Source organism: Miniopterus schreibersii (genome assembly GCF_964146895.1).
Source record: "Miniopterus schreibersii genome assembly, chromosome: 4".
Taxonomy (NCBI): Eukaryota; Metazoa; Chordata; class Mammalia; order Chiroptera; family Miniopteridae; genus Miniopterus; species Miniopterus schreibersii.
Genome location: NC_138105.1, coordinates 42712028 through 43865460, shown reverse-complemented (window position 1 = coordinate 43865460; position 1153433 = coordinate 42712028). Strand labels below are relative to the sequence as shown.

At 39.8% G+C, this 1153433-nt stretch overlaps 5 protein-coding genes and 1 pseudogene across 13 annotated transcripts; 3 read left to right on the top strand and 3 right to left on the bottom strand.

The window, feature by feature from the left end:
* Nucleotides 1-281001: 281001 nt before the first annotated feature.
* On the top strand, nt 281002-565028 carry NR3C2 (nuclear receptor subfamily 3 group C member 2). 3 transcript variants are annotated; one of them, XM_081136385.1, is made up of 9 exons: nt 281002-281481; nt 289356-291108; nt 419546-419685; nt 479118-479234; nt 508212-508562; nt 509824-509968; nt 533957-534087; nt 539959-540116; nt 563952-565028. In XM_081136385.1, the coding sequence occupies exons 2-9, from the start codon at nt 289358-289360 to the stop codon at nt 564105-564107; spliced, it is 2949 nt and encodes a 982-aa protein (XP_080992511.1). In that variant the 5' UTR covers nt 281002-281481; nt 289356-289357; the 3' UTR covers nt 564108-565028. The 3 variants fall into 3 exon arrangements, with proteins under 3 accessions (XP_080992511.1, XP_080992510.1, XP_080992509.1); XM_081136384.1 differs by lacking the exon at nt 281002-281481 and adding an exon at nt 283377-283761; XM_081136383.1 differs by lacking the exon at nt 281002-281481 and adding an exon at nt 283571-283729.
* Nucleotides 565029-573412: 8384 nt separating this feature from the next.
* Nucleotides 573413-823917, bottom strand: ARHGAP10 (Rho GTPase activating protein 10). 3 transcript variants are annotated; one of them, XM_081134741.1, is made up of 24 exons: nt 823857-823917; nt 822916-823025; nt 752978-753073; nt 752843-752904; nt 735221-735292; nt 725142-725243; nt 720232-720342; nt 718348-718452; nt 712850-712979; nt 709370-709476; nt 706868-706962; nt 690456-690537; nt 688222-688267; nt 686156-686221; nt 668729-668803; nt 662313-662400; nt 654587-654645; nt 646712-646817; nt 645214-645373; nt 615067-615217; nt 592526-592673; nt 577559-577711; nt 576410-576501; nt 573413-574138 (listed from the first exon to the last, which is right to left on the bottom strand). In XM_081134741.1, exons 4-24 carry the CDS (start codon nt 752843-752845, stop codon nt 574050-574052), a joined length of 2040 nt encoding a protein of 679 aa, XP_080990867.1. In that variant the 5' UTR covers nt 752846-752904; nt 752978-753073; nt 822916-823025; nt 823857-823917; the 3' UTR covers nt 573413-574049. The 3 variants fall into 3 exon arrangements, with proteins under 3 accessions (XP_080990867.1, XP_080990868.1, XP_080990866.1); XM_081134742.1 differs by lacking the exon at nt 823857-823917 and adding an exon at nt 823606-823656; XM_081134740.1 differs by lacking the exon at nt 823857-823917 and having other exon boundaries at nt 822916-823300.
* Nucleotides 823918-829278: 5361 nt separating this feature from the next.
* LOC308556237 (small ribosomal subunit protein eS12 pseudogene) lies at nt 829279-829759 on the top strand (annotated as a pseudogene). The gene has a single exon. The product of its transcript is annotated as a small ribosomal subunit protein eS12 pseudogene (transcript).
* An 18485-nt stretch (nt 829760-848244) lies between these two features.
* On the top strand, nt 848245-869221 carry PRMT9 (protein arginine methyltransferase 9). The gene is made up of 12 exons (XM_081134065.1): nt 848245-850161; nt 852436-852584; nt 852750-852986; nt 853346-853513; nt 856010-856112; nt 857007-857113; nt 859798-859990; nt 861970-862153; nt 863851-864568; nt 865951-866104; nt 867362-867484; nt 867780-869221. Exons 1-12 carry the CDS (start codon nt 849973-849975, stop codon nt 867993-867995), a joined length of 2541 nt encoding a protein of 846 aa, XP_080990191.1. The 5' UTR covers nt 848245-849972; the 3' UTR covers nt 867996-869221.
* A 1046-nt stretch (nt 869222-870267) lies between these two features.
* TMEM184C (transmembrane protein 184C) lies at nt 870268-887365 on the bottom strand. 4 transcript variants are annotated; one of them, XM_081134066.1, is made up of 11 exons: nt 887125-887365; nt 886705-886844; nt 880944-881074; nt 880810-880846; nt 879712-879917; nt 876817-876891; nt 875439-875532; nt 873583-873695; nt 871895-871994; nt 871216-871387; nt 870268-870994 (listed from the first exon to the last, which is right to left on the bottom strand). In XM_081134066.1, exons 2-11 carry the CDS (start codon nt 886825-886827, stop codon nt 870729-870731), a joined length of 1317 nt encoding a protein of 438 aa, XP_080990192.1. In that variant the 5' UTR covers nt 886828-886844; nt 887125-887365; the 3' UTR covers nt 870268-870728. The 4 variants fall into 4 exon arrangements, with proteins under 4 accessions (XP_080990192.1, XP_080990193.1, XP_080990194.1 ...); XM_081134067.1 differs by having other exon boundaries at nt 887257-887364; XM_081134068.1 differs by lacking the exon at nt 887125-887365 and adding an exon at nt 886168-886276 and having other exon boundaries at nt 886705-886792.
* Nucleotides 887366-927122: 39757 nt separating this feature from the next.
* Nucleotides 927123-977381, bottom strand: EDNRA (endothelin receptor type A). Its single transcript, XM_081136672.1, has 8 exons — nt 976971-977381; nt 972624-973112; nt 949832-949959; nt 938929-939127; nt 935644-935796; nt 931427-931560; nt 930898-931006; nt 927123-929602 (listed from the first exon to the last, which is right to left on the bottom strand). The coding sequence occupies exons 2-8, from the start codon at nt 973041-973043 to the stop codon at nt 929462-929464; spliced, it is 1284 nt and encodes a 427-aa protein (XP_080992798.1). The 5' UTR covers nt 973044-973112; nt 976971-977381; the 3' UTR covers nt 927123-929461.
* Between the last annotated feature and the right edge of the window lie 176052 nt (nt 977382-1153433).

The following is a 1153433-nucleotide window of genomic DNA, read 5'->3' as shown; positions in this document are numbered from 1 at the left end:
GCCCACTATCACTTATACTTGAAAGAAAAATAATTGCCTTGATGAAATTAAATGAGCTGATATTCAAAGAAAAATTGGGAAGAGAGCATTGAACAAGAAATAAATAGGTGTTATAGAGATACAGAGTCAAACGTTCCAACTACCAGCTGGCTCAAGGTGCTGAGGACCTGTCCAACTTGACATTCCTAGGCTCTTCTATCTCTTTAGATCCTATAATGTCTTTAGCAGTATCTTTCACAGTCTTAATAACACATATTCTCAATAACATTTGTTCACTAAATCACCTCTACTATGTATGTATAGAAGTGACTCCACTCAGCTTTTACTGGAACTATAAGAGGAAACCTTTTTATAGTTTTTTATTCTATTCACATACTCTTCTCCCCCTTCCACAAAGATCAATTACTTTGATCTTTATACAAAGTAATGTATAAAAATCAAGCACTTTGTTTTCAAATTTGATTTCAAATCCAGTTCAGTCCTTATTGCATTTGATCTTGAGAAAGTTACTTCATCTCTGTAAGGTCCAGTTTCCTTGTCTATAAACAAGATTAGGTCAGAGAATATGAAATTCACTTGCAAAAGTTAGGTATTATTCTATCTCTTCTTCTAGTACTTTTCTTGTGAATAAATCATAATATAGTAACTATTGATATTTATACATATTCAATTATTTTCTCAAAATGTTAGTATGTTTTAGCATGTCCTACAAAATGTTATAAAACTTTCCAGAGACTAGTTATACCTTAAGCACATGACCATATGGATATAGTTTCCATGAAGTAAGATTGTCCCACTCTCCTCAAATAATGTCACATCAATTCCGACCATGGCTGTCTGTACTTAGAGAAGCTATGCACCCATGGGAAAGGTATTCTGTTCAAGGTTTTCCATGGTTGTGTACTCTTCTCCTTTAGATCACTTGGTGTGTATCTCAGCAGCCCAGGAACAAGTTAACACCTGTGGCTAGTATCCTGCATTTAATGTGTTGGAACCAGCATCCACCATTATCCATGGGATGTCCTCAGGGCTTCAAAGAGCCGTGTTGGAAACCCACTCCTACTTCAGATAACCATAAAGAGATGGTGAGAGAAGGCAAGTTCCCAGAATCATCCTGCCCCCATATGCTCAGTCCCTCAGAGGAGATAAGGGCAAATGTCTGGAGCCAGAATGCCTGAATTCTAATCCTCCCTCTTCTGTTTACTTTCTCTATGAATTTGGAGATGTTATTTAGTCTCTTTGTGCCTTAACTTTCTCATCTGCAAAATAGGAATAACTGTAGAACCTACCTCAAGGTACATTGTGAGGATTAAATGCAGTAATATATTTAAAACACACAAACCCCTCTTGGCACACTGGAAACTGTCACCATGAGGTATGGCAGACTTAGTGAAGGTCCTAGGAAAGACCAGCCTCTACCTGAAGAAACTTAAAATCCTAGCCCACCAGTGACTCATGTCACAAGTGATTATTTCTTAGCTCAGGAAATTTGGGTATTAATAAGTCTACAGGTACCTGTGTCCTCATCAGAAAGCATTGCTGTGCCTTCCTAATCTTTTTATTACTGGAGTAAATGGACCAAATGGACTACCATGGATGTTAGTGGTACCAAATACCCATGCAAGTTAATTCACTCCCACAAAGCACAGAGAAATACAAACACTATAGGCAGTAACAGAGAACTCTGGAACTGACCAAATTTTGTTCATATACACAACACACACACACACACACACACACACACACACACACACATATATATATAAAATGTATTGAAGTTTAGAATAAAGATATGTAGCCTGAGGGAAGGCCATGCCCAAGGAAGTTGAGAGTTGGCTTCAGTGGCTGATGGGAGTCGTGATCATCATGACTCTCTGGCAAATAATATGACAGAGAATCACAGACCTCTCCACCTTCTCAGCATCATGACACCATGCAGACACCTGAACACTTATGAATATTAGATTGTGACCATTTCTTCACACTCACACCTATAAAAGATGCTACTCAGTGACAGCTCACAGGGCAACAAGAGTCAAAGCACTGGAGAGCTCATCTAGGCAGTGTGTGAAGGATGGGTCAAGTTTTAAAAGGTTGCTTTTGGATTTTCAATGTCCTTCCCACCAATAGAAAAACTTTTTTTTTTCTCTAGAGGCAAATGATAGCTATGCTAATCCTTGAATTCCTTTTCTGAAAAGATTGAGACAGATAATAATAGATAGATAGGCAAAATCTATACTTATATACTCTTTGGTATTTTTATTTGTATATATCTACATATATATCTACAGCTTTATGTATATATCTACATATCTGTATCTAGTCTATATACAAGGTAAAGCACAAGTAGGTTGACAGTTATGTAAGTGTTATTTATACCTGTGTATGTAGTTCAGAGTGGGAGAACTGCACAGTCGTCTAGGGTTTGGTTGATCCTTGGTCTACAAGGCCTTAGTGTTCTACAGTGAAGAGAAGAACTGACCTAATGAGGAAGAACATGAAAACAAAGAAAACAGAACATGAGAGGACACTGCAAAAGCCAAGAGAAAGTGATAGAGTCCACATTTCAGGCAGGTAATATGAAGTGTTGACTGCAAAATCAAGGTCACAGACATCCTACTGCAGTATTTCCATAGCAGTACATTGATCATTGCCCACTTGTGAAGTGAAATAAAGAACAAAATGACTTATGACTGGTGTTGCTGGAAGTGAAATTGCCTAGAACATCTTTCAATAAGAAAAAATAGACTCTGTTAGCAAAAAAAATGTAAAGAGAAAATCCAAATCACTCAGTAACTAACCACAGTAAATAAGCTCCGGCCAGCATGGTTAGTTAAGGGAGATAAATCTTAAAGAAAAATGTACAAACAAGTTCAAGAGAAAATGCCATCCTTTGTTATTAGCAAGAGGGGCTGGGCATGGGAACTGAAAATCCAGAAGGTTCAATTGTCTCCTTTTTGTTGTTTTAATCAAGGGCAAAATAACCGCTTAGTTTAATGTAGTTTAATAGATATCAAACAATACATATAAAAGCAAGAGATGTTAACTTTTGAAGAAAACCTAAAAAGATAAGAATTGGACACTTGAAGAAGACACATGGGGAAGGCAGCTTGTCCTTGTGTTTCATTCAGTTAGTAGTGTTGGAGGAAAACACTGTAAAGACTTTAATGAAGCAATAAAACTCATTCTGAAACCTTTTGCATCTGTTTTGTTCTCACAGAGCTGCTCACAACTATATCTGTGTAGAAAAGAAACAGACCTGTGATTGCTCATTAAACGTTTAACTTAGTAACCACACATAAAATAGTCAATTATAAAAGGAACTTTCAATTTTACAATTCATCTAGTGCACAAATGGCAACCCCAAACTGCTAAGTGTGCAAGGGACTGAAGAAGTGATCCGTGGGCCTTTGAAATAAAATGGCACCTGTCTCAAAATGCTTTAAGAGTAGAAACGAGCAGCGGTGTACGCGTCGCCTGAGAGCACTCCAGCTTCACTTTGCCCTCCAAGTCTATGCAGAGCACCTTTGGGCACTGCTTCCACGCCCAGGTCTTCACTTCTGCTACAGCCACGCTCGCCTAGGACACAGTGCTTCCCACCTAGCTGACTTCTCTCCTGCTGGGAAGTGCAGCATCAGCTTCATCTCCTCGACAACCACTCCCTTTATTTAATTGAATGACAGTGACATACCATATTTCTGACAAGCGAACATAAGCAGAAACTTTCAGCTGTCGTCACTAATAAGATGACCCATAGGAGAAATTACTGTTGTATATTTGTTGATCAACCATGAGGACTAGGGCTACATTTTTCTGTCAGCTCTAAAATAAGGTATTATAGCACCAAAGAGCACCAAAACCAGATGATGATGTTAATTTTTATTTAGAAACAGGTAATAAAGAAGGAAAGTACATGGAGGATGGGGAAGCCAAATATTTAATTGATTAAAAGTAGGAGAGATGATATATGTATGACCTACATAGAAGAAGACATATATACTATATATCTTAGTTGTCCAAGTAAATTCCTGAGTCATTTAATTTTCATAACACAAAAACTCAAATTATATTTCTAAGTGTTATTTTATATGTAAATTTATAGTTTAACATTTTATTTCACTAAAAGTTGTCTGGATCATCATTATATTATGTAAGACCAGGAACCAAGTATCCTGAAATAGACATTGGTAGACTATTTCCCCAGTCTTGTAGTCCTCTCTATGGATCTCCATTGATTTAGTTATGAATGCCTCTCCTGTCTATTTCTTTTTCCACTGTCTCTTTTCCTGCTCACAACTTACCTCTGTTTTCTTTCTCATTATGAAAGTGAGGTTCCCCTTTCCTGGTTACTGGGTACTCAAGATGAGAAATAGGATTTTGTCTGGGAAAATATGGGCTATAAATGGAGACTCATGAATTTTCCCTTTTAAAATTTAAGTTCTCCAGTCAAAACATAAAAGGTCTTTATTTCCCAACTTTTATAAGGATTTTTTTCCTAGATTTATATTCTAAGTCTGCATTTTCAAGCATCAATAGCTGTGGCTCTTTTTGTCAAGCCCTATGATATAACTGACTAATATTATTTCCACTATCTACTTAAAATGTTCTGTGAAAGTATCATAGCATTTCAAGTATCCAATGTTAGCTGCTGATTTAGGGGAAATTTCTGGCACTATTTTTTTCCCCTTGGTGGTTCATTACCAAGTCAAATTTACAAACTAATTCCATTGAGTTTACCACACTTCTATCTTGGGACTTAATAACATTCCCTTCTACTGAGAAACCATGTATTCCAGCTCCTTGGCGATTGTGGTCACTGTTATGTCCAGTGAAATACCACTAAACTAGAAAAGACAACTCTATCTCTAAACTAAAATTCTCAAAATACTTTAATCTAGAAAGAAAAAAAAAAGATAATAAAAATAAGAAACCCAAACGTGTTTTGTTCTTTCCGTATTTGCTGAAGACTCTCACTGTTCACAATACTGTCCAGAGCATAGGCAAGGCTGCGTGGGCCAGATTGTTTCTACTCCAGTGACACGCTTGATTTTAGAAAGGAAACAAACTAGGAGAAAGCCATTAGCTTTGTCTTTCAAAATGGTCTCTCTTAGGGTGGTGGCCATGCCCAGCGTAACAGCCATCTGAGAATGGCAGCTATTTTGAGGCGAGGTCTGGCTGAATATTCTCCCGTGAGATTTAGCTGTTAGCAGCAGTGTCCCTCACTTCCCCAGCGAGGAAAAGCACAAGCATGCGAGCTGTTCATTCCTTTACTTCACCTGACACATTTGCTCCATTTTGGGATTCTTGGCCTGATCCAGAGCAACGTCAAACCAGTTTTTAATTTTTCCAATTTCTCTGATCATTTTCCCCAGTCCAACTTGTATATCATAATTTTTGAAGTTCAAAAGCCCAGTAAACTGTTCTCACATTATTTATGATCTTGTCCTTACCAATTACATTTAGGAGCATGAAATTTTAGATTCCCCATAGTGTCAGTATTCTCTGGTAAATAAAGTTGAGCATTGAAGAAATATACTAGACAAAGTCGAGGGAAGACTCTTTCTAAAAATAAAATAATCTCTTAGTTACTAGGGGATGGACCATTTTGGTTTGATAAGGTTTCAAAACATAGAAAAAAGTTATAAATCCTATATGAAAGAATCCATAAAGGAGCCAATGATCAAGTTCAAGAACCAGTTTAATTTGGAGGAAGCAGGTAGGAAAATGGAATCATTTACAGAATAGGGGCCTCATTAACGCAAGTTGAAACATGGCATTCTCTCTGTGTCTGAAATTATAGAATCATGGGAGAGAATCATGGAGCTAGAATGGTCCTTTGGGTTCTTCTAGTCCCAGCTTATTTAAGTACCAGGTAGTTACATGGCTCCTTTTTGAGCTATGCTTGGCAACTCTCAAATCAACTTAGATTAACTCTGTGGTTTGCTTTCTCAGGGAAAAATATATTTTCCCTATTCTTACAACTAATGTATATTTAAGTCATAAAAATAATAGACCCACTTAGCTAAATATTGTGCCTTTCTTCTGAAAAACCCATAAGATTTTCTCCTCATTTTTCCTTAAACAAATGAGGTGGTTTAATATATGAGAAAAAATATTACTACTCTTATTTTATAAATTTAGAATGAAGGCTCAGGGAAGTAATCTAAAAATCATTGCATTGTTCCTTTCAGAGAACAAATCTGGTCATATAAAACTATATATGTACTTTATCTCCCTCAGTCATTGTCATGAGTTGTTAGTGAATTTCATAGTTATATCCTTTGGACCTACTCTGATTTGTTATATTATGTATATGTAAATATGTACATACATACCCTTATATAAATAGCCTTTTGGGATTTGTACTGGTATGTTCATACTGACCAGTTTCATTAGTGTTCTCCTTTTGAGCATTACAAATCCACATAATGACTGGCAAGAATTAGGAGTCCAGTCTGTGATCATGAAAGAGCAAAGCTCACTGGCCCACACTGAGATCAAATGCATAAACTTAGTCTCATTCATGGCCTTATTAATAAAGCTAACCTATTGTCCTAAGATATAAACACAAGGAAAGGTAAATTCAATGCATCTAATATCTAACTAGTACCTCTCAACTTTATCAAGTAGTACCATGAACTATACATTGAGATTTACCACTAAGAATTACTTTATTTTGTGAGTCATTAATTTCAAGACCTCAATTTTTAAACAAAGTTAGTATATATTTTGTTACAAATCTGCTACTTATAAATCTACTCATTGATCTATGTCAAACTGAATTTCCCTGATTTGAGGACTTTCACTCCATAGACAGTGGTAACTGAGGCATTTACAAAAGGTAAAGTAGTTACTCAAAGTCATACTTTAATAAAATGGAAAGCTATCATTTAAGCCCATTTCAGTTTGATTTAATTAAGTTGTTAATTTTAGCTGTATACAGTTTACTTAGCCAGAAATTAGCAAATGCTAATGAATGATTACTGTGTGTTAAGCACAGTCTAAGCTCTAAGTAATTTCATTATCTTATTTGGACTTCACAACAACCTCATGAAGAAGTTATCATGAGATTTGCCCCATTTTATAAATGTGAAAAACAGTAACTTGGAGTTAAAGATACAATTTAGTTCATAACTATAACTAATCCTTGCCTTATGCCCTGGCAATCAGGTGGTCACTTGCAGAGTTTAAGGGAACTACTTACAGGCACATGTTCACACACACCCTGCCTTACATGGGCATGTTGTTCCATCGTTAGAAAGTAAGTTCTTTGGGCTAAAGCATGTGTCTACAGTAATCATAGCTAAAATAGAAATAATTCTAAAACAGGTAACCTACTCTCTTAGGTGGCATGCTAGAAGCAGACCCTGGCAAGGATTTATGGGAAAGAGATGTATATACTAACAGGGAATGTCAGTAAAGTGCGGGTGAGCAAGAGAGTAGTGAAGAGGAAGCCACCCATGCCCCAGCCGGATTCAACAGGGGAACCCTGAAGGGTAAGCTCCTCCTCAGTATTGTTTCTGACCCAAGGTGAGGAAATTGAGCTTTCATAACCCTATACTCCCCAGCACAGAAAGCCAGGAGGGTCCCTAAAATAGGAGCAAGGCATGGAAAGGGACTGGGTAGAACACCAATATTGTCTGCATGCACATTTGCCTATTCATACAGTCTCTGGGGGTGGGGGGGGAGAAGTGGGCTGGAAATTTCTGTTGAAGGCAGAAAGAAGAAATAGGAAGCCAGCAAGGTTCTTTGGCTTGCAAAGGGCATAGGACGTTGAGGGAATGGTCCTGGGGACTATTTCTACGTTGGAGAAGGAACACAGCTGGGAATGGAAGTGAGAGAAGAAAGAACACAGGCGCTGGGAGAGTATCACAGTTAGACTTAGTCTTCTGCGGCTTTTCTTTGGTGGAGAGATTTTCTAATATCTCAGCAGCCTTCCAAGGAGCATTATTATTCACACCCATGGGCCTTTTATTACCATTGCAACTACTAACTAGGCCTTTTACATACAGAACGTTTTTATTTTAATAAGCACACATGTTAAAATATTATAAGCCTAAAATTCTTACAATTAAAAAAAATAAAAGACTAGAGAGACCAGAAATAGACTCACATAAATATAGTTACATGGTCTTTGTTACAGGAGAAAAGAAAATACAATGAAGCCTTTTCAACAGATGATGCTGGAACAACTGGACAGCCACATTAGAAAGAGATGAATCTAAGCACAGATTGCACAACTTTCAGAAAAAATTAACTCAGAGTAGATCACAAACTTAATGTGAAACACACAATTATAAAATTTCTAGAAGATAACATGGGAGAAAAATCTAGATGACCTTGGGTATGACAGATACTTTCTAGATACAACACCAAAGGAATGATCTGAGAAAGAAATCATGGATAAGTGGACTTCATTAAAATTAAAGCTTGTACTCTGTAAAAGGCAATGTCAAGAGACTAAGAAGACAAGCCACAGACTGGCAGGAAATATTTGCAAAAGACACATCTTATAAAGGACTGGTATCCAAAATATATAAAACACAAAACTCAACAATAAGAAAATAAACAGTACCATTAAAAAATGGACCAAAGACCTGACCAGATAAGTCACCTCACCATAGAAGATATACAGATGGCAGATCAGCACATCAAAAGATGCTCCACACTGCACGTCATCAGGGATATGCAAATGAAAACATCAGTGAGATGCTGCTGCATGTCTATTAGAATGACCAAAACCCAGAACACCGACACCACCAAATGCTGGTAAGGATGTGGAGAAACTCTCATTCATTATTGGTATGAATGCAGAATGGTACAGCAACTTTGAAAGATAGTTTGGCAGTTTTTTATTAAACTAAACATACTCTTACCGTACAATTCAGCAATCATGCCCTTTGGTATTTACTTAAAGGAGTTGAAAACTAGTGTCTACACCAAAACCTGCGCATGCATGTGTATAGCACCTTTATTCATAATAAGCCAAAACTTGGAAGCAACCAAGATGTCCTTCAGTAGGTGGATAGATAAATAAACAGTGGCACATCCAGACAATGGAATATTATTTAGTGCTAAAAAGAAAAGAGCTGTGAGGCCACGAGACAATAAGGAGGAAATAAAAATGCACATTTCTAAATGAAAGAAGCCAATCCAAAAAGGCTACATACGGTATGTTTCCAACTATATGATTTTCTGGAAAAGCAAATACTATGGAGACGGTAAAAAGATCAGTGGTTGCTGGGGACTGGAGTGGGAAGAGGGATGAATAGGTGGAGCACAGAGGATTTTTAGGGCAGTGTCATACTAGATGGTGTATAATGTATGATAGATATTATAATGGTGTCTACCTGTCATTATACATTTGTCTAAACCCATAGAATATACTCCACCAAGAGTGAACCCTATTGTAACCTACAGACTTCAGGAGATGACGTGTCAGTGCAGGATCAATTGTAACCAATGTGCCACTCTGGTGGAGGACATTGATAACGGGAGAGGCTGTGCGTGTGTGAGGGCAGGGGTTATATGGGAAATCTCTGTACCTTTCCCTCAATTTGAAACCACTGGGAATTCTACACTGCTCGTAAAAAAATAAAGTCTCAATATTTAAATTTGAAAAACAAAGAAATATCAAAAGTTGCTTTTCTTCACTTTCAACTAATCATTAAAATATTTTTTGCCAAATTTATCTATAATCACTGCTCTTCAGGATGTAAACATTTAGAGCTTTTATTTTCTTATCTTGAAATCTCAAATTAATGGAAGCTTTATAAAGCTTATGTGATGGTAGAAAAAATATAGTGTACTTTGTACCTGCCTTCAGAAACTCTGTTACATGTGCACATTAATCATGTTTGGGATGATTTATTTCTGCACTCATGCTGGCCAATTTTATTAGTGTTTGGTTTGGATGGATAGAAGAAAATCTGCTTTCTATTTCACCTCTGTAAAAAGAAGAGTGAGATCTGTGCTAATTTATATATAGACTATACCTCTGCTTTGTTCCTAATCTCAGGCACTTCCATATTTATCTTTTTCGACATTCTCCCTCTCCAGCACCCTCTGCTAAATCTCTTGATCTAGGTCTGTTCCAGTTATACCTTTGGTTTACTTTCTGACCCCTTCAAGAATCTGCAACACCTGCAACAGGGACATTTCATGTTTGCCATGTGTCTTGTCACAGTCATTTCCCACTTTAGTGCTTAGTCTTCAGTGCTGGCCTGGAATAATTTTACTATTGATGCTGCCTCCCTGTGGGCTCACCACCCGCTGTACTGCCACCATGAGCCCTGCACAAGTCCAAAAGCCACCTTCCTTTGGCCACTGATACATCAAAGGTCTTTTATTACGCCCCAATCCTTCAGTCCGCAAAGCAAATTGCCCTTCATCTTTGCAATTGTTGTTCAACCCTACAAGTTCAGGAAGCTTTCTCAGCTACCCCGCCCTCAAAATATTGCCTCAAACTTTTCAAAAAGATCAACAACACATTTCTTTCATATCTTATTATGGTGGCCTCCCTGAGGAAAGGGTTCACAGTCAGTAATTCTTAAATTCCTTATACCAAATAAGAGTCCTTCAGCCTGAGCACTAAATAACTGGACTTGCACTTACTGTGCTTTTTTAGTCATACAATTTTGACTTTCTCTTTCATGTGGGAACTTCTGAGACAGAACTTTAGATAATCCACCCCCCCCCCCAAATTCCAGTGTTTAAACTTCTACTATTTTCCAAACTTCTGCCCAATAGCAAATAATTTGGTGGAAATTCCATCTTTCTGCTGTATATTTGTGTACCAACCATGTTTCGAACTTGGGACCAATGTTTGGCTAACCATGCTGAGCGCCATTTGTTTAGACTCTGTCCTTTGACCCTTTTCTTAGGGTAGGTCCATGTGAATCAAGAAAGGTAGGTCTAGCTTCACATAAATGAAACTGTTACTACTTAGAAATTGCGGGCCAAGTTACTGACTTTAAATGGTCCAAGCTATTTTACAACACGTGGTGAAGAGCAAGACATCCATCTTCTAGATATTTGGTCTACACTAGAACACAGGTAATTTTGAGCTAAATTTTTTATATGCTCCACAAATATCCCTGTAGCTGTAGACATAACTATATAGGAAGACTTGGAGTTTCCAACAGCATGATCACTACGGTGCTTTTCTTTTCTCACACTCCCATACAGCCTACTACAGCTGGCAGATAATGGGGAGGAGAAGCTTTGTTCCATGGCTGTGTACGAAATCTGTTCTCATAGAAAGGATAAGAGAGGGCTGTGGATTGTAGTGTATTGATTTGGAGCTTAGACTTTGAATGAAGACACGTACAGAAGTCTTGGCTGCCTAGGTCCTAAGCCCAGGGCAAGTTACTTAGCTTCTCTATTCTTCAGTTTGCTCATGTTAAATGAGGACAACCCTAGTACCCACTTCACAAGGTTTCACAAGTATTATATGAGGTAATGGATTAAGTGTTTAACTTAGATAAATCAACGATTAGTAAATGTAAATTACTATGATGAGTATCACCACCTTTATTCTATATGCACTACATATTCAAATCTCAGTGAAGCTCTAAGTAAAACCTGGTGGGAGATTAAAAATATAATAATAAAACTGAAAACTGTTGATGGAAAGTTAACCTAACCAAATAAATAAGTTGTTTCTACAAAATAAAGGCAGAAGTTGACACATGCTTAGTTACGTGAATTAATTATTTTAGGGAATTTCTTAAAGATCCTATCATAATTCTCTTCCTTGGAGAAATGAAAAAAAAATTGTTTATGAAATACAAGAACTATAAGAATAGTAACTATGCAACAGTCTATACTTTGTGCCTATAATTGCTGACCTGATCCTAGAATCTTTTGGTAATTATAAAACTTTATGTCCTTCAACAAAATGTGGTGATTGAGTCAATAAATATTATGGTCCCCAATTTTTTAATGGGTCTTAAAAATAATTAAACTAATAAGAAATAAATCCTTTATAAGAGACTGGGTTTTAAGTAGTTTAATTCAATTAGAACCTGTGAGTAGTGTAAAGAGAACTACATACAACTGTTTTCTGTGTTCCTATTTCTTCTAACTCTGGTTTTCAATTTCACTAAACATTTGAATTGCCTGAGGGGACTTTAAATACTAGAGATGCCTTCCCCCATCAATTAAGTCCTAATCTCTGAGGTGTAAAGCCTAGGTGTTGATATTTTATGAAAGCTTTGAGGGTGATTCTGATGGGCAATTGGGGTTAATGTCCCTAAATCAGTGGTCAAATGTGAGGAGAGAATTAATTTATAGCAAACTTTTACACCCATTCCCTCCAGGTACTGCTCTTTAATGCCCCTTCATATATTCTTTTCTACCCCAGGCCCTTAACCCTCTCTTTCTCTACATTTTTTTCTAATCAAATCCCACCTAAAGTAAGGTCTCTGATAAATCTGTTCACATCAAAGGGTAACCACTGATAAGATAAGTATTAATCCTCCTAATGGTGTTTACATTTTAACAATTAACTAAACATTAAGGTAAAGAAAGAGCACATTGGTGGTGGATATAGACACATCAGGCCAATATGTCAGGAAGGGATTCTGAATATTTTCTGGACCTTTCCAGTATTCCCAAAATCACATTAAAGATGAGGTACTCCATCTGCCTGTGTGTAAACCTGTAAAGTTAATGTAGGTATCAGTTCATAAATAAAACAAATAGTGCAATTCAGTAAAACCACACCTTTTATCTTCCAGACAATGACAGGTGTTTTTACATGTTATCTTCAATCCCATTACCTTGATGGAAAGTTAGGAATTGTTATCCCCACTTTACATATGAGAAAATGAGGCCCTGAGAACTGAACTCACTCCTGCAGACCCAGATAAGGGGTTGCCACCTCACCAGACTTCAAACCCAACTCTTTCCAATCTCCTATGCTTTTTCCCCAAGGTGATCATTGTTTTGAGAAGTAATTAAGGCCACAATAAAGATAATTTGGGAACAAATAGGGAAAATGCCTATTAGGGAGGTTGATAAACCCTATAGAAATTTAGAGCTTTGTCTTTTTTGTTTTCTGTATTTTAAAGCCAGCTATCATGAAAAATACAAACAGGTCCATCCCCAAATGTTTATTAACTTATTCAACCTCCACTGTCTCTGCTAACACTTGGATATAGTAGGCAGCTAGACAGGAGCAGAGTAGGAACAATAAGCTGGGTATGGAAGGTCACCATGGGGAAAAGCTCTGGGTGTGTAGCCAAGGACTATTGTAGGGTGAGGCCTGGCCCTTATGGTGACCTTCCTCCCCTAGCATGTGGTTTAGACCTCCTGACCTTTCATATTGCTGGTCATGTGGTTCGGACCCTCCTCTGATCTTTTCTCCCCTGGCATGTCACTAGTCATGCTGTAGACCCCCTTAGAGGAGGAACAAGGGGGTCAGAGAAAAGCCCTATATGACTCCCATACAAGCCTTTGCACCACCACTCACTTAAGCATTAAGCCCTCAGACAGTGAGGTCCTGACCTACATAAAATGATCTTAGGAACAAAGCCTCCTCGGGTTGACCACAGAGACAGAGTTTTGGTTAAACTGGAGGTAACACCTAGGCCTCAGTGGTGTTTCAGCTCCAGGCCCAGAATAGCAACAAGGCCAGGCTGAGTGACGCCATGGCTGACACCCGGACCAGCTATGACAACTAATGATCCCCTGCCCTGGCGCTGACCGATCAATGAAGACCACAACTGAGGAGACACACCTGGAAAGCTGATGGATATTCTATTGAGATCCTCCTCTGAGACCACCTGATAATAGGTCTTAAGACAAAGGACCCAGAGTGGGCTTGCTCTCGTCCCTTTTTGTCCTTAGACACAATCTCTCTGGAGCACACCTGCGCCTTTCCCCTTCTTCTTCTCCCAGGTGTGTTTCCTTTGCCTCTCCTTCTCCTAAGTTCCAAGGGCCCGTCTTTTGCCTCTGTAACTTGTTTCCTGAGTCCATGCAGCCCAGCTGGCTCACTTCTTCCACAGCTCACTTCTTACTTCTGCGACTTTCTAAATAAACTTTCTCTTATAATTAGAGTCCTTGGCCCTGAATTATTTCCCAGCCGAACTCAAGAACTGATGTTGCTGAACTGAGGTCCAACATTCTGGTGCCATTTGGCGTTAACAACTTCAGATGTGGGGACATCAATAAGTCCCCATAAGCTGCCCTTGGCAGGAAAAGCCTTTGTGGTGACAGAGTAAGCATCACATTCTGTGTAATCTTGTAACGGCAGAAACAAGAATCTGTACCATCTCAGGAATGAAAGGGAAATGAGTAATTTGTATATCCTATACCTAAACTGTTAAAGAGCATCCACCTGCACTTGATAATGTATTGGTTTGATATTTTAGAGAAAACATCATCCATTTGCCCAGATAATGGTTATGCCAAACAAGTCGTCTAGAATCTTGGCATATCGATCATTTTTAAGGATAACTCAGTGAGCAGGAAATGAGTGGGGATAATTTGTTAGATGGTAAATTGTGTTCTTATTTTTTTAATGCTGATTAGGTTTGTAGTTAGGTGCATGAGCTAGTGTAAATTTTCTAGTATTTGTTACTAAAAATTAGATTTTGAAATCACCTATGTCATAAATGAACTACAATCAGGTGTTAGATGGCATTATAAGATTAATGTGCACATATAAGGACAGAAATTGCTAGATAAAATTATTTTGAAGTAAGAGAAAGAGAGAAGAAAGGAAGAGTAATAAAAAAAAATTACCTGTTGGACAAGGAATAAGACGTTCCTGTATCATACATCCCCTTTCCCCCCGCGAGAAAGATCAAAGTTAAATTTAAGAGGAAATAACTTTGGCCTTTTTCCCAGTAGGGAAAGGAAGGCAGACTGCCTTGGTGGAAGACCGAGAGACACAGTAAGCTTTAGCTGCACAAAGAGAGGCAAAGGATGGTGCAGAAAATGACAACATTGGAGCAGCCAGTTTGAGTACATAGACATAAAGGGTGTGGCAAAATGAAGCAGGAAGAACTATTTCAAATCATGTAAAGACATACAAAGATTGTGAAGTTGATGTAATGTAATGTTGATTCATCATGATACAGAGTCACTGAGCATGAGTTTGTAGCTGCAGCTAGAATAGGAAACTACAGAGTAGGTGATGACAGCGGTCTCAGTGCTGTATCACAAAGCAAATGGCCTCAGGAAGGGCCAGATGAGAACCAGACATCAGGGAGGATGCTGGAATGAGCAAGTGGCAGGGGGCCAGCCGCAAACATGTATAGTCCTGGTGGCAGCTGAACCTTCAGTGACCACCCATAATCTTTATTTGGGGGCAAAACATAAGCCTGATGCCCTTAAAAGTCAATTAGGTTCTTTGACACCCCTCTCTACCCCACAAAAAACAAATGATACCAACTGGCAAACAATGCTGAAAGTCACTTTCCCTGACTCTATAGTTAAGCTACTCAACTCAGGATAACATCACTCTATGGCCAGGCACTGAAGTCAGGAAGTAGTTTATTTTTGCTGAAATTAAAGGGGAAGTCAGAGAGAAAAACAGCTGCAACTTGATCAGTTTGGGAAAACCAGCTACAAAGAACAAGAGCAAGCCAAAGAGAAAGCCAGCTCGGATTTTGCACACTCATAAAAGACAAGAATCCCTGTATTATTCACCTGTATTTGGTATGAAAGACAAAAGCTGAATCGGGAACTGAGGCTTTATGGGCCAGAGGGCAAAGTTAGCTCTCAGAGTCAATAAAGCTATGAGTAAGACTCCTTGAAAAACCAAAGAAAAATAGATTGAATTACTGAGTTTCTCTAAGTAAAAGTGGATGAGGGCCGGGCAGGTTGAAGCCAGAAGGAGGCCTGGCGGAGGGAATGGTGGCACGGGAGGGGCTTTGAGATGGAAGGCAGGGAATGGGGACACAAAGAGAAAATCCTGCTTGTTTTAAGTCAGTATTTCTCAGAGATGTCGCGTTTCCCCAGGGATATTCCCAGGGACTCACAGGACCAGAGCCTCAACACTTCTAACATCTGTTAGGCAAGGGCGGCTTTGGAATTGCAGCAAAACCACAGCCTCTGCATCAGCCCCTTCCTCTCTTCTGGAGCCAAAAGGCCTGATTTCCTGCCCACCCTGCATTCCCTTCACTTCCCACCTTCCCCTGAGTGCTTTCCTCCCTTCTTCAGTGTCAAGAAAAGTAAAAAAAGTCACCTGCTTCTCTTCCCAACAGCTGAATTATTCTTTCACACTTTTATTTTGATAGCAAAGTGATTCAAGGTATGCTTGAGGGTTGTGGAAATCCTCAAAGGGATTAGAGAATGAAAAGGTTTTGAGAATCCTGCTCTAAATAAAGAATTGGAGACAAAAACCTGTCATAATGAAAAATTAAACTAAACCACCTCAAATAAAGCAAAGGAGTAACCAATGCCTTGGCAAGGAAGAAGAGAAATTCCTATAATGTGGGGCTGGCAATGAGGCAATTTCTTGCCAATGTCTAAGGCTCCTTCTACCTGGCATGTGCTAAGGAGAGAATTTATGGTCATGCAATGAAACATGCAAAATCAGAAAATAGAAGCTTGATAATAAGTTTATTCCTAAATTTGAAAGTCATCTCTACAATTTCCCTCTAAATAACTGCATGGATGGATAGATGAATAAATGGATGGATGGATGGATGGATGGATGGATGGATGGATGGATGGATGGAATGAATATCAGTTCTCACATTAGAGATGAGAAAATAATTTACACACAGTCCCATGATTATTGGAGGAAGAGAGAGGATTCTACCTGATGGATGGATGGAATGAATATCAGTTCTCACATTAGAGATGAGAAAATAATTTACACACAGTCCCATGATTATTGGAGGAAGAGAGAGGATTCTACCTGACTCCAAGACTTTGCTCTGTAGTATACTATTACTATATTATTCTATTATTGTACCCTACACTTCCAATCTTTTTAAAAAATGTTTTATTGATTTCAGAGACAGGAAGGGAGAGGGAGAAATAGATAGAAACATCAATAAGATAGAGTCATTCATCAGTTACCTTCTGCATGCCCCCTATTAGGGATTGAGCCCGAAACTCAGGCATGTGCCCAGACCAGGAATTGAACCATGACTTCTTGGTTCATGGGTCAATGCTCAATCACTGAGCCACACTGGTCGGCTACACTTCCAATGCTTTTATAAATTCTCTCCTAATTCTGAAAGTCCTACCCAAGCAACTGGGATTTTCAGATTCTCTTTTCCTTCTCTTCCCAAATCTTTTCTGATAAAAAGACATGAAAATCACTCTTATTCAACTCAGTAAACAATAATGGGACAAAAGCAATGTGCCAGGCATAGGGCTAGATGCTAGAAAGAAAGAATGATGCATGGTCCCCACTCAAATGATTCACAAGGAAGAAATGAGGCATAAAGCCTTAGCTCCATCCCACTTCTCTAACTCCCCACTTCCTTAACCTCAAACTCCAGCCAACTCTCCTCTCCCCGCCTCCCCTGAAACCCTGCAAAGCTTTGGGTGACAAGTCTATGAGCATATTTTTTTTGACAGAAGGGCCCTTTAGTTCTTCTGCCATCACACTTCTGAGTTAGGCTCTTGCTCTGCCTGATCAGAACAGATCTGATTTTCAAGGCAAATGGCCTATGTGCTTGTAAGTATCGTTGAAGCACAGCAACCAGGTTTTTTTCACCACCAAGTGTTCAAAAGTCATGAAGAAATGTCCCAAAAATATTTAGAAGAATAGAGTTTTCTCTTTGAGAACTAGCCATACACTAGGAAACTATGGTCTTCGGTGGAAGTATAGCTTGTTGGAACAGAGGAAGACTTTGGATTCAGAAATCCCAGTTTGGGAATGTCATTTCTGCCTCTCACCACGCATAAGATCATGGACTGATTCATTAACCTCCCTGAGCATCATTTCCCTGTCTTTGTAAAGTAAAGGCTGTAATACCTTTGTCCCATGGTTGCTCCAAAAATTCAGTAGGATAATTTTGTAAAACACACAGACATGTCACTGGTCAACAAATTATAGTGGCTATCACTATTATTTTCTATGTGGAAATCAACTAATCAATTTCTGAAAGAGATTTAAGAGAAACCTGTTCCTTTTATCCAAGTCCTTCTATACACATGCTTGCTTTGTATGTTTATGTCACACTTATTTTAAACCCATGATGGACAACTAACCTCTGTATTCTGACATTGCCAGAATATTTTTTTTTCTTGCTTTTGGACTTTAGTTACTACTGAACTACATTAGGATTCCCATGGAGCTATTTATTATAACTGCACACTGCCAAAATGAATCACCATGGTTAAGTCTATTAGAATAGCTACCAGTAAAAGTATTTGGTCACATGAAACCAACATCCACTGAGTAACATGAGTAACATCCCAGGGGTGTTATGGCTTCATAGATAGCAAATATGTAGTTTTACACATAAAATAGGAACCTAAGTGACAATATTGACTTAGGTCCTACAGTGTACTTTCTTTTTAATAACTTAAGAGTAAAGATATAATAATAAATATACATATACACATACATGTATATATATGTATCTTTGATTATTCAAATTATCTTTTAATTTTAGGGACGCTATAGAGTAAATGAATAACTAAGATTCACTGATATTTAATAGATAATATTTAATTATGTAGTATCATATAGCTATCCCAAACTTATATTTGTTTAAAAATGTTATTTAGTCTTGTGACCTACACAGCAAACATAGAGTACCAAGTCTACCATGTATTTCTATGAAAAACAGTCTGAAATAATGAACAAAATATTGTTCCTTCTTCTTATGATTGAATTGTTTCCTAGAAAAACTATTTTAAAATTCTATAAATGTACTCTCTAGGTCTAGTTTAAAGCTACCATATAAATTAATATTGCACTAATGGTTTCAGATCTTGGGAGTCAGAAATCAGAAGTAATAAAAATAAAAATAGTCTGAAGCTGTGTATTGATTGATTCCAAAAATATGTTGAAGGTATCTTCACATGTCAACAATATTGCAACTAGGTTTTTTTGATACTGCACCACATTTCACTCCTGTAAGACTCCTGAATGGTGGTTCCCATTTGCCTCTGCTGCTCAATGACAAGGCACCTCCTGAATCAGAGGAGGGGCAGGGAGCATCCAGAGGCAGAACAAGAGAGACTGGAAGATATTGAAAGCAGACTCCAAGGGAAATTAAAGTTTGCGGAGTCAAATGCTGGTGACACCACATTCTACAGTTTTATTCAATCTGAAAAATATATACTTTCAATGTACTATATTTAGAAGCTACTACTGTATTTTGTGAAGTGGGTCAAGATCAGGCAGACCCCTGGATGTTTTGTTTTTGTTTTTTCTGTTTTCCATGAGCAATCCTCCTCCCAGAATTTATAGGATAGCACAAACATGGATTAAAATATTTTATACTTTTATGAGTTCATTTGGCTCTACACACTGTTTACTCCATTTTTTTCTGACTTCACATACAGATATTTACATATTAAAGCTTATTTTGTGTAATTATGAAATATTTTTCTTGAAATATTATTAATATAACTTTTCTAATGGCATACCTTATTTACATTATTTATGAATAATAAAGGATATTTTTTCATTTGTTTTATTTTTTATTTTTATAAATATATCTTTATTGATTTCAGAGAGAGGAAGGGAGAGGGAGAGAGAGATGGAAACATCGATGATGAGAGGGTCATTGATTGGCTGCCTCCTGCACACCCCGACTGGGGATCGAGCCCGCAAGCTGTGTATATGCCCTGACCGGGAATCGAACCACCATCTCCTGGATCCTAGGCCGACACCCAATTGCTGAGCCACACCTGGCCGGGCTCCATTTGTTTAAAGGGTGACAGAAACTCAGGTTAAGTGCTCACAGCTGTCAAGTGAACCAATGGCAACTAAAGGACCAAAAATTTTTCCTTGAATCTCTCCTACTTTGTTATTAACATAGGGAAAGACTCCAGCTGTTTTCAGCTTTCTTCCTTTCCCCCCACTTGTGAATTGGGTGCACTTCTAGTCTTATCTTTCTTACACTTTCTACATTCCCATCAAAATTCAAAGCAAAATACAGGAGGGAAACATGCTAATAGTTTAAGGGCAGAAATTACACTCAATTAGAGTGGACATGTTGGGCATGTTGGCATTATCATAATTTTCTCTATTTTTCCTTTTATTTACTTTTATCTGCTTAAGCAAATCTCTTTGAGTGAACCCTAGGTCCAAGGAGAAAGAGCCTAGGTCTTCATTTTGGAGAGACCTGTCCAAGTATCACAGGGCTACCCATTTACCTGTTTTCCTCAAAATGAAGATGATATACTTATTTCACAGCACTCTTACAAGCACTAAATGCACTATAAATATTGTAGCTATTTAAGCAGGGGGAAAAAACCCAAACAGTCCTCACTCATAGTAAGAACTTATCAAACAGTGTATTGTTAAAGGGTCCATAACTGTTATCCTCACTCCCTGACTCATGTGTGCTCTCCCCTCACAGAAGTCCACACCCCTTACATCAGCCAGGCCTTTCCAGTCACATCACTCTTTCAACAAAAAGTTGTCAAACACTATTATATGCAAGGCGCCATTCAGAGAATTTCAGAAAATGCCACTGTGTATGGGAGCCTTTAAGTAATCAAGAGAGTAAACACACCTGCACACGAGGTCTCAGACCAGCTGCTCACTGAGTTCAGGCAAGTCACTTTCCTGAGGCTCCTTCCACATATTTATATTGATTTTAACAATGTCTCTGTTATATTATCCTTTCTGATTGTTTTACTATATTACATAAATCAGACTATATAAATTATGAAACTGGGTTTTCAAAACTATAGCAAGTAAGTATAAATTGTTTACTGTAAATGTAAAAAAAAAAATCACAGTTGTTATAAATCTGGGAGAATTTCACCGTCTTCTGTAGGAATCTGTGACAAGTGCTTCTTTAATTGAATCCTCCTTACTCAAATTACAATTCCCACCAATACAGGGCTTTTGGAGAACTGACCTTGCCTGAAAATGTGGAGAAATTTTTTCCCTCCTATTATCACATCGTTGAAGTCTAATGGGGTGAGGAGAAAGGGGGTCATGTGTTGGCCTTTAAAAATATTCCATATACAATGTTGGAAGCAGTGTGTAAAAACCAGTAAAGTTATTATCTAAAATCCTTAAAGAATAGGGCTTCTTGGGGTAAAACCTGAGTTTCATTCTTGGTGTGCCACTCTGTTTTCATCCTGATTTTACCAGTGTTCTAATGTCCAGCTCCAACCTGTGCACCATCCATGCAGACTAATGGTTGGGTTAGGTGAACTGAGGTCCCATTGAGATCAAGTTGCCCCGAGGGGCACAAAAGGACATTACAGAGAAGTCAGGTAGACTGTGAATGGAGTCTTCTGTGTGATCTCTAAAATTAGCAAATGGGAATTAAAAAAAAAAAGAAGGGAAGAAAGAAATTAACTACAAATGGCCCCAGGTGTCTTTTCGTATCTTCCAAGAATTAACAACATTTCATTGTTATTGAATAAACTTGTGGGGTATTTTTTTAATGACAGAATAGATGTTACATATACACTACATAATTCATTCCATTCTGGCAGGAAATGGCCTTCATTTTTCTCTGGGGAACTGTACAAACATCTGGATGATCTTGAAATCTTCTAATATGAAAAAGTGGTAATTACCACCCCAATTTACTACATCCCACATTTATTTCCTCTTTTACAGTGATTAGGAATTTATTTCTTTCTCAATAAGGATTTAAAGATTGCTTATGAAGGAATTAACTTTGTGATGTGTCCACAAAGGACACGATTCTCAGCCTGGCCCCACAGAAATTCACAGAAAAGTTAATTTTTTATCATTTTTCTTCAAGGCAGCCAAATTTCCTAATTTTACAGATTGTTCGTTTTTTAAAAAATTTGACAACATAGTTTTCTTTAGTTTTGAATGTGGAGCTGAAATGCCTTTTTAATGTGATGAGCAGCATTACACAGTTACTTATATTTAGCTCCCATTCATCACTAGCCCGTGGAAGACTTTTGACAAGAAATGTACAAATGTGACATGGGTGCTAAACCATACCTCAGAGGTCTGGAATCTCTGGGCAAATGCCACACTCAGTACAGTGCTGCATAACCGGAGGAGAATTTCCAGTGAGTTACATGCGATATGAATCTAGCTTTGACATTTTACTCTGCAAGGCTTTTCTGCTTCCCAGGAAGTAGTGTGAGTCTTTTCCTCTCCTTCACTTTTTTCCTACATTCTCTTCTCCCTTTCTGTTGAGTATTGGTTCTTTATTCTGATATTCAGCTCACTCTATTTTTTTTTTATATAACTTAGTTGGCAAAATGTTAATTAATCTCAAGTATTTTTCTTTCTTCTACTCCTTGCTTGTTATGTCTGAGCGTTTTTGTTTACAGTGGTACCTCATTTTTCGAACGTCTCCGCTGACGAGCGTTTCGGTTTCCGAGAGCCCTAAACCCGGAGGTAAATGCTTCGTTTTCGAACCACCCCGGAAGTGGAACCCGCCCCAGGGCTTCCGCTGAGGGCAGGATCCTGAGGCCCAGCTGTGGGCTGTGGATCCCTCGGCTTTTGAACCTTTCAGAACTCCAAAGGGCTTCCGGAGCGGATCACATTCGAAAACCCACAGAGGTACCACTGGATTAGTTTGATCTCTCTATTAATATACACCTGGAGCGGTAGTACTTCCCCGTATGGCCAACACTTGAATTCCTTTATCTCCTTTGTGTTGGTTTTAGTGCTCTGTGCTGAGTTGCCAGAGAAGCAAAGCTGACTGGTTTGGTTGGTTGCTGAATCACCAGGCTTCATTTTGATAGGAATGTATTTTTTGAACTTTGGCCAGTCTGATGATCATTTTGAACCCCAAGATTCCTGACCTGAAATAACTTATATGTTCTATCAAGGGTTCAGTATGGAGTAATTAATTAGGCCTTCTTAAGTTTTTGAAGGTGTACATTCTACTTAATACCTGCTCACTTAGAATATTTAATGATCCCTAGTACATTCCTGGCACCATGCTATGGGCTGGAGGCCAAAGATGAGCTGGGGGATCCCTTTCCTCGAGGACTGTTTTGAGAGACAGGCTCATATAGAAGGATAGTCTCAATATACCATGGTAAAGGCTTTACCTTACTAGTATTCAACTCCTTCACTAATACATGTTAAATATGTTTTTGTACCACTATATTATTTTTAATGTTCCATATTGAAATGATAAGTTAGATAAGAGAAATAAATGTCCAGAATAATCTGGTCATTCTGGATCCAAGCAGGATTATCTAAACAACTTTGAACAAATTTTACCCAGTTAATACCAATCATAAATCTGTATTTTTTAAAATTGTCCTACATCTAATAAATATTGACTCCTGTTTCATTTTGATCCATATATTTCCTGTTTTAAATGGAGAAAAGGGAAGAAGGAATTAACATTTGTTGAACACATGTGCCCAATATGTTGCTAAGTGCTTTAAAAACATTATTTCAGTAAACACCCAGAACAGCTCTCCAAGGTAGGTATTATTATCTTTAATGTAAGGATATGAGAAGTTAGACTGAGAGATGAAGTGATCTTTCCAAGGTCACCCAACCAGAAAATATTAGCCAGTATTCACACCCAGGTTCACTTACTCCAAATCCACACTAACTCTGCTACATCAGATCCATACCTCAAATGAAAATCACATAATGGGAGTACAAATAGCCCTTTAAAATAGGTTGCCCCTGAACCTAACTGCCTCACCCTCCAGATGAAGACTATGAGGCCTGCACAGTTTAAATAACTCACCAGAATTCATTCTGCCTGTTGATGTCAGAGATTGTAGTAGACGTCATTTTTTTTCTCTAGGACAAGTCCATGCTCTGGAACATTCTGTCTAAAAATGAAAGAATGAACTCCCTGTTATAAGAAATGCTTAAACAGAAATGTGATGATTAAAAATATTATACAGTTACTTTTTCATAGATGGAAGTTTGGATTTGAGGACCTGAAGGCCCCCTTCCATCTTTCCAATTCTTTGAGGCTAATTGAACATACTTTTCATTATCTTCTCTGCAATTAAAAATATATGATTCAATGGTTTTCCTAAAGGTGTATACTTTCATTTGACATTAGAAATTTGTGTCTTCTTTTTTTCTTAGTTTTCATAGCTAAAAAGGCTTATTTATTTTATTCTTTTCAAAGCCTTTAGTTTTATTGATTTTTCTCTATTGATTTCCTGTTTTCAGTTTCATTGATTTCTTCTCTAATATTTTTCTTCTGCTTTCTTTGGATTTAATTTTCTCTTCTTTTTCTAGTTTTGTAAAATGGAAAATTTGATTATCGATTTTAGATTTTTCTTCTTTTCTCAGACATGAATTCATTGCTATAAACTCCCCCTCTAAGCACTGCTTTTATTGCATCCCACAAATTTTGATGTTATGTTTTCATTTTCATTTCATTTAAGATTTTTAAAATTACTCTTGATATTTCTTCTTTGTCCCATGTGATATTTAGAAATGCATTGTTAATTTCACATATTTTTCATACATTTTTGGATTTTCCAGTTTTTCTGTTATTGATGTCTAGTTTAATTCCACTGTGGTCTTAGAGCAGACATTCTATTATTGCTATTCTCTTAAATTTGGTGAGGTGTGTTTTATGGCCTAAAATGTCGTCTATGTTGATGAATGTTTCATGTGAGCTTGAGAAGAATGTGTATTCCACTGGTGTTGGATGAAGTAATCTATAGATGTCATTGATAGTTGATTGATGGTGCTGAGTTCAACTATGTACTTACTGATTTTATGTCTGCTGGATTGTTCCACTTCTGATAGAGGGGTGTAAAAGTCTCCAACTATAATAGCAACTATTTCAATTTGCGCTTCAATCAGTTTTTGCTCCCTGTAGTTTGACACCCTGTTGTTAGGAACAGACATGTTAATGATCATTATGACTTCTTAAAGATTGGACTCCATTAGCATTATTTAATGCCACTCTTTATCTCTGATAACTTTCCTTACCCTGAAATCTACTTGATCTAAAATTAATATAGCTATTCCTGCTTCCTTTTGGTTAGTGTTGGCATGATGTATCTTTCTCCATCCACTTACTTTTAATCTACATGTGTCTTTATATTTAAAGTGGATTTCTTGTAGACAACATAGAGTTGGGTATTCATTTTTGATCCACTCTGACAATTTCTGTCTTTTAATGGTGCGAGACCATTGCTGTTCAAAGTGATTATTGATATAGTTGAAACAATACCTACCATATTTGTTACTGTTTTATAGTTTTTGTCCTTTTATTTCTGTTTTTGCCTTCTATTATTATTTTCCCTTTGTGGTTTTAATTGAGCACTTTATAGGATTCCATTTTCTCTTGTTTCTTAGCATATCAATTATGCTTCTTTAAAAAAAATTTTTTTGATAGTTGCCCTAGAGTTTTCAATATACATTTATAACTAACCCAAGTCAATTATCAAATAACATTATACCATTTTACAGGTAGTATAAGCACCTTATAATAAAATAATTCCTCTTATCTCTTTTATCATTGTTGTCATTCATTCATTTCTCTTATACATAAACATACATATATATACATAAGCACACAAAATTGAATTCTGTGTTGCTATTATTTTGAACAAACTGTTATCTGTTTGATAAGAAAAATGTTTTTTATTTTACCCCCACTTAATTCCTTCTCTGATAATCTTCCTTTCTGTATGTAGATCTGAATTTCTGATATACATATATAAAATTTTCCTTCCCTCTGAAGAACTTTGTTGGATATTTCTCTCAAGTTAGGTCTACTGAGAAAGTATTTATTTCTCTTTTACTTTTCAAGGATAATTTCACAGGGTACAGAATTCTAGGTTGATGGGGGGTTTTCTCTCACCACTAAATATTTCACTCCACTTTCTTCTTGCTTGTGTGATTTTTGAGGAAAAGTGAAATGTAACTCTTTGTTCATCTATAATAAGGTGTTTTTTCTCTCTGGTTTCTTTCAGGATTTTTTCTTTGTTTGCCTTTCCATAGTTTGAAAATGATATGTCCAGATATAATTTTTATTGCATTTATTCTGCTTGTTGTTCAGTGAGTTTACTGAATGTGTGGGTTTCTGTATGTTATTAATTTGAGGAAATTTTCATTCATTATTGTTTCAAATATTTCTTCTGTTTCCTTCTCTCTTTTCTTTCGGGTATTCCCCTTACAAAAATGTTACACCTTTTGTAGTTATCTCACAGACTTTGGGTTTTCTGGGTTTTCCCCCTAGCCTTTATTCTCTTTGCTTTTCATTTTAAAGGTTTCTATTGAGATAGCCTCAAGATCACAGATACTTCCTCAGTTGTTTCCAGCCTACTAATAAGCCCATGAGGGCATTCTTCATCTCTAGTATAGTGTTTTTGATCTCTAGCCTTTCCCTTTTTATAGAATTTTTATGTTTCTGCTTTCATTGCTATTTGTACTTGAATGCTGTCTACTTTCTCCATCAGAGCCCTTACCGTATTAATCATAAATGTTTTAAATTCATGGTCTGATAATTTCAACATCCCCGCCATATCTGAGCCTGGTTCTAATGTTCTCGTTTCTCTTCCAAATATGTTTGCCTTTCAGTGTATCTTCAGTAAATTTTTTTCAATAGCTGGCATGCTGTATTGGGTGAAAACAACTGCCCTAAGTATTTCTTTAGTAATGTGGTGGTAAGGTGTAGAAGGAGGGGAAATACTTTATACAGGGATACCTTGTTTTATTGCATTTCACAGGTGTTGCATTTTTATAAATTGAAGGCAGGTCCCTCCAACAGCACAAAGATTATGACTCACTTTATTGTTGTGGTCTGGAATCAAACCTGCACTGTCTCCGAAGAATGCCTGTACTTCTATGGTTAGGGCTCACTCTTTCTATCTCAATAGAAACCTTTAAAATGAAAAGCCTGTGCCTCTGGACTATGAAGTTCACATCAGTTCTCAGTTCCCGCGATCCCCATCTCGCTTAGCTGGGACAGGATGGCTGGAGTGGAATACAGTTGGATATTTTATTTGTCCCATGTGCAAGGCTAATGGGGGCTGTAGCTGGGTGTTTTCCTCCCCCAGGTCGGTTAGGCTCTGGTAAAACTCCATCAGGTTAGGCTCTCATTAATTAGTTTCTCCTGAGGGCAGATCTTATTAAGAACAGAATACTCTGGCAAATTTCAAAATGATTCCTTTTCCCTGCCCTTGCCAGGAGCACAAGGGGATTTTTCTCCAATATTCACTCTGAGAACCTGCTAGATACCCAGGAAGTAGAACTCACAAAACGGGGGCCTCTCCCTACCACTACGACTGGGTCGCCTGGAGTTTTTAACTCAGAGTTGTCCACACTGAGTTTCCAGCAACTGAGCAATTATAATTCAGGTTTCTCTACCCCAGTGCTGGTTCCTGAGGAGGTTTCAGTTCATGTGTTTCTGCTCTAGTAAACTGTGATTCTCTGCATTCACCTGTCAGTCTCTCCAATTGGGGAGTGGGGTGGGGGGACAGCAGTTTGCCCTATGACATCAGTTCTCTCGTGGACCTAAGAGGAATTCATGCTTTTTCAGTTTGTTCAACTTTTTACTTATTGTTAGGAAGGAGTGGCAACTTCTAAGTTTCTTACATGCTGAACCAGAAACTGGGAGTCTCAGGAGTTTTACTTTGTGACAGTTTTTATTATTTTCCATGTTCTAGGTTTTCTCAAAGTTCACCTTCTCAAACCTGACTGCACAATACCAGCCAGGGCCAAGGAGGAGTCAACTCAGAAAGGTAAGGACAGTCTTCTCTCAGGATCTCTCCCCCACCCATCTTCCCTTTCACTCCCTCTCCCTCTCCCTCTCCCTCTCCCTCTCCCTCTCCCTCTCCCTCTCCCTCTCCCTCTCCCTCTCCCTCTCCCTCTCCCTCTCCCTCTCCCTCTCCCTCTCCCTCTCCCTCTCCCTCTCCCTCTCCCTCTCCCTCTCCCTCTCCCTCTCCCTCTCCTTCTCCCTCTCCCTCTCCCTCTCCCTCTCTTTTCCTTCCTCTCCTCCCTCTGAGTCTTTCTTTCCTTTCTCTCTTCTTTATCTCATACACACACACTTAAATATCCTGTATCGTTGTTTTTAGGCAATTCATGATTAAATTTATTAAAACAACAATAACAAAAAACAAAACATTTTAAAGCCTGGTACTGAAAAGCCAGGCAATATTCAGTTTGCTTCTTGTACACAAAGTCCTTTGTCTTATACAATTGGTTTCTCAGCTATTTCCCTTCCAACAAATATCCCTGTAAACCCTAAATATAGAAAGAGTGTCAGAAAAGAATCGTCCTCTTATTTCTCTTTAAAAAGAGTTTTCTTTAATATAAATTGATAACACCAGTTATTAAATTATTAAGTTACTATTTTAACCTTGTATCTTAAAGTGTAAATTGGTATCAAATTGAATCTATCACTCCAGGGCCACTATATTAATTTTTATTATCGGATTCTAAGATTATGGATGGGGGGAGAAATAGATATGAAATATTTTCTCATTTAAAAAAAAAAAACCTTATAATTAATGGATATAGGGTAAAATATCAGCTTTTACTTGATACGCTTTATTGTTTAATCATCATAATATTTCATGCTCACTGTGAATCATGCAAACATTATGGAAGTGTATGAAATAAAAGTGAAAATTTCACTCCTCATATACCCCCAACCCCCAGTGCTCCAGGGTAACTACTATTAAAAGTTTAATTACTAGAATTATAGACCCTTTTGATTTTGCACATACATACATGTTTGTATACCAAACAAAATCATACTATACATAGTATTCTTCAATTAGCTTTTATTCACCCAACATTATAGAAAGATTTGTATACAACTACATACAAATCTGCCTCATTTATTTTAATGTCTACCTAGTATTCCATCTTATTGATGTGACATATTTATTTAACCATTCCCTGGTTGATAAGTATTTAGTCTGTTTTCAGTTTTTCACCATTACAAGTGATACTACAATAAACACCCTTGCACATAAATTATTACGGCATGTTTATTTTTACCATTTACTCTAAAACATCTGACAAACCCACAATCTAGAACTAGATGAAAACTTCACTGTTTACTTCCAAGGTTATGCTGCAGAGTTCCTATTTGGGCAAGGTCCTATAGAGCAAAACATATAGCATGGACCTTGATTCAGTGGGCTACAGTTGAACTCAAGACTCTGAAGCTCAATGGATCTTAATATACTCTCAACAAAGAGAAAGCTCATTTAGATACAGGCTAGGATCCACAGTTCATGTTTATAAAGGGAGGGGATAAATAGAAGGAGAAAAACAAATGTCTCAAAGGGTAGTGCCTGAAATATCAGACACACCAAGGACATCTAAGGTAAGATTCAGGAAAAAGAAAAAACTGTGAAACTTTGCAAGTGCTTGCAGGAAGCAAAGGTCAAAGCTCAGATACGTTTACTGGCTCTTTAAGGGTTACACACCCTCTAAATTGCTGTAGTCATCCTTTGTCACGAGTATTAAACAACAACAGTAGAATGTAATAGCAAGTACCATATATAAAAGTAGCCAATGTGCAGTGTCATGTGTAAGCGACACATTGATCACTGGCAGAATGCTCAGTTTCCTAGCACCACTACATTTCTATCATGTGTAGGGGACTCCCCCCAAACTTTATTGCTCCTCGCTCTAGTACCATATCTCTTTTTAGCATGATTAGTTCAGCTACAATTTTTGATCCATTACAATGTGCCCAGCACTATGCTAAGTACCCTTTGAGCATTATGTTACGTAACATTCACATCAGTGCTATGAAGTCAGTGCTATTCTTACTCCCATTATGTAGACTCAAAGAGATCCCAGTGCTAATAAATGGCAAAACCAGGACTCAAATCCAGGCAGTCAGGCTCTGAAGCCCGTGTGTCTAATCACCACAGGATACCATCTGTTTTATTCAGAATGCTAGAGGAAGAAACCTTCAGATCAGAGCGAGTGATAGAACCCTTTAAATACATGGTAATGAACAAACTACTCACCTTCCATTGGCTTCTATCTTAGTTGCCAGGGAATGTATTTGTCAGATTATCAGAGGCACAATATTTGTGAAGAGACCCTAAAGCCCAAAGTAAGGAAGAAAATTTTGCCTTTCAAAATGTGTTTGAGATCTCTCCAGAGTTCTACAAGAATACTAAATAAGACTCTGGAATCTAATTTGGGACCTGGGAGGGAATCATGGAGAATGAAGTAAGTATGTCAATAAGAAACAGTCAACAGAGATTCGATGTTCAAAGAGGAGAAGGTGGATTTTGAAAATGAATATCTAGGAGCCTTGAGCAAGTATAATCATGATTCCAGGGGAGATTATCAAAAGCGTTTCTTATTTTTAAACAAAACAAAAATCTCTAGACAGAACTATGGATTTCAAAGGGAGAAAATCTGTTTCTTTTCTTCCTTTGCTTCTGATGGACTAGTCTATATGAACATTGCTGAAGTCGCTGACTACCAATTTGCAGAAAAGTACTTAGCAAAAGGTTTTATGAGGAAAGTATACAAGACAGAAAAATTCAAAGTCAATGGCATACAGTTTGGTGAAGAACTAATCATTTCAACCATTAAACCTAAGCCGGTTGGTTAGTTGCCCAAATGTGTCCAAAATAAGAGTCTCTAATAGAAAGTTGTAGCAAACAGAGTGGGTAATAGAATCAGAATTTAAACAGTTCACCACAGGATGTTCAGGCCTAAATTAAATGTAGAAAGATAACATTTCATTTGGATAAATAGAAGTAAACTATTTGACACAATTTATTTCCCAGTAACTTTATTATTTTTATTTATTTATTTAAAAATATATCTTTATTGATTTCAGAGAGAGGAAAGGAGAGGGAGAGAGATAAAAACATCAATGATGAGAGAGTCACTGATCGGCTGCCTCCTGCACAACCCTACTGGGGATCGAGCCCTCAACCCCGGCATGTGCCCTGACGGGAACCGAACACTGATCGCCTAGATTCTAGGCTGACATGCAACCGCTGATCCACGCCCGGCCAGGCTCCCAAGTAACTTTAAATAATACTTCCTAATGATATGATTGCGTATTCCTGATAATATCTAAAAAACGGGACAGGTAAAACAAAGTTTTACATGAAGTTCAAATATATATTGGGTGTGTATAACACCTTAAGTAGATAGAGGACATAAAGATATTGAAACAGTTGGACAACCTCAAACTACGTAACTCAGTCTCCTTACTGCATCTAACCTCTCATTTCCTTTCTAGGTTGGAAAAAGTTTTTACTACTTTTTAGCTCATACTTGCTTCTCCCTTTATTTATCCTACTGTTGTGAAAACCTACTGCAAATACTGACTTCTTCACCCACACAAAATCTCTGGTTTTGACATGTAGGGTAGACTTTGTGTATTGCCAGCCTAACAGTGATTTGTCACCCTTTCATGCTGCCAGGGCCCCAATTTGTCCTAGAGTTTCCCCTTCCCCATTCAACTCAGATAAACTCTGAAGGGCCACAGTCAATCAGAGGGTCTCATCTTGTCTACAATTAGTTTGGGGAAACGGCATATGCAATCCAGTTTTTATCTTTCATTCCACAGATATTTACTAGTACCTAGTACATAGCAGATACTTGGCACTGGGGAAACAACAGTGCACAAAACAGAGCTGTCTCTGCCAACATGGGTCCCAGATCCTAACTGGAGAAGACATAAAATTGATAGAAAACATGAAGGAGTATTAAAAGATTTGAGGAAAGTTTTCTTCATTTTTAATATTTTTTTAAATGTCAAAGGAAGAAATTGTTCTTTATCTTTCTCTGACATTGATGACTAGGATGTGACTCTCGGAGCTTCAGCGACATGGGGAGGAGCTAGCAGCCAACCTGACTGGGACAGGAGTACAGAAAGTTGCAAAGGGCTATCACTGAACTGCTAAGCTAATCAACCTGGCCACCATGGTGCTTAAGCCACTTGGACTTGAGTTTTCTGTTACATTCTGTTGAGCATATCCTACTAATATGGTATACAAGTTTGGTAGAAACCATTGAAGAGCAATCTACCTAATCTCTGACCATTTTTTACTGGCAGAGTAGACTAGAAAAGTCATTGTTGTCTTGGTAACAGATGACATTAAACAAAGAAGTGAATATATGCCCCATTTTCCTTTATAATGACCATGGAGAAAGGGGGGGGGGGGAGTAGAATGGAGGCACACAGATAACCAGTCCACTGAGATCAGAATACTCATCCTTCGTAAATATATACTTCAATGTAGATCTAGATGGTTGTTTTCTGGCACTGAAAGAATACATATTTATCATCATAGGGAGATGAAGGTTATTTGAGGCTTCCCTTATCTGTGTTGTTGTAACAATGATCTATCATAATCATTTGTTCTATGTGTTTATCTAAATTTAATTTTTAGAAGATGATTTGGAAATTCTAACTTAAAGTCTTAATTTCAATATATTTAATAATGAGAATATTAAGTGTGAGAAAACAATCATTTTTTGCAGATATAGAGATGGACAGAGATAGCATAGCTAACAGATATTCCCAAAAAACTTGGTAAGAAGAAACTTATTTTCCCTAATGTTGAGATGATGAGACTTAGCATAGGGATGTACTTCCTGTGATTAGAGAGCAAAAATCCCTCACAAATATAGAAAAACAGTGACTTAACAGATACTTATTAAATGAATGAATAGTTGAGCATCTACAGTTCTGCAATGTCTATTTGTGGTTTCTTTTCACACAGACATATAGCCCTTATCTTTTAAAAACTTAAATTCCTACTGAGACAAGAGACAAGTCAATCATTCATCCCCCCTCCCCTTTCTTATCCCTCTTTCTAGTCCCTCTTTCCTTCTTTTCTTCCATTTTTGTTTTCAAAACATTGAGTGCCTTCTACGGAGCAGTCATTGCTTGTGGCATATGAATAAGACAGATAAGACATAGTTTCTTGCCCTTAAGAAGAGTATTATACTCCCAGAAAAGAAAAAGATACATTTAAAGTTCTCATGTATTTGCCTGGCGAATGTGGTCTGGTAAACAGTGAATGCTACTGAAATCCAAAGTGAGGGGAGAGAGCTACGAGCAGAATTCATGTGGAGAGACTTAAAGAAAAAAAAAAAAAAAAAAGTGGTTTTTGCATTGGATTTAATAAGGTAATGAGAATATGTAAATGGAAAGGAAGGATAAGAAAGCCACAGAAGATGTAACTCAAAAAGCACTCACAGATATCCCAGCCGGGTGTGGCTCAGCGGTTAAGCATCGACCTAGGATCCGGGTGATCAGAGTTCGATTCCCGGTCAGGGCACATGCCCGGGTTGCGGGCTGCAGCCGATCAATGACTCTCTCATCATTGATGTTTCTAGCCCTCTCACTCCCTCTCCCTTCCTCTCTCTTAAATCAATAAAGATATATTTAAAAAAAAAAATAAGTACTCACAGATATATGTAGGGTGTTCTGGGGACAGTGAATAGCTTGCTCTGTGAAAGGCAGCTGTGTCTACAGAAGAGTCAGGAGAGTTGAGTTTGGAAGCGTAGAGTGGGGTCATGGAAGAGGCGTCCCTGAAGGGCAGGCTAACTCTTGGTTTAATTTTGAGGCAATGGGGAGCTTATTTAAGCAAGGCAAGAAATATAGAACAGAGCTGAAGCAGAATGGTCTGTCATTGATGTAAGCGATGGAAAACAAAACTTGTTTCTCTTACTGGACTATGATGTGTGAGTTGAAATAAGGTTTCTAAAGAAGAGTAAACAATTGTGGGCCAGAGCACCTGTGAAATTATGATTTATATTAAGAAATATATATTTGGTCATCCTCTGGGTTCCTGGGTTCCTGGCACAGAGCTCCTAAAACCCTTCGCATGTGCTATGAGGAGAGGGACAAAGGTGCCTGTTGTTATGTTAATGAGGTAACTTTTGGAGAACACACAAGGGTAGAGACTGGTTATAAATGGAGACAACCCTGAAATTAGAGGGTTAGAATTTTCAATCTCACCCCCTCCGCCCCACCTCTTGGCAAGAGAGAGAGGGGTTGGAGATTGAGTTCAGTCACCAATGAATCACCAGTGACTTAATCAGTCATGTCTATGTAGTGAAGCCTCCATTAAAAACCCCAAAGGGCAGGGTTCAGAGAGCTTCCAGGTTGGTGAACACAACATGTGGAGATGCCAAGAGAGTGGCATACTGAGAGAGGCATTGCAAGCTCCACTGCATTTCCTCCCCCATACTTTAGCCTATGCATCTCTTCCATCTGGCTGTTCTTGAGTTTTATCATTTTATAATAAACCAGTGATTTAGTAAGCAAAGCAGTTCTCTGAGTTCTATGAGCTGCATTAGCAAATTCAGCAAACCCAAGGAGACAGAGTTTAATGAAAGCTCCAGTCTATAGCCAGTTGGTTTGAAGCACAGGTGACAACGTGGATTTGGATTGGCATTTGATGTGGGTGGTTGGGGGGTGGGGGTTCAGTCTTGTAGGACCTCTTACTGGTGAGATCTGATGCTATCTCAAAGTAGATAGTGTTAGAATTGAGTTCATTGCTTGGTGGTGTTGGAAAACCCACACATTGGAAAATGAGAAAGTTAAGGTTAATATTTATACACTTTACTGAATATGAGACCCCCATAATAATGGTGAATAGCACTATGAATATTTTTAACTGTTAATGTTTGATTATAGCATGGATAAGAGTAGGAAAAAATTTAAGCAACACATCCACCAAACCCATCATTACTTCAAAAAGTGAAGTTTTACATTTCAGAACCATAAATAGTTAGTTTAAAAATTCACAATCTATTTAATTCATTCAATTGTTTTAAAATATATTTAAGTGTTAATTTTGATAATAAAAATTCTATTAATTAATTGAGCAGTCCACTAGAAAAACCTTTTATTAATCTAATCACATACCATAACCATTCAAAAAGCTTGAGAATGCTAATAAGAGGAGTGTTTTAATAAGATGGAACGTCCTAACACAAAGCTGCCTAGATTATGCTACTCGAAAGTCTCAATGGAGAAATGCATATTAGCAAAGGTCTCTCCAAAGCCAAAGCTCTGGGGCATAACACACTCCTCCAAGAATTATATTCTAAATTAGCTAGTGTTCTCCTAGATCGTTTGTTAGAACTTTATAACCAGATCTTGAAATTAAAAACCATCCATATTGCATACTTTGTCAATATTTTATACATTATATTAAGAAGGAAGAACTGTTACAGTTTAAATTTCTCATTGGCTCTCTGCCTCCGAAAACACCAGTCTGGAAGGTATGACTCAGATTCTCACCTGCCAGGTAGAATACAGAATGTTCTCTTTTCCCTCATGAAGACAAGTCTGGACTCATGCCAGGGAGAATCTCTCTGGCTAATGTATGAATTTTCATTGATAATATTTTAAATGGAGTCCTTTGTATTGTGATCATTGCTTTTTAAAAATATTTAATGAAGATGAGTACATACATGGGTTAAGCTTACTTGAATGACTCCTTCAATTTGAAAACTGGTATGAAAGTTTTCTTAACTGCAAATGATTGCATCCCAAAGGGAAACTAAGGGTAAAAAGTGATGACACACTGAAGTTTCCAAAGGTGAAAGAGTACACTTATTACAGAGGTAAGAAAATGGAAATGAACATACAAAGGGGTATGTTAATACTCTGCCCAGTTCTCCCCTCAAAGGGTATAATTCTTACGCCCACGTGAATTGGAAGACTGGCCATGCTCTTTTCACACGCTCCCACCTTTCCCTTCTAACGTGCTTACCCCTGAGTCAAGCAGAGTCCTATTCAGCTAGAATTAACTATTAATGCAGCTTTGATGTAGTGTAATTTTAAGTTTACAAAATAATCTGTTGTAAAAGGAAGGGATGGGAAAGCTATTGACAGTCCTCTCCTGATCTGGCCACTCTACCGTCAGAAAGTTGAATGTGCACAAGAATTAGCAGTGCATTGTCCCTGCTGGTGGATTTTCTTCTCCATTTCCTGTTTCCTCCAGCATTAGTGGGTTTATAGGAGCCCATCATCCAATTCTGGATTGTGATTCAAGCTCATTCATCAATGTTAGCACCTCATGTGTCAGTGTAACTGAATATACCTACTCAGAGATAGATGTGCCACATATTATAGGGCAGGTGAGACAGATTTTGCATAGAGATTACACCAATTTTTTTTTCAATACCCCTGATTTGTTGCTTTTTGTTTATTTTTTTCCAAAAGAGTGATTAGATCATCATCTTGTTGACTGTTTTTGTTTTAATTAAACTTTGTAACTATCAGTTGGTCTTAAAGAAATTTTTAGGTACTATGAAATTAAGGGATAAGCTTCCAAAAGAAAAAATTTCAGATAGAAGTTAAGAACATAGAATGTATTTACCCATTAATAGATAAAATATAATTCAATTTTTTATTGACTCGTCTTAACCTCTTTAACATTCTGAGGGATTGCCCATCAACTCAGACAAGCCTGGGTCCTAGAGACCCTACCTAAAAGACTATTCGGCAATATCCAGAGGCTTTAGGAAGGGAGCTAGGGACAACTGAAGCTCCAATCTAGATATCTCTGTGTATTGTGTTTAATAAGCAACATCCCAGGACCCTGGGCATTAGGAACCTATGAGATGACTGAAGAGTGAGAGAGAGAATAAAACCCGTGACATTGTTGTGACGTTAATAGGAAAAGACAGACAATAAAACAAAATCTTCCAGAGAAGGGTAGGCACATACAATCGCATCAAAAATAACCATCTAATAAATTAAAATGTGCATCATTTTTTTCAAAAATGAACATTTGAGGTATATTTAATTAATCACTTATTTGAGACTATCAGAAAAAAAAGATACATCCCAATAATACCTATGCCAACAAACCAGGTCAGCGTGTGGCCCGCTTGCAGGCGTTATAATGATTCCCTGTACACATTGCCTTTAGCATGTCAAGAAAAAGGCGTTCGTATCCTCATTTTAAAAGATTTGTATCACTGCTCTTGCTCCCTTAGGATGCTGTCACTTCTTCTATCCATCATTAAATGAATGGATACATGCCATCTTTTTCGTTTTCTTTTTCAAAGGAAGGGCTTTATTAGCATTTTAAACCTATTTTTGTACAGGTAAAAAGATACTAAAAATCAACACAACTTTCCCTGTGATATTAAAAATCACTAGGTGGTCTTAAATTTCCTGCCTTTAATGCTTCTTTCATGTCAGGAACTTGAGACATATTTTGACTTGGCTCTTACCCAAAGAGAAGTGAAGTTGGCTCAGACTTAAACAGGCAAACTGTAGTTTCTTCTTTTTTTTAATACTTTTTATAACACTTTCATCTGACAACTCAAAAAAATAGTATTAATTCAAATTACTATTCAAAGGTATAAAGTAAGTAAATGTAGAATATTGATTTCTTAACTTTATACATAGAACAGAGCTTAGACTAAAACATTTATTTAGAATCACACAGGTCGCCAAGGTGAATTACCCAAATTGGAGAATAGTCTGGATTAAATGGATCAGTAAATTAAAAAAAAAAAAAAATAGTGACAAGAAATGTGAAATGAGAGGATCATTTTATACAGCAGGGCAGCTGGTTTCATCCAGTTCGCCGCAATAGTCCATGACACCAGTAGCCTTTAAGCAGGAATGATGACAGCTTAAAAAACCCTTTGTTGTCCATAAGAGAAGATAAAATACGGTCATCTGCCACAACGTGGTTGGACCTTGAGAACATCATGCAAAGCAAAATAAGCCAGAAAAAGTCAAGAATCATATGATCTCACTCATATGTGGGATATAAAACTGTAAGCAGCTAATGAACAAATATGACACAAAAACTCACAGAGACAAGAGCGTGGCGGATACCAGAGGGAAAGGGGGTTTGGGAGGAGATAGTGAAAGGGAAAGGGGGTCAAATATTTAGTGACAGAAGGAGATTTGACTTTGGGTTGTAAACACAATACAATGTACAGATGATATACTATAAAACTGTGCACCTGCAACCTATATAATTTTACTAACCAGTGTTACCCCAATAAATTTAATTTTAAAGCAAGACAACCCTTCATTGTCTCTGGAAAAACTCTGAGGCATGCATCTTACTAGGTCATTAGCTTCAAGTCTACCTAAAGGTTTATTCTCAATAACATCAGCATAAGATGCAGGGACACTGGTCCCATTATCTTTTTGATCCAACACCCTGCTCTTCATGGAAACCACTCCTAGTTAATAAATACCTGCTTTGTCAGAGTTGATATGGTAATTGAAAGGCTAATTCCCTTTGTTTGTATATGTCACATACACAAAAGAGTTTTCTAATATCAGATAACAGTATAATCATAACAAGCCCTAGTTCATTAGCTCTGAAATTACTATAACTTGAGTGTAGTTTAACATACTGAGATGACTTTCGTTTTTGTTGTTCTCAAGATTCCCCTTTGCAAGCAGACTAAGAAACATGTACCTTTTTCAAGCCTGTGTTTTTAAATAAAAGGCTTTGTTACCAAGCATTGAATGTATTCTCATTAAAAAAAATCTGCTTTTGAAAAGATGTTTAAAAATAGATCTCCTAAAAGAATAAAACAACTATCTAAAATATATTCCACACTCATAGCGTATAGATTTATTTGTTCAGATTGAAATTTCTGCTTAGAGGATATCTTCTGTAAGATTTAACAAGAATATTGGGCAATGAAAACAGGCTCATCAAAACCTGGGTTTGGGTCCTAGTCACTTGCTCACACTGTGACTTTGGGAGATTTATCTAATCTTCAGTTTTATCACATGAAAGCGCAGATAATAATCTCTGCCTTGGCAGGTTCTCATGAAGATCTTGTGAAGATTGTTATAATACCAGTTACAGGATTTGGTCATAGGCAGTGCAGCACAGCAATTAAGAACATAAAATCTAGAGCTGGGCTGCCTGGGTTCAAATCCCAGCCCTGACATTTGGAAGTTGTATCCTTGGGAAAGTTACTTAAATTCTCTGCTTCAGTTTTCCCATCTATAAAATAGGAATAAAGATAATAACTGTCTAATAAGGTTGTTACGAAGATTGTTGAATAATGCATGTTGATTATTAAACAATACACTTGTGACAGTGCCCAGCACAGACTACATAATATACAAATATTAGCCGTTTAAAAGCAGTCTCAAATGACAGGTATTATGATGCAGAGGAGGCCTAGAAGAAGCACATGTGAGAGGAGAAACTGATCAAGTGGTTCCATTCCAGAAAAGCTAGACTAATCCAGAACCAACGGTGCCACTCTGACAGTATTTAAAACAGTTCTTTCCATCAGAGTGATTTCCAGTCTCCAGGACCTGAAGAATTTTTTCTGACACATGCTTTGAAATTGCCCCTCACACAACCAACAGTCTAATATGAAATATTGCAGCTCTATTCCTTATGCAAACCATGTTTTGCCATTTTAATGACCATTTTTTGTTCATTTCTTTATTTTTTTCTGCATACATTGTCTCTCCAACCATGATATCAGTTTATTTGACAGCAAGGATTTTTTGTCTTTCACCTTTAAAGCCTATTTGTCACAAACCAGGAAGAGTACTGTTAAACATGTATGTTGTTAAACTTATATATGTTGTTAAGTCTAAACAGTTAAACTCCATGGCCAGCATTTCAGATTTCTATGTGGGACATATACTTTTATCACCACTACCTGTGTGTAATAACTCAAGGCTTGATCTAGTGCTTTAATTCAAATTTAATCCAAATTTAGTTCAAATTTATAAATCAACCTAGATGATATTTTAGTCATCTGTGTTTAACTTTGCTTGGCTTTTATACAAATAAATTAAAAGGCATCCTGACTATTCCAAAATTATAAAAAGCAGTAGCCTTCTTGCATAACCAATAATCCACATAAAGTATCATAAAGTTTTACATAATTATACAAGTGAGATATGCAAGGATAGTAGGATATGATTTTTACAGGAATAACTAGAAAAGAGAAATAAGAAACCTAAATGGCTATTTCTTTAGCTCAGAAAATTTTTCTTTAGTATATCCTTGTTGTTTTCCCATTTGTGCAGGGATTATTCATTAGATGAGGCTGGCTTTCTTATTTTTTATCTTGATTTCATCACTTTTTGCATAAAAATATCCACTGGGGGGACTTCTCCCAGTTTCCTCTGCTTCACTGGTTTGATTTTTCTCAGCATCAATCCCACGTTTACTTGACTCCAGGGTCCATTTTAATTCAGTTACTGCATTTTAATGACCTCTCTAATGTATTATTTCTCTGCAAATGTTGCTATGAACTGACATAAATACTTTCGTTTTTTAGAATTCAGATTTTAATATTTTCAAATGAAAAACTTTATAGAAATTTTGAAATGTGAGAGATATATAATCTTATTCATTTATCACACAAATTTAAGCCCCTATTATGATAGACAATAGAAATGTAAAGACGTATTAGACATGTTTCCTACTTCAAGGAGCTTATAGTAAAGATGACAATAATGGTAATAATAATAGCACATTTAAGGTGCATGGCTATGTACTAGGCACTGTGCCAAAGATTTTGGATGTACAGTTATCACTAGAAATTTGTAAGGAATTGATTGTAGGACCCACCTTGAATACCAAAATCCATGGATGCTCAAGTGCCTTATGTAAAATGGCAGTGTTTGCATATAACCTATATATAGGTCCTCCCATATACTTGAAATGACCTCTTTTACTTCTTATGTGTAACACAATGTAAATGCTATGTAAGTAGTTGTTATATCATATTGTTTAGAGAATAATGACAGGAAACGGAATTCTGTATATGTTCAGTACAGATGCAACTACCATAGGCCTAACTACATAGTACAGCGTTACTTTTTTTTCAAATACTTTAAAAAAAATCTTTATCATTGAGAGTATTACAGATGCCCCCCATTTCCCCCCCAATCCCTCCCTCCACCCAGTTCCTACCCCACTCCAGGACTTCAACACAGCTTGGTTGAATATGCTGATAAGGAGGCCAACTCTATTATCTGATCTAACACTCTTAAGTATGAAAGAGGTGCTGGTTTTACAGTTAAGGAACTGAAGCTAAAAGATGTTAAGTAACTTGCTTGAGGTTGCTTAAATCCACGACTCCAAAATCTGTGTCTTCATTTTTATTCCCCACTTCTGAGTTGTTTTCTCCCACTTTTCATTGTTTCTATTTATTGAATTAAAACCGACACACATCATAAACACAATCATAATTTAATACAGTAATGCTTCCATGGGACTGGTAATATCTACCAGTTGCCAAACAATTTCACTTACAGTAGTTTCCCCTTTTTCATGGTTTTGCTTTCCTCAGTTTCATTTACCTGTAGTCAGCCAATGTCCAAAAATATTAAATAGAAAATTTCAGAAATAATTCTTAAGTTTTAAATTGTGCACTATTCTGAGTAGCATGATGAAATCTTAAGCCATCCTGCTCCGTCCCACCCAGGACGTGAACCATCACTTTGTCCAGCATATCTACACTATACACACTGCTCTCTGGCTAGTCACTCATTAGCCATCTCAGTTATCCGATCAGCTATCAGACAGAGAGAGAGAGAGAATAATGTTATAATTGTTCCATTATTATTAGTTATTGTTAATCTCTTATTGTGCCTAACTTATAAATTAAATGTTATTATAGGTATATATATATGTGTGTGTGTGTGTGTGTGTGTGTGTTTATAAATATATATATATGAAAAACATAGTATATATAGGGTTCAGTACTATTCCTGGTTTTAGGCACCCACTGGGGGTCTTGGAACAGATCATCCCCAAATAAGAGGGACTACTGTGCTATAAATTACACCGGGTAAATAAGAAATAAAAAGTCAAAATAAGACTCAAATATACATATATATATATAAAATGAGAGAGAAATGAATATTTTAGGAGAAAAACAGTAAAAATTCATTAACATAATGCAAATATACAGTCCTGGCTTCTCCCCTGATCAAACCAGCTTTCCTGCAAAACTCCCTTAATTTTCTTGTATCTCCACTTATTCAGTTCAAGTAGAACTTGTAATTTTTACAAAAGTAGAGTCTGTGACCTCTAGGGACTCCAGTTTTATAAGTATTGCAACCAATATTTTCTTTTACCAAGGGAACAAAACCAACTTTTAAACTCATTTCCTTGGAGCAGGGGTCTATAAACTTTTTCTGTAAAGAGCTGGAAAGTAAATATCATAGACATCTTAGACTAGACGCTGTGGATTGCATGATCTCTGTCACAGCTACTCAGCTCTGCCATTGTAGTGCAAAAGTAGCCATAGATAGTTCATAAGCAAATGAGCATGACTGTGTTCCAATAAAAATATACTTATGAATTCTGAAATTTGAAAATTTTATATAATTGTTACATATCACAGAACATTCTTTTTCTCTTGTTTTATTTTTTGTTTCATTTAAGCATGTAAAAACCATTCTTGTTCACTATTTCCTTTGTAGCACTTACCCATTTGTATGTGATTGTTTTTTCTAATGATTTGAGTCATATATTTACCCCATTAGGCTATAAATTCCATGAAGAAAGGGATCAGGTCTGTCATTTTTATACCTTTTGCAAGTATCTGATAAGTATTCAATAAATAATTGTTTAATGAATGAATTAATTAACCCAGATTCAAGCTATTTAGATCCTCTGCCTGCTTGAATCTTGGTTCAAGCAGTTTAGGCCCAAGATTCAATCTTTTGGTCCATCTTTGTGTTTTCCAGGCCACTTTATGAATTCCATATTTTGACCCTTTTGCCATTTTGCCCCAATTTGTTGTTTTAGAGGAAAATAATTCATTTTTGCCTCATTTAAAAAGACACTATTTGTTACAACATGTTAACCTAGATCTGTTAATTCTCCCTTTGTGTTTTGCACCCCTGGGCACTTCTTCAGGTTACTCCCTCACATCACGCATGTTTCTGATTCTTGGGAATAGAATAAGGCGACCAAAGATCTATAGTAGAGAGAGAACAGTGGAAGGGACAAGCCGTCAGCAATCTGATTACCAAATACAAGCATGGGAGCTTCAAACGTCCTGGGAAGTAGGAGAAGCAAAGGCAATCTATTGGTCATCATTTTTATGCTTACAGTCCTCAGGAATTTGGGGGGAAGCACTGTCAAGGTTTCACTTTATTGAAAAAAGTAGTTGCAAGTATTATTACCAAAGAGCTAATGATTATGTAGTTTAAAAACAGAAATGAGCACAATTCCGTACAGCTCCAAAATGGAAAAGGCATCGCTGGGGAAAGAAAGTCTATCTGATGATGGGATTATGTGCGTCTGAAAAGGCAATGGAAGCACCAACAGAAAAAGTGCACGTGAAGGGGCTCAGAGACATTTATGGATATCACAGAATGGATAATCCCGCCAAATTAAGTGTAATGTCCTGGAATACCCTTTCTCTATCTATTAGCTCTAACTCTGTAACCCTTCAGAAGAAAATGGACCGCAAGAGAAAACTCCAATTATATACTGTGAGCCTAAGGCGTACTCCGGCCCTGGCTACTTGACTGCAATGGCCTTATAACTCCAAGGTAATCTGGTGATGTCCATCAGGGCTTTCGCATCACCCTGCATTTTTCCTCCATCAAAGGAAGGAAAGAAAAATGCCTGAATATGATACAGCTCTGACAAAGAAACATCTAACAGAGGAAATGCGATTTCCCCTTGACGCACTGTCATTAACCAACAAAGGGCAACTGGAGAGGCAGGTGTTTCCTGGGGAGCAGGGTAGATCAGTGAGGTCGTTCTCAGAGGCTGAAACAGGAGGACGTCTTTATCTAGAGATCTGTGATTTTGTTTTAGCGGTGTTTTTTAAACTTTTATTCCCTTGCAGAGAACCTGGAAGAGCGGCATTCCTTTCAATCTTCCCCATCCAGTTTTTAATGAAAGTAAGATATCTCGGTTCATTCTTGCTTCCCACAGTCTTTTGGGGATGGAGAAAGGTGTATGTAGAGGTTCAAACTTTCATGAGAAGGACACTCCCCGAAGCATCAGGTAGATATTTGAGAACATGGAAAGATACATCTCTTAGCTTTTTTAAAAGAATATGCTTCATCTCAGTCCAGGTTGCAGTCAGTCTAGAACAGGAGGAGACCTGGTCTTCCTCAGTGGGAAGACTTTGCTTGAAATCAGTGTTTCCACAAGCAGGGGAAAAGCTACAGTTAGGGTGTGTGAATGAATATGAATTTGTTCTCATTGAATCACCCTTAAGGTATCTGTTTCTGTTGTGCTTTTTAAGTTGTAAACTTTTTATGTTGTAACCTGTTTTTTCCCACCACCCTTTGGTCCACACCTTTCTGCGGGGAGATACAGAGAGAAAGACCATTTCCCTTTGCCAGGCACTGAGCCTATGACTCCGCACCCCTAGCAGAGCGTGGGCCTCCCCAGCACTTGGCTTCCAGCTACTCCGTCCAGAAGGTGCTCAGTCGCAGACACAATCCTGGCGAAAAGCTTCATTCTTCTTCCTGACAAACCTCTCCCTACAAGGTTTATGTCTTCCTGGCACAACCAGAAAAACCATGCAGCAAGACATTTCTCTCTTTGAAAATGTTTCATTAATCAATCTAATGACTTAAAATGAAGCAAAAAGTGTAACTTGATTGTCATACCAGTCTTTTGGGCACATTTGCATGCTAAGGTAGGACCTTTGGCACTGATGGCTTAGTTCTTTACTCTGAGTGTTAAAAGATATTTTAAAATTGTAAAGCTTTATTAACTTTTTGATATAAATCAGTTTTAACCTCAAAATGCTTCTTTATTGTGAACTTTGAAAAGTGGGCAAACAGGTTTCCTATAAAAACTTTACCACTTTCTAAGACATAGATTTAATATTACACAACCTTTAACACTCAAGACAAATTGATCTCTTAGAGTAAAACTATAATAATTTTAGTCTATTCCCATAGTGTCATGAAGATAAATTCAAGTTGATATGGATTTCATTAATCTGGTAATTGATGGGACATGGGTTGATGTTTACCTTTGCACTATCTCTTGAAAAAGGGCTAGCTAAGCAAATTACTATGGCATGGACAAACCCATAAGGAGAATGCTTTCCTACGTGAATCCATTTATATACAAATTATGTAATTTGGAACACATGGTCTGGCTGTTTTGGTATATTACTTCCAAATTATTTGTCTTTTTAGTGTAAAGCTTCCCTTAGACAACACTTGGTTAGCATTCCATTAGCAGTCCTGAGAACTTGAAGAATTTAATTTCTTGGGGAAAAAGAATTCAGATGTTTTCCCTTGATACTTGGAGCCAAGCGACTCAATTTAAATGCTTGGGCATTTACCAATGCTCACTTTCATCATCTGAAAAAGAAAAAAATGCCACTTCTTTTTTTTTTTTTTTTTTTTACAGTATCACTCTAAGGATTAAACTAGACGAAAAAGAAAGCATCTACCAGAGTACCTGGAACATGGTAGGTTCCAAATCAACACTTCTTGAATTTGATGGTAAACTTTTAACTAAATCAGACTTTTTTTCTAAATGTTTTAATGACTGAAGAAATTTTATTCTAGTAAATATAGAAAGGGTTTGGTTTGTTTTTGTTTTTTTTTTGCTATCACCCTTTAAATGTTCCTTTAACAATATTCCCTTATTTAAGATATATCTCTTTAAGACAAATTATATAGTGCTCTATTAAAATATTTTTTTAATATAAAGGGTTTTTTGTTTTTACTTTGAATACTAGTTCAAGAGGCTTGTGACCATAGGCGATTTAAGAGTGCCTGTTCAAACTTCATTACCTACGTATTTGCAATCCAGAAATGTGAAGTTTAAGAGCATGCTGGCTTTGGGATTCCTGGGGAGGGAAGCAGAGCAATGAAAAGGTGGAAAAGTATTCATTCCAGATGTCCACAGATTTCCAAATACTGCCCACCACAGCCCTTCTAGAAATGTCTTCCTTTTAGTTGGGAGTGAACAGCTTTTTCAATTTTGAATTATTAAATGTGGAAGTCTTGAAAGCTTTGATTTAACTGAACTAAGAATATTTCTTTCATAGAGATATATTTCTAACATCTTAGTTAATATAAAGATAGTACCTTGGTCAAGGATAGAGCATTTTAATTACTATAATCAACATCTGTGGATTTTAAGTTTCCAAACCATAGAATATTATGGTTAAAAAATGGGAAAACATCTAGCACAGGATTCTCATTTGTCAGAATGAGAAAGTGGAGGCCTAGAAAAGTCTCCCACCTTGCCAGACATCTAAGGGAAGTTTTAATTGTAGAATTTATATCTATTGACTAGTCTCTACATGTCATTTTAATAGCACCATGTTTCTCCTATGAATGTAGTTACTTGGAGACTTAGCCCTCAAGAATAGCTTAAGAACAGCTACATGAAGAGGGCTCTGTCCTTTTGTCAAAATGGAACCATTAATAATTAATTGGGATTCCTGTTTTCTAAATGATCACAGTGGCAAGTGAAACCAAAAAGCAAAGAGCAAAGAAACGGTTAAATACATAGCACCAGGAACATGAGGCCTAGTTTACATGGACATTTTATTAAGTTTTAAGAACAAAATTTTAATTTATAAAAAAGTCACGTATCATATTTACCCTGGGGATGCAGAAAGGGGGAAGAGAGGGTGGAGAAATGTTTGGTGGAAAACATAAAACAACCCCCCTTTCTCACCAACAAACAAAACAGCTCAGACTCCTTTTCATGTTTGCCTGTTTTGGAATATTTCAGCTACCTACTCTGAATCTTGGGATACCTAGCCAATGTCCACATCACAAATTGAGAGTCAGAAATAAAATCTGAAGAAAAACAAAATATTTAAAAGAACCTGTAGAGGATGCAGTTGGTTGACCAGCATGCACACCAAACCCATAATCTCCCCTCAATTTGTTTGTCAGAGTGTTGGAAAGAATTCCAGATTCAGGGAAGGCATCTAAATCCTCTCAGCTTAAGCAATGAAATAACAAAGAAGAGATGCACTATTTCTGTTTTAACTTTAAAATATAGTTAGGACATAGCTCAGGAGCCCATTTTGGGCAGCTGTAATATATAACTGAAGGTTCTTCATATAAATTACTCTTGTGTTGATATCTGATGACTATTAAATGCTACATTATTATTCATTTTACATAAAATGTCTCTTCATAGTTGCTTCCAGGTCATCATGCCTAATCTTCAATTGTTTCCACAAACCTCCCTGAAAAATTTTCCCATATGGCCAAATATATCTAAAATAGTGATTTTCAACCAGTGTGCCACAAGAATTTTTAAAACATGCAATACCTGACTATTTAGGCAGGGGTACTGACCTCTTTTCCCTTAGATTGTCAAATAAAAATGACAGTAGCCAACACAACAGCAGCCATCTGGTGTGAATGCCCTGTCTTAAAGCATAAATACATGGGTCATATAACAGTTGCATCTTATTGGTCACAACACATAATAAGGTTGCATCTGATTGGTTAATCCTTATATACAAGTATAAGCACCTGATTTTTTAAGAAGTCACTGGAGCAAAAACGGTAGGTAATTACTATTATTATTATTATTATTAATTTTTTGGTAAATCAATCAAAATTATATCTGCTTTTTTATCAGGTTAGCAAAAATATATATTTTGGGGTGTGCAGAGGAACTTTAGTAAATAGTTTATGTGTGCCATGAGATGAAAAAGATTGAATATCACTGCTGTAAAGCTTCCTTGGAAGTGATTGGAAGTAAACCTCTGCCAATTACTTTCTGTTTGTGTGGTCTGCCAAGAGTAAATTTCATATTGGGTTGAGGTGGGGCCTCTAAAGCACAACTAACTGCTCTGTAAAACCCTGAGAGTCCTACTAGGTTTCCAAACACTCCCCGTCCTGAAACTGATTAACACCTTTCACAGTAATTATCCTCAATAAGCAAAGAAACGGACATAGTGAAGTGTTAGGGCTCTAAAAACTGTGATCCAAAGTAGTTTTGCAAAAAAACCACCTACTTCTAACAATTCAGCCAAAACTCTGGCTATTCATAAATTTTCTTTATTCCATGAATGGCTACACTGCCTTCATAGTGGCTCACATCCACTTTTAAGTTGGTAGGTGAACTACTGTCACAAGCAAAACAGAAGCCATGTCACTATGGCCTAAAAGAGCAAAAAGGCAGGCCCCATTTCCCACTGTACTTTTCTTTTTTAAATCCTTCAAGAAAATAAAATAACCTTAATAATATCAAGATGAACTGAAGAGACAGAAGGCCTTCTGAAACCAAAATGGCCAGCCCATCTGAGCTGCCTGAAAACTCAACCGTGTGTCATTTTGGACAAAATAAAAACTTACTGCACTTTGACAAAGGAAAGCAACTGGCACAGATATTGATTATGCTGAAATTTTTTACACATCAGTATAAAAATTCTCCAAGGTAGCTCTTTACAAATCTCTGACTTCTGAAATGGAAACTAAGTTGTTGGACTACGTGTCCAGTTCTAGATGGCTTCTCTTCCTTCACTGTCAGGACAGCAAGATTTTCTACCCAAGTTCAAGTCTGAAGATTGACATTTTTGCTAAAGGTCTGACCAGTCCACTCTAAACCAACAGAAAGAGAATAAATACAACTCCACCAAGATCTGGTACTGACCAGTTTACCTAAAACACTGAGCTTTCCTTGGATCACTTCCCGCACAACAACAGAATCCGGCTTAAAATGTGCTTTGTACAAAACAGCAACCCTTGCCCAAAAGCTGGATTTGTAATCAAGAAATAAAACCTCTTTCTTCCAGAGAGCAAACCAGCCAGCTTAGTTCATGCCATTAATATCAGCCTTATGCAAAGAAAAGTATGAACTCATTAGTAATGAATTACAACATTAACTTCCTTATTTCAATTCCAACTTCAACAGATTTCAACAGAGCTGCAACAGCAAGGAGATTATATAAAAATAAGAGAGAAAAGGGGGCAAGGGTTAGAAATCATCTATAAGTATATTATCGGGAGGACAATAAAAGAGTATAGGAAAAAATAAACCAAAAGGAGACCTAAGGACATGTGAAATATGAGCTAAAATATATGGGGGAATGTACAGAGTAAGAAATAGGATTCTACCTCCAGCCTGTAGGATCACTGAAACACTTAGTTGACATGGTCCCCCACACCTGCAACCTTTCTCTTTACACACAAATAAGCTCATCTCAGCCACAGTCAAGTTCTTTGGAAAACCTAAATATAAAGAAGTCTTGTTTCAGAGCTCACTCTTTCATCCTTGGAAAGAATGCTGATCATTTGGCTCAGCTCTCCAAGAAGGAAGAGACCTGTTCATCCTTGTAATTCCAGAATTTAGGTGAGCATCTGGCCCACAGCAGGCTCTCAAAACGTGCTCGTGAGAACTCACTGAGGTTGAGTGTAGACCAGCTCTTCACCCTCAAAGTGTAAATGCCCAGCTCCCCATCAGGCCTCAAGGAGAGACGCATGGTTGAGGGAAAGCAGGCACTGCTGTTAGCACCAACGCCGGTCACAGAGCTATTGCAACTTTGGAAGTATTAGGGCTCCGCTGTCCGGTGCCAATGACAATACCAGTGCTTACCAAATATGTATCAATAATAAATATAACCTTACAGGTCTTACAGATTCCTTTGTGTCTGCAGCTCTAACCCTGCTCCCAACCCCCACAAGCCAGAAACCAAGCTAGTCCTCTGGAGAGGAGAATAGCATTGGGCATCATGGGTGTGCATTTGTGAGTGAGGCGGGAGGGTGGAGAGAGCCTGGACCTTAATGCATTCCTGTTTTCAATGGGGTGCAGTCAAGAGAGAATTGTTCTTCCTAAAAGAAGGGCAACATTTACCTTAAATTACCCTGTGTTGTTTTTTTGTTTTTTTTTCACTTTTAGGAGATATAACACAGATTGCCTGTAACCATAGCAATTGGTTCAGCTGTGAGCACCCTCATTTATTCAAGGCACAGGGGCAGTATAGGAGAGAAAATGCTATTACAAATTGGGACAATAGAATTCATTTCAGATGCCAAAACATGATTGGTGTGGTATTGGTTTCCCAGTCATATGAGGAACATTACATTTTCTGGGTTTCATCTGCTCTCTTCTGATCCTCAAGAATAATACTAATTATATTAGTTTCAATTTTTTCTAGAAAAAATGAGTAACTTGTTTCTAGGACTATCTTGAGAGTGAAATAAAAATTTGGAAAAACATTTTCTCGACAATGCACTGTGTGCAGGAGAGCTCAGATAGCCAGTCAAGCACCATAGAGCAATGTCAGTGTATACTTTTTTTCAGTGTATACCTTTTTTACATCCTTGATGCAATTTTTTTCAGAGCAGTATCCAACTTCCCTTCATTAAGTAATATAGGATATGCTCCACATTTACTGCTTCTCCCTAATTTTAGTCTCTTTACATCCCTGGAATTTAAAAATATATATATTATGGAGGTTCTTTTACCCTATCCTCAAAGTAGAGTGGTAGAAAAAGCATTCTTGATTTTCAAGGACTTTTTATAACTCATTAATTAACTAAACTTCAGTGATTCCAACATTTGTTAACTATATCTTGATATTTCCACAGATATAACTCAGTGTATTTCAGAGTTACAAAAATATCAAACACTGGGAAGAAGAGAGAAAACTACAACATAATTTCACTATCTACAAGGCAAGCACTGCCACTTTCTCAGTCATTCAGTTAGTAATGGAGTTCCTACCAAGCGCAAGCAATGTGAGATGGGGCAGAGACATGAAAGTTCCTACTATGTGTAAAGCAATAAGAAATATGTTAAGATGAGACAAAGGTCTTTATTTCAAAACACTTCAGCCTAGAAGGGGAAAAGTCAGTGGGAACCACGAAGGAAATATTTTACAAAACAAAGAATTTGGAAATAATACATTTCACCTGAAAATTATAACAGTTCTTACTTTTAGTGTAGTGGTAATTGAATCTATTTGACTCTAAATGTCTAAGAACATTCATTGTAGAATTTGAAGCTTCATAAAGCTATAATTTGAAGACCATTTCATTTTCCTAAAGATCATCCCATAAGCAGTACTTTTTAACTTAAATTTATTGGGGTGATATTGGTTAATAAGACTATATAGGTTTCAAGTGCACATCTCTATAATACACGATCTGTATGTTGCATTATGTCCCCTCCACCCAAAGTCAAATCATCTTCTGTTGCCATATATTTGACCCCTCTTCACCTTGTCTTACCCTCCCCACCCCTTTCCCCCTGGCAACCAACATACTGTTGTCTGTGTCTATGAGTTTTGTTTATTTTTCTTATTTATTCATTTGTTTATCTGCAATACTTTTTATTCAGAGAGGATTTTAAAATGACAAATATTTTCTTAAATGTATCGAGACTGTGTGCGTGCATGCATGCATGTGTGTATGCGTGTGCATGTGCGTGCGTGTGTGCGCTTGTGTTTAATTTTCTTGTGGCCCTGTGTTTCCCACTGAAACTTCTTTTCTCAAACTTCATGGCCCAGGCTGTAAGTGACCACCAGTCAATACCAGCCACCTGACTTAGAAGATTTTGGAAGAAACAAATTGACCACCTGAAAGGAAGCAATATCTTTTAGGGTAATAATAAGAGCCATCTAAGATTTGCTCAGACTCCTAACTATGAGAAACCGTGACAGGTCACTGCTTCCTTAGAACTGAAATGTACCACTGCAAAAATTTCTTGCTAACGCTGGTTATCAATTACTTCTCAAGAAAATTAAGTAACAACATTCATACCAATCCTTTTAACTTTCAGTAAACCCTAACCAGGCAGGACTATGACTCACTTCTTACTCCACAAGAGTTTCTCCTTGTGTCAAAGAAGCATTTCCTGGTGATAAGTATTTAAATATCTAAGTTCATAGTAGTAACCATGGTTTGGTAGCTATCCCTGTAACCTGAATACTTCCAGACCTCCTTCCTATGTGAAGTCTTACCCCTAACTTCAGGATCGTAGGACTCAGCCCTCTCCCAACCTGTCTCCAGTTATTTCTAGGCATCTCATGATGGTTTCTTTCGAGTGCTCAGGGATATGTCTGTTCGTGTTCCTGTGTTCCCACTCCCCTCTCTAGGCACCTTGACGTAGCCTATTTCTGATGCCCTCTGTGGAAGCAGCAAGGTTCATGCCAAGGGTATGCAAAGTGCTGTCTTCATGACATTACATCAAGGGTACAACTCTCAATATGACATCGCTGTTGATGTTAATTTAGATCACCTGGGTGAAGTACTATGAACCCTCTTTATTTTATAGAAAATTTTACCATTATATTTGTGTTCCTATAATCATTCCAAAGATATTAATCAAAATAATTCATTTAACTACAGTCTCAAAAAAAAAAAAAAATACTTTGGAATAAACTTGACCAAATAGGCAAAAGACTTGTACACTGAAAACTGCAAAACATTGCTGAAGGAAATTAAAGAGGGCATGAATAATGAAAAGATATCTCTTGTTCATAGATTAGTAAACTTACTATTGTTAAGATGGCAGTACTACCTGAATTAGTTTGGTAGGGCTGTCATAACAAAATACCACAGACTGGGTGATTTATAAATTTTTTTCCTCACATTCTGGAGACTGGAAGTACAAGATCAGCAAGTTTGGTTTCTCCTGAGGCCTCTCAACTTGACTCTCAGATGACTGCCTTCTTGTGTCCTCAAACTGTCTTCTTCTCTGTGTGCATGTATTCCTGGGATCTCCTCCTCTTCTTATAGTGACAGTAGTTGTATTGGATTAGAGCTCCACCCTTATGACCTCATTTAAACTTAATTATCTCTTTAAAGTACCTATCTCCAAATTCAGGTACAATGGGAGTTAGGGCTTTAACATATAAATTTTGAAGAGACACAATTCAGTCTTATTACACTACCCAAAGTGGTCTATATATTTGATGCGATCCCTATGTAAATACCAATGACATTTTTTCAGAAATAGAAAAATCCATCATAAAATTTGTGTGGAATCTCAATGGACCCCAAATAGCCAAAGCAATGTTGAAAAAGAACAAAGTCTGATGTCTCAAACTTCCTGATTTTAAAACGTATTACAGAGCTATCGTAATCAAAACAGTATGTCACTGGCAAACCAATAGAAATTGACCAATGGAATAAATTAGAGATCTCAGAAATAAGCTTTATGTCTTTGGGACAAATGACCTTTGACAAGAATGTGAAGACCACTCAATGGGAAAAGAGTGTTTTCAGCATATGATATTAAGAGAACTGTATATTAACTTGCAAAAGAATGAAGTTGGACCCTTCCTTACTCTACTTGATATACAGAAATTAACTCAAGACAAATTAGACTTAACCGTAAGACCTAAAACCACAAAACTCGTAGGAGAAAACATAGGGGAAAGCTTCATGACATTGGATTGGCAATGCTTTCTCGAATGTGTCACCAAAAGAACATACAACTTAAAAAAAAATAGACAAATGAGATTACATCAAAATGAAAACTTCTGTGCAAAAAAACAAACAGAATAGGCAGTCTTCGTAATGGAAGAAAATATTTGTTAATCCTGTGTCTAATAATGTATTAATGTCCAGAATATAAAAAGAACTTCTAAAACTCAACAGCAACAACACCAAAAAACAAACAGATTCAAAAGTGAGCAAAGGACTTCCATAGACATTTTTACGAAGATGACATAAAAAATGACCTACAAGCTATGAAAAGATGCTTAACATAAGTATCAGAGAAATGAAAATGAAAACAACAAAAATAAATGATATCACTCACACTCTTTGGATGTCTAAAATCTAACAAAATCAGAAAATAAGTGTTGGTGGGGGTGTGGAGAAAGAGGAACCCTTTTTTACTATTGGTGGAAATGTAAAATGCTGCAGCCTCTGTGAAAACTAGTATGATGATTTCTCAATAAATTAAAAGTAGAATTACCATATGATCAAGCAATCCCATTTCTGGGTAGATGTCTAAAATAATTGAAAGTAGGGTCTCAAAGAGGTATTTGTGCACTCATATTCATACAGCATTATTCATAATAGCCAAGAAGTGGAAGCAATCTAAATATCTGTTGATGAGTGAATAAATAAATAAAATATGGCATATACATACAATGAGATAATATTCATCCTAGCAAAGGAAGGAAACCCTGTCATATGCTGCATCATGGATGTGTCTTAATGCTATTATGCTAAGTAAGCCAGTCACAAAAAGACAAATTCTGTATGATTCCATTTATATGATACATCAAAAGTAGTCAAATTCATAGAAACAATAAGTGGAATAGCGGCTGCCAGGGGCTGGGGGGAGGGGAAATAGCAGAGTTGTGTTTAATGGGTGCTGAGTTTCAGATTTGCAGGGTGGAAGTTTCTGCAGATTTGTTGCCCAACAATGTGAATGTACTTAACACTAGCAAACTGTACACTTAAAGATGGGTAAAATGGTAAATTTTATGTCTTATACCGCAATTAAAAATTTATATATATATGACTCCAGTGGGTTAAGGAAATCTGTAGTTTAAGAAATAAAAAGAACCTAAAGAAGGCATCATTTACATATGGTACTGGGGGAAGAGAGAATCCTTCCTGGATAAAGTGCCTTGAGCTGATTTGAAGGATAAATAGGGTTTTGCCAAGCGTGAAGGAAGATTCCAGAAAAATGGACAGCACATGCAAAGCAGGCCTGCGTTTATGAAACCGTAAGCACTTTGCTTCTGGAGAAGTGGCCAGCAAGGAGAATGGAGTGGTGAGCAGAGAGTCCAGAGAGCCCAGGTGCATTGTGAGCACCTTGGCCACTAATATTTCAGGCTGCTCAAGTCAAAGTACTAGAAGGCAAAAGCAGGCATCTGTCAGGTTCTGCCTCTGATGAAGGGGTGATCACCTGGCCAGTGGTGTTCCCTGGGGGACAGGTAGACAGGGAACTATACACTATAGCGCCACCCGTCTATCTATCTATAGGATATCCACATACACTATAGCCACAGGATCTGTGCCTCAGCTCTGGTGCATTCTCCCCCCACACACGTGTGTGCGCATCACTACTCACTCCCGAAGAGCTGCCGGCTCCATAATAAACTGATGAACAGAATAGATTCAATGACATGGAAGCATAGATGAGACTGAGGAATGTCAGAGGGATGGAGGGGGGCGGGGGGTGGAGGGGGAGAGAGTAACTAAAGAATTTATATGCACATATGCACAACCCAAGGACATGGACAATGGTGGGGAGAGGGACTGGGGAGGGGGAAGGAACGGGGTGGAACGGGTCATTGGGGAGAAAAAGGGACATCTGTAATATTTTAAACAAAAATAAAATTAAAAAAAAAAAAAAGACTTCAGATCTGACCAATTTGACTCTTTCTACCGCTTGGCAGTAGATAGGGAGACATCAACCAGAGCCCAGGAACGCACAGCCCACTTGACTGGTACCAGAAGGCCTTCCTGTGGTTACACTCTTCCTGCTCGTCAGTGGCCTTGAGAGCACGGAGTCCGCACCCAAAGCGAGCCAGAAGAGCCTCCCTGTCATGCAGTGTGGAACTTGCCTGGATTTGGAGGGAAGCTGCTATTCGTCAGAAAAGGCCCTTCTCCCGGCTTGTGTGGATGCTTTCCCTTAGGAATTGGCCTCATGGATTTCATACCCAGAGACGTGATCCTGTTTGAAAACTTCCCATCGATACCAGTAGGACCTTTCCCTAGGACATCGCTAGCCCCAAATAAGACAGTCAGTGAAGTCTGCGCATTTTCAGAGGATTAAAAATTCACTACATTCTTTATGTTCTCCCTCATCCCAACGTATTTCTGTCTCCAAGTTCTGAAACTTCTAGAATATAAAATATAATGTATAATATATACTATTCCTTCCATAGCACTCTATCACTGGAATAAAGTACCAAACCTCAGTCTGGCAGAAAAGTCGTTTTTGGAATCAGGATGCTGCCCCGTCTCTACCCTCATTTTCGCCGCTGACCCCTTGGCATTCGGTAGCCAGGCCATGTTCTCTCTCATCGCCCTGCCTTTGCACGTGCTGGTCTCTCTGCTTGGCTTTCTTTCCTGACAGGGTTTTTCTGCCTACGTTGGTCTGGGTAACTTCCCACCTGCCTTATACTGTCTTTTGGAATACTGAGATGGGTGTCCCTCCTTCATGCTATCGTAGCCCTTCAGCCCCTTTGCATGGCCTGTGTGAGTGTATTGCCTTTGTCTGCATCCCCGATCTCACTAACAGGGACCATGTCTTATTCTGGAGGGTTGTGGGTTGAGTGCAGCAGCTCAGCCATCCTTCTGCTGTGCCATCCACAGCGTGTAGGCCTTTATCCTAAGGTTTATTACCCTATGATTGCAAGGTAATCACCACTTCAAGGAATCACTGACTCATTTCAGTGTCTCAAGCTGGGAGGAAGAAGGTAGCAGGTAGAAGAGGGCTACTATTTTTTAATCGTAGAAGTGGGGGAAAGCCCCTCAGAATTCCTCTTATGTTTCATTGGCCAGAACATTTTATAAGGCATCCCTCACTGCAAGGAAGGCAAGTGTCTGATAAAGCAGGAAACATCGTCCCACTTAGTTCAGTCTTGATTCATTTCCTAGAGCTAGTACATGGCTTACCTAAATGATCTTGGGATTTTGTTAGCCAGGAAGAGGCTGTAGCTTTGGGGCAGTCATGTAACAGTATCTGTCATACTTAGATTTTACAAAATAAAAATATTAAACACACTCTTGAATATTATACCAACAAAACTATAATAAGCAAGAAAAATTATATAGGTGGTAATAAAATTGTTATATTTATTTGTTGGGGCTGAAATAGGTGTTTTATTCCAGAATTATCTCAAATCATCAAGACATCTTTAAAACTACCCATGTGTAGCCATTTATTCTGACTAGGACAATAAATGAGTTTCCATCCTTATATGTAAAAAGATGAACCTAGCTTCATGGAACCACATGTATATTAAGCCCTGTTTCTACACTATAGATTGGAAACTATCTTTTTGGGCTAATCATTTTGATTTGATATGTGTGTTGAAAAGTTTGGCATAACCTTAGTGAAGACTTTGAGGGGAAAAAGAGTTGAAACTGTCATAATTATTGAATCCTTTAGCCACAGATTTAGAAAATATTTATTTTAGGCATTTTATGAGTGACTCTTTTCTGAAGACATTCAATCTCAAATTGCATGTCAAGTCATTTTACACTGTAGTGCATAAATGATCTGTCCAGAGGTGATTCTTGGACATTTATTTTATTCCTTGTCTCTATTGAAATGAATTCATCTAATCTCAAAGTAGATCTTGGCTAGTTAACTCAGATTATTACACCAGATGAATGAAAACAGCATGTTGAGTTGGATGCTCCCTGACAGCTAAGGGAAGCTAACACCTTCCCTACCCACCTCTGTACTGGCCTATCTCCAATTCTACTATTCTTAGTCCATCCATTATAGAATAATCAACAGACAATGATTTTTTCATTCCCTGGGCTAATAATTTTCACAAGGTTTGATAAGCGTTAAAATGTAAGGTACCAGAAGATGAGGACTGGAGCACACGAGGCTCTAGGACTCGCTCTCTCTGGCTAGAATACCAACACCTGTCTCTTGGATTTGCCTCCTCCCTGCATGGTAAAATAGAATCAGGCTCTGCTCTAATTCAAGAATACGTGCCTTCCTCTCTACTCTGTTGCCACCTAGAAACCAAGTGGGAACCAGAGAGAGGCCGGGGGGAAACAATAAAACCTGGGCAGCTTTTGACCTAAGCAAAGACTTTAAAGTTTCTCCACAAAGTCTAGTTTAAATCCCCCCCAAAATGCACAAAACTGTGTGCTTAAAGACACAGACATTAATAAAGTGCTCGTCTTTGCCAGACCTGATGTTCTGTGCATATGTATCCCTCAGAGTTCTGTTAGGGAAGGATGGTAGGCCAAGCGCTGATTTAGGAGTTCCTAGACTACCACCTAAGGAGTTACTACTTCTTTCTCAGCCTTTTATTCCCAAGTCTCTCCTTCCCCAAGGCCAGGGTACCTTGTAACGTATGCCCTTGATTATAATAGGGAAAGGTCACAACGCACTGTGATTTAAAGAAACATGTACAGATAACATAGAGAAGAACATAGCTTAGGAGCCCACAGATCTGGGTTTAAATCTCAGCACAGCTTCCATGAACTTAGGTCATTTATTTTGCCTCTCTGAGCCTCAGTTTCCTTACTGAGTTAGTCACACTTATCTGAGGGCGTTATTATGAGGATTAAAAGTATAAATAAAGCAACTAATAGTTTATAAAATGTGCCATACATCTAACTTGTGTTCAACAAGTGTTAATCTACCAAGTGAACGTTATTACTAGAAAACAAACTCAAAACTCTGGTGATAGGTCAATAGTAAGATGTTCTCATAAAAAGACATTTATTTTATTACATAAACTATAGGAAAAGATGTAGATGACGAGCTTGTGTTTTTAGACTAGTGATGTCACCATAATATAAATTGGTTGAAACAGAAAGAGTAGATTAACAAGGTATTTATTATCTTTATTACAGGATTTTTAAAAGCAGCAGGTTTGAGAGCTGACCAGATTTGAAAGACTCTAGAATAGCACAGGACTGATTAAAGGTCTGTCACCACAGATTGCATGTGTTGATTTTGTTTCCCAAAGGTATCCACATAGCAACTTGGCAGTACACAGATATTCTAAAAATTCTAACAGTTTTTACAGAAAATAATAATTGCACCCCTACCTAAAATGTTAGGTCCTACTTTCACTTGAAAGCCTCATAATGCTTTTCATAAGCTAACAATTTTGTTCATTCCAATCCTGTCATTGTGAATTTGAAAGAAGGGCACAACAAATAGGTATTAACTAAAATGGGGGCTTGCTTTGTTGGTTTTATAAACCCAAACCTGTTGATTGAAGGGATATAATACAGAATCAGGAACTCAAGGAAACTACTCTCAGTTATACTATAATCACAGCTCAGTTTTTTGGTCCATCTATTGGAGTTAGTTTAAGGTCATGCCCATGCCTTAAAATCTCTTGAATCCCTTGCAGCACTTACCAGGTTGCCTTGCATACAGTCGGTGCCCAGTGAATGTTTGCCCCGTTACACTGAGTTGATCATCCATCTTAGTCACTAGACTTAGCTTTGAATAACTTACAATTCTTTCTTCCCCAAAATTAAATCCCCCCACAAAGGAAAAAGGCAGAAGGGTGTTATGGCAAAAAATGCTATCCTGGAAAACAGATCTTGGTTCTGGTCCTAGCTTTCTGTGACTTTGAACAAATCACCTGAACTGTCTTGATAAGTGTCTTCATAAAATGAGGTTTCTAGGCAAGAGGCAAGTGCCAGTGTGTGAGGTCCAGGCACACTAACACGTTCACACGAATGCACACGGGGCTGTAGAAACTTGCAGAGAGTGCCTGGCTGGGCGTGGCTCAGCGGTTGAGCTTCGGCCTAGGATCCAGGCTATAGGGGTTCGATTCCTGGTCAGGGCACATGCCCAGGTTGCGGGCTCAATCAGTGACTCTCTCATCATTGATGTCTCTATCTCTCTCTCTCCCTCTCCTTTCCTCTCTCTGAAATCAATAAAGATATATTTTTTAAAAAAAGAAAAAAAAAGAAAAAGAAACTTGCAGAGAGGTTGTGTAAAAATGGCTCCGAAAAATTTCAGAATTCCTAGATTTAAAGCTAGCATTCTGAGATGACTACTCCAAAGCAGCTAATACTTATTTACTTTCTCTGGTATGTTTTGAAGGGTTTGGTGGGTTTTGTAAGTAACATTACTTTAGAGCTACATGTTATATAATCATTAGAGTTCAATTCAAGAGAGCAAACGTCAACAAAGGTCTGAAGTTGCTTGGCATTTTATCAATCATTATTTAGAGTTTCCTCTTTTATTTTTTCTTAATGTATTTGGCTGGGAACACAGACATTTGTGTGATGTAATGAAAAAGAAATAAAGGAAGTTTAATCTGCTGCTCTTTCAACCTTATCCACTCAACACTTACCTCGTGACAGACCCTGATGCTCTTAATGAATTCCCAAGGTTACCAAAGAACTTAGGAGACCTTAGATCCTTACAAGGAGATTACAGAGCCTCACCTTTTGCCAAGTCATATGCAGGTGGCTAAAGAGTAAGTTTACTTTATCTACATTTCATGTCACACTTGTTCTTTTTTATGAATGTTTCTTTAATAGTCATGCAAAGCACCCAACAGGTAATTCCCCACCAGAACAGCTGTTACATAAGTGACCGTGCAGCAGTGTACACGTCATCTCAGATCCACCTCAGAGAAAGGTCCCAGGTTTATAAAATCTGCTCTCCAGCAGCTGGTACACAGCTTTGAAAGTGTGGGCTTCACATTGTAGTGGGTTTTGTTGTGTTTGTTTTTTAACACTGCACATAAGCGCACTTCCTTTCTCCCCTTGCAACGTATGGGATAAATGGAATTCTTAACTCATGCAGATCTCTCACTATAGACCCCAGGAATGGCATGGATCCCACACAAACACCCACACACTTCCCTCAGTTACAGAGCCATGCTAAAGACTAGAAGTTGGCCATGGCTATGCTGAATATATACTTCTGCTGGATTTCCATGGAGTCTGGTTTCATTAGATTTTTTTTGTTAAGTTATATATAATGAAAAAAGGAAGTTTTATTCTTTCTACCTCATGTTTATGGTGAGTCAGAGAAGCCTCCATGGGGAGCAAAGCTGCCACGTTAGTGTCCCGACCCCAGGATCAGCCTCTCAAACCACCTCGGAGCAGCCGAGCTGCAGCTTGCTCCGGATCGCTGTGGAGCAGAACCAATTTTTAAATGTCTTCATCTGGTCCCTCCTACTTTCATGGTTGCTCTGGGGGTGGTGAGAATCAGGACGCAATGAAAGCTGCTGGGACATCTGACTCTTTATTTTCTTTGCTCTAAGTGTCTTTACTCTGCACCAGTTCTCCTGAATACAGAATTTCACTTTTGAGAACAGAGGCAGAAGGAGACATGCAGAGAGGGGCAGGATCCTTCGGTGCTGTGTAGGGAGAGGAGAGAAGAGGCACCACACAGTCCCACGGTGCTACTGGGTGCCCTGCCAATCGACACCACTTTTCCCACGGTCTCCAACCTGGCCTTTCCCTCCACAGCAGGATGATGGGGCAGGTACTTCTAAAAGGAAACTGATTTTAAGTATCCTTACATTTTCAGAAAATACTTCCTACTTCTGTCTTAAGAGTGCACTTGGATTTCACGGATAGATGTGCAGAGAGAAATAATGTCTCAAATATATGGAAATCAGGTAAGTGATTAGACCTGCTCTTTGCTGGACAACACCAAAGTGCATGGCGAAAGTCCTGAGGCAGGTTGGGTTCCATAGGAGAACTTTCTACCAGTCTCCTGAATTGCAGTGGACTGCTAGGAGTGATGTCCCGCTTCTGGAGGTATGCAGGGAAGTTCTGGACAGTCTCTTGGTGTGGAAATTATACAAAGGGTTCTGCTGTCAGAAGGGAGTGTGGTGCTGGGAACAAGAGCATTTCTGCCTTCCCTCCTTCCATTCCTCTCTCTGCTCATAGAGAAGGAAATCTCTGTCCAGGCTTTACCCCCCCCCCTGCCCCCCCGCTGTGGGAGGAGCACACTCCAATCTGATTGGACAAAAGTTGGCATCTTTGGCATCACGTTTGAACAGAGGGTGTTACTGTATCTCGAGAAGAAATGGGCATGTCCTGCTTCCTTCTTTTGCTTCCTGTATCCACTCAAAGCAGGTATTTCCTACTTGCTCTTTAAATTTTGGCTTCACATATCACAGGGCCGGGGCCTTGCTCCATTTCCTCTCTTGACGCAGAAGGAAGTCAGGCCCAGCAGTGGGGTAAGCAGCCTAGGTCAGCTGGCAGCAATCCACCAGTGGAAAGGGGCTTCTCTCTGCTGCTTTCTCCTTTCCCCCGGCACAGATAGGTACATTGCAGGAGTGAGATCCTTGGGGTTTGAGATGTCCTTAAGAGGAAGCTAAAGGCAGCATCTAGGCTTTCAGTATTAAACTGTGTTCTCAACTCTATCTAACAAAGCCCAACAACAGGTGTGTTTCTATTTGCTCAGCCATTAACCAAGTTGGTTCTTCCTTTCCCACTCAGCTATTATCAAAACCACAAACAATAACCCGACCAGACTCACAGGCACAGTGGCACCCTGATGCAGAGTGGTTTTCTGTAACCATTACTAAAACAGAATGAGTTTTCTGTAACCATTATTAAAACACAAGCAGAACTTTATAACTATATATACATTATCCTCAGAAAAAAATTCAGGTTTTTTTCATTACAAATGGTGACGTGGAATATATGGGAATGTGAGAATCATCATGTAATTTATCATGTCCTTTACTCCTAAAGCCCTAAGATTCAATAAAATGTGCTATTTTCTAATTAACCCAACACTTTCTCAGTTCAGTACTCATCTGTTAGGTTTAAAAATACAACTAAAATGTCTACAGATCCAGAGTGCTGTTGTAGAGTTGGTTTTCTGTTGGTTCTTTAATCAGTCAATGAGAATTCTTCAGAACCTACTGTAGAAAGTATAAATTCCAAATAATACCCAAGAACAAGTCATCAGCACACCAGTCACATACCACTACCTGCAGTTGCCATGTGTTACAAATAAACAAACAGATATTCTTTGTACCTTTTCACAGAAAAGTCTTCCTACCTGAGTAAATTTATCCCGATAAAAATCTGTCCTTCAAGTACTTTTCTTGTGGTGTTTGTGATACCAGTACAATCAGGAAGCAACGAAAGTGTTCGCAGAAAAGCCAGTTCTCACTGAGCTCTGCAGGCCAATGAGAATGAAGATTAACTCCAATAAACTTTGGAATGGCAGCCAAACCCCTGAAACTTGTCAGCAGTTCACCCACAAAGTTGGTTAGGCTTTTTCAGTAGTCCCTTATCCTGAAATGACCTGATGGCAAAGCCAGTGTCAGATGACATATGACATCAAGTGCTCAATGAGAATTCTGCTGGCATAATATCCCACTGGATTCCACATGCTCCCTGCCTTTCACAGCACTCAGTGAGAACTGAGTACCTTTTCAATCTCCAACAAAACACACAAGATGGAAATTTAATTCCTTTGGGAAGTAGCTCTCAATGGCATTCATAGATTTGGTTTTGGATTGGAAAATAATAACCCCCTAATTGAAGTATCTTTTTTCCCATAGAGTATTTTGGCATTAATTTCACTGATATATGATAGTAGTTTTCCATTTTATTTTCTTACTGAAGATAACCAAAAGGGTCTGTATTTCATTCAGAACAGAAATTGAAAATGTTTAACCAGTTGGCTTTTCTCTTTCTCCCAACAAATATTAACTGAGTAGTTTACCTAGCTTGACTTTTCAAATATGGTGTTTTATAACACCTTGATTTATAGCTGAGGATATGTAAAGGTTATGTCAGCATTTACATTATAAGGCCATGTTTTTGTGGGTTTATAACTAAGTCATAAAAAATAATTCTGCCTGAAACTCAAAATGCCAAGTTTTCACCCTGAAACAAGTGCTTTCCTAGATGTAACACACATGCACACACACACACATCAGAATTCACCAACTACTGCTTTGTAAAATACATTCATTCAATATGTGCCTTGATGAAAATGAACTGAAAGAAAGTCAAGGCTATGAAGTGAAATCAAATGTAGTTGTCATCTAGTGGTAGCCTGTTATATACTAAGATATATTTTAGTAAATTTAAAAGGCTAATTTAATGACAAAAGAATTGATTGCAGAATTTTCAAATACTGGTTAAAGATTAAAGGACAGAAAGATGAAGTAATACCTCCACACACACACACACACTCACACGCAAATAGCTTTTTGTTAATCAGAAATGTTTGCAACTCCCTTCCACACTGTATAGTAGATATTCTCTGGATCTCTTTGCAGATGTGATCCAATGTCCTTGAACACATTTATTACAATTCATCATCTACATAGCAACAGACAGGGCTATACTCATAAACCATAGCTGGCGCTGGGTCTGGTAAGTCATTAAGCAAACATATTCATATGTCATAGGAGGCTTGTGTGCCCACTCCCTGCCTGTAAAAGGGAAACAAGACTTCTGATACTCAAATTTCTTCCTAAGACATGTAAAACTGTAGCCTTCAAGTCACATCTTACCCATTTTTGTATTATTTGACTGTTTTCAAATGCTAAAACATCTGACTAAACTTACTATTCCTGAATAAAATTACTATAGTTTTTCTATATGTGATCATGGAATCTGTTAGCAAGTAAGAAAGAGAAGTATTGTCACTGATACATTTTAAAAAAATATTAAGAATTAGAGGGAGAAATCGAGTGTAATCTTATTAAAAAGGTAAGGTGATTGTCTGAAAAATCATTTAATTATCACTTCATCATTGAACTTATACATCAAATAGGACTCAACAAAGAATAAAGCAACTTAATAGAGATGAATGGTTGTACTGCATGAATCTGTTTTATTGTTGAGAAGAGAGATACTTAGGAGGTTAAGAGCATGAGCTAAGGTGCTAGTGGTTGCCTGGTTCTGATGCTAGCTCTAGCACTTGTCTTGGCGGCATGACCTTAGGCTAGTTACTCAACTTCTCCATGCCTCAGCTTCCTCATCTGGACTTGTTACTCAACTTCTCCATGCCTCAGCTTCCTCATCAACTTCTCCATGCCTCGGCTTCCTCATCTGGAATGGGAATAGATAGTATCATTTCCTTTCCCTGGTACAGCATAAGTATTATCATCATCATTATTATTATTTGACCAAACACAGAAGAAAAATTCTATAGAAAAGGGGTAACATTGGTAACATGGTTTATTGTATCAAAATCATATATCATCCTCCAATCCTGGTTCTTTATGTTTAAGAAATTTTAACATAGACAAAACCTATGTACTCAGGAGAAAGTGGCTAAGAACACAGGCTATATTGTTATGATAATAAAATAAGACTGCTTGAAGCAGTCTACCAAATTTTGCATTGTTTAACACTGACCCATGAGAGGCTCTACTGGGGAAAAATACAATACCACATTTATCACCGGATGAGTTTTGCTGCTGAAAATAAGGAGGAACTAATTTGTTTCAACTCCTGATGTTGCTTAATCAAATAAAACTAGGATTTAGGTGTCCTTGAAACAGGGGAGCTGGTTTCGTGACCAGGGAGATGAGAAAGGCTGAGGTTTTTCTGTTCTCAGAGGATGCTCCCAACTTATATGAATGTTACCCTAGTTACATGAGAGAATGGAGACCACTACACTCTCTTCCCTGGGCACGGAGAAGGGGGGAGTCTGAGACTGCACAGTGCAGCAAACTCAGGATGTTTTGGGTGCCCCCAACCTAGAAGCGGACAGGGAGGTTATATCTACCGCTCTCTTTACCGTAATGCTTTCGTCTGGTACTTGCTTTTGTTTGGCTCAAACCAGGTACCAGAAGTCAGGAGGTAGAAAAGACAGACTAATCTGATTAAAGCATCTCTGCTGAATTTAAAAGCAAAAACAAAATAAAACAAAACAAAACACAAATTAATTAATTAATTAGTTGCTTAAATAGTCTTCACAAGTTTCACGGTAGCCTGAAGATGTATTTGAATTCATTATTGCCTCTGGAGTGCCAGCAATGGAGAGTCGTGGGCACAGAAAGACAAACCTTACCCTGCTGTCCTCTCAGATTTTTCTGTCAATCCAGGGTCAGGATGAGAATAGTTTCTGTCAGTAACCACCAGTAAAGTTTTGGTGTGCCCACTTGAAACAGAGCTCCTTCCAGGGAGGCCACCAGTGGTAGATACTTATCCAACAGAATTACTGCATGGTATGGGTCATTCCACTCCCGAGTTGCACTCCACCTGCAAACCTGAGCCCTACGTGTGTGAAGCCGCTTGACTAGACCCTCTGCCCAAAGTTCTAAGGGCCATGCTGAACGAGGGCACTGGCAAAAAGAGGCAAGCCTCTTTATTTTCTGTGCAATTCCTAAGCTTGTCATTTAAAAAAATATATCTGCAGTTGTTCTTCCTACCCCTAACCCCTTATTCAATTTAACTGCATATTTTAGGGACCAAAATGTTCAGTTCTCTTCCCCTCTCTGCTATGTTATTAGAAAATAAGAAAAATACAATTAAAAATATTGCAGTTTTAAAAAACACACAAAACAAAACAAGCCTGTTTGAGGCTAGGCTGCAGCAGTGAAATAAGTTCACACGGAGAGGAGTCAGGATGCCTCATGACATCTCTGTAGACATCAGAGGTGCCTAATTCTTGTGACTCAGTCCTCTCCCACTTGCTTCTCCAGCTGAAGTGGCGTCCGTAACAGTAAGCATCCCCATTTCGTTCCAGCACTCAGTGACGCCTGTTGGCCAATGTACCAACGAAGCTTCTTCTGGAAAGACTGTCTCTCCTATTTCAAGTTCATTCGACCCCATAATGGTAATATTAGGAGAAGGCAGATGCACTAGGAATTTGGCTCCACTTCAGATGGTCTAAAGACCAGCATTAGGATCACCTTTATGCTTTCTAGGTATGGAGAATCTCAGGTCCTGCCCCAGACCCTCTGAATCAGAATTTGCATTTTAATAAAACAGGAGGTGATCATATACATATTAAAGTTAGGGGAGCACTGGTTAAAGTAGTCAGAAGTTCTTCCAGGAATCGTAACAAGGCTGTTTCCCGATACTGGTTTTGGCAACAAACCAAGATCATTTTAATGCAACTTAACTCAAAAAAATTTTTGATGACTTTCTCTTTTTTTGCAATATAAAGTTAATCTGTGATATATGTTAATTAGTTTAAAGATGTTTTAATGATTTTGATAGCCATGATGTACACTTCCACAGAATATGTAAGTTTAGGATTTTAAGCATTTGCTTGCATGTAAATTATAATTAGTTTTGAGCATTGTTCATAGAAAAACTGAAATCTGCAAATAATTCTTAATTTGACATCCCAAAGCCTTTTCATTCTTCACCTAATACTTATTTGGATATCCATTAGAGATTGCTAATAATTAAGGTAAATGTTATATTATTTTGCAAAATTAACTAGTGAATGTGAAACATATATATATGTGTGTGTGTATATATATATATATCTGTCTCTATACTTTTCAAAGGCTAATTTTTCACTCATTCAAAAACATGATAGGATTGTTGAAGGCATGAGGGATCCAACAGTGACTGATAAAAATAAAATCTCTCCCCATTCTATAGAAGGGGAGATAAGCACATGATAAAAATAAAGAAGTTATATGTGTCGTGTATTAGATGGTGTAAGTGCTCATGGAGAGAATGAAGCAGGGGTGATATAGGGATTGCTGGAGAAGGAGGGATGGGGTTTTTTATTTTAAACAAGTGGCCCAGAAAGTCCCCATGTGACAGGCGTCATTTCCTCAAAGACCCCAGTGAGCTGTGTGGCCCAGTCTTGAGGATATCCAGGCAGGAAAACAGCAAGTGGGATGATCTGAGCCGGGAGTGTGCCTGATGTGTTCCAGGACCAGCAAAGAAGCCAACGTAGTGAAGCAGAGTAAGGGAGGGCCAGAGTAGGAGGTGAGGCAGAAGTAGTGGGGTGACAGGAAGATCAGGTAGAGCCTGCTGGGCCACTGCAAGGACCTTTTGCTTGGAGTGAGATGGAAAGATATTGTAATGATGTGATCTAGCTTGTTTGAACAGCATAAGCTTGTCAGCTTACTGAGGCCATGTGTACTTTCCACTCCAGGGGCATGGATAAGAAGGGAGGGAAGCATATCTTGTCTATCCCCTCTGATCCCCACCCCTTCCCAGCTACATATGCACTTCTCAGCATCATTACATTCATTTCTTCTAATCAACACTCACAGAATTGTAGATATGGAGTGAATTTAAAGTTCAGATAATACAACCACCTAATTTTAGGAGTGGTTGAAGCTTAAAAATGTCTATGATTTTCTAAGGTCACAAACCAAGTTTATGACCCAGGCAGAACAGGAAATCCTTGTGACTTCTATTCTACTGCAGAAGCTTAGTGTGGAATAATTAAAAGGCAAGGGCTTTGGTGCTGGACAACTTGGGATTTCAACTGAGGCATAGGATATCTCTTTAGCTTTGGGGAAATGACATAAAGTCTCTAAGCATCGGTAAACTGAAAATGATAGAGTGCCTACCTATATATGTGATGAATTATAAATTATAATAATTGTAGTAATAGTTACTACCATTGAGTCAATTCTACTATATGTGAAACACTGTACAGGGTACTTCACACACATTATTAAGTCATTTATATTCCCTATAAAAGCTTATAGGTAGGTATAAATTATGCTCATTTGACAGAAAAAGTGAAGCTCACAGAGAAGTCAGCCCTGATGCACATTTACAGTCATACATGATAATGGTGGGGATGAAGACCAGCAAAGTAAACCAGAGGAAGCTTCCTCTCAAGATGCTCATGTTAAGAGTGAGCACACACACAAAGCAGCTAACAGTTTCCATTTATTAAGTGCCTATGTGTGCTGGGCATTGTGTTTGTCAGTTTTCTTACTATGCTAGTTAATCCTCATAGCTATAGGTATTAATTTTCTATTCTATAAACAATGAAACAGGTTCAGGAGGAATTAAGTAACTTGCCTCAAGTCACACTGACCTATGACACAACATCAGGATTTGAACCCAGGATCTCTGACACCAGTACCTGGTTTGGCCCACTGCTATGTGACAACATAGGGCCAGATCTCCCATGGCCATCTCATTAGTTAACTCCTCTTCTGATCGTAGTAGCCTCAGTGCACCCTGGGAGGACAGCTATGTCTTATTGGTTATTATCTTCAGATGTTGGTTATATCACAATTTTCTCAGTAGCCATTTAAGTCTCAGATATTAAGAAATGAGGAAAATCCTTCCATTTTAGACTTGTGGTATTTAACAAACTTTAAAGCGAAGCACATAGGTTTGATATGTTTCAATCAGCACTTCTCATATTTCCTTTATGAAGAATTTTATTTCTTACTTGAATAGGATACATTACCAGACTCGGTTTATGTAGTTTCCCAGATTGAATCAGCCCTACCAGGGCCCAAGTCCACAGTCCATGGCTGCTTATCAAGTGGACAGCCTGAGATTCCAAAATTGTCCCTTATCCCCACAGTGTCAGCATCTCGGCCTCTGCTACTGTGGTGGCAGCCACAGTGGTCCTTGGAACCAGGTACAAATGGAATGGACCTATGAAAGCTATAACTCCTCCAACATTTCCAAGCTCAAATGATACACCACACTGGTGTGTGTAGAATCCAATTCCTCAGGAATATCTGGAGGGGCAGGTGACAGAAATCCAGAAGTATGAATGCTTCATGGTGAGAACTTTGACCAATGAAAGAAGGAAGACAAGAAAGAATGATCGAGTAAATCTCCCTCTTTTCCCTCTGGAACAGAGGCTGTCAAACTACAGCCAAAGAACCAAACTGGCCTGCTTCCTATTTTTGTAACTAAGGTTGTATTAGAACATAGCCATGCCCATTCATTTACTTATTGTCTGTAATGACTTTCATGCTGCAACAGAGTTGAGTAATTGTGCCAGAGACCACATGCCCTGCGTAGTCTAAAATATTTACTATTTGGCCCTTTATAGAAGAAGTCTGCAGGACCTTTTCCTAACAGTCTGTTCTGAGGCAGACCTGTTTGGAAAACACTGTGAACCAAGTCATCAGTTGTGTTTCTTATGAGGCTCTGGTCATCTTGGTTATATATTTTGTGTGTGTCTACATTGCCTCCTTCCCTGCCTCACTTTCCTTTTTGCCTCAGATCTGCTACTCTGAGATGGACCTTATCAATGCAGCCTGAGCATGGAGGCTTTGTCACATTCTCCATCGTTTAGAGAGTCAGGATAAAGAAAGCTGCAGATCTAAGACCCAGATTTATGAATTTCATTCATCCTAGATGTATTGGTTTTCTCATAATTTGCATTAGTCCAGCAAAAAGAATGCAACCATTTTCTTGTTCTCCCATGTGAATTTGAACTAGTTTTATAAAACCATCATCCCTTTAAGAGATCTCTGGATAGAATGTATGAAAAATTCAGATTAGTTTTACTCATATTGTGTATCTTTGGGGCTGGTTTTGCAATCCAAGCTTCCTCTTGACTGTAGTATCATTTCACTTGGTAGCACACAGTTGGGAGTGATTAGTGTTTTCCAAGGTCATATATAATGAGTATTATAGGTGGGAACCTGCATCTGTCATGACTCAAAGTCATCTCTTCTCCTTTGTATTTCAATGCCCCAATAACTAAGACTACCCACTCTTCTAAGTTTCTCTGTTCTTATCTGCTATATTTTTTCCTATCAATTGTAACAATTTAACTTACGATTTCTATTAAATCACCAACAAAGCACTCATTTTCAGCCTAAAGAAACGCATTAGATACTGAGACTGATAAGAAATGGCACACAATGATAGAAAGCTGGTATAGGGCCGGGGAACCTCCAAAAGGGCATGTTGTAGCTTGTATTGTCTTTCCCCACACCCTGCTTACTAAGGAGCTTCCCTCGAGGAAGGAGTCCTACAAAAGATAACCCCAACTTTAATTTGATCAAAGCTGTCAGTCTACTTAAAACCAAAGATGAAAGAGGTAAATGCTGTAGTTATACTAGAGATTTACCCTAGATCTTCTCTCATCCTCTCTCTGTATCTCTGGTTAAGATGATCTAGACCAGATTTGGTCAGAGAATGAGGGACCATTTGCTGAGTCTGCCTTGCAAGGCGCCAGTGTTGTCTGGGACCTCTCAACCAGTTTCAATCTTGAGAGGTCTTCTTGGAACAAAATTGTGGAAAAGGAATTGACTTGGTTTCTTTGTCAAGTTCACCTCCAGTCTCTTGAGCCAAAATGAACTATCTGCCATCCAGTTTTAGAACAGCTTAATGGTTCTTTGTTATCAGTTTGACATTTTTAGTTGTAGATGACCAAAACAGAAATCCCAATCAGACTTTTGAAATAAAGATCAAAATGGAATGGTGGCAATTGCACAGAAGTCAGTGCTTCACTGTACAGTAACTACATACTTCCCAGCCTTCTCAGCTTCTGCCTTTCATGTTTGGGGAAATTCACTGGCGAGGTTGGGAAGTGAAACAAAATTTAAGCTTCACTAAAGTGTTGTAATGCTTTGGCTTAGCCAGAGAACTTTCTTTTTCAGTGAAATCCAATTTAAATACCCATAGCAACTCTACTTTTGAATATAGAAACTAATTCACAGATCACTGCCTTAGCTCGCATTTAGGTACCAGCCTTGAAGAGGCCATAAACATTCTAATAAATGAAAACATTCTTTTGGTGTTACTATCAATGCTATACATCTGCTTCAGTTACAAAAGAAAACTAGCAATAATTATTTAGAAAAATTTTGTAAATGTGTAATGCATTTGGAACCAAATGTAAGCCCTTAAAATTTGGTTAATTTTGTTCTGACTGTGTGATTAAAATCTAGTAAAGATCAATTAACAATTGACAAAAAATTATAATATTGGCTTTCCCATGTTTATGTACAGTCTAGAGAAATAAAAATCCATACAAATCAAGCAAGAAAAATCAAGTGCCAATTTTAATTTTGCTTTTGCAGTAATTACCTCTACACTTCTTAGACTTTAGAAATATCTCTAAGAAGTCTACTTCAGGACCCAAACATTCAGATTATTACAGACTAAATACTCTTATTGTTTCCAAATAGTAGCTTTTTAAAAAAAATATATCTTTATTGATTTCAGAGAGAGGTAAGGAGAGAGAGAGAGAGATAGAAGCATCAATGATGAGAAAATCATTGATCGGCTGCCTCCTGCACACCCCCGACTGGCGATCAAGCCCGCAACCTGGGCATGTGTCCTGACCGGGGATCGAACCCCGATCGCCTGGATCCTAGGTTGACACTCAGCCGCTGAGCCACGCCTGGCCGGGCCAAATAGTAGCATTTTATTCAGATATTTGAATGATAAATATCAATTAATCAGTTTATCTTCTTAAAGCTAAAAACAAAAGAAAAACAAATAAACAAAAACCCCTAATTACAATTCCTCCTGAACTTCATTTTTAACCCTCATAGTTACATGATTCTAAACCTTTTCCAGTGCATCCAAATCTGTTGTAACTTTTAGAAATAGTACTATCACTAAAATTAGTATTAAATGTGGCAAGGAAAGTGTTATCAGCCCAATTAAGAACATACTATTAATTATAAAATTTCCTAAAGCAACTGGATTGTAATAACTACATATATTTATGCAATTAATAACAATATTTTATAAAAAATCTTAAAAGATTATCTATAAAGCTGACTCTTATTTAGGGGATGTGCATAATTGTGGGCCATGGCAACTTCTAACGTTTACAATGCTTTATTTCTAATGTAAAAAATCTTTAAAGAGATCAGGTTTGCAGAATCTCAGAGATCTTGTGCCACCTTCTTATATTACCCTAAGTGCACTAAGATAAACTGCCTTGCCGACATGGCAGTGCCCACCCAAGTCCTTCACTCTTTAGACCTTGTCTCCGTGGGCAGAGACTACCCACTGCTAGGGCTACAGCTGCTGCTTCCTGATTGGCGGTGGGGTGGCCATGGAGCCATGTTCACTCTTCAACAAAACCATAATGTTGTGTTTTAACCTGCAAAGAAACTAGAAGAAGCCAAGTGTGGTCACATAGTTGTCTATACATCTCTATGACTTGCTGGCCCCTAAGCAGTGTGGAAGGACTATACGTTACTGGTTTTTTTGCTCTGAGGTTTCTCACTGGACAATCCAAGTGGTATCCATGGTGCACCCTTGGCCCCAACATCTGAAATTTGAGGAAATCTTCCATTTGTTTAGCTCAGCATTTCTCAAACATTTTGTGAAGAGAAGCTATATTGAAATATCTGGATTTGAAAGAATATATGCACCACTATGCTCGTTGCAGCATTATTTACAAAAGCCAAGATTTAGAAGCAGCCCAAGTGTCCATCAGTAGATGAGTGGGTAAAAAAGCTGTGGTACATTTACATGATGGAATACTACTCAGTCGTAAAAAGGAAGGAACTCTTACCCTTTGTGACAGCATGGAGGGACCAGGAGAGGGTTATGCTAAGTGAAGTAAGTCAGTCAGAGAAAGACCAGTACCATATGATTCCACTCATATGTGGAATCTAATGAACAAAATAAACTAACAAACAAGATAGAAACAGACTCATAAAAACAGAAAACAGACTGACAGCTGTCAGAGGCAAGAGGGGGTTGGAAGGGTGAAAAAAGTGAAGGGATTAAGCAAAAATAAAAATAAAAAACAACCTCATAGACACAGAAAATAGTATTTCAATTACCAGAGGGAAAGGGATGGGTGGGAGCAAGTAGAAAAGGGGAAATAAATGGTGACGGAAGGAGACTTGACTTTGGGTGGCGAACACATGACACAATATTCAGATGATGTTTTATAGAATTGTACCCCTGAAACATGCATAATTTTATTAACCAACATCAGCCAATAAATTCAATGGAAGTTTTTTTTAAAAAAAAACATTGATAACTTGGCTTTTACTATTAGAGATCCTCAGATATTTTAATCATCCATTATGTTTCTCTCCCCTTCAATTTAACTTCTCTCCAATCATTTTCCCACATTTCTTAAATGTTCGCATTAATAAAATAGTACATGTACTTAAAAAGAAAGAAATAGCTGGAGAAATTTGAAGGGAATCCTTAATCAAAATGCTTCTTTCCACTGCTCAGTCACATAAAACATCCATCTATCTCCAAAGCCTGAAAAGCTCTATCATGTTGAAGTGTACTGGGTTAGGCAACGTGGTAAGATGTTAGCATTCACAGTTAACATCCATAGTTTTACCAATCAGGAAGAATCTTTAAGAATTTGAGTTGGACGTAATGCAAGCTGGAAGCTTACTGACCTCATTTCCACAGCTAAGATCTGTTATCCTCTAGTTGTCACCATGTAAACGGTAAAAATCACGAGGTGACACTAATTGTATTTCCCTGTGAAAAATAGTCCTCAGATGAAAGGGAGCTGCTACTTCCAAAGGCAGAAGTGAGAGAGAATGTGAAATAATCTAAGGAAGTTATGGGTCTTAGAATATAAAAAGTGTCACGGGGAAAATAATCTGTTGTGATATTCATGAATTTGAATATTTACAAAGCCTTGAAATAGTTCTCTCTCAAATTTAAAAAGTCTGTTGTAGATCTAGGATTTTTAAGTAATCATAATATTATGCCAAAAGCAAACTATTTATGAGACTGAAATTTTTAAAAACCAAGCATAACCAATTCAGTCACCAAGTCAGCAGAGAGAACAGGTCACAAACATAAATGTTTTATGAGGAAACCACATGGAGATGGAATATCAATTCAGTCTCCATTCAGCTTTGGCTTGATTTTCACTCACCACAAGGTTTTGGAATCTTGTATGTTAATACAGGTGAAACGAATGGATGTTGGGTGTTTTCCATCAAAAAGGTCTCTTGTACATTTTGACATATATTTTAGCTACATCTATAGACTCAAAACCATGTATAAGTGAAAGAAAAATCCAGCAAAAAATCCTCTTACCACCTGACTGGTTTATTTTCTTTGGCTCAAGTGGTTATTGAGTGCCTTACCTTTTTTATGTATGACCAAAAGAGCAACTGGCTTTAGCTATAGAACATATATGATTATATCAATGGTAAGTCTCAGCCCTGAAAGGTTCTGCAGACAATTACAGTGGAAGGAAAAGAGTGCAGAAATTCTTTGGAGAATTGAGAACATTTCATTACTCTTTGGAGTGCAGCCATAGCTGGCCAATATAAACCTTTTTGTGAAGCGGCACCCATCTGGCCTTTATAGACAGGCACTAAATTCCCTGTAAGCAGTGTCATCCATCTGGCTTTATGAATGTGTGATGTACTGGGTTCAACTTAAATGATAACATCTGTCTCTGTAGATAAACCAAAGCCAATCTATAAAGATATATCTACATATCTCTATGACTTAAATAATGGGGTGACATGGAAGATAAAGATAAGTGGTGGCATTGTTGCTTTATCTCCCCCCCCCCCCGCCCACTGCCACCATCCATAGTTATTTCAACATCTCCCTTTAGCCTTCACAGATGCTTCTGAAAATACTTATTATTTAATGGCTCTGTGTGTGTGTGTGTGTGTGTGTGTGTAAAGTAAGCCTTTATGATTTTTTTCACCTGTTCAATGATGGTTTAAATGTTTATAGTTATATATTTTTTAACCTTGCAATGAGATGAGGTTAACTTTCCAAAGCCTGTGTTAATGTTCAGCAGTCTTCCTGGAAGTACGTAATGCTGGAGAACCTGCTTGGCATGTGATAGTGAGATTCCCTTTATCAACTTGTATGCGCTACACAGTGTCAAGAATCTGAATCTTTTCCATTTATATGCCTGAACACTCAAACAACTTATCAAAGGACATGCTCATTTCCACAGCAAGAAGCGATTAGTCATATTAAACATTCAAGACATTGAATAAAACAGAACAGTTTAGAAAATTGTAATGTAAACACACAAGATGAATTCTTATCACGCTAATAGTTTAACTGCCGGACATCAGAGCTTTCATTGGCTAGAATCTGCAGTGTTTGCTTTAGTAACTAAACCAAAGGTTCTGCACTTACAAAACTACAGTGTTATATAAGATTAACCACTTGTTAGAGCACTGAATCAGGTTCTTGCGTCACCCTCTTGAGTCAGTGTCAAAATAGACTTAATTGGGTAGCCTAGAGTTTTACTGCACAGTGATACACTGGCCCCAAAATATAAAATGAAGCATTAGTAACAACGAGCAGAAAATGCTCTCTCATGGACGACAGTCTAATGCACCCTGAGTCATTGCTCCAGACCTAGAACCAAGGAGAGCTGCTCTGGATATACTGGCGTGAAAGCGATCTTGCAGTCCTTGATTTTCTTCTCCAGAGTGGAAAGAAAACCGAGATGTTTGTTGCTGACAAAATTCTGCTCTTGATTTAAGGCAATGCATACCATTACTCATGAATACTCTCTAGAATCTAGATAGAGTATCTCCTTCCAGCTATTTACTTCACTAAAACGAGTGCAACTAAAGGCTGTTATACTCTGCTAGCTCTCGCAGAAAGGTTTCTTTTAACTAAATGATCACGTAGAAGGATTTACTTCCTACAGTCATTCCTGTGATTACCTGTCAATCATGGGTGGGGTCAGCTATGTCTCACATGCCGAGAACAGCCCAAAGAGGGAGGTGCTGCCCTTGCTCCTGCACCGTCATCGTCTGAGAGAGTCCTTGTCATTGGGTTCAGATTCATTTGGGAAAAACACTGCTTTGCCCCATCACCCTTTAAAACCACTGGCGAAATAGACAGTGAATCATGGTGTCCTTTAAAACCACTGGTGAAAGAGGCAGAGAATCACTCCCCAAATACATTGACTGTGTCCAAACCACTCTAACAGTCTATTAATTCCCTTCCAGGAGGCAATAATACGTCATATAAATGAAATACACAAATAAGCACAGACTCACACATACATACACACAGGAGCCACAGCTAATTATGTTTTAAATACAAAATTCTTATTTTGTACAAGTGAAAAGATTTTCCAAGTTCAGATCAAACAATTAAGAAGGATAATGACACTGTCTGCTGCGTTCAGAGCCCACAACGGAATCTCTCTTCCCAACTATCCCACAGATTTCTCTGTGATTGTTGAACAAATGAAATAAAAATTTCAATAGAGCCTAACTCTCTGTAAAATCACAATATTTCTAGTAAGCATAATACAATTTTTAAGACCTTAAATAAATGCCATGAAGAGGAAATGGGTTTTAGTCACAGAACACACAATCGAATTAGCTGTGGAAAGACCTTTGAACTTGAATTTAGGACCTGGGTTCTAACCTTGATTAGTCAGATGATGAACTGTCTGACTTTAGCCAAGTCATTTTTCCCCTCAACTTTTTATATAATGGGAAGAATAATTCAAATATGTGATGGTTATGAATACTAAATGAAGTAATGCGCATGAATATGCCAAGCATAATGGCAGGCAGGTTACAAAGTCTTCTAAAAGCAATGGATAGACACCAGTCTGAACCAAAAAATTTTAAATTCAAGTTAATTTTAAAATAAAATTGAGATGTGAAATTGGCCCTGATTTACTCTTATAAAAATAATAATTACTATAGAGAAAGGAGAAAAGAACATTTCAGGTCTGGAGGATTTCAACAAAGGTTCTCACTATTTTACAGGTAATGACCCAAGAGGAAAAAGAGGCTCCTTTCTATTCAGTGATGTGGCTCAAGGCAAGTCTGAACTCCGAACAATGGAAGGCAGGTAGACAACTCCCCAAAGAACCACCTCTATACCTTGAATCCTTTGATGTTAACTTCCGATAGGAATGCTAGGCTGATCCCAAACAAGAAGATCAACTTATTTTCTAATTTATGTTTCACCAAATCAAGGTTATTTTCCCATTAAGAAAACCACAAATGATCACTCAGTATACCTAACACTTTGGATGAGTTGACCAAAATAAATTGATGAGAATATTTTGCTGGGCTAGTTCCACCATTCTTTCATTGACAAGGGAAAGGATGATTTGCTGGTCAGGTGGCTGGGAAGTGAACGCTGAGAGGACTGAGATTTGCATGTGCAAAGTTTACTGGGGAGTATGCTGGGCGTTACCACCTGTGGGATGGTAAAAGAAGCAGGACTGGGCAGAGAGAGGTGAGCACCACAAGACCTCAGCTGTAAGGGTGCTCTGGAGCTAGGAGGGCTGAGAGCAGAGTTGTCAGAAATTGGGCAAAGGAGTCAACCTTTATACTCTTCTCATCAACCCTTTGATTCAGGCTCCCCTGGGAAGGAATGGCCCACTTATTGAGTAGATGGGAACTCGACTTTGCATTGTTGACCTTCAACCCTCCCAGGAACTGGGGAAATGAGAAATTGAGTCCCAGGAAAGAAACATGGGAATGAGAGGCTTTTCTGAAACTTCTACTTGGCGTTCCTCATTATGGTTGCTCTTACCCCAGAGGCTTAGGCTTAGAGACCAATGTGAGGTTTCTTCCTATTACATATAATTTTAGGGACTGGGGAAATAACTAGTGAGTGGATCCTTAGACTCCTTGAGCCAAACCTGGGTCAGGATTTTATTATTTCCTGTATGCGCTGTATTCAACATTTCTCAAAATGTTTAGGTATTCCCGTCCTCAGTGTACAGTTATTAAGTGAATGCCCATAAATTTCTTTGCGGAGGTGCTAGGGAAATTATTTCCATATACACTTGCATGATCTTGCTGTGTCCTTCCTTCTGGAGATCTAGTCTCTCCCGTAGTGAGTTATGTATTGGTAAACTGGCTCAGATCCAGAAAAGGGGTAAGGAATTTTGACATTTTATTGGGGCAGTTACCTAGCCTATTGATGATCTATTCTTGATTTCTTTTAATTGTATAGATTGAGCAATACCTTTACTGGCTTCCTAACTATCTTGCTCCTAGAGATGCCATAGTCTATTAACCATCCCCAGAGCTCTCTGCATCTTACCTGCCGCTATAACCTTGTATCTCATTACAGTAAGTGTGCCCAACTGGCTTTTGACATTTAATAATTAGCCTATATTATTTCAGGATCTTGTCATTCCCCCATGCTTCAGGGAGCCCAGTTTTGTTGAAGCAACTCCTGGCCTATGGAGCATTGTCACCATGGAGCTTCTCTATGACATTGGTGCCTCTTGCCAAAGTGTCCTTTACTGCTTTGACAAATGGAGTGTCCTCTGGGACTTCCCTTATAACAGTCATCAGGCAGGTTTTCCAGGCTTACTTGGTATACCTGCTTCCCCAGCCTCTGGATCCCGTGATCACTGTCTTTCCCGTAGCGCTGGCCTTCAACCCCACGTCACGTGGGCCGTGATTTTCTCAGGCTCCTAAGGGTGGCTGCCAGCTGTAGGGCAGCGGCCGCTCTCCCACGTTGGTAAATTCCCCCTCAGGGACTTTTCTTCCTCTCTCTCTTTAGGCAGCACAAATACATTTTAAAAAATTGGGAGCAACCAAGAAACAGAGGATCCTGTGCTATCTGAAAATTCCCCAAATTAGATGACTTTATACAAAATGGATTAGGATTCCTCAGGTAAAACAGTATTGTGAGAAAAACATTCTGAGTTCAAACAACGAAATCATTTGTAAATCTCATACCCTGTCAAGAAAATGAATGCGATGGATAAAAACATAATTGGTTTGTACTTTTTGCTGTGATTTTCCTATCTTCAGATATATTTCTCTTTCTGTCGTTCAATAAGGCAAGAGAGAAAACCTTGTCTCACTACAGTTTGCAGATGGGTTAGCTAGTAATGCGTATAACCACTTGGCCAGCACCGGGCCGCGGGTGCCTTTCAGGGCACAGTTTCCAATAGAATCTGCCTTCAGTAGACTATAAAAAGGAAATGTGCACAATGTGATTACCTGAGGTAGAAAGTAAGCCTCTTCCTGAATTTTCTAGGCATAAAAAAGGAGTCAGGTTCCTCAAGGCAAGTCTGCGTGGACACTGCCTGAGACGGCCATTCGCAACGGCGACAACGTCGGAAGCCCTCAGAGCACGGCAGCATTTTTCCTCTTGATGCCAGCTGCCCCTGCTGCCCCAGAGCCCAGACTACCAGCTCTGCCAATCTCTCCCATATGCTAGAATTAGAATGCCAATATAGTGCCCAAAGGGAGAGAAGGGGAAAAAGCTCAGTTTTCTAAAGGTCAACAGTATCGAAAAAGAGTCCCTCTGACTTTGCTGAGTAAAGCAGATCGTTTCCCTGTGGAGTAAAGCAAGTACACCTAGAAGCCTAAACCACTAGAACGGAATTGGCCTTTTGAATACATATTTATTAATGTATATCCAAAGTAAATTAGATTTCATTTGTCTCTTAGATCACAGAGAGGCCCTTTCCTTTCTTTTAAACTTTGATGCAGGTAAACACACTGGGGCTGGAAACCTTCAGCATATTAATCAGAGAAAAAATAAAATATTCTATAAGAACAGCATATTGCTGTTCATTGCATATTTGTTTTTCTTTGCATTTTGCTTGGTATTTTGAGAAATGCAGTCTATATGCTCTTGAATCATTTATACTTAGATTATTAAAAAATGTTTTGTTAGATTAATTTGTCATCCAAAAGCTTTAGAAGTATTTTTATCTCTTTAAGCTTTTTATTAAAACTTATACACAAAGGAAACTATGATTTGAAAAGTATAAACAAGACTTGGAAACTTGACTCTGTGAATTTAGAGTAAAATTTCAGCTTTGGTTCATGTTAAGCCCCAGCCCCCTCCTGCCTGAGTCCTCCAATGGCTTCTCTAACATAATTGCTGCTTTTTATCATGGGCCCTTTCCAGCTCCCAAGACTCCCTCATAGTGGCTCCTGTGTGGCTCTCGGGTTGCCTCAATCTTCTTCCACAAAATTACCAGTCCTGCCATCAACCGTGGCTGGAGAAAGGAAGTTATCCACACGCGTGAGCCTCTGCCTGTGAGGAAATGCCAACCGATGGTGGACGGCACCCCTGCCATGGGCACCCTTATTCCTTATTATTTGTCACAGGTTCTGTTTCTATTTCCCTCTTTCCCTTCCTTTTCTCTTTCCCCCTTAGATGTTCTGACCTTCTGTCCTATTTTCTAGCGCACTGCTTTTATTATGACTCAGGTCTTAGGAAAGCTACTCAGGGATGTGGGTTTGGGGCCATAGATCTATAGAATGGTTTAGGTATGATTGAAGAGCAGTGTCACAAAACTGACTGGAAGAGAGTGTCACCTCAGCAATTAGTGTCAAGGAAAAGCACCGAGGCCTCCAGAGTCAGCTCCAAAGGCAGGTAAATAGTTGTCCTTGTCCCTTCCCAAGGAAGAAACCGCCCCTGCAGTGGTCCTCTCCCCAGCTGTCGGGAAGGTGGTCCACCATTGCTTTGAATACCTACTTCTACAAAACACAGCCCCAATTTCATCTTGAATTTCTCTCATAAGCATCTCAGTTCAAACCACCATTAACATCCACCTCGACACCCACAGAAGCTTCTGAACTGTGGGCCCACAGCCGTCCCTTTTCCCTCCTTTCCTCTTGCACAGCGCTCGGGGTATGTTTCCAGAGGGCAAGTTTCGTGTCACTGCTCACTTCTCCCTCGTAAAACTTGTCAAGCCTTGGACTAGTTCTTGGAACAGAGACCCAGGTCCAGCCCCATGTTGCATCACTCCCTCTCCACGCCCTCCGTGCTCGCTGCCACTGTGGGGCCTCTGCGCTTGTGGCGCCTCCTTTGAGTACAAGACAGGCCCCATCTCCCACCCTCGCTGCCTCGCCTCGCCTCCACCCCTTCTTACGCGGTAACCCCTGTTCATCCCTCGGCTCTCAACTCAGGCATTATTTCCTAAAAAGAATTTTAGTTCCACTGTTAAATGTCTTCTTGTACAAATTCTATTACTTCAGAGTTCTCACCTCAGTATTAGTTATACATTCTCGTGACTTTTATCACCATTGTCTCAGCAGCATTGGTAATTATTTATCGAGTGAATAAGTGAATGTATAGAGAACCATGTATTACAACATGCCCTCGAATATCTTAGTTTACCGAAAGCTGTTGTTATCTGTAGAACTAGATATGGGATGATGGTTTCTACAGACTATGCAGTTTAACTTACATCTTGATAATGGTCTTTAAATAACAAACCCCAATGTTTTCCCTCTTTCCTCACTTGTGGTATTATTGGTGTGGCAGTGGTTAGAGTGTCGGCCCACGCACCCAAGGGTCACGGGTTCGATTCCCGGTCAAGGGCACGTACCTGGGTGGCAGGTTCAATCCCCTGGCATGTGCGGGAGGCAACCAATTGATGTGTCTCTCTCACATCGATGTTTCTCTCTCTCTCTCTCCCCCCTCTTTTCCTCCCTCCCTTCCACTCTCACTAAAAATCAATGGGGAAAATATCCTTGCGTGAGGATTAACACACACACAAAAATGGTGTCAAGAAATTAAAAACTGTTGCTCTGTGAAAGGACACGTGACAAGGGTGAAACGGCAAGTTGCAGACCAGGAGAAAATAATCCAAGCAACATATCTGACCAAGGGTACACCTAGAATACAGAAGGAAGTCTAAAAGCTCAACAATAAAAGCAAAAAAACAAGCCACTTAGAAAATGGGCAAAAGACACGAGTAACCATTTCAGTGAAAAGAATTTACAGGTGAAAAATAAGCACCAGGAAAGATGTTTAATATCGTTAGCCCCTGGGGAAGTACAAATTAATGCCACAGAGGTATCACTACACACCTGTGAACATGGATGAGATAAAAATAGTTGAAAAACTGAATGCTGGCAAGGACATGAAAGACTGGAGAAGGGAGGTCACGCGAACTTGGCTGCTGAGCACGTAAGATGGCACAGCCCGCGTGGAAAACCCTAGACGGTCGCTTTAGAGCTGCACATGCCTCTACTCATAGCCCGGCGACCGCACCACTGGGCTTCTAGCCCAGAGAAATGTAAGTTTACGTTCACAAAAACACTGTACCCAAGTGTTCAGTGCAGCCTTGTTATCAGCCCAAGTGCCCTTCAATAAATGCAGGCCGAGGTTGAGAAGCTGTCACCCGCGCCTGCCATGGGGTGCTGCTCAGAACCGAAAGGAACAGATTCTCGATTCACAGCAATTTAGTTGAATCTCCAGGAAATTATACTGAGGAAGAACCCAGTCCCAACAGTTCTCATATTGTATCATTCCATTTATGTAACATTTTTGAAATGACAAAATTTTAGAAATGAGGGATCCATTGATTAGTGGCCGCTGGAAGTTAGGGACGGGGCATGAGGAAGAAGGCAGCTGTGGTTATGAAAGGGCAACAAGAGTCAACAGCTTGACTGTGGTGGCGAATACATAAGCCTACACACACACACACACACACACACACACACACACACACACCCCACGCACAGATTGGTGGACTGTAACAATGTCAATATCCTAACTGTGATAGTACACCATGGTTTCCCGAAATGTTACCCTTGGGGGAAACTGGGCAAAGTATACAAAGGATAGATCTCTATTATTTCATAACACCACACGTGAATCTACATTTATCTCAATAAAATTTTCAATTAAAAATGATATTGAGAGATTTTTGTCATTTTACTTATTTCATCAACAGATGAAGAACTCTATGCATAATACATAGGTAGGCACTGGAGACCCAGTAAATGCAAGGTAGGACACACCTGTAGCTGTTTTCCAGAATATATTTCTCCTGCGAGGATGGAGAGGGAACAAGCTCTCAGAAGCTGGCTTCATGCCTGGTTGGTTGGACTTAAAGGAAGGTGAGGCCACTGCTGCCCCAGTGCTCTCTGTGGCGGGTTATGCAGCCTTGTGATTTCAAATGTAGGCAAAAGTAGTCCTCGGCGTTAAGGTGGGGACAGGCCAGGAATTCCAGCGTCAAAGGAAATAGCAGTTGGAAGAACAAACCAATGCTGAGGGTGGGCTGGGTGTCCATGGACCTGTGTAGTTGAGGACATAAATGGGAGGAGAGGATGCTGAGAAGGTGTTGATTTATACGCAAGACTTGATGGTAAGGTATCTGTATCTGGATTTCAAGGCAAAGTCCCCTCTGCCCCCGATGTGTTTATGTCTGCATGGGTGCGGGTGGGATTTTCTAATTTACATAATAGTAATCTGTATCTGTTTTGGCCTTGCTGTCTTAACATTTTCATAAAGTGGTTATAGTTCAGAATTCTTCCCCTCAATTAAAAGCAGAACAGTGGGGCTTAATTATTCTATAGAAAATTCTAATGAGGTATCATCCAAATTATCATGAGCTCTCATTAAGTTTACCACAAAACTTTAAATATCTGTGATAACACTTCTCATGGGCTAGATTCCGGAATAATGCTCAAGGAAATTCTGAGGTTTTACCAGATAGTAAAACAGCAACGACATAGCCACACTGAATTACTGGAAAAACGATTGATGTTTTATTTTCATATGTAATTTCATGAAATGAAATTTGATGGCATGTTCTTAAGAGAGGAAAACTAATGATAATAAAGATAATAATAATAATAATAATAATAATGCATGCTGCAAAGAAAGGAAAAGCAAGACTGAGAGCATCCAAAATACTGCAGAGCAAACATGATAATTGGCAGCTAGCTAACGATATCTCGCTGAAGGTCCCTCTGAAAGTTGCACCTCCTTCTGTTCACAGAGCATCTGTAGCCCTGTGGGTACAGACCGTCAAAATGAGGTTAAGGAAGTTTGCAAGGGGCACACAATGATTATGATGTCACACCCATAGATATTAAATGATAGCAAAACACTAATGCGGTAGGGTGATATACACAGAGCCAGGGCAGGATTTGATTTCTCAAGAGCTAAGTAAGAACCAGCTGGGGAAAATGCCCGGCCCTTGAGAAAAGGATAGTAATGAAAAGAGCGCACAGCTGTACTGAGAGCGGCTTTGCAGGCCGCCCACACGTTCACCACGGAAGAATCGGGTCGCTCCCGGAGGAGGCCTGTGATGAACCTTAGAGAACTTAAGTAGGAAAAAGATTTAATAACCGTTGCCTCTAACCCTGGTGAGGCTGCAAGCTCTCTGGAATAAACCTACACATACCCAGTTGTAAATCCTGTTCCAAGAAGCCCACCATCCATTGCTTAACCTACAGCACATGTTGCATGAAAACCTGCTTTTTTTTTTTGCCACAGAACCTTTGCCAGTTTCCTTTAATTGACCTGGGTTATTGTCCTGATCCTAGAAGAAGAATCTGGGCAGTGAGAAGGCCCATATTTCTCTTCAAAGATTATCCTCAATTCACAGATAGAAACAGGATCCAGCTAGATTTATCTAGGGTCCGGTTATCCAGTTAGACTCGTAGCTTCGTTACACCTTGGACATTTTTTGTGGCTCTGATCACATTTCCCTGGCTTGAAACTGACAATTCTAGGATGATTTTTTTTCTTCTTTTTTCTTCCCTGTCTTTCACACCCATAACTTCATTTAGATGTTTGCTTCATTTTTCTTGCATGAGTCTAACCTGATGTGGATTTATCCACAGATGGGTTAAGCTTAATAAAATTTCTGATCCTGTTTGGTTGGGGTATTATCACTCAGTGACAATTACTATGGGATTCTGCATTATTTGTACTTTTTCTTTTTGGCAAGTCGTGCACATGCACAGCAACGCGCAGATGCAGGCTCACAGTTGTGGGCACTCAGACATGGACATGAGCACATGCACACACACGAACATGCCACGTTTTTAGGGTTTCTTCATGAAAGAAGGACAGATGCTAACTATTTTTGCTCTTTGATTTGATACTAATTTAGACACCCGCCTCTATAGCTTTGATCCTGGAGCTTTTAATAACAATAAAGTGCCTCTGTAGAACACTTCTGGGATCATGATTCCATCATTTCACCCATAACCGAGGAAACTGTGTTTTATTTTCCCAGGTCCACTACTAACCTTCTGCTTTTGTGCCTGTGAATCTCAGTCTCTGTATCTCAGAGAACTATGCATTAGGGAGCACCCCAGGCTTTATCCTAAAATAAGGTATTACTTTTATTTAGATATTTGCATTAAAACATCTTGGATTTTTCTCCTTGATATTGCTTAAATATTCATAAGATACAAAAAGCCAATATCCTATACTTTCTTTAGAGCAGATATTCATGGAGCAAGAATTTTGGAAATAATGCTGAAAAAGGAAGGCTAGAAAGACCAAAGATAAACTGATAATTTTGCCAAGAACCAGCCCCATGCCTCGTGAGAGTTGAGATACATTTACATTTGGCTTTTAATTCCTCTATCAATTTGGACTGTGTTTTTGTGGAAAATTAGATAATATATGTGAAAGTACCTAGCTAAATTCTTGGGACATGGCAGGCACTCAATAAATATGTTTTTTACTACTATGTGAAGCATCTTCTTATCATAAGCAGAATTTACCCAGTTGGTAAAGAAAAGTTACAACTTAGCTGAGCTAATTAGAATAAAACACTTCAAGCTGAGAACACACACTTAACGCTACCATAAAAATTCGAAACCTCACCTGCATCCAAGAATATCAAATCATTGAATTCAATTCTGAAAAACCTAGGAATTCTTATTTCCTGCCTCTAAGTCTCCCTGAGCTTTCATTCTAAAAGAAGCCAGGCAAATTTCCAAGTTATTTGTGCCGTGTTATCTTTCAGTAGAGATGAATGATTGCTAAGACAATCCCATACATGATGATCTCTTAATGTGTACATATTTATAGAGAATCTTAGCAAAGTACAGTAGCAATTATGCTCTTCTAAAAGTAGAATTCCATTCTGGCAAGTATGTGTATAATGTTTGGTGTACATATCTGCCATTCATTGGCTACTGGCAGGCGTGGTGACAATCCTGTGTCTCTGGTGTCGCCATTGATAGAATGTCAATGATCACCCATCTTTGAGGGATTCTGTGTGGTGACTGTTTTGGATGTTGTTGTGCAACAAATGAGTAGCAAATAAAATAAAAGTGGAACCCAAGATTCTTACTCCCAGTCCATGCCAATTGATATGCTCTAACAATTTAATAGTTAAATCATCTAGAAATGCTATAATAAGATTATTTAGTAATGCCATTGGGAGCTCTCAGAATTTTATTTACTATACTTTTCTATTTCTTGCATTATTATTTCTTATATTTTTATGTAGTAGTAGAAACTTTCTTCTTGTTAAATCGAATCTCTGTTTTGTTTAATTCTGGTGTTTTAAGGTTATTTTTATAGGTCTGTCCCTAGATACAGTTAATATGTATAAATTCAGTAAGTATTAAATAAAATATTAAATATATGCAAAATATATAAAGAATTATATTACCAGCTCACCATTTTTTATCTTCCAAAATGTTTGAGGGAGTCATTTTTCATTTTCTATTTATTCATTCCATTTTTAGCCAAAACATATCAAATGACCCATCAAGTGGAGATTATGGGGGGGGGGGGGGCTAACCATCCTAATCACTTTGGAAAGAAAAATGAAAGTGACATTTTCTATAACTTAACAAAGGTCCAAACTAAATCTGTAGGAAGCACTTCATGCATTTTCTATGTGGCTTTTTTGTATGGCACTAATTTTAAACACACACTACATGACACCAGATAAAATATTCATTGTTTAAATTAAGTAAATTGAGACCTCAATATTACATATTATTTGGTTCAAAAAAAATATTTCTGTGGCGTAGGAAAAAAGAATCCCAGTTCTCAATCCAGACACCCAGCTTCATCCGTTAGAGGAGACCATGTAACTTCTGAGCATCCCCTGGAACATTTAGGTCACAAGGTCAATCTGTGCCTTGTTCACAGTGATTTAAAGTCATTAGCAGCTAATGATTATTTGTGTTGAACAAGAGCCCAATCATGCCACAAGCTGTCATGGTTGGTATTAATTACCAGTCTTGGTAGCGGCAGCAAGTTCAGAAATGGAATAATCCTACCAAGCACATCCTCCCAATCCTTGGTAGGAAGTTGCCTTTCCCAGCCCTCCCTGTTCTGGGAAAGGTGCTCTGATCTGGAAGAGTGGCCACCATGAAATTTCAGTTCGTCTTTAGTCGTGTTTACAAGACAGGGACAAATACAAAAGTACACGAGGAAAAGAAGAGTAGCGCTGTTGCTTCTAATATTCAGAAGAATGCTTCAAGGGAATAATATCCAAGAATAATTGAAGGCCCGGTTTAATCAAAAGCAGATTAAACATGTCACTGAAAGCACAGCTCTGATGTTCAGTTATTAATAGGCAGTGCCAGCAATAATAATAATGTACCTTGATGTTTACAGCTGGGCCATGCCCTGTAGGTGAATCATAAGTAAAGACGAAAGCCCTTGTATAAATTAGAAGTGCTAACATTTCCATGAATAATAAATAATTGATTCCTATGACTCTATAGAGAAAACAATTTACTTGAATAATTGTATCTCTTATTTCAATTTATAACTCTTCTTGACATTTTGTTCTGATATTCAAAATTATGTCAGAGTAAATGAACTATTATAGGAAAAGTTGTATTAATTTTACCCGTTGATATAAGCAAAACATATTGCTTTTGATTTTTTATGAAAGGTAATTTTGTTTTTCATAAATTCATAATGACCTCTTTTTTTTTAACCCATGAATGGAAAGGGGTTTTTGAATACATAAGGCATAGCTACAAGGATGCCAATCTCCTTTTTTTTCTATCTGTTCAGCCAACACACTCGAAATGTTCTGAAGCTGATTTTTCTTTTCACATGTGACAAAGTCACCAGCACAATGATGACAAGATTCACAACTGACCCACTCTTTATATTACAAATCTTCAGCCCCAACATGGGCATCAGTAAGAAGTTTGTGATTACTATCAGATTTAAGGCACTTTTATAGAAGCATATTGCATTTAAGCCCTAGTAAGTATCCTTTCTTGCCCTTGTGATTGGACTGGTCTGGCTGAACAGGAAAAGAGAGAAAACAAACAGTTACATCATTTTAGATCCTTTCTTGGCTCCATCTTATGAAATTAGAAATGACATTTCGTTTATATTCTTTCAGAGTAAGAAGTTCTGATGGATATATGACATTGAGCTTTTTGGGCAGGAGGAGAGAGTGGTGCTTTTTAAGAAGTCTTTCTACATCTGGCCACTCTGCTCTTACTCCACTCAGTCAAACCAAGAAAGTGTTTTCATGTATCACATTATTTCAAATGAAATGTGGTTGGCTGTCCAGATTTAGTCATTTTGGATATATTTCAAAAATTAACATAAAAAAAGGAGGTATAAGTATATATTATATAATTATATTATATATTTGAAATTTGAAATATAAGTACCTTATATAATTGAAATTTGCTAAGAGTAGATCTTAAACGTTCTTACCAGAAAGGGGTGGGGGCGGAGAGGAAAGAAGGAAGGAAGGAAGATGGTGAACATCAACCTGATTGTCAAATGATGCACTTACAAGAGCCTTATTTTGTTTGTAGTTGAATATTGTTCACTGAGTTTTCGTGATAAGTAAGTTGTTGGTGAAATTGGGATTTCTCTGAATTTAGTACAATACAAATAATAAAAGCAGCTAACCTATTTTTGCTACTGAAGTTTAATGAGATTAGAGTTTTTTGTGTGTGTTTTTTTTAACATATATAGAGAAAGGACACCCTTTAAGATAATGACTTCTGAATGGCACTGCCCATTAGCAGAAAAATAATCTTTGAAAATTTAGATTGGTGGGTCTATGTTATAGACATTCATTGATTTAAAAAACAACCTTAGCCCAGCCGGGCGTGGCTCAGGGGTTGAGTGTCAACCTAGGATCCAGGCGATCGGGGTTCGATTCCCGGTCAGGGCACATGCCAGGGTTGCGGCCTGGATCAATGACTCTCTCATCATTGATGTTTCTATCTCTCTCTCTCCCTCTCTCTTCTTCTCTCTGAAATCAATAAAGATATATTTAAAAAATAATAATAAAACAACCTTACATTGAACACTTGTTAGGTTCCCGATACTATTCTTAATGCTAGGAAGGCGCAAACGGAAAGATGCAAAATGCCCTGAGGAGCACAGTTTAAAAAAAGAGATGGTTAAAGAGACCAGTAATTATGAGTTAGTGTGGCTCTGGCTAAGATAAAAATCTAAGTAATTAATCAAATGCTATTTACTACAACTGCAAATTATATTAAAGTGCCTGGCATAGGCGTTTAATTTTAAATGGAGCACGGAGGAAGGCTTATTCTTAAATATTTTAAAGAGATCTTTTCTAGGTATCTATTCTATTTTTTTCACATAACTACTAGTGTACATGGTATTATTCATAGTTATCTGCTGCAGAGTATATTTTATTCAACCTTATGTCTGCTAAATCCAGTGAAACATCTATTTGCCTCGTATACACGGGGTTCTTAGAGAGCGTGCAGTTAGCTATTCAAGCAAGGCAAGGCACTGTTTAAAGTTCTGGGCTTCATGGGCCCCATAAATCTGAAGACCTAAGAAAGACTGAATAAAGAGAAATATCAATAACAATCCCATCACAAAACAACTCATACAACTCACATAGAAGCATATACTGTGCTTACTAAATGTGGATGGCACCCAAAGAGAATTGTTTGGGATAAAAAGGCAACTCAGTCTAGTTGGTGTTCCATAAGTACTAAATAAGCCAGCGAATGAACCAGTGAGTGAATGAGTGAATGAATGAGAAGTAATACATGAGAATTACTGTTAACTCTAAGGCACTGCCAATGCAAACTATTACTGTTTGGAATAATTATTTTTAAGCCTTAATAATTTCTAGATATTTTCTTCATCACCAACCCTCCTTTTTTTAAAGTTGTTGTTTAGTTACTTTCCTGCGCTGTAAAAAGACAACATTCATTCTCTGTACATGGAGGTGAGAAACAAATATCTTTATCTAACAAAGAAGTACTTTGTATCGCCATCCATCTATTAGCCAAGTTCATTAATCTAAAGCAGAGTGACTATCCTCAGATGTTCCATTATAGTAAAATATGAAATAAAGGTACCAGGTTTTAGAAGAAAAATAAATTCTTTAGGCTCCAAATCCCAAGTCATATGTTAGGAAGATTAAGTTTAGGATGTGGCAAAGAAATGGACTCTACTTCATTCTTTGTGTAGAAGTCAGGATTTATCAGGTATACTGTATAAGATACAGATAATTGACTATTCAACCCCTGGACTAATTTGTCATCTGTTTTTTCTCTAAACTGCTGCAGATCCAAGCATGAAGCCAATGAGGGTGATATTCATAGCTGCTCTGCAGAAATGCTGAACCTAGACTAGAATCAACCTAGAAGACAGCCGGGTCAGAATTAAAATAATAATCTCCTTCTTGGGAATAGCATGCTATTTGTAGCCAGAACAAGTCAGTGAACAAGGCCAGTTTTTCCTTAGAACTTATTATCTGTGGCTACTTTTGAATATTCAGATACAAATGGTCCTATTCTTATTCTAATTTGGTGGTTAACTTTATTAATGTGCCAGAGGTTTATTCTACTGGGCATATTATCTGAAAGTAAATTATAATGGTGCTATCCTGGCAAGAACCTTATTAAATGAAGGATGGGTATTTTCACATAGGCTTTTGAAAAGAGTAAATGCCTTTTTCCCCCTTTAGGAATTCTATCTATGGGTCCCAATTATTTTGAGACATATTACAATCCAGTCTTTTTCAGGAATGTTTCCATTTTACTTTGGTCTAAAATATTCCCCTCAGACCTCTGGGGTGCAAAAAAGTACTCAGAAAATTACAAATTCTCCCACCAGAGAGACTGAATCCCTCCTCAGTCAATCCAAGTTACTGACCTCAGCAGAAAGTCACTCGGGACTCTTTCTGGCTGGCACAGCAGCTCCCTGGTCCCACAGTTACAACAAGGCAGGACAGGGACTTGCCCAGGGCAACATGAGGAACAGGAAAGGGCTCCACCAGAGAATCCTTCTCTGCCAGTACCTATTTGAGCCCCGATTGCCGCTCCCTCCAGGCCTACATTAGCCACCTCCATATCAAGACCCAACTATCTTCCGCCTCCCCACAATTTCTCCATTTTTATTTTGGTGTGTGAGGACAGCTCTGAGATCCATCAATCTCCCTCTATTTTCTCTGGCTTTGGGGTTCATCTGGGGAAAGAAAGCAAGAACTTGTACTGGTTCACCTTCTTTCCTAACCATGTAATATGTGTTTAGTAAATAAATAAATAAATAAATAAATAAATGTAGTTAATTAAAAAACACTACCTACCTACAAATGTTCTTAGCTGTTTTAGAAGTTTTCCAAGGATTGCAATAGCTCAGCACCACATCTGGCTTTAGAAAGAGAAGAGACCCTTTGTGTTCCTGTGACCACTCCCAACCCCTGCTGCTTACCTGGCCCAGGGGACTCTGCTCTCCTAACCCCTCTGTCTGTACTCCTCCCCAGGCAACAACCAGTTCTGTATGTTGAGGCATATTCGAACTTTTGAAATGAGTCCCACTACCAGAAGGTCAAAGACTATGGCCCAGTAAAAGATACTGTTACAGAGAATTTTAGTACAGAATCAGGGTCTTTGTATGTCTAAACTATAAAGACAAATGTTGAAAGATGTGGAGATATCATTAATTTCTCTTCCCTGCAGACAAAGCACTTGCACCTAATGAGGTGTTGCTGACTTGATACCTTTCTGCTTTGAAAACCCTTCTACCTCTATCAGGACTTCCTTTCAGGGAGCTCAGATATTCCAAGAAATCAACTCTTTAAATGCTGAATTCACTTTCATTATGTGATATAAATTCTGAACATTGTCTTCTACATTAGTATGGTGTGTGAAATCCTTCATAATCACCAAAACTACCATACTGGAGCCAGGATTTTTCTAAATAATCATACTAGTATGATCAGTCCATTGGGAAGAATTGCCCAAAGTAATAAAAAGGAAATCAACGTATTGTTTTATATACAGTGTGTGAAAGTAGTGAGAAGTCAGGTTGTCTTGTCTCCTTTCAAATAAACCTTCAGATTAAAATAAAAATTAACAGAGATTCTAATTTGGAAATTCTCATATGGAACATATGGGGTCTTCTCTATGGAAGGCAAATATTTCACAAATAGCAGGATATCAATAAATGTTTGTTGAAAACAACTGAATCTATTAACCTAGTAAATGAATTACTAGAAGTGGAAATTTGGTGACCCTTGACAATTTCACTTTTTTTCCTTAATTTACATACATCAAAACATTAGTCTCTGTCCACCATAGAATATTATTGGTTATTATTTGACGGCTTGATGGGCAATCTGTTCTTTTATTCCCAAACGTGATGGAAAGAAATAGAGGAACAAGGACCCCTGTGAATCTCTGTGTGATGTGATCCAGTGTGCTGGGAAAGATTGTCCAACCCTGAACATACCCATATCTAGTATTAAAACCTTTCATTTTTTCCCTGGCCCTCTCTGAATTAAATTCAATTTAATAATTCTTTTGCACTTATTTGAAAAATATTCAAGTACCTACCATGTGGTAGACACTCTGATATCCTCATAATTAAGACACGAATGTAACACAATTAAATGTGAATGTTCAGGATTAGTTAGGGAATAAAATGTTTATCAGAGAGGCAACCTAAGGTCCTAGTGCAGAGCCAGCCTCACTGCCAACTATTGGGAAACTCAAATCCTAATACATTTCTAGGGTCCCCAAGACCCTTAATAGAAACTGTAGTCATTCTGGGGGCATCTGCTCTCCACAGGGCCCATTTTAATAGATTGGTTCTGTATGCAACAACACTAAAGGTTTAAGACTACAAAAATATTCTTCTTCTCACTTCCTATCAAGTTTGTCCATAAAACTCCAGCATCCCAGCCATAAATAAGTGGCTTAATTCCAAAAATTCAGTAGACCTGGTCTTTCCAAAGGGTCTTCTAAGTTTGTTTTTCAGGCTCATGCTTTCCTAAGATTAGTTGTCTTATAACCAAAAACAACTGAAAATGATCCAATGTGTCCAAACACACCGACTAAAAACAGCCATTCAAAACACCCTTGGGCCTTCTACTATTAGACAGACCTCAAAAAGTTCTTATCTGTTTGTAATTATTTCCAGAAAAGATAATTTTATCACCCTCTATTTCACTCCACCTGTAACAGTAACACCCCTAAATACATCAAAGTTAAGTAACATTGTCTCAGGTGTCTCTCAACTGGAACAATTGTCCCCTACCCTAAGCCCACCTTGCCATATCCACTAGTGAAAAGAGAACCATCAAGGAAGGAAAATAATCACCTAAAATCTTTGGTTTGGCTTCTAGCTTTGCTCTTTTACAAAAGCTAATTAGAGTGAGAAGAGAATCATGGGTCATGAAATAGGCACTTGAGAGAATCAGGCAACTGATTTTCTGTTTAAGCCGGATGTGACCTTGAACCAAGCACTTAATCCCCCTTGGCCTCAGTTGCCTCATATGTAAAATTAAGGTTAGAGTAAACGATCACTAAGTTCCCTTCCAGCTCTAAAATTCTAGGATTTTGAGTAAGACACTGGTTATCTCTCTTATGAGATTCCCTGGCTATTAACACACTCATTTACTAAATGACATTTTAATTTCAGCCCCAAGTGTCAGAGATTTTTACATGTTCAACAAATGGTACAATTCGCTAGCTAAATGCTTTAGGTTTGATCATAAATTGCCAGAAGTCAGTTATAGCCCTAAGTCTGTGATGAGAAGACTAGGGATTTGTAATTGAAACAGACAGCGAGGATTCTGGAGTGCCACTGGGGGAAAGGAATCTATTCCAAAATGAAACAGGCATTACTGGGTTTCTCAGAAAAATGTCCCCAGTCACAGTGGCCGGCCTGTTAGGAACTCTGCTCACTCTTGCCAATTTTTCCAGTGACTGCTTTGTGTTATCATGGTCTAAAAAATAGGGCTGTATTTTCTTTCTTTCTTTCTTTTTTTTTTTTTAACTGAGAGAAAACAAGATGCATTTGGTCATCAAAAGCAACCCTTTCAGAGAAGCAATTTAGAATGTGGTGGAAAGCAAATGCATGCCTGTTAAAGCCACAGTTATTCCCTCACTTGCCAGTCTCTGTTATTCCAGAAACAGCTGCTCTGAAGGTTGGCTGAGGTCTTGTTTAGAGAATCAATTAGCCAAAGAAGTTTGGGCCAGTGAAGAATGTCACTCAACTAGAGAAAGATCTGGAAAACACTTCTACTTTTGTGTTTTCTGCAAGGAAATTTATCCCTGTTCTGCACCACGAAAATACCGTGCAACTTAACAAAAAAATAAATTAAAAAAATTAATCACTCTAAGATGGGTTTCATGGATGACTTTCTTAGCAAAGAAGTTGCTGACCAAACCAAAACTGGAGCGTAATGACAAGCAAGTCCACAGAGTTATAGGAATATATCACAACTCTCAGGAGAGGTTTCATTTTTATTTCCACTTTCTTTAAAAGAATGAAATGTTTAAAAGTTCTAATGGCAATATAGGCCTTTTGGTTCAACTGAGAAGTATCTTTCAAGCAATGGAAATATTATGTACACCTATCGTACAGGCATTCTTCAGAATGTCTTCTTGATATGGTAAACTCATATAGAAAATATATATTTGACTTTGAGGGAAAGATCAAGGCTCATTCCAGTTTTAAAATACTTGGTTCTACACCTTTATCATCATCATCATCACTTTTATCACCCTCTCCCTCCATAGGAAACAATGACCTATATTTAAAGGTATGTGATGTGATATGATCACATTGGCAGCTATGTGAAGAAAAGGCTGGAGATATTCACACATAAGTTACAGAAAACAAGTAGGAAGTTCTTCTAATAATCCAAGCAAAAATGGTGAGACACTTGAGTGAAGTTGTCGGTAGGAGGAATAAGTTCCATATGCTAATTACCAATTATTTAAAGCATTTTCTTCCCATGTTGCCTAACTCGTTTTCTCAATAGGAACAGATGGCTCTAAGTGTGCTTTATATTGCAATAATTATTAAACAAGTTTGTGATTATACTTCTTGTGGTAACTGAAGCCATGTAACTGGAGAGATTATCAAAAGGATAAATCCAGGTAGAGAAGAAAAGACAGATAAAGGAAGGGATAGAAGATCGTGTTCGCCGTTGGAAGCCAGCATTAGGCCAACGTGAGGACTCTGGGCTTTGCTCTGGGCCAGCGAATCGAGGGCTTTTAAGCAGAGGAGTCACGAGATCCGATGGCTTTCTAGCAGGATCGCCCTGGCCCGGGATTGAGAAAAGGCTGTAGGAAGGTAAGAGTGAGGCAGAGGCTGCTGATCATCTGAGGGCGAGACTGTGGTAGCCCTGGAACTGGGGAGAGGCGGTTAGGTTCGGGAAACATTTTTAAGACAGAGCCACTGGGACCTGCTGATAGACTGGACATGGAGTGCGAGGGAGAGAGCAGTGAAAGGCGACATTTGGGCCTGAGTCCGAGGCAAGGAGCACACGAGGCAGAAGGCCCCAGTGAAGGGCCGGGGGAGCCGGGGGCAGGCAGAGGCCAGTTTGGACGCATCAGTGTTGTTGTGCCTGTGAGACGTCTGCGAAAAGGCTGAGCGGGCAGGTGCAACTGGGGGTCTTGGACGAGGTGAGCCTGAAACGAGAGATTTGAGCGCCATCGGTGTACAGAAGGTTACCTGGGCAATGAGACTGAGGGGTGACCAAGAGAATGAAGACAGACAGGCAGGAGAAGCGGCAAAAGGCGAGCCCTGAGCTCTCCAGCACTGAGGCGCCTGAGCACCCCAGAAGCGTGTGCCCCGGAGGCTAAGCCCAACGCTTCAGGAAAGAGGGGTGATGAGTCCAAAAGCAGGCTAGATGAGGCTCAGGAAGCCTGAGAAGCGTGGCCCCAGAGGTCAGTTTTGGGAGAGCAGACTCAATGCAGGCAACCGGTAGGTGGGGAGGGTTTGAGGGGCAGGGGGTGGGGGGTGAGAGAAATTGGACCCAAACAGAATGAATAACGTTTTCAAGGACTTTTGCTCTGAGGGTTGATGAGTAAAGGAAGAAATTAGATCTAGAATTTTGTAGGAATTGCTCACAATCTTGTCATGGTTCCTTCATGATCTCCTTGTTATTTCCCCTAACAAAACCAGTCTCCTGATTATTTCTGTCAAGCATCTGTTTCTTAAGATGAAATAACTAGAAAAAGGTGAAGTATCCCAGGTGTTGCCATATCAAGGCTTTATTTAGGTTCCTTCTGTTTACTTATCCTCTAAAAGATTAAGCATCGACCAGGAAAACCTAAATCTCTTTTGGAGGGTAAATAGTATTCATCCTCAAAACTGCATCATTTGCTCCAATTTTGACAGGTTAATTCTAAAAACTAAATGATAGTTATTATTTTTAATTCATGTAACAAACACCGATTGAGCACCTGCCCTATGCTCTACAGGTGGAGCTTAATTAGCCTCCCCTATATAATTGTAATATAAATATGCACATTTTATCACCAGGGAAGTCCTCCGCAGCCAGGTTAATCTGATTCTGTTCTCATCGCCACACTGAGATCTAGACAGGCAAGCTATTTAATAAGGGCTTTCCATTCCCCTAATATGTTTTTATTTCCTTTTTCACATCAATAAGTCAAATACCATGGGATTTTTTTAATAACCTAAGGGACTGGGGAATGGCATATATTTAGATGTGAGTAACACCCTCCACGGGAGGGATGGGATTGAGTGCTCAAACTGACCCAGAGAGGGGATGCTCCGACAGGTGCCTGGGAGACTTCTGGCCAGAGGAGACAGTACTTAAGAGAGTGTACACAGGAGCATTGGATTCCTTTCCTGGGATCATTTCCTAAAATCCACCTTGCCACAGACATTTCTGAGTATGGGAATCAGTCCTATTTCCACCACTGAGGGAGTGATTTTGTCATGCAGGCTCTGAGGGGATGTTAGTTACATCAATAATCTTCTGATATTATTGAATTTAAAAATGTACATCAAGTTGGCAATTACTGCGAGTGCATTTGCCAGTGAGGAACTGTGGACTGATTGCATATGTGATACTGGAAAACAGCTGCAAAAGCCTGGGGGAGCCTCACAAAGTCGTAAAGTGCTACCAATAATAGATCTTGTAAATGTCAACAATTGGGGACATTTTCTTACAATGTATATCATAGAAAGCCCTTTCTGCAAAGACTCTGATCTATGTGTCTCTGTGGGGAAGCTGGAATATTCATTCAGTAAAGCCACTATAGTACCACTGGTTTGAAATGAAACGTACACTTCCACCTTACAGAATTAATTTTTGGAATTAATTATTTTTGGAATTGTTAAATAATGTGAGGCTGGAAATAGGCCTATTAAATGCTCTATAGACTTAGCTTTTTAAAACTATTAATTGGAGCTGAATTTATAATATACACTTTAAAAAAACTAGTGACCAAGACTTTAAAATAGTGAGAAATACTCATCATTTGCTCTAAATTTCAGTTAATCCTACCAGATAGCAATCTCTGAGTAATGAGATTGTGTCTTTGCTTCAAGACACCTTACTTAAAATCATATGCCTGATAACTAACCTGTGCATTTAGAAGCCAGGACACAGGTTACCACTGAAAGTGGGTGGGGTGGGGCATGCTGACCGGAGCACCCTGGAACTTCTGGTGAGCAGATTATGTTGTTTCTTGATCTAGGTGTTAGTCACACAGGTGTATTCAATTTGCTATGTGTGTGTGTTTGTGTAATATTTCAAAAGAGTTAAAACCAAACTATGTGAAATGCTTAAATTCATCTGAAAATAAGTAATGTTGTTGCAGTTGTGTAAAAAGTCTTAAGCCAGTGAAATTTGTATTTTGCATTTTATATCACAATTGAGATGAAGTATGTATCAGTCAGGGTTCTACCAAAGAAAGATACAGAACTGTGATTGAATACATATATATATATGTGAGATTTATTTATGGGATTGTAGGGTCTGGTTGGGCAAAGTTGGAAATTCATAGGGCCGCACTGCAGGCTGGAAGCACGTGGGCAGGGCCTGGCCCAGGGGACCGCCACATGCAGCTTCTTCGGGGAAACCCGTTTGCTCTCAGCCTTTCACCCAGCTGGATGAAGCCTGCCCACATTGCTAAGGACAGTCTCCTCCACTTCTACAAAAGAACCTACAGCAATACCTAGATCAGTGTGTGACTGAGAAAGTGGGTAATACCTTCTACCCAGCTGGACACATGAAGCTAGCCACGGTCATGGGTTAAGTGAGGAGTAAAGGTTGCAGTTTGTCAAGGTTATGTCGTTTCATTGGGAGTTTTGAAAAGAGAAGTATACAAAATAACCAATTATGGATGAGAGGAAGCTTTTTCTGAGTTATATGCACAGACTGGACTTTCTAAGCTCCCCCAGATGACCCCTGAGGAGGAAATTCCTCATCTTCATTGTCGCTTCAGAAATGAGTTACATTTAGGAAGGCTGCAGAAATCTGTTCAATCTTTTAGAGCGATAATAGCATTCCAACAAGCAAAATGTTTTTTTTAACCAGCATCGAAATTTGCCAGAATTTATGTGTATGCAAAAAAATTAAAAGAATTTGAATTTTAAAATTTCAAACTTGGCACATGTATTTTTCCAGTGAGGTGTGTGGGTTTTGCAAGTTTGGGGGGTCGGGGAGGGGAAGTGGAGTGAGTCGTTTGGGAATGAATGTTACCCATAAGAAAAGAACTGATGGTTCCGGCTAAGTCACCAGCATTTAGGGATGTGGTGATACACTCCTCCTCTTGGTTTTCCCAGTTGGACCCCAAGCATAGAAAAAGAGGTACCCTTTGGCAGAGCCCCCCTCAATGGTGCCTTCCTTCCCCAAATCCCTGCAATGTCCAGCGCCCCAGCCAAAGAGCCAAACCTTTTCCTCCTCATTGTTTATCATCTTCATGTTATGTTAACAATTTTCTGAGCTGAGACTAGTAACTAGAGTTTAAAACTATTGAGTGCTTCCTATGTGTCAGGAACTGTTCTAAACACTTTGTACATTTACTCATAGGATGCTCGCAACGACTATGACTTAGGTACTATTATTGCCCCCATTTAATCATTAAGAAAACTGAGGCCCAGAGAATGAAGCTAATGTGTTTCAAGTCACATAGTCGTGAACAGGGGCCAAACCCAAGCAGCCTGACTGCAGAGACTGGCTCTGAACAACTAGGCTAATCCCTTGGTATCAACTGGAATGCACTTGACCCTCAGGCCCAAGCTGGAAAGTTGTTATTCTCAAAACCATTCAACTGTTAAAATATCTTACATTTTTTAACAACAGAGTTAAAATAGATTCTATGTAATATGTGAACACCCCATAATTAAAACTTGGTAATGAAATCTACTCAAACTAAGGTGCTGAATGAACAGTAGATAATAATACCTACCAATCAGTTGTGGGGATGGCTTGTTTTGAGTTTTGAATCTGTAGGGTTTCCAGTGACAAACACAATTTGCAATGTTTAAGGCTTTCATTTGGATTTCTACCCAAGGGGAACTTACCGAGGATGGCCACTAGGTAAACAATGATCAGTTTCTTTATTCCAAAATACATTGAAGCAAATAAGTAGGGTTTTTATTCTAATCCATTAATTTTTATTGGTTTATTAAAAAACCGTAGAAAAGAGTCTGTGGAAGTGAATTCATAACTTGCTTTTGGTAAAATTCCATTTTCTCCAATATTTTGTCTCTAGACCAACAAAAAGAGCAGTGATAATATCTTTTCAGAGGCAAAATTGGTGTGGATTTTCTTTCCGTTGAGCAGAACTTTAGACTCTGAAGAAGTATTTTAGTATGCTTATTTAAAGAACAGTTAGATTTACTGCCAAATAGCTCTTCATGAAAGACATATGTAAACACAGCAGAGTAAACGAGATAATTCTATTTCTTTTGAAAAACACTTTCTTAATTATGTGAACTTGTTTGGAAGAATATGAAATGCTCTGTATTTAGTTCTGTAAGAAGTTTGGCTATGATATTTATGATGTAGTCATAGCCAGGAGTTGAAGCTTATATTAATATTGAATGCAAAACTAGTTTCTTTTCTCCCTTCTTATATTTTTAATAAAAGAAAATGCTAATTAAAAAATTGATGGTAAAAAAATATATATCCTCTCTGGCACTAAGTACTGCCATTTAGCTTTATTTTATTTGTAATGTTTTAGAATTTACATTTACAATGTAGTCTCCAAAATACTGTTTTTAAAAATTGAATTAAATAAATTCTCTTATTAATGGTGGCATTAAAATGTCCCAAAAGCTAGTCTTACTCATATACTAGTGTTGTCCACCAGAAAATTTTTGCCTCAATCTGTTTCCAACAAACATCTAATACTTTGTTTCTCATCACTCCAAAAATGAAACCAGCATATGGAAGCAATTTCATATCAACTATCTAGTTCAGATCTTAAGACTCTGTGAAATAATTTGAAAGATGATATTATCTATCTGTTACAAACAGAGACCCGAGGAGCCAAATGACTAAGTACCTTGCCCCAAATCCTACTGTTAATGAGTAAAACCCGTTCGAGGATATTAATTTCCTGTCTTCCAAAGCTAAGCTCCTCCTCACTCCCCCATGCTACCAACTCAGCCCTGACTTTAAATACTGATCTTGCTGGTTAATTTCTCCCCTTGCACTGGTTTTAACAACAACATACCACAATCCAAATTGTTAAAATAGGCAGGACATGCATTATAAAATTCTTGTTTATTTTATCCTTGGAAACATTTGGTGGTGGTTGTTCTACTAAAGTTAAAGAGATCGTTGTCTGTGTAGAAAATTGTCTATATGAGATCGCTCATGAAATTCCAAAATTGAACTCATTACCACTCCATCCTGCAGCCCCCACAAGCCAGTTTATTTCAGTGAATGTCACACTCACTGACCCTGTAACATTAACCAAATGTATAGGAGTCGTCCTAGATGCCCCCTTTCCCTTGCCCTCTATTCCAGTCCCAAAGTCTTTTGCATTTTTGCTCCAGGCTGTTACCTTTTTCTTGCACTAACTTCCTGTGTGCTTTTCTCATCAAGGGCCTCCTCTTGCTCCATTCAAATTATTGCCAAAGGGACCTTTCTGTCCCACCATGCCACACATCTGCTGTAGACATGTCAATGCTTCCGTTAGGATAAGTCAAACTCCACAAGCAGGATATATAATGATAAATGCCCGACCTTCTCAGCCACCCCTCCCACCCTTTCCTATGCACGGCCCATTCATACACTGTGCCTCCAGGCCCCAGGCCCGCAGTGGTGTGTCCCACCTATCGGCCTAGCCAGGGGTGGGGAACCTTTTTTCTGCCAAGAGCCATTTGGATATTTATAACATCATTTGAGGATGATACAAAATTATCAACTTAAAAACTAACTATGAAAAACGCTCCTAGATTTATTGAACTTTGAGTCCCACCTGCGGTTGCCTTGGCAGGGCCAGACAAATGATTTCTCAGGCCCTATACAGCCCACGGGCCCGGCATTCCCCGGCCCTGGGCTCTAGGCGTGTGTTCTCTCTTCTGATAATACCATCTTCACCCGTATGCCACAGAAAGAGATGCAGCATTGCAATAGTAATAGTTTGAATATTAATCAGGTTCACATCAAATTTCTTTACTAGCATTCCAGAGAATAGCCCCCGTCTTCTCCCGTCTCTTTCACACTCATCCTTCCTGATTTTCTTCTACTCAGAAACAGCTTCAGAACGTGCGAGAGCTGTCAGGGTTGCAGCGAAGGGGCAGTGGTGGCACCGGGATATAAAGTCAGACCGAGGAGGGACAGGGACAGTAACTACTTCAGAGCAGTGCAGGGATTGAGGTTTTTGTCATTGTTTTTTGTTTTGCTTTTTTATTTCTGTTAAATTTTTTTAAATTTATCTTTGTTATGAAAGTTTTACAGATGTCTCCTTTTTTCCCCCCATTGACTCCCCATCCCACCCCCTCACCAGTCCTTCACTACACTAGTCTGTGTCCATGAGTTATGAATATATGCATGTAAGTTCTTTGGTTAATCTCTCCCCACACCCTTCCCTCTGAGATTCATCAGTCTGTTGCATGTTTCCATGTCTCTGGATCTTTTTTGTTCATCAGTTGATTTTGTTCATTAGATTCCACAAATGAGTGAGACCATGTGATACTTGTCTTTCTCTGACTGGCTCATTTTGCTTAGCATAACACTCTCCAGTTCCATCCATGCTGTCCCAGAGGGTACGAGATCCTTCCTTTTTACAGCTGCATAGTATTCCATGGCGTAAATGTCCCATAGATTTTTTATCCACTCATCTACTGATGGGAAACTTGGGCTGTTTCCAGATCTTGGCTATTGTAAATAGTGCTGCTACGAACATAGGGGTGCATATATTCTTTCTGATTAGCATTTCAGAATTCTTAAGATATATTCTTAGAAGTGGGATTACTAGGTCAACTGCTGTTTGACCCGGGGATTGAGGTTTTAAATGCACTGTTTCTAACAGAGGAAGAAATGCATAATGTTTCAAGTTATTCAGGGAAAAACTTACCTCCCAAAGCTTGGCAAAAGGAGTAAGAGCTTCTTTTACAGTCTAGTAGAGTTGATGCTGCTTGAATTACCACAACCCTCCAAAATTGGGCTTATAATTGTACATATCACCCGATAATTAAAGATCTAACAAGAGACATCTAAACACAACTAGTTCAGTGTATTAATGACAAACATTGGGCTTTTACTAAAAAATGAGTAGCTGAGTAGTTATAAATTTAGCTGAGTAGTTATAAATTAATAATAATAGGAAATTTGAAGGGATTCTGGAAAGAAGGAAAAGATATGCTCAAGGTGCAGAAGATTTGCAGTTAGGACAACGCATCACTTCATGCTATCAGAAATCTTCTGAACGCATGGTCTCTTATTACACAACCAAATGAAATAATATGACATCGGATTGAAGTGGAACTGAGCATGATTAAGTGCAAGTCAAGAGAAAGTCCAGGGATAGGCCTTGAGCACGATAAAATAAGGGAATACTATGAGAAAGTTTGCCTGTCAGTAGAAGAATTAAACTCTGTATTAAAATCAGTACAGAGTCTAATGAAGAATGCAGTGATGGTGTACCAGTCTAAGGGGCAACCTGCAACACAGCGAGTCCAAATCAAATCTTCCGAGAAAAAATAAAACCTGAAAACAGAAGGAAGAAAACCAAGGACATAACTGTAGGAAACCTTTTGAAACCACAGCGCATGCACACTGTTGCTGCTCTACATGCTGCAGAAAGTTTTACTGAGAATATGCCAACTATCTCAACTCTCTTGAAAAAAATTTTGAATTACAAAGACGAAGAATAAGCACAGAGGCAGAAAAAATACACTACATCTAAAAACAAATTCAGGAAGCTCTTGGCTGTATACTCAGGAACACAAAATGCCAAAGACAGTGGCGTAACTAATAATGTTTATGTATCAGCACAGTCATTTTACATGATAACAAAATGATCATCTAAAGGGTGCAACAGAGCAAATAGCAAAGCACAGTCCCCCAGAATAAAAGAAAACAGCGCTCCAGAGCCCGCTGAATGAGTCAGAATTAAGGATTATTCTACAGAGTGACTTGTAAAGAAAGACTTTTATATCTCCCCGAATATAAATATAAAATATAGACTTGTATACTAGCGACAAAAATATGTGTGTGTGTTTATGATCTTACATGTCCCTGTGCATATTACTGATGGACCCTTTGGAAAACAAAATATTTCAGCTCTTATTTGAACCTACTAAAAGGGAATGAAAGCAAAGAGTCTAGGACATAGAATATGTTAACTATTAGGGCAAGACAGTGCCTTAAAACCAGTTAAGCACTGTTAGAGCTAAATAATGGTTGCCAGTGTAGTTATGGAGATGAATATAAATGTCATGAATAATTATTTAAAATAGGAATATAATACCAATACGAAACAACTTTATAGCAATATCCTAGTAATATGACTCCAGATTAAATGGTTTTGACAAATTGAGTCATTTTAGGAAATAACATTGTTTGAAAACAGTATGTTCTCTCCGACCAAATAGCAAAGTCAAATTAAGAACTGAATATATAGTAATGTATAAAATGTTTTAAAATCTGATAAAATCAAAACACGGTACAGGCACAGAATCAAACCAAACAATGGGATCAGGAAAGTGTGTCCATAAACAGGCCAAGTATTAGCATAGTTAAGAATTCAGTGTGCAATAAAATAATGCTTTAAATCAGGGGAAAAGGACAATTTATTTAATAAATGGAGTCGAGAAAATCAACTTATCATTTGGAGGAAAAAAATTGGATTACAACCCACAAGATATACACCACAGAACACATTATGGATTGGATAATATTGACATAATGAAACAAAAATGTATTATGCATCTGGGATATGTATATATAATATATATATTATATAGCATATGTATATTGTATATAAAAAGGAAAATAGGAAAATATTGATACATTTATCACAGATATATTTAAAACATTTTTTCTAACTAGAGTCATGTTAAAAAAAAACTGGAGAAAATATTTTAAATATAAATGTCAAGTAAATGCTTATTATTCTTAATATATAAGTAGTTCTTGGAAATCAATGAGACAAAAAATTCAATTTAAAAATATGAAAAAAATTATCTCTCAGACCTATAAACATATGTGATTTGTACATTTTTTTAAAAGGACATACTATCTATTACCTAACAAATTCATCAAAGATTGTGTTTATTGCCCTAGCTGGTTTTGCTCCATGGTTAGAGCATCAGCCATCAGACTGAAGGGTCCTGAGTTCAAATTCAGCCAAAGGCATGTACCTTGGTTGCAGGCTCGATCCCCAGCCCTGGTGGTTGGGGCACGTGCAGGAGGCAACCAATCGATGTGTCTCTCTCACCTCAATGTTTCAATCTCTCTCTCTCTCTCTCTCTCTCTCCCCCCCCCCCCACTCTGTCTGAAAAGCAATGGAAAAAATATCCTCAGGTGAGGATAAAAAAAAAAAGATTGTGTTTATTTGTAGTATCTAAGGTTAGCCAAGGTGTAAAGAAATAAGCTCTGTGTACACTATTGGTAGTGTTATGAATTCATCTTTTCTTGGGGACGTGTTTGCTCCAGACCCTTGTGAATATGTACCCCTTTGATCCAGCAGTTTTACTTCCAAGAATTAATCTTGGACTAATTATGGACACATGCAGGTATGTATTTATAAATATATAGTATAAGGTCATCTAGCACTCACCTATCAGATAGTCTTCATAACTTGAAATACCTGCGCTTCTTTGGAATTTAAAATGTTTTAAATGCAGCATTCCCTGAGTATTAGTTGTTATGTAAATACCCTTGGAATGTCTTCAGGGAAATGTGTATGAAAAGAGACAAAGAAACTCCAAATGACTGTGTTGGGCAAACAAGAAAATGGAGGGAGGATGTGTTGAATGAACAGGAAAAAGTTGGCAGGGAATTTTTAATAAAGGATGGACAAGATAAGCCTGGTGCTATTTCCTCACCGCTACATAGACCCAAAAAAGAAAATGATCACATTGGAACTGTCCCCTTTTTTGTCATTAAGAAGTGGACTGATAAAAGCCATCTATTATTTTTCTCTCCCTCCTCACCTGCCCCCACCCCACCCCACCCAGACAACTTTTAGAACTTTTATAAAGGTGGTGGGTAAAACCTTAAGGAGCCTTCCCATTATCTTAGGCTGCAGGAAACTGTAGTTTTTAAGATTTAACACTGTGTATTTCTAAATTTATATTAATCACTATGCTAATGATATGTAAAACAGTCTTTTGCATTGACACATTTTGTACCTCCCTCCATTAAAAGCTTAATAGCAGTTAAAAAAATAAAAAGCATGATAGGCTTAGTGTCTCTTGACCACCAACCCACTTATCCATGTCTCCCAGGACAAATGACTAGGGGACCCTAGCTTTGTCCAGAAAGTTTGAATCTGCCCTTGAAAACATTCAGTTTTCCACATCAAAACAACTAAAAGTTTTGAAGCAGAGGACATGGTAAAAGTCAGTGGGAGAAGTACACTGGGTTTTATGTTTAAACGATGCATTCACTTGGTTGTCTTTTTTTAAATTTATCTTTATTGTTGAAAGTATTACAGGAGTCCCATTTTTCCCCCCAATTGACCCCCTCCACCTCACTCCCACCCCCTCCCCAGGCCCTCACCCCATCATTGTCTGTGTCCATGGGTTATGCATATATGCATATAACTTCTTTGGTTAATCTCTTCCCACCCTCCATCCCCCTTCCCTCTTCCCTCTGAAATATGATCGTCTGTTACATGCGTCAATGTCTCTGGATCTATTTAGTTCGTCAGATTGTTTTGTTCATTAGCTTCTTCTTAAAGAAGACCCTTCAACCTTTCCTGTAGTGCTGGTCTGGTGGTGATGAACTCCTTTAGCTTTTCCTTGCCTGAGAAGCTCTTTATCTGACCTTCAATTCTAAATGATAGCTTTGCTGGGTAGAGTAATCTTGGTTGTAGTTCCATGTTTTTCATCACTTCGAATATTTCTTGCCACTCCCTTCTGGCCTGCAAGGTTTCTTTTGAGAAATCAGCTGACAGTCGTATGGGTGCTCCCTTGTAGGTAACTAATTGCTTTTCTCTTGCTGCTTTTAAGATTCTCTTTGTCTTTAACCTTTGTCATTTTAATTATGATGTGTCTTGGTGTGGGCATCTTTGGGTTCCTCTTGTTTGGGACCCTCTGTGCTTCCTGGACTTGTAAGTCTATTTCTTTCCCCAGGTAGGGGAAGCTTTCTGTAATTATTTTTTCAAATAGGTTTTCAGTTTCTTGCTCTTTCCTCTCCTTCTGGCACCTCAATAATACAAATGTTGGGCCTCTTGAAGTTCTCCCAGAGGCTCCTTATGCTGTCTTCATATTTCTGGATTCTTTTTTCTTTTTGCCCTTCTGGTTGGGTGTTTTTTGTTTCTTCATGTTCCAAATGGCTGATTTGATTCTCAGCGTCCTCTACTCTACTGTTGATTCCCTGTAAATTATTTTTCATTTCAGTTTGTGTAGCCTTCATATCAAATTGGTACTTTATTATGTCATCGATTTTCTCTATTATTTTCGTCATACTCTTACTAATATCCTTGAGCATCCTTATAACCATAATTCTGAACTCTGTATCTGTTATTCTTGCTTGGATCTATTTCATTTAGTTCCTCTTCTAGAGATTTCTTCTGTTCTTTCCTTTGTGACATGTTTCTTTGCCTCCACATTTTGGCTGCTTCCAGGTGTTTGTTTCTATGTATTAGGTAGAGCTGCTATGTCTCCTGGAATTTGTAGAGTGGCTTTGTGTAGTAGGTGTCCTGTAGGGTCCAGTGGCTCAGCCTTCCCAGTCACCTGAGCTGGGCCTTCTAGGTGCTCCCTGTGTGGGCTGTGTGCACTGTCCTGTTGTAGTTGAGCCTTGGTTGCTGTTGGCGTCACTGGGAGGAACTGACCCCCAGACCAGTAAGCTGTGAGGACCAGCTGCAACTACAGCCAAAGAGCTGCTGTGCTGGAGACACCCCTATGGGTCAGGATTGACTTCAGTGGAGCTTTGGTGTTCACCAAGTGCACCCCTTGAGTGTCACTCATGGATGTGGTAGGGTTGTAATCCAGCGTGGTCTAGTCTGACCACCAGGTGCACTGTCTCTGGGGCCTCCCGGGAGGAGCCAAGTCAGCCTCTGCCAGTGCCTTGCCCACGGCGACCTAGCATGAGCTACACAGCAAACCATAGTTGGCTGCTACTTGTGCTGGGCTTGGAGGTGTCCAGGAGAGGCCAAGCTATGAGCCAATGCAGCTGCCGCTAGTGCCAGGCCTGGGGCCACTTATCAAGCCGTATGGGCCCGCTGCTGCTTGTTTGAGGGATTTTAGGAAAGTCCTAAGCGTAAGGCTCGAGAGGCCACTTGCACAGAAAGGCCTCTGGAAATGGCCTGGATGAGCTGCAGGTGGGGAGGGGCGGGGTCTCCGGGAATCACTGGGCGGGGCCAAAGGTGAGTCAGGTGCTGGCGATTCAAACATGGCGCCTGCCTGCCAACTGTGTTCCGGACGACTCGCCAAAGGAGCCATGGCCTCTGCCAGCCCCTCTGCCTGGGAGGAAGCTGCCCCTCCACCTCTCGCCTGGATCTCAGGCAGGTTAGTTCCCCCCCGAGTGTCCCAGGTCCTTTCAGGCTGCTGCCCGGCTCTGGGCTCAGAGGGAGCGCGTCCGAGTGAGTCCGTGTCGGGCCCTTTAAGGGGAGCTGCTGGGGCTCCCGCAGCCTCCAGAACCCTCAGGGACAGTCCCCGCTGGTTTCACAGCCCGGAGTTGTGGGGACGTCTCTTCCCAGCCCTGGAGCCCTGGGCTGGGGGTCCAATGTGGGGCTGGGACCCCTCACTCCTCCTGAAACCCCCACCGCCGAGATTCTCTCCCTGGTTTTGGCCGCGGCACCGGGGGTGGGCCCCCTGCCGTGTCTCCGGGATCCAGCCCTGGTGCGCCCGCGTGTCTGCCCCTCCTCCCAGTCTCGGTGCTGCTTCAGCTCCCTGGTTGTGGGGCTTCTGTGCAGCCAGATCTCAGGAGGCTCTGAGTGACGGTGGTTCTGTATTTTAGCTGTAATTTTGACGTGGTTGCGGGAGGCGGCGGGTGCAGCTGTTACCTACGTCGCCTTCTTGTTTCTCTCCTCCAGTTGTCTTTTTTAAGAGCCTGCTTGTCAAGTGTGCTTACATCGCTCAGCCTCATTCAAATCAATAAGTACTTTGAGTTGTTAATCCTTCTTGGTGGCAAGTTCAGACCTAACAGGAATCATTCATTATTGTAGAAGACATTTGTCACTCTCCTGAGACTGCCTTTAGATGGGAAATCCCACATCTTATGAATCTTGATAAGAGATAAGCTGGATTCCCTTTAGAGAAGTAGATTGTCTCATTCCCCCTCCCCCCCCAGGTATTAATCTGGTTCTTGGGAAATAGTAGAAACTTAGGTCAAATATACATTTGCCAGAAATTAAGAGATAACATCACAGAAATGCAGAAGCCTAATTTTAAGTTTTCTAAACTATGTTTCTAGTATCAGGGGTCCACTTTTTAAAGTATATGATTGTTTTACCACTATGCTGTACACAGGAAACTAATACAAAGCAATATTGAGCATAAACTAATTGAAAAACAAAAATATTGTAAAAGATGTTTCCAGGATAATATAGACTCTCCCAAACAAAGTAAATAAGGTGCTATAATTTGCATCCAGTACAAAAGGGCATAATATACGAACCACTGTAGCTCTAGAAGAGAAAATATAATTGCTTTTGAATATGTTATCTGAACATATATGAGATATATTAAAGGTGCCAGTTTCCAGTAACTCGCAAGAGCAAAAGAAGCTTCAGTTGACCCGGCTCTACTGGAACTGCCTCCACTGCTTCGCTCTTACACATAGGAAACCCAATGGTTAGATTGGTTGCCAGCCCCAGTAGGGGGATCACAGCAGAAACCCTCATGGTTTGTGGTCAAAGCCACTAGCTCTGCCTTGAGTATCTATTCTTATTTTGAATCGTAGATCCTTGTTTGTCTCTGGCACCTCTTTACAACTAAACATGTGACCATGGGACCTGTAACTTCACATTATGCATTTCATGTATTAACCCACTTGTCTATAAAGTGAGCTGTGTCCTATAGTGCTCCATCATCAAGTAGAAATGGACTTTTAGAGCTGGAGCTGATTAGGTTCTAAAGACATAAGTGAGTTTTGGGGTCACATTACTACCCCTTCATCTAATTTTGCCTGCGGTATCATAGAGAGCTCCCTATGATCAATTTACTAAAAGGGGGGCGGGGGGGGAAATTCCTAGATTTCACAAAGCCCTGCACAACATACAAGCACAGTCCAAACTTAGCTTTCCATCCTTTCAACTCTGGGTGCTGTTGATTTGGTTGTCTCAGGAATGCTTATTTCAGAAGCTACAGCAATGGAATCATTAGTTGGCAAATGGGCACCACCTGGCCAACTCAGGCTCTTCAGGCTGCCAGGCAGTGAACAAGCAATGAGGGAATTATGGTGTTGACTTCTGAGATTGCGCCTGGCTATCAAGAGGAATTAGAATTACTGCTACACAGTTAGGAAAGTAAGAAATATTGGTGGAACTTGAAAAATGTCCTGGAGTGCTTCCTGGTCTGACATTTTTATTGGTAGAATTCATTGCGGGGGGTGCACAGCATCTATGTAGGAAAGACAGCCAAAGGTTTAGATTCTTTAAGAATGAAGGTCTGGGACACCACACCAGATAAAGTCCCTTCAGCATGTGAGGTGTTGGCTAAACTTTTTTATAACAATGTATGAAATGAGTAGCAGAAAAGTCATAGTTACCAACTGCAGCCTCATGACCACTGACCAAAACAGGACTGCAACTACTTCTTGTGTTTGCTTCCTTTCCTGTATTTAACTATTTAGTTAATTTGTCTCTTCTACTCTTTCCTCCCTCTGTTTTGTATAGGGCATACTGGTGCTGAACAACTTTTCGGTTTGGCTCATAGGATTACGATGGACTGTAAAACAACCAGGAAAAAAAATGCATTTGACAAAAGCATTCAGAGAGGAGAGTTTGTGCTATTCCCCTTTGGGTGGAAGTGAGTGCATTTTGGATACAGGAAGATTAGTTGCATTAAGTTGAAGAATTTCTATAACTATTGGAAGGAGAGTTTAAGTTGATGTTACATAAGTCAATGTGGATTTCGGTGACCATTTGAAACTCTTTTTTCCTTCTCAGTATCTAAACCGCCTTCTCAATGAGAGACCCAACCCACCTTCTAGTAGAGAAAGTAAAACTTCCAAGTTCTTGTTCTTTCCCTTCTCCCTTGGAAGACATGTGGCTGTGACAAAGGCTCTGTCAGTCATACTCACCAACCCCAAACTCAGGGGGCAGTGTCAGAAAGAAGCAGAGACCAGGAATCCTCCCTGGCAATCCTGGCAGTTAAACAGGAAGAGTCCCTGGTGGTGGTGCCGCCAGAGAGGTCAGCCTGCGTTGCTGGTGTGGATCAGGATTCATGGTTTTGAGGTGGTTTCATTTTTCTCATTGGACAGTGTCTATGGTTTTATTTGGATGTTTTCCCTAGAGTCATACAGTATGTTGTTTTTCCATTTCCTCATATTTTGCTTGGATTTGCTTGGTTTTTAACTTTTTATTTTGAAGTAATTTTAGGTCTAATCATTTTTTAATAAATCCTTTTTTTGTTTAAATCAGCAAGAAAAAGTTTCTGTTGCTTGCAATTAAGAGTCCTGCCTGTACAGTTATTTAGTTTATCACAGGATTGGTAATTATGAATAACTATAAATTAATTAAATATTTAAAATTTGGTGTTGAGATCAAGTGAATTATACTTATACAACAAAATGCTAGTCATCATTTTTAAATGATGTTATATTTTAAAATTTAATGACATACAAAAGTGTTCATGATATAGTGAGTGGCAAAGCATGTTTGCAAGCTGAGTGCTGGGTCACAAATTTTTATTTTATACCTTTTTTATAACTTATATATCATCATCTATTTTTATCTATCTATCTATCTATCTATCTATCTATCTATCTATCTATCTATCTATCTATCATCTATCTATATATCTATGGTCTATCTATTCTGTGTTAGTTATCCATTATTGTGTAACAAATTACTCCAAACAGAACCTCCATTTCAGAGGTGGAGCTTAATCTCCATCCCCATGAGTGTGGGCTGGACTTAGTGACTTGCTTGTCGTGTTACAACGTCACTCATACTATTAGATTAAAAGGACTTCCCATCCATCTTAAGTGTGCATTAAGTATTAATTAGTTAAAACAACTATCATCTTTATTCTCTCCCAGTTTCTTTGAGTCAGGAATCTGGGAGTAGCCTAGCTGGGTGGTTCTAGTTCAGTGTCTCTCCTGAGGTTGCAGTCACGCCGTTGGCCAGGGCTGCAGTCTCTGAAGACTCATCTGGGACCAAAGGATGCTCTTCAAAGCTCAGGAGAATTGCAAGGGACTTTATTTCCTCACCATGTGGACTTCTCTGTAGAACTGTTCAAAACTTTCTTTCTTCCAGAGAGAGAGGGGGAGGGAGAGAAAAAGAGAGCATGCACACTTAAGATGGATGTGCAGTCTTTTTAATCTAATATTAGGAGTGAGGTTGTAACACTAGAAGCAAGTCACTAAGTCCAGCCCCCACTCATGGGGAGGGTAATTAAACTCCACCTCTGGAATGGAGGTTCTGCAGGCACATCTTTAAAACCACCATGTTCACATAATATATACAGATAAAAATATTTAAATATATAAAATATTTCATAATAAACACATCCAGAAAAATACATGGTATATAAAATATCATTTATATTATAAAATTTATGCTATAATTATGTGTGTGTGTATGTAGCCAAATAACACCAGTGTCAACTCTCCTCCTAACAACTTCTAATAAATTATAAGAGGGCTGAAGTACCCCCCGGGAATAGTATATTTTGAATTGCACCTACAGTTGAGTTGTACACATATATAGACATTATTCTCAGACTCTAGGAGATGGAGGGATAATAGCATAAGGACCAGATTTCAAGGAGGAAGTATGGGGCCCCTAAAGAGGATCCTAGGGAGAAAAGGAGCTCAGTAAAACAAACAGGACTGGGGTCCCAGGTGGTGGGCAAAAAGTAAAGGTTTGGGTACTAGAGCATAGCAGCTGACACCAGGTTCTCTGGGGCGATGTGTAATCCCAAGTCCTCTCATCTCAATACAGCTTCTACTGATATATGAATGAGCAGCAAAAAGTAAAATTGCTGCTCCTCATTATGCTCATAATGAGGAGAGCAGGGATAGGGGAAAGCTTCACAGAGGGGGGATCTAGAGCTAGTGCGAATTGGATAGTCATATTATTTATCTCATTTCTATCTAAAGTCTGTTTGAAATATTTAGATCCTATAGAAAAAAAATTTTAATATTGTTGTGATTTTATTTTTGCTAATCGATACCTTCTAAATTTTCTATAATATATATATTTTTTATATCAATAAAAAGTAGAGTTTTTCAATTCTTCAAGTACTAAAAAGATTAAAGTACAATAGAAAGTGAAAATAGGATATAAAACTATATGCAATAGGAACCCCATTCATTGTTCAATGCAGGTGTAATATTTTGTTTAAGACAAAGTACTAATAAAGTTAAATACACATACACACATACATACATAGGCATAACTATCTTCATGTAGCTATATCTATCTGTATCTATTTGGGGAGAGAAAACCTAGAAGAAAACATAGTAAAATGTAGGTAGATTTTTTTCCCCTATGGGATTCTAAATTATGTTTTTGTCTTCTTTGTACTTTTCTGTATTTTCCAAATTTCTGTGATGAGTATGTATTACTCTATAATCAAATAAAAACCACAACATTTTAAATAATTAAAAAGAGAAATAAATCATGGTTCTTTCATGAAATGAAATAATGTAACTATTAATATTTTCTTTCCAAAGAAATTTAATGACATGATTAAATGCTTATGATATAAGTAAAAAGAGTTAAAAAGTACTGCATAAGCAATGTGAAGTCAAATACATATATATAAATATACAGGAATTTGAATAGGACTCTTCCTGTTGTCTTAGAACTTAGAATTTTGGCTGAAGCCCCAAAGCTGAGAACAATGAGTTATAAATAACCGTACACACTAAAGAGAGATGCTGGACCTGTCCATGGAGTATTTCGTGAAGGGAGCAGAGCTGATCCAGCAACTATCAGCCCCCACCATCACTTCTAACCTACTTAAGAGAAGTCTAAAGTTCACACATTGATTAAAGAGCTCCTTTAAGAGAGAAGAGTGGTCAGACTCACAGGGAGCAAAGTGGTATTTTCTCTTTCCCTTCCCTTCCCTTCCCTTCCCTTCCCTTCCCTTCCCTTCCCTTCCCTTCCCTTCCCTTCCCTTCCCTTCCCTTCCCTTCCCTTCCCTTCCCTTCCTTTTCAAACCCTCCCTCAAATGCTCCAAAAAGAAACACCTATATTAAGGGCAGGACATCTATAAGATAGAGACACAGTCACCCATGTGTCCCAACCCTGTGGAATGGCAGCCCTCGTTGCTGCGTGGGACTGAAATACAGTGAGAGTTCTTCACAGGGAGTCTCTTGGGATTCGGGTTGACTAGAACTTGCCTTTGAATCTGCAAGCAGGCACGCTGGAGTTCCTGAATTGAGTTAGTGAGATCAGGATAAAGGACAGTTGTAGAGAGAAGCTTGTATTTCAAGCATTTTGCATTTCCTGGGGGCTAAGTGGTATGATGGATGTGACCCACTCAAGAGGGACAGTAGGAGGCACTTAGGTATTCTTCTGACCAGGAGCTTTTGGTGCAATGAATGACATCTTAAGAAGTCACAGATATGTCTGCATGAGGGAACATTATAGAGCAGATGTTAAAGTGTGTGTGTGTAGAGGAATAGACATATGGATGAAGAGGAATACATAGAAAGACAGATAAAGGTATATAGATGTTGACACATAGCTCTCCACGCCCTCCAAAAAAAATTTCAAAGCAATATATCAAAAGTTTAATAATGGTTATTTTCAAGAATTAAATTGATACAATTTCTTTATCTTTATCTTTTCCTATATTTTGCATTAACACTATATATTAATTTTATGCACAGTATAGGGAGTTACCTAAAAAATTCTGATGAGACATTTTACTCTTCTAGTAAAGTCCACTAGGCAGAAAACTTCAGAATGATAGGGATCATTAGGATCCTACTCATCACTCTATTCCCAGAACAGTATCTAGTACAGAATAGATTCCCAATAAATGCATACTGAATCCACTAATGAATTCAATAATTAAGTTCAGACACCTACATTTAAGTTAAAGTGGAAGAAGTGCTTTTATCTCATGCTACTCAGTAACATCTCTCTGCCCATTAATGAAAAGCAAAGATGGTCAAAAAAGGTGCCAAATATAATCTGACCTAAGCGGTACAGTTAACACAGGCCAGGGATATTTTTAATGTTTTTTAACAATCAAACCATCTATATAGAAGCACAGATAATTATTTAAACAGCCATCATTCTTAATAAAAAAAAAATTTTTTTGCAAACATAGTATTTACATTATAAATATTTGTATCTCAATTTATTTAATTTTCTGATTTTATTCTGATATTGACTGATTTGGCTTTTCAAATTGTATTTCAACCAGTTGCAGAAAAGAAGCTTTCTAACCACGTTTTATCCCAAAATTTTACTTTTACCACTCTTACGTTGATCAATATGTTGAATTACCATACTCCTTACCTCCCCTCATGTTTCCGTCCATAGGGATTCTCTTGTTGACCTGTGGCTCCTGAGAAGGCTTTCTCTTTAAGGAAAGGAATGACCCGATGTAGTAGAAAGAGCAGTAGACTGAGAGCCAGGAAGTTGCCCTTGATGTACCAGAAATGAAACAAGAACTACTTTCCTGAAATCCCACATTAATAAATTTACCCAGACATGTATTTCTTTTTGCTAAGCTTATGGTTTCCTCCATTTCACTGAAGCCTTTCCATGGTGGACATCCATCTACCTTAGGATTTTACAGTAGACGTTAGTGCTGCCTTTCTAGCTGCAGTTTCCACAGATGCTGAAATTTCAACTAGGTGTTGAAACTTAGATCTTCCTGAGTCAAAAGCGTTTTCATTTGTGACCTCAGTCTGCATTCCAAATACTAATCTGTCTCCCAGTGTGTTGTTAGACCCATGGCACACTGGCAGAGCTCTTAATTGAGTCACAAAAGGGAACATCATTTCAGGTTCCATAAATGGAATCAACATAAAGTTGAATCTATCAATACAAAGTTGCTAGTGGAAACATAATTGGTACATGTTTCATCAGTTTGTTTTCTCCAACCATAAAAGAAGAAATATTTTGCCTTTCTTGACCATCAAATGCCCTAAAATATTTTCCATTAGGGAATACCATATTACCTTTTTTTAAAGTTCTTTACCTCTCTTTCAGTGTAAATTCTAAAGGTTTCAACAGTTTCACTGGGGGTTATTATCCCCCAACTTAAATTTGCATTTTTTCCTCAGGTGAAAACCTTGACTTTATGGAACATTAATGGTGTCAATAAATGAGTTATCATTCTTAATCATGTGCAAAATATCTGCTTCCACCAAATAGTAAAAATGTGGTAGGAATTCCAATGGCTACAAATTAGCTGCAGAATTCCTAAAGCAGGGCTTATTGAAGTTTCTCATTTCGAACCCAATGAAAACATTGCAGGTAATAAGTGAAGGGCAGTTATCCTTTTAGGAAGATTTTTACAGCTAGTAGGATATGAAACATTTTCAAAACATCTCCTGTACTAGTCTTATTAATTTTTTCTCTAATTTTCAAGCTCTTTAAGATTATCTCAAAAGAAATAAATAGAAATGTGCTATCTTACCCACATCTTCATTATCTATAAATTGTATTTATATCTAAACAAATGACATCGTTAGACCTGTGTATCTGAGTAAAACCACTGTTTGCATATTATACATACATACTTGTAACAATTGCTAACATTTTGTACTGCTTTTATCCTGAAAGACTATTTCACATGTATACTTAATTCCTAATGATCAATCAGACTTTTCTTAAAATGGCTACATAGACTGATATATGATTTATACATAGATATAATATCATGTGCAGGAATAACTGAAATCTAGAAAGAATGTCTAGAAGGAAATAACTCCCAACTAGAAAGAAAGAATTAAAACTTTCTGTGTATACACCAAATCAAGACACTATGCAAAGAAGAAAAAAAGTCAAACAAATAGACTGAGACTTTAGATATTTGAATAATTAGCTCTAGATTTTAATATGCCTGTTAAAGAGAATTAACATAACTGTAGGCATTATAAAAAGCGACCCAGCAGGCCTGAAAAAGAATTAAATAGATATTCTAGAAATTGAAGAAACACATTTATTTAAATTTAAGAACTCACTTGATGTGTTTGTGAGTAGATTGAACTCATCTGAAGAGAAAATGAAGACCTGGGAGATGGATCTGAAGAAAATATCTACAATGCAATATGAAGAAATAAAGAAATAGGGGAAGAACAAAAGGAAAGTCAGGAGGGACTGAGGATAGAGTTAGCATGTCTAACATATTTTCTATCAAAGACCCAGAAGAAGAGGAAAGAAAGAATGAAGTAATGACAGTATTTGGGAAGATAATGACTGAAAATATTCCTGAAATAGTAAGAAACATCAATCCACAGATTTAAGAAGCCTGATACATCCCTATCAGAAGAAATGTCACATTATAGTAGAGCAGTGCAACACCAAAGACAAAGAGATGGTGCTAAAGAAGCCAGAGAAAAACAGAGATTTCTTGCAATGGAGCAACAGACTTACATTTGATTTCTCAACACCTTCAGTGAAACTAAAAGATAGTATAATGATATTTTCAATGGGTTGAAAACAAGTGACTGTCAATCTAGAATTCTATATCCAGAGAAAATATATTTTTTGAAAGGGAGAAATAATGGTATTTTTCATATAAACAAAAATGGAGAATGTTTGCCACTAGCAGACATTCACATCTTCACTAGTAAAAACCTAGATGATAGTCTTCAGGCAGAAGGAAAGGGATCTCAAATGGAAAGTCCAAGATAGGGGAAAAAATAAACAATAAAGAAATTATTAAGCGTTTGGGTAAATCTAAATAAATTTTGACTATATAAAACCAATCATTATAACAATGTATTGTGCAGTATGAAAAAAGAGAATTAAAATATCTAGCAAAATAACATAAATCAAAAGGAGACCAAATGGAATTAAAAGCTTTTTAAGATATGTATTATCTAGGAGAGGGGTAAAGGTATTGTTTGATATTAGACTTTGATGTAATTTCTAGTGAAGCCACTAAAAGAAAGAAAATATAATATACAACTTGCAAATTAGTAGAAGGGAATACTGGAATAATAAGAAATAATCCTAAAATGGCAAGAAAGAAGAGAAAAGAACAGTTTGAACTGTTAGTAATTACATTAAACCTAAATGTACTACATGTTCCAGTTAAAGGTCAAAAAAATTTACACTACATTTTAAAAATTTCAACTGTACATTAATTTTGAGATACAACGTAACAGAAAAACAGAAAGGCTGAAAATGAAAGCATAAGTAAAGAAATATCATAAAACACTTATCAAAACAAGGTTGGTGTATTTTCATCATCATCTTCCCAAATGTTGCTTCTGCCTTATTCTCTCCTCTTAAGATCTCTGACTTTTAAAAAGTAAATATACAATATACAAACCAAAAAATAGAAGCATGTAGAAGATTTTAACAAAATGGACCAAAAAATAAAGAATTTTTTTTTTACCTATATGCATCTGTGCTGTTTCAAATTTCTAAAAAGCATATTTTATTCTTAAAATTTTATTTTTGTTTAATAAATGAACTGTCATCAACTGCTCTAGCACGTGTTTGTTCACGTAAACTTTCAGCTCCCCCTGTACCAAGCACATCAGAGAGGTTTTCATTCACACTTTACAGGTTCAGGAGCAGGCGCTAGGATCCACTGTGCCAAATATAAAGAACAGCCCTCCCATCGGTGACAGCAGTGGCAAAGCTCGAGGGGCACACGAACTGGGGAACAGGTCAGTGGAGTTTGGATGAAACTTACTTAAGTAAGACCTAAAACCAGGCAAATTTCATCATTGCTTGTCAACATCCCTGGAAATTTCTGGAATTTTTGAGTGAAGGAACTCAAGGAAAAGGAACTTCTGGTTTAAGCAAATGCACATTAGGATTCATCAAGATTTGGCTAAATATATTAATGAATCAACATGTGCTCACCAGCTGGTAGTGCCACCACCAGCTTCCCTAGAATGTATTTGGAGAAATCCCAAATTACAAAACTTAAAATTATGGAGTGAAAATGTAGCTCAGTCTGCTAGCGCAATTAAGGTGAAGTATGTTTGCAACTGGGATAAAATGTTTGCAATAATAAGTTAATGCATCTTAAGGGTGTGTGTTTTTTCCTTAAGGCTTGTTCTTATATCCTTTCACCTCCAGGCTTGAGCAATGAATCTGATCTCTGAAAAGCCAAAGCACAGGTTAAGACTATGGAGTTGGTGAGGAACAGCAACTCCAGTAGAAAGGCAAAAAATGACATGGGACATTTAGGATAATGTACACTGGCAAATGGTTACAACACATGGTAAAGTATGGCTAGAAAGAAATAGAGCTACAAACATAGAAATAATAGCCTAATGCAATAGTTTATACACTGGACTTTGCTAAGCCATTAGGTTTTTGTCATAAGAAAACCTCTGTAGCAAATGAGACTGGTCCCCACTCCCATTTCAACCAGACAGATGGTACATATACATGGGACTTCATTTAAAGAAAGCTTGTGCCATTTTTTAAAAATGATTATTTGAAACTTTAAAAACATCTGTAAAAAGTACATAGGTCCAGATAATCTTTAAATTGCCCCACTTACTGCAGAACCTTAATAAAATTGCACTGAACCCTGATCATCATTGGTTTTCCCCCTTTTTTTTAAATCATCACCCAAGGACATGCTTATTAATTTTAGAAAAAGGGGGAGGGAGAGAGAAACTTTGATGCAAGAGAGAACATCAATTGGTTGCCTTCCATAAGCACCCCAACAGGGTACTGAACCCGCAACTTAGGTGTGTGCCCTGACCAGAAATTGAACCCACAACCTTTTGGTATGTGGGACAATGCTCCAACCAACTGAGCCACACTGGCCAGGGCACCATTTTTTTATACCCTAGAAGATGGAATCCCCCATGGCCATGATCTCCAAAGAATGCTGATTCTCTTACTATGTGCTAGAGCCCTTGCAAGTACTCTGTGTGCATAATTGCAGCCAAAACTCACAATAGCCTGTGGGTATCAATAACATTTTTATACTCACTTTATAGATAATGAAATTTAGGCATAGAGTGTTTTCAAAACTACCCAAAGGAAAAGAAATAGTAATTGTCAGAGTCAGAAACAGAGTCCAGTTTCTGTCCTTTCAAAGTCCATGTTTTTAACAAAGTCACAATACTTGAAAGCTATTAATAGTTGGCTTATCACATTTAAAACATCTGGGCTACGTAAGAATTCTGTAATCCATCCTATCATTTATACCAGATCATGAACATAAATCTCACTGAAATAATGGCAATATTATGGGGTCAAAAAAATAAGATCCAATAGAAATAAAAATCTTCACCAAAATTCTAGATCGTTTATTACTATTACTAGTTTACGTTTCTTTAAGATTAGCATGTCATTATGTATTTTCCTCCAAATTAAGGGTATTTTCTTCTTGCACTTTTCAAACACTCAAACTAACCATCTGAAAAAATAAATGGTCAAAAGCAAGGAAGAAAGAAAATACCAAATGAAAACCCAGCAGGAAACTTGCACACTGTGTTTTATTGTCTTTAGAGGGAAAAGGGAGGGTCTTCCAAGATGCTAATATTTGTGCAGCTTTGTGACTCATTCCTTTGTCCCCCACAGCACCTGGCACATTGCTTTGCATATGTACATAATCAATATTTAAATGAATGGATGGAGCCATATGAAGCTCAGAGTTCCAAAATGCTGTATTTCAATTCTCCCCCTCAAATCTAACACCATACACTAACTATATTTTTTGAAACCTGATCACACTGAAATAAAAAACAGGATTGGAGCCTATCAGAGCACAAATTGCTTAATATTTTGAGGTTTAATATATCAGATACTACATCTTTAGGTGAGCATGTTTGCTTGAGTCACCATGTTATTTGCTTAAAGTGCTGTTCCAGGTTTCTATATTTTTGTTGCATAGCAAACTACCCAGGACTTGGTGGCTTTAAACAACATTTTGTTATTTTCTGTTATAATGCTGGAGGTTGACCAGTTGCAACTTGGGGTTTCTTATGTGGTTGCATTCATTGGCCGCTGGGGCTAGATTTATATGAAATCTTGACATGGGTTCACACCCAAGACGGCTCATTCTCATGGCTGGCCACTGATAATGGCCGGGGCTCCCACACGTGCTTCTCCATGTGTCTTGGACTTCTCACAGCAAGGCAGATTGATTTGGAGAGGAAACATTGCAAAAGATCCTATTTCTTCTTCTTTTTTAAAATACGTTTTTATTGATTTTAGAAAGAGGGGAAGGGAGAGGGAGAGAAACCTATGTGAGGGAGAAACATCAATCAGCTGCCTCCAGCATGCACCCTGACCAGGGGTCAAGCCCCAGCAACCTGAGCCTGTGCCCTGACGTGGAATCCAACTGGCAACCTTTCAGTGCACAGAATGAGGCCTCAACCAACTGGGCCACACTGGCCAGGGCATCCTATTTCTTCTGATTGACAATCTTACACGTTATGAAAAGTAAAATATAGTCCTACCATTTCTCCTGGATCTTAGTGGAAAAGTAAAGAATGGCTTGCTTTGCTTTGTTAGTACAGTATTCCACAATTTACAATAAGCAGAAAAGGACTGATGCTTTTTATGGCCCATAATTTGTCAGAGTCTGTTTTTCATATTAATTTAGTCTTTATAAAACCTTAAAAAGTAGATATTAACTCCATTGTGCAAATAAAGCTGAAGTTCTTTGAGGTTTAGACACTTAAACAAGTTAATGGAAGGAATGGTGTTAGCATTTGTATTTCTTTTTTCTTACAATAGCTTGTCTCATAAGGCAAAGTAAATGTACATATGTGCGTGTGTGCTGTATATAACATGCATGTTATATGTAATATATGCATACATATTCTGTATAATAATATATATTCATAATGTGTATATATATGGAGAGAGTTAGTGTATATACATATATATACACATATACATATAAAGCAAAGTCCCCATAAAGGAGCAAGTTCAGCAACAACATATACCAATATAAAGGAGGGAGAAAATTGAAAAGGAAAATGTACTGACCCTCCACCGGTCCATCTTACATATGGAACTGAAGAGAAAATCTACATTCACCTGGATATCCTAGATGTATTGCTTCCTTCCAGAGAGCTGGGAAATAGACCAATTCAAGTTGTTGAAGACACGAAACCCATTTCTTTATAGGTACCTACATGACAGTGTGGTCATTCTGTACTCCTATCAAATATACTAAAAAAATACTGCAGGTAACAGTGCTTTATATTACTTGCTTTTATCACTGAGCCTTGATCTACACTAGTAAAATGAATAAGTCATGAATGAATCTGAAGTAGGATTTGCACAATTTTTTTTTTTTTTTTTAGCCTAGTAAGGTTTAGAGCAATACTGTCGCCTTTCTGGAGAGGAAAGGGTTTAAATAAACTTAGAGCTTTCAACAAAAGCCTAAAATCAAAGAAAACCAAAAAATGGAATCAGAGTCTGAAAAACAGATATACAGGGTGGGGCAAAAGTAAGCTTACAGTTGTAAGGACACTATACAGTTGTAAGCGTTTATTCTTGTATTATTACTTATGAATTCTTGTATTATTTTGATATGAAAAACTGTAAAGCTACGTTTGCCCCACTCTGTATTGTGTTATTTAAATATTAGCACAGGTGCACCCTTGAATGTGAAACATTATAATTTAAGTTGTTTATCTCTCGTAACTTAATATTACGCAAGGCAAATCGACCTTCGCTTCTGGTGAAGTGGTGTTGAATCAGTTGCAGCCACTGCCTGCTGAAAGAGAGCAAAAGAAAAGAGAAAATGTAGCAGCAATCATTTGTGCATGTCTGACAAACAAAGAAGGTTTTAAATATTTATGAAACTTTTTTTTTTTTAACTTCTTGTGATTATAACCTAAAAAACGCAGGTCTCTTGGGTGTTTGTTTTGATGGACTGATACCTTATAGAACAGGCAATGACGGCTAACATGGCAACCGAGGACAAATAATCCTAGTTTGTTTTGAACAATCTGTGTCAATAGCAATGTTGTATTTAGTAAATATTCTTTTATTTTTAATAGCAGGATTGATTTTCCACATGCCTAATCCATAGTCAAATCTGCAATGCCTGACATGAAATAAAGGAATGAGTTGAATGTCTCCTTATGTGCACTGTAGGGAAGTCCATATTAATCTATGTCCGAGACTTCCTACCAGTTTCTGGATGCTTTGTGAATTGTACATATACAGATACTCCCTAGACTCTATAAACATAGGTAATTTATACCAATGCTTAGGTTCATTTGTGAACAGTGCAGTCTTATAGGTGATTTTAATATTGCTATTACCCTTAACAACTTGCATAGATATTGCTCCTTACTGCATCTCTTCATAAGGATTTTCCTAGAAAGCTGGCATATAGATAAGATTGCAAAGTTTATAGACGAATACCCCCTCTCTCTTCCTCAATCTGAACCCCTACAGCCCTATCTGATCATCCAGTTCTACGAGCACCCTGTGGTTTGAAAAACAAGTCTTGTCTTTCACATAAATCTCTTATCTCGGTCTGTGTTCAAGGCCCAGGTCTCCCGCAAAGGCTGATGTCTGATGCGCAGTGTCACAATCTCTAACATTGGAGTCATTTAAAGGTTTGCCCACGCCCTCAGTGAGATAAGAGATTGGCAGTGTTCAATTCGCAGATAACCAGTAAGGTAGTAATCCCAAAACACTATGTTTCTAAGCAACCTGTATTAAAGTAGGGCGGTATTTGCTATACATGAGCTAGTCCACCTAATCAAATGCCCTCCCCCTAATAGTAACCAACAAACAGGTATTCGGAGGAAGAGACTTAACTTTTTTTTTAACTTCTTAAAAAAAAATTATATAGCATAGGAAAATGCACCACATGGAAAGGAATCTCAATTCTAATTCCCATGGACAATAAATCTATATTTAGAAGCATTAAATAACCTTTCTCTTATATCCCTACTGACCAAGCTACAAGTACCTAGTGCTGATCATAAAATTTTCCAGCACTTTTGGAAACCCAGACACAATAACTGCCTCAATAAATCTCACTCAGGTCCTACAACTTGCTCTCCGAGAACAGGTCTTTCTCTCTTTTAATCCACTTTTCTCTCTAAAAGATACTCTGAAGCCAGAAGAAGCGGCTTCCCAGGCTAATAGGGTGCCGATCTATTCTTCAGCGTGGCTGATGCCTTCTTTACATGTGAACCCGAACATTCACAACCCAGTTCCACATGCCCGTGTTCAGGTGTGATAAGTGGATATCAGTGACAGTGAAAATTCCATAATTTCTGAAGATGTAGATTTTCTTTAGCTTTGGCTCTATGGCTCCACGAAAAGACCTTTAGGGTACTGGAGATAGAAGTTATCTGAAGCTGAAGTGTAACATATTGTTAATAGGATTGACAGCCAATATCAAATATTGAAATTACTATTCAAAATGCTCTCCCTTTACCGTCTGGTAATATACCACTGCATTATAGAGAAAGCTTCATAATGACAGTTTTACCCATCCTAGCACAATATTGCACACAAGCTATATATTCAGTAAGTTTTTAAAATTAAGTTAAAGTATGTGGGCATTAACAACAACCTACAGGGAGCCCAAAATATAAGGCACTGATTAAACTAACTAATGGTAAAACTGAGCAGTGTTTAGCACATTTTGTTTTCAAAAGCCAGAATAATCTCCTAAAAGCATCTTATTGAACTTTATCATTTATAATTTTTTCCAGAGTACTCATAAAACTAACAAAAAAAGTAATGGTTGTGCGATTTATATGAAATCAATATCTTTATGCTTTTATTCTGTTCTTCATTAGCCAGAAATGTTTTAACAGAAGGACTTAGTGATACTGAACAGGATTCAGATCCCACCTTCTCCAATGACTAGACTATTCCCTAGTTTATTGAAATGATCATACTGTCCATTGGGATAATAGGATTACATGAAAAAAATGTGTGGAAAAGTCCCTAGTAAAATCCCCAGCACATAGTGGATCTCCATAAACATTCCTTGACCTTTACTTAACAAATGTGAAGATGGAAGAATTATTAGAGATTCATCATCCCATCCTGGTGATGAGACAAAGGCCTTAGAGAGCTTGCCTAGTTTTATAAACCAAAAGATCTGTACCATGTGGGATTTTCCAAAAGCATCTTCACCATAGATTAAGATTAGTTGGGCATAAACCAGATTTGTTCATTCTTGAAAGTATCTTCGGATTTATATCACACTGAGAAAACATGTTAAAATTTCATATATCTTCCTGAAGTCTTATTCCTACCAAGTTACTGAACTTGTCATCTGTATATAAAGAAGATGCACAAGGAGAGTGGAAAATGGTTCTCTCCGTAACCAGGGACTCCCCTCGGTACCCTCCCTAGTAACATCAGCCGTAGTGTCTCTGGCTCCCTAGCAACCATGTCTTTCTGTAGCAGACAGCTTTATGTAAAACAGTGTTCACTGTAGAAAGGGGAGTAGAAAAAAGTCCACATAAAAATAAAACATGAGGAATAGTACAATGAATGCTCAGTAATTTCCCTTATATAATTTTAATTTAAACTTGAAATTAAAAGATCGTAGATTTGTCAGAGAACTGAATATATGGGGTGTTCCAAAAAAATGTATACACACTTTGTATAATTATAAAGGCAGTGCTTACTAAAATACATTTCATTTTCAAAACCAAGCTATCAGCTGTTAAAGTGTGTATATATATTTTTGGGGACACCCTGTATGTGTATTCCATCAGGTAAGTACTTTATTCCACATGGTATGTTAAAAGAGCATTAATGTTAGAAGGGGCAATTCTGTTCAAACTAGAAAGTTCTGAAAAGCAAGATACCAAATATTTCATGAGAGCTTTGTCTTAACACAATTTTGATGCAACAATCAGTACTCAGAGTCTTTCTGCCCTGCAGCCTCTGGGTGAGTTAATTTCTATATTGAGTTGGTTCTCAGAGCCAAAGGTCTGACAGAACATAGGAAAGTTTAAGCAAACAGTTCACTTTATTGAAATGGATTTACTACTGGCATCAGGAACACTGTGTCCCTCAAGGCCTCACTTTATGGCCCATGCACCTGATGGGCTGGTTCCTGACACACTCATTCCTCGTCAGTGTTCACTACCCGCCTGAACCTTCCCCGCAGGCCCTCCACTCAGCAGCACCTTCTCAGCTGAAAGCAGAGATCACAAATAGCCAGACTCCATTTTCTGATTGCCAACAGAGTATATAAAGGTATAGAGAAGGTACAAAAAAAATCATACTTTATAAAAATAATTGATATTCTAAACCAGGAAATATTTCATAAGAATATTAAACACAGTATCACCTAATTATATATTAGGCCTTAAAATTTTATTCTGCACATAGAGATGTGATATCTTAGTGAAAATATTTAAAAAATAAAATTTTCAATAATAATTATAGTGTGTTTACAAATGTATAGTATCTTAAACTTTTAAAACTATTTTAATATTTCTTATATAAAGTTATCTTGAAAAAGTGTGAGACAAAATGGGAAAACTATTATTATCCCATGTTATAGACAATGAAACTCAAAGAGTGATTTGTTTAATGTCACATAGTAGTGACAGAACAGAACTAGAACCAAGGTCTCCTAACTCTAAGCTCAGACACTAAGGGAAATTCTGGACTTCCTTGAATTAGAGCAGACTAGAGCAGAAAGCCCTCTTCACAGGGCTCCAGTCCTCTCCGTCCCAGCTCAGCCCATCTGAATGTATGTTCTTTTCTCCTTTCCGGCCAGTGCCTATTGCGCTTGCTCCCAGCTCAGGAAGGCAAGAGAGACTGTGTTAATCTAAATATCTGCTTTTGCAGCTCTACTTACAAGGGAAGGAGAATGACAGAACCAAGATACTTAACTTATAAATATAACATATAGTGAATTATACAGAATATTAGATCATGATGAACCCAAAGGGTTGAAAATAGGGCCGGGCAGGGAGTTGAGGAATGCTGCAGGATGGACCGGGGCAGGGGTGCGGATGGCCAGTGTATACAACAAAGTATAGTGCACAGTCTCTTTCTCAAGAATCTTGCAAAATCTGCCAAGGGAAAGAGGAACAGAGTAAAAAGGGCTGACAATAGGGTATTAACAAATAATATGACAAAAAATATATTTAATGCCAACTAGATAGACTATGTCTAGACAGAAAAAGTCCAGAGGGACCTAAGAGATAAGCACCCAGTTTCCATCCCCCACAGGTTATGTCCCCCCTGGGCTGACCTATGAGATCTTAATGCATGTTGGCTTCTCTTTTCAGGCTGAAGAGATTCCCAGATTTCCTCACACTTTGTATTATATCTTTCCACCTCCTCAAGACAAATTCTGGATGCAAAAATTCTCCCTTAAAGCTATGCTCTTATAGTTAGCACCCACCAAGTTCTGGAGCCAAGCTCAATTTGATTCCAGAGAAACTGCCATCTCTCCCCTCCATTCCTGCTGGACTCCTCAACCAGGTGCTCTTGGGTGATGGACTGTAATCTCACCCCCGATCACACTCCTTCCCAGAGGGAGCAGGATACTTTAGCAATTCGGTGCATTTTTCTCTCTCCCTACTTGCCTCCAGGATATCCCATACTCTGTCTTATCCAGAATGTTGTTTTCTTTCTCTTTTGGTCTTTTTTTCTTTCCTCCAACCAATCTGTAGACTCTATTCCCCATAATAATTCACAAACTCCTGTTTTCTCATCCATATTTATCCAAATTGATCAGCACTGCTCAATGTTTCTACTAATGATGTTTGAAACATGATATTTCTTGGATGCAAATTGCTTCCTGATAGGAATTATTTCTCCATAATAAGAATGCTTGTCTCAGCCAAGTTAAAGTAGAATAAGGCTCCAAGGTAGCCAGCTAAATTAGCCCAAAATTCAGGTTCTGGAAAGTTTTAAAAAATTAAAAAGGGCACCTAAATATAGTTCTACCCTCTACCATCCTTTGGGCAGTCACTATCAAGAAGGTTGGAGCCCAAGTCTAATGTAACTACCACAGATGAGCAGAGAAATTTACCAGGGGGAAAAAAAAAATCCACAAATAGAAAAAATTACAGTAAACTGTTACCTGTAGCTAATTTTTGCTAGGTTTGGTTTTGGAATATATGATGAACAACCAGATATATTTAGACAGAGACTGTATTATAAAAGGAATCAGAAAAGGGAAGCACAACTATTTCAAAAAGCTTATTTTAGTATGCTTTTTTCTAAACATCAAAAGTAACAAATGATATTAAACAAGACAGAATTTATTCTTTAAAGAGAAAAATAAATATAGAATCTACTTTAGTCCATATCATTTGTTTGATATATTTATTTTTTAATAGTGTTTATTTTAATAATGTTCTCTAAAATTAAGTTTTCATTGTAAAATAGCATATGCTCATTATAGAAAATATGAAAGATGCAGGAAATCATATATTACATATTACATGTATAAGATTATTGCTTGACTGCCAAAAGTGCAAGTGTATGCCTCACAGCAGAATTTTTGCCATTCCATATTAGCCTGGCTTCTCAGTTACCTTTGGCCTTAAACACCGCAGAAATTATATTCTAATGATAATTGCAGTAATAAAATTAAACTGAAATTAATAAGAAAAGAAATATACAAGAAAAACTACATAGTATATTAGGGAAAATTCTGTCCTGGCAGCCATCACTCCTGGATGCTAGTGCTGGTTCTGCCATTAGCTAATTGTGTGATAGGGAACCTTCAGGCAAATCCTTGATGTCTCTTAGTTAAAGTTCCATCAAATATAAAATGAGTGTTTTGGAGATCTCCAAGTTCTTTCCAGTTCTGAAGTTTATGAATTTCCAGATGGTTTGCGTCTGATTAGACAACTGTAGGTTATATATTAATTGTTAAATTATTTTACCCATGCCCCTTTGTTTCTATTTTTTATTATCTTAACTTGAAGCATTATGTAAATTGAAATACTGGTTCTATAGAGTAAAGCAAAAGTAAACTAACTGGTATTACTCAAAACTATGTATATGAGATTCAGATATTTTAATCAAACAGATTAAATAGAAGCCAATTCTTCTGGAAAAAAATAAAATAGTAATAAAACCTTTAATTATAAAAATTCAACTTTTACATCTCACAAATAATCTTTACAATTTACCTTACAAACAATAGCCTTTTTTCTTAGTTTTCTTAAAAGAAAATGAGGTGTCTCATGAATTCTTTCTTATTATTATTACTGTTTTCCCATGTTCTAAGAAATTTTTGAAAGAAAAATGATTAAATTTATTTTCTTGCTTGGAGGCAGGAATAAGTACATACTATCTAATCCTAGCTCCCACAGCTCAGTCGAGTTAGTTTAAGCAGAAAGAATTTAGCCATTCAATTTTACTGAGAGTGTTGAAGCTATGAGGTTGAAGCTAGGGTCTTTGAATTAAGTAGTCTTGCTGAATTACAAATTACAACAGTAAAATATAAACTGGATTTTTCTCAAGACCATAGAATATGTCTTTCTTTACACCTGTCAGCTCTCAAAATGTTATATATAAAAGATTTATCAATGATACCTCACTAAAATTAGAAAGCCTTCTTCTAGTCCTTATAATTAATTTTACTTGCAGGATGTCTCTAGAAACCAACCTAACCCAGCTCACTCGTACTTGAAAGCCAAATCATAGCAATTCTGGGACTACTCTAAATTTGATAGTCAGCAAGAGATTTCTTGATATTGGATACTTTTAGCTACTTCTAGGCAATAAAATAAGCTAACTTGAGATTCTGTTATGGAATTTCTTTATAGTTTATTTCACCATTTATTCCTGAATATTTCTCGAGTGTCCTCTATGGAGGCACTATCTAAGGTCCTTGTCCTCGTGTCTTAGAGAATCTTACATACTAATGTGGAGAAAGAAAACAATAGATGATACTTATTATAAAGGAGTGAATTATATATAGTGTTAGAAGATGATAAGTGCTGTGGGACAATGAAAAAAATAGAACAAGGTAAGAGGGCTAGAGTAGGCAAGGATGAGGTGGCTGGAAGGGGGGGTGGCAGTTGAACCAAGGTTTTTGTACTAGTAACTGGAAAGATGGTGTTGCCATCAATGATACCAGGAAGGTGGGGGAAGAACAGGTTGCAGAGGGGAGGGTCATGGTTATGTGGGCTGGAATTTGGAGATTGGCTTAGTTTTTGATATGCCAAGATTGAGATGCCTATTAGAAATGAGCATCTGATGATACATTTCACTCTACTGTTATGTTAAGATGAAGCAGGAAAGTGATTTCTGTCATACTCATTCAGAGGTTGAAGGGAAAATGGAAAATCTCTAAAGAAAAACAAAGATGTCCTAATGAACCATTTGTTTCTAATGAAAAGCATTTATAAATGTCTTAGTTCTTTTTTTTTTCTTTTTTTTTTTTTTAATGTTTTCTGTGTAACAAATTACTACAAATTGAACATCTTAAAACAACGTAAATTTATTTTTCGTAGTTTGCGTGGGTCTGTGTCCCCTGTGAGTCTGGGCACAACTTAGCTCTGTGCTCTGCTCAGGGCTTCATGGGCTGTAACCATGGTGTGGGCTGTGGCTGAGCTCTCCTCTGAGGCTCAGAGACTTCTTCCAGGCTCTAACGGTTGTTGGCAGAATTCAGTTCCTTGTGGTTGTAAGACTGAGGTTCCCTTTTTCTGCATCTTCTCCAACTCTTGTTTCTTGTCTTTTGATGATAGTCATTCCAACAGGTGTGAGGTTATATCGAGTGGTTTTGATTTGCATTTCCCTAACAATTAGTGATGTTGAACATCTTTTCATGTGTCTGTGGGGCATCTGTGTATCTTTTTTAGAAAAATGTTTATTTAGATCCACCCATTTTTTAATCGGGTTTTGTTGTTGTTGAGATGTATAACTTCTTTATATATTTTGGATATTAACTTCTAATCATATGTATGATTTGCAAGTATTTTTTTCCCATTTGGTAGGTTGCCTTTTCATTTTATTGATAGTTTCCTTTGCTGCACAGGAAGTTTTTAGTTTGTTTTTGTCCCACTTGTTTATTTTTGCTTTTGTTTCCCTTGTCATTGGAGCTGATTCCACAAAGCATCACTAAAACAGGTGTCAAGGAGCTTATTGCTTATGTTTCCTTCTATGTATTTTATGGTTTCAGGTCTTATGCTCAAGTCTTTAATTCATTTTGAGTTAATTTTTATAAAACTTTTAAGTCAGTGATCTAGTTTCACTTTTTTGCATGTGCCATCCATTTTTCTCAGCACCATTTACTGAAGAGACTTTCCTTTCTCCATTGTATGTTCTTGGATCCTTTGTCATAAATTAGTTCTCCATATCAATGTTTTAATTAACATAATAAAACTGACTATATATTGGCATGAAGAAAGATCTTCCAGTAAACTGCTTTGAATATCTTTAAGAAGGGAAAGAATATGTACTGCTCCCACTGAATACACTACACCTTTGTATAACTAGAGGATCTCATCTTCTCAGAACTTCCCCACTCAGACTGCCCTCATTTCCTTCTCAGTCTTTGTCACAAACCAAGTGTCTGAAGGTTACACAATACAAAAAAATCTCTCACATCATCTCTGCATTTATAGCAATTTATATTTAAAGTGCCAGATATATATTAAGTATCTGATAAAATCACAATGGGTTGGAAAGTATACACATACACATATATATACACATATATTTGTGAATATATTATATATTCACATATTATACAAACATATATATATACACACAATATATGCATAGATACACTCTATATATGCACATATTGGGTGTATATACACATACACATATATTACTTACTATCTTTTCAGTTCCTTAGCATCTTTATCTAGATATATTAGTAGAGACTCAACAACTGTTGCTACTCTATTGATTGTCCCTAATTATGTTTGAAATTTAATTTAACTATTGAAGCAACATTGGGGATAATTTATCCCCATTTCATTTTTCTCCATGGGAAAATGACCAAAATGTTGAATGTGATGGAAGAGATTAAAATATTTTTTAAAATTACTTCTAAGTCTGTTCTTCAATAACTATAAATGGATTTTTTAAAGATAAATGTAATTAGAAAAGAAAATTCCATTTGCTTTATATCTATAGCAGAACTGAATCAGATTACTTGGATTTCTGGTCAAGATTTCTGCCTGATTAACATTTTATGATTCATTTAAAACATCATGTAAATTGTAGAGCATCTCTGAGCCAAGCCAGATTTGATCTGTTAGCATTTTATTATATCCGACAAACCACAATTTGGTTTGTTTTCATTTCTGTAGTGTTTAACTAATGTAAAAAACAAATTACATGTAAGCTATGATTAAAAACTTGCTGTCAAAAGAGTTACCATCATGTTGCTTTAAGCCTGTTTATTGGAATACAATCCCATTCTCTAGCTTTTAAGGAAAAGAGGCAGCTATCTCAGTTAATTACTGTTTCATTGCTAGTGCCCCAGAGCAAGCACAGTTAAGTGTTCAATGTTCCAAAGTAATTGACAAGGACTTGGAAGAACCAGGACATATAAATTTGCACTAACAACTTAAGCTAATTGGCAAAATGGAAATAAATACAAGAATTTAGCGATTACCCAGCACTGCAATAAAAACAACGGCTGACAGTGAGCGCAATCCAAGCACACAGACAGGTTCAACTGAACCTGCGATCATTACAGGACACTTTAATTGGGATTTCAAGTGAAATAATATGCTCAGATACCCACTGGTTAGTCACCATGCACATGTACCTGAGAGGGAAATATCTATATCAACAAAGGACCACAGTCAGCAACAACTCTTTATGTCTTCACTTTCTACACACTAGACACTATTAGAGCAGAGGCCTCTCTGTGAGCACACACACAAGGCCTCAAAACATTGTTTGTCATACAAATTGGAAAACTTGTCAGTTTTGCATTGTAAAAGTCCCCAACTGCAGCCCAGTACTTGAGTGATGTGCAGTATAGGGAGATGTTTCTACCTGTGTGAGAACCAAACATGCAACGTGCAGCAGAGTGTGAAATGCCTGCATCACTGGCCCTACTCTAAATATCAGCCAAAGCATTATTCTTGTGTCTTTAGATTGGTTGCCTGAAATCATTAAATAGAGCACATCCTCTCCCAAACACAGTTTTGGTGGCAATGGGGGGGGGGGGCGGGAGAAGGGGAGCAGGTTCTTCCTTGCAAACTTCAACCATGCAAATAATTTTTTTTAAAAAGTTGCCAGTTGAAACCCTTGAGGTGGAGTCCAGTAATAAATTGGAACAGATGCCCTGCAGTGAGGAAAGGACGGTCCTATAAGTGTTTACAGGGCAAACACCTCATCAGGATCCTGGGTGCAGCCTGCCCCTTTGACGGTAGCTCTATGGTACTAATATACATGAGGCAATTAGGAGCAGGGAGATCATATATGATGCCAATATCTTAACTTTATATTTCCCTTATTTAAATACACATCAATAGTATACTTTATTCCTAACCTCAGTTCCACCCCCAAACCCTTTAACTTTTCAGCCCCAGCTGTCCTGTACCAGAAGTCGTGGTGGCTGTGAGGTCTTCGGGATCTGGTCCCCATTCTACCTTTCCAGACTCACCTTCCACTCCTTACCCTCCCGCCTTCATGTTCTCTACGCCCCATTGTAGCTAGCTGTCCCTCATTTCTAGACCCTCCACATGCTTTTATGACTTCTATCTCCCCAGCACATCACTGACTTGCTAATATCTCTCATCTTAGACCCAGTTCAGTTGCCATCTCCTCTATGAAGTCCCCACAGTTTCTCCTCATAAGGAGTCAGGAGATACACACTTGGAAAAAAACAGTTCTGCCACTTACCTGGGGTATAATTTCTGTTCACAGGATGAGCCGTGTTTTCTCATTCGTAAAATGAGAATATTAACACGTGTCTATCACTGTCAGCTGCCTCTCAGGGTTATAACTAAAATTCAGTCTTTAACACGGTGCCTGGCACAAAGCAAGTATCTGTAAACGACTGCTGTAATTATCAGCTGCTCTCCAAGAACATTTTATCATAGTTCTGTAATAGTGTTTATCATATATAACAATTGTTCACTTGTCAATCTCCTCAACTAGATAAGCCCTGCTCAGATTTTTGTCTCCAATGACCAGAGGGGGCCCAGCACATAGTATGTGATTGACACATATGTGCTTAATTAATGTATGAACAGCCAAGCAATTATCCAATGGTCATATTTAATACCCTTTATAATTGTGTTTTAAAGTATTCCCACTTGAAGCTTTCAACTACACCCCGTTCTCATCCACAGCTATCTGGATGGAATGGAAATAGAAGAGTGTAGTTCCATAGGATGGTGGTTCAGAAATCAGTGGCACCAGCTGCTCCCAAAGCAGAGATGAAGGCAGGTCTGAAGATAGGAAGGTCTAAGGGAAGGTGCAAGAGAGTCTGTCTCTGGGTAGCTGGGTCCCTCTAAATGCTGAGCCCCTCAGCCACGGCATGTGGTGGAATTTCATGGGAGAGGAAGACACCGTCAAGATTGCAAACAGAAGGGAGCAAACCATCACAGCAAAGAATCTGCTCATGCAACAAACACATAACTCACAACCTCAGAGTTAGAGGTGAAAAGTACCCTGAAATGGTTTTAAATGTTAAAAGAAACAAAGGAAATTACTTAATTTATAAAGCAAAGACAAACAGATTTAAGAACTAACTAAACATAAACACTAAAAATGAAAAATATAATGAATGCAATGAAAAATCTTAGTGGATGGATTAAAGAACAGTCTGGACACAGGTAAGGAAAAGATTTCATGCATCAGAGGATAGATATGAGAGAAAAAAAAGGCTTTAAAATATATCTGAAATTCTGACCATGGCACAAACTCAGTACTGAGCAAGGCACTTGGATACACAGAGATATGGAAAGTAAATTAAATATGTAATGACTTCTTCAGTCAAATTGACTCTTTTCTAACATATGATGCTATATATTCAACAGCTACCAAGTTATTTATTGTTTCTTGGACAGAAATAGATAAATTGATTCTAATAACTAATATTTCTATTAAATAGTTACTTATATTTTGCCCAAAATTAAAAATAGTGAACTTCCATAGTGGTATATAAAGATTATAAAATTATTTCAAAATCTTAGGAAGATATGTAGCTGAGTCAGATTCTCCCTCTACAAATGCTGTACACTGAACATAACTTAGACACTTTGGGCAGCCAGACAAGCAATCTCTGACTTTGTGATTTAGAGTTTAAATTGTAAATAAAGCATGATTAGACATAAAAACCTGACCTTTCATGCTGGAGCAATTTTAAAACATACGTGACAAAAGAAAGAATTTCATTTATCTTTTCAGACACACAGCTAATAAATTTGGAAGTAATCATAAAGTGGTATTTATGATTTTCTTCATTGGCGGGTGGGAAAGACCGATGTGTGGGCAGTCATTTGGTCTTTCCATCTAGGAGGCTGCAGGCCAAGGCTGCATGTACAATCCATGGGATGGGTGGTGCCAGTTGTATAAATAAAACACGTTGAGAGCAGCTCCACGAGGAGCATGAACTTCAGGAGCAACTTGTTGGGAAGAAGGCAGGACCCAGAATGGCAAAATGGCAAAGACAGGAACAGAAAGATCCCATCTCAAAGGTAAAAATAAGGGAGGGTCTGATTCCAGTCCTTTCCCCACAGCTCTCAGACATGCCTTTCCCTGGAATGTGATGCTAGAGAGAACAGGGACATTTTCTGTCATCTAACATCAGTTGTAAAAGAAGTTGCTGGGAAATGCTCTCTGAGGCTTAATATGATGAAATAGTAATGAGAATAATAACTCCTTGCATCGAGGTAGCATGGCTACAATTAGGATCCCGTTTTATCATCTCTACTTCCCTGTGGGTAGGTGGGGCTTGCTAATTGCCATCAGTTTACAGGGAAAGAAGCTGAGAAACCTAGTGGTTAGGAGACTTGCCTCAAGTTGCCCAATGAATGGACCTAATAGCTTCTCCTCATTTCATCATTAATGAGGTTGTTCTGAAGTAGCCCTTGCTCTGAAGGAGGGCTGGAGGCAGAGCAGGAGAACACACCTTTTCAAGACAGCTCTAGGCTGGCGTTAGTCTCATTCCACCTGTGCCCAGGTCTCTACTCACCACCGTCCTACTAGTGTTCACCATCCGTCCAACTGCTTACCCTTGACCCCTTCCTCTCCCTCACCTCCAACCTAGCACCAATCTTGGCAAGTCTACCTCCTAAATGCCTCTCAACACTCCTCCCCACCATCACAGCTAGACCTCCCTTAGCTCTTGCCTGGACTGCAGGCATCCCAGCCTGTAGACTTGCCCACTTCAATCTATTCCTTGCCCTTCAGTAACAGAAATTTTTCTAAAGCCACATATGATCAGGACTGCACCCTGCCATGTCCCCTTCAATTATTTGTTAGTGACCTCAGTATAATATATAGTCTAACTTCTGAAATAGCTTATAAAGGTCTTTTTGATCTGGCCCCTGCCTTTCTATCCAGTCTCATCATTTATTGCTTGCCCCCTTACTATATTCCACCATGAAAAGTTATTTCAGTTCTTCCATTCATCATCTGCTTTCATTTTTCTGAGCCAGGTCTATGTTGTTCCTGCTACCATGAACACTCTCCCTTCCCTCACTCCTTATACTAGCCAACTCCTATTCACACTTCAAATCTCCTCACTGCCGTTTTCCCCAGGAAACCTTGTAATGTTGCATGTGCTCTAACATCCCTGTATTCCCAACTCAACTGTGTATACTATGAGGGCAGAGTAAGACTTAGTCACCACTGAATCCCTAGTGTCCTGCACTGTCCATGAAATAGTTTTTCTTTGCATAGTTTTTTTTTTAACTTTTAATGCAATAAAAAATAGTTCCAAAACATGTCAAGATCAAAAATTTAAAAAGCTCAATAAATTTTCAAAAATCAAACAACCTGTATCCAGCACCCAGATTAAGAAATAGACTATTGCTTGCACCCAGGAAGTGCCTCACTGTATTCCTTCCAATCAATGCATCCCCCTGGGTAGGTATAATCCTGGTTTAGAACAGCATAGATAAATTTTGTATTTGCTTTTACTTTACATATAGTACATTTGCTTTTGTTCAACATTATGTTAGTAAGATTCATAGTATTGCATGTGGTTATAGATCACATATTCTCATTGCAGTAGTGCCCAATAAATAATTATTAAATGAATACAATGAGTGAAACAATGGTCACTAAAATCCAAAAGAGGAACTAAGTCTCCATTTGTCATGGAATGAAGGAAATCGACCACCTGCAATCTTCAAACTGAATCCCCTGAAGTTAAGGAGGTATAAGATATGGCCTATTAATGTGTCCCATGGCCCTCCCCCATGGTGTCATAGTAAATGGAAACATCAGCAGCAATAGGATCAATCCCTCCTTTTCTGCTGTTTTATTTTTAAGGTGTGTCAATTCTGTAATCAGAATCGCAGAGCCAGGTGCAAAGGGTATCATTTGAATTATAGGACGGTGACCAGAATACAACCTTCCTGGATGTTATAAGCAAGCAATAGAGACATAAAATACTGGGTGACTTCCTGCTTTTTGCGCTTTACAGTATCCCTTTTCATATGCCAAACGGCCTGTGAATCCCATCTGTCAGGAACGAGGGGTGTTCAAGGCAAGTAAAGGAAGCAGCAAGCTGGAAAGTGCTAGAAAGGGGGCAGAATACAGGGAGGGAAGGAGGGTGCATGAGAACATCAAGTGGAGATTCTGAAAGAACTGCCATAGTTCTCAGCTCTGGCTTCAAATGAAAATCATTTGGCAAAAATCCTGGTGGCTGGGCTCCATCTTAGGCCAATTATTTCAGGATCACTGGAGGTGGGGCTCTGGCAACAGTAGTTTTTCAAAGCCTCCCAGGCGGTTCTTACATGCAACCAGGTTTGAGAACCACTGGTTTACAACAAGAACCAGAGTGAGACAATAAACAGACACACCTGCAGTCGTTCTCAAACTTTATTATGGGGGGAAAGTCACCTTGAGACCTTGTTTAAGTTGTGGATTCTCTCAAACCCACTCCACACCACCCCCAGAAGGTCAGACTCAGCTGGTCTGGATGGGCCCTAGGAATCTACAGTTGTAACAAGCTCCCCTGTGACCTGGGGGCAGGAGAAACCCTGGGGAGGAGATGGCTGATGACGCAGAAGGAGAGAGGTGGAAACGCGATGCTGAGGATAACTCTTCCTCGCCTTGGGCCAGAGCGAGGGCGCTGAAGCTCAGGCCTGAAAGAAGTAACAGATTTTTTTTTTCCTGAAATGAAGTTTGGTATGGGACAACAGAAAATATGAATACTTACTAAAATTTCATTTGCTCTTACATTTAAATCTTTCTGGGCGCATTTGAATGTTACCAAAGAGGCACCAGCAACCCCTTCTTTACTGCTTACCCAGCAGCTGAGCCCCCGGGCTGGCGTGAAGAGGCCCCGCCGTTTAAGGGGCTCTGAGAGGCGGGATGCTGTAAATGGAAAGCTCTGTAACTGTGCGTGGGCTTGGGTGCGATGATCATCTGATACTTAATAAGCACCCTTTAAAATTAACCACCAGATAGCTTTTAAAAAGCCAACACAATGACTTTATTCAAATGACCCAATGGGGAGGAGGCATTAAATGGCCTCTGAGGTTACTTTTATTGTAAGAGATGGAGAATTCCATTTTAGAACACGGGGGGTGATTTTGCCCTTAGCACCTGGTAAGTCATCTTTGGTATTCAGTCATCTGTTTCCACGTTCCAAGAGACTGCAATGTAAAAAATACTTCAGAAAGCAGCTATTGCACAAGATGTTATTCAATAAAATCGAAGCGAAGGGTGCTTCCCTGAGCATGCTCAGAGTCCCAGGCATCTGAGTCAGGATGTGAATGAATCAGATTGCCAGCAACTGTGTGATCTTCAGCTTGTGGCTTGGCCTTTCTGCACTACGGCGTTCTTGCCTGTGAAATGAAGCTGCTAATAATAGCTACCACTTACTGAGCTCTTGTGTACTATGGCTCTTGTGCATACCTTTATATAATAATTCGATGATATATTATTATCCCATTGTGTAGATGAGGAAATTGAGACTCCGAAAGGTTAGGTAACTAACCCAATGTCAAGCTTCTAAGCAGCACAACAAGACACCAATTTCACTATCCTTGACGTTCCTGGTGTTTAGGACACATGTCTTGTCCACCATGGAGTTCCTTGGGTCAAACACATAAAGCAGGAGTTCAGTGAACATTAATTAAATCAGTCGATCAATCTACTATATACGCATCTAGAAGTGGACACTGGTATTAATATCCCAAAATAAATTTTATAGCCAAGATTAGAAACATTTGAAAAGTTCATTATTTTCTTTCAGGGTTGTTGAGAAGAGGGACGGCAGCAGTCTGCTATGGTAACCAGAGAACAGGACAGGGCAAGAGTCTAGTATGGACTGCCCTGCTTCTTAGTTTTGTGATTTTAAGGCCAGTTAGTTAATCTCAATTTCCTCATCTGTGAGAAGCAATGTGAATCCAGTGAGCCCTGTGGTTCATTCAAATGCAAACTTCTATTGTACATACTCCTTATTTTATTTTAATAAAAAGACCATTCACCACCCTGATTTAAAATATCCTCCAACATTCACCTACCTGGGGGAAATTCAACTGTCTGATTTGCACAGGAGCCTCTGTACATGGAGTTGCCTATCCAGGCCTTTTGCAGATCCTATTTATCCGAGGATCTGCAGTCCGCCACTGTATTTACCTTTAGTCTGTAGGTAGTCTCATTTTCAAGGAACAGGGAGGGGCAAATCAAATATTATATTCAGTGTGCAGAATACTTTCATTTCACTCAGCGCTCCTTGAATTTTCTTTTACCAAGATCAGCCCACAAAGCATTTAGAAAAGTGTAGGAAACTCTATGCAAATAGCCCGTTCAGGAAATGGGGAGGTCCAGTGAGTCAAAAATTAATCTAGATTTAAAATGTTATACTTAGCAATTGCGGTCATGGGGTGGCTACACAATCATTCTTAGGTCAGTCAGACAGAGAGAAATGGGAATCTGGAGATGCCACCAGACCACCTGGGAGGGGGATAGTAAACCAAGCTTAGGTCAGAGGCAATGCCTTTGCAATCTGATTTCATGAGGCAACAACTGCTTCTCTGTCATTCTTTCCAATAGCCTCTTATTTGTCATTCCACTTCTCTCACTCTTTTAGTTAATCAGCCTTGTACTCCCACAACGTGCATAAGGTGGTAAAGAAGCAATAGGAAAAGGGACTTAACTATTTTGGGTTTGGAAGAGAGAGGGTGAAGAGATGATACAAAAACTCAAATGCCATAAAATAAGACTTGGTACTGAAAACTCAGACTCTGGAAACAAGCAGACATGGGTTTTAATCCCAGATCTAATAGCCGTGTAAACTTGGGCAAGTTATTTGACTTCTCTGAGTTTGGTTCACTCATCTGCAATAAATAAATGATGATGTTGATGATATCTACTTCATAAGCCTGCTATGGTGACTTAAATAGATCATATGTGAAGAAAGTCATGGTACCTATTATATATTTGATCCTCAAAAAAAAAAAAAGGTAGCTATACAGGGTGAGCAGAGATGAGGTAGCTGTGATAAAAGGCTTCCTAGATCCTTAACAGGCTCCACTGCCCTTAATACCAAAGAACTCTCCTTTCTTCTTAAAACTCACTCGGTTTTGTTAATATTACAGCAGCTGATTTAGTGTTTGTCTCTCGATCTTGTCACAAAGCCCTCTGGTTCCTTGTTGACTCCTTTCTCTCTTGCATCTTCAGGATCCCCTTCAAGTTCTAGTCCTTGAGTCCCAAGTCTCCTGTCTCGACCATTTTCCTTCTCATGGGTCGCGTGCCACATTTATGCTTCTGGCCTCTTTGTTTCTGTCTTCAGAGCTGAGTGGAACTTGACACTGCAGGGGCAGAGCACACAAAGCCAGACAGAGCACAGGTGATACCATGCTCCAGAGAACACGGAGATGGAGACCAGAGAGCTTCTCGGCGCATCTCAAACGCAAGCCCTCTTCACTAGGTCTATCTCGCAGATCAACTCCCTGGGCATAGGGAAAACACTGCTGTGGAAATTTTCCTAAAGCACTGCTTTTATTCATTTTCTCTCCCACATCAAGGTCTCCCTATTACCTTCTGCCTCAAATATAGCTTCTCCGCAGGGTCTCCTGTGTACTCAGCCACACATTAACCGTCTCTCCCCAAAGCTACTCTCATCAAGCCATCTCCTTGCTGACAAATTTGGTGGCCTGTTTATTTCAAGGTAGTAATGCATGGGAAAGTGTATAGCACTCTGCCAGGCACATGGTGTTCAATAATATCTCTCATGTCAACCTCAGCTTGATTTTTAGAAAGCACAAGGAACAGTGTTTTGGTTGCATGATCCAGCACATGTGCAGGTCTGTTTTTGCCATTTCCATATGGTGACTCCGCGTGTTCACTGCTTCCTTCCCACAGGGGCCCCCAGAGATGGAGCCTTCTTTGTTTTCCCTGTAACAAGGAAGACTTCTGACTTGCCCCTCCACAGTCCCAAGAGTCTCTAGACACAGGATAGGACCCTAAGGGCCAGAGGGGAAAACAACTGTAGCTAAATCATAGGTCAGGATGCAGAATATTTATAGAGCACCATATACTACATGACTGGAAACCCAAGAGAAAAACAAGCAATATTATAAACAGCAACTTGCTTCTTTCTGTAGAACAGAGAGAGTAAGGTTTTTTTACTGCTCAGTTAAATCTGGGCCTTTGGATTGGAAGGGCAGTGAGACCTATGCTTCCCAAAGAATTACATCTTCTCAAACTGCAAATATCAAGACCTAGCTGGCATTCAGAGAGGGAGAACTGGTCCTTCCACTGATTCAACAAATACTATCTAGAGTATGCTGTGGTCACTGCCCTGTGCTCCATCCTCATGGGAAAAGCCTTCAAGAATCTCCATAAAGAAGGCTAGGCAAGTATGCAAATTATGCTAATAACCACCTTCCTATAAAATATAAAGAGAAAATTACATGGTGCTAAAGGGAATGAGGAAATCAGAGATTGCTTGTGTTTGGAGAGATCTGAGTATCTTCCTGGATGTACTGTCGTTTGAACAGGAAAGACAAGGTTGTTGACAAGTAGAGATCAGGGGAAGTTTCATAGTCAGGATACCATGAGCACAGGATACGGGGCCTTTGGGGGCAGTGAATAGCCGAGTCTGATTAGGAGGTACAGGAATAAAATAAGACACATTTGAAGAGGGAGGCAAAGGTCAATACTTGAATGGCCCTAATTTCCAAGCTAAGGCATTTGGTTTTAGGTTCATAGTAAATGCAAATCCACTGAAGGATTTTGAACAGCTGCGATCTGCACTGTGCCTTGTTCAGCTAAGCTTCGAGATCATTGTAAAGACTTTGCCTATAACTTGGCTAAGATACCCTTTTTTGTTGAAAATACTGGCATAGTAGCCTGGCTCCTATCAAAAAGGAGTATTCCTGGGAGTATTCACGAATAAGTATATGGTTATTGTGTGATACCTCTATTGTCTAACATACCAAATTCTGTTCTAATCACATAATTACCTAATTTTCTCTCCTATTATATTGTAATATAATACTTTATTGCACTATAACATTACAATATAATATTGAGATGGCCAAGACTATAGTTCACTGGTCAGTGTATCCCTGCCAATTAGCACATTGTTGACACATAATATGCTCTTCATAATATTTTGTTTACGGAGCGAATGAATGAAAGCATGCAGACAGGAATACTACTCGGCAGATTATTGGGAGTGAAGCAAATGAGACATGAAGGCTTGAGCTGAGGTTGCTGCATTGGGAATGGACATGGAAGACATTGCAGAAATAGGTTAAGTCCTCAAACATTTTCTAAAATGATAGGGAAAAAATACAATCTTTTTTCTCTTTCATGAATTATAGGTCACTGTAGCAAATAATGATTTAGGCTCATTGGACTACATATCCACCAAAGAAAACATGGATAGGGAGGCTGTTTATAGAAAACATAGGAAACATCTTTTATTCTCTCTCTGTCACATGCACATGTGCACACACACACACACACACACACACACACCCCCTCCTTGATTCCTGCTTTTACTACCAGTTAAGAAATAAAATATAAGAATGAGAGTGACTGAGAAAAGCAATAGGAACTATAAGAAGCAAATGGATATCAAGGATTTCCAAACAACTTATAGTGATGATTAACAAAATATGCTTATAGATAGTCATGCCATAACCTCTAATTTAATTTTATCACCACCAGAAAAAAATAAGATTAGGTTATCATTCCATTGCAAGGTACAAAAATGTCAAATCACTGTATTATATACCTAAAACTAATATAGCTAATATAATATTGCATACCAACTACACTTAAAGGAAAAAATAAAAGCATAAAATAAAATAATAAAGAAAGAAAAAATTTTAAATTGCTATTAGAATGCCTAAAATCTAAAATACTGACAAGAAAGGCTGGCAAGGATGTGAAGCAACAGGAGTTATTCCTTTCTGGTGGTAAGAATGCAAAACTGTACAGCTACTTTGGAAGACAGTCTGGTGGTTTCTTACAAAACTTAGAATCACCCAGCATTTGTGTATCATTCAGCAACTGCATTCCTTGGTATTTACCCAAATGAGTTGAAAATTTAACCACACAAAGCCCGTACAGAAATGTTTATGGCAGCTTTCTTCAGAACTGCCAAAACTTGAAAACAGCCAAGATGTCCTTCGGACGGTGAAAGGATAACAAACTGTGGCACATCCATACAATGGGATACTATTCAGCAACAAGAAGAAATTAGTTATCAAGCCACAAAAGTATCTGGAGGAAATTTAAATGCATATTCCTAAGTGAAAGAAGCCAATCTGAAAATGCAATACAATGGCAACTATATGTCATCCTGAAAAGGCCATCTACGGACACAGTAAAAGATCAAGAGTGTGGAGAGGGACTGGGGAGGGGCTGGGATGGGGTGGAAAGGATCATTGGGGAGAAAAAGGGACATCTGTAATATTCTGAACAAAAAAAAAGAGTGCAAGGAGGGGAATAGGAGCATAAGTAGAAACACAATGGATTTTTAAAGCAGCGAAACTCTCTTCTATGATGCTAGAGTGGCAGGTACATGTCCTTATATGTTTGTTAAAACACATAAAATGCACAATACAAAGAGTGAACTCTAATGTAAACTATGGACTTTAGTTAATAGTAATGTATCTCTATTTGCTCATCAATCTTTTCAAGTGTGCACATTAATGCAAAATAATAATAGAGGAAACTGTATGTGGGGGCAAGAAGGGGATATATGAGGAAAGCTGTATTTTCAGCTTAAATTTTCTGTAAACCTAAAACTGCTTTAAAAAATAAGTCCATTCATATAAAAAAAAATACAGGAGACAAACAGAATTAGTTCTGTACTACCATCACACACTTTGTCCAAAGATAAACTGATGGTACATCCAGATATAATCTGTTTCAATCTTAGTCCAAGCAGAAAAAACAGGGACCACTGTACGTATTTAAACCAGAGAGGATCTACTACCAAGAACTGGTTGCATAGGTGAAGTGGGAGACGAGAAATCGAAGGGGGTAGGAGGAGTGCGGCCGGTGCAGTGGTTTGCTATAGCAGGCCGCAGTTTCTCCCCCAAGCTGAGGAGAGAAGGGGAGGAAGACACGCTATGACAGCCAGGGGCAGGGACTTAGGGAAGCTGGAACCACAGGACCCAGGCAGTCTGGCCCAAGCCTAGCCTATCATCAGAGAGGAAAAATTGAAAATAATTGTAATAAAGCAAGGATGCTAGTGAGGTGCATCCATCTGGTTTTAAAAATGCTTGAATCTTGGAAGGACATTAGAACAAGAGATATAAAATAAATATCATGACCAAAATTCAAAAGGCAGTAGTCTTTTACCAGAAGCACTGTCACTTTTGCCCAGTCCCCACACTATTTCTTATGGTATCTGCTCCCCACAAACCCCAGCCTCAGGAAGGGTGACTTGATTATATGACACCTGAGCCAATCAGATTCTCTCTCCTGGGAACTGGCAGCCAGAGAGACCAGCTGAAGATATGAGATCTACAGTGACAAGGAAAGAGGGAAAATCTGACTTTCTAGCCTCCAGTGAAGGATCACATATACCCTGTGTTTACACTAGCTTGCGTGGGTTTCTATTTTTGCTGACACCATCCCTAAGACAGTCAGCTATAAAAAACAGTATTTTTAAATTTCTTATTAAAGCTGCTTCTTTCTGATTCTTGTGATAATATATGTGATACATGAAAAGGACATTTTATTATGATTTAGTATTGATGAGACCCCAAGGAAATTCTCAAAGTGCCCACGGTACATATCTGTGCGGGATTCACAATAACAGAGCTCAGACATTGGTTGCCATCAAAATGATGAGCTCAGAAGAGCAAAATGAGGTAAGAGTTTTAAGGTTACCAGCTGTCTCACAACCAACAAAAACATTTCAGAGCCAATTGTAAGAGACATTCAAAAACACAGGTGCAAGGAAGATGTCCAGGCTGTGGGAGGAAACATAGAAGATACTCAAAGGCACTTTAAGAAATCTACTAAAAAGTCCTAAATCAGTCTTTTCCCAAAATGCCAGGGCTTAAAGAGGGCTGTATATTTATAGGCTTTATAATAAACATTTATAGCCTTGATGTATAATAAATTCTTTCAACAGCAGCTTTTTATTCTCCATGTTTTTCTAGTTTACTTCCCTTAAACTCCTAGTCCCCTCCATCTACAAAGGAATCTAGACTGAGGTGGATAACTGAGCCCTCAGCACCTGTGACGTGGTGTCAATGGGGAGCTGTTCAGAAATACGCCTCAGCATATGCAAAGCAGTGCAGGCTCAGAAACTTTAGGCACATTGACTAAATTCCTGGAAGGATTTTCCTTTGATTCTGTTTTGGGATAAAATATGACTCAGTTTATTTGTATACTCCATAGCTGTAAAATTATAAAAATGTCTTTACTTTGTAAAGATTAAATAAAAAAGAAATTATCATTAGAAAGAGAAACTTGGCATGATTATGTGATGAAAGTTTAGGTTTCTGTTGCAGCAAGTGGTATATTTATATATATTGCAGCAAGATATGTTGTATTTTGCTTTTAAACATCCACATGTGAACAGTCATTAGAACTATTAAAAACGGTGAATGTCCCATTGACAGACCACACACACACACACACACACACACACACACACATTGCATGCAGCACATATATAGAAAAACTCAGTGTCTATAGTTATGTTTGAGTGATGGGCTGACTCGAATTAATTGAGTCACAACAGCAGAAATTAGGTTTTCAACAAATGGCTCTCTTGTGCGATGGTTTCCAAACCTGTCTAATCAGTAGGATCTACACAATAGGTCTGGGAGGAGCCTGGTTTGGGACTAATGGCTTAATGTTTCTTCCAGTTGTAGGCTGATTAATAACCATATTAAATCAGGCAATTCTACAAAATCATCAGAATATTGGCTGCTGCAAAAAAATAAAGCTTAACATGACAGTGAGTCAAACAATAGCCTCAACCTCTTCCTAACTACACGGGTGTTTTGAGGTAACTTATCCCCTCTCAAGTACTGTTTACAAACTACAAAAGCTTATGCTTAGTGCAAGAGACCCAGAGATCATCTCGTTGCTCATTTTATAGATGTGGGGATAAAGGGTCCAGTGGCTTTTGAAATGAAAAAGTGTTTTGAGTATCCAACTGAACATAATATATCCCAGAGCTCAACTTCTTCAAATATGCACAAGTGTGTTTTTATCGAAAAAAAGGAATGTTCTTTATCCTCAGGGAAAATTAGCCGTAGACCCTCCTCGAAGCTCTGCATGGGCTGCAGACACATTTGATAGGGAAGATCTCTGTACCCCCTCCCCATTACACAGAAAAATCATAGACGAACACTTGCAAAAATAAGTACTATTCTTTTAAAAGCTATTTTACTTTAATCAATTAGGTTGCATGTTTATCACTTTCTGTTTGTTAACAGAAGAAAAATGCCCAATAGAATTGTTTTTTCTAGAACATCTTGATATAGACGTTTTGGAGTTAAAGACTCTCTTTTACACTTTGGATTGCATTTGTATATGAAGCTATTTTGGGAATAGCATAGTATTCTATAGTCTGTCAGGTATTTAAATCGTCTTTCAGCAGATGTCATTTTAAAAGTCATAATTTTGTATACATTATCTCATCTGATCTTCACAAAAACACCTTTAAAGTAGGGAGGTATTTTAATCTTCCTATTTGCAGATGAGTGAACTGGAATTTTACAAAGCTACAGTTACTTAACCTAAGAGACTCATAGAAGTGACTAAATCATCAAGGTCTATTCAGGATCATTTGGTGGGAGAAGGGACATTTAAAATTCAAATTCCTGGGCAGTGCCCCCAGTTTCTGAATCAGAATCTCTGGGAGCAGAACCCAGGTACCACTGAGATAATCTAACCATTTCCCAAAGGTTTACTGAGCCCTAGGCTTCTGCAGGGTGGTTCAGAGACTGCTAGAGGAGAAAGCTTAATGAGTATCCCAAGTCAGCTTTAAATCTTATATGTATTAGGTTTCTATTTACAATTTCATGTGAAGGAAAAGTGAGATGTTTAAAAAAAAAGAAAAAGAAAAAGAAAAAAAAGGCAGCACCTGCTTTTTTCAGAAGAACCCAGTTCCATAAAGGCCCAAAGTCAAACAACTCATCAAGACAAATCGGGGTTCTGACGCTTTGATGCCTGTTCCAGGGCTGTTGTTTTTTGTTTTTATTTTTGTTTTTCATTACACCACAATGCATCTTCCTGCTATAGAAATGCACTCAGGCCAGAGCCTTTGCTATTGCGGGAGATTTACAAATACCAGGTTCATTTACATAAATACAAAATGAGCACTTCAATGGAGCTTTTGCGAACTGTAGTATTAGGGCTTTCACATGAACCACTTGGGTATGGGGCAGGCTGCAGGAACTCCAAAGCATGTAGACTAGGACATCCTGCTTTGGGCCCTTCACCTCCACTGCTCCACCCATAGAAAGAGGTTAGCCTCTTACCGTGACTGTCCCCTGGTCCTACTTCCCCTGTGGCTCCGGGCCTATGAAAGCACAGAGTGGCAGGTGCAGGACCTTTTTCTTTTTATCTCTTTCATTTACTTCCTACAGCCTATTTGGAACAACATGGTCCATGAGTTCTAGTGAAAGGTCACAACTGTGCCAGGGACAAGCGAACTGTTCAAGATGCCTCCTCCTAGGGATGCAAATGGAGGCAACTGAAAATAGTTAGCTAGGAGAAGAAAGTCTCAAGGAAAAACTTCCTAAGAATATTCAATGGAGGGGCCCCAGGCTTGGAAGATCATCTGATAGGATCCATTTAATAGCTCTACCTTTGTATGCATGCATTGATCAAATAGAACAAGCATTTGAAACTTTGTGTTCCTTGTTCCTCCTTTTTATTTAAAAAAAAAAAAAGTATTCTCTCCCCCACACCACCCCCCTCCACTCCCACTCCCACTCACAATGAAAATGTAAATAGAAACTCCTTAGATGTGGTGATGTGTAGCAACTCTATACCCTGAAATTCATGCAATGTGTCTGGAGTGCATACAAATACTGTAATTATATTTAGCTAAGAAATTTAGAATAAATACCCCTAGGAAGTATCTTAGACAGGTGCACCCTACATGTACGATCACTTTTGACACCATGGAATAATCCAGTGAGGTCTCCAGTAACTATAATTTATGATGATGAGGTGGATATAATCATGTATATGTATCCATCTGTTATTCCTGGTTAAGTATGTGTGTAAGTACATATTTGTCGTAGAGACTGAAGAACTCTGTGTGCCCTCCATCAGCTCTTGAAACCAAGGCAGCCATAGTTGGTAATACATGACCTCACTGGCACCTACCTGAAACCAAGTGCGTCAAGGTGGGTATCACTTGCAACCTGTGGGAGGGTGTGTTCTTTTTCCCAAGGGCAAGGTTGAGAAGAACAGTCATGACATACAGGAGGCCAGAAAGACTGCAATGACTTTGTAACATGGAAGTAAGGAAAAGCTTTAAATATAAGTATCTGATAGAAGATATAAAGGAGTCAAAACAGACACCCAGAAAGAACCTAAAACTCTGTGAGATCAAGAAAGAGCAGTTCAGAGCACTTCCTTCTTAGTGGGTTTCCTCTTGTAGTTCAGACCACATGTATCCTTCGAATAAGCCCCCATTGCTTGGGTTATTAGAGCGGTTCTCTTTCAATCAAAGCAAAAATGCCTAATTAAATATTCAACAACGACAAAAAGAAAATAGCAAGAAATATTGATTTGTGTTTTATTTCACAAAGAGCCTTAATTTTGAAAACTACTGACTGTACAGCGTTCAAAGGATCTACCTAAAATATAAGTTTGTGTATGTTTTTATGATGGTTTTAAAAGAAAAAATGGTTCTGGCTGAAACAAAAATAGGGGCCATGACGCTTATTGCTAGTTTCAATTTTTCAAAATAAAATTACCTCTGGGCTTTGACCATGCATTTTTCAAACATGGGTAATTTAAATCTAAAAGATTATTTCAGAAGGCTTTGAACAACCGAAAGGAATGGCTTATAATGAAAATTACTTTCTCCTCACACGGCATTGTATTATAATGTGGAATTCTTCCATACTCAAATGTAGCTACTTTCTCATATGCTTTTGCACTAAATAGAATCCAAATAAGAGCCATTATGGTTCTAAAGACTGGACCCTGGAACAGGAATTAGAATCCAGGATCCAGCCTTGGCTCTGCTTCTAACACACTACATGACCTTGACCATAGTCACCTAATCTACCTAGTTTTATATTTATTTCTCTGAAAAACATTAGAGTAAATCAGATGTCCCTTATTACATTGATATTTGCCTTTTACCTGAGATTTTCTAGAAGCTCATTTATAGATGGGAGTGATACTGAATATGCTGTGTAGAGTAGCTAAGCTTTGTAACTACCTGCATTTTTTTTCTATAACATGGGCATGGTGGGAGCAACCTGCTTGGAGAGCCACAGGAGACTGATTCTTTATCTAGTGAATGGGGATTACTGTACTAAATTATCTCTAAGATCACTTCCTGCACAAAAGCTCTATGATTTTAATTCCAAATAGACAAAGGTCATCATAGTTGCTCCTATCAAGTAATACATGGAGTAGAAATGAGAGTTTTGGCCCACCGAATGTTGAGCAAAGATTTTTTAGTACCTGATAAAATGGCAAGTATCCTGATTGGTGGCTTACTCATCTGAATTTAAAAGTAGAAAAATACCAACATACAACATGAAGGGGTGGGACATAGAGGGTTGGTAATAATAAACCAGAAGTAGTTGTAGATGTGTAAGAGGACTCATTAATTCAGGAAGAAGAGAGAATACAGAAAATTAAAAATCAGTAAGGAATATAAATTTAAGAATGATCCCTAATAGGAATAACCTCCCAAAGAATTAAAAGTCTAACCTTAAAGCCAAGAAAATGCAATGGATAGAAGACAAGAAAGGAAGCAAAAAAGAAACAGCGATACAAAATAAAATATTTTAGCAGCAATACAATAAATGTGAATTGTTTAAATTCACGGATTAAAATAAAGACTTTTAGATCACACTAAAAAGAATGACATCCAGCAATACACCCAACAGAGGAGGAACACTAAGAGCAGGGTCATATAGAAAGGCGGAAAACAATAGAATTGGGAAAAAGATTATTCAAACGAAGATGTGAAATGGAAAGTAACCTTCGTTTTGGCTCCCTGGGACATATCCCAAGGCCACCAGTGGATGCCTGAAACTGTGAATAGTGCCAAACCATATATACACTATGTTTTTTTCCCTATACATACATACCTATGATAAAGTTTAATTTATAAATTAGGCACAAAAGATATTAACAATAACTAATAAAATAGAAAAGTGAGGGCAATATACTGTAATAAAACTTTTGTGAATGTGGTCACTGGTTTCCAGGGATCCCGAGCTGAGGTCTTCGTACAGGCTCAACGCTTTCTGACGCGACACGTCGCGGTCAGTGAGAGCACGTTTTCTGTTCATGTCTTCCCCAAATGTGCGCCTTTCCTGTCTTAACCAAGCTCTCACAATGCATGGTGGCCATTAACTTTTGCAGTTTAAGGTGCAATCGCAGAACTAGTATGAATTTCTCTCTCCTTTGCAGTTTCAGATAGATCCGTTCTTACCATAGATTTTTGCAGTCTCAGCATACAATTTTTTTTCTTTTCTTGTTGAGAACTTTCAGCCTTTTCATTAAAAGAGCACTTTACAGCTTCTCTTTGGCATATCCAAATCGTCAGCATCGCTGCTGCTGAACACAGGCACCGTGATGCCACAGCAGTAGACCTGATAACCCAGATGGCTACTAAGTGACCACGGGGCAGGTGGCAGACACAGTGCGGATATGCTAGACAAAGGGACGGTCACATTCAGGCAGGACAGCAGGATGGCAAGAGACTTTCTCATTGACTCAGAACAGCATCTAATCTAAACCTTATGAATTGTTTTATTTCTAAAATTTAGGACCACAATTGATAGCAGGTGACTGAAACCTCGGAAAGCAAAGCCTTACAACATGAGGGTGGAGGGACTACTATATATACATACAAGGGAATATTATTAAGCCTTAAAAAGGAAAAAATTCTGCCATATTCTACAACATGAAGGACTCTTGAAGATAATATGCTACGTGAAATAGGCCAGTTATGAAAAGACAAATGCTGTATGATTTCTTTTATATGAGGTACCTAGGGCAGTCAAATTCACAGTGACAAAAAGTAAAATGGTAGTTGCCAGTGGTTGGGAGGGGAAAAAGGGAGTTCTGTTTAATGGTACAGAGTTTCAGTTTTGCAAGATGAAGAGAGTTCTGGAGACAGATGGCGGTGATGGTTGCACAATATAAACACATTTAATACCACTGCACTGTATACTTAAAAATGGTTAAGATAGTAAATTTTATGCTACATATGTTTTATCACAATAAAAATGTTTTAATTTTAAAAAGCATATAAAAATACCACATGAACTAATAAATAATTCAGTAAAGACAAAATAAAGATAATTTATAAAAGTGAAAACTTCTATACCTCAAAAATAACTACAAAATAAAATAGAAAAGACATTTATAATAGCAACAAAAATAATCATGTATTTAGAAATTATCCTAATAAAAGATGAAAATGACCTTTATTGAGAAAAAGTTTAAGCTCTCAAGTATAAAAAATGAGCAGAACTAAATAAACATAAAATTCAATGTAATATTATACATATATTAAATCTGAAAATAATTTTTTTGAATTTAATGCAATGCTAATAAGCCAGTAGAAATTATTTTGTAAAAGTTACAGACATTTTTTAATAGTTCAGGGAAGTGTAAAGGTTCATAAATATTTGTCAATTTTTATTTTGTATTTTTTGTTTTATATTTTTATAAATTTTTCCCACAATGAAAATGTTGTTATTCTTTTTTCTGATTATATAAATAAAACATGCTCACTGTAAAAAATCAAAACAATATTCAAAAACATAACAAAGTATATGATAACTACCTTTAACACTCTATAACATCCATTGTTACATTACTTTTACACCTATATACACACATAATTTTATATGGGTGAGATCATGTCATACTTTCTCTCCTTACCATGCATATCTTTTCTCTTTTCCATGTAGTCATGCTAACATTCTTTTTTCCATAATCATATATTATGCACTTGTAATATATTGTTCTAATTCATTCTTGTGACTACAGAGTATTATTTAGTGTTTGAATCATAATTCAGTTATCAGTCATATACTTTACTACCAGTTTTTGGTGACTATAAACAATGCTTTAATAAAGGTCCTTGTAAGTCATAGTTTCATACAAATTTGCACTTTTTTATGGTCACGATCTATACTTTTATCTTTATAATAGGTCTCTGGGAATGGAGAAGTATTGGGTAGAAGAGAATATGTATGTTTAATTTCCATAGATGTTCTGTTCCTTTCCTAAAATGCCGTAGAGCTTAACATGCCCTCCACCAGTATATATCATACTATTGTTTTCTCTTTTTCCCTGTTCAATGAGTATGAAGTTATATTTCAATATTTCTTTAACGTGAATTTCTCTTTTTTTGAATCTCTGAGTCTTTTGACACTTGCTAGCTATTTAAATTTGTTCTTTGCAAGTCTATGTCCGTTTTTAATTGAGTTGTTAATATTTGAATAATACAGAAATTATTACTTTGAGTTACAAATGTGTTTTTCTTGTTTCCCCCTTCCCTATTGATTGTTGATGGAGTGTTTTGCCATCTGAAAGCTATAAATTGTTGTGTAGTCAATTACTTCCATCACTCACTTTGTAACCTCTGCATTTCCATTTGCCAGGAAGAGTTCAGGAATCTGTCTGTTTTGTTTTCTCATAGATTTCAGCAAAGTTTTATTCTTTTATTACTTCTAAGCCCTCATTTATGTGGAATTTTTATAATAGGGCATATTTTTCTTCCTTACAAATAGTTAGTTGGCCATTAAGTCAATTTGGAAAAACAAAACCAACAAACCAACCAAAGGGCAGTGACTAACCTTCAGCCGCTAAGGGGTGACGCAGCTCCAGCGATTTGCAGCAGCGCCTGTAGGTCCAAACCCGTGCAGCGGGACAGACGGAGTGGTCGAAGGAGGCCAAGGTTTGTGTGACTTACTGTGTTATAAAGTTGACACCAAAAATAACGGAAAAAGGTGAAAGATTGCTTGCTTACTCAGCAGATGGCCTTGAAAAACTTAGTTTACATGGAGAGAGGCAGAGTGAAAGAAGGGTTGACTTCAAACGGATTAAAAACCTGAATTTGACAGTTAAAATGATAAAGCAAGTGGAAGAAACTGTAGGAAAATATCTGGGTGATCAGGGAGAAAAGTATATATACATATGTATATATATGTATATACACATGTGTATACATATAGGTGTGTGTGTGTTTATAGAAAGTTGGAGAGTACCAAGTTTTGAAGAAAATATAGACAAAAGCTTTTATGCAAAACTGATGGAGTGATAAATGGTAAGATATTTCTGGAAGGCAATTTGACTGTACTTAGTGAAATTATGAATTCTCGTATTTTAATCTCATGTAACAGGAATATCCCACATTGTACAAGCAAGCAATTTGCTAGCGGTGGTGGGATTTGAAGCTGCTTTCTGTATTTATCACTAGAGGAATAGATAAATACAATAATAGTAGTGCATATAATAAAATGCTATAAAGCAGTTAAGAAGAATGTACTAGATATACGTGGGCCAATGGGGAGAGCTCTTAAAAACATGAAGTTGCATGAAAACAATTTAAGAAAAAATCAGAATGAGATCAGTAGCATAACACCAATCACAAACAGTTTAAATGTATATATATTTACAGGTATCTCCCGCTTTTCAAAAATTCACTTTAAACCACTTAGCTTTTATGAAAGTACCCGTTTTTACTAGCTGAAAGAAATCCTAAGAGGATTTTCACATTTACAAACAAGGCGAAAAGCGAGAATGGCGCTCGGCGTTTGTTCTGCAGCAAACCATTGCAGAGGCGGGCTCCCTGCAGTGAGACTACTTGTACATACATGGTTTCTATTTATAACAACTGTATTTATTATATTATTCCTGCTTTTACTCTACGTTAGTGTTATTATAGGTTTCGTGTGTTATTTGGTACGCTTTGGTGGGTTATTTGGAGGGTCTGGGAACGTTCAAAGAATGTTCCACATAAGTTAATGGTAATTGCGCCTTCACTTTACACATATTGGCCTCTGGAAGGTTTCATAGGAATGCTCTACTTTCGGGTAGTGGTGGAAACCTGTATATATTATGAACGTGTACATGTATATATATACACACAAGAAAAATCTACTTATTTTACACAAAAGCATGTGTTGAAAATACTAGAATGGTTGTCAAAGGGGTAATAAAAATGGAGATTAGATATAAGTAGAAAAGAAAGCAACACAGGAAGGTGTCTTGCTTAAAAGAATGTGATGGTGCACCATACACTGCGGTGCATCTATAATTCAATTAGGTAACTTAGATTGACAAAAGAAACCAAAAACAGAAATAAATGAAAATAAAAGACCTATAAATCCCCTCATTTTCAATGTTGGAAACTGAGACCCTGAGAAATTAAGGTCTCTCTCCAGGTCGTATAGCTAATCAGTGGCCATAGCAAGGCAAACCCAGATATACTGACTACTTTACCCCACCGTATCCTCTATATAAGCTTTCAGCAATGCATGTATAAATATAGCAGAAAAGCTTTCACGGAATCCAATATGCTATAAAATGTACCTACCACATTTTAAGAAGTCAACTTTACTATGTTTATGGCGGGACTGCCAATCCCAGGAATCTCTTCACAACTGCCACCACCAGCAAAATGAGCACCTGATCCAAACTAACCTAATTACACCCTCACCCAAGGGACTGAATCTTGAGCAGAACACAGAAGCTAATGTGGGTGATAGCCCCCACCACAGCAGAGGGCCGTGAGTTCTAGCGCTACAGATGGGAGCAGGTGCTCCTCTCTTTCTCAGAGTCTGCTGGTTCAGCCCTTTTTTAGATTACATGGGCTACTTGGCTTTCCCCAAAAATATTTTTGTTGACTAAATTAGTCCATGTTGTTTTGTAAGCATGTCAAAAAGCAATATGCTAATTACAATAAATTTTAAACATTCAATAAACAGACATTTTTATTGTGCTTCAGTACGTGAATGGGCCATGGAGAAGGTTTACCTGGGTGGCCCATGTTTCCTAAAGTAGAATTCCATGAAAGTATGATTTTTTGGAAAGGGGGGAGGGTCCTCTTGTTCTGTAGCAAACAGAGAAATTCAAATCCATTCCACCGATCCATCATTCCAGAAGGGACATTTCAGTATCTTGATGTTCAGAGGCACTTTCAGCATGCTGGGTGTGAGGACGCCTGGAATCACGTGAATATAAAATTCTCTGCCACTGTTCTTTATTTGCTCTCTCCTTCGCTACCACCACTCCTCTCCCACCTCCCTCCTCATTGGAAGGAAAATATAAATCACAATAGACAGCCTGGTGGTGGTATGTGGACAGGGGGGTGTGATATTTATTGGATGACTGTGTATTTCCTCAGGAATTTTTAATGCAATCTCTCTCCCACTGTTGAATCAACGCCCATGGAGAGTCTGCTGCAGAATTAATGAAGTGAATGAATATATTAAGGAAATGCTGATATAGCTACACAGAACATAAATCATAGGAGCTCAATGCACATGCTGCTCGTGTTCCCTGAGACTCGAGATATTTCGCATACCATCTGACTTAGTCCATGACGTCCCCTGGGGCAGGTCGGTAGCCCCTGGCACGCAGCACCTTCTCCCCAGATGCCCAGCACATTGCGCACCTTCTTTCCTCTCCTCCTTAAATTCTTACGAGGCAGCGAGACACGGACTGGCCCCGGGCTTTACAGGGATGGGAATGGATGCCCGAAGGAACGATGAGCTGTCTGCTGTCAAACTGTAATTTGGCCGCAGTAGATAGGGTGGTGCCAAAGCATGTTCCGTAAAAACCAGCACAAGGACATGAGAAATCAGATGCTTAGGTCGGAGCGAAGGGTGAGACAGAGCAGGGGACAAAGGGAGGGTGGTCGCGGCCCGGCTCTCACCTGCTCTCCCAGCAGAGTTGTCCCACCACGGTCCCAGATGACAGGGTGCCCCTGTCATTTCTAACTCACTTTCCCTCCACGATGGAAGTGAAATGTTGATACGAGCGGCAGCCCAAGGCCGGGGCAGGGGGCGTCCCAGCCCACCTGTGACATCACCGCGCTTGGGCAGCAGCTTCCCTCGTGGGTTTCACTCCCTCCGTGTTTAGGTGATGTCTATTTCCCGTGGGAAATCTCCGTCTGAAATTTGTGATTTCCCACAGGAACTTGGAAAGAATAGGGCAAAACCGGTGAGGACAGACGGGGCCAAGTTCCTTTGGGTGTGTGGCCCATCTCTCTGGGTTAAAGTGATCTTGTGTCAAGGGCAAATGAGGAGAGAACCTAAAATAGGTTTTTCGTTTACCTTAAATGACAAGAGGTTTGCAGCTCAGCGCACCCCCACCTGGGTGAGCCGATCCGTTCACCTGGGATGCCCTGGGATGTCCGGGAGCCCCCTCTCGCTCCCCTCTGCTTCTTCACAAATACCTTACTTTGTACCTTACATTTTGGGCAATAAGAAGGATCTGAGTTTTAGTGTCTTTTAAAGTCATTTCAATAATGCTTGAGGGTGAGAGAAAATAGTTACAAACAAAACAAAACCCTATTGCTTCAAGGAAGTGGCTAAACTACCTCCACAAAGCAAACTAGTAAAATTCTCTTGGAAGCTAAGTCCAGGTCCTGTTTCCAGGAGAAGCGAGTCCGTGTTGCCTCCTCCTGCCTCCTCCTCCTGGATACAAACAGAAAGGAATGAGGGGGAGGGAAGAGCGCCAGAGGGGCAAAGCAATTGCCCGGAAGGGTAAATCTGCCCTGATTTTAGGTTTGTTCTGTGTAAGGAAAGGCGGGAGAAGCTGACCCTGCCTTTCTGTACTGGAGACGGCTGCCAGGCTCCAATGTGGTTAGCCTGGTGACCATGGCTTGTCAGTGAATTAGCGAAATATTTGAAACCACAGTTGAAACAACAAATGCTAGCTATTATGTTAAGATATCTGTTATGATCTTTCATCAAAATCTGAGGTTTTTCAGAGGACACTGGAGCTCAGAATATCCCTCTTGTCACAAAAGCAAAGCCACCACATCCTTTAAGCTACCTCTCTTAATCTTCCCAGCAGTTACTCAAACCATGAAGAAACTGTTGTACCAGCTTCCTTCCCATACTCTCAATAGAGAGAAACTAATGACTTAAAGATTGCTGAAAAGTAATTTTGAATTAATACATGACCATTAATACATGACCAATTAATACGTGCATTTGTTTGGCTTCTTTGTCTTTGCCCTAACAAATACCTTAGCAAGGCAAAGGTAAGAGAAGTGACCGCCCATATCAAACACAAAACAAACTGTGTGGATCTGGGAAAATTCTTTTGAATAAGAAAAATGGTCACTTGTCAAATATGATATGGACGTTCTTTTGGTGACTCACATACCTGTTTCTACTACAGAAACATGTCATGCAGAATAGTTTGTGCTAGAACAGGAAGGGAGCCTCTCTACGTAAAAACGGAGCAATAAAGAGCATTTCCTTCTAGCTAGCTGGTGTGTCTCTAAATGCATTTCTACCTGGTTTTTGTCTATAGAGAAAAGAGGATATTTTTAACTTAGCAACCAAACAATGTACTATTTGTAGGTAATAAATGTACTATTAGTAGTTAATAAGACCTCATTTGTGTAAACTTTTGGATCAGAAACTCAACTGAAATTAGAGAAATTTGGAAAATGTAACATTTTAGAGGAAATTAGGTTTTGATTATATAAAGCATATTGTTGCTGCACTAAGAGCACTTCTACCATTTCTGAGCCACGCCACTCTCACCCCACACCCACCCCTTGTGATTTCAATGGCCAAAGCCCCAGAATCTCAGCAGAGCCTTGCCTTTGGGCTATGGGAAGCTCTGCCTTACCTCCAGGCAGTAGAAGGAAGTTCTGCGAAGGTATTCCCCTGCCTTCCCCTCTTCCCCCCACCATCACCACAACCTTTTTTAGCAATTGACTAGCTGACATGGGACTAGACAGCCCAGTTTGCCTATGGTATGACACTCAGAGGTGAACTAATACTCCAGAGCTTCTCTTTGGGTTCAGGCTGAGGCTAAGAAAGACATTGCCTGAAACCCCCACTTCGTTAGACCTGGCCCAGCTTCCCACTCCCTTGCCAGCTTCTCCTGGAAGTACCTCCTTAATAAATCACTTGGCCACCAACCTCTTCTCTGAGTCTGAATCTGGAGAAACTAATCTAAGTAGCTCAAACCAATAAAAAAAAAACCCAGCAGCTACATTCCTTACTAATCTATAGTTAGAAGCATATGTGTATACTTTTTACAATGGTTCCACTAACAGTTTTTTAACTTGATAATGGTGCTGAATGCAACACTTGTTCAGTGGAAACCAAACTTCAAATTTTGAATCATGATCTTCCCCCAGGCTAGTGATATGCAGTCGGATACTCTCTTGTGATGCTGGTTAGTGGCAGCGAGATGATTTTGCCCCACTCTAAGCTAATGTAAGTGTTCTGAGCACATGGAACGTAGGCCAGGTGAAGCTCCGATGTTCAGTATGTTAGATGTATTAAATGCTTTTTTGACTTATGATATTTTCAACTTAGGATAGGTTTGTCAGGACATAACCCTATCAATAAGTAGAGGAGTGTCTGTATGTAATGTTCAAAACCAGAATTTTCTCCGAATTGGTTTATATTAACCAACTAAAATTCCACATAGCCTACTGATTACCTTCATAAACTTCTCCTTCAAAGAGAATATAAAACTAAGCATCACCCTATTGAATGTGAAAACCATTTTGAAAATTAGAAGAGTACAAAATAGTGGAGATTTAAATAGCATGTTTAGGTTTGTAACAGTTTTGAAGATTCTTTAATGAAAAAATATAAGTCAAATTCCTTTCAAGTGATATATTTTTTAAATGATCTGTGTAAAGTATTTCTTAGGACCTTTGAAAGAGATTTGTCTACTTTCAAATTAATATAGCAGTTTATCAGCTAATAGGATTTAATTTTGACAGAGGACAAACTATGAAAATATTATAAAATCATGCTAAATCAGGAACAATTTTAAAATGAGTAGTAAATGTTTTTTGACCCACTTCCAACTCATTAAAATCTTTCTGAATGCAACCTAAATTCTTGCCTCAGTACCTTAATAGCCTTTAAGGGAAAATTGAATTAACTTTTGAATTTAACTTGTAAAGGTCAAAAGAAACATACTTTTGATGACATAGGAAATTAAGTATGTGCTAATTCATCGTCCATTGTTTAATGCATAATGTGTCATTTATTTTAAAATGATGATGGGAAAAACCTTTATCTTGCAGAATGATGTTCATTTTTTAACTAGAAAAATGTGAGCATGTTCTTTTTAGATTAATTTTTTCTTCATTCTTTGAAAACCAGAGAAATATCCACACTTAATATGGGTTACATTTTGAATAAGTAATGCCATAGACAAGCAAGAGTAACTAAAGAACAGAAGCCATATGTGTCCCTCAAGGTGAATCTAGAATGTAAACCTATTTATTCACTTCACAGATATTTATTGAGCATCTAATAAGTGTAAAGTGCATATATGGCCCCTGCCCTTATGGAACTTAGCCTAGAAGTGTTTCTTCTCAGTTTTTTATTCTTCTTGACATTTGTACAGTACTTAGCACTGTTGACCAATCTGTTCCTCTTGAAATTATTTTCTCTCTAAAGTCCACGAATAAGAGACTCTAAACCTCTAAAATATTCCTCACTCTTGATTTTCTCCTGTTTTTTCTTGTCTCCTTCAGCTCCTTTCTTTTGTTCATCTCCAAACGTTGATTTTCCTCAGCTCAACTCTGGCTGCTTACTTGGCTTCATTTACTCCCTGTGAGCTGCTGACACCATGTACACATTTCCAATCTAGACTAATCTATTCTCCGGGCACATATTTTCAACTGTCCACTTCATTATTCTACCTGGATGATCCAGATGCCTCAAATTCAAGGTGTCCTCCTTTCTCTCACCAAAAACCAAGTAAAGGAAAAAAATTATCCTTCCCTGTCCTCTCAAGCTCCACATAATACAGTACCCATTAGTGACAAAATCTAGTTGCCTTAGATCAGAAAATTTCTCATCTGGACCATTTTATAGACTTAATCTACTCTTTTGGTTTCTAATCTCTCTCTCTAACTTTCTGTCAAGTCACAACTTATACATACCACCAAAGTTATCAGTTAAAAATCAGTTATGAACCTTGTTAGTATTCACTTTAAAAGCCGCATAGCCCCTTGTGAATTACAGCAGAAAATACAAACTTCTAAATGTGGTACATAATGCTCTTGCAAGCTGCCTTTGAAAATGTATCTCCATCCATCCCTATCACACACCCAGCAGCACTGGGTTTTTATTGTTTCTTGAAATCAAGGCCATTGTCGCGCCTCTGTGTTCTTGCCCAGGTAGCTCTCTCTGCCCGCAATGCATTTCTACCCCACTTCACATCTGACTCATCCCCATAACCGAGAGCATCTTAAAAATAGGTCCTGACTTTCACTCATTTTTGTACCTTCGGAACATAACCATGTGTTTGGATTCTCATGGATGTTCCACTTACGTTAAATTCAAAATCTTTTATAATGTGGCTCTCACTTCCCATTTCTATCTTTTCCTTAGACTTTCACCTAATTCAGCCAACTTTCTAGTCATATATCGAACATGACTGGACATATCATGCTCTTTCATGTTTCAGGCTCTTTGTTAAAACTCTATCCACATGCCAAAAGCTTCCCCAACAGGGGAAATGTCGCTCCACCATTTCCCAAGTCCTTGCCTGCACGCCCCCAGCGCCGGCTTGGAGTGTGTTCTTCCTTAGGGAAAAGGGAGCCGCGCTGGAGGCCGTGAGCCTGCCAGATGCACTTAGCAGAGAGCCATGCCATCAGCCAGCCAGGCAGAGAGAAGGGCGTCAGAGTCAAGGTTAAAAGGGCAATAGGCTCCATCTCAGGGCCAGGAAGGTGACAGGTGAGAGGTGAAAAGGAATCCCTTTGAACAGCTTTGTTATCAGAAGTCAGTGAGATGGGGTCAGATCAAGGGGTGGGAAGAGGAGGTGCTCTAAGAGAAAAGCCCTTCACCTGTGATACCATCAGAGATAAAAGCCATAAAATGGATGAGCTAGAGGTAAACTGGGTACATTGTTGGGCAAAAGTACGTTCTACAACGTACTTTTTAGAATCACAATTATCTTTGGCTTCTATTATTCAGTTCTTTAGATAAGATCTTGTGTCCAGGAAGAATCTTATTACTCAAAGGCACTTTTGGCAAAAATGCTACTAGTAAGGAATGAAGAATTTAATTCTAAAGAGACTTACGTGTTTAAGCTCATTCATTTATCCTGTATTTATCATACACCATGTGGGGGGCACTGTCCTAGGTGCTGGAGGATACAGCAGAGAAAGAGACAAAAATACCTGCCATCAGAGTTTATATCCTAGTTTTACAATAGTGTGAGATTCATATGCAAATAAATTAATGTCCAAAAAATGTTTCCGTTTTTAAAGTGTCAATCCTGAGCTCTTTTTACCTCAGGGAGTACTTACAAATATGTAGGATTAAGGATGCCATCCAGATAGCTACAATAGTATGCATCTTTAAAGAGAAAAATATGGATTCTCAGATTGATCAGTAAGTTTTCCTTTCAAAGGAGTGCCAGGCAGACATGACTTGTACTATTTTTATTTTGCCTCATAGTTTTTTGGCTTACACATGTTTGAACCACTTAAAGCTATTGTTCGAAGCACAAAGATAAAAAACAAAGTGGATGTAAGAAACGTAAAATATATACCATGATAGGACGGTTTTCTCTATTACTGTACAGATCCTCTCCTATTTGAATGAAGAGCTGAAACTTGTCTGTGAATGTGTTTTATAGTATGTACGTAATTTCTACCTCATCAAAGAGGTTCCAAATATTGCACATTGAACATAAGTCAGGAAACTTCTCTAACTCTGTTGACAGTTCTTATTTCAGGAAATAAAAACATGATACATAGATTCCTCCTGAGGGCTTGAGGAAATTAGTTAACACACAATTAGAGGAAAAACATAATACTCCAGAGAAAAGAAAATATCAAGATGTCAAAATTTCTCTAAAATGCAACCTTACGGACAAAGCCCAGCTATGCTGAATGGCTGAATGGATTAAAGGAGTGTTTTAGTATGACCCCAGCTTTTATAGATAATTTTCCCTAAAGTAGATAACTTAAGCCTGTGAAGTAAGGTACTCAATAAAAGAATTTTATCTATTAGATAATAAAAATAAAATCAAAACACTGAAATGAAATCTATAAACAGGGATACAATTTAATAAAGATTGATTAATTTTTACTCCACTAACTCAGAATCAGAGATCATTTCACGTAGAATAAAGTTTATCTTTCTGGTAATTTGGGGTGAAAGGTCTTCTAGGTCAATGTTTTCATACTTTAATGTTATCACCTGGAGATCTTGTTAAACACAGACGGGGATTCGGGAGCTCCAGGATGAGGCCCTGAGAGTCTGCATTGCCCCTTGCTGATACTTACGCGACCATGTGCGAGCATACTTTGAGTCTCAAGGGTCTGAGTAAATCAGTATAAGCCTAGTTGCAGGGGAAATGACAAACCAACCAAAAATCACACTTTCACAGTATCCCTGGGTGGAAAATGACTACCTACAAATGAGTCTTTGATGTTCATTAAAACGGTGGTGGTAGGAGTTCTGCTTGGCAACATGTTGTAAACAGCTAATTGGAGTTGATTCACATTGCTGAAAAATGAAAACAGAGGTTTTCTTTAAAAACACTGCACCTTGCCAAATCTTCATTCTAGTTGCATTCATTTATAGCACCTTCATTTTAGTTAATGAACATGTGGGATATGGACTACTGAAAGCAAAAGAGAATGATGTAATTACTCATCTTTAATCCTTCTTGAGTTCATTCTCCCATTCCATTTGAGATTGCCCCCCATTTACTTACTTCCTTGGTTACTCAGGAAAAAAAACACACACAAAAAAAAAAACTTGCTGAGAGCAGGTCCTAAAATGTGCCTCCCCCATCCTTGGCAAGAAAAACAGATAGGATTTTCTTAAAGGTCCATATTATTGTATATAGCGCTCACTATAAACAGTAATGCATTAAAAGCTTGAAAGTAGCATTTTTTGGTCACTGCCATGACTGACTGTGACATGCGTTGGTCCCTGCCGCATCGCTGGAGCTGGGGGTATTAAAATGTAATGGTGACTGCACTCTCCTAGCCCTAGGACATGCTAAAGAAATAGATTGTGCAGTTCACCTGCCTTTACTCGCCAGTAATGAGCTGGTTTCCCGTGGAAATGAACAGTCTCCCCCGTAGGAGCACAGAAGCCGAGGACAGGGATGGAGGGGCAGTGCCAGGCGTGCACAGTGAGACATGTGACGTGTAGCAAGCATGTGACAGTGTTCCAGGCAAGGAACAAGAGATGGGAAGATGGGGAGGAAGGAGAGAAGTGCAGAACCAAATCAGTGAAGCATCAGAACAGGAAAGAGAAACAAGGAGACGTAGAAATGCTGGAAGACCTTTCAAGGCCATCATATTGGCCGGATAAACTGCCTGCGTTTGTGCCTGGACAAGGAGGGTCCCCAGGCTCCACAGAGCACACAATAGCACGTACGATCCGGCATGGTACATGGAGTCCTGGCACACGCATGTGGCCCGAGTGGGAAGTGCTTTCCTGTTCTGGAGACACATGGCATAAACAATCGTATAGTAACTGACTACCCTGAATCTGATTCCATGTTTGTATTTCTCATGATAAATTAATAAATTGGTATGTTTTAATAATGGGGTGAAGAAGGGAGAGGGAGAGCCTGGCACTAAATGACAGCTTGAGCCATCCCTCTCGGGGATAACTAGGCCAGGGACCAGGGTTTGTGGGTTCCGCCGTGGGAGACTCAGCTTCATGAGTGGGAGCTAAAGTGAACACGAGATGAACAGAGTCAGATCAGAAGCCAAAAGAAACCTAGTGGGCCTAAGTGACAGAGAAATTTGAGGAGGGACAAAACAGAGGCTTTATTGAGATTCCCAGGGCTCAGGATGAACCTAAAGAGAAAATCCCAGACCTGACACCTTAGGGGCCTTTTCTTCGCAGCCTAGGGACTCCCAAGACTTCACTGGATGTACAAACATGCTTCCAAAGGGCGGGTATGGATGTTTCCTTGCACGTGTGGAGGGGCAGAGCAGTGGGTCTCCAGCTTCTCATAGCTCTCCATCTCCCCTGGCTCCACTTCAAGCCCTCGCTCTGCTGGAAAGAACACAGGGAAACATGTAAAATTAGATCGCACTGAACAGATAAGAACTCCTTTAATTTGCCTTAATTCACGTGTTCGAACACCTGACACCATGATCACATTTGGAAGGATGGAGTCTGTCTCAAATAAATGAAAGTGGAAGCATTCAGGCCTGTTGAGGAGTTTCCTTGAGCCATGCTCTTCTGGGAAGTGGCCTTTCCAAGAATTATGCTGGGGTAAGAAAATAAGGCACTGCCCTTGTTTATGTTGGATAAGTCGCGCTGCTATTGACTACTTCCATTTCTAGGGAGGGGCATTCTAGACTTATGCTCCTTAAAGAGAAAGGAAAAAATAATGAATTACCTTAGCTAGCCCTTAGCAAGTGAGAGCTGGTGGGTGTTCCTGTAAGTTACGTAGTGATTTTTTTTTTCTCAGCAGTTCTTACTGGTCAATAAGAGTCCAAACCTGAAGCCATCCGTTTCCACTCACCCTCCACCCTCTCACTAAGGACACGATCCTACGCTTTGATCTTTGTACCTCTTGTTAGTGACTAATGACTTGTTGGCGAATTGAAAATATGAGTACTATTCAGCCCAGAAAAAGACATTCCCTGGGAATGGACTAAAATAAAATACTCATGTAAGCACAATGTTCTTGTAAATCTCAGTATTTACGCCTTTAATCCTCACCAAGCTATTTTGTACTGAAAGCAACACTGGATCTTTCTCTACAGGCACAAATGGCAAAGTCAACCATAAGAACCATGCAGAGGTCTCCAGAAGAAAGGTGCAAAAAAAAAAGAGAGAGAGAACTCCGTTCCCTGGAGCTTTTCCTAAGCAGATGGGTGAAGATAGAGGAGTTTCCCTTTGGCCTCTGCCCATCTCACGTCTTTGTGAGCCTTCCCGCACGCTCCCCGCTTCGCCCCAGGCTGCCCCTTCTATCTGTGCCTTGACTGCCCCGAGCACACCGCGCCATTGGAGCAGTTCAGTGCGGCAGAGCTTCCCCAGGCGGCGCCCTGCCTACGTGCAGGACATGGGCGGCCTCAGGCTGAAACCAGCACAGCTGTCCTCAAGCAAATTCTGCTGAAGCGAACTACCTTGGCCTCAACAAAGCTCTCCTGCGCCGCAGGCGTCAGAATGGCGTTTACCCCCAGGTGAGCGCTTAGAGATCGGAAGTGGGCATGGTGGTCTTCTCGGTATTGGGAATGTTCTGCTTCTTGATGGAGGGCTGGTTCCATGGCTGTGTTCAGTTTGTGAAGGCCCACTTACAATATGTACACTTTCCTATACAGATAATACATCAAGAAAATGTAAAAATATGACGGCCTTAAGAATGACACAATGCAGGAGATTGAAGAGGTTCCATAAAGCTCAAAATGTAACATAACATGGATATTTTTTTAAAGGTTATTCCAAAGAAAAAGTGAAATTATATCTGACAATGTTATCATTACAAATCCCTTGTAAATATTTTTACGAATATTTTATAAAATATATTTTCCCTTGCTGGGAAGCATCTATTTTTTTTATTGACTTGAGAGAGAGAGGAAGGGAGAGAGAGAGAGAGAGAGAAACATTGATGTGAGAGAGAAAGATTAATCAGTTGCCTCCTGTACACACCCCGACCGGGGATCAAACCCATAACCTAGGTATGTGCCCTGACCAGGAATTGAACCCACTACGTTTTGGTGCATGGGACTAGGCTCCAACAAACTGAGCCACCCAGCCAGGACTGGGAAGCATCTTTTATAAAGGTTCTCATCAGGCCCAAATGAGCTTTCAATGTTTCGGATCTGCAAGCTCTCCGTAAGGAAAGGAGCTAAAGAACGTCCTGAGATGAGGGCAAGCGTTGCTGAATCCAGCCAGCAGGATGGAGGTTACTGGTTGACTGATTATTCAAACAATTCCTCTTGATCAGATTCCCATTTTAGCAAGCCATCCACAGGGAGAGCAGAACTTATGTTTATTGCTCTAAATAATGTTTGAATTTTGCATAAACCCCTGTGGAGTTCAAACCCTTTTTCGGTATGAGGACCCTTTCTAATCTAAAGAGTTTATTAAACCCTCACATACCAATAACTGTGCAGACAGGGTTTGCAGTAAGTTCCCAAGGGGTCGTGATCCACAAACCAATGTGCCCACAAACTCATTCCCCCACAAAAGCACCCGGAGCAGAGCCGTCAAGCGCGGGGACGTGCTCCGCATGGGAGGGTGTGCGGGCTGGGTCCCTTTCTCTGGGCCCATCCAGTCGGCCTGCAGCCAGGGCCTGCTCCATCCAGGAATAAGAATGCATGTGACGGCTACTGTGTGTCAGCTGCAGTCGAGGGGTCATACTGAAACAATGAGAAAACGTTTTGGTATTTCTATCAGAGTGATCTTACTGTGTTATTCTCAGAAAATTCTTCAAAGAGATTTGTTATAAACTTGAAATCTCTTGAACAATCACTATCTGGCAGTACTGGAAGCTGAAGAATTTGAGCAGGTGTTTTGTATTAGTCTAACATCCCTGGCACTGAACAGACTTCGTAATACCTGTCAATGTAATGGAACTTGATCATTTCAAGAAAGACTCATAAATCACTAACAAAGAGAAGTCCCTGCCAGTGATTCTAAAGGGACATATACTGAAAAGCAGGTTTAAATATCTGTAAAGACAGAAGGTTTCAAAATTTACTGTTAATTTGTTTGCTGTCTAAAACTAAAATATATTTCCCTCTCCCACATAAAAACTCTCTGTAGTTATATTACTTAACTCATTTTTCTGTTCCTTAATCTTTCTCCTGCTCCATAATGGAAACATTGTAGCTTATATATTTCATATGGACATCTCAAATGTGAATTTTCCATTTGGAGGAAATCTTGCCTCTTCTTTTTGGGAGAATATCTCGGCATCTAGTTCATGCCTTTCATCAAAATGTATCTAAAACATCCTGGTGGGCTAATCGGCCCTTCCTCAGCAATCCTGAAGAACACATTCCCAGGACCTTTACATCCAGCATGTAGATGCACCAAGGTTTTTCTTGCACCTTCCGTTCCTACACTTGAGAAGGAGAAACATAAACCGCTCTCCCAGAGCAACCTTGGAAAAATATGTAAGAAGCCAACATCAGTTTTAGATCAATGGTTAAAACAATACCTAGACATAAGTCGACATCGTCCATGTCTGGCAATGAGAAAAAGCGAGAAAGAAAAATGTCTTATTGCAATCTTGCAAGTGGTTTTTTTCCCCTCTCCTTTTTTTTTTTTAAATGAAATGAATCATGACCATTTGTTCTCAGCACATACACACTTTTGAATACATAGCATGCAAAAAATTCAGTGAAGAAATTTTCAATTTGTATTCTATTAATACAAAATTATTTAATGAGCACATAATATATGCAATATGTTTAAAAAACATAAATTTCCCAATAGTTTTAATGTTTCTCAGGTTACTAAATTCTTTTTTAAATGATTATAAAAGGGTCAGCCCAATCCTGATCTGAATTATAGATCTGGAAACAGCCCAAGTGCCCATCAGTAGCTGAGTGGATAAAAAAGCTGTGGGACATTTACACCATGGAATACTACGCCGCTGTAAAAAAGAAGGATCTCGTACCCTTTGGGACAGTATGGATAGACCTGGAGAATATTATGCTAAGTGAAATAAGCCAGGCAGTGAAAGACAAACATCATAGGACCCCCTCTCCTTTTTACTTCAGCAACAACTGTTTAGCTAGAAACCACCTTCACCCAGTACCTCACCCAGAACAGAACTTGCCCCTGTGACATGATACACCAGCGCCAGGTTGGAAAGGCAAGGGAAAAGATGAAACCTACAAACCCATGTCTATAAGCAAAAGAGAGCGAGAGACCAGAGAAGTTCCCTAGCAAATTTACAGAACACTCAAAATAAAGAGAAAATACTGCATTCTATTCACATGCAAAGTCGTCTGATGCCTAGTCATCTCCACCCTGAAGCACAGAATTATTTCCCCCTCTAACTACTTTAGCAATCACTCTTGTGGCATATTAAGTATGAATGAATGTTTCTTCATATTAGGAATTTTTTTTCCTTCTTTTTGCTAAAATATATCAACTAATTTAAATTATAAAAGTAAAATGATTCTTTGCCCTTTTTTCCATGGAACACAGTGGTTCTCAGTTAGGAACAATTTTGTCTCCAAGGGACATTTGCCAATGTCTGGAGATATTTTTGGTTGTCAAAACTTGAGGATGGGGGTCACTGCTGCTGGCTTCTGATAGGTATAGGCCAAGATGCTGCTGAATATCCTACAGTGTGAAAGACAGCCTCCTCCTGCCCCTACCCCTCAAAAAAAGAATTATCCTTGTCCATACATCTACCTAGAGAAACCATGGGATGCTTGTAGCATACCCTTAAAGCCAGATTAACAAAAATATTTTCAGGGGACATGGAAACATGATGCCCAAATCCCCTTCTAGGAAGAAACTATTGTCCCAACTGCTGGGGATACTCTTAGCAAATGGCCTCTAGTCACCAGCTTCAAGGTTTGCCTCAGCGTCACACACCCACCTCAGCCCAGGCCATATGCTTCCAGGGATGATCCACATCCAATGACTGACTGCAGCAAGGATATAAAGGCCTGGCCATTTCAGCGCACCATGGCCAACTCCAGTGGAGTATGTAACTCCAGAGCTCCCATGGGATGTCTGGCCATCACTGCAATTCAACTTCTCTTTCTGCCAAACTCTGCTTCATTCCACAGGTGTTCACCCATAGTTTGCATCCTTCACTTCAGCCTCTGACTCAACATCTGTTCCTGGAGAACCCAACCTGGAAAAAGGCCCCTTTGGATGGGAAGCAGCTGAGAAAAAGTATTTGGTGGAGTTGAATAGGTTCCCCTAACACTCCACACAGGAAATAACTAGAAAGGGTTTGTGGAGCCCACAGATCCTTTGGGAAGATTGCTGACAGAGGAAATCAATGGATGTCAGCTCTATCTTAAAGCATGGAGGGCTGTGCTCTGTAGAAAGTTAAAACATTGAAACATTGAAAATGACTTATTAAGAAATAAAAACAATATAATTTTAAAAACTAAAAAAAACTCAGGACTGACAAAAGGCTTCCTGTGAAGTAAATTGTGAGATTTTAAAAACAAATTAAAAAAAAAATACAGTATTGTGTCCATGAAAAACAAAAGGCAGGAGTTGGACAGTACAAAGGAGCTGAGAATCCCGGCAGCCTGAAGTTCCAGGCTGCCCTTCCTCACCTCTGACCACAAATTCACATCATAAGAGGAAAGTTCAACCACAGGTTCTTGCTTTGATTGAATGTTGGTTCAAAAGCACTGGTGGAGACTCAAGTTAACCTGGATCTCAGGAAGTGGACAGGTATGCCCCTCAATGCCTTACGAGAGTGAGACCCTGAACCAAAGGCCAGGAACCATGGCTATTTTTAGCAGTGAGTCATCCCCGCATGGTACTGGAGAGCTCTCCAGATACCCTGGACCCCCAGAAAGATGAACAAGTGGGTCCCAAAGGAAATAAAGGCTGAAACATTGCTGGAGGCAAAAATGACGGTATCCTATCTCAGACACATCATGAGAAGGCAGGTTCTTTGGAAAAGATAATAACACTGCGAAAAACAGAAGGCTGCAGAAAGAAAGGAAGACCAACTGTGAGGTGGATTGACTCCATAAAAGAAGCCATAGGCATAAGTCTATAAAGGAGCTGAGCAGGGCTGTTGAGGACAGAACATGTGGCCTTCACTCATCCATAGATTTGCCAGGAGTCAGAGCCGACTCAGTGGCTCACAGCACAAGCACATCTCAACATGGCTGAACCATGAAACTTTGTATTTTCATCTTCGATAACTAAAAATTTAAACACATTATTGTCAGGAGAGGGTGGGCACAGAAACTATTCAAAAGTTATTTGAAACTGAATGAAGAGTTTGCACATGACAGGGTACAAAGAACTGTGTTTTATGGGTCATTATAACTTGTGTTCTTATGGAAACTCATTTTTCAAACACTGTATTTTTCTATATCTTTGGTTTAGCAGTTAGGCATTTATTTTTGACAGCTTTACAATGCAAAATACTTCGGAAAATTGTATCTTAAATGAATCTTCATAAAAATAAGCATAAGCGTTTGCATTTGTTGGTTAAAAAATATTTAATGTCCGTACGATATTCAATAAGTGAGCAGATAAAGATGAGAAGGAACACATGTGAATGTTTATTAAGCAGTGTCAAACATGTAAAGCAATGTTCTGCAGGGTTCTTCCTTATACCCATCTCCAAAGACAATCTGGTAAATAAGCATCAATCTAGAATCCAAATGTCCAAATGCCCTAAGCAGTTTACAGTCAACACAACCATAGTTGTAACCATAAACCTAGCATTATGGAGCTCAAGGTCCAATTGGGATGATTTTTTTTTTTTTTTTTTGGCAACCTGCCTGACCTTACGGGGTCACAAGGAACAAAGGGAGCTCTGTGGAGACCTGAGCTTCCCCAGCCCAGGGCAATGAGCGTGGGAGTCCAGGTAGGAAGCAAACTAGCCTGGAGGAGACGGACGAACTGCCATCACAGAGCCTAGATCCTCCTAAGGAGGCAACCAGCAGAGGAATAAAGAAGGAAACAAGCCCTTTGCTAGAAGGGAACCAGGCTGCTATCCTGTAGGTAATAAAGAGGAAGGCAGGGCGTGGCTCAGCTGTTGAGCATCTACCTAGGATCCAGGCGATCGGGGTTCGATTCCAGGTCAGGGCACATGCCCCGGTTGTGGGCTCAATCAATGACTCATCATTGATGTTTCTATCTCTCTCCCTCCCTCCCCTTTCCTCTCTCTGAAATCAATAAAGATATATTTTTTAAAATTTTTAAAAAATAAAGAGGAAGTTCTCATTAAAGGAATGGGACCACCAAATATGACAGCCTCTGAAAAGGGAAAGCCAGTCATAAGTTTCCTATCAGAGTGTCGGGAATGCATGGTCTTGTCCCATGAACCCAGGTCTCTACAGTATAGATCAACTTAACTACAGAGAGAGAAGGGGGGTGGGCGGTAGGGGGGGAGAGAGATCAGTGTAGATGTTGGCTACCTCAAATCTTGCTAAGTTATCCGCAGTTTCTAAGCATGCTTGCTGTTCCTTGGGTAAATGACAAAACAAGCAGGGACTGGCCTCTCATTATGTATTTTTACTTTTCTATATTCTGTTCTTGGTGGTAAAAGTAGAGAGGGATTTAGGAGATGCTGTTAGCATTTGCATTAATTCACACTTTCTTTGGAAGTTTAATCCTATCAGTCAGGAAATACAAAACTTAAGGTTCTTCCATTTATGTAAATTAGCATGCCTTTCATTGGCTGCATTTTTTATGTTTTTATTGAATTTACTGGGGTGACATTGGTTAATAAAGTCACACGGGTTTCAGGTGTGCAGTTCTATAACATATCATCCATACGTTGTACCGTGTGCTCGCCACCCCAAGTCCAGTCTCCTGCCATCACCACTGACCCCCCTCCCCCTTCCAGCTTGGCCTGTGCCACTTTCCCTCTGCAATCACCATACTGTTTGTGTCTCTGAGCTTGGTTTTGGTTTTGGTTTTGCTTCATTTCCCCACCTCTTTCACCCAGCCCTCCAACCCACCTCCCCCCCTCACAGTCGTCAGTCTATTCTCTGTATCTATGAGTCTATTTCTATTTTCTTAGTTTATTTTGTTCATTGGATTCCACATATAAGTGAAACCATATGGTACTTATCTTTCTCTGACCAGCTTATCTCACTAATTGGTTGTATATTTAATTAATAACAAAAAATTATTTTATTGTCTCATTTTTACAAAATAGTAAATTCAGTGTGTGTGTTTTTGTGGCACCCAATTGTCATGTAGTTCAGGGATTTTGAGCTCAGACTGGCTACATTACCATGGTACAATGCAAAAATACTGTTTAGAACAGTGTACATTTTGCACGTTCAAAAGAACAGGCATGCGCAATGATTTCACGACTTAATGCTAAATGAAGCTATAAAATAACTGGAGAGTGCAGATCGGTAAACCAGAAACCTAAAGCTTTTATAAATGCATGAATGTAGGCTCCAATTTATCCACATTTCTGACTTCTCCGTCTACCCCTCTCATTTGGGCACCTCAGTGAGCATTATCACCTCCACCAGAGAATAAATAAGTGAAATAAAACCGGCATGAAATCCAAGTCAGCCTGTTGCTTTCTAGTAGACCCTTTGAAAGGTTTGTTGGAGAAAAAAGTCAAAACAAATAGCTAAAATGAGGCTTGGAGAAGATGTTAGATTTCATTTACTCATGTTCTTCCTCACTTGCCCACCCCATTAGCACAGATCATTGAAAGCTGGCTTTATCTATCATAGCACTCTAAGCAATGCTATCATTTTAAGTCAAGGCTACAAAAAGAAAATAGGGTTTTAAATTGCTGCAGGAAGGACTATTACAGAATTAAACTAAATTACTTAAGAAGACAAAAGGAACTAGTTACCTAAAGAAGTCAGGGAATCTTCTTCTCCTTGGAAGATTGAATCATGTAAACAGCTCCTTCAGTGAGGAACTTCTTGGAGACAGAGAAATCAACCTGTAATCTGTTAAGGTCCTATGCTCTATAGTTTTATATTACCTTACTTTTTAAATGTGCAAACTATGGATTATTTGGAAAACAAAGGTATATTTGGTATGGCTTAATTAATGATGTGTAACTCAGAAGTCCCTGATCTTCCCCAAAGTGTGATCACAAAATCTGATTGCATTACCTTAAAAGCCCAAGCTATAATAATGCTATTCTTCACATCCCCAGAATAGTAATAGTGCCCTCCCCCATACACATGCACAAATTGTGAAGTTTATTCTGGCCTGTGAATCAGACACATTTTGTGCAGATCTCCACAACCAGTGACCCAGAGAGCCTGACCCACTGGTCTTGGCTCCCTTGTGTTCCCTTTTTTTTTAATTGAATTTATTGGGGTGACACCAGTTAACAAAATTATACAGGTTTCAGGTGCACAATTCTACAACACATTCTCTGTACACTGTGTTGTGTGTTCACCACCCTAAGTCAAGTCTCTGTCCCTTACTATTTGTCCCCACTGTACCTTCCTCCACCTCCCCACCCCGGGCAATCACCACACTGTCGTCCATGTCCATGGGTTCTTTCTTTTTTTTTCTTTGTTGTTCGATCCCTCCATCACCACCCCCAAACCCCACCCCACCCCACCCCAGCTGTCTCCCTTGTGTTCTGTTTAACAGTAATTTCTAGAACCTTAATGCCTGCAGAAATGACCCTGTCTCCAGGGTGATGCTCACTTGTTTGCACAGTCACTAAGGAAAAGTTCTGCTGATTAACCTAGAGTTTAGTGGTTTCTTGAGATATTAAGAAAGACACCCCACCCCCCAAGAATGAACAAAATCAAAATCAAAATAGCTGCTCGGGCCCCAGATATTAATTGGTTTAGTAGCTCTTAGTGATTTGGCTCTTTGAATCCATACAAACAGTATTTCTAGACAGAGAATTATTGTTCTTACCCCATGAAAACTATACTTCAAATCAAGTTGTATATGGGAGTTCTGGTCAAGATGGTGAGGTAGGTAGACACTGCTCTCCTCCCATGACCGCATCAAAATTACAACTAAATTATAGACCAATGAACCAGGATAACCATCTGAAGACCAGGTGAATAGAAGGCCTACAACTAAGGATATAAAGAAGCCGCATCGAGACTGAAGGGAATTAACAACAACAACAAAAATCTAAAGAGCAAATCTAAAAAAAAAATCAAATTGTATAAGAAACTTTAGCCTGTGCATATTGGAGCAGGAATATTTAGCCCCAAGGCTTAGTTGCTTCCCTGCAGCTCCCATATGCCATTTCCCATTACTGTCAATATCCAGCTTCTCCATTTCCCGAAGGAAATGATGGTGGCTCCACTTAATATTCATAGCTAACATTCATTGAGTACCTCTTGCTAGTACCTCTTTCGTCTGAACATGACAAGGTACCTGCTCTGCTTTGCTGGGAAAATGACAAGCTACTGCGGGAACACATAGGAGACACATGGCCTGATCTTCAGGGATTAGGAAGTAATGTGAAAATTGAGTCCTAAGAGAAGATGAAGTTATCAGACAGAAAAGGGAAATGGGTGCCCTTCAGGAAAGGGAACCAGCCCATGCACAGGGCTGCAGCTGCAGGAGGGATGGGCTCAAGGCACGTTACCTGATTTTCTATGGCTGGGGCAGGGGAGCAATGAGGCCTCCCCGGCGTAAAGGACCCTGGATGCCATGTTGAAGCACTGGAACTTTATCTCAAGGGGACCAGTCATTCACAGAGGAGCGACAGGATCAAGTTTGTGCTTCAGAAGGTCATTCCGATACTTTGCTGCAGAAGAGTGAGAATGGAGCCTCTCGGAACATCATGTTGGATTGTAAAGAATGGAATAATTCCCCGAAGAAGGAAGAATGTCAGCTGCACCCTGCCACTGGACAGAGGTTGCTCAGGACTCATGGAACAGCATGGATAGGGTCAAGGACACAGGGAAATGCAAGGACCAAATGTCTGAGAAGCACCAAGGAGAAGGCTGGGCCCAAGTGTGGGGCTGGGAAGGGGTGCGGGGCACAGCGAGGCTCCAGGAGTAGCTGCATCGTTGAGGAGGAATTCCAGATGGCCTCAGATCTCGCACTGACTAGTTTTATTCTGATAGCAATGGAGAGAGGTCCCTTGAAGAGCCTTGACATAATCCAGGTTTTAAAAATAATTTAGGAAGCGAGGTAAACGTTATTTTGAACAATATATTGACCTGTGGGCTTTTCAAAAGTGGAGATCATTTCTCATTCATATTTGAATTTTAAGAACCTTACACTGTATTTATTTGGCAGGTGCTCAATAAATATTTATTTATTGGTTAAAAGGTGGTTGGACATATGGGTATATGGAAGGATGAATGGTTAGGTGGATGAATAAATAGATGAATCATTTCACCCCAAGGATAAATGAGTTTGGGGTGAAATATTTTATCAGAACGAATAAAAATAAAAAACCTGGGAACCTATAAAATAGGCAGTGAGAACCTAACCATGTCCTGAAAGAGTTAACAAAATATAAATCTTTATTCTCTCTAATGAGCTCTACATTTTGGAGGTCAACAACTCTTCTAAGTGTGTTTCTGAAAAAATCTACCATGTAAACTGCCTATTGAGACATTGTTTTCTTCACAACTTCAAAAACCTTAAACTTTTACAGCAGTGAGTTCCCATTCACCCCCGGGAATAGGACAAGGGATGCTCCTTCTTTAGGGTCACATATCAAAAACCTGAATACAGAAATAAAAGCTCAGTACATTTTATAGGGCAATCATGTATTTTTTTTTCCTTCAGAAATTAACCTTCCTTCTCACACCTAAAATAAAACTCTTAAAACCAGCTCCTTAATTAGAAAGAATAAGTTGTTTTCCTGATTAATTGCACATTGCAGGGGAAAAAAGACTATGGAGGATGTAATAATTTATGGCAGCAATTTGAGGTGATTTTGTCATCAACTTTCCATGATTTCATATTGTACATTTTCACAAGCCTAGTGCTTTGTCAAAAAAGGGTGGGGGGCAGAGGAAGTAAAATAAATATTTAAGCCCAGAGAGATCATTCCAACAAATGTTCATTCTTAGATCATCTGTTCTTCATTTTGTGATATACGTTATAAACAACAGCCTCACTCCGATTCTCACATGCTGCGTACTTTAAAATTCAGCAAATATGTTAGCGCACATATATAATGTATTGTTGCAGTTTGCATTCGCAGATGACACTGCCGATGGCGCTGCTCGCCATGTATGCGAGTGAGGCCAACAGCCTCCGAGGGAGACTAACAGTCTTGCCACAAGGGCAGGAGCGTGGGGGGCTATTTTGGTAATTCTAGGGACCCTTTTAGAACAAACCGTTTCTCAAGACTCATCTTCTATGCTCAGCGGGTTACTGGTGTCTTAGCTCCAAATGAGCTACATGGACTCACTGCCAAGTGGGTCTTTTGGCTGCTGCTATACTCAGAATATCTTAACTATACAGCAATTCTTTACATTGTATTTCAGGACGTGAAGTTCACTTTCCTTCTTCTGGAACCTGCACGCATCTCCTGCTTCGGGTTTCCAAACAGCTGCTCAGGTGTTTCTGTCGTTTGGTGAGGGAGCAACACGCCAGCATCAGTCGGGGGGAGCAAATACTGGTCCATGGGTAAGGGCTTTGTTTGCATTTTGTTTTGTATTTTAAGGCTTTCTTTCTAGAGTAGCTTTAGGTTTACAGCAAAGTTGGAAACAGAGTTCCCATATAACTCCTGCCCCCACACACGCATAACCCCCCACATTAACATCCCTGCCCCCCACCAGGGCGGCACCCCAAAGTCCCTGGGTTACATTAGGTTTCTCCTTGGTGCTGTGCATTCCATGGGCTCGGCCAAATGCTTGTCATGTTTCCACCATTACAGCTCCATATTATGGATTAGTTTTAACAGTGGGTAGAAAACCAAGCACACCAAACACACACACACACACACACACACACACACACTCTATTGTAAATCTTTCAAAAAGCTAAATTTTAAAAACTAAACCTATTCTAAAGTCATATTTTTTTCTGCTTCTTTTTTCAATAAAATATACTTTCTCTTATGAAATGATAGTGGCAAAAGGTAATGCATTGCACAGTCATCTCTTAGGTTTCCCTTCTCCCCTTAGCTCCTCAGTGTCCTCATTACGTCCCCTGTCTCTGAGTGTCTGGGCAAGACTCCATTTGCACAAACAAAATCCCTTTATTTTTCATAAAATCACCATATGCCCTCAAAATAGTAAAAATCTAAAATACATTTTAAATACCAATTTACAAAAAGCAATGCCAAAGCCCACATCAGAATGTAGTTCAAAGGCATAAAAAAAATAGAATGACAATATTATCTCAGTATTGGAAAAAAAAATTATCTCTAAAGCAACAACGTATGCCTATCACATCTATTGAATTAACAAAACTAAAAAGAGGTATTAGTATCCATTGTTACTTTCTTTGGGGATAAAATCTGGCAGTACATTCCAAGAATCATAAAAATGTTTAAAACCTCTGACTCAATAACCACATTCCTAGGAATTTAAATTAATAAACTGATTTTTTTAAAAACAAAGGGAAGAATGCTATATGGGCAAAAATGACTATGGCAAGAATATTAATATAACCCTGATTTTTTAAAAGAAAATGATTCAGCATCCAGAAAATGAGTACATTACGATGTTATCTAGAAGGAAATATGAAGCATATTTTCCCATATTCTTATAACACGCAGACATGTACAATTATACATAAGCATACAATTTCACATAAATATACATATACATGGAATTTTCTCACTTTTTACCAAAATGTAATTTAAAAATAGGACCATGAAGGTTGAGATACAAAAGGGTTAGAAGAAAAAAATTAAATTAAAGAAAAAAATGTACAATTGTATAACCTAACAATAATAGTAATAGATTTACTAAATAAGTAAAAATATTTATGATGCATAAAGTGAAATAAAGTGTTTAATTTTTGGTAATTTTTATAAATAGATGCCAATTTTTAATTTCTTTTTACATATACACATATAGTTCTAATTTGACATAAATGCCTAAATGTCTTCCTATCCATATACAGTGGAACATTTTTTGTGTACCCTTATATTTTCCTGTTTTACTTAGCTTCCTAGTCAGCATCTCCAGTGCCCCATCATTCATCACAACATTTTATTCATGTTTAAAATACTACATTCTCTTTCCCGGGCAGCTCAGTAGGTTCGAGCATCGTCCTGTGCACCAAAAAGTTGAGAGTTTGATTCCCAGTCAGGCCACAAACCGAGGTTGTGGGTTCGAGCCCCAGTCAGGGGTGTACTAGAGGCAACCAACCGATGTTTCTCTATCACATCAATGTCTGAGTTTATACTTTGACAAGAACTACTGGGTCATAGGATAGATAAGATGTCTAGATAATGCAAAATAGTTTTCCAAAGAGGTTATACTAATTGACACTCTCACAAAGAATACATTTGAGTTCTGGTTGCCCAGTATCCTCTACCATATGTGGTACTGACTGGCAACCTTTTTACATTTAGCCTTTCTGGTGTGTGTGTAATAGGATCTCATTTGGTTTTACTTCGCATTTTTTTGATGAGTAATGATGTTGAGCTTTTTCTCATGCTCTTGTTGTTGTTTTTAAGCCAATTTTATGAAGTATCTATTTAAACATTTTGTCCATTCAGTAATGAGGTTATCTGTCTCTTAATTAATGATTTGTAAGGCTCTTTGTATATCCTGAATTCAAGCCTTTGTTGCAAGTATATATTATGAATATTTTTTCCCAGCGTGTGTCTTCCCTGTTCACTCTTTCGGTGGTCTCTTTTGAAAAACAAAAGTTATTAAATTTAATGAAGTTCAATTTATCAGTCTTTCACTTTATTGTTAGTGCTCTTGTATTTTATTTGTACATGCCAAAGGTAATGGAGATATTCTTTTGCTTTCTTCTAGAAGCTTTATTAGTTAGCCTTTTATATTTAGATCTTTGATACACCTTGAATAAAATTATTTTGTAGAAAGTCTTCTACTCCATGAAAATGGTACTTCATTCTACTTATTTAGATCTTCCTTAACTTCTCTTAACAGCAGTTTGTACTTGTAATACTCTTGTACGTATTTCACACTGCTAACTTATTCCTAGAAGTGTTTATGATTTTTGGTACTGTTGTAAGTATTAATTATTTATTACCAGAGATACATTAGAAATACAAATAATTTTATATTTACATTACATCCAAAGGCCTTGTTCAGTTTGTATATTAAATATACCAGTTTGTAGATTCTTTTGGATTTTCTATGTACATAATCAGGTGATCTAAAAAATAATAGTTTTACCTCTTTCTTTCCGGTATTTACACTTCAATTTCTTTCTCTTGCTTTTTTGCCCTGGACATGACCTCCAAAATAATGTTGAATAGAAATGGTGATAGTGGACATCCTGTCTTCTCAAAATGAGGTTGGGGGCAGCATTCACATTTAATACTAATTATGGGGGGATAGCTTTACATTATTTAAATATGCTCTTTATCAACTTAAGGATGCTCCTTTGTAGTCACAGTTTCCTTTGAGTTCTTATCATGATTGTGGGTTGAGTTTTATCAATTGCTTTTTATATATTTGTTGAGATGATCGTGTAGGGTTTTTTTGTCATTTTGTTAATGTGATGAATTAGATTGATTTTTTTTATTAGTTAATTTTTTAATGTTAAGTTAACCTTGTATTCCTTGGATAAAATTTATTTAGTCATGAAATATTAGCCTTTTCAAATTTTACCAGATTCAATTTGCTAATCTTATGCTTAAGAACTCACATTTATTTTTATAAGTGACATAAGACTCTAATTTTCCTTTCTCTTAATTTTCAGGTTTTAGAATTAGGATTATGGGGGTCTCATAAAACAGGAAGTGGTATCTATTTCTAGAATCTCTGACAGAGTTTATGTTAAATTGATATATTTTTTTTCTTTACATCTTTGGGAGAATTTCCAGTAAGGCCATCTCTTCTCAAAATCTTCTTTGTGGTAATATTTTAAATTGAGGATTCAATTTCTTTAACAGATAAAAACCATTGAGATTTTTCAATTACATCTTGTGTCAGTGTTGGCAAATTGTGTTTTTCAAGACATGTTCCCATTCCATTTTAGGTGTTAGATTTATTGTTAAAGAGTTGTGCAAAATATGCTTTATTTCATTTTAAATTTAATTTCTTACATCCTAAATGTGTGCTGTTAAAAACTTTTCATGCCTAATAATAATTATCGCTTTCTTTCTCTTTTATGTCTTGATCAATCTTGCTAGGTGTTGATAAATTTTATTGATGTATTCAAAGATTCCACTTGTATTAGTCTGGGTTCTCCAGAAAAACAACAAATAAGGGATCCATATTTATCTTTGTTTTTAGCAGTTTGAATACAATGTACCTAGTTATGGTTTTCTTTGTATTTATTCTGTTTAGGGATCTCTAAAGTCCTTTAATCTATAGGTTGATACCTTTTATCCATTTGAGAAAAACGTTTACCATAAGGTCTCAAATATTGCTCTGTCCTGATCTATAATCACATGAGATTATAATGACATGAATATGAAGTAATATTAAATATTAAATTATTTGCATTGATCCCCCATGTCTCTTGCACTCTTTTCTGTTTCTTCCTATTTGTTATTTCTCCCTATTTCATTTTGACCTGTCTCTGGATTTACTGAATCCAGCTTATGGTTCATCCAAACCAATGGCTTCTTAAATTCAAGTGTTGCGCATTTCAATTCTAGAATGACCATTTAATTATTTTTATAATCTCTAATTCTCTGTTGACATTTCTACCTTTTCATCTTTTCTTCTATATTCTGTATCATACTCAAAATAGTATTTTTTAAAGTTTTTATCTGCTAACTCCAGTATTTGAATTACCTCTGCCTTGGCTTCTATTTACTGTATTCTCTGTTATGTCTCATTTTCCGGCATGTTTGCATTCTAGATTTTTTAGGGTTATTACTATTTTAATGTTTACTTTTTACCCTTTGGTTCCTTTGAGATTTAGTTTTATGTAAGTTGAAGAGAGCGATCCAATTCCTTTCCCCTCAGATGGCACTTGTTCCCCATTAAGCGGCCCCTCTGCGTCTCCACCAAAGGGACGGCGCCTCGAAGCTAGTTAACCCTCCTGGTCTCTACCATATTTTATCACTGGGTTTGGCTCTAGATAATAGAAAGATGTATGTTCATGTATATTTATATGTATGTGTGTGTGTTTTCCTTTGAAACTACTAACCATAAAATGTGTTTGGTAACAATAATTTCCCATTTCGTTTCCCGTTTCCATGTTTCTGTACGTGGGTTGATTAATTGTATCTAGACCTTTGTAATAAGTAAGTCAACTGTTCTTTTCCTTCCTCCGTAGATGTTAAACACATGGAGTTTAGATGTGCCTTTTCCTTTGATATACAGTAATCGTCAGACATTATGTTTGGAACAAAACTCTTCCATGTTTCTATATCATAAAATAAGGGCATTATAAATTCTCCAGCGTTTGAAGCTCTTCTGCACAATGAAATGAGTGAAATTCTGTGGGTTTAGAGATGACTGGTTGATTTCAACATGAAATTGAAGCTATCATGACTACTTTATTCAGATTCTGAAATACCTGCTATTACTTTTTACACTTTTTCCAATATCAGTGCTGAAAGGTACTGAAAGCCTTTTAGAAAAGACTCTTAAATGTCTCCGTGCCTAATTTCATAACAACCACCTGTTTGTTTGAACTCAGAACTCAGGCTTCCTTTACCTTCCCTCATGTACCATTTTTAATTCCTGAACCTATTTTGTTAACCTGTTCGGGGCTGTGAAGCAGATAGCATAGAAGAGCTGAGCAGCTGAGTATTAATTATCCATTTTCACAGATGTGCTTTTCTCTATTTCATTTGCTAAGTTGATCCCATATAACTTTCTGTAGGCTGTCCTGAAAAATCTCACCTCAATGAATTAAACACCAATATGAACTCTGTCTCATGGGGAAAATACCGCATGTTCTCCAAAAGGTACTCACCTAGTTATTTCCCATTTTCACATTTACAAGTATTAATTTACCAGACTATCTAGGCAACACCTTTGGATCTGAGAAAATGAGAGTGGTAGGTAATATAAATAAATCTTCAAAGAGGCTGGGCTGGGACATATGAACCAGACCTCTAAAGGGATTGCTTAAGGTGAGGACTAGGAAGACACTCAGAGCAGATTTCACCTACTTCACGATTTTTCTTAGACCAGTAGTAGTTATGAGTAACTATTAGTATAGCAACTAGTTCCTCAGAGTGGATGGAAATATTGTTCCCAGAAAATCAGTGATGTGATGAAATGAGCACAAGCTTTTTGGTTAGCTCTGATGACAGACTTCAGTCCACTACGTATTAGCTCCATGACCTAGGACAAGTTCCTGAGCCTCAGTTTCACCATCTGTAAACTGTGAATAGTAACACCTACCCCAGAGAGTTGTGAAAATTAAGTAATGAAGCACATCTGGCACATGGTAAGGGCTCACTTAATGTTAGCTTTTTAAATATATATATATATATATTAATAGGGGGGGAAATCCCCTAAATTAGAGAGTGAGACAAGATATTTTCTTAAATTCCCTCCAGTTCTGTGTTTCTGATTCTATGATTCCAAATGAAGGCAGAAGAATCAGGGAAGCAATTCATGCTCAGCTCTTACGTGGATGTTCAGATGCCACCGAACAGCCCGTCTGGAGCGTGGGGCCCTCCCGGCTGTTGGTCCGGCGTGTGCAGAGCAGTGTGACCGCCAGGGCCTTCCCGGGCCCTGGGGAGAGCCGGCGCTCGGGTCGGGCAGCAGGCCGCTCCCGGGCCGAGTGACCTCTCTGCATTCAGACTTAAGGCCCGGGCCACCTCCCGCTCCAACAGGCCTGAGGACACAGGCCAGGCCAGTCCGCATATCCCCTGCCTTAAAGGAGACCCTGCAAATGACGCGTAAATACTGCTTTTACAAATATTAAGACAAGTTGAACCATAAACTTAAATGCATACTCGTGGGAGACGCTGATGGGGAAAATGACGGGATTGCTTCCAGGTCACTCCTGATTGAAAGTTTTTAATGGTTCTGTTTGGATTTATTATTGTTTCGTTAAAGCCTTTTCTATGTTTCTTATATTGTTTTTGTGGTATTTTTTTAAAGGTAGGGAATTAAAAAATAAGGGTAATATAGCAATTATGTAGCCCCTGAGATTACTCGGTTTCATTGGGTGCCACCTTACTAATACTAGGATGTATATTTATTTATTTATTTATTTGTTCTCAATTTCTTAGAGATATTTCATCAAACACATGGTGTATTTTATTGTATTGTATTGTATTGTATTGTATTGTATTGTATTGTATTGTATTGTATTGTATTGTATTTTCCCCCCCATTCCACCCCATCCCACCCCCCTCCCCAGTCCCTCGCCCCACCACTGTCCGTGTCCTTGGGTTGTGCATATGTACATGTAAATTCTTTGGTTACTCTCTCCCCCTCCACCCACCCGCCCTCCTCCCTCCCTCTGACATTCGTCAGTCTCCACTATGCTTCCATGTCATTGAATCTATTCTGTTCATCAGTTTATTAAGTTCTTTAGATTCCACATATAAGCGAGATCCTGTGATGTTTGTCTTTCTCTGCCTGGCTTATTTCACTTAGCATAATACTCTCCAGGTCCATCCATGCTGTCCCAAAGGGTACAAGAACCTTCTTCTTTACAGCTGCGTAGTATTCCATGGTGTAAATGTCCCACAGCTTTTTTATCCACTCAGCTACTGATGGGCACTTGGGCTGTTTCCAGATCTTAGCTATTGTAAACTGCGCTGCTATGAACATAGGGGTGCGTATGTTCTTTCTGATTAGTGTTTCAGGATTCTTAGGATATATTCCTAGAAGTGGGATCACTGGGTCAGAAGGCAGCTCCATTTCTAATTTTCTGAGGAACCTCCACACTGTTTTCCATAGTGGCTGCATTCCCACCAGCAGTGTACCAGGGTTCCCCTTTCTCCACACCCTCGCCACCACATGTCATTTGTTGATTTGTTGATGGAGCCATTCTGACAGGTGTGAAGTGATACCTCATTGTGGTTTTAATTTGCATCTCCAATACAAAGGAACCCCACGGTCTGGGAAAACATATTTGCCAAGGATGTATCTGATAAGGGGCTAATTTCCAAAGTGTACAAAGAACTCATACTACTGAGCAAGAGGAAGACAAACAACCCAATTAAGAAATGGGCAAAGGACCTGAATAGACACTTCTCCAAAGAGGACATACAGATGGACAAGAGACACATGAGAAAATGCTCAGCGTCACTAGGATGTATATTTAAAAGAGCATTACTTTTTAGCGCCTTGTTTACCTCGTTCAAATTCTAATCCCACCACATTAATTCTAATGTGACCTTTCACAGATGCTTAACTACTCTGACCCTCAGTGTCCTCATTTGCACAAAGATTGAGTTAGTTCAGAAATAATGAAATTAAACCTGTGTAATAGGTGGCAAAGCAGTTCTTACTTCCCATTGCTATAGCTCCTCTGCATTATCATCATCTAATGTTTCATAAAGAATCAAGTAATGTTTAATAAAGAATAGCGTACCATCTCCCTTCATATCTATTACAATTTTCTCCCTTTTACTTCTATACCCTGGTTCTACCAAAAAGGTAGCATCAATGAAAGGCAAATAAAGACTAAGGAACTGTTATAGGTTAAAGGAAATTGAAGATACATGACAACTAAATGCCACATGCGATTCTGGATGGCATTCTGAAATATAATGGACCTTAGTAAAATATTTGGTGAAATACAAATAAAACCTCTAGCTGCAAGAACAGTACCTTATCCAGGTTAATTTCTTGGTTGTAATCATTGTAATGTGGTTACATAAGATAATGCCCTTGTTTTTAGTAAATACACTAAAATACTTAGAACTGAAGGAGTATTATATATGCAATTTACTCTCAAGTGGTTCCAAAAATTTCTGAACCATTTGAGAGTAAGTTGCACATATAATACACCTTTAGTCATAAATATTTTAGTGTATTTTATATACACATATATGCCTATATGTAACTCTGTGATCCTTATTATTGATGGGTTCCATATCTGCAAGTTTACTTACTCACTAAAATGTGTTTGTAACCACAAAGCCAACACTCGCCCTGGCCGGTTTGGCTCAGTGGTTGGAGTGCTGGCCCGTGGACTAAAGGGTCCTGGGTCTGGTCTCAGCCAAGGGCACGCACCTCAGTCACCGGCTCCATCCCCTGCCCAGGTTGGGGTGATGCAGGAGGCAACCAATCGATGGGTCTCTCTCACATCGATGTTTCTCTCTCTCTCTTTTTCTCTCCCAGACTCTCTCCAAAAAGCAATGGAAAAAATATTCTCACGTGAGGATTAAAAATAATAATAATAATAAAGAAGATATACAAGAGGAGTGTGCCTCACATTAGGAGTCCTGAATGTGAAAAGAATCATGGCATCATAAGCCACTCAGATTTGTAGGATATTGCTAAGCAAGGTATGGGATAGGTTAGAGCATGCATTTCGGGTTTAAAACCTTAATGTGAGGTGGTTGGAAATTATGCTCTAAGGACAGCCACTTCTTCCATGGTGCTCGGTCAGCCTGATACCTTTAAAAGAAGCAGGCAGAAGCAGACACTTCCTTCCTCGGCATTAATATTCATCCTTTCTCAACATTGTAATTCTGCCAGAGCCATTTGTCAAAACTTCTTTTGATAAAAAATGAGGTACAAAAAACAACTGATGAGCAACAACAAAAACCATCTGTTCCAGCTGAAGAAAAATGTTTATTTGTGTACTGAAATTGATAGATCTGTTTATTTGGTCCTGTGAATCAGGGAGTGGCTTTCTGCTTGTTTGTTTAGGAAATTGTATGATTTTTAACACTATATCCTGGACACATTCGTAAGTGTATTTGTTATGAGGGTCTCACATACACACAAAGAGTGCATAAATCATAAAGTACAGCTAAACAGCTTTCCACAAAGTGATCAACAGAGAGAACCTTGGTATTGCAATAGTCATTAGATTCCCTCCTAGTCGCTATTTCCCCCAGGGCTCTACTACTCCAACTTCCATAAATTAGTTTTCCTATTTTTGAAGTTTACATAAATTTGGTTTCTTTTGTTTAACATTGTCTTTATGAGAGTTATGGTTGATTTTCCATGTAACAATGGGTTATTTTTTCTCATTGCTATATAGTGTTCTGTTGTTTGAAGATAACCAAAATTTATTTATGCAGGCTACTATTGGAGGATATTTGGGTTATTTCCAGTTTGGGATAATTATAAATAGTACTACTATGTGTATTCTTGTATTGTGTCTTGGTACACATCTGTACACAGGGCTTATACTGCACTTAAATGGTTGGGCGTGTGTATATTCAGTACTTAGCCTTAATCTGTCAGTTTTCAAAGTTGTTAAATCAAGGAGTAAATTTTAAAAAATGAACATTGTGGAGCTCAGAGGCCATAAAGAAAATTATCAATGGATTTGAGTACATAAAAATATAAATGTTCTGTCAAAATTCAAAGATAAACTGGGAGAAAATACTTGCCATATATATGACAAAGCTTATGATTTAAATAATGGCTGAATAAATTGCATTTTAAAACTAAATGTTACTCAACTATTAAAAAGAATGCATTAAGTCTACATGCATTGACCTGGAAAATGGCCATATCTTTTAAGAAGGAAAAAAAAACACGTGCATTCTGGGAAGATGATGGCAGTGGTTCAGCATTTGGATCTTTGTGAGTCCTCACATAAGAAAAGTCAAAGTAACTAGAGAGTTAAAACAAAATATTCACAAGAAAAATTAAGATAACATGTTTGAAACATTTTAAGTATTTTCAGTAATCATAATTAATAATATTAGTATTAGTATGAAACTTTTATATGCGTAAAGTAGAATAAAATACCAAGCAGGATAAAGTCAGAAAAAACTACAATTAGGCATAGCATATTTAAACTACAGTAAATCAATGATAAAGAAAAAAATCTTGAAAGAAATCAGAGGGAAAAATAGTTGCAGAGGAGCAAAGATAAGAATTACATGAAACTTCTCCTCAAAAGCCATGCAAGCAAAAAGAGAGTGAAGTGAAATATTTAAAGTGTTGAGAGAAAAATAAAACTACCAACCTAAAATTCTGTAGCCAATGATATTATCCTTCAAAAGTGGAAAACCTGGAAGTAAACAAGATGTTGTTTAGTAGGTGAATGGATATGTAAATTGTGGTATATTCGAATAATGGAATATTAGTCAGTGCTAAAAAGAAATGACGGATTGGTAGCTTAAATCAGCCAAATGGTGGGATCATTTGCACCATAAAAATCAGCAAATAATACAAATCAACACCCTGCCTACCACCAGAGCTGGATGTTAAACATTTTCTGAACACCACAGTCTAGCAGATACAATGTTTCATAAGATATGGGGAAATTCTGCATTGCATGCCTTCCTTTAACTGGAATCTGGTTGTCTTTCATTTTAAATTTTTTATATTCTTCATTTATAATCCATAAATCAAAATTTTATTACTCCTGGAATACTAAAATTTGTTTATAAAATACTTTTCTAAATCACTAAAAAGAAGGTGTGGGAATAGTAGAAGCTGAGAGATTATAAGAAGTTGAAAAGTACTCCTGCAATGTTACTGTACAAGTGTAGAAATCTGAGGGTAGAACAAAACATGTGTAGCACTTTGAAAGCAGCAGAAAGAGGCAATTGTAAAATTTTGCTTTTGTTAGGTAATATAAAGTTCTGATTTTCCCCCTCCAACCACACCTGTCATTGATCTCATCATATGGAAATAACTCTGATTCCCCACAGGCAGGGTATGAAAGTAAGTCTAGATTTGTGTGGTTTTGGCTGAGATGACCAGTCTCCTAAAGAAGGTTGCGACGTCTGTGAGGAGCCAGAAAGCCACTTTCCGTGGGGCCAGTCGGAAACATGCTCCCAGGAACCACCGTCCTCGCGGGCACCATCCCTCTGTCCTCTGGAGCCACTTCTACATGAGCGCCTCGCAGATCAAACCCTGGCACCCCCGCAGAGAGCGGGCCAGGGGCAGGGGCCGGAGAGCCTTAAACAGGTGGTGGCAAGCAGGGGTGCCACAGTAGCATCAGTAAACTTCATCTTTATGACGGAAGATTCACCTTATTCCTTAACCTTGTAACAAAAGAGACAGATGTTATATAACCAAAGCCCCCACCCCACCCCTTGCCAAGCCTGGGCTGCCGCCAGCCGCCCTCCTTGGACAGCATTAGAACGCACCCCACAGATAAACTATGTAGCACGTGCCTGTGGAAGCCGAAGTGGGGATCCCAGCGGCAGAAGACAAACCCTGTGCCCCGCACGGCTGGGCCTGGGCCGTCCAGCACCGCCAAGCGCAAGCCTGGAGCAAGGCCCGGATTCCTCACCCGGGGGCATACACACCAGCATTGGGGGCCTGCGTGCTCCAGGCTTCGGGGTGAAGGGAACCCCCCGTGCAGTGTCGCGGGCCTCCCTGGTCGCGCACAGTGGCAGACACAGGCCGCGGCTCCGCGGGGTTCCCACGGCCGCGCGGCTGCTCAGGAACGGTGCGGGCGCTTCCCGCAGCTCAGTCACAGTGAGAAGAGATACAAAGTATGTCCCCATGCTCAGGATCGCACTCGCATCATCGACATGTTTATATCATTGTAATTTATAACAAACTACATCAGATTTCCGTTTAATGCTGGGGGAAACGAGACAAACAGTTGCGTTTTTCTAAGTCCCCCGCCGGCTGGCACGCATCCCCGTGTCCCCGCGCGAAAAACATCAAGACGAGCGAGCGTTAAGAAGAGGCGAGCCTGCTGCTAGTCATTTCCTCCACTGTCAAAACCTCTTGGACTCGTAAAAGCTCCATTTGTTTCCAGTAATTATTCTGATTGTCTCCATGCTGACAGGTGAGCTTCAAACATTTTTTTAAGGCTGATGAGAGAAGCATGCATCATTCTTTTTCTTCTTTTTTTTTTAAATATATCTTCATTGATTTCAGAAAGAGGAAAGGAGAGGGAGAGGGAGAGGGAGAGATAGAAACATCAATGATGGGATCCAGCCCGCAACCTGGGCATGTGCCCTGACCAGGAATCAAACCCTTATCTCCTGGATCCTAGGTCGATGCTCAACCGCTGAGCCACCCCTGGCTGGGCAGAATGCATCATTCTTATTTCATAGCGAGACAAACGGGAGTGGAAGGGTCCATTCCCTAAGGAGCTCTGGGGACTTCTTTTACATTCTTGACCACTACCATTTGCTTCCAAAGTGTAACCCTGTTAAAAGCAGAGCCATCCACATCCAAATTTCAACTGAAAGAGAATATTCTAATCCCTGTGATATTTCACCCTCATCATAATAGCTACCACTTATTGTATACTTTTTTTCAGGTTCTTTATTTACATCATTTTACACGTTTCTTACAACAATTTTATGGAGTAGACATCTTACAGATAAGAATAGTAGCAATCCGAAAAATTAAAGAGCTTGCTGAGGAATGCAGAGTTAGCAGAGCTAAGATTTAAACTGGCTTCCTAAAAAGCTCCCGAGCCGTCCTGCTCTGAGAGCCTCCCTGAGCATGACACCCAGCAGTCCCTGCTCTTAATTCTTGCTGCTTTGATTTCTTGAGTCAGCAAGGCGTGCGCACTGTATTCCAACCATCCTCGTGAAAATTGAGAACAGGAAAATAAGTATCCTAGTTTGTTTCTTATAGGGTGTTCCTGCTGGGAATGAACCCAATGAAAAAGGCCTGAATTGCCTCTCAGGTTCCCTCCTGAGAGCTTACTGTAGTTCCAAGGAGGATGGGCGTCGCGGCGCTGTAATTGAGACGCGCTGACTTTGTGCTGTCTGTGAGATCTGCCCTGGCACTCACATTTCCTGGCCCTTAGCTTGATGAATGTTGGCACAGCACAGTGGCTATTGCTCACAGGAGTCTTAATGAGTGATTGCATTCTGATTGACTTCTAGCCCACACAAAATGCTGAATATACTCACTTTCAATACCCAGTGGCTCTCCCATTAATACCCGGCTGAGTTTTACATGTAGGCCAAAGTCCCTAATAAATTTAATGTTGAATTCAGTCACAAAAGTGCAAACTGTCCATTGTGACTTGCGACATGTGGAGAGACATCAAGATAATAGTTGTAGTGCCTTCCTCTCAGTTTTGCTGTGCATCTAAAACTGCTTTAAAAAATGAAGTGTTTAAAAAAAGCACACCAGATAATAGGTGTAAATTTACAATGGTACCTCGATTCTGTATGCCTCAAAATTGGTAGCCCAGGGAAAAGTAAAACGAAATCACTATGAATTTTTCTTAGAAAGGTAACCAACCACAATTTTGTCTCGCAAATTTGGTTTTTTATGTTACTCCTAGGAATAAAATGTTTCCCCATCCTTCCTACGTGTGTCTACACAGTAGCAATATCATGTGATACCAAGATCCTAATAAAAAGACAAAGGGAGGGGGTACTGAGCGAGAGCACCAGCTGCACTTTCCAATATCTGCATCAACAGTGCAGGTGAGGTGCTGGGAAGAGCTGGAGATTTTACCTGGGTGCCTTTCTTTTATCTTTCCCAGTCTCAGTTTCCTCATCTGTAGATTGGAGATAATAGTCTACCTTTTTTCAGAGAGGAGTTGTGAAACTTAAGGTAATGATTGTGAAAATGTTTCCTAATACAGAGTTCTATATAAATACTAATATTTATTAACATGATAGAGAAATGTGATTGCGTGGCTCTAATTTTTCATTCAGACTCAGTGTCTTGTATGTCTTGGGGAAAGAAGACAATAAAGAAATATGTTTGTTTATAGATACTATTTCTTTAATAGCAAAAAAAAACAAGAGAGCACTTGAAAGCATTCTATGTTGCACATTTGTTTGGCAATTCTCTCCATGCTCTTTCTATTCTAAATAATTTTTTTTCATTATGAGGAATATAGCCTTAATGAAAAATTAGAAAATAAAATATACCAAAAAAGAGCTTGAAAAATTATCTGTAAGACCACTCAGATACAAACATTGTTAAAATTTAGTCACATTTATTTTTGGACATTTTCTATATAATTCTATATTTTAACCCAACATAGGATCATGCTCTTTATTGAATCCTGTGTAATAATATTTCTTTTACAATAGTAGAAATTATTATTGCAATTTTTCGTTTTCTTTGTGTCAATCAGCTATTTTTCAACAATAATATTATAGATATTCTCAAGTACATTTTCACATATGACAAAAATAATCATTTCTCACCTGGCCGGCATGGCTCAGGGGTTGAGCATTGACATATGAACCAGGAGGTCACCGTTCGATTCCCGGTCAGGGCACATGCCTAGGCTGTGGGCTCAGTTTCCAGTAGGGGGTGTGCAGGAGGCAGCCAATCAGTGACTCTCTCATCATTGATGTTTCCATCTCTCTCCCTCTCCCCTCCTCTCTTTGAAATCAATAAAAGCATCTTTTTTAAAAGTCATTCCTCTACTAATGGATATTTTATTTACATTGTTTCTCTATTCAAAGAATTCTGCAATTAATGTGCACAAATACAAATCTTTGTCCAATCTGTCTCCAAGAATTGAAAATACTCTGACAAAGAAGATGAGCTTTTCTAAGGCTCCTGGAATATCTGACCAAGTTGTTTTTCTCATAAATTGTATCCATTTATACATGCACCAGCCACAAGAGGGTCCATCTCAACAAACACTTGTTAACATTGGTTATTATATTTTCAGAAAACATTTGCTTATTTGATAGCTAGAAAAAGGTATCTCACTTAAAACATTTTTATTTATAATAATATTAAAGTATTTATATGCTTAATAATTTGACTAATTGACCTATTGTGGTAGTGAAAATCTCTTATAATAACTAAATTTGCTAAAACTACTTTGAATTTCCAAAAACATCTACTTCTCTATTAGTATTACTATGTTAAGCCATGCATAAGGATTTTCAAATGTTTTTATCTTGTTACTAACACTACCACCTGTTGATTAAAATGCCCTCTTTAGAGTATTTAATGTTTTCACTTTATTTTTTATTATTATTATTTTTTTAAAATATATCTTTATTGATTTCAGAGAGAGGAAAGGAGAGGGAGAGAGAGAGAGAGAGAGAGAGAGAGAGAGAGAGAGAGAGAGCAAAACATCAATGATGAGAGAGTCACTGACGGCTGCCTCCTGCACGCCCCCGACTGGGGATCCAGCCCACAACCCGGGCATGTGCCCTGACCGGGAATCGAACCCGGATCGCCGGGATCCTAGGTCGACGCTCAACTGCTGAGCCATGCCCGGCCGGGCTGTTTTCACTTTAAATTCCACCTTACATAATACTAATATTGCTTTCTTTTGATTCATATTTGCCTTGCATTTATTTACCAATATTTTCAAAAATATGTGTTTTCGGTGAGGAAATTAGAATATCACTGGATTTGCTCTTTCATTGAGATGTTTAACTAATAGACCTTTATTGATCTAACTAATACTTGGTCATGTTTCTATCAATGCATATTTTCTTTTTGTCCTTTTAAAATATTTGCTTGTGAAGGCCTGGGGGAGGGGTACAGGGAAGAGGAGATCAATGGGAGGAAAAGGGGGGCATTTGTAATACTTTCAACAGTAAAGATAAATTTAAAAAATAAAATATTTGCTTGCTAGTTTTCCCTATTTATTTTTCCTGAATTGAGGTTTGGTTTTAGGGTTTGGTGGGGGTTTTTTTGCTGTTGTTTATTATCTTTAATTTGGAAAAAAGAAAACCTACATTTATTCCTTAACTAAATACCTTAAAGCTTTCGAAGACAGTGCAAAATTACAGTAAAGAAACCCTAAGAGTTCAGAGCAAAATAATCATTTGTCGACTGCCACTGATGAAGAGTAAAATTATTTGTGCCTTTGATTTCAAGCACTCTCCAATTTCTAGATTTTAACTTAATTAAGAATTTTAACCCTGTCTTTTCCTTCTATAAAATCATATCCAATAGAAGCTATGTATTTTAAACAGAAACCAAATTTTGTAACTCATGTGGTACTTTATAAAAAGTATTAGGCTAATAATAATTTAGGCTAGTGGCCCTTTGCAGCACCCCTTCCCTGGTTATGAATTCTGATCTTTGACACTATTTGTTTTGTAATAACTCAGATTTTCAAATTATTTATTTACATCGCCTGGATAGCTTATTTTTAATCTATACATATCCATTGCTTTCACACATTGATAACTTGACAAAGCTCTGTAATAAAAATAGCAGCAAGGGGAGGAAGATGAAGGATGGGGGGGTAGGAGGGACAGGGGAGGAGACGGGATAGCAGAAGAAAAAGAGCATTATTTTACCTACTGTGGTTGAGGTACTCTTCTAAATATTTCAAATGCATCAGTTTATTTAACTTTAACAATACCCATAAAAAGTACATCTATTATCTGCATCGCACTGTTGATGTAAATGAGGTACAAAGGCTCAAGTTCCAAGAACTAATATTCAGCAGAGTGGGTTTTGAAGTCAGGCGGTGTGGCTCCATGATCTTCACCATTAACCTCTATCCCTTTCTATTCTAACATTTAATAGCAAAGGAATTAAAAGACAATCGATATCCCCTCTAGGGAACTTGGGCAATGTCATTAACTTTTTTCTGTTATTCTTTGTTTTTCCTGATCCGTAAAGGGGTCCCAGATTTTTAAGTCCTGTGTTAAGGATGTCTAAGTGTGGTTCTGCTTTCATCAAGCGGACCGGTAATAAACTTCAGTGCACATTCTAGCTTGGGGGCCGAGGTCATTCTTTTTGCTGTGATGGAGTTGTCCTTTTGCTTCTGACCATTACTCCTGACTTATCCTTCTTAATATTCTATTTATAGAATTCCCATTTTTTATAGGTTAATCTCCTGGATGGATCATCCATGTCTCCCACATTTTTCTCCTCTTAATCTCTGAAATGTGGGTGAACAGATTTATCTTTTACTATATTAACTCAATTGTCATTATTGTGCTTCTACTGATTCCATTTCATCTATTACATTTTCTATAAATTATAGACAATCCTTCCAGATCATCATAGGTTGTTTCCTTTTTCCATAACGGCTCCTATGTCCTCATTGTCATTCACAGTCTCCCTCTCCCTCCTTCCCTCCCCTCCCTCCCCTTTGATGGTTCAGGAAATGGACACATTATCAGGTTATATAACACACGACAGCTAAAGGAAACTATTTCTATAGAGCTACTAATTGAACTCACTTTGAACTGATCTTTGCATGCGTTGAGGCAAATCTATTTGTTGGTTTGGTTCCATTTTTATTGTATCATTAGCCAACCATCAGGTTATTTTGCTCTTAAGAAAATGTAGCCTCTTTTCTTTCTAAGTCATCTTATGCCAAAATCAGGCTAACGAACTGTTCTTTTCTCCTCCCATCTTTATGTATCCATATGTCTCAGAAACTCACCCAAAACGTTACATTCAGTGAAGTCAGAAGACCAACTGCAAAATAATCCACTTGTTCTACTCAAACACAGATAAAGCAATTTTCACAGTGAAACAACCATGATCACCAAAATGTATCTCAGCATGTAGACCATCTCCTTGCAGTGTCCACAGACTATTATGCATAGACTATTATGCACATTGACTGAATTCTCCTGGACCAAATTCTTTTTTTTTTAAAATATATCTTTATTGATTTCAGAGAGAGGAAAGGAGAGGGAGAGAGAGATAGAAACATCAGTGATGAGAGAGTCATTGATTGGCTGCCTCCCTCAGGCCCCCCAACTGGGGATCGAGCCCACATGTGCCTTGACTGGGAATCGAACCCCGATCACCTAGATCCTAGGTCGACGCTCAACCTCTGAGCCACGCCCAGCCGGGCTGGACCAAATTCTTGAAGAAGTTAAACTAAGCATGAATTTTAAAAGAGAAAAGCATTGCCTGATTTTAAATATATGTATAGTTGATATATAATACATAGAAATACATATATTTTATTTATAAAATACATATATTTTATTTATAAAATATTATAGAGCCCCGGCCGGGTGGCTCAGTTTGTTGGAGTGTGGTCTGCACACCAAAAGTTTGCAGGTTCAATCCCCAGCCGGGGCATGTATTGGAGGCAACTGATCAATTTTTCTCTCACATCTATATTTCTCTCTTTCCCTTCCTCTCTCTCTAAAAATCAATAAAAACATATCCTAGAGTGAGAATTTAAAAAGTTTATTATAGTATATAGCTATAGCTACTTCTACAGATACACACATACACAGTATGTGTCTGTCGGTTTGAGATTTGACGGTTGATTGGTGGGAACACGTGTGTAAGCACGTGCGTGGGGAATCCATTCATTGTGAAAACGGTTAGGCCCGCGCGACACTGAGGCAAACACCGAAAGACAAACCGGATGGGAAGAGTGAGGGTGAAAATTCAAAGCCTTGCAATCAGAGATTCCTTTCTCACCTCGCTGGGGGCTGTTCCTCCAGATGAATAGTCATCGACCCCGTGTGCGCGGCTCAGCCCCTGCAGCTCCCATGCTCGCCTCTGTCGGGCGCAGGCTGCTGGGTCAGCGGTTCGGCTGCTTTTGGCAGTGTTTTGTTTTTCACGAGAATTGTTACAGTAACTCGGAATCTAACTGAGTTTCTTAGATAAACTTTTAAGCTAAGTGCTTTTATCTTTTCACTAGGATATCAGACTGCCAAGAGAGCCACCAGTGGTCCTGCATATGTATATTTATTCAGATAAATGATTAGGGTTTATAAATACCTTCTGACAGTTTATAGAGACGTTTGAGAGACTGTCAGTTTAGCATGGCATTTCTATTTATATGTTCAAGTTCAATTTTTTAGCACTTCTTTACGGATCACTTTATCTGGAAGTTTAGATAGTATTTCAAAAAAAGGTGGGATCTCAAATGCTCAGGAAAATGCTATACTCTGTATATGTCATTATACATTAAAGCCTATTCATAGGAACAGTATTGTTTGCTTTGGGGGAAGATGAAGGCGTCACACACAAGTAAGGGAAAGAAAAAATAAGTCAGACCCACAAAGGCTCTAAATGACAAAAATGTGCCCAATTGATTTTTAATAAGCAAAACGTCAGTAAGTGGACAAGCAAGAGAACGTCTAGAAAGGGCATTGTTTCGAGTTCTCTGGAAGATATCCGGCTTTCTCATTTTATAAGGAAAAACGATTTTCCAATCTGCTCACATTTTCCTTGTCATTGTGTGGAAATATCACCGCACAGCGTTCTCTGAAAAGCTTTGAGCTTTGTCATTGGAATCGTAGGGAAGGGGGGGCAGGCAGGCATAGACCATGACTTCAGTGTTTTCAAAGAATATTTACTTCAACCTTCAGAGAGGGACTGACTTGGAGAGACAGATATTCTCTCAGACAGCTTTTGCCAACTCCTGGGGTTTTAAAACACAGCTTGGAGAAGTCTCCTTCTTATATTATCTCTAATAATTCACTTAGGGAAAATGACCTTGTTGCGCAACTGTGTTTGGAACTGTTAATTAAAATTAACGAGGATCTTGCTGTTTTGCACTGGCTCGTTCGTTCGATCAAGCCAGTTTAATCTGGATGGGTCTGACGTCCTGCCTGGACAGGTTTGACGTTCTGCCAGGAAGCCAGCAATGGGCCGGGCGAGGCTGAAACACTGAGCTGGCAAGGAGCAGAGCTCTGGAAGTTGAACTTGGGGCAAGAGCAACAGAAAGGAGGGCCCGCACCCAGTTGTAAAGGTGGCGGAATTCTAAGTTACCCACGTTGGAGAAAGCCACTCCTTCTATATCAGAAAGATTTATACTTGTTTTTCAGTTGCCAATTAAAAACTACACATGGACATGCAGAAATTTCCTGCCCTTAGAATTGCCACTGAAAAACCTGCAGACTCAAGAAATACCCAAGTATTCGATGCCAGACACACCTGCACTACTGACGATCTGTTTATCTACTCTACATTTTAAAAAAAAAGAATAATAAACTAGATTTGTTTTCTATAAGAGCCCCACTTTCTGGTTTTAGGAGTAAGGAATGTTTCACTTTTAAGACATATTTTAAGAAGTCATGATTTTTTAACAATGTACTAGATTCCGTAAAGACATTATATAATTTATATTTGGCAGATAGAGCTATTTCAGTCACACAGGAGGGGACACTAGCAAAGTTAGAAGGGGCTATCTCAACACTCAGATATCACTGTTCCCTCCAGGTTAACACACACTCTTTCCTTCTCCTAGCCAACAACATGGGTTGCATTATTTTTTTGATATATGTATTATATGTAAACTTGAAACACACAATTTCCTAATTCACATTAATAACACATTAATGTCTTCTTTTCATTATAGTGCGTATGTTCAGTCCCTCTATGAGACAACTAATTAGTAATAAAATAATAAAATGAGGGGACTATTGTTAACATGTCAGTTGGATTCCCCAAACTCTGCTGTCCCTTGGTATCTGCGGAGTATTGGCCTTAGGACCCCCTCAGATACTAAAATCTGCAGATGCTCAAGTCCCCTCTATAAAATGATGCAGGTCAATGCATAGAATCAGCCCTCTGCATCCACGACTCCGGGCTGTGGTTCAAAAACATTGCATAGCTATTTAATGAAAAAAATACGTGTACATGTGGACCTGTTCAGTTCAAACCTGTGCTGTTCAAGGGTCAACTGTACATTGATTATGAAGGTGATGGTGGTAACTCAGCTGTATGTTTTCTACAAAGAGTAAATGGGGGGGGGGGGGTAGTGATTACCAAAAATTAGTAAGAAGACAGAGGGCAAATATTTTAGAGCCAAATCTTTTACCAAAGGAAAGTATAGTGGAGCTGGGGATGTGGGCAACACAGGCCAGGGTGTGCTCTTAGGCACTTGGTACATTTGAGTTCCTGAGCACGTTACTTAACCTCTCCAAGTCTGCATATCTTCTTCTGTGAAATGCAGACACATAACACTCCAGGGGGGAGCTGTATGGCTAACTGATAAAATGTATGTGCTTTGTCTGAGCTCGGTGTTTGACAGATAATGACTATTCCGAGTAAATGGTAGCTGTAGCAGATGCATGCGGTACCCTGTGTCACATCCCCCAGGCCCACTCTGATTTCAGGCCCAGGTGAGAGGGACAGATTTGTGCCTGTCAGACTCCTGCTGCACGAACAGCACCCCATCTCAAGAATGTGCCTCTGACCTGCCTGCATTCTGTCCCAGGCCCTGGGAACACTGCTGGGTGGCTGAAAGTTCACCAGGAATGTAGCGGAGTTAAGACCCCTGAAACGACCCTCAGTAAACTTGTAATAGAAAGAATCCCCAGTAGGGCCTTGTCCTGCTCCTTTATCTATTGTCCACATCGTTGCTGAAAGCCTGACGACATACATGATTTTTTTCTAGATAACCTAACCTACTTAGAAACTATCAAAATACTGGCAACTAGCCCAGCCAGCATGGCTCAGTGGTTGAGCATCAACCTATGAAACTGGAGATCGCGGTTCGATTCCCGGTCAGGGCACATGCCCGGGTTGCAGGCTCGATCCCCAGTTGGGGGCGGGCAGGAGGCAGCCGATCAATGACTGTCTCATCATTGGTGTTTCTATCTCTCTCTTTCCCTCTCCCTTCCTTTCTCTGAAATCAATGAAGATATATTAAAAAATAATAATAATACTGGCAACTGACAACATCAAGTAACTTGTTGTGATATATAAAAATATACAGTGTAAAATAAGGTCTTAATCCCCCCGGTTCACCGAAGCTGTGCTCTCAGATGTCAGGTGCAGAGTTACAATTCCCTCGTCTTTATTCGGCCCTTTTCTCTGTGCATTCCCAGCAATACCAGATATTACTGCAGACACATTCCTTTTTGAGCCTCTCTCCTCCCTGGCCTTCTCATAGCCGGCGCCGTCTGTGTTTCAACCCTGCTTCTCTAACCATCCTTTATCCTATTTCCTCTTTGGTTATTTTCCTGCCTCCACCATTACTCAGGTTCTCTCCTTAGCCTTCAACATGTCTCACTCTATATTTCTTGAAAACAGGATTTGGCCATCTCTCCAATTTAACTCTCAGCTCGAGGCTGGTGAGGCCCCAAACCTAGCCCGTCCCATAAATGTCAGATGTTCTTCAACCCTCTGCATAGACATCTCACTACTACATCCACCTAATATCTCCAGAACCTGACTCATCACCAGTCTCCCATAGACAGGTCCCCCCCCGACACTCATCTAGACCAAGAAATCAGAGTCTTCACTGGTTCCTCTGATGGCAAAGGGACTTTCCCATCAGGCAGTCTCCTCATTAGTCTCTCTGATTTTACTTTTTTTCTCCATTCAACCCAAATCATGCTGTCACCATATAAATCTTCCAAAATTATTACTTTCAAATCACTCCCCTTATCCAAAACCTTCATGGATCCCCATGACTTACATAGTAGCAAATCTACACCCCTCAGTGTTGGGCTCAAGACCCTTAATCTTGGCATGAACCCCACCTTTTCTGCCATTACTTCCTATCCTAATACAAATTCTGTTCCTCCATCCAGACTATAGTTTCCCACGCCTAAGTTCTTGCTCACGGAGCTTCTCTCCAACCCCCTGCTCCTAAATGTCTTCTCCTCTCCCTGCTGACTCTCTGACTCTGACTCCTTTCAGGTCCTAGCTCAGTCTGCCTTCTCCATGTGACCCTTCAGATGTTAAGCCTCTTCTGATCTTAAAAAATAAACATTGCCCGCCTCACTCGTCATTTATTATTAGGTGACTGTGTGGTACGTGTACATGTGTATCTGTGTGTGAAAGTCGGGATATATAGAAAGCAGTTAGAATGGTTCCTGGCACAAATAGCTCAAGAGTTATTTGCAATTATCAGTATAATAATTCTGATGGCCACTATTACTATTATTGTTATCACAGAAAGGATCCACAAATGTATTCTATAGAGCCTAGCATAGTGTATTTAAATTAGTATGTGCTTGATAAACACAAATTCTGTAAAGCAATATTTATGCATGGATGCTTTGCAAAGCAATTTATAAGAGCATAGAAAAAAGTGAGTGATGGCAGGGGCTTAACTAATTATTATGAGTGCAGAAAATAGATTTTGCATAGAAGATTCTTTTATGAAAATTTTTATCTAGTTTGTGTATACATCCAAATTATAATATATTTAGTCTCTTCTCGAGGATAACAGCCCTCCTCCTACCCATCTGTCATATCAGGTTGCACTGAGCAAATGCTAATTTACCTTTTTGATATACCATTTGACAATTTCTGGTTTCAGATATCACATGCAAGGTTGCACATCAGTGAATCAAATTTGAATCCATATTGTCAAGTTCATATTTAGAATAAAATTATGTTACATCTTTCATATAAACTTTAAAAAAAAAGTTGTATATCAAGCGAGTGCGTGGATGTAACTAGAATGCAAAAGATAAAAGCACGGCAGGCGAAGATACTATTATCTTATTGGCTCTGAAATTACGGAACCAGCCTTGTTGATTTATGGAAGAAGGTTTAAGCAGCTTTGGTTGAACTTGTGCAGTGCAACTTCTAGATGCCCATTCCATTAATTCATTAAATAAAAAGAGCATTCTTTTCATTCTAATTATCTCAGCTACACATGTTAAATATGCTAAAAGCTAAACACAAGCAATAATATTCCTGTCTTTTCTCTCATCTGCCAACTCCTCAGAAATAATTAACCTATATTGAGAGAAGTAATTCTTTACTCAAAATGATTTTTACCAATGCAAAGGAAGTAGCATGCAAGACAAATTCATATAACCTAGTCATTTAGTACAAAAAGAGAACTGAAAAAGCATTAACAGCAATTTAGTTCAATACAAAGGAGAAAATTGCCTGTGTTTACTTTAATTTCATAAGATAAATATATATTTCAGATTTGCCGTATTCTTAAGGGCTTTTGTTGAAAGTTTAGAGACTAATTTTATTATAATCAAGAGTATTTGGAGATGTCTTAATTTTTTGAATAAAATGATATCAATTTTGAATACATTTGAATTGAAAAATATCAACCTGATTTCTGACCTTCAAGGTAAACAAGGCAAAACATTGTAGACACAAGGAATAGCTTCGAGCAGTAAAAGATCCAAATGGGAGTTTTCTGATGTGCACAGTGAGAGGATGGGTCACTGTTTTCTGGACACAGAGAGAAAGACATTCTAAGAACATCGTCAGTCCCTCACATTACCTAGGAGAGTAGATGATAGATGATAGATGATAGATATAGGTAGATGATGATGATGATGATGATGAAGATAGATAGATAGATAGATAGATAGATAGATAGATAGATAGATAGATGGATGATAGATAGGTGATAGATTAGATAGAAAGATAGATGATAGATAGATGATAGATAGATAGATAGATGATAGATAGATAGATAGATAGATAGATAGATAGATAGATAGATAGATAGATAGATGATAGATAGATAGATAGATAGATAATAGATAGATAGATAGATAGATAGATAGATAGATAGATAGATAGATAGATAGATAGATAGATAGATGATAGATGATTGATAGATAGACAGATGATAGATGGATGATAGATAGATAGATAGATAGATAGATAGATAGATAGATAGATAGATAGATGATAGATAGATAGATAGATAGATAGATAGATAGATAGATAGATAGATGATAGACAGATGATAGATGGATGATAGATAGATAGATAGATAGATAGATAGATAGATAGATAGATAGATAGATAGATAGATAGATAGATGATAGATAGATGACAGATAGATAGATGATAGAGATTAATGGATGGGTGGATGGTGGATGATGGATGGATACAAAGTTATAATTAATAGATTCTCTAAAATATGGCAGCTTATACACAAAAGTCACTTGGCTTCATCCATGAATTTCCCCAGCCCTTTATTATTTTGTGTGACCTAGTAGCAGCTGAACACAATACAATAACAGCTCATTGCAGGAAGCTGCAGATGGACCCAGTACTGTACCCAATGAAACAAGCACTGCCTTGGAAGGGCTTGGTGGGAGGTTTTCTTCCTCTTGTGCATTTTCTGCAAAGACTGAAACTATTTCTCACCCTGCAAGTTATCTCTCTTCCTTTATTTCCATAATTCAGAAGCTTCAACCCTCTCTGGCATTTACTTCCATCCAGCTACATTTATCTTTTTTATTCACCAAAGGTGAAATCTAAAGTTTACTGTAGCATTTTTTTAAAAAGAGTATTTCATGTGTTTTTAACTACATTACTGTTAGTAATTAGAACTGCTGGTTTTTGTGATGCACTGCTTATGAAGTTGTACAGCTTTGCAATGACCTTCCCCAATTCTATTTTCCATTAAGCTTTGTTGTTTTTTAGAGATGATTTTTCCAAATATGAGGTTTTTCAGAAAAACATATATAATACTATTGCAGAAGAAATGTCTATATTCTATTTTAAAATTTCTCAGTAAAACATTTCATCCTTATAGATGAAATATTTATTGCCTAAAAATTATATTGCCCATGTTCAAGTTTTAATTCATCATACATCTTTGTGGCTAAGATCCTCTGAAGGCATTTACAAATATGCCTTTTTCTCACAACCCAATCTAGCTCTAGATTATGGGGAAAACCTTCTACATTTGTAGGTTATTAATAAATGTACTTCAGTTCTGTAGAATGCTCATCAAAGGGTGATGATCATCAGAAATTATTTTTCTCAAAAATTTTATTTGATATTAATTGGTTAAGTCATTAAAATTTTTTGCTTTACCAATAATCTATGATTTACAATGTTCTACCTATCTAATTACAGCACTGTGACTCATCTATTTCATTGCACAAGACTTCTTTTAAAAGACAAAAGGGTTTTGTTCACCTATCATCTTTCTTGCATTGCCTTCTCTTTGTTTCCCGTGCTGGTCTCAGTCATGTGGACTTTGGGATGCTAGTCACCTGTCTGCTATCTTCCTGACACATTTTTGCAGGTATTTTTGGCATATCACTGTATGCCACGCTCGCCCTTTCTCTCACATAGGCTACATCCTTTGATGCTTTCTCTCCCAACTGAACTTTTCCGTCTGTCTAAGAAGCAATTAATTCCCTTGACAAAAAAAAAAAAAAATCGGGATCAGTGGTAGTTTTTCATATATTGGTTTTTAATATGTCAAAGGAATGCCTTCGTCCAATTCAAGTGGTATTCCTTTAGCTGTTTAATTATTTTTATTTTGTTTTGTTTTCAAATCAATCGATTTTTTTTTTCCAACTTGGAGGAGTGCAATGTAGAATGTGAACCCTAGACCAAAGTTTGGAGCTTACGTTCTGTTTTATTTACTGACCATGTAGTCCAGTTCCCTGGTCCTCCGGTTCCTCAGGAAGTCGTGGGTGTATGCAAATGGGTGGTAGGTGTGACATGCTTATCACATCGCCGGGCGCGCAGTAGGGCTAAGTTCGTGCACGTTGCTGTCGCTCTGACTGCAGTCTTCTCATATCGCCGCTTTTAAGCCATGCCATGCTGCAGTGCCCTTACGCTATATATTTGCAGGTGCTGAGCTGTGAGGTATACTTTGGGATTTCACACACCAAGGTGCGGCAAACCAAAGGTGTCACCTTCAAACCCACACACTGGGCAAAAACATCTTAAAACCTTGCCGGCCATGGCTGGGAAGCCAGTGCATTCCACTCTTGGTAAACTGGGATCTCATAGCCTTGGTGGATTCCTCCCAAAAACCCATCTAATGATCTGTAACACGAGTGGATATGAAGTGGCATTATGCTGTCTGAGTGACGCTGTGTGGGAACGAGACTTCTCATTCAGTCGTTCGTTCGCTGAGAAAATAGTAGTTCCGATCCTGTGCCAAACACAATGCAAGTTGCTGAGGGCACAAACATGAACAAAAAATATAGCTTTTGTTCTCTCAGAGTTTACAATTTGGTAAGGAAAACAATGGGGCATAAAAGCTAAAAAAGTAACAATGCAAAGTTTATGAGAGGACACGAGGAAAGCAGGTCTATTGAACTTGGGGTTCAGGGGAGGCTTCCAGAGAAGAGCTGTGCCTCAGTGAAGACATAAAGGGTAAGAGTCAATGAAAATCTGAATAGAAGTTTTTGAAGCAAAAGGAACAGTGTATACGAAGACTACTTTATGTATAATAGTCACAAAAACTTAATTGTTCTCACTGTCCCTCTAGTAGAATAAGGGCAGAGGTTTGTCTGGTTCGTGCACCGCTATATATCCACCTCCTAGAAAAGCACAGATACCATCATATACAGTGGGAGCTCTATAAATATTTGTGGGATGAATGAATAAATTTCCACTCAGCTCTGTTATTTTCCACTTACAGCTTCCAACCAAGAACTCTGGTTAGCTTGATCTGATGATTAAACTTGTGGGTTTGCAGTGGGATGCATGTCAAGGATCTACGGCTTAAATAATAGTATATGACATCCCCGTGTTCATATCAGAAGCTATGGCTCGCTCTTCAGTGTTATTAACAGACAGAGACAATGAATTTTATCCACATTAAAAAAAAGTGATATTACTATTTCTTATCTATGAGCTTTATGAACTGCCATTAAGATTCAGCTATACAGATACTGGTATGGGTGTGTTCAAGTGTTTGCACACTAGTATTTACTGCAGTTTCTCAATTATTCCTTGATCCCAATCATAAAAAAAGTGAATAAAAGGAACTCCCAAAGTCTTAAATACTGGTAAAAAAAAAAAATTTGCATTCAATATTGGGTTACAGATGCTATCAATTTTAGCTGTAGTTTCAAGACAAAAATTTTGCTAGAGTGTTAAGTGAGTCCAAAAATCTTTCTGAGGAATCACAGTAAAATATTGAATTGATGTAAACCTAACAAATGTGAAAGGTAGACGAGCTCAGTTCTAGGAATCAGTAATTATGATACAAACACAGGGGGAAACATAAATCAACAAGTTTATTTCTGGCATCTTTCCACTTTCCCTTTCAGAAGCCTTTGCCTTCCTGCCCAAGCCAGGGCCTCATTCCATGGCTACCTAAGGTTGATCCTTTCAGGCAATACCTTGTGCTCTCAAAGTTTATCTTTATCTTCTTCTCTGTCAAAATCCCAGCTGCATTAGAGACCTCATTTCTGTATACTCGAGGTATTCATGAAAGGCAGTCAGACCCAGTAACTAGCACAGGGATGAAAGCCCACTTAAACTACCTACATGCTGTGCAATGCTGGCCAGTTACATAAGCTCTCTGATTCCCCATCAGTTACAATAGTGTGCTGTTAAAAAAAAAAAAAAAAGTCTCATTTGCTATTTCATTGGGAAAATGTAATCAATGATCCCATACTGGAGAGTTAATGGTTAAAATACTCAATGTGTCTTTCCATAAATATGCACATGTTCAACGACCATCAGGCCAAAGGAAGGAAAGGCTTATCTGAGGTTTTCTGGCATGATCAGTAAGAGGACAGTGAGGACAACGACTCCTGGAACACTTTAACCCACACCTCATGGGCAGCCGCAGACTCCAGCTATTCCAACTGGTATAATGCCGTGCACACAGAAGGTGACTACCCAAAAGAAACTTCTAGCTAATTAAATGCTTCCAGCTCAATTATTGGACCAAGATTTAGCCCAGAGCTAAGCATATTTTAAGTGCTTAATTAATTTCTAACTAAATGAAGCTGATCACTGCATTACATATTTTAGTGTACAGTTGCCTTTTGAGTATATTCCTATATTTCCAAGAGTGCTACTACTTTTCAGTAATTATAGAATGCATAGTTTTCCTCACTTTTACATCCCTGAAATCAGGATGCATCTTACAACTTATTGCAATGAATTAGTTTCTTTCTTTTTCTTCTGGGTGGTACATAATCAATGGAATCTTAGATGCACTGTTCGTTAACATACAGAATTCCAGATAATGGATATTCGGTAATTCCTGATTGAAAGGCAGCAACTACACTTTTTCGGAGGCCAGATTGACCTGTTTGCTTCATGGTTGTTTACTCTCTGAGCATCGACTTTAAGGACATTAAAAAAGACAGGTATGAACAAGGTACATGTGTAAAGAGGAGTGTGCTTCAAACTGCCTACCTCTTAGCTTCCAAAAGATTCAGGCATCTTTCGAGCTTTATAAAGAGTGGACATCCTTGCAGTTTTTGTTTCACATGTTGTTATTTTTACACAATTAAGGCAGGCACTTTAAAAATTAAAGGGAATATATATAGGCATCGTATTTTGAGATTTGCTTAATTTGAAATAATTATATTACTAGGTCATTGCAACTCCTACCTATCAATATTTATGTAAAACTGTCCAAAGTATTGTGCTTCCTTTAAGCAGTTTCCAACTGTTCATTCTTTCCAAGTGATTTTAGGAGAATTATGAATGAACGACAGAGAGAGAAGGAAGGAAGAAGGAAGGGAGGAAAGCCATGCTCTAATAACATAAGCACAGCAAGTGTATACTTCATTTGGGGGGTTAATGCAGACACAGCCGTGTGACCCGCCACGGCATAAATAATTCTCTTGGGTAGTACAGTGATTAGCATGGGTTTCATATACTCACCTTCTCTAAGAAATTATTTGTTTTTAACATGGAATTTCTGTGTGTATGAAGACTCAAATATCCTTTCTTGTTTTTCTATGTTTTGGTGTTATATTTTGATTTACCATCTTGGGTGCAGTCACCCACAGATTAGATCAGAATATGTTACATTAAATATATATATATGTATATACATACATATATATACATAAATATATATATACATATATATACCATAAAAACTCCGGCCACACACCACAATTTCACACATCTGTGCCAAAGACTATAATCGATTCCATATGGTGTAGTCTATAACATCCTCTGTAGTCATGGAAAATATTATTGGACAAACCTGTTGCACCAAGTAGTTTCACATTTGAAGTTTCTGGGACATCTCAGAGCGGTACAGCCTGACAAAATCTGCAGTTGCCTATCACAACACCTGATATACCTCTGTGTTTACTTAAACCATTACCACTTGAAAGAAAAATTGAGATGAAAACAAGGATAGATCAAGGAATCCACTGAAATTTCAAAAACAAAGTAAAATCCTACAACTATTAAAACAAGCAGAGCATTTTCTCTGTTTTTGCCCTAAAGCTTGATCATAGACCATGAGCACAAAATTGACCAAAATCCGTTTTCGAATGCTGCTGTTACAGAAGTCAGCGGAAACAGCTCTCATGTCCATGGGCTGAAGAATGGGTAAACCAAATGTGGTCACCCAGGGCACAGTGGAATAATAGTTGGTAACAAAAAGGAATGCAGTGTGATACATGCTACAATGCAGGCCTTGAACCTTTGCTAAGCAAAGGAAGCCAGTCACCAAAAAAATGCATATTGTATGATTCCATTTAAATGAAATGTCCAATCCAGAGAGACAGAAAGTAGATGTGATTGCCTAGGGTTGAGGGTGAGTGATGGATGGGGAGTGACTGCTAATAGATATGAGGTTCCTTTTTGGGGTGATGAAAATGTTCTTAAATTAGATTGTGGGGACAGTTGCACAACTCTGTGAATGATACAAAGTTGTGCACTTTAAATGGGTACGTTGTATGGTATGTGAATTATATGTCAATAACACCATTTCAAAAAACAAGACAATAGCTTAAAGGCAAAACTTCCCTCCTCCTAGTAAATGACAAAGACTTTCTCCATGGGAAAAATCAAAATGCTCTGCTGCAAGCACTGAGAAATGAACATTTGTAAGGTTCAAAAAAAGGAATCCTTAGCAGAAATTTACTGAAGAGAACTCAATATGGAGGCAGTCACCCAGGCCCATCATGAGTTTAAACAAACGACTCCAGTAACCAGGAAATAGTTGTTGGGGCCTGAGCAGGATTGCCAGATAAAACAGGAAGCTCAGTTAAATTTGAATTCCAGGCAATAAATAGATTTTTAGTACAAATGTCCCCAAATATTTATAAAATACTGAATTAAATATTAATAAAAACTATTACATATCTGGGAACATAATTATGCTAAAACACCGTCCATTGTCTGCCTGAAATTCAAATTTATCTGCATCCTGCACTTTTGTTGTTCTTGTTAAACCAGGCGACCTTGGTGATTATTTAGTTAGTTATTTATTTAGTTATTTATTTTTAGAGTGCTTTCTTACAAAGAGCTCAGAGCAGTTGAAAATAAAACCAGGGCCGATCTTGGTAAGAATGGGAAGAAATTGTTTCGAGCTCTCTGCCTCCCGCTCCTCGGTGCAGTGTTTCACATGCCCGGCCCTGGAGCTACCGCAGTGAGCAAGATGAACTCAGCACTTAGAGTCTGGAAAGACGGACACATGTGAAAATGCATTAACAACGCAGACTGGTCAGCGACAGGATGACAAGGCGATAGCAAGTGAGGAATGAAACCCAAATGAGATGGACAAAGGCCCAGGGCTCAACAAGAACATGGCTAGTTCTAAGAAACAAAGAAATTTCACATGAAAAAATGTAGCAAGGAAAGAATGAAGCCGAGATTATTTTAAAGATATATGAAAAGCCAGACCACGGAGGGTTGTGTGTGGGCTATTGTTTTTTTTTAAGATATTTTATTTTTTAAAGTAGTTTTAGGTTTACACCAAAACTGAGCAGAAAGTACAGGGTCCCCATATCCCTGTCCTCACATGAACACAGCCTCCCTCAGGGTCACCATCCCCCACCAGGCTGGTATACTTGTTACAGTCAATGAACCTACAATGACATTATGTCACCTGAAGTCCATCGTTTGTGTTGTTTCTCTCTTAGTGTCATACATTCTATGGATTTTAACAAATGTATAATGATATGTGTCCCCTATTATACCACCACATGGAATAGTTTCACTGCCCTAAAGAAAGTGCTCTGTGCTCTGCCTGTTCATTCCTCTCTCCCCCCAACTGCTGGCAACCACTGACCTTTTTACTGTCTCCATAGTTATGCCTTTTCCAGAATGTCTTATAGTTGGAATTGTACAGTGTGGAATCTTCTCAAATTGGCTTCTTTCATTTAGTAATAAGATAAATATGTAAGGATCCTTCATGTCTTTCCATGGCTAGGTAGCTCATTTCTTTTAAGCACTGAATATTTCCATTGTCTGGATGTACCCATGGAGAGTTTTTAAATCATCTTAAAAGCATTGCTTTTAAACAGGAGAAACAGGATCACATTGCTTTAAAAAAAAAAAATCACTCTGGTTCTAAATTGGAAAATAGTCTGGAGGGAGGCCAATTAGAAAAATCTTGTAGTAAATTGGAAGAGAAATTATGGTGGCCTAGAACCATGTACCAGTGAATACAGAGGGAAGTGAGCATAGTCAAGGCATAAAAGGAAGCCAAGTCCTAGGGCCTGGGGATGGGTGTGGCAATGAAGGAGTGGGGGAGAGGTAAGTCAGAATCCCAGGTTTCCAGGTTGGACTACAGTGTCATTCACTGAAACAATGAGAACTGAGGAGGGAGGAAAGAGTTCAGGAGAAATATATTGAGACCATTTGGGGGCACTCTGAGCTTGAATCCTCCGCTAGTTATTTATCTGAGCTGTGACTTCCAGTAGCTAGCTGACCGTACCCATGAAGAATTCAGGAAAGAGATCTAATCCCAGATGGAAGCTTGGGAGGCCTATCACAGAAACAAAAACTGAAGCTTAGATGTGGACGGGCTCATCCAGGGAGTGTGATCAGAGTGAGAGGAGAAGAGGTGCTGGAACCCCAAAGAACACCAACATTTAAAGTCTCTGCAGAGTAAGTGACAGCAATCAGAGATGTTCGTGAGAAACTGGAAGTATTACAGAGCACGAGAAGAGAGTTCCAGAAAGTGGGAGCTGGATTAAGGTTTTTAGAGATATTAAAAGAGTGTGCTGTTCTCTCTCCCTTAGGGAAGTGCAACTTAAATATACATTTATATACATGCTTATTAAAATTAAATTATTATATGTTATACATCTATCTATTCATAAAGCATGAATTCACGCATATGCTGAAATTAAAATGTTTTCTTTCTTAAAATTTGGGTCAGGAGGAAGGAAATGGAGGCAATGAATATACCCTTGCATAACCCATGGGCACAGGCAATAATATGGTGAAGGCCTGGGGCGGGGGCCGGAGTAGGGTAGGAGAGGTCAATGGGAAGAAAAGGAGACAGCGGTAATACTTTCAACAATAAAGATAAATTAAGAAATAAAAATAGAGGGACTGGGGAGGGGGGTGGGATGGGGTAGAATGGGTCATTGGAGAGAAAAAGGGACATTTGTAATATTTAAAAAAAAAATAAAAAAATAAAAATAAAATTTTAAAAAGAAATAAAAATAATAATAAAATTCATTTAAAAAGAAAGAAATTTTAATCTGGAGCAAAAGCGAGAGTTCATGCAAAGGCTAGACTGGAATGTGAGGTTAAAAGATGGGACAATCTTGCCCGGCCAGCATGGCTCAGCGGTTGAGCATTGACCTATGATCCAGAAGATCCAATTTGATTCCCAGTCAGGATACATGCCTGGGTTGTGGGCTCGATCCCCAGTAGGGGGCGTGCAGGAGGCAGCCAATCAATGACTCTCTCATCATTGATGTTTCTATCTCTCTCTCACCCTCTCCCTTCCTCTGAAATTAATAAAAAATATATTTTTTAAAATTAATTTTTAAATTATGTTTCTTGATAATGTTTCTTATTCTCTATTATAAGTAAATATTACTTTTTGAAAACAGCTCCTCAATTGATAATATTTTCTTACTTTTCTATTTTAAGAACCTGAATCAACCTACAGGTTATTTAGCATTTAATTATGTTCATTGACATTCCTTGGCAGAAGAAAGTTGATTATTGTAGAATACTCTATGACATATTGCAAATAAATGTCTACAAATCCCGCCTATTTTTTGTAAGAACACCTCTGTGCAATATAACTTCTCTGTTCCAAAAAGAGGGAGAATTTTTACTACACTCATTGAATCTTGAGGTTCTGTTTGTGTTTTTGTTGTTACTTGGTATGGTCAAAAGGCCAACATGATAACAGGCAGAGACTAGAATAGGGCTTGTACTTTGAGGCTTGCTCTCTCTTGCTTCTGGGAAACATTCCACCACCCTGTGGAGAAGTCCAGGTTATCCTACTAGAGACTAAGAGACCATCTGGCACAAAAATAAGCCATGCAAAGGAATCATCCTAGACCATGCAGCCTCAGGTGAGCTGCCAGCTGTGTAGAGATTAACAACGCTGACTCAGAGTATTAGAGCCACCCAGATCACCAAAAACACTGGGGAAATAAAATCATTTGTTTTTGTCACAAAGTTTGGGAATGACTTGTTAAGCAGCAATAGATAACTAACATCTAACATTTCATTTGTTTTAAATAACTTCTAAATTATACCCTTTCATAGAGAAAGAACCTTACAGCAGACAAACTTTACAACTTCTATGACTTTAACCAGAAAAACATCCTCCACTTAAGCATGCTTTAGATCATATCTTAGATCATGCAAATTCAGTATCTTGAATTGTAATGAGAGTTAATAGCTTGGATTAAGTCTGAGTTGAGAAACAAGAAGCTCTAACAAGTTTTCACCCTGTAGCTATACATTTTTAAGCTTCATAATTGTATTGAAGACACATAATAAGGTGTTTTTTAATCCAAATAGCACACTGATACTTATTACTAACCTTTTATTTTGTTTTTATTTAAAATATAATAGATGTTCTAAATCCTATTTTGAAAAGAATGCCATAGATGTTTCTCAAAAAAGCTTGAATGAAAATATTTCATAATAGATATTAATACTGACACAAAAATTTAACAGAATTCTTCTAGAGCACCAATCTCATAATATAAAACTAGTTTTCTCAGGATAATTATGGCCAAAGGTTATGAATAATTCATCTTTGTATTGCTCATAATCCCTCCAGTTTAGGAGGCACTTGATATGCATTTGTTGAATGAGCGAGTGAATGAATTATTGAGTGAGTGAATGATTAATGAGCCAATTGCATTGTTTCAGGCTTTACGATATGTGGTTGTTGTACCTCAGGAGCTGTGATCTGACCCATGATATAACTGACTCCATATAATTAATGAGTCATTTCATAACAAGGTTCTACTTGTATTGTACTCATAAATGAAACCATGCTCGTGACTCTGAAAGAATCATCTCCACTAAGAGATCCTACTACAGAAGTGAGATTTGCCACTTTCTACCCAGTGTCTGTAATAGATTGTAGTCTTCTTTAAAAAGAATGAAATCAGCCAATCTAACTTCTGTCTTGTTTATAAGTTGTGTGTATAGATATAGACATAGATATTATCAAAAATGTATTTATCTTTATATTTAGAGATAAAACTAATGGTGGCGATTACTATCTGAGTGAACAGGTGTGGCTGAAAAAACCTTTCCATGACCAACTGTTCTTTCCACACTGTACACACATAAAGATGATTCTATGGTTGGCAGCTGTAGCCCTATTTGCAGAGCCCACAGCTATTTGTGACTTCATCATTTAAAATCATACTCTACCCATTACCATTATTCATAAATAGCTATACTCACGGAAAGGTTTCTGCCTATTATCACTTGGAATTCCAGAATTACACTGAATCATGAAGTTTTACTTTGTGGGATTTTTATAGTTTTCTTCTGCTCGCTGTTTTTCTTGCCATCTTCAGCTTAGCAAACAGCATCTGTGGAGTCTCCCATTGTCATACATTCCTCACATCTGCCCGGCCTCAAAGCCTCATGCTTTTGTAAGAATATATATAACTAGCTAAGTTTAGGTCATCCCTGTCTGACTTGCTTATTTAAAGTTAAGTATCACTCACCAGAGGAACTGATGAGCCTACTCAAGAAAATTTATTCATTTACTCACTGCTTGTTTATTGAAGCACCGGGCACTATTCTAGGCGCCAGAAATACAACAGTAAACAGTCACTGCCACACTTTTACCATAACAATTCACATTCTTCCCCCCACTTCAGAACAGAGAAAGCATCTCTTCTTTAATATCACTTAGACCGTTGTTTTGTATCTAATAAGTGCTTAATGAATGTTGCTGAGACAGGCCAGAATTCTTGAAAACCTGTTTAGGCTGCAGTCTGAATATATGTCTCTTCGTATATGCTGATGTATATGTGTAAGCTATGCATGCATAAAAATATATAATGTTCATATATTGTTTATATATGTAAACATTATATATATATGAACATATATAATGTTCATATGTATACATAAACATCTTGGTGCATACACACACACACACACACACCTGCCAGTGAACCTTGGAGAACGCCGGACTCCTGATTGACTCCACTTTCCACTTCTACTTACTGGATCTCCTGGATCCAGTAACAAAAATACTGCCTAGGTAACAAAAATCATAATAACTTTTCATTTTTATTTTTTATTATTTTTGTTGTCCTCACCCAAGGATATGTTTATTGATTTTAGAGAGAGAGACGGGGAGAGAAAGAGAAACATGGCTTGGTTGCCTCCCCCGCACACGTGGACAGGAGATTGAACCCGCAACCTTCTGGTGTATGGGAAGACATTCCCATGGCCAGGGCCATAGTGGCTTTTTAGATCATTTTTGCCAATCAAAATAATTTACTGGCTTCCTTGCTTCCTCTCTACAAGATGGTATCTGACTTTGTTCTTCCCAGAATTATAACAAGTTAATGATCCTGTATTTATTCTGCCAAGCTTTCCATATGTTTTCATCCTGAGTGTCCCAACTACATCCTAGGTGTGCAGGTGTGCGTTCATGGCATAATATCATTCATTTGCCCATGTTCTGTAGGCTCAAGCATTTGAGAGGTTTGTTGGTCAGTTGGTTATTTATTCCTAAGGCTATAGTTTTGGGATCCCAAAGAGAGTTACTGATACATTCCTACTACAAAAGTTCTTTGACAAATCCTACCCACCCAACTTCATATTTCTCAGTATAAATTCTCCCCCCAAAAGGTCTTATTGGTTATATTTCTAAATTTGGATTCAAAAGGGTTAAACACTTTTATTACACAAGTTTCATTTCCCTTTGGATGTTTATAAATACTATGTATTTCCTAGCCTTTACCCTCTCTATCATTTAAGGCAAAGTTGGAGTATGGGGGAGAAAATGATAAAACTTATTAATAAATAATAAACATATTCCTAGAGAACTAGGAATTGCGATGGAACAATCAAAAGCAAGTGTTTATTTGTAGCTCCTACGTCCATAGCTGGTTCCTATGAAAAGGAAAAGATTGTCATTCTCACCCAAGGATCCCTGATATTTTAATGAACAGAAAAGACCAAATTATAAATACACGGCCAATAACAAAGTGGCATTTCATACTATTTGAGCAAAATCACAAAGATCATTAAAAAGGCAAAATTAATGGCCAATTGGATGGTCCCACTAATTAGCACTAAAGGAATCCAGAGTCAAGAAGGCACTTCTTGTCCAGGTGCTTCACACAAAGCGAGCACCCTCGGAAGAGGGCTCGCCTTTATCCGGGGCACCTGGGGCGTGGAGCCCTTTGGTTAGGACAGGGGCGTTGAGGCGGGAATTAGCATGAAAGCGACGGCTGGTAGGGAATGGGTGAGCATGTGTCATGCCATCCAGGGACTTCTGAGCACCCTTCCCATGTTGAAGAATTTGTGCCTCCTCAATGTAGAAGCTAAAAGCTTTCTTTCCTAGCTTCCCTGGAAGCTCGTGACTTGGGCATCTCCAATCACCTCATATTCAAAACATGAGCTTGGAAGAGGGTGGGATGGATGAGAGAGCAGGTTTCGGTTGATGCTGGTAAGGGCGGCAAAGTGGCCACAGTGACAGTTGTCTTAGCGCCGGCATCCCCTGCCACTGTTAGAGCCTGTTCCGGGCAGCACACTATCCAGTGGAGCAGTGTGACATTGCGATTTGGAGATTGTTCCCGGCTGTAAGGCCAGCATGCTTGATTATCTGCCCATCGCAGAGACCCCGTGATGTAAAACCTATTCTTTTAAAAATTCTGCTCAAATGCAGCGCAGGTGGGCTCTGTTTTTTGCATTTACAAACCTTGCCAGAGACCAGACCAACGGGAGAAGAATGTGACTCTTGACTTAATATTTGTCCAGAAAGAAAGAAAAAAAATGTATGTTAGTAAAAATACTAAGTTCAGAACAAGCTCTGGAAAACTAGGGAGAAAAGCAGGTGGCAAAAGGACAGATGGAGGGCATGGCACATTTGATATGACGGTGTAATACGCAGATCGCCGCGAATGCTGGATATTGGACAGAGGAGCGCAGCCCCTGTGTCCGGCTGTACTGTCCCTTTCCCCTGTCCTTCCCTGCGCCCGGGTGGCTGACCTCTGTCCCCCGCATCGTTGGGCCCCGGTGCTCCCCGGGTTTCTGGGAGGCCTGCCGCTGAGGAGCGTCATGAGGCGGGAGCGTGCGACGGGACAAGGCCATCACCTGGGCTCCCTCCCTCCGAGGTCTGGGGGACCGGAGCCTGCCTTGACCGAAGAGCTGGGCTCCCGTCGGGCAGCCTTACTCTCACCACGTGCCTTCTTTGAGTGTCGGTTTAGTTCTTAAACATAGAGATGGTAATGAGCCCCAGAGCCCCTAGTCCCTGAGCGGCCCCTCTCCTTCAGGGTCCCTGCGCTCCAGCACACCTCTGCAAACCGACCCCTCAAAAACCTGTTTGCTCCATTGAGTGTGCCATCGCTTTCCTGCTGCGGCCTGGCTAATAAAGTAATTCTATTACTTCAGGGTATGTGTCTTATAAAACTAAAAATCTGTGGGGAAAAGATGAACACAGCATTCAGCAGGGTGGTTAACTCCAGGGGATGGTAAACAGGAGACAGAGAGGCAGCAATGTAATATGTAATATATATCATATGTAATATATATGTAATATATGTAATATATATGTAATATATATCATATCAAGGTTCATTCTTAAGCTGGGTCATGGGAACATAAACGTTTTCTATAGCATTCTTTTTTATTTTTATGTTAAATTCCATAATTTCACAACAATTTTTCTCTCTCTTAAGGATATCTCTTAATTTTAATAGTGCTTAATTGGGCAAGCTTTTCTTTTATGGTTAGAGCTTTTTAAATGCTATTTTAGAAATTTTCGCCAACCAAAATAGCGACATAGGAGATGCCAGACTCCATCCCCCGACAAAGAAAAACAATTACACAGCTATCCACCAACAAAATCTCATAGGGACAGAGAGTAGGGTGACGGTCACCAGGGGCTGGGGCGGGGGGAAATGGGGAGATGTTGGCAAAGGGTACAAACTTTCAGTTATAAGATGAATAAGTTCTGGGGATCTAATGTACAACATGGCGATTATAGTTAATAATACTGTATTATATACTTGAAAGTTGCTAAGAGAGTAAATCTTAACTTATTGCTACAAAAAAGAAATCGTGATTATGTAAAGCGATGGAGGTGGTAGCTAGCACGACCAGGGTAATCATGTTGCAGTATGTAAGTGTATCAAACCCTCACCTTACACTCAAGCAATGTTTTGTGCCAATTATAACTCAATAAACCTGGGAGAAAGAAGAGAAATACTGGCCCATTTAAGAATATCTTAGTCATTAAAATATTCTCCATGTTATTTTGTAGAGACTCTCAAGCTACGTATGTCATTCAGGTCTACAATCTATTTGGAATTTATTTTTTTGTGTGGTGTTATGTTTCCTATGGTCAACATGTTGTAGCATTCTGGCAGCTAATGTTGTGTTTGGGATTTTTGCCTCTGTGTTTGTGAGTGATATTATTAGCCTGTTGATCCACCCCTCCCCCCCCCCTTTTTTTTGGTAATGGCCTGATAATTGGCTATTGGTAATATTTCTTTCTTAAATATCTGGACCCTTCACTGGGCCTCGATATTTCTTCCTGGGAAGGTCTTAAATTAGAGATGTCATTTGTTTTTAAATGAATTTTTTTTTAAATGTATCTTTTTTTTTTTTTTTTTAAATATATCTTTATTGATTTCAGAGAGAGGAAAGGAGAGGGAGAGAGAGAGATAGAAACATCAATGATGAGAGTCATTGATCGGCTGCCTCCTGCACGCCCCCAACTGGGGATTGAGCCCGCAACCCGGGCATGTGCCCTGACCGGGAATTGAACCCCGATCGCCTGGATCCTAGGTCGACGCTCAACCGCTGAGCCACGCCCGGCTGGGCGAGATGTCATTTCTTGAATAGAACTATTCATACTTTCTTTTCTTGTGTCATTAGTAAGTATATAAGGATAAATGTTAACTTTTCTCCGATGGATACCAATCAATCTTGTACCATTTAAAGGCTTTTCTTCCTTTCTCTCCCTGTCCCATCCTTACCCCCACCAGGGGCACCTTTCATTTAATCAGGTTACCATATATTTGTGGTAAGTTTTGGATTCCATTCTGCTCTTCACCTTTTTAAATATCCTCACATCAAGACCTCACTATTTTAGTTGCTGTGGCTTTCTAGTAGGTCTTCATACCTGGTCATGTAAGCCTTTTATAGTTCTTTCTAATTATCCTGGCTATTCTTGACTCTTTACATTTACACATAAATAGAAAATCAACTTGTCAAAATTTCCAGGGCAAACAAACAAAGATCATTTTTTAAAAAAATTTTATTGAAATTGCATTTTACTTATATCCACAGACAATTTGAGGTTAAGTTGTATCTTTACAATATTGAGTCTTACCATTAATGAACAAGAAAAATCTCTCTAGTTCTTCTTTAGCTTATATTGGTAACATTTTATAGTTTTGTGTGGAAATTTTTATCATTTTGGTCAGATTTATTCCTAGGTATTTGTTGGGGTTTTTTGCTATTGTCCATGGTATTTATTTATTTATTTTTTTCTAGTTTTTGTAGCTGATAATGAAATTTGTTTTTATATTAACCCTATGTCCAGTGATTTTGTTAAACTCACTTAATTCAAATAATCTAAATGCATATTCTCTTGTATTTTCTATAACAACAATCACTTTGTCTGTGAATAATAAGAATTTGTTTCTTTCTTTCTAATCCTTGATTTTTTTTTTTTTTTTTACCTTATTTTATTGTCTGGGACCTCTAGGGCAATGTTGAATAAAAGTGGTAACAGCAATATCTTTGTCTCCTAGCTTAAGGAAATAAATTTCAATATTTCATGACTAAAATTATGTTCACTATAGGATTTTTCTGTATAATTATTTGTAAGACTGAGAAATCCCCTTTTCTTCCTAGTTTAAGATTTTATTCACCATAAATATTGATTTGTAGAAAATACTTTTACTGCATCTATTGGGATAATCATATGATATTTTTTCTCCTTCATTCTATAAATGTGATGGATTAAACTGATTAATTTTTTCATTTTTGTTTTTCGTTTTCACTCTATTTTTTATTGAATTTATTGGGGTGACATTGGTTAATAAAATTATACAGGTTTCAGGTGTACAATTCCATAACACATCATCTGTACATTGTATTGTGAGTTCACCACCCCAAGTCAAGCCTCCTTCCATCACCATTTATCCCCTCTTTGCCACCTTCTACCTCCCCCACTCCTCCCTTCCTTTGGCAATCACCTTACTGTTGTCTGTGTCCATGCGTTTTTCATGTGGTTTTTTAAAATTTATTTTTATTGTTGAAAGTATTACAGGTGACCCCTTTTTTCCCATTGACTGCTTCCAAACATACACACCCCAGGCCTTCCCCACACTGTCGTCTGTGTCCAAGGGTTATGCATATATGCCTATAAGTCCTTTGGTTTATCTCCCCACACATGCCCACACCCCCACCTTCCCTCTGAGATTCATCAGTCTGTTCCTGCTTCTATGTCTCTGGATCCTAAGAAACCTGAAACACCAATCAGAAAGAATATATGCACCCCTATGTTCATAGCAGTGCTATTTTCAATAGCTAAGACCTGGAAACAGCCCAAGTGCCCATCAGTAGAGAATTGTATAAAAAGCTGTGGGACATTTACACCGTGGAATACTATGTAGCTGTAAAAAAGAAAAATCTCTTATCCTTTGGGACAGCATGGAGGGACCTAGAAAGTGTTATGCTAAGTGAAATAAGCCAGTCAGAGAAAGAAAAGTATCATGATCTCACTCATATGTGGAATCTAATGAACAAAATAAACTGATTGATTTCTTATTGTCAAAACTACCTTCCATTCTTGGAATAATCCAACTTGGTTATTGTCTTGGCCTGAGTTCCCCCAATAGCAGGCCCTGAGACAAGGATTTGGTTGAAAGTAGTTTATTAGGGAGCTGAAAAAACTCTGATAGTGGAAAGAAGAAGTGAGGCATGGAAGGGAAGGAAGCCAACAAAGGGTGAATTATCAAGCCAGTGACCATGGTGAGGGACTGTTGCTTAAGTCCATCAAGAAACTCTGGGAAATGGTATAGTCACATGTCTCAGATTTAACCCACCTCAGGTGAGGGGACTGGAATATTTAAAAGTCTATACCACCCTACTAATCAATCATTTGTTGAGGACTGTTCCTGTCAGTGTTAATTCTCTGTTATCTATGGTCTCCATGCATAGAGGGAGAGGGTCTTCTGCAGCTCCAGAGAAAGCCCTCAGGCACAAAATTCATATACTACAAGGGAGAAGTTGACCCTCCCACGGGCCACATCTATAACGCTGGTGAAATATTATTCTTTTAACATATTGTGGATTTTCTTCACTGATACTGTGCTTAGGGTTTTTACTTTTATGCTCATGAGTGAGAATGATCCTTTTTTGTAATGGCTGGTAATTGGCTGTTGGTAATATTTCTTCCTTAAATAAATGGAGAATTCAGTGGGCCTGGATATTTCTTTCTGAGAAGATTTTATAGGAGGGAATCCATTTCTTAAATAGAACTATTCAGACTTTTTTTTATTGGATCAGTTTTAAGTTGTGGTTTTAAAAATATTTATTTATTCCATGTGAATTTTCTAACTTATTGTCATAAAATGTTATCAGTAGTATCTATATTGACATAATACTTTTATCTTGTTAAACAGAACACTTGCCATCTCTAAGATAGACAATTTCACTAACATTCAGAGCCACCCCAAGATTAAATATTAGCCTTATAGTTGTATAACTTAAGAAAGCAAAGATCTTCTCCAAAGTGAATTTCTGCCTCCACAGCTAAAAACTACTAGTAATTTTTCACTGCAGTTTACTCATTAGAAATACATGTAACTTCTACAAACACAAATTACACAAGTTATAGATATATAAAAAGCAACTGGAGACTCAAAAGTGTAACCCTGACCCTGGCCATTGTTGTTCAGTGGTTAGAGTGCTGGCCCATGCACTGAAGGGTCACAGGTTCGATTCCTGGCCAAGAGCACATACCTGGGTTGCAGATTCAACCCCCAGCCCAGGTCGGGGCTCTTGCAGGGGGTAACCAATCGATGTGTCTCTCTCACATTGATCTCTCTCTCTCTCTCTCTCTCTCCCCTCTCTTTTTCCCTATTTCTGTACCTCTCCCTCTCCCTTCCACTCTCTCTAAAAATCATTGGGGGGAAAAAATATCCTCGGGGGAGAATTAACAAACAACAACAAAAAGAGTGTAACTCTGATATCAAATCAGTACAAGAGATTTAGACTTAGAATTATCAGACTAGAAAGGGTGGATGAACCTATAAGAAAGAGGTCACATTCCAGAAATATATAATGAGAGGGAAGTGCCAAATTAGAAGAGGGAGCAAAGTGGCAAGAAATTTTCAACAAAAATAAAATAGGAAAGGTGAAAAGTAAAGGGAAGAACCAGAGTGATGATGTTGGATATGTCAACAAAGGAGAATTTCGAGAGGGAAGAGGTCCCAAGAGTTCCTCAGCCATGCCCAGTTTGAACAGAGATCTTGGAAAATTAGGATCATTGGCTTTTGAATGACATTTAAAAAAACAGTTTTAGCTAAGCAGTAGATGTTAGCTCAGAAATAAGTAGTCAGAATTTGTGGATAGTGGATTGTTTCACTGATTTCAAAGAAATGCCCATACTGAATGTCTATGGTGCCAGGTAGTCAAGAGATTTTGAAATGTTTCTGTGCAAAAGGAGGGAAGCTCTATACTGTAGGCTCACCAATCAAGATGGGAGGGTAAAAAGCAGCTACAAGAGAGCCAGGTCTAACACCCAATGGTCAAGAGCATTACAACTCAAACACAACCCCTTCTTCCTTCAATCTCATATTTTAAATCCCACATGTTTTCATACTAAAAGAAAGCACTGCTTTTCTTCTGGCCTCTTGTATCACTTACAGTGTTTTACTTAACCTCTATAATAAAGGGAAAAAATACAACAATTCTGAGAGGAGTCATCACACTCTACCATTTTAGCTGTGTTTACATGAAACAAAGAAGTAATATGCTCCCTGGGAAACTAAGCAGAGTGAACTTCCGTTACCCTCACTCTGACTTTAAGGACCGTCCAAACTTAAGTGACATCTGGAAATCTCACACAAGCAGGACCATCCTAATTCCAGAATCTCACATAGCACGTTGATGACCTTAAAGGTTTCTACAGTGAAATTATTGCCCAGCCCTGCTCCAGAAAGAAAATAATTTGAGGCAATACCCCTTAATTTCAGAAAAAAAATTCTATTTCTTGGAAACTTGTGGTATCTTATTATCAAAGAAAGTAATTATTATCAAAGAAAATAATTTTTGATTTTGGTATAAAGAAGGAGGTTGGCACATGAGCACCAGGGAAATCCTTCTCTCGCTCTTTTTTTTTTTTTTTTTAATATATCTTTATTGATTTCAGGAAGGGAGAGGGAGAGGGAGATAGAAACATCTATGATGAGAGTTGTCATTAATTGGCTGCCTCCTACACATCCCCAACTGGGGATCAAGCCCGCAACCCGGGCATGTGCCCTGACGGGGAATCAAACCACGATCTCCTGGATCCTAGGTCAATGCTCAACTGCTGAGCCACGCCCGGCCAGGCCAAGCCCTCTCTTTGACAAGGATATTTCTCATGTTACTGGAGCTGCAGAAGACCCGCTACCTCAGTGCTTCAAAGGAGTCATCAAGCCACATGAGTGAGGAGAGGCTAATTATTTATAATAAATCTTTGTTAAACACTTACTAATTGCAGAAAATGCATGAATTTCAACAGGTCCTGAGTTTCAGGGTATTTTTGAGCTGTCTCCCACATTCCTTCTCCAGAACAGAGATTTTCCTTTGCCTTCTGCTGTAGCGATCTTCCTTCTTGGACTGATGTTGGGTAGAGGGTGGCAGAGGGAGTAGAAGAGGCTAGTCCCCAGGACTCCCTCCCTGGGCAGATGCAGTGATTCTCGGCACCGCTCTCCATTTCAGCTGGAAGACTGGGAATCAACTGTTAAGAACGCTTTCTTCCCCTCACTTCAGTCTTCTGAAAATAGTTTTCTACAACTGAGTATATGCACTAAAATGAAACAGTGTAGAGCAGGAAGGGACTTTAAAAAGGTTCAGGCCCAAAGCCCTCATTTTACTGACGAGGAAATGGAGGCCCAGAGATGTGATATTTCTTGCCCAAGGTCACACAGTCACTGGAAGATTAAGGACTGAAACTCTAGTTATGGTCTACCACACCAAACTTTTTTCCCCCCACCACATTGAGTATTTATTTATTGTGTTGGGGAGAGATTTCCTGGGGAGATTTTTTTTTTTTTAATTTTTCAATTACAGTTTACATTCAATATTATTTTGTATTAATTTCAAGTGTACAGCATAGTGGTTAGACAATCATATACTTTACAAAGTGATCCCCCCATACCTACCACACTAAATTTTTCTTGTAACAATAAACAACGGATTTAATTTTTCTTTCTCCTTTCTTTCTTTCTTTCTTTCTTTCTTTCTTTCTTTCTTTCTTTCTTTCTTTCTTTCTTTCTTTCTTTCTTTCTTTCTTTCTTTCTCTTTCTTTCTTTCTTTCTTTCTTTCTTTCTTTCTTTCTTTCTTTCTTTCTTCCTTCCTTCCTTCCTTCCTTCCTTCCTTCCTTCCTTCCTTCCTTCCTTCCTTCCTTCCTTCCAAGGTAAGTGGCAGGAAGGGCTCCAGGAGTTAGACCATGGGGTCAGACTGGACTTGGGTTCAGGACCTGAGTTCAGCAACCTTGGAACTTGGGTTCTGGCTAGGATAGTATTCAGAGCCAAGAATCAAACTATAAGAGAACATTTATAAAATCACAGAGGTAGAAGAAGTAATTCGTTAGGAGAAATGGGCTGAGGAAACAAGTTATAGGGGCAAAGAAAGGGCCCAATAAGCTTGGGAGCGAGGAAGGTAATGGTAACCCATCTGGGGGGCGGAGCAGAAAGGGAAAGGGAAAGTCACAGGCCTGCTCTCGGGAGGGAGACCGCACTGGTTCCACCATCCTAAAGGTTTTAAGAGTGGAAATTTTAGGGGAGGTCCAGAGAAAGATCTTAATAGTATATTCATCAGCTTTCCAGGTGTGTCCTTTCAGAGTCTAGGTCTCAGCTGATTGGTCAGTGCCAGGGCTGGGGTCATTATTCAGTGCAGCTGTTCCTGAGGTCAGTCTTGGGGTGGGGTGGCTTTTCTAAGCCTGGAGCTGAAATACACCTGAGGCCTAGATGTTATCTCTAGGGAGGAAAGGTCAGGGGCTCCAAACCAGAGATATGCTAGGGGAGGAAAGGTCACCCTGGGGGTGAGGTCCCACCCTACAGTTGTCCTCTGCTAGGTACCTGGGGCTTTCTGTCCTGGTGACTTTCTGTACCTGGCCCATCGTCCTTGCTCTGCCTGCTCAAGTTTGTCTAACTGCCCAAGACACTTCCTTCCTTCCTTCCTTCCTTCCTTTCTCACTTTCTTTTTATTTATTTATGTTTCTTGAATTGAATAAGAATTGAAGCCAAAGATTAAAAATATTATATTCTTTAACCCACCACCCTGTCTACCCCTTCAGGCACCATTAAGAAGCCTTCAAAAATGTCTTTGAACTGAAACTTGTCATACAGGTTCTCAGCCTAGACACAGCCTCATTATTTGTATTTTTATAATTAGAAAATAATTCCTTATATATTTTATATTTTTAACTTCACAAAACTCAGTTTGTACTATCCATTTTAACATTGATTTGCTATAGATGGATGGACAACACAGATATTACAGTCATTTAAAATGTATTCATTGAGCCCAGACAGCATAGCTCAGCAGTTGAGCATTGACCTATGATCCAGGAGATCCCAGTTCAATTCCCAGTTAGGGCACATGCCCCAGTTGCAGGCTCAATCTCCCTGCCGGGGACATGAGGGAGGCAGCCGATCAATGACTCTCTCTCATCATTGATGTTTCTTTCTCTCTCTCTCCCCCTCTCCCTTCCTCTCTCTGAAAAATATATATAAAAAAATTAAAATAAAATAAAATGTATTCATTGAAACAGAATGAAATTTGGTGACATGGATCCACAAAACTTAGCACAGTTTCATGCATCCAGATTTACTTTAGCATGTAAAATATCATTTAAACTTGCCTTTACACTAATAGAATTTTGAAATTGAAACACATAAACTTGAACGCTAGTCTAGCTTTCTGAATAGCTGGTACCCAGAAGAGTTAAATGGTACACATGCCAAGATCATATAGTTAATTAATGGAACCAGTACTAGAACCCAAGTCTACTGAATGGACCACCAGCGCAATTGTCTATTCCACCGCATCATGTTGTCTCTCCAAATGCAGTTTACAGATGAACACAGACCTACGTGCTTCTTTCTAGCCCTAAAATAAACTTTGTGTTTTGAGGTTTCTTTCAATATCATTCTTTTATTTGGGTATGGGAAGGAGAGAGAATGTTTTTATCCTATCTTCCTTTCTAGGGTTCCACCTTTCTTTCATCCGTGGGCCTTTGCTGCAGTTGCCCTGCTGAAATGGTAAACAAACATCCAGGTTCTTGTCTGATATCATCAAAGAAGGGAAAAAAAGACAGTTTCTTGCACTTATAAAACAGGTTTCCTTCCTGGTTGGCATAAGCCATCAGGTCTTTGGAAAGTAGCTGCATCAAGAAATCTGTGCAATTCCTAAAGGATTGGGGCATAGTAATAGTGGGTGGAATGAAGCTGAGTTTTTATGTTTCAGCCTTTATAAATGTATAACTTCACTCTCAGAGGAAGCGCAGAACTTGCCTTTTCACTAACTTTTCCTCTTAGTCAACTCTGACTGGCCGTCCCCTTGACTCTCAGCAGATTAAATTAGGTGTCATGTCCCACTGCTTTTATTTCTGAACTCTCTCCTTAGGACTACCTTTGAGAGTAGAGTTTCAACTGCATTATCCTAATTCAGATGCTAATCAAGTCATTGAGACCTAGACTCTTCTACTGACCTCCAAATGTCTCCCTGCCTCTGTAGTCTCCTAACTTCAGTCCTTCCAAAATGTCTCCATTTTACTTAAATGTCCTACAGCATAAGACCTTTTGTTATATATGTAGTTGAGCACAGCAAGGAAAAGGGGCCAGGTACAGAAACTCACCAGGGCAAAAAGCCCTGGATGCCTAGCAAGGGGCAGAACTGGAAAACAAGAACCTCACCCCCAGGATAACCTTTCCTCCCCCAGCATATTGCTGGTCATTTGGTTTGGATCCCTTGACTTTTCATATAGCTAGACATGTGATTTAGAGCCCCTGACCTTCCCTCCCTAAAGATAACATCTAGTCCTCAGTTATATTTCAGCTCCAGGCCCAGAAAAGCAGCAAAACCAAACAAGTGACACTGTGGCTGCCTCAGGCTCAGCTACATTGACTAATGACCCCCTGCCCTGGCACTGGCCAATCAGTGGAGACCACAACCCTAAAAGAGCACACCGGAAAGCTGATGAATATTCTATTAAGACACTCCCCTGAGACCTCCCCTAAGATTTCCACCTGGAAGAGTTAAATATGCTCAGGACAAAGGACCCACTGCGCTCCACACACACCCCCACCCCCACCCACACACACAGGGAAGCATGCCAGTGCCATCTCCTTCTCCCCTCCAAGGGGACCTCACAAAACTTGCAACCAGGGGAGCAATGGGCAGCAGCAGCCCCTCCCAGACTTACCCCCAAACCTGTCTCCAAGACCCCCTTCTCTCTCTCTGACTTCCCAGTGAGCCAGCGCAGCCCAGCCTGGGCTCTCCTGTTGCTTCTATGTCCTTCCTTGTTTCACTGTCCCAAGCATATTTTGCTGTGGTCATTAAAGTCTTACTTACTTTGCTACACTTTGTCTCTTGATTGAAATCTTTCCTTTAAGAAGACAAGAACCAAGGTCTGCCCATCATCTCCCCATCTCCCCGGTAACATTTTGATTACTGTTAGTCACCCCTTTCTTGACAATCTCAGTTTCTTTGACTGCCAAGCCAACTCCCTCTCCTGAATCTCCCCCAACCCGCTTACTAATCCTTAGTCTCTTCTTTGCAGGTTCCTCTTTGTCTGCCTGCCAGTCTCTTAAATACGGCACCCTCCTCTCTTCTCAATATACATGCTCTGCAGCCCTAATGCATTTACTCAAAGAGCACCCAACCGGTCCTTCACAAAGCTACCTCTCCAGGCCTTACAGATAAAGAGCTAGAGTTACTGTGTCTAGTAAAGGAGACCTGATCCATGGAACTATTCAAATTCAAATTTAAATTAAATTTAATATAATTTTAAATTCTATTTCACGTTTTCACTAGCCACATGAGGCTAGTGATTACCATATTGGACAGCACAAATATAGAAAACATGTTGGTTGATCAATGCCAAAAGTCCTATTAGACAGTGCTACTCTAGAAGTTTCTACGAATTACATCCAAAATCCCACCTCTATCTTAAAATATCTGAAATTTCCCTTATCTAAATGTCTAAACCTGCTCTTTCATATGAATTTTCTCACCTGTCTCTCCCATCTCTAACCCTAGTACTACTGACTTAGTTCCCATAAACTTTGTAATAGTATCCTAATGATCTCCCTGCCCACATTCTTACACACTCCCTCCACACACACACCCAAAACCAAAATTTATTTTTCACAATGCAGCCAAGGGTCTCTTTCCAAAATGTAAATCTGGTTGTGTTGATCACCTAGTAGTAAGTTTTCATTGGTTTCCCAGTAGCTATATAGATAACCACATAATTTATCACCTAAACTCAGATAATTTTGATTTTAAAAAGGGGGATGCTTCTAATAATTATGCTACTACAGTAGGACTAAAATGGAGCTTTCTCAAATAAATCAGTATGTATGGTCACCCTGCAAAGATTCTGAATTTCTTAGCTTACTCAAGAAGAGCTTATGTGATCTGGCCCTGTCCATCTCCTCAGCTCTGTAGATCTGCTTGCCATTCACCAAACGTAGTGTCCTGTTTTATGCTTCTGTGAATGTACTTCTCCTAATCCCTGTGCCTAAATTTCCTGTACTCTGTCAGGCCTATAACTGTAGAATTTTAAAAGTTATGTATAAGCACTATATACTCTATTATGTTAAATATATCTATTTCCTGCTTTTGAAATAATATATAATTCTCACAGAAACTTAAAAAATGTAAGAGTTTTAAAAAGAACGAAAGCATTCACGTTCTTACCACTCAGAGCCAACCACAGTTAATATTTCACTGTGTATTTTTCTCTACCTGTGTATACACACACAGTTTTCTTTCCAAAATTTAATTTTTACTACTTTGCAACAGGCTTTTATCATGTAATATATTATTTGCGTTTTCTAATGTCACAAATATTCTTTTATAACGTGAGTTTTAACAACTGAATGTTTTTTCATTGTATAAAGATGCAATAGTTTAGCTAATGTTATGTTGGATACTGCTCAAAATTTATAAACTCTGTAAGACAATTAAATCCATCTTCTCATAACAAACGCAATTCATATTCACTGTAGACTTTTTGAAGGAAAATACACAAAGAAGAAAAGAGATTTATCACATTCTGGAAAATGACTTGTATAATGTTTGAATGATAAGTCTATATGAAACATTCTGAAATTGCTATTAAGCCAATGAAAAGGTATTGCATTTCTAGAAATATGGACATGGAAAATTTCAAGAATGCAAATATTGTATAAAGGTAGATATTTTTTTCACAGCTATGAATATTTTTTCTCTTGATATCTACTACTGCCACTAGTCTCTGTTCTAAACACGTACATGTTAAACGTGTTTTTAAGAAATACTTCGCAAGGTATATAGCAGCATTCCAGAAATGTTACCCATGAACATTAAGTAGAATGTAACCTTTCTGAAAATGTCCACTGCATTTTAATCGCAGATGAAATAGAGATTCATTTTTTAAATGTTATGCAAAATTTCTGACCTGGGAAATTTTGAAAATATAAATTAATTCTCCTAAAGATTTAAGACTTAACCAAGCATAATTGGACCTGAATTTGTGGTTCTAGGAAACATAAACATGATTAATTGGTCGCAGATACAGTCACATTTGCCGTTTCAGCAAGTGAAAGTTAGCCTTGTGAATACATGAGCATGTGCCAACACCACCATAACTTTATTACTTGTTGCTGTTCTGCTAATTTTAAAATGACTTCATTCAATCTCAATTAAACTTTTAATATGCTATATCTTGGTACTTGTTTGGCAGGAAACTGTCACAAATTTATCCTGGTGGTCTCTGCACACTTGCCTATTGCAGAAGTATTTTAAATGCCTGCTTTCAAAAAAGAGATATGGGAAATATTTAAACAGGATGCCACAGGCAAGGATGCGTAGTGGCTGAGTGATACTAATATGTGATCAGATTTTGGAAGAAGTAGTTCAGAACTATAGAAATACCAGTAAGTCTTCTCTACTCTAAGCCCTAAACATGCACATAGTATAAAACCCAGAAATCATGGTTGAGTAAACACAACCTCAGAGACTGGGCAGAATTTTCGCAAACTCACACCAGCATATAAACAGCGCCAAGCAGGGACCGTGTTTGCACAGGAGACAGTAAGAGGGCCAGTGAACCTTGGCCATTCTGAACTGGGCCTTGACCAGTATGTCATTTACCTCTGTGGCTGGTGTCTGGCTGTATCTGGAAAACATCAGGGGTGAGAGTATAGCCTACAGGCTGCACACACCTGTGTGGGCTGATTTCAGCACATGCTACATGCAAAGTCTGTTCTGAAAAGTCTAGTTTTAGTGTCTGAATGAGCTCTGCACTGTTTAAACCTCTAGTGAATCTTAGGTACATTCTTAGAATGATGTATACAAAGTGGATTCGGAAATACTGTCTTTTGCACAAACTGTAATTACTAAATAAAACTCCTAGTAACTATGTAAAAAAAAAAAAAAAAAGTGCCGGGAAACACGTGCTGGTCTTTGGCCAAAGGAGGAAAGCAAGCTACGGTGAATGGCCCAGAGCAAAGCTGAACACACTGAAGTGTGCTGGTTATATCAGGGAATTTAGACTTTGTATGTTTACTAGGGAATCAAGCATGGCATGCGCCAACACAGGCATGAAAATAGGGGGTAATTCTGATGTCTAGGGATGAGCCCAAATTAGTGCAGATAAATCACTCTGCCTCAGTGTTCAATTTAATTGAAGTCATTTCAGATTGTCAATATATTGATAGTGTTACCACACAGGGACCATGCCGGAGCCGGTCTGCCTTGGGCCTGCCTGTAGTTTGTGGGTTCTTGACCTCATGCAGGAAAGATTTCACAAAAAGGGTCCAGGTGATTTTGAGGGTACTTCTACTAAAACTGGGGACAGTGAAACAAGAGCTTAGGATAGAAGAAGCCGCAGGAGAGAGCCTAGGCAGGGCTGCTTTGGCTCCCTGGGAAGTCAGAGAAAAGGGGGCCCTGGAGACAGGGTCAAGGGGTTTGCCCAAGATGAGCTGCCGCTGCTCGTTGCTCCCCCGGTTGCGAGTCTTGTGGGTCCCTTAGAGTTTAGGAGATGCCTGAGAGGGAAGAAGAGGGGGAAGGGGAAGACTTGGGCTTGGTCCCAGGAAGGGGAGCACACTGGGTCCTTCTGTATTGAGGGTTTTAAAGGCTGTGCGTTTTGGCAGGGAGGTCTTAGGGGAGGATCTCAATAGAATATTCATGCACCAAAATGAGATTTCTTCCCTTTACTTCATCGGTCCTTGGGTGTAGCTGACAAATGGCTCTAACTGGATTTCTGCTATCATCTCCCTGAGTAGGGCCATCTAAGCTGTTACCCTCTGGTTGGGGAGGGGAGGGTAAATACAGTGTATTTACCTCTTGGTTAGGAAGACAGACTTTTGCCATTTACTAGGTGGCTGTAAACTGCTGGGCCCTTTAACTCTGTTTTCCTACTCCACTTGCCCTGGCTTACTAGCCGGTCCATTAGGAGAAGATCCAGTGTGCCATAGGTAGAGTCTCTGGGAGGCGATCACCAACGGCGGGGGTGGGGTGGGGGGGTGGCGTTGGTGAGTCATAAACGGCAGAGCTGATACCGGCTGGCTGGGCCACTGAGCCGAGCGCGCCCCTGGCCGGCCCAGTGAACAGGCACCTCCTGCGACATGCACTTTCCACCCTGAAATGCGTAACTACTCCCTTGACTGGGGCATAATGTTAATCTTTTTTCCTACTTCGTTTATAAATATTCGTCTATGCTTTATTATTCACACACGTGCATGTTTGGGTTTTTGTTGTGGTGGTGGTTCCTTTAGCTGTAACTGTTATAGACAAAACAAATATTTTTATAGATCAAATCACATTTTCCTTTGGCTCGCAATATCATTTCGTAGATGAAGTCCTCAAAGCACACAAGCTAAGAGGGTGACTACTGCAGGCAAGTGTCATATTTAACAATAATAATTTCCTGTTGTCACAGGTCTGAGGTCACCTTTACATGTGTTCCTCTGTTTCATGCTCTCGATAACCTGGAGGAGTGGGAGGGGGACCCTCTGCTCTGCCCACGGGGGAAGCACTGCCGGAGGAACTAGCTCTCGGTCCTGGGACTCCGCACAGCCCGAGTCATCATTTTAATGTAATGACAATGGTCTCTACACTCTGAAGTCATTTCTTACACTTGGAGAAAGTCAGCAGAATAACCTATAACCTAAAAATCCGGAACTTGGGCTACTGAAAGTTTTATTTAAATGAACTTTCCCTTTAGCAATATCTGAATGTGAGGCTGCCTTCCACTCCTACAGGCCTCAGGCTATAAAGTAAAACAGGGTAAACAGAGGAATAAAAATGTCAATAAGAGCTGAGTCAATAATGGGAATGTTGGCGATCAGACCACAATAGATGGTGTCAAAAGAGAGTTCAAACATGACCATATCAAGAGAAGCAAAGCCAAGATTTGTCTCCAATGATTTGAATTTCTAAATCTCTTTGGAATAATTTTTTATTAGCTGCAAAATCTTAAGAAATATTGAATTGTATTTGTCAGTGCCACGTCCATTGGGGCTTATATCTGGTTGTTTTATTGGGGACTTCAGTAAGACACTTATGCACAATTATGTCCATACATTGAGTTAGCCTTTGTCAAGAAATCCTTAAATTCTTGTGAGCCAAGCATTTTATTTTTTAAAAAGGATCTAAGAATTGAGAACATTAAGCAACTATTCTTGGCTTCATTAGTACCTTTATTTTGATCTTCTCCTTTTGACACTTTCTGGGGCACCCCTGGGCAAGGCTAGTTATGCTAAGCCCCATTGAAAGGAAACTGAAACTTTTACAGTGAAATTCTCCAGTTGACCAAAAAATTTTCATTCTCAGGAAGGTTGAAAATTGACTATGATTATCTTTCACTTTGAGATTCACTTGCAATAAGAACAGGTGCATCAAAGCCTGGTTGGGGTTAGTAATGAATGAAACTACAGTAACTGTTGGGTTTAAGATGCGACCCAAATTCAGCATGAGTGAGGCAGAGAGGTTGACAGAAAGATTAGATCAAGAATAAATTAAATGCCACGAGTCTCATTAGTTGATACCTAGGACAACAAATAGAATCTGTTATGTTATATTTTGAAATGAAAGGAAACATAGTATTGGGAAGGGGCCACAAATTTTAATTATTAGTGAGATAGATAAATGTTACTCTTCATTAGTTCATATTTCCCAAAGTAAATAAACACTCAGAGATGATGTTAAATTCTTTGTTAAAGAATAACAATATAGGAAATGTTTAGCAAAAAAAAAAAAAAAAAGGCAATTCCTGAAAATCGTGTGTCACTCTCATGTTAGCAGTATTTTTTAAGTGGCTTCCTTGCAAAAACAGAAATATTATTATTATTTTTTTTGAATATATCTTTATTGATTTCAGAGAGAGGAAAGGAGAGGAGAGAGAGAGAGAGATAGAAACATCAGTGATGAGAGAGTCATTGATTGGCTGCAGCCCCCAACCCGGGCATGTGCCCCGACCAGGAATCGAACCTTGATCACCTAGGATCCTAGGTCGACGCTCAACCGCTGAGCCATGCCCGGCCGGGCAAAACAGAAATATTCTTAATTATTTTTAATCCTAGATGTAGTTAGAGATCCTGACTCTCAGGGAGGGGCTAGGGAGATTCCCCACGGTTGGTCTTCAGAAGGAGTCCTCAGTGTGCATGTGGGGAGGAATGACTTTATCTGAAGACGGGGTCAAAAGAATATCTCCGTAAGAAATATCTTTGCAACCTTTAGAGACAAAAATGCAGGAATCAAGATGGCTGCATTATATTCTTATTTTTCATAATTTTTTATTTTTCTGTTCTTATAGTAAGTATTGGGGGACTTGAAACAGAACCTATTAATAACAACTGTTTATGTTTTCCTCCTTACTAGAACAGGTAACTACCAATACCAAACTCCTCCACAAGATAGTACAACTCCACTTGGATAGGGGCCCCTTGGTTGTGTCCATCAGTGTAGACTGAGCTCTTATCACAGCACCTAGAACATAATAAATAAAAGTTCAACAAATATTTGTAGAATAAATGAGTGAATCACACTGTGTATTTAAACTGGCTTCTTAAATATGAAACATATCTCCACACCTTTAGCATGTGTATGCTGAAGAGGGAGCACAGACTTTCCATGTAGACAAGACTGGATTCAAATCTAGGCCAATCACCGAATGAACTGAGCCTCAGTTCCCCCTTTTATAAAAGGAGGCTTACAATACTCTGCTCGCCTATAGTGTAGATCACAGGTAATAAACGTGTGCACATACAGAGTCCAATACATTATCTGATATATACTTTATGCCCAATATCTGATATATATGTCACTAATATATACATATTATCAGATATGTTATGTATCCAATAAACTGAAATTATTTTTACCATTTAGTATCTAGATTAGTCTATTTAAGTAACTTTAAAATGAAATGCTAAGCCAAAGGTCAGTGCCACCTCTCATAAATAAGACAAATTAGTGTAGGAAGAACAAGTGACATGCTGAAGAGTCCAGTATTCGTGCTCTCCAGGGGATGGGGCCCTGTGCCAATTCTTGCTGCAGGATTTGAGGGCAGATTTCACTGGATCAGTCTTCTATTTTTAATTGCACCTCTATTTTTGGTACAATTCAGCATATGTTTTCTTAGGCTCCACAAAGCTAAATAGATGTGGATTAGTTACTGTAATCTCTCTTAATACTAATTTTAACCCTTTATATTTGTTTCTCTCTCCTCTGTCTTTGAAACAAGGTAAACTTAGAAAGCCTTGATGATGAATCAGTTCTCCAAATAAGTGTAGCATATATCAATTTAGATTGTCACAAACATCGGTTGAACTGTATGATTTAAAAAAAAAATAATGTATCACTTTTTAGAATTTAATTAAGAGCTAAGTATATTTGGTAAAATACTTCCTCGACTTATCGAAGCACTAGAAACACGTTGTGCTCAAGGCAAGGTGTGATACTGTTAGGTAGCATCCTGTCACTTTACGGAGGCCTCAAATCACACTATTCTTTTTAGCAAATTAAAATTACCCTGGATGGCTTGAGAACATCCACTTCTTGGCTCCCAGCACTACAATTTCCTCCTGTGTTTGCTTCCACCGAGCCTCCGTCATACCTGCCTCCTCCACCCTAGTTGCCTGTCTTATTCTTGCTTCTCTAGTCACTTGCCTCCTGATCTACAGTGTATGGTTGGGGATTGAGCCATCAGCACATGCATCTGTAGTCAGCTGCATACTCCAGCTGTGAAACACTCAGAGAAGTGAAACTCAGTGATTAGGGACAGACTCTAAGTCCTGTCATGCAAAGGCAATGGGCCTTGGCTATCTTAACTCCTTTGACTGAGGCTGCCTCATTTGTATGCTGTGGCTGGTGAGAGCATTGACCATTGCAATTCCTCAAGGTTATTCAGAGGCTTCAGGTCTGTGAAAGCACTTTGAAAATTATATGTGCTCTCAAATATTGGTTGCCTTTAGGATCGTTGCAAAAGGATCGCCGTTCCCCCAGGCTTATTTTCTATGATAAAGTGGGGGTTGCTGACCTCTGAAGAGGTGAGCTACAATATTAGTGAGCTCAAGTACATAGAAGTAAAGTGTCCCAGTCAGCTCAAAATGTTATACAAAATACCATAGATTGAGTGGCTTAAACAACAAACATTTGTCACCATTCTGGTGTCTGGAAAGTCTAGGATCAAGGTGCCAGCAGGTTTGGTATCTGGTGAGGGCCCTCTTCCAGGTTGCAGAAGACCACCTCCTTATTGCATCTTCACGTGACAAAGAGAGTGAGCTCTGGTCTCTTCCTCTTCTTAAAAGGACACTAATCCCACCTGGGGGCTCCACCCTCATGACCTCACCTAAACTTAGTTACCTCCTAAAGGCCCCACCTCTTAACACCATTACATTGAGGACTGGGGTTTCCTTTTGAGGAGAACACAACTTTCATCCAGTCCTTAACATGATGGGTCAAAATATTTTGAAATATCTGAGATATCCATCTCAATGTATGAACACAAAGCATTGAGCTGGGAATTAGGTATAGAATTTCAATTCAGGCTTTATATCTTGCTCTATAAACTGGGGAAGTCATTTAGCAAATTAGTAATTAATTATGTGTCCTACACCATGCTAGGTATGTGATTCACATATGTTATTTCTACTCTTAAGTATTATAGCAAGGTGAGTATAATTGTCCCTGTCTTGCAGATGAGGATTGGGGACCCAGAGTGACTTAGTAGCATGCCTAAGATTACAGCTGTACTAAAGGGTAGCCCCAAGATTCAGGGATAGTTTTCTTTCCAAAACCCCTCCCTGCCCTACCCTGTCAGGCTACTGCTTTCTTCCTAGGTTGTCATATCTGTGAATTGAATGGTCACTTCATTTTCTTAGGTTCCATTCCACTCTACAATGTGATGATTGACTGTAGGTGATGAGTATTTGGACTACTTAGATGAGCTATTAGAGTAGCACCAAATAGATCAATCTGTGAATAAATTGTAAGTGTACCAAGATGTTAAGGCTCTTAGCTCTCAGGCTTCTGAGGAAGAGGCTGGGGAAGCGGGGGCCCCTGGTCCCCTCACTGAGTACCCTCTTCCACTTTGCTATGCAAATAAGACAATTTGGGGTGTGTTGTGGCCAGAAGCATTTGGGAAGCTCTGCAATAAAAAAACCACCTGACTACTATTAACGGAGAAAGTGCTTTGTAGCTTGAAACTATTGACTCTCTAGCATTCAAATCATGTCGTGACTCTGGCCATAACTGGGTTTGCCCAGCAAAAAGCCAGAGCATAACTTATATATTCTCCAGCTTGTACAGTTGGAGCAGCAAATAAATTGTAGGCAGACAGACTGACGGAGCCAAGAAAAACCAAACACGGATCTTTTTTTGAGACTTCCTGGGTAACTGCATTTATTTAAACTAATAGTTTGGCTACAGTTTGAAGACTTTATGAGGTAAACCAGAACATGTGTGCTAAGTTCACCTTCCACGGCTGACAAAAAGTGAGTTTTGAATTCTGAAATGCAATATAAAATTCTACCTTATTCTAATCTTTTCTTTCCATTGATTCAGTTACTTTTAAAGAACATTACATTGTGGAAATACGCAAAGCAGCTGCCACAGAATACACTCATTGACCTAGTTGATGTTTAAAAGTTTATCAAGCATGCACATCTTTGTCATATTAAGAGTAGAGTTTCTTGGTTTGGAAACTCTTGGCTTGGAAGTCAGCTTCTGCATCCTATAGTCAGAAACCAACCTTGACCCTCTTCATGAAACAGAACTTTGTGGAAATACAAGCTGCTGTGGTTCCTACAATGGCCTTCTTTTCAGGCAGTTCCAGGGATGAGAGAGACACTAGGTGACAAAAGAGAAAGATTCTAAGATATAGCATCCTGTGGGCAAAACCTCGTTCATGCAATTAATTGAAGATACAATCCCTTAAAGGGACATGTGCCCTAAAAACTAGCTCTTTCAAGAAAAAGCCAGCATTGCCAAGTGACCGTGACAGCACCGCACGGCTTCAGTCTAGGACAAGTAAGTGTGCTCACGTTGCACGCAGAAGACACCAGAAGTTTCCCCTGCCTCTCTCTTTAGTCTTTGCCAGCCTGCATTTGTGTTTGGGACATTATGACTTCACATAACACAATGTTTCCCTTTTTCAGACTTGTTTTATTAATGTTGAAAGTTAAGAGGAAAGTAGACTTTTCTCTAACAGACCATAAAATTGTCTCAATTATGAGTCATAGGTCATATTCTCTTTTAAATGCAATTTATTATTTAGGTGTCCTAATAGTATTTAATGGTTTAAAGCTGAATGCTACCATCTCTGTTGGATTTAAAGAAGAAAACCGGTAATTCATGAATATGGCCATAACAAAGGTTTCCTCTGTTCCTCCGAAGTCGAATTACCATCTCATTTTATTGGCTGTCTTAAAATGGGAAAGTTGATTAGGGGCCAAAGTTTACTATCCTTTAGAGCTCATACAGATTACAAGATAAAAATAAATTATGTTTATGTAAACATAAAGATATCTCTAATTTAGTTTCTTTTTAAGTATTGGTTTTTAAAATACAAAGTGCAAATAGCCTTTTGACTAAGGCCACTAGAGTTGTAAAAACCTAAATTGAGAATGTCTAGGCTAGAACACAAGTTACACCCACCAACAGTCCTACAAACCAGACCATCTGGCGGGGCCTCTTACAAAGAGAGTGTCGAGTCAGACAGGGGATAGAAAGGCTGAATGAGCAATAGCCACCGTGTCAGTGGGGAGTTTCTCGGTTTCCGTTTCCTCTCTTCAGGGAGAAAGAAAGGTGTGCTGTGGCTCTGGTACGCTCCGAGGGGTCTGAATTCTTCCCGACTGTGTCCAGCGGCACACGTCTGAACGCTTCCCAGAGTTGGTGGCCTCCGTCTTGAGTGCCCCGCACCTTGCCCTCCTGGCAAATGGGGAGCCGTCCTTTCAGCTCCGGTTCCAATCTGACCACGCACTGGTTAAACTGATCGGTGGTGTCGTCACTGTGACGGTTCTGTTCTCGCATTTCTTACGCTGTTTGGTCCTGAAAATCCTCATGGCTGGACTTTTCCCCTCTCCCCCTCTCTCTCGACAGCACATCTGAATTTTAACTAGCAATTTTAGAAACCTACAAATCACAAGCAAGTTGACCCTCAGTCTTTAAATATTGTAAGTGGAGTTGTAACGACAGCATACAGGTAAATATAGTAGTAAAAAAGTGATTTTTATAATTTAATATCTCCTCCCTGGTTGACTAACATGTACTCAGGCAGGATGTTCATATTAACAAAAGTCAATGCAATGCTAGCTAGCATTCCCACAGTGTCTGGGGAAGTACTGACTGGTTTTAACTTGCTGGAGTGGAGCCTCCTATTCTGCACTTACGCCTCCTCCCCCATTATTTTTAGTCACTGTTTGAGCTGCATTAGTTTTCTGTGTGTTTGGTCAATGTCATCCCAGTATGTTCTGTAGCCCCTTGCAATACCCTTTTCAGAAATGAAATAATTTTACCCAGTAGAGTATAAATCAATTCCACATAGCATGATAATTTCTACTAGTGTACAGTATTGTAGATTTTCTATGAGAATAAAGAACTGTACGTGAAAGTATTAAATATGGTGTATTAGCTTGCTAGAGCTGCCATAACAAAATGCCACAGGCTGGGTGGCTTGGACAATGGACATTTATAGTCTCTGGAGGCTGGAGTCCAAGATCAAGGTGTTAGCAAGGCTGGGTTCTCCTGAGGACTTTCTCCTTCATGCTGTGTCACAGGGCCTCTCCCCTGTGCAAATACTCCTGGTATTTCCTTCTCTTCTTATATGGACATCAGTCAGATTGGATTAAGGCCCCACCCTATGACCTCATTTAACTTTAATTATCTCTTTAAAGGCCCTATCTCTAAATACAGTAGTCCCCCTTTACCCGAAGTTTTGCTTCCCATGGTTTCAGTTACCCGTGATCAATCAGGGTCTGAAAATATTAAATAGAAAATTTCAGAAATAAATAATTCATAACTTTTAAATTGCAAGCCATTCTGAGTAGCATCATGAAATCTCATGCCATCCAGCTCTGTCCTGCCTCAGACATGAAACATCCCTCTGACCAGCATCTCCACACTGTATGTTCCCCACCTGTTAGTAATTTAGTAGCCCTCTCAATGATCAGATTGACTGTCATGGTATCGCAATGCTTGTGTTCACATAACCCTTATGGCCCCAAATCTCAAGAGTACTGATACTGTCTGGGAACTCAGATATGCCAAAGAGGAGCCGTAAGTGTATGTATATATAGGGGGGAAAAATGTATGCAGGGTTAGGTACCATCCTGAGTTTCAAGCATCCACTGAGGGCCTTGCAATGCATCCCTCGTGGATGGGGTGGGGGATTGATTACTGTATTGGAGGTTGGGGTTTCAACCTATGAATTTGAGGGAGGACAATAAAAAATAAAAATAACAAAAGGCCTGAACTAAGCAGTCTTGCAGGCTGACTTATTTAGTGCATAACATATGACAAAAATATGAACATAATAATCTCATTGAAAGAAATTTCCCTTAATATTCCTGGGCATTCTTTCAATACCTCTGAGAAAATAAATTAGACAAAATATAAAATGCAGCTATCATGAATATTACTCCAAGTTTAAGAAATGCCACATTTCTTATTTTTCTAAATGATATTTAATCTAACCAACAGGCTGTAGGAAAATCAATTTTGGTTATTATTTGGACTCTATCACCTCTCCTTTGTCCAGATCCAACGTAGGTCCTGAAAGTTTTCCTTGGCCGAGAACATTTGGAGAAACCCAGTGTTTTTCAGCCCATCCTAGTCATTGTCACTAGTAGGCTGCCCATCATCCAGACTACAGGGTGGCTCTAGAGCTGAGATGTGGGGTGGAGTTTTGCTGACACTGGGAACCTGTCACCTAGGGTCCTACCTCCCTAGGGTCACGTGATGGAGAGAACAGTGCAGAGACTACTACTACTCTTCAAACCCCAAACCGCCTGCTTTCCCCCTCTTCTCATTAACGAAGAGCTCTACCTTCCCACCCAGCACTCCTGTTTCCCTCATCATTTACCCCTCTGGGAGAATCTCCTTTCAGTGCAGTTGAGAAATATAGTCCTCTCTTTACATCAGTCATTTTTTTCTTACTATTACAAAAATAAAAATAACAAAAGGCCTGAACTAAGCTGTCTTGCAGGCTGACTTATTTAGTAGAGATGACAGCTGAAGTCTACACAATCCAGGAAAATAAAAAGTTCTACATTTGTCTCATCATAGCAACCGGGAGGAGAGCATGAATCCTTCCTAAGAAACAATGAGAGATGTCATCGACGGGAAAGATAAAGAAATTGAATGTGTTTCATTATAGGCTCTTGCAATGTCTCTTAAATTGGCTTTGTTTTACTTTCTTCACCTGCCCTGCACTCTAAGTTTCTTAGGAGTGTCAAACAAGCCTTGGAGCCTTCGTTCTCTTTGGTGGCAGGAGGAAAACTGACATCAAGAGAGTGTTGATGGGGGAGGAGCTGTGACTCTAGCCACCAACACATTCTTCCCCGTTGCGTATGACTCCATTGTTCTAACTAGATCCAAAGCTCTGCAACACTCCTCATGCGGGGAAATCTCAATAACCCAGTGACCATTCTGGGATCAGGTAAATTCTACAGATGTGTTGCTAAGGACTTGGATCGGCAGAAAATAAATACATGAGTTATGTAAACAAATTTGAAAATGTTTTCCAGCGAAGACACCAGATCAGCACTTGCACTAGTGGCATGTTTTACTTATTTCTGCTAGCTGGCTTCCAATATTTAAATAGGTTGGATAAGATTAAATTTTGTCTTTGAATATTAATCAGGATTTCTACATTCAGAATTTTTATAATAGAGATATTTTGCATAGTTATTTTTTGTAAAATTAAATAAAATATAAACCAAATGTCATAATTTTTAAAAAATTTGTCACATAAAAAAATGTTATTACTAAATGTTTTCTTATTAATCTTCTGTCAAAGATTTACTTTGTCATATTTTGGAGAGATGAGTTCTGAGTTTTGCGTCAAAATAATCCAGAGCTGGAGGAGCAATGAAACACGATTGACCATGGGATGTAAACTTTATTTTGTTTTGTTTTTTGTTAATTCTCACCTGAGGATATTTTTTCCATTGATTTTTCAAAGAGAGTAGAAGGAAGGGACAGAGGGGGAGAGAGAGAGAAATATCAATGTGAGAGAGACACATCAATTGGTTGCCTCCCGTATGTACCTCGAACAGGGCCAGCGAATGAACCCACAACCCAGGTACATGCCCTTGACCAGAATCGAACCCATGACCTTTTGGTCCACAGGCCCACACTTTAACCACTGAGCCATGCCAGCCAGGGCAGGATGTTAACTTTAGAAGCTTTGTAATAATTCCATAGGGATTCATTATATCATTCTCTCTGCTTTTGTATATATTTCAAATGTTCTAGGATAAAGAGTTGAAAATAGGAAGTAAAATCTCAAAATAGAGTTTAGTACTTCTTATGAAAGATAAAGACCAACAATAAATTTGATAGAAAGATAAACATAACTTTACTGCAGTACACCTCGACATGTGTCAGGGTGACTCAGGAAGCTTGAATTTCTCTTCCAGCTAAAGTGTTAAGAATTCCCAGGAAACCAAAATCTTTTGTCTTCTGTCATTACTGTGAAAGCTGATGGGTGTGTCGGTCACCCCTGAGAGTAGCGCTTTGGGGAAAATATCATGTGTCAGCTAGTGCCAACTGGCATTCATGCTGTTTTAATATTCTCTGAGGTCTTGTCAATCAGCAGATGTACTTTTGAGAAGAATTTAAAACCAGACCCTAATGGCAACTCTTCTTGCCCTAATAATCTAATGATGGGGTAGACAAATAGAGGAAGCATGGCTGGCTATTCTCCTCCTTTGAGGTCCCACTGATGGACAAATGTACTGATTCTAGAATTATCTACTAAATGGCGTAGGGTGCCTTGCCAGGTGAAACAAGGCATACACAAAGTACCAGCCATTCTCTCTTCCTCTAAAGGGCTTACAGCTAAGTTAGAGTTAAGACATAAAGATGAAATAAGTTAAAAATGCAAGACAGTGTAGGATATATGCCCACTAGATAATAGGTACCAACTACTGTAGCAATTCAGAATAGAGAAGGGCCCAGAGTTGAGGGAGTCAACTGGAAAAGCTTATTGAGAAAAGGGGGTTTAAACAGTCGCTTTAACCATATTCACACAGAGAATCAAGGACTGAGCTAGAGGCACAACATACAGTAGAAAGAGCCGAGAACTGGAGTCAGACAGATCTACCTCCAGTTACAGCTGTTATCTCTGTACTCTGTTCTCTCTTTTGTAACTTGTGGAAGATTATTATAGAATTTATAAAATATCGACATGTGGAGAAATGCCTGTAATTAAATAGCCGCCCCCATAATTGGGTTTTTTTTTTCCCTGTGTGGAGGAAGCCACAGGATAAAAATGTGTAAATGAAAATTATATAGTAATTTCCATAGAGACCTTGAGTGTCAAACTAAGGAAGCTGAGACTTTACAAGGTCCTGGTGAAGCAGTATTAGGGAAAGAATAATGCAGCTGTTACGTAACCTGGTTGAGGGGGGAGAAATTCATAGGAGGTCAATGCAGTGATCTGAACACAAGGTAATAAGAGTTAGAGTTAGGGTTGTGGCCAAAGATGAATTTACCATAAAGCTAATGAAGCTTGATTTTTGGTCCCTTACTTTCATGGGCCTCATGCAAGGCCTCAGAAAGGACTGTAGCTCTCTTGTACTCTGGAGAGGCTGTGGGCATTTTGAGAAACAGATTAGAAGAAATGGTTTCAGAAATACTCCTATGCCCCAACGCAACCTTACCTGGAGCCTTGACACAAAGGTGCAGGGCCACAGGTTGTATCGCAACACAGCATGCCCTATGTCCCTTAGGCCCCTTAGGTGTGGGTGGTAGATGAGAAATATGTTTTGAAGTGTGTGGACCCAGAAGCAAGTCTTGGAAATTTCTACCAATGGTTAGATGTGTAAAGTTAGAATAAATGACTCAGTTCTCATTGATAACTAATAAAACGAATGTTCTCTCCAATGGGGAATATATTAGCCAATACAGCACATACATTATAACTATTTAACAGTTTTGTAATTACAAACAAGTCATACTCTGTCTCTTTTTAAACTGGAATTTTAAAAATAAATAGAGTTTTTCAGAATTCCTAAGTTTCTAGAACACAAACTTTTAGCCCCCATCTCATGGAAAGTCTAAAACAGCTCATTTATGAAGAAAAGTTGATGTTTTATTCATAAATTTGAGATCAATTTACAATTGAGAACAATTTACATGACATTACTAATAATGACCTGTGATGCTGATAGAAACTTTTCTAAACTATTAATAATTTAAAAAAAAATAAAACCATCAAGTTGGAGAAAAGACTCAATTGTCTATTTTCTCCATAGAAAATATTACACAATCCTTAGCTTATAAGGAGGTGACCAATAAGTATGTAGTCAAAATATAAGTATCAGGCCTTTCCTGACCTACACCCTGCTTAGCCATCCAAGCTCGTCTCTGGCTATTTCTCACTTCATCTTCAGTGTTCATTCAGTACCACAAACGTGGTACGTCCCTCTCACCTCCAAATCGTTCCTTGCAACATGCTCTTCCTTCTGTCTATCCATCTTTTAGGTCTTTATTAAAACGATTTTTTCCTTATAGAGATCTTCCCTGACTTCCAGTCTGTGTCAGGTGCCCCTATGAGAGGACATATGTCACACTATATGCCATTCCTTGTTTAGTTTCCTCCACTATGAATTTCTCCATCACAAACCCCTTCTGGAAAGGGGGAACCGTGACCATCTAATTCATCTTTCTATTCTCACTGCCTGACACATGCTGGGCACATACCAGACCCTCCATATGGATTTGCAAAGTGAATAAGTAAATTGATCACTCAGTCAACATGAACAAAATAGCAATAAATGAATAGAGGATGAGATGAACACCCATGAGCCCATCCCTCATCTTAGAAGTAAAGCAGAGCTGTAACCTAGAAATTCCCCTGTATATTCTGTTCCATTTCTTCCATCATCTTACCACCTATAACCCCAGAGGTCACCACTATGCCAAAGTTTGTTTCTCCTCTCTCTCATTGGCTTGCATTTTCTGTAGAGTCATACTGCGTATGTAGGTAAGTTTAAACAATAAAAATATGTTGCTTATTTGTAAGTATTTTGAACTTTATAAAAATAGTAGCATACTGTAAGTATTTTGAAACTTGTGCTTTTAACAACACAGTACTTCTAAGCTTCATCGATGTGAACATACGCAGCTATAGCTCACTTGTTTTCACCATTATATAGCATCGCATTGAATAAACTTACTACTATGGATAATTATTCATTTTGTTCACATCCATGCAACCACTCAACTCCCTAGATTTTGACAGATTTTGCAAAGATGGCACATCAGTATTTTTCATACTATGTGCTCTTTTACTTTATGACTTTGCCACTAACTTATGGGGAAGTGAAGTTTAATTCTCTCCTTGATTCTGGGTGGGATCGTGACTGCTTCAACCAATGGCACAAGTGACACTGCAACTTCTGAGGCTGATCCATATTCTCATGATGATGCAGCTCTCTCCTCGTTTATAAGAACACTCATGCTCGGAGCTCTGAGCCACCATGTAACAAATCCAGTTGCTGTATTTCGAGGAACCCAAGTTACATGGAAAGGCCTCCTTTAGGAACTAGAGCTGTCAGTTCTGGACCTCAAATCAGCACAGTCCAGGTACCAGACACATGAGTGAAGGAGCCTGCTGGGGATGCCGACCCATCCATTGAGTTACCTCTAGCCTTTGAGTCTTGTCGGCTGAGGTCCCAGACCTCATTCTGGAGCAGAGACTAGCTAGTCCTGATGTGCCCTCTCCAAGTTCCTAATCCATGAGCACAATAAGATGGATGTTGTTTTGAACATTCAGTTGTGGAGTGGTTTGTTATATAGCTATAGCAACCAGGACAAGCTCTTTAGTAATTGTCCCTCCTCTGGGCCCCATATCTGCCTGGAAAAAAGATCCTCTCCTTTTCCTAAGGCTCTTGTATCTCAGATCAACCAATATCCTTCCTTTTTTGTTTGGATACCCACCATAGCTCCTTCTAACCAGATCAACTCATAATTATTTATCAAAATGTTATGAAAAGTATCTGTTAAAATTCTTTCTCTCTGTCCCCACCAATTTCCCATACTCCCAGGCTCATGCTCAAGCAGAACCACCTGTCAACCATTTGCCTCTTACTACAACATTTAACTTCTTGAAAGACCTCTTTACCTTTGAGTAAATGTGTCTGAACAGTGTTCCTCACAGTGTGGTCCACGGGCCATCTGCATCAGAAGCACCTGGGTCTTTATTGAAAATACAGATTCTGGCCAGCACCCTAGACACACTGAACCAGGATCTGTACATTTGTAGCAAGCGCTCCAGGTGTGCCTTAAGCACATTCAAGTTTAACAATCATGAGTCTTCTGGGACCAGTTTGGGGTAGGAGGGGAGTAGCACTTGGTGCAAACTTGAGAAAAGAGACCATGGAGAACTCAGGCAGAAATCCTTTCTCTTTGCCAACGAAAGCAATGAAAACCCCAGTGTTCTGTTCCTCTAGAACCTGCTGCTTTTCCCAGGCACTATAAAACTCTGGCCCCAAGTTATACAGCAGATGCTCAGAAAGCTCAGTAAATCTTGAACTTAGGTTGACTAAATCAAAGCATAAGTGAGAGGACACAGAACATATAAATCATTATAAAAAAGGTTCTGATTTTCAGATCATGATAGCAGTTAGCGTTAAGACTGGGGAATATGCTTGTAATTTTCAATGATAGTTAAAATACTTAATGGTTATGACTAATTATCACATGGCTTACCCTAGGAATGGGTGTGTCAACTAATGGGAAACAGTCCCCCCGTGGAATTTCTCTCTCATTACGTATCCTTATAAACATTCTCTCAGTTCTGTTTCTCTGTTTCCAAAGTTAGTTGTTTAAGTGTTTGTATATACAAAGGACTTTGAATATTTGCCCCACGTATGTATTGAAACAAATACAAACAGGTTTCAAGAGCATTTCCATTCTCAAGCCAGCAGTTAGAGGAGCAGAAGGAGGGAACCATCTTCCTTCCAGTCCTGTTTACCTGAGATAATTATAAAATATGCCTGCTGCTCAACATGTCATGAAAATCTCTGATAGTGTTTGAAGTTAACGTTAAGAAGTGTGTTCTTAGCTGTCGGCATGGGACTAGCACAAGTTTCTGTTTCTTAACCACTGTTTATTGTTTGTGTTCTTGTGAGCCACCTCAAAATTTATATGTAGAAGGCAGGAAAAGCAAGAAAGACAGGAAAGGAAAAGGGAAGGGGAGACCTGGAGTAGAGAGAAGGGCTTCTAAGGAGAAAACTCTCTCTGACGTTGTAAGAATGGTTGGACTCTCCATCTCAGAGACGACCCGCTGGACGGCAGCCGCAACCTGACACCTGCCCCGCATAATTTTCTCTTATATGCTGCTTTCCCCGCAAAGACTCCCTCTAGTCGTTTATAAATGCTGTGAAGGTGGAGATAAAGTATATTTTTACTAGGGAACCTCAAGGTTACGGCAGTTGCTACATGTCCTTTATATTTTCTGTCAGAATTTCTCCCTTTGAATGAAACATAGAACAGCTCATTTGGCAACAATAACCTGTAGAAATACTAACTACAACAGCAGTGAAAATGAATATAACATCGAACAGCGTACAGATCACCTATAGTATTTTATTTGATTCTCATAGCAACCCTAGAATGAACGTGAAAAAGAAATTATTATTTTTCTCAGGCTTTTTACGTGTGCCCTCCCTTCTTCCTTTGCCCTGATACACACATGCCTTTCTCCCTTATTTCTTTCAAGTTTCACTGAAGTGTCACCTACTCAGATCCTTCCTTGACTACCCAAATGAAACAGTGTCTCACTCCCCAACAGCACTTTCACCATCTGACAAAAATGTGAATTTTGTTTATCTTTCTCTACTTGGATGTAAACTCCATGCAGGTGGAAATTTATTTTGTTTGCTGTATTTTCCCAGTCCTAAAACTGTCCCTAGCACATAGTAGAAGCTTAATAAATAAACAAAGGGACGCATTGTTCCCATGTCAAAATGAGGAACAAAAGGATTAAGAGAAGTGACTGCCACAGTGCACCTACGGGGTGGCAGGCCAGTCCTGAATCGCAGGTGCTAGCCAGTCACGTATATTCTCAGGACCGTTATTGAGATATTGTGCTAACGTAACCTACACAGTGGACGTCAAAACATGAGTTCTGGAAGATTGTGAGATCTGGAACCTTCTTTTACCATTATATGAGTGTTATCTGAAGCAACAAGCGAAATTAAACTGGGTTGCAGTCACTGGTACTGGATGGCATGGTAGGAAAACATCTAAGCCGTGGTGCAGGTGGAGCGGTCCACATCGCACGGAAAACAGGCGCACACTGAGTGGGTGCACGTCTGACTACCTGGGCCCTGAACAAGCGCTTTGGGAGCTCTTTCCGGGTGCTCTTTGTCAATAAGTAAACAGTTATTTCAGCTACAATAATAGCATCTTGAGAGGTGACGCCATAAAGATAACAGCAGCCATTGGCTACTCTCTGTGGTGGGCCATTTAGCAGTGTGATGGGCAGGTGACCTCCCGTGAGCACGGAAGAGGGGAACAGCCTTTGCAAATGGCCCCACGAATTACAGCGTTTCTGGCTCATTATATTATAGCAATAAAGAAGACCTTACATAATTTTAGATACTACCTTCTCCTGGCTTTTAAGGATGGTTGATACACTTTTAATACTGAACACAATTTTATTTAACTTAACTCAGAAATAGTTAACTCTCCACTGACTGCTATTCTATTAGTCTATTTACCACCCTATCACCTATTAACTAGCACTCTAACAGACCCTAAAAGTCAATGGTAAAGTTGCAAGAGGCCTGAGGGATCACCCATTAAAAGCCTGTCATTTTAAAAGTGAAGAAATGTCAACTAGCTTGTCTTATCAGTCATACCCAGCCAGGAAGTGGTCCAGTCAGAACTTGAATCCCCAATATTCTTTCTTTCTTTTTTAAAAAAATTTATCTTTATTGTTGAAAATATTACAGATGTTCCCTTTGTTCCCCCATTGATCCCCTCTACCCTGCACCCACCCCTCCCCCAGGCCTTTCCCAGACTAATGTCTATACCAGTGTCTGTGTCTATGGGTCATGCTTATAAACATATAAGTTCTTTGATTAATCTCTCCCTGCCCACTCCCCCACCCCCACTTCCCTCTGAGATCCCTCAGTCTGTTCCATGCTTCTATATCTCTGGATCTATTTTGTTCATCAATTTATTTTGTTTATTACATTTCACATATGAATGAGATCATGTGGTACTTGTCTTTCTCTGCCTGGCTTATTTCCCTTAGCATAATACTCTCCAGTTCCATCCATGCTGTCCCAAAGGATAAGAGATCTTTTTTACAGCTGCATAGTATTCCATGGTATAAATGTCCCACAGCTTTTTTTATCCACTCATCTACTGATGGGCACTTGGGCTGTTTCCAGATCTTAGCTATTGAAAATTGCACTACTATGAACATAGGGGTGCATATAGTCTTTCTCATAAGTGTTTTGGGTTCCTTAGGACATATTCCTAGAAGTGGGATCACTGGGTCAAATGGCAGTTCAATTTTTAAATTTTTAAGGAAACTCCATACCGTTTTCCATAGCGGATGTGCCAGTCTGCATTCCCACCAGCAGTGTACTAGGGTTCCCCTTTTCTCCACATCCTCGCCAGCACTTGTAGTTCTTTGATTTGTTGATGGCAGCGATTCTGACAGGTGTGAAGTGATACCTCATTGGGTTTTTAATTTGCATCTCTCTGATGATTAGCAACTTTGAGCATTTTTTATATGTTTCTTAGCCATCTGTAGTCCTCTTTAGAGAAGTGTCTATTTAGGTCCTTTGCCCATTTTTTAGTTGGATTGTTTGTCTTCCTTTTGTTAAGTTGTATGAGTTCCTTATATATTTTGGATATTAATCCTTTATCAGATATGTCGTTGGCAAATACGTTCTCCCATACAGTGGGCTCCCTTTTTGTTTTGTTGATGGTTTCTTTTGCTGTGCAGAAGCTTCTTAGTTTCATGTAGTCCCATTTGTATATTTTCTCCTTTGTTTTTCTTGCCCTAGGAGAGGTATTGGCAGGCAAACATATTGCTAGGAGATGTATCTGAGATTTTCTGCCTATGTTTTCTTCTAGGACTTTTATGGTTTCACATCTTACATTTAAGTCTTTTATCCATTTTGAGTTTATTTTTTTGTGTATGGTGTAAGTAGGTAGTCTAGTTTCATTTTTTTTTGCATATACCTGTCCAATTTTCCCAACACCATTTATTGAAGAGACTGTCTTTACTCCATTGTATGTTCTTGCCTCCTTTGTCAAATATTAATTGAGCATAATGGTGTGGGTCAATTTCTGGGTTCTCTCTTCTGTTTCACTGATCTATATGTCTGTTCTTGTGCCAGTACCGAGCTATTTAGATTATAGTGGCTTTGTAGTATAACTTGATATCTAGTATTGTGATCCCTCCAACTTTGTTCTTCTTTCTCAAGATTGCCTTGGCTATTTGGGGTCTTTTTTGGTTCCATATAAATTTTTGAAGTGTTTGTTATAGATCTGTGAAATATGCTGTTGGTATTTTAATAGGGATTGCATTAAATTTATAGATTGCTTTGGGTAGTATGGACATTTTAATGATGTTAATTCTTCCAATCCATGAACACAGTATATTCTTCCACTTGTTTATATCTTCCTCTATCTCTCTTTGCAATGTCCTGTAGTTTTCTGAATACAGGTCTTTTACCTTCTTGGTTAAGTTTATTCCTAAGTTTCTTAATTTTTTTGTTGCAGTGGTAAGGAGATTGTTTTTTAAGTTTCTCTTTCTGAGAGTACATTATCGGTGTATAAAAATGCCATTGATTTCTGGGTGTTAATTTTGTATCCTGCTATCTTGCTGAATTCTTTTATTAAATCTAGTAGTTTTTTGGTGGAGTCTTTAGGATTTTCTATGTACAATATCATGTCATCTGCAAATAATGACAATTTTGTTTCCTCCTTTCCAATTTGGATGCCTTTTATGCTTTCTTCTTGTCTGATCACTGTGGCTAGGACTTCCAGTACTATGTTGAATAAGAGTGGTGAAAGTAGACACCCCTGTCTTGTTCCTCTTCTTAGGGGAAATGGTTTCCGTTTTTGCTCATTGAGTATGATGTTGGCTATAGGTTTGTCATACATGGCCTTAAATATGTTGAGGTATGATCCCTCTATTCCCACTTTGCTGAGAGTTTTTAACAAAAATGAGTGTTGGATTTTATCAAATGCTTTTTCTGCGACTAGTGATATGATCATGTGATTTTTATCTTTCAATTTGTTTATGTGCTATATCACATTTATTGATTTGCCCCAATGTTCTTCCTACGACACATAATTGGATCACATTTTGTGCAAGGTCTGCCATTCCCAAGCAATCTGTTAAAGGATTCTGAAATTAATGGCCTTGAAGCATGGCAACATTATGAAGTAATTTTGAATGATTTATAAATCATTGTGGAAAATATAGATTGAATGATTTTCATTACACTTTTCATGTTCTTTGGATAGTGGTATATCTCTGAAAATTATAATCTCAGTAAGGGTTATATATTATAAATATTATCAATGCAAATATTTAGTTAAACAATAAAATCAATTTCCCAACCAATAGAATAATTAGTCATATCTTATGACTGTATAGTATAATGTTTATTTTTCTTGAATTACAATGTTGGGAGCCAATAACAAATCTGAAAGGCATGTACATTGATGCAGAATTGCCTCAGCTAATGCCCATTCTATAATAATCAATGCATTAAATTTAAAAACATCTGTACTATCCATCTCCCATGCACCAGTATGGAAGATATTTACTAGCTATTCGCCAAGCCATTTCCCTCTTTCTTCGGGGTACAGCAAGACTACTGTTTTTAGCCTTCAATTTCAGTGAGCTGCACCCACATGACTGAGTTCTGGCCACTGGGTTGTGAAAAGCAGAGATGTATGCCATAAAACTCTCCCACAGGTGATCCTCCACTTACTCCCCTCATCTTCCAACCAGATGCAGATGATCTGATGGAACACTCTGAGCCCCAGGAGATGGCAGAGCCACAAAATAGAAGGAGCCTAGGTCCCTGAGTTACCATTTGGTGGAGAGAAATACGTGCTGTGGGAACACTGCAGGAAGTCTTACGAAAGGCTTTCAGAAGTAGTTGTATCAGAGATGGACATTGACTTAAGGTTTAAATGGAAAGAAAAGAAAGCGAAGTCACCTTGTGAAAAGAAAGGAAAGTCAGATATGAAAACATTGGGTTAAGTTGCAGGGACAGCAAGTTGTCTAATGCAGCTGGAGCGCATAGCGGAACATAGCAAACTTTTAAACCTTGAGGCAAAAACTGAGGTGGGGTCAGATTTTGAAGAGCCTTATGTGCCAAGCTAGAGGGTAGACCTGACCATACAGGCAGTAAAGTCCAGAAAAGGTTTTAAAGCTGCCTTGTGCCCATAAACAAAACTCTCTACTGGAAGGTACACTGGTGAAGGTGATAAATGACCGGGAAGGGGAAGCAAATGTGAGAGGGAGACCAGTTACCGGATGATTGGAGAGGTCTAGGCAAGTAACAATGCAAGGGCTGATCTAGGCCGCATCAAAAGAAATTTATACAAAAGCAGGCACAAGAGATCATTCAAAGGAGGCATTTCACAAGCAGGCATTTCAGAGGCAGAAAGTTCAAGTGGCTGTTAGATGTCAGAAGTTAGAGTAACATTAACTGAAGTAGGGAACACAAGAGAAGATATAGGCTAGGGAAGAAAAGATGATGAATTTGCTTTTAAACATGTTGAATTTAAAGTCCAAATTAAAGAAGCCATCCAGTGTGCAATCTGCATTTACATATGTAGAACTCAGGGAAAAAATTCAAAATTGGAATTATAAATTTGGGAGTTGGCAACATAGAGATGATGCCTAAGCCATGGGAGTGGATGAAACCTGCCAAGTTTATAGAGTGAGGGGAGAAGGGAGAAGAGATTTCACTGGATACATGAAAGAGTGGTTAGAGGGGTATAAAAAGCACCAGGAGGGGAGAATATCATGAAAACCAGGGGAGGAGAGACGCTAAGACTCTCACCCACGCAGAAGAGTTCGGACCAGACCGGCAGGGAAACGAGATATGCTAACCAGCCATAGAACAGGATTATAGAGCCTGGAACTATGTCAGATACTGTGGGCATGCTCCAAAGACTTGCCAGAGAATGCAAATCTGTCATCAGATTCAAGTGAAAAATTCTGGCTGGAAATCAGAGATGCAGCAAAAGGTCAAATATCAAGTAAATGCAGAACCAGGGAGGTGGACAATCAGGACTGGAAAAAGACAAAACAAAAAAAAGAGGTCCAGGATTTTTGCCAGGGCTGCTTCTTATCAAGTTCTGGCCAGATGGTAGACTGAGTCGGAATAAACACAAGCGGCGATCAGTCGTTTCCAGTAACAAGAGGCCTGAAGGGCCACTGAGCACTGGCAGTTAACTGTTCAAGCCACTTTGTTAATTTTGGAGGCAGATTGAGTGAACGGGAGGTTAGTAAGTGGAGTGAACGGGAGGTTAGTAAGTGGAGGCAGGGAGTGGAGGTGTCTTCTCGGGATTGCTGACCGTTAATGGAATTTTGTGGTGGAAGCTTAAGGAGTAGGCAGAGTTAGTAGAAAGCCTGCATAGGCTATTGCTAGGCCGAAGGAAAGAGTCTACTGGAGAAAGAGAAATGGAAAACTAAAAGAGAGTAATTTAAAGAATCAAAGTGGAAGTCACAGGAGATGAGACCAAAGTATCTCTGGAGAAAGTAGCTGTGCAAATTATGTCTTATCTTGCTTTCTCATGCCTTTTTATAAAAAAAGAAAAATATGAATAAAGTACAGATGAATGGTGAGGAATATTGAGTTAGTTCCTAACTGATAGCCTCTATTTTCTTAGTGAAGCAGGGCGGGGTCATCCAGTGAGAGAGCAGGGAAAAGCCTGGGGAGAGAGTCAAGTTCTGCAATGACAGCTGGAGAGATGGAGGGCTGTCTGGGGTGTGTGAGAAATTAGATTTGCACTGAAGACCCAGCTCAGGCAGGGAGTCATAAGGAGAGAGCACATTCTCTAGCAGTGATTAGAGCCAGAGGTCTAAAAAGAGGGAGAAACAATAAATAAAACAGATATTGTGCCGGGTGGAAACAAAGAAAAGAAAAAGAGATGAGCATTCCAGAGGTGCTGATGAGCATGTAATGAGCAGGACTGACCAGTCCACCCTGCACTGCTTCAGGGCCAAGGTAACGGCCTATCACAATTTCTACCCCAGTGCCCGACACATAAAGAGCACTCCATAAATGTGGAATGAATGAACGAGTGAGCACATACTTGAAATTCAGGCTGGTTATGGGGGAAATGAAGTAGGAGGACATTAATGTACTAAAAGACTAGGAAGGATTTGAGAAGCGGGAGTGTGTGATGAGGCAGAAGAACAGGTTTTGTGGCAGAGAAAGAGTTTACGAAAAGGAATCCAAGGTTGTGGGCAGAGAGAGTCTTTTCAAAACTCAGATTCTCAGAGGAGCAGTTTCAAGTGATTCAAAGGCCCCCAATGTGCCCCCGTAAATGGGATGGGTAAAGTGGAATGGAGGTAAATTTCAGTTTAGGGCAGGCTGCTAGATGGCTCATTAGAACACTGTTCCGGGAAGTCACTTACGATGACAGCAGATCCTGGAGTAAAGCGAGACTGTGAGCCAAGTTCCAAAGTCCTTGAGGATTAAGGAAAAAATGAAGCGAATAGTAACAAGAACCCCTATCATCGGGATGATCTTGACCCTCTCAACCACACAGAATTCTTGTGAGAATCAAATAAAAGAATATTTGTATAAATGTCTTTGTTGGGAAGTAAGAGATTCAAGTAGGCAGCACGTCCTTCAAAAGAGGAGAGATTGTAAAATGGGAACTCTATGAAATTGTCAAGAAGTAGTTGCAGGCATCCCAAACAATCCTGAGTCCTCTTCGAGAAGCCAAAATATAGAAGCACCTAGAGTGTGGTGGGGGAAGCAGTGTCTCTAGAAATAAAGCTGGGATTCAGTAAAAGGAAACAGGCAGAGAGAATGATTTTAGATGCTAATTCTGTGCTAAGTCCTGGGAGCTTTATCTGTATCATCCTGAGTTCTCGCAGCAGCCATGCAAGGTGGATATTATTGCCTTCTGATTACAAATGATATACAAAGACCTAGTAGAGGACAGAGGCGATCGATGGGGAAAATTGAACTGGAGGAGATTAGAATGTGGGCCACCAGGGTAGCAGACAAAAGAGACCTGCCATGACTGATTGATGACATTGGGGGTGTAGGAAGTTGGGAGGTGGACAGGAGAAGAGCAAATGCAACTAACCAGACTTCTGTTTCAACTGAGACATTGATGTTCAGCGGTTGTGGGGTCTGTATAAAGTTCATTCCCACCAGTATGGAAGTTAACTGACTGCTTTTTTTTTTTTTTTTAATTTACACGAACAGTCAAGCAGTCATCTTGCCACTTTAACAAGCATCCTTGAGGAATCAGTTAAAAATTCCCATCTCAGAGGACTTACATATGTACATTTAACAGCTTGGGTTAATTCACTAATCCACCTCATCAGCCTGCCATATTCTTAGCCAATTTCCCTAAATCTGTTATAATTCACACATTAAAAAGGCAATGTCTTCCCATTATCTTTCTGCAAAATTAGAGATACAAACATATAAAAAACATTCTTTTAGATCATCGGTCATAATTTTAATGTATTTTATGGAGGGCAACAATTAAATCATGCTCCTAAAGTATTTAGGGTGTTTGAAAACTGCTCTTTCAAGCATTTTGAGTGTTATTTTTACAATCTGGTTTATGCCATTTATTTCCTTGGCAAATCCTTTCTTTATATATAGCACAGAGATATACATTAGCCAGGTCTCAAATGGCTCATCAAAAATTCTGAATTAGAGGATTTAGAATAAAGATAAGTGCTGTTTAGTATAAATGCTATGAAGCAGGGGCAGTTTTCACCACCAGAGATTTTTAGACGTGCACAGAATCTTATGTAACCTAAATACGACTTGGTTTGGGGGGAGGGGGAGCTTCTTTTCTCACTTGTAGCCCATGTCAGAGCCCCTAGGTACACTTAGGTATATCCTCGATCTGCCCCCTACTCCTCCCCAATAACTTCAAAGGTATTGCCAAGGTTTATGGGGAAACTCACATACCACACAAAAGAAACTTCCCCAAATTCCTCCAGAAGACCTCTTTTGTCTGGTGACATCTCCCACCTCTTTCCTTAAGTGGCCTCTCAAAGACCTTTTCTGTTGTCCTTAGTAATTCAGCTATTCTTAACCACCCTTTAGAATGCAGAGAGGAATAAATTTTTTTAATTGCCCTCTCACACAAAGAAGTTATATATTCCCAACCCTCATCTTACTACCAAAAACTGTTGGCTAAAGGAGGTCCAAGTGGCACAGCTGGGAAGAGAACAGGGATCTTCACGCGCTATTGCTTTGTTTGCTGCCCCATTCAGCAACCTCTAAAGTTCCTTCTAACTTTAAATTTTATCATTTGCCTGCTCTAGGGCTCATGATGAATTTGGGCATTGATATATATATATATAATGGCATACATAAAATCCTAATAATGAGAAAGATTTGGGATGGGGAAAGGGCACTTCATGCCTCTACTTTGACAGCATGGTTCTTGACTGAGGTAAAATGCCCAGACACAGAGAAGAGTTAATGACCTTTCATAATATCATGTACATATACGTGGCTAACTTTACATAAACCAGCTTTATTGTTTGTTTGTTTTTGTAGGTATGTGGGTCTCGTTAGGTTATTTCTTTTTGGTTTTTAACTTTAAATTATTTAATATATGTAACATGCCAATTAATTGAACACAAACGCACTTTTTATATAGTTCCACACAATGTAAGAAATGTATATGTGTTTTATGTGGTAAGTAATTTTTTAAAAGTTGCCAAAAGGCAGTGACTACCTGGTTTCTGTACAGTCTTGTAAAATGCAATCTAACAGTTTAAAGATGATAATTCATATAGAGATGTGGCTTAATGTTTATGTCTTTAAGGTCTGAATTTATTGGCTCAATTCTCAGGTGCTATACTTCCAACTGACAACAATGGGGTGTTATCGAATGATAATACATTTGTATCAACCAGCTATTTATTTCCCTCATTGTGATTTAGTCTGAGCTCAGCTGGGCAGTTGTTCTGATCTCAGTTGGAGTCCATCCTGAGTCTGTGGTCAGCTTTAGATCAGCTTCAAGTCAGATCTGAAGCTTCAGGGCAGGTGTTGACCTTGGCAGGGCTCTCTCACATTCGGGACCACTGTCGGGGTAACTGGGCTGACTCAGTTCTGGTGCTTCTGGTCTCTCAGCCCTTGTTTACCTGGTAGAGGAAAGGGTCCCAAGAAAGAAAAGCCTGAAAAGTTTCTTAAGTCCTGGGCTCAGTACAGGCACACCATTACCTCTGCCACAATGTACTGGTCAAGTTGCAAGGTGGGTGCCAATTAAACAGGTGGGGATATGGATTCTACCTCTGGATGAACAGATTTGCAAGATCACTGCTAAGAGGATGGGAACAGGGGAGTATGGCAATGATACAGTCAGGCCACAGTGAGTCCCCAGATTGTGCTTAACTTCACTAAAAAAGTGTTTGACTAGCTAATTCATTCAATAAATGTAAATGACCCTATGACCCTAAGATTACCTTAATTAACTAGGTGATCCAGACTAGTCAATTCTTTACTCCTATTAAAGTGAATTCTTTAATTCTTCACTCTATTTTATATATTCTGAAATTTATAAATATACCTACATATAAATTTATATACTCTGAAATTCTTCACTCCTCCTTCATAAACACAGCATGGAGTTGAAATCTTAGAGAAAATGTATATGGTTATGTAAATTCCCATTTGCTAAGACTTTGGGCAGCTGGGCATTTAGTTCACAGTAGCCTGTGAGGTGTTTTATGATTTCCTGAAGGCAGCAGTGTTTGATAGGGCGTGAATTTGGCCCTAGAAATGTCTAGGTGGAAAGCCTCATCAGAACCACCCGGCCTCTGCCTGGATGCCGGGCCAGTCATCTTTCTCAACGAGAGATTGAAAGAACTAAAGTAGCTTCAAAAAAACTTTATTGTCCGTGTAAAAATGGTATCTCTAATTCTTCATTCTGTAGTTCGCATCCTAGGTGCCGTTTGCAACCACTGTTTCATTAAGTGCTCTATGATAGGCAGTTTGTTCAGAATGAGCTTTCAGATTCTTTTCATTCACATTCATATGATGAGCAAGATAAAACTTGAACTAAATTTTTAAGAAGCTATTTCTGTATCATATAGCTTTATTCCTCCGATTTAGGCCTATAGAGATGTTGAACCTGTGATACAATAGCACAAATGTCTATTTACCTGCTGTTTGAAAATGCTGCATTGCTTTCCCTTTTCGCACAAAAATGTGAAATGTACTTTTCTAAGTAGCTTATCTTAAATCCTTGTCATTTTTGAAATCTCAGTCTATGGAGTTTTGGGATTTTTTTTTTTTTTTTTTTTTTTTAGTTTATTTGTTTGTTTGGTTGTTTTACATGCTTATTTTTTATATTCAAATTTAGATCTAATGATGCTGAATTCAACAGCCAGATTTCTTACCAAGGTATTCAGATATGAGGAGATAGAATGACCTTTGTTTGACTTTTTTGATGGACACTGAATTATAAATTAGGAATGGAGAGTAGCTATTTGCTTGGGTTTTAATTAGCATCTCACTTATTGCCTAGTTGTCTTAATAATTAAATGCCATCTAATTTAAGAAGTTGGCAAACTAGCTGCTGATTTATGAATTTATGAATGTACTGAACTATTTCACCTCTAATAATGACAGCAATAAATTGTCTTTTATAGCTAAACTTGAATTACTTTTACTGTATTTAAAAATGGTTGCACCCCGTCGGATATGTAATGTTACACAAGAAACAATAGAAAATCAAGTATAAAGTAAAACTGTGACTCAGGATTTGAACATTTATGTATGTAGGTACCTACAATACAGCTTTTAAAAGGCAGTTTAATTTTCCTCATCTGCTTACCATGCCGCATGTTTTAAGAAAAAAGGCAAGAAATTGATTTCAAAGCAATATTGTCTCAATTAAATGTAACACTTAAAGTTAACTTTTAATAGAGGAAACATTATTTTTCATCATTATAAGTTTTTAAGAAACGAGTCTCAGGATAAAATTAGAACTTTCTAAGAATTGTTACTAATTGGAAACTAAAGTTATATGGGAAACTTGAGCTCAGCATAACCATTTTTTTTTTTTTTTGATTGGAAAGCTGGGTCTACTCAGCAGACCAAAGCCCTTCTAGAAGTTGGGCGGTCGGAGGGGAAGTGTTGGAGGACGCGAAGAAGAAAGGTAATGGTAGAAACGGTAATGTAAGCGCAGGCAATCCAACTAAAGAAACTAATTATTTCAATTTGCAAATAATGGGGTTCACACTTCCAATTCTGTGGAGGAATTCTTATTCTGGCTTGAAGACAATAGGAATGATTAACTATAGTGATAAAAACAAATCTCCACTCCAAATCCAAGTACCTTTCCTCACAATTTAATTCAAACCTCTTATTGACGAGATAGTATTTGAGATGTAATTTAAAAGCAATTAATCTACTTGTGATGACGCTGTGGATTTTATTGTTTGAAATTTGCTTTTTGTTTTTATGGCTTACAGAACACAACTGCAAGCCTGCATAAAATATGCAGATTTCTAAACACCAGAGGTAAGCCAACTAAACAGTTGCAAGGACTTTGAACCCTTGGTCCCAAAGATGCATTGGGTGCATGTTTTATAAATTGAAATAATAAATAATAGATTGGGTCTAAAAGTAATTTGTGTTTTTGCTGAGCCATCTACTCCCAAAATATCTGGATTCTGAGTCTCTAATACATTATACTATGAATTTTATTCCTATCTCCAACTCTTACGTGTAGAGGCGGCAGCAAGACTTTTGCAGCTTTTGTTTCTTTTAAATGTTTTGTTTTTCCTTCCCGTCAGCTGAGATAGCTTCCTCTTCATTCAGAACACATGAAAAGAAAGGAGGCTGGAAATTATGCAACATTCTGCTCCATCCAAGCCAGGTTGTTGACCACTCTAATTTATTAAAATACGGAGTTTTCCTTCAAAAGAAATAATTCCTTAGCTCAACTCAATTCTGTAAGAAAAAAAAAAATGTATCAAGGCCCAGGCAGACATCTGCCCTGTCTCCTCATTCTGAGTGGGCCACTTGCTCAGCCAGCAAGTGGTGCTATAATTTGCTGCAATGAAGGCAGGCAGGCATTTTTTTTTAGACTTAGCCAGATTGGGAAACTGGCAAATATCCTTTTGTTTTCTGATGCCCTGATGGAAATATACAGAAATGCTAACCGCCCTAATTGTTTGTGCCTAACATGTAAGTTCTTATACATCCCATTTTAGTAAGAGGTTCAGAATAATATTGAAGAGCGAGGGGTCTGTGACTCAGTGAATCCTTGGTTTTAGATTCCCTACATGGAATGTAGACACCAGCTCTGGCCCTCTCCCACCGTGTGATGTTAGACATCCTAGGGGTTCTGTCTACACCCACTCATTTGACAGCGACGATATACATTTATTGTTTTGCATCTATGAGTCTACATATTATCTTTGCGAACATATTGCTAGCCTCAGGTGACTAAGGAGCCACATATCTAATACATATTTGTGTCTCCTCCTACTCTGTATATCCTATGTGTGTGTTGATTGGTTTTGAAGCCAATAGAATGTTTTGCTTTTTTTTTGCTTTTTTTTTTTTAAAGTCAGTTCAATTGAAATGTTATGCTCATAGAAAGGCTTTTAGTTCTTGAACACATTGTAAATAAGTCCCAGGTCCATTTTCTTCACTTTCAAGCAGAACCGCTGGATGTGTTCAATTTGGAATGGAAAGAGAAAGATTGCTTAGGGCATAGTTTCCAAAAATGTGTTCCTCTGTCAGATGTTAAGAGATGTTATTTTTAGGGTTCCATAGTCAAATGCATTTGTGAAATGGAATATTAAAATTAGTCAAAACAGGTTTCTTTATGGAAAGACTGCTCTGGAAATTTAATATGCTAATGAGCATTTATAAATCCCTGAGAAAGTGATAAAGTATGTGGTTTCCTACCTAGTTGACCATAAAAACTGTGGTTTTGAAGAGCAGCTCACATGGCTACTTTTCTGCAGAACATATTTTGCGAAACCCTGATCTAGGAAACAGAACAAGAAAGACTATTAAATAAACATATATGGCAAGAAGAAGAGAGATCGAAGCTGGCAGAAGTGATCTGGTGGTATCACTTGGGCTACCTAGGTTCTTATGCTGTAGTACCAAAACCCCAATATATTGGTGATTTAAAACAGATAGTATTTATTCGTGTTCATGTCCAACATTGGTCACAGGATGACTGTGTGCACTGCCCCACATCGCCTTCCTTCAGACAGGCAGCTGGAAGAGCCTCCACTGAACTAGAACTTCTCAGGTCACCATGGCAGTAGAGAATCACAAGCAGACTACAGACGATAGTGTGGTGAAGGCTTGAGGGAGAGCTGATGTGGGGTGGAGGGGATCAATGGGGGAAAAAGGGAGACATCTGTAATACTTTCAACAATAAAAATAAATTTTTGTGAAAAGTATCTGCCCAAAAGTGCCCCATACAACAGCTCACATTCCATTGGCCAAAGCATATCACATTGCTATACCTAAGTCAAAGGAATGGGAAGTATAATGCTATTACATGTCCAAGGGAAGAAAATCAGAATATTTGTAAGAATATTCTTCCTGACGACACAGAGGCTGAGGAGAGCTGCCTCCCCCACGGTCATGTACATTTCTACATCCAGTGACTCATCATTGCAGGCCAGGGCCCTCACCCCAACTCAGGGCAATTCTGAGGGGCAATCCTAGACTCACAGGCTTTCAGAGGGGTTGACTGAGGCCTTTATTAAGATTACATCTGGCCCAAACTCTCCCTCCATCCTGTCCTGCTGTCATCACTTCCTCTCGGCAAGATGTTCCCAAAAGCACTTTCTAAAGAACCTCCTGCTTGGTAATCTCTATCTCAGAAGCTGCTTTATGGGGAAGCCAGGGTGCTGTACTATACAACATATGTCCTTGAATAATATGAAATATTGCTTTGTGTGTTTTTAAACTTTATGTAAAAGAAATTGTACAATTTGCTTTCTTGCCTTCAGATTATGTTTTTGAGATTTGTTCATGTTGATTTATGTAGTTCTGATCTGTTTAACTGAATTTTGGAAAATAGCACAATTTACTTATCTATTCTCCTATTAACGAGAATTTAGATTTTTCCCAATTTATTACATTATAATTTTTCTGAGATTTTTGTACATATCTACCTGTTCACATATGCAAGAATTTCTCTAATATATGTGTGTATATATATGTATATGTACACATATACATACACATAAAAGAAGACTTGAAATAAAAATAGGGCATGTGCACTCTTTACATTCTTCATTTTATTGAATGTGTTTCCCTAAATACTAATAGAGTTAAATATAAATTGTCATTTATTTCTATTTTTCTGTGAATTGCCTATTCATCTCCCTGCCCGTGTTTTTTTTCTATTGAATTTATCTTTCTCTAACTGAGCTTTAAACCTGTATATTCCTGACCTCACCAGTGTGGCTCAGTTGGTTGGATCATCGTTCCATATACCAAAAGATAACAGGTTCGATTCCTGTTCATGGCACATGCCCAGGTTGCAGGTTCAATCCCCAGTCGGGGAGCATACAGGAGGCAACTTATCGATGTTTCTCTCTGGCATCAACATCTCTATCTCTCCCTCTCCCTTCCTCTCTAAAATCAACAAAAATATATCCTCAAGTAAGTAGTAATAAGTAAATAAATAAATAATATGTATATTCCTGATACCATTCTTTGTTAGATACATGGTTAGAAATATTCTCTCCCAGTCTGTGACTTGCCTCATAAACCTCTAATTTTAATGCAGCCAAATTTATTCATCTTTTTTCTTTTTTCCCTTTTATGGCCTATGCACTTCTGTGTTTCTTAGAAAAATTTCCCCTATCCCAAGTCTTAAAAATATTCTGTATTCTTCTTGAAAGTATTATGGTTTTTGCTTTTTACATTTGAGCTGTTAATCCATCTGAAATTTATTTTATTTTGTATATGATATAGTGGATATACTTCTTTTTCATATGGTCAATCAGTTTTCTCAGCACCATTTTTTTTCAAACCTGATATCCCACAGTAATTTGTAATGTCATTTCTGTGTGTGTGTGTCTCTCTCTCTGTGTCTCTGTCTGTGTGTGTGTGTGTGTGGGAGGGGGGGTCTGTTCTGTTAATTAGGCTGTTTGTCTTTATCTGTACTAACATTGTTCTGATTTAATTATTATGGCCTTATAATAAATCTTGATATCTGAAAAGTCAAGTCCCTTTCCTTTATTCCTCTTTATAGTCACCTTGGTGATTCTAAGCCTTTTATCTTGGCTATTCTCAACCTAACTTCTGTCAAACGGAATTCTCTGTTGGGATTTTGGTTGGAATTGCATCAGATTTTTATATATTAGTTTGGGGATAATTAATATCTTTATGATATTGAATATTTCCATTTATGAGAATGGTATGTCTCTAGAGAGATTCTTTTTTACCATATACATGCCCAAATTCCACTTTTCCGATATTGTGATGCACACAAGGGAGCAAGAAAGTGAAGGAGCAGGCTATGCATATGCATTGCTCCCTTGTTTTCTCTTTCAGTATAAATAGATTAAATGTGGCACAAATGTGATTTGAAATAAGCGCAGTGCTTTAAGAATGACTGATGCCACACTAAAGGAGCTAGGTAGCAGCATCTGAAATTATCAGAAAGGCTGGGATCTCTAACAAAAGAAATACAGTTATTAAAGAGAGTTAGAAAAATGCCTTAAACATTAAGTGGGAAAGACAAAGTGGAAAGACTGACTGGTCTTCACTGCTGAGAGTCATAAAGGTTGGTCGACCAATATTCATCCATCTATCCATTCATTCATTATTGAACAAATATTCATTCAGTACCCACTATTTTCCAGGCAATGTCTTAGCCTTGGGGGAAGAGTAGGAAACCAAACAAAGCCCCGCCCTTTGTGAATCCACTTAGGGGAGGGACTCCTTAAACACTTGCGAAGTCCTGAGCGCCCCGTGCACCAAATCTATAAAATCACTCCTTCATTCCTCAAGGTGTTTATGAGAAGATGAACCATCGTAATAAAGTCGCTAGAGCAATCGTTGGCGCTATGTGGCATGGCACAAATGATACATGTAATTAAAGCTGAGAAGGGAGATCATTGGAGAGTGACTGATAGATATAAGAGGTCTCCTGGAGGGACTGTGTCCTGTGCTGGAGTTTGAGGACAAGGAGGATTAGGTAGGGGGAGAGGAGAATGGAGAGAGTTTTAGGTAAGAACAACAGCATAGCAAAACACGGCGAGAGGAGACTCCGTGTGATATGAGTAGGCAGAGGAGCTCAGCATTTCTGGAAAAGAGAATCACGTTGGTAAGAGGGGGTAAGATCAGCTAGATTGGATGAGGCCAGATAACGGAGGAGCTGGTTCACCTGCAGAAAGCAGTCCTTCTCTCCTTTCTTCTTCTTCCTTCTACTTTTACCATAAAGCAGAGAATTGAGCTCTTAGCCTCACATCGATGTAGAGGAAGCACTGGAAAGTGCCGAGATGGGGGATGGAAACAGTTGCATTGGGCCTGGCATAGCATGGGGGCCTCCGAGGCAGAAGTCAGCATGAAACTTATAATCAAGGTGGAAAGGTAAGACTAATGTGTCTAATACTAAACTCATGAGCACTTGCAACCCAGATGTTTGCTGGGCCCTCCTGCCCCTTGGCTTGAATCCCCAAGTGCAGACCTGGTTGAATTTGAAAACCCTTCCCATGCTTTCTGCAAATCCCCGGGGGCTCATATCTTTCATGGTCACTCTCTACAGCACCTGCATCCATGTGTGTTGCTTCTGTTTTTCCCGTTGATAATCTATACCCAAGTCTCTGTCCCTTCATCAATTTTTCATGAAATATACATGTTCTCCATGGATTCTATGGCTTTATTTTAATTTCCTGAGCAACTGAGCATCCTGGATGATGACGCTGGGTTATGCACAACCTTCTTCCGCTTCACTGCTCTGCTCTCCCCTCCCTCCTCCCATTTCTCCTTTTCAAATTGCTTGCATGAGCCTCATGTTCTGCCCTTTTTTTAATGTAGACCAGTTCAATTCCCCTTCAGTCTTCACTCAAAACTGTCCATACACAAACAAATCAAGGTGCTAACAAAGGGGAGGACACTGTTTCTTAAAGACAGTTCAGTTTGTAAGTAATTAGCAAACCAAAACATCCTCTAACACAGAAAACACATAAGAGAACAAACCAACGCAGAAAAATAAATATGTTTCAGACAACATGGTAAACGCTGGGGATATAAGGGCTACAGTAGTTTGGAGAAGAAAAAGATTGATCAGGAAGGGTATTGATGGAGGGGATAGATCTCGAATTGGACCTTGGAGAAAGGCTAGAATTAGTATTGCAGGGAGAGGAGGCAGGAGGTCATTCAAGGTAAGGAAATAAGTAAGAAAATCGCAGAGGAAACAATGAGTCTGGCATCTGGGAGAAGGCGGCTCTCCACTGAGAATTTAGAAGCAAGATAAGACTGACTGGGTGCTGGAAATGTTGGATGGTCAGACCCAAGGGTTTGGACTTCATTCAATAAAAATCAGAAGAAGCTCTAATAAACATGCTTTGGAAAGGCAAGAGATGAGAAAAGCTTTGAGGGCAATTTTCCAGAAACAAGAACCAGTGGTGCAAATACCATCAGAATTCTCTGTTTCTGATCTCTGCTGCTTTCTATAGATTGGCTTCTCCTGAAAATTCTGCTTTCTCTACTACCCAGGGATTGTGGCGATTCAGCGGGTTCCTAGCTTACCATCCATGGAGGAAAGTCCCAGCTCCAAATAGGCCAGAGAAAGAAATGGGTTGGCTTGAATCCAGTGTCCATGCCTAGAACCAGCTCTGTGGTCAGGAAGGTACGGCTGTGGAAGAAGATGGAAGTCTCTAATGGACCACATAAAAAAGCATGGCCAGATTTGGGAAATGGAGACTACAGGGAGTAAAAAAGGAGATAGGGTATGGACATCACCACTGGGACAGAGTTGTGCTTGAGGAAGCAAATACAGTTTGTTCTAAGATTGAACTACCTCACTGGCAATTCTTATGTCAAGAAAATTGATTTATTTTTTAGCAAGTACTTATTGATAACCTACTATTTCTAAGTTTCTATTATATCTTTTTTCCCCTCACTTTATTCTAATTTAAGTCATTAGCCAGTATTTTGTGTTCTTCTAAGCCATCTTAAATTTTTTTTTTTCAAATAATAGAAAAAATAAAATAAACTATTGAACAGCTCTTATGAACCAATCATTACCTTAAGACAATCGTTCCTGTTTTCAAAGAGCTCTTCATTGAGGGGTAAATATACCACGGATACTAATAGCTATTACAATGAATAGAAAATGCTAAATGCCTCGGAAAGAGGTATAGATAAAACGTGTTGAGTTCCAAGTTTATCTTACTATAAGAAATAATATTATTGAACCTATAGACTAAACTAGGATAGGATAGATTAGATTAAGACCTGAAGATATGGTAATGAAGGTTTTCCATAGGAAGGAGCAGCTCGGGACCAGGTTAGCATGGGAGTAATACAGAGCAGAATGTGTTGGAGAAAGAGTTTGAACCTGACCCTAAAAGGGGAGTGGGCCAAGAGAAGAAGAAGCCTTCTAAATCTGTACCCAGCCAGCGAGGTAGACTTGGGAAGGTGGCAAAGGGATAGAGCTGAAGTTTTTATAGAAAAATGTATGGGACATTGTGACAGGGTAATAGAGGAGCAACTAAGAGGGAAAAGCAAAAGAGATAGTAAGATTTTTGAGGGTGAGGGAGCAGGGGAATGAGCAGTGTCCTGGGGCAGATTTACATGGTAAAGATCATATTCACAATAAGAAGTGACCACCTCCCATTCCTGGAGACCCCAGATTCTAATCCTAACTCCCTGAGAGATTTGAGGAGAAGAGATGAGCATCTTCTCCTCCCACACTAACCCTTGTCAGGGTTGGTGGTGCCTCTGTGTGGCTCGGGGGACCCACAGGTCATAAAACCTTAGAGTGCCACTAAAGGTGCCATTGAGAGGCCCTTGCCCCATAAAATACAGGTAAGAGTTGTTCAAACCCATAATCCACTTTTTGTACATATCCAAATATTTTTGTACAATCCATATTGGGAATGCTTAGTGGTTCCAAGATGCTATTTCCTCTGAATTTAGTAACCTCTCCATGTGGACCGTCGCTGTTCCACATCATGTCAGCTCAGATAGGGAATTTATTTCCTATCTTGAGCAGTTAGTTATCCCCTAACTGCTCTCACATGGTGTCGGTGTTTATAAGAGACTTTATTGAAGGTTTGGGGAAATGGGAGGGGATTCATATAACAGAAAACAGATTCAAATAGGAGTTTAGATTTAATTGTCTTTTAAAACCCCTCAACCATCTCATTACTGAGGATTTCTCAGAGGCTGCTTCACCTCGCATAGTGTCCAGCTTTGCAGTATCTAGAAAATTCCTCCCACCCACATCCCATATTTCCTTTTTCACTTCCTCCATCCAGAATTTCCCCCTAAGATTTTTAAACTCTTTCCACTCTATCATATAGAGCAGTGTTTCTCAATCAAGGGTGACTCTGCTCCCCAGGGAGGATTTGGTAATGTCTGGGGACAATTTTCAGTTTTCACAGCTTGTGGGAGGTGGAGGGTGATTACCACAGGCACCTGGTGAGCTGAGGCTGGGGATGCTGCTAAACATCCTACAATGCCCGGGAGAGCCCACCCCAAAGAAGAACTACATGAACCAAAATGCCAAGAGAGCAAAAGCTGAGAAACCGTGATGTGCAGCGAGTCAGCTCCCTTGAGGCTCCATACCCCCTGATCCAAGAGGACACCTTTGTGTGGAGGCATTCTGTCCCCTCCATTAAATCGAAGGGGCCACCAATTGCTGTTGTGGCCCATGGGAGCCACAGAGACTCTGGAATTGCCTCTAACACAAGCTGCCCTTCTTGGAAAAAGTTGTGGTTTGGAATAGAATTTTTCCTTAATGCATATGAAGTTTTGGTCCGTAGTCAACTCTCCTTACTCTGCCAGAAGGAGAGAGAGGGAAAGAGAAGAATGTAAATAGTGTGGGTGATTCTGTCCCACGTTCCACTAGAGCATATGCCCCGGAGAGTGCAGGAAGAGATGTGAATCTCATGTTCCTTCAGTTGGTCTCGGTTCCTGAATCGCTCTCATAGTATGAGCATCTCACCATGCTGAGTGTGATTCAAGTGTTTAAAGATACATTCTTTTTGTACAACATGGCCCCTAAATGCAAGCCAACTACTTCATCAGGTGTTTAACTGAGAAAACAGCAATCTGTTCCTAGGCTGGAGGAAAAACTGGCTGAGTTGGATGGTATATCAGCCTCAAATGTGCATGCAAATGGCCATGAATATTGTACTTTAAGGGAGAAAGAAGGGATTTTTTTTCCCCCCTAGGAAATTTCTGACTTTATATGATTTTTTTTCCCCTTGTTCATTGACTTCAGAACCAAACTCTATGGAAAATGCTACTCCACACTGGGAGGGGGGAGTAGAGGTGTTGGAATAGAGCTTCGATGGAAAGTAGAGGCTAGTACGGTGAGAAGAGAAAAGAAAAAGTGCTGAGCAAAGGTCAGAAAGGCAAAGACCAAGAGAGCAGGTGGCTCCACTGTCCATTTTCGGGGACATCTACATGACAATTGAAGGGAAGGGTTTACTAATTGTGTGAAAGGGAAGCTGTGCTACAGAGAGCTTAGTTTGTTGCAGTATTGATCTTTTAAAGACATTACTTCACAATGTAGGATCAAGGCCTGTAAACTTACAATGTAATATCTGTTGAATTTTTAATTCTCCTTTCCTGTGTGCCTAATGTAAAATGTTGCCATATTTGCCTTTTAATTGAATAAGTTATGTGTTAGCTCATGTTTTCTTAATTTAAAAAGCCACCAAGTATATGGCATAAACTCTGAACAATTTGTTTAAATATTAAATAGCAAGTAACAATGGCAACTCTTGCAGGTGTGCCTTTGAAGTGTGTGTTTATATTGAGCGTGCCAGTGGCTTTGTGGGTGTGCAAACAGAAAGGTTGAAAAATAGTTGTCACTAGGTGCCTCTACCCTTGCTGGTACTCATTCCGCCAATGGCCCACCCTCAATAATGTCAAATAGAGACTGTTCTTCTAATTATTAAGATGAGATGGGGAAAAGGAAAATTAACTCATCAATATTGCATGGGTCAAAATTTTATGTAAGACTTTGAAATATAAGTTGTATAGTGAACATTTCAGAAATTCCTATTTTAATTAAATACAATATTTTCAAAATTGTGCCATGGTGTAGGGCATAGCTTTCTAACTTGGGAGCCTTCTGAATAATGCACTAAATAAAGGCAAAATTGTCCTCTACTAAGTACTACTCTCAACACATAAAATTTTATAATGATTTTCTTTTATTTGGACACAAATTAAGGATATGGATACTTTCTCTGGACCAAATTGCTACCCTTTATTGTCAAGACTTTAGTCCAGCACTCCTATAAAGTCAACTTTATAAAAAGCAGTCTAGAATGAAGAATCACAGAAATTAAATACTGGATTGGAAATATTGGAATACTGAAAGGGGTTTAGGGATAGAAGAGAGTTACCTAATAGGTTTTAGTTGACTTACACAATAACACTACTAGAAAGAAAGTATTATTTGGATTCCAGAAAATGAACATATTAAAGTCAAAGTTATAAATGTTTGAGAAAGAATTTGAATCTGGTCCTGAGGCATTCTATAGTTCCTCTCCTTTTTTCTACAACATTCTGCTCAGCTACCTAAACTCTATATTGAATTTAGAATTTAACTCAACTCCACTATACTCAACTCCACTATAATACTATTCACTGTAGATTTATATTCTGTCCAAATATTTCTGTTCTGTACATCTAAGTTAATCAGGGCAATACACCTTAATATCATGGAATGCACACATTAAGATTTCTCACATTATAGTCCAATGCAGTTCAGGTAACTTTCCTCAGTAGCTTTCCCCCAAGAGGTGACTCTGGGATCTAGTCTCCTTTCTAAATGTGAGGCCCCCTGGGCATTCATGGTAAGGAAAGTGAGAGTTTGCACAATCACTCAGAGTGTGTGTGGGGGCGGGGTATGACCAGTGGAGCACGTCACTTCCACTGCCCTGGGACCCAGACCCAGTCATATAGACTCAGCCTAAATGCCAAGGAGGCTGAGATATGTAGCTCTCCTGTGTGCTTGGAAAGAGAAAAAAAAAAAATCAGATTTGGGGAACTCATAGCATTGCCTCTTAAATTTCATTTAAGGGAATTTACTTCTTCAAGTAGCAAAAAGACCTTATAAATATTATGTAAAGGTCCAGGTCAGGCTTATGCCATGAACACTAGGCTACAGCACAGGAAATGGAACTGTGCCAGGAGAGTAGCATGTTTTGCGATGGGAGGCTTGAGATAGAAGAAGAAATTGTGCCCGAATATTAATGGAAGGGAGCCAGGCAGACAGCTCTGAGTATCAAATAGCACAGTAAGAAAAATACAAAAAAGGGAGAGGTGATCCAATAAGGTCAGATGCCAAGTGCATGGAGAGCAGGGAAAAATATGGGTAGAGAAATGGGTAGGAGGAAATGGTTTAGAATTAAGGGTATGTACAAAAATCATAGCTCATGTTTATGGTTTATTATAAGCCAGTCATTACACAGGCTGGTAATCCCCATAACAACCCTATGAGGTAAGTTGTAATATCTCATTTTGTAGAAGATGAAACTGAGGCCCAGAGTTGACGTCATTTACCCATAGTCACACAGCTACTCAGAGGCAGAGTTGGGATCCAAACCCAGGCTAAGTCTGGCTCCAGACTCTATCTTTTAAACTTTATATTTTACTGCCACTCTAACAGACAAACTCTGCTAAATTTCCTCTTTTGTGTGATACCTGGTTTATGACATAGAGGCAACTTTTCAAAAGAAGATGTAAAAGGCTAGATGTCAAGGTTCCAACGTACTTTATCACCCACTGATTCATCAGGCTATATTGGGCCTTTCCTCCTGACCTCATTTCCTCTTTGTAAAGTAGTTATTTAAAAGGCCAAACAAGCTGATGGCTACCTTACTCTATCCCTGCTTCTGCTACTCCTGATCAGAGGAAACCCTACTTACAAATTCCTCCAGAGTAGGAAGTTCACAACTTCCTCTGTAATCCGTCTCAACATTTTACAATCGGTAAGTAGGGTAGATATGTGGCATCTGGAATGTACAGAAAATCTGGAATTCTTCATCAAAATTCCTAGAAGGCCAGTAAATTCTAAATAGCATATGAGCCCAAAATGGCAAGACATGTGCTTTCTGCAGACCCCCCACGCTTATCTCACGGAGAGGTTGACAAATCAACCTGGGCATTGTCTCTCTCTTCATTTAATCCATCGCACAGGCAGAATTTTTACAGATTGGAAAAGAAACTACTACTTTTTTCTTAGGAATCCTTCTTTCTTGGCCCTTTGTGGTCTGGACACGTGTCAAGCAAATTTTGAATAGCTCCTGAAGGCAGAGGTAATGCTGATAATGTTTAATGGCCTGTTTGGCAGCACTGACCAGTCAACATGGGTATCAGCCAATCAGAAGGGACAAGGGCTGTCAGTCCTGCCCTTAAGGAGAGTGTGTTCTCCTGCACATTCGTCTTGTGCTAACATACATGCAGAGGCCACATGCTCTCTCTATATATCAGGCATAGGTTAAGATCTGAGCTTTATTGCCTTTCTATGGAATAATATTACTTGCATTTCAAACTCTGTTGATTTATCTCACATGACTACAATTCTTGTTATATTTTAACTTTTTTCTTGAGATGGTTTTGTATCAGATGTGTTTTCTAGCTTTAAAAGATCATTAATTGAATCTAGCTTGTTCTGCAAACTTACCATGTGGCCTAGTGAAAGGTTAGCTCATCTTTACTTAGAATATTTAGCTACTTGATTCCACTGTCTTAGTTTCTTGCAAAAATGCCCCCCTTGATTTTGAGAGTGTAAATCCTGATCTCAGTCAGCATCTACATCCCAGCCCCTGACAACATCCCTCCTTCAATCCATCATTGCTTATGTCTCTTCTTAGCCATAACCTTAGATCTTTGTGTCACAGTTTAATCCCATACTAGTTTCTCCTCTGCTCGGTGGAGCTGGTCATTACCTGACAGACTGTGAATTGGCCCCTGGGCTCATTCTCATCTTTCCTCTTCATAGCAGACTCCAGTTTTAGCGTGGCACGGTCAACTTTTCTCAAATATTGCTCTGGCAAGTGAGATGTAAGCGAAGTAATGTGTTAACGGTACCTGGTCAAAGTTTTGTGTTTTTTAATAGAAAATTGTAGATGTGATGCTGGTGACTCAGCCTCCAGCATACAGATGAGGATAACACTCTGTGGAATTGGGGAGCAACAAGGGAAATGGGTTCCTAAAGGCCTCATGCGGCCTAACCACCTACCCACCCACCTTGGACCACATTCATTGTTCTCGACTTTATGTGAGATAGAATTCAACTTCTTTCCTAGTTGAGCCACTGTATTTTGGTCTCTTTGTATAGGAGCTTCATCTGGACCTGACTAATACATTAGTATGTATGAAATACCTGAAGGTTATTTTCAAGTCAAAGGTCAACATATTACCCAATAAGGTGAGCAGAATTTTGGATACATTTTCTGAATCTGTAAGCCTGTCATTATGGTCTGTATGTCTGTATCCCCACCAAGATTCATCCGTTGAAACCCTCATCCTCAAGGGATTAGGAGATAGGGGCTTTGGGAGGTGATTAGGCCCTCAGGACAGAGCCCTCATGAATGGAATTAGTGCCCTTATAAAAGAGGCCTCAAAGAGCTTCCCAGCCCCTTCCACCATGTGAGGATACAAGGAGAAGTCTGTGACCCAAAAGAGGACCCTCACTCACTTAACCATGTCCACACCTTGACCTTAAACTTCCAGCCTCCAGAACTCTGACATATAAATCTCTGCTGTTTATAAGCTACCCAGTCTGTGATTTTTTTATAGGGGCCTGAATAGATTAAGACACATGTACAATTGGGACTGAACACATTTCTCTAGGATTAGAGTCAAAATATTTAGCAATTTATCCAACATAGGCTAACCAATTAAAATAGTTCTGGTAATGGCTTAAGACATGCAATGGTTTATATCAGCCCTGCCTTTGGTTGAGTAAAAGGTGATTAGAATTAGTTGGGCTAAGAAAAAAGATCTCAAAGTGACCCAATAAGCAGTACCATTGAAATGAACTGAATTTGAATCCCTCTGTTCCAAAAATCTGTAGTCTCTTTGGTGGGCAGTTCTCATTGTCCTGAAGTCATCTTCATTCCCAAGGATCTCCTAGAGAACAGTTCGACCTGTAAATCCTGCCCTCATCCGAAACCATGAGCTGGGATTATCCACCAGCCCCCTTTTGTGTGTTGCTTGGGTATATTAAGAACTAATTCCCTCTCCTGAAGATCCGGGGCAAAAAGAGCAATACCCAAGGCTTAAAACGATGGGACTGGCCCAGCCGGCGCTCAGTTCGATTCTGGTCAGGGCACATGCCTGGGTTGTGCGTTTGATCCCCAGTAGGGGGCATGCAGGAGGCAGCCGATCAATGACTCTCTCTCATCATTGATGTTTCTGTCTCTTTCTCTCCCTTCCTCTCTCTGAAATCAATAAAGATATATTTTTCTAAAAACATCCACCGAGACTGTGTCAATTTTATAAAAAACAAACGAACAAACAAAAACCACAATGGGACTGAAACCCCCAGCTGATGAAAGACTACCTCTATACTTTCTGGCTCCCTCCCTCTTGAACAGTAACCCCTATTAAGAAATAGCTGTGTTTGTACCATAGTTTAAGAAAACACCAAGTTTTCTTATAAGTAGCATAGTCTACTCTCCCCTTTTTATCTGGCTTATTCCAGGTCAAGTGTGATTGAAGTTACACAAGCAATGTAGCTTTATCTATAAATAGAGGAATTTCACCTATCTTGATCGAATTTTCTTTTTCAACTTCTTAAGGAAGTAAAATACTACAATGTCAACATCATTTTTAAATAAAAAAATAACATAGTCACAGAAGTACGCAGAAGGCCTGGGTTCCTGAGGAAAAATATTAGAAATCTCATACGATAATTGGTTAAAAACTAGAAAGACCATTATGGCTTTGTCAAGAGCTCATCACATTCAGTGGACCTCATGTTCCCTTTTGGTTGAATGAAAGTGAAAAAGAAAAAAGCATCAGTTAAAATCTAAGTCAAGAATAAAGCACCCATCTTCGTATCACACTCAAGACGGAGGGAGGAAAGTGATCTGGACTTGACCACAGTGAACTGCATGCAAAGGTAATTGAAAGAATGTGGTTTCATCAGTTCTCACTTCCTCCAGATAAACCAGTTGCTGTCGCTAGTGCCCGAAGGTAGCCAGCCAGGCCCGCCATTCCAATGACCACAAGACTGTGAAGACCGTCGCCCCTTTTTTATCACTACCCAACACTTCCTTCCTCTGTCCCCCACTGCCTGTTTCGCATCCCTCCCTTTCCTCTGTTCCCAGCAGCAGCAGCCTGGGCACAACTGTTTGATTTGCTGTGCTTTGGAGCAGTGGTTGTCAAAGAGCAGTCCTCAGGGCAGCCGCGCAGCATCCACCTGGCACCGCGTTAGACCCGGGAATCCTCAGGCCTCACCCCAGGCCCACTGCTGAGCAACTCTGGTGGCGGGGCCCAGTAATCTCTTTTAATGTGCTCTCCAGGTGATTGTGGTGCACGCTAACACTTGAAAATCACTCTTCTAGAAAAGAGAATTTTTAGAAGTCTGAAGTCCTTGAGGACCTCAGGTGAAACTCTAATTGCATTGGAAGCATGATCTTCAGTCCCCAAAAGAATCAATCTTGATTTTCTATGACGACATCTTAAGGGAAATATCTAACATTTTTTGACAGCTCTTCCTAGATCGAGGTACTTTGTTAAGTACATACCCTGTTGTTATATCAATAATCTCATTACACAAATGAGGAAACCTAAATTTAGAAAGATTAAGTAATTTGCCTTGGATCGTATGGTTAGTAGGTGATAGAGCCAGGATTCAAAGCCCTGCCAACTGGCTCTGCTGTACTGCTTGGTTCACTGGTCCTGTGAAAAGGGGAAGTGAAACACAGCTCTAGGCTGAAAGTTTCTGCTTGGGCTTTTCATTTAAGGAGGTTGAGCCTTGGGGTTCCTTGCATGCACCTTGAATTTCTCATTGAGTGTACTTGCTGAGATTAATAATACTGATTTAACTACTGAGTCCATACTTTGCTAATGTACCAGTAGTTGTGTTCTAGTATTATAATCTCATGGTGCCATGAAAATAACTTATAGTGGATAAAAATTTATGTGTATATTATATTGCATTTTGTTCCTTGGCAGTTTTTGTTGAATTCTAACACTAATATATATTCACATATATATTGGTGTTATAATATATATGTGTGTTATAATTGTACTATATATAATAATATATATATTAACAATAGAGGTAATTAATTAATATTTTTAAATTGACCTGAGGGGTGGGGGGGAGAGGGAGAGAGAGAGAGAGAGAGATCAGTGGGCTGTCTCTTGTACACACCCCAACCAGGGATCCAACCCACAAGTTGGGTATGTGCCCTGATGGGGAGTCAAACCTGCCACGGAGTCAAACCTCCCACCTTTTGGTATACGGGATGACTCTCCAACCAACTGAGCTACGCTGTCCAGGGCCAAATAGATAATTTTATATTTTCAAACAAAACTTCAGTTCATATGATACATTAGAAATAAGAGCAATATAATTTATAAATGTATGGGGTAATAATGGTTTTTGTTGAAATGCTATAATTATAAAATAATGTTCCTGGATTTTTTTCTTCTTTGAGAGAGATAATTTTTGTAAAAAAAAAAGAAAAAGAAAAAGAAAAAGCTTTTGTATGAATTTAAAACAACAAAATATAAGTTACATTGATGAATGTATAAGGAAAATCCCAAGACTTGAGGCATTATTTGGTCCTTTATACAAGCAGGCAATCTCTACTGTCATCATAAAGCAGCCGTCTAACTGGACTCAGCCTCTACTTAGAAGTTGTGGTTCCACCACATTCATGGGCAAGGCCATTAAAAAGCTGCTGTTGTGTTTTTTTTTGTAAAGCAATGAACTAATTTAAAGGGAAACATGTCTACTTGTTTTGATAAAATATTAAAGTCCAGCTATAATTAGCACTAAGGACTTCAAAATAGACTGTGGTTTAAATATTAATAACTGATGTGGATATACTTTCCACATAGGAAGTGTTTTATACATTTCATTTTTACACATGGCTATTTAATGTCAAAATTTTATGCACTAAGAAAACCATATAATGCTCTGTGAAAAACTGTCAACACCAAAAGATTTGCATCTGGCAGGGGTTTGTGCTGGGAAAGAAAAAAAGATATCTAAGTTCAATTTTTCCTAAAATTTCATGTCTGTTGAAAAAAGTCCTACCAAGCCATTAAAAATGCTTCGTATTGAAAGAGCTAATAGACTGGTGCCCCCAAAAGGATTAGGAGAGACAAATGCAATATAATAAAAATATCATTTGATATAAGAATGCATTAATTCCCCACTGTGCCAGCTAGATGAAGTGGGAAATACTCAGCTGCCTCTGTTGGGACAAACTCAAAACTTGGATTAGGTCCTCGAAATGAGCAGATGACCTCTGGATAAGATGATTCAGTAGCTCTTTAATAATATACCATTACTCTACTTCCCTTGGAACCCAAACCACTCCATTTGGGGAGACTACAGGTGAGAGGGAAATTTGACACCTGCAGAGATTTAGTTTTAGTTTGCTTTGTAATGCATTACCCATAGCAAATTTACCTCTATCTTCAGGAATAAAAGATGACATCTGTCATGAAGCTTCTTACATTTTTCTTTCTGCTATTTCCAGTGTCATATATCTGACATGTGATAACCTTCCTTTCTAAACTCTAATGTTAAGGGAAAGATTTTATTCATTTCGGGTGCCCACATGGCTATTCTTGACCTACTTGCAAATTATATGACAAGATATGCTGCACATTCTCTTATTCTGACATTGAATACACCTTTTAAGAATAAAATCATCTTTATTATGTATACATAGGCATCGGAAAGTTAAAATTTAAAAATTCATTTTATATAGATGCCTTATTATCTGCCCTTGATGTGTTAACATTGTTTATCACAAGAAAATACCTTTTTTTCCTTTCATAGCTCACAACATTTAAATCCCAAAGCATTTTGTTTCTTTGCAATCATCTTTGTCGAATAAAAAAAAAATCATGTTGATCAAAATGTTGTCTTAGTTGTTACTGACAGCTGTTAAAATGCTGCTAAAAATATAGTGCCAACTACTGAAAAGCTAACTGCTCCTGTGAAGTCCTAATGAGAAATTCAAAGTGAGTTTTTCATCAAGTTCAAGAGAGACTCTTATTTTTCCCACACCTGACCCACTGGATTGTTTCACTTTTCTGTGGTTGTTATTGTACATAATATCAGAGAAACAGTCTTGATCCATAACCCCAATGAGCACACAAACCAGTTATTTATGTTAGATTAGCACAGTTATTTAAAAGTGATGAATTTCCTGCACTAAACCAAGAACAAGAGCAGAGAAAAAAGAAAACAAATTGGAAATATCTTTATTTTTATTAAAATAAACTGCTCTAAGTCCCCTCCCCCTTTTCAACCACTGTACATTATTTCTAAATTTAGAACATCAGTGTAGGCACAGTGAAATCTGATTTGCTTCTAATAATATGGCATGCTAATTGTGATGCTCGGCTGTTTGGTGCTCTGTCATCTCAAAATCTGGCCACAGAAATGTATTAGCCTTGTGTATTTTCTATTTAAAATGACTACAGTGAAATGAAGGTAGACAGATGAATAAATAGTTAGGGAAACAAATACAGAAATTAATGAATAACCAAAGCTAATAAAAATATTCCAACTAGTCTAGAAAATTGAGTTTGGTCTATTTTGGATATTAACAAAAACCCTGATATGTTTTGTATTTATCTTCTGGTCCACAATTTCGTATTTGCTCGCAGTGTTTATAAACTGTAACATGTGTGTTTTGCAATAAACAAAGAAGAAGCCCTATCTTATATTATCCCCAGATTCATCTTCTCTCTCCAACAACCCCCTCCTTTCTCTCTCTGACTCTCTGTCTTTCTCAATTCTTTCCAACAGCTGGTAAGAGACGGGGAAGGAAAAAAAGCCTAGCTTTTTAGAAAGAAGAAGAAAAAAATGCCAGCATGGCTAGGCTTATTAATGAAGTTAACTATGACCAAATGCTTAGCCTTTAGCTTTTAAAAATTATTGAATTAAATTATATGATACTTAATGGCCGTTACTTTCTGGTCAGTAAGTAAAGATATAAAGGAGAGGTATTTAATACATTTCAAAATATTCAAATTTTTGGGGGGGGGATATGATTTCATGGCTCAAAGAACTCAATGCCTATCCACCTCCCCAATCTAGCCCCCCAGTGTCAGCTGTTTGAAGAAATGGGGTTAGGATCAGAGAACCAAGGGGTGGCTCTGCTAAAGCTGAAATAAAGAGGAAGGGAGAATTTTTTCCAACACAAACTTAGATGATATTACACTTTGTATCTGAAGTTATATAATAGAGGATGTGATGTCACATGGAAATTGCAAATGCTGAGTTGTGCACTTTATGGTGGCAAACCTCAGACAGTTTGACACTAATGGGCTGAGGAAAGGAGGTGCCCAGTGGTCCAGTGACTGGAACTGAGGGTGAACAATTGTCAAAAGGTAGATATATCTGATGCCGCTTCAAGACTTAGGACTATTGGGCAGCTGTAAATAGTCTGCAACTATTTGGAGAGGAAATTAATGTCCTTTTCTGTGCTTTTTCTTTCTTAATTTTTATTTCTCTTTAAAAAAAAAAAAAAAGACAAAAACCAAAAACCATTTCCTTCCTTCTGTAAAGAAAAAATATACTTATCTAAAAGGCTGAAAGGAACAAACTTTGTTTGAGAGCCTTAAAAACAAGTAATGACATTTCCAGGCATACACTTTTCAAAGCTGATTGAGCTCTTTGTTAATGAGCATTTGAATGAAAAGTTGTCCGAATAACCAGAGACCCCTGCTTCCCCATCTTTGATGGAATCTCTTAGAGGCACCCCTTGTGGGGTGGATTCCAACCAAAATCAGTGTCACCTTCTCCTCAGATGAGGAAATCACACATTCTATCCCTTCAAGGGCTGTTCCCCCTTCAAGGATGGCACAGGGCCACCTCTTGTATTTCAGCCAGCAAAAGAAAATGAAGAGAAGGTGGAAACTTAATTGTTCAAACGTTTGGGCAAATTTCTAAATACTGAGATATCCAAAAACTAAGGGTTGCCTGTTATAAATCGCTAGGTCCCTTAACATCTCTCCCAAAGGACAGGAGAAGCTGATATATATGGTCATATGGACCATCTCCTGAAGCTATTTCAGTGTGAAAAGGTTTCAAAAGACTATGTACAGATGCTGAAGAATTCAATCTTAGTTTTACAATACGAAACTGTTTTAAAGGCAGGAAAGAAAAAAAAATTAAAAATAGACAAGAAAAAAAAACACAGGGAAAAAAAATCTTCCAAATTTCTAAAATGTTGCACTTACATAGTCTGATCCCTGACAAGCAGTCTACAATGGAAATTATTGCCTAAAATATCGATGGAGTACCTAGGTATAGAATGTGTATGGTAAATCATTTTGTAAAGAGGGAAAGATGACTAACTGATCAATTCTGTAAGCAGAATTTACATTATTTAGCTACCATAAATAAGGGTTTTCTTCTAACATTTCATTATGAAAAATTTCAAACATACAAAAAAGTTGAAGGAATTTTACATTGAACGCCTATCGAGCCACCATCTAGGATCTACCATTAATATTGTACTATACGCATGCTTTATCACATATCTATTCATCCTTCTGTCTACTTTATCAATCCATCAATGTCAATCCATCTTATGTTTGACGCATTTCAAAAATCAGTTTTTGTAATCAGTAAACTTTTAAGTGGTTCTTTTCATACTTCATCGAATATATTTTAATATGCCAACTTAAAACTACATTATTATTATTTTCTTGAGTTCACCTAAAAAAAAATACTTTAAGGATTCTACATTCCCTACAAATAAGGAAACTGAAGCAAAAGGTGGTTTGCTGGAGGCCACAATGCCGCTGTGAGCCATCTAAGAGCTGAGCAGTACCGACTGGGTGGGTGACGGGTGAGACGGGACGGCCGCTTTTCGGACAGGGGGACTGTGGTCAAAGAACGGCAGTGATTGTTTTAACAGGGCAGCTCCGTGTTTAACAGGGTTTAGCGTGGGAAGGGATTAGCAACTTTCACAGTCATTTAGAAAGAAAACGGGAAAGAACCCAGAATTAGCGGGGGGGGGGGGGGGAGAGAATAGAGGCTGTGGAGAAGGAAGTGTTAAGCCTGCAAAGGGGTGCGTGTGGCCAGTTCTCCGGGTTTAACTGAGTCATAAAGGACAACAAGCAGAGGAGCAGGTAAGTGGTCGTGACAGCCACAACGCATTCCCCCCAAGCCAATCTTCCCCCAAGGATAAGTGACCGGTGCGGTGGAACAGAATGGGGCCGAAGCGTGTCGCGCACACGCGCACACCTCCCCTGGTGCGGCGATCCCTGGAGCCGGCGGTGGGGACCTGGGATCTCGAGGAAGCTTCGGAGCCAGGAGGCAGCGCCGCAGGGTAGCGGGAACGGGAGAACCCGGGGATCCCCGGTCGCACCGCTCCCTCCCCCGCCCCCAGCCGCGCGCCCCTGCGCGCGCGCGCCGCCGCCCGCCCCCGGCTCCGCAGCCCCCCTTTCACTTTCGCGTCTGCGTAGGTGTCGGCCCGGGCGGGCGCGAGGGCGCGCAGGGCGGCGCGGGGGCGCGCGGCGCTCCGCGAGCGGAGGGGGAAGGGGTCCTGGGGCGGGCTCCTCCCTCCTCGCGCTCGCGGGACCCGAGGCCGCCCGCGTTTCAGCCGCTGTCAGAGCTGCGCGACCCGTGGCGGCCGCCGCTATCCCCCCCCGCGCCCCCTCGCGCAGACACGCAGCGGGTCCCCGGCGCCCCCCCACGGTGGGGGTGGGGCAGAGGCGCGGAGGGCTTTGGAGAGCGAGGAGAGGCGCAGCCTCCCGGGGTGGGCAGCCCGAGAGCAGGAAAAGAAACTTTTCCCTCCCGCCCCCAGCGCGTAGTCCTGAGTCCGCGCGGTCCCCCGCAGGTGGGAACTGCACCTGAGGCCGGGGCTCGCGGTCAGGGCCGGACTTTAGGGGGACCTTGGTGAGGGGTAGGGTGCTACGTTCGTTGGGGTTCCGTTTTCTCTCAGCCTCCTCCCTGCGGGTAGCCGCGGTGGGAGGGCAGCCACTGGCGCCCCTACCCCGTTTCCCACCAGTCGGTGGCTGTTCGCTTTGCTACCTTCTCCTGCTGGTGAGGGTGTGACCCCGGGAGGGGGCCGCGGCGCCCAGGGCTCCCCCGGCGGCCTCCCCCTTACACACACACACACACACACACACACACACACACACACACACACGCTCCGACGACTGAGCTGTCACCCGCCACCCCAGGCCCCGGGAGGGGGCGCGGAGAGCCGCGCTGCGGGGCAGCCGACGCGGGATCATCCCGCGGAATTTCCCGGCTCCCGAGGCCGCCGCCGTCAACGCCCGGGGGACCAGCAGCCCCAGAGAGGGGCCCGCCTGAGGCCAGCCGCCGCTGCCGGGGTGCGCGGGCGCTCTCGTCCCCCTCGGCGCGCTTTGGCGCCGGCGCCTCGCCTGCTCCTGCGGGGTAACAACACTCCCGCTCTATAGCTCTACCCGCCCTCGGAAGGGCGACCGGCGGGATCACCATCCTCTCCATCCTCACTGCCGACCTGCTAATACCGGACTCGCTGGGGGCGGCGGCCGCGGCGGCGGCGGGAGTCTCGCGGCCCCCCCACCCCGCGCCCCAGCCTCCCCACCATGTCCTAGAAAAGGTGAGTGCAGCGAGTTTCTGCACTGACAGCAGCGGGAGGGGAACTGGGGAGCTCAGGGGCGACCCTGGCGAAGGCTGGGTCCGCGCGGAGGTGGGCAGCGGGCAGGAGACGAGGTGCCCGCCCCGCCGCCTCGGGCCAGGGGTGCTGGGCGGCGGGCAAGCGAGCGACCGCGGCGGCGGTCCCCGCACGGTTCTAACCTAGATTTTGCGAGAAGCTGAGATCCAGGGCGAGACGGGCTCTCCGTCAAGGAGGTAAAAACTTAGTAAAACAGACACGTCCATTCCTTTAATAATGAATAATTTGGCAGCGCCAGCTGAGCTGCTGCCGCCTCGCGTGCCCGGGCGCTAGTGGGTCCGGGACTCCTCTCGCTCCTGCCTGCCGCCCGCGCTCCGATCGATGCCCGACTGCCGCGGGGCTGGGGGAGCGCGCGTGACGGCGGGCCCCGCGGGAAAGTTGGGACACTTGGCCGGGACTCCGGGCGGCGGGGGCGCCGGGGGGCGCTCGGCGCAGGGGGGTGCTGGACCTCGGAGCCCGCGGCTCGGGACCAGCTCCCCGCGCCTCCGCCGTCGCCTGCCTCCGCTACCAGGGAGTTCCCTACCTGGAGTGGCTGGAAGTTTGAGTCGTCTCGCTTTCGGGGTCGGAAATCCGGAAGCTTAATTAACTGTAAGACGAGGAGGGGCCTTTGGGCACGGGGCGAACGTCTTCCCCCGACTTAAGCGGGCTCGGGGCAAGGGTGAGGAGGGAGGCTGCGCAGCTGCGGGCGCCGGGCTGCGGGTCGCCGAGGGCCGGGGGACCAGATTTAGGGGTGTACGTCACTGCTGCTGACTTCCAGCCACCCGGGAGCCTAGAACCGAGCCCCGTACGCGGACCCTCAAAGTCCTTAGAAATCAAAGTTAAGTCCGGCGTTTGGGTGGGCGGGAGGAGAGTCAAGGTGGGGGCGGTTGGAGGGAAACGGAAATTTCTTCTTGCAGATGCTGGATCCTTTGAAAACAGCTCGGTTCCTCCCCCCCGCCCCTTTCTGTATGTTTCTCCCAATTATATGCACCCCTCCCACCCATTATAAAGAAGTGAATATCCTCGATGGAAGGCTTTTCTTGCAAATAGAAGTAGTGGAAAAATCCAACACTAAGGTAGTAAATACAGCAACAAAATTATATATAGAGAGAGCAACAGCTCTTGACCCTGGTCCTTAAAAAAAATTTTTTGGTAGGGGTGGGTGAAAGGCTGTGTGTAAAGGGCTTAGCTACACTGAAATCACCCACTTTTCCTGCACGGTTAAAACAAGGAAATTCAAATCAAGTGGGAACGTGATCCTTTTGCATGCTGGCAGCGGACGCTGCGGCTGCTCTGCTGAGAGGTAACTCGGGAGACCCAGGAAAGGGGCGTGGAGAGGATCTGGAGGGTCAGGTGAAGCCCCCGCGGGAGTCCGCCCTGCACACCGACGCCGTGGGTGGAGCCTGGGCCAGGGCTGCCCTTCACCTGGTGCTGCAGGTGGAGAGCGTGAGGGGACACCACCTTGGCTGGCTCTCGGAAAAACCGACTTTGACCGTGTAACCACACTTTGCACGTCTTTTCAGATATCTTGGGGTCGGCAGGAGAGCCAGGTGGGCTGGAGTAAGCTGAGGGCAGGGCGGTCAAGCAAGGGGGTTAGGGGCCAGCGCGCGGAGGGTGCCCACTGCCTAGTGTCGTAGCCGCTGCCCGGCACCCCAAACGCCCGCCGCTGCTGCGGCTTTAAGGGAGCTGCGGAGTCCAGGCTGTGTCGCAGCAACTTTGTATCAGTCATGTCGCCCTCCTGGTGACTGACAGCTACGATTGCCCAATGAGAAGCCACCCTGACCCGAGCAGCGTGGAGCCTTACTTCCCCTTGGGCCAATAGCAGGGGCTCAGAGGGGCGGGATAGCAACCTGAACTTTATCTGGACATGTGACCCGCTTTTAAAAGGGCCGGCCCTGGAGCTGGCCCACTCCCCCTCCGGGCTTTCGCCCGCCCTCTCTCCTTTCCCTCCCCGTTGCGCTCGCCCCGGCTGCCGGTCCTCTCCGCCCCTCCGCGCCCGGGGTGTCATTGGACGGGGGAGACGCTAGCCAACTTCAGGCTGCGTGAGGAAGCCCGTGCAGTCACCTGGGTGCAAGAGCGTTGCTGCCTCGGGCTCTCCCGCTGCAGGGGGAGCGGCACTCGCTGGCCTGGATGTGGTTGGATTTAGGGGGGCTCCGCAGCAGGAGTGTCGTAGCGTCGGCGAGCGCTGCAACAGGTAGACGCCGAGACGGACCCCGGCCGAGGCAGGTGTGTGGGGGTGCGCGGCGGGGCGCCGCTTTCTGGCCTGGGCGTGCGGCCACGGCGCGGAGCGTGCACTTTGCTGGGAGAAGTGGCTGCGTAATTCGGAGGCACAGTCAGTATGGAGCTGTGTGCTTGTTGTTTTGTTTTGGTTTTCCACTTTTCCCCCCCTTTGGCCGCCAGAGGACTATTTTGGGAAAGTTTGGCCACTTTGGATAAATGCCCTCTAACGAGCGGCTTTCAGCCGCTTTTGGCAGTGGGAGGTCTACCACCACCCTTCTCTTTTTCCCCAAGATGAATTTCGGGTCGTTTGCCTTGTACAGTTTTTTTTTGTTTTTTGTTTTTTAAAAGAACCTTTGGGTAATATTTCTTTCCTCTATCAATTCCAGAAGCACCCAAATCTCAGCTGGAGGTGTAGCTTATTAAGGGCAGTTGAAGGAGATAGAGATCCTGATAGATCGCGCATGAAGGGGGCTCTGGAAATTCACGCATTCCCCGTCCGTTGGTATTCGCGAAACTCTTGAGAGGCTATTCTTTCTGTGGCATCAGTTGGAATTCTAAAGGCAGGGGAGAAGCGATGAAGCTTCCTTTGGTGGCATCGGTACCCTTCTACTGAATTTAGGTGCATGGCTTTTCCTACTGAATTTTTAAAAACCAGGCTTAAATCATAATGGTTTATGACGCCCTCGGTTTTAGCTAATACTACGTAGAAGTTAGGAAAACTTTTATTTAATAGCAGACGATTTGGAAACTGCTGAATTTCAAATGCACTAAATTGCCTTTTAACGTTTGTATTTCCATTTCTCTAGGTGCTGTTATTGATATTTACATAGTAATGATAACAGCGTTCTCCATCTGTGAAGTTCTGCTATGAAGTTTTAATTTTGTGTTTGACTTCATGGCACGCTGTCATGGAAATGGTCGAGGAGAGAATTTTAAAAAAATAATCTAAGACGACCTTTTTCCTTTAAGGGAGAAGAAATAGTTTTGTTTGGGGATTTTGGAAAGATCAGGTGGCTCAGTGAATTAGGTGAGTGAATAGAAATCAGGTGCGCTCAGTTCTAACTGGTTCTCCTGTTCTCTTAGGTGACCTTGGGCAGGTTTCTATCATTTACCTCATCTATAAATGAGAAGAAAATAATAATGGTTCTCTAGTGGGGGTGACAGAAAAATAGTTATATACAACAAACTTACAACTATGCAACCAGTGAAAATTGTGAAATCCTAAGATTCTCCTTTTTTAGATGCCATATTATAGTGAAATAACTATAGAAAATGATGCATTGAAATTGGAACTATGGGGGATATTAAAAGCGAAAGTGTTTTCAGATAAAATACAAATTTGCAGAAGTCTCTGTGAATATTCCTGAAAAAAAACTACTTCCTTATGGAAAAGGACAGTTTAACACAGGATATAAAACATAAAATCTTAAAGTCAGATTTTTCCTTTGCAAAAATAGTATTTAAGAGCATATGCATGGCTTAAAGTAGAACTTCTAGCAGGGCTTTTCCTTACTTTTCTTGTGTGAAATTTCCTTTATATTCTGTGGGGAGGCTATTTGCATGGAAATTAAAGGGTCATAGTAGTTTTTGACTTTGTCCGGAGAAAGTCTCTGTTGTAATCCCCATTATGAGGGACACACGTTTCATTTTATATAAGCTAGGTTTGTATACCAGTATCCTATAGGTTAGTTACAAAAACTGCCCCTTTACCCTGTGGATAGTAAGTTCTATGAGAATCAGATTCACCAACTAGTATTTTCAGTATTCCCTAGTAAGTTCAAGTTGACTGGAATTCTCTTGAAACCACCATGGTTATTAAGCCAATTCATAATAGGACAGCAGCCTGGGTTTCCTGGACAACGTAGGAAATTAATTTCTAACCTGGTCCATTTCTTTACAGAGAAGATGAATTAAAATGATAGGGAAAATTCAGCATAAAATAGTTCAATAAACCTATTTTTAAAAAACATCTGATCTTTAACAATGTTTCCAGTAGAAGCCATGCAGATGCTAGATGTCCTCCATTCTTCTGTGTTTGACTGCTGCCAACCTTTACTCTGTTTTCTTTGTTGAGAGGTGCATTAGGTTTATAGATGAGAATACCTTAAACTAAGCTAACTTAGATTTCAGCAAAGCCTGTTGCAAATTCTTTAATGATAGTCCTGTCGATAATGTGGTGAAAGGCGGGCTTATATTATGTTATTATTAAGGGAGTTTAAGGCTGACTAAACAGGACTTAAAAAGTTATAATCAGTTGCATGATGTTAGCTGATAAGGTGCTTGTTTGTAGAGTGCTTTAAGATTGTCCTTGCCCACCATCTCCCATATATAGATTCTCTTCAAATCTTCCTATAGTCTCATAAATCTGAGCTATGATTCCTGCTTTAGGGCAGAGTGACGGGGAAAATGTCCCTTGGAATATCAGTGGGGGTTCTGTGAAAAACGAGTGCAGAGGCCCAATTATGTAGGGAGTGCTGGATTCAGGAGGAAACAGGGTTCTGCACTGTGGAGCTGCCCAGGAGTTTTAGTATGCAGCTTTACACTGTGAAACTTCAAAAATGCAGTAAGTGATCATCCTTTCCAAAAGAGAATTTGAACGGTGGATTTTTGGAGAGGGATCTGCCTGGAGATCTCCCTTCAGACTCCGGGAAGATAGACCTAGGACCTGGGGAGAGAAAATGAGTGTCAGTGTGGAAGTGGGGAGGGGTGAACTTAGGCAGGCCCTCAGTAAGGGTGCTAGGCAAGGCTGACTTCTGGGCATTTGGGTGGAGGGTGGTGCAGTTTACCAAGACAGGGAAGGTGGGTTTAGGGACTGGGTTGAGGGGAGAGAGGTGATACACAGAAAGTATTCAGTTTTGAACAGGAATAGACAGACATGTTGCTTGTGGTGATTGATGAATTTGGAGCCAGAACATCCATACCTTAGATATCTGTCTGTTCAAGTTTGGTATGAAGAGGACAATACTCTTAGGTAGGAGTCAAAGAAGCACATAATACTTACTGGTATTTTTCAACCTATGGCTATGACTAAATGGTTTTTTAGTAAAGGGGAAGATGCCAGGAGTAGCCATTTCGGTCCCATTTCACTGTAGGTTGTTTTTTTTTTCAACTTCTACTTGGCTTTTATCCACACTAAAGTTTTTTTGGCTGGAGTTACCAGATAACCACCTCAGCCTCTGCAATTTGATTTATTTTTCCAGGATTTTGTGATTGATTTGTGTTAGGAATTTGTAGAATAATGCTCTTTCAATGGAAGGAGGCTATGTAATTGGTAGGTTTTAATGGTCATAGTTATTGAGTATTGATTATATTATAATTGTTCAAATTTTTAAATTTGCACTATACTATCAGGTTGGGATGAAGTGGTGAAATTTATAAATTTTCTGCCTCCTGAGACCTTAAATTCTAGTGTAGAATACAGAAAAGTTAGAGGTAGTTAGAATATGCAGACAGTTTGGGCATTAAATTTCATTATAGAGCCTTGTGTTGGCTATTGCCAATTTATCTGGTAGAGTCATCATTTTTTGTGTTAATTAATATAAGTTCTGTAACAAAAGGACTTTCTAGTCTCTCTTTAATGAGGGGAAGGTAGGGAGAATGGAGGTATGAGTGGCAAAGCCAGGGAAAGGATAAGAGGCAGAAAGTAATGTTTGTGCACAGAACTGCAGAAGCGGCATGTTTAAGATCAAGACCTTTATTTGGGTCATAGCTTTTTTATACAACCGAAAGGATTTGATAAATGAATGCATAATAATTTTAAGAGTTTTTGTATATTAAAATGTACAAATACAGTTTTTACTGAGAATAAGTTAATTTTCTTTACTGTGGTGCTTCTCAATGGTGTGTGTGCAGGTTTATTTTGTGACACCCCTCCTCCCCTCAGCCCCAGAAACATTTGGCAATATCTGGAGACATTTTTGGTTGTCACAACTGGGGCAGGTGCTGCTGCTGGCATCTAGTGGGGAGAGGTCAGGGATGTGCTAATCATCTTACACTGCATGGGACACACCTTCACAGCAAAGAATTATCAGGTCCCAAATGTCAGTAGTGTCAAGGTTGAGATGACCTTGGTGTAGAGAGAGACATGGGATTAAATTCCAGCTCTGCCACTTAGGTTTGTGCCTGTGCCTCAGTTTCCCCACTTGTATCATTTAGATAATAATTTTACCAATCATAAAGGGTTGTTTGTAAGGGTAAATAAGTTAATGTGTGTGAAAGGCTTATATTATTGCATTGAATTATGTAATGCATAAGAATTATATAATATAGCCTGTTATGATTATTCTGTTAGTGAAATATAGAAAGAGAGCCAATGGATATGATTGTGTATCTACAACAATCCTGTGGGCTCCCTGAGGATTGGGACTGTGCCTGTTTTGTTTATCACTATAGATCCAGTGACTGGTTGTAGGCCCAGGATGTAGCACACACTTAGTAAATATTTGTTGAATGAATGAACACGTAAGTTGTCAGGACCCATCCTGAACTTCCTCCATTTACGGTGGAGAATGAAACTGTCTGTCTGTTGGGAGTCTTTTTTAGCAGAGGCAACACTAGGTCAGGTTGCATGTCAAAGTCCTCACCACTATTGAAATACCGAGAAGAGTCCTGTCATTCCTGACATAGCCTCTCTGAGCTATCGACCATCTTAATTAATCAGGATAGATTAATCTTTACTGTTTAGAATTGATATTAAATTATCTTGATCACTAATCCATTTTAAGAAAATCTTATTGTTTTAAAAATGATTCTTAAATTATTTTTCCTGTGATAACTCACTCGATAACTTTATATTGGGAAATGGTAACATTAATCACATTTCCTTACTGTTTTAAATAGAGTCATGTCTTAGATATAAGAAGCAGCTTCCATATGCCTGGAAGATTCCAAAGGCTTAGGAGTTAGAAGATTTAATTTTAAACCTACCTTTGTTACTTATCATGACTTTGACCTTGGGCAAGTCACCAACCTCATTAAGTCCTCAGTTTCCTCTTTGTTTACTTCATGGTCCCCAGGATTACTTTGAATATTTAATAAATTAACATTTTAAAATATTCTTTGCAAACTCTAAAGGATGTATTATAAAAACATGTTACTTTTATTTGGATGCAAAACAGTTTTATATGTTGCTTCTTATAGTCTAGCTTCTGGACAAGTTACAGTCAGTGCTCTGTTGTATCAGCACCTAAACAGGTAACAATTTTAATGACTATAATAAGTAGAATATGTACTTATAGCTTAGTACAGCGATTTTCAACCTTTTTCATCTCATGGCACACATAAGCTAATTATTAAAATTCTGTGGCACATCCAAAAATATATTCTATTTTTTGCCTATCTGACAAAAAAAAATAAGTATAATTCCGATTCATTCATGCCTGATAGCTATTGTGTTGGTTGTCATATTTTCACTTGACAATCTAAGGGAAAAGAGGTCAGTGCCCCTGACTAAATAGTCAGGTATTGCATGTTTTAAAAATTCTTGCCACACACCCTTTTGAAAATTGCTGGCTTAGTAAATGGAATTTAAGAATGTTTTTTAGAGTAATAGTGCTATAAATGTCTCTAATTCAGTTTTTTAATATAAATTTATTTGTTAGCTATGGAGACCAAAGGCTACCACAGTCTCCCTGAAGGTCTAGATATGGAAAGACGGTGGGGTCAAGTTTCTCAGGCTGTGGATCGCTCTTCCCTGGGACCTACAGAGAGGACCGATGAGAATAACTACATGGAGATTGTCAATGTAAGCTGTGTTTCCGGTGCTATTCCAAACAACAGTACTCAAGGAAGCAGCAAAGAAAAACACGAACTACTCCCTTGCCTTCAGCAAGACAATAATCGGCCTGGGATTTTAACATCGGATATTAAAACCGAGCTGGAATCCAAGGAACTCTCAGCAACTGTAGCTGAGTCCATGGGTTTGTACATGGATTCCATAAGAGATGCTGACTACACCTACGATCAGCAGAACCAACAAGGAAGCATGAGTCCAGCAAAGATTTATCAAAATGTGGAACAGCTGGTGAAATTTTACAAGGAAAATGGCCATTGTCCTTCCACTCTAGGTCTGAGCAGGCCCTTGAGATCATTTATGTCTGACTCGGGGAACTCAGTCAACGGTGGGGTCATGCGTTCCATTGTTAAAAGCCCTATCATGTGTCATGAGAAGAGCCCGTCTGTTTGCAGCCCTCTGAACATGACGCCTTCAGTGTGCAGCCCTGCGGGAATCAGCTCTGTGCCCTCCGCCTCGGCCAGCTTTGGCAGCTTCACAGTGCACAGCCCTATCACCCAGGGGACTCCCTTGACGTGCTCCCCGAATATTGACACTCGAGGTTCCAGGTCGCACAGCCCAGCACACGCCAGCAACGTGGGCTCTCCTCTCTCAAGTCCATTAAGTAGCATGAAATCTCCAATCTCCAGCCCTCCAAGTCACTGCAGCATCAAATCTCCAGTCTCCAGTCCGAACGTCACTCTGCGCTCCGCCGTGTCCAGCCCGGCAAATATCAACAACTCAAGGTGCTCAGTTTCCAGCCCTTCCAACACAAACAACAGATCCACACTTTCCAGCCCAACTGCTAGCACTGTGGGGTCCATCTGTAGCCCCGTCAGCAATGCCTTCAGCTACACTGCTTCTGGCACTCCTGTGGGGTCCAGTGCGGCCCGGGATGTGGTTCCCAGTCCAGACACGCACGAGAAAGGTGCTCCAGAGCTCCCCTTCCCCAAGACCGAGGAAGTCGAGAGCGCCATCTCCAACGGTGTCGCTGGCCAGCTTAACATTGTCCAGTACATAAAACCAGAGCCGGATGGAGTTTTCAGCAGCTCGTGTCTAAGAGGAAATAGCAAATTAAACCCCGATTCCCCATTCTCAGTACCAATAAAACAAGAGTCAACCAAGCATTCGTGTTCAGGCACCTCTTTCAAAGGGAATCCCACAGTAAACCCATTTCCATTTATGGATAGCTCGTATTTTTCCTTTATGGATGATAAAGACTATTATTCTCTGTCAGGAATTTTAGGACCTCCTGTGCCTGGCTTTGATGGTAACTGCGAAGGCAGTGGCTTCCCAGTGGGGATTAAACAAGAACCAGATGATGGGAGCTATTACCCGGAGGCCAGCATCCCTTCCTCTGCCATCGTTGGTGTGAATTCAGGTGGACAGTCCTTTCACTATAGGATTGGTGCTCAAGGCACAATATCTTTATCACGAGCGGCTAGAGACCAATCTTTCCAACACCTGAGTTCCTTTGCTCCTGTCAATACACTAGTGGAGTCGTGGAAATCACATGGTGACCTGTCATCTCGAAGAAGTGATGGATATCCGGTCCTAGAGTACATTCCAGAAAATGTGTCAAGGTAAGTTGGCTTTTTCTTCATTTTTGAAAATCATGATTTTATAAAATGTGAAAGGTTAGCATTACACGTACAGTTGACAAATTAAACACGTTTCAGTTTACTGTTTATTATTAATGTATTCAGGATGGTCATTTAGTGTTCTCTGCTGCTTGTTGGTATAATGTTACTACTTTTTTAAAAATAGAGAAACAAAAAGTTCTTAAAATCTCTTAGAAAATATTTGTGTTGAATTTGAAGGAGCCTATATACCTATATAGGTGTCTCCCCCCACCTCCTGCCGCCACGTTACCTGTTGCAGATATTTGGAAAAAGTTTGTTTTTTGCTGTGTGTATCTAGGTTTACTTTAGCAGACTAGTGCCAGATTTATTTATTTTTTTTACTTTTGCTGGATACTGGTTCACTAATGTTGCTTTAAATTAGTTTCTTTGTTGTTTTAGTCTTCCCTTTTTTTCTTTTTCTTAGCTTTCTTTATTAATCACTTCATTGACTGTGAAAAATGAAATTGAACCCCAAATCTGTCACCCACAGGCTCCCCACTCTCCTTGTCCTTTCCCAGTGAGGTTAATTGTATGTAAGTTGTGGTTTTCAATATAAATAAACCATTTCCTTAACATTTTGAGGGCTTTTAAAGACTCAGCACAGCTAAAATGACTAAGTGGACAGTCTTGCTTTCTTACTCCTATTGGAAGTGAAATATGTCAATGCAGTTTTGAATTGGTATATTTGTAACTTTTAAGATCTGCAAGAAGACATACATAACTTACTGTAAAATATCTCCTGGCTTTCCTTGTTGTAGATAGCATACTGTATATATTTAGAAAAACAAGGAAAAGATTTTAGATACGACGAAAGGTGGTTCTAAGTTATATAATGAATGCTTGCATTGGACTTTGCTTCAGTACTATTTTTATTACATGGTTGTAATAAATGATTCCTTTATTGGACATATAAAGAATAGATTCTTAGATATAGTTTATTCTTTTGGCGCCTAGGAATATATGAATATTTTCCTTAGAAAATAATTTTGTGGGTAATATGTCTAGGCTACAGGATTTATGTGTGTTCCTGTATCTTTCTCCTTCCGTTTAGGTTTCTTTTGCGAAACCAAGAGCAAAACTTTAACTTGTGGATTCTTTTCCTCATCATTGACTCAAACCTGACTCCTCTTGCTTTTATGGAAGCAGACATTCCATAAAAGACGCGTTCTTACGTTTTAGTGCTGCCTCTCTCTCTCAAACTCTGAACTCCAACAGGCGTCAGGACACAGCCTCTAGCTTTCATCGGAACCGAACTCGGCGACTGCCCTGCTATTAGTGATCTGATTTACCTTTAGAGAAGGAAATTTTGTACATATTGTAGATATTTTGGAAAGTGATGTTACTTTTAGTGAGTTAGTATGAGGGAGTGTGGCCTCATAGTTAAGAGCATGGCTTCCCTGGTTGAAATCCCAGCTGTACCACTTAATTGCTTCATGTCTCTGTGCACCTCCCTTTACCTCTCTGGGCTGTAGTTTTCTTATCTGTAAAAAGGGGATTAAATAGTACCCATCTGAAAAGCAGTTAAGACAACTGAGTTAATTTATGAGAAGCACTTTGACTATCACATGGTATGTAGCATACGTTCTGTACATTTTAGCCATGGCTGCCAATTTAATTACATCTTAAGGGTTTTTCACAATCTTTAGTTTCCATTTCTTTAGTTTTCTTTTTCTTCATTATAAGAAATTCAAGAAAATAATTGTAAAGAAGTATTATGTACATAGTTAAAAGAAGTATTTGTCAGTAATTCTTATGATTAAATTCTACTCTGATTAAAAATCTTGTGATTGGGCGCCGTACATTTGCTACTGCATTTCTGTTTATGCTTTTTTAGTTGACTCATGAAGCACCTCCTGATGGTCTAGCCTTAAACATATTAATGAGAATCAGTGACCTTGAACTTCCCTTGCTTTTGTGGGCACTGGAGGCGTTGTCTGGTGTCTGAGTATTCCAACATGCTCTATATATGTGTTAGCATAGTCAGAGGGGATTCGTTTTGTTTACATATACGCTGGTATTGTACCAGTTAATATAGGTTTTCCAAAAAATTTAATATCAAAGCTCTAATGTTATTCGAAGTCTCTTATAGATTCTTTACAGCTTTTCCTCGGGAATATTATCCAGATCTATCTGTTTTGGTCATCCTTCTCAGCATAAAGGCTCAAAGATCAGAAGATACTTGGATCTTTTTCTAGATTGTAGTCTATATGTTCTAATATTTAACCTCATCCACGCTTCATTATTGGCCTCTTATTTTGTGTCCGTTGGACCAAAATCCAACATTTTTGCCTGTTTCATAATTTATAATGATGATTCCCCATTCCAGGAACTGTTGAATAAATTAATGAATTAAAGGTTGTAAAGGATCAAGGTAGTGTGTAACCCCTGGAGGTTTTATAACATCTTTATCTTTTCATTGAACTCTATATTAAACTGTTTTCTAGTAGATCTCAAAATACAGTTTGAGATTCCTGAGACCTCATGGGGTGGGGACTCATGAAGTCAAAAATTATGCATCGGAAAAAGATCCACTGAAGACGGAAGATAGACCAATGAGTTTTAATGGAATAGTATATGAAAAGCTCACGGATAATGCTTTCAGATTCCATATGGCAACTAACTTTTAAGACACTACTTACTGTCAGTTTTCAGTGTGGTATCAAAGAGTCTTATCTGCACTTATCTGAAAAGACCATTTAAATGCTCCTCCTTTTTCCAACATCATATCTGGGGGGCCCAGATTTTCTTTATATACTGGAGTCAAAACATGTCACATCACTGCATATTGAATGCAGAAGTAGATATGAAAATCCAGCTGTCTTCTATTAGGTGAGGCAACAGACTTGCAAAAATGTAAAACAGGGCCTATCTTCTCACAAGAGTTTTCATTCTGGAAAATACAGCTATTTTTACATAAGATATGTTTGTTAATATGTAATGGCTTCTTTTTAAATAATGTAAAATAAATTTATAATTTCTAAAAAATGTAAATATCAGTAGGTATAATTCATATAAACTAAAGCTCTTTGGTATCCTCAGTACATTTCAGGAGGCGAAAGGTGTCTTGAGACTCAAAAGTTGAGAATTGCTGGCATATGCTGTTCTATCGATGCAATAGCTGTTAACGAAGAAAAAAGATATTACTTTATTTGTGTTAGCCTTACTGACGGTTATGCCCAGGAAGGAGCGCCCTATTCAAATAAGAAAGATGATTCTCATCTAGATTAGTTTTTCAAGCTGCGAAAAATGAGTCATGGCTGGGAAGTGCGTGTTGCTGTCTTTTCAGGCTCTGGGCAGTCTGTGAGAGTGGTGACGGAAGTCATCTATCTGTTAATCATTTCCAGTGACTGGATTGTCTGAGCGCCACATTGTAAAGTAAATTATGGCAAAAGCTGAATGTAAAGCTCTTAGGATGGACACTGGACCTGGCTGTGGCATGTAGATTGGCTTTCCCCTGTAGAGCTTGGACACAAACAGAGCTGTAACCTTGAGCGAGTCATGATTTCTCACAGCCTCAGTTTCTTTATTTTAAAGAGAACAACTTGAACTAGATGCTCCCTAAGGGTCTGCATCCCTTAACATATTTGCTAATGTGGTTTCAAGTATGTTTTAATCACCAAGGCTAGCTCTGTAGTTTCCAGGGTAGTCCAGACAGAAAAATCATGTACATTTAAAAGTAAAAGCAAGTAGGCATGGTCTATAATTTTACTTTGAAAAGCAGAGTTTTTAAAATCAGATCTTTCCTTTTGCAAAGTTTGACACTCTGAATTTCTTGGTCTTTTAATTTACACCATTCCTTTTGGAAACAGGTTTTTCTGTTGACATAACATTGAGTGTTTTTGGTGATAGGGGTAGTCACTTTGATAGCATCATAACACTATACTAACATAGACTTAGACTTTTGGATGTAAAGTTCACTATTTCAAAGGGCATATTCTGGTAGGTTTCAAGACAAGCAATCAAGTATTTATCTTAATATATGCTGCATTTTTTTTTTCATGGTAGAGTGAAACAATTTAGTAAATAACCTACACTTATTTTTTTATTTTTCAAATGTCCCTAGAGTTTTTTGAAACTCACTTTCTATAATAAACCAACATCTTCAGAATTCAAGGTGTTTGTCACAGAGTTTTCCCTGTCTCTTAGTAAACTTTCTGAGTAAACCCTTGAGCTGTAACTATCTTTGTAATGCGTAGGATGAAAGATTGATGGGTTTTGGGGTAAGGGGAGAGATTGATTGATTATTAGTGCTTGTTGTAACAAATAAATCCATTACAGAATTACATAGGTCATTTGAAAATGAAAACATGGAATTTTCTTTTTATTATTATTTGTCTCATAATATTTTGATTTTGAAGTTGCTAGTGTCCCTAGAATTCCTCTAGGTTAGTATTCTAAATATTTTTAGAAATGATCTCCAAATGAGACTTGCCTCTCCTGATGATTCATTCCCTTTCATTCACCTGTGGTATTTCTGGTGAGAGTGATGATAATTTTATTTAAAAAAAAACCCACACAAACCTTACTGGTTTTTAATCTACAAATCACTATGTATAGTGTGCTTTTATGCATTTTGCTTTTGACATCACAAGTATTCTTGATTTATACGTTAGTATGTCTACTTTTTATCATCTAAAATATTAGTACACTTTGAACTGTTTACTTCATACCTTAAAAAGTTGATAAAAGTCATGGTTTCAGATAAATCAACTCAAAGTATTCAACTTCAGACAGTTTCCACACTATCGACATGCTGAAACTAGGACCTGGACATTTATTGATTATGCCTTTTGCAATATTGAAATTCTGCGTGTGTCTCACCTTTTCTATAGCAGATACTATATTGATCATTGTAACTTCGGAGTAACGCTTCACTTCCCCTTAGTGCTTTGATATCATTAATTTTTTTTCTCTGAAATAATACTTTTTTCCCTAGGCTTTCAACTGTTGCTGTAGGTTCCTATCACTCACCTACTGATAAAATTTCAGCTCTGCTGCTAATTTATTATTTCATTTACTAAATTCAAATCAAGATGAAAATATTGGCTTTTTGATTATGTTTAAATATAAGCCATTAAATTGTATTTTTTTGTGGACCTTTTTATAAAATTATTAATGAAAGTCCAGGAAATATAAGTGTGTTAAGTGGATAATGTCTTCATCTTAAACTTTAGAATTTCTAGTATTAAACTTGTCAAGTACGGGTTTTGTTTTCAGTTTTAGGAGTTATTTTGTTTTTTTTTTTTTTTTTTTTTTGGTAAGGTATTGATGAAGCTAAAATGTAATACATATAAGAGTGTGTTACTTAATTGATATTCTGTAAACCTCTGGATTTATGATTAGTGGTATAGCCAAGGCCAAAATTTCATGTAGAAAAGAGGTAGAAATTGCTTGTATTTTATGCAAGAAATAGAAAACTCTAGTCTCAGGTAGTAAAGATGAAAAACAAAAGGTAATTTGAATACTTAAAAAGTTAATACCCTAGTGAGAGAGTGAGATAATGACTTGGGATCTGAATTCATAACTGTGGCTATAGCTTAATTCTCCTAATGATGACTGCTTTGTTGGTATTTAACCTCACCTTATACAAAAGTAGGTTGACAGTTGTTCCTATGGAAAATGGTACAGTAATTAATAAATAATAATACAATAATAAACTCTTTGTTTCATGTACTCCCACTGTAAGCCTACTTTCGCCCCACCCTGTATATTAGGAGTTGTTGAGACAAATGTACAAAAATTGCCACCTAAAACTGAATGACATGTTTGTAATGGGCAAAATCAACTCTGGGTATTCTGATAGGCAAAGGCTATCTAGGCAAGTCTTGGAAAATGGGGAGAAGGGAAGTGGTTGTGTTTAAACTTAGTCTTGAGAAATGTGCAGGGGTTGGGGGTGGGGCACTTCCCGGTGGAGGGAGTTATTTGAGCAGAACCCTGGAGATGGGCAGAAAACACTGAGCGTCCAGCTGTGTTGTGTGGTTGGCTGTGATGGAGGAGGTTGAGGGGAAGAAAGCCTGGAGGAGGTTAGTTGGAACTAAAAGGGCATGGAACTTGAAAGTCACACTAAGAAATTTGTACTTAATGGTGGATAATGAGGAGCTATTGAAATGTTGGAACGGGAAGTGGCATGAGCTGAAGTGCACTTTGGAAAGACCTTAATTAGGCAGCGGTGGTGGGGTGGATCTGAGCAGAAAGAGCCTTGTTAAGAAGTTATGGCAACAACCCAGTAGGATGGGAACCTGCTTCTCTGGAGCAGGATGTTGGGGGTGGAAAAAGGAGACAGATGTGAGAGATTACAGAAGAAGCCTTTGTAGGAGTGGATTTTCATATAAAAACCTTAATAATCGCACACAGAAAAATTGAAAGTCCATTAAAAAGAACTATAAATAAGGACATTCTCCCACATAACCACAATAAAACTATCAGAGTCAAGAAATTAACATCTACTTCATAGACATCATTATGGTTTTGCCAGTTGTCCCAATAAAGGCTTTTCTAGCTAAAGGATCCCATTCAGAATTGCGTCTTGTGCTTAGTTTTCATGTCTCTTTAGTCTCCCTCAGTCTGGAAAGTTCCTCAGTCTTTTCTTGATTTCAATACTTGACAACACTTTCAAAGATCAAAGGCTAGTTATTTACTAAAAAGTCCCTTCGTCTGGGTTATCGCATGTTTCCTCAGGGTTAAATTTAGGTGAAGCAGTTTGGGCAGGAATATCACCAACGTGAGGCTGCATTCTTCTCATTGCTTCCTGCTAGGTGACGAGTGATTTCCCTTTGCACCATTATGCGTCCACTTGGATCACTTGTGTCTTGCCTTAATGGCTTTAGCACTAAATTGTTGAGGAAGGAGAGGAGTTGATATCTGAGTAGAAGTGGAGAGTAAAGTATATGTAAAATTAGTGGAAAACTCACATATTGTGAGCTTGATTATCATGGATAATGATGTACAATTAAGAGCTATGCAGAGATCAAGAAGAAGTGGTGATTTCCCTTGGTTATAGGAGTTCTAAGTTCCAGACTCTCTGATTGGAAGGATTCTCCATATAGGTGGAAATGCTGTTCTGGAGACGTGAGAGGCCTCTTCTTAGAAGTGGCAATTGAGGGGGGTCAATGTGGGTACTTTTGCCCAGGCAGAGAATGTGTATAGTGACTCAGGTACAATTTAAAGTGCATTTTGCTAGGAATTTGGAGTAAGAGAACCCATTTAGAAGATGAACAATACATCCTAATAGAAGAGACAGAGAGTTGTTTAGAGAGAATCAAGATTTTGCCAAGTCATGGATGCCACAGGGAAGAATCTTTTCCAAATTAGAAGGGCTCTTAGGGGCTCTCTAAGCCCAGCCCTCTGTGGGTACAGATTCTGAAATTAAGGCCCAGAGAGATTAACATGCCTTTTCCACTATCCTATAAAACAGTAAGAGCACTGGGAGCAAGAATCCTGCCCTTCAGTCTGTTACATTTTCCTTTCCTTCCAGTAGGAGATGGCGTTTCAACACCCCATGATAGGGCTGGAAAGACAAGGAGTTAGATGGAATCATTGGTGACAGATGGGTGCCGATGATTTTCAAGAAGCAATTCTGTCCAGTGGTGAGAACAGGGATCAGACTGTGCTTAGCTAAGGACTCAGCAAAGAAGAGGCAAGGCTTGGGGGCTGTGGGCATGGTGTTTGCTCTTGGTAGGCATGTGTTTGGTGGTAAAGAGAAAGGGGGTCGAGGGAAGAGATGGTATCGCAGCAACCGCAGGATCGGAGTAAGGGTTCTGTTGGACAGGGAAGAGGGCAGTGGGCCTGTGCCGAACCTGACATTGAAAATGTAAGAGGGAGGGAAGATAATTGATGGGCTGTGTCCCAGGAAGGTGAGAATAGAAATGAGACTTCAGTTAGCCTTAGAGGCAGATCTTTACTGCCAGATTGATCCAATGAGTGTAAGCAGTTGATGGCAGCTAGTGTCGCAGTATCAGATATGGAAACCGAAGATCAGAAAGTACATATGTGATTTGCCTAAGGCCACGTAGCTCAGGTAAATAAATGACTGTACAAAACTCAAGTTTGAGAAGAAAACGGAATGTCCTAAAAACACAGGCAGCCACATGGTTCCTTTAAAAACATAAATCAGATTATGTGGCCGATATAAAGCCCTCTGGCTACTTCTCATTGCAAGCAGTATAAAGTGGACTGACTCAGGGTTTGTAAAGCACTAACTAACTTATCAGGCTCCCGCCCAGATGTGGTACCTGTTTCCTCCTGGCTCATGCCCCACTTTGACCTATCTGTGATTCAGATGAACTGCACCCCCTTTCTTCTGGGGGCTTCTGTACCTTACTGTTCCCTCTGCTAAGAAATCTCTGCTTCCAGATTTTGGTTTCATGCCCCTTCTTGTCACTTATGATTTTCTCTAATATCCCTTTCTCAAAGAGGTCTTCCTTGACCATTCTATTTATAGTGGTTACACCCCCACCTTCTAACACATCACCCACTTTTGTTGTCTTCGTAGCACATGCCTAACAGAAATCACCTCCGTTTATTTACACTCCCCTAATTAGAATGTAAACTTCCCGAGGGTAAGGACCTCATCTGTCCTATTTACCAGCGTACATTTACCATCCCTCAAACAGTGCCAGGTACATCGTTGATGTTCAGTAAACCCTGACTGACTGAATGAATGAATGAATGAATTGGTTAGTTGGGGGCAGGTATGTACCTGGGGTGACTAGATAAGTGTAGGTGATTGTGTAAGATTAATAAAATTATTTTTAAATAACAATGAGAGTTCTACTGAGTTTAGTAAAAAATCGGCATATTTTTAGGATTGTCACAAAATAATCAACAGTTGCTGTTCTTGCTTTTTCTGATCTCAACGTAATAGTGTGTATTGGTGTATGCCAAGCTAAATGGCGACATATTCTTAGTCTTTATTATGAGGTCATTTATTTATGTTTAATTTACAAACTGTAAAATTCACTCTTTTAGATGTGTAATTCTATGAACTTTGCCAAATGCATAGTCACATAATCACCACCCATTTAAAACAAAACAGTTCTATCACCCTCAAAATTCCCTATGTTGCCCTGTCATAGGCAACCTTTCTCACCCCCAAACCCTCATGACCATTTACATGTTCCCCACCTCTGTGGTTCTGTTTTTTCTAGATTGTCCTACAAATGAAATACTTTATGTAGCCTTTTGATTCTGGCTCCTTTCATCTCTTCCCCTGCTGATGGACATTTGTTTTTTCCCCGTTTTTTGGCTATGTAAATATTCACGTATAATCTCCGTATGGACAACGCTTTGTTTTTCTTCAGTAAATACTTACAAGTGGAATAGCCAGATCTTATGATAGATGTAGGTTTCATTTTTAAGAAGCTGTCAAACTGTTTTCCAAAATGTACCATTTTACATTTGCACCAGCAGTGTGTGAGAGTTCTCGCTGTTAAGTCCTTGCTGACACTTGAGAGGGTCCGTCTTTTTAATTTTAGACATTATAATAGCTGTACAGCGATATCTCATTATGGTTTAAATTGGCATTTCTTTAATGCCCAAATAATACTAAATATCTTTTCATGCACTTAACTTGTCATCTATATGCCGCATTTTCATGCATATTAATTCTTTCGCTCGTTTTTTTTGGGTGGTTTTCCTCTTTTTGAGTTCTCTTATCAGTGTATTTTAATTTAAGCTTTTTGATTTATGACCTTGAACTAAAAGAAAAGTAGCTACTTAATATTCAGTATTCACAGAGGGAAAAATAATAGGTAATTTTGAAATTATTTAGCACCTACTGTCCTCTTAATGTGGGTGAACAAACCACATGAATGTGGAACAACCCAAATGTCCCGCTGTACCCCATCTAGGGGGAGGTGACGTGCGTGAGTGCGGACAGCCTTCTTTGTAATTGTTCCCTAATCATGTGTTTGGCCGTGGGATGCAGATGAAAACTCTTTCCAGAGATTGGAAAAGAGTTCCATGTGGGCTAGACTAGTCAAGGAAAGCTTCATGTGGAGCTGAGATTTCCATTGACATCTGAAGATTGGTGGTGTGTAGTGAACAGTAGAGAGGCATTAGAGGAATAAGTCAGAGCACAGGTCAGGTGTGTGGACAGAGGGCGAGAGACATCAGTTTGGAGGGGTTTAATGGTAGTTGGGGAAATCTATAGAAATCTGTGAGTGCTAATAAGATGTGTTTGGCACTTTTAATATAGCCCCATTAATGACTTTTTAAAGGCAGTGAATGACATAAAAGGGCAGAAAGGTCAATCTGGTAAGGGAGATTGGAAATAGTGACAAACCGAAAATGCAGCTGAGGAGCTATCATATTGGTAATTCAGGCTGAGAGGATAAGGGCCTGAGTGGTTGGAGTGGTGGGCAAGGGATCGATATTGGAGACATTTTTAAGAAAGAAAGAATTGGATGCCAGAGTACTTGACCCAAACCCTGTTCCTTTTCCACTATTGCACTAAGCCATGTGTGCTAACAGCCCACAAATAGTAGATTGCCAAGGAGTTGGAGGGAAGAAAAATGCAGTTTCATAGTAATAAGGAGAAAAACTTAAGCTAAGTATGACTCTAAGAGAAAATAAGTGAGATCATTTTGTTATTTGGATTAAGGTAAAGCTTGGTAATTTTGATACCAAAATAGAACTTTATATTAGACTTTGGAAAAAATGTCCCCCGGGAAATGGAAACAGGAAGAACCAAGTTCTGGTTTGACAAATTGGAAAGCAAACTGGTGAATGATTATGGAAATGAATTAGACATAGTGACATATGGAGTTCTGATATGCATGCACAGGGAAGGGGTCAGAATCTCAGCTTGTTTGGAAGCCCCTTTATTGTGTCTTCCAGTAACTGGTGTTTGAATCCACTGTGTTCTTTCCAAAAGTGGAACTGGGCTTATTTTCTTCCATCACATGTATAGTTTGTAATTACCTAAAACATACTTTTTACCTGATAAGTTTGAGAAGAAATTCCAAGTGCAAAGTTTGGGAGTTTTGAGATGTAATGGGAGTAGATACTCTTTAATTTATTACGTTTAGATTCTCACTGTATTTTTTTAAAATATGTTTTTATTGATTTCAGAGAGAGGGAGGAAAGGGAGAGATCGATAGAAACATCAGTGATGAGAGAATCATCGATCAGCTGCCTCCTCCACACACCCCCTACTGAGGTTCAAGCTTGCAACCAGGACATGTGTCCTGACTGGGAATCGAACTGTGACCTCCTGGTTCATGGGTCGATGCTCAACCACTGAGTCACACTGGCTGGGCTCTCACTGTATTTTTTAAATGGAGATTATGTTCAGAGAGGCTTTCGTTCTTGGAAATGTGAAGGTATTAGTGAAGAACTTATGGTCATACAATTTAAAGTGTTTTTTCCTCCATTTCTCTGTTATTTTCTGATGCAGTTAAGGTTAAGTGTACATTAAGGTATTCCTTTGGGACTTCTGGAAGCATTTTTAGTTTTCTATATGTAATAGAAATATGATAATTTTCTGGATATGGACCCAGCCTTGGTTGCTATGATTCAGGTGAAAACAGCATTCTCCCTCCTTCCCTCTTAAATACTGTGTTTTTTTTTAAGAGAACTGAAGAAATTAACAGATGCTTATAGAAGGGGAAGGTGGAGTTATAAACACAGCAACCTTTCATGGTGAAAATTTGAAGCTGATAGCTCTTACATTCCTATGACTTCTGAAACACTTAGGTCCATGGTGGCTCTTCGATGTCCATTAGCAGGGACCCTCCTGTTTTTGAGCTAATGTTCAAGTATACTTATGTGAACTGTGCCATTTTTGAAGGATGGATTTGTTGCCAGTACCATAGAATGGAAGAAGAGAAGACTAGAAATCTAACTGTAAACATGGCCTAGCCTGTGTGATTTTATAACAATGATGAAATGTGCTTAACAAAAATAATTCTTGCCAGTACTACCCTCACAGAAATGATCAGACTGAGTATTTTGAGGGTTTTAAGGACAGTAGACATTATGACAAGTTTTTTTAAAAAACAGTGTTTTACTTAATGAGGAAAAATGTGTAAGTTTTCACGAATACGTCAGAATCTGTGCACAGTTAGTCTCTTCTAGACATGTGGCTGATGGTGCGCATGCTGACTGAGTTATTCAAGGCCCTTCATCAATGAAGAATGATAAAAGTTTGCTTGTCATGCTATGATGTTTCAATTGCTTAGTTTTAAAAGAGGGGATGCCCTTTCCTGTCCTCAGTTTAAGAGAGGACAGAGATGCATGATTATAAGACAGGAAATGTGGAGAGTTTTAATGCACTACTACCTATAAATAACCTAATGAAATACCAATTCTATTTACTCAACTCCCTGGAATCTAAAACAACATGGACATTAAACCACTTAATCTGAGAAAATTCTAGAGATGGATGGTGGTGGTGGTTGCACAATAGTGTGAATTTACTTAATGCCACTTAATTGTACAATTAAAAAATGGTTAATATAGTAAATTTTATGTTATATGTATTTTATCACAATAAAAATAGCACTTAATCCTAATAAAAATGGGAGTGCCTTGCATTTATGAAATTTGATACACAATAAAATATACCTAGGTGTACTAAAAGTCCAGCAGAGACCAGGTCATGCTTGGCTTTGACACTTCTGCACTGTCTAATAAGTACAATCTCATATACACGCTGTGTTTAATACTGACTTTTATTCAACAAGCATTTATTAAGCTCTTGATCCTGTCAAAGCATCGTTCTGGGTATGTGGTCAGCAAGGATGAGAAATTTCTCATCGTTTAGGACACCCAGTCTAGATACAGCCAAGATCTCATTGCAAAGTAGATTTTGGTAAGTGTTTTTCTGGATGTACTAAATAATGTTTTGAGAACATGGGGACGGAATACTTAGAAATTAATTATTACTTTCATTAATAAAATTACATGATGGCCATAAGTGAATTGAATGTGATTAGTCAGAACTCTTGGTTTGTAAACAGCACAGAAAATCATCTCATACTAGCTTAAACAAAACAGAATTTCTTGGCTCAAAAATGGGAGAAATTCAAGGGGCAAACCTCAGGCTTGGCTAGATCCCAGGTTTCAAATGGTAGTGTCATAAATTTCTTTGTCTTTCTATTGGAGCTTTTGTCTTTCTGTTCAACTTTGGTTCTAGGAGGTATGGCCAGTATCACTTTGGGCTTGTCTTTTCATTAGTCATTGATCCTGGTGAAAGGAATAGCCACTTTCTTAATAGATTCTAATTGGTCTGACTTGGGTCTCACATCCAAGTCAGAGATGGTGTATGTGTGTACATGTATGCGCGTGGGGCGGGGGTGTTTGGCCTCACCCAGTCCTGTGGACTGAGAACGCAGGAAGATGTTTCTCCAAAGTGTTCTCGGCAAACAAACTCTGTACTCTATTAGTAGTTTCAAAAACTGATCATGTAGTTGTTTATTAATTATTCCTTATTTAAACAGAAACATTGACCCCAATGCTTGATTCTCTAAGCATTGTCATTCATAAGAATTTTTACTATCATTGAAGTGAACTATCTAGTAATACTGAGAATTTGAGGAGATGGAAAACTGATGATTGGAAAAGGTTAATGCGGCCTTTTTTTTTTTCTTTCTTTTTTTTTTTCTCAGAAGGGAGGAAGATCTGATAGTCTATTTTGTGGAGTACATTTACAGATGCTGTAATGATGAGAAACCTTAGTAGTAGACAGAATGTGTTCCAAGAACAGTATACTGCAGATTCGGTCTCATTCTCTGATATGTAGGGAAAATTGGCATTAATATAACTCTAAAAGGCTCATTGAATTGACCCCATTAATAAACAGGTCCCTAGACCACCCAGAGCTGTTTATCGTTGTCCACCTAGGAGCCCCGAAGAGGTGTCTGTTCCAGTATTTTCTTTGGCCTGTCATTGAGAGCTTCTGCCATTCTTGCTACAAAGATATTTTCTTAGTGTTTGAGAATTACTAAGAAAATGAAGTTATATACCTGCTCACCAGTATTATATACATAAGTACTTACACATAATTTTGCATATGGCTTCAGAAGGTTGATGGATCATTTCACAAACCCATGGACTCCAGGTTAAGAACCACCACTCATCTTGGCCATTATTAAAATTATAACTATATAACTACATAAAAGGACAGTAGTGATCCACTACTAGTAGAACATTTATCGTTGAAAGTGCAATCTGAAGAGTTTGTTCAACAGTAGTGCTGGGTTATACCTTTGGTCACGTCATCTTACCTTGCGGTAAGTCCCATGAACTGGAGAATGCTCTGCGGCTCGTAGAAACAGGCCAGAGATTTCAGTTGATCTGATTGTTAATATCGGATAAGTTGAAAAAGATGAGGTTCAGTAAGCTCAGAGATATTGACAGGTAGAGACAGCATTTTTTTTAGGAAGGATATAATCAGAAGTCAGACTAATCTTGGTAAATTGGAGAAAATATAAGAAATAAATATATAAGAGAATGGTGATGGATAGGAACGTCAGCTTTGGGGTCACACTTCCGCTTGCTTGTTGTATGACCCTGGGCAAGTTCCTTGATCTCTCTAGCAATGAGTTTCCACATCTTTAAAATAGTGACAATAATAGTCCTTACCTCCTGTAGCTATTGGGAAACTCATCTGAGCTAATCCATATAAAGCACATATAGTGAGTGTTCAGTGAAAATCTTAGTTCTTATTATTCTTGATTTTTATTATTACTTTCACCTAGAATTAAAATAGAGGAATAGGAACTATATGGATAAATAATTACTCATATGAATGTATGACCTAAGAGATTCCATCATGAAAAGAATTAGCAATGCAGATTTAATAAATTCGGCCACAAAACTAACATTATTTAAGAGAGAGGAAATCCTTCTAATTCTTTGTGCCCTCATGAGATCCTTAATTGTAAACTCCATTCTTCTCTAAATTCCACAAACAGAGATTATTATGAAGGTGGTTTAGTGATTCTCAACTCTTTTAGGACAATACAAATGAAGCTTAATATTTGTATATATCGCATACTCCATGGCAGATTTGATTTAAAAGCAGCATTGCGTGGGTATGTGTGTGTGGGCAGTAAAGCAAATAGCACCACGAGCTTTTTGTTTTGGTGATATTCATAAAAATCAATACTTGGCATAAAAATATTATTCACTAAGAGTTGTTTATTATGGGCTGTAGCATAGATAAGGTGGGCTGCATAGTGATACACTGTGATGGTTTCAACTCCCACTTCTTCTCCCACTTGAGAAAACTTCAGAATGCAAATGAGTGAGTGGCTGTATTATAGGAAGAATCATGAACCTGTTCAGTGTTTCTGTTTTCAAAGGAAATAATTTACAAACGTCTTTGTCATTATTTTTATTAACAAATTACTTGACACATAGGATCACACCCTGTTGTATGGTAGTCTGGTTACTGAAGGCCTAAGCGGTCAGTAAAAATGTCAAAAATCCCTTCCCCTCCTCCACACAGTTAAAAATCGCTAACTGTAATAATGCTTTTCAAATGTAAGAACTATTAAGCTGATGATACCAAATATAGAGTTACTGTCTTCTTTGGACAGCAGGAAAAAAACAAAACAAGAAGAAACCCTGTTAGAGATTTAGATCAGCTATGAAAAATCTGATGACTTCCCATTATTGTTAAACATTGGGTTAGAATTACTGTTCAGGGAAGGCCCATGGCAGCTTTTAGTCTGAGAGTTTACAAAGGTAAGAATAACTTTTATGTTTGAGAGGTTTTGATGTGGCTATTACCAGATAGAAGTGTCTTAGATTTTGACTTCTCCTCAGATTGAGTAATTCTGTTGTAATAAATCAGCATATGTTGCCATCTTGTCTAAAAACTACACGAGGATAAAAACATATTATGTAAAACCATCTATAATATCAAGTCCTTACAGTTCCACTGTTTAAGATTTAATGCCAACACCATACACCGGATAATTTCCAGATGGCTTAAAGAGAAGCTCAATCTAGAAAAACATTTAGTTGAACACATATCTGACTCCTGAGTAGAGAAGTAGTTTGTAAGACTGGAGCAGTGGAAGAAAGCACACACACATAAACTCAAAATTTCGATTATATAAAAATTCAAACTACCTGTATGCCAAATAAAATTAGGATAAAAGAGAAATTATTAGAGAGATTAGGTTAATTAGCTCTAGGTAATATAAAGAGCTAATGCAAATCAATAAGAAAACCATGAAGACTTCCAATAGGAGTGGGAGAAAAAGGCAAATAACATGAACATAGAAACGCAAATACAAAGAATATAGAAAAGCAAATACAGGTGGGGTGTGAGAACTTCTGAACTGTTTAGTCATGCTAGTAGATAGAATGATGGAAATTAAGACAATTAGATAGCATATTTCATCTGTCGGATTTTCAGAGAAGAGAACAAAGGATGGATAGATGTATACGTCTGAAAGATGTCAGTGGGGGGAGTATAAAACAGAGACAATTTGTCAGCATGTGCCATCAGAAGTAGTGTAGTGTAATTCCAGAGCACGAACTCTCCAGCGAGATGGCCTTGTATGAATCTCAGCTTTTCTGCTCATTAGCTGTGTGACCTTGGGCAAGTTACTTAACCTCTCTGTGCCTCAGTTTTCACATATGTGAAATGGAGATAATAGAATTTACCAAACAGAATTGTTATAAGGACTTACTGACTTATGATACACAAAGTACTTAGAAAAGTACTTGGCCTGTAGTAAGCCATACCTAAGTATGCTTGCTTTATTGTTGTTATTATGAACCTCAAAAGGTCTAGTTTCTAAGATTGTATCATCAGGAAATTACTGTGCATGTGGACAAAGATTTGTATAATAGTGTTTGTTTTGGCATAACATAAAAATTTAAATAACTTTTTCCTAGTGAATTGGGGATAAACCAAATCATGGTAATTTATTATTATTATATAATTTATGCAGTCATTTCTATGGAGAAAATGTAATAATGGGAAATTATTAAAACCTTTTTTTTTTTCATTTAACATTATATGTGTAACTGTATTTACAGAATTTGTATGTGTATATTTACGTATGCGTGTTTCATTCTCAGAGGAAATAAATGTTTGTTTCATTCTCCGTGGAAGGAAATGCCTCAGATAAGTAGTGATTATCTCTGAATACTAATCAAATTATTGTTTTGTTAATTTTTCTTTCTTGTATTTACCAAGTTTTCCACAATAAGAATGTACTAGTTCTAGAACAAGAAATTATTAAAAGAGCACCAGTAATGATTTCATTTGAGAGTATAATCTCTCAAATGTGAGAACAAGATCTTCTTTGCCTCCAGGTGGCACTGCCATTTTCACAGAGAAGTAAAGAATTCTGGGCTCATGGGCGTTTTGTTTCTTTATGATCTGTGTTTGAGGAATATGTTTGCCTTGCTTTCCAGCCTAGCCCTAGAAAACCTGGGTGGGTGTAGGAGGAAGATTGTGGAGGAAGAGAGGAGGGAGGGCCCTGCACACATCCCTCAGAATGTTGGTCTGCGTCTTGCAGGTTTTGCCTGCTTCTGGATTCTTTAAGATTGTAGAACCATTTGTTGTAACATCCATTAAAACTACTTGAGAGTAAATTAAATTGTTATGTTTATAATTATCTGAATAAGCAAACATGATGAATAAAGCAGGTTTTTCATAATATAGTTTATTTCCTAAGCTAATAAAGGAACTTCAGGGCTATTAGGACAGAATAAAAATATTGCATTAAAAAATCCATTATCTTTGCCCTGGTGGGTTTGGCTCACTGGTTAGAGCATCGGCCCATGGACTGAAGGGTCCTGGTTTTGATTCTGGCCAAGGACACGTACCTTGGTTGCAGGCTCTGGTGAGCAGGAGGTAACCAATCGATGTGTCTCTCTCACGTCAGTGTTTCTCTTCCTCCCTCTCTCTCTCCCTCCTCCCCCCCCCCCCCCCGAAAAAGTAATGGAAAAAATATCCTCAGGTGAGGATTGAAAAATAATAATAAAAATAAATAAATAAAAAATAAAATCCATTATCCTCACATTTATTTCTGTTCTACCTCAGTGACCTTTCTGCTGTTCCACCATGGGTTACAGCTTTATGGGGCCTGAGACCTGACCCCTTCTTCTGTGCTTGTGTACAAATGGTTCCTTTAAGTACTTACATTAGATGGACAGTCTTTTGATTTTCCTTTTCCTTTCCATTTGTGTAAGCTGTGCTGTTTTTACGTAATGATTTTTTAACTTAATAATATAGGAAAGCTAAATTTGAATAAACAGGAAGAGTTTTATTTATTAATTGGTATCAGTGAATGATCGGAAACTTTTTAAGCCTAATAGATATTGTTTTATAGGCTAATCAGTTGCAAAATATTTTAAAGATTGATTTTTATGTGTAGTATGCAATTCTTACTGTTTAAAAACCTCTACAGTTGTCATAATGTCATGGTTTGAAATTGGCCTGTTGACTAGATATTCTATTCATTGAGGCTCCAATGACCATGGAAATAGTGACTTGTCTAGATCTAGATCTATACTTATTCAGCTGTTATTGCTAAGTAATATTTATTTGCAGTAAAAACTAAATTTTTTATGAGTCAAATTGAAGGAAAAATAAATTAAATGCAAAAACCCTTTCAGAAGTTATGTTTTTAACGTCAGTATATATAACACATTATCCTGTGACCTTTATATATTTAAGTTTGACCTATTGGTAGTCATACTTGGGCGTATTTTTCAAAAGTGGCATGAAGGTTAGAGTAGAATGACTGTCAGTTGAACCAGAGGCCAGATCATCAACACAGGGGTTAGGAATTTCCACATGATGCCTTATTTGTCCTTTGCTTAATTTTTTAAAAATTAAATTACCAGAGACAATGATAATATCCCTATTTTGCCACCCAGAGCTAACACACATTAATTAGTCATTTGTTTCAGATCTTTTTTTAAATTAGAGACAAACTGTTGCAGATGAAGTTTAAGTCTTACTTGGATCTCTTCCCTCCTTCCCCTTCCTTTGCCTTTGCAGAGGCAGTCTGAGTCAAGAATGTCATGTGTGTTCTCTGCCCATATTCTTATCCTACATATATAAATATATGCATATGCTTTACAGTTTGGAATGGAATCTTGCTGTTGCAAAATATCTGACAGTTCTGAACTCTTAAGCGTGATGACGCATTTAGACTTAGTTCATTCCACTTTGATTGCCGTATAGTATTCTGTCACTTATCTGGCTCCCTATTAATAGGCATTGAGGTTGTTTCCAGTTTTATTGCTAATAAAAATAGTGCTGCAAAGACCAATTTTGTAAATGTCCCCTTATACACTTTAGTGAAGATTTCTCTACGATATAGAATTAGAATTTCTCTGTAATGGAGAATGTATATATCTTGAATTTTACAAGTTTTGCATGAAACCCCTATGAATTTCCATTGTCAGCAGCATGTGTAAGGTACTGGTTTCCTCGCATCCTTGCTGACACTTTGTATTGCTGGTAGGAACTAGTGTATTTCATTTGTAATTGAAATGCGAATCTCCTCACTGTAGTGAGGTTGGGCCTGTTTTCAGGCTTATCAGACTGGGCTTCCTCTTCTATAAAATGCTATGCCTATCCTGTTTACCCAGATATCTTCTGGCTGTTCTTCTGTTGAATGACTTATAAAAGCAATTCATACATGAAACCTTTGGTTATGCTAGTTGAAAATATGACCTCCTATTCTATGGCCTGTCTGTTCACCTTGTTAGGGCATTCTTTTGCATACAGAGGTTTTAAATTTGATGCAGAATATTCATTTTTCTTACTTAAGGCTTGTGCTTCATGTGCCTTGCCCTGGAAATCCTTTTCCACCTTTCATCCATAAAGATATTTTCCAGTGTGGACTTTCTGTAGCACAGCTGTTGATCTTGAAGTCTCAACACTTTTCATATACTAGTTGATGAAGAATTTATTTTTCAGAAACATGGTTACGCTAGGACATGATGCGTTGCCACCACCATCCTCTAAAATAATCTTCACAGCAATAAGAATGATTTCCTGTGATAGTTAAGGAGCTATGAGCAGAAAACTGTTACATACTGACTTACAAGGCTGACTGCTGCATGGCTATTTAGAAGCTTTCAGTAAACACGAGATAAAGCACGTAAGGCAGGGTTGTTTGTTTCTCACTTGGTTTTGAGGTTCAGATGTTTGTGAAAATAATACTGCTGATGTGGGAAGATGAAAGAGAGAGACTTCTAGTTTTGATGATCGGTTATTCAGTGTAGATTTAGATTACCTTAAATTTTGGAAATAAATATAATGCCACACAGGCTGGAAAAGCTCGAATGATAGGAATGTGTGCTCTGTACTCTAAACATAGTTTGTCTCCTGAAGTGTGTGATAGGAGCCCTCAGTGGGCCTTTGAGGACGATCCCTAAATAAGACATGTATTCATGATGGGGTGGTCTGAGTTAGGAAGGGGGGCCCTGTCACAAATTGAAAGGCAAAAATTACACCTTTTTAGAAACTATAAATAAGTAAAAAAGTCTGGAAAGTGCTGGCAGTGGGTGTTTGAAGCTACAGTCGTATTGCCATTATAAAACCTATTTTTTCCCTTCTAAGCAGGAAAGAACTTTTTTTTTCTTTCTTTCTTTCTTTATTTCTCTCGCTTCGGCGTCTCTCTTCAGTTTAACTTTCCAGTAGACACTGCCTGCATTTTTTCAGTGAAAAGCTTAATCTGAATCCACAAACTGTGACTACTTAGCCAAGAAACTGGTTAGAGTTCCAGCTTGATCTCTCTTTATTTCACTTACGTATTTTAAGAATTTCAGCCTTCTGAAATTTAACTCATTGGAACTATATTTTTAGGAAAAAGTCAGTTCCTAGAAAATAAGTGATAAAAGACTGTATAAAGGATCCATTTCTTTCCTAATAGTAAGAATGGCATTGCTGTGTGTGCACCCCTCCCTGCAAAGAAGAAACTAGCCCATTGGCATATATGCCAGGCCCCATGCAGTGCGATCGGCACTGCCTTCCGTATTGTGCATGCATCAGCCTCAGCTGCCATGTGCCTTCCAAGCATTCACCTCTATGGCAGCCCTGGGACACCGGTGTGCTAGCCCTGCTTTGTTGATGTGGAAGCGGATGCTTTTAAGAGGCTAAGTGGCTTAGTCCAGTCCACACACAGTACAGGCTAGAACTGGGCTTCCAACCCAGCTCTGAAAGACTCTAAACCCCCTTTTCTTATCGATAGTGTCTTAATTAAAATGAGCAGTGGTGTTATAATTGTATGACTCTGTGCCTTGGCTGAGTGGATTTTCATATTCTTTACTTGGGCAGGGTGGAGTAGAAGACGAAGAGCCATGAGGGTCCTTTGTCTTGCTAGGTGCCAGCAGAGGAGCAGAGGGAGGGAAAGAGAATATTTATTTCAGCAACACTGAAGACTCAAGTTAGCTTGTTTAGTAGTTAATCTTAGTGCTTGTCCTGGATATATGTGCAGATGGTGTGCTACATCAGTGTCTTGTGACGTGACCTTGTCCAAAGACAGCGTAAGTACGACCACGTTGTCCATCCAGAAGGTTTGAAGATGGGTCTCAGTAGTATTCTGTTGAGTTTAAAAAAAGAAAGAAAGAAGTTGTAGAATTACATCTATCATATATGATGCCATTTGTATAAAAATATAAAAGCACATAGAATATAGTTATTGTTTATATGTGTGTGTATATAATGGAAATATAAAAATATGGAACAAAGTTATCATCCAAAACTTAGGGCTTGCCCACGGGAAAGGAGCATGGGCAGAGACATCACCCTTGTCTCTAATATTTTGATTTTATATTTGAAAAAGACCTGAAATGGATTTCATAAAGTGTTAACATCTTTTAAATCTAGGCAGTAGGTGTCTGAGTGTTTTGTTTTATGTTTATATTGTTTCTTCTACTTCTCTGTGTTTGGATTCTCCCCTCCCCCCCCAAATAACCACCTCAACAAAAAGTAGTCCTGAGCTGGGAGGATTTGCTACTAATTACTGTGCCCCCAAACAAAAATATTTTGGAATCTAGAACTAAATAGTTTTTCTGATTCTTTATTTGAGCTGTTGAGAAGAAGCCTAATGCTATCATCCAAAAGGAGAGGCATTAAGCTTTCCTTTTTTTTATTTTTAATTCTCGCCCAAGGATATGTTTTTATTGATTTTTTAGAAAGAAAGAGAGAGAGAGAGACACCGACAGACAGACACCAACATCGACAGCGATGTGAGAGAGAATTTTAGTCGGTTGCCTCCGCTATGGGTGTGCTGGACGCTGATTCAACCAACTGAGCCGCTAGGCCAGGGCTTACACTCTTCTTGCGAAAACTAAACGTATGCAGTTAGGACTCCAGGTTAGGACTCCCAGTTGTGTACAATCAGATTAAACTGAGAGTCAGAATACTGAAGATTGTCTGAGGTTTCCTCGTAAGATTTCATTTGATTTGTCTTTGGTGGCTGGATATGTCCTATATATCTGTGAATCTGGTAGCGGTCTGTAAAAGCACTTGTCACTACAGCTGGCCAAATGGTGTATGACACTATTGTCCTCTTGGGCACATAAATGATAGAAGTACAACATCTGTTGCTATAGGTAAGAAAGAAATCTGGCTGGCTAGTCTACAGATACTTATTGCTTGGAGTGACTTTTTTCTCTCTCACAGTCTAAGATGGTCAACTTAACTCACAGGTAGGAAAAATAATTTCTCTGAGTGATATTGATAAAACATCCTGTCATATTTTTATTAGCCATTTATACTGTGTGAGAAAATAAAATTTTAAAGAACCACCTACATTTATTCATCTCTCAATTTATGAACTGTCAAACTCAAAACTATGTCTGAAGTTTTACAAATCATGCTAATAGTCTTATATGTGTAAATTTCCCATTATGGTGAAATTTGTTATAGCTTGAGCTATAGCAAAAGGTCCCCAACCACGTAAGATAGGTCATAAGACACTAGCTTGTATTTTAATTTTGTGTCTTAAACTTTGATTTAAACTTCTGTAATTAAACTGAAATGTGGTTAAAAGTTCCCTCGATTAAGTCTATAAATTTGAAGCCCATAAACTGTTGTTATTGCTCAATTAAAGGGGAATATGCTGTTAACTGAGGATTTGAGAGACTCTAATTTGTTATCTTTTGGAGGATGGTCTGATTTGTTGGGAACTTCTCTGTCCATTGCCTCATTTTAAGAATGGACTTTTATTTAAAACTTTATTAAGAGATCATTTAAGTACTGTTTTATTTATTGGAAGCATAGTAGGTGACCTGACTTGGAATAGTATGGGTGAGAAGCAGCCAGCTGGTTAGAGGTGAACTTAGTTCAGAAAGCAATTTTGGTTAATACTCATAATGGGAAATTTACACATATAAGATTATTAGCATATTTTCTAAAACTTCAGACGTAGTTTTGAGTTTGACAGTTCATAAATTGAGAGATGAATAACCGTAGGTGGTTCTTTAAAGTTTTATTTTCTCACACAGTATAAATGGCTAATAAAAATATGAAAGGATGTTTTATCTCAATATCAAAAATATATAAATTAATACAATAATAAGAATATGTTGCTTTCCATATTGATACAATATTAAAAATAGGGTTTTTTTGTGTGTTTTTTTAAATGAGACATACACACATGCTTCTAATGAGAGCAGAAACTGAGATATCTTTTCTGGAAAGCAGTTTGGCAGTATGTTAACAGCTTTATTTCTTTACCCTTTGACCCAGTATCCCCACTTCTAGGAAGCCATCCTTAGGGAAATGTGGACAAACATTGACAAAGATTCATTGCAGTGTTAGGAAGACCTAGAAAACAGCAACTAATAGGGGACTTCTGCAACAAAATTTGGTACATTCCTATTATATTTGGAACTTTATAGCCATAAATATTTCAAATCTTTTCTAATATCTTTCAACACATGCAAAAATGAGTGAAATACATACAAACACCGAGTGAAGAAAGCAGGGTATAAGTAATATATATAGCATGATCTTTTTATATATCCATATATGCAAAAATATACAGTCTTAGATGGATTCATGGATGAAAAAGATTCATGGATGAAATACACTAAATATTTATTTCTCTGGATGTTGGTATTGTGAATGATTTCATTTTTCTTCGTAACTCTCTTTTGGTTTTCTGTTTTTTTACAATTAGTCTATTGTTTTTATAAACAGAAAATTAAGAAGTTAAAACAGCCACCTGTTTGTAAGCAGAAAGTACTATCTAATATATTTGTTAAAGAAAATATTCTTTGGACTGTAAGCTTTTCAGCAGAGTGTAAATGACTGAGCTGGACGAATGAAATACGGAATATAATGGAGCATAATGAAATACGGAATGATCTCTGCCTTCCAGGAGTGGGAGAGGCAAGATAAGTTTCCAGAACTTACTCTGTAGTTAGATTAAAATAGAAGATGGACATCTGGTTTATAGTCTTATAACCACCTGATAACTCGCTGTAATTAACACAATTAATAATTTTGATCATTTACTCTAATTCACGGAGGCCTGCTTTGGAGCATCTGTGACATGCTGCACCCCACTTGCAGGTGTTGTGTCCCTGCTAATTAATAGGTGACTGCTAATAAAGAAATCTCTCTCTTTTTTTGAGCTAAGGATGTTAATTTGGTCACATGTTAGGTTGCCTCCTGCTATAGCACAATAGTGTGAGGAGGGAGGGAGGAAAGAGGACTTCTTAAGGGTTTTTTTGTGTTTTTTTTTAAATCTCAAATGTGTTGCTTTTTAATTTCCAGGAGGGTGTTACTGGGGGACCGTCAACCAGGTTGCTGGAATTCTTTTTGCATCAGTTTGCTAACATAAATCATTTAGAAGAAAATACTATAATATTAGTATTTAGATTTAGGTTGAACACTATTCCAGTAGTAAATAGGATGGGGCAAGGATATTGATCCTTTATGGGAATAAGCGTGGTATTTTATACTACTGTAGTAGTACTTACCTAGCTAAAAGAGCTGCTAACGAATGTAAAAATGGGATGTAAACTAATTTCTTTAGAAAGATGTAATCCTAATGAAGTGGGACCCTCTGATAGACTGGAGTGATTTACATTCGTTTTAGATTCATTATGTACATATGCTTGCAAATCATATTCTACAATTACGAACAAAGATAGTTGGCATATTTGGAAGTCTAGTGAAATCCTGTCTATCAGTGGTAATTTATGCAGACTTTAATACTGTTTTCTATGAAGAAGAAGCTGTTTAATGAATGGATCAATACAATTTCACAAAAGTAAGCCATTCAATCAAAACTAATTATATGTTTGGAAGGCATGATAAAATCATTTAATATGGGAAACTATGTGCAAAGAGATACGTTTTTATGACCTTGTGTGCAGTTTATGGCCATACACTCTGATTTTAAGACTTTGTTTAGTTAAATAAAATATAATCACCTGAACTCCATGTGTAATAGGGTTTTTGTTAATAGCCCACATTTCTCTTGTATTATTGATGTCATCTTCCTTATAGATGTTTATAACTGATCACTGTGTAGTGGCAGGAATTGAAATCACACCCACTTGCATCTGAATTCTGGTTCTGGGTGGTTGTTACTATTGTGACCTTGGGAAAGTTATTAATATCTATAAGCCTCAGTTTCTCCATTTGTGATCATCTACTTAGTTCATTGGGTGGTTGTGAAGACTAAAGAAATAATACACACAGAGTCCTTGGCATGATACTTAGCACTTAGGCAACTGTTAACTCTATGCAATTGGTTACCATTATTTAATTAAAATACATATTTTTAATTACTTTGTATTACATTGTCTTATACTAAAACATATTAGTCAAATAATTAGGAACCCTGAATTTACATCTCTGTGTACCTTTCAGCGGTCAGAGTTCAACACTGAGAGATGTACCTATTCTTGACCACACATCCTGATGATCAAGAAATTGAAAAAAAAAAGTTTTTTCTTAACAATTATTTTGCATACCAATGAAAAATTTTACTTGAATTCTTAGGGTTTAGTATTTGAAAAATCCTATATGTCAATGCTTCTCATTGTTCTTTCAATAAACATTCCAAACTCTCTAGTATGGCCTACGAGACGCTAGTATGACCCTACTGAGTCCCTTTTCTCATCTCTTACCTTTTCTCTCACAACTCGGCCCTTGCTGTGCTGGATTTCTTCCAAGTTTCCCAACAGTATATACCCCCCTCTGTAGGCAGTTTTCTCTGTGCAGGGCAATTCTCTTTTCATGCCTGCCAACCGCCACAGCTGCCTTGCCCCATATGTGTGTCCTACCTGTTAGTACGTCGTCGGAGCTCAGCTTAAACATTTCTCCATCAAGAAGTCATTCTCTGTGACCTTTAATTCTCCAATATATTCTTTTTGCTCTTCAACTTCTCTGTCAAATGTGTACATTATTAGTATTGTGATTATTAGTACTACTACAGTTATATCATTTTTTATTACCTGTTTAACTGTCCTCCCTTCTAGAATACATGCCCCATGAGGGCAGGGCTAGGTTTCTCTTGCTCACTGTTCTGACAGCATTCGAAAGGTGGAAGTCTCTGTGTTGGCAAATAGTGACAGGGCCGGGGGAGCTGCTGGGAGGACTTGGCTCCTGTGGGACAGCTGTCACGTCTGCAGGTGTGCACACAGGTGCCTCGCGCCTGCCCGTGAGTATGAAGCAGGGACCTCGCTTTAGAGACCTCTGACTTCCCAGTAGAGACCTTGCATTTGTGAAGTGCTTTGTAAATTCAAAGGTCTCTCAGTTTTTATCGGTACAGAGCAAACTTTGCTGGAAATATGCCGATTCCTCTTAGTGTATGTAAAACCTAGTTATGGCTAGTTCAAGACCTACCCGGTATTTTGTTAAATTTGGTAACTTCAGGAGTGAAATCCTTCACCAGGGAGAAGTGCATGGCATCTTTGTGCCTTTGCTGTGAGTGTGTCTGTAGAAGAGGCGATGCAGTCCTGGCGGTCCACAGTACACCTGGGACCCGCTCGCTCTTCCCTGGTCCCATTTGAGGAACGTGTGGGAAAGGTGTGTGTGTGCACGTGCCCGCCTGCACCGTGTATGTGTGTCGTTGGTGAAAGATTTGCAAGGTGGTTTTGCTCTTGGGAGTGGAGAGAGGAGAGTAGTGGCTCCTTTATACAGCCTTTTGGTGGGAATAGTGTGTCTTTCTGTTCAGAGACATACTGCATGACAAATTGTCACTGACATGACTTGTTACTTCCATCTACTGAGTTTTCTCTAAGCGGAATAAGTCTATTTTGGATTTTGGATGTTATGTGAGAAGACAATTTCTAAGATATTACTATCTTACTAGAAATTAATCTTGAAGAGTATAAAGCACTTGAAATGTAACAGTCCACTGACTTTATATGCTGATATAATTTGCTGAAAAAATATCCAATACAAGAATTTGGAACCATTTAATTCCTCACATGCATTTTAGTTTATAAGCTTAGAAGATTCTGCTAAATATATGCTTTTATTTCTGGTTAAGTCAGTTACATTTTATTATAAATTTTTCCTTCAGGTAACACTCTGAGAAGCAAATATTACAAATAAATTGTGAATGTAAATGAAAAACATTACAGAGACTTTCATTGTTACTGAAAGTATGCCCCTAAGTATATTTCTTCCGTTTTTATTATGTTTTATTTTGCTTTGATACTATGTTTTAAAATTATATGATCATTTTCCTTCCAAAAAAATTCATCAAGATCCATGTATATTAGTTTGAATTTGAATTTCCTGATGAGATGGTAGATCATAAATGTTAGAAAACAATTTCTCAAAGTTAACAGAGTATTACACCAGCATCGTACTTAGGCTTATGGCAGGAGACTGAAATATTTTCTGTTTGCAGTTTGTGCACAGATAGTCATCTCCCCCACCCCACCTCAAACAAAAACAAAAACAAAACAAAGGCTCTGGGAGCCTGGAAATGGCCTTGGGCCAGTAACAAAGTTTTGACTATTAAATATTAGGGTACCTCATTTAATATGAGTTCTTACTCCTTTATGAACTTAAGTTCCATATGTCACATTTCAAGTTGATTCAGAACTTTAATTTTAAACTAATTATATTAAACTAATAAAGGAAAATATTATCTAATGTAACTAATCAGTGAATAATTTACTGTTTTTGAAATATCTATTATTTATAGAGTTTTTAGTTATTTTATGCAGGTGTACCCGGGCTTTAAGTCTGGTCTATAAAATGAAATGAAGACAAATTAGACATGAACTTATATGTTACAAAATAGTTCCAATTAGAAAGCATCAGAAGCACAGAATTTTGAAATTTTATATACTTGAGTATAAAATCTTACACTCCCTGAGTGTAAGATTAAGCTCTCTGAGCTTGAGCAAATACTATTACTCTTGAATTCTCTTCCGAGAAATGGAGCTGATACTTACCGAAAAGACATCTAGACAAGGAATGGAATGTGAAACTTTGTGTATTTAACAACTTATCACTGACCTCCTCTTGATAAACAGTTCCTTGATACATTTAAAATTGGAAGTATATAAAAGAGAACTTGAAATTTAGGTGCGTTTGAAAACACTCCAGAAAATAGACCTTCACTTAAAACATCGTGGTTATCAGAGGAAGTATAAAAAGTGCTCATCATTTTTAGAGTCTGGAACTTCTACACAGGTACTTACTTTCCACTCTATGTTATTTAGAACATTTAAATTTGCAAATTACTGTAATCATATCTAGTACAGTAAAAAGTTCATCTTAATTTTATGCCCTCGCTTTCCAATCACTATCTGGTTCTGTATAAAAATGTAGTTTCTGAAACATGAGAGTAATTTGTAAAAAATATTCTGAAATGAAATTGAGTATCTCTGAGAGGACAAGTATTGAAATCTGCTAGAAGTAGATATTCTCCTCTCAGTCCTTAGAAAATAAAACATTTCCCTAAATTTCTCTTTTATTTTGGGTCTGATCACCTTCCTTTCAACACTTGACTACTTTCTAATGGAAGATTTCCTTTTGAAGCCAGCAGGGATTTTGGCTGTAATAGAGATATTATTACCCAGTAAATGGATAGCAGACCATACAACAAAGTATAAAAAAATTAAGGGCTGGTGGAATAGAGAGAACTGTCTTTGTTTTTTTTTCCTTCCAGCATCCAGTATATGATTTGAATCACAAATAGTAATTTATTGAATCATACAATTGAAACTTTTTAGTAATAGGAGAGGGGAGATGTATAGACCTTTTTATATATGTGAATTAAACTATTTGGGTTTATATGTATATATGTGTATATGAAATAATGTATCAAATATATGTATATATGAAATAGAATTATATAGAGTAAAAAGTTGCCTATTGTTCCCCCCTACCAAAAAAACCCAACACCCACCCACCCAAAGGGGCCACTAGTTGGCCTGTATCCTTTCAGATATTTTTTGATGTATTTACTAATTACTAGTTGTTTGCCATTTTTGCCAGTTTTAATTTAATAATGAAATTTGGACTTATTTCTGTGTTAGTCAGGAAAGCTTTTTAAGCCTGTTTTGTTTTCCATAATATGTATATGTTTTAATCTTAAAACTTAAATATATTTGAGGCTTTTATTCCTTCATAAAATAAATATTGAATGCTTACCATTTGCCACATAGGTACTAGGAATATTGAAATGCATATATATAGCTCCCTGAACTCAAGGACTTCTATAGTGATATTTTAGAGTCCTTTCACAACTTTTTTTTTTTTTTTTTATTAATCCTCACCTGAGGATATATTTTTTCCCCATTGCTTTTCACAGAGAGTGGAAGGAAGGGAGGGAGGGGAGAGAGAGAGAGAGAGAGAGAGAGAGAGAGAGAGAGAAACATACATCACAGACGTGAGACATATTGACTGGTTGTCTCTCACATGTGCCCCGGGGGTGGGGAGCAAACCCACAGCCCAGGTATGTGCCCTTGACCAGGAGTAGAACTGGAGACCCTTCTGTGTGCAGGCCAACACTCTAAGCAGCACTGGCCAGGGAAATATTGAAGATACTTTCTAACTGCAGATTTAGCAAATTTTACTAAAGAGAAGTCCAGTGACTGTAGGTTCTCTATATCAGTATCTGAGGTGCTTCACTCCCAGATACTTCATGTGAATTTTATGTCTACCACAAGACATGAAACTCAGTAAATACCAGCTTATTGATTTAAGTATAATATACAGTATCCTGGCCAGATGTATCACATTCACATGTCATCAGCTGCAGTACAGATATAGTTACTGATGATTTTTCCCCTATTAAATATTACATGGCTTTGTTATTAAGAGCTTCACCTTGATAAACTCTTCTTCTCTCTTCTATTTTAAATTATTTCTAGACCAGAATAATTATTGAAACATAATTTAGCCTGGCCTTTATTGTTAAGAACTCAAAGCCCAGAAGGTCATTGTTGCGTCTGTCTACTGCCCATGAGGCTTATTACCGTGTATGTAACACTGACCACTCCTCTGTCAGGCTGAGATGAAAAACCTGCACCTACGGGGCCTGGGACCTACAGCCTGGACACTGCCGTACTTGAAAAGTACAGTGTTAGGTATTAAAGAGCATGTGAATAATAATGGAATTCAGTGGGCCATTATGGTGACATTTTAACATAACCATGAAGTTCATACAAGTGTAGAGAATGTTCACCATATATTACAGTAGAATAATCTTGTATGTGTCCTAAGTGTGGGTGGGCCATACACAGAGGCGGGGCCCGGAGCGGGGAGGCTGTTTGTGGGACCTGAAAGTGGTTCTGAATGGACGACTGGAGCATAGAGTTGGAGTTGGGCAGGGTGGCGAGAAGGGACCTGGAGAGAGAGCGGGAGATGGCTATCGTCTTGTCTGTGCCATCCTAAGGAAACACTTGTTCTCTTTTCCTAGAATGTTTTCCCGTCTTTTTCTATGACTGCTTCACCTCTTCTCAGACTGTGGCTCAAAGCTTAACCGCTTCATGAACGGCCTTCCCCAAACACACTCTCTGAGCTTCTTGCCCTTTCCCTCCCTTCTTCCCTCCCTCTCTCCCCCATGTCTATTTCTTTCCTATCTTTCCATAATTGGTAATCATTGTGAATTTTTTAACTTCTTGACTCCCTAATAGAATGTAAGCTCCATGAAGGCAGAGATTTATATTTCCAGATTTATGGCCATTATCTATGGACCATTCGTTAAATATTTTCGAATGAATGAATCAGGAGTTTAAACTCTCCCCCCAACATGATATCTTGCTAACTCTGTAGGCAAAGTCTTGGACCTTTTTGAGTCTATTTTTCTCATTATGAATTTGGAATACTTACACTTTAGGTTCTTGTCTCAGATCACATATTGTAAAACAGATTACATGATGTGGCTGGCAGTGTGGCAGTACAGTTTGGTAGGCATGAGATTGGTGGCTGTGTGTATCCACTGTACAGAGTAATGGGACCGACTCAGGCCACGTTGTTCTTAGGTGGTAGAGTCAGGATTAGGACCCAGGATTCTCTGACTCCAAAATCTTTCCCCTCTCTATTGCACAGAGCCACCTGAAAGGGGTCAGGAGGGGGGTGCCCTGCCCCTCTGGGAAGCAGGACCCAGCCTGGTAGTCAGGAGAGCCCGTCAAAGACTGGGGGACAGGAGGAGAGGCTGGTCCTCGCTGGCATTTCCCAGTGAGGGGGATGTTCAGTGAACGCAGCTGCTTTGTAACACAGGAGATAAGCCCTGAGGTCAAATGACAAGTAGCTGTTCAAACTGTAAATCTCAGTCGGGTTCATGTAGGAAATTTTGATACTGGAATTCCTAGAGAACGTTTATAAATGGTAGTCCACATTTAATACCTAACACCTATGAATCCTTCCAAAAGAAGTATTCTTAGAGACCGATGGTTGCCAGAGGTGAGGGGATTGGGGGACTGGGTGGAAATGGTGAAGCGATTGAGAAGTACAAATTGGTAACTGCAGAATAGTCATGGGGATGGAAGGCAGAGCATAGGAAATAGTCAATAATAGTGTAACAGTGCCCTGTGAATACTGGAAATATGAGGGGGGCACATTTTGTCAAGTATATGATTGTCTGACCACTATGCTGTACACCTGGAACTAATACAAAATAATATGGAGTGTAAACTGTAATTGCAAAGTAGAAGAAGCATCTTAGATATCTGAAAGGGAAGAAATGAGCAGAACACCACTTCTATAAATTCAGTTGTCCCGTTCTGTACAGCAGTGGGGATTAGAGAGAACCACATTGCCTTTTGTAATGTACTTGCGTTGTAAGGAGAAGTTTAGCAAGTTAATGAAAAGATTAAAAATTGCTTTAAAATTATTCAAAGTTTATTAGAGTATATTAAGTTTTCAGCTAATCAAGAGTAAATTTTACTTTATGGAATACATTCCAATGAGCTATTGTGTGATTTCTAAATGAATTAAAAATATCTTGGAGTGCCTACACTGTTCTCTAAGGAGGTAGTTTTATGGGAACCTGCTTCCAGGAACTTAGGCATTTTTGTCCCTATGTTATCATTTTGGTTGAAAACTATCAAATTCTTGGTATGAAAGTTGTACTTGTTTTTTATGGTTTAATGAAACTGTTTCCATGGATTTATTCATTTAACTATGGAAGGAAATAATTTCTCTTTTTTTTACAATTAAATTTAAGTTAGGTTTCAGTTGTTTTTCCAAAGTCTTTGTTAGTGAGAGGTGCTTAGTTACAGTATACCATGTTGAGGGTAATTTAGATGTACACAGAATGGTTGGATATAAATTTTTCTCAAGTTGCCTTGAACTTTTAATGGAGAAAATGAAGAAACTGCCCCAGGGAAAACAACCATTTCAGGTTTTATTACTCATAAGTATTAACAGATGAATTCTTAACCTCTGTTTATATATATAATTTATTTTATGTGCTACTTTATATTTATATGATGTGTCGTGAAATATTGCATAGGATATGTTCAGTACAACTTTGGCATTGGGATTGTTCCAGAGAGTTGAGAATTTGCTTAAAATTCAAGACTGTTTTGTTGTAGACATTGAAATGGAAGTCTGTCTAAAATAAATTGCCCATTTTCCTGTCTTCTTAAATAGATTGTACTGAGCAAAAACCTTTCCTTTATGAATGATCAAACTGTGGTTTATTTTAAACTCCTTGAGAGCTTAGCTGCTGCTCTAAATGTGGTAGAATGCCTTGTCCCTGGTATGACTGCCACTTCTACCCGATTGTAAGTTCTCTGAGGGCAAGACTAACAAGTTAATCCTTGGCAGGACACATGGCCCATCATTTTAGTTGAATGAATGAAACTATTATGCCAAATTATGATGCCCTTACTACCAACTGATAGATTTTTAGTGTGCTTTTCCATCAAAATAAGTGACTAGACCGCTGTTGCTGCTTTCTCTTTGGGGACTGTCACCTTGTCAGGCTTGTAGAGCTCATCCTAACTACCTTCCTCCCTTTGTCTGGACGCCTTAATTGAGAATGGTTCCATATTATGTACAGTGAAAGCAAATACGCGCCACGTAAGAGCCTGCCTAACCGGCTCTCACTGTACAGGAGCGCTTTGGGGGCACAGATTTGGAGTCATCTGTTTTAATCACGGAGGTCTGTGCCGTATTTACTTCAGTCCTTTAGTCCTTTAGTCTTTTTTTTTTTGAGAACTGGATCTGCGAAGGTTGGGATAATCCTAGTGGCACAGTTGTAATTCCAGGACTCCTTGTTGTTTGTCATGCTCCCACCTTGCTGGGACTTTTAACTGATGCCAAGTTTCCAAAACTTATGAAGTGAGGGCTCACCTGGGTGGCTTATCTCACTGCTGCTCCCCCCTTTCCACCAAGTACCCTAATGTAATGTAAGACGTTATGATTACTTTAATGTAATGAGAGAGTAAATGCCTCTCCCAGAGGATTTATGGGTATATGTCAAGCCACGAGCCACAAGAATAAAATTTATTTGAAGTCTTGCATTTTACCTTAAAAATTAATACCAATTTAGAATCTATACAGAGTCTATTCATTTTATAGAACAATGTTTTAAATAGTAGGAAAATACTGTCTCCACACACACACGCACTTAAGGATGTATCCTGGTTTTTTTCAAGTATTATTCCCGCCACCACGGAATCCAATAACATTGGTTATCTATCATTTTGAGAACTTTGAGGATGAGAGACAGGTTTATTTCCAACCCACCAATTCCTGGGCTCTCTATTTTTCCTTTAAATTCTGCTTGCAAACTGAACAGGTCACCCCCCTTTGTGCTTTTGCTGTAGTCAGCTTGAGGAAATCAAATGATATTTTAAGCATTCTCTCTAAAGCTCTTAGCCAGGCCAACACGTTCCCTAGGTACATTTTTACCTTTCAGATTATCACAGGCAAAAATGTTGTGAATTATTTCATCACAACCAGGCTGCTGTTTCTCCGATCTTTAATTATATCTTTATTATTTTGTCTGTTTCTGTCTACCGCCTCCTCCCCAAACTGATGCCGCATGTTTTAAGTTTTTATTGTTGAGTTTTATTATGGCAGCGTTCTACGTTCGGTACAGTTTGTGTGTCAGTTTTCTGTTTCTGCTGAGTCAACCTCCTGAATCTCTCCGGCCGATGCATTAGCTGTTTGCTCATGACTCTGCATTTTGGGTGGGCTTGGCTGGGCACTCTTCTGGTCTTAGCAGAGCCCGCCAGGCAGCTGTGGTCATCTGGTCGCTTGCCTGACTAGGGCTGGAGAGTTTTATTTTCATTTAGTTTAATTTTTTCTTTTTAAATTAAATTTGTTTGGGTTAATGGTTAATAAGATTATATAGGTTTCAAGTGTTTATTTCTATGACACATCATCTGTATATTGCATTGAGTGCCCACCACCCAAAGTCAAATCTTCCATCACCATATATGTGACCCCCTTTGCCCCCTTTACTAACCTCTTCACCCCCTTTCCCTCTGGTAACCAGACTGTTGTCTCTGACTATGAGTTTCTGTTTATTTTTCTTGTTTGTTCCTTTGTAGCTTTCGGTTTTATATCCCACATCTGAGTGACATCATATGGTTCTTAACTTTTTCTGTCTGCTTTATTTCCCTTAGCATGATTCCCAAGGCCATCCGTGTCATTGCAAATGGTAGCATTTTGTGCTTTCGTATGGCTGAGTAGTGTTCCATTGCCTGTATGTACTGCTTCTTCCTTACTCAGTCATCTAGAGAAGGATACTTTGTTTCTTTCCATGTAAATGTCCTTGCTCACGTGTCCGGGGCCATGGTGCTGGGCATTGGGCAGGCTCTTCTCTCCACGTGGCCTTTCATTATTCAGTAACCCATCCCCGGCAGCAGGTGTGTTCAAAGAGGGGACAGGTGAAAGCCTCCAGCTCTGGAGCACACCCCCTGTCACTCTTGCTGTGTTCCACTGGTCAGAAAAAGTCACAGGCCAGCCAGATTCAAGGGGCTGGGAAGTAGACTCCATTGCTTAACGGAAAGAGCTGTGAACTTCCACCCCACTATTACATACCTCGAGAGTACTCTAGTTGAGCAGCCAAAGTTATCAATACCATTGATCTTCTAAACCAAGGATCACAGACTGACTGCCAGGGCCTTTAAACATTTAAACCTCAAGAGATTTTATACTAAACTGAATCCTGGATTCTGTGTTTAATAAAATGGGAGCCCTGGTTATGCTAGGCTTGCTTCTGCTCGCCCCTAAGGAGCTTAGAGCTAAGCAGACTGTGCCCCTTCGGTGTGTGGGGGGGTGTCTTTTCCAGTTCGTCACAGTCCCCATAACTGCCCATTCACTAGTTCAAATCACCCACCCAGCTTCCAAGGCATTTGAGCCTGTGCCTGCCCATCATCAACCAGGGCTGTGTGTCAGAGTCACCGGGGAGGCTCTTAGCGTTGGAACTTCCAGGGCACCAGCCATGGCCCTTCGCAGCAGATTTGCTGGGAAACATTTGCTGCATTTTCACACAGCTTCCCGAGTGATTCTAATCTACATCCATCGTATGAGCCACTGACTCAAGGTTCCTGCATATTTGAATAATATTGAATAATTGAGAAATGGCTGTAGTTTTGAATTTACTTATTTCTCTACTTAAAAAAAGTCATGTAGTATCACATTTATTTCATTTTCCCCTCATAATTTCTCTGTGAAAGAGTATGTGATGAAACTGAGATAGGGGAATTAATTTGTGAATTGCTGGGAAATTTAATTTCATCTCCTGAAACTCTACCTTCTCTATATTTCAAAAATAATTTCAGCATTTATTACAGCTTCGGGGATATTCCACTTTTAGGAAACTCAAGTAGAAACAATAAATTTTAGTAGTGATCCTTTTACTAATATCTGAATCTCTACCTATAGACAGATACCTTTATAAAGATAGGAGAGGACTGTCAACCTTAACAGCTGCTAATTACTTCTAGAAGATATGATGGAGGTAGTACCATTTACCTTGAAATTAAGGTCAAGCCTTAAATTATTAGAGAGATGTGGAACACAGATTATATCTTCCTTGTCTGTGTGTCTCAAAAAGCATCTTCTTTGGTAACATTTTATTGTAGTAAAATACTTTTACTGTATAATAATAACATTTATAGTTTTTTACATATGGCCAATGCTTATTTGAGAGTTTTTCAAAAGAACCATGTTTTAAGGTCAGCCTTTGTTTTCTTTGACCTGCCTTCTCAGTTGTTAGCCTGGTCTTCTCTCTGTGTAGTACAGATTCATAGAGTCCTAAGCAGGGGCTGGGCTGCACGCTGGGGACAGCAGTCAGACATGCTTGTCCTCAGGGAACACAAGGGGAGACTTCAGGAAGAGAGTGAGTTCCTGGGAGCTCCTCCAGAGGTCAGTGGGGGGCAATTGAAATCTTGCTTATAGAGACCATTTCAGAAACATATTAGTTCCCTAGAATGATTCCTGTGAAGTCTGAACCCTAAAAGGGGATAAGTCTGTTATTATCTTTCTTATTTCATACTTTAAGGTGTTCATAGAAAATCTGAATTGATCAGATGACCTGAAAAGAGTTATGAAGTGGTTTCTTTAAAATTTCCACCCAGGTCTATCTCTTTTGATTCAAGTTTCTCTGTTAATATTTGATAAGTGTGTCTTATTTGTCCTGTCAGATCTTTGAAACTCACACACTCAGCATATTTGGCTGACCAGATTTTTTTCAGGCCTTAGAAATATTGCCCTAAATTTCAAGTATAGTACTTCCTGTTTAAACCAAGCACCTGAGCTTATCATTAATTTTGTATTTAGAAAGTTATTCACTCTCTTGAGGTATGTAAATTTCTTATACTTCTCCAAAGGTTTTCTCGTATTTTTTTAATTATGATAGTTTATTATATAAAGAATTCTCTCATAGCCTCTAGTAAAGGAGACATTCATCCTTTTATGTAAGTACTATGCATATTACTTGTTAGTATGTGGTTTGTCAACATCCTGCCACATCTGGATCAGGGCCATGGAATTCTCTCATCTCTTTGGCCAGAAGTCTCTGCTGCACTTGCACCAGCTATCCACTGGATGGGCAAGGTTAAATAAAATATCGTCAGCGCCAAAGACAATATTTGTAGGAGTTATATAATACACTATTAAAAGATTTTCTAAAATTAAGAAAACCTTGTTGTTTTTTTCTTACGTATTATTATAGCTCACTTTAAATGTATAACTCCCCAATTGTGAATCAAAGTACGAAGAACAGAAAACCATTTGTGTTAGCAATTTCATGCATTGCTACATGTGGTGGTTTTGTGAAATAGATTTTATAAGCCTTGGGATCTAATAAGAGGCCGAGGCCGTGTTTGGTTTATAAATATGTGTGGGATATTATTTAGGTCTTCAGAAATAAAAGCAGAGAATCATTTCCTTATGTTATCAATTCCTCTATGGGAAAGTGAATTAAAACATAGAAAACATAATAGTATATAATTTTGTGACATATTATACAATGTGGGTTGAGAGACAATTACAGTGTTTTATTTCCCTATATTTTCCTTTTTAACTGAATGCATTTTAGCAACAATTGGTTCCTGGCTGTAACATTATGTTAGCTGTTTCATAAAGCTTTATAGCAAATTACTGTGGTGCACCAGATAAAGTAAATTCCTTACTTCACTCTTAAAAGTTATATTATGAGCAGGCATAAATTTTTACTTTTATAGGTAAGCATGTATTTTATAATAATTTTTTGTGTGTGTGTGTGCCGTCAAAATCTTTGTTCGGGATTGTTGTCCCTAATGTTATTTTAGTGGTTTCCTCTGTATTTAAGGTTTCGTTTTAGGCAGCAAATGAAGCGTCTTCCTATTTGGTTCACAGTAAGCTGATATATACAGTACTGAGTTCTGGGGTCACATCACCAAGTAAACAGCGTCTCCTTGAATAGGACCTTGTGTCTTCCATTCACACAGTGCCCATAGTGTGCCGTCTCCCCAGACAGGCAATCCTGCCTTGTCCTCCTTTCAGGTGACTCTCGCCCGACTCCTTGACCCTTCTGAATACCCTTCCGTCCACTCTCCCCAAATCGTTTGAACTCTCGCCGCAGTCTGACACTTCTCACCTATCCCCACATCTCATTTGGTCATGTTTTCACCTGAGAACGTTAGAATTCTACCCCAGGGTTTTTGTGGGTTTTTTTCTCCCATATGGAAAGACTAGAAAATAATAGAACAAATTAACAAACAGCCATGCAATTGTCTCTCTGAATTAATTATCAACATTTTGCGTATTTACTACAAATCCTTTTTTAAAGGAATGTATGATTGAGGGGTTCCTCATCACATTTTCTTCCCGTCTTTCTCAGAAGTTGCCATTTTCCTGGCATGTCCCTTTCTAGCACGTTTCATACTTTTACCGTATTTCTTTATATACACAAACAATGTTAACTGTTGCATTACATGTTCTTAAATTTGCGTATGTAAAAGATAATAATTTAAAAAGTTGAGGAATAGTGTTACAGGTGAATTTTTTAAAAGGCTTTTTTTTTTTAGATCATTTTTAGGTTCCTAGCAAAATTAAAGGCAGGTACAGATATTTCCCATACACCCTTTATCCCTGTATGTACATGGTCTTCTCTATTATCAAAATCGTTCACCAGAGTGGTACATTTTTTTTTACCAAAGAGGAACCTACACTGACACACCATTATCACTCAAAGTCCATAGTTTAATTAGGGTTCACTCTTGGTGTTGTATCCTATGGGTTTAGACAAATACATGATGACATGTATCTATCTTTATAGTACCATACAGAGCATTTTTACTGCCCTAAAAATCCTCTTTGTTCTGCATAGTCATCCTGTCCCCACCCCTATGAACTCTTGACAACTGCTGAACTTTTGAGTGTCTCCATAGCTTTGCCTTTTCCAGAATGCCATACAGTTGGAAGCATCTAGTCTGTAGCCTTTTCACAGGAGTTTCTTTCACATAGTTATATGTATTAAGGTCCCTCCATGTCTTTTCATGGCTTTATAACTCATTTCTTTTTAGTGCTGAATAATATTTCATTCTCTGGATGTACCACAGTTTATCCACTCACCTACTGATGGACATCCTGGTTGCTTCCAAGTTTTGGCCATTACGAATAAAGCTGCTTTATACATCCATGTGCAGGTTTCTGTGTGCATATAAGCTTTCAACTCACTTGGATAAATACTAAAGAGCATGATTGCTGGATCATATACTAGGAGCAGTTTAGTTATGTAAGAAACTCCCAAACTGTCTTCCAAAGTGGCTGCACCATTTTGCATTCTCACCAGCGATGAGCAAGAGTTCCTGTTGTTCTGTAGCCTTACCAACATTTGGTGTTCTCAGAGTTCTGGATTTCCACCATTCTAATAGGCCTATAGTGGTATCTCATTGGTTTAATTTGCATTTCCCTGATGACATAGATTTGCAGGTGAAATGTTTTTAATAGTGTAATAATATTGTTTAGAATTTAAATTCCTTAATTCATATTTAATATGAAAAATAGTTTGTGAATGTAGGTCCTTAGCCTCAACAATATTCTTTATCCTTTTAGTATTTTTGTCCTTAATGCTCTGTTATATTTAAATGAAGTAATATACATGTAGGACTTGATTATCTCATTTTAATCACTATAGAAGATGCAGGACATATCTCTATTGGTCCAAAGAAGCTATTTTTTTGTACAGTTTATTTTTCTAATCGTTATCTACAAAGATTGTCTCATTAGAAGGTAAACTGGCACCCTCTCTAAATGATGGCTTTTTCCTGTAATTATGAAGAGAAGAAAGCCTCATATTTCACAAAAGTAAAACCAGCAGATAAATGAGGAAAGAGAAGAGCAAAGAACAAGAAGACTTTTAAAACTACAAAACACTATATTTTACAAATATGCTATGAGGACAAGGGACAGGTACATTTACCAAATCAATATCCTGAAAATAGTACATTTACATTTGAATTCTCTTGTCTGTTGACCCGCCTCTGGCGCACCTTAGATCTTGGCCACGCAGGTACGCCAAATTCTCTCTGTTCTTTCTGAAGGATATGGCCAGGCCCCTGGCTGCTGCTGGTGGTAAGTCAGACTGCTTCAAAGACCTGGGGGTGCGGCTGAGAGAGGTTTCCCTTAAGTCTTGGGAAGAGCCACTGATAATGCTTTGGTAGATGAAAGTGGAAATCTGAGTTGAAAAATGGACCTCAAAATTGACCATTGAATCAATTGAGGTTATAACATGTGTCTTGAAAATATTGATATGTAGCACACTTCATTATGATCTATTAGCCAAGCACAACTTTCTCTTGTCCACTGTAGGGCGGCCTGCAAAGGCAGGTATGTCTGATCGTGCGTGTCCGTTTTCAGCCTGCTAGCTGTGGATGTATTGCACCCAAGTTCCCTGACTGAGGTGGGCTGAGCTGCTAGGGGGCAGAGAAAGGACTCTCTCATCTGGGTCTTCTAGAAGCCCCATGTCTGAAGAATGCCTTTCGGTTGGCAGCATTGCTACTCAGTCTTCCATGTATTTGGCAACACAGTCACAAAATGATAAGCAATTTTAAGAAATAGGTTTGTTTCGTTCCAAATAAATGTTTAATGTTCTCCTACTTCTATCTAAGCATTTTGTCATTTTATTTGCTGAAGTTGGTGTCGATGGTTGTATTTTTATGTGAAGTTGTGATGTGATGTAAATGTAGCTTTTGAAGAGTAATATTTGTGCAATTTTAAAATCAGAAGAGTGGCTGTCGAAGGTTGATGCCGTCTCGCAATACATCATTGTTTTGTCCTAACATATTGGACTTTTATTTGCTTGTCTAATATTCAGGGGGGAAAAAGGAAAGAAAACTACTGTAGCATATAATTATTTTGTGAAGCCATTTTCTCATTTCGGCTTATTAGAATTTGCAAATGAGACAAGAATGAAAATGAATGCGTCTGGCAGCGGCGGAAGTAGTGGCAGTTCAGATTTCTGAGGCAGTCACCGCAATGAAATCTGGATGGAGAAATGTTTTTGAAAGGAGATAGGTAACCCGTGGCCTAGATGTCCTCTGTAACATCAGGAAAATACTGTTTGCTCTAAATTTCCCAACTAAGGAGTTGAGATATCAGCTGTTTAGAATAAAAACACATCCTTCTGAGAAAACAACATCCCCAGTTCATATAGGAGATGTTGCCATTACTGCTAAATTGTTAGGGATTACCACAAGTTACTGACACAACTATGCAACCGTTTTTATAGCACTTTTTTCATTCAGATGACTGTGTTCTTTACAATGGCACATATTGCTGTCTCTTCCAAGTGCCATCTGTCTCTCCTCCATAGACCAGTGTTGTCACATGTTAGTTCAAATAAGTTAGTGTTCATTCAGTGGTTGGTTTAAGCATTGCTACCATAAAAAATTTGAAATATGCAATTGAAAATATATAATTTTTTCTTTTTTTGTTGTTCATGGTGACATTCATTGACACGTGATATATAAATCAGCAATAATTGCAGCTGTATACAACAGAAAACTCAAGCCACAATTGTGTAATCAAATAGAGATCTCTTTTTCTCCAGTCTAAAGGAAGGCAGCCCTGGGCAGGGAGGTAACATCACATCATCAAACCTGAGGATCTTTCTGACTTTCTCTTTGACTATCCTTTTGGGTTGTCCAGCTTTCCTCCTCATGCTTATTGCCTCATGATGACAGAGTTGCTGCTGCACCTCCAGAATCCTCCTAGTAACAGAGAAGGTGAAAGGCAGAGAACAGAGTGCGCAAACCAGTCAAATCTGCTCCCCTTTAAAGAGCTTTCCTGGGTGTTCTAATTGATGGCTTCTCCTTATATCTCACTGCCCAGAGCTAGGTCTCTGCCATCCGTAGCTGAACCAGAGGTTGGATATGTAGTTTTTTAGCTGGAAACTGCTGTTCCGCATAAAACAAGGGTTGTGTTACTAAGGAAAGGGGAGGGTAGACTAGACTAGACAGCTAGAAGGATCCACCACACCTGTGTGCAGAGGTTGCCATGAAAGAGAGACTACGAGAAGCCCAGAAAATTAGTATATATGAGAGAACTACATATTTTTAAATCATTGATTTAGGAACAAGACAAAGCTCTAAGAAACAATAGAGTAAAAAGAAGTTGGCATTCTATAGTTCTTTCTTTTGAAATTGATGGTTTCTTTTGCAATTTAGAGCAAGGGAGTTCTGGAATTATAGCCATTTGTAGTGTAGTAGAAATGATACAGACTCAGCATTAGGGGACCACAAGGTCTTGCCCTGGATCTGCCCATGTCTAACTGTTACGCTCAACAAATCGCTTCATTCTTCCTAGCATAGGGTTTCCTTCCTTCATCTCAAAAATGAGGGAGTTGAACTAATTATTGTGATCCCTCCAAGTAAAAGACTTGATTATCTGAATTTGTTGCTTACAGTTCATCACCACATGTGGAGTTGATATAGTATCTACAGTATTTGTGGTCACTTTAAAGAAAAATTACCATCAGGTTTCTCGTTAAGACTTTGGTTTATCTGGAAAACTAGGATATGCTCAGGAATGTCATCCCTTTGAGGCTCATCTGTGGCTTAGACCTGTGATCAAACAAGGTAGTGGCCTTGCTAATTTTGCTGTTGAGGTTGGGTTTTCTTTTTTGGACTCTCCTGTTCAGAGCTGTGGAGAGATGGGATATGTTCTTCAGGTAGCAAACACAGGAAACATTTCTCTGTGTCCCTGTTCCGCAGAGCAGCCCCTGGTTCTTCCATACTCTTGGCTGCTGCTCTAGCAGAGAGCACCTGTGGGTACCCCTGGTGGCTGAAATAGGCAGATGACAATAGCTGTGTCTTTAGTGGCAAAGCAAGCCAGAAAGCAAGTCAGGGAGACAGCAGTGGCATACCAATGGGAAGCCACATAGAGGTTTTGGGAACATGCCCTAGCAATGCTTCTGAGGCTGCAGAGGGTCCTGGACCCTGTGCAGCTCAGGGTGTAGGTGGAATGGTGGGGTGTCGGCAACTGAGGTGCAAGAGGATCCCCATGGAAAGTCTGGTCAGAGGTGTGTGCGACTTAGGGTGATGAAAAAAATGCATCTGTCTCTCGTTCTTTCTTCTCTCTCTATTTCCCTCTGTGTCTTTCCGGCTTTCATTTAGTGTTTTATTCTAAACAGCTATCTCTGTGTTGAGTTGAGAATAGTGGACAGAAATTTTGGTCTCTTAAGGCATTTGCCCTTGAGTAAGGGAAAAAAAAAGATTTCAGATAGAAATCTGAGCAACCTGAGGTTTCTGTATGGAATATAAGAAGAGTTGCAATGAATAATTAAACAAGTTATAGCTAATAAAATATACAGCACATTGCTCCAAACTAAAACAGTCTAACTCTGCCTTAGGGATGAATGCTTTTCATTATTTTTTTTTTTTAATTGTTGCCAGCATTGACCTTGACGGTCTTTTCTGGCAGTTAATTTGTTATGGTAAGAATGAGATCACTAAGCCTTTTAGCACAAGCCGCATGATGCTTAGGGTTGCTTCCTATTATATAATGGTGATGTGATAAATCTGTTTTGCTGGGAATTTCTTCTTTAATTTAGGTTGTAGCTTATTCCTCAGATCCTGTCTTTGGCAATCTGTGCCACTGTCCTACGTGGAGGATCTCCATGGTCATGATGCAGGTCCCTGAATCCATGTCACATTTGTATTTACATACTCACTAACATCCGAAGGGCCCGAAACACAGAGGAATGTTCTTCCATTTTGGTCAAATGGGCGTGGGGAGATCTAAGCTCTCGTTTCTACCCTCAGGACAGCGGCATCCTGGAACATCATTCCTCCCTGAATAGAGCTGTGCAGATTTGCCATGATGGCCTTTGTTACTATTTAGTCTTTCTTTGCAGTTATTAGAGGACTCTAATTACAGAGAGGTTACTAGTATGTCTCATTACCAATATTTTTACAATGGATTTTTAAAAGGAACAGTAAAATGCAATTAAATGTTTTATTAAATTAATTCACAATTCTCCATTTACATTGTATCTTACAAAGGACAGATAATGGAACATTTTGGCTAGTGCCTTGATGTAAGCATAGGAAAAATCTATAGTTTTCACCAAACAGAACAAGAAAAAACTGTTATATTCAGTGGGGGGATTAAATTTAGCAAATAAAGTTTCTTGTTTGTTTAGTATATGTACTGAATTTTATTTTTTATTAATTTTTTAATCCTCACCATAGGATATGTTTTTATTGATTTTTAGAGACGGAAAGAGAGAGAGAGGGAAACATTGATGTGAGAGAGAAACATCAGTCAGTTGCCTCCTGTATGCACCCCCACTGGGGATGAAACCGGCAATCTAGGTATGTCCCCTGACCAATATTCAAGCCTGCATCCTTTGGGTGTATGGGACAGTACATCAACCACTGAACCTTCTGGCAAGGGCAGATGTGTACTAAATTTTATACTTACCAATAAGTTCAAAACCACATGGTATTGATGTGCATAATATTAATAGGATTTATATATACAATTTGAATTTTAAAAACTCATTCAGTTGGTTAGATCTTATGGAATGTCTTTATTTCCTTGTCAGCAATGGAAAAAAATAAATTATTAATACAATTCTCATGATTCTTACTTACAAAGAAAATCCAGTTTGCTTTTATTTTTTTCAGTTTGCTTTTAAATAAACATAAAGATTTATACTGTACATGAAACATGTATTTAAGAATAAGAAATAAAATTACTACCAAGTAGTCACATATCAATATGAAAATGTTTAGCTTCTGTTATAACATGTAGAAAATATTTGTTTTTACATTTTTAATATTTTTAGTAATAGAAACCATGAGTTATTTATCATACAGGAATCATTTGAATTCTATATTGAATATGTAGAATAAAAGATGCCAAGTGTGGTCTATATAAAATGTATTTGTTTTCCTTCCCAGATATTTCCAGTGAATCTTGGTTCTTAAACAACAACAAAATCCTCTATCATTTTACTAAGCGTGTAGTTCCTTATTGCTGTCATTTGACTTTAAAAGGCGCTTATTTATAGACCCGGTGAAATCAAACCGCGTCCTTGGGTTGTGGTATTAAACTTGTAAACTTGGGCCCTTTGCACTGGTGATGTTCGTTTACATTTTGATATGGAAAATTGCTAGTTAAACAGCTGTTGTTTAACATTTATAAAACTTCATAAAATTGCGGCAAAGCTGTCATATTTAATTTCAGATACATTCAGAATATGGAAAACCCATAATTGTTCACCAAAGGCAAAAATGTGAAATCATTCTAAAAGAAAGGTTTGGTAGATTTCTAGGCTACTACAGACTGGAGCATAAGAAAAATATAACTAAGTTGTCTTGATTTACGAGAAAGTAAAACTCCTCTTGTAGATTTATCTCTATCCTCATTGCCTAAGGCCTGATGTTCTCAGCTCAGAAAGGAAAATGCTAGAAAATCATTCAAAATTGCTGCATGTTATTATCATCACATTTTATATAACAAAAAATGCAGCACGATCATGTTTCATGCTACCCTGCGTGTTATCATATAATCAAGTTGTGAATATTTTAACTGATTACAGAGTTTAATTTTGAAACTATATTGAGTGTGTTTCCTTATTGTCTAATTTATAGGTCTTATTTACACTTTGGATAAATTATCTTTATCTTACGCTTACAAACTGGATTTGAAAATACTGACTCTGATGAATTGAGACTTTAGCTATTTACATTTTTTAAAGAACATGAATGAGAAGCAGTTCTTTTTGTGTTGGAGGGAATGGGTAATACTATCTCACTGCTTAGTGTAAAATTTTACTTTATTTATAAGATCCTAACAATACATATTCTTTTACTGTTACTTATAGTGACTTTTACTCTACTCTTTTCTCCCAAACAGATCTCTTGGTTGGCAGTAAGAAGTTAGTAACCTATAAATAATGTTGTAAAATCTCTACTAAATTGATTGCTGTCATTAATAGCATATTTTTAAAAGAAATGATGTTACAAACTCGAATAAAATATCCAGACTAGCCTATTTAATGTATAATTCATGGAAATTATAGACATTAATTTTATATGCTATACATACATGATGATTGCCTCTCTGTAATATATATTTTATACCTTTCAATCACTCCTCAGTGATTGATCTGCTTGAGGCACTGAGGTTGGGCGGATAGGAGTTGGACAGGTCTGTCATTTGAACTTGGCTTTCGTACGGATTGGTTTTGAGAGCTTGCACAAGCCACTTAACTTCCGAAATCTGTTTTGTCTATGCAGTGGGTACAATAGTAGGGCCTTTTGTGACGATTATAAATAATATTGTAGATGTGGACCAACGGTTCCATAGTAAGTTCTTAAGTAATATTAGATGTGTATTCACTGCTTCCACCGGCTTCTTATTTTTATCCTTAGCACACAGTTAGGGTCCACTTAGAGGAAGGTGGAATAAATCTTGAATAAACAGATGAATAAAACTGTCTCCTTAAGAGATTTAAGAAAAGATTGCAGCTACTTTTGTGCCTTGTAATTTGGAGATTGTTCCTTTGACTGGACTCGTACCTGACAAAGGTTAACGCGGAAGGGATGTGGCCTTCCACTCCGCCAGCCAAACTAGGCACGTGGGAGCGAGTCGTGATTCTTTGTACCCTTCGCTGCATCTCAGCTCTCTCTTTATCACTGGCATCATGAAAAGTCAAAGTCTCTTATTTAGTTGATAATATGGGAGAATTATCAATTTAGTTGATAATATGGGAGATTTTCCTTCCTGTTATCTCTCCCCCACTCTCCTTCTGAACAGAAGCTTAAATAGGTGTTACAAAGTGATGGTTTCTTAGACCCTTTGAAAATCCCACTTAGAGACCCTTCTGGCGCATCACCGATGCTCCTCCAGGACCTCGCTTCTCAAAGCAGAGATTGCCTGGCTGGTTAGCAGGGGGACTCCGGGAGGAGTGAGGGACTGGCCACGCAGTTGCTGTTCCCTTGAGCAGTTCCACTCTGCCCATTTGCATGCCTGCTTGAAGCCTTTCCACTCTTCCTTGTTGGGAGGTGGGCAAGAGGTATATCCCTGCCCAGGTTCACTGATAAATTCCTAACCACCCCCATCTGAGAATTTCTGGCATAAAGAACAGTTCATTTACATCCTTAAATTGACTTTTTAAATAAAAACTATTTAAAAATAATGATGTGCATGTCTGAAAGAAGCATCAGACGTGATTAAATTGGGAGATAAAATTTAGACCCCAGTCCCTTTCTTCAATGCTTACTCGCTCTCCAGTATTGTTCTCCAGCTTTTAGTCTTCATACACTTTCTTGTACTGTGCGTTCCTTTATGACCTGCTTTGTTTGTTCATCTTTTCTGATACTTTTTTGCTGTTACAGGTTGATTCAGCAAATCTCTTTTCTTTGCTGTATAATATTCTATTATATGAACACAATTTGTTGCTTTACTTTTGATGAAAATTCTTTGTAACTTTTCTTTCTCCTAAACCATGGTGCAGTGAATACTTTTACGTGCATCCTTGTGTAAAAATACTACAATTTTCTCTGGGTATATGCCTGTAGATGAAATTGATAGTGCAGGAAGTAAGCACATCTTCATGTTTTTCTAGTTGTTGCCAAGTTCTTCTACAGTTTATACCCAGCAGTACAGGAGAGTTCTCCTTATTTCAGGTTTTGAGAACACTGTTATTAATAACTTTGAAGATTTTGCTACTCTGATGGGTATGCCTGTTATTATTATCTTTCAATTACTTTTTTCTTCCTAAAGAGCCCCTAAGCAACCAGATTGGAGGAATGGAATCTTCCTGGCTTATATTCATTGTTATTTCTCTAACCGCCCTATGGCTGAGGTGAAGGACCCAGCAGAATATTTGAGGAGGTCCTTCTGGTTGTCAGTCTATACGCCTACCCAATATCTGGTGTATCTTTCATCCAAGTCCAGGGAACCCCTTTAAATAGCACTAAGATTTCCATGTCCTGCCTGCAGGGTCTGTGTTTGTGCCACACACCCATTTTTCCCCCCTCAGGTCCTGCTATCTCCTGGGCACTGGGAGGCCCTAAGGCCTATATCCCAGAGAAGTCCCCTCCCCCATCTCTCCCCACAAGGAAGGAAGCAAAACAAAACAATGGAAACAGAACAAAAATAAAAGCTCAGTAAACTACCCTGCTGTGGCAGTATCTGACATTGTCTCGGTGACTCCTCTACTTCGCTAATGACACTCGCAGGAGAAGCCTTTTCCAGGCTGTAAGAGTTTAAAACTCTCTTTCTAAATGTCTACTGTCCAGCTATTATAATATTAATATTTAGGGCACTACCTCAAAACCGTTCTTCTCACATCACTCCCCAATTTCCTGTTGCTTTCTTCTCCCTGATGCGTCTGCTTTTGCCTTACCTTTTCTCCGTTTTTACATTTTTGCCAGCTGCCAGCACCGCTTCTGTCCCTGAGCCAGCTCCTATGACAGCATCAGCTTTTAAACAAAACTCTTGCTGTCCCACCGCCTTAGGGAGGAGCTTCACAATAGTGAAGAACCTAGCTATTCCTCAGGAACCCCCTGGTGGTGGCAAAAACAGCTCCAGTGCTCTTCTCACTGACACCCTCAGGCAGGTTCCCTCCCACCTCGCAGGTGTGGAGTCCAAGTTCACCTCCCCAGGCACCTTTGCTGACTCCTTATAAAATATAGTATCCCCTTCTTACTGTCCCTGAGTCATATCCCCTCATTTCTTCTTTATTTTTTCTCTTTAGCGTTTTCACGAATAGTCTATATATTATATTTATTTGCCTTCATTTTGTCTTCCTGACCCACTAGAACAGAACATCAATGAGGAAACTACAAGGTAAATTAGGGATGTGTTGTCCGTCACATTGGTATTTAAGATCAAAAAAATTTTTTGACCCAAGCAAATATGTAACCCCAGGTATATAAAAAGAAATAGAAATTTCACTATACTTAATTTTGAGTTGCATTATATTTGAGCATAGTTTCAAAAGAAATATAACTGAGGGAAAAGAGTTTTTGTTGTTGATTTTAATACGTTGGTCATAAAACTGTAACTTTAAATTTTTATTTACTGCTGGAAATAAACTAGAAATGCACTATGTTAAAATACTAATCGAGTCTCTAATATAATTTTTCTGGTGTTATTCAATCTATGAGCTAAAAATTTGTAATAATAATGTAGAAGAGAGTATAAAATCTCAAGGCTCTTCTTTCAGGTTTAGCTATTCTTGGAAGACAGGATTGCCTATATTGTTAAACATATGCTTTTAAGCTTTTGAAATTTAAAACTTCAAGCTAAATAACAAGAGATGTTGCTTTTTTTTTTTTTTTTTTGGTAAGTGAAATAAATGGTTATTTAAAGTTGAAGCTAAAACTCTTAGAGGCGTAAGCTGTCTGCTGCCCTTTTATAGACTCTTTCGACCCTGTTTTGAGAGTCATTGAGGAGAGAGCTGTAAAAAGGAAGGGGTCTGTTGCATGTGGGGCTACATTCCTTCTCTCTACAACATTTGAAACACACAAAACCAGCAGCACTACACTGAGTCTTTGTTCTTCCTGTTGGGCAAAACACTAGATAGCTTACTGTAAATATGGACGCCTGCCAAGCTGTGGCGCAGATTCTTTTTTTTGAATACTGTAAACTGGCACAGGCTCAAGAATTACAGTTCTTCCTTTTATTTACTTTCTCCTTCTACAACGAAGAGTTTCGTCTATCGTAAAATAGAAAAACAGTTGTGGTCGGGGAAAAAGTGCCCAAAGAGTTCATTTTTACCCCCCCCCCCCCCCCCCCGCCTTACTCTCCACCTTGGGTCGATTTCTGATGAAATAAGCAGAATAAATTCACTACTCTTAAATTTAAGCGAATCATGCCCTCTCCTGACAAATGAAAACTTGAGTAGAACAGTGTGAACGGAGTTGAATCCAGAACACTTTCTTAATTCCGTGCCACTTTAAAAATGGAGTGTGTATTGGTGTTTTCCTACTTCTCTTCGGTGCCATGGTTTTACCTCTTGTTGTCCTGGGATATTTTTGGTTTTAGATTCTAGTTTTAATCTGTGGGCTTTATTTCTGACATTGCTAAGTTGCCTTTTGCCCGTGCTGGAATTTGTGTGGCTGCAGCTGAATTGGAGAGGTAGAGGGAAGTGAAGGGGGTGGAATTCTGCCCTTCAGCTACAGGGTGTGTCCCTTTTGAAACTCGTTTTCTAATATAAGAAAAAGCTTGAATGTTTTGTGTTTTTGCAAGCATTGTTGGCTCTGATGTTAAAATAGAGATGCCACAGAGATGTAGGTACTTTCTTGCCATGAATTACATCTTGTCAACATTTAAAACTTTTCCAGTTTTATTGATTGATTAATTTTACACCTAGAAAGTTCTTCTAGACCTACATGGATGTTAAACGTATATTGTGATTATTTTTCAAAAACATCCAGCTAAGATTGAATGTACCGTCCTTGCCTACTTTGTTGACATTAAAGTTATTTTATGTGATAGACACATGTCAACATATTTACTTTTTTCCCCTCATTAATCTTTTTCTTATAAAAAGGAAACTTCACTAGGATGTAATTAGAGGATCTTTGTCTTGTTTTCAGATAGAATTAAAGGTAGAGGATGTTATATTTATAATCAGATAGGTTTTGTGACAGTCATTTTAGGATATTTGGAGGATCTAAGAAAGCCTAGGTGATTAACAAATGATACTGAGTCTACTTTTACGAAGATTCTTTACCAGTTAGTTAAACTGGGAAAAATGACTTTTCTCTTAATATATTTGTAAACTTTTTTATTTATTTAAAAAAATTTTTTTAATATATCTTTATTGATTTCAGAGAGAGGAAGGAAGAGGGAGAGAGAGATAGAAACATCAATGATGAGAGAGTCATTGATCAGCTGCCTCTTGCACGCCCCTGACTGGGGATGGAACCCGCAACCCGGGCATGTGTCCTGACCGGGAATCGAACCCCGATCGCCTGGATCCTAGGTCGATGCTCAGCTGCTGAGCCACGCCCGGCCGGGCTATTTGTAAACTTTTGAGGGGGATCTTCATTGGATTGAAAATAATTTTAAAATTTGGGCAAAATATATTGGCTATTTGTGCCTCAGTGTCCTGATAGGAAAATTTAGGTTGTGGGCTAAAGTCTGTGAATCCATGAGGTTCTTTTCGGCATTGACATACGCAGCTAATCCAGTGGTACCTCTGTGGGTTTTCAAATGTGATCCGCTCCGGAAGCCCGTTCGAGTTCTGAAATGTTCAAAAACCGAGGGGTCCGCAGCCGACAGCTGGGCCTCAGGATCCTGCCCTCAGCGGGAGCCGTGGGGCATCTTCCACTTGCGAGGCGTGTTCGGAAACCAAAGCATTTACCTCCAGGTTTACTGCGTTCATAAACTGAAATGTTCGTCAGCGGAGACGTTTGAAAACCGAGGAACCACTGTAATTCTTCTTTTCAGTGTTCCTTTAGAAATACGGTATATAATTCTACCAGTACAATGGACAGAGCAGTTAGGCTGAGAGTTAATTAGGCCAGGTTCTTCTCTCAGCCTTCATTTAATAATAAGACCTTGAGGGTATTGAATCACACTGGGCCCAGTTTCCTCATCTGTAAACTAATGAGTAGAATCAGATGTTCCTTCCAACGTGAAGAGTCTAAACAAAATCCTATGATCATTTCCCTTTTTGTATAGACTAGAATTTGTGAATAATGAGAACATGATATTCTAATGTAGGGTATATGTACTTTTCAGTCATAGAACGTAGGTGTTAATTTTGTAATGTTGAATGACTTGAAGTTTTTTTAATCTCTTGTTTCTACTGACTTTGGACTTCTTTGTCTTTTATTTATGATGAGGTTGTCATTTCATGTCACTCAGAGAGAGAAGATGAGTAAAATGGCTTACAGATTAGGGCATGGGGTGATTTTGAAGAGTTCCAGTACAGATAAAGCCTTCTAGGTGGGGAATACCTTCCACGTCTTGAAAGGCAGCTGCAAGACTTTGAGCCCAGACCCTAGGTTTGAATTCTGGTTCTGTCACCCAAAAGTTTTGATCCCTGGGATAATTCATTAAAATGTTCTGATTCTGAGTTTCCTTGTCTCTAAAATGAGGCTAATGATGACTGTTTCACAGATACATTGTGAGTCTTGAGTTTAGATTAGGTTGTATGTGTGACTACCCTTAACTTCAGTTTTAACGGTTAAGAAATGTCATCTTTCAGCTCAGGTCAGCAAACCTTTTCTGGGTATCTAAGGTACTGTGCTCTCATTACCTGGATAATGAGAATGAAACGCTTTTATGGAAAAGTTAGTTGTAAAACAAGTGAGTGAAAGTGTAATAATGCAATTGGAACGGTGGATTTCAACTGGTAAGATTGTTCAAGATGGCATAAGAGAGTGGATTTGAGCTGGGCCTGAAAGGCAGGTAGGATTTTACCAGCAGGGGGAGAAGAGTGAGCCAGGATAGGTTTCCAGGCAGGAGGAAAGAAGCCATCAGTGGTGGAGGGCTTAGTGTGTTGATGGAACCTGGTTTTCTCTGGAAAGAAAGACAGACAAATAGAAGTTATTTCAGGAAGGAATCAAAGTATAGCTTTGCTTTATGTAGTAAAAAATAATGTTTAATCTCATTAGAAGTTGGAAATTTATGTAAAGTGCTGGTGTATCCTAGTGTCTTATCAAAGACATCTACTGATACTTTTTCTAAATCATATAATAAGTCTATATAATCAGATATTACTGAAAAATCTTTTGATTACAAGTGATATATAAATTCCTCTGGTAGTAGGAGAGTGTTATACTCCTGATTTTTGAACTAATTAAGATGAAAAACTTCTTTAAAGGGATTAAACTAGCTGAAGCACACTCAGAACTCAGTGGAAGGCTTGACATATTTAATCTGGTTGTTATCCCTTAAAATCATGCTATAACTTAACTTTTCCTTGGTATTGATCCAGTGAATAGCTGAGTTTACGTGTTAATGACTTTGAAGAATAAAAGTTATTAGCTTTTTCCTTTTATATACCTTCCATTTGGTAACAAACCAGTTTTAATGAAATTTCACAATATATTATTTAAAGTAACGTCCGATGAATTAGATTGCCGATAGGCACACCGTGTTTCTGACTGCCAGTAGGAAATGTTTTCCTTAAACCTTGAGTCAAATATTTTCTTACATATAAAGAACACTTCTTTTAATATTTGGCCGCATCCTTTCAGCTTTTGGGGATGCTGAGGTTACCAGTCACATCATTTTCAAGGATCTGAGTAAAATCACTGAGAAGTACTGGTCAATGCCAGGGTTTTTGTTGGAAGAAAATATTAACGGGACATATGAATGAGAGGGAATTAGCATATTTTAAAAACAGGAAGTCATGGTTACAGAATCTAGAATTCTATTCCTGCCCTTGTCATTAGTTTATAAGGAAATTTTCATGAAGTGAGACATCTTTTTGTTTTCAATTATATATCCATAGAACATTTTTTTAAAGATGGAGGATATTTAATGTTATTATGTTTTATCAGAGAATAGATCTTAATTTAAATACCTTATGGTTGGAAGATTAGTCTTTATTTGCTAAAACATCATGCAGGTGTATTTTATTTCTAGTTTTAGGTGTAGTCTACTAAAATTGTGACTATGAGTTTTTTGTACATGAACAATAGTCATTTTTGATTATTTCCTTCCTGACTAGGAGGCCGACAGTAGTTGGTATATGACAACATCAGATGTGTGCAGAATGAATGAATGAATGAATGAATGAAAATTTAAGGGCAAAGAAATAAACATTTTCATGGGGAAAAGTTGCATATCTCCACCTCCTTATACTGTTTGGGTGCTATCACTCATTAGTTTATGACCGTAAGCAATGACCTTATTTAATATATCTAATCTTTATTTTTTCCATTTGTATAATCTCTATCGTAGTACCTATCTCTCAGGTTAGTTCAGGTTAAGTTAGGTAATATTTTCATTTTAGGAAAATTTTAAGGAAAAATGTTCAGTGTAAATTTGTTCGGTATCTGTAGTAAATTATTGGTACTGTTGAATGTCTTTTCCTCTACTTTTTTTTTCCTCCTCTGGCAAATTAGAGACTACATTTAAAGGGACTGCTTATGTATAAGGTTACTAGGTATAAAATGTGTAACATTCTGTAAAACGGGATTTGCCTGTTTGGTTCTGTGGTGTCCCGGGGAGCCTCTCTTGTCTCTGTATATTTATAGAATTGTAGAATTCTAAAATCATCAAACCACGGGGCCTTGGGCATTTATCCAGTTCCCTCTGCAGACTGGTCCAGAGGCTTTTTACCAGCTATCCTTTCCATCACATGATTATGAGACTTAAAAGTAATAAAGGGAACTTAACATTTATAACTTATTTCTAGATATTTATTGTTAAGGTTGATTCTTCTGCTCTATTTTAAACTAAACCAGGCTGTGGGCATGTCTTCTGCGGTTCCCAAATATCTAAATTTCAGCACTGCCTCCCATTCATCCGTTCCAATTACTTGTAAACTGCATAGTTAGGGAAGTTCTTACCTAAACATCTTGATTTTGACAGCATTCCATGTAATTTTACCCCAAATAATGCACATCTGTTTCTTTCACGTGTAGACATACTGACACACATAGAGTATTTAAAAGTTATGTGGGAAGGCTAATTATATGATTCTTCTAACCATACCACTTTCATGAATACATTCACAAGAGAAACTTTAGCAAAGTAAATTAGCAACCTTTTCATTGCTTAGGAAGTTGGGATTTTTTAAACTGTTGATTTATTTTAATCGGTTCGCAGTGAGGTTGCTCCAAATGTTGACCTATAGGAAAATTAGTATTTAGTATCTAGGCAGCACAATTGCCCTCTGAACCCTTGTATTGGTTTTTGTGTCTGTTTTAGCCTGTTTGAACAGGTCAGCCATGTGGTCCATGGGGCCCAAGGTGCAGGTTTCCTTCCATAGGGAGCAGGAACTCTGGTTTGTTCTGTGGTCAGATTGCATGGCTAACTGTGGCCAGTTGTCTTGCACCTGTCACTGGCCATCCGTCCCCATGGGACAGATATTAACATCACTACTTAAAAGCACAGCACATGCCTTCCTGTGGATGGACTGGCCACATCATGTCAGTATACAAGAAAGCACATTGTTACAGATTTAGAACGTTACTGCTTCTGAAAGGTGGTGCTTGGTTCCAACCCTTCAGGGCCCATCCGTTGTGTCTGTCCAGTTGTGTGGTGCATGGAGAGACCATACAGCCAACCTAACTAACCTTGAGCTCAGAGACCAGTCTCGTTTTTTATGGTGTAGCTCATCTCTACCACCTTGCCGTCTACACAACTATTGTGCTTGTTTGGTCTTGTTCTCCTCTTTAAGGTCCTGCCAAGAGGTTAGGTAGGTGTGTCTGGATAAGAATTTATATAGTGGCATCAGAGTGGGCACAATTCATCTGCTGTAGAGACATGGCAGATTATGGTTTAATATTTAGAGAAACCACAGAGGATTTAAGGGAAGTGGTGAGCGTGGTGATTGTACTTAGGGTGGTGAAGTGTTTAAATGCCAGTTTTAAGATCTGTTATCAGTTAAGTTCTGTCCGTTTTAATTTTTAGTCCAACTCTAATATTTTCATGCTTCAAGTGCAGCATATGTATGTTTCTGACAGTGATGCCATTTCGGGCAATGAAATGTTATGGGTCAGTGCAGTAGTCATGAAGTGTGTGGGGGGAGGCAAATTAGGAGCATCGGAAAGTGGCTGATATACGTCATTGTGAAATTGTATCCTAATTTATTTTTAATTTTGTTTTGGGCACCTTAAACAAATTTCTAAGAGCTTTTATTTTATCCATCCTAGCAAACATTTTAAAACCACATTAAATCACTACTGCAGTGCCATGTATGGAATCAGAATTTAGATACTTGCCCTTGTAATACATTCTGGATCATTTCTGCATAAACTCTATTAAGGGAAATAATTTGTTCCCCTGCTAACAGGTAATTGCCAGGCGTGACCAGACCCACTACTTGTAAAGAATTCTAAAGTGCAGACTCTGTTTTTGCAGCTTGTAGTAAAGCTGTAGCAGGACAGACCCAGAAAGGAGCTGAATGTAGTAAGTTTAGAAAAGGCCTAAAGGAGAGTCAGTGAGTACCAGGTAAAATATCCCCAGTATAGTGTAAATAAGCTCTGTCTCCACAGGGCTCTGCCCTTGGGGAAATCTTGCTGGACAGAGTGGAGCAGGAGTCTTAGGAACAGAGGTTACCACCTTCTGGGGTCTCCCTGTGGATAGCTCCTAAATATTCATTTGTGCCTTTAATATTGCCCTATCGTTTCTTCTAGTCTCCTTTCCGGGGCCAGTTTATACACTGATCCTGTCTTCAGATCTCTTTCTGCTGCTTCCTCTCCTCCAGGCGTAGGGAGCCATGATATACTGATAGAATGAATAGGACTTCTCTTGTGTTCCATATAACTAGGACCAGTAAAGGAATAAATATGTGATTCTGTATGTTAAAGCACCATAGTCAGTTTATTAGTAACAAAAATATACCACTGTTGATTATTATTAATAATAATGATGATGTAACAATAACAATGTACTAACAGTAGCAGAGACTGGGGTAGAAGGTGGGGGGAGGTAAATAACAGCCCTGACATTTAAAACGCAACTACGCAGCTCAGGATTCTATTCCCTTCCCCCGATTCTCTTCTTTGAGGAGGTAATTATTCATTTGAAACACTTTCTTAATATTAAAGCGCATCCCACCGAAGAAGTGAGTACCAGTTGTTAGAGTCCTTCCTCCCCCTGCAGTGACTTTAAGCTGAAATCAGAAGTGTGCAGAGGCTCAGAGGTAAGCAGCCCTGCAAGGGTTCAAGCCAGTGCAGAGATGTCTGAAGGAGCGGGGAGGGGGACAGGTGGCTGGCCTTGGGTGGCGAGAGGAGCTTCCACTACCCTGGCAGGGGCATCAGGCAGAGTGATGGGCCTGGGAGACTCGTAGGCAGAGTCAGTAGGACCTGGCGTGGATGGCTGATGGTGGGGAGGCGGGAAGGGAAGAGCTCAGGGGGATACTGGGACCTGCCTAGGGCACCTGTGTTGATGGTGAGGCACTGCCGCAGGTGGGCAGTTTTGTGGAGGAAGGTGAAGTGTGCTTTATGGTACACGTCTGAGTAGAACTATGCTGGGTCATTTGCAGAGTTCACTTTTTTTGGGTTTTGTTCTAAAGAGGGATGTATTTCTGTTTTTCAATACGTTGGCATTGAACATAAGAAAAGCAGGTTTTTGATGTTTTTTAAAAAGTTAATTTCTTCTTCAAAGACTGTTCTAGTTCTCTCTTCACTGTCACTAGAGTAATGCTGAACATAAATCCTTCACGATGTGAATCATGAAAAATTTGTGTAGTTCTCTAAACTGAGGAGGTATATTACACTTGCCTTTGTGACTTTATGGATTTTAGGTTGGGATTGTGGTTAAGCTAATGAGCTAAAAAACTCAAGCTGATGGTCTCATCATTCAATCCAGCAGCTTGTCTTAAATTTCAGGCTAATATCTATGTTTATACATGATTGCTTCGCTGGAATTCTTTTGGTACGTTAACATTTTTCATATTAAACCCAAGCTGAATTTTAATAGACAGACATTTTTCAGTTTATTTGACAGTACCTATAAACTTTTTAATGTTTTGTAATTTCCATTTAAATGATGACATTGTTGATTTAACATTATGATAGCATTTATGTGATATGATGTAGACCAACAGAATAATTACATTACATAGAAAGTTTATGTCTAATATTTGGGCTACTGTATTAGCTCAAACAGTTGCACTCATTGAAACCATCTCAATTTTTAGGTATCTTTGAAATGTAGTAATGTCTTATGACACATCTATTTTATTATATATCTTTTTTTGACACCGATTCAAATGTAGAGGTATTGGAACCTTGTTTCATTTTTCAAGTGATGTGAACTCTTTTTTTTTTTTTTAAAGTTGCAACCTTGGGGGGCAGTGATAGAATGTAACATACTTCTTTCTAAATTTTATAAAGCCTGCTTTTTACTTATTAATAGATCATACAATGTTAGCATAGCCCCATAGAAGATTTTTTTTTTGTAGGCTAGCACTATTAAAATCACATTGCGAGTATAATTGTATGTCTAGATGTTTTCTTAATCAAATCCAAACATAACTAATAAAGGTCATTTCACTGATGACTTGATGTTCTAGAAAATTCATTTCTATTACAGTTATAGAGATTTTCTTTTTCTTTTTGGGTAATTCTAGCATTTGATATTCACTGTGGAGTGTGAGAAATAGGAAATTGACATTTTTTGATGAGTTGATAGGTCTCATCTTTGCCTCGTATGTGGGGAAGCTTCTGCACTGATGAGAAAGAATAGAGACATTTGTTTTGAATTTATCAATTAAAGTTTTCCTGAACTAGTACTTGAGTTTTGAAATTTTTAAAATGAATTCTAGAGCCTTTCATTTTCTTCTTGTGTATCTTCTAGACTACCTTAATGTTTTAAAAAACAAGTATATAAAAAAGTAAGCTGCTGAAATGATTTCAGAACCCATCAACACTGCAGTCCCATCCCTGGCAGAGGCTTACCGAGGCTGTGCTCGGGGCGCGGGGCGGGCGTGCGTGCCCATTGGAGCCCGGGGAGCCGGCCTGTGTCCAGGAGGGAGGGCTTGCCTGCGGGCGCTGAACCGTGATGGATGCGGGTAAGCCGGGAGCCTTCCCGTACCACGCATTTTGTCTAGTTCTCCCCACGGTATACTCATACTTGTCAAGCCATCTCTCCTTATTTTGGTCTCTAAAAAAAAAAATCAACTGATAGACACAGACAATAGTACGGAGATTACCTGAGGGAAAGGGGGCGGAGGGAGGTCAAAGAGGGTAAATGGTGATGGAAGGAGACTTCACTTGGGGCGGTGACCACACAACACAATATGCAGATGATGTGCTATAGGATTGTACTCTCAAAACCTAGATAATTTTATTGACTACTGTCGCCCCAATAAATTCAGTAGAAGTTTATTTAAGAGGAAACTGTGGTCTGGGGTCTCTGTATCTACAGGGAATGAACCTGGGGCCGCTCTGAGTCCTCCCTACATGGGGTACTTGGTACTAGCTAGAGCTGTACAGGACGCTACTGAAGCCGGGGAGCAAACAGCGAGGGCACAGAATTCTTGGGGACACTGCAAACAGTGGGGGAGATTGGGACAAGGCATGGAAACAAATGTGTCCTACTTCATAATTTTTAATATCCTGCACGTCAGTATACCTGCTACCTTATCGTTTTCTTTAACTTGGAAACCAAAGTACATTTATCCAACATACAGGGGTGGGCAAAAGTAGGTTTAGAGTTGTTCATATGGAAAATAATACAATAATTAATACACAACAACACAAGAATAAGCCCTGTGTTCCACTTACAACTGTAAAACTACTTTCACCCTCTCCCGTATATATTTTTGGCAGACTAGTTTTTAAGCAATTCCTTATTTCCTGAAGTCTTTTTAGAGATTTATGTAAAGATTAGGAATATTAAGATTGGTGGAGGTTGGACAGTAAAGCTTTGATTTTATGAAACACAATTTCTGGCTTTTTTGTTTGGGTTTTAGATTTGATATTATATTGTAAGGGCACCCTTTTTAATATATTGAGACACTTTAAAACTCCCATGGCTATGTTGTAAATTGGGGAACTTCATTGTGAGCATTGGCAGGGTCCCAATGGAGTCGGTGGCGTGGATTTCCGGAGTTTGTAAGCTTGGTTAGGGAAAATATTACACTTTTATTTTCAATAATATGTAACTGAAAATTTAGCATTTCCTTTCATTCGGAATGTAGGCAATTAGCTCTAATATTATTGACAGCCTGTGACTTTGCCACTGATAGAAATAAATCACAAATATTCTCGTATCACATAATAGTTGTTAATATCTCAATATATTGAAGCTCATCACTTTCAATTATAGTACTATCGCACCCACAGCTAGGTCTTGTTATTTAATACATTAAAAAAGCAGTCCATTGCCATGTCACATTTTAAAATATTTTGATAACTGCCAATCTAATTGTTTACTATGTAGTCTAGTTACATACATGGGAAAACATCATACCGAGAAAGGATCCATAGACTTTGCCAGTGTGCCAGGAGCATCGATGGCAGAAAAAGGGCCTCTGGGCAGGGGAACCAAGCAGGTGGGCATTCTCGAGCTGGTTTTGCTAGTCCCTCACCGTGTGGTCTTGGGCAGTGAGGCCATATGATGACGACACCCATTGACTGAGGAAATTATTATAAAGATAAAAGAGAGAAGTAGTTTTGAAAAATTCTGCAAAGAGTATTATACATCTACAGAAAATGTTATTAAATGCATTTTTTGCCTCTGTAAGAACATGGCATATGTTAACAATGATTAAGAGCATAAGTGAGGCATCTAATGTCAATTCTGCTTTCACTCTGCAATTTCCGAGGGTGGCTCAGTGTCATTACACTTTACTGTGAACTGCTGCAGGGACATGCCAATTTCAACATAGCTCCAAAAACATTACCATTCATGGAAGCAAAGAGGATGACTTTTCCCTAAATATTTCTTCTAAAATGGAATTCCGTTCTCTGCAGTCCTCTAGGCCACACTGGTGGGCTTCACTGTTCCCTAACTGCCCTGTGGTAGGTGGTGCTCACGCAGACTTGACAGTTAGATGGCGAACCGGAGAGAGTTAACTGGTCCAAGATTCACATGGTAAAGGTAGGTGTCAGAGCTGAGATTAAAACCAGAGCCCGTTACTTTCCATTAGTTACATCAGGTTTGGGGAGGGACGGAACAGGACAGTGCCCGAGGCCTCTGAAGGCATCAGCTTGCAGACCCGTTGCTGGGGCAGTTTGCCTTGCGGTCCTCTCCATCTTTGGCTTGTGCCATCGGTACTTACAGCTACTTCTAAAGTCCTGTATAAAAACTGGCTCACAATAATAACTGAATAGTTGACAGAATGTTCAGTTGTATGCCATTTAAGAAAGAAGAGCATGTCATAGTCTAGAGCTTTTATTCCAAGTGATGAAAGGTTTAGCACTTTAATTCTGTTACTGAGCACTCGCCCGTCTAAACTGATGCTGCGTACCTGTCACGGGCTATCAGTTTAGAGGGTCTCTGTTTTCATTTAAAATGTATTCTCGACTTGCATTCTCTTTGCTTTTTTTAAACCCCCAACTTCTGTTAGTTCTTTTGTAAACAAACAGTTTTTTTTATTCAGCAGATATTTACTATCAGGTGCCAAAATAAACCATAATTAATCTATGGTTTTTCCTTCTGGGCGCTTACAGATGAGTGAAGGAGAAAGCCCTGAACATGGATAATTACGGTCCAGGGTGTCGATGCCTCCACGGGCTTGAGTGGCCTCCTGAGGAGGCTCTCTGCAAGGCTGAGAGCTGTGGCCGGAGTCATACGCTCCTTTGTCGCCGAGCCTCAGACTTCATGGGTCTAAAATGGACTTTCCCGTTCCTGTTTCTTGCCAACCCATATTTAATATTGTGTTATAAAAGATGTTAGCATAATATAACGACATTAGGGTGAAAAACTTACACGAAAGCTCCTATTAAATACCTGGCACCTAGCACTTAAAGAGTGTTTTAAAATCCTCTTTTATATGCCCAATTACTATGTGAATTGGAATCTTCCAGAACCTGAGAAATCATGTTTCTAACCAACAGTGATTCAAAAGCATGATTCTGTTTAAAACCAAAACACCTCCTAAATCCCAACAGGGGTGATTAATCTGTAGTTAATATGTCAGAGGCTTATAAATTGAAAAAAGTTCCTTAGGAAAAAGTGGGCTTTATTACTGAAGAAACTGTAATTTCGACGGTAATACTGTTTTTGTCATGCTTTTGGCTGAGTTGTTCGCCTTTCTGATGAGTACCCTAGCTTCATAAGAAGACCCTTTAATGCCCATAGCGTAGAGTAAGAATTAATGAGCGTGCTCACTGCGGTTGCCCAGGGCATGGATCCTGGCCTGTTACTGTGATCCGGTTTCAGTTGAAGCGTATTTTTGGTTTTGCTTAAAGAAGAAAGCACACACTGCTGTGTGGAGAAAGAATATATGTATAGGATACTTATATGTACATGTACATAAATATAGTGTTAATTGTATTATTATTTTTATTTTTATAAAGTTCTCTACAGTGCTCGATGCTAACTTAGCAAAATGATAATGAAGTATGAAGCAAGGGGAGATAAAAAATGCCTTTGTAGTGCCAAGATTTTACTAAATGGCTTCTGATGTATCCCTTCTATATTTTTGTGCTTGAACAGGCTGCCTTGAAAATGCAGTGTCTTCCCAGCCACCATCACTAGCTTCCTTTTGCTACTTTTGCTTTCTGCTTAGAAGTGAACAAAGCAAACCCAGGGGCCCTGTGCGTCAGTTCCTCATTCATACCTACCTGCCTTATCCTGGATGCTCCCCCGTCCCCAGGCCCATAGTCAGTCACACAAGATAACCAGTCACACAGGTCATTTGTGTAACATACAGCTCCCTCGATACATGACATTGCCATTTTTAAAGTTGATAAGTTTTTAATTTGGGGGCTTCTATGAGTTTCTTAAAATTATATCTGATATTTTGTGTATATGTACATGTGGCAGAAGAGTTGGAATACATAGCTGTTTCTCAAAGGAGTTTGGGACACCGAAAATATGAAAACAAAAAAAAAAAGGAGGGAAGGGAGCTGTGAGTCATAGATTTCCACCAATACCACAAAACAAACAAAAACTATGATTCTTAAGCAGCAGTGAAAGATGTAGTGATGGCTAATTTATTTTGGCATGTGCAAAATTTATTGGAACTCATTTGTTTCTCTTATAATAATTTTATAGCTATATCTGCCAATTGTGAGTGGTGAAAACTAAGGTTACTAGAATCCTTTTATTGTGGGGAAGGTAGAATTATAGGTGATAAAAACCTTAACTTCTGTAAGGAATGTGTAACTATGTGATCCAAAACATTCTAAAAATTTTATTCAGAATTTTATTTGAATTTTATTCAAATACATTCTAAAAATGTATTCAGATTATTAGCTTTTTAAAAGAAATACCTATGATGAGGGCAAAGCACACAGACCTAACATATTTGGTTAGATGTTGGTTGCAGTTCTAGGAGAACTGACGTATATAATCTTTTTGGATTATATCCAAGTTGAATGATTCAGAAAAGAAAATTAATGGACAGAACTGTGTAAGGCAGTTGGACCAAAATTATAGATTAGCAAAAGCAATCCATTTATCAGTTTTTTCTAGCATGAATTCACCCTTTATACGCCTTCTGGCATGATGGTCCAAAGGCATGGTGCTTGGAAAATAGATATCTTTTATGACCTAGAAGTAAAACACATAGGTAATAATTTGGAATTTTTTTTGCAGTCTGTTTTGTAACTTGTGGTTTATTAATATTACCTACTTAGTGTTTTTTGTAGGTGCTTTCCCTTTTTCAAGAGCAAAACTGGCTTATGGATATATTATTATTGGGATGCTGTTATCATGTTTTAAGGAAATTACCAATTAAATATTAACTTACCAGCTACAGGTGTCTTAAAAATGGACCTTTTTCCCCTCTTGAGATTCTAGGACCTACTATTTACAAAACTCCAGTGATTAAGCAGTTTCATATAATTTAAATTTAGCAAACAAAGAGTTGAGGCATGGCATTTTAATAAGGGGTTTACCTTGTTTTAGGAGCACACAGTTGAATAAATATGGCCCTTTTGAAAGAGGATGCTTTCAGTGCATTTTTATAATTTAAAAATATTTGTTTGTGCTTTTCTCTTATAATGCTCTATAAACTCAAAGTAGAAATTCCTGATCTCAGCGTGTTTATTGCTTTTGTGACTTGCTCCTAACCTCATAGCCTTTGCCTCACTTGTAATGTTAACATGCCAGGAACTGAAGTGGCTTGCACTTCTATTGCATTTTATTTTTAAACGATAATTAAAAAATGAAAAATGTAATGGAGATTAATCAGAAAAATCAACATTATAAATATTCTACAACTTAGCAGAGATAATTAATGTTAAATAAAAAAAGAGGTCTTGATGGAGGTTTTGTTGTATTTAACATAAAAACTTATTGTGTTAGCATTTTCCTAGATTCTTGCTGGGAGAAATTTAAAAATTCTAGTTATTACAAAAATGTTGTATATTTGGATCAATATATATGTGCATTATATTTGCTTATCTTTGGTAAAATTCGACTTGGGGGAGACTTCCATGTTATAGCTACTATGTAAAAAGATTAATTATAATCAGTCATTTAAAAGTACATGAATGCATATTGGGAAATATACCATAGAATTCAGTCCTCTCACTTCTGAGGATGATGATGACATTTGAAATGATGATAATGGTTTCACTATAAAAATGAATAGATCCTGATTTTAAAGGTTTACAAATGAAGATTTGACCAGAGTTATAAAGTTGGGACCATCAAGCTGTGGGAAAGTGAAATTTTTATTTTGGCAACAAGACTTTATTTTTACATATACACACATATGCTACTGTGTCAGCATTTTTGTAAATGAGCCTGTTCTTGGGATATGTGCCATATGCGTAAGGCTACTTTAAGAAGTGGTCTTTTGGTTTGTGAAATAATGTGATAGTTCTGCATGGTCCTTAGTATCCTTTAGCAAATTCCAAGTTTTAGTGGATATTTTCACATTATGCCCTCAATATATTTACCTGTAGAAAATTGTGACTCATTAAACTACAGCATAGATCTACAACCTTAATGGATGAAACTCCTGAAAAAATATTCCTTCCTCTCCTCCCCCAATGTCTGTTTCAAAGATGTCTATCTTCAAATGTGAATTCACTGTTTTTACATTCATATAGCTTTCTTAAAAATTATATAATGTTCACATATGTATACACATATATGTATACAGACAAATACATATATACTTATATATGGAACAAATAACTGAATGGAATTTGCAAAATCATTTGTACATTTCCAACAGATTTATGCTTCCACCAGTATTTTAAGTACTTTGAGTGAACATACTTTCATTATTACAGCAACAATGACTTCCTCTGTTTGATAAGTATAACGTACAAAGTACTTTTAAATTCATTTCTTTTCATGCTATTATTCTGTATATCTGAAGTTTGCATGTGAACATTATGTGATTTTCACAGTCAGGATCTTGATTGATGCTGGCACTCAGTAAACATTAGCTACTTGTTGGGCCCTATGCTAAGACCTTCAGGCACATGACTCATTTAATACACTAACCTGATGTTTTTCTCTTATAATGCTAATGTGGCGGGTATTAGCGCTGTTCCCATTTTAAAAACAAGGAAAAACTGGCTTGGAAAGGTTAATGAATTTGGCCAGCGTCAGGGAGCTGGACTGGGATTTGATCTCCTAAACTGAAACTTTACTTTTCCTCTTTATTCAAAGTGTTGTACTTCAAAATGGAGCTTTATTAGGGGCTAGTGTGCCACCATCCTCCCAGTGATCATGGTGGACCTCTAAGCCTTAGATCAGTTTGTATGAAGTGTGTTGTTTGCCTGTGATATGCCAGCAACAGACAGCTGACAGAGAGTCCCTGCCTTGCCCTGTGGGGGACAGGGAGAGACATTGCCTTGCTGCCCTTCCCAGGTGCCTTTGGAGTTCTGCCCCAGAGGGAGCACTGCCTGGGAAATTCAGGAATACTTTCTTCTGGCTCTTGAACCAGGATTGAAGTTAAACAGTCTTTGATCTGGAAATGAGTTGGGGTGGGCGTAGGGTAGGATGTTCTAGGCAAAAGATAGAATAAGCAAAGACGGAGAGACAGAAAATGGTGATGAATGCAGGCCTACAGGCATGATGGTGCTTTTGTCTGAAATACTTTTCTTTGAAGCATTCTACTCATAAAGTAAACAACCTAAGGTGTGACATGCTATATAGTTTTACTTGGGACTTCTAATCTCTGACACACCCCAAGAAATATGTTGACTTCACCTTGAGAAGTTTTGGTATTAGATATCCAACTGATATATTGAGGAGGGTGTGGGAACAGTGAGAAAAATCCTTACTATATGTAGAACATTTACATCTGGACAATTTCTAACAATCTGAACAAACTCACTTCAAACCTTTGATTATTTAAATAAATAGTAGTTTAATTTTGCTCAATTCCATTTAAAAAGTTACTTTACTGCCCTCATTGAAATAACCTAGTGATATTAATTATGTGATAGTTGTTGTTTTTTAATTGTATAAACTCGGCATAAAATCATCAGATCACTTCTTAATTTCTATTGCTAATTTGGAGTATAATGTTTTTTGCTCTCATGCTAGTTTCTCCTAGCTGCAAGAGATTTGTTTAATTTTGTACTTCTAAAATGAAACTATTCTTAATTAAGATGAACTGTGTCATCCATAATTGGGTATAGTGTGGTTTTATGATATTTTTCATAAAAATAAATTCATGAACTGTGTTTTTTCTGGAGATATTTGGTATACCAATAATACTGGGGGGGGGATCTGTATTTTATTATAATTTTAGCTTTCTACCATTGTTTTATATGAGGATCTTCTTTTTTTTAACACGTTTTTATTGATTTCAGAGAGAGAGGAAGGGAGAGGGAGAGAGAGATAGAAACACCAATGATAAGAGAGAGTCATTGATCAGCTGCCTCCTGTGCGCACCCCACTGGGGACCGAGCCCGAAACCCGGGCATGTGCCCTGACCGGGAATCGAACCGTGACCTCCTGGTTCATGGGTCAACACTCAATACTGAGCCATGCTGGCTGGTCAGGATCTCTTTATTTTAAAACACCCAGCACAGGCTTGAAAAAAATATATATGCCTTTACAGTTATTTATCCTATAGAATAATGTCATTGATTTTGTAATACATTCCTTGAGAAAATATATTTCAGTTCTTTTCAATTATTTCTCTTCATTGAGTGAGTGGATATTTGCAAATTTGTCTAGGTTTAAAATAATTTCACATAGTTCAGGTGGTATAACTTAGGACTTGTGATTTGTATAATAGTGTTCAAGCTGTGTGATACTATTTTTAAAGAAATGGTAAAAGGTTTTTATCCCTAAATGAAAGATGCCATTAAGTAGAACCCATTTTATATGCAATGAAATGTCTGTAGGATATGGTTTATTATTTACAGTACATGGGGTGACATAGGGTGAAACTGGCCAATAAAACAATAAAATACTGATAAGACATGTTAAGTCAGTAAAAAGAGTGATAATAGGTCCTCTACTATTACTCATCTACAAGGAGTCTGTTGTTTGAGTAGTGGTGATCTTTTCATGTAGTAATATAATTATGGGAACAGTATGCATTTTTCTTAAAAGTATAATTTTTTACTATGAAAGTAGAATGCATTCATTATAGTAAACCTGGAATTCTAATTTTCACTTTCAGTCTTCTATGCCTAGCTGTACATATAGTTTTAAAAGTAAAAATAGTATTTTTGCAACCTGTTTTTTTGTAACCACTTGTGTTTATCATCTCATGAAAATTTTTTTAGTGTTATGTATAATATGGAAGCTGTACATATAAATATCTTACAAGTTTGTGTGTTTAAACAATCCTCTATTAGTAGACAGGTTGCTTCTTATTGTGGTTTTGACAAAGTATAAATTTAGCTTTGACTCTTGCATTTACATAATTCAAAAATGAAAACAAATTAACATTAATGGAAATATATTGATGCTTCAGTTGTATATTTTATTAGTGTTTTGGAATTAATTTAACTAGAGCTTTTATTGTAAGCCTCCTAACACTTTGGGGGAATAAAGCAAAATATAGATAAATATTAAAATATGTTATCTGGATTAATTATATCAGGAGCATTTTGAGACTGAGTTCACTTATTTATGCAGAAAAATAAGATCTTTCTAGTTTTGTGAAAACCAATCCATTGTCCTACAGTGAGTACTTTACTTTTTTGGTATCTGTAATCCATGCAAACCGTTTCTGAGGAGGCTTTTTCAGATGTTAAGACCTGTATCGTCACCTTTGGTGTTCTCATTAGTGATTATTCATTGTTTCACTTAATATTTTATGCTATTTCAGAAAATGTGTTAAGTAACTTATTAGCGACTCTATACTTTTAAACCACATTCTATAAGGATATATATTTTTCAGGGGTTTGCTTTGTGGTTTCGCATTATTTACATATCTGTACTTTTTTAAAAATCAAAATAACCTGGTTGTTTGGCATTTCCAAAACATTTGGTAAGGTGTGATTTTAAAACTGTGAGGAATCTATAGTTTGCTCTCTACCAGTTTGCATTGTGGAGGAAGCTTTTTCCTGATAACTTTTAGGAATAAGATAATTAGATATTAATGACCACAAATTCTTATCTTTTCTAATGGCCTTCAGAAGCAAGTAGGAAAAATGCACAGTGTGATATTAGAACCGGGGCTTTTCACTTACATCTGAGCTGCAGCCTGCAGCAAGTCACCGTGTACATAGTTCATACCCCTGGCTGAACAGAAGCTCAGAGATGCCAAGCAGCATTTTTGCTAGATGAACAAGGATATATATTGCCATACTTCTATGTAGAGCGAATATTTATTATTTTAATTAACATGGAGAAGAGAGAGCAGATAATCTTGAGTGACCTCAAAAAGCAAGTATAAAGTAACACCACATCAGTTTCACCCCACAAATCACCCTTTCTCAACATTACTTTCAAAAACCCAGAGAGGAATCCAGAAAAATACTTTCAAATGTTTCATTCCTGGAAAATGGGTTGAACCCTGTTCTCCCAGGAGGTCTCCAAAGGAGCAGATCTGATTCTTTATCGGCCCTCCTGCCAGCAGCAAGTCAGAAAGAAGAGATAACCTGTATCTCCTATGGTTATTTAAGAAAAAAATTCCAACATTCCTTTCTGTTTTGGCCACAGCTCATCTGCCCTTTTAGTATCCTGAGCTGCGGGCACTGAGGAAACACATCTTACATGGTACTCGATCAGCCAAGGCTTTCCCGCCGGAACAGAGATTGACACAGATACAGAGGACAGCTTGGTGGTTGCCAGAGGTGGGGTGGCCACAATGATGAAGGGGGTCCGAAGGTGCAGACTTCCAGTTACGAGAGAGAGAAGTCCTGGGGCTGTAATAGACATCATGGTAGCTATGGTCAGTGATACTGTATTGTATATTTGAAAATTGGGAAAGATCTTAAAAGTCCTCACCACAAGAAAAAAAAAAAATCGTAGCTATGTGTGCTGATGGATGTAACTAAACTTACTGTGGTCACCATTTCACAATAGGTACATATATCAAATCATTGTATTGTACACCTAAGACGAACACAGTGCTATATGTCAGTTATATTTCAATTTAAAAATAAAGAATGGAGACTGAATTTTGAGAATGCCGCCCACAGGCCAGTAACATCACACACAGTATTTGATGTGGCCTTTTAGGTAGGCATTTATCACTGTCTTCTGACTAGGGAAACCCAGACTCAGAGTTAGGCACCGGGAGCCAATTTATTTGCTCTTTCATTCACTCATTTAGTCATGACTTTGCTGATCACCTGCCAACCACCCCAGGAAATGCTGGGGATACAGAGTGAACATGATGCTGTCCCTGTCCTTGGGGTTGATAGCTTCACCAAGGTTGTCACTAAGCAGTGTGGCCAGGGACCCCTGCAGGACTCTTGCCACTATGGCACTGCTGAGAAAGGTAAGGGGTAGGGCACAGTGGATGTTTCTGACCAAGAAGAGGCAAGAGTTACATATGAAAAAAGACAAGTTAGCCTAGACCATGGAATCGGTGTTGAAACAGAAGTCCTGGATTTCACATGTAGCACCTTTTAAGTATTACCTGAAAACACTGAAACATGGAAACATGTACCTGGTAGGGATTTTATTTTTGTAACCTTTTTTTTTTAATCGAACACCTACTATAGCACACCAGGTACCTTGGCATTCAGAGATGTGTAGTTTCTTTCAGGATGGGAAAAAAGAAAAAAAAAACATGAAAAAGAACAATAGAATGATAGAAGAATATTTTGTGCCAAGGAAAGGCTATTAATTTAATTCATCTCAATAAACATTTATTGAACTAATAAAACTTGTTAGTTTCTTGCCCTTGAGCTCACAGCCATTTTAAGATGAGTGATGAGTGCCAGCCTCTAAAGGCTCTACAGTTCGTGCCAAGGAGATTGGAGTTTATTCTGTAGATGATGGGTACTTGTGAACAAAGGACAAACAGTTTTAAATTTGTATTTTAGATAATTTACCTTGGTGGCTATGTGAAGAATATTTGAAGACATCAGTTAGGAGACTAATCCAGTAGTCTGAGAAAATAGCATGGCCTGGATGAAGGTATAATTTCGAAACTGAATTTAAGAATTAAAAGAAAATATTTTTAGCGGTATTTCTAAACCTTTGAGCTTTTTCAAAATTTAAATGTATTAGTACCTGTTATTGGAAAAGTTAAGGGTATATAGTTGGTCTTTTCTATCCAAATATATAGCAGTTATAAGTCTTATTGATGTGTTATAAGTATGAATATGAGGTTCTAATTCCCCCATCTGAAATTTCTTGGAAATTCCCATATTCAGCAGTCAAAGGTCAGGGTACAGATGATTTCATAAGGGTCGGCATGCAAGGGCACTGACTTTGGAGTCAAACAGACCTTATTCTCTACTTTGTAATTGTGTTTCTTAGGCAATTTAATCTTCCTCAGCCTTGGTATTCTCATCTATTAAATGGGTCTGATTCTGTGGGCTATAGAGTTAGTGAGGATGAAGGAAATAATGAACATAAAGCATCTAGCACAATTCTAGCTCAGATTCTAAGCAATAAGTAAATGTTTCTTATTTTTATTTATAGTAAGGTAATTATCTTTCAGGAAAAATATTACATTGTAATTTGGGGCTGTTTGGTTTACTTTGCCACTTGTATAATAGGACCCCAGTCTGCTTATTTCCTCAGTTTTATGTTTATATATCTTTTCTTCTTCCTCCAAATATTTTCCCTCAGCCTCATAACATTAACTTGGGAGCCGTATACTGTAGTGTTATTTGATGCAAACAATATACACCATAAACCTTTCTTTTACACTTTCTTGGGGACTCAAAGAAATGTAGCAAATAATGAAAAATTGCCTAATGGTCCTGAAATTAACTTGGAAATTGCATGCCATACATTAACATCAACAACAAAAATCAAATGTGTTGTAAACACTAAGGAAAGTGGTCATTATGAACTTTTCCCCATGCAACCAACAGTCTTCATAGAAGGACCATGGTTGTCATTAAAAAGGTTTGCAGGGCTCGTAGAACAGGAAGCATCTATGTAGGCATCGCTGATCCCTTTTTGTGGGAACCCTTATGGGGCTACCCTAAAGACAATGATAGACGTTCATCACACACCCTCCCTTCTCTGAGTACAATTTCTGTTATTTTAGGCTCGTTTCTAGCTGGCCTTCACAGCATTTCCAACAGGCAGAATTATGAGCTGTCTCTGGAAAGTTGCTGTATCTCAGACTCCGGTTATAGCACAAGAGAGACATAATGAAACCAGGAAAAAATGTAGAGACAGTCAAAATGATCACTGACAAGAAAGGACTCTTGTGAGAGAGAACACTTTGCAAACCAGAAACATGAAGGCTGATTTTGCATAGTATGTAATGGAACTTTCTACACCAAAAGGTGACACATTCTGAAACCATAGTTTTTATCCACGTCAGGTGCCAGGTTAATAGGAAGGAAGCATCCCTCCAGGCCTTTGGAAGTTGTCACTTCAGTGTAACAAATGGGTAAATTAATTTAGTAATGTTCAGCTGTTTCAACCTCTTTCTAGTTATTTTCTTTGTGCTTGGAAATATTGCTTAGAATGCAGCAAAAATGGAGTAACAAGTTAACCTGAAGGCTTGAAAATGGTTGAAAAGGCAGAAGGAAGGAAGGAGAAAAGTCACTGTAGTTTAGAATAGGCATCACCAAGTCCCTGCACTAAAACCCATGCTCTTTTGATAAGGCCAATAAATATCAGGTTTCTTAGATTATTGTATATTAGATGCAGAAAATTAGGGAAGGAGAGCCAACATATTGAAAGTGGTAGGGTAGAACATTAAAACCCTTACAAGCACTTAGCACAGCAATCAGGGAGCTATCTGTTATCCAGGCAAACAGCCCTATAAACCCCATTAGCTCCCCGATGGCATCACTGCATTTACAACCAAGTACAGAAATTCGAGTTCATAATGATGACCCCAGGAAGCTACAATTACATTTATTCTGCACTAAACCAGAAGGCATACAAGGATGAAGGGATTTTTCCTTGTTAAAAATAAAAGTTTGGGCCAGAATCTACAAAGTTTACTTTTCACTCATTAAAGTAATACTTAATGTGTCCCCAGGTATTTTCTAGGTGCAGAGGATATAAGAATAGAGACAGTCCCTGCCTTCATGGCATGTGCACATCAGTAGGTGAACAGCCATAAATCACAGTGAGTGCTGCTCCATGGTAGGCGTGCTTACCTCCGTGGTAGGTGCTGTGGTGGAAGAACAGTGCGTTGTAACATCAGGTTTATGGCTAATAACAGCTGAAGGGAGTGTAATTTAGATCCCCAACCAAGAGAATCAGTTCACCCAGGCAGAGTGTGGCTTGAGGGCTGGCTGCTTTATTGATTTTCCCCCCCACCTCTAGCGCAGGCCTAAAGAGTGACCTAACTCATGAGTTCATTGTGAGCATCAAATGAGTAATGGGTGTGAAGGACTTAACGGTGAAGTTAGTGACAATTCTAAGCTTTACAAACCACTGCTGCTATGATGGTTGTTATTTATTGTTATTACTATGAAACAAGGGTATTCATTTCTCACTGAGCCACTAGGTCTTAAGCTCAGTGAGGACAGGATCTTTGTTTTGTTCACTGCTGTATCCCCACTGGGGCACACAGGTAGGTTCTCAATAAATATTTGTGGAGTAAATCCAGATTTAATTAACAATTACCTTTGGAACATCCCAGCCTCTGCTTGCATACTAGTGATGGAAATCTCACTAACTAGATGGGCATTTCTTCCTTTGAACAAATCATTATTAAAAAACTGCTTCATTATATAAAGAGAGAATTCATCCTATGTAAGAAGATGATTTGTCAACTTTCAAACAATATAGCCATCCCCCTCCTAAACCCAAATGATAAAGGTTGTATTATCCTAAATATTCTGTTTTGACCTAGGTGTTATTGTTGAGTTTAGTTAATGGCTGCATCATGAATTTTGTTTTCCATTGAAAAAACAGAGCAATGTATATGTTTTTTCTCTTGCCAAATAGTTTCTACAATGAAGAGAAATAAAACACATGTCAGTTTGTTTTCTGTCTTGTTTACATGGGTCTGTTTGCGTATGAATTCAGATGCACATGTGTATGTACTGTCTGTTTCTCGCTGGGGGAAAAAGTGATCTTTCTAACTATAAAGCATCCAGTGTTTTCCATTAGGTCTCATTTGTTACACATTTCTGCTTTTAAATTACTTCTGAACCACAGAATCTGGCAGGCCTCATTGGAAGGCATTTGAGGATAACTACTCTGTCTGGAATCCAGCCATTTACAGTATTTGAAAGCAAAGAACAAAGCAAAGCAAACTGAGATTATTTCACTGAATGTCTCAGCGTTTTGGAAAGGACAATTAAAATGAAAAAGAAATCCTTCATTGGTGCGTGCTTTGGAAATACCAAGTTTTCTCAGTCTTTAATTTTGTGCATCTGAAAACCAACTTGAATTTGTCTGTCTTTAATCCTTTGCTAATCAGTGGAAAGTAAACCAGCGGAATCTCTCATCCTGTATGGCCTTGGAATAAAGTCAGAAAGAACCAGGTAGCTTAGTGTGTTGATCTTCCTTCCTTCTATTCTTGGAGTCAGATTCAAATCCGGCAGAGAAGCAAATCTTGATCCATGGGTAGTATCCCAGTTCCTCTGCAAGAGAATTCAAGTTTCATCATCTACTTTCAGAATTTCTGAACCTCTTAATAATATCAAGCATGTTGAGCAATAGTAGCAACATTGACCTCAGACTAATAACAGAAAGACAGTGGGAAAAACTTGGGCTTGGGGAGTAGACAGCTGTGGACTCACATCCTGGCTGGTCCGTCCTGTCTCCAGCTCCTGCTAAGAGCAGCTAACATGTGCTGAGTGTTGATGAGTGTCAACACTCCACCACGGGGTCCTGCAGGTATGTAATCTCCATTGTATAAATTACGGAGGTTGAGTCATTCGCTAAGTTGACGTAGTACCTCCTCAAGGAGTTTGATCTCTAATCCTGCTGTCTGGCATTAGCACCCATGCCTTTCCCGGTCATGCTGTCTCCCTGTTGTTTAGATTTCTTGAGTGGTTAGCTTTATCATTACTTACAATTCCGATATTGCACTGTATGACATATAATTCTAATAATATTTTAACTGAACTGAATATAAAGGATGCATTGGAGTATTTTCAGGAAGTTTAAAAACTCTAGCTATTAATATTTCTGAAGATGTCAACCTGTAAGTAGCCATTTATGTTACTTGAAGAGTAATTGGGTGGAAGTTTCTGTTCCTTGCTGGAGTCAAGTCCATCTTAAAAAGAAGAATGAGGGCTTTAGAATGGTTCTTTGTGAAGTTTTAAATAAAACATGGGTCTAACGGTCCTTTCCCTAGATATAGCTCATGTCTTAGTTCGCATTTGGCGATCATTTTAAGTGTATATCAGGAGTTGTCAACTGTAGTCCTGCTTGTCATTCTGAGGCTCAGCAAACAGGAATGCAACCAGACTGGGAGTTTTTGTAGCTGAACCAGGTTCCACTCTGCTGCCTGTCTTTCTGTGGAGAAGTAGTAACTTAACTCCAAATTCTGAAGAGAGAAGATTAGTACTTAGTTATTACACTTACTTTTTCCCTTTGCTATTTTTTTTACAGTGTTTTTGTGCATGCATAGGTTTAAGTCACTTACTGACTTTGGCTGCTTAATCTGACTTTAGCTTTTCTCATATACCTTGAAAGTGCCTCTTTGGCAGATTTTATTTCTCTCTTATACAAAGTTCTAGTCTTAGTTTTTAAAAGCATAGGTTGAAATTGCCTACAAACACAATGAGAAATCTGGACTTCATACCGTCCAACTCCTCCCCAAACCTTGAGGATTAAAAAAAAATGAACCTAGTAAAATCCTGGTGACCAGTCCCGGTGGGTGTCACTGTGGGGAAGGCAACCAACCAGTGCTCTAACCTCTCTCCCCTTGAAGTTCAGGAAGGTCAGAAAAGAGGGCTGTCCCTTTCTGCCATGGTATTGAATCAGTGAGATGCAGACACGCTGAGTTGGGCTACAGAAAGAGGTTTAAACATTTCTGTTGCTTATTCAATGGCACCGAAATTGATGAAGGCAAAATAACTGATTATTAAGATTAAATAATACAGGCTGAGGGAATAGGAGAAGGTGATAGGGTAGAAGAAGTTACTCATGACAAAAAGGGGGTGAAACTATCTGTTTGCCTCCTGGTCCTGCACAGGGTGGGGTGGTGGGTGGGTGTCTCTGTAGTTTCCAGAGTTTGGGCTCTTAGAAATCTTTCCTACATTTGATTAGCGAAAGAGCTGTGATATGTAATTGAACAATTAGCATGGATTCAGATGAACTCCATTCTTTATCCAACCACCATATTAATCTCCAAAGCAGGTCCTATTTTTCTTTCTAGGAATGGGCTGAAAAATCTGCCCTCGTCTTTCGTAAACTAAAGAAAGATTACTTTATATCTGAAGTAGTTGCATTAGTCATGGATGCGTTCCAGGTACTTTGAAGTCGCCTGCAAGAGATATCAATTAACCTTATAACTGAAGTAATTCACAGTAAAAATAGAGACAAAATGACTGAAATGGTATTTCTGTGCAAATCTTACTGTTATTCTTATAAAAATGGTGCAATTTAGACATGAGGTAAGGTTTTTCACAGTTCTTTAATGCTACAGCATAATTATATGTGTTAATAATAAAAGCATAGCAGGGGATTAGAAGTTTTAGTCACTGCTAATAGCAGTTTAAAAAAATCCCACAGCAGGTTCAGATATGTGGGAAAGGATTACAGTGAAAGCACAGCTTAGCTCGTAAGGGGCTTATGACGGATCAGCAAACCAGGGCCTCATCAGATATGAAATACAGGTGTATTCTTGGAGTTGTTTTACTTTGTGCAACTTGATACCTAGCACAATACATGTGCAGAGCACCCTAATGGAGGAGTTTCTGCTGTGATTTTAAATGTTCAGTCTCTCGTTGGTTGTTGCTTTTAGGTACGTAGCCATGACATTCAAGAAATGGTACATGTGATAGATTTCCTCATAAGCCTTGCTCTCCTCTGCCTTTCTCAGCTGTGTTTTCTGTTTCACTGAAAATGCCTCTTTCCAAATTTGAACTGTGCTCTTTGCATCGCTCTTGATGCCTCCTTGCATGTGTCCCAGAGCTTGACTCCTGAGGAAAAGCTTTATCGGGTGTGCACTGCCATCTTGGTGCTCATGCTTCTAAAGCCAAACTTGGAGCTGCTCTAAGTGAGATGGGAAATGCAGGGTTTCCTCACCTCAGTGTTTAGTTTACTTGAAATCTAAATTTTTGGAGTAAAAGAATATAAAGAACAAAAATTTTTAAAGGAAACAACTCTATATAATATTGAGTAGTGAAGACTTAGAAATAATTTATTTAAAAAGGCATCTACAAGTGTTATCTACTTAAAAATCAATAGCTCATGTTTTTTTCTAGGCTTGGAAATTGTGTGTCGTAGAGAAATAAATAGCCATGACCTGATATGAGCAACAGTTCCTAAATGCTAACCCACTGGAAGTTCAGCAGAGCAGGGCGGGGAACATCAGATTGCTGCAGAGCCTTGTGTGCACTGGGCTGAAGGTTCATTCTGCCCCTCGCTTCCTTGACACTGTTGCTGAGAGGGAATGCACCGTCAGCAGTGGCAGAGGTGCTGTTCAAGTCCAGTCCATCTACAGAAAATTTCTGATCACAGTTACTGGACGAACTATATTTGAGTGACTGTATTGGAGTAAACTTGTTTTTGATCAGTTCATTGACAGCTAAAATCCTTAAACATCAGAGAGTTTGTTTTTTTTATGTGACTTGTCTATAGTTATAATTCTGATTTAAAACAAAACAAAAAAAAACCCTTATCGCTACCATTAGGAACTCATAAATGTTCATATTTGATTTTCAGGATAGCTCCAGTGATTAACCCTCTAGGAGAAAAACTTACTGATTTTAGAGTTGTAAGGCACCTCCAAGATATCTAACCTGTAAGGATACGTCAGCTCTTAAAATAATTCTTACCAAGTATTCATAATGGCCCAGGGCCTTGCACATAATAGATTTCCTATAAATGTTTGTTAAGTTGAACAGGTATCTTCCTGAAATGTAATGCTGACCATCATGTACCATTGTCTTAAGAACCCAGATCTGTGAGAGAGTGTGTGTATGTGTGTGGTATGTGTGTATTATTTATAGTAATAGTTTAAACTGTCATGCTGTGTACAAAAGCCACCAGGACCCTTTGGTAGAGTATCTTGCGATACTCTGAGTTCTGTGCCATATTGGGCAAGGTGACCCTTCCCCAAGGATCTCAGGCCCTGATATGTGACTGCTTGTAGCTGTCGCTGTCTGAGTTTTCCTATCATTTCCTTTCATGCCTTGAATGAGGGGGACTGTCTTAGCAACCTCACTCCTCCCCCAGGATGATTGCAAAACATGTAAAACCAGAATAAGAAAAGTCAGAGGAGGCATCAGGGGTTTCCATTTAAGCATAGGATGTTATGTGAATTTGTGATAACATTTTCTACTCAGAAGCCAGTACGCTTGTTGGTTGGCCTTTGACTGCATTGCGAAGAGGCAGTGGTTAGGAGTATCTGTCTTACAGATATGTGAGTTACTCTTCTAGTTTTCAGGGACTTCTTCTTGCCTTAAAAAATAAATGGTTATATTAAAATGGGTGTGAATCTATACAATGCAATTTATTAATTAAAATTTATTTTTTTCCTAGTTCAAACACTCCAAAAGGGATGTCACTGAAAATGTTTTAGTTGATTGGGAACACTTACGTCATAGGTCACAGACTGGCACCTGTGCCAGGTTTGGCCCTGCGTTGTGTTTTGTTTGGCCCCGACATTTTTGTTTTTAATTAAATTAGTCTCTGACTCTTAAAATTGCGTTGTTTCTGGTTCTTCATGGAGGAGGGTGAGGTGGCGGCCTGTCTGGCGTCACTGGATTTGAATTCTGCCTTGTTGAGAGCAGCTGCCTTCTTTCTATGGGATACATGTCACTGGGTGACCACACTTGCCACTGTTCCCGGTTACCCCCTCATGCAAAGCCCAAGGGTTGGCTGCGTGTTAACATCAGGCTTACCCTGTTCCGCCCTGACTCACACGCTCCTTCTTTATGTTATCTGCCTAACTCCTTTACGCCACTTTAGTTTTGACCTATGACTTTTACAAGACTAAACCAATTGTAGATAAATCATGAGAAAACTTTTATAGCACAAGCAAAGTAAAATGTATAGATGAGATTCCTTCATCCCCACTATTTAAAAATAAAAACAGTTTAATTTTGCATCTTAAAAAATAACACTATTTTTAAAAATCTCATTATATTTAGTTCTTAGATATTTTATTTTTGGTAGTCTATACATGCATTGTCTGAACTTAATACTTTTGTTATACCAGATGCCTTCCCTTTTGGAGCCCTGAATCTGCTTAATTTGTCACTTAACATTTCTTTCTCAATTAGTTGGATGTTAAATATTGTACTCCAGTAAAGGGGAACAAGTTTATCACCGAGTTTTTCTTCTAAGGTTGTTATGGCTATAAGAAATACCTGGAATTTCTAAAAAGTGACTTTTGTGAGTTACATTATAGTTTTGCTGTTCCCCGTGGTGAAGGACATCCTTCCTTTTTGAGAGCAAGTCCTGTTCCTAATAATACCAGTAACAGTACCTTGTATAGTGATGCTCTCTTTGTGTCTATGTACTTTACATACAGTGTTTAATCCTTGCAGTGTGTCCGTGACACCAGTTCTTATGTTCTCCCAGTGCTACAAATGAGGGAAATGAGGTATGTCAGGTTCAAAAAAGGTATAATTAGTCACAAAGCTGGTGAGAAATCCAGGATACAAATTCAGGTTTCTATAAACACTTAAACGCCCTGCTGTTTTCCAAAATTAAAAGGAGAAACACCCTTCCTTAAACTCTTCTTCCTCATAAAACAAAACAAAAAAACTGAAAATGAATTTTTACTTTGTATACTGAAATCATTGCATTAAAAGTGTGTTAATGAAAATAGTGATTTTCTTTTCTTGAAATGTTTGCTTAACTTTTGAAATGTACAGTATTTTTCTTGTTCAAAGGAGCATTTTTAAACATTAATCTTCCTTTCAGTTAAAAGAAATGGTGGTCAAGCCAAAATATTTACTCAATACTGAAACCAAAGCTCTTCAGACCAAATTAAATCCTTTATTAAAACAGATAAATTTTGTTTGTACTTATTCTTAGCAAATCCTAATTCTTAAACATATTTGGAAGTTCAAGTAAAACCTTAATATAAAATCTTTTCTTCCCTATCTTTCTACTTTGCAGTGGAGCTGCTCAAAATCCAGTAAACCCACCACTAAACAATAACTTCTATATTATAACAGGAGATATTGTGAAAGTCAGTGATCATAAAAGTAACTAGCAGAAGGCTATGTGAACCAAAAATGGACTTAATTCAGGTTGGAAAGGAAAGAATATTCTAGTCACATGTGTTTATTTTGAATTGTTTTTCCAATTTAAAAGTAATATAGCCATATTATAGAAAAAAGAAAAGCAATAGTTCCTCTTCCCATACCACCGAAAAAGAGGAAACAGCAGCTATTGGCATTTTGATATATTTCCACACAGGCTTTTTTCCCCCATGTGCTTTAAAACAACAGCTTTTATGTGTGTTATCAGACTTTGATATATTTTTGTATTCTTTCTTTTTTCCATAACATATTACAAACACTTCTTGGCATAATTCTAATGTATTCATACTATTTTAATCGTCAAGTAATACACAAGATCCTTAATCTACAGCCTAGGGTATATGGATTTTTTTCTTCTCAATCTGAGATTGCTCTGCCAGGTTAGGACAGGGACATTCAGTTTCTCAATTGTAACTCTTCCCTCCCAGGGCCTGGCAAGATCTTACAAAGCACTGTGGAGGTCCCCCAAGTATGGGTCCTCATGGGTTTCACCACTATCATGCCCGTTATCCAAGCCACCATCATCCTTCAACATTCGATGCATTTTTATCTTCTTTACCCTGTCGGGCATGGGAATCCCATCATATCTGTGACCTCTGGATCTTGGGGCTCTGCCTGCATAGACCCAGCCAGTAACTACTTCTCCTAGGAGGGCCACCCACTCCCATAGGCCTGCCCCCTAGGCTCTCTCCCATGCAGCATCATCTCACAGCTCTCAAAGGCTTGCTTCTTTCTTCCATTCCCACCCACAAGAATACTTGGTCTGATCCCTGTTAGGAGCATGGGCTCCCAGAAGATGGGAAGGAGCGAGACTGCCTGAGACACCAGCCCCTGAGCAACTGAGGGGCAGGCAGTGCCTGGCCACTGGGGAAGAGCTAGCAGGGGGAGGGACACAGCCCAGTCAATAACCTCTTATGTTACCCAGTCACGGTTGCGTAGTATTACCTTGGGTAGTGTACTCTTCTTTCTCAGATAATTGTTCGTTATGTTTCCACTGTTATAAAGAATACTGCAATGAACATTTTGTACACAATTTTTTTCTCTATTTATGATTTCTTTAGGGTAAATTCTCAAAAGTAGCCATTACTGGTTATGAAGTTTGGTGGGTTTTTTGTTTTATGAATTTTTAGACCCGATATGGCCCAAATGCTTTTTTTCTCCACTGAATTTGGAAACTGAGTAGAATATTCTGGGGTATACAAGTGTATGTAGTGAGTAGAGCAGGCTTTAAAAGTTATTCCCCTTTTGCCCAGCCAGGCATGGCTCAGCAGTTGAGCGTTGACCTAGGATCCAGGCGATCGGGGTTCGATTCCCTGTCAGGGCACATGCCCGGGTTGTGGGCTCGATCAATGACTCTCTCATCATTGATGTTTCTATCTCTCTCTCTCTCCCTCTCCTTTCCTCTCTCTGAAATCAATAAAGATATATATATATTTTTTAAAAAGTCATTCCCCTTTACATTTCAAGCTTCTCTAAAATGACAAATATATGGGCAATTCCATTGGTTACTTTTAATATAATTTTCCCATTTAACCAAAGTCGCTGAGCCCACTGAGGTCCCCGAGAGTAGCTGATGTGCACTGTGGTTGGTGCACTGGCTGCTTCTGTGCAGGGCTCAGCGGTTGCTCCTCTATGGGCAGTCACTCCTGTGGTTTCCCTATTTTGGATGTGGGCCCATTCATGCACATTTTTACATAGTTTTCTCTAGTCATTACCACTAAGAGCTTTTATTTAGCTAAACATTAGTGCATTATTTATTTAGTTTTGTGATCAAATACTTTGTAAATTAACGTTTCACAGATGTGTAAATAAATGCAAATAAAAATCAGTGATAAGTGGTACAGATGTTAACATCCACTTGCTTTCATCTATGTGTAATGGGGAAAGAATTTGATTAACCTTACTGTCTTACCAGTTGTTATGGGTTGACTTGTATCCCACCGAAATTCTTGTGCTGAAGTCTTAACCACTCAGGACTTCAGAATGTGACCTTATTTGGGAATAGTCATCGCAGATATAATTAGTTAAGACAAATTCATACAGGAGTGTGGTGGGCCCCTAATCCAGTATGACTGGTGCCCTTATAAAATGGGGAAATTGGGACACTCAAGCACACGCCCAGGGAGAAGGCCATGTGAAGAGATGGAGGCAGAGATCGCAGTGATGCAGCAAAAAGCCAGGGAAAGCTCAAGGTTGCCAGTAAACACCAGAAGTAGGGCAGAGGCCTGGAACACATTCCCTTTCGCAGCACTTAGAAGGAGCCAAACTGATGACACCTTGGTCTGGAACTTCTATCCTCCAGACTATGAAACAATAATTTTTGTTGTTTAAGCCACCCAGTTTGTGGTATATTTTATGGAAGCCCAACCAACTGATATACCAGTTCAGGAATGTTTTACAACAATCTGTTTGATAACCAGGGGTACTTTTTTTCCCTTTGAGGTTGATTGCTTCTTGCCTTTGTCATCTGGAACAAATTATGGTCACATCAATGTCAAAGTTTCTGTTATGTACCATTCCCATCTATGTCCATTCTGATACTGTCCTTGAAGGATGATTTAAGCAAACTTTTATGTGCTTTGGGATTTCTCTAAATCAAAACCCCCTCCTGTTTTAGCCATGAAGGTTTCTAACGTTCTTTATAATTTCCCTGAAGGCTTGTATGATCTTTGTGCTCAGGTCAGCTATGACATTTTATGACAGCTGGTTGGTACAGGTCCACTTTATCGTTTTGCATATTCTCCCTTGTTCCAACCTTACAGTTTTGTTTTCTGATTATCCAGCCATATTCTCGGTTGATAATAAATTTAAAATAATTTTTATTTTTAAAGTATAAAAGCAAAAATAGAAGCAAAACACTGGTTTTTATCCAGTTTTTCAAAGCTTGTTTCAAAGAAAGTTCCTATGTGGGCATCTTAGGACCAGAGCTGAAATCACTAATTCTAGCTTTTTAATGCCTCGGACTGGACTGGTCCAGTGGGCAAGGTCCTTGAAGGGCACCGTCTTTTCTTGCAGCAAAAACATACCTGTTTCACTTTGACACAACTTTCACATTAATAGCTGTCTTTTCCTGCTTTTATATCAGCTGGTTTTTAGTTTAGTTACACACACACACACACACAGATACATAGTGGTTTGAATAAGATTTCTCCTTCATGTAAAGAACCTAGAAGGTGACTGTCCGGGACTATCATGGTGACTCTACATAGTTGGCAGAGACTAATGGAGAGACTCATGGTCCTCTCAAGTTTTCATTCTCCTATCCCTAGGGAGATTTTAAGGAGATTTTAAGGAGATTTTTTTTGGAAGTACCATGAGAGTTTAGCTCATATCTAAGTGGCGATAGCTTGGTCACATCTAGCTGCAAAGGAGACTGGGAAATGTAGTTCTTTGGGTAGACAACAGTGTGCCTAGTTTAAAATTAGGGTTATTTTACTAAGATGGAAGACTAGATATTGTGTATCCACTGATAATACAAAAATGCCAACTTTTCTGGTTGTTCACAGCATATAATTTTTTTTAATCCTGAGAAATTTTATTTTAATGAAAGATATATGAAATTAGCTCATGTGGAAGAGTAAATTTCCATAGATTTTGCTTGTGCTTTTATGTCCAAAAAAAAGAACAAAACGAGTCCCAAACAACCTTTGGAAAATAATTAAAACTTTCTCCAAAACTGACTAAAATTTATATTCCGTGAAGACACGTCACCATATTCCCTGGCTGTCCCGACCAGGATCCCAGTGTGAGAAGCAAGGCTTTAAGGTCAGATGACAGCATTATCCTAGTCTTACGGTAGATATGTGATGTTTTGACTAAGATATTTTGCCAGAGACATTGGCATCCTGAGGACAGACTGATAGCTGTTTTAATACAGGAATTTTGACATAAATCAAAAAAGCAAAGGAACCTCTTGGAGATAACCACAACTCAGCAAGTGCTTATGTATATTCTTCCAAACTTGATAAATGGGAGGATATATATTTTCTGATACTATCACATAACTATTAAGAAAAAAATGCATTTCCACTGGAATTCTGCCTCAAAGGTTAATGGTTAAAATATTAAAACATATTTAAAAATGGCCTCCTGAAAGAATGAATCAGTTTACTTTACCAGTGGCAGTAGGCACTACAAATATTGCAGTCGGGCAAAAAGCAGTTACTTTTATTTGCAGTTTTTTCTTGCCACGATTATCTACTTGCATAGATTTATTGAACATCTGTCTTTCATTCCTTTTTTTTCTTTTTGCAGAGCTTCATTGAGGTGTAATTTACATATCATACAATTTACCAATTTAAAGTGTGCAATCCAATGGTTTTTAGTAAGTTCACAGACGTGTAACTGTCACCACAACATTTTTTAATAGATTTTTTTTAACCTTTTGGATTTCTTGTTCAATCAGATTTGAAAGACCTCAAACTTTAATTAGCACAGTACGTTACACTTATACTATTTTCAAGTTGGTAAGTTGTTAGTATTTTTAACATGCTTTTTAAAGAAAGAAATAAGAGCTGTCAACCTTTATGATTTCTGTTTACAGTGACAGACTTGCAACATTCTTTCCAACCCAAAGTTCGTAGGACAGTTCTCCCAAATTTTCTCCTGAGACCCTTACAAACCATCATAATTTCAGGTTTTTCTTCAACAATGAGTATGCAAAGCCAGTATGTTTACTCCAGCTCTCCAACCTCATGAAATGGAGCTCCGAGGAAAATGGATGAGCCCCAACGTGAGAGCTGGCAGTTGCACTTATTACTTAGTAATAAAAGATGGTATTTATTGGTGACAGGGTCAGCTGTCCTCTGAAAAATGTTGTTTCATTTTCTCACGTCCTCTGTTCACCTGGAGGCAGCATATCAGAAGATATCAATATTATTATCACTCTTTTTAGTGTTACTACTCCTCTGTTACTAGGAAGCTACTTATCTTCTTTTGTTTCTGAAAATCAAAGTGTGTCTCCATATATTTATGAAAAAGGCAGTTTTTCATAGCGTTCATACAAGTTTTGTGTAAGTAGAAGAAAGACTTAAGTTTAAGCTATTACTTAGAGGCCTTGTAGGTAGTGTCATTTATATAACTTTCATCCTGGAAATACCTTTATACGTAAACATTTTCTAAGTGTCATAATTTATTTTTTGAATGAGGAGAGTTATCCTGGTCCTTAAATGTCATATTTCCATTTAAAAGATGCTGTCACCTCTTCGGTGCCCCCTTATGTTGATGCGTATAGTCTGCTAGGAGGCTTTCCTAACCCCTTATTTGACTGATTGTTTTTGTGTTCAGGCCTGTCTTTTTTTTTCGCAACTATTTTTGTGTTTTTTTGTGTTTTTTTAACCCATCTTATTTATTTATTTTTTTTAATAAGAAAAAAATTTCAAAGAGTTTTAGGTATAACTTCTGCTACTAGAGGAATGACCTCACCCCCCCCCCCCCGCCCCTTGCATCATGGAGAAACGTTATAAATGCCAAAGATTAGGATTAGTTCTACTTTCTTTTGACCAATTTTGGAAAATATATGTATCTTATTTATATACTGTGAGTAAAACTTTGAATATATAAAGTCAAATAGTAGAATAAGAGTGGATATTTTATGTGAGTGTGCATGTGACTGAAGCTTGGAGTTTAAAAATCAAAACAAAAGCACGTGGCATATTCTTCTATCTTTACTTGCCAAAATCAGAGAAAAAATATTAACAAGACACAAAAGATTATATGCAATAAAAATTAATCGTTTGGCGTCTGAGTTGGGTTGCCTGTGCTGTGACACTAAAGGAATTGTGTTGGATGCCATGAGATTGAAAGCAGGGGGATAGTCCAGTGGAACATCTGAAACACTGGCTTATCAACTGATGAGCTAGAGCTATTATTTCATCAGGACTTTAAATGGGCCAGTTGTGAATCTGAGGCTGCATTTCATCATGCTTGTGAGCCGGAGACCTCATAAATTTTGAAACCACAACTTGTCTAGTTTATAAATGCCTATTGAGAAGGAATCTGACCTTACGTGTATTGTGGGGCTTTCACTAGGATTAATTAGCTAATATTTGCCAAGTTTTATGAAGATGAAAAGCACCTGTAGGTGCTAAGAGGCATATTCATTTTTTCACTTACATTAACAGTGTAATATATTTTAGATAATGAGAGATTAACTTTAGAAACTCGCCATTGAATTTTCAACTAAATCACCCATTTTTAAAACTCTCTCTCAAATTAGAATTGCAGAATGTCTCCCTGGCTGATCAAATAGATAAGAGATGATCAGTAGCCAAGCATGTAAAGGTAGCAGGTGATCACAGACTGAAAATCCAGTAAGCACCAATTTGTGACTTAGGTATCAAGTTAGACTAAAGACTTAAGTAAAACTTTTTTCAGTTAAAATATTAAAATTCATTTAGAATCACTAAGTATTTTTAATTGAATTTTAATCTTTAAATTTAATTTTAATATTCCCTTTGTTAATTGAATGAATTATTGACTTTAGAATTGGTCAGACTTCAAATTCAGTCTTCACCACCTTGGGCAAGTTAGTTAAACTTTCTCAACCTCAGTTTCCTTACCTGTAGGTGTAGAAGTTTTTATAGTTTTCCAAGAGTTGCTTGAGCCTGGTTTATTTAAATCTACTAGTGAGCTACTTGGTACGTAGTGGGTGTTGGGTGTTCAGCAAATAGAAGTTGTCTTACTACCTCTTTTCTATTTTACTTAAAATATTACCATTTAACCGAGAAACCTCTTGTGATATTATGAAATTGGTATTGTGGAAGAAAGGGACATGAAGTTTTAGAACCAAAAAGTATAAATCTGGAGTCAGTGTAAAGGAAAGAAATCCTAATTGTCCTTAGGATTGGATATTGGATGGGAACATAGCGCTGGTGCTCCTCCCTTCACCCAGGCCCAGTTTCCTTTTATGTGACCAGGCCCCTGAAGGTGTTTGCACTTTTGGCCTCTGATAGACCTTCATCCCATCATTTTATTGTCTAGTCTTTTCTAAATCCAGGGGTTTAAAATTTCTACAGGTATTGTGAATGAAAGGGGAGAACATAAAAACTAATTGTACCATTAAGAAATCTGGCAGAAGTATGGTTGGAGACTAATTGAGGTTATGTGCTCAAGTAAGATTTTGAAATGACAGAATTCATCTGGGATCAGAAAACCCAGGGTTAGAATTTGTATTTCACCATTTATTGGCTGCGAGGCTTTGGATAAATTCCTTGAGGCAGCACAGCCCCTGCTTCACTGGTGGCAGTTAACCTGTTCTTTCTTCCCTTTGTGAATTGAGAATTGAATATAGTTCTGGATCACTGATGGCCTTCTTTACTGTTTGGACTGCAGGATACAAATTTATGAATCTGGATTGACCTGGTGGGTAACTCCCAAAAATTTAAGACAAGCAGCTTTGTTGCCGTACTTACTGGGGAGAGAAGGCTTTTTCTTTTCTTGGCCGAGGCGGGGGGAATCTGCTCTCATTCCCTTTACACCCTCCCAACTTGGTCATTTCTGTTTCTTTGGCAGAGGAAGATAAGGGAAGATGGAAGGATCAACTTCAAAGGCAGGGCTTTGGCTTTGTACCTTTCCCCCCTTTGAAACACGTGATGCGTCCACCTCGCAGGCAGGAGCGCTCGGAGCTTAGGTGGGGAGGAGGCCTGTTTTGCTCCGGGGGGATGTTTCTCTTTCCCTGAAGCCCGTCTCCCGCCCGTCCCCGTGCGATTCTTCCTCCCCTGACTTCCCCCCTCCGCCCACGATGGGGACATGGAATCTCCCCATCTGCACCCCTTAATGCCGTGCTCCGTGCAGGCTTAGTTGCTACAGGCAGAAACGGAAGTCGAACAATTCATTCCTCCCACAGCTGCTGCCACCTCTTCCTAGTCGCTTCAGTCATTTCTGTAGCAAATGCAGCCCTGACTCCAAGTGGCAGAGCCCTGGCAGGAAGCCAGTGTGGAAATAAATCCCAATCCCTGTGGGGCCCCACGGTTGCCTCTGGAAAAAGACAAGCTGGGGCTTGGTATCAAGGCAAGAAAGGACAACTGCAAAGACCCAAATCCCCCCGCAAGAAGAAAGGTTTCGGGGGCTGGGGCCGGGGGAACACGTTGCCTTCAGCAGGTGGCTGAGCTGGGCAGCCCTGCGCGGGGTAGGGGTGCACAGGAGAGGGAAGGAAGGGAGGAAACGGACAGGGAAGGGGAGGTGTCCGCGGGTTACACCTGTGCTGAGCAGCGAGACCAGACGATTCCATCCCAGTTTGGTGATAGTAGTGTAGCAAACAGCAGCAAAAACAACTTTATTCAACTTCTGTAGCAAAACCCGTTCACCCTGCTCCTTCCAGGCGTATCCATCCACTCCTGCCCCATCGCTCTTTGGTAAAATCCACTCCCTTTGGTAAAATCACCAGGAAGGTGTCACAGAAGGGACTTGGGGAGCCCAAGTGCCCTGAAGTTGTCAGCTAATTACTGACTGTAGAGAAGAGCCAGCCTTCCAGAATCTCTCATTGTACTATGCTCTTGATTGTGGACACTTTTTTGCCACAATAATAGCACCCAGGATCCCATAGTAGTCTAAGGGACCATGGTGGTGAGTTTGAAGAGTCCATGATTAGAATGTTTTTTGTTTTTTGTTTTTTTTTAGACTGGGGCTACACAAAGTTGAACTTGAATTTTGGAGAGTCATATATCCTAAACTAAGTTAACTACAGATCCTTAATTTTAAAATGTACTTTTTCTCCTGTCCAACTTTCAGAAATGGAGCTGTATCTTACCATTGATCACGAATTAGAATTGAGGAAATTAGGTGTGTGTTTTTCATATTCCTATTGAGCTACACTGATGTTGAAGATTACTGCCCTAACCCCACTGACATCTTTTTCAGTTTAATTTTAATTTATTTCCATTATGTAGCTTCTCTTTTTGTAGACCCGAAAATCTAGAACTGAGTTATCAGACAAAAATAATTCTTACTCAAGAAAAAAAGACTTCTACCTTAGCCGGTTTGGCTCAGTGATTAGAGTGTCCGCCCTTGAACTGAAGCGTCCTGGGTTCGATTCCAGCCAACAGCACGTACCTTGGTTGCAGGCTCCATCCCAGCCTCGGTCGGAGTCTTGGCATGTGTAGGAGGCAACCAAACTATGTATCTCTCTCAGATCGATGCTTCTCTCTCTTTCTCTCTCTCTCTGCCCCCCCCCCTCCACTCTAAAAAATATCCTTGGGTGAGGATTTAAAAAACAAAAAGACAAGACTTGTACAATGACTATTAAGGCAGGCAGGATGATTCTTCATCCAATTAAAGATACTAATCTTTCTCACAGCTAAGGTATTTCCTCCGGTTGATAATGCAGCATCCTATGGGGTAGTAATGGGTGGTGGGCAACGCTGGTCTCGCCAGCGGATTGTCATTCTGCCCTGGGATTTAGATTTTTTTCTTATTAGGGCTGTGTAGTGGTTGAAGTGAGTAATTTGTGAAATGGAAACAAATGCAGTCATTGTAATTTATAAAATGTTTAGAAAAACCTTGGGATGGAAGACTTTTGTAAAAATGAAATGTAATTTCACTTTTATTTATTTATTTATTTTTTGCTTTTCCTACAGTCCATCAGGTTTTCGTTTTTCACTGTAAAACTCTCCTTCCTTTGTCCGTATATTTAAAATAATGCCGAAATGATTTATGATGTATCTTTCAAGGACGAATAAAACTAAATACCTTTCTCTTTGAGGTCATTGTTTGCCTTGTTTCTGTTTATCATCCCCAAATCCCCACACTCCCTCTCTGCATATTCATAATAACCATGACTATTGTATTTTTTTTTTTTTTGGTAGCTCCTTACTTTTGTGTGAGTTGATCAAAATAGGTGTGAAGCAACGTGGTTTAGTTATATTTAGTTGGACTACTGCAGTTATGAAGAAATGAATAAGCTGCTATTGTCTTAATTTTTATAACTAGGACATTTTAAAGTACTTTTTCCCATTTAAATATCTTTTATGAGAACCTTTCTAACAATTATGTGGATTGAATTTCCAGTGTCTTAGGTCAATAAATTCTTAACCATTAATAAAACTATAATTTTTCTTTAACAAAATACTAATAAAGAACATTTCATTGTAATGTTGGAAATGGATTATTGGAACCTAAAGTGCATGTTTTTAAAAATATTTGTGTGAAGTATAAATATATAGTATGATTAGAGTCATATCAAAAAATAAACCTATGTAACTCTAAGCATAATTTTGGCTAGTTGTAAAAATTTACTTCATGAAACAATTTGAAAAGAGAATTTCACAAATACTTACTGGTTTTTATTTCTTAAAATTCTAAGTGATACTTTATATGCCAAATTATACCAATTTCTTCATCCTGTCCTTTTTAAAAAAAAAAAATGTATAAGATAGTATTTTCCCCTTATGTTCCATAAGAATTGGCACTTGTATTAAGTCAGTACCATATAAAAATTTGTTTATGGAAAGTTAAACTACATTTATATGGGTCATGGCTTCCTGGGAACTAAATAATCTAATTTCCCCCTTAAAGAGAGAATAAAAATAATAAGTGCTCACTATAAATATATAAATATACTTTATTTTAAATTATTATATATAATAACTATATATTTAACTAAAGGTTAAGCAGACCAATATTATTCAACCACACCAAGGACAAGCACCATGAATATTTTACATATTTCTTCTCCTTTTAGTCTTTTCTGTGTATGTGTGTGTGTGTGTACATGTACTAGCTCACATATATTGAATATAGCTGTGATCATGTTTTATATTACAATTCTTTTCTTCTTTTTTCATTTACCATATTGTAAGCATTTTTAATATGGGAAATATTTTTAGTGCTTCATTATAGTCTATATCATAGTATGTTTAAGTTTCCTCTTATTGACTATTCAAGTTTGTGTTGGGTTTTTTCCTCATACAACTCCTATGCATATTAGTACTTAAATCTTCATCTGAATTCTGACACTTTAAGATGAATTCCAAAGTTAAAAAAAAAAGGTGATCGTAAGGTCAAAGAGTAAGAATTTTTTAAAGTATATATTGTAGCCTGGCCGGGCGTGGCTCAGCGGTTGAGCATCGACCTAGGATCCAGGAGATCGAGGTTCAATTCTCAGTCAGGGCACAATACATGCCTGGGCGGCGGGCTCCATCCCCAATGAATCTCTCACCATTGATGTTTCTCTCTCTCTCTCTCCCTCTCCTTTCCTCTCTCTGAAATCAATAAAGATATATTTTTAAAACATATATATATTGTAAAACTTTTTAATAAACGTAGTACAACTTACATTACTATGAGCATTGATTTTTAGTTATATAAAACAAAACATCCTTATAAGCTACATCAAGAAAAAAAGTAAAGGTTCATCAATCATTCTTGTTTATCCTTTCAAAGAACCAGCTTTTGGTTTCATTCTTCTTTTGTATCTTGGGCAAGAGAAACTCAGGAAAAGATAAACAAATGGGACTACATCAAGCTAAAAATCTTCTGCACATCAAAAGAAACCATCAACAAAATGAAAAAAGAACCCACTGTATACTCTCCAATGATACATCCAATAAGAGGTTAATTTCCAAAATATATGAAGACCTTATACAACTCAACACCAGGAGGACAAACTGCCCAATTTAAAAATGGGCAAAGACCTGAATGGACATTTCTCCACAGAGGACATACAAATGGCCAAGAGACATGAAAAAGTGCTCAAGGTCACTAATCATCAGAGAGATGCAAATTAAAACCACAATGAGGTATCACCTCACACCTGCCAGAATGGCTGCCATCAATAAATCAACAAACTACAAGTATTGGTGAAGATACAGAGAAAGGGGAACCCTAGTGCATTGTTGGTGGGAATGTAGACTGGTGTAGTCACTTTGGAAAACAGTATGGAGTTTCCTCAAAAAATTTTGACCTAGTGATCCCACTTCTGGGAATATATCCTAAGAACCCCGAAACACCAATCAGAAAGAATATATGCACCCCTATGTTCATAGCAGAGTTATTTACAATAGCCAAGATCTGGAAACAGCCCAAGTGCCCATCAGCAGATGAGTGGATAAAAGAACCATGGTACATTTACACCATGGAATACTATGTGGCTGTAAAAAAGAAGAAAAAAAAAGGCAGTCTTACCCTTTGAGACAGTATGGATGGACCTGGAGGGTATGCTAAGTGAAATAAGCCAGTCAGAGAAAGACAAATACCATATGATCTCACTCATATGTGTAATCTAATGAACAAAACTGAGGAACAGAGAGGAACCAGAAGTATGGATACATGGACCAGACTGGCTGGGTGCCAGGGGGAGAGGGGTGTGGGTGACTGGATAAAGAAGGTGAAGGGATTAACTAAAGAACACATATATATACCCCATGGACGTAGTGTGGTAAAGGCAAGGGGGGGGGCAGGGGGGTGGAGATAGGAGAAGGGGGTGTGTGAATGGGGGGCATCAGCAATAGTGTCAACATTAAAAATTTTTAATAAACAAGAAGAAAAATATTCTGAAGATGGTGTAGGATCTTACAACCTACAAGCATCATCGTGAAGCAACATTACTTATTGGTTAGATGGAGAGTAAAGGGTTTAGGGTTTTACAGAGGAGTTCATTTTATCTTGCTCAGGTTTTTTTTTATTTAGGTGTTGGATAATCGGAATACTAACAACTGAGCATGGTAGCTCAGAGGTGACACTGAGGATCATTTTGCATGACAGGTGGGAATAAAATAACCAAGAGTGATTGTGGTTAGCCATGTAATGAATGTCTAAGTAACTAAGAGCTGGGGACAGCCAACCCTGGGAAGACCTAGGGAGTAACTGGCTGAATAGTGAGCCGTGATGCTGGAGGACATAGAATGCTGGCCTAACTATTCTGATCCTGTGACATACTGCAAAAGCTGCTTTTTAAAAGTAAATTCTCATAGCAACTTTGATTCTGTAAAAGCATTGGTTATTTAGAACTTCTGTTTGCCTGAATTATAGATAATCAGGGTTTTCAACATTAAAAATACACAATTGTTATTTATTGTATAATGTTTGCAGAACACTGTTTTCACAATTAGATTTTACATAATAGAGATTTTACATCATTTTCATGGAAGCACTCAAATTGTTTACCATGTTAAAGATTCTGAATACTTGGGTGTATGTTTTCTTAGTTACAAGAACATTATGGTAATTTATTTTGATATCAGAAGTAGGTATAGAATTTGCAGTTTTTACGAGATGTAATAGAAGGTTTTGGATTTTAATTTTTCTTTTAAAATCTTCTAGATTATTGGGAATCAGACACTTAGTTTTTGCTTCAGAACCAATATAGACATAAGATCCTTTCTAAATCAGTTATTCATTCTAGAAAATTACAAAACTGTTTGTAAGGGATTAATAATAACATCAAGATCATGTTTAAAATACGGACACACAGGTAGTTTATGGTATTTTATTAGAGTACTGGATCGAATGATGGTCTTTAGATACTTTCTTTTCATTATTATGTAAGTTATAACTATAAATGTAAAATATAATTTTATACCAATCAGACCACTCATGGGGAAACATCTATAAAACTATGTGCATAGTAAACTCACAACACCTTTTCCATGGCTGTGACTGAATAAAGCTCTTAAATGTGGAAAGGTGTCATATCTTAAGCATGGTTATGTATCTGAAAGAGTGATAATATTGTCCACAGAACTAAAAAAAATCACGTTTAATACTGTGCTTAAAATAGTGTACTTGATCTGATGCTGCTGTGGTTTCGGGGACCTGTGGCCAGGTGGCTGCGTCATCTCCTCACGTCACACTTACTCTTTTTCATTTCCTCCTCCAACTACACAATCATATTACTTTTGAAAACCGCTTTCCCCATATAGCCCTTTTGTTGTGCCTTTTAACTGACCCCGTTCTTTGTTGCTGTCCTGAGGGGGTGACTCCTTCGTCAGGGCTGGAACTGCTCTTACGATTCAGTGCACCTCTTCGAAGCAGAAGCCGGAACGTTTGCAGTGTCAATGAGACCCTCCCATCACCTGCTTTCCTGCTAGAATGATGTGAGGCAGGTTATATTGGCCATTTTCATAAAACCTGGAAGTGCCCCAGCAAGCAAGGCTCGCCATAGGATTGGGGGATCTTAGTTTTTACTGTTGAGCTTTGTGAGAAAATTGCTTTGTTTGGGGTGTATGCATCCTGTCTTCCTTTGCAAAGGATGCATACAGAAGAGGGAAAGCCAGGCTGCAGTAGGTAAGGTCAAAGCAAATTAAATTTAAAAATTGAGATATGAAGTACATTTGAAAACTCAGCCGAGTATAATGGAAAGAGAGCAGAGAATTCAGAGCCAAAACCCGGGACCGAGTTTCCCACCTTACTGTGTTGTCTTGGATCAGCCACCGAAGTTCAGTTTTCTTTCGTTTTTAAAACTGCCACTAATATCTACCTTGTAAGTTTGTCCTTAGATTTAAAAGGATTTTCGCATTTTGCTTCATTTACAATCTCAATGCTTTATTAGTTCTTAGTTTACAAAATGTAGATTGAAAGATTTTTTCAACCTATGCCAGGTCAAGCAGGAACCAGGCCAAAGTGGATTGTTGTCTGTGAAGTTTTCTCACAAATGTAACATATTGGACGATATAAAAATATTTTTACATATTAAAGCTTGCACTGAGTGAGACGGGCTTGTTACAGGTTTGAAGTTTTTCAGAACTAAGTATGTTAAAAGTGATCATGCTTTATAGGGTTGTTGTGTGTGTTTTTTAATGGATTGTTGTAAATCTGCTTACTACTCACAAGATAGAGGTTATTGGACTGCGGCCCAAGGACTTTCTAAAGATGGACACGTTTCCTTTCTCTGGTGAACTATCCATCCTGTTTTGTCTTATTTTGTTATGGCTTATTCCTTGCAGTTGGTAAGAAAATAGAGTCCAGGGTCATTTAAACAAGTAATTAAGAAGACAATTTACTATTTATTGCCTTTGGAAAGTGGTAATTTTATTTGTTGTGGGTTAATGATGCGTTTATTGTCTATGCTTATACCTTCCAACACTTTAAAGGTGAATCATTCCAACAGTTAAAATTATTTTATCTAATATTTAATTGTTACGAATCTTTAAAATTATATTCTTAAAGAAATTTTAAGCCTTTTTATAAATTTGCTGAGTGCAATACTAAATGAATCTCTGAGTAAAGAATGTATTAATTTTAAAAGTATGATAATTTGTTTGGAAAAATGCCAGCTGTAGCTAAGTTGAATCATCATTTTATGAGACATTTATTTGAATTAATGCGACATTATTTAAAGTACCATATAAAACTGTATGTGACTTGTCAAATGAGAATACATTATAGTTTTGCAGTTTCTGCCTTCTCAGTATACTTTTGCAAGTGACTTTCAGAGCAATTCATTTTCTTACAATATTTTAATGCCTACTGTGTGCCAGACACTGTATTAGGTGCTGAGCTTACAGAGTAATATAGTCAGAGAGACAGTTAGCACTGTGCTGGCCATGGTAAATGTCACAAAATTATTTTTATTAAAGTGAAAACCTTCCCTCTTATACTCTGTCAGGATACCACAATCTAAATTAAGGAAATGGTCTTAAGTGTTATTTATAATGCTGTTGTATTTAATCCATTACTCTATTAAAAGGGACACACAGTTGTAAACAAGTATTATCTCTTAACTGGGAGCTTATCCACTACAAAATTCTTTGTATCTTTTCATTTGCCCCATAAGGAATATGTGCTATTTTTAATGTTTTACAGCATATTTATAGGGTGAAATTATGCATTTAAATCTATGGTGTGTGTTTGTACTCCATCTGTTAGAACTTACTGAAATATAGAAACTTCCTTCATTAATGCATTTCCTTATTTGGGGATTTAAACATTTAATGTTATCCTTCCTAATCCACAACTGAAAGGATGAGAAACATTACTGAAAATGAGATCTATTATGTTCCCCCAGGGGGATTCAAACTTTCCTGCTTTGTATTCTGTTATATTTCAGAATTGTTGTGATACAAAAATATTTATGATTTACTAAGGCAGCAAAAAATTGTGTCCAATTAATAGTAATTTAGTTTTTAAATTTGAGGATATGTTAGAGGAATATTCATGATAGTCTTTTCCTCAGATACAGGAATAATAAATCTGTTTATTTGAAAATTCACTCAGCCAGTTGGAGAAGGTAAAGTAATTGGGATGGATTCAAAAGTGAATGCATCAGAATCACTGATTTCAAGGAAGTTTAATAGAGCTTTAAGATAGGCATAATAATTCATAACCAAGGGATCTGATGAGTCTCAAAAGAGGGGTACAGAATTTTGTACAAATTAATCAGTTTGTTTCAGTGTAATCAGTTAAAGGTAATTGCTCTAGGAAAATTATTCTACTTAGTCTCCCTGACTTTCATCCCATTAGAACTGAATCAGTATTATCAAATTTGCCAATAGAGTAAAATAAAGAAAATGCCCTTCACAGTGATTTACTGGGAAGTGTAATCTTGGCTATAATTATTACCTTTAATGTCACTTAAATTTTTGATATTAGGAATTTTATTTTTAAAAGTATTTTTAAGTTTATATTGAGATAATTGATTCACATATAGTTGCAAGAATTAATGAAGATCCTGAATGCCTTTTGTCCACTTTTCTCCAGTTGTAACACTTTGCAAAATTATAGTCCAACATCACAACCATAAGATCAATATAGGTGCAAGCAGACCCTCAAGTCCCAGTATTGTGAAGTTATATTTTGTTTATACTTGATCTAATGCTTAGGTTATTTAGACTGATAGCCACCTATAAAAATATTCACCGTCCTGGTCAGTGGTTGCTATGCAGAAAGTGAAATGGGCACTGATTCAGACCCCCTTCTATTCACGGTGGTAGAAACTCTCCGGTATGTCCCATTTATGTTACAGGCACATGTGTTTTTGTAATTGGTTGGATCATTACTGAGCAGATTGAAGTCATAAAGACAATGAATCATTAAAAATGATCCAGTTTTCTTAAGAAAGAAGTCATTTGGTTTCAATGATTATGTGATTATGAAAGGTATAATATTCTGAGTGTGAAGAAAGAAAACACATAAAAGATCCTAATTAGACAGTGTTCTCTTTTACTATTAAATATAATGGGATAAAGTAAAATATTACTTGTTTGTTTTGTCCAATCTGGAATCTTTTATGTATCTTAGAGAATAACTGTGAATACGGCTTTTTGAGTTAATTCCCCGAAATGTGGTAACATCTTAAGCGATGCTGAAGCACAGATAAGTTAAGTTGACAGTATAAATACTTTCATCCTTCAAAAAATCTTTTACAATAATAGATGTTTGTTTAAATAAATGGTTTAAGGAGGATGTGAGTCCAGTAAGATATTTTGTGACCTTCCTAAATTCATCCTAGGCCTGCCCAGCCCTGTCTTGGTGACCCAACTTCATTCTTTTCTTTTTTTTTAAATCATCTCATGTTGAGAATTTCTCTGCTTTAAGCAAAGTATTCACTTGAACAAAATTGAGCTATATTTTGTGTGCTTGCTGTATTTCTGGATAAAAATGGGTCAATTTTGGAATAAAACATACACCTTTTCTAGCTCCTATTAGGCTGCAGTGTCTGGGTGTCCTGAGTCCTAGGAGATGAGAAGAGGCATGGGAAAGCAGGACACCCTGGACGCACCTTCTGAGGCCCTGTGCTAGCGCCTCTGGGGATGTGAAGTTGAAGATGAATTTGTCAATAGGACCATTTCTTGTCCCTTTTGAGCTTAGGATCTAATAGAGGAGTGTAGGCATGTATTGGAAGAATTCAGGGTGAGCGTGTAAGCAAGAGAGAGCCTGTCCATCTTGGTGTTTGCTGGCACTAGGGCATGGCCTTATGAGATAGGCAGTATTTTTGACAGCCAAAGGTGGCAGGAGTAGGCATTCTAAATGGAACAGTTGACAGGACAATAGCCCAGACCATAAATACCAGAAACATCTGTGTGCTTAGTTTCTGGAGCAGAAGGTACATACAGGGGATTTGTGTGAGGACAGAGAAAAGTAGGTGCCACAGCTGGAGCCAGATTGTGACAGTTCTCAGTCAGGGTGTTGTGGCTTTTGGACATATTTCAAGACAATGTTTACTTTCATATTTAAAGGTACTTCTTAATTCTTTCAGTCTTCTTTATTTTTCTACAGATTCTCTTATATCAGCATATCTTAAACATTAATTTGGTTCCAGAAAAGATGATCTTATATCTTATTTTAAAGAAAAACTCATTTTGTGGCAGGTCTAAAATCGGGTAGAATTTCGTGATCCTTCCTCTCTTATCTTTTATAGTTTTCATTTTTTTGTGCCTATATTTAAATCATTTTTCAACTGTTTCATAATTTTGTCAGTATTTAAATCATATGAAACTGCTTATCTTATTGCCATTTGATTAATGGTGTTACAAAGCAACATTTTTAAAGTGTAATTTAAGACCTCTAAAAGGAGTTCTTGAACTAGAATGAAGCTACAGGTACTATAATATTAAATTGAAATTTAGATTATTCACAATTGAGGTGCTGCATTAAATTATAATTGAACGCAGAATCAAGGGCTATTTTGTGAGGGAATAAGTAATGATATGGTTAAACTATCTAAAACTATCTAGATAATTTACTGTACTGTCAAAAATAGCAATGCACAGGTCGTCTGTATATGGAAAAAATAGCAATGTAGTTGTATATATGATACAGATTGTTACCCAGAATTCACTTAAAATATAGGATGGAACTACCATGCAAGACTTGTCAAAATATGTGACATGTGATTGGAGGTTAATATTGAGTGCTGATCATGTCCCCAGTTCTGTGCCAGCATCTGTCTCAGTGAATCATCAAAACTATAAAGCAGGTACTCTTCCCCTTTTACGGGTGAGGAAACTGTGGCTTGAGCCAGTACATATTTAATTCAAGATCACAGGTTGCTAACTGGGACACTTCCACTTGATCTTAGTTCTGTTTGTAGAGATGGTGCTCATAACCATCAGTGACTTCACTGGTTCAGTTTTTGAAACAGTGTGCAGGTACCTAGAAGTTCACCAGTAGGACCAGATCCCTCATCTGGGGGAAGGTACGTGGAGAAATTGGGCTTTGAGTACCAAAAGCTTCCTTTATGACACTGAAGATGTGCCCAAGTCTCATGGAAAGGACTTTGTTCTGATGGGGAGACCTGGTCAGGGGTGGCCAATGAGCCAGGGTCATGCATTGATAGAGCACTTTTGTAACCATTACTTGTTGGAATTCTGAAATGATGATCTCTAACAGGTAGGTCACCCGAGTGACCTCTTCCTTCATTAGAGGCAGTGCGCAAGTCCTGTGTCAGGGGTGTGACTCTTCCTCTCCTCCTTGCCTCTGAGATGTGCTGAGCTTACGGGCCAGACTCTGAATGGTTTATGACAGACACAGAAAGCCCTCACATGGAACACAGACTTCTCAGACTAAAGATCAATACCAGTTGTGACTGTAAGAAAGTGACCTAAAGTGTCAGCATTTTAGGTTAACATATTGTTAAGGTGCTTCCGGCCAGTAGTGGATTGGAGGAGGGAACAACATACAGACACTGAACCAACCTTAGCAGAGGTGAGCCCCACCTGGGGGACAGCAGTCAGTGTCTGGGAGTTAATCACCATCTTTCTCTAGGTTCCCCAAATGTTGGCCGCACAATCTGATGAGATACCCTTTCATCCAGTGGATTTGGATACTGAGTTTGGTCTGAGAACAGACATAACAAATCCTTTCCCTGCACGCGCCCAAGTGAGGAATTTGATTTAGTGAATGAATGATTATAAATTAACTCTTTTTTTCCAGAGAAGGGTTTATATTTAATTTGATCTACTCTGTAGTCAATATTCTAATATCCATATTACATATTAACCATATTATCCATATAATATTTTATGTTACATATGTCCATATACATAATATAATATATTGTGGATGGATATATACACATATACATTTGTTTTGTATTTGCCCAATTTAATTTCATTAAAATTATAAGTTAAATGAAAAACAAGAAAATGTTTTGCCATGAGTTTCCGTGTTCTTATTTTAAGATCTTTTAAGGTCTTTTAACTGTGAAGTGAATTGTTATTCTGTTTCCTATCCTGCATTCTTTCAAAAGTTCTAAATCAATACATATTTCGGTGTCCTGTTAAGCTATTACTCAGTATCATCTCTGGATCCTCTTTACCTATCATAGACCTGGTATCTAGAGGTCAGTGAGTACCTTTGAATTGCTTGTTTAACAAAGTATTAGAAAACAGATATCTTCTAAAAGGTTATCTATCAAAGACTGTTTTTCTATAGATGTTAACCTGTCATATCAAAATTGTGTCTGGTTCCATTACCCAGTGTCTGGCAGCAGCCCTGAGTAGTCCACAGATCTTTGAAAGCTGGGATGCAGTCAGGAACTCAGTTGTTTGACTTTTTAAAGGACATATTAAAATTTTCTCTATTCTGATCCCTTACCCTCATTCATACGACAATCGGAGAGAAACATCTTTCCCTGGCCACCAACCTGGGATGGATTACTTTGTGCGGTAACAGTTGTTAGACAGGGACTGGGGGAACTAGTACGATTTTCTATGTAGGTCTTTACTTTCCAACTTTCTAAATCAGTATAGCAAATGTTGTCTAAAATATTAGAATTTTCTCTTTTAGATCCCTCTTTAAAATGTGTTGTGTATCATAATAAGGGTTTTAGCAATATACACATGACATTTTATATCTGGCTTCTTAAAATATGAGTATATAAAGCAGCAGATGTTTAGTGGGCATGCATACATGCCAGGCAGCGTTTCACTTAAGGAACCATGAGAGGTAAATGTAGAACCGGAATAACAGTGACAGCTGATTTGCATGAATAAAGTAGTTGGTCCTCTCTGTGCTATAAATGACATCCAGAAATAGTGGTAATAGAATATAATAAAGACCAAAAGGAGAAAACTTAGAAAAATAGGACTGCAATAGGAAACTATGTTAAAGAAAATTAAGGTTACTCCAAATAGAGAAAAGAAATTCATTGCTAGGAATGTAATAGTACTTTGTGGTAATAGCTGCAAAGTAAAGTTGAGAATAACAATGCTACTGTAGTATTTGTTTAGTGGGAAAATCAGTGTTTTGAAAAATTTTAAGAAATTTAAGAAAAACTGACTAAACATCACTAATAATAGAGTGAAAAGGTCAAAGGAAAAAAGAAAGCAAGCAGAATCACTTCACTATTTATAAACACAGGTGAGAACTGAATAAAATTCAGTGCTCACAGATAAGAATTGGTTTTTATTGACTAGTGTTCAGCAGCATACTGAAATATTGATAGTAACAGGAAAAGATATAAATGTTCTGTCAAACCTCAAAAGTAAGATTAATAAAAATAATACATATAAAAATAGTGTAAAAAGCAGTCCTCTGCAGTTTCATCTCCTAAGACATAAGCACACATGCATCTTTGGAAAATAGTATATGTCAGAGGCTAAATTTGGGATATTGTCTATATTCTTTTCCTCATAGTACAGCAGTCTTGAAATTCTTGACATAAAGATTCAAGTGGTAAAACCTTTTTAGAATTATTAGAAAAAATTCTAAGTTATAATGTAGTTATAGGTTTATTATTAGCAGGGGAAGTAAGTGTTTAGAAATAAAAACAAAATCAAAGAGAGCTTGTTTTTTGGTGTGGGTTTTTTTGCCTTTAGATAATGTGGATCCTTCATTTAAATTAACAAATAGCATAAGAGTAGATGTCAGTCTAGAAAGCTGATTTGTTATACATACCATCTCTCAATAAAAATACTAACATACTTGATAAGATTCTTAACTAAACAGTGCTAAAGGCAGGTAAATGTACAAAGTTGAACGACAGGAAATAACATAGAGATGCAAAAACTCATTGTATTGCTCAGTAGGCATTGAGTATACCATATATTTTTTTTAAATGTTTATGAAATAAATCAAACGTACAGGAAGTCAGCAGAAGCATACAATGCACACTCGTCACCAAGATTTAACAATTGTTGACTTGTATTTATATCATCTTTTTTTTCTGGCTGTAAGAATTAAAAATGTCATTATAAACATCATGGTTTTTAATCTCTATATATTTCAGTACTCATCTCTTAAGCATGTTTTTCCTCCTATTATACTATTACAGTAATACATAATAAAATTATCAATTATTGCATACCCAGTTTGTATATCAGTTTCCCTTGGTTGTCTGAAAAATGCCTTTTAATAGCAGACTTGTTCAAACCAGGATCCAATCAAGAACCATATATTCTGTTTGGTTTTTATGTCTTGTAAGTTTCTGTTAGTACACTTGTTCCCCTGCCCCACCCTGATTTCTTTTTGTGTACATTGACTTGTTAGAGAATGGGACGTATTTTAAATCAGTGATTTTTTTTCTTTTCCCCAAGCATTCCTTTAGCAATAAAGTTATTTATTCACCCTAGAATCTTGCACCAGAAGCCTAGTATATTAAATTGAAGGCATGAAACAGATAAAATAGAGACATCTGCTCTAATTTAGGATAGACTGACATACCTGTCTCCCCAAGTCACCCCATCCCTAGTCCTAACCATCTTCCTGGTGGAACACCTGTGTTTGGCAAAATTTGAACCACCTATTTTAAACCATAGATGGTCGAGACTGAAAGAGTAGGAAGAAAAGAAAGGAGCAGAGTGAACAAGAGAGAAAAGTAAAGTAGTTGGGTAGGATTCAAATCCTACAACCTTTTGTGTTCTCCAGAGCAATTGGCTGGTGCCCAGGAGCCCTGTGCTAAATGGAGGGGTGAGGGCAAGTTGACTGAGGGACCATTTGTTAGCATTTATGCCACAGGCCAGCCTCTTCCTGATTATTCCTGTTAGAATGACAGCTCCACATGGACAATGTTTAGAATAATGCCTGGCACTTAAGCATTCTCAATTAATGTTGCTGAATAAATTTATGAATGAATTATGAGTGAATAGTTACAGAGCACTGATTTTGTCAGGCTTTGTGATGCTCACATAATAAGATGTTCACGCATTGCTAGATCCTTATGAGGTAGGTATAATTGTCACCATCTTATATATAAACAAACCAAGCTACAGAGAAGTTTGAATTTGCCTAAAATTATTCAAAACAAGGTCTGGGAAACTCTAAAGTTCATATTACTGACCATAGTGGAACTAGAAATAGCCAGGAAGCCAGATTTTAATTTTAGCTCTTCTACATGCTATTTAAGGACTGTTTCATTTTATAGAAATGATTTTTGTTTTCTGTTCTTTAGCCTCTTAATGAAAAATGTAGCTAGTTAATTCTGTTTTCATGGATTAATTATGAAGATAAATTTGATATAAGGAAGCAGAAGTGTTGTAGAAAAAACTCAAGCTCTATCCCAAAGCATTATCTACTATCTACTATAATGTTTAGCATGTAAGCACTTTTTATCTTCTTCTCTGACATTAATAACTTCTGAGTGATAGAGTTTATACATGTTACTTTGTACATGCTATGTTTTTGAAGGGCCATGTAAACAAAACCATTATATAATATTTATCATACACACCCAAGGAACTGTGTGAAATATTTTATACGAGAACTCAGTTGACTATACTAGAGAACTAAAGTGGAAATAATATGGTACCTGATTCTTTTACCACATACTTTTCTTTTTAATGGTATTCGCCATAATGGAATTTGAATTTTTTTTAAGTATAGTAATTTTATAGGAAAACTTTGACAGTTTAAGTTGGCAATTCCAAATTGGCCCTCTCATTGTGTTCACTAAAGTGTTCTTCCAAAAATAAATGAGTAGGCTGTCATTGTGTTTTGAAAATCAGGCTAATTTTGGTTAATTATATAAATCTAAAAAGCCATGGGCAAGGCAGCAATCCAGTTTTACTAGATGATGATCAGTGAAATTGTAAGACAGCCTGCTGAATGGTGCCCATCAAGCTAATAACCTGAGTGCATTGTGTCCAAAAGGACAGTGCCTGGCAGGGCATCAGATAGGAAGCCTTCCCAGTGCTTAATAAGGGGCTTGGGAAAGCTTGCAAAAGAGGGTACAAAGTTAGAAACCGTAGTAACATCTCTGATCAGAATTAAAAACCATCAGGGGGAGGGGGGGAAGGTTACCATGCATAGCTAGTAATTATTCTCTGTCCAATAACAGAAAGCTGGGGTGAGCAGCCTCCTTACCATCCCTTACCTGCTGCTTATCTCTAGTTTTTGTTTAATAAAATGCGAGTGCTGCATTATGCGGGGCTTTCACTTAAATTACTTGGAATTAGCATTCTGCCACCAGTGAACAGGAAATACAGATGCGGAATGAGAATGTGGCACAGGCAGGAGAGCCTGGAGCACTCGACTCTCTAAGGACTTGCGCATTCAGAAAAGAATCCCGACTCCCTTTGTACGTGATCGTAAAATAATGATGGGCAGAAATCGTGCTGTGTGCTTTTTGCTGTCACCGAGCTCAGTGGGTAGATTTAGGTTGTTATCTATAAAATAAGAGGTTGGATTTATTAAAATGCTTTTGCGAGATGACTGAGATTTCTTGAACCCTCTCTTCCCCCTGACGCCAAGGAAAGGCTGTGTGCAACTGTTGAGAAATCATCTCTGTGCGTGACAGTGCGAGATTTCCTCATCGTGATTGAACGATCTCTGGTTGTCTCTTGGACTTATTCAGGAAAAGGGTGCATCTCTCCTTCTTCCAGATTCTGTTGGATGAGCCAAGAATGACTCTTCAGGCTATTTTATTTCATGAAATTGCAGATTTGACCGAACTTTCTTTCAGTGACCATCTGGTTGTTGTGAAGATCCATGTCATTATTTGGAGCAGTGAGTCACAGAGAATTTCTGTTGCTGTAGCCTCTAGACGATTGATTCATAGAATCAGATTATTTTCCTCAGCATTGCACAATCTGATTTTTACTGACCTATACATTCATGAGCCCTTGCATGAAAATACCCTAGAAGACAGCAGAGACAGACTGAAAAGCCATTCACAGTAGCTGGAGTTTTTCAAAGTGATTACTAGTTTGCTCTGTTACGATTATCAACGGGCTTTATAATGTTCTAATATCTTAGCAGTTCAGCATATCCCAAGAAAATTGTATTCCTCAAGCATTCCTTTAGCAATAAAGTTATTTATTCACACTAGAATCTTGTACCAGACACCTAGTAAATTAAGCAGAAGGCATGAAATGGATAAAACAGACATCTCTGATTTAGGCAGGGCAGAATTATTTGTGCTACACACCCTGGCTTGTCCCGCAATGTGAATTTAGATAAAGCAAAAAAAATTCCAGTTAATCCTACTTAACATATTGCTTCCCAGTTCTCCTAGTCCTGTGTTAATTATAAAGCAAATGATATATAAAATTTCACTTGTTTTTAATCCTTTAAAACACACATGGTAAACCATTCTTTGAATTAAACTAACATATTATTTTTCCTTTAGAATAAATTTCATAAAAGATAAGTGTATTTTATACATGGTATAAGTGTTTAAGAGATTCACAGAAATTATACAAGGAAACATCAGACTTTTTAAGGTAACAGTATACAGACTGTGTCTAACGTTACCTTGTCATATCCCCAGTTGAGAGGACTGTAAAGCAGCTGTAGTGTGCATGCATGCACAGAGGGAGTTTTTTAATCTCAAAAACTGAAAAACGCTTCCTCTATTGCCTCTTCCATAAGCCAGGCTTGTTGCTTCTCTTATTGGCACCAGTACAATCTGCACAACCTCAGTGTCATTCTTCAGGAGAGTCTGTTTTTCTCTGTCTTGCATGATACAAGCCAGGAGTTAGAAAGCCCTGCGCCGCTTTGAACGCATTCATTCCATGACAAAGGCTGCCGCCAGGGGACAATCACTTTGCTCTTGGGGCAGAAAACATTCTGGGCCCTGATCTCCTGACATCTTGGGTTCACTTTTTTGTATGGTATATGCCCATGACAACCCTAGAGGAGGACTCTCAGGGCTGCTGCACCTCCCATCAGAGATTCGGACTCTGGAAATGAACCATATTTGTATGATCCAGAGAGACAGAGAGGCAGTTGGCCTCTGAGTCTGACTAGCCCTGGTTCAAGTCTGCTTCTGCCCAGGTACCTGCTCTGTACTCAGAGGGTAGTTATATTTTGCTTTTTGTGGGCCTGAGTTTATCAGTAAAATGAGAACAATGATCTATAGCAGGAAGACTTGTTTGTAGAACTGAATAGAAGGACGCATGTAAAGCCTCTAGCCCTGCAGTCCGTTAGCTGCAGCACATGTTAATTTCCTTCCCCTTCCCCTTGAAGGTCAAAAGGTTTGGACAGTGGCCTGGGATCACGGTGCTGTGGGCCAGTGTGCCATCTGATGGCAGACAGCACTAATTGGAGCTCTGCTTGTCAGTATAAAATAAAGCTTGGCTCACAAGATAGACAGTCATGGGCCTTTTCACCTGCCTTGCTGGTCAGAAGGCTGTACCAGTAAGATTCATAACAGCGAGATGAACTAGCAGGAATCCTTACAGTGCATAATCTGAACGTATTTATTCACTTACCTGATTTGTCACAGAAGAAAGAAATCTACTATTCCTCTAAGTCAGTGATTTTCAGCTTTTTCCATCTCACAGCACCCATAAACTAATTACTAAAATTCTGCAGCACACCAAAAAATATATTTTTTGCCGATCTGACAAATAAAAGGTATAATTTTGATTCACTCACACCAGATGGCTATTGTGTTGGCTGTTATTTTTTTTATTTGACAATCTAAGGGAAAAGGGGTCAGTGCCCCTGACTAAATAGTCAGGTATTTCATGTTTTAAACATTCTTGTGGCACATTGGTTGAAAATCGTTGTTCTAAGTAAAAGTAGAGATCACTAGCCACTGTCCAGATTTGGTTCTTCCATGAGCTTTCCGTGGAAACTCAGACATGTTCATCTGTCCTCTGGTTCACTCATCTGTATTTATGTCTGCAAACATGTATTGAGTATTAATATATGTTAGACCTTTTGTTGGGGACCCATCAATTAGTAGGTCAGCCCAGTCCTCTCAGTGAGTCAAAACGCTTATGAGGGATACATCTGTATGCAAAGAAGAGCCCAGAGAAATAAATATTAGAAGAGGTTTGTCTACACTGAGCCTTCCTCGGTGCTCCTTTAGTGCCCCATCCCTTCACTGTTACATCGCCCCATTCTCTACAGCCTTCTCTCTCACGTGGTGTAAGTACACAGTAGAAGGTGAATAAAGTGTTTCCTCAATGAATTTAACGGACATGGGAACACCTTGGAAGTAGTCATTACCCATACGGGTAGAGATGGGCTGGTAACCGTCCTTGGCCTCAGTTGTCTTATGACATGAAGGGATCTGTGCCCTTCTGAGTTTCAATGGTTCCTACTATTCAGAATTGAATAATGATTTACCAGAAACTGATGTAATCAAGTATGAATTAATGAACTAAGTCACTTGCTGTCTAGGCCGCAGTTAGGAATTAACCCAGAATTGAATTATAAGTTGCTGTTTTTTATTGTATAGATTGCATAATTAGCATTTTTTAGTATATTCTGAAAAATTTAAGCACCTTTTGCCAATTGAGTTGCAAGAAGAGGTAGATAAGGAACTGAATATATGACTACAAATGCAGTTCAACTTATAACAATCATCTGCATTTGAAGGTATTAATACTTTTTAGATTTCTTGATAGTCTTTCAAGATTCTTAAAACACTCATCAGCAGCCATCTCCTTGGGAGAACCACTGGGAACTCTTGGAGTCATTGCCACTCTTGTGTTTCTCTTATCAGTGGGCTTTTATAAAATATTCCTTGACATGAAGGAAACAGTATTTATAAATTCTAAGGGTGATAAACTTGGTATCACTTATTTAAAAGTTTAATATTCTGATTAATAAACCTCATCAATTTTGCGATGCTGTAACGTCAATAGAAATGACAGTTTTCTGATCTTAGCAGTTACGTGTAATGGCTAAAATTGGCTTACCCGACCTACTCTTAAACAAGGTTATTTTAATTTCTATTTACTTAAAGTTACCTCCTTCCTTCACGTGCTTCATGCTGCTTCTTATCTTCAAAATGACCCAAATATTCTGATCGTTTCCTTCTTTCTAGTGCTGTCCTCAGAACATTTAAAGTAACTTTCCACATACTTTGCTAGGTGTGATTTTCTTTCACGACGCTGTGTTCCCTTCTGCTTTAGGACCTCTCACCTCATCGCGTTCTACCCCTCACATCCCATGCGTGGGTCTTCACTTCAGTTCTCTGTTTCCCGTCTCAGCTGTAAAATCCTGCTCTTCCTATTAAAGGCATGTTTCACTTTTGTCTCTCTCCTCTCTCTTTCTTCCTAGTCTGTCTTTAATCTACCCCTGTCTCTAAGCTGCCTTAGAAAACAGAGCTGCGGGTTAAATGAGATGATATATTTTAAAACTTTAGTCCACGGAAGATAAAGAAATGATGTCTGCTGTTTGTATGGTGCCATCACATCATACAGTTCTTTAGAATTACTCTTTAATAATTGTTTAGGTTAATCTTTCCCAGTGGGTTTATGGGCAGTTTCCTGGTATCTCTGTCCTTTGGGGGTATCTGCACGCCCCCCCCCCACACACACACAGAGCCTGATTTGGGCCTTTCTTCTTTGTTTTCGTCTGCTTCTCAGCAGGGTCCTTGTCACTGTCCTCTCTGTGTCTCTGTAGTCTACCCACTTGCTTAGTAAAGGTTAGTTGAAGGAATAGGCTATGTGACTTTTCTGCTTTTATTTCCTGTTTCCCCTTTCCATACTGTGAGATACGTTAGGCTTGCGCACAGCATCTATCCTGAACGCGTTCCCTTTTGATTTTCCTATCGCATAAAATGCTTCTATTTTTCATTGTTGTCCAAGCCTACCATGTGGTAAACAAATAATCTAAAAGAGATATTCAGAAAAATTTATGCAAATCTTCAGGTGTTAAAATCTTATCTGTACTCCAGGACCCACCCCAAGTATCAATGCCTCTAAAATGAATTAATCTCTTCCTGTTTGCTTCTGTGGTATAATTTCTATACATTTCACAGCATTAATGTAATAATATGGTTATCTTTATGTGTATTTGTTCTTCCCTATGAGTTTCTTAAATCATCATTGCTTCTCTTTAATCATTTAGCATGATGTTGCCCTGCATGGCATAGATGCTTGTTGAATATTTGTTAGACTGAATTGAGAGGTGTCAAGAGTGTAGAAAATGAAAATTCAGAGGATGCTGACATTGAACCAGGTCCGTTCATAAAGCATAAGGCAGAAAGAAGCAGTGGAGCCTGGGGTAAAGATTGCAACGTAAGTTGAGAAAGCAACAAAGTATAGAACGTATCTCAGAAAACACTGATTTTTGAAGCTTTAAAATACATAATGAGTATTTGAATGCTTTGCAATTGAATTTTCTTAATTGTGAAGGGAAACATAAATACAAATATACAGTAATGACGGAAAGTGTGTGAATATACATAACGTGCTCATTTTTTTAATTAGGACACAGACGTTATACAGAATGTTTAAATGGATTATAACTTTTGATTCAATCAAGGATAATTAACTACAGTTCAGACAGTTATCCCCAAATTTGCATATAACCACAGGCACTAGTTTGATGTAGAAAAAGAAAAAAACATGTTTTCTCTTCTCTTTTACTCACCCCTCCCCACCTTGGGACTAACTGGCTAGGGCCACTGGCTGTCTTGTCTTCTTTTGGGATTGTAATTAAACAAGAGATAAAAGAAAAAACAGAGGGGAGGTCAAAGCCTTGGCAGCTTGAACTTAGAGACCTGGGAAGCAAAAAAGAATGAAGTGTCAGTGGGAGATGGAGGTAGTGACAGACTGAGTGGAGTTCTCAAGGAAATGGCTCCGGCAGGTCCCCACAGCTCCAGCCCAAGGAGCACAGGTGGCCTGGGACTCAGGTGGTTCCTCTTTCTTGCTTTTCCCAGCTGGTCTCCACCCTTTCTCTCAAACATGTTTTAACAATTAAAAATTATCATAAAATATAAATTAACGCATGGTTGAATCTGCTTCTCTTACTGTAACGTGGGTTTACCAGAGAGAATATGTACCTGTGTCTACTGTGAAAGTCTTAATTCTGTTACTTACACACTACGCAGGTGAAAGCCCCGTCTTGTTATTTCTAAGCACCCAGGATTTTTCTTTTATATAATTGACATTCTTTTTGGTATTGTTCATACCTTTCTTTCTAGTTAATCTTCCAGGTGAACAGATAACTGTATTTATAAACTGAAAAATTTCAGTCATTTTTTTTTTCTCCAGGGAAATAGGATCATATTAACTCTGATAGTAGTTAGCGGAAAATGCACTTCAGAAGAATTGTGAGGATACATAATGCTTTAAAATTCCTCTGAACAGTTGTTGAAAACTAGATTTAGTCTTCCGAAGGAACGCCGCGAAATTCTGTTAAAAGGACTCATTTATCTAGTGTTATTAAGTTTTCATGTTCCCTGATGTAAACAGATTATTTTAAGGTAAAAATAAGATAAAATAACTTTTACAGAGTGTGGTAAGGAACAAATGCAGTGCTTGATTTGATGCGAGTTAAATTCTTACTTTTCCTACGCTGAGGATGATAGGTGCATTTTTTGTTGATATATAAATTTGTCAACATATACATTACTGTTTTGTAAAGACTCTGAACCCTTTTGGTTGATTCTCTGAGCTGGAAGACTTAGGGCTCGGCGTTGCTCATATTTTATTTTTGAATTATTAGTCATGAAAATTGTTGTTTCCTCTTTCCATAAGCCTGGCAGAAAATACATATTCTTGATGGTTACAACATTTCCAATAACAGGAAGAAAAGGGATTGAGGATTGTGCCCATTTGAAACTGCTCTCCACCAAGTTTTGGCCTAATGTAATCTCTTATTATTTTGCTTTAGACTAACAGTTTCTGAAAGTTTTCCGCCAACATCTTAGGGTAAAATTTAGCTATTTCACAAGCCAAGAAATCGGTCTTGGTGTTTCCCCCCCCTCTTTAACTCTACCTGAGTTCAACATCCAAGATTGATTTGAGAGCCAGAGCGTAAAAAAAAAAAATAATAATTGAGTAGTTCTCATTTTAAAGGAATACATACTTTGTCTCTTTACATAGTAGTGCGAAATATAGTGGTCTGCATATGTTGTATATGTGTGTATACGTGTATTTTAAGGTTAAAAATTCAGTGCCTTTCTCACCGGATAAACTGTCTTAGGGAGGTATTTTTTGACCAAGTCATAAGAAAATCTGAGCTTTCCTAAGGGGTGAAGGGTTTGTGGTGTAGTAGGGGGAAAGAACCAGGTGTTATCCAAACCTTTAGAAAATATATTGTTTTATTTATAGTCACAGGTTCAGATTTAGTCTTCCCAAGTTATCATTTGTAATCAGACCAGGGTCCTTGGAAAGTTGTACATATCACTTAGCAAATCTGCATACATGCTGTCTTCAACTTACTAATCAGTTGTATTTCTATTTTGATTGATTGATTGATTGATTTTAGAGAGAAGGGAGGGAGAGAGGGAGCAAGAGAGAGAGAGCAAGAGAGAGAGACAGAAACATCGATTTGTTGTCCACTTATTTATGCATTCATTTGTTGTGTTGCTTTTTGTATTTCTTGTACGTGCCCTGACCGGGACTCGAACCCACAATCTTGATTCTGTAAGTCTTTCGAAACGTGTGCTTAAAGACAGTTGCTTAAATAAATAATGTTATTCATAGCATAGAGCTCCATCTCGGGTGCCGAAAACCTGTTTTCATTTTCTCTTCCAGAATAGCCCTGGGCTGGCAGGAAGGCAGCCGGTGCCTGGCTGAGGTTGAGGGCTTGCCTTCCCGAGGCCCGGAGGCCTGGAGCGCGCCTGCCTTCCCTGCCTTCCCGGGCCTGGCCTCCCGGAGCTTTGGGTGCCGATGACTAGTGTCGCCGCAGGCAGCCGGCGGTTCTGGCCTGCGGGCTTGGGTGGGGCAGGGAGGAGGGGAGCAGGCTTCCTGAGGTGGGGATTGTTTTCAGTTCGGGCGCCATTTGTAAAACTTTTATTTCCTGTTATTCACTTGAACTTTACAGCACAAATAAACGAGCGCGCATACTTTTGATTTAAGTTAAGTTTTAGAGACTTTGGCTAGCTTATTCTGCTGCTTAAAATCGTGAGGGACTTCCCTACGCCTGTGAGGATGACCCTCGCCGTGAGGGTTCCAGGGCGTATTATTTTCTATACAGTGATGACTCATGTCATTTTAATAGTCTTTAAATGTCCTCTTTGGGTTCTCAGTAGCTTGCTTAATATTACAAAATATGAGACTTGAAATTTTTAGACCTGAGATTTAAGCTTTTATTTATGACAGTATTCCATTTTGTAGGATTTCATGCCAATGCTTATGAAAAAATAGGTGATATTGATCTTTAACTTGCTGCCATATATCAGGCTGCCCTAGAAAATATTATCTGTGAATAGTGTGATTCCTTTTATAAATTGAAAACTTCTAAAGATCCGTTGAAACAAATGCTATTTAGTGGTATTACCAAGTCACTAAGCACACAGTGAATTATGTCGTCTTAATCTTGCTTGAAATAATATACAAACAAATATAATTTGTTTTTTTAACTGGAATAAAAGACAATTGTCAGTATTGTTGAAACTGTTTATAGAAGTGAAATCACTGGGTCGTGGTATTAATGTTATAACTTAGCAGTCAATCATTTCACAGTGCAAAAGAAAATAGTAAAGTTCTTGCCTTCCCTTATACCTCAGAGAGGTGTTAGCCCCGTTTCTCTTGAACAACTAATAGGAAATTGTGGTACACTTTTGAGTGCCTGACATTTGTTTCTCAGGAACAACCTGTTACTGACTGTGGGCAAGGGAGAGTGCCCATACTCATCGATTTTCATCCAGTTCCACTGGCTAAGCAAATACCATTTTGCAACTGCTGTTAGCAGACTGTTTGTAGTCCTTTAAGTAGTATTGGGTAAGGTTGGCTGGGACTTTACCTATCATTAGGAATAGGAAAACCCTGTCCCTGTTTTACTGTAATATCATTATTTGCTTACTCTTATACTGGGTCTTTTATGTTTATGCGACTGTGAGTAATAAGAGTAAATTCTCCTATCTTTGGACTTTCTGTACTATATTCTGGGTTGACTTCAAGATCTATAAAATGCACATCGTGAGACCAATTACATCAGAGTTGTGTTTAAGAAGCACTCCAAAAACCCATAGTTAAATATATCCAAGAGCTTGCAATTACTAATTTGTATGCAGAATTCCAGTAGTTCATAGGAAATCATCAACACAAACAAAACAGCTCCTCAGTGCAGTGGTGCCCTGCCCTGCACTAGCTCCCCTCGCCCCTGCAGGAAATATTCTCAGATCAGTGTTAGCAGTAAGGATTCTAAGGTTCTGAGTGAGGTGACAATCTTCTGTTGGGTTTACTATACTCAGTGTATTTTAGAATTGTTTTAACACTAGTTTCAGCAAAAGAGGTTTATGAATAATAATAAAGTAGTACATTAGAATGTCATAAACCAAATTAGCCCCTTTTTCTTACGATCACATTTTATGTCACTCATACATAATGTGTTTATTTCAATGACTTGACGTTGAAATTTTTTTCCCTTTTTCAAGAATTGTAAATTGAATTAGAAATTTTTTCAGAGTTGCTTGGTATCTGTTAACTGTTAGGAATTGCAGGTTTTCTTCCTGTTCTTTGTTTGAATGGTATATGGTTATATTAATTATTTTTATTATACTTCATATGGTTTATAATGTAACGTTAGCATTATCTAATTTATAGCAAACTTAATTCCTTATAAACTCCGCCTTTTTAAATTTAATTTTTGAAAATAAAGGTAAACAGAATTTTTTAGCTTTATTTTCAACCTCACCAAATTTTTTTTTTACCCTACATATGCACAGTAGGAAATTCTTTCTTCCATCCCAACAAATCCTTCTCCCTACTTTTAATTTCCTACACTTGGCACTTAGTAATGATCTTTCTGTTTAGTGTGGCTGTCATTCAATTATTGAGTAGTCTTCTCTGCCTAGAAGATAAACAGTGAACTTAGGTTCATGCTTCGGAATTATTTTCCCTCTATCTCGACTTTATTTCTATCACTACTTTCCTTTCTTGGAATACATGCCATTTGTAGATTACTTTTCTGGTTAGACTCGTATATATCCACTTCTCTAAAACTCCAGTAAATTATTTGCCATTTGTCTCTTAAGAGCAGGTCCCTTAAAACACTTTCCGTATTAAGAAAGTTTATGCTGCTTCTGGCTACCTGTTTCTCTCAAAGGTTTATTTTTTTCCCCTCTCCTTTCTCAGCTGCATTAACTTTCCCTTTTCCTGTTGAACATGCTGCCCATTTTTTGCTGTGTGTGTCATGGTCTGGGCTGAACACACCCATTGGCCAGGGTGGGGCTCCAGTGCCCTTGGGCAAGCTGGGGAGACTCCTGGGGTGAGGTACCCCAACACTGTTATCAACATCCATCCCCTAACTCATCCCAGCCTAGGCCAGCTGCTTAGACTGTTGTCCTGGAGCTTGACCCCATGTCCACTGCACAGATGGCTATGATCCTGTTGCCTGGCTTCCCATGGCTTGGCTGACGCAGAGCCTTTCCTTTTTCGTAACTTTGGGTGTCTCTGTGCTCACTGGCTCTAGCTGGCTGCCTGGCCTGCTCTTGATGGGCCGTCTCAGCTTCTCATTCTTCTCCCTGACAGCCATCTCGCCCAGCCCCGCGTGTCCCTGCAGGGCTCCTGTCCCTGCGACCCACTGTGCTGGGGTCACAGCACAGCACCCCTGAGACTGAGTGCTTCTTCTCTCCTGTCCCTTTAAAAATTAGCAGTTTGGACAAGTTTTACTAAATTAAGGGGTAAGGGGAGGCCAAGGATGACATCCTGATTGCTGAACATTATTTTACTGTATTAAAACAAGTTCTATTATTGACCATATTCTTTAAAGCATGATAAAATTTGCATATATATAAACATATATACATATTTGTATTACGTTCCTTATATTGGAAAATATTTTGTATTTATTTCTCTCTACCAAAGGGTGCATATAGTTATATCCATTGTTTCAAACACTAGAAAGAGAAGATTGGCACACATTTCAAGAATTTTATTGCAAATAGATGCTAATGGTACAATTTTCATTGAGTACATATGCAGTGTTCTTGAAGTCAAGTCAGGATATGTAGCAGTCCTAGTTTCATGACACTGAAATTGAACATAGGATGCTTAATAAATCTTATCTGAGGTATTGCGATCTAATAAAATAGAAACAGAAAGGCCTGGCTCTCGTATATTTGATGGTGGGTTGTCGGGTGGTATCAGATGGCTGTCCGGTTTCTCATCTGGCAACAGTGCGTGGCAGGAAGCAAGCTAGATCTAAGCGACTTCTACACCGCTTCTTGCCTTGTTGCAATTAAAACTGAGGAACGCCCTTCCTCAGCTTCACCATCTTTCATCACTATTTATAAGTACACTGAAAGCTTTTTCTTTTTTTACAAACTCCAGTGGAACTACTTCTGACTGCTAAACAATGTCGTATTTGCTTTGATATCTGTGCCATTTGCCTTTTTTGAAATGTTTTTTCATCTGTTCTCAGATCTATTCCAAAGGCAAAAGCCTAACTTAATTTTTAAAACTTTTGAGGAAAGCTTCTGTAATTGCTTTTAAGAATGCCGGGGAAATGGTAAAGACTGTTTTGGTGTAAGTCAGCCATTGTCTTTTATAAGTACATGTACACACACAGACACACACAACAGGACTAAGCAGTAAAAGTAGGCATCTAAATCCTGATTCAACCCTCTTGGGAGCACTCTCTTTAATCTCTGTGATTCTTGTCTCATTGATAAGAAACAGAAGTTACAGTGAATTAACTGAATCTAGCGCTTTCATTTTGGTTTTTCTTGCTTTGTAGAAGGGCTGTTTTAAGCAGGCTTAATATAAATATAAAATATTTCAGAAGTTAATATATATTAATATTCCTTTACTTTCCCTTAGGGATTTCTCTGTCCTCCTACCCTCATCCCAGCCTGGCACTAGAGTATGACCCCCAGTTGTAAGGGATTTTAGTGTATTTTGTTGGTTTATGTGGGCCAGAGACCTGGAACAGTGTTAGGTGCTCAGGAATGGTACTGAGTAAATGAAAGAAGGGACAAAACAGGTGTTTCAGCACTTGCTTATTGCTCGTAAACACACAACCTAAACACTGGGAGAAAGATCTGGAGGGAATTGTCCCTACCCCTTAGGACCCGAATAGCTACAGAGAGAGGGTGAGGAAGGAAAGGGGTGGACGGGAACCAGCTGGACAAAAGGCGGGCCCTGATGAGTTCTTCATTCTTCCGCTCAAGCCACCAGCAAACACCTCAATGGTCCTTTTCATTTAAATGAAATATTTGATAGTTTTACTGTTTGCTCTAATAAGGAATACCCACACCCCTGATCATTGTGGTAGCTTTTTTCTCAAAGCCAAGATATGGATCAATAGGGTTGGAGCAGGAGGAAGGGGCAGAGATGAAAAGATAAAGAGATGAAGAGAAGGGGGAAGGAGGCGGGAATTCTATAGATTTTTTTTTCTTGATTTTTTCTTACGAGTAAGGTAGGGTTCAAGATATCTGAAAAAGATGGTAACTAATGAAATAAGTACTGCATTTTTATGTCCCTGGGGCTGGCCGCATGGAGCAGCACTGAGTCGGTGGCCGTGTGTTAGCACACGTGCGCGCACAGTCCTTGCTGGCCAAAGAACAGCCTTTCTGAAACCTTAGGTTTCAAATTTTTTTAGTGGGAGGAAATCAAAGAAACAATCCCAAACTTCAAAGCCTAAGAAAAATAAAGACCCCAAGAAAGTACTCAAGATTCTCTCACTGTTCTATTCATGTCAACTCAGAAAGCGAATATATAGTTTGGTTTATTAAAATCATTTTTTCAAAAACTAACATTTTTACTTAAAAGTGGGACTATTGAAATTGATCAGGAGAAAATGAATGAAGTATATGACAGCAACAACCTTTTTGAAACAATAACAATAACCACATTTGGTGGAGAGTGTGGTGATGGAAGGAACTCCGTGGTCTGGTGGGGGGGAGAACACCTCCGTACCCCGAGTTGTGTTGAAGGCCTACGACCACCGTCCTTAGAGTAGCACGCTATTGCCCAGGGAGTAGTCACTGATCATTTTGTTGAATTGGAAGTGCTATGGCAGACCCTGGTATTTCTTATGACTTAACCCTCCAAGCTGCTTTCTCAGGAGAATTTGAAAAGGGAGCTCTGTAGGAACTTGCAGGTAAGCTTAGGCAGCTGTTGATGGAACATACACCATTGCTTCATCACTGCCGGAGGATATCGGGGTGAGGTGGAAGAGGCGCCTCGGAATTTGTTTGCAGACTTAGTCATCTAAAAATCTTCTGACTCTAGTGCCCTCTGGTTGCTCCCGCTTAAAGCCACTACCACTGTCTTCTGAGGGAATTCTTGATGAAAAATTACTGAAGAGCAGCACATGTTGACATTGCAGACTTCTGCGTGCTTCAGTCTGCGTGCTTCCTCTTCGGTGTGTGTGCACCTTATTTCCAGAGTCCCTGGGAGGCTGGCCTTTGTCCTGAGCAGCCCTTTGCAGCTCTGACAAAGCCATTCTGTTTGGTGACGCCTGTCAGCCAGAGCCCAGAGCGTCAGGCTGCCTTTAAGCAGGATATGGACTGCATTGCTATTTTGTGTGTGTGGTTGGACTGGAGGCTCCTATTCAGAAAACCCTGTGGCCCTGGCCAGTGTTGCTCAGCGGTTGACCATCGACTTGTGGTCCCGGAGATGGAGGTGCAATTCCCCTCAGGGCACATGCCTGGGTTGCGGGCTCGAACCCCAGCAGGGGCGTGCAGGAGGCAGCCGATCAATGACTCTCTCATCATTGATGTTTCTCTTTCTCTCCCTCTCCTTTTCTCTCTCTCAAATCAATAAAGACATATTGAAAAGAAAAGAAAACCCTGTGGGTAACTTGAAAATTTCATTTAAAAAGGGACATGTTTTTTTACCTCTTAGAGCTAATGTGTGAACTGGAAAGTTTATTTTATACTTTTATTGAAAGATCATTTCAGAGTATTAAACTGACAGAAAAGCACTGATATTATTTCACAATTATAGAATTAACCCTAAGAAAATAAGTTTATATTTGGGATTTTTTTCACATTTTTTGTGAAGAATGGATTATTCAGAAACTGGAATGTTAATGAATGAATTTATTTAATCCCTTATTATAAGCATTCTTTAGGACTTTGTCATATTAAGATGCCATTTTTAATATTTTGAGGGATGGTAACTCGACTCAAAGTCAGAAATGAACTAGATTTGAAGTAAATGTGGTAGGTAGGTATCATGTTGGCAAAAGTACTATGACAGTGTCATTGATGTCGTTAATTTATAAATTTTGGAATGAGCTTCTCTAAACATAGTACATGTAAATTTTTGAAATTATGAAGACTATCACTTTATCCTATGTGAACAACCTCAGCATAAGGCAAGAAGAACAGAGGGTGTGAGTTGATACGAAAGCCCCTGTGATCTTATGTAGGAGTCACGCAAACAGCAGTAATAGTTGAGTTTGCGAGAGGGCAGTACCAGTGGCAATAAAGTCATTTCTGGAATGCAGGAAAAACCATTCAGGGAAAAAGCTATTTGGAGCTTTGACTCACTAACAAAATTGATAGAAAGAAGCCATATTCTGTTGCTCAGAAAGGCCACGATGAAGCATGTTTTACATCAACTTTTTGAAAATGTAAACAAAAAACATGCTGAAATCAGTAACTTCTAAATAGCTCAGGTTCAAGGTCCATAGCTAGAACTAGAACCCGTTAACACTCAGTGTCTCATGTCATCTATATGAGCATCTATGTCTGCACCTTAACATCAGGATAATTAATGTTCAGGGGGAAAGTTAAATCATGCTTAGTATATATAGGACATTTCAAAAGCAAAAGTCACTGTAATTAAAAACACTCAAGCAAGCATTTATCCTTAAAACATAGTTTATGAAGTACTGACCCCCAGATGATGTGGTAAGTTCATGATTTCTTCTTAGAGGACTCTAACTAATGTGTGAGTGTATTTATATACATGCTAATGATTGCAGAGGCAAAATAGAATGTGGAGGCATTTTTTTTAGCACACATTTGGCCATTGTCTTAGCAACCACTGATTGCCATATTATGCTCAATAAAGGTTTCTGGAGATGATCTGACGTTAGATCTTTTTAGAGACTCTGCATATGCTCAAATGGTAATACTAGATATAGTTTTATGACAACTTTCTTGAATATGGAAACTCCGTAATAAAGAGATGGCGAGGGCTTTTTATTTTACTATGTCTTATCTATGCATCTTATATATGCATAAAATGACCATTGCTAAGGTCAGCAGTGCCAGTGATGACTACAACCTTAAGTCTTGTCCTCTTGATGGCATTTGACACTGTTAACCTCCCACTGATCCCTTTGATTCCAAGACTCTGCATTATCTTTCCTTCCTGCCTCTTTGGTTTTTCTTCCTCAGGTTTTACTGGTAAGTTCTTGTTTCCCTGCCTAAGCAGAAATGCTGGTTTTCTGTAGATTTCCATCTATTACCTTGTTTTCTCCTTACTTGAACTTTTCCCTGGGTAAGCTCATTCATTCATTGTTCCATGAATAAAATCTAGAATCCTTGCTTTCTAAGAATAATCTGTCTTATAAGTTATATTCCAACCTCTCTCTTGTTGAACATGTTTCTCTGTGGTGGCCCAATTCAGTGGTACTTAGTTGTCTTGTTTTGTTAGAAAATACATTTAGATTTCAATGTCTTTTGCATGTTTTCCCAAAAAATAGATTTAACATGTTTTGATCAAATGCTTATTTGTGTAGCCATAGCTTGTATTTAGTTACTTGAATACTCTCCTAACATAGATCCTTATTTTTAAGAAGGAATTCTACATGTACTAGTGTGGGCTTCATTTTCTTATGATCCAAAATATTGTTCCCTTTTTTTTCCCCTTTAGACCTGTGTCAGGCTACTTTATCTGCTGAGCTGAAGCTATGCTTTCTTAATTATAACTTTGAGTCCTTGATGGTCAAATCGCATTCATTTAAATGAAACTTAGAGTGTAGAAAATGCATACCTCATTAAACAGAGCCACTTTAATAAATATTATTAATGGTATAAACTGTTGTGAAAGCAAACAAAGAAAGTAAATTGGAAAAGAGTAATCAGCCATTGCTGTACTTTAAATTATATTTTCCAAGCCAGTTATGTCCTTGAATTTTCTGTATCCGATAACTTTAGTTATAATTTTACTCATACTGCTAAGATTGTAAAATGGGTACCAATTCTTTAATTCCTATCTGTGGCGCACTGTTAATTGGGTTTGAAATGATGATTCTTATTGATAAGGATTTATCCTCCAAAACATTAATGATTCACTGATCACCCAAGATGACACCATGAAAGAAAATACTCCACAAAAATCACTCCCAAATATTCCACCTAAATAATGGGAACACTAGACTGAGATATCTAAGCATGTATTTTGAGTCACATAGTTAACCTTATCAAAACAAAAGGAAAGAGTCAGCAAAAAGTGTTTTTTTTTTTAAATTTATGTGTGGGTAAAAATAAGAATTTTAGTAAACCAGTTGTTAAAGGTTGGTTTATGTTCATGCAATTTTTTTACATTGAATTTTCTCCAAATTCGTATGTTAGATTTAGTGTTCTTTATATAAAAGAGTATCCATTTGAATCTCAAGAGGTATTTATCTAATGATCTAATGTAGCTGTTGCCAACTTACATACTGCAGACACCAGAGGAACCAGAATTCTTACCAGAAATGCTCAAATCTATATGCACACAAAACACTGCCTGTACAGTAAATAAACACTATGGCTATTGAAGTACCATTCATAGTGTACTTCATAGTGTATTTTTAAAGACCTTTACTTCTGTGGCTTACTAATGTTATACATGCTCATACAAACTAAAAGCAGTACAGAAAATATTATATGGAAAGGTAGCATTATCTGTAGTTCCACTATTATTACAGTCATTGTTAAGAATTACAGATCCAATAGTAATACTAACTAATAATAGCCATAATTTAAAGGATACTTAATATATGTTAGACACTGTTCTAAGCGGTCTTATAAAAATTGAGTAATTTAATCTATAACAACCCTGTATGATATGGCCTTTGTTATCACTACTGATGAGGAAACTGGCCCAGAAAGTTTAAGTAGAACTGATATATATTGCTCCCAGTGTTTCCTATGGGTGGGTAGGCTGTAATTTAATATTATGGTTATTATATTATTTACAAAAATAGGAACATATAGTAGCAATACTGTTCTACCACTATCAAGTTCAAAACAGACTCTCTCTAATTCCCAACCTGCACTTCACCCCAATTTTACATATTAATTAATAGCACTACCAATAAATTTTCTGCAAGTCTTCTCAGTGCTATCTACTTAAAAAGAAAAAAGAAAAACTATTCCTACTGTAGCCACTTCTCACAGTCGTTGCTACTTAAAGCCGAATCCAAGCCATTATCATCTCCTGCCTGGATAACTGCAGGAACCTCTCGGCTCATCGCCCCACTTCCAACATCACCCACTCTTGCAGTCCATTCTCCATGCAACAGCCAAAGTAAGATTTTTAAAATGTCAATCAGATCATGTTTCCCTCCTGCTGAAAACATTTTAATATTCACATTACTCCTGATGGCACTTAGCATGGCATTCTGACTCATTACCGTAGCCTTCAAGACCCATGTGGTCCATCTCCGCCTTCATCTTGGGCCTCACGTTCTACCACCTCCCAGGTCCCCTTCCTTCTCGTCAACTTCGTCTCAGCCTCATTGCCCTCATTTCTGTCTGGGGAACGCGTCACATTCATTCAGGGACTTTGCCCTTGCTCCTTCCTTTGGCATCTTTACATGGCTGGCTACTTTGTCACTTCAGTCTCCCCCGAAGAGGCCTGCTCAGGCTGCCTTTCTGAAGACTCCTATTGCCCACCACCTCATACAGTCTCAGCCTCTGTCATTGCCTTCGGGGCCCTTACCACTCTCTGAGATCACATGCTTCCTTCTGTGCTGTGTATCTCTCCTACTACAGTAGAGACTTCACAGGAATGGGGCTTTTCTCTTGGTTGTTCATCCCACTGCCTAGAACAGTGGGGCCCTAGTAGGCTTTCAATGAACAGCTTAATTAATGAAAGATTTAACCATACCGGTATGTTCAGATCAGTATGGAAGGATGTTTGCTGAAGTATTGTTTGTCATTCCTCCAAATTCTCATTGCTCTAGCTAGCTGAATGAATGTTTAAAATGATTACACATGGATAAAAACTTCTTAGCAGCTGGGGGTGATTGTAGAAGCATATATCTGAGTGAGTGATAGAGCAAAAGATAGGTTTGTTTGAATCATATTGAGTGAGTTTAAAAAATGAGACTGAGTGTTCTTTCATATGAAGAATTTCTGGTCACTGAATAGTGAATCAGTCCATTACTGTATTGTTATATAATTGTTGTAAAGATGGGGAAGGATAGTTTTAATATGGTAATTCCTGGAATAACATGGTACATTGTAGATTCTCAGTGAGCCAGTATCCATTTTTTGATCAGTATAAATGACGTTTCCTTGTACAGCTTCTTATTGCTTCCCCTAAGCATCTAACCATTTTTTGGGGAAAGATAGCCCAATATGTTTTGATGATTAGCTAGTATATCCCCTACCCAAATCAACATAGACACAATCATATAAATGCAAGAAAAAATTTTAAGTGTCATATGATTAGCTCTTCTAGAAAGAATAAGTGTTTACATGTAGATTTTTTATGCTTGAGAGAGATTAAATAATAATGGTTATTTATAGTGTATAATACATTGTCTTTAATTTTAGCTTGAAATTCAGTTTTGATAAAACTTGATCAGGACTGACTGTCCCATTTATCTTTTGTATCCGTCTTTACCTTAAAGAGATGTCTTGAAAAGGATCTTAGAGATCATATATTCAACCTTGTTAGGCTGAGAATTATGGACCAAAGAGGTGGTTTTGCTAACTTTTCACTTGGTAGTGCTAAGCTAGAACTAGAACCCAGGACTCCTTACTGAGTCTGTTTTCCCAATTTTGCCGCTGCAGGTTTGGCCCCACAGTTTGGGCCTCACATCCTATGTAGATGCTTAGTAGATTATACTATACTGGTGAATTTTGACATACAACATCACAAACTAAGCTTCATATTTTGGTAACACTTGGTGTCTAAAAAGTGAGTTCAAGATCTGCCCTCCTTTCCTACTCTACCTCCTACCCCTCCCCTCCTTATAAAATGTACTAATATATTTCTTAAAACTGGCTATATAGCCTCCCAACCATACCATCTTTCAATTTCAAAGAGAACCACATGATAGGGTGTCAGTAGAAACTGGGTTTGTCCTGACCCACCCACACACTGTGGACTGTCTTTTGTGATAATAATACATATGTCTGTGAGACAGCTGGCTGAGCTTTTGAGAATAGTCTCTGTCCCTGGATTTATTTATCTTTTAATTCCTTTGTGCAAAGCTAAATGAACCGTATGGGAATTGAACCTGTAACCTTGGCCTCATTAATTGACCTTCTGTAAAATTGCCTTTTGGAAATGTATGTTCTACTGTAATGAGATTAGGAGTGCAGTTTCATCCATTCAATAAATAGCACCAACACTGTGATAATGGCAGCAGAGAGCACAGAGATGCATGGGACATGGTTTCTGCCCTCCAGGGATTAGGATAAGTGCCCAGGTCACTAATGTAAGGGCAGAAGTGGTGACTGCTGAAGGGGAGGCATTAGCCAGATGCTCAAATGCGTCAGGAGACAGGACAGTGGTGCTTCCTGAGGGGAGAATGTTAGAAGGAGGGGAAGGGTTTCCAGGAGTGCAAGCGAGGGGCAGGTAATGCTGGGTTGTGTATCTATGGCAGCATTCACACCTTGACAGGGACGTTGGGGTGTGGTGAGCACAAGGTCAGGCAGTAGGAGAGGACCTGCAGGAGAAAGCTGATTGGGAAGGGGACCTAATTGTGCTACCAAGGTTATCCTGTGGTGGAATCGGGTGGGGCCGACTGAAGATTTCTGTGCTGGGAAGTAATAGAGTCAAAACTCTCTAACAGGAATTTATTTCTCAGCCGCTATGGAATGGAGGGGGGAGAGGCTGGGGCTAAGGAAAGTGACGAGAAGTGACGAGACTGAAGCAGTGTTACCAGCAGTGGAGAGAAGAGCAATGTGAGAGTGTACAAGGCTGGACCTCAAGGGACTTGGAGACTGATTAGATTTGATAGTTAAGTAGGGGTGTAAGGTTTGAACCTTGGTGACTAGCAGATGGCAGTAACCTTCCGGAAGCTGATAAAACATAGAGCAGAGAGATTATGTAAAGGAAGTGAAAACTGGAAATTGGAACGTGGAGGAGAGGTTGGCACTGGGTATAAAGATTTGGAAAGTCAGTCACCAAGAGAAATGTTTGAGCTGAGTCGTGGATGAGATCATTATGGGACAGAGTGTAGAAAAAAGATGGCCAAAGGTAGAACTCCCAAGAAAATCTATATTGGTGATCAAGAAAATAATAGCCTAAAAAATAGAGGAGGTGTTGTTAGAAGAATGAGCCCAACCCCATGTTCCAGAAACTGAAGATGGAGACAGCTGCTGAAAGGCAGTTAGAAGCAAATTTGCTCTTTTGTCATTGAACGATGTTGGTGACAAGAAGGAAAAATAATACATGTTTGGTTTAATTTTATAATTAAACAAATGTATTGCTTTAATTTGGATTTCATATGCTTTTTTTAACACTAGACTTTCTCTTCAGTTTCTCTTAATTTGCTTCTACTTCATACTTTTCACTCTCCAGGCCGTTAAAAACAAATCCCATTTCTTTATGTAAGGAAGGCAGTAGGCCTTTGGAATTAATGACGTGGCGGGTTTTACGATGACTACTGTGAAAATGCCGCTGGGCTGAAATCACCCACTTATTCAGGTGTCAGTTGGGTGCCTGTTGTGTACCAGGCACAGTTCCATGCACAGTGCTGAGTAACATTGAAGAAAATCCTGGCCCCTATTGATTTTCCTTTCTTGTGTGGATGAGGTACAGAATAAACAGACTAAAGAAGTAAAATAGGCAAAATGTTAGATGGTGATGTGCTCCAGACAGAAAACTAAAGCAGAGAGGGGAAGAGGGAGTTCTGAGGAAGGAGTCTTTTCAGCAGAGTGGTCAGAGGCGGCCTGACTGGTAAAGTGATGTTCTGATGAAGCCCTGAAGGAGATGAGAGAAGGGGCTATGTAGATATTAGTGAAGGGGAGTCTGTAAGTGCAAAGGCCCTGTAGTGTGTTTGAGGGCTAGCACTGAGGCCACTGTTGCTAAACTGCAATACGCAAGTGAAAGAGGTTAGCGACATCTCAGGGGCCAGATTGTAGCCTTGTGGTCATAGGGATGACTATGACTTCTACTCTGAGTGTGAGGGAAAGCCCTTGGATGGTTTTGAGCAAAGGAGTAAGTAAAGTTTATTCTGGCTCCAGGGGAAGGAAAAGGGCAAGGAGAAACAAGTAGAGTTGCCGGGAGGCTCTTGCAAATCCTAAGAAAGAGGTATTGATAGCTTGGACTAGAATAGCCCCAGGGGTTGCTGTGAGAAGAGATCTGCATCTGAATGCATTCTGAGAGTAAAGTGAGTTAAATTTAACAGATTGGATGTGCAGTGTGAGAGAAAGGAGAATCAGGGATGAGTCTAAGTTGCTGTATTAGTTTGCTAGGGCTGCGTAACAAAGCACCACAATCTAAACTGACTGGCTTAAACAACAGAGATTCATTATTCTATAGTTCTAGAGGCTAGAAGTCCAAGGTTAATGTGTTGGTTCCTTCTGAAGGCTATGATGGAAAATCTGTCCTGTGCCTCTCTCCTCACTCCTGGTGTTGCTGGCAATCTTTGGCCTGCCTTGGCTTGCAAAATCCTCCCGGACTTCATCTCTGCCTTCACCTTCACGTGGCATTCTCCCTGTGCATATGTGTCCCAATTGTCCCTTTCTAATAAGGACACTGGTCACATTGGATTAGGGGCCCACCGTACTCCAAAATGACCTCATTCATTAATTAACTATCATTAATTAATTATATCTTTTATGACCCTATTCCCCAAACAGATGACATTCTGAGTTCCTAGGGTCTAGGACATCCAAGACAGGAATTTGGGAGAGGACATGATTCAGCCCATTGACTGAGTTGAGCAAGTCTGTGGGAGGATCAGGTCTGGAGGCAGGGAAAGGTCAGCAAAGTCGTGGACATAAGTTTGAGGCACACATCGGACACTCAAATGAATACGTCAAACAGGCAGGTGCATAAATGAGTCTCCAGTTCTGGTGATAAGTATTTGGAAGTCCCTGGCGTATTGATGATATTTAGAGCTGAGACTAGATCACCAAGAAAGTGAGTTTGACCAGAAAAGGAGAGTTCCAAAGACTAAAGGGAAGGGGGTTAGGTATCGGGACCAAAACCAAGGATCACAAAAATGTTAAATACAAACCCCATGCACGCTGATAGCGGTGAAGAAAACAATTAATTACACTTTAATGCTGATTTTAACTTACGCTCTGAACGTTTACAAAGTCGTATTTTCCTGTGAAACGTAAGAGAGTCCGACATGCCGAGTGTGGACTGAGTTTTATTGGCCGACAGGCTGAAGAAGTTACTGGTGCTGAAATGGAATGTTTTGAATGCCATAAAGAAGTCAAAGGACAGTAATAAAAATAATACAGAGCTCTTTTCTCAGAAGGAGAAACAACTTTGGAGAACATTGTTTCAGCCTCTGATTTAAAAAGCCATTTTCTAGAAAGCCAGTCATGCTACGGTGCTCTGAGAGGCCGAGTAGCGTGTTCCTTCATCCGCTTCTGGTGAGAGTGGAGTTGAAACATTTAAAATTGTTGTTGTTGTTTTTTTAATTATCACAGCAATATTGTCACATTTTCTGCTAGTCTGAAAAACAGAAATCATCACTGCATCCAACCACTCCCAGCCATTCTAGCCTCCTGGTATGTTTTCTTTGTGGTGTTTTTATAAGCCCCACGCCTTGCTGGGTCGCATGGACACGAAAGTCCTAACAGGAAGGTGGAGGCGGTGACGTGACAGTCCACCTGGAGTTCTCCGGGCACATCCAGCTAGGTCTCGGAGCCGCCGCATTTACGGCTTCCTCTGCGCTTTCCTGGGCTGGCTGTCATCGGGCCCTGCTCTGGAGCTCAGGGCTGATGTCACCTTTCCGGAAATGCTCTCTGACCCGGCTGTTCCCACCCTTCCGGCCTGGAGGCTGAGCCGCGCACGTGCCACCGTGTTTACCGCACACGGTGGCACTGCCTACTGCTTCACGTCCCCACTAACTTGGAGGACACTGGGCTTGTTTTGTTTTTTAATGTATTTATTTTCTCAGTAGTTTGCACGGGACCTGTGGCTATATAGATTTTCAATAGACGTCTGCTAACTGTGCATGACAAAAATTAGCTTCTCTGCCTACTCAGCACACGTCTAAACTGTCCCAGAACTATGATTCTAATACGAATTGAAGACGTTTTGTTCAGACTGTGCCATTAACTAATACAATAATATAGTACACATCTTGAGATGATTCCTTTTAAAATGTATTCATATGGATTGCTGCTTAAAAGGTTAAATTTGCCCCTAAAAACCATTGCCCAGAATTCTTCACTTCTTACCATGAAAAATACCTGAGATATTTATGATGTATGGCTTTTAAAAAAATTACTGACAGTGTCCCTTTGAATTAGTAAGCAGAATGGAGTAATTCAGACATACCTATGTAAGGTGACATGGAAAAATGCAGGGCTTGAAGGGAGGGGTGAAATCGCTAGTGGTAGAAGCAATAATTTTTTTAATTTTAGTGGATTGTTTTGGAAAGAGGAGGGGTGTTTTTGTTTTTTAATCTAGCATAATAGATATATAACGTGAGTCTGGGTGAAGAGAGTTGAGAAGTATTATAATAGTTCTTTGATGCCAAAAATACTTCCATGATGATTCAGTTCAAGATTCTTCTCCCTGCCCACCTTGAATGTAAATTTTTGGTAAACTTCCTCAAAAACAGGAAAAGGAAGAAAGCAGTTTATATGTGGTTATTTGTTATTTCTTGATCCTGAAAAGAGGCTTTGCTCTACAGAATGATTGAGAGCATGACTCCACGAATAGAGTTTTCCTTCATTGGCTAAGTCCCAGTGTTTCCCCCGTGCGTACTGAACTCATTTATGGAACTGTGGCTTATGGAAATTATTGAGCTATACAGCCTATCAACTGTGCCATTATAGTATTGTTACTTAAATCTTTATTTCTCTCCTCAGCTCTACTTTACGAAGTGTTTCTACTGGATCCTCAAGACCTTCCAAAATATGTTTGGTGTGTGGGGATGAAGCTTCAGGTTGTCACTACGGGGTAGTGACCTGCGGCAGCTGCAAGGTGTTCTTCAAGAGAGCAGTGGAAGGTAAATGTTCATGTGGGTGCTCCTTTTACACATTTCCCCCTCCTGTGTACTCTGCTTGCACAGTTAACTCTATAGCATTATTGGGAAATAATTCAAAAGACCTTTCTGATGTACTCTGTCAGTGATACATAGTAATAATGCCTTCTCTAAAATCCACCTGAAGGTTTTCCACTGAGCAGTATTGAATGTGCATAATTTGAAATTGTCCACTGAAACCAACCAGTCATAAAGAATTTTTGTTCTTGTTGTTTGTCTCAGTCTGTTTTTCAGTGAGACTTAGAAAAATAATTCTATGTCATATAAATTTAATTTGTATAATCTGAAAGAGCATTTTTAGTAGGAACACACAAGATACCTCATTTCTGCCTTTTCTGCATTTTTGTACAGTTGACTCTTGAACAACATGGGGGTTGGGGCCCCAACCCCCTGCGCAGTTGAAAATCTGTTTTACTTTTGACTCCCCAAAACTTTACTACGAATAGCCTACTGTTGATTTGAAGCCTTACCAGTAACATAAAAATGTGTCAGTTAACACATGTTTTTTATGTTATATGTATTGCATACTGCATTTTTACAGTGCATTAAACTAGACGAAAGAAAATGTTATTAAAGAATCATAAGGAAGAGAAAACATTTACAATATTTATTGGGAAAACAAAGAGTCCAGATATAAGTGAACCCATGCAGTTCAAATCCTGTCATTCAAGGGTCAGCTGTATAAATACATGTGTTTATAGCAAATTAAAACATTAATCTCGGGATCGCTTCTGTAATTTAAGTTGTGTTCTATGCAGAATGATTTCATTTCACAGTTACTTCAGAGTCCAGGTCCCCGTTTGAGTCCTACCTTTATTTCCACTGAAGGCTTCCAAATGGCTAATTAAGTGAAAAATTTGAGATTATCTTTTAAGCTCAGTTTTTCTTCCCTCCAAGTGATTGTACTTCCTAAGGAGAATCAGTCTTTTAATTTATTTTTGCTTTCCTCACCCTCGCTTACAAGCAATTAATTAACATCAGACTTAGGCCAGATGGTTTTATTAATGTTGACTACTCTGAGTGGTCAAAGTATAGAATTTTTCCTATTAGTAGAAGTGTTACTGTGTAATCGACACTTATTTTCACTAAGGAGTTCAACATGAAGACTCTTGTAGGTTTATTTCTCAGGGTAGTTTTCTGAGAGAGAAATTGGTGCTTCAGAGACTTAAGCATAAATGACTGAAATGTTTTACCTGTGTTTTTCTGGAGACCGCAAGGTAATATCCTTAGTTCTGGGATGAAAAAGCTGACCGATTAATTACTTCTTTGCTTCTGGGATTGTTTTTGCATTATTGAATTGATATGATATGATTTTACGTTATTTACACTATTAAGTATTTAATAGTCCCCAAACCCAGCACTGAATTGGTAGTAGGGGTTCCATATTTATTTCTCCTTATATGGGCTCTTGGTAACAAGTGACAGAAAATTCAACACAGACTGGCTTAAGCACCAGTGGCAATTCATTGGCCTGCACAACCAGAAAGTCCTAGTGTAGGCCTGGCTTTAGGCAGGCCATGGTCTTCAGCTAGTTCATCAAACTCAATCCCATTCTCTCCGTCGCTTGACTTTGCTCTTGCTCAGTTGTCGTGCAAGTTCTCTCATGGTGAGACCGCCAGCAGGCTGCCATCAAAAGGAGGTTTGCTGTTCCCAGCAGTTCTTATAAAAGCCACCCATTGAATTTAACTAGGACTAAACTTAACTTACATGCCCCCCCCCCCCAATCACTGTGGCTGGGAAATATAGTGATCCGACAGGCTAGTCCTAGCTGGAGTCAGCCAACTTGAACTTCCTAGACAGAGTGTGGGAAGGATATTTCTCTTAGGAAAAGGTGGGTTCTGTTATCAGAAGGCTGATTTCAGGAAATGGGAAGAGTTAATTCGTACAATACTGAAATTAGTTTGTTTTTGCAGGCTTCCCTCTGCCTTTCTCTCTTTTCTTAACTATAGGATTAGCTCAGTAGAAGATAAATAGGTGACATTTACCCCTGGTACCTTCTTAATTCCACCATACCTTCCAGCTTAAGAACTGCCCTCCTAGGCTCACTAGTCAGTGAGCAGAATATATTAGGTGATATGTAAAAATCGGTGTAAGAGGGGCATTTGGAGGTGGTCAGCGGGAGGCTTGGTGCTACAATACCTACGGGCTGATCTTCATATCAGAACCCCAGTTTCCACTATTTACAGAACCTGCCCTTCTCTGCTTCTAAAGCAAAAGGTTTTCTAGAAGTTTTGGCTTAATTTTTGCTGTTTTAAGTAGTTTCTATGGAAGTAGGTGAAGGAAGAGTTGTTTTTGTATTGAGGTATAAATAAATATGGAAAAACCTAATTGTCCATGATTTTTCTTCATTGGAAAGCTGATCAGTAATGGAGAATGAAACATGATGAGTACCTTTTAAGGCTTTTACTAATATAGCTTATTTTCTATTTGTTTGGCAATGAGAATTTCAGTGCTTACATGCATAAAACAAGGCTGTAAATTTTAAATATGAACTTCATGAGAATAATGGCCTACTTGTGTTTATAGTTTCTATAAGTTTACTGTTTTATTTTGTTTGCCTGTGTGTTTGTGAGAGAGAGAGAACAAATATGTGAGAAACAGCTCAGCCAGGCGTGGCTCAGCGGTTGAACGTCAGCCTAGGATCCAGGCGATCGAGGTTCGATTCCCGGTCAGGGCACATGCCCGGATTGCGGGCTCAATCCCCAGTCAGGGGCGTGCAGGAGGCAGCCAATCAATGACTCTCTCATCATTGATGTTTCTATCTCTCTCTCTCCCTCTCCTTTTCTCTCTTTAAAATCAATAAAGATATATTTTAAAAAATAAGTAAATGTGTGAGAAACACAGCTACCTTTGTGATTTAATAATAAATTATTTTTAACACTTTATATAGTTTGAGTTTCACAAAAGTATGGTCTATGGATATTATGTTTATTCCCCTTTTACAGATGAAGACTTTTGGTATGAGACCCAATCAGCTAATCTGTTCAGAATCATAAGACCAAACTTAGACCCATCTTAAAGTCTTATGACTCTAAACCTAGACTCAACCTAAAGTTTCACAACTCCAAATCTCATAATCTGTTTTTTCCATAATTCTCAAGTCCATGAAAATGCTACCCTATATGTCATCTGTTCATACCTACTTAATGGTAATGAAAGAAATGATGTAAACACTGAGAAGACACAATTTGGTACCCTTACTGTGGGTGCATGAGTGTATGTGTGTATGTGTACATACATATATATAAACCTGTGTATGTGTTTTATGTTTGAATATTTACTGTTTGTTTTCTGGTTTCCCTTAACCTGGAGCTCCTCCTTCTATTGCAAGGAATTCTAAGGAGCAGCAGGGACAGGGAGCTGAGATGAGGGGAGTTGGTTGAAGCCCAGAGGAACTAACACCACCAAGGGCAGAACCTGAAATGACCACTGGAGAGGAGACGGGAGGGAAAACATCATAGTCAGAGCTCTGAGTGTTTTGGCTTAAGGCCTTATGCCCAAGCGCAGCACTATAAAGCTTGGTTATAGCCATAGTGATGACTGTGTATGGAAACTGCAAATCAGTTTTTTAAAGTGTAAATTATGTTCTTTGTTCTGTTTGATGGGATGTATAAGTATGCTTAGTTTTTTCTTATTAAGCATTTAATATAAAAACACTCAGAAGTCTCACCAGAATACATTTGCCAGTAGTGTCAGTTAAGAGCCATATAATTGTACCTTACAAACAGAAGTTTGTAATTTCTTTTAAAAATTTGACCTACTTATTTGCCTTGAAGTTTTGTCAGGACCTTTTTATCTGAGGGTAAAAAAAGCATTTATATATGCTTTTTATTGGTTTCTCCCTTGTGGTGGAAACTGGACTGGCTCTAGGGTCAGAAGACTTAGTTTTAATTTCCGGCCCTGCCACTCACTAGGTGTGAGATTAAGACAAATTATTTAATTTATCTGGGTCTCTGTTTCTTTGTATATAAATGGGAAAAAGTAGTATTTCCCTATCTTAATGTGGCTATGAAAAATTACATGAAAACAAAGTGTTTGGGCAGATTTTATAAATCACAAAGTGGATTCAAAGTATTAGATTTTTATTATTTTTCTAAGAACAAAATGCTACAGTTTTCTGGTCATGTCTGTTTAGAGAGATCCTATAAATGATACAATCACATTGCACTGTTGGGTCTTCATTTGTAAGCCCTTCATTTTTTTCCCATCAGATCTTCATTTTTCCTGTAGTATGTTATTTTGTCCATAGATCCTCACTTTGAGGTTATAAAGATCCTTCTAAACTTGCAGTTCTTAAAGTTCTCAGAGGGTGTGTGCGGGAGTGGGGGGAATGGAGGGTCTGTCAACATTTTCTGGAGAGGCTTCTCCACATTTTCCAATACGGACTGGAAATGCAGTCTCACCTTTGGGAGCTGCACAGTAGAGAAAATATTGAGAGCCATCAACTGGACTTTCAGCTTCTGTGTTAGATATCTTTAGGGCAGAACAGTCTTAGCTCCAGAACCTAGCAAGACAGTACATGTTGAGTAGCCACCAAATAAATGTTTCATGTACACATGAATGTACCTGTGTGGTATAAGAACCATCAAGTCTAAATGACTACACCCCCCCCCCCCCCGGAAATCAGTAAATTAGCAATGAAACTGCCCCCAGAATTTATGCAGGCCCTTTCACTTCTAATCTCCAATTTGTAATTCTAGTCTGAGTTTTTATTATCTCAGTCTCTCCCAGCTGTAAATCGCCTTGTGCTTCATCTCATGTGGATTTTACTTTGTGATCCCTCAGTGAACAGAGCTGATTACATTCGGCGCGCTATTTTATAACCTAATTTCCTTTTTGGATATGCAGTATACAAGCAGTGTCTGGAAGACACAGCTACCACAAATCATTGAAGAGTTATAAGGCTGTAAAAGAAGAGAGTTCATTATTATGTAAAGTCAACTGGATTTATATGTTTGTAAGCAGACCTGTTAAGCTAACGAGGCCAGAGCTTGTTAAGGTCAGCAACTCATAGGATGTTGGTTTCCAACTCAGACATGTCCCTTTAAGTAAGAGACTTATAAATCTATTTCCTGAAATGAAATTGCTTTAAAAGATACATTTGTAGATTATTCTGTGGGTTCCTCAAATAGAGGCAGTATTTTAAGACAACCAGCTTGTGAACGTATACCTCATTCCTTTTGCATGTAGTTCACTGCATACAGGTAAAAAAATAAATAAATTCAAGATTGACAAAAGATTTTTTTTTAAAAAAACATAATGGTAGATTAATAGTTTTCTTTGCTTTTCTAAAAGTAATGAGTAAACTGAAGAGGCCCAGAGGCAAGCGTCTCTCAGTGTCTCATACCCCAGTTGTCCTATCAATGCTGTGTGTGCCCGTGATCACGGGACAAACAAGCAGGAGTGGGAGCACGTGGGAGGTGTGGGGGACACACCACACAATTGTGCTGCATGTGGAAGAGCTCAATTCAGTGGACACAAGCTAAATCAGGATGGTATTGTATAATAATTAAAATATAGCTATCCATCCCTTTGTAACTGGCAATATAAAATTAAGGAAATGATAAAGCAAGGAAATAATTTAATGTATATTAATAGATGTCTTCACTTTATGATATGATCCAGCCCTCAGTGTTCCCATGAGCCATGTACCGGAAGCCAATGGACATCAAAGTCCATTGTCACTGCTACAAAGCTGCTGAGTCAGAGATGGAAACCAAAGAGTGTTCTGGCTTACATTTTTCTCACAAAACACTTGAAAGATTAAGGATTTCTTTCTTTACCAGAATTTAAGAACCAGGTAACCTGATTCTAATTGCTTACCACAGAGCTTAAACAAATACCTACCCAGTAGATTAAAACTATCATTTTTACGAACACTCCTTTCCTCCCTGCATACGCATAAGTCTTCAGTGTTCATTGCAAATGATTGCCCAGGTTTTTTATAACCCTTCAGTTGGTTGCTATGGGAACATGCAGAACCATGACATTTAGGCCAACCTGGAAGGTCAGGGAAGGCTTCTTAAAGAACTGACCCCCAAACTGAACCCTGAGAGATTAGACTTGGCAGTGCTGAGAGGATTAGGGACAGGCTGGCTGCACAGGGCACCAGAAGCAACTGCATGCTTCCACTGTGAAAACTTGCAGTGTGAGGAGACAAAAGGGGAGGCCAAAGGTGCAGATGGGGTCGAGGTCCTGGACTCTTGGGCAAAACAGAACCTCTGAATGTTTTCATGCAGCAGAATGGTAAACAGGTTTGCATTTAATATCTGGCTGCAGGGAGGTATGCTCATTGAACGGGGACAGCTCTGGTAGTTGTTTTAAACCATTTGAGGAAGAGATGGCCTAGGATAGAAAAGAGGAGGGGACAGTTAACAAGACTGTCTGGGAAGTATCATTGGTAGTTCTGGATTGGGAGAGAAGCAAAAATCTAGGAAGATTCTCCAGGCTTGGCTGCTGATGTCTTTGCTAAAATTAGGAAGACTGGAGAGGGAGCAGCTCTGGGGCATGGGAGCAAAGGTTCTTTCATCCAGCAAACATTTATTCAGTATCTACTAAATGCCAGGCGCCATTCTAGGCAGACGTAGGGACATCTTGGGTGAAGGTCAAGAGAATAAAATAGACCCTGCTCTGGCGGAGCCTTACATTCTAGTGAGGGGTGATGGAAAGATTAAGCCCAGAAGTGAGCTATTATGTAGTGTATGAAAAGGTGATAAGTTCTATGGGGGGGGAAAAGCATTTGCCAGGATCAAGGAGATTCAAATGAGGTTTGGTTTAGGACGATGCATTTGAAATGTCTACAGGACAGTCGAGTGTGTCTAACAGGAAGTTGGGTGTGTGGTTCTGCAGCTTGGAGAGCAAGGCAAGATTGAAAATGAAGATTTTGGAATCCACATCCATGAAAGTAGATGCGTTTGCCTTAGAAACAGGTATTTAGAGAGACAAGGTTAGAACCTTAGAGGACATAAGTCTAGAACATTGTGTGTGTGTGCGTGTGTGTGTGTGTGTGAATAATCTTTCTTTCCTTCTCCAAGTCGCACACTAAAAAGTCTTAGTTACTTGGTCTGGTTATTTCCTAGTTTAGCTGAAGTTCAGACATTACTGCATCTGTAGGATTTTCAACCCCAGCTTGGTCTTTATTCTTCATTAAGCCTTGATCGTTACTGACTCTTAGCCAGCCCGCTGCCCACCACCAAACGTGACATCCCGGGGATTGAGTTTGCTAAGAAGCAGACCTAATAGCAAGCGTGCAACAGGTGCTCATACGACATTGGTTGGTTGATTGTTTGATAACTAACTATATGGATGGGATTCACCCTCATTCCTGTCACTTTCTCTGAAGTAGAAAATATGTTGAAATAATGTATTAGAAAATGATTTGAAGTAGGGACATTTGGGCCAAAAGTAAGTTGGTATTATCCAAAGAGAGCTGCTTATAGCTTAAATTTTTAAGTTAAGGTCCACTCCCCATAGCATATTTGAAAAGTATAAATTAGAAGCACAGTACGTACTTTTCAAAGTTTTTTCCCATGTTTTGTGTTTGCTTGCAACCCATCTTGTGCCAGAGAAAAATCCAGAGCAGTCAACAGCTCTGCGTGAGTTAAAGTGAAATTTAAAATAAGTGGAATGAAAAACACGACAAAGAGATGATGAGAGCAAGATAGAGATGCAGGGCCAGGTATGGGAGTGATACAGAGAATATATGCCCTGAAGCCTTTGTAGAGACCAGCCACTGACTGGGTTAGTTTTCTAGCAGCCAGACCCAAGACAGTGATGAGTCACCTGACCTAAGATGGTCTTACAGACTGGTTTAGGAGATTACCTGTTGATAAGAAAATGCTCATGAGCTACTGCATTTTTAATATGCCTGTTCTTTTCATGTGAATTGTAACCTGAAATTTTAAAAGTAACTCTCTCATTGGTATTAATGACATAGTTTGATTTCTGTTAAGGAGCAGTGCTGAAAAACATGTTCAGTTCTGTGACTCACCTGCTCCTCTAATAATTGCTGCCATTTATTGAGCAGCTGCTAGATGCTAGACACTGTGCCATGTACTCCATGTTTTATCTCGTTTATTCCTCATGACAGCCTTCTTAAGTCTGAAAGTTTTGTGCGTTTTGAAAAGTAATATCTTTAAATCTGAATGCTCTAAGCAATTGTGAGAAGGAGCACCTTGACTATTTTTTAACAGGGCTTAATAGTACAACCCTTCAACTCTTAAAATTAATAGCAATAATTGTAAATATCCAAGTACTTATTTTTGGGCTCATTATGCTAAGTAAGAACTTTGCATGTTCTCATTTTAACCCTCATAATAATTCTATGAAATAGATAGGATTATTATCTATCCTCATGTTAGAGATCAGTCATCTGAGGCATGTAAAACTAGTCCAAGGTCACCCAGGTCAAAGGAAGTGGCAGAGCTAGGGCTTGAACCCAAGAAGCCCAGGCATTCTGACTCTGTGTTCTTAACCCATAAGCTACACTGCCTCTCACAGAGTTATATCAAATCCCAACTATTTTTACTCATCAAAAAGTAGGGCAACATCTCTGCCTTAGGAACACTTAGGGAGAGCACATCATAATTTAACAGTTATCCCTCTATACTCTAAATAATTAACTCCTAGCCATTCCAAGTTAAAACTCTAATTTGAATTTCTGTTACCCTAATGGGAAAGAAATTGGGTAGTCTCTATTTTTTCTTAAGGAATGAACTCCATATTTTTTTTAAAAATTACCATTACCATCTTTAACATCTTGATATTAATTCAGAGCCATGTTTAACATTTTTATCTTCCTGTGTTTCATTTCCTGTGTGTGATAAAAATTAGATGTAGCCTATCAGGCTCAGAGAATCATTGGGAGAATGACCTTCCTCAAACAAAGCTTAAAGCTACTAACTCTTCAGCTTCTGCTGTCTGCTTTGTGCCTGGGTGCTGAAAATCAGACCATTGAGCCACAGGACACAAGGCTGCTCTCAGGACAGTTGTACTCATGGTGTAATTAGGATCATACAACTTACAGGATTTGAAACTCTTGAGATTGATTTGACACTGGAAATGAAAATTGTTAAATTGACTGCAATCAGATGTCAAGATAGCACCCTGGAAATGGATGGGTAGGAGGAGGAGGCACTTAGGAGGAATGGGAAGGTGGGGGTCTGAACCTGAGTCCACGGGCTAGAGCAGGCCCAGTTCAGTGAAAGCCTGGCCTGGCTGGAGCAGGGCCGTGCCCAGCGGCACAGGAGGTGTCTGAGCAGAGACACTGGGGTCAGACTGTGTAAGGCCCTCATATTGGAATGAGAAACCTCAGTCCTTCTCTTAAGCACGGCAAGTCTTCTTACAGGGTGCTTTGCAGTGGAAAGAATCGACACAGTGGCTTATCCCTTGGTGCTGTGCAGGGGCAGGGCAGGGACCACCTAGAGGAGCAGGAGCCAGCTGGGGCGGGGCGGTGGAGGACAGGAAGGGAAAGGCCCGATCTGGGGTACAGTGGGCACAGGTGAGCAGAGGGCCTGACAGAGGTGGGAGGAGCAGTAGGCAGGCCTGGTGGGGGGTTAGTTCTGGGGAACGATGGGATCCATGGCCGGGGCCTGGGGAGGAAGCACTTTAAGAATGCAGACGATGAATGGAGCGCAGGACTCCGGAGACTGGAGATCTGTTCTCCAAAAGGGATAAAACCGTCAAGGTCCATAGGACTGGAAAAACAGACAGAAAAAGTTCACTTTTCCTTGCACATTTTAAAATAAAGAGGCTGCATAGTTCAGTCTTAGGCAGTTTGCAGATGGGTTTAGTTTTAGGCAACAGATGCCAGGTATGGCTGTTTGGTGCAGTAGATGGGAAGTTACAGTGACTCTGAAAGCCTCGCAAAGGTGCAGGGCCCCCCCGCACCAGTGGAACAGGCCTGCTGAGTGCAGCGAGCGTTGGGGGGACTTGTGTTGTTGTTGCTCCTCATGGAGGGACTAAATGATGATTTTAGCAGTTTATGACACTGTGGGGAGCCACAACATGAAGCAATTAATGACTGAGAAGGCAGAAAATTCTGTAGCAAAGGGAAAAAAATGCCAGTGTTTCAAGCTTTCCAAATGTTTTTCTGTAGTTTTGCACTCTAAAGACAGACATATCTAGTGTAGTGATTTTTTTCTTTTAACATTATTCCTTGGTATCTATGTTCACTGTCCATCTGATAAGGGCTTTTCTAGAGATAAGCAGATCCCTGTAACACAGACATACACAGGCAGGCAGGCAGGCAGGCGCGCGCGCGCACACACACACACACACACACACACACAGCACTCTGTCCCATCTCACTCAGTCACCCAGTGATTGCTGTTCTGGGGCTAGAGAGGTAGGAGTCCTTAACGTCAGCAAGAAGACTTCAGAACCACCTGGAATTACTGTAACACCATCACTCACACGCTCACATTCTCACACCTCCCTCCTATATCAGAGACCAAGTCCACGTCTAGAGGAAGGCCGGTTGACACCATGGAACGAAGCTCATGGCTCTTCCGAGCAACACAGATTGTTTTCATTTTGTCCTTGGGGTGGCCCTATTTGAAGCTCTTTAATAAATGCTAGCTCTTGGAATTTGTTGACTGTAACATTGCGTTTACAAAAGCCTCACCTTCCTGTGTGTGCTGTGCTGCTAATTAACGGTGAACTCTGATAACCCCACATAGCAAAGAGCCATCCCTGAGCAAGAGTGAGAAATGTGTTTTCTTCATACAAGTAGAAGACCAAGGCTCCATTTAGTCACTGGCATTCGACACCCCAGTGCATCTTTACAGAAATGTTTTGTTTATTTTTCTAATGGTAAAAACATGAAATAAAAGATTAAAGAATAGGAATCCAGAAGGGTTTCATAACTGTCAACAAGAATTGAAGTCACTTATAGCAAATTAGCTGAGGAGTCAATGGGGTGAGATTTTTAGGAAGTGTAATATAAATTCATACTTATATATAGCACTATAAATATAGTACAGGCCCATTAAATTGTATTTGTTTTAATAGAATCCAAACTATATAATTTTTTTTTTAAAAAAAAAGCAAATACTTCTTCCTCCCTCCCAATCCCTTCTTATATTTTTATTTTCTTCTCCAATTTGGAAGGAAGAACCAGAACTTGAATTTGGAGATTCACAATACCCTCTTGGAAGCCATACTGACCACCGACTAATATTTTAGTGAAAGGCTTCTTGGATATTTCGCAGCAATTTGAACACTTACTGTGAGAATTTTCCAGTAAGAAACCATATAAAAAGCCATCACCAATATAGGGTCCAAAGTCATTTTATGTAGACTACAGTGTGAGTAGGGAGAGAATTGGCTTTGGGGGTCAGACAGCCTGGACTTCAGTCCAGAATGACACTGCCCACTCTAAGACTTTGAGCCAATAATTGAATGTCTGTTTCCCCTTCAATAAACAAAAGAAAATAAATCTTTAAAGCATCAGCCCTACCCACCTCTCAGAGTTTGGAGGCTAAAAATTAGTACCTACACGTTTAAGCTGCTTTATAAACAATAAAGGATTGCTTTATGAACATCATATTTTAAAAAGAATTTCCCCTTTTTAGGAAGCAATGTAATCGCTGTACCTCTGTTCTCAATAAAATGTGGAATATTTAAGCAGTAGCTACCTTATGTTTGATTTGAAGAAAAAAACAACAGTGAAAATGAAAGGAAAGCTTATATGACCTTAGACCAGGCTTGGGATGCTGGCCTCCTCCCTGGTTTAGGCAGGTCTGCATTGCGCACGAGTGCCCTACCAAAGGCCGCGGGGAGCACACCCCAAGTTTCATCTGCCCGAGTGCATATCGGACAGAGAACAAAGACAGTTTTCATGCTCTTTCTACATCTTCAACGATTCGGAAGGTCGCAGCTACTTTTTACATTCTTCTTTTCTTAATTAACTGTACCAACATTTGTAAAACACACTGCATTCTCCGACCCTCCCACTCTTGGTGAGCGACTTAATTGGAAAACCAGTGCAGAAGGAGTCGAGGCTGATTGTTTTTCAGCCGGCCGCATCATAGCATTTTCCCAGTTGAACCAGACTCAGCAATTTGATGTCGCGAGCGTTACATAAGTAACAGTTGTCTGGCTTTGTTACTAACCGAAATGAACTGAAGTTGCATTCCAAAAGAGCATAAGAATGAAGAGTATTAATAGCCATTAATTAGAAATCTGAAAAGCACTGTTTTCAAAGAAGAGATGGAGAAATCCTTAGAGAAATGCCATTCTTAAGTGGTACTAGATAAAATATTCCTTCAAGCAACCTTCCCTTTCTATTTTTAAAATGAAATGTACTTCTGACTTATCTGATTAGGATTTAGATTTATTTGAAGAGCTTTAGTTGCTATAATTGGTGATCCTTAAAATTAAACAAATATTTATGTTACATCTCCCAGATGTTGAAATAGCTGACTTTTGCCTAATTGAATCGGCATTTCACAAAACAATGGACTAAGGTCGGATGTCACTGACTCATAAAAATCCAGGTCCAGAATTTGGGGGGACTGAGCCAGGAACAAGCGCTGAGAAGACAAGTGCAGAGGCGAGGAACCAACAGGGCCAGAGCCTACCCAAGTGAAGCGAATGGCAGGAAAATGCCCCCGCGTGCCCTCGGCAGAATCAGACAGAAGCCTGGCACGTTCATTCGGGTCCGCAAACGTCTGCTGAGTGCTCACCACGTACGAGGCATGGGGGGTGCGCTGCAGTCCATTCCACCAACTGCCCTTTACTTCATTCTTGCAGTGTAAGCTTTACTTTTATAAATCATGTACTGTGTCTTGAAAATGACCTGTAAAGCAAAAATAATCATACTGAGCCTTAGGAATTCACTTAGTCGTTTTCAGTGAAGCAGTACAAACTGCGGAAAAAGGAAATGGAACCAGGAAAGATTTCCCCTTGTACAAAGATTCTCACTGCTGAACTCAGTTTACTAGGCAGAAAACTGGCGTTTTCAAGTGCTGGTAGCTATTTTCTGTAATAGACTGAGTCGTAATTTATAGTCGTGACCCACAGGGAAGGGATGGGAAGGAAAAAGAAATGATTTTAGCAGCAAAAATTGAACTCTGTTGAGCCATTAACTCACTCTTTGTAAAACAAACCAGAAAATTAAAGCAATTTTTAAATTACTTTAAAAAATCAAGCAAATTGTCCTTCCTGTAGTGAGAGGAGCCCATCAGAAAGAAGAGTAACGTAAAAGCCTGTTTCTTCTTTTATGCAGCAAAGCAGAGAACACTTTCTGTTTATCTTTACCATAACTTATTACATAAGTACTAATTATAGATATTTTATTTCCTTGTCTTGCTTGCCTTCTTGCATTCTGCTATCCAATGTGACCAGAAATTACAATTTAAAAAGGAATAGTAATTTTAAAAGAGTATTAATTGGCATTAATAAAAACTGTTTTTAAAAGAGAATAGATGGACAAATAATTATAGAAATATCAATATTAAATGTTTTAGATGTGAAATTCCTTAAAACAACTTTCCGCTTAACATTTTTTATTTACTGTCCTCCACATATATAATTATGCTTCTTTGAAGATCCTCAGTTGCTAACTGGACTACAAGAAGAATGTCATTTCAGATACTTGTCTCTGTGGTGTTTTCAATAACGAATATTTAAAAATAAACCCTGTTAAATCTTTATACAGTTACTGAGATAAGTTTAAGTTGAGACATTAGTGAACATTTTTTAACATGTAACAATGTGTAAATAATTTTTCCTTTAGCTATTGCATTATGACGTCATTACACTATAAGTTACAGATGATTTGTTTTGGGAAATGCAATTACTTAAAGGAAATGTCATTGTGCAAAGAGGTGTGTACCTATGATGTCATCATTCTGCCTACTGTAGAGAAGTCTTTTAAAATAGAAATTGCTGCATACAGAATTATGGGAAGGAATTTCTGCTTTCTTTCATATCATTTGAAAAGGGAACAACAACCATTTTCTTACATTCAGGTTTCTAGAACATGTTGCATATACCTATTCGTATTTTTATTGACTTTTTTTTTTTTTTTTTTTAGAGAGGAAGGGACAGGGAGAGAGAGATAGAAACATTGATGAGAGAGAACATCCATTGGCTCCCTCTTGCATGCCCCTCGCTGGGGATCGAGCCCACGGCCCAGGCATGCACCCTGACTGAGAATCGACCCAGTGACCTGTTGGTGCGTGGGTCGGCGCTCAGCCACTGAGCCACACTGGCCGGGCATAGACCTACTCATTCTTATTGAATGGCTAATTAAGAATCATTTGGAAACCAATCCCAGGCAAGGAGTTGTTTTATATTGCACAGGTAAAACATAGGATAACTAGTCTTCCCACTGTTGAAGATTCTGTTGATCACATAATAAAATAAATTAGCTATCATATGTAAAATAGATCATAATTCCATTCCGTTATACAAAATTTCCATGAAAGACAGCTTGTTTTTGTTTTGATTTTATTGTGGTAAAATGCACATAGTGTAAAATTTACTTCTTACCATTATTAAATATACAGTTGAGTGGAATGAAGTGCGTTCACATTGTTGCGCAGGCACCACGACCCACCCCCATAACACTCTTCATCTTGTAAAACTGAAGCTCTGCACCCATTAACAGTAACTCCCCACTCTCCCCTCCCCCTAGCGCCTGGCCACCGCCATTATCCTTTGTCTTTGTAGATTGTGTTTCTTAACATGTGCCTTTTTTTAATTTTAATTGTAAGTGAAACTAGATGATAGCATCTCATTTTCCAGATTAAGTTTACATGTACCATGTTATTGTTGGAATCATAATCTTAGGAGCCTGTGTTCGAAGTCTAGTGTCACTGAATATACTGTTTGTCATAATTAACACTTATTAAGTGCCCCTGTGAGCTGGGCACTGAAATGGACAGTCTGTAGTTTTCTTTGTGTAGTTTCTATAGGAGTTAAGTAGTAATTTTATTTTTTTTAATGAGGAAGTTAATTAGAAGAATTAAGCAATTGATCTATAGTCACACAGTGAAGGGTGGAGTTTGGGATTGCATGCAGGTTCTTTCTGACTCCACACTCTCCTCTGTTTGATTTCACAATGTGGCACTGCTGGCCCTAGGATCTGGAGCAAGATTCCAGGCTCTCCCTGATTCCTAGCTGTAAAATGAAGATGGGATGATGTATCTGCCAATTACCTAGTACACTCTGGACAGTAAATAAATGATAGCTGTCAGACTGGATGTATGCCACAGAGTATGCAAAGTTCTAAGTGAGTACTTGATGGAATAGTGTATAAAATGTCAGTGGAACAGTAATTTTATGTCAGATTCTACCCCCGCCCCCACACATTAAACATAAAATGTGTATTTGAAATCAATAAGGGGCTGCTTTGAATCCTGGTGAGAATAAACACCATTGAGATTGAGATTGGATATAGACCTAGGGGCAAGCAGCTTTTCCAGTTGTTAAAATAGTTCTTTTTTATTATCAAATAGGGTGATGGATGACATTAAAAGCTATAATACTATTTGATGCTATTTTGCAGAAGAGATTCACTGCATGATATTAGCTGTGGGCACAGATCAGAAGTCCCAAACTGTAATTTTTCTAAAAGGCGTAATTTCAATTCTAAATTGAAACAAAATTTTACTAAATGTCTGCCCACATAAGCCTAATGCAGAAGTACCCTTTAAAAAACTTTTGAAAGAGAAAGTAATGCAATCATTAATGTAAAAAAAAAATGCTTGGCAGTTTCTCTCCCTTCAAGATCAGCTCTACAGAAACCAAAATACACTGGCAGCCTAAGCTAAGGTCCTGTGGGCTTGCTCCTAAGCAGAACTACACGGTGAAGCTCACCTCCAGTACTTCATGTGCAATTGTGACAACAGCTTATATGTGCATATGTGTTCATACAGTAAACAGGTGCAGTTAGGTGACTTATCAAGCTCCCACAGCTTCCACTCAAACCTGAATCTCACTCCAAAGTCAGGACAATTCCCTGACGAAATAGCTAACACTTTGAGTGTGGCACATTGGAGAAAAGTGGACAGAGGGAGCACCCCTTGGTTAGAAATTTTAAATTGGAGTTGATTTACATTGTCCAAAAATACTTTTGTAAACTTCTGCTACTTCCCTGGAAATAGCTAGGATGCTCACTGCTCTCGTCCCAAAACCTATAGCTGACCCTTTAAAAGCAAATATATAAAACTAAGTTTAAGAGGGTACTTGTTCACTGGCAATGGCCGTTGCATCATTGGCCTTTCAAGCCAAGGGAGTGAATAAACGTCTCAGGATAGGATTCCAGTGTCCATCTGTCCACGTGGTAGTTTATCAGGGGTTAACTGCCTGCTCCACCTATATATGCGTCGGACGTGTTGGTACATATTAGCCAGAATTTACTATGATATAAACTCATTCTCTTACGTAAATGACTGTCCCTCCAAGCAACCCCTCTTAATAACTTTGTACCTAGCCCCAGTTGTAAATGATGTAACCACAGGAAACTTTTCTGTTGCAGAAATTACAGTGGTAATCATACAGCACTTTTCTTCAATAAACAGGCACCGAGGTCATACTTGGCACACTGTTAAATTCAACAGATGATTCGCTTTCCAAGACTTTTAAATGCTCCACGCCATTGTGAGAAACAGGAATGGCCTCACATTTTCAATCTGTGACTGTGTCATTGTAGAGTCATGAGCACTGTTAGGAGCTGGTTAAGCGTACCCCATTTATAGAAAGCCCAGTATGTGGAAGCCCAGGGTGGTTGAAATGAAAATGATGAGACTTCGAGTGGTATATTTTATTCCTCAGTGTCTAAGGAGGTGCCATGGAGCCCTTTGAAATCCAGAGAAGCTGGATTCATGGATTCATACAGAACTCAGACAGGATATTCAGTGGATATTGCTTTTAAAACTAACCATTGAGGCAGGTAAATGAAGTAAAGTTAACTTTGCTCTGAGCTGTTTTTCATAATAGTAATCAGCTTATAAGCAGTACTTCAGGAAATCTTACTAATCATGGGACCATCCTTCCCAGAATTAATAGCCAACTACCTATCTTATTTAAAATGAAAAAGAAAAAAACCTGGAGAAATTGTGCTACCTAAAATGCTAACCTTGCAACCAATTAATTTTCCTACTTCTTTTAGAACCACTTTAATAGTATTTCCTTTATGCTAAGTTCATCTCCTTGAACAGTCATACATTTTTCCTTTTGGCACAGTGTTTAGGGAAGGTAAATATCTGAGCTTAATGTGATTTACTTATATTCCTCAGTGTCTTACATGTAAGCACGAGTTTTTAATTTGTAGTTGATTTTTATACTTTTAATCCTAAAAGATAGTTGATTGGGTGATAAAATTGCATTGGTTAACCAGTTTTTTAATGAGTTGTCTTTTCCCCTGCTTGTATAAGGAAATACTTTCTGTAAAATTTGAGGGGAAAAAAAGAAGACAGAGAAACCATCTATCCTTGGAGCATAGCAGGGAATTCTATGAGTGCCGGTTGGTGCTGTGATACTTGTTTACTCGTCCAGTAAACGAAGGCCCAGAGAAATACAAAAATATATGTGCTACAGTCCCTTCCCACGTGGAAAGAGAATGCTTCCAAGATTTTTCCTATATATACATCCTTATATTCATTACATTTAATAGGCTTCCAGATCAAGATTTTTGGATCATGCGAATTCAGAAATTTTAATTATAAAAAATGTTGCCAGATTGCTTTCTGAAAGAGTGAAATAATTCACATTTCCACCAGCAGTGTATTTTGAGTACCTTTCCTCCATCCCCACCAACAATAGGTATGACTACACTTTACTTTATGCTGGTGATAGATGTCTACGTTATTATTACTATCTTTTAAATTGTGGTAAAATACACGTAGCATGAAATTTACTGTATTAACCATTCTAAGTGTATGGTTCACTGGCATTAAGTACACTGACACTGCTGTGCAGCCATCACTACATTCCATCTAGAGCTCTTTCCATATTCCCCAGCTGAGGCGCTGCACCCATGAAACACTAACTCTCCACTCCCCATTGCACCTCTACCCCCAGCCCCTGGCAACCGCCCCTCCACATTCTGTCTCTGAATTTGATGCTGTAGGTACTCAGAGATGTGGAATCACGCAGTATTTGTCCTTTTGTGACTGGCTTATTTCACTCAGCATAATGTCAATAAAAAGATATTTTGATGATGTAAGATAACTCCTCATGATTTTCCCCAGTAATTAATGATAAAAATCTGTATTTGAATAACATTCATTTATTCCTGTAACCCTGAAATGTTTATTGAGCTTCTCCTGGGTGCTGATGCAGTTGTAGGCCCTGGGGGCAGAGTGGCACAGCTGCCCTCACCGGGGAAGACAGGCAATTTACAAATAAGCCAATAGGTTAAATGAAAGGGGAAAAGAAAAAGTACTAAAATGGACTGGCAGGGGTGCAGGGGAATGCTTATGTTAGTGTGGTTTGGAAGGGCTCCTTCAAAAAGTAACCGACTTGGAGTTTGAGATGGAAAGGAGCCCTGAATGTGCTCTGGGGACAGTGCAAAGGCCCTGGGGCAGGAGGAAGACTGAAATGATGGAGGAATAGGTGGCAGCCCTTGCAGTTGGAGAGTGAGCAAGAGGGAGAAGAATGAAGGTGGTGGTAGAGTTAGAGCACAGAGGTAGGTGAGACCAGATCATGTAGGACCTCAAAGACCATTGTATGGAGGTTGGGTTTTTTCCCTAAAGGCACTTGGAAGCAAGTCATGAAATGGTTTTCACTCTTTATAGTTCTAGAGGAGTACATTATTTCATCCTAATAGTAAATCCAGGAGGAAGTAAGGAAAATTACAAAGCACTCACTTAGCGGGGCACAGCACCTAGCATTGCCTCCCATTTTATAGGCCAGGGAGCTAAGGCTGAAGACTTGCTTCCGACTGTCTCCTTGCAGCAAAGAGCCAGATACATTCTCCTCAGATCTTTTGTATTTTTTTTAAACCTCTTTATTGAGGTATGATTAGCATGTTGAAAGCTGTATCCAGTCCTTAGTCTTAAATAATAGCAGTCCATGGAATGGTGTTTTGGAAAATGGCGTAACAGATTTTACATCCAGAATAGCTTTGTTGCTATAATGGGGAGTTGTGGATTTTAGGTTATTCAAATCCACCACCCACCTAGCCTTCTTACACACCCTATCCCAGCTTCTGTCCCTATAGTTTCTTCCCTTGCCCCGGGGTGTCTGGCATGAGCCTGATGAAACCAGCATCTCCTGACAGTGGGAGCCTCTCCCTAACCCTCAGCTGGTTACTTCTGTCATGGGAAAAGCATCTGTATATTCTTTCTACTTTATGTGTGTGGCAGATGGGACGTTCAGTAAAATACTCTGAACCTGCACTGTCCCATATGGTGAGCCCTGGACACACCTGATTCTCAAACACTAACAATGGGGCCAGTCCTGGGTGAGATGTGTCATAAATGTGAAATACACCCTGGATTTCAAAGACTTCATATGAAGGAAAGAATATGAACTATCTCATAATTTTTATACTGCTTATAGTTTGAATAGGTAATATTTTGGCTAAATTGGGTTAAATAAAAGGTATTATTTAAACTGATTTCACTGTTTATTTTTACTTTTTAATGTGGCTACCAGGAAATTTAATATATTTACCTCAGTACCCTTCTCTTTTTAACTTTTATTGGCCTACTTAGCCCTCACACACGCACATGCACACGCACATACACACACACACAGGCCCACACAGCCCACACAGGTGCACACATGTGCTCACGCTCACACAGAAGATGTGTGCAGGGCAGTTCCACCAGACCACCCTATGTGTACTAACTGTTCACCATCCTAGATAAAGAAGAGGGGATGGCCTCAGCTCTTATTACAGTGTCTTCTCTAGAGCTTCTACGATTTGACTACTGAGGGAAAACCTTGAAAATTTGTCCATAAAACTTTGAAAGGCCCCACACACGTTCTCCCAAATAATGGAGAGTCTCTCTTCTCATACTTCATTTTTCACATAGTGTTTTCTTCGTCTCCCCAATAGACCAAAACACTGATAACATGTCGCTAGAAACTACAGACCGCATGCAGCTTCTAACCGCTTATCAGACTTGCCAGTTTTAAGCACCGTGCCCTCTTGACCCTAACCAGTTGCCCATCCTCTGTGACTGTGTAGTTCTCATCGCACTTTTCACATATTAGAAACTTGGAGAGAGTGAGACTCCCAGCATCCCCTGTATGCTCGGGGCGTTGCTCTCACTAGTCTAAACCAGAGGCAGACTCCGATATCCTCAGAGGCAGCCAGGGAAGTGGAGTCAAGCAGCCGGGTGGAGGGAAAGGTGGGGCCCAGGGCTGGACTGAAGACTCCATGCCCTGTCTAAGGCCTGCAGGTACCAAAGGTCATGAGCAGTGTTCACCAGACTCTTCCTGCTGGTCTAAGCACCTGGCCTTAACTGAAAGGTGTGTTACGTTGAGTAATGTTCCAGAAGCACCACTCTGAATCACTGAGTGGTGAGGGTGGCCTTGGGAGGAGAGAACAGATGAGCCCACCCAGCATTCCACACTCTGCTTGGCTTTGCTACTCAAGATTCCTGAGTTCCTCAGCGTTATAGACAGTGTTGGAACCTGCACACTTCCCTGGCTTCATCACTGCCCACTAAAGCCGCAGAAACCCTTCTTCAGCCGCACTTAGTTTATGATTTTTGTCCATCCCACCCCATAGCCTTTGTGCACACAGTTCCCCGTGGTTGGTCACCCTTCCGTCCTGCCTGGTCTGTCCCAGCCAGCTCTCCCGGAGCGTCCGCTCTCCACGTCGAGGTGGCTGCCTCTGGGAAACTTCCTTGACTCCCGTGTGTCCTGTGACACCTGCGCCCCCCTCAAGGTGTTAACATGCTATGGTAAAGGGCCCTGTTATATCTTTCTCCCGACGGCTGAGTGCAGGGCCTGTGCCTCGCTTAGTCTTTCATCCCTGCAGGTAACAGTACCTGGGGCTCTGGGGGTGAACGGATGAATGAGCCGGAAGCACAGCTCCCGTCGTCTCCTGAGAGTCATCCCTAGTTGTTGAATGTCCGTCTTGTATTGGATCTTGCAGAAATATAATATTTAGAAGTTTTACTATGGGAGAAAAATGGAAGCTGATTATCTCTTGAATTGGGTTCCTGCAGTGCGCCGTAATTCAACACTGAATGACGGCCTTTTGATGCACTTTATAGCTATTACTATTCTTAAATTGTTCTCCCACTTTTGATAGCTTCCTTCAGTGTCAGTCCTGTGTTGGTTTCTCTGACCTCTCCTTTTCTTGGCAAAATGACTTCTTTTTTGTTGCCAGCTTTAATTATAGTGATTTGCTCAAATTTCTCACTTTCTTACAGATGACATTAAAAAACTAAAGTCATTTTTTTACTCACAGGATCAGTCCGATGGTAAAATTCCACGGAGGGGAAACATTGTTTTGCTTTGGGAAACAGATATCAGAGTTAAATTTGAGTGTCATTTCCCCCTGTGGCTGCAGAGTTCTTTCCTGCTGAGGGGCTTCTTAAGTAGCTAACCTGTCCCAATCAGGGAGACCTGAAAATAGATATTTTTGTAATTTTAAATACAAAATATAAAATAATACCAGCAGTAATTGTAGAGACCAGTTAAGGAAAGGGAAATGTATTTGGTGGTATCCTCAGATGGTTGGTTTGTTTTAAACATTAGTAGAAAAATTATATTGAAGTTTCTTATTTAGGACCCCCAGAATCTGTCTAAATTTCTCCTTGTTCCATTCTATAAATGGAATAAACTGTCAGAGCCCATATTTAAACTGCTAGCATCTTAATATCCAAATATTTAAATGAATGATGCTAATATTTTTCAAAGTTCATTCAGAAATAGGTTTAGCATGTATATTGTTTCTTGACAGGAAAACTCACATTGGTATTAATCACCTATTATAAACCACTTTAGTGTCACAAAAGAAATATATAGCACTATTCAACTATATGAAATGTACCAATTTTATTTAGTATTCTTAACCTGACTTTTAATGCCATGTATTTTAATCTATAATTTAATTTTTAAATGTAAATCATTTTTACTCCCGCATAAAAAGCAGCAAGAAGTTTCCCATTTCATTTTTGGGCAGTGTTCCCATTTATTAAGTTACAAAAGTGCTGCAGAATGTAAGTTCATTTAGTTGGACTAATGAGTTCATAAAATTGTGCCATACTCCATTATCATCTCTTTACCAAAGTAGGAAACCCTTTTGGTTTATAAATTCCAGCTGTTTTCAATTTTTTAGTTTGATTGAGATTTTAACGTTCGTGGGCATATGTGCTGCTGAGAATTTTAATTACGACATTTTTGGTGTGAGAAGACCTTAAAAGAAATTCAAATGTTATTCAAATTCTAGGACTCCAAATGATATAAGTAGTTGTGGGATGCAGAGTTAGGATCACTCTTTTCCTGTTTTGTACTTGCAATATAAGTATAAACTCTGAGTCTCAAAATTGTTGGTATTTTATAGTACTGGTGGGTTTTGGCAGTATTTCCTAAAGAATCCAATTGGGAAATGAAAGTGTCTTCCCTAGAATTGGATGTTATTTTCAAAATTTTACAATTGGGTGTCTGTGATGATTCTAATTTGATAAATTATAATCTATTTTACTATATTCAGTTTTATTGAAGTTCATAGTTCAGTGGTATATATTATACATATAAAGATAAAGATGTTATTGGTTCAGAGGTAAACTATCAGAGTCAAGGGATGGGATTATAAAAGAGATTCTTTTTAATTTCTGCCATACTGATGGCTAAAGCTTTTCCAAAGGTAGAAGAAGCTTGAGAGTAACTATCGGAAACTTTATTACAGACCCCAAGGAGTGGGAATTATAGCTAAATCCCATTAATCTTAAATGTTTTTGTATTGACTTGCTTATAACTAGAGTAGTCATGTGTTCCACTTTGCCTGGGATAGCTTTGACTTACACCAGTTGTCCTGGTGTAATATTTATTTAATAGTACCTCCTTTTACCCCCAGAAGTATTGGGACAATAAGTGTCATGGTTACTCTATGTATGATGCATTATTAATTATTGCCAAGAGTGTCCAGCTCTATTCAGCCCTTCCCCAAAAGCATTTATTTTTTTAATGCCCAAAACAATGAAATATGAGCATTATTACTAATGATAAAATCACATATACCTTACTTATGGTACCCCTAAACCTTCAAAGAAAAGTTGTTTTCCAAGCCTTTTATTTAAATATAAGGGATATCCATTGTTAGCTGTTATATGTTAATGGTATTACGGTATATGTGCAAAGTGAGTTATTCTAATATTAAGTTATCTTTCCCCCCACATGAAAAGCCTATAGGATTTCATTAGAAAAATCAACCATTCTTATTCAGTTGAGACCGGAAATTTGAAAACGAAAGCACAAATGCCAATTCCTAGAGCTGACACTGAGGTAACACAGAAAGATTTATATAGAAACAAATATCAGAAGCCATTTTTAGCTGGGTGACAATTCACCTCAACCCTCTAAAGAAAGCTTGGGTAGCAACAAAATTGGTTTACCTGACAGTGCAATTCTGTTCAGGCCTATTTTAGTGTCTTCAGTTTTTCCCATTTCCTAGAAGTGGGGAAGATGAATTATATTCGGCTTCTCCCCACAGGGCCCGGGCTGCTGGGAACCTACCCAGAGCTGCCCTGGTCACGCCTCAGAAACACGGGAGCGTCAGTTCAGGTCTCTCTCTGCCCGTTGCTGCTGGGGGGGGGTAGTCTCCCCAGGGAGAGTTATATGGGAAAAGGGGGGGGGGTGTATACTTCTTTCCCATAACTTGACAGGGAAGAATGTGTCAGTGAAGATGGGGGGAAAAGGTAGCTTTAGTTTCAAAATCTAGTTCCTGATAAATACTGTGGTTTTTTAGGATTACTGTTATTTTAGGAAGAGAAGATTAGACATAGTTCTAAAGCAGCAATTTGCAACTGGTGTGCCACAAGAATTTTAAAAGCATGCAGTACCTGACTATTTAGTCAGGGACACTGACCTCTTTTCCTTTAGATTGTCAAATAAAAAAATGACATCAGCCAACACAAAGGCCGTTCGGTGTGAATGAATCAAAATTATATCTATATTTTTTTGTCAGATTGGCAAAAAGTATAATACATTTTTTGGCGTGCCACAGAATTTTAATAATTAGTTTATGTGTGCCATTAAATGAAAAGGTTGAAAATTGCTGTTCTAAAGTGTAACTAAGCTGTCACGCTAACCATTGTTTCAGTAGAACTTTCTTTCACCACAACAAAAAATTTTAAAAAATTCCCCAACCCCCCCCGAAATTCTCCTGGTTAAAAAGTAAATCACTGTTCTAATGGTTATACAACTATATAAACCCCCTAAGACTCAGAGCACTGTACACTGGCGGGGGTGGGATTATATGGATGTAAATCGTACCTCAATGAACCAATTAAAAGTGAAAAAAGCAAAATCAGATTTGAGTGGTTTTGTTGTGTCTTAAAAAAGTAACCTGAACCATTCTTTTTTTAATTCCTTCTATTTTAAAATAGGTATTTAAAGCTTTATTATGGAGAATTTTTTTAAATGCACAAATGTGGATAAAATAGTATAATGAACCCTCATATATCCATTACCCAGGTTTAACAGTTACGATTATATCTCTTTTTCTGCCTCATTGGGTTATTTTAAAGCATGTCCTGGGATCCATAAATTCTTCAATACATATCTTTAAGAGATAGGATCCCTTTAAAAGTATTACCTAAAATATAATTGTCCCTGAAAATATTAACCATTATTATCCCTAAAAGAACAACCACTGAAAATTTCCTTAGTATCATATCATCAATGTCTTTTTATAATCGTTCAAGTCAGGAACCAAACAAGCTCCACAAATCTTAATGTCCTAAATATTTAGCGTATCACTGGATTATAGAGGCCAGAAGTTGTACCTTTAAGTGCAATTTATTAGCCATGCCAAAGGTTTTGTAAATGTTTTCAAGATAGCATAGAACAGTAGATGTAGTTTAGCCCAAATATCCTGTGAAAATATTTTCGTGTACAGCTGATCTTCCTAGTTTGTTTCAAAAGTCATTGATTATTATGTGACCTTCATAAAATCTAGCCGTGGAGAAACTGTACATGCTGCTACAGTGTACTCAGTAGACAGAACACTTTGACTTGCCTGCCCATGAAGTAGACTTCATGTGGAGTTGCCTTTGGGGGATTGCTTGTGAGTGATGGTCAACCTCATAATTATTTAATACATACGAGCCATTTATTTCAAGTGACTTATACATAGGTTATTTTGTCCCCACAATGAATATACACGCCTTTGTTGGTAATTGTGGCAAGTCTGGTTTACTTTTTCTGTTTGTAGGACAAAAGAATTAAATTTTGAAAGTCTTATTTAGTTGTGCAAAATCATTATTCGTTGTTTATCTGGACCGAGAATCTAGGTCTTTACTTGCAGTGGAGAATTATGTCTTAGAACGTGGTACTTTCATTCATCACTTTAGAGCCCTGCACTTTAACTGAATACGATTTGAGATGATTAATTTGCCATAGGAATTGGAATATTCACCAAGGGGTGAAAATTACCTTGACAAATAGGATCTCAGACATCCTTTAGAGAGTACTAAGAGGAAAAATCCATCTCATTTGTCAGGCTGTATGACCACCATGCACATTTATGAATTTCACATCTTAGAATTCATTTTGAGTTTATAATACAAGAGCTTACTTTCAGTAACTGATATTTAAATTTTGAAAATTTGCTGAGCATATCCTTCTCATTCTTGAACTGTTGCTAAACTTTAATGTGATACTAGGAAACCACATGATCTCTTGAATTTAGGACTAAGACTTAAAGCACAATTACATTCCCTTATTTTTTATGTGGAACTTAAACTTTTATTTGCTCTTATTTCATTTAAGCACATGGTTAGAACTGAGCATACAAGCTTAAATGAAACTCAGAAATTAGTTAGCTAAGGCAAAGATATTGGGTGTTACATAGGATATTCTATTATTTAAGATGCTTTTGGTTGTAATTAATTTTTAAAAATTCAACACAAGTGGACATCGGTAATATAAAATATTACTGGCTCACATGACTGCACATCCAGAGGGAAGGCAGGTATCAGGATTGGCTAATGCAGGAGAGTAACAGTATCGATATTCAGGATTTCTCATCTCTCTGTTCTCCCTTCTAAGTGCTTGTTTTACCCCAAGGCTGATGTCCACTCACAACTGGAGCTACTGAATTATAGAGTCAATTTTATCTCAATTAAACACAAGGCCTCTAATGGAGTACAATACCTGTAATTGAATAAGCTCTTAGTAAAATGTTAAAGGAATTATAATTTAGACAAAAATGTCATATATAAAACCGGAACCTTGAATTAATATTCATGTATGAAAAGCTTTCAATAACGATTCTGTGGTTGGTGCCTTAAGGAAACTTTACTGTGATTGTTTTCTCATTGGACATGTCTTAGGAAAGCATAAAGGCTTCCATTTTATCTAAATTTTATATTATGTTCTGGACTGCAGGCATCTGAAAATACCTTCTCTTTCTTTAGTAAACTTCTGTATAAAAGGGAGGACATTTGTAAATAAGTCATAGACATCTTTTTGGAAGGGGAAAATGACCCAGTGAGTAATAGAGGAGAATGCCAGCTGTTTGAATTCAGCTGACGGAAGAGTGTAAAAATATTAGGACTATAATCTTGCAGATGAGTCTGCTATTAAATACCTCGCATTCATTTGTTTTCCTCGGGAGGTTGTTTTTTGTTAATAAAAATGTTCTTCATGTGTTTTTAAAATGATACTTTCCTGGAACCGAGTAAATCTGTTAGTAGTATAGAAGTGATATTAACATTTTCTTTTCAAAGGAGCTCGAATTATTTCAAAATTAGTCAAGTTTTAATATTCACAAATTATATGTAATTCATTAGGAGATGATGGGAGTATTTTCTAAATGAATATGTGTGTCAGTTTCAGCAGAGAAAGAATTAAACTCCTACAGAATTCATAAAATTGTGATGTATAAACTTTTGAAAATAAAGTTTTAGAGAAGAGGGAATTTATATTTTTATTTCTGTCTTTTGAGGCATGATTTTATGTTGTTTCATAATGAATTATACTGGCAAACATTAAGTCATATTTCCTAATGTGTAGGCGGCTAAAGTTTCCTAGAAACTCACACAGCATTTTATAGGCTTCTGTGTTACCCATCATTCGGCAGAATGTCTTCTCGTCAAGCCTCGTGTTTCCTGCAGTCCGTCAGATTTCTATGAACCTGGTGTCCGGATTCTCTAGAATCTTCTGTCAGCGGGGGTAGAGGGTTGAGGAAATTGGATTCCAGTTAGAAGAGGAGGCCTTCAGGAGAGAGAAAATAATTGATGTTTAATCCACAATGTCTTCCTGGCTCCTAGTCGGCCTAGAGAAGATATAAGGTCCCAATTTTACGCGTGACCTCTGTGCTGAAGTTGTAATTCCTTAATTCTTAGTTCCTAGTAATAAGTCCTGCTTTGTTTATCACTTTTGCCTTGATTCAGCAGAAAGAGGAAATACTTGATAAAAATGGAAATAAGATGCTGGAATCTCAACTCTAGGAGTTTTTTTTTGTTCTTGTTTTTTGTTTTGGGGTTGTTTTTTTAGGGTAACTTTCCTGGAATAAGAGGGAAAATAAACCAGATTGCTTCTTTTCATCAGGCCCTATCGTGTGTACTGTCTCTCTGGCTCCTCAGAACAGCCCTGTTAGATATCATTAGTACCATTTTTTTAAAATGAGGACATTGAAGAATCTTCAGAGTTTTTAAATAAATAGGAGAGCTGGAATTCTAACCCACATTTTTTCATCACCAAAGCTCAAACATTTTCCCACATGCCACACTGTCTCTTGAAGTTTAGGATCTGTTGGAATCCATAAAATGTAGAACATTTCAAATGATGCCCCAGCTCTGGAATATAAATACGGGTCTCACTAGAATCTCGGGAGAGCCTCATCTTCCATTGCCTCTGGAACCCACCGTGGAAGCTACCTCACTGTTTCTAAAGAGAGAGAGACATTTTGTCTGCAAGACAAACATTTAGTCATTGCTTGCTCTGAACTCTACCCTGTGTTAGAACTCACCAGGCGAATAGATAAAATCACTGTGCTTTGAATGTCACATCATAAAATGATACAGTGCATTTGATTTTGACCGATGTATGTAGCCTTTTATAAAATCTTTAAAGTCCAGTTTGTCTCTTAATTATAAAATTCTTGACTATCTAGCTCATTAAATTTATTGCAAGGTAACCTGCTTCTTCTGTGCCACGTCATTCTTTTCCCTCCACTCTCTTCCCCCCTTTCTTTCTCAGATTGATTTTTCTCCCCACCTGACTTGAGGATCTTGACTCTCTTGGTCTTTTCCTTTTTTCACTTAATCCCTGTGGTATATTCTGTCAACCTATGTTTGCGAACATCTCCCAAATCAGTACCTTGCTCTCTCCAGCTTCCGTTCTACGTTTTGTTCTGTATGTTCATTTGCCTATAGGGTTTTGTGTTTTTTTCTATGTGTATATTTTGCAGGTGCTTAAAACATAAGATGAAAACTTCAGACTTGGCAGTTCTTTTGAACTCCTGCATTACTATTAACGCTAACTCCATTATTACTTCAGGCACTGAGGCTTGTAACTTTGCAGTCATTTGGATTCATCTCTCACCTTTGTTCTTTATGTGAAATCAGTCGCCAAGTCTCACTAACTCTTCCTTCAAAATATATCTGTGCTCCCTCCCCCTGTCTACTCAAGGCATTTATCCTGTATCATTGGCAGGATCCCTGAACTCACCAACCTACTCCTACTCGGCTCTCTTTCTCCCATGCTTATTTCTTTGTGCCTTTCTTTAGTAGGAGCTTATCATAGCTCAATGACAGTCTGACTTTGTCTGCTCTTAAATTGACTTCTACCTTAATCAACTACCAAATATTTATTGAAAGTCTGCCAGGCACTGTGGGCGATACGCAGATTTGTATACTACACAGTCCACGTGTTCAAGCAGTTTATGGTCCAGTTGGAGAATTAGAACATGTGTGAAAACACCACCAACAATATACAGTCAGACTTGCTGAGGACCAGAGGGGTGCTTTGTCTTAAGCTGGGTCTTAAGCTGAGTCTTGGAGACTGATAAAGGTTAGAGAAGCAGGGAAGTAGGAATGCACCCGGAGATTGGAAGGGGGCATGAGGAACATTGGGAGCTTAACGCATAGCTCTCTGTCGCTGAAAGGCGGTGCCAGTGCAGGGCAGGGGGGTGACAGTTTGAAAAGGGAGGCTGGAACCAGAATACCTTTTACTTCTCTAGCTGTTCACTTTCTGTCCCCTTTAGAAATGCTTTAGAAAGACTATTAAAAAGAGTCCTAGTTCACATTATTGGTACCCTTTTACCCAGTTGCCCGTATTATCTTTACCACACATTTTACCCCGGCGTCTTTCTCCTAACCCTCCCCCTGTCCCTTTCTCTTCCCCTCCCCCACATTTAGGTATATCGATCTTGTCACATCCAGTCTACTCCATGAGCTTCCAAGGGCACAAGTGTTATCTGAAAGGTCTTTGTATTCCCGTAGCATCTAAGAAGCTGGTAGGCAACACAGTACATGATCAATAAACACTTATTGAATTGAATTGCATTAAAATGAATGGCAAACTTCTACCTTCTCTGCTCCTTCATAGTGAACATTTCAGATGACAAGCTGTGACGTTACCTGAATTAAATAAGGGATCTCAGTCGAACAGAACTTTTAACCGGCATCCTAAATTGTGTTGCTTGATTATGTTTTGTTAATTTTTAAAATGCCACCATTTGTAATGAAAAAATAAGTATACTGAAAATTTTTAATCATTTACTAGTTAATAAATCTGTGTGTATATACTACTAGGTACATTGCTTCTCCTTCAACTATCATCTTTTAAAATTTCCAAGAATTATTGCCACTTACCAGAAAGCAGAATTGCTATTGAAGAAAATATGGGTGACCAGGGTGAATTTCTTTCTGGCAGATATTGTATGCTAAGGTGGGCTTTGGGCTTATTTATTAAATCAACAGGCTTTTGTGTACTTAGCACATGGGCCCTTTCCTAAGAAATAAGAATTGTTAGAGAATTTTAATTATTCACATTTTCCTCACTCCCTTAATTGCAAATAATGGAATCTAATCATTTTAGATGATATTTTATGACTCTTCGTAAGATATGTTCTAATTCCAATGATGTTTCATTTAATTTGAAGATAATATAATGACGGTGTTCCATAGATTAAACCAACAAACAAAATTCCTATTTGGTATTAATGAGTTTTCCTTTGTATCAATAACAATCATAATAATAGCTAACACTTACTGATTGCTTATATATCTACTTTACCTTTTCTTATTCTAATTTTTATTATCAACTTTCTTTTTCATTTGTAATATTTTATGACATATTATGACTAGCAATTAAATCAATAGGCCCCTTTACACTCCAGATGTTTGAGAATAAAGTACAGTGATTGAGAAAGAATTACTCTGTGACTTGTATGTCTGCTTCATATGACTTTATAGTGCTACTTCTCTCTTTGGAAATCTTATTTGACATTTAGCAGATGTATTTGAAAAAATTATTGGTAGGTTTACATAATAATTAAGGCTTACAATTTACCTGAGCCACTTCTGATGACAGTGTCCAGAACAGCATAGCATGGCATGAAGGAAACATCACTCCAGAGACCATCTGTTTTCGACGCATATCGTGTGCAGAGTTTTACAGAGTTGAACAGTTCAGTGGTAATCTCATTAGAAATTTGGTCCCACCTCCAGATATTCTTTGTACATATTTTCTCAGTTACTAGCTTCTTTATTTCATTTCTCAGCATGTTGATGGCAAGGGCCTCAAAGCCTTCAAAAATGTTTGTTGAAGTAAAGAAGCAGGTATTTAAAACCTGGGATTGCCCTGGCCAGTGTGCTCAGTGGTTTGAGCATCAGCCCACACACCAAAGGGTCTTGGGTTTGATTCCCAGTCAAGAGCATGTACCTGGGTTCCAGGTTCCATCCCCGGCCCCAGTCAGGTGTGTGCAGGAGGCAACCAATCGATGTGTCTCTCTCACGTCTATGTTTCTCTCTCTCCCTCCCTTCCTCCCTTCCACTCTTTAAAAATCAGTGGAAAAAATATCCTCAGGTGAGAGTGAGGATTAACCAAAAACAAACAAACAAACAAAAAAACCTGAGATTAATCAGAGTTTACTCTGCATCACCTTTTACATCAACACAGTGCACTCCCCTCCTGCTCCCCTGCCCCTGCCACCCTGGTCCAGATGAGCAGCAGAAACCCAGCTCCAGCTCCTGCCGGGGGAGCACTCGGCCCTTCAGATCTGCACCACTTTCTTGTTTGTTGCACCTCTAGATGGATTCCATAGGGAAGTTGTTCTTTGATTATAGGTTTTGTTTGTTTGACCCTGACATATGAAAATATATTCTGGTGGCCTTTATAATCACAGATCCAATCTTTTCTTAGATTACGGTTTTTCTACCTCCATGGTTCTCCAGCCTTTTGGGTGCAGGATCCTTGACCCACTTAAAACCGTGGACAATTCCCAAGAGCTTTGATTTATGTGAGTTACAGCTATCTATATTTTTCACGTTAGAAGTTAAAACAGATATTTTAAAAATATTTATTGATTTAAGAACATAAACCCATTGCATGTTAACATAAATCACATATTTTATAAGACGTTAACTATTTCCTGAAAAATAAAAGTGAGAAGATGGCACTAGAAATTTCACTCCTAGGTATCTACCCAAGAAAAAGGAAAATACATGCCCACACAAAGATCTAGATGCAAATGTCCTTGTGAGCATTATTCAGCATAACAACAATGTGGAAAGCATCCCATTTTATCCACATAATGGAATACTCTTCAGCCAGAAGAGGGAATGACTGTTGGTACGGGCTATAACATGATGAACCTCAAAGGCATTGTGTTAAGTGAAAATTATGGAAACTCAAAGTACCGTGTATTACGTGCTTCTGTTTATATGAAGTGTCCAGAAAGGCAGATCTAAAGAGACAGAAAATAGAGTAGTGGTTGATTGGGTGGAAGAGACAAGCATTAACTGCACATGAGCATAAGGCACCTCTCTGGGATGATGAGAATGCCCTAAAACTGGATTGTGCTGACGGTTGATAGTTGCCCAGGTCTAGAAATTAACTAATCGTCATTAATCGCACAATTAAAATGAGTGAGAAGAACATACGTCTGTGTTGTAGAAGTCTGTGCTTGAAAAATAAGACAAGGGAAATACACCAAAATATTAACCAAAATGAACCAATAAAACCACTAGCCTCATGTTGAGCACTTATTACCTGTGAGAGGATGCGTGGTGAAAGTCTGTAGCCTTTGAACGCCCTTAGCACAGTAGCGTTTCCTGTGATTCCGCAGAATCGGGCGTCGTCTGTGTGATGGACTGTGCAGCTGCGGTGCTTTCTGTGCCTGACAATTCCCTTGGACCATATTCTCCAAGTATCATTTTGCTTTTGCTGTTCTGTTTACATATATAATTAACATGTGTAATTTATAGTTACATATATTAATTTTATATGTATGACATTTATAGATATGTATATGTAATTGATATTAAATTTACATTTATGTATGTAATTTTTGTATGTGCATATATATTCCCGATGGTGTCCCTGCATTATTGTTACTGAAATATTCTCTTCTATTTTTCCCTTTAATGAAATCCCTATTAGTTGTATCTCTAATTTTTAGCCTTGTTTGTGTACTTAAGCTCATAGCAAATCCGCAGCCTTAACACATTCCAGACACTGCGCTTTTAGTGTCTGAAGAAGTTAAAATCAAATGTTGGTAACTTTTTCTTTTTACCATTCTGTTGAGGTTACACACTAACTCCTTAGAAAATTAAAACAAGACAACAAAACTATTTATCTGATTGAGTAAACCCCCCAGCAAGTAAAGACTTGCTGCAGTGGATTTGCCCTGGTTTTAAGAGGTTTTCATTGTCCTTTAGATTCAAAGGTGCCATTATCGCTGTTTCTTGCTGGTGGCAACAAATGTTCATTACAAGGGCCGCAGTCCGTTATGCATGGGTCCTGTCTGCCCCGTTAGATGCATGGTTCTGCTCCGCGTCTCACTTCTCTGTTTACAGCTCTAAGCTTCTTGGGTACTTGATAGCAGCAAGCACTCAATTCCGGTGAGAGGGTGAAAAACTTCAGGCTACTCAAGGGCCTGGGTCCACCTTTGGTGTCTGGGACATGTAAGTAAACAAAAGAAAGTGTCAGCAGCTAGACAGTGGCAAGCATAGCAACATGGGTCATCCAAAAGAAAAGATGGAAGGAGGCAGACTCCAGTGGGAGAGTAAAATTATAGTAGGAGAGTGGATCTGCCCTGAGAAGACTTCAGGGGGACAGTCACATCATTCAGGTGGGTTCCAAGTAATCTGACAAGGGGCAGTTCAGGAAGACATGACTGGCTATGTCCTCAGGTTGAAAGTCTCTGAGGTGTGAAGTATCAGGTTGGACTCTGTGGACCATGAGAGATGTTTCCTGTGCATGTCCTAGGAGCTTTCTGTATTTTCGAACTGAAGTAGAAGCACGTTTCCTGGGCAGATTGTCTTCTTGTGTGGTTTTCATTGGCTTTGAGCTAACAAGGGAGATCACAAGAGTTTCATATGGTGAGTTGTTTTTTTTGAGCCAGAAACTTAAATACTTCCCAGAGCTATGCAGGGGAATTCGGACCACTGGGAATCCATTGCAGTCATGCAAATAAGTGCTTCACCGCCAAGCAGGTTGGTTTATCTGGGCATATTCTGTTTAAAAGTATTATTTAAAGTGCTTACATGATTTGTATTGCCTTTTCTAGCTATCATGCCACTTTTTGCTCTTGATATGGTTTAGGCATCAGTTTTAGTTCAACTTTGGCTCATTCCCAGCTCTGTGGTGGTAGTTTTCAGCAAATGTGGCTTTGGTAATAAGACCCCAGGCACCATCTGGGACTTAGCTTCTTGTGGGCCTGATGCTTTAAAGAACCTGCCTGTGATTGTGAACATGAAATAAGTAACAGGTCTAAATAGCAGATGATCTACCTTCAAGATGTACAAGCTCTTTATCACTAGGACCATGTTCTGTAATACTTGGCCCCACAAAGCAAGGGTCTAGGCATAGGCCCTCATTGTACTCCAGAAATACATTTTTTAACACCAAGGTGCCTGGGTCCCATGTCCAGTGATTCTTTTTAAGTAAATTGTGGGATTCAGGTACCTGTGTTTTTGAAAACCCTGTAGTAAGAGTATGATGCCCAGCCAGGGTTGAGAACCACTGTGTGCGTACGTGGCCCCCAGTATGTAGCATGGGGTCCACAGCCAGTGTGATTGGGTTCAAATCCTGGTTAATCATTTTCTGTCTGTACACACTTAGGCAAGTTACTTGACTGCTCCAAGCCTCAGTGTTCTTCTATGTAAAATGGGCAGAATACAAATATTTCTTAGGGTAATTGTCATAGTTAAATGAAGTGATCCAGTAAAGTGCTTAGCTTTCTTGCTTTATGGTAACTGATCAGGAAATAAATACTATTTCCTCTTAATTGACTGTTTCTATAGATTTGGAGCTGGATCCGGCCTATGAATGTTTTTGTATGATCTGTCAGCCAAGAATAAATTGGGGGGGGGAGGGGAGAGGGAGGATCAGTAGAAAAATAATATTTTGTAGCACTTCAAAAATACATGAAATTCACTGTTTAGAGTCTATAAAGTGTTGGTTTTCTTTTTTATTGATTTTTAGAGCGAAAGAGGAAGGGGAAGAGAGAGAGAAAGAGTAACATTGATTTGTTGTTCCACTTATTGATGTATTCAATCATTGATTCTTGTATGTGCCCTGACCGAGAATCGAACTCACAACCTTGGCATATCCAGACGATGCTTTAACCAGTTAAGCTACCCAGCCAGGAAGAGCCTATAAAGTTTTATTGGAACATAGCCATGCCCATTCATTTACTTACCTTCTGTGTTTGCTTTCACACTACAATGACACAGTTGAGTAGTTGTAACAGAAACTGTCCTGCAAATCCTAAAATATTTATAATGTGGTCCCTTTGCAGAACGTTTATCTATCTCTGCTCTACAACCTCACAGAGCTCGGGGCCCAGCAGGTTAATCACACCCTCCCTCAAATGGGCCAAAGAATGAGGAAGCCCTTTTCCTTGGCATTCTTAGAAGTTTTCTGATGCCCAGTGTTACCTTCCGGGGTACATCGAAGGAAGCACAAATCCAATGCTGTTTTAATCTCAATGTTACAAATGCGTATCTTTGGGCATGTGTGGCATTGCTGGGGTTCAAGTTAATAAATCACCTCCACCTTCTTTGTATTGTTTATCCGCAGCCTTAGCTTCCTCAGAAGGAAGGCCTGGTCAGGTTCCGTCAGCTTGCAGGGCACAGTCACCACCAGCATACAGCAGTTCTCGGATAAACGCCTCAAGGGCATTTAATAACATTTGCAGCTTAGTGAACTGGAATGGTTTTCCAGAGAACTCAGAGTCGATTTGAATGTTTTTCCCAATACTCTATGAAACACCAGAGGCATACAGCACTGAATCCCAAGGACGTGAGGGTAACGAAGTTCAGGGACATGCTGGATTCTAGAGACTGTTTTGCACTCTCATGCCCCGAACCAGGTTTATATTATCTACCCTAGTGCCAGTTTCCAGGATTTCTTGTGAATTTGTAGGCATAAAAATAAAAAATCCAAATACCCAAAGCCAGGTTCTTGTCCAGCAGAGTTCTGTGAAGAGTTCACGCCTCACTCCAAGCCCCTGTCCAGTTATTGAAGGCTGGATGCAGCCCCAGCCCCCAGACCTTGGTGCCCTTGTCCCTTCAAGGGTCTTGACTGGTTTCCCCAGGTTGAAATCCACCCTGTTGAGATGTTTTGTTTGGCCTATACCAAAAGGAAGGGGGGGAAGGGAGTGAATTAGTTGCCAGCATTCAAAAATCAGATTTCATATAAAACCTGGACGCTTGGCCTCTCTGAGCAGTGGAGGATCTGGCAGCACCTCCGCCCCATGTTCCTGCATGCCAGCAGTTGGCAAGCCCTGGGGAGCAGCTGTAGCAGCTGCTCCTTCCTGGAGCCAGGGCCTGCTTGCTGTCTCCTGAGGCTTCAATTCATTATCTCCCCGCCCAGCTTCCCCACAGTTTGATGGGCCTCACCTTTTCTAGAGGGGGCCCAGGTAGCTCTTCAGTAGAGTCTTCTCTTCCCTGGTTCCTTCATTATAGGTCATTTTCACTTGTCCACCTGAAATGCTAAATTATGCTCACAGAGCCCAATGCATTCATTTTTAGACCTAGACTATGATTTGGAAGTTTTATTTGTTTCTAGGGTTGAAAAAACAACCCAAATTATTGTAGAAAGTGGGTACAACCATGTACCCACTCTGTCGTTTTTCTGTATAACTTTTTAGAGCAGAGCAAATAAAAACAACCAAGAGAGTAAGATGTGTTGACATGCAGATCTTGCTTGATTACATACTCAGCTTCACAATCCATATTTAATAGCTAAGCTGCTTGCATACCTATTCTGCTAAACATTATACTTGGCACCTTAAATATTTATTTTTTTCTGTCCTTTGCAATAATCTAGAAAGGTAGTTTATATTTTTACAATTGTACAAAGAAACTGACCCATAAGAAGTAAAGTAACTTGCTCCAAGTTACAGCTAGTGACAAAAGCTACTGACTTACTTTACAGTGGTGCAAAAGTGATATGTATTCAGTAGAATCCATACTTCAAATTTTCAATTTTAATCTTTTCCCCAGGCTAACATTTTCCTCTTGTGATATTGAGTGGCAGCACCAAGATAATTTTGCCCAGCTGTGGGCTAATGTAAGTTCTGAGCTTATTTTAGGTAGCCTTGGCTAAGCTATGAAGTTCAGTAGGTTAGGTGTATTAAATGCATTTTCAACTTAATGATATTTTCTTTATTTTTTAAATTACTGTTTACATTAAATATTATTTTGTGTTCGTTTCAGCTGTATAGCATAGTAGCTAGACAATCATCTACTTTACAAAGTAGTTCTCCCAATATTTCCAATACCCACCTGGCACCATACATAGTTATTATAATATTATTTTTTTACTATATTCTGTGTGTTGTACTTTATGATATTTTCAATTTACAGTGTGTTTATTGGAATGTAACCCCTTTGTTAAGTTGAGGAGCATCATGGACAGTTTGATTTCAAACCCAGGTCTCCTGGTTTTAAGTCTAGCAGATCTCTGTTATCTCTGTGACCTTGGGTTAAATCCTAGGTTGGAACAAACTATTTCCCTCCAGCTCTAAAATTATGTAATTTTCTAAAGTAAACAGACAAGAAACCCTCTATTTTCCTCTGTCCAAAACAGAAATTTCAATTCAATAATTCCAGGTGGTATCTAGTATTCAGACATCAAGGGATAGCTGTATGCACCATTTTCCCCATGCCTTTCTAGAGTTTAAGAGCAAGTTGCAAAGTATTCTACAGACAGCCACCGTGACTGCAGTGTCATGACATATTCATTATATGGCTTTACTGGATGAAACAATCAGATTACAAAGATCTCATTTGCAAAAGTTCTAAGAACCTTGCATGCCCTATTGAAGAAGATTTTATTTTAGCTTTAATCAGAATTCAATTTAAATAATTTAGAGTGTTTTTAGGCAGAATGGCTCTCTGAAATCTAATGTCTTCTTTCCTTAAACTATTAGATTGTATTGACTTAAAGGTTGAGTAGGCGTGAAAGACCATATCCTTTGGAGCTGTTGCATGAAAATAGCCCGCTTTCATTTCATATGGGATAAATATATTGAGTTCAGAGTACTATAAATATTAAAGGGGAAAGCTGAATCTTTAGTAGGTTATCATGTAAATCCAAACCTACATAAGGATTCCGTCAGTTTGGGGAGTCAGTTTTGCTCACCTTTTGTTTGACATTCCTTGGGCATTAGAATCAAGTCTAATGGTTTCTATTTTTCCTTGGTTTTGGCAATAATTGTCTTTATTAATACTTTTTATGTCTGTATTATACTGATTTTAAAAATGATTCCGTGACTTGGTTGAAGTTGACCGTACACTTATTTAACAGGTCTGCTGTGAGTCACTGCGCTTGCTGCGGGACATGGCTGAGGCAGCTGTGGCCTGGGGAGGGATGGCCTTGGGGACAGGAGCCGCCGATGTCCTCCCCTCTTCCTTTCCCGCGTGTGGGAATTGCATGTCTCCTTTGAGGCCCAGGCCTCTTCACCAAGCCTCTCAGATCTCCACCTGCTATCTCCCCTCCTTCCCTCATTAATTTTTCTCCTCTGTGATCTCAGGACATTTTTTCAACTTAATGAAGTGTAATTGATAAAAAATTGTAGCATATTTAATATATGCAACCTGATGATCTGCTGTATGTACACATTGTAAAAGGACTCCCGCCATCAAATGAGCACATCCATCACCTCCCATATTTACCCCTTTCTTTCTCTTTTCTCCTTTCGTTCTGCTCGCTTAGCGTTATACAGTACAGCACTGTGGACCACAGTCACCGTTAGACCCCCAGGCCTTATTCATCTTGTAACTGAAAGTCCGCACCCTTTCGCCAGCCCCTCCCTGTCCCCCTCACCCCCAGCCCCTGGCAGCCACTGTCCTCCTCCCTGTTTCTATGAGTGCGACTTTTGTTGTCGTTTCACATGTAAGTGTAGTATCTGTCTTTCTCCGTCTGACTTATTTTACGTAGCATAATGCCCTCCGGGTTTATCCAACTTGTCGCAAGTGGTGGGATTTGTGAGGCTGAATAATAATCCTCTGTGTGTGTGTGTCAAGGTAGCTGATGTATACAGACATGTATCACATTTCTTTATCCATTCATCTGTTGACAGATACTCAGGGTGTTTCCATACCTTGGCTTGTAAATATTGCTGCAATGAACATGAGAGTACAGATATCTCTTTGAGATAACGATTTCATGTCCTTTGGATATATGCCTAGAAGCGGGATTGCTGGATCATTTAGTAGTTTTATTTTTAATTTCTTGAGAAACCTCCATACTGTTTTCCATAGTGTCTGTACCAGTTTATATTCCCACCAACAGTGCACAAGGGCTCCCTTTTCTTCACATTCTCACCATTTATCTCTTATCTTTTTTATAATAGCCAAATAACATTTTATGCCTTAAAGTGCACTTAGCACACTTTTATCACCATTGTGTGAGCAGATATTTTTCTTACACCCCTTTGTATGCTCAGTCAACACATGCCAGTCACACAGCAGGTTTTATGAAGGGACAGAGTCTGAAACGAGGCAGTTAGAAAATACTTTTGTTCTTATCACAAATCATTTTGTATCATAGGATTAACCTGTGATTCAATGAGAATTTATTTTTCTTGCACACTACTAAAAATAGTCAACATGTAGTTTTTATTTAAATTTTCATTTCATTGAAATGCACTTACTCACTTTCAGATATCTTCTTGGCCCCCTTGTGTATACTTGCATTGTTATACAGTGATACGATGACTAATGACTCTTTGGAAGGGAGATTTTAAGCATGAACTGCTGTGCCAGCCTGGGCACTGAGAGCTGTGGGAGGGGAATGGCAGTTCACAGCACAGGCAGGATTGGTACATCCACAGGGAGGATTGAGGCATTCGTGCCCCAGGCCCTAGGCTATTGCTAACTGGAACACTGTAGTTCTTACTCCTGAGAGGAAGGGTGTAACTGCCCTGGCCATGGATGTTTAACACTTGCCATGCCCTAGGCACCATTGGGCTCTGTTGGTACATAAGATCTGCTCCCTATCTTGCAGGTGTTCTGATGTAGATAGGAAGAAATGACATCCAGACACCCAGCCTTCACATAGAGAAGAAAGGGATAATTGCTATTAAGAATTTGCCAGAGCAATAAGAACATAGAGTGGGAGTAATTTTAATAGTGCCTGGTATTCTTGCAAATCTTAATTGAGATAATGCAGTGCTACGGGGCCCAGCTCGTAATAGTTCTCAGCCAATGTAAGTTGGATGTTTCAGAGGGTGTTTCAGAGACAGGTGATCTATCGTTCAAGGTCGGTGAAGGTTTTAGGAAAGTTGCAGTTTAGTTGGGGTCTTAGAGAGGGGTCCTGGATGTGCAGAGCGGATGTGAAAGTGTTCTGACTTTAATCTCTAGAAAGGGAGGGAGAATGGGCTGATGGTAATGGCCAAAGCCTTCATTATATAAACCATTCCATTAATTGATGGTTGACTATTATTATGAATAACAAAGTCCTCCAGAAGACTGAATCAGTTCAGCTGTATATGCACTGCTGGTATCTGGTGAGTGCCATCCACCTTATTTTGACAGATGGAATTCAGAGCTGGGAAAAACGAGGCTATTTTTGGCCTACAAGCTGGAGTTTGTTTATCGGCCTCCTGCTTCATACAGGCACATTATCTCATGTAACTTGATCTAAGGTGTTAACCACAGAGCACCTCTTTAATATTCTTCCAGTGAAGCCACAGCTTATCACGTGCAGTAATCTCTGGGTTTGGGGCTTAAAATACTACTTCTAGACTTTTCCCACCACATTTTATCAATTTTATAATTGCAACATAAAGATAAATAAACAAATGGCCTCCTTACAAACTTCTAGGCTTGCAGTGAGCAGGGAAAAAGAGGGGAGTGAACCTTTCATTTCTGCATTTTTGAAACACCCTAATGAATTCTAGATATTTTTTAGAACATCGCTTTGATTGTAATGTGATTGCCTGTTAACTTTCAACACTGTTGCAGTTATTTAAAATATATGTATGAATACATATCTATATGCGTATGTGCACCATTTTACCTTTCTTTGTTTCTTATCTCCTAGGGTACTTTGCTTAGAAGTAATTTCAAAAGAGTAATTTCCCTTATCTTTGACTGCTTTTCTCATCAAAGGCCATTGCAACTGCTTTTGAATTCTTTTAACTGATTTGCAATTCCAAGACTCTTTGTCAGGTAAGGACAGTGTTTACAGCTCCCTCTCCTGTCTTTAGCAATTTGCTCTTAGTATGGCTTTGCCAGTTATAACTCCAGTTATACTGTGTACCTACCTACACAGGAGACAGGGTAAGGCTACATTGCCCTATTTACTGCCTAGTCCTTCTAGTGATGCTTTTATATATTTTCCTTCACTGTTTCTCTTTTCGGGACCATAGAAACAAAAAGATAGAGACAGTAGAGATCATCCAGTCCTATCTCCATATTTTATAGACAAGAGAAGGGATTTAGAAAGGCTGGCACTTTACCAGGATGACCAGCAAGTTAGTGATTTACAGAGGAACATATATATGAAAAAGTTTAACATCTGAAAGTAATAATTAATTGGTACTTGTGGATAGAAAAGATTAAAAATCCACATTATGGTTGCTTTGCACTTGCTATATCTCAGGATTTCTTCATTTTTATGGTACAGTATTGTACTTATGACACATCTTAGGACACATTGGAGCAAGGTCAGGAGTCACAGGGGCATGGTAATCCCCAGCCTCAGTCTAGGTGAGTGGTTGGCATGAGGCCTGAGAGGCCATGTAGCAGATGGACAGGGCATAAAAATGAGAATCCAGGTAAACAGTTGGCATGCTGGAGCTTTGCCCATGGTTTGAAGAGCTTAAACCATAGAATATAGGGATAAAGGACCGGGACTAGTAAGGGCACACCAGCAAGGACAGGTGTCTGGGAAAGCAACCAAGACGGGGGACCAAAACCAAGGCCAACCCTGCCTCAAACCCCAGTTCCTTTTCTCACATTAGGAGTATGCATTGGAAACTGATGGAGGAAACACGTTACCTTGCTGTAATGCACTGGGCTTGGGTCCACACCCCTCTGGAGAGAATATTAGAAACTCAGAGTTAGCCAGGTGTCACACCAAAGCAGACTTCTGTCTGCCCACCTTCATTTTCTATTAGGAAAAAAGGGTGAAATTGAACCATCTAGACCCTCCTCCAAGGAGAATAGGATGCAGAACAGAGGACCTGGTTTGCTGACTTGTGATCTGGGGCCCAGTAGGGAAACTTGTCCAGGAAGAGAACATTGTGCAGCTCTGAGCAAACTCGGGAGGCTTCATGGATTTGGGAGTAGGAATAGGGAAGGGCTGGAACATTCTAGGAACTTCTAGTCTTGGAGGTGGGAGACCTGGAGGAGCGGGGGAGGCCCAGACAGATAAGGGCTGGGAGCAACCATCCCTGGCCTGCTTAGATTCTCCGAAGCAGCTGAAAGTCAGATGGCAGGTTCCAGTTCCATAAGCCTCTAGAATGAATGCGTCTCTCTCTTCTTTACAGATGAGTGCAGTGATAGACTACCCATTTGTAAATCTATATACTTTCTTAGTAATCAAATAAAGCAGTTTTTGTATGTTTCTCATGACAAGCTCTTGCTTTTTAAGAGAGAAAAAGCATAGTACAGTTGCAAATAAACTCAGTGTTATTATTTATTTCTGTATGTGTCTTATCACTTCTGCATAAAAGAAATGGTGACAGGGATTAGAGAAAGAAAATATGTATTTGGAAATTAACGAATGTAATGATGGGGCAAACTGGAAAGGCCTGGGATAGGAAACCAGGCCTGGTCCCCAAGGTGAGACAAGAACTGGGGTGTGGACACAAGTGCCAGGAGAAGGTACAATCCAGAAGTCAGACAGAGAAGCCCACATGATCTGGGCAGGTCATCATGAGAGTGTCTGGTGCAGGGAGAGACAGGTGGGCTCTCAAGAAAGGCAAGTGACAGAGCCCCAGTCTTGAGGCCAGAATTCAGAGGGAGTCAGGCTGGGGAACTTGGTCATATAAGAATTGGGGGTACAATGCAGGCTGCAATACAGGCAATGGGATACAGTGGAGTGAGGCATAAACCAAGGTAACAGAAAGCAGACCTGAAATACAAGCATAACTAGCTGAAGAGTGACTTACACAGGAATCCCAGATTTGGAATAGAGGAACTAGATCCTTCCTGTTCAAAGTCAAGATTAGCCTGGGCAGGGCTAAACACTGCCCTAAGGGAGAGGTGCCATTACTGTCCCTGTTTACAGATGGGGACACTAAAGCTTCTGGAGGCTGACTCCAGCTCTGTCAGGGAGTGGCCCAGGTGGGAACCAGGCGGGCTGCTCCAGGCCCAGTGCTCTGTTTCTTGGGAAAGAGCAGAAGGTTTGTGGAGCACCTATTGTGTCCCAGGCATGGTGCTACACTTTTTAAACATACTATTGCATTTATTCTTTATAACCCTCTCTGAAATAAATTTTGTTACTCTTAACTTTATGGATGAGAAGATACAAGGTTAAATGGCTTGCTCAGCAGTACATAGCTGATAAGTGACCAAGTCTGGGTGGAACCCACATGTGTCTGCCCCAAAGCCCATTACGACACAATGAACTACATTGGAACTTTCTTTGTCCTGAGTTTCAGCTGTAAATAAGGACTGAGCTGTTCCCTAATGGGAAATGCTTTGATCTTAAGCAATTTAGTGAAATGGTCAAATGTACAAAATCAAAATGTGTAAGTACAAAGCTTTCTTAGAGACCTGGATTGAGATCTTTTTATGCATGTTAGGATTTCAGGATTGTTTCTGAGTGACTTGCCCAGCGAGCAGGGGCTTTTGTCAGTCCTGGGTTCAAATCCTTACATCACCACTGGTTGTGGGAAGCACCATGGACAGCTGCTTATTTCCTTGTCCAGAACATGAGGATAATAGTACCTCTCAAAAAGGTCCCCATAGCCCGGCCGGGCGTGGCTCAGCGGTTGAGCATCGACCTAGGATCCAGGCAATCGGGGTTCAATTCCTAGTCAGGGCACATGCTCGGGTTGCGGGCTTGATCAATGACTCTCTCATCGTTGATGTTTCTCTCTCTCTCCTTCTCCTTTCCTCTCTCTGAAATCAATAAAGATATATTTTAAAACAAAACAAAACAAAAAGGTCATCATAAACATTAAATATGATCATAATACAACTTTCCCAGCCTAGTAGCTTAGAGAGTAGTACATACTTAGCAAACATCAGGCCTCTTCACTGCCATTTCATGCTGTGTGTGATATTCCCATGGCTGCTCCAGACAACTTATGATCTGGTCTCTCATCCACCCCTGCCCTTCTCATTCTCAGTTGACAGCCTGTCTTATTTCATACGACAGTTTCCCACAGTTCCTCTCCCCTCGCCCTCTCTCATCCAATTCCAATATTCAACTCCAAGTTCTGGTGTACACAGACTTACATCTTTTACCACTTTTCCCTCATAAGCACAAGAATTTTGGTTCAAACATACCAAAATTGTGAGTCATTTCTATTGGGAATACTTGGACAAAGGGGGACTGGCCTGTTTAGAATGTTAAAAAAGAAAATATTTACTCTTCTTTGGCAAGCTAAGTAGGTAACTCCAAGACTGCCATTTTTATCTCAGTCATACACATATCTGTTCCTTTGAGACACTGATGGGACCCAAGAGGCAGAAGTCAACAACTTTGGGTTATAAAATCGAAAAGTTGTAAAATATTTGCAAGGAGGACAAGAAAGGAATAAGTGGCTTTAGCGGTTGTCACTTGGATAATGAGTGGATGTTAAAGCAATTAAGATATGGAAAAAAACACATTTGGGGCTAGGGAGTAACAGAAAAAAGGATGATTGATAGGAAATTGTCCTTCCTAACCACCTGCTTTTGAAAGAGTCATCTGAGCCCAGGCCAGTTTGGCTCAATGGTTCGAGCGTCGGCCTGCGACCAGAGGGTCAAGGGTTCAATTCCTGGTCAAGGGTACATAACTAGGTTACAGGCTTGATCATTGCCCTGGGCGTTTCAGGCGAGTGTGTGCAGGAGGCAACTAATCTATGTGTCGCTCTCACATCGATATTTCTCCCCCCCCCCACTCCTTCACTCTCTCTAGAAAAAAATAAATAAATCAATGGAAAAAATATCCATGGGTGAAGATTAAAAAAAAGAAAGTCATCTGAATTATGAGCATGATTCCAGGATATCTTCCACTGAGCTAGCAGAGTGAACTTCCTGAAACCAATTAAACCTGGACTGGCTCCCGCGTTGCCTAACACTCATGTTCAGACTACGGAGCATGCGGAGTCCTCACAGTCTTCATTTACTGCCTCCACACACTCCCTGTGCTCCAGGCACACCAAGCTCACCCATCGCTAAATATATGATACCTTTTGACAACATTCATTCTCTAGTATGTTCTTTCCCTAGTAAGAAAACTCCTCTAACTCTCTTTCCATCCACAGCCATTCCTCAAGAAGCTGACCAAACAATTCTCCTTCTAGGAAGATTTTTCTGACTGCTGAGGCCATCACTTCCTCTTTCGTGTTCCCTAGCACTCTGTCCTTGTGCTGTTCTTGCCCCGGGGGTTGATCTGCAATGGGACCCTGTCTCCCACACTGGACCACGTGTGGCCCTGAAGGATAGGAATCTTGTCTCCTTCGTCTCTCAGCCCTGTGCTGATCACAGTAATTGCCATGTAATAGCCACTCAATAGTTATTTGTTGAATTAATAATAGCGCCTAACTTAACAAACAGTGTATTTACTGTGGTTAAAAAAACAAGGGTCCTAGATACAGGAACACTGACAACAGTGGTTGCCTCTGGGGAAGGGCATCGGGTAGCTAGTGGATCAGGGAGGGAGAGAGAATCTTTTTACCTTATGCCCCATAGTACCTACACTAGTCTAATTTAATATGTGTGTGTAAGAAAAAACAACAACCCTCATATCAGCTGGTTTCGTAATTTCTTTTCTAGCAAAAACGTAGATTGTCATTAGAAGTTTATGATACAGTTGTCCTCTGGTACCAATACAGCTCTCGCCCGGGTTTAGAGCTACAAGGGTGCTTAGAAACCAGGCTGTGCATGAGATGGCAAATAAAGAGCCACTGAGCTGTGTGGAGACCTTCAAATCCTAACCAACAGTTTGAGGCGAGTGCCTGAACTAGAGACCCTTCTGTCTGCCTGGGCCTCATTTCTGCTTTTGAGATCTTGGTAGATTTGCCGGTTGGGCGAAAATGAATGAAATGTGATCATTAAGGACCCAGCACACAAGCATTTTCAATCCTGCAGGCCTGTGCATGTGTCTGCTTCGAGGTCTGGGGTTTAGAAGTACATTTGGGTCGGGCAGAAAGTGGTGGGTTAAAGGGTGTGTAAATTCGCTACCCCGTGCATATTTCAGCTAAGGCTTAGCCTCGTAGGCTTGCCTCATTTCATGCAGTTTCCTCTTCCAAGTGTCACAGTGGTTAGCGATATTTCAGTGTCCAAGTGATCCCTTATCAGTAGCCTGTTTTATTGCAAAGATTCTGCTCTGTTCCATTTTACCCTCTATGTATATATATCTTAAGGATACTTTTAGTATATGTCGAGCCATAGAAAGAGTGCTTCAATGGAAGTGTTCCCAGTCTGAATCCCAGCTAAGCTGGCCACGCGATATAAACTGCCTGTGTCTTCATTGATAAAACGGGGATAAGATGACCTATCTTACAGGGCCTGCCGCCGTAGGATTTTTAAATTAAGGATTAAATTATATGATTGGTAAAGCACCTGTCACATAATAGGAATTCAACAAATGTTACTTCCCTGCCCACTGCCCTGAATAACTTATTAGTTTATCTAGATAACAGATGTTTTTGCATAGTGAAGTGCAACTCGGTTAAATTCCTACTATTGAATGTGTGTGGGACGTCAGTCACTCCTCCTGAAAAAATGTTCCTTGTTCCTTGCTGATAACTTGCTTGTCTTTTCTTATTCATATCCTTCTAAATGTTTCTCAAGGTTAAAAGCTTACAGCAAGAACTTGGCTTTTATCATATAACATTTTCTTTTATTATCTTCCATTAAAATATGCAGAGTGCCTACAGTTTAAGTCATGATCATTAGAAGTTATATATTTTCTTAAATAAAAAACGAACACCTTTCCCAGCGAGAGGAATGTTTATCTGGGAACTTTGTGCTGACCCACACTGGGAGAACTCTTGAAACATTGCAGGAGAAAAAATAAGTCCAATCTCACTTCTAAATTAAAATCTTAGAATCCCGAAAACAGAACTTCAAAAGGTCTGTGTTTCAAGGTGGCAAAGGCAACCTATACTTCTCCAGTGAGTTTTTTTTCCCCCCCTGGCACCTGAAAGCATGTTAATCCAGACTCACTCATAAACCCCAGCAGCAGGGGAGCACTGTTCATGGGTTTATTATGGGCAGACCTGACTGGTTCAAACTGCGCAGAGGAAGTTAATTATCAAATGTTTTAGCTCTCTCTGACAATGAATAACCAGTTCTTGTCGGACACCCTCTTACTCACCCCTGCGACATTATAAAATGGGAAGGGGGAGGGGCAATCACCCATCAGAATCTGCAGTGCGGGAATTTGCTGGGACTGCCCTAATCTGTTTCCCAGGTTGTTCGAACTGGTTCAAGAGCAGTTAAACAAGGTTATGTAAGTGACATGTGATGTAGCCCAAAATAGTGACTGCAAACACAGGCTGCTGTTGCTGGGCAGTTGTCAACTGCTTTTAAAAAAAAAAAATCCTCTAGCAGGACAACAAATGGACCTTTCAAAATGAAAGAGAGATTTAAACAAAAAGTTAATTCGAAAAGCGATTCGGTGAAATCGCCTTTCTGGAAATGAATGCATTTTTTGAAGAAAAGGGAAACTTACATTATCCATAAAATCGGGTGATTCTCAAGTGTCCATCAGGGGTGGTTAAGTGAAGAGGACTCTTAAAAAGTTTGGTTTCCTGCTAAAGTGCAGAATTCCCGTGTTTTCATAAAAAGTAACAACAGCAAAACCATCAGGCTTGCTAATGACTTTGGGCTTATAAGAAATTATTGAGCAGTATATCATTCAGGTAGCGATAAACATTAAACTGTCTTATAAGTTGTGGTTCCTTTTAGTTCAGTTCTTTTACAGATTCACGCTCAGCTACTCCAGAAACAGGCGGTACTGGGTAGACCTGATAACTAATGCCTAGGAGTAGATAGGGGGTCATGATTTATGTTAAAGCTGGAAGGGATCTTCAAGCTCACCCAGTGTGTCTCCTCATTTCACATACAGGATTTTCCATACTACTGCCGATGAGAAACAGAAATGAATATTAATTCACAATGAGAGTACAGTTTGTGGTTTGATTTTTGTTTTTATCCTAGAGGCTATTTTCTGTTGGGTCCTGGAGATGAGTATTCGTGCGTGTGTCTGGGGAATTTGCAGCAATACAAGCTGAGTAATTAAAGAATAGAAAAGCCACTATGTTAGACCCGATTCAGGACAATGGTTAGATCTCACCAAGCCTATTCCTATGCATTTCAATCAAGTAAGTTCGGTTCAAATTAACTCATCAAGAATCTAGCACAGATTCTTGCCCTATATTCTAAGGTGTTCTTTATCCCATGGGAAATAGGATCCTCAGCATGGAAATGAGAAAGCAATGTCAGAGTTCAAACTTGAGATACAGACAAAAGGTGCCAGAAGGATATTCATGCATCTTTATGGACTAAAGAAGGCAATTCTCTTATTTGTAAAATAAAGATTTTGGATTAAATTGGGGAAAAAATGTGAAAAAGAAAATTACATGTCACATAACATGGTAAGCATGAAAATAAGGTTTTAAAGGAAAACAAGATTCTGTGCTGAAATTTCTTGACGGCTTGTTTTTTAAAAGGAAAACAAAAACAGAAAAGAGTTTAAAATAAGTCTTAACTGTCATCCACAGTTATATTCCCACAATGACCACATCCTCTGGGTTCCCTCCCTTTTCACCAGCTGCAGATCTGGGCAATCAGGAATCGGGGAGCGAGATCCCAGGAAGGAGGTGGAGGGGACCATAGGATCCTTGTTCCTGGATCCAGGCTTGGGAATGCACTTGGTATTGTATCCCTATTGTAGAGATTCAAGTGGCAGGGACCCTGGTGCTCTTGGACTCTCTCTTCATCTCTAAAGCATCTGTGAAATACCAACCACATCACCCCACCCAGGTTTCTGAACAAGCTGAGAAATGAAACATAGGAGTGGCTGGGGGAAGATAAAATATCAACTTTTGGGAGGGGTAACTAAGTTGAAGGACATGGCTTAGTGGTAAGAGCAAAAACAAATTGGGGGGCCACTACCTGAGCCCCAGAATTGCTACAGGCATAGGCTCCCCCAAGACTGGAGGCTACATGTGTCCCCTGAGGATTCCTCCCCCAGCAGGAAGAGGAGGCCATGGAGGCAAGTGGATCAGATTTATTCTTCTTAGACTTACTGATCAAGGCAGAGTGAGGAAGAGAGAGAGAGAGAGAGAGGCCTGGAGTGTGGCATCCATCTGTGGAGTTGCCTCCACCTGGAAGGAAACATCAGTGAGGTTGGGGGGGCGGAAGTGGTCCCCTCTAGAGGCCCAATCTGAGGCCCCAGGCACAGGTTCTTTAGGGGCATGGGAAAGGACCTGGGGTGCTGGGCAGGGGAAATGTCAATGTTCATTCTTACTCTCTACTATTAACCTATAACGGACGGGCTGTGCTCCCAAAGTGTCACAATAAGTCGGTTTTTCGAAACATAGAATTTGGGGCTTTCTAATTAGTCTAGAATCACAATCTCCTGCCTGGTTTAATGCCTGCTCCTTCCTTTAAAGATTCTAAAAGGTGTCTGTAGGTGTTCACCATAGTTTCAGCGCTTCTAGAACCTCTTTCTTTCCATATATAATCTTGCCTGAAAACTTCAGTATTTTACTTGATGAAAGAGGATTTTTCCAGATGTAGTCAGAGGTGTAGAATATTGCTGTGGAGTTGAAGCGTATCTGTAGATATCACCGAATTTGAAATTTGTGGAGCCAGAGAAAGGCAGCAGTTGGACTCCTTCCTAAGGTCAGAAATAAAGAGGTAATGGGAAGATGTGCTCAGTGCTGCCTCAGCCTAGGGCTGCCCTCCGGCCAGGCAGGGCCTGCTGGCTGCGCACCGCACTGCCCGTCTGCAGTCGTAGGATGTCTCTGAGGATGGTGCAGGGGATTCAGGACTGACCTAGATGTCTGTGTGCGTGACTAGAGGTACAACTATCCAAAGTGACCAGTCTTTGGAGTTTTTCCATTCTGTGAAAATAAGCCACAGAATGCATTGTCTTTCACACCAGTAGTGATAATGATAAAGCACCAATAATAAAAACACCAATAAAAATAACGGTGCAATGTTACCGTGTCAGATGCCTCTGATCCAAGCTTTGCTTACTTTTCCTGCAATGGCTGTATGTTTGGCTAAGCACACCTTCAAGCTCTGCCCACCTGTTCACCTACCCTGCTTGTGCCCCAGTGGCTCAGCGTCACTTTGAATAAGGTACCTAAGAGTTTGGACTTGAAAGTTTAAGTAGTGAAGGGCACTAGGATGCCTTAGGACAGAAGGATGAAGTCATCAGATCTGTGATTCAGAAGGATCACTGCTCAGGCTCTAGGGAAAAGGGAGGCTCAGGGTCCTCGTGAATGTGTGCTCAAAGGAGCCGAGGTTTCCAGCAGACATCCTCCTGTCACTGATGGGTACGAAATGGAGGGCAGCTCTAGGTGGTCCCTTAAGTTCATGTCAGCCAGAGTAGCTCTTCTTTTTTTGGTTTAACATATTGAGGTCTATGTGAGAGTTACTTTTTCAGAAAGCTCTAATTTATTTTTTTAAGTATATCTTAATTGATTTCGGAGAGAAGAAGGGAGAGGGAGAGAGAGAGAGAAACATCAGTGATGAAGGAGTCATTGATCGGCTGCCTCCTGCACGCCCCCAACCGGGGATGGAGCCCGCAACCCGGGCATGTGCCCTGACCAAGAATCGAACCACAATCTCCTGGATCCCAGGCCGACGCTCACCCGCTGAGCCATGCCATGCCAGGAAGGGCTAGAAAGCTTTTAAATTGAAGCTTAAGAATCATTTGATTCAGAAGTGGGGAAATAGTAGAGACAGGTAGAATAGTTACAAGTGTGTTGAAATAATAATATGCAATAATACATGATAATAGCGATAATACAGTAACAGCTACCCTTCATTGGCCCCTTCCTGGATGCCAGAGACTCTTTAAGTCATTTATATGGTGTATTCATTCTCAGAATAACACATGAGATAGGTGCTTTGATAATGCCCATTTAACAGATGAGGAAAGTGATGTACAAAAAGGTTAACGTCTAAGGTCCCACAGATAGTAAGCAAGGGCTCAAACTCAATTCAGAAACTTAACCAAGAGAGCCTGCAGTAAGGGGAGACATGTACTGGTGGACATGGATAGGATGCAAGAGAAACTCAGGAGAGAATCATCAGGACCTATGTCCCATTGAATATTGAGATTTGCCCGGGGTTTTGGGGGAGATGGGAGGGGTATCAATCAAGGATTGACTTTCTAGTTCCCTTCACTGGTTGTAGCTTTAGGACGGGAATGTAGGAGGCTAGAAAGGGGCTGTCTTTGCGGGGGGAACTTGGGCTTGATTTGTAAACATGGAGGGTTTGAAGTGTGGGGACATCAGGTGGATATGTAGGTCTGGAACTCAGAAGAGAAGAGAGGGTTCCGGAGCCCATGTGGAATGGGCAGCCCCTGGGTGCCCTCTGGCCACCACAGAGTGTAGATACTGCTTGCTCCTCTGTGACCTTCCCTTCCTGGCTTCAACCCACCAGACCAGCTGCTCGCTGTATGTATAACTGTGTCTCTCTCTGTCTTTCCCTGGGCTTGTCCTGGGCTTGCCCTGTCTGTATGTCTGTCTTCTCCATGTTTCAAATCCACAACATTCTTCAAGGCTTACCTCCAAAAAGCCTTCTTCATCCCCTCACTCGTCTACAATCACTTCTTTCTTTAAAAAGCCTCACCAGGTCAGTTTCACAAGTAATCATCTTACTTTCCCACCTCATGCTACCCCCTAGAACAGAAGGTCTGAAAGGAATGGACTGTGTTTTACCTTTTTATATTTTGCTTTAAAAATCTGCTGAATGGAATTCAGTCATTGTCTGGGAACCCGTTTTCAATTCCAGAACTTCTTTTTCTTCTTTTCAAAGGCCTTGGTCCTCAACCTGCTTGCCTGTAAATATCTGCTCCCCCACCTACTCTCACCCATTGGGGTGCAGTCTCCCTGAAGGCTCCTGGCAGGATGGAATTCAGTCTCCTGGGTACACCTTTCCTTGTGCCTCTAAACACATGTGCCTGCTCACTTTTAAGAGTTTTAATATTAAGTAACACTAGAAAACGGGATATGAGTAACAACAATACAAGGAAGTTATAACTGTCCAGAATCTCACACCACTCTTACGGACTTGAGCCCTCGTCTGGAATTCTTAGCTGAGTTGCAAACAGATCAGAGTACTGCTTTTTGCCCTGTGTTTACCTTAAGGATATAGCTCTTCACTCTCACATCCTTGCCAGCTCTTAGAAAATGTTAAGGCTTGAAGATGAGATCAGAGCTTGAGTATTTATCTTTCCTCAAGTGGGCCCATTTTATCTAGAGGCCTTCTTGACTCGCTCCCATAGGAAGTTCTTCATACACTTAGATTTAATTAGGAGTTGACTATGTCTGTTCTCTTTATTTTCTCATACTTCTTTTAGTTTTAAGACTGAGCTAACCAAATACATGATGGATGGGAACATCACTATCACCAATTTTTTTTAAGTCCTTACCTTAGGCCAAGCTTTGTACTTCTTTTACAGATAGATATAAATTTGAATCTAACACACTACAAGGTCAGCATTGCTGTGTCCATTTTATAGATCAGGAAACTAAGGCTCAAAACCATTAAGCAGCTGGGCCGAGAGTCTCACAGTTCCCTCTTGACTGATCTAGGACTGGAACCAGGTGTATCTGGTCCCAAAGCCATGCCCTCCCCACTGTGTCTTCCCCCTACTGCCTCTTGTGTTTCCACCTTTTCTGTTCTAACACTGTCAGTGCTTTAAAGCAAGACCCACGTCACCCAATCTGTATTTTCTCACTTAAGATCGGCCCAAATATCACAAAAAGTTGGTTCTTGATTCCAAAGTAATTGAAAGATTTAAAAGACAAGTTCAGCCCAGCCGGGCGTGCCTCAGTGGTTGAGCATCGACCTAAGATACAGGCTATCAGGGTTCGATTCTCGGTCAGGGCACATGCCCAGGTTGTGGGCTGCAGCCAATCAGTGGTTCTCTCATCATTGATGTTTCTATCTCTCTCTCTCCCTCTCCCTTCCTCTCTCTGAAATCAATAAAGATATATTTAAAAATAAATAAATAAATAAATAAATAAAAGACAAGTTCAGTAAATTTGAATAATGAACTTAAGTTGTAAACACTCATTAATATATTCTACAGTTAAAACCAATACCATACTTGAAAACAATAGAAAAAAACGATACTTCAGATTTTTTTTTAAATGCACCTTTTCTAAGTCCACAGGCATTTTTCCTTTGAGTTGAGTACTTCTGATTTCCCTGTGTGTGAATTTATGTCACACATATGCTAACTAAGCTTCCTGGTATCCCATCCATAGAGATCAACTCTAATCTTGGAAGCTTTCTGTTTTCTAGAATGAGTGCCTTTTCTCCAAAAAGCTGCCACTGCCTCAGGAAGTATGTTGAATAGTACACACAGATGGATGAGTGACTGAAGTTCCCTGGGACCTACTGGACAGATTTTCATTCTTAAAAACAAGATACTTTTTACATCCGGATGACTCTGTAATGGTTATGATCTCGGGCATCCTAACCAACTTCAGTGGAGAATGATGTGCACTGTATATTTAGGACCTAGGACACCAAGGAGATCCACTCATCCTGCTTGGGATACTGACCCTGGGGAAAGCTGTCCCTGCCCTTCCCAGAACCCTCTGCTGCTGCTTTGCAAGTCCTCAGAGTTCTCTTTCTTAATGTATATGCCTAGAGGGGGACTGAAAGGTCTGATTCCAGAGATGAGACAGAAATGATTTGTACATATGGGTCTTTTGTGAGCCCATTACTTAGGAGCCAGAAGATCTTGTGTGGGTTTGTGTCTGTATGCAACAAACTATATGAACATGTAAATTCTGTATGTTGTACATGTATTAATTTATTGGTAACCGTGTCTTCATTCTATCAGCATTTATTCACTAGCCACTATCTGCCAGCAGTATGTTGTTTGTACTACGTCTCTACTTTCTCCATTAGCTTGTTAGACGGATTCTTCGTAGTATCCAGTAGAGTGTCATAGTGCCTATCAGTGGATGCTCAGCACCTTTGTACAAAAGTTTCATTTTAAAGGAATATTTGGAATCTTCAATCATATCCCATTTACTTTAAGCTTTGATTTCTCTCCATGTTGTGAGATGTGCATTTTTTTCCTTTGGAGTATCTATTACTGTGCGTGCTACCAGCTAGCCAGACAGAACTTTCTCTAAATTTTTATGAGAAATATAATCTATTTGAAAATTATGGGACATTTGCACTTTCCCCATAAGCTTTTAATTTATTTCATTTCCAATTTTTTGTACAGATTCTTGAGCACGTTTGCCTATTAGTGTACTTGCATTGGTAAACTCAGTTGTGGGTTTTTGGACTGGGGGGTGGGTTAGTCACTGGATCGCACTCTTTATTGAAGTCACCTATAGATGTTTCTTTTCTTCTAAAAGAAAATGTAGTAGAAGCTGGTAGCTTCTTATTAATATTTTGAAAAGTTTAGCTATTTACAGAAAGAGCCCTCAACTCTATTAAAATTAATTTATCCCCCCAAAAAGCAATAATGTAAATGGCTTAATACTTCAGAGAGGAACGTATATGGAAGCTGAATTTCATGTTCTCATTTCCCATTCTCGGAGGTGGTCTTCAGTAAGATTCCCCATATATTTCAAGCTCTTTGCCATCTGGGCACAAGATAAAATTCTAATTCCTCCCCCCCTTGTGATTGAATTGGGATCATTAGACTAGATCTGAGTCCCTTCTTGGCTGGAGCATTGGCTTTCGTAGTCAGATTCCGCAGCCCCTCTGCCATGAGACTCACAGTGTTCACTGTGGTAGCTGCTCCATCAGCCTGGGGCCCACGGCGAGAAGACATGGAACAGAATTCCCAGCCTATGTGCTATTTCCTAATTAATTAATCTTAACAAGGAACCAACTTCTGGCCTTTGGTTTTCCTCTATTGCTTGTCTTTTTTCTTTGTAATTGATTTATACACTATTATTTCATTCCTTTCATTTGCTTGGAGTTTAGTTTCTGTTTTTCTGGTTTCTTAAGGTAGAATCTTAGATCCTCAGCTTTAAACCTTTCTTCTTTTCTAATATAAGTATATAAAGCTAAACATTTTTCCGTAACTACTGTTTAGCTGCACCCCACAAATTTAATATGTTGAGTTTTTATTTTGATTCTGTTTGAAGTATTCCGTCTCTTTCCTTGTGAATTTTTTCTCCGATTCATAAATTATTTAGAAGTCTGTTGCTTAATTTTCAATTATGTGGGTTTTCCTAGGTATCATTTTGTGATTGATTTTTATTTTAGTTCCTTTATGGTCAGAAAACATGTGCATGATTTCAATCCTTTTCTGGTTTGAGACTTTTTTGTCATTCAGGATATGGTCTATCTCAGGGAATGTTCTATTCACACTTTAGAAGAACGTGTGTATTGTGCAGTTGCGTGACCTAAGTATTAATTAGATCAAGGAGTTTGCTAATATTGTTAAAATCTTCTGTATCCTAACTGATTTTCTAGTCATTGTCCCACCAGTTGCTGAGAAAGGAGTGTGCAGATGTCCAGCTATGATTTGGGGTTTATATTTTTATAAACTGATAGAACTGTTAGTTCTATCAGTTTTTATTTTATGTATTTCAAAGTCCTGCTATTAGATGCATTTATATTTAGGATTGTTATGTATCAATGTGATCATTATAAAATGGCGTACTTTATTTTTGGTGATATTCTTTGTCTTGAAGTCTACTGTGTCTGACTTTAATATAGCCATAGCAGCTTTCTCATGCTTCTATTTTACATTGTGTAGATTTTTTCCATCTTTTAACCTTCCACTTGTGTGTACCTTTATATTTAAAATACATCTGAACACCCACTTCAATCTTGCTTTTTTAAAAATCCAGTGTACTTATCTTTGACTTTTAATGAGAGTGTTTAGACCATTTACATTTAATGTAATTATTGCTATATTAGGGTTTATATCTGTCTTGGCGTTTGTTTTCTTTTTGGTCCCTCTGTTATTAGTTCCCTTGTTTTTTCCTTTTCTGTCATTCTTGGGTTGAGTATTATTTTCATATGCCGTTTTATTTCTCTATTGTCTCTTAAGCTATAATTCTTAGTGTTATTATTCTAGTGGTTGCTTCATGGCAATATTTCTCAAACACTAAATATGCATCGGAATCACCTGAAGGATTATATAAAACATAGATTTCTAGATCTCACCCCAGAGTTTCTGAGTTAGTACGCCTGGAGTGGGGCTTGTAAACTTAAACTTTTGATAAGTTCTTAAGTGATTCTGATGCTGTTGTCCAGGGACCATACTTGGAGAACCACTGCTCTAGGAATTACAGGATGTGCTCTTAACTTACAGTCTACCCTGAATTAGTTTCACATATACAATTTCAAATATCATTTCAAGTGTAATATAAGAAACTTATAGTGGTAGAATTTTGTTTATATTCCTTCCTAGGGTTTTTTGGAGGTTTTTTTTTGCTATGTTCTCAGATGTGTTACTCATACATATTTTATAAAGCTCATAATACATTTTTATTATTTGGTTTTAAACAATCATTTGACTTTTAAAGAATTTAAGAAAAGAAAGTTTATTTACCTTTTACCATCTATTTATCATTTCCATTCTTTTCTGTTCATCTACACTTGATCTTAGCCAAAAGGCTGAAAAGCAATTTTTTATGTACACCTAAATTTCTATCTGATATTTTCCTTCAGCGTAAAGAACTTTGTTTTTCATTTCTTATAATGTGGTTCCACTAGCAACAGATTTTCTTAGATTTAGCTTTTCCAAAATTGTGTTTATTTTACCTTCATTTTGAGAAATGTTTTCATTGATTTTGAGTTGACCGTCTTCAAAGATACTATGTGTTTTCTTCTGACCTTATTTGTTTTGATTACAAAATCAGTTGTTACTCTTATCTTTGTTCCCTTTTATGTAATGTATTATTTATTATTATTATTATTATTATTATTTTCTCTGGCTGCTTTTAAGTATTTTTATATTTGTTTTTTTTAGCAATTTATGTTCTGCCATAGTGGTTTTTTAAAATTTTTGTTTATTTATCTTTTGGGGTATTTCTAAGCTTTCTGGATTTGTGAGTTGTGGTTTTATTTTAACTTGGAAATTTTCTTATATTTTTTCTCACCTATTCTCTCATTTCTGTGACTCGAACTACATATATTAAATGACTGTGACTGTGGGACTACGCAGTTCCACAGTTAGAGTCTTTACCTATTGGTTACTATTGTGTAATTATCTACACCTACTCAAAAGAGCCTTCAATTTTTAAATAACTCATTAGATTATTGTAGTGGTGGGGTTTCATTTCTTCACTTTGATAGTTTTCCCTATTCTATTGCTGGCATTTTATCATTATTACTAAGATTTGCCATAATGTTGCTGAGAATGTGCTCTGCGTTAAATTATTTTAGTTGTATTGAGCAACACACATTACTTTTATTGAGTATTTTGTGTAATTTCCTTAGTAATTCTCAACCAAGGGAGCATGATAGCATTAGGCTGAAGGGTGCGCTTTCGCGCCTGTTCACTCCCTCTGCTCTGCTCTGTCTGCATGTTTGCAGTGCCCAGTGACTCAGTCCTCAGAGCCTTCTCTTTCCAGTCTTGCTCACTCTCTGTATGATCTCGTCCAGTCTCATGGCTTAAAATAAAGACCACAAGCTGATTCCTTCTCCAGACCAGACTTCTCCCTAACTCCAGACCTGTGTATCTCACTGCCGATTTGACACCTCCTTAGATACCTCTCAGGCCTCTTAAACAACCCGTCCTAGATGTGTAGCTGGGGTACCCATCAAATACATGCTCCTACTGTCTTCTCCATTTTGATCTGTGGCATTTCCATTTTTTTAATTGTTCCGCCCAAGCATCTTAATGCCTCTGTAACTAACCTGTTTCTCTGGTCTGTCAGCAAATCCTAGTAGCTGTAGCTTCAAATGCATCTAGAATTTGACCACTTCTCCCCATTGTCACTGCTACCCCACTGACCTCGCCCTGGGATTACAGTGACAGCCTCCTCCCTCGGCTTTCCCCTCCTCTCTCCCTAACCCACTGCAGTCAGTGTTCAACACAGCAGCTAGAGTGATCCTGTTAAATGTAAATCACATCAGTTCATTTCTCTGCTCAAAGTCCTCTAAGCTAGTAGCTTCCCTTTCCACAAAGTCAAAGTCAAATATGATCTCCAAGGCCCTACATGAGCTGACTCACCGTAGCTCTTTCTCATCGCCTCTTGCTTTCCACTCATTCTTTCTGTTCTTTCCCACTTGGCTGCTTCTTAAACATGCCAGGTAGCCTCCCCACCCCTGCCCCTACCTCATTTGCTTTTCCCACTGCCTGGTGTATTTTTTCCCCAAGATATCGACACAGAGCCTTCATTTCCTTTAGACATTTCATTGGAAATCACCTTCGAATGAGGCCCTCCCTGTATGCACTATTTCTAAAATGTCGATATCCTCCCGTGTCCTCCCATACCTGCATTGTGTTATATGCTCCTTCCCTTCATTTTCTTCCCTGGAGTGTATTACTGTACAGCATTTGTACATTTTACCTAATTACCTCGTCTGTTGTCTCTCTCCCCACAATTGAGTGAAAGTTAACAAGATCAGGGATGTTTGTCTGTCTTACTGATTATTGTATCCCTAGTGTTTATAATAGATAGGCCTGGTACCTACTAGATGTCTTATAGATTTTTTTAAAATAAGTAAATGAATAATAGAGCTAGGCCTGTTGCCAGTAGATGCCACTCTCTAAGCATAGTCTCACATCTGAATATTTTTGTTCCAGTTTCATCTGTAAAATGAAATAGTTAGACATTTGAAATAATTACTGTATAATTTGAAAATTTTCTTATTGAAATCTCATTTGTAAGCGGTGTGCAGGCATAGCAGATTAAACAGCTGTAGCAGGACCTTCCTTTAGATCAGTGCCGTTGTGGGGCCTGCGTGTATAATATGTACTGTCACCTGAATGCTCCATGTAGCTGTCATAATATTTAAACAGTGGGGGAGAGTACCTCTCCTTATGTGAATGGGGACCTGTTGGAAATAAGTATAGTGTTAATCTTATCATTTGTAATCTAAAGTCTCAGCTGTGTTAAGCTGATCATCCCTGTGCCTAAATTACCCATAAATCATGTTTCCTTTCTGCTTCTTTGAAAAAGAGATTTCAAGACTAGAAAGAGGAAATTTTATATTCTGAATATCTATGTTAGTAATTTATATCAGTATAATGGTCTTTATATTAATAATTTTTTATTATTATTTATTCAGGGCAACACAACTATTTATGTGCTGGAAGAAATGATTGCATCATTGATAAGATTCGACGAAAGAATTGTCCTGCTTGCAGACTTCAGAAATGTCTTCAAGCAGGAATGAATTTGGGAGGTAAGTTTTGTCTTTTTAGTTCAATAAAAATTGTTAATATGTAATATAATACCATTAGGCTCTATGTACCCCCAGAATTTAAGATGGACTAACATAGAGCAAAGATTTCTAAAACTCTAACTTAAAGTTCTATATTCATGTGAAAACATATTTGGAAAAAAAGTATGCCTTAACAGGAGTTAAAAAGAAGTATGTTATGTGGCTTTGGTTCTAGTGACATTTTCAACCACGAGTTTGCAAAGGTTTTAAGAACAGGGCACATAACCAAAACAAAAATGAATGGCTTTTTATATAACATTGCAGCTAACAGTTTTTATTACCATATCTCTTTATAAATAATACATACATGTGATAACATTAACCTGATAGGAATACATTCCTACCTCTAGGAGTAAATGTAATAAAGGAAGACTTGTATGAGAACAACGTTAAGATGTTATAGGAGCTCACCAAAGAGAGGTGGGGAGGAGGTCAGAGACTTGAACCAAACACAGAAGTGCACAGCATCCATGGATGGGAAGACTCAACCTCCTAAGGGTATCAGCTTTCCTTAAATTAACTTATAAATATAACCCAATCCTAACAAAAATACCCATTGATGGTTCTAAGTTTCTAAAGAAGAGCCAGCAGAATTCTGGAAAGGTAAATAATAAGGGCAGCTAGCTGTCCCAAATAGCAAAACATATGATACAGCTACAGTAAGTAAAAGAGCCTGTGTATTTGTTTACTGGTTGTCAAATCAACAGAAAGTCAAGAAACAGATTCAAATAATATGAGAATTTTGTATGTAATAAAGTTGGCAATTCATATCAGTGGGGAAAGGGTAGATTATTCAACAGAAGTTATTGTGACAACTGGGAAGCCATCTGGAAAACAAGAAAGTTGAATCCAAACTCTTATTATCCACCAAAATAAATGCTGCATATTTCAAAGATTTAAACTTTGAAATATAACTACAGAAATACCAAAAAAAAAAAAAATTGGATAAAAAAATATTTTCTAAGTAGAGAAGACCTTTCTAAGTATTTAATAAATGCGGAAGCTAGAAAAGAAAAGAATTGAAGAAATCACCACTACTTACACATCAAATATTGCTGTATTCAGCAGCTGGGCCAGAGGGGCCCCTGCCGGTTAAGAGGCAGAACGCCTGGCGGGAACCCCTGTTCTGCCGCTTCCTGGCCTCGGGGTCTCCAGTTTCTGGGTCTCCTTCTCTCCCACTTGCTCTGATCAGTGCACTTGCCTCCTGGGCTCTAGTGAGGATTCAATGAGCGAACGTGCAGTGAAAAGAAAGTGAGCCCTCAGTCCATGTCAGTGGTGTGAGAGTGGTAATGCTCACTGAAGTTTCTGTGGCACTTTCACACATTATCTGAAAGACATTATTGCCCGTGTTTGGGTGATGGTAACCCTCATGTGCTTAGTGAAATTAAGTGACTTGCCCACAGATGCCCCAGCCAGTGAGGTGATGAAGCTAGATAGAGGATCTGGGGGCTCCTGGTCTGGTGTTTCTAGTATAACACAATGCTCTCTTCTTCTAATATCCAAATCTTTGCAGATGTGCCACAAAAAGATCACCTTCTAGAGCATGTGAGTGAGCACTAGGAGAGATTAATAATTTAAAATTGTGCAGCCACTGGTTGCAGAAGGAACACTAACTCAGTTTTTTAAAACCATCATCTGTATTTAAGCACACACATATACACTAGGAAGGTATTTTTAAAGCATCTGTATATAATTTTATATAACTTCACAACTATTATGTAATATATTGACATGTCATATAAATATTACCATGAAGTATACTCTCTATAAAATGCAGTTACTGTTGGTTGCTATAAAAAATAACAAAATCGCCATACATATAATTCCTACCTCAGAAGGTTGTTTTAGGGATGAACTAGGTTAATACATAACCTTGAGGACAGGGTTTTTCGGCCTCTGCACTGCTGACATTGTGGGCCAGGGAGTTTATTGTTGTGGAGAACTCTCTGCGCATTGTAGGATGTTCATCAGTACCCCTGGTCTCTACCTCATATATGCCAGTCGTTTCAGTCAAAAATGTTTCCAAACTTTGCTGAATGTCCACTTGGTGGCATTGAGACCCACTGGTTTGACAATAATTGTAAATAAGTGTAAGCACCATTTCGCTGTTGGATGTTATTTTCTGCTAGAATATGCATTCCGCCAAGGGAGGAATTTTCAACTGTTTTATTCATTGCTTTATCTCCAGTGACTGGGAGAGCACCTGGCACAAAGTGGGTGTTCAGTAGCTAACTGTTGAATGAACGAATGAATAACTGGCATTTTTGAGGCCTTCCATGTTGTAAGCACACTGCTAAGCCCTTTATGTATGTCAACACCATGCAATACGTACATTCATCTATCTGTGTTAGAGGTGAGTTCATGGAGGCACCGAGAAGTTCAAGAGCTGGCCCAAGGCCTCAAACCAGGGAGTGGCAGAGCCAGAACTCAAACCTCTGTTCTAATGCCAAAGCCCATGCCCCACATCACTGCTGCATGTTATAGGCCCACTGTTTGTAAATTGGCATTTTACAAATAGCCCAGGTTATCTACAAACTGCAGCTCTGGCATGTTGTGACACTCAGGCTTAGTACTAGTGTCCACACTGATTGTGAGGTTTGGCAGGACATGAAACAGGATTTATGTGATTTGTTGTTGGTTTCTGAGTACATAGGATAGGACCAGAGGGTTTTGGTAAAACTTTTTAATAGAAAGCTATCAAAATGAACAGAGTGGAAATTAATATTTATGAAAGTAGTATTTTCTTTAGGGTCAAATTATAATTTAACCACTTCTGTTCATGGATTAAATAATTAACTTTTACTAATTATCCAGTTGCAGTCACATATGTTGTGATTCCCTTTTTCTTTTATAACTAATTTTGAAGCCTCATTTTTAGCTTCCATTTGGGCAAAAAGAAATGCAAGCGATTTTATTATATATGTATATATTTTTTTAAGAGTAATGCAAAATTTAACCTTTTGATGCAAGGCGATTTTTAAAATTAAAAATGTGAATTAGCCCAACTAGCATGACGCAGCGGTTGAGCACCACCTATGATCCAGGGGACCGCGGTTTGATTCCAGGGCACATGCCGGGGTTGGGGGATAGATCCCCAGTAGGGGGTGTGCAGGAGGCAGCCGATCATTGACTCTCTCATCATTGATGTTTCTATCTCTCTCTCTCTCTCTTTCTCTCCCTTCCTCTCTCTGAAATCAATAAAAACATATATTTTTTTAAAAAGTAAATTAAATTAAAACCTCTTCAGACATGTTGCACTGTCAGCCCTGCTTTCCCAGTAAAGCAGAGCTGGCCAGTCTCTGTATCCAGCCATCTTCCCCGCCACCTCTTCTGAGGGATAAGGCAGGTGACAACCCAGTATAATACTGGGGAGGCATTTTCTGTTAGTGAATGATCACGACTCCAGAAACAGAATTAGCCATTCCCATCTAAAGACTTTACCGATCCAATATAGTTTAGGATAACTTTTTTTCCTATCCTATCAGCTGGTTAGCATGTAATCCTAACCATGCTTCCAAAGCAGGCTCTCCCTTAGAAAGTGGATGGAAGAGAGAAGAGCAGTAGGTTTGTATTTCTTAGGAAATCAAGCCATAAAATGTGCCTCTTCCCTTTTGTCTAGATCCACTCCTTCCCTCCCACCACAAGTACTATTCCTTTTCTTTAAAAAACCCTGCTGAGCTTTAGGCTGCATGCAAAGGAAAATATAGCAGGAGATGTGAGAATGTCAACAGAGAAATGGAAAGGAAAATAACAGCTTTTCTCGCCCCAAGCTGGGCCTGCCATTCTTACTATAGCCCCTATTAAGAGAGCTAAAAAAAAGTCCTGGTTCTATATACAGGAGAATTTACCTCCTTCGCCAAAGGAATTAATCACTTTGCTTTTCCATGCCAGTGTTCTGAAGAGGATGAGCTATTCATGTCTTTTAGAGACTCTCCTAAAATATATAAAGCATAGTCTGAAAGCTAAGTGGCCCTCAGATCAAAAATGAGTCCTTTGGGGTGTCTCTGCTTGTCTGCACTTTGGCCTTAGAATATAGAGGGGATCTTAGAGGGTTTTTTCCTATTCCAAGCCTCCCACTTTACAGATGAGGAACTTGGAATTCAAGATCATAGTGTTAGAGACCTGGAAAATGCATTGTAGTCACAGTGACAGATGATTGCTAGATTTAGTGCGGTGATTGCATTGTAAGGTATATAAATATGGAGTCACTATATTGTACTCTTGAAACTAATATAATATTATATACTAACTATACTTAAATTTTTAAAAAATTTCTATAAAGGATTCTAATTCAGTCATCTTTCCTCTTTTCCAAACCACCTCCCTGTGTCTCATTTTTTATTAGATATGCTATGAAGCGCCTTTTTACATTCCTTTAATGAAGACTCTAAAATATTAAAATCTTGCTTCCTGTAGCTTTAAAAAATGTAGACTTCACAAGCCCCAGGATAATCCTAATTCTGGTTTCAGTTTACTTCCATCACATATCTGCAGCTTTCCTTAATCCCAGCAACCACTTTTACTCAGTTCACCTGGAGCCTTTATAGGGTGGCCAGATCGGGTCCACCCTTCCCTCTTGGAATGGAACATGTCCTGTGAAAAGAGAGGATCTCAGAGGCAGGAAGCAGCAGCAACAGCGGACATCGTGGTTGCTTTTTGGGAGGCAGAGAGAAGGCAGCTAGGTTAAAAATTGAAGAGGCACAATGCTAAAATGCTGGGAGTCGTCCAAAGAAACAGTCAGTCTTGTGCATTACTGATAAGATCAGAACCAAAGAGAGGAAAATATTTAAATTAAAAGTCTTCCATATAATCAGTCAGTAAAATCATGGCAATGAAAATTCATGACGACATAGAATACTTTATGAAAAATTTGTAACAAAAAATTAGTAATGCAAAATTATCTGGGTCATTTATTCTGTGATTGCAACTATACATGAAACAACTCCCATGAAAAAACGTTAGAATAGCAAAAATGATGGTGTTAGTGAAGATTATGGATAAGTCACCCTTCCTCTGTTTTCTAGTTTGTGAATAATATGAACATGTTTTATAATAAAATTTGAAGAAAAGAGAGTTCAGTAGTTGGAACAAAAGAGAAAGGAGAAAGAAGATAACTGATAGTGCTACTGAACACGTAAAAGAATTAGAAAAAGGAAATTAGACATCCAGATAGCCAAAGGAGGAGTTTTCCCTGAACAGGGAGGAAGAAAGGGTGGGGGGCGGGGGGGGAAGACAGAAACATCAGCGAGTCCTCTGCTGTGAAATACTTTAAAAACTGAAATGCAGAAGTGAGTGAAAAACAAATGACCCAGGGACCAAAGAGTGACAGAATCCTGACAGACACACCAAGCCCAGCGAGAGAGAACGAGCTTCTGACTTGAGGAAATTGGCTTTACCTGGCCAGCACCTTGCTGCAGCTGGTCGGCTAGGTCCCCTGCAAAACTCACAGGCAGCGTAGCTCTGGTGAGAGAAATTGCAGGATTGACGCCAGTGAGAAGAGTAGGTTTAATATCAGAAATCCAATAAGAAAAACAATTTTTATATCTCTACGGGTCCCCGGAGGCAGAACAGGCAAGCAGCCTGGAGAAGCGAAGAAAGCCCAGGTGTACCGACGGGGAGAGCCCCATTCCTCAGACGCCTCCCTCCTTTCACCCCTCTGGCCTCTAGGCCGCGAGGCCTGCAGTGGGGCTTTCGAGCCTTGAAGAAGAGGAAATAGCACATTTGTGTAAATCAGTGAAAGCGTGGTTTTTTCAATCTCCAAATATAAGTTAGGCCATATTAATTGTCATAGTGATACTACTTGAATTAAACAACCGGTATTTTTACCCTGCACGTTTCATGGCGGAAAGTTCAGGATTGGTGCCAGAGCAGATAGAATTTAAAGATGTTCTATATTTCTTCAATTCCAAGGCATTTTTTTTCCTTTCACACTGTAACTGTGATTATAATTTGCAGTCAATATGGACATTTGGTTTTTATTCATTTTCTTTGAAACGCTAATTGTATTGGCGTCTTAGGACTCGTGGCGTCTTAGAGCAGAAGCAGCCCGGGCCTTCGGGCAGAGGTCCGGCCGCCAGGAGCGTGCCGCGTGTGGGCTCAGCCTTGGCCAGCCTTCTCACGCAGGCCGCTGTCCTTGGGTCTTTTTAATCGCGCAACCCAGGGACGTTGCAAACATTCTCCTGTGTAGACAGATGTTCTTTGGTGCTTCCTTTTTTTTTTTTTTAAATATCTTTATTGATTTGAGAGAGAGGAAGGGAGAGGGGGAGAGAGAGAGAGAAACATCAATGATGAGAGAGCCATTGATCGGCCGCCTCCTGCACGCCCCCAACTGGGGATGGAGCCCGCAACCCGGGCATGCGCCCTGACCGGGAATCGAACCACCATCTCCTGGATCCCAGGTCGGTGCTCAACCTCTGAGCCACGCCCGCCGGGCTCCATTTTCCCTTTAACTTTTTCAGCTGTCATCCTTCCTCACAGGGTATCATCTCAGTCTTTCTTCCCAGCCTTTTGGGTCCAGGATACCTTGTCATTCGGCCTTGATGGTCTCAGGAGACCGAGACCGGGGGCCAGAGCGCCCTTTCTCCCTCTGAGCACTGTCTCAGAAACAGGGTTTTCTTGTCACTGGTCCATCAGCAGCCTTTCACGTCCGCACAGCCCCTGATATTCTCTGTAACACACAGTTGTTTCCTACCTCTCTGGTGAAATAATGGGGCTGTTGGGCTTGTTTTTGTTTTGTTTATGGCACTTCCCATCCTTGTTACAGTCTTTCAGGTTACCTCAGATGGTGGAGTTTTTTTGGTGTAAGGATACTGATAATTTTGCTGGCTGAGGTGTCATTTAGAACACAACAGGTTTTCAGTTCTAGGACTTGTCTCTTTTGACTTTTTTTTTCTCTTTTTACCTGCTTTCCACTGCGCTCTCCTCCCCACCTTGTTGCTTTTGCTTACACAGGTTTTCACTACTCATGTTCTACTTACTGTCTTCTGTCTGTCTGTCAGCTTCCTTGGCAGTGAGTGTCCTATATCCAGACTTCCCGAGAGGGGTCGGGGCCAGTGGGTGGGTCATTGTCCAGAACAGAGCTTCTGACCAGGTTGAGCCTTCCAGGGGGTACAAATGGCTGCCTTTGCCTCGCTGCCCTTGCCCTCCACAGGCTCCTGTGCCCAGATTATAGGTGCCTGTGGCACAAACCATGACCTGTGACAAGGCACACGTTGACCCCTTTTTCAGAAAGCCGCTCTAAGTACAGATAGCCGTCAGAGGGTAGCAGATGCACCTCCGGTATGAACGCGTAACAGTTACAGTCACGTGTTCATTGTGGAGCATCTCTTAAAGCATAGCAATTGTTTCAACCCCTGATTTTTATTCACATATTAGAAGTTATCCCTATATTTAGAAGTAAAAAAGGTGTCAGTTTTTAGTAAGGAAATTGACAAACCAAAATAATAGCCTTTCATGCTTCTTGGAACAGAATGACTAAGGCTTTATTTTAGAGTTCAAGGCTTTTATTATTATTGATTTCAGAGAGAGGAAGGGAGAGGGAGAGAGAGATAGAAACATCAATGATGAGAGAAAATCACTGATCATTGCCTGCCTCCTGCATGCCCCCCAGTGGGGATCAAGTCCGAAACCTGGGCATGTGCTGACCGGGAATCAAGCCATGATCTCCTGGTTCATAGGTTGACATTTAACCTCTGAGCCACGCCTGCTGGGTGAGTTCAAGGCTTTTTGATAAAACACAACACAACACAAAAAGCAGAAGTAAAGCAACTCTTAAGCTTGTTGTTTTTTTTAATCACCAGTTAATATTTAAGGAGACATTCTCTTGTAGAGCATCTCGCAATACCTGAGTTGTTCTCTTTCCCTAAATGTCAGGCTCTAAGATTGGGGATGAGCTCTGGGCTATGGGATGAGGGGTGTAAGAGATAGTAGGGAAGGAGAAGAAACCGCCTATAACCAAGCATCCTTCGTCTACCGAACTCAGCCATCTGAGAAGGGGGCCATCAGTCATCTAGGGGAAGAATTCCTGCCTGTCAGTTGCACTGTCTTCCTCAGACTCTGATTTCCCAAAGTTATAATCGCTGAATTCACTTACTCTCAGTTAACAGACATATCCACTGAGGAGTACAACTCAGTCTTTCTCCATTTGAAAATCTAGAGACTAATGATCTGCTGCTTTTTGGTTTTCTGAATAAATATCCTCTTCTCCCCATTTTCACAGTAAAATACTGTGATTGTGAACATGGGGAGAGGAAGCTATTTATGTTACAATAAACCCTCTGTTCTCACCTCTAGCATGTACAGAAAACCATTGAGATAACTTTCTAACAGTCCTTCAGTCTCTGGTAGTAAATATGTATAATATTTAATATAATTAGGATCTTTTATTTTTTTTTAATATATCTTTATTGATTTCAGAGAGAGGAAAGGAGAGGGAGAGAGAGAGACAGAAACATCAATGATGAGAGAGTCATTGATCAAGCCCTGACCGGGAATCGAACCCTGATTGCCTGGATCCCAGGCCGACGCTCAACTGCTGAGCCACGCCCGGCTGGGCAATATAATTAGGATCTTTTAAAGTGATGATTTTCGAGGGTCAGATAGCATACCTTTTAAAGATTAACCCAATTCTAACAGATTTTAGAAATATTTTTATCAGCCTTGGCCTGGTAGCTCAGTTAGTTAGAGCATCATCCCTATACGTGAAGGTTTTGGGTTCAATCCCTGGTCAGGGCACAAACAAGAATCAACCAATGAATGCATAAATAAGTGGAACAACAAATAGATGTTTCTCTCTCTCTCTCTCTTACACATCAGTAAAGAAAATTTAAAAATATGTTTTTTATTAATTTATCAAATTATAAAATACATACTCATCACAGTGATTAATAAAGGAACATAAAAGTTCTCTGTAATAAATTGGGACAATAAAGATGGAAGAAGAGTCAGGATATTTGCTGAATCCTTTATTTACTGATTCAAAAATAATGATTTACATTTTGACAGAGTCTCTTAAAAGATGAACAGGCAGAGCTAATAAAAATGGTTTCTTCAGAATGTGCTGCTTCATTCTTTGGATCTGTCAACAACAATATAAAGGCAGTTGCTGAGTTACATCATGAAAATAGGATGTAATTGTTCTGTATTCTTCCTTCAGCGTCTTGTGCCATATTTGTTTTCAAAGCATAATAGTGTAAAATGTTTAAATAGTGATGAAAATCAGCAGTTATTCTGTTACTATATAATTTTTTATACTGATATTTATCTAATTCGTATAGGAGGGTCTCAGAGTGTTTAAGAAGTCTATCAGTCCCACTGCATGCCCCTGAAATTCCAGCTGTTCCTCGTGAGCAATGAAAAAGCAGGCACTGGCCTTGCTTCCAAATAGCATGTGTTAATTGGCTCACGTTTTGTTTTGTTTTTTAAGCAAAAACTTAAATCCCATAGAGCAAAAACACTTTCCCATTCTGAATGTACTCATATTTTTAGATAAATGAAGTTGAATCAGATTAGAAATTTTAAGCCACATTTGAAAGATGACACTGATGGGGAGCCTGGGAGGACTGTGTAATTAAGCGACCCCGTAGGACCGTTCTCAGGTTCTCAGTTCTCACCACGTATCAGATTCATCTGTCGGTTCGTGTTAAACACGCTCACGCGTGCCCTTCTCCTGCAGTAAATCTGAATGGAACCTGGGTATCTTCACTTGCACAAAGCTCTGCCTGTTGTCTTGAGTTCACTAGAGCTGAGAACCACTGTCCCAGCGGTTGCTATAGGCTTGGCAGCCGTTTTCTTAGGATAAGAAAACATTTTCATTAATTTTTTAAAGCCCTTTAGTTTTAATTTTTTTTCCTATTTAATGTTATTTTTGTTTCTCTCAAGGAGATCACTAATCAGCATTTGGTAAATATTTCTTCATCTGGAGAAGTCTCCTAAAAATGATATTTTAAGTTAATGTATTTGTATTTTTCCTGCCCAGGCTAACATAGCCTTACAAAAGGCCATGTTAGCGTTTAGCCTACTGACATTACTAGTTACGAAGCAATACTTTAGGTGTCTTTGATAAGCAGTACATGTAAACGCCACAGATATTTGGAGCCAAGTGTTCAAAGCTGAAAGATGAAGGTGGACAAGTACTGAGATAGTGACCCTCCAGTTCTGTGTGGGGGCCCAGGTGGGGAACAATCTTGAAAGAAAATTGAGCGGAAAAGAAGGGGCCCTGCTGAGGTTTGTGATCTGTTATGAAAGAGGAAGCAAATTTGGAAATGCCACCCTAAGTGTACCTACTTCTGCTCACTTCCCCCACCTCATACACTGGACATGTGTAGACATTTGTGTCCACTGAGGAGAGGGGAGAGCAGAGGAAAGGTGGGCAGGGCTACACCTTGCCCCCACCCCCGAAGCCCCAGGCCCTGCCCTGGGTGTCCTCTCTCATGCCTGTGGTCAGTGGGTTAGAAGGAAAAGTCTATGTCTCCTGAGTCATCAGTTGTGTCTCTTCTCCTCCATACTGTTTATTCTTCAGAGTAAATAACCTCTTGAACCGCTTCTCCATCCTTGCTCAGTAGAGATTGTTGGGTCATTTTTCAGTGAATGTTAATGGTGACACTATCATTGGCTTTATAGCTGTTTTAATGGTTAAAGAAAAGTCCTTATCAGTCTTCAAATATTATATAAAAGATTTGATTAAAATACTCTGGAGTTTAAAACAGATTAAAAATAAAACTTGAAAGAGCTTGCTTTAACTTTATTTATTTACTCTGAGGCTCACTGACTGCCCTATTCCCAAACAGGCTTTTATATCTATTACGCCGATTTTCCTAAAAATGTTTTGTTTTCTAAATAAAATCAGATGCCGCCACATAGGTTATTTGAAAATAAGTAGGATCCTATGATTGAGCACAATGCTAGTTTGATTTCAACTCCCACACATACCCCTTTCTGCCTCTACCTGCTCCCCTTAAAAGGTTCTGAGCCACTTGTGGGATCATCCAGTGTGACTAAGTTGGGCCACCTGCTCTGCTGTGCCGTCTGCACAGTCCGCCACTTCTCCCACCCACAGCTTTCTGCAGTCCAATGACGTGGGTCGCTGTATCAAGTTGGCCTTGCTGGTTGAGTGGCAGGGCCCCCTTCCTCGGGCACAGCAAAGGCCTCTCACTTACACCGGACATAGGAAGGCCGGGAGGGAGCCACCCGTATTCCTATGGGTATGCGCCTCCTATTGCTGCTATAGCAAAGTACCACAAGCCTAAAACAACACAGATTTATAATCTTAGAGTTCCAGAGGTCAGAAGTTTAAAATGGGTCCCTGTGAGCTCAAAGACGCAGCAACTGCGTGTTTTTGTAGGATCTCAAGGAGAGTGTGCATTTCCTTGCCTTTCTGCCTTCCGGAGGCTGGCCGTGTTCCTTGGCGCCTCCCCTCCCATCTTCAAAGCCTGTTTAATTCATCACTCCTGTCACTGCTTCTCTTGTCTCATCACCTTCTCTGTCTGCCCTGCCTCCATCTTTCACATACAAGGACCTTTGTGATTATAATGGGCCCACCTGAACAATTCTTAAAATCCTTAATTAAATCTGCAGAGTCCCGTTTTGCCTCATAAGGTGAGACCTTCACAAGTTCTGGGAATAGGACCATTATTTTGCCCATCCCACTATGTTATGACCTGTGTTCAATAAAACATGTTGCCAGGCTGGCATTTTGCAATGCCTTTCTGACTCGGGACCTCGACATGCTCAGTCACCTCAGCTCCCTCTCTCCCTTCTCCCTGCCCTCAGCCCCCCTGTTCCTAAAGCCACCGTGATGTCTTGTTCAGAAGCTTCCGCTGTGCCTTTGCCCTCACAGTTGTTAAAGGGTCCACACACTCCTCCCCTATGCTACGTTTCTATGAGCCCTTCCAGACCTGCTGCGAAAACCTCATCACCTCCGCATCGGTGCACCCCGCACAGATCAGACTTTACACAGTGGGAAGAGCTCTCAGTCCCTAAGGTGTTGTGCGTGTATGTAATTTATTAAGACTTCTCCCATAAAGCTTTTTATGACTTCCTTAGATGAAGTTAATTAGTGCTTCTCCTGTGCTTCCAAAGCCTCGACTGTAGTACTTAGCAGGTTTTGCTATAATTACTTGTTTATAGGTATTCCCTGACAAGTAGTCTTTGAATTTCTCAGGAACAGAGTTATTCCTTTGTCTTTATATTCAGAGCACTTAGAAAGTAGATGCTTAATAAATCTCTATTGAATAAATTAATGAAATAGTGAACATGAAGTTGAACTGGGCTCATATATTACTAAGCTGAATTTAGCAAAAATTCTAAGTTTGGTTTTATAGTTATTAAGGCATAGTATACTTCATTTCAAATATAGTTCTGTAACAGAGTCCAAGGATGATATATTTTTAAAGTTCTAGTATAAATACTATTTTTCCATCTCTGCTCCAGAGAGGTGCAGTTTCCAAAACGCATATGATAAATCTGATCTTAATGTAGACTTACATAGTATAATTTGGTAACTTTTTAAATGATAATATATTGCAGACAAGGTTTTGTATAGCTCTTCATTCCCTAATGAGTAATTTAAAGTGATATTTGAACTTCTTGATTATGCTTATGTATCCACATTTTTGTCACCAGCATGGGAGAATGACATTTTGGGATAGCTGTTGCTGCTGTTAAGGTGGAAATTCTAGCCCTGGTCTAATGGTTTGTGGTGAAGCATTAAGTTCAAGGTCAAGGGAAGTTAGAATAAGTTGACCTAGAGTAAAAGGGATGAAGGAATGAGCTTCTGAAATAAATAAGAGGTAATGGAAAGAAAAGAAAGGAGTAAGGATTAAATTAAGATTTGGTTGAAGAACTTAGTGGAGTAAATGCCAAGGACTATTAACAAAATCAGTAGAAGCCATGGTCACCAGAACAGTTACAACCCAAGGTCAAAGCCAAAGGATATATGTTTCTCAGGTGGGAGAAGAACCTGTCTTCCCAAGAACTTCACCAAGATTGATAGAATTGCTCAGCCCATGTTGAGTGGCCCGTTGAGTAAAGTGGAATAAGCAATACTGAGTTCATTACCATCAACACAAAGACAGCATTCCAGACCCATTTCTGGGAAATAGAGAACCCTACCTGCTGAAAAAGGAAGATGTTATTCAGAAGTATATGTAGGACCTTCATCATGAGGAAAAAAACAGGAGCCTCCATCACTGAGCAGTGTGAAACTACACTCATGACTGAAGTAATTTTGTGCAAGTTTTACCTGAAGATTCCTTCAGATTGTCATCATGTTTAATTGTACACTGAAATTCGCTAGGTGCGGGGCTACCCATTCGTGGGACGGGAAAAAGAGCAATTCCAAAGATGAGAAACAGGCTGTAAACCTAGGGGTGTGGACCTCTTGACCTCCAGGTGGTGTCAGCAAGAAGTTGATCCTGGGGAACAGCACCAGCAGCGCAGCTGAAGGAAGGTGAAGTTTTGGGAAGGCCCTGCTTCATCACAGGAACAAATATTCTTTTTAATGGATGGTTAGTAAGGAAGTGTATTGTATGAAGCGCAGCTTGAATTTTGAAGTGAGAATGTTGAAATCAGTCAGTCATGACTCATTTTTTATGAGTGTAATATCACACAGGATATGCACTTGTCGGTCAGTACATACCCTTTGGGCGTGGTAGGGTCCTTGGCAGTGACTAGTGAATCGTAAACCTGACGTTATGATTACACCAAACTGGGACCTTCTCTAGTGTGCTCCAGGTGTGTGCCTGTGTTGCCTGTAAATTATGTTTGTAGTTTAAAAGTGTGACACTAATGAGATTTGGATTTCTAGGAAACTAAAGGTAAATTTTAAATATATGGATAGGTTCTTGTCCTTTACAACACTAACGACGTATATAAGGAATTTTAGATAGAATTCACTGTCTATAAAGCATAGGGGGAAAACTTCAGAGCACCATCTACAGGGAGGGGCACCCCTCAGCTCCAGCCATTTGTTGTCATTGGGGAAAACAGGCGAATATTGCCAGATTTTAAGATTTCTTATCGAGCTATCAGAAATACAGAAATTTGCACAAAATATGCCAAATTTTGAAAGATGAAAATGAAGTGTTTAAATTATACTTAGCTCACTTTCCAGTTTATGACTTCTGCTATCAAAGAAACTCACTTTAGGAACATAATGATTAGCATGCTTCTTATTTCAGTTCTCATATGATTGTTTTTTATATAAGTCTAGGGACTTAATTATCTTTCTAACTTACTGTTCTTTTTATCAACTTCCTTAGTGGAGACCAGTGGTCCTCAATCAGGCGCAATTATACCTCCAGAGGGGACATTTGGCAAAGTCTGGCAATATTTTCGGTTGTCACAACTTGGAGTTGGAAATGCTACTGGCATCGAGGGAGTAGAGAGCCAGGGATGCTGTTAGTCTACAATGCAGAGGACAGAACCCAACAACAAAGAATGATCTGGCCCCAAATGTCAATAGTGTTGAGGCTGAGAAACCCTGATATAGAAGATTATTTTTGTGTGTGTTTTTTTTTTTGTTTTTTAATCCTCAACCGAAGGATATATTTTTCCATGGCTTTTTCAGAGAGAGTGGAAGGGGGAGAGAGAGAGAGTGAGAGAGAAACATTGATGGGTTGCCTCTCACATGCTCCCTGACCAGGGGCTGGGGATCAGGCCTGCAACTGAAGTACATGCCCTTGGCCAGAATAGAACCTGGGACCCTTCAATCTGCAGGCCGACGCTCTAACCACTGAGCCAGACTGGCTAGGGCTAGAAGATGTTTTTATCCCTGTCTAGAACTCCTTCCCTCCCTTACTTCCTACCTTTTTTTTAATTTAAAGAACCTTTTCCCAGGTTCTCTCTGTTTCTCTCTCTCACTGTATTCTCATTCAGAATCTTTAGGTTGGTTCTCAATTTCACGATGCAGGGGGAGAAAAATCACATGCGAGTTTGTTAAAAATGAAGATTTACATCCCCTTTTTGTAGATATTCTGGCATCTAGATTTGGGATGGCCCAAGATTATGCATCTCGAAGAAGCCCCCAGATAATGCTAAAGAAAACCAGGCATGGATCAGTTTGAGAATGATCAGCATAGTCTTTGCTGACCCTGTGCTTTTCTTCACTCTTTAGATCCTTTATTAGTTGAACTTCTCTATTATATCATTACTTTTATTAAGCCTTTAAAATATACATAGCTTTTAATAATTATTTATACTTTGGAAAATAAGTAAATTAAAATTTATTTAGGGACAAAGCATTGAAATCATATATGACCATATTTGGATCTTATAAGTTGTCCAAGTAGCTGGATAGTATATCTGGTAAGAGTTCCTTCCCCAAATTTCTAGTCTTTCTTCCTCACTTTTTTGCAATATACTATATGTCTTCCCCATAAGAATCTGGTTGATTCTTTCTGGGCCCCTGAAAATACAAGATTAAAAATTTGTTTTTTGAACATATGAACCAAGTACAAAAACAAACAAAACAAAAAAAACCGTGGACTGAAAATATTGAAAATAATTTATAAAAGTGATTTCTTCTTTTTTTTTAATCCTTACTCAAGGATATTTTTTTTCCAGCCAGGGCTATAAGTGATTTCTTAACTAAACTAATGCACATGAAGTGTCACAAAACTCCCCGGAGATAGTAGTGCATGCCATGTCCTCATACCACGAAGGCAAAGTGGTGAGGGCAGCTCTAAGCATGTAGAATCTATTCCTCCAAATGCCACCTGTTACTGAATGCTTATGCAGGTACCTGCCTTCAGGGGCTTCGACTCATATCTGAGATATGTTAGAATGTGTTGACTTGAAATCACAGGGCTTCAATAGTCAGGTCTACCACAGTTACTCAATGTCTTCTTGAACTTTACAGTTAGAATCAGGCATGGCAATTATTGGGCCATTTATTAAGGTGTATCTTCTCCAATGTTATTACAAAACTGTAGTTGACCTTCTACATAGGTAAGACAACTCACAGCACACAAACACTGGTGGTCTCCTACTCAGTTTGCCACCAAGAGTCATGGATAACATGACTTTGTTGTACAACTTTGATCAATTCTGATGATAATCCTAAAGAAACTGTTTTTGAAAAAGCTGGAATTCCCTTTGGATGGTGGTGTGTTTACACCAAATTAAACAGATATGAAAGTGGTTGTCAGGTGGCCTAGGGAGAGGTCTTTAGCCTCTCCCTCAAAATTTTTATCAAATGCCTTCCAGCCTACTATAAATAAATATAAACATGTGTTTCATTGAGCAAATGTGTTTTCACAGGTTTCTCTAAGTCCCTCCTACATAAAAATTTTGATCCCAACACTGCTATTCTGTTAGGCTACTCACAATTTTGGTATCAAAATGTTGAATTGATGATGCTTATTTGGGGCAGGAGAAGATCACAACTTTCCTCTGCATCCCCACCCATTCCCCAAGGATGGGCCGGGCTCAAGAGCAAGTATGTTTCCTGTCATTCCACCCACAGAAAGGATCCCATGCTGACGTGTCTAATTCAGTGATACTAACGGCCTTAAGATTAAGGATGTAGAGTGCCTCTTTCTTGGATTCTATCTCTAGGGTATGGCTCTTCTGTGACATTAGAGGTAAAAAGCTGCTTTCTTTTTAGCTTTTCCATTTTCCATCTGTCTTTTGACTCTCTCAAAGTTAGAAGTGACAGGGCTGCCTGCCCTCTAGGACTGTACTTGGTTTGATGCTTCTTGGTGAATGTCTGTTGTCAAACTGAGGCTGGGTCGAGCCTTGGCTGGAGTTGTTTTCCATGTATTGGCATTTGAAGTGAAACCTAACATCCTCTCTCTGCTTCCCTTAAAAGCTTTGATAGAGAATAGTGGCTGTAGTCATCACATTAATCCAGCCAGTTGTACAAGGCCAGCGAAGCATTCATTGATTTGTTTATTTGCACTTTTCTTTCCCTTCATTCAGTATGCACTGATTTAACACCTACTGTGTGCCATGCAATAAAAATGCTTAGACATGCTCTAAGCATGACGATCCAGAAACCAAGCAAATACAGAGTTTATCATTATGGTGGGCGTGGTCTTATGACTTTTACGATCATATCCGTAAAGGGAGAATATTTGGTTCTGAAAGAGGATCTCTAATCCCTAACTGTGGGCCCAAAGAAAATCGCATTGGAAGATAGAAATTCACTGCAGGGAAGGTTATAGGTTTGTGTCATCCCCATTCAGTTACAGAGCTTAAGAACGATTACGGGGGGGTTAAAGTTGTGCTTTATGTGGTATGTGACTTAGCACCTCATCGTCGTCTGAAAATCATGGCCTGAAATTGGCCTTAACTCACATCAGCAGTGAAGAACCGCCTCCTACTCAAGACCTCTGCTCGAAGGAGACAGCGGGGTGCTACGCTGCGACGCAGGAAGAGGCCCCAGCGCAGCAAAGCCACCCTGTCCCTGTGGCGCCCTCCAGCCAAGGTGCCCGCTCTCCAGGGCGACGCGCTGTGCAAGTCCCGGCACACTGGCGGGCTGTCCTAAAGGAAGGGAACAGAAGCAGAATTCTAATAGCAATTTGTGAGAAGACACAAATAACTGTTTTTCTTTAGTCTCCTTACTGTAAATGTGATGTTTACTTTAAAAATCACTAACAGCGTCTCACCTGCGAATTGCGGAGTTTTTCCCAAAGACAGACTTTTGGAAACGCCCCGCTGTCTCCCGAACCACCCCCGTGTCTCCAGGAGACCTCCTGGGCGGCTCATCTTCCAGGTCGGATGGAGAAGGGCCGACTTGTTTCCACCTAAATCTGTTTCCATCCCACATGGGAGAGAAACACGCAGATTATAGGGAATCACTGAAAATAAAAAGGCACTTCATGTCGACGTCTCCTAAAAGTTTCTTTTTAATGACTTAGCATCCTTATTAAGCACTATTTATTAAGCACTTCAATTCTCTCTTGGATCTTTTTATTTTTTTTAACATGGCTAAATGTCAATTTGAAGAATACTTTTGAAACTTAAATGGAAAGCATATTCTTCTGAGGATGTTATTTGGCCTGCTGTGCTGAACTGGGTTTCGAGAGAGTCTCCAAAGCTCCGGCATTTACACAGTGGCCGAAAACCAAATGAGAAACAGCAGCCCCCTTCTGGCCAGAGCAGAGAGGTCCGGCGTGTGTCCCCCGGGCGCCGCTCTGCTCACTGCAAGGCCGCTGAGGCCGCTCCTCCCCAGCGGTGACCTGGGACCTGCCAACACCGGACATCACCAGAGTGCCTCGGGATGTCTCAGGACCAGCCCTGTGTACTAAGAGAAGCTGGAATGAAAACACAACAAGCAAATGCAGGAGAATCACTTAGTCAGAAAAAGCCATTTGATTTGGCTCAGCTTTATCTGGGAGTTTCCAGACCAACTTAGCCTGTATCCCAAAGACATCCCAGCCTAGAAAAATAACTTTTTTTTTTCAAGTACATGCATCATTGACTACTACTAACTCTTTATTTAGACTCATTCTGATAATGTCAGTGAAATAAAATGTGGATAAAAAATTTGTTAATAAAGTAAAAATAAAAAGGAGTAATATTTACTTAAAATGCATTAAAGCTATAAACATTGACGTTGGTTTTCTCTTTCCTCAGGCCTACTTAGTTACCATCACCCCCAACGTGAATGGCATCTTGTTGGCTCATTCACATGTACTTACTACATTCATCCTTTTTGATGTTAGTGTCAGCTTCTAACGTGAAGATTTTTTTGAAATTCTGCTTGGCTTCTTTGCCTTGCATTTGGAAAATGTCCTCAATACTAAAGTGATAGTACTCAGAAATACAGAGTATTTTCTGTGTCATACAAATTGAGAGAAATAAGTTTTTGTATCAATTCATGGAATTATTATTTTAGTTGTGGTTATCTGGCTCACCAGTTCTTTTTCTTACTAAGCAATAATTTTAATAATTTTTTTAACATTCAGTTATAATCTCAACATTGATAGCCTCAACTAAAACCTAGTCAATTTACTTTTCATGTAAATAATGTGAACCATTACTTATAATTTGGTTTTGTATTAAATATGATGTTAAATAACTTTTAAAAATTAAAACTATAATGATGAAGCTCTAAGTAATTATTTTATAGAAAGAATATCAAGCTGAGGTATGAAATATTTTGAAGAAAATTGGTATTAGAGATAAAACTAGTCTGCATATTTTTTTCATTCCACTCCATATTTTTTATTTCTTATGTACACAAGTACTAATCCGAAAAAAGATCTGAACTTGAATTTCAGTAACTTCCTTTGTTGCTTTAGAATTCTCAGACATGTCCAGGTTCTAAGGTCACTGGACAAAATTAAGTGGACCAAGACGAGGAAACCATTGCAGTAAAGTAGCAGCAAATGCTGAGAGGGAAAAACAGAATAATTGAAACAGGCCCAAAAAGTGACTTGCAAACAAATGTTCAGGCATTATATTTTAACTGTTCTTTAAGAGCTTACCTACAGAATCTTCTGCTGAAAATTTTGTAAAGAAAAATGTCATTACCTAGTGTAAATAACGTCCTAATATATCTGTTGGGTAAACATATATAATATAATATGTTATACTGTGTATATAATACAGCAACTGCGTGCTGACTCGCCAGTTGGGGGAGGTATGCACAGGACCCATCCTGTGGGTTTTCTGCCCAGTGTGTGTGATAGCATCTGACGAGTTCTTTTCCCCCTGAGCCCACTGAGGATCACACTTGGACTTGGGACGGCACAGTAAATTAAGCTGGGTACTTTGGTCTAGTTCCAGGTCACTGCCTTTTGCCTCTTTCTCATGCCTTGTTCACCCCTTGACCTTGTTAGAACAGTAATGTTTCTTCATAAAACATTCTTAATGAGACTATTTACCTGGCCTGGCCAATAAGATCGTGCTTCATGTAATAAATTCACTGCTCAAACATATGCCAGGAGGGCAGGCAGCTCTGGCAGCTGTTAAAGAATTAACTTTTTAACTGAGGGAGGGACCTCTTGCTGGGTGGCCACAGCTATTTTCATAGTGCTTGTTGTTCTTATTTGAAATAAGAGAAAATTACATTTACAGCACCGTATGTATTCATTGAAAAAAATTCACCTGTAAGTGGACCCGTGCGATTCAAATTCATGTTGTTCAAGGGTCAACAGTATTTTCTAAAGAACATTCACTTGGTTTTAAATATATATTTGACCCTAGCTGGTGTGGCTTAGTGGTTGGAGTGTCGGCCCAAGGACCGAAGAGTCACGGGTTCGATTCCTAGTCAAGGTAACGCACCTGAGTTGCAGGTTCGATCCCCAGCCCTGGTCAGGGCGCACATGGAGGAGGCAGCCAATCGATGTGTTTCTCTCACATCGATGTTTCTCTCTCTCTCCCTCTCCTCTCTCTCACTCTCCCCCTTCCACTTTCTCTAAAAATAATGGAAAAAAATCCTCCGGGGAGGATTAACATATATGTGTGTGTGTGTGTGTGTGTATATGTATGTGTGTGTATACATATATATACGTATGTGTGTGTGTGTTATGTACGTGTGTGTATATATATATTTATCTAAAAAACAACTATTATTTTAGTGAAGCTTGGGAACTTTATTTTAATCAGAAGTAGCAAGTTCTCCGCCCAATATATTTTATTATTTATACAGACTGACTGGTTTGATTTCTGCCTCCTTTGGTTTCTCCTCCCATCAGAATTAAGATGTCATAACAGGAGCAAAAGCATAAAGTCTGGGTGATCTGATTCAGCAGCAGCCCCCGAGTGCACAGAAGTTGACTGCTGTGCTCAGGGAATTAGAGAGAAAACATCTTGTGTATTGGTACAGGTTGTTATACACCTATTAAAAAGACTAAGCTCTTCAGTAGAGGTGATCCGGTGGTAACCTTGCTGATAATTTAGAAGTCATCTGAGCTCTAGGTCTTGTTCATACTCCTTGGACCTCCTGATTTGATGTCATCTTTAAATGTAATGGGGTTTCTCTATTCTGTTTTTCCATATCATTACAATAAATCACCTTCTTCTAACTCAACCACAATAACTGTCAGAACATCCTTAGGACCCTGCACAGTGGTGATAACAGTGGTACCTGCTTCCTAGGGCACTTAGGAAGATTAAATGGGCTGGTATTTTTAAAGGATGCTCTCTCAGCACATGATATACAGATTCTCAATTAATAATCGCTCTTCACTATTGCTACTTTTCCCACCAATAAAATTATATAATCTCAGGATTAGAAGAAACCAAAGAGCCCATTTTAAATACAGAACTGAGTAAACAATCCTGTAACTTATAGTGGTGAAACTCTGTATTTAAAAAGGTGGGACAGACTGCTGGGGGTTGGGGTGGAAGGTGTTTTTTCCCTGGCACTGGACATTCTTCCAGGCGTGCAACCTGAGATCATAGTATTCGCCCTTTGAACGTATTTTGGGAAAATATTTCTAAAATTGTCTCTTATCACTCTTAGAAGTATAAGGAATTTATTCCTGTTTTTCAGACAAGTTCCTTTCAGACAAATGAAAGGCTGGACTGTACCTTGGAGGTCTTATTTACTTCCATTGTAGGGTCACGAGATCCTGGGAACTCATTTAATCCCATTCTTCTGCCTTAGGGCAGGACTGCACTCAGGCAGGCAGGGTACCTGTCCCCCCTATTACTTTAGAGTTTTTAGAAAAGAATATTATATGTTCTTGCCAGTAATGCATTGCAGGCTATCTCTGTAACTCCTTCCAGAATACTTGGAGGAAATTATCCCAGTGTCTGATCTAAATCCCCTCTTCTGCCCTTTAAACACCTTGTATCTTATCTTGACTTCAGTGGAGTTAGAAAAGAGATACTCACCATGATTTGGCAAATGCCTTATGTTTGTTGAAATGGCTCTTTGGTTTCTCATATCCCTCACCTTCTACCCTAGAATAAGTCAGCCCCAGTCTTCTTCCACCTTTCTCTTCCATAGCGTTTTTTTGTCCAGAGCTTTGTGAGTGGAGGGTTTTCCATTTTGTTGCTCCCTTCGGAGGTTTCCTGGAGGCATAGATTGGCACAACAGTGGCAGGGCCCGAGCAGGAGGTGTCCATGTACCAGACCCGCTGTCTGCGCCACCCCTCCCCGGCCACGTCCGGGGCCCCAGCCGCCTCCCCGCCTCCCCGCCTCCCCCTGCTCCCAGTTCTGCAGCAGCAGCGCCAGGACCAGCTGTGGAATTACAGTGTCGGCTGAACTCCCTGCTACTCAGTCCCGAGGCAGCCTCTGGATTTAATACACACCTGGCTAAGGTTTCAGTGGAAGAAACCTCAGGAAGGTTTCTCCATCCCCCAGAGGCGATCACCAAGAGGCCGTTTCTCTGACATCCTGTTTCCTACTCTTCTGAGATTCTTTCTTGGTTTAATACCATCCCAGCCTGGCCAGAGCTCAGAGGCAGGCAGGCTGCCTCACCTTTAAAACTCTGGCCCAAGAGGGAACCCTCCCCACACACATCCTCATGTGGACACGCATTCCTGAGCCTGACTGGCATTAAAAGGAAAAAACGGGAGAGGGGAAAAATATTGCTAAGTATTAGATGAAAAGAAAAAAATATATATAGAAAATCCGAGTAGCGTAAAGCTTTCATGATAATCACCTGCCTAGCTCCAGAAGTACCTCACAGGTTGATGCTGGCTTTGCCCCTTTCTGACTCCCTGCCTCCAGCAGGGAAGTATCCGGATACGTCATTGGGGATTGTCTTCCAGAACCTGTTACTGTTTCTGCAAAACCAGTGGACCCCTGTTTTGACACCCTAAGGTTCCCTTCAGTCTCTTTGTTCAGATTTGCCTGCAGGTCTCATGGACAATCCTCTTAGGGATGCCCTTAACTTTGGGTGGAGCCCTACACAAGAAAGTGGCCCAGTCCACATGGGCCCTCGGTCTGGTCCAAATCACAACAAAAGCAAACCCAGGGCACAGTGAGAATTAATACGAGGGGTACAGGAAAGTGTGAGCTCCCATGGAAAGGTAAAACATCTTCTCCTTGCCGCTGTCTGACTGAATATATTGTTAGTACCACTGACCTGCAACATATAGCTTTATAAACCAAATTACTTTTTTATGTGTTGATCCAACTTCCCTGAGATTGTAATCTCTGCTACAGGCTCAGAACTTGTGACTCAACATTGAACTGCTCACAAAACCAGGGAGTGCACTTTGTACACAAAGGGTAGTTATTAGTCATTTGCTAAGTAATGGGCAAACGTATCCTACAACAATAGCAACAAAATTATCTTTATTAAAGATATAAAGATATCTATGGATATCTCTACACACACATTAACATTTAATATATGGAGATCCATTCATTTGGAATGTCTTTTTCTCCCAGGTTTATGGAGGTTATGATTTACAAATAAAAATTAATACATTTCAGTTGTACAACATATTTTAAGTATACCTATGTAATGATGACCACAGTCCAGCTAATTTGTAACATACCCATCACCTCACATAGTTTTACCATTTTGTGTATGTGTGGTGTGGAATGTCTTTTAAAATGGGCAAAGGTTGGTTGGTTCGAATTTGCCTGGGCATGTTTTCTATGCTAATAAAATCAATAATGCCTGTTAATTCGTTAAATTATGTCAGTTAATGTGAGAATATTTAGAGATACTTTTTAAAACACCCACTTTTCAAGTTTTTTAACCTCTCAAGGAGTATTTATAAACAATTGCAGTGCCTCTTCATTATTATCAATTGAGACATTAATTATTTATTCATAAAATATCCTGCCCCAGGTTCTGTTGTGTTTACCTTGAGAACCATAGATGCTCTTTTTCTATTAGTACCAATGAGAGAAGTTTTGCTGCAAAACAAATTAAATTTGTAGAAAGATGACATTCCTTCCTTTGGTTTCATGACAAAAATACTTGGTTGTCTCCCTGACTCAGAGTATTTTTCCTCTGGCAGTGGAAAAGCAAAGATAAGTCATGCAAATAAAGAGGATATGGGAAATAGGAATGTGTGATCTGGGTGAGCGTGGCAGGAGAAATGGTCTGTGAAAGACAGAAGAAGGGGCTGGATGCTGTTATTGGCCTGTGGGTTTAAGCCAGTGATTACATTTGGCCTGTGAACAGAAAAATGTGTGTTTTCATATAACCTCAATATATCCTCTCTATCATAATTACTGCCAAGACCTAAAATTTCAAGACATGGCATGAAGTATTTATAAAATGACAGAATTCTTTCTCACTTTAACTTTCTCCATTGAAATGTTGTGATTGAAAACATTCCATGTCAGTCTTTCATTCTACTCCAGAGGAAAAAAAAAATTTTTTTAAAGCTGTACTGATTACCCATTTCTGAGTCTAAAGATTCTTTAACTGAACACAATTGAGAAGGGTGGCGATGGAAGCACCAGGAGAACCTTGCTGATTTCATCATTTCACTGGGGGTGCAAGGATGATATGATTCCTAGCCAGCCATCATTCTGCCACACCAGTGGTTTGCCAGAAGGGTATGTATGGGGTCATATCAGCCTCAGGAGGTAGAGCAAAGCAAAAGGGAAGTGTTATCACGCCACATGTCATGGCCTTTGTGCATCTTGAGATTCCCCACTGGGAATTTTCCAGTTTTTATAGGGTCCCCCCCGATGCCCCCAGCTTGGTGTTCCACATATCAGCCGGGAGAGGAAGCAGGGCCTCCCCATTACACAGCTCCTGGGGAGCAATTCGTGGAGAACTAACAGAGTTCTGTCTCCCAGCAACTGGAACAAGTGGCTGTCAGGATGCTGCCAGGAATTAAGGACTTGGCACCTGAGTGCAGCCCCTACCCATGTACGAGTGACTGTAACATCCAGGCAGAACAAGTGAGACTCCTCCAGGTGTAAGTGGGGCTGGGAGGCATTCACAGTCATACTTATGCACGCCCCACATGCACACTCGCGCAGCTGTGCTGCCAATTGAGCAATAAAGTGTGGCTCTGGCCACCTGGGAGCATGAGTGCCCAAGCCCAGTGACCACTAACTTCACCTTTAGGGATGGCGGCAGGTAGGGATAAGACCCCAAACTTACATTCACTGCTGCTTTGGGTAATGGAAACCTGCTCGTTGAGTATCTTCGACTAAAGATTTTCCTGTGTAATTATCAAACTTCTTAATTATACACTTGGATTTGAAGCTTGTGCTAACCTTAAAGTATAAAAAAATACAAATTAGATAAAGACAAAAGGATTAGAAGAGAGAGCGCATGGCATAGAGGTTAAGCGTGTGGGCTCTGAGCCAGGGCTAGATTCAAAACCAAGCCCTGGCTGCAGCCTTCAAGTACCTATCTCTCTGTGTTTCAGTTTCCTTACCTGTAAAATGGAAATAACATGCCTAATCACAGTTTTGAACTGTACTTAGCACCTAAGTGCCCAGTACATTTACTTTATTGTTATTTTAGTGATGGTGTTTTAAGGGTAGCAACTCTACAAATGGATCGTTACACAGTAGAAACTCTGAAAAGGAGTAATAATTAGTAATTCAGAAATTGTATCTTAAAATCCCAGAAACTTGCCTGTGTTTCCTACATGGAAGTAAGTGAACACTTAATATATGTAATAGTTTATTAAAAATTGAAAATGTAATACATTTAGTCAACAAACATTTATTGAGTACCCATAAGCATCGTGGAAAATGATGTTATAGGAATACATAAGACATTATCAACTTCCAGAAGCTTTAATTTTATACAGTAGGCATTCAAAAAGTAATATAGAACTATCAAGCATTTTTGGAAGGCTGCCTTGAGCAGTATAAGTATAATTCATATGTAACCTTACCTCCATGCTCTTAGAAAAGATACTGGATGAACACACTTGGCTGAAGAGTCTGCACACTGAGAATATGTATTGTCTTGAACTATTTAAGTAAATACAGATTATTACTCAATTCCAAGTGTCCCACCTACATGCATAGAATCACAGCATAAAGTTAAGTGGAACTGAAATGCTAAACATAATGTTGATAATTTGCTGAACAGGTTATGCTCCAGCCCGCAGCTTCGTGCATGAATATTAGAGGAAATAATAAGCGTCTTTCTTCATGGCATTTCACAGCACTGACCTTAAATCAGTCATGAGAATAAACATAGCATTAGAGACCTTAAGGCCTTAAACAAATGTGCATTTTATAATTAATTTGCAAGCAAATATCACTCTTAATAAAATCTGAAAATATCACCCTGGGCTATTTCTAGTCAATCAACTTGTGTTTATCATCAGATGTAGTCTTATACAGGATGAGGGCATTTTAATGAATGGGGACATTTTTAATAATTGTGAAATTATAGGAATGATTGGATGTAACATTGAAATGTTATTTCAGGTGTTAGTGATGATTTTCAACATGGTTTTATTTTTCTCACCCATATAGCCTTCTGTAAGAGTGGGGAGCACTGTCATCCCATTTTTCATAGGAGAATCACTTGAGGCCTAGAGAAAGTTTATGTGACACAGAGGCAGTTCCAAGGATCCGGTCCCCAAATGACCAGTATATGCTGTGGAGGATTTCCCCAGGCTCTTCTAGAGGCATCCATTGACCAGCATTTTGGATTATCTGTGTGTTTAGTTCTTTCCATCTCTTCTGTTTTGTCTAATTTTTGAGGCATTTGGCTGATTATTTTTTCTTTTGTTCATTCATCAGGCGCACCTTGGTTACCTACTGTATGCTCAGTACTATTGGGCCATACTTGATCACAGTTTCCAGTAGTATACATGAGTTTTTTACATCTGCTTCTCATTTAGAAGATTCTAAAACTCAGATTTTTCTGCCTCGACTCTTTATCGAAGGAGACAGTCTATAAGAAATGAGATGATTTAAAATGATTGAAATTTTAAAATTATTTTGCTGACTTTAAACTCCTTAAAAATAGGAATTATATCTTGTTCATCATTTAAGCCCATTGCAATATTTAATGACTGTGGCAGATATATCTACTGTTGGGTAGCAGCTCTTATCTGAATTGGTGAGTGTTTCTGTGGCGAATGTGATAAATGTTAACGGCTGTAATTGTAAACATGAATGGTTACTTTTAAAATCCAGTTAATTGGTGTGGCATAGTCCTACACTGTGTTAAATTTATATCCTGTAAATTCCTCACATATGTTCGAACCAAGTAGAAGTTGCCTGGGTCTTCAAGAATTTTAAAATAAATTCTTTTTAAAAATGGAAAACCTTCCGATTGCAAAGTGAGTTATTTCCACAGCTCTAAATTCTGGGCTTTCTATCCTTTTTGCCCATTCATTAATCTTCCCTACCTACCCATCTCCCCACCCCCCCACCTGCCACCCACCACCTAACCTGCCTTCTACCTGCCGATACCCCCTCTTCATCCTTTCATTTTCCAGGATCTGTTTTAATAAAACTAACATTGAGAGAAGTGTGAAAGTCACACAGTTGCTCTTCAAGTTAGAAATGCTGCTTTGGTTTTTAACTAAGATGAACACAGTATTTATTGATGGACCAAAATCTGGCACTTTTAGGAGTAAACAGGGCACTATTGGTAATCATGCTGGAAAACCAGGGCCGTTCTGGGTATATCAGAACATATATATGGTCACTCGTACATAATATGTTCTCCTAAAAATCTAAAGTGAGATTCTGCCCAGCTGGGCGTGGCTCAGCGGTTGAGCATCGGCCTAGGATCCAGGAGATCTCGGTCACATGCCTGGGTCAGGGCACATGCCCTGGTTGCGGGCTCGATCCCCAGTAGAGGGCGTGGAGGGGGCAGCCGATCAATGACTCTCATGATTGATGTTTCTATCTCTCTCTCTCCCTCTCCCTTCCTCTCTCTGAAATCAATAAAGATATAAAAAAACCTAAAAAACAAATAAACCTCCTTTTAATAAATAAATAAAGTGGGATTCTTATGTAGTATTATGGTATTTTTTAGTTCTAGGGTATATGATCTGTGAATTCCTTACTTATATTAAAAACATAGAGTGTAACAGATTTTTAAAGATTATATTTTGTGTGTATTGCTGTAACTTGCACATGTTTTTTTGTGGCATCAATTCCTATACATTTACTAGTTAGCTGTCCAGTTTGAAATCATTCAGGTATTTAACTTCTTCCCAGTTGTTACATTGCTTTGGAGTTGACTGCTCTCCCATCCATCCAGTGGGAATCTGTAAATCACCTTCTCTAGGAGCAGCCTTTACAAGGTGCCACCGGGGCTACGAAAGAGGAGGAGCACCCAATCTTTGTGTTTCTGCCATCCACAATAGAGCTGGGGAGGCAGGGCTGGCAGCATGTGCACAAAATAACTACTCTGCATAAGCAAGTGATTGCACAGGGACCGCAACAGGAAGGGTAAGAAGCACCAAAGAGAAGCCGGTAAAGAGGCCAGGGAAAGCTAATTAGAGGGAGCAGGGACAGAACCAGAATAACAAGCTCAGTCAGGCCAGCCTAGGGCTTGCTGGCAGCCCTCCGGTGGATAATAAGTGGGAATTACTGACTTATGAAAGACTTAGTTGAGGCATACGTAATTTATTAGCCTATGAAATGATTGCTCTTTCCTCTGAACTTGTGTCTCTATTTTACATATACTTGAACTTGTGTCTCTATTTTACATATACTTGCTGTGCGATCTTGGGCAGATCTCTTAACCCTTCTGGTCTCATTATAAAATGAGACTCAGTGTCTACTCATAAAATCGTTAAATTGGTTCATTTATGTAAAGCATTGGGACAGTGCCTGGTGTTAGAAAAATATTTAAAAGGTACTCTATTAGAATCTTAAGTCACCTTTAGAGGAAAGGCATGCTTTAACCAATACGGGTGGCGCGAAAGTAGGTTTACAGTTGTGAGTACACGAAGCACAGAGTGTATTCTTTATTATTCTTTATTAATTATTGTATTATTTTCCATCTGATCAAATGTAAACCTACTTTTGCCACACCCTGTGTAAGTCAGTTTGATCGTAATTTACCTCCTGTAGTGTATATATCCCTGTCTTGATTTTAACTTGCTCTTATCGCTTATAATTTTTTTATAGCCCGGAAGTCAAAGAAGCTGGGAAAGTTAAAAGGAATTCATGAGGAACAGTCCCAGCAGCAGCAGCCCCCGCCGCCCCCCCCACCGCCCCAGAGCCCCGAGGAAGGCACGACCTACATCGCACCCGCAAAAGAGCCCTCTGTCAACACGGCGCTGGTCCCCCAGCTCTCCACAATCTCACGCGCGCTCACACCCTCCCCTGTGATGGTCCTTGAAAACATAGAGCCCGAAATCGTGTATGCAGGCTACGACAGCTCCAAGCCCGACACCGCCGAAAACTTACTCTCCACGCTGAACCGCCTCGCGGGCAAGCAGATGATTCAAGTCGTGAAGTGGGCAAAGGTAATTCCAGGTAGGCTTGCCTCTCCTTTCACGGTCTGCGTCCTGAACTAGACAGGCCAGGGCGACCCATTTCACCATATCCAACAGAGTGATTGGAGTTGGCTTTCTCTTCTGTCCTGATAGCAAATTTTTAAACTGGTATCAGATGAATGGAGGGTGTAGCAGAAATCTGGGCAGCGTGCTCGCTTTCCTGAGCAGCTGGAGTGAAGGGTTCTATGGTTAACATGTCGTACATTTCTTGTGTGCATGATTGCAATGGAAAATTTCATCCCAGAAATCTGGTCATGAAAGTATAAACTCAGCCTGTTACTAGCAGCTCATAACCAGGGCTGATCTAACCACAGACCAAGTAAACCAAGACCTATCTAGTAAGTTGTATGAGCCCCTGAAAATCTGTTCTTTCAAAACATAGCATCTTACCTCCAGCACCCTTTAAGTTGTCCTTGAAATTCCTACTTGAGTCATTTTTTATGCTGTAGGATTTTATTAATATGGCTTCTATTAATCTGCAGAAACATCGCTTAGAATTGCTATCACATTGTCCCAGTTCATTTATCCAAAGTATTTTCTTAAATGACCTGTGGTCAACCAGCAGCCATAAGAAAACTGATTGGGGAGAGCTGTGATGACTGATTCTTTGAGAGGAGCTTCCCCTGGTGAAACTCTACAAATGAAAGAATAGCCTAAAGTCCCTGGGAATACAGGGCCTGGAAAAAGGAACAAAAGGGCTTGAGGCCCAGAAAGGAGGCCTGTGGGAGAGGGGAGGACAGGGCCCAAGAGTGCTTATCCGACTTCAGAACTTTGTTGAAGTCCCGTGTTATCCCAGATGATAGGAAGCAAGTAATAATGCTTTTCAACCATGACAAACTCATGAAGAGTAAAATCTTCCATTGTTGCAGATACACAGTAGCTGATGGTCATTACATTATATTTTATGTTAATTTATTAATTGGGAGTAGAATAAAGACATTTTACAGGTTCATACAGACTCTTTCAGGCTAACCAGGGGTTTTAGACCAGCATCCAACGAAACGCCCTGAACCCCCCAGTTTTATTTGCCCTGGCCATTCATCCTCATTGAGAATTTAGGATGAATTGAAATGAAGCCTTCAACAGGGCCAGACCTAGGGTGAATGACCTATAAATGACTGTGGAATCGATTGGAGTCTGTTAGAGGAAGGTGGCTGTTTGGAGGCTGACTTAAGAAGCTTCTTTCTGGAATGTACTTAAATGCTAAATGTATTTCTGTGTTTAATTGTTCTGTTCTTCAGGATTTAAAAACTTGCCTCTTGAGGACCAAATTACACTCATCCAGTATTCTTGGATGTGTCTGTCATCGTTTGCCTTGAGCTGGAGGTCATACAAACATACGAACAGCCAATTTCTCTATTTTGCACCAGACCTGGTCTTTAATGAGTGAGTACCTGTTAATTAACCTTCATAAAACGAACTGCAGGGTTATTTGTTATGCTTCTTTTTGATTTCTAAACAGATGTGTGTTTGTGAAAGAATCCACTGCTCCTTGTATCTTTTAAGAGTTAAAAAAAATCTATCATTTGAGAACTTAAAAATTACTCTTTACCAAATTATCATGCACATGCCTGCATATATATATAAGTCAGTATATATAAATCTCACATAATAGTATGTGGGAATTGTCCCAAAAGAAAAATATCCAATTGGCTCCAAAAACTTGACTGGTGCAAAGCCACGATTAATAGAAAACAGCCGCTTTTGGTATCTACTTCAGTTGAGAAGACTGTCTAATTTCTAAAAAGTGTGAATGTAGGAAGTGTGCTTGTTCATAAAACGGTTCTTTTGTTAACAGTATACAACTGCTCAGTGTGTTTTCATGACAGTCATAACTATTCTTCTTTGCAGTCATAAGAGAAGCCAAAATGTTATTCTTTAGTGAAACATTTTTGCTTTTATGATGCATTTTAAAAGAGTGAAAGAATCACAGTAGGTTTTTCTTTGAATTCCTTCCTATGTTTTAAGTTTACATTTTAATACTGTTTGTCTTCCACATTAGCACATCTTATCTGTTTATATCCAGCGGTGCTTCTTTGTAATTGTTGGGTCAAGAAATACAGAAAATAAAAAGGAGCGTTTGAATTATGGAGTGAACCACAGCCATATTCTAACAGATGGCTCTCTCTAGAGATATGAAAATAGGGGTTTTCCATGGAGAAGGAAGCAGATGAGAAATAGATTGATGATCAGAGAAACAAAAGCAATGGAAAAGATTCAAAGTGGACACACAGTGCCAATATACTGAAATAGTACCAGTGCTAATTGACCTAGGAGTACTAGTTCACCCAAATACGGCCAGCTGCAGACAACTTTATTCCAAGATAAATCAGGAACATCAGTTGTTGGTTCTCAAGGTGACCCTTCTTTTGGCAATTACAAAGAATAATTCCACTCCTGCGTAAATTTTCACCAAAAGCATGAAGTGAGGCCAAACAACTGGCAATCACATTTTAATTTACTTGTTTTCCTCAACAATTAGTTCATAGTATTAAATAATAGACCTGTCTAAAAATATGGCTTATAAACCAAAAGAAAAACATATTAAGGAGGGTCTTTCCTTTGAAAGGAAGTGTGAGCAAATAAGAATCCCTGTTAGTATCATCCAGGGTGTCTCCATTTTCATTTTAACAGAAGATTAAAGTGATCCATTGAATCTAATTTAGTACATAAACTTTTGTCATACAATATATGCCACAGAATTTTAATCATTTTAAGTGTACAGGGCAGGGGCCCTAATTGCGCTCACATTGCTGTAGAACTGTCCCCACTGTCCATCTCCAGTTCTTTTTCACTGTCCTTAACAGAAACTCTGACCCCATGGAGCAGTAATTCCGCAGTCACCCCCACCCCGAAACCCTGATGACCTCTATGAATTTGCCTATTCTAAGGATTGCATATAAGTGGGGTCATACAATATATACTTTTGCATCTGGCTTATTTCATTTAACACGTCCGTAGCGTTCACCCTTACTTACTGTAGCACATATCAGAGTTTCATCTTACGGCTGAATCCTACTCCATTGTACATATGGTGGATCCTCACTGACTACAGATTCTGTACTTGCGAATTCTCCACTGTCTACATTTATTTATAACCCCAGAGTCAAATCCTCGCGGCACTTTCGGGGCTGTTTGCGGGCATGCACAGAGAGGCAGTAAGTTTAAGTCACCCAGCATGTGCGTTTCAGCTGAGACTACCATCCTGTTTCTCACGTTGTAAGCAAGTGTCCTTTCCATGGTCTGTTTAGTGCCACGGTTTTGCATTGTTGTGCCTTTTGTGGGTGATTTCACCGTTTAAAACGGCTCCGAAGCGTAGCGCTGAAGTCCAGTGTTCCTAAGGGCGAGAAGGCTGTGACGTGCCTTAGGGAGGAAACACAGGCGTTAGACAAGCTCCTTTCAGGCCCGAGTTACAGCGCTGTTGGCGGTGAGTTCAATGTTAATGAATCCGCGGTACATGTTAATAAGGTGTCTTGAACAGAAATACACATAAAACAAGACTATGTATAGATCAGTTGATGAAAATGGTACAACCAATGAACCTTGAGAACCTAATCCTCAGTTCCCCTAGGAGGAACAGGGTAGTGTTCTCTAATTCGGTCTTTGCTGCAACTTTCTAGAACATAGTTCTTTATTTATTTTTATCACATAAAGAGAATTGGCCACATTGTGTTTGTTCATTCAGCTGTTGATGGACATTTGAGTTGTTTTCACCTTTGGCTGTTGAATATTGCTGCTGTCAACATTTGCATATAAGTGTGTGTTTGAATCCCAGCTTTCATTTCTGTTGGGTATATACCCAGGAGTGCAACGGCTGGGTCACATGGTAATTCCATGTTTAAATCCTGAGGAACCACAGGACTGTTTTCCACAGCAGTGGCACCACTTCATATTCCCAGCAATGCCCCAAGAGTTCCAAATTCACCACACCCCTGCCAACACTTGTTTTCTGTTTTCGTGTGTGTGTGTGTGTGTGTTTAATAGCTATACTAATAGGTGAGAAGTGTTGGGGGGAGTTGGACATATATTTGATATATAACATCATGTAAATTTAAGGTATGCAACATGTTGATTTGGTACAGTTACACATTGTAATATGATTGCCATTGTGGCGAGAGCACCTCTATCAGGTCACATAATTATCATTTCTCTTTTTGTGGCAGAATAATTAAAATCTGGTCTCTACGCAATTTTAATGATTATAATACAGTATTGTCAGTATTCAGTGTACTGTGCTCCAGATCTCTAGGACTTGTTTGTCTATGTTACAAGTTAAGTTAGTACTTTTAAACAGCATCTCTCCTCTTCTCCCACCCGCTAGCCCTTGACGACTACCATTCTTCTCTATTTTTACAAGTTTGGCTTTTTTAGGTTCCACATATGAGTGATATCTTACTGTATGTGCTTTCTCTGTCTGACAGGTGTGTCTCTTAGTAGGTATGAAGTGGCATCCGGTCGTGGTTTTGCTTTGCATCTTCCTAATGTTGGGAATCTTTCATGTGCTTCTTGGCCATTTGTATGCCTTCTTCAGAGAAACTTCCATTCGAGTCCTCTGCCCATTTTTAATTGGGTTGCTTATCTTTTTGTTCTTGAGTTGTCTGAGTTCTTCATATATTCTGGATGTGAAACCCTTATCAGATACATGGTTTGTAAATTTCTCCCATTCTGTGGGTTGTCTTTTCACTCTCTTGATAATATCTTTTTTTTTGTATGTCTTTATTGATTTCAGAGAGAGGAGGGGAGAGGGAGAGAAACATCAATGATGAGAGTGAGTCATTGATCGGCTGCCTCCTGCACACCCCCGACTGCAGATCGAGCCTGCAACCCAGGCATGTGCCCTGACCAGGAATTGAACCACCATCTCCTGGATCCTAGGCCAATGCTCAGCCGCTGAGCCACGCCTGACTGGGAGATAATCTCTTTTGATGCACTTTTAAAATTGAAGTTTTTCATTTTAACGAAGTCCATTTTATCTATTTTTTTTCTTTTGTTGTCTATATTTTTGGTGTTATCTATTAATTTTTAATTGTGTGCAAACATCCAAGTGTACAGGTTCCAAACCAAGTGCAAAATTGTAAGAATCCTTCTTAACAAATGAAACTTAGTAGAAAGCACCTTATATTTGAAGCCTGAGAGAATTAATGTCATTAAAGAGTTTTGGAAATAAGAAATAATAAACCAAGAAAAGAAAAAGAAAATGTCGTGTAAGCTTTTTAAGCATTTATCTGTTCTAGAAAATTTTAATAGAGATAAATGGAACCAACAGCAAAAGCCGCTTTGTAATGTTACAAGTAGTTTAAATGTTATGATATTATATAATATTTAAATGAAAAGTCTGTTTCTTGTTCTTAAAACTTTTGACCTCAACCCAAACCTATACTTCTGTAAGTTTTCTCTCAACTAGAAAGAACTGGGTAGAGCTATCTTTCTCAGAGGACTGGGGCTAGAGAAGGCTACTCCCAGGAAACACTTGGAGATGACATAAAGCCTTGTAGTCAGATTGAGCTTGATGTGGTAGCTCTATTACAGGGTGCTCTCACAGACCCTGTATTTCTTAGGGAAACTAAGTTACAGAGGATGGCCTGCAACTAAAGTCTGAATGCAGATGCATGCTTCATCCTGTTTTTATGCAGGGAGTATTTACTAATGTGCATCAATGTTCTAAACGATGGTTTTGGAATAGTGAAAAAAATATATATATAGTCCCTGTCTCATGGAACGTAACAGTCTAATGGGAGGAACAAATTATTCAAAGAATGCCAAAGGTGTTACTGTGATAAATATCAAAAGGAAAATTGCTTTGAGAGCAAGCAGTTCATGGGAGGTGTTGATCTAGTCAGGAAAGGGCTCCCTGGATTGAGCAAGCTAGTGTCAACCAGGCAAAGGAAGTAGAGGAGGAGGAGAGTTGATTTAGGCTGAGGCGCCAGCATGTGCAAAGGCCCTGTGGCAGGAAGGGCCTGAATGCAAGGCATTGTAATGGTGGACATGGAGAGACATGCAAAGATGTTGAAAGGCAAAATCAACAGGAATTGCTGGTGGTTGGATTCTAGTAGCGGTTGGAGGGGAGGAAGAGGTCATTGTCTAGGATGACTTCCAGGCTTCCCTGAAGTGCCAGGTGGGATTTGGTTGGTGTGACTTCCTGGAATAGGGAACAAGGATAGAGGACCAGGGTTTGGAAGGGAAGAGTAAGAGAGGCCAATTTTAGACATGCTAAAGTTGAATTGTCTTTGAAAGATTACCCAAGAGGAAATATTAAAGAGGCAGTTATTTATACAGGTCAGAAACTTAAAGAGAGGCCCAGGCTAAAGGTACAAGTTTTGAACACATTTTAGAGGTGGAGGTTAAAGAAGGGAAGACAGGAGAGCGTTATGTCACAGACGCCAAGGGAAAGGGGGAGCTTCCCGAAAGGAAGCGTGACTCCCGCCGCCAACTGCCGGTGAGACGTGGACTGGAGGTCTTGGAGCACGCCTGCTCGTCGCCTGCCAGTGCCTGCACACGCATCTCTGCCGAGCACGCCCCTGTGCTTCCCCTTGGCCCGTCCCTGAACGTCGGCGCCCTGCCACCGAAGTGAAGGAAGTGGCCTGGCGTTTTGTGCAGGGGAGCACGGGATGCTCATCGGAGGGAAGGATGCGCTGATGTGGCTCTGCCTTGCTCTCCACCAGCCCTCTGCTGTCTGGGTCCACCTCTCACCTGCGCTGACAGCTCTTTTTCAGGTGTCCATATCCCCCACCCACCCTTGTTTCAGTGGTACCTCCTCACTGAAGTCACAGACTCTGTCTCATCATTTTTAATTTCCAGCACCTACATTGTGTCCGAGGCACAGTAGGTAATCCGTAAATATTTGCTGAATAAAGGAGCTATTGAACAAATGAACCAGACGGTCTGTCAGTCAGTCCAGAAGGGGCCTTCTAAGTTGTCCTCTCTCATAAGGATGAAGTGTATGGTAAAGAATTGTGACATGGGGGTGCCTCCGTTTCACGAATGGACGCATTGCTGCTGAAGACAGTGACCAGAACTTCAATAACTAATCGTCACTGTTTGTCTTCAGCTGCGAAACAGATGTGCAGGTCCCAGAGATCTCACCCTTCCCCTGTACTAGCGATGTGGGACTTGGAGGAAAGGTGGAAAGTAGGGAAAATATTCTTTCCAATTTTTTATTAAACATTGAGGTGAAGATATGAGTTAATACTTTAAATTAGCATAGAACTTTTCTTACAAACTCAAAACTTTTCAAATATATACTAAATGATTAATTATTCCATTTTTACCTTGAAACCGCTTATCATCCATTGCACCAGATCAGTGCAAGTATTCACATCTCTTATCAATTCAGTACACATATTAAAACTCCCATTTAAGCCCGTAATGAAATTTCTTCAAAATGTTTTTTATTAACTTCTGAAATGAAGGTTCAGTGCTGTACCCTCTTTGAAGACTCAACCAATGCTTTAGAATTAAAAGTATATTTAGAAGCAGGCTTATGTTGTCTGAAGCGGTAGCCCAATGAAAGATGTGTTTTGGGTGACCTTTCACTGCCTCCGTGGTGCTGAACCCTTCCGTGTTTGGGTTCACGGATTGTTGGTAAAATAGAGAGGGTTTAAGTCTTAGTGTCCCTTTCTGAGCCTCTTGTGAGCACTGACATGACTTCAGCCCACACCATCCTCCGGACCAAGTGCTGACTGTGACGGCAGCTCCTGTAGAAAAGCGCGAGACTCAGTTGTCAGTCATCCCGGGTCATGTTTCATGGAGTGCTGTCCATCTATGTTGTGTGCCCAGCAAGGGCTCACTGCTGTCGTAGCCCAGTTGTCCTTAGTCAGCGCTCCCCAACAACTCTACCAACAGGATGGGGCCCTGAAGGTCCCTCTGTATCTAGGGTCCCACAGCTCCTGTCGGCCTGGCTCCTCCGCAGGCTGTGCGTCCCAAGGCTGTGTCACTGTCGGTCAGGGGGAATCAGTGTCCACGTGAGGGCTGAGTGTGGCTGGAGTTAGAATGTGCTATGCTCTGCACTCCCATCCAGAGGCTGGGCATTGTTATTCCTGAGCCACTAGAGGTGACTGGACTTTTCCTCCAGGAGGGTCAGGGCCAGGGCCAGTGACAGCTGAGGGATGGGAGTTCTGATGAGAGAGGCCAGGACGTAGGATGGAGCCTGGCTCAGCTTCCCCTTCACTGTCCCCAGCCTCTCTTTTCCCCCTCTGTTCTCTTTCTGCTTCTTCCCAATAGGATGTCTTTCTTCCCCTCTGTTCCCTGGGACACTGTTCTCTGTTGTTTCTAGTCTCTGATCTCCTCCCTTTCCCCTCCCCTCCCTCCTGTTCCTACTCCCCCTCCCTCCCCCCCCCACACACACACCCTCTCTCCTCCCATCACTGAGATTTCCCTTGCTGTTTTGGGGGTGTTTTTTTCTGGTTTACTATGAGGGAATAAACTTTAAAAGAAAACAAGTCCTCCTCTGCACTTATCCTGCATTAAACCCTGTGAAAACCCAGGCCCTGTCCCTGCAGCTAGAGGGCCAGGGTCTGCAGCAGAGAGGTCTGAGCATGTGCTTGTTGGACAGGAGGCCTGCTCCTTTTAGAGGGCACACGTGCTGACCCAACCACCGAGGTTCCCCCCACTGCCTGCTGTTTGCCTGGCCTGCGCACGTGGGTGAGCTTGAGAGTCCTGAGTAAAGAAAAACTGTCACAAGGAGAAAACGGTCCATTCTTGTCTGCAAAGGGTAGAAGCCTTGCAGAGTGAATTCTCTCTCCTTTACACAGAGGTGGGGTACAGAGGACACCTTGTCGCCTAAAGGAGGCTACAGAGGGGACTCTAGAGGAGGGTGCAGTGGGGCCTGAGGAGGTTTTGCAAGCTACAAACTAGAAATAATCACTCACTCAGTATGGATGGGGACAGAGGAAAGTTAGGCACAGTCCCCCCAAACAAGAGGTATTTTCTTCCCGTTTTCTTTTTTTTTTTAATTTTTAAAAAATGTTTCAATTACTGTTGACATTCAATATTATATTAGTTTCAGGTGTATAGCATAGTGGTCAGACACGTAACTTACAAAGTGATCCCCCAGTAAGTCTAGTACCCGCCCGACATCGCACATGGTCATCACGGTACTATTTCTTACTGTATTCCCTACGTTGTCCTCTACATCCCCGTGACTATTTTGTAATCCCCTTTTCTTCCAATAGTATTTTTCCTTAATGAACTCTAGCAGAACACTAAGAAGGAGCGTTGGAGTTAAGAGATACTTCCAGACATTCCCGGTGGAGGAACTGAGGGGAGGGGAGCGCTTAATGAAACGGGCCGCTTGAGTGTGGGTGCTGCTTCTGAGTTCCTGCTCACTTCAAGAAAAGGTCCTGAAATGAGCACACAAGGGACGGGGACTGTCCTTACCTGGGAAAGATAAGAACCCTGAAGAGAGTAGCATTAATGTAAGACTAGCACCATAGGTGGACCTTCTGACTCACTTCTTGGCCTGCTTTCCTTTGCGCCAACCCTGCCTCCCGTGACGGGCCACTCGGGAGAAAGATCGGTGGGCCTCGGTCGGTTCGTTCGTTCTGCAGACCTTCCTGGAGCGGCTTCAGTACACCAGGCGCCGATCAGGCACTGGAAACACACCGTGCAGCTCACACCGCAGTGGCGGGCGGCTGGCTGCGACAGCGTTAAAAGTAAAGCAGCATTGTGAAGAAACGCCCCCCGCTGTGCCCCGGGAATGTGGCTTAGGCAGTGGCTCTCGTCCTCTGTGACGGTGGTGCGTAACTGCAAGAGGGTGGTGTTTAACATGGTAAGGGGGGCTGCGTACGTTCCCTCGGAGGACGTCCTCGTGCCCTGGGTTAGCCACACTGACTCCTTTCGGTGCTTCAAAGGATCCAAGCTCCTTCTTGACTCAGCTCTTTAGGTTTGGTGTTTGCTCTGTGTAGGAGGATGGCTTTTTCTCACCGTCTTGTGTCACCTTCAGGTATTCCTTATTCATACAGCTGTAGTCGGACCACCAGATCTGGAGCAGACCCCTCCACCCAGCTCCTCCCCGTGGTGTGATGTGTTCATTTTCTTTGTAGTAGGTCTCCTGCCCCCATAATGTCGGGGGGGGGGGGGCAGGGGCAGGAACCTGGCCTGTCTGGCTCGCCTTTGCAGCGCCAGCCCCTAGTCTACCGTCTGGCACTAGCAAGTCCTTGATGAACTAATTAATATCGAATGCTGTTTTCAGCATTATTTCCTGCTGCTCCTCTCCATAAACTCTGTGCCTGCCAAATTAGCTTTTCCCTTCCCCAGTCCTGTCCTCCCCCTGCTGTGTTTTCACTCCTTACACTTTCCCTCTCTCAATGACGTCTTCTCTAATGACTCCTTTTACCTTCAAACTCAAGAGGGACTTTTTCCTCCACAAACTTTTTTTTTTCTATATCAACTCTTTGGTGATTTGTGTATTTTATACACATTTCACTCCAGATAGACCATGAACTCCACGAGAACAGAAAGTATGCATTTAAAATTTTTTCATAATATCCAGCAAAATGCTTTCTGCGTAATTGGCACTCAGTGGCCACTTTAGGTTTCTTAATGAGTACTTTTTGTGTAGCACAAGGGTCACAAGCAAGGTTCCTGGTGTGGGTTGTCCCTACAGTGTTTTTAGGGCTTAGCATGTGAACTTAATGAAAAGGATTCATTCTTTGTGGAGCTTTTTTTTTTTTTTCAAGTTTTACTTCAAGAACACTGCTGTGTGTTAATTTTTCTTGCATTGTAGTGTACTTGAGAGATTTCCTAAGTGGTTAATGAAGCTGGATAATTGCCAGTAGAGTATGAAATTAAAGCAAAACAAATAGGAGGCTGCCAATGGAAGGAACAGTCTAAACTATATATAACTATATTGGAATCACAAGGGAGCTATTTTTCATTTTGAATAAAAGTCAAAACCAGTTTAAGATCATATGTTATCTTTAAAAGGCTTAGGGTGGCTAATATTAGCATGTTTTTAATTTCAGTTAGCATGCTCAAGAACTTTGGTCTCTTCAGCTAAAAATACTCTACAATACATCATAAAATCACGGGAGTGTATGTCTTCATTGAAAAATTGACAGAGAAAATTTAATTTTGATGCAGTGATTATATTGTAAAACTGGGCAGGGGAGGAATGGCTTAACTGATAAATTACAGAAACAAGGAGGGTTCCAGGCTTCCTCCCTTAACACATGTCAGAAGACACAAGGATGATGGCTTGGATGGTGCCCTCTGGATTAAAGCCGGAGAACACACTTGCATGCGTCATGATGTGTGAAATGCGCTGTGAACTGGTGTCTTTGTTTAGATACTTCTAGAACCAGAATGGAGCCACATGATTATCCATTTTCATTGTATCACAAAAGAATGATGATTTGAGTTTTATATCCCTCCCTTCCAACCACAAACCCTAAGCTAATTTCATAGGGTTCTGTACTTGGAGGGTTGTGTAAATGACCTCTGAAGAGGTCATTTAATTTTGGGAGTGGTTCTGGGATTGATACTTTTCTGAAAGAAACAGTGGAGAAGGGCGAGAAAACCAACAAAAAGGGTGTCCTACTGGGCGACCTTCATCTACCTCGTTTAAAGCTCACCTGTGTGTCTGGATCCTTGGCTCCGCGGTTGGAGTGTGCCCCGGCCCGTGTACAAATTTACACTCTGGCAGCCTCTGTTTGACTTGGCCCACAGCTGTGCCCCTCCACCTTGAAATAGACAATGCCTCCCTAGAATCAGTGAAATTGGCAGTTTATAAACTCCGAATTCCCTTTTTGCTACAGGTATGATATCCCTCTCTGTCTTGGTCAATTCAGGCCACTGTGACAAAACACCACAGTGAGGGTGCCCGCATGGTCGGGTTCTGGTGAGGCCTCTTCCTCGCTTGCAGACTGTGCCTTCTCACTGTGTCCTCAGTGGCAGAAAGAAAAGGCTATGGGAGAGATTAATCAAAGAACTTGTGTGTTTATAAGCATAACCCATGGACACAGACATTGGTATGGGGAAGGCCTGGAGTGGGGTGGATGCGAGGTGGAGGGGATCAATGGAGGCAAAAAGGGGACATCTGTAATACTTTCAACAATAAAGATAAATTTATTTTTTTTAAAAAAAGAAAAGGCTGTGGGATCTCTGCTGCTGCTCCTAAAACACTAATCCCATCCCAGGAGCTCCACCCTCATGACCTAATTACCTCCCTGCGGCCCCACCTCCTGATACCATCACATTGAGGGTTGGGGTTTCAACATACGGATTTTGGTGAAACGCACACATTCGGTTCCTAACATTCCCCATTGACATGGATCCTAGAGTTCAAGACTAGTGAAGAGTCAAGTTGCTTAGAGGGGGAGTTCAAATGATGTGAGCTGATGCTGAAAGCATGTGAAAGGCACTGTGCTCTACTCTATCTCCAGTTTGTTATCCTAATTACTCCTCACAGCTCTGGGAGGCAGCAATGTATAACTCCTCCTTTAAAGACGAGGAGACAGTGGCTCTAAGTTTTGAGCCCAGATGTCTCTCAGTCCAAAACTCAGAATATTTCGACTACATATAGGCTTGTACATTGACCGTAGAACTTGGTTTTCAGACACTTACCCACAGTGTGGATTCCTTGGAGCCAATGTTGAGTTTAATTAAGTGGTGGCAGGGACTGTCTATATTTGGAACCTTCACTGACCAGTCATATATCATCTTTCATAAGAGTTATTCTTTAAAATGGGTGATAACATGCCCAATGTGTAAAGAACACAAATGGGAAATAAAATGTTCTTAGAAAAATGGAAACTGTGGTTCAAAGTTTGAATTATTTATCTAAGTCTGTTTTCCTTCCTTTCTGATATCACGGGGATATTAAAGGGCTCAGATGTTGAAGACCTGAGGCTCAGCTCCTAACTTGGCAATGCAAAGTTGCTCTTTTACTTCAATATGACCTTTTGTTCCCTCCTTCCCTCCATCCCTCCCTCTCTCCCCCCTCCCTTCCTCTCTCCCTCTGTTGCCCAGAGCCAGTGCCTGGGTTCCTGTCTGCTCAAGAGATCTCAAGGACCCAACCCCCTTGAACTGTTGACCTTAACACATTGCTTCTGGGCGATGAACGCAAAACCCCAAAGACTCACTTGTGTGTTGTTAAGGAGAGACTACATGGCCAGTGCCTTCTGATTATAGGAAGTTCAGAAGTTCACAGAATGAAGAGTAGACATTTACAGTGTCAGCTTTGACTAGTCATTTCCTACAAGCGGGTGAAGAGAAGCCCTGCTCAGACCGTACTTTGCATACACTCTGTGTCCCTGTCATTTCTTGTGCGCGTGTCTTGTGTGTTTCAGTGTTGATGCTTTACGGGAAGCAGGTGTCACTGCTGGTGGAGTGGCCTGCTGGTGTGATACTCATTTCATGCAGTGATGAATGATGTAGTTGTTCAGAATGTCCTGAACAAAATCTGCTCTGTGACAGATGTTCGGAATCAGTAATAAGAAAGGACACGTGGCCAATCTCTAATAAATTAATCGAGTTGAACAGCATAGGGGTTTTTTTCTTAAGGCAGATGATTTATCAGCTTTGGGAATTGCCTTTCACCCAGAGTTAGGCTGCCCGAAAATGTTTTCTAGGACCCCACTTGATTAATGAATAGTGTCTGGGATAACAGTCCCTAGAGGTTTAGCTCTTTTCTTCTTCCAAAGCAAGACTTTCAAGGTGGAAGAAGGAATCTGTGATCCTGTAAAGTGAGCACAGTTGTGTACCTTCCACATCCCCACCCTGACACATTCACACGCTGCCGGAGTCACCTCTGAGGGGGAGCCACTCTGCTGTTGCTATGGAAGCAATGCTGCACCCTCATCAGAGTGAAAGTCCTTCCTCTATAGCCTATGCCAGGCTCTGGTTGCTAGAACAATGTCACTTTTGCATCAGGAAGAGCGTAAGTTGCAGGTTGATACAAATATTTTATTGCACTAGGAAAAAGTGATTTGCTATCACCTTTCACCCAAACAGTAGTCTAGCAACACTTCTAATTTCAGCTGTTAACTTTGTTCACATTCTTGAAATTCACTAGTTATCAAGTAGGAATCTTACCCTTTTATAGCTCCTTTTTACAAGGGAGGAAACTATGGTCGTTTATTAAAATTAAGCAATTCTATTTAAAATTAAAATTAAGTATCTATCCCAAATGTCCCTATTTGAAGTCACCGAAGGTTTCCTGTCTTCTATTGAACCATCTGTGGTTTGCAAACCATTAAATTTCCAGAAATTAGTATTAAAGTCTACAGCCTACAAAAATGAGGCTTGGAAGTACTAAAAAAAATTCCATCACTAGAGAATACCATTCTCTTATATCCTTTCTATGAGCAGAGCAATTCTGGCCATAAGTCTTAACGTAGTGAGCACTTGTTCGGTGCTCATAGGGCTCCAAGTACCCTGTTGGGTGTTTTGACCCTTGTTTAACAGTAAAGAGTCCAGGCTCTGAGAGCAGACTCTTGGATTCAAATCCTAGATTATTATTTTTAGTGAGATTTGACTTTCTTTTTTTTCCACTTGGAATAAGTAAGTCACTTTATTTCATCAAGAATTACTCCTGCTCCTCTGTCAAGGACTCATATAAACTTCCTTACCAAAGCCCAGTCTCAAAACATGTGGTTCACTAGGCCTCAGCGTGTCGGGGGAAGGATCAGGCCAGCCTCTGAGCCCTTACCGGAGGGCTGCGGGTAGGAGGCCCTTCCAGCAGGAACGAATGCAGTGCTATCCATGTATTTGCCTTGGCCAAAGCCCCCCACCATTGGTAGAGGTAGCAGACAGTGAGCTAATATTCTCTTTTAATATTCTGCAGTTTGCCATGTTCCTTTCCTTATCCTAGAGGGAGATATTTAGTCACATATCTGAGGCACAGGCATTTCTCACATGATACAATAGGGAGAGTCATGAACATTTTGCTTAGAAATCACTTTTTTAAAATGAATTATATTGTAACTAGCCTGTGAAATTCACAATTCAGTGACTACTAAGATTAAACCTTTAGTCAAGCCAGAACATCGTTGTAATGTGTGATTTATCAGAGACAACCCCCCAATGTAATTTTCTCTAAAATCTGAGTTTTCACAGTGGGGTCATAGCTGTGTGTTCTCTTTCCTCTACCAAAAACATGTGTCCTTGTACCCCAAAGAAACTGCTAACCATATAGTATTTCAAAATCTAAGGTACAGAGCAATGTTTTACCAAAGACTATAAAAAATTTATGGTAAAAAAATTTATTTCCTGATTTCTAGGACTGTCCTTGGTAAATTACGGTTGCCATGTAACCACGCCCGTTCTAGATTTTTAGATCGTCAGGTGTTATTTTGATCTGTGTAACATCCATTAAAGCCAGTGGAAATTGTGATGCTTAAGTCCAAGGGCAGTTCTATGAAAACATATCCCTTCTGGAACATCAATTAAGGTGACAAACAAAACCCTGAATTGGCTGTTAACTATTACTCGGCTTGACCATGTAAAATGAATGAGAATAGATGGGTGTCATGGAGACCATTGGGACACCAATCTCCCTGGCAGAGTGTCCAGTGAAGCAATGACCACAAAAAACATTCGCCAGCTATCTGGATCTGCCCCGGCTGTAAATAAATGACGTAAGTACTATTAAAATGAACAGACATCAAAACCGCAACTAGGAAAATGGTCCTCCTACGGAGATATCTTATTTGTCCGTTAAGGAAAAATCTAGTAAGACTGTGAAAAAAAATTAAAAGCCATAAACTGGAATAATTTGAATGCTCAAATTGAGGTCATTTTTATTCTAATTAAAGCTTGGGGGGAAAAAACAAAAACCTGTTTCTGCATCTGTTTTTTAGGAAAATAATAAGGCTGAGACAGGGACCATCTGTTAACACTGACCATATAACAAGATGTTAGATTTACTCAGACGTAACGATGCGGTTTGCAGTATCAGATGTAAGGAAGGGCTGGTCTTTCAGATCTGCTGTGATAACGTGTGTGCACCACACCACTCAAGCTATTTAACTCTCATTGACACTATTGCTGTATACACTCTAGCAGTCACCCACACACATACACACAAACACACACACACCCTAGGGCAATTTATGGAAGTAATAATAGCATGTTAGCAAACATGTTCACTAAGAGGCCTCTTCTTGAGATTCCAGGGACTTCTCAAGTGCCGTCCTAAGTGAGCATTGCTGTGGGGTGTTTGTTTCTATATCTGAAGCACAACTCAGCATCTGTGAAGTCATTGGATGTACCTGTCCTCAGTAGCTGCCAGGTACTTATTAAGCACTCACATAATTTTGGACCAATGCACTGTAAACATAACGAATCAATCCTAGAAAGAGATGTGACTTCTTATCGGGAAGGACACAGCCCTTCAAAGGAATCAGAGTTGCCTATTGTGTAATCCAAGGGCTAATGTGAAACACTTTGAAGGTTTATTTTTGTAGGTACTTACTAAATGAAGTGATGTCTTACCTAAAATAAAGGGGTTTGGCTAAAGGATTTCCAGTTAAAAAATGTTATTGTACCTTCATGGGCTCCTGGAAGTGGAGTCAGGACCCTCTGTGCTTTGACATCATTTATAAAATCAGCCCACGTGAGGGGATTACAGTTATGAAGCATGAATTCTCTGAAAGAGAAAGGAGTGATAAAGGGAGTTCTCTTTTCCCTCCCCCCTTCCCCCTTCTGTACCCAAACTACCATAGACAGGCCTTTGGTGAGCTGTTTCTGATGAGGTTTTCGAAATTATGGTTTATTAAAGGATTTTTACTCTTCCTGTTTTCAAAAGGCATTTAGTACAGCTTGCCCTAAAAGCATTGATACAGCAAGACACAAAAAGGCAAAAAGGGCAAGTCCTCAAAGTAAGGGATAAAAGAAATATATATTATAAGAGAAGGAATCAAAAGCCTGAACCCTAAGAGGAGTTACATAATTAAACACAATCTTAGTTTCTTAATCGCTATCAAAGTATAGTAGGTAGGATCATGTTTTGCAGACATTTTTTTTTAATTAAGAAAAATTTTAATTGTGATAAAATATCAGTAACATAAAATGTACCATCTTAACCATTTTTATATACAGTTCTATAACGTTAAGTACATTCACCTTGTTATGGAAACAAGTCCCCTTTCCCTCTCCCCTCAGCCCCCAGCAACCACCATCCTACTTCCCTTTTCTATGAGTTTGACTACTCTAGGTACTGCACTGGCTTATTGCACTTAGCAGCGTGCCATTAAGGTTTATCCGTGTCGTAGCATGTGTTTATCCATTTATTTGTGGATGGACACTTGGGGTGCTTTTACCTTTTGGACACTGTGAATGGTGCTGCTGTGAACACGAGTGTGCAGGTATCTTAGAGACCATGGTTTCAGTTCTTGCAGAGATTCTTTCAGTAGAAGTCAGCTTGCGTGCTCCCTGTAGAGGGAAGACCACAGCTTGAGGAGTTCCTGTAGGCGGTCAGGCTGGCCTGGAATGCTCTGTGGGCTTAACAGGTGCCTGTGTGTCAGCATCTGCCTATCAGAGTAGAACATGAATGCGATTCCAGGATTGCCTGTAGTTTGAGGCAATAATTTCCCAAATCAGCTGCCTCCAAATGGGCCTACGGATAACTAGAGGACGAACTTTTTCAAATGTATTTTTGGTAGTGTCTTGGCAAGCTGGTACTTGAGTACTAAAGCAAGAGTGTTCCTTCAGACAGCTGTTGGTATTCTCATAATGTGAAACAGGGCAACACTGTTATCATATAATGATGGCAAGAGGGCCCTACACATACAAAAGTTGTTCAGATTGTTTAGCTAAGTCACAAAGAGGCAGCTCGCATACAAATCCTTTAAATTGTGGCTGTCCTTCCCACTCTGATTTTAATGGTCCTTTTTCTTACTTCCTGTCTTATGTGAATACAGTCCACTTCCAACCATACATTTTCTCAAAAGCCAGGAAAAAAGTGTTTTCTAACTCTGATTATTCACTTTTGTTCCAAGTGAATTAGGTTTGGAAACATTAGATTATTTTAAAACTATTTTCAGATGATCATATGATTATAGTTCAGTGCAGTGGCTGTTCCAAGAGAGGACCAGATGAAATGATAGCTGTGAATAAAATTGGTGTCCTAGTTGGAGAAAATGACAAGTTTACAAAACTCCGGAAATTTTTTTTTTTTCTGAAGGGTTTCTTTAAAAATATTTGAGAACTATTTTCCTCATAGATTTCAACCAAGGTCTTTGGAATTGGACTGGGTCTCTATGCACATTTTGGTAGTTGTATTTATTTATTTATCCAAAAGCAGAGGTTATTCTGTTCCTGCAAATGAAACAGTGTTTAGAAATGGATGATGTGTCCACGATTCACAAGTAGAGACTGCTGGCTATCAGGTGTTCAGGTCTGGTGCTCACTTTAATGTAGGGATATTTCCTAACTCAGTAATCTCCTGCTGCCTTTATATTAGTACCCTGGCCAAGGGCGGCGTTTGCATTCACTTTCATCTTTTAGAAGCATTATACAAAATTCATCTCTTTCCCAAAGTAGTCCATTTTATTTTTTACATTGTTCTACTCAAAATGAGGTAAGATTATTAAATGAATAAAAGCGTGTCGCAAAAAGATCTTGGTGAGGTAATACTGCAAAATTAATGTCTGTGTCATGCCAAAAAATTGTCCTTGTTTCAACTTCTTTGGATGTACATTTCTGTGCATTTAATCTAATTGTGCAAAAATGATGTGATGCAAAGTATGTTTTTAAGGTGGCCTATTTTCTTGAAATTTCAAGCTAGGTTGAATTACACAGCACTCTTCATTTAGAGAACTCAGTTTCATGCCGTACGAACAGCAATGGAATTTGAAAACACAAAATCTTATCACATAATGGGGACCAAAGGATAAACAATTGAGTGAATATAACAACGAAACATATGAGGTTGTAAAGCGACATTATGGAGAAAAGAGCTAAAAACTGTTGGGCTGGTAGCATGGAGAGAGGAAAAGGCATAAGGGCTGTATTTTTTTTTTAATTTTTAATTCTTTAATGATTGTTTGACATACAATATTAGTTTCAGGTGTACAACATAGTGATTCAGCATTTATATGCCTTATGACGTGATCACTACAATAAGTGTAGTAACCATCTGTCACCGTACATAGTCATTACGATATTATTGGCTATATTCCCTATGCTGTTCATTACATCCCCATGGCATTTTATAACTGGAAGTCTGTACTTCTCAATTCTCTCCTCCTTTCTTCCTGTCTCCTTGCCCCCTCTGGCAGCCACTACTCTGTTCTTGTATGATTTCACTTATATGTGCAATCTAAAAAACAAAACAAACAAAATGGAACAGAAACAAACTCATAGATACAAGGCATGAGTTTTGAAGTAAAAAACACACACCTGCATTTGGCTCCTGGCTGCATCACGGACCTAAATTTCCTTATCATGCATGAGGATCATTCTTCACAAGGCATCGTGAGGATTAGGGAGAAGAAAGCGAGCTTTGTGCATGGTGGGCGCCCCATAAGGGAAGACCCCGGGGTTACTCAGGTGCTTCAGGACTTGGAGATGCCGTTCACAATGATGTAAAGATGCCTTCTTTAGGTGTGCGGTCTCCCATTAGCATTCTAATCTGTTTTCAGGCAGCATCTCAGGTCTCTCTTTAAGTGGCCTCTAATCTGTGTGTAGATGTTTAGTTACCACATCCGATAACAGAAACACTTTGACACAGATGTGTTTAGTTCTCATGTTCTGCACGAGGCAGGAGCCTTCCACCCTCCTGAAAAATCGGCCTTCTCTCTGGTTGGTCTCTTGATTTCCCATCCTGCACATGGAAATAACAACAGTAATAACACAGTATTATTTTCCTGAAAAGTCCTTTTAAGAATTTGATTATTTTTTGTTGTTTTTAAATATGTTTTTATTGATTTTTTTTTTTTTTTTTTTAGAGAGAGGGGAAAGGAGAGGGGGAGAGAGAGAGAAACATGGATGTGAGAGAAATATCAGTTGGTTTCCTCCTGTGTGCTCCCTAACCCAGGATCAAACCCACAGCCTAGGCATGTGCCCTGACTGGAAATGGAACCTGTGACCTTTCAGTGCATGGTACAGCACTCCCCCAGCTGAGCCCCACCGGCCAGGGCTCTTGGTTTGTTTTAACCAAAATGATCATTGGTCTTTCAAGAAGAATTTTACTCTCTCCATTATATTTTTTAAAAATAGCTAACATGCGTACAGTATTTAATAATTTAAAAACTTCTGCACAATTGGTTCCTACATCCCTGCAAGTTTGGAATTATTATTATTATCCCTATTTTACATATGACAAGCCTGGGTCTCAAGAGCCACACAATCCCAGGCTCACAAAGTCAGCACATGGAAGGGCTGATGGATTGCACATCTCTAGGGCCTATTGTGACAAAGCCAAGGGTGCTTGCCTTGCATCCAGCACAAGGTAGCTTAAGGGATCAAATGCACGAGTGCACTTTTAACTGCACTGCTTCAAATGCTTGTTTCATTATATTCTGTGGACATCCTGATTCACAATCTGCCTCACCCCATTTTACAACCTAAATCTCGTCCCTTTTTGAGAAACTTTTTGAGAGCTTCACAAAGGCTACGTCTGTTGTATTAGCCACTTTATCTGTAAGTTTTCAGTATTATTTTTCTTGAATCTTCATTATCATTTGCAAATTTGTGTCTTCGATTATTTTTGTTGTCTTCATAGTTCTCTCTCCTTTTTACTTTTCTTCTCTCTTTCATTTGTTCATGCAAATATTTATGATTGACACATACTCCTCCATCATATTCTATTTGACATTCAAAATGGTTAGCCAGGCCTGGAGCTTGCCTTTAAGAAGCTTGTAGTTAGCAATCAGAATGCTGGAACTGAAATGAGGCTTTTTCTTCTTCTTTAAACACCATATAAATTCTTTATTTTAAAAAAAGACTTAACTATATAGCCAAGCTCAAAAGAAGAAAAAAAAAGTGCGAGAACTAGGAATTCGCAGCTAGAGTGGTTTAACTTGGAGCTAAAGCTACAGTTGGCCCACAAACCATTGGATGTGATAGATGCCTGTGGGGTGGGTATTAGAACACCAACAGGAACAGCAGACGAGAACTGAAACTCCAGCAGGGCTGAGGCCTGAAATAGAGCCCCCTACATAGAACCAGTGATCTGTGAAGATTTTTCTGTCTACTAACAAGGAAAGTAAAACTCAACAAGCCAGCCAGCCAGCCCAGGTACATGGCAAGGAAACTGAAAGAAACAAGAAACACAAGCCTGCACCACATCATGTGTGGGGTCTAAATTTAAACTACACGTCTTGCAAAAAGCATTCAAGTTGAGAAATTAACATAAAAACTGGTCCAGAACAAGTGAAATGCATATAGCCCTGACAATTACAAATGCTAAGACTTCCTACAGAGTCCCATCTACAAGACCGTGCCCCTGGGTTTCACCCAGAAGACTAATATAGCCAAACAGTACATGGTAGACATGCATAGTAGCATCCCAAAAAATTGAACAAAATAAAAAGTTCTGGGAGAAACTATAAAATAAATATGTTAAAAGTATTTAGAAATATAATAGGTAAAGATATAATTTAGAGAAGATGTAACTATAAAGTAAGAAATATCTTATGCAAAATAAGTGAGAAAAAACTAAATACAGCATTTCTAGGCACCTAGGCTTGAAAAATATTGCCATTATAATTAAAACACTGTAGACATTCAATAGAGTGGACACAGAAAAAGAAAAAAAAAAATTGTTAGGAAATAGATCTGAGAAAATCACCTAGAAATTCAGTACAATGTGATAAGATAAATAATATTAAAGGGAGGTTAATGTGGAAGACAAAATGAGAAGGTCCAACACACTGCTAATAGGAATTCAACAAGAAAAAATTGCACAAATGGAATGGGGGTGATAGTTAAAGAAATAATCACTAAGAACATTTCAGAGCTGAAGATATACCTACACTTGCAAGTCAAATAAGGACATTGAGCCCTGAACAGGAGAAATAAGACTCAGTCTGCACCTCGGTACTTCACAGTGAAACTGCAGACATCAAATTAACAAAGGAAATTTTTTAAGCTAAAAAAGAAAATGCAGGTTACCTAGAAAAGAATGATGATTAGACTAAGATGAAACTTCCCAAAAGCGGCAGTAAAGGCCCAGGTGGGGTGGAATTCTGTCTTCACACACTCAGGGACACTATCCGTCAAGTTAGAAATCTGTAACTTTTAAACAATTATTCAGGAATGAAGGTAAAATAAAGACATCTCCAGACAACTTAAGACTGAAAGATGAACATTCAGCGACTAAGAGAATTTCCCCCACAAAAATCTTCTTCAATAAGAACTTGAACCGCAAGTAAAGAGGGAAATGCAGGAAACAGTGGTGGCCAAAGAACCACGCAGACTCTAAACAGACGTGGGGTGTGGGTGTGAGAGAGGCAATTTCAGGGGTGATTTGAATACAAGTTGCAAGTTAAAGACGAAAGAGCAGTAATGTGGAAGACGGGAAGCAGTAGACCAAAGATAAAGTAGGCTACATTTTTCTGTTTCTTATGGAAAAGCTATTGATTAACTTTCGATGTTTAAGTAAATAAGTTTATAACTTAATTATTTCAAGAGCAAAAAATAGAATGTATACCTTCTAATCCCAGTGGAGGAGCAAAGAGAGGGATTTAGTAGAAAGAAAGAAGGAAAGGAGGGGAGAAAGTTAAAATGGTGGGGGAAAAGTCCAAATATACCAGTAATCATGATAAACGAAAACAGATTAAAACCGAGCTGTTAAAATACAAAGGCTTTCAGATTTTTAAGATCTAGAGAGACATATGTCAAATATAATTATGTGGGAAGTTTAGAAATAAGGGCTTTAAAAAGAGGGGGCTTACCAGGCAAATTCTAAAGAAAGAGCCATAGAAAGAAAGAGACAGGAGGGAAGGGAGGAAATAATGAAGGAATAATATGAATATCACTAAAACTTGTTAAGGCAAAAAATACTAGGAATAAAGATAGTATTAGTGTTCTGGCCGGGTTGCTCAGTTGATTGGAGCATTGTCCCATATGCAAAAAGATTGCAGGTTCAGTTCCTAGTCAGGGCACATACCTAGGTTGCGGGTTCTAACCTTAGGGGAAGATTAAAATATATATATCAATAAATAAAATATTTTTTTAAAAAAATATATGGTATTAGTAATAGGAAAAAAGCTTATAATAAAATGAGCAAAGATATGAAGGAACAAATCACTAAAGAAAAAACCCACATGGTCAGAAAACATTTGAAACAATGTTCAGCCTACCAGTGATAATGGAAATGCAAACAGAATCAACAGTGGGGCTACTCTTTTAACCCCCATCAGATGGCAAAAAATTTAAATTGGATAATGACAAGTGTTGGTGGGCCGTGGAATAAAAGGACATGCTCACCTCCTGCTGCTTGGGAGGAAAACAGTGGATGTGCACAGACCTGTGGCTCAGCTGTTCTGCCCTGTTCTGTGTCCTGGAGATGGAATGTTCCTTGAGCATCGCTGCTCATAGCAGTAAGGAAGAAACACCCAGGCGCCCAGCAGTAGTGGGACGGGTTAGTGAACTGTGATAGCCGCACGAGGGAAACTTGTAGCAGTGAAAATGAACTAACTTAGAGTTACCTGTGTTAAAATGGATGCATCTCAGAATGACAACATTGAATAAAATAAGTTGCAGCCCTGGCTTGTATGGCTCACTGGTTAGAGCGTTGGTCTGCACACTGAAGGATCGAGGGTTTGATTCCTGGTCAAGGGCATGTACGTGAGGGAGGCAACCAATCAATGTGTCTCTCTCACATCTTTATCTCTCTCTCTCTCACACACACACACACACACATCTTTATCTCTCTCTCCCCCGTCCTTCCTCCCCCACCCCCTCCCTCCCTTCTACTCTCTCTAAAAATCAATGGGAAAAATATCCTCGGGCAAGGATTAACAAAAAAAATTAAAGTAAGTTGCAGACGGATTGCATATCTGGTTTCAAATTTACATAAAATAGAGTACTGTGTGCTGTGTTTGTGGATACATACGTGTGCAGTAAAATATACACACCTGTGAGGAAATGATAACCACCCAAAGTGAGTGGTTCCCTTGCATGAGGACGATGAATGGGGTCAGGGAGGAAGACACAGCAGACCTTAGCTCTGTCATGTTCAAGATGTAATGATCTGAAGCAGACGTCGCAAACATATGAGCATTTATTTGCATTGTTAATTCTGGATTGTAGATGCATAGGCTCCTGCTGTTATTCTCTGTGTGTGTTTGTGTGGGTGTATGTGTTTAAAATATTCCCTTAATTGAAATAGCTTCCAGCTTATTATGAGAGACATAATAATAATTACAATGCAGAGCAAAATGTTCTGTGTTGCATTGTGGGTTCTTTACAAATGGCTTTCAGAATCAAGATGAGATTTCTTCCAGTTGAATCCAAGAGTGCTTCCTGGAAGCGGCATCACAGTGTTGCTTTCCTACTGATGCCCACCTGCTTTCAGTCATTCATAGACTCCATGACCTTTTTTTTTTCTGTTTCTTTGGCCTTTGTCCTTTCCCATTTTTCACTAGTAGTCTCTTTTTCACTAATTACATTCTGCTCAATATAAAACAGTAATTACCCAGGGCCTCCCCAAAAATGTATTACTATGAGAAAATACATCTAAAAAAACTAAGTGATGTCTCACTTCTCATGGAAAGAGGAAGTAATGACTTCTGTGGTAATATATTGTGGATTTTTATGGAAACATTTGGGTCTCGTGGAGGGAGACGATTGGTTGGTTGGTTGTTTTAATGGAAACATGTGGCCAACTCCCATTTCGCTTTCTCCCTTTACCAGAAAGAGTTGAGTCAAGGTTCTCACCTCTTCAAATTGTGTCTAATTTCCCTTTTTAAACGTGCTTCTGCAAGCAGTTAACAAACATATTTCTAGGCCTCTGTAAGTGTGGGGGAGGGTCCATGTGGAAACTAGATTTGGTCGTCACTGTCTTGTGTTCATAGCATGCAGCACAGTCCTTCCAAATACAGTAGCGAGTGCTCAGTGTCTGACTGATGAGGGCTTCCTTCCACATCACAGTGGCTCCTCTGCTCTCTGGATGACCTCACTAGAACAACACACAGCGCAGTCAGTCAGGGTTATTCAACACAAAATGAAATGATGGCCCACTGAGAACGGCTGGCGTCAGTGTTTCTGATACATTCTTCAGGGTGCTGGTAAATGGCATGGCAGTGTTGGTCTCGACGCCATTTACCAGTCACTGCAAAAGGCACCCAGTTTGTCTTTAAAACGCACATCTGCTCCATGTTGACGCCCAAAGGAAGACTGGCTCAGATCTTGTTAGGCCGCCTTGGGCTGCCAGTCTGGGTTTGACAATGCACCTTGTTTTCTGAGACCTTTTTTTCATTTCCTTTGCAGAGAGAAGATGCATCAGTCTGCCATGTATGAGCTGTGCCAGGGGATGCACCAAATCAGCCTTCAGTTCGTCCGACTGCAGCTCACCTTTGAAGAATACACCATCATGAAAGTGTTGCTGCTGCTGAGCACAAGTAAGTCGGTGCCACCCGCGTGTTTTTCTGCCGTGTCAGATCATCTCCCCTTTCGGGAGTAGCCTATTTAGAGTATCAGGTAGTTGGTATAAAAAGGAAAAGTTTGAAGAGCCGAGAGGAGGGCTTTGGTCTTTGATGAACTAGGTTATTTGCAGAGGATGAGGGTTGGGGTATAGGAAAGAGCATGTCCCTTTCTCCTTCGCCCAACCACTAAATATTCATCGTCTGTTATGTGTATGGTGGACTGAGTAAGTGAGGCGCCGTCCCTGCCCTCAGGGAGTTTTACTGTAGGTAGATTAATACATTGTGGAAGGGATTGTCTACTATGAGAGAGATGGAGTGTCGGGGCCGCTCAAAGAAGGGAGGAGCATGGGCAGTGCTGGGGATGAGGGAGGGCTCCAGGGGGCGTGGTCCTTGGAGAGCTGGGGAAGGGTTGTGGGGCTGGGGATGCGGGAGGGCTCCAGGGGGCGTGGTTCTTGGAGAGCTGGGGAAGGGTTGCGGGGCTGGGGATGAGGGAGGGCTCCAGGGGGCGTGGTTCTTGGAGAGCTGGGGAAGGGTTGCGGGGCTGGGGATGCGGGAGGGCTCCAGGGGGCGTGGTTCTTGGAGAGCTGGGGAAGGGTTGCGGGTCGGGTCTGAGGAGTGGGACGGCAGTCCCGGCTAGGAACTGTGTGAGTGGGCGTGGGAATGTGGAGAGCATTCCAGGCAATAGCACTTACTTCTGGGGAGGTGTTGTGCCTGTTAATTTTTAATTTTTTATTGTATTTAAGTATTTAATTTTCCAAGGTGCATCCGGTTATACTGGGCTGGGGAGGAGTGGGGAATGAGGCTGGGATGTAGACTGGGCCCGGATCTCAGTCCCTATTGAAGACATCTGGCCTTTGCGGGGTGGGCAGAGGACACAGCACTGAAGGCTTTGAGCAGCAGGGTGACGTGATCAAGGCTGTGTTTTATGGCTTTATGAAGATGTGTCTGGCAGGACACTGGATTAGAGAGGAAACGGGGTGGGGAGAGGCAAAGACAGGATTTATCCTGACTAGAAGCACAGAGACCTGTGAGGCTGTTGAAATGCTGGCCTGGATGATGATGATGGTTGGCTGGCAACGGACAGGAGCAAATGCATTTAAGAAACACTGCAGAGTCGGCCTTGGCAACTGACCAGAAGAGAAAGTAAACATGGTCTGGGTCAGAAGTGACACAGGTTTTGAGCACAGAAAAGTGACCAGGATGGCAGTGATACCATTAAGAGAAGTGTGTTAATGTTCGGACTTGGAGCAGACTTTATGAAGTAAAAAAATGTTTATTAATCAAAGAATTTATATGCATAACCCATGGACACAGACAATAGTATGGGGAAGGCCTGGGGGTGGTGAGGGGTGGAGGGGATCAATGGGGGGGAAGGATTACATCTGTAATACTTTCAATAATAAAGATAAATTTTAGATTTTTTTTTTAAAAGGATAGGTTAATTTTTAGATCTATATTAATAGGCCAAAAGACAGAGACAGTTTGGATATTGAGATAGAAACTTGAAATTATTCTTATAGAAAATTGCGGTTTAGACTCTACTGGTGAGGGAGTTGCCATGCCACAGAAAGATGAAACCAGGTCCAGTTGACTACATGAAAGGGGATGGCACAGGCCGAAGGGACAGAGACACAGCTGTCAGAGAGGGGGGTGTACAGTGTGAAGGCCAAGGCTTGGTTTCCAGCAGGGACTAACGAACAGCCTGGTTTGCACAGAGCGAGTTGAGACGCCTGTGGGGCTGACCATTAGGCACTGGGCAGGTGCCAGATGGCCAGGACTCGCGGTTGGATGGGAAGCTTTTTTAGGCTTCTGGAACCAAGTATGAGTTGACAGCATAAGATGCCAGAAGAGACAGGAGAGGACAGGGTTAGCCTTGGCACAGATATGGAGCACCTTTTCCTCCGACAAGGGCACAGGCATTTCCAAACGGGAAGGAATTTGAGGAAGCTCACATCGGACAAGGGTGAGACCAAGAATGATGGCAGGAGACCGTCTGGAGAGGAAATCCCTCAGTCACATGCTGTGGCCACCGAGGAAACTGAGACACATTCTGGATGCCAGCGATGCCAGGGCGAGTGGCATGGACGTCAGAGGAGTTGCAGTTGTTGAGTGACCGCCCACCTGGCCTAAGCAGAGAAGCTGTGGCATCCAGAGCTTGCCCAGCCCTTCCTCGGCCCATGAATCAGAGCTGGGGAGGCAGCAATAGGCGTTTGGAAGAAAGAGGCCAAGATAACGAGGGCAGGATGGATAAGGAGAGATGTTATTTCCAGCAAAGAGGCACTGGTCTGCAGAGGAGTGAGCCTCGGCCAGGTCCGGCAGGAACAGGCATGCAGTGGTGACCGCAGATCGGAGTCCACTTCATGTATGTTTAGCACCTCGCAGTTTTTGAGGTGTTTTCCACATATTACCTAATTTAATGCTTAAAACAACCCTGTGAGATTGAGGGCCCCATTCTAGAGTTGACAGAACAGACACCAGGTGTTATTTGTTCAGTACTCTCTGTGAGTTAGGACTCTCCCCAGGGCTGTGGACGTCACGTCCAGTGCTGTCCCACCATCCCCGGAGCAGGGAGCAAGGACTGCAGAGGTGGGCTGGTGGTGCATTCACAGCCACAGGGACAGTGGGCTGGAGAGAGGGGTTAGTGGACTCCAGCAGAGGGGGCGTAGGCAGCCTGGCAGGGAGGTGGCTGCACCTCGCAGCTGTGTTTTGCTTGGCTAGGCCATGATTTTAAGTTGCTTTCGGCCTTTTGTCTTGTTTTATTTTCATAGAATTTGATTGCCAGGGGCAGGGCATGGTCTCTCTTTTGCCACAGGCCCCACCGTCCCTCACTATTTACACTCAGCCCATGTCCTCTAGGGCTGAGTTTGCAACCCCTCATCTGCCTGCAGGCTCAGGATCTAGGCTCTTTGTCCCTGCTCCTCAATTCCTCAAGGTGTCCATGCTTCTCGGGGGCTCCTTTTCCTCTCTGGAATGTAACCTTGGAAATACGGTCTCTAAAGTCAGTGACTGATCTCGTTCCTATTTCCAAGCTATGTCATTAACCATTACTGGTTAGAAAGATGTTTTAAATATATACTTACACACACACACACACACACACGAGATGATAGAAAATTTTAATGAAATATTTTTTTCTAAAACTTCATGCGATACTAATTCTTTATAAATTTTGACTACTCAAGACACCCTTTACTATACAGGGGTGGGCAAAAATAAGCTTACAGTTCTGAGTACATGAAAGTTTATCCTTGTATTATTTATTAATTTGTATATTTCAATGCAAACAACTGGGACCTATTTGTCCTTCCCTGAACATGTAATCAGCCAGCCTATAATCAACTCTGATATGATTTTGAAGCTGTCCAGGTTGATGTATTAGCTTCCAAGGAGCTCAGTGCTTTCCGTTCTGATTTTTTTATAGATGCAGAAAAGCAAAGTAAAAAGGTAGGAAAATAAGAATTTTATGAATCACAGAAACTGCGGGCTATAGTACACTTATTTTGCAAATCTGTGGAACGCCTGAATACCCTTCCTCTTACTTAGGACAAGAAGTTGCTGCCCAGCAGCTTCTGCCCAGCATATTAGGAGACTTCTTAGCAATGGCATCAAGAGTTTTGTGTCCCTCCTGCTCACAGAGGAGAGCAGACGGGCTTCCGCCATTGTCTCTCTGCTCTTCTCCAGCCAGTACATTCTGGACAATTTCCAGTAGCCGTGCTGCTTAATAAGTAAATTCAGAAAATCTGGGCAGACCTCCAAAATCTGAGGTTTTGCTTAAGTTCTCTTTATTTGTGGGTTTGTTTCAGCTTCTAAAATATCTAGCTGGAAAATTGGTACAATATATTTCAGTCACCACAGTAATATGTAAGTAATATTTCACACAGGTTGTTCACAATTTTAGAACTTCTGATAACACAGAAATATGAAGGTCTTTCATTAATCTTCGTATATGTGCCAAATAGTATTGAAATATAGTCATGAAATGACTTATTCTAATTTTAGGTAAATTTTTTAATGTGTAGAATGATACCCATAAACATGTCTAGATTGAAAAACAAAAGGTTTACTCCATAAAATGTTATAACTTAAAAAGTTAATATGTGGGTGGGAAGTGTATGCTGTTATTTGCAAACTTTCAGTTTCTTTTAAAAAGTTTTAGGCTAACTTTAAAATCTTGGTAGAAAACGGATCTATAGCTTTAATAACAACATCCTGGTTATTACTATCCTTCTTTAGTTTTTTAATACTTTCATTTATTTATTTATCTTTGTTAATCTTCACCTGAGGATATTTTTTCCATTGGTGTTTAGAGAGAGTGGAATGGAGGGGGGAGTGAGAGGGAGAAACATTGATGTGACAGAGACACATTGACTGGCTGCCTCCCACACAGGCCCCTACCTGGGTGGGGGGTCAAACCTGAAACTCAGGTACGTGACCTTCACCGGGAATCAAAGCTGAGACCCTGCAGTACGAGGGCTGACCCTCTAACCACTGAGCCACACTGACCAGGGCTTGTTTTTTTATACTTTTAAAACAAGATCTTAATTTTAAAGAGAAAAAAAACAACAGCTATCAAATATATAATGGATGACATTTAAGTCTTAATGCAAATGTCAAATATTTGAAACCACAACTAATATTGTGGAAGCCTCAGGAATTTGTGCAGTTGCTATTAGGGATTTATTTTCCCCCACAGAAATAGACTTAGGCAAACCACAGATCAAAAGCCTCAACAATTAAACTCAAGGAGAAGATTATTAACATAATATGTGAAGTTAATTTTGCAAGATAATCCATATCTTTGCACAAGACCACGGGGTTTATTTGCAAACTGTGGTATTCCTGGCTTCCAGGGTTGCACATAATATTCAGAAACATACTTAGCCTTTCTGAAGTGCTGATGACCTGTCAATTATTATGCATGCCAGTTATGATAAAGTGACAAGTATACTGTGTAATAAGCGACAGTAAAAGTGGATTCAAGCTCAGAACATTAATATCAGCTAGTCATTACATAAAAGGAAAGAAGAAAATATAATCTTTAAATTTCTACCTTATCAAAGATAAAGATGAACACGGTTTATTCTCTTGGAAAGTGGAAAGTGTTAGGTTTTTCCTTGGCTGCAGAGCCACTGCACACACAGACCAGTGCACCTGGCCACGCCCCCCCTCAGGTTGGGGGGGGGGCACATGACAGCCCCTCAATTGTCACGTGATCCGGGGCAAAAAGAATGGAAAGTGCTTCTTTGTATGCACATTTTCCCCTTGGTAGATGGCCAGTTTCCCCAAGTGTCTTTGATATTTGAACTTGAATATGAAGACATTGCTTTCTAATTCTAGCTCCAGCTTAGATTGTCTGTGGCTCTTCCAGTTGTCCTGGAAAATCAAAGGATATTTTCCTACCTCTGAGGTGTTGGCACGTCAGGATTCATAAAACACTCTGATGACAGGCCACAAGGCCATGATGCATTGTGATCAAGAGGCATGCTTTGGAAACAGACCAGCCTAGGTTTATATCCCTTTGCTGCCATTTATTGTGTCCTTGGACAAGTGTTTAAACCTCCAGTCCTCAAGTCTCCTCATCTGCAAAATTAGAGTAAAAAACGGTTATGTCATAAGACTGATGTCAAGATTAAGTGAGCTGATATATGCAAAGCGTATAACATACTCCTGATAAATAGCAGTTATTATTATTTTGCTACCAATAGATAAATGCAATTAATTGAGATTTAGTACCATTCTAAAAGTGGGAACCTAACAACCTCAAAAGAGTCTAGGCCATATAACTGCTAAGATGTGACAGCTGTTTTCCATCCTGGAAATTTACGTGTCTGTTTTCCTTAAACACAGTTCCAAAGGACGGCCTCAGAAGCCAGGCTGCATTTGAAGAAATGAGAACAAATTACATCAAAGAACTGAGGAAAATGGTGACCAAGTGTCCCAACAATTCTGGGCAGAGTTGGCAGAGGTTCTATCAGCTGACCAAGCTCCTGGACTCCATGCATGATGTGAGTATTGCGCCTTGATGCCTCTTAAACGCAGGGTTAGCAACCACACACTGTTCACCACATGAAGTGGGAGAGTGGAGAAGGTTCTCCGGACGTCAGGAAGAGTAGAGGTAAGTTATCCAAGCGGAGGAAGCAGGAGGTGAGGACTGATTCAGAAGGAAATTTTCCTCCAGATCCCGTAGGTAACAAACCTCATTTCAAGTCCAGGGTGTGGCTCTTTCCCCGAGGGCACGACCAGAGAAACGTGCACCTCAATGGCAAAACCCCTGTGTCTGGGCCCAGGGTCAGGCCAAGTTCCACATTTCTGTTTGCAGTTTAGGAAATGTTTGGCTAGTAGAACTGTTTGCTTTCTCATTGCATAAATAGTGTCCATCTTCTACAACTGTTCATCTAATAACCCAATCTTTCAAAAACATTATTAGTGGTGCAGCGCCAGCTTGGATCATCTCAACCTCTGCCAAATTTTGAATCCTACATTCACTGTTCTTCATAGGAGTCACCTTTCCTGTCTTAATGTAAATACAGAAAGCAAATTCTTGAGCTTCTTTCTTCTAATTTAACCAGTTACAGACGCTGTAGAGGTGTTTCCAGGTTTCTCTACAAAATATTGACTTGGATCACTTGCTTTGTGTTATGTCATTTAAAATGTGCTTCTTGTTTCACTCTCTAAGCAGTTTCTGCCTTTCTGGCTCAAAAAAAAAAAAAAAAAGTTGCATGCAGTCATGCTAATTTGGTTTTTCATATTTGTGAGGTTTTCATACTTTTGGGGGGTAAAATTTATCACCCAAGCTCAACCCATAGATTTGCATAAGAAACTCATCTTCAAATATTTCTCTGTTGTTGAGGAAGATATTGCAGGCTCGATGACCAATATTATAAGAGTATTCCTGTTGAACTAATGGTTCATCCTTCAGAAACCTGTTTATGCCTGTGGAATGTTACCTCTCTGTGGTTCTTTGGTAAAAGAATGTCCCTTTCCGGTATTTTGCACTGAAGACCCATTGCTATCGGGTCGGCCTTTGCTTTCTCTGAATTTTTCGCATGGTATGAGTCAGATTCCCAGAAGGTGAATTCAGGGATGGATAGTTTTGCTAATTACCAGTGGCCTAAGGAGTGTGGTTTAATGGAAAATGTTAAGAATCAGAAATGATGGCAAACCAGCCTTAGGGAAATACAGCAAATGATGCACTCCACAAGTCTACAACACACACAAAAGGAAATGAAGGAAGCCAGAGCATGGACTAGATCATCTACTTGAGAACAAGGGGCCCAGTTACTTTCTCCCGTTGGTTGTGTCAAAAACCCTTCAGAATGGTGCTTAGAAGGGGCCTTTGTGGTTCTTTCTTGATGAATTACCTTGTTTATTCAAATGTATGGGCAGGCGCAAGTGCATTATCTAAATGAGTGTGCATTTGTCATCGAAACACAAGATAATGGATCATGCATTCTGAAGCAATCTGCATGTAATGAGACTGACGACAGACGTTACACCTTTTTCAGAATCTTTGTGCCTTCAGCAGAGCAGCACAGTGGAAACACTCAGGGGCCACCCCAGTGGTCCATGTGTCAGACCATCATGTGCCAGCTGCTTTTGTGAGCCAGCACAGATAGGAACCCAAGTTGTCAAGCGGCTCTGTCCTAAGTGATGATTTTTTTCAAAATCCCCCCGAGCAAATTATTTTCTTTTTAGTATTTTTTAATCAAGGTATAATTGATACACAATAACCCAAACAGATTTAAAGTGTACAATATAAGAAGTTTGACACATATATACACCCAAGACAACAAACATGTCTATCACCCCAAAACTTTCCTTGTGCCCCTTTCTAATTCTTCCTACCTACCGCTCCCTAGTTGCTTTCTGGCAATGTCTATTAGTTTATATATTCTAGAGTTTATACAATCTGCTAATTTATATACTCTGGACTTTCATATACATGGAACCATGCAGTATGTAGTCTCTTCTGTCTGGCTTCCTTCACTTAGCATAATTATTTTGAGATTCACGCATCCTGTTGTACACATCAGCTCTTAGCTCCCACTCGCTGCTCAGGCGCACCCGTGGTACAGATCTTCCACACTTGGGCAGTCCAGTCCCCCGTGGCAGTCAGTCCAGACTGGGAGCTATTATGGAGGAAGCTGCATGGAACATTTGTGTGCCAGTCCTGGAATGGACATCACTCTCTTTCTCTTGGGTGAATCACTAGTAGTGGAATACCTGGGTCATACGGCCAATGCATTTCCATTTTTTGTGAGACTGCCAAGCTCTTTTCCAGAGTGGTTGTACAATTAATTGCACATTCCCTTGACGAGTGAGTTCGAGTTGCTGCACCTCCTTGCTGACACCTGGTATGGTTAGTCTTCCTAGGTGTAGCCACTGTAATAGCTGTGTGGTGATGTCTCACTGTGGTTTTAATTTGCGTTTCCCTGTGGATTAGGGATCTTAGCATGCGCTTATTTACTGTCTCTGTCTTCTTTGATATAGTGTCTGTTCAACTCTTTGGCTCATTTTTTTTAAAAAACTGAATTGCTTGTTTTTAATTAGAATGTTGAGTTTTGAGAGTTCTTTTCGTAGTCTCAATAGAATTCCTTTATAAGATATATGACTTGCAAGTATGTCCTCCCAGTCTGTGGCTTATCTTTTCATTCTCTTAGCAATATCTTTGGAAGGGCAGTTCCCCATTTTAATGAAGCCCAATTGACTACTGTTTCTTTTATGAGTCCTGTTTTTGGTATTATATCTAAGGAATTCTTGTCTAAGCTAATGTGACAAAGCTTTGATCCCAAATTTTTTCCTAGAGATTATTGTCTTTCATTGACTTATATGTAGTGTCTTGAAAACCATTCTTCCTGAGGAGTTTTGGTTGTCTCTGGTGGCAGGTAAAGCCAGTCCATCCTAACCCACTTTGGCTGGAAGGAGAATATTCTTTTGGGAATCATTAGAATCATTTTAATTCTAAAAACTTTATTTTAAAGGATAAAAAACGTTTGCTCTTAGAAGTAGCCTAACAGAAGCATCTTGAAAGTTCTATTTATATTCCTATTCCAGACAGAACATTGAAAAATGCATTGTAAGTCTAGAGGGACCTTTCTAACATTCGCGCTTACACAGACTTGAGACTGCCTACGGCTTTTTCATTAGAGTAAATCAGTGAGTCAGCATTTGTGGAATTTTCTTCCAGGGAACAAAGAGCCTCTGTGCTCAGAGCTGAGTTCTGATTCCCTCGTGGAAAGAGAGCATTTGTTCCTAAGAGTCTCACAAATAAGAACCCTATGAACATAAATCACAGCTCTGCTTTTAAAAGCATACATATTATGCCACCCTTCAGGACACATGTCCATAGATCTCGGGGCATGCGTGCACGGCTCCTGAGACACGTGCACAGCTCCAGGACACGTGGACTTGTCTCACATGGTGCACACTCGTGTTGACAGCACTGTGCCAAGGTGAGTGAAAGCAACATTCTCTGAGAGCACAGGTTGGCAGTTAAGTATCTGAATTGGTCAGCAACTTTAATGAATCATTAGTTCTCTGAGCATCAATTTTCCCCAAAAAAATTTTCAAAGAAAGCAGCTATGGTCAGGCTCCTAGGGATGGATGTATTTTCGCATTGCAAATGTTTGGGTGTTACACATAAAGCATATAGATTCCTTATCCTTCTAGAGAGAGTTGACAATTAATAGTCATTTTCTGGCTAGTCACTCTTTGTAAGAGTGACATTTAATTTCCTGTGTGTGTAAGCAGCACATTTCTAATGAATTTATGGGTAACTTCATTCCTAGAGATCAAGGACTATTTATATTATGATCAGTAAGTAGAACAGTTAGTTAGTGTTGCATGATGATATTAATAGTATTTCTTAGAGGCAAAAACCACACTTTGTTAAATAGTTTCAAGCTCATACTATTGTTTGACCTTGTAATCAACTTTATTTCAAATATACACTAGCAAAAATGTGCCTCATGCCTATCAAAATTGATAAGACTACAAAGGATATAAAATGAATGTGTGACACCAATCCAGTCCTCAAATAGCTTAAAGTCTAGGCAGGCAGCTGGCGCATAAGACAAGGCAGAAGGTAGTCAGGTGCTGAAATTAATTGGTCGCCTGGGTGGTGCGCCCTTTGAGAGCATGTGTGCTCGTACATTCATTCACTCGTGTGTCGATGATCCCCTGCCATGTTCTAGGATCAGCAGAATGCCTGTCCTTAGGAATCCCACACGGGTCGGATGGAGGAAGATGTTCCTCTCATTCAGCAAATACTTTCCTGTCTAAAAGTGTCAGGCACTGTACTAGGGGAAGAGACCCAAAGCCTGGCTTCTGGGAGCTTTCTGCCCAGTGGGGGCAACCAGACAGCACTGTAGAGGGCAGGGTGCTGAGGGCTGGGAAGAGGTGCGCGCACCATGCATGTGGGCTCACCGATGTTTACTCTGAGTTGGTGGAAAGCCTTGTTGAGACGGTCCAGGAGCCAGCTGTGCTGGGCAGGGAGCATGGAAGGCCCACAACGGGTGTCAGAGGATCTTTATTTTATGGAAGAAGAGACGGGCACAGAGAGTGATTTTTCAAGGTCCTGGGTAGCCAGTGGCAGCTGGGACCCCTTTGACTGGCTGTCTAGTGCTCCCGGCGTCCACCAGCGGGATGGAGAGCTTCTGGCTGACAGCAGCTCCAGCTTTCAGGCTGTGTCTTTGGAGATCAGCAAATAGTGGAGGAGCATAAAACGGCTGCGCGGCGCTCCGGCCTCCACACTCTCGGCTCCTGCGGGCAGCTTCTGGAATGCAGAGTTTCCGCGAGGCGCGTCACAGCCTGAAGGCAGGGAGCCTGGTGTTTATTAAAGTGTCACGCATGCTTAGCAGTGCCCAAAACAGAATGACACGTCCGGCTCAACACAAGCTGAGCAGGCTTCAGTGTCTCCGCGTCCGATCATAAGCCTGGGTAAGAGCTCCCTGTTGCAGACACCCGTGGTCACCGGACCTCGTAGACGCTGTTCTCTGTGTGACCGAAGGAAGCAGGGTGAAGGTCCTGTTGCTGAATAACCGCTTTCTGTGGTTGCAGAGAGGATGCGCCACGACCAAGTGTGTCTTCTCTGGCCAGGCTCTGGAGCCAAGGTTTCCTTACGCCAGGCCAGGGAAGGGGGGCGGGTGCAGAGGCTGACACAGGAGCTGCCGCACGTGCCCCCTGGGAGACGGCGCTCTTTACTTGGGGAGGGCGTGACGTCTCGTGACACAGTCGCCAGCCCAGCAGATGTTGCTGTAAGCAGCAGAGGCTACTGGTGCTCAGCAGGCACTTTTGCATCGGGCTGTGGCAGTGGTCACTTCCATCATGACTACACCTGAGCCGGCTGCGTTGCCGCCGTGACATTCTTACCGCCCACGGAGGACCGCGAGCCCCGGCTGGGCTCGGTCCCCCACTGGGACAGTCCGCCGCTTCCACATTGGATCCTGTCCTACGTCTCCTTAGTCAGTTTCCCCAAGAAAAGTCCTGAGGCCGAAATAGGAGCCCACCACGGAACGCGACCCGGGGACAGCAAAAAGCACGGTGCTCGGCATCCGTCAAGCAGTTTCATTCCCTTTTAAGTATGGACGCGTCCATACAGGGGCACAGCATGTGCCTTCCTGGAGGCGGCAATCTGGAGTTGGCCAGGTCAAGCAGGGAAATCGCCTTAGGACCACCCGCAGTGTAGGCGGGGAGCCACCTTCTCCGGCCCAAGCCACTTAGCCCTCAGTCAGCACAAAGGATTTCCACGTCCTGCAGGTCCCGGAGCTCGTAACCCCAGCTTTCTGCGCTTCCTGCCAGAGCTTCCTGCTAGAACTTACGGGGGGGGGGGGGGCTAGAGTTATTGTTTAAAACATGTTGGGGTGTGCTTGAGCCACTCTCTAATCTGCTGAGGGATGAAAGGTGTTTGATGAGGGAGACGATGGCAGATTGCTGTGAGGTGACCATCAGGAAGGATTGATGTTGGTGAACTGAAAACCCTTGCCCTGGGTGTTATCAGGACACTGCTGGTGATAAATCGAGGCTGGCTTGTGCTGCTACAGTGTGTGGAGGGGAGGGTGACAGTGAAATGAGGTATCTGATTCTGTATCTGTAATAATGCGCCCAGTGCTGGCAGTTCCACAGGTATGTGTGTGTGTCAGAGAGAGATCAAGATTCAGAGCCACCTTCTGTGGCTCTGAAACACAGAGTGAAACAACTGTTTAATATCATCGTTAGCGGTGTGAATGCCTTCCTCTTCGACAAGACCGTGACTAAGATTCTAAAAAAGGGAGAGTTGTTTATTCCAAAGTCAGCTAAGGGAGCAGAGCCCCGTCTCCCAGGGCACCAGGGGATGGCAGGGATGGGAGGACACCAACTGTGTGAACCCACTCCTCCCGAAAAAGAAACCTTAGGTAAAGATTCCAAATTAAATGAATAATTGAGATGTCAAATGTTACTGTCTAGTTGGTGAAACATATGAAGAGTTATTCATGGTTTTAGTGTCTTCTGCATTCCTGGGGCAGACAGGGACCAGCATTTGCCTTTAGGGTTCTCACATCCAGGGTGCAGCGTAGTGCAGAACTCACTGCCCTGCCTGAATCGTGCTAAGTGCTTATTTTCATTTAAAACATTTTTATGTTTTTATAATTGGGGGGAAAACATCAAATATATTTAAAACTAAAAGTGGGAAAGATGGAAAAGTAGGTCAGCATGTTCTGTTATTTCAATATAGTAGATAAATATGGAATTGATGACCGGGTGTGGCGTGGAAAGGTTGGTTTTATGTGCTTGTAGCTGGAGCCACGCAGCCCCTGGAAGACGTAACTCCTTGCAGGTGTGAAGGTGTCCTTACCTGTTCTCCTTTGTTCACACTGTAGTGGTTTAAGGGCAGTGTCAGTCGGTGGCCCTGACTGTGCATCCCCAAGCTCCCCTAGTTTGCATCAGTTCATACTGTGAGAGGTAGCAGAACAGTTGGATTACTGTTCCTCTAAGCCTGTTGGAAGGAGATCTGCATGAGCAGGACCCTACACAAGAGACGATGCTTCCAGTGCCCAACTGTTTCATGTTCTGTGGAGTGAGACATTCCCATCTCAGCTACATGTCCTGAACAGTCCCCAGGGGCTGTGCAGAGAAGGGCTCTGCCTCTGCGTGTGAGGGCAGGCAGGCAGGCACACACAGCAGCCTCCAGGCCAGGCGCAGGGCTGGTGCTAAGGATGCATCCCAGCAAAGGAGATTCGGTCCCTGCCCTTGCAAAGCGCCCAGTCTCCTGGGGAGCATAGGCTGGTCCGTGGGGAGCTCCAGGGCAGCGGTAGAGGCTCCATCGGAACTGTAGGGCCACAGGCAGAGTGTCCGCAAGGGGAAGAGGCAGGTGCAGATGGGCCTGGCATGAGGGGAAGGAAACGGTTGGTAAGCTGAGCCCCAAAGACAAAGTAGGAGTTTGTCAGACCAACAAAGGGAAGCTACTCCAAGGCAAAGCAGTTCATATTCCAAGGGAGAGAAAGCATGATTTTGAGAAATGGAGGATTTCACTGTGGACCAGAGAGAATGCAGACAATAAAGGGACCTGAACCACGTGGGCTCAGGAACCTCTTGAGGGGTTCCGAGTCCATCAATAGAGAATCTAGAGTGCTCTGTCCAATGCAGAAACCACGAGGCACATGTGGATATGTTCATGCAAATTAATTAAAATTAAGTAAAGTTAAAAATTTAGTCCCCTAGCCACACTGGCCACATTTCAAGTGCTTGGCAGCCACCATTTGGGACAGTGTAGAAAGTCTTTATAGACAGTGTTGATCTAGGGATCCTGCTAGAGGAGGGGCAGGGGAAACAAAGGGCCAGTTAGGATGCTGGTGCCGTAGTCCAGGTAAGAAGAGATGGAGGGCTAAGTTAGAGCAGGGGTGGGGGTGGGGATAGTCAAAGAGATACTCAAGTAGTGGAATGGATGGCTCCTGATGTAATGTGATAGGACATGGAATTGAGAGAGGAGGGGCAGGTCTAGGTGACCCCCAGGATTTGGAGGTGGAGAGCTTGGTGGGCAGGACCAGCACAGAGGAGAGGAGCTTTGTGAGAGATGCTGAGCATGTTTTGGATAGACTGGCATTCAGGTGCCCTTAGGACATCCCAGGGGAAGGGTCAGGTAAGCAGTGGACTCTGTGGAGATGAAGAGGGGGAAGGCCAAGTGTGAGACTTGGAAGGTGGCAGCACATGGTGGTCACTGAAGCCTGGTGGTAGGTAGAACTGCCCAGGCATCGCTGTGGCGAGAAAGGCCCAGAACTAAACCCAGAGGAAAAACTGGCCAAGGCACCAGCAATGGGAAGGGGCCTGCAGGGTCTGTGGAGCTGCTGCTGAGCTGAGTAGGCAAAAAGAGCGACATAGCGGGGCAAGCCAGAATGTAGCACGTTTCCCACTGTGCAAATGGGTCCAAGGGGCAAAAGCTGCAAAAGGTCAGTTAGCAAACAGTCTGAGAACTTTCAGTAGCGATGGCAACAAGGTAGTTATTGAGAAGAGTAGCTGGTTGAGTTAACTTGTGTTACTGCTCACTAGGTTTCCAGTATCTACACCAGAAGCCCAAAGCAAACAGGACAAAGGTTAACAAAAAAAACAAAAACCACCAAAGTGTTGTCCAGTAAAGCTCCTTAGCAAAATTGCTTTAATAAATAGAGAAGAAGTGTGAGTCTTTCTGTTAGGTGGTGATATGTACGTAAATGAGCATTTTGAATGTAGCTGCGGGAATGTGCAAAGTTTTTGTGTTTATGTGTTTTAAGTACAGCTAAGAAAGCACAGCGGCTTAGCGAATTCTGTCTTTGTAAATAACCCAAAACAAACGTGACGACAAACTCTGACCCATGTAGGAGTGGTTTTGAATTAGTGAAAGCTTTGTTATGTACTATGTGCATATACATGCATACTGTGCGCTAAGTCCATGAATAGGCTGCATATGCGTATAGACAGATACGAGTGGCAGTGAAGAGATACAGGCATAGATATGAGTCTGGCATCAGCAGCACCCACAGCACTGCAGCGCTGTTCAAGTCACGATTTTATCAGTGACACACATCCTGAGTCCTTTCTCACCGTCACTTTCATCTTACACCTGAGTTCCACTTGGGTTGATCATGGCTTTCTATGGCTGACTTAATCTGGGATATTTCCTTACCTCGTTGGAAAAGATTTAAAACATTTAATATTTTCAGTGGCTAATGTTTAGACTGTTTGAGACAGTGCTTACCAACTGGTCGATAGGCAATATTCTAAGATGGAGTTGTAATATATTTGAGAGAAAAGGGGAAAAAATTCAATAAAGGAGTTTGTCATTTTTTTAAAATTCTGGTAAAATACACAAACATACAACTTATCACTTTAACTGTGTAATTCGTTAGTGTGACGTGCATTCACATTGTTATGCAAACAGTCTCTAGAACTTGTCATCTGCAAAGCTGAGACTCTCTACCTATTAAGCAGTTGCCTGTTCCCCCTGCCCCAGCGGTAGCACCCATCACCCTGTCTCTAGGAATCTGAGGTTCCTCATATGTGAACTTACACAAGATTTGTTCATTTGAGAGGGGCTTATTTCACTCAGCATATTATCCTCCAGATTCACCCATGTTGCGGCACGTATCACGATTTCCTCCCATTTTAAGGTGAATAATATTCCAGTGTATGTATATACCACATTTTGTGTACCCATTTATCTTTCGATGGACACTTGGGTTGCTTCCACTTCTTGACTATTGTGAATGATGCTGCTGTGAACAAGGGTGTGCTTATATCTCTTCAAGATCCTGCTTTCAGTTATTTGAGTATATTCTTAAAAGTTGAGTTGCTGGGTCATATGATAATTCTCTAAGATTTTTGAGGAACCACCAAACTTTTTCCCCAGTTTTTTTACATTCCCACCAATAGGGCCCAGAGTTTCAGTTTCTCCACATCGTCACCAACACTTATTAGTTGCTGTTTGACAGTGGCCATCCTAGTGGTTGTTAAGGGGGTCTCTCATTCTGCTTTGGTTTGCATTTCCCTCATGATTTGTGAAGTTGTCCATCTTTTCATGTGCTTATTGGCCATCTGTGTATGTTGTCTTTGGAGAACTATCTATTCAAGTTCTTTGCCCATTTTTTTTGCTTTCTGGGTTTTTTTTGTTGTTGAGTTCTTTATACATATATTTTGGGTAAACCCCTTATTTAATATATAATCTGCAAACATTTTCTCCCATTTTGTGAGTTTTGTTTTGGTGTCAGATCTTCTCTTACAGACTTATAATGATATCAGTAGTTTATTTATTTTAATTTTGCCAGTTAAGGATTAAACTGTCTGATCCCAATTTATTTAAAGAAAGCATTAAAGAGTATTCTTAATGATAACTACTTCTTTTACGTCATTATTAATGAATGTTTTGTAAGCTGCACACCTGCAGAACAGAGCATGTGCCATCATTCAGCTAGTTTTGCAAATCCGTGAGAGAGTAACTCCCTATGAGAAGGCCGGGGGAAAACTAGGACCTTGCTGGTTCCAGGACATATAAAGGAACTGTGCATTCCTTTCCCACCTGAGTCTTTGGGATTTATGAGGCCAGAGGGTGAGCTTTCTGGAAAAATAACACAAATATCATGTAGAAAGAAGCAGGGGAGGGTCCTGGAAGCCTTGCTCATAGAAAATCACATCCAAATCTAACCTGACACACAGGAATCTCTCCCTAATCTGAAATGTATCTGGGGAAGATTTTGGAAAACTGTCTCATTGTCTAACACCTGTGTCAATAAATCCCCCCCTCATATGCCACCTAAATCCCTCTTCTTACAGTATAAAATAACCATATAATACCCGGGATTTGCCTAGTGCCTTTCTTCCTAAGTCCTGTCCTTAAGTCCTCCTAGTACCTCCATGTGGCGAGGATGCGTAAATATTACTATTTACACCCAGCCACCTCACCTTAATCCCCTTCTCTGTAAAAGGGGCCTAATAGTAATATCTGCTCTTTTTTTCCCCTTTTTATGGACAAGAGAATTAAGACAGGGAGTGAAGAAGTGCATTTTCCCTGGTCCCTGAGGGAGGTGTCAGCAGAGCCAGCCCTGCCCTGGGAGCTCGCGGCGCCTGGGCCTCACACAGAGGAGGGTCTCACTCTCGGCGCCATGTTCCACTCTCACCATCTTGAGGTCCTTAGTAAGCTTTGAACAAGGGCCCCACAAATAGCCTGTCCTGGGCAAAACAGAGCCCATTTAAAGTCATGCTGCTCAGAGGAGACGATGGGAGGGAAGGGCAGATGCGCCTGTGGCAGGAGGAGCCGGGGCGGGCGGCAAGCCTGCGGGCAGGGCGCCGGTCGGAGGGGCCAGGGAGGAGTCTGTCCGCACGTGGGAAGGGAGCCTCGCACCTCAGGCTTTATTTGACACAAAAGGAAATAGTGAAGAAACTTCTTAAGGGACAGGGACATCATTAAGCAACAGAAAAGTTATCATCAGCGCCGTTTTGGACTGGGACAGATCATTTTAAATGACTGACATTGAAGAGGCCGGGGAGAGGCCAGTTGATCAATTTTGTTGGTCAAGGCCATGGTTAAAGGGACTAGTCGATCATTATTTGCAGGCTCTGTATTTATGAATTTGCTGAGTAGTTAAAATTTATTTGTAACCCCCAAATTAACACAGCACTTTACAGTCATTCACAGGCATGTGCAGAGTAGTAAATTATTTGCATCGCCCAAAGTGCATGTTCCCAACGAAGGTCACACAGGGTGACATTCCTCCTTCCTCTTTCGGCCCTCAAACAGTAAATAAGTGTGCTTTTCATGGTCCATTTAGTGCCACGTTTCTTGCATTTTTGTTAGTGACTTTGCTGTTTAAAACTGTCCCCAGATGCAGTGCTCACGCACTATCTTGTGTTCCTACGGGCAAGAGGCTGAGATGTGCTTCATGGAGAGAGAAAGTGTTCAGTGAGCTTCATTCAGGCATGAGTTACAGAGCTGTTGGGCGCGAGTTCACTGTGAGGGAATCAGCAATGTACAGTGAATAAGGAGTCTTTAAACAGAAACACACACAGAACAAGGTTAAGTAGTGATCCTTTAGTGAAAATGTCCCGATCAGTAGGTCATGGGAACCTCACTCTGTATTTTCCCTAGAGTGAGGGTTCGGTATTAGCGAATTCACTTCCCAATGACCTTATAGGACACAACTACCATGAACTATGGAGAATCAGCTGTAAATAGGCATAACCTACAGGGACGATAGGATCCAAGGGAAACGGCTCCTGAGGGAACAGCCAGAAACGGGCGGCATAAGTGATCGCAACCCTCCATTCGAATGAGAGATTCTGCAGCCTTTAAGCTAGACAACCCCCTTATCTAGTTCAGCCTCCCATGCACAGGATTCTTTCTAAAGCCTGTCCTAAAGGCACGGAGAATCTGCGTAATATTTAGAAAGCCGGATCTTGCTGCTACCATTTATCTTGATTTGCAGACTTTCTTCTCACATTTAATATTTCTGAAATCAGGAGACATCTTATACTTGATATTTTAATAAACAAGTGAAACCTTTTCTCCCTCTAATTGTTACTAAATCCCTGGCATGCCAACCAATCCAGGGGCCAGCAGACAGTTTTCCCTAAAAGGCCAGGTAGTTAAGTACTGTAGGTTTTGCGGGACCCTTGATCCTAGTCACAACTACGGATGGGGCTCCTCCATTGTAGCGTGAAAGCAGCCGTAGATAATATCCTAATATTCGAGTGAGCATGGCTGTGGCCCAGTAAAACCATTTCATGTAATTTCCACATGCCACAAAATAGTCTTTTGATTTTTTTTCCTCCCAACCATTTAAAAGTGTAAAAAACAAGCAAAAATGAAAACACTTACAAAACCAGTTATTAGGCCAGATTTGGCCTGCAGCCATAGATTGCCAATCCAATTCGTTCAGTGGCATCATAGAATCAAGGGAGTAAATTAGATCACCTTGGTTGCAGGTACTTGGATCTGAAGAGGCTGCCCTTGGCCAGTGTGTCTGCCCCTTGGTGCTGAGTGTTCTGTTTGAGACTGAAATAAGGATTTAACTGCTTAATCTTGATTGAACCTGATATTAAAGTTGGTAACTTAGGAGCATGAATTGGTTTAGATTTTTACGTTGCTCGGTGTAGTGTACATTTGTAAGGAGAACCTAGGAAATATTGAAAACAAAATTAGGAGAAGTTCATACTTCTATATACAGTAACACGCCAATGCATTTCAAACACAACCCTTTCATTAGAATTCCTTTGTTCAGCAATGTTCTAATTATGCCTTTATCTTGAAGCTGTGCTTTCTCCTTTCCATTGTGTCATTTTTCTTTGTGTTTTTCACACGTACAATAGGCCTTATTCACGAGAAGGCGGAGCTGCAATCTAGAACGAGGCTTATAACACAAGGAAACTTGAACAGGGTGGAAATTAAATAAATTTAAGTACAAAAAATCAGAAGGGAATTGAACCCATCTTGCTTAGCACAGCATCCAAACAAATTTTGAAGATTAAATATTCATCACTGACCAGAGATCAGTGATTGGTTTCAAATGTATTATCACATTTTAATTTGTTCACCATTTTTATGTCTCAGATAACAATAAGAGGCTGGCGGATGGGAAGCAGGGTGTTTTTAGGGATGCTCTTGGTTTTTCATGAGGTGCTGAGTAGCACCTTCTCTCAGCCCAGAACTAGCCCTGTCTCCCTCACTCCATCAGGCAGACAGGCCTCCGTGGAAACAAGAGCCAGATTCTGGCCTGGAGCCCTGGCTTTGGCCACACTCACTGGGGTTCCCCTTACCTAGAATTTGCAGGCAGAGCTCACATCACAGCAAGCCCAGCCCTGTTCAGGCTCATCTCCTGCCTCAGGGACACACTTGAATCCAGACGGCCTCTGTCCATGCAGACTGGTCTTTGGCAGAAGAGGGGAGCCTTTTAAAATGGGGAGTCAACAAAAAATCCCCCTCCTAGAGGGTGACTTTGTTTCCAGTGATATCCCAGAGCTCCAAAGCATCCCGCTAAGCTCCCCAAATGCTTGGATAGGCCTAGAATTTAGCTGACACACAAGCATAGCTCGCCTGTTAAGCTTTGGGCTATGAAATGCCTTTTGCTAAGTGTTTAAAAACCAGTCTTAGATATTTTTCTGATGGTATCGTCTTTTATTGAAATATAATTGACATATAAAGCATGTAAATTTAAGGTATACAGCATCTTCCTTTGATACAATTATATATTGCAATACGATTAGCACTGTAACATTTAGTATCTCTATCACGTCACATAATCATTTGTTTTTTGTGGTGGGAACAAGTGAGATCTAGTCTCTTAGCAACTCTGAAGTTGATAATACAGCGTCATCTGTAATATGGCGTGCCTTAGATCTCTAGGGCTTATTTATCTGTTGGTTTGCAAGGTTATTCCCTCAACATCTCCCTGGTCCCCCCACCTACCTGCTCTCTGGTTGTCTTTTTTATGAGTTTGGCTTTTTCAGATTGCACATACAAGTGATAGCATATATTTGTCTTTTCCTGCCTGACTTACGTCATTAGCATAATGGCCTCACAGTCTAGCCATGTTGTTGCAAAAGGGAGTTCCTTCTTTCTCTTGGCTGAATAACATTCCATTGTGCATTATACCACATCTTCTTTATCTGTTATAGTGGCTGAACCAATTTACATTCCCACCAACCGTGCACAAGGGTTCGATTATCTCCACATCTTTGCCAACACTTGTTCTTTCTTATATTGACGGCAGCCAATCGAACAGGTATGAGGTGATATCACATTGTGGTTTTTATTTGCGTTTTCCTGGTGATTGGTGATGTAGAGCATCTCTTCATGTACCTGTTGGCTGTATATCATCTTTGGGAAAATGTTCCTCTGCCTATTTTTTAATTGGATTGTCTGTTAGTGAGATATTGAGGTCATTATATATTTTGAATACTAACCCCTCCTTCAATATATAGTTTGCAAATATTTTCTCCCATTCTGTACATTGCCTTTTTATTTTTTTGTTTCTTTTGCTGCACAGAAGCCTTCATTTCAATGTAGTCCCTCTAGTTGAATGTTGTTACGCCTTATCTGCCTTTGGTGTCGGGGTAATGCTGGCCTCATATGATGAGTCCGGACGTGTTCCCTCTTCTTCAGTTTTTTGGAAGAGTTTGAGAAGGGCTGATGTCAATTCTTCTTTAAATGTTTGGTAGAATCCCCCAGTGAAGCCATCTGGTCCTGAGGGTGTGTGTGTTGGGAGGTTTTTGAATACTGGTTGACTCTTCTCACTCATTATTGGTCTGTTCAGATTTTCTGTGTCTTCCTGATTCAGTCTTGGCATGTTGGTACGTTTTTAGGAATTTATCCATTTCTTATAGGTTATCCAATTTGTTCACTTCTCACTGTTCATAGTAGTCTCTTATGATCCTTTTGTATTTCTACAGTATCAGTTGTAATGTCTCCTCTTTCATTTCTGATTTTATTTATGACTTCTCTTTTTTTTCTTAGTCTAGCCAAAGATTTGTCAATTTTATCTTTTCAAAAAACCAGCTCTAAGATAGATACCAAAAAAAAAAAAAATCAATGAAACTATTTCGTTCCCATTCCGATTTTTGTTATTTCCTTCCTTGAGGTGTAAAGTTAGGTCGTTTGAGACTTTTCTGTTTCTTAATATATGCCCTTATTGCTATATGCATCCCTCTCAGAACTGCTTTTACAGCATCCCATAGGTTTTGGTATGTTTCTAGATGTTTTACTTTCCTTTGGATTTCTTCTTTGACCAATTGGTTGTTCAGAAGTATGTTTAATTTGCACATGTTTGTAGATTTTCCAACTTTCCTCTTGTTGATTTCCAGTTTCATACCATTGTGGTCAGAAGAGATACTGTCTGTGGTTTACATCTTTTTAAATTTACTGAGACGTGTTTTGTGTCCTATTATATGCTGTGGTGTACTTGAGAGAACGTGTATTCTGCTTCTGTCAGATGAACTGGTCTATTCATATCTGTTAGGTCCATTTGGACTAATATATGGTTCAAGTCCAGTGTTTCCCTGCTGATACTGTCTGGATGGGGGGGTATTAAAGTCCCCTACTCTTTACTGTATTGTCTTTTTCTCCCAGATCTGTTATCTAGGATTGTTGAATTCATCTTCTTGATGAACTGACCCCTTTATATTTTGACCTTCTTTGTCTCTCGTTACCATTTTTGGATTAAAGATTATTTTGTCTATATTTACCTCCACTTCCATGGAATATCTTGTTCCATCTTTTCACTTTGAGCTTATATATGTTCTTAAAGCCCAAGTGAGTCTCTTGTAGGCAACATATTTTGTAATTTTGGTTCTTGCTTTTTTTTAATCTATCTGGCCACTCTCTGCCTTTCAATTGGTGAATTCAATCCATTTACATTTAGAGGAGTTGTTGATATGTAAGGACTTACTGATGCCATCTTCCTGTGTTCTGGTGGTTTCGTATTTGCAGTGCCTCTTTTTCACAGGTAACTCTAGCTTTGTAAGTTGTTGCTTTTCCATGGTGGTGCACTCTGTCTCAGCTTTCTTTTTATCTTTTGTGCATCTACTCTAGGTTTTGGCTTTGTGGTTACCATGAGCCTTACATACAACATGCCTTGAATAAAACTGTCCATTTTAAGCTGATAGCAACTTAACTCCAATGGTCTATAAAAGCTTCATCCTTTTACATCTTTGATGTCATTTACTTCTTTATATTGTGTATTTAACAAATCACAGTAGATGTGACTATTTTTAACACTCTTTTCCTTTGAAATTTGTACTACAGTTAAGTGGTTAACACATATCCTGTTATAGAAGTTGAGCTTTCTAAATCTGACTGTTTATTCAACTTTATCAGTGTGTTGCATACGTCAGTGTATTTTCATGTCCCTGATTAGCATCTGTTCATTTCAGCTTGAAGCATGCATGACTTTCTTGTAAGGCAGGTCTAGTGGTGATAAACTGCCTCAGCATTTGTTTGTACAGGAAAGTTTTTTCATATCTGAAGGATACCTTTGCCAGGTAGAGTATTCTTAGCTGGCAATTTTTTTCTTTCAATGCTTGGAATATCTAATTCCACTTCTCTCCTGGCCTATAGGGTTTCTGTTGAGAAATCCACTGAGAGCTTAATGGGGGTTCCTTTGTAGATTATAATCTTTCCCCCCCAGACTCCTTTTAGGACTCTTTCATTATAATGTTTTGAACAAGGTCTTTGTGCATTGAGACAATAGGGTGCTCTATGAGCTTTGTGAACTTGGATGTTCAATTCACTCCCCAAGTTGGGGATGTTCTTTAACTTTATACCCCCTTCTCTTCTGGAATCCCCATTATTCTAATCCTTGTTCTTTTGATAAAACCCCGTAGGCCTTGTAGGCTTTCTTCACTCTTTTCTTTGTTCTCCTCGAACTCATTTATCCCGTGTTCTACTTGCTCTAGACCCTGCTTGGTGCTCTTTCATTAATCATCTTTGAGTTTTCTTGTAGCTTATTGTTTCTTCTAAATGGGGATTTTGAATTCTTTATCAGCAAGATCACAAATTTCTGTGTTTAACTCAGATGTTAGAGAATTATTATCTTTTGATGGTGATGTTTCCTTCTTTGCAGTTTTGCATTGCTGCTTTCTTTGAAGTAGCAGACAGCTCCTTAAGTATTCTGTTCATTGGTGCAGACTTTAGGGGGGTGTTCTGCCTTTGAAGGGGAACTCCTGATACTCTGGTCTTGCTCCCTCTTGTGGCAGAATTCTTAAGGTTTTATGTTTCTGGTTCTTACTACTTACCAGACTGCTGGAAAGAAACCTCTTTTGTTTCCCAGAAGGTGGCGCTATCACTCAAGTTTGTGGTTTCTCTCTTGCCCATAAGACCCTGGCCAGTTCCTGAGGACACTCCCTACTGGATCTTGTTCTTGCCTCCACAGGTCAACTGGCCACAGAGTGGAGGGAGGTGTGGACCTAGAGCATTGGGTATGCCTGCAGACGCAGGGTAGACTTCCTGCTGAGCACAGTCAGCAGGAGCCTTGTCCCAGTAATGCCTTTTAATACTCCGATCTGCCTCTTTCCCAGTCTCCTTCCTCCTCCTAGTCATAGAGTACTGAGGCAGGAACTCCGAGTGCCACTGGAGAGAAAGGGGCTTGTCCAGCTCTTCACTGGATAGCTGTGGGAAGTGTTGCCACCGATAGTTCAGCCAGTGCATTGTTGCCAGGGGTTGGGGGTGGGTGGGGGGGTTTGCTGGTAAAGTTCTTACCACGTCTGCTGCATCCAAACTCATTTTGATTTTATGGGATTCCCCCCCCCCCCCCCGATGGCATGCTGTAATTTCCCCTTGAGAAGGCTATGTTTCTGCAATTTCTCTTTTACCTATGGGCATGGACCCTGGGGAGAGAGGCTGGGACAGGTTCACTGTTCTGCTGGGTCCATAGCTCATTCTGTTTGCTTATTACTGAGCAGAGGTGGCAGGACTCTTCCCAGGTCCTTGGTATAGTGCTAGATCCCATAGCTCTTTGAATTGTGGGGGACAAACCATCTTACACCGCCATCAGTCCTGATCTTTTTCTCTTGGTCACAACTAGGAGGCCTTCAGCGTTAAGCATAGCCTCTAGGAGTGCTTTCCAGGAGCACTGAGCAGGGTGAGCTGGATTTGCAAAGGGATCCACAAATAAATGGTGGCGTCACCTTGTTGTGAAAGGTTATATTTATTTCTGGGTATAGAAACAAATGCTACTAAATTTGGGGGTCTTTTGCACCATGTTACTATCAAATCTTACTGAGACAGCACCAGCCGGAAAGAAGCAGGGGTGCCCACCTGTACATGTATCTTCCACTCAGGTCTGCACTAGGTGGAGGTAGGGGACTTTGAATGAAGTCCTGACTCCTCTATGTAATCATTGCATGACACTTTCCAGTGTTCACAAGGCTATTGTGGGAACACCTAAAATACAGAACTACTGACCATTTCTATTACTGTGACAGTATTTGGAGTCGAAGCTCTGCATCTTTGCCCCTAACCCCATCAATACAGCTGGCTAAATCTGATCTTTGAAAACAAAGCTTCAGACCTCCCCCCAAGGCTTATTTCAGGCAAAAAGCTTGGTCCTAATTAGGTGAAAGTTCTGGAGTCAGCAGATGACTTAGAGAAATGAGCACGCTATTGAAAACAGGTGGGACCCTACTTTAGGGAGGCCGTTATCACCCAGGTGCTCCATCCCCACTGGGTGGTTGTGTAACCTTAGAACAGCAGCACCAGACCCGCACAGCACCTCAGCGGCCCCTACTCTGGGCAGGAGTGGGGCATGGGGAGTGGCCATGCACAGGCGGTGACTCAGGGGAGAGCCTAGGAGAAAGGCACCTGATAGAGCCCACAAAGAGCCTTCAGTCTCTCTGCGACCTTGTCGGGCTCCTCTGCCACCCTGACAGCTGTGGCCCATCGGACTGGAGAAATCATGCTGAGCATCGAGCTAAACTTCCGTGATCCCAACAGATGCATTTTGTACAGAATGAAAAGTCATTGCACAGGACTTTCTCTGATTCCTAATAATGTAGGACTCTTATTACTGATTATAATTAGGGTTCTTGCCTCTCCATCTAGCCTGGTATTACCAGGAAAGGCCAGTGGGAATCAATATTGAGACGCAGGCCTGGCTGTTTGTCTCACTGCAATTAAGGCGCTCGTGCTGATTGGCCAGCAGGGTAGAGCTTTTGTCTTTGTAGCCGTGACCTCCCTCCCACCCCAGTCCCTCTGACTGCAGGGATGGCGCTCATGGCACCCGTGGCATGGCATGCATACGACCTCATATTAAAGCCCAACATAAACAAGTTGAAGGACATTGTACTGACAGGAAAAGATGAAAGGATTTAGCTTCACAGATTGAGTTCTACAGTATTTACTCAGCGCCACTAAAATGAAGATGCCCACTTACATTACCCAGGTTTTCTTTTGGTTCATTGATTAGGACTAGCAATATGCTGCTCTGAAAAAATACTGTTGAAATAAGTTATCCCCAGGCACTTACAAGTCTGGAAGCAATCGGAGAATGGCAGGAACAAGGGCCTCACCAGGGCTGCTCAGAGCTAACAGGGGTACCTCTCCTGGATGCTGTGTGGCTGACTGCCTTCAGGGAGCTTGCAGGCCACCTAAGGAGCTGCCATTATGAAAAGTTACACCAGTAAGAGATGGGAACCACAGGATAGGAGAGGAGTGGTGGCACCTGAGTTCAGAGAGCAAGGATCCTCAGGCTAAGGTTCCAGGTCTCCTGGGGGGTAGGAGGGGGTGGGGGGATCCGTGAAAGGAAGGGCCTGGGAAACATGCAGGAAAAGCCAGTACTCACATCATTCGAAGAGAATGAGTGACACTTTGGAAAACCCAGTCCATACCAAGTGAGTGTCCAAGAAAACTTCTGGACTATCCCTGGAGGGCTGTCCATGCAGAGTCGACCTAGAGTGATTTAATTTTAAAGGTGGGCTGTGAGAAGGTCTGGCTTTCCCCCCACCACACACCACACACCAGAGCCATGGGAGGCCCTGATAGACCCAGCTCTGCCCTAGTGGTTTCTGACTTTGCAGGGGGAATGGTGGTTGGGGTATAAGAAGAAACCACCTGTGCTCATCTAGTGATGCACAGCCACCTCCAGGGTGAGAGTACAGGATGCCAACCTGCCTGAGAGGGGCTTGGGGACAGTGTCCGGTGAGGACATGTGTAGTGTACCTATTCACACCCTGTTTTCCTGGCTCCTCCAGGCAGGGGCCGCACCTACTGTGTTCCTCTGCACGTGCTGTTCATCGCACCAGGCTGACACCTAGGAGTCAGCTGTGCATGTGTGTGGTGTGGTTAGGCATGACACTGTGACACAGCAGTTTGACGCACAAATCGGTGTCCATTCCAGCTGGTCAACGTCCTCTCCCAGCCCTCAGGGCCTAGACACCCCCTCCTCGCACTCCAACCACCTGCAGCCTCACCTTCCTGTGTCTTGGGCTTTCCAGTAGGGCTGGGGTCCGCGTACTGCAGCACCGCTACCCCCCCCCCCCAAAAAAAAACATCTGCAAAGGGCCAGGGATGTTCTCACCCAGTGACTGGGAGCATCTGACTGACTGTCACAGGTGATCTGACCTTACCAACTCTAGTCACTGGCTCAACCTTCTGGCTTGAGTCCTGTGAAGGTTTTCAGCCTTGTCCCAGGACCCGGCAGTCTTCCAAAGCAGCCACCCCAAGAGTGAGCTCTTTCCTGAGAGTGCTTGGTGGTGACAGGGTCAAATGCGTAGCCCGGGGATGCCAGGCCGACCCCCTCCCTCTGCAGCTGGCCAAGGCAGTCACTTAAACAGAAGCCCCAGGTGCCAGCCCCAGGTTCATATACATGGTTAGTGAGGAGAGTCTGGGACGCTTGTCCCCAGCCAACCTGAGAGGAGAAACAGCCGAGCCCCTCTCCCTTCTGGTTTTCTCAGCATCTCCTAGGTGTTGCTCGGTGCTGAGAACACATTTATGCAGGTGTTGGACAGAGGCCCTGAGAAGGCTTGGCCCCACTAGCAGGTTCACAAAGGTGCTCCTGTGCACCCTGCCTCGTGGTAAGAACTGATTTACTCTGCTCTGCATCTCTTAGTGTATATGAATCAGCATTGCTCTCGCCTGTTGACAAATATAATCCCAAAGCAGCCCTGACCTTGCCAGGTCACCTGTTTCAGATGTCCAGAGGTCTGTTCTGAACCCACCAAGCGACCCCACATGAACTCACCCCACCAAAGGGTGTGGTACTACATGAGGAGAGCAGGGTTCAGTGTGGATTTCAACTTTTACAGCCACTGCCTACCACCTAAAAAATAATAAAGAAACCTGCCATCCCAATTCTATTTTAAAAATCTCTTTTCTAGAAAGACAGAAAACAAAGTTCTCCTGTCCCTCATTTTATAGAAGGGGGACCTGAGGGCCAAGCTCCACCACACTGACTCAGCAGGTTCTGTAAACTGTGTCCCATAGAGGAAAATGACGGAAGGAGCTTGGGGCCAGTGGGAGGACAGCATTACAAAGGCTCCGCCCTCGCAAAGCATCTCAGCCTCCTGATTAAGAGTTGGCATCCGTTCAGCATGAGCTCCGTGACCATTTGCTCATTCAGTCCTTTCCAACACCCCTGGGAAGTAGATGCTTGCCTCAACCCCATTTTACAGATCTGGAAACTGAGGCACCACGAAGCAAGCACCTGTATGTGTGAACTTGCCCAGAACGGACGGAGGCTCATGCTGTTTCCCAGCTTATCTGTGTGCTCCACACATTCTGTGGCTGCAGAACACTTACTACATGTCACGTCCTTGGAACCCGCTCAGGGGACAGCACTCTGCAGCCACAACGAGAAGCACCCAGTCTTCCAGTGAGATGTTCTCCATTTCTGGTCTGTAACGAAGGCCTTTACCACAATTATTTACTATCCCACACAACTAACGCTCGCTAAATGAGTTAACAGAAATCCCGAGGGCAAGTGACGGATGTGTTTTCACAAGCATCGCTTTTCTGACATGGATTATTAATACTGCCTGACTTACTACAGTGGGAAATGACGAAAGTCTAGTTAACTGACGCAAAATCAGAATGTCTGTTTTGTGATTTGAAATTACACTCCTAGTAAATAGAACAGCGACCAGTCGTGCTGTACTGCATGTGTGCGTTACTGTTTCGTCACCTTAGAGCGCTGGAAATGGTTCAGATCCAGGAAGATGAGGTCTTGGGTCGCAGAGCAGGGCAGATGGCTGGGTGGCGAGGAGACGTCAGGGCTGTCCTCCTAAAGTCAGCCTGCCACAGAGAGCGGGTGAGAAGGCGATACCCACACAATGAAATCCTGCTGCTCACAGCAACACGGGTGGGCCTTGAGGGCAGGCAGTGTACTAAGTGAGATAAGTCAGAGGAACAGAGAGAAATACTGGATGATCTCACGTACCTGTGGAATCTAAAAAAGCCAAACTCACAGAAACAAAGTAGAAAGGTGGTTACCAGGGGCTAGGGAGATGTTGGCCAAATTATACGTATTTCTAGTTATAAGAAGAGTAAGTTCTGGGGGTCTAATGTACAGCATGGTGATTATAGCTAATAATACAATATTACATACTTGGAAGTTGCTAAGTGAGTATCGTTTCAGTACTTTCACCACAAAGAAGAAATGGTGATTATGTGACGTGATGGAGGGAGGTTTTAGCTAATAATATTGCAATATATATCAAATCCACCCATTGTACAACTTACACTTATATAATGTTAGATGCCAATTATATAACCACATCTCAAAAGCTGGGAGGAAATCAAAACTGAGAAGTCTGAGTCCTTCCACCAGCTCAGGACAGAAGGCCTGCGGAGGGGGGTCCAGGATGAGGGCCGGGGGGCTGATTGGCAGGGCTGAGCCAGGCCTAAAGGCACACAACCCCAGCCAGCAAAGGAGCTCTACCTTGTCCCTCACTGTCCTGGCTGTTTGCTGTGTGGGCTCTGAGCTGGCACCTGCCCTCCAACCCCAGCCCACCTCACAGCCTTGGGAACGCCCATCACCCAAAGACGGGAGCACATGCTCACCCCACCCCATTATCACATTCAGAAATAAGTTGAGGAGAGCAGCTCAATGATCCAGCCACTATGAACTCTGTTACTGTCCCTGATCTATTTAATCCTCAGCAGTTGGACAGCTCGTGGCTGAATTTGTTTTGCAGGAATGGCATATTATGTGCCAAGTGATGTGAGCACCCTCCTTTCTCCCCCAGGTCAGGTGACTTACTAAATTAATTAGGCAGCTTCACGGACTCAGTTTCCCGGCTGGATTTCTGAACGCTGCTCTCTGAATTTACACAAGGGTCATACCACAGGGCGCTCGGGGACAGGGATGGACACCTGGCCTCCATGTCACGTCTCCTCTCTGTCTGTGTTGCAGCTGGTGAGTGACTTGTTGGAATTTTGCTTCTATACCTTCCGAGAGTCCCAGGCCCTGAAAGTGGAGTTCCCCGCGATGCTGGTGGAGATCATCAGCGACCAGCTGCCGAAGGTGGAGTCCGGGAACGCCAAGCCCCTCTACTTTCACAGGAAGTGACCGACGCGTCGCAGCAGCAGAACTTTGCCTTAAGTTCCCCTGTGCTGTTCCACACCTACGAAGGACCCAAGGAATCATATTTTTATGATTGGTGGTTGATTCACACTTGTTCAGAAGTTTCCCGAGTTTAAAGTCATGTCAAGGGTCTGGGGCTGGGAAAGCAGTTAGACGTGGATTTGGCAAGACCCCACTAGTCTAAAGGACTCTCCCCTCTCCAGCCCCCAGTGCTTAGAAACACGTTCCCGTTCCTCTGGATGAAAAGCCATATCTAGTCAATAACTCTGATTTTGATACTTTAACAGATGGAGGTTTTAACTATGCCATGTAGTTTCTGGTATCAGTCGCTTGTTTTAAAAGGGTTCAAGGACTAACGAACTTTTTAAAGCTTACCCTTGGTTTGCACATAAAACGTATAGTCTATATGGGGCATTAATATTCTTTTGTTATTTAAACACACACAAAAAGAAAAAAAACTATACAAATTCCTGTTGTGTAATAACAGAGCACGTGGCGTGGAAGAGCGCCCCCCTCTGGCTCACATGCACCCATGTTCCTCCGCATCACTGGCATCCACACCCTCCAGCGTCCATTTGTTCCTTAATTAGAATGGATAAGATGTTAAAAGAAATGCCTCGGTTTCAATTTCTAGTATCTAATTGTGTTGGCTTTACAGATAATTTTTTTGCAGTCTTTTGCTGTGCTGTACATTACTGTATGTATAAATTGTGAAGGACCTGAGTTATATAAGGTATAAGGAACTTTTGTAAATGAGACAAAAAAAAAAAAAAAACCTAAAAAAAAACTTCAATGGTTAATAGGAAGAATGGGAAAGTATTTTTGAAAGAATTCTATTTTGCTGGAGACTATTTAAGTACTATCTTTGTCTAAACAAACAAGGTAAAAAATTTCTTTTTGTAAAGTGAGATGCTCTGCATGCCTAATGAACCGTTTACAGTGTATTTAAGAAAGGGAGAGCTGTGCCTTTTTTAGCTTCATATCTGATTTACCATTTTCCAGTCTCTGTTGTAAATAACCACACTGAAATCTCTTCGGTTGTCTTTACGCCTTCCTACTTTTTCTGTACTTTTGTTTTGTCTTTGGTCTCCCGCAGTGGGTGTTCGTGGGACGTGAGCATGTTTTCTGGCTTCTGCTTCGTCCTGCGTGTCGGGGAGCAGGGGGCGGTGGTGTCCGCCGGTCCGGGAGTGCGCGGCTTTAGCACAGCTGCCTCTTTCCCTTTGTCCCCAGGAAGCAGAACCAGCTGTAGGTGAGCAGAGACTGTGGCAAACAAGGGCTCAGCGGACATATTTTCATCCCATTTAGAAAAACGCGTTTTCTCCTCTGGGGAAATATATTCCATGCACTCGCTGTGTCTGCGAAAGGTGGCATGTTCACGTCTGGTCTTGGAAGGGGGTTCGCACTCCTGGAGCTGGTCGCGGGAACATGCAGGTCTTGGCAGGACGCACTGGGAAGATGCGCGTTGGCACGGTCGGAACAGCGCGGAGACCGCACGATCATTAGAGGGTTTTTAGATTTTTAAAAGGTAGGTTTTAACAATAAATTTTATACATAAACAGTTTGGGGGGGTGAAGAACTACAGATCACATAAGCAAGACAGTGGCACTAAAATTTGTAATTCATTAATCGGTTTGGCACTGATGCAGTTTACGGCTTTTCTCTTGCCCCAAATCACAAACATGTATCTCTTTGGGGAAACTTAACAATATGATTGCACTAAATAAACTACTTTGAGTAGAGGCCAAATTAATCTTTAAAAGTGATGATAATCATCAGGTACTCAGTGAAATCGTATTATTTTCCAAAACCTAAAAGCTGTAGCTGGAGAAGACCAAGGCCAGGATGAAGGCAGCGTCGGACCCACACTTTTCTCCAGGGTTCACCATGCAGGCAACATTACCTTGTCTTTCCAAAGACACCTGCCTTACGCAAGGGGAAGCCTGTGAAAGCTGCACTCGGAGGGAGTTTTTCTTACATCATTTGCAGTTTCAGGAATTTCACTTACAGGCAGATCTTTAAATACAGCCAACTTACTTCCATGCACAGCAATATGAAAGCCACACTTGGAATAGGAAAAACAGCATGCAGACTGGGCATTTCTAGAAAAGATATGACTAAGGAGAGCAGCCTTCAGCCCAGACTGACTTTCTACTCAGAACTTCGACGTAACCAGGTTTGGGATGGAGACGGTCTGCATTGGCTTTTCGTATTAACACGTGACTGGCTGTTTGTGTGTCTCCGGGTAACTCTGCTTGGTTAACCAGCAAAGCCATATTCTAAATCCACTGCTGAATGCCTGTCCCAGTCCAAATCATCTCTCTGCTCTTATTTTTGTACCATATTGCTCCTAAGAATCTCGGTTTGGTACAATTCCTAATTCACCAGAACTTCTTCATATAATTAAAAAAAAAACACTAAATTAGTTTAAGATGAAGCAATTTATATCTTTATGCAAAAACGTATGTCTGTCTTTGCAAAGGACTGTAAGCAGATTACAATAAATCCTTTACTTTAATCACCTGTTGTTTGGGAAACAGTTCATTTGAATGTCTAGAGGAACACCTGGATTTTGTGTCCTTCTAAACCTTGATTATATGTGCTTCTGCCTACATCCAAGACAGAGTAACAGGTGTTTGTTTTTTTCCCCCCACATTAGAAAGATACCTGTGTTAGCCACTTGTTAATTATACTCTTCAGGGACCTATTAGATGCCTTGTTTCTTACTATTAATATTTGGTCCATTAAAATACCCTATAAAAGTTTAATAACAAATAACTGCTACCCTGTAGCTGCTAAACACTATATCTGTGCATTGCCTCATTTAACTTCACTACATGAAAGCTTGTTCATTGTAGACTTAGACACTCACGTTGAGTAGACCAGGCGCCCCATCTCACTCCAGATGTCTTCCTCCATGCCGTCTCGTCTCACTCTCTTCCCTAGTCTTCTTGGGTTGTCAAGAGACTCAGCTCCGCACCAGCCATGATGTTTCTCACACTCCTTACAGACTGCTCCCCTTGGTTCTGCTCATTAATATGACGCACAAAAGAGCAGTAAGCAATTATCAGCTCCTTTTAAAATTAGAAAACATTGTTTTTCCCACAAGATAAATTCAAGCATAGTCACGCATGGCTTAATGAGGGGGATGCGTCTGAGAACACCATTGTGCGAACATCACAGAGGGCACACGTGCACAGACCTAGAAGCAACAGCCTGCTACACACCTAAGCCTATTGCTCCTGGGCTACAAACCTAGACAGCATGTTACTGTTCTGAATACTACAGACAACTGGAACACAATGTTAAGTATTTGTGTATCTGAACATAGAGAAAGTGCAGTAAAAATACTGTAAAAGTTGAAAAAAAGATTACACTCATATGGGCCACTTACCATGAATGGAGCTTGCAGGACTGGAGTTGCTCTGTGTGAGTCAGTGAGTGGGTGGTGAGTGAATGGGAAGACTTAGAACATTACTGTACACTGCTGTACACTTTATAAACACTGGACAAGGAAGGTTCACTAAATTTATAAAACAACATGAGTTAAATCAAGCATAAGAGAAAATGGTGCAACCAAGAAACAACAGTAAACACGAGATGTGTAACATAGCATACTGTTTTAGAGCAAAGAGTTTATAAGTAGGAAGAGTATACTCTAAAATAATGATAAAAAGTATAATATAGTAAATATATCAACCAGTAACACAGACATTTATTATCAAGTATTCTGTCCTGTACGTAAATGCAACTGGTGTCCTGTTACACTACTGATAGGTTTGTGGCCACCAGCATCACCACAAACAAGTGAGTAATGCATTATACAACAATGTTACCATGGCTACGGTGACCCTAGGTGGTAGGCATTTTTCAGCTCCATTATAATCAGAGACCATGGTCATTTATGTGGTCTGTCGTTGACCGAAAGGCCATTTAACTGGTGATCATTCAAACCATTTGCTTTCAGAAAGAGAAGGCTATGTGAGAGTTAAACAAATTCAAGTTCACTTAAACACAATAGATGTATTTCTGGTACACCTCACAGCCATTAAAAACAGCATAGGAAAAACTTCATTTAAAAGACTAGAGTTGTATGTGCAAACTTGTTTGTAAAACATCTATAAATGAAGGTAATTTTATAACTTAAAATTTATGGAATTTGACCTATTAGTGAGCAGGGCTTTTCACAGAGAGCCCATAACTTTAAACAAAAGCCATCTTAGGCCATAAGCCCACTGAGGCTAGCAAGAGGCCATACCAGTTGGCACCCTTGATTAAAGTGGGTGCCCTTTCTGAATAGAGCAGGCTCACTTAGGTCAAGTATGACCATATTTCTAAGAGCACTCAGGCCCAAAGAATCCAACTGCACATCTAGGAGTAAGCTAAGGACTAAGTGTCTGCCACTGAGACAGCCAACCTCCGTAAGCAGAGCAGTGGAAACTGCATCACGATGCACATGCAGTTAGGGGTTGGTTTGCTCCTGTATGTTCAAGAAAACAATAGTGTCCTTTTATGTTAAAATCAGCTCTAACATACTTCTTGATAAACTATAAGTGTAACACAGACTAAAATGACTTCATTATAAGTATACCTGACACTTTAATTTCAAGTCATCCAACTGCTAGTGCATTTTTCTTGGATATAAAACAGTGGCTTCCCAAATAGCACTGGATAAGAGGAGATTAAGATAACTATCGAAAGTAAACTGAACTGTGGGGCAGAGTAGCAGATAGTTTAGCTACAAACCCCACCCCCCAAGAAAAAAAAAACAACTTAGTGGTTTAAATCAACCGCCATTCATTATTTCTCATGAGTTTGAGTCAGCAAGGAGGGTTCTGCTGGCCTGGGCCAGGCTGGGCTGAGTCAGGCTTATTCATGCATCTGTGGGCAGCCAGTAGCCAACAGGTCTAGGGCAGTTTTGCTCCACGCGGCTTCTCGTCTTCAGTGGGCTAGCCTGGACATCTCTTCATGGTAGAAGCAAGTCTCTAAGAAAGAGTGGGAAGGTCTAACAATTTTAAAGCTTCGAATTGCATCGAGTTTGCTCCTGTCCCACTGACCAAAGCAAATTCCAAGTCCAAGCTTAGAGTCCACATGGGAGGCATCACAAAAAGAGCATGGGAAAGCAAGGAGTGAAATTTGGGATCATTAAATCACTCTACCACTAGCAATTACTCTGATATCTTCTTCATAGAATTTACACTGCCAATACTGTGCTTTCCAAGTTTTCACGGTCTGAAAAACCTGTTTCTTTGAATCTCCCAGGGCCAGCCTGTCCAGGGAGAATCATGACTCCCAGTAACTGGAAAATGCATGAGCTGGGTCAGACCAATGCTTCACCTACAGTGTTTCCTCAGTGGCTAAGCCCTCTGAGGAAAGAGAAATCCAGACACTAACACATGGCACCCAGCTGCCTAAATGAACCCCATGCCTCTACTGCCCAAGTTCAAAGTGCAGGTGTCCTGTTTGGACCAAAAGCAGAAGTCCATTCTCCAATCGAGTTGATTTTAGATAGGAAAGAATTCTCCAAGTAGACTGAGATTCTTGCAACCAGACACTAAGGAATTGGGACAATGAGCCAACTTACCCACAAGGGGTAGCAACAAATTACTGCCCAGGCCAGTCAAGGAAAACGAGGGACAAGCATCTGAGAAGACATCTGCAGACGTAGGAACAGGATTGCTGCTGAGGACACTCTCCTGGAATAACATCCTCCTAGAGGGCAGGAAAGCAAGCCGTGTGGCTCAGGAAGGTTCAGAGTCATGGCAAGCATCTGGCTGAGGAAGGTGTCACCACGACTGCCTCTGGACTTGAGGGGAGAACCAGGAAGGTGAGAAGGGGCCCAGCGCTGAGGTGAATGGGGAGCGAAGACATGGCCCAGATTGAAGAGGCAGGGGGTGCCCTGGGGAAGGCAGGGGAAGGCTAAGCAATGCTGGGCAGAGGGAAAGAGCAAGGAACGGCCTTTGGAGAAGGGACTGGAGAGAAGCAGCGGGGAGAGAAGGGACAGACCAGCCCCCACCCGCACTGCACCCTGCCGCCTGCCTCCTCCTGTCTCCCCATCTTCTGCACTTACTAACCGTAGCTCTCGCCGGGCACCCTGCAGGCACCTACTCTCGGCACCCTTTGTTCCAGCATCCCAATGAGGTGGGTGCTCTCTCCATTCCACAGAAGGAAACCGAAGCTTAAGGAACATGCCCAAGGTCACCAAGGTATAAGATAGTGGAAAAAATACTTCAAAACCGGCTGTTTTTAACTCAAAACATACAGCCACTGTTAGTTTCCCAGGGCTACCGTAACAAGTGCCACAAGCTGGGTTGACTTCCACAACAGCGGTGTGTTGCCTCACAGTTCTGGAGGCTGGAAGTCTGAGCTCGAGACGTCAGCATGGTTGGCTCCTTCTGAGGGCCATGAGGGCAGGGCCATGAGGGCAGGGCCATGAGGGCAGGGCCATGAGGGGAGGGCCGGGAGGGGAGGGCCGGGAGGGGAGGGCCGTGAGGGCAGGGCCGTGAGGGCAGGGCCGGGAGGGGAGGGCCGGGAGGGCAGGGCCGTGAGGGCAGGGCCGGGAGGGGAGGGGAGGGGAGGGGAGGGCCGGGAGGGGAGGGGAGGGCCGGGAGGGGAGGGGAGGGCAGGGCCGTGAGGGAAGGGCCTGGCCCAGGCCTCTCTCCTGGGCTTGCAGACGCTGCGTTCCCCGTCTCTCTTCAGGCTGTCTTCCCTCTGTGTCTGTCTCAGTGTCTAAATGATACTGAGACATTTAAGAACAACAGTCACATTGGATTAGCGCCCAACCCTACTGACCTCATCTTAACTAATTACATCTGCAACAACCCTACTTCCGAATAAGCTCACATTCTGAGGTACGGGGTTAGGACTTCAACATACGGATTTTGGATGGAGTGGAGTTACAATTCAACCCGTAACAGCCGTTATCTCCCACTGGCCTCCAGAAGCAAAACGGAGCAGCAGAAAGAACACGTGAGAAGCCTACTGAGCCTGCGCAGAGCTCTTTGCTCTGGAGTGCCTCTATTTTCTTATCTGTAAGATGGGATCATTTCTCCAGGCTCAGTTGTCTCTGTGAGGAAAGAATGAGTTAAACAAATATCCATCCCTGGCACAGACCATCCATGGCTTTCCCCACCTCTACCCCCCACTGCAGATGTTTCTGCTGTGACACAGGAAGGGGGCACAGAGACCACCAGGGCAGACTCTTGGGTGACACCATCAGATGCAGGCCCACAGCCACACTACAAACAGGAATCAAAATCCGAGTGCCCTCTATTGCCCCCACCCCACCACGCCTCTGAATGTGCGCAGGCTGCAGACCTGGCTCAGCCTCGGCAGCTGGTGCTGAACCAGGAGCGGGTGAGGGGCCGGCACCCCGAGTGAGGCGGGGCCATCGCTCAGCCAGCCTTTGGCAGATGCTCAGGATCAGCCACACCCAGGCAGGAAAAACAAAGAAAACAATGCACCCCATTTTTCTTCCAGGGATATGAAGGTGATTCACCGATGTAAGAGAATACCTTGTGACTATGTTACTAAATCTACTCTGGGCCAGACCCAGAGGAGGCTGCCCATGTGGAGACCCTGGCAAGCCTGGCAATGCTCTCCTGCTCGTAGAGCAAAAATACCCCTGGTGCTACCCTGCTCTTCACCTGGTAGCCCCAGAAAGGGTCTGCAGGGCTTGGGGCTATAGGAACCCTTGCGACCAGCACTGCTGAGGCCTCACTGCCACCACACTGCCACCCTACAGAACATGAATGGTCCTAAGATGCAACTGACAGAGTACCTATAACACAGGGACCAGCAGTTCCGTTAGCTGAGCATGTACTATGTCCTGGGCATGCTACTTGTCTTTGGTCATTTCAAACCTGGGAATCATTTTTTTAGGAGGCAGGAACAGAACCACAGAGTTGATTTAATTTGCCCCACACCATAGAGGTAGCCAGACTTAGTAGCAATTTCCTTGACCAGGTAAGTGGTTGTAAACACCCTTTTCGGGGGGATAACAGCAATTTGCAGGTAACAGCACATTGGGTGTGCCTCACTGTGGATGAAGGAAATCTTCCTCAAGCAAACACTTAAGTCCAGGTATGGTGGGTCTCATTTTGCAGTGCCCCATGGCGATACACCAATTAGGAACAGTGCCAGCAAATCACTCCCAGTGCTGACCTGAGCCCACAACTCTTGCCCATAGGTTTGCGTTTTTCCTCAGAGTGGTTTCTTATAGTGGGGGACACCATAACCCTTTTCCATAGGCCAAGTGTCCCTTCTACATCCGTAAGCAGCAGGCATGGGCAGCAAATTACAGCTCACCAAACAGGACACTGGGAGTTATGCCACCCACATCCCCTGGCCAAGCTGGCCACTGCACAGGCCTGGCTGCTGTCTTGTGGTCCTGGGCTCCTCAGCAGTCCCAATACTCTCCATCGGACCCAGAGTTCCATATTTTAAATTACGCTACACTAAGATTGTCCTTATTTTTATGTATAAATAACATGGCCACGTTTCAACAGGCCCATTCCCCCACACACACCTGACCCCAAACCTGATACCCTACATGGTCCAGGTGAGGCAGCTTCAAATCTGATGACCAGCAAGCTCTTGAATCAAATCATCTGGGCAAAGAGGTGACCGACACGTTCTTCCTGTGACATTCGTTGGAGAAAGGTTGGCCAGGCTCCTCCTGTGGGGAAGAGAAACACACCAAGCCCCAGGGCAGGCCCTGGAGCAGGCGGGTTCAGGATCCTGAGGCCCCTGGGAAAAGGAGACGTTGCCCTGAGACGTTGATTTAGCCTGTGCCTGGGAGTGGGAGGCTAAGAGGAACAGAGAGTGTCAGGGCAGGGCTCGCCCACAGTGGGGTCACGGCCGGGGCTCCGCCAGGACGGTCTGAATGTCTGACCTGCCACCTTGAAGCCCAGCTTAATCCAAAGGGAGAGATTAGTGCTCAGGCCTAGAAACCAAGGGGATGGGGAGGGACAGAGCTGTACAGTCCAGAGAGTCAGGAGGGCTGGCCCCCACTGCACTGCTGCAGCTCACACACAAACCGCTGGGGCAACGCCCCAGCCCGGCCAAGGGGGAAAGGAGGCTGCCAGGAAGCCCTCCAGGACTTCACACATCAGAGGGCCGCTGCCCCAGGAACACACCCTGCTGCAGATAAGCAGGGCTCCTCGTTAATCAAGTCTTCCTGTGAGTGTGTGCCAGCGTCAGCAGGAAATGAATCTCCATCCGTAGGCTGGCAAATCACAAAACATTACAGAGGGAATAAACTCCAGCATCCTCCCCACATTATGACACACATCAAACGTAAATTACATTTTATTTCATTTACAGAGACCTTGGGGCAAAATGATGGTGTTTGGGAAAGAGCACACAGGTGAGAAACACCAAGGAGAAGCCTGTTATAAATATGCTGGTGTTCTCAGTGGCGTGAGTGTGGGGTCCGAGGCGGCCGTCTAGGAAGGAGTGCTCTGGGCTGCCCTCTGCGTTAAGACCAAGTCACTGCCCCGAACACCGGCAGCAGCCTTCACAGCACGTCAACCAGAGCCACGAGGCCTCCTGCAAACACCACTACGAGTACAGTTCCCTTTAAAATCTCAGCAGCAGGTGTGGAAGGTGTCTGGTGGTGTGGTGGCCAGTGGGGGAGGTCGGGCTGGTAGGAGGCCTCCCCCGCCCTCTGGACAGGGAAATTAGCCATCACGTGTCCCGAGTCTTGACAAATGAAAAGTCGGTCCTGACATTCTTCTCTGCTCCACAGATCTGCACAGGTTTGTGTGGTGTGTCCCCTCCCCCGACCTCTAGGAGTATCACCCCTCTCCCCAGCCCTGGAGTGTCAATCCGTGATCTGTAACTGCCGTGTGTCCGGGTGGCTGTGGGTTCGCTGCCCCCGGGCAGGGCCTTGGGTGCCAGGGTCCGCGTGGGGCCCTCCCAGGCCAGGCGCTAGAGCAGCTTGACGTAATTCTGTGGAATCAGCCCCCTCTTGCCATTCAGAGTCCCTTCTAGCCAGCCAGGCTCCCTCGAGGTTTGTACTGAAAGGGAAGAGAAATCACTTTTTATCAAAATGCCCCCAAGCACTTGCTCCCTGTGAATTCACTGCACTGCTGTGTATCTTAAAGGCTCAGCCAACAGAGAACAGGAAGAGCGCTCCAAGGGCGCTCCAAGGGCACCCCAAGGTCAGCAGCATCCTCCACCCAAGGTGTCCGTGTGCTGCATTCAAAGCCCCACCTTCCATGGCCCAAAACGCTGTCTTGACACAACCTCAATCTGTGGACATCCTTGAAGACTTGGATGAAACCGCGATGCACAGAGAACCTGCGGACCTAGTCCAGAGTCACGCAGAGAGTGGAGAGCCAAGATCTGATCTCAGACCAGGTAACTCCAGAGTTGACAACCATCGCTACCTGCTGTCAACCTGTCCTCTTCCCAAAACACACTGATACTGGTATCTGTGTGTGTGTGTGGTGTGTGTACACACACATAGACACAGTCGCACACACATTTTTTAGGACTCCTGCAAGTCATCTGACTTCAGAGGTGGAGAACTTCAGTCTCCCGTGTCAGATGTAGGTCATCCCTTTACTTGCAGGCAGAACTGGATTTGACAGAGGGCCTGCCCTTCATGCCCATGTCTGTGGGCCTGAAGGAAATGTCCCTGTGCCCAGTGTGGTTCTGAATGGTCTATGACCTTGCCAGTAACAGGTTCAAGGTGAGTATATGACCCCATTCTGGCTATCAAGACAGAAGGGCAGGTAAACCAGGAAAGAAGTTCTGGAAAACTTTTTTCATTCTTAAAAAAAGGCACACAAGGAAAGTCTCCCCTCTGCTGGGGTGGAGTGTGGCCACGGTGCCTGGAACTGTGCCGCTATCTTCGGATGCACCATCCCTGACCTGAGAATGCTTCAGCAGAGGTGGAGACACCGTGGTCTTGGAGAACTGAATTAACCAACCCTAGAGCTCCCGACATCCAGGCTTATTGCTGCGTGTGCTCATCCATCTTCATGATTCATTTACCCACTGTGTCAGTTTCTGTTACTGCAGCAAAAGGCATCCTAATAGATACACGCTCTGCCAGGGTAAATATCTCACAGACAGTATGGTGTAAGAGATTTCCGAGGCTCCCAAACAAGTCTAATCACACAAAGCAAAAATCCACCATCCTTTCTCAAGTGGGTGGGTTTCAATGATACCAACTCAGCTTTCCCTTCTGCCACGTGGTGTGCCAACATGAGACAGGCCTGGAGCAGAGCGGCTGTTATGGATATACGTGATAGTGGTAGAGGAATGATCTTGCTTCCACTCCAAGAATAAAACTTCTCCACAAAGTGTAATTCTATCATATGTGGAATTTTGTTGTCGTTGTTTGTTTTCTGACACTATCAGGAGTCCCTGGCTCTCAAAAGAACCCATCACATATATACAGTAATCTCTTCTAAAAGAGACAACTTGCTTTCTAAAACTACAATCCCCAGCAAATGCCACATTACTGACAATGTACCGCTATGCACGGTGTTGATCTATTCCATGCATTCCACACATTCTGGCTAATCGAACATTCCAGCTCAAGGGCCTAAGGTTCTGTTTCCCCGGAACTCTTTTGGGCAGCTCCACCCACACACGACATCACTGTTTCCACAGCAACCAATGAATTTCATCGTGAGCCAGGCTGGAGAAGAAATCAATCAAAAGGAGGGAAAAAGAAATACACCCAACCATAGGGGGAAATCTGTGAAATATTAAGCCGGGCATAGTTCCTAAGTGATTGTGTCTGACTATTAAACACAAATAAAATCTGCACCCTTGTTTCAACGTGCGAAGTCAATACCCATATTTAAAGATTCAGACATTACTCAAATTCACAAAAATCAGAAATAGTAAAGGAATTATGAACCAGAATTTTTCTACAATAGTACTCTTTTGGTAACTCAGACTGGGCAAACCTGAGGCATTTGGGGGGCTTGGTGGGGGGCTCTGGGAGAGGAAAACAAAGGCTGCAAATCAGAAATGTCTTAACCCCAGTGGCACTGGCTTCTCTACAGCAGGAGAAAGGTGTCGTCAGTGAAGACCCACGAGAGTTAAAAAGGTTGGAGAGTTAACCAAGGTTAAGGCAGAGGCGGGTGCCAGGCACCCAGACACAGCCGCTGGCATCCAGTTCCTGGGAGCCAATGGGCCAGCTCTCTCTTGTCCAAAGCATCAAGGGAGAGACGTGCTCCTGACCACGCCCCAGCCAGGGACTGCCCGGTCTAGGCTGCAGACATTCCGGTTATACACAGGATATATCCTACCACAAAGCTCCCACTTACCATCCTCGAAAATCGCTCCTATTTCGAAAGATAATTCGGAGCTGTGTTCTGCTTCACACGGATACACCGCTCGAGCCTTCCGACTGGTGGCGCTGAGAAGGGAACGGGACAGACACGAATCAACATGTGGAGAAACTGGGAGAGAAACCTCACCTTTCTGCCACCTCCCATCTCCCATTTCTGTGTCACTGGTAGGACACCACCAAAGAAATCAGGGACGTGAACATCAGGCGAAAGTACAGCACTTGATTTTCAAGTCAATGATGGGTCCCAAATTCAGCTCTTTCTTTAGGGAGCCTCTCTGAGCAGCTTCCACTGACCCTCTCCACGCATTCTCCTCTCTGCTGGCGGGACGCCCTTTCCGATGGCTCAGTGTCATCAGAACCTCAGGGCATGCTGATTTCCTAAGCACTTCAGTTCATCTATCAGGGAAAGCACCAGCGTCTGAGACACAAGGCATGGCAGTGAAAGGCACAGGCACGCACGTGCCAAGAGGCTTCAGCGAGCTCTGCGGACCCTGATCTGTTGCAGGGGTGGGGAACGTCCGGCCCACGGGCGGAATATGGCCTGCGAAATCGTTTGGTCTGGCCCTGCCAAGGCCTCCCCAAAGAGAAGCAGTTCCAGCCATCACATTAGGGGTGAGTTACTTAAATGTTTGACCAAATATAGCAGGATAATTTTTAAGTTAATAATTTTGCATGGCCCGTAAATGATGTTTTAAATATCCAAGTGGCCCTTGACAGAAAAAAGGTTCCCTGGTTTAGAGGGACAGTAGGTTTCCACACCCTCTGGAAAGGGGCTTGTGTTCATTGCTGTTTCCAGTGTCCAGTTTACCTTCCTTTAAAACAAAGCAAGTGCTTTATATTTATGTATAAAAAGTTCTTCCAAAATGAATGAGTAGCTTCAAAAATGCACAATCAGCACCAGAAAGAGTAGGCTCAAGCAGGTCTCACAGAAGGTAAATTTCTGCTAAGAACGTACTTGCTTGTGAACCGAGGCTCAGCCCTAAGACAAGGTTGTAAGTGTTGCCCAGGAGGCCAGAGGAACCTGAGCCAGCCTCTTCCAGACAAGAACACAAGGGCCTGCTCGGGTTAAGGAGCCCCTTCCGTGAGCTGCCATCATGCTCTATATCATATCCCAACCACGTACCTGTCAGGTGGCTTGTCCACTACGGTGGCAGGAGGACAGAATAAGAAGGGCGACGACTTGGGTGAAGGGGGTGTAACGGCTGGGTGGCAGCTTGGTGTGGTCGGAGACTGCGGGTTAAGCCACTGGACCATCGATGATCGGCTCTGGCTTGAGCTAAGGGTTGAAAAAGAGAATTTAATAGCGTAAAGGCCACAGAACACCAAATACATGATACCTCAATCCTCAGTAGCTGGGATGACGGCTCCCTTGTCATCTCCCGATGACCAGAAGGCCAGAGTCCTCTCCACATGCTCCTGGAGCACCAAGAGCCACACCCCAAACTAGTGATGCCTTGTTGAACTTCTCCAGGTTAGTCTTGTCCAACCTAGCCCCATATCAGTTCGCTAATTAGAGCACCAGAATCCAAGTGCCCAAAATAGTTGCTTGAACTTTTGAGCTCTCTGTTAATAAGGAAAGTCAACCAAATCTGCAGTAGACATAATGACCCGTAGCTCCAAAAATTCAGCACGCGACCTTTGAATGTTCAAAGCTCATTTTTCTGATGATATACATGTAGGAACTCAGGAAAGAAAAAAAAAATGCCACTGGGAATTAAGATCCCTGTAGAGAGGACTAGACTAGTGTTTAAAGGAGAAAGCAAGAAATAACAAAATTCTTTGGTGACCTGAACATTCCCTAGTATTTGCAAATTTTAAAAAAATTAACAGAAAAGGTCAGTGAACAGACTCCTGGAGGGGCCTCTAAACATGAAGGGAAAGTTGAATAAATACGTATTGACCGGAATTACACTGCTCTTCAGTGATCTCCAACTGGGCGCCTGGCTACGTACGGTCTATGAGGCCCCCTTTAGAAGCGTGGGGCAGAGCCGCTTGCCGCACCCCGTCACGCTCCCAGCACACGCGTACTCGGTGTCCACTAACACTCAGGGGCTCCTCACCTCGAACTCAAGCTCTTTGGCTAAAGCCAGTTTCCATGAGCGGCTGCTTCCTCTGCTTCCACGTTCCCGAGCGTCACCTGTGAGTCTTCCTTCTCTAGCAGAACTAATACCAGCTCTGTCCACTTTTACTTCAAATAGCTCCCGAGCTGTTCCTTTAGCTACGCTCTCATCACTAAGGGGGACTATACCATTCTCACTGCTTCAAGGTCTCCTGGCTCACCCCCCCACCCCACTCCTCCCACTCTGCCAGCTCAACCAGACACCCTCGGCCACCTAAGGTCCATCTACCCAACCTGCCTCCCCCAAAACCACCTGCCCTCTAGGGGCCCCCCTGCCCCAGCAGACTGCCTGTCTGCCTGCAGCTCTGCTTCCCTGAGTTCTGCATGCACTCTGCACTCTGCCTCACATTTCTCATCTCAGTCTCTCCCACTCCTCTGCCTGCTCGAATCTGTCCCCTGTTCAGCTCGGCTCCAGGCCAGCCTGCCCCAGTACTTCTCCTCTGGCCTCTCTAAGTCACAGACCTTCCCCGATGCCCGTCACACCAACAAACAGGAGGGCAGGTTAACATGAGTTGTTCTGTGATGGTTTCAGGTCTTCCTCTTGCCTTCGGGGCAAGAGCAAGTCTTTAGCTCTTTCTGTAGACCTCACATGGCCAGGAAGAGTGCTAGGCACACGGAGTCTTCAACCAGCATGCCGGTAACCAATCTGGATGTGTGATAACTAAAGTTGGATTTTATAAATCAGGTACCTGAAATATTACACTACTGGCTTGATAGATATTTAGGACACTGAAGGTTTCCTATCCTTTGATCAGGAAAGGGGGTGGGGGATGCACTTTTAAAAAACATTATTCTTTGAACAACTTATTTACAACCCCCCTATCCGGCCATTCATTTGGAAGTCACAAAACCTATCTCATACACAGCAAAGAAGCCCATAAATCTCAAAGTGATCTGTGTCACCAGCAGCAAAACTCACTCCATTCTACACCCGAAAATCAACCTTAAATGGTGTCTTACTAATCAGGAAGGGAGAGGAAGGGATGAGTGAAGCTTCCACAGAGAATTTAAGACCACCGTTAGCCAAACAATGGCCATTTTGTCTCCAGCAATTACTCAAGGTGCTTGGACAGTGGTGGCGGTGGAAGGGGAGATATTTTACCACCCCCCCGTCAACTCTTTCTGGTCATAAACAGTCAAGCAATTAAATTATGGCCATCCACCCGCTCAGAGGGAGGACAGCTACAGGATAAAGTAACAATGTGCCTATATTTATAAGGCTCTTTAAAAATACAGATCATAAATTTTATAGTTATTATCTACTTAATCTTCATCTCTCACTTTAAAAAAAAGTGGTTTTGGGTGTGTTGTGCTTTTTTGGTTTTGGGTTTTTTTTAATAAAGGGAAAATACTACTTTTGGAAAGTAAAAGAACTGTTGGAAGGCAGATGCAGAAGGTAAGGGCCTGTCCCTTAGCTGGGCTTTCTCCATCCTGTCCCAGAGCAGAACTCAGAAACAGCAATCCTTCTCCAGGGTCAAGATCTCAACCCTAGCCTTGCCTTTTTTGTTTATTTCTTTTCTGCAACCTTTTTCTTGTGGTTCAACTATAGATGTGTTATGCTTCCCACTTAGACTTAAATTCCTATATTTAAGTTCGTGTTTTCCCCACGGTATCTCAGAAGCCTCCGCTAGGACTTCTCTGGGTTTCAGAATCCCACAGAGGCACGAGCACTGCAAGCTGGGACATTCACAGGAGGGAGCAAGACACAAACCTGGAGACGAGGCACACGAAGTCACATGGAGAACGGGAAGTCCTATGAAAGAGGAGACCAACGGAGCAAAACAAAGTTTGGGAAACAGAACAGAGGCCCTGGTTGCATACAAGCAGCTTTTCACAGGCTTTCCCACTGGGAAGGAGTGGGATGAGCAAGAACTGATTAAATAGATACACTCAAGACCGAAAAATGAATTCTCGCCCTAAGCCAGTAAAGGTCGGACGACTGTATATTTCATACGTGTCTCCCAAAAGCAAATTATCCACATTTTTTTGAAGCCAAGCAATTATAAACATGAGCTTCTTTATATAAACCATCACCTACCTTCGAGAATTTGGGTAGGGTGTGTGTGTGTGTGGTAATAAGCATAAAAAAAATTTAACAAATTCTTTAAAATACAATACTTATATTTTCTCAAAAAGCAGCAGAGGAAAATATTACTTTTACAAGAGAGTTCTGAAATAATCTTACTTTCTCTTCTTTGATTTAAAACATTTTAGAGGAACAGTAGGTATTTTGGAAATGGCGGCCCATAGCAAAGGTCCAGGTTTTTCTCAACCTGGGCCCTCAGAGCAAATTAGCATGAACATCTCTCCTATACATCTAGAATGGTTCTAGCCACCTACAGGTTGGGAGACAATTCTCCATGGGTCTCTTGTGTTTCTGCATAGATTACAAACAGAGGCACTGGCTGCCTTTGTTAGGGATTATCTTTTCAAGGATGTTTGTAGAGCAAACAGCCTGGGAAGACTGAGATTGTGACTTCCCTGAAGCAAAGGGCAAGTTTACTGTCCATCATAAAAGATCTGGGTTTCCTAAACTCTGGGTTCCTCTCCTGTCACACTCCACATGGAGGTGTTAGTTGGCCCAAGGGCACCAGCCTAGGGGAATTGGGACTGGAAGTAATGCTCTGGCTAGCTACTGCTGTGATTGGTGGCGTCCTTTGGCTCTGACCAGGAGTCCCATGTCCTCTGCAGGCATCCATGAAACCACCACAGGCAAATATGGTAGCCTGCACGCAAAGCAACATTTCAGACTTCACAGTTCTTGACATTAACACCCTTGGGAGAACTGAGAAAATAATTTTTGTTTTCTGTGATTCAGAAGAGAATCCTGGCTAAGAAAGTCTTTGGGTTAAAGATAAAAAACAATGGGTGACATAAGCTTGAGAAGCTACTTACCTGCTAGAACATTATAATGTATCTTGAGTGCCCTCTCCCACCACGTTCCAAATTTAAACATTTTTTAAAAATCTACTTCCTTCTTCCTGCTGCCACTTTAACTAAGGGTTTTTGATGAGTAAGATTGGCGTGATCACAAACCACCAATTTTATTTAATGATGAGCTGCTGACCAATTACAAAAAAGTGTCTAAGTGCTACATATTTCCTGAAAGACAAGCTGTGGTTTGTGAAAATGGAGACAGAAGTCAACTCTTCCTGAAAAGCTCAGAAACCACATTCACCAAAACAAAAATAAATTCAAGGGAAATAGTAATATCTGTTTGTGTGCTACCTTCCTGATTTCACACACTAAACAGAATCTTCTCCTAAACAAGAACGCCTTTCCACTCCAGTGCAGGGAAGCCACATCACCACTTCCTTTAAGGAGAAATGTTTCCCCTTAAAGACAGGGCCAAACAGGCAAGAGGGTTTCACTAAAAACACATAAAGGACTCATACCACGACTCAGCTTTAAAAATACTTACACTGAAAGTCTACCTGGCTATTCCTAAGGCAACAGATAAGTCTCCTGTGTTTGTACTTGGGGGGGTGGAAGATCAACAGGGAACCGAATATTCATTTGTGAAAGTGAGGAGAGAATTCTCTTCTATAAAAAGCATCTACACTCTTGCTTTGGAAAAACAGGTCTACATTTCAGGGAAAGACCCTACAGGTTTTGGGGTGGGCCTCAAACACATGAAATCTGGACAGTAGCTGAGCATGTGTACACTTTGCAGAGTTTATTTTTCTAAAACGAAACAAATCAGCACTATATGCTGCTTCTGATTCAAACTGACCCAATCGTCTCCAATGCCAGACTCTATACCCCATGCATATTAATAACTTTTTGGCAGGGAAAAAGCACAAACATTTCAGAAATGGGGGAAGGGGGGTTACGGTTCTTAACTTTTAAAATTCGACAACAGCTGCAGTCACCAGTGAGCTCCTGCATCTAACAAACATTTCTTGCATAGCACAGCCAGGTCAGGCTCTGGGCAGCACTAGCAAAACCACCCCCGGATTCCAGGCTCTTGGAGCGCTGAGTGTGATTTAAAATTCAAAGGAGGCAGAAGAGGGAGAATACAAGTCAAGAAATGACTGCTTATATGAAGTGATTAAATCCCCCAAAGAGCAAGATATCTGATGGCAGTTATAATGTCAGATTCAAATCAGAAGTTTGCGCTGGAATGAGAGAGTTTAAAACCTCATTTGCAAAGTCTCCGAACAGAAGCTAACATATTAGTGAAATGATCTTTCATTCCAGCCTGAGAAACGCACAGCATAAGTCTAGAACAGCTGTCCTGGGCAAAAGTGTTTGAAAATGTTAATAAAGACAGAAGGAAATATTGTCGATCTGTATATTATGGGAAATCTCTGTTCCAATAAGGGCCACAGTTATTCCATAAGTGCCGGAGAGGGAGACTTCCACAGCCAGCACATTGCTGGTTCCTAATGAGCCAGCTGAGGGGACAGCAGTGCAGAGAAGCAAAAAACCATGATAAGAGAGTCACCATAATCCATGGTCCTGGGCAAGGAGGCCTTACTGCCCACAGGAGCGTCCCAAAGAGGCCTTGTTTGTTCATCTTTCATGGTCTGAGAACTACCTCTGAGGCCCCATGCCGGGCCCTGGGGACACCCAGGGGACTATGACATCTGTTCTCCATGAGCACCCAGTCAGTACGTGGAGAATGACAACTGATCATCATAATGAAATGTGACGTGTGACGTGTAGAGAGCTGCCCAGTAGCCCTCAGAACAGAGGAAGAAGCATCTAACTCATATGGGCATCTGGGAAGGCTTCCTAGAGGAGGTGGTGTCTGCCATCACCAATATCACCATCGCCGCTCTGCACCCAGGCTCCTGCTGGGCACAGCTGCACAGCCCAGCACTGTGCTAGGCACAACTCCCACACAGTAACTCACTTGATCCCAGCCACGCTACTCTTCCAGAGTACATGTGAGAAGACTGAACCTGAGAGGTGAAAGTGACTTCAAATCATTCTTTATCAAAAACAGCAAGTAATCTATGTCCAAGAGAAAAACTACAGATATTAAGTGGATGTCACCTTTATTTTTTTTTTAACTGTGTGTTGACTACCTCAAGTCAAGTCTTCTTCCATCAACACTCTCTTGTTTTTTTAAGTTGCTAAATTCCTGAGGGTTACTTTTAAAAATCACCTGCAATGCCCATCTGTAAAATGGCAACCATGGTTCCTGAAACTGACTTCTAAGAAACATGGGCTCTCCCAACTAGATTAGTTTTGTTTCTATATCAGGTGGAGGTAAAGGGCCAGGCAGGAAATACTTTAGGGTCTGCAGGCCACACAGTAGGTCTCACAAATACTCAGCTCTGCCATCGTTGCATCTAAAAAACAGCCATAGACAAAACACAAGTAACTGGTGACTGTGTTCCAAAGCACTTTATTTATAAAACAGGTGGCACTGGGCCCCCCGTTTGCTAACCCCTGCGTTAGATGAGCCAGGCGCGAACTGCTGGTGGTGGAGAGTGTGGGGAGGTGGGGACGACGCCCCTCGGCTCTAGAGGCCCCTGTTCCTCCTCCTGCATCCCCAACGGGCTTTGTGGCACAGGCTCCTGTGCACCCAGAGCCAGCCTGCACCCCAGGGCTTCCCTGCGGCAGGGGCTCCCTGCACCCAGCGCACACCCTCACGGCCCCTGCAGGAGGGGGACAGCCGATAACCACGCTGGCACGGGAAAGAAACCACCCGTTAACCCTTACGAAAAAATCTCTCTTACAGGAGGTGGGTGGGCAGGGAGGGAAGGGCACCACGGAATACGCTGAACACAGAGAAAACAGACCCTTTGGAAGGGGGACACGGCCACCCCGAACACTCACTCAGACCTCACCCTGCAGGATGTTCAGGCTCCCGGGGGATTTCCCTCCTCCACAAGAGAGGACACCACCATCCAGCCAGCTTGTAATTTACAAAGGCCACTCCTAGGGTGAGCACTTTTTGGGGTTTTGCTATAAGAGAACTGCCTTAGACTCACACCTGACCAATCCATCCTTCACTCAGAGCATCCCCTGAATTCCATCTGTCTTCCTTCCAGGCGATCACTGTGGAATCAGGTAGAGGGCTGAACCGAGAGGGAACTGTGGCTTCATTTCAGAAAATGACGGGGCTTTAGAGGTCTCTGGGTTGTGGTCCTGCAGGGTAAATGACAGCAATGTTTCTACCAGCTCAGTTCTCATGTGGAAAAGAGCTGCCACCCAACGTGAGGGCTGAACATAAAAAACAGGGGCTACAGGTTGGAAGGGGTACATCATCACTCTGCTAAGAAAAATGCTCCCGTTTCTTACCAAAGTGTTTGATGGGTTACCTGCTGTGACAGGTGAGCCACTCATACTGCTCAGAATAGGCAGAGTTGGCAGGATCCCCAGGGGCACCCCAGGCCTCGGTCATGCACTATCCAAAGCCTATTCTCAGAGGCTTCTACAAAGTAGACTGATACAGAAAAGCCAGGTGAGGAGCCCAGGCTGAGTCCTCCTGGAACACCTACAGCAACTTCTGGAAGCAACACAACTTCAGGTCAACATCCAAAGCTTCTGCAGGACTAGAGAGGGGAGATTATATAACGGACGAAACAGGAAGTCGGGTTAAGTTAAACTAAGAATATCAAGTTAGGAAATTCCAAGCAGGTGGCTGCGCAGAGCTCCCAGGGGAGCTGGGTTTTATTACATGTGGTTCCTTGAAACCTCACAACAACCCAGAGGGGCGGATATTGCTATTCCCCTTTTACAGATAATCTTGCTAAACCTTGGTTAGCTTAAATAATTTATAGAAGGCCCCTAAGGCTTTAAGAGGCAGAACAAGGCTGCAAACCAGGCCTGACTCTAAAATGAGTGCTTTTCCAGTCTGGACTGTCTTCCAACTGGAGAGAGCTCCCAAGGCCCTGCCTGCATTTCAACACTGGGAAGGACACAGCCAATCCCTGCACAGAAACTGACAAATTACAACAAAGCCAATGAAACGAAAAAGAAAATCAAAACAAGACTAATGAGAAGGTAATTTTTTAGTCTTAAGCAGAAGAAAAGCTACTATAAAATTCAGACTTGTCTCTTTATTTTGGAAAATCGACTTTTCATTATGGGGCTTTAATGAACATCTGGCTTGAAAATCAAATCTCCCAATTTCAGACCCTGTAGTTATAGCACAGCAAAGGAAGACGTGAATTAGGCCACATGTAAGTGCCAGGCACACAATAAAAATACCAAAAATACCCTAGCAAGACACAAGGGACGTGCATAGAAAGATGTGAGCATGCCCGGCCAGACTGGCTCAGTTGGCTGAGCGTTGTCCTGTGCACGGAAAGGCTGCCAGTTCTATTCCCGGTCAGGGCACAGGATGCAGGTTCGGTCCCCAGTTGGGTTCATATGAAGGCAACCAATCAACGTTTCTTTCTCACGTTGATATCTTCCCTCCCCCCCACAGCCCTGCCCTTCCTCTCTCTAAGCATGTCCTTGTGTGGGGATTAAAATAAAAAGATGTGAGCATGCAAGGCAGTCAGTATGGCATGATTTCTATACACAGTTGGAGAGAAGATTCAAAGAAATACATAAGACAAAAGTCATGCCCCAAAGAAATGAATGTGAACAGACATTTGCAGTCCATGGCCAAGTATGTGGGCCCTGTGATTAGCTTCAAGAGCTTCCTGAAGCTAGAGAGAGACAACTGGGTATCAGGTTACTCATAGAAGATTATGATGCTGGCTGCTCTTGCCAAATATCAAATTTCCAAGTCTCCCAGCTCTGTTTCAGGGGAAGACTCCTTCATCCCTAAATCTCAGCCAAAGGTGTTGGATGACGAATGTACAGCAGCCAGATTCAAGTGTTTATTCCCCAGCGGTAATTATAAACCACAGCCACATGACAATGTAGGGTCAGTGTGCCCTCTTCCAAACGAGGGCAAAGACCAGCTGACAACCACAGTTATCTCACTGGGTCTCAAAATTGAGGGAAACCTATGATTTGAGCAATGTTCCCATATGCAACCAATTTTAATCCCTACAGTAAAACAAGTCTAAGGGAATCATGATCACTGGGACAGAGACATCAAACTCCACCTCTGTCCCTTACAAGTCCTGTGCCTTGAGGCAACTTTCCCAGCCTCTCTGTACCTGGGCTTCCCGCTCTTTAAAAATAAAGGTATATCTATACCACAGGGCTGATGTGAGAATTAAAATGAAGTATCATTTATAAAGCAGCTAACACAAAATCTAGTGGCCCGCAACAATTAAAGCTCCCTGGTCTTTGATCCTAAGAAACACAAACAGGGAGTCCGGGAAAGGGCTAACCTCTGAGCAGAATTTACAAGGCTACCTGAGGATCACAGCAAGGTGATACGCCTCTCCTGCGCATTTGGCCCTGTTCTCCCTTACGCCTGGGCTGTCTTAGCCCTCAAGCTTTCTGAACCCACGCAGGGATCTTGCTGCTCACTTGGGTACAGGAGAGGGAGCTGCTTCCACATCATTCTTCACAGTACCCAGCACCCAAGAGTACGGCCTTCCGAACGAAGGCACTAGCTCTCCTAGAGGCCTCGGTGAGTGTGCCCACCACCTTCCAGAACCAGCGCCAATCTGCAGGCGAGAAGAGCAAAGGTGCTGACCTTACTAGGATATGATCTCCTTACTGGCCAAGCAAGATGCTGGAAATTCCTAGGATGGGCAACACATTCCTTCGGGTTCACCCTCTTCTGATCTCTTTTTTAAATCTGCATAGCTTTCCTCCCCTTGTTACAAAAGCAACATGTGTTCATTTTAGTCGAGTTAGTAATGAAACAGATGTGAGGGGGAAAAAAGAAATTTTAAAATATAAATTCCCTATTTTCTCTTCAAACCATAATCATAATAAAAGAGGTAAAAAAAAAATAAGCCACTGACTTATAGGGTGAACTGATTGCCCCTGGCCCAACAAGGGCTGGCAGCAGTAAGGTGATGGAGGGATGGGCTGAGACATCCCCCCTGAAGTAGAGGAGGAGGGGGGACGGAGAGAAGCTTTTGAAAAAGGAGGTGAACACAACGTTTGCCTGGGACTGCTACCTTATCATTTCTACATATGAGCCAAATTTCACAGATATCTGTTAAAAAATATTTAAGATGAACTTAAATATTCTTCTGAGCTTTAGACAAGGCATTCTTGGCTTGTGGTATACTAAGCCACAAATCAAATTTAAGGGGTACTTTGATATTTCCCAGCAAAATTCATCAACTTCCTAAAAAGCAATCGTGGAAGCTACACTCAAGTGATTTAAAATGCCAGGCCACTGTCTATGGGAAAGCTCTGTTTGCCCAATGTAAACGCAACAAGTTACTTATGTCATGGACAAGAATAAATAGGGTTACCAGTGAGGGCACACGCAGTCTAAGGATCACATGCACGGGCTGTCAGGGGAACGGGATTTTAAGCAACTAAAGTCAAGTCTGGGTGAGCAGAAATCTCTGCCACATAGCAGGGCACCACCTGGGATAGATGCACCAGGAATACCTGGAACATTCAAGATACACCAAGCCAAGCCTGCCATCTGGTGAGAGAGAAGGATCTGCTGCCCTCCTGGCCTGCCACGCACCCAGGGTCCCAACATTCCCAGCGACAGAGTTTTCCAAGATGCCGCCGTCTTGAACATGGGGAAGTGCCTGCAGGAAAGGAGGTCTTCCTTTCCCTTTGAAATCTGTAGAGGAAGCCCACAGCAATGCCTGATGTTTCTTAAAAGAGATTTTCTTCTGTGGCAGGGAACTTAAAAGGATTACTTGTCAAGGACCTGCTCCTTCACTTACAATTGAAGAAAACCTGTTTAGAGGAAACTACTTTACTGGGGAAAAATGACTTTGGTACATTTGAAATACCCTGACCTATGATGTAATGTCCTCCAAGGAGACTGAGCCAGCGATTCTTCACTGGCAATGAAGTCACCTCTCACCTCACTGTGTACAGGTAAGTAATAGCTCCAGATTGATTGACTGCAATGAATAATACCCACAAGTCATAAACATCAGCAGAAAACCAAGAAATCCAATTCTGCTGCATTGTTTTCTACCTGTCAGAGGCCACAGCTGTATTTATACACTGCCTATATATCAGCTTCCCAGTGGCTGTAGGTTTTCCTCTGCAAATTTGCTTTCTGGTGGCTGGGGTCACAGCGTTTCTGTGCAACAGAGCTACTGGGGTCCTAGGTGTGATCACATACATTTGGACTCCACTTTTCAGGAGTGCAAGTTTTGGAACAGAGAGTCACAGCCCTGGACTAAAACCAGGCAGTCTAGGCACTGCCTCCTTTTTAAAGACCTGACTAGAGTTTTAATGACCCCACAGTGATGTTGGTTTTTATTAAAAGGGATCTTAATCAGCATTTACTCAGATCTAGCTATATTTTACACTGTGCAGCTGGTATGCAGAGATAATGGATTAAAAAAAAAACCACACTATACACTCAATGAAAACTAAATTTACAAAAGCTAAGGAAACAATGAAAAATGCTATAAAAAGAAAATAGTGAGATTCATTCTGGGTAATTCCTGGAGGAGGAGTTTTTAATGTTTAGAAAGAAGAAATATGGATCAAAAGCCAAACATAGTTGCCTAGGACACACTCAGTGATATACGGAAGGAAATGAGCTTTCCAAAAGAAAAGTGCTTTTTAATAAATACATAATAATTAAGATGGGATATAAAATGTTTATTAATAATGATGTCAATATCACTAACATGTTCAGAGTATAAGACCCAATTTCTGCCACTAAGAATTTCATAATCTATCTTGGCATGAGGGAAAGTTTAGCCAGTGTTATGGACTTAATATTTGTGTCCCCCCAAAGTGTCTAGGTTGAAACCCTACCCCCTACTATGTAATGGTATGAGGAGGGCGGGCCTTTGGGAGGTAATTAAGATTAGATGAGGTCATGAGAGTAGAAATCTCATGAATGGGGTTAGTGTCCTTATAAGAGTTGAAAAGCTAGCAGTCTGCAAACTGGAAGAGGGCTCTCACCAGAACCTGGCAAAACACCTGCCACAGCTATGGGAAATAAATTCCTGTTGTTTATAACTCACCCACTCAAAGTATTTTTGTTATAGCATCCTGAATGGACTAAGATAGATAAACAGGCAGGTGGGCAGAATGAGATTTGATATAGATATATAGATACACACGCACACATACACATAACTATCAAATAACACTATCAAATAAAGGTAAATGTTAACTAATACCAGAGGTAATATTTTCCTAGTGTCAAGTACTGGGTATAGACAGACAAAGGTAGTATTTAGAATCTTCCTTAGACTAGAGGACTAGAGAAAGCTTCCTGAAGGTGGAAATGAAATTAGACCCTGAAGATAGGTCAAGTTTGTCTTGAGCAAAAAAGGAAGGGAGACATTTCAGGCAGAGGGAATCAAAGTATGTGTGAGGCACACAAGGGCTACTTGACGAAAGCAAGCCATCCTAGAAGAGTTGAAAGAAAAAAAGTAGGACAAGCTATCACTTACCCTAGTTACACTCCTCAGAGGAGCCCTTCACAATCAACACATGCCTAGAACCATGGAGTTGGAGGGACAGCCGTCTATATTGGGGTTTGCAGAGCATCGCCTGAGATTAGGTTAGAAATGCACATTTTCAGGCTCTCCCTCAAACCTAAGAGTCACCCTGGGGTGGGGCCCAGCAGTGTGGGTTTAACAAGGCCCCCGTGGGATCCCAATGTGTGCTCCAGTTCAAGAAGCACTCCTGACTTCATGATAAATAGGGATTGCAATACTCTTTCAAGTAAATCCTTTAAAAATGTACAAACAGACTGGTGGTTGCCAAACGGAAGGGGGTTGGGGGACTGGGTGGAAAGGGTGAAGAGACTGAGATTGGTAGTTATAAAATAGTCACAGGAACATAAAGTACAGCATAGGGAATACAGTCCATAATACTGTAATAACTACATATGGTGCCAGGTGGGTACTGGAAATATCAGGAACACTTTGTAAAGTATGTGATTGTCTAACCTCTATGCTGTACACCTGAAACTAATCCAAAATAATACTGTCAACTGTAATTTAAAAAAATAAATAAAAAGATATACAAGAAACCTTCTATAAACTTAAGAGAAATGTGGATCTATTTTATCTAATGCATAGAAAAAAAATTCAAGTTCTTGATTCCAGATTTCCTTCAACTACCATTTTCCTCCCTCCCTTTTTGGCCTCTCTCTCTGTGTTGGAGTGCTTTCCATGACATTTTAAAATTTGTGTGAATGGGAAGCTGGGGAATTCACTCCTCATTTGATTTATTACCAAAAATATCAAGCTCTTCATGAACGTGCTGTGAATTGAGCATTGGCTATATCATGGCTCATAATGTCACTTTCCTACAGAACCACTATGGAAGATGGATGACTGACTAAACTGCTCTCCACTGGCCGTGATAAACACTTACTGAAAGGAATAATTAAGAGATACAGTTTTTGCTTCAAACATGCGTGCACGCACACACACACACACACACACACACACACGTGCACCAAATTCCACCCATGGAATGCCCAAGATTACAGATTCTAGATTCCTATGTACCCACTGTCACTGTTGCTTGGATTACTAAAGAGAAGAGAGTACATTCATTCTGGAAAAATAATAGTAAGAATGACAAGCATGTTTGAGTAATATGTAATTTAAATCCACAATACTGAGTCTTCAGCATACACATATGACAACCTTGAGGTGCTGGGGGGAGGAAACCTCCTCAGGAGACTGTGATTCCTATGACTTTGAGTTTCAGTTTGATTATCAGATTTTCAAAGTCTTCAGATCACCCCTAAATTTCAGCAGAGCAAATTTCTCCAGCCTCTTTTAATATTTAATAAGTTCCTAATGATTTCATGTGAATCCAGCAGTAACTATAAAAAGTAATGTGAAACACACTTTCCAATTCCATTTAAAGTTCCAAGAATGCCCAGCTATGGTCAAAAGACATCATTATCTATGAGTTATTTTAAGCAACTTTTATTTTATTTATTTATTTATTTTCCCTTTTCTATCCTTACCCAAGTGCACATGTTCACTGATGAGAGAGAGAGAGAGAGAGAGAATACTGATGTGAGAGAGAAATATTGATCAGCTGCCTCCCATACACACCCAGACCAGGGATCAAACCCACAACCTGGGTATGTGCCCTGAGCAGGAATCGAACCCACGACCTTTTGGTGTGTGGGACGGTGCTCCAGCCAACTGAGCCACATCGACCAGGGCCAAAAAAAATTTTTAACTTTCAACACAGGATACCCAAATACTCTCAGTCTGAACTGAAAAAGGAATCTGGGGTACAATTTGATTGACTAATCAAGTAAGACCATGTAATTATTGGTGTTCTTTTTTTTTTTTCTTTTGAGCATTTGCTTGAAATTTGATGCTATTATGATGTCCCTCAGCACCATCAATCTGCACTCACTCCTCAGCCTGGTAAGCACAGAAAGACAGACCCTCATATAGTTGAACCGGATCCACGGAATTGTTTATATTGGTATTGGTTGCCCTAATATCCCTGAGCTGATCTGTACATGCCTGGCACTAAACCAAACTGAGAAGATAAAATCAGATATTCCATCCATCAACTGTTAATTATGCAGGGTGCTATGGAGCAAATAGATTAGAATGCTAGCATAAGCCCTCAAAACTTCACACAACTAAAATATCCTTCTACAGAGTGTTTCAAAAGTCTATCGATCACAGTGCACACATTCTCATGTCTCCAGAAGCTTGCATAACCAGTGAGAACACATCCTGAGTAGGCCAATAATAAATTTCCTTTGTGCAGCCCTAAACTGACACGAGCTGAACTTGAAACAGATTGGAAACAGCACCCATCCACCCCTTCCATACTGGGAACACAGACGCTACTCAGGCAAGGCCTTTTGTACGGACCTTTCTCCCCTTGGCTGCCCTGCTGATGAGAGAACAAAGGTTCTCAGATCTAACAGCTTCGGTACCCACTGACCATCTAAGCTTCAAAACGAAGTGGCACCAAACAGAAGGAGGTGAAACTTACGCAGCGGACGCCCAGTCCCCATCGGTGACAAGGTGGTTTCTGTCTGGCCCAGGAAGCCCATGGACAGCAGCAGTCGGGGGAGACGGGGAGGAAAGTGAGTCTAGACTGCTGGTTGGGGTGTCCTCCTTAGAAGGGTTAGGACTGTCACCTAGGGAGGGAATAAAAATAAGGCATCAACTTTCAAACAAATATTCAGAGGAGAAAAAAACAACTCCACTAATAATTACACAACATCACTTGATTAGTCAATCAAATTATATCCAAAATTACATTTACAATTCAGCCTGAGAGTACTGAGTGTCTGTCTTTAAAGATTTTGTTGTGTGTGGTTTTTTGGGTTTTTTTTACATCAAAGATGCTTAAAATATATCATAGATTAAAAGTGTGGAGTGTTTTCCCCATGAGAAAATACTACAATCAAAATCAGATCAAATGGAAGATGAAAGCCTTAATGACGGCCACAGTGATTTCCTAATCTCGAAGGAGCACTGTTATGAATTACAGTGATGACCTCAAGAACAATTCAGAGCACCACACCAGTCCTGCAGGGTCCAACCTCTCACTTTCTAGTCACCTAATGGTTCTTCTTTTTTTTTAAATATGTTTTCATTGATTTTTTTTTAGAGAGAGGAAGGGAGAGAGAAACATCAATGTGAGAGAGAAACATCAATGGGTTGCCTCACATACGCACCCCGACCGGGGACCAAACCCGAACCCTGGGCATGTTCCCTGACTGGGAACTGAAACTGCAACCTTTTGGTGTGTGGGATGACGCTCAACCAACTGAGCCACACTGGCCAGGGCACCTGACAGTTTTTTAAGCCATTGCCAGTCAGCACTTAGTGCTTAATAAATTAAAAAAATTCTAAGGGGACCTTGTCTTTTGAGCTGGATTACAATTTAAGAGCCCAATTTATTAAAATCCTGGACAGAGAGAAACTTCCATTTCCCTGTGAACATTAGGGAGGATGTCAGGCCCCCACAGTGACTCCAGAGGATGACTTCAAACCAAAACTAAAAGGCATTTCAAAAATGGGCTGTGTGATTTATTCATTCACAGAGGGCCATTTTATGAAATACATTGAGCATCATTTGTACACATTTACAGTAGAAAATGCAGAAGATGGAAGAGAGAGTCCCCCCCAAGAGCAGCTGTTTCCCTCAACTGGTCTTCTTGCTATCACAGTATCCCAGCTACTGTAGACGCACCCGAACAGCACCCATCAGGGCTCAGACCCCCTCAGCCAGACTGACAGCCCCCTAAATGTTAACTGTTCTGGCGCCTTACAGAGGCCGCAACGTTCTATTAAGATGGCACTGGTTTGGTGTTGGTTTTCTAGGAGATGGGTCACAATAGTTGGTCAATAAAGTGTAACACAGAAGCAGATAATAAATACATAATGCAGGAGTCCATACCCCCAGGCACAGATTGCTTCTGGCCAATTAAGCCTTGCATTTTTCTTCATCCTAAATCCTAGAAATACAGTATACAGGACTGGCAGGAACAGCAAGGAACTTGCTCTCAGAAAACCATCTTAGATGAATTTCAAATCTACCACCAGAAAAGCACAAGAGAAATTCTGGGCTCTGATTAAGCTAGATCCCAAGATGCTAATCTTGAAAATTGACTGTATGAAATAATTCTTACTTAACTCTGACCCAGCTTACAACTAAGGCTGAGAGAGAGAATCTTAGAAATGGAAATCTAGAAAAGCTGAATTCAGGGAAGTAGGACTTAGAGATGGTGATGATGGAGGGAAAAATGAATTCTTTACGGGGGCAGTTAAGGGGAGATACCTGAACGATCCTGTGCGTAAGACTCAGGTAAGACAGAGCTTTCCGAGCCTCTGCTTCCATGAGTGTGCCGTCAGGGAGGGTGCGAGACGTGGTGGTGAACGCCAACTCTGCGGGAGGGTCTTCTCCCTGGTCTGTGTCGCCCTGATAAGCCTCGCTCTGTCCCATTCACAAATGTACAACACAGTCTAAAATATGGTATGAGTCCCCGTTCACCAAAAGTCACTTTTTCTATGGCCATTCACTAAAAAAGTGTTTAGCGCATCACGGTCATTCAGCCCCAAATAGAAGGGCCAACTTTTAGACAAAAGAACTGAAACCCAATGATAGACCACGATGATTCCCGTTGGATTTATTTTTGTTCTGGGATACAGCCCACTTGGAAACAAAGGCTACTTCTTCCCTTGTGCCTGAATAGCTCAAGTCCAGCTAGCACTTTTCCGCAAATGAGCCCAAGAACAAGGGGCTGGACTTTGTCGGGCCCCTCCCCGGTGTCCCTCTGTCATCATGAGCAAGGGCTCCCTTCAAAATTAAGATCTCAAATGTAAGTCCAGTACAAGGTCTAAAGTAAACTCCTGAACGTTTCCCTGCACAACAGCTTCCACTGCAGGGCCTGGGTAGAAGGAGCCAAACAGGATCGGCCCTGAAGCAGGTAGGGTAGGCGTAAGAGTCCGAAGCAAGCAGCCCGCTGGCTTCGGAGGCCTGTCCCCTGACTGTAGGCGTGACGCAGCAGAAGCAGCAGAGAGAGCCTGGGACCAGCTGACTGCCCGGTCCCTCGAGGAGGAGAAGCCTGTCGGTGAGAAGCAAGTGTGGGGAACTGGAGAGCAAGGGTCTAAGGTTACTTTCAAAAGACACCTGAACTGTTTTTACAACCAGACACCCTAGCTCATCAACACTGCCTCCGATCCTTTCCCCAAACAAACTGACACAGCATAAACTGTCATTCAACATATTAAATCACATTCCATCAGGAGAACTTCTCCCTTCCTTCCTGCCAAACAGTGGCAATCTGAACCCTCAAGTGAAAATAACATTGGTAGATGGGAACACGTTTACACAAACTGATCCAACAAAGCGACACCTCACCCTACTTCCCTTGGGCACAAAATTCCTTTCGCCTTCACTACTCAGGGATGAGCTTATCCACCTGAGAATCGCTGACCTCAAGGGAACACTGACACCAAACACATCAACACCATATACTCATAAGTATGTCTGAAACCTTAGTTCACCAAAAGCAAATTACCACTTTGTACCTAGTACGAAAATAATGCAATTAAAAAACAAATTCTATGTTCAATGATTTCCAGAATGAAGATTTGTAATCCTCTGAAACTAACTTGCAGTTGAGAATTAAAGTCAGATACTCTCGTCACCACTATTCACAGTTCATTTGAGTGTCACACAACTTCTTTCCTTAGGTGTCACCCTTTAACAGGCTTCTAGAGACAGACCAATCGCCTGTGAGCTACAAGGTTGTTCCAGGTAAGTGAGGACAAACGGCACTGAAGGGCTTTCCTTATGAACAGACTCCAAGATAAGAAACCCACTAGAAGCAGAGCTACCACCATCTAGAAGAGAAAATGACTTCCTCACAACGTCCAGCTTAATTCCCACCATCTCCACAAAGCACCTCCCAACAACCACTTTCCGGCCTCTTCTCTCTCCTTTCTCCCAACTATACACAGAAATCAAGTTCACATCTCACTGCCATCTAATAGTTTCGTGACCTGGTTTTAGTTCCCTACTTCTTTTATGCATTTTTTGAGGATGGAGACCATGTCTCAATCTTGGTGATCCCTGAAGAACACACTGCAGAGCCAGGCAAACCACAAGTGTTCAGAAAACACTGACAGTGGACTCACAGCCACATGAAGTATCCTGAGCACAGAAAGCCAGTGCCCACAGGGATTAAGAAGTGGAAAAAAATCTACAAACCTCAGAGTATTGTTACACAATCTGCACACAGCTGCCAACATTTACTGAGTGTCTACTTATGTACAAGGCATACCATGGATGCTGGGTTATAAAGGTAAAGGCGAAGAATCAGTCCCTGACCCAAGATGCTCGCAGCTTAGCGCAGAAGACAGTCAGGTAAAGACAAACAAGCAGAAGGGGCGTGTGCTGTCCCATGATCGTATGGAGCAGCCTGGAGATCCAGGGAACGGAATCCCCAAAGCAGCCAGCGGTGGGGTGCACGACGCGGGAGTCAGCCAACAGGAGCAGGAAGAAACGACTGCCAGACTTTGGAGCAAGGACACCCTCACAGAGAAAATGTCAAGCCTAAAAGCACAGAAATAAGAATGTGGCAGTTTTCAGAGCTACAAGTAGTTGGATTTGTCAGAGAACAGGGTCAAAAGCAGACAGCAGGAGGATGGTTAGGGTGAAGAGTTTTGAATACACCGAGGTACCTGAATTTGTTCTACAGGCATTGGGAAGTTATTGCTGAGGTTAAGCAGGGAAGTGATATGATCAGAGAATGAATTCAAGAGGGATTCAGGCACTGCAGTCCTTAGAACTCTATGACAAAGGTGAAGGGGAAAGGGGGCACCTAAGATGGGCCTCAAATTCTCGGCTTAGGGAAGGGGTGGATGGCAGAATTTATTCATTGGAACAGGGAATAAAAAACAATAAAAGGGGGTGAGAGATAGCCTTGTTATAGACATCCTGGGCTGGAGGTGTCAATAAAAAATCCAGGTGAAAACACCCAGTGGAGAGTTGGTTATGCAGCCTCAGAGCTCAGGAAAGAGGTCTGGGAGAAGTTTATTGATTTGAGAGTCACGAAGACAGAGCTGAAGTCACTGCATTGGGAGGAGAGAACAAAGGAGAAAATGTAGAACCATAAGAGAACCTTGGAGGAACTTCAGACGTAAGGAGCAGGCTTCTCCTCAAAGCAGTGTGGGCGGCGGTGGTGGGGGTGACTGTTATTTTAAATACAGAGGAGCGTTATTTTACAAATATTTACGATTCCCCCACAGATATAGATACTGAAAAAAATTGGACTAAAAAGCACTCAAGAGCACATGCCTTTTGTGCACCATTTAGTCTGGTTTCTTTACGACCCTGAGCACATGCACAAGAGTTTAATTTCCATGAGAGGCTAAAACAATCTTCACAGACTGGCAGGAAATGAGAGCAAGAAGAGGGAACAGGAACTTGATAATTCTACCAGTTCTAACAATTTAGAGGATGTTCATCTCGTTGGTTGACCTTTCTTGTTCTAATGATGACAAGCTACACGACTCTCCATGCATCTTCCGGTCATTTCGCTTCAATGGAAGTGCTTTTGCATGGTTGGAGGGCCAAGGCTTTCAGTTTTCCCACCCATTTCATTCATTTCTTCCTTGTCCTCCTCTCCAATATGTTTTCTAACAGTTAAGAAGTCAGAGATAATTCCCTCTGAATCCCTTCCCTGCTGTTTTCCACTTAGCATTCAATGTTCGGGTATGGTGTGAAACCACAGAAGGTTTCTGTTACTCCTCAGAGACAGATTATCTCCACAGCAGCAAAGCTGTTCCACGACCCCCTCTCTTAAACATCCTGGCTTATGTATTAGAAGACCTAAGGGAAAAAAGGAAAAGGGACAGAAAAGAGTAAAGAAAAAAGCTAAAGAAAGAAGGGAGGGAGGGAGGGAGGGAAAATATAATCTATTAGGTGAACTGAATTCTAACAAACTTCACAGGTATGCCTCTGGTTAACTGGAAGACAACTGCAGACTACTGCTGCGGTTCCACTGGCACAAATACCTTTCCTGTCAGGTCAGAATAATCACAGAGGCATCTAAGTATCAAACAGTTAATCATGGGGATCAAAGAAAGATTTACTGAGAGCAAAGTAACTGCACTTACAACACAGTAACATCTGTACAATAAAAGCCAGTCCTCCTCCCACGTGTGTCCAACAACATGATAAAATAACATCTTAAAAATAAATAAAAGATATAACTGTACTCAACAACTGTACATATTTCTGTGAAACAGAAACACTGGTTCAGAGGTTAGCAAGAACACAAGCCAAAGGTCTACTGGCTGCAGAAGCTATGGAACCCAATAGCACCAGCCAGACCTTCAAATCCTGTGGCGTCTTAGGACAGTAACACCTGCAGTACACCAGGTGGGGGGCTAAAACCAGGCTCTCAGTGGGGAAGGAGGGGTTGGGAGACGTTCTCCATACTAAACGGAGGCCAGAAATCTGACCAGGTTCCCCACTCACCTGGGGAACTGGATTTGACCATGCCCAGGATGAGATTTACATGCAGGAATAAAAAGACCTGGACTGAACCAAAGCACCTGGGTGAACCTGGGGGAGGCAAGGGCCAGAAAGGGGTAGAAAGAAGAAAGGAGAGGAGGGGGCTCCAACTCATCATACCCGTTTACACACAAAATCCTCCTTCACAATGGACTTGTAACCATGATTCCGAGAACACAGACAAAACTAACACAGTCAGCAAATTCAACAACAAAAACTCAGAGATTTAGAGATTTGTAATACACAGAACAAAAGTGGAACTGCCAACATCCAGGTCCCAGAAGAAGAAATAAATTGAGAGGAAGAAATATTTAAAGACATAATGACCAGTTCATCAAAATTAAAGAAACTTCAAAGACCTCAATTCAACGTGCCAAACAGGGGAATTAAAAAAAAAATACTACTTTAAGATACATTACTACAAAATTTAAAAATACCAAATAAAAAAATGCCTGATAAAAAGAGATCATATAAAAAAGGAACCAGACTGACATTAGCGTTCTCAATAGCACTGCCAAATGCACAACAACATTGAAGTAATATTTTTAAAGTATCAAAGAATTCTGAGAATAGAATTATATATTTAAACTGTCATTCAAATGTGAGGCCATAGAAAACATTACACATAAAGTACCCAAGGTTTGCACACAAACTATATTGACAACACTCAAAGAAATTTTTTAAGTATTTAAATAAAAGTAACATGAGATGTTCAACAAGCTTGATAATGTCTACTGTTGTCTTTTTAAAACTCTAGGGCAAAAGAAAAGGTAAAAACACAACCAAAATGATCCTGAACCCAAATTCTAGAAAATATGAACATGGTGGGTGGACGGCCCAAAGGGAGATGGGAGTACACTAAATCATTTGTCTTATTAGGGGTGGAGAAAAATATAAATAATTTAGTTTAATAAAACAACAGATAAATGAGATTATAAATCCCAAAATAAGGGAAACCTTAGAAACAAAACAGAATATATATCATTGGAAACAGCAAAAAAAAAAAAATGCTTTTTTGAGGAGAAAGCAGGAAAGAAAAAACATGTATCAAACTTCATTAAATAAAAATTATAAAATGACAGAAATCCTAACATAACAGTAATTACTATATATATATATTATATATATATATATATAATATATATATATATATGGATTCAACTCACCAATTTAAAAAGTCAATGAATCTCCAAATGTATATTTTAAATCCAACAGTATGTTAACTACAAGAAACATGCTTAAAACAAAGACAAAGAAAGATTGAAAAATTTAAAAAAGACAGATATACCAGGCAAATAAGAAAGATAATGATCTTAATAATCTGCGTGAGAAACAAAGTCATTTTATATTGCTATAAAAGACAAGGTGATCAAACAAGAAGAAAAGCACCTAAATGATACAGCCTCACAGAACAAATCGAACTATAGGAAAAAACAGAAAAATCAACAATTGTAATTGGAGATTTTAACACACTCCTCTCAGATACTGCTATCAGCTAAGAAAAAAAAGAGAAAGGTATCTGTAACCAATAATACAAAGCTGATCTATTTTACACACACACCTAACACATAGAATATTTATGAAGGAAGACTAAAGTCTTAAAAAAATTCCAAAGAATAAATGTTATGCATACCAAACCAAACATTCTCAGGCCAAAATTGCATAATATTTAGAACTTAAATACTTTGATGTCACAATTTCCATAGGCTGATAAACTAAGTGTGGTTAAAAAGAGAATCACAATAAATATTAAGAAAGATTAATAACTCAAAACAATAAAAACATTTCATATCAAAATTTGTGAAACACAGCAAAATAATACCAAAGAGAATTTTATAGCTCAAAAATATTTATAAGGAAACAAAAAAGCTTCAAAATATTTTTATGCTACATTTAAATAGGAAAACTTCCTACATATTAATAATCAAAGAGGAGTTACCATGACAGTTTAAATACTGAAACTAAATTCAGTCAGGGTGAACTCTCAATGAAACTAAAATATGTTTGATGTCTTTTTTTATTTTAGTTTACTCACTCAACAGGAATCACTTGAATACTATAATTAATATACACAGGCTAATCCATACAGTAAAAAGCTAATACTCATAACTATTATTTTTATTATCTGTTAGTATGTAAGGCTTTCTAGGGGGTAAAAATCTCCCAAATCACAGTGGACACTGATGAGAAAAGGTGGTTTAACATATAAAAACTCACCCAAGTGCAGACAAATATATCACAAAAGTAAACAATCTACTTTACTTTTCAGGGTAGCTTCAACTAAAACCAGGTGGGCTCTTAGCAGCAGGGCATGGACAAAGCTGCTCCGATTAACTTCACCCCATGTCCCTTTCCCCTTGTGCCTGGACGCATGCTCCTGTCATTCTGCATTTTCCACCTTTTAAATGGGGCTGCACAGTAATAACCAATAATGTCCTGCTTAGAGCAGTTCCATTTTTTTGCCCAAATGGTGTGTCTGCTCTAATGATGCTCTACCCAAGGAAGCCCAGAGCACCAAAAATTCAGGCTTCATGCCTGAAGTTGAAGGGGGCTCAGGAGGTGATCAAGAGGAAGGATACCCTCAAGGACAAGAATTCTCTGGGTAAAAGTCAAGGTAGCAGACAGACTAACAGCTCTGGGGATGAAGTGGATTGGAAGAGTTCAAAACTGGGTGGGAATTCTAAAATGCTGCAGTAGGAAGAGAGTTTTATTTGTTTGCTTGGCTGGCTTATAGAAGCCTATTCAAAACATAACCTCTGAACTAAGCAGGAAACATTCATGCTGCCCTAGTTTCCACCACCCTGTGGCAGATATTATGACATCAATAAAACCTCCTTCAAACCATAGTGGTCCTTCCTCCAAATGTTACCTAGGATATAGAGTGTACTAAAAAGGAGAGGGGTGTCTAACATCAAGAACAGTACTCCCAAGCTCATCTCATATATATTCTGACATACTTGGCTAAAATAAAGTCTGAGTGGCTATATTTTGCCCTGTCAAAACTAGTTCCTAATGCTGCACTGACAAGTGTAAATTAGAATAAGCCAACACTTGTTTCCCCTCCCCTCAACTCAAAATGCTGCTGAACTTGATATCGCAAATAAAACTGAATGCTGTACACCCAATATGGAAGTATCCGTAAAAATAAAGCTACACCTATCTAGAAGCTGGTGAGAAGCTCCAGATATATGAAACAGTAGAAAGAAAGCACGTCTCCACCGATTTTCATAAAGCCAACATGACAGATAGGACCAGGCCAACAATGGAATGTGAAGGCTGATGGAGCTCAAAGGCTACAGCTATTCGTTCTTTAATGATCAAGTGCATGGGAAGAGTAGCCTGCACTGAGCAGGGCTGTTCCCTAAAATGTGGTTAATGTAGGTCAAAGTGTACTGCTTGACTCATGAGAAATGAGACATCATAGAACTGTTATACTAGATCAGAACCAACTCACCTAGTATGGAATGCCACTTTTAACAAGGACATCCAAGGACACCTGAGCTGCACATGGCCTCCCCTTTCCAACCCAAGTCTTTTAAGTACATCATAATGTCTCCTTGCTTTCAAATTACTGGGGGAAACTGCTGTAGGTAGTGAAACATTCAAGAGTTCCGACTCTGAGTAAAGGACCTGGCTTTCAGAGCAGCTCACCACTCACTATTGCTCCAGTCGTCGTCTCCAGTTGTGTTTAGTATTCTGTTTTGCATCCTGTCCTTGGAGCAAGCATTCCCATAATTACTGACTTACAGACACAGGGGTGGCGAGACGCCCAACTTTACTGCAAGACTGAGGAAAAAGGGGAATGGCCACACCCAAACATCACAGAAGAATAGCCTGTCTTGCCTAGCTGGATTATCTAAGAGGTTGCATCCAAGTAGGTCACTCTTTGTATACTGAAGAAAAGAGAACAGGCTTGTTTCTTCACAACCTACCCAGGTGCGTGGCTGGGCCAGAACCTCGTGGAGTTCATGACCTTCTCTAACTGGAAGCTGTAGGACACACACAGAATGGCTGGCACACGGCAGAGCAGTCTCTGAGCAGCACAGCTGAGAACAGGCATGGTCAGATCCAAATCCCACATGACACCCAACCAGCCAAAGAAAATCCAGTGCTGCCTTCACATCTTTCTATACGCTAGTCAACTGAAACTAAAATGGCCAGTTGTGATAACTTGCTTTAAGAGGCGCTATCGGTGGTGGCATTAAACAGGTAAGATCTATAGAAAGAAAAAGTCCTAGGTAAGATAAAAATTAAAGTTGATATATTTTTCAAGCCAAAAATCTATTCTTATCTTTCTCAAAACATAGGCAAGAAGATTTATATCATATTATCTCATACATTAGTTTTCCTTAACTGAAAAAGTATACAGAGAAGGCGGGGAGGGGAGAAGGGAAGTTAGTTACTTTCTTAAACTAATTAGAGTAATAAAAATAGGCTAGGGAACTCAAAGTTTGACTTTAAAATTGAACTTTTAGAATTGCTAATGTAATTAGGTATCTCTCTTTAAAAAGCAAACCCAACCCTACCACTCAACAGGAATTCTTTACTATCCATAGAATAGTAGGTGATAAATGATGACTGTTTTAAAACACACACACACACACACACACACACACACACACACACACACACACACACACACAGTCTAGATTCTTTGATCAGAAAATCATCCCTAAGTTTTATATTAGGGAAAAGGGGAATGGGGTATAAGAAATCAACCCTGCCAACCACCCATTAAGGAAAAAAGCTAACTGTGTTTCTCAGCAGTGGGAGGTGCACTGAGAGACAGGTTATAATTGCCAAGTGGAAGAAAACGTTCCTAAAGTCCCACTTACCCCAATTCTCAGTTTCACTGCAAGTTAAAGCAATGTCGTGCTGGGTAGGGGGCAAGATGTCCCAGTTCCTCTCATTCCATTGTGCCTTCATCTAACAAGACCAACCCTAAGGAAGCTAAATAACATGCGGATCCATGACAGGCAGTGGCTAGATGAGAATCACTCGATCAGCTAATACAATTTCTCCCGCTGAAATCACAACTACAAAAGGGAAATGGGACTCTCCGTTGAATAACCTCCCACCCCAATCACAAAACCCAACACAAAACTACATAGACATATGCATCCCCCCCAAAAAAATTAGTATGAGAAAAGGCAACTCCTAAACTAGAAATTAACATGTCACATTAAGGCATGAAGCGATGTAATGAAATTGCCATCAATTATACAGCAGATTTTGCTTTTTACTGTCCAAAGATTTAAAAAATTAAGCATAACGCTTGCCCCAAAAAGCTACTAGACTGATAGGAGATGCCAAAACTGTGTGCTAGAAAAAGCTGATGAGGGAATCAGCTGTGTTATAATCACATGACATAAAACACACTGTCAGAAAGTCAGTGCAGCAGCTAATAGGCATTAGGTTACAACTCCAGGAACCACCTCTGCTGCTTGCAAAGGTCGATGGAAGTCAGTGGCGATTCAATTATAAAATGAGTAAGACCAGTTCAGTTGCAATGTCAATAGAAGTCAAAGCAAATTGCTCTACTCTATAAAGCAGAGACCATTTTTATATCATAATCACAGACCTGAGGCATTAGTTACAGACTGAGGTTTCTGCCCATATAAAGAAACAAAAAATATAACCACCCATGTACTATTATGATTAGGAACCAAAAAGTAATCGGATACCGCCTCCCCATCAAGCTCTGAGGAAGGCTGACCCTCTGACAGCTCGGGAAATTTAGAGTACGCTGATGGGAACACAAACCGGCCCAGCGGAGACGGTGAGGGCTGGTGGGCTCCGAGCTACTTCCCTGTCCCCCCCCCCCCACAATTCTTCTCACATAAGGATGTTAATTACTATCAATTTCCAGAATTAGACACTAGCGACCAATAAGCCTATTTATTACACTGGACGGAAATAATAAAAAATAGAAGACTAAGTTTCATTTTCTATCAAAGTATAAGTTACTTTCTCCTTCATACATCAGGCCCTCGAGAAAATAAAAGCTAAAATTCTGGAGTATTTACTACTTATTGGGTGGTGTACAGCCATTAACACATTTGTTTTTGGCAAAAAACACATAAAATTTTATTGCCCCAAACTCATGAGGCTTACAGGAGAATTTGTTGAGATCATTAAAGACAGCAAGAAGCGACAGAGATTTAAATCCAGGTTAGTTTGAATCCAAACTTAACCACAAATAATTCTACTATTTAATAAAATTATTTGCTGCCTACGTATTTCCAGTGATAGGGGTTCCCAAAATGCTAGGACATGTGATTCTGAGAGAGCAGCCCAGGTAGAGGGTGAAAAATACATTAGCTCAAACGGGAAATCTCTAAGCAGCAAGAGTTACTCATTCTCAATGTAGCACCAACAGAGTCCCTTCAGGTCAACTCATGCTAGAGGGACTCCACACCCTTCTTACGAGGGCTCTGAGTCATTCTGTCATTCTTGCCCCTTCAAATCTTAACCTACACCCAACACACCAAGTACCAAACACAGCCTGCATCAACATTAAGCTGAAATCCTGTAATTTAAATACACATGTATGTATGCATGTTGTATGTGTTTGTATGTACATATATATATAACAAGGAATACTCTGTAGGAAAAAGAAATAGCTGTGTAGAAAGGAAAATCATCACACTCTCGATCTCTAAGATAACCACTGTCATGACTGATTAATATTCTTCCAAATTTATGTCTATGTTTATACATCTATTTACATAATTTTCTTTTAAATAGATTATATTGAAAATTCTGTTTTATAACATGATTTATTCATTCAAAAGCATTCTATGTGTGTGATTGCTGTAGAAACATTTTACCACTGGAAATCTAGAAGCCTGTGTGTGGTAAGGGACCAGCACCATCTGCTTGTGCTTGGCTGTAGCACAAAATGCCATCCGAGAGGGCCACCCACACAAGAGAACGCGACAGAACACTACACAGCGGTGAAAAGGGGAGGCGGGCTCTCTTGGTATTGACACAAAAAAGCAACACAAGATATACTGTAAAATATTTAAAATGAAGTACACTGTGAGCTTTTGGGTGCACGTGGGGGTAAAATAAGGAACTATATTCGTATTTGCTTATATCTACATAAAGAATTCTGGAAGGATACACAGGAAACCATAGGGTGAACTACACGGCACTGCTGATAATCATTTCTGACCCACACAGAGCGGCTGCACATGGTACGAACCTACTAACAGCGGTTAGCCGTCCCACCTGCATCTCAACTCTGTGAGGATTTAAGAAACTGTAAGTTGAACTACATTAAATTCCTTTACTATTTTTGACTTACAAAATGAAAAAGACATCTGAAATTGCCGCTGTTAGATAACTCTGGAACTAAAAGATGGCGCCTTCAGAGGGCTCAATCTATTGACATCATTGATCACAGCTCTGTTTTTGCAAATGCAGCGGGGGCAGGAACTGAGTTGCTGGGGTGCAGACTTTTTACTTTGTAATTTCATACGTTTTGGTGTTGCAAACCAGGGCACATAGTCTCTATTCTTTTTAAATTTAATAAAATAATGGGAGAAAAAAAAAAAAAGAAAACAGCAAAATCCCGTATATTCAGGCAGCACTGGTTGTGGTCACGTTACACATTCTAACAATCTGTGAAAGCATCGGGCACTGAGACACCCTCATCACAACCAACCTAAGACCAGATGGTTGCAAAACTCACAACGAAATAGATGCATCGCTGAAATAAAATGATCGTTCTCCCTCCCACCTTTCCACAAAAATCAGCATCCTCTTTTCTCCTGGACAACCCACCCTGTCTAGTCACACTGGACGTGCCCAGGTTTAAAACCATACACGGCGCCGGCTCTGCCTTCTCTTTCATGAAGACCATAAAAAAACGGTTTTAAATGGAAAAACTAAGAATCATTCTTAAACTTAAAACAAGAATAAGTCAACATATTATTTGAAATGCACAGAATACCTCCGACTTCGCGGCAGCGTTTGTGTTCTGCCCTCCGGCGGAGCCCAGACTCCGATGGGGCTGCCTGGCCGCAGCGGCCTCATCACTAACCAGCAGGGAGACTGGCTGAGCTGCTGACCCTCTTCGCGCCTCAGCTTCCTGAACTTTATTCTAAAATAGGGATAATAACATACCTATAGAATTGTTACGATGACCTAATAAATATTGCTAAAAACAAAACCTGGTCTATACGGTGGCATATGCAACTGTTCATTATTACTCTCCAAATTCTGTGACCTGTTTTTACACTTCTTTCAATTTTAAGAAAGAGTCTATCTTTAAAATAACTAAGAAAAAACGCAACAGTCAGAGGCTTAAATAATCATTATTTCTATTCTGACCCAAAGAGAAAAATTAAATCATGACCATAACATTTGAAGCTCAAAAAAATCATGTGGCCGACTTTAAAGAATATCAGTACATGCAAAATGTCAGCCCAAGAATTCATTTTAATCAGCTGGAAGATCTGTCTGATCTAAGGGCGTCACTGGCCCCCTAACTCCGGCTCAGGGAAGGCGCACAGGAACCCACGCGAAGCAGAAGGAGCACTGAGGGAGCCGAGCTCCAGAGCCGCGGCCCAGGGCTCAGTCAAGGCCGCCAGGGACAGCACTTACAGGAGCAGCCTCCACAGTGCTCAGCCTCACAGCTGTTCTTTCTCCCCCACCGCTGGTGAGGATTGAGTAGGTAAAAATGAACTGGCCACAGGTTTGTTTTGTTATATTAACAGTCAACAGCACCCTTATTTCCTGGTAATTTTTATCAGAGTCCATAAGAGTTTTCTGAGTAATAGAAGTCGCTGGGAGCTGGCCACGCTGAGATAATACCTTCCCCTTCGAGATTTCTGCTCGTCTTCCTGGCTACCAAAGAGAACGTTTCACATCAGTCACTCTTGACAGCCTTTAAAAATTCTATTTCATTCAGGATAAACAATACTTTGGTTGGTTTGAAAAGATGTTTCTTAGACAGCCTGGCTACCTCCTACGCCATAAGAGTTTCAAAGAGGGCTATAAAGAGAGTGACAGCTGCTTGAATTCAGAACTAGAAATTAAAATAAAAGCTATTAGAAGTGAAAAAAAACCCCACACCACAGGGAGACAAGCTTTAAAGAATTTCTCTCTCTTCTATAAATTCTAGTTACCTACCATGAACTTATTTTCACCACAGAAGCAGCTATGCATTTTATAAAGGCATTAAATACGCTTTTTCCCCCTCCAGAGAAAGGGGGAAATGTTCATCCCACACAGAAGCAGAGCGAAGATTATACAGGAAGTCTCATAAGAAGCCGCCTTGTGCTTTGTCACTAACGTTAGGGGGGCTGGTGTTCTGGAAGGTTTCTGGGGAAACGGCAGAGCAGGGGAGGTGGCTCACATGATGTATGGGGGCACACCACAACTCAATTCCAGCCCTGAAATTTCTGGCTGCCTGTTCCAACCCATTGATCTCAACATTGTAAAATTGAGTTAAGAAATAATCTGTCTACATGTACTGTCACTGATCGAAACCTGGTCTTAAACTCACTTCACAACGCAGTAATTCCATGTCAAGGAATCATAACATTGCAAGAGGTCTCGGCACTCAGAAAGTTATTACCCAAAGCCTACGTGTGAAGTGTCATGCAAAAAAAAAAAAAAAGATGAGACTTGGATGAAGATTACCAAGATTAAAACAAAGATATGCTCGTGCCCGGTTACTTGGGTTGATTATAATTCTGTGTCAAGATGATGAGAAAGGTCTACAAGGACACATCAATCGCTGTAGCATGTGTCACTAAAAATTCATGTCAACAATGGTTTTAAAGTGGTTCTGCTCGTACCCAAGTGTCCTGATAACATTTTGGGGAGGGCAGGGTAGTTGCAATTCACTTACAAAAGCATGTTTTCATGACGGCAATTTCTAAAGATACTCTCTTGGGAACTGTGATTAGAGAGTGCGGAGCTGCCATGACCGCCAGCTACGCATCCTTGATCCTACTGAAATAAGCGGTACAGTGGTTGCCTCCCATGCTTTATAATGAACCTATGCATCAATGTGAGGGATAGTAGGAGAAAAATTACCTCTACGCATTGTTCATGTTATGAGACTATTCTTTCTCTAAGAAGACATAACATTTAGTAATTCTTTAATATTTCTCTTTCCACTGACTTCCCATATATACTATTTATGCCAATATATTTTACACCATTTCTACTAAACATTATTTTCCAAAGCAGTTATGTACAGCAATATGTATTGAAAACACTAACAAAGTGAGACATTTCCTTCCTTTTAATGGAAAGATGGTCTAAATATTTTTTTTTAGACCCTCAGGGCAAAAACTAAGTCATAAACACAAGGATAGATTTACCTATGAGCCTAAAATGTGGCTGATGACATCGTTTAGATCACCTGCCTTCATCTTCCACATCCAGTCAGTTACCAAGTCCCAACGACTTGCTTCACCCTCTCTCCCAGACACCCTTTTCCATTACTAGCGCTGGTTCATGCCAACATCAGCCCAAGTCTCCATTACTTAACCAGCCTCTTACCACAGCCTTCCTGGTTCCCACAGACCAAGTCATCCCCCTCTGATCTGAGAGACTGAACCCCAGGATATGTTCCTCCTTAGGACAGAAGGAAAATAATCATGTTTCACTGCACATCAACAGCTGTATTTTCATGTTTTGCTGATAAGGCTCTGCACCCTAGTCACGGTATCTACCATGGCTGCGGGACTACAGTAACACATAGTCGACAGAAAGTGCTGCAGCCAGCACATCCGAGGCCCAACCCAATGGCACCCAAGCCAGGCCCACTTTAAAACAGCATGAAGTCCTGCCAGTTGGCTTGCAAGATGACTTTGTTTTCAATTCGCTGTAAATCATATTTTTATGTTACCTAAATAGACTGCTCTATCATGTATAAAAAAAGATGGGCACAGAGTACATAATTACCCGAGAAGACACAAATAAAAAACTAGTCCCGTGAGTGCCTAGTTCCATTTAAAATTAGAGCCAGCAAAAAGAAAAGGAGAGCATCGTCAAAATTCAGATGATAATATTCTCTTTCACTTCCCAAAACTTCTTTTAAAAATTTTTTTCCGCCTTGAATGAAAAATAAAGGATAAATCTCATGGAGACTCATGAAGTTTCCTTGTAGTGGGGGAAATGACAACACACACAAGCCTCTCTTTGCATAGAAGCAGTAAGGGTATAAGTTTGGAGTGAGCGGGATAGAACAAAGATACAGCCTCCACTGGACTTCTGCACAGCTGTTTCGCTACTAGCGCTACAGAAATGAAAACACAAAAAGATAACTTGACAATGAAATAAAAGCAACCTTTGGTTTTTCATCTTTTTAGCACTTGGCCTACCTTGTATTTTGATATTTCTCAACTGACTTAGCCAAGTCGACTCGGCTTTGAAGTTTGTGAGATGCTTCAATGCTATGTCATTCTGAACAATAAGGCTTCTACAAAATACAGACAGACAAATATTTCAGTAAATATTTAACAGCTCCTCTACTTAAAGAAATCTAACTAGATACGGTGTCCTTTTCAGTTCATAATAATCCTCAACAAAGATCCATAAGCAAGTAACTAGAATTTTAAAGTCGTTTAATATCAGTACATTTATTATCATTTAATCATATATTACAAAGAAAAATAATGAGCACTGTATATGTAGTATGGCCAAATGTGCTAAAGCTAATTAAAGTCTTTATCAAAGTAAAGATACTAAGTGTCTTTAATTACACCGGCCATTTCTCAATTGGGAGTGCGGTGGGTTAAATATAACAAAATAAAAATCACGTCTAACAGCACAGTCTCCTATTTCACACCAGTTGGATTCTCTGCATCCAGGCTCATGCTAAAGGGGTTGCTGAGTCTTTGCTAATAATGACTTTTTGATCTGTCTGATGTTAAACTGAAACCGAGTGTTTTCCAGGGCCGGCTGTTTGGTAAATCATAGTTTCATACAGTTACATCATAGCAAAGATGAAGTGACATGCCATAGACCACTTCACTCAAATACCAAAACTGTGACCAAATCAGAGTGCTGAAGAAAATCTCCCGTTATCCATTCTAGTTCCCTGAATCTTGGCAGATAATCTACCTAATTTTTAAACAAAACTATGTGTCCTGGATTTTATTCAATCAAATTTACCTTATTCTACAGTGAGTAAATGGGGTGGAGTGGGGTGGGGAGAAAACGACATATTTGCATTTAAATTTTCTATCAGACTGATGTAAACTAAAACATCTGAAAAAATAACCAACCAAAGTTGGGTAAAATTCATACCTCAACCGCTGTCAATAAGAAAAAATACAACAAAAGACTCAACCTTTTGAAACCTTCAAGTAGAGGTGACATTAGATGACTCAGGCTACAGAAAAAAAACCTTTAAGTCCTAGTGATAAGAATAGATTTTTTTTTTGAAGGGGTAGAGTTTTCAACATGGTGAGTCATATTCAATATGTTTTTTAGTATCCTTTCCCTGAATGATTCCTTTCAAAAGCATATACAGCACTTCTCTTCACTTATTTCCCTTTTTTTAGAATATGCCAAACATACCTCTACTTTGTTCTCTCTGAAATAATTCTTTTTCGCACAATTTAACTAAAGCTTAGCTACAATTAATGGGGGTGGAGGTGGGGGTGGGGGTGGGGGTGGGATAAATAATAGTTTTTAATTGCTATCCTATGACCTCTAAGATAAAATAAAATCACTCCATGACCAAAATCATGGGATTTCCTGATTCTGACTTTAAAAAAAAAAAATCTAAGGCTACAATCAAGATTTAATGTAAAATTATAAAATACAAAATGTAGAATGAAACATTATATAAATGGTGAACATAAAACACACTAAAGAGCTGAATATCTGACATTCGTCTTTTCCCTTACAATCAAATAATTTTTAAGAATTATTATATGACCTAAGAACTGTAGCAAGCCATCTTGAACATTCCATGAAAGATGTGCTGAATATCACTTCAACAATTTCTTACCCATTAATAATCACTTAGCAACCCAGAGATCAAAAGGCTAATATGCTATGTACATATTAATGTGACTGGATATTATAATTAAATTCCTAAAAACGCCAAAAAAGTAGATGTAATTCTAAGATAAAAGGCCTCACTTTGGTCATTTCCTTCATGAAATACAGTCAGTTCAGTTTTGAGCCAATGTACATATTATCATTGTCTTCTTGATTTTCCCCCTTTTACTTTTCAACATTTGCTTCTTTTACTCTTTCTTAACACTTCCACCTGAGAACAAGTGAGCTGTAAGAAAAGGTGCAATTCCAACCAGTCAGTTTCACTCCTTATTAGCAACTCTATTGAGAGAGTGAAAGTGAGAAAAAGAGAAATAAGAAGGTTAGCTGGGGTCGGAAGTTGAAACTAACGTCTAAAAGAAAGCTCTGACATTACAGGCTGATGTTAACAATTCATGCCCCTCCTCTGGAAAGCAGAGATCTGACTGTAAAACTAGTATTTGTTATCATACGAAATATGTCTTAAGCCCCCAGTAAAAATTAAACATTTATGGGCAAAAAATTTTCTGCAAAGCAAACAAAAACCTACAATGTTTTGAAAAGGGAAGCCTCGTCAATAAATGATGCTGGGAAAATTGAAAAGCCACGTACAAAAGAATGACACTGTAGACTGCTCTTTGTCACCATGTACAAAAATTAACTCAAAATGGATCAAAGACCTAAGTATAAGACCTGAAACAATAAATCACATAGAAGAGAACATAGGTACTAAATTCATGGACCTTGGTCTTAGAGAGGATTTTATGAAATTGACCTCAAAAGCAAGGAAAGTAAAGCAAAAATTAATGGATGGGACCGTATCAAACTAAAAAGCTTCTGCACAGAAAAAGAAACCTTCAACAAAACAAAAAGGCAACTAACTGAATGGGAGGAGATATTTGCAAACAACACCTGTGATAAAGGGTTAAAATCCAAAATATATAAAGCACCCATACAACTCAACAACAAAAAGATAAACAATCCAATTAAAAAATGGGCAGAGGACCTGAGCAGACACTTCTCCCAAGAGGACATACAGATACACAAAAAGATGCTCAACTTCAGCAGCTATTAGGGAAATGCAAATGAAAACGGCAATGCCATACCATTTCACACCTGTTAGAGTGGCTGTGATCAACAAGACAAGTAATAACAAGTGTTGGAGAGGTTATGAAGAAAAAGGAGCCCTCATTCACTGATGGGGGAAATGTAAGTTGCTACAGCCACTATGGAAAACAGTACAGAGATTCCTCAAAAAAGAAAGAATAGAGTTACCATATGACCCAGCAACCCCACTTCTGGGTATGTACCAGAAAAATTTGGAAAAAATTGTTCGTAAAGATATATGCACCCCCATGTTCATCAGAGCGTTATTCACAGTGACCAAGACATAGAAACAACCGAAGTGTCCTTCAAGAGATAACTGGGTAAAGAAGATGTGGTGCATGTATACAATAGACTACTACTCAGCCATAAGAAAAGATGAAATACTGCCATCTGTGACAACATGGATGGATCTGGAGACTATCGTGCTAAATGAGATAAGTCAGACAGAAAAAGTCAACAACCATATGATTTCATTCATGTGTGAGATATAAAACTGAAAGCAACAAATGAACAAGTAAGACATACAAACAAAAACTCACAGACAATAGTATGGTGGTCACCAGAGGAGAAGAGGGGTAGGAGAGTGGTAAAGGAGATCAAATATATGGTGACGGAAGATCTGACTTGGGGTGGTGCGCACACAATGCAATATACAGATGATGTATCATAGAATCATAGACTTGAAACCTATAATTTTATTAACCAATGTCACTCAAATATATTAAATTAAAAAATTTTTAAAGAAGAAAACAATCAGCCACAAACATTTTTTGAAATCTTTAAACTTTTAAAAGTAATTAAAAATCTTGAAAAAAACATCGTAGCCTCCAGTGTTATTACAGGAAGCATTCTGCGTCCTCCCACAGACACCCCCAAGTCAGCTGAGTTAAAGACAGTGTCAGTTGCTTGCAGAGATCTTTGGACATTTGCATATATAACTGCTTATGATGAAGGTATTGCATTTGTTTTCATCTTCTATCCCTCCCTCCCTTTGACAATCATCTCACACTTCCAAAACAACATAACCTCCATAGCTTTAAAGAATAATAAATGAAAGATACAAAAGAAGAGTGTGAGAAGAGGAAGAAAAAAGAAGACTAATTTCAAAATCAGGAAACGTCCCCAACAGGAGTGAAGTCCCACCACAAAAGAGTGGCAGCTACAGACAGGCATGCTGAAAATGCAGGTTTTGAGACTATGAGCATCTCCTTCTCCACGCCAATAACCACATGGATACAAATCAGCAATCGGTGTTCTCTATACCTGGGCTCGCCGTCTTGTTCTGTAGGAGTTGGTGTTTAAAATTCAAATTTCCAGACTCTCTTAAAAACGAGGCCGTCTGCCTAGCCGGTGTGGCTCAGTGGCTGAGGGCTGTCCCATGAACCTGGAGGTCACGGTTCAATTCCCAGTCAGGGCCCATGCCCAGGTTTCTGGCTTGATTCCCAGTAGGGGGCGTGCAGGAGGCAGCCGATCGATGATTCTCTCTCATCACTGATGTTTCTCTCTCTCTCCCCTCTACCTTCCTCTCTCTGAAATCAATAAAAACATATATACTTTTTAAAAATCTAAGCAGTCTGGCAATACAGAGGCAACATGATCACGTGACAAGAATGAGCTGGAACGTTAGCCTAAGTGGGACATGAGAACTTCCATTTGCCAGAGTCCCATAGCAGCTCAGTTCACTCGGCCTGGCCTCTAAAAGCAGACCAATTTTCCACCCCTGCCGTATGATCAGATACCTGCCCTTTGAGAAAGAAAAAACGAGGGCAAGTAAGGTGCGTGAGCCATGACCCCAGGGCAACGGTAAACTTGCCTCTAATCTAAATGCATTTAACATCCGACTCTATCTGCTCCTCTCATAAAAGATCTGCTTTAATTTTAGTTCCCCTTCCATTTGTCTCAGGGTTATGTAACCTCACAAGAGGTCACACAAGTCTCCCAAAAAAGAAATTTAAGCTGTCTTTTAAAAATATAAAAAGAACCATGCATAACAAAGACAAACACAAAACTGAAACTTACATTCTCTCCCTGACAAGAAACTGTTTACCCTCCCTGTTAAACTCAAAAATTATAATCTTAAGGGAAAAAGAAATTAAAACACAAAGGATGGCCCTGGCCCGGTAGCTCAGTTGGTTAGAGCGTCGCGGATACACCAAGGTTTTTGGGTTCGATCCCCGATCAGGGCACATACCAGAACCAACCAGTGAATGCATCAGTAAGTGGAACAACAAATTGATGTTTCTCTCTCTCTCTCTCAAAGAAAATCAATAAACACACATGCACACACAGAGAGAATAGAAAACCATGGCCTGCCCAGGGGACATATGATATGTCATATTCTCAGCATGCTGTCCAGCAGAAAAATACAATGAACATCTTACCATCTTCCAGCTCCAGACAAAGATTATATACAGCCACCGGTCTCTTGGTCCTCTGGCCTTGTCTCTTTGATTGTCTTGGTGGAGCATTTGGAGGTGACGCTGACAGGGAGACTGACTCAGGGAATGTGGCATCAGGCAGGGTCCGAAAAATCTGCCATCAAAGCACAAAGAACGTCAGTTGTTTCCCCTGAACAGAAACCTGTGTATTCCAACAGTAGACCAGCCATCAAACAACATTTGATTTGGAGTTCATCCACAACAGGCTGGAGCCAAGAACCCAGTCCTTCAAATTTGGGGTATAAGTCTCAGTCTTTTATTTATTTCCTAACAGAAGATTTCTAAATAAAATTTCTCATTAAAATTAAGTCAAAGCAACATCAAATCATTATATTTCACAACAAATTCATTTCCAAACTAAATACTATAATTACCTTTACCAGGTGTAGACAATATCACAGCTCTTCACCCGTAAAGGAAGTAGCCAGGATAAATTATTAAAAACAAATATCCCATTAAATTTCACACAGGGTTATATTTATGCCAAAAAGCTTGTCTCGATTTTTTTTCAAACTACACAAACAAAAACATATGACTGCAAATATTTTTTACATGTTTAAAAATAGCTGGTGCTTATGAAATTACCTTTCAGATTCCCACATACACCTTCCATAAACTGTCTGGTAGACTTTATCAATTCACTTGAATACCCTCCAACTTCTCTTAATAATTTCCCCTCCACTTATGAAAGCTAGAGTATTAGCACCTTGATTATCTACAGTGTCATTCGCATATCAGCAAAACAAAGCAATCTGTGCCATAAAGGGAAGTGTGTCACGCAGGTGATTTATAACAGAGCTTCCCTGGTTACACAGACCTGAGTTCAGAGGCTTCCTGTCCCCAGCAACACTGGAGACCCTCCAGCCTTTAATGAAGTCATAAACTAAAATATTTAAAGGCAACTGCCTAACAGACCTGGCATCTCTAGAGGGCTGATGCTCCTTCGGTGGAAGCAAGAAACAGGAAGAAAGCCAGCTAGCGTTAAACAAAACATAAATATAAAACAATAACACACACAGCGGGAAAGCCCCCGTTGCAAGGAAATTATTATATTTATGCATTTGAATAAAAACAGCCATGTGACCCGTGTATATGAATGAGGGTATCACATATGTGGATCACATTTAGTAAGAGACAACCATATTGAAGTTATAACCACAGAGTCTAAAAGTCCCCACCTAAAAACTATTATATATCAATGTAAACAAGCGTTTCACCAGCACATTTGCTTTATAGTACCATACTGCCCCCTCATGTGTAAACAAAATAAAAAAGGATTTAAACTGCTGTGGACAAATATTCGCTAGTGAAAATTTAATTTAGTGCTCTAACTGGTGACCTGCTGACACCGGATTTCCACAGAACCTGTGTTCCAATAGGGTACTCTGGCAAAGAGCACATTACTTATCTGTCTTTAAAAATCCTCTGCATTCTAGACTACTGGCCACAGCTGGATCTACTGCCGTCTGTCACTGCTCACATTAAAAAAGTCTGTGGAGTGGTGGGAACAGGAGACAAGTTAGGTTGAGAAGGGTAGGGTGAAGGTGAGAAGAAAAGATGGGAAAACTTAATTCTACTGAACAAAATAGCACCTGTGGATGACCGACATTTGGAATAGCTCCTTGACTTAGGTTTGATCTTTGCAAATATAACAGATGAATGCCTCTTGGGTGTTACTGGACTAGGAACCCAAACAAAACAAAGAATCAAGGCACCCAAAGCTTAAACAAACAATGGAAACGCTTTATTGCAAGAACTGGCACTGCAGAGCTGAGAACCTTCCACGCAGAACTTCTGGGAAGATCACACAGACTGGATGGTGCAAATCTTGACAATTCCTCCCCCTGTAATTCCTCCCCCACACCCTCACCAACACCTCAGGGTATGAGAGTGGGCAGTGAGGCACCGGGGTGGTCCCAATGTGCAGAGTAAGACTACCAAGCACAACGGGGCCCAGAATTGTGACTCCTTCCTGCCATATGTGACAACCTGGATGCACCTAGAGGGCACTATGTGAAGTAAGTCACACAGAGGAAGACTTTATGATCCACTAATATGTGGACTCTAAAGAAAACAAACCTCATATAAACTGGGAACAGATTGGTGGTTGTCAGAGGCAGGGGTTGGGGGAAGGGCAAAAACGGGTGAAGGTCATAGGTACATATTTCTTCTACTATAAGAAATAAGTTACAGCATGGTGACTATAGTTAACAATACTAATGTACTGTATATTTGAAAGTTGCAAAGAAAGTAGATCTTAAAGTTCTAATCAAGAAAAAAATATGTAACTATGTAAAGAGATGACTGTTAACTAAACTTGTGGTGATCATTTTCAATATATACATGTATCACATAATTATGTTGTGTACCTAAAACTAATACAATATTATATGTGAATTACATCTCGATAAAATGGGGGTAAAAAAAATTTTTTTTTAATCTGGGAATGGGGACTGGGTTTTGGAGGTTTTTTTGTTTTGTTTTTCTTGGGTTTGCATTTTAAAACTCCCCAGGTGATTCTTTTGTGCAGCCACGAATGAGAGACGCCCATTTAGACAGTCATTCCACAGCATTCTATGCTTGTCTTGGACGGATCAAAGTCCAAAGCAAAACACCAGAAAAATTATTTCAGAAAAATTGGCACTGGACATATGCAATCAATTCCTTGGACCTTCCCAAGTCCAGACTAGACATAAAATGTTTCAAAGATTCTAAAGACCACACCGACACTCCCTCAAGAAACCCCGTTGTGTTAGCATGTCAAAGAGCTAACCTATCACCCAGATTACTGGATAGCAAAGCAGAGATGCTAACTTGAGAAGGCACTATCCTGGCTTTTAAATCTTCCCAGCTATGGAAGCTTGAACATATTAAAACACTGCACCTCACTTTCTCATCTGTATAGCAAGGGCCATAAAACCTACATCTTGAATTATTTCAGGAATTAAATGAGATAATCTTTATAAAGTGTTTAGTACAGCACTTGGCACACAGTGACCAGAAATAAGTGATAGTTACTAGTATTTGTAATATGATCACATCCAGTAAATGATGATAATATAAATGGATGCCAACCTTCATTACTCAACTCAAACACCGTTTTGAGAAGGCACTAATTTGTTGAGATTTTAAATATTCCTCATACTCAGTGTTTAGTTATTCTAAATGTTGTTATTTTAAAGTGTTTGTGGGGGGAAAATTCATCAAGCAATGAGCCAAACTGAGGCAACAGAAGAGCATCTTTTCAAAATTCCCAAGTCACCTAGAATCATACAATTTTGTGTATTTATTTCTGCACTTCAACATTGACATTTTTTAGTTAAATTACTTCCTGTTTCACGGAATTCATTTAAAATTTAATGAATACCTACTAGGTTTTCTCTGAAGCACTTTAATATTTTCAGCAACCTTTGGGCTAAGTACTGTGCCTCACATTTTAAAATGAGACAAGCTCAAAGACCAAATCATTAGGCCAAGTCTCCACAGTTTGAAAATGGTAGAGTTAGTATCAGAGCTCTCAACTCTGATTCCAAAGCCCCTCTGATGCCAGTTTATAAAACAAACACAATTTAATTCTTAGGGAAAAAGAAAATCACCAACCACAGCTGTTCTATGCTTGTTTAGAAAGACTAAAACCAGAGAACATCATGTAGACTCACCACTACTGTGCTATGTCTTCCTAGATGTGTCAAGACTCTGCCTTGTCTGCATTAGCCTCTGCCCTAAATTCCTCTTTTTTTGTAAGCTACAAGACTATGGTTCCCTCTGAAAACCCAGAAATAATTTAAAAGGATAGTCTTTTTAAACGCAGAAGAGGAGGAAACAGTAAACTATTTACTTTAAAATGTTGACTTATTTTTTGATCTTTGGATTCTAGAAGCTAAAGTTTACCTTATTTTGTTCTATAGAGGCAAGATGTGTGTCATACTTAAATATAACACCGACTGCCCAATCCTAGAAGCACTGCATGGGTGCAAACGCCTCTACCACTCGGGTGTCTTTCCAAACTCTTTCGACTCCCCAAACTTCCCCAGCATCCTGTCTCACATTACCTTTGTTCTAGGCCAGATGAACTCATCTTAACCAACACTAAGAATCAAGAGATCAAGTCTACTCAAAACTTATTTTTCACAGGGTAGAAAGTTCCTTCACCGCTCCTACATATTTACAACATAAAAACTCAAGCCAGACAATCCAATGACAAAAAACAAAACTCCGCATGTAGGCGTGTCGGGGAAGCAGGCGCTGACTCAGGTCTCCTCAGGGTGTGAGCACAAACACAAGTCTGGCACCACTGTTCAGAGTCACAGATTCCTCAGACTCAACAAACTGGATGCTAATGCCCACGGGACTCATCCATACACAGAAATACCACCCCAAGTCCTTCAGGCTCCGCTACCAGGGGCCACACGTGGAGATGGCTGGGCCACTTCTGCCAGAAATACTTTGCAGATAAGAGGAAACATGGATGCTCTGGAAATGTTGTTCTGTACTCCACTCAAACCTGCAACATTTGATTCAGCAGAATGAATAAATACTGTGGTTAAAGGGAATCAAAGGGGATGAGGTCATTTTTTTTTAAAAAGATGTTTTACAGAAGAGTTCACTGGTCTTTATTATGGTAAGAAGACAACCACTACTCTGCTTGTATATTCCTATCGTCTTGAATAATGATAGATGCAACCCCTGGGTACTTGCAATATGCCTGACATTTCGCCAAGTGTCTGACCTACAAAGATTTGAACCCAGATTTCCTGATTGCAGTGTGCGTGTCTTAGATGCCACACTCCCCTACCTCAGATATTACTCAGTCATATTATGCTCCATTCATAGACAAAAGTAGTATTTCCAGTCTTTCTAACACACATAACTAACTAAATGGCCAAATATTACTTTTGGCCTGTGTTTAGAACACATCACCTTGGAGCTGTATGACTCTGAGCTTGCTCGAAGGCAGCCTCAACTTCCATCCACACACAACTTCAGAGTTTAGACCCCATGTGAACAGTACAGAGAGCTCTGAAGACTCTCCAGCTGTCTGTCCCTGAATCAGCACTACCCCGTGACTAAATATGGGTCTTTTATAGAAAGCTTAACTAGAACTGATAATAGGGATTGACAGTAAAATACCAGTTGGGTTCGGGCTTGATGCTGGAAATATACTAAGTCTTCATGTTTATTCTGGTTCATTAAGACTCAAAATCCCAGAGCTGAAATTTATCCTAGTTATCACTTAAGCCAACCCCTTTATTTCACAGTTGAATAAACTGAGGTCCCTATGATTATAGATTTGCACATATTAGCACCACTAGTTAGTGGCTTTACTCCCAGGCCAAGGTCTCGATGCCAACTGCTATTTCCCCTCTTGCTGGCTCTGACCCTTTCTAACAAACTATCCTTTATGCATATACTTTCTCATCAGGGGAAATTTTGCTCAATAGTTGAAATTCCTCAAAGTGCTTTCATATGCATTATCTGATACAAGCCTGGATACATACATCTGTGATAATGAAGCATGTTATAGGATCTTGTTCCTCTGTGTCACAGGCAAAATAGAAGGGCCCAGGACACATTCCCAGCCCCATGGCCATTCATCCCATAGGTTCAGGTTTGACTGTGGTCCTGACTCTACCACAAGCTTTTTAAAAAACAACTTCAATTTTGGTTTAAAACAAAAACAAAAGGTGTACTTGTTGTAATTTCCAAAATTGGTAGACTTTCTGGTTTTCTTCTTCTTTCTAAGCTTTGAGCTTTAATTTCAGTAGACATTTCAGCTCCCTTTCCTAACTGTCAATGGGTTAAACCACATTGCCTTCTGTGGCACTCTATGCACTAGAGCAAGGGTGGGGAACCTTTTTTCTGCCAAGGGCCATTTGGATATTTATATCATCATTCTTGGGCCATACAAAATTGTAAACTTAAAAATTAGCTATGAAAAAAGCTCCTAGATTTATTGAATTTCGAGTCCCGCCTGCGGTTGCCTTGACAGGGCCAGACCAAATGATTTCGCAAAGCCGGACGTTTCCCACCCCTGCCCTAGAGTAACACACCTGAATTTGGTGTTTCACTTCAAGATTTCAGTAAATGACAACTTATCAACCAGACTTTATAAAATTAAAACTACCCCAGCACTACCTACCCCAAACCATGAGCATTTCCAATGGTGTTAACTGTGGGTGGAACTAGTGTCTGGGTGCCAGGTTTTTCTAGTATTCAATAAAACCAACAGAGGAATAGTGATGATAATAAATAACTTTGATAATATGTTGGGAACCCAATGGTATGAAAGAAATTTTCTACTACTCACTAAATAACTTCTCCCCAATCTACATAAGGCTGCATCGCTCTTACATTCATGGGGTGAACCTATAACCCCAATTATAAAATGCTGTTTTCTGGTCTGCAAACCTTTAAAAACACTTGGATGCCGTTTTATCAATTTGCACCTGCAAATGCTTGGAAAATGCACCATACACTTTGCGAAGTCCGAAGAAAACACTCGCCCAAACATAACTGTGACTTGGACTTTCATAACCCAAATATCTACAAGCGCTCTTCACTGAACAAAGAGCTGATGCTGGGCTAGAATTGTTTTCAATCAATATGTCCTTTGCTTACAAGCAAACAAATCCTGCATTTCAGCAATAAAAGCCTAGAATAACATTAAAGGAATGTAGATGCTCTATGTCAACTGGAAGGCCTACTCCAGACGTGATACTCGTTTGTTTTTTCTGTTCTTCATCCTTCAGTTTGGATGTACAACTTTTTCCAAGGTTATTCTTCTCCCTTCTTTCTAGGACTCAGGCCTCCCTTAGAAGTCACTTGGTCCTATACCATTTGCGGTGCCCAAAGGCTGGGGACTCACAAAGAGAGGCCTCCATAGCCCAGGGCTAGCTCCAGCCGTGACAAAGAGCAGGACCCCACCTCCATGCTAACTATGAAAGTTTAAACGGAGCGTAAGTACACACGTTTAAAACTGAGTCATCATCTTTGGAATTCCCAAGGTGAACGACATTTTTCTTTTGGAAAACAAGTAATGACCCGACCCCCTAGTCCTTTGGGTAGGCTGGAATGACCGTTTTCCTAGAAAGAAAAGCACGGACCTATTAATTCTCCAAAAGGATGTGTGTGAGTTTTAATCACGGTGAAGAAAACATCTTCTGAAGGCATGTATATAATTATATTTATCAGAATCATCTGAAACCTTTTCCATGTATATATGCCCCAAGCATGGCCAAATACTTAAGAAAGAACGCAACATTCCCTTTTTTAATTCACTTTAGCTCTCACAAAAAGAATATGCCTAAAGCAAATGTTTTGGAGGCGGCCAATGTGGTACTTTACGAGAAGCTACATAGATGCAGGGGGCATTATCTGCCTTCATGTTTAATCTCTGCTCCTAAAATTTATAGGAAGAGTTTGATTTACACTTTTTATTGACCACCTTTCCCCCCCCCACATTATAATTTATTCATGTTACAAATGTGAAAACCCAATACACTTATATTCCTTGTAAAAATTCTGATAAACACTAAAAAAGCTCTTTAAAGAAGGAACCACCCTGGCTGGTTTGGCTCAGTGGTTAGAGCACAGGCCCGCGGACTGAAGGGTCCCAAGTTCAATTCCAGCCAAGGGCACGGACCTCGGGTGCAGATTTGATCCCTGGCCCCCATCGGGGCACGTGCGGGAGGCAACCGATCAATGTGTCTCTCTCACAATGATGTTCATTTCTCTCGCTCTCGCTCGCTCTCCCCCCTTCCACTCTCTCTGAAAAGCAATGGAAAAAATACCCTCTAGGGTGAGGGTTAAAAAAAAAAAAAAAGATGTCTTGAAAGGTTAGTGGTTAGATTCTTGGATTACACGTCAGTGTGGACCTTGCTGACTCGCAGGCAGAGTAGCTGTGTCTGAAGTGCCAAAGTTAGGATTTCCTTCAATGGGTCCCACTTCTCTGGGACCAGCGCTGACCCCTATTTCCAACGTGATGAATGGTGCAGCCCCTACACGTTTAAAAAGCAGCAGCAGGACTGCATGAGAAATGTGTGCTTCCACAACAGCCATGAAAAACAGCCAGGTGGTGGCCTCAGAGTCGACGGTGACGCCACCGCCATCTGTCACAACTGGTAAACTGACGGCATCTTAGACAGGATTAACAGGCACTGAGTACACCTGCAACGAAGGTGACGCTAACCCCGACTGCGATCCTCACCGGCTGGGCCACACTGGGCACTGCATTCCGTCCTGCGGTAAGAGCGTCACAGAGCAACAGAAGTGTCCCCAGAGGAGTGTGAAAATGCTAGTCTCTAGTCCCGCACACCAGCAAGCACTTCTCCAACACCAACTGGGTGTCCTACGGTTCAACACAATTCTGATACTCTCTACCTGGAGGTAGCACCAGGTCCCGTTGGTTAAGGGCTCAGTCCCCACAAGACTGCTCCTGCTTCAGGTGCCAGTCACAAACCCAAGTTGCCACCTGTGCCGCTGATCACCTGGCTGTAAATCAGAGGTTCCCACAACCCCCTCCTTGGGTCCAATTAACCTGCCAGAGCAGCTCACATGACTCAGGAAAGCCAGTTACTCACTAGATTTCTGGTTTATTACAAAGGATATTAAAGAATATGAGCGAACAGCCTGATGAAGAGATATATGGAGTGAGCTTCTGTCCTTGTGGAGTTCGGGGACTGGCACAGTGGCACTTGGAAGCCTTCTGGTTCCCCAACCTGGAAGCTCTCCAAACCCTGTCCTTTTGGGTGTTTACGGAGGCTTCATTACATAGGCATGATTGATTAAATCATTATTGGCCATTGGTGACTGATTCGACCTCCAGCCCCTTCCTCCTCCCCCGAAATTTCCAACCTTCTATTCAGGGTTGGTTTCCCGGGCAACCAGCCGCCATCCTTTGGTGCTTTCCAAAAGCTCTCTCATTAACATAACCCCAGTTGTGGTGGAAAGGAGCTTGTCATGAATAAGACGACACCCATTTCACCTTTATGGATCTGAAGTGTTTCCAAGCACCGAAGACAAGAGATCAAATACAGCAAAGATGCTCCCACTGCTCTTACTGCTGAGAAAATCACAAAGATACTGGGAGCTGGGAGCCAGGAACTGTGGATGAAGGACCAAATATATATTTCTTATTGTAAATCACATCACAGAGTATGATCTGGACCGCGAGAAATTCAAAATAAAGTCATACAACAAAAGGACCAGAAGAGAAATCCAACAGGTCACGGTACCAATTCTCAGGTTCTAAACACACTATCACGTGGAAGAGGGAGTCACCTGGTATGGGCCCCAGAGGTTAAAACCAGGGCTAACGGGTTGAGAATTTTAGAAGGCATATGTCAGCTGAATATGAGGGGGGAAACCTTCTGAACTGGTGAAGTTACATAACTCTTGGGCAGGTTAATTTGAGAGATGAGTTCCAAGTCCTCAAAGATTTACACGGTGCGACTGGAGGCTTTCCGAAAGACGTCCAGGGCTGTGTGCGGGGCTTGGCTGGACTGACTCATGAATCTATGAGAGAAACTATATATGTAGCCCCAAAAGAGAGCCTCATTCACCAAACCACCTGAGCCCAGTGATTCACTCCTCTCAATACAGAAGCAAACCTGTCAAGCTGACTTGCCCCCCTTTTCTGCAGGACAGGGTACCCTTTCCCCACCTCCTGATAACTGTGCCCTGCTGAGACCTGAGCCTTCTCCTTTCTCTGCTTCCAGTTGGCCATACTCTGGGTTCTGATTACATTTCTGCTGCGTGGTTAACATGTCACCAGGATGGCCCTGACTGTGTAGGGAGTAATCTTGAGAATTTCAACACTCCTTTTATTCTGGTTTTCTCTTTCCAAAAAAAAAGAATGTGTCAGATATTAGCATGTATGTGGAAAGGCACTGTAAACTGTTACCATTTCATAAATACAATCATTAAAAGTAAAGTCATCCTTCTCTGACTCCCGAAACACTAACCTCATCATTCCTTCAGAGGTTTCTGTCCAAGAGCAGGGTGATTAGCCTCCTTGGCGTTGGCTGAGAGCCACAGCACCTACAGGCATGTTAACCTTATTTTCCTATATCCTATTATGCAAAAATATGTAAATAAAAAAAACTATACAGGTACTTTAGCAGTACTGAGTCTGTGCCAAACAAGGCCAGAGAGCCCCACTGGTAAGTCATGCCTGTATGTTGGGGAGAAGGTTCAAGAGGAGGGCAGGGCAAGTGGAGATCTGAGCCAGGTGGCTGAACCTCTAAAATCGCGGTCAAAGTGGGGAGGCTAATTAGAGAAGATAATCACCTGCATACCCTGCACAGTATTTTCATTTTTAGACATTTTATTGCGTGAAACAAAGTGCAGATAACATGTTGTTCTTTTGATACATAACCTTTAAAAGCATTCCCTTTTCCACCTAAAACACTGCCCTGAAAGCCAATAGGGAAAGAGAATTCATTAAACAAAATTTCCTTTTCAGTGACACAGCGGGACATCCCCTCTATTCACCGCTGCATAATGGGCCTCTCCAAAGCCTGGTGGTCTCGAACCACTACCATTTTATTATGCTCATAATTTTCTGGCTCAGCAACCTGGGCTGGCACAGCAGGAAGGAGCAGTCTCAGCTGGGGTCTGTCATATGGCTGGAGGTGGCTGGGCCTGGAGCCATAGGTCTGAGCTCAGTGTTGGTTGTCGGCTGTGCTCCTGTTTTGTCCGCTGGGGTCTGGGAAGCCCAAGCTATTCTTCCACACGTCCGATGCAGGCATGGGAAGGCTGAACAGCCAGGACAGGCTGAGTTCAGCAATCCTCCCCCCTGCCAGCCTCTCCACGTGGCCTGTGGGCTTCCTCACTCTCACGGTGGGTGGACTCCTTCCAAGGCAGCTGATGTCCCCCAGAGGAGTGTTCCAAGGGGAAGGAAGTGAAAGCTATCAGTCTCTTCAAGCCATAATTAAGAGTCACTCCTGCCATCGTCTAACGAGCAAAGCAATTTCAGGGTCCACCAAGATTTAAAGAAAGGAGACACGGTATTGTATCTCTGTGGGAGGAGATAGCCATCGGCAGTCTGCCACAAAGAGGCACGTTTATTTCATTTCTTCAACTCATATACTGTGTATAACCAGACGATAGTTTGGATAGGAGCAAAATACCATTCCCAAAGCAACTTCAAGACATCAGCGCTTCCCAAGAAATATAATGTGCTAAACAGGTCACACAAACAAATACTTCTCTCGCCACTGCTTCAGGTTTTTGTCACTGAAGGTGCAGATGGCCAGATGAGGGCTCCATACATCAGAAACAAAGGGCATGGAAGGATGCACGGAGCTCAAAGTCAAAACTAATCAGACTCACTGATAAAAGTGTCTTCAAACAAACTTTCAGGGGATCTCTCTAGCAATTTCCAGTTTTGTCCAACAGATCAGCCAAGTTGACGGATATTTTTACCCTCTTAGATGCGGAACTAGAGTACTTGTTTATTATTGAAATGTAAATTTAAGTATGTGGTAGTAATTGTTTTTTTAAGTTAAAAAAGAAAACTATATATGAGCCCTCATGAAAACAATGTTGATGATATTGACACAAAATATTGGAAAAATACGGAGTCCGCTGCCCAGCGAGGTAATCACTGTCAATAATTCTATTGATTCCGTCTAAGAAAATTCTAAAAGTTGCCTATGTGTTTGCCTGCATATATGTATAATTTTATACATATAAAATATGTACATATTTTATCACACAAAGGATCCTAATAAAGATTCAGTTTCATACCTCAATTTTTAATTACCCATTCCAATATTCACTGAATGCCTACTACGAGACATGCAGCGTCCTGGACATTAGAAAGAAGTAAGAGCAGTTAGTATCAGGGTTTACCATTCTACCTCACTCTTTTCAATAGGCTACCAAATGTGTCTTCTCATGGTAATCACATAATTTATTTAACCTCCCTCCCCACCACTGAAGGGAGCAGTTTCCAGTTTTTATGTTGACAGACACATGTGGCAGTGAACCTGCTCTTCATTTTTGCAAAATTTTGAAACATCTGTACTTTGTAGTAGAGATTACCTTCAAAGCAGAAGTGCATTTAAGCTTTGCTGACACTGCCAAACTGTCTGCAAAAGGCTGCTCCAATCACACCCCCGCCAGCGGTGTCCAAGACCACTTATTTCTTCCTCTCAAGGTGACTCCTCTCGCATGCCTCAGCTTTCTTCAAATATGTGTTCTTCATCTCTTGATTTAAGCTTAGACTCAGCTGATTTAGGGCCTCTTCTTCCACTGTATTATCCAATCCTGGTTGTATATGAGCAAACTATCGAATCTGCTGATTACTTTCAATCCTTCATCCCAGTGAGTTCTTTTAGTATCTATTGGTTCTTCACTCTGTTCTCTTGGGTTATCTATGTTAGACAATCACCTCTCTAAGTATCGCAAAATCTTCCCCTTCCAGTTTTCATATCATTTCTCTCCTTTCTTGACTAGTAATTCTAGGACGATAATTCGTAATAGTGAGCTGAGTCACAATTTCAGCATTTTAAGCATTTCAACAATTAAACAGCATACTGATGTAAGGGTTAAAATATTTTAAAAATCATTTTAAGGAAGCATCCACAACTCCTGCGTTATTAAAGTGCTGTATTAGGAATTATGTAAACTTTGCCAGGTGCTTTTGGGCATCTCCTGAAAGATTTTCTCTTTTGACTTAATAATATGCTACATTATATTCATGTATTTCCTAATGTTGAGTCACCCTTATATTCCAGGGATGAACTCAGCTTAGGTTGAAATGTTATACTGTTCAAAGTACCGCTGTTATTTGCTGATGTATTATTTAAGATCTCTGCATAAAATTCTTAAGTAAAATTGATCTACAACTTTGCCTCTGCCAGGCTTTGGCATTAGTGCCCTACTGGAGTCATAAAAAGAACCTGGAGTTTTTCTGTACCCTGCTATGGACCAGTCTAAAAACTGACAAATGTAACTGTTTCTTCCAAGTTTAAAAAAAAAATTCACCTGTGAAAATATCTGAGCCTGGTGGTTTTTTTGGGAAATGGATGACAGCTCTTTTAAAAGTTTCTCCATTTCTTTCATTATCATTAGTTCACTAATTTCATTCAGGTTTTCAAAATTCTCTGCATTGTATATCTATGGATTATTTCCACATTTGTTTCTATTTATATATGTGAGCCTTCTCACCCATCTCTTTTTTCCTTAAATAGCCTGACCAAGGAAATTTATTTTATTTTATGCTCCCCAATCCACCAAAAACATAAGAGGTATTTATAAAAAGCACCATTTTTCCCTCTTTTCTAATTAATTAATTTCACATTTTGTATTTTTGGCCTATCCTTTCATAATATGCATGTTTTCATAATATTTTTATAGGAAGTATTTCTATTTTGATCCATGAATCATGAAAGCCTCAAAATTTCCTGATAACCAGAAAGTTTTATTTTGCTTTTATTATTATCACTGTTGTTAATTTCTAGACTTAGAGTATTATGGATCAGAGAAAGTGGTCTGTATTATTTCTGCAGCTTGCAATTTGGAATTTTTCTTTGTGGCCAAAAATAGATACTCAATACTTATAAACATTGCTTCACTGTCTTCTGAGCTGCTGTAAGAAAACATGCGGCTACCAGATGTATTCTCCCAGTAGAGTTTTTATTTTTCCTCAAAAATCCAATAACTGAACCACTGTATGTCTCTATATGGATAATTCTGAATACCTTAAAATTCAGAATGGCTATTTCCTGAAATTCAGTCATCATTTTGATCAGATTAAGGTCTCACTATAATCCAGAGAAAAAGGTCTGTGTTTTATCATTACAATTGTTTGTTCAATGCACTTGGTTTGGTGTTCCCATGACAACAATGTCTTGAGATGGGTCATCTTTGCCCTCCATGTCTACCGTTTTCTCTTCTTTTATCTGTCTTTTTTGTCCACTGAATGTGACTGTTTCATCAAATCATGCTGATTTGTTTTTCAACTTTTGATTCTACTCATTTCCATTTTTAATCTGCTCATTTGTTTGGAAACGTTGTTTTAGGTACCAGTCTGTTTTTGTAGTTCAGCAAGCACCTTTTAAAAAATCCTCTTTAATCACTTTAGTTTTGAACTCCCATTTTACTGATCAAATATTTAGTTCTTCTATGGAGATAAATTTTAGTAAGTTCATTTATTCTCTTCCTTAGATCAGTTTTCCGTCCAAGATAGATTCTTCATCTACAGTTTACATTTTTCTCCTCCTGTTACAACTCACTCACATAGACAACACACTGGGTTATTCTGGGTGGGTTGACTTCAATTCTACTAATGTCTTCAATGGGCAGCTTTGTTCACTACACTATGGGTGACATCTTGACTCTCTTCCCATGTTTTAGATGTCTGTTTTCTGCTATGCACTACAGTGTTCCCTGCACGGTGTTCTGCGAAACTAAATTCATCTGTTAGGGCTGCTACAACAGAACACCATAGACTAGGTGCTTAAACAACAGATACCTATTTTCTCACAGTTCTGAAAGATGTAAGTCCAAGATCAAGGCGGTGGCAGGGTTGGTTTCTCCTGAGGCCTTTCTTCTTGGATTGCAGATGCCACACTTCTTGCCATGTCCTCACACGGCCTAACCTCTGTCCATGTATATCCCTGGTGTCTTTTTTCTTTTCTTACAAAGACATCAGTCCTACTGGACTAGGACCCCCATCCTTACGGCCTGGTAGAACTTTAATTACCCTCTTAGAGACCCATCTCCAAACAGAATCACACTGGGCACTAGGGCTTCACCTTATGGGTTTTGAGGAAACACAATTCAATCCACAACCAAATGGTTTGGGGGGACCAAGGATGCCGCCAGGGCTCTCCGAGCCTGGTCTCTGACCTCATCTCTGTGCTTTTGCCAAAATGCCGCGTCTGCGTTGTCACCTCCCGCCTGGGCTGTGCACAGTCCCAGCAGAGGCCCCAGCCCCGGCCCTTCAGCCCCCGCCATGAGCCTCTGCCCTCGGCGGCCCAGTCAGCAGCCACTTCCCATCATTCTCGAGGCAGAAGGCGGACCACGGGGAGGACACCTTCTAGGGGCTCCAGCTGGGAGTTATCAAGGTGGGAAAGGACACACACCCCAAGGGCTCATTTTTCCCATTTTCCTATCCCACAAAAGCTCTTTTTCTTAACTTAGTTTCAGTTTTCATGCTTTCTTTTTGACCCCTTTCTTGCTGGAGATCAGTGACCCTGGGGTGTCCGAGAGGGAGTCACTCCTGCCATTCTCTTTCCGCTAGCAGGAGAGCAGGGTGGTCAGGAGGAGCTTCTACCTTGGTGGAAGTTTCCAGTCTTTACCCAAGGCTGCCAAACCACCCCCTCACCTCCTCCGCCAGGGGACCCCTGAAGACGGCACATGCGCCTGTGCCATCTGGCGCTGGGGAAGGTCAGTCAGCAGCAAACCGGAAATGGCCTGGGCCCACCTTCAGAAACGTCACTGGCTCATCTCTCGCCTTTTCCTCCATTGACTAATACCAAGCTTTTGGTTTTGTTTTTTCTCCTTTAACCTAGTTTGGGTTTATACTGTAAGATTTTGAGATCTGCCCTTGCCATCTGAATGCATGTATTTGAGATATCTGTTTTAGATCATAAAAGGACAATAAATAATACTGGTAAATACACAAGTAAAAAGTAACACATGTGGACACCTGTAACTTGATAAACTTCCCTCCCTCCCTCACTCTCCACATGTGTAAATGGGCCACATATTTTTATAAAGTTATTTCAATATCACTAAGTTTATTTCACCAAAGCAGAGGTTCCTCACAGGTCTCTTGCAGGCTTCAGTATTAGTATATGCCCTAAAGTCAATTGTAAATATGCATTTGTGTACTTTTTCAGAAAGTAAACTGTTATCTTTCAAATTCTCAAAGGGGTTTGAAACATAAAAAGCTGGTTAAGAATCACTGATCTAGAAGGAAGGCGGGTACAGATTAACCAGAGAACTAATAGGCATATATGAACAGCCCATGGACACAGACAATGGACAGGCGGGGGGCCTGGGGTGGGGTGGGAGATGGGTGAAAGGGGGTATGGGGGTAAATGGAGGACACCTGTAATACTCTCAACAATAAAAAACTAAAAAAATTAATCTTTTATTTTGTTCATCAAAAAAAGAATCACTGATCCAGAGTAATGAACAGGGAAGCTGCCAAGAATGGGAAACAAGGAAGAATCGGAAACAATTTACAACAGTTTGGACTCCCCTGAATAATAAAGTCAAGTAAAAAGTTTTAAGTTACATGGAATTTGGATACAGCCACAGCAGACTTCCAAAGAAGTTCAACTGCAGATGTGTTGGTGGCCCTGAGCCCTGGAGGAACACATTCCTGCAGGAATCACAGGAATAAAATAAGCACAAGAAACAATTATCACTCCAAGAACCTTTCCACATCAATCCATCAGTAAGCACAGCTCCCTCTGAGCTCTTTAGCACAGAAAGCGCAAATGACCTAATTCCTTCATTAAATTCTGAAAATGGTGACTAATCCTTTTAGTGGTCATTTCCCCTATTTGCATCTAAACAGAAATGACATTCTAGAGAAATCAAGTGTTTGAAGTCTTCCTTGGAGAAACAATGTCTCCTCTTTTACTTACAGCTGAGGTAGAGAAAGAAAAACAATCATCTAAAAAAAAAAAAGGCAGAGGCTATAAATGAATTCCATTTTCAATATACAAAAAAAGCAAAACTGATTCAGCAACGAATGAAAAGAGAACAGGAGGTTAATACTGAGAATAATACACCAGAGAGTACGATCCAGATTTTGTGTGTGTTTCAGATGTGCACTGTTTCTCTATAGGAATATATCTAGAACTACTACCATTTACAGAGGATTATAAATCTTCCCCAAAGTCTATGAATCCAGCCACATTAGAGATCTGGTTTGGCACAATCGACAGTCTGCAGCCCATGTGCACTGTCGTAATTAAGTAATGCTGATGACAAACACCACACCAGCTGTGCAATGATTAATAACAACTTCCTTGTGCACACAACCAGGCACTGGCATGTGTGGCTCCATAGACTCTGTGAAGCTCATGACTTGATGAAATCAAATACAGAAATTTCCTTTCTTGCTCCCACACATTCCAACAGAGACGTACATAAGCACTTTGGTGCAATTTAAACTTGGAACTGTTCATGTAGTAATATTGACTGAAACACTATGCATCATTTAAGCTTTAAAAAAAAATACGGTCTTGTTTTTCTTGGGACAGTAGAAAGACCACAAGAAACTTTCTAACTGTGTGGCTTAACTGCCTGAAACCCTTTTTGGAACAAGTCAGGCTGTAAATGAATACAGCAAGCTGCGTGACCTTGGGGAAGTTCGTATCAAGATGCCGTGTCCCGCATTATCCATAAACTGCAGGCAAACCAGTACTCGCCACCCTCTAAGCACTGGCTGGGTGATTCACGGTCAGCATGAACTAGAGCTGGCCGGTGTCTGGGAGCCCGGGCGCTCAGGGAGCCCTAGGGCCTGACCTCCTCCCCAAGCAGCCTGCAATGCTCAGGAACAGGGATCTTCCACTTTATAACTATATCCATTCTACCCCCTGCAGGCCTAGCTCGATGCTGTGAAAGGAACAGGTAAGAATCTCCTGAAGAAACAACTAAGTTGATTCACAAAGGGATGCCCCATAAGTGCATTTAAGTTTTTCAGGTGCAGAGCTGGTCTTAACCTGGCTTTGAACAAAGAAAGCCAATGGCTTCTTATGGGCTGAAACTCTAATATACAATCTTCAGACCATGTTATGAGATTTCTGCTGGGTCAGAGCCAGTTGCAGTGTTGTCTTTCTCACTAAAAAGTGAACTTCTCAAAAGCAATATCCGCTTTTTCTCTTAATCTTTTGTGCCTGTCCATGTAGCACAAGGCATGGAGGAGCAGCTTAATAAACATTTGTTGACTGAATTAAGAATTGCGCTAAAAAAAAGGGTGCCAACGCCAAATATCAGATCACTTAACTTTTATCAGGAATAACTTCAGATTTTATACACACACACACACACACACACAAGCAAAAATAATATAATGAACTCCTATGTACACATCACATAGCTACATCAATCACCAACCCATGACCAATCTGAGTTCATCTACATTCCCAGGTTATATGGAAGCAGATTCCAAAGTATTGTGGACGAAAAGGGGCCACATGCTAACCCTGACAAGCTCAGGGAAGGCCTGCATGGCGGCCTTGCAAACTCAGAAAACTAAAGTAACCACAAGGATGGTCTGAAATTAAAACTTTTTAACTAAAAGCTGTCTATGGTGGGTAGTCACGTCCTAAGGGAGCATTTTTCCCCAACAAAGGTTAATTTTCACCTTAACTAAGCCTGTTGATTGTCTTTTTGCATCTGAGATAACATATCATTGGAATGTCAAAGTAATTTTCCTTTTTCCAGACCCCTCAACGCAAAGGCACCACTCTGTGGAGGCCATAAATCCCCTCATTGTTATTGAGTTAATTGTTGACTGTTAACTATCCTGCACCCACCTAAGTAAAAGAAGTGTGTCCATCATTTTACTTTTGATCCAATCCCAGAGGTTTCCCCGCTTTGCTTTCTCCCGCCTCCCTAATCTATCACCAGTGGATTTCCTGTAACCCACTTACGCCTCCCCCTCTGATTGTAATCTATAAAGCAAGGTGCAAAACTGCCCTTCTCGGGAGCATTATCTCAATCCGTTGAGGTATTGGCTTCCTGGGAATTGCTGACAGTTTGGCTCAAATAAACTCACAAAAATTCTTCACAGGTTTGAATGATTTCTTACGTTAACAGTACAGTTCTTTAGGAAGCTTTAAGTGAGGTTTTAGTCTGCTCTAAAATTCTAGGTACTTGTAAAGCAGGTCTTGGAATAATGCTTCATTCAATATCGCTTCATGATCTCATTGATGAGATGCTGTAAGGACTTCACTGTGTCTATTAGCCTAGTGTAAAACTCCTGTCGTCTGCGTCACTGTGCTGAAAGTCACAGACCCTACTGACTACATTAAGGTTAAGTGAAGACTTACTGCATCTCTTTGGTAACAAGACACGCAACACTGCATAAAGACTGGCCGAGTTCATGGCTACCTGATCAAGAGAAGACCTGGGACACAAACACAAGTAAAAATCAAACTCTTCCCCTAACTCGCTATGTATTAGAGGCTACTTTTAGTATGACCAGCTCAGATACTAAAATTGAAGAGAAACAATAATTCTATAGCTATCTACATGAGAAGAAATGATGACCTTGAGATAGGGAAGAGGGAAAGAGTGTTAATACTGGATGGCAAGCTCATCTAAGAAATACTGACAAAAGGCTACAGGTAGTTTTAAAACTTTTTTATAAAAACTTCTTAATAAAAAGAAAAATCCAGAAAAGGAATGGAGGAAGGAGCAGATCTGAGGAGGGTCACTGTCACCCAGACACTAGGCTGCCCAGGCGGAGGGAAGGAGGGGAGTTTTAACCAGACACAGAGAGCGGGCAGGACAGGCCTGGCAGCACTCAACAGAACTTAGCAGTGAAAACAAAAATAAAGCTAATAAGCTGATTCCTGCCTGTAGGGGTCACTCTCCAGGAGAAATGGACCACCTGGCAAGTTAAAACAAGAAGGGCTTTTGAAGGGCTTTCCACCCTGTGCCCAATTAATCCAATATAAGGCTGCAAGGCTTGTAATTTACTTAACCTGCTCTGACCATATTCTTGATTCCCGTGCTCCTCAGTAAAGTTAATCTTGCCCTTTTTTTTAATTAAATTTATTGGGGTGACATTGGCTAATATGATCATATAGGTTTCAGGTGTGGGTTTCTATGTTACAAGGTCTGTATACTGCACTGTGTGCCCACAACCCAAAATCAAATCTTCTCCTATAGCCAATTCTGCCCTTTTTACTAAGGCTGACAACACACACTTCACTGGTAGAAGGGGGCAGACACTTCCAAAGCAAGAGAGAATGAATCCCAGTGGCAGAGAACATCACCCTCATGCCTGATCCTCCAGGTCCTCACCATGGTAGTTAAAAGACGCCCTGGGAGCTCAGAATAATAAACAGCAGGTCTAGAGGGCCCTCCTTACAAAGGGTTGCTTGCCGAGCTGACCGTGGGTTGGCACCTGGGAACTTGTTTAGTGTACAGTTCTCTAAACTTACATAAAACATTCCCTGAGTGGTGAGGATGCTCGGCAGTGCCTTAACGGGACAAAGGTGCCCATGTGTAGGTGTTATGCAGAACACCTGTCTTCCACCTGGGAGTCTGGCACTTGGATACACGCTAGGCAAAGGATGCCCATGTGACTACCTCCAATGGGCACTCGGCCTCTAATAGGCTTCCCTGAACAGAAACGCCACATACATGTTGCTGCTTTTTCGGTGCTGGGGGAAGAGTTTGCTCTGTTTGACCCCTCCTGGGAGGGTAGAGCATAAGGGAGATGGCATATGATCCCTCCAGACTCCCCCTGTGTTGTCTCTTCTGTGTCCCCACTATATCCCTGTGATAAATCTAGGTATCAGTCCAACCAGACACTATATCCCTGTGATAAATCTAAGTATCGGTCGCCAGCAAATCCCCAAATATGGTGGCGGTGCTAAGGACCCTGTCACACCCAGAGAGGCTGGTATTTCACTGAACAGGTGACTTCTCCTTCACCAGGTAGTCCTTTTACTCAGACTTTAGTTATAGTGGAAATCAGGGGACTCATGGCAGTCTGGCAAAAATAGAACTATTCCACTCCAGTGTGCATGAATGAAGGCTATCAACCCTTAGTTTAGCCATTTTCTGGCTAACATTCCTAAGTCAAAACACGGGATAGGCTGGACGTTACTGGTTGCCATTCTAAAGATGCAGAAACTGAGATACAGGCCTATGTTCAACAATCAGTTATCACTCAGATCCACAGCAGTGCTTCAGAATGGTTCTAATTTCAGGGAAATTCAGAAGAATTCAGATGAGATCCTGAGGTTATACTGTGAAGACCTGACCTGGACAGAGATGACTTCTTCCAGCTGTCCCTTCCCCATGCAGGCTGAACACCAGCATATCTCAAGGTCATGGGCAGTGGCCGTCTTTCATTATCTAAGCAGAATGTCTTTCACTGTGGGCTCATACTTTCCTTGGCCAAACTGAGAAATCAGTATTTTAAGAGAAGGTTTCCTTGCTGGCTGGCCCGGGTAGGGAACAGGAACTACAAAGTGTCACTGATGGAATAAATCATGAATCTAAAAGGAATGACATCTTTACCTTCTCCCCTCCTAGTTCCTATGCAGAAGTATGGGAGATAAGTCAACAGCCAAAGACGAGAAAGGCTGAGCCTGAAGGAATGTTCTGGACCCTAACTTCTCATAGATTTTACTGCAGCTCTTGGTTTCCCCCATGGTGGTAGGTTCCTGACCTGGGAGTCCCAGAAATTCCTAAAACTGTGTATCCATTTCCTTTGGGTAGACAGCAGGTGCTCAAATAATGTCATTTCATTCAACGTCATTTCGTCAAAATGTTGAGATGCAGTAAAAGATTAACTCTTGTTTGTATCCATTAGTCTATGGTAAGTCACTTTCATTATATTTCATTTTGCTTAAAGTCACAGAACCTATTCACAACATTAAGTGAGGACTTACTGTATTTAATGTACTATTTTCTGGGAACAGGACCCAAAGCATCCATTAAATTTTCAAAGTGGGTCCTAATGAAATAAAGCTTTGAAATTACGGCTCTAGATAGAAGAAAAGGAAGTCAGATGCAGAAGTAGACTTTAAAATGTTAACTGCTCACTAAATGGCAGCCCAGAGGGCCACCCGGCCAGGAGATGTGGGAGAAGGCAGTGGGGAGCGAAATGGATATATCAGACTGGACACCAAGAGACAGGAAACAATTACCCAGAAAAAAGAAATTATGTGATTGCTGAAAGAAAAGCCATTTCTGGTCTGTGAAGAGAAAACTGCAAAAGAAAGTTAAAGAAATTCTAATCATAAAACTATGGGAATACAGCCACAGGTTCTGGTTTGGGTGACTTCAAAAGCCTAGTTTCACCTAAAATTATATTGTTCAGACATACTCAGAGTGTTTGCATAAGAACTAGGTCTAGGAAGCAGCCAGCCCTATAGACATGCAGGAGGTACACTGAAATATAAACTAAACTGACTTAACTCCAAGTCAGTGCAGAAACTGTGTGCCTGTAAATTTATCAAACCACAGGTACTTTGCACTCACACTGTCCAAAAAGGATTTGGTTGCAACCAAAACATTACCAAGTTGACAGAAGTAAAAATGGATTTATCAAAAGGAAATAGCAGGAAGTGGAACCAGTCAAAACTATTCCAGATTAGTAAGATGAGGCCATCAAAAGCCAACCAACAACTCTCCATTTCTCGCCTCTGCATTTTAAATCTTCCCTGTGCACTGTCTCCTCCACCAGACCCACTACAGGGGTTTTCTTCAGCCTGGAGCCTGGGGACAACCTCACAGTAACTGGCTGTGTTTCTCCACATCGTGATTCCAAATCTCTAGAAGAGACTATTCTTATGGTTTAGCCGCCTCTGGTCAATAGATCTAAGGAAAGCGACACCAAGTCTTAAAAACATGCTGAGGGCCTATCTCCCCAGTGAGCAGTTCTCAGAGGGACCGGGCTGTGTGCTAGGACGTGTTTGCACTAAATGACACGGGGCACTATAGACGGGGGCAGAGAGAGGTTAAAGGGGGAGAGGCTAAGAGTTCAGAGTCTGGAGACTAGTACCCTTCTTCCAGCCCTGCCTGTCTGCGAAGTAGCAGGATATCTTTCCAGGAAAAGAGAAAAAAGAAAGAAACCTTTTCTCAGCCAGAATCCTAGTCAGATGCAAATGATCAACTTTCACCCTTTTTAATTCCAAAGCTTTTGCTAAAAGCGTGCACTTATTTTCAATACTCTGGCTCGCGATTCAGAAAAATCACTCTACATAATATTGAAGTGATGATACTTCATGTTTCTACTGGCCCACTTGTACTATTTGGTGAAACTTTAATTTCTGAACATATATTTGAGACATCAAAATCCTTTATTTTTGGTGATTTAGTTCAATCTACATATATTCCAGACCTGCTATCTCTGAGGGTGAGAATAGAGCAGTCCAGGTATTAGACAGTAACCGTGAAGAAAAGCCTTCCACTTATAGCCATTTACAGTCTAGGGCTTATCAGCTCTGGAGCCAGCACCACCACTGACCAGCCGAGTGACCCTAGAAGAGATGCATCTCAGAAGTGAGGTGCATGAACACAAGGATCGTACCCCTCCTCAGTTTTAATTCCATGAAAACCGACTGAGTGCCGCATTCCAAGCACTGAGCTTCGCTCTGTCTTTGCAGCTTTGCATTCCCGGAGACTTTGGCGGAGAATTTCAGCGAGGATCAGACCTCAGAGGTCTGCTAGCTTTCCTCCAACGCCTCAATCCCAACTCTAGCATGAGCACATTCTCATTATTAAAAAATCTTATGAAGTCCTTCCTTCTACTGAATCAAAAACACACCTCCTGGCAAGTTCTGCTAACTTGTACTGAGTATGCTTCCTTAGACAACAAAGAATAAACCTACTCCCCCTCTACACTGCAGCTCCTCAGTTTTCTTGAGATGGTCCTGATGCTTTCTCCACACTGGACACAAAAACACTGCAGAATGAAAGACCCTTGTGTCCCAAATTTCTTCTTATCAAACCACTCCTGTCGCAGGGGGAAATACTACCTAACCTCTACAGAGCTACAGAGCAGCACAAAGCATAGCCTCCCTGTGTTTTCGCTTATGAAAAGAGGAGAATTCCAAAGACAAGGTCATTATTACTTTCTGACTCTCCTGAAAAGACGCAGAAAAGATGAAAGAAAGTCTTCTGTGCCTTTTAAAGCTTCTTTTTAAACACTCTAGAAAATGCAAGGCCCTGTTGAGACAAAAATAATCTAACAGTAAAGTAATTTTCATGGCGATGCCAAAGAGGCCAACATTCATGAAAACTGGAAGAAGGAAAAAAAAGAAAATACACCCTGTGAAATCTGTCAGATACTCTGGTCTTGACTTCTACACTGAACAGTCACTCCTCAGGTGACCGAGTAGTGGTCCCAAGGTTAACAGGAGTAATGCAAGGCACCCATGATCCTCCTCCTCTTCTCCATGATCAGGCGGGCATAAAGCTTTGAGAAACTTCAGAGTTTTATTGTTTTGCTATTGTTTAAGACATTTCTTTTTCTCTCACGTGAAAACCGGTGCTGCCTAGCAACCCAGGGCCAGCAAAGCTAAATCAGGAAACCTTTAGGCTGGGTTTTTGCTGTTTTTTTAAAGAGATTTCTTTTCCCCATTCAATGACAAGCACGCTCTAAGACTGGGCAGTTCCCCATACTGGAGGAAGGAAAATGTTGCACACTACTCACTTGGGCCTCCTTTACCTTACACGATGACAGAGACCAGCCCACAGAAGAGGGCAAGGATTGTGTGTCATTTTTGCAGCAACAGGAATGGAGAAGTGGGCTGCCCCCTGTCCACATGTGGCAGCTGCTGGACTGCAAGCTGGGACTGAGCAGGAAATCCATTCCACCACTGAACCTGGGGGCAGGGACACATCCTTCTAGCGCTTCGCAAAGACAGGTGGACCCAGGTCAGAAAGTTGGTCCCAAGGTTAACAAGAGGAATGCAACGCACCATTGACACTCTTACTCTTCTCCATGTGCCTGTAATTTAATATCATGCTGATGACACTGGAGACCTGCTGGGAAACATGTTCTTCTCACCTCTACTCTTTCTAGGCTCTTCTATGACCGGAGGACACTGGCTATTCAAGGACAAGGATCAGGCCACATGTGACAAAGAGGGAAACATCAAAGCATACTGAAGAAGCCATGGAGGAGTACAACATGGGCCTTTTCCACAAAGCAGGATTATCACAGACGGCCTCCGTTTTCACACCAGGAGATATGAGATGGACCACCAGAGAGCCCAGTTCAAAGGCTAACGCGTTTACTTTGATAAAGTCATTAGGCTCCTCACCGAGGAACAGCTTTATGTAAATAAAATGTGACTATACCTCAGCACCTTGTGGCCCACAGAAACTATAATGAAGGCTAGAAAACACTTCATGCCCACTGACCATCAGACAATCAGTGAACATCAGAGCATACTGAAGACCATACAAAGCTAAGATCAACCCAGAGCTCCACATACGGCACACCGCATTGAAAGCCCAATTAAAATCCTTAACAAGATAACTGTAATCTAGATCATAATTATATTCTTATATGTATTATATAAAGCAATTTGGTTGAGAATAACATATATACCTGATTTTGTATGAATTGCCAACTTATGTGTTAACATAAAAGACAGATATTAAAAGAAAATGACCCTGATATTAATGTTTTCCTTGATGATTCTCAAATGTTCTTCAGAATCTTCAAGGGCCCTCGGGGACTGAGGAAGACACACATTCTAGATGTGAGCTAACAGGTAATTAGAATATGAGAGTGATTAGTTAGCCGTATACCACTCAGGGCCTACTCTGTTCTCCCTTCCCTATCACGTCTGTCCTAACTCTTCTTCCTGTACCTTCTTTAGTCACGTGGGAAACACATCTGTCATTATCGCCCATTCCTGGACACTCACTGAAGCCCTTACAGGTTGATTTCAGCCCTTGCTCTCAACAGACACTTCACCGTTGGAGAGAACATCTGCCATCTGCCAGTCCTCACATCCTCCCACCTTGTGACACCATCTAGCATCTGACAGTGTCCCTCAGCAACCTGACACTGAACTTGCCTGCATTTCTTCTGGCTCCACTTTTATCACTAAGAGTAAAACCTCAGTGTTTCTCAAGTATATTGTTCTTACCTTCTCCTAGTGATGGAAGCAAAGTCTTCGGGGTGGCACAATTCTTAGTTCAAACCCAGGCATTGCCACTTACTGGCTATGTGCCCATGAGCAAGTTAATCTCCACCCTTCAGCTGTCTCATATGTATAAAGAGATAACATATGTAATGAGAATTTTGTAGATACAGAGAAATACTGTTACATATATAGCAATGGGAATTGTACACATTTAAATATATATATTTTAAGTGTGTTTGTGCATGTGTATATACGCACACACATATATATACATAAACACTAGGGTTATAGGAGATAAACACCCTATAAGTAGATCAAAAGCATATAATACAATGAGCATCCAATACATATTCCCTCATGTCAATCTCATGCCTCTTTATTTTATATTACACTTTCTATCACTAAATTCTCTCACAGGCTAAGCCCCATGCCTCCAACTCTCTGCTGGACATCAGACCATAACCAATATTCAGGTTCTTATAAAGGGAACTCATCTCACTCCTGCCCATTTTTTTCTTTCCTATTATTAATGGCACCAACATTCTCCCAGGATCGAGTCCTCATCGTCATCTATAACACCATCCTCTGAGATGCCCCACAAATCCAGTCCCTGGACTCTGTCTGGTCCACCTCACAGAATGACGCTCTCCAGCCTGTAACTCCCCACTCACACCAGGCCCTGCACCTGCACCGTGTGACCTCCTCCTGGTCTTTTATTTCTCTACTTCCTACTGCAAACCTTGCTGCCAAACTAAGCTTCCTGGAAGAGTTGACTTAGAAACCACGAGAGGCCCTGGTACCTATAAAATTAAAACCAGAAGTCCTTTGGTGGCATTCTCAACCTCCCTGCACCTGGCCTGAATCTCCAGTCTCGCCCCACGTCACTCACCCATGTCACTCAACAGGAGCCGCATTCTTAGAACAAACACCTACTCTCTGTGCTTTTCTGATTACACGATCCCCCATACCTGAAACGCCCTCTTAAAACATCCCACCTGTTCAAACTCCATTCCAAAACCAATTCAATCCACACAGGACACTTTCCAGGTTCCCCACCACTGGATGAACCCCATCTGAAGTCTCGTCAGCTTCTCTCTGTCTCTCCCTCTTAACCTCTACCATCTCTTGCAGTTACTGTTGGACATTTCTTCTTTCCCCTCCTGGACTCAGTCTTCCTTCCCCCAACTCTCACACCATGTCAGTAGGCACTGTGCTGAACTAATCCATAACACGTATGCTTTGAGAACAAAATGTATGCAAAACGCACAAATTCTAAGGCACAACCCCAACTTGAGAATCCTTGGGAATTTCCCAGTACCCTTTTCCACCTGGTAAATACAATTTTCTGGTTTGCAAGGGAAGAAAAGACCTTGATAATATTTTTGGCCCAAGAACACTTCTTTTAAAACAACATCTTAATGTATTATGTGGAAATGAGGCCAAAACACATGGGTTCAGTTTCCTATGAGGTACATATGGATTTTATGAAACCAGCAAAGAGGCTGGGATAACAAGAGATCTCCAAAGCAGGTTCACTCAGGGTCCTTTTCTAACCCCAAAACGAAGCCAAAGCTTTCTTGCTTTAATTACACGTTGAAAGTTTCTTCTGCTTTAGCGACTTTCCTAGTCGGTCAACATTTTTCACATTCCAAGGGAGGAAAAATAAGTAACAGAGGAGAACACATCTTTCTTCCGTGGCTATTTTTCCTTCATAGACACCACCTGGGTCTCTTCTTGTCCTTTCTAGCTCCCCCTCCTTTCTGTATTAGAAGGTTTTCCTTCCTCACAAGATCATTCTTTTTAACTTCCCCTATCCTTCCTCCCCCCCCCCCTTTTCATTCTCAAACATATACTACAAGGATCTCTCTCTCTGTCCCGCTCCAAGGCCAAGTCTTCGGGTGGTACATGTGCGTCCCTTGTCAAGGAAACCTGTGGCTCAAATGGGCACAGGCGTCCATATGGAGCTTTCCCGCACGGCCCCCGTGTCGGCAGAAACATTCCCCCTCGTGGCAGAGCCTGGGCCCTCAAGGCCAGCCAAGGAGGGCAAGAGCTGGGGGTGAGAATGAAAGGCGACAAGAGTGAAACTGGAGAAGAAAGATGATGGCATGGGGAAACGCTCTCGGAAATGGTAACTAATCCAAGCTAACTGCCCGCACCCCCTCCACCCCAACTCCAAGCAGCCCTGTGTTTCCACCCTACACCCAGGCTCAGTGAAGAATCGGAAACTCAGTGTCTCCTGCCTCCCTCCTTGGTGGGAAGCCTCAGTGCTTCAATGAACACCGGTTGTACATTCATAGCATCATCTAGCCTGGCCAGAGAAGGGGAGAGGGGGAAACCCAAAGCCTCTCTACTTAGCTCTGTAAAGCTCTGACTCTGAGAACGGGTCCAGTTTCATCTGCTGTAACTATTACCATTGGCTCAGCAATGCCACTTGGAAATTCCTCTAAGATTTGTTAACAAGGTGAAAGCTGTGCTGCCTACTTCCCAGCAGAAGAATCATGTACGTATCTTCCCAGCCTCAAATAAGAGAAGAAAATGGGAAGCCACAGCACTCAATGGAGACCCTTTCATCTGAGAGCAAGACCCCGAGCCAGTGTTTTCACAAATAAATTGGATAAAAGTTTCCTAATTGGGAATTAATCTAATGATAGTTGAGTTACTAAACATTGTTGCAAAGCTTATAGTCTAATTACTTCTTTTCCAGAAAAAAAAAAAATGAATAGTAGCCACAGCTCCATGGAGCTGTCTGGAGAGCTGAGAGCATGCTATTAAGGTTCAAGGACAGCCTGACTGGAGGAACATAAAAGAAGGCACAAATTCGCCACTAGTTACTAACCACACACAAAAAGCCGCACAACCTTCTTCCACCCATAAACAAGCTGCTTTTACTATGCTGGTAAAGAAAACCTCTGACCAAGTTTCAAGCTTTTCACACAAGCTAGAATTCTTCTAGCAACAGGAAATGCAACAAAGACCCCAGAGATGCTCTTGCAATGCTCTGCTCCAAGGGACCACACCTCTGTCTGACAGTCTCTCTCCCACTCTTCTGAGCCCCTCGAAATTTACTGAGTTCATTAATTCAGCCAATAAATATAAACTGAGCATCAGGTATGTACCAGGCTTTATTCTAAGTGTACAGATAAGGCCTCTGCCCTCAGGGATCTAGCAGGGAGAAATGGATAACTAAGAAAATAAGTAGCCCGGCCGGGCGTCGCTCAGCAGTTGAGCGTCGACCTAGGATCCAGGCGATCGGGGTTCGATTCCCAGTCAGGGCACATGCCCCGTTGCGGGCTTGATCAATGACTCTCTCATCATTGATGTTTCTATCTCTCTCTCTCCCTCTCTTTTCCTCTCTCTGAAATCAATAAAGATATATTTTAAAAAATAAAATAAAATAAATAAATAATTACACAGTATGTTGGACAGGGATGATGCTATAGGATGCAAGTCCCTAAACAGGCCTCCAACTCCCAGACCATGACCTGCTTTCCATCAAGGGCTGTGATGTTCATCTTCACATCCCCGCACCTAATACACACTTGGCATATAATGCAATCTCAATTTTTTTAAAAGCTGTTAATTAATGAGTAACCAGGAATTTTAAGTTTTCAAATTCCCTCTCTTAGAGGAAAAATGATTAGCAAGGTCCTGGTCTATAACTGACAATGAGAAAAAGAAGTCTAAAAGTCCTTGAAAGAGTCCACAGTATTTTGAAAATGCATGTATTCCCCTTGATCACAGAGAAACAAATAACAAGCTGTGTCACCTAAAAAATTACTCCTTTTAAAGCAGAGATTCTTAACCTGGGGTCCCCAGATTCAGGGATGCATGTGAATTCCCTGAAATTGTTAACACAATTTTGGGTAAAGGAGGAGTTATGTGTGTATCTCTGAGAAGAATGTAACACAGATTGAGAAAAATATTTTCCCTGTGTCACAGAAATAAAATTTGAGTGAGAAATCCAAGGATAGGAATGAAGGAAGAAAAAAAAACCAAAAAACTGGACATTTCACAACTGCATAGCCAAAATCCGTTTGCATTGGATTAAATATTTCTTCCTTATACCAGTGAGATAACAGAAGACCGGGTAGGCTTCCGATTTATGAAGGTCCATCAGAAGACAGACGCCTAATGCAAATTTCTCAGAACTAAGCTCATCATCGCAATAAAATAAATTTAAAGAGAGAGGGAAAGGAATAATTTTACATCACAAGGTGACAAGCCAAATACAGCAATACCTTTAAGGAAAAAAAAAAAAAATAGGTAGTTTTACCTTTTCATGGTTTTCAATTAAGATTTCCACTACAATGTTCTGAAACTTCAAGTCCATGATGGCAGCAACAGTTTCTTCCTGCGGCCTCATCAGGGTTGGTCCAAACACCACTCCCAAATTTGCTACAGTCATCAGGTTCTGCTTGGAGTGGTTTGAAACACTAATATCAATGAGGGAGAAAAGAAAGGACTCTGGTTAAGAGATGAGCAAAAAGTATGGAATGCACAGTCTGCAAGACTGTATTTCCCTAAGAACCAGGACTCAACTGTCCCCAAGGTCTGCCTCTAAAATAACTGGATCTGACAAGACCACACCTAACGAGGCCCCTGCCTTCCTTTCTGCTTCTCTCTCCTTGATGCTCTCTGCTCTAGCCACAGTGGCTGTCTTAATAATTCCATCTATACACCAAGCTTGTGTCTCTCGGAGGCCTTCATTTACTGTTTTCTTCTACTTAAAGCATCCCTCCTCCCCCCAGATCACTGTACTCTTGCTCCCAGGGACTATGAGACTTAGAAGAATTACCTTCGCAAGCACACAACTTGGTCAGAGCACCCACACCCACCCCTGTGGCCCAGGGAACAACTTGGACAACAGTTCTCAGCAACTCAAAGCTCTCTTCCTCAACGACACTCTCCATAATAACCCTCTTTGTAGTTCCACACCCAACATATATTCTCTAACCCCTCGCTCTACTTTGCCTTTTGACCGCTTATCACCTGAAATCATTTTATATTTTTATTGTACTGTTTATTATCTTTTCCCCTTAGAAAGAAGGGACTTCCTGAAAGTAACTTGTTCAACTATGTATCTACTACCACCTATAAAAGGCATTCAATAACTATTTGTTGACCAAATGAATGAATGGCTATACTACTACTAGGACCCTTGACAGGTCATAATATCCTTTGGTCTTCCAGCTTCTTTTTACATAAAATAAAGGTTCTAAAACATAGTGATCCTTAGTTTCCTCTAGCCTCAAAAATTCTGTAAGTACAGTGATCGAGGAGTTATGCATTTGAAGAAAGGCTAACCTCTCTACTGGATTATTAGATTTTGCCTGCTTTTTTAAAGAGGAAATAAAAAGAATAGAATGGATCCTATGAAATAACTACCTATTACTGGATTAAACAATCTTAAGGGACACGTTCAAACTCAGAGTTAGGTAGGTGTGAAAGCAAGTTAAATTTGCCAACAGACTGATAATCACATTTCCAGAATCAGTGTACAGGGACGTGCACAATATTCTCTTCTTTTACTTCAAATCAAACCCCAAGTTGCTGGCAGTGATGTTAAGCAAATAATTATACGACTTCAGGAAAGCATAGTATTTCAACGGTCTTGTCCAAAACACACACAGTGAGTCAGGTGTCCAGCCTGCCCTTCCAGGTGGGGTCCCTGGTATCGTGTACACCGCCCCAATTTGGCCCGTTACAAATCCAAGAACACTGCGCAACACCCAGAGCAAAATGGAGGAAGTCAGGAAGGAAACGAGGCTTACTTTGTTAAGTGTTTCACCAAAATGTCCAACATTTCTTTATTTTTCTCTGGCAGTTTGTGTACCAAGAAATGGATAGCATTAACACGAGATTCTGGGCTCCCACTCTCTGTAAGAAGAAAAAAAGAATAGTCAGGTATTCAGAGTCAAATATACTCCTAAAAATCAACAAATGCAGTATCTCATCCATTCAGAGACTTTAAATGTGTTTTGCCACCTTTCAAAGGAAAAGTAAAATCCATCTCTCTCCCCATTAACCTTCCAGGCCACCCCGGCGAGGGGCTGCAGTTCATGCCCTTCCCCGGGCTGCCGCTGACGCGGGGCCAGCACAGCCCCGCCCGTCCTTCAGGTGTGCTCATCACTCACTTCAACAGGTCTAGTCACTGATCTCTGCCCCACAGTGAAATGCAAATAAAATACTAGCAAATAAGCTCTTCCTTCTTATGGGTTGAATTTTATTCCCCTAAAACATATGTTGAAGTTCTAACTCACAGTATTTCAAGTGTGACTGTTCTAAAACACACCCGGGATTTGCTTTAACCAGGTATGGTGAGATGGGCCAGCATGGAAATGACTGTCAGGAAGGAAGTGGTTTACCCTCCGATTCCGAGGAAAAGGAGGCATGTCACGGCCTGCAGGGCTGCACGGGAGGCACCAGGGTCAGTCACGCAGCGGAAGGAACAAGGGGAAAGTGTAGGCAAGAAGCTTTATGGTGGTTTCCATGTGCAGGGACAGGAGAGGCAAAGCAAGCAGGTTTAGGATCGGTTCGAACTCTTTCAGGGGCTCTGGGGCCTAGGGGCTGGTCCTCAGTTATCTGGTACCTGACCCAAGGTGATCAGGGCAGATTATGGCTGGAGTGTACGAGCCTCAAAGAGGAGCTGGGGGAGGAAAGCGAGCTCTAGATTGGTTAGCTGGCTTATGAAAAGCATGTTCAGGTTTACTATCTCTAGGAATTGTTTAGCCCCAGGAGGTTAGGCTCCCAGGATCAGTTAAGCCCCAGATGTTAAAACATCAGAATAAAAAGACAGGCGTAACACAGTCATCTCATTTGGGAATAGTATGGTCCTTGCAGAAATTCGATCCTTACAGATGCCATTAATTAAAATGAGATCATACTGGAGACATAACAGAATGTTCATGGCAGTGGCACTCTTGGTAATTGTCCAGAACTGAAACAACTAAAGGAGAAATCAACAGAACAGATAAATAGATTGGGGTGTGTTCATACTATGGAATACTGTACTATGAGAGTGAACGAGCTCCTGGGTCACTCAACATGGACGAATCTCACAAGATGAGCAAAAGAAGCCAGTCGCAAAAAATTATATTCTGTTAGATTCCGTTTATATAAGGTTCAAACACAGCAACCCTAACCTATGACATCAAAAGCCAGGCAACTGCTTACATGTCACGGGGCGGATAATGACCACATGGGTATGAGGAAGGGTTTCTGGGCTTCTGATAATGTTGTATTTCTTGATCTGGGGGCTGATTACATGGCCATCTTCACTTGGCAAAAATCCATCAGGCTGCACACTTATGATCTGGGCACATTTCTGCTGTGTGCCAATCAAAAGTTCACTGAAACTGAAGTTACCCATAATCGGTCTCACCCTAAGATAAGCTAGTAAATTTTAGTTTAATTCTTTCAGAGTGTTCCTCCTTTTTATATAATGAATGTGCACACAGTGATTTCCTGTAATATATCACAGACCTCTCTCCATGTCATTAAAAGTATAGAGCTCCACGCCATCAACTTTATGATCAGCTAGGTTGCTTCGAAAATTAAGTGTGTTCCAGTTTACACTTCCAGTAGTAGTGTTTAAGAGTGGGGAATGAGATTTTACAACACAGGACACAGCTGGAGCTAACGAGGAAAAAAAGCAAGACAGCTCAGTTGGTTAGTGTCGTCCTGACACGCCCAGTTTGCGGGTGCAATCCCCGGTCAGGGCGCGTAAGAACCAACCAAGGAGTGCACACATAAGTGGAACAACAAACCAATGTTTCTCTCTCTCTCTCTCTCTCTCTTTCTTCCTCTTTCTCTCTCTCCCTTCTCCTTTCTCAAATCAAAAAATAAAATTTTTTTAAAAGTTATAAAAAAATAAAGAGAATAAAAGCAAAAAGGCTAAGAAATGAAAAAGCCATGATAAAGCAGAACACAATCAAATTACATAATAAAAGACTCCTAGATACAGAATACACTGGACACTGAAAACAAAAGTACAGCCATCTAAAGAGTGAGGTGAGCCTGGCCAACGTGGCCCGGCATTGAGCATCAACCTAGGATCCAGGAGATCGCGGTTCGATTCCTGGTCAGGGCACATGCCCGGGTTTCCGGCTCGATCCCCAGTCGGGGGCCTGCAGGAGGCAGCCGATCAATGACTCTCTCATCATTGATGTTTCTATCTCTCTCTCACTCCCTCTCCCTTCCTCACACTGAAATCAATAAAGATACACACACACACACACACACACACACACACACAAACACATAAAAAGGTAGGTGATAAACTGTAGTCAAGGCTTTAATCTGAAATTAAAAACCAAGATCTTACTAAATCAAAGCTGGAAAAAACGAAAGCAATAAAAACATTTTCAATGCACAGCTTTGATTTTAAAATTAAAGCAGGGGCTCTGAAAACTGGTCTAAAATTCTGAAGGAATAAAAGGACAACTGCCTACGATAAAGAATTCTGTACACTCAAAAATTTAAAAATTTTGAAAACTTTGCACTAAAAAGCTATTTCTAATTCGTGTGTCTATCTTGTCATTAATAACCATCTTTCCCCAAGGACAATCTAATTTAATATTTTCGGATTTATTACTTATTCTGAAACACAAGACAGAGAAATAGTTTTCCACCCTCTAAGGATAAGGGTCTTCATTTCTAAAAATAGAATTTGTTTTGAAAAATAGTCAAAACCTCCCATTTTCTTTTTTGAGTTCTCTCTCCCTCTCCAATCCCATCTCATTTGAAATCATATACACATTTTTTTCAAGTCTGCTTTTTCTTTCTTCTTCCAAACAGAAGAATTTTTGGAAGTAAGGCTTTTAAAGTAAAACTACTTTTTTCTCTATTTCTTTTTATTTTGACATTAATCTGGGCTTTCTATTAATGGGCATTTCTGTGTGGCTATGACATACTAACTTTAAGGTACTCAAAAAAAGTTTTCTAAGATAAGCTGTCTTCAGTTTTCATTGACATAAACTGACAAAGAACGGAAGACATAACTTTTTTAAAAATCTAGGCTACCAAATTAACCATAACACCAAATTCCTAACACATCTCAAGGAATTGGGAGTTTACTGTAATAGTAAAAGCATTTTTAACTGTGTAACTATAACTCCGCATCCCCAACACTTCATGTGTATCTGCTCATGATACCATACTGTGCCAACTTATGGAGAATGAAAAAGATAAGATCATAGCTCACTGGGGCGTATCAGAGATACAAGGGCAGATAAATGTTAAATTATTTTAACACTTACATGCCATAAATCAATAGTACTATAATTTTAGGAAAGCATGAGCACTAACCATCCAAGCACTTCCCAAGGGACAAGGGGCTCTTCACTCAACAGACATCAAGTATTCCAGTTCTGTGGAAGCTCCTATCTACTCAGAAATGAACACACCGGCTAAGATAGCCTGATGTCATTAAGCATGCAATTCCTTTAATTTCCAGATTCCCGGGTCCTCTCCGCCAAGACCATATGGTTTTGTCTTGCCTCTCATGTATGTATGTTCACCAACAGGAACAGAACATTCTGGGTAGGCAAAGACCAGTGCCCTGGACCCTATAATCGGGACTAAAGAACTTTACGAGTATGATTTTGCTTCACAGGTAACTTGACTACTGAACATAACAACACAAGTGTTCTGGTTTGGGGGACCCAAGTTTCTTGTGTGATGCCGTGGTTGGCATCCAGGCATCAGCTGTCATCCTCAAACTAAGTCCAACATGAGTCCAACCCTGAAGCATGGGTCCAGTTCTTACCAATGTGACATATCAAGAAATCTGAGCCTGAGAGGCTGAGACATAGACCATGGACTACCTATTCTCAAAGGTAATAAACACCACGCAGTAACAGCCTTCCTCAGGTGGGTACAACCTTTGGCATTCCTGTGTAGACTAAGTAAACTGTGTTTTCATTTCATAAATTTCTATACTGGACTTATATATTCCATTATATTCTCTCAAAAGATGGATTATATTAAATAATGAGAAAAATGCATATATTTGGTCTCTGTCACCAGGTTCCCTACTCAGAGCTCCTAAAACCCTTGTAAATAGAGGTGCTCAGCTAATGTTTTGTTCTAATATTGGGTCTTTGACCCTAGACTTGACACCGAGCTCCCAGGACCTCCCATAATTCACTGAGTGACAGGAGCGTCTGACACCAAGCTTCTAAGTCCCTTGGAATTTCCTGGGTGATGAGTACATCTTTTGTTCTAATAAGGTGACTTTTGGTGGGCCCTCAGAGGAGCACTAGTCACCAGAAAGATCTAGCCATGATTAGCAGCTCAGAATTTTCAGCCCCACCCTCATTCTCCAGAGAGGCGAGAGGGGATGGAAATGGAGTTAATAATCCATATTGCCTAAAAGATAAATCCTCCATAAGAATCCCCAAAGGGTTTGGAGAGCTTCAGAGTACGTGAACACATCCACATGCTGGGGAGGTGGCACACCCCAACCGCACAGGGACAGCTCCCGTGCTCAGGATACCTCCAGACTTTACCCTGTGTTCTCTTCATCTGGCTGTTCACCTGCATCCTTTATTGTTTCCTTTATTATGTAATAAGCTGGAAAACCTATTGTGTTTCCCTGAGTTCTACAAACCTTCCCAGCAAATTCCGGATCCAAGGAGGGTTATGAAAACCCTGATCCCTAGCCAGTCAGTCAGAATTACTGGGGACAACCTGAGACTTCTTAGTGTCTGACATGGGGGCAGTCTTGTGGGACTGAGTATGTAACTTGTGGCATCTGATGCTAAATCTAGGTAGACAGAACCAGAACTGAACTGAATTATATAGACACTCAGCTGGTGTGTGACCGGACGTGTCAGAAGTGAAGTATTGTAAGTGTGAGGAAAGCAGAAACACAGGAGTGGTTTTTGTAGACAGATGGTTTCTAGTTCCTTTCAGCAAATTTCATTAACTCTCTCAGCTGAGAGGGTTTAGTTAACGCTCTTCATTTTCTCTAAGAACGAAAAATATTTCATTTCCCGACACATTCAACACTGAACAGTAAGTCAGTATTTCTTGAGAATGGAAAATAAACGTCTGCCTCCAGTGGTGAGAACAAACAAAATTCATTTTTGTATCATGCACTTCAGAAATTAACTCACAGGTTCTCATCGGAACTCAACAGGAAAGAAACTGATGACAGGAAATGAAAGGACCCAAGAGAAACCTTCAGAACTCCCAGCAGGGAGGGCAGAAGAGCCCATCTCAACACCGCAGAACAGATGGAAACTGCCGCACGTGACGAAGAGAATCACAAATTAGTCTCCACGCTGGAGTGAGGCGATAACAAAGATTGGTGGTGCCCGACAATTTTAGCAGCCAGCTCAGCTAACAGACACTTCAACAAAGCAAGGTCATCCTGGCCACTGTTACTGGAAAACGATAGCTTAATTGCAATTCCCATTTTCCAACAATATTCAAAAAGGAAGACTAATTTTGGCTACCTGATTTCTGTAACTGTTTTATTCAATACTGGAAAGTGCATATATAAGATATTAGAGGATATGCTCCTGAGAGGAAAAGTGAGTACAGGGAACAGAACCCACAAAATCCAAATAAAAAATTAGAGTCTATATTAGAAATGTAGGCCCCTAAAATACACCTGGTTCATACATGTACTTTTTCTCATTATATATGGTAACTACAGGTCCCATTCCAACCGCAACTCCACTCAGGTGCAAATACATGCCAATACTTACAGGAGCTACAGTATTTCTTTGGAACAGGCCTGTTATTCAGATTGTTAAAATTCTGTAACAGCCCAGCTGGCGAGACTCAGCAGTTGAGCACTGACCTAGGATCCAGGAGATCTCAGTTCGATTCCCAATCAGGGCACAGGCCCGGGTTGCGGGCTCGATCCCCAGCCGGGGGCGTGCAGGAGGCAGCCGATCAATGACATTGATGTTTCTATCTCTCTCTCCCTCTCCCTTCCTCTCTCTGAAATCAATAAAATATATTTAAAAAAACAACAACTCTGTAACAGCATCCCACAAAGTCAAGAAGGAACACAACGATTCCTTTTATACTTATATAGTCCCTTCCACCCCACTGTTGAAGGATACCCTCAGCAAACTCTCAACTCATCCCCTACCACCAAGGACTTCACTACCACTTTGTAAATTCCTACCTCTTAGGAAGCCTTCATCGGATAAAATACATCGATTGATATTAGAGTTTCAAACACACTGGCTTCAGTTACAGGCATGACAATAACAATGATACTCCCTTGTGGTAATTTAAAACCTTATTCCATAATCACTTTATCTTTCTCCAATTCTCAAAGGATCCCAGATTAAAACTGGCACCCTTCTGCTTTTTCCAGTCCCCAAGGCGCACAACACGAAACAATTGTCCTCCAAGCAGAGCTTAATTTCTCTTTCCCGGGTTTGCCAAAAATGCCACAGGGAAGAAATCAAAACAACTAAGTATTTGCTTGAGTTTCTGCCAAGAAAACTTTCCCCCACTTCCTTGCTCACACAAGTTTTCTTAAAAAAAAAAAAAAAAAAAAAAAGTCCTCTTCCGCATGAAAACAAAAGTGAATAGAACCGTATTTTCCCCTTTTCCGAAAGCCTATTTTATACGTGGCGTCGGAGCCGGCCTACACGTTGCTTCTTCCTGCAACACACTGGGAACCTCCCCTGGCGTGAGCAAGGGCCTCACAAAAAGGTAACACGCAGAGCAGGGTTGGGGCAGCAGTCACACAGGACCCACAGGGACTGCTCGAAGTTTTTCGACAGACTGAACTATGGAATACATCCAAGGGGGGAAAGGGAAGGAAAATACAATTACAGCTACTGTCGGTGCACCTGTGAAAACCAGGCCGCAGGTTTAGCCAGTGGAACTGGGGCTCTGGACTGAAATAAAGATCCCTGTAATCTGGCCAGTCACTTAACATCTCTCAGCCTTCATTTCCGTACCTATTAAATACCTACCACCAGGGCATTTCAGAGGGCCTGGATGATTAAACGCCATGTGTCAAATATAAAAATTGAGGTATATGACGATTAAACAGAACACAAGAAGGCTTCAAGTCAGCAGGATTTGCCAAAAACTTCATGAATTAAAATTCTACCAACTAGGGGCCTTTTCCATCTAACATTTTATATCATGGACAATTCTCTCTCTGTCAAACACTGTGTGAGCACCTGGCATTATCTCGAAGTATTTTTTTCTGCCTTTAACTTCCACCTAAATATCTTTCTAAGCGAAGCCACTTCCAACCTGCTAATCTTTCCAAATCTGCTCATTTCCCCAACCTTCTGCAAGTTAAATACATCCACGTTCCCACAGCATTTTGCTCATGCCAGTCTTATATATTTTACCTATAGTGGGAGGTATATGCACATTACTTGCTAGAGAACGGACTCCTGGGACAGAAATTCTTTTAGGGCTCTACATACCCAATATCTACCAGCAACCAGGATATAGTAGACAATGAATAAACGTTTGTGAATGAATTTATTACTTGTCCCTTCTTTTCACCTTTTAAAAAAGAGACCCAAGTTCTTCTAAAGTGATTTCTATTTTTAACACAAATTACAATAATGAAGTTAAAGTTTCATGTGGAAATTACAGCTTATACACACCATCAACCACAAAACTGTGTCTAAGCCCCTCTATGTAATACTTACTGGCTGGAACAATGAAATCCCCATGTAACTCGTAGGTCATAAGAGGCTCTGGAAGACTCCTGTGTGAAAAGGACAGCTCAGAATTAGCAAACATATCCACACAGGTGACTGCTCTTTGTGCTCATTTTCTAATAAAAGGGTATTAAATATGTTGTGTGTTTATTTCTTAGTAATACGTAAAACTTCTCTAGGCTACTTTTACATATCAAAAAGATACATAAGTCAAACGGATTACTTTATTAAGGGCTACACTACCAAAACTTAAGCAACCACAAATCCCTATCAGATCTAAGCACATGGTTTCATATTTAATCTTGGAAAGTACCTTTACAAACATTTGATTTAATATATAAAACTTCCTTCCACACATTAACTTAAAGTCAAACATTCGATTCAATCAAATATAGCATATAATTTTGCAAATCATCTCTAAAATATTAATTGAAAATGCAACAAAAATATATATAGAAAAGATTAAACCAATAAAGAAATCCAATCCTTTCCTCTTACATATCCCTATTATAAAAATATGCTATTCATTTTTGGTTTATGCCTATGAAACAATAAAACATAAGTAATGGAATGAAAATTGAGGACAACTTGAAAAATACCCACACCATTTTAATTTTCTACAAAAATGATTACATACATTATAGTATATTTTATCCTGTGGTCAACACAATGCTACAGTTTAACCCTTACGCATATCTAAAATTGTAAAAGACCCACTCTTTAAACTATAACACTTTAAGAACAAGTATCAACCTGTACAGTTTCTGGAGGGCAATCTGGCAAGATGTTAAGAACTTTTAAAATGTTTAAATCATGTAACCCAGAAATTCCTCTTCAAGCGCTTAAAAACAATCAAAGATACACACATACAAAAATGTAAAACACATTCAAAAGCCAAGAAAAATGCCAGGAATAAAGGAGATCGTTTCATATTGATAAACAGGTCAATTCATCAACAAGACATAACAATTCTAAATGTTAATGAATCTAGTAACAGGAGCTTCAAAATACATGAAGCAAAACTGATGAGATTATAAGAAATAGATAAATCCAAAGGAAAGCCGGAGATTTAAATACCTCTCTGTCTCAATAACTGATAGAACAAGGAGAGAGAAAATCAGTTAGAATACAGCAGACTTAACAAAGTGATCAGCCAACTTCATGTAGTTGGTAAGTCCTTCACCTAAATGACCCTCCATCCAAATGCATTCTTGCCCAGTGCATATGGAATGTTTATCAAGATAAACCATATTCTGGGGCATGAAAAGAATCTCAGTAAATTTTAAAAGGTTCCATTTATACAGGGTATTCCTCTGAGTACAATAAAAGGAATTAGAAATCAATAACAGAAATATATCTGGAAAACCCCAAAGAAGATAAAATTAGGAAACATTTTGAACTAAATGCACTACACCACCTATCAGAATTTGACTGTTGTTAGTAAGGCAGTATTTGCAGATAAATCTTTACTGCTAAATGCCTATATGAGAAAAGAAGAAAGGTCTTATGTCAATTATTTCACTTTCCATCTCAGCCAGAAAAAAAAAGAGTAAAGTAAACCACAAATAAATAGAACAGAAAAAAAAATAAAATCACAGCAGAAATCAGTGAAATAGAAAACAAAAACAATAGAGAAAATAAATGAACACAGTTCTTTGAGATAATCAATAAAATTGATCAATCTAGCCAGACTGAGTAGGAAATAACACAGTAAAATCATGAATTATCAGTGGCAGGCATGGTAGAGGTAGCTGCAGAATCGATACAGCCTTTAAAGGTATTAAACATAAAATAAGGCAATATCATGAACAGTTTTACATCCACAAATTCAACAACTTAGATGAAATGGACAAATGTCTTGAAAGACACAAACTCCCAAAACTCCCGAGCAGTCCCGCCTCTATTAGAGAAACTGACTGAATGTATAGTTTAAAATTCGCCAGTAAGAAAACTCTAGGCCCAGATAACTTCACTGGTGAATTCTAGCAAACAAAGAAGAAAGAATACCAATTTTAATGGAAATTTTTCCAGAAAACATAAGAGGGAATACTTTCCGACTCATTCTCTTTGATATCAGCATTACCTTAGTTCCAAATTAAAGACAAAGAAAACTACGGACCAATATAATGAATATAGATGCAACTATTCTCAATAAAATGTTAGCAACTCAAATTCACAAAGATAAGTAAAAGGATAAGACATCATGAGTTTAACAGAAATGCAACATTGCCTTAATATTTAAAACAAAATCAATGCAATTCACCATACTAGCAAACTGAAAAAGAAAAACTCTATGATCATCTCAATCAGTGATTCAGGGAGGAAAAAACTATTTTTCCCCATCAATGGTACAGTAACAACTGGACACTGATATTCAAAACTGAACTTGGATCCACACCCCATATCATCACAAAAATTAACTCAATACAGACCATCGATCTAAGTATAAAACATAAAACTATAAAATTTCTAGGAAAAAAATAGAAAACCTTTGTGACTTTGAATTAGGTAGAGATTTCTTGATACATCACATGAAAAAAGTTGATAGATTGGACTTTGTCACCATTAAGAGCCATTTGAAAGTCCCCCATTATGAGAATAAAAAGACAAGCCACAGACTCAAGAAAACATTTGCAAAGCGCATCATCTGAGAAAGGTTTCGAATCCAAAATATACAAAGAATGATCAAAACACAGTAAGAGGAAAAACAACCCAATTTTTTTAATTGTGTGAAAGGCATGGACAGATACCTCACCCAAGAAGATATATAAATAGCAAAAGAGCACACAAGAAATGTTTAATGTCATTTGTCACTATGGAAGCACAAATTAAAAAGCACAGTGAGCTCACCACACACCTGTTAGAATGGCCAAAATTAAGAAGACTGAGCATACCAAGAGTTGGCAAACATGTAGAGAAAATGAGACTCTTCTCCATTGTTGGTGGAAATGTAAACAAGCACGACCACTTCGGAAAACAGTTTGTCAGTTTACCAAAAAGTTAAACGTGCATGGGCGTACAACCCAGACACTGCGCAGTCATTAGGATCTACTCACGAGAAAGGAATGCCTGCGCTCACTCAAAGGCTTTTAGTAGCTTCATTTTTAGCGCCAAAAGCTATAACCACCAAATATCCATCAACAGGTGAATGGGTTAAAAAATTGTGGTGTATCCATACAAGAGAACACTAGTTTGCAACAAGAAGGAACGAATTATACTACAACACAGGTGAATCTCTAATTATGCTGAGTGAAAGCAGCCAGGTTTAAAGGAAAATACAGAGCCATAAGATAATACTCTATTTATGTGAAATTATAGTAAATACATTTTTTATATAGTGACAGAAAGCAGACTGGTGGTTGCCTAGGAATAAGGGAATGAAGAGGGCGGGGTGAGAGCTAGGGATTTCCAAGGGGCATGAGGAAACTGCGGAGTCATGAGGGTCACTATTTTGATTATGGTGCTAGCTTCACAGATGCAGACATGTCAACCTTACCCAAACGCACACTATAAATATGTGCTGTTTATTGTATGCCTATTACACTTCAATAAAATTGTTTAAAAACAAAATAGATGCAAACATATATTTACAGGTTATGTTCCCTATATACAATTTATGATGGTGCAGAAGACACACACACACACACACACACACTCACAACTCTAGACTGTGAAACTAACACACCAGAGAAAACTGTTCTCTTATTTCCTCTCTTACTCCCCTTGACCCCCTACACTATCACTCAAAGAAGAAAAATAAAATCAATTATACTACAGCCTAAATAAAGGCAGAGAAGTAAACGGTTGTTGTTTTTCCCAAAATGTGAGCTAGCAAGACGTAGCAAAGAAGGAAAAGTGTTACTGAGCAAAGAGTGAAAGTGAAAAGGTGCCGAAAAGAAAGCGGGAAAAATGAGAATACTTAGAAAAACATAGAGGGGGTTTCTTCTTCAATAAAAATGAATTTGTATCTAAAGAGCTTCTACAAGCTTCCTACATCACTGCCATATGTCTGCGAGGCAATGAAGCATAAAAAGTAAGCATTAAAAATCAACGTCTCTCTCTCACGTTGATGTTTCTCCCTCTCTCCCCTCCTCTCTCTAAAAATCAATAAAAACACATCTGTGGGTGGGGATTAAAAAAAAGCAAGCATTAAATGCTGTTGATGTTAGGGAAGCAGTAATAAAAATGACAAGTTCCCCACACAAAATTTATTCTCCTGAGTCACTGTACCCTTCAACTTCCCAAACCAACATGTTTCTGAGCTACCTCTCTTTGCCACCCGGTGGGATCTGTCTGGGAATATAAATCACAATATTGACCCATGCTGGCATTTTCTTCCCCTGAAGTCCCATTCCAATTTGCAGGCTTTAAAAGTTTCCTCTCGGTAAAACCATTTTACTAAAAACATCACAAAACAGCTCATTTGTCCCCTCACATGGGAAACTGTTGCAATGAATATGTTGCTGAAAGTTAAAATTATGGTCTGAACAGATAGGAAACCAAGCAGAGGGCTGGTATTCGGCCCTCCTAAAGCACTAAAAGTTTTTAAAAAGTTGCCTCAAGTCAGTAGAAGAAAGAGGGAGACGCCATACACACGTCTGCTATACATCTTTTTCTTTCTCCCAGAGCTGGGAGGTTTTGCTTCCTGTTTTAGTCTGGCATTTTGGGGTTTGGTTACCTCCCTTCCCGAGGTGACAGAGGGACTTGCAGCGGGAGTCAAGGGCAACGGTAAGCACAGCGGCCTGCAGCTCCCGCGCCCGCGCTCCCTGTGCTGAAAGAAACGCACCTGCTTGGCCCACCGCTGGGCAGCCCAAACGGGGTACGTAAAAACCGTTTTCTCCCCTTCGGCACCCGCGTCGTCAGAAAAAGCGTTAGATCCTAATCACTGCATTTTCAGTTGCCAAAAAGCACAGGGAGAAGAGCTCTGAAACCTTCCAAGTCATCGGCCGTGACTCTGATCTCATCACACGGAGGCCGGACGCGTGCAGTCAGGGCAGCCGCGGGACGCAGGTCGCACCCAGAAGGCTGCTCTGCAGGCGAGGCCTGCTTCAGAGCGGAACTCGGAGGATGCGGCGACAGAAAGGGCACCGGCGGAGAAAGCGACACAGGGCAGGGAGGGCAGCAAGAGCTTCGGGAGCACGGGGGCGCTCACACCATCCCTCCCACGGTGGCGGCGCAGCGCTGCGGAGCCGGGAACGAGCGCTTCACCGCAGAGGACCTGCCTTTGTGTCTCTAGATTCCCGCCAACAACTGAACCGCCTCGGTCAAGTGCCTCGCCTGTACTAGGCACGAGTTTACCAAATAGCAGAATGAGTTGAGAGCCTCCTCCTAGGGTGGCAGCACCCTTCGCTGGTAACATGCGATTCCTTATTTTTCTATACCCCTCGCCCCTTCTCTCCAACATGCATCTAACACAGGCTCTGTGGACCTCAGCAGCACTGGCATTTTGGACACCTCGGGGACGAACGGGCTTTCTCGTGCTTTGCAGGATGTTCAGCAGCCCGTTTCTGGCCTCGCCTCATTACGTGCCAGTTGCACCCCTTCTCTCCTGCCGTCATGACGGCCAAGCATGTCTCCAGGTGCTGCCAAATAGCCCCTGGCGGCTGCGGGGCCAAAATCATCCCCAGTGGAGAACCACTGCTCTCCTATCTGAATGACAGGTACGGTTCTAGATGCTGGGGATTCTTTTAAAAATATTGGGAACAAACATGAAACATAAGACGTCTGCCTTCAGGAAGCTGACATTCTAAGCCCAGGGCGGCTGACAAGACTCCTTTTCACCGCAGTGCTCATGCTACACCAGTTAAGTGCCATCGGTGGCAAACTGCACGTAAGCGTGTAGATTTAGCCTGACTTGTGCCCCTCTACACACTGGGGATAATAAAAATGTCCTTCATACTTGAAGAAAAACATTTAAAACAGGGACTGAAAACATCTGGCTTAAATAAAATATTCAAAAATATGTAATATACGTCTGAACCCATCGATATATTTTCATTTCATTAAAGAGGAGAACAGAGAGACAACAAAGGCCTCCTGACGTGCAACATGGAGAATATCACACCACTATGATGTAGTCTTGCAATAAATAAATATTCTTGCAATAAATAACCTTAACCTGAATCTAATGAAGCCTACAGATTTAACTAGTAGTTTACAGGAAATACGATGGCCAGCGAAACACGTTAAATAACACCATGAGGACACAAATATAGCCATAACCAAAAAGCAGAAAATTCTTTTTAAAAATGACCCAGGTTCATAAACAAAAAAATCCTAGGGGTTGGGGGTGCAGCCAGAGGAGACTGTGCAGATTAAAAGTGACTTAAGACACATCAACCAGCCCCTGGCTGGGGAGCTCAGTTGGTTAGAGCATCGTTCCCACAGACCAAGAACGCGAGTTTGATCCCCAGTCAGGGCACATACAAGAATCAACCACTGAGTGCATAAATGAGTGGAACAGCAAATCGATGTCTCTCTCCCCTTCTCTCTAAAAAAAAAAAAATCAATTAAAAAAAACCCCAACCATATCAACCAAGTGAAATGTGTTTGACATTGTTTAAATCCTGTAGGAATTAAAAGAAATATAAAAAGACTTTTTGGGGGAAAATATCAGTAAAAATGGAACATAGACTAAGTACTTTGTGATATTAATTTTGTTCGGTATAATAATTATATTCTTCTTGTCTTCTATATGGTTTTTAAAGTCTTTATCTTTTTGGACGTCTTTACTCCAGTATTTATGGATGCAGCTACATGATGTTTTACAAAATCTTTAAAGTATTATCCAAAATAAGTGGCAAATAGGAAGACAGATGAAACAAGGAGGCAGCATCTGGGTAACTGAAGACGCTAGATAATGGGGCCATGAGGATTCATTACACTAATCTCTCTGCTTTTATATATCTGAAATTTTTCAAATATGTAAACCTTTAAAGATATACAATATGTAATAATAAGTTTATCATGTGCTCATTGGAATGCAAACAATTATTTACCTGAAAAAAAATCCTATGTGTTGGTTAGAAGAACTGGCCCTGGGGGAGCTGCTATGTTTGCCATGGAAAAATCAAAGTCCTCAACAGAACCCTGCAGCCAGGGTTTGTTTTCCATTCCCTGATTCCCTTCTTTTTTCACTCCTTAGATACTTGTCCTTTATCTAACTTCAAGCTTTTTAATCATTAAGTTCCTTTCTTTTGGAGAGAGAGATTAGTGACTCACAGAGATGCTAAATCTTTTTGTAATTCTGGTCCTAAATATTTCCTATAGAAAATTTAAGTTTATCTTAAAACCTCAACAAGCAAACTTCTTTTCAAATAGCTTTGTATTTGTTTTATCATTTAAGCCTTTAGGTTCAAATTATTTAAATTTATGCTTTAAATATATATATTTTAGCCAAAAACATAAAAGATTCAATGAATGCAATAAATGGCGTTCTTTCTCATTGTTTCATAGCATTTATTTCCTAAAACTCATACTTACAATAGAAATCTATTTCAAAACCTAAGTGTGTTCCTTCTAACTCTGTTCTGTTGCAATTTACCTAACTGATATTCACTTAACTCACTTTCTGGGACATTAGGAGCTACCTCATAAGCACTCTCTTTTTAATAAGCTTTACCTTGACTATTAAGATTTATGTGCAGAGTCAGCACCCGCTGTGCTAGATGGCCGCATCCCCCATTCCCCCCTTCTGTCACTCAGAGGAGCTCACCTCAAATACTGCTTCAGGGCACTTGTTATTGTCTTCACTTCCCAATCCACGGAATTCTCCAGGTCCAACTCATTGCATGTTTTTACATCTAGGGAGCAAGCAAAAAAACAAAAAAATAATTAAAACCTTGAACATTCAAAGGCCCTCTTGACTGGCTCACAAAGCTTTCATTTATAAGTGGCCAAACCACAAGTAATTAATTCTGTGGTTTCCTATAAAAACATTATATACAATTTGTATAATATTGTAAGTCATGATCTATCATTCGACGTTTCTAGCACTTCAGAAAATCTGTCCTGGAGATCCAAATCAAAGGATCAGGGTTTGGCCGAGAGTAGGGAAGACTTGTACATAGTATAGCATTTCAATATTCACCACTGCAAAGCATGGATAGTATCATCATCATCATCATCAATATTGTTATTATTAGAGTTATTGCTCAGTAGCCATGGCTTAGAGAATGTGGCATTTGCAGGGCTTGTATATTTTCAGTTGTTCATGTGGCATTATTGCTATCACACTGCGATATGATGGGAAACAGGCAGCGTTGTTAATGGCAAAATGACTATTAGAATAGCAAAAGGTCAGCGGGAGGAAGGGGTGCGTTTGGTCCCGCATGTCTAAGATTTGTACTCATCGTATTATCTTTCTGAAGATTAGTACATGATCAACCAAAACAGGAATATGATGACACACAAACTCAAAAAGCCATTTATGGGTAATCTTTCACATTAACATTAGAATTTATACACTCATCCAGGAAATATTTATTGGAGTCCCCTGTGTAACATTTCTGATGTTTGTTCTGCTGACATTCGTTCTAAATTAAACTAGTTTTCTTTGTCCTACAAGTGTGTTAATGATGTGTTCTTCCAATGGCCTTTCAAATAGCTAGTAAGCCCTAAAGAAGATCTGGGGCTTTAAAAAGAGAAAGAGGAGGAGGAGAGGAGGAGGGAGGGAGGGAGGAAGGAGGGAGGGAGGGGGGAGGGAGGAAGGAAGGAGGGAGGGAGGGGGGAGGGGGGAGGGGGGAGGGAGGGAGGGAGGGAGGGAGGGAGGGAGGGAGGGAGGGAGGGAGGGAGGGAGGGAGGCAGTCAATTCTGAAAAAGGAAAAGTCAGCCCTCTTAGCAGGGTGGCATCTCTGATCCTGGTAAGGCTGGGCTACTGTGCTCCGTGTGGCATGGCCACAGGGCAGAGGGCAGCACTGGGATCACAAACGGGGGCTGAAATCTCTGCTCAAACCCTAACCACCACACCACCACTCCAACACACACACACACACACACACACACACACACTCTCTCTCTCTCTCTCTCTCTCTCTCTCTCTCGCGCGCGCGCAAATGGAACTGAACTTCAGGCCTTCATCTGCACCCAGGAGGTATTATAAAAGCTCTCAGAGGGATCAAAGCAAATCAGGGATGTATAGAGATTTCCACAAAGTATTAAATGAGTAGGTAATTACCACAACTGACTCACTAGAAGTATCAGCATTCAGGGGAGATAACAGCCTCCAAGGGAGGGAGTAGCCAATGGGTTATAATGAACGATATCAAACAATCACTGTAAAGGTGCCTGCTTTTCTGTACTCCCATCACGCAAAGGGAACAATAAGAGCCTCATGGAAGAGACTTTATTTCTCCCTTACTCCAGAACAACGTTTCAACTAAGGCAAAAAAAAAACAACTAGTTGTTTTGGGGTATTTTTTCCTTCCTTACACTACATTTGTCTACACAGGGAAGGAAACATCACATTAGTATTTCCTCTTTAAAAGCACTAAAAAGAAAAAAAAACTGTCAAAATGGGATCACCACGTGACGTCATTCATGCCCCTTAAAAAGTTTTAGGCCTGGGTACGAGGAAGGATGCATGCCAACTCAATGTTATTCTGGAACTTTTTGAAAATAAAGTAAAACAGGAAGTGATGGTTATTTCAGCCATAACATCATACATATGAAGTCAATTCCTCAAAAGTCTGGAGACTTTTTAAAGCACTTCAGCAGTTCTTGATTACAGCAACTGACAGCAGCGTGCAATAAACTACAACAATGGCACCTGACACTGATTACATTTTGATCAGTTCCTACCATTCAGAACTCATTTGTTACTGAGCTTGTCAGACAAGCCACAGGTACATTCGAGAAATCAAATTAGGCACCCTGATTAAAGGCGCAATCCTTTATAACTGGGACTAAATAATTCTGTTCTCAAGGCTTTGCCAACCAATTACTTCAGTAACTGAATATTCTCTCTCTCATTAAATCAATTATTTAAATCTCATTTTAACATACAAGTCAGATAACATTTTCAATCAACTTGCTCCCAGCAAATCACCATTTTTTAAATCCTTCTAAAGGAAAGGCTTCTGAATGAAACCTATTATTTTCAGCTCGCTACCAAATTATCATCCTATATTTTGAGAATCATATTTTTTTCCGATGCAAAAATAAAGCCATCCTTTGAATTCATGGAGTAAAAAGTAGCTGTTACATCAGAAGTTAATAACTACATTACGTCTATGGTACTGATCCTCCATTAAATTTTACTGTTTTCAAATCATCACAGCAGTTTTTTTACAATCAGTGGATGCACTGGGTAAACGTGTTAATAACTTATTTGGGATTCAAACTTAAAATGCATCTGACTGTTCAATCAGAATACATGTTCTATCGTAAGGAAGGTAAAAATTTTACTTCCTTTCTGACCAAGGAAACCACCACGTGGTTTACTTAAAAATCTAAATTAACAAGCACAGATCCAAACAGTTGACTTTTTATTTGGATTATGTTTCATAATTCTGTAACTAACCAGTGGTCATTTTTCTGAAACAGAAAATTTTCAGCCCAACCTATATGCAAGTGTTGGCATTGACGTGGGTCTCATTTTATTATCTTTATTATTTTTATATTTTTTTGTATTCAACCATTTTTTTTATTCAGGTCTCATTTTAAAGTACTTAAGGAGCACAACAACTGAATGAATTTTGAAAATGAACTTTTTTCAGTAAACAAGGGGAGATTTTTGAAGTAAAACACTTCTAAATTAGCTTTGTTTTCTATGATTCTCTGTCTTCAATTTAAAATCATCCAACCTTTTCTGAAAATTACATTTATGTAGAAATAACCACCACATTCACCAGCACACATAAGCTACTACCACGTTTTCTCACAAGTTCCCCCCTGCTCTGGTGTTTTCATTCTAAAGTGGGGGGAAAGGCAGAACATGTGAAATTCTAACTCACCTCAGTTCTAAACTACCAATAACCATCTTAATGAATCTGCTACATTCTCACCCCATTTACTAAAAAAACATGACTCATCCAAAGACACCTCCTCTGATACTTCTCCCTGCCTTCCCCAACTGCTTTATTTTAAAAACAAGCAAACAAAAAACCCCAAAAACTTTCACGAGACCAAGTGCGCCCTCTGTTGGAGCCACAGGGTAAGGAAAGAAAAATGACCTGTTTAGGGAACAGAAGGCAACTGCTCACCTGAACATTTTCTTTTGGGAATTTAAGAAGCCTGGTCCAGGGGAAACTAGGAGGCACTGGGAATCCAGGGGACCACTGCCCTCTGCGCCCAGCAGGGAAGGTGACTGAGGGGCAGGTCCTCACAGGGGAGCAGGAAAGCTGGCCTGGGGGGTGCTACTGACTGGACCATTTAGAGGACTTTCTCTGGCCAACTGCCATTAGCATTTCACACCAGGGAGGAGAGAAGAAGGGCAGGGGAGGAAAGGGGGGGGGAGGGGGAGGAAGAATAAAAGAAAGAGTCTCCTCTATTTTAATCTTAAATGTGAAGGGGGAAAACCCACGGAAAAGGGAACAAGTGAAGAAAACATGCAAGATTTGAGCAGGCATCCATTCTTGAGAAACCATCCAAACTTTTACACATGAGTATTTAAGGAATACTCAAAATATTTTAAACAATACAAAAATATTTTTACATAAAAATGGCAATAACAGAAAAAATAATACCAAAGTAAATAATCAGTTCTCGAGAACTAAAGAGAGCTAAGTAAAGTAAATGGAAGTTCTTGTCAAAACACGTAAAATGGCTTGGAACTTTTTCTCAGATACTTATAAATTTGACTATTTTTCATTTGTACAAAGAAAAACGCATTATAAACAAAAGGTGCTTTGAAAAATTCAAATTTCAAATAAACATGACCTGGAGGAATAATTTTATAAAATAAGTGTATAGTACCACAAATGGGCAAAAATATCAGAATTAATAATCGGGGGGAAGGGATACTGATTAGTTTAAAAGCAAAAAGTTAAACTTCTGGCAGACTCAGCCAATTTTTTTTCACTTTAAGATATATAATCTTAAAATAAGGTACAGAGGTGGGAAAGTTGGAGAGAAAGAATATCTGTGGAACAGTTCTGTATACAACTGTTCAGAAACTCTAAAATCCTTTTTTTGGAAGAAGTATAACTTATTTCAATTTGAACACCTGTTGAATTAGAATGAAAGTAAAGATATATCTTGAAATAGTCAATTTATTAGGAAAGTGAATAAATCTATTTTGCTAAGAGTTCAAGTTTCAGTTGGTAACAAAGTAATAAGAAAATGACATTAATGCTAATAAAAATCCAAAGTTTGTGACTGACAATCTTAAACTTATACTAGAAATTGTTTATACATTGAGTAAAAGAATTTACATTGGATAGCCCCTTTACATGAATTAATACTTAATACAAAATTGACAAGCCAGTATCTTTGCCTCACATCAGTTCTCCAACTTCCTGTGTTTGCAGAATACTACTGAAAACACAGCGTTTCCTTTGCCAGCAACATTAATGAAGCTTTGTCACGCTTGGGTTCTGGACTTCTCCACTCTCTGTCTCACAGAAGGTGAAATCAGTTTTCCAGGTCATGAATTCTGGAGGGCTTCGATATTTTAATACACCTTGCATGCTAAGGACTGTCAATGAGACATTTTCCATGAGCAGAGAAAAGAAACTGTCACCCTAGTTCGGGGATGCAGATGATGTGGGATTTTACGAGATTAAGGACTAATTTTTGGACAATTTAACACTTCAGGGTGACCCCAGAGTCACCCTGTTCCAAGCTGCCCTTGAGCATGAACAAGGAGGTAGGAAGAATAAGGCTAGGACCCTTAGGACCAACTGACAGCCACAGTGCGTGCCTTTCAGCCAAAACCTCCCCTTCTGATATCAACAGTCTTCCAGTTCTAATCATCATAACACCATGTTGGAAATGAGAGAAGTGTTTCTAATTTTAAAATTAACTAAAAGCAGATGCTATAGTTCCATTAAACTCTTCCAGCTGCTACTGAACCCCTGGCAACCTGGTTCTATTTAATTTGGAGACCGCTAATGGCAAAAAGGAAAATCTGACTGCCAAAATTGCACACCCAAGTTAAACCAGAGAGGCAGAAAATAAAAACAGCTTATGAAAGTGAATGGATTCTAATAAGGCTCTCCAATTGATAACGGGCAATCTTTTCCTGTGGTTAAAATCTTAAAAAAAAAAAGTGGTTGCTTATTAAATCCTTAATTCCAATACAGCCAAACAATCAATCCTATCTATGACATCTCATCTTGGCTTCTTCTTCCTAAAAATGAGTCTTTGCTACAATGCTTTAAGATGCAGACAGGTTTAAACACACTGATAGTACACCTGAGGGCATTGTTAATGTTGATTAACTAAAGTGAGATATGACATTAATTAATATTTAGCAAGGTCATAATGACATACAGGCCCTCAAGCCTGATGAGCTATCATCACTCCTCAGGAGGCAGTCTGCTCACGGGTGGGGAGAGAAGTGGGGCATCTTATAGGTGGCACTGCACCAGTGTGTAATGGAAAAGCGCTTTGTCATCCACATAATGTCTGGGGTAATGAAATGAATTCACTTTCTGGCTTCCTCTAGTCTGCGATGCCAAAGAACACTGTGTTATCAGCACAGATGGAGTGTGCATGGTTCTGGAGAAGAGCCTGGTGCAAACTACAAACAAGTCCCTGCGAATACCAATGAATCCCTGAGAACCAGACTCTTGCTGTCAAATGACAGTTTTGGAAGCTCCATAAAAATGAGCGAGTCCCAGTGGTCTTGTCTCATCACACGTACTGTCAAGACTCTCAAAGGCCAATTTGGAAGCCACGCAAATCAGAGGCCTGGCTGCTACTTTCCTGTGTAATGGAAGCAGAAGACATTCGCCCGTGAGCTGCATGCTTTTTTTTTCTTCCATTTCTTTAGTAAGTCAAGGGAAAGTGGATAATCTGTGCTGACGCGAACACTAATCTACTTCTCAGAGCCAGCTGGGGGGAAACTAACCTAGGCAGAAGAAGAGAATGGATTCACAGGTAGGCTGGACGTGGCTACAAAATATTAACTAGTGACGTCAATGAACATAAACAAATCATGCATGGAAAATGATTAGAAAAGAGGCATACCCATCAACATACTGAGAAGTCTCTGGACCTTTGAACTCACCCCCACAACTCTGTACAATCCTTGGTCATTTATACCTATTGGAAGAGACAAAATGTTAGCAAAATACGAGACTGTCATGTTTTAAAACCTGTCAACAAGCAGTCGCTTTCAGAATCTTTGCTAACTCATATTAACAGCATTCCTGTTGAGTACAAAAATAACATTTGACAAAAGCAAGTGTTTACTAACTTGTTTAGCAGCTTGGTATTCATGAGTTATGGTTGGAAAATAATCTCATAAAACAATGCTCCATGTGGATAAAATGTTATGTCAACGTTAATGAACATATACCAACAGAATGTGTAAAAACACACAACTTTCATGTTTATTATGTTTACTCATTCTTGGCATTTTTTTTTCTTAAAAAATTTTAGCCTTTTAAAAATAATATGGTGCTGCCCTGGCCGGTGTGGCTCAGTTGACTGTCATACCAAAAGGTCACTGGTTAGATTCCGGGTCAGGGCACATGCCCGGTTTGCAGGCCTGATCCCCAGTAGGGGGCATGCAGGAGGCAGTTAATCGATGTTTCTTTCTCACATCAATGATCCTCTCTCTCTCCTTTCTCCTCTCTCTAAAATTAATAAAAACATATAAAAATTTTTAAATAAAAAAATTAAAATAATATGGTGCTGCTTAACACCCTGAAAGATATCACTGTTTGGATGATTCTTGAAGACCATAGAAATGCATTCAAAACTGAGGCAGAACTGTTTTTGTTTCTGAGAGCTGTTAAATGCATTATCAGTGAAAAACTTTGAAACTTTAAATAAACACCTCTGTAAACTGCATCAAAATGAACCAAGTCACTGCATTTTCTCTCGGTAGAGACCTGAAAGCAAAGTATCCCTGAGCACAGCAGACAGGAAATAAAGGCAAGAAAACGTATTGTCAAACATAATTTAGTATGTTGAACACATGGCCTTGTTTTGATGCTGATTTGAATAAAGCAGTTGTAAAAGGACTTTTGGAGGCAATCAGGAAACTTTGAGTGGCATTCAGGTTACGTCAGAAATGTTTATATTTTTTAAGTTACACACTTGAAGGAGTGACCTGTGTTAGATTCACTTTAAGAAGGGGAAAGGGATAGCTGAGGCAACTGCAGCCAAATCCTGGTAATTACTGAATCTGAGCAACAAAAATACGGGAGTTCACTGTACCTCTTTCTACTTTTTTTATGCTTAAAAACTTTCATCATATAATAATAACTTCCAGAACATGGGGCTTATGTTCTTTATTTCTCCAAAGAGTTGTAGCTTCCTGCCTACGTGTTTACTTTCTGCACTATGAATGCTGAACACAACTGGCTGACAAGGAGATGATGCCTCTAATCCCCAAAAGTTTTCCAAACAAAGCAAAACAACACCAAACAGGCCATGAAATTTGCCCATGAGAGCTGACTTTCTTTATCTCTCAGCCTGGGGTGATGGAAAAAATACTAGAGAGAGTCTCAAGAACTGGAATCAATTCACAGCTCAGTGACTCCTGAGCTGAGACCCTGGGCCAGACAGGAAAGCGCCGAGTCTGAGGTCGCAGACAGCATCCTACCCGCGGCGCCGTGATGGGAGGGCAAAGAGATGATGCCCGCACGTGTTCTGTCGGCGAAAAAGCACTGCACGCACATGAACGCTTTCACGATTCCTCGCAAAAATGAGTATTTCCTTTCCTACTTTTTCTCTGTTTTGCCTTTTACTTATTTCTCCTTAGAGCTTCTCAAATGTCCAATGTGTCTGCTTGTTAGGGGCTGAGTTGTGTCTCCCTCCCCCAAATTCTTACGCTGAAGCCCTAACCCACAGTACCTCAGAACGTGCCCCTGTTTGGAAAGAAAGTCTTCAAAAGAGGTAATTAAAAAGTGAGGCCATGGGGATAGGCCCTAATGCAATATGACTAGTGTACTTACAAGGTAAGGACACAGACACACACAGAGGGAAGACCACGTGAAGGCACAGAGAGGCATCTCTAAGCCAAGGGGAGAGGCCTCAGCAGAACCCAACTCTGCTGACACCTTGATTTTGGATTTCTAGCCCCAAGAATTGTGAGAGAATGAACTCCTGCTGGTTAAGTCACCCAGTCTGTGGGACTTTATTAGGGCAACCCTAGCAAACTGATAAACCTTCTCTCTCAATTATTCAACAGAGCCAAGAACCAGAGAGCAAAGGCTATAACCCTGCAGTCCAGACAGGTCTATTCAGAACACTAAAGAATCAAAAGTAGCCCGGCCGGGCGTGGCTCAGCGGTTGAGCGTCAACCTAGGATCCAGGCGATCGGGGTTCGATTCCCGGTCAGGGCACATGCCCGGGTTGCGGGCTCCATCCCCAGTCGGGGCGTGCAGGAGGCGGCCGATAAATGACTCTCTCGTCATTGATGTTTCTATCTCTCTCTCTCCCTCTCCTTTCCTCTCTCTGAAATCAATAAAGATATATTAAAAAAAAATGTTTAAGAATCAAAAGTAGCAGAGAGACACCCTCCTGATGGGAGATGCTCACTGACTACAAGAGCAGAGAAAAAATGCAGGTCCGTTCTGCCAGGAGTTGGAAAAAAGAAAATTGTCAAGAAACACAAAAATCAGAGCTTGAGCCTACTACAGGAGGGAAGACTGAGCTTCTCCCTTCCTTCTCCTAGAGGCCAGAAGGCGATGGCAAGCCGTTTAAAATGCTGGAGGATTTTCCCCCCCGCCAATACTACTCTATTCAAAAAGACCTAAAAGAGTCTGACCTCGGTGCCAGAAGCCAAAAGAGCAAACCACATTCTACAGTCAAACAAACGTGCCCCTGTGAGAAGCGCCCGAAATACAGGGAGACATGAAATAAAAATGTTACTTCCGCAACAATAATCACTCTGTGCTGGTAATTACTATCTGATCATTGATCAAGTTCAAATTCATCATCCTGAGAGAAGTGGAGGTAATTGCTAATGCATAATAAAAGGTGCAAGGGGAATTAATGCTACTCAGCACAGCGTGTATTTTTTAAAATGACATTTAAATAAACTTTGTAGAAAAGCACGTAAAACACATACACTCATGTCATGTAAGATTTTCCGTAACATTGTTCTTAGACGCTCTGGACTAAGAAAACTGGAACACACTTCATATCTATAAACACATACGTCACACAAAAGATAGCAAATAAAGACATTTAAAGAACATAAACCACCCAATTTGACAAGTCATGCCAGCGGGTTTAGCTTATTACATCCAGTTTCTCTTTCAAATTTCCCTCTTTCAGCCAAAGGGATGGCCGTTTCTCGTCACCGAGTATTAGGATTTTGAAATTCTCTTGGATTGCACCCGTCCCTTTCCCAGGTTCAACAGGTCAGCGTCCGCGTTTTCTTCAAACTCAGAGGAACCTCCGCTGCGTCAAGTCTTAGATGCGATGCACACACATTCATGAGGGCACCCTCGCAGGAAACGCATGCATCCCGAATCCATCCTGGACATCTTTTTTTCTAAATTTTTATCTTTCAAACCTCTCCTCTTTGATTATCCAAGATCTCTTCTATCCCCGTTTAAGAGTAAGCCATCCAGTTAAGTCCTAACGCCTCAGCGGAGCATGTACCTAAGGCAGAAACACCAATAAGGCCCGGACCTCAGCTGCCCGCATGCGTTGCAGAGTCTTCACCTTAATGAGGGCAGACCACTGACTCGCCCAAAGGCATTCCCTCCTCCACGGCCACGTTCAGGTGGAAGTCTCCCCTGGCAGGAAAGTTCTTTCCCTTCTCTTCACAAATTACACATCTGTCAAATATTTTACTCATCAAATTTGTGGCAGGTGCCAGTCTACCAGCCCAAGATTCAATTATGAGTAAAAAGTTCCATCCAGACCTTCAAAACCGGGTAAAAGCCCATCTTCCTGACACACAGTGATATTCCCTTATTCTGAGCGTGACTCATGATTAATTCCTTTTAACACCTGGTTACATTTTAAAACTAACCCACAATCTCTTATGCAGTTCTCAAAATCAAACAATCTGAATGTCTGACGTGACATCAGTTAAGTTTATTTTCCCGACTCAGTGTGAATATTCATATTTCACTGTTAAAAGTAATTTCCACACCAAACCTATCTGGAGATGTTACATACTGCAGACGATACGTCCCTTATTACCTTTTTTACATTGAAAAGGAAATCTAAATATAAATTCTGAAACACATCCAACTTCAGTATTTTCATATTAAGAACTGCAGACCTGTATTCTACAGTCTCTCCCAAATTGCACAGATATTTGACCTGGAAAGATACCAGGTCAACCTTGTTTGTTGTTGTTGTTTGTTTTTAGTAGAATAGCTAGGCGCAGAATAGGCATGCCTTGGTTGATTTGACTTGAAATTAATTTAGAACTACAGATGTAGATTGGACTTGGGTCAAAACAAACATTACAGTTAGGAAATGAAAACTTAAGGTATCCAAATTTTAAAAACTTGTTCAGGATATCAAGGTCCACTGATCGACATCCTAACAACAACACTCTCTAACTTTTAACAAAAACGTGTCATCTGGTCCAAGTGTTTACAAGCCAAAATGTTTCCCTTTCTTTTCATAAGTAAGATTGGTTCTGATCCGTAGTAAAGAAAAGGGAGGTGCTCTCCACGACTGTGATGGGCAGGTGGGTGATGACAGCTGTCCCTGGGCAAAGTAAATGAAGTGAAATCAAATGTGTCTGACTTCCCACCACCTGTCTCCTCCAATCTCACTCAGCGGCGTCACAGGACACGACCCAGATCTTGCTGGAGGACGGTCGGAAGCAGGAATGCGTCAGGTTTCATCATCATCTCTGCCCAACTCTGTCCCTCTCGGAACCCAAATGACGAGCCCAACAAGAGTCTACTCGGCTCCGGAAAACACCTCGTGGAGCTGCTGACCACCAGGGGACACCCAGATGCCCTCGTCAGTGGGCTGGAGAAGCACCAGGGCAAGTGAGATGATCTGGGACAATAAAAGCACTAGATACAAAAAGAAAATAACACTTAACACAGCTGATGCATTCACTGAAACAACAGAGGTGGAAGCAACGTCTGGCAAGTCAATGTGGTAGGAAGAAAAAAACGAAGGAGTTCAAAGGAGCAGAAGAGAAGACAGGCCACTGAAACACACACACAAGAAAGACAAACGGAGAACACAAAATGAAAGGCAGGCAAAACCAGGAATGAATGAGAAGACAACAGGCTGGAAATCATGTAACATCTAATTTCCTGTTAACTTCTTAGGAATTGCTGAGTGCCGACTGTATTTCGGGCACTGCGGTAGAATAAAGTGAAGATATCAGGTAAAATTACAAAGAATTAAAATGAAAAGAGAAAGCAACATGCAGCCAATTAAGCCACAAAGCCTTTCCTCTCCTTTTCATTTCGGCTTCAGAAACAGACTCCATACCCTGCATGGTCCTCAGCGCATGGTATACACTTAACAAATGGACTGAGTAAAATTAGTGAATGAACTGAATAAATGAATAACAAGGTAATGACTGATTAGTAAAGGGATATGGGAAGAAAATTAAGAGAGACAGAAAAGGTTATCTGTAACTAGAAAACACAGATACAACAACATGAAGGGGTAAGGCTCAGAGTGGAAAGTATAACACTTCCAATAGTAACAGGCACACAAGTATTTTTTAAAGTTTTGCAGGTGTGTGATTTTACAGAAATAAGTGAACGACTTCCATGGGTCTATAAACTAACATTTATTCAGCTCTCATCTAGTAACAAGCCGAGTGCTTGCCCTAGAATGAGGCAATTGATCAATATTTGGGGAGGGGATAAATCATTTGTTTGCACTTGTGCTCGTTGACAACAGGGGTGAAAGGTCATTACTGTTCACACGCACATTCACAGGATTTACATCAGAAGTCTGCCACATGTCATTATGAATAAGGCACACGGGCATATATATCCATGTGTTATACAAATGGATAAATACAAATACAAGTTAACATATCCCACCAGCACTACAGAGACAAGTTCTCCTATGGGCTAAGGGATGAACAAACATGATTAACATGCATAAAATTGTATCATTGTAAATATGTTTTAGAATTATATATTTATATACAGTTATAAATATTAACCAATCTTGAAAAATACTTAAAGATAAAAGAAAAAAAATGCACTATTGGTAAAATGATCAGGGAAAATGTGTGAGAAAATACCAAGCAAAAAGGTGAAAAACTGTATTCTATACAGGCGGCGACTCAAAGAAAAGCAATGAGGCGGCTCATGAATACTGTTTTGGGTCACGGGTGAATTCCAAAAAAATTTCACAGTGTGTTTTTCCGCATATATGTGTAACCAATCCTCAACAGACACTATGTTTAAATGTCTGCTTAAGTATTGGTGGCACTTCCCAGGCTATCCTCTGAGCTGAGTTACATAAAAATAAACAGGTTCATACACAGACATCCTTCCAAGATACTGAGCAATTCATAACATTCTAAGGCTCTATCAAAAATGTATGTTTCTATTAAATTATTTTTAAATATAAGCAGACAGAACCAAGAATGATTCCTCCATTCTACCAAAGGGGCATAACATTCAACATCATACATTTAAGGTATTGTATTTATGGAATCAGAATTCTAAAACCCTGGAAGAAGGAGGCATTATTTTTAATACATACAATGCACTCAATACAAAAAAAAAAAAAAAAAAAAGCAGGGTAGGTGATTCCTAAGCCCTGGGAGTGGTAGAAGCTTATAAATGTACACAGATGAAAAGCTCAAAATGAAAGTGAATAGCATTTTAAACTGTAGATGTTGGTCCCATCATTTAAAAAAACACAAAAAAAAACATCCTGGAAACACAAATGTGTTAGGTTTGTAAGATATAACTTATTACAGGTTAAGGTTACTGACAGCCTGGAAACTTCCAACTTGACCACCTCCCAGCTATATGACCTGGCAAGTTACTGGGTCTCCCCGTGTCTCCACCTCTTTACTTGATCAGTGAGGTTAATGATGGAATGGGCTGTTGTGAAAATTAAAGGAGATAATATTTGTAAAATGTTTGCATGAACCCCACATACCGAGGTACGTGCCCAAAGCTTTTAACTGAGCATAAAATTCAACAGTAATATCAAAATAGCTAGGCAGAATAAATATAAAAGTCATCCTAACGGAGGCACAGAGTCCACAGCCCACTTTCATAAAGCAAAGCACATGTTGGGAAGGGAGTCAACATTTATTTAATATGAATGACTCATGGAAAATAAAAAATTCCTGTTCACCAATAACATTTGGAATCCCTCCCCCCTCCCTGGATCATAATTACTTGGGCAGCGGAGAGAAAAACATTACACAGAGTTACTATCTGCCAGGAACCAATCTGCATTTTCCCTTCCTGTAAAGTGCTGCTTTCCCTTTCGGGTGGCCTTCACAGGCTCTCTTCATATGAATCCACATATGGGCCATGATGAATGGCCTCCCCACCACCAGGCACTTTGAGGAAAAGGGCTTATTATTTCATTCAACCAGTCTTCCCACAGCCAAGCCAACCAGAGACCAAGCTCAGAAATCCAACGGCTTGGCCCGTGAGGACAGCTGTGCCACCACATCTACTTCTGTTACTGCTTCCCATCCCAGGCTACGTGAGAAATATCGAAAAAGCAAAAGGCAAAGATCCAAGTCCAGGTCCAACCCAGTATTTTTGGAAGTACTAACGACTTCAGGACTCTGCGGACACATCTAGACGTAACTCCAAGTCTCATCTCAAAGTCAAGCCCAAATACAGACAGCGTTTGGTTTATTAGCTTCTACCGTTGTATTAGGGTCAGAATGGAGTATCTATTCCCAATGCTCTGTGTGGCTGGCCTCACTTCCAGCCTCTAACGAACACAAGAGAAGGTATTTCTGCTTCAGATCAGAAAACCCTTAGACTTGTTGCTATTCCTTGTATAACCACCCAAGCCAGCAGGCAGGCTGCCTGGACTGGGGCTAGAGAAGACCTACAGAATAACAACAAGTTTCCTCTTTCTCTGTAACACCTGGGGTCCCAAACTTCCCCCCAGTGGAAAGATGTCCTGCTGTCCCAGGATTTAACAGAGGCTCTAGCCCCAACTCATTCAACGAGGCCTTCAGCCTCTCCTCACAGTGTGAGCGTTAGGGAGAGGATTATCTCCCAGCCTCTGTTTAGTTACCCTGAACATGCTCTAAATCGCACTCCTACATGCACTTAAAGCCTAATAAATTAGATAGGTCTGCTCAACTATCTACTGAGCTGCATAAGGTCTGGGAGCTAGAGTACATGAAACACTCGAGAAAAAAACAGAAAATGCTGCATATTAGGATTTAAAATATTGTCAGATGCAGATTCCACAATGTCGTGATGTCTTCCACTAAGGGACTTCCCACAGCGCTACAGAAATTCTCAGCAAAGCAAACAATTCTTTCCTGGACCAAGGGTGCACCTGCAGAGGCCCGTGATCGCTGGAAAGGAGGCAGGTAGGTGTAACTTAAGAACTGCTTCATCCCCAAAGCTAGAAGAGCACTTCAGAGATACGTAAATCTTCCCTCCCGCCACCCTTTCCTATTGTCTACAGTTTCAAATCACCTCTGTTCTCTGGAACCGTTGTCTCCCCTTTATTTGTTCATCGACAACATCCTCAGAAGATCAGCCTGTAGAGCCTCTGTCTCCTCGCGTTCATTACGGTGAAAAGCACTGGCATTAAAAGCTCAGCCTTGGATTTGGGCTCTAGTCTGCTGCTTTCTAGCTCCGAGTCTCATGCAAGTCAAATCACGTACCTTCACTTCAGAGGCTCACATAAAATGGAGAAGTACCAGGCGAAATGCCCGTCTCGTAGGGTTCAGGTGGGAACAACACCTAGGAAGGATGGCCTGTGCAACCTGGCTTCGGGCCTTCACAACCGCAAAACCCATCCGCATCCTGTGTGTCCGTTAGCCTTCTGCCCCTCATTCCCTAAATGCAAAGATCCCCAAAGGTTCTTCCCTTTGCTCCATTACCTTCCTTTTTCTTTTGAAATCCTCACCTGACAATATTTTTTCCATTGATTTTCAGAGAGAGCAGAAGGGAGGGAGGGAGAGAGAGAGAAACATTGATGAGAGAGAGACATCGATCGGTTGCCTCCTGCACACACCCTGACCGGGGGTGGGGATCGAGCCTGCAAACGAGGTACGTGCCCTTGGCGAAAATCGAACCCAGGACCTTCCAGTCCACAGGCCCACACTCCAATCACTGAGCCAAACCAACCAGGGCGCTCCATTACCTTCTTACCTCACCATCCACCTGAGTGACTTTCTGACATTCAGAACCTCCTCGCCGCTCTGAAAACGATGCCCCCACCTCTCCTGCTGCCCTCATTCTACTTCCGAGAGAACCGTCGCGGGCGCCCGGAATGTGGGGTACACCAGCCCAGCGTCGACTGCCTCCCAGCCTGCTGCTCCTCTTGCGCACTCTGTCTTGGCGCAAGATGTTGTCGGGTGCCTTGGCTGGAAAGCTTCGAGCCCGTTTTTTCTTCTACTTTTCCCTGACCTCCTACAACCAACAGGTCACAGGACTGTTTTTCCGCCACCTCTCCTCCTATCCACCCCTGCCTTCCACTGCCAATCTGGAGTTTAAAGCTCCGTCATCTCTTATCCGGATCGTTTCTAAAACCCAACCATCTCCCCCGCCACCCCACTTCCATCCATTCCACTTCCTGTCGGGGACCTGAACACACCCCTGCCAAACCCGTCAGTGTCGCACCACTGCCCGGGGACCGAGGCAGACACGGCCCCGGGGCCCGCCGCACTGGCCGCCACTGCTCGGAGCACCTGCGCAAGCCGCACCCCCCACCCGCGCCTCTGCCCGCAGCCCCCAGAGCCGGCAGACACCACCGCTCCAGCAAAGAGCAGGTTTATGTGCAGTTGTGTCTTCTACCAGCAGAATAACTTGTTCACATAAAAGCAGCATAAACTCTCAAAGCCTTCACCGTCTTGAAAGCAGACTGAAGCTGATCTTTAAGAAAATGAATCATATCACCACCAATTTTTCCTCCAATATCTTTCCCGTAGGAAACACCCAAAACATGTTGACGAAAGCCTATGTAGCATGTGCATGCCCAGGAACAGGCAAGTATTAAAGACGCTGGGATGGAGGGGACAGCTAAGTAAAGGTACGTTTTATTTTCAGATTCATCATTCATGTAGCTTAAGTGCAAGTTGTTACAAAATTTCACTTCTATAAATCAGCAAAGAGACTCAAAGTCAAGGCAAAAGTTGGCCGTTGCATCCTGTAAGGCTCCTTTCAAACCTTCTCTAAAGAGACAGGAACATGAGAAAAGGCCCGGTGGTGTCCCCCTGCTGCCACCTGCCATCTCCTCTCAGAGCAGCTGCAGCATGAGGGACGAAAACAGTTTTAGGTAATCTTGAAGGATCTCTTTTTTTGGACAGCTCGAGATCATCTAAAAGCCAGGTCTGCTGGCTGAGCCTCTCCCCTTTTCTTCACTGTCCCCTGGCCAAGTTGCCGCTCCAGTGTCTACAGGACACTGAACAGAAGGTTGAACATCACCGCAGTTACTGTTGCTGCTCGTTACAAGAGCCACATAAAGTTACTAGTTACAGTAAACTCAGGCAATTTGTTTCCCTACATAAATGACTCTTCTTAAACAAAACAAAGTTTCTCAGTGCCCCCAGACTCCTGAAGCAATAACAGGTCTACTTAATAAGGACTGGCCTCGCTTAATAGATTTATCTCTAAATATGCAACTCACTTTTACTGAGCACTCAACATGCGCCAATGCCTCAAGTATTCTCACAACAACCCTGCAAAGGAGATATTACCATTAGCCCCTAAAATCAAGACACAGAGAGGTTAAGGAACTAACTTGGTTGCAGAGTTAATAAGTCTCCCAAACAAGACTGACGTCTGAGCTCACGCTCTTCACCTCTATGCTAAGACTGCCTCAGAGCCTTGCAAGAAAATGCCAGGGATCTCATCCAAACTTGCACCAAACACATAAAACCCAGCATGCCTACTCTGTAGCAAGACAGTTTAACCATTTGTCCCTGTCAATTAATCTTATTCAACCATTCATCTGGAAGCTAATAGCTTTGGAAACTTATTTGTTCTTAAAGCAAATAAGATGACTAACTGAGAAAATGAATAATCAGTCCCAACTTGCTTTAGTATTTCGGTTTTGCATATGCATTTTTACAGACACCACAAGAGTCTTCAGCTCCCTCCCACATAAGACTGTCCTTTGTATCCACCCACACTCATCTCACACCCATTATATTATGATTAAAAAAGAGACAGTAAGCAAAAAACTCTCCTTTACTGGCTGTAAAATTTCCTGGGGACAGCTGTTCTTTATTTTCTTCATTGTGCACGTAATTTGCCCTTGGCAGTTTAAGATTAATGTGCAATCATGGTAAAATATATTGCGAGTTCACTCTGGGCGTCTTCCCTCCCACAAAGATTAATACCAAAACTCTGCATTATTACCATCTTCCAGGCCCATCTTGAAATCCCATACAATTCCGGAAATGCTCTGGAAATAGAAATATCCTCAACCGAAGTTCAGAAAGCTTTTCCAAAACCTAAAACTTTACTTTTCAAAGAAAGAGAAATTCACTTTTACAAGTGACAAATCTAAGACTGTCACATCTCAGAGGTGGCTTCATACTTCTATCCCACAAATTCATAGCTTGTTACAAGGCTCAATCTGATAACTGACAGCTTGCCTAGACCAACATTTTAATGCCATACTCGAGAAATTAAAGTGAATATTCAAATTATTCACATATGGAAGATTTTTTTAAGGGAAACTTCATAAACAAAAGTGGCATACAAATTTAGTTTTAAATCACGATGGCTATTTAAAAAAATAGCAACTAAAAGAAGTTTTTCAGCAAAAGAGTCTCACTTGGCTTTTGCATGTTTTACAATGCAAGCACCTGAAAAACTAGGCCTCATGGAGTTCCAGAAAAAGGCAATGTACTGGGCATGGGAGACAGTTCCTCTTTCAGAAGGGGAGTTATTCACTTAAGGAAATTAGGTAGTGAATCCCCAAGGTCTAAAACCATAAGACTCGTCCACATGAAACACGGTACACCTTTCTATCGATGTCTAAAATATTACCCGGAATTCAGAAAGGTGCTGACGAACTGATCAAGCAGAAAAACCAATCCTACATGTTATCTGAAAGTACCAATTCCAACCACATACAGAAGAATAAATCCTTCCCAATAATTTTACAAACTGCTGGAACACACAATATTGCTAAGGTGGCATTTTAATCAAAACTCTAAACATGCAAGCAGAAAGCAAACGCTCACCGAGTGCTCACTATGTGTGCAAGACACGGACTACAGTGAGAAAAGACGCAACTGAAAACGAGGCCATTTTCTCCACTCTAAGGGAAGGGTAAAGTTCCAGAAACAAGCTAAGTATATGAAATGTAATTACCAGCATGCAGTATAGCTGTTAAAGGAGGAACATGGGCATTTCACAATTAAAAGAATTCAGGGGGAAGATGGGGAAAGACACATTTAATGAATATCTACTAGGTACAAAAATTAGCTCTTTCACCTTCACAAACATGCATGGAGATAACCGCATGAATGAAATTCCTAGTTACATTCTTTTAGAAATTAAGGGTCCCAGAGGTTAAGAATCTTTCCAAGATGCCCATCTTATTGCACCACTCTGGAGCTTAAACCTGACAACTGCTTATCAAGTCATAGAAAAGTAACCCAGTGCCGCCCCTCCTCCCACAGTCCTCTCCTGTCCTTCCTCTGGTCTTGCCCAATGACTCTATTGTTTTTTTTAATTTTTTTTTTTAGTTTTCTAAAATTATAGTTGACATACATTAGTTTCAGGTGTACAACATAGTGGTTCAACATTTATATACCTTCCAGAGTGATCGCCCCAATAAATCTAGTAACCATACAGTTATATGTGACTATATTCCCTTTATATCCCTGTGACTTATCGCATAATTGGAAGTTTGTATTTCTTAATCCCCTTTTCCACCCATCTCCACACCCCTTCTCTTCTAGCATCCATCTCTTCTCCGTACCTAGGAGTTAGGGCCCAGGGGCACTGCGTTCTTTCAAACATCGACACCTGAACTCCTCCCCTTTCCTGGGCCAAAACCTTTCCTTCTGACACAGACATCCATGCGCCTGGACAATTCCCTGTCATCCTTATGAACTCGGTTTACATGCTGGGTCCTCAGGGGAGCCCCGAGTCCTTGGTGTTTCAGAGGCCCCGGAGGAGCAAAGGCGTAGAATGTACCCATTGTGGATTCATGGCCCAGGCCCTGGGTAAGCTCTGCTTTCTCAGGAAAGCCCCTGTGGCTTCAACTATCCTCTAAAAGCAAATGCCTCCCTCCGTCCGCGTAACTGTTCTCATTGGACCTCTCACTGTCCACAGCAGAGGCCCAGCCATCAACGATTCTGATTCAACAGAGCTGGACTGAACCCTGGACTCCGCATTTTCAAGAGGCTCCTTTGGTGATCCTGATATATGTCGTCAGGTCTGCCACTGACCTCTCAGTTTCCTTGATATCCTTTGTTTTCTATACTAAAACTTGAAGGTGAAATTCCTTGCAGAACCCTGGCCTTTATGTACAACCAACTGCTAAACGTGACAACTACTTCATTTGCTAAATCACTCTGATGTGTCCATGCTATCTGACCCCAACGGAATCTGTATCTTGCTGACTCGGCCTCCCCTATGGAACATCCAGCCCAGGCGGAATCCCAGGCTCCTGCGCATGAAGTCCTCCCACACGTGGCCCCCACACTCATAGTTACCTTTCTGAGCCTGTGACTCGCGGTCCGCTACTCTCTCAGCCAGCTCCTTCGCAATTAAGTGCAAATGCCCGAGTACCTGAATCTACTTTGTTTTCTCCAAAGCTTAGCTGTTTTGTCCATACATCTTTGCTGAGGTTCCTCTAAATGCCAAATCGCTTTCCTGTCCTTTAAATCTACGGAAACCTGTTTCTAAACACAGTCTTCAATTAACATCAAGTACTCTACAACCCATCAACAGGCATTCAAATCCTTGCAATCTGTAGGAGCACTTTGGTTTTGCTACCCAGTACAGTTCAGCGGCTTGCAAATCTCTACGTTTTGCCTACCATGGATCACAAATTTTTTTTTTTTTTTAAAAGATCCCAGATGATTTCAATGTGCAACAATGTTTGGGAAAGACTGTTTGGGGCGGTCTTTGGGCGTGGTACACATGAGCAGTAACTTCCTAGTGGTAGTCAGATGGCCTGGATCCATTAAGAGCTGGTGCATACCATTAACAAACATTTGGCAAATGGATGAAAGATCAGTTATCTCACTCCCACACATGCCCTAATTTCATGAGCAAAGGACTCTATGGAAAAGAGAGTACGTTAATTGATGTTGATATTGTAGTGAAATGGGATTTGTTGTCAGCTCAAAAGTCAATTAACTGCTAAACAGCCTCACCCTGGCTAAGTTATATTAGCATCTATGTATGTTAATATATATTATTTATACATGTTAATATATTTTAACTTATACGAATGCCATATATTATATTGAAGCTATATACATCATATACATTATCAAAGATATGTTAGTACATTAAAAATATGCTACCTTTTCTTAGTGTGCTGAGGACTCCAGTAAATTTCAGACATCCGTCCGATATTTCAGTGATGTCACAAATAAAAATAAAATTAAAAATGCCAAATGTCATTTTTAAAAGAGCATGTTAGGAAAAAGGGTATCCTAACTGCTTTAACCAAAACATACGAAAAGGCAGTTTTCAAACAATGATAGTCATGTTTAAAACACTGAAAACAGGGATCCGAAATAACTCTTCAACCAGATCTCATTAATTGCTTCTGGTCATTAGGCATGTAGACTCACTAACACAGGGTGTCACAAAAAAATGTATACAGACACTGCATAATTACAAAGGCGGTGTTTATTAAAATACATTTCATTTTCAAAACTGATCTATTAGCTGTTAAAGTGTGTATACATTTTGGGGGGACACCCTGTATACTGACCAGACATATCCACTCCCTACCAGTTTCCCAGGCTCCTGGGAGGGTTGTGCTACTTAGACTCCTGGGGTTCAGAGGAGCCATCTGGCTACTTCTGATCAATTAGCTGCGAGCAACTAAAACTCACTTCAAAACCAGAGCAACCACTCGCTGCTCCAAAGCCCACCGGAGCTGCTTCCCTCTGGCAGGGCAACCAGGAAACTTTCACTTGATTCGGTTACAAAGGCAGCTTTAAGCCCAGGTATCAGTGACAGGCAAAGCTCTCCTACCCACGCCTGAATGAAAAGTAAATCCTGTTGTTTTAGACCACAGAGACGTGGGTTTCTTGTTATAGGAACATAAACCAGCTTTATTCTGATGAAATAAGTGAGGTAACAACACCTGCAGCATAAAAAAATATCAATAGCCATTACAGCTGGTTCGGGGAAAAATCATTAAGACCCAATTCCTTGGAAGAACTTCCAAATTTAGCATAAAAGCCTCAGAGATTCTCTAATGTGTCTCATCATTTTTAATAATATCATCTGACGGTTGATTCCTTAACTCTATTTTTAGCCTATTAATCCATTAAAAAAACAAAAGGCTTTAGTAGCGGAAGCCCTTAGAGAACAGAAGATTTGAAAAAATATGTTTTCTTAAATATTTAAATGGGAAAACCTAACTTAAAAAAGTGTAGGCTCATTCTTCTGTTAAAAACATCCAACAACTTATATAGTTATAATAAAAATACATTCAATACATACAGAGGCCAGTATGTAGAGGGTGGGGCAAGAGTAGGTTTACAGTTGCGAGTACACAAAACACAGAGTTTGTTCTTGTATTATTTATTATTGTGTTATTTTCCATACGAACTGTAAACCTACTCTTGCCCCACCCTGTATGTTCTATTCAAAGTACGTAACATTCCAAAAAGCTACACATATCCATCAGAAAGAGTCCTAGACAGATTTTTATCAGTTCAGGAAAAAGCAAGTACGTATAAAACGTATCTTTTAGGGAAAGAATTTATCAAAATAATAAACATGCAACTAATACAATTAAGGTTCTTCAGAGGCTCGGGAAAAACAGAAACATGGAATAAGAAAGTGAGAGACATGAAAAATCACAGTATTTTTCTGAAGTTTGGAAATTCTTGAAGCACTGGGAAAATGGAGAAATTTGTCAGCTCCACTTCAGTGCAGGTGGAAATGAAGGAAAACTGTCACCGCCTGAATTGCAACCCCGGGACTGCTTATGGAGAGAGTGGAGGAGAAAAGGCTCTCCGTGGCTGGGGCCTTTATAATTGATGGGCAAATCCCCAAATCATAGAACAGCTCATATCCAGCACTCTAACTTCACAGGCAGCAGTCCTGGCTGGCATATGGCAAAGATCTTGTCTTGACAGAAAACATGAATGCCAACACTTCATCTCACTAAGTCATCCAAAGTAGGCCAGGAATATACATGTCTGAAAGTGAATTAAGTATCCAATATCTCCATACTTCACCAGGTCTCGTAACAAAGAGAAATTCAACCTCCAAAAAGCCTATTTGCCATACTCAATATTAGTTCCTCTGAAGTCTACTAGAATGGGCTGCAGAGTGCCAGAGCCCTATTTTTCCTCAGGGACTACAAAGAAAATGCCTGTGAGCTTGTGGTTGGGGAAAGGATTAGCAACCCAAATATTTATCAACATGTGAACGGATAAATAAATTCAGTTCATCATGTCATGAAAGACTACCAAGCAATAAAAAGAAGGTGAGTTAAGAATACACCCAACAAGATGAATTTCAAAAGCATTATGCCAAATAAAGAAGGCAGGCTCAAAAGACTACATACTTACATTATTCCATTTATATAAAATGCTACATAAAAAAAAGACAGAACTAGAGTGCTACAAAGCAGCTCAGAGGTTGCCAAGGGCGATGGAGGGAATACGGGTTGATTACAAAGAGGCACAAAGGAGTTTTAAGGACAGAGAGCAATCTGTGATTGCAGTAGTAGTTCTACAACCGTATACCTTTGTCAAAACTCATCGATCTGTATTGTTAAAATCCGTGAACGTTATTATATGTAAATCAGACACCAATGAAGCTTATTTCCTAAGCAGAGGCCAACATGACAATGGAAGATGGGAATATCTTAATACTGCGAGAACTAAAAGTGGTTAAGACTGGCAGGCCAGCGCTTCTGATTCCTCCAATGATTCTCCCTTCAGCACTGACTTTTCAGTGCAGGGGAGGAATATGTGAATTTAAAAAATCCCTCCCTGTCATAATAAATGAACAACTGAGTCTCTGGCACAGAGAATGTGCGCTTGCGTTAATGTATTTCACTTTAAGACACTCAGCCATGCAATGAGCATTTTAAATGACTCAGATTTCACATACCTGTCGCCTTTCATGAATAAAATGATTCAGACAATCATGTTACCTCGTGTTTCAACCGCACTGATGCATTTTCTGAGGATTGTGAATCCCATCTTATCCAACTGGGCACCTAAAAGAAATAGTGGTAAAACATGAAGGGCACAATCAATTACTTATGTTTCCCTTCCTTACAAAAACAGGAAAAATCATTTAAGTTCAGTTTATTTTTTATTTTCCTATTTAAAAAAAGAAAGCCAAAAGCCACGTATTCCCTGTTTAAATAATGACAATGAGAATCTCATTATTTAGAGGAGAGCTTACTGGAATAGTAGGCCATCTACTATCAGTACTAATAAATTTATAATTTAAAACAATATTTATATTAATAACTATAACTTACATTAAACAGTGGGGGAAAAAGTGATAAAAACTTTTAGAGGAAGCTATCTGGAAATAGTTAAGATACATTTTGCCAAAGTTCTGATAACAGCTGAGGTTCTTTTTTAAATTAGATACGAGTGAAGGTTTTAAAAAGTTATATATGAGGGAAGGTTTTTAAATTACTTGACAGTTGGAAAAATAACACACATGGTTTTTTAAAACCTAGGGGAAAATATTTAAGATACTCTTTTTTAAAATATTATTTGGGTCATGAGCATCAAAAAGAATTTCATATTTTATACCATGCTCTAAGCATTTAATATTTTATTGTTTTCCCAATGAATTTAGAATACATGATTCATGTAGCAGAAAAGATTATTCTGAAAATACAGTTGTTTTTTTCTAATATAAACTCCTGCCTATGGATTAGGCTGGCATATTTGAACTCCTAATAAAAGACAATTCTTGTGTCAAAATGAAAATGAAAACAGGGAAAGCAAATACTTTAGTCTGTACTTAGAACTAGGCACAGTGATGCTAACTCTTGGCTCTCAGCGGGGACAGCATGAACCATCCATGAATATAAACTTTGCACGTTTAATGCTAAGCTTGAAGAGAATTTTAATGAGGAAAATTGGGCAGTGCTATGCTGTTTAAAGATCCACCATTCACAACCTTTTAGAAAATGCAAGTGTTTCTTTCTGCTTGGCAAAACTTTTCTTTTTTAAAGGCACGTTACTATTTCTCTATATAAATAAAAAAAGGAAGGAGAGAAGAAAATGGGAAAGGGGAAAGTGGGGGAAGTAGGTAAAGAGGGAAGTGGGAGAGAGGGAGGGAGGGAGGGAGGCAGGGAGAGGAGGAAAGGAGAAAGCCAGGAGGGCAGGGGAAGGAGGCGGCGGGAGGAATGAGGTTAGGAAGATGCTCCGGTGCATGTACAGCCTTGCCTGGCGCACTGCCGATTTCCAGCACGTCTTTTACTCAAGCATTGGCTCAAGTGCAATGCACATCACGGTAACTTTGAAACTGTGTTATACAACATAACGTTCCCCAACTATGGACATGTGATAAATGCAGTCTTAATTTCTCCAAAGATATCAAAAGTAAATTCATAAAGAATCTAGCAAATCTGATCATATTTTTTGTTTATCTCAGTAAAAATCCAGACCACAGAGCCAAGCAGCACTCCATGTTCCTCTAGTGCACGCAACGCACGTGAAAATCACTGTCACAGAGGATCTGAATCTGTTTGGCCATTGTTGTTTTCTAAGGCGCCATGATATATTATTTGTGTAGCCACACTCAGAGACTTTAAGGATAAAGGATGTCAAGGGTGAGGGTGAGGGGGGTAGGGGTGCAAACAGGAGACCTAATAGCTCCTACCAATAGGAACTTACAACTTAGGAAGCTGAAAGATGCACACCTGAAACTTATGTGTTCATTTATGGCTATAAGAATAAATATCCAAGTGAATTATAGAGAACATATTTTGCGTTTTGTAGAGAAAGTAATTGTAGAGAAAGACTTCTTTTTTTTTCAATGCTCAGAGATGGGATCAATGAAAGTTACAACAGCCGAGGAGAATCCGAACAGGTCCCCAGTGGATAAGACAGAATACATACAACATCTGGAGGGCTAGCGTAGAGAGGGTGCACAGAGTGAGCACCCAGCAACAATCTGACGTCAGTAATGAAAACAAGGGCACTCATGGAAAAGGGAGGCAAACAGTCCATTTTATAAATTAGCACTTACCTCCTTCTGGTCTTGGGATGATGGCTCTATTAAAACTATGGAACAGCTAGTAAGAGAGAAAAAAGGGGAAAATATTTTTAACAAATCAATAAAAATGATTCTAGAAGGCACACCTAGGACCGAGCAAAAAGGACACTGATATTGGTGAACTGCCATCATGTGCTCTAATGTAGATCAGTCTACTCTGTCTCTCACTGAGGGAGCAAAGACAAGGTGAAGGGAACATGATTCTTAAGGAACTTCTTGAAAGTTCATGCAAATATGAAATGCACAGCCCAACAACTCTGGGATGGCAAAGACATTGCTGCATTTTAATCAGTAAGATGAAGCTTGTTGTTTTTTTACCACTACTTCTAAAAATCTGCTTTTCATTTAATTGAGAAAGAGATGACTTTGGCCCATAATTTAAATAACCATATCTGAATAGATAGGTGATCGCTCCAGGCTGCCTCTAAGAATTCTAGTGCCTCCCCATTATTTGCAAGGCATATACAGCGCCTGCAAAAAAAATATGCAATACCTGAACTGTTGCCACATAAGGACACAGCTAAATACAGCTTTGTGCCACTTAACCAAAGGAGGAATGTTCTGAGAAATGCATCGTTGGACAACTGTCACTGTGCGAACACCTAGATGCTATGGCCTACTACAGTAATTGTAGGCAGTGCTATACTTTAATACCATTGGCGGCACAGTAGGTTTATTACAAAGGATCTGCACAAACATGGGATATGTTATGAAGGCTACGACAGCCAATGGAAATGCTTCGGCTCTACTGTAATCTTAGGGGACCCCCAGAGTATATATGGTGCATGTATGTGGTGCAGGACTTCATTTTTTCTGCAGATTTGCCTTTATCTGTGTATCTCTAATTGATTACTTGGCTCTTTACTCTGAAGAAGGGCTGATATATGTCTTCAAGATGAGACTGCCTTTGGCAACAGATTCATTTCTCAAAAGCTGAATCATGTGATCTTCTATGCAAACTCACTTTCCAAAGCACTTCTTCTCTGGGGAGGCAAGTCCTAGTCGGTGCACTGTCTTTACAAGGGGATTAATCTAACCTGTTCCAATCTCAGTAACTATTCTTGTGAGTACTCTTGACTCCCAGCTAAATTTCAAAGACAAATTAAGAATATACAGATGGAAATAAAACTATGGAGGCTAAATGTAGATAAATATAATAAAATGATTCAGAAACTTGATCACGACTTCTGAGGGTGATACACTCTCCTGGTGAGAATCTACTCTTAAAATGTGTAATTCGGGTTTTCATTTTTGAAACAGCACAAGACTGCACATGCACTGCTGCACAGCCCCCTTGCCACTACACGCTACACTCTCATCAATGTGCTCCCCTTACCACCCCTTAACACTGTCCGACTCATAGGCTCTATTCTGACACCTCTGTTTACTATATATGATCCCTCTTGCACTCTGCAAACCACGCCCTTTCCCTTTTTTAAAACCCTACTGTTATGGCAAATGCTTTCCAGATGAGCCTACCTGGTACCTGCGCTGGCAATTTATTCAGCCACAATACTTTAAGCAGAGTTTGGTTCTATGGTCTTTTCTATAATTATCCTAAGTCCCCAATTCAACACATGATTTGCCCAATTCTCAACACCCAAAGGCTACCAGCTCACTGAAATGAAAGGAGTGCTTGAATAAAGTGACAACCAGACTGAATTTCTCTGCCTCCAGATCCACGGCCCTGACTTTATTCCTCAAGCGGATCTGAATACAGAGGCCCACTCACTGAGGCTGCATAATATCATATACAGTATTCCATTAGCTAACCCACAAATTGTTCAATCAAGCACCGTAACTGCAGCAGTCGCTTACAGCACTGCCTGCCGGGCCTCATATTTACTACTGCACCTCCCGACAGCAAAATAAACTGCCAGCCTTTACTGTGTTCATCACCCAAAGGACTGTCAGGTAGGAAAGACGAAATGGAGAATTTGGGTGACTTCCCCAAGCAAAGCGAGTCTGAGCAGCAAAGTCATGAAAAATAAAAAATGAAAAATAAAAAATAATGAGACACCAATCTCATGTGCGCTGCTGTTACCTCAAGCCCAATTACTAGAATACTGAACACTTCCCAGATTAATTCAAGTGCTAGTTTCAGCAGGGAACTTTTTAAAAATACTATAAAATGAAAATAACATAAAAATGAACACGAGTCAACTCTAAAGGATTTGAAATCAAACTCAACCACTGATTATTCTTACAGCTTCTTTTCCACCCAGAGCTTCCAGCCACTGCTTCCTCTCCTCTTCCGAAAAGGCCTGCATGGTCAAGGCGACGCCGGGCCTGCAAGACACCGAGCAGATCAGGTTACCCCGCGGCTGCTGAAAACAAACCTTTTCTACTTTCTAATGTTTTATGGTGGTGACTAAGCTGGTGTTTGTTTTGTTTAATTTTTTAATTATAATAAAATACACATCATAAAATTTACCATCTTAACTGTACAGTCGAGCACTGCTGAGCACATTATTTATTAAGCAACCAAGCTCCAGAACTCTTCATCCGGTAAAACTAAAACCGTCCCCATTAAACAGCTCCCCATTCCCCTCTACCCCCCAGCACCACACAACTATCCTACTTTCCAAGTCTATGAATCTGACTGCTTTAGGTAACACTTATAAGTGGAATCATACAGTGTTTGTCTTTTTGTGACTCGCTTATTTCACTTGGAATAATATTCTCCATTTTCATGGATATAGTAGCATATGTCAGAATTTTCCTTCTTTTGTAAGGCTGGAAAATATTCCGTTGTATGCATTTTGTTTATCCGTTCGTCCCTCAATGGATGCCTGGGTTGCTTCCACCTTTGGGCTACTGTAAACAATGCTGCTGTTAACACAGGTATACAGATACCTCCTCAAGACCCTGTGTTCAATTCTTTTGGGTATCCACTCAGCAGTAGAATTGCTGGATGTGACATAATAAGGAATATATATTTGGTCTCTGATCCCACTTCCTGGCACACAGCTCCTAAAAAACCTTGGAATCCTTGTATCTTTTTACACACTAATGACACGATGCGGCTGGGGGCTCCTGAAGAGCCTCATGATGGGGACTGGCTGCCAAGGGAACCATACACATGATTGGAAAATTTGAAATTTAAGCTCTGTCCCTCCCACCCTTCCTGGACGTGGAGAGGGGCTGAAGATTGAGCTCAATCACCAATGGCCAATAATCTAAGCAATCGTTTGCTACACAATGAAGCCTCCATAAAATTCCCTAAGATTTTAGACAGCTTCTGAATTGGTGAACGCAGAGGTGCTAGGAGGGTGGCACGCCCAGAAAGAACATGGAAGCTCCAAGCCTCTTCCCCCATACCTTACCCTACATATCTCTCCATCTGGCTGGTAATTTATATCCTTTAAAATATCCTCTTCTGTAATAAATTGGCAATAGCACATAAATTGTTTTCCCGAGTTCTGTGAGACATCCCAATATATTATTGAACCCAAGAGAGTGATGGTCATCCTCAATTTATAACCAGTCAGCCAAAAGCACAGGTGACGGCTTGACTTGCAGATGGCGCCCAGATTGGGAGAGGGCAGTCTTGTGGGACTGAGCCCCTCATCTGTAGGGTCTGCACTAACTCTGGTTAGTGTCAGAATGAGCTAAGCTGTAGGATACTCAGTTGGTCTCCACAGAGAATTGGAGAGTTGCATGGTGTGCAAAACCCAAACACCGAAGTAGAGAAGTATTCTGTAAGTAGGAATAACCAGAGTTTTCCTCACACTAGGTCATACGGTCATTCTATTTTTAATTTTTTGAGGAACTGCCATACTGTTTTCCACAGCAGCTGCCCAAGGGTTCTATTTCTCCACATCTTCACCAACACCTGTTATTTTTCTCGTTGTTTTTTTTTCTAAATACATCTTTAGTGATGTCAGAGAAAGAGGGAGGGAGAGGGAGAGAGAGAGAAACATCAATGACAGAGTCACTGACTGGCTGCCTCCTGCATCCCCCCCCCCCCCGCACTGGTGATCGAGCCCGCAACCCGGGCATGTGTCCTGACCAGGAATCAAACCTCGATCCCCTGATCATAGATCGATGCTCAACCGCAGAGCCACGCCCGGCCCGGTATCACTTTTTTTTTTTTAAGTAGCCATCCTAATGGGTGTGAGGTAGTATAATGATTACATTTTTATTTATAAAAGAAATACATATTGATTATTACAAAACCAGAAAGTCACTTTCACCCCATCCTAACTCTACTTCCAAGACAGAGCTGCTAACCACTGGGTCTGTTTCCTTCACATTTGGTCCTCAGGGCCAAAGGCCGCCCTTCCTCAGGGAATCAGACACTTAGCCTGATGAAACTCCCTGTGCTTTTTAGTTTTCCCCTAAGGTTTTCCACTGATATGTGAAGGGAAATAATATTTACAAGCAGATGGCTGGATATTCTTAACTAAGTCACACACAGAGCAGCAAAGATAGATGCTGGGCAAGGGAAAGAATGACTGGTTCTGATAACTTGGAACACAAGGAGAAGTGTTAAATAAGAAAGAACTGAAAGAGTTGTGAACCGTAATTATAGATGCTGAAGCAAGGGGGGAAAAGCAACTGTCAAGCCTCAAAAGAAACAGCCATATTACGTCTGGATAAAAAGCCGATGTGGCAGGAGAACAAAAGTATTATTATAGGACTGGCCTCCAAGCACAATGACTCAGACCTGAGCCATGGAGCCCTCTGTGGAATCCAACACAGAACAAACAAACTTGTTGAGGGATGAGAGCTTAAGTAGAAATATATCACCTACTAGGAAAAAATTCTATTTCTGCTCACATTTTGACAAATAATAACACGGTAACTCAAAACAATTCCACTTTCTGAGACTTCATCACACTACACGATCCCGAAAACACTTCGCACGTGGAACACATTCCTTCCAGGGGTCAGTCGCCAGTGCCGCACAAAGCTGGGCTCCGGTCCATCACGAACGCTGCTCACATTCATTTCTTATTTACTGCGCCCCCATCTCTAAAACTCTAGTGGAGGAAAAATAAAACTTGGTGCACTAAAAACACGTTCTCACCGTTTTAAATTTCTCAAGTTTCTTTCTTTTTTCAATAATCAATTGCTAGGAAATCATTAAGCAAAAATGAGACTTTAGGAAACACTGGATGCATTTTAAACTATAGTATTAACAGCATCTCCTTGGTAAGCCAAACTATAAAAATGCTCTAGTTTTTGAAATGAAGACGTGTTGTTAATAAAAGTTAATGAATATATAGGACAACACAGTGAATATAAGGATAGGAAAGAAGAGAAAATTTTACAACAGTGTGCTAGATCATCCACACTTACGTACAGAAAGAAACAGCTATTACACCGTCTTCAATTCATGGAGACGCTAAGGTCACCACAGGTCACTCCTTTAGAGCCAGAGGTAAAATTGAGAAAGTTCCGATTTTGGGTTCTTGAGATGAATTTTACTGCAGTGCATTATTACACTGGCCCAACTGAGGACCCAGCATTCTTTTCCACATGTAATAATTCATTTTGACCAAACTAACTCGAGTACCTACTATGTGCTGTGGACCCGGCACTGAGCTCTGAATAATTCACACTGTGCGTACAGTAAGGCAAAGCTGATTCGTGGTGAACACAAAGGCCACGGTATAAACTTCATGAAGAAAAACTGGACCAGGCAAAAGAAAGAAACTTGCCAAGACAGTGTGTTTCTTTACTTAAAACCATAATTATCATCTGCAGAGCATAACTGAAACTTGAAAGAAACGCTTAGTAAACAAGGTCTTGCTCATCACTTTCTCAGCCTGTTTTCATTCACTCATTTAAAAATAGGTACTACTATGCCCCAGGCACTACCGCAGGCTCAGGCATGAGAAGCCGTCTAGGGAGCTGTTATCTGTGTTCTACATTTGACCCTGTATCTATTAATTCTTTCAACTGCAGTCATTATAGTTCTATCTATATGGAAGACGTGCACTCCTTATACCCCACACGACAGATCAATGAGCTTACAAACTAATATGCAAAAGTCTAAGAGTGGAGACAAACATCCTCAAGACATTTATGACATATCCACTAATAAGCCATTATTGTAAACAGAGAAATTATGAGGAAAAATTAAGAAACAGTTACCAAACCTATGGCGGTGACAATCAGCAGTATTCTAACACTCTTCTAAGAGGAGTGTTGGAAAGGAAAAAAAAAAGTCAAACCGGCATATTACAGGTCCTGTATTAAATGTCACTATGAGAAGGGGAAAGTGCCAAAACCAAACAAAATACTTTTTAAAAGTCACAGAAATATTGATGTCATAATCAGTTTCTCATAAGGGTTGCTGGAAAAAAAATTTTAAGTACAAATCTGTGAATCATACATTTTCCCAGAGATCAAAGCATGTTGCCTGATTGTTTAGTAAGAGTCAAGACTTTATAATAAACTTCTTTCTTCTGTCCACCAAAAACATGTTTCGAATAGAGCAAGTAAGCAATGCTATAGTCAGAAGCAGGGTTATACCCTCCAATAAAAGTGAATTCAAAACCTTAATCAGCCCGGCCAGGCGTGGCTCGGTGGTTGAGCATCGACCTAGGATCCAGGAGACCACAGTTCGATTCCCGGTCAGGGCACATGCCCGGGTTGAGGGCTCGATCCCCGGTCAGGGGAGTGCAGGAGGCGGCCAATCAATGATTGAATCAATCACTGATGTTTCTATCTCCCTCTCTCCCTCTCCCTTCCTCTCTCTGAAATCAATAAAGATAAAACAACAACAACAACAAAAACACAACCACCCTTAATCATTAGCAAACTGTTGCTTTTGATTAGAATGTAGAAAGTTGTTAAGACAACTTCCTTCCGAGATGGAGAACCTATAAAATCATAGTTGTTGGTGTTGTTTTTAATGACGATCTGAGAACTGAAGATGTAAAGACACCCAATGAGCCAAAATGCAGAAAGTTGCAAGCCCTCTCTTTGAGAGAGAAGACAAACACACCGGGTACCCACAGCTGCTTTCATCTTCTGTGAAGCAGCTGAACAAAGAGGAAGCCACCAGAGACGGGGAAAAGAGAATTTTAACAGAATCTTACATATATTTGTATGGGATAGTGGGTTGTTTTAGAATCCGTTCGACAGCAGGGCTGAAAGGGAAGCCCTGAGGTGTGTGTGCTAGTGAAGCATGAAGGGCAGGGCAGGAGAACTTCTGGAGAAGGCTTTGAAGGCATCCTCAAATCAGGCGAACCTGCGATGAATAAAAGCTAGCTGAAGTAGCAACAATGCCGAATCAGCTCAACACCAACTGCAGCAACAGCCCTGAACGTGAGCAGCCTGATGAGAAAATGGACAAGCCCTTTACCAGGCATAAATATTATTCACTTTAGTCTCTCTAGTTCTCTTACACACAATATCTGGAATTCAACCAAAAAAATTACAAGGCATGCAAAGCAGCAAGAAAATGTAACCCAACGTCAAGACAGGAAGCAGTCAAGAGAACCATACACAGAAATAGTCCAGATATTGGGGGGGGGGGGGGGGGGGGAGATCCCACGGAAACCTCAAAAAGGTGGCCAATTTGCAAAAACTGAAGGGAATTTCAGCAAAGAAATGGAAACTATTAAAGAGAGACAAATGGATACGCAAGAATGGAAAATAAAATAACAATGATGAAGACTTGAGGAGGACACCATTCGTATGCAAACCAACCATTCCCTTTACCTAATTCCAATCAGGCCAGTATTTCCCCTGCCCTCAGCCACCCCAGGGCCAGGTACCAGAAACCAAAATCCAGCCCTATACCCCAGGTCTCACCAATATTATGCAAACTAGCCAATCCTGACTCCCAACCAAAACATGATGTTTCCCCACGTGGCCCTGTGTGGCATGGCGTGGCTTCTTCTCTTGGAAGCTAAGTAATAAAATTCTCTTCCAATGGCATCAGCCTCACCATCTTGTCACTTCCATAAATTAAAATCTTGCAGGTACATTTGAAACAAGTATCAAAGAGTCTAACATGATGCAATCAGAACCCCAGAATGTGGAGAAAGAGAAAATGGAGCAGAACTATTTGAAGAGATAATGGCTAAGATTTTCCAGAACTGATAGGAACTATCAATCCACAAACCCAAGAACTTCAATGAGCCCAAAGCAGGATAAAACAAAGAAAACCGCACATAGGCACATCATAAAAAGAAAATCTTAAAAGTAGCAAAAGCAAAAGACAACATACAGGGGAACAATAAGAAAGACGGATGACTTGCCAAGGGAAAAAATGGAGGCCTGAGAAAAATGGAATGACTTCTTTGAAGTGCTGGGGGGGGGAACCGTCAATGTAGAATTCTATATTCATCAAAAATGAAGGCAAAATAAAGACATTTTCAAACAGACAAAACATTACAAATTCTCCTCCAGCAAACCTGCATTATAAGAAATGCTCATGCTAATTTAGCCTAAGGAACTTAAGGGAAATGGCACAAGATAAAAAATCAGTTCTACAGAAAAGAATGAAGAAAATCAGGATGGATAATAAACATGTTGGTATAAAAACGAAAAGACCAAAACTCACACACATACACACACACGCCCATATATGTAAGTAAAATATTATGTTTCTTTCGAAGATTACTGATTATTGATTTCATCAATTAAAAGTTGTGGTGTATTATTGGGTTCATAGTGTAGGCAGAATTAAAATATAACAAGGGCACAGCTCTGGCCTATGTGACTCACTTGGTTGGGCCTCACCCCACACACCGAAGGGTTGCTGGTTCGATTCACGGTCAGGGCACATGCCCAAGTTGTGGGCTCAATCCCAGGTAGGGGACAGGCAGGAGGCAGCCGATCAATGTTTTGCTCTCATGTCAATGTTTCTCTCTCTCTCCCTCTCCCTTCCTCTCTCTCTAAAAGTCAATTAAAAATATTTAAAATATAAATATATTTGTATATATAAAACAAGGGCACAGAAGCAAAAGAGCGATAATTAGAAGTCTACAGTTTTAAGGTTCTTATATTGTTTATGAAGAGGTAGATACAATGACAGTTTCAAAGTGCATATTATACTCTTCAGGATAACTAGTAAAAATGTACATACAGAGAAGCAAAATGACAAATCAATAGAGGAGATAAAATGAAATACTACAAAAACGTAATTCACTAAAAAGTAAAGGAAGAACAAAGAATAATCAGGACAAATAGAAAACAAAACCAATACGGTAGGCTTAACCATGTACAAATTACTAATCACAGTATACATAAATGAACTAAAACCCTGATAAAAAATCAAAAGCGAAAAAGACTGGACTTTTTTTTAAAGCAGGACTCAACTATATGATGTTTATAAACAACAAAGTTTAAACATAAACACTGACAGGTAAAAAGAAAATGGCGAAAAAAGATTTGCTATGTAAACACTAAGTAAAAAAAAGCTAATGTGGCTGTATTGATATCAAACAAGGTAGATTTCAAGATAAAGATTATCAGCAGAGCCCAGCCAGGCGTGGCTCAGCAGCTGAGCATTAACCTAGGATCCAGAAGATCAAGGTTCGATTCCCAGTCAGGGCACATGCCCGGGTTGCGGGCTCGATCCCCAGGGCAGGGTAGGCACAGGGCAACCGATCAATGACTCATCACTGATGTTTCTATCTCTCTCCCTCTCCCTTCCTCTCTCTGAAATCAATACAGAAGTATTTAAAAAAAAAAAAAAAGATTATTAGCAGAAACAAGAGATATTTCCTAATGATAAAAGGGTCACTTCATCAAGAAGACATAAAATCATAAATGTGCATACACAAAAAAGATCTCAAATATTCTATACAGTAAATAAAAACTGACAAAACTAAAGGGAAACAGGCAAGTCCTAATCATAGAGATTTTTGCATCCCTAGTTTAGTAGTTGATAGAATAATATCAGAAATCAAAACTATAGAGAAGATTTGAGCAACACTATCAATGTACTTGATCTAACTGACATTTAGAGAACACTACACCCAACAACAGCAGAAAACTCATTGTTCTCAAGTGCACATGGATCATTTACTACATAGACCACACTTGGGGCAATAAAACAACTCTAGGAAACTTAAGTACCGATAAAATACAGGGTATGTTCTCTGAACAAAAGAGCATTAAAGTAGAAAAGCAATAACAATATTACATGTAGAAAATCCCCAACCATTTGAAAATTTTAAAACATATTTTAAATAACACCTTAGTTATAATTCAACACCTATGCCCTAATCACAGAAAAAAAATTAAAAGGAAGTACAGTGAAAACACCACACGTAAAAATTTGTGGAATACAAGTTAAGCAGTCCTTAGAAATTTATACATTTCAATGTCTACTTCAAAAATAACGTGGAAAAAAAATCAATCCTTCCATCTTAAGTGATTTAAAAAAAAAATCCAAAGCTAATAAAGGTAAATAAAGATAAAGGCAGAAACCAATAAAATATAAACTGGACAATATGATTTATCTGAAAGAAATAACAGTGATAAAACTCTAGGCAAGACTTATCAAGAAAATTTTTTTAAAAATCTCCAGTATCAAGCTTGAAAAAGGAGTTATCACTATAGATCTTACAGGTATGAAAATAATAAGTGGCCATTATAAAGAAACTTATGTCAACAGCTTAGCAAAAATAAACAAATCCTTTGGGAAAAAACACAATTTACCAAAACTAATAAAAGAAAAACAGAAAACCTGAATGTCCCTTTACCCACTAAATAAATTAAACCTGTAATTTTTAAACTTCCCACACAAAAAAATTCAGCCCAAGATGGCTTCACAGGTAAATTCTCAAAAACGTTTAAGAAAAAATAATAGCCCAGCCAGGCGTGGCTCAGCGGTTGAGCATCGACCTAGGATCCAGGCGATCAGGTTCGATTCCCAGTCAGGGCACAGGCCCGGGTTGCTGGCTTGATCCCCGGTCAGGGGCGTGCAGGAGGCAGCCGATCAATGACTCTCTCATCATTGATGTTTCTCTCTCTCTCTCTCCCTTTCCTTTCCTCTCTCTGAAATCAATAAAGATATATATTTTTTTTAAAAAGAAATACCTATATTACACATTTTCAAATAACAGAGCAAGATGGAAAACTTCCCATGTCTTGTGAAGCCACCATAAAACCTGTTATCAAAATACGAAACAAGAATGTAACACACAATATCCCTCATGAACTAAAATACAAATATCCTTAATTTAACCAAATCAGCAAATGCTATATTAATCTCTCTGTATATTGCTGTATTCATACAGCAATATAGAGATTAATACAGCATCACCAAGTACAGTTTGGCTCAGAAATGCAAGATTAGTTTTGCTTAGAAAATGCATTGTCATTCACCCATTAACAGATTCAAGAAAAATACTTATCATTTCAGTTGATACTGACAAATACTTTGTCAAAAGTCAACACCTATTCATGATTAAAACTAGGAATATACAAAAATTTCCTCAACATGATAGAAGCATCTACAATCTTCAGCTAACATTATACTTTACAAGTGAAATAATAAATGCTTTTCCCCTAAGATCGAGACTAAGGCAAGATGCCCCAAATCACCAGTTCTATTCAACATATTATTGGAGGTCTTGGGACTGCAATAAGACCAATAAAGGAAACAAAAGACATACAGGATGGAAAGAAAGAAAGCTGTCTTTGTTCACATATGAAAACATTGTACACATAAAATAATCCTGAAGAAACTATAAAAAAAAAAATGAACTCAGCAATATTGTAGGACACAAAAACCAACTGCATTTCCACAGAGTAACAGTACATTGGAAAATGAAATCTACAACGCTAACTTTCGAAATAACACCCAGAAACATAAGATACTTAGGGAAATTTAATAATAGACGCCCATGACCCCTATAAGGAAAACAATAAAATATTACTGAAAGTAAGGACAAACTAAATGGGAAGTGATACTCAGGAATTATTAATGCTTGACACATTGATAATATTGGCCTGTAGCTATTTTGTGGGAATAAAAATGATTATAAAATTCATATGGAAACCCAAAGGATATAGAACTGCCAAAACGATTTTTGAAAAAACAGAGGAATCACACAGCCTGGCTTCAAAAGACCTACTATAAAACTACAGCAATAATGACAGTGTGGAACCGACAAGACAGACAAACAGATCAATGAACAGAATAGAGAATCTAGAGGCAGAAACAGACCCCCATACATTCAGTCCCAATAATTTGCGACAAAGGTGCCAAAACAATTCAATGACAGGAAAGTCCTTTTCAACAAATGGTGCTAGAAATACTGAATATCTGTATAAGAAAAAATAAGTAACACTCACCTCCACAACTCATCTCATATACCCCTAGAAATCTTCACAAGTCATCGACTAATGAGAAAGCTTTTTCTGAGAAAGCGTGGAGAAATATCTTTGCAACATCAGGATAAAGATTTCTTAGAGCAAATAGTTCTACCAATAAAAATTTTAAAAACTGATCAAATCTATTTTAGCCAAATTAGACTATTCTTCTCATCAAAAGACACTATGAAGAAAATTAAGAGGCAAACCACAGATCAGAGAAAACATTCACAATTGATATAGTTGATGAAACATTTGTATCCAGGTTACTTAAAGTAATTCCTACAATTCAATAACCAAAAGTCCAACAATGTCAGTTTTCAAATGAGCAAAATATTTAGACACCTCGCAATGGAAGAAATAGGAATGGCCAGAAAGCACATGGGAAGGGGTGCTCAACATCTCTAGCCATGGATTGCTAAGACGGAAACATAATCAAAAGTTGGTAAGCGGGTGGAAAACCGGAACTCTCATCCATTGCTCATGGGAAAAGTACTTCAGAAAACTGTCATATTCCAGAAAACTCAAACATATAGATACAAATACACACACATATGTACACAGATTCACAAATATATTCATACTTATACATACACACACACCATAGACCCAGCAATCCCATGCCAAAGTATTTATCCAAGAGAAATGAAAACACATGTCCACCATTGTTCATTACAGCTTACTCAAAAGCTAAAAGCTTTTCCATGACCCAGATTCCAATGTCCCGCAGCATGCATTTTATGAACAAATTCATATTGTCAATTTAGATTTCCATTGAAATACTGGAAGCAATATACAACGTGGCTTTCAGTGTGCCACTATCAACACCACCATCTATAGGGCAAATTCTTACACTTATGAAAAACACAGGCGCCTATATACAAGAGATGCTGTTTCTAATCCTATTCCTTCCATTTTCTACCAATCCCATCTAAATTCTTTACAAGTAACTTCCTTCCTTATTCTCTCTACCCTAGAATCTCAGAGTTCCTGGAGGATGCACCACTCCTGACAGGATGAAGCCACACATGGCCCTTCCCATGCACCTCATGCCCAGCCAGGCGTGGCTCAGCGGTTGAGCATCCACCTAGGATCCAGGAGACCAGGGTTCGATTCCCGGTCGGTGCACATGCCCGGGTTGCCGGCTAGGCAGCCAATCAACGACTCGCTCATCATTGATGTTTCTATCTCTCTCTCTCCCCCTCCTTTCCTCTCTCTGAAATCAATAAAGATATGTGTTGTTTTAAATAAATTAATTAAATAAAAAATTAAATAAAATATGCACCTCATAAATATATTCATATAAAAGAAATAGTCCAATTCCATTTGATTCCACAAACGTTTGTTGGAGCTGTTGTCTTAAATGCTTTAAAAGTAAGGCTTCCCAACAGCCACACTACTGACATTTGGGACCAGGTGATGGTTGTGGGGGGCTGTCCTGTGCTAAACACTTAGCAGCACTGCCAGCCTCGATCCACTAGATGTCAGCACCATGGGCCTGCCCAGTCCCTCTCCACACAGCTGTGACAACCGGTGTAATTTTGTTAACCAGTGTCACCCCAATACACTCAATAAAAAGCGGGGGCGGGGGGGGGGGAAGGTTCCCAGACAGGAAATCGCTTACAGTTGAGAACCTCTGATTAAAGGATTACCTCAACATATTTTCTCAAGACTTCTATAATTCCTTTTGCCTTGGGCCTCCCTTCCTCTGAGCTTCCTAACTTCGTACCAAGTCTTCAAAATTCAATTTAACAATCAATTTTTCTAGTAAGCTTTCCCAGCCAACCTCACTCCCTATTGCTTCTCAGCTCCCAAAGCACCTTAATCAGACCTCTGAGCTATCCTTTGTTTATAAACCCTCCTGGTCTGCAAGTTCCCTTAAGATCAGGCCTTTTAGTGTCTGGTTTAGTCTTGCATCCTCAGTGCCAAACACAGTGAACAACTGTTTAGGCACCTAAATGCCATGCATTATAAAACACTTACAAATATTACTACAGCTAAAGTGCTACAGCAACATTCTTGTTACTCAGTCCACTTGCATGGGCTTCTGGAAGCAATGTGTTCTTAACTCACTCTTTTAAAGTGACAAACAGGCCCAGCTGGGGTGGCTCAGTGGTTGAGCGTCAACCTTTGAAGCAGGAGGTCGCTGTTCGATTCCTGGTCAGAGCACATGCCTGGGTTGTGGGCAGAGGCAGCCGATCAATGACTCTCTCTCATCATTGATGTTTCGCTCTCTCCCTCCCTCTCCCTTCCTCTCTCTGAAATCAATAAAAACATTTTTTTTTTTTTTTGGAAAGTGACAAGCAGTATGGTTCCATCCACACAGATGCTAAATAAAGTCACTGGTGCAGAAGGGTTCTAAAATACACAATGCTTCAAATACACAGGCAACTTGATCCCCCCACCATCGTCGTGAAAATAGAAATGGGTGACTTATAAAAGTAAAAAGCATCTTGCCATCCTTCCACGAGCGACATACTAGGAACAGAGCCAAGTCAAACCAAATATAATATCTGACATGTCAGATTAATGAGAGGGAAATGGGAAGCATTTTCTTTAAGCAGTGCCTGAATGGGATGTGTGGGAGAACTTCACAGAATGGTAATTATTTATCAAGCAAATGCGTGGGGGTCACAGTACAATGTGACATGTGGCAAGTGTGCCAATCAAGCTAAAAGCATATTATATAACAAAGCTCTTGGAGGGGAAAGTAGGGGGACAATTTTGCACTTTTCAGAGAGGAAAGCAGTCTCTCCGGACAGACTACAAGGCTTGCCATGGGGAAAACGACTCTACCCAATACTCTTCTACAACTTACAGTGAGTGACATAGTCATTTCACAGCCCATGGAACTTCAAGTGTGACTGGCATGGAGTCAGTGTTTAAAGTCATTTTAAAGAATCTTGTTTAGTTATGATAAGTATTTGTTTGTAGCTGTGTCCCCTTTAAGTTTTGTTGAGATATAATTCACCCCATAAATTTCACCTACTTACAGAGTATACAATTCAGTGGCTTTTTAATTAAGATAGCCACCGAGTTGTATAACCACCACCAAAGTCAATGTTAAAACATTTTCACCATCCCTCCCCCAAAAAAACCCATTCTCATTACCTGTCACTCTCCATTTCCTTCCAAGACCCCCAGCCCCAGGAAGCCACAAATCTACTTTCTGTCCATATAGATTTGCCTGTTCTGGATGTTTCTTTCGTATAAATGAAATCATACAATATGTGGTCTCTGTGACTGGTTTATGTCTCTTGGCATACTGTTTCATCCACATTGCAGCACATATTAGTTCTCCATTCCTTTTTATTGCAGGTCTTATTTGGTTGTACGGAAATACCACATCTTATCTATCCAGTCATCATTCAGTAGACATCTGAGTTGTTTCTAATTTTTGGCTAATATGAATGCTGCTGCTGTGGACATTCATGTACAAGTTTTTATATAGAAATAGGTTTCCAATTTTGCATATACAGCTAGAACTAGAATTTCTGGGCCATAGGGTAACTTTATGCTTAACTTTTTGAAGAGCTGCCAAACTGTTTTCCAAAGCAGTTACACCATTTCAAATACGCACCATCAGGTCTGAGTCCTTACTGTCTCCACATCCTCACCAATACTCAGTACCTGACCTTTTCATTATAGCCCTCCTAGTGGGTACGAAGTGGTATCTTATTGTGGCTTTGATTTGCATTTTCTTGATAGCTAATGATATTAAGCATCATTTCCTGTGCTTATTGGCCACTTGTATATTTTCTTTGAAGCAATGTATAATGCAGATCTTCTGCCTGTTTTTAACTGGGCTATTTGTCTTTTTATTACGGAGTTACAAGAGTTCTTTATTCTGGATACAAGTGTCCTATGAGATATATAATTGCAAGTATTTTCTCCCAATCTCTGGGTTTATCTTTTCACTTTTTTGATGGTGTTCTTGGCACGTATGTTCTTAAATGCTACTGTTTAGCTAAAACAGTAAAAATAACATTTTAGTGAATTCAGGGGAGGAAAATGAAGCACACATTCATCTAACCATTGATAATGAAGGCAGCAATGGCTAACTGGACACACACACACACCAGCCACTCTCCTTTCAGTCTCAGTAATAGGCTCCCCAACTACTGTCTGGAAACAAAAGACAGCAATTTCCCAACCTTCCTTGCAACTAGGTATAACCATACAACTCCATTTAGGCCAATAGCATGTGAGCAAAAAACAGCATGTGCATGCAACCTCTGGAAAGTGCTCCTCCATCAAAAGACAGTGCATGTGATAAATGGGAGCAGGCATCTTGGGCCTAAAGTGACTAGGAAGGCAAACCATGCACAATAGGGAGCCGGATCTGACAAAAGCATGCTATCAGCCCTCACCTCACCACCTCTAGGCTTCCTGAACAAGAGAAAACAAACTTTTACATTGTGTAAGCCATCTTACTTCTAGTTTTTCAGTTATGTGCAACCAACTCTGATCTGAACTCATGCAACAATCAAGTGAAAGCTCCGTATTTACATCCGCCCAGATCAAAGCAAGCCCAGGCTCCATCTTGCAGTTTAATAAGTATTACCTATTGTCACAATGTCACCTGACTTCTTTTCCAACATAAGGAGTAAAAAGCAGCAAAAATTAATACCAAGAGAGAAGACACAATATATTTAGAGTAAACATGTACAATCAGCCATGAAGTTGCTATATCAAGGTACCCAATGAGAACACTGTACAAACTCCATCAGAAACCCATTTACAATACCTACATGCTCGAAAATGGGTTAAGTATTTTCTTTAAGTAGAATGAAAACACTGGAGCTCAGTGCTGCAGTGTGGTACAGAAGAAAAGGACGGTTGACTGACAGTTGCCTGATTGAATCTCATCCAAGTTCTGTCACTTCTAAGCAACAATTCGATGCCATTTAATCCGGAACAAATTTGGTGAATGCCTACCATATACAAAGCACTGCATTTGGTTCTGCAGTACCAAATAACACTAGGATAGGATCCCTACCCTCACGGAATTCATCATTTAAGACAAGGAACAAATTACCTATCTTTCCCAGTAGTCAACCAGCCTGGGAAATAGTCAAGAAAAGATCGTACCTTATTCAAACCTTTTGTTAGAGATGCCTTCAAAGCCCCAGAATTAGGGTGGAGACCTCAAAGTACACGCACTGCCCTTCTTGATGTCCCAGTTCCCCATCATTAAGTGGGAAGGATAACACCTACCTGACAGAGGTGTGGTGAAGATTAAATGAGAAAAAGCACAGAAAATTTCAGAACACTGTCTGGAACTCAGAAGGGGCTCGGGACGCGCCCCTGCATCTCTGGGGGTGTTCGCACGTGTATGTATCCTCAAGTCTTATTAAACAGCTGGATACTTATAAAGCTGCCTGTCCTTTTCATGGTCGTGCCAAACATACCCCGGTGCTTAATTAAGGGCACATCTTTATGCGCGTGGTCTTCAGTTCATTTATTGGAAAGTGAAGCACAGATCTGCCCTCTCTGCACCAAGCCCCCCGACCCCGTTATACCATCTACGGGGAGAGGAAGCATGAATTATTTTTGTATTCTTAGGTCCTGACCTGAAACGAACTTTTGCCTTTAAATTAAAATCTCCTATCTAAAACTTTTATTATACAAATATGAAACGGCCTTATCTAAAGACCTTTGTTTCCAAAACCAGGGCTTGCAGAGCGCCACAATACTGCCAGCCGTGGAAACAACACAGAACAAAGCCGAGCGCCAGGCCTCCCCTCGGTGATACTGGAGAACACAGAACGTGTGAACGCCAGCAATGAAGCACTATCAACAGGGTGAATTTTTCCTTTCCCTTACTTCTTTCTCCATGGCAAAGATCCTTTTATAACTAAGTAACTGGAAAGCATACGATAAGAAAAACACACTAGCCTTTTAATAAACAGAGTGTGCCTAAGACCTCCCTCACATACCGGGGAAATGCCCACACGACCACGAACATCGTTTTCTGTGAACAGTCCCCGGCCCCCGGTTTTAGCTTTGTCACCCACTTCCTCACTTTCACCCATTACCCCTTTAGCGCCACACATTCGGCTTGGATCGACAATGAAATGTCCGAGGTTATTTTCTAAGTGACAACACCGCTTAGAATCGCTCCAAAGGTCAGCCAAGAAACAGCTATCCCTCCTCAGCTAAACACAGTGGCCCAGACTAAACAGCTCACAGTGAATCACGCACAGACCGAAATGTACCGTGATAACATTCTTTCAGGTTCTGGAAATCTCAGTTGCAATTTACCCTTATTATTATTTTTTTTTTAATCAAAATGACTGTTTCATGAAGTTTAATAATTCCAATCACTTACCGGTCAGCAATTTCTACATCAAAACAGAATCTTCTGTCAATGGAGTCAGCAGGCCTCTTGGTACATTCTCGCAAAAAGAACACCTCTCCATCCCCCTGCAGGCAATCATTTTAAACACTCAGAAACTGCAGTATAAACATACGCACACCGAGGCACCCTATATGGGGGGGGGGGGGGAGAGGGGAGGGGGCAAGATTTTTAAGTTCCTTTATCCTATATATTATCTTCCAAACTAGTTTATTAAGCACTATTGAGAATTGTAACCACTTTTGTCATTCTCCTTTCCTTGGGGTTTTCTAGATCCTTCTTGGATGACAATGACATTAAACAAGACCTCATGAGTGCTAATTTTAAACACGACATGAATAAAACATTTTCCATGTGCTAGAGTATTTGTTACTTTCTTATTAGACTCTTTTAAAATGAAGAATAACCCCGGCCGGAATGGTTCAGTGGTTGAGCGCCCATCTAGGAACCAGGAGGTCACGGTCTCATTCCCAGTCAGGGCACCTGCCCAGGTTGTGGGCTTGATCCCTGGCAGGGGGCCTGCAGGAGGCAGCCCATCAGTGACTCTGTCTCATCATTTATGCTCCTCTCTCTCTCTCCTTCTCCCTTCCTCTCTCTGAAATCAATTAAAATACATTATGAATTAATTAATTAAAAACATAATAATGTTTTTGTTTCCTATTACATTATACCATATGAAATAGCCAGTATATGACCATTTCTGACCTATAAAAATTTCAATTCCACATAAATCCAGCTAGAAGTATACCAAGGGCCCTACATTAGCCATCCTAATCATCTAAAGCTAGAACCACTCAATCTACGTGGTTTTTCTGTTTCCTAAGTGAACATCCTGAATTTATCTTAATTTTCTTAAATTTTTTATCGTACCATTTTACCTCTCTCAACCATCCTCTCTAAAAGCATTAAAAAGAGGGACAAGACAGGAGACAGAAGCAATGTAGGAATGCAGGTCCTCAGTGAAAAACTGTGAGAATTAGGGGTACACACTCCTAGAACACTTCAATGTTTTTTTAAAATATGTTTTTATTGCCCGGCTGGGCCTGGCTCAGAGGTTGAGCATCGACCTAGGATCAAGGAGATCGGGGTTCGATTCCCGGTCAGGACACATGCCCGGGTTGCGGGCTAGGCAGCCAATCAATGACTCTCTCATCATTGATGTTTCTATCTCTCTCTCCCCCTCCTTTCCTCTCTCTGAAATCAATAAAGATATGCTTAAAAAAAAAATTTACAAAAACAAAAAACAAAACATGTTTTTATTGATTTCAGAGAGGAAGGGAGAGAGAAGCATTAATTGGCTGCCTCCTGCACGCCCCTTAACAGGGATCGAGCCCATGTCAGCATCTGTCCTGATCGGGAATCGAACTGGCGACCTCTTGGTACATGGGACACTCAACCAACTGAGCCACGCCGGCCACGGCGAACACTTTAACATTCTTAACATTTTCTAGACTATGAGGACCTCCAGATAATATTCAACATTCAAATACACAAATATTCAAAACATCACTGTCATTATTTATAAAATGTAATTTTTATTATTTGGTGGCTAAAACAGACCTCGCTCAACAGACATGCCTGGGGGCTTGACGTAGCTCTGACAGGAAACTCTGACTCACACCTCCTGCTCCATCCCAAACCCCATTAGCCTGCGAGGTGACAAACTCACTTCCTCCTCTTACTCATTTTCTATCTATTTTATTACCATAGAAATGCATTTGTATTATAAGCCACCTGAAATATTTTTTTTCAGGAAGATACAAAGTCTATGTAAATAGAGGGGAACTTGGGTTCATTCTGTATTCACGTAAGCAAAATTATGCCTGTCCACCCAGCAAGCACTGAATTAGCCTTCTTCCTCAGCTGTGTGGCCAATGATGCTCAGGACTGGTGGGAAGACCTTTGTCCCCAGCCCACTGATCACTGCTATGAGAGGCAGCTTCTGCTTAACACACACGTGAAGACCACGCTTCCCACACAGCCAGCGCGGCGGGCTCCGGGCCCCAGCCCTGCCACACGCGCCGTTTGCTGTGCATTTCCATGGGAAGAGGAAACTGAGTGGGAATCCCGAAGTGAGAACCTGGAAAGGCTAAGTGGAAAACAGTAAAACTCATTATAGATCATCCACTCTGTAACGTTGTCACGGTGTGGATACATGTGCACACGTCAGATCTTCCGTGTAAATGCTGTGTCGCGAACGCTCGTTGCAGCTGTTAATTTTACCTTCCAACAACAGTGACATGAGAGGATTCTAGTCTTCTCTTAAGAATAAAAATCTGACCATAGACTCTTATGCAGTCAAGTCAAAAAATATGAATTGCTGTTTTCTGACCTCTTTTATTTAGAAACAAAAAGATTTTAATCCTAAAAAATAAAATAAAATGTAATGTATCATCGGTACATATAAACATCATTAAAGCGACACCCTCAAAGACCACCTCCCATAGAACACAAAGTGTGAAATCGGATACTTACAAGTTTCCCGCCAGATCTGTGCTCAAATGGGATCATGCTGAATTTCTTGGCTGCTTTCCGATACATGCAGTAGTGTTTGACCCAACTAGACCCGAATGGAGCAGGCCCTGCAACAAGAAATAGAACCTCCTATGTTTCCTTGTGAACAGGCCGATGTGCAGAATTCCACATTACTGAAGAGGAAACCCCAGTAAGCCACAAGTAAGACAGCTCAAGGAAACAATTTTGAAAAAACTGCTCATTCAAATAAAAGAGGGAAACTAGGGGAATTAAGGCTCAAAGAAGTCATCTGAGCAACACAGAAGTAAGTTAAAGACATACTCTTCAAACAGTTTGCTGGACTGTTATCTCATACCTGAAAATCTCTTCATTGTAAGCTATATTTGTTTCTAGTATTAAGAGTTCATGAGACTTTCAAGAATTCAATTTAATATATGCAATTATTTTGTTGTTGTTAATCCTCAACTGAGGACATTTTTTCCATTGATTTTTAGAGTGGAAGGTGGGGAGAGGGGAGAGAGAGAGAGAAACATCGATGTGAGAGAGACACAGATTGGTTGCCTCCCATACACGCACCAGCCGGGACGGGGGATCGAACCTGCAGCCCAGGTATGTGCCCTTGACTGGGAATTGAACCCCAGACCTTTCAGTGCACAGGCCAATGCTCTATCCACTGAACCACACCGGCCAGGGCAATATATGCGATCATTTTGGATTCAGTTCTGGCCTTTCAAAATGAAAGAACTATAGAATCACAGTGCTCAGGAAAAGCACCTGGTCCAGAAATGCACCCAGTTACTGGAAACCCACGGCAGCTCCGCAGCAAGCAGCTGTCCTTACTGATCATGGGAAAGCCAAGCTTTAAAATGAAGCATGAAGAACTCAGGGGTGAGCTGTCCCCACGTACACCAGAACATTCTCAGAACCACCCCTGACCTCTCGCTAGGTCAGCACTGCAACCACCAGCTCTTCAAAGACAACAGTCCAGTCCAGCCAGTGTTGCCCAGTGGTTGGGCGTCAACCCATGAATCAGTAGGTCACGGTTCGACTCCTGCTCAGGGCACATGCCCCGGCTGCAGGCTCATCCCGAGTAGAGGGCGTGCAGGAGGCAGCCGATTAATGGCTCTCTCATCACTGATGTTTCTCTCTCTCTCTCCCCCTCTCCCTTCCTCTCTCTGAAATCAATAAAAACGTAGTTTTTTAAAAAGACAACAGTCTACGTCAGGGGGACCTGGGATCTAGAATTTCAAGTGACAGTAAAGGTCCAATCATAACAAAACAAAAGTTAGGCCCAACATAGTTTGACTTTTTTTTTTTCTTTCACCAAGTAAAGACATTTTTTAAAAGCAATTAACATTTATTATACCATCATTTCAAAACAAACAAGTAAAGTTTCTATTCTTAAAAATCAAGGAGGACAAGCTTAAAAGGAAAAAGATCTCATTTATGAAAAAATGCATTTAGCTTTAGGAAACGCTATTACCTTATCTTGGGGTGAGGGGGGATGAAAGGGGTTCCCAGACCACAATAAATCTTATCTCAGACCACCATTAGTCCACAGATTAGAATTAGGGAACCGCTGTGTGTTGCTATCTTAACAGCTAGCATTTGTATCTTGTTCCACAGTTCACAAAAATATTGCACATGTATTTCATTCAATACTAAGAATAAAACCTCAGGGAGGGGGTGGTATATCATTGTCATTTTAATCAAAAAAACAAACAAAATTTAAGCTTAGAACAAATGCCCGAGAAATGACAAAGCCAAACCCCAACTCAGAGTCTCTGACCCCAAATAGCAAGGTCTTCCCACTAACTGAGCGGCCAGCCCCTCTGGACACTCATGTGACCCTACCTTCTCCACGAGCTCCCAGCACACAGGCTAATGAGGCTTTTCCACACCCGCCCAAGCTCCGGGCAAGTGCAGGAGAGGGCGCTACACTGCTCCCGTGTCAGACCAGCGACTCCAGCTTTGAGGAGCTGTGTGATCCAGCGAACGTGCCTTACCTGCTTCCGTTTTCCCATTGGTAAATGGGATAACAGTACCTTACACTTTATAGGGTTCTTTAAATGGAATAAATGAGAGAAGCTGTATAAAGAGCTTAGCCCAGTGTCTGGCATGCAGTTAACAAGAGAAGAATTTTGCCACTGTGGTTTTTGTTGTATTTTTCCCATCCAGTTTCAGCCCAACTCCTCTGAAAGCCAATACTTTTAGAAAGAGATATGAATCCAAAAATCAGTTTCCTGCGATTCTTTTCACTTGGGCACAGGACACAGGAATTCTTTCCTACCTATGTCTCTACACAGTATTTTAATTTAATTCTCTCAAATTCAGTAAGTGAGATTAAGAAGATAAAGCATGAGAAATCCTCAGAGTTCTGCCAGGCCAACCAACTGCTCTTCGTGAAGACTAACAGCCCAGGTTAAATAAGGGCCATGGAACAGGAACCGCCACTCTGCCGGCTGCACAGAACACCTTCCATTCAAACCACAGGCAGCGGGTAACCGTCTCAGGGGCACTGTCTGCAGGGAACTGGTCGGGCGGGCGGGCCTGTCAATCCGCCACACCTGGCAGGCGAAATGGACCCTCTACAGCACCCCGACTACAGTCGAGGGCGGGGTGGGAGGAAAACAGTAAACACGGGAACGCTTCCACTTTCTGCTCCTTTCTACTAACTGGCAGGCAGGCTCTGTGGTTGAAGGCGTGAACTTTAAGAGCTTCACTGTTAAAGGAAGACCGAGTTGTCCAAAGTTAGAAAGGGTTTTTGGAGTGCCTTCACTTCAAAACAAGGGCTCTCTAATGCACCGGATGGTCACTAAGCGACGGCACTAAAATCTCTGTGAGATAAGTTAGGACGCCATCTAGGAATAACTGTCATAGCCATCCGCAACCCACCTGACAGTTACAGTAAGAACACGAGGTCTCAGACTGGAGTGGAGAGAAATGATGTGAAGGAAAAAAGAAATATGCCCCTCCTGACTTCAACCAGGAGAAGCAGGGTTGTGGGAAGGGGGAGACGGGAGGGTGTGCGTACATAGCATTGTTTTACTTCATTTTATATATTGCATCAGAGCATTTGGGTATCTGAGGGGTACTGGAACCAATCCCCCTGAAAATAGAAAGGACAGCTACATACGAATGTGTGTGCATGTGTGTTACTGTGTTGGTGATAAGATGAGCTTAGGTGAAAGGAAAATACTCCACCTCCCTCTCAGCCTTATGATGAGTCTGGCTCCCTTAGGAGCAAGTCTTAGCAGAGTGTGCTGCAAAATTCAGGGGCGTGGCCAGAAAGCCCAGTGCTCAGAGTCCCCTCCCTAGAGCAGGAATGCATTTCCCCCCAAAATGCAAAATGCACCTCCTAGATGGGAGGAGGCAAAGAAAGTGATCGGAATAATTTTTCCAAAAATATCAGAGTAATTATAATACGAATTTTTAAAACAATTCTTCACGAGTCATCCATCCCTGCTGGCGGCGCCTTACTTTTCTCCTGCACAAACAGGTAGCCTTCCGCTGTGAACTGACTGGCTCGCTTGTGGTCCTTGGGGTTCTGTCGGATTTTGTTCATAAGCTCCTCCACTTCCGACCGTGTTCCTTCAAAACGGTTCCGCGTCTAAACCAGATAAAAACCACAGGTAAGTTTATAAGTGTGCACGTGAGTTTTTTCATGTACATTTTCAAGTCTCTGGATAACTATCATTAAATTTGTAGCATTTTTCTATAAATTTCTCAAAATACACCCAGACTTTCCAGGGTGCCCTTACTGAGAAAAGGAGGGGGGGGGTAAAATAGCAAAGAGGAAAGTCAAGGTAACTAGGGATGACTTACTCTAGAAGCTTGCTAACACCAAGAATAACTCACATAAGAATCCCAGCATCCACTTCTCACAATTCTACTAAATCATGGAATTTGTTAAAATGTAGGCCATAAGGTATCCACCCGGGAAGTCTTTCCTTCCCATCAATCCACCTGCCTCGTTATGACTATTACACCAGCAATACGTGGAAGCGCTCGGAATCTGAAAAACTTCATTCTTCTTCTAAACTTAAAGATGAGCGTCGTTTTTCCAGGTCAAGGCAACTTCCTTCTTAGAAGAAGGAAGGGGGGAAAAATCTCACCTACAAATGATGTCCCCGTCAGCTGAGACAAACCGCATTTCTGAAGCCCAGAGGCCGTGGTTTGCCGATATCAGTGTGGAGCCGCCACACTGACCTCGCACACAGGGGAGGGAACAGCATCACCGAGGCGACTGAGGAGTCAGCACCGGCGAGCGGCTGGACACCTCTCATCCACTCTCAAAAATAACCGTATTAGTACCGAGAACCGCTGATGTGAAGCTGTGGAGGCGCTGAGATGAAAAATTACTATTGAAATGTCTCCTCTCTCCTCTCTAATGAAAGGGGTTACCTGGGGTCCTACCCGCAGAAAAATGGAAGCATGGCAGATATTCTTTAGGGGCATGGGGGGTCTGACAGAAGTAGATCTTCACGGGGAAGACTCATCTGCAGAGAATTAAGCACAAGCTGAGAGTTGTTTTAAAGATCTGCTTATGTATTATAAGAAATCACAGGGCTGCAAAGAGGGTGGGGCTCATGCATTGGTGGCCAGTCCCTCTCACCTTCCCACGTCTCCTGTCCCCAGGGTTTCTTATCTTAATACTGACCATACCCTGATTTTATTCACCTTTTTGGTCACTTTGCGAGATTCCTCAAAACTCTCACTTCTTTCCATTTGTGTGTTTTATACATATATATCCACACACATATACACGTGAATACCAGATACATATACACGCGAGCGTGCACACACACACATTCCTATTTACCCAAACTCTTACTATTTATGTTAATGTTCAAATTGTCCCGTGTCTTTTGACATGTCCCTTAATTCTCTGAGCAAACCCTTACTTTCTGATGAAAAAAGGAGTCCCGGGTTCACCTCATGCTTTTTCTCTGGCCCAGTCCTAAAATCAGCCTTTTCCCCGAAGGAGCCCTTGCTCCTTTTAGTGGAGGCTAATATTTAGAAACCAAGTTCTGGGCAGAGTTCCAGCATTATAACACATAGAGAGGGACAAGACAGGGTCCTGTGTGGGGGGGAAAAGAAAAGATACAACAAGCTAAAAAGTGGGGATAATCCCACCCCTCAGAAATAACCACGTTCATGCTTTTACATGATCACGCCGATCTCTTTAAAAAACACAATTTATTGTTGTGGTGTTCTATGGTTCTCACAACATTATAACAAAAACATTTCTGCATTTTCTTACATTCTTTTTAACCATTCTTTGTATCTACTAGGGAATCTTTATGAATCCTAAAATGTCTCAAGTCGTATTTTCTTCCAAGAATTCTATTCTACTCTCCCCTTCCCCACAGTCCTCTGGGAACAGAGATCACAGAAGTGTGACGTTAATTTTTAATATGCCTTAATTTTGATGAAATTTACATTCTTGTACATAATCTGTTTTCTACAAGCCTCTTGCTCTTAGAGTGTGGAAAATGGATAAAGACTCAATCTCTCTCTCAAAAAAAAAAAAAAACCAAAAAAAAAAACCTAACCATTTTTACAATAAAAAGGTGAAACTAGATTGGGGGAAATAGATGTTTTGCCTTTTAAATAACTTTTACCTTTTTTCTGATTATAAAATAGCGTTGCTATTTTTTTTATTATAGTAAGATACTAAAATGTTGGCCTGAATTACCTATGATATCACGCAGTTAGCTAACTCTAAAATTTGGTTTTAACGTATGCATATATTTCCTTAAATAAGTAAATATACATAGGGAAGAAAATAACATGCAAGTGGGGTTTTTTTCAGCAATAGGTAATTTTCCCTTTAATATGCTAAAAGCTGATAGGGAATGACATAAATGGCCAAGATACGAGAAGGTTACGGCAATACTGAGGCACAGCAGGCCAGATAAAATGAGGGACCTGTTTCAAAGGTGCTGGCATTTCTGACGGGAAATGAACGAGCTAAGCCCGGCCGGCGTTGCTCAGTGGTTGAGCATCAACCCACAGACCTGGAGGTCATGGTTTGATACCTGGTCAGGGCACATGCCTGGGTTTCAGGCTCAATCCCCAACAGGCGGCATACAGGAGGCAGCCGATCAATGACTCTCTCATCATTGATGTTTCTCTCTCTCCCTCCCTCTCCCTTCCTCTCTCTGAGATCAACAAAAACATATTAAATAAATAAATAGCTAAAAGCAAAAATGAAGAGCCAAGAAAACACCTGGATCAGATGTTCTCAAAAATGAAGGTGAGGTGAAAAGAAGAGCCTCTACTAGAAACAGCCGGAACAACATGAAAATGGAGAGAGAGACAGGAGAGGTGAAGGACTTGGGGCCGTTTACTGACGACACTCCTCATGCTCCAAACAATGCGGGAAAAAGTGTGTCGTCGGGATTTTTCCCAGTAAACTGTTCTTTGGCCATTTCTGTACAGGAAATGAATGCTGTTTCCAAATGCGTGTGCTAAGTTCTTAATAGATTAAGGGTAGTTACTGGGTCATGCTGTGAATCATTTGAAATGATAGCTTGTCTTATATTTCATGACTGACCATTGTACATTCACACTGAAATCTTTAATCGCTCAGAAATTATTCTGGCGTATGTAAGGTAACCATATCCCCGTTCCCACAGGTGTGTTACAAAAGCAGTTCCACAGATACGCAGGCATTGCAGGGAGAGTTCCACTGAAGCCCCCAGGAGACGCTGCTTGTCCCCACACCTCGCACGAGATGCTGAGGCAAAGCTGGCTTCACGGGCTTGTATCCTGTCACACAAGGAGGGCGGGCCCTGTGCTGGAGGGCCAGGCCCTCCGCTTCATGCTCTGCTATCGCTGTCCTAAAATGCTTCATTTTGAATAAGGGGCCCTGCCTTCCCATTTTACACTGGCCCCACGATTATAGATCCAGCTCTGCCTGAGGGTCCCACCCAGGCCAGCCCTGTAATTGACAAATGAGGTCCAGACAGAGAAAGTTAATTTCCACAAGTTATACAGCCAGTTAGTGGAGGGAGGGGAAAAAAATCAGGACTATAATCTAATCTTCTAAACTATGTAAAGCTCTTTTTACAATACTGTGTTCTGCTGCTTGTAAAATATTCTGAAAAATCACAGTATCATTAGACTAAACATTCTACCACCAACAGAGACAATTTTTTAAAGTTAGGCCTAATCTATACATATACATTTTGATATTGTAAAAAAATTCTATTACATAAAAGAATGACAGGGGAGAGGGGACTTACTCTTTTAGTCATTTAACCCAGCTGTTTGTTTAAACAATCTGTACACACACATTGACACATAAATTACGAAACACAAGAGAGTACATTATCTACATTCCCAGTGTAGGGAACTATACCAAAAAAAGTAAAAATAAAATCTACACAAAAACCATTCACCTTCAGTTTCTAAGACTAAGAAATTGAAAGTCAGGCAGCAAACAGCACAGAGACTCCTACCATTCAACATGTATGTCTTTGATTATGTGCTGGGAGTTTGTCCCAAGGCTCACTCTCACTGTATTACTAACAGGACCTCAAATTACACTAAATATAACCTGAATGGCTTTTCCATGAGGCCACTTCCAAATCGACTAAAGTATTGAGAAAAACAACATCCAGCCACCTTCTGATCAAAATCACATACATTATACTGTTTAACAGATAAAGTTCTCCTAAATCTCTTTCTCAGAGACCCACTGAAAGCATACATTTTCCAGGAAAATAATAAAGCAAACAGCCACTGGGAACCCAATATATTAGTGAACAGGCTTAAAACCCAGGAAATAAATTCCTCGTGTGCCATAAGTCTACCTGGGAATAAAAATCAAGTACGATATATAGATAAAAGTGAAGAAACTTAGGTGATTACAACTGATGCCTTAACTCTATGGGGAATGCTCTTTGCTTCACACACAGAAGACTCAGGGCTGTATATCAAACCGTTTCCTTAGCACAACCCCACAAAGTGCACAGTGACTATAGTTAACCCTTTGCGGTCATATAAAATTTGGACATGGGTGTCGTACTGGTCGGAATTAATTTCCATTGAAAGAGCAGTGATACATAACATGCAAGATTATGAAGGATAAACAAGAGAAATTATGAACTGATACATGAATGAATAGAGTTAAGATTCGTATGGTTCCTTGCTGTGCTGGCTGAGAGCAGACATACGACCGGAATGGTAAAAAAGCTTTGGTGGCTGAGAGTAGACAAACAACCGCAAAGGGTTAACACTGCTCTGTGACATATTTAAAAGTTGACAGAAGGGTAGATTCTAAAAGTTCTCATCACAAGGGAAAAAAATATTTAGTAACTATATGAGGTGACAGATAGTAACTAAACTTATTGCAATAACCATTTTGCCACATATGTAAGTCCAGTCATTATTTTGTAAACCTTAAACTTACACAGTGTTGTCTGGAAATTATATCTCAATAAAGCTCGAAAAGTGAGAATTAAAAATAAACAAATCGCCCGGGGTGGCGTGGCTCAGCAGTTGAGCGTCGACCTAGGATCCAAGTGATGGGGGTTGGATTCCTGGTCAGGGCACATGCCCGGGTTGTGGGCTCGATCAATGACTCTCACATCATTGATGTTTCTATCGCTCCCTCTCCCTCTCCTTTCCTCTCTCTGAAATCAATAAAGATATATTTATAAAAAAAATAAATAAACAAATTATGTGAATCTTGATTATAAAAACCTACTTGGTGACGTTTCTGAAAATAAAGGAAGAAAAATAAAGTACATGACATTTTAAAAGGAGCCACCAGATGGCAGAATTCCCTGAGCCTCCCCTATTTGGACAGCAGTTTGTTACCCCAACTGACCAGAAGGTGGCAATGTAGCCTCAGGTTCTCAGTACCAACAGATCAGGCTGGTCTTAATTTTAAGACTTTTCATAGAACAAACAGAACAAAAAACACATCTCAGACATTTTCTAATACCATAAAGCTTTCATTTCCTTACATTCTGAATGTTGATCTGTAGTTCCATTTTGTAGTGATTGAAGTCTTTGGCAAGTTCATGGCCCTGATGATAGAAAGTAAACATTCCCTGAAAAAACGACAGCATCTAAGACAAAGAAGAAGGAGTGACATTAGCACCGAAAAAACTTAGCGACACAGAAAGAATAAAAACAGCCACGTATTTCCCCTTATCTTATTGTGATGCTATTGAAGTAAAATAATTAAAAGGAAATCACTAGAATTCAATTAAATCTATCTGCATCTTATTTCATTTGCCCTTTTGAAAAAGGAAGGATGTGTGATTTTTCCTTAAGTATCAGAGCCATGAAACAGCTTTTATAGTGTAACGTGTAGGAGAAATATAATTCTGCATCATCCATTTGTTCTTTTTAGTCAAGAGAACTGCTATATTCACTTATAAGTGAAAGTTTTATCACCGTAGGTCAACAGAATCTGTAAGGAATGTGAAATCGCAGAATCAAAGAGCTAAAGGGCAAGCAGTTAGTGCAACCTGTTTTGTCGCAAGGACACTGTCACTGGGGCAGAGAGGGGCAGGGGCAGAGCAGTAATTAAGCCCTGAGTTTCCTACCCACTCTCTATCTGCCCCTCTCAATAAGAAGGGGCTTGCTTCTGCATCACATATAAGTAAATCGAAAGTGAGTAAAAGCGATTTGGGGTGAGAGGTAAGGAAATTCTGAAATTCATTTTCTTCAGAATGTTACCTAGTGAATGGTTAGGAATTTGGGACTCTGACATCAAGTGGTCACCAGGGGTCAGTCCCCAACTTCAGCACTATTTGGAGACCTTGGGCAAATTAATGGAACTTTCCCTACTTCGATCTGCTTATTTGCTAAGTGACAACTCTTTATTGAGTTGCTCTGTGGAATAAAATGTATGAGCACAGTCAAGGACTTAGAACAATGACTTGAACGACAGTATTGTAAATGCCCAATAAATGTCGCCCATCGTTGTTTCTCATTAAAAAAAAGGGAAAAAATTCTGTAATTGGTTAATTCTGTTACTCCAACTGGACAGCTCCCACGACTGTCAATTTTTAATCAATCATTATTTGATTTTTTTGTTTCTCAAAATTATATACACAGTGGGCAAATTGTAAAGCATGTGAATCTTATACCAATAAAGTTTTAAAAAAATCACCAAAAAAAGTATATTAAAATTAATATTGAAAATCGAATTCCAGTGTTTCTCGATTTTTTTGTGAAAACCCACAGTATGAAATTCTCTTTACATTTTGCTTCAGAAAATAAATGTATTCATGTATGTGCATAAACATTAATATATAAAGAACTGAAGCTGTTAGAATATATCTATATATAAGCACAAACAGAAATTGTGTTTTTCTAAAATAAGTATAAAGCAATGTCAGAGCAACTCACAAAATAGTCTCAAATGTTCCACCTACTGGTTCTTAACTTAGGTGGCCATTAGCATTGTGACCTGTATTAGAAATAATTTGTTACCAATAATTGTTGAAAGTACCCAGTTTTGGACTGGTGCATTTGCTTTAGAAACAAACTTGAGTAGAGCGAGGATTATCCCTCTCACTCACATTCCAGTATCATTTCTTTCATGAGATTTTCATTAAAGGTGAAATTGCACCTGATGGCAGAGTCCTTGAGATCATATAGCAAAATAACTAATATCCATTACATGTTGCTGTGCAAATAAGGCTGAGAACCCCTGATGGGTCGAGGATTCACTCTTTGACTTCACGGCTGTGGGTGTCCACCCTTTACAATGTATGGTGTCTTGCTTCATACGTGTGCATTACAGCCTCTAGAAACCATTAATGAAATCTAGAACAAGAAATATTTGCATCAGAGCACAAAAATCTAGTAGCAGAACAACCAGCTACGATACTTACAGGTTCCACGAATTCAAACTTCTTTCTTTCTTGGATTTCCTGCAGCTTACACACATATTCCAGAGACAGTTCATAAAAGTGCTGCCGGTTTTGCTCCACTTGGATGTCTGCCTACATTAAAATAATTGAGGCTGGTTAAATTACAGACAGCAGGGAGTGAAACTCTTGATCGGCGGTCAGCAAAACTACAGCCCAAGTACGGCCCCCTGCCTGTTTTTTTCTAAATGAGCTGTATTGGGACATAGTTATGACTATTTGTTTATGTACTGTCTATGGCTACTTTCCTGCTACGACAGCCAAACTGAGTAGGTTACAACAGGCACCACATGGTCTGCAGAAGTCTTAAATATTTACTACCTGACTCCCTGCAGAAACAGTTCACCGACCTGGTCTATAGGATGAGGTTGACCCCAAAGGACTGAAGATGAAACAATGAGGCTCTGACAGCTCAGGCTGACCTGCATACACAGACGGAATCAAAATCTCATAAATGGAATTTCCATGAACAAATCCTCTAAGTCTGAGGTGGGCCAGGCAGAGAGGCTGGGGGAATGTCAGTCACCTCCGCACTCCTAAGTGAAGGCAGCCGATGAGGAAGTGGCAGAACTGCCCCCATCTCAAGAGCCCGGCTCTCAAATGGGTCAGGGCTTGAAGCCCACGGGCAGTAAGTCCTGCTCCGGCGTCCTCACAACGTCTCGTGCCCTGGGAGTGAACAGGCACCTTGTGGTCAGGAGCAGAGTTCCCGGAGGAACAGCAGAGAAAGAGGTCCAGTCTTAGAAACCATTCTTACAGGCCACTGTCTAATCTATTTCCTAACTTGGCTAATCCTGCTTTTAAAATTATCTAGACATTTCTCTAAAAATGATATACAAATGGCAGTAAGTACATGAAAAGGTGCTCAACATCACTACTCATTAGGGAAATACAAATCAAAACCAGGAGGTACCACCTCACACCCATGAGGACGGCTACGATCAAAAATACAGAATCAAGTGCTGGCAAGGATTTGGAGAAATTGGAACCCTTGTGGGAATGTCGCTATGGAAAACAGTACGGCACTTCTCCAAAAAGTTTTTCAAGAGAACTACCACATGATCCAGCAGTTCCACCTCGAGGCATATACCCAAAAGAATTAAACACGGAGTCTCAACAAATATTTGTGCACCCATGCTCAGGGCAGCTTTACCCACAACAGCTAAAATGAGAAAGCAATCCAAGCGTCTGCCAAAAGATGAGTGGATAAGCAAAATGTGGCATGTACATACAACGGAATATTTTTCAGCCTCAAAAAAGAAGAAAATTCTGGCACATGCTACAACATGGATGAACCTGGAGGACATTATGCTAAGTGAAATAAGCAAGTTACAAACAGATAATTACCACATGATTCCACTTATATGAGTACCTAAAATGGTCAAATGAAGAGAGACAGAAAATAAAATGGTGCTTGCCAGGGGCTGGGTAGGGGATGGAGAGAATGCAGAGTCATTACTGAATGAATACGAAATTTCAGTTTGGGAAGATCAAAAAAGTTCTGGACAGGGATGGTGAAGGTTATTGGACAACTATGTGAATATACTTAATGCCACTGAATTGTACACTTGGAAATAGTTCAAATCATACATTTTATGTTTTATATATTTTACCAGATCAAATTTTTTTTTAATTTGGGGGAGAAAAAAGTATTTAACATACGATAAAAAGCTTTTAGCACCCAATGATTTTTAAGCAAAATAATGTTTAAATATGAAAATAAGAGTGTTACTAAGCTGAAATGAGGATTTCTACCTAACACTCATCAGAATCATGATGTTTTTATACCTCTAATAACCAGAGTTTGATAGTTCCACCACCAGCAGATAACAGACACAACTCCCAGCAAAAACAATGTAATTTTGTTGAGTACTCAATAAAATAAAGATATGAGGAGCTATGAGTAGATTCTTCATGTTGCTGTTACTGGGAAATGTCCCTCAAAAAAATTACACCAGGGTCAGATTTACAAAATTAGTTTTTTATTTTTGCAGGTTCTCTCTCCTGGTTGTCTGTGATACTGCAATCATCCTAGCATTGCCAGTCAACTTCTACCCACACCCCCTAGTGTTCTGATTGTTCAGAACTTCTGGGTTGTGTGCTGCATGGTTAAATCACCAGTATCCTGATATTGTCAATAGTCCATAATTTACAACAATGCCATGGATATCCAAATTATACCTAACAGCACTCTCCTCCTTAGCCTGACTCAGGTCTAAAAGACAATCATGATATGTGGTGTAATAATAAATATATTTGGTCTGTGTCCCAGGTTCCTGGCACAAAGCTCCTAAAACCTATGAAATTTCCTGAGTAATGGGAATGTCTTTGACCATATATAGCAGCCCCTTTAGAGCACACCTGAGATTTTGCTAATGAGGAAGGGGTCCCTAGACAGCCAGAGAAAGATCCAGTGATCGATTAGAGTGTTGAAACTTTCAGCCCCACCCACCACCTCTGGGAAAGAAATGGGGATGTGGAGGGGAGCCTTACAGGTTAAGCTCCATAAAACTCTTAAATTAGAGCTGATGAGCTTCCATGTTGGTGAATGCATCCATGTGCCTGGAGGGCGGAGCACCCCCATTTCATGGGGAAAGAAATTTCCGTGCTTGGAACCCTCCCGGACCTTGCCTATGTATGTCTTAATCTGGCAGTTCATCTGTATCCTTTAGGTTATCAATTGTCGGAATGGTCAGGGAAAACTCTTCATAAGGTAACCTCTCAGTGAAGAGTATTTGAAAAGAGTGTCTGACAGAGTGAGGCCTGTGGATCTGGGTTAGAAACATACCAGGCCCTGCAAAGGCCCTGAGCACGCAGTCCGCCCGCCCCGTCCAGCCGAGCAGAGCGAGGGGGTCCTTGCAGGTGTGAGCACAGGTGGGGAGGCCCGGGCTCGGGAGGGAGCTGGAGGCAGGGTTTCGAGAGGGACAACAGGAAGGCTCACTCTGCTCGGCGCATAGAAAATAAACTGTAGGAATGCACTGGAGGAATCGGCAGGACCAAGTAAGAGGCTTCTGCGGGAATCTGTTGAGAGGTGCCAGCAGCCAGGGCCAGACTGATGGTGGTTGGGACAAGTGGCCATATTCTGAGAATATTCCGAAACTACAGAAGACAGAGGCTGACAGGCTGGGTGTAGGTGTGAGGGAAAGGGCCAAGGATGACCCTAAAGATTCTGCCTAAGCAATGTTGAGAATGAGACACCAAATTCAATAGTGAAGTGGAAATGGAAATTCACTCGGGGCATGAACACCCTTCAGGATACCTGAAAGCAGAGATAAGGGGAGAAGGCACGGAGCCTAGAGTCTGTAAAAACAACAGCTGTCATTTCAAACCTGACAGAGCACAGGGGACGCGGGAGCAGATGGAACCACTTTGTGGTTTTCTACAAAATAGGGAACAAGGAGAGAATGGAGGGAGCCCTGCCACCTAGGGTATTATAGTGAGGATTAAGCAGCACACAAGCTCCTTTCTCTTTTCCAAACTGCCAAACGCCATCCAAATGTCAGTCAAAGGTATTAGAGAGACAAAAGAAAGTGTGACATGTGGGTAATGTCACAATGAACACACACAATTTGCAACTACACATCTGACATTTAAAAATAACCCAGCCCAGCCGGGCGTGGCTCGGCGGTTGAGCATCGACCTAGGATCCAGGCGATCGGGGTTCGATTCCCGGTCAGGGCACATGCCCGGGTTGGGGGCTCGATCCCCAGTCGGGGGCGTGCAGGAGGCGGCCGATCAATGACTCTCTCATCATTGATGTTTCTCTCTCTCTCTCTCCCTCTCCCTCTCCTTTCCTCTCTCTGAAATCAATAAAGATATATTTTTTAAAAAATAAAAACAAATGAGAAAAAAAAAATCACACTTTTGTTGTATGAGTCAAGAGCCTAATAGCTGCACACAGCATTATTTTTAATAAATGCATATGTTCCAAATTGAAAACCACTGAGTTTGCATTCAAGTGTGTGAGAGAAGAAAACAAGAAAGTGGCAGAAAATTTAGAAAACAGAGAGAAAAAGAAAATGAGAGATAAGACATAAATTCCTTTCTCCTTACGTACGACTCCCTCAAAAAAAAAAAAAAAGAGTGTATTAACAAAAGTAAAACAGATGTTCTCTTTCCAATGAAGCAGAACCTCCTGAATCTTCAGCGTTAAATAAAATTAATGCCATCCTTCAAGTAAAAGCAAAATGGTCGGAAAGCTTATTAAATTCAATTCACTTCTTCAAGAAATCTTGAAAGCCAATTAATGAATCTATTCCTGAAAATAACATATCTGTGCCTCAGTAATGCTGGTTAAAACGGTTCTTGTGAATGTATACACGGAACCAAAGGTTGTAAGACTATGAATCTACACTGAATTGATCACTATAAGATGTATTATTTTCTGTCTTGTTCCACAAGAACTCTTTGTCCTTAATTCAGGGGAATACATTTTTTTTTTTTTCCATCTCTAATATCCTAGATGAAGTTTTTAAGCCCTGGCCAGTATGGCTCAGTTGGTTGAGCAACCTCCCAGGCACCAAAAGGTGGCTCAATCCCCAGTAGGGGGCATGCAGGAGGCAGCCAACAGATGTTTCTCTCTCTCCCCCCTCCCTAAATCAATAAAAACATTTTTTTTTTTAAGTTTTTAAAAGAAGAGCTCCTTTTAAAAAAAAAAAAAGATATGCAAATAATATACAGTGACCAAAGGAGGCTTGACTTTGGGAGGTTGAACTCACAATGCAATATACAGGTGATGTATTACAGAATCGTACACTTGAAACTTTTATAATCACATTAATCAATGTCACCCCAATAAATTTAATAAAAATTTTAAAAAGAACATGCACTGCTTAATAAATTTGAGAAACGAATGAACAGAAAAATAGAAACAATACCTCTTGTAAATGTGAGTCTTTCTTTTTTGCTGATAAATTCAAATGTTTATCAATTAGGCTGTAGTTCTTCTCTGTCTCTTTGTCAAACTTCTTTTTTTCTTCCTACGAATCAGAAAACACAGACAACGATGATTAAACAGGGGAAAAATTCATAGAAATAGTAAATCAACTGAGAAGCTTAAAATATGAAAAATAATCTGAAAATAAAAGTAAGTACCACTGAGTGTGAGGCAATTATATGAAAAATCTATCTGCACCCAGGCCAGAGCTTATGCATCATCTAGAGAGCATTAGAATGGAAAATTTTCTTTTCTTTTTTTTTTTTCCTTGAATGGGCTTTTTCCCAAGCCTATTATTTTTCAACTCTTCATACTTATCAGTATTTAGAATTAATGCCATGTCACTTGTCCTGCATTTTTTTTTAAATGTAAAAGAAGAATATATAATAAGAACATAAAGCTTAAAAAAGCAAATTTGCTATAGATTTTGGCATAGAAATGGAATTCATTTAAAACTAAGTTTTTTCTCTACATAAAATAATAATAATAATCACATTGGATAAAATAAAATAAAAACCTTGGGAAAGGTTCTCCCTAAATTGTCTCCAGTATGAATATAACCATAAGATCCTCTGACCAAAAATGCCATCAATCTTCCCAACTTCAGCAGTGACTTCTAGAACGTTATCTAAAGGGCCTAAAGTAATATTGACGCCCTTGTACAGAGACCCTGTGGTTAACGTTACACACATCCCTCAGGTACTGTCTAGAACTAGCATTTGCTTTCTTTTGCTACAGAAGCTCTTTGAGAAAACAAGTAACCAACATTTTAAATGCAGAAAAGACAGACTATCTCCCCTAACACTGCCTGCCAACTGAAGTAGATTCTCTAATAAACACTTCTGAGCACCAATGAGAGCACACTATGTCCTCATGCTCTCAAAATGTTTCCGTTAACTTCAAGCTCTCCCTGACTCTCCACGGTCTCCTGGAAAGGAACATTCTCTTCTGTTTCCCAACTTCCATTTTCTAAAGCAAAAAGAATGAACTAGTCCGGCCCTTTCTGGTACGACCTTTTTCCGATTGGGCAAAGAGATTGGATAAAGCACATAAATTCTATTCCTTCGCAGCTATCATTTTTTCACTGCACAGGACTACAAATTGCTGGTGCGGGAACCTAGAGCAGAGACTCTGCCAGCTCACCTGAACACCCTACACTGACGGAGGAGAGAGGCTCAGGAACTGAAGTTTCTTCTCATTTCTACTCCAAGTTTAATTACAAACTAGCTGCACAACTTTCAAAAGGAAAAAATTTAACAACACAGAACCTTAGTTTTCTTACTGAGAACATCAGGAATTTTTTTGTACTAGCTCACTCATAGATCCAGTCCTAACATTCTGTATCCTATGATGCACCCATGTGTAAGAACAAGCTTTTGTTGAAATAGGAGCACTTTTTAAAAATATATATATCTTTATTGATTTCAGAGAGGAAGGGAGAGGGGGAGAGAGAGATAGAAACATCAGTAATGAAAGAGTCATTGATCGGCTGCCTCCTGCATGCCCCCGGTTGGGGATCAAGCCGCAACCCGGGCATGTGCCCTGACGGGGAATCGAACCAAGATCTCCTGGATCCTAGGTCGATGCTCAGCCGCTGAGCCACATCCGGCGGGGCAGGGGGACTTTTTCTTTAGGCCCTAGGTTTAATGTACAACCATTTTTTCTTACGTTTAAGGCATGAATATATGGTCACTGTTTTCTGCCTCTTGTGATTATAGTCTTCATCAACTATTTTAACAGGAAAATAAAGTAAAACAAACATTTGGCCATTTCTTCAAAATCTCCACTACTTAAAAAGCTGATCTAGCCCTGGCCAGGTAGCTCGGTTGGTTACAGCATTGTCCCGATACACCACAGTTATGGGTTCAATTCCCAGTCAGGGCACATACAAGAAGCAACCAACGAATGCACAAAGAGGTAGAACAATAAATCTTTCTCTCTCACCCTCACTTCTCCTGTCATTAATTAATTAATTAATTAATTAATAAGCTGATATTGTAGTGTGCACACTGGTTCAGGTGTCAGGAGACTCAAGTTCCAGTCATGGCCACTTAGGACTCTAACTGCCCGAGTCCCAGCATTCTCCGAGCATCAGTTTCCCAGCTTTAAAGAGAACAGGAATGGGAGTCATGCCGATGCACTTACAACAAGAATTCTGCAACATAAGGTCATAAAGTACAAAATGTTCACTATTTTTGCAGATTACTACCTACCAGGAATACTGAAAACACTGTACTCATATGATTTCACCTGATTCACAGCATGGGACAAAAGAAGGAGTGATGCTAAAGTGAGCATCAAAACAGCCAGCACAGCACTGGCCAGTGTTGCTCAGTGGTTAGAACATTGGCCTGTGCACCAAAGGGTCTAGGGTTTGATTTGCAGGCAAGGGCATGTACCTCCGTTGTGGGTTCCCTCCCTGCCTGTGGTCAGGGCACGTGCAGGAGGCAATCAGTCAATGTGTCTCTTGTACACTGATGTTTCTTTTTCTCTCTCTCTCTTAAAAGCAATGGAAAAAATATCCTCCAGTGAAGATTAAAAAAAACAACAACCAGCAACAACCAGCACACTCAGCAACAGAGGGGTATGGAAATTAACATGTGGGTAAAGTTTGGAATGAAAGCAAATGGTGATATCAAGGTTTTGTAAAGAAAGAATTTAGCCAAGAAACAACATTATGCCCACCAATGAGAGTGGAAGTGCATTCATTCGCACAGGGTACAGTATTACAAAAATGCTGCTGTGTTTTGTTTTTGAGTTGTAAGAGTTAGATAATTATTTCTTCCTGCATTTGTTCTCAGTGCCCTTATAGAATATTATTGTTTCTTTGTGCTCGTACAACTTTTTGTGCTGAAATAATATAACTGTTTCTTTACCACTGCAATACAGGATATACATACAGATATGTATGGATTATACATATTATATATAAAATAAATTGAACAACCTAAGACAAAAGGCTCTATCAAGGACCAAAATAAATACAATGAAAACTTTTTATAAAACTGCATTACAAACTCAAGTAGGGGTCAGGTAGTAATATAATGCATAATGCAAGCTGGAAGTGGGACTCATTAAGGTAAACCAGAAAGCCCTATCTATGCCTGAGGGGAAGGCAGCCACCATACAGCTCTAGCAGATTTTTACCACATGGAAATACAGGCCCAGCATATAGCCACGTCCTCTGATTTTTCTGGAACAGCTGAAAAATCCAATGATTTTTAAATAGTGGCAACTAATTTTTTTAAAATTTTGACATGAGTAAGCCAAACAAAATTATGTTTATAGGTTAAATATGATTCACGAAAAGTCAGCTTGTAGTCACTTATACAATCTCACGTGCCAAAAATAAATAATAGTGAAGAGCTAATACTTAAAACAGCATAATCGGTCAAATAAGATGTACCCTGCATAACTGGTAGAGGGAACTCATAAACCTAAGAACCAAAATTTAAATGACCAGATCTTCTGAATACATTAGAAATTATATATATATAAAGGTGTCATTACAAATCATTGGGTAAAAAAATATATATGTTATTCAATCAGTGGTGCTGGAGTAATTGGTTAACTGTTTGGAAATAGAATGAGCATCACATCTTATATCAAAATTAATTCCAGATGGATTGAATGAGTCACAAAAAAATGAAGTCATAAAAAAAAGATAGTATTTTCACAGACACCAAAAAGCAACAGAAGACAACGTAAGAAAGTCTAGATATCAAAAAATACATAGTAAACAAACCAAAAAGCAAAGCACAAAGCAGAAAAGTAAATATTCATAAAACATTCTTTATTTAAGCAACTTCTTGCTAAAATCACACATTCATACTTCCATGTGAAAAATGAATAAAGGACATATAAAGAATTCACAAAAGTTTGAACATAACTGTGAACTGTCCACATTTCTACAGGGTGCTAGAATTTTTTGTTTTGTTTTGTTTTGTTTTGGAAGAAGGGGATAATTTTTTTTTTTAAGTTACCAGATGACTTTTTTAAAAATTGGGGCATTTTACAAGTTTCTTAAGAGGAGGCAATGAAAGGGCTTATTTTCACATTATAAACATAAAATAATAAGGCATGGACAGAGAATTTGAATTTGAATGTGTTCTTAGGAGATTCCAACTCCTTCTCCCTTTTTATTTAAATAAAGAAGTGGGGTAATACCACACATACAAGAAACAAGGTTCCTACTGCATGTAACATACCAACAGGAGCAGTTTTGGTTTTTAATCTCACCCAAGGATATGTTTTTATTGATTTTTAGATAGAGAGAGTGAGGGTGGAGGGAGAAAAACACTGATGTGAAAGAGAAACACTGATCGTTGCCTCCCATACACACCCTACCGGGGTTCGAACCCACAACCTGAGTATGTGCCCTGAATGGGAATCGAATCCTCAACCTTCTGGTGTACAGGATGCTGCTGCAACCAACCGAGACACCTGGCCAGAGCCCAGCAGGAGCCCTTTTTAAAAAAAATCCTCTATATCCACACCGACTAGAGTTTCCCCGGCCTACCCACACCTAGAGCCCCGTGAAAGGCACCTCTTCTGGGAAGTGCCCCTCCCCACCCCAGGGAGGAAGCAGCGCCCTCCCCTAACTCAGGCACCAAAGGTCACCTTGCCCACTTGACACTTCATTTGCCTTACTGAACCCCACTCTCCCCCTTTTTTAAGCTCCTTCCGCCTCCTCAAAGAGATGAGAATTCAGCTTTTATCCCCACAGAGTGGAGAGCCTCACTCCACAGCCAGCGGGGTCCCGAGGGCACTAGTCAGAGGAGCAAGGAGGCAGCCCCGACCCGCAGCTGCTCCGGTCACCAGCCATCGCCTGGGCACCGGTACTTGGCTGGGACTGTCATAAGCCCAAGCCGCATCGCCCTGGCATGTCACCCCTGAACCCAGCAGCAGAGAATGGACAAACACCTAAGCAGGTCTTGTTTGGCAAGCTGATCTGGAGCAGGCCACAAATGGGGTGATAAAATAATTGCAGGTACCCATGCCTGGCCCTACACGAGGGGGACATGAGAAAGGCACTGTCAAAGGCACGTAGTCCTCACAGCAACCTCTGAGGCAGCTGCCGTGGGTCTCTTTTAAAGATCAGGAAACTACGGCTTAGAGGCTGAGTAACTTGCCCCAAATCACATCTAGTTACAGGGCAGAAACAGGGTTCAAAGGAAGAAGAATCAGGTCTTCCTGGAAGATTTTCCTGGTACTCCACGCTGAAATGATGGGGCATGTCCCAGAGCACCTATGCTGATTACAGCATGTTGCACAGTGTGGTGGGTTTTTTTGCTTTTATATTTGACAGTCTCCCCACAGACTTGCCAATTTCTTAAAGGCCAGGCATTGTTTTAATTCATAATTGTATTCCAGGACCTCTCACACTATGCCATATGATAAGCACTGATAAGTGTTTTATTACTAAAATTAATTAATTAAATTACATCAACATTCTTTTCTGCTTTACCACACTTAATTTAGGAAACTACTCGATAATATTGTAACAACTATGTATAGTGCCAGGTTGGTACTGGAAATATCGGGGTGAACACTTGGTAAAATATATGATTGTCTAACCACTATGCCATACACCTGAAACCAATACAAAATAATACTGAATGTAAACTGTTTAAGTGAAAAAATAAAAAAAGAAATTATTCAGATAGACTTGCTTTATATCCATATGCAGCCATTTAGAGAATCTCAAAACGTCGATTTTTATTAAACATTTAGTCATTAGTCTTGGAAAGAATTAAAAGAAATTTGGCATGAGTAGCTGGTAACAGCTAAGGTAGTAAGTTATATGAAATAAACTTTTTTTCAGCACTTCTGGTTAAATGTTTTATTCTATTGAATTAAAATGGTAACTCTTTGCAAAATAGCATTTAAATAGGCTCTGTTATCACTGTAAGTTTTGCTGCACCCACGTGATCTCTGCGTGCTGCTACTTGCTGGGACCCACACTTTCATGACCTCACTGCCTGAAAATTGGAGGAACAATTCTAAACTCTCCCACTGTAATTCTTCCCAAGTTCTGGTATTTCTCAGAGTTTTGTCTTTGTTGTTGTTGTAATTTATCTTTCTTGTTGAAAGTATTACAGATGCTCCTCTTTAATTTCCCCACTGACCCCCTCCTCCCCACTCCCGCCCCTCCCCAGGCCTTCCCTGCACTATTGTCTGTGTCCCTGGGTTCTGCACATGTGCATATAAGTTCTTTAGTTAATCCCTTCCCGCCAGCACCCCCTTCCCTCTGAGAATCACCAGTCTGTTGCACGCTTCCCTGTCTTTGGATCTATTTTGTCAGTTTATTTTGTTCATTAGATTCCACATATAAGTGAGTTTTTAACGCATCTACTTGGCTCGTTTGTGGTTTGGTTCTTGTATTTGTTTCCTGCATCTAGGTCGACTATCGACAGTGTGGTGTGGACACTTGGGAATAAGTGACAAACTCCTGGGGGAGATGACACAGCTTCAGAGGAGGTAAGAGCTGAGCCAGGCCATGAGGAACACTAGCCAGCAACCTGGTGTGACACAGCATAGACCCACCCGCGTCCTGCGATGAAAAACGGGGCTTTTTAAACAGAGATGAGAACCTGGCAAGCACATAAGAAAATGTAGCAGAACCTACAGAATGGAGGCATATGCCCAAACCAGAGAGATGACTGAAGGAGATCACATCCATATAGAAAGAAGCAAATGGTAGAAAAAAATATCTTGGGGCTTTTAAAAAATCCAGTGCACAAAACCACCTAGCAGTTTAGATGACAGTAAAACCGCAAGTTAAACGTGTGTCACTGGGATTCTGGAAACTGAAGAAAAGAGTAAACAGAAGTGAAAACCTTTCGATATGAAGGCGAAGGGCAGGGCAGTCCCAGAAGGGGAAAAAGGGAAGAGAAAAGGGAAGATAAGCATTTTGTCCCTTACATCCAAAAAAATTCTGCTGTGGTCAACTTTTAAAGACTTTTTTTTTAAGTCCTGACATGAAAACTGCTTTATGCTGTTTCAAAGACGATCCTTAACCTAAGAGAATCAGTTTTTGTTTTGCTTTTGAAGTATCCCAGGTAAGCAGATAAACCAGCAGAACAAGACCATGTGCTTATCGAAATATGATTGAATGATTAGAAAGCACAGAGGTAGAAAATAACCAAATGCCCAGATTGCAAACCCTTCCCTGGTTCTTCTAGAATTATCAGTAGAGTTTGTTATTTATTAGATACCTTACATAGTAAGACAGAGTAGAGGCTACTAGAAAATAAAGAAATAAAGCATAGTCTTTTCTCTTAAAGATTTAACAATATAATAAAAGAGACAGATGTCTATAAATTATAAGAACATCACCATTCCCTACTCTTTATTTTGATATACAAAACTGACAGTGGGAAAAAAAAAAGGCTTCTGCCTATGACCCGCAATGACTGGCCTCCTTGAAGGTAGCATCATTAGGTCTCAGAGTCAACACACACACTGTACACAACTAGAAGGTAGGATGAATCCTTCATAACCTGAAAGCCAGAAGAACAATGAAGAAATAAAAAAGGGGGACTTTGGGATAAAATTTAGCTACCATCCACCTCCAGGCATAAACTAAAACTATTAAAATAATTCCTCCTTTTCACGTGGCAGTTTATTTTGCAAGTTGCTTTGTACAATATACTCTGAACAAGGACATCAGAAGCTGTGAACATTTGACGGAGAGGAATCAATAGAAAATCCGAGGTGAGAAATTTAGGAAAACCCAGTAGGGCAGATAGCAAAAAAGAGAAAATATATCTGTTCCATTTTCATGTCCAGAACATACCATCATCCCATTAAAATAAGCAAAATAAGAAATGAACATTTGTTTTCATTCAACACCTGCCGATGCAACATTAAAAGAATAAAGAACCAAGATGTTCAAGTTTTAAAACAGCCTAAGACAAAACAGAGCATAAAACTACAAAACAGAGCAGTCAGAGCCCCAAATCCTTCCTTTTACAGATCAGAAACTAAAGCCTATTACTTCTCTAGGTCACAGATGTGAAACCAAACCTCCAGTGTCAGCTAATGATCCCATGAAGGGAACTTGGTGGGTACCCTTCCCGAACTCTCCTCAAAATATAGCCTAGCCCTGGCCGGGTGGCTCAGCTGATTGTGATGCAGTTATAATAATCTGGTTGTTACTGAACAGGAAAGGAGTAAAGGGGAGACCAGATAATATAGGCATGCCATTTGCACAGCTTTGCTCATTTAACACTCTCCAACTCTGCTCCCCACTGATCGCTGGGGGAAAGACTAGACAACAGAAGCATGCCCCGTAAGGTCTGGGTGACTTGGGAAGGTGGGTATCTGTCGATCACACCTGGGAACAGGTAACTGGCCAGAACAGGCATGGTGGCACTGCAAGGGCACAAAACCTGAATATTTAAACTTCTGAACAAACTTCTCTTGCCTCTCCTGCTTGCCTGCGCTCCTGTGACTCCTGTTGCAGGAGGCACCCCACGTGGCTCACGGCCATGTGGGACCCACACAATGAACTGATGGACTTTAATTAACCTGATGCTTGACTGGACCCAGCTGCAACATGGAGCTGAAGCTCTGGACACTGGCCCTCCTTTTGGCTCTACTGGAGGCCCAGCTGCACCTCTTTCAGGACTGGTTCAAGGAACGGGGGACTTTGAACCCTGAGGAATGTAACTCCACACAAATAAAGCCTTTTACCACATCTTTTCTCCCATGGGAGCTTTTTTGAAAATGCTTATTTCAGCAGTACCCTAAGAATCCCCACTAGCGATGGAGAAATCTGGCCTATTAACTCCTCCAGTAACAGTTGGAGCATCATCCCATACACCAAAGAGGATGTGGGTTCGATTCCTGGTGAGGGCACAACCCTAGGTCACGGGTTCAATCCCCTGGAGGGGTGCGTGGAGGAAGCAAATGATCAATGTTTCTCTTTCATATCAATGTCTCTCTCTCCCCCCCTTCCTCTCCAAAATCAATAAACATATCCTCAGGTGAGAATTAAAAAAAAAAAAAATTTACAGCCTAAAAACTGTAAAATACTATGCCAAAGGAAGTGTCTAACAGTTTAACAAACGGCTTAAAAGAAAATTGATTCCACAAATAGCAACTAAAAACTTGGCACTCTTTGGGCCCATCTGCGTAGCTACAGCCAGTGAGACCACAATGTTAATCTGTACAAAAAAAATTTTAATAGTATATTTAGAAAGATGAAGAACAACACCTCACATGCCCAAGCCATGTGGGTGGAAAAATACAAATGTAAAAACTATGTTCCCTACCTAAAAATGATGTTATCCTCTACTCCTTGGGAGAAGTAAAAAATGGGGAACCACACACAGAATGTTACTTTTTCCCTCAAGTACACGCACAAAATTCAGGAAAGGTTGGTGGAATTTATTTCTCTGGGATAATTTCAAAGCTGCTCTAAAGAAAACTTAAGTAGTTGCTAAATATATCCCAGGCTCCCTGTGGCCACATCACTGTGTTATTCCCAGAAATCCTGGCTCACTGCCACACTCCCGAGTGCAGAGTGTGGGGTTCATTCATCCTGGACTCCCCAGCACCTACAACAACACTGGCACGTTACCAAAGCTCAATATGAAGGAAATCACATCCAAATAACGTACTGCATCTTCCCAGTTTCAAGGGCATGGGGGTGCAACAGCGTTTCTAATCTCCTACAACACTAACGCACTACAGTGCTCCACTCCTCCATACAAAAAGAGACACTTCCCCTTGGGGTAAATGTGTTGTTTGGTTCCAGATAATCTTAAAACTCCATATGGAATAGTGTAGCCCAAGAAGACTACTAGAGGTTTCACTGTCCCGTCCGAGTGTTTTTGTTTTGTTTTCAATTTCATACCCCCCCCCCAGGGGGAAAATGCACATTTAAAACATAAAACAACAGATGGTTTATTTCAACAGCTCCTTCAAAGCTACCAAGTGTGAGAGAAGTACACCCTGAAGCAGCGGAGACACCTACATTTTCTGTTTACAAGTGTGCTCAAATTAGACACCAACCTTTACGGCTCCCAGTTGCTCTTTCCTGAATTTTTCCAAGGGTTTAATCAGGGTTTCGGTTACACTTAACGCCTAGAGAACAAGAGTGATAACAAAAGAAAATCAGATTACGTTTCCAAAAAGGAAAAAGTTAGTATAGCATTTCCCTCTTGCACCCCACCCAGAAATAAAATGAACAACACATTTAACGGCTTTATCTCACCCTGCCAATGCAGCCACTGAATCACTTCTAAATTTATGAACACATTAGATCTCCATAAATATTTTCAGGGAAGAGGAGGCAGGGCGATGTGCCAGGGAAATGTGCCACCCAGCCCCACACAGCACTTTCTTTGGGGAAATGGCAAGAGGGTTGTCTTTCTTTAAACAACAAAGGGGTCTATCATGTCCATTAACAGAACACTTCCGTTTGAGGGGTGTTCCCCCCCTCAGAAATTTAAAAGTCAATTACATTCCTTTATTAGTTACCAGACTACATTATGTTAGGGTCAGGTTTGTGGCTGCAAGTTTAAATACACTCAGTCTTCCCTTCACTGCTGAAAATTCCTCAAGAGGGTTTTTTAAGGTATCAGCAAAGTAGAGTCCCTGGTGCTCGTGAGTCAGTAAATGTTGGGCATGTCGGCCATCAGCACAGAAGGGGAGACTGGCGTGACAGGAGCCACACACACAGACCACAACCACAACCATACTCATTCTTACACTGGCTGGTCAGGGCTTTTCATTTTAAGATAGAATCTACAACAAACAACGCTGCGATGAAATAAAAGGAAATATTTACCTAAGGAGACTACATTTAACATCAATAGGCTGGGGCGTAGTGGCTTTCTCAGCCTCCCTTTCCAGGAGACCAGAAATAGACAGAATAAAAAAGGGAACCTCAAAACACTTTACAACAATGTGCCACCCCTATTTTTACCAAAAAAAAAAAAAGGCCCTAGAAATTCAAGCTAAAAATTACAGAAAAAATTAAGTGACTTAGAATAGGAAAGAACTTTTAAATCCTCACTCGAGGATGTTTTTATTGATTTTAGAGAGGGAGGGAAGGAGAGGGAGAAAGAAACATTGATCAGTTGCCTCCTGTACACAGCCCAGCCAGGGATCGAACCTGAAACCTGAGTATGTGCCCAGACTGGGAACTGAACCCACAACCTTTTGGTGTAAGGGACAAGGCTCCAACAGAGTGACATCAGCCAGGGCAGGAAAGGATTCTTAATTTAGCCAAAGGCTCCTTTGCAGTGTTTCATTAGGTAAGGGTTTCTCCCAAAGAGACTATTCATACTGTGTGATAGGGAATCCTCAAAAAAAGTGATGATGCCCAGAGTTCAAACTCTTCCCCAGGCCAACAACTGGGTCCCACTCACTCCCACAGTTTGCTACTGTTTTTAGGTGTCAAAGAGCTGGGCAACAGAGATCTAAAAGGAAAACTTAAGAGCAAGAGCTAGCCAAGGGAATGGGATCATTTTCAAAATACATTAATGTTATCCTCTCTACACCGTAGACGTGTGACCCACAATGGCAAACCAGAGTCCTTCATACTAAAGCAGAAAGCAGGGAAAAGCCAACTTCCCAAAACAGTATGGATGTCCCATTCCACCTGGAAAAGCACAGAGGAGAGGTGCTGCCATGCATTTCGAAAATGATCCAACTCATGTGTATCTCCAATTAACTTAAGGCACACTCCTATGAGAGCCAGTGCCACTTCCTAGGCGCCACATCTGCATCCAGCCTACCAGTGCTCCTGAATAAACCTGCACATCACGCATCTTCCACGGAGGCCGGCCCGCTCAGGTAAGAGGTCAGCCAGCAGCACATGCTGGGCTCACAGGGGGTAATAAACGCCCAAGTTCACAGATGACGGGAACAGGGATTCAAAATCGTGTAAGCGCGAGCCCAGGCTTAACCACCATACACCACCAATAAAAGTACCAAACCGTGCTTCCCCATTCCACGAAGCCATCTCAAAAACCTCTACTTTTCAGGAAGCAAGTATTTGTTGAACATTCAGTGCCAGGTCCTGGAGATACAAGGATGAACAGACAAGTCTAGTCCCTGCCCTCGTGGAACTTACTGTCTAGCAGGGGAGACATACAGTGGATCCATGGACACATGAGGAGATGTATAATGGCAAATGCCAGCAACTCCTTAGAAAAGAGGAAAGTGGGGCGGTGGTGAGGAACTTATTAGAGGAGATATAAGGAGAAACACGCTCTGGGAGAGCTTCATCAAAGAGGTGACATTTAAGCTAAGACTTGAAACGTGAGAAGGAATTAGTAGTGAAAAGAGGAAGGGAAATTGTTTCCAGCCTGGAACCAGCAAAGACAAAGGCAAGGAGTCAAGAGTAGTATGGGAAAGAGCAAGGGCCAGTATGGCTAGAGCGTAAAGAACAACAGTGTCCCTGGCCAGGTGGCTCAGTTGGTTGGAGCATCATCCTATAGACCAAAAGGCTGCGGGTTTGTTTCCCAGTCAGGGCACATTCCTAGGTTGCAGGTTCAATCCCCAGTCGGGGCATGTACCGGAGGCAACTGATCGATGTTTCTCTCACCCCCCCTCTCCCCCCCACCTCTTCCTCTCAAAAAAAAATCAGTAAAACCATATTCTTGGGTAAGGATTTAAAAGAAATGTGAACCCTAAAACTCCATACTCTGTCCTTTAAAAAGGACCAGGCCACAAAGATTACACAAGAGCAATTTTTAGGTCATTCTATTAAATGTGATGCACTATCTTACTTCCCAGGGTTAACACTATTGTAGGAAAAGAATTTTAGAGGTTTCTGTCTTACTGTTTGTGGGTCCATAAGCATATTTCCAAAACAAGGAAAGTTGTAGTTGTGACAGATACCACTATATCCAATTCTTTATCAACAATGAAAATTTTTAATGAAAAAGAAATTTTTAACTTAGCATTCATTATCATTTTTCTTGAAGAAAGTCTGATTGTGTAACTTACGAACTGAACCTTAAGCATTCTATTCAAGAACAAAATACTGTAGTTACTAAATTCTTCAGGAAGACAATGCTGGTTGAGCAATAAGGATTGCTTTCTTCTCAAAATAAAGTGAAGACTCCATGGAATCTCTCGCTTCCTTTTGTAACATCACAGAAGTATTATATAAGATTCGTTAGTAATAAGCATTACTGAAGCCTTCTAATGCCAAGACATGATTCTCCTTCCCCAGAAACAAACGAGTACCAAATCTAGCTACTCCCTAAAACTCTACAGGCAACCTCTGGTGACGACAGTCTCCCAATTTAAAAGAGACAGCTGTGATAATAATGTTGCGAAAAGCTTTCCAAACCAACATGTTAAAAGTCAATCAGATAATTTAAAGAGAGAGAGGGAGAGGAAGCAAATATAGAATGCAATTTTATAAATACACATCTAAGGTTACAGAACCATATTTTTTCTCATAAAATACTTGAAGCAGCCATAAAAAAAAAATTTTTTTTAAATAAAATTAAAATTAAAAAGCCATGCAAAGCCTTTGCTAATGAGCCCTAGAGAGGGTTTTGGGTAGTCTAACTTACAAACAGAATCCATCAACACAAAGAGAAAGCATGCGAATTAATCTGCTGATCTCTCCTTAGAGGAGTTGTCAGCCAACTTTTTCTATAAAAGGCCAGGTGGTAAATAATGTACACTTTGCCACCACATGATCCTCAGCTGCAACTACTCAACTCTGCCATACCACAAACACAGCCACATACAGTATAGAAATGAATGAGCATAGCTGTGTTGCAACATTTCACTTATAAACATGGGAGGGGAAATGGGTTTGGCCCATGGGCCACTGTTGACTGAGCCCTGCCTAAGAGAATCATCTTGAGTATCTCAGCATAAGATGTTTTACTTACTCTTATATAGTTGTATATCTTTTCTTTTCTTTTGTTCAAAATATTACAGATGTCTCTTTTTCTCCCCAATAACCCATTCCACCTCGCCCCACTCTCCTCCCCAGTCCCTCTCCACACAATTGTCCGTGTCCTTGGGTTGTGCATTTATGTATGTAAACTCTTTGGTTAATCTCTCCCCCTCCAACCCACTCACCCCCCTCCACTCACCCACCACCCTCCATCCCTTTGAGATTCATCAGTCTGATCCCCGCTTCCATGTCATTGAATCTATTCTGTCCATCAGTTTATTAAGTTCTTCAGATTCCACATATAAGTGAGATCATGTGATGTTTGTCTTTCTCTGCCTGGCTTATTTCGCTTAGCATAATATTCTCCAGGTCCTATTATGACTGCAGATCTTTGTAATATATGTTGACCCTATTGGCAAGGCACCAAACATTGGGAGGGAAGGCTGAAATATTGGATGAGAGAATCACAGTTCAACTAGCTCTCAAACTGAAAAGAAGGATTCCAAAGTGGTGCTGTAGAATTTGCCTGGCACAAGCAATCGATCAGTTTCAATGTGGAAAGGCTCAAGTGTAAAAGGTATCTTAACAACAGTTCATGTGAATTTTATAGTGGGCCTTAATAGCAGCTTTAACCCCTAAAAATGTGAGTTAACTGGAAGTTTAGTATGTGCCAAAGTAGTCATAAACTGGCCTACAAGATAATGAATACATACACAGGTTACATACACTGTTCAAATCCAAATAAGGTAATCATTCAATAGTACAGTTGCCACATTTTAAGGGAGCCATTTTCTAAATGGAGCAAAGCAGGAATGTGCCCAGAATGCTAAAAAGGTTTGGGAGGAACAGGTAAGAACCCCAGAGGTGTTTAATGGGATTGGGGATAAAGAGAACATTCAGAGGGACTATGAAAGCTGCCTTTTAATATTTAAATGAGTACTGTCCGGGAGAAGCAAAAATCATGTTGATTTCCTTAAAGAAAGCAAAACCAGGTCTAATGGGGAAAAGCTGTAGAACAGATCTGGGTTTACTATCAAGAGGAACTAAGACTGACCATGGACCATGCAATGTGGTGACCTCTAGCTCCTTCCACATAAACAAGCAGAAGCTGGATGACCAATGTCCAGAGACATTCTCAAAGATTGCTGTGTGGAGAGGAAGCTCGCCCTGAGACCTCTGAGGTCCTACCCACCACTATGACCTGGCCCTGAGACCTCTGAGGTCCTATCCATCTCTATGATCCAGGGGTTTATATAATTGGGAGAAGTGGAAGTACAGACTACATCTCAATGTTGCCTTATCATATATGATGGCAAACCACAGAGTCCATCAGAACATCACACCTCAACGGTAAAGAACAAGATTATTATATAACAGTCTGGGGGGTTAAACTTTTCCCCACTAGTCAAATCTGAAACCCCTTTTCATTAGACATTTAGATGCCAGAAGTTAAATGTCTGAAAGGAAAAGGAAAGGCGGGGAGGCATCTTTACCTCTATAGTTTGAGCGAGAGCTGAGAAATCTCTTGAGGATGTGGCTCATGAACAGAGAATCAGGCACCACTGTGGGGAGGAACCACTGCCACTACTTTAAATCCCCCATCTGAGATCAAAGGCCAAGTCCAGACGTGAATGCTAAAGAGAATGGGGCTTAGGACCAAAACCCATATTCAGTAAAAAGGCAACAGAGGCAAAATTACATCCGGTGATATCTTTAATAACAATTTTTACAGACTGGGCCTAGGTAAAACCATGAATAAACCGGTATGAGTGCTCATCACGCCTTTCTAATCACTCAGTACTAACAAGAACAGACTGTCTAATAAGAAAGAAGGATTTATGTCTGTTCCCCAAGGCCCTCAGTATTTTAAGCCTGGATTCCAAGTCTTCTAGCCCCCAGAGGAATGCATTATCTGAGAGCAAAGGAGAATCTCCAGTTTTCTCCCATGACCTTCAAGATACTTCCCATTTCAGTAGACTAAAGGAAAAACTCTATTTTCCAAACCCAATGTCAAGAAAAGAAGCAAAATAACCATTCGGCAAAGACATATTCCTTATTTTTCTTGAAACAGAGTCTTGGGAAAGGGTGCCAAGGACTATTATCACAAAACATCTCCAAACATAGGGAATATTTTCCCCAAAACTGTCCCTTAAAAAAAAAAAAAAAAGGAACCTGCTCTATATAAGTATTCTTAAAGACTTTCCTTTGAGGAATATTAGCCTGACATGGCCCCAATCACATCTAGTTTCAGATGTTTAGAGATCACGAACAGTTCTGTGTTAGAAAAAAAAGGGAAATCTAAGAAATGTAAGAAGACTTAGTTGTCATTCTAGAGATGACGTCAAAATTAGTGTTTAGCCTGGCGAGGGTGGCTCAGAGGTTGAGAATCGACCCATGCACCAGGACGTCACAGTTCAATTCCTGGTCAGGGCAATGCCGGGCTGTGGGCTCGATTCCCAGCAGGGGGCATGCAGGAGGCAGATCAATGTTGATGTCAGTTTCCTATCTCTCTCCCTCTCCCTTCCTCTCTCTCAAAAAAAAAAAAATCAATAAATTAGTGTTCAGTGTTTTCGTAAAGATCACTTTAAAAGGTAAGTGGTCAGCGCAGCCAGGCGTGGCTCAGTGGTTGAGCGTTGACCTAGGATCCAGGCGATCGGGGTTTGATTCCTGGTCAAGGCACATGCCCAGGTTGTGGGATCTATCCCCAGTTAGGGGGCGTGCAGGAGGCAGCCGATCAATGACTCTCTCATCATTGATGTTTCTGTCTCTCTCTCTCCCTCTCCTTTCCTCTCTCTGAAATCAATAAAGATATATTTTTAAAAAGTAAAATAAATAAAAGGTAAGTGGTTACATTAAGAAAATCATGAACACATCTCAGGAATAATTTTTTTAAGACTGTCCAAATTTGCTGCAAATGAGTACTTCTGGCATGAGATAAAATTCCCAATGAAAGCATCAGAAAGAAGTTTAAAAGGTGCTGCTGTATCTCCAAGAACTCAGATAGACATGCCAGGAGGTACTGTGCAAAGCTGTGCTGAAAAGTTCACCACATGTCTGAGATAAACATACTAATATCTAAGGTGTTGAGAGTTAGAATAACTTTTTCATGAAGTAAGTGGGGAAACTATTCCTAAATTATACACTGATGATCTCATTTTAAAATGTGGACACATATGTTATCAACTAAATAATTAAAGTAGATGTGATTATCTAGCAGACATGCATATGCATGCCTAAAAATATATACACTGAGGCTATCCAAAAATCATTTTGTTTATTCCGGTCATGGGAAAGTGGTACTGCAGTGTAATCAGACAAGAACATCACAGGTAGTGGGTATCTGTCCTTCTGGGCTACCAGGCACCTGAAAGCCCTTCCTGTGTTTGAGGAATTCTCCTTCTTAATGACGCAGGAACCACCTTCCACTACAAGTGGTGAGAACGACAGACACTTGCTTTCCCAGACATCCTGCAGTGCAGTACTGGCATCCGGCCAGGGTTCCACTAATCACATGCTCCCACCCAAGGCTGATTTGGAAACTGGTGCTTCAACAAAACCAGTAACCAGAGAGTCTAGTGGGTAGTAGCACCGCACCGGTTACCAGAAGCAGCAGTTATACCAACAGCCCGCAGGGCCTGCGGTGTTGCTGGTGCAGGCTGTAGTGTTTATTTCCAGTGGCAAACCCAGCTCTGTGGTGTGATCCGGGGCATCGTTCTTGGTTCCTAAAACCTTTTAAAGATACTGCAACCTACCTAATATTCTTTAATAAATTCTCTTTCTGTACAAAACAGCCAGACCTTGCAACAGAATCCAGACTAATATCGGATTGATATTTTAACATTTTCAGAACCATAAATGATATCAAAATGATTTAAGTACTATGCTTTTTAATATTCCTCAACAAGATTTTTTTCCCTGATTAAGCCAACTCATTTTTAATTAATTAGATCACTCTCCATCCACACTCATCCTTTGCTACCTTTCTCCATCCATCCAGTATCTCCCTGTACTGTGCCTTCCTCCATCAATCAGGGCGCCAGTTTTAATAGGAAAATGAAAATAGATAATAGCCCTGGCCAGTGGTTAGAGCTTCGGCCCTCACACCAAAGGGTTGTAAGTTCAATCCCCAGCCCGCCAGGGCATGTGTGGCCGCACAACCAACTGTTGTGTCTCTCTCTCCCTTTCTCTCCCTCCCTCCCTTCCACTCTCTCTACAAGTCAATGGAAAAAATATCCTCGGGTGAGAATTAACAAACAAAAATAGAGAATAAAGTCCTCCCACCTTTTTTTAGTAACTGAAATAAGAGAAAGAACAGAGGGGCAAAGATTCTGCAAAGAAGGAATAACAATACTTGCTTTCTACCTACTTAACACAATTACGTAAAAAGAGAAAGGGGATGTCACAGTAGAAGCAATTTTAACTTCCAAGTAAAAAAATCCCAGTATGATATTTTATTTTTAAGCACAGCTTAAGCTAAGCTAATCCTCCTGGTAGAAAAAATAATAATGTAAAAACAAAATTAAATTTTTGGTAATAGCTCAAACACACCAGCTAAGAACTAATGAGAATCTTAATGAACCCATACACAGAGCTCTAACTGGGACATGGGTGCAGAGGTGCTGTAAATTAACAACGTTTAAACCTGAAAATCAGAAGTCAATTAATATGAAATGGTTCCTTGAATGTCTGATTCTTTTGAAACCATGACAGTCTCACTTAATGCCCAAGAACCATAATTTGTAAAATATATATTCTAAATTCACTAGTTCAGTTACCACACTTCTACTTTCCTTCAGACAGTCTAAGAATGAAAAGTCCCCAACAGGAGTTTTTATCAACTTTCAATCCTAAATTCTGAATAGCTTAAAACCTAATAAAACAAGAGGATCTGACCTAAAGTTCTAACCATTTCTGCTCTCTGACTTTATTCCCAGAATATTTGGCCATGACCTGGCTCTGGGGGGAAAAAAAGTTAGGCAAGTGTATCACAAAAGTTTAAGATTCTCTTAAGGTCTATCTTTGATGAGCAAATATCTTCGGGTTTATTTAAAGAAAAAATAAAAAGCTTGCATCAATTTTGAAGAATATTAATCAAAAAAAGAAAGTAGTCATACACTTCAATTATTTACATCAAACAGACTCCACCAATAAAGATACTTTTCCTTATGCTGGGGAAAAAATGAAAATCTTAAAAAAACAAAAACTACTGGCTACTTTAAGTCTGTTAACCTAATAAGGATGTGCAGAGACTCAACCTTGATCTTCTTTCCGTCTGTGTATGAGAGACAATACGGAATTTCTGTTTTTAAAACAAAACAAATACTTGGACAGAACATTATGAGAAAGCATAAAACCCCACAGAAGTAAATGTAAGATAAGCTTGTCGAGACAGCTGGGAAAGTATTGTGAGGGAATCTGCACTTTTGTTTTTTAGCATTAAATAAGGTAACAGTTTAATTTCTAAAGTGAATGGTAGAATTCAGTGGCACAGCGAGAAATGGAACCTCCTGAGTAATTTAAGGCAATAAACTGTTGAATCAAGAAAATACCAGAGAGGGAGGGAGAGACAGACAGACAGACAGAGGAGGCTATTCAGAAAAGAACACCTATGCCTTTGACCAATGACAAAGAGAGCTCTCGGACCCTTCTGTGATGCCTTGAGTGGTCAAGAGAGAAAAAGAAGGGCGTGGGACAGAAGGGCTCTTATAACTCAGTCCCTACTCAGCCAGCAGCTGAGCACCTCAGCCTGAACAAGAGCCTAATATCCTTCCTTATACTGGACATTCAAAAATATTTGTTTTGCCCAGCCGGGCGTGGCTCAGCGGTTGAGTGTTGACCTAGGATCCAGGCAATCGGGGTTCGATTCCCGGTCAGGGCACATGCCCGGGTTGCGGGCTGGATCAATGACCCTCTCATCATTGATGTTTCTATCTCTCTCTCTCGTCTTTCCTCTCTCTGAAATCAATAAAGATATATATATTTTTTAAATAAAATAAAATAAATATTTGTTTTATTAATGAATTGGGAATCTCCTATAAATTTAGGTACTATAAAGAACAGAGTTTCTGTATAAATGCAGCATTTCTCATAGATGGTGATAACAGTAACCATAAATACCTAGGCTGAGTCTCCTGTATCCATTATCTCTGACTCAAAACAGTCTGTGTCTGTGTTAATCCCTGTCCTCTAAGAAGCAGACACCAAGACAGGATTAAAAACACAAGAAATGTATTAGGGGAAACCTCTGTGGGAGAAAATGGGGAGGGAGCCAGGGAAGGCTGGAGGAGCTCTCAAGACAGTGATGCAGGTCTGAGCCCAGGGGAAGGAGGCAGGGAAGGAAGTTCAGACTGCAGCGCAGCTCCAGGATAAGTTCAGCAAGTCTCCCAGGGACTCACTTGGAGCTTTTATTTTTATTGAAAAAGCTCTTTAATAGTTAGATGTATATTTTTTTATTGTGTATCCCTCTTGTGCATTCGTAGAAAAGAAAATAAGCATTTGGGCTCTAAAATATCTTCAGAGCCCAACTCCTCTGAATCCCTTTTCATTTTAGTCACCAATCTAGTTTTCCCCACATTTTTTTTCCTCTGTGTTGTCAAAAAAATTGGAGATGCATTATTTCCCAAAGGAGTGCTCCGCTATGGTCTCCAGGATTTCCCTCCAAGATAATGGCACTCACTCTTTAGACACTGATATTAGCACTGCCTTGACCTAACCAAAAGGTCTCATTGGCAGGTTTCAAACCACCACCAGGATTCATATTTCCTCTTTAACTGGGCATTAAATGGTTTGGCGATTGAAATATCAAGAGACTTCAGTTGTCCAAACAGGCCAGGAGAATTACAACCAAATTCATGTTTCTTCATAACCGCCGCCTGGTAGACAGCAGCTACAAGGACACGTATCCATCCCCCCCAAGTTTAAAGGGGGAGGAAAGGGTACTAACTCTTACAAGGAGCTAAAGACAAGAAATAACGTCACTAAGATACCAGAAGACAGGAGAAATATTTGATTTCAGTCTTTATCACCAACTTATTTTGTGATGTAGATCAAATCATTCCACCTCACTCAGTTCTAGTGCCCACCCACCCTCTTTTTTTGCTTTTGTTTAAATCAAGGGGTTGAAAGTGAATTATCCTAAGTTCTCTCTCAGCTCTTTATTTTAGGAACCAGGCCATGCCCCTGGGTCCTTCAAGACAGGATCTGAAGAACGATTTGAGGTACCCTGGCTCAACCCACAGTACTTTTCTTAGAAAACAGTAGATTCGGCTGAACTAATTCCCACTCATGGAACCACTTCTCTGGTTTGGACGATGAAGTGAGCAGGCTGGTTACATGCTGCTGTCCCTTGCTGTGTGGGGGCAGACAAGTTCCTGTCTATACTTTCACATCAGTATTCACTGGTTTATCAAAAGAGCTGGCTGATTCCTCAGAAGCAGAGTGCACGCCCAAGGATATTAAACATAGGAAACACAGTTTCAGGAGGGAAGTCAGTATCGCAGGACGACAAGGCTGCGAGGCCACAAATGACAGTGAGTCACCGAGAGAGAGAACACTGAGTCAGAGGCTTGGCCTCACACAAAAGGGGGTCCAGGATGGAGCCCGGGCCTCCCGCCTAAAACACTCGCCTTTACTTTAAATTTTAACTTGAGTTAGCCCTGACTGTATCTCCATAGGATTCTGGGCCAGTAAAAATCCAACTCTTGAAAGGTCCACCTTCAAAAAACAAAACAAAAAAACAGTTTCACAATAACATCCACATCTAACTGAATTATAATGGGTTTACAAGGGGGGGGGAACAGGATTTATATGAAAAAACAATGATGTCAAACTGCAAAGGTCAGTTCAAGGAGAAAAAGTCTTCATAAAGTTAGGTCCCTGACAACTTTTAAACGAAACTGAGAAATGTTTTGTAAATAAATTCAAGATGGATTTTTCCCCATCTGAATGTGCCTGCCAACAGAATTCCATACAAAAATGTGACACTTTATCTGTAAAAGAACTGATTAAAACAGGCCTGATATACCATATAAAATTTATAATCAAAGTAAGATGAAACTAAAGGCACAGTCTTTCCAGTGGCGTGGGATGCCCTAGGTACTTAACACATTACAGGAACTAAGTCACAAGCAATGCTAAGTGCAAATCAAGTAACACTAAAATTCCTAACAGCAGAAATCTGGCCCACTAAAATAAAAAAGCCAGACATAGTCCAAATCCTTTGGAAATGACAGGTCAAAACTTAGATTTTTAAGGATTATTTGAGCCTTGTGGTAGACACAAAGTCATTAAAAGGCAATTTATAGTGCATCCAACTTGCAGGCAGCTTTCTCTCCAAGGCTAGGAATGCAGCCGAGATTTCACAAGCACCTAGGCCAGTGGTTCTGATTTCAGCATGCTTGACAATAACCCGGAGGGCTCACTGAAACACAGGCCGATGAACTCCACCCCAGAGTTTCTGACTCAGTAGGTCTGGGGCAGGGGCCAAGAGTTTGCATTTCTAGCATGTTCCCAGGTGATACTGATACTGATGGGAGAGGGACCACTGCCCTAGGGTGCACTAAGAAAAGATTATCATGAAAACGTCTACCAAAAGGTAAAAATGATTTAGTTCATTTTAGCCAACATGTGTTATTCTAATAATATGAAACACTTTGGAAAGTAAAAAAAAAAAACAAAAAAAACCAACAGAAAATATGGAACAAACATCAGTGTCAAAAAACCTCAAAAGACATGGAAACTACTTAACTACGTGACTGTAAGACATCTAGACAATGAAAGAAACGATGAGAAAGGAGTGAAGCAAAGCAGACAAGGGTTGAGGAAACACTTGTGTCTTGCCTAGAACTATCTAAACTATTAACAAAAGCCTTCAGTTCTCAGGAGCCTCGGACCTTCCTTATCAGGACATAAGCTAAGGGCCAACCACCCAGCAAGCGTTCCCTGACCCAGTGCTTCACAAGAGTCAAATCTGTAGTGGGAAAAAACATGGAAAAAAAGGGAAAGGGTATCAGCCGCCTCCAGAGTCTGTGCATGCACAGGGTCATCTTGCCCAAGTGGGAAAGGGGTGCAGCTGGTGGAAAGGACACCCCCTCCCATCTGCTTGCCAGCCCAGTGGGATGGGGGTGGCCTTTTTTGTACCACCCGGCAAGCTAGCCCTCCTCTCTCCTGTTACCCCCTCTTCCCTGATGCTTTCCCCAGACTCCGGGCCTTGCACAGCTGCCCTCATTGGTCATAACCCCCAGAGGCTGGACAGTCATGTTTTGGAGGGCAAAACTAACTCAATATGGTAAAAGGATACATGCGGAGAAGGAAATACAGCATGAAGCCCTTTTAAAGAATGTCATAAACACTACAGCACTATTTTAAAAGTCCTTGAATTCCTGGCCAGCAGCCCACCTTGGATAAGGACTCCCTGTCCTGTCCTGCCCACACCAGAGGGAACATCTCCGGAATGCTAGCGCGACACCGCGCAGAGCGCCACGGCGGCAGGGCCACGCTGGCCCTCAGCGCAGCCAGCTCCCCAACGCGAGTTACTTCCTCACTTTCACAGTCAAGGTTGGCAATTATTTCCAGCACAAACTACTCACTTGAAAACACTGTCCTGAAAAGATCTTATTGGCCTTTTATGGAACGAGACACATTCATTCATAGAAACCGACTTCCATGCACAGAGGAAAAACTCTGGCTGGTTAGACTGGCCTTCTTTCCACTTCCCTCCCCAACAATTCATCCAATAGCTACAGAGCTGGACACTAGCGGGCTACAGGCAAACGCACCCCTCTCTCTCTTCCAAAATCAGTTTTCCTCACCTCCATCTTTCCTTACAGGCTAACTCTGAGTCACCTGTAAACTCAGCTCAGGAATGGTGTCTCCAAAATGCGTCCCCTGAATTCCCCCAGCCTCTCTGTTATCACGCTTTTGGCAATTTCCCCCAACGGACAGCCAACTACTCAAGGGTAGAAACCATGCCTTTGTCTCCACAGCATTTGGCAAAGTGCTCAGCAAGGAACAGGCACTCAACAGTAATTGTTGGAGTGTGTGTGTGTGTGTGTGTGTGTGTATACGTATCCTAGTCAGTACACAGACTATATATATACCTGGTGAAGATATATATACCTGGTGGCTCAAACCCAACAAGGAAAAATGTGTTCCTAGATTGTTGAGCTTCCAGGTGACTTTATCCCTTAAAGCTCAAAATCCTATTTTAACATTTATTTAGGAAATGGAAAGCTCTTTAAAAATATTTGGCATTACTCTTTGCCTTCTAAAACTATATTTTTTTAGCATTTTCATGATTCAGTCTTAATTATATTTTTTAACATTTTCATGATTCAGTCTTAATCATGAATATACAATTACTATACAGCACCATCATTTAATTTAGGACTTCAGACAATACTGACTGCTTTTAGAAATTAAGTGACCACTAAGATTTTGCTAAATCGTTGGAACCAATTTTAGAATATTTCTACCTCGATTTACAGCTGTCTTGTTGCATCCCTTTTTTAATATGTGGCTTTTAACATGCTGCTGGTTTGTAATACTTGAAGTAAAATAAGACTTTTTAAAAGTTCTCAGGATGTACTGGCATCGAACTGCCTAAAGACCATCCTACCTCGTTGTCACGCTGTTGGGAGCTACGTATGAGCTTGTGAAACTATACATAGGCCCTCCTTGGTGTCTTGTCCCCTGAACTCCAGCTCAAATACCACTTCTTCCAGACAGTCTTTCCTGAGAAGCACAGGCAGAGCTGCTCCCCACTCCATGCAGCCACACTCTATTCCTCTGTTATTGTACTTAATATAACATATTTTAGTTCCCTTTTTACCAGTTACTCTCCAGAATTACACTGGACACTTCTTGAGAGAGGTATCTTTTCTTAGTCAAAAGTTTAAGGCTGGTGTCGAGTAAAGCATGAAAGATTTTTTTTTGTAAGTATTCAAAGCTATTTAAAGGAACAAAAGTAGCCATAATGATTCCATACAATTCACATGCTTAAAAAAATGGGGGGGGATCACTGCCTATCGAGATTAGACAAAAACATCCAAATAACATCAATATGGGTTAATTAATTTTTATTAATGGGTTTTTAATTTTTATTAACTTCATTACTGTAACTGTTAACTCACAACTTAAAACTGTTAAGTCATAAAGGTCCTTGAAAGCTAATGGAAAGGCATTAGAAATTCCTGTCAAGGGCAAACAGAAGAGGAAGATCCTATAGATTAAAGGTGACTTAGAAACTTATCAATCAAATGTATTGTGTTTGGATCCAGATTCAAACAAACCGTTATGGGGGGGTGGGGAGGAGTGACAAAACGTGAATGAATATCAGAAAAATTTGAATACGACCTAATCCTTTGTAATATTAAGGGATTATTTGTTTTTTAGGTATGACAAGGATGCTGTGGTTCAAAAGAGTGATCTTTAAGAGCTATACAGTAAGGTATTTACGAGTGATACTGGCCTTTTCTGTCAAAACAATGGTAGTAAGGGGTATAGGAGAAACAAGATCGGTTGTGTGGCAATGGTATTGAAGCTGGGTGATGAGTACATGTAGTTTAATATTTTTCTCTCTACTTTTGTACATACTCAAAATTTTCCAAACTACAAAGTTAAAAAAAAACCCATAACACTATGTGTCCAGATGTCCTGTTAATTCTATGGTTGGTCACAGCCGCCCCCACTGCTTTCTGGCTTTGGATAATTTCCTGCTATCCAGCAGGTGCTGCTGTTCCCACAAGAGTTATAACAGAGTGTCCCATTTCTCTCTGCAGTTCATGGCCTTATACGGACATCCTGTTCTTACTTCTACCCTGCACTGAAAACCCAGCCCTGCCACCCTCCTCCTACTTCAGATAGCCTATCAACCGCATCACGGCTGAAGATTAAATCATTAAGTCAGCTAACAGCAGATCTGAGAACCATGCTCTCTCTCTCCCAGACACCCTGGAGCTAAGACCACATTCCAGTTTTTTGACCTAGTCAGTTCATCTCAAGGAACATAAAACGTTAACAGTATCAAGACAAGCAGTAGAGCCCTGGCTGGGTGGCTCAGTTGGTTGGAGCATCATCCAGTACACCAAAAGGTTGTGGGTTCGATTCCCAGTCAGGGTACATGCCTAGATTGCGGATTCGATCTCTGGTCAGGGCGCATACAAGATGCAACCGACCTATCTGCAGAGCTAAAATTTAGCACCAAGCTGACCAGAACTCTCTTCCCCCCAGATACCTGGATGCCTCATATGGTTCGCTGTTGAATGCCTTCCCTCCCCACTCTAGGTATAACAGTACCCCGCCCCATTCTCTAGGTACTTGCCCTTCCTTATTAAATTTTGTAGCACCTATCACTACCTGACAATGTATTGTATATTTTGTTATCACCTCTCCTTTCTAGAATGTAACCTCCCTGAGGGCAGGGACTTGGCTTTGTTTGCCTCTGTGCTCAGATTCTAATCAGTCACTGGAACACAAAAGGCAAAAGGAATCCAATACTAATCTGCAGAATGCTCTACCTCCCAGCTGCCATGTGATCTTGGGCAAGGTACTGTGCCTCAGTTTCCTCCTCTGTAAAATAAGGGGACAATAACAGTCTGTCTCACAGAGTTGATATGAGAATAACTTAATATTAGGTAAACAGCTTAGGCCAGGACTGGGCATGGGACTGGGCACCTTTGTTATCATGCTCAGTATTATTACCACCACCACATACATCTGAACACACTCATACACTTACACTAGGTAGCACTCATTTTCCAAAACATAGAAAAAAACTAGTTTGTCTTTTTTTTTTAAGTCTAAAAAAAAAATGGGTGAGAATAGATAGTGTCATAATTCAGTGCCAATTCTACTGTGAATCATTGTGGAATGAATGAACATCAGTCAACTGGAGGGAAATGCAAGCTTTTAAGAAAGGTAAGTATCACTCAATACACTTAAAACGCATTGCTGAGCGTAAATAAGATCATCCACTCAATGCACTCAGCACAGCATCAGGCACGTGGAGAGCACCCAATGAAGTGTAACTATTATTATTACTGTTGGGATCATGAATCTCAAGGTAAAGTGGGATTTTAAAGACTCCAAGACCAAGTTCTCTCCCTCTCCACACAGCCTAGAAATCTACAGATTTAACTCTTAACATCACCCTGCTGTTCCTGTGCCTCTCCATAAGCTTTTCTGCTTTTATCTTTTTGATATATTAAGATTTTGCATAGGACTCAATTTCTGTTGTTGTTAATCCTTACTCGAGGACATTTTTTCCATTGATTTTTAGAGAGTGGAAGGGTGGGGAGGGAGACAGAGAGAGAAACATCAATGTGAGAGACACTCATTGATTGGTTGCCTCCCTCATGCACCCCAACCGGAACCAGGGATCGAACCTGCAGCCCTTGACTGGGAATCGAACCCTTGGCTCTTCTGTGCCCCAGCCAATGCTCTAACCACTGAGCACACTGACCAGGGCATGAGACTCAACTTAAATGAAAGTGCTCCACTGCTTACAAAAACCTAGGTGACACTGATATAGTTCAACCCTCTATTTTACAGATAAAGAAACAGGTCTAGAGGTCCAGCAACCTGTCTAAGATCTGATCACGGTCAGCACCACTGGAACTAGAAACCCGGGCTCCTGAGACCTCATCAAGGCTCCTTCTACTACTTCCTCCACGGATAAATGCATCCAAGCTCCACCAGGACCAGCGTCTAAAGCCAGGTTTTCCCCGCTCGAAGTTGGACTTACTAATTTACACCCCACAACTCACCATAATTTCTCTCTGTTCTTCCAGGTTCTTCAGAAAGTTAGAAAACTCACGTAAGGAAGCATCTGTCAAGAGAAAGGAATCATTATTTGGTGGACAAAGCAAAGGACAGCAAACAAAAACCTCACCCTCACGTACCTATGCAGCGTTCATCATCAGTCTCCGCATCGCCAATAAACTCAAATTTAAAGTCTCTGAGCGAGTGAGCAAACTTCCGCTGGGCTGCCGAGAGACCTAGGAAGAAAGATTGAATCATGGGCAATGCTTAGAAGACATTCATTCCTCCTAAGGTCAAGTGAGCTGGAGAGCTCTCCTCCACTCAATCTGTGAAGAGGCACAACCCAACTCTGCCAAGGGGCCCTTCATCCCTGGTGGGCTCTCCAGGCGGCTTCTGTCTTCCACTGCACATTGCGGCAGAGAGCAGGTGCTGGAGAAACGTTTCTTCCCTCCCCCAGACTCTTCTTCCTCGGGGATCCAACTGCTTCGCCTAGTTCCCTAAAGCACTTTCCCTTTCTCTGCTTACTCGGGTCAGAGGTTGCCGGATTCAAAAGTTCAGGCTATGAACACACACCCCTGATAGCATCTCCCAGGGCTCGGTGAGATCTGGCTGGCTACCAAGGTTTCAAATATAAGCGTCTCAAGTAGAGATTGGTGGTTACAAAAAAAGTCATGGGGATGTAAAGTACAGAATAGGAAATACAGTCAATAATAATATTATAACTACATATAGTGCCAGGTGGGTACTGGGAATATTGGGGGGGGGACACACTTTGTAAAGTATGTGGTTGTCTAACCACTATGCTGTACACCGGCAACTAAAACAAAACTGAATGTAAAATGCAATTGAAAAATTAAAACACACACACACACACCATACACACACGGATCTCAAAAGCTTGACATCAGCCAACCAGATGGCCTTAACTGATTGTCAAACTCCAGGCAGAGAACCCAAAAGATGTTGAAAGAGTTTTCATAGAAAATAGCAACAGGGAGGTAACTAAAGGCCAAGCTTAAATGTTAGAACAAATTCATTCTGAAAAACACCTATAGAGTCCTCAACTTTTTTTATTGGAGATTAACAGAAAATAGAAAACATATTTCTAATCTAAGTTAATGTTTATCTTAGGTCCACATGCCAAGGTAGGTAATATTTTTTCTATCTCATCCAATATTCTTGAAAAATAAGTAAAATAAAGATTATCTCCTTTTTACAATGGAGAGTTAAAGCTTAGAGATGTTAAATAATTTGCGCAAAGTCGCAGTTACCACAACAGCAAAGGCTTGGTTCTACTCCAGGGCCATCTGGTCCAAGCCCCAGGCCCTGGCCAAGGTACAACCCTGCTTCTGGTCTAAAGCACTTTCTAAGAAGCTGCTCACTGAGGCCTGCACTCCTTATGCCTCTGGTCTCAGTACAGTGAGTACTGACAGACCATGTTCAAATAAAATTTCATGTCAACCAAGTTGAAAAGTTGAAAATTTAAATGCAATGCATAACTGCTGATTGGAATACTCTCTTGCAAAAAAAGTAACTACGAACAAGAAAGGAAAGCAAACAATGTAAAACACTGAGGGCTGTTTTTGATAAGATGGTAGGATAGTAAAAGCAACTGTTCCCTTTTTCATGTTCTTCACTGTATTATAGCTAGCAATGAATGAAAGCAAGATTTTTTTTAAATTTATCTTTATTGTTGAAAGTATTACAGATGTCCCCTTTTTTCCCCATTGACTCCTTCCACACCATATCCACCCCCAACCCCGCCCCAGGCCTTCACCATACTATTAATTCTTATTTTTACATTACAAAATGCTACTTGATGTTTTTTAAACAACTGCTTAAACTTTCTAAGTAACGCTCACCAACTCTTTCAGCTGCTGTCATAGTTTGTTTTTGTTTGTGGGGCTTTTTTTTTTCCTAATAGACTATGTTTCTTAGAGTAGTTTTAGGTTCCCAGAAAAACTGGGCAGAAGGTACAGATTTTCCACTGACGTGCAGCCCCTCCACATGCGCAGCCTCCTGCATCATCTCCCTCCCCCACTGCCATGGTTTCGGAAACCTCATTCTTGCCCTAATTCATGTTTCTCTTATTGTTCTCAAATTCTTTTCCTCTTTAAAATATATTTTTTTAAAAAACACACTGAGAGACCTCAGTGTGAAAAGGCAAAACCTTAAACATTTTAAAAGATGCTATAGGACTATTTCTTACCCTTGGAGTACGGGAGAAAAGCACAAACCATAATATAAAATGTGATGGGTTGCAAGCATGGTCACAACTCCTACCCCTCCCTGTGGGCACTTCTCTTTTCAAGGGAACTCTGCAGCTCCCTCAACAATAGGCAGGGTCTATTTCTCCACCCCCTGAATCCAGGCAGGGCTTGTGGATAACAAAAAGTGGTGGATGTGACACTCTGCTAATTTGGAGTCCCCACCTCAAGAAGCTTTGTACACCTTTGCCCGACTTCATGTGAACAAGTCCAGGCCAATCTGCTGGCTGATGAAAGCCTTGGGGCTCATTCATCCGGTTATTGCCCCCTCAGTCAGACGCCAACCAGCAGCAGCAGAGCTTCCCTGCACAGGAGGAGGAAAGTCAAGATAAGACCGTACTGCCCGGAGAGCTGCGACCCAACAGAAATAAAGGGCTGTTGCTTAAGCCACTAGGTTTCGGGGTGATTTGTCACAGAGCAATGGGTAACTAATACAGAAAGATTATTAAAATTTGTCTAAGTTTTAAATATTTAAAGACATATAAAAGGGAAGATAGGCACACAGAGAAGGTATAAATAACTGCTATACAATGAGGGAAAGCAGAACTCCAAGAAAAAACTGGGGAAAACACTTGAGTGGGCCCTTCAGAAAAACAAGTAAAGGAGATCCAAATGGCCTGTACCCACATGAAAAGATGCTCAAGCTCATTAGAGAGAATAAAGGTGAAAATTAAAATGTCAAGATACCTTGACACACCCATCAGACTGGCAAAAATTACTAAGTCTGGCAACCTCAAGGGTTGGTGGGATCCTGTATATACAGCAGCAGAAGGCCTCACACACTGCTAGTGAGAGTAAAAATTGGTATAATTACTTTTTAAGGAGTGTGGCATTGTCTAGTAAATTTGGTGATATCCTACAACCCAGAAGCTGTTCTCCTAGATAAATTCCCAAGATAAACTTGCACAAGTGCACTATGTAGACTAGAAAATCCAGACCTGATCATTATAATCACCAAACACTGGAAAAAAACAAATACCAATCAGTGGAGCAAATGAGTAAGTTACAGCATATCCATATACTATAGTGTAAAAACTAAAAACTCACAGATCAACACAAAGGAATCTCAATTTGGAGAGAAAGAAGCAATTCACAAAAGAGTACACACACTATGGTGCTTTTATATAAAATTCAAAACAAGCTACACTGGACTCTATGTTTGGATTGCAAATATAGGTCACTAAATCACAGAATGGCAAATGAATTGTTATCTCAAAGGTCACACGATGCTGCCCAGCTGGGGTGGCTCAGCGGTTGAGCACTGAGCTAGGATCCAGATCAGGGCACGTGCCGGGCTGCGTCTTGATCCCCAGTAGGGGGCATGCAGGAGGCAGCCAATCAATGACTCTCATCATTGATGTTTCTATCTCTCTCTCTCCCTCTCCCTAAAATCAATAAAGATATATTAAAAAAAAAAAAGTCACACAATGTTTACCACTGGGAACCAGGGAGAGCAATGCAGTCAGAAAGCTACAAGGGGATTAAAATATTTTCCTTCATAACTGGTGATGGGTCTGTGGATATTTGCTTTATCATTAGTTAGTTAGTTAGTTATTAAACATGGACAGTTTACGATAAAGAATTACAAGCACTTTTGCAAAATGAATTAAGTTTTGGAAATCTATTTCACACCAATATGAATATATATATATGAGACTGCTGAGAAGTACACTTAAAAATTTAAGATGGTAAATTTTATGCAATGTATTTTTAACCAAAATTTTTTATATTCAATATTATTTTGTATTAGTTTCAGGAGCACTACATCTTGGTTAGACAATCATATACTTTACAAAGCATTCTCTCTTATAATTCCAGTACCCAACTAGCATCATACATAGTTATTACAGTATTGCTGACTATATTTCCTATGCTGTCATTCTTCTTTAAAACGTACATTTGCCCGGCCGGGCTTGGCTCAGCGGTTAAGTGTTGACCTAGGATCCAGGCGATCGGGGTTCGATTCCCGGTCAGGGCACATGCCCGGGTTGCGGGCTCGATCCCCAGTCGGGGTTGTGCAAGAGGCAGCCGATCAATGACTCTCTCATCATTGATGTTTCTTTCTCTCTCTCTCTCTCCTTTCCTCTCTCTGAAATCAATAATATATTTCAAAAATAAAACGCACATTCATTTCGTATACTGCTGTATTTTTGCCGTAATTTTCACAATCGCAATATAAAATTTTTTAAACCATAAAAAAGTAGTAGCCTAGCTATGTTTAGGCCATTTGAAAATAACTCAGTGTCTACTGCAATTCAGACAAACATACAATTATTCTCTAAGATCTAGCCACACCGGCCTGTTCTTGGTTCACACATGCCGAGCTCATTCCAGTCTGAGGGCCCTTAAACTTGGGGCTCCCCTCCACCTGAAATGTTCCTTCCCCACCTCCACTGTCACCTGGAGGGTCCTTCTTAAACCCATGGCTAAGCTAAGAATCCCCTTCCTCTCACCATCCCCTCTGCCCTAAGTCCCTCTCTATTCCTTTGCCATTTTATTTTCTTCATAGAATTTATTACCTAAAATTACCTTATTTAGTCAATACTCATGACTATTTTCCCACTCTAGGATATCATATCCCTGAGGCAGCAACATACAGTCTTCTGCTTCTCTATGTCCTTGAAACAGGGACCACAATAAGATTTTTGTTTTAATTTATGTCAGGCACCTATTTCCAAATATTAATAGTGTGTGGGCTTATGATCATTTTTAATAACTTTGTATTATTCTACTTTGCTAATGTTTGCTTTGCCAGTTCTCAACAGGGGCATGAACCTGGTTGAATTTATGTTTATATATGTGTGTGTACACATGTTTACATATGCTTATATTTACTTATACATATTATATGCATTTATATATATTACTAGGAATATATATATAGCTACAGATAGATAGGTAGATAGATAAGATATAAAATCATCAATGCTAGTATAAATTATATTTTCCCTCTGGAGCTGTTTGAGTATTTTATCCAAAATGCCAAGTTTACTTTAAAGACCATGTTTCATAAGATCAGGATAGGATGTTCTCTAGAAAGTAAAACAAATACATCAGTTTTCCAACATTCACTTCATAACTCCTAATGTTGTTAGTTGAAATGTTTATAACAGCAGATTAAATTTGGGTTCATCTGCACAGCTGTTATGATTATTTCCATGTAAATAGCACGCTTCTAACTGCTGCATTATTATAGTCACATCAATTTATTTTAGAATATAACCATTTTCCTCACTCATTTTTCCTTTTTGTTGACTTCCTTCTGGTGTCATTAGAGGTCATTATGCAAAATGTTTATTGTTTAAATATTTGACCATACCAAACTCCATGCCTTTTAAGAATCACAAATGTGTCACCTTTCTGTCACTTAGTACATTTTAAGTTATTTCTTCTCCCATGCAGTTTATACTTTTATAGATATTTTCTGCATTTCTAAACATAATATAAAATCATAAGGCAGCTTACTAGATTCAGTAGTCTATGAAATAAGCACAAAGATGTTTTGTACAAAGGATGATGTTTTTTCTTTCCAATTTCATTGCACATGAAACTCAACCAGCCTTAATTCACTAGTTACAAAGGCCGGGGAAAGACGGTGAGGGGGCCCACTAGACAGAATTACCTTTACTGAGTGCTTCCTTTGTGCTAATTGACTTAAATACTACAGCATTTACTCTTTATAATCAGCATGCAGGGTTGGTATTGGTGTGACCTTATCTTAAGTAGGTTCAGAGACAGATCAGTGACTTCATCAAGGCCACAGACCTCTTTAGACTGCTGGTAATAAGTCCTGGAGGCAAAGACTCGACTTGTTTTCTCAAGCTTCTAAAAATATACTTTCTATGATGTCATTCCAACTTTCAAGAGAGTTAACATTATTCCCAGGTCCTCTGCCCAGACCTCAGCTAGTTACCAGAATGGTCAAACGCAGAATTCTAACCAAGTGGAAAATTCATAGGTGCGGGCCTCCACGCCCCCGTCCTCTCCTGCCTACAAATTCCTGAGTGCTCTGGAGTAACACTGCTCTCCTGAAACACCTTCAAGGCTGACGTGACGCCAGGTGGTGGACAAGGCCAAGCCTGAGTGTGCACAAAAAGTACAGCTAACTCGAAAGATTTAATGTGACTTGCACCTTTCAAATGAACTTGCCACTCGAGTCTCTAACACTGGAATTTTTAGGTCCTCAATTTGTAGACAAATGGGAGAAAAAACCACAAGCAAGGCCTTCTCAGGGATAAGAGCAGTCTGAGAGGTGAGGAATTATCTTTGAGACATGCTGAGTTTGAGATGGAGGACACCACAGGGAAAGATCCAAGCATGGCTTTAATCCAGATCTGGAGAGCCTCCAGACAATGGCCAAGCTCCCACTGCTCACCCTTGATGATTTTACACAAGATTATTTCTCGTGGCACATTAGACACATATAGGCACTTGGGGGTGAATGCAATACCTCTGCACTCAGGTTGCTCTACTCATACTGAACTTCTAGGCAGCCCCCTGGGTGTGTTACAGCCCCTGAAGTTACAAGCCTGGCCTGGGTAACAAGGTTGTCATCTCCTGCAACTTCCCAACCCATCAACCAAAGCACTAATGGGGACACTTGAGGAAATAAATGTAGCATGTTCTTTCATTTGGGGTTGAACACGAAAAATGAAACAGCAAATAAATGAGCCTTTCTCACTCATGAAATTTAAAATACAGGATTCTTCACAAACCACACTATTTTTTTCAAATAGGCAAATTGCACCTAAACGCTCACATTCCTTTGCAAGTAGAAACCCAAATAACTAGATTATCAACTATGCGAAAGCTCTGCCAAGGGAACCTCTGCCACCCGTTCTGCACATCAAAACACGTCCCAGCATTCTTAAATGCTTTATTTAGAGAAAAGCAGGGTACAGATACTAAGAACTTAATATCCTTCATGCCAGATTCATGCCAAGGAAATAATGCTGATGTTAATCCAAATAACTTGGAAGGGAAACAAAATTCCTCTAGGACTGCAGACTGGTTCATATTTGGCTTCATGTTTTCCAGATTTACAAACCCAGCAGCTGTACTTTACACAAGAACAGCGTTATGGCCTCTTTGTATGCGTAAAAAAAGAAAGCAAATAACTCACATTGTAGATTTTAAAAGCTGTGCAAACATCTCACAAGCCCAAAATGCAATGCCGGGCTAGTCAAGGCCTGAAGGGCAAATCACAGGCTGTTCTAGGAGCAGCTCATGGGCTGTAGCAAGGTCTCTGGAACTATAATGTTAAGGCATTCCTGTCCCTACCTCCCCAAATCCAGCCCAACTGGGGTGTCTGTGCAGTGAGTTCTTAATCATAGAATAAGCACTGTCTGATGTCACCAGAACAACTTGAATTGATGAATTTATGGGGTAAAAGGAAAATGAGCTGAGTCCACAAAGATCCATATGCCACAAACAAAAGCATACACCTGGATGGAGTGTGGGCCTCCAGACCCAATAAGGCACATAAACACCCAGATCTCATTTACCAAAACAGCCAATTAATTATTAAAAACCCTTCAGAGGTGAGTGATCTGGGCCCTGCAGAGAATCCCACAGGCAGGTCCACGCTGGAAAATACCACCCAACCTTCACCTTATCCAGATTTCAAGTGTACTGCACACACTCAGCAAAAGTGGAGTCTGCTCGGGCTGAGTTCTATGTACAGAGAGAACCTGCCACAACAGGCTAGCAGATGAGGTGGGCATGTTAGTGAGCACCTGGCCCACCGGTTTTCAAACTGTCTTTGGCCACAGATCCCTTTGTTCAAAGAAAATCTTATTTACAGTGAGAACAGAAAATACAACTAACAGTATTAGTTTCCTACTGCTGCTATAACACATTTCCATAAAATTAGTGGTTTAAAACGACACAAATTTATTATCTTATAGTTCTGAAGATCAGAAGTTGACACAGGGTCTCACAGGGCTGTATTCCTTCTGGGGGCTATAGAGGAGAACCCACTTCCTTGCCTTTTCCAGCTTCTAAGGGATGCCCAAATCCCTTTGCCCACAGCCCCCAGCCACCAATCACATTACTCTGACCTCTGCTTCTGTCATCGAATCTCTTTCTCTGACCCCTTTAAGGACCACTGTGATTACAATGGGCCCACCACAATGACCCAGGATAATCTCAACATCTCAAGGGTCTTAATTTAATCCCATCAGCAAAGTCCCTTCTGCCATGTAAAATAATATGTTCACAGGTTCAGGGAATTAGGAAGGGTCATCTCTGCAGGGTGATTATTCTATCCACCAAACCTTATAATGTCAAGTATATTTACATTGATGCACTCAAGTATCACAACAACTCTAAGAGGCAGATACTATTTTTATGCCCACTTTACAAAGGAGGAAACTAGGACACACACACAGGTTAAGCAATTTGCCCAAGATCACACAACTAGTACGTAGTACAAGAGATCACCAAAGCTGTTGAGGTAGAGCTGGGATGAAAAACTCTGCTCACCTGGTACCTGTTTCCCACAGAGTGGTCCCCAATGAGACTGCACCCTGCAGAACCCAACCTGAAAATCACTGACAGAATCTCTCACCTTCACTTTATAGGCAGGCGGCATATGAAAGCACAACTTTGGACAACTAGCTCAATGTCACACACCTAGTTTAAGGAGAGCTCTAACTAGAATCCAGGCCTTAGCATAAAATCTTAGTTTTAGTATAACCTTGGAAGGCACAGGAGGCCAGTAACAGGTGCACGTGTAAGTTAGGAATACATGATCCAGCAGTTGAGCAGCATGTCCCAGAAAACAGCTACACAGGACACAATGGGGGATACACACATGTATGTGTGTGTATTTGGGGGTAAGGGGAAGTGTGTATGTATGAAGAAGTATATCCAGTCAACACACTCCGGACCTGCACCTTCTCTAATTACACTTCATAGAAAACAAGAGTGGCCGATGGCCTGACAAACATTACAATGACAAGACTGCATGCTAAAAATTAGGATGGCTTGACATGTCCAGGGGAGTGCCTAAATCTGAGTGTCAAAAATTGCTGGTCCCACATACTTATTTAGCCATCCTTTTCATTAAAATTTTAATTTCAATCTCTCAAACCCTCTGGTTACCATTGGTCCCACTATTCCCTATAGTCATTGGCCTCATTTAAAATATTTTCCTGACCCCTGGAGGCATTTGGATATCAAGTCCTGGCCTCAATTAAAGAACTTTAGCAGGGAACATAATCTTAGAGACAAGTTGGTCTAAGGACTCAATTTTACAGATGAGAAATTGAAGGGACAATAAACTAGAGGCAGTGTGGTCTGTGACAAGGAGGAAGGCTCTATAACCCTACAGACCTAGGTTCCGATACTAGCTCTGCCATATCTCAGGTGTGTAGCTTTGGGCGAGACACACATAGTATGTATTGAAATTTCCACCTATACACTGAAAATAAGAAGAATATCACGTCTAACGTGGCCTCTCACTTTCCCTTCTCAAGCAAGCTGCTTGACCCAGAGTCCCCACGTCCTGGCTGGTGGGTTTTGTAGCACGTGACCCCACCCAAAGTTCATTAGGGCTAAATGAATAGGAATAGGCTGCTGACCCAAGAGCAGCCCCCAGAGGCTGGCCAGAGACACAGACACATGGAAAATGTATATACAGAGAGAAAGAGAGGACTTAAATGCCACAAAATGTTAAACAATTGTTTTTACATCTCAGGGATTTAAGCTCAATGACAAAACATAACATTCACACATTTTGCTACTGCATGTAGTAACTTAGCAAACAAAGTGGTTTCCAAAATGTCTTCAAGAAAGGGAGAGAAAACAACATAAAACCACATTCAGAGATAATACCCAAACAAGCTCCCTTATTAACCACAGTACATGCTTAAGACCCAAAATAAATATTAGTACGGATTTTAGATGTCAGGTGTTATTCTGACTTAATACACATGAGCTTTTCCACTGTTGTGCCACAATGAGAAACTTAGTTGTCCAACAAAGCCAAGAGTCACTGTATAACTAGCCCATTTCTCTCAAATGCTTCAATATTCATTCTCTTTAAAACACATCTTTTTAAAAGTAAAATAAGATTCACTCAAAGGAGGGGCTAAAGCCTCCCCTTTTGTGCCAAGTTAAACCAGGATCACAGAGTTAAGAGAAAAGCCACCAGAAATAACCAATGAATTGCTTCTACCACTCATGCAACCCAGCCCAGCATGCACTAGAAAATTCAGAGGACGTGACTGCTGCCCTAAGAGTTCACGACCCCCATCATCACATATGTACAGGAACTGAGGGGTCCAGATTACAAACTCCATAGGAGTTCATGGAAGATAAATGAAAAAAACTTTAAAGTCATCAGGAAAACACAGCATGGAATGGGGGGGCTTAACAGGACCCTAAAAAGTGGGTTTAAGTCACTGTAAACTATAGAGGAAGCTATAATTTGCACTAGGAACAAAATGAGGGAATCCTTTGGCTGGGAATGAGGACATTTGATCCTTGAATAGCGTGGGGGTTAGGGGCACCGACCCCTCCCTCCGTTAAAGAGAAAACCCATGTATAACTTTTGACTCCCCAAAAACGTAACTACTAATAGCCTACTGTAAACCAAAAGACTTACTGATAACAAAGTCAATTAACACATATTTTCTATGTTATATATATTACATACTGTATTCTTACAATAAAGTAAACTAGAGAAAAGAAAATGTTATTAAGAAAATCATACGAGAAAATACATTCACAGTACTGTATGTATTTATTGGCCCGTGCAGTTCAAACCCAACATTCAAGGGTCAACTGTACCATATGACCTATATGCATTAGGGCCCATGAACGCAAGGACTAGACTCAAAGAGCGTCCGACTGCAGAGCCCAGAAAACAACATGAACATGCTTTACAGCCAACTGTAGGATCTTCTCTCCTGACTGCTGCCATTAGCACGACCTGGTTCTCTCTGAGCGTTTACTTTTCTCTCTTGAAATTGCTTTTGTTTTTCTGTTTCGTATCAATTCTTGCTGTTGGAAAAGCTGCTTATGCGGAGGGTTTGCCACCATGCCACAGCCTGGTGGGGGACTTTCATCGTCCTTGCACTGGTTTATGACAGTCTTTCAACTTCAGAAGTCCATGACAGAAGCAGCTGTCTAGTGTCCCACCCCAATCAAATCTGCCAGCCCAGGGAAGAAGACAGGTCACATGGTCCTCCAAGTGCTTTCTCCTCAGCAGGGGCTGTGAGCAGAGCAGCTTTCCCTGGTAGGAGCTGTGAAGTATGAGGTCAGCAGATGCCATGAGTGACAACTCGGGTACAAGGCCAACAAGTCCACAACACATCCTTTCAAGGCCAAGATTATTTCTGAAGACTCTACTACATTAACACTCAAAATTCCATAGAAAGCCCCTAAAGACAGAAACCAGTCCTTTTAAACCACTGCAGCAGGCAGGGCCTGAGTCCATTTTCATGTAATGAACTACATTCAACATAAAGAAATTTAAACACTCATCAATGACTAGAAAATTCTTTCAAATCCAGTGCTTCCAAAGTATTTAAGTGTGCGCAACAATCATCTAATACTTATTTAGCACTTCCTATGTGCTGGTCGCTGCTCCAAGGAAGTACTTTGCTATTAGTTCATTTAATCCTCATTGTACCCAATTAGGAAAGCATCTTTTACTTCATTTTACAGATGAACACAAGATGACACAAAGAGGTCACGCTGCGCCAATGGTCAAGCCAGGATTTGAACCTGGAGCCAGCTTTCAGTCTAAACCATCAGAATATGCAGCCTCACCAGATGGAACAAAAATTGCACAGGCCACAGTTGGGCCACAAAGACTCTCCCTCTTACAATGCCCTTATAAAATGGACGTAAATAATCAAAATGTCTTGGTCATGTTGAAATGTCAGAGAAGAGGTCAGGAATAAAAATTTTTTAAAAAAGCTTTGCCCTAGGGAGGTTTTGCTCAGTGGTTAGAGCATCCGCCAGCAGACTGAAGGGACTTGTGTTTGATTCCAGTCCCGGGCACATACTCCAGCTGCAGGCTCAATCCCTGACCCTGGTCAGGGCATGTGTGGGAGGCAACCAATCCATGTGTCTCACAATGATGTTTCTCTCTCTCTCCCTCTTCCATTCTCTCTGAAAAGCAATGAAAAAAAATACCTTAGGGTAAGGATTTAAAAAAAAAAAAAAAAAAAAAAAGCTTTGAAGACAGCCCCTGGGGAAGGAAAGTTTCCCAAGAAGAACAGAAGAATGGCAGGATAACAGAAGGCTACACTGAGGAACACACAGCCAACAGGACAAAGGAAACACAGCAAGCTTGCAAAAGTGGCTGTTACAAAAATAATGTGCAGACTGGGCAGTGAGGTCTGCCTCTTGGTTTCATGATTCCTAGAGGGCAAGGTCATCTTTTATCAAGATCCCAGACAGCACAATCAACGCAACCCAAGCCTCTTGGGGCAGACTGACACAGTCTGGACCTCCTGAAAACTGCCCATGTTCGAGGAGGGAGGAGGTGTTATACAACTAAGATACATGATCAATTTGAAAATCACTGAAAGCATGAGAAAGATTATATAAGTGCACATAAAACAGTTTAGAATGTAAGTCCCCCAAAGTCTTAACCAGTGGTTATTTGTATGTTCTTTATATTTTTCTGTATTTTCTAAATAGTCTTCATTCAGCATAGATTACTTTTATGGTCAAAAAAAATTAGTTAAAGCCAAAAAGAAACAAAATTAATGATACCGATGATCAAGATAAGCAGAGGTGTAAGATGATGTGGCTGTGGAGGTTTATTTCATGTGTCAACTTGACTGTTCCACGGGATGCCTAGATATCTGGTTAAATTTAATTTCTAGGTGTGTCTGTGAGATGTTTCCAGAAGAGATAAACATCTCAATTGGGAGACTGACCAAAGCAGATGGTCCTTCCCAATATAGGTGGGCAGCATCCAACCTGTTGAAGACCTGAGTAGGACAAAAAGACAAAAAATTTTAATGTTCTCTCTCTGCCTTACTGAGCTGAGATATGGGTCTTCTCCTGCCCTTGGACAAGGACTTATGTCACTGGCGCTCCTGATTCTCAGGCCTCTGGACTCAGGCTGGAATTTGCACCACTGGCTCTCCTGTGTCTCCAGCTTACAGATGACAGATCATCTAATTATAAGACTTCTTAGCCTCCATAATCATGTGATCCAATTCTTTATCATAAATCTCATTTCACATATATACATATAGGAATATATCCTATTGGTTCTGTTTCTCTGGAGAACCCTAATACAGTGACCATGCTTAAAGGTGGGATTCCCAGACGCGGGCTGTGACTTAAGGAACTATACAAGCACACAGTACATGCCCCTGGCTAACCAAACCTCCTGGGGAGTAGTGACCCCATTACACACAGTGAGTTCATACTTACTCTATACTTGTTTCTCAATCCAAGCTGCTAAAGTGATGGTCAGTACTCCAATAGGGAGCTGCCATGACAAGACAGAAAGGGAACAGGACAGAGTTCCCACAGGATAACACTGGTGGCCCCGAGCCCAGCACTTGACAGCCAGGCTTAACAGAGAATTCAAAGCTGCAGCTAGGAAATGGAGAAACCAAGAATAACAGAAGGCTTTCATCACTAGAAGTTGCTGAATTTAGTAGCAGGACACTGAAGATAAAGGAGAGGCCAGAGCTGATCTAAAAACCACAGGAAAGAGTAGATAAGGCAAGGACACAGGAAGCAAAGAAAAGTGTTAGACGTAAGAGTCAAAATGGTAAGGCCCCCAGGATGGCTCAACTTGACCCCAAATGTAAACTCTCTGAGGTCAGGGATTTTTCTACCCATTTTACTCACTACTTTATCCACAAAACCAGGCACAGAGCAGATGTTCCATTAATTTGTGCTGGGAAATGACAGACCCTATCAAGATGGACTCAGGAAAACTCCCCAGATTGATGTCATAGGGACCCAACATTCTGGGCTCTGTCCTCAAAGATCAAAGAGCCACTGAGTTCTGTGTCTGGGCTACTGCCCTCACCCACATCCTCAACTATAGACAGGTCTGGTGGCACGGTGACAAAGCATTGTGCTTGGACTTAGGTATGCATAAACAAACTCATATTGGTACCCTCTAAGACCCAACGCATGCTCTGGCTCAGCCTCAGTCTCCCAGAAACAGGTGTATCTGCCCTGCCACTTTCAGAATTTATAAAGAGCAGATGTAAAAATAAGATGATTAATGTAAAAGTTCTTTTAAAACTTAGAATTCTGTCACATATAAGACATTCTCTTACAATTCTCGATCCAATTTCCGACACAAAACTTAAAAGATTGATTGAGCATTTTATTTCATCTTTACCAAGTTTTTTATCTTAGGGCTGATAAAAATAATCATCATCATCAATGCAACTTACAAAAGAAATTGCGACCACTAATAAACACACAAGCTTCACTAGAAATGATAAAAATTAAATTTTAAAGTAACATAACAGCTTTTCTCACTAGATGGCCAATAATTTCATTATGTTAAATAATGAAATTCAGTATTTTCAAGCCAATGGATAAACGAGCCCTTTCATATATTGATAGGGGAGAAAAGAATGAAGAAACTGCACCCTCTCACTGTCACTCCTCTCTTCTTCCCCTCAAAAAAGGAGAGGCACAAATCACGTGGCATAGCAAATTAACAAGTTTACTTTGTGCCTATAAAAAAGATAAAGTACATACAGTATTTACAGAGAAAACACTCAGCTAGTATGACCTGTTAATAGTGGTGATCTCAACCTCTGAAAATGTGACATATTTCAAAAACAAAGTGAGGGTAGGTGTCCTCTGAAAAAGCCTTATCACGAAGCTCCACAGGACAGTGATGGAGGGTATGGGTTCTGGTGTTAGTCTTGCGCTCACACAGTAGTGTCAACAGTGACCAGTTGGGTGACCCTGAGCAGGTGACAACCTTTCCAAGCTTCGGTTTCTTCTCTGACAACTTGGGATTAATACTAGATTTTGTTTGTTTGTTTATTTGGTTTTTAGAGAGGGAGGAAGAGTCAGGGAGAGAGGGAGAGAGAGAAACATTGATGGGAGAGAGAAACACCAATTGGCTGCCTCTCATTCGCACCCTCACCAGGGATGGAACCTGCAACCTAGGACTATGCCCTGACTGGGAATCGAACCGGCGACCTTCCGGTGCATGGGACACACTCCAACCAACTGAGCCACAGCAGCCAGGGCAATACTGGATTTCATATGACAAATTGCAGTAGAGGAAAATAATGAATCAAAGATTACTAAGTTATCCTGTGTGGGTGACAGAAAACGGCGGAACCACTAAAAGGAAAAAGGGAACTTGAGAGAGGAAGCCAATTTAAGATGAGAAAACAAATAATTGCATTTTAGATATTTCAGAAAGTAGCATATTAACTAAATAGAAATTCTGAAAAGCTGTGAAGACCAGAGGCTTGAATTGTCTCTCTGCAAAGAGGTGATTAAAGAGAAACAGTGTTTTTTTAAGAAGGAAAAAGTATAGAAATTCTAGAGATGAAAACAGAGAAGTAAACTACAAAAGTGACCCACGAGTGGAGAAAGGGGGAGGCAGAGGAAGACAAGACCCAGGAAAGGCAGCCAAAAGGAGGGACAGGAAGTGTGCAGCTCCAGAGAAGACATTGGGAATGCTCAAAAGTGCCAAATGTTTTGTGAGGCTGTCAGATTTTGGCAAGAAGTAGTCCTCTGACAAATCATGCTGATTCCTCCCTTTCCCTTAACTCCCTACATCCACTCCCCATCCAAAATACCCCATGGATCTGCTCCCTTCTCTGTCTCCACCGTTAGCCCCGCCACCATCATCTCCTGACTGGCCACTCGGCTTCCACTCACCCCCCATCGGTCAATTCCCATGCAGCAGCAAAAGTTAACTGAAAATACAAATTAGATCTCCTTCTGCCCAGCTGAAACGGTCAACCTCATGCTATTGTATTTAAGATAATACCCAAACTCCTCACCAAAGCTCTAAAAGACCTCACCGGACCTGGTCCCTGCGTGGCTCTCCGGCCTCATTCATTCACCCCCTAAACTCACTGAATTCCAGCTTTTATCAGCCTCCTTTGTATTCATGGGAGAGAGAAAAAAAGGCCAGACTGCTTTCCTTGGGGTCTCTGCATATGTCCTGCCTTCTGCCTGGAATGCTCCTCTCCCTCCTCCTTCAAAACTCAAGTATAACCCGCATTAGAAATCTGGGGGCTCACCTCTGATGGCTTTTAGAATGGGGGCTCCAATAATTAGATGTATATATGGTAGATGTGTGTACCTGCAGTATATCCTAACTGCAACTGGTTTTTATTCCAAATCAGTACTTTACTGAAAAGGCCACACTAAGATGTATAAGAAATAATCGCCTATATACTGATTGAAGATCTACATGCTCCTTGGGCATATTTTCCAGTTAAAGTTTTTATTACTATTAGTCTAGGTTTAATTACAGTATTGATCTCCTCTGCCCCTGACCAAAATCACACACACAGAGGAAGAATAAGGACCCTCATGAATTTTTCTGGCCCACTAATAACTTCCAGGCTCCAGTTCAAAGGACTCTTAGCAAGAGATCGGCTAACACTTTATATTCTCCAAGCTATGTCACAGAAAGTAAATTTATCACAGGGACAGTTAGCATAAAAGGAAAGAAAAAGTTGAATCAGAGGTGGAAAGTTTTCAAAAGGAATACTTCCAAAAGGAAATATTGAATTTCATTTTATTTCTCTGCAAACTGATAAAGATGTGAATTCCTTCCCAATTATATTTAAAATGCAGTGTCTGCCAAAAAAACATAGAAACCAAAGGCTCAAACCTGTAAGTTACAAACCAGACTGACAGACATCCTCATACTAAGCCTGAATTATACTTCAGCACTTGACCAGGACTTCATAATTCCTGGAGGTAAGCAATGGATACATGGGAATTCATTACTGTAATTGTTCAACGTTCTTCAATTGATTTTTTTTTTTTACTTTCTAATCTTTAATTTTTTAATTTCCTTTCTTAAACAGGAATTTCTATGGCATCAACTGCCATAATGTACTGTCTTTATTTTCTCTATCTAGTCCAAGTCTGATGTACAATTTTGTTTTAAATATTTTCCCTCTTACTTTTGTGGCCTCTATTTTGAATAGTGATTTTTTGTATATTTTTTGGTACTCAATTTTTCCCATATTTTGAAGAAGTTTCTTCTCTCACTTGCACACTTAAAAAGCACCCATTCTTTTGCATTCCTGAACATTTTGCAAATATTCAGGTTAAATTTATTTTAATTGTCCTAAATTTGATTTTTTTTTTAAAAAAAAAAACAATGCTGGCATCTCTTCATTGTTCTGTTTCTTTGTCTATCTTTCTGTGCCACATTTTGAACCACAGTCTTATGTCACACTTATTACCTAATACAACCAACAATTACCTCTCTTGTTCTTCTTTTTCAGAACTTTATCATTTCATACTTCCTCCTAACAACAATAAGCATCTAGTGTTATGGTGAATATTTTATATAAATATTACCAAAATCCTTAGACTTATGCTACAAGGTAGGTATTCATTCTATTGCCCTCTTATAAATGGAGGGGGTGCTTAATAGGTCACACAGTAAAAGCAGAATTAAACCCAGGTTTGATTCCCAACTCTGATCCTCTCATTCCCAAATTCTGTTTGGTAGAGTTACTTGCTCCCACACGAAATGGCACTTTTTACATAAGATAGCAAATTTGTGTAGCATCCTCTCACCTGTTTCAAATCTTTTGCTTTGGTTTTCTAACAACTAGCTTTGTTAACAAGGAAGAGAAAGTGCTGAATGGAATTTACAGATATCATGCTTTTACATATGACATCCACACCTCCATACAGTAAAGGAGGGGCCCCAGAAGGCAGAGACTAGATTCTTGAAGACTGTCCTGAAAAGGAGAAATGGGTTGATTCAGAGAGATAACACAAAAATGGCAACACAATACAGCGACTTAAAACCTCCTACTCCTTCTATCCAGCTGGCCATAGATTCACCTCCCAAGTCTGGATCCCTGACATGCATCGTCCCTAATACAGGTAATGACTTTGCAAGACAGATGTGACTATCTCTACTCTACAAATGAGGGAACAGACACAGAAAGTGTGGGTGAAGATTCAAGTTCAGAAATGCTCCTTTCTATACATGGAGGTATATATAACGGTTATGTTTACAAGCTTGCTTTTTTTTTAATTTTTGTGTTTTAGGGTCTTTTTTTAAAGAAATAATAATCTTGACATGAATAAGAAAACTTCTTAGCACTGTGTTTAGTTTGCACCACATTTTAAAGGAATACTGGCAAAAACAAACATCCAGGGAAAAAGGTATCAGGATGATGAATCTGAAAATCCCATCATAAGAAGTAACTTGGAAAGGTGGAGTCACAACATCTATTTCTGAATTTTGAGAGACATTAATTAAAACAATTCTTAGATTCACCTTTCATGGTCCTAGAGACTCATCCAAAAGCCAATACTATAAGTAGATGCTAAAGGGAGCAGATTTGTTTTAGGGTAAAGCAGAAATCACCAGCTACAATACAATGGGCCGCCTCATTGCCAGTAATGATGAGGCGCCCCCACTAATACTGTAGAGACATCCTGCTGAGGGCGGGGTGTCAGAACCGCGGTCCCGGAGGCCCCGTCCAAAGCTAACATTCTCTGATTCTAAGCCAGTCAACACGTGGTGAGTTATTAGCACTAACACTACTATCTCACCTTCAGCACCATAGCTCAACCACATCATGGATTAAAGACGACAGGCTGGACACTTAGCCATCACATGGTACAGGACTTTCTATGAAACCTGACTCTAAGTTCTAAGCAACTGCTTTTTGCATGTGGAGTGCCTATGCGGGAGTTTCATCACGAGTGATGAGAAACGTTCTCCAAAGCCCGGCATGCTGAACTCCTTTCTTCAGGAGAGTTCAGAGATTTTACTTTTCAGCAAGACTACAGATTCGGGAAGAGGAAGAAAAAAGAAAAGCAGAAATAGAGGAGCAAGTGTACAAAGGGAGAAGGGAGACAGCGCCAATCTTTAGGCCCCTTTGGTCCTTATTACCCAAATGACATTAAACAGAGCCCATGTTTAGTCCTGTTTATTGTACCTCTCTCTTGCTGTGCCTCAGGGAAAGTCTCAGGGGAAGAAATGCTTCCCGTATCAGATCTCCAAAGAGTTCTGGCACCAGGTCAGCTCTGACTAATTCTATAAAACCCTGGAGACCGTAAAAAAAAAAAAAAAAAAAAAAATTACAACCAACCAAAAAGTTAACTTCTGGGTTTTCTCCTTTCTCCATTTGTCTAACTGTGATGGGGGGTGGCGGGGGACTTCATGGGGAAATGCTGTGAGAAGTATCTAATGTCTGTGAAGTACACAAAGATTATCTGATAAAAAGCCACGTGAAATGCTAAGTTACGGTATTAATTTGTTTGGGTGGTGCCACCAATCTTAATTATATTCTTTACCCTCTTTGAAATAGAATATGAATGGTGATGATAATCAGTGTCAGATAGAACTTTCTTTTGCAAGAAGACACATAAGGTCATTCGACTTTGTAAAAAATGATTAGTGCTAAAATGGGGAAAAACACACACAGCAACGGCATTCAATCTCAGTCTACGTAATTTAAGACTGGATTCTTTTCTTCTTGTATTCTGATGAGTTTTCCATTTGGGGTACAAATCCTTCAGTGTGTTAATGTTCTGAAACCCAGAACATGACAGCCCTGGAATAGTTTGCTTCTTTTCTCTCCTAGAGAACTCTGACATAGTTTGCTAAAATGGAACAAATGCTGGATTCCTCACCAGAAGCCTAGTTCTAGTCTGGATTCTGCAATTAACTACCAAGGCGACCCCTGAACTAGTCACTTAACCTGACAGGGTCTCAAGTTTCCTTACTACTGAGTAAGACAGCGCAGTATACAATTTGCTAGATGTAGAAAATAAATGTCAAATTTTTCACTTTTAATTGCTTTTAAAAATCCAACACTTAAGAAAGAATGACTAGGGACAAGATGGCAGGAACTCCTTTCTCTCTGCTCCTTCCTACTAAGTTATATACACCCTAGAAATAACGGATGAGACAGCCAAAGGAGAACTCTGAAAGGTGCTAAGGAGAAAGCAAACCCACCTGTGATTCCAGGACCAGAGGAACAGCACAGAGAAGGGCGTGCTGCATTCCCCCCACCCGGAGAAGAAAGCCACTCAGACCCACCATTCCCAACCCCTGGCCTAACAGCAGCAGGCAGCCTACATAGGCTCACTCCTACCCCAGAGGGAAGGAGAGTCCCACTGGCAGCACCAGGCAAGTCCTACAGCATGCGAACGGGGATCTTTCAGAAGCTCTGCCAACAATAAGCAACCAGGGGAGCCTGAACATACACACAAGGGCAGACAGATCCAACAGGAGGAACCAGACACACAATGCTTTGGTCCCATGGGCCTGAGACTCTTTTTTCTTTTTAATTAAATTTATTGGGGAAATATAGGTCAGATGCTTAAAACACAAAGGTGAATGACTTCCATCCCTGCTTCTTTCAAATCTAGGAGGCATCACTGTGAAGACAGAAAGGAAGAGAGAAAGCAACTACACTCTAAAGCCATTCAGAGCTAGAATCAACATGACTGTGAGAGAAAGCCCATGTGGTGTGGGGAGGAAGACAAGAGTGGGGTGGGGTTTTTACATTAGAAATGGTCAAGCCCAGCCGGGCGTGGCTCAGCGGTTGAGCGTCAACCTAAGATCAGGTGATCGGGGTTCGACTCCCAGTCAGGGCACATGCCCGGGTTACGGGCTCAATCCCCAGTCGGGGGGCATGCAGGAAGCAGCCGATCAATGACTCTCTCATCATTGTTTCTATCTCGCTCTCTCCCTCTCCTTTCCTCTCTCTGAAATCAATAAAGATTTATTTTTTATTTTAAATGCTTACATTAGAAATGGTTGAATGTTGTAACTATGGGCAGTACTTCCAGTCTACAAATATGGGGGAAAGACCCTCCTGATGGCCTCTCCATGCCCCAAGTTTAAGTGTCCCCTTCCATGTGTTAAAAAATAACAACAACAACTGTTCACAGCTCTCTAGATATAACACATTACCACAATGTATTATATTTACATATGTCTGTCTTCTCCCTAGATTATCTATTCCTCAAGGGCAGGGATTATGTTCACCTTTGTATCTTCGATGCCTGTCACTCAGTAGGGCTTCAGTAAATGTTCAATGAATGAAGAAAGTGTAAGAAACTTCATACTGTTACAAAATCACTATAAACTTATTTTTTATTGTTTAAGTCACTCCTCCTCTACTTATCAAAACAGAAGAAAACACTTAAACAGCTCCAGGTATTCTATTTAAGTTTTAAGTGTCTAAGAAAATGAATCATGTTCCCTGAAAGCATAAATCATAACATTATGAAGGTCAATCAAAGACGACAAATCTGAGGCTGCAGTAGGTCCTCATTTGGTAGCCATACATTTATTTTTTATTTTTATTTTTTTTAAATATATCTTTATTGATTTCAGAGAGAGGACAGGAGAGGGAGAGAGAGATAGAAACATCAATGATGAGAGAGTCGTTGATCGAGCCCACAACCCAGGCATGTGCCCTGACCAGGAGTCAAACCCCAACCGCCTGGATCCTAGGTTGACGCTCAACCACTGAGCCACACCCGGCCGGGCGGTAGCCATACATTTACTGAGCACCTACTGCATGCCAGGCACCAAGGTGAATAACACAGCTCCTGCCTTCCAGGAGTGCACAATCCAGAAGTTCCCTTTGCGAGACGCTGCACTAGAAAACATTTCATAAAGAAACGTCTATATCCTGTGAAAAACCAACTCATGGAGAACCCCCTGCAGGGCTCATCAGGGGCCAAAGGGAGAGCCACTCCTTAGGCAAAGGAATATGATTTTGGACTACAGAAGAACTGAGATGATCTAAAAAAAAGTTTTCAGAGAGAAATAGGAGTAGGAAGACAAAAACACAATTAGGATAAAAGGGAAAAAAGGGCAGTGCATCCTCTGATAAAGCATTTTCAAAAGGCAAGTTGATAACATAAAAACTACAGATGCCACCCTTGACTAGCAGTTGCTACCTTACAATGAAAGCCACGGGGAAATTAATATTTTATTACCAGCTATACTTCTATGGAACTGATTACAGTCAATGGCAAATTAGCTGGAAACTTAAAAACATACTTTAAATATTGAAATTGACTTTTTCTTTTATGGTAAAGTATAAATGATGTCATGTAGAAACAACCCAGATATCTATCAGATGGGGATTGGTTAAATTCACTGGCTGTTCTTAGATAACAGAACACCATAAGATCATTAAAAGTCATGTTTTGAAAAAACACTCAGGAGCCTTGTAATATGTTTACTAGTTGCATCATCTCAGGCTACTCTGACCTCTCAGCCTCAGTTTCCTCTTCTGTAAAGTTGGTATAATGGGATACTAGAAAATAATGGGAATGAGCAATCCACAACTACATACAACAGATTACAAGAGAATATATACTATATTATTTAATTTCCAGAAAATAAAAAAAAAGGAAAAAATTGCTGCTGGAAGTCAAGGGAGATTAAGGGAGACCTCTGGAGTGCCTACAACGTTGGGTTTGTTCTTGCTTTGGGTGCTGGTTACACAGGTGCATACAACTTGTGATTTCCTATACATACGGTAAATTTCAATAAAAAGTTTTTAAAATGAGGATAATTATAGGATCTTCTTCATAGGGATGTTGTGAAAATTAAAAGTATGTTGCAGAGATTAACTGTATATAAAATTTTGGCTGCCTAACACATGGGTAAGCACATAATAAATATTAGGTACTCTTATAACCCTCCCAATGCTGACCACATGAAAAGCTATTAAATGTTCACTGAAGAAACAAATTCTTCAGGTGAAATGAACGAATCACTGACCACCTCTGCAATCCCAGAGCTACTTTGAAAATGTACTGTCACTTATTTTGCACTTTGCACTACAGAGATTTATGTCCAAGTTTGTCACTCTCCCCCACTTACAACTCCCTAAGGGCAGAGCACATGTCTGTCTTTGTAGTCCTCACAACACACAAAACAGCAAAGATGATCCATAAATGTCTGCTGATTCAGTGTTTGCAGAATATTCTAAGAACTGAAGAATGATTTGCGGAAAACTTTAATTGCAAAATAATACCCTTTCTAAACTTTACACTTTAACATGTTTGTGGGTGAACCTGATGTTCTGTTAAGAAGGCCCATGTGTTTCTACCTGTTCATTTATCATTCATTATGAAAATACACTGGTGTACAATGGTGCATAGGACCAGGTCACCAAATTCCAAGGAGTTTACTACTAAGAGTGGAAGGCATGGAAACAGCCACAGATTTATTCCATGAGGCACCTCAGCAGAGGGGCAGCACTGATTCTGGATTGATTTTCATGCTAATTCCTGGAAAACTTGGGTGGCATACATTTGAAGCCTAAGAAGTGAGGGAATACCTGTGCTTTCTAATTTTAGGACAACATCAAAGCACTTTCATCCCCTACCCAGAGCCCAGGCTAAGACGGACAAACTTCTTTGTATTTCTGTGCTGGTGGGCAGGCTTTTTCTGATCCACTCCTTCCACAAGGGTGCATCCACTGGAGGGTCCTCGCTAACCAGATATGGAGGGAGATCCCAGGTCGAGCTCCTTGCCCACAGCTCCATTCTCTCTGCCCATATTGGTGTTAAGACTCCAAGCATCTTGTTTCTGATCCTCCTGAAAGTTCAACTCTATTGTTCTGAGCTGGAACGGTATCTTTTGATCTTTGTCAAATTCTGGGGATCTTCCATACCTTTTTTTATAAGCACAGCTATGCATTTAAAAGAACGTGTATTATATTTTACCCAACATTGCTAAGTATTTTGTAAATTGAAACCCCTACCCTATTATTCTTAATACACCTTTAACCCAGGTCTCCTAGATTTCCACATATAAAGCTCAAGTAAATAAGACCTCACAATCCAAAACTAAAACGCACACAAGGAAAAAAATCCATTATGAACCAAAAAGAGCAGACACTATAAAAAAGCAGAGATTAGATCCACTATAAATTTTAAATAATAAACCTTTGAGAAAGACTTGATATAAAACCAGTAAATTTAAAATGATTACAGACATAAAAACAATAATCCAATATACATGAAGAGACATTTTGCAAACTGACCTAAGTCCACTTGGCCATCCAGCAAATGTCAAGTTCTTTTCATAAACACTAATAGCCCCCAACTGTGAGTAGGGTAGGCTTATGTGTTCTTCCTCCACCCTCTCCATACCAGCTACCGTATTACAAGAAAACCAATCCTTACTACCCAATTCCATCAAACTAACAAATGTTACTAATTATACACACAAAAAGAACTACAAATTGAGCAGAAGCTCTGGAACAATCGGAACCACTGTTTATGGGAATATAAATGGTATACAGAGGAAAAAAGTGGCATTAGCTAACAAAGTTAAACATCAGAACACCTAATCCAGCATTTCTAGTCCCAGGTAGTATTCAAGAGACCATCATGATGGTGACATGCAAGATTCACGTATGTGAATGTTCATAAAAGAACAGTTCATAATAACAGACAACTGGAAGTAACCCAATTGCCTATTCAAAATTGAATGACAGAAAATAATACCACCACCAGAGAATATGATATGAGTGAAAATGAATGGACCAAAGCCAATGCAACAACTTGGATAAATCATAATAATAATGGAGGAGAAGGAAAGTCCCAGAAGGAAGACGACCTATAGAACTAGAAGACAAGGAAGATAAAGTTCAGAACAGTATTGTGGGGGGAGGAAACACAGGGACGCGACAGGGAGAAGCACAGGCAGATGTAAGTTGTTGGTAATGTTTCAAATGTTGATGAGTTTACAGGTATTCGTTATATTAAAAATATGACTAAGAGGGCCATGCAAAACCCAGTGATGACAATCTGTCATGAATTCAGATTATGATCAACCCACTTCTCTGCACCTGAGTTCCGCCACCATCAGTAAAGAAGTGGAGGTATGTTACGAACAGGCATAAGAGAAGCAACCACCTGAAAGGCCAACAGATGTGTGCAATGACAGAAATGCAGCAGGAAGCTAGAAACAGTAAATATCACTTTATACCCAGCCAATGGGTAAAAATTCCAAAGTCTGATAATACCAAGTATTGGAGAAGTTGCAGATCAACAAGATCACTGATACAAGTGTGGGAGGAAATGTAAACTGGCTACTGTGTAGAGCACTGTGGCACTACCTAGCAAAGTTGGAGATAAGCTTGGAGTTGAAGATACATCCTATCACCTGCAATTCCTCACTTACCTACGTCCCCACAGAAACTCACAACAGGAGACAGGTAACAGCAATGTCCACAACAGTGCCGCTTACAATGATGAAAAACTAGGAGCATTCCAAAAATATCTGATAACAAGAGAATAGACTAATATAATGTAAAATAATCATACGATGGGATACCACATACATTAAGCGCAGTTTTTTTGTTTTTCAAAAGAACTAGAGCTAAATATCAAGAGGAATAAATAATGTGGCTGTGTTTTTCTCTCTAGGTACAGAAGAATATATATAGTTTGCTATCTTTTTTATAAAGTTTTAATGATATATTTTATATTGCTCATAAACTCATACATAATGAAAGTATAAAAACAGGCATGGCAATGATATTCCCCAAATTGAGCACAGTGGTTACTTCTAGAAAATAAAGAGAGACACAGGATAGAAAGGGGCCCACAGGGGTCAATTCTCAGTGATGCTCATTTCTCATATTCTAAAAATTATTTTGAGACGTTTTCTTCAAATATTATTAAAATCTGACAAAGCCAAGTGTGAGTACTCAGGTATTAATTATAATATCTAATATATTATGTTTAGAATATTTCTTATAAAAAAAGAAAACAGGGTAAGATTGCAACTTGCTAAAATGTATTTGAAAGAAGACGAGAAGAGAACTGTATAGAACTTTAACACTGGCTACCGAATACCTCAGATAAGACAAATGGCTCTATCTCATTAGCACTTTGGTCTATAACCCAGCACAGATCCTGACTCATAAAATGTGCTCAAATACCCGAATACACTGGACAAACATGAAAAAAAGAAAAAATGTCAAATTATTAACCTAGCCATCTCTGAATATTTGTATGAATAATAATTACTGACATGTTGGATCTTAAGTTGAAAACATACTTCCTGCCAGACAGCCCATTTAAAAACATAGCATCACTAGGTGTTATGAACTGAATGTTTGTGTCCCCCCAAAATTCATATGCTGAAGCTCTAACCCCCAATGTGATGGTATTTGGAGATGGGAACTTTGAGAGGTATTTAATTTAGATGAGGTCATGAGGGTGGCGCCCCATGACAGGATTAGTGTCCTTAAAAGAGGAAGAGACCAGGAACAAATCTGCTGGCATGCTGATCTTGATCTTCCCAGCTTCCAGAACTGTGAGAAATGATGTCTGTTGTTTAAGCCACTCAGTCTATGATATTTTGTTAAAGCAACCCAAGCTATGACTGACACTAGGATTAAGAAAAAAACCTTTCGGTTCATTAAGAACACACCTTAGTTGCTAACAGAAAAGCACCTAATGGAAGCCCCCATAAACCCCTGTCAAGGAAAGCTAACAGGATTCCCACTGTATCATTTCAATCCTTTCTCCTGGACCAACAGGAATGCTCTGATTTTAAATGGCTTCATCACTGTTTTACAAAGAAAAACTTTATTGAGGAAAGCCCTACATAAGAAGTGAAAATACCAAAGGTCTGAGTCTGATACCACCTAGCTGTGTGACACTGGGCAGGCCAGTTAATCTTACGGAAAACACAAGATTGGTCCAAGTGACCCAAGTCGCTTCAGTTTCAGAATTAGGTATCGCACTAATTAAGAACTACTAAACCTCTCACTTAAAATATGCAGAGACCATAACCAAGTTGCCCTCAGCCCACTTACACAGAAGTATACCTTGACAAAATATTGCTTACATGACAATTCTACCACACTAAATTTAACATTATAGTTAAACTGACTTCCACAAAGCTGAAAGAAAACAAGATGATGCTTATAGAAAGAGCCCCTTTTCCCAGGGCTCACTCCCAGAGAAAGCTGGAGCTTCTAAGCAGGGAGGCCACTCTCAAAATAGGCATTCACCACCTTGGCAGTTCAAACTGATGTCACCAGTTCAGTGAGAATGTCATTAGCTGAGGAAAGTTGCTGCTGCAAAGGCTGAATGGCTTTATGGCATCAACATTATATGTCTGATTTTTAAATAAATATTAATGGACGTTCTAACCTAGACCCAGGTTTTACTCCATTTGAGTAACTTTCCAGATGTTGTTTTATGGCTTATAAGTAACAATGAAGCATGAATATTTTCTCAAGCCTACGAAAATATATTGCTTTCCTGATGTCACAGGAATCTCCAAAACACTTACAAATCACAGTTCTCTATGAATATCTCATAATAATGCTTTTCCCCCCCATTTTTATCAACAAGAAAGATCTGGCACAGGTACCATATACTGATATAATGCTGACTGTTTATTACCCACTGCTCAAGTACTCGCACAGAACAGTCCCAAATGTGTGTCAGGAACTAGAGTTGGCTGGTACAAATGAGGTGGAGGAACTGTCCTTCCCAGCCCAACATGCTGATCACTCACCCATGGTCCTTGCCCCAAGCTCACCAAGGTTTGGACAAACAGAAGGGCTGTCAGAATTGTTCCTTCATGCTTTCACTTGACCTCTGAAGTACTTCTACTTGTAAAGAAAAAACAGGCTACTGAGGTGTCAATGTGGGGTGCCCGAAACGTATTTGGTTCCTGGATACGCGGAAAGGTAAGCTGAAGAGCAAGAGCTGGCAAACTCTAAAGTCAAGTCTCGGATTTTTTTTTTTATATCTGGGAACCATTTGGGGTCTGAGACAAACAATTAGCCCTGATTTTGCCCTAAGCCCCTTATTCCTAATCCTATCCAAGGCCCCCACCTCACCCCTCCTCACTCACTTTCTAAATCACAGACCCTCTCACCTTCATGGACCGCGTGCTTTGCGTTAACTCCAGCCACAATGACTTCCCTTAAGGTTATTGGATCAGCACTTATGTTATCAGAAGACCTGAGTTAAGGTTGTTATGACTCAATATGCTGTGCACACAAGGTGATAGGAATTCAATAGTCGCTGGTCATGGGACCAGGTGGCTCAGGTGTTGTGACTAAAGGACAACAGGAGTCACTCATGAGACGGTGCAGCATCAAGGCAGTGGCTGGGACCTAGACCCCCTGGGGACTAAAAGCCTGAGCGGAGTCCAGAGGACAGACCAAAATGAGGATTTTCTCATTCTGATCCCACTGGACCCACTGCTACAGAATCAGTCTTCCCAAACCCAACTACCTCTCCAGCCCAGAATCCTTCCAGTGCACGCACTGCCTGGCAAACACAACCCAGAATTCCCTGGCTGGTATTCTCAGCCCTCCACAGTCTGGCAACAACACACACTTGCTCTCGGGCCTCGCCCCCTTCTATCACTCCACTCCCACCTTCGCCACCTGCATCTTCCCCCTCTGCTGACGTTCTGCTCAGGCTATTTCCTAAAGGGAACATACTCCGGCCTCACCCAACCTGTTTGTTTCAACCCTGCCTTGATTCATTCAGATATTGAGCCCCCACTGTGCCCAGTGCATCTTAAATGCCACTTAGCCAAAGAAAACAATCCTACTACTACTTCTACCCTGAAATCACACCCTGATCTTCCAGCTTCCCTCCTGTCGTCTAAAGGCCCACAGCACCTTAGATGTGTTACAACCCTGATCTTCTAGCTTCCGTTACTTGCTGGGGAGATAAGACTAGTGAACAAGAGACTTTCTTCAGCCTAAGGAAACAGGGAAGGGGGTGCTTCAAGGACAAAAGAGTGACTCACAATATATCAAATGCCACCAAGGAGTAAAGATAAGAAGTAAAAAGCATCCACTACACTGAGTCCAAGGCGATCAGAGGTGTGACCTTGGAGAGGACAGTTGTCACTAAAGTAGGAAGAGCAAAAAGACTCCAGCGGGCTCAGCAAAGAACGAGTGGAAAGTAAAGTAACAGAGACTGAATATTCATTTTTGTAACCACTTCTCCTCCATCCATACCCCCAAATAACCTTAACAGGTCTTATGCATTCAAGAGAGAAATTACTGATGAATAAAGTAATTCAAACACAAAAACTAATTTGTGTCATTCAGTATACATGGTCTGCATTGTATCTACCAATTTTCATTTACCAATAACTTATTTTAAGTAACCACTTTATTGTCAGATGTCCTTTATTGACAACGCTACAACTTTTTTCCCTACTATGCGCAAATCAAAATGTTTCATGAAATGCTTCCCCCTTTAGCTCCTACAGATGGGATAGTATCTGGGTTAAGAGAATGAACTGATGGGAAAGAGGCAGAAAACCTTTCCTATAAATTCTGAGGCACTACTTTTCCCTGCCAGTGACAGAAACAAAGCTTCTTTTTATGGATCCCTCAGTAGGTTCCCACACTTTCCATTCTCATGAAGCAACCAACCACTCAGGGGTCACACAATTTAAATGTTGGTATTGCCAGACTCACAAAACAAATACATTTAAACACACTGCTTGGTCTGCTTTTCGCAGTAACATGAATGCAAATCAGTTACTTGATATGATGCAGCTGCTGAAGAGAGGTTTACAGGCTCTCCAGCTGCCTTCCAATAAGCGCAGTTCCTCTTAATAACCATCTGACTCTGGGACTCCACCTAGAACTGCCAGAGCTCCTTAGCCTAGGGTCGCTCTTTGCCTTATTTTTAACCAAAAAAAAAAGCAACCTTGCACATGGAAATTTAGGAAAGCAACAGCTTTTAAATGACCCATCTCAGAAAAATTCTCATCCATAATCATGAACACACTAACCTCAATTTCCTAAAATCAGAAAACAAATGTATCCTGTCAAAGGAATTCATAGGTTCCATTTCCTCATTACATTTTTTAAAAAAGATGTATACAGTGACAAATTATGAAAACAGGAGTAGTTTACATACCTAGAGGATTAAGAAAATAGCGCCATTTAAGAGTCCTCTATGAGCCAAGCTTTTAATTTTTAAACCTAGTGTAATATTAAAATCTCTGAATACAGCCCGGCCGGGCGTGGCTCAGTGGTTAAGCGTCGATCTAGGATCCAGGCGATCAGGGTTCAATTCCTGGTCAGGGCACATGCCCAGGTTGCGGGCTGCAGCGGATCAATGACCCTCTCATCATTGATGTTTCTACCTCTCTCTCTCCCTCTCCTTTCCTCTCTCTGAAATCAATAAAGATATATTTTTAAAAAAAAAAAAAATCTCTGAATACAACCTTCCTTATATGAAATGGTTGCTGAAAATCCACACTAACTGGCCAAAGTGATGGTTAACGATGACAGAGCAAAAATCAAATTTGTGTCCCCCTAGTCCATATCTTCAGCAGACTTGGAATTCCATTTGAAGAGTAAAAAGCTCAGATATGACAACACTGCAGGGGGGCGGGGAGGTTGCCCAGACGGCTTTTTTTTTTAAGGCATAAACTTCATGCCATTTATGTCCTGGACTCCATGCATGTACATCCATTTCAGGGATGTCCAAGGAATTCAAGGAGGTGCTTAAGATATAAAAAAAAACATATTCACAATACTCATGTTCTAAAAGTTACATGCTATTTAATCTGAAGGGCGTGATACAGCTACTACTTATGCGTAACACTGTAAAGTCCCCTTTCAAACACAACTGGGAATGTGTAGCGATAAATGTTAAATCGGGGCAAAGGAACAGAAAGCAAAATGGAGTGAATTACAGACATGCCGAAAAAATGAAACACCACAGGCCATCATTAGAAAACTGGGAAATCTAAAAAAGCAGAACTCCAGCCCTGTGATTTTACTTTTAGATTTAGTGATGCTTCCAAAGCCATGAACTCTCATCTTCAGTCTTAATCAGAAAGCCTGTATGAGTTAAACGAGTCAATATGCAAAGTTATTCCTTCCCTTTAGCGTGTCACACAATACCATTTTTTTCCTGTTAGAAATTAATCATCCATGCACTCCATCATGATTTTGGAATCGCTGTAGTCTATCATATGTAAAACAGAAGGAAATCCTTCCTGGGCCTTTTGGATCTTCACAGACTAGTGGAGCTAGAAACAATTCAGGAATGCTTTCAAACCAACCAGAAAGTCTTTTCACATAAACTTTCCAGAAGCTTCTTCTTTCCAGTTTGCAAACTGGTCTGACCCCTCTGAGCAAGTTGTAACACAGTCCGTAATCAGTGCCTCAGACCCGGGGCTGGCACGCAGCCTTCAGACACTAGCAGTGACTGAGCCAGTTACCACTCAGGCCTTTGCAAAGAAAAGCACCTTCATTCACTTCACTTGACTCAGTGATCTACACACACCGTTTTCTCAAAGGCAATTTCTCAGCTTTAGTTCTTGCTGAGGTAAGGAAGACTTTTTTTTTTTTTTCTGACAACCATTTCCACAAAGTAGTAGCTGACTCACTCTGGAAGAACCCACTCCTGAAAATGTGCTAGTTTCATGCCAATGACCAAATGCAGATGCCACGTGAAAAATGCCACCAGCACTGCATTCTGTTACACAAATGCCATCACAGACATAAAAAAATCACGCTCCTCGTGAAAACTACACATGGCTAAACACGCACTGGTAACTTGATCTTTCAACCCTATTGTGCAAACTATCAATAAAAACATAACGATTGTCATAGTCAAATATTTCTATGCCCACACCCTACCCCACGCCCATCACAGCTGAACTGAGTATAAGGCAGACTCTATGGCAATGTAAAAAGTGTTGCATTTGCAGTAAAAATGTTTTCTTTACTCAAGTTCCTTCCTCCTATTACTTCCGGTGTAGTCCAAAGTCACAAGAGAAATACTAAGTGGTAAAAACTATTTAGTGCCTTTATAAAAAAATAATTTATTTCACCATATTTCCAAATCAAAACAACTCAACTGGATCATTTTTTCAACTTAGAAATTCACATTTAAAATAAATGCCTAGATCTGGCAATACATATTGAGAAGTATAAAATCTGACCAAATTATTCTATTTCTAAGAATCCGACTTCTTTGGAAATACTGAGACATACACAAAGGTTTGTCTGTTTTGTCATCATTCATAGTAGCAAATAGCTGGAAACAACTGTCGATGGGTAACATTATGCAATTAATAAAAGTATGGTACATTTGTGAGATGAGACACAATTAGCCATTAACAATATTCTCGGTAAAACATTTAGCATAGCAAAATAGTCCTAATATAATAAGGACTATTATTCTTTTTCTTAAGGCAGAACAACAACAAAAAGCCAAAGTATGAAAACAAGTTAGGGCCTTGGGAAGGTGGTACCTACAATATAAAAGCAGTTAAGTGTTTTTCAATGTGTATATGTAACCTGAATATCCCCAATGTCTGGGGGGATGCTACCTCCTGGCTTGCCAGGTGAGTCCCAATATAAATATTAACAGCGCCCCAGTTTGGACAATAGAATGAATGGTCACCACACCTATGCCCAGTGGTATCTGGGCCCTAAGTACAATCACTCCCACTTATTCCCTAAATCTGTAAGATCAATGGCTCCTACTAACAAAAGCAAGACATGAGCCCTTCCCCTTTCTTTTTTCTCTCTCTCTGGGGTTCCCAGAAGTGAGGGGTGGAGGGGAAGGGCTTTCCCCCACACAACAGTCAGGCGGTTCTTTGTGCCTGCGTCTCCCTAGGCTTCAGGTGCTACTGATTTCCTTAGCACCCCCCCCCCCCCCCCGCTGTCACTAAGCCCCCTCACAGGATGCCACTCCAGCAGCACCCCTCTGAGCATCTGCTCACCAGCTATGCCTTTAGCTCTGTCACGGCCTGCCTTTACCATCTTCTGCATCATCCCACCCCATGGCTGTTGCCCTGCTGGGGCCACCCACACGATAAGGCGAGCTGACCTGCCACTGACCTCAAATTTTTCCTTCTCTCTGCAGGATAAGCAAGAAACTTCCCCTTCTCCAGTCTTTCTCCCTGGGCCAGGCCCAGGGAACCCCACAACAGAGCTGCGTGGTACCTGTGACCTAGGTAATTCGGTTTGTCTCCCAGCCTCCTACTTCCCAAGGCCCTCCAGCCTGGGGAGGGCAGATCCAATGAGATGGAGGTGAGCAGAGCATCTCATCAAAGCTATAAAAACTGCCCTCTTTCATGCCCGGCCCTGCTTACCAGACTCCTTTCTTATCAATGTTGACATTTGGTTTCATTCTAGGAGAGTGGGGAGGGGCTCCTCCCAGTAATCTCCCCGTGCAAAATATGCGCTATAGCCAAATACTGGGGTAGAAGAGAGGTAGGAGGGAAAACTCTGTCACCCAAGTCCACAAACTGGCATAAGGAGCCTCAGCTCTGACAGTGACAGGCCCAAATCTACTCCTCTACACACATGTAGCCATGGAGAGATAGAGTGAAATGAATGAAAATGTTAGAGGCATAATTTATGGTAGCTTACAGCTGATTCTTGCTTTTTAGTATACATTTATGTTCCAAATTTTCTGCAATGAGTATGTATTACTTTGAAAAATGAGGGAAAACTGAACTCTAAACCAATTTGTGGGTGTTCATAATGATCTAATGATTAGAATTTGATAACTTACAGAAAAATTAAAGAGATATACTGCAACTCACTATAATTAGGGTTATATTGCTGTAAGTCACTTGTTGCATTTTTAGCAACACTATTTCAGTTGTACTTAGGCAAGACTATATAAGGGTGTAGAAGTCTAGAGATAATTACAGTGAAAAGGCTCAAAGATATTTTTAAACAATATTCTTCCATTTAAACCTCACAATAAGAAGAAATTATCCTGGGAGACAAGTGATTGCATGTTTGGACTCGTGAAAATCTTGGTCATTAAAGACAGAAACAATTGGAAGGCATGGAAAATTGTGAAGGCCCTTCACTTTGAAAACAGGATAGACAATAATCCCCTTGGAAGAGAAGATCATTTAAATTCAGCCTAAAAATAATTGAGAAGTTTCCCCAAAAGCAGCCCCTGCTGATTTCCCCTTTATGTCAAAGTGAGCACCGTTTTTCCAGGCTCCCAAGCTGAAGGAAATGCTGGGTCACCCCTGTATGTTTCCTCTTTCATACCTTCCAGATCTTTCTCCAAAATTTACTCCTGAAATAACCCAGACACTGGACACGGCTCTATCCTTTAACTTACCTCCCCATCTCTGGCCACTTTCCCCTCTGCTACCAAATTAACTAAAAGAAGACACCAATAATATTATCCTGGTTAAAGTCTTCTGTGGCTTCTCACTACCAGAATAAAGTGCCAGCTTCCCCAGGCTGGGACTCCAGGCCACGGCAGGGCTGCTGCTTGAACAAAGCACATATGGGAACTCCTGGAGCTGGGTAGCACGGCTGCCCCCATCACCACCTCCACATGTGACTCCAGCAGCATCTTACACATTCCCCTACAGCAGTTTTCAAGGGTAGCCCTTGGACCAATAGCATCCATGTCACCTAGGAACTTGTTAGAAACGCAAATGCTAGGACCCTACCGCAGACCTTCTAGAAGAGAAACTCTAGGATTGCGGCCCAGCAGCTGACTGATGCACTGAAAACGAAAACCACCACCCCACAGAAACCTCCAAATCTACCAGATCATGGTTGGTACTTTCCTCTTCTGTCCCTTTGTTCACAGGCCAGCTTCCTGCCCCCATCTATCCAAATCCTATCCACCTTCAAAGCACAGGCCAAGTCCTTTTGTCATCATAAAATCTGTATTGATCACTCTAACTAATATGTTCTTGTCGTCTTTTGAACTTCCACAGAACTTATTCTCTGTAACACTCCCTCAGCACTCACTGATATGACAACAGACCAAAAAAGATGATGATGCCTCTAAGACAGGGATTACAGATCATATTAAATGTGCCAATTTTAAGCAAAGAGGGGTGACAGCCAGGAACCATGTGTTAAGAAAGATTCTGAGGCTACACAGAGGTAGGAAAATGACATTTCAAGTAGCAACGTCCCTACAAGTGGTTTCTTTGGCAGAGTGGGGGAGAGCAATGACATACTTACTACAAAGGTCTCTTACCTGCCCTAGAGTTTTAACCCAACTAAGATAGGGGAAAAAGGCTGTGGGAGGCCCAGAGACAAAATAGACTACAGTAAGCTGATTTTTTACCACCATTGCACTGCTCTGTGCACCTGGCAGGCAGCTCCATCTCATCATGTCTGAGAAAGTAGCCCAGATCACAGTAGATCTCAGTACGTTGTGACCCACTGTAAACAACTCATATGTAATTTTTTCCACAATCCCACTTATATGATACCAGGTGGTGTGAGGGACAAAAAGACCACTTCCTGTCATATGACAGACAACACTCACTTCTCCCTCTATCAAAGTTTTAAAAAATTCACATATAAAAAAAAAAAAAAGATGTATCTAAGCCAGGCTCAGAGGATACAGATCCATCTATTTAAATAATTTTGCCCCGCCCAGCCAGGCGTGGCTCAGTGGTTGAGCGTCGACCTAGGATCCAGGCGATCGGGGTTCGATTCCCGGTCAGGACACATGCCCGGGTTGCGGGCTGCAGCCGATCAATGACTCTCTCATCATTGATGTTTCTATCTCTCTCTCCCCTACTCATTTCCTCTCTCTGAAATTAATAAAGATATATTTTTAAATAAATAAATAAATAAATAAATAAATAAATAAATAATTTTGCCCCTCTCAGCGCCAATATTAAAAGACATTTCTAACAGGGCCTTCTGTGTTACAAAATTATGCAGTCTCCACCTGGCTTATCTCCACCAGAGCTGTAAGCAACTCGAAGACAGGAAGCAGGATTTATTTTGACCTCACGTTATCTAGTTCAAAGCTATGCATAGATTATGATGAAAGGCAACTACACACTGGCTGGACCTGTAAACTCCCTTTTTAGTTTCAAAGTTTCAATTTCTGAAGATGCCTCCCCACCTATAGGAAACAGAATCTAGTTTAGAAACTTAGATCATTAAAAACACAACACATATGATACAGTAAGGGCCCGATGTACAGGGTGGAGCAAAAGTAGGTTGCGTGTATGGAAAATAATTCAATAAATAAATAATACAAGAATAAACTCTGTTTTGTGTACTCACAACTATAAACCTACTTTGCCCCGCCCTGTATAACCCCATGTGTGTTACTCAAAGTAATAAAAAGCAGAGCACACTCCAATTCCTCCCAATTCATATCACTATTTCAAAAGGCAAAATATCCCTAACAGAGGTAGCATGAAGACACAGTTGGAAACGGCAGGCACATGAATCACCCTTGAAGTCCATCCACTCAGTGTGATTCATAGATCTGCCTGACAGGAAGGTTACATCTCCAAGCCTTGGGTTCAACACGAGGTCACGTTTGAAAATCACACCCTCGCCAGACCATTCCATCCAGCCACACAGACCTTCAACTGGCAAAGCAAGAAAACCCAATTTCCTAATGGTAAGCGGACACAGGCATGTAGCTGAAACTCAAATCTGGCACATCCATCTTAATACAGTTTAATGTTAATATGTACTTAAGTCCAAAACAAGAAGATTGATCATAACAACAGCATGTCACACACAGCACTTTCTGCTGCCAGGTCAAGCGCAGCCAGAGTTCTTCTGGACTGGTCAGTGATGGACTACAGCCAGACACCTACCCCCGAAGCCTCGCTGTGACCGCAGGCCGCTGGGGAGGAGAGAAGGCATGCTCTCCCAGAGCACAGAACCTCCCTGGAAGCTCCCACCAAGCCCCGGGCAAAGTACCCCAAACCCTCAGTAAGATCAGAATGAACAACATTATGTCATCTGAGCCTCACAACAGATAAGAAAACTGTCTGTGCTCTGCTGGAAGTCCCAGTGCTAAGCTCCCAATGCCACCCATGCCCAGGGGCAGCTGCTCCATATCCAACCTTCCCTCAACAGCAGCAGAGCTCCAAGTCAATGTGGATTAAGCCAAAAAAAAAAAAAAAAAAGAAAGAAAGAAAGAAACCAAAAGGGTCTTGAGACTTTCCTTTTCACACATTTTATCAAAAATTCTAAAACAATGATTCTTAAGCTGCTTGCTATTGGTGGAGGCACCAGAAGTCCTCTGAGGGGAGAAATACGCTTCCCACTGAACCAGAGCAACCACTGAGCTTCACCCGTAACATCCGCAAAAGGACAGTTTCCTCATTCGTAGGTTGAAGCTGTTCCCCTCGGGTAGGTCTGCAGAAGGCAAACGTACCAGCCAGTGAACTCTTACGCAGAGACTAAGAATTTAGAAGTAGCTGTATTTTATAATATCAAAAGCCTTGAAAATTATTTTTAAAAATTACACATCTGGATAACTACAGAAGCAAAGTCTTGAGTGTCTGGATCCAGATCTGCACACTTCAGTGCCCACGTGTTCAACATGCTTCACCTTCCGGTGCCCCCGTTTCCTAGTGTATAAAACGAAGGTGTCGTGTTGAGGATCAAGTAACTTCACGCACGGTACACAGCAGGGCAATGCCTGGTACACAGTGAGCCCTCGGCACGTGTCAACACCATCATGGCCCTCCTCTGCCGCTCTCCGGGGGTGCTGCATTTACACTCTTGCATCATAACAACCCTAAGCAGCGGGACTTGGAAGCTCCAGGCTCCAGAGGAGGAAACCATGCTCAGTGTAAGTTATTTATCTGTGGTTATATAATGAGCAACAGAGCCAGAACTCACACCCAGGTCATTCTGACCTCAAAGCCTGGGATCTTCCCATCTTCCCACTCTGCCTTCTGGACCCACCAAAAGGTGACAAAAGCCAAAGGTATTTAGCATAAGCACCCTTCTCCACCCGACCAGGCCATGTTGCCAGATGCCAGTTCAGCACACGGGAGAACAGGGTTAAGCTACCACCTTGATGCAGTTCTGAGGAAAGGTCTCAACCATCACTGGTCCTGAGGCCACCCAGAAAACAACAGCCACTGCTTTCTCCCAGCCACCCTCCCGCCCGCACAGCTGGGCCCCTGCAGAGAGGCCAGCACCATCGGCCTGAGACAGAGGTAAAGCAGCAAATGGCAGGGACTCCCCTAGAGCCCCTTTACTTCCTCAGGGCTGGGGACTAGTCAGGAGGAGGGACAGAAGTTTTAACCTGGACTCCATTATTGAGGATGTGGACAGCGCGGTTAAGAGCCATTGTGGGGGTGCAAAAAAATAAATTTCTTCCTACCTTTCTAAGTTCTTCCGGCTGGGCTAACAATCAAATTAACATGAGACAGATCAACAGGAGGGAACGTTCAAAATGTATTAGGAATGTACGTCTGGGGGTGCCGAAAGGATGCCCAAGGGCATTGGGCAGTTGAGGGTTATATGCCATTCTGGACAAAGGGCAAGGGGGTAAAGGGCCTGGGGTTTCAAAGGGAAGGAGGCGATTTACAGGTAGCTGGTGGGAAGAAGAAGTGGCAACAAATTCTTGCTGGGCCACCCAGAAACAATGGGACACAGAAACACAGATGTTTCTCTCTCCCTCTCCCTTTTCCTCCCTCTAAAATCAGTAAAAACATATTTTTTAAAAAAAACAAAAAAAAGAAAACAGAGGGAAGGCTAACAAACAAGCTTTGTTAGATTTCTTCTAGTCAGCCACATTTATTTTATATTTTGATGCTAAGATGATTCCTATTTGAATTCCTTTAGGGAGAGGGTCAAAGATTCTTTCTGAGTCTTTGTTTCTTAATAACCAGCTTAAAATCAATATCCCAAAAGGCATATTTGGAGGGAGCAAAACTTGGTCCCCCTCACCATCAAGGGGCAATGAACTATGGTGAAGTATTAGCATGGAGAAGACACAGAGCAAATGCTGTTTATGTCAGCTCAGAGTCCTGTAGGGACCGGTAAATGCAAAAATATTTCTTTTATCTCCACCTCTTCCGGCCAGTCCAAGGGGGAAAAAAAATAAAACATACACAGTGGCTGGGTAAGAGCATTAGTGAATGTTATACAATCTTCCACAACACAAAAACAGCAAGCTCTCTGGCTCCCTGTGGTCCCTATCCCATGCAATAAAGTAACAAGAAATAAAGAGGCTGAGCCTTAAAACTTAATTTAAAAAAAAAAAATCATGTTAGAGAATGAAGAAAATCTGAAGGAAAGATGTTTAAGAACTTTATCTAAAAATCACCCTCATAAGCCTCACCCTAAGCCCTACAGACTCAAACTCAGGTCAGTTCTCCAGATACACACTCTTACACACAAACCAAACCTGTCACACAACATCGGGTGCCTCAGAGAAACAAATATGGCCATGAAGATTCCCCTGAGAAACAGGGTTAATGCTTACCTAGCCTGGGGATCTCAGATTTCAGCTGGACAACCCAGGAAAAACTGAGGCAGGTTAGTAAGAAGCTAGGAAAATCCCTTGGCGAGTGGAATGGGGAAACTGAGACAGGTAGCTGCATAAACTGGCCCAGCAATTTATAGCAGATACAGAAGGTCACCAGGGCAGAAAGCCCGGGACGCCTAGCAAAGGGCAAAATTGGTGCCAGACCACCCCAAGGGTGGCTTTTCCTCCCCTGACATATCTCTGGTCATGTGGTTTAGACCCCCTGCTTTGGTGCTGACCAATCAGTGGAGACCAGGACTCTGAAGAAGCAAACCTGGAAAGCTGGTAACTAGTCTATTGAGATTCCCCTCAACCACCTCCCCTAAACTCCCAGCCTTTAAAACCCTGGAGATTAAGGAGCCAGGATGCACTCTCCCTCCCCGGAGCACACCCAAGTCTTTCCCTTCCCCCTCTCCTTCCCCCACACGTGTGCATCTCCTAAACTTTAAGGGATCCCACGAGACTTACAACCAGGGAAGCAACCGGCAGCAGCAGCTTGTCCCTGGCTAACCCCCTGAACCTGTCTCCAAGGCCCCCTTTTCTCTGACTTCTCAGTGAGCTAAAGCAGCCCCGCCTGGGCTCTCTTCTGTGGCTTCCTCTATCCCAAGCCCTTCCTTGTTTCACTGTCCCCAGCTTTAATAAACGTATTCTCAAAATCACCTGGACTCATACTGTGAAATCTTTCCTGCATACCAGCTGGCCTTAGGCAGACCTGCTCTGGGCTCAGCCCCCTTTCCAGTAACAAAATGACTCAGGAATGGAGAAGAAATGGAACTGGACATCAACCTGGTCTGACCAGGGTCAAATACGGGAATTTCATATGTACTAAGATGATAATGACATTCACACTTATACAGGGCTATGTGCCAGGGACTATCCTAAATGCCTTCCACATATTAACACATTTCATTCTCCCAATAACCCTATGAATACTATTATGCCCATGTTACAGCCAAGGAACTGGGGCACAGAGAGGTAGGTAGCTGCCCACAATCACATAGCTGGAATGGCAGAACCAGGTGTGAACCACCCAGGCGCTCCGGTTCTCGGTTCTGTGCTCCTAACCAGACCTGCTGCTTCACAAATGGCTTCAAGACCTACTTCAGGCTCTGCTCTACAATTGTCCAAGAACTGAATGACTGAGACAAGGAATTAATCCTATAAAGGAGCTTCCAGGTACTCTACAATGTGCCTGTTTCAGAGCTGCCCAGGTTCTCATTGTGTTGACCCATATTCTGAAGATCTGAGATTGAGAATCAAGAGTCCTCTTGCCCTGTGTACCCCGCAGGAATTTTTACAGGCTTACTTGTGACATCACAGTAACCCTGGAAACCACATATTAGCACACATTACAATGTCAGTGCATGTCGTAAACCCAAATGTTAACACTCAAGCCCACATACGAATCTGAGTTGACTTCTAATACAAATTCTAAAACATAACACTGCTTCCCAAGCTGTCACTGGGCAGCTGGAATTTTAAAATATTAAGCCTGGCCCTGCCCCCTTGATTATGCTGGGTGACATTCCAGGGGGTGTTGATGTTAGCCAGGCCAAAAGCCACTTTCCACTCAACAAATATAACTTCTCTTCCAAAAAGTCTATGGGACACAGCAAAATCCAAACTTGGGTGGAATTACTATAAAGCTTTGTAAAGGTTTTAAAAGAAAAAAATGATAATTGTCTTGTACATACATATGAACATTCATGAAAATAAGGTCATACTCACCCATGATAAATAAGCATATTTTAGAAGGAAAATATTATTTTACATATTTTCAAAGAATACTGTTTTGACAACGTAGTTTAACAGTTTTCTTAATATAAAAAAAAGCATCCTTTCCACTCAAAAAAAGAAAAAAAAAACAACTAAAGCAAAATGCAAAAGACATATATTCAGATACTTTGTCCATAACGTGTTCTTTTTACCACTGACATCCAGAATGTAGGAGTTCTGTCAAAAATCCCTCCTAGTAAATTCCAGAGGTGCCACCTAACTGCCTATATGTATTGCTTTTGGAATTCTAATCAGTTCCGCCCACCCAGTGACTCAAACTGAACTATTAGGAGATATGAACAGCTGCACTCATCCAACACACCAAGAATAGCTTTCAGGAAACCGAGGTCTGCTTGGAAAACTACATTTGGTAACCCTTCTCAACTTGAGAGAACACTGCAGGAAACTCCTCAGAGTGGGCAAAACGCCTGGGAAAGCTTTCTAAATGATACACAAAATACATATCTTCACCTACAAGTAAACAGTGAAATGGTTTCGTAACCATTTACACCCTAGGATTTTAAACTGCGTGTGTGTCTATTTGGAATTCCCTGGATGATCAACACTTGCTAATACTCTGTCCAACATTATCCTTCCAGAGAGCATTCTCAGAGGAATTACAGCTCACTCACCATGAGGCACAGGCCACGTGGTACGGGTCTAAACTAAAACGAAAAAATCATTCCAAGCCTGTGCCCATTTTTCTTTCACATTGATTCCTCACTGACCTATCCCACCCTGCCCTAAACCTCTGGTCTGGGTGTAGAAATGTGGTCGGGGAAAAATATATGGTCAAGTGAAGAGGGCAGGGACAGAGTGGGCCTAAAAAATACAAACCCTGGCATTTGAAAAGTGTCATCTGACAGATACACGCTACTGCCAGGTGGAAACCCTGGGAGAATCCAGAGAGAGAGGGAGTCAAAGTCCAGGGCTGTTCTCTGGAGAAGTCTCCAACATTCCTACCAACTGAAAGGAAAGACGAGCCTGGCTTAGTTTAAAAGTGGAGATGACGATGCTGGGCAGGGAGCAGAAGCAGAGAGCTTCCTAGGAGAGACCACAAGTAGCCTCGAAGCAAATCACTCATTAGGTTGCATGAATGGAGATAAAAGGTGTTGAGAATCATATTAAAAAAAAGACACCCAGATATTCAAAATATAATTTCGCCAGTGCTCACTGTTTATATTTGAATGGAATATAAAGAAAACTAGATTGTATCCTGCCTCCAGCAAGGAGAAGTTTAACCTTAAGTATGCGCTAAGCTCGTGCCAGGCCCTTGCATGTATTATTTCATTTAATCCTCACAACAATACAACAATACTTGAGTACATATTGTTTTCACGGCTGTTTTGGGCTGCTGAATTGTGTCCTGAACATTTTATCTTGAAGTCTTAACTCCCAGGACCTCAGAATGTGACCATATTGGGAGACAGGGTCTTTAGAGAGGTAATTAAGTTAAAATGAGGTCATTAGGGCAGGCCCCGATCCAATATGACTGGTGTCCTAATAAAAGGAGAAATTAGGACAGAGATACACCCACAGAGGATGACCATGTGGAACAACAGGGAGAGGGCTGCCATCTACAAACCAAAAAGAGAGGTCTCAGAGGAAACTCTGCGGACACCTCAATCTTGAACGTCTAGTCTCCAGAACGGTGAGAAAATAAATTCTGTTGTTTCAGCCACCCAGTCTGCGGTACTTTGCTATGGCAGCCCTAGCCAAGCAGTACAACTGCTATAGGAAACAAGACACTGAGGCTCAGAGAGCCTAAGGAACTCAATCAAGGCCACACAGCAGAGTTGGAATTCAAATACAGGTCAAAATACAAACTACTCTTTCCAAGCTGAGTACTTAGCCTGATATAAAGTAAGTGCTCAATAAATAGCAGTCACTCTTTAACTGCTACACATAACTATCAACTGAAAGCAGGACACTGATGCAAAGACATAACACAAGGTGATAGGACTATAATTCCTGCGTGCCTTGAAGACAAATACCACTGTACCAGTGATTCTATGTATTGGAGTTAAGTCCAAAATTCAGGTAGCTTACCCGAATACATGGTTCCTGAGATGGTACATACGGGTGAGACTTGGTAATAACCTGACCTAAGGAAGTTGGAATAAGGATAGGGGAGGGGAGGGGCTGGTGTACAAACACACATTCCATCTCTAGGTGACCAAAGGCAACAACTTTACAATACTTCATTTCCTGTGCTCCTCAGGTCCTTACATTGTTATCCGTAGCATGTGCAGGAAAGCAAGATGACTTTTTTTTTTTAAATCTTCACCTTAGGGTATGTATTTACTGATTTCAGAGAGAGAGGAAGGCAGACAGAGAAAAACGTTGATCTGTGGCCTCCCACAAGTGCAATGACCTGGGATTAAACCCGCAACCCAGGTACATGGCCCGACCAGGAATTGAGCCCACAACGTTTTGGTGCACAGATGATGCTCCAACCAACTGAGCCACCCGGCCAGGGCAGGATCACTTTTCAATAGCCTACTTTTTGAGGGAAAGGTGGTGGTCACTTCAGGCTCCTCTCTTTTTCCTCCCCCAACACATTTAATTCCAGCCACCAATATTTAAACAAGAGCAACAAAGGAAAATGGGTTCTGTGATAGCATCCTAGGGTTTCTACCTGAAAATGATCAGGAAATGGGACTTTTTTTTAAAGAAAAAAAATACCACAGATTCTCAATTTTCAAAAAATTAGAAAGCAATCAAAATGTGACATAAAAGGTGTACTGACTATAATATTTGATGATGCAAAAAGATTTTGTAGATCCTCAGGGTAAACATTACAAGTATTAATCATCCCAGTAAAAAGAACCTGTCAGCAAAATGGGCAACAGAATGTCAGCTAATAGAGACTTGACTACATAAAGAGAAGCACTATGGCACATACCTGAAACAGTCTCGATGCATGGTCAACTTTCAACGTTGCTACTACGACTAACAGACACATAAGAACCTAGATGCCTATAAAATTTAGACATACTTATTTTCTAATTAGAGGTTTACCTTAAATTTGAAATCATGGGACTATGATAGATAACTTTCATTTTTCCTTTCTTCCTCAAGAACATTTACCGAGAAGTAATTTCCCTAAAGGCCAGAACTACTATATACAGTGAGAAAATACATCATCCTTGAAACAGATTAGCAGTACTTTAACAGTTATCCAGTTCCTGAGAGCAACAAAGACTGTGCCACTGCATAACTTATTCCCCCCATTTCAAGGACTTAAGTATTTAAATCAAAACTTTCAAAAACATAAGAGTTGACATTAAATACGTTCAGTTTCTACAGTTTACTTAAATCCATTTCTACTTTAAAATGGTAAAAAAAATACATATATTTTGGGAAAAAAGGGAAAACTTGGCGGAGATTTTTAGAATGAACAGTTTTGTGAATATGCTGAAGTCTCTTGTTCTTGAGAAAATTTAAGTAAAATTCATTAAATTCAAAATTTGAATGACTTTTTCTTAACTAGGGAGACTGCTATGATAGGCGTAAGGAGCTGCCAAGTAAGTCACTAACAAGTCTTTAAATTGATGTTACTAATGGATTCTTTGGGATTCTCTGGCAATAGGTTTACGATGTTTCCAGACCCCCAGAACGACCTGTGTATTCTCATCAGGAAGTGTTTTACAATGTCATAAGGCATCATAAGTACTGCTGTGCTCAGCTCCATGATTCATTCAACCTGAAATTAGGCTACAGCAATAGTGGTTGGGGTTGGGGGCAGGAGAGATAAGCAGGAGAGAGGGCCCAGAGAGGGGAAAAATGCAACCCAGAGGAAAACTGCATCAGGAAAGCAAATCCTCCAAAATGATGCAGCTAGGGTACTGGACAGTCAATTACAGATATTTATTCTGTGTTTAATATGTGGTCTAAATCAATTACATACTTCAAAAATAATCCTGAAATGGTTATTAAGAAGGAATAATCCATTAATTGCACTACAATTTTCACGTTTTAGGACATACCATTTTGGGGAGGAAAAGGTATTCTTCCTAAGCACTCTAATTTATCTGTCCTATTTGTTAAGACCCATCTCCTTGATCATTCAAATAAATTATTCCGATTCTCCACCCACAACATGATTGTTTTCAAATTTTCAATTTATACTGGGGAAACGACTCCAGTTGAACGTCACAAGTTAGTAGAAGAAAACTGGAAACTTATTTTCTTTATTTTCAACATGATTCTCAATAACCTCTTGATATACTCTCAGTCTTCTTTTATAGGAACAACTATAGCTAATTTCTTTAAAGGTATTGTACAGGCAGACTTCATGCATCTCACAATGTTTTTCAAAATTCTGACAATAGATATGCATAGAGTGCCTACGAAATTCTTTCCAAATGGGTTTCTAAAATAAGGGGTTGAGGAGTGCTCTGCAGCTCACACACAGTATGGCTTTGTATATATTTCACATTCAGCCAACTTTGATTACAGTAAGTTAAATGAACGTTTCACAATATTTACCTTTGAGAAGTTAAAGAGTACTTTGAGAAGAGAGCTCCTGGTTAAATAAAGTTAGGAAACGATGAGTTTAAACAAAGCTAACCAGGTTTCTTTAGTGCCAGGCTTCCCTTGGTATAATCACATGTACAGTGTACCTTCCAGGCAGGACAGAACATGTCACGAGTTACAGAAAGATCCTGACTTCAGATACCGCTCTCATGGAGCTTCTTTCTGTCGGAACTAGCACTCCCCAGAAAACGCACTGGGAATTGCTGGACTGAATCCTACGGTGTGCTGGGCTTCAGAAGACTTAACAACCGACTCGCCCATTACTCTGCAGCCCATCAAGAGTGAAGATGGATGTGGCACACTGACATACACGCACACACATCGATCCCTGTTCTGATGTGCACTTTAATTACAGTACTATGACATGGAAACGCTGGGCTGCGGGCTACACAAATTCATCCAAAGACTATCTGCTGAATAGACGGTGAATTACTCCTACGTCATGATGAATTATGGCTAGTAATTAAAAGAACAGAGAAGACCTGTATTCTCTCCTCCCCTAAAATGCAATGCCATGATATCACAGTTATTCCACAGTCTATTCTAAGGATCAACTTGGAGCCATAAATACCTACAGGGGTTATAAATTGACTTGGATGACTCCAAAGGCCTAAAATTATAAGCAAGATTACATGTATCTGTACATTTTTGTGGAAAGGCAGCTCTTGCTTGTATTAGATACTCAAAGAGTCCCATGGCCCAAACTATATATTTGAAAATCCTCCCAAAGAACCCGTAGTCTTCCAGTATCAGCCTGATAAAACCTGCAACACAAAACAACTGTATTTGTCAAATCCCCAAGATCATCAAAACATTGCCAACTGTCCTGATTACAACATTTCCAATGAGCCCTGACCATGATATTAGAATGTGTGCACAAATGAAAGTCACGGTTGCTATTTTTCAACCTGGTCGGATGGGTCGTGTCTGGTGAGTCTTTAAGGTTTATATAAATGTGTCAGCAACAAAGCATTCGAGCATTTTATTAAAAAATAACCTATAGCTCCTCAGTGTATCATGTAAAATGCATTTAATAAATGTTTGCTAAATTTACTCCAAATTTAGAAGATTTGGGCTCAAATGTCACAATTACCGCATAGAAGCCCATATGAAATGAGACAGACAACAGTTCCCAAGTCACCTCCCCTAAAGTGTTCAGGGCTCCAACCCTCTGGATGTTGTTTAGTTACCTAGCTTGCTCAGGGCTAGCTCAGGCCAGGCTCTCCACCCTCAAGTCTCTCCAAGCCCAATAATTCAAATCCTAAGCTCCATTAAGTGGCACTGAAGGCCCTCTACCTCCCCTACCAAAACCAACTATATCAATGCCCCAAATATACCTTATACTTTCCCACCCTGTTTTCTTCTGAATCCTGTACATTACACATTTGCTCATGTCTCAATTTCCATGAAACCTGCCCAACCCCATTCAGTGCCCACTGATCTTATTACCCAACATCCCACACCTACCACAGTGTTTCTGAAAGGGTAGCCCAAGAACACTACACCAGAAACTGCATTTGCAATGAGCACCCTAGGTGATTCAGATTTCCACTGAAGTTCAAGGCTTACTTCATGGTCCATACCAGTCGTTCTCAACCCTGGCTATACATGAGCATCACCTTGGAGCTCTCAAATATACCAGCACCCAGCCTTCATCCCAAAGCAAGTAAAATAAAACTACTCAGTCATTTTTTTTCTAAGGCATCAGCATTTTAAGTTTCCCATTTGATTTTACTGCATAGTGGGAGTTGAGAGCCACTGTTCTATAATATCCATCTTGCAATAAGTCTTATATATCCTTATGATGGGTCTCCTGTCTCTATATTCTACCATTAGTTGGCTAACTCATTCTGATATTACTGTCCTGTGTTTAGGTCCTGTCAAAGTCTTGCTTGTCTCAACTGTTAAAATCTGCTGTTCTCTTTCATAATTCCTAGTAAATGGGATAGAGAGTAGGTGAGTAGCAGATACCTGTTCTTTTATTACTAACAGTCCACCCTACGGCCCTCCCTAGTGCATATAGTCGAGAAAAAAATAATTTCGCTTCCTGGTTATTACACCAACTCCAACAATACTCATACCTTTCCATGTCTGCTTCAACAAGTGCTTACAAATATGTCAACAACAAAAGGAATCCTTTCATAATATATGTACTGAATCATCCTGTTACACACTTTAAATATCTTACAATTGTATTTGTCAGTCATACCTCAATAAGGCTGAAAAAAAAAACGTACCAATGCTAAAGCCTATGATCCATTAGAAGATAACATTAATGGGTATGATATTTACATTCCAAAAGGAATGAATTTCTAACGGTGAAGAATGTGGCAGTTTCTGATCTAGGAACGAGCATGAAAACCAAATCAAGAGAATGAACACAAGAAAAGACGCTGCTGCTGCTGCTGCCGAGAAAGGTTGAAGCAAGTGGCTACTCATTTAATTCAACTCAGCTTTTTTCCTTCTTTTGTCCTAGTTACGCCTTCTTAAAATCACCTTAAAAATTGCTTAACACCAATCAGCACAAAATCTTAACAGTCCAGTACTAGGCAAGGAAACTAGCCCACGTATTTTGAACAGACAGATTTCCCAATTCATACAGTGGTTTGCCCTTATTTTGTTCCAGAATTCCATGCAATTATTTTTTTTTAATTAACCCTCACTCGAGGATATTTTTTTCACTGATTTTAGAGAGAGAGAGAGAGAGAAAGAGAGGGAGAGAAACATCAATGTGAGAGAGAAACATCGATTGGTTGCCTACCACACACACCCTGACTGGGAACTGAACCCGCAACGTGGGTATGCACCCTGACCAAGAATCGAACCCACAACCTTTTGGTGTACAGGACCGTGTTCCAGCCAACTGAACCACCAGCCATGCAATTACATTTTATAACGGATACACTTGAAAGCCAGATACAACAGCTAGCTCCCCAACAAGAGCACCCCTTCCATTCATGAAACACTGCTGCTTCTCCCATGGAGAGCAGGGGAAGTAAATATAAATACCAAGTTTCCAGTCAGAGGAACCACTAGCGATTCTGCCGACTCGTGTGGCTTGGACTGAGTGCTGTTGCCACAACCACCCAAAAAAAGTAACAAAGAAGCCACATGCAAATACAAAACACACACTGAACGCACTTGTGGTCAGTGAAGAAATTATTATTAAAGGGGGGGGTGGGCCCGGCCAGCCTGGCTCAGCGGTTGAGCATCGACCTAGGATCAGGCGATTGGGGTTCGATTCCCAGTCAGGGCACATGCCTGGGTTGCGGGCTTGATCCCCAGTCGGGGGCGTGCAGGAGGCAGCCAATCAATGACTCTCTCTCATCATTGATGTTTCTCTCTCCCCCTCTCCTTTCCTCTCTCTGAAATCAATAAAGATATATTAAAGAAAAAAAAGGGGGGTGAGGGAGACCCTAGAGATGATATAAACCATTTTAAATACATGTAATGCCAGGGAACTATAAAGAGGACAGCCTTAACTTATCAAACTGCCTCTCAGAAATTATTATCCACAAGTAGCTCTTTTCCAGTTGTCATTCAAGGGTCCCTAGCTTCACAATGGCCTTCCGTTCCAACCCCCCATTTCCTCAAGCCTGGCAAGCTAGCAGCCACCCAGGAACTCCCATCTCTCATCCAGGGGGAGGCCCCACCCACCACCCACAGGGGCAGCAGGGTTTTCCTACTACCCCCAGAAGAGACTAGCGTAGCACCTCTTCAACCGGGACATTGAGAAACCAGCCACAAATGAGAAAATCTTTTCTTCACCTAGTTCTGTACTACCAGCCAATTAACTGGCCCTGAGATAACCAAGTCAACCAATTAATGTCTTTTTCTTGCTTTTTGTAAGTTATCTATCATGAAAGGGGCAAGACAGGGAACTTCTAGGGGAGAATATGGGGAAATAATAAAGACTTAAAAGGAACCCAGTCTGAAAGAAGAATGAATACAAATGAATTAGGGTAGGGAAGGAGTGACAGGGTTCAAAACAAAAGGGGAAAATGGGAGGGGTCAAAATGATAAAAGTCTGAAGTCAGCGACAAAGAATGTCTGGGCATCTTGAAAGAGTGAGTCCCTGAGAAGGCCAAGCATGGACTTGGGGACAAACCATGAACCTTTCATGTTGAAGGGCCAGCCGAAGCCTCATGAGAGCTGGATTCAACTCCCAGCCCTGCCAAGTGGAAACCTGGTGAATCTGGACAGACTACTTACTTCAGCCCTTGAGTTCTGCATATCATCTTCTACAGAATTTCTGTGCTAGCTAGACAGGCATTGGGACCTGACGTACTTCCCTCCTGAGGTTCTTGTAATAACCCAAAGAGCTAAGCAAGCAAACTAAGCTTTTAGAAAATGGTCAGCCTCTACAAATGGGCTGCTGAGCACTTGAAATGTGCTCTCGATGGCTACGTACTGTGAGCATAAAATGCACACTGGATTCCAAAGATTCCGTTTGAAAAAACTGCAAAATATCTCACAAATAATTTTATATTGATTATACTTTTTAAGCTGAAATAACATTTTTGATATACTGAATTAAATAAAATATATTATTAAAATGAATGTCTCTTACTTTTTTTAATGCAGTTACTAGAAATGTTCAAATTATGTATATAACTGGCTTACATTAGATCTTTAGTGGATAGCAATGACCTACACTTTGAATCATAAGTTTGCTCCACCAGTTACCTTCTTGGGGCAAGTTATTCCACCTCTGACTTCAGTTTCTATATGAGTAAAATGGAGATAACAGCTCTTAGATGAGATAATGTACAGAGTTCTTAACACAATACAGTACGAGTAACTGGAAGCTTCACATATTAATATTAATTCATTCAGCAAACATCTGAGTACCTACCATGTGCTAGACACTACAAGACAAAAACCCTGTCTCCATAAAGCTTACATTCTGAGAAAAACAGACAATAATTAAAGTAGATACATACCAATACAGAAGACATGGATAAGTGCTCTGGCGTGTACAATAGGCAGGCAAGGGGGAGAAAGAATGGGGGAGGGGTGCAAATTGAAACATCGTGGTCAGAAAAGGCCTAGCTGTGAACAGCACTATTATCAGCATCAGAAAGTATGAGCCCAAGAGATACAGGATTTCTTTTTTGGGGTGAGGAAAATGTTCTAAAATTGACTGTGGTGATGGCTGCACATATCTGTGAACATACTTAAAACCCACTGAATTATACTCTTTAAATGGGTGAATTGTATGGTGGGTGAATTATACTTCAATAAATCTGTTTTTAAAAAGTGTCCCCCCCCCAAAAAAAAAAGTATTGGCCAAAGTTTTATTCATATGTAACTGCACCACATTCTTTGTAAGGTGAGGTGGAAAAAAGTTCCTTTCAATAAAGAAATGATTATAAAACACAAAGGAAGCTATGGCACATGTGCAAGTTTCCTCCTTATATTGTGCCTGCCCCTCACTCAGCCTGCCCTTCTGCTTCCAGGCCCTGGACAGGGGGCTATCTTGGGAAAACCTGTTCTATGTCACAAGTTACAGATACTTGGACAGCGGCAGGCACCAGATCCAAGAGCAGCCGACAGACGGGCTGACCAGTGACCTCCCCAGAGCTGGACCAGACAGACTCTCTCCTAAACACGGAGCAATGCCTATGATGCAGATTTTTCCTTTCTTTCTTTCTGCCTTTTCTCCTTGCAAGGGGTGGGGTGTAATAGCTAAGCCATCTTGCAAGGATGAGGGAAAGGCCAAGAAACAGAGAATCCTCAGCCTCGGCAACCAGCCAGCAACCACCTCCTGGGTGACTTATTATGTGAGAAAAAAAACTCACTAACTTGGTCAAGGTCTGTGAACTGGCTTTTCTGTTACATGCAGCCAGTTGTTGCTGGTGCATTGCTCCTCAGCACAGAAGTGGGATAAATACTTCCATATAAACCAAGGACAACATACACACAGAACAGCCCCAGAGGCTCACTCACCATGTACTTACTACCTACACACCCACACCCAAGCACGCACACCCCTGCCTTCTATAGTGGCAGCACAGCTTCTAAAAGGGACAAATAGAAAAGTGTCACCTACACAATATAAGGACAAGAGAAAGACAAGAGGGAGGTATCTATTTACTGTTTTTATAAGGGCAAAAGTAAAGTTATTCCCTAAAAAATACACAATCAGCAGCTTACCAAAGAAAAGGCAATGGCAGTAATGTTTTCAAAAAGAGCCCTGTCTTTTTTTCTTGATGACATGGCACTGATATTCCTATAGCGAGAGTCCCTTCCTGTTTACAGTCCAGTGGGACAGAATGCCGGGCAGTAATTTTCAAGGGCAGATTAAATGGGAAGCGATACCATGAACACAGAATGTCCAGGCTGAGTTTATCACAAGGACTGGTTATGTAAGAAAAATGTAATAAGGAAAACCATGACATTGTGTTCTTCTTAAAATAACAAGTACTTCTCACATCACAGCTTTGGTTGTGCTTAAATAATATGTTTGCTTGTATTTTCTCATTACTGCTTGTGAATTCTTTTAAAGCCATCATTTTGAAAGGATTTTAGTATTCCTTCAGGGACCGTGCCATATTATAAATCTAATTTTAAAAATATACAACCTAATAGTATAGCAAAATCCGTTTTTATTTGTCTCTTGTTATTTTTCTTTATGTGAAGCAAATTAGACATGAATACCCTACCTTGACGCATGTGTAACTGTGAAAATTCACTCATACTATTTAACTCTATATGGAGACAGATTTTAAAAATTTGTGTACAACTTTCAGCATATTAAACAGAAACTATCACTAAGGAATGACAATAGAAAGCCAACCGAAAGAAATAAACTACTCACTTACAACCACCGCTCTGGGTTTTTCCTTCCATCCAGAGGCAGTTTGGGGTCCTTAGAAGGATCTGCATGCATCCCCAACTTGCCTTAACTCCTCCTGGGTCTGTCTTCATGTTCCGAAGACTTGTCAACTCAACTGAGGCCAAAACAACTTTCTAACCAGACTGCAGCCACTTTCCCCTCCTGGGCCTTATGACTTTGGTTATTTTCATCAGTACAATAGTACTCAGCAGGGATGTACTAGAGGAGCTGGGATAGCTAATGGACAAGTGGTACAAAGTTACATAAGGCCCTTTCTGCCTTGCATCAGTGGCTCAGGAACAGGACAGGAAGCAAAGGCCTCCGATTCTCACATTTTTACCTGCTTCTTTCCTGGTATCACCCAACCTCTCACGATTTGAAAGACTTCCAACTTCCTACATTCCAGGGGCGACTCGGGCATTTGCTCAGCAAGTGTCAATCCAACACCTATGAGGCCAAGCACTGCTGTAGGCACCAGTGGGGGACTAAAAACAGACTCTGCCCTAGAGGGGCTGAGAGTCTACTGGGCTCTGCAATGTGAGCAAGGTGAGCGGCATCAAGGTCTTTAGGAATGTTCACTCTTTTTTTTTTAATATATCTTTATTGATCTCAGAGAGAGGAAAGGAGGAGGAGAGAGAGAGAAACATCAATGATGAGAAAGTCATTGATCGAGCCTGCAACCCAGGCATGTGCCCTGACCGGGAATCGAACCTATGTGCCCTCAAGATCATTACCAATTACGTTACTTTTTAAATTCTGCTTTGGTTTAAAGGCAAACAGTGATTTTTTTTATTTTTTTGTAATACAAGTAGAATAATATAATCCAGATTATCTGAAAACGACTTCTTTTCCTGTGACTTTTCATAGCTTACAAAAAGTTTCTATCACTTCATGGAAAATTTAAAAAGCTTTACAGACTTAACCCTCCCCTCCCTTGTGCCTTTACACAAGATAATGTGGCAAACCTGATTTGTGAAATACTATCAATGGTGATAACGAACGAGCATCTAGAACACTAAGGGCTTCAGAGACAGTGTGTAACTGGCAGAGGCCTTGGGCAAGTAACGACCTACCGAAACCCAGGTTCCTAAGTGGCTACAAGAGTAACTACCAAATAGGGCTGTTGTCACAGAAGTAAATGCTAACTCATCTGAAAGGCTTGCACATTTACACAGTAAGTGCTACAAAAAAAAAAAAAAATTTAAAACACCTTTTTACATGTTACTGCTACTACAACCAACACCATTATTATGATTATTTCTAGTAAACTTATAAATTTGTTTTCATACATTTCAGAAAACTTCTACCAATAGATAAACATACATAGATTATCAGGTCAATTAAAATAAAATCTAACATTTCTAATTTAAGATGATCTACTTATTACTGTTTCAAATTGAAGATATTTTATATGCACCTTCATTTAAACAAATTCAACATGTAAAAATGGACATTCACATGCACACACAAAAAATAAGCTGTGAAATTACAATTCACTTTAAAGGACACACTATCCCTCTTACATAATAAACGTGGTTTACTTATATCTAAACTATGATTAGATTTTACACACACACACACATACACACACACACTGGAAGCCCACAGAGCTCAATGCATATTAATTCCATTCCCTTCTATTCTAACTTTTCTTCCTAATATAAACTCTGAGTTTGGGTATCCATTCATTAAACAGATACCACAATCCAGCACCCTTCATTCTAAGGTGTCCCTTCAACACCTTTCAAAGGTCAAATGCACACTAATGCACTAGCTTCCACGATGAAACCAATCTTCCAGGCCTTTCTATTCTGCTCTCACTGTCATACATTAAACTGAGGAAGCCCAGTCACTCAAAACTACACTTTCACCTTTAAAACTTCTGGAACAGAAACTTCAAAGTCACAAAATTTGAAGGTCTTTACAAACTTGCCTCTCTTTGTTCTCTGGACAAAGAAGCACTTTTTCAAACCTTTTTGTTCTGTGATTGTCAAGATAAATCAGTCCTACAGACACTGCCAGAAAGCACTGAACCATCTCACAGCAAACAAAAAACTGTTAACTGTGGTTAGGTGATACATCCTGTTTCTGGATGTATGACTGTTCATCAACAGGCTGCTCTGCATGGCATTACAAGCCTTTTAGAGGATATCAATGAAGACATAGCAGTCAATTCTAAAACATTTCAGAATTCACATCGTATTTTATTTAACCATCTCAGTTCCCCTAAGACTATCAATGAAAATACTCCAATAAGTCCACTTACCTACGTTCAAATCCTTCCTTTAGAAACTATCCGGCATGCCCAATAAAATGCACTAAGAAAATATTTCCAGAGACGAGCACACAATTTTAGAAAACTATAACTTCTTTAGATAACTTTTTGGGATGCTTACAAAATTTCTCAATTGATTTCAATTTTAAAATTAAAACAGGAATATATAAAATTAGAAAGAAAGAAAAAAAACAGCTCTAAGTTTGGTTCAAGAATAGTTTCCTTTGACCACCTCAATAAAGAAATTTGTATAAAATAATACTTTCAAAGTTACTTTTGTTTTAGCAAAGCTATAAATTTTTCCATATATTCATTATCTATATTTTTCCTCACATGTAAATATTCTACCATTTCCTTGAGGTTTATCACTATGCAATTTTAAAATAAATAACAGATTTTAAAATACTCTATTTTCCAATTCAAGTTACAATAAGTTAACTGTGCATTGAGGAAGTCAAGCCCTTAAAGTTTTCTAACAGAGAATAAGTACTGAGTGGGAGAGCCAATATATTGATTTCCATATCTTACATAGTATAAAGCTTTTAAGTCTTCAAACTCATTCTTACAAAAAGAAAGCACTGTTATTACAAAAAGAAAAAAAATTGAAAAATAACAATGATAATCAGAAGAAACACTCAAAAAAAGAATAGTTCTCTTTGTTTAAAAGGATAAAGAATGTAAAATTACTCAATCTATTCTGTCAGTCACCTGAAAGCTTTTCTCAACAATACTCTCTCTAAAACTAAACAGGAGCACTGTCAGTGTCAGAAATTTAAAGTAAGCCAGCAAATCACTATTTAATTTTTTAAGTATTTTCTTGGCCTATAACAAGTTAAAAATGTTATAAATATTAACAATTTAAGCGTTTTCCACAATGATCAATAAAATGCCGTAGTCACTCCGTACTTCACAAGTCAAATACTGTAAGGCACACACACTAATCAACACATATTGAGAACCTTGACCTTGTACCCAGGCAAGTTGCACAGACCACAGTCTTTATTTCCACCCTCCCATCTCTCCCACCCTTCTCTATTTTGGTTAAAATTAACCAACTAAGCAATGGAAGAACATAGAAGGCATGGTTATTTTGACTTGCTATGTTCACAGAGCCTCATTTGCCATGCAAAGCCCTAGGCCCAGACAAACAGTCAAGTCACTTCCAAAAACGCAAGTTCTCTCGCATACTGGATATCATCTTTTTTCTATGTTCTGCACATCTCTTTGTGTTGGGCCTTGATATTCCATTGAAGGCGACAATCACCTGCCGCCTGCTTCCTCACCCCAGTGGTTGGCGCATCACCAGGCTGGCTGAAGTATACCACCTGCCATGTCTCAGTGGTCCAGGCTGGCTAAGTAACCTGGGACGGACGGGCCATTTAGGGAGGGCAACCACACGTCCAGGTTCATGCTGGGCAATCCCAGCTTATGCCTGTTGTCCTGGCATAATTTTACTCTCAAAAGTATCCTGATTTAGACTATATGGTCTCCCTATCTCTAAAGCAGGGTTTCTTAACTTCAACACAATGAACACATGGAGCTGGCTCGCTCTCTGTTGTAGGGAGGCTGTCCTGAGCATTGTAGGATGTTTAGCAGCATCGCTGGCGTCTACCCACTAGATGCCAGGAGCACCTCCCAATTATGACAACCAAAAATGTTTTCAGGGCGTCAAAATCATCTATTTGAGAGCAACAGCTCTAAGGAAAAGGAGTTGCTCTCCTCTACAATTCTCAGAATAAAAAACACATGAACCTTCAACTATTGCCATCATGGAAAGAATAGCAATCTGAGGGTCAAAGCAATTGAGGGAAATGCAGAAAAAGACCTAATGACAGTGTTTGAATCCTTGGGTTCCGGTGCACGTAAAACAAGCCCCCTTCCTCAGACTTCACCCAGAGGGCTGAAAAATTCCCTCCTTTTGCTTCAACTAGTTTTGGTTGGGTTTCTCTCACTTGTGACTGAAGGAAATGAATAAGTATCTGTAATATGTTTTATGCCAAAAATTTAACCAAGGAAAAAGAGGGGTGTTCAGATTAATTTTGAACCCTAGCCTATGGTTTCCACAAAAACAGGCCATCAACTCTGGCTCCAGGGTCAAAAGCCATGAACTTCTCCACTGAAGTCCTGAATCCCTCCCTTTGAAGAACCTGAGAGCCTCCACACTTCACCTCCTGGAAGGCACACTGTGCGCCTGCAGTCGGTACGGCCAGGCCCAAAGGGAAGAGGAGGGCTGTCTGTACACCGCTGCGCTCGCAGACTTACATCTTTCTTAAGAATGTCTTTCCTTTAGCAATCGTTTCTTAAACTGAACCTGTTCACTTAGCTGAAAATGGGAGGAAAAGCTATTTCTAGATCACAAACAATTACTGCACTTTTAACTCTTCTGGGTTTTCTTCTCTCAGACAGAAAGGCAGAAAGTTGAATTTTCCCAGATGTTGCTGGAAGCGTTTTCTTCTCTGTGGAATCCAAAGAGAACCAGCTCGATTCCACTGAGATAAAACACAAAAATCAGCAGTGTCTTCCAGTGAAAAAGAAAAAAAAAAAATGTTTTGGTTTAACACATTTTTTAAAACCAAGATTAAGTAGTATTTAAATGACGTATTCAACTTTAAGAGCCAGCAGAATAAAAAGTCTGAGAGAAAGTTATTTCTTGGTGCTTTGAGGGCTGTTTACCCAGACATTTTACTCCTATTTTTTCTCCCCTTCCCATTACCTCTTCTTATTAATAGTTTAACATCTATATTCCATCCCACCCAATTCAAACCTACTATGACACAACTCTTACAAGTCAGATATTATTCATTAACCAGAAAAAAAATGTGTTTGGGAAGAAATTAAAACAATTAATTACTGAAAACTATCTTGCCTCTAAAATGCACCCATTAGTAACTGACTCAATGTCCTGAAACAAATTTACAAATCTGCCTGGGTGTGCACCCATCATTTCCACCCCTTCTGTTATTTAAATAGATGAAAGGTGTTTTCTCCCATCCCCTGGAATCTGAATCTCATGTTTTTCTATATTCAGAACCACTTTCTACTCTGGAATATTCCCTGAATCATTGCTCTCCTCTCTACTAGATACTTTCTTTGTGTGATTCAAATCTCACCCATGAACCAATGATTTGGGAGAGCTATCCGTACACCAGAGGCTTATGTCTTTCCCTCAAAATGTCTTCTCAACCCTCGGCCACTGGGCTCCCATCCCTGCTGTACCACAAACCACTCTCCCAGCTATTGCCAAGGACAGTCTTGCTAATGCAATGTCACCTGGAGTTATCATACTTGACCTCCGTAGCATAACCTTGTCTGCTCCCTCGTACTTTCTGAAACATTCTTTGTCCTTGGCTTGTGCAATCCCCTCCCGGTATTCCACCTCTCTCTGTCAGCGGCTACTGCTCTCAAATACCCTTCTCAAGCTCTTCTTCTACACTCTCCTTAAAAGCTGGTGTTCCTCAGGACTTCCCCTAAGCCACCCTGCCTTCTCTGTCTACGTTCTCTCTCTGGGGAGGTTTACTATCGAGTTACATGGTATCAATTCCTATTTGTATGCTGTGTCCCCAGAATCTTCACATTTCTCTAGCTCTGCTACCTATTCCTAAAATACACGCTCATAAAAGAAACACACTATGCCCATTGGATATCTCAGCCTCAACATATTCAAAACCAAAAATGTATCCTCTCTCTCCCACAAAACCTATTCCTCTAGCTAGACTACCTTGGTCAACAGCACTCAGCTGCCCAAGACTGGAGCTGAGGAATCATCTCAGATGCCTCCTTCCTCGGCCCCCACACCCAATCACCTGACAAAGCCTGCAGCCCCTAAATCCTGACTCCTCCAGAACCTGCCTCTCCTGCCACCAAAGTCTGGCCTAGGTGACTGACCTCCAGTCCTGCTTTCCTCAAATCCATTCTCGAACAGCAACCTGAGAAACATTTCTAATGTATAACTCAAATGATGCCAAGCCCATGCTCAAAATGTTTCAATCACTTCCTGCTGTCCTCAGAATGAAGTCTGCCTTAACCTGCTTCACCAGGCCCGTCCCAACCCTGCCCCTGCCCCTCTGTAGCCACCCATTCTTCCCGCTCTGCACTGGCTCCCTGCCCCACTCCCCAACCCCCCTGAGCTCTTCTTCCTCTACAGCTCATGCTCTCTGGCCTCCAGGCCACATTTCCCTGTGCTTAGAGAATTCTTCCCTACCCTCAGCATGAAACGCTCCTAAGCCTTCCTTTTGGTTTCAGCTTAGGAGTTACTACTTCCTTGAAGTCTTCTTTGACCTCTTAACATAGTTAGTCCTGTTAACTATGGCCAAGCAATCCCAACAATGTGAATAACATCGCTTGTTTAATTGATCTTCTGTCTCCCCCACCATTACTCTAAATTCTGCAAAGACACAGGGTCTCTATGCACTGTTAAACCTCTAGCAATTAGTCCACAATAGGTGGGATTCAATCACCTGGAATGACACTTCTCCCCCACTGTCATAAATGACATCATTATAGTGAGGACAGAACAGATTTTTAAATTTGTTTCTATACTTAGCAAACACATAGAGGGTTCACTATGGTTCAGACCATTTTCTAAGTGCTCTCCAAATAATTAACAATTTAATGTTAGCAACATTAAGGGAGATGAAATTAGTATCCACATTTTACGGAACAGGAAATCAAGGCACAGAGAAATTAAGCAAATGACCCAAGGTCACAGTACATAAATCTAACTTCAAAGACCATGGTTTTTAATGTCTTCACGGTGCTGCCTTTGACCTGCGTTTCACAAAAGAAAAACAATACTACTCGTCAGAGTGACAAAAGTACTATCTGCCAGATTCTCAGATAAACCTAATGACATGTCAGTGACACTCCCACTGCCTTGTACTTTTTTGGCTTTGTCCCCAACACTTACAAGCAAAGATCTTCAGTAATATGCTGGACCACGACACATGACTACAGATGTTTTCTCCTATTTAATAAATAAGAGGCCTATATTCAGTCCCGTGCTTCAAAATACTGTAAGCTTAAAAGAAAGAAAGAATGTGCTCGCAGGCTATTTCTACTGTCACTACTGGTAAAGCTGTAACTGTGCTCAAGTTCAACAAAGGAAGTCAGGACAGCATTCTAAGAAAAAAGAAGAGGCTCCTCCTCCAGCCCCTCCTCCTGCCCCGCCTCCTATGGGCCAAGCAGAGTTCTAAGATCTTTCAATATGTAACATGAGGAATAAATAACATCACCCCATAAGGTATCTTACTATCTACGTTTTACTAATAAAGAAACAGAAAGTTAGGCACTGAAGGTTTAAGCAGCTTGCCCAAGGCCTACTGGGCTATTAAGTAGTAGATCCAACTTTATAGTCAGAGATAAAAGCATTCTTTTTTTTTTTTTAAGAGTATGAAGCACCCTGTATTCAGACCTGAGGTGACACTACTTTGGCCCAACTGACTTCCTCCAGCCACATGCCTCGCCATGACTCACTATTAGATGGTGCTGGAAGGCAGACGGGGCCTGTGGGTGAACAAGTCAACAAGGAAGGAGAGCGCACACTCAGCGTTGAAATATTAAGCGGCAGGGAATTAACATCTTCCTCAGGAAACGCGGGGAGGAAATTCTAGTTCAACCTGGGAGGCAGGCCCAGCAGTGGGAGCGTCGCAGGTGTGATTCCTGGGGATCTTGAAGCTCAGAGAGATGCCTGCCCTAAGAATGGAAAGCGTCAGGGGTTTTTCAGTGTGTGTGTGTGCCTGTTTGTTTAAAGAGGAGGATGTCAAGGCCTTCTCATTACAAAAGCATCCCCTTGGCTAGTCTATAAATTATGCTCCTGTATTAGGATAAGCAAGTAAAGCAGGCTGTGGTTCCTGTTTGCTTTGAGGCCTATCACAAAATACCGACCAATCCCTGCCTAAAAATCATGTTCATCCGACCTAACTAGACTGACAGTACTTAATGCACACTGTGTTTGTAAATACAAACATCATTTTTTCTCTGCCTACTATTACTAAAGTCTAGCTTCAATACAGCAAAAAAGCTTTTAAAGATTTTGTTGTTGTTGTTCATGAGTCAGAACAGTTATTTTTTACAATCCTGAAATTTAAACTGGCTTGCTCTGATGATCCACACTATGCTTATAACTTAAAAATATTTTTAAAAATATTGTTAAATGTCTTCAAAATTCATGGATTCATTATTTATAAATTGGTGTCAAAGCTAGTGTTTTGAATTTTATAAAATTAATTAAGGCTTTTCTACTGAATAAATTCTCTAAATATATTGTTTCATACCAAAAAAATGCATGGATATAAGGTACATCGTAGAACTCTCATGTTATTTACATAACATCAATTAACAAAGTCTTTTTAAAAGCCACTTGCAGAAAAAAAGAGTTTGAACTAAATTAAACAGAGCCACACATATCCATATGTATGAATCTCATAAATATGATGTTGAGGGGAAAAAGTAGTTGCAGAACACAAAGTATGAAACCACTATATAAGTCTAAAAACATGCAAAATGTACTATTCTTTAGGGATGCGTTCAGATGAATTAAAATGCCTGGGAATAGTAAACACCAGATTTGAGATACTTGCTACTGGAGAAGCTTTTATTTCTTAAATTGAGAGGCAAATACAAAGATGTCTATAATGAGATTCTTAATATCTTTTTATATCTCTAAAATATCTCACAAACTTTTAAAGGAAAAAAGCCTAATACTAAAATATGAGAACAAAATTAAAATTTACTGAAGGGTGAATGGTGAGGAAAAGGGGTCTAAAAGAAGGACAGAGGTGGACGTAAGAGACAGAAAGACTGAGTGGAAGGAAGCTCAGTCTTTTTTTTTTTTTCACGTGCAGGTCTGTATCTAGTAAGCGGCGCTAAATCAACCCAGTCTCTGATGTTTATACTATACAAGTTAGCCATTAGTTTTATTTACAATAATCATCCCAGGGAGCCTTAAAATTCCTATTATAAATCATGGCCATTGTGCTGAGCTTATTATAAGAACAGTCTCATAACTAGATCATGAAATGTACACACATTCCTGATAACCAGGATTTATCATAACTTCCCCTAACAGAAGACCGCAGTTACACCCCTTTATGGAGACAGCTTATAATTGTGGTTAAGGGTTTTGGAGTCAGACAAATGTGGGTTGACATTCCAGCTCCACCACTGACAAATTGAGTGATCTGGACAAGCTATTAGTCTCTCTAAATTCAGTATCCTAATCTCCAAAATGGTGTAAATAATAACATACTTCACCAAGTAAGTCTTCGTGTTAAATAATATAATGCCTGCCCTGAATTTAACACAAAGTAAAGCAAACAGTAAATGCTTAATAAAAGTTAGCTACTATTATTAAAATTATTTAAATTATACACACCTTAAATAATATAAAACACTTTTCAGATGTAGTCTGGAATCACCTATTTGTCTCCAGAATGAAATTTCACTGAAAGGAACCTAGTAAAACATCCAAGACACCCTTAATCAGTTTTATAATCTAGAAATGTCTAAACACTCTTCTGCAAATCCTGAGATAAAGCCAACTTTTCTTTAAACAAGATGTAGACAGTCAAAGGCAACTTAAGACAACACAGAATTTCAAATGAGTATTTTCATAGCTATGTTTCTAACATCAAACTAAAACACCTACGGAAGACACCATGTGTTATTAACCATGGTCCAACGTAAACAGTTCACCTATTCACTGCCACATAGTCAGCAATCTCTTAAAGCATGATTTATAGCAACTTGCAGACTATCCGATAGTTTTATATTTGCCTCTCTTACAATGCAAAAAAAAAAAACCCACAAAATCATATGGCTATTAGAGCCACAGAGGTTTCAGAACAGCTTCCTTAGGAATTTGTCCTGGGGACTTTAATGATTCTTTTGTAGAGAACAGGATTACCTAATAGCTCTTCAGAATACCCACCCCTCTTTCAGATGTCTCTGGCCGCTTTCTTTTTCTCATTGTGGATTTCCCATAGCAAACACAAGCACTGTCTTATTAAGTTGTTAGGATTTCCTGAATGTTAATCACTATAGTTAATATCCCCCGACAGTACCACTGTAATGTTTAAGCATCTGAAGGCTCCAGTCATTGATGGTGTCATCTCAAGACCTTGAGCAGAGCTCTCTTGGTCATCTCCACTCTTCCTTACCACCCCCTGGAAGAGAGGCCTGCCGCTGAATGCATGAGCCTCCGCAGCAGATGGCTTGCTAGATTTACAACAGCAGCCTTAATGACACCTTCTATTTCCTCTTCAAATCTTTGAGAATCAGAGATAAGTTCTGGAAAATATTTTTCCCAAGATGCTACTTAGCTTTATCAACTTACCTTCAAGATTTTCCAGCATCCTGAACTACATTCAAACCTTAGAATCCTTTCAACAGTTTGACAAGTTTGTCTATCTTCTTCGACACAGGGAATGATTTGAACAAATATACTCTTAGGGTAAATAAGTACTAAAAGGTTAAATATTAGTCTCTGGGCACAGCACCTATTTTTCAGGCAAGAAAGGGGTCTCGATATTAAAACACATGTAACAATTTAGACAATACATCATAATGATTAAGAGTGCTTATTCTAAATACCTTACATGTATTAACTCATTTCATCCAAGTAGTAACCTTCTATGGTAGAAAGAATAATCATCTCCGTTTTACAGATGACAACACTGATACAGAAAAGCTAAGCAACCTGACCACCACTAGTGAGTGGCTGAGCTACGCTGCAGACCCAGACACACTAATACCTCAGCCTACGATCTTAATCTTCCTTATCATTCTGTCTCATCAGCCATTTTAAAGATTAAACACGCCCCAGCCAGTGTGACTCAGTGGTTGGAGCATCAGCCAGCTGATGGAAGGGTTCAATTCCCAGTCAAAGGCACGTACCGGGGTTGCAGGTTTGATTCCCGGTAGGGGCGTGCAGGAGGCAGCTAATCAATGTTTCTCACACTGATATTTCTCTCTCTCCCTTCTCCCTTCCTCTCTCTCTAAAAATAAAATATGGCCCGGCCGGGTGTGGCTCAGCGGTTGAGCGTCAACCTAGGATCCAGGCGATCGGGGTTCGATTCCCGGTCAGGGCACATGCCCGGGTTGCGGGCTTGATCAATGACTCTCTCATCATTGATGTTTCTGTCTCTCTCTCTCCCTCTCCTTTCCTCTCTCTGAAATCAATAAAGATATATTTAAAATTAAAAAAAAAATAAAAATATGTATATATTAAAAAAAGGGGGGGAAAGGATTAAACACAGAAATATCCTCCTCTTCCAAAAGCCAACAATGCTCTCTAGTCCCCCGCAAAAAAAAATAAGCACAAAGGAGGTGGTCGAAGGAACCTGAGCAGCTGGGAGGACAGGAAAAAGGCAATGTGTCAGAGAGATCCAGGTAACTGACCAGCAAACTAAGCAGTAAAACATTCTAAATAAACATGGCTCCAGCTGCTGGAGGGCTCTAAATAAGAACTACTCTAAATGGAGTCAGGGACCACCTGCATGTGTAAAGTATCTAAAGCTTTTAAGCCTGCCTAGGTCCACAGCCCAGCTCCAGTCTGATAGTAATTATTTTTACAGCAAGTCTACATTCATATTGGAGAGCAGGCCCCTGTAGTAAAAACCCAAGCGAGAGTTTAAGACTCTCGGGTAGGGGGGGGCACAGAGGGGTGTCCATGTGATTTCTTTGGGGCAAAGAATATATATGAGTATGCTTTTCCATTCAGAGAAAAATAATATTTTTTGTTGTCATCAATTCTCACCAGAGGATATTTTTTCCACTGATTTTCCAGAGAGAGTAGAAAGGAGGGGGGGAGGGGGAGAGGAGAGAGAGAGCAAGAGAGAGAGAAACATTGATGTGAGAGACACATCCATTGGCTGCCTCCTGCTAGCTTCCCAACCCAACCAGGGATCGAACCTGCAACCCAGAGCACAAACCTGCAACTCAGGTATGTACCCTTGACTGGGAATCGAACCCACAACCCATAGGTGCGCAACACTCTACCCACTAAGTCATGCCGGCCAGGGTAAAAAGTTATATTTTTAAATAGCATTTTATTTCTATATCTTTCTAAATTCCACTTAATAGGAACAGCAGCACAATATTTCCAGTTATACTGCTCCATCAAAATTAGGGTGCTAAGTAGCAGAAAACCCAACTGAAACTGGCTTATGTCATTCAACAAGATACCCACAGGTGGGCTCCAGCACAGAATTCGTGACTCCACAGTGGCATCAAAAATTAGACTCAGTTACCTCTCTGCTCCACAGTCCTAACTTTGGCTTCACTCAGTCTCATGATGGTGGCAGAGGCACTAGGCAACACAACCAGACACCAGAGAAAAGTTAAGAACTCTTTTCATGAGACCCCACACACAAAAGGAAATCTTCCCTGAAGTCTCCAGCAGACTTTCCTCAGTGTCTCACTGGCCAGAACTGAGCTACCTCCTCATTTTTAAACTAGTTACTGGCCCAGAGGAGAGGTTTACCACAACTGAGACAGAATTCAGTGATTCTCAACCCCAACTGCAGGTCCTTTTTACAGCTTCCCACGTGATTCTAAAGGTCAGCCACAATTGAGAACCACTGAGTTAGACGAATCAGAATTACTGCTAAACACATATCCCTGAAAAGGTGTAGACCCTTGAACAAAATTTGCATTGTTAGAGAGGAAAAAAATGTTGGCTGGGCGAACAACACAATCTACATGACCACTTTACACCTGTATTTTCAACACTTTCACGCCGTTTTAGTCAATCCTCAAGGCTTTCTGCAGCAGTCCCATTTTACAAAAAAGGAAACTGAGGCTCGAGTTGAAGTGAAATTCTTTTAAGTCTTCCAAATTTCCCTAGGTTTCGATGCAAGAGCAACTCAAGAAATTTCTCCAGAAGAAATTACCACATGAACCACTGCTCAGAAACAATAAACACCGAGACAACAAAAGGGAATTTTTATGTTGTCCTGAGGAAAACAAGGCAAAAATCATTAGCATAGCAAAGCCTAAAAGCAGTACTAAAACAAGACTTGGAAGACTTAAATTCTAATCCCCGCTGCCGCTGACCTTCTTCCCGCATCTGTGATAAGAGCAGGCTCACACATGAGGGGCCCTACACACACACACTCTCTCTCTCATACACACAGCTAGACAATCTAAGTTTACTGAAGAGCATTTTATATACCCGAGTAAATGTTTGTTTTAAAAATATGTATTTGGGGCCCTGGCCAGTGTGACTCAGCGGTTTGGAGCCTTGTCCCATGCAGCAAAGAGGGTGCAGTTTGATTCCCCGTCAGGGCGCATCCCCAGGCTGCAGATTTGATGTCGGTCGGGGCCAGTACGGGAGGCAACCGATCCATCAATGTTTCTCTCTCACAGCAATGTCTCGCTCTCTCGCTCTCTCTCTCATCAATAAATATATCCTCAGGTTAGGGTTAAAAAAAATAATAAAATGTATTTCCTTCTAGCATAGATTATATTCTCTCAAGAATGCCTAATGTAAAATTTGTAAGAGAAGCATACATGGCTTATTGCTGTTTCTGGCAAATATGCCACACGTGTCTATAGATCATAAGCACCTGAAACTACACAGACATCAGTGAAAGGTTTACAAAAGTTTAAACTGTACTGAAAGAAGACACTGGTTATTCTAGGAAAGGAAAGGACTGGGGTGGAAAAAAAGGACTTAAAAAGCCATTTAAACAAAGACTCCATTGAACTGAGAGAATGATCTCCACTCTACCACGTAAGTCAAGGATCCAGGACTCTCCTCTCTGGAGCTCCTCCCCACCGTCACGGCTCTCTCCACCCCACACAGATGTCACACTCTCTCTCAGCCATCTCTTTCCTACTATGTCTGGCTTCCGCTGGAAACCTCCAGCCATTCTCCACAGGATAAAGTCCCCACTCCCAACCTCGCTTTGGTGGATTTCCATAATCTGAAACTGACCTTTCCATTCAGCCCATCCTGCTCCCCGAAATGAAAATCTCTATTCTAGCCAAACTGATCTCCTTGTCATCCTCAAACGCTGTTGGTGGTCTGGTTTCTTCTCAGCTGTTTCCAATCTAACAAGGTTCTAGTCCTTACTTAAAACACCAAGGAGTTCCCAGACTTCCAGCAAACCTCCACTCTAACCTACAACCAACTCTTATTCCTGGCTTTTATAAAGGTCAGAATATTGACTTGTCACTGAATTGTTAACCTTTTACCCTGTGTGTCTATGTACCCTTTTTTTCTTCAAGAACTTAGCACAATACAGAGAGGACACGTTTCCTAGATCAAACTTTATTCAACTTGAGGACAATGAACTCAATTACCTCTTTTTTTATCTCAATCCCAATATTTGACAAATTGTAGGTGCTAAGTATTTTCTGATTGCTACATAACTGAACTCAGCAGTAAGCCTCCAGGTCCCACAGAACCCCCTCCAATATCTTTACATATCTGTAGAATAATCAAAACATCAGGAGATCAAAATTACATAAATCCAACAAGTATCTAGTGCATGCAAGAGGCATCTTACAGGGAAATTAAGAACAGAAATCACTTAAACACACAATTCTGACAATGCACAAAATGCCATGTTAGCAAAAACAATGTAAAACACTCAAAATTTAAGCAGCCTGTCCTAGGTGATTGTTATGCTCGCTGCACCTCCTTCCACACGCCTCACGTCCTTTCTGGACTTCTTGACTCTCAGATGTTATGGGAAGGCTGAACTAGTTAGGCAAATGACTGACGTAGGCTGCAATTTCAAATGAACTAATCAAGCAATTTCCAAACACTGCAGAACCTTCCTAATGTCTCTTAGAAGTAGGGCAAGAGAAACTGGGCATAAAAGAATTAAGTGACCTGCCCAACTGTCATGTAGCCAGGCCCTAACAGTGAAGGTGAATTAAACTCAGTTGTCCTGACTTAAGTCCAGTGCTCTTAATCTTCTAGAGGAGCTAGAAGTAAAGTTTAAGGCATGAGCTGGGCAAAGGTAGTGTCTTCCTAAATTGACAAAAGCTTGTAAGCCAAAGCTGTGTTTTTATCACATTCTGGGAAAAAATTTAAGTTAATTAAACATGATGAGAAAAAGGATACTTTCTGGTTGCTCTCTTAAGCATGATTATAAATTATGTTTCTTATGGTAAAGGTCCAGAATCAAAAGGAATATGATACCAATTTACAAATTCACCAAAGTCTATATTCTGGGCAGGAAGGCTAAGAGTTGCCCCCCCCCCCCCCCCGAAGCACTAGCTGCTGCTGGAACACCAGGCATGTGTCCTGCTTGGCAGAAGAGCTAATATGCAGTCACATAAATAGCTTTCTACCAGTGGCCAAACTGGCTTTGCCATCTGTCTCTCTCCACACCAAAGCCTCTCTCTTCAGCTCCCTAACTCCAGAGGGAGATTCTACAGCCAGTAAGAGGGAAGGTCCACTCCCCAGCCTGTGACACTGGTTAATACCACACTTCATGAGCACTGTGTGTGTGGGTGTGCACACACACACTGCCCTTCTCCTGGCCCCTGCCTTTCTACACTCACTCCTACATATTTACAGCCCCTCCCTGCTTCCCACCCAACACATACCCAATGCCAAGGCACTGGTCACTGGAGAGCCATCAACCAAACAAGCCCACTAGTCACATGCCCCACACGAAGTGATTCCCTATCCTCATTTTGCAACATCAAAGAGGTCACAGAACCAAAAGGAACCTTGGCCGTTATCCAGAGCAGCTGAGTGACTTGCTTCCAAAATTACAAGGATGGCTCACTAAATTCTTCTCATTAAACTTTACTCCAACTTATTCATTACGCGGATATTTACTGTTCCAGGCACTATGCTGGTGACTTCAGACAGTTTGTTCAGTATGTTTAATCTTCCTTAATGAAAGGGGAGGGGGCAGTGACATGGGGTATTTTTCCTAGAGGTGATGGCTACAAGGGTCGAACTCCCAAGGCTGGAAAGTACTAAATTGAGAAGTGAGGGAAGAGATAAAGACCCTAACACAGATTGCGAGGCTGGATACTGCCCCCAGCCCCAGCCTGCTGTATGGGCAGGTCTTTTAGAAGACAAAGAGGGCGCAGTCAGAGGCATCCTCAGAACGGGCTATGGGTTACAGGTGTGGTCAGGCTGCCCAGCTTCTCACTGGAGCTAATGCCTCCCCATTAACAGCAGCATCACCAACTCAGTGATCCAGCATGAGTCTCAGCCCACCTCCCTCCTAGAAAGACTCTTCTCAGACACTCAGACACACACACACACAATTTCTTCTGTGGCCACTTCACTTCCGAGTCTTTCAAAAGGTACTGAAGCACCAGGGAGGAAGGCATCCAGCCGGCCGGGGTGGAATCCCCTACTTGCAGACAGCGCTCCCTAGGGCCGGAGGGCAGGCTGGCTGGCTGCTCGCTCCCAAGCCCGTCCGTGACCCCCTCCTCGGCGCAGGAGGAGGGCAGGAATGCGGCCAGGTGGACTTTCTGGTTTGGCACAGTGAAGGACCCAGGACCAGACTGTCCGGGAAGTTCAGAAATTGACAAGGGAAGGGTGCAATTCAACACCCTGCAGGTTTTCAAAGAACCCTCGGGGAAGTTCTTTTGAAAGATCACAAGACAAAACTAGTAAAACTGATGTTTCTGTTTCGTAGGAGGCTGTGAGCAGCTTTACGGTGCCATAAAACCTGCCCGTGGGCTGTCCGGCGGGGAACGCAGCCACCGAGGGGCGCCCGGCTGGGGGTGGCGGGCTCGTGGACGGGTCTCCCACGCATGGCTCCTGGCCCTGGGGTAGGAGCGGGGAAGGGGACTTGCGGCCAGCCGCCTGGGAGTCGAAGAGAAAAGACCCCAGGCCCTCCCGGTCCTGAATGAACCTCAGGTCCTCCGGTCTCCGGCCTCGGGCACGGGACAGCCCGCCTCACCCCGGGAGAGGCTCCTCCCGGCCCCGCCGCGCCCCAGCCCACCCGCGCCCAGGTTCCCGCTTACTTTTGGTCGCCGCGATGAGGTTCTTCCCGTCCTTGATGAGCTCTTTGATGAACTTGTTGGTCCTCTCGAGCTCCGCTTCGTGGGCGCGGACCCTCTCCCTGAACCACGGGCTGTCGAGGTAGCAGTCGCTGAACTCCAGGGGCTGCAGCCCCATGACTGCAGCCGCCCGCGCGCCCGGCCGCCCGCGGCGCGCTACAGCCCGAGCCCGGCCTGCGGCGGCGGCCAGGTGCGCGGCGCCGGCAGGAAGTCCCGGGGAAGCTAGCAGCCCGCGGCGCAGGGCGAGCGCGGCGCCGACATGCCCCTCGGAGCCGAGTCTGGCCGCTCGGAGGATCGCGCGCCCCGCTCCCGGCAGCCCCGCCGCAGCTCGGGCGCCCACGGCCCCGCCCCGCGCGGCCCCCGCGCCCAGCACCCTCCCCGAGGCGCGAGGCCGCCCCGCCCCGGGCGCCTCCCGGGCCCGCCCCGCTCGCCCCCTTCTTCTCCCTCCGCCTTCTTTCTTCCTCTCCTCCACTCCTCTCCCTTCCCTGCCTTTCCCCGGACGCCTCTTCCTTCTCTTCCCCACGCGCCGTGGCCCCTCCTCTTCCTTCCGAGGCTCCCCGGCCCTGGATTAGAATCTCGTCCCGCGGCTCTCCTCCAGCCCGGGGGCGCGCGCCCCTCCCCTTCGCTCCCGCTCCCCTTTTCGGGGTGATTCACCGTAGGCTCCCCGAGGCAGGGACTCGACCGGGACAAGGAAGGGGAGTCTTAATAGCAGCCTCTAATCCCCCCAGCCGGACGACGTAACTCCGAGGTGTAGCTGCTGGGGGAAATGATTGACTCATTTCATTTATCCTGGAACGGACCGTCCCTCAGCTGTAAATGGACTTGCTCTCTTTTCCTCATTCACGTTCCTCCTTCACTTAAAGTAAAATGCATAATAAATCTCCGCTTTAGATTGAAAGCCTTACAAAGGCAGGCAGCGTTGTCTTGGGGGCCGGTAGCATCGGTGATATATTCTGCGTATCCACACCGAAGGACTTGGGAGGGCCAGGGTGGCTAAACCACTGAAGAGTTGTTTCTGTTGTAGTCAGCAGATTACATTTGCTTGGGTAGGTAAGGACGATCTTCATTGTTCTAAAATTAAACACCAGAAAACAAATGCCAGGTGAGGTGTGGTTTTCGAGAGGCGGGTTAATGATCAGATGAGAATTTGTCAGTGCACCTGGAAAAGTTAACTATTCCGTGTGTTCCCTAAAAAAGTTAAACCTTTTTTAGATTACTGAAATTTATACCTAAAACAAATCAACTGTTCATTACAGTAACCCTTCACAATGACAACTAACAATTTATTACCCAATTATTATGTGCAAGGCAGACCCACTAGGAACTCTACATACATTTTTACAAGCTCACAACATATGTTTACATATACAGTTTTACTACTAATATTAATATAACCAAGAAACTTCAAAGTGATTTTTCAAAACATTCAGTCTGGGAGCTGTGTAATTAAGAATCTGGACAACATGTTGTAGGAGTGTAACCCTCAGGACCAAGTTAAATAAGCCTCCTACTCAATAAGCTCTTTTGTTACAAAACAGCACAGTGAGTGCCTAACCCAAAGATAAACAGATAAATATTATAACTTTAATGTCCATCCTCCAGAGAGCTCAAAATGTTTTACAAATAACTTTTAGGCAGCTGAAAGCTTCAGTCCCCTACTAAAATCAGCAGGGTGGCTGGAGTCTACAGAGAAGAAAATAAAAGAGGCAAATAAAGTGGGGAAGGACTGGAGAACAGAAGGGATATAAACAGTGAGGCCCGGGTACAACAGCCAAACACTGACAGGCAAAAACCTTAACTTTTCCTCATAAGAAAAGGCTGTTGACATTTCCTCTAAGTGTGAAGTATAGGGTTAACATATGAGCCAGCAACTCCACTCCCTAGGTAGATACCCAAGAGATATGAAAACGGAAGTCCACACAAGAACTTGTTCTCAGTAGAGTCGTTCATGATAGCCAAAAAGTGGAATCAACCCAAATGTCCATCAGCTGATGAACAAAATGTGTGTATCTATACAATGGAATATTAATCAACTATAAAAAGGAATGAAATACTGATGCAGGCTAGAACACCTTAAAAACATAATGCTAAGGGAAAGAAACCAGTCACAAAAGACCACATGTATTATTCAGTATGAAATGTCCAGAACAGCGAAATCTGTGGAGACAAAGTAGACTAGTGGCTGGAGGGTGGTGCAGGGGTAGAGTAAGGGGTTTCTTTGGGGGATGATGAAAATAATTTACACTTAGATTTTGGTAATGGTTGCACAACTCTGTGAATATACTAAATATACCCATTAATTATGCACTTTATGTGGGTCTTTTGTTTTGTTTTGTTTTTTGGGATGTGAAATATATCTCAGTTAAAAAAGAGGGGCTGCTTCAGAACTGCCTTGCCTTCCTTACCACGTTCTACTGCCAGCCACAAAAACTCGGGTTCATTCAGTGTGGCCAGTTCTTTAGATATTTGGACCAAAACAAGTTGTTTAATAAAACAATTTCACAAAAACATTGTTATTGTGCCTTCACACACACACACACACACACACACACACACCAAACAATGTGTAATAGCAGGTGGATATAAACCTTAATTTAATACAAAATAAGACTCTATCATCACCAAGAGAAAGGGCCTAATTAATTTTGTTTTATTCAATTACACCTTATACTGCGCCTAGTAGAGCTTATTAGTAACTGTGGAATGAATGAGAAGTATGACCAAGTGAAGAGAAAGCTTATGGTACAGTAGAAAGACAGAAATTTAGGAGCTCCAAGTCAGTTTCACTACTGAATAGTTGTACGACCTTGGCTAAGGTGAATTTTCTCTAAATCTCAGGCTTGCCATCCCTGAAATGGAGATTGCAGCTGCAGGCTGTGTGAGAAGATTTCCTGAAACTGTAAAGCACCTGTGGGAAGTTATGATGATGAAGATGAGGAGGAGGCTGGGCTGAAAAGAGAGAGGAGGGGAAAGAGAGAGGTGCAGATAACATACCATCAGTATGGAAAAGATTTGGGGGCAGGGGAGCCTCCCCCTGAAGCCACAGCATTAAACCATATAAGACAGAATTCAAGGAAAGTGATCACAAAAGCAGATTGAGTGCCCAGGTCTCATCTTCAGTTCATTATTAATTCATTCTACCCACAAAATGGGTAGAATGTGTGTGTTAGGCACCATACTACGTGCTGGTGATGCAGCATTATACAGAACAGCGTCTGTCCTCACTGTGCTTTTGGTTTCTGGAGGGAGATTGACATTGTACCCCACCCCAAATCACACACACACACTAAATATATATATTAAATATATATATTTAATAAATCACACACATACTATATATATATACATTTAATAAATTAAAATACCACACAGTTAAAGTAAGGGGTGTGTGAGAGATTATAATTGGGGGACCTGATATAAATTGAGAACGGAGTCAAGGAAGTCATTTCATCAGTGACCAGAAGAATCAGTAGGAATTGACCATTAAATAGGGAGTGTGAGCAGAATAATCCAGGCAGAGAACCAGACTGTGAAAGCCCCTGGGATGGGAAAGAGTCTGGGACATTGAAAAGACTAAAAGAGAAGGTCAGGGGGCTAAAGCACAGTCTGTGAGAGATACTGGCTCAAGACAATGCTGGGTGGTGGAAGGAAGGTAGGGGTCAGAACTTGCAAAGCCTCCAGGCCATACTTAGGATTTGGGTTTGTATTCTAATGCTATCAGGAGGCTTTAAAGAGTTTCCAGCTTGGTGGTAGTGTGATCTGGTTTGTGTTTTCTAATTGCTGTGTGGAGAATGGGAATCCAGAAGGAAGTCTTTTGGAGTTGTTGAGGCAAGAAGTGGTATAGCCTTACCCTTTCAGTGTCAGTGGATATGAACTTAAGTGAACATTTTCTGAAAGGAGAGCATGGGGTAAGATGTCAATGGGCAAGATGAGTTTCAGTTTCAGACTCATTAAGTCTGGGGTGCCTGGAAGACATTCAGCTAAGTATGTCAGGTCGGCATTTTTATGCTTTGCTCAGTGCCTAGATGTGTTAGGGATTCAAATCAATGAAAGTTGGTCAGGTTCCAGTCCAGATAAAATAGCCGTTAGCTCAGATGAAACCTTGCCTTACTGTAGGTTCCACTGCATGCGATATCGTCTTTCCCTGATGAGTCACAAAGTTGCTACCTATGACATCAAATATGGGTTCTACCGAATCTCTGGGTGTGTTTCAAAGCTGCGAGTCAATAAGAATTAGGTTTGGACATATGATAATAGAAATTCCAAAATAACAGTGCTTTAAACCATAAGGTGCTCTCCTTCATGTGAAACAAGTCCAGAAGTAAATAGTCTAACGTGATTCCACAGTCCCCAGGGAAGCCCTAGCTTCCATCCTCAGTGTCACCTCATTGGTACAAGATAGCTGCAGAGCTACTTCTGTGAAGGAGGAAAGGAAATGATAAAAGGGGCCCCCTCTCAGCTGAGTCAGCGATTTTCTCAGCCTTGCCCGAAGGTCTTAGACATTTTTGGGTTTTATCTCATTGGCCAGAACTAGTCATGTGCCCACACTTCACTGCAAGGGAAAATGGGTAAAGTGGTCTTTTATCCAGGTATACTGCCACCCAAAATGAAACCTGAATTTTGTTACAAAGAGAAAAAGAAGAACAGATTTGAGCAGGAACCTAGCAGTCTCTGCTGCAGGCAGAGTGAGTGAGGTGCATAAATTATAGCTGTGGCAAAACGTAAATGATATCATGAGAAGAAGTGTAAGATACATCTTTGGGTGGGGTGTCTTCCAAAGTACATTGGGCTGCTTTCTCTCACAATTTTAAGGGGGCACAGTGAGATGCCACAACAGTTTAAACAAAAAATTATTGGACCGTATCACTGGATACCTACCTGGAGAGGTAGGGCAGGCTTCTGAAGGTTTCACCACTCCAGCTTCAGTTCTCTGTGGTTCTCAGCTCTACTCCCTTGTTGGAACTGACTTCAACCTCCAGAAAGCTTTCTTTATGAGCACCAAATGACTTCAACACTTCCAGACTTACCTATAAACAATATCCCTTCCTGAGCTAAAAAGATGCTCCCCTACCACAACTACTTCAATCTGTACATCAAATCAGTTTAGAAGACTGCCACGCCCTAACTCACTTAGACCTGGAAGCCTGCCACCCAAGGGCCACTCCTTGAGCAAGGGTGTGTTAATCCACCAAGACAACAAGGATGCTGTATAACAAATTTGTGAACGAGTAATCTATAAAATATAATGGTGATGAAAAAATATATATATAATAGTGATAGTTGCACAACAATATAAATACACTTAATCTCACTGAACTGTACACTTAAAAATAGCTAAAATGGTAAATTTTATGTCTTGTATATTTTACCACAATAAAGAAAAAAAGTATACTGAAGAGCCATAGACCCCCCTTCCCCAAAACCACTATTAGCAGCCTGTAGTGCGACTTTTCTTAAAGAAATTATCACAGAATAATGACTGTCCAAATGTGTTTGGCATTTTCATTACATCTGTATTTTTAAATAACTTTTTCTTCACGGAACACCTATTGAGACTCCCTGAACTAGCAATCTGGGTAACGCACTTTGGGAAAACCTCTGCACTACACTAGATACGCTCCGCTGAAAGTCAAGCCAGAATCTCTGTATAATGGCTGATTTTAAGTGTCGAATGGATGGGCTAAGGGATGCCCAAGGCGCTGGCAAACGCTCTTTCTGGCAGTGTCTGCTGAGGGTGTTTCCGCAACACATTAGTATATGAATCAGTGGACTGAGTATAGAAGATCCTCCTTGCCATTGCAAGTGGGCATCATCCAGTCCACTGAGGGCCTGAATAGAGCAAAAGGGCAGAGGGACGGCTAATTCTGTCTCGTCTTGAGCTGGGACATCAATCTTCTCCTGTGCTCAGATATCAGTGCTTCTGGTTCTCCAGCCTTACGCCACCAGCTTTGCTGGTTCTCCAGCTTGCAAATGACAGATCATGGGACTTGCTGGCCTCCCTAATTCCATGAGACAATTCCTCTAGTAAATATCAATATCAACCTCTCTCTCTACCTCTTTCTCTCTCTTCGCTCTCTTTCCCTCTCTCTCTCTCTCTCTCTCTCTCTCTCTCTCTCTCTCTCACACACACACACACACACACACACACACACACGCACATACATGCCCTCATGGAGTAACAGTCTCCATTCAGACAGAAAGAATATATTAAATAATTACAAATCCAAATATTAAAAGAAAACTCTGGGCTTTTTCCCTGTTGCAGAATTGGAGCGCTCTAGATCCAGCTCCACCTGTAACCCACAGCCAGCCGTGGCCCTGGAAGGCACTGCAGCTGGATGTGAATGGATGTTAATACTGCTTTACAAGAGGTGCTGAAGACCGCCCTTATCCACAAGGGCCTAGCACGCAGAGTTTCAGAAACTGCCAAAGCCTTCAAGTGTCAATCTGATCGCCCTGTGCTTGCATCCAACTGAGATGAGCCTGTCAGGTTGGCAGAGGCCCTTTGTGCTGAGCACCAAACAGCCTAATTAAGGTTGATGGCAACAAGAAACCAGAGGAATGGGTAGGCCTCTGTAAAGCTGACAGACAGAGGAAACCCATAAAGCGGTTGGTTGCAGTTGTGTGGTAGTTAATGACTATGGCAGAGTCCAAGGATGTCACTGAAGAGTACTTCAATGCAAGAAATGAACAGATAAAAAACGTGTTTCTGGTTCTGCAAGCGAAAAGAAAAAAGAAAACTCTGATAAATCTTAGGAAAGAGCTGTATGTATGTGGTGCTATAACAGCGGAATTAGGCCTATGCTGAGATGTCCAGGAGGAATTGACAATTAAGTTGAAAGCTGAAAGATGAGTTAGTGGGTAAAGTGGATTTATGTGAAGAGGGAAGAAACATACCCAGAGGAAGCTTTGTTGAAGAACTAGTACAGGAAATTGAGAAAGGCCATGTGGCTGGGGCACCGTGGGCTGACATACAGCCCATGCAGAGGGAGCACAGGTCTGTCCCATCTGCTCCTGCACCAGGCTTGCTTCTTTCCTCCAGAACACTGCACCAGGGGTTCAGAACTCCTCCAGGGCCCCCTGATTGTTTCTAGGGAGAGTGTACCATTTCTAGCACCCCTAGACATCATAACTTAGAAGAGTTTGAGACCCCAAAAAAGGTCTAGAACTACTCTACTCCCCTAAAGGTATTCAGTTGATAAATATTGACTGAGTAGCTGGAGTGGGCAAGGCGCTGTGCAAAATGCTGCAGGGAACACTAAGGCAAGGCAGTTCCTGATTTCAAGGCATTGCAATCTGGTATACCCTGACCATGAGGAATAAGCTGACATACAGATAAATATAAAATAAGCATCCTGCTACTTAGTCCAGCCAACCTGGAAGTCAGCCTGAGAAGTGGATGTTCCCCGTGAAGATGGGGTGGGGAAACGGGGAGTGGGTGGGCGCCTGGGGTCGGGGGGAGAATTTTCCAATTCTCTCACACTGAATTTAAGAACCTCTGAAGAAATCTGGGGCTCTCATCTTTTCAAGTTTGGAGTTCGAAGAACCTGGCTTGAGGAGATGTGGGTCAAGGCACACAGCCAGTACCCTCCCCACGAGGAGTGCCCTTCCCAGGTCATAATCCAATCACTGCTTCCCCTGTGCCCAGCTTTTGGGGAAACTTGATGTGGAGAACAGGGAATTGGGTATATCATATCATATGTGCTGATATACATCAACAGGCAGTCCCACTGCCCACATATCCCTCAGGCAAATGTGGCCCTCTTTCTATATTACATGTTGGCCAACTGACCTAGGTAGTGGCCTTGCAGCTTACTTCATCCAGATAGCAATGGATATGTTAGTCAAAAGGAAAGAGAAGAGCTCTCAAGAGTATGTTTTCCCTGGTATGATCCACAGAGAGGTGTCCCCAGGGTGACCTTCACTGGGAAATTATCTAGCCATTGAAAAGCCTATCTGCCATGATTAGAGGCATATTCTCAGAGGCCATGGGCACTTGAGTAAAACAGAAAATAAAGCATAAATACTCATGTCTTATCTTTTGCCCAATAATTCCATTCCTGGAAATTAGTCCTAAGAAGATAATTTTTAGATGTTTATGTTTAGGGCTATTTGTTGCGGGCGGGGGGAGGGAGGGAGAAAACAATCTAACAATTGGAAAATAAGAAAAGAAATCAGCACATATCAACTCAACAGATGCATGGCTTCCTGGGCTCTGAGGATCACTTTTTTTGCTCTCAGCGGTGAACACTGGCATGTTTCAATGCTTAGCCCTCATTCCCACTTCCCAGCAGCACCCTGATTTCCACCTGGATAATCATTTTCACACACAGCAAAAGTCTTGGTAAAATTCATGTGCCTGCCTCTCACTCAGGAATCCAGAGAGATATTTTGGAGGCTTCTTCTGCTAATCCTGCCTCCCAGGCCTGCCACTGCCAAGGGCTGGGCACATGACCTACACTCAGCCAACCAGACTCTGTTTCCCAGGACTTTGACTCTTGAGCATAGTAAAGCACTGACAAGAGAAACAAAGTTCACCCGTTCCAACCAAGACTGTCAAAAGAGACCTGCTGCCTGGTGACCCAGCTTTTTCCTCCAAAGCTGGTTCTTCGGGCTTCCTTTAGCATTCCACATACTTTGAATGAAATGCCTTTCTGCTTAAATTGCTAGATTCAGGGTTTTTTTCCCCCTTGCAACCAAAGATTAGTAAATACCTAGATTGGTACTCGAAGGCAATGGACCTTCAGGCACACACTGGAGCAACAAGTCATTAAGTTAGCATCGTTGATCACTGAGCTCTAAGTCACATTACCTTAAGTGTTCTGGGATGGTTCATTTTATGTGCCAACTTGACTGGGTTTAGGGATGCTCAGGGAACTGGTAAAACATTATTTCTGACTGTGTCTATGAGAGTGTTTCTGGAAGAGATTAGCATTTGATTCAGTAGACTAAGGGAAGAGAACCAGCCTCCCAGCGAGGGTGGGCATCTCCCAATCTAGTCCATCAAGGGCAGGAATAGAACAGAAAGGGAAAGAAAGGGTGAACTCCCTCTCTCTCTTTGAGCTGGGATGTCCATCTTTACCTGTCCTCAGACACTGGACATCCCAGTTCCTGGTTCTCAGGTCCTCAGCCTCAGACTACATTACATCATTGGCTTTCCTGGTTCTCCAGCTTGCAGACAGCAGATTGCGGGACTTTTTGGGCTCTATAACCACATGGGCCCATTCCTATAATTGATAAATAAACAAATATATATGTATGTGTGTATGTATATATGTATATTCACATACACACACACACACACACATCCTATTGGCTCTGTCTTTAATACATTTCCTTATGTCTAAAACTGGCTTCTTCACACCTATTGTCCTGGCATTCCCTTCCCTTTTGCAACGATCCCCTGGAGTTTTCATTTCTAAATGGAGTTTTACTGCAAATACTTGCAGAGAAACGATTTTTAAAGATAATCTGGGATGGGTTTGCTGGACCTCTACCCTGTATTTCCAACTCCAGCCATGGTCCCCTCTAGTAGTAAGACACATGCACGGTGAACTGTCTTCACTGTGACACGTGGATAATGTGAAAGATGACTAAGGATAACATCTTATTCTTCTTGACCTTTCCAGAACCAATGTAATCAACACATACTTTCAAAATCAGCATGAAGGGCAGCTGTTGGTAAAATAAAGCACTCTGGGATATGAGCAGGTAGAGAGAGCCACTCCTTTCAGTAGCCATAGGAGAAGCAGTTTACACTGCGGTACTTGCTGGCTATTTGGTATATCAGCCAGTTTGCAAATGGCCCACGCAGCAACCTGCAAGATGAGTGACGTTGCCACATCACCAGTCAGTAAGGCCAAAAGGAAGCACAGACAGTAGCAGGTGGAGTGTAAGATGTGCAAGCAAGTGAAGGTTTAGTAGAGCTGCCATAGTGCATATAGAGTAGTCTTAACTCAACTGCTATCGCTGTTTGTCCCTCGTTGTGTTGTGCAAATCTATATTTAAATACTCTACTGTTTGATAGCATGGTTTTGCTTTTTGTACAAAAAAAAACAAACCTTTTTGCAGAAATGAGCTAAAAGAAAGAGTTCATGTTTAATGAAACAATAAGTTTTTATTTCCCATTTATTTCTCAAGAAACTTGCTAATGAACTTGTAAAGTGTTTGTTGACACTTACTGTTCTCCATGGCGCATGCACAGTGACATGCCTAACTCAGCATATGAAAATCAGAGGGCCCAGTGCTGCTGGGAATCTGGGACCAAGATGGCATTTAGCCATAGCAGGGTGTTTACATATTTCTGTGACACGTGACTTTTTTTTACTCAGATCAAGTGACTATTCTTCTAAATTAATTTTTTCACTTATTTCTAGATTTCTTGTGGCATTACATAAAGAGAAACATTAATGAGTAGGGTCCCTTACTAGAAAAAAATACTTTGCAAATCATTAAATGAAGCCAGTTCTGTATCAGTCGGTATATGAATGAAGATATAGAGATTCCCAGTGCTTCTCTCTTTTCAGCAACACAGGAGGAATGTACTTGCCACCCTCTGCTGTACAAGTTCTTCTGACTATCATGGAAGTGACATGAGGCATTTCCCAGTGAAGCATTTAATGGCTGATGCAAGGCCCTACAGCACTTTCTTGCCTGGCCTTAGTAACCATGAAGTCCTCATGTTCCAAATGGTAGAGGAAATGATTGGGTCTCCATTAGCCTGAACCTCTAAAGGACTATGAGGAGATACACTCACTCATTTGCGTAGAATACATAAATTGAGTGAGAAATAATTACTTGTGCGAAACAAAAGATTTTGGAGTTGTTTGTTACCACAGCACATCCTGTCCTAGTCTGACTAATATAAAAGAATTCCAAAGTCTTGGGAGGAGGGAAGAGTATTGCATATGGAATTAAATAACATACAGCAATATTTTAAAAAATTAATTTTTAGTTTTGTTTTGTTTAATGGGTACAGAGTTTCTGTTTGGGTTGATGAAACAGTTCTAGAAATAGATAGTGATGATGGTTGCACAACATTGTGAATTTACTTAATGTTACTGAATTGTAACTTAAATGATTAAAATGGCAAATTGTTTATGTTATATCTATTTTACCATAATAAAAAATTGCCAAAGAAACGTTTTTCTACCAAAATCTTCCAGTAATAATAAGGGTTGGAAAAATAGGCAATCATTTATTGTTATTGAAAATACAAATAGGTAGCTCTGTAGGTGACTTTGGTGATACTTATTACAAGGCCTTTGAGCCCTGGCCAATGTGGCTTAGTTGGTGTAGCATTGCCCCATGCACTGAGAGGTCACCGGTCTGATTCCTGGTCTGGGCACATGCCCAGGTTGCAGGCCTGATACCCAGTAGGGGACCGGCAGCAGAAAGCAGCCAATCCATGTTTCTCTCTCCCTCTCCCTTCTTCTCTCTCTCTCTAAAATCAATAGAAACATTTTAAAAAGCCTTTGAAATATGAAGCCTTTGATTCATTTATTCCTCTTCTGGGAATCTGACCTAAAATTTAAAAAATATTAATTTACAAAGTTTTACATAAAATGATCATAACTGCAGTATGGTTTTTAAAAGAAAGAAATGTGAAACAGTGTAAATGGGACCATGGTGGATTAAGATATTTAGGGTATATTCATATAATTTAGCATTATGTAGACATTAAAAATTATAGTACATAAGAATATTTAATGAGGAATATTGGAGAACTGCTCCAATATACAGTGGACTCTTCAACAACATGGGGGTAGGGGGACTGACACTTGGTGCAGTAAAAATCCCTGAATAACTTTTGTTTCCTCCAAAACTTAAGTACTACAGTTGTCCCTCTGGTATCTGGGGGGGATTGATTCCAGGACCCCTCAAACCCCATGGATGCCAAAATCTGAGGAGGCTCATGTATCCTATATAAAAGGGTGCAGATCAATGCATACTGTTGGCTTCACATCGGTGAACTCCAACTACAGATTGAAAACAGTACAGGTATTGGAAAAAATCTGCACAATTCAAACTCATGTTTTTCAAAGTGTCAACTGTAATGTTAAATAAAAAAAGATACAAAACCTAGGTCTTAAGTTGAGTAATAAATTCCTAGATGTAAGGTTAATGTGATAACATTGATTCTTAATTTATGCTGACCTCTTCATAAAATTATTTTCTAAGGTTAACTGTGGTTGCATGGTTAACATTATAAGCTTTAAATATCTCATATTACAATTTATATTGGCACAAAAACAAACTCATTAAAATAACTAAATTACTTATTTTCTTTGCATTTAGGTTTCCTACCACCATTACTCTTTTACCCTTTCCATTTGAAGGTAGTTATTGAAAGAAGAATGGAGAAAAAGAGATCTTGGTTAGTTCTGTTTTCTCTGTTATCTTTTTAACATTACATCATCTTTCCCCAGAGTCTTTATGTTTTTGTTCTTGCTATGAACATGACCTTAAAAGGATCCTTTTTGTTTTTTTACTACTTTTCACATCTCTCCTAAGCTCGTCCTGGATTCTGCTTTTTCTGATATTGTTATTTGAAGGCCATGCTGCTCCCTGGAGTGGAGGTAAATATATGCATTTATCCATTTGTCTCATATTTTGAGCTCAGCAGAGAAATGCCTCTGCAGTCACTCTTGGTTTTTAAGATCTCTCCTTTCCTTCCCTTTTGAAATTATTTAATGCAATGGTCACAACTTGAGTTATAGGAACCCTCAAAAGGATGTGAAGACTTTCCAAGGAGCACTGTTAGCAGGGAAAATTTTATTTCCAGATCCTTAACTTCCATTTGTCTTTTTTCTTAAAAGTAATCTGTCTGAAAAAACAAACAAAACATCCCCTTTCACAAGACCCTTTTCCCAAGGAAGAGGAGAAGGTAGGAAAACACAGAGTAAGTTCATTCACCCAGATCCTTGTCCCAAGATGTAAAAATCTCCAGGGTACCAAAAGTACAATTTAAAATATTTTTTCTAGAAGGCTTCTGTAATGATTAACCTACACCACAGTGCTTTTGATTTTCCCTGTCTTATGCAAATTTCTATTAAGGGTGATGTATAGTCTTAGAATCTATCCTGTTAAGATATTTTGAAAACATTAGGAGTGATGACAATTTCCCTTTATTAACTTGCCTCTCCTACTCTTAAATATAATTAGAGAATTCATGATTCTTTTTTTTCTCTTCAGATATATGCAGTTTACTGTGCATCAGTTATAATTCAACAAAACTGAAAACAAACAAAAAAGGATCTGCGTCCTACCTCCCACTCATATCACACTGAAGATGCTCTGTCTGCACTTCAAGTTCAGCAGAACAGTTTCAGCTAAAAAATGCTCTCCATGGCTGGAACCCATCCCTTCATCTCCTCCAAAACTCTTGCCTTAGGTCACAGGCCACCACTTCACCCCAGGCCTGCTTAGGAATCTGTCCAGTTCCACACTTTTCCATCTCTTCTCATCCAGAGAGTGCATGGTTCTTGAGGAAGAGACATGTGAAAACAAATAAATACAATGCCTTTAAGAAATATTGAACACTGCCCTGGCCAGTGTGGCTCAGTTGGTTGAGCACCATCCTATGCACCAAAAGGTTGCCGGTTCCATTCCTGGTCAGGGCACATGCCAGGTTGTGGGTTTGGTTTAATCTCCAGTTGGGTTGCATACCGAGGCAACCAATCAATGTTTCTCTTTCTCTCCCTCTCTCTGAAATTAATAATAACATATTTTTAAAAAATAAATATTGAACACTAAAAATGGCTCTCCTTTTTGAAGATTTTTTTTTTTTTTTTTGGTTTCTCTTAAATATTCTTTCCTAGAATGTGCTGTCAGCTGGAAAGAAAATCACCTTTGAACAGATGACTCATGCTGATTCTTTAAAGTATAACTGAAATGTATAACTACCAAGATTTTTGAGACATAATGGGTAAAGCCTATGCAGAAAAAGTTTACATGATTTATTTCAAAATAAGTTTGTATTAGTCAAAAAGGGAGTTAAAACTTATCAATTCACATCATGAAATAGTTATTGATTTACTGACTTTATCTGTGCCTCAGATTCCTCCTTTGTAAAATGGGGATATTAATAGTATCCTTTCGTGGAGCTGGTTTGGAGATTAAATGAGTCAATCTATAATCTATGCAAAGCACATAGAACAGTGCCTGGTGCATAGTAAGTGCTCTTCACCTTGGAATAATCGCCTTCCCCAGTGGTCCCTCTTCTCTTTGTACTCACTCCCTTGGTAATCTTACCCAGTCTCCTGGCTTAAAATATCATCTATTTACCAATGATTCTCAAATTTACATGTCCAGTGCCTGCTCTCTCCAAAACTCCAGATTCATATTCAACAGCCTACTGGCCATCTCCAGTCGGATAGCTACAAGACATTGCAAACTCACGCTCATCAAATTAAACTCCATTCCCTCTCCCCAAACCTGCTCCACCTGTAGCCTTCCACCTGTCACTTGATGTCAATGCCATCCTTCCAACTCCTCAGGTCTCCAAAACTTAGAGTTAATCTGCATTCCTTTCTTTCTCTTATATTACACATTCAGTCTGTCTTCCTGCAAAAATATATCCAGCATCTGACCATCGCTCACCGCTTCCACTGCTGCCCCCTGCTGTAAGCCACTCTGATCTCTCTCCTGGGCAATGGACTCCTAACTAAATTCCCTGCTTCTACCCTTGCCCCCCAGTATTTTCAACAGGGCAGCCAGAGTGATCCTTCTAAAATGAAAATCAGATCATATTATTCCTTTGCTTAAAAGCCTTCAATACATTCCCATACATAACACAATAACTTTAATATATAAATTAATCATGCACATACATGTTAATTTTTAAAAGACTAAAAATATGCATCAGATTGTTGGCAGTGGTTATTTTAGGGTGGCAAATTACATGTGATTATTTAAAAGTATTTGCCTTGTGACCCAATAATATTACTTCTAGGAATTAACCTATAGGACACAATTAGGATGTGCCCAAAGATCTAAGTTCAAGAATGCTAGTCACAACCATATTTACAATAGGTGAAAACTGGAAATAGCCTAAGTGTCTAGCAATAGGAAACTAGACTAATAAATTGTTATGGCTACATGATGAATTATCTTACATGGTTGAACATATTTTAAATTAAAAATGTGTTGTTAATGAAAAAAGATTATGAAATAGCAAGTATACTATGGGATTAACTTTACAAATTAAAAAATACATATGAAAAGAGGGAAAGACTGGTAAGATATACACCAAAATATTAATTGCAGTCATCACATAGGAAACACACAGGTGGCCATAATCTAGAGCTGAACAATAGTGGGGGAGCTGCTACTTCCCATAAGTAAACCTGCTTGGAATTCACACACTCCCAGCAAATGTGCAAATTCTAATCAACTCCTCCTGCAACGTTCTGCAGTGTGAGTTTAAGCAACCATCTCTTTTGTAGGCTGCAAATACACTCAGAGAGTATATTACATGAATAGAAAGATATCTTAACTCTGGATGTATTGTAATAAAAATGGTTCATACAGAACCAGAATGCTTAGCAAATAGAAAAGAAAACAAAAGCCCCCTAATGCTTTTAGGAATTTAGGCCTTTTAAGCCTTTGCCAGAGTAGGATGGGTTAAGATATTTTTGCAATGGCTGATAACAGTTTCCCAAGAGCTTCTTATCAGTTTTTAACCTGTTTGAAAAAGTTGCAAGTGCAAGAAATAAGTTGCTTGGCATGCTCAGTATCTAATATCCAGTTTTCAGCTCACATTGTTCCTGGATTTTAAATGTTGAGTTTGAAAGTTAGTTCTTATAATTTTATGTTTCATCTGTTTTTGTTACTTACAGAATGAAGTGATCAAAAAAAAAAGAAAAGAAATTCTGCGTTCACAGCCGTCTTTCTGTCCTATTCAGGCCTCTGCAGTCTTTACCTATAGAACACATTAACATGATTGAGGAGTTTGAGTCTTCTCTCTTTATTGTTTTTTTAAAATATGCTTTTATTGATTTCAGAGAGAGGAAGGGAGAGGGAGAGAGAAAGAAACATCAGTGTTGAGAGAGAGAGTCATTGATCAGCTGCCCCCTGCTGGGGACTGAATCCACAACCTGGGCATGCGCCCTGACAGGGAATCAAACTGAAATCTCCTGGTTCGTGGGTCGACACTCAACCACTGAGCCACGATGGCTGGGCTCTCTTTATTCTTTACATAACTAAAGCATAGATACCATTCAAGCTACTGACTCATGTTCACTGAAAAGTAAAACAAAGAAAGAAATAAAAAAGCAGAATGCAAAGCTCCTAAGCAACAGAATGAACTACGAAGCTATCAGAAATGACCTGAAAGCTAAGCTCGCACAATCAAGTGATAAAATTCAACCACAAAAGATGTCAGGTATATAATAAAATAGACTGACTTCAGCACATTGCTTTATCACTTGGTTTCAACATAAGGCAAGGAGGCTGCCCTTAAAATCCCACATATTTAATAATGAGACTGTGAAATTTTACAGGGCTTTCCTGCAAAACTAGAGGTGTATTAGAACACTGAGCCCCTTTGGAACATAAAAAAAAAATTTACTGAACAACAGTCCCTATGAAAGATGGGATGATCTGATTATGTGCTAATGAGAGCTTAAGACTTTCTTGTTTGTTTTTTGGACTATTTTGGCATTTTGAGACCAAACTAAAATTCTGTTTTCTGGAGAGAAAGAAAGGTGGAAATTACTAATGTACAACATGAGCTTCTTACCGGTATCATCAACACAAGGAAATCAACTAACTCGAGGCTAACTTGGGGTGACTGTGTACAATAAGATAGGAATGCCCATTTTGGTCATCTCCATAGGCAGGCTGAGTCTGTATACTGGGTATGTCTGTCAAATTTAAAATCTGAATATTAAATGACACCTCAGTAAGAAATCTCTACAGAAGTGTGAACAAAGAGAACATCGTTTGCTCCTACTCAGTCAAATCTTATGTGAAATTTCTTTCTCTGAAGTTACATTATGGTTCTCACTTTAGGAATTGTGGTGTTTTAATGATATTTTAAGTAAACTATCCTCAGGTCTAAGCGCCTGTTGTTTTCTTAGTGACAGTTAATTTTAAAACTACACTTTACACAAAAAAGAGAGTAAATTTATCATTGATTAAAAAATGGACAGATCCTAGCTGAAGTATCTCATCTACTGACAACAGATCTTCAGTCTCCATAGAGCTGGGGGCTACTTCAGTGGTATTTACAATCACAGAGAAGTAAAAGGAGCACTTGTTTGTCAGTACATAGCCACCAGAGCCTCACAAATAATTAACCCTGAACAAGCTGAATAGCTGACATTTGGCACCTATATTCTTCCCACAAAGTTAAAGGGCTTCACTAAAGAGGGAGTACATGTTCATTCACGTATTTAAGGTGAATTTTCTGGGCTCTTTATGTCCTTAATACTGCACTTTGTTGCTAAACCCTCTTTCCACGTAGGAGCCTAAAACGTGACCTTCTACATAAATTGCAACTTATAGATTTAAACTCAGTCAGTACAGATGTTTGTCCCTCTCTTTTTTCCTTCCCTTTTCTGGGGATTTACATGTTGTACTGGCTTCTGAGGCACCAGGCCCAAGATCTGCTGAGATGGGTGATTCCTTCTGGTCTGGTTTCAGCTTCTTTCCCTTACTGCCCCATGTCTGCATCCATCTCTGTAGCTTCGCCCTGACCACAAGGCCCCTCCTGTCTGTCATCCTGCTCTCAGCCACTTCTGTGCTGCTTTGGGCTTTGGGGGGTGGGGAGGCTCTGAGGACTGCTGGGTGCTCAGTATCCTGTAGGGCAGGGAGGAAGGACTTAGTCACTCTGCCGCAGCTGTACGGTGACCAGGGACCTTCTCATTGAGGCCTGCTGGAAGCCAGATGCAGATCCTCTCTGCTCTAAAGTCTTTCCTGTCTTCCCCCAGGGAATTTCTTGTCCTCTCAACTGACTGAGAAGGGTGGACAGAGAGTACAGTGCCTTCTTAGCCACTGACTGGCATCTGAATCCTAGTCACACGTCTTCGGGTTCTCTTGCTTTTGCTTCCTTCTAGCAGATTATTTCAGCTCTTTGGTTCATGGTATAAATGCTCTGCCCTGAATCCTTTAAGCTTTTACTCATTTATAACTCAAAAAACACACACCATGTTTCCTCTTTCAAGAAACCTGCCCTTGTAATAAAAAGCCTACTTTTTCAGCTTTAATTTTAAAATTCCACTCAGAAACTTAGGTGTCTTCTTTGTTCTTGGTTATGCTCAGCCTCATCCTGGAGCAATGAATTCCACTGATTCAGTGGATGAAGGAGGAGGACTAGTGGTGAGAAGGAAAACTAAGAAGCCAAACTACATTCCACCACATTCAGCAGGAAGTGTGCTTATTAGTAAGTACTCCCTGATCAACAGTCATTGAGGCAATATAAGCCCCCTACCGGACATTTGGAAACGTGCAGGACATTTTTAGTGGTCACAGTGACTTAGGGATTTACTGGCATTTGGTGGGTGGAGGCAAGGGATGGCATATATCCTGCAATGTGCAGGATAGTTCCATACAAAAAGCCAATTTCTGCTGAAATATGCCAAAGACATTCCTCCCTGTTGGGGCTTTTCTAGACTCTGACTCTATCCACGTTACTATACAGGACTGCTCCAGGGCCCTCCCCTTGGAATCAGCCCTTCCTCACTTACTGCTATTATAAATAGCAATACTTCATAAATATGGTCCCTAAAGACAATTTTCTATTGACAGTATTTAATCCTGTTAGATTTTAATATTTTCAAGTGAATCCAAATATATATAATTCGACTTCCTTTCTTTCAACCCTTTTATTAAAAATGTTATTATGGGGCCCTAGCCAGTTTGGCTCAATGGTTAGAGTGTCAGCTGGTGGACTGAAAGGTCCTGGGTCCGATTCCAGCCAAGGGCATGATGTACCTCGGTTGCAGGCTCCATCCCTGGCCCCGGTTGGGGCACATGTGGGAAGCAATCAATCGAAGTGTCTCTCTCACATCAATGTTTCTCTCTCCCACCCTTCCACTCTCTCTGAAAAGCAATGGAAAAAAATACCCTCAGGTGAGGATTTAAAAAAATGTTGTTATGGGGTGTATAATAATTATTTTTTTACTTTTTTAATTCCTCTCCAGAGGATATTTTTTCCATTGATTTTTTAGAGAGAGAGTAGAAGGGAGGGAAGAGGGGAGACAGAGAGAGAGAGAGAGAAAGGGAAAGAGAAACATTGATGTGAGAGAGACACATCGATTGTCTCCCATACTCACGCACCCCCCCCCCCCCCGCCCCACTGGGGCCAGGGATCAAACCTGCAACCAAGGTATGTGCCCTTGACCAGGAATCAGACCCATGACCTTCAGTCTGCTGGACGATGCTCCAATCACCGGGCCAAACCAGCCACAGCTGGGGCGTATTATTTTTATACTTTATGTATTTATTATTTTCAGGAGGAATGGGCATGATGTGTTATCAAACAAACCTTTACCCTTTCTTTAGTTTATCAGAGGAGCAATTATATAGCTCTACTTGTATAATTATACAAGTAATCAGTTCATCAGGCATTTAATGACTTCTTTTATTTTTTATTTTTATTTATTGAGAGAGAGAGAGAGAGAGAGAGAGAGAGAGAGAGGTTTGTTGTTCCACTTATTTATGCATTCATTGGTTGATTCTTTTATGGGTCCTGACCAGGGACTGAACCTGAAACCTTGGCATATTGGGGTGATGCTCTAACCAACTGAGCTACTGGGCCAGGGCTATGACTTCTTTTATTCTACTTGATATTCTGAATGCTGGAGATAAAGAATACATAAGGCATACCTCCTGAGGCCCATGAACTCGTTTTCCAGTCAGGCAGGCAAACGGATCATTTATTTATACGACTGGGTAAATGCTAAGGTGGAGTTATGGATAGGAAAAAACAGATTTCAAGAATGCTTTGCCTAAACTAGCAATTCAGAGAAGCTTCTCTGGAGCTGGAGAATCTTGAACTGAATAAGAATGATTAAAAAAAGCGAGCAGAGCAAACGAAGATGGAAAATATTATAGGGAGAATGAACTGCTTTAGCAAAGGTGTGCATGAATGCAGTGAAGTAGAACATCTTGAATGCTAAGGACAGAAAGGTTAAATGGAAGACAAATCATGCATCTGGGACTTAATTAGGAACTAAATCTTATAGGACAGAAGGTGCAAATTGGACTCAACAAAGGCCCTCAGGGTTCATAGAGTGGGAGCGGGGAACAGAAGGCCAACTGTGCTTCATGGCTTTGGTTCCAACACCTACTTCCACAGGAGAAGCTCAGCTAACTTTCATTCCATCATTTGCATAATACTTCCCTTACCTAAAGATGTTGGGTGCCTATCAAAATCATACAAATAAAGAGGTCAGAGAGGGTATCTTTGTCTTAGAAAGCATAAGTACTGAAGAGTTTAAGCTAATTCTGCTCTGAAGACAAATGGCAACATCGACATTGTTATTATTTATGCATGCCTTTTTATGATCTGGTTCTCATAAAATCAGCGCTGTGCACAAAAACTAGGTCACAGGAATCGACTGAGATCACTTGCTTTCCTTCAAGTTAGAAAACCTTCCGAGGGCTTGTTGCCACAACTTGAGATCTATCTTTTAAGATCTATTTCATCAAGAAAAACATTGTATTTGCTTTTTCTTAAACTCAACTGTGGGAGAAAACCAAAGCAAGCACTAATCATTCAACTCTCAAGGCAGACGTCAGTTTATTTAGGAGGTTTCAATTTATTTATTAGATGTCAGGAGGCAGAGAAAGGACTTTTTGTCTCCTTTCTCCCCAGTCATGGGCCTCAAGATCCAAGCGTTGTGCAAGACTTACGTAACTGGCAGAAGATAGTGGCTCTTTCTGGGTGGAAGCCTGGCTCCTCTGAGAACCATTAGAGTTCCCCACTAGGGGAAGCTGGAGGAATAATAACAAGTAACACTTATTGAGGGCTCAATATGTTCCAGGCTCTGTAAGTGCATTAACTCATTTAATACCGACAACAAAACTACGAGAAAGGTGCTGTGTGATACTCATTTTGTGGATGAGGAAACTCGTGTACAGAAATTAAGTAACTTGACTTGTTCAAGATACCTCAGTGGTAAGTGGCTAGGCTTTAAACCCAGACAGTCTGGCTCCAGCATTTGATCTCACAATCACTGAGCTATAGTGTCTCCTTAAGTGGGTCTTAAGCAGAATCCTTTAGTGCAAAGGGTGTAAAAGGCCAATCCCAGCAAGCCTAGCCTGTGATCAGGGCTTAGTCATTCTAAAGTCATTTTTTCTCATCTCTACCATTCAAAAGGAAAGCCTACACCTTGATGACCCAGTTCCTCTAAGGCTGCTACAAATAAGATGAGGCTGTGTCCTTATCAATTCATTTATTTCGAAGGGTCAGTTCTAATTGGCTCAACTACTTTATTTTACTCAGGGAGGAAACTATAAACATACTTGGGGCTTTTAGCCACTAAGGAACCCCGAATGACCTTTAATTCACTTACTCCAATTGTACATTCTAAACCAAACAACCTCTGTGTATAAACATACACATTCAACATGACTTTGGCTTCCCCTTTTCTAAGGAAAGACAAACATCTTCAAGATTTCAGAAATTCTCTACATAAGTAATTGAGAAAAAAAGTTTATAATATACAACTGTAGGTATTGGGGAGCCACAGAATGGGAAGTTTGCATTTTAAATCATTCTAGCTACAGTGTGGAAGATGAAAGATGAATTCAAAGGGTGCATGACTGAAGGCTGGGTGATGAAAAGGCCAGTATAACAGACAAAGTAAAAGATTAATAAGAGAATGTGAACACGGGTAGTAGCAGTAAGCACCAAAAGGAAATATTTTAAAAGTTTAGAAAGTCAAAGAGGCAAAACTTGGTAATTATGCTGCTTATTCTCCATTTGCACTATAGAACCGTTTTCTACCTTTATTTGCCCTGCTCTGTGCCCTGGAGGGTGGCTGACTCCATAGACAATTATGCAGTCTTTGCATTGGGTTCTGCTAATCGGAGGCAACAATAAAAGACTGGAGGGCGGGGAGGGAGTGTGTGTGTCACAGAATCCTCTCCTCTACTTATGGCCACACATCCACTTAGGTGGCTCCTCTTCCATAGCTACAACTCTTTCTGGGTTCAGGTAATATAGTTCTCCTCTTTTTGCTATTCTCTGGGCACCTCACAAACTCAGTGAGTCCCTTAACTGCCCTCACCTCTGCAAATAGTCCTTTGGTTAACCTCTTTTGAGTTCAGCCCTTTGAGTCTTTTTCCTGCAGGGACCTTGACTAGTAGTAATTTATGGGGAATGGGGAGAGAGTATGAAGAGTTCAGGTGACTCCCAGGTTTAGATTCTTTGCTCCCTACTGGATTTCAGCATTTTCCTGAATGCTTTGTTAAGACATGCTGTGTTCACATTACTTGGAATCCATCCCAGGCGTCAACACTTAGATTGGCATTTCCAGCTGATTGAGGCAGGTTCTGCAGAACCAAGCATGGTGCTTGTGGTAGAGTAGCAATAAATGGATTTTCTCTCACAATGACTCTGCATTCTGTCACATTTATTACAGGCTTGTGTACATTCAGATTAGGAACTTAGCATTGGTCTGGCCATTATTAGAGTTATATATTTAACTTTGAGTTCTAGATTTAAATGTACATGGAACAATTAGAAAAGGTCTATTATAAAACAACAAAAATCCTAACTGTAGTAAAATAAAAAAATATTGAAGAAGCTGAGAATATTTAGTGTGAATGCATTAGTGCAAATTTCAATGCTCAAGCAGTTTGATTATAGCTATAGTATTTTGTTGATCCAATTATAATTTTTTCCAACAAATAATTCAATATAATGTACATTCTATTCTTTATCATATAATAATCACTTCAACTCAAAATAATTTGAATCTTTACAATTCTTGTTAAACCATAGACAAATTATGTTTTGACTGTCTACATTGTCTTTATGCCTTATATTATATACTCTAAATACTTCAAATATCCTAACAACCCCTATAGAACCCTGTCCTATACCCCACATCTCTAGCATGCACTTTAGACTCACCCAGGGAAATACTCATGCCCAGGCATCCCCTCCCCCAGGCCAATTAAATCAGCAACTTTGGGAATGAGGAGCAGGCATAGACATTTAAAAACTCTCCAGCCCTGGCCAGTAAGGCTCAGTTGGTTGGAGCGCCATCCTGCACACCAGGAAGTTGTGGGTTGGACTCCCAGTCAGGGCACATACCTAGGTTGAGGGTTCCATCCCTTCTGTGCCCATAGAGAAGGCAACCAATCAGTGTTCTCTCATATAGACTTTCTCTCTCTCTCTCTCTCTCTCTCTCTCCCTCCCTCCTTCCCTCCCTCCCTCCCTCCCTCTCATCAATAAGCATATCCTCAGGTGAAGACTAAAAATTAATAATAATAAAAGCTCTTCAAATTATCCTAAAATGCACAGAGAGCAAGGCTCCAAACCACAAGATAAAACAAACGGGATCACACAAAAAGATATGAATCTCCACAGAAGGTATAAACACAAGATACCTTAGGTCCAGCAAGCTGTTTATCCCTGGTTAATGAATTCCTGGGCATTTTTCTCCCCCCGTTAACCTTCAACTTTAGCACATTAGCCCTTCATTTGGTTTTGCTTCCTTGTTTGGCATGTGTGGTTTGTTGACAAGCTGCCGAGAACATGGTGAAAGACAACCACAATTAAACCTGCCTAAGTCAGCAGTGGTTTTCCACATCAGTGAGGTTTTCCTTAGAGCCCTAAAAGAGGGTGAAAAAGCATATATCAATGAAGGAATCAAAGGCACTCTCAAAGGTAAAGATCAAAGTTTGGGTTGTGAGTTGGGGGGAGACGGCTATTGTGAACAAAGGAGTAATGCCTTCAATATTTTTAAAGAAAACTTTCACTAAGAATCAGAAGTAAAATCTATATTCTGCATCTGTTTTGCGTCATACTTCAGGTTTGTCATGGAATATAGGGCTCTTTCTTTTTCTTTTTAAAATTTTTATTTATTGATTTTAGAGAGAGAGAGGAAGGGAGAGAGATAGAGAGAAAAACATCGATTTATTGTTCCATTTAGTTATTCTTGTATGTGCCCTGACTGGGAATCGAACCCACAATATTGGCATATGGGGATGATGTTCTAACCAACTGAGCTACTGGACCAGGGCTATAGGGCTCTTTTAAAAGAAGTTAAAGGTAATACAATAAATACAGTTAACCTTCAATAAATAGAATCTTGAGTAATTCTAAGTCTCAGGAATGAGGTAATAAAGGAAAACAGTAATTAAAATATATTTTCTGTTCCAGTTTCTTAAGGTAACCAGATGTTCCATATTATTTATGTCAGTTCCAAGAGTATGTAAGCTATAGAAAAACTACAAAGAAATACAAAACACCTGTGATTTCTCTATATGGATTAGTCACATTTTAACTTGTGAAACCTAGTAGCTCACAAAGTTATCTGAGGTACTTCACCAGGGGCAGACAGCATCCCTTGTACTTTTTAAGCAGTAGGCACTACCTGCAGGTTGATACTGCACGTAGGTGATAAAACAATTGAAGCTGACTTCTTTCATTTCTTTTCTGCCCCCTCTCCACTTCCTGCCAACTCCTTTCTTCATCTTAGCCATGAGACTTGATAATAATATCTACACTTTAAGCTCCATGCAGCCTAGGTGTTTTAGGTATTAGGGCTATCGCAGCAAACCAAACAGACCAGAAAACAAAACAAAGCAAAACAAGATAAAAGAAACCGTGGCCCAGTGGAGTGGGAAGGTATGCCCTTGAATTTAAAATAATCTGTGAAGTAATTCAGCTGAAGCAGGCACTCACAGAGATAACTAAATGATGAAGTCCAAATGCTTCCCCACCAAACCCAAATCTCTGCAAAGATTGGGAGGCTCCTTATGCTTTCTGAAAGGAGATTTCAGCCAATTACTTTAGATATTTACAGGGTATGAGTTGCATACACTTCTGATCAAATGTTTAAAGGTGTTAGTGACCTAACTTTCAATAATCCAGATAAGTTTTAAGTGACTCTAGATAATAGTAACAATGCATAGCATTAAATATATATATATTTATTTTATATATAAACTATTTTACATATATCATCTCATTTAATGGTTATAGTAATCTTGTGTCTAAAGTAGGAAAGGTAACTCTGTTAGGCCTTTTTACACATGACTAAGCAAAGGTTATTGAATGGGCCAGAAAGGATGAAGCATGGACTAGAACACACTATTATGATTTTTAAAAATATATCTTTACTCATTTCAGAGAGAGGAAGGGATAGGGAGAGAAAGATAGAAACATAAATGATGAGAGAGTCATTGATCGGCTGCCTTCTGCAGGTCCGCTATTGGGAGTCGAGCCTGCAACCTGGGCATGTGCCCTGACTGGGAATCAAACCGCAATCTCCTGGATCCTAGGTCGATGCTCAAGCGCTGAGCGGCCAGGCCACACTTATTATTATTTAGTCCAGTGGCCTTTTCATGTTCTATTACATCCTACTGTCACTAGAGAGGCCTTCGTTTTTCAGTTGTGTTATTCCACAGTTAAATCTTCAATTGTTTAGTACAGAAAGTAGCAATTGAGGATGGGAGAGAAATAAAGACCTTAAATTATGGTTGGGGAAATCTACATGCAAAACCTGGGAGTGAGGGGTGTAATTTCCATTAAAATTAAAAAAACATCTGACTCCCTACTTGGATCTGGACTCTGCTAGGTGGAAAGGAAAAAAAATGTTTAAGACTAGATCCTGCTTTTGAGCAACTTTCTGACTAGGGGAGCAGGTCACACTCTAGAGACCTGGCCTCTGAAGAACTGATCAGGATTTACACAGGCAGGTGCTGGGAGGAAGGGCGATTCAGAGGATCAGGTCAAACAGAGGCAAAAAGGCATGCAGCTGATGGCCTTCTGAGAATTGAAGGAGCCAACAGTTTTAGTTTTATACACAAAAACGCTCTACTTATTCTTTTTAAGTAAAATATTCACCAGTAACGTGTCTGAAAACGGGAACAAAACTGACTTCTTTCAGCTGTGCCCGCCCTTTCAAGTTTAGAACCTATCCCTTAGGGGGGCACTCTTTAAGGTAGAAAAATCACTTTTTCTATGTACTGCATTAATATAACTACTATACTGTGGCGCTACACTGAGCAGTGAAATAAACCGTAAGCTTGTTTTAAAACAACTGAACAGCGAGGCCTCGGGTTGGAGCCAAGCCTGTGCCGCTAACGGGCTGTGCGATGTTGGGCCAGCACTTCTCAGGGGGCCTCCCTTCCTGTCTTTAAATATGACCCAAAGGCCCACCGTATGGGGTTTGGTGAGGGTGACTAAAATAAAGCCCGTGAAAGCCTTTCCTCTACCACACCTAAGATGCTCTCGTTACCTCGGGTTCTTCCCCGTCTTGCCATTTTGAGATTTGGTGCATCCCAGTCCAAAAGCCTGGGAGTCTTTCCTCATACCCACCCACACCCCTCACGGGCGGGGGCAGCTTCCACAGAGCGAGGTCTTGCAGGTGACGCCACCCCGTCCCGAAGGCCAGAGAACGGGGAGAGAAAAGTTCTGGTTTCAGCCAGGGTCAAAAAAAACCCACAAAGCGAGCAAGACCGAAAAGCATCGTCTGAGACAGTGCCCTAGGCGCATGCGCAGCGGGCGCCCCGCGCCTCGCCGCCTACGGGAGGGGGCGGATTGCAACGTGCACACGTCGGGCGCGCTGACGTCCGCGCGTAGCGTGCGCCACCGACCGGTGACTGTAGTTGCGGCGCCGTGCGTCGAGGTCGGCGGAGGCCGCCTGCCGGGGAGGGGGCGGAGCCTAGCGGAGGTGGGCGCGCTGGCCCGCGGCAGAGGGACGGCTCTTCTCTATAGATCGTCGCGTTCTAGTCACTCACTGGGACGTGTCGCCGTCGAGACAGACTTCGCGTTCCGTTTACCGAAGCAGCTTCCCTTTGGTTCTACAAGCGCCAGCTTAGGGCAGTGACTCTGCTATGTCGAACTCGCGGCGCAGGCTCCGCCGGGGCGCCGGGCGCGGCGCCGGGGCGGCCGGGCGGGACGAGCTGGTGTCGCGGTCCTTGCAGAGCGCCGAGCACTGCATGCGTGCCCAGGATTTCGGCACCGCTTACGCCCACTACCTCCTCGTGCTCAGCCTGGCGCCGGAGCTGAAAGACGATGTGAAGGTGAGAAGAGCCCTTCTTTCTCTCACTCGCTTGCAGATCCTCTGTTCTTCTCCTAAAAGGAAACAAATACGTAAATAAATTGGGAGAAGGGGCTCAGTTGAGCGGCTGGTGGTTGCTACTCATATTTACCTTTCAGTCTTGACTTCTTTTGTTCACGCCCAGCCCATCGGAACATCCTGTCTGCTCCACCTTCAAAGTCTCTCCCGAATCTTATCGCTTCTCACCACCTCCTCCTTTGCAAACCTGGTTAGGCCTCAGTCATCTGCTGCCCGCTGGAATAGGCTGGCTACTGGGCTTTCTCCTGCAGTTTCTCCTTGGCGCCAGCGAGAGCTTTTCATAACAAAAGTCAGATGACGTCACTTCTCTAATTCAAAACTCCTCACTCAAATTTCAAAGGCTGTATTGCAAAGGTGGCCTCAGGTGATCATCTCCCACTTTCTATTTTGAATTCTAGCATGTTTCTGCCTCAGGGCCTTTGCACTTGCCCCGGCTGTATACAGGAGGAATGTCAAGCGTTTCTATAATTGAATACATTTTGGAATTAACCTCCAGCATTCATTTGATGATGCATTCGTTTAGCTTCAATTTTTGGATTATTTGTGGCAGTTATTCTGTTGAAATGCTGTAGGTGTTTTTTTTCAGGTTATTTTAGAATTTATCTTAATTTGCAAAAATGATTTGATTTTGCATTCTGCTTTCAGCCTCAAGCTACTTAGCTTGATTTCACTCAGGGTTTCTCAACCTCAGGACTACTGGCATTTTGGATGGGATAATTCTTGGTTGTGGAGGGCTGTCCTGTTTGCTTCATCATGTTTAGCAACATCCCTGACCTCCATCCACTAGATACCAGTACCCTCTAGACATCTGTAGTTGCATGAATTTAGTGTGAATTTCAGAACCAGCTGGCTTAAAGGAGGAGAAGATGATATGTTTAGATACAGTTTGCTTTTCTAGGTAGCAGTAGAATGGATCATTTGGAGTGCATTTTCTCTCTTTGTTCCTTAGTTTCCTTTTGTAAAACAGGGACAATACCTTTTTTATAGATATTTAATGAGTATTAAAATTACATCTAAAATTTGTATGTCAATGCTTGGCATTCAGTGACTTGCTCTGTTTCCTACAGAACAAAGTCCATATTTCTTTGCCTGGGCCTTTGCAAAATACCTCTGTCTTTATTCTCATTTCCTGTTACTCCCGCTTCACGCCATATCCACACTTCAGCCATACCAACCTACTTACCTATCGATTCCCTGATCCATTTCATATAAACTGTGCTTTTTTTCCCTTCACACCCTAGAATCTTCCTCATTATTCTTGGCTCTCTAGTAAACTTCATCAGAATTGTTTCAGGTATTAACTCTTCTGTATAAAATACGTGAAGATGATTGTAAAATGTGTTCGTGATAAAGCTGGAATGACTAAAGCCTTTCCACTGTGTTGCAGTGTGGAGAATGTCTAGAGGGAGATATAATTAGAGTGAGGGTGACAGTAGGGAGACTGTAGTCCAGCAAGTGGTTAAAAAGTCCAGACTATGTTGTAGTAACACGGGATGGAAAGGAGGTGACAGATGTAAAGATATTGAGAGAGAATAGGCTGAGTTTGAAACTAATTGTATTGGAGTTAATGTAGCATTATAAGGTGACTTCATGGTTTTCTATCAGGTAGTACTTTATATCTGTGTGAGAGGAATATGATGGGTTTGTTTAGAACATTTTGAATTTTTTCAAAATTTATGTTAAAATGCTCTCTACAAGGCCTCTGTGAGGATAGGAACAGGATTTATGTTGTTCATGCTATTCTTTGCACACTGATTGTTGAGAAGATATTTGAGTTGAGCTGAACTTGAGTTGACTGAGGGAAGTTATGAGTTTGAGGTTCAGAAGAGAGGGTCGGGATTGGAGATGTAGATGTAGCATCCATCAACACATAGGTGATAGTTAATGCATTGGGGATGGATGAAAAAAGAGAAGTCCAAGGACAAACCCCCAAAACACAGAAGCCCACAAAAAGGAGGTAGGTGGAGAAAGTGAAATGGCAGCTAAGAGTAGGGAGAGTTTAGAGAGTGGTCAATCTGTCTAATTTACTACCATGAAGGTGGTAAAATTTGTTCATTTGTGTATTTGTTTGTTTAGCAAACAATGCCTTTTAAAGCTAAATAGAATTTAAGGTGATCGTTCAATTATAGTTAAGTTTTATTCTCTGGGGAATCTTCAACATGTATGTTCTTTCCTCATTTTTGTTATTGACTAATTTACTGTTTTCTCTTTTGTAAAGGAAACTTTTCAGTACACACTCTTCAGATGGGCTGAAGAGCTTGATGCTCTCAGTAGAACACAAGACTTACTTGGTTGCTATGAACAAGCTCTGAAACTGTTTCCTGATGATGAAGTGATTTGCAATAGTATGGGGGAGCATCTCTTCAGGTATGTAGTGATTTCAGATTACTCATAAGAATTATTCTGTATCACCTGTTTGAGCGGGATTTGATGTGCTGGTGAGGGATTTGCAGGCCAGATGAGTGGCATGAACGAAGGCACTGTAATTGATAGCATATAGTTGAATTTTTTGTCTGTCATTTTTTATCCTAGGATGGGCTTTAGAGATGAAGCAGCTGGGTATTTTCATAAAGCAGTGAAGCTAAACCCTGATTTCAGCGATGCAAAGGAGAATTTTTACCGTGTTGCAAATTGGTTGGTGGAACGTTGGCACTTTATCATGCTTAATGACACCAAAAGGAACACGATTTATAATGCAGCAATCCAAAAGGCTGTTTGTTTGGGATCCAAAAGTGTTTTGGACATTGGAGCAGGAACTGGAATACTAAGGTTTGTTGTACTTGTGTTTTAATTTATTAAGAACTGGGCTTAACTACTAAGAAAAATTTGGGGTTATTATTGAAATTTTGAATAATGAATTTCAGTAGTATTTTTACATTAATATTCTGGTTGAATCTAGTTTTTAAGTCTATTAGTGTTCTTCATGTCTAGTGTGTCTTCTTAATCGGCTGGACGTCATAACTTATTGTATGATTTGTTTCTTGACAAGAATATTAGTTCATTTTTTTAAATGTGGAATGAATAATGGTTGTGTTAAGGAACAAAAGGAAAACCGCATGTTTAAGTATTACAATTCCAAAAAGACAGTGGATAATTTTTGCTTGATGGAGCACTTTTTCCTCTTGTAGTATGTTTGCTAAAAGAGCCGGAGCGCACTCGGTGTATGCCTGCGAGTTATCCCAGACCATGTATGAACTTGCCTGTGATGTAGTGGCAGCGAACAAGATGGAAGCAGGGATCAAACTCTTACATATGAAGTCGCTTGACATAGAAATTCCAAAACACATTCCTGAAAGGTATTATAATGTGAATTAATTTTAGTATTTATGATCCACTGTTTTATTTTTTAAAAAGTAAGCTACTTATATTTCTGGCTTCTAGTCCCAACAGAAATTTTAAAACCCTTATACTGTAAAGTTATAGATATAGGATAGTCTAGCATAAGATGAGTTTTCATAGTAAGGTCATATTCTTGATAATAAATATTTAAAGATCTTGAGAAAAATTTATGTCAAGGGACTTAATAAAGGGACCTGACCTTTAGCCAGTTTATCTTTGTTAATTTTAGTGTTCTAGTAGTAAAAATAGATTAATACCTCCTATGTGGTCAATAGCTATTTAAAAATTCCACTCTAAAACATGATTAGATCAGCTTTGGTGGACTTACTACATTTTGTGTTAATATGCTTGGCTAAATTGAAAGTTTTGGGAATTTCAGTTGTCAGTGGTTTGGGCCCTTTCGATGCTTTGAATATTATCTCATAAGTCCTGGCTTTTTAGTGTGTTATCTTTCTTTGATCCATATTTCAAGGGTGATGGGATTTTAGAGCTAGAAGGGATTTAAAATCTTCTGGTCCAACACTATCATTTTAAATATAGTTTTCTCTAAGTAGTACTTGCTTTACTACCTCTCCTGGGTAGTCTCCTCATCTTATTTAAATTCAGTTTATATTGCAATGGGGCTTATATTTATACTCTTGCCATTTGGACTATGATTTTAAAATGTCTTTCATATATGTATAATAATATTTATATTGACATAGTACTTATGCTTTTCCATGGTCTCTACATTTGCTCTCATGAAATAGAAGTCCTATTAGATTGTTGAAATAGATATTGTACCCATTTTATAGAAACAGACAGTATCCTGAATTGTCTTAGTCTGCTCAGGCCACCGTAACAAAGTACTGCAGACTGCATTTATTTTCTCTCCGTTCTGGAGGCTAGAAGTCCATGATCAAAGAGTGCTGGCAAATTTGGTTTCTAGTGAGTTCTTTTCCTAGCTTGCAGATGGCTGCGTTCCTGTTGTGTTCCCAAATGGCCTTTCTCTGTGCATCTGAGGAGAGGGAGAGATCACTGGTGTCTCTTCCACTTTTATAAGGACACCAGTTTTATCCACCTTTGTGATCTCATTTAACCTTAATTACCTTCTAAAGACCCTCTCTCCAAATACAGTCACATTGGGGGTTAGGACTTACATGAATTTTGGTGCTACACAGTTCAGTCCATAGTATGAATCAAAGATACCTTAATTTAATGTATACATTTTTCTGCCCTGGCTGGTGTGGCTTAGTTGGTTGGAGTGTAATCCTGTACACCAAAAGGTGGCGGGTTTGATCCTGGTCAGGGCACATACCCGGGTTACAGATTCCATCCCGTCGGGGTGCTTGTGGGAGGCAACCAATCAGTATTTTTCTCATATTATATTTCTCTCTCTAAAAAAAAAAAAAAAAAAAAAAAAAAAAATTAAGTAAATACATTTTTCTCACAAATAGTATTGTAGAGGATCTATTGGCTTTGAATCAGGAGATGTGGAGTCCAATACAGACTCCATTATTAATTTATTTTGACCCTGAACAAATGTAGAGACTTTAAGATGTTGGACTAAATGTTTGCGATACCTTCCACTTTGTAAATGTATGTAATTATAAATATTGAAAATTTGTGTCTATATAAAATACTGGTTTTAGGCACTGGGGGATACCAAAGCTGTTTGCTCAAGGCACCTACGATCTAGATAGGAAGATAAGGAATAGTCATGAAACTTTTTTATCTTCTAACTACACAAATGAATGATACCGTAAGTGCTAAAGAAATTTAGAGAAGGGAGAAATAAATCATTTTGGTGTGTCTTTGAGTGAAATTTTTTAGAAAGAAATAATGAACACAGAAGATCAGAGCTCTGTGGACTAGACTTTTGTGAAAACTCACAGGTAGTGGGTAAAGCAAGAGAAGTAACAGGAGAGGCACAATTAATGTGTAAGAGGTAAAAGTGGATAATGAAGGTAGAGAAGGATTTTGAGAGGCAGGGCTTCTCGCCTGCATTCAATGTTATTTGTAGATCAAGGAAAATGAAAACTGAGAGAGAGTATTCTTTTTGATAAGTAGGGGAGTCATTGATGGTGCGGAGTATTTTTATATAGAGTGTTGGGGGTAGAAGTCCAATTAGTCAGCATTAAAGAGAGGGACTGGTAAAGTTAATGGGTATGGGCTACCCTTACGGATTTCGGCAATGAAAGAATAGTCTGAGGGGACCGCAGGGTCAAGTGAAGGTTGTGTGCCCGCCCCCCCAAGAAGTTTTCAGTGGAAGACAGAGGAATACAGAGGAGCCTGAGGAACATAGAGTCAAGTTCTTCAGGATTCAAGAGTAGATATTAAAAACGAAATGTATTAGGAAATTTTACTGTGGACTGTTTCTATAATATACTCTTCCTTTTTTCTCTCAGCTTTGACATCTTTATATAAGAGCATGATATTTTACTTACATATATCTTTAAAAAATCATTCTGTAGAGTGTCCCTAGTTGTAACAGAAACTGTCGATGCAGGTTTATTTGGAGAAGGAATTGTGGAGAGTTTGATTCATGCATGGGAGCATTTACTTTTGCAGCCAAAGGTAAGCAGCATTGAAAATACTTAAATTGGATTAAGAATTCATTATTTTAACTGATGTTTATTGTGCCCCTACTGGAAAGAAATCCATTAAAAAAACATTTAATAACATAATGCAGTGTATACTTGTATGCCCAAATTGGGTATACAGGCAAAAAATACTCCAGGAAGGAATTCATAGGAATTGAGATTATATTGTAAAGGGACTGACTATTGAATTCTTGAGCAGGGTTGAGAAAAGAAGTATTTTCAGTCTCACAGTCCTCACTGCTTGGATTTTTGGCAATTTATCAAGAGAGTATAGTAATAGCTGTCTGGGTACTAGTTTTAAGGTACTACGTAGTTGAACCCAGGCTAGTAATTGGACAGAATTAACTCTTATAATTACTAAATTATATTTTGCATTAAAACCCTTTACTGTGGCCTATACAAATTGTAGATTTGGTTTACATAATACATATTATGAATAAACTATTTTAACATGTAATAAGAATTCACTACTTACAGAAAGTGATTTGAGTTTAAATAGCTACAGGTTGAAAAGAAGAACAGTTTGTTTTTTAAGTTAGGTAATGGTGATTTTGGTTTCTCAATTAAAGTCATATCCAATAGTTTTTTGCTGTCTATACCCTTATAACTCCCCCTTCCCTCTTCCTTCTCTTCCTGTTTATAATGTAAAATACATATATATAGATATATAGATATATAGATGAAACATATATATAAATACATACATATAGCAATGAAAATAAAATAAATGTTTTAAAGAAAAAAACTTTAACCTGCTTATCTTTGCCTGTTATTTTTTAAGTTTTTTCTTGTTTTTATAGCATGTCATCATACACACATATTTTCTCATACATGTAACTGAATATAACTTTTATTGTTACATTTTTAGACCAAAGGTGAAAATGGTAATTGTGGAAAGTATGGGAAAGTTATTCCAGCAAGTGCTGTTATATTTGGCATGGCAGTAGAATGTGCAGAAATCAGAAGACATCATAGGTAAGTGATTAAATAGCAAAAAATTAAAAATTATATTTTAAGGAGTAGACTATATTTCAAAGGTTATTTAATGAATATTTATTTGGAAAAGAGGTTGTCGTTTTCTGACCTTTAAATTCATGATATATTTTCCAGTCTTAATTTTCTTTTTGAATTTTTTTAAACTTTAGGATTCTAGGATTAAAACCAGCTTTCAGTTTTTTAGTGGGGCAGTTATGGATTAAAACCCATTGACTAAAATAAGAAACCATGAGTCTCTAATTATAATAAATAGATTAATAAATATATCAATGAGGATAAAAGGGAACTCCTCCTTACAGTTGAATGCTGATTCAAAATACAGAGCTAATGATGCAGAATTGCTATTTGTAATCCTCATGGAAAAATGCAGGCGAAAATTATGAATAGATGCTACATCAGAGGGAGGGATTTTATGGGGACCAGGGTGGTTATATAGTTTCAAACTATCTCCTCACAAATTACTACCAAAAAAAGGTTAAGGATACAGGGAAGAAACTTAACATCAGTGAGATTCCTCCAGATTTGATACTTTGAGGATATATCAATTATGCAGTATTACATCCAGAATGTATAACTTTTATGTAATTGAGGAAACCTCAGACAAACCCAAGTTGGGGGCCATTCTATAAAATAACTGACCTACCTTTTTCAAAAATGTTAATGTCATGAGAGAGAAAACAAGGATGAGGAACTGTTCCAGATTAAAAGATATTAAAGACACTGGACAGCTAAATTGAAATCCTGATCCTGTATCAGGGAGAAAAAACCTCTACGGGATTCATTTGACAAATATTGAATATGGGCTGAAGATTAGAGAATATTGAATTTGATAACTGTAATATGATTGAGAAAATATCCCCATTTGTAATAAAATGCATTGAAGTATCTATTAAGGGGTAAATGAGCATGATGAATGCAACTTACTCTTAGATGGTTCAGAAGAAAGACTATATATGGAGAGAAGAGAGAATATGATAAAACAAACGTGTCAGAATATTAAAAAAATTTGATTAATCTGGTTAAAGGATGTGGGCATTCTTTAGACTATCCTGGAAGCTTTTCTATAAATTTGAAATTTTCAAAATAAAGAGTTAAGAGCAGAGGAAACACCTAATACATCTGAGCAACATACATACATATTATTAGACACATAAGTATAAAGAGAAAAGGTATGAAAGGATACACATTAAATATAACAGTGAAGAAATGGGGACAGAGGGCTACTGTGAAGGTAGACTTACTTTTTACTATACTGTTTGAAGGTTTTAACAAGTTTATATTCATTTATTTTATAAGAAATTAAAAGGAACTTATTTGTCACATCCTTGTTTCTGTAACTTGTGACTTTGAATTGAGTTACTAAAATCATTAATAATTCCATTGATTCATCTTTTGAGGTATAATAAAATAATTCCTAGTAGACTATTTGAACTTCTCAAAGTCAGATACACTAATAAATGAATATCTCTGAGATGAGATGAGGTTGGAGTATTTCCCTTCATAATATGGTGTTGCTAAAATGTTCGTGAAGTGTTTTTTATAATTAAAATTTTTATTGACATCAATCATTATTACAGCAAGTACATAAATCATAAGTTTATGATTTGATGAATTTTCATGAAGCTGATACACCTGTGTAACCAGTGCTCAGATCAAGGTCCAGAACATCACCCACACCCCAGAAAGTCCTCAGAAAGAAACCCCTGCCAGTTACCGGCACTCGCCCCACCCCCAAAGATTAGCCGTTATCCTGACTTCTAACACCATAGGTGATTTTGCCTGTTTTGAATTTCACACAAATGGAATGATACAGTATTTTTTTTTCTGTGCCTGGCTTTTGTCCCAACATATCCATGTTCTTGTGTGCAGTTTGTTCATTCTCATTGCTGTGTAGTATGCCATTGTATGAATACACCACAGTACATTTGTCCATTTTAGGCAGCTTTTTGGGCACTGGAAATAGTACAGCTGTAAACATTCTTGAACATTCTTTCGGTGATCTCGTGTATTAATTTTTGTGGGCCATATTCCTAGAAGGTTTCTATATTGAGTAAATCTGGAATAGATTATGTTCAGCTTGATTAGGTACTATGAAAGTCTTCCAAAGAGGCCTTATTAATTTTATTATACTCCTACCAGTAGTGTATGAGACTGTATTCTCACCAGCACTTAGTATTGACTTTTTTTCTCCATTTTGATGTTTGTGTAGTATGGTTTTAACCTCATTTCCCTGATGGCTCATAAATCTGAGCAACTTTTCATATGTTTATTGGCCATTTGGATATGCTCTTTTGTGAAGTGTCTAAGTCTTCTGCCAATTTTTGTTTTTCTTTTATTAATTTGTAGGAATTAAAAAATATATTTTGGATATGAGCCCTGTGTTGAACAGATGTATTACAAATCTTTTCTATTCAGTGGTTTGCCTTTTTCCTATCTTACTGGGTATCTTTTGATGAACAGTTCTTAATTTTAATGTGGGCCTATTATGTTTTCCTTTATAGTTTGTGATTATGCATAAGATTGTGTTTAAGAAAACTTTGTCTCTGAAGTTTTATTTCATTTTTATGTTTATTTTTGCTGGATTCAGTAATAGATGGTGCTACTTGATTCTATAAAAGAACCCCATCTTTCTCCCTCCGCCCTCTTAATTCCTGTCTCACCAGGGTGGGCATTAAGGACATTGCTGGGATCCGTTTGCCAACAAATGTGAAATTTCAGAGTCCAACTTATTCTTCTGTAGATACCGAAGAAACAGTTGAACCTTATACAACTGAAAAGATGAGTCGAGTTCCTGGAGGATATTTAGCTTTGACAGAGTGCTTTGAAATTATGAGAGTAGATTTCAACAATCTTCAGGTAAAAATGTTCAACTACCATTTTTGAGCATTAAACTTCATCTGTTGTTTAAAATCATTAATACATAATACAGTCTTATTTTATGAGATTACATGGAATTCCACTTACTGTATATAAAGAAAAGGATTAAATAACTAGAAGTTCCTCCTGAAATTCACTTTAAAAACAAGTAGCCAGAAAAAAAAACAAACCCTAAGATTTGTTGGGAATGTAAAATGTGCCAGGTGTTTTTACATCTGTTCCTAGGTTGCTCTGACAACAGTGCTGCAATACAGTCATACTTATCCACGTGCTATACAGATGTGAAGGGACTGTTGCTTACATTAATTTCCCCTAGCATGTGAATGCAGGGGCAGGAGTTCTAACCTAGAAGTTTCTGACTGTTCTGAGTGTCATGCTGCCATCTCAAATTAACAGTTAATTCCTTGAAATGAATAGTAATCCACGTCTCTGGATTGTATTATTTGGGTGACCAGCCATCTCAGTTTGCCTAGTACTGAGAGGTCCCTGAGATGTGGGACTTTCATTTTTAAAACTGGGACAGTCTTGTGCACACCAGGACAACTTGATCACCCCAGTGTATCTGTGTGTGTGTGTTGCTGAGGGGCGGAAGGAAGGGATGTACAAAGAAAATGCCCAAAGGAATTGAGAAAAGTTACATAAAATCCTTCTCTGAAGCTCTTAAAGCAAGGTTAAATGTTCAAGTACATAAATTTTTTTATATGAAACCTGCCTTGGGACAGAGGACTTTATGATTTTTATAATTTAATTAAAGCTTCCCCCGATTAGTTACTAGCTTTTTCTTGAGGTGGTCTGGAGCTAAGTGAACATTTTGCCATTGCATACTAAGGCTGAACTTCAAGAACATTTCTTTCCTGATATCACATTCCAGTAGAGAACAGCGTGATTACAACTGCTAAGTAACCCAAAGCTATCCTTTTCTTACTTCAAGCTTTTCTTATTTGAAATTTTTTTGCCACAGTAAAAAAATACATCTTATTAAGGGTTTAATTTTCAAATATCTGCCTGTTTAGTACTTTCAAGTAATACAGAATAGAAAGGAAAAAGAAAAATGTCTTTTTTTTTAATTAATCCTCACCTGAAGATACCTTTCCATGGATTTTTCAGAGAGAGTAAAAGGGGGGGGGGGGGAGAGAGAGAGGGGGGGGGGAGGGAGGGAGGGAGGGAGGGAGGGAGGGAGGGAGGGAGGGAGGGAGGGAGAGAGAAACATAGATGTGAGAGGGACACATCGACTCGTTGCCTCCCGAATGCAACCCGACCGGGAGTGGGAATCAAACCCAAGATCTTTCAGTGCACAGGCCAGCATTCTAACCACTGAGCCACACCACCCAGGGCAAAAGTGTCTTTTTAAAAATATCTAGGCCCTGCTTTCCCCAGGTCACCAGTTTCAAGTGCATCTTTTTAGACTTGACTTCTCTCCTCTCCCTCTCCCTCCCCCTCCCCCTCCCCCTCCCCTCCCCTCCCCCTCCCCTCCCCCTCCCCCTCCCCTCCCCCTCCCCCTCCCCTCCCCCTCCCCCTCCCTCTTCTCCCACCCTTTTTTAAAAACAAAGTCTCTCTTGCTTTGTCACTCACTTCCTTCACTCAGCAATACAGGGTGGGGCGAAAGTAGGTTTACAGTTGTTCGTATGGAAAATAGTAACAATAACTAAGAAATAATAATACCAGAATAAACTCTGTGTTTCGAGTACAAACATCTGTAAACCTACTTCTGCCCCACCTGTATATCATGGACTTCTTTCTGTATCTGGGATATGCATCTGCTTCTTTCTTTTAGCTACATGTATTCCCCTATGAGATATTGGAGCTTCCTATCCACTGTGCCTTTCCTGGTTCTAGATGTGCCAAGAGAGTGACCCCCCCAGGGGCTCTGGCAGGACTGAGGACTTGCAGAAATGGAAGGTGATATGCTACTGGGGCATGTACATATTAAATGTATAAAATCCTCTTACATTTTGCAGGAATTAAAGAGTCTTGCAACTAGGAAACCTGATAAAATTGGTGTTCCTGTAATTAAAGAAGGCACACTAGATGCGATTGTGGTTTGGTTTGCACTCCAGCTTGATGACGAACACAGTTTGTGCACAAGTCCTAGTGAGGAGTCATGCTGGGAGCAGGCTGTCTACCCCGTACATGACCTTGCAGGTATTATTTTGTCTTAATTTTTTTTTGTTCCTTTTCTTAAACTTGTTGCTTCAATCCTCTACGCATTTGAGCCATCGTCAAAATTACTTTGAATGTGAAGTTTCTAGTCAAGGGAGACTGAGTGCATCTTTGAGAATTTTCTTTCTCTATTTTAAAAGCAGCTTTAAATAATAGATGTAGCTGAGAAGAGAGACTAAAATACAACTGTGCTGCATACCACTCACAGATGTCTATCATTAAACCATTTCTTCAGCTCTGATGACTCTAGTTACCAGTAGGTAAGAGAAATGCTAGTTCATTTTTAATGGAACATAGTGGGTAAAGCTACTTTTAATGCAGGAGTTCTTACCGCTTATAGAATCTGATGGCATCTGTGGAACCCCAGGTGATAGAAATGCACACATTCATGTAAGTACACAATTTTGCAGTTTTAGAGAGGTCATGAGTCCATGGCCTTCTCTAGGGAAGTTCTGTATTAAAGATATTTTTTGTATAGAATTTTTTTTTTACCAGCTGTTTGATGGGTTTCAACGTATTTCACAGCAGTTGTATTGCATAGAAAAATTCTGCCCTTTGAAAAGGCTATTTCTGTTTCTCCTAATCAAGGATCTGATTTGGCACAGTCATCCAGTCATGGAATCAGCACAGTGTTTCGTTAGTGTGGTGTTTTTGGAGTCAGGTAGATTCAGATTCAGGTCTCAACTCTGCTACTTTCTGGTGCCCTGGCTGGCCTTGCTGGTTGTTTCTCAGAGCTTCTGTTACGTGAAGTGTAAAAATGGGATTATGATGCCTCCCTTGCAGTACTGTTGTAGGGATTATTAGAGATAATGGATGTAAAATGCCTACCTTAGTGACCGGCACTTAATAAGTGATATTTTCTATTTGTGTTTATTCTAAGCCTCTTATAGTAACTTAGACAGATGGTCTTTTTTTTTTAATCCTTCTTAGTGAAAGGACATTTTAAATGTTTAAACACGAGAATAACAATTTGTATCTTCAACTGGCTTTAGTGCTGATAAGGGATTGCTATTGTGCATTCACATTTTAAAGTTTTATCAAGTGTGAAAGCTAATGGAAAAGAGCATGATATAGTCTCTTGTAGGACTTAGTCTTTCCTTATATTTTCAAATTTCTAAATATGCAAGGCTGTCATTAAGAAATATTACTGATAAACTTCTTTTTGAATACTGTTTTGTTCTTTTAGAAATTACTGTTAGAGAAAACAGTAATGTCTCTTTAAGCTAAAGTTAGCTTTGGTATTAATCTCTGAATTTCATCATCTCTCTGTTATTGTTGGCTTTATTACCAAAGAACTTTGAGAGTTCCCTGTAGCCCTCTTCCCCCCCCCCCCCCCCCAGCTTGGGCACGCAAAAGAATAAAGATTGTAGGAAAAGCATTAATACTGATAGTTAGGGTCCAATAATGTAGCTCTTGAATCTCTGTTAGGCTGAGTTAATTGAATCTTTAGATTTCAGTGTTTCCCTTTGTAAAAGCAAAGATATTTTCCTAGTCTTTTTTTGGTATAAAATGAATAGATTGATTCACTTAATTCTAATAAATTAATATAATGCTCCCTACAGTGATTTAAAAAATGGAGAGGGTTGGCGGGATGGAAGGACAAATGTGTTTATATGATCATAAGACTTATAAACACTGGAATTCATCAAGTATAATTTTTTTCTTTCTTTTTTATGAAGACTACTGGATAAAGCCTGGGGACCATGTGATGATGGAAGTGTCTTGTCAGGATTGTTACTTAAGAATCCAGAGTATCAATGTCTTCAGTTCGGAACATGAAATGGATGTTGGGAAAAGTTGTACCAAGAATAAAGACTTGCTTTCTTTAGGAAATGAGGCTGACCTCTGTAGCGCCCTGGCTAACCTCCAGACCAGTAAACCAGATGTTGTGGAGCAGACATGTGTACTGGAATCCACAGAAATTGCTTTGCTTAATAACATTCCATATCATGAAGCCTTTAAAATGGCAATGAGGAAAGTATTGTCTGCACTGACTCCAGAGAAGCCGTGCCAAGCCATGGATACCCACTGCCAGGACAGTGAGATCAGCTGTGCAAGTGGACAGGATAATTCTGAACAGAGTGCCTCTGAGCCTTTCTATGTGTTAGATGTGTCTGAAGGTTTCTCTGTTCTGCCTATAATCGCTGGCACACTTGGGCAGGTTAAACCTTACAGTTCTGTGGAGAAAGACCAGCATCGTATCACTCTGGACCTCATATCTGAAGCCAATCACTTTCCTAAAGAAACACTTGAGTTTTGGTTGAGACATGTGGAAGATGAGTCTGCTGTGTTGCAAAGGCCAAAATCAGACAGGTTGTGGAGTATAATTATATTGGATGTCATTGAGCCATCTGGGCTCATTCAGCAGGAAATAATGGAAAAAGCTGCTATATCCAGGTAAAACAATATGTAACTGTTGGGGTTTTTTTTAGCTGAAACTTTATGTAAATTCTTTTAGTTCTTTAATGACATAACTACAGATGAGTCATGATCTTCTATGTTCCTCAAACATTGCTTTTCAGGACCTGTGACTTCATACCTTTCTCTTTGTGTGAATGTAATTACTGGTATTTTCCGTTAAAGGACCCCCTGCATCGTAGATGTGAAGAGAGACTGGTTTGGGATTGGACTGCCCATATATATAATATGGGAAATAAGCAGCCTACCAGACTTGACCTAAAGTGCTAAAAAGTTAATAGGAAAGGAATAACAAAGATAAGTAAAGCATTGGAGTCCATTTTTAGGCTAATGTGTACATAGGACTTACTAAAATTTAAATGATCATGTGCTTCATATTTAGTGGAAGAAATTATCCTAGTTTAGGAGCATGGCTTGTTCCCATCAGTCTGGTGCCACTGCATTTAGGAATCTCTAACTTTCCTTGCTGATTCTGTGCTAGTCAAATGACCTGGTTAAGATTTGGCTTCCTATTAGCTAGTCTTTAGGGAGAACTGTTACTAGAGCAGCCTGTTTACCTATTGTAAACTTTTCCATCAGCGTTTTATTTGGAAAGTTTCAAAATTTCAAATTTAAAAATTGCAAGGTATTAACAGTGAATGCTAGAAAACTCTTGTGTGCTGGACCATTTGATAGTGGTTGGCTTCATAACTTTGACCCTTATTTTAACAATTAGCATGTGCCTCCTTAGAGCAAAGGCTTTCCTCTACATAATACAAGAAGAGGATCACACTCAAGAAACTTAGCATTGATAAAATACTATTGTTTAATATATAGTCTGTATTAAAATTTCCCCTGCTGTCTCAGTAATGTATTCTTTATTGCTTTTTTCTCACCAATCTGGAAGTTCAGGTTGAAACCAGCTTGGACCATTTAGTAAAATTGAGGACTATTTAGTAAAATTTAGTAAATATGTCAAAATGAAAATAATTATTTGGTTTAAAGTACTTTAAAGTGTCCTCCACCTCTGCTTCATATGATGGCATTAGGTGATCTATCTATCCCTCTCACATCTCCCACACAGTTCAGGTGTGAGGAAACAGATTATATGGATGGGTGTGGGTGCTGCTTTGGTTTAACAGCCCTAAATTGCATATAGGAACTAATATCTCCCATGGGGGTATGTTCCCATTTCCAGCAAAAGGAACACTTCGTTACAAGTTAAACCACACTTAGGGAAGCCCAAAGGTAGTGCAGCTTCCCATTGGGCATTTACAGTTTGTTCATAGTTCTCTCAGTCCACTAATTCATCATGATTTAGTTGTTGGTATTGGTAAATGTAGGGCATCACGACACTTTTTAAAACACTTTTCCCTCTCTAGGTGTTTGCTACAATCTGGAGGCAAGATCTTTCCTCAATATGTGCTGATGTTTGGGTTGCTGGTGGAATCACAGACACTGGTAGAGGAGAATGCTGTCCAAGGAACAGCGCGAACTCTGGGATTAAATATAGCTCCTTTTATTAACCAGTTTCAGGTAAGTGCCTGGAAGAGTTAATTCAATCAGGTGGCTGTTATCTGCAGTTTACCATATCCCTGTAGTTTTGTAGTCATTGTGTTTAGCTGGATTAAGATGGTAATCAGTTTCCTAGAGCAAAGGAACTTATTCTGGATAAAAATCAACCTAGGGAAGGACAGGTGCCTTCAGGGATGTCCAGGGAGAGGTTGATGTATCTGTGTCCTCGCTTTCACCATGAACAGTTGCTAATCTCTAATATTTGATTCAGACAGGAAAGCACTTTGTAAACGTTTCCTTTTTATTTCAAATGAGAATGCTAAAGTGATGGGACAACTTTATAGCAGTTGATTCTCAACCTTGGCTCTACAGTCATGTGCCCCATAATGATGTTTCAGTCAACAAAGGACCACATACATATCCAGTGGTGGCCCCATAAGATTGTCAGGGAGCTCAAAAGTTCCTGTTGCCTAGTGACATCATAGCCATGGTAATGTCATAGAGCAACACATTACTCATGTATTTGTGGTGATGCTGGTGTAAACAGACCTACTGCTCTGCCAGTCACATGAAAGCATAGCACATACAGTTACAGTAGTGGGCTGTACCATCTAGGTTTGTGTAAGTGCACTCTGTGATGTTCACGCAACAAAATTGCCTAATGATGTGTTTCTCTGAACGTGTCTCCCAGGCTAGGCAGCACATGACTGTCCTTCCAGAACTACCAATAACTAGATCCCAAATGCAGATCAATCTGATGTGTGGCCTGAACACCCAGACTTTAAAACCTCCCTAGGTTATTTTAATTTGCAGCCAGAGTTGAGAATCACTGCTTTATAGAAATAAACTTTATTTTTCAAACAAAATCCACTAATAAGTTGTTTGGTTGAATTTGGCGTATTTTCTTAAATTCAGTAATTAATGTTATACTATTTGCTTGTTATTAGTTCATCTTTCACACGTAAGCACATCATTGATTTAAAAACTTGAGCTGTTTGGCTTAAAAATTTAATCTGCCTTCATAGAAGCAAAGAATCTATGGATAACTGAAACCATGGTTTAAATAAATTATTTAACCTGCCTAAACTTTTGTTTATTCTTCCTGTAAAACTGGAATCATGAAATTTCTTATACCTTAAGATTGATGTAGGAATTGAATTAAATGAAGTAACAGATGTAAAAAGCATTGTATTATACTGAGCCAAGAACATAGCAATCAGTTGGTGAGCCTTGGCTACAAAAAGAGTTGAGTAAAAGTGAAATTTGTACTTTTTTTAGGTACCTATACATGCATTTTTGGACCTGTCCTCATTGCCCTGTACACCTTTAAGTAAGCCAGTGGAACTCTTAAGACTGGATTTAATGACTCCATATTTGAACACTTCTAACAGGGAAGTAAAGGTAACGGAAAATAATCACTCTTGTCATATGCAGAATTATCTTAAACTAGGTAATACTTTATGTACATAAAATTGTTTTAGCCACTTTCTTTGAAGATGTGTTACTTCTTTTCTGAACAATATCCAAAAATGGGCTTGGGTAAATATTAGTGAATTAAATAGGTTGCTATTAATCTGAATTGGTTAATTAAATATATTTTTAAAATTTGGATCTAAATTTGACTAAAAAGGCAAAGACTTACTTATTCAAGTCTATTTGTTCTGATGAAATTTTCACAGTTTCTTCATTTTCCTAGGTACGTATTTGTAAATCTGGACAAGTGACTGCCATTCCATTTTGGTATCATATGCACCTTGATGATGAGATCAGGTTGGATACTTCCAGTGAAGTCTCCCACTGGAAACAAGCTGCAGTTGTTTTAGATAGTCCCATCCAGGTGGAAGTGGGAGAGGAGCTCGTGCTTGATGTCCAGCACCACAAAAGCAATGTCAGCATCACAGTGAAGCACTGAAGAGCAGTTTTTTGATGAAAACTGTTTACGTAGAGCAAGTACAGAATTTTTCTGGTCTGAATAGTGGGATTGTAATCATAAAGTGGGGGATGGTAAAGACTTAGTTCCTTGTATTGGTGAAATATTTTTTAAAATTGACCTTAATAAAGTGTATTTAAAAGATACTACATTATTGTGTAGCATTATTACAAAAATATTTGCTGCAGGCTTCCTTCCTGAAAAAGACTGTCATGAATTTTCACATTAGGAAACTTTGTCTTTATTGCTCAGTTTTATTCACTGTAGATTAAATTTTACTAAAATACTTTTGCCTACATGCTAAAGCTATAAAGGAAGGATTTTGAGTCATCTTCATTGTCATGTGTAAGTAAAGCAAAACTTAATATTCAGGTTATCTTGGCTTTTTTTCTTAAATCCAAACTTGTAACTGGAAACATCAAAAAGTTGGCTTCCACTGAAGACAAGGTTATGGTGACCTATAAATTACAAGCTTGCTTCTTTTAAATACTAGGTGTACTTCTGAAACTCCTCAGGTTTTGTTTTTGGAATACAAACTTACATAAGAATTTAAGCTATAAGCTAAATGTAACTTAGAGTAAAAGAGCTAGGAAAGAAAATCTTAAGAACCCAGCACTTTCCCTGGGGGTCTGCTTTGGCAAAGAAAAATGTAAATGTTGATAAATTCAAGAAAGTGAAGAAGTTGATAAATTCAAGAAAGAATTAAACCTAAACCAGTGTTTTTCAAAGTTTCAAAGTTTTGATTTGGATGCACAGTAAGAAATATATAATAATTGGTCCAATTTCTAAAGACTTGAAATAGATTACTAAGATTATCATGCCTTATATGTACTACGTGCTCTTTGTAAGTAAGATGCAAAGAAAATAAGATGTACCTTCTTTCCACGTTGCCTGTTCTCGTTACCTCTAAGATAACACCAACCAGCTTTACTTTCAAAAGAAATGTTTAGTTTATAATAGTGAACACAAAAAAGACTTTGTACCTAATTACTGTAAACCAGTATATATAGGGAATGTGTGTAAAAATATACAGCAAAATCTCAATATAATGTACTGATTTGGGCGAGGGGGTGTCTGTGAAAGCCGAAAGTCCATTAAATAATAAAGTAGGTTTTCCAAATGTGTATGTTAAAAAATTGACAAATTCGTTTACCTGTTTTTATGTAGACACCTTTGTGTAATTAAAATTAAGTATGTGTGAAAAGTTTAATTGCACAGAGAAGTTTTCTTTGTGCATTACAGTAATTTTAAATTTATACAGACTAGGTCTAGTGAATGGGTGCATTCACCGAGACTCAACAAATGCACACAGCTGGGGCGTGGCTTGGTGCATGTGGGAACATCTGCCAGCATGGTTAAAACTGCTACAGAAGGTCAGGCCAGGCAACAGGACCTATTACCATGCACAGTGTGATGTGATCACATGATAATCACTTGCCAGACATTGTTTATGAGCGGTGACTCTTGGATTTAAATGTGTAGATAATAGTTGTAGATATGTAATATTCATTTATGTCACTATAATTAATAGTATTTTTTTCCCTAACATATGGCCTATAAGCTAAAATTGGTTAAAAATAACAGTGAATTAATAACCAGAAATACCTGCTAATTTAATTATAAGCAAATCTTGGTTAAAAGCATTTTAAAATTAACAGGGTGTTAATTTTACATATGACATACAGACTAGAAATTTTGTCCATTAAATTGAGGTCCACAAAATTGAGGCTTTACTAAGGGTTTTGAGAAATAGTATTTACCATTGCTATTTGCAACATACTACTATGGCACTTTCTGTATTTTATTTTTGGTATAAAATGTTAAATATGACCGACCCAGTGGGTTGTGAGAAACTCCATCCCAAGTAATGTTTCATAGTTTATAGGTTTACATTTGCTGACACCTTTAATAGCACAGGAAAAGTAGACTCCTTTTCTATCACAAGTTTCTTATTCTTCCAGTATTTATCCAGTTTTTGCTTTTCATCTCAAAGTCATGGATAACTTAATCTATTAGAATTATTGCAAATGACTTGAAATAGTAGTTGTTTTAAGATTAATAAGATTAGGTCCAAGATATTTATCCTAATAGGAATATAAGGGCAAGGTATCTTTCATTATTGGTATATAACTTTTAACCCTTAATTTTTCTGGACTTATTTTATACTATGCCTCTCTAATCAAGATGTTTTAACTTTCTGTTAAAACATCAATGGTTTATGTTTAAAGAATGAGACACACAAAGTTGCGGAAAATAAATGATAAATTCTTATTTATTGAAAGACATCCCGTTGCGAAATATATGGCACATGATTATGATTACGTTCCACTAATTCATACTTCTGAATTATACTTTCTGCTAATTCCAGAGCATTATATTCATGCAGCAGTGGTAGGAAGCATTGATTATTTTTTTTAATGCCCATCCTCTTGATAAAGCATGTAACATCAGAGCTTTTAGTACACTCATTTTCTACCATTTGAGTATGTGATACTCTAATGTTAAGAAATCCAGTCTAAGTCTAGGATATTTAGACATTATTTGTGATATACAAAATTTAGTTATATAAATCCAGTAGTACCTGGCTTTCGCCTGTCTTTGTGTTGAAATTTTCCATCATTTATGGCTTGTCCCAAGCACAAAATCCTGAGCGATGCGATACCAGGTATGGAAGTAACATGGTAGTAGTAGTGCAGTTTGCTTTCCACACACTGTTCAGGAGACCACAGGTTTATCTGAAGGTTCTCTTTTTTCTTCTGTAGTATCATTAGGTATTTCATCAGGTATATCAGCTATAGTAGGTGTAGTCTGGGGAGTCAAAGTACGTCCAAACCCTTGATAGTGACCCATGGGTGAAGGTGGCACAGAAGAGGCAACAGAAATTGCATCTTGTGATGATGATGATAACAAGCTTGTATGTTCATTTTGATCTTGATCCTCGGGAAAAATTTTTTTCCTAGGATGTCCCATGACTGTCCTTCCTTTAAAGTAATGTAAATGTTTCCGAGTTAACCATAAATTATGTATTGATATTTTACCAATAAACTCAACTGCTAAAAATAAGTTGCCGCCCCCCCCCCCCCCCAAAAAAAAAGCCTTATTGTGGTACTGCTTTAAACAAAGTCTTTTCATTTCTTAAGTAGCTACAAAACTGCCCTTAATAAAATTACCTATTTGGATAAATTAGATGACTGGTACTTACCAACATGCCTTACTTGTTCAGAAATATCATCCCTAATGTCTGAAACATCCCACATAGCAAGAAAGGAATCAAAGCATGAGCCCTCTTCTGCTTCCTGGACATACGGTTTATATGAGAAAGTGTAGTGATGAGCAATAGCAGCGAGGAACATCTCAATACAGATAATGAAGTCCTACAACAAAAATATCAGCCATCTTTGAGTTTAAATGTAGTTTTGTAGATAAAGGAAAAACACTATCTTCCTTTTCAAAAGTATTTAAGTATCAATAGCTGGGTTTCTGCTCATTTTACCATTTTCCAAAATAATTTTTGACCTCTTCAAAAAAAACCAAAAACACCCCCCAAAATCCCCAACAAAATGCCAAAAACTTAAATCTATTTTGCACTAAATCAAATATTTATTAGCAAAGTACATGGAATGCTCAGTCCACTGCTAAAGGACTAAGAGAAGCAGTGCAGAAAGATAAATTGACTAGGAATAACAATATAGATTGTATTCCTGGCTCTACTACTAATAATTAATGGCCAATTTCTTTAGGGTTTCCCATTTCACCTGTAAAGTGAGGATAACAGTAGCCCCATAGTCTGCCTGTTGTCAGATTTAAGAGATACTATGCTTAATATAAAAATGCTTAAAAAACAGTAAAGTTCTGTTGAATTCAGAGATAGCACTACTTACCTGGAGGCCTGTAGCTACAGCTTCTACAGTTCGCCATTCCCATGTGTGCTTTTCAGAAATAACGCCAACTTTTACCAACAAAGCAATAACTACTGCTTGCCTATATGTTAGGAAAAGGTAAACGCCAAATCTATATCAAGCATAAAACGAGCAGTTGTTTTTAAAATATGCCATTTTAAAAAGTTTAACCCCAGCACAACCTGTGGACCATGCCCTGCCTTCGCAGCATATTCTCAAAGACACTGTGTGTCTATATTAAAAGTATTTACTTGCTTTACAAATTTACTCTTCTAGTACAGTTTCCTCACATGAATTTGGATTATGTATTCTTAAAACTTCGGTACTTGGTTTATATGTCTTTTTGTTTTGAAAGTATGCAGAAGTAACAAAGTTCTTCCTATACACAGATAATGGCTAATAACGTTATACAATAGGCATTTAAAGTGAAATAAAGGGTAGATACTTAAATGTTATTTACATGTGTTAGTTGATTATTCAGATTATTTTAAAAAACATTTTGAAACCAGTCTTGTTTGAAGTACTGGAATTAGAGACAAACTCAGAAGGGGTCTGACTCTAAGACGGAATCATAGTGAGCATTTCAAGCAAATCTAGGGATGTGACTGAGTTACATTTAATCAGGTAATAATGAGATAGTCAGAGCAGCTTTCATAGTTCTCTAGAGACAAGAATATTCACTTCAATATTGCTTGTAATGGTGAAAACATTAGAAACAACCTAAATGTCAATAGGAAACTGCTTAAAAAGTTAACATCCACACAACAGAATACTAAGCAAAGCCAAAAAAGCCTAAACAAAATTATACCTCACCTTACTGACAATTTTATCCACAATATACTGAACATATTAAGCTCTGTAGGTTTTTATAGTATGAAACTATTTCTGTGGAGTTTTATAACATGATAATCATTCTGGGTAGTGGGATTGAGGGATTTTTCTTTTTCCACTTTTTATATTTGTATGTTGTTAAATTTGGTGTACAGTGGTACCTCTGTGGGTTTCTGAATGTAATCCATTCCGGAAGCCCGTTCGAGTTCTGAAACGTTCGAAAACCGAGGGATCCACAGCCCACAGCGAGGCCTCAGGATCCTGCCCTCAGCAGAAGCCGTAAGGCCTGTTCCACTTCAGAGGCGTGTTCGAAAACCGAAGCCATTTCCTTCGAGGTTTACGGCGTCATAAACCGAAATGCTCGTAAACGGAGACGTTTGAAAACCGAGGTACCACTGTATTTGTTTCTAGGCCCCTTCATCATCCACCCTGTTCCTAAACTGGGACCATGTACAATTCTGCCTTTTGTTTAAAAAAATATTTTTACTGATGAATATTTCCTCACATTATTAAATATTCTATATTATGTTTACCTTCCAAACTGCAAAGTATGCTCATATGAAAACACCATGATTTATTTTAATGATTCCTTAGTTTAACAACTCCTCTAGTGCCGAGACATTTAGGTTGTCTCAAATTATTTTTTTCTTATAAATCTGACAGTGCCATCTGATTATTTTTTCCTATGAAAAACCAAGAAGGGCTAAAAGGATGAACTTTTAAAGTAATTAGAGACACTTTAATTCATCTGTATTAAAACTATTTTTTAAATTCTTCCCTTGTCAACAGTTTTATTGTCCTTTAGAAAAGGGGAACATTTAAGATAAAATAACACTTACCAGAAAGAAACAAAAACCACCAGCTTTACACAAAGGAATTTGCCAACAGGCTGGATTGGACTCAGTTCTTCCTTCAGTACTTGATAAAATAGCAGGAGACAGTACATGGCAAACTAGAAACAATCAAGATTAAAAATTAAACTTCATTAAGAATAAATATGGTAGTAGAAATATTAAAGCTATAAAGCAGAGACCTGGTACAGAGTACTGTTTCAGCCAAATTTTTTTAGGCTTTATTATGGTATTTTTAGATTAACAACAAGCTTTTATAGTTCACTATGGATGAATATATATGATATAAAATTTCTCAGAAGAGATCTAACATCTTCCCTGAAAATGGTTTCAAGTGTTCACTAACTGGAGCTCAGAAACAATGAACACAGGAAGAAAAGGCTCTCAGTCAGACAAAATAAAAACATTATATGCTTAGTAATGGCTTTTGTACACAAATTACCATTAATTTTATAAGGGCTGAACCATTTGTTATAAATCAACACATTAAATAAGTACTTTTCAATAAAACTGTGACCATGACATCTGAAAGTAGGAATCAAGGAAACAATTTTTCTTGAGGGCAGTATTTTAATCCAGGTGAAGTTACTTTTATAAAATAAATGCTCAAGACGTTAACTGTTTAAAAAAAAATTAGTTGTAATTACCTAGTGTAGTATTTGCATAGCAGTAAACATTTTACTTTTTCCCACTGAAATCATAAAATGTTCATTTAAGATATTTAAAATATCTAAGCAGTAAAGTATATAGTCCCATCATCCAACCATTCCTATTTATACATAAAGTCGTGTTTAACAAGTATCAACTAAAAACAAAATTTTGTTGCCTGATTCCCCCCCTTAACCTTATTTTCCATAGGTTTCATAAAAATTATTTTTAATAACTGCCAAATATTTTGGCCAGTGGAAGGACTATAGTACATTTAACAAGTCCCCATCTCTGCACTTAGGATTGTTTTCAGCCTTTTGCTATTACAAATAATAGATTTACCTACAATGATAAAGCATAAATACTTCCGATCATTACTTGAGGGTGCATTCCCAGAAATGGAATTACTGGTTCAAAAGAGTATAAGCATATGGGAAAGCTTTGAATACATAGGCATTTGATTTTTTTTAAATTAAAAAAAAAAAAAAGAATTTTTAGAGAGAGAGATAGAAACATTGACTGCTGTTCACCTATCCATGCACTCACTGGTTGATGCTTGTATGTGCCCTGACTAGGGATTGAACCTGCAACCTTGGTGTATTGGGATGACACTCTAACCAACTGAGCTACGTGGCCAGGGCCTGGGCATTTGATTTTTATTCTAAACCTCTAATACCACACATACATGCCACTGCATCTAAATTATTATTTTGCTGAAAGCATTAAAGATTTTAAATAAGGTGTTCATTAGGTTGAAAGGATCAGATAGTTATATGTTTAGAGCATTTTAGTATGTAGAACATATATTTTTTAAACCTGTCATTCTCAATTTTCCTTTAATTCCAAATTATGAGAGAATCTTACTGAATATGCCTAGGATATGTTTTTGTTTTTTTTAAAGGGAGAGCATTGTGCTTTTATTTATGACATATCCACAAATTGTGCAATGAGTACCCAGAACCAAATGAACAAACACAATAAACAGGTTAAGGTATAAGTCACCAAATAATTAACAGATACTATATCATATTATATCTTTATAGGTGTATAAAGATACATGTTCAGTTTTTTGAAATTCTTCCCATAAATGAAATTTCAAGGTAAAAAAAGTAATAAGCTTTATTCCCAAAGAAACTTTCCCTACGAATTTAGTTATAGATACTAATTTAGTACAGTTAGGATGACTATTTACTTACCAATTGTGACATATTGTTTATTATAACCAAGTAAGTCCAAGCATTTGAAAAACTAAAGTTGCCTTCATCATATACACCAAGCAGCTCACAGATTCTAAAAATAGTAAAAATAAGGCAACTTTACAATTAATACAGCATAGACAGGAATATTTAAATCAATTTTGGTCATAGAGCTGGTTCAAAAAATAAAAACAAAACATTTTTTTCAAGAAATTTTACCATATGACTGTACCTCCAACTTGAAGTAAATCCAAAGTAAGACACATACATTGAACGAGAAAGGGTAGTTTATACATAGATTCAAAAAAATTATGCTGCTTAATTTTCAAAGGCTTGATTGTTATAAACATGAAATGCAGGTCTATAACTACAACTCTATTTTTTCACCCAAATTGTCTTGGAGGTAAAATTTTTTTATTTTAAAGAATAGTTTATTGGTTTTTAGAGAGAGGGGAAGGGAGAAGAGAGAAACATTGATGTGAGAGCATAAGCAGCCTCCTGCATGCCCCATACTGGGGATCGGAGATCGAGCTGGAAACCAGGGCTTGTGCCCTAACTGGTAATCAAACCAGCGACCTTTCAGTGCACAGGATGACACCCAACCAACTGAGCCACACTGGCCAGGGCTTGGAGGTAAATTTTATGAAGACCCAGATCTAAGTATTAAGATATATGATTACGTAGTTTCTAAACTGCAGAAAATAAAGCATGTCTTCATAAATGAATGCATGCAAAATTAGTCAACTCTAAGGTAAATGTCACCAAAGAATTGCTAGCTCAAAGGGAGCATAAAGAACTGAATGCATCTCTCAAATGTTTTCCCTTCTTCCTCTGTAAACATGCAGAATGTTAGGACTAGCAAGTAGAATATGCAGCCTTACCTGCTTTAAATTATTTGATGTTTAAAAATTTTTAGGGAATAGTGTTACCAGATAGCTTAATTTTACCTCCAGCGCTAAGCCTGGATAGAATTACTAAAACATAAAGATATAGCTTCTTCCTTGGAATACAGTGTTCATATTCTAACTTAACTATTTAGAAAATAAAACCATGTAATGAACCTAAAGTAGCATACTTTAACTTCATGTAACAGATGTTTCTGTAAAGCTGTGTGAACTAGTATTTTAAAAAGTATATTTTAAATGTTTTCCAAAAAGCTCAGAAAGAATATTATTTAGAAGAATTCTGTGGTGATTCTTTATCTATAAATGGTCACCTTATTTAATATAGTAGGGTTTCTATACATTGTGTTTTTAAAATAATTCGACCTGTATTATAAACAAGTAAATTAGCATTATTTATATGCTTTTCTACTCAGTTTCACAAAAGAGCATGAGGACTTTTTAAAAAATAAATAATACAAGCTCTATGTACTTACAAAGCAATGATGGTAGTGAATGGTCTGACGACTGTATACTGCAACACACCCAGTTTGCACCTAAACAGCAATACTCTGCCAAAGAAAAGGAACTTAGAATTTTCAACCACTCATTTAAATAGTATCAGGTTTTCTCCAAAGCCCCGCATTAAAACCATTTTGACAAATGATGCTATATTTATATTTAATTCTTTTAATTTAGTCATTCTAAGTGGCAAATGGGGAAGAAGGTGGATTGGAGCAAACAAATTAATTTAAGTACTATTTTAAAAATTATTTGACAACTACATCTTCTGGAGGATCCCCTTTCTGTGTATAGTCTCAAATTAGTGACTAGTGCAGCACAAAACAAAAGAACAAAAGTGGGTCTCTGTGTGTTTCTGGAAGAAAAGCTGATTAACAAACGAACTAGGTGTGTGTGTGTATATGTGAAAGCATATTTAGAAAGTATTTACATTTTAGGATTCAGTTTCAAGTTTGGTATTTAAATAGCATTCCAGAGACTATCATTGACTAGATACTCTGAAAGGACAAAACAAAGATCCTGTATAAAGTTTTTATTCTATTGCTGGGCTTGCTCAATCTAGGGGAAGATTCACAAGGAGTAACAAACAAAACCAAAGAAGTCCCAAAACATGACTACTAAATAAAGGCCCTCCACCTGAGAGCCTTGTGTAAAAGCCTTCTTAAAAGACCAAGCGGATCTGAGAGCAAATGCTTATTTAGCACTCCTATCAGGAAAACTGGTTATCAATGTTATGTATTATGAATCCCCTAATTTAAGAATTACTTGTAGACTGAGAAGACTGTGAGTCTGGCATACAGGATTTGAGGTGCTGTTACTAGTTCTATTGGGGTTCTATGTGCTGAGAGCCTTCTCTGTGCCGAGGTGGTTCACTCCAGTTATAACTAAGTGTGCCCCCTGTGGTGTTGGGTCTAGGAATTGCACTTGGGCTTGTTGCAAGATCTCTTGACGAGCATTCTTTGGCTGTACGTGTTGTGCTTCCTGGCCAATACTCTTTGCAAAAGTTAAGCTGGAGCTGGTTAAATCTATAGTATTCTATGAGTTAACTGCCAAACCAAACCTGAGACCACTAAGGGTGACTATGTAGATGGATTAAATAGCCAATTAGATACTTTTGAAAGCTGTGGAGAATTCATGAACTAGAAAATGTATCTGAAAAAATTGCCCATAATACAGCAAAGGCTTGAGACAGAGAGGCAATGTGACCAAGAGTTACAAAGAACAAAATAGAATCAAGTCTAACATATAATGAGAGTTATGAAAGACAGAGTAGAGAAAAGGCAAAATCAGAAAAGACTATGGCTGAGAACTTTTCAGAACGAATGAAAAACATGTAACTACAGACTGAGGCACACTGTAAATTAAGCAGGACTAAAAACAAAACCAAAACAACTTAGATACTTCACAGTGAAACTGCAAAACATCAAAGACAGAGGGTCTTAAATGCAGTTGGGAGACAGGTCACCTATAATGAAGAGACAATTAGATTGACAGTAGAGGGTTAACAACTGAAGCCAAAATTAGGTGGAATACAATCTTCAAAATGCTCGGAGAAAATCCCTGTCAACACAGAACTACATCCAGCCAAACTATCTTTTAAGAATGAGGGCAAAATAAAAATACTTTGATAAGTATATCTGAGAAAATCTGCCACTGATACACTAAAACGAAAGGAACACTTAAAGGGCCATACTTTAAAAAGAAGGAAATGATCCTAGACAGAAGAACTGCGATGCAAGGAGTGTATGTAGAACCTGAAGTGAAATGTATCATTTTAAATGCAGTGTTAAAAAAAGAAGAAAGGCTGTAAATTAACAAGCTAAGACTCTAACATGTTAGGAAAAGAACATAGTAAATCCAAAGAAATATGAGAAAGGAAGTAAAAGTAGACCAGAAATTAATGGAATAGAGAACACACTAGAGAGAGAATCAACAGAGCCAAAAATCAGTTCTTCAGAACGCTACGAAACTTCCGGCAAGATTTTTTAAGAAGAAGAAGAAAAAAAAATACTAATAACATTAGAAATGGAAAAGGAGTCATAACAACAGATCCAAAAGAGATGAAGAAGTTATAAACTAATGTATACCCATACATTTTAAAATTTTGTCTATTCTGCCCAATTTCTAAAAACCGTAATGAAAAAACAAAAGATTCCAGAAACAGGAAGCCTGACTAGTTCTTCAATTGTCCTCCCACAACAAAGCATCCAGGTCTAATCTTTCAAGGTATTGTTCACAATCGTTTCTTGCGATAGACAATAAAAGGCAGTAATTTCTATTCAGGCAGTATAGCCTGGATATGAAAAACCAGACAGGGACAGTGTAAGAAAAGAAAGCTATAGTCTAATTTTACTCATGTAAAAATTCTAAACAAAATACTAGCAAACCAAATCTTACAGTAAAGCAGATGATACATCATAACCACTTTGAATTTATCCTTGAAAGCAAGGAGGTTTTAATATTAGAAAATCCACTAATTTAATTTACTCTTAAATGTGAAAAACCATGATCATCTCAATAGATATAGAAGCAGCATCTGATTTTGTCATTAACTAGCTATATGACCTTGAGTAAATTAATTGCTGCAGACCCTGGTTTCCAACTGTAAAAGGATGTTGATTAAATGATTTCTAAGGTTTTTACCCATAATATCTTAAGTTTTCTATTTAGAATGAATGATGTTAAAGAAACTAACTTATGTGTAGATTATCAAAATGTGTTTTGTTAGTCTTCAAACTTGACTATGAACTACACGAAGTTAGGGACTCATATTTTTTGTATTGCTCATCGTACTCAACACATTGCTTTGCAGAGAACTGATAGCTTAAATAAAACCAAAACATAAAAGCACTAAAACCAAACATACTTACTCTCCCATAGTCCATGGTGGACAGCAACATAAAGGAGGGAAGTGTTTCTGTTGATCTTTGGCTTCGAGGATTAATACCAGATTTGGATAACGGTTAGTCAGATAATTGGTAAGAAATCCCATGAAGTTGTAAATGACATAAGCTTCATAACATTCTCTGCAGGTATCCACATATATTGCAATGTTGGGATATTTCAAAGCTATCCACTATAAAAAAACCAAAAAAAGTGTTAAAAATAGTTGCAACTAATATAAAATGAATTACCACTCTAATTCATGGTATTCACAATAAGCTAATTTTTTAACTTGCCACCTATTTACATCAAATGTTTGAAAGTTTATTATTATGAGGGCTACCAGACAATCTGTGAGATGAATTTCTAAAAGCAATAAACATCTTGGATATTGGTAAATGAAAACATCTGTGTTTAGGGGTAAATAATGACTATGAAGACAGAAGCTAAATTACATACACTTGGGTTCTTAAATAAAATCTGAAATTTTTCTTGACATGATCACAGAAAATGCTGTGAAAAACATTTTCTTTATATTTAATCAAATTAAAGCAGGGAACTGTAACAACTGTGCTCGAAACCACTGGGAGGGTTTTTTGTTGTTGAAATAAAAGGTTTAATAAATAAAAAGGATGGTGATATCAATTTAAACATTACATTATTTTAAGGACTAAGAGCTACTAATCTGAAATTTTAAAAGATCAAGCAAAGAAAACAGCTATAGATTTTTTTAAAAAATAAGAGAAAGTTTATTGAAAATCATCACAGAGGTAGGAGTTAAGTGGTAGAAAAAATGGGCTCAGGAGGTAATGTGGGGGGGGAAGGGAGAGGGGAGGGGAGGCGAAAGGAAGGGTGTGCTCACGGGAGAGCGCCAACAGCTATAGACATTTTAAAATTTTAAATGTCTGCCTTTTCTATTGTCATACTTTATCTTCTTTACTGACATCAAAAACAAGTGAACCTTTTTCACTTTTCTTATTTGATTCTTGCTGCCAAATAAAAATACTTTCTTTAAGCATTCTGCAAGTATAGTTAGTATCATCAAAAAAGTTCTTAGTTAATGAGATAAAATTAAACATACTTACACTATCTAAACTGTATATGGGTACCATCCAAAGAACCCTATTTGGAAAGCAAAACATAAATTAAAAACATTTACATTATATTTATGAAATAAGCCAACACAACACTAATAGATTAAAAATACGTTAAGATTTACCTTATTATTGGTTTCTGTAGTTCAGGTTGTGTATAATGCACTAAGTGTTGCAATATCCCCCATAGTGATATAGGTATAGTCAACAACAAAAATATTCCAGCAATAAACCAAGCCTTGGTGTGTATTCCAACCTTAAGAAGCAGAAGAACATGCTGGTATAAATTCTGTGATATTAAAAGTAAAGAGCTAAATATTTTTATTTCTTAAATTTTCATTTATTTGATTATTAATAAGGCCTAATATTTTCCAAAAGACTAGAAGCCATTTTTTATTTATTCTTTAATAAACAGCCTATTTTTCCTTTTGCGGGGGGGGGGGGGGAAGAATTTTCCTCATGCGATTGAGCATTTTTCCTCATGGGACCGTTTGTAATAATGCTGTGAATATTAAGAATGTTAATATTATGTCATTTTCCCCCAGCTTATTTGCCCTTTATATTTAATTATTGTGTTTGGAGATATATAGGATTTTCAAATTTTCTGCACAACTCAAATCTAAAATTCTTCATATGGTTTATTCTTTTGCTTTCATGTCTAGAAAGTTAAAAACCTACCTATATTTTCTGCAAATTCTGTTACACAACATGTTAGTAGAACATTTACTGAATGCTGACTATATCAGATACTTTAATTTCTTTGCATGCATTGTCTTTTAACCCTCCCATTTGATAAGTACTGCCACAACTACTGTTCAAAGCAAACTGTGCTAATATATATACCACCCCTCATACATAACAGTATCAACTCAGGATATTACATTTTAAAAAGCTCTAATTTCTCTTTTAGATCAGTATCTGATCAATATTTTATCCTGTAATAGCTCAATTTCTAAAAATATACTTTGAACTATCTCACCCTGGCTAGAGCCGAAATAATCCATGCACTTTTTGATAGAAACAAATTTATTTGCACCCCTGTCCTGAGATGCCCCAGGGAATGAATTTTATACTAATCTGGACTCCTGCCTTAAAGAGTGCAAATTCTTTTAATTAAAAAAAAAAAAAGAAAATGCTAACTTTTTCAAGGAAAAAAGGTGGGCATTTACTTTGGTACTTGAGGGTTTTGAGCAGTTAATTAAAATACATCTGAAGTCCACAACTTCTAGTTCTACTGTTTTGAACAGTAAAAGTCAGTCAAAGAGTAAAGAAGCAGAAAACAAAAGAATATAGAACAAATATATTTTTACAACAATAAATTCCTACATTAAACTGTATGGAGAACTTGAAAAGCTGAATGCTGGAGATTAATCAAAGCAGTAAGTGAAAGGCAAAGTGTGGAGCCAAAGATTCGAAAAGGAATGTCTGAGCAACCATATTCCAGTCATATTCCAGGGATTTTTGCTTGGCCAAATGTCATTTAAAATTGAGTATTCATTACAATGATGACTTAAAATAATAATAATAATAATAATAATAATAATAATGAAAGCAGATTTTAGATCTTCTGTATTGTAAGGTGATCATTAGGAACTGTACTATCAAGTAATTTTAATGCCCACAGTTGTCTTTATGATTGCCTTAGTGCCAAAAACAACTTGGTAATAGACTTAAAAGAAAAATAATGTGCTTGTGACTAAAAGGCAAAGTGACCTCAGTGTGCTGTAAGGAAAAAAGTTCTTTTTCAAATGATCATAAAACAACTGACGGGATAATTGAGTCATTTCAGTATAGTGAGGCCAAATTTTAAGTCTTGTATCATGGAGTTAAGTACTTTTTACATTGCAAGTGGTAATTGAGTTTCATCTGTATGCATTAATGCCATTCATTTGAATCACTGGTTTTACACTTGTTTTGACTTTTGAAATATATAAAACCCCCTATGTATAAGAAATTTAGCCCTAGTGAGTTTCGCTCAGTGATTAGAGCACTGACCCTGATTGAAGGGTCCCCAGTTCAATTCCAGCTAAGGGCACATACCTCAGTTACAGGCTTGATCCCCACCCCAGGTCGGGGCGTGTGTGGGAGGCAACCAATCGATGTGTCTCTTTCACATCGATGTTTTCTTTCTCTCTCTGCCTTCCACACTCTCTGAAAAGCACTGGAAAAAAATATCCTCAGGTGAGGATTAAAAAAAAAAAGAAATTTAAACTCTTTTATGTGTGTACATATTTAAGTACCTTAATAAAATAAGTCAACTCTAGGTATCTGCAGAAATTAATATAATTATTACACTGATTTTAATTTACATTTACCTCTAAATAAATTATTCACACTTGAGACACATTGATATATGGATACCATTAACATTATTAAACTTATCAGCCATGAGTAGGGTTTTCTAGCTCACAAAACAAGGGGGAGATAAGTAGATTTTTTTCCCTAAGGTAACTTGAAGAAAGTAGAGAGGAAAGAAAAAAACATTAAAGATGAGCATCCAGGGGTGAGTTAACTGTCCCTCAGCTGAATGCTTTCAAAACAGAGTGTACAGTGGAATAGGAGAATGTTTTCCCCAATCCTCGAGGGGAAGAGAGAAGCACTTACATAGAGGATAGCTACTTGGGGCATGAAGACCAGGGGGCAGGGTAAAATGACTGCAGAGCAGCATGACATCATTGTGCATTTAACTTATTTGATTTCAATTATACATACTCGGCCAAGTAAAAGAGTGAAAGAAATAGCTTAAATAGTGCAGACGGTCATCTTGCCATTCCAATAAATGAGTGTATGCCCCACCGTGGGCATGGGACCAGCTATAGGAACATCCAGCTTTCTACAATCTCTCTTCCCATTGACTTTTCAGGGTGAGCATTGCGATGCTGATGTTTAAAAGACATGTATTTTTTCACACAAAACTGTCCCTAAAAATCAACTGCTTTATCTAGGGCTCAGGCAGATGCATACAACTTTGCCTTAGGTGTTGAACTGAGAACCTAATCCCAACTGAGATGCTATTCCACAAGAAAAAGAACTGCTGCACCAATGCAAGAATAGTGTTGCTATTTTAAAAACAACAGTGGTGGCCGGCCAGCGTGGCTCAGCGGTTGAGCATCGACCTATGATCCAGAAGATTTTGGTTCAATTCCCAGTCAGGGCACATGCCAGGGTTTCGGGCTCGATCCTCAGCAGGGGTGTGCAGGAGGCAGTGGATCAATGACTCTCTCATCATTGATGTTTCTCCCTCTCTCTCTGAAATCAACAAAAATATATTTAAAAGTAAAAATAAAGAAAGAAAGAAAAACAAACAGTGGTAATTAGGGCTTACCGAGCACCTACTACTTGCTGGGCAGGATGTTAAGCATTTTAGATACACAAACTCATTTAATAAATAATGATGAAGAGAATGATAAGGGTATTGTATGCAGAGCACTTCAGCACAATGCCGCTTTAGCCACTTAACTATCAGTTTTCATATCTATAAAATGAAGATAGTACCTATGCTGCAGGGTTATTAAGAATATTAAATGAGCCCGGCCGGGCGTGGCTCAGTGGTTAAGCGTCGACCTAGGATCCAGGCCATCAGGGTTCGATTCCCGGTCAGGGCACATGCCTGGGTTGCGGGCTGCAGCAGATCAATGACTCTCTCATCATTGATGTTTCTATCTCTCTCTCTCCCTCTCCTTTCCTCTCTCTGAAATCAATAAAGATATATTAAAAAAAAAAAAAAGGAATATTAAATGAAATTATACCTAAATATTGGGAACATGCCCTAGTTAGTGTCTAGAACCTTAAAAACAAAACAAAACAAGGGGGAATAAAACTGCTCCCCTAATTCCATACTTCTATCTGTTGTGCTATTCATTTCTCAGGTCCCCTTAGGGGTAAAATACTCAAAACAAAACCAAAAATGAACAAAAAACTTGTCTTCATATCCTGATTCCACTTCTTTACCCCACCACATTCCTTTTTCAAACAACTCCCTCTAGTTTTCAGCCATTACTATTCCGTTGAAACCATGACTAGGATCATTTCCGTTGAAAACCAATTATGTCCCAGCAACACCAGAAACACTCTCCTGTTCTGGTTACCATGACACCTATCCTGGCACTGCACTTCCCGTCCTGGCGCTGCTTCTTTCTGTAAGTTCCTATTCCTCTACTTGACCTTTAACTTGGTGCTAGCTAGGTCCTGGGTTTTTTCTTTTTCTTCCTTACAGTGACATTCATCTTTATGGTTTTAAACAGCATCTATGTTCTGACAACCCCCATTAGTGCAATGGCCTTAAGGAGGAAGCATGCACAACTGAGCAAGGCTTTGGTGAAAGCTCAGGAATTGAGAGAAAGTCAGAGGGGGATGGGGTGAGAGTGGTGTCAGGTCATGTTGGGCCTTAATGGCTATAGTTAGGGATACTGGCTTTTAATCTGGGACTAGGAGTGACTGGAAAACTAAGAGGACACACCTAATGTGACTTTAATGTTTTTCAATACTTTTGCTGGTGTGTTGAGAATAGTCCAGGTAAGACATGATGAGAATTTGGCTCAGGGTGTTAGCAGTGGAGACTGCAGATTAAAATTTTCCTTAAGAGCTAGCACTCAAAAAACTACAGCTGAAACCAACAACTGAGAAGTCTTAAAATAGGTTGATACTATATATATCATTAACCATAAAAGTATGTCCTATACCATATTCCAAAGAAATACTTCAAAGTAAGAAATCCCTATTTGTATTAAGATGTCTTTGGTAAACAAATTATAGAAATAACCTAAATATCCAACAAATGGGAAATATTTAATGTGGTTGAATATTATATTAACATTAAAAATAACTATATGGACTATGCCAGTACGGGAAAAGCAACAAAAAATAATTTAGTAAAATATACAGAAAACAAATGTGTATTAAATACATTTTGTTTACTTATGTAAAAATCATTTCCACAATCAAAGGCCTCAAATGGAAGGTATTAAGAAGTGCAAATTGGCAATTACAAAACAGTCATGGGGATGTAAAGTACAGCATAGGGAATATAGTCAATAACACTATAATAACTATGTATGGTGTCAGATGGTTGCAAGACTTATTGAGGGGGTCGCTTTGTAAGTTGTATAAACGTAAACCACCATGATGTACACCTGAAACTAGTATAATACTGAATGTCAACTGTAATTGAAAAATTGAAAAAAATTTTTTTTAAATATATAAATAAAAGGCCTCAAATAGTCATGGTTTTGTCATAGCTCTTGTAAAATAGGTGTTTCTAAGTAAAAGTACTGTCTGGTTATTATTAACTTAGAATTTAAAGTTCATTAAACAATTTTTATAAAGTACGTATCTTAGTTAAGTATTTACCTTGGGATCTTCCAGCTTGTAGTACTTTACTGATGTCATAATAAGAATATGACATCAAAAAATATACAAGGGACTTTTTGCAAAACCTTTGTTGGTTAAGAGTTAATTTCTAAAGTAAAAACAAACAACAAAGTTAAACCAACTAGAATTCTTTAATTCAGGAAGCTACTTAAATGCTAATAAGAGTCAATACATGGTTTTCAAAGTATTTACTTAATCAAGTCCAATAGCTGAACAGATCGGATTTAAGGAATAAAATTACTTTACTTTCAAGGAATTGATGAATACTTGCAAAACAAAACAGTGCTCTTCTACGCAGCTATCTTAACCTATCCTATTTTCTCGATCAGCTCCTGTGTCATGCTTTGAAAAACCGTGAACAAGAAAGCAGACAGGTTTATACCCTAAAACTGGGCTCTCATTTACATGACATGTTTTTCAGGGTATCAGGTCTGAGGCATCCAGGGTAAAAAAGGGCAACCTAAGATGGGCAGGAAGGTAGAAGAAAGGGTAGAGCCGATGGTGCAGGCCCCTTACCTGCAGTTTCTGTAATTCCCACACACAAAGGGGAACCGCAACGATTATGACCACCAGGTAGACGACCGCCACTAAAGGTCGAATCCATTGTCTCCAGTTCGTCCAGGTACAAGTGCAAGGCATGTCTCCGCATAAATCAGCTCCGAGTAGCAAGGAAGAGTTTGAAAAAGGTTGTAATGGGGAGCCCTGTTCTTTCGCTGTTTTATCAACTCGCATACTACGGAGAAGCGGCTGTTGGGTGACTCTACCAGCAGCTCCAGCCGCCTCCTCGGCCTGCGCTGTGCTTTCTGCTGCAGCTGCGGCCACTGCGGCCGCTCTGGGTGCTCCCGGGGAGCAGCACGGGCTGCATCCTTTCTTCCCCACCCCGCATCTACCCGGTTCTTCCGCGGCGGAAACCTCGGGCGGAGCCGCAGCCCTCACCTGGGGATCGCCCGGAGCTCCGCCTGTACCATGGCCTGGAGAGCGGCGCCCAACAGGACCGGCTTTTATGGACCCTGCACACAGTTTGCTTCCGCCCCACTCGCTCTTTTCCTGGGCGGTCGAACCTCCTACCTCCTGGGCTCACAGGCGTCTCTTCCCCCGATTCTGCTGATAAATAAGAGGTGAGGCTCAAACTCTCCGGCCAAAGACTTCCAAGCCAGTTCCTAGGGGCCAACCCCCGCCCCCCGAAGGCGGAACCCACGGCCAAACCAAGACTTCCGCCCCCCGCTGTCTGAGGTTGGTGATTGGTCGACAGTGCCAAGATGGACCCGCCCTATCCGGTTTACTTCACACTCTCTGATTGGCCAGTTACGAGGGGCGGGGCTGTAAGGAGGCGGGTCAAGGATAGGCGCTTGGAAGGAGGGGAGGGGGATAGAAGTTGCTAGAATTGCTGCCACTTGGCCCAGGGGCTTCGAGAAGGAGTCTGGAAGCTGTTAAGAGTTGTTTGAGCACGCTTGAGGAACACGTACTGTAGTCGTCCAATGGCTGTATTGCAGCTTTAAGAAAGTGTGGGTAAGAGGCAGTTACTTTAGAGCAGAACCTTTTTCTGCACAAAAGATCTGCGATTCTCTGTGGGAATGGCCGGGGGAGCCCGCTGCAGTAAGACGACAAAGAATGGGAAACGTCTGCCTAGTTTTCTGCTAGCCGCTAGAATATAGGGGTTGGGACTCTTCGTTGGTTCTGGATCCCAAAGAAAGGTCGTTCTAAAGATAGCTTAATTTTAGAGGCAACTGCAAATACTGTATATTCTCTCAGCTTAATTTTAGAGGCAACTGCAAATACTGTATATTCTCTCCGCGCTTCGAACTTGCGTTAAAAACTCACGCCCATTGAAGGTGAAAAGGTTAGCATTCCGACTGACACGCTGTATGCGCTTCGAGCTTTTTTAGATAACACTACAAAGCAAGCAAACGGTAAATGGGTTCTGAGAGCCTTTCTAAACCAATAGAGCAGACAAATATGGACGACTCGGCGAGCTACACAAACGTGGCCTATGTTATAACCGTCCTTTTCTGAGGTGCAAGCACTGTACTAAGTTCTTTACTTACGTTATATCAATTATTCTGGACCAAAAAGGTAGGCAGTTTTCTGTGTTACAGATGAGAAAACAGATTGGAGTGGTGGAATAATTTGCCCGAGCTCTCTGAGCTAGTTAGTGACAGAGCTGGGAATCTAACATTTGACTGGTCAGAGAGCAACTGCCACCGGGGAATTTCTGGCTAATGACCTTATGGACAAGAGGCTCTGAGTATTGAGTACACCCAACCTAGGATTCTCACAGATGCATGGGGTCATTTGTCCTAGCCAAAGTTTGGACCTTGGTTTCTGCCTCCTTCTTCTAGATCTCACATCTGCATATTACAATCTGGTGTCTTGTATTGTTGAATGAATTTGAATTATTTACAGTACCCAGCCTGCCCGTTATGAATCTCGTGACTCCTAAGCATGTACATGGTGTATAATACATGAGTATCAGTAGGATCCTTAAAGTTTTAGCACATTGTTCCTGCCCTTGAGAAGTTTGCAGTTCCACTTGGGAGGAATAGACCAGAGGCGGGAGGCATGCTGGAGAGTGGGTACTGTAAACAATTCAAATTAATTGACAATACAAGACACCAGATTGTAATATGCAGATGTTAGATCTTAAAGGGAAATTGGCCTTTTGTTTGTTGTTCCAAAGCTAACCTACAAAATTGAAATTGTTTTTAATAAATTTTCTGATCATTACATTAATGCATACTCCATTGTTAAATTGCAGAAAATAGAAGAATAAAGAATAGAAAAGTAACCCTTACTCTATAACCAAGTATTACCACTACTTACTTTTTTTGGTACACAATATAGTTTTCCTTGGATGCAGTGCATACATGGACTGTCTGTGCTTTCAGCCACAGCCATTGCCACCTATATCCTTTCTCATAGGTAAACTTTTTTGTGTGCCAAATTTGTGGAACTTTCCTTGATTTTTCTCTCCCCAGTATCCTATAGCACTCTTGTTGTGTTATAATCATCTACTTATTTGCCTGTCTTTTTAGGCTGAGTTCCTATGAGCAAGCTAAAGTTCTAGAACTATTAGAATACAGCAAGTGAGGGAAGAGACCAGAATGTCAGATGCACAAGTTGTTTCCACACCATTTTGTAAACTGGGGTTCATCTATGGTGAAGTTTCTGCAGATCAACAGAGAAATGAAAATATATATTGAGTTTTTTATTTAGTCAAACTTATTCATTCTTAAGGATTGTGCTTTATTTTGAAATTGTCCATCCCATTTCTTTTATGTGATGATAATTATAGAGTAGTTGTTTTCTAAATGTTCTTCCTTTGGAGAATGAAAAGTTGGTAACTTTATTTGCTCCTATTTGTTTTATTTTTTATTTCTGTGAAATTTTTCTTGTTAAGTCTAGTAATCACTGAGGTAGGGAATAGCCACTGAATTCAGCAACCACAATGCTTGAGTAATCCTAATTTGTCTGATTTGTTATAGGTGGTCTCTATTCTTTCTGGGTGCGACAGCCTAAGCCTGAGGGTGGGTCTGAGCTAGATAATGTTTGGAAAATGAGAAATGGTTTTAACTGGCAGATGGTTCTGGAGTCTAAAGCAAGCTGTTAGACATTCTTGATGTAATTTACATAGGTAAAATGAAGTTTCTATTTATTTGTCACCGTATCACATGAAAATAGGTAGATGGAATTTTGCCATCCATAGAGGATATGTTTGGATTAGTCTGACTTAAAATAAGTTAATGAAATTCACTTTGGGGGATCCTGGGAGATGGGCACTGTTAACCCTTTGGCATGTATCTCCATCCATATCTCTCTATAAATATGTTTGTGGTGGTTTTAAAATACCCATTAAAAGATAGATTCTCCCCTTAAATCTGCATGGTCTTGTGACTGATTTGAGCAATAGAATATAGTGAAAGTGATCAGGTCACCCCATATGACTTAAGATGCTAGGCCATAAGAGGCCATGCAATTTCACCTTGTCTGTTGGAACTTGCTTTTGGAACTCTCAGCCATCATGTAAGAGATCTGACTACCTGAGGCTGGTGTGCTGTGAAAAGCCCGGGACACACAGAGAAGTCCCTTGAAGGTACTCTGATTGACAGTCACAACTAAGCTCATAGCTCCAGTTAGCCCAGCCCAGGTCCCAGTTATGTGAGTGGAGAAACAGATTCCAGTGCCCAGCCATTTGAGTTACCCTTCAGCCTTTTGAGTCTTCCCAGCTGAAGGCCTAGACTTACAAGGTGAGCTGTTCCTGCTCTGTTTTGTCCTGATTCCTGACCCGAAGAATATGTGAACTCAAGAAAGAAGACAAGACACAAACTGGGAGATAATATTTGCAAAAGACAAATCTGATAAAGACTGTTTTTAAAAATATACAAAGAACTCTTGCCCTGGCCAGGTGGCTTAGTCCTTTGGAGCACCCTGTACACCAAAAAAGTTTGTGGGTTCAATCCCTGGTCCGGGCACATATGGGAGAAAACAGATTGATGTTTCTCTCTCTCTCCATTCCTTTCTCTCTAAAATCAAGTTAAAAAACATATCCTCAGGTGGGGTTTAAAAAAAAGAAAAGAACCATATATACAAAGAACTCTTAAAACTCAACAATATGTAAAAAAACAAAACCTCAAAGAATGGGCCAAAGACCTTAACAGACCTCACCAAGAAGACATACAGATATCAAATAAGCATATGAAAAGATATTCCTCACCAGGGATATGCAAATCAAAACAATGACACACAACTAAACACCTACTAGAATGGCCAAAATCCAGAACACTGACACCAAATGCTGGTGAGGATGCGGAGGAACTTGCATGCATGGCTGGTGGGAATGCAAAATGGTACAGCCTCTTTGGAAGACAGTTTGGTGGTTACAAAATGAAACACACTCTTACCATACTCTAGCAGTTGCAGTCCTTATTATTTACCCAAAAGAGCTGAAATCTCTCCTTCATACAAAAACCTGTACACAGACATTTATAACAACTTCATTCCTAATTGTCAAAACATGAAAGCAACCAAGATGTCCTTCAGTAGATAAATGGATTAATGAACTACATTCAGATGCTAGAATATGATTCAGTGCTAAAAATGAGCTATCAAGATATGACAAGACCTAGAAGGACTTGAAATGCATATTACTAAGTAAAATAAGCCAATCTGAAAAGGCTATACTGTATAATTCCAACTATATGACGTTCTGGAAAAGGCAAAACTAGGATGACAAAAAGTCAGTGGTTGCCAGGTGGCGGTGGGGGAGAGTTGATTAGAACACAGGATTTTTAGGGCATGGAAAATATTCTATATGGTGTTATAACGATGAATATATGTCGTTATTCAAACCCACAGAATGTACAACACCAAGAATGAGCCCTAAGGTAAACTATAGACTTTGGGTGATTTTGATGTGATATTGTGAGTTCATCCTTGGTAAAAAATGTTACCACTCCGGTGAACACAATGATAATGGGGGAGGCTACTCATGTATGGGGTTATGGGTATATGGGAATTCTTTAAACCTTTCAATTTTGTTGTAAACCTAAAACTGCTCTAAAAAATAGTCTTTTTTTAAAAAGAATCCATGAGCATAATGAAATGATTTGTTTTACTTCATTGTTATGCATCTGTTCCAGTGAATAGATAACTGAAACAATGTCTTTGTCTATTTATAAACTCTACCTAATCTGAAAGAGGCTTCTTGCTTAGAGTGATTATTTTGCCTAGAGCTGAATTTAAATCTAGATATGGTGCCTCAGTTTTGTTTTGTTTTTTAATTATTTTTATTTTATTTTTAGAATTTTTATTAGAATTTATTTAAGCCAAATTGACAACATGCTGGAGAGCAAGATCTCAAATGCTCCAGGTTTTTCTTTTTAAGGATTATATTGCCTTCAGAGTCTGAGATTGTACTAACCAATTAAAAGAATTGAGTTTTAGATTTAATGGTGGCAAGTGCAGGGAAGGGCTATGAGTAGATCTTTATGCTTGATTTTGTAGTGTGTCATTTTCTCTCCTTCCCCAAATGGGAAAGAAAATGGTCTACTATACACAAAATCAGTAGAGAAGGAAATAAAAATGGTACAAGCTGTAATATCAAACTTTAAAATCTGAACTTTGAAACTGAGTATTATTGCCCATTAAGTTTCAGCTTTACTCACAGCATCTTTCAGGCTACACATTAAGCTTCATTGAAGACACCAGTGTTTATTCATCTCTGCTGTCCCTATACCTCCTTACATCTATAACAGATAAAGGTGTAGATATTTATATGTGTTACCATATCTTTATGTCTGTATGTCTTTATATGCATTCAACCTTGTCTTAAAGAGACTTCTCTCAAGTACTTTTTAGTTGGTACTTTTGTAGCATTTATAAATTTTGGTAAATGTAATATGTTAAATATGAAAGTCTTTTTAACATGTTGATGTAGAAATATGAATTACAATAACTTGGAATATTTTTCTTCTTTCACGTCATGTTGTTCATTTTGTTTAATGAGTCTTAAGATTCAGAGCAAACTGGCCTGCAACTCAATTGTGGTCTGCAGTCTGTTTCTGTATGACCATGAGCTAATAATGGTTTTCATATGTTTTTTATTGTAGTAAAATACACAACCATTTTAACTATTTTTAAGTATATAATTCAGTGGCATTAAGCACATTCACATGGTTGTGCAGCCGTCATCACCACCCATCTCTGGGACTTTTTCATCTTCCCAACTGAAACTGTCCTCTCTATTGTCCTTCCCCCCAACCTCAGTCCCTGGTAACCACTATCCTACTTTCTGTCTCTAAGAATTTGACTATTCTACATACTTCATATAAGTGGAGTCATACAATATTTGTTCTTTTGTATCTGGCTTATTTCACTTAGCATAATGTTTTCAAGGCTCATCCATGTTGTAGCATATATCAGAATTTTCTAAGGCTGAATAATAGTTATTTATTAAGTAATTAGGTCCAATTCATTATGTGAATTGTAGACATTTCATATAATTGTCTACAATTCATATAATGTCTGGCAAATGTTTCTGTGTTTCTGTCAAAAACTGAAAATATCCCACATGTCTCTGTGAGTTCACTCCAATCTCTATGGCTCCTCAGTTCACAGTTTGGGAATTGCAGCCCTTGGGTCTTTTATTTGTGTTTCTGACTGGACTTGCCTTTGTCTTTAGCCTTGCTTCTTGTTTTATCTGATACTATTCCCCACACTTTCAGGGCGTTCATAACAATAATTTCTGATGTTTTTCTTTGCTTACAAATTTTATTTTTACATTCTTGATCCAGGTTAAGTCCTTTAGTATATTAACTTTCATGTTGGATTTTCTTTATAAAGGCTTTGTTTAAACTGCTCAAATAAATATTTAAGTGAATAGGACTTTTGCCCAGGTCTTCGAAAGTGTGTTAGTAGAATTACTGGATTAATGACTATAAGACTCTCTAGTTTCCTCAGAGAAAGGTGATAAGGTATCTTAAACCACCTGATAATCCTTAGTAGTATATGTTATCCTTCCTCACCCAAGTGAAGAAGACACTGTGAATGGCGTAAACAACTTGCGTAGTAAATAATAAATTACCTTTTCTATAAATTATTTCTCACTAGATGAACTTTCCAGCAGCTCTATCCTGTGGGGAACTCCCCCCCCCCCTTTATCTCCATTGTTGCTTTATTTTCAGGCCGATTTAAGGGACACTTCTGGAATATCAAGTTATAGGCTAAAAAGAATGTGAAAAACCTTAACTTTAAATAACAGATTCAAAACTGGATAATTCAGAAGATTTGGGAGAGAAAGTACTTCTGGTTAGGAAAGAGATTCTATGCCACACTCTTCATCAAGCACTGGGTAAGGGAGCAAGAAGACATCTCTGCTGTGGCTCTCTTCAGATATCCAGGGAAGACAGTGGGAAATGCTACAAAAATGGCATTTTCTGATTATAGTGGGAAAACGAAATTCCAGAGGGGTAGAGACTAGGTAGTCAAGCCTAACCAACAAAGACAACTTTAGATGCAGTTGGTAAAATGAATCACAAAGAAGTAGTAATAAGGTGTTTTGAAATAAATGGACAGTCTAGAGAGGTTCCGCTTTCCATAGTAGAGGGAATACTTCAAGGTCATCTGGGAAGAAACTAATACTATTGATAGGATTCATGGCTTCTCACCAGGTTCCCAGAGCTAAGTGAGTGTGTAGACATCTTTAAAGGCCCTCAACAGAGTGGAGGCTGGGTGCCTCTGAAAAGGGATTCTGCTGTACAGCCAGAAGTGTATGCAGTGAATATCCTACAAAGCTTCCACAGAGGGACCTGGAGCTATTTACCCAGGGGACTGTGCCCAGGGGAAAGGGAAACCCCTAGAACTTTGGGAGCTCTTACATACTGGCTCTAATTTTACACTGATACCCAGAGACACCAAAGACTATAATCACCAAAGTAGGAGCTTACAGATGTCAGGATATCTTGGCCCAAATTCACCTAACAGTGAGTCTAGTGGGGCTTCAGGCCTATCCTGTGTATTTTAACAGTTCCAGAATATATGGTGGGAATACATACACATATACTTGGTAACTAGTAGAGAACTATTCTGGTTCCCTGTCCTGTGGAGTGAGAGCTATTATGAGAGGAAGAACCATCTAGAGTTCTGGAATTCTTCCTACACAAACACCGTGGAAAGTGGTAAACAATACTCCTGGAGAGATTGTGGAAATGACCACTGCCATAAAAACCTGGAGAGAAGTAGGGATAGTGATTCCTACTATACTTGCATACAGTGTTTCTGTTTGACCAGACCAAAAGGCTGATGGGCCTTGGGAAATGACAGATTAGTGCAAACATAAAAAGATTGTGATGGTAGTTGCAGCAGTATTTTTAGATATATTTTCTGGAACAAATCATCACCCCAGCACCTGAGATGCAACTATTGACCAGGGAAATGCATTCTTTTCCATCCCAATCAGTAGGAAAAATCAGAAGCAGTTTGCATTTATATAGCAGAGACAAAAGTATAGCTTTAATATATTTTATAAAACATCAAATTGGTCCTTTACATTAATTATTGTATTGTTAATTGGACCTAGTGAGCAGAAAGTAAAAAATACATATGCCAGAATGTGGGAGACAAACTCTGTGATAGTTCAGGGCCCAGCCACTGTAGTGAAGGTTCGAGGGTTCATTTGTTTGGGGCATAGTAGGAAATCCCTACTGTAGAGAGAGACCAGTGGCAGTACCTTGTACCAACCACCACAAGGGAAGAGGTACAGCGCATGATGAGACCCTTTGAATTTTGGTAATGATATATACAACATTTGGGCATACTGTATCATCCCAAGTTGTCAGTTTTGAGTGGGTCCTGGAAGAAGCATGAGCTTTTCAGCAGGTCCAGGCTGGGATGCAGGCCGACATGCCACTTGGGCCTTATGATGTAGCATATCTGAATCTTGCCTCAGGCTTATTAAGGAAAGCATGCACAAGGTGAAGGGAAACAGCCACACCTTTTGTTATTATCAAATGATTGTCCTGAAATAACATTAATTGCCAACTAATTCTAAATAATGATTACTAGTCATATGATTCAGATAGGGTTTTAGCTCGTCATATGATGCAACCAAAGTTACATATCATCAGTCAAATGGGGTGAGTTGAGGAGTGTTTCATAGAGGGACTGTTTACAAAGGTTTGGACAAACAGTATGGAAATCACTTGAAATGTTGCAGTAGCAGGGCAAAGAGAGGAAGTAGTTACTAGAACACGAAGATAGATAGGTTGTGTGGAATGGGTCATCTAAAAAGAGCTATGACCTTGTGTGGAGGGGTGACCCCACTGATGGTTTCAGCTCCATCTCTCCTCCGCCTATCTGATCTCCCATCCATGCTGCCTATTGGCCAGACCTAACTGGAAGTCAAAGGACAAGGGAGCCTATTGGTATAGTCCAAACAGATCAGCCTCCCAGGGAACAGAACACAGCGGAGAAGGGCAGAGGATAGATTTGGAGTGTCAAATGGAGAAATCCAACCCAGCATAACAAAACAAAGTATTAAAAGTAATACTTAAGCTTAAAGTAGTCTGCCCATGTTTTCAGTACTGGCTAACTTTTTTATTATGAGCTTGAAATTAGATTCTTGTATAAATCTGCCCAAATTTATATGATAAACAATATTATGTACTTTTATTCCGTACCTATATAAATATTAATGATTTACATCATTTTACCTGCTAATGACCTTCTGAAATCGGCTGATACTTCATCATCATCACTCATATATTACCCACAGAGAATATGATCTGTTATGATTTTTGAATATACCCTCATTTTTATGTGACCACTGAACTGGCCTGCTGCAGATTTGCCCCAATTATTTCAGCCATCTTCACGTTTGATTCTCATCACTATGGGTCAAATGAACTGTCTGACCATCTACTCTGATTATGAAGGGGCTTGCAGTGATAGGATTGGCAGTGCCATAGCCTGGTCATCCTGCACAGAAACAATCTTCTCAAGAATCAGTTCTTAAAAATCAGCAGAAGAGAAGAAGCTGACCCTTTCAAATTATTTTCCATTTGAATTTTCAACTACATTGCCACCAGCATTTAAAAAAACTAATATAGTAGGACAGGCGTCCTGGAATAAGTGCCCAGCATCTTTGGAAAGAGCAAGTGGGTGACAATATCCAGATCTGAAGTTCACAGCAACATTGAACTGACCATACTAGTTATCTTCAGGGAGCCCCAAACTGCACAACGTAGTTTCTGAAAGAGGCGAAGCAAGACAAAGGGAGAGCAATTTTGAAACTGAAGAGTAGCAAAATTTTATGCAAAAATATATAATACCAAAATGAAGCTTGGTGGCCCAAGTTTTATTTCTAGTTATAATCATTAAAATTTCTAATGAGCTATTACCATATATTGCATTAGTTATACAATTGTCATCCTCACTCAACTTTAAGAAGGGTCTGTGATTTCTTAAATTTGGGAGGTTGGTGGTTTGTGTGTGTGTGTGTGTGTGTGTGTGTGTGTGTGTGTACAGTTATACATTTTTAGATCTAGCAGGGTTTTGTTTTGGTTTATTTTTCCTCAAAGATGGTTTATAAAGCTAGACGCTTTCTTATTGTGGAAGCCTATTGATATACACTTTCTACATATAACATATTATTTATTACTGATATTATACTATATATTACATATTTATAATCGTAATATGTATTGTGGAGGCCACATAATCCAGTTTCCCACTGATTTAAAGAAAAATATTTCTTTAGTTTTAACTGGCAACTCTTCAAGAAAAGGTTAGGAATGGTACAGACTCTCTTAGCTGCTATTTCATCATTCTTTTTCTTTTCTTTTTGCCCAACAGGAGCCCACTTCTTATGCTTCTCAAGCTTTTCCATCGCAGTATTCCTAACGGCAGAGAAGAGTGGAGACGTGTTTCCCAGGGGTCTGAGAGAGCTTCTGAAGGTACGGCATGGGACAAATTTCTCTTATATTTTATTTAAATTTGTTGGAACTTTGCGATCTATTTTTTATTATATATTATATATACATTTTTATTATGCTTGGTATAGTGCTTTATAATAGCGTGTTCAATATGTATTAGTTGTTGTTGATAATGGAATCCTGGAAGGAAAAGAAGCAATGAACTTCCAATCTATTGTTCCATTTTCTTTCTGGTAGAAGGTTCTTGAGTCTGAAGGAGTGTCAACAGCAATTTACATGATTATATTAAGTGTGGATTTTTGTTTTGATTATGCTAAACTAAATATCCTTGAGTGAGCACAGTTTCCTCTGGCTACAAGTAAGAAATTACAAGTAGCTTTGATCATATTTACCACCATGGCTGATAAAGGTCCAAGGAGGTATTGAGATGGGGAAAGGAGCTCTTTACCAGGAGTCGGAACTTTTCTCCAGACGTGTACATTGTGTTAATTTGTGTCTTTGCCACCTGTGAAACGAGAAAGGAGGTAGTACAATATGGCAGAGTGGTTTTTAAGGGCTTAAAAAAATATGGTAAATGTTATTGAAATTTAATGTTGAGGGAAAGCTCACCACGTAATGACAATGGAATGGAGCTACTGGGGCTCCTTGCAACACTGGAAACCCCTGATGTCGTACAAAGAGCACTCTGGAGCCAGACCAATCTTACTACTCAGGAGCTCTAGGACCTTCAAAATGATATCTCTCTGAGCCTCAATTTTCTTATCTATAAAAAGGGAACAAGAATGGTAATAACCTCAGAGGGTTGACGTATGCGTTAAATGAGATAATATATGCAAAGCTTTTAGCATAGAGCCTGTTATTTGTAAGTAGTTCCCCATGTGGTGTATACCTATGAGCTACTTTGCTCCAAACTCTACTTTCTTCTGAAAACTGCTGTTTCCTTTTCCACCTACATGGTACAGCAGGAGTGGCTATTTTATAACATGACCCAGCCCACTGGCCAATGAGTCCTTTCTCAGAATTTCTTGGACTAGGCACCAAGAAGTAAGCTGAGAGAGTCGCTCTCCTGTTAACACACCTGAAGAAGCTGTAAGAAACAAAGCCTAGGAGTTGTCAGCAGTTAGCACAGGGGCCCTGCAGTGGACAGGCCAGTCTGTGGAGAGGCAGATAAAAGAGCTGGTAAGTGGAGAGCGACAGGCAAGGGAAGACAGCAAGGAGCCTGATGGTGCTTGAGTTCCTGTTTCTGATTGTTTCTGAAACCTGATTTGATTCTTGTCTTCAGTTCTGTGGTGAACCTCAGGATCCTTATAATAAGTTTCTCTTTTTCTTAGCTAGTATGCTAGATTATGTCATGACATCTTGGTTAAGCTGGGAATTATGTTTCCTCAAGTCCATGCACAGTTGTGGATTAGAGTTGGCCAAAGAGGAGCTTCCAAGAAATTGAAGGGAAGCAAAGACCGTTATTCTTGGAAGGGAGGCCTGGTCAGATAGACTTGGTTCTTGCTCTTCTCCACACTGTCCTGCTCTTCGTTCCACTGCTCTGCTGGTCCTGCTTGCCCAAAGCAGACCCAGCTCTCTCCTCCCTTCTTCCTGGATATTTGGGTGCAGGCCCACAAAGGTGGTAGCTACACAGAGGGAAGATTTTCCCATATTTCTCTCAGTGAGCTCCCTCTTCACTGTCCCACTGAAGCAGCTGGCTATAGCTGCCTCTCAGATTTCCCTGCAAGCTCCAACTTACCCACTCATACCAGTGCTTTTAGGGGACCTAGTTAGGGATTCTTTCTCATGTCCTCTGATCTTTGCTTCCTTGACTGCTCCTACATTGTGTAAGGTCTAATTCCTAGAATAAGCCTCTTATTCCCATAACGCTCTAGTGGCTCTTCGTCTCTGCAGCCTCGCTGCTACAGCTAGTTTGTGTTTCTCTCACTTGCATGCAAACCAAAATGATCTCAATCATTTTTTCTAGAACTTTTGCATTCCTTAAACAGAAAGACACAAAGGGAAATATCAAGGCCACACTTTAAAAATGTATAATGTTTTTGGAATAGAAAAATGATAAATTCTCTCACATCATCCTTTTAATTTTTTTAAATAAACAATGGGTTGATGATAACTCACAGACATTTCATTAAAATTGTCTACTATGTCCTGAACCTCTTGAGCCAAACTGAGGAAAACATGTATGACTTTTGCCTTTCCCAGAGCAGTCAGTAGTAACACTTTGAGAAAGGTACATTAGGAGGACACCAGGGCCTGGGGCAAAGAAGATATACCTTGAACATGGTATTGGTGACAATGACCACTCCTTCATCACCTTAGATTCAACTAGAAAACCAGAAACACTGGGACGGACACACACACACACACACACACACACACACACACACACACACACGTTATAGAGATTTGACCTTATGCAATTGTGGGAGCTGGTTATATAGTCTCTGTGAGGCTTTGTGTTTGTCTTTGTGTTTGAGACTATAGCTCAAAATCCAATCTCCCTAAGCCTTTAGGTACCTTTTTCTACAGTATACCAGGGAAGTTCTTTGGGCAAAAGAAAACTAACCTCTTTAAGCACTTTGCCTGTTTCTCTTGGCAAATAAGTCTCAATATAATTTAGACATTCTCGGTACCCAACTTAACTGGAATCTGCTCATATGTCTCCATTTCAATTTTTTAAGGTCCTAGTCATTTAGGGCATGCCAAGATATCCCTTCCAAAGTGAGGGACAAATTGTTGCATGTGACCCATATCCATTTTCTATTGCTGGGTAACGTATTACCAGAAACAGTGGATTACAATAACCCAAATTGATTTTCTCACAATTTTGATAGGTCAAATGGCTGAATTCTCTGCTCAGATATTCACTGGGCTGAAATCAAGGTGTTGGCTAGTTATCACCTAGGCTTAGCTATTTGCTGCTCTCCTCTTTCTGGAAGCTCTTTCAGAGATCCTCCTTTGTCAATGGGCACATGGAAGAGGGTGTCCTGCTAGAGCAAACTTTTAAAAGTTCTTCAAAGTAAATGCAAATAAACTGGGTGTGGGAGGCAGAGATGAGAGAAGTAACACACCTAGGGTGGCCAAGGAAGAAACTAATAAAATGACTCCTAAGATTATGTGGGCTGTTGGCACAGGAAGGACACATTTTAATAAAAAGCCAATAAAATTAACTATATATCTTTTTTGGTAGCAAGTGATTGAAATATAATTTTATTTTCTTAAAGAAAAAAATTTTTTTTTTTTATGTAGTTAGAAAGTTCAGAAGTTCAGCTAATTTCAGGTATGGCTGCATTCAGGAAATCAAATGATTTTTCCAGGATCTTTTCCAGCCCTTCTCCCATTACTTATAATGTACAATACAATGTAAACGATGTGTTTGTAGTTCTTATACTGTATGGTTTAGGGAATAATGACAAGAAAAAAGTACAGATGTAGCTATTGTAGACCCAAATGCAGAGTACCCTTCAGCAACAGCATAACATTTTTTTCAAATATTTTTGATTCATGGTTGAACACATATTCAGAATCTATAGATGTGAAGAACTGACTGTACTATGAATCACCATTTTGCCCATGAAGTCGTGCATCAATGGTATTGCTAGCTGTAAAAGAAAAGCATATAAAACTGTCCTTTCTTTTAGGGGAAAATAATCAAAACTACATTTTCTTTTAAAGAATGGAAATTAACTTAATTAAGTTCTCGCTAGCCAAATTTTGATGGCTAGGAAAAGTCATATGACATATGTATCTTTTCTTTCCCTCCCTCCTTCCCTCCCTTCCTCCCTCCCTTTCCCTCCCTCCCTCCCTCCCATCCTTTTTCATCTTTTGCCAGTGCTTATTATACCCAAAGAACAAAGGGGAAAGAAATAAAACTATATAGTTTACTTTATCACTTACTAAATATATTTTTTTGCCTCTTAAGTACTTTTGAAACATTGTTCAGATAACTGGAAAAGTTATAAAAAAGGGATTATTATGAAAACATATGAATTTTAAAAATTATATCAGTTTATGTCAATGACTTATCAGAAACCTTACAAAACTATTCTTAAAAGGTAAATTATATTAAAAACAATGAAAAGCTCTATATGTAATTATAACTTAAGAGAGCCCCTCCACTGTTCCTTTTCCTGGTAGTGTATCTTATAAAAGCCTAAACACAAGGCATTCTTTTATTTTAGTTGTAATGTTGGCCATTCACACAAATAAGCTGAATATAACAGTAAGTACCACCAGGTTGCGCTGCTGTTCCACAGTGGAGGCGAAGGGCCAGTGTCTGTGCAGAAATCTCAGAGGTCTCAGTTAACCATATTATTTCTGTTTTTGAAGCAAAGAGTGTGTGGAGACAAATATTTAAAAGGAAAAAGAAGAGATTTTTTGAAAATAAAGACTTCCAAATTCACTATGATTTAAAAATTGTTATTCGGCAAATAATGACTTTCTCTGAGAACATTTAGTTCCTTCTAGAAAGATTGCATTTAACTCAGTTCTCTCAGTTAAAACTACTTTCTGATGGCAACAAACAAAAAGAAAAAAACAAAAACTCCATTGAAAGTTTTGTTTCCTGTATTCTCTTGTTGATGACGGAGAAGGCTATTTGTTAAAATACCAAGGTAAAGTATATTTTACTTAAAATTATAGTAGTTATCTTTGATGTGAATCGGGCTTCAGAAAATATAAGAACATTTCAACTACAAAACAACATTTTTTGTTTTGAGTAAAGCCCTTTTTTCTTTTCTGCTCTTGTTTTCCCCAAATGTCAATATTGATGAACCAGGGGTTGTGGGAAATTACCTAGAGTTGCAAGGGGCCAGAGTTTGCCCTCTCATGCCCCTGGAGAGCTGAGTGTGAGTGCCACAGGGCAGTGCTTGGCCGGAAGGACCCAACCCCTTCTTCCTTTGTGCCCTGTGGTATGTATGCCCTTTGAAGTGAAAGAAAATTCTTTATTCAGCTCTGCTTTATAAGATGTCAACGTGCACACATTTCTGTATATCCTTTTAGCATACAGACAGATGTGGATTTGCAGAAAACCAAACCAAACAAAAAAGCCGGAATTATGCAAGTAAGTTTGAGATTTTTGAGATAACATATTCTCAAGTCTAAATTTCAGGATAAGACCATTTCTTGGGTCATATCACTGTCAGAACATTAGTTACTTCAGGTTTAACCTGTTTTAACCTGTTTTAGGATTTGGGTGGTATTAGTGCTTCGCAGTGGTAGAGACAGAGACAATGAGAATGAAACCCTCACAGAAATAAGGTATGAATATTAATAAAATATGGCACTTATATTTATTTTGAAAATGAATTGTTATTCATCAAGATGATAAAAATTCATTATTTAACCCAGGTGGCTTATTTTAATTTGTCAGTCATTAGGAGCTGAATAAGAAAATAAAAGCCCAAAATGATCAAGCTTTGCTAGGCCGAATAAACTGGGAGATAAACTGGAAAATCAGGGTCATTAACAAATAAAAAAACAAACAAACCCAGAAGTACTCTTAAAAACAAAAGTCACCAGTAAAATATGTCTTAAGGTCAAATGAAATGCCCTGACATTTAATCACAATTTCCTCTTGCATTTTGTTTGAAGGATCTCCTCTTTAGTCTTTTCTAGTTTAACTCTTTAATCTATTGCCCCCCAGAGATAATTATGGTTCCTAGTGACTTTAAACTAAAGTTCACGATTTTTAAACTTTTCTTCTATTTACCTCAGCAATACTTTATTTATCTTGCATTATTTTTATATGTCCTACCCAAACACTTAACTGGCTCAAGCACTTAGCTGGTTTCCAAAAATTCATAGAACATTTTATTTTTCCAGATCAGGAGGTAACTGCATTATTTCATTTTGGAGAAAAGTATGACAGAAGAATTATTGAGATTAATGAAAAATAATAATTAGGGAGTATGATAATACCAGTTTTTTTGGGGGGGAAAAGGGTTCTCTATGGGAAGATACTTTTATTTTATTGTCCAAACACATGGCTGTGGCCTTTGGTTTTTTAAATTCTGAATGCATTTCTCCCACTGGCCAATGGTGGGCCAGTGTTCTGCTGTTTAAAATTCCTGAGCCTTGGTTTCTTCATAAAAGGGAATAAAAATATTTAGCTCAAAGATGCTGAGAGAATTAAATTAGTAATATGTTCAGGTCTTGTATACAATAGATGCCCAATGGGTGATTTCCTTCTTTCTTCGTCATTGACAGGAAGACAAAAAACAAAACATATTTACCTATATTAAATACCTCTATGTGGGCAGAATGCAAAACTTGTTGAAACTAATTTGTACAGTGCCTAACATTTCAGTATATGCCAGCCTTCCAAACTACTCATAGATATGCTTAATGAAATAAACTTTGGAAATAAGACTTTGAAACTAAAAGTATAAATTCTAGTGTGCAGAGTTAGTATTTTGATATTTTGTTAATATTTATATGTACATTTAATATACATTTATCTTTTGTGCCTAGTACATACATTGACTTTCAGAGTCTATGTAAATGTGAATGTTTTAAGTTTGTTTTGGGAAAGAATCACTAAAGCATAGTTTATGAAGGTATTTCAGGTTTTACTCTTCTGTTCACTCCCAAAACTGAATTGTTAAGTAAAATTTTATCCAATAGCAAGCTGAAAAATAGCCAACACCCCTTATCTAATAACCAATAAAATGGGGTGTCTGTGAAAATCAAACAAGAGGAGCACTGCCTCTTCTTTAAAAAATTCTATGTATTCCAGTGAAACTTATCCTTTTCAGATGAGTTGCTTTGAAGGTCTAGACTCTTCTTTCAACCATACTGCTATTGTTCTAAATATTTTAGGAACTTTGTTTAGAATTACCTTTGGGACTACTTAAGGAATATGGAAGAAAAAGCTAGTCTTATTCTACTGTAGCCACCTCTTATTTAGGCTAAAGCAGTTCTGTCCAGTTAATTACCATCTGCCTTATTGAATTACTTGGTCGTTTCCAACAATAAAACTTATACTGATAAGAAAAAGATTTTTTTTTAACCATTGGGCTGACGGACCTCACAAAAAAATAAATGCGGCTATTTAAAAAGAATCATTGTGAATTTTTAACCAGAGTCACTGTGTTTTGATTCCAAAACCTTCTGAACAGAAGGAGAAATATATACAGGCCTTGTGCTCAGACCAGGCCTGTCATCTTCCTTTTGCCCTCACCTGGATTTGTTTAGTGAGTTGCTGAAACTTTCCACCAAGCTGGTCGTCAGGGAATAAAATTATAAAGACTATGTGGTCCATATTTTGAAACAGAAGCAGGAAAACAACATGAAGTCATTTGAGGATGAATTCAGACTTTGATCTTAGCATAAATACAAATAGTAACAGGATAGAAATAAAGACTAAATATTTGCAGACTATTTGTGTTTAATTATTAATAAAAATGGGAGATTGGTAAAAATGGAAGAAGAAAAAAATAATGCCTCTGCTTAGGATTGTATGGTAGACCAAATAACGCTGTGGTAGTTGGCAGCACATAAAACCTGTGACACTGCAGTGGGGCCTCCAGTCCGTCAGCATTTTAAAAGGACTCCTGAGGCCCTGAGCCCTTCTGGCATGACATTCTCAGACCCTTCAGCCTGGGGGGCTGCCAAAGTGCTCATTTCCCACAAAACTTCAGCAGACTCATCGTGGTCTGGGCTGGCCATCTACGTGGCACGTTCCCAATAAAGCTGTGTATTCTTTCACATTGCCCCTACTGTAGAGCTCAGTGTCTCAGCAAACCTGAGATGCTGATAGCTCAGGCAGGACCTTTGGCTCACATTTGATTAGAGATGTTTGTCTTCTTCTGGAAATGCTTTTAAAACTTGAAGTGGTATCCATTTTCTTCCCTTATAAATACTGTCTCTTCTTAAAATAAAGCCCATGAACAATTTACTTTGCTGTCAGAGTTATACTTGCTTTCATTTTCATCAAGACCTCAAGTACCAGGGGACAGATATCCTTGTGCCCCTCAGGGCTGTATGACCTTATGACCCCCATGATCTTGCCAGGTCACTTTCAGGGAAGGAAGGCCTCTCCAATGAGGTAAATGGCTCCCCTGAAGTGTCCTCACATTCTCACCCTGGCCTGATGCCAGCTGTGTTTGGCTGCCTTAAACCTCCAAGGAAAGAAATAATAACTTAGAGCAGAATATCTGGGGCAGATGAATCACAGATGAGTTCCCCAAATTTTAGTAAAACAACTAAGTAGCAGGTTGGTGTGGTTTTAGAGATATCTCAAAATGATTATATCACAGCAACCAATGAATGCATCAGTAATTGGAACAACAAATCGATGTTTCTCTCTACCCCCCCAAAACTAATAAATAATTTTTTTAAAAAGTAAAAAAAAGCGTATATCACAAAATGTATTCTACTTTCTGTATTTACCTTCCGTTAGCTAAGTAGACTAACATTCTTCCTTAGCTAAGTGAAGGAAGCCAGACACTAAAGGCCACATAGTGTATGATTCTACTTATATGAAATATCCAGACTAGGCAAATACACAGAGACAGAAAGCAGATTAGCAGTTGCTTGGGTGTGTGGGAGAGGAGTAGGGAGTGACTATTTAATGGTACAGAGTTTCCTTTTGGGGTGTTGAAAAATTCTGGAACTAGATAGTGGTGGTGATTGTGCAAGGTACTTAATCCCACTGAAATGTACATTTTAAAATTAGTAAAATGATAAATTTCAGACTGTATGTATTTTACCACAATAAAAATGTTTTTCTTCTTTAAGTAAAATGTTATTTAAATGCAATAAAGAGAATAATTGTTAAACAATTTGCTCTCATCAATATCTTAGTAGTTTGTGGGGGGGAACATTCTCACCCCCATATGATTGCACGGAGAAAAACAAATACTCCCAACTACACATTCATTTTCTATAGTTGTACTTTTCAGCAAATATTAGGGTCCAATGATTTTTGGTATTTATTTGACTGTGGGGAAATGCTATTAGTTTGAATGTGTGCTTCAAAGAAGAAACTTCACAAGTCACTCTCCACATTTTGTTGAATTATAAAGAAGCGTATCTGTTTTTATGAGATCAAACTGATGGTTGCCAGAGGGGAGGGGGTGGGGGTGGTGGTGAAAAAGGTGAAGAGGAATATAAGTCAATAATATTGTGAAAGTTTCCATGGTGATAGATGATTGCTAGACTTAGTGAGGTGATCCCATTGTGAAGTATATAAACATTGAGTCACTATATTGCACACCTGAAACTAATATTGTATATTAATTATATTATATACAATATAATATTGTATTGTATAATATAATTTTACTTAAAAAAAAGAAAAGAAAAAGCATATCTGACAGAGACTTCCTTTTGTGAGCTCACTGGCAGTGCAGGGGCAGTTTGGCCCTTGCAGTCTTGCGCTCACTTCTCTTTCTAGGTTTATCTCCTCCTAATCCTCTCCCTTTCTCCCTCTCCTTATCTCCCTCCCCCACCCTACACCACCCCTTCGCTACAGCATTGAATTACTTCCTCCCCATTCCCAGAACCCTGGGGACCTTTGAAGAGTCCATGCTTTGCACAAGCAATTCCTTGGCCTGGGAGTTCCTCTTGCATTCTTCATTCAGCACAATTCCCTCAACCTCCAAACACCCCATGACAATTTATGAGCTATAAGAAACCTTAGAAATCACATTACATTGACCATAAGTTAATATTAAAAACAATTCTTGAGAGAATCTAACTTGCCTTTCTTTTTTTAATTAAAATTTTTAATGTTGACATTGCAGGAGTCTCCATCCCCACCCCCACTTTGCCCACCTCCACCCTCCTCCGCCTCTCCCTTCCTTGGCCTTTACCAAATTATTGTCCATGTCCATTGGGTATGCATATATGTTCTCTAGCTAATCCCTTCACCTTCTTTATCCAGTCACCCACACCCCTCCCCTCTGTCATCTGCCAGTCTGTTCCATGTATCCATGCTTCTGCTTCCATTTTGTTCATCAGTTTATTTTGTTCATTAGATTCCACATATTAGTGAGATCATATGGTATTTATCTTTCTCTGACTGGCTTATTTCATTTAGCCTAATACTCTCCAGGTCCATCCATGCTGTTGCAAATGGTAAGAGTTCCTTTTTTATAGCCCTATATAGTCCATTGTGCAATGTACCACAACTTTTTTAGCCACTCAGCTGCTGATGGGCACTTGGGCTGTTTCCAGATCTTGGCTATTGTAAATAATGCTGCTATGAACATAGGGGTGCATATACTCTTTCTCATTGGTGTTTGGAGATTCTGAGGATATATTCCCAAAAGTGGGATCACTGGGTCATAAGGCAGCTCCATTTTTCCTTTTTTGAGGAAATTCCATACTGTTTTCCATAGTGGCTGCACCAGTCTGCATTCCCACCAGCAGTGTACCAGGGTTCCCCTTTCTCCACACCCTCGCCAGCACTTATTGTTGATTTATCGATGGCAACCATTCTGGCAGGTGTGAGGCGATACCTCATTGTAGTTTTTATTTGCATCTCTCTGATGATTAGTGATATTGGGCAACTTTTCATATGTCTCTTGTCCATCTGTACGTCCTCTTTGGAGAAGTGTCTATTCAGGTCCTTTGCCCATTTTTTAATTGGACTGTTTGTCTTCCTGGTATTGAGTTGTAAAAATTCTTTATATATTTTGGAAATTAACCCCTTATCAGATGTATCATTGGCGAATATGTTCTACCATGTAGTGGATTCTATTTTTATTTTGTTGGTGGTTCCTTTTGCTGTGCAGGCGCTTTTTAACTTGATGTAGTCTCATTTGTTTATCTTTTCCTGAGCTTCCCTTGCCCTGGGAGACATATCGGCAACAATATTGCTGCAAGGGATGTCTGAGGTTTTACTGCCTATGTAATTTGGCTTTCTTATTGTGTCTTTTCTTCAGATAGAAAAAATGCATCTGAACTCTTAACTCAGTAGAAAAATATACACAAAAGCATTCTTTAAGCACAGTTTTTGTGAGGGTGATGGACTTGGAGGACTCTTGCTCTGTTGTTTGAAGCCCAGGGAAAGAATCAGGAACTCCCAAGTCCTGCTCACAGGCCTGAGCAGTCGTCTCTGTAAGCTACAAAGCGATCCTCAGAATATGCATTCTCCTGACTCAGCTAAGTTCTCCCGACTCAGTGTGGTCTGGCAAGGGAAATGGTGGAGAAGAAAAAAAAAGCCCATTACTTGTGCTATTATTATCTACCTCTGGGTTAAACTGACCAGTGAGATCAAAGCAGTGTGTTTGTTCAACTAGTTTATTTTTTAGTGAAGCATTTGTTTGTTTTGCTTTAAGGTAGTTTCTTTGGAAGAATTAAGGGCAAAGCAGAGTGGAAAATAATTGTTTCTTTCATGTAATCCTATAACTACAAGTTTGTTACAGTCTTTTGGTTCCCAAAAAGAGGTTTGTACTCATGTGTCCTTGTGTGTGTGAGAGAGAGATCATTGAAACATATTCCTCTTACCAGGAAAGATATTTTTGCTCTGTATATTGAAAGTCAGTGTTGCTAAATCCACCAAAGGCCATCTGCTTGCTAAAAAAAGTCAGAGTAAAAGAAAAATATTTAATTTATTAAAAAATTGGCTGCAAAGTTAACAGTGTATTAACAGTGGTTGTCTCTGGTATTTTAATTTTTATCTGAATTTTTCTCTCTCTTTTTTACTCCCCCTAATGAACAAGTGCTATTTAAAAAAAAAAAAAAATCTTTATTGATTTCAGAGAGGAAAGGAAAGGGAAAGAGAGAGATAGAAACATCAGTGATGAGAGAGTCATTGATCGGCTGCAACCGGCAACCCGGGCAAGTTCCCTGACAGGGAATCGAACCCCGATCTCCTGGATCCTAGGTTGATGCTCAACCGCTGAGCCACACCCAGCTGGGCACAAGTGCTATTTTTATAAACAAAAAAAAACAATATTAAAAAATTTACCAAACAAACCATTTTATTTTAAGCAAATCTACTTTAGTGAACAGTGACACAATGAAACCTTATGGGAAAACAATGAAGAACAAGTTTGTGTTTGAGAAGATACCTCTCACACATCCATTTTCACAGAGCTGCTGCCCAAGAATGGTGAAAATTTAGACCCCCTTGACTAAAGTTATATCTCACCTCAGTGTTAGATGAGACTTCGTTAGCACATTTAGAATATTATTCATTGTATTACTTTATTTCTTTACATAACTTCTTAGAAACTAAATATCATATTACGTAAATGGGACTTAGTTTGCAAATTATTTTCCTTATTAGGAAAGACCCAGTTTCCTTAAAAAATAAAGCAGTTACCAGGAAAAATCAGAATATATTATTCCTTAGATTACTGTGACATAATCCTTCTCCTTGCTTTGGCTCATTTATATAGAAATGTCTAGGTTTCTGGGATTTCTGATAAATTTTATTGCATACCAGATTTCTGATGACAATAACAACAGTGACATGTGATTGCAACAACAATAACATGTGCTTAGTGTTTTATAACTTACAGAGCACTTGTATACATATTCTTGAATGATCCACAATATCATTATATCCAGATAAGGAAACTGATTCTGAATGGTCAAGAGGCTGACCCATTGTCTGTACCACATGACATACTGGAAAAAGATTGTGTACTTTAAAAATAGACTTGGTTTCAAAACCAACACCATAATGTACTAACTGGCCAGCAAACCACTTATCCATTCAGAGACCCATTTTCTTCCTCTTTCCTAATGGTGTCTTGAAATAATGAAGGTAAAGTGCCTGGTACACAGTAGGTTGTCAATAAATGTTAGTTCCCTTCTCTCTCTCTTACACACTGGATCCTGGGTTCAGAGTATCATTTAAGAGATGGAGTCCATGGTTATGGACTGCCTGCTCTTTCTATGGTTTCTTATTTATTGTACTTGGGCATTTTCATGTTCTTGTAGAGCCAGACTGCAGATGCACGAGAGCTGAGGTGTCCGCTGTCAGAACCTTGCACAGTGCCTCACACTAAGTAGGCCCTCAGTACCTATTTGTTGTGTGAATTATTGAACTATTGAATGAACCCACACATTTGGCTCGTGGACACAGCACATGAAACACCCTAGGGTACCTGTTGCACTTAGGTGTTTGCTCGGGTTGACTTAGTTGCACAGTGGCCTGTGAAGTCCACCCTGTGCCTTTGCAGTGGAGACTAGATAATTCCTCCTCTCCCTTCCATCTCCATTGTTTTGAATCTCTGATACTGGTGACAACAACCCTCTTCCCCGTGCCCCAGGGATGGTATTCCCTGATACATAGAGCCCCAGCCTAGGTGGCAGAGGGGAGACATGAATAACCTCCATCAGAACAGGCATGAACATGAACTATACAAATAGGAGTTTCTTCATCCAGGCCTGTTTCTCCTTGTGAGCACTGAGGAAAGGAGAACTTTTGAAATCAAAGAGAGCCTCGTGAAGGAGTTCTGAATCTGGGGGATGAGAATGCAAATGGAAAAAATAATATTTTTATTTTCACCCACTCTCAACGGAAAATTAGCATTTCCTTCAATTATGAATATAGGTAACACATCACAGTAGCGTTAGCAGTGCCTGTGATTTTGTCACCAAAAGAAATCACAGCTATTTCACATTATATTACAGTTATAGGCAGATCTCTCAAAACATCACCTACACTTATCACTACTTTGAAATTATGCTAGTTGTTTGACCTGCCACCAGATTTTGTTATTTAATGTGTCAATACAGGAGACATATATTGCCTTATCACAAATTTGTTTTAAAAAATATTCCAATAATGGTACTTTAATATAATTGGTGTTCTTAAAATTCTATGAATTTTAAAAATGCATTTGAGAATATTATTCATTAGACTTCAAAAGGAGTCCATGCTCTGAAAACAGTTAGGGGTGCCTGCTACTGTTTGAATGTTTGTTTGACCTTCTAATTCATGTGTTGAAGCCCTAATTCCCAATGTGATGGTATCTGGAGGTGGGGCTTTTGGAAGGTAATTAGGTTTAGATGAGGCCTTGAGGATGGAATATCCATGATGGAATTAGTAACTTTATAAGAAAAGGAAGACAGCCCTCTCCCTCTCTGTCTGTCTGTCTGTCTCTCTCCCATTTGAAGAAGGTATGGCATGAAGGTGGCCAGGAAACAACTTTCACGAGACACAGAGTCTGTAGGCACCTTGATCTTGGACTTCCCAGCCTCCAGAATCATGAGAGACAAATGTTTGTGGCTTTAACCACCCAGTCTGTGGTCTTTTGTTGTAGAAGCCTGAGCTGACTAAGCCCCTGTAAAAGGACAGCCTTGCACTGAGAACTAGTCACAGAGGTGGAATTGGTGATACTGCATTCACTGAACAAAATGCCCTTTATTCAGGTTTTTCACAATATTGTTGTAGGACTGCTGAGCAATCTAACATCAGAATTGTTCCCAGCTAGCTCTTCGACCCATATCCCACTCAGATAGTCATAAGATATGAGAATTAATAGGTTAGACTATTAAATTATTTAAGATAACAAATTAAAGTGCTTTCTTGGGAGCATGACTTTAGAAAAACTTAACCAACTCATTGACTCACAGGCCTTGGCGTCTTGACAGCTATTTCCCTCTTTGGTAAAGACTCTAAAGACACATCAAATGGCTCAGTGTCTCACTTTTTAAAATGTGCTGTGTATTTGTGGGGAGGGATGGTTTTTCCTTTAAATGTCATTTTGTTTATTTTTTCTCCACATATAAACATTTTTCTTTGGAGAGATCAAAAGATATAAATTATTATTGATTTATTTATATTGAGTGCTTTTATTTTGCCTTGTATGCATGCTGAGTGCTCACAGAAAGTATTAGATTAATGAGTCTGGAGACTAACATCTTCTGTTTATCTACTTATTTGGGAAACAGAAGATCTCTAAGTCATTCAGTGTAAACTTGACTGTACTGTGTAGTTAATTGCCTCAAACTTTATCCAGGAAGCTCCAGCTTTATCCATGCATCCATCATAGGGCCATAAAAACACTATCACTCTAAATCATTGTATAAGGAGGTTCTTCCTTCTTTTCCCTTCATTCTTTTCCCCTCTCCCCTGGTATTACCAGGACGCCACAGACTGGTATTCTGTGACTTTCCTTTTCCCTTTTGCATCCCAAATATTTAAGGTGGCCATAACTATCTCTTCTCTAGCCCTTCCTAAATTCACTTTCTTCTTCCTCTTTATGTCTTCTCTTAGGCCCTAATACCTATTTTGCTCTATGTTAGTGGTACCTTAGTTCAATTACTTCCTGAACTAAGCAGAAAAGTGGGTAAGTGGATTTCCAGTAATATTCTGTGAAGCTGAGTAATCTGATACAGGAGGGGTTGACAGACCTGGGTCCTGTCAGCTGCCCTTCTACCAGAACAGCTTTTATGTATTATATTTTTCTGAATACTCCTAATAAAATTTCACTTGAGCAAAGGGTTCTAAGTTTAGAAACCACTGAACTAGAGGATTCTCTTGGCATGGTTTAACACTATACTTTGGCTGTGGTACATGCTAAGGGAAGACTTTGATAGTCTAGTTATCCAATGATGTAAACCATGATAAGTGTGTAGTAGTAGCTGCTCTCTTGTCCCCTAAATCCACATGCCCTATGGCCAAAAAGACAGAGCTATGTGGTTAGTTACTTGTCTTAGAAGACTGTACTGTGTTGAAATATCCCTACAAATCCATGTCCACCTGGAGCCTCAGAGTGGAAAGAGATTTTTGCAGATGTAATCCAGTTAAGATGAGGCCACACTGGATTAGATTGGGCCCTAATCCAATAACTGGTGTCCTTAGAAGAAGAGGGAAATTTGGACCCAGACATACATATACATACAAAGAGGAGAACCATGTGAAGACAGAGGCAGAGATTGAAGTGATAGATCTACAAGTCAAAGGATGCTAAGTATTGTCTGCAACCACCAGAAGCTAGGAGAGAGGCATGAAATGCTTTCTGTTTTAGAGAGTCCAGAAGGACACAACCTTGCAGGCACCTTGATTTTGGACTTTTAGCATCTAGATAAATATTTGTAGTTTTAAGCCACCCAGTTTGTGGTACTTTGTTGTGGCAGCCATAGGAAACAAATACAGAACCTATAACTATTCCTTCCTACTCCCTTGTTCCTCTTCACGATACCCTTCCATTTTCTCTCTAAGTCTAATATCTCATGCAGTCCCTCCCCTGCCCTCTATTAGGATTTCTTCTAGGTTATTTAAGCTTTGGCCTGGGTCTGTCAGTTTCCTCTCTAAGGGGCCTTGCATTTGAAGTCTCGTTTCCATTGAGGGAAGGTCATTTCTGGCATCACCAAGCTGTGGGACAAGGACATTGTTTAGTTATGAGACTCTCTGGTGCCTTTATGAAATTGCCTGCTAGAAGTAGACTCTTTACTCCTTTATTAGGCTGGTTTCAGTAGTGAAAGGCCCTGAATAAAGAGCCAGAGGATTGAGTTTGAAAAACTTGTGCTTTGCCTAGCCAGCATGGTTCAGCGGTTGAGCATCAGCCTATGATCCGGGATCACGGGAGATCGCTGTTCGATTTCTGGTCAAGGTACACACCTGGGTTGTGGGCTTGACCCCCAGTAGGGGGCATGCAGGAGGCAGCTGAGCAATGACTCTCTCATCATTGATGTTTCTGTCTTTCTCCCCCTCTCCCTTCCTCACTCTGAAATCAATAAAGACATATTAAAAAGCAAGCAACAACAACAACAAAAACTTGTGCATTTAGTTATTTCTTAGGTTCTGTGGAAGTATTAAGAACAAGAGGAATGAACAACGCTGGGAACATTCCTTAAATAATAAAGGAATGGGAGCTGACAGATAACTCCTCCAGCTTCCAGTTCTTGGGGAAAGTAATTCTGAGGTGCATTTACATGATTCCTCTGAGAATCAACATTGGGATTGAGCCCTAATTGCCCACCAGTGAAATTTTTACTCTTAATTGACTTTTCCTCCCTTTCCCTTCTCTCTCCCATTCCTTTATTCTGCTTTCTGAGAGCATTTCCCAGATAAACTACTTACACTTGCACTCAAGTCTGTGTGTAAGACGAGTATGAATAGTGGTTCTAGAAAGCAGACAGTCAGGCTGGGATTGGTTAGTAGGACTGGATCACTCAATAGACAGATTACAACAAAAACTTTATTGTTGGTTGTTGTAGCATCACAATAATTAAAAATTTCTGGGAAAGTCTCTGCTAGGTCAATGGGGAGTCCCAGAGGACAGAGATTTCCCCTGGAGGAGTTCCATGATGGACAGGAATAGACCACCTTTTAGAATGCTATCGTAATGGAACCATGAAAGCCTAACAATGAGAGTATCAAATACCTATGTGATTGGAACTGCCTATCATAACCTTTGCCACTAGTTGGACCCCCCAAATCATGATGTTGGAAAGATGAAGTTGCAGTATTGTATGATAAAATAGTACATCTGGGAACTAGTCACAGGGCACAAAGTTACAGGGATAGATAGCCCTGACCCCTGTGCCACATACTTCTCTTACATTCATAGTTTTCCTTCAGCTAACCCCTATAGTTTCTTGAGGAGTTCCCTATGATCAACCAAGATAGGAGAAAAACATCCAGCTTGGATCATGGGTGGGTTGGCTTGCTATGTTGGTGATAATGAAAGTGGACTGCTGTTGCTCTATGGCCCCCCTTGGAGTATACCCCATAAGGCAGTAATGAGGTGTAATCCTCCCAGTGGGTAGAGCTTTCAACAGTACACTTCTGTCATACAAAATGAGCAAGACTGGAAGACTGAAGTAAAGATCTGGAAAAAGAGAAATGTGGATGGACCTTTGAGTGTAGGCAGAAAAATCTTTGTGCTCACAAAGTGTCTGCTAGGAAGCATCCATGGTAGGGGATTCCCTTGGCAATAAGGTGGACAAGATGATGCATCCAATGGATGTCATCCAACCTCTGTCAGTCCTTGGGCAATGGCCCCATGAATGGAGTTCCCATGCATTTCAATGATCTATTACGATGTAACAAACCACACCTAAATTCAGGGGCTTAAACAATGATTGGTGTGTTTTTTCTTTTTTTAAAAATTTCTCATGATTCTGTGGATTGCATAGGTGGTTTTTCTGCTTTACTTGATTCTGGTTCAGTGAGTTATTGCTAAGGGATCCTTAGATCTTCTCTACAAATTCCCTCTACTTAACTAGCTTGGGCTTTCTCATAGCATTATGGTCTTAGAATAGTCAGACTTTTTCCATGGTGGCTGATTTCCAAGAAGAAGCATTCCAAAAGCATGAACACAGAAGCTAGTGACTTATTGCTGCTAGTAAGTCATCCCAAAACTTAATGACTCAAAACAAAAATGACATATTATTATCATCCTATGGATCAGGAATTTGGGTCATGCTGGGATGGGTGGTTCTGCTCTATATGGTTTCAGCCATTCATTTAGCTGAATTCAGCTAAGAGCTGGTCTGGTTTTGTAGGTCCAAGAGGACTTTATTTACATGTCTGACACCTCAGTGCTTCAGTGCTTCTCTGTGTGGCCTCTATTTTAGTTCAGACTAATACCCATCATTCATTTATTGAGCCCAAGCTTCTCTACAGCAGAATATGGGTCTACAATCCCTGTACACAGTGCCTCTGCTATTACTAGTGTCTTGTGACCTACTGCACCCGATTTACTGACGTGGATTCTTTATAACATTGCCTTGGTTCAAGTGACCCATTTTGAGGGCAAGGGATGTGTAACTGTGGGCTCATGAACACAAGATCTATGAGTACTGCAATATACCACATCACTTGGAAGCATCAGCTTGATGAAATGTTGGAATGGCCTGTTAAAGTCTCAGATGAGATGAGAGCTTGGAGACAACACCTGTGGGCTTAGGGCACTGTCCCCAATTCTGAGATGCATAATACCAGGTTCTTCAAAGGGTCCCCAGCAAGGCCAGACCCCAGTTACCTACAGATGTAACCATCTCAAAATAGACCATTTGTTGCCTTTTCTTTCTTCTCTCTCTTAATCTTTCGTCTCCTTCACTTTGTTCCCTAGAGTCACCTTTCAAATAAGCTACCTTCCCAAGTCTATTTGTCAGGTTCTGTTAGAGGGAAGCCATACTCAGACACTTCTTAGGATATACTACTTTTTGCTATTATAGAAAAAGTTGAAATTAACATTTCTAGCATACAACGTGCTTTTCAGATTACTTTTTTGTAGATTCCCAGAATTTAAAAGGTATGTATTGCACTCAGGGCTCTTGCTCTATCCATTGAAAATAGTGTACCTACTTGTTTTATTTCTAGAAAAAAATGTGACATTGTTATGTCTCACTTTTCTTGTCAGTTTTCATTTCTGTAAGTTGAAAGAAAAAAGTTTGCAAAGTCAATGACTTGTTTCAAAAGTCATGAAGTAGGTGTGACTTGAAATGATGGTTTTCCTGCCATGTTTCATTAATAAAGTCCACTTCTCCCTAACTGACAGAGTATAACTAGAAACAGCTAAATGCAGTTGTCTTTCACAAACGAAAACTCTCAGAAAAAAAATGTGTTCATGTACAGGAGGTCCTAGGACTCTGAACAGTTTTTGGTAAATGATTTCAGTAAAATTGCAGAAGGGCCACTGAAAGTCTCTGTTCCCCGAATTATCTGTTTTCTCCAGGATCAATTATTGTTTCAACTTTGGTTTTCCATTGTCCATTGTTTGCTTTCCTCCTATGTCTGGTGAGCTGTTATCTATTCATATTTATCAGTGATGGATGACATTAGTTAGCACAGGAATGGAGACAGATTTTCTCTCTGGTTGTGTAGGTCCATCTCTCCAGGTGGTTCTTCTCTGAAAAATGACAATAGATCAGTGGTCAGAGTTGTTTCCAGGCAGCTGATATGGGCGAGGAGCTGAGAACCCTTTCAAATACCAAATTATGAAAGACTTTCAGGCATTTTACCCCTGGAAAACTTCCCTCCACCTCCTCTTCCATCTTGCCCTCCTTCTTTTTCTTAAGAAAATAGTGCACCCATTCAAACAAACAAACACCAAACAAACACAAAAAAACCCAAACAAACAAACAAAAAAATACAAAAAACCCCCAAAGAAACAAAAAGACACAAAACCCCCCAAACAAACATACAAATAAACAAAAAAACACACAAAAAAACAGACAAACAGAAACATACAAAACCAAGTTGCTATATAAAGGAGAAAGCAGAGTTCAAGAAATAATGCACAGAAATTTTTAAAAAAGAATAGCAAAATTTAAAAAAATGTCTGGACTAGCTGAATTATAAAATGCATGGGGAAAAAGATCACGCTGATAATCTAAAAGTTAAAATGAGATAATCTTTCAGAATTTAGAGCTGAAAAGAAAGAGATGGAAAATATGAGAGATCTCCTTTCACTCTTATACTTGCTGCCTGAGTAAAATAAAAATCCAAATAAATAATGATTAATGCATTTCCCCAAATTTTAAAGACTCCAGTCTTCAGAAAGAAAGAGCTCACAGAGGTCCAAGCAAAGAATCACAAACAGAACAAAACAAGACAGAAAATGATATTTTAATTTGTTGCCTTCTCAGCTGTATCACCTGTGCTCCTTTGTCACCTGTTCAGTAAAAATTTGTTGAATGAATGACTTAACAGATGAAAATATCCTCATGAAGGCTCAAAATTCCAAGGGAAAAAATAAAAATCTCAAATGCAAGAATAAAAGAACAGATTATCTCAAGTGAACAAGCATTTCATTGTTAGTAGATGTCTCTTCAACAGCTACGGATACTGATGGCACAAGCAATATCTTCTAAGTTATGAGGGAAAATGATTTTTTTAAAAGAATCCTCACCCAAGGATATTTCTTCCATTGCTTTTCAGATAGAGTAAAAGAGAGAGAGAGAAAGAGAAACACTGATGTGAGAGAGACACATCAATTGGTTGCCTTCCTCACGTGCCTGGACAGGGGGCTACGGATCAAACCTGCAACCGAGATATGTGCCCTTGGCCGGAATTGAACTTGCGACCCTTCAGTCCATGGGCCGATGCTCTAACCACTGAGCTAAACCTGTTTGGGCAAGGGAAAATGATTTTGTACCTAGAATTCATTACCCAGCAAAATTAGCGATTCAATATAAAGGAAAGATAATGACATTTCTAATATTTTCAGAGAAAATACATTTTCTTCCATCTGAAAAAGTGACCCAAGGGTTTTGCTAGAAGAAAAAAAAAAAAAACAGTTGAAGAGGAAGATACAGTAGAAGCCAGGAGTTCAACAAAAAGCAATTACAGGATGATCGTTGTAGAGAGGCTTAGAGAGCAATAGGCCGTAATAGAACAAGAAGTAGTGCCACTTTTTATACAGAGATATTAGAAAGATCATTATGTGCTAAGGATTTGCCAGAAGGAAGCCAGTCTGGCACAGCTACCACTACTCCCAACAGCCTATGTTAAGAGAAGGCTGCATGTACAGATGACTGATGACCGTCTCATACCCCCATGGGAGTTTCCTCTCCCATGATCAAGCCTAGAACCGTCTTTGCCTGATGCTTTCTGAGATGCGAAATCACAGCTCCATGGAACTGGAGCACAATTTGGTGAGAGAGTTCTTGGGAGAGCTTGCCTGTGTTTCTTGGAGTTTGAGGGCATAGGTGACTCCAGAGACTGAGGATTTTGAAGATAGGAGAAGGCTGATTAAAGTTTCCTATGGCAGTAGAGGGCAGCAGTGGGAGCAAGCTGCACTTTCACCATTCAGAGAGTGGAAAGGAGGGAGGAAGGGAGAAGGGGAGAGAGAGAGAGAGAAACGTTGATGTCAGAGGGACACATTGATCAGCTGCCTCCTCCATGTGCTCTGACTGGGGCTGGGGATGGAACCTGCAACCCAGGTATGTGCCCTTGACTGGGAATTGAACCCAAAACCCTTTGGTGTGTGGGCCAATGCTCTAACCACTGATCCACACTGGCCAGGGCTATTCGTGTCTTCATCAGTTTCTTTCATGAATGTGTTCTAGTTTACATTGTACAGATTTTTCACCTCCTTGGTTAAATTTATTCTTAAGGCGTTTTACTGTTTTTGATGCTATTATAAATGGGATTTATCTTTTTGAGATATTTTGTTGTTAGTGCATAGAAACACAACTGATTTCTGTGTGTTGATTTTGTATCCTGTAACTTTAGTGAATTTGTCTAGTAGGAGAGGCAGACAATAGACAAACTTAAATGACCAGGAAAAATGCCATGTAGTAATATGTGCTGTGCAAAGAATTAAAACAGAGTTACTGAGTGACTGGGTAACTAATTTACATCGTGTGGTCAGGAAAGTTCCCTCTGAGGAAGTGACATTTCAGCTGACATTAGAATGACACCCTGTTACTTGTTGCATATTGTGTAATCAGCGGAGACAGAGCATGTAATATTATATGTCATACAACATAATTCCTAGATGAGAGTTCTCAAGCATAACCACACAATGTTCCCTGAATGACAAGTGATCTGAAGCATGGTTAGAAGTTATACCATTATTTTGCCTGAACCAAATCATGGGTCAATAGAGTATCAAGTTCTCATGACTCTACATTTTTTTTTTTTTTTTTTAATTAGTATTGATTTCAGAGAGAGGAAGGGAGAGGGAGAGAGAGAGATAGAAACATCAATGATGAGAGAGTCATTGATTGGCTGCCTCCTGCACGTCCCCGACTGGGGATCGGGCCTGCAACCTGGGCATGTGCCCTGACCGGGAATCAAACCTTCACCTCCTGGATCATAGGTCGATGCTCATCTGCTGAGCCACGCCTGGCCAAGCAACCCTTCTACTTTCTGATTGAAAGAAACCCTGGGAAGCAGGGCTGATGACAAAAGTGGGTGGCTGTACCAGCTAACCAAGACCAAGGGACTGGACAATTTGTAATGCAATTGCTGGATATCTACAGATGGTGTAAAAGAACAGAGCGTTAGCGTGGCAGGAGTATTCAACCCAGGCTCCCTTTTTCCTGCTGAATATTAGGCACAGGGGCATTTGGAAATGGAACACTCAGTGGAGAGGGAAGAGTTAGAAAACAGTTGACCATTTCATAGATTCTTCATGGACACATATAAGAGGGAAGGTAAATAAGCATGTTAGACTGCTTTAGGGCCTAATCTCTACCGGCCCCCTGGCTGACAGATTTGGAATACTGAGAAATACTCTTTAATGTGAAACAGATGTGAGATTGGGAGATGTTTGTAAAATAAAGACTTTAAGGCATAGCTATGTGAATAGCATGCATCTCCAGTTTATTGGAAATTAATTTTCCCTAATAGGTTCTATAAGAAAACGTATACATATAGTAATATAATTTTGAAATGTATCTTATGTATTTATGATATAAACAATTGTTAGTTGAACAAGATTGAACACCACCATCATCACCAAAAATAAAAGATAAATTTTCTCTTTATATACATATAGTCTAATTATAGAGCAACACATGTTCGTTACAGAAAAAAGCTGCACAGTTATGGTTGCCACTGACACCCATAGATAGCCTCGAATGTGGAGGGGGCCCCCTTCTGATTCCAGCTATAGCCCAGTCTTCCATGAATCCCTCTAGCTAGGAGCTGGTCAAGGTGAAGAGTTCATTCAGACAGGCACCCTTGCATGGGTATCTTTCCAGGATGTGCTTGTAATGTACTGTTTAAAATGGTTCACTTCCACCTAGAGTACAAACAGTCCCTGTTCTCACCCTTAAGCCCAAAATATAGACAGGGGACATTCATGATCAGGAAGTCAGGAGATCACATGCCTAGAGAAACATACGCTGTTGATTAGTCAGTGAAGAATCCTCCTTCCTGTCCAATCTGCATTTCTATCTCCTCTCATCTCCCCTGGGGCCTCGATCCATCAGTTACCTTCCTTCTCTCTTCCATACACTGACCTCAATTCTTCTGTTATAAGAATGATTGGGTTGTTTTTCTCTTGAAGGAATAAAAACATTTGCTTTGACCCTGTGAGTTCTTCAGGATGCCCGAGTTCTCGAGTGCCCTCAATGTCAGACCCTTTAACAGAGTGTCCTGTGCTTTCTCCCTGCGCGTCCCCACCCCCAGCTGACTAATTTTGTTACCTCTCATTGATATCCAGCTTCATAAATGACCTAAACCTTCATCTGGCAGTCACTTGACAGAGGCATGTTCTCTTAATTACAGCTGATTTCTGACATGAGGAATGTTTGGATACACAAAAAAGGAATGTTTGGATACACAAAAAAGCTCAATAGCCCGGCTCCAAAGAGCCTGAAATGGAGTTTCTAGAGTGGTCTGTGTGCGTGCCTGACAGAAAAGCCATGCTCCTTCGTAGCAGCTGGGATTGAGGGTGAGGAAGTTTGGACTGGCAATTAAGAGAGAGATCTTATACATACTAAGATGTGCCAGAAAGAGAAATTGAAAGAGCGATTTCAAATATGAGCCCAAATTTAATATGCTGAAGAAATCTAATGTGTTCAGTGCCTGGAACTTGCCATTTATGTTCAGCAGCAAAATAGAAATGTGTGCTGTCTTTGGTTAGGTTCTCCCAGAAGTGGACCTTAAGCCAAGGACTTGGGTATGAGTGGTTTGTTAAGGCACGGCCCCCAGAAGAAACCAATCAGGAATGGAAGAAGCAGGGTGGGATGGGGAAAAGCAAAGAAAGGTGAGATTTCAGGTGAAGTCCCTGCTTGGTGTTTACCGGACCTGAGACACAAGAACTGGGCTTTTGCACTCCCACACCAGTAAGTCATTGGCCACAGGTCACAGTGGGGGTGGGGTGGACATGAAATTCCCAAGCAATTCCTCTTCTCCTTATTGGCTAGCAGGTTCCCCTGTTCAAGGACAGGCCCCTGAAAGTCACAGGCACAGTTTGTAGCAAAAACATTGACACTGGGGATGGGTGAGCAGAGCTAGTACAAGGAATTCAAGAGGAACTGGTCAGATCTCCAAAAGCGTCTGTTACGTATGTCTGAAGGTCTATGTTCCTCCAGTGTGACAGTATCAGTATAAAGTGGAACATTTGCAAGGCACCCAGAACCCTGGAATCTTTAATGATGGATCAACTCCGGACTGGTGGGGCCATTCTGGAGACAATCTGGGAAGTACTTAGGGATGTTAACTGTGTATAAACCCTGTGATCCTGCAGTGATCCTACCCCTTTTAAATTGTCTCAGAGAAATCACATGTCTCCCTGGAGACTTGTACAAAGATGCGTGGTGTAGCCTTGTTTGTGGTAGCAAAGAACTGGATAAATTAAATGTAAAATACAGATGTAGATATAGTCCCATATATAGGGGTATTTTTCTCCCTTGCATATATGTAGATCATTAATTATTGTTTTGTTCTGCAAGGGCTTTAAATATATTATAGATCTATTTCATATATCCTTTTTATAATTTGAAGAGCAAAACTTATTTTTAAAGAAAATAATAAAAATCAAGGATTAACTGAGCTGAAAAGAGCAGCAGAAGTAATGAGTAGCAGGATATATGGACAATATTCTCAATGATGAGGAAAGGAAGGGGTACGGTTGTTTTCCCTTCTTTCTAGGGCCTCATGGGTGTTCCTTTGGGAAGTTGGTCCCTTCACATCCCTGCCCCACTCTCCAACTCCAGTTCTAGGAGTTGGCCCTGCGTGGCCCTTTCAACAGAGAGTGAGAAGCAGTGATCCAGGCCTAGCCCCATTAGGTCTCATAACAGAGTAAGGACTGGGCCAAGGAGGTCACTTTTTCATTATGCATGAATGTGTGCCTGAAAAGGCTAAAAGGGCACATATGTTCCCTTCACCTGGTCAAACGCAGTAGATTTTCTTTTTAGGATATTTAAAAAATACAAGAATTTAACTGCATTTAATCCCAATTACCACAGTTTGAGAAAAACAGAGAGCTATATAGTTCATGGAGAAATGGACTTATTCTGTAAAAAGGTGGAATAAGTGGAGCAAGTCAGGGCTGAGCCCTATAGGTGCCTGGGGCCTGGGATTTGGCTGACCATGCGATCGATAGTACATATTCTGGGCAGGGTCCATGACTCCTCCCACCTGGGTCTAATCTGTCACAACATCCAATATATAATTGTATCTACCGTAATAAAATCAAATTCAAATAAAATATGATCAGTCCCTTGTAGATATATTAGGTAAGAGGACTATGGTTTAGGACCAAAAAGGAAAAATTTGTGGAATTCTCTATATTCCCTTAGGAAGATTCCATGAGTCTTCTGATTATATCTAGATTTGGCATTGCTGTTCCTAATTTATTACCTCCCAGGAAGAAACACAATCTACTGAATAACGCTGATGCTAAAAGCTTGGGAAACCAGGAGATGGTAGGACTTCTGGCTTCATCAAATCACAAGTGAACTATGCTACCAAGCTTCTTGGGGAAAGCGTGGCTTTGCAGTTACATTATTTTCCATTCTTTATTACTCCCTGATTCTAAGAACTGTGCCCTGTATTCTTTCAGTTTTAGAAACAAAAAGACAGAGAGAGTATTGACCTGACCAAATATAGACACTGATTTGTCTTTATTGATACTTAGAGGCAAGTGTGACAGAAGCTTCTCCAAACGTAGGATTATTTAAAAGCCTCTGGGGTTATAAAATGGGAAGACCCCACTGGAAGTTCAGAAATAATTAACTGCATATGGTGGACTAGTGTTCTTATTTAACCTTGCTTGCTTGAAGTATGGAGAAAAGGCAATACAGACAGTGCTGTACTAGATTATGTTACAAGTAAAGGATTTGTAGATTCAGAATGTCAGGCCTGGGGAGGCTTGGAAGGACTGGCAGTGCATTTTCTTCACTCCACTCAATGCGAACACTACTGCGAACTAGCAGTAATGCTATTAAAAATAACAGGAGAGGTAACAGGCTAGTGAAAGATTCACATTTGTCTCAGCTATTTCCTGGACTTAATCTTCAATTTGTTTCATTCCCTTAATTTAAAATTTACTGGATAGGTTTACTTTTGGATGGAGAATAACACATATTTACTGACTTAAAAAGCTCATAGTGTAGAGGCAATACCATGTTGCTTATTACTGTCCCATTCTCCTAGCAGTGACACATCTGTGCTCACTACAGTAGGAACTGTAGAAGCAAGAGCCCTGACACCGTGTTCGCTGAGGTCACCAGCTGAAGTTGAAAGAATTTTGACTACTCTTGCCTTTACTGTCTCCAAAGCTGATGCCTACTGAGTCACCACTAAGCACTTCCTACATCTATTTGGTTACAGCTGTGTTCCCAGCAGCTAAAACTGTTTAATATGGTGGGTGCTCCTTAGATCTGTGTTGAGTGAAAAGGTAAATCAAGAGGGAGAGGAAGGGAGGGAAGAAAACGTGGAGCTCAGGATTTTTAAGGCAGTGAAACTATTGTGAATGATACATAATGGTGGATAACTGTCACTACGTCTTTGTCAGAACCCGCAGAATGGACAACACAAAGAGTGGATCCTAATGTAAATGATAGGTTGATAGGTTTTAGTTAATAATAGTGTATCCATATTGGTGCATCATATTTTGTAGTTATTTACTACACTAACACAGGAGGTAAGTAACAGGGAGGACAGCACAGGGAAGGAGGAAAAAGAATATGTGGGAACTCTGTACTTTCCAATCAGTTTTTCTGTAAACCTAAAACTAAGAACGTAAAGCCTATTAATCTAAACAGCAACCATAAGAAAGGATAAATAACTTAGGTGAGATGATCTTAGCATGGTGTGTATTGTAGGAAAACAGAAAACCAAATTTAACTAGCATAGGCACAAAGGTAAATGTGTTGGTTTGCTTGCCCAAGCCATGGGAAAGCATCAGGGGGAGCTGGAACGAGGGACTTAAATGCTCTTTTTCATTTTTATAACTTTCTTCATAATGCCCAAATCATGGTGGCCTGCAGCTCTCAAGCTCACAACCTCCCAGGCTTGCCACAGTGGGAAGGGGCGCTTTCTTACTTTACCTCTTTTTAAAAAATCCCCAAGGGATGTTGGTCAGCCTGCCGGGGAAATGTGAACACCTTCAGACCATTTATGGTGTTTGAGAGAGAGGCCCCAGTTAGAGCATGATGTTTACAAGGCTGGAAACAAGAAGGCATGATAGGAGCCTGTGTCAGTTCTCTGGACCAGAGATGTTGGTGGCTCAGAAAAGGGTGATGGAGGCAGACCGAAGTGGTTAGGTTCGGGATCTATTCTGCAGATAGGCTGGCAGGATTTATTGAGGCACTGGGTATAAGGTGTGAGAGAAGGGAATGGGAATGGCTTCAACATTTTTATCCTGACGACTCAAAGTTTGGAGCTGTCTTTAACTGAGCTGTGATGGTTAATTTTATACGTCTACTTGACTGGGCTAAGGGATGCCCAATGAGCGGGTAAGACATTAGTCTGTGAGGGTGTTTCCTGAAGAGATTAGCATTTGAATCAGAAGACGGGAAAGCAGATCAGCTCTCATCAATATGTGCTGACATTTATCCACCTGTGGAGGTCGAGGAAAGAAAAAAGGTAGAGGAAAGATGAAATCTCTCTCTCCTCTGGAGCTGGGACATCATTTTCTCCTGTCCTTGGATATCAGCACTCCTGGTTCTCCAGCGTTTGGGCTCTGGGACTTAACAACAGCGGGCTGCTCCACTTTTCTCAGGCTTTTGGCCTCATACTGGGAGTTACACCATTGGCTTCCCTAGTTTTCAGGCCTCTGGACTTGGACTGAATTACATCACTGGCTTTCCTTGTTCTCAAGCTTGCAGACAGATGATAGCATATTTCAACCTCCAAAATCACATGAGCCAATTCCCATAATAAATCTTCTCTTAAACATGTTGGCTCTGTTTCTCTGTTGAACCCTGACTCACATATGAGCAGAGGGATGTTATGGTGGCACAGGTTGGAAGGATATCAGGATCTTAGTTTTATTGTTTTTTTATCCTCACCTGAGGATATATATTTTTTCCGTTCCTTTTCAGAGAGAGGATGGAAGGGAGAGAGAAACATTGATGTGAGAGAGACACATCGATTGGTTGCCTCCCACATGTACCCTGACTAGGACTGGGGTCGAGCCTGCAACTGAGATATGTGCCCCTGGCTGGAATCGAACCCGGGACCCTTCAGTCTGCAGGCTGATGCTCTAACCACTGAGCAAACCGGTTAGGGCAGGAGCTTAGTTTTAGATATAGTAGGTCTGTTAGTCATCCAATTAGAGATGTTAAATAAGCAGTTGGATACATATGAGTCTATTCCTCCAAGTATCCACCTGACATACTGTTTATGGACTGTAATTGTTTATTGTCCAGCTCTTTCCTCTAGAATTCAAGCTCCATTAGAACAGGAACTTTACCTGCTTTGTTCACTGCTATATCTCCAGTACCTAGAAGAATTCCTGGGGCATAGCAGCAGATGCTCAGTCAAACTTACTGGAAAGGTGACTGAAGAAGTGAATGTGGGAGTTACGTGTTCAGCACAACAATGTAGGTTGAGAGTGCAGCACAGTTAGGAAGCATCTGTTTGAAAGTGAAACTGCTTGACTGGCTGTTACTAGGGAGAGGTTTACAATAGGGACTGTGTAACAAACACTTCTCTGAAGAACTATGTAAAAATGAAGAGACACTTGCAAGGCTTCTGTAAACTTTATTTTATACTTATAGGCCACTGCCAATGCAGGGCCTTGGCTTTTGGCTCATTTCTACAGCTTTACTTGGAAAGATGTGGCGAAAGTAGAAACTGGAAATATTTCTACTAGCAAACCACGGTTACTTACCAGTCCATAAACAAAATGTCCATTGAAGCCTGTGTGGTTATTTTGAAAGCTATGACTTTCTGAACTTATAAAATGCATTCTTCATATGCAAGAGACAAAGCATCTTAAACAAAAAGACAGCTGTCTAAACACAATGGTGTGAGCTTATGGCTTACATTACGGGTATATATCAGTGCATGGGACGCACCAGCAGAGTAATGGAATTTGACAGCTAACACATAAAGGAGCCCTGCTCTGGGGTCAGCTGGAACCCGATATCATTTTATGTGTGACTGTGCTAAAATGTAGCCCAGCAAATACTAGCTGACTTATCATCAGGAATATGTTTGGTGAAGTCTGATATCAACATTAGACCACTTGTCAACCTTATCACCAAGTTGAGTTGAGGATTAGGACAATATAATACTTCAAAGTTTAAAGACTTTTGCTGTAGTACAGGAAAATATACAACCCCAAATACCGTTCTATCCAACCAAGCAAGCAAGCAACCAACCAAACAAAAGCCCTTTGTTAACCCATCACTTGTCCCCTTTCATGCTGTCTCCCATGTTCCACTTGTAATGGTGACAGTCACAAGCTTTATGAACGCATAGATTAAAACTGACTGAGGCCTACTGTTGCAATGAACAGCCACCTAGATTCCAGTCAGAGTGTGTGCTTTGGCACAACTACAGGGCATCATTAAGTTACATAAGTCCATACATATCATCACACACATGCATTTATCACACATACAAATACACACCATAGAGATAATAACAGAAAAATTGGCTAAAAGATATGTACAGTTGTATATATATATATATATTTGTCTATATACATATGGCAAAAGATTTGCTGCTATACTCACAGTCTGTAAACACTTGGAAAATGCCCATCAAAAGTCACTGTGGGCCCTTTGAAATGGTGACCATGTGAGTAGTGGGGGTGGGGAAGGTGTTTAAGTCCACAATGGAAACCAGGAGATGTGAAGAAACGTAGTTCATGATGGTTGTTGGGGGTAATTATATTTCACTGACATAATAAAGTCAGCCAGCCACTTTGAAATTGTGTTTCCTGTATGGAAAAGGGAATGACCAAAAAAAGCCTTTCTGCCAGTTAACATTTAAGACAAATCAAGGGAATATGAGGTGATATGTATACTATACACACACACACACGTACCTATATATGCACATACATACATATACATGTTACTATTACTAAAAAAACCTCAATGAAATTTCCAAATCTTCTAAAAATATTCAGTCTTATTCTCCTAGGTCTAAAGTCAGTGCTTTAGGCTTCTATGCACTGAACTGAAAGTCTTGGGTATAGTTAAATGACACGTACCTTTAACATTTGGTATATGATATTGATTTTACATAAAAAACATTAAAAAGAGATTGGACTTATGAAAAATAGAACTATTTGATTCAAGCATTATTTTTAAATTTAACATAAAAATGTGTTCAGGATCTCCTGTAATGAAACATCATTAAAAGAATAGGTTCTTAAAAATCCTTTGAATAGTAGCTATTAAACTGCTATGTGTGATCGTCAGTTTGTGCTTTAGTCCTGTATTTGTTGCAGCTTGAGAATTTATATTTAAAAAAACCCACAGTGACATGAGAAACATTAACCTAATTGTTCACCTAAATTCTGTTTTACTTTTTTTTTACAAAATAAACTCAAATAATTATCTTTAGGCTACTGTGCAGTTAAAAAGTACTGACACTAAATGACAGTTCAAATAAAGGGGACGTAAATCCATACTGTGTTAGGCCAAAAAAAGAAAAAAACAACTTAAAAAAAAATCTCTATTTTATAATCTCCAAACTTGCATGCTGACCAGTTCTCACTGAACATTTGACAGAATGGCCGTGAAAGCTAGTCATGCACTTGAAAACAGTTTTCGTGCAAAAGTAGTAAATATCCTTCTGGTTTCATTTAACAGTCTCCCTTTCCCCTGCCAACTCTCACCACTTTTTAGTGTTGAATATAACATACAGCATATGTAAATTAGATAAATTAAAGAAGTAAGATTCATTGAATTTGCAGGTATAAACCAGTCCACTCTCTGATGTTTTGTAAAGCATTTTCTGCAGGTGAGTCTGAGTCATGGGAGAAGAGACTTCTGGAGACATAGTTGCTGTATGATTTTTTCTCCCCAATGAGATCTGAAGGAATATTGATGAATGTTTCTTAAGATGTTTAGTTTATACTGTCCTTGTGGCTGCTCCTCTCTGTGTTGTGGTTGTTCTGCTCGTGGTTTTTCCACTGGATGCTAGTTCCATTCATGGGGACCGAGGTCATCAGACTTTTAGACTGGTAACAGCAGCAGCAGAGGCAAGACTGGGAGAAGGAACAGATGCTAAATGACATGAGCCTACCAGCTTGTTCCCAGCACAGCGCAGAAGCCTTGGGCCCCCACCAACAAGGGGTAAGTGTCCACATGCATTTGAGGACAGAATGCGAGCCTTAACAGTAATCTAGGGTATGGAGTCTGTAACCTCTAGGTAAAAGCTGAACTGTCCATTCTAGTGCAGAGAAATAGATCCCTTGTTTCTTGTTTAAATACTTTTCACCAAGTGAAAGAGGAAGGGAAGCAGTTTTGGTCAGAAAGCGAGTGCTCTATGACTTAGGGTGGTGGGTGTGAGGGGAACGGCTAGGAGGGGCCTGGCATTTCTTCAGTGAGCACCCCTGGTGTGGCTCTCTGCGTTGTGCACCTCATCTGGTGCTCACAGTCCTAGGTGGTAGATGCTATTTTCCTACCAAGTTGATGAAACTACCAAGTTTCATCTATTTGTGTGATTCTGCTTTTAGATTGTAAGTTCCACGAAGGCAGTCACTGTGTCTTTCTTGTCCACTCTACCCCAAATAATAATAAACTCATCCTGAGCACTTATTATTGTTTAAAGCACTTAGCATATATTAACCCATTGAATCCTACTTATGAGATAGATACCGTGATTATCTGATTTTACAGACCAGCTAACAAAAGCAACAGGAGGGGCACCACCCAGGCCTGGGTTTGCCAGTAAGTGCAGAGCTGTGATGTAAATCAAGACTGTTTGATTCCAGAGCCTGCACCCTTGACCTCTATGCTACTCTTCCTAATATGTACCATGAACTAACATCCTGGCTAGAGATAAGAGAATCCAGGTTGGATTAACTCTATGCTAAAATCATTCCAGGAACTGGAAAAATGACACATCTGTATGAGTGCATGGAGCTTCTGGAGGACATGGGTTGGCTAAGCTACAAGGAGGTTTAAGGAACAGAAGGAAACTGATTTCAAATGCAGCTACCTGAGCTCAGATTCCCAAAGTAATAAGCATTTCCTTTCCTTCAAGAGGCTGTTATTAAATATGCTACTAAGTAGCACTTAGCAAGAGCTTTCTTAATAATAGAGCTTATGTTTCGTTGAGACTGTTAAAGTCTAAAACAACATAGGGAAGGAATAGGTTTGATGTATTCTATGTGGCCTGAAGCTCACCATCTTTCTGGTTAACAGAATGTGATTTTCATTTCTTTACTGAAAAGGATAGCTGATGAAAGTAGTATTTATAACTGGAATTAGCCATGTTAATGGCTACTTAATATAGTTATTTGGTTGTTCTTAAAAAATACTTGCAAAACCATCTTACCTGAAAACAATTTTTAAATTTCTTGCTCACAAAATAGAGAGCTATTGGGTTTATACACGAATTCATAGTTGCCAAGTTAATACCGATGTAATCCATGAGCAGCAAGAAACTAGAGCAAAAGAAAATAGAGTAGAATAATTAGAACATAATGTTTTCAAAACTGCAAACTAGGATTTATCCTTAGAATAAGCATTTTTCTTGCCCAGAAGTCATTTCTCACAGGTAGCAGTCAGAATTTTTTTAAAGTCCTTGTTTAAATGGCAGTTTCAGTTCTGCAGAACATTTACCTGCCACTTGGTTAGCTCAGACTATTATTCACAGCCTCAGGAGGGGAGCAGCAAGATTACAGACATGGCTTGCACAAATTTTGGGATCAGTTATGGGCTATGTCAGCTAAAGAAAAAATAATCAACTTTGCAGTTTTAATTTTCAAGGCTAATGAGAATGTAGACTAGATAGTTTTGTAAAAGTATCATAAATGTGAAAATCAGAGAAACTCCAATTTCCTAATGGGTACCTAGGGCCATACCTAAGTAATTCACATCGGTTCTTGTCCGTCTCGTCATACACGGTTTTCTTCAAAATACGACTTAAATGAAGAGGGAACCAGCAAAGAGCAAAAATTACAACCAAGCAGAACACTGTTTTCGCCACCTCTCGACGCTAAAGGAAAGTGAGAAAAAAAGTACAGTAAATTCAGTGTTTTTCTGCTAGATAAAAGAACTATGTAACAAGGGAGCAGTAGAGAGCAGGGAAAGAATAGCTCACAGAGGAGCCACAACAGCCTGCCCCACAGTGCCTCTACCTCTTTAAGATTCAGAGCCCAACTTTATGATCAAGATTTGCTAAGGATTCTTTGGGGCAGCTGCCAGGAAGGATGGTGGGTTCAGGATGGTTAGTGGGACCAGCGCAGAGGTCCTATGGCAGGGAGAGGTGGGAACTGGCTGGAGTTGGGCCAACACTGTGGCTGAGTCTGGGTAGGTGTGTGGGGGGGACGGGGGGGCGAATCTATGGGGGAAAGCATTAGCTGAAAAGCCTCAATAACAGGTAACTGACTAGAATCAGTGATAACGTGACAGTCAAGGTGACTGCACCCACGTGATAAAGAGTGGACAAATCTGCAAACACATTTGGAAAACAAAACAGGAATAGGAAATAGAAAAGAAACAGGCAACAGGAATATGTTTTCTCCATTTCTTGATCTTGAAGAAAGCTAGCATTGGGATATTTTTGCTTTTAAAATTCTGCCTGGCCGGGCGTGGCTCAGTGCTCGAGCATCAACCTAGGATCCAGGCAATCGGGGTTCGATTCCCTCAGGGCACATGCCTGGGTTGCCGGCTGCAGCCGATCAATTGTTCTCTCATCATTGATATCTCTATCTCTCTCTCTCCCTCTCCTTTCCTCTCTCTGAAATCAATAAAAATATATTAAAAAAAAAATTCTTTTATTAATGATGTATTTCCCAAAGCTATATTGTTTGCAAACAGGGATGGGGGTAAAGGATTATCAGCAATGATGATTAGAAAACCTGGGACATGCTGACCCTGGACTGACTTCAGCTGAAGGTTTACATACTTTCAAGTCCTGCACAGGATCAGAAAAACATAGGTTAAGAATTATCAGCATCCAGGCCTTTGTGTGTGTTGTCCTTGAGTAGTATAGTGCATGCATTTAGAAGCCTGACTAGGAACATAAAATGCAGCTTGTCTGTAACTGGGATCAGTTAATGTCAAAATAAAACTGATTGAAAACAGGGTTTGGAAGGGAAATGCTGGTTCAACCCAAAGCATATAGCATGAAGTATAGAAAGCCTACAACAAACCCACATGATTAATAAAGTTGTTTAAAAAGGTTTGGGGGCAGTTATCACAGATTGCTACTCTTTGAACTCAAAGAACTGGGGTTCTTGAATCTTTTGGAGCTATTGGGCTAGCTGGGATATGCTTCAGAGAACGCATAAACTGAGCAATGATTGAGAGAAATAAAGGATTGCAATCTGCAGGAGTAGGGGATCATTTTAAAGGGTCATTTTGTGTACACAGATAGACAGTGTGTCCAGAAAAATAAAAAAAAGGAGGGTACTGGGGAAGAGGTTACTTCCTCTGAGCATATCCTCAAAGGGGATAGCCCTTTTAAAAGGTAACACTAATACACTGCCATGACAGTCTGCTGTTTGCCTACCCAATATCCAGCCTCCTCTTTTCTCTGCTATCAGTCAGATTCCTGGTTTTGTTATAGTAGTGTGGGAGCACTAATCATCTGCATGGCTGCCTGACAGTTCTACCGATCAGATTAAGTAGACGTTATGTGAGTTTTGTGTAAAGCTGCTTAAAAGTGGGGGATACTCCTTTGGTGCAGGCACACTCAAGTGATCTAAGTTCTTCCCCTTTTCTGCCTGGAAATCAGATATAAGGGTGGAGCTGAGCTGCTGTCTTATGACACTGAATGAAAGGTCAGCAAACAGCAGACACCTGCCTATGAGTCCTTTCACCACAGAACCAATGACATCTGAGCTTTTTGCTGTGGGAGAAAGATAACCTCCTCCGTGGTCTACTCAATGTTATTTTGGGTTTTCTGCTACAAGAACCCAAACACAATCCCTGACTGATAAGGTTGTTGTTAGTATAATGAAGAGAAATTTGAGAAACCATGAAACAAGTGAGACAGAGCCCAGCAGGCTATGAGTCAAAGGGTGCAGGGCCTTTCACTGAGCTAGCTCCCTCATAGTCCCCCTCAAAGGCCTTACAGCCAGGCTTGCTGTTCTGCTCTTAGAACCTGCTAGATCTTGAGTGTGACACAGGGGAGTGTCTACTGCATGAGGACCACGTCTTGGGTTCTCATTTCCATTTGGTGGAGTCAGCCCCTTAACCACCTGTATGCCTGCGTTGCCTGTTTCACAGCATGCTTGGAGGAATCAAATAGGAAAAGGGCCTGGAAGTGCTCTACGAAACCTTAAAAAATGCTATGTAAATGTGAAGCAGCATCATGTTATTATTGCTCCCAATCCCTATTTAATTATTTTAAGAGCAGATACCACTTATAGCTTAAACAGGCTCAATCATGGTGATACAAAAATCAACATTTAAGCCCTAGCTGGTTTGCTCAGTGATTAGAGTGTCGGCTTGTGGACCATAGGGTCCCAGGTTTGATCCCAGCCAAGGGCACGTGCCTCTGTTGCAGGCTTGGGCCCTGGTTGGGGTGAGAGTGGGAGGCAGCCACTTGATGCGTCTCTCTCACATCGATGTTTCTCTCTCTCTCCTCCCCTTCCACTCTCTCTGAAAAAGCTATGGGGAAAAAATGTCCTTGAGTGACGACTAAAACAAAAATTAAAAAAATCAACATGTTTCACATCTGGAGCACTTGAAATTTTCATGCTTGAACAAAGTCATACTAAAGTTTCTCAATATAATTTTCCTGTTAAATTTCAGTAGAAATAATAGCTACCATTGGTATGGCACGTTAGAGTTTTACAAAGTATGTGTGTGCACATTAATTCCTTTGATTCCCACTATACCATTGATTTATATGTTATTATGCCCAATTTACAGATAAGGAGCTGAAGCTCAGAAAAATCTGTACAATATTTGAAAAGAGCTGCTGCTGAAGAATGTTGCTTGTGTGTAATTATATAGTGCAGATTTACAGGCTCCGTCAACAACACATGTTAACTTTTGCTGTGGTTAGGTGTCCTTCTCTGTTGAGACTTAAAACTTATGCAGCCCTAGTTTTAGTCTTTAAATTAATATCTATGAACAGTTTCTGAGCACTTACTATGAGTTCGATTCTATTTTCCAGTTGTCTCCATGTTTATATTTTATTTCCACATCAAGACTGCAACAAAAATTAGGCACCTTACATGCATTAGGTAACCCTTGATGTATTATTATATATTTTTATGAGGAACTAGAAGCTCAGAAAGATTAAGCAAATCTCCCAATGTCACAGAGCCAGCAAGTATAGGACCCAGGTGTTGCCCTCTAAAGCTCACAGCTTTCTTTGTTCTGTTTGTTGCCCTGGAAGGACCAACAGCAGCTTCTATTGACCTATTCAAATTCATTCTAGAACTTTGGTCCCTCTAAAATTTGACCTGTTTTCATATATCCAATCCCATTTTCTGTAGTGTCTGTCACCTTTGATGTTCATGTTGCTGTAGTGAGGCTCATCTCCTTTGTCACTCCCCAGATGGGTGGCTGCCACGTCATGCTGGAACTAGGCTCCTGTGTCCCACCTGACACCCTCTGTCCTCTTCTTTCCCATCAAACCCATTTTGTTTCCATGAACAATCAATCCCCGCATCCACAAACAGTCTCTCCACAACTTGCTCTCATTTCCTCCTTGGCTTTCTATAGCATAGACTACTTTTACCACACCTTGTGGTTCTATTTTCTAGTTGTTCCCATGTTTGTATTTTATCTCCACAACAAGACGGCAAAGTCTGCTAGGGGAGAAAGTTATATGCTCCTTTTTGTCCCAGCACAGTTCTAATCCAAATTCACTAGATACACAAACATACTCTTGACAAAATCAATGAATAGTTCCTCTATTTGGGCCCGGCCTCCAGGCAGACTCCCTATTTCACAAAGGAAATTCCTAATACTATAAAGAAAATAAGACATACAGACAAACAAGACAGTTTTTTTTATTTTTAGGAAAGCAAGCTAAATCTGTGATATACAGTATTCGTAGGCCTTTTGTTGTCAAGGACAAAATAGTCTTGGCCAGATTTCATAATCTCATTATGTTTACCTGTTTAAGATGTTCACTGAGGGCAATTCTCAAGCTGCCATTCCTTCTGTTTAGCATCTCACAAGTCATGAGGGTGTAGAAGATTGCGGTGCACACCAAGGGCATGCAGAAATAGAAGCCGAATAGCCACCAGTCCTTTGCATTTTGGTAGAACTGTAAATGAAGAAAAGGGAGAGGGAAGGAGGGGGCTTTGTGACATAAATTAACTGGGCAGTGCCTCTGGGAGCTTCAAAATCTTCATCAAAATCTTCGTGTTTGCAGATATGTTTGTATATTCATCCTTCTGGTGTGGTAATGAGCTTGGGGATAGTGCTCAAAACACAATTAAAATGGCAACTCTAGAAATTATCCTGGCTTTATAAAGTAGCACATGAATAAACTGCATTTAAAAAAAAATTACCCTGACAAAGATACTTTTTATAAACTGAAGTTGGTTTTAATTATACAATGGAAGAGCCCTAATCAATAAAAAGAATTCCCCTTCTGAAGCTCACAAAACATGATTCTGAGACATACAGAATATATATTTATCTTTATTAGTGAGCCTCAAAATTTTGCTAGTGTCTGGTTTACTTTTGACTATTATGGTCGAAGTGTACTTAATGTGAATATCTTGTTTGGAAACAGGGAAGGTTATGAATGGCTTATCTGTGTAGTGCTGGTTATGGGAGTTAACCCTTTGGCTGGTATGCCTGCTATGTGACCTCGTAGCCAGCCAGTTTGAGCCATAAATAATCATTCCCCTTCTCGCTCTTTTTAATACTTACCACCTGGAAACTATCAAGACAGAGTACCTTATCTGACGGCATATTTAGCATTATCTCCCTGTGGGCAGAATTTGTAAATACCAGGACTATTCACTTTCATGTCTTTTTAAAGAAGAAAATTTAATACCCTATAAAGGTGGAAATTGGAAAATTACATCTGTATTCTTTCCCACTAAATTAATTATCAACTTGGGAAGAAGTGTTTTTCTTTTCCATATTCTGTTTTTTCAGACTGTTTATTTACTGTGGATAATGCAGCCTCCTGTAATACCTCGGTTCCCACAGTAAAAACTAGCCATGTTGCTCTGTGAAAAACTAGACAGTTTCTGAATATAGAAAGAGGCACAGTGGGATACAGTTATAGCATGTTTATTAAAGTAATCTATAAATGGTTCCTGAGGAAAAAGGTTCTGGGCAGAGGTTCCTAACTATTTTTATGCCATAGACCTCCTTGGAAGTCCGGGGAAAACTGTAATCCTTTTTGAGAATAATATTTTTACATGCATAAGATAAAATATGTACAATTACAGTGGAAACTAGTTACACAGAAACAGTATCAAAACAATAAAAATAAAATTCTGATATAGTAATACAGGTGGTTATTAACAAATTAAATGACAAATCTGATGGTGGTTCTAATAACTATCAGAATGTTGAATCAATGATGAGTGTAAATGACATTGTAAGATCATACAATGTTATATGATATGAAAATGTGTTATTTCTATTAGTGAAAAAAATATGTTACTGTTAAATACTGTTATAGTTTGTTGCCTATATTCATATTAGAAGGAAATGATACATTTCAGTTATTAATTAGTGGAAATAAACATATAATTTCTTTCCCATTCAAGTTTACAGACCCCTGGATTTTATCCTCAGGTTAAGTACAAACTCCCATTTTATGCAGATCTGTATACAAATATTTCCCTAACCACATCACACTGTTAGAAAGATTTCTGTACTGAACTTAAAAAAACCCAAAAACCCCCAGAAAATTCAGAAGGACTCTCTTTTTGTTTAAGTGCAACACAAACAGTCATTTAAGTACCCTCTTCAATTTGTACCCCCTTCCTCCAGGTGCATTGCTGGTGTGAAGGCCCCAAATGCAGCTGCAGAGGGTTTGGAAGCTGACCCCTGAGGGGACTGGATGGAGTCCCCTGACCCCTCCATGGCAGAGGCCTGTAGAGAAAGGGGTCACAAATTCCTTTTGAACTGATGTCATCAGCAAGGGTATAGAGGGGCCTCCCTCCAGTCTGTTAGAGCAAAGTTGAGGAGGAAAGTGTGGAACAAAGAGTAGGAATAAAATTAGGAAAAACAACAAAAAGGGAGGAGAAAGAGAATCCCAAATTACAAAAAATGATCAGTTCAAACTCATACCCTTTACTGCAACCCGCTAGGTTTTCCCACCTGAAGGGTAGCTACCCTTGCTTGACCACTCTATAAGGAGATTCAGTCATTACAAACTATCCCATTTCATTTTGTCTAGTTCTAGTGATTAGTAAACTCCTTCTTAATGCTGAGCCTCTTCTCTCTGACATTTTATTCAGAAATATTTAGATTGCTTATTTACACTGCCCAATTTCTGATAACCTCCTACTCACTACTTTGTTTTTCACTGTGGAGATTGGACTTAATAAAAAAGTCAGTAGCTATACAGACCTTAATTTTAAGGTTGCCAGTTTGGCAGCTTTCATGAGTACCTTTAATTTTAAAATCAGAATGTCCAGGCAGGATAACTGGGCAGCTGTAAAACCACAAATTTTGTGAATTTTCCAAGTAAGGAAAACGTACTTTGAGATGTCTGTAAGTGATTAAATGTGGAATCTGAGCTGCATGAAACTTACATCAAAGCACTAAATTACGCTGATTTAAGAGAAATAGTATCCTTTTGGTTTTCCTCCTGAGTCCACCTTTGACTAGTTTTGCAAAGGTAATATGCATTTTAAGTATGTTTCCCAAAACACTCATGTGATTAAGCTTTTCAGAGAAACATTAATGTGACCAGGTGTACTAAGCAACAACAACTGAATTTATTAAACTGGACACTTTTTAAAGAGTTCTTCAAATTTTATTATCTGTACATGTAAGTATGACTTCCTACTTTGAGCTAGTAAATCTATCTTTAAAAAAATGTGAGTAACATATATTTCCCCAAGTAACATAAAATAAGCGTCAGCATGTCTGTCAGATGGAAGTTGCACTGTATGCCTTATTATAAAAACAAATAGCACTTTTTACATATAATCTCTCTTTCCTAGCAAACGTATTTCAGAATTCTGAGTTGTTTGAACAAAAGTTGTGTCTACAGTTGTGCTACAAGAGTAAAAACAAAATAGTTGTTCTATTCAAGAAGCTAAGCCCTGGTTTAACATCTATTTCTAATGCAACTGAAGAATATTTGACTGAACTAAGAGTAAACCACACTGGGCACTGCAAAGATATCAAGTCTTGGTGATGGTAAAGTAAAAATGAAGACCCCCCCCCCCCCAGCGAATTCCCTTTAAACAATTTGTACCTCCATGAACTCCGATGTGGCATTGAGCATACAGGTTTTGTGCTGTTCACCCTTGTACTCAAAGGGCACCATGACGAAGCCAATTGCTTCAGGGATGGCCAGGATAAAAGAAAGGACCCAGATGGAGACAATCTCAATGGCGGTGATCAAGGGAATCCCAATTCCCTGAACACGACTCCAGGAAGCAACAGCTCTGTACCTGAAAAAAATGGGGCAATGGAACCAAGTTGTTAGGAATTTAAATTATTTCAATTAAAAAAAATTATAAATGCTGGAAGGCTCCTTCCCTGGCCAGTGAACAACCATTGGCCTTTTAGGAACCTTCTGTGAGTCGTGTAAAAAACAAGTGAGGCCATTAAAAGTTCCACCCATTTGGAAATCAGTTGCCTGGCAGGTCTGAGTCTGAGCTCTTTGGCATCTAGCAGAGCCTTGTGAGAGTGTGGAATGTGGCAGCATCAGATAGGTGTGTCTATTTTTTTTTTTAATCCTCACCTGAGGATATGTTTTTATTGACTTTAGAGAGAGAGGAAGGGTGAGGGAAAGAGAGAAAGAGAGAGATCAGTTGCCTCCCTTACATACCCTGACCAGGGATTGAACCATAATCTGGGTATGTGCCCTGACTGGGAATCAAACCTGTGACTTTTGGTGTGTGGAATGATGCTCCAACCAAGTGAGCCACACTGGCCAGGGCAGTGTGTCTATGTTTTTTAAGCTGGGGGAAAATTGGAAGATGGAAGAGGTTGTGAAAAGTGCTGGTTACTTGTTATGGTAATATCTTACTCCTCTTTATATATTACAAAAAGAAACCCAAAACAACTTGAAATCTTATTTATGAAGTGGAGCTAGATATCCTTAACTGAATAGTGACCATAAATTGTCCATCATTTTCTCTCTTCTTTTACTCTCAAAATATGGTCACAGTGGGCTTGTACCAGGTGGCAGTTTTAGTAAAAAGTATTTCTGGTAAATATCAAAGAATGACTATATCACTCCCATTATGATCCTGAGCTAGAGTATGTAAAGATGACTTAAAGATACCTTGATTTCTAATCTGTAAGATTTACAGTCTAATGGAAAAGAATGATTCTTACAGAAGTATAGAATATAAATGTAACTGAACATTTATGTCAATTGAAAAACAAATCGGCACCAAGAAATTGTGTTTATCTTTTTTTACTTTAGTATTTTTGTGATAATCATTACATTTAAATGTTAAGTCTAAAGAAAGTTTGGTTTCAGAAACTCTACGGTCTTTGATCTGATGTGATGGTCTGGTGCTAACTACTTTTAGACTTAGTATTAAGAAGGGACCTGTGAGGTAGTATGGTATTTTTGTGGCTTCATTCTTGAAATTTTTGTTGCTGTTGTAATGGAAAGGAAACATTCTCCTTTTATAGCTTCATTAGATAGTGCCAGAAGAAGGCTGTAAAACACATCAAGGCATTGGAGACAGGTACACATGGGTTCGCAGGACATTCAACTTAATGTGGAAGATCAGTCAGTAAGGCCAAGGCAACCTACAAGCTACCCATATCCACCGAGATGAGTCCCATCATTTATATTCAGTGTTCTGTCTCAGTACATTTTCAAGGTATACCTGTGAAAACGCAGTTTCTAGGAATGATGCTGTCTTGTCTTTCACTGTAGATTAGAACCTATAGTTTTGGTATGCACCAGGATGCCACATGACATATATACAGCACAATTTTCTGGAGAAATGTTTCGCAAAAGATTTTTCGGGTAAATAAGATTGGTGTACAGTACAATTTCTAAAAAATCCAGATTAGTTCAGAATGGAATAAAATACGGCTATGCAAACAGACCAAGAAAATCCTTTTACGATATGGCCAAGATTGCATTTTTAAACTTACGGTTATTTCCAGTGGGATAAAGGCTGCTATTTATTTTGCTTCCCGTTTCTGTTTACTTTTCTTTGTTGCCTTGTTAGACTGGTAGCCTGATGTTCAGTAAAAGCTAAAAGGAATGGAGACTGAATGTCTATATCCTGAGGCTGTCAATGAGTTATATCTATTTCTTCTCCCTTCCTCTCAGACCAGTTATCAGGAAAGGTGATTCAAGTAAAATACATTATCTCTTAAGGGAATAAGAAAACCAGATGTCTTAGGCAGGATTGGAGGTAGAAGGTGGTTAAATGTGGTCAACATGTTCTTGTATGAATATATTCACAGACCAGCTTCAGTTTATACTGTGCCATAAGTTCCCAGAACATTACATGTCTATAATCCAATGTAATGTAAACATTTAAAAATAAATAGAAGTAATTTTTAGTGTCTAGTTTAGTAAATTATTCATAATCAGCTTGTTCCTTCATTAACACACATGACTGAGAACCAGAATATTTTCCATTTGTCATCATAGTGGTCTTGATAAAATCTTTATGAAATGAGAAAACAACCATGAGAGCAATTAGAAACAATTGTGATGATGGAGGTGGGGAAAGTTGTGGAAAATAAGAAATACTGGGATCCAAGGTGGTGGCAAAGTAGGTAGATGTTACATTCAACTCCTCCTAGGACCAAACTGGAATTACTAAAATATATAACAATTAACCTGAATAACCAACTGAAGGCTAGCTTAAGAGAAGTGTTACAACCAAGGATTTTACAGAAGAAGCCACATTGAGACTGGTAGGAAGGGCAGAGATGTGAAAAGGGTTGGCCTTGCTCTAAGGGGCAGCGGCTGAGATTTCAGAGGTATATCTCAGCTGCAAAGTTTCCCCTGAGGACCGTGGGGGTTTCGGCCCCAAGCTGGGCTCCCCAGACCAGAGCACAGACCCAGGAAGAGGTGCCAACATAACATCTGGCTATGAAAATCAGTGGGGATTCTGTCCACCAGGGAGACATGAGAGTCTGCTAGAGACACAGGTGGCCTCTTAAAGGGCCAATGCACAAAATCTCGTTCCCAGCCACTGACCCTGGGCTCTGGCAGAGGGAGGACAGATTGGACTAGAGTTTCATAAAGAGAGATGGGTTTGTGGCTCTGGGGAGAGAGCTGAAGGGACAGCTGCCAGGATCCCTGTGCTGAGTCCCTCTCTGACACCCCAGATGCCTTCCTACTTGGGTGGAGCATTCCCCTCCATACATATTAGCCTGGGGCAATGCAATAGCCCCACCCTCTGGACTCCCTGTTGAACCGCCTGTGGAGCTTATGCTTTGCTTAGGAGTCATCTGCCTGGGTTGGGGTGTAGAGGTCTGGGTAGACTAAGTGACTGAGTTGGTTGGCTCTGGGATTGGGGCCACTCCCCTACCTTCTCCCAAGCCTGACCAGCATTTCTCCTTCATGGGAGATCCACTAGCCCATATTCTCTACTCACAAAAGCCCTCCACACACCCAGTGGCCAGCCTCAGACAACACAATAGTGGGATCCAATTAGCATCACAAGAAGCATATCCAAAGGGAGATCTTGGCAGGCACCAGACCCTGCTGAGGAGAATTTCACTTTATGTGTCAGCACCTGCACAGCAGCTTGCATACCATGGTAGGGACTGACCCAGTCAGCCAGCCTGAGGGTCGACTCCATGCATGAATGAGTCAATAGCAATCAAGCCTCAATTACAATAGGTGGACCCACATAACTCACACAAGGGACATTCTTGGAGCACCAAGTTTAGGTGATCAAGGAGACTGTGCCAACAGGTCCCACGAAACAATATATAGATGATGTATTATAGAATTGTATAACTGAAACCTATATAATTTTATTTACCAATGTCATCCCAATAAATTCCATATAAATAAATAAAATTTAAAAATATACTGGATGTTCCCAAAGTGATTTCTTTTGAAATATAACAACACAGCACATATCTGCACAAATAGGTTCTCCTTACTACAAGTGATTATAAACAGCCTTCAATCTAGTCAGTGTGTGTGTGTGTGTGTGTGTGTGTGTGTATATATGTAGATAGATAGATAGATAGATAGATAGATATAACCTCTTCACTCATTGTAGAAAATCTGCAAGTGTAGATCCAACCACCAATAACTGATATTCTAGAAATAATCCCTCCTCTTTGAAATGCTTTCTATTCTTGGCTTCCCCCCCCTTCTCCTGCCTTACAGGCTACTCCTCACTTCCTTAGCTGGATCCTGCATACTCCTTAGTGATCCCATCCAGTCTCATGGCTGTCGCATCATTTAAACTATCTATATGCTGATAAATAATTCTAAAATTTATAACTCCACCATAGGACCTCAGCTCTAACTCTAGACTTGAGATCTTTACTCAGACATCTAATAGGCATTTAAACTCACCCAAACCTGACTCCTGTCTTCCTCCTTATCGCCCAGTCAGCCCTCTTTTCAATCTTTACCATCTCAGGCCAAAACTCTGAAGTCAGCCTTCACTCCTCTTTTTCTCTTCCACCAAACAACCAAGTATTTAGCAAACCTTGCAACCTCTTCCTTCATGATATATCCAATGCAACCGCTTCTCACCATCTCGCCTGGATTACTGCAGTAGCCTCCTAACTGGTTTCCCTGCATCCACTTTGCCATACTGCAGTCTACCCTGAACACAGAAACCAGAGTGAGCCTGCTAAGACATCAGTCAATCATGTCACCCCTGTGCGCAAATCCCACAGTGGTTTCCCACCCACAGGAGTACCTCCCAGTATCCTCAGAGCTGCTGCTTCCCATCCCTTCACTCGGTCTTCACTCCACTGTGCCTTTTCACAGAGGCCTTCCCTGAACACCCTGTTAAAATTGCCAGCTTCCCCTCTAAATTAACTCTTGTCCTTCTAACCCTAATTTATTTTTCTCCATAACTCTTGCTACCATGTGACCAATCAAATATTTTATTTATGTATTTTGTTTATTGTCTGTGCCCACCCATACCTTTAGAATAGAAGCTCCATAGTGTAGACATTTCATGTGTTGGTCACAATACTTAGAACAATGGGTGCCGATTAAGTATTTCTTGAATTAAACGTCTTTGTTTCCTTACCATGCATATGTCTTTAATGGCCAAAGTCAATAGCACACTAAATTCTGAATATTTTCTTATTTTTCAAGCTAGCCCTGAATTAGATAACAGATAAAGAGCCAATATCTTTAGAATTTTAGAATCAAATAATTAAAAAACCAGCAGGGACCTTTGGGCTGACCTTTCTTCCCTTTGTGTTCCAGTTAGGAGCCTGAGGACTGGTGTGTTACCGTGTCCTCTGCCTGGTCTCCAGTGAATTTTGTACCCTGTCATGTGATAGGCCAAAATAAAATGATAAATTACAGGTCTTATTTATGTAACGTTGTTTGTTACTGTATATAGGGTGGGGCAAAAGTAGGTGAAGAGTTGTTTGTATAGAAAAAATACAATAATTAATAAATAATAATATAAGAATAAACTCTGTTTCACATATTCACAACTGTAAACCTACTTTTGCCCCCACCCTGTATTTCTATAAGTAGATTTTTATATATTTTCAAGGACCAAGGTAATTAATGCATGTTTTGAATCTTTATGGTATGGTCTGAGATAGTCATTAAATATAAAAATGTTTATTATTGAATGTACTTTTAAACAGTATAAGAAACAAATTCAAAATATACTACTTCAACAAAATATTTTATTTCCTCTTATTCTTTGTCCATTTCTACTCTCATAAGCATAGTTTGAATATAAAAATCATACTGGTTACAATTTTATTTTTAGCTTTATTTATATTCCATTATAAAAATACTCTGTTTCTACAGAGGCATGGCATTTATTAATTTAATAGCTACCCAGTATAATAAGATGTTGATACAATTTACTTAAACCTTTCTCCTATATTCATATTTCTAGTCTTTGAAGGTTGTGAACAACACACCTATAAATATGTTTTTTTTCCTCTTTTTGAATGATTTTCCAGAATTAATTTTCTTGAGTGGGTAGGATGACTGAATTAAAGAAACAGAAAGGTAAATGAAGTACCTTAAAAAAGCCTTCCTATCAAGTGCCTATCAATGCTTGCCTACATTATAATTTATTATTTTTCCTTCAATTTTGCCACTTTCATAAGGTAAAGTAGCACTTCTGTCTTAACGTCTGCACATGTTTAACAGCAAACCTGACTTATGATTTATGTCTCATGTGATAGACAACCCAGTTGCCATAGAGAGGTTTGGAGGCAAAATACTAGCAGGGAAAGTTTTAAAGAGAAACATGATGCGGTGGATTAAAGGAATAGCTGCCCATGGACACAGACAATAGTGTGGTGATGGCCAAAGGGAAGGCGGGGGGCGGGAGCTGGGTGGAGGTGGGTAATGGGAAGGAAAATGGGGAGGAAAATGGGGACATCTGCCACAGTGTCAAGAAAAATAAAGTTTAAAAAATGATTTGAGAAAACATTTAAAAAAAGATAGCTGCAAATACTTTGACACTTTTTCAACTAAGCCCTTCAACTTGGATGCAGCTGAAACAGTGCTTTGCCAGTTTCAGGCCTGGCCTCTAAGTAGAGCAGCAGGTTCCCACTGGAGCCCTGAGTCTGCTGGACAGAATGTGTTGAGGGGCCCAAAGCTACATGGAGAAGGAGATGGGCTCCACTGAGCTCAGACTTACAGCTGTTCTTGCCAAGGGGCCAGACATGTGAGTCTTGGACCTATGAGACGCTTAGCTGCCAGCTGAAGTCCACCAAGAGACCCCAGTCAAAGTAACAAGGATGAGAAGAATTGTCCAAATTCTTGCCCCATAACATGGTGAGATAAAAATAAAACGGTGGTTCTTTTAATCCACTGTTTTGGGTTAGTTGGTTTATCAAAGAAAAATAAACTAGCGAAATTAACCAGTTGCCTAACTTTGACATTAGAACAGAACCCAAAATGAGAGCCTGAGTTGCCCTACAGCCAGTGTTGGACTTTGTCTCTGTTCAGTCCTCACGTTCTGTCTTCTGGCTCGGCCGTGTTTCCCATGCTTTCACTATTGTCCTGCAGCAAAGGAAAACCATAACAGCAGGAGAATGCGGAGAAACCAAGTCCGTGTCTAAATACAAAGGAGGGTTTCCAGAAAATCTTCTCCATGCTTCTTAAATTAGGATGAACTTTTGAGAATATCACAGAGGCCACTGAGCAATTATTTGAAATGATGGGATGAAGAACTGACACCGACTTTTGAGTTTGAGGCCTATCAAAGTTGCCTTATTAATAGATCTTTGCAACTTTTTCAGGTATCTAATTATACATCATTCTGGAGTAGCTGTCAAAAGAGTTTTATCTTTTTACAGCCTCCTTCCCCAGGCAACTTTTAACTGCAAGTTGAATCTGTACCCAGACCCTTTTACTGGTCTGACCCCCGTCATCTCCCACTTTAAACACGACTCTTAACTACAAAGAACAGCACTGAATTCTCCTCCCCCATTCCTGCTCTCTCTTTTCCCACCAAACTCAAAGTAACATATAAAACTTGTCACTTGCCCTGGCAGGGTAGCTCAGTTGGTTAGAGCTTTGTCCCAATATGCCATGGTTACTGGTTTGGTCCTCTGACAGGGCACATACAAGAATCAACCAAGGAATGTAAGTAGAACAGCAAGTTGAGGTTCTCTCTCTCTCTCTCTCTCTCTATTTTTTTTTTTTTTAAAAGTAGTTTTTAAAAGTCACTTATGGCATGTAAGAATATTTTAATTATTGATAATGGTTGATTATTCATATTTTGCTGGGAAAATATATTCACTTTAGGAATATACTTATAGAATTATACTTTCAGAAGTATACTGCCTTAGCACTTAAAAAATTATTTCACTGATAAAGCTGAATTAGGGATCAAAATTTGTTTCTAAATTTCCTGTCTTTTTCTGAAATTCCCACTTTACCTTTTTCTTAAGTGACTCTGGATATAAAATACAAATAAATAAGAGTTCAGTTTGAGGAAGAACTAGGGAAAAGGTTAAACTGAGACAAGTCTAGAGTGGAAATGAGCAAGAAAACTCATCAATTTTGGTACAAGCCAAAAAATCTCTTCTTGACCTTATCCATATTGAAAGCTGATAGGACTTTTCTTTGATCCTGTAACATTCTGTATTCATTGAGCAATCAATGAAATAATAAAGAAACTGTATAGAACTTGGATGTACAGTTACTCTTATATTTCCCCCCTGAAACAACTCTGAAATGAAAGACAACTATAATATTTTTTAAAAATATAAAAAAGTCATGAAAAGTCTTTCTGAGCCATAATTTGACTCAGCTCATACAATGATAGTATGGATTCCCAAGTTGCAAATTGTTTTGTAACAGGTTCCAATTTTTCTCTTTTTACTCCTTGTTTTAGTAAGAAAATAAAAAGAAAGATTTTCATATTTTTAGTAGAATACAATGCAACCAAATCAAGAGTCAAAGCAAAGGTATCGTATCTTCAAGAACTAAATGTGAATGATTCACTCTCTAGTGTGAAAGATTTCGAAACAGAAATGTCAAAATAGATTCCCTACAGCAGGTCCCAACGCTCAGAGTCAATACCAAATAAAATGTAAAAATAATGAAGAAAGGACCCGAGGAACAGAGAATGATGAGTTTATTACCAAGAAAAAAGTTCCTGGATTAAAAATTCCTGGGAGTGGTATTTTAAAATGGTTTGTCTCCTTGACCTAAAACTGAGACCGAGTCTTAATAAAATGTAGGGTGTCCCAAAAAAAATGTATGCACACTTTGAATAATTATTAATTCCAATGGGTTAAATATGAAAATAAAGAAACATCAAATGAGCTATCAGTTGATGTTAAGTGTGTATAGACTTTTTGGGGACACCCTGTAGATGCCTGAATTATTTTTCTTTCTTTTATTAAAAACCAAGAACATTTCAGTTGATATGGAACTGATAATTTGTGAGTGAACGTTTAGCTGACTTTTCTCCATGTGTGGGGGTGGTACAGGTGAGGCGAACCTGTACCAGAAATGGGAATCTATGACCTAAATCCCTCTACCCTCCCTCCCCTACCATCACCTCCCCCAGTCACCCCCCCATCCCACACAGGTAGTTTCAACAGGGGAGACTAAGCTTTGCAAATGGTCCTCTGAGAGTCTCCCAAAGATGAAAGAGGGGGCAGAACAATGTGAGCTAGAGAATGAACGGGTTTTTTTTTGATGATTTAGGAATCCCATTGTCTGAATACCTCCATCATGTATTTTATTCTCACTTGTTCCCAAGTCTATGTCTTCACAACCATGAAAGCTCAAGGACAGCAGCTACATCTTGTCATGTCTGTTCCTTATACCCTTCCTGCTCAAGTCTCTCTGTTGAACTAAATTATGAATTATACTACTCAATTTAGGGATAACTTATTATATAGCTTATCACTGAAGAATAAGTGCCTTAAAATATTTTTTATCATGAAAAATTTATTGAATAGATTTATATGAAATATATAAAGGGACCACTATACCATACCACATAACACTATAAACTAGACTCTAAATTTTGTAATAAAAAATGTATTACAGGAATGAAAAGCTGCCTATATTTCTTATCATATCAAGCAAATTTGTTCCTCTCTTTTGGTTTTTCTTTTCATCAATGCCTCTCTCCTCAAAGGATGGTTGGACTTAAAGAAGATTCTGTTGTTTATAGGAGCCAAGCATCCTCCTTGTCTTTTTCTCCTTTCTCAGTCTTGTTTGTCATAAGCTATTCTGCTCTGTCTTTGGCTTGGGTTAGATATTTCCTCAGTGGTGCAGTTTGCTTTTAGAATGCTGAATAACTCCTACAATTCATTGTCATCCTGGTTTTTACCTAAACTTTGGGACGAAGTTTAATTAATTTTTTAAAATAATATATCTTAAATTTTGATGGCGCTTTTTAAAAATATGTTTTTATTAATTTTTTTTTAGAGAAAGAGGAAGGGAGAGGGAGAGAGAGATAGAAACATCGATGATGAGAGACACATTAATCGGCTGCCTCCTGCATGCCCCCTACTGGGGGTGGAGCCCGCAGCCTGCACATGTGCCTTGACTGGGAATTGAATAGATGACCTCTTGGTTCATGGGTCGATGCTTAACCACTGAGCCACACTGGCTGGACTTGATGATGCTTTTGTAGACAAAACAGTAGGGATGGAAATAACTCTGGGCTGGAAACTTACATGTATTTCTCCGTTCACACAGGCCTCTGTGTTCCTGCCTATGTGCTTGTATGTGCTTGTATTTTAGAGCTGTCTGGCTAGAGAATATTAGGGTTAATATATGTTAAAGGTCATAGGAATGAGCTGTGCAAATGAAGAAAATTAAATGTATAGAATGGCCTAAAGTATATAATGAAAATGGGTAACAGATAATAGAAGTAAATGAACTTAGAAAATTTTTTCAGCTCATAGGAGAACATTAAAAAATCCCATCAGTCTATCCCTAGACATTACTACTAATATTTATCATATTTATTTCAAGTAATTTTATATTCACATACCTATACATATAAATTATATTTGACAACCTTATCCATTTCTCTAACATGAAGTAATAAGGTTGCTTTCAACTTTTGTTGTAAATAATCTTGTAAAGAACATCTTTGTGCATGAATTCCCTGTTTCCTTAAAATTAATCCTAAAAATTGTAATTACTAAGTCAGAAGGTAAAACCTTTAGCAGGATTTTGTTTTCTAGAAGAACTGTTCAAATCTTTACTCCTGCCAGATATTCAGAAACATGCTTTTTAATGAGAATTTCTTTGTTGCCAGAAGGGTATATAATTGAATATAATTGGCAAAATGCTCTAGATGCAAACTGCCTAAGCCAAAGATGGCTAATAATCAGCAAATGTGAAAAGCAGTTCTAAACAGTAGAGCAAGACTGTTAATATTTTCATTCACTTGAAACTAACAGCTGTCCTGGGCACAAACTCTCAAGGCTTCTTGACTTCCTTTCTTGTGACCAAAATGCTTTTCTAAATCCAACAAGAGAGGAAAGGGAAAGAACCACCTTACCTGTCAACGCTGAGAGCACAGAGATTGAGGACAGTGATCCCCACTGAAGACTTCTGCAAAAAGGGGAACAGCTTGCACAGAAATATGCCAAAGTCATTGTGATCAAAAGGCCAGCGCCCAGCCAGCAGCTGAAAAAAAAGGAGACACAGTAGTAAGAAATGGCAGGGCTGGCATGGAACTCATGGACACATACTCCTAATTATCTTCTGGACTTCTAAATTTTATTATTCATTATGCTTTCCAGCTAGCATGGTGATAATAGAGTAGTATTCTTATTTTCATATTTTAAAGCCTCAGCAATCTGGAAAGGTATGGAAAATGATAAATATAATAACAGAAGAGATAAACCTTTGATCTTATATGAAGTAGTCATAGCAACTACTTTTTAAAGAGTAGCAAAAGTGTGGGGCTTGGGTGACAGCTTAACAGAGAAGCAGGTAGTCATCTCTTATCAGTTCTTGCTAAACCAGGAGTAAAGCAAATCATTTTCAGCTAGTGGCATTAGAAGATTATATTGTCTCCTGACAAGCAGCCAGAGTTCTGAATGCGAGGTTATGCAGAATACTGGGAAAATGAAGTGGTTTAGGATGTACTGACTTTGTTAGCTGGTCAATACCTAATGCCATGTGGAACTTACCTTTTCCTCTGTGCTTAAGCTACTGATTGCTTCAGTAGCTGTGTCATAAGTGACTTTTCTTTATTTAGGCTCAAACGTGTCTTTATCATACAGAAAAATGTGGATTCTGTGATCTGTTTGTAGCATTTGCAGAAAATCTATTTTTTCATGTTGACAATTTGAAATCTTTTTTGGTAGGAAAGGATGGACACCCTCTAGTGGCTGTGGTAAGTAGCAAGAGCATAAAGTCCTGTAAATGACTGATACTCATCTGATTCGGTACTGTACTAGGAGCAGAATAGTTCAGCTGCCTAAAGGGGGAAAGGAGGTCTCTGTTGAATACATGATGCCTTTTCAAGAGTAAGAATAGTGTTGATTTCTAAATTTTGCTTAGTGACTCAGAATTTAAACTTACTGCACTCAATAGGAAACATTATCCTACTAACTAGACAAATATGTCTTTTTTTCTTTTTCTTGCAAAGTACCTATTGCCATAGTAACTCTAAGATGAGCTTCGTATTTCTGTTCTGCCATTTCTAAAACATTATGTGAGGTTTAATTTCATGGTCAATGTGATCATTAATGTGGATCCATGGAGAAAGAAGGTGGGAAACCAGTATCCCATAGATAAGAACCTATGTATTTAGAGAATTTAGTGACAAAGGCTCTCTAAAATTCTGTTTTTGTAGCTGAGACCCTATATATGACTTTTCAGAAGTTATATTTAGTTTTCTAACATATTTCTCTTTCTTCTGAATGGTTTTCTAAAAGGACCTGTGCCTTCAACCCATTCCTGCCTCTGGTCTCTTCTTCCTCTGATTCTAACTAGTCTTGGTTGGTGTCTTCTCAGAATTTCTACAAAAACTTTTATCCAAGGACAACTGGTGGGCTTTTCATAAAAACACTGCCCTAAACTCTGACAGTTTTCATGAAGCTAACAGTTATACCATTGCTGATTGCTGGTTATTAATGCTTGATGCCAGTAAAGACAAAACATTATTTCTGGGATGAACCATCCCCTACAAAGAAAAGAAAACCAGAAAACTACTTTTTATAGAATGAGAGTTTAGCATTTTATCCCAGAATTGTAATTCTCCTTTAAAGACTACAGAGATGTAATTAAACTGCGTAAGGGCTGTTATAGGATATGCTTTGGAATTGTTGAAATGTTATTATTGGTTCATTCTTAGAGGCAGAGGATTCTGAAATCCACCTGGATGGATTTCCCAATTCAAGCATCCAACAATGAGAGAAAAGAAAAGTATGTTTCTTGCTTACCCAGGGAGACTCTGAAGTCCTGTGAAGGTCTAAGTGACAAGTGCCAAGAAAAATGATCCAGAAAAACCCACAACTGAGTGTGCATTGTTTTGGGCCCTTCCTATCCCAACTGAGATTTTTCCTTTTTCAGACTTGTTTAAACTTTTAACTAGGGTTATGTGTAAAGAAAGGAGTGAAGGGAAAGATATCTTGGTATTGGTGGGCACTGAAATGATCATAGAATTGTCTTTCTTTGACACAAATAGGTGTTTTGTTATTTTTCTTTTCCCCAGGAGTGAGCATTGATTTTTTGGGGGGAAGTAGAGACAAAGGGGAATAAAAGAAATCATCGGAGGAAAATTTTAGGTACAAGCACAGCATAGACTTCTCCAACCTGTATCTGCTTCATTCTGAAAGATGTATGGTTAGTAACTGTTTCAATGCAGCCCCAGGAAATAGGCCCCTGCCTGCAGGCAACTTCTTACCTTTTAGGTTAACTGTGGCTTCTACAAAGAGGCCCTACTTAAGTACCCAAGCTGAAATCGGGTAGTACCTACTTGTTGATCTCATTCATGGAACCAACATTGGAGTAATTTTACACTTAAAGTCTCCTTTCTGCTCACCCCATTTTAGCAATAGAACATATACAAAAGGAAGGGGATGTCAAAGAGGCATGGAGTGTAGCTTCCTCATTTTTCTCTTACTAGAAAGGCATTTTGGAACTTCTAAGAGACTACTGGGAATGTATCCTTTCTTTTATATACAACTAGTTAAAAATGAAAATGCAAAATTTTGAATGGTAAAAATAAGCTGTATGAAAACATAACAAAAAGCATGTCTCCCTTCCAATCAAGGCCCCTAAACTTCCTGCCCAAAGGCAACCACTGTTAATTGTGTTTTCTCCCAGAAAACTTCCTATGCACATACAAGCATATGCCTTTTGTAAAAACAAGTGGAACCATATGGAAAAGAATTCCTATTAACAGCCTTTTATGATATTTTTTTCCTAAAGTATTTTTCTGAAGCCTAATTGAAAGGTTTTCATTTTTAAAGCACAACGATGAAACAGTTTAGGCTAGGATAGAGAGAGATAAATACTGCTTAGGATAAATTAGACTGTAGCAAAAGAACTAGATGATTTCATTAATGTGAACAAGCTACTACCAATTGGTTCACAGGGTACAGTCATATCTTAGTTTTGCCATAAAAGGGTCTGCACTGTTATGCAGCCCTCATATTTATGATTTCCAAGCACATAGCACAGTTCCTAGCGCATGGTAGGTGTTGATTGAATTAATGATTCCAATTCATTAATTCAGGACAATATTTTCATATTTTGAAATTAGATAGTACCAATTTTGCCCTGAAAAACACATTCGTTCTGTAATTTACTTTCTATTTAAAAGTTGTTTCTCATGATCTTAAAGTAGTATTTCCATTTTTACTGTTGAAAGAAACAATGCACCTACCAACTAGTTGCTTGAGAAGGTGGGAGGATACTGTTTTACATAAGACCCAGGTTGAAGAGTACATGTCACAGACTCTTTTTGGAGATCTCTTACTTTGGGCAGAGGTAGGACTGCTCAGCCTGTACCGAGCCACAGAACAGGCACTTGGAGATGATGTGCATCCTGTGGTCTAAATACAAGCCATGCCCTCCCCTTCTTGGGGTCACAGAGGGAATACCACAGAGCAATCACTGAGGCAGCAGAGGGCAGCCTGCTGAGCACGGATTTTACCTACGGACGCTTGCCTTGGTTCTTATGTAGGGAATTTTTCTATAATTGAAATATAAAGTCCCCGATCATCATCTGAAAACGAAAATACTACTAAATGGCACATATTAATGTAGAAACCCTGCCTGTATTTGTGTGGCTGATTTGGATTGTGTCAAAATCAAGGTCATAAAATTGACAGACTGCATTTTTTTTAAACAGTCAAAACAGATTTACTGAAGGACTTGTACCACATGATACACTGATAAGCACCCTGTTTTTAGAAGGACTAGGTCCAAAAGCAGGATTTCTCGACTATATTTAGCACTAAGCAATATCTACTTGGTTGGGAACTTTTAGATAAGTGCAATGTACCTATTTCTGTCAGTTTTCTGGAACACACTCAACAACCAGAAAGTAAGCAAAAATGTAAGGAGCCAATGGTTGACGTGAAATTTACACCCTAAAGCTTGAGTACTTGACTCAGGGGCAAACTGCCGAGTCTTCACTGAAGGGTGATTTATTCTTACTTTACACCAGTGCTATAAAGTTTAGCTTTTTTTGTTCTTTAGTCCATTGCACATCCAAAGCTGCTCATTAATAGGAACCTTCCAGAGTGACAATTCTTAGTCTTGGCTGTACATTAGAATGATTTAGGGAGCATTAAAAAACCCCAGTGTCTGGCCATGCCTCTAGATTAGTGCTTCTCATCTTTGCCTGCCTCCACCTGCCCCCCACCCCACCCCCAGGGGACATTTGGTAATGTCTGGAGACATTTTAGGTTATTACAGCTGGTGGAGGGGGCGAGGGAGGTTACTAAACTATTGGGTAGAGGTCCGTAATGCTGCTAAGCATCTTGCAATGCACAGGACAGGCCCCCCAACAAACAGTTATCCAGCCCCAAATGTCAATAGTGCTGAGGTTGTAAACCGTATTGTAGACCAATTAAATCAGAATCTTTGGAATTGGGACAAAAGCCTCAGCAGTTCTTAAAGCTCTCAGGTGATTCCAGGGTGCAGCCAAGGCGAGAATCACTGCTTTAGCACAGTGGTTCTGAATCTTTAGCAACATCAGACTCATTGAGAGGGCTCATTAAACCAGATTGCTGGGCCCCACCCCAGAGTTTCTGTTCAGTAGGTCTGAGGTGGAGCCTGAGAATTTGCATTTCTAACGAGTTCCCAAGTGATGCTGCTGCTGGTCTACCACCCACACTTTGAGAACCACTGCTCTAGAGGCACCATGATTGGCCAAAAAAGTGACAGCTGACAGCCAGATAATGCAGAAGGAGCCGAAAAGAGTCTAAAACAGACCTAAGAAATAAAAACATCACAATGGTTTGGGTGGAGTATCCAGCATCTCATTACCCTCTCACCCCACCAGCCCCTAAAGGCATCAGTATATAAAGGTGCAGGTGACCTAGCTGGTATGCCTGACCCTAATGCTGCAGTCTAATGTCCCAGGCCTCACCAGTGTGACACTACAAAGTAAGGCTGTTCTTTCCCTAAATTCATGAGGGACTCATGAGGCTTAGGGTCACATACAAGATTGACCTGTTACTGTGTGACCTTGGGTAAGCCACCTCCCCACAGTAAGTCTCATTCCTGTATTTGTTAATGGGTGGTTCTCCTATCTGCCACATGACTGATGAGTGTCTGGGAGGTTCGAATGGGACAATGCTTATGAAAGAATTCTGCGAACGGAATGTGCACCACACAAATGTTAGTTCTTTTGAACCACCATGATTTGTAATCATAAACTGAAATGTACCATTTATGCATGGCTTAATGAATAAAAAGATAATATACATGAGTTTCACCCTCTTTATCCACCCACTCCAGATGTTAATACCCCCTGCCGTTTTATGTTATTACTTGGACATTATTTTTCTCATGGGCATGACATACTAATAATGGGAAAAATAAAACCAGTGGCACATTTTTCTTTGTGTTTATCTTCCCTCCGCCCTGTCTGGTGAGGCTGAGGGAGTCTCCTCCTCCCTGTCATCTCATCTCACTCCACCCCTCCTAGACAGGAATGAGGGATTTATGAGTACAGTCTGTAATAGCTGAAAACCTGAAAGTAAATAAAAGGTTCTCTTCCTCTCAACATGAATTATTGCAGGGTCACTTAGAATTGGACACGACAGGCCAGGCACCAGTCTTAAAAAAAAAAAAGTGGGGTTCGAGGTTTTCTTTCTTTTTGGGGGAGGGGCTCGGATGTAGAAGGTGGTACATCGTTGAAACAAAAACATCTTCTGACAGCACAGACTGAGATCATTATAGAGCCTGTGACACCCAGGACAGGCCATTATAATGAGAACATGCTCTCTGGATGTTGCAAATTTCAAATCAAATACAATAAAATAAATAAATCACTTTGTGTGACTGAGAATAGATTTTGCTCTTCCATTATGCTTTAACTGCTTCAAGATTGAGGTGCAGAGCATTCATAGAAATAAATAAAACCTGTGTCTGCTACCCGATCCACACACTTTCTCCTGTGATAGACTCCTCTTGCCTCCTGACCAGCCCAAGCATTTGGAGTGGACGACGAATGCAGAGCAGAGCAGAGCAGAGCAGAGCAGAGCAGAGCAGAGAACTCCACAAGTGTTCACAGCCCTAGCACTAGGTGCCCTCGGGGACCTGGGGAGATGGGGGAGCACTCCTTTCTCATTAACGCCAGTGGCCCTGCAGCTCGCTTCCCTGGGTCAGACAGAAGGCTCTGCTATGTTCCTGACCCTGTGATCTTGGCATGTTGGTCAATCTCACTGCTTCTCAGCTTCTTCCTCTAGAAAATGGAGACAGAGATGGTAGCTACCTTGGAGGGTTACTGTGGGTAACAGAAGAGACAATCCATAGAAAGGACTTAAGTGAAGTAAGTACCTGGAAATGTGAGCTATCTGCATGGCCTATGGTTATCAGTCTTTACGTTTTGTCCTGTTTTCCAATCCAGGATCATCCAGGTCAGCACAGAAGCATAAAAGCCCCTATTCGCAAGGAAATTACTACTTAGAGGATGAACTTAAATAACGGTTCCTGGGGAAGCTGTGGAAGCTGTATTCTGTGGGGGCACAACACTGTGCTGTGGCACAGTGACAAAGAGCATGGACTCTGGAACCACTGTTTGCACCCTGGCAGGACTCAGGCAAGGTAACTGTGCCTTAGTGAAAACTGGAGATACAAAGAGAACCTATGCCACATGGGTGATGTGAGTGTGAAATGAACTAATTCATGCAAAGTGCTCCCGGCCCATCACAGATCACAGTCCCTGTAAGATGGTTTCTGAGGAACGGCCCCTGTTATTCTGCACTTAGTTTGGAAAACATGAAGCTGTTGCTACTACTTGCTACCATATCTTTCACTGTTGAATATTCAGTGTTTCAGTTTTTGCTGAGGCCTTAACTTTTAGAATCTGAAACACATAGATGTTAATAATAACCAGGTGGAGAAGAGAGGAAAAAATAAAGAGGAAAAATACTTCTTAAAGTCAGAGTTCCAGAGTCATGAAGGTTTTTTTCCTTGGAGGAAAGATGATTCACCCAAGATATGGGCTTATTTTCCCCAACAGTCTCAGTCACCTGAAGGCTGGGAAGAGAAGGGAGTGTCTCTTTCTGATAACTCTCCTGTAAGGATGCTGATCTGGAAGCAAGGGATGCGACACTTGTTTGCATGCACAAAACCAAAAGATCATTGGCTGGAGAAGAATTAAACTTTGCTAAGGTAGAAAAATGAGAAATACTCAGTATCAAAATCACATAGGCTACTGCCAAATATACATGTCAATGCTTTAAAATTTCATTCGGAGCAGGGAGAAGATTTATGTCAGAAGGAATGAATCCTGGCTTTTCCTGAATGGAGAAAAGATTTCACACATATGTTGTGAGTGGAGCCTTACGTTTTCTTGAAACAGTGTGCAAGCATAATTATGGAAAATACGTGCTCCAACCTGGGCACACAATAAGGCCCAACATCTAATGAAAAAGTTGTATTGTTTATTTTAATTAGCATTCTCTGCGGTAGTACATGCTAGTACTTATCTGAAATACCATGCAGGCAAAACCAAAGTAGAATGAAACAAAACTGGCAGCAACTCCTACATAGAGATTTAGGGAGTAGCCCCAAAACGTACCAGGAAGGTGGTGATGAGTCGGAAAGCGGGAAACCCATGGCATATCTGAAAGCATGCAGCTTATTTAGTGATATAGTGTATAAAATCTTAAGAACTGGAGTTAATTCTTCATTGGAAAGTATGTCATGTGGTCATGATTGTCCCATGTGTAGATGGAAACAATGAGCCAACAAAGATATGCTGTGCAGCACGAAGGAAATCATACCGTGTGTGTCTTTTTTGGGGGAAAAAAGAATACAGTTGATGCTGAAGCTGATGTGCTACAGTAAATAAGGTTGAGGTGATTTTGAATGTTTAATAACAGAAATTCATTATAAAATAAAACTTGGCCATTTCCAACAGCTGACGCATAAAGTGAAATAGGAAGACACACTCAAGGTGTCTGAGTTACCAGTCATGGCACACAGGAAGGCGTCACATAAGAATGAAGAGCACGCCGACAGTGCACCCAGCGACGTTCAGAAGCCTTGGCTGTCTTCCAGGACAATGCTATGTGTGGTCTACAGAGTTATTAAAACTACAAAAGTTTTATTTAATCGCGAAGAGGGAAGGATGGGACATACTGAAGGGGAAGCCTAACCCTTGAAAATCTTTGGGCCTTGGTTCCCTCCTCTGCCAAATAATAAATGTTGGGCTAGAACTAGATTATCTTTAAATTCTCTGCCAGCTCTTAAATTGTATGATTTTTTTTTTTCCACATCAGAATTCCAGTGTGTAACTGGTTTCTCAGAAACTGTTACTAACTCCACTTAACCCTCACCTCACCTCATCTCAGTCCTTCCCTTCCTGTTTTTTATGGTTAATTTCACTGCTCCCATTTCTTTTATTCTTCCCATCATTAAGCGTTTCAGTCTCTTTTGCCTTTTTCTTTTACCCCAAAGGATGAGGGATGCCAGAACCTGTGAAATCCCACAGACTGAAGCCTTAAGACTATTTATGTAGTTTGAATGTATGAACAATATTTCAGTACCCTCCAGGGAAAAGAATAAAGTATACAGTAAATTTGCCCAGTGAACCTTAAGCATCATATTGTAAATATAATCCTAACTATATGTAAAATGCAGGGGAAAAACAGTAGCTAAGTGGCTATTTTAAACTTTATTTTAAGCTTCAGTCAAGGGTCTATTATAAATAATAATGTAAAATTAAGGCTTTTAAAATAGTTTTGAAAATTAGTTTGATATTACTTTATGTCTTATTTATGGTCATTTGGAAATTAACTTGTACTAGTCAAGAACAATAGATTTTAACCTAGTTTTACTTCTAGTCTTGATATTTGATAGGTGCTGCACCTCCACTGTAAGACTTTTATTTTTAGTGCTGGTAGAACAAAAACATACAAATTTGGGATCTAATGTAATTAGCCTAAAGTGACGCTGGGTTCTTTCTTAGATACTTGAATACTCAGAGAGACTTGTACCATTTCCTTGAGATTAGGGCTAATGTTTTATTTTATTTTCATTTTTCTTAAGGACCTGGTACGTTGTTCCACATGCAGCAGTTGCCTAAGGAATACTGACTGCCATGAACATCAGCCATCTAAGAAAATGTTATTAGTACCAGTCTGGTAAACAGCATTTATCTTAGACTTAAAAAATTATAGCATTTCAGACTTGGGTAGGTGCTTAGACTTCATCTAGATCTCTAAGTGTCTGCAGACATCCTGGGATCTCTAGGAACCTTTCATGGGGTCTGCAAGATCAGGATATCATTAAGAGCTTACTGCTTTTTTCATTGGTTGACATGTGTAATGTTGGTGCAAAAGCAGTCGTGGTTAAAACCGCTGGTACCTTAGCACGAATCCAGACAGTGGCACTAACCTGTTCTAGTAGTCACTGTATTGTCCACCCTCACACACTCATAGTTAAGAGTAATGGTGAGGAGTTCAGCAAGGTCACAGGATAGAGGAGCAATATACAAACATCTACTGCATTTCTATATACAAGCAACGAAAAATCCAAAAATGAAATTAAGAGACAATTCCATTCAAAATAGTATAAAAAACAAACAAACCAGGAATAAGCTTAACATAAGAAGTGTAAGACAGGGACACTGAAATAAGACATAATATTGAAGAAATCATAGGAGATCTGAACAAATGCTTATGGATTGGAAGAATCAATATTATTAAGATGGAAATATTCTCCAGATCTATCTAAAGGGTCCCTATTATAGTCAAGGAAATTAACAAGTTGATATTAAGATTTATATAGAAATGTAAAGACCTAAAATGGCCAAAACAATTTTGAAAAAAGAACAAAGTATGGTTTAAAGTACCTGTTTAACAACTTACTAAAGCCCACAGTAATTAAGACAGGATGGCATTGGCATAATAAAAGACAAAGAGATCAGTGGAGCAGAAAAGAAAGTTCAGAAATAAACCCTTAAATATTTATCGTCAGTCAGTTGATAAATAGTGCCAAGGCAGTTCAATGAGGAAAGAATGGTCTTTTTAACAAATGGCATTGGAACAGTTGGGTGTGTCTATGCAAAAAAATGAACTTAGATGCTTGCCTTGCATCTCACACAAAACTTAATTCAAACTGATTATAGATCTAAAAGTAAGAGTTAAAATATAAATCTGTTAAAAGAAAACATGGGAGGAGTTTTTTGTGATCATGATTTGGCAAAGGTTTCATAGATAGGATACCAGAAACAGGATCCATAAAAGAAAAGTTTCAGAAATTGGATTTAATCAAAATTAAAAACTTTTGCTCTTCAAAAGCACACCATTAAGAAAATGAAAAGCCACAGAGTGGAAAAATATTTGCAAATTATATATCTGATGAAGGATTTTTGCCCAAAATACATAAAGAACCCCCACAATTAAAAAAATATAAAGACTGAAAGGTTTAAATAGACAGTTCACCAAAGTAGATACACAAATAGCTAAGAACATGAAAATTAAAAATGCTCAACATCATTAGTTATTAGGGAAATGCAGATTAAAACCACAATGAGATACCACTACATATCATCAGAATGTCTTTGATGAAAAAGACTAACATAATTAGTGTTGGTGAGGATGTGGAGAAATCTGAACCTTTACAGAACGCTAGTGAAAATACAGAATGGTACAACCCCTTATTTGACAATGATATGATTCACCAATATTCATATTTCTCCAGTGTTACATATACTCATTTGTGTGGATTTAGTTCTATACAGTTTATCACAGGTGTAGGTTTGTGTATACACTACCATTTAAGATATGGAGCAGGCTCATCACCACAAAGATCCCTTATGATGTCCTCTAATAACCATACTTCCATTCTCCCCCCACACCTCCACCATCCCTAACCCCTGGCAACCATTAACCTGTCTTCCATCTCTGTAACTCTGTCATTTCAAGAATGTATATAAATGGAATCACATAGTATGTAATCTTTCGAGATTTGTTTTTTTCACTCAGCATGATTCCCTTGAGATTCATCCAAGCTGTTGTGTATATCAATAGCTTGTTTCTTTTTATTTTATGGTAGTTCTATGGAATGGATGTACTATGGTTAGTTAAACCATTCACCCATTGGAAAACATCTGGGTTGTTTCTAGGGTTTGGCTATTTTGAACATTCATGAACAGATTTTTGCATGAACATAATTTTCATTTCTTTGGGATAAATGCCTAAGGGTGCAGTTGCTGGGCCTTATGGTAATTGCACGGTTAGTTTTATAAAAACTGCCAAACTCAGCAATGTATGAGCAATACAGTTTCTCCTCATCTGTGCCAGCATTAGGCATCTTCACTTTTTAAAAATTTTTGGTCATTCCGATATTGTGTCATGATAGCTCCCTGTGGTTTCAATTTGCATTTCCCTAATGGATAATGATGCTGAACATCTTTTCATGTGCTTCTGGGCTATCTGCATATCCTCTTCAGGAAAATTTCTGTTCACGTCTTTTACCCATTTTCTAGTTGGATTGTTTTTTGCTGTTGAGGTTTGAAGGTTCTGAAGCCTTATTCATATTTCTGAAGTTCAGATCTTAAGCTCTGACCTCCCATGGGATAAATGGATGGGAATGAGAGGCAGGAATGAAAGGCAGGGGCAGGGTAGGTGCCACAGGGGCTCACAAATGTTTTCGGTAAATGGCTGGACAGTAAATATCTTACGCTTTGAGGAACATATGGTGTCTGTTGAAACTACTCCCATAAGCAATGGGTATGGTTGTATTTCAATAAAACTTTATTTACTAAAGTAGTCATTAGGCCAGATCTGGCTCGGTGGCTAAAGTTTGCCCACCCCTGGGCCAGAGACTCAGATAAAAGAAAGGTGAGCACTGAAGGCCCTGGAATATCACCTTAGTGATGATTACTTCTGCATTTAGTTCCCCTCTTCTATGGTGGCTCAGTAGCTTATGGCAATTTTGAGGTCACTCCATAAAACCAATGAAAATACTACTGTGAAGCTAACTATTTCCCCAGAACAAAAAGCAGGAAAAGTTTCAACAAATCTTTTAAATTTAAACACATTCATAGGATTGCAAAACTCAGTGCTCACACATTATACACAGTTCTGAATACCTTCTTGGGAATATGTGTTATGTGCATTGTAAGGCACTTCCATTTAAAATCTAGTCAGTGGTTCTGATAAATAAAATTTCTTCTTAAGGATTCTACAGTGCAAAATTTTGTTGATGATATTACAAGGGATTTTCTTTTAGATCTCTCTTCATGTGCTACAATTTGGTAAATTTCTATAACAATCTTCCCTTAACAATCACATCTTACTATAATGTAGTAACCAGATTACAACTAAACCTCAAACTTTTACCTAGCAACTGGCACACCCAGTATATGGCATTTAACAAAAATAACCTCAAAGAGATTACCTAGAAAATTTAATCAATCCAGCTTTAATTTTCCTAACATTTACTGTCTGTAACCAGTGTTTCTTAATCTGCATTTCATGGCGTGTTTTGGAGTTTTAAAATAAATAACCATTTATTATAGCAGTAATAGAAAGTTCTGAAACCTAATTTTATTTCTGTACCTCTTGAGATTAATTTAATAAATGTTGTTTTAACTGTATATATTACTTTGGGAGAAAGAAAGATGACAGTTTTTCTGTTTTTAAAGAGAATGTGAACAAGTATTTCACATTCAAAATGTTATTTTTTTGTAGTCAGTGGTTTCAAAAATTTCAACAAAACACTGAATATAAAATTGCCCTGGAATTTGGGCTAACTTCATTGAATATATGCTTGTATCCTCAAACAGAATGTGAACAACTCGGGCATGGTTATCTGAGATTTTGTTTTCTATAGAAATTTAGTAAATGTGTGTGTTGACTTGGAGATTATCTATTCTACAGAGGCATGCAATAGATTTGCTTGAAAGGTAAAGAAGAGTTATATATAATGAACAGACTTCAAACATAGGCCACAAAGATCTTTAGTTTTTTAAAATTAGAAAAAATTTCTATTTAGGAAATTCTGCATAGTTGCTAATACTGTACCATGCCATGGTATAGCTCTCCAAAATTACTGATTAAAATGTAAAAGGATTATGATCACAGTTTATATTAAAATTATATTTATCATATAGGTATATATATTGATATGTATTACATATATATTTTATATACTATACATATGTAGGTCTTATATATATATATATTTTTTTTTCTTTCAGCATATATTTGCACAGAAAAAGGTGCATATGAGAATGGCCATAGATGCCCTCTTCATATTAGCTCAAAACTGGGAACTATTTCAATGCCTGCCATTGAATGGATGCATTGTGGCATATTCAGAGAGTGTAGTACTATATAATCGTGAAAATGAACGAGCCACAAAAAAACACAACAACTTGGGTTACTATCACAAACATAATGCTGAGAAAAAAAAGCCAGACAGAAAAGAATATGCATTATATGATTCCATTTATATATATTTATATAAAACACCAAAATAGGCAAACAAATTCATGCTGTTAGAAGTCAGGAAATTGGTTGCCTTGGGAGTTACGGGTGGTTAGTGACCAAGGGACCACTGGTGCACAGATGTGTTCATTTTGTGAAAATTCACACAGCTAACACTATATGTACATTTTTCTGGATGTATATTATACTTCAGTAAAATGTTTAAGAAGTTTACAAAGTATTAGGGCTCTTAAATGATGTAATGCTAGTCTAATTATCATAGATTTAGCTTCTATAAGAAAATAAAATTTGTGGAAAAAATGGAAATATGCAGAGAAACACAACACTTATGACATAAATGACACTAAGACATATTTAGTTTGTGAAACTAAGCTAAAAGTTCATAGTGGTCGGAGTTTTTTCCTTTCTTTCGTATAGTCTGCCGAATTGCTTTATCTGACGTAACACTCATGTGGGATGTGCCATAGTGTATTATTCAATATTTGGCAAATAGATGTGTGTCTAATACCTTTCATATTTTGACAGGCAATAACATTTTGAACATGTTCGATATTGTTTGCTTTATGTGTTGCTTTTAAACTTAGGGCTATTAATAAAGTTCCTTATTCAAATTGCTTTAGATTTAATGGAACCATTTCACAAAAAAGTGTACTTGATATGTAAATTTTTTAAAATCGAGGATTTCCAGTTTCTTTTAAAGTATCAGTTGACACAGTCCCAAATGTCATCTGTTTATGCTTTCACATTCCCCTTTTAATTTCTGTTCATCTTGTAAACCTCGGGGAGGAGATCTAGCAATGTAATCTTTAGTTTTATCAGTACAATCTGATGTTTCCACCCCAACTGAAAATATGGGCTAGCGATAGACACTCATTTTCTGGATCGTGTCCATACCAGCCTTTCCAGTGAGGGGGTGGGGTGGGGGGGGTGAGGACACCAGTTTGGCAAAAACTGTCCCTCTGAGCAGATGAGCAGATGTATGTGTCTAGGCAATCAGTCTGTCAAAGAACTCATCCTTTCCTTTCAGTTTATTTTTTATTTTCTGGCTCCCTTATGCCAGTTGGTCTCACAAACATGACGACGAGTATAGAATACAAAAATCTGTTTACCAGATGTTCCAGTGCAGCCTACAAGACTTACAACATGCATGCCATTCTGGAGGACAGTCTTTGTATCATACACATTTCCCTTTATAATAGGTTACTTCTGTTTCAAATAAGCATCTAACAAAGCTGTTGGATTTAATGGAGGAGGGAAAAGGAGATGGCTTTTATCACTGAACACAGCCTTTGAAAATATATTTCTGCACTACAGATGCCATTTTTATAACTATGAAGTTTGCCTGATGAGGTGGGTATATGGGAGAGAAGCAGAGTGGCAGCTTAGCTAACAGCACGGCCTCTGACATCACACTGAATCCAAACCCTGGCTCTGCCATTTGCTGGCTGTGTAACCTTAAAGAAATCCTTGAACCCCGTGCCTCAGTTTCTTTTTTTTGGAATTCAGGCAGTAGCATTGAATCATAAATTTGTTGTGAGGATCCAATGAGTTAGCCTGGCAAAAGAGCAAACACTAATTAAGCTTTAGGTAACATTACTCTTATTTAATATGCATACTCTATGGTATAAATAACATAGTAATATTGCATATTTTCCCCTCATTAATTTAGGAAATGTTCCTCAACATTTCCTAAAAGCTTCCTGTCTCCCCCAGAGAAAAGTGATAAAGTCTTCATAAGGGTGTACTGGTCGGGGAACCATGCTTTCTGGTTTATCCAGGGCAGCGTTTGTTTATGCCTGCTGTGCAGATGTCACTACTGACAGTGTCTGTCTTCACTCTCAGAAATGTCCCGGGTTGGGCAGTAAGTTACATGGGCCCCCTGAGATTGGGCCCGTGTAGCCCGCCTCCCCCATGCCCTGCGCTGCCCCATGCCCCTGTGCCCGCTGCGCTCTCCCTGCATTCAGCGGCCGCTCAGAGCCTCCCAGCCCCTCGGCTGCAGCGCTCTCACTTAGGGGCGTGGTTTGTGCCCCTTCTAAGATTTTACTCAACTGTCACTTTGTGTCGAGGCCTTTTTCAGCCACCCATTCTTAGATTAATATCCTCTCCCTCCTTGCCCATTTTACTTTTATTCTTAACACTTATTTCATGTACTATAGACACTTATTTAACTGGCTTATCTTTTTCTTCCATGAGGGCAAGGATGTCTGCCTGTCTTTGTTCACTGCTACTTCTCCAATGACTGGTATAGAGTAGGAGCTCAATAAATACTTTTTGAATGAATAAATGAAGAACACTTAGATAAGAAAGGCCTGATGTAACTGAGTAACCAAATGGCCAAGCAGATGGCATCCCCATTACCTTCTAGTATAAAATTTGAACTAAAACAATAGGACTCCTGTGTTTAGGAAAAGTGTTATGAGAAGCATAATTTGACTACCTCTCCTTATCGATACTAGTCTCCAAGTAAGTTGTTTTAAAAGTTGTGATGGCAAAAATTGTCAGTAAAACACTTGGATATGTTTAAATTCTAAAAAGTGATGCTTAAATAGCATATTCAAAAATAATATTAAATCTTTCTGAAGGTACACTTGATTTTTGCTTTCTGAGTCCAAGAACACTGGGGACTTCAAATCTTTGAAATTTAAATAAACATTTTATAGTATGTAGTTTTATAACATTTTTGATGTTTAAATTTAAAAATAAGGCTACCAAAAATTAACACCGAATGATGCTTATGTTCAGTTCTATCACGGAATTTAATTTCAGTTATTAATTTTATAATGTAGGAAAGCCTTTCCAAGAAAAACCAGACCTAGCTTAAAATAAAATTGCAGCTATAGAAAACTCCCTGGAGAATATGGTAGATCTAGAAGGCAGTTGCAGAATTTCTGGCAGTCTATCAAATGTATTTGACAGAATTTCTTAGAACATTCCTTATTTAACTGCTCTCGTCTTAGAATCAGCTCCAGAGACAGTAACTTGATCCCCCACCCTCTTTCATTTTACTTCTCACACTCTTCAGACTAACTGTGTAAACTTTGTATGATAATAAAGAAATAACACTCACATCCTGGCAACTCATAAGATGAAGACACTATAGAAGTATTTCAGCCTGAAAGAGCCAGAACATCCGCTTTCATTGATCAGCACCCCGGGATCAGCCCAGCACTCACGCACGCGCTGCGCACCATGTGAAAATTCCTCTCTCCGGCAAAACTTCACGCATCACTACTTTATGTTAAATTTAGAATACAGCAAACTCTTTCATGAGCTCAACTGTCTGATGGAGGAATACCATCGGGAACGATGCTTTTTACATCTCAACACCTTCCTAACGAGAACAGGGCTAAAACCAAACTATGGTTTCCATCCCCCATCAGAAATGGTATAACTGCGCTGTGAGCCACATGCTGAGGGTTAACAGAGTAACCTCACATGAGAATAATTACTTAACATAACCATGAGAGAAAGCAGCGAGGTTCCCAGACACAGGAAACGAGAAGTCAGAAGGGGAGGTAGAGTTGGAGAGGGTTCTGAAGACTTTCCAGACAGCAACTTCCTTCCAACAGCAAATTGGGTAATAAATTTATCACTCTGGCGTTTTATATGTGCATATATTCTTGTCACCTGGTTTAGCATAATGGATTTCTGCAATGCATGTCTTAACAATGCCAGAAAATCAACCTATTTCCTATTCTCTGAAGAACAAATGAAATCTTTTGTGATATGAATGTTCATTTTGATATTCCAAATCACTTGTACGTTTAATATTTCAAGCACAACCACAATTGCAACTACGCTCAAAGAATGTATATTGCACAGAAATCCTGGAAAGAACCCTTGGCTTGGTTATCTTTACAGAGAGAGAGGAAATGATACAACACAATGCCTGAACCCATAGGAAAAGAACTCTTGACCTCTAAAGACAAAGGGAGAGGGAGAGAGCAGTCCTGTTATGTGCTGCTCTGCTCTGCTTGCACATTATGGATCCTGAGACGTTCCTGGTTTGAAGGAAAAAAAGTAGAAATTCTAACAGCAAGTCTTCCTTTAGATCTGGAATTGCGTGGGAGAAAAACATTCTTATGGAGGCAACTAAAGTACATTTTCTTATTTTCCTCATTCATCAAATATTTTTTAAGCTGGGCGCAGTGTTGGATGCAGGATATACAATGATAAATGAGAATGATGGCAGCTTGCCTCAAGGAACTTGCAGTCTAGTGGGTCAGACAGGCAAGTGAACCGGTGAACACAATAGAGTGTGTGTTAAGTGCTATTGCAGGGTTAACAGAGGGTGTCGTGGGAGCACAGGAGAAAGGCACGAACCCATGCTGGGTCATGGATACTTGCCAGACAAAGAGATGTCTAACCTGAGATCCGAAGAATAAACTGGAGTAAGCCAGAGGAGGCGTGAGGGAGAAATCTTTCAGGCAGAAGGATCACGGTATTCTCAGATGGAGCACGTTAGTGGGAGTAGACAGGCAGGGGAAAAGAGGGAAGAGAGAGGAACCTGAAGGAGACAGAGTCAGAGCTACGTCCAAGGAAAACTAGCAGGGAGGCATTGCACCAGGGGGCAGAAATCTTGGTCAAAGGACACATTTTCTGTCTTAAAATTCAGGGACAGAGTTTCTGCATCTAATTTTAAGAGTACAGCACTATTACTGGAGTACATGAGAAAGGTCTGTTTTTATTTGCTTGATAATACCCTTATTCCTTATGCAATTCATTGGTAATTTGATCTACTTGGGGGAATAGCATGTGCTGACCACAGATAATATCTTGTGCTTTGTCCATAAATGAAGAATCCCTCCAAGAAATTATCATCATCATTATTTTAATTTGAAGATCTCAGAGAAATCTGATTAGAAGTTGATTTTAACAGCAAAGGCCCTAATCAAACCAAATTCTATCAATAAGCATTTATTGAACAACTATTATGTTTGAGGCGTAAAATTTATATGTTGTGGCAATTTGCTTTTACGACAGAAATTGATTGCCTTGATGATTTGATGTGTTGAGAAACAACTTTTGTATGGCTGCCCTGACAGGATGGATCCCAGTTGTATAAGATGTCAAAGGCTGTGTGAATATGCAGATAATTGGCTTGGTGTGAACATCTTTGGTTTCCTCATTTCTCAGATCCTCTGCCAGAGCAACATATTGGGAGGCTTGACTTTCCATTGCAGAAAATTCCTGATCATTTCACACAGAAATTGTATTTGTTTATTTTTCATTGTTGTCCTCAACAAGAGGTGGTTGCTTAGATTAGACCGAATTAGTAATCAACAGTCAGTTACTGGATGCTCTCACTGGTTGCTTAGCTCGTTTCCCTAGATCTGCTGTACCTCACGTGTTCTGTGAAGACAGTATTCACCTACAATAATATCTCTGACATCACTGGTTCCAACTCCCCACTATGCACATCAGAGATTCTTATGTTATGCCATCGGACTCAACTTCTTCCTTCTTCCCATGGCCACCATGGCATCTTCTCCGCTCTACTTCTCTCACTTGTATGCCCCCACATTCCTGTTTTTATTTAATAGGCCAAGGTACAGTGGTTTATGGGAGTAGCTGCGTGCACATATGGATGAGCTGTTATCCTGAAAGCACGTGGGGCTAAGCCCTGGCCCACCCATGCACAAACATCCCTTTTAGGGTTTCTACTTTATTCAAAATTATAACCCATCTCCCTATAGACAACACTTCACGGCATAAACAAAATCTTATGAATCATTAAAGAACACAATTATTAAGTTCTGTACTTCCATCTGTATTGCCATTAAGTCATTGGGGGTTATTTTTTGTCCCTAAAACAGATACATTATTTTAATTGCTTTGTAATGAATGCATATATTTTATATATAGATTAATTTACATGGTTAAGTTTTTGCATTTCTTGAAAATCCAGGATATCAAATAATGTAATTTCTTGACAAATTGAATCCTTCATCAGTTTAGGTTATACGTGTGGGTATTTGAAAGGGTCTGCTAACTCATTTCCCTTCCTCCCTCCTGTTCGTTTCAGTCTTTTCTTGAAATTAGTGATACTGTTTTTTGAACAATTAAAAACTAGATAGAGTGATTCTTTGATAAACTTAGTAACAGATTTTCTTCAGTATTGTCATTTGCAAGGCCATATTAAGCTTGAAATCCAAGAAAGTAAACTGGTAAACACAATGACCGGTGTGATTTGAAAACTCATCATTCTTTGAAGAGCGTAGCAGATACTTTCACATTCACCTTTCGACCTAATTTTTCTAATGGGGGTGGGGGTGGGGGGTGAAGCTCCATGCATCCTTTTAATAGAATCCATGCATCCTTTTAATAGAATGTTCTCCACTTATTTTCATTTCAGAGATACATAAACATAATAGTAAAGTGAGATGGACAGCTGCTACTTGGCCCTGAAGTAAAGAGGTAGTGTGACTTGGTTGGACAGGAGTCAAGGTCTGATATGTGAGACCCCAAAGCATCAGAATCTACAGCAGGAGGCAGCTGTGGAGCAAAGGCGTGAGAGCCTGGTGCTCACTTTGCATGGAAGGATTTCTCTTGACTGTTGTGGACAGAAGTCAGAGAAGAAGCAACATCTTATGGCCTCCTAACCTAGAGAAGAAGACTGAGAGAAGGAAGTAGAAACAGCCCCCAAATACTGTAAGGCTTTTTAGCTCATGCCAATGCTTTTCTCTTTTCCTCTGGAAAAAGACTGAAATGACTAAAGAGTATTTTTTTGTCGAAACCAAAAGGCTTACTTTCTAAAAGTAGTGTTGGTTAAATGACTCACTACATGAGTTTTAGAAAAACAGGAATTATACAAATGTACTCCTGTGATGTAAAAACACCACATTCACACTGTCTTCATTATTTAAAACTGCAGTAGGTATTACAGTACAGTCATCCCTCAGTTTCTGACGGGGTTTGGTTCTAGGAACCCCACCAATAACCAAATCCTTAGATGCTCAAGACCCTTATATAAAAGCGCATAGTATTTGCATATAGCCTATGCACAGCCTCCTGTACAGTTTAAATAGTATCCAGGTTACTTATAATACCTAATACAATGTAAATGCTGCGTAAATAGCTGTTATAATGTATTATGTAGGAAATACAAGAAGAAAAGTCTGTATATGTTTAGTGTAGACACAACCATCATAGGCCTAACTATACAGTCCTGTCAGCAACAACAGAACCTTTTCTTCTGAATATTTTCAATTTGCAGTCAGATGAATCTGCCTAAGCAGAACCTGTGGATATGGAAGGCTGACCATATTGGATTCCCAAGAGGTAAGAACCACATAGTCAAATAAGAATATGCTAATTTTTATCCATTACGATATGAATGTAAAGCAATGGATTTTTTCGTTTTGGATTTTCAACAAATTTGGAGATAGTCCAGATGATCTGACTTAAAATGTTGCTATGGGATAGAAATGAAGTTTGGTCTGTTGATTGGCAAATAGCACCTTAAAGTGACAAGTGAGTCCCCTCCCCACCAATTGCAAATATTGGTTTGTCAAGAAGCTGCTTTGCACATGGCCAAATGGGAATTACTAATTCAGAGATGGTTAATTATCCTCCTGAGCCATAATGGATTGGTTAACTGGTATGTAAGCATGAATAATCAATGTTTAATACTCCACACCGTGACTGCTGAAGTCACATTTTGAATGAATCATATCAACATTTTCAAATCTTTGAGTAAAGAAGTATGTCATGAAAAAGTTGGATGTTGAGTACACATAATACTTCCTAAAGAAAAAATAACCTTATAAAGAAAAAAATTAAATTTCTGTAGCATATGTTAAACATTTTAAATTAATTACACATTTTCATTCTGCATCATTGTTCAGTTCTAAAATCCCATCTTAATTTCAAATAGAAAACACATGTATTCATGCTATTCTGTGGAAAGGGATGGTATGTGATTTTTTAAAAAAATTATTATTTGTTGTCTAATTTCCCCAATTTTGCAGTGTATTGGAGTAATTTTGAAATGTTTTTTATTTGTAGTGTTGAAAATTGTAATCATTGCTTCTATCTTTATTGTTAGAGCACTTATTTTTCTGGTATGCTAGTATAATTTTGCCACAGTTTAAGTGTATCTATTGGAAACCAAAAGGCTACTACTGTTCTACTTAAAAGTTATGTCTTCAACTGACAAAACTTGCCATTTTATGTCTTATTTCAGAATATGATTTCCCAGAATAGTTTCATTTCTAGGGCTAATACACAGAAGAGAAAAGTAAAGGCTGAGGAAAGTGCTTTTCCTGGGCTCAGAATAAAGACATTCCATAGTATCTGGCACAGATCATGATTTCATTTGAATTTTAGTTCATTTGAATTCTTGCAGCAATTCCCCCCACAATCACAGACCAAGTATGGCCTATCTAATTCCTTTTGGCTTTAGTTGGTTTTGGTTCTAAATAGTCCTGAAAGCAAGGTGACCACAGTAACAGTGGGTTCGTTATCTTCCTCTCCCACTTTAACTTTGTTTCATTTGTCTTGGGACCATATTGCCCAGCTCAGAGGTGGGCACACAGTGGGCACTCCCTAAATGTAAACTGAAGAAATGAAGGTGGCAACTGTAAACTGATGCCTATTTTAAATGGTTGTAGTAATACTGCTCACTGAGGTTAACATGACGTGCTATTGCATGGACTCCATTATCTCTAAGTCACCCAGACAACCGAGGAAAGCCAGCACATGCTCTGGCTCCAATCATCAATCCAGTCAAAATAAAATAGGTGCTTTTCCTTTCAAGCCATACTGTGGATATAGGGCTTCTGAACAGCATCACATTAAAAAGGTAACTTCAACTGAATATATTTATTTTATGTACTTTCTGGGCTTAGTAGGACTCACCTTGAAAACCGAATCTCAGAGAAATCAATTGATCTCCCCAAGATCGCCCATCCACTCAGCAAGCTCATGGCTGGCATGAGAATCCGATGCATGAACAACCATGACTTTGAGGAGACATTCCTGAAATACTGTTTGGTTAACAACTGAGTTAGAAAAGAAGTGTAACATTTAACAAGTAATAAAAATTTTAAATGCCACTAGTTGTAAGATAGCAGAAACTGCTCTCAGGAAAAACACAGACTAAAATTCAGGAGGTCAGAAAAGCCTGCAGCAACTCTCCCTGTGGAATCAGAGCATGTGTTCAAACTTGCAAATACATTTGTGGTTGCTTCCTACCTTAAATACATTGATAGGGAGATCAATGACCACATAGATAAGGTCTCCAAGGGCAAGGCTGGCTATCAGCGCGTTGGGGCCATTCCTCATACACTTGTTCTGGTAAATGATCCTGAGCAGAGTTGCATTCCCCACCATTCCCACGATGAAAATAGTACAAGATATCACAGTGTTAATGTATTTGAAAGCTGAAGTAATCTTAGTCTGCTGTGGGCAATAGCTGTGCATTGAGCCATTGCTGGGTAGGGCCAAATTAGTGGGTCGATGAGTGGTAACCAGGAAGCTGAGCTCTGTCCCAGGAAAGGTGGTCACATCGTCCACACGAGTGCTTAGATTTGTGCTGTAGCTTTCAGGATTATCACTAATTACACATCCAATCAGCGCTACCCAAAAGGACACCCTGAAGCAAAAGGTTTCCATCTTGATGCAAATTTGAGGAAATGTCTCTTACTCTGTTGCTTTCACACCCTCACTTGTGGTGTTTTTTACCTAGAAAAAGGAGAAAAAATAATTTTGGTTACAACATCCAGCTGCCAGTAAGACTGCAGTCAATGCTTATTTACTGCTTCAGTTAAAGAGCAGGATATATTTGGTAATTAGATAAGATGTATCTATGTCAGCTTACCCCAAGCAGAACAAAACCAGCAAAGAGCAAAGCTCTATTAGGGCAAGTTCTCTCTTTCTCTCTCTCTTACTCTCCCTCCCTCCCTCCCCACTTCCCTCCCTCTCTCTCTTCCTCTCTCTCTCTCTCTCTCTCTCTCTCTCTCACAAACACACTCATATGCACATCTTTCATCTCTGTCCACAGCTATACTTATATCTAGAATATAATACACATGAGGATATGTCAGTTTTTCCTTTAAGGAGTAGATTACAAGTTGCAGTTTTCTATGCACTACACTAGGCTGATAAGAACCTGAATTACAAAAATCTTTGAGAGTTGAGATAAATTTTATTAGTGGAAGAGAAAAGGCATTGTATGTTGAGCAAAAGTTACATAGTGTTAAGGCACAAAATTACCAATTCTATAATTAAGAATCCAATGTTCCAAAATGTGTGCTGTTTTGCCCGTGGTAAATAATGAACATGGGACTCAAATGCAGCAGGGGTAGCCGTTTTAAGTGTTACACAATGTTAATTTAAATTCAGAACTCTGGTTAACACCATCAATACATATAACGATTTTAGTTTTGATTAAGCATGATATAACTGATAAAGAAAATATTTATTTTTATTGAAAAGCTTGATTAATGTGTACCACCTACATCTTCTGACAGGAGTTTTTGGCTTTTCCATTCCTCAGAAATTATGGGCACGATATTTGCCAATGAGTGAAACTGAGAGTAATGGACTTTCCCAGGCCAGGGGCACCCCTGGTTTTCCGAGGGACACCCGTCTCATGCCTAGTCACGGTGCTGAGCCCGCCCTCCACGTGCGTGCTGCCATCTCATCTGTGCAGCGACGCTGTGAAGCAGATGCACGTTCCACTACAAAGGCAGGGAAACGCGCAGGTACGTCAAGAGGCCTGCCAAAGGCACAGGTGGTGGGCGGCAATGCGGTGATTCTGAGGCACATTAATCCAGCTTTGAGCCTGAGCTCTTACCCTCTAGCCATGCCATCTCATTCTCAGGCCTCCTTAGCACCGGAAATGTTTTAGTGAAGCCTCCAGAGTTTCAGTGAAGCAGTAGACTCAGGAGGGTGGTTAGATGTTCTCAAAAGAACATCTGCTTGTTGGTGTGCTCGTTTTAGTCACTTTTGGAGAGCAAGTGGTCTTTCTTGCCCAGGAAGTCTAGATGTTTCAACCTTAATCCTTAAAATATGTTGGGAAAATGCGAGGGGTTGGTGCTAGAACAGTAATCAACGGTAAATAAAAATGGCTCCTCACATTTAAATAGTTTTATATTTTCTTTTTTGGTTAGTTTTTATGAATCTTTAAATGAGGACCATAAGTTCATTTATGCAGTGGTGTGTGTGTGTGACATATAATTTAATTTTTAAAAATCATGTCCTTTTTCTGAGTCTGTTCATGGTTGGCATTAACCACTTTTAGGGATTTTGAATTACCTTTGACAGTTATCAGTAAAGCTTAGGTTTAGTCAATATGTGGAGGACATGAGATTCGAGTTGTATAAAAGATCTAAAGTAAATACAAGGGGCAAATACTGCATACTTTGGCCTTCTGCAGGGATTTTCCCGAGGAACCTGAAACAGCAGCATTTCATGTGCAGTAGTAATGTATTATGCATGGATCTATTATCTGACTTGAACTTTACAACTCTAGGTAGCTGTGGCCAATATCCCCATTTTACTCATAAGGAAACTGAGTCTTAAAGAAGTTAAGTCAAGTTTTCATGGCCAAGAAGAGACAGTACCGCACTTTACTTTGCTTATAGGACTTGACTCTGTCTGATATTATAAAAATAAATGATAAAACGGGATAAAAACATCAGTTTTCCTAAGCTCAGTGCATACTATGTACATGTCAGGTCTGCCTAGACTTATAAGTGGTTGGCAGTTTTTTCTTGCTTCTTACACTCTGGAGTGAGTATCTGAGTGAACACTGATGGACGCTGTGCCCGTTCGGCGTTGGAGACCCAGCTCTGAGAACAAAGCAGCTGTCGTCGTCCTCTCCAGATCAGAGACGGGAGGGGGCATCCTTCAGCATCTGGTGTGTTTAATGACTAAAGCCTCCTCCGAGTTTCCCAATCGGAATGGAACCTTCTCTGAGTTTTATTAAAACTAAGAGAGGGAAGGCTTTTTCCAGAGACGGAATGTCTCCTTGCCCCTTCGAGTCTGCTAGGAGGATATTTAGTGGACTGACCTGGCTATCGGAAGTGTCCCGCCACCCACAAGAGGTGCCCTTAGTGTTTGATCACCAGCTTGCCAGTTCACTTGGCCAGCTGATTACAGCAGGAGGCGAGGAGGCCAACGCTGTGGGTTCTAATCAGTGTGTGAGCTAGGTACTGTTAAAATCACTTTCCTTCTCTTCCAACAATGACCCTGCCACAGAAATCATTTCTGATGACATCTCCCTCAGCTCTCTACACATATTAAACTGCAGAGCTAAGGGATCCTTGGCAAAGACATGCGAATACTGTTTATAATGGGCGAAAAATACAGAACCACACAAAAGAAGCCTCTTCAAATGCATGTTCCTCCAAGGATGAGTCTGTAGCTCATTTCCAGGGATCTAAGTCACCCTGTGCTTGGAATAATCAGTCCTAACCAGGCGCTAGTGAAGGGCCTCAGGTTCAGACCTCAAGGACGTGGTTTATACATCCAGCATTCTTCTGCTTGGTGCCCAAGAATTTGCTGAGGTTCAAAAGCTATTATTAAGGAAGGGGACTGAATCCTTATGCTTACACTTGAACCATTTAACATCTGATTCTCAGGATCAAAGTTCACCTGTACCGTAATTAGTAATTTGGAAATTCCAACCTTACCCAAATGGCCTGAGTTCAGAGCAGGTAGTTTACACGAAATGACTGTCAAGAATGTTTCTCAATTAACACTTAAAACAGAAGGGATGGGGGTGGGGTGGGGAACGGAAGAAGCCATGAACATCTACAAGAGACACAGAAAACTAGGTACTTTTTACAAGTTTTCCGTGGGCTTTGCGCGCTGGGCAAGAAGTTAGCAGCTGTCCTTACTGACAAGGTCTGACTTTAATTTGCCTCCCACCCAACCCCCTCCGCCGTCAGCTCCATCCGGAACGCCATTAGGATGGTGTAAACAGAGGCCGGTTATCTACAAGCAGCCCTAGTTTTCTGCACGTGAAAGGCAACAAGTGCCCTTTAAAGGACAGCATAGAACCGAATGCCCAGATGTCCACAGGCAGGTTTCCAAACCAGCTGCACTGGGGGTTTTCCAAAACATCTGTCACTCACACCGAGTGCCCTTGGCTACTCTTGGCAACCCCGCTGTGCAGGGAGGAGTAGCAGGCGAGCAAGAAAAGGCTGCGGGACACCCCTCACAAGCAGGCGTTGGAGCCTGAGACAAGGGCGTGCTGTTCCACAAAGTTCTTGCGCGCCAGGGGAAAAGGGAGACCCAGGGAGAACTGTCTATTTTCCTCTAACTAAAAATCCGAATCCCGCCTGGGGAGCCTGCGGGGCTTTCAATCAGTTCTTCAAACCCAGACGTGACCCCACAGCACCCCTCCTGGGAAGGCGCCCGCGCCACTAAGCGCCCCTGGGCAGGTGGTGCCAGCCCGTGTGCGAGGGTCGCCCAAGGCGCAGGGCACCGGGCGGAAATGATACCCGCGCCCTCTCCTCCCACCCCAGGGGCTCCGGCGGCGTCGCCCCCGCCCCCGCCCCGCCCCGGTCCCCAAGAGGAAAGAGTTGCACCGACCGTGGAGCTCGGTAGGCGCAGACAGCCGCCCGGTCCGCGCGCGGCCCTGGGCGAGAGCAGCGGAGCCGGCGAGCTGGGTGGCGTGGGTGCTGGGCTTCCGCGCGGGTCGGCCGGGCTGCGCTGCCGCCTCTGCTTCGGAGAACTTGCTGGGCACCGCTTCTGTGCGGAGGTCTCCACAGACCCCGGCCACAGGCTGGGATGCAGCCTCTCCACCTCCTGTCCACAGTCGCCAGGGATGACTCTGAGCGCGCACGCAAGGGCCAGCAAGAAAAGCAAAACTCCAGAGGAACCCACGCCCCCCTCCTGTCTGTCCTCCCCTTTTCCAAAATCTCCCAGACCTTCTCCTCCACTCTAGGACGGCAAGAACGTCCTCAGAGGCAGCCACTATAAAGCACAGAGCCGCCCCCTCCCAGGCCCTGAAGGGCTGGAGTCTTGTTTTAACTATTTCCTTCCTGAAATGAAGGGGAGGGTGGCGGTAATGCAGGAAGGAGGGTAGTTCAGCAGACAAGCCTGAGAACCAAGGAAGGCCATGCAGAGAAACCCATTCCCTTCCTAGGAAATGCTGGCAGATTTTACCTGTGATGGAGCCACTGCAGACAGAGGAGGCCAGGGTCTAAGCGCCGTTTCTCCTCTGCGTTCCCTACCACTTCGCTTGGATTGCATGCTCCCTCTTAAACTCAGAGCAAGTTGAAGAGCCAACATAGACCGCAGTTTACTGGATCAAGTATGTTTTGTTTCTATCTTGTCTCATGAAGCCAGCACCCCAAGGCTACCAGCCCAGGACAAAGCGAGATCCTGGAAAGTCTGTGGCGGGGTCCAGTGTGTGGTTCAGAGAAACCTGTGATTCCTCAGGAAATCCAAACAATGAGGGTGCAGATGCTGCAGAAGATGGGTCTCAGCATCTTGATATAATAATGATTTTATCCTAAATTGGGGAGTGGGAGAGGAGATGAGAGACAAAGGCCGTGGCCTGTGACATGAGAGAAAAAATTGAGGGGTCCTTAAAGAAGGCCCTGCCTCAGAATTTTTCAGTTCAGTGCTGGTGTGAGGCATACTGTGGAAATGTGCATGTGGAAAACTAACTGGTCATATTATGCTACGGACTGTTCTGGTTATGTACTGTACCTAAAGAAAGTTGCCCTAAAACAACTATGGTCATTTACTCATCAGTCTGCAATTTGGGTGGGTCTTGACTGGGACAGCTCATCTTTGCTGGAACAGCTCATCTTTGCTGAACTATCTACACTTCTAAGATAGTTCACTTACTTGGTGACGGGTGTTGGTTTTTCACCATGTGTGTCTCTCCACAAAGTGGTTTAGGCTTTCTCATAGCGTGGTGGCTAGGTTCCAAGAAGGACTGTTCCAGGAGACAGGAAGTGGGAGCTGCCAGTTTCGTAAGGTCTGGGCCTGGAGACTGGTTCAGTGTCACTTCTGCAGAATTCTATACCCAAACAGCCATAGATCCCAGATTCAAGGTGAGGGGTTATAGATAGACTCCACTGTCAGTGCAGGGTGTCAAAGCATTGAGAGGCATTTTGTGGAAACATCAGAGAGATCCACAGAGAATCACTATTGAAAGGGGCCTTAGTAGTCATCTGGTCTAATTGGACCAGGTATTATTAATCTGTTCTATCTACAGAATCCCCATGATGAGGAGTCTGTCAGCCAGGATAACCGGTAGCTTTTATAAGTGCCTTAATTTGCATTAAAGAAACCAGTGTCCCTTGGAGCACATGGCCTGGTCAGCTGACAATATTTTTAAGGAAGAAAAAGTTATTGCTTCCTCCCAGAAGGGGCAGCTCTACACCTGGGTTTGCACCTTGGAATGTGAAACATTGGCTGGATTTCAGCCCCTACTCACTCTGTGATCAGACATACCTGGACCATGCACGACTTGCACTAGTGAACATGTCAGTTTTTTGTGGAACACATCTACCAGCCCATCTCCTGGGACAGCTCATCCCACTGTAGTGCAGATCTAGTTATTAAAATTCTTCCTTCACGCCCTAACGGGATGGCTATTATAAAAAAGCTGAAAACAGCAGGTATTGACAAGGATGTGGAGAAATTGGAACCCTTGTACATTTCTGGTGGGAATATAAAATAGCAGCAGCTGTAGAAAACAGTATGGCAATTTCTCAAAAAATTAAACATAAAAATTACTGTATGATCCAGTAATTCCACTTCTGGATATACACCCAAAATAACTGAAAACAGGGGTTTGACATAGCAGCATTGTTCACAAGAGCCAAACTATTGTATATATTATTTGGCCTTAAAAAGGAATGAAATTCTGATATACGCTACAACAGAGATGAAATTCAAGCCATTATGTTAAGTGAAATAAGCCAAATGCAAAAGGACAGATATTTATGATTCTGCTTAGATGAGGTACTTAGAGTAGTAGTCAAACTCATGCAGACAGAAAGTAGTATGCGGTTACCAGGGGCTGGGGAGAGGGAGGACTGAGGGTTTATTTTCTAATGTGTGTGCGTTTCAGTTTGGGATGATGAAAAGTTTTGGAGATGGATGGTGGTGATGGTTGCACAACACTGTGAATTTACTCAATACCACAACTTGACAAATTTATACGTATTTTGCCACAATAAAAATAATTCTCCCTGACATTAAGATGAAGTCTGCCTTCCTATAATATTACCTGTTGATCTGCCCTATAAGTTCATAAAATGAATTTATTGCTTTTTCTAAGGTAGATCTTTTAGTATAAATGTTTATGTGGATCTACGGCATAGATCTGCCTTTGTAAGGGATTAGGGTTGCCTTATTTTAGGTAAGAACAACACAAACTTTCCATAGTTGTTGGAGATTTGTATTCTCATCTTCTCTGCTCTACTTTAGGGAAAATGACTTCAGTGGATTTAAACCAGTTTTCATGCAAATTAACTACCTCCAGTAAGCCCTGTACCCACAGTACTCGCCGCACCTCTATAGTCCCTGCTTTGTACTGTTAATGAACATATAATTAATACACTTGACTACATTTCTCAATTTGTCTTCCAATGGTTATTTCCTTTCCTTGGAAGGTGGGTTGGATACAGCTTTGCAGGTCTTCTGGTTTCAAGGATACTTTCTTTGACTTCTGGTTCAAGCAGCTCATTAAGTGGAGCATTACTGTAATTGTAGGTAGAATGACTTTCCTCAGCATCGTATTATCATTATTGATTAATGAACGATAATTGCTGAAGATGAAATACTCAAGATAGCACTTAAAAGCCAAGTTTTCATGGGTCCTTGGGGTAAATTTTCTTATGACTTTAAGTTTCTTGATTCACATTTGAAAATCCATTTTACAATTGCTAATTCCAAAGATCCTCAAACTTGAGATGCAGTAAAGGATCTGAGTCTCAGAGAATATGCCAGTGATGTTGTGTTCACTTTAGGGTTCCCTGGGGGAAATAAAACACAAAAGGCTCAGAGGAGAATCACAAAGATAAAGAAAGTCTGTGAGGAAAGGTGGAGAAACTGGGGTGGTATCAGGGTTCCAAGCACAGCAAGGAAAGGCAAGCCCAGCGACCAAATACTCTTCATGTGTCCACTTGCATTGCATTTGCTATTACCCCATTGACCAAAGCAAGTAACGTGGGCAAGCCCAGAGTCATTACTGGGGGAGACTAACCAAGGGCATGGAAAGAGAAAGAGGGAATTACTGCAAACAATCTAATGCAACCAAGCATTGTTGTTGTTTTTCCCCTTGGGGGTAGGGTGTGCAGATTTAATCTAGGGGATCAAGTAGGAAGGGTCAAAAATGACTTTAAATAATTTCCTAGAGGGAAGGGAGTTCAAAACTGTTCACCAATATTTATTGAGTAAATACTCTGTACTAGGTTCTGTGCTAGGAATAGAGATTTAAAAAACCAATAACAAATGGGGGTGTGGGGATGCAAATAGCTTAAAACAACCCACTAAGTGTTAGGATAGAGCTATCTGCTAGATAGGGGGCAGGGAAACATTTTTTGTGCAAGGCTATCTAGTAAATATTTTGACTTTGTGGACCCTACAGTCTCTGTCAAAACGACTGAACTCCGGTATTAATGCACCAAAGGAGCCATACACGATATGTGAGCAAAGTGGCCAGGTGAGGAAGACAGACAGTGAATCCATCAGGGTACCTAGAAAGGAAGCCAGATTGGAGGGCCAAGAGGGGCTTCTATGGGAAGAAGAATTCACTTGTTAAACAGTTGGAAACATTCCAGTTGGATGTGACTGTAATCTAAGCGCATATGGAACTGTGGGCCTAGGTCCAGGTCAGGTTTCTGCACACCTCACCCCCAAGGGAAATATGAATGTGAAATAATCAGTAACTGAAGCCAGGAGTTGGATGCATTTCATTGGGGACCGAAAATGAAAAAGAAAAGGTCAAAGAAATCAAGACAATCCTTGTACTGAACATTCAGTTAATCCTAACTAGATCAACTAGAAGAGTGATTTTCAACCTTTTTCATCCCATGGCGCACGTAAACTAAATTACCAAAATTCTGTGGCACACCAAAACATATATTTTTTGCTGATCTGACCAAAAAATAGGTATAACTTTAATTCATTCACATTGGACCACTATTGTTGTATTGGCTGTTGTCATTTTTTTATTTGACAATCTAAGGGAAAAGTCAGGCATTGCATGTTTTAAAAATTCTTGCGACACTCCATTGTGCCTGCTGTGGCACACAGGTTGAAAATCGCCGAACTAGAAGCTTGCCAAACAGAGGAAAGCATCTGAGAAAGACCCAGGGAAGAGCAGTGTCTGTGATGCTGAGAAAGAAGTTTCAAGAATGAATGGGTGGCCAAGAGAGGTCAAAGGAAATGAAGAGTGGGAACAGGTCATGGAGATGGCCAAGAAGGGGGTTATTGTTCTAAGGCTGTCGAGCTGAGCCTTTAGGCAAATTTTCTGCTTTACATGAAAAATAACGAAGTAATTAGAAACAGTGCAAAAAGGCCCACAGCAACATTGCTAAGTAGTGAGGATAAATCTTTTTGCTAAATTTGTTTTTGTAATTTGTGGAAGAGAAATCAACACCATCTACATTAGCATGTGCTACATTAGGCTTTTCTTAAAGAGTTCTTGGTAACTTTGGGAAAAGAATTTTATGGGGAAACAGTTCTACTTATATTTTTATATAGAGGTGAACGAGAGACAACGAAGCTTGCATGTAAGATAAAGTTTGAAGGAAAGCCTTCTTTAAAATCTTTAATTTATATTTTTGAAATAAAAAAATGTTTTTCATTAACTTATCTGAATTTTGAGTTGGAGACAGTGACTGAGACTTCTAGCTTTTCATGCGTATTTTTTTAAAAATGTGTATTTATTGATTAAAGTTAAGTAATATTAATGCAGAGTGTGTTCTGTAGCAAAGCCTTACACATTTTTTCATTTTTATTTGTCTACCAAAGGCTTTACGACGACTGTTCTGACATAGATGTACAAAACTGGTGGATGGGTTTTGTGCTGTAAAGAATTTAGAATTTAGATTTCAGAATTCTATTCTCAGTGTGCCATCTCTAACAACTCTCACCTCCCATGGGTGTCAGGCACACTTCCCAGCCACTCTCTTTGTCCCGGTACTGGAAGGCTTAGAGGTCGCTTTGCCTAAGGATGCTGGATAGTTTGGACAGCATCTCAAGGACGTTTGCTTCCCGCTTTCTGATCTGAATACATTTGAAAGGACAACTGTATTTGTTTGCTAGCAGCCCTAACAAAATACCACAGGCTGGGTGGTTTAAACAACAGAAACTTGTTTCTTACAATTTTGGAAGCCAGAAGCCCAAGATCAAGGTGTCAGCCGGTTTGGTTTCTTCAAAGGCCTCGACACCTCCGTGTAGACAGCAGCCTTCTTGCTGCGTCTTCACCTTGCCTTTCCTCCGTGTGAGTGTACAGGTTGGTGTACATGGAGGCTCCGCTCTCCTCTTAAGGACGCTGGTCATGTCGGACTAGGGCTCAATATGTGATCTTATTTGCCTTAATTACCTCTTTAAAGGTCCTGTCTCCAAATTAAGGTGTATACATTCTGAGGTGTACATCTGAATTTTAAGTGAGGGACACAGTTCAGTCCATGACACTGCACTCCGTGGCTTGAAATGGCGGGGTGATCTTGCAGGCTCCCACTGCTGCTCTGCAGGCCCCACGGCTCTGCCCTGCCTCCCTGCTTCATGCACTACTACCTTTTGGATTTAAATGATTCAACAAAATGTCCACAGTTTGCTTTATGTGCTTCATAAATGTATATATGTCTGTGGAAGTATTTTAAACTAAGTTATACATCATAACATTTACTTCTAAATATTTGGTTATCTCTAAATATAAGAATGTTTTGCTGTTAAAGTTATCTGTGATTTTATTAAATATTCTCAAACGTGAATTCAATTTTGCGATTTTTCTTAAGCACTTATTTTTGTTGTCCCCCTTTAATCAAGTGTGTATAAGAAAATCCTACAGGTTGATGTTTCATCAACATTTGATAATAATAAAGCATTCTGTGGTTAAGTAACGTTAGGGAATGCTGATTAGGTTAGTCTCAAGGATGTGGTTATGGGTCATTATTTATCATTTTATAATAGTATGTTGATGTTAGTCACCCCAGGTAAAGTTTATTGATGCTATAGTTTTGTGATTTCTATCCATGTAAGATTCCCCCCCCCCCCCAAAAAAATCATGCCTCAAGGATAGTAAGTTTTAGATATTATTTTTAACAACTTTTCTGAGCTCTTTTACTTACCTACTTTATTCCTTGGAGATATTCCCTTTTTTATTTCTGGGCTAAGGTCATGCTTCCCCAGAAAATTTCTTTTCTTTATCCTTAATACCTGGTAGGAACTAAAGAGTTTATATGAATGACTCCACCCCACCCCCTCTTTCTGTCTGTATTCAGAGCCAGTTCTACATGAATAGACCCATTGTGTAGTTAGCTTGTACATACACTCCCAGCCCGGAATCCTGCAAGAATATTCACTGTCTTCTTCCTTGAACTACATGAAACTAAAACTCCCCATTATCTTATCTCTTTATCAGCATTACAAATTAAAATCCCACTAGTCTGCATTTGTTATTTTTTTACAGGTAAGGCCCTACTTATTAGCCTAGTGCTCTTGAGTTTAGTCAAATACATTTGACATCTTTCAAGCAAGTTCTGTCCAGTTTCACCCTCTCCTGCCATCATAGCCTTCACATATGCCATGCACTCTGACCGGAATGCCCTCCTAATTCCTTTTCAGAAACACTCTCATCTTACTATCATATGCTCTGACTCACCTAACCAGTGAGCTCTTTCCAGATCTGGCCAGCTGAGTCCACTTAACGATGATCGCTCCAGGGGTTAGAATGTATCCATTTTTTTTTCTGTCTTCTAGATTACTTAAATGCTTGTTTAATTATATTCATTTTAAAAGTTTTCCTTATTTGGACTTTATAATGGAAAAGCATATAACAGATACAGTCCCTGGTCACATAACTTTTAAAAGCGAAAAGGATGAGCATGTATAGCAATCATGCTGCCCACCTTAGGATGGAACACTTAAAAAAACTCAGAGTATTCCTATGAAAAAGGTAGGGCAGGTATAGGCAAATCTCATTTTCTTACCAGAGTTTCTCTGGACACTGTATCATATAAGGAAACTACATTGTTAGGAGATCCTGTTTTCTCCAAAAGGAAAATGTTAAATTTGGAGGTTACATACCTTTCTAAAGACACTCACTTTTCTTGGAGCTGATCTAAGAACAGTGTAGTAGGTGTTCAATAAAAAAACCTGAAAAAATGCTTTCACTTTTTTTCTCTCTCAATGACATTGTTCTTAAAAATAAAACCCAGTGAGTTTCACCTTCACTCTCTCCAATAACCTCAATTTATTTAGTTATAAATGTGGATGCATGATACCAAATAGATGAATTATCCCACCCTTCAAGGACATTGGACCTCCAAACACTTTGTTGATAGATATAAATTCAAAGCTTTGTCTATTTTCTTTCTAATATTTGTGCTTGATTTTTTTCTTCTCTTACCACATTATTTAGGAGCTCCAGAATAATTTTGAATAATAGTGATGATTTATCTTAATTCTTTCTCACCTTTTACCCTCAAGAATGTCAGATACATTCTTACAAATTAAGGAAGTTTTCTTCTATTCTTAGCTTACTAATAATTGCAAAAGAATCAGGAATGGTATAAAATTTTCAAGTGTGTGTGTGTGTGTGTATCTATCTATCAAATGGTGATATAGTGATATAATATAGTGAATTCTGTGAATTAACTTACTAATGGTAAACCTGTCCTTGTATAAGCCCTATTTAAGTTATAACACTTTATTCTTTTACTCTATACTAGATTTGATTTGCTAATATTTTAGTAAGAATTTTAAAATTCATATTCACAAGTAAAGTTGGTCTATGATAAGAATTATAAACTCAAATGCCTAGAGGAGCCAAATTTGTTTTAAAAATGAGTAGAGTTAGATGAGATTCATAGAGAAACTGAGACTGGGGTAATAGGAAAATGTATGTTGTGTCTTATAACATTTCTATTCAGCATTTAAAAAAATTCTATCTGAATGTAATCATTGGCAAGACATATGGCCCTTAGAACCCAGCGGATAGCATTTGGTATGTGTGTATGTGTTTGTCCTAGCCTCACAGAATGAGTTAGGAAGTGTTTGTTTTTTTCCTAATGTCTAGGCACAATTTAAATAAAATGGACATCATTGGTTTTATTGAAACAAATTCACCCATAAAACAGTCTGGGCCCAGTGCCTTTTTGTGGACATACATTCCTCCATATATTTAATTTATCCTATGATTTAATTTTTCTAATTGGGTTTACAACTTGTTCTGGAAATGAGGATATTTCTTTCTAGGAACATAACATTTTTTCTAGAATTAAAACATTTCTGTGTAAGTCGACATGCTTTCTTTTAGAGTATGTTAGCTGGGAACAGCTGTGCAGGTTGAGAAACCCCAGGATTGCAAGTGCAAGATATGTCTGAATGTGGAAGTTGCTCCCTTTCCTCTGTGTGTGTGTGTGTGTGTGTGTGTGTGTGTCCATTGTGAATGCTAGAGTTACCTCGGACTTGACTGTGCTTCCATTTCTTGCCCTAACACACCTTTCTAACACACCTTCCCAATTAGATCTTCTGGAAGCAAAAACCCCAGTCAGATTTGTATAAACAGAAGAAGGGACACAGCTAGCTCATCAGTTATGTAGGTATTTCTTTAATTTCTTATTTTGATAATGTCATCCACTCTGCTCCCACAATTATAAATTCAGAGCTTCCAGTTTCTCCCTGACAGAGTTGTTAGAGACAAACGTCTCTCACAGAAGCCCTTCCCACACCTAGTATGTGTCTGCAGTTTTCTCTGCTTTGGATTTTTCTTTAGTCTGATTTCATCTGCTTTTTATTTCCTCCAAATTTGCAGTCTATTGAGTATACTTTTTCTTGTTTCCAGTGTTGTTAGGGATTTATTCTTTAAAAAAATAGATATATTTTAAATATATTTTCAAGTGGGGTTTGTGAAGGAATAAAAACTAAACATATGTGTTATTCTGTCACCTTGGACTGAAAGCTCTGTGGGCTCTGTATAGCAATTGCATGACTTTATTTGACCCTTGCTCAGTCTCTTTCCTAACAAATGTACTCTATTTTCCCTCTCTAACTATTGATGAGTTTATATTAGACTTTTTTATTGCTTAATATTATAGTATAAATACAGTATTTGTTAGAAATATTTCTTTTCATTACTTCTAAACTTTAGACTCCTAGTGGGTATGGGGTAGAAGGGGTCAATGGGGAAAAAAGAGGACATCTGTAATCCTTTCAACAATAAAGATAAATTTAAAAAACATTAAAAAATAGACTATTATGCTTGAACCATGAACTTATTTGAGGGTTGAAAGTTGGTTTTTTGTTTTTGTTTTTTTAATAAAAATTCTATGGTGTTTATGGTAGTCCATTAAGTAAGTCGAGCCTGGAATTCAGTCACTAAATTAGTCGAGAAAGGCTTGATATGTAACCCCTTGGAAACAGGGACAGTACTGGTGGATCCCTGTTTTCTGCTTAGATACTCAAATGGGACATAAATGAAGAAAGACTGTTGGATTTGGAGTTTGGAGCCATGTAATTGGATTTTACCTATAGCACTTACTAGCTGTGGGACCTTGAGCAAGTCCCTTAAATTTCAGAACCTTAGTTGTCCCATCTGTAAAATGGCAATAACACTTGTCCATTCCTATTTCACAGGTTTTGAGAGAATGAATGTGAAGAACCTTTAAGAAGCCAAGTGTAAATGTAAGTTAATATTAATAATTCTCATACTTTACCAATGACTGTCTTTAAACAGAGATTTAGATTTAAAACATGAATAGAATTTGTGCTTTCTTCAGAAAAAAGACAACTTGAATTCAAATATTTACTATTTTTATTATTAAAATGAGATCTTTTTGTATGAGGAGAAGACAGATACAGAGTAAGTTCTTTGTTTAATAAAGTAGAGCAATTCATTAGATCTGGTGGAAAATAGAGGTTTGTTTTCATCAGTTTCAAAATTATGCTTTCCAAAAGGAATCAATTTAGAGATGTTTTTATAGAAACATCTGATTAGTGGGTTAGAAATGTTTTGAATGTGCCTGGTCTAAGTATACTTAATTTATTTTGTCTGACTAAGCCTTTTGCTAGAACACACACACACACACACACACACACACACACACACACATTTCATGCAGAACCAAATTTATTGCTTTATTTTATTTTTTGTTAAATTTATTGGGTGACATTGGTTAATAGGATTATATAGGTTTCAATGGTACATTTCTATGATATGAAATCTGTATATTGCACTGTGTGCCCACCACCCAAAGTCAAATCATCTTCTATCAGCATATATTAAGGCTCACCTTTCCTTGATTAGTTCTGTACAATGACTAGTGTCAGCTGAAGAAACTCATTCTTTCAATCCGAATGTCTAATCCAGCAGTCTGTGTGAGTCAGTCTTCAATTTGAGGATTCTGCCAGGCAGGGAATTGTAAAAGAAAAAAATTGGAAGTCAGGCTATGAAAACTCAGGATTCATTTGTGCCCAGCTAATTCACCAGGGAAAATAACCTTGGGGCATCTTTATTACAGAAGAAAATTAAGCATTCTAATGGATCAGGATTAAGATTTGGAAAAAGAGAAGGGTTCATTAACAAATAGTCCCTCTCTCCTATCCAACCTTCTGGTTATGGAAACAAAATACTCCCAAGAACAAATGCTGTTGAAAGTCTGTGGTGGTTGAAAGGGAACGGCATCCCACAGAGCTGGAACAGAATAGTAACTGCTGAATGGAAAGCCCAAGATTGTCCTGTTTTAAACATTTAAAGTTGAAAAACTGACTTTATTGGTCTAAATATACTTCCTAATTTGCAAAACTCTTTGGGATGATAAATAGCTTGCATATGTGCACATTCAGATGTAGACTGTGACACATTAAGAATATGAATTATTGAAAACACCTTAATATGTGTTTTGAGCATTACAAGTGCTCAATATTTTTCTTTGTGATACTCTCAATGTATTGGATAAGATTAGAAAAAAATAGGGAAGATTTTTTTATTGGCTACTCAGAAAGAATGCAATAATCCTTCTCGACTTTCCCCCTCCCCCCGCTGCCACCGCCTTCCAAACCAGTCATGGCCCTAAACCTCTGTTCCATTTATAAGATTTCTTAAAAGAATTGTCTGTACTCATTGTCTCTAATTTTTCTTTTCCTATTCTCTCTTAAATCCACTGAATGTGAACTAGCCCAGACTAATTGGTTATGCATGACAATTAGATTCTTTTTGGTTGGTAATGGTCTCCACCAAGAAGGGGTTTTCCATTCCTCTACCACCTCACTACTCAGTAATAATAGAAGCAAATTTCAAAGAAAATTCTGGCACATGTATAACGTTTATTAGCAAGCAGGCACAAAAAGGGAATGAAAATCCCAAATCATTGTCCTTTTAGGTGCTCTAATCACAGCTTATTTGACAATGTCATTAAAGCAAACATGACAATATTTTAGAGGCACCATTCAGGCAACTAAAATCCCCTGGATTCAAAGCGGATACAGGCCAATTAGAGATCTTAGGGGGGATGCCCTTCTGAAGTATACAGGATACAGACACACCAGACTTTCACACTATCTTAATGCAAAGTGGAAGTGAAATATTTTAGAAAACCCATGTTAATATGACTGTCACTAATTTCACCTATGGGGACCCATACAAACCTTCATAATGATTATAAGCAAGCTCTCTGGTGTTAATCACAGATAAAAATAACTGATATGATTCATGTAGCTTCTATTGAAGTGTGGGCTTTATTGTCAACTGCACCAGAATCATCTGGAGGATTTGTTAAAACATAGATGGCTAAGCCTCACCCCTAGACATTCTGATTCTGTAGGTGTGATTGGGGCCTGAGAATTTGCATTTCTAATAAGTTCCCAAGAGATGTTATTTCTGGTCAGGGTTCTCAGTTTGAGAATCCTTGATATTATGATTGCAAGCATATTCAACTTCAGATTTTTTTCTTGAGTTATTTTTGGTGAATTTAGAAAATGATATATTTCATCTATGTTTGGGATCTTAATTCATTAATTTTTAATCCTTAGCCTTTCAAATGTACATATTTAAGATTATAATTTCCCTTTTAAATATCACTTTATTGGCGTTGTGCAAGTTTATATGTAGTATATTTGTCAGCATTCAGTTCTAAGTATTTTATAATTCCCAGTATTTTACAATGCTGGTCTGAGGATCACACTCACACAAATGCTGATTCAAACCATAATACCTCCTCTATTTCTCATTACTTTGTTGTCCAATAACCCTCATTTTGCCTTGAAATCCACTTCTAATCTTTGCTATCCCAACCCCTCTACAGGTTTGCTGGGGTTGTTTCATTTAAGACACTGAGCTTTGTTCAATAACCTGACTCCAACTTCTGATTGTTCTATTTCTTTGTTTCAGACCTTAAGCTATAGGCCAACTGATCAATCTTATCATTGGTTAGTAAATTTCAACCCTCATTTCACAATAGAAAGCCCTGTGGAGGTTTTCAAACATATATATTTATACCCTCTCCAAAGATTCTGGGCTATGCACTGGCTATGTGTGAATTTCAAATGCTTCTAGTTGATTCTAACGTACAACAAGCTCTCTTGACCTTGGTTGGCAGTGAGGCTTGCCTTTTCAGCTTGCTGCCTGCTGTGCCACCCTTTCACTTACTTTAGAACATGTATGAGATGGTGGATGTTTCTCCAAGTGGAAGCCTTAGCACACTAAAGTAGATATTGAACCCAAGAGATAGGCTAAGGCTGTATATACATAGAAATTGAGGAATTATGGACATACAATTTAACATTGAAGCTATGAGAATGGGTGCACTGTTTGTAGGGTAAAGGATGGGGAAGACTAAAGAAAGGTCTAGGGTGAAGTCTTGGGAAATACAAACATGGACTGTGAGAGACAGGAGTAATGCAGTGAAGACTAATTTCTGTAGGATAACCAGTGACTTCAAGAAAATTATCAATTTAACTCATTATTGTCTTTGTAAACTCAGCTCTCCAATTTCTGTCACTAGTGATATCATGTTCTAATTTGTCCAGGTTTAGTTCAGCACCACCTTTGGTTCATTTTTCTCTGACTCCTCAGGCTCATTCAGTGGCTGAGATCTGACACTTCCTTTTGTAATGTTTCTCATTCATCTGTTCCTATTACTACTTGCTCAAGTCTTTATTTCTGCAAATCCGGCTTATCACGAAGGTCTACTAACTAGTCCTGTGGCTCTTTGAACCCATCTTGCTCATTTTTGTCAGATTTATCTTTCTAAAATGTCATTGTGATTTGTCTATTTCTTGCGTTAAAAGTCTCAGTGGCTTTGTTGTTACTGACAGCCAGTCTTGCAAACTTTTCCTCTACTCTAGGCAAACGGTGACTTTGGTCAACTTTTTGCTCTTGCTCATACCTTTTCCCATTACTGCATTTAGTGAACTCTTACCCATCCTTCAAGACTCAGATAAAATCTTACATCCCTTGGGTCTCCTTTGGGTTTAAATTTTGAGGGCAGAAATCAAGGTACCCGATTAAAAAGTAGAACTAAGTACCTCTCTCATTTCCTAAGATGAAGTCAACCTGAGTAGATGTTGTGGCATATGCTGATGTAAGAAATAAACAAAAATCCCATCCAAGTATTTTTTAGTGATTTGGACTTTGAAACAATGAAAGAAAGAACTAAAATATATTCTTACACTCTCTATAAATTTTCAACAGTAGGCCTCACTGGCTGAAACATATTTCTTTTCCTCAGAGAAAAACTTGTTTTTTTCTTTGAGAAATACTCTTTCTGGCTACAATTTTAAAATAACAACAAGTTTAGAGGGAATCAAAAAGGATCTCTGTGATTGTAGCTGCTAAGATTTGGCTAGAATATGGGAAAAGGTATTAAGAAGCACTGGCTGCCAAGAACTAATGATTCTGGAATTAATTGACATGTCTGGGCTAAAGTGTCTTCAGAAACAGTGGTTAAAGTAACAAAGCGGTAATAAGTATTTACTCCAAAGAGGTACTTGCTCAGTCTTGGCAGTCTTATAATGAATATAATGTTCAATAGATTCTTTAGGTTTATATTTAAATAGACTATGAAACACTGTTCATTGAATTTAGAAGAAAGTCTTTAAGCAACTAGGCCAAAAGCAAGTAAAAAATTCAGGTATTAAATTTTCAAAATTTAAGCCAGCCAGGGCTAATGCTCATCCCCTATTTGTGGCCATAAATAAATCATTCATCCTTGCCTGACATTAATTTTCCCTTCTAAAATAACCATAATAGATCTTTTCCCCAGGGAAGAGATCTGTTGCAAACTTGCAATGTGACCTTGAGTTAGTACCACTTCAGTCCTCAGTTTAATTATCTATAAAATTGGAGTTGAATTCAGTAATTTCTAAGGGGCATTTCTGCTCTAAGACCTCCATTACTGTATAATGGCACGGGCTTTCTCCACTATTCTATTTGGCCATCTGTATTTCTTTGCAGACTCCCTAAGTAGAGATTCCTTCCTTCCCTCCTTCCCTCCTTCCCTCCTTCCCCCTTCCCCCTTCCCCCCTTCCCCTCCCTCCCTCCCTCCCTCCCTCCCTCCCTCCCTCCCTCCCTCCCTCCCTCCCTCCCTCCCTCCCTCCCTCCCTCCCTTCCCCATTTTCTCCCCATTCCCTTCCCCCTCCCTTCCATCCTTCTTTTCTTTTTTCCCTCTTTCATCCCCCAACCCATCCCTATAAATGCATCAATAATCTTTGTGAAAGGCACTGTGTTAGGTGTTTTCCATATTATTCCATTTACTTCTCATAATTCTGTTGTTATCTTTATTTTATGAATAAGAAACTAAGGCTTAGAGAAGTTTTGTAACTGATCCCCATCACGGAACCAGTGAGTGGTAAAAAAGGACCCCCATCCAAGTAAGTCCAATGCCAAATCCACGCTTCTTCCACCGATGCTGCTGCTTTTCATCGTCGCTCTCTGTCCCCTCCTGTTTCTCTACCCAGTCACCCGCAGGGTCCATCCCTTTTCTTTCCACCTGTTTGGCTATGGCAGCAAGAGTCACAGGCTTTAAGTCCTCATGTGGGTGTAATTATTCCTGCTCTTACCTAACATAAGTGGTATGTTGTACATTCAGATGTATGCACCTTAGATTCTAAGTAACCCCTTGGATCTCTAGAATTTCTGTAGTGTCTGTGAGTTGTTTTTCCTATTGGTTTTTGAGTTCTGCTTTTAAAACAGGATTTTTAGCAATTTTCGATAATTTCTTTATAAAATTCACTTTTTCTTTGAAAATCCACTTGTATCTCTCATGTTCTTCATAAGTGCCTGTTAGCACCCTCTCCCTCGGTACCACTCTCCCTTTTTTTGTCTCCTGATATAAACCTTTATCTTCACTTCTTAATCTTTGGTAACCTTTTTCCACAGGCCAGGATTACACTTTTACAAAGATACTTCTCTGCATCATTCCAAGAAAGGAGAATAAACCCGTTTCCCTATTTCTGACGTTCAAATGCAAACAAACTTACTGCACTCCCCAAAACTCTGAACTATGTAGTAAACTATCCTCATATAAATGTCCAAGCTATCTTAAATTCCCATGGGCATTATAACTCTTTGGAGAATGCTTGCTTATTTATGACGATAGAGATCATTCATTGTACCCCCTAGCAGATCTGAAGATGAAAACCAGTTCTACTGGTTGCCACCATGGACTGGCATCTGGCTTCGACTAGAATGGTAAAGCTTCCTTAGGAATGGCTGAAAGTAAGTCTTTAACTCATGGTCCAAGGTCTTACACATTTTTCTACAACAATACAATTTCAGCATCAGTGACATACAAATTAACCTCTTATAAGTAAAAGCAAATAATAAATTTATGCCAAGATAAAAAATAGCACTTTTTAAGAAATACAAATGCAAGCTCTTGCCACTATACCTCAACTGTTATCCATCATTATTTAATCTAGTAATGGTGAATGCTTTCTGGGAAAATTTATTACCAGAAACAAAGCTTTTCTGCCTTGAAGCATTTGTATGCTTTCTTTCATGGGCATTATATAACTCACTGTGTTTTCCTTTTTGGCCTTGACTGCCAAGGAGCTTGGGGCCAAGCATAGACCTCAGTCACAGTAACTGTATTATCCTTTGTGCTTAGGATATTGTTTCCCCTTTTCTGGTTTTAATTTCTATTTCAACAGCATTTATGCCCTACTTTCACCAAAAGCTATATCAAATTTCCCACCCCTGCTCTCTTTGAAATAGGCAAGAAGCAATAATAAATAAATAATAATGGATTTACTTCTTTGGATAAAATACAATTCATTTTTCTTTTCAGAGTCAAAAATGTGCTTCTGGATTCTACTTGTCTGACAGTAATTTAGAACTTGATTTAACTTTACATTAAAACACATACATTTGCGTGGACACTCCATATAGCAACCCTGTAACTAAGTCTTTAATTTCTTCCTCTTTGTCAAAAAGGAAGTAGTTTGGTTTCATCAGAAAGGAGGTAGTTTGATGTTTTCTGTTTGGCTGTTTTAATTAGCTGTGGCCTACAGCTTTCTGCAGGCCCCTCTTCCAAACCTAAGGGCTCTGCTCTTTCCTGTTTCACTTCCTAGTGGCTGACATCTGGGGGGGGGGGGGTAGGGGTGGGAGTGAGTGAGGACAGGTTCACTTTTAATATTTCCCGATATCTGTCTTTTTGGACAGCCAGGGGGAAACTCTCATAGCAACCTAGTCACTTATTCTTCTCAACAACTTGGTTCTTCAGCTAAATTATTATTCTATTTAGCCTAGTGAATCCAACGTTCACACCTGCTTAAGGTCTCTAGGTCTTTGCCAGTTCTTAAAGGAGAGTGTATGTATAGATCCATGTACATATAGGCATATACTATACATATATATGAAGTTTTACTTTATTATATGGAATATGTAAAATATATATATTGTATGTATTACACACAAAAACACATTTATGGGGTATCCCCCAAAAAGGTATACACACTTTAACAACTGATAGCTCAATTTTGAAAATTAAATGTATTTATAATTATTATATATTATAACTGCCTTTATAATTATTCAAAGTGTGTATATTGATTCTTTGGGGACATCCTGTATATTTCACACACCCACACAGACATACTATTATATGTTGAACAAACATCATATTCACACACACATATTCCAAACAATATTAGAATTATCTAATCTTAAAAATTATTCAATTCCACCACCTCAATAAATTATGCATTTTAATATTTTCTATTTAAAAAGCTAAACTTTTTGTATATTTTATTTATTTAATTTTGAGAGTATGTTTATTAAAGCTGACAGTGAAATAAGGAAAGGCTTATAATAGAAGAAGAAATAGGAGAGAGCATAGGTGGTGCTCTGCTTTGGCTCTCAAGAAATGAGTTGGGGCTGCTGTTGGTTCACTAAAAACTCAGAGAAAAGGGGGCCTTGGAGACGGTTGGCTTAATACACATGTGCTCCCCTTCCCCTTTTCACACCAAATGCCAAAGAGTCAAAAGGTTTTATGAACAGCCTTGCATTGCATTTCGGAACATCTTTTCTATCCAATCTATTATTAGCTTATATGATTTATAGATAATTCCCATAATATGTGACAACATTGAATTAGGCAAACTTGTCAGCAAGTCTTGTCCATGAAATGTGGCTGCTGCCTGTGGCTGAACAGCCTGGACTGTAGTCAAGGAGGTACTTGCAGTTTTTCTCAGGATCCAATGTCTCAAGATTGCATATTTTGAGAGCTTAAAGAACCCCAACTTTTTTGCCCCTGAGAAATGGACAAATCCCTTCTCCATGCTCGCTGGAGCAGTGAATGTGTTCCAGGAGCTCTCTCCCTCCTGCGTGCCAGCAGAGAGTCCTTTCACTGGACTTAGGTAATTATAATTCCTTGAAGGGTTTGTCTGAAAAGAGCAAAGTTTTTGCTTCTAGAGAAAAAGGCTCAACAGAAGTCTGAATTTCCCTGACACAGTAAATCCAGCACTCAGGGCACACTCTTTCCCCACATCCCCTACCCCTTGCCCTGCCTGTGCTTTCCCTGCTGCCACATCTGGGGCTTCTTACTGACCTCCCATCCCAACTCCAGAATGTTTGGAGTAGAAATAGGAAACGGTGGTCAAGGCTTGGAAATCTTACTCTTACAGAAGTGGGAGTATAGCTTTTCTGCTCCAGTTCTGAAGCAGGAATGAAAAAGCCCAGCTCTGCCATTCTCTGTCTATGTGACCTGGGGAAATTAAGGTCTGAGATTCTCTTTTTTCATCTATAAAATGGAAAACAAAACAAAACAAAGCAAATACCCTGCCTTCCTCAAAGGGTACATGAGAATGGGATCTGGTAATGAGTATGGGAGAACTCTAAACACAACTTATTCTTTTATTACAGTGTGTGGTCAGGGATAGCCATAGTTTCCCACTTTGTACTGGCCTCAGGAAGATTCAGTGGCAGAGTTAGTAGAATCTTCTCACAAAAATAGGAAATTAGAGGCAATTCTGAGAGAGTGAGTACACCCTGGTTCTTGCTAAAATGTCCCCTTAACTGGACCCCCTGTCCTTTTCTACTCACTGTCGTTTCTCTAAGGACATTTTCTCCCATCTTTGGGGTCCTTTGGCCTAAAGGCTGTGCTGAGTTACAGAACTGCTGGGCCTTCAGAAGAGCTGTATTAGCGGCTTACCCTGAACCCTCAACCCTGTCCCTCTTTCGAGTTGCTTCCATTCCTTTCCATCCACTCACTCCATTGTAAACATTTGCACAGATGGTGTGTTAGGTGCTAGGAAAGAAAGAAAAATGATACACAGTACATTTTTGACTCAGAGCTCACAGGTTATTAGAAGGATACACAAGTAACCCCCACAAGAAATGTGGTAAAGAATGTATTTGAAAGGACAGAGGAGAAAAGATTAATTCTAAGTGATTTACTCTCAGGAGGCTTATGGGATTTGAGTGGTAAGTACCTAGCAGATAAGACTTTGGTGGGTCCAAAAATGGGAAGGGGTTGGATCAATTCAAAGAGAGGGGTGAATTTACAAAGGGGGAGATGCGAGATAGGGTAGGTGAGGGTTACAGGAGGTCAGTCTAGAGTGTGGACTAGAGTGTGGAATGGTGGATAGGGGGCCAAGCTGTAGAAGGGGCATATTCTCAGACTATTTTTTCACCCCATCTGAATGCATTTAGTTTCACTTCCTGAATTTACATTGACTACTGGAAATGAAGTCACCTTAATTATATACAATTCTTACACTTCCTATGAAACCCAATTATAGGATTTGATCTATGGAATCTTCCAAAGTCTGCATCGAGAGTGGAAATAAACCAATACTTTTATAGATTTAAATAACTGTATACTTTTAATAATCTTTTCTTATTAACAGCTGAGAGTAACTGGTAATATTGGAGTTTAGTGATGTCTTGTGCAATAAACAGATGCAGAGAATGTGGTTTGTAATATTACAAGTGGCACTTGGTCTCTGACCAAATGCTTAGAAAAGGCACCCCAAGGTCTGTGCCAAAGCAAAGACAAAAAGTTGCAGCTGGAAATTCACAAAGTTTATGGTTAGATTTTGAAATAAGTGGTAAAGGAAATCAGTCCAGAAAACTGCTACCTGAATATTTAATGTTATTTTGGAGAGAAAGGATTTCTATAGAGTTACCATTTAACTCACTCTTCTCACTCAGATAACCCCACTGCAGGCTATATATCCATCTATTATAAATGTAAAATTAGGACTAAAGACAGAAGGAACGTTTTAGTGGACATATAAACATATCTGTCACAAAACATGAAGAATATGGCCTGAAAGAATTATTATTTTTCTAGGAGGTAAGCAAATTCTCTTCTCTTACATATATATCAAACCCGGGGGAAAATTAGATTGGGTCTAGAGGCCAGGAGAGGCTCTCTTAGTAAAAACCCTTCCCCTTCCAGCAGCATGTATTTTTTGAGATGCCCAGAGTAGTTGACAAACATTTCATTTATTTTCCAGATTTCCCAAGTGGTCATATAATCAGCAAAATGTAATTCCAATTTCTGGAGCTGGGCATGCTTGTGGGGGAGGGGGGGAGAGGGCGTGGGAGTGGTTAGGGGAAAAGAGAAAGGCCATTGCTCTCGTTATGCCCTTGTCCTAGAGCAACCTTGGTGTTGACATCGGATGTCCCATTCTGAAAGCTCATGGAGACTGCCAACAAACTAAAGCAGGTCAGATGACAGGTGGCCACCACAGCTAAGTCTGCTTTATTACAGCATCACTGTCATTACAGTCTCTACTGGTGTAACTGTTGGGTTCGAGGAAAGTAGCAAGAAAGAGAGCTGGTAGGGAGACCCCAAATACTAGAGCTCTGGAGCTGAAGGTTTCATAACCTCTATCCCCCTGTGATGGTTAATTTTCAGTGTCAATGTGGCTAGGCCATGGGACCGATGGTTCCTAGTTGTTTGGTCAAACACCAGTCTACATATTTCTGTAAAGGTATTTTTTTTTAGATGAGATTCACATTTAAATCAGTAGACTTTGAGTAAAGCAGTGAACCTCATCCAATCAGCTGAAAGTCTTAAGAGACAAGCCTGAGGTCTTCCAAGAAAGAAGCAATTTTCCTTCAGACTGTCTTCAGGCTCAAAACTACAATATCAGTTCTTCCCTGGGTTTCCTGCTGGCCTGCCTTACATATTCAGACCTGCCAGCACTCACAATTGCAAGAACCAATTCGTTAAACTCTCTATCTATATATTTACCACTTAAATTATATCTATCATCTATCTATATCTATCTATCTATCTATCTATCTATCTATCTATCTATCTATCTATCTATCTATCTAATCTATCATCTATCTAATCTATCATCTATCTATCTAATCTATCATCTATCATCTATCTGTCTATCTATCTATCTATCTATCTATCTATCTATCTATCTATCATCTATCTATCTATCTATCTATCTATCATCTATTATCTATCTCTATCTATCTGTCATCTATCTATCTATCTGTCATCTATCATCTATCTATCTATCTATCTATCTATCTATCTATCTATCTATCTATCTATCTATCTATCATCTATCTATCTGTCATCTATCATCTATCTATCTATCTATCTATCTGTCTATCTATCTATCTAATCTATCATCTATCTCGTCTATCTATCATCTATCTATCATCATCTATCTATCATCCATCCATCCATCCATCCATCTTATTTGTCCTGTTTCTCTGGATGGCCCTAACTTCCTAATATGTCCTTGTTTTTGCTTGCTGTTACTTGTATTGAATATTCAGAATTGAGTATTCCAGATAGAGCTGAATGTAAAGCTATACTCCACATCACCTATACTTTTTCTCCCTGGTATTAGTTTCCCCATCAGGTCGAGAGATTGACTGACAAAAGTAAAGGGTAGTGAACATGGCTTTGGAATGAAGCATGAAGAGCACAGGCCCTGTTCTATTTAGCTTCAGCTGTTCAGTGTTGCCCATCTTTCCCCCTCAGCCCGTTAATGCCACGTTCCATTTGAGGTTGGGCTGTACTGCACTTTGCTGAGGAGGAATGTAAGCTTCCTTTATTAATGGGTATCATGTTGTCTTGACCTATCTTCTTTTTTTGTCTGAGCAAAGATGGCTGGAATTTTAGAGATGAAAGTTCAAGATTTTACTTTTTGATTTGTTTTAAAGTAGAGTAAGCATTATAGTCTTTTAAGTTTTGTTTGGCAACTGAACCACCTTCAGTTCAGCACTGTCCAATAGAACTTTCTATGATAATGGAAATGTTCTTCCATGCTGTCCAATGTACCACAAGCGGCTATCGAGCACTTAAAGTGTGGCTAATGTAGCTAAGGGGTTAAATTAAAATTTCATTTAATTTAAAGTCATTTAAATTTAAGTAGCCAGGTGATGCTATAAGTTACACAGTGCAGATCCAGCGGAGTCTCCAAATATCAATTTTCAGTTTGTTTTCACTAAAGTGTATTACTTAGTGTTCCGTAGAGAAACAGAACCAATAGAATATATAGATATATATAAAAGGAGATTGGCAAGTGGCTATGGAGACTGAGAAATCTCCTGATGTGGAGTCTGCAAGCTGGAGAACCAGGAAAGCTGATGGTGTAATTCATTCCAGGTCCCAAGGCTGGAGAATTGGGAGACCGATGGTGTGGTCACTGTTTGAGTCTGAAAGCCTGAGAACAGGAGAGCTGATGTCTGTGGTAGCAGAAGATGGATGTCCCAGCTTAAGCAGAGTGTGTACATTTGCCTTTTTCCTACCTTTCTGTTCAGGCCTCTGATGAATTGGATGATTCATGCCCACCTGTAGTGGTAAGGGTGGTCTTCTTTACTCAGTCTATTGATTCAAATGAAAACAGCTTCTAGAAAAATCTCTACAGACCCACCCAGAAATAATGTTTTACTAGCGATCTGGACATGCCTTAGTCCAATCAAACTGACACAAAATTAGTCATCATAACAAGTAAAAGCAAGTTTCTTTTCATAACTCAACTTAATGATAAAAAATAAAATAAAAATCCTTCTGCTTGTAACTGAAGCCCTTGGTCCAGCAGCATCAGCATCATCCATGAACTTCATGTGTGTGTAGAATCTTAGGCCCCACCCTAGACCCACTGAATCAGAATCTGCGTTTTAACAAGATCCTCAGTGCCTAATAAAGTTAGAGAATGACTGATATAAACCACACAGATGGAGGTGAGGGGGAGTGGTGAGGAATTTATCCAAGTCGCTTGTGTGACTTCTGAGTGCCCTCCCTACATGCCTCCAGCCTCAGTTCTGGGGTTCAGGGCCTCCAACCCTGGCTCTGGCATGACCTTTTTAGGGGAATTATTAGAATCTCTCTATGCATGTTTTTGATTTTTCAAGATGCTACACCTGCTCACAAACTTCTGCGTTTTTTCTTGTTTCTTGGAGTGGGAGCTTTCTTAAAGTGAAAAGCATTGCTTCTGTGACTAAGTATCTAGCTGTGCTGTGTGATACTTATGCCGTGTAGTGCATTGATAAAATAACTCTACAGTGTATAAATTGACATCTGCATTGGTTTTCTGTTTATCATCAAGTAATTTTAATTTTATTTATAGCATGAAACACAATGAATATTAAATGTTATATGTATTTATAACTACCACATACCAAGCACTGTTCTGTCATTATTTTGGGAAGCAAAAAATGCAGCATATAATAGAGATGGGAGGTGGTAAATTTAACTTCACTTGATTTTAAATTAAATCTCTATCCCCTGCAGTCATTGGTAACCACAACTAGTATGATAGAAAAGTCAGATAAGTGCTATTATGTGTCCCTTAAGATCTTGCAGTCCACAATCCATGGTCATGTATTCATTAGGTTCTAAAAACAATTCTAAACTACTTAGCTTTTCTGACACTATGATGGGTGTCATGTCAAGCAACATAGAGCAAAGCTGTCCTGTCTCTCCCATGTCTGGTGTTTGGTACTGATTGTTGACAGACCTTGAGTTTTTAGCAGGCTAGGGTTTCTTAACATTGTGGCAAGATTTAAGAAGCAGAAAGAGGGAATCCTCTATTTTTGACATTTGCTTATATCTCATTGGCAAAAACAAATGATATGGCTAAACCAGAGTCACTGTGGGAGAGGACTATGCAAGGGCATAGATACAGGGAGGCATGATTCATTGGAGGAGGTCATTACTGTAATAAATATGCCAGTTGTTGTTGTATTATAAGGATTACAATGTAGGTTTTTCATCCTTAAAATGTAGATGATAATAACTGTATCTACCTCATAGAATTATCATTAAAATCAAATGATTCAATGTATTATTTTCATAGTGCCTGGAACATTATAAGTGTTCTATAAATGTTAGTTATTGAGGACTTGCTTGCTTATTTCTTTAGGAAATGAATTGAGATATGTACTTTAGTAAAGACATTAGATATCATTGACAAATTACTTATTTTTCCATACCTTTTTAAAAGCATAGGGCATTATCACTTGAAAATCATTGCCACTCTGATGGGTAAAAAATAAGTCATTGTTATCATTTATGTTTCTTTGATTACTTGTGTTTCTTTGTATATCATTTCCATATATTTTTCCATATGCATTTCTTTAGTGATTGGCCTGTTCATTTTCCTTGCCCATTTAAAAGAAAAGAAATGTTTATTTTGGAATAAGTTTAGATTTACAGAAAAGTTGCAAAGATAGTACAGAAAGTTCCTGTATATCTCATGTAACATTTTGGATTACCATGGGATATTTTCATAACTAAGAAATCCATATTCAGATATTAGTGTTAGCTTAAGTTCAGCCTTTACTTAGACTTGACTAATTTTTCCACTAATTTGCTTTTCTTTTCTTTTTTTAATTTATCTTTATTGTTGAAAGCCCTACAGGTGTCCAATTCCCCCCCCCCCCCAATTGATCTCCTCCACCTCGCTCCCACCCCCTCCCCAGGCCTTCACCCCATCATTGTCCATGTCCATAGGTTATGCACATATGCATATAACTTCTTTGATTAATCTCCTCCCACCCTCTACCCCCCTTCCCTCTTCCCTCTGAAATATGATCATCTGTTGCATGCGTCAATGTCTCTGGATCCATTTAGTTTGTCAGATTCTTTTGTTCATTAGCTTCTTCTTAAAGAAGACCCTTCAACATTTCATGTAGTACTGGTTTGGTGCTGATGAATTCTTTTATCTTTTCCTTGTCTGAGAAGCTCTTATCTGACCTTCAGTTCTAAATGATAGCTTTGCCGGGTAGAGCAATCTTGGTTGTAGGTTCTTGGTTTTCATCACTTTGAATATTTCTTGCCACTCTCTTCTGGCTTGCAAGGTTTCTGTTGAGAAATCAGCTGACAGTCGTATGGGTGCTCCCTTGTAGGTAACTAATTGCTTTTCTCTTGCTGCTTTTAAGATTCTCTGTCTTTAACCTTTGGCATTTTAATTATGATGTGTCTTGCTGTGGGCCTTTTTGGATTCCTCTTGTTTGGGACTCTCTGTGCTTCCTGGACTTGTAAGTCTATTTTTTTTCCCCAGGTAGGGGAAGTTTTCTGTAATTATTTTTTCAAATAGGTTTTCAATTTCTTTCTCTCTTGCTTCTCCTTCTGTACCTAATAATACGAATGTTGGGCCTCTTGAAGTTGTCCCAGAGGGTCCTTATGCTGTCTTCATATTTCTGGATTCTTTTTTCTTTTTGCTCTTCTGGTTGGGTGTTTTTTGTTTCCTCATGTTCCAAATTGCTGATTTTACTCTCAGCGACCTCTACTCTACTGTTGATTCCCTGTAAATTATTCTTCATTTCAGTTTGTGTAGTCTTCATTTCTGATAGGTATTTTATTAGGTTATTGATGGTCTCACTTGTTTTCATAATAGTCTTACTAATATCCTTGAGCATCCTTATAACCCAAAATTCTGAACTCTGTATCTGTTAGCTTGCTTGGTTCTATTTCATTTAGTTCCTTTTCTGGAGATGTCTTCTGTTCTTTCCTTCGTGACATATTTCTTTGCCTCCACATTTTGGCTGCTCCCAGGTGTTTATTTCTATGTATTAGGTAGAGCTGCTGTGTCTCCTGGAATTTGTAGAGTGGCTTTGTGTAGTAGGTGTCCTGTAGGGTTCAGTGGCTCAGCCTCCCCAGTCACCTGAGCTGGGCCTTCTAGGTGCTCCCCTGTGTGGGCTGTGTGCACTGTCCTGTTGTAGTTGAGCCTTGGTTGCTGTTGGTGTCACTGGGAGGAATTGACCCCCCCCCCCCCCCCCCCCCCCCCCGGCCAATCAGCTGGCCCCGGCCAATCAGCTGTGAGGACCAGCTGCAACTACAGCCAAAGAGCTGCTGTGCTGGAGACACCCCTATGGAGCAGGATTTACTTCAGTGGAGCTTTGGTGTTCACCAGGTACGCCCCTTGAGTGTCACTTGTGGACGTGGTAGGGTTGTCATCCAGCATGGTAGAGTCTGACCACCAGGTGCACTGTCTCTGGGGCCTCCCTGGAGGTGCACAGTTAGCCTCTGCCAGTGCCCTGCCCAGGGCCACCCAGCATGAGCTACACAGCAAACCCTAGTTGGCTTCTGCTTGTGCTGGGCTTGGAGGTGTCCAGGAGAGGCCAAGCTATGAACCAATGCAGGCTCCCGCTAGTGCCAGACCTGGGGCCACTTATCAAGCCATATGGGGCCTGCTGCTGCTTGTTTGAGAGATTTTAGGAAAGTCCTAAGCATAAGACTTGAGAGGCCACTTGCACAGAAAAGCCCCTGGAAATGGCCTGGATGAGCCTGCAGGTGGGGAGGGGCGGGGCCTCCGGGAATCACGGGGCGGGGCCAAAGGTGAGTCAGGTGCTGGCGATTCAAACACGGCGCCTGCCTGCCGGCTGTGTGCGGGGAGGACTCGCCAAAGGAGCAGTGGTCTCTGCCAGCCCTTCTGCCTGGGAGGAAGCCGCCCCTCCAGCTCTCGCCCCGACTTCAGGCAGGTTAGTTCCTCCCCGAGTGTCCTGGGTCCTTTCAAGCTGCTGCCCGGCGCTGGGCTCAGAGGGAGCGTCCGAGTGAGTCCGTGCCGGGCCCTTTAGAGGAGCTGCTGGGGCTCCCGCAGCCTCCGTGACCCTCAGGGACAGTCCGTCTGGTTTCACAGCCCGGAGTTGTGGGGACTTCTCTTCTCGGCCCTGGAGCTGGGACGCCTCCCTCCTCCGGGAAACCCCTGCTGCTGAGATTTCCTCCCTCGTTTAAACCGGGCACCAGGTGTGGGCCCGAGGCCGTGTCTCCGGGATCCAGCCCGGATCCGCCCGCGTCTCCACTCCTCCTACCGCTCTCGGTGCTTCTTCAGTTCCCTGGTTGTGGGGTTTCTGTTCAGCTGGATTTCAGGAGGCTCTGAGTGACGGTGGTTCTGTATTTTAGTTGTAATTTTGATGTGGTTGCGGGAGGCGGCGGTGCAGCTGTGACCTACACCACCATCTTGTTTTCTCCTCCCTAATGTGCTTTTCTTGTTCAAAGATCCAGTCCAAGTTACGACATTGCATTTAATCTTCATGTTTCCTTAGTCTTTGGGTATGTGACAGTTTTCTGTCTTTGTTTTTCATGACCTTGACAGTTTTGAGGAGTACTGGTCAGATATTTTGTGGAATATCTCTCACTTTGGCTTTCTCTGATTTTTTTTTTTTTTTATGATTCAACTGGGATGATGAGTATTTGGGACAAATACCACAGAGGTGAAATGCCTTTCCTGTCAACCCTATCAGGTGGCACTTATGTCAACATGGCCTAGCACTGGCAAGGTTAGCCTTGATCACTTTGTCCTGATGGGGTTTACCAGGTTTCTCCCTTGAAGCCGTTATCAAATCATTAAGTTCGACCCACACTGAAGGTGAGGGGTAGGGTTTGAATGCCATCTCTGGAAAGGGAGGTGTATTAGTTTGTTAGGGCTGCATAAGTAACTGTCAGATGCTGGATGGCTTAAACAACAGAAACTTATTTATCACAAATATGGAGGCTAAAAGTCTGAGATCAAGGTTCAGCAGATTTGTTTCTCTCCTCAGGCCTCTCTCCTTGGCTTGCAGATGGCTGTGTGTTCATGTGGTCATCTTTCTGTGTCATGTATGCGTTTGGAGTTAGGGCTCTGAGCAAGGTGTATATTTAGGGAGGTAGAAGGAAGTGAAAGAGGAACAGAGTGGTTTCTGAGTACTTCACTCTGTCAGAAAGCATCTCACAGAGGCCATGTCACCAGAGAGATAGGGGTGACAGGGAACCCTAAAGTTTGTCGAGTTACACAGTATTCAGTGAAGGCAGTGTAGTGGTTAAGGCTGCAGAGTCAGGGCAATTTGGTTCATTTCCTACATCTACTAGCCCTGTAAGCTCTGGAAAGTTACTTAGCCTCATAAAGCCCTAGTTCTTTTATCATTCAAATGGTGGATAATAATCACTTGTATCTCAGAAGGTTGTGGAGAGGGTTACAAAAGGTAATGCACACCAAGTACTTAATACAGTGCCTGGAACATAATAAATGCTCAAGAAATGTGTTTCATATTATCATTACTATTATTATGGCTACTATGCTACTACTATAAACCATGATCACTGCCAGCACGCTTGGGTCATCTAGGCCTCTGTCTGTCTCGGGATTAGAGCATTTCTTCCAAGCGAAACTCAAGATTTAGGGCCTTTGACTTTTTCTGGGATTAGAAAGTGTGACTTGGTGACACTCTGAGGCCAGTACTTTTGGCACTTGATAGGCTGATCTTTGTGTATAGCTCTGAGCCCTCGTATTTCCTGGATAGATGTAGATTATGATCATCTGGACTTTTCCAAAGTTGTAAATTTGCAAAAGACAGATCTCTACAGTTGTGTCCCAATGCCTCTCACTCACCAGCTGGCTGTTGAGGAAAGACTGGCTCAAGGATCTTATGAAATATAAAATAAATTTTTCAGTATTTTAGATCAGTAGATCTCAGCTTTAACATTTTTAAGAAGGGAATACGTAGCTCCCAGACCTCTGTTTGGATCATGCCCATTGCAATTTCTAGTAACTACACAAAGACAAGATTTTAAACAGCAACAGGTTTTCAAAGGAACTTGGAGGTAAATTGTAGCCTGTGATAATTATGAACTAATATGATCATGGTCACAAAATGACGCAATACTGGGGCTGTAGGGCCTGTTTTTCCAGAAGGAAAATGAAGATAGATGCTTGTCCCTCAGATGTAGAGTTCTTGCCCAGAGAAAACACTGCCAGGCCAAGTTTTCAGCTAAAATACAGTTTCCCAAATGGGCTCTGTGTTTGCAGACCTTCAACCCTCTAGATCCCTTTTCTGTGTTGGCCATTTCACCCTTGAAATTGTTCTCAGTACTCAGGCTGATTGGAAAGATCTTCTGGGAGACAAAAATTTAAGGGCTTTGAGGAGCGTTGCCCTCCCGCAGGGTTAAAGACCAACTTCATGCCAATTTTTGAAGAAAATACTAGGCCCCTATGGGCTGCAAGGAATTTGCCCAACTACCCCTCCCCACAACCTGGCTTCAATTCAATATTTATACTTTGAATGTAGGATGAGCCATCTCTTTCCTCTCATTTTTCTCTTCCTCTCCCTCTCTCTTTTTCAAAATTTAATTTTAGACTTAGAGAAGAGGTTCAAAGATAGTACAGAGAGTTCCCAGAGTCTTCAGCCAGCTTCCTGTAATGTTTAACACTGGGCATAACCAAGATACAGCTTGCAAAACTAAGAACTTGCATTGATACAACACTCTTAACTAAACTACAGACTGCATTGGATTTACTTAAGTTTTCCACCAATATCCTTTTCCTGTTTTAGGATCCAACCTGGGATGCACATTGCATTTGGTCACCGTTCCTCCTTAGTCTCCTCAAATCATCGATAGTTCCTCTGTCTGTCTTTGTCTTCTGTGACCTTGAAAATTTTCAAGAGTACTGGTATTTCGTAGAATGCTCTTTAATTTGAATTTGATGTTTCCTCATGGTTAGGTTGAGGTTATGAATGTTTCTCCCTCTTTTTCTTTTTTTCTTTTTATATTTCTTTCCTGCTATTCCTCTGGAAGTACTGATGTTGAGTACTGGAGAATCAGCGTATCTCTGTAAATGAGTGAAAGATAAGTTGTGATTGTGTCTTCTCACAGGAGGAGAATGGACTTGGTTGGAAATGCTATTTTTTAAAAGTTGACAGAAAGCTCTCCTTAAAGAGGATCAGTAATTACTTTTAGGCCAGAACATAATTCTGAAACTGGGATGTTCTCCTTAATAAGACTGTTCCGTTATTGAAGGACAGTTGGTGCATGAGAAATAGGGTTAACTGCTATGGCAAACACATGTAGCCCAGGCGAGGAAGGTCTGTAAAGCCATTATGCTGATGGCTTCTTAGAAAATGTAACTAAATGTTAGATTAAAAACAGGTGTATTATGACACCTGCTATTTCTACTCAAGGCAACATTAGGGGTATTCAACAGACATCGCCCAGTTTTCATTCTAGGCACTGTTATATTCAGCTCACTGTGGCATCTAGTGTAACATTTGTGGAAAGCATGAATGATCTGCACACACAGTTGGTTCTCATTACTCAAGGTACTTATGGTCTATAAAGTTGCCGTGGAGAACGACTTAGCAAATACCAAACCACTGCTCCCAGGCCAAATGCAGCGTTAGGTTTTTGAGCTTCTGCTCCTATTTTTGTCACCTGATCAATATGTAATCTTGTTTTATGTGTGCTTCTATTCAAAGACACCTTATTTTATATATATGTGTGTGTGTGTGTGTGTATATATATATATATAGTTGATTAACATTGGACTCACAACCAGCAGCACTGTAACTCACGCCTGAATAAAACTTACCTGACATGCGTTTTCCTTGTAAGGCACATCCCAACCTTTTTGGTTTCGGGAACGCTGTATACCGCTTCAGTACTATGCCAGCAGGCCATTTAAACAGCAACAACACCAGCAAAATGTAAAAGCATGTGAAAAGCGTGGTGTCAAGTGGACTGTGGAAAGGCCACTGTTTGTGGTGTGAGAGCTGAAACAGGGCTGAGTGATAGACACTCAGCCTTAGTGGAGAACGTGTGGCTAGTGCGTCAGAATTCCCCGCTCTGAGCATATGAGCAGGTGACCACGAAAGGTCTGTGAGGATTTACTTTTGAGGCTATAACTACATTTTTGCAGGTATGAAAACTCACAAATATGAAATCCATGAATAATAAGAATCATTTGTACTCTTCGTCCACACCATGGAATGTAGGAGTATTTTTATTTCACCAATTTTTAGAAACACCCTGAGGTTTAAGGATGCTGAGTCACTCCCCTAAGGCCCGCTGCTTCCAGAGGCTTGCTCCCATCCTTGCACTGTGGATCTCACTGCATCCGAGGGAGCTCAGCTATCTCTGGTGTCGGCCAAGTGCTATTCTCCTACCTACAAAAAGTAGTAATAAGTGAGACATCTCCACTTAGATGTTTGCTCCCAGACTGGCTCCAAACAGGATTTAAAGTCTATTTAATCAAATACAGCTCCTTCTGAAACACATAATCCATTTCAAACAGTCTCAGTGTGTGGATCTTTCTTATAGGAGTTGTAAGGCAGTGTTCTAGGATAATGGTTACTGTAGCACCTTTATTCAGATGATCTCTTCTTCTAGGCTTTCCCTCCAAAAGTTTTTTTTCCTCATTATAAAAGTAATCTATGCTATTTTAGTAAATTTTGAAAACATAGAAAAGCCCCCAAAATAAAATTTTAGTCATCCATATCTCTTACACCAAGAAATAATAATTTTCAACATTGGGCATAGACTTCTTTCCATTTTTCTCCCTCTTGTTTTTCTATGTGTATATATGTAAGAATATATTTTGGAGATATTTAAAGTGTCATTGAAGTATTTAGATTGCTTTCAATTTTTAGCTATTTCAAGTGCATCTTTAATTGAGTATTGTTTAAGATGAATGTTAGTACATATCCCTAATTACTATGTGGAAATATAATTGTTACATCGAAGTGTATGGGCAATGTGAAGATTTTTTGACAATTATTGCTAAATTGCTTTCAGGAAAATTATATCAATGCACTTTTTCCACTAGCAACGTCCAGTAGTCCTGTCTTTCTCCCTTGTGAATAGGACATTATCTGGAGGCACTGCTGTAAGTTGTCTTATTTTAGGATTGTAAATGCCTTTGCAATTATATGAGATTATACGTTGTTTAAAAAGTAAGACAACTTTTTAGAACACTGACTGAAATACATTATTCGATTTTCATTTCCCCTAGTAGCAGGCTATGTGTGCATGAGTTTATATGTACCATATAGTGAGAGGGTAAGGGCATGGAGGTGGGCATCCCAGGGCACAGCCACACTGTAAATGGGGGAGGGTAAGGAAAGATGGACCCATGAAGGAGACAAGAGAAGCCAGAAAGATGCCAGGAGGTGCTGGGGAACAGGATGTCGCTGTGACTAGGTCGAGGCAGTTTCCATAGAGCTGTAAAGTTTCCATTGCACAACAGTAGAACTGCTTCAGAAAGTATTCAAACAGTCAAGTAAGAATTTACAGTTTTAAGAGCAAAAAACTGCCCAATAGAGCAAAAGAGGAGGACAGCTATCTGGATTGCTATGGGCTGAGGCACATGCGTCAGAGACCTGTTTTTTGCATTGCCTGTTTCTGTTTAGTTCCTATTGGTTTTTTGTTGGTGGTGGTGGTGAGGTTTTTTTTGAGTGTGTGTGGGGAGTGAATGTACAAACATGGATTATTCTGGAAACAGCTGGCAGTTTGCTTCAGGCCACCTGCTTTGGGGGAGCAGCAATTCCATAAATGCAAAGAAGCAAATAATTGCAGATACTATCTGTCTGCTTTGGATCACCATAAAAGGCCAATTCCAATTTTGTTCTAAAAATGGGCAAAAGTTTTCAACTGACCCATCATGGATAAAACATTTTAAACATGAATTTTCATCCATTCAGTAGCAGTATAAACTCTTAGCAGGAGGTAATCAGTTACTGTATTCCAGTAATGAGTTGGTAGTGTTTCATTTAAGTACCACCCTGACTGTGGCACTGACTGAAATGACACTTTTTGTTTCAGTGAGTGGCCTGAGTTTGCACATGGCATTGAATCCTGTTTTCATAGGCCCATTTAGAAAGAACTACAGAATCTTGTGTTTTGGCAGCTACCATGGAGACATTACTAAGGTTAAGGGCAATGCACTGAATCCTGGTGTCCGTCCATTCAGATGCTTCCTGAGTGCAGGGACACTTTTAGGTGAAAGGAAGGCTTATACTCAGAACTCTCTCTGGGAACTAACCTGAGAAGAGCTGACTTATATCTGAGAGGATTTGGGGAGTTCTTCCCATGTTGAGCTTTTTCAGACTTCGCCTAGGAAGAGAATGTGACATAATGGAACAATAACAATAATAGGGCTGCTATTAATAGCTAATAGTCATTGAGCAGTTACTCTTTTCTATGCTACATACAGGGCATTTGACAAATGTTGTGTAATGTAATCCTCACCACATTCTTTAGTAGATATGAACCATTAGATTTTACAAATGAGCCAAGTGAGGTGCAAAGGGCTAAATAACTTGCTTGCAGTTACTTAGCTGGTGAGAGTTGGAGTTGAGCATCATACCTTGTCTCCCTGACTCCAGGGCCCTTCTCTCATCATCTGGCACATAGAAAGGGCTCACCAGATGTTTGCTTTCATCTTTTCAGGGTAATGGTGCTGTGACGGTAGCCCTGTTATCTTTTGTCCAATAGGATGGCCGCAGACCAAGAACACCATCCCGATCCTGGTTGGTTTGGGCTGGAATGACAAACACGAGGAAGGCAAAGGTAGCTGGGCTCTCTGGACCCTCCCAGGGACTCAGGAACATTATATAACCTTCTGAGTCATTCTGCATCATTTTGTGCTATTTCTTGCTTACACCCTTAGCAATGGTTCATGATTTTTGTTATTAACTAATTCTTTAAAAGAAATTTAAACTGTTTTTTCTTTCCCAGTTGACAGATTGATGTGATTTGGGGAGGGTGGGAAGGTGTTCGAAAGGAATGTTCTTTTTATCTGAAACCCTAAAATATGTGTCAGATCCAAATCCTTGCTGGATGCTGGGGCAGAATGGCACCTCCTACAGGGGAGCAGTGGAGCAGGCAAGCAAGATACCGGACCCCTGGGCTCTCCTTTTAAGGGCCCAGCAGGGATGAAGGGTAGTTGACTCTTCTTGAGAATAGAAATGCTTTCAGAGGCACATATAACAACAGTCCCTTTAAAACAAAGAGCTAAAAGCCTAATCACACATTTTTATTTTAAGTGAAACGTGGGTACCTAAATTCGCACTTCTGCATTGTTATTCAGGTACTAACCAGCTTTATACCTATAAGGCCTACAGGCTTCAACCACTTTGGGGTATAGTCTGGCAACCAAAGAAAAGAAATGAACTCTGCAGACTGGCTGGGTGTGAATTGCGTCTCCCGTATTTACTGGTTTTTGATTTTGGACAAGTCACCTGAGATCTTAGTGCCCCTGTTTGTCATCTGTAAAGTGGGGCTAACAATAATACTTACCTCGTAGAATTGTTGTAGGGTTAAATGAGTATATTAATAATAACAACAATAATAATACACCTAAAGCAATAATTGCTATGTAAGTGTTAGCTATTATCATTTTTATTACTGTGTTGTTTAATCTTACAAAATGGCATACGTTTGGGGGGGAACCTTACCAAGACGTCAACAAAAATTATTTGTTAAAGAAATTAGTTGATGGATTTCTCTGTGTACAAGCTTTATGTAAAAACAATGAAAAGTCCACAGTGAGATACCAATACCACTTCATGCCCACTAAAATAGCTCCAATTAGAAACAAAAACCAAAATGGAAAATAACAAGCGTTGGCAAGGATGTGAAGAAACTGAAACCCCTTCCATTCCTGGTGGGAATCTAAATTGGTTCAAACATTGTGGAAAATAGTTTGGCAGTTTCTCAAAAAGTTAAGTAGTGTTGCCATATAACCCAGCAATCCCATTCCCAGTTTTATATCCCAAAGAGTTGAAAACAGTTACTCAAACAAATATTTATATATGAATGTTCACAGCAACATGATCTACAATAGCCCAAAGATGGAAGTAACCCTAATGTCCGTCAGTTGATGAGTAAGTAACCAAATTATGGCACATAAATACATGCATACACACTATGGATGTCATTCAGCCACAGAAAGGAATTTGGCACTTGTGCTCCATTTATGAACTTTGAAAACATTACGCTAAGTGCAATAAACCAGACACAAACTTCTCATATGGCATGATTCCATTTACATGAAATATGTAAAATAAGTAACCTCATAGAGACAGAAAGCAGATTTGGTGGTTGCAAAGGGCTGGGGGGAGGAGAGAATGGGAAGTAACTACTTAATGGGTGCAAGGTTTTATTTGGGGTGAGAATGTTTTGGAAGTAGATGGAGTTGGTGGTTGCACAATACTGAGAATTTACTAAATGACACCTTAAGATGGTTAATTTTATGTTACATGAATTTCCTGTAATTTGTTTCATTTAGGTGTGTGATGGAATTGATTGGGGATGGTATTTTTCGACCTGTATGGTAGATACACAGGTGTTTGCTGTATAATAATTTGTTAAGCTGCAAATTTGTTTTATGCACTTTCCTGTGTGTTTGTAATAGTTTGTAATTATAAAGTACAAAATGAACTTGGTTAGTAAAAGCCATAAGATTTAGCAGAGTGCTTACCTGAAAGGCAAGGTAGATTTTGTGTTTAAACACAGACACACGTACATGCAAAGAGGTGGCAAGAAGTCAAATGCATTCTTCTGGGCTAAGTGAAAGTTCTTGAAGTAGGAAAATGCAGCCAGGGGTACAGACACTCCTGTCCTATTGCTCAGTTGCCCCTAATTCAAGACAGAGCAAATCCCAGCAACCACACACACACACACACACACACACACGAGTCATATCCACCCCTTCCACGCCAATGTCCCATCTAAGGCCATAGCACAGTGAGTGGTGATGTAAAGCAATGGGCATTTTCATGCCGACTGGTTACAAAGTTGGCCTGTTAGTGAGGCTGAGGAAGAACAGCTGTCAGTTACTCTTTTCTTAGCACTAAATTAAGTGAACTTGGATTAAATTCCAAAAACCAGACTTTTATGAAGTATTGAAAAGATTTTGTATATCAACCCTGTAAACTATATATGTTTTAACTTTGAACCCTGAGCTCTCCCTTTAAAAAATAATTCAAAAATATAATAATATTAAAACTTTTCACCTGGGTATTTATTTATTGCAGAGTAGTCCTCCAGCTCTTTTTAGTACACGTTCTCTCCCTCTTCAGAAAAGTAAACCTGTGGTAAATTCTGAGCTCTGACATTAATAAAGAGAATGGTTAATTAGCAAAAAAAAATCACACATTTGAAATATGTTCTGTAAATTTATTTCTATTAAAGCAATAGCCAGGAGTTTCCACATTTTTATTAACCTCGGTGAAATTGAAACCATCCAAGAACTATTCTACTTTCAGGAAAGTGTTTTGTTTTCTCCCTTTATAAGCTAGTCAACAATAGAAGTTACTGCTTTAGAAATTCTCCCTAGACTAGAGCCAAAAGCAGTGGCAAAGGTTTTGACTCTGGTTTTCCTTTTTAGTTTCTTACTTTATATAAATTTCCAGACAAGCATATATCAACGGAATCCTCTTTTAGTCTACATAAAAGAAAGGACCCATTATGGGCGTACATGAGGTAGTAATCTCATTATTGCCTCAAATAGACCCCATCTGATATGTGGATAGGTTAATATGAGAATGACTGACCCAATCTCAAAGTGTGTGTGTGTATGTGTTGAGCCTTTGAGGAAAAATAGGCATAGAGGGTCTTGGTGGGAAGGGCCGGGTCACTGTGTCAGTTTGCAATACAGTTTCTGAAGCAACAAAAACCCAGCCATGTGCATTTGAGATTAGGTTGAGTGGGGTCAGTTAGCACACTTAGGCTTTTGCCTGCCAAAGGCTATGGGTAAAGGAAGATCAATTTGAGTCACCAAATTACCTCATTTATCTGAATGTTAGCTGAGGGGCAAGTTATGGCATCAGCTTATAAATGGGGGCACGGGGCATGTTGAAGCTGGAGAAATCCAGTCTGTAAAGCAAAATGCTAGGTAATGAAAATGTTGACTTCTTGCCCATAGTGTAATGTTTTGTTAATCCATGTACTGGCTAAACTTTTTTCTGCGAGGCCATTTGTCAAATTTCCCTAAATGTGAAGACATTTATATTGGTGGGAATTAGTTCTCTTTTATTTACCACTGTTATTACTATTTGTTAAATGTTGGTCACTAAATCCTGAATGTTTTAAATTCTAAATAAAGATAAATTTTAAGTTTTAGATGATTACTTTTTATGTATTTTTAATGTATGTGAATAGACATTTTAGATAAATAGTAAATATTTGCATCTTCCTCTTTTATAAAGTAGTAAAATATATATGAATATAATAATTCAGCACTGAACTTCAACAAAAGCGATAATCAGCTTTAAATGGGATGGCATTTTGGGGGGTTATTAACTGTATATGCAGTATTAAGTAGAACAAATATTTTGGTTGGAGTTTGGCTAAATATAAGGATGAATATCAAAGATAGAGCCTTGTCCCCTATGTTGTTCACCTCTGCGGTAGAAGACTGCTAACTTGTCATAACTCTGAGGTATATTGAATATGAGTGGCTTTGCTACAACTTCTATAGAAACCATTATTCATTCATGCATGTATTTGTTAATTGTTAATTCATACAAATGGCCAATATTTTATTACTAGTGTAAGGCAGTCCTTGTTGATAAGGGGGACGATTTTTGAAAAACCTGTTAGGCACATGTTTGATTCTCTGGAGATATGTTGGTGAACAAGACAGACAAGGCCCCTCCTCTTGGGTGCTTAGATTAGATGGGGGAGACGGACAGAGGACAACTAAACGAAGAAATGAAGATATTTCAGATAGAAGAAAATACAGCTGCAAAGAGACAGGGACAGACTCATTGTGGAGGGAGAGTACTACTTAGAAGAGTGACCTGGGGGAGCTGCTCTGAGGTGATATATAAGCTGAGTCATAATGACAAGTGGAGGCAAACCGTGTCTAACCGAGGAGCAGAGCGTCTGGGCAGAAGGAGCGCAAACTGCTGGAGCCCCAACGGGAACAAGCTCAATTTATTTGAGGAACAGACAGAGGATTGGGGTGGTTGGGGAAATGCAATCATATAAAGGAGTTAGGAGGTAAGGTGAAAAGAAAGTCTCTTATCACATAGGCTCCTGGAGGCCATGCTTTATTTTATTTAGGATACACAATGTCTATTTTGTGCTTTGTCAATATAGCATCAACATAAACAGTTGTAGGGAGAAAAATCTGCTCCATTGATAGTTCTTTCAATTCAGCGTGAAATAATCAGTTGAATTTATTTTTCTCTTATTGAATTGATTAAAAAACACAATAATTTACACTTCAGATAGACAGAGCCTTTGGGTTTGTAATATGCTGAAGAGCATAAGAGAAAAGTAAAGAATACAAGTATTTTAAAACTTAATGTATCTCCATGAGGAAACTAGAAGGCCGCTCTTCTTTAGCTCCACTAGCTTTAGGTGTGCCCTTTAGCCAAGTCTACGTGGGCCAAATGCAACAGAGGTTTAGCATATCTTGCTCAAGAATGTTGGAGAATCTGTAATTTCAATGTGTGCGATTCACTTTCTCATGACAGTGTTGCCATTAAACTTTGAGGCTGGTAAAACATGGACAGGAGCCCAAGAAAGTTCGAGTATGGGCATGCCCTAAATTTACAGGGCTTATTCCCTTGCCTCCTTCAGAGCTTTGCTGAAACACTGCCTACTTTAGGAGGCCTTCCCAAATACCCTATCTAAAATTGCACTTTTCCGACACAACTTCTGCCTCTATGGTTCTTCAGAGACTTTGCACTGTTTGAGAGATGTTTTAATTTTTATCTATTTTGGTCTGCTGCTTTTAGTAGAGTGTAAGCTTCACGTGGTAGTTGCTGTTTTGTTTGCTGTAGCACTAAGAACAGTTCCTGCACATTTGGTCAATCAAGTAATGGAATTCTCACCATCCTTCTTAGTCAAAATGATTTCTTTCCCCTTTATTTTTCCATAGCACTTTCTCTGTACCTATATCATAGAATATGTCATAGTCTAACGGTACAGAGTATATTGCTTAATTCTCCTACTAGAATGTTTCCTCTACTGACTTAAAAACTTTAACATGAGGAAGAGGTGTCTTTTTCTGATTTGTACGGAGCCCCTGTGAGGACGAGTGGAAGGCAGTCGTTGTTGAGGGTGAAGAACACATCTGTGACAGTCCTAAGGGAGCGAGATTGCAGAGGCTGGACTTCTGCCCTTCCCGTGTGTCTAGCCCAGTGTGGAGCTGGCTGTTTTGCAGCTCTAAGATTTATTTTAAAGCAATATTCCCTGTTATTGTTTTTTCCATTGCTGTGTGGCAGTGGCTTAATGCCCAGGATTTAACTTGAAAACAAAAAACAGCTATGTAAAAACCTACCTTGAAGCAATGGGGGCGAGAGAACAGAAAATGGAAGCCAGTCAGCCTGTATGCTGTTACGTGTAAATGTCACTCTGTGTGCTTTTGATTGTTTACTCTACTTTTGGTCTTGAACAGGTAAAGTTAAGAGGTTTCACAGACTGTGTAGAGATTAACCTTATGTTTTCAGGACAAAGATTAGTCAGGTTTGCAACTTGTTATTTTTGACGGAACCTGTCAGCTCTGTGATCACCAAACATGTAAATTGAAGATGTCCTCAGGTACAAAAAGAAATTCCTCCAAGCCAATGCTCATTTGCTTTTAGACAAAATCCTTTAAAACTGTGTAGTCAAACAAAACTTTGTTTTAGAAATGAACTTTGAAACTCATGGAAGCTGTTTGAAGATAAAAGAAGAGCTGTTTATGAGCCAATGATGAAAGCGTGTGAAGGGCAACAGGTGTTTTGCAATAGACACCTCGTTAGGATTTGATCTCATTAGAATTTGAAAGCACTGTGAGGAAAAGAGGTTCTTTAAAGTAAGACAGGTTGGCTGAGCTTGAGGGAGGTGAGTCACACCTGGAAGCAAGGATCTGAGGGAAGTTCTTTACTGGTGGTGGTGTGTAGACTGATAGGAGTCAGTGTCCACCGTCAGTCTAGTTACTGCTTCTTACTATAAACCTTTCAAAACATGACTCTGTTAAAGGCAGGGACCCAACACACTCGTTCCTTTTAATCTCTTACATGTCCTTGGCATTTCCCTGTATATTTGGAGCTTTTTTATTCTGTTTCAGAATTCGAAAAATAAATAGATGAATGATAAAATATCCAGTCTAACAATTGTTTATTGATTTGTGGCATGTCTTAGCTCCACCCTGGGTAAATTTATTTTCATTTAATGTGATGAATTTGTTGCTCCTTATAGGAATAAAGACCAAGCTGTATGAAGCAAATGATATGTTATTTGGCTTTATTCCTATGGAAATGGCATAAACTAGCCTTAAAATATGATCTTCTATAGAAAATCCATGTGATTGCATAAGGAGGTACTGAAATAAAACTAAGGGCAGAAAGAAATAACATGATAAATGACTAAAACAACATTCAAGATCAAAATTGGTTCTTCAAAATAATGAGTAAATTAAGTGAACTATTGACAGGATTTATTTTTTTAAAAAAGTTATAATTGATAAGAAAAGAGAATAAATACATAAATGAGAGAGCAGAGACAAATTTCTTATGCATAAGAATTCCAAAGCATTTATCCAGATCCTCTGCTCTCTAAGAGGTGGAATATACCTTTACACTGGGCTGTGCGTGGCGGTTACTTCCTCCCCAAAAGTAAAGTATGGAAACGGGGAAAAGGTAACTTTACTGTGGAGAAGCCTGACAAACATTGCCTCATCCACATGATCAAGGTTAATATCAATAGTGCATGTCCTCTTGACCGTATGGACTCCCGATATGATGCTATGAAAACGACGTTTTACCTCTGTGGTCTTCCTCCCCCAAACCCTAAACCCCAGTCTAATCATGAGAAGAAACGTTAGACACACCCCAACTGAGGATGTATTAGTCAACTCGGGCTGTCATAATAAAATACTGTAGACTGGGTGGCTTAAACAATAGAAATATTTTCTCCCAGCTCTGGAGGCTTGAAATCTGAGACGAGGTGCCAGCACGGTGGCGTTCTGGGAGGGCTCTCTGCCTGGCTTGCAGATGATACCTTCTTGCTTCCTCACACAGCGGGGAGAGAGCTCTGCTGTCTTCCTCTTCTTACCAGGGTGCCGCCCTATCAGATTAGCACTCCACCCCGTGACTTCATTTAACCTTTGTCACCTCCTCATAGGTCCTGCCTTCAGATACAGTCACATTGAGGTTTAGGGCTTCAACATGAGAGTTCGGGGCTTAATCCAGTGCAAAGCAAGGAACAATCTACAAAGTCCCTGGCCAATACTTCTCAAAAGTATCAAGGTTATAAAAAACAAGGTTAGATCTGAGAAACTGCTACAGTCAAAGAGGGGCCTAAGGAGACATGGTGACTCAATGTAATCTGGTATCCTGGGTGGGGTTCTAGAACAGAAAACAGGACACTAGGTAAAAATCACACAAATCTTAATAAATGATGGATTTTATAAAGTTAAATAATGGATTAATATTGGTTCATTAATTGTGACAAATGTACCTCACGAGTGTAATATTTTAATAATAGGGGAAAATGGGTAGGTGTACGTGGGACCTCTGCTATCTGCATAATTTTCAGTGCACCTAAAACTATTCTGAAAAATAAAGCTTATTATAAAAACATTGTGTCGTTGGATTAAAAAGAGAAAACATAAGTATACTGAAATTTTAGAAGAATTTACAAACTATTTTAAGAGGATGAAAGATGAGAGATCAGAAACACTAGGACAATAGGGAATGGCATTACTAATCACTAAGTATAACAGGGATGCTCAAAGTTGGTATAGAGAAGTGAATCACTGACAAATGTACCACATATTACAATAAGGAACTCCAGGTCTATCAAAAACTAAAGTGCTGAAAAGCAGGAAGGACACTGGTATTTTTCCTATATCCTTTTAGGTGTTCTTCTTTTTTCTGATCTTGACATTCAACTCCTCTATAGTTTTTCTTGGCCTAATTTCCTAATCTGTTTCTATTTTAACATTAGTATATTGTGTGTATTCCTCGGTGAATGGTAAACCTTTTCTACCACCTTTTGGAGCCAGATAGGAAATTTATAATTGGAAAATAAAATCTTGACTGTTGAAGAAGTCAAAGGTATTATCATAGGTAAGATGGAGGGTTCTCATATGATCCTTTTTTCCCCCCTGATCTATTCTGAACTTTTTTTCTGACAAACCACGCAACAGCCCACACAGAGGTGGGAATTAGTGACAGTGAAATGTATCTCAGACTGGCCCGGACTGCTCTCAGTTTGATCACCTCTGATCCTCGATGCCTCCCTGATCTCAGCTGGCCCAGCCCTTCCAGTTTGCACCCTGATTGGTCAGCTTTAGTAGTTCAGTCTTCCTCACGCTGAGCAAAGCTTCTCCCAGCCTCTCCGTCATGGCTCTGGTTGGCTTTCTGCCTGCTCCCTTTTGCCTTGCCCAGGAAGCCTCCCCAGAACTGCCCCGTGGACAGCTCTGGGGGCTGTGACGGCCTCTCCCAGCCTCTGCCTGCACCCCTGGGTCTGGGCCTCAGACAAGGGGGTTTAAATACATAAAGTAAAAAAAAAAATTGTATAACAATTCATAATAGTACAAAATTTCAAGGAAAACAACAGAATGACAAAATAATAGATACAATTTGTTACAAACATATGTGTTATGTATAAGAAAAAATATACAAAATAATACAAGAATAGTATACACATGCTATTTAAACTTATATAAAGGTGTCATACAGTCCTGGCCAGCGTGGCACAGTGGTTAGAGCATTGCGCCCCCCCCCCCCCCCCCGGAGGTTCATGAGTTTGATTCTCTGTCAGGGGCAAGTGCCTGGGTTTCAGGTTCGATCCCTGCCCCTGGTTTGGGGCATGTGTGCGAGGCAACCAGTCGACGTTTCTCTCTCTCCCTCTTCTCCCTTTCCTCTGTCTGTTCCACTCTCTCTAAAAATCAGTGGAAAAAATGTCCTCACTCCTTGGGTGAGAACTTAAAAAAGTGTCATACAAATACTAAAAGCCAATTCAGTATGGAGATGGGAAGACAGTACATATACTCACAAGAAAAGTGAGAAAAAGCACGTGGCAAAACTGAGGGTATGAATTCTAAAGCAGTATTTAAGTGCTATTTTACACCTATGTAAATATCATAAATCAATAATTATAACAAAACACAATGGCAGTTGCTAGGCTTTGAGGAAGGCACAATTATGAAGCTCTGTGAGCATGTAAATGGCTTTAGTCCTTCTGAGGGTAGTCTGACAAAATTGAAAAAACAAATCAACAACAAAACCCCAAATTTGAACACAGCGTCTTCATTTTGCTGTGGTAGTTCCACTTCTAGGACCCTCCCCAGGGCGCTGATGTTCAGACCAGGCTCCGAAGAGTCTTAAAGGAAAAGTGGGTGGGTAGGATAGGGTTAAAGTGGGTGGGTAGGTTAGGGTTAAAGTGGGTGGGTAGGTTAGGGTTAAAGTGGGTGTGTAGGTTAGGGTTAAAGGTTTTCCTTTGCCACTGCTCGTGTGTGTGTGCGCATGTATTTTAAATTAGACCCAATTAAAATTTGGGTAAACAAAGGGTTTAGAAGAAAGTAAAATTTAGTTGAAGCTAGTGCTCTATGAGGTATCCCTAAAGAGAAAAAATTTAAATTATACCAAAGTAATAAAAATAACTCCGTTTAAAATAGGAGAAAGTAGGACATGACTCCAAAAGTCCCCCTACCCCCCAAAAGGCGCACCACATAACTATTCCACGACACAGAAGGCCAATTGGGGGTTTGCTTAGGTACAAAGGAATATTAAGTACAGTGAAGAAAAAGCAGAATACGAAACAGGCTGCATGCGTGATCCCCTGCCATAAAAATGTACTGTGCATGTGCAGTGGCAAAAACTGGAAGATGCTCTTTAGTTTCTTTTTTTATAAAAAAGATCAAGTGTAAATTTTAAAAAATATTCTTTATATATCTAGGACAATATGGGTTATTTAGACAAAACTTTCTTAGATAAGCGATCCAATTAGAACTATAATTTATTTATGTACAAGGGCAACATCTTTGCTTTTGTAAATTTCTATAAAATTAATCAAAGGCCTCTGAGCACATTGTTTGAATTAGCTTGGCATTGTACACCAGGCTCTCCGGACGTTTGTGAGCATATGTTTGTGTACTCAGATGCATAAACAACAAAATGATGGATCTTTTCCATGTGGGAGTGTTTTAGCATTTCAAAGTCAACATCCAAAGAAATACACAGATGTATATGCAGCTGGAGAACAGTGTTCTCCCCCTACCCCCGCCCTGCTCTTTCTGGTAATGACAGTTTGATTCTCAGTTTTTGTCTGGATTGGGTTGTCGGGTTCCAGCATGGTCTTGATGAACCATGATTTTAAGGTCCCCAGAGGGATACCCATGGTGACAAATTAATCTGACATTTGAAAATGATGAAATGCAGTGGAAAAAAACACCCTCAAGATAAAATAGTGAAAGTTCTGATAAGATAACAGAATAAAGGGTAAGGTTAAGTCAGGGCCATTTTTTTTTTTTTAAACTGAGAGGACAAGATGATTTGGCAAGTGCCCAGGCCAGAAGACAGAGCTAGTTCCTGCAGAGAAAGGCACTGAGGTAAAACCTGAGGACTTCATCCCCAGATCCAGGACAGCACTCTGTGGAGCTGGGAAGAATCAGGTGAGGGCTTCTGACAGAGACCATGGACTCAGGGTGGGGAAGAAAGAGAGAAATGTTGTTCATTCACTCATTTACTTTCTAGCTCTATGATCCATGGTGAGTTACTTCTCTGTGCCTTGGATTCTTCATTTATAGATGGGCAAAATGATTGCACCTACCTCACAGAATTATTGTGAGGATTCAATGCAATTGCATGGGCCAGGCATGGACTCTGTTCTCAACAAATGTTAGCTATTATTATTGGCAGAAATGAGGATTGTGGGACTTCGCTGAAGACTGGAAAATTCCATCATAAAACTGAGAGCTCTTCAGATAATCTGGGTTACAGAGCCTGCTGCATGGGAGCTATAGTTCTGCTTATTAGGGTATGTAAAAGATTCGTGGAACACAGCAAAACCATTTAGCCAAATTGCAGAACTCATGTTCATTGAGATGCAAAGGATGGCTACCAGTTTATTTTACTGCATGTAGCATCTGAAAAGTTTCTTTGTTGTGGTTTATGAGGGTCCTGGTTTGATCTTGGTTCTGACCACAGTGACTTGCAATAAAAACGTACACAAAGCCTAACACTGGTCATTAGATCTGCTGGTGGCTGATGGTGTTGTTTTCCTAAAGCTGGGAAAGGAGGGATGCAGGAGATGAGGCAAAGGGTTGGATTTCAGCATCTAGCTCTAAGGTGGACACGTGGTCGGTAAACAATAAAACACAAGGAAAGAGCTGCCCACAAGAGCAAGGCTAAGGCAAAGCAAATACAACTGGAACCACAGGCTAGAGCAGGTCTGGGAATAAGATTGTGTGGGAGGCATGTCAGCTGAGATGCCTGCCTGGAGCTCTTTCCATTTCTCCTGATGGATGATTATATTGGATCCAGATTCAGAGGGGAAGGTATCAACCTGAAAATGGGCTCAAGCAGCCCTAACTTTGAGTAGAGGAAGTTGCAGGAGCTGGGAGCCAGTGGATCTTCAGAATGGTAATTTTTCTGACGTGGACATGCCACTTCAGAATGCCTCCCCCTCCCCCAGTTGCAGAAGCATTGGTGCCATTGCTACCGAATATCTGTGATACGTTTTCTCATTTGCTTCAAGTGATGTCTTCTTCCCACATATTTCTAGCAAAATTAGTGGCTTACTAAAATGATAGAGTTCAGCTGCCAATAAAATGAAACAGGTCTGTAGACCCCAAGGAAGTAGTTAGGTAAATATTTACATGTGCAATTGGATTTTGTAAGTGTTGTGTGTCCTTGATCTTTGTGGAACACTACGACTTTTGCTAACAGTTTAGTGTGTTGTGGAGATGTAAAAGCAGGCAGATGTTTAGCTCCTAAGAAGGAGCTTCACTGCCGGGCCTCCTGCCAATTATGGCTGATGGGTTATGCCTCAGCCCCTGGATTTCAGTCCCATGTCTCATATATTTTTATTTTTTTCCTAAAAGCCCTAGAGATTTGGATTGCTTTTATTTCTTGGTTCTTTTACTCCCAAGGACTGGCTGCTGAGTAAGATGCTATCTTCCCATCTCCTTCTTTACTTGTTGTCACCACAAATCAGCACTTAGGCTCTTTTTATAGAAGGATTTTACCGCTTATCTCCTCTTGTCTTGGGGCAATTTGTGATGAAGGTCTAGGATGATATGCAGTTGGGCCAAGGATCACACTTGGATTGGCACTGGTCTGGACCTTTAAGAACCATGGTTCTAATGTTGGTTAGACTTGGGCTCCCTCTCCAGTTTTCTAAGCTACTGTTTGGGACTCATCTTCCTAAAGTCCTCATGGCTCCATTGGACCTGGTTTGTGGTACAACTTTTCTCTGCGACAGTATAGTCAGACCCCGATTCCCTTAGTGAAGGGAAGGGAAGTGAACTGTTTGTTACAGAGGATACAGTCTGTGCAGGCACTGAGGTAGGTAAGATTGTATATGTGCTTCATTGAATGTTCACAACCCAGTGGCGTCAGTAGAGCTGGTCTCATTTCATAGAGAAGTTCAATAACTCACCCAATATCATCAAGTCAGCAGTCAGTGGACCAAAATGCAACCCAGGTTCTGTACTTGTCACCACAAGGGACTGTTTTCCTGTCCAAACCCACTTGCCTTGGGATGAAGCTCCCTAAAAGGTTCTTGTTCAACTCAAAGAAACACCTCCAAGGAGACCAATAACTTATATGCCCTGAACCCAATGTTCAGACAAAGAGCTGTACCTCCCCCCTTAGAGTCTCTGTGCCTTACTCAGTTGACCCCATGAAAGTGCTCTGCAGAATTATAGCTCAACAATGCCAGAAACAGTTCATTACAAAAACATAGTTATAGATAATTTTTCACCTATGGAAGAAAATGATTTTCTAACAGGCTTGCAAGAAAAACTTGGGTAAATCTAAGGAAAATCAGGAGATAGGGCTGATGAAATGTAGCATATTTTATTTTTTCCATGTAGTTCTTTATTTCCTTTATATTAGATAATCTTTTGAGGATGAATTTGCATTTATTTATAAAACATAAGTGCATATAATTGCTATTATTATTTTGGTACCAGAGTAATAAACAAGTATAAGAGATTGTTGCAACTGTTTAAGGCTGGCATGAGTCATGATTCATTTTGAGCTTGTCTGTGTCCTGACACAGTAAGCTGTGGGCTTTCAGTGTCCAGGAATTGAGTGTGAGGCAGCGGGCGACATTCTGTTTCCCAGCTTCTTTAGCTGCCAGGTCTTTGCTGTTTTTGCTTCGGGGAGATAGACAATAGTTTTCACGATATTCTTTGTTTCAGTCATTGTTGGGAGCCTAAAAAAAATATTATTTGGTCCTTTCATTCTTCGCTATCCTTTCCAAAGTCTCTCCCACCCCTCCCCCCAGTTTTTAAATCAAATGTAAATTTTATAAGGCTTACAGCATCATGAATTATGGCCACATCGTGGAAGGTCCTGTTTCAGGAGTCTGAGGATTTGGGTTTTTTTCAGTTCTAGTTTTGTCATATATTTAGCTTTAGGAACCTTGGGCAAGTCACTTCTCTTTGCTGGGTCTTATTTTTGTTATCTGTAAGGTGAGAAAGTTGTATTATATATTTCTAAGATTTAAAGTTACATGAAACTAAAATTGCTATAAAGAAATTTAAATTTCATTTTGAGTAAGCCATTCATTCGAATTGTGACAACTTACAGGTAAATGTCTAAAGAATTTTTCTTAGACTGTTGGCAGCTCATCAACTTCAAAATCAACTTAAAAAAAAACAAAACAAAAAACCTTTCAGGTAGTTAACAGAGGTATTCTGGCCAGTCCCTTCATTATTAAGTGTTTGGACGGAATAATGGCTTGATGGACAAATTGATCCTTGAATTTCTCACCTAAAAGCATTGTTTTCAGGATGTGAAAACTTTGCCATTTGCCAGTGATGAGAAAAAGTGATTTCAAGTAATTTCTTCGATCAAAATCTAAAGCTTCAGGGAGTCAGACCACAGGACAATGCAGTGATTCAGCTGTGCATTTTGACAACACTTTCTGAAGAAAATCTGCAGATGAAGGGAAAAGGTTGTGAATGTGGGGTGGAGAAAATTAGGAAAAGCTAAACAACCCAAGGAAACCACATGCCTGGCTCATTTTTTCCATGAGATCAGATAATCTCTTGGGATTTTTCCTTTTGCTAAGCCATTCTGAACATGGACATTACGTAAATGATCACTTTTTGGAGAGGTGCTTCCAGGGTCTACTTGAATGGGATAGGTATGTGGGGGCATCTTTGATGCTGGGGACCAGAGAGTGTTGCTGTGGAGTCCCTGGCATTTCTGTTTTGTAACCTGCATCCTGATGGGGGATAGAGTGGTCCAGCCCAAATGGAAAGCCCACTAGGCTCTAGGTCAGTTTCATGGCTAAAAAAAAAAGGTTGGGTGCTCTCTAGTGTGAGTCTTCTTGTATTTCATGACATCTCATTTAGATACACGCGACTGCCACAAGATCGAGCAAAGTCGCCTTGAGGAACCTGGCCTGGCATCAATCAGAGCCCCTACCTTGGTTCTAACTTAACATCTCTGGGAGAAGACTGAGGTTTGGATTAGAAAGCATTGGAAACTTGGCAGAGTCCAGGAGTGTGTGGCCCAGAATGGCAGAATGTGCTCAGGTGTCAGACTTTGCATGAGAGCCAAGAGGCTGAGTTTTTGATCAGTGGACATTCTAAAAGAGTACTTGATGTTATTTTAAGGAGGGCCAGAAATTCAAAGCCAAGTCTGTGAACAGATGGGAAAGTACAACTCCAAACCAATGGGAGGAAAGCAGAGACAGAAGCAGAGGGTCAAACACCGCTGACAAAGCAAGAGAGGAGAGGGTAAAGCAAAGGAGAGACACCCAAAGGTTTGGTTGCTCTCGCAGTTGGATTTTATTGACCTACCCATGTGTTGGGCAGCTCAGGGAAACTATGTCTGAGAGGGTATTTAAAGAACGCTTTATGATAGATAATTCATATGCTATATGTTTCAGCCATTTAAAGTGTACAATTCAATGATTTTTGAAATTATGTTCACAGAGTTTTGCAGCCATCACAACAATCTAAGTTTAGAATATTCTCATTACCTGTAAAAGAAACCCTATATCCCGTCCCCTACACAAGCAGTCACTCGCCCCTACCTTTCCTAACCCCCATCCTTGGCCCATGGCAACCACTAATCTTTTTGTTTTTGTATATTTACCAGTTCTGGACATTTGATGTAAGTGGAAATGTACAGTATGTGGTATTTTGTGACTGGCTTCTTTCACTGATAGGTTCATTGAGATCCCATTTTCTCTACAGAATTTACTTTTCTGTTAAAACTATTTTGCACATGTGTGTGTTTGTTATTGCATTTAGACTACTTTGACCACTTACAAAGTATGCATATACTTGGAAGTGTCCTAATTAAGAAAAGGTTATGGTTACTTTGATCCCAATTTAAAAAAATCCAAGTCAAGTATAGTACATACCATTAAAATGAATTTGTTCTTCCTTTGATGGCTCATGTCATGAAGAGCCTCAATATAATTACAGTTAAACATGAATACCATTGTTGAGTATCACAGGCATATAAGATGTAGGCAATTAGTCTAAGGGGTACTGACCCTATGACTGGCCCTAAAAGGTGGAGAAACAACAGCACAACAACAGAAAACCTCCAAGCCTCTAATACCCATTTGTTTGTTTTGTCTCCTTCTTACTGAAGTAAAACATAGAAAAAATTCTAGTTATCTAAACTTTTCAGTTGTTTAAATTCTAGAAAGAAGCATTAGAGTAAGTTAGGGGACAGACATTTGACAATGATTTGTAAAAGAAGAGATAAAAATATTGGCCTATCAGCTGGATCCTTGGGTGTGGATTTTTAGTTGGGTGCATCCTATTTCCTGCATTCATCTGCCTGGAATGGAAATTATATTTCAAATAGAATATTTTCTTTCTTTTGAAATGGACAGGAAAGGGAAGGCAAGACTGAGAATTGTGCTTCAGAAAAATTATTCACGGTGTTTAGAAATACGGCTTAACCCATGCAAATTAATATATATCCAAAAAACAATTATACGATCAAATAAAATGAATCTTGCTCTAGCAAAAAATGTTTACTTTGTAAATTAAAGTAATTTAATTAATAAATTTCTGGATAAATGATCAGGATAGGGATGGGGCATTTAACAGCAGAATGATCCTGGGAGATGGCTTAGTACCAGAACGCATAAAGGAGATGTAAATGGTGGGAAAGCCATTGTCCCATGGGATCGATCCCATCTGTATGAGCCATAAGTTTCTCATTTATGCCTTTCATTACTTTACATCCTTAAGAGATAAATCATGCCTTTGTTGTTAATAAGAGCAGCTGGACTCCTGTGACAAAGAGGACAGCCTGCAGGAAACATTGTTGATACTGGACTATCATTTCCTGCAGAGAGAAGAGCAGCTTATGTGATGAATCTTCTTTCCTACATACATTTGGGAAAATGCTCCCTGTTCATGAGATTTGCAAAGGAGAATTTTTTTTATGTGGCATTTTGCTTTTTTTCTACAGATTCTGGCCATGAACCTTTGCATACAGTCATATCTTGCTGATAAATGCCAAGTGAGCTGTTTAATGCAGAGAAGAAATAAGAGCGAGTTCAGAATGGGTCACGAAACAGCACCATCTGGAATGTATTGCTCCGTAATCTCATTAGCTAAGTTCCCTAAGAGGTTTTAGTTCTTTCATAAACAGTGCTTATAGCCCCACCACCATTGTCCAGGATAGAATCGTTTGCTTTTTAATTGAAGATTGAGCTACGTAGAATCTCTCGAAATTTCAGTGATCTAAAGCAGAGCCTGCTCCAAACCCTCTCGAAGGCTCAGTCCACCGTGTTTCCTGAATCTATGTTGTTCACATCACCATACATACAAGTCAGTTGCCAGATGCTGGCTCACCCAGGGTCCTGGGAACATATCCCCCTTGTTTTGATTTCCCTTTATTAACTGTACAATTTCCTTTCAAACTCGAGTTTAATGAACCTTCCTCTTTCCTAGCTTTATGATCTTCTTTCCTCTCCCCCCTGCCTCTCCCACTACCCTTTTCCTTCACCCAGATTACTTATCTAGCTGGAATTTACTCGATTTCTCTTTCTTTTCCCCCTATCCTATGGACAAGCTCAAAGCTAGACACCCTTAAACCTTCATGAATTTAGTTCACTGACTCAAGTCCCTTTGGATAATTTGAGTTTGATCCCATCACATTTCTTTTCTTTTCTTTCTTTTTTTTTTTTGCTGACTTTATTTTTTTATTTATTTTTTAAAATTTTATTATTGTTTAAAATATTACAGATGTCCCTTTTTCTCCCCCAATGACCCGTTCCACCCAGTTCCTTCCCCCTTCACATATCTTTTAAACAGGACTTGCTTTGAGTGCTTTGGTATCGAGCATGTAACATACTCTTCAGATTGTAGGTCCATGAATTATGCTCAACACGCAGAACAAAGAGACTGACATAAATACCACATTTTCCATGTTCCAAGTCTCAGGGGAAAAATACCAGGATGTTCTAGGTGAAGGCTGTACCCCAACTTCCACAGGGAATGTGATTTTGACTGTAACCCACATCACTGTTGCTATTCTCCCCACTCCTCACCCTTCAATCCAGAGAAGAGTGTGTGTGTGTGTGGGGGGGGGAGTGAAAGAAAAGGGAGAGCAAAGGAAAACAGCTGTGAGCACTAGTTTAATCAGCAGCTTCTAACACCCCCTCTGCCTTCTCTGGAGCACAGTTGGTTCTATCCGTCCAGGTACTACTGCGCACGTTTGGGCCTGCATCTCAGTTTCCTTTAAAACCGCCCACGCTTATTCCCGCGGAATGAGTGCTTTTCATGCTGCTTTAGGTCCTGCTTTTTGTGCCCCATCACAGTGTAACTTGGCGATGGTAGGGGGCTCTTTGTTATGGACTCAATGTGTGGTGTGGTTTTTTAACAATTCAGGCCAGGAAGCATGAGTCTCTAATGGCTGCTAAGCATTTTGGGGGGTGGGGTGGGGAATGAAGAGGAGAGTTAATAAAAGGCCAACTAGCTATAGACTTGCACAGAAAGGGGAAGAGAGTTTCCTAGTTCATAAAGAAATTTTGGACAGAGTTTGAACAGGGAATAAGCAAAAATACCCAAATGTAATTTTATAGCCAATTTCCCATGTCTTCATGTCTGCAGGATAACTTAAAATCTTTTCATTATATTTCCCTTGCAATTGAATTTGCTGATGTTCCAAGAGAAATAGGAGGAGGGGTGGGAAAATTCTTTTTATGGTTGGAATACAGAAGGTTTATTATGCTTTTTAAAATTGCAGTCCCTTTACACAATAGTGATAGCTATTATGATATTTTTTGATGACCTTATCTGGGTAAATGAAACATGAAGATCACAAGCAGAATGACTGCTAAACTGGTCGTGTATGTGTTAGAGCATCCAGCAAACAGTTCTGTTCACAGTAGGCCACCAGATAGGCATGTTCCTGTGGTGTAAACACCCCAAGTTAGGCTTACCTTTCCTGCCACCTCACTGTCCCAAGACACAGAGCGAGAGAGCAGTAGGTAGAGAGAATTAAAAGTCAGTTGTCTTGGCTATTGGAAGTGAGTCACGGAGAATGAGCCTAAAAGTCGCAAAGTGGCACCTTCTCACCTGCAAGCCGCCCTTCTCTCCTGCTGTCTCTTCATTTTGGCATCTCTCTGCTTCCCCCAAGTAGGGCTGTAATGAACTCAGGTTGCCCTCTGGCATGCTCTCCCTTTCATCCCACAATTAGGCTTCCAGGTCTGCTTTAATGGCACAGGACTCACATTGATGGTGACCAAGTTTTTCTAAGGAAAAATCAGGACACAAACTTTAAAAATAAAAAAAAAGGGCTGTTAGCAGCCAAAGATGGGATAAAGGACATGATGGAAACAAGATTAAATAACAGCCTAAGTTTTGACTGTGAGACTCCCCTGACTTCATTCCCTGCTCTGCTCCCAGACATGGGTAGAGAGTGGGGGAGGCGCTGTGGCCACTGAATGCCCAAGGCATCTGCCAGGCATCCTACAGTAGAGCCCATCATTGGACAGACCACAGCCTGGAGCTTCCAGGAAGGGTTAACCAAGAGGAGAAATTATAATTTGAAGACGGGAAACAAAACAAATAAACAGAACAAGAAATCAGAGGAAACAGTTAAATGCAGGGATCACAAATGTAATGTGTGTGTGTGTGTGTGTGAGAGAGAGAGAGAGAGAGAGAGAGAGAGATCCTCAGAAAGGTAAGACAAATTATATACATAGAACAAAAGTAAGAGTCTTTTAAAAAACATTTGTTAAGAGACTCTAAGGGTCATGAAAAATAAAAATATAGCAGATAAAAACAATTCAAGAGAAGATTTAGAGGAAAAGTTTGAAGACTTTTAGAAGGTAGAAGAAAAGTCAGGAATGAAAAGAGAAAGATAAGGAAATTAGAAGGTAATGGAAATCTAATATTTCAATAATAAACATTCTAGAAAGAGAGAACAAGGAAACAGAAGGGAAATATTATCAAAGATTTATACAAAAAGTTTCAGAATTGAAGGACATAAGTTTTTAAATGGAAAGGTGACTATAATAAGATGATTGGGGGAAAAAGACCTACTCAAGGGCATATGATCACCAAATTTCAGAAATACAGACATCCTAAAAAGTTCCAGAGAGAAAAATAACAAAAAACAAAACAGAAACAGAAATTAATCACATACAAAGATGTGAACTACGAATGGCATCCAGCCCCTCAACGGCAAGATGGGGAGCTAGAAGGCTGGTAAATGCTTCAGATTTCTCAGGAGAATGATTTCTAACCTGAGGTGGCCCATCCAGTGCTGATGGTGTCAATCAGCCTGTGCCCAAATGTCCAAGAACCACAAGCGCTGATGTCTGAGGGCAGGAGAAAATGATGTTCCACTTTAAGCAAAAAGCAGATTTGCCCTTCCTCCACCTTTCTGTCCTATTCAGCTCTTTATTTGGATAGATGATGCCCACCAGAATTGGTGAGGGCGATCTTTACTTGGCCTACTGATTTAAATGCTAATCTCTTTCAGAAATATCCTCAAAGACACACCCAAAATAATGTTTTACCAGCTCTCTGGGCATCCCTTGGCCCAGTAAAGTTGACACGTAAAATAAATCATTACTCTCTCTCTCATCTATTACCTATTCTGAAAGAAAATAGTGTGTGTGTGTGTGTATTAATAAATATCAAACCCTGCAGTGAATTGCAGTGGGTCTTGTCCAAAGAACCCTTAAAATGTGTTCCTTGAGCTCCAGCTGGTGTTGCTGAGTGGTTAGAGGATCAGCCCTCACACCCAAGGGTTGCAGCTGTTCCTGGCCCTGGTCGGGCGTGTGGGGGAGGCAACCAATCGGTGTGTCTCTCTCACATCAATGTCTCTCTCTCTCTCTCCCCCTCTCCCTCCCTCTTTTCCACTCTGTCTTCCCTTCCACTCTCTCTGAAAAGCAATGGAAAAAATATCCTCCAGTGAGGATTAACAACAACAAAATCTGTTACTTGAGTATAGTTGGTGGACCAGCAGTATCAGCATCCACCCTGGGAGCTTGTTCTAGAAATGCAAATTCTAAGGCTCCACCCAGACCTATTAAATCAAAGTCTCTGGGGCCCAGGAATCTGCATTTTAATGATCTCTTTAGGTGGTCTGCTGCATGCTGGAATTTGAGAAGCACTGCTCTAAATATCACAGCACCTTTCCCTTTCCTGTCTGCTCAGGAGAATGCTGACTTTGCTCGCCTTCTGGGACTTTGCTATGAACTGGGTTAATGGAAAGAACTGAGACCAGGTTTACTGGTTAAGGTTGGAAAGAAGAATTACTCAGAATGGAAAAGATTAAGAGAATGAGGGACAAGATAGAAAAAACTAGCCTAGGCCAGGTTTCAGAGGAAGTTCTGGGAAGTTTTGGAGACAGAAGGAAGACTGTGGGACACTTGTGGGTTTTGTGGATTACTGAGGGCAAGGATGAGCTACCCCAGCGGCATTTTGTGAAGGTACACCACAAGGATTTCAGTTGTTTTTCAGTTTTACTTTGTGGGTGGTGTTGAATGAATATGCATTTCACGGTGAGGGCTTATCAAGACGGCTTCCAAGCAAGAGTGCCTTGTGGGAATTGTGAGGAACCAGGCACCAAGATGTGTCTGTTTCCTGTTACATAATGGTGATTCTTTTGGTTTACTTGCTTTCGTTGTTGTTGTTGTACTGGTTGGTGGTGGTTACTTGTCAGATCTGTGGAGAGATTGCTCTTTGATTAAAGTATCATGTCAAGTGGCCAGTACAGACACAGCTGGCTTTTGTATCGTCATGGTCACTGCTGACTCAGAGGTCATGATTATCACGTTCTTTTTCATTTCTTGTTGAGCATGGTTTCTCAGGCTCGCTCCTCATTTTCACATTTTTGTTTTGTTTTTTGGTGTGCTGCTACCACAATCAGCCGCTTCTGTGGAACATTCCTCTGCTCTTGTCAACCCTAGAAATTATATTATCATTAAAGTCTCAAATTTACATGTTTTTTTCCTTCCTAGCTCACTTGCTCCAACCTCCCTCCACAGAACATCTATCTGTGAGCAAATCTTGCCTGTTCTTTCAAGCCAAGTCTCCAACCTGACAACTCCTCACTGTCTTTACTGCTAACACATGGGTTGAAGGGTTGACATCACCATTGTCAAGAGTTTATAGCAACTGGTCACCCTACCTCTGCTCTCACTTCCCTAGAGTTTGTTTCTTACAGTAGTCAATGCTATCCTGTTACAATGTAAATCAGATCATTTTACATCCCTATTTAAAAATATTCCCACAGTTTCCCCCAGCCATTGGAATTAATCCAAAATCCTTCAATACAGCCTACAAAGCTCTATCTGATCTAACACTGGATTTTCTCTCTAACTTCACTGTCCCCCCTTGCCCGCTATTCAAATTTATGAGAAGAAATTTGCCCTCCTTGCTTTTCATTAAACCAGAAAATGACAGATTATAACCTGTAGCCAAATCCAATCTGCTGCCTGTTTTTGTAAATAAAGTTTTATTGGATAATAGCCACACATATTTACTTATATATTGTTTATGGGAGCTTTTATGCTACAATGGTAGAGCTGAGTAGTTGTAACAGAGATATAATGGTTTTTAAAACCTAAATATTGATCATATGGCCCTTTACACAGAAAGTTTACCGGCCCCTGCCTTTGACACATTAAACATATGCCTGCCTCAGGACCTTTGCAGTTGCTGTTCCCTCTGTTTCAAACACAATTTCCCCAGATAACTCAAATATCTCCATCTTTTCACTTTACCCTCTGTTTAAACTTCACCTCTACAGAAGCTCTCACTGATTATCCTGTATAAAGAACAGTTCCTACCACTGTCTATTTTTTAATACTGATTTATTTCAAGTCCACCTGACATTTTGTATCTTTTTGTTCATAGATGTGACAAGAGACAGCTAGTGAACCACCAAAGATTCATGCTTCTCCGCATAGTGTAGCATTGTTTCTGGAAACAGTTGCCCAGCTCAGGATCGTATTTCTCAGCCCCCTTATTTCTAGGTGGGATCCCTCGACTAGCTCTGACCATTGGGATGTGAGCACAAGTGATGTATGTCTTTTCCAGGCAGAGGTGGTGAAACACCTGGGGTGCCAACTGCTCACTGTCTCCCTCTTCCTCAGTAACTTTGGAGGTCCTATGGTGGATCGCAGCACCACAAGATTGAAGGAGTCTGGATCCATGAGTTACTCTTTGGAGAAAAGCTGCCAAACCCAAAACTTTTACATTCAATTTTAGCATTTTTTTGTAGTGAGTCTGCTGCTAACAAATTCCCAATTGGGCTGATCTGTTCACTGCCAAATTTACAGTTTCAGACCAGCTAAACTAAAAAAATAATCTCACTACTTTTGTCTACTAGGTGCAGGCTGTAATCTTTAGACAAGATGATTTCAGATTGCTGCTGGTTGTGTAGGCCTATGATACTACTTTTACCTCCACATGGCACGTTCTACATGTTTGAGAAAAGAAAGACAATTAGCCAGGAAAATCCTAATCTCACCAACAAGTATGTAGACCCACCACCAAGTGTACCCACATCCTCCCTACTGTCCAGGTGAAACTGATTAGATGCCACTATCCTATCAGTGGCCAAACTTGCCCAAGAGCTTTGGACCTTATTTTCTCTCAAGGACTTCTCTCCTTTATTTTCTCTCTCTCCCGCATTATCAATATTTTCATCTCTACTGCATTATTCCCAGGAACTTACACATAAGCTTTGGTATATCTCAACCCAAAACGCAAAACAAACCCAAAGTCCCTTCCTGATACCTCAGTCTCTCCTGGTTATCTCATTTCTCTGTCGCCTTGTATAACAAGCCTTCTCTAAAGAGTTACTTACACATGGTGCCTCTACCTTCTTACCTTCTGCTTGCACCACAATCCTTTCCGATTTGGCTCCAACCCAGAAAACTCCACTGAAACTGCTTTTGTCAAGATCACCAGTAACCTCTATTTTATCAAATCCAATGAGATTTATAGGTCCTCACTTCATTCTTTTTTTCAGCTGTGTAAAAGCCAGTTATCTGTCTTTGTTTTCTTAAAACGCTTTTATCTTTTGGTGTCTGTGACTTTACTGTGACTCGGTGGTTTTCCTCTACCTTTTTCTTAGTTTCCTTCAGAGGTGGTTCTCTCTGACCCTAAATGTAGGGACCCCCTAGGGCCCAGGCCTTGGTACTGTTTTCTTCCCCATACGAGTTCTCTACTTAGGAAGTCTCACCTACCCCATGGATTAAATACCCCCATCTGCTGACAACTTTCAAATTTATAATTCTGTCTTGAACTTTTAATCTATATTCCAGAGCCATATATCTAACTATATCCTCGATGTGTGTATTTGCATGTCTCATAAGCATCTCAAATTTTCCCACCCCTCCACACACATCTAAATTTGTCTCTTTTCCACCCCTTTAATTGCTCAAAGCAGAGATACAGTGCTACCTCTTTCTTCCTTAAAAATCATCTGAGTGAGTCCTGTTATTTCTACTTCAAAAATAAATCTCAGATTCATCCTTTTCCCCCAACTCTATTGCCAACAATCTAGTCCAAGTCACATCATCTCTGACTTGGACTATTAGCATAGACCCAGTTTTCAGTCTCCCCATTTCTCCTCTTGGCACACTCCATAAGTGTCTTATCTCCATAAAAGTGATAGCTGTGTACTTTAACGTGCATGCTTTTTAGTTATGTATGCATTAAAAGAAAAATATGCCTTTCTGAAGTCAGGAGTTTGTCCATCTGGTGAGAATACAGGTCAGGTTTTGGAAACTTCTTAACAAAATGTCTAACTTGCCAATTATGGTATCCAAACTATATAGACATAGCACCCATATTGTTCCAACCCCAAATCAGAAGACTTTCCATAATAGTGTATAGTTTGATAAGAAAATTTGAATTCGGGACTATCTTGGGCAATCTAGGCCAATAAGTTTCCTGCAATTATAAGCAGGAAATTCATGTGCACTGAGATGTTGCCAGGAACTCTCTCCTTGAACTATAATCTTGCTCCTTTTAAAAGTCAGATTAAGAGCACTTATTTTAGAGAAAGAATGTGTAAGCCTTATTCTGCCAAAGGGGTAACAAGGGAACTGTTCCTAAGTTAAGGCTCCATCCCCCTTTTCTCCGAACACCTAAAAGACTGAGGAAAATTCAGTGTGAAAGACCATAGTTCCCTTGATTTCTCCATTTTGTTCTGATGTTAAATGAGGAAGTTATATACTTTGAATCTTATATCAGCCTTTGCTATCTCAAAGCTCAGTGGCTTAACACCACCATTTTTTAAGCTCACAATTCTGGTAGTTATCAATTTTGGTTGCTCATAGCTGGGCCGTTCTTCTGGCTTCTTCTTGGATTACTCATGCAGCTGTTACCTGACATCTTAACTAGAGTGGGATGGTCTAAATTGGCCTCACTCACATGTGCAGTGCTGTCCATCAGCTGGGCCTCTCTCTCAGATTGGTTTCTTATCCTCAGGAAGGCCAGCCTGTGCTTCTGTATGTGGTGCTAGAGTGTAAGAGCAGAAGGGGGCAAGGTCTCTTGAAGCCCAGGCTAGGAAGTCACACAACTTTTCTGTTGGTCAAGCTGGTCTCAGGTCCAGCCTAGATTCAAGGGATGGAGAAATATATTCTACTTCTTAATGAGGGAATGGCAAACTCACATAAAGCCTCCATAAAAATCCCTAAAGTACTGGATTTGGAGAGCTTCCAGGTTGGTGAATGTGTGGAAATTGGGGGTAGTGGAGAGAATATAGAAGTTTTGCCCCCTTCCCACAAATCTTGCCCTATGTGTTTCTTCCATTTGGTCGTTTTCAAGTTTTATCCTTTTACAATAAAGCAGTAATCTAACCTAGTAGGTAAATTGTTTTCCTGAGTTTTGTGAGCCACTCTAGAAAATTATTGAACTTGAGAGGGTCATGGGAACTTCTGATTTATAGCTGATTGGTCAGAAGCACAGGTGACAACCTGGACTTGCAATTGGCATCCAAAGTGGAGGGAAGTCTTGTGGACATAGCCCTTAAATGGCGGGATCTGATACTATTTTCTGGTAGATGGTGTCAGAATTGAATTGAATTATAGGACATCCAGTTGGTGTTCCCAGAGAATTAGAGAATTGCTGGGTGAGAAAAACCCTCACACATTTGTTGGCCAGAAGTATCGAGAGTAGAGTGTTTGAAAGGAGAGCTTTTTTCAGGGGACTACCACATTTTTAACTGTTTAATAATTCAAGCACACTTCACTTACTCAGGGATGGCTTTACCTGGCAAACTTCCATCCAGAGTATAGTTACCAACTGGTAAGTAAGCAGAGATTGTCTCTAGTGGCTAAGATAAATGCCATTCTACTTCCTGGGTTATCCAACCTGCATTTGAGGAGCCTTTCTACTATTACTTTGCACACATCTCTCCATGATTGTTATCTAATATCCAAGCCCATGAACAGATTAAAGTAGCAAAGTAGAAGAAGGTTGTGAGTTGCTGAGGGAAGGTTCATTGAGTTCAACAAGTTCAGAAGTTGGTTGGACATTCTCATAATTATAGAAGCTGAAAAACCAAGGAAAGGAGGCATAAAAATTCAAAAAGCATAGCAATCTTAGGTGCTTGAACATAATCACAAATAACCGTGTCAGTATCAGTAATCTCTGAGAACAGCATTCCCTTGCTACAAGGCACAATATTTACTGGTCATTATTATAGCCCTGAGTTGCCAGAAAAATATTATATTACATTCAAGTAGTACATTTAAAAAGACATGGAAAATAATTGACACCAAAATTGTTATTACTATTATTATTATTGTTTTTTGTGCTTTCAAGGGTCAAGTTCAGTTAATGGGAAGATTAACTGTGTTGCATAACTCATTCACCATCCTTTCTCACACATTTTGTTGTTGTTGTTGTTGTTAATCCAAGCCCAAGGATATTTTTTTCATTGCTTTTCAGAGAGAGTGGAAGGGAAGGAGGGAGAGAGGGAGAGAGGGAAAGGGGGGGAGGGAAGGAAACATCGATGTGAGACACATCGACTTGTTGCCTCCTGAAACCCACGTACATGCCTTTGACTGGGAATCAAACCTGAGACCCTTCCGTGTACTGGCCAACGGTATAACCACTGAGAAACACCAGCCAGGGCTCTCCCACATTTTTATGGAGCATCTACTACAAACCAGGCACTGAATTAGGAGTTGGATCCATAGGGGTGGACAAAACAAATACTACTGTTGTCCTGGTGGAGATTGCAGGATTGCAATGGAGATAGATAGTTATCGAACGGGCAATAAAAAGAAATACATAATTCAACCATGTGAAGGCCTACAAGAGAATAGAAGGTGGAGTGTGATAGAGACCCCCAAGGGTGGGAGCGAGGAGGTTTAAAACATGATCACAGTTATGCATCACTTAATGATGGGGAACTTTCTGAGAAGTGTGTTGCTGTTGTGCGAACACCGCAGAGCACTGGAGCACAGTCTACCACACACCTAGGCTCTACGGGCTAGCCTATTGCCCCTAGGCCACAAGCCTGTACTGCGGGTTATTGTATAAAACAACACGGGATTAAATCAAGCCCAATAGAAAACGATGCAATCAAGAGATGCAGTAAACATGAGCTGTATTAGGTGGCTGCTGGTGTAACGCGGCATACTGCTATACAGCAAACTTTTTATTTTTTATAAATAGAAAGAGCACACTCCAAAATTAGGATCAGAAGCGTACCATAGTAAATACTTAAACCAGGATCCTAGTCATTTATTGACATTATCAATTATTATGGCCCATACTTGATTGTAAGTGCTGTACTTTTATGCGACTGGCAGTGCAGCAGGCTTGTTCACACCAGTGTCACCACAAACCCGAGAGAAATGATGTTCAGATGTTCCCACGAGATGCCGTTCAGGTGGCTGCGACATCACCGGGCAATGGGAATGTTTGAGCTCTGTTATAATCTGATGGAACCACTGTCGTGTGTGGGGTCTGTTGTTGACCACAATTTGTTACGTGGTGCATGACAGTGTTGACGTACAGTCCTCGGGCAGGGCCAGAGAAGCCCTGGAGCAGGATGGAGGAGGCAGTGTGACGGGAGGAAGAGGCTCCATAGCAGAAGCAGTGGGAAGGACTTGGAGAGGCAAGAGGCCGGCAACACACAGGAGCTGTAAGGAGGCCCGGGAGACCGGAGGGCGTCATGCAGACGATCGGGGTGGGCATGGAGCTGACGATGAAGGAGCCAGGCCATTGAGGGCTTTGCAAACCGTATGAGGAGTTTGGCTTTCAAAGTACCATGGGCAGCCTTTGAAGGATTTCAAGCATAGTCCCTGGGTAACCAGCGCTAAGTGTTTCTAAATGCTTTATTATTATATTTTTTTATTGTTTGTTTGTTTCTCTTTGTTTTGCTTATATTTGTAGAAATGAAGGGATACTTTTTCAAATGTGTGGTACAGAAATGAATCCAAATATTAAGATCCCTAAGTCCTAAACAATTTGGGAAGGCCTCCTCGTAATAAAGGACTCAAAATTATAAATACATAATTAGGAACAGAGTTGTCCCTGAAAGGGCCCCGTGCAAGTGGAGGGCTCCGAGCTTAATCTTCATTGTATCACTATATATCTACTCCCGGTAGTGTGGAAAGGACTTTATAGATAGGTACTCCTCACTTTAGGTGGGAACCAAAGTTGATTTTCAGGTTTGAGAAGTGCTTGGAGCATTCTCTCCGCCACTCTCCAGAAGCCCTGTCCTCTCCCTTCTCCCCTCTTCTTCTTTTCCCTTCTTGTATCCCACTGTGCAACCCTCCCTGACTCAAACAGCCCAGGTTACAAACTCTAGTTTTTGTGATTGTCTTATCATTGCTTGGAAGTTTTTCTGTGGAACTATTTCATTCTTCCCCATAAGGGTATATACATCCTTTGTAACAACATAGCCCTGAGGGTTAGCATGGGTGTGTCTGAAGTGATGTGGACCTGGGGAGATGGAATGGGAAAAGGGTAATGAGATTCATGTATGTTAATAGTCATGTTTTAGAGATTCCATTTTCTCAGAAGAAGAATACTGGAGATAGTCCAGGAGCCTGTTGCAGTGATATTTCAAAGCTTCAAAAGATCAAAGACCTGGAAAGTCCAGGTGCTTTATTGTGTCGAAGCCCCTGCCTCTTTTTTGTTCCCCGGTCCTGTCTCCTTTGAAATCTTACTGAACACTGTTGCCTCTTACCTATTTGTCAAGCGGTTTTACTGTAAGAAATGCTGTCTATTCTATGAAATGCTCTCTCTGAAGAAATAATATTGTATTTTATGAAATAGAGAGAAAGACGAGCTGGCTAATTTATTCCATTCTTAATGCTTTGCAACAAAAGTTGAAATGAATGAAAATGATTGAGTTTATAGGCCTGGTCTGCAGATATGAAAAACTGTTGGAAACTGCTGAGTATGGAATGGCTTTAATTTATTAAGTGGATCTCAGCCCATGATATGCCTGCTTTTTGTTAACTTATATAAAAGAGAAAAAAATACTGAGAGTGAAAGCTTTCAGGATGTCTGTAGTTGAAAAGAACCAGTGCTTGAAGCTCTAAGATTGTTATTTACATTTGAAAAACGGGGTGTTGTTCTGAGGGAGTGGAAGAGGCTGGGGAAAGAACTTGCAGGGAGTAGGGAGAGTTAGCTGACAAGCTCATTAGTGAGAAGCAGATGGCTTAGGCCCTATCAGTGGCTTCCTCCATTGGCAGGAGGGCCTGGGGATGCCCTGGAACAAACAAAGATAGGTCTTGGTGTGATGATTAAGCAGGTCATGAGAATACAGTTTCACTCTACACCTAGAATATTGCCCCTAGAGTCTCAATATGTGATTTAGATAACAATGTGTTTGCTTACTGACTGGACTGAAGGACGGCAAATGTTGTTCATTCTTTTATCTTTTTGTTCCAACACTGATGGGTCATTAACTGAATCTAAGGGGAGAAAATCCCTCAGCACACCTATTCCCTGCTCCTCAGTTTTCACATTAGGCTTTAATTTTAATTGCATAGTCCTGCACTGTTGAGGACTGTCACCCCAGCCTCCCCTAAAGTACTCGAATTGGGCATCCTGGATGATTTATAGCAACATTTACTCATCAGGCCTTTGATTTTCATGTCTTATAAATACAGAGTAGAAGAAAGCAGTCCCTGCCTCCCACCCCCATCCCGTAAGAGGACAGAATGGTTATTCATGTCTCATTATCATGACCTTAATCTTCTTTCTTTCTTTTTTTTTTTAAAGGTAGTATTGAAACCATCTGGGCTGCTTTGAAGTCAGTTTATTTTACTAAATTAAGCTTTCTCAGACTGTGCCCTTCTTCTTTGCACCATGCCATGTAGCATTTGATTAATTCTGGCACAAGTACACCTGTGTTTATAAATCTGACAATTTAGTCTGTAGATGAAGGAAGCTGGAGTCAGAAATTTGTGCCAAATTAAGTCTATTGGTAGGCTCCAGGTTTTATTCTTCTTCTTGAAATGATTTTGGATTAAACGTTTCCCTGTGTGGATAAATATCTTTGGCTTTAAGTATCAGGTTATTTAAAGAGACAGTAAAGTATTGTGATAAAAACATGGGACTGAGAGTCAGAGAGAACCAGCTTCACCTGTGAAGCCCACAACTTCCTGTGTGACTTTCGGAGAGTCACTTTGCCTCTCTGGCCACAGTAGCTTCAGTTGTAAAACAGTGATTGTGAAACCCCACTTCTAAGATGGCCCCAGTGATCCCTGCCTCCTGGTACTCATTCCCCGTGTCTCCTCCCGTGTTGAGCAGGGTTGACTTGTGTAACCAGTGTGATATTGTGGAGATGATGGTGTGTGACTTCTGAGTCCAGGTAATGAAAGACATCATGGCTTCTGCCTTGCCCTTTCTCTTGGGTTCCCCAGTTGGGGAAAAGCTAGGAGCCGTGTTGTATGGAGAGTCCAGCAGCCCCAGACTAGCCCACATGGCAGGAACTGAGGGTTCCTGCCGACAGCCAGCACCACATGAGTGAGCCGTCCTGGAAGCCCATTTTGCAGCCTCAGTGAAGCCTTCAGATGTCTCCAGCCCTGGCTGATGTCTTGCCTGCAACCTCATGAGAGATCCTGAGCTAGAAACACCCAGGCGAGCTGCTCACAAATCCCTAACCTATAGCAACTGGGTGAGATAAACAATGTTTATCGTTGTTTTGAGGCCGCAAGTTTGGGATAATTTGCTATGTAGCAGTGGATAACTGATACAATTATAATGCTAGTACTCACTCGTAAGATTGTGGGAGAATTGATTGTGACAATAGAAGGGCTTTGCACAGAGTTTGGGACACAGTAAGTGCTGTTCCAAAAGATAAAAGCAGTAGTTATGGGTGGAATTTGATACTAGAAGACAATTCTCTCCAGGACCTGTACTCCAAATGCTTTACATGGGCTCTGCGCTTAGTTGAGGAATTACTGCAGTTTTATATCAGGCCCCTGGGTGAATGGCAAGTGGGGTGATCTAGCTGGTACTTCTCGTGCCCTGTGTCACAAGCTCTTATTCTACTTTTTAATCCCAGCCTTGCTGTTAGAACCAGCTGCAGAGCAGTGTTACGCCGATGACCCCTGCCTCAGCTGCACAGGTGCCTTTTGCTTGACCCTGGGGCTGTCTCATGGCACCCCGGCATGGACCCTTTTAACCTTTGTATGCATCCCCACTAGGAATGGGGTGTGGTGCATAAACCCTCTCCCTTTCCATCACTTGGCTGGATGAATCTAAGGAGGTGTCCCTTCTGGGGTGGAGACCTGATGCCCACATTGAGATCTGCTCAGCGATGCACCTATGGATTGGCTTTCTGTCCTTTGTCTTACTCCTCCCAGTTCCCCGCTCCTGTTCCTTGGGCTCACTACACACAATAAACTACCAGGTTGCCAGCCCTGCATGTATCTGGCTCTGCTCCTTGGAAGTAACCTCAGGCTGAGACACACGGTTCTAATAAGAACTGGCCGAGTATTGTTTCCTTGATGTGTGTTCATGAAACCATTCCCATGGTACTTGCTTTACCCTTTTCAATAGTTTTCCATTATTCTGAGGACAAAGCCTCAAATATCTCACATGGTGTCAGGGGCCTCCCAAAACTGAGTCCTGCCTGCACTTTCAGCATTTTCTCCCAACTTGCTGGCCCATTTCTTCTCAAAGGCCTTACTGGGCTTTGTTTAATTCCTTACATGACAGTCTCTCTGTTGCCTCTGAACTAGGAGTATGTTGTTTCTTCTTACTTTGCTCAGTCAATTGTAACTTGTTCAGGTTTCAATCTAAATGTAACTTCCCCAGGAAGGCCTTGAAGTTGTCACTTTAAATATTCCTCTATCCATTGGAAGGTCTGTTTTCTTAACACCTATTGTATTTGTAAGTTTTTTTCTTTTCTTTTTTAAATTAAATTTATTGGGATGACATTGATTTATAAGACCATACAGGTTTCAAATGTACAACTCAATAAAACATCATTTGCATATTGCATTGTGTACTCGTTGCCCAAAGTAGGTATTTTCTTCGTGTTCACGTTTCCCTCTTGAGTGTAAACTATGAGGGCAGGAACTGTGGCTGTCTTGTTCTTTTTGATTAATGTTTGGCTTAGAGAACATTTCACTGAATGTCTAGTGAGTGAAAGAAAGAATGTATTTTAGCAAAATCTACTTGGCTGATGATTTCCTATGTTATTATTTTCAAATGCCTTAATCTGTCCCTTTAAAACATGAATCATATACAAAAGGGCCTCTTCAAGCTGCTGAGACAGGAAAAGGTATCACTTTAATAACACAAATGATAGATGTTTTGGTAGTAAAAGGATTTATTTTTACAATTACATTTACTTTTTCACCACTTTAAAAAGGCATTATCATAGGCTCACCTCAACTAACAAGCTCCTCTAGTAATTTAGGGGAGCTTTACAAAATTTGATTCACAGACAACTTTTAGAGATCATCTATATTGGATAGAGTCCACCCCTACCTGTTTAAGTAAAACATGTAGTTTCAATTCATGTAATCTAAGCTCTACTTAAATCACAAAGACTTTTTGCGTTCAATATATGTAGAAGGAGCACTGTACTGATGAGTCAGTAGGAAACACAGCAACAGGATTCAGATGACTGAGGGTTACATCAGGATTTTGCTTGTATATTTAAAAAAAGAGAGAGTTTTATGAATGAGATCATTCTTCAAAATATATTAGGGTAAAGTCTAGGTGCATCTTGTATCAGGTGGCATCAGATGGTCTAAATTTGTAAACTAATACAGAAAATCTGAAATTGTATCAGAATTGTATCATGGTACAGGTAAGAAACCTCTGAACAATGATATAATTGAAACAAGTTTCATTGATGAATGTGTTTGCAAAATGGAAGTCAACTGTGTGGTAGATCAATAATGCGCAACAATAGTTCCCTGGATATTTTATAAAGGGCTTGTACTAAGTTTATTATGTCCGTCACAATGATAAAGATCACACACTTTATGTGGCAAGGAACCATTTCTTTATTCAACAGATATTTATTGAATTCCCACTATGTTTCAAGCACTTCTCTGGGCATATGAGATACAGCAAGAACAAAATATATCTTAGCATGTTCTTTTCAAGAACAAATTTTGCCATGGCAAAAGGCTTTGCAAACCTCCTGGAGAGGAAATGGCTGACATCATTGGGAATTAGTGTTGGTCCTGCTGCAGGAAATTGCCAACAGATTTCCCACGGTGTTTTCTGAAGCACTAGGATCTTCCAAAGGGGGAGCAGTGTCATGTATTTCATCTAGATCCAGCTGTCACAGCAGTTTATTTGAAGGCTAGAAATGTTCTTTTTCTCTAAGGAAATTGAGACAGCAGTGAACTAAGCTAATTGAATTCATGTCTCATTTAGCCACGGGAGTTCCCTCTGGTGGAGCTGACCCCTCTTTTCTCTCTCTAGGACAGGGGAGACTCAACCAGACACAGTGAGTTGTTGCTGAAGACCAGAGAATAATCATGTACTGGGAAGCCAAAGGCTGTAGAAAATCCTAGAAATTAAGGACAATCCACATTTTAGTCTAGATTTAATCAGGCAAGATACATTAAAAATTAATTCCTGGGACAAAATGGAAGAGATCTTGAATGTGCAATCTAGATCACTGGTTCTAAAGCTTGGGTGGGCATCTGAATGACCTGTGAAACTGAAATTAAAGATGTTTCAACTTACCTGGAATAAGTTTGAGAGATACTGAAGTTTGAGTACCATTCACCAGATGTCAAAATTCACTTGGTGATTAACCAGCCACCATACTGTCTCAAAGATTTCTAGAGTCACTGGGTGAGATAATAACTTTCTGTGGTGCCTGAAGTGGACTCCTTGTATGTAACTATGGGTTTTGTGGTTCAAATCTTAGATCAAGGGTTCCTTTCGTTAATTGGGAAACACTGTAAAATATTTTCTTTTATTACCTAAACACCACAATTAAGGTCTGAATTTGGGCCCTTGCACCATTGACTATGGAACTAGGGATTTTTAAACTTTAGAAGAGTTTTTATTTGAAATGTATACCATAGTATATGAAAGCAAGCAAATCAGTTGGGAGATTTGAACTGTGTCAATGGGGCTGCTATTGCTATTTGGTGAGACCAATGGTTTGGATGACTTAAATACAAAGAGAGTCTTGTGGGTTTTGTTTTCTTTGAGAGCCAGTCAGTTTAATGTATTTTTTTAAACTAAAAAACAAACACATTTAAAAATACTAGATTATATAAATCCTCGATTAGCCATATTTGCAGATTTCTTTATGGAAGATGGTGGGAACAATTTTCCCTTTGATGTTTTCTCCCAACATTCTGAACTTGATATATAAAGTGTACGTTTTACAACACATCGTTGTTTTGCTAAAATTCTTTGAATTTTTCTTTAAGAAAAAAAACAAAACAGCAGTGGAAAATTTACCAGAGTGAAACATAAATCATTGCCGCACTCCACTCCAACAAACTGGACTCACACAACAAAATGAGCATGCAATTAAAAAAATGGCAGGTCTGGTTATTGTTTTAAGTATAGTTCAGCCCCAAGGAAAAAGGAGTTATGAGAATTGAGCTGTATATGGTATAATAGAACGGGGCTTAAAGTACTAACAGGATGTGGAGACTCTCACAACCCTTGTCTAAAGCAGTTTTCTAGAATTAGAAGCCTATGTTTACAAGCTGCTATAAATCACTTTTTCCCTTATTATAGTGTTTGACACTATGATGCTTTAAGGGGGTGGTGCTATATCTTGGGAGCGATGGTGAATGTTGAATGAATATGGGTGGGAATCATAGCTATTTAATGACTGTTTGCAAAGGTTCCAAAGTTTTGGGGAGGGAGCAGGAAGTATTAATTTAAAAATAGTTTCCCAAGCCAAAAAGAAGAGGGAAGAAAAGAGCATTTTATTTCTTAATCTCTTTGGATTAACTCTGAGGAGATGAGTAATGAATAAAATTCAGGATTAGTATACAGGAAGGGCTCTTAAGAGACCGTCTAGACTTTAGGCAATCTTTCTCTTTCATGGAACTCCTCCTGAAATTTTTTAGAGAGAAAATTCTCTGCCATATTTTTAAATACTTTGAAAGAAAGAGAATTAAGAAACTCGCTGACGAATCAGTCCAATGTCTAATAAATTTTATCATCATCGTTTTTTTTCTTAGAAATATTTTTTTAACTTCTCTGATTGTAATTTGTATTTTCTAAGGACTTACAGACTCAGTCATTTTATATCTTGGATTTATATAGTTTATTTTTCTGCCTGTTTTAAAGAAATTGGTTGAAGTTATTTTTAATTCTAAAACTTTTTGCAAAATCATTACCTTTTGTCTTAAAATTTCAAGTAGTATGTTAATTTAGCCATGGTATTTCTCTAACACATTAACAGAGATATCTTTTCCTATTATTATTGATACATTTTAAACTACTATTAGGAAAAATTTTCTAGTAAAATTGTTTTTTATCTTTCATATGTCTTTTAGGGTAGTTATGAAAAGTTTAAACATGGAAAAGTTTAAAGGTGGCCTGTAAAGGAAGGATGAATCTCCTGTGGATTCTTCAATTCCAGTGCTACCTAAAGGAAGGAAGATCATTTGTAAAACAATTGCTTATGCAACCCCTCTAAATAATATAAATGAATATTATAAATGCTGGTGAGCAATTACAGATATGTCTTTATTGATATATTGGGGTTGAAAACCAACTACTGTACCTCTCCTTACAGCTCCCGTGCTGCAGGGGATGGCTCACTCCTCTGACTGCATCCAGTGCTTCCTACAGCAAAATTATCACCTGCCACTTGCCACGTGGTCCTTTAGTTGGGAAGCCATTTTCTGCTGTTGTAGAAAATTAGATTTTCCTTGACTCGAGTTTTTGCTTGGCTGTAGAATGGGTGAGACTTCTCCTGGGAACAACTGTTTATTATAACTTACCTACCCAGAGGCCCCTTTTCCTTGACTGCCAAGTCTCTGTTGAGACAGGATGCAAGGCCTTTCTCTGGGACCCTGTTTGCATTTATTCCAGAGAGTTGCCTAGTGGTCAGAAGGCTCCTGGCTGCTGTTCTGTTTTACTTGCGATCATTAAAACTTAACCCAGGATAAATTCTTCAGTTCAGGGATGTAGAAAATGAGACTCAGAAGGCAGAGTGATTTGCCATAGCAAGTGACAGCACCGAGTCTAGAATGCACAACTCCAGGCTGTCCTTAGGGTGCCCTTCCCACCATGTCGCTTTGTCCCCTAAGAGCCAAATTAAGTTTAAAGTGTTCTTTGGTCTGGAACAGTTTTAGTTTGCATTGCTGTTTCATCTGACATGTAAAGTGTAAGAGCCAAAGAATATGAGAAGAACAGTTTTCCTTACGTCTGCTCTGCCAAAACTAACATGCATTGGTCATTGAACCATCGAAGCAATTAAGAAGCCTTCAGGGCTGGGGCAAGGCCCTCTTCCCAGCACGAATCACTTGAAAGGAGTGCATGGCCACACGCTGCTGGCACCAGGGAATGGATGTGAACGTGGGAAAGGGCATTCCCAAAATGCAAATATCCACACACAGCTAATAAAGAGACCTGCGGGGAATAACTCTCTTTGCGGCCTTTGTGCTCCTCCTCAGAGCTGGGGAGGGTGGGGATGCACTCAGGCTGTTATTTTGTTTGTGTTGCAACACTCCTTTGGGGGCTGCTGTGTTTAATACTGCTTCAAAAAATAATAATTCCTTACCGCAGAACAATTATTTGGGCTAGCTGGAAAGAAGTGTGCATTTTGTCTCTTTAGAAGATGGAGACTAAGAAGAGTGTTTATTGAGGGAGATGTGACCTGCTCATGTTGCTCTGTGCTGGGCAGTTTCTTGGTAAACTCTTCAGCCTGGGACTTGGGTAACTAATGTCAAGATTGTCAGTGGTTGTAAAGGGGTACATTTCTATGTCAGAATCTTAAACAATGCTCTCTGCATTCCTGCCCTCCACAAAAGCTTTGAAAATTAAAATAAAGTGAAGTAATTTTTTCTACATCACCTTTAAAAGCATTTGAAAAAGACCAAACTTACAAAAATGCCTTTCATATATGTTGTATCATATGTCTCTTACAACACCCCTTTCTGAGTATGTATCATTATTTATATTTTAAAGATGAAGGAAAATTGAATTGCAACTAAAATTTGGCAGTGCAGCATGGTCTTTCCATGGCCTCTGATCTCAAATTCCATGTCCCTTTCCCCTGTCACCTATGATTTATGGCCCCTCTGCTACAGGGACCCCATTCCATTTACAGAATAAAAATTCGCTGAAACTTTTACACTTTGTGTAACAAAGCTCTGCTGGGTTTGTACTCTATTGCTTGTGGGAGTTTCTGTGATCTGCATCTTTCTCAGGAGGAATGGAGCAATAATAACTTTAGAAATTTCTCCTGTGATAGTGTTTTTCGAAAGATTCAGTTCATTTTGCTGGAAATAATTATAAATGGTGGTTGGATTCAAATAATGATTTTTATTAGAAATATCTATTATTTGATTTTTTAAAAAAGTGTATGTGTGAGCACAGACTTAGTACAGAACATTGGTATTTTTAACTCAGGTTTTTAATTTGCCTGCTTAGGTAATTTCTTAGCCATCAGAAAGGAGACCATTAGCACTGAAAGAAAGGTCTGTGCTCGTTCATGAGTGGTTTTCATAGGACATTCCAGGGTTTCTGTTCTTGATAATGTACTTTAGACTGTGATGTGAGTCAGTAATTGCTGGCTGTTTTGTTATGATATTGTATTTTTTACCCCAACTCTATAAAGCTGTCACAAATGGAATGATAATGTGCTGTTTGTCCACCTTCTATTATCCTGCTCTTCAACACCATTTTCGAATGCATTTTCTCATTCAAAAAATATTTATGGAGAACCTACTGTGAAACCTGAATACAGACTGTCTGGTTACAAAGCCACACAATTAACTGCTAAGCCACTATAATATGTGCTGTGCATGCATGCACACGTGTGTGTGTGTGTATGTGTGTGTGTGTGTGAGAGAGAGAGAGAGAGAGAGAGGGAGAGAGAGAGATTAAAAGAACACATAAGACGTGGTCTTCCCCTTCCCCCAATCCTTTCAAAGGACAACACGTTGGGAGTCATGCAGTCTTCCACATGAGCTCAGTGCTGCCAGGCCATATATCTTCAGTGTTCCCTCATGCCAAGAAACTATAGCTTGCTAGCATTCAGTGGGGGGCCAGAGTGAGAATAATCACTCTTTCTGAAAAAGAGACATTTTCTTAGTGACCTTTATTTTCTGGCTTTTGACAAATATTTTAATCTTTAGCATTTAAAACTAGAAGAATACAAAGATTAGAAATGACTTATTTTATGTTTGAAAAATATCGGAAACTAATTTCAACAGCACAGGTGATCTTTCCTCTCTGCAAAGATCTTAGTGCTAAGCGTCATGGAAAGGAGGTGAGATGGAATGTGAACAAACTCTGAGTTATTGTCCTAAATCTGGTCAATTCAGGACCAAAGAAAGAAGGTTGGACCTAAACTAGTGTGACCCTTAGTGGGATCCATAGATTGTTACTAACCAGACTGATTGCAAACAATTGGGACCAGATAGATACAAAAACTGAGAGTGATTAGAAACTTTTTGCATAACTCAAAGAAACTTGACAATGTAATTTTAGGTCTGTTGAATATAATGATAAAAACAATGACAATTAGCCCTGGCCAGGTGTGTCACCCTGTGCACCAAAAGGTTGCAGTTGCTCTCTCACGTAAGGTTGCATAGGGGGGCAACCAATCGACGTTTCTCCCCCCCCCCCCGCGCTCTCTCTCTCTCTCTCTCTCTCTCTTTCAAATCAATAAAAATATATCCCTGAGTGAGGATTTGAAGAAAAAGACAGTTATATTTCTACACTTGTATTTTCTGTCTTTTGTTGTTATTTTCTTTCCCCCCCAGCTTTATTGAAGTATAATTGACAAAAAATTTGTATATATTTAAAGTTTATAGCCCTGGCCGCTTTGACTCAGTGGTTAGAGTGTTGGCCCGATTCCCGGACAAGGGCACATACCTTGGTTGCAGGTTTGATCCCTGGCCCTGGTTGGGGTGTTTGCCAGAGGCAACCAGTCAGTGTGCCTCTCTCACCTTGATATTTCTCTCTCTCTCTCTCCTCCCCTCTCCTCCTTCCCTTCCGCTCTTTCTGAAAAAGTCAATGGAAAAAAAATTCCTCAGGTGAGGATTAAATAATAAATAAATAAGTAAATAAATAAATAAAACAACATGAAGATTTGACATACATATACATTGTGAAAAATTACCATAATTGGGTTAATACATCTATTACCTCATGTAGTTTATTTTTATTTTTTGTGGTGAGAATGCTTAAGATTTACTCTCTTACCAAATTTCAAGTGTATAATACAGACTTATTAACTATAGTTATCATGCTATACATTAGATTCCCCAGAGCTTGCTTATAACTGAAGACTGGTATATTTTGACCACCATCTCCCCATGTCCCCTACTTCCTAATAATCACCATTCTACTCTCTGTTTCTATGAGTTGGACTTTTGCTTAAAGTTTTTTAAGATTCTCTATGTAGGGGAGATCATACAATATTTGTCTTTTCTATGTCTGCCTTCTTTTACTTAGCATAATGTCTTCTAGTTTTATCCATGGTGTTGCAAATGACAGGATTTCCTTTTTTCTCATGGCTAGTATCTATCTATCTATCTATCTATCTATCTATCTATCTATCTATCTATCATCTATCTATCTATCTATATCATCTATCTATCATCTATCTGCCTGCCTACCATCTATCTATCTATGTATCTATCTATGTATCATCATTTATCACATTTTAAAAATCCATTTACTCATCAATGGAAACAGGTCGTCTCCATATCTTGGTGGTTTTGGATAATGAATATGGGTGTTTTAATTTTCTTTTTCTGGTAATTCATCTCTATTTCATTTTACAAAAATATCTGTCTATTTTGAGTTGAAAATTAAATTTCACTACAGATAGTTTGAGAACACTATGCTAAATTACAATTAAGTCAAGTTTGTTGTTGAATTGAAAAAAGTGTATTTTTAAAACACATTGAGTATAAAACATCAGGTTAAAATATGTAAATTATAGCATTAGATATTTTTCAACCCTTGCTCAACTAGGTGAATTAAATCCAAAGGATTCTGGAGATTTGCAATCACATGGAGATAATTTTTGCCTAATTCCAAATGAGAAATTTTGCCAAAAATTTGGGAGAGGGCAAGCCCTACTAACTAGCCTAATAGTTGAATATCTTAACCCAGTTATCATGAGATATTTTTCCTCAGTCTCTCACACAAGGAATTACTGTATAACTGTTCGTTCATTCATTCATTCATTCATTCATTCATTCATTCATTCATTCATTCATACATTCAACGACTGTTGAGCACCTAGTAAGTGCCCAGGGCTATTCTCTGTGTATTGGGATATGCTTCAGGAATAATATAAGGGGTTGTGTCTACACATACAAGCATTCTTAGAGGTGATTTAAATCCAGCCCTTTGAGTTCTTTGAGTAACACTTGAAGAACTCAGGCTCACTGAGCACTTACAGGATGTCCTTAGCTGACTGGACTTTAATCCTGCTTTATCCATTTTCCTGGCCCTATTATCTGTCACTCCCAGTTTTCTCAGCTCCTACTTTTGGAATGGATCCAGAAGTTAGTGGAATAAGACAGTAGAATCAAAAAAGAGTGAAAAATGTAAAGCTGGGACATAGCTGTAGAAGCAGCCTTCATCACAAAAGTAATTGGCTTTGGCAGGTAGGCAAGTAGGTGTGGTAGGTACAAGACCCTTGAGGACACAGTGACCTACATGAACACCAATACCATTTTAGCATACATTTAGCAACACATGTCTAACATGGACATTAAATACTCCAGACAGACCTTAATCCTGAATCAGCCAGTTTGCTTCTCTGTCTGGAGGAAGAAAGCAAGACTATAGTGAAATTCCTGCTAGAATCCCATTGGGTAAAGTGTAACCTCTGACATTCCACTGCAGGATCTTTTGGGAATTCCAAAGATATAGAATGCCTTTAGAAAATAGCACAATTTTGTCTTTTCATTTTGACTTCATTTTATTTTATTTATCTTGACTTATCATTCATAAGTTTATCATTATCATAAAAGAGAAAGTTTCCTTCAGAGATGTCATTCATGGTGCCAAGTTGCAGAATGGTCTGCATTGCTGATAGATGTCCAGATAGCATTGAATGGGGGAGGCCTAATCATTCAAACTCCATCAGCAATTAGGCTGGATTCATAAACAAGAACACATGTTGAGACAGAGGTATTGACTAGAACAGCAAGGTACTTCTTTAGCAAGGTTTCCAGGGTCTTGCATTCTCCCCACACAGTGTGTATGGGAGAAGTTGGGGAGGTCAAGAGAAAATAAGCACAAGTCAAAGGGAGACTTGTAAAATAAGCAGCAACATCTGGCAAATGACTTCCTTCCATGTACATAGGAAAGACACTTATTCAGGGCAGTGAATGAGAAATGTTTTTCTTGGCAGCGTGTTAGCTTAATGTCCATTAGATCTGGGAATGAGGTTCGCTGAGGTTTATAATATTCCTCCTGCTGATGGTGTGGACTCTAAGGCTTGATGCTCAAAACAGCAACTGTCCATGTAGCCATTCTTAGGAATCCTTAGGTTTACTTTGAAGTGTTTTCAAAGGATATTTAAACATTAAAGACCTTGTAGTTCTTTATTATCTAAACTTTTGTTTATCTTTTTAGTGAAGTATATTATTTACATTGGACACCTTTCTAGTACTCTATTTAATTTTTTGCTCAGTAACAAAAAGGACATTAAATTGTAATAATTCAGCATATCACTTAAGGCATAGCAATATGGTAGAAGCCCTCTGTGACTTCTTGATGCTTAACTGTTCACATTCAAGGTTTAATTAGAAATTTTACCTGCCATAACTTATGTTATTCTATATCTTATCACTGGCTTTATAAAGGGTACTTTCAGGCCTTTTCTTACCAAAATAGATACATTTTTATTGTTTTTACAGACTCAAAAAAGAAAAACATGCTTATTATATATAAATAAAACAAGTTTATAAAATAGAAAACTTCCATCCAGTTTTACTCAGACATCCTGGAGTCTCATCCATCCAGTCCACATCAAGTAACAATTTCTTGACTTTGTATAACTCAGAAATGAAGTATTAAAAAATTATCATTTTCACACAGTATTTATTATTTTTACATTAATATAAAGATGGCAAAATTTTCCAGTTTTTGGTAGTTCTGTACAGTTGACCCTTTAACAAAGGTGGGGTTTGGGGCACCAATTCCCGCACAAAAATCTGCATGTAACTTTTGACTTTACAGTTGCCTTTTGCATCTGAGGATTCAACCAACCGCAGATCTAAAACAGTGTTTTCATCCCAGATGTTAGGAATCTGCAGTTGGGAATGTGAAAATACTGTTTTCCATTGCAGTTGCTTGAATCCATGGCTTCAGAACTGCAGATAGGGAAGGGCCAACTGTATTTATTGAAAACAATCTGTGTATTGGATCTGTGTAAGTGGATCTGTGTAGTTCAAACCTGTGTCGTTCAAGAGTCAACTATAATTTATTGCTTCTCAGTGCAGTAAGGATTGAGAGTGTTTTCTTTGTTATGGGAAAGAAAATGGGATAGTAGCACATTCCTCTGGAGGGGTAAGTGGGATAGACTATCCATTCAATTTCCATCTCACTGCTTTTCCTTTCCTCCCATTTCTTAGTCATTACCACTTATGAAAAGCAGATGGAAACAAAGTGACTTACACATAGAATAATCCGGTTTTATGTTATGGGAAATGTGGATGCCTCAACTTCAGAATTTTTATAACCATGTTGTTTTTTTCAGGTGCCGGCCACTCACATAGTGAAACCATCTGCTTTTCTGAAGCCACTTCTTGACACAGGACTCTCAGAGAGGCTCATGGACTCCAGGTGGGGATCTTTTTTTTAATGATTTTAAAGTATATTTTAATATTTTGCTTACTCAGTACAAGTGTGTTTAGGTAAACAATTGCATCAGGATCAATGTGGATAATACACACACACACCCCACACATATATATAAATTTATCTTTATTGTTGAAAATATTACAGATGTCCCCCTTTTTCCCATTAACCCCTTCTACCCCCTGTGCGCTCCGTACCCCAGGCCTTCCCCACACTATTGTGTGTCCACAGGTTATGTGTATATGCATATAGATTATTTGGTTAATTACCCCTCACCCATCCACCTACCCCCTTCCAGGTGGAGAGCTATATTTGTGATCTACAAATGAGAGAAAAATCCTGGGATTTCCAAAGGGGGAAGTTATCTGAGTAGCAGTTATATGAATAGTAGGCCTCCCAGGAACTAAGGCACCTGTGGAAGATTGCTCAACAATCTTATACAAGTGAGAAAAAATGTCACAGACATTTTAAATTAGCCACCTCTACCCCATGTTGTCTTAGGAAAAAAACAGAGTAAAGAATATATTCTACATTTTTGAAGAGATTACATTGGAATTTAGATGAGGGAGAGGCTATCTCTATCTGGAGATATTTGCCACGGGGGTAACTTTTGAGTTAGTGATTAGGGTGATTAGGATATAGAAGAGTATCCTAGGAAGAGGTCATCATGTTCAACAGTCACTTATTATTAAAATGATAAGAGGCTCTGTGCTCCTGACTGTAACTCTCTCCAGACCCACGTGCGCATCCCGCCTGAGGTATATCACAAATGACATGCACTGTTTATGGTGCTTTAGAACAGAAAGTAACTCAAGGAAATTTATTATAGGGATCCAGGGCTTGCTGATTAACTGAAGGGCAAGGCAAACAAGCATAAGAAGACAAAGGAACCAGGGTTTGGTCTGGGATCCAGGGCTTGTCTCTGCTCCTCCTTTGTATTTGTGGATTCACCTCTGCACTGGTGAATGTGGCATTCCATTTTTTGCTTCCCCATTGCTCATATCCGGCTGTGATATGAGGTTGAGTCAATCCTCCCTTGGCCTTTTTTTTTTTAAGGATTGTTTTTTGTTTTAATATATCTTTATTGATTTCAGAGAGAGGAAGGGAGAGGGAGAGAGAGAGAGGGAGAGAGAGAGAGAGAGAGAGAGATAGAAACATCAATGAGAGAGTTGTCATTGATCGGCTGCCTCCTGCACGCCCCCAACTGGGGATCGGACATGCAACCTGGGCATGTGCCCTGACCAGGAACTGAACCATGATCTCCTGGATCCTAGGTCGATGCTCAACTGCTGAGCCATGCTGGCCAGGCCCTTCCTTGGCCTTTATTCCTCTTAACAAAGGCTACTAGAGTCAAAATATTCTATGCAATTATCTCCACCAACAACCTATTGCATTGAACACATAATTAGTAGACAATAGGACAAATTTTTGCCATTGACAAAGAAGAGGTAGAAGGAAATTTCATTTTGTCTAAAAGGTCGGTATGTACTCTGGCAGTGGTTTAATTCATGCCTAATGAAAATAGGTGAATAGCTTGGGGGTGTCACTTCCTGTGACCTGATGAGTTCTAGGAAGCTTAATGGCAGAGTGGGAAAGACCAGGCTGGAACTGGGCACACAGCCTCAGGCAGGATTGGCAAGGCAAGATCGGTTTCTAGTTCTAGAAGATCTGACTCTGGATCATCTACTGAGTGACAGGTGGAAAGGAGCAATTAAGCATCAGTGAGGTTGTGGAAAACAAGGACTTAGTTTTAGAAAGTGGTAGTGAAAATGAACTGGAGTACGGTTATTAAGGACTGATGGTTTCCAGAGCCTGAGACAAAACTCAACTCCCAAGCTCTCATGAGAAGAGGGCTTGGGGATCCTGGCGCCAGGATGGGTGGTAGGGTGGAGGGGTTAGGTTGGTGGGGGTTTGAGGAGTGTCCTCTAAACAGGTAGTGGTGGCTTCTGACCCTATTCACATGAGAATACCTTTGGTGAAATGAGAAAAATGCTTGAGATTTTGTATGAAAGTCTGTGGGGAGGGCAGCTCTTGGGAAGGAAGATATTAGGCAGATGTTATCTTAGGTCAGTGCTTTTCAAATTATAATATATATCCAAATGGCCTTTTTCAAATGCAGATTGTTATTCAGTAAATCTGGGGTGAGGATTGAGATTTTGCATTTCTTTTTTTTTAAATTTATTTTTCAATTACAGTTTACATTCAGTATTATTTTGTATTAGTTTCAGGTGTACAGCATAGTGGTGAGATTCTGCATTTCTAAAAAGCTCTTAGGTGATGCCAATGCTTTGGTCCCAGACAACTACTTTCTCAAGGGATTAAAGAACAGGGTGTTTTTATTTGGGGCAAGGAGAAGGGAATAAACTTTTGGCGTTGACTGATGAAAGCGGAGATAATATTAATTAACATTTATTAGACTTACTATACATGCCAGAGACTCTTTATATGCATTACATATATAAACTCATATAATCTTCCTAACAACCCTTTGAGGTAGGCACTATTATTACTCCCTTTTACAGATGAGTAAACTTGCTCAAAGATATATAACTGTTAGAGATAGACTGGGATTTGAACTAGGCAATGTTGACCAGAGCTGGCATGATTAGCTATTTATGAGAAGTGTGTAAGTTTAGTTTCAAGAGTCTATATGTCCGGGGGAACACTTGATAAAATATATGATTGTCTAACCACTATGATGTGGTACACCTGAAACTAATACAAAATAATATGATATGTAAACTGTAATAGGGAAAAAAAAGAGTCTATATGAGGAAAACGAGCACTGGGACTAGTGGCCAGAGGTCTTATGCCTCTTGGTAGACACTTCAAAAATTTTTGAATAAAGGAATACAGTATTTCATTGTTACAAAAATCCTATGGAGTGGATAGGGGTAACCTCTTAGATGGGAATTTGCAATGATTTTCCCATTTTTTGTTTACTTCTGTTTTCATAGACATGTGAACATAGTTCTCAACTTAAATTAATAGCTGTAACTATTCATGCACTAGATACATACAGTCATTTGCTTCTCAATTCCCCTAGATCTTGCTCACTTATTGGAAGCCAGATGGGAAAACACCCCAGTTCTCCTGTGACCCACCATGTTACACTTGAATAAATATTATCTCTTATTTGGCCATCCTTAGTGCCCAATTGTGGATGAACACTCTGTTGGTTGTAAAATCTTCCATAGCCTTTCTTGAAGAGCTTGGAGGCACTCAGAGAACTCTTGAAATGAAAATCATGCTTATGACAGCCGGAACGTAACATACCCATCTACATCAAATTGGCAAGCTAGTCATACTCTTTTGGCAAACTGATCACATTCTTTCCAGTTCAGCTTCCACTAGATTTCTTCCTAAGGGAATCTACAAACAGAGTAATGAGTAGAAAGATTCTTTATCTTTCATGAAAAAAAATTGAGTATTTTCTCTTTCTCAACACAGTCACTCATCTAGAAAGGTGGTGTTGCCTAAGGCAGGAGATTCAAGTGGGAATGAAAACTCAGTACAGTGAAAGAGACCATGCTTTAATTCATGAAATATTTAGCTAGAAATTTCTTATTGTTGGTCTTACACCTAAGGGTAAAAGACTTGAAGGGGTTTGAAACTCATTTCATTATTAAATAATCTGGTCTCAGGTCCCTGCTAGAAAATAGTTCACAGGTTGAAAGAGTAGTGGCCCAAGAATTGCTAAATAATAAAGCTGCTGGTGTCAGTATTATGTTTTAGATCAACCACATTTCTAAAACCAAGCTCTGAAAAGAGTAAGGTGGAGTGAGAGATAAAAATTAGGGAGACAATTCTCCTTCAGAAAGTACCCTCTGCATCCAATTTGGTCACTTTCTGCCTGGAGCAGTATATCAAACACCTCTGTAGGTTGTCTTCATGAATGGCAGCTTCAGTGTTTAGAAATGTTTAATGCAATATACAAGTTTTAAGGGAAATGAAAGATATGCTTTTGATCACCAGCGATAGTATGTGAAGAGTATGCAATTGTGTTAATATTGATATTAAACTAATGCTTTGTTTATTTAAAGCATAGCTTGCTGTCTTTATTGGACACCATTATCTTCCACTGGAACAACCCAATAATTCATTTCCCACTTTTGACTCTTCCTTTGCAATCCATTCTCCATACAGCTGCCATAGAACTTTACAAAACGAAAAAATACATCAGAGCCCATTCTTGCTTGTCTTAAAACTTCAAAATATTTTCCTTTTGCAATTAGAACAAAATCCACACTCCATATATGATGTGACCCCTGATTAATTCTACAACCTTTCTCATACCACTCTCCCTTCGGTCGCATTAAGGCAGCCCACAGCTGGCTTGGGCTTGCTCCTATCTTGGGTCATTGCATTTGCTTCCCCTGCCTGGAATGCTTCTTCCCAGATCTTCACATGTCTTCACCCAAAATACTTTTTCAGTGCTCAGATTGCTAGATTTTAGACAATACCTCATTTAGTATAAACCGAGTGGTACAATCACCTAGTTTTTGTTTTATTGACACAGTGATTCCCTTTACAGCAATGTTTAGTGTTTTCAGGGAATCATAAAAATTCCTAAAACTTTAGCATTTTTATTCCTTTTGATAAGAATATATGCTTAAAATAATATATTGTGTACTTTTACACCTTAGGAAATAGAATTTATAATAATAAATGAACCATTTCTTGATGACACAGGATCATTAATATCTGTGTAACTTATTGTGGCCTAATATGAGAATGTTCTCCGAGACTGCTGAGGATCTCTGCCCTTTCATGGAATTACCCCATGCTGCATTTTGGGTTCTAAAATCTGATTTTTACATTTAGAACATTTAAAAAGATCTATTCCTCCCTGTTAAGCTATATCAACTAATATATCTTATTGCTTTTGATGACTCTCTCTAAGTCTACTCCTCCTTTCTAGTTTTTTTGCTTTTACTTATGTTATGTCTTACAAAAACAGATTACTGAGCCAAATAAAATTGTGCCCAAAATAAGGGAAAGTGGCTCACTTTAAAAGTACATTTTCACAAATGAAGTGCACACAGATCAGTACAAGGAGTTACTTATATACAGTTTGACTTTTGGAGGTGTTTTCCAGTTTATTTCAAGTTTTTGATTGCATGACGATTTCATGGCTAATGTGAAAACTGGATAAGAGCCATGTGATTATTCCTATTTTCATTATTTTTAGAGTTCCATATGAATTGGTCCTGTAGTCATCTTGTGATTTTGATTAAGATAAGCTTGTGAATTTTTAAAATTTATTTTTCCAGGTTTATTGAAATATAATTGACAAATAATATTGTGTAAGTTTAAGATGTACAATGTGATGATTCGATACACAAAAACATTGTGAAATGTTTACTATATAATAAGGAAAGTTAACACATCACCTAATTAAAGTTCACCTCACATAATTACCATGTTGTTATGATGAGAATATAAAGCTGTACTCTCCTACAATTTTCATGTGTACAACACAGTATTGTTAACAATAGTCATCATGCTGTATATTAGATATATGGGACTTATGCATCTTGTAATAGAAAGTTTGTATCCTTTGCCCAACACCTCCCCATTTCCCCCACACCTCAGCCCTTGACAACTACCATTCTACTATTTCTGTAAGTTTAGATTCCACAAATAAGTGAGATCATGCAATATTTGTCTTTCTCTGTATGATTTATTTCATGCACAGTGTCCTCATGGTTCATCCATGTTGTTGCAAATGGCAAGTTTTGCTTATTTCCTTTTTTGTCTCATGGCTAGATAATATTCCATCATTCCATATATATATATATCTTCTGTCTTCTTTATTCATTCATATATTGATGGACATTTAGGTTATTTTCATAGCTTGACTATTGTGAATAATGCGACAATGAACATGGGGATGCAGATGTCTCTTTGAGATCCAGATTTTATTTCTTTTGGCTATATACCCAGAAGTAGGATTGCTGGATCATATGGCAGTTGCATTTTTAATTTTTTGAGGAACCTCCATACTGTTTTCCATAGTGGCTATCACAATTTACATTCCTGCCAACAGGGTTCCGGGTCCCCTTTTCTCCACATCCTTGTCAACATATCTCTCTCTCTCTCTCACCCTCTTTATCTCTCTCTCCCTCTCTCTCCCTCTCTCTCTTCCTCTTTCTCTCCCTCTCTCTCTCTCCCTCTCTCTCTCTCCCTCTCTCTCTGCCTCTCTCCCTTCCTCTCTCTCTCCTTCTCTCTCTCCCTCTCTCTCTTTCTCTCCCCCCGCCCCATAATGGCCATATTAACAGATGTGGGGTGATATCTCACTGTGGTTTTGATTTGCATTTTCCTGATTGGTGATGTTGAGCTGCTTTTCATGTACTTGTTGGCTATTTATATGCCTTCTTTGGAAAAATGTCTGTTCAGGTAGTCTGTGCATTTTTTAAATCTTTTTTTTTTTTTCTATTGAGTTGTCTGAGTCTGTTATATGTTTTGTATGTTAACCCCTTATGAGATGTAAAATTTGCAAATATTTTCTCCCATTATGTAGGTTTATTTATTTATTTATTTATTTATTTATTTTTATTAAAATATATCTTTATTGATTTCAGAGAGAGGAGGGGAGAGGGAGAGAGAGAGATAGAGACATCAGTGATGAGAGAGTCATTGATTGGCTGCAGCCCACAACCTGGGCATGTGCTCTGACCGGAAATCGAACCCTGATCTCCTGGATCTTAGGTTGATGCTCAACCGCTGAGGCACACCTGTCTGGGCCGTTGTCTTTTTATTGATTTTTTTAATTTGCTTTGCATAAGCTTTATATTTTGATGTAGTCCCACTTACTGATTTTTGCTTTTGTTGTTTGGGCTTTTGGTTTCATATCCAAAAAAATCATTTCCAAGACTGATGTCAAAGTGGTTTTCCCCAATGTTTTCTTCTAGTTTTATAGTTTAAGTCCTTTTAATTCTGAGTTAATTTTTGTAATTAGTTTAACATAGGGGTCCAATTTCATTTTTTTGCATGTGTATATCTGGTTTTTCCAGCACCATTTGTTAAAGAGACTTTTCTTTCCCTACTGAGTATTCTTAGGTTTCTTGTCAAATATTAATTGGTGTTATATGTGTAGGTTTATTTCTGGTCTATGTATCTGTTTTAATACTAGTACTGTACTCTTCTGATTACTATAGCTTTGTATAGTTTGAAATCAGGATACACGATTCTTCCAGCTTTGCTATTTCTTAAGTTTACTTTAGCTATTAGGGGTCTTCTATGGTTCCATATGAATTTTATGATTTTTATTTTATTTTTTTGAACCTATGGATGGGACATTTTAGCAATATTAACTCTTCTGATCCATGGACACAGGATATCTTTCAATTTATTTGTGACTTCTTTAATTTCTTTCATCAGTATCTTATAGTTTTCAGTGTATAGATCTTTCACTTCTTTGGTTCAATTTACTCTTAAGTATTCTATTTATCTTTTGATGCTTTTGTAAATGGGATTGTTTTCCTTAATTCTTTTTCAGGTAGTTCATTGTTAGCATATAGAAATGTAATCAATTTTTAATTTGATCATAAAAAACCCCTCATTGTTGAAAGTACAGAGTTGACCACAGTAATTAGCCCTCTCAGAGAGAATTTCTATGGAAAAGCATCAGCAAAATCTCTTGGAGCTTCAAATAGAAATGTTTTGTCAATTAATAATAGGTAACCAAATACTGCCCAGCATCAATAATAATAATAGTTATTATTAATAATAATTAATATTAATAATTATTATTATTGTTACTATGTCATCAATAATAATTCCATGGGGTAAAATTTAAACACTGTTTTAGGATCTGGACTAGGTACCGTATTTTAAGCTATTGCTCTAAAGTATGTAGCCCAATTTTGTTCTTCATCTTGAATTCATAGAGCCTTTCCCCCCCCCCCCCCGAAGATATACTTTACTTATCTTAATTTACCTGTAATACACTTAGGGATAAAGCTTGTAATACATTTGATTTCATAGAGAAGTAATGTGGACAATAATACTAAATGGTATAGAAACATCCCAGAAATTTTGTGGATAAAATGAAGGGAAAAAAAACTTGAAAAAAGTTTATTTTAAATTTCCTTAAATATAAGCCAGTAGGCTTATATATTCACTTCTAGGTTTAAATTCTTCATTAAAGTTACACTCAGTCACAGTCTATGGCAATACCTCAGTCTTATTTCAGACTTCCTAAAAAATTATTGTCTCCAAAAAAATGCACTGACAGGCTATAAACACAAAAAGGCAGCCTTTGGAAGTTAATGATAGTTAAAATAAATAGAAGAAAAAAAGAAAAAAATTGCAGCTAAAAAGCTTATTTACTTGTTCAGCCATGCATATTAAAAGGACTCTTTGTCAACCCTCCTAAGTATTCTCTGAAGCCTTATGCTTCAGTCAAAGAAGCATCTAATTCCTTGCTTTTTGCAAAGGTAAGATTATTTTTGGAAACTTTTCTGAAGGATGTTTCTTTAAAGAGCTGTTCACATTTCTTTCCTTTTGCCTTTCTTTAGGTAGTGTGTGTGTGTGTTGGCAGGGGTGGAATGGAGGAGTAGAAAACACAGACCGAGTGTTGGGTGAGTCTCAGCTTAACCTTGTTATGAAGGTGGAGGGAGCGTCTCCACTGCACTTCCGGCGATCAATGACCCGGAGGCATTTCTCTGTCTAGTTATCACCCTGTAACAGCTCCTTTCTTGCCAGGTCATTAAGATCCCCTGCAAGCCTCTGTGACAAGCTCTGCTTCTCAGGAACTCAAGATTAATACTTCAGGGAGACATTGGGAATTTCTTGTTATCAAATTGATCTATGAGAGCTTTTCTTTTTCTACTGGTGTCAGGAATGCTGGGTGGCTGTAGAGTAAGTCAAGCTAACATAAACATACTCATGGATACGCATCTTAAATCCATCCTCTCTAGCCTTTCTCTTTTCTATCTTATTTACCTAAATGGTGAATTATCTCTGTATGAGATAGGTTTGTGTTAAAGAAAAGTAACACAATTTGGTGTTAGAGTAGGGCTGATACTGTAGTTTGGAGCAATATTTCAACTTGATTCGGATAAAATTGGTGTTACCCTAAGGTGATTTTTCTATCAAATCTCTAGAAATCTTCCTAATTGGCTGGAGTTGTCGTAAAATCACATATTTTCCTTTCCCACACCTCGCCTTTACTAGCTGAGAGAGCACTGGTAGGCAGATCTTTGCATAAGCCACGTCTCATTTATGGGTTATGGTTACTCTAGCTGTAAGGTACAAATTTGGATGAGGCGATTGCTAAGGTGATCCCAGCTGTCTGGGCTTCATAACTCGCCATAAGGTGCATTATAAGCACCACACTTACATTCATTATTAGGTTTTTCACTTTGATGTGTATGCTGATCTTGCCCTTTATCCCCTATCTCAGTTGCAACATGTTAAAATAAGTAAGGGTGATCTCTGAGACATGATTGTTGGGTAAAGGTCAGATTGTTTACTAACTGTGCTCAGGTTCCTCAGTATTGGTATTCTCTACCATCTGTAACACTGATGTTGGCACTTATGATTAAAGAGAGGGAGCTGGATTGCTGTCAAAAGAATGATTGTTCCAACTTGAGTGATGTTATATTAAAAAAAAAACAATTTTTATGGTAATCATCATCATGCCCATTTGATTCTGGAATTGTCCTGGTTTAAAAAGTAGGTTGAAGCCAGGATCTAGGTGACTTAGCCAGGATCTTGGTGGCTTCTGTGCTAAACTTTTGAGAAGTTTTGGCTCAGTGAAGGGAGCAGGAAACATGCTATGTCAACCAGAACGCAAAAGGTTTTGGAGAGGGCTTAGGGAGGAAGAGGAAGATTTTGAAAAGTCTAAAGAGAACAGACATTCTATGCATTATGAAAAAAATCATCTTCACCACGCGATGGGAAATAGTACCAATTTTAACTGTCACAGTTAATCATTATGAGTTTGAAGCTGCTTTCACCAATGAGTTAAGACCAAGTATTCAAATAGAAGGTAATTATTTCAATAGTACCTTCAGATCCTCTATATTCTATTAAATAAATTGGAGGAAGCACATCTATGTATCAATAGGCCTGCAAGAAGTGTGCAGTTAGTCTACGCTAATAACAACAGACAGAAGCCTAGTGTGAGAAGGGTGGGGAGTGGAAGATAAATTAGTCACCTTTTGGCAATGGAGTAGCTCCTTTAGGCCCTTAGGGTGCCATTCAGTTCATACATTTTTTCACTAATTAACACCCTTGGGTCCAAGTATTAATGCAGGCCAAGAGGGGAATGGTTTGCTCCCCAGGCATCAAGAACATAGGCCCATTATTATTGTTTATAGTATAATATTGTACTTACCCCACACCTTTGATCAAAGACTTTTTTTCTTTTCTTTTCAAAACACTCTCATTAATCCTAGCACCATCACTGGGGTTAAGTGGCTAAAACACTGTATCATTTTATCTCTTTTTGAGAGAAAGGGACTAGCCCAGAGAGGCAGCAACTTGCTCAGGCCCCAGTGAGTCAGAAGTGGAAAAGAGACAAGAAATCAGGATTCCTGGCTTTCCTTCTTGGGTTAAAAATATCTCAGCTGATGAAAAGATGTCAGGATCTGACTAGAAATCAACAAATACTTTTATTTCTCCCACTCATCTCCTTCTTACCCTCAGTACTTTCATTTGATAGAAGAGCCATGGGGCATTTCTTCTTTCCCTAAGATGATTGAAGAGGGTCATTGGTCCACTGGGTATCAGCATTTAAAAAACAAAAAAGACAAACCATATATATATATATATATATATATATATATATATATATATATATATATATATATATATGGCGCAAGCCTAGTCTTCCTTGACATTTAAAATCTTTAAAAAAATGATCTGATAATAATACATTCTACAGCAAAATCCATTTGTGAAAGATAGCCTTAAAAAGGAATCTATCCTCTAAGTATTTAACAGGACAAGGGTCAATTTCAGCAATGGAAGCCACTGAGCTATGAAGAGCATTGAACATAGACCTGTGAGCACTCAAGGCCTGGAACTCCCATTGAGTAGGCAAACTACCTCTATCACATGTCATTTTGTGCCTTATTCGCCCTCTAGATTTTCTAATTTTCCTCTCTAATTTCTAAACAGAGTTTTCATTCTTTCAAATTATGAGATTTGTCTAAGAGCTGATTTATAGTTTAAAAATAGAAAACTGTGCCTTCCATGGCAAATCAGTCTATAGCAGACTCCCAAGGGAAGTGGGATTCACTGAGACAATTTTAGGTTTCCTGTACTTACAAAAACATTGCGGCTTCGGGGAATAGGGACTCGTTCACCAGAGCTTGGGTAAGCTGGTCTGATAGAAGAGGCATTTTTTGCACAGAAATATATTTTTATTTTTATTTTTTCTACATGTTACTACTAGGTCTTCATTTAGACCTATGGTATTATCAAAGGGATTAAGAACACAGACTTTGAAGTTCTTAAAACCTTATGTAACCTTGGACATTTAACCTAAGTCTCAGTTTTCTCTTTTGTAAACTAGGCTAATAATTGTACTTACCACATAGCAATAGATGAGATAATGCATTTAAAGTGCTTCATGCATTGCCTGTAACATAGTAAGAAGTCAGTCAATATAGGAAATTATTCTTAACCACTGGTACCCTTGACTTATAAATAAAATAATTAAGGTTTAAAAACCTAATGAATAATGCTTGTTGGTGGCCATAAATTTTACCTAATTCCTTGTCAACATTGAAGACACAAGGAGGCTTCTAGCAGATCCATGAAAATCCCTATTTCTCTGATTTATCTTCAGGGTTGTAAACTCTGCAACTTTACTGCTTAGATTTCTCTTCTTGTCTAAAATAATTAAATCAAACCTCAGACAATTCTTTGAACTACTTTATGTCCAAAATTCTTGGGTTGCCCCATATTATCAGAAAATAACTTCAGTTTCTTAGCAGTGTTTGGAAATAAGTCACAAAAATTTGCCTATTTGATCATAGCTATTTTATGATCATGTCCTATTTCTACATGATTGGCAGGAAGAGGAGGGGGTGGGAGGGGGAGGAAGAAGAGGAGGAGGAGGGGAGGAGGGAGAGGAAGAGAGGAGGGGAATTGGAGGAGGGGGAGGGGGAAGAGGTTATTATTGGGAAGAGACTCTACTACAGTAATTTGTAACTTTGCCAGCACATTAAAATCATCCAGGGATGATCCTTAAATATCCCAGTGTCTAGGCTGCACCCCAAACAATTCAACAGGATTTCTGGGTGTTCGACCTGGCTTTACTTGTAGAGCTCCACAGGTGTTCCCATATGTAGGTCCAGTGTTAGCCTTATACTTTAGCAAGCATCAAGTTTATGGGGAACCCGGTGATTCTAGGGTCCCACCCTCAGAGATTCTGTAGTCAGTACGTCTAGGTTAAGGCCTGAGGATTTTCATTTTTAACAAGAATCCCCTAAAATTCCCCTTCCCTTGGTGATTCTGGCTGCGTAGTCTTAGGACCACACGTTGGGAAATATTGGTGTTGACCAGGAATCTATTTAGTGATCCCATTTTAAATTCCTAAGATTCTAAACCAAAGTAAAGACCTCATCAACAATACACATTATTCTGCCTCTTCCAAGTCACCATATAAGGAGCTTCAGTTTGCTTTTAGATGTGTGGTAAAAATTTAAATTAGCACCGCATAGTTTTTGGATTGGCTTTTTGTGGACGACTGTGAAACTGCCTTAATTCACTAGAGGAGAGGCTGACTTGTGGAGACACACCTGGGAAGGCTTCCAGGTCTGCTCACAGGGCTTGATTTGCCCCCAGGGTTCAGCCCATTGTTTTAGCTAATTCTATTAAACTATAAAAATAGGGTTTCACAATAATTATCATTTAGGTTTTCAACCATCTACTGAGATTTCTATAATTTTACTATGGTTTCATTAAATGAAACCTTCCTGATGAATCTCATGTAATGCTCTTACATTTAATGTTGAACTTCCTGTTTTCTTTGTAAAAAATACAGCTAAAATTTGCACGTTTTATTTTTCTCAAGTCCCTTTTCAGCTTCTTAGGCTTGACATTCCTTGGAGACACACCATGCATTTCCCTTCTTGTGAAATCTGAGCCGTAAGCATACTCTGTATTTAACCCCTGCAACCGACTCCAGTCTAAATTGTTCTTGGGAAAGGCCAACAGGGTATGACTTTTAAAAATATTTTTTTATTGAGTTTCAAGCCAAGTATATTAAGTATCAAACAAAACAAAACAAAACAAAATAAAGAAAAAGAAAACTAACGATTTTAGAAGCCTTAGGTTTTTAGGGAAAAATGAGTACTCACTAATGTTCACTAAACAGCATCAAATACATGTTAATGTAATTTGGCTTTTTAAAGAGTTAGGGTGATCGCTAATTAACATGGCAGTGTGATGATATCATGGCCTTTTTCAGAAGCAGACCTTATAATTTATGGCCTACGGGACTAAGATTTTGTAATCTGCAAATGATGTGGCAGACTGAGAATAGCCATTCCAGCTTCTTATCCTTGATGATGAGAACTGTTACCTTAAGCAGCTGTGCTCATCTTTACTGTTCATTGCACGAGAGTTGTGAGAGTTACTCTTGTCTTGAACACTGCTCTCAGTGCCTGTGGCAGGGGTGTCCTGGTAAGAACCACCTTCCAGCACAGGGGTAATGTGTAACTCTGGAATAAAAATCTTCCTGGTTACCCATGGGCCAAGGATCAAGGGAAAGGGGCCCCAAAGAACTGAGATGGGCATTAGTCACTATAAGAAAAACCCAACTTTGCCCAGAATGTATCAAATTACAAAACAGCTCTACAGTGAGAGGACTAAGGCGGAGGGACACTTGTCTTCCAGTGCATCCATTAATCCATTCATTCAACGGGCATTTTAGAACACTTACTGTATACCAGGTACTGTTTGGGCACCGGCAATACAGCAGTGAGCAAAAATCCCTATCCTCATGGAGATTGCATTCTAGTGTGAGAAGATGACAAAAAAATCAAACAAGAAAGTAAACGAAATAGTATGTAAGATGTTGGTAAGTGCAATGGAGAAAAAGCAACAATGGAGAAGAGGGAGGATGTTGGGGCTAGTGTGTTATTGCAGTTTATTCATAGAAATCAAAGAAGACCTCACTAAGAAAGTGGCAACTGAGTAAGGTCCTGAGGGAGGAAACAGAGTTATGTAGGCATTTGGAAAGAGCGGGCGAGGCAGAGAAAAGAGCATGTGCAATGGTCCTGAGGTAGAGAGTGCCTAGCCAGTCAAAGAAAAGGTACCAGGATCTTTAGGGTTAGGTGGGATCTACCACTGGTTGGAATTAACCAAGTGGATCTAATTAACCTTAAAATGCTTGTTTACTGGGCTTGGAAATGGAGGCTCCTCCTAACTTCAAACTTCTCCTATATTCCTCTGCTCTCCCTCTACTCTTCTTCCATCCTCTCTCCCTGACTTGTTTGTGGAGCTATCCTGTGTTTAAAGTTTTATTCTTACAGCTCTCCCAGCAAGGAGACTAATGATTCAGAGTTAAATGGCCATGGTCTTGTCCCTCAAGGGAACATTTTAATAGGTGTCTGATACCTTATAACCTTTTATGAAGACACTTCTAGCTGCATGAGAATCATGTACAAGAGGAAATTACATTTGGTAACCCAATTTTATAGTAAAAATTACAAATGTCAATTTGCAATAGGAGATTGGCTTGTGTTCTGGTCTGGAGATGAAAGAGATTAAGGTGGTGTGGGCTTCCCTGGGAGGTACCATAGTGATGGTGTGGGAAGCAGTGCATAGGCCTTGGCATCAGACAGATGTGGAGATTAAACTCTAGTACTAACATTTTCTAAACCTCAGTTTCTTCATTGTTATTCCTAGTTTTTGTGAGTGTTAAATATATGGCAAATACTCATTCATAATTGGAGGCCAACAAATTGTCCGAGTATTCTTATAAATCTTTAGGCAGAAACAGTGAAAGAAGTTCGGTGAAGGAAGACAAGAGAAAAGGAAACAGAGTAAAGGGGTTTCTTTTAGGAAGACAGAGAGAGGAACATATTCATAGGAAAAAGGCAAGAAGCCAGCAAAGATTCAAAAGGGGAAAGGCTGTGCCCTTTTGCTTTCACACGGTCCTGCGGGGAAGGCTGCAGATAGGCCGCTGCTGTCATCACTTCTTTATAAAGCTGCCTCCGTGCCCCGTGGCTGGTGAGGCAGTCATGAATAGATGTGGAATAGAGTGACAGGGGCCACTGGGATCTTGCAGGCCCATGTTTATCAGTAATTACCTTCTGGGTGTGGACTCAGGTGCTGAGAAAAACCAGAGGTTTAACTAATGTGATTTATGGGCTGTGAACATAATCTGTCTGTGAGAAAGAATTAGTGCAAGTCAACTTTGGTGTAGAGGGGATTTTTAGTTTAATCCCTTTGAATCTTGATGACTGTGGAAAGATGTTCTCAAATCTCTTTCAAAGAAATGAAAGAATGAATATAAGGCACATGCAGAATGTCTGGCACATAGGAGATGTTCAATCAATGACTATTGGCTATTATGATAATTTCAATAACAGCATATGCCTATATTTAAAGTATTATTGGTTTTATTCAAATGGTGGTATAATATTAATACATTTCAGAATAGAGTAGTATTACATGAAGGTAAAATTATCAGTTAGAAATACAAAAATAGAAAATATTCATCTCAGTAGTTTTAGGTTTAGGAGAGAAAAACATGTACTAAACAAAAACACACAGAATTTTGCCCAGATGAAAGAACGTTCTTGCATTAAAAGCAACTTGGGACTCTCTTTGATGCTGGTCTCTCAAAATAAAAATGTAACTGTTTATCCTCTGGTGTCTTTTTAAAAAATTGAAAATGTTTTAAACTGTAGTTCATCATCATTCATGTGAAATAAAAAGCTGCTGCTTCTTATAATAGATGAAATGATTCCATAATCACATACATGTGGGAATGAAAATGAAATCCAGAAAACAAAATATGGCTTACTGTGCTTGAGAACTGTGTGTCACTGAAAATCTGGTCAGGACATGCTGACTTCCCTCTCCTTAACTGAGAAGATCATTCTTTGTACAGGGAAAAAAATAAAGAAAATTTGGGAAATGACCCAGGCTTTTCCTTCTGTACTCTAAAATGTATGCACTTGTGTTCACGAAACATTTGTATTATTTTACTGCTTCTTACTATGTGCTGGGCACTTCAGTATATTTCCCACATTGAACACACACAACAATCTCATGAGAAAAGCATCATTATCCCCATTTACAGATGAGAAAATGTTTAGAATATATATCGTGCACCAAATAGCATCACTCTTAACCCCAGAGATGAAACTTGAACGTGAACTTATGTCCATGTGACTAAAAATAGGTGTTTTTTCCATGGAGGCTAAATAGCATGTTATTAAACAATGAATGAGTTACCAATGAGATCAAGAAAGAAATAAAAAGTTACTTGGAAACAAATGAAAATGAACACAACAACCCCAAATCTATGGGACACAGCAAAAGCAGTCCTGAGAGAGAAGTTCATAGCATTACAAGTTTACTTCAAGAAGAAAGAAAAATCTCAAGTAAAAAGTCTAAACCCACACCTAAAAGAACTAGTAAAAGAACAACAAAAGTCGAGACTAAGTAGGAGGAAGGAAATAATAAAGATCAGAGCAGAAATATATGACATAAAGACTAAAAAATCAATACAAAAGATCAATGAAACCAAGAGCTGGTTCTTTGAAAAGATAAATAGGTTTGATGAACCTTTAGCCAGACTCATCAAAAAATAAAGAGAGAGGACTCAAGTAAATAAAATAAAAAATGAGGCAAAGTAACAACTGACATTATAGAAATACAGAAGATTGTAAGAAAATACTATGAACAGCTATATGCCAACAAATTGGACAACCTGGGTGAAATGGACAAATTCCTAGAAACATACAGTATTCCAAAACTCAATCAGGAAGAATCTGAAAACCTAAATAGACCAATGATAACTAATGAAATTGAAGGCAGTAATAATAATTATAATAAAAAACTCCCAGCAAACAAAAGTCCTGGACTAGATGGCTTCACAGGTGAATTTTACTAAACATTCAAAGAAGAATTAATACCTATTCTCCTCAAACTGTTCCAAAAAATTCAAGAGGAGAGAAGACTTCCATGTTCTTTTTATGAGGCTGGCATTAACCTAATTCTAAAACCAGATAAAGGCACAACAAAGAAAGACAATTACAGGCCAGTATACCTGATGAACATAGATGCTAAAATCCTCAAAAAACATTAGAAAATTGGATCCAGCAATACAGTAAAAAGATCATACACCATGATCAAGTGGGATTTATTTTGGGGATGCAAGGTTCGTATAATCACAAATCATAAATTTGATACATCACATAAATGAAATGAAAGATAAAATCACATGATCATATTAATAGATGCAGAAAAAACATTTGATAAAATCCAGCACACATTTATGATAAAAGCTCTCAGCAAAGTGGGAATAGAGAGATCATACCTCAACATAATAAAGGCCACATATGACATACCTACAGTCAACATCATACTCAGTGGGCAAAAACTAAAAATGTTTTCCTTAAGATCAAGAACACGACAGGGATGTCCACTTTCGCCACTCTTATTCAACATAGTACTGAAAGCCCTAGCCACAGCGATCAGACAGGAAGAAATAAAAGGCATCCAAATTGGAAAGGAGGAAGTAAAACTATCATTACTTGCAGATAACATGATATTGTACAGAGAAAACCCTAAAGATACCACCAAAAAACTACCAGGTCTAACAAATGAATCTGGCAAAGTAGTAGGGTACAAAATTAATATCCACAAATCAGTGCCATTTTTATACGTCAATAATGAACTCTCAGAAAGAGAAACTAGAAAAATAATTCCATTTACTGTTGCAACAACAACAACAAAAATATCTAGGAATAAACTTAACCAAGGAGGTAAAAGACTGTACTGGGAAAACTATAGGTCACTGAAGAAAGAAACAGAGGAAGATACAAACATGTAGAACCATATACTGTGTTCATGGATTGGAAAAACCAATATTATTAAAATGTTCATACTACCCAAAGTAATCTATAGATTCAATACAATTCCTATTAAAATACCAATGACATATTTCTCAGATCTAGAACAAATATTCTAAAATTTTATATAGAACCAAAGAATACTCTAAATAGCCTCAACAATCTTGAGAAAGAAGAACAGTTGGAGGGATCACAATACAGGATATCAAACTACACTACAAAGCCACTGTGATCCAAACCCCTGGTACTGGCACAAGAACTGGCATATAGATCAATGGAACAGAACAGAGAGCCCAGAAATCAATATACGCCTTTATGGTCAATTAATATTTGACAAAGGAGGCAAAAGTATACAGTGGAGTAACAAGAACCTCTTCAATAAATGGTGTTGGGAAAATTGGACAGGCACATGCAAAAAATGACCACCAGCTTACACCATACATGAGAATGAACTCAAAATGGATAAAAGACTTAAATGTAAGTCATGAAACCATAAAAACCCTGAAAGAAAACATAGGCAGTAAAATCTTGGACATCTTGCATAACAAGATATCTCCTAAGGTAAGAGAAACAAAGAAAAAAATTAACAAATGGGACTACATCAAACAAAAGAGCTTCTGCACAGCAAAAGAAACCATCATCAAAATGAAAAGGGACCCCACTGTATGGGAGAACATATTCACCAATGATACATCCAATAAGGGGTTAATTTCCAAAATAAATACAGAACTTAATCAAATCAACAGCAGGAGGACAAACAACCCAATTAAAAAAGTAGTCGAAGGACCTGAATAGACACTTCCCCAAAGAGGACATACAGATGGACAATAGACATATGAAAAAATGCTCAATGCCACTAATCGTCAGAGAGATGCAAATGAAAACTATGATGAGGTATCACCTCACACCACCCAGAATGGCTACCATCAATAAATCAACAAACAACAAGTGTTAGCAAGATGTGGAGAAAAGGGGACACTGGTGCTCTGTTGGTGGGAATGCAGACTGATGCAGCCACTGTGGAAAACAGTATAGAGTTTCCTCAAAAAATTAAAAATGATACTGCCTTTTGACCCAGTGATCCCACTTCTGGCAATATATTCTAAGAATCCCAAAACACCAATCAGAAAGAACTTATGCACCCCTATGTTCATAGCAGCATTATTTACAATAGCCAAGATCTGAAAACAACCCAAGTGCCCATCAGTAGATGAGTGGATAAAAAAAATTGTGGTACGTTTACACAATGGAATACTATGCAGCTGTAAAAAAGAAGGAACTCTTACCCTTTGCAGCAGCATGGATGGACCTGGAGATTATTATGCTAAGAGAAATAAGTCAGTCAGAGAAAGACAAATACCATATGATCTCCTCACTTATATGTGGAATCTAATGAACAATAAACTGATGAATGAAATAGATCCAGAGGTATAGATACACAGAAATAAGATGTTTTCTCTTCTCTTCCTACGTGGTTTCTACACACCATCTCTTCTTTCTCACTTATATGCTCTGCCTTCCAGTTTAGTCTACATCTGCCACTGTCTTACCATCTCATTTATAAAGATGTCTAGGGATCAGGGCAATTATTGACAAAAGACACTGTCATGCAGAAAGTTCCTCTAGGGTAATACAGGTGTGATCCTTGGAAGACCTAAACCTGGCAATGAAAATTGGTTGCAAATATTTATAGGTAAATATCTCAGTTTCATGGGAAACACTGAGGGGACTCCATAAATGAAAATCAGAACTTGAAAGGAACTGCATCAGGTCTTAGCTCTTTTCTCTTTGCTCACCTAAACATTCCTATCTCATACTCATAAATTGGATATTTTTCAGTAGCTGATTTTTAAAGGAGATATGCTTTTCACCCATGACTTATTCAAACCACTGCAGGATGCTCATCAGAACTTAGAACTCCTTTCAGAGTAGATTGTCATGATGAACACTTAGATTTATTTATGTGCAGTATGAATCTTCATGCTCATGGTAAAAAATTATTTTCTAGACTGGAGTGAATTATCTTTGGGAGTGTTTTTATAGCTTGATGGTCATTAAAGCTGCCCTCTGCAAATCATCTCACTGTGGGCCCTTCACTGTCTAATGTGTCAAAAAGGGTGGGCTATTAATAGCAGCCATTTCTTCACATAGAGTGGAGAGTAAGCTGGCTATAGATGGTCCTACTGTGTCATTGAAAGGTGATGATCAACTGAGAAGTCACCTTAGCCTCGTGATCGATTCTCATTTGTGGATGGTTGGAAGGCAAGTTTCCACACCTCAATGGGTTGGAAATTCATAATGAAGGCCTCCTGTTTTGTCTCAGTCATGCAGATAATACAGAGACATACCAGAGGCGAACACACTCCCTTTCATTTCATGGTTTTTTATGACAACTTCAACTTGAAAATGTTTGAAAGCATTTATTCTCCATTGAGAGAACATGAATACAGGGCGGGGCAAAAGTAGATTTATAGTTGTGCATAATATTCTCATATTATTATTTATTAATTATTGTATTATTTTCCATACGATCAACTGTAAACCTACTTTTGCCTGTCGCTGTATTTGACTTTCCTTTCTGGAAGAACTAAAAATGAAGAACCTTATTTCAGTCTTCACCATGGGTCTAATAACTTTGGCACCTTCTCCCGTGCTTATGGACTATTTGGTAATCCACATTTATGAATCATCTGAAAAGCAAGTGCACAAGCAATTGTAAATGATTTTGAAAAACAAAGAATTGTGAAGCATTTGTTCTACATATAGTTTGATTTTGATTGTCAGAAATTTTTGGTTTGGAGCACTGTCATATGTAAAAATGACATGAAATGTAAAATGTCTTGTTTGTAATGATTAAATCTAATTCTGTGTGCTTTTTAATGCTCCTGAGTAATACTGATTTTCTATTTCCTTTTGTGTGTTTTTTGCTGTCTACCCTATCAAAATGTAATGGCAATAAAGCTGTGTGTGCTAAGGCATAGTGTAGGAAATGGTACACTAAATCCATATCCTTTCTATGCACAATTAATGTAATCTATTTCAAAGAATGGAAATATTTACAGAAGGAGCTGGCTCTCACCTTCTTTGATAAGAGAAAATCCTATTTAGCAGATTAAAAAAACCCTCGGCAAACTTGAATATGAAAAATTAGACTGGTGAATCGACTAATGAAACAGGGTCAAACCACAACTATCTAAGCAATGTACATACATTTTTTTCTGCAGCTGCAAGTATTTGTATTAGTAGAGCCATACTGCAAATCCGGTCTTCTGCTTTAGGCTTGGTTGCCTCTTTCTTACTGATTTTGTAGTCCTCAGAGATCTAAACTTGGCAATTGGTTTATCCTAAAACTCTCTACCTCAGTTTTCTCTTTAATATGTAACAAATATTAACTAGCTATAAGGAAAAATCCAAGACAATCTTCTGGATTAAAATTCAATATATATGGCAAGAGAAATTCAAGGAACTGTTCTTAAATATTCACATGTGTACAGAGGAATGCAAATGAACGAAAGCCAGGTAACTACTAGGTTTTTGTTTGTTTGTTTATTTGGTTTGTACACTGAATTACATTTTATGGTGGATGTTTCAGTCAGTCAAAAATAAGAATTTATTTTTGAGTAAAATTTGATATGAAATTCCTATAAAGCTTTACTCTCTCTAAATCTTGTGCTCTAAATGGTGGACAGCTATAAATAATGTGCAAGCTACATATTTATGTTATGAATAATTTCTGTGGAAAATCATATATTGTCACTTGTAAACTAGTGCACGCTTGACTTGATTCGTCTTATGGTTGCTAAAGTTCTTTATGAGTTTGGTTACTTGTTGCTTTTCTTTGCTCAGTGACTAATTTGGTATAAACCTCTGTGTACTGGCAAACTTTTCTGTTGACAGCTAGAGCCAAGGTTTCATAAAGTGCAACCACTGCTAGTCTGATATTTGAGAAGAAGAAAGCATTGGGGGTGGGTGGTATAAATATGTTTTATGCTACCTCCTCATTACAGGGTTAATGAATGCTCATTATGCAAAATGCAAAAAAATGGTATAATAGAAGACAATATCACCAATAGTTCATTAGAAAAGAATCACTGTTGGTATTTGGATCTATTTCCTCTAATTGTTTTGCTGAGCACATTATTTTTACATGCCTATTATCATGCAAAATTAAATATATCAGTGTTTTTAAGACTGTATTTTCTTATTTAAAAGTAATACTTGCTTAGTATAGCAAACTTGGAAAAGAAGACATTTTTGATAAAAAAGAAAATTAAAATTGTTGTGAATTCTGTCACTTGAAATAATCATTTTTCGTATTTAACTTATTTCTCTATTATGTTTTTCACATGCAAAATGTTATTCAAAAATAAGCATTTCTCATGTTTATAATCACAGTTTTCACAAAAGTTTTAATAATCCTCTGGATAGGAAATAGCAACTTTACACAATAGCTTTAATTAAATCGGAATTAACCATAATTTAGCAGAGTAAATTTAATTTGTTTCATCCTTACTTATAAATATTAAGTTGCAAGGCAAATAATTATAATCAGATTAATATTTTGGGAAGAAAACCAACTTAGGTCTGATAACTTCTTACTATTGGCAGTATCAAGCAGGAAATCAAATAGCTGGCATTTACCAGAAAGAAAATATATTGTCTTAAAATTCCCAAAGGAAACTTGATGAGTTAGTGTTGGACACCACATAAATAAAAGCTGAATTAATAATAATGCAGTCCAGCTGGTTGATATAAAACTAGAAATAGGAACATAGCTACACCATAAGACAAACAGACAGACTTAATGAGAGACAGACACACAGATATATTACTATACAGACTGAAGACAAAACTAGCCTAAAGTGATTGCGTGGAAAATCACTTTAGTGATTTTCTTAAAAGACAATATATTTGACTCTCTTCTAGTATGCAGCCTATTGCTTAGCTTGCATTTCCTGGCAGGAATCCAGGCTAGAGCAATACTTTTCATTACTTGGGAAGTTCTCAATCTGTTGCTCCTTCAGGCATTTGTAATCACCCTTTTCACGAAAAGGGAGTCTGATGTTCCACCTTTGCATCTTTGTTAAAACCTTCCAGCTAACATGATTGTGAGAGCAAAACGTACTGCAGGGGTGGTAATATTAGCTAAGCATTCAGTAGGAATGTCCTTGCAGACTTAAGATTCGGTTATAAAGACAGATTTATGAAGATATTTTTTAAATTAAACTTTTCTGTTTTAAGATAATTGTAGATTCACATGGAGTTATAGATACACTATGGAGAGATCCTATTACCTAATGCACTTTACCGAGATTCCCCCAAAGGTCACATTGTGCAATTTTATAAGTACGATATTGACATTGATAAAATTTGTTTTTATTTGCACTCATTTGTATATGTGTGTGCATATTTAGTTCGGTGCAGTATTATCACGTATATAAGTTTATCGACTGCAATACAACAGTGAAGATGAAAAACAGGTCACCACAAGGACGCCTCGTGCTGCCTTTGGCTAACCACCCACATCTCCCTCCCACCCCCACTCCTGCAGTTAACCCCCAGCAACCACTAATCAGTTCTTTATTTCTAAAATTTTGTTATATCAAGAATGTTCTGTATAATAATTATAAATTTTGCAAGATTGCAAAGCTAGTATAGAATGGTCACATACACATTTTCCTTAAACATAAACCACGAAGTTGACATTTTACAACACAGCCCGTATGCTTCTATATATTTTATTACATGTGTAGAGTTGTGCAACCACTATGGCCGATTTTCTTCTTCACTCAGTATGGATTATAGAGTTTTGTAAAAAAAAAAAAAAAAATTGGAGTACGAAATATCTATGGAGAAAAACGCAAGAAATATTTAAAATGTTTCAGTGGCTTTAAACATGCCCACGATTCTTTGGTTCGCTTCCCTTCAACAGGTGGGGTCTCATTCCCGTCCTGTTGAGTGTGGGCTGTCCTTGGTGTCTCCCTTCCTCTGAGAAGAAAGTGGGAGCAGTGGGTGTAGCCGCACAGCCTGGGCCCCTGGGCTCCGCTCCGCCGTGGCCTGCTCGCGCTGGGGGAGGTGGCCGCCGCGTGCGTATTGTGAGAAGCCGTGTGGAGATGCCGCTTTGTGAGGAGCTGAGGCGTCCTGTGAACAGCCATGTGGGTAAGCCATCTTGGCACTGAATCATCCAGGCTCGGTGAAGCTTTCTAACATGGCTTTGGTTGACATCTGGACTGTAACCTCTTGGGACAACTTAAGCTACAATTGCACAGCTAAGCTGCTCCCAGGCTCCTGAACCCACTAAGTTTTGCAGTAAATTGTTATGCAGCAATATATAACTAGTCCAAATATCAATATGTAGGAAGGTATACAGAGTACATTAGAAGATCAGGAGAATATTTTTGACATAATTGAAAAATCCTATAGATTACCTTTGCCTTTATAATCACGACAGTGGTATGGACAAAACATAATTATTATCAGGCCAAGAGATCACTAAATTGCCTAAACTATGAAGGATGTTTGTTTTGGCTGTTTTTAACTGGGGTAGGGGAGAACCTAGGTCATGGGATCTTTTAAATGTCTCTATGTCCCCCTCCCATACACTTCTTTGCCTTTTTAAAAATCTCCCGGAGGCTTCCGGCTATATGATACCTTTTGTGAGGTTTGTTTGCAACGATTGACCTTGATCATGTATGGAGGCATTCCAAAACCTGTTTGCTAGGTCACAAAATAATTATCCAATGTCCAGTATCTGCAATGATTTATTGTTAAAATTTGAAGCCAAAACTGACATGTCTTTTGAATGTATTATTTGCTCAGTGCTCCAATTTAGTTATAGAAAAAAAATAAAACAACAGGGAAGAGAGTCTAATCACTCATTGTCAGCTATCCTGTTTGGTTTTCACAGCATTTGTGCTTAACCACCCTATCCTTCGTTTGTATCTATCTTTAACAATTATTTTCTGATTATAAATATGTCTTTGCATCTAATATCATCAACCTATGTAATAGCTACAGCAACATCAGAACAATCACAGGCAGCTTCTGACTTTTTTAATAAAAGTGCTTGTTGGAGGAGTGTCACAATCTAGTGGGAATTGGGAGATAGGGCATTTGTCTCGAAGCTACATTGGTAAAGTGACAAGAGACTATGGGGGTGGTGGTGGTGGCTAAACTTTCCTCCCTTCAAGCCACTTGTCGGCACTGTCATTAAAAGCAATATTTTACTGTGGAAACTTTCTTTTTCCATCTCTCTTTTTAAAATCAAGTTCAATTTATGTATTTTTCAATTACAGTTGACATTCAGTATTATATGTTTCATGTGTACAGCGTGATGGTTAGACATGTATATAACTTATGAAGTGATCCTCCCATAAGCCTAGTACACACCTGGCGCTCTATCTAGTTATGACAGTATTATTAACTGTGTTTCCTATATTATACTTTATATCCCTACAACTAATTTGTGACCTTTTTCCATCTCTTTTGCAGGGAGCTCTTTCTCCATCAGCCCCTTAACTGTTATTCCCTAAATTGATGATTCTCATACTTTAGGATGCGTCAGAATGACCTCACAGATATATGTTAAACTGATTTCTGGGCCCACCTCCAGGTTTCTGATAAAGTCGGTTTGGGATGGGCTATGAGAATTTGTATTTCCAGCAAGCTCTCAGGTGATGTTAATGCCGTGGTTCTGGGGGCCACACTTAAGAACCAGTGCCCTAAGGTCTGCTTGGGTAGTAGCTGAGATCATGAGGACATGTGAAGATAGGAGCCAAGGCAGTAAAGGAGATTGCCAAACTGCTCTGATGAGGCAACACAAGGAATACGTTTTTGCTCTTGAGAAAGAGGAAATGAGGAGGAGGGAGAAGGAAGCATAGAGATGGTATGAGCAAGACAGCCTGAGGCCGAGGGGTCAGGGAGAGTTCAGGGCAGCTGTAGAAATATACCTGGTAGATGAATTTTCTTTTAAAAAAATATGTTTTTATTGATTTCAGGGAGAGAGAGAAAGAGAGAGAGATAGAAACATCAATGATGAGAGTGATTGATGGGCTGCCTCCTGCATGCCCCACACTGGAGATCGAGCCCGCAACCCGGGCCTGTGCCCTGATGGGAATTGAACTGTGACCTCCTGGTTCATAGCTTGATGTTCAACCACTGAGCCATGCTGGCAGGGCATGATAAATGAATTTTTAAAGATTTCCAAGGACCTCTTTACCTGATCACTCGCCATCTCAAATGTGCTATGTCTCTGCTGAACTGATCAGTGTACTAAAGCAGCAATATCCAGAGGTGATGCATAACATGTTAGTCCCCTACACCATACCCTTCTCCTCACTAGAATTTATAGTCATCTTGGAGCAGAAGAATTTGGGCTTGCACAGGACATGAAAATGGGGACCTTGAATCAGTCACACCTAGTTCCTTAGCAGCCAGGGGGCCTCACCTAACATCTAGATTACTTTCTCTTATGGTTCTTGTCTACTTTGTGTTTATTCTGAAGTCTTCCCTTTAGGTAAGCAGAGTGCAATAATTTTTTCAAATCTTTTCCTCCTGAATTCATTGGGTATCATAGGGCTGTAACAGCTCCTGACCTCCAGATGAAGGTTGGATATTTTCAAGCTTCTGGGAAAGGAGGAGCTGCCCCATCAGCCCAGTGTTGGAGGAAAGACCAAGAGGACAGGCCTTTCACAGTCCCTCCCAGCTGAGGGGAACAAGAACGATGTTATGGGGCCCCATGAATATCATGCCTACAACTTCTTGTCGTTATTTCTGTTCTGCGGAAATTCAGAGATGTAGGTAGGGCTTTACACCCTCCCTGCTATAATTCATCTTCATATCTTCTTCATTCACAGAACTCTTGAGTGGATGAGGGAAGGAAAGGAAGAAACAGCTGCCTTGAGATGTGAGGCAAACGGCCCTGCTTCCTGCCCCCCCTTCCTAGGTTACCCAGGAGGCCTCCAAGCACATGCATTGTTCTAGGAATTTATTGGTTGGTTTCAGCACTAGTTCAGAATATTTTTAAGCCTCAGAAAGAAACAGCCAGCTACAGGATTTCATTTGAGGCTAATGGTAGCCCTCAATGTGGTACTAATTAAAGTATAGAGAGTGCTGTTTCTCAACAACTTGTTCACCTAGGTGACACTAAATTGTGAAACGCTGAAGAGATTAAACATTGAAAACTCTCATGGTGGTAGTGATGGTGAGTCATACCATTTTTGCCTTCAGGAATCTGCTTACATACAGTCTACTTAGTGATCCCCCATAGGATAGCTCAATTATTATTTTTCTTTTTTTTACTTTATTGAGATATATTTGACAAAAACCATACTTATTTAAGGTGTACAGCTTGATGTTTTTATGTACATGTAAATTGTGAAATGATTACTGCAACCAGGCTAATTAACATTTCCATCACCTCATGTAGTTACCTCCTTTTTGTTCAATTATTAATGCAGTTTCATTCACTGAGTTCCTGCTCAGGGTGAAAAGTCATTTTCAAGCACCAAAACTTATATCAAACATGGGTTGTTGGCATATTCCACAAAGCAGAGAGTGCATCACTCGAACTGCTGAAAAAAGGCATTATATTTCCTGTTCCTGGCATGTCCCACCCTTCTTCCCCTTTACTGCTGATTTCCACACTGCTGGAGTCCTTTCTCAGCATGTTTATGACCATTCTCTACCACAAAAGGGAAGGTGTTCGAGAGCTGGGTTCCACGGTGACTATCAGTTCTAGGCATTGTACCAACACCAACAGATTCCTTATCTGGGCTCTTTCCAGAGGGTATGCAATCTTCATTCATCAGACAATAAAGAATAGGGAACCAGGAGGATTGGGGTTGCACAAGAGATGCCTGTTTTCATTACATATACTCTTTGACACTCACTCATGGATCCTTTATTCAGAGATTGGTAGAACAAAACCAAAAGAGGATTCACGGAGGAAGTGGTTCTTTAAAAAGCTCACGAATAAAAGCATTTCTGATAATTCTGCAGACTTGGGAAAATAATAAATTATTAGAAAAATATTGGCAGCTCACAGGGTTGGTAGAAGAACTAAATAACAACCTGGGGAAAGACGAGAAATAGAGGCCTTATCTTTATTGAGGTTTTCCGATTCTTGGATGAGAGAATTGGACTGGGCCAGAGAGAGTTTGTTATCTCTCCCTTGGTTCTAGTCATCCATATCACCAGGAGATAGGAGAGGGAGCACAGCTACTATGATTTGGAGAATTCTAGTGAGCTGGGCAGCACCCCCGTACCCCACCCCAGCTGTGTATCTGTGTATGTACTTATGTTGGTCAAATATATATTTTGTAGTTAGAAAGTCTATCATCTATCTATCTATCATCTGTCTATCTATCTATCTATCTATCTATCTATCTATCTATCTATCTATCTATTTATCTATCTATCTATCATCATCTATCTATCATCTGTCTATATCTGTCATCTGTCTAAGCTATCATGCATCAATCTATCATCTATCATCAATCAATAATCTTAGACTTTTTTAAAGAGCGGTTTTAGGTTTATAGCAAAATCGAGAAGTAGAGATTTCCCATATATCATCTACCCCACACATGCATAGCTTCCCCCATTATCAAAATCACTCACCAGAATATTTTTCTAAAAACCAAGAATGAACTTACATTGACACATCATAAATACCCAAAGTCCATAGTTTACCTTAGGGTTCACTCTTGGGTTTGTGCATTCTATGGGCTTGGACAAATGTATGATCATGTATGTCCATCATTATAATATGATACAGAGTATATTCACTACTCTGAAAGTCCTCTGCATTCTGCCTCTTCATCTGCTCTCCTCCCATCCCTGGCAACCACTGATTTTTTTAGTCTCCATAGTTTTACCATTTCTGAAATGACATAGTTGGAATCCTACAGTATGTGGTCTTTTCCAGTTGGCTTCTTTCACTTAGTAACATATACTTAAGGTTCCTCTATGTCTTTTCATGACTTGATAGCTCACTTTTTTTAGCAGTGAATAATACTTTATTGTCTGGATATACCTCACTTTATTTATCTATTCACCTACTTTGGTGGCTTTTAAGTTTTGATAATTATGAATAAAGCTACTATACACATCCATGTGAAGATTTTTCTGTGGACATAAGGTCAAATATAATTTTAATCATGTTATTAGCTATTCAACAGAATGTACCTAAACTTAGATTCTTGCCACTCATTATCTTGCTTGAAATATGAATAATCTGCTACCAAACTAGGGACAACACCAGTATCCTGTAGTCCAGAGCAGTAGTTCTCAAAGTGTGGTTTCCAGACCAGTAGCATGAATATCACTGAGAACTTGTTAGAAATGCAACACCTTCCATCTCCTAGATGTGGCCTCTAGTATGTGTTTTTTCTCCCCACTTCAGACCTAGTGAGTCAAAAATCAGGGTGAGACCCAGGAACTATGTTTTAATAAATACTCTAGATGATTCTGATACATACAGAAATTTAATGTGCATGTGAATCACTACGGGATATTGTTAAAATGCATGTTCTTATTTAGTAGGTGTGGGGTAAGCCTGAGGTTCTGCATTTCTAACAAGCTTCTAGGTGACCCCATTGTTGCTGGTGCAGGAACCAAACTTTTGAGTAGCAAGACTTGAGAGATATTGAAAGAGAAAACTTTTATATCACTGATGCAAACTGGTAAAATTCTGTAGACAAAAGAGCTATGAAAACCAGAAAACCCGTGTGAAAAAATTATTGTTATTGCTGTTGGATAATAATATTACTTGCAAAAATCTTCAGAAAGTTGCACTTTGGATGGTGAAGTGGAACTCATCTTCAACCGGCAGATCTGAAAACTGAATTGGTTACAAAGTTTATGTAGTAAGTCACCTTTAAGTCAAGTGTATGGATATCTGATCACGGCTTAATCTCAACATGTAACAGTATGTAACAAGAGTAGTGTCTACATCTCTAGCTATTCTTTATTTTGTCTTGTTCATGATAGAAATACTATATTCCACATCACTTAAAATGATAACTCAAAGTTTAAAGCTAATAATGATGCCAAACTATGACTTAAAAGGAGGGAGAGCCTGGCCAGATGGCTCAAGTAACTGATTATAACTTCTTGGGTCTTTTTTTCTTGTCCCAGATTGATCATATCTAGTGTTTTTAATCTCTATTTGATGAATACTTTTGAAATCTTTTGGGAATCTGGTCCAGTTTCCAACAGTTTTTTATTAGTGCCACTCGAATCTGATTGCATTTGATTGACAGATTTGACTTAATGAGAAAGGATAGAGACTAACTGGATTTATGAGTGAATCTTCTTTGGTTAGGATTCTCTTAGATGATGTTGATCATCAATATTTTCATTTCCAGTTTTATTGCTTTCATTATCAGATGACTGTGCTACTTTGAGTTTTTGCTTTGAAAAGGTTACAGATGGTTTCAGTTCACATAATGAATTCAAGAACATTAGGAAGACCACCCCCACATCAAAATCTTCCAAGAGATTTGATCAGCATATACATATGAAAAAATTTCATATTACAACTGAAATTAAAACAAAAACTAAGACTTTTCTGCAGAGTAATTTCTATTAGAATTCTTTGAAGAGGCTAAATAAGCATGAGAACAAAGATAAACCAGGAAGCATAATTTATCTAATCTTTCAAAAATGTTCATAAGCCTCAGTAAGAAAGAAATTAAATCATCTGTATCTGAGAGGTTCCTCCTTCCTATAAAGTCTTTGTTTGCTGTCAAGAAATGAAGGGCAGAGACAAACAGCGTTCTTCAGAAGAAAGGAATATTAAGTGTGACATTCCAAATAAGTTATTTCTGACACATGTCTAACACATTATATGTAACTATGATCCTAAATTTAACAAAATTATGTGGAAGAGTTGATAATTTAATATCATTTCTGAGATGTACAAAGAAAATAGAGCTTCATTGTCTTATATTGTTCCTGAGCTGCATTTAGCTGGGCTCAATGTGTAGTGTATTTGTGTCTTACTTATATCGGCCAATTACATTAAATTATTCTCTTCTAGTGAGAAGAGGCTCTTTTGTTTTAAAAGCCTTGGGCAAATCTTCAACCTGTCACAGTTCTTGCCCCCCCTCCCCCTCCATCTTCTCCTGGATATGCCTCTAGTTATAACTGAGTAGATAAGACTTGAGGTTGTCTAGAGAGAAAAAGCTTGGGTTGTCTGCAGGGGTCCCTGGGTGGTCCTCAAGTTTCTTTCCCCTATTGTTGTGAGGTGGTATCCCACTTTTCTTTGGCATTGGCCTCTTTCTCATAAGCCTGTTGCTGTGTCACTTGGTCTTATCTGTTTGTTGGGCCTTGATGCTATCTGCTACTGTTGTTTATAAACTTTGTCCTTGCCTCATCCTTAAAGTTCTGGCCCTCTGAAATATATATTTTCTGATTCCAGGTCTCTTTTTTGGCACTAGTCTTCCCCTTGGGTAGGAGTATTAAATATTAAATAACAAAATATCATAGACTTGGGTGGCTTATGAACAACAAACATTTATTTCTCACAGTTTTGGAGGCTGGAAGCCCTAGATCAGGTTGCTAGCATGGTTGCATGAGGGCCCTCTTGTTCACAGACTTCTCATTGTGTATCCTAACATGGCAAGTGGGTTAGGGAGCTCTGTGGGGTCTCTTTTAGAAGAGGCCCAATCTCATTCAGAAGGGATCTGACCTTATGACCTAGTGACCTCCCAAAGGTCTCATTTTAATACCATCACCTTGGGGGTTAGGATTTCAGCATATGAATTGAGGGTGGGGTGGGGTGTGGAACAAACATTCAGACCATATCACCACTTCTACTTTCTGTCTTTATGGATTTGACTATTCTGGACATTTCCTATCAATGAAATTTAAAAAACCTGACCTTCTGAGTCTGGCTTCTTTTACTTAGCACAATGTTTTCAAGGTTCATTCATGTTATAGCCAGAATCAGTACTTTTTTCTTTTTTATAGCAAAATAATATTCCCTTGTATGGATTAATAAGGTAGGATTTACATTTGTTATTTTGTTAGGTATTTCATACATAGTTTATGCCTTTTTGTTCCTCTATTTCTCCATGACTTACCGTCTTTTGTGTTAAACAGATATTTCCTGATGTATCATTAAAACTTCCTTGTCATTTATTTTACTATTTTTGGAGTTAGTTCCTTAGATATTTTATGGGAATTACATGCAACATCTTAACTTATAACAATAGAGTTTGGGTTAATGCCAACTAAATTATAAAAGTATATAACTACTTTGTTTCTATATAAGTCTGATCCCTCCCCCTCATTTGTGCTGTTATTGTCACACAAGTTATATCTTTATACACCGTGTGTCCTATAACATAGATTTATAATTATCACTTTATGAAGTTTTGTTTGAAATCATATAGTAGAAAAAAAGAATTACAAACAAACCATACATTTATACTGTCTTTTATATTTCTCTGTGTAACTACCTTTACCAGTGTTTTCTTTTTTCGTGTGGATTTGAGTTAACTCTCTAGTGGCTTTTCATTTCAGCCTGAAGAACTCTCTTAAATATTTCTTATAGAACAGGCTTGCAAGTGATGAATTCTTTTAGGTTTTGTTAATCTGGAAATGTCTTAATTTCACCTTCAGTTTTGAAAGATAGCTTTTCTGGGTATAGAATTCCTGATTGAGTCTTTCTTTTAGCATTTTTAATATGTCTTACCCACTGCCTTCTGATCTCCATGGTTTCTTATGAGAAATTGGCTGTTACTCTTACTGGGATTACTTGTATGTAATGAGCCACTTCTGTTTTGCTGTTTTCATGATTTCCTTTTTGTTTTTGTTTTTCAACAGTTTGATTGTGATACATCTAGGTGTGGAGCTCTGAGTTTATCCTGCTTGGATTTCATTGGGCTTCTTGTATGTGTTTATTTTTTAAATAAAATTTGGGAGGTTTTGTCATTTTTCACATAATCTTTCTATCCCTTTATTTTTCTCCTCTTGTTTTGGACTTCTAATATGCACATGTTGGTTCAGGTGATATTTTCTCATAGGTCTCTGAGGCTCTGTTTATTTTTCCTCATTCTTTTTTCTTCCTGTTCCTCACACCGAATAACCTCAACCAACGTATCTTCAAGTTTTCTAAGTCTTTCTCCTCTGATCAAATTTGCTACTGAATCCTGTTAGTAAATGTTTAATTTCAGTTATTGTATTCTCAACTCTAGAATTTTTCTTTGTGTTTTTAAAATAATTTCTGTCTCTTAAATGATATTCTGTATTTGGTGATTTATTATTAGTATACTTTCCTTTTGTTCTTAAGTCATGGTTTCCATTAATTAAAATTTTTGGTCTAGTAGGTCCAATGTCTGGTCTTCCTCAGGAGCAATTTTTGTTGGTAGCTTCTTTTCCTATGTATGGGCCATATTTTGTTTCTTTTTATGTTTAGTACTTTTTTATTGAAAGACATTTTAAAGTAATATAATATGGCAACTCTAGAAATTAGATTCTCCTCCCTCCTCAGGGTTGTTACTGGTTTGCTAAGTATGTTTTCTGAACTAATTCTATAAAGTCGATTTTTTGTCTATTTGATTTTTATTTGGTTAGTTTAGTAGTGAGCTAATGACTGAACAGAAATTTTCTTAAATGCCTAGAATCAGTATCTCTTTGTATTGCTGAAGAGCCCTGTGGGTGTTTTGGGGAAAACCTTCAACACTCAGTTAGGCAGTTAATAACATTGCTTTCTTACTTATACAGAGCCTCAAAATCATCCCACAGTGAGAACTTAGGGCCTTCTCAGTTTTTTCTTGAGCATGTGCACAGCCCTGGACATGTAGATAGCCCTATGCATTATGTGGGGTGGTAGGTTCCCAGAAATATATTGGAGCTTTTTGATGCCCCATGTCAGCATTTCATCCCTCAGCCTTTCCTTTTAAGCATTTTGGTTAGTTTATTGTTTATTCCAATTGTTATCTACTGCCTTATACATTCATGGACTTAATCAATTGCCTCCAACTATTTTTGACAAATGCTTCTGAGAAAATAGCTTTTGCACTGAGTGAACTCAGAGTCGGGTGAAAAACAGTACCTTGTATGTGTGGTTTTCTGTGGAACCATAAGACAGGCCAAATAATGACAGTACCCCTGGGAATGAGGCTTTGAAGGAGCCCATCCCCATTCTTCCCCTTGTGGGGGCTATAGGGTGTTGGTTTACACCATGATTTCAGGTTGTTGGTTTACATTATGATTACAAACTGTTGGTTTTCACCATGATTGCAGGCTTTGGTTTTTAAAGCTATCTCAGAGTTATAGAGTGGAAGATCAGAATAGGAAAAGTGAAAATGTGACAAAGCTAGCTCTTTATACCAAAATTTAGACTTTTTTCTTGAAATATGCTCTGAAGTGCTGTAGACTATTGGTTAATTTTCAGAGTTCAGAAAAAGTTTATTCCAACAATTTTTTGTTGTTGTTGCTATTTTTATCATTGCTTTTATGGGGCAGAGAATTTGCTGAAGTTCTAACTCTGATATTTTTATTGACATCATCTCTCCAAAGAAGATCTTATCATATAGACTATATAACGTGCTCAAATTGGTTCATTTGAAAACACACACACACACACATACACACACACACACACACACACACACACAAACACACACAATGTATTATATTCCTTAAGATTAGATTTGTTTCAGCTGATTATTTAAGCTAAGGAGCCAGGAAAATTTATTTCTTAGGAAGTGTGTGCTATATCCATAATGACCAATAAGATGTAGGAGGTACTGGAAAAAAAAAGAACATTTTCTGTCTTCAAAAATAATCTGAATAAATGTCTGGAATATTTCATGAAGTTCTGGTTTTTATATGTTAAGAAATCATAATGGCAGTAAAAATCATAATGCGTGTAATATAAAATAAGAGCTTTTAAGTTTTAAAAAAGGCTGCAGAAAATTTATCTTTGATTTATGATTTTACAGAAATTGTTTTTTTCAAGGACTAACAGAAGCTAAAAACATAAATAAAAGTGACAATTAGAAGTTTCCTTTTAAAAATTATCATTACAATTTTGCTGCCTTTTATTCTCATTGCTTTAAGAAAACTGAACAGAACAGTAGAAATGAATTAAAATGAACATGCTCCTTACCTGCATGTAAAATATGATGAAATTTAGATTTAGCAGAATTTGACCCAATTTAAATCCTTGTCCCTGACGCTATAACAGATTTAGAAATTATACTTTGATACATTGTTCCATTTAGAGGAACCATGAATTTGACCAAGAGTATTACCAAATATCTGTTTAAAAGCATATTTTTTCAATTAAAAGGCCAGGATTTTATGGGCTACAAGTTAAATAAAAATCAGAAATTGCTTTATTGCTAATTGAAAGGAGTTAGCAAATCCTAGGATCAATATTTTGGCAATGATCCCAAGGCTCCTGTCAGTATTTGATTTTCACAATAAATATAAGAAATTGTCATTTGCTATTTCTGACCCTAAAAGAATCAAACTTGACTTTAGTGGCTGAAAATGCATTTTGGCCTTTTTATTTAATTTTGGCCAGTTGCCTTCCTGTGTTTTCTATCATTGTGTGTATATATGTATGTATGGGTGCTTTTTTTTTTTAAATTTTTTCTATTAATCCTCACCTGAGGATGTTTTTTCCATTGATTTTTAGAGAGAATGAAAGGGAGGGGGCAGAGAGAAAGAAGCATGATGCGAGAGAGACACAGCAATTGGTCGCTTCTTGCCCGCACACTGGGCTGGGGATCAAACCTGCAAACCAGGTGCCTGCCCTTGACTGGGAATCGAACCTGCGACCCTTTGGTGTGCAGGCCTATGCTCTAGCCCCTGAGCCACACCAGCAAAGGCAATGGATGCATTTTTAAAAGAAAAACCTGGAGATACTTATGTTTCTATTTTATTGTCTAACAACAATTAGAACCCTCCACTTAGAGTTCTAAATTAATATCAGCATAAAGGATTAAAATGTAGGGCACATGTCCTCAGTTAAATTTTATTATGGTTGAAATTATCCAAGAAAAAGTAAAACATAAAGCAGACTACACGGTACGTGGCGCCTCCCACATGGAGGGCTACGGCGCTATTTCGGGGGAGTACACAGGTATCATAGACAAGGTTGGTGGCAGTGAGGACAGGAAATGGACGGACGAGAGATGTTTGAGAAGGTACAAAAACAACATTTGTAACCTATTCTTTTCCCACCTAATAAAATTCACTTTTGTAGGTTGTAAAATTTTATGGCCTTAAACATTTCATCACAGTCCAATGCAGTGAGCTTCCTTTCGCGTCGGTCTTCCTCAGAGTAAGTGCTGTCTTCCTTTCCTGCTTTCTGAAAATACTTCTAAAATATCCTAGAATAGATCTTAAAGTGGAGACCTTCACACTAAAACTAGCGCAGAATCATTTTCATTGGGCCTATACAGTGTTTAAAAAATTGAATTACTTGGCCACCTTTAAATGTAGGGAGTTTCTCCACCTAAAAATACAGATTTTAGCTTTCCTTGAAAATGTGGCTCTCTTTCCGTGACACAGCCTGTTCAGGCTGACTAGCTGCTCAGAGACCATGTGCTTGCTCTCCAGACAGCTCCAGTCCCACCTGACCAGTTTTACTCTTTTACGGGACACCTTCCACTCCCTTGGAAGGCACTTAAGTTTGAATTTTCTGCACAAAGTTTAAAAAAAAATCCCCCTTTTAGTTTCTTCTTCCTTCCCTCCCTCTCCTTCTTTCCCTCCCTCTCCCTTCCCTCCCTCTCTCTTTCCTTCCCTCCCACTCCCCCTCCCTTCCTTCCTTCATTCTTTCCCCTCCCTGCCTTCCTCCCTCTCTTTTTCTCTCTTTCAAACAGTTTATTGAGCACCTGCTGTCCTAGATGTGCTTGTATATAACTGACTGCCATCCAAGGCGATATGTGTTTCCTACTATCACGGAGGCTCAAAGTACAGCAGAGGGACTAGGCTGAACCTGGGAAGGTAGTGTGGTGTGAAACGGAAAGAGGTTTAGAGTTAGATATATCTAGGTGACATTTTTCTTTTTTCATTTATGGTATAAAAGTATTTAATAAGAGCCACATCAGTACAGAAAAACACATAGCTTATCTTTTAAAACCAGAACAGCCAAGCAAAAAATCAGTACAGATCCTTATTTTGCTAAACAAACTAACGTACACATCAGGAATTGAACTACTATATTTTCTTTTCTTTCTAGATATGTGACATTCAGGTTTTCCGGTTACCAATGTTCTGTCAAACATTGCACTAAACCAATGTGCTAAGTCAAAGCAGACACATGGCCAGGAAAGCTGTTTGCTGTCTCCTGCTCACGCTGAGCTAGATCTTTTGAACACCATCTCGGAAGGAAGGTTGACAGGAGGAAGGACTAGCAAAGTCCCTACTCCAACAGAAAACCTAAGTAACTGATTCATGCAGAAGGGGTTTTAAGCAAACCTGCACAAACACTTAACATGCTATAAGAAAAGGTACCTTTCAGTCTACTCCCAGCTTAAACATACATTTGTTGGTGCCCAGTAAAGTAGGGCCGCCAACCTAGGAAGCATTTTTGCTTTAATAGCACCAACAACTCAAAAGCACACAACATATAATACTTGGATCTCTAAGTGTGTAATCATGGATTATATCCACCTGGTTAGCTTGAGCATTTGCCTGTACCTTTGGGATAAAACCACCAGTGCTTTTCTGAATTGAGGAAAGATCAACCCAGAGTTAGCTTGTAGAGGAAAATAATTGTAGGAGAACCTAATTTTAATTTACCCAACAAATGGCCTCTTTACACATGTAGTTATGAATTGTTTAACGAATATTCAACATTCCTGAAATTTCACAAGCCCTATTTAAATAGTACACTTTATTTGCAGGCGCCATTGAAGAACTCTGAAAATCAGTTCTTAATTATAAAAATAGATTCTATAGTATTTGCTGAAACTCAATGATTTGCTATATGTGTGGATAACTTAAATACAAGTTTAGTTCATATGATTGCCAATATGAACCCCAGCAAATAGTGATTTTTCTGGTTTTACCTAACGGAACAGTAAATTAATACCATTTTTATATGTGGAAATAAGTATAAGTCATTTTAAAAAATACAAACTACTTCATTTATTTAAAGGCATCTTTCACTAGAAAACTGGAATCTTTATAATGCAAGCAGCAGGAAACTGAATATATTTCCCCTTAAGTTGGTGAAAGGTGGCTTTCCGAATGGAAGTGGCAGGGTTCCTCTAAATGAATCTGGACCAGCAGGTGAGGAAAATTTGCCAAAACGACAATGATTAGGTACCAATATGAGAGTCAGTACAACGCACTCTTGAAGTGGAATGAAATTCTCAGGGCAGCAGAACCATTTGTGCGATGGAACCATGGACCGGCAGCCACTGCGGTGTGAGTTGTTTGTTTTTTGAGGTTTAAATATTTGATTTCAACCAAGAGTCAGTACTGTTTAGAACAAACTCTAGTTTGCTAAGATGACTGGCAGTTAATCGAGGAAGGACTGGAAGGAGACTTGCTTTTGTGAAATATTCTGATACAGGGGTTGTTTTAAAAGTTACTCAGTGAGCATCCTGTGTTACAGACAATGCATTTGGTGAGTGGTAGGGTTCGTGAACTGGGGGAAAAAATTCTGTTGCTGGACTAAAGAGTGACTATTCTCTATAAAATATATTTGAATGATAATCCCCCCAGGGAATATACTTGGAGTGTAGCTGAATTTTGTATTAGGAAACTTCTGTGAGGAAATTTGAAGAGACTGCAGTTAAGGACTGATCCTACATCCACAGACTGCTTCCAACATTTGAGTCTTATGTATGATCTGGGCCGTTGAGTTTGGGTAATGGCTTCCTCGCATGTATGGTTTTGCTGGTGGTTTAATGTCTGCGCAGCATGCATTGATTCCCGTCTGGAAAGAGAACATTAGCCTTGAATTAGAGGATCAGGCCAACTGAGAGGAGGGAGGCAAAAAGAGAGATTCAGACAGACATGTGGCGGTGCAGGGGCCACTTGCTTCCCTTTACTCATCGCCTGAATCCCAGGATCATGCTCTTCTATTGTTTTCTGTCTTAGACTGCGATGGTCTTTACAAATTTAAGACATATGGCAATTCTTTGTAGTCTCTCAGAAATATTTAACTGTAAGTTTATAATCAACCCTAGAAGTCTTAGAAAAGCTCTTGTGTAGTTTTCACATTATGTGGATCAGTAAACAGGGCAACTCAATTTGGAGCATTTCTGTTGATGGTGAAGGGTCCTGGAACCAATTAGAATGTTTTGTTCACCATTCGAATGCCTTTGACTCAGTAAGGACAACCCGTATCTGTGCACTGGATAATCAAATCATGTATCAGAAATCCCCTGAAAGGTGTTTGATTTTCAGAGGTGCTGCTAGGTTCTTGGTCATTGCAGTTGCACATTTGTGATGCATCCGTTTAGCTTTGTAACTTAGAGAATGACTGAGATGTCACCTAGGGGCAACATTGACCACCTACATAGTGAAGGGAAATAATGTAAATGCTGTGTTTCTATAAGGCCGATGTTTCACCTCTTGGAGAGACCGAATAGGAACAATAGCAGTTGCCTCTCTTAGTAACCACACAGGCCAACTATACCATAACATGTTCCTGGGGGTCCTGGGAACAGGAGAATAACTTGGGGGATATTTGGGATTAGCAACCTCACCCATGGAAGACTCACCTGTTCTGGGTGTGGCAAAGTTGGGAAGGTGCACTGATGTGACCTTGACTGCCTGCCCCTCCCTTCTTTTCATTGCTTTCTCCTTTGTTATTCTCTCCAGATTTTCTCTCCTATGAAATAAAATACTGCCCTCTTGGCACCCACTAACTCTCTGATGTTTTTTGACACACAAGCCTTGCTCTGAGGGACATTAGTGTCTGGTATCACCCTGACTGATGAACCCATCGTTTCCCCCTTTTAAATCTCATCCTTTCTAGGTTGGTTAAGTATATTCTATATGTATGATGCAACAAATACAGAATTTGATAATGCCTCTACCTTGTTAGGTCTCTTGCCATTGAGATGAGTGCAGTAAATCCAGAGTGCATTTCCTTGCACTTCATTCAGATGGAAGTAAGTGGTCATATGTGACTAGTGGTATTTTTCCGCCTTGTATGATGCACTCATTTGGGCTGGATATAGTCCTCACAATAAACATACGTGCTCTCTTTGAGTGTGTGAGAAGGCATAAATAATTTCTAGTCAGATAGAATGCTGTTTCAGCTTTTATTATACCCTTTTCCACAGCTAACCTATTGTTTTAAGACAAAAGAGACTAACAGGACTATTTTGAAAGGCATTTTCACAAACATTGCTCTTGAGAGTATAAAATAGTACAAAATTTATGGAGGGCCATTCAGCAATATATTTTAAAACTTAAAAAGCTCATACTCTTTGAACTCAATAGTTTCACTGTTTTGAACTTACTCTAAAGAGAAAAAAAATCACAAATATGCAGAAAGATTTATCTTTCTGGGTTTTTCATGTCAAGTTAATAATACTGAAACATTAGACACCCTCTCTGTGTCCAACAATTGAGAATATTTTAATAAATTATGGCACATATATAGGATGAAATACATTTGTTTGTTTGTTTATTTATTTATTTAAAATATATCTTTTTATTGATTTCAGAGAGGAAGGGAGAGGTAGAGAGAGATAGAAACATCAATGATGAGAGAGTCATTGATTGGCTGCCTCCTGCACACCCCCGACTGGGAGTCAAGCCCACAACCCGGGCCTGTGCCCTGACCGGGAATCGAACCGTGATCTCCTATATCCTAGGTCGACGCTCAACCGCTGAGCCACGCCTGGGCGGGCCATTTATGCATTTAAAGTCTTATTCATTTATAAAAGTGTAAAAGTAACAACTGGCTCCTAATGATAGTTTTTCCTTGGTAGTATATGAGAAAATTTTATTTCCTTCTTATATTTTTCTTTATTTTACAACTTTTTCTGCCTTGAGAATTTATTGATTTTTAAATGAGAAAACTAGTGTAAGAATTAAAATAAGTAAAAAATATTTGTTCTAATTATTCTTACCCAGAACCACCAACTATATTATTAAGTTGAATTTTTCAGGAATTGCTTGTTCTTTGGTTATCTAAGAATTTCAATTCTTTTCCTTTTTTCATTCTTGAAGTTCAGCTTCTATTGATCTCACTATTTATTAGCCCTGTGATTCCAAGTGAATGAACATGGAGAAGAGAAAGCAGATTAGTAGGACCTTTTTATGGGCTGGATCTGAATGTAGCTTTTATTAATAAGAAGTAAGAGAAAGTCTTTATGTTAATAAATTATTTTTTAATATATATATTTTTAGAGATTGCTTAAGTGTTAAGATTACATGACAACCAGCAGCAAAATTTCTAAATGGCTCTAGTCCTTTGTCTCTTATAAAAGAAATCATGGGATCAAAATATCAAAATTGCTTCCCTTGGCTAAGTGTAGCTACCGGGCTTCTTCCCTTGGACAGCCCTGAGGAGAAGAGCTATGGACCTGACACAAAGAGCTCAGGATTCATTTTTCCTTAGCCGCCTCTTCCTCTAACCTAGTCTCTTCTGAAAGTTTCTCAGCCACGTACCTGATGTGCTTGAATATTTAAAATGTTTCAACTATCCAGTACTGAGCAAGAAATTACTTCATCTGCTCCATATAATGATTATGATGATGGGCTTGAAAATTAAATCCGTATGTTTGGTGAAAAAGAGTCATGGTCTTATACATATATATTCTACTTGGTAGGCACACAGGCATTTCTGTTTTCATTATATGAACATAGTCAATAAGCATGGACTTTTTGGTGTTTTGTTGTTGGTCCAGAACAATGGAAAATGCAATATAAGGAATTATGCAAAGGCACATGCATCCCAGTCTTGGCTTTTTATCTTTTTAAATGTCTTATGGTTAAAAACTTTTCATTTAATGACCTTTATGAAGGTTGAAATGAGTTGATTTGTGTCTAATTGATTAGTACAAGAGAAGTTGTTCTTAACTGCTACAGTGCTCAAAGCCCAAAACTGTTTTATTAAATTTAGAGAATTAGAAATCACCACTCTATTCAGGTATGATTGTATCCAATCTATGCTAGATCAACAGACTTCTAGGCACTTATAAGGAAATAAAATTATTTTAGGAAAGGCACTTTGATAATCCAGGTACCATGTCTTAAAAATGCATCAGCCACTCCATCAGATCCATAATGAGGCAAAGCTCATATGTTGAGGGCAGGCACTGAGTGATTACACTGCTGTGGTGCTTTGCAAAAAGCATTTAGATTGCTTCCTAGTGAGTCGTCTATGTTCAGATGATTTGCAAGAAACCTATGGAATGTTGGTTCTTTCTTATGTATTCACCCAGGAGCTTCAGTGTTTTATTTTCTTTTTCTAATTATAAAAGTAAGTGATGCTTCTTGTAGAAAAATTGGAAAATCCAAACAAGTTTTAAAAAGAAAATTAGAATTGCCTGTAAGCTCTAAACATTGAGGTCAATATTATCATTCTGTGGTATTTCTTAGAATTCTCTTAAAGGGTAACAAAAAAAGTTGCATTCTGTTGCTATTTCTTTTTCATTTGCGTGTTTATACATGTAGCAGAATTGACATATTTATTGTATTTTGTGTTTTTACAAGCGTTGTATAATTATATTTCTCTTGTCATTAAAAATGATTCAGGAATATATTTTGGATTTATAATATTTAATCGAAGAATCTCAAGAGTCCCCTATTTTTGGACATTTAGGTTGTTTCCAGTTGTTAGTTATTATAAATAATGATGCGTTGAACATCTTGTGTGTACATTTTTGCCCTACACTTAACTAATTCTTTAGAACAGATTCTTAGAAGTGGAATTTCTGTCAAATGGTACATTTAAAAAGTTTTAAATTCATATTGTCTAAGGTACTTTAAAAATCAGATTTATAGAAAATCAGATTTATTTACTGGGAGATGATAAGGCTGAAAGTGGGAAGATTGTAAACCAGCGATTTTCAACCTTTTTCTTCTTGCACAAATAAACTAATTACTAAAATTCTGTGGCACACCAAAAAATATATTTTTGGCTGATCTTACAAAAAAAAAAAGGTATAATTTTGATTCATTCACACCAGATGGATATTGTTGTGTTGGCTGTTCTCATTTTTTAAATTTTATTTGACAGTCTCAGGAAAAAGAGGTTCGTTGCATGTTTAAAAAATTCTTGCGGCACACTGGTTGAAAATCGCTCTTGTAGAGGGTTATAGCATAAGAATTTAGACTTTGTTCTGAGCTCCTGATTAGCTACAATGGTCCAGACTCTTGGCAATGTCACTTCAACTCTTTGTGCCTTAATTTCCTCATTTTGTGGAAGAATTAAATAATACCCACCCTTTTTTGTTGTTGCCTTTTAAGAAAATTTCAAAGTAGGCTGAGTGACAAGAGTTTTTAAAAGTACTTGAAAATTTAAAAAGTGCCGTGAAAGAACAAATAATGACCATCTGGTTGTTTACTTTGTGCTAGTGAACCAAAATCAGATGTTTAGACCTCCAGTTGTTAGAGGTTTGGCTGGGAAAGCAGGCGACAATGAGACTGGCCAACGCAGCGTTTACTGTTCAGTATAATTTCAAAGGTATGCTAAAAGAAAGAAAGCTCAGCCAAGAATTTATGACTCGGTCAGAGGCAAAGTTGAGAGCTATCACCTGCTTCAAGGAGGACAGCTTTGGATGAGTTCATATATATGCACGGCACCCCGCTGCAGTCTAACTTTATGACTTTTAATGACTCCGACCACCTAATCACTTGTGAAAGGATGTGCCGGAGTTTGCCTTCACTCAGCTTGACAAGGTGATGGGAGGCATATATCTTCCTTACATGAAAACACTTGTCAGTTGCATCATATTTGGTAAGACAAGCACCAATGTCACCTTGGGGGGAAAGAAAAGTAACTCAGCTGACATCCAATGCATATGAGTTCCCAATATGCTGCAACATAGCCTAATTTCAAGTGAAATATGCAAATACACCCTATTTTGTCTGTAGTGTTTATTTTCCCGATGCTTTCTCTAAGTGCCACGTCTTCTGCTGATGGAAACATTGTGTAACTTCTTCTGAGCTGATGCATATTTAAATTCGCAAGGTGAAGAATTTTCAGCCTTTGAGGAGATGCAACATGGCAAACCAAATGCAAATCTCTCAGTCACCTGTTCTTGTGTGGTTTGTTTTTATTTTATTTGGGGGCTTGGGGTGCACTATATAATCAGTTTATTTTAGTTCAAACTGCTGAATTTTAGACTTTTTATGGATAGTAGGTCAGTTGAGTGTAGTCGTGTTTATTTACGATTTAGAACTAAGCTACGTGGGCAGGAGAGTGATGACTGAGTGCATTGTGACAATGAGGAACAGATAAAGGAGTTAGATTGCAAATTCATGTCTCTTATTCCTTTCACTAAAAGAAGAATATTAAAGCAAGCATGTTTTGTAATCCCCACTGTGGATTTGTATATTTATTTAGTTTTGATTTCTAAATGACTTCTGCATTTGGGCAGTATACCCGAAGAAGTCTAGGTGTAAATACATCCAAGAGGCAAATATCATGGGTCAAATGAATGTCCTGAATCAAAACAGTGGATCCTATGGCTTGCAGAGTGGCAGAAGTAAGTTTGTTCCCTATAGAAAGGAAAAGGTTAAGTGAAAATGGGGCTGCCATTGAAAAGGCGTCAGTGCAAGCTTTGTCTATAACAAAAGGAGAAAGCCATCGAGGTAGTTCAGTGTACCAGCATTTTTGAGGCTTGAATTGTGTCCCATGGAAAACAATTAAAAGCCCCTTTACCGACCATCAGACTCTTCCTAATAAAATGTCCTTGTTTTATAAGGAGATGGGTGGTCTTCCTCTGTGTACCTTGGAGGACCTGATCAGCAAGAGAGTTTGAGTTTTCCAGGTTTCCAGTCTGAGTCTCTGTAGTGAGCCTTTTCTGTTTGTTTTGAGCACATTTTCATTTACTGCAGTGGCATTCTCACATTATAAGCCATCAGATGTTGCAAATACAGTGGCCAAAGGTTCCATTTCATTTCATGTATAGGTTTCCTTAGATTGCTGCTAGTCACATGTCTTTGTTCATGTCTGAGTGGACCCTTTCTCCAACTGAATTGGGTAGTAGAATTCTGCCTATTTTGGAAGCAAAAACTGCTAAAGACTTATTTGCTCATATGTGTAGAGCAAACAAAAATTTTGTTTTCAATTTAATATAACTTTATTTAGATTTCGCTGTTTCCCATCATGGAGGAATGAGGCCAGGGGATGTGCTGAACCAATTTGTTTCTCCACCCAAGAAACAAAACAGCACCATGGTCCGAATCTGATTCCTCGTCTGCTAAGTTGATCCAATTGCTAATGAAAACAGTTGATGATTACTTTATATAGTTTTTAGAAGGTCAAGAAATAAAGAGCCAGCTGCCTGTAATTGTCTTCACAGCAGCCTAAGATAAACACACAGATCGTGATGTGACATAGTTCCACTTAACAGTGCTACACACTCAGAGAAAGAGAGTTTTCGTACACTCAGAAAAAAACCAACACATCTAGAATTGGAAGGCCCGTTGTGAAACACTGTCTTAGAAAATAGTAGAATAAAATTACATTTGGTTTTTCACCATAATTCAATAAGGGTTTACAAAATGTCAAGTTTGTATTTGTGGTCATCCACGAAATATGTTTTTCTTAAAACTACTAATCAGAACATGTGAGAGAAAGCCATGTAATTTACCATGTTAATGAAAACATAGGTCTTCGGTACTGGTAGGCCATGTGGAAATTTTTCATTTTAAGTTTCAAGCTGTTGTTTCTTCCCCAAACTCAACATTCATGACTATGTGATGTTGTTATTTCTTTTCGCACGATTTCTTTTCCCAAAGTTGGTGAAAGTTGTATTCACAAGTTTGATTTTTTTTAAATTAGAAGTCATTTGAGAATGAAATAAGCAAACATCACTATTAATCTGAAATGAAATACATGTTAGGAAACAAAATTTCTCTCATCATGCAATTGTCTCTTACAAGATAACTGGGAAAATGATCTACTTTAGCATTTATTGTTGTGTAGCTCCTTCCACATTTGGTCCACCGGTTACAGGTTTCCTGCCCTTGCTATTGTTCAGCGGTGGGACAGGCAAACAAAGGCTACGCACTGAACTGTCACATGACTATTTGGGGTAGTCGTGAGCAACATTTTCTTCTTGTATGAAACAATAACATTTAAATTTTGTGGTTATGTATCATGAGTGTCTGACAGCAGAAACCATTGTGATTGGCAGGCAGTAGATTAAATTTATGGGTTTTAGGCTTTTTTTTTCTTCTTAATAAGGATACCTTGAGAAAGTCCAAGGGAAATGAAAGTCAGTTTTGTCATCTCGCACAGATTTCAAAGGCAGGGGGCTACACCGGGGCTTGAAAGGTCTATATCACACTGCTGCTGTCTAGCCATACTTGACAATGAGACATACTGTATTTGCTCACGGTGCTGGAGTTTATCATGCAAGAAGAGTAATTATATTTGAATTGTGTCAGCCAGCCACCCTAAAATGAAGGAACGTCAACGAATGTTGCTCCAAGGAGAAGGAGATGATTAGTTATAATTATACTCAGTGTCCAAGAAAATGCTTCATTCCCTCATTCTGTTGCAGAGGGGAGAGGGGAAAAAAAAAACCAACAAAATTTTCCAGTACTTCTCAGTATTTTAAAAAACTCTTAAGGTGGCCATTTATTGTAGAAATTTCAGATAATCTCTCTGGTGTGACCATTTAACTATCTGAGGACTTGCCTAGTCTGTGCACAATTTTATAGTTTTAAAAAATAGAAAATATATAATACATTGTCTAGATTTTTCTCCTTCACCATTTGTGGACCGTCTCCTATCAGGGAAATATTAGACAATAGGAAGCAAATTTCTCAATTCACCTAACTGTGGTTTCATCTACATAGTGCCAAGGCTTAAAATATGGCTTTACAGTCACTCATGAATATGGTGATTTAATTTATAATTCTTGTCAAACAAACTGTTTGAGATGATGGGATGAATACCTCGGAGTGTTGCTACACTTTTTGTGTGTGTGTATGGTCAGTTAATGATTACCTAAACTTAGTTTACATTTTCTAAAAAATACACATTTTGAAGTTTTACGTGTCTTTGAGACTTCTTAGTTGGTGCATTTTGCTGAATATTCTATTTTTGTGTATAATTTCCCATAACTAGCCAGCCTAGAATGAGAATTTTGGCAGTATTAATTTGTTGATTAACTCTCATCGTGTTTGACTTCTATAACTTCTTGTGTGTAACTTTTTAGGGAAAAATTCTCAGTTCAGTAATTTTTTTATAATTTTGGGACAATATAGTTAATGGAATTGGGTTATCTCTCAAGTAATTTATTATTATCTTTATGTTATAAGAATTAGTTTCATTTATAGTTATTGGCATTTTGTGGTTTCAGTAACTTCCCAAGATATTCTCATGAAAGCAATGCTATAAGTAATGGTAAGACGAGTAGAAATAATGGATTTAAAAAGGAATGATGTTCCCAAGATGTATTTGTTGAAAAAACAAGTTAGTACTAGCCATTTTTATTATTATTTAATTCAACTTCCTTAGCAATGATGACATAAGGCAATATATTTAAAATATTACTTCTGTTACCTAAGTAGTATAATGTAACTATAATTATACGATAAATATGATTATATTTTCATTGGAAATTGAAATGTTACAGTATTTTCTCTCTCTAGTGTCCATATTAGTATCTGGTTGGATAACTATTATGGACCACTCAGAAGACCTTTGATTAATTATCTTTAACAGGAGACAACTTTCACAGAATTTTACAAACTCTTATCAGACAATATGCAGTTTAACTAACTATGCCTGATCCACAAAGTGAATTGGGGACATGACATAGTCTTCATGCAGACCACAGTCTACTATTTCACCTTAAACAACGAGACCACTGAGACCGAATTTCTACTATTCTGCTGCTCAACTCACGCAGCATGTAGCAAAGCAGTGGAAGTGCTGCCTGATGAAACTCTGTTCCGGTGGTGGTGGCCACCTCAGCGATAAGCCTGGTTCCTTAAGTGAAATACAAATGTGCCCCGTGAGCACTGTTGCTGTAGTGAACTGTTCAGATGGTCTTTCCTTATTGTGATTTTCTTTTTTAATATGTTTAAATATAATCAGACCCATAAATGCATTTTACAAATGAGAAGTTTCAGTATAAGATTTTAAAGATTTCCAAATTGTACTTGACTGTAAATATTATAGCTTAAGGATATCACCGATCTGTACTTTCTGCTGTGTCTTCTACAATATCACTTTCTTTCCCTTCAGATGAATTTTATTTTGACAGATGGCTGGTTGTTTACATATGTTGATTTATCCTAATGTCAATCAATAACTATGGTTCCGAAGTCCTTTAGGCGCTTTTGTTTTGTTTTGTTTTGTTTTGGTCAAGTATGCAGAGCTGAGTCAATCATGGTTTTCATTTATAGCCCACAATGTCAGAGACTGACTGTCACACACCTTTCTTTTGTTTCATGTAGTTTTCTGTGTGGCCCCCTGTCATCTCCACTCCCATTCTCTTGCCCCATAGACATCTGCTCTAATGTTCCTAAGGTATGTTCTTGCAAGTCTTGTTATATATACACGTGTATATAGATACATACATACAATTATATAATATATAAACATAAATATGCAGACAAATTTAAGTATACTCTTGAAAATGTATAATATTCCATATATTTTAAAATTTATATAAATGATATTATGCTATAAATCTCATTACATTCCCTACTTTAAAAAATTTAGTATTATGTTCTTATGGCTGAATGGAAGTCTGACTCATGAGGTCTGCCTCTGGACTCCATTATGTGCACATTTGATACTTCACCATTCTCTAGAGATGGATATTGGGGCCCCTCCTCTATTTGTAACCATCAGCAATGCTTCTGTGAACACCCCTGTACATACTCCTTTGTGGACCTTCAGAAAAAGGATTGCTGGGTTGAGGGGCATGTGTCCATTTTCTTTCTTTCTTTTTTAAAAAATATATCTCTATTGATTTCTGAGAGAGGAAGGGAGAGGGAGAGAGAGTTAGAAACATCAATGATGAGAGAGTCATTGATCGGCTGCCTCCTGCACACCGCCTGCTGGGGATCGAGCCCACAACCCGGGCATGTGCCCTGACTGGGAACTGAACCTTCATCTCCTGGATCCTAGGTCGATGCTCAACCGCTGAGCCACGCCGGGCCGGGTTCCATTTTTCTTTAATAAAACTTTTTCCAACTAGATTTTGACTGATGAATGAATGAATACTGGTTTATATTTTGGGATCACCTAGAATATTTCCCCCCACTTGCTTGGGCTTCAAAATCAGGTTAATAAATATATTGGAAAGAAAAGTGTGCCCCTATTTTCCCCATTTACATCAGCTAATCATCTAGCAATATAAAAATGCCTCAATGTATTGTCACCTTTTTTAAACTTAGGAATGAAATTGTTGGGGCTTTACATTAAATTGTGTAAAGTATTTTATCCTAGCATTGTAATCAATAAATTACTTTTACAAGTAAAATGTTTATTTTTGATGATTCTACATTTACTTAGATGACTAATGAAACAACTTTAATTATATATTGTATATATTGACCTTTTTTTTTTTTTTTTTTACTATATTGCCCTCTCATATAGTAACAGTGAGCAAGGGTGTCCCAAGTGCACCACTGTGCTGTGTGTGTATGTCTGTGTGTGTGTATGTGTGTGTGCGCCTACCTGCCTGAGCTCCACCTTTTCTGGTTAGCTTATCTTTATTAGAATTTCTTCCTTACTTTACATGTATATTCTGTCACCCACATTCAATAAACAATCCAAAACAACAGCTTCAGAGAGGAAGTCAAAGTGATATGTGACAACTACTATTATTTGATAAATATTTTGTCAAGCCTCATTGCCCAAAACACCTCCATTTCAGTGAGTCCTCCGCTGCCCTGCAGAGCATCTTTTGTTTACTGAAAATGTAGACCTTGTACAGGTTCCCTTTCCATCCAGGGGGAGGGGTCTATTGACGTAGGAGGAGCGGGGACTCGAACACTAAACTGAGATTCTCTGATCCGTTTCTTATGGGGAATTGTATAAACTTATGAAATTACTTTAAGTGCTGTTTTATTTTCCCGTCTTTCCTAGTTTATTTGTTTCATGTATCGAGAATTGCAATAAACATGATTATAAAGCAGAATATGTTACTTAGCTTGGTCATAAGAAAGCTGTTTTATGGTTATTTATATAAAACCTAAGTGACCACTCCTTAATTTAGGAGATCTGGTTATAATTTCAAACAAAATCATTTTTTTTTTTCTATGTAATAAAAAAGAATGAGAAGAAAGGAACTCTAAGGCATTGTGCGATCCCACTTTTGTATCAATAGCCGTCTACTAACTTAACATATTGGATAGAAAAAGTGATTTCTTTTTCTATTTCCATTGTAACTTTTCTTAGTGCGTTTTAAAATATTAGCTGACATTAACACTTATTTGTGTAACAATTATTGAACCCCTCTCTTTAAAACCTAAATATTTTAACAGCTTTCACAACAATAACAGTAATAGAAACCAACTTGTTTAACTTTTAATGTACATGTTTTAAAGATTCTGAACGCTCTCTTTGGAATTGAGAAGTCCTCTCTGGCTGGCGTCGGGGCTGGGCCTGGTTATTAATTCATTAGGGAGTGGTGGATCCAGTCTTAAGCTCTTCTGCCTTTCTTCAGTCCTGGGAGCCAAGGGGAGAGAGAAGGGGGGGTGTGGGTGGGGGAAAGACAGTGAAGGGAAGAGGGAGACAGGGAGACAAAGCCTGAGAGGGAGACGATGACATTAGAGGTGACACACAGCTATCATGAGCTCCCTCAGTCTGCAGGGAAGAATAATGAAGGGTTTTCCCTGCCTTCTACAGCCCGAGGACAACCCTATGGCCACAGCACCTTTTCTAATCCCATTTTCTGTGTGCTGCGTGTCATAATCTGTAAGGCACTGGTTCCAAGTGAAAACACTGAATCCAAACAGTGACTGGGTCTTGTATTTATTTGCACTTTAAAACTATAGTATGTGGGGAGACTCACTCTTAAAAAAACACACAAAACAACAGAGAGAGGGGCAATGGCAAAACAATACCATGAGTATATTGGCATTAAATTGGAATCACTGGACCCAGCCAGCCTTCAAACTTTAATTCTCTAATTTGCAGTAGCATTTCACCAACGAGAGAAACGCATGTGACTTCTTTTAAACATTTTTTACAAAATCTCCCCGCTTTGGACTGTCTTTGTTTCTGGCAGTGTAGGGCCTTGTGAAACAATTAGCAGCTGCCCTAGAGCCCGGCTGACCCTGAGCACCCGACCGTCTTTGGCACCCGGGAGGCTGCAGCCTCAGATTCGGGGTGGGAATGAGGCGGCCGGTTTCCTAGAGGTAGGGACCCGGGAGGGAGCGTGGGGAGCAGCAGGGTCTGGGCTGCTTGTTTTGTCCGCGAGGATCAATGGTGATAACCCAGTAAGAAGAGCCCGTGCCCGGGAGCACCTGGAAATAGCCATTTACCTACTTTCCTCAACCAACTGGTGAGTAGAACAGTCAGTGGATTAAGTGATTGTATCATCCTGCAAGGAGACAGCTGAAGGTTTTCAAAGTGTGGAAAGCCTGTGTTGTTTTGAAGGTATGAATAGTATTTGTAAACGTCCTGAGTACTAGAGGCAGAGGGCCAGAGAGAACTAAAATGAGGAGATGATTCACTGGTGAGACAGTAGGAAGGGAGGGAGCAAAGCAGGGAAATGGGAAAACAGGCAGAGATTTCTAGGGACAGCATCCGTGCCTGTCTGTGTGTGCTAGGGAGTGCTCTAGCCAGATTTTAAGCTCAGAGTTATTGGAAAGAGCCTACTCTAGCCATTTATAAATGCTGATTAATCATTATCGCTGTAAATATCTTTGCTGATACAGAAAAATACTGTGATTGTGGTTGAAAAAGATCATTATCTAGACCTTTAGTCATTTTAATTCTATGGTCAATATGTTCACTATGTTTCTCCTTCCAACTTTGGCTATTGGAGACGTGTTAAGAATTTATTATAACATTTTGTTGTGAAACTGCATTTACTTTTTATAAACATAAGACAAAAATAATAACTCATTTTGAGCTAGTTTATTCTAAAAGAAATAGATTGTTAATATTATTTTTAATAAAATAGTTTAAAATTAAAAATTGCTGGAAGAGAGGCTTGTAAATGAATATCAACTTAGCTTTTAAAATTGACCTTATCCCACTGACTTTCTTTCATTTTCTTGGGGCCACTTTGGGTGTACTAAGTTCTTTGTTGTTTCACTGTCTAGTGCTACAAATTTGCTCTATGTAATTATGTAATAATTCCAGAAGAAAACACCTAGTTCACTTTGGGTTTAATAGGATTTCTTGGCTGAAGATTAGAGAGTAGGTTTAAAAATTCACAAATGCATGCTAAATGTTTTATAGTAATTATGCCTGTTGGAACAGTAAAAAAATATAAACTAGAAATATGGAAAAAAATATGCTTCTCCCACCAGCAGACATCTAATAACTTGGTCAAAAAGGCTGTTTGTTAAATTCTTTAAGTGTATTGTCTGGTTTCTGGAATTTAGTTATTATTAGATCTGGCCTAACAACTCAGAGGAAGAATGATGAGCCATCCTTGTCCAAAAGAAAACCACTTTTTAAAATCTGCATTTTTTCCCCCCACTCAGTTTATAATTCAGCTTTCATATCTAATAAAATTTACTAGTTCCATTTAGAATACCATTATTTCTACCCTTTCTATGTAGTAGTTATTTATAAAGAAAACACAAAAGTATTACAAAGTATTACATTTCATGTCATTTATCATCATGTGTATTTAATGGAATTTTGGCTCCTTTAGTACATCTTCATTTCAGAGGAATTAATGGATACCCCAGTGGATAAATAAGCAGAATCACTTGTGTGCTTTACTAAGTGAATTACCAAATTTTAAAGTGATAATATTCTAGTAAGGTCTCCAATCACTTAATCTCAGAATAATGTGAATACTCTAATAGGTATAATTTTATAATTTCTGGTAAGCTGTGGACCTGTGCAGACTTTAGTCTCATTCCAGCATTGTCACTAACTAGCTGTATGACTTTGGACATTCACTTAATATTGTCAGACTTCAGATTCCTTATCTCTAAGATGAGGACAGCGGAAGAGGCACTCCAAAGTCCCTTTTAATTCTAAAATTTCATGATATAGAAAGAATGTGCATGAACTTAACTGTCTATGTAGAAAACCATGGTTACCTTGACAGTAGGTTGAATTAAATTGAACGTTGGTTTTCTTTTCAAGCTCTCAGAATTGAAAAGAAAACTGAGATATCTTTAATGATTCAGAACATTTCATTTAGTCTTGCTTTATATTATCTGATAGTTGTCTAAAAGTAAGACGAGATACTGCACAATAGTTTGCAGTAACTTAGAAAATGATATCATACTTTTATTAATTAGGAATCTATTGGCTGCAAGTGACAGAACTCCAACTCAAATTACCTTAAGCAAAATAAGGGGAATTTTTTGAAATACAAAGTCATCCACCCAAGGATAGATCAGCTTCAGGTAGAGGTGGGTTCAGGGTTTCAAGTGACATCCTTAGGACTTTGTTTCTCTATCCCTTTGCCCTATTTTCATATTGGTTTATTTCTTGGACAGGCAGGTTCTCAGTTTGTTAGGAAAGGAAGCCACAAGAATGTAGGCTTTTGAATTTTGATTAAAAGGAAGAAAAACTCCCTCATAACAAGATTATATCAAATCTGATCAAATTCTCTAGCTTTCATTAGGTCATGTACTCATCCAATCCTTGGGGTTGGGATGGAGTGCTCTGATTGGCCAGCTGTGAGTCATAGGCTCCCCATGTGACCACAGGCACACTCACCCCGCCTGAGTCACAAGAAATGGGCACTCCAAAGGAAAATGATATTCTGTTATTAGAAGTGCTCCAGACACTCTGAAAAGACACAACAAAATAACAAATCTAACACAAGGCCTTAAGTTGAATACTTTTTTTGCAATTGAAAAATTTCGTCCAAATGGATAATATGTCAACACAACACACTTGGACAAAAACAACAGCCAAACAACAACCAGTAGTTGTATGTCTTCAACTTTTTCTTTAGATCATTCAACCAGGCCGATGTCAAGACCCTTTTGGAACTAATTTAAAATTGATCTGCTGAAAGATTCAGAAACTTTGCTTTATTCGTGCGTTTATTTCATTATTTAATAATTTGTAGTGGTGAATCTTTGTGTTTCTTCAAGGGATTCAAGATTGGCACCTTGACTTTATTGTTGTTAACACGTTTCTAATATTGCCCCTTCATTCCTATTTTACACGAGAGAGAGTAGAATTTGAAATGATTTTCAGCATACTTAGGATATTTTTCAAAAGCAAAGAACAAGATGTCATCTTTTTAGACTTCTATCTACTGTTTTCTTTTTTTTAAAATATATTTTTATTGATTTCAGAGAGAGGAAAGGAGGGGGAGAGAGAGAGATAGAAACATCAATGATGAGAGAGTCATTGATCGGCTGCTTAGCCTGCAACCCGGGCATGTGCCCCCTGACCAGGAATTGAACCCTGATCGCCTGGATCCTAGGTCAATGCTCAACCGCTGAGCCACGCCCGGCCGGGCTGTCTACTGTTTTCTTATGTGAAAAAATGTGATTTCAACTTTCCATTTGGTACCCATTCAGTGTTGATGAAACTTTACTCTGAATCACAGGAACATTTTGAGTCATGTGTTGGGTAGAAGTCCACGCAACGTTTACTTTTGTCATTTATTACAAAAACACAGAGACTGGGGGCAAATGTTACTCAATTATTATTAGTTATTAATAATATGAACTAGAGATCCTTTAATTGCCAAAATATTCTGTTTAACAATGCATATAATTAGACTTATTTAAAAAAACCACCTCACTGGTGCTGCCTCATGAGGCAATGCTCAAGCTAGCACAGTGTAGAAGAAAGAATGTGCACTTTGGCAACACACAGACCTGGTTCCCAAACCAGCCCTTTCAGTGACTGGCCCTGTGGCTCTAGGCAAATGACCTAATCTCTCTATTCCTCACTTTTATTTGCAAAATGGGGAAAGTCATAATTTCCTTTACACGATTCATATTGATATAGACTTGAGGAGTCTAGGTGCCAATTCCTAGCATAATGCTAAAAATTTAATAAACATTATTTAGATTTTCTTCCTTTAGTTCATTTTCTTCCCTTCTTCCCCTCTTTTTAACCGTTTTTTCTCTTAAATCTAGCTGGTCGTGGGTCCATTCTTTACCACCTATTTTAATTAAAGAATAAGTATACTTAATTGAAGTAACGATTAATTAGCTATCAGTTTACTAAAGAGGAAAAAAATACCTGATAATAAAAAATATGTATATGTTTCCTTACGATGAATTAAGAGTGATGTGGTTTAAACCATATACTATTAACTGACTCCTGCCTCTTTTTTCCCTGGACATGAAAGTAACAGAATTATTTTATTGCTAAGCATTTACAAACTAATGATTTCTTATATGTTTACAGGCTAATCTATGGAGAAGGAAGGGTAGAATGAGTGTAGTAAAATCCTGGAAGTCTTAAGTAAATACATTTTCACCTTGCTGTATTTGAATTCTTTCTGTACAATTGGACACTTGAAAAAGCTGCAAAAAATGAGAGCACAGAATATGTATACTTTGGCATTGGAGGTGGAAATAATCTTTATATAGAGTGATCTACTAATAGAATCAACCCCGTGTATAACAAACACCCCAGGTATATTTAGTCCATATTACACAGTTTTAAGTTTTTTAAAAAGTTCTTTTTGTTAATAATGTTTTTGTTATTAAGGAAGGGAATAATTTTGCCCTAAAACTTTTTTTGATATGAGAACAAATGAAAGCAGTAGTTGTTTTTTTTTCATGCAAGACATTTTAAAGTGAGATTTTAAATGATGTCACTGTATCTTTTTAGATTATAGTTATTGAATTTTAAGCAATTAAACAGAATAAAGGAAAATTCAAGGGAGTTTGATCCTGTGGGACAATAACAACAGCTTCCTAGACAATAGACAATGGCATCAAAAGTCAGGCTTCCATTAAGGGGATTGAAGCCCAACAATTGCTAGCTGCTGGGCAGTGGGCAGGAACTGTACATTGGGGGTTTAATTGCTATTTTGCTCTAGGTCATGCCTTGCTGTTTCAATTAAATCTCTGGTGTACAGAGTCCCTTGTCCCCTTCTTCTTGCATTTGATCACCTAATAGAAAGAAGCCTCTGTTCCTCAGGGAAATAACCCTGGACAGCGTGAATCAATCTCTCTCTCCCTTTCTCTCTCAATCTCTCCTCTGTAAAATCTAATTTTAGTGTTCTTATAGCAAATCAAATGTGAGAAAGGGAGTAGAATTGGTGTTCATTTCTCTGCTCCTCATTATTGCTTTCAATGCAAAGTTCTTAACCAGCAAGGGGGAGAAAGTTGATTTAATCATAACCATTTAAAATTTATATACAGGGAGAAAAAGTCAAGTGGAAATATAAGTCCAGAAAGCACCAGGATATATTTGTCCCCAGCCTCTGCAATTGAGTAAAAAGTATAATTTTGAAAAAGTCTTGAGTATTCAAATGAGTAACCTACCTTACTTTAACCATACTTTTTAATTATGTAGACTCCCAGTAGGCATGAGAACTAGCCTCAAGACAGTTGCAATGTAGCACAGCACGTGCGACTTATGCATAAATAACTCTAACGTTAGGTAGAATGTGATAAACTATTATTTTTAAAGTGGTATCGACAAGCTTGGGGAGTTCAGAGGGAGGAGAGCTCACTTCTATTGGAATATGAAGCCGGGGACAGTGCAGGATTGGAGAGGCAGAAACAAGCACATTCATGAAGCTGATGGTCTGTGAGCAAAACCTTGACAGTGAACTAAGATTTAAAAATTACAGTGAAATTTCAAAAGCAATGTATTTCAGAGATCTTGAGATGTGAGGAAGGACCAGACATCTTAATATAGCTATTAGGAATCCAATTAAATTAATTTAAATTATTTCTAAAGGTTTTCTTAGAGCTAAACACTTTATGCATGTGCCTTTGTGTGGGTGGATGTGGGCTTTAGAAGCCAGTATGTGGGTTTATCATTCTGTTCCAGTTTTTATCTTAATGAGGAATTTCAGTCCTTGCCTGTTCTGTTCCTTTACTAATTAAGACTGCAGCCGTCGTGGTTGCCTACGCTTTGAAGTTAAGTGCCGAGGCGTGCCGAGGAAGCGTGGACATGGAGATATTTTTACCATGTGATGCAGGAGTGACTAACCAATGATGCAGGGTAGCATTGAAATACTAATTGAAAGTGATTTACTATCCAGAAAAAAATGGGATCATGTTTCCTAAAGACTTTAGCATGCAACTCTCTCCATTTGACTCCAAGAAGTCACATTTCGCCCAAATGATGTTTTGTGGGTTGAAAAGGTTGAAATTTGGTTTAAAAGTTGTAACATGAATTTCACAAAAATTGCAAAAATTTTAAATTAACAACTAGATTAATCACTTCTTAACTGAGGCAAAAAAAATAAAAAATAAAAGAGTACTTCATAGCCCTGGAATAGTACCAAGGATAGTTAATTTGCTGGCTGCTTTTGAAAGAACAAGTATGGTTCAGATTTGTAGTTCAGAAAAAAATATGATGTAGTTGAGTTTAATTAACTAGAGTTGAATTCATTCTTTATACCATTGGAATGTTCATTGAGAAATGTGCTAATGAGCAGGTAACGGCAGCTGTGGAAGGGAGCACTGCTGGGCTCCGAGGGCAGCGGCCCAGCCAGGCCAGAGGTGAGCGCGATTCCCCGGGCCCGGGCCGGGGCGGCGCTCTCCCGGAGGCCCAGTGGCCAGGACAGTGACTATGGTTTGGGGTTGCATGAGGACAAAGGAAAGAGCGCATGGAAGTGCCAGGCTTGTAACCGACACTTTATCATTCATTGCTTTTATCATTGCTGCTGTGTATTATTTTTAGGAGACTCTGAGGCCACCTTGGATCCTCAGGAATATGTGTCGATGCTAAACCTAAACAAGGAAGAACCCAGAGAAGCCAATGGTACAAAGGGTGTTGTGAAACCAGAGCTCACTCGCTTCTGGTGACAGTGCAAACAGTTAGGGAACATTTCTTGGACACTACTTGCTACAAGAATGCGCTATTTTAAGAGTGTGGGTTAGAAGAACTGAGTGAGCAGAAGGGCTTTTGATGTTTCAGTGGGAAAAGGGACCCCAGCGGACAGAGTGCGTTTCTTGTAACTACTAGAGAAAAGAGAGAGAAAGAAATGCCAACCTCCTTGGAATTAAAAACTTTTCTCCCACTTTTGACCCGTGCTGACAGCATGACCAAACTATTTACACTAGGCAGCTACCGTAGTGGCTGGTGGAGCAAACACCTGGGATAGGCAGGAACTGCGAGGGACTGATTCCCTGGTAAAGGTTTCTCAGCCCAATCTGGGATTTGGAGTCCTGTGCCAAGGGATTGAGTGAAAACATGCCCCGATGCAAACCCTATCAGAATCACGACGTTTGGGTAGTTCCACTGCGGCCTGAACCAGTAAATAACACCACCCCAAGGAGTCACATGAGAAGTGTGACTGAATTTTCTAGGCTGATGTCATCCTGGCTTCGAGTTTGTGCACAATCCATATATCTGCATGTGACATGTGCCACCTAGCCTTTTCTGTTGTATTTCTTTATTTTAAAATTTTTAAAAAATGTTTTTATTGGTTTAGAGAGAGAGGAAGGGAGAGAGAGGGAAACATTGAAACACTGATGTGAGAGAGAAACATGGATGAGTTGCCTCCCATAAGCACCCCGACGGGATTTATCCTGCAGCCTGGGCACGTGCCCTGACTGGGAATCTAACCAGTGACCTTTTGGTGCACAGGACAGTGCTCAACCAACTGAGCCGCACCGGCCGGGGCATCTGTTATATTTATTATTACTTTTTGGTGTGAGAACTTGTCGTCTGAAACATTCATAGGATGTTGGACAAAGCTAGTGTGAGGTGTGTACTATCAACCACACCTCACACAAATGAAACAAATTACATGAGAGAATCCAAAAAACGTTGTCTAGATTGAAGCCTCAAAGCAATAGATCCAGAAGATGTTTGCACACTTTTGCTGCACTAGCCCTAGGATCACACTAGTGACCTGAAAAGTATCCAGAAATACATAAGGAAGTTCAAAGTTAAAAATTTTGAGGTAATACACATTTCCAAAATGAGAAAATGCTTAAGTAGTTTAGTAGAATATATGCCTCCAATAAAAAGCACACATGTGAAAAATACCAATATCATGTCATGTTATTTGGGAAAAAGAAAGTACAATATTTTATGTATATAATAATTATAACAATATAAAAACATGCACTTATAAAAACAAGGGAACATACAAAGATGATAATACATATATTGGTGTGCTTATGGTATATTATACTTACGTTAATTAAAAAATAAAACAAAAACTTATTCAAGCAGAAGATTTTTTAAGATACACTCTTTAATATGTCTGTATCTTTTGAGAATTGGAAAGAGGAAGAATTCATATTTTACTATGAACATGATAAACTCTTCAGCTCAAGTCCCCAAGTATGGGATTTATTTGCAAGTAAATTATAATTAAATAGGAAACTAGATATAGTCCCATGAATTTAAGATTAAAAGTAGGAAGAAAATCTCAAGATACATAAGAGTCCAAGATCTCACCATCACACTGAACAGATGTATTTATTTATGTCACAGTAGAAACACAAATTGTAGATATTGGAAATACTCACTTTGCCTAATCTAATGTTTCTTTGGGAAATTTGCTCATTTGCCCTCTTCTGCATTTCCAAAAATATGGCCTGCCTTGGCATTGTTTCACTGTGTTGGTCTTTTCCTCTCATCTACTAAACAGAAAATGATAGAAAAAAATGTCAAAAGATTGTATTTCTTATGGAATATCCATCAGCTCTTAAGGAAAGTATATTTTCAAAGACAAGAGCTTACATAATTAAACAGAAGATCTGGAAGTTGATACCTGATGCCACCGGCCACCATGGATGTGGAAGGGAACATTAAACATTAACACGGTGGATAAGTCTATGTTAGGGTTAAATGAACAAAGCAACTTACAGTAAAACCATACAGCTTACCATTTATATGAAGCTTGAAGGCATATAAATACAAATAATATACTGTCTAGGGATTCATACACTTTGACAGTAAATAAGAAAACGGATGTGTACAAATTTTAGAAGACTAGTCACCCCTGAGGGGAGCGGGTGTGGAGAGGAAGGAGGGTACAACCTATGGGGCGGGGGCTAAAATATTGCTAACATTCTGTTAACTTTTGTGGAAAGTTTATGAGTATTTTACAATTATTTTATACATTATACCTTTATATTATTTATTTTTTAGAACATATAAAATATTTCATCATAATAAAAAAATTTAGGTTAAAAAAACAACATTAACATAGTACTGACCAGATTTATTGAATTCACTTTTCACTTAGAGTATAGTATATACACATGAAAAGTCCGCCTGTTTTCATACCATTTCTTCTCTGATACCTTTCCAATCAAATAACCATAAAAAAAATTTTTTTTTTCTTTTTTGTAAAGAGGGTGGACCAGGGACCTTTTCCTCTAATCCTATTGAAGACATATTTCCAAGAAGCCTAAATAACTAGATACAAGACCTGAGAAGTTGCCTAAATCAAGCCTTACAAAGAATTTTACACCCCCCCCCCCCACTTCTTTCACTCTACTTTCCTCTGTTTACTGGCCAATTTCATAATAGGCTGTAAACTCTGGTATCGTTCAGAAGGTATTTAATACTAGCAGTTTCCTTTCATTGGAAGTGATGATCTGAAACCAAAAGACCCTTGACGTACAGTCAAGAATTAGAAATCTCCTGTATATCATAGAGCCTGTAGTTAGCAATACTGTATTGTATACTTAAAAATTTGCTAAGAGGTTAGATCTTATGTTGTGTTCTTGTCACACAAAATAATAATATCAATAAATAAAGAAGGTGGGAGAAAACTTTTGGGGTTATGAATATGTTTACGGCATAGATTGTGGTGATGGTTCATGGGCGTATACTTATCTCCAAGCTCATCAAGTTGTATAAATTAAATATGTACAACTTTTCATAAATCAATCATATCTCAATAAAGTGGTCAAAAAAAAGACACAAGAATTAGAATATTGGGTTCATTCATTTTTAAAAATTTGATATTTAAATATGTCCACTGTATTGAAAATGTTTCATATAGTTTTTCATTTCTGACTGTCTCCTGACTTAATGGGGAAGTACACTCATAAATATTTAGAGATAGATGCATTCTGTGCACACAAACTTTTAAAATGTTAACTTATAAATAAATGTATTCAAACTCGTAAAACCATGCATAGTTCATGGAAGACTATCTTAAGGCAATTTTCAATAATTCAACTACTTCAAGGCAGCCATCTAACAGAAATTTCAGGTCAAAATATTTATTTTAAAATGAAGAATATGTTGGTGAATTTCAGTGTTAGTTTCAACAATGAAATTAAGTAGTATCTGAAAACAAATCATACAATGGGTCTTATGAAAAAAATATAATACACCCTTTCTCATATTTTAGTATCAACATTTATTTTCTTTTTTGGAATCAGTTTTCTAGGGGTGATTGTTTGGATTATGTCTTCTGCTAGCTAAGACTTGCATTTTCTCTGTTACATGAGAAGTAATAGGCAGAGGGAGTGGCAATGCTGATGTGAGCTGAGTTCATATTGTTTTATTAATCAATTAGACTAACATTTATGTATATATAATAATTTTTGAAAGCTACTTATAAAGTAAACTAGTAAGAAAGAATGAATAGGTTTTATTTCAATAGAAACAAACTACCACTCCTTGGACTGTCTTCAAAGCATGTGTAGTTTGGCTGAAAGAAAGAAAAAAACAATTAGTTGACTCTGAATTGAAACTTAAGTAGGGTCGAGGAAATGAAATGGCTGTTTTTGAGGGCAAAGTTTCAGTGGACTGACTAATGTCCTAAATTCTGTGGTAAACATAGACTATACAGTCATAGATTTAGGGGTATTTATTCTATTGGATGAAATATTAGTGTCCTATTTCCAAACTCTGCAGAATTTAAAACTTTCCTTTGGTTCAGACTTATTCCAGGGAAAGGAAGTCTTCAGTTTATTTGAATATGGGGACAGATCCCAATAATTCAAATTAGTTTATCATACTTGTAGTGTGTAACAATTTGAGACCAGGCAAGCTAAGTCTCTAAGATCTCTGGCTGAGAGCAGACTCCATACAGGAAACACTTTCTCCTTCACCTAGCTGATGGTCTTACGAAGTATGGAACCCATAATAATATGAGTTTTCCTCTGAGTTGTCTGAACTAACCTTTCTAGAATCAGGAATGAGACAGTAGAAGTTTTCTCACTCACTCAATTGCATTCTCTGGATGGGTGAGACCCACAGAGTCTTTCTTAATTTGAAGATAAGCTCAATGAAATTTGTCAAGAGGCTGCTCTTCTGCACTGTATGTGGCAGGTACTGTGCCAGACACTCGTGATGGTTGCAAAGTCATAGTCAGGAACTCTTGGCGAAGACTCAACAGCCCCACGGCAACCTTATGAACTGAGTGGAAATTCTTTTCTGTTGAATTTTGGTTGACATGAAAAATATTTATCCAGGACGTTTCTTTTGTGTAATTTTGTTTTTTCATACTTATAATATCATATGATCTTTTTACTGCAGAATAACAAATCCAGTTCATGAGCTGAAGTTCACTTCTGCATGTAACAAAACCCTTCTCCCTTAATGGTACACGCATCAAAACAAATGTCATAAGAACTTTTTGATTTGTGTTTCTAGTTACTATACTTGGGTTATTTTTCATTGTTACGATGGAATTAGAGGAAAATCCACATGCTGAGTGAGCCAAAGGCAAAATTTGGGTATTTCATTTTATTTTTTAAAACTGAAGGCTCTTGCCTCTTTGATTCTTTTGCGCTCAATTGCTGGTTATCATGACTGAGTTGTAGGTCCAGGCTGATACTGCTACAGGCCTAACTTCTATGTTTAAACATTCCACAAAATGCCTTTGGGATAGTAGTTGAATCTGCCCCACCATTGATACATATAAAGCTCGAAAAGAAGAGTATTTAGTGCATAGTAAGTACCTTATACATGTTGCCTATTATTATTATTATTGAACCCATTTCACTTTGTGGTTGATTATGACCCTTGTTGGTACTTTGTTTATCAGAGAAGGTAGGTACCAGCAAATGTAGGCATCTTAGTTTTGTTCACTGATGTATCCCAAACATCAAGCAGAGCGCCTGGCAGAAAGAAGGTGCTCAATAATTTGTTAAATGAAAGAGTATTACATTAGTTTCAATCAGGCTTCTGGTCTTCCATCCAGCCTTTGACTTCCACTCTACCCTAGTAGGTTTGCAAATATAATGATGTGATCAAATGTACTCCAGGAAAATGCTGTTGGCTCTCTTCTAAATATCCAGACGAGCGATGATGACAGAAGGTGTCTATTTGTTTGACTGAAAGTCATGGTCAGAAGAGCTCCTGGACCTTTGCTTTTTGTGCAGAGAGGGCATGAAAGGAAATTTAGTAAAGCCGTCCATATTGGCTTCTATCGGCTACATTTTAATAAAGCCGCTTACTTCTGAGAACTTTGCATTATAGATATTGTCTTAGAGGGGAAATTATAAACAAAAGGGAACTCATGTTTTAATTCACTTTTTAAAAAATTTGTGATTTTTATAAGAAATGGTTAAAACTTAGAACTAATGACAAAATATTAAAGGAATTAATATATCTGGGATCCATTCCAAAACAGCTGGGCTCTTTTATCTCTCTAATTATGGGAAATGAATAGAAATATAAAGTCATTTCAGGACAGATTTGTTTTGTAATTTAAGGTTAAAACACTTTTTCTGGTTCATACAGTGTATGCTTTTGTGTCGCCTCTTGGGAATAACTTGCTGAATATTGAGAGGATAGCACCGCTAATTTGGCTTGATCACAAAAGTACAAATCTCCTGTTTCCTTTGTGGTGTGTCTTAGCAGAACATGCTTCAATTCAGTTTGATGGTTTTAAAAAAAAAAATTCCAGCTTTTTTTCAAAGGTTTCCAAATTCTAGTCACTCTTTAGATTTATGCTGCCTTTAAAGTCTAAGGATTTTTGTATTTATTTAGTGTTCTAAATAAATCCTCAATTTATTTCATTTGACTTCTTATAATCCCCTATGGTTATTTCTACTATCACACATTTACCAATTACCAAACCCTGGTTCACCACCACTGGAGGAGACCAGGACTCCTGCCCAAGATAAACCACAGATACAGTGCAGTTAGGCTGCCATGGAAGGAAGGCAGAAATGCTAAACAAGCTCTACCCCAAGTTCAAGGAACATAGGGCCCACCTAAGCCTGAGGCTGAGCCAGGAAAAGAGGGAACCCTCTTCCCGAAGCCTAGCACTGAGTGTCTCTAAAGCTGTCGACAGCCGGGTGGTATGGAAGAGCATGGAGGGAGTCCTTCTCTTGGGGTAGACTTATAGCAACAGTTGAAAGCTGAGGGTGGAGCGTGAATACTGAGAGAGACTGTCTGTCACTCCAGTCCCAAACTAGGCACCAGGTAATTGCAGCCCATCACTAGAGGAACACAGAGGGAAAACCAGTGTTCTCTGTGGCAGCTCAGTGTTTGACTAGATTAACTCACCCTCTCACTCAAAGGCCTGACAGAAAAGGGGCGTTAAGTTTGAGTTACTTCAGCCTCTGTTCTTCTATATACGATAACTGACATTCACAAGACAATGAAAAAAGCAAGAAAATACAACCCATTGTCAAGAGATAAGGGAATCAAAAGATCAAGGCACAGAGATGACTCAGATGCTAGGACAGTCAGGCAAGGACTTCAACTAATTATAATAATTATGTTAAAGGATCTACTCGGAAAGGTGGACCACATGCATGTACAGATGGGAAACTTAAGAAGAAAGATGAAACTAGAAGAAGAGGCCATTTTAAGTAGAAAATTTAAAAATGAGATTAGAATTGAAGAATTCCTTTGACAAATTCATTGGTAGGCTTGATAGAGCTGAAGAAAGAATGAATGAACTTAAAGTAAAAAAATATATAGAAATTATTTAAACTGAATAACAGAAATCCAAACTGAAACACAAAGTGGAGAAAAATAGTGTTTAAAATAAAAAGAAACAAAAAGATGACATCCAAGAATGTGGAACAATACTAAATGAGCTAACATATGTGTCGTTAGGGTTCTAGAAGGGGATAGAGAGAAGGAGCCACAGCATATTTGACGAGATAAAGGTTGAGAACTCGCCCCAAACAGCGGAAGATATCAAATCACAAATCCAAGAAGCTCATTGAATTGCAAGCAGGATAAATACCTAAAACAAAAAACAAAAAAATAAATAAAAACAAATAGAAATTTTGAAACATCATTGTAATCAAAGATAAAGAGATAATCACGACAATAGACAGTAACCATAGAAAAAGATATTTTAGTTAAATAAACAAAAAATACATTATAGTAGGCTTCTTGTTAGAAACTAGGAAAGCCAAAAGACACAGTGTTATCTTTAAAATATTTAAAGAAAAAAATATCAACTCAGATTTTGATGCTCAGTGAAAATATCTTTCAAACAAAATGAAGGTTATCTAAAAATTTCAAACAAAATATGGGAGAATTCATTCCCAGTACAGCTTCCCTATAAGAAATATGAAAGGAAGTTCTTCACGTGGAGAGAGTATGATACCAGGTAGGAATTTAGATTTAACAAAAAATGAATAGTACCAATAATGTTAAAAATAAAGGTAAATACAACATTTTTTACTTACTTTTAATCACTCTACAAGACAATTGATAGTATAAAGCAAAAACATTGAAAGTATGTTGTAGGGTTTATAATATAGTATATGTATAAATAACATGTTAAGAAAACAAAAGTGTAAATTTTAGGAGATAGGAACTGGAAATATATTATTATAGGTTCTTATACAGTATGTGAAATAATGTTATTTTAAAATAGACTATAATAAATTAAAAATGTATAGTGTCAACTTTAACACAACCATTAGAATTTTTAAGAAGTGAGTGTAACTAATCAGCCAACTTAGGAGAAAAAATTAAATAATAAAAAATATACAATTTAAATGGCTTTAGGAAAGAGAAAAAAGAACATCTGAGAAATAGAAAACAACTGAAAAGGTGGTAAACTTAACCCATTGTATCAATAATGAATTTCAAAATTAATTATCTAAATATGCTGATTAAAATGCAGAGATTGTTAGGTTAGATGATAAGACCCAACTATATACTGTGCATAAAAAACTCCTTTCATATAAAGATGTAGATCTGTCAAAAATAGAAGGATGGAAAAATATATAAGCACAAATTGAAATAAAGTGAAGGGTCTGTGTTAAAATCAGACAAAATAGACTTCAACAAGAAATATTATCCAGGATTAGGAGGGTCATTACTTATTGATAAAGATGTCAACTCAGGAAGAAGACAACAATTTTAAGTGTGTATTTGAAGCATAACAGGACTTCAAAATATATGAAGCAAAACTGATAGAAACAGAAAAATCCAATATTATAGTTGGAGATATCAACACCCTTCTCTTAGTAATCAATGATACAAATAGAGAGAAAATAACTAAGAATGTAGAAAATGTAAGCAACACTATTATCCAATATGCCTTAATATTTAACATTCTTAAAAGTGGGCCATATCCTGAACCATAAAATAAATCTCAACAAGTTTAAAAGAATTGAAATCTGACAGAGAGTAAATTATCTGGCCACCCAAGAATTAAACTAGAAATCAATAACAGAAGGAAATCTGGAAAATTACCAAATATGTGATTAAACAACACACAGGGATATCTCTGAGATACTGTGGAAAGTGAGTGACATGAATTTTTTGGTTTCCCAGTGCACTTAAAGTTACGTGTACACTATGCTCTAGTTTATTAAGTGTGCAATAACACTATGTCTAAAGAAAACAATGAGCTGTATGTACCTTACTTAAAAATACTTTATTTCTGAAAAACGGTAACCATCATCTCAGCCCCCATTGAGCTGTGATCTTGCAGGTGGAGGGTCTTCCTCTGACGATAATGGGTGCTGACAGATCAGGGTGATGGTTGCTGAAGAATGGGGTGGCTGTGGCAATTTCTTAAAACAACTGCAATAGTAACATCAAAGATCACTGATCTTGGGTCATCATAACAATATAATAATAATGAAAAAGTTTGAAATGTTAGAATTACCAAAATGTGACACGGAGACATGAGGTGAGCAAATGCTGCTGGAAAAGCTGCATTGATAGACTTACAGGGAAATTAGAAAATACCTGGAATAGAATGAATAAGAAAATGTAACATTAAAAACTGGGGATGCACGTAAGTGCATAAAATGATAAAAATAAATGAATAAAAGGAAGTTTATAGCATTACGTTCTTATATTAAAAACAAAGTTTTGCAGCAGTATTAAAAATGCTTGTCTTTGGAAACTAGAAAAAAATAACAAACCTAAGGCAAGCAGAATGAAGCCTGGTCAGACCAAAAGGGAAAAAAAGTGAAAAACAAAGAAGAGTGAGTATGCTAAATTGATTTAAACTTCAAAGAAATAATAGTAAAAATCCCAACTGAATGGGTTGTTGTTTGGGGAGGGAAGGGGAGAGGTGGGTGCTCGAAAAGCTGACACTCAGGTCTGTATGAAATTTATATGGAAGGGCCTGGAATAGGCAAGACACTCTTAAGGAAGAGATCCCTTTGACCTTGATAATTTAGAAAGTCTTTTGAAGGTGCAGGTTGATCTAGGCCTGAAGAGTAAATAGGGTCGGAGCAGGTGGACGTTGTAGGTGAGAAATTCTAAACACAAACAAAATATGGTCTTTGGGGAACCATGGTTAGACTGGCTTGGCTGGAGCAGAGGCTTCTGGATGGGGAGGATGGCTAAAGGCCAAACGGTGGACTTCAAGTGCCAGATGCAGGACGTTGGTGTTTACAGGGACACGGAGACGAGGGGGGAATGCGAGGCGAGGGTGACGTGGTGGCGGTGCCCAGCACAGGCTGGAGCAGGAACGACACAAGTGGCAACTCAGATTTGAACTTAGGGTAACTGGAGGAGAGGTGGGAGATCCTTAATAGCAAGAGGAACTTAAGGGAGGAGTTTTGGAGAAAATAATAAATTTGGAACATGTTAAACTTAAGGAATGGGTAGTATAGCCCAAGGGAGATGTCTAAAGGGCCATTGGAAGTGGAGAGCAGGGGCTCCTCAGGAGAGGGGATGTCTGTGTGTGTGAACCAATCCAGTGGTGGTGAAGCTGAGGTTACAGAGGAGACCTTAGGATCAGAACTTAAAGAGAATAACAGAGGCCTGGGATCGAGCCTCGGGGAACACCCACACTGCGGGAGCGTAGGGAACAGAGGAGACAGCGAAGGAATCTGGGACAAGCTTATTAGAAACATGTGAAAAGCCAGAAAAGGCTGGATTTCAAGGAGAGGTGTTAACAGTTTGCATTGCTACAAATTGGTAAAGAATGAAGGCGAGGCGATTTCCTTTTGAGTTTGTGGGCAGGAGGTGATGGATAATATTGGGAACACGCTTTCAGAGGAGTAGGAGAGAAGGCCAAAACTTCAGTGTCCAAGCAGGTTGTATGAGAGCTTATTCCCAAACATTTTGAAAAATGAGAAACAAGAAAGAAATCACATTGTAGATAGAGGAAACAAAGCATCACTTATCAGGCAATTCGTTTAAATTTATCTTCAGAGATGAAGGGGTACTTAGACATTTTTTAGTTCAGAGGTAGTTACCTGATGACTGCCTCGGGACAAGTGTGTTCCCAAGACTGCATCAGACCAGGAGGTACTTTTTGTTTGGAAAATAGTGTGCTTAAAAAATTGAATTGGGTTTGAACATTTATAAATGGAAAGATTTTCCATAAAAATCTCTGGTTTCTAGCATCTCTTGAAAAAACTGGAAATTTGGCAGCGCTGTGACTGTATTCCTGGGTGCCACTAATCAGCTTGTGTTGAATGGCAGCTGCCCCTTTGGAAGAGCACATGTTCTTCACTTAGCCAGGTCCCTACTCCGTGTGGATCTTTCCATTAGACTACCTGCTGGATCCTCGTAGGTATTTTGAATTGACAATGCATTGTGATGAAGAACTTGACAAGTCCAAGTTCTTCATTTCATAGAAGGAGACTGAAGTCCAAAGTGGAGGCATGTCTTGTCTTAAAGTCACATAGATCTAGTCAATGGAAGAATTCATTTTTGAGCCGGTCTTGTCTTAAAGTCACATAGATCTAGTCAATGGAAGAATTCATTTTTGAGCTGGTATTTCCTGATTCTTATTTCAGTAGGCCCCCTACCTTGTTAACTCAGTAAGCTTTTCTCTGACTCAGTAGTCTCCTGAGGACTAGCCCATGGCAATTCCCACACCCTTCCCAGCTTCTGGCATTGCCAGGTGACCCCTATGTGGTTTGTCTGGCCCTGCCCTTGACTAGGTTCTCATTGTTTTTCATGTGGTCCAGTTGGTGACCCAGGCTATTCCTCCTTGGACAAGAAGGAAACCTTACTGGTCACCAAATCCAAGCTGACTCTTTTCAGAACTTTGGCATAATGTGAGGCCCACAAATTCCCATAAGGTTTCTTTTATGGAGATTTTTGAGGCCTAAGTGGAATGATGTTGAACAATGACTATCATGTGTTGCCTCCCAAAGTAGAAAATTAAGTTCGGCTCGTTACAATGCATACCAGATCACTGTCTCCCAGCCCCTCCGCCCCAGACCTATAGTTAGTCCTTCAGGGGAATTTGAATACAGTGTTTGAATTTGTGTTCTTTCTGCCTTAAGAAGAAAGGAACAAGGTAATGGTCTTTTTAATTTTGTTTCTGGATATGAACATTCACTAACCTTTCAAAAGTATTCCTTTAAAATTTAGGAGAGGCCAAAATGCTACTAAGAAAACAGACTGTACTATTAGCTAGAGCATAAACAGTCTCTAACCCACTCCGGAAGGAAGGATTTTCTGAAGGTCAGGGGTAATGGTTCTATTAATTCCTCCTCCCCCCAATCTGTGCCCCTCCACCACCCAATATGCATAATCCTGGCTTAAAAAGAGAGCAGCTGCTGATGTTGCCTATTGGATTTAGGGTAGGCAGTGTTAATCCTTAATCTCAAATGTTTAATAGCCCTGTGGAAATTTGGAAATATTGCTATTTCAATGAAGTATGAGACAAATAGTATTTTAGAGTGTTCCAAACCAGCTAGTTCTTCCCTGAGCTTATCTTTGATGTAATGTCTTGCCAAATGCAGTCTATATTAGCCAGTTCTGTGTACACTAATGGTATGATTATTTTCTACTTTCCTCTAGAATTTCTGACTTAGTAGGCTGTAGTCTGTCTAGCAAGTTATCATTGATAACAGTTTTGCAAACTGTCCACTGCACAGCTTAGATCACCATATTTCCAGTCTGTGATACCAGCCTATGAGATGTGAGTCATTCTGTAAAGATATAGTAGTAACAAGACCCACAAGTTAAGAAGCACTGCCACACCTGAAAAGTTTGATAACAGTACCACTTTCTCAGTCAGTCACGTTGGGCTAAATGATGGTGCTGTCATAAACAAGATCTGGGATCTCAGCGGCGTCGTTAGTAAGGTTTGTTTCTCACATCACTATCCAGGGCAGTTGCGGTTGCTCTCCTTCATCCTGCCATCTTCAACGCATGGTCTCCACGGTTGCCTTTGTGGATGGTCATGCACTGGATTTTATGAAATAAGCATGAAAGTGGTACATCGCTTCCCTCTACACATAGATGGCCAAACCCAGTCACTTATACCTAGGGGTTATATTCTTTTTTTCTGGAAAAAGGAAAATAGAATTAGTGAGTATTTACCCAATCTTGCCATAATATGGAATCTGAGTATACTCTCACTTTGAACTAGGAATGGCTCTTTCATTTTTTTTAAAAAAGTTCTTCTGACTTTCTGACAAAGACTTTGAAGCTCTATAATTCAACTTTATGACTTGACCAAGCATATTAGATTGCCTGAGGAATCTAATTGTGTTCAGAGGAATCAGAGTCTCAAACATCATCTCTTTGTGCTAGGAGTCATCAAAACAGGACAACAAATGTATTTTAATGTGTGTAGGAAGCTGTTTGAAATCTGAGTGTTTTTTCCAGAAACAAAGAATCAACGTGTATGAATGTGTCTTGAGTATATCAGTGTGATTACTAGCAAGTTTTATCTTTCTCTACCCCATCCAAACATTTACTTATCTAGTAGATTTCTACACAAAATGAATTTTTTTGTCTCTCATGGTAAATAACCTGGCTACAGCATTAGATGGACATATTCAAGTGATGGCCTACTAAAGTCAATGGAAATATTGTTCTGTTACTCATGTAAAGGTTTTATTGTTACTGCGGATGTTCTATTAAAAGTAAAAATTTACAGTTGGTAGGTTGATGATCTGGGTCACTGACATGGGGGGATGATGCACTATAAAATGGCAAAGTGACTGTGAATGAAACAGATATGAAAATGCATCATCTTAAAGCTGGCGTGCTAAACCACTAAGCAGCTGGGGAGTGCCGAATTCCACCCACTTCAACCAGGCAAGGTGGAGGTTAGTTTTAATCTTCAAGAATTTGAGTGTGTGGGCGCAGAATCTAATCACCGAGTGAAATGTCGTAAATATTAGCCCAACTCTCTGAGACTTGATTTTTTCATCTCTAAAGATGGATATAACGACAGGATGTCATTCGTAAGGGTGCTTACTAGAGTGGCCCATAGCCAGGGTCCTGCGGCTGTGCTGACGGTAATGACGACTGTAGATGGTACAACAACCAGGCAGTCCGGCAAGTGCTTTTCTTTGCCACAGAGAGGAAGGGCGATGTGCTGTGTGCAGAATGGGCTCCCCAACTCTGCCCCCTCAGAAAACTCGTCTTTGGTTTTTCTCCATCCTGCTGAATCTCTTACTGTTTCTCCTCTACAATATAAAGCTCATCATACACTCTTGTCCCTATCCCTTCTCCCTCCTCTAGCCAGTACTTCTCTCCTCTCTCTTCTTCCTTCAGTTCCTGCCCATTTCGCTCATCCTTTTGGTGAGTATTATTTAGTTAGAGCTTCGTTTTCTGTTGACTCTTTGATCTAGAGCATTAGAGATAATAGGAGCCTTTACTGTTCTAATTGAATGAGGAACCTAGAATGATAGCTAGGCAGCTCTAATATTGTTTATTACTAGTTCTCTCTCTCTTTCTCATTGTGGACTTTTACTTTTTAAATTCATTAGTCAGTAATTTTCATTGTAAACATATTTTATTTGTTTTATAAACCCACCCCCCAATGATCAAACATTTTATAAGTTAAAATTTGCCTAGAATGGTAATTCTTCAATAATTAATACTGTTTATTTTTCTTTCCTCTTCTTTCTGCCTCTTTTCACCTAGAGCCACCTTGCTGTGTACTCCAGGGGTGAGTTTTCACGTGGAATTTTATGTAAATGATATCCCTTGTCATTGTGCAGCTAAGCAAGCCATCCTGCCTCCACCCAAACCAAGTCTTATTAAAACAAAACTTTGCAGCCTGGCTGGGCGTGGCTCAGCGGTTGAGCATGGACCTAGGATCCAGGCGATCAGGGTTTGATTCCCGGTCAGGGCACATGCCCGGGTTCGGGCTCCATCCACAGTCAGGGGGCGTGTAGGAGGTGGCCAATTGATGACTCATCATTGATGTTTCTATCTCTCTCCCTCTCCTTTCCTCTCTCTGAAATAAAGATATATTAAAAAACACACACAATACTTTGCAGAATCATATTTAAGCTTACTGCCATAAAAATATAAATGAGCCATAAATTTCTAATACAGATATATTGGAGAGATATTAATATAATTTTATGAAGAGCACACATATGATTACTTTTCCCATCTAAAATGACAATAAATCTACTTGATCTAATTTTTTTCAGCAAGAAAATAAAATTGAAGTTTTTGACAGTATTATGCTTCTTGACTTGTGGGTCTTGTTCCTATTATATCTTTCCAGAATGACTCACATCTCATAGGTGGATTTACTAAAGCTCATTAATGTGGTTGGGGACACCCCCCCAACCTCTTCACAATCCCTTTTCCCCACCTGGCTCAGCAGTGATGGCATCACAGAGAAGTACAACAGTAATTATTATTTTAAGAGCTACAGTAGTGCCTTTGGACCAAGTTATTATTGAGATGACTATGAGAGTGACTCATATGCTTCCCAACTTCCACGCTTGCTCAATATCAGTGGCAGTTTCAGATGGTCGGTGTTACTGCCTTTCCAGAGCATTCTGACATTTTTGCTTACAAGCTTGTTAAGATGCTGTGCCGCCTACTCTTTCAACTGAGGTCATAATATCTGAACTAACAAAGGAAGCATTTCAGAAAGTGGTAGAAGATGGGTCCCAGCCTGCAAATTCTTGGTAGAAATCATCCAATCTTGACAATTTTATTGGTACGCTAATTCTTGCTGTCTCCACCACACTGTCACAATCAGCTTTTTCTTTTTACTTCTTTTTTTGGTGATTAGGCTAGAAGAACCCAGAGAACATTTGCACACTTTAAATGCACTCTGTGTTTTCCCTGTATCACAGATGATAATGAAGCAAAATGAAACAAAAATACAAAAGACAGGAGATATAAATATCTAAAATATTTCTTTTAAGTTTTTTTTAGGTGTACCCCCTCCCCCTGTTTTTAGATCTGGAGCAATAGGTTTGTATCTGATTTGTGAATCCATAGCAGAGCTGAATTTGCCTCGCCAGGTACTTGTATTAGTGCTATTTAAAACATTAATGCAATAAACAAAGAATGCTTGAGCATCTATCATCTGGTACTCTTTCTCTTAACGAGACTCACTAGTTTCATAAACTGTTTCTACTGATGGGCCTGTGATGGCATTTTCTGGCATGGCAAAGTGGTGTAAAGGTTGAGAGCCACTGCTGGAGACTGAGAGATTAAACAGGACAGGCCTGGGGCACAGTACTTGCCTGATAGAAATGATGTCTTTTCTTTTTTATTGTTACTTGAGTGATTTGGACAGTACCTTACAAGAATTGGATTGAATTAATGACCATTTACCTATTGATTCCTAGCCAAACTCTCTTTTCTCCCTCATTGCCCCAGTTTTAAGAGAGAAAGAAGAACATAAGAAGGGAAGCAGCAGACACTATAGAAATAGAAAACAAGGCAAGGAGGCCGAGGCTAGTGACAGAGGGAAGGTGACAGAGGACAGCAGAAAGCAGGACAAAGGAATAAGATAACAGGTGGGGGGTTAACTTCTGACAATAATTCTAATAAATGCTAATATTTAATGAGCATTTATTTCTATGTGCTACCAGCTTTTTGAACTTTTTAAAAATCATAACTCTCTTTTGAAGTAGGTATTATTGTGCCCATTTAATGTGGGAGAACTGGTGCTCAGCAAGCCTGTGGGATCTGTTTTAAAGCCATCTGGGTGCATAACCAGTATTTGCTAGGTCTGTTTTACTCTGAAGCCCATGTGCTTTCCACTATATGCATGCCAAGACTGTAGAGAATTAAGAAATGAAAAGAAGGCTAGAAGCAAATGGTCAGTTTATAAGATGTTTTCCTAGTAGCCAAAGATATTTAAATAATGGATAAAACATAATTGGATATTATCTTTTAGTAAATCATATTCACTTCTAGTCCCCTACCATGAAGACCTTAGAATCTTATTTTCCCTAGGAAAGTCTTGAAAAATCCCCACCCTTAAGTGACCTTTCCCTGGCAGGCGTTGTCCCTGGGTTGTGTAGATACTATCTTGTGGGGCGACCTCAGATACAGAACTCCCCATCCCCACTTTCCTCTCCTCCCCCAGCTAGTTACTTCTGGGCACACACTGCCTTATTTGTTTGCTGCAGTGTAGTATAAACACTACCATTTCCTCTAGTGCCAGGACTTGGGAAAGTTAGGAAACACTGCTATAAATATCAGTACCATCAGAACTAACTGTCTCTAGTAAGATAAATATGAAGTCCAGCAGACAGCTGGTCTTTCCCAAATGAGACAGGCTGATGGGAATGAAGGCAGGTTGCTAGGTACCCCTGCTATCAGGAAAGTAAGGCAAATCCTGCTCTTCATTCACATATGACCACGGAAGTGTGCCCCTGAGCAAGGTGGCTGTGGAAATAATAGAAACCCTCCACAGTTCCCGCCATAAAAAACCTATTGGGGACTTCTTTCTTAACATTGAGATGGCGAGAAAACATAAGGATAAAGGCATGGGGCTGGTTGGAACCCAATGACAACTATTATTTACTCCATTTTCTCTGTATTCCCTCTTCAAAGTAATTTTTTTAAAAAATATATATTTTTATTGATTTCAGAGAGAGAGAGGGAGAGAGAGATAGAAACATCAATGATGAGAGAGTCATTGATCGGCTGCCTCCTGCACCCCCCCGATTGGGGATCAAGCCCGCAACCTGGGCGTGTGCCCTGACCAGGAATCGAACCGCAATCTCCTGGATCCCAGGTCAATGCTCAAATGCTGAGCCACACTGGCTGAGCCAAAGTAACTCCCTTAAATGTAATTTCCTACCTAAAACTATTGCCTCAGTAAAGGTTTAACATAATGTCACCATACAATGATCCTCTGACGGGCCGCAAAAATGATCCCTTTTGTAATATTTTCCCTGAAGGGGTTCTGTGACCACGTGCCCTCAGATGGCCAGGTCGAGTCATTCCGTTGGGTATTAAGAAGCCACGAGTCTGTCAGTGCATGCAGCCTTCAGAGGTGGTGACTGTGTGAGTGTGGCTAAGGGCTGCCCAGTGTCCTGCCCTGTCATCTGGTGCCTGCTGGTTCTTATTAAAGTCTCACATAACCAGATCTATAAAGGTGCCTCATTCCAGTGAAATGTTACAACCTTCATTTTTTGCAACTCCTCCTTCTAGAAGAGATTTACCCTTCTCTTTTCATGACCCATTGTCTGTCTTGGAAGAAATCATTGGTCAGGGTTGTTAGGCTCTTCTAACACAGCTCATTCGGTGAAATTAGACGTAGAAAAAAGCCAAGAAATGAGTAAGTTTCAAGGTGTCCCGGGTTCACACGTTCTCCTGTGATGGCCAGCTGGGGTTGGGCCTGACTGATAACACAAATTCTTGTATTTTTGTGCTCAAGGGAAAGTATTGCATGTCATATACTTAAGGGTCTAGATTATAAACCTGTTGTAGTACCATAGTACTAAACCCCCCCAAACTCTAAAAATACCTAAACAAAACCAACCAGTACTCACAGATTGTTGCTATAGCCACATTTCTTGAGAGGATTGATTTCAAGTACCGAGTTTCAGAGTCCCTGGTCACAAAGGACTCTCCTGTGTCTTTAAAACTGCATCTCACCTTTTAATTCTGGAGTGACAGGTTCAATGACCCACTGGGCTAAAATATTAACACGGTTCCACTGCTCTAGAATTTTCTTTGGTTAAATCCAGGAGGTTGATGCCCCTCCTTAAAAATGCACACATTTTACCATTAAAGAAGCCCACGGTCTTTTTAAGGCTGGAAAGCTATTGCTTCAGGTGCAGTTGTCTAAAGAAAAAAAGAGTTCTCTCCAAGGCGTGAGAAGTAGCACAGCCTGGAGACACTGCTCCCAAGCCTGAAGGTCTCAAGACCTTGGCATTTTCAGGAATACATTTTGAATCACATCTTACACAGAATTAGGGGCTTATTCCCTGCAAGTGGGTTATTTTTCCCTGGGATTTGATTTTTGGCCTCAGTCCCCTGTGTGTACGTTTCTGACGTGGGGTGCTTGGGCTGTTTGCTTAAGTTGGTCTGTGCTTAAAGGAATGGGACAGAGAATGTGAGAGCCTTTCTGGAATTCTCTGGAATACTCTGGCTATTTGCAACTGCCTTGCTTCCAGCTCCATGGTTTTGGCGGCAGGTGCTGACTTTCCCCAAGATAATTATCAGTGTTACAGAGAGATGTGCGATTCACATTTGTCTTTAAAGTTAGAACAATCTGGGGGGAGCCTCGCTTAACGATAACAGATAATATTTGCTCAGCCCTACTTTACGCCACACGTAACTGGTCTAATCTTCACGACAACTTTCTGATGTAAGTACTAATATGGTCACTTAGCAGATGAGAAAATAGAGGCTTTGAGAAATCACACAGGTGTCCCAGGTGACAGAGCTAATAAGCGGAGGATTCAGTGCCCTGGCCTCTGAAACTACACATTTTTAAGGTTTATAAACGTTTGGTATGGTACAGGATGCCACGTGTATGCTTACCATTTATTAATTCTTCTGGAAAGCTAGTGAGGCTTCTCTTTGGTAGTGGCTTGTTTTTGTTGGCTTTTCTGGTCCCTGTCTGCCAGCACAGCATATCTGACTGTGTTCTCTAGAATGATTTCTGTGCTCTGTTCACATAAATGAACCTGCAGTTTCCCCCATGGGGATGCTGTCTCCCTTCTCTGTCAGGCTTCCTTCCTTCATTTTTCATGCCCATTTCAGCTATTACCTTTATTGTGACACTTTGCTTGAATTCCCAGGGTGGAATCAGTCTCTCCCTGCCCTGTGCTCTTTACTCTTTAGAGCAGTTATCAAGTTCCTGCATAGTTATTAGTGTTCATGCTTTCCTCCCCTCATTAGGTTTGAATCTACTTAAAACAGAGGTATTATCTATTTATCTTACATTCTCAGCATGTACCACAGCTTGAGTACACTGATAGCCAGAGAAATGGTAGGGGGCCCAGGAAGATGGGAGAAATGAGAGGAATTACTGTCATTTAATGAGATATTAATAACGATACCTTATTATTATCCAGAAAAGCACTTGAGTTACTAGTATCCATTTCATTGTAGCATTGTAGGGAGAGAATCCAGATTCCGACATGAGAAGGAGGAACTAGGCATTGATATAAAAATGGAGACAGTGGGTATAGAATAGACATTTGAGACTTCTGTAAAGTACAGAAAGTTAGATGCAAGATCAGTAGAGTTGAATAACCAACTGGGAAGGTGGGGCTGCTTGCATTTTTTATTTTTAAATATGTCTTTATTGATTTCAGAGAGAGGGAGAGGGAGAAATAGAAACATCAATGATGAGAGAGTTATTCATGAGCTGCCTCCTGCACACCCCCTGCTGGGGATAGGGCCGGAAACCAGGGCCTGTGTCCTGACAGGGATTCAAACAGTGATCGCCTGGATCCTAGGTCGATGCTCAACCGCTGAGCCACGCCTGCCAGGCCTGTTTGCATTGACATACTGTAATGTCAGCAACCATTTAAAACAGTGAGATGGGATATAATCAATTTATGTAATACACATATGGGAAAATAGTAATTATATTGTGCTATGCAAAAAAGGATTACAGTTTAATATGTTAAAAAAGTTTGTTTATATTTCCCTACGCATGAATTTTTATTTGCTTAGAAAAAGTCAGAAAATATAAACAACAAAGTATTAATATCAGTTATCTCACATTGTGGGGTTATGGATGATTTTAATTTTTAAATTTTAACATATATTTTTCTAACTTTTCTGACTAAATGACCATGCAAAATGCTTTGTGAGTATTGTAAACTGTTCTTCCATGTACCCCAATTTAGAAATGTTTATTTATATGAATATATGTTAATAACACTTCATGATGTCAAAAGGAGAGAAGCAGGTTGACTTTTGCAATACCATGTTAGTTCACAAAGCCGAAACTGCACTTGGTGTTATTTTGTCAACTTTTACAGAAACGTTGCTCCATAAAATTGGATCTCTGCTGGGTGAGGTTGTGGACCCTCTGTTATGACATTCTCAAATCTCAAATCCATGCTACAAATCCAGAAGGATTGACTGTCCTCCATGTGCTCACAGTGCGCATACAGAAGCCAAAAGAAATAAAAAATAAACCCAAACCCAATATATGTACTGAATTTGTATTTAACTTGGAAGATATTCTAAAGAAACATCATTAGGGCCCAAGATTCCATGGCATTAAATTTATTCTTTGTGCTCTATCCCATTTAAATTTTTGTACATTCTTAACTGCAACTTTGTGGCCACATTAGATAACCTATTGGATTCCAAAGGTCTTTATGAAATGCTTTCTTGGGTGGGGTTTTAATGTTGTTTCTATGATAAGGAAGAAAACATGTCATCGTGGTAAGTTAGACAACCAGATTTTAAGGCTGCTTCTCCTGCATTTGACTGCTGTATGAGTGCGTGATGATGATGATGATGATGATGTAATAGCAGTAGTCTTGTAGCAGTAGTAGGTAATGACAGTAACTGATAGGTGGTTGTAATAATAATAATAACAACAATAACAATAACAATCTAACATATATTCCACCTATAGATCCCTTACTATAAACAAGGAAATCTAAATATTTTACATGCATTGTCTTATTTAATCCTGAAATCTCCCTGATAAATAGATACTATTATCCTCATTTTATAGATGAGGGAATTGAGGTTTAGAGAGATTTAATAATCTTCACAAATGACAGTTAATAGATGGCAGGGTAGGGATCAAACCCAGGTTGTTTGTCTCTAAACCCTATGTTCTTTCTGATATATATACTATCTTCCCAAATCTCTTATAATCTTTGAGTGTTTGGTTTAGTATTAATAAAATGACAAGGTTAGGCTAAATAGTCAGTATGGTTTCCAGTAACTTTAACATTCTTGTGGTCTATATGCATCACAGTAGAGAGCTGAGGTAATTAAATGAATAAAGCCAACTTGCCTGGGTTTATATCTTGGCTTTACAACTTTCTAGCCTTGTGATCTTGCCTAGTTCCTTAATTCTTTGTGCTTCTGTTTCCTCCTCTGCAAAATGAAGCCTGCAATAACTGCTTCAGAAGGTGGTTGTGAGCACTGAAAGAGATCACATGTGAATCTTGGATTTTGATTTTATTCCTAATAAGGAAGCTTTCACATAACTCTGACTTTGGGACACCACAAATTAAACGAAGACTATTTTTCAACAAATTTTTCTTTATTGCCGGCTGGAAATCTCCCAATCATTCTGACAGCCTAAACTCAAGCCAGATCGCCCCTGGAAATATGGGCTGGACTTCATAAGCTTGAGTCAGGATAACTTGGCAAATACATGCAGTGCTTATTTTTTTCTTTTAATTAATAATCCTAAATGTGGTCACTGAATGCACAAGTCCTCTATTTGAAACATGGAGATCAAGGAATAAAGAAAGAAGCCGGGCATAGTTTTAATGAATGGCATTAAGAATTCCAGGGTGTTGTGCAGATTAACATTAAAAACAGTTCCAGTTCCTAATAGCTAAGTCTGACACACACGATCTTAATTTGGTTAGAGAAATGAGCAATGAGGAGGAGTCTTCAGCTATGGAGTAAGGCAGGGGTACTGATGAAGGTGTCAGATCCGCATCTTTAATAATTTAATTGTTAATAACAAAAAGGCAACATGCTTACTTTGAGTAAGCAGTTAGCTCGTATCTTGTCATGGAAACAGAGGGAAACAGTTCCTGAGACCTCCCAGCCTTTCTAGAATGCAAAGAACTTGGGAGCAATACAGTAAAAATTCCCAAGCTCAGTGTTGCCAGTGAGAGTAAATATCATTCAAATGTGCAGCTTTGAAAACAACCCATTGATTCTAAAATTGTCATTTGGTTTCCACGTAGGTTGGAAATAAGATAAGCGATCCCGTTGAAACCTACTCTGTTATTAATAGCATGTAGAACCTGCTCCTGTGAATTTGCCAAGCATGTAATGGGAATGAAGCTTCGTAAACCACTGCTGCCTGACGTGAGGCGGTAACTTTTCTGTTATTCCCTTTTTCATTCATTAGGTAACTTTTAAGGAAGGGAAGCATTGCTTTTCAAATAGGCTCTAAGTCCATTGAGTCTGAGGCCTTGGGAAAGACATAGTCAGTAGCTCAGCTCCCTTTAATGATAAAGAAAGCTACAAGCAGCACTCGCTCTTAAATACACAGTGAGGCACACACACACACACACACACACACACACACACACATTTATATTCTAGGAAATCAAATGATCTCTAGCACTTTTTTCCTGGAAGTATACAATTATGTATATACATAAATAAACAATTATACTGTAATGGCTACTCAATCTGATGAGAGGAGGTTATGAGTATTTGCTATAGAAGAGCCTCTTTATTATCGAGCCATCAGAAAATCTGTATTTAAATAGTACTCCTTAACTTGCTCCATGATGTTCAACTAAAAAACACTTTTATTGAACCTGTGCTGAGGAGAGCAGACAGCAGCTGCTAAGGATACAAAGATGCAAGAGGCTCTTCCCTTAATAGATAAGAGTCCAACAGGGAACATGGACACAAAAGAGTTCTCTGCTTGTGGTATCAATACAGTGTTGCGTTCATGGGTACTAGGGACTCATTTTACTGGGAATTCACTACAGAATGAATAAAACTTTACTAGTTGGATCTGTTGACCTAGCAGATAAAAGCGTGTGTCTGAGCAAATTTCGATTACTCTAGGTATGGCACACGGGGCAGGCGTGGGAGATAAGCAACCTGGTTACTCTGGTCAGGGGAAGAGGGTTGCAGGTCAGGGGGTCCTGACTGTGGAGTTAGGGCAGTGGTGTCAAAGGAAACACAACTCTTGGGCACCATAGGTCCAGAGCAGGAAACAGTTTTGTCGAGTTGTGTTGCAGCTCTGGCTCTATACCAGCGCCCTTTAGTAACTTTTATTGAATTAAATCCAATAAAGTTGAGTGCCTGTTTTATGCTGGACTTGGAACTCAGGGTACAGGTGCTCCACAAATAAGTAAGGAGGCAAACATGTACAGAAATAAATGTCATTCTGTAAAAAAACACACAAAACCCCGAAACCACAATGTATCAAATGGAATATAGGGCAAAGTTCATATTTTAGGATAAGGTAACTACTGTAAAAAATAACTCCGTGTCCCAGTGGCTCAATACAAAAAAATTTGTTTCTTGTAGGGCCAATGCTGATGGCCCTAAATGGGCAGCTTTCTTAGCTGTTATTTCCTTTAAGCAATGACTCAGGAACTGAGACTGCTTCTACCTTGTGTCTCTGCCATCTTCTATTTTTAAGGTCACCCTGAGGCCACCCAGCTGGTGGGTGGAGGGAAGAATTCATGGAGGATACCACCCCGATACTCAGCCCCCTCCCCAAATGATACCTGTCCCTTATGTCCACATTCCATTGGCCCGAACCAGCTACGTGGCTCCACCTGGAGCAAGGCTGCTGGAAAATTGACACTGCTTCTAAGGAAATCAATGCAGTCACCACAAGGACATGGAGCACCTGTGATGTCCTCTAGCTGTCTTTGCACCAGGGCGTTGAGGGCCAAAAGGGAGACCTCTGGACAGACAGTGATGTGTGTGATGAGTCTTGATGGGAAAATAGTTCAGCTGCCACATGAGGGGGTGGAGAGAGAGTAAACCATCCAAAGCAGCCACACGGCTCTAAGGATGGAAACAGAAAACCTCACGGTAGAGGGGCAGGGAAGGGCTCTACTTTGTTACATCTGGGGCACATAGAATTAGGATGGAAGTCATGGGAGATGAAGCAGGAGAGTTTTAGACCTCTCATGAGGAGACACCGTAATCTCTGAAGAGGAGCTTGGAGCTATTAAGAATATTTAAGCTGTGATTTTTAAAATTTGGCTTCACATTAAAATGGAAAATTTTTCTTAATGCTTAGTTCCAGGCCCCTCTAACCCACTTAGATCTAAATCAGAAGATAAGCCAGAGGAATCTGTGATTTTATAAGCACCATAAGGAATAGAATGTGTGAACTATATTGAGAGCAATTGAACTAAAGTTATTGTTAAAATGCAAACAAGCATTTGATAGACTTTATCCCAGTGGCAATTGAGAGCAGAAGCATAAATACTTAAAATGAATTTTTAAAAATCCCATTGTTGCACATGTAACACAATCAATAATTAACATTGTCTGGAATTTTAATTTCAATCATTACCAAGAACATTTATGAGATGGCTATTTTGGGATAGGCAGTTTGAGAATAAATTTTCAGCTCAGGATCCTTCAAAGGCTTGTAATTCTCTATTAAATGATGGAGGTTTCCTGATGTAAAAGAAAAATAATGGGCTATGGAATCAGGCCTGGATTTGAATTCCAGTTAATCATTTTCTAGCTAAATTACTTTGTAGGAAGGTCACTGGACTCCTAACTTCTCTGAGACTTTGTTTCATTATTTGTAAAATGACATAATTATATGAGCATGACACTGCTGGTTGCCTCTCTAATATTTGCTCCTCTCCTCCCTGCCTTGTTGGGGTGGCAATGTGCCCAGCTAAAAAGCTTGATTTCCCAGGTTCCCCTGGAGTGAGCGGTGGCCAAATGACACATTTATGATGAATGGGGAGTGAGCACAGGGGAGAGTAGCTGGTCTTGGGGTCAGAGGAGTAATGGGGGCAGGCACATCCTGTGGGACCTTGAGGCCATTTTAAGGCTTTGGATTTAAGTCTGAGTGAAATGGAAGCTATGAAGATCCAGAGACAGATGTGCTCTGGGTGCTGTGTTGAGAGTAGACTGGAGAAGGGCAAGAACAGAGAAAGGGAGACCTGGTAGGACATTGTTGCAGTGATTTGAGTAAAAGATGATGGTGCCCGGCTAGGCGTGGCTCAGTGGTTAAGCGTCGACCTAGGATCCAGGCGATCAGGGTTCGATTCCCGGTCGGGGCACATGCCCGGGTTGCGGGCTGCAGCCGATTAATGACTCTCTCATCATTGATGTTTCTCTCTCTCTCTCTCCCTCTCCTTTCCTCTCTCTGAAATCAATAAAGATATATTAAAAAAAAAAAAAAAAGATGATGGTTGTATAGACCAGGATGGTGGGCTGTGGAGATTATATGATTATATGAGTGTCAGATTCTGGACATATGTTGGAAGGTGAGCCAATAGAATTAGAAGATAGAAAGGATGTGGGGTGTGTGATTAAGATAATTAAGAAAGAACCAAGTGTTTTGGCTTGAATAACTGTAGGGATGGGATGGCCCTTAGCTGAGATGAAGAAGGCTACAGATAAAGTGTTTGAGGGGCAAGATCTGGAGTTGAGTTCATGTTGAATTTGATATGTCCATTTGAAATCTAAGTGGAGGTATGAAGTAGTTTCATGTATGAGTCTGGAGTTGAAGAGAAAGAGATCCTTGCTGGAGATATAGATTTAGGGCTTCCAACATGTGTTTAAAACCATGAGTAGATAAAAAACTGGTACTTTTACACCATGGAATACTATGCAGCTGTAAAAAAGAAAGATCTCTTACCTTTTGGGACAGCATGGAGGGACCTGGAGAGTATTATGCTAAGGGAAATAAGCCAGTCAGAGAAAGACGAGTACCACATGATCTCACTCATATGTGGAATATAATGAAAAAAATAAACTGATGAACAAAATAGATCCAGAGACATAGAAGCATGGAACAGACTGAGGGATCTCAGAGGGAAGGCGGGGATGAGGGAATGTGTGGGGAGAGATTAATCAAAGAACTTATATGCTTATATGCGTAACACATGGACACAGACAGTAGTGTGGGGAAGGCCTGGGGGGTGGGGTGGGGTGGAGGGGATCAGTGGGGAAAAGGGAACATCTGTAATATTTTCAACAATAAAGATTAAAAAAACCTCCACAAGATTATATTAAATCACCAGAGTAAGTGTAAATGAAGGATAGAGGTTGTGTTATGGATCAATCCACCATTAAGAAATCAAGGAAAGGAGAAACCAAAAAGAAGGCTGAGAAGGGAGACCCAGTGAGGCAAAAGGAAAGGCCAGAGTGTGCTGTCCCAGAAGCCAAGGGAAGGGGGCTTTTGAAAGGGGGCTCTTGTGTTCAGGCTCTCCTCTGTCCATCTCCACACTACTTTCTTAAAGGGCCTCTGTATTAGTTTTCTATTGCCACCAGTACCAAATTACCACAAGCTTAGTGGTGTAAACCACACACATGTATTACGTTACCGTCCTGTAGGGTCTGGAGCCTGACATACACCTCACGGTGCTAAAATCAGGCATTGGCAGGGCTGCATTCTTTCTGCGGGCTCTGGGTAGCTCTATGGGCCTCCTGTGTTCCTTGGCTGGTGGCGCCCTTTCTTCAGCTTCAAAGACAGTAGGATGGTCGAGCCTTTCCTATTCTTCATCACCCCCACTCCTCCTCTGCCCCCCTCTGTCATTGAAGGACCCTGTGATTACAGGGCCCACCTGGATAATCTCACTGTTTAAAGACCAGCCGATTACCACCCTAATTCCATCTGCAAATTCAACTCCCTTTTCCATGTAGTGTAACATATTTACAGGTTCCAGGGAGTAGGATGGGGACATCTTTGGGGGGGACTTTTACTCTGCTTCCTATAGCCTCCACATCTTCTTCAAATGTGCTCTCTTTACATGACATCTAGTAGCACACTTCCTTAATATTTCTGTCATGGTCTCGATATGATACCCTCCCGTACTTTCTACCAATGATGCCACTTTTTTCTCTACATTATGTTCAGCCAGAGAATTTCGTACTGTATGCAGGTCACAATTTTTCCTGGAACTACAGGAAGTAATTCTAATGTGACTTTCTTAGGGAGGTTTCCCCATGATTACATTTACACATTGATGATTACATTTAGTTTTTCAAGTGATCCTGTCTCTAATTCCCTGATTTCATGCCTTTCTTGTACTCTTTCAGGAATTTCTCCTGAAGTTTCATTTTCCAGGAACTCCCTTTCTCACTGGCATTTCCAGCACACAATGGACAAGAATACAGGAAGGAACTATATTTAGTCAGTGTCGATTCTCATATTTAGAAACAAGTGGACTGGGGAATAAGCCTGAGGCTTCTCTTCTCATAACCAAGTGTACGAAAGGCAAATTTTTTCTATTTCTCCTTTATTGAGCACCAAAATCCATTTGCCAAATGCTTTTCACACATGCTTTCCATTAGCCTAGAACTCTGGTGAATATTTGGGAGATATCATGGTTTTTGATGGGCCCTAAAGAAAACTATTGAATTTTCTCTTGTTCACTTTGTATCCATTTTGTTGTGTGAAGACTGTTTTATTCTACTTTACATTGTGTTTTATAAATGTCAAGGGTTTAAATTTCTATGAACAACTTTGAATTTTGTCATGAATTAAGGTTCCCATGGGCATCTCATTTTCTTTTACGATTTTACCTTTTCCTGACTATATGGCATCGTAATGTTTGGTTATTCTCCAGGGCTGAGCTCTCCAGAGAGATCAGAGAGGTTTTCTTGTTTTTATGTTAAAAAAATTCTCACTTGACTCATAGTGATACCCCAGCCCCTCCCAGTATTCTTTAATTCAAATAGCCTGGACAGTAAGTTGCCCCAAATGGCACTAATTAATATATGTAAAAGTGTACAAGTCACTATTTCTTTATTACTGATAGACTACAAGATTAATTTCTTGGGTTCCCTCAAAACAGCATTTTATTTAGATTGGAGTCATTGTAACCTTTTCTTTTATGTACTTAATGACCTAGATTTTTGTTTGGCTCTATAATCTAAAGCCTATTTAGATCTGCTAATGGTATAAGCCTTCTGTGCTGACAGAACAACCCATGTGCTAACTTTTAGCTTGGGCCCCCTGATACAAAGTCTGCTGATAAAAGTTGCTCAGCACTGTCAGGCTTATCAATGGACTTCAGTGAGGAGTGTGGCATTTCAGTGACACCAAGCCAGGGACCAAGCTGTTCAGACATACCATTCATCACCTCCCTTCACAGGCCCTGAGCAGGCATTCCTGCTTTTAATCGGTACATATATGGTATTGGGAACAAATTAAAAGGTGCCTGCTGCACCAAAGTAGGGCAGTCGTTAAATCTAGTGGTTGTTGGATTGGTCATGTACTAACTGCTTCCATAGAGATATATTGTCAAGAGAAGTTAATAATGAGTAGCAACCTTAGAGTCATGCATGGGTACGGCCTTCATAAACCCTTAGGTTTGGGGTTTCAAAGGAACCAACTGTTGGAGGTAACGGCAGCCCAGCAGTAAGGTATTTGAAAATAGGCTCTCCAAGTGTCTGCCTTAATATGCAAATGAACAAAATCCCCCAAACATGTAAACTATGGCATTCTCTATAAAATATCAGACCACTAAACTAGAGGATTGGCTTCCATCAAGATTTGTTTTATGGTGGTCAGACCTCATGGTGTTTTTAAACCTGCTAGGATGAGGGAAGATGCAGGGCTGTGACCCTGTCCTTGATTAGCACAGGCGTGTTGGTGTAATGTGTCAGTGGCCTTGTTCCTAGTAGTGGTCGCATGGCTCTCTGAAAAAGAAGTTCCCTTAAACATCCAACATTAGGAATTGATGAAATAAAGTGGTTTGTAATTAAATAGATTATGAGGCAGCCCTTAAACATCCAACATTAGGAATTGATGAAATAAAGTGGTTTGTAATTAAATAGATTATGAGGCAGCCATCGAACATCACATTTTCTAAGAATAGGTGGCAACATGGTAAAATACTCATTAATACCAAAGGGAGGGAAGCAAAAGATACAAAAAAGCTTAAAATGTAGTTCCTAAAAATTTTCAGTATTTACCTCTAGATGTTAGTATTATAGTAAATTTAAAATATTCCTTTTTATGTTTCCTTCTATTTCCTGAATATTCTAGTCTTATTATAGAACCACATAGTACTATAATGGGGAATGTTATTTTTAACAAAGAAAAAATGATTAAAGCAAATATTTCAGGTGTGAATCTACCAGTTCTAAATTCTGTTGAATAAGATTTAGAGTTATTTAGAAAATATTTAATCCTGAGATTTGGACTGTCGTGAACAAGTAAAATGTTAGTTGTATATGTTTATCATTTCAAATGGCCATGTTAAAGATGAGCATGAAAATAACAATAATTTTCAATATGTAAAATTATACACAGTTTTAAAGTTTTAATATAATTATTAAAGTTTTTAATACAGTTTTTTTCCAGTGGGAAAATGAAAAAGTTAAGCTAGTACAATAATGTTGTAGAATATCCAATTTTTATTTGCATAAGGAGTCAGATCTGAGCTGTACTTATAGAGGTGTGAATCATAGTTAAATTTTATTTAGAATAAGTGATTATAAAAATTTGGTTATTTTACATACATATCACCTTTTAAGTACTCAGTAGGTGGTTTTTTTTTTTTGGATGAGTAATGGATGTCTGTTTTCAGTCGATTCACACTGTAGCACCACCATTGCCAGTGACTACATTCATTGTTCATTTGCCCTTTGACTAGAAGTAACAAGTGCCTACAAAGCTGGATTCACCAGTTTGGGATTTTGAGCTGTGAATATGTGGTCATTCTATGCTCTTTAATAACCATGGAAAAAACTTTTAGTGTTGTTTCTAGGACACACAGAAATTCAGGAGTTAGCTTTTCGAAATTCTGCTTTTTTGGTTTGTTTTTGTTTTATGATACAGAAGAAGAAGACAGGAGAAGTGGGGAGAATCTATCATAAATGAACAACAATAATCAACCTATCTTGAAGGCAAGATGGGGCAATGATATTAAATTTTGTGTTACTGTTGTGGTTAACTAGTTATTAATATTAATAGGAAAGGAGCAAAAGGGAGGCCAGACATTATAAGCATGGCCATCTGGGCAGCTTCACGAGAAAGCTGCAATTCCACACTCCCTAGGGAACCATGGGTCCATTCCCTGAATATCACTGGGGAAGGGGAAGATGGGCACATGCACAGTAAAGTTGGGGTAACATAGGGAAAGTGCTTGTCAGTTTGAACTGGAAGAAAGGTAATTGGCTAGAGGGGATGGATCCACTGCAAGCGCACAAAATCTTAGAAGGTTCAAGTCCCCAAAGGAAAGGAATGTATTCTCTCTCCCTCTCTCTCCTAGCTCTGCTGAAGACACAGCTGGACTTCTTCCATGGCACAGCAGAGGGAGAGGGGACCTTGGAAACTCAGGGTTTAATTCCATGCAAATAAATGCTACTCACTCTCTTATGCGAGTCTCAGAAAATTATTTTTCTTGTGACATTGCAAGAAGCCCACTTCCACCAGCAGCAGGTAGGGGACACTGATAACATTTGGATTAGGAATCAGATTATTTGTCTTCTCCCTTTGCTTTGTAATTTACTTATGTCTGTGGGTCACTCTGTGAACCTCAGTTTTTTTTCATGTGTAAACTCAAAGGATTGGTCTAAAATTAGGGGTTGTCAGGTTGCAGACCCAGGGGAGCTACAGAATCTGGCAATGACAATGGAAGGTAAGGTGAAGGGAGAAGCTAAAGGGGCCTCTGAGCCAGTCTCACCTTTCTAATCAGATTAGCACCTTGTATATCTGATTTTGTAAGCTATTTAGTTTTTTGATAACTTCCAAAGCAAAACAAACACTGATGTGGATTCATATAGGTGAGAGAGGAGTGGAACCGCTAGTTAAACTGGGTAGGGCTAATCCAAACTTTATTTTAACATATATACCGATGTCTGAGAATTATTTTTAAGGGCTTACTAACTCTACAGGATTGCAATTAGTTTTTGCAAGATGCTTTGTTCTGGAGGTATGGTTTTACACTTGCATGTTATTACTATATGTAGTTACTTCAGGGTTGGGTGAAATCAGTCATCAGATTGTGAGTGTTGAGTATCTTTATGATTGAATGGGATCTGGTGGTTGAAAAATGGTCCCTGAAGGAGACCCAGAAGATACACATTCTGTTCTCATCACTCACTGCTAGAGGAAGAGGACAGTATAATAGAATTTTGTATATTTTGTTTTCCCCATTGGCAAAATGGAGTTAACACATGTCAACAGTCAGAGTCTACTGTGGTTTTCCTGGGAATAAACTAAAAAGGCCTCTCAGATGCCCTGTGAGGGTGACATCATTTCTCTGTGTGTATTTAAAGGGTGGACTGTCAACTTGGGGGTCAACTTCACTTGGCATTCTAGGGAATGAGCCCAGAAAATTTTAGGGTCACTTTTCCTTACTCATAACTGAAATGCTGTACTAAAAACTCTTAATTTTCTCTGAGGGATTCTTCCTTTTTGCTCTTGGATGAGGGAGAATGCATGAAAGGCTCCTACCTGAGTGTTTTAAACAGTAAAACATAATGGTTTGCTTCTAGCCTCAGTGACTATAATTCTGAGTTCTGGAAAGCCTGTCAAGACCTATATCCATGACAGTGGAATTAATTGACTATATTCCCATGTATCCTCAGTCTCATGAGTCACTTGAAGTTTCCTTGTGACCACAGGAAGATACTTATTACATTTTGTTCTGCTGATATATTTGTGTTTACGTAGATTTCAGGAGGTTCCAGCATTTATAAAATGTAAGGCCAATATTTTACAAAGACTCAACAACATTTTTTGAGAGTTAAATTCTCAGTGCACAAGAATGTATCTATTTCATCAAACAATCAACAATTTTCTAATTAATAGGTTATAGATTGTAAACAAACCACATTTTTCAGAGGACCCAACTAGATCTAGAGTTACAGTAATAGATTACCAGGCTGCAAAAATACAAATCCCCCAATATTTCACCTCTGTACCCCAAATCACTGTTATCTTGTCATTGGGTGAAATGTGCTATGCTCCTTTATATACTCTGGGCTATTAACTCCCTTTCATTAATTGTGTGTACATTGCAAACATGTATTTGTCTTGAGTTATAAATTGGCTCATAAATAAAATGCAGTAGACAGTGAAGGACTGCCTACAGACAGTAGACGGAAGTGGTTAATTCTAATCTCTATGAGAGTATAATTTTCCCTCTTCCAATAGGATAAGATAATTTCTAGGTTCTGTTGACTGAAGTTATTTTGAATGTGTTCATTTTGTTCTACATAGATTTTCTCTTGTTGCTTAGTTATTTCTCTCTTAAAATCTTTTTAAAAAATATATCTTTATTGATTTCAGAGACAGGAAAGGAGAGGGAGAGAGAGAGCCAGAAACATCAGTGATGAGAGAGTCCTTGATTGGCTACTTCTGCACGCCCCCGACTGGGGATCAAGCCCGCAACCCGGGCATGTGCCCTGACCGGGAATCGAACCTCGATCTCCTGGATCCTAGGTCGGTGCTCAACCGCTGAGCCATGCCCAACCGGACTCTCTTAAAAATCTTACGAATCATTCCAGGCCTTGCTTAAACCCCTTACAGGAAAGCTTTCCAGCCTTAAATGGCCCTCAGTGCTAGTGTATGGTGCCAGGTAACAAGCGAGTGCTCACTAAATACTCGTTGGTAACTACTTCTGGAATGAATAAATACACCTAAGTGAGCGCAGCATTACCTTTACTCATTTGGACCGTGTTTTCCTGAACTCTAATTGAGGTGCTCCGGGAATAATCACTGGGAGTCTAAAACACAGTCATAATTTTATAAACCGAAGTCTGATCTGCCGTATTGTTTTGAGGTGAGCTGGGTGAGCAGGAGAGGGACATGGAACTTGGAATGCTGGCCTGTAGGGCCAGGGCTGGCCATCCGTGTGTGGGCATGGGGAAAAAGCTCTCCAGCTTTTGGACACAGGCACTCAGGTCTTTCATTTTCTAATTTTCTCACATATTTTGTCTGTGGAGCTGAAACTTTGAAGTTCATTATCTAGGTTCTTTATAGTTTTCCATGGACATTTTCTCAGGCCTTTGGATAAAGATTTGACTTTGGAAAACAGCATTGAAAGATACTTTCTCCAGATTCTTTAGGGTGTCACACAATACAACAACAATAACCAATATTTTCAGAGGCTGATTGTGTTCTTAGGGACTCAATATAGACGATCACATTTGCTCTTCACGCTGACTCTGTGTGAAGGGCACCATGACCGCCCTTATTTAACTGAGGTGTTTAAAGTAGGTAAGTGAGTTGTCCAGGGTAGGCCTGTGACCTTGAACACCCGCTTCCCCGATTCCAAGCTCTGAACCACTACTTCCTGTTGCTTTGTGAATGAAGTTATCACACCTCCAGCAAAGGATTTGAAACATTAGAGCCTAAACTTAACAGTCACAGAGCAGTGCGTGGGAGAATGATAGGAGCTTTTCTTCGTGTTTTCAAGGAGCAACACCCCAATCATTAGTTCACTGACATACTTGCCATGCAAACTGATGGTCCTGGAAACCAGAGGGTGTGCTTTGAAATTAGGATTTGAGTCCATTTGTATCTGTTTTCCTTTGTTCGCATCTCAACATCAAGGGTACCGGCGCATATGGTGATGAAAAGTTGATTTGCCCCCTTATTTCCCATCATATCAGTGTCACCTGAAACGAAACCTAAAGGTGTGGTCATTAGTAAATGTTCATCCTTTTGAAATGTGGAAGAGCATCTTCACTCCAAAGGACAGCTGATCCTCACTACTTAGCCATTCCATACTTGCAAATTGGCCTACTCACTAAGATTTATTTGTAGTCCCTAAATCAATACTCATGGTGCTTCTGTGGTCACCTTGAAAAACTTTAAGTTGCTGGACGCACACATACCCAGTTGAAAAACAATCGTGTGCCTTCCCTGTTCAGCTCTCCTACTGTAAACAAGTGTTTCTTCTCATTTATTTAGTGTCTCATTAGTTTTACATCTTTGTGGGTTTTGTTTGTTTGTTGGTGATTTTGCTCTTTAATATGGCCTGAAAGCCTAGTACTGAGGTGCTGCGTGCTGTTCTCAAACGCAGTGAGGCTGTGATGTGACTGGCAGAGGAAACACGTGTGTCAGAGAAGCTCCATGGAGGCATCGCTTGATAGTGCTGTTGGCTGCGTTCTGTGCAAATGAACCAACCACATGGTACATCCAGAGAAAGGAAGAGGAAAGTCGCTTTTGCATGTGGTTATTTAGTTTTCCCAACACCATTTAGCAAAGAGACCATCCTTCCCCCATTGAGTATTTTTAGCTCCCTGGGCAAATATTAGTTGGCCGTAGATGTGTGCTTGTATTTCCAGGCCCTTGATTCTGCTCCATTGGCCCTTGTATCTATTTTTGCCAGTGCCCTGCCGTTCTGATCACTGTAGCTTGCCATGTAGCCTGAGGTCAGGAAGTGTGCCGCCTCCAGCCTTTTTTTCCTCCGAATTGCTTTCACTTTTTAGGGAATTTCGTGATTCCACACGGATACCACGATTGTTTTTCAACTTCTGTGAAAAATGCTGCTGGAATTTTGACAGGGATTGCACTGAATCTATAGGTTGCTTTGGGTAGTGTGGACATTTTAACAATCTTTATTTTTGGGATTTATGAACACAAAGTATCTTTCTACGTGTGTCTTCTTCCACTTCTTTCATCAAAGTCTTCCAGTTTTCAGTGTACAGATCTTCACCTCCTTGGTTAAATTCATTCCTAAGCATTTTATTCTTTTGGTTGCTGTTGGACATGGGATTGCTTTCTTCGCTTCTTTTTCAGATAGTTCATCGTTAATATATAGAAACACAGTTGATTTTCGTGTAATGATTTTGTATCCTACAACTTTGCTGAATGTGTCTCTCAGTTCTAACAGCCTTTGGGATTTTCTATATATAAGACCACTTTACCTGCAAACAGAGACACTTTAACTTCTTCCTGATTTGGCTTCCTTTTATTTCTTTTTCTTGTCTAAATTATTCTGGCTAGGACTTCCAGGACTATGTTGAATAAAAGTGGAAAAAAAGGCACCCTTGTCTTTTTCCTGATGTAAAGGGAAAGCGTGCAACGTTTCACCACTGAGTATGATACTGAGGGCTTGTCATAGATGGCCTTTGTTACATTGAAGTGTGTTCCTTCTGTACCCACTTTGTTGAGAGCTTTTGTCATAAAAGGATGTTATTTTGTCAGATGCTTTTTTCTGCATCTATGGAGATGATCATATGACTTTTGTCTTTCATTCTATTAATGTGGTGTATCGCATTTATTGATTTACGTATGCTGCACCTTCCTAGCATCCCAGGGATAAATCTCACGTGATCATTGCTGCTGAATTCAGTTTGCTAGTATGTTTTTGAGAATTTTTACACTCATATTCATCAGGGATGTTGGCCTGCACTTCTTTCTAAGCTCAGAGTCTTTATCACTGTTTTGCTAGTTATCTGTGTCCACAAATCTACTCTGAACAAAACCAGCTGCCTGCTTTAGTGACCACGTGGGAATGTCTATGGCTGCGTTTTCTGCTTGTCTCTGATTGTATTGTTGTGTCTGCATTTCTGGATTTATTATTCTCTGCCATACCGTTGTAAAGAAAGGGGCATTTTAGACTCTCTTTAACTTGCACGTGTTAAATGTGGGACAGTGTGTGGCGTGGGATGAAGAAGAGCCCCTGTGGGTTTTGATCAACAGCTGGAGGTTTGGTGGATTAAGAAAACTTCTTATTTCCTAAATGGTATGTGATTCTTTAAAAGGAGGGTTAGGGTTAGGGTTAGAATGAGTAAATAAATAAATGAATAGATAAATGGATAAATAAAAGGAACGCTCATATACCAGGAAGGACCTCTCTAGGGATGGGCTAAAGGACAAATCTTTAAAGGTTGGGTACAGTTTTCTACCCCTTTGGCTTTGCTCTCTAAAAAGTATATTGCATTGACTTTTAAAAGCCAAGAAGCTTTTTAGAAAATACAGTTTTTCAAACACTGCCTCATTCAGTGGGTCTGGGTGATGTTGATGATAGAGAGGTTTGGAAATCACAGAGAGCGTTTGTTCCGGAGAGGGAAGTGGGTGTCCATTACACCTGTGGAGGCCCGCTGTCCTGTGTAAGGAGGCCCCTATGAAGTGACTCGTATTCCTGGTGGCTTAGGGGTGATGTGGGGTTTGTTGGAAGGCTGGGTGAGGCTGTGCCCAGTTTATTGTACAGCTTGCTTCTCTGCTGTTCAAAGTGCAGCCATAGCCATCTGAATTTCACTGCTCTCTTCTGGGATGTCATTCTGCTGGGAGCATCACGGGATTCTAACTGGCAATGCTTATTCACCAGGAATTGGACTTGAAATAGCCAAGCAAAAACATTGCTTAACACTGTAAAATTCTATACATGTTTCGTATATTATTATTATTACTAGCAATAATAGCAGCTATTACTGCTGAATCTTGTGGGTGCCTTGAGAAGCGTAGTTGGCCATCCTGGACATGGTAGGTAGAAGGGCCTGGATGTGGCTGTTGGATGAATCTTGGGTGAGTGCCAACTATGTGAAATAAATTGAGTGCTTATTTTCTCAAGTCCCATGGGGAAAATTTTTCATATTGTGACCTTTGGCAATGTTTCAAAAATGTGTTTCCAGGATTTTTACTTTTAAAATGTACAGATAATCCCTATAAAACTACACCTTATCAAAAACATTGCTTTTCTATCCGACCACCTCGCTGCACGCTCATGAAGCAACTGCAGACCAAGTTCCTTCACTTCCTTTCACCAAACAGTTTTTCTCCACAACTTCAAATCTTCATAATTCTGATTTTATTGACTGCATCATATTTGCTATTTTATTTGGTTATTCTACTATTACCAGATAGTTAGGTTGTTTCCAAACTCTGCTGTTATAAATAACGCTGGCGTTCATATGATGCCTTCATGTCAAAACTGGGAAGCTGCTGACTTTTCCCCTATTTGAATCCTTTCCTTTGTCCAGACTTTCAAATGTGAGATTGCAGTTGCAAAAGATAGAAACATTTTTCCAGTCTCCTCGCAAATCCTCTGGGGCTGGTTTCCTCGTACCTAATGAGGTTTTAATCATGTGTGTGGGCTTTAAACGGTGCACTCAGGAGATGCTGGGTCCTGCCACTGCCCCTCCAGCACCGCCACCACCACCGTGATTGCCACCCCTGGTTACTGCTACTATTACTGTTATTTTGGTAAATTCGGCTTTATTTTCCTGAATGAAACCAGATATCTGAATACACTTTTGACAATCAGACTGCTTGTCTAGAGTTTCTGCTTTCTCCTTGCCTTTTCAGAATGATTTGCAGGCTGTTTGGCTCCAGCCCTTCCCCCTCATTACCCGAGTTCTCTCCTGAAAGGAACTGTCTTCTTATTTCCCTTCTTTTCCCTCCTCTTTTTCTCACGAAGCTGTTTTCACCTGGAAAAGTAAAATATGTGTTTCTTATATTTGTGTACGATCTTCTTATATTATATTTGGTTGTGATAAAGCTAAATTGAAGAAGAAAATGGGGTGTTGAAAAAGAGACACCGTCGTCTGCGGCTCGAGTTGAGCCTCTCTTGAGGACAGAGCCAAAAGCCTGACCTCTGGTGGCTGCGAGCTGCGCCTGTAGGCCGGAGGCGCCCGGTCTGAAATGGGACCTGGGGAAGATCCCCTCCGCAGGAGCCAGGCTGGAGCAGGGCTTATTGGCCTTTAAAGCTCCTTCGTACTCATGGTGAAGGTCATTCCTGGTGTCAGTTGAGGCCCCTTGCTCTCTTCCTCACAGAGGAATTATCTTATAACTCAGTTTCTCAGATTACAGCACTTCAAGTGTCCTGAGGATTGGAGTCTACAAAAATATTTCCTAAAACCACCAGCAACATCACCACTACCACCACCTGATGATATAGATGTAGAAATTTCCAGGGGAAGTGAATTGCTAAATCTTAGCAAAAGGGAGCATCAGTGAGATTAAAATTCTATTTTTTTTGTCTTGAGAACATTTTTAAATGGCAATATATCTTATTTTCTAATCAAATGTTTTTATCTTTTTACCTTCCAGAATTTAGTGTTTTTAAAAGTAAAAGTCTCAAAAATGATTTTCAGATATTGTTGTTATTTATCATGTAATTAAAAGAGAATAATATGAGTGAAGAAAATAAAATTAGATTAAAGAAGTCTCAGAGTTTGTGAGAATAGGTAGGCATGGGATCTGTTTATGTTTCTAATTGTTGTTTAAAACAGTATTGGAATGGTGCCCTTTGCTTATGATTGAGAATAAATGTTTAAGTCACATTTTAATTATTTTGTTTTTATAAAAGTGTCAGATTTTAAGGTGATTGAATAAATGGAAAGGGCACAGCTAGTAGTTTATAATTATATTGTGTGTTTGCATGTATTTGTGCACAAAAGCATGTTTAAAAATGAAGGATTGACTTAATCCTGGCTACTCATTTGGTTCACACAAATATATTGAATTTGAGGCAGGTGACATTGAAAATGATAGGAACTTCTACAATTTCTAGACACGGTATCCTTTGATCCCAGTGTTAAGTAGGTGCTAGTGGCTATGTTATTGTCTGCCATCAGGAAAGAGACTATTAGTAATGACATGTTTTTAGCAAATTGGTTCATCAACCCTTCCCAGCATTTGTACCATTGACCTTGACTTCGAATGAGCAGGACTAATGCTTTCCTGCTAAAATAGGCTCTAAATCCAAATGTGTCTCAGTCTCTTCAATACCAAATTTTTAAAGCTTGATTCATTTTTTAAAAGCTTTTAATTATTTCTATTATTTGAATGCATTTATTCTAGTTATGACTTATAGTTATGAATCATTTTTATATTTCTATGCTCATTGCAAAATAAGTTCAGAAAATACCAAAATATATGAAAAGGACAATATTATCCCCTGTAAAGGTATTTTGACACTATAGTTGATTTGAAATGGTCTTTTAAAAAATAATTTGAGCTGAATTAATTAGTACAATTAAATAGCCAATACCTACTGCAAGTTACTCTGGGCCGGGCACTGTTTTCAGTCTCTGTGTATAATGCTCACGGTGTCCCACAAGGTGGGGGCTGTTATTACCCCTGATTTTACAGATGAAAAAACTACAGGCAGGTTGCCGGAGGTGACACAGTTATGTGGCCGAGTGAGACTGAATCCAGGCTTTCGGACAGCAGAGCCTGTCCCTACACAGAGCATGAATGTAAAGTTATAAGAGCTGCATGTGGACTAGTAATCTGCCCACGGGCCATGCCTTACAACACTCCCCACCCAGACATGTAGAACAGCTTAGTTTAAACCAGTGGAGATAATTGGAAGATATTGTCTACTATGGATGCATTTTACTATCATACCACTTATCTAAAACAACACATGATCGACATCATTTCTTTCATACTGTAATCTGTCCTGGGTATGTTGAGCAAATGGGAGTTGATTTAGAGAAGGGATTTCTTATTTATTTACACTTATTCTAGTTCTAATCTTTTCAATTTACTGAGCTTAAAAAAAATCAGCATCAGTGATTTTTTTTTTTTTTACTAGAAATTCATTGCACTGCTGAAAAGTGTTTCACTGTCCTTGACTTCCTGAAGTATTCCCAGCTGAATCCATACTCAAAGTCCCGTCCCATCCAACCTGCCTCGTGTGAATACACAAGAGGAAACAATGGCCACAGCAGGACCTCTGGACATTCCAGGGAAGGGGAGGGTATTAGAGATGGGCGGAGAAGCAGAAGCTTGCTGCACTCCCTCTGACTTGGTGTACATCAGTGACACCCACACATTTATCCCCTGGGGTCAAGAGGCTGTCATTGAGCCCCATCACTCTTGTTGAGTGACAGGCCCAGGGAGCCCCGACTCCCTGCTGACCTGCCGCACACCTGCCAGGAAGGGGGTGGGATGCAGCCGGCCACTGCACAGAGGGCTCTGGGGTCCCGGGACCGCAGCTCCAGCAGCCCCAGAGAAGGAAAGGGACACGGGGGTGGTGAGAGAGGGGGACATGGTGTATGGGGTTCAGTTTTAGAGTTTCATAGTGAAGGACGAGGCACATATAATGCCAGTAATGCAGCTTCTCTTCTTTGATGACACAGATCTCTCCCCTGATGTCAACAGAGCAAAGCAGAGCCCGTTTTGTTTGCAGACTACAACCTGCGACTCCTAGTCCCAAGCATGACATGAGCCCGCTCCCCTGAGCGCTAGGCAAGGCAGTAACTGTGGTCATTTCCTTGATTCAGCAAATGCTTCCTGTGGACCATACACTGTTCGGGGTGCTGGGGTGTAACAGTGTTTAAGTACTCTTCTAG

Bases quoted from the DNA above. Each gene is read 5' to 3' on its own strand.
- PRMT9 (XM_081134065.1), top strand. From the start codon at position 849,973: ATGTCGAACTCGCGGCGCAGGCTCCGCCGGGGCGCCGGGCGCGGCGCC. The intron at 852,585-852,749 runs GTATGTAGTGAT...TTTTTATCCTAG, and splicing joins ATGGGGGAGCATCTCTTCAG to GATGGGCTTTAGAGATGAAG. The intron at 857,114-859,797 runs GTAAGTGATTAA...CTGTCTCACCAG, and splicing joins GAAATCAGAAGACATCATAG to GGTGGGCATTAAGGACATTG.
- NR3C2 (XM_081136383.1), top strand. From the start codon at position 283,666: ATGTGGTTGGATTTAGGGGGGCTCCGCAGCAGGAGTGTCGTAGCGTCG. The intron at 479,235-508,211 runs GTAAGTTTTGTC...ATTTTTTTATAG, and splicing joins AGCAGGAATGAATTTGGGAG to CCCGGAAGTCAAAGAAGCTG. The intron at 534,088-539,958 runs GTAAGTCGGTGC...CCTTAAACACAG, and splicing joins GTTGCTGCTGCTGAGCACAA to TTCCAAAGGACGGCCTCAGA.
- ARHGAP10 (XM_081134740.1), bottom strand. From the start codon at position 823,069: ATGGGGCTGCAGCCCCTGGAGTTCAGCGACTGCTACCTCGACAGCCCG. The intron at 668,804-686,155 runs GTAACATGATTG...CTCTTCCAATAG, and splicing joins CAGTGCGGTTGAAACACGAG to GTATAAATGACCAAGGATTG. The intron at 577,712-592,525 runs GTAAGTTTCACC...TTCAACCCTTAG, and splicing joins GGGGACTGGGCGTCCGCTGC to CTCAAGCCAGAGCCGATCAT.
- TMEM184C (XM_081134069.1), bottom strand. From the start codon at position 886,920: ATGCGAGTTGATAAAACAGCGAAAGAACAGGGCTCCCCATTACAACCT. The intron at 880,847-880,943 runs GTAAATCTTAAC...CTTTCCAAATAG, and splicing joins CTACAGAAACCAATAATAAG to GGTTCTTTGGATGGTACCCA. The intron at 870,995-871,215 runs GTAAGTACCAGT...ATTACTTTAAAG, and splicing joins TGAACAAGTAAGGCATGTTG to GAAGGACAGTCATGGGACAT.
- EDNRA (XM_081136672.1), bottom strand. From the start codon at position 973,043: ATGGAAACCTTTTGCTTCAGGGTGTCCTTTTGGGTAGCGCTGATTGGA. The intron at 949,960-972,623 runs GTAGGAAGCAAC...CTTTTTTTTCAG, and splicing joins TCCCTATCAATGTATTTAAG to CTGCTGGCTGGGCGCTGGCC. The intron at 935,797-938,928 runs GTACAAATTGTT...CTTCATTTACAG, and splicing joins CCACATCGGAGTTCATGGAG to TTCTACCAAAATGCAAAGGA.